The 1,153,433-nt window shown below is 47.8% G+C and overlaps 24 protein-coding genes, 3 long non-coding RNA genes, 1 other non-coding gene and 5 pseudogenes across 54 annotated transcripts in view; 21 read left to right on the forward strand and 12 right to left on the reverse strand.

Annotated features, from left to right (window-relative positions):
• Positions 1-51,923: 51,923 nt before the first annotated feature.
• LOC149363833 (nucleoside hydrolase-like) lies at positions 51,924-70,622 on the reverse strand (annotated as a pseudogene). Its single transcript, XR_016289124.1, has 4 exons — positions 70,066-70,622; positions 63,757-64,054; positions 56,184-56,320; positions 51,924-52,327 (listed from the first exon to the last, which is right to left on the reverse strand). The product of XR_016289124.1 is annotated as a nucleoside hydrolase-like (transcript).
• Positions 55,878-91,687, forward strand: LOC149363834 (uncharacterized). Of its 2 annotated transcripts, none has more exons than XR_016289127.1 (4): positions 55,878-56,902; positions 71,078-71,262; positions 88,419-88,535; positions 89,526-91,687. It is a non-coding gene; the product is annotated as an uncharacterized LOC149363834 (long non-coding RNA). The 2 variants fall into 2 exon arrangements; XR_016289126.1 differs by lacking the exon at positions 55,878-56,902 and adding an exon at positions 64,490-70,856.
• LOC149363835 (uncharacterized) lies at positions 79,946-88,366 on the reverse strand. The gene is made up of 3 exons (XR_016289125.1): positions 87,812-88,366; positions 80,256-83,532; positions 79,946-80,173 (listed from the first exon to the last, which is right to left on the reverse strand). It is a non-coding gene; the product is annotated as an uncharacterized LOC149363835 (long non-coding RNA).
• A 27,161-nt stretch (positions 91,688-118,848) lies between the features above and the next one.
• LOC149363836 (nucleoside hydrolase-like) lies at positions 118,849-128,584 on the reverse strand (annotated as a pseudogene).
• A 16,091-nt stretch (positions 128,585-144,675) lies between these two features.
• On the forward strand, positions 144,676-151,883 carry LOC149363837 (nucleoside hydrolase-like). Its single transcript, XM_089569990.1, has 4 exons — positions 144,676-145,203; positions 147,211-147,508; positions 149,207-149,343; positions 151,461-151,883. Exons 1-4 carry the CDS (start codon positions 144,856-144,858, stop codon positions 151,806-151,808), a joined length of 1,131 nt encoding a protein of 376 aa, XP_089426116.1. The 5' UTR covers positions 144,676-144,855; the 3' UTR covers positions 151,809-151,883.
• Positions 151,884-173,145: 21,262 nt separating this feature from the next.
• Positions 173,146-177,467, forward strand: LOC149363838 (nucleoside hydrolase-like). Its single transcript, XM_089568610.1, has 3 exons — positions 173,146-173,432; positions 175,715-175,851; positions 177,087-177,467. The coding sequence occupies exons 1-3, from the start codon at positions 173,288-173,290 to the stop codon at positions 177,465-177,467; spliced, it is 663 nt and encodes a 220-aa protein (XP_089424736.1). The 5' UTR covers positions 173,146-173,287.
• A 9,415-nt stretch (positions 177,468-186,882) lies between these two features.
• On the forward strand, positions 186,883-205,954 carry LOC149363839 (uncharacterized). The gene is made up of 6 exons (XM_089568611.1): positions 186,883-186,928; positions 192,802-192,934; positions 195,658-195,757; positions 200,737-201,037; positions 201,569-201,705; positions 205,565-205,954. Exons 1-6 carry the CDS (start codon positions 186,883-186,885, stop codon positions 205,895-205,897), a joined length of 1,050 nt encoding a protein of 349 aa, XP_089424737.1. The 3' UTR covers positions 205,898-205,954.
• Positions 205,955-215,790: 9,836 nt separating this feature from the next.
• Positions 215,791-237,660, forward strand: Polr2B (RNA polymerase II subunit RpII140). The gene is made up of 14 exons (XM_089573790.1): positions 215,791-215,895; positions 217,663-217,886; positions 218,938-219,050; positions 219,541-219,760; positions 220,401-220,559; positions 220,810-221,171; positions 221,607-222,929; positions 224,441-224,535; positions 224,628-224,749; positions 226,098-226,316; positions 227,089-227,310; positions 232,751-232,911; positions 236,786-236,981; positions 237,536-237,660. The coding sequence occupies exons 1-14, from the start codon at positions 215,877-215,879 to the stop codon at positions 237,623-237,625; spliced, it is 3,525 nt and encodes a 1,174-aa protein (XP_089429916.1). The 5' UTR covers positions 215,791-215,876; the 3' UTR covers positions 237,626-237,660.
• A 1,478-nt stretch (positions 237,661-239,138) lies between these two features.
• On the forward strand, positions 239,139-253,660 carry LOC149363841 (inosine-uridine preferring nucleoside hydrolase-like). The gene is made up of 7 exons (XM_089573791.1): positions 239,139-239,391; positions 239,666-239,872; positions 243,115-243,412; positions 245,359-245,495; positions 248,955-249,193; positions 251,327-251,449; positions 252,638-253,660. The coding sequence occupies exons 2-6, from the start codon at positions 239,687-239,689 to the stop codon at positions 251,427-251,429; spliced, it is 963 nt and encodes a 320-aa protein (XP_089429917.1). The 5' UTR covers positions 239,139-239,391; positions 239,666-239,686; the 3' UTR covers positions 251,430-251,449; positions 252,638-253,660.
• Positions 253,661-259,649: 5,989 nt separating this feature from the next.
• On the reverse strand, positions 259,650-272,715 carry LOC149363842 (guanylate binding protein 128up-like). 2 transcript variants are annotated; one of them, XM_089573793.1, is made up of 9 exons: positions 272,548-272,715; positions 271,339-271,504; positions 270,449-270,649; positions 268,687-268,856; positions 265,881-266,066; positions 264,228-264,340; positions 262,819-262,941; positions 261,232-261,327; positions 259,650-259,756 (listed from the first exon to the last, which is right to left on the reverse strand). In XM_089573793.1, the coding sequence occupies exons 1-9, from the start codon at positions 272,587-272,589 to the stop codon at positions 259,750-259,752; spliced, it is 1,104 nt and encodes a 367-aa protein (XP_089429919.1). In that variant the 5' UTR covers positions 272,590-272,715; the 3' UTR covers positions 259,650-259,749. The 2 variants fall into 2 exon arrangements, with proteins under 2 accessions (XP_089429919.1, XP_089429920.1); XM_089573794.1 differs by lacking the exon at positions 259,650-259,756 and having other exon boundaries at positions 261,228-261,327.
• Positions 272,716-272,966: 251 nt separating this feature from the next.
• On the forward strand, positions 272,967-282,751 carry LOC149363843 (uncharacterized). Its single transcript, XM_089573792.1, has 7 exons — positions 272,967-273,160; positions 273,437-273,508; positions 273,683-273,785; positions 274,396-274,533; positions 276,239-276,469; positions 279,619-279,843; positions 281,513-282,751. Exons 1-7 carry the CDS (start codon positions 273,141-273,143, stop codon positions 282,365-282,367), a joined length of 1,644 nt encoding a protein of 547 aa, XP_089429918.1. The 5' UTR covers positions 272,967-273,140; the 3' UTR covers positions 282,368-282,751.
• Positions 282,752-285,633: 2,882 nt separating this feature from the next.
• LOC149363844 (kinesin-like protein KIFC1) lies at positions 285,634-287,481 on the forward strand (annotated as a pseudogene).
• Positions 287,482-288,340: 859 nt separating this feature from the next.
• LOC149363845 (innexin shaking-B-like) lies at positions 288,341-289,473 on the reverse strand. The gene has a single exon (XM_089569991.1). It carries the CDS (start codon positions 289,427-289,429, stop codon positions 288,341-288,343), a length of 1,089 nt encoding a protein of 362 aa, XP_089426117.1. The 5' UTR covers positions 289,430-289,473.
• A 2,726-nt stretch (positions 289,474-292,199) lies between these two features.
• Positions 292,200-323,198, reverse strand: LOC149363846 (uncharacterized). The gene is made up of 18 exons (XM_089568612.1): positions 323,165-323,198; positions 322,887-323,050; positions 320,235-320,384; positions 318,776-319,255; positions 316,077-316,269; positions 314,569-315,051; positions 312,434-313,953; positions 312,210-312,358; positions 309,707-309,903; positions 307,438-307,489; positions 305,426-305,545; positions 301,572-301,691; positions 300,037-300,117; positions 299,076-299,159; positions 298,020-298,182; positions 296,755-296,922; positions 295,501-295,635; positions 292,200-292,878 (listed from the first exon to the last, which is right to left on the reverse strand). The coding sequence occupies exons 1-18, from the start codon at positions 323,196-323,198 to the stop codon at positions 292,771-292,773; spliced, it is 4,401 nt and encodes a 1,466-aa protein (XP_089424738.1). The 3' UTR covers positions 292,200-292,770.
• A 10,208-nt stretch (positions 323,199-333,406) lies between these two features.
• On the forward strand, positions 333,407-385,063 carry LOC149363847 (uncharacterized). 9 transcript variants are annotated; one of them, XM_089573799.1, is made up of 37 exons: positions 333,407-333,542; positions 333,775-333,817; positions 335,305-335,361; positions 337,128-337,225; positions 339,417-339,517; positions 341,546-341,679; positions 341,940-342,013; positions 346,370-346,428; positions 347,002-347,071; positions 349,621-349,694; positions 350,096-350,192; positions 350,708-350,802; positions 351,687-351,841; positions 352,906-352,952; positions 353,437-353,498; positions 353,691-353,854; positions 353,954-353,991; positions 355,256-355,392; positions 355,606-355,709; positions 356,077-356,191; positions 359,328-359,398; positions 360,547-360,628; positions 363,322-363,357; positions 365,425-365,466; positions 365,964-366,014; positions 366,568-366,657; positions 368,189-368,266; positions 368,790-368,828; positions 372,287-372,340; positions 372,417-372,461; positions 373,455-373,652; positions 375,122-375,328; positions 377,827-377,958; positions 378,342-378,500; positions 379,216-379,422; positions 380,775-380,822; positions 384,178-385,063. In XM_089573799.1, the coding sequence occupies exons 1-37, from the start codon at positions 333,494-333,496 to the stop codon at positions 384,328-384,330; spliced, it is 3,465 nt and encodes a 1,154-aa protein (XP_089429925.1). In that variant the 5' UTR covers positions 333,407-333,493; the 3' UTR covers positions 384,331-385,063. The 9 variants fall into 9 exon arrangements, with proteins under 9 accessions (XP_089429925.1, XP_089429926.1, XP_089429923.1 ...); XM_089573800.1 differs by having other exon boundaries at positions 337,131-337,225; XM_089573797.1 differs by having other exon boundaries at positions 333,408-333,541; positions 333,768-333,817.
• A 14,735-nt stretch (positions 385,064-399,798) lies between these two features.
• On the forward strand, positions 399,799-400,897 carry LOC149363848 (innexin inx2-like). The gene has a single exon (XM_089569992.1). It carries the CDS (start codon positions 399,809-399,811, stop codon positions 400,895-400,897), a length of 1,089 nt encoding a protein of 362 aa, XP_089426118.1. The 5' UTR covers positions 399,799-399,808.
• Positions 400,898-407,647: 6,750 nt separating this feature from the next.
• LOC149363849 (phospholipid-transporting ATPase ABCA3-like) lies at positions 407,648-460,827 on the forward strand. The gene is made up of 20 exons (XM_089568614.1): positions 407,648-407,888; positions 411,120-411,223; positions 416,145-416,273; positions 417,859-418,081; positions 419,405-419,769; positions 422,849-422,983; positions 437,986-438,429; positions 439,201-439,411; positions 441,205-441,454; positions 442,780-442,853; positions 442,924-443,142; positions 445,213-445,557; positions 446,805-446,930; positions 449,039-449,326; positions 450,276-450,541; positions 451,675-451,917; positions 453,234-453,421; positions 456,522-456,695; positions 457,770-457,992; positions 459,591-460,827. The coding sequence occupies exons 1-20, from the start codon at positions 407,648-407,650 to the stop codon at positions 459,867-459,869; spliced, it is 4,527 nt and encodes a 1,508-aa protein (XP_089424740.1). The 3' UTR covers positions 459,870-460,827.
• Positions 423,217-427,256, forward strand: LOC149363850 (uncharacterized). Of its 2 annotated transcripts, XM_089573804.1 has the most exons (11): positions 423,217-424,093; positions 424,594-424,708; positions 424,766-424,934; positions 424,995-425,367; positions 425,598-425,771; positions 425,891-425,966; positions 426,036-426,146; positions 426,234-426,482; positions 426,541-426,712; positions 426,846-426,994; positions 427,075-427,256. In XM_089573804.1, exons 1-11 carry the CDS (start codon positions 423,788-423,790, stop codon positions 427,254-427,256), a joined length of 2,076 nt encoding a protein of 691 aa, XP_089429930.1. In that variant the 5' UTR covers positions 423,217-423,787. The 2 variants fall into 2 exon arrangements, with proteins under 2 accessions (XP_089429930.1, XP_089429931.1); XM_089573805.1 differs by having other exon boundaries at positions 425,891-426,146; positions 427,062-427,222.
• On the forward strand, positions 427,362-428,291 carry LOC149363851 (uncharacterized). Its single transcript, XR_016288587.1, has 2 exons — positions 427,362-427,677; positions 427,816-428,291. It is a non-coding gene; the product is annotated as an uncharacterized LOC149363851 (long non-coding RNA).
• On the reverse strand, positions 429,771-436,830 carry LOC149363852 (uncharacterized). The gene is made up of 3 exons (XM_089573806.1): positions 436,410-436,830; positions 436,135-436,347; positions 429,771-434,984 (listed from the first exon to the last, which is right to left on the reverse strand). The coding sequence occupies exons 1-3, from the start codon at positions 436,610-436,612 to the stop codon at positions 434,828-434,830; spliced, it is 573 nt and encodes a 190-aa protein (XP_089429932.1). The 5' UTR covers positions 436,613-436,830; the 3' UTR covers positions 429,771-434,827.
• Positions 460,828-464,311: 3,484 nt separating the features above from the next.
• On the reverse strand, positions 464,312-901,766 carry LOC149363853 (cyclin N-terminal domain-containing protein 1-like). Of its 6 annotated transcripts, XM_089573815.1 has the most exons (7): positions 901,206-901,734; positions 894,156-894,259; positions 853,170-853,347; positions 496,669-496,831; positions 468,168-468,318; positions 465,837-465,930; positions 464,312-464,985 (listed from the first exon to the last, which is right to left on the reverse strand). In XM_089573815.1, the coding sequence occupies exons 1-7, from the start codon at positions 901,383-901,385 to the stop codon at positions 464,878-464,880; spliced, it is 978 nt and encodes a 325-aa protein (XP_089429941.1). In that variant the 5' UTR covers positions 901,386-901,734; the 3' UTR covers positions 464,312-464,877. The 6 variants fall into 6 exon arrangements, with proteins under 6 accessions (XP_089429941.1, XP_089429943.1, XP_089429937.1 ...); XM_089573817.1 differs by lacking the exon at positions 465,837-465,930 and having other exon boundaries at positions 901,206-901,735; XM_089573811.1 differs by lacking the exons at positions 464,312-464,985; positions 465,837-465,930; positions 468,168-468,318; positions 496,669-496,831 and adding an exon at positions 538,719-539,458 and having other exon boundaries at positions 901,206-901,766.
• Positions 477,709-480,045, forward strand: LOC149363854 (uncharacterized). The gene has a single exon (XM_089573807.1). The coding sequence runs from the start codon at positions 477,973-477,975 to the stop codon at positions 479,833-479,835; it is 1,863 nt and encodes a 620-aa protein (XP_089429933.1). The 5' UTR covers positions 477,709-477,972; the 3' UTR covers positions 479,836-480,045.
• Positions 488,735-490,129, forward strand: LOC149363855 (ubiquitin-conjugating enzyme E2 Z pseudogene; annotated as a pseudogene).
• Positions 515,680-517,999, reverse strand: LOC149363856 (uncharacterized). The gene is made up of 3 exons (XM_089567506.1): positions 517,803-517,999; positions 516,749-516,951; positions 515,680-516,505 (listed from the first exon to the last, which is right to left on the reverse strand). The coding sequence occupies exons 1-3, from the start codon at positions 517,978-517,980 to the stop codon at positions 516,164-516,166; spliced, it is 723 nt and encodes a 240-aa protein (XP_089423632.1). The 5' UTR covers positions 517,981-517,999; the 3' UTR covers positions 515,680-516,163.
• LOC149363857 (uncharacterized) lies at positions 530,908-535,216 on the forward strand (annotated as a pseudogene).
• LOC149363858 (uncharacterized) lies at positions 576,485-579,487 on the forward strand. Its single transcript, XM_089573818.1, has 3 exons — positions 576,485-576,812; positions 578,069-578,199; positions 579,007-579,487. The coding sequence occupies exons 1-3, from the start codon at positions 576,513-576,515 to the stop codon at positions 579,395-579,397; spliced, it is 822 nt and encodes a 273-aa protein (XP_089429944.1). The 5' UTR covers positions 576,485-576,512; the 3' UTR covers positions 579,398-579,487.
• On the forward strand, positions 866,410-884,863 carry LOC149363859 (uncharacterized). 3 transcript variants are annotated; one of them, XM_089573808.1, is made up of 6 exons: positions 866,410-866,825; positions 867,718-867,799; positions 868,374-868,448; positions 872,698-872,828; positions 880,814-880,922; positions 884,796-884,863. In XM_089573808.1, the coding sequence occupies exons 1-6, from the start codon at positions 866,810-866,812 to the stop codon at positions 884,839-884,841; spliced, it is 459 nt and encodes a 152-aa protein (XP_089429934.1). In that variant the 5' UTR covers positions 866,410-866,809; the 3' UTR covers positions 884,842-884,863. The 3 variants fall into 3 exon arrangements, with proteins under 3 accessions (XP_089429934.1, XP_089429936.1, XP_089429935.1); XM_089573810.1 differs by having other exon boundaries at positions 866,412-866,825; positions 884,791-884,863; XM_089573809.1 differs by having other exon boundaries at positions 866,412-866,825; positions 867,721-867,799.
• On the forward strand, positions 901,181-907,675 carry Scox (Synthesis of cytochrome c oxidase). The gene is made up of 7 exons (XM_089573819.1): positions 901,181-901,949; positions 902,025-902,105; positions 902,196-902,286; positions 902,822-903,019; positions 903,439-903,531; positions 904,763-904,878; positions 907,367-907,675. The coding sequence occupies exons 1-7, from the start codon at positions 901,872-901,874 to the stop codon at positions 907,514-907,516; spliced, it is 807 nt and encodes a 268-aa protein (XP_089429945.1). The 5' UTR covers positions 901,181-901,871; the 3' UTR covers positions 907,517-907,675.
• A 1,633-nt stretch (positions 907,676-909,308) lies between these two features.
• Positions 909,309-954,668, reverse strand: PolrMT (mitochondrial RNA polymerase). Its single transcript, XM_089573820.1, has 33 exons — positions 954,425-954,668; positions 954,154-954,267; positions 953,629-953,822; positions 952,276-952,680; positions 951,194-951,313; positions 950,342-950,500; positions 948,431-948,499; positions 947,008-947,109; positions 945,126-945,275; positions 943,206-943,299; positions 940,942-941,015; positions 938,990-939,121; positions 937,203-937,322; positions 936,064-936,105; positions 935,420-935,502; positions 935,207-935,273; positions 934,569-934,704; positions 931,611-931,744; positions 931,249-931,349; positions 929,852-929,972; positions 929,286-929,370; positions 926,801-926,912; positions 926,059-926,137; positions 924,567-924,812; positions 922,099-922,176; positions 920,490-920,678; positions 918,462-918,593; positions 917,296-917,342; positions 916,311-916,409; positions 913,709-913,781; positions 911,730-911,821; positions 911,545-911,624; positions 909,309-909,512 (listed from the first exon to the last, which is right to left on the reverse strand). The coding sequence occupies exons 1-33, from the start codon at positions 954,579-954,581 to the stop codon at positions 909,463-909,465; spliced, it is 3,936 nt and encodes a 1,311-aa protein (XP_089429946.1). The 5' UTR covers positions 954,582-954,668; the 3' UTR covers positions 909,309-909,462.
• Positions 954,669-961,422: 6,754 nt separating this feature from the next.
• LOC149363862 (uncharacterized) lies at positions 961,423-982,969 on the forward strand. 2 transcript variants are annotated; one of them, XM_089573821.1, is made up of 5 exons: positions 961,423-961,758; positions 962,907-963,039; positions 968,152-971,011; positions 971,947-972,133; positions 981,692-982,969. In XM_089573821.1, exons 3-5 carry the CDS (start codon positions 968,349-968,351, stop codon positions 981,896-981,898), a joined length of 3,057 nt encoding a protein of 1,018 aa, XP_089429947.1. In that variant the 5' UTR covers positions 961,423-961,758; positions 962,907-963,039; positions 968,152-968,348; the 3' UTR covers positions 981,899-982,969. The 2 variants fall into 2 exon arrangements, with proteins under 2 accessions (XP_089429947.1, XP_089429948.1); XM_089573822.1 differs by lacking the exon at positions 962,907-963,039.
• Positions 982,970-991,257: 8,288 nt separating this feature from the next.
• Positions 991,258-1,026,132, reverse strand: nSyb (neuronal Synaptobrevin). Of its 7 annotated transcripts, none has more exons than XM_089573825.1 (6): positions 1,026,008-1,026,132; positions 1,015,292-1,015,415; positions 1,012,021-1,012,099; positions 1,009,165-1,009,244; positions 1,004,153-1,004,204; positions 991,258-993,517 (listed from the first exon to the last, which is right to left on the reverse strand). In XM_089573825.1, coding segments are annotated over exons 1-6 (378 nt in total). In that variant the 5' UTR covers positions 1,026,010-1,026,132; the 3' UTR covers positions 991,258-993,476. The 7 variants fall into 7 exon arrangements, with proteins under 7 accessions (XP_089429951.1, XP_089429952.1, XP_089429953.1 ...); XM_089573826.1 differs by lacking the exon at positions 1,012,021-1,012,099 and adding an exon at positions 1,012,886-1,012,964; XM_089573827.1 differs by lacking the exon at positions 991,258-993,517 and adding an exon at positions 994,318-994,771.
• On the forward strand, positions 1,015,801-1,015,874 carry TRNAT-GGU (transfer RNA threonine (anticodon GGU)). The gene has a single exon. It is a non-coding gene; the product is annotated as a tRNA-Thr (tRNA).
• Positions 1,026,133-1,032,816: 6,684 nt separating the features above from the next.
• Tmtc2 (Transmembrane O-mannosyltransferase targeting cadherins 2) overlaps positions 1,032,817-1,153,433 on the reverse strand; it is a 326,821-nt gene continuing 206,204 nt past the window's right edge. The window contains exons 3-14 of the mRNA XM_089573830.1: positions 1,056,270-1,056,852; positions 1,054,431-1,055,382; positions 1,045,106-1,045,220; positions 1,043,476-1,043,561; positions 1,043,261-1,043,322; positions 1,042,305-1,042,427; positions 1,041,900-1,041,978; positions 1,040,122-1,040,243; positions 1,039,378-1,039,459; positions 1,038,925-1,039,039; positions 1,037,803-1,037,866; positions 1,032,817-1,036,294 (exon numbers count right to left, since the gene is read on the reverse strand). Coding sequence (XP_089429956.1) covers positions 1,036,100-1,036,294; positions 1,037,803-1,037,866; positions 1,038,925-1,039,039; positions 1,039,378-1,039,459; positions 1,040,122-1,040,243; positions 1,041,900-1,041,978; positions 1,042,305-1,042,427; positions 1,043,261-1,043,322; positions 1,043,476-1,043,561; positions 1,045,106-1,045,220; positions 1,054,431-1,055,382; positions 1,056,270-1,056,852 — 2,578 coding nt within the window. The 3' untranslated portion in view covers positions 1,032,817-1,036,099. The remainder of the gene's footprint in view (positions 1,036,295-1,037,802; positions 1,037,867-1,038,924; positions 1,039,040-1,039,377; positions 1,039,460-1,040,121; positions 1,040,244-1,041,899; positions 1,041,979-1,042,304; positions 1,042,428-1,043,260; positions 1,043,323-1,043,475; positions 1,043,562-1,045,105; positions 1,045,221-1,054,430; positions 1,055,383-1,056,269; positions 1,056,853-1,153,433) is intronic.

The following is a 1,153,433-nucleotide window of genomic DNA, read 5'->3' on the forward strand; positions in this document are numbered from 1 at the left end:
ATTGTTTCGGCATTTTTATAATGTGGATTTGTAGATAATAATAAGCATCGTGGTTTCACACCCTGTGATTCTCACGAATAGCTTCGGATTCCAATATAATGCGTTCGTTTTAACTGCTGGCGATGCGAGTCCTGGCTTTGACAGAGATGGTGCTCTGGCTGAGCACTGAGTCATTAGAAAATGCGGAGGTCTGGAGAAGTGTTCTCTAGCGACCCTTGACATTTTGTTAATTTTATCCGCTTGTTTAAAGGGACAAAGAGGACAACGCTATTAAATTTTTTGGGTAAGTCAAATCGATAGTTCGGCATTTTGCGGCTTTGTTGCCCCTTGTCCGGCAGCGAAAGGTCCATTTATTGCTACGAGATTTGCATTCAAAGTTGAAAAACTTTTTCCCGCCGCTACGATTCAAACTCGGATGATGATGACATCAACTTTATTTTCCGCCAGATAAGGAGGCCCCCTGCTCCCCGTCCCCGGCACGCAGGCCTTGGTGACGGGGTCCGGGACCTCCGCGATTAGAAGCAGGCGAAGAGGTCTTGATTCCTCGCGGCTTCTTCCGCCAGGCGGATGGCTTGTTGCTGTGAAGCATGGGGCCTCGCTCCGCAGCAGGGCTTCCCAGGTTTCTCTACAATTTATGTTTTCGTTAGCCACTGGGGAGCTAGCGCATTCCCAAATTATGTGGTCGAGGGTCCCTCTCGCTCCACAGTGCTTGCACTTATCGTTTTCTTTATCTCTATGAACATGATAGGCCCAGACCGGGTTTATGAAGTTCCCAGCTTGGAGGCGTCGCCATGCGATTGCCTCCCTATTGTTTAGACTTTTATCCGGTGGTGGCACCAGTCTGCTCTGTAACAACAATTTTCAACAATTTCCGTATAATTTTGCAGACGCTCGTCCATGTTCCGGCAGTCGGGCGGCTATACAGCTACCCGGAAGTAGAGAGCTCGGGCTAACTCGTAGGCCGCGTCGTTGCCAGGAATGGACGCGTGTGCGGGAGTCCAAATTAAGCTAACTTTTCTGTTTAGCTGTCTACTGGCCAGAATCCTTGCCGCTTCCGGCGAGATCCTACCCTTTCCAAAATTATAGATGGCCGTTTTGCTATCGCTAATTATAAAATTCGCTTCCGTTCCAACGCAAGCGAGCGCTATCGCATCTTCTTCAGCTGTTTCGGCTTTGCGGCTTCTAATGGTGGCTGCCGATATGGGGGCACCTCGGCCGTCGACCACTGAGGCGACCGCCGCACCCGACTTGCCACTTGCTGCGTCCACGTACGCAACGGACTTGCTGTCCATCGGATCGGATCGTCTGATTAGTGTTTCTGCTCTCTTCTCCCTCCTTTCAGTGTTGAATATGGGATGCATGTTACGAGGGAGTGGGGGAATGATTAGATTTTCTCAAACTCGGGACTCTCTGATGACGAAAGAGGAGAACAGTGACATAAAGCGGCGGAAACGTAAACGCGGACTCCGTGATTGCTGGCAGCGAGCGCTGCGCTCCCGCCTAGCAGTAGACGAAATGAAAGCTACTGCCGGCCGGGCGCTGAAGGCCTCTCTCAGCCATCGTCGCTTCGTTTTACGTTTGCACCAACGTTACAATGAATCCCGTTCTGATCCGACAAAGTTCAGGCAAAGAACTGCGGCCTGCATTCAGTGACCTCTATCCCACACAGCGTGGGATGCTTTTGAGGGCTGCTTCGGCTGGTCTGGCAAGAAAGTCCTAGTGCCGAAGAGACGGCAGCGTCGCTGTCACCCGCGAGCCACCATCACGACTGATATGTAGCGACTGATACGTGCGGACATATTTAAATTCTGCAATAATAGTCCTCGTAGGGCTGGTTATGCAGCCGAGCGTCTTGGTACGTTGACGAATCGAACACGCCGGGTGGTGCATTTGCTAACGTGGAGGCGCGTTGAACATTGGCTATACACGGCTCTTTTTCCTTGTCGAATTTGCGTGCCGTTGCACGAACTTCGTCCGAGGAGCACTTAGAGAGGCACTTGCAGGTCCTTTGCTGCTCCGCCCTTCTAAATCGAGGCGCATAATGAAACCATGCGGGCACGCAGAAGGCATAGCTGTGGAGCACCCCAGAAAATACCGAAACTCAGCTGGCCGCCTGTTGTGCCACCAATTGCAGGTTTTCTTTGACTTCCAACATTTTAGGTTGTCTTTTTTCCGCCTGCATCGTTTGATAAAAGTGCACTGGTGGTTCCAAAACAAAACTTATCAGCTTGTAACCTTCAAGCTCGTTTGTAAGCCTCAGAGATCTATGCTGTGTTTTCTCCTATTTCATCATGACGCTTGTACTTTTATGACTGGCCTGTGAGAGCAATACCTGTATTTTAGTTCTTGCTCTTTTCTACCTTACAAGAACTCAAAAAGAGCGGTGTTTTTGTGGTTGGAAGTTGGTATTCTACCGATACAAGCCAACTGCGATTTCTCCTCAGTGTCCCTTTAAAGTAGGCGCACAGACAAATGATTTATTTTGTACTTAATGCGACTGTAATGCATCGCGTCGTGTTACACAACGCGATTTCAACATGTCGGTGCCGTTTAATACATTTTGAATGTGATTGCATATATTAGTAGCAGTAGAACACCTTTATTCGGCCATATTACGTTGCTTTTACCTTTGTGTTTTCATTTCTTGTTTTTTTTTCATTTTGTTTATTTTGCGTCTTGTTGTTCCGCCACATTTCGATTCTTGGTGACTACCAGTTATTGCTCTCTTCTTGCTTCTTTTTTTTTGCCCTGTTACTCATGTTAATGTTCCTTCTATGTATTCAAGTTGAAATTTTTATCACCTCCTATGTAGTACCCTCGTGAAGAGGGCCTTTAGGGGTATCTTGAAATAAATAAATAAAAATAAGGCTGTGGCTAGAGTTCCGTCCAGACGGAACTACAATTTGCGCTAAAGTTCCGTCCAGACGGAACTACAATTTGCGCTAGAGTTCCGTCTAGACGGAACTACAATTTGCGCTAAAGTTCCGTCCAGACGGAACTGCATATAGCGATGCAGTTCTGTCGAGCATTATCTGCCACAAGAGTTATGTCAAGACGGAATTAAAGCTTGCGTTAGGGATTGGGAAACCAGCTTGCCTGCAGACTTTTGCATGTCCATTTAAAAAAGTGGCAATCCTATTCCGCCTAATGTGTGACAGGATATTCTGCTGCATCATTTTATTTTCCAAGCAGTCAGTGAGAAATGGCAACAGAACGAGCTTTGGCTTGGGTTTGTTGGTGCGTATGCTTGTTGACCGTTTGTGTACGTCTTAGTCTTTTTCGCGCTACGTCATCGTGCAGCGCAAATAGCGACAGGGCTTCACATCACTTTGCGAAGAGTTTCTGCACTCTCCTTCTAACAGTGTCATTTTCCCTATCCTGCATGCATGCACGGAAGTTATACCTTCGAGGATGTAACTAAACGCAGTACGCGTACAGATATTTTGGTGCCGTATAAATGCATCGAGAGAACATCTGGATGCAGCTTTGTCAACTGGTTATTCCAGAGGCAAAGAAATGCTTTATGGGGGCAGAAATCACCAATTTTGTATAGTATGGACAATACGGACATTAGACAGTTCTAGTTTTACGTACGTAGAACCTTCACGCACGTAAACGTGAGCGTACGCTCGTGTCGCTTCGTACAGTTTTAGCTACACGTACGGGACGCAAACTGTGTATATCTGCCATAGAACCTAAAAAATGCACTAGCATGTTGTGCCGCGCCATCTAGTACAGACAAAGAAAACTAATTTTGTTTAGTCGAGCTGCTTGGAGCGGAGCCAGGCCATGACACAGTGCTGGCGGTAAATACTTTCCCCCTTTCTTCTGACAAACGTTGAGTAATTTCAGTCCACCGAACTGTATGTTGCATGTTATCTTCAAAGGGGTTGCATTCCTTCACGTCCCGCAGCATAATTAAATCATCGCTTTTCGAGAAGCGAAGGCGCGCTGGTGTCCCACTCATGTTGACGACGTGCGCGCATGGAGCCAAAACGTGCACCTTTTTGCTTTTCCCTCTGACCGTGCCGAGGGTCTCGCGATATCCCGCGAGGTTTTGAGCTTCGCGTGGTCTCGCGAGACCGTCGGCGCACTCATTGCTATGACGACCACAAACGCTTCTCCGTCAGGCTTAGGAGCTGCTGAAACGGACTTCTATCTGGAAAACAAAAGCTAGTTCTCACCTAAAACTTAATGCGAGAGCAAGAATAGACCAACTGAATACAAATACAGCACTTTACAGCACGATACCACGTCGAGGGAATAGCGACGAAGCTGTTATCGTTGTGAAGCAGGCGGGCAGGGCGCCGCCATCTTGCCAACGACACGCACGCAATCAAGCAACCTGAAGGCCGCAGCGCAAAGATCCGAATCTCACGTACGTCCGTGCGACCCACGCAGACACTTCACTTTCTGTGCATGCGCACTGGTGACTCGTAAGTGCTCTACTTACATGAAGCTTCTACGTACGTGAAGCTAAAACTGTCTGTTGTATGGACGGAACTCTAGCTGCAGTAAATAGAAAACATAATTAGGCATTGCTATTCTTTAAAGGATCCATTCATTAACAGCACAAGAAAGACGACGGTGTTTACACACACTACAGCACGAGCGCTGACTTTCAACTGAAAATTTATTATCGCAAACGACATTTATACATAATCCCGCTGAGGAACATAACCTTGCTGAGGAACGAATTGCTTAACATCGGTGTCACACGAGAACCGATACAAATCCCAGAGCACTGTATAACCACACCACCATTCCAAGCAACAATGATTGATCTAAGGTACAGAGGGCAAAACGCATGCCTAGAACACGCTCTGAGCGTGTTTCGGGCGTATCACGCGTTAACTAGCGATAAGATATGGTTAAAAATGGTCTGGATGTAAACATGTGCTGTTAAACTCACAGAATTTCATTGTCATTTTTTGCCCTCTTGGTTGCAGCGGCTTTGGGAGCTGCGGAACACAGAGTTTGGTTGTTCTAGGCATGTGTTTTGCCCTCTGTACATGCACAGTACTTCAAGAAAGGCATCCACCGACACACCACAAACGTTGCGGAACCGCACCTCGTCATTTTCTTCTGTAAAGCAGTCCCTCACAAAGCGCAGCAAACAATCGTGAGGAATCGTGTAGTATAAGTCTTCTACGTCCACAGTGAAGAGATGAAAGTCACCAAAATTATTGTCCTGAAGGTATTCCCGGACGACTTCAGTGTAACTTGTGCGAGAAGGGTCTTCAAATGCAAGGGATGCAAGAGATGTGAAAGATGTGAAAGAATGGTGTCAAAAATGAAATATAACCACATGCCTGAAGCAGCCAAGCGCCAGAAGGTCGCGGTTATTCTTTACACCCACTGGGTCTCTCACCATCTGAAGAAAGTGGGCCGTAAATATGAGGCTGACGTTTTGTTTTGAAAATTGAGTAATATTTGCCCGGCTGTACAAAGAAGGCGTGAGTCCCTACTTGGTAGGAGGGCCGAAAGTGAATGTACCACTAACCATGCTGAAAGGAGGGTCGATTGCGTAAGAGGGATTGTATGCAGAATCCCTCTGTCTTGCGGCGCATGGTATGTAGGACAGACAGGACATTGCTAAACGGCCGCCCAAGGGAACATTTTAATTCGTTGGACAAAGCAGGCGGACCAAATTTAGCTCTTCATTGCAGACAACGTGAACACGCCTGCACTCTTTTGCTTAAAGAGACGTCTGTAATTTTTAAACACAAACATCAGATGGTAAGAGAATTTGTAGAGGCGTATCACATTGATAAGGGGGGTTCCGCGTGTGTGGCAAAACCGCCGTTGTTATTGATTAAAGGTGAATTGGCCTTTCTTGGGAAGTCGTTGCCGGAAGATTAAGATAGGATAAGTAGGTTTTTGTGTGTCTTTTGGCAGGCTTATGTATAAATGTCGTTTGTGATAATAAATTTTCAGTTGAAAGTTAGCGCTCGTTTTATTGTGTGTACAAATATCGTCGTCTTTATTGCGTTGTTAAAAAATGGATAACAACCAACTCGCCCAACTTTCCGTTCTTCTTTAAAGGACCCCTATATACTGCTGTGTCTCCACCATCCTGCGAAGCGACGCACTCGTGTTCTAAGGCCACCGAAACTTTCTTTCTCCTGGTGAAAATGTCACTGTTAATAAGGCGGTATGAAGAGAAAGGCTTGTAATGAATGTGTTCCTTATCGAAAGTGAAATGTCGTTCGTGCCTATCTGTGTGTGTCTTTTGTATTTTTAGAAACTACAGTGTTTGACGTATTTTTTAACCCGTTCAACATTCGAGCGACACGTCAGCCACTTGCGAACGAAATCACTCGAACCTTTCGCTTTATAGTTGCAAACTTCCTAAAGGTTAAAGTGACACGTAATTCAAAAACACAATCGGCTTTTTAAGATCGTTAGCTCTAATTCATCACGTTTCTCGATTTCTTGGAATCTGCCCACTTCCCTTCGGCGTGAAATTTTCTAAGTGCAAGGAATTCAAGATGGCGGCCCCCATAGCAAATCGGTATAGCAACCCAATTGGTGACTGATTGGCGACGTCATTAGTATATCGAATTGGTGATTGGTGACGTCACTGATTTTGTGACGTCATAATTAACTAGCCACATGACTATGTTTGACCGCTTTTAACTCAGTAACTATGAGGCATCATAAAATGAATTAGATATTTGGAATCCTCTATATGAGTAGAAAAGGTTAGACACCAAAATTAACTAATGAAATTAATATTTAGTTATGGTTACGCTGATATTTAATTGCTTCTAATCACCTAACCGATAACGTCATGATCTAACTAATGGATATTCGTAACGGGTTCGATGAGTAGGACATGTTAGACACCAGTACTGTCTAATTAGGTTAATATTTACTTATGGTTAGGCTTAACATGGCGGCCATGTCGCCAGCACTCGGCAGCTCACAATTTCATACCTCATGGCGACCGGGCACCTACCGCCTTAAAGGGGCCCAGAAACACAAACTTAGTTAACTGTTTTGCCTGTTGATTGCGTACAGTGAGTTATAATGGTGCTATTAGCGTCGGTAATACCGCGTATATTCCGTTTTTTAATATTTTAATGTCCTCCCAAAAACAACTTCATGGCTCTGATGGTGTCGCCACACAGTGGCGGGTTTTTAGCAGCGGATATGACATCACCTGGCGCAAGCTTGATGATCGGACAAACAGTAAATATACTGCAAATTGTGTGAATAAATAGAGACACATTTTGCCACCTGTCTGCGTTTTATATTAGATCAACAAAAACAACTTGTTTGTCTTAGATAAAAGCCCTGCAAAGCAAGTAAAATAAAAATACACCACCAGGGGCGCTCGGTCTCAGCAAGAACGAGTTACAGAGAGCAGGCAGTCATGGAGTACAAACTTCCGCGACGTGCTCTGGCTGGCTATTTTGATTGGTTGCGCCAGGTGCCGTCATTGGGAGAGCGAAATAGGAGTGGGAAGCCCTGCCAAAATCGAGTTGAGGGCAGCGTTTTGTTTGCTTGTATTTTCAAATTTCTTCACTGAATAACTCCCGTTCCTGTGCATCGATTCCTGTAATTCTTTTTAAGTCAGCATCTGTGTGACATAAAGAACCAACCTGAAGTATAGCCAGTATTCCCCCAGGCAGGAAAGATCCCATTAAGAAACACCAAAGTAAGAGGGCGTCTAACTCTACAGACAGAATAGAACTAGCAGAGCTATCGAAGTGAATAAATAAGAGCAAGGTAGCCGACATAAGCAAGTTTAATATGAAGAGAATCGAGCGTGCTCTAAAGAACGGATGTAGCCTGAAAGCAACAAAGAGGAAACCAGGCGTAGGCAAAAACCGGGTGTATTCGTTAAGAGGCAGAGAGGGTAATGACATTAGCAATATGGATAAGATAGTTAAAGTAGCCGGAGACTTCTGCACAAATCTATAGAGTAATCAATGTAGTCAGAACGTTAATGAGGGAGACAGTAGCGCAGAGCGATTCGGCACCCCGCCAGTAACGATAGAGGAAGTATAAGGAAAGACTTAGCAGCAATGCAAGGGGGGAAAGCAGCTAGTGAGGATCAGATAACAGCAGATTTGTGATGGGGGAGAGATAGTGCTCGAAAAACTAGACACCTTGTATACGCAACGCCTTATGACCTCGAGCTTACCAGAAGCTTGGAAGAACGCTAACATTACCTTGATTCATGAGAAAAAAGACGTCAAGGAATTGAAAAATTACAGACCGATCAGCTTACTGTCCGTTGCCTACAAGGTATTTACAAAGGTAATCGCTAATAGAGTCAGGGCAACCTTAGACTTAGATTAACTGAATAATCAGGCAGGCATTCGTAAAGGGTACTCCACAATAGACCATATTCACACTGTCAAGCAGGTGATATAGAAATGCGCAGAATATAACCAACCCCTATATATAGCCTACATTTTCGAGAAAGCATTTGACTCAGTGCAGACCTCAGCAGTCATGCGGACATTGCGGAATCAGGGTGTAGAAGAGTCTTATCTGATAATACTGGAAGATATCTAAAACGACTGCACAGCTACCCTAGTCCTTCATAAAGACAGCAATAACATTCCAACATGGAAGGGCGTCAGGCAGGGAGACACGATTTCGCCAATGCTATGCACCGCCTATTTACAAGAGGCATTCCGAAGCCCGAATTGGGATAAGAATTAATGGAGAGTACCTAAGTAATCTACCGTTCGCTAATAACATTGCCGTGCTAAATCATTCAGGAGATGAACTCCAAAGCATGATCAATAAGACAGACAGAGCAGAACGGTGGGTCTAAAAATTAACATGCAGAAAATCAAAGTAATGTTCAACAGTCTAGAAAGGGAACAGCAGTTCACAATTGGTAGCGATATGCAGGAAGTGGAAAGAGAACACGTCTACTTAGGGCAAGTATAGTGACTGCTGATCCCGATCATGAGAGGGAAATAACTAGAAGAAAAAGAATGGGGTGGAGCGCATATGGCAGGATCTCTCAGATCCCGAATGGCAGTTTACCAATTTCCCTCAAGAGAAAAGTATGCAACTGCTATATCTTACCGATGCCCACCTATTAGGCATCGCACAGTACACGGACCTCTAGAATTTCGCCCGCATAGAAATTCGACCGTCGCGGGTGGAATCGAAACCGCCTCTTTCGAGCCGAGCGGCATAACCAGAGAGCCATCGCGGCGGCACTTAACTCTTAGGAAACTGGTAAACTGCCATTCATTATCTGAGAGAACCTGCCAAATGCGTTACACTCCAATGATACTCTTCACTCCATGACATTCTTCACCACGACATTCTTCACATGTTAAATGTTTTCACATTTTGATGTTCTCAATTCAATGTTTGGATTCGTTTTGAAGTACTGGTCCTGAAAAAAGAAATATGATTTTAGAACTATGCAACACGCATCCAAAAGTTCTTCAGCACTACTAAGTTTCCTTTTTTATTGTATTTTTTTTAATTATGCTGGCGCGTATGGGAGAGAGGTGGGTCGTAATTAATTTTTATATGAGTGTTTATGTCGCGTTTGCATCGATGAACACTGCAGAGAATAGGTTTTGAGGTACGAAGACTGCTACGTACAAGTTTAGCTTGTGTACAGCATCTTTAGGACATCCGAGGCATTTCTCAGAGGGAGTCTCGACATTCACGAAACCCTGACCAAGGGTACTCTAACCATGATGACGAACACAAAAATTTTGTTCGTATGGAATGTATGGCCTTTTGGACTCTAAAGGCGCCATTACTAGTTTATGTGAAGATCTAAGATCGCGACACATCTACTTTGAATAGAAGGAATGCAAATAATCATACGGATCCCGAGGGACGCACTTTCGGAGCGACGTACCCACAAAATACTGCATGCAGATTGGCCAAGCGCTAATGCGAACAATGACGTCCGAACAGGACGCACTAGGCATGCGGGGAAAAATAGCGCACTTATTATAATTGTGACGGAACAGCGCAAAACACCGGGACAAGAGACAAGCGCTGACTTACAACTGGTTTTTATTTCGAAGAAACACTGCTTCTTATACCTTCTTCCCCCTCAAAAAAACACAACAAATGCGTCACAACCATATCGTTCAAGCGTCCAAAAAAACATAAGATAAATAATCACAGATATTTATAATCACATTTTTAACATTTCAAATTCTTTCTAGGCGTAGCAGGGATGCACGATAAAGCATCGAACCCCCTTTGTGGAGTGCACCGAAGGCCTTGTTTATTCGTTGCCAGTGGCATGTGGTAAACAATACATAGGGCAGACTGGTAGGTGCATGAACGAAAGGCTACTAGAACACAAAACTAATTTCGAGCAAGCTTGCCGGAACCTGGGAATTCATTGCAGAGATTGCCCTTCAACAAGTTGTGCACCTGTTTTCCAGAAATGCAAAGCTTTGGCTAATCACAAAGACCAGTTAGTCAGGGAAATAATCGAGGCAGCTTCGATAGCGAGTCTGCGCGACGATTGTGTCAGCACGCCGTCTGTTGCTTTGACTAAGAAAGAATTTGAAATGTTAAAAATGTGATTATAAATCTCTGTGATTATTTATCTTATGTTTTTTTGGACGCTTGAACGATATGGTTGTGACGCATTTGTTGTGTTTTTTTGAGGGGGAAGAAGGTATAAGAAGCAGTGTTTCTTCGAAATAAAAACCAGTTGTAAGTCAGCGCTTGTCTCTTGTCCCGGTGTTTTGCGCTGTTCCGTCACAAATGAATAACCAACATGCCCAAGCTGCTGTCCTGGTTATTATAATTGATGCGCTTTGTCCAAAAGAGGTGTACAGTGGAAGATGGACGTCGTTCATTGGCCTGACCGCTCGAAAAGGCGTTCTACACGCTGTGCTAGATCGCAAAAGAAGAGAAAGGAAAAAAAAAAGAGCAAAACGTTCATGCAGCATATGTGTATCGAGCGTTAGCAATATCAAACGAATATTGCGTCATTAACCACCTTCGCTATATCCGGTATAAATTTTTTGTTATATCCGGATATCCTTTTTTTCGATGCTAAAGTATACAGCTCAAGAAGACCAATCGTTTGACACCGCTTCGAATGTCCTACGTGAATTAGTTTAGTTTGGCCGTTATGGACGTTTGAAATTTCGACAAATCACATTGAGTAAAGCTGAAATTTGGGCGAGTTGGTAAATATTAATCTTGTGGGGAAAAGGGCAACAAAGGCGGGACACACAGAAGACAAGCGCTGACTAGCGACTGATTTTATTGAAAGACAGAACGTGGAATATATGCAGGAAAAAATAACAAAAAAACCTAGTCAAATGAAACTATGTCATGTAGGAGGCAAGAAAGTCTATTTCTTTGTCAATCATTGTCACGGAAGTGTGGCTGACGCACTTTGATGCCTGATTGTAGATCAAAAAACGCATCCATTACTTCGCGCGTCACCTTGTCCTTGTGGCGAAGAAGCGCTGCTGTCTTTTTGTAGATAGGGGCTCACTTGCATTTTTTGCAACGGAATTTTGTGTCAGGAATCAGCACTTCTTCAAACCTTCTTTCGTGTTCCCTTTCATGGTTGCACTCGCATTTGGCACAGTGGACGCCAACATGGCAGCGGGGGTCGTTTTTTCTTGCGTCCTCTGTGTGTCCCGCCCTTGTTGCGCTGTTCCCCATAAGATGAAGCTTCAAGAAGTCACGGTTTGGGGAACCAAAAATAATCGGTGCGAATCCCTCTGATTTGCTACGCTTTGATTCGACCTGTAATCTTATGCTCTTAAGCCCAGGCCTGGTTACGTTCCATCGACGCGCAGTTTTTTTTTTTTTCTGTAATCCGGTTGATAATTGCGCGGCACAGGGATTGCAGCTTGATCCTTCTGCACACGAGGCGGATTCTCTACCTCTACGCCGTCGCTGCAGCCTTCCCTTAATATACTTTTCTCTTTAAGGGCTTTGGTGGTTTATGCGGGTTTAACGTCCAAAAGCGACTCCGGCTGTGAGGGACGCCTTAGTAGAGGGCTCCAGAAATTTCTACCACCTGGAGTTCTTTAACGTGCACTTGCATCGCCCAGTATACGGGCCTCTAGAATTTCGCCGCCATCGAAATTCGACCATCGCTGCCGGGAACGAACCCGCGTGTTTCGGATCAGCAGCCGAGCGCCATAACCACTGAGCCACCGCGGCGGCACATTTCTCTTGAGGAATATTGGTAAGCTGCCTTTCCTGATCTTAGAGATCATTCCAAATGCGTTCCACCCCAATCTTATTCTAGTTATTTCGCTCTTGTGATTCCCATCTGCGGCCACTACCTGCCCTAAATAGACGTATTCCCTTACCACTTCCAGCCGCTCGCTAACAATCGTAAACTGCGGTTCACTTTAGAGACTCCCGAGCATTATTTTAGTTTTCTGCATATTAACTTTTAGATCCAGCGTTCTGTTTTGCCTGTCTAAATCAATGATCATGCGTTGCAATTCACCCCCCCGGCTGACTTACCAGCGTAATATCATTTGCGAGTCCCATATTACTAAAGTGTTCTCTACTAACTCTTATAATGAGCTGCTCCTAATACAGGTATCTGAATAGCCCCTGTAAACATGCGGTGCACTGCACTGGAGAAATCATGCCTCCCGGCCTGACACCCTTCCTTACTGGAATTTTATTGCTGTCTTTACGGAGGGCTATGGTTGATGTGCAGCCGTTTATAACGGCTCTTCGAATACTTTTACATAAGGTCCCTCTATATCCTGATCCCGTGATGCATGCATAACGCCTGACGTTTCGACTGAGTCAAATGTCTTCTCATCGTAAGGAAACATTAGAGGACGAAAAAAAAATGTAGCATCTATCGTGAAAAAATCCTCCAGCCGTACACTCTGAACGAATGTATGAATTAGAAAGTATCTATTGATACTTTTTTCTCACTAATCCTAAATACCTGGCTTAAAATTTGGTGAGGTACAAATTTAAACCTAAAATTTCCTCAATGTTTAAATTTTTTCACATTTTGGTGCTCTCAATTCAACATTTCGATTCGTTTGGAAGTGCTGGTCTTGCAAAAAGAGGTATGATTTTATAACTGTGGAACACGCAACAAAACCGCAACAAACAGTTCTTCAGCACTGGTAAGTTCCCTTTTTTCAGTGTTTTTTTTTTTTAAAGTATACTGGTCCGTATGAAAGAGAGGTGGGTCGTAATTAATTTTTATATGAGTGTTTATGTGGCGTCTGCATCGATGAAAAAAGCAAGTATTAGGTTTTGAGGTGCGAAGGTTGTTACGTACCAGATTAGCATGTGTACAGCATCTTTAGAATATCCGAGGCGCAGGGCATTTTTCAGAGGGAGTCTCGACAGCCGTGAAACTCTAACCAAGGCTACTCTAATCGGGATCACAAATACAACAATTTTGTTCATATGGTATGTGTGGTTTTCTTGGGCTCTAAACGCGCTTTTCTTTGATTAAGTGAGGATATAAGACCGCGACCCATGTCTTTTGATAAGAAAAAAACCAAATAATTATGCGCATCCCGATGAATACACTTTCCGAGAAATGTAAGCACAAAATGCTGCTTACTGATCTCTCGGGCGTTAAATGTCAGCAAAACAATTAATAATACGAACGATGACATCTGAGCAGGACACATTAGGCACGTGGGGAGAAACAGCGCACTTCTTTATAAATGACGCCCATTGATGCACTTTGTCCAAAAGAGGCCTACAGTAGAAGATGTACATCGTTCATTGACCTGACCGCTCGGAAAGGTCTTATACACGCTGTACTCGATCGCTAAACAAGAGAAAGCTAAAGAGCTAAACAAGAGAAAGGAAAAAAAGAACAAAACGCTTATCGCCGGGAAGCGGGCTCGTGCACGATGTAGGGACGGGAAGCGGTCGGTTGAAAGCCCCAGCACTATTCCCGACCTTCGCAAGCTTCTCGTTAGGACCGTTCTTAGCCTCGCGTCCCTTCTCAATCTCTTCGGGTTTCTCCCCCCCCCCCCCCCCCATTTTCAACATCTGCAAATCGTTGGCGCACAGGGCCTTCAGGATTGTTGTTGTTGTTTGTCGCGAGAACGCGGTGGCGGGAAAACCGCGAGCCGGGCAGTTGGCTTGGAGATTTCGGTGCGTGGGACGTGCGTGAGGTTAGCCAGGGAAGTGGTCTGCAAGCGAGCTAAGGCGGGTGTCTGACGCGTAGAGCGCGGCGACGGCGGCCCGAAGACGCGTGGCCCAAGTTCGCCCGTATCCGCAACCCCCCATCAGCCCCGCGCGCTTCCGCAGCCCGACGCTCCCTGCGACCGGACCTTGCCACTACGGAGCTAAGCCACCGTTTCTCACCACTCGCTTTACTCTTGTCTTTGTCCTGTCGCCCTTTCTTGTCCAAAACTTTTGTACAGTATTGCTTTGTTGTCGTAACGTGCTGCATAGTGATCGCCTTGATGTTTCCTTTTCCCTGTTAATAGTTGTTTGTGTTCTTAATCTGTGCTTGTAATTTGCGTGGCGCCTTTGTACGCACGCTACTTCGTTGGGCTTTGTTTTGTAACTTTCGTGTTGTTCTTTGCCCAAGTAAAGGTGCTTGCTTGTTAAGAAACTTGCCTACGCCTCGTGCCTCCGGTCAACGGCTAATCAGGAGTGGCCCCTATCGCCGGTCAGCAGTCGAACCTCATCTTTTGCACGCGGGGTGGAGAAGTTTGTCGCTCCTCCTCCTCCAAACTTAAGGAGAGTGCAGTGGTGGGCAGGTTGGCCCGATTAATTATAATTTCGGCGCCAAGCAAACATCAAGCCGCCCACAATATCTTGACAATGGCATGGCCTTTGATAGTTGGACCGAAGGAGAGGAGGACGGAAAGAGTAAACGGTAGCTCTAATCGAGCGAGGGTAATTTGTAAATACTTAATTCTCTCCCGCATCAACCGCCCGCAATGACACACATAGATTCGACGGCGTGAACCCAGAACAACATAAAGGTTGAGACGAGGAATCCTGCAGCACAGTAGCATCATTGCCGTAACTTCACATTGCCTTGAAGCGCATGAACGAATGTTCCATGGGAATTTTAAGTGTGTACAGTTCGCTCTCGCAAGGATGGCCTAGTGGCTGAGATTCTGGTGAAGTTGGAAAAGTTCATAACGGGACACAGTCGCAAGTCGCTTGCGCTGGCATATCTTCACCATCTTCGTTTCCCGAAAGGTCGGTCCCATTGAGGAAGATTTCTTTCTTTTATTGCGAAAGCATTATAGACCCATCCCGAGAAAAGCCGGTGGTGTGTGTGTGCGTGCGTGCGTGTGTGTGTGCGTGCGTGTGTGTGTATGTGCGTGTGCGTGCGTGCGTGCGTCCTACCCGGTGTACTCGGGCGGACCTAACTCCGATCTGGACCACTCCTTCACTCTCCGAGAGCTCGAATCGGCTCTGGCTGCTAATGCTACACGCTCGGCTCCCGGTGAGGATGCCATTACATACACCACACTTCGCAACCTTCCTGACTGCGCCAAAGAATTCCTCCTTCAAACCTACAATGAGGCCTGGGACAGCGGCTGCCTGCCGGGCAAACATCCCTCTCTCTCTAACCTCCGCCCAGTCTCCCTGACATCGTGTGTTGGCAAGACCCTTGAGCGAATAGCCCTGAATCGGCTCTCTAATTTTCTCGAGGCGAGGGAGTTCTCCCGCATTCTCTCATCGCCTTGCGACGCCGCGTCTGTGCACAGGACATGTTTCTGATTCTCCAGCACACCTTTCTGTCACCTACCCCCACTCAAATTCGAGCACTTGTGACCGTCGATGTTTGCAAGGCCTTCGACGGTGTTTGCCACGACGACATCATTTCCCTACTCGCCTCCCTAGACGGTGGCTCCCGCATGTACTCTTATATCCGCTAAATCCTCTCTAAACCTGTGGCTCGCTTTCGAGTGGACGCCCATCTGTCCACCCCCAACACCTCACCCGTGACACTCCTCAAGGTGCTGTTCTCTCTCCTACCCTTTTCAATCTTGCTATGGCCCGTCTCGCCTCCCAGCTAGCTGAAATTCCCGGCCTGCATAATACATTTTACTCCGATGACATCACTCTGGTGTTCGTCTGGCTCTCCCGGTCACGTACAGGGCACCCTGCAACGTGGCCTAGATCTCATCGACTCTTTTCTCACCACCGCTGGCCTCTCTCTTGCTCCTAAAAAATCCGAGCTTCTCCTTCTCAACCATTCCTCATGCCAGCGCTCACACAACCACTTCGTCACTCTCCACCTTTCTGGCTCTCCCATTCCTGTCGTCATGCAATGCAATGTTCTTGGCTTTCCTCTGCATGCGGCCAAGAACGTGCAAACCCTCCACCACGCTGTCACCACCTGCCACTCGGTAACTCACCTCCTGCGGCGCGTGGTCACTCGACGCTCAGGTCTCCACGAGGCTCACGCGTGCCGAGTTGTCCACGCGCTGGCGCTCAACAAGGTCTTGTACTTTGCACCCTACGCTTCCTTCACTCAGACTCAACTTAACGCTCTCGAGACTGCCCTTGTGGGCCTCTACAAGGCAGCTCTCAACCTCCCTATCACTACCTCTACCGCTAAGATCTTTGCCGCAGGCCTCGTTCTTCCTCTCTTTTCTCTCCTCTCTCTCCATCGTGACTCGCAGCTTGTCCGCCTTTCCTTTACCCGTCAGGGCCAGTAGTTACTGACTCAAGCGGGTATCTCGCTCATTCCCGTCGCCCCGTTTACCTCTCTTATTCCCATCCCGACTCCCAATCTTCGTATCCTTCCCCTCCCGACCAACATGTCCCCCATCCTGCACGCCGGCCGCCGCCATGCGGCCGCGCAGCACCATTCCCCTCTCTTTGATACCTAGGGTGTAGCCTACACGGATGCCTCCTTCGTGGCTCCTCGAGGTTCCTGCGGCTACGCCCTGTACCATCCCCACCTTCGCGCTCCTGAAACCCACACCAGTGGGCTGTATGCCCTCCGGATGCATTGTCCCTCGAGGTCCTCGCCATTGCGCATGCCGTCCAGTCATTTGCTCTCCTTCCCTCTCTCCACGAGTACACAGTCTATTCAAACTCACAAGTCGCTATACACCACATACAGAAACGCACCCAACCCCTTCTCTCCAACAGGAGGTCGAACGAGCGGTCTCCGCATTTCAGCCTTCCATCGTTTTCCGCCGCTGGGTCTCTGGACATTCAGGGATTGACGGCGATGAGCTGACCCATAAGCTCGCCCGCGACACACTTTTCCGGGCACCGTTGATCCCCTGGGCGAAGCCCTCGGAGGACAGTGGAAGACTCACCCTTCTCCGCACCATAAAAGAGGTCTACCTCGAGCTCCGCCTCGACAAACGCATTTCCCTCCCCCTCATCCATCACTCACGGTGCCGGAGGCTCGCCTTCTTCGGCACATCCAAATGAATGCAGTCATCACCCCGTCTCGCCTCTTTCTCTCTCGCTATCGATCGGACCCTTCCTGTCCCAACTGCCCCTGTATCTATGCCGACCTGGCCCACTGCCTCTTCTATTGCTCGGCTGTTACGCAGTCGACTGTACCGGCTGCATTTGGCGAACACGCCCCCGGGACGCGTCCTACGTCAGCTGTGGCCATTCCGCCCGCACAGCCCTATTGTATGGTTCGCGCAAACGGAGGTATGAGTCAACGGCATGTCGTCCCAGATTTGGCGATTCCTCCTCGTCAAGTGGAAGCTGCCCGCCAACATCTTTGACCGACTCGACCTTCCACCGCTGGACGACCACCTGTTCGATGCACTGAAAGAAGGATGTTTTCGTTTTTACGGCACTACACTCCACCACACCGCTGCCGGCACTCCGCCGCATAATGTGGCAGCGGACGCAATTACGGCTGCAAGCACCTGTCCGCCAGCATCTCCTGTTCAGCCTTCCCTGGACACTCCCACGAGTATACTCTCGCGCTACTGCCGGTTGAGGCACCACTCGCCGAGGGCCCCATCTTTTCGACTGCCTCTTCGACCTGTGGACACCCGTCGCCTTCCCCGCACAGTTTGTGAGCACATCCGTCCTTGCCTACGGCGCGGCCCACTCAGCCTCCTGCAGCGAGCCATACGCACTCTCAACGCTACCTAGTTGCGCCGGACTGCCTGCGTCAATTTCGCCAGTCTGCTAGCTGTACATCAGACGCCGCTAGCCATGCCTGTGCCACCGCTACTGCCGAGACAACCACGACAGCCCGTGTTCTCCATGAGGCATCGAGACACCACCGGGCGTCGCATTCACCGCAGCCGCTGGCGTCTGCACCACTAGTCAGAGCCGATTGTTATCCTGCCGTCCCATGCTCCTTTGCGTCTGCCGACTATGCTACCGTTAACTCAGCATTCGCTCTCTTCACTACGGATGGCAATCGTAAGTCGCCTCCCTCGGCTCCGTCTCCACGCTTTGCAACAGTTTACTGCATCACAGCCCGTGAGAGTAGCGGCACACAGCAAGTTCAGCGACCTGCGACGTTTTTGCGTCGCCGCCACAGCAGCCGGATAATACCTACGTTCAGATCCCGCTGCCGGCCACGTTGCAGTCGTACTCGCAGCCTTGTACAAAGCACTTCATTGCATGGATGCCGCATTTCCCATCGCTGGCTTAGAGCCTCCTCCACCTACATGATTTCATCGCGACCATGGGCGGGTGATGGTGCTGCAAGTTCTGGAGGGCGGGCCTGGCTGCTTCTCGGCGGGCCATTGCTGACAGGGCTTATTCACGAACTTTTTGTTTCATTCCTGAAAGTGATTATATTTTTCGAGAGCTCGTGGATTCTGCGCATTATCCCTCTATGTATTCGTCTCTGCACATCATCTCCGGCTGTGTGTGAGGCGTGGAGGGGCACTTCTCTGCATAGTACAGACGACCATCATTCACATTGTGTTCGTCTTCTTCGTGCAAAGGCCACCATGTTCAACCATTGATTCGATCTTGTCTCTTTTGAACTTTCTTGCGCGCGATTTAACTTTTCTTTATCTTTATTTTACATAACACTGTCTTTTTTTACATCTCATAATTATTTTCCTTCCTTCCAACTCACAATTCATTTCAACTTCAGCCGTCCCCGTTAGCTCGACAGTTTATTCATTTTTGCATTGTCCTCTCCAAGAACGGAAGGCTGAACATTAATCAATCAAGCTGTTTGAAGCACACAGCTGCACTTTGTTTACTGCGAAGAGTTGGGGAGCAGATGCAGAAAGAGGGAGTAACGATCACGTGGGTGACAGAAATGGGAATGTCTGTACTGGAGCAGACGGCGAAAATTTTTTCGAGACGAATGAGACTTGGGTATCTAGAATTCCGGGAAATCTAAATATGCAGCCATGTATCACGTGGACGAAAGAGGCATTTCGGCGATTAAATTATTCTTATTTTGTTTATTATGTGGATTCTGAACAGTATCTTTATACACGTGTAGCATGCCGCAAAAGCGTTGTCACCTCAATTAGGGACTTCTCAGAACTACTTCTCTTTGTTCCCTCTTTTCCGCGTAGTTGGTTAATCGGACGTTTTCTCATACGTCTGCGCGTTTTCCAGGATTCTCCTCAGTTTTCGGACTTCTAGGGACAAATTTCGCAGCCGGGGTGAGTTTCGTTTATGCAGAAATTAATTTCAGAATTTTGCGTTCCGTGGCGTCCGTCGTTGGCGATTTATACGGACAACCTTGTATTTCTGACGACATGAAGTCCCTCGCTCAACGTTTCGTGAATGAAAAAATTTCGAACTTATTTTTGCCCATTTGACACACGTTATTGCAGTTGTCGCCAACAGTCGCCGCTTTGGACATTGAGCGCGCACAACAAAGCGTTCTTGGTACTTACTGTCTTCGAAGTCAATACTGGACAGTCTTACGTGATACATGCGTTCATCGGAACTCAGTTTCAGTTTCATTTTCCTGCTTTTTTTCTCTTACTGTTTTGTAATTGTTAGAACAGCTTGTGGCAACTAAGAAAGAGAAGCACGAGAAATGTGATGATAACGTTGGATCAAAACGACCAAAAATCCCCAAGAACTGCGCTCTGAAAAGAGGAACAAAGAACAAAAGAGCGGCAGATTAAAGATATGTAAAATAAGTGCCGCCACCGTCTGGAAGACGTTGAAGTAACGAGCGTTAGCTGTTCGGTAGCGCCATCTATTGTCCATGTGATGTATTGCCACGTGATTTGGCTATTTTTCGATACCTTACGCCGACCGAACGCCTACCGCCTTCAGGTCGGATATTTTTCGCCAATATGGGCCGGAAAGTTTTTCCACTCTTCGGAGGGCCATTTTTCCTTACCTCAAGGCGGTAAGTGCCCGGTCGCCATGAGGTATGAAATTGTGAGCTACCGAAGTGCTGACGACATGGCCGCCATTTAAGCCTAACCATAAGTAAATATTAACCTAATTAGACAATAATGGAGCCTAACATGTCCTACTCATCGAGCCCGTTACGTATATCCATTAGTTTATTTATTTATTATTTATTTATTTATAGATACTGCGATCTTGTACAGATCATAGCAGGGTGGGACAAAACAAAATACAAGCATATAAACACACACAAATTGACAACATTTACATTTACATAGTTAGATAATGACGTTATCGGTTAGTTAATTATAAGCAATTAAATATGAGCATAACCATACCTAATTATTAACTTCATTATTTAATTTTGGTGACTAACCTGTTATACTCATATAGACGATACCAAATATCTAATTCATTTTATGATGCCTCATAATTGCTGAGTTAAAAGCGGTCAACATAGTCATGTGGCTAGTTAATTATGACGTCACAAAATCAGTGACGTCACCAATAACAATTTGATATACTAATGACGTCAACGATCGATCGCCAATTAGGTTGCTATATTATTTGCTAAGGGCGCCGCCATCTTGAATCCCTCGGACCTGGAAAATATCGCGCCGAAGGGAAGTTGTAGCAGGCCTCAGGAATTGGAGAAACGTGATGAATTAGATCTAACGCTCTTAAAAAGCCGTCTGTGTTTTTGAATAACGTGTCACTTTAACCTGTAAGAAGCTTGCAACTATGAAGCAAAAGGTTCAAGTGGTTTTTTTCGCAAGTCGCTGACGTCTCCCTCGAATGTTTAAGGGGTAACAAAATGCGTCAAACACTGCGGTTTTTAAATATATAAAATACACACACGGGTAGGCCAGAAAAACATTTGACTTTCCATGAGGAACATAATCATTGCAACCCTTTTTCTTTATACCACCTCATTAACAGCGACATTTTAACCAGCAAGAAAAAGTTCTAGGCGGCCTTAGAACACGACGCGGTCGCTTCGCAGGATGGTGGAGACACAGCAGTATATAGGGGTCCTTTAAAAAATAAGGATACCTAACTCAGTTACCTATAATAAGGGAGTAATTACTCAGTTACATCCACCAGAGCGCAACCTTACGGCTACAAAGGAAAGCTGTATTTCCTTTGTAGCCGTATGGCTGCGCTCATGTGGATGTCAACGACTAATTACTCACTTATTACAAATGTACTCCACGTTGGGGGATTCCCCTAAACATATTCAGTTATCTGTTGCCAATGCGATATCATCCGAAGCTGTTTGTGGTTTTGCCGGAAGTGAGAGGTGGGGCTTTTGAGACCCAGGTTGCTCATTCCGTGCTCTTCCCGCCCGCCACCTGACCGGTTATTGTATGGAGGCTTCACAGAGACGAACCCGGTCTGATGACGTCATATGTCTCCAGCCAACCGGATCTATGCGCTCTGATGATGTCACGGATCTGGTCACTGGATGCCGCCAGCCAGTCAAGATATGGGAGAGTCAATGAACGACGTCCATATTCAACTTTACGCCTCTTCTGGACAAAGCGCATCAAATGTAAAAAGTGCGCTACTTTTCCCCACGTGCCTAGTGCGTCCTGTTCAGACGTCATTGTTCGCATTATTTATTGTTTTGCTGACGTCTAGCGCTTGGCCAATCTGCATACAGTTTTTTTGGGTACATAGTTCCTAAAGTGTGTTCCTCGCGATGAGCATGATTATTTAAATTCTTTCTCTTCAAAGGACATGGGTCGTGATCTTAGACCTTCCCTTAAACAAGTAATAGCACCTTTAGAGTCGAAAAGGACACACATTCCATATGAACAATTTTTTTTTCTCCATCACGGTTAGCGTACCCTTGGTCAGGGTTTCGTAGCAGTCGAGACTCCCTCTGACAAATGCCCTGTGCCTCAGATATTCTAAACAAGCTGCACACACGGTGACCTAGTACGCCTCAAAATCTCTTATCTGCGGTGTTAATCGATGCGTGATTATCTGCAGTGTTCATCTACAACATAAATACTCCTATGAAAATTAATTACGACCCACCTGTCTTGCATATACACCACCATATTTTTCAAATAAACATTGTGAAAAAAGGAAAAATACCAGTGCTGCAAGACATTTTGTGGCGTGTCTCACGGTTCTAAAATCATACTCTCTTTTTTTTAAGGGTAGTACTGCGTGTCGATGGAATTGCATAACCAGGCCTGGGCATAAGAGCTTAAAATTACTAGTCGAACCAAAGCGCAGCATATCGTAGGGATTCGCACCGACGATTGTGGGCTCCCTAAACCGTGACTCTTTTAAACTTAAGACGTCCACAACGGCCAAATTAATTTACGCTGCACATTCGAAGTGGTGTCAAACAAACAATTTGTCTTCTTGCGCTGTGTACGGTGGGATAAAAAAAATAGCTATTCGTATATAACGAAAAATTTGTACCAGATATAGCGAAGATGGTTAAGACGCAATATTCGTTTGATATTGCTAACGCTCGATACTCATACGCTGCCTCTGCGTTTTGCTCTTTTTTTTCCTTTCTCTTGTTTAGCTGCTTAGCTGTTTAGCTTTCTCTTGTTTAGCGGCCGAGTACAGCTTGTAGAACGCCCTTCCGAGCGGTCAGGCCAGTGAACGACGTCCATCTTCTACCCCCACGCCTCTTTTGGACGAAGCGCAACAAATATAAAAAGTGCGCTACTTTTTCCCCATGTGCCTAGTGCGTCCAGCTCAGACGTCATTGTTCGCATTATTTATTGTTTTGCTGACGTCTAGCGCTTGGCCAATCTGTCTAAAGCATTTTGTGGGTACATTGCTCCTAAAGTGTATTCCTCGGTATGCGCATAGATATTTGGACTTCTTCTATTCAAAGGACATGGGTCGCGATCTTATTTCTTCCCTTAAACGAGTAATAGCACCTTTAGAGTCCAAAAGGAACACACATTCCATATGAACAAAATTTTTGTGTTGGTCATCCCGATCAGAGTATCCTCGGCCAAGGTTTCGTATACGACGAGGGTCCCTCTGACAAATGCCCCACGCCTCGGATAATCTAAAGAAGCTGTGCACATGCCGACTTTGTACATAACCGCCTTCGTACCTAAAAACCTCTTCTGCCGTGTTTATCGATGCAAACACCACATAAATCCCCCTATAAAACCTAATTCGACGTAAAATACATTGTTCTTTGTGACAAAGAATGGGTTGCGGCAACCGAAAAGGAAATAAGCACCACATACGTACAACAGGCTTAGTTCTTTTTGACACAGAGCACATACTGGCTGTGCGACTGTTTATTACTTTCGCTAAGCACTTTTTTTCCAACGCCTTCCCAAAGGCGCTCTTATCGCGCCGCCTTTCAGATTTAAGATATTTGCTTAATTCAAGAACTCTTTATTTCATTCATGAAAGTGATTATGTTTTTCAAGAGCTCGAGGATTCTGCGCACTACCCCTCTATGTATTCGTCTCTGCACAGCATCTTCAGCTGTGTGCGAGGCGTGGAGGGGCACATCTCTGATTGTACAGACGATCATCATTCACATTGTGTTCGTCTTCTTCGTGCAAAGGGCACCCGGTTTAACCAGTGATTCGATCTTGTCTCTTTTCAAGTTTCTTGCCCACGATTTACCTTTTTTTTAACTTTATTTCACATAGCACGGTGTCTTTTTATACGTCGCATAATTGTTTTGCTTGCTTTTAACTCACAAATTTCACTTGATCTTCGGCCTTCACGGTTAGCTCGACAGTTTATTTATTTTTGCATTGTCCTGTGCAAAAACGGAAGGCTGAACTTTAATCAATCAAGCTGTTTGAAGAAGAATGGCCTGAGGGGCGAGTTGGTGCATGATGAAATGAACGGCGGCGCAACAAGAAGAACACAACAAGAGAGGGGACACCACATGCGCACACTACCAACTGTTTTATTGCATGGAAAGGAGGCATATTTAAACATACAGCTCACGCATGACACTAATCGCATTATCGCTCAGAACCCAACACGTGGAAAAGAAACAGCAACATCAGGATAAAAGAAAAAAAAACCCTTAACCTCTGCAGAAAAAAAAAAAGATTTTGATAACAGAACTTTGAGCAGGCCATCTCGTAGCAAAAGCAGAGTCAAACAATCGTAGCAAACGCAGAGTTAAACAAGAGAAGCAAAGGCAGTAAAAAATAAAAATAAAAAAATACAATCGTAGCAAAGGCAGAGTCAAACGTATTAAGCAAAAGCAGTCAGAACCCGAGAAACAACAAAACGGAAAGCAAAAAAAACAGTAACAAAGTTAACAACCCGCCTAAAACAAACAACAGACGGCCGCTAGAAATGCAGGGCTGAAAAGATGCACAGCACATGGCGTTACAAAAAACTGTCAAGAAAGGACACTTCATTTCTACGGAGGGATACTGAGGAGTCGCTAACACAAGTGATTCCCTTCTTATTGATCATAAAGGCCTCAAGAATTTCGCGTGCCACCTGATCGCGACTCCTGCCGAGAATCCTTATTCCGTTAAGCACTGGCTCACACTTGCAATCTTTACAATGTAGGGGCAAATTCGACCCGCCTCCGTTTTCTAACGACTTTTCGTGTTCCCGTGTTCTGTCGTTAAAGGGATACTGAGGCGGTTTTCGAATCAGCTAACCTTCTAGGGTTTTGAAGTAGTGTCATTGCTGATCACGTCTGTGAAATTATTTTTTCGATTTTGGCTAAAACAGTGGCGCAATTGATTGTAAAACATTTTATTCGCCGGGAAGAGCTTGGCAAGAGGTCGCGTTAAGTGGTCGAGAGTACATAGCCCTCGACGACTTTGTCAGCCCACTCCACCGCCAAAACTTGCGTTCTGGGGTCAGAGCTAGCCAGCACGGTCTCCCACCGCTCGAGAGAAGGAGCTGTAACTAGATCACCCGGAGGTGGCTCTATTTTGCAGTCCCACAGGATGTGATCGTAGGTAGCACGTTGGCCACAGTGTTTGCAGTTTTGGCTGTAAAGATCTGGATAAATGTGCGCGAGGAGTGATGGGGTGCGTATCGATCTCGTCTGTAGTGGCGCAATCACCAATTAAAAACGCGATGTTCAAATTTCCCGCGCCCCGCGCGAGCGCAGGAGAGGGGAACAGCGGAGAGGGAAACCTCGTCCATGTCGGCCAGCGTGACGTCATGTTGAGGAGCCGGGGATGCTTCGGCGCACCCGAGCGCGCTTTCAGCGCGCGTTGTTTCTCGTGCTGCATGCGTTGTTCCTCGTACTGCGCGCGTTGCGACGTACAAAACGTGTCAGCCGATCTTAAGAATCAGATTCAACAGGTACTACTCTGCGTTCGTGTCGACCTCTCACTGTAAATAGAAATAAAAGTTTTCCTCCTCCTCCTCTCCACGAACAACTACGGCCGCGACTGTGTCGTCTTCCACTGTTTTCCGCAATACCACAAGCTCGCAGCACAACCGCTCGCTGCTGTAACGAATTCAAGCCGACTAAAGCAAGCTTACTCTGCTCGAAACACTTTCGTAAGAGCGGCTACAGGCAGAGCTTGTCCTAGTGTGATCTCTGGAGATCTCTGTCGAAAAGGCGCGGCTGAACCATGACACAGTTCCATCGATTTCCTCGCGCATAAGAGGCGTGTCACCATTCCGAAGAAGCGCCTCTTTTAAAAGTAGAAACCTGCTCACTTAGCCCCTGAAGAAACCTTATAGAGGCTTAAGCATGTGTCGCTCTCCTCAGCTTAGGTGCGGCCAGACCACCTGAGACGTGCTCAGCAAGGCTCGGTTAGTGATTTTATACTCGGTTCGACGTGTCCAAGCAAGCAAGCAAGCAAGCAAGCAAGCAAGCAAGCAAGCAAGCAAGCAAGCAAGCAAGCAAGCAAGCAAGCAGAACAAAGCACAATAAAGCAAAGCAAGCAAGCATCGAAGCTCTTCATATGCAGCATCTCGTTTAATCCTAACTAAGCATTAATATGAAAGCGTTCGACGTTGATTTCGGATGCAAATTTATGAGAGAAATGAATGCCAACCGAGTCTATGCAAAAAAACACCGCAACCTTACTCGGTTTCTTCATCAAGTTGTGGCAGCGGGCGAGTTGCAGCTAGCTTGGCTTTGAAACACACATATAGTTGGCAACTACTTCACTGAACCTAAACTGCAAATCTAGGAAGGGCGAACGTTTCCGAGGCAGCGATTAATATTTTCTGGCATCTGCTGAACGCGCCAGGAGTGAAGCGTATTTGTGCGCGTATTTGGCTTGGTTTCCAGCGCACCATGATTGCGTCACTATCTTGTGGTCACATGCCTCGCAGTGCTTGGCCACTGCGCTTCGCTAATTTTGACACCACCTTTGTGCTCCTTCATCGTTCACTTGAAATACTTTCTTGCCCCAACCTGCAACGCCGGGTACTGAGAACAGGATTTACACAGTGCTTTGGGCCTTTTCTTTAGGATGACGCTCTTCTGGGCGAGCCAGGAGGCGTCCGGTGGTGGTAATTGACTTGAGTATTGTTCGCACCCCTTCCTTTCCGAGAATACGAGCCGATGTTGTGCTGGCACCTTTTACGCATGGTCTGTATCGCGTCTTTGACGCTGGCGTATGCTTGTGCTAGGCATAGAATTTTTTGCTTGTGTCTTTTTTGGTTTCAGGCGATACGTGGAATGAGCAAACTGTAGTATCCTTTACTTCGGTGGTCAGTAAAAAAAAATAGTCGCCGTATTCGCTTTTACAACGACACGGAAAGCTGCGATCTGCCCTCAACGCAGCGCCGGATCCGCATCGGCAGCTTCTCCAGTCCTCAAAGTGACGTCACGACCTCTCTTGACCAATCACGGGCGGCGGCGCGCCGCGCGGCGTGCCCCGCGGCACAGGCCGCATATTTCGGCTAAAAAAGGCAATTCGCGGTTGTTTTTGCCTTATTTGGATGCAATATTCCAGTATACAGCATGAAAAACTATAGGATGCCGCTGCCAGCCCGATTTTCAGAAAAAGTGCTTCAGTCTCCCTTTAATGCAGCGACCTGTCTGGCCTATATAGACCCCCCCGCACGTCAGTGGGATTTCGTACACCACTCCGACGGCACAAGAAACGAAATGCTTGCCGTGCCTCTTTCCGCACATGGCTTTCTTCTCTTCGCTGATCCGCGAGCATAACCCGCTCAGCTTTCTTGGCGCAGAGAAAACGACAGGAACGTCGTACCGGCCAGCAACTTTCTTCAAGTTGTGCGCCACACGGTGTATATAAGGGACCACTTGTGGTCGCTTTGATCCCGGCTTAGCATGGAATTTCTTCTTCTTTCCTTTCATTTTTTGAAGGAGGGTCTCCGCTACGCTACAAACAACAGAACACGGGAAGCCAGCCATTTGAAGCCTTTCGATCTGATTGTTAAAGCTAGCCTCAGCCATGTGAGCACAGGACTTAAGCAATGCGGACTCGAGGCAAAGTGAAGCGATCGCCCTTTTTACTGTCTTAGAGTGCGCTGATCCGTACGGAAGAAGTTCCTTTTTTGCTCGTGGGGAATACATCCAACAAACACGTCCTTCTAAAAGCTTGATATTAATATCTAAAAACTGCAAGCTGTTGTTGTCAGGAAGTTCGTGAGTAAAAGCCAGCCCTTTTCCCTGTTTTCTGAAAACGGATAAGATTCTTTCCACTGTGCTGGGGAGCGTCAATGCAGAGTTAGTACTTTTTAGTATTACCAAGAAGTCGTCCACGTATCTAAAAATTCGCAGGACTGGGCCACTGTCAAGGGAAGGAGCTAAAGCACGGTCAATAGTTGATAAAAATATATTACACAATGCAGGGGCGACACAGGAACCGATGCAGATGCCTCTTCTCTTCAAGTACATTTCAGTTTCAAAGGAAACAAACGTAGACCTTAGGTAAAATTCTAGAAGTGATAAAAAATTGTCAACACTTAGTCCAGCTGAGTTCTGAAATGCGATGGCCCCATTAGATTCAATGCACTCCCGTACGGATTTGAAAAGGTCACCATGAGGAACTGAGTAAAATAAATCTTCCACATCAACAGAGAACAAGTATCCAATAGAAGACTGGTCTTTTAAAAAAGCTGTCACATCTGCAGAATTCTTGGTAGCGAAGGGATCGTCTACTTCCAGTCCTTTCAAATGCTTAAGGAGAAATTTGCTCACCGTTTGCTGCCAAGAATCCCACTCACTAACAATAGATCTGAAAGGCATGTCTGGTTTATGGGTTTTCACCGTAAAAAAGACATCAAGAGACCCTTTCTTGCAGTCGCTGATTCCCTTGGCCAGCCCGGAAAGCTGCAACTGCTTGCACAACGAGATGGCTTTCGTTTTCACTCTACAGGCACTCTTCTTCACCTGAACAAAGTTCTTCAAAATGGCCTGCGTCGCCTTTTCTTTGAATACGCCAGAAGACGGTGAAGCCTAGGAGCCTGGTCGTCCTTGGGAATGCCTCCGTTCCAGAAGAAGTAGCCGCTACCCCAACGGAAGGGCCGAAGTACAGTTGTCCTCCAAGAATACCAGCCTTCGAGCTACTGTCCCTGAACAGGAAGGTTGCAGATAAAGCCGGTGAGGACCGGGAAAGGTGCCTTTTGGATGGTGTTGACGGGATACTGAGGACAGCCCGGAAAAAGGACCTCTACCCAAAGGAGCGGACGCGACACGTCGTGTCGTTCTTCAAGGACAACGACCTAAGACTTCTTCAAGCAGACAAAGAAGGCGGTTTCGCGGTGGTTCCGGCTGGCGTATTCAAAGAAAAGGCGACGCAGGCCATTTTGAAGAACTTTGTTCAGGTGAAGAAGAGTGCCTGTAGAGTGAAAACGAAAGCCATCTCGTTGTGCAAGCAGTTGCAGCTTTCCGGGCTGGCCAAGGGAATCAGCGACTGCAAGAAAGGGTCTCTTGATGTCTTTTTTACGGTGAAAACCCATAAGCCAGACATGCCTTTCAGATCTATTGTTAGTGAGCGGGATTCTTGGCAGCAAAAGGTGAGCAAATTTCTCCTTAAGCATTTGAAAGGACTGGAAGTAGACGATCCCTTCGCTACCAAGAATTCTGCAGATATGACAGCTTTTTTAAAAGACCAGTCTTCTATTGGATACTTGTTCTCTGTTGATGTGGAAGATTTATTTTACTCAGTTCCTCATGGTTACCTTTTCAAATCCGTACGGGAGTGCATTGAATCTAATGGGGCCATCGCATTTCAGAACTCAGCTGGACTAAGTGTTGACAATTTTTTATCACTTCTAGAATTTTACCTAAGGTCTACGTTTGTTTCCTTTGAAACTGAAATGTACTTGCAGAGAAGAGGCATCTGCATCGGTTCCTGTGTCGCCCCTGCATTGTGTAATATATTTTTATCAACTATTGACCGTGCTTTAGCTTCTTCCCTTGACAGTGGCCCAGTCCTGCGAATTTTTAGATACGTGGACGACTTCTTGGTAATACTAAAAAGTACTAACTCTGCATTGACGCTCCCCAGCACAGTGGAAAGAATCTTATCCGTTTTCACACAACAGGGAAAAGGGCTGGCTTTTACTCACGAACTTCCTGACAACAACAGCTTGCAGTTTTTAGATATTAATATCAAGCTTTTAGAAGGACGTGTTTGTTGGATGTATTCCCCACGAGCAAAAAAGGAACTTCTTCCGTACGGATCAGCGCACTCTAAGACAGTAAAAAGGGCGATCGCTTCACTTTGCCTCGAGTCCGCATTGCTTAAGTCCTGTGCTCACATGGCTGAGGCTAGCTTTAACAATCAGATCGAAAGGCTTCAAATGGCTGGCTTCCCGTGTTCTGTTGTTTGTAGCGTAGCGGAGACCCTCCTTCAAAAAATGAAAGGAAAGAAGAAGAAATTCCATGCTAAGCCGGGATCAAAGCGACCACAAGTGGTCCCTTATATACACCGTGTGGCGCACAACTTGAAGAAAGTTGCTGGCCGGTACGACGTTCCTGTCGTTTTCTCTGCGCCAAGAAAGCTGAGCGGGTTATGCTCGCGGATCAGCGAAGAGAAGAAAGCCATGTGCGGAAAGAGGCACGGCAAGCATTTCGTTTCTTGTGCCGTCGGAGTGGTGTACGAAATCCCACTGACGTGCGGGGGGGTCTATATAGGCCAGACAGGTCGCTGCATTAACGACAGAACACGGGAACACGAAAAGTCGTTAGAAAACGGAGGCGGGTCGAATTTGCCCCTACATTGTAAAGATTGCAAGTGTGAGCCAGTGCTTAACTGAATAAGGATTCTCGGCAGGAGTCGCGATCAGGTGGCACGCGAAATTCTTGAGGCCTTTATGATCAATAAGAAGGGAAGCACTTGTGTTAGCGACTCCTCAGTATCCCTCCGTAGAAATGAAGTGTCCTTTCTTGACAGTTTTTTGTAACGCCATGTGCTGTGCATCTTTTCAGCCCTGCATTTCTAGCGGCCGTCTGTTGTTTGTTTTAGGCGGGTTGTTAACTTTGTTACTGTTTTTTTTGCTTTCCGTTTTGTTGTTTCTCGGGTTCTGACTGCTTTTGCTTAATACGTTTGACTCTGCCTTTGCTACGATTGTATTTTTTATTTTTATTTTTTACTGCTTTTGCTTTTCTTGTTTAACTCTGCGTTTGCTACGATTGTTTGACTCTGCTTTTGCTACGAGATGGCCTGCTCAAAGTTCTGTTATCAAAATCTTTTTTTTTTTCTGCAGAGGTTAAGGGTTTTTTTTTCTTTTATCCTGATGTTGCTGTTTCTTTTCCACGTGTTGGGTTCTGAGCGATAATGCGATTAGTGTCATGCCTGAGCTGTATGTTTAAATATGCCTCCTTTCCATGCAATAAAACAGTTGGTAGTGTGCGCATGTGGTGTCCCCTCTCTTGTTGTGTTCTTCTTGTTGCGCCGCCATTCATTTCAAGCTGTTTGAAGCACACAGCTGCACTTTGTTTACTGCGAAGAGTTGGGGAGCAGATGCAGAAAGAGTGATTAATAACGATCACGTGGGTGACAGAAATGGGAATGTCCGTACTGGAGCAGAAGGCGAAAATTTTTTCGAGACGGATCAGACATCGGTATCTAGAATTCCGGGAAATCTAAATATGCAGCCATGTATCACGTGGACGAAAGAGGCATTTCGGCGATTAAATTATTCTTATTTTGTTTACTATGTGGATTCTGAACAGTATCTTTATACACGTGTAGCATGCCGCAAAAGCGTTGTCACCTCAATTAGGGACTTCTCAGAACTACTTCTCTTTGTTCCCTCTTTTCCGCGTAGTTGGTTAATCGGACGTTTTCTCATACGTCTGCGCGTTTTCCAGGATTCTCCTCAGTTTTCGGACTTCTAGGGACAAATTTCGCAGCCGGGTTACGTTTCGTTTCTGCACAAATTAATTTCGGAATTTTCCGTTCCGTGGCGTCAGTCCTTGGCGCTTTATACGGGCAACCCTGCATTTGTGACGACATGAAGCCATCGCTGTACGTTTCGTGATTTAAAAAATTTCGAACTTATTTTTGCCCATTTTACAGGCGTGATGATTGCAGTTGTCGCCAACAGTCGCCGCTTTGAACATTGAGCGCGCACACCAAAGCATTCTTGGTACTGTCTTCGAAGCCAATAGTGGACAGTCTTACGTGATACATGCGTTTGTCGGAACTCAGTCTCGGTTTCATTTTCCTTCTTTTTTTCTCTTGCTGTTCTGTAATTGTTAGAATAGCGTGCGGCACCTAAGAAAGAGAAGCACGAGAAATGTGATGAGAACGTTGGATCAAAACGACCAAAAATCCCCAAGAACTGCGCTCTGAAAAGAGGAACAAAGGACAAAAGAGTGGCAGATTGAGAGGAGCCATTTTCTCGTGACATCGATTTTCGCTTGCACGCCAGTTACTGCCTTGGCGTTTGATACCATCTTATTTTTAAAGCCAGAATTAAAGATATGTAAAATAAGTGCCGCCACCGTCTGGAAGACGTTGAAGTAACGAGCGTTAGCGGTTCGGTAGCGCCATATATTGTCCTTGTAATGTATTGCCACGTGATTTGGCTATTTTTCGATACCTTACGGCGACCGAAAGCCTACCGCCTTCAGGTCGGATATTTTTTGCCAATTAGGGCCGGAAAGTTTTTCCACTCTTCGGAGGGCCATTTTCCCTTACCTCAAGGCGGTAAGTGCCCGGTCGCCATGAGGTATGAAATTGTGAGCTGCCGAGTGCTGACGACATGGCCGCCATGTTAAGCCTAACCATAAGTAAATATAACCAAATTAGACAATAATGGAGCCTAACATGTCCTACTCATCGAGCCCGTTACGTATATCCATTAGTGAGATAATGACGTTATCGGTTAGTTAATTATCAGCAATTAAATATAAGCATAACCATAACTAATTATTAACTTCATTACTTAATTTTGGTGTCTAACCTGTTATACTCATATAGAGGATACCAAATATCTAATTCGTTTTATGATACCAATAAATTACTGAGCTAAACGCAATTACACATAGTCATGTGACTAGTTATTTATGCCGTCATAGCCTCAGTGACGTCACCAATCAACAATTTGATATACTAATGACGTCAACGATCAATCGCCAATTAGGTTGCTATATTGATTTGCTAAGGGGGCCGCCATCTTGAATCCCTCGGACCTGGAAAATATCGCGCCGAAGGGAAGTTGTAGCAGACCTCAGGAATTCGAGAAACGTGATGAATTAGATCTAACGCTCTTAAAAAGCCGTCTGTGTTTTTGAATAACGTGTCACTTTAGAAACTTGCAACTATAAAGCAAAAGGTTCAAGTGGCTTTGTTCGCAAGTCGCTGACGTCTTGCTCGAATGTTTAAGGGGTAACAAAATGCGTCAAAAACTGCCGTTTTTAAATATACAAAATACACACACGGGTAGGCCAGAAAAACATTTGACTTTCGGTGAGGAACACAATCACTGCAACCCTTTTTCTTTATACCGCCTTATTAACAGCGACATTTTAACCAGCAAGAAGAAGCTCTGGGCGGCCTTAGAACACGACGCGGTCGCTTCGCAGGATGGTGGAGACACAGCAGTATATAGGGGTCCTTTAAAAAATAAGGATACCTAATTCGGTTACCTATAGTAAGGGAGTAATTACTCATTTACATCCACCCGAGCGCAACCTTACGGCTACAAAGGAAAGCTGTATTTCCTTTGTAGCCGTATGGCGGCGCTCATGTGGATGTCAACGACTAATTACTCACTTATTACAAATGTACTCCACGTTGGGGGATTCCCCTAAACATATTCAGTTATCTGTTGGCAATGTGATATCATACGAAGCTGTTTGTGGTTTTGCCGGAAGTGACAGGTGGGGCTTTTGAGACCCAGGTTGCTCATCCCATGCTCTTCCCGCCCGCCACCTGCCCCGGTTATTGTATGGAGGCTTCACAGAGACAAACCCGGTCTGATGACGTCATATGTCTCCAGCCAACCGGATCTTTGCGCTCTGATGACGTCACGGATCTCGTCACTGCATGCCGGCAGCCAGTCAAGATATGGGAGAGTCAATGAACGACGTCCATATTCAACTTTACGCCTCTTCTGGACAAAGCGCATCAAATGTAAAAAGTGCGCTACTTTTCCCCACGTGCCTAGTGCGTCCTCTTCAGACGTCATTGTTCGCATTGTTTATTGTTTTGCTGACGTCTAGCGCTTGGCCAATCTGCATACAGTTTTTTGTGGGTACATTGCTCCTAAAGTGTGTTCCTCGGGATGCACATGATTATTTAAATTCTTTCTATTCAAAGGACATGGGTCGTGATCTTAGACCTTCCCTTAAACAAGTAATAGCACCTTTAGAGTCCAAAAGGACACACATTCCATATGAACAATTTTTTTTCTCCATCACGGTTAGCGTAATCTTGGTCAGGGTTTCGTAGCAGTCGAGACTCCCTCTGACAAATGCCCTGCGCCTCAGATATTCTAAACAAGCTCCACGCACGGTGACCTTGTACGCCTCAAAATCTCTTATCTGCGGTCTTAATCGATGCGCGATTATCTGCAGTGTTCATCTACAACATAAATACTCCTATGAAAATTAATTACGACCCACCTGTCTTGCATATACACCACCATATTTTTCAAATAAACATTGTGAAAAAAGGAAAAATACCAGTGCTGCAAGACATTTAGTTGCGTGTCTCAAAGTTCTAAAATCATACTTTCTTTTTTTAAGGGTTGTACTTCCAAACGATTCAAAACGTTGAACCTAGAGCGTCAAAATGCGAAAACATTTAAACTTGCTTAGACGAATTTTTAGGTTCCAATGTGTACCTAACCAAATTTCTGGCCAGTTATTTAGGATTAGTGAGAAAATAGAATAAATAGATACTTTCTCCTTCATACATTCCTTCAGAGTGTACGGCTGGAAGATTTCTTCATAATAGGTGCCGCACGTTCTTTTTTCGTCCTCTAATACTTTCCTATCGTGAGAAACCATTTGACTCAGCCGGAACCTCCGTAGTTATGCAGGCATCACGGAATCAGGATGCAAAGGAACCTTATGTAAAAGTATTCGAAGAGCCGTTATAAACGGCTGCACATCCACCATAGCCCTCCGTAAAGACACCAATAAAATTCCAGTACCGAAGGGTGTCAGGCCGGGAGGCATGATTTCTCCAATGCAGTTCACCGCATGTTTACAGGAGCTATTGAGATATCTGGATTGGGAGCAGCTCATTGAGAGAGTAGTAGAAAGTACCTTAGTAATATGGGATTCTCTAATGATATTACGCTGGTAAGTCAGTCGGAGTCTGAATTGCAAAGCATGATCAATGACTTAGGCCGGCAAAACACAACGGTCGATCTAAGAATAATATGCAGAAAACTTAAATAATGCTCGACAGTCTCGGAAGTGAACAGCAGTTTACAATTGTTAACGAGTGGCTGGAGGTGGTACGGGAATGCGTCTACTTAGGGCAGGTAGTGACCACAGATGAGAATCACAAGAGAGAAGTAACTAGAAGAATAAGATTGGGGTGGAACGCATTTGGCAGGATCTCTCAGATTATGAAAGGCAGTTTACCAACATCCCTCAAGAGAGAAGTGCCGCTGCGGTGGCTCAGTGGTTAAGGCGCTTGACAGCTACCCCTAAAGACGCGGGTTCGATCCCGGCAGCGATGGTCGAATTTCGATGGCGGCGAAATTCTAGAAGCAATAGTACTGCGCGATGTCAGTTGACGTTAAAGAAGTCGAGATGGTAGAAGTTTCCGGAGCCCTTCACTACGGCGTCCCTCTCAGCCTGAGTCTCGTTGGCACGTTAAACCCCGATAGACCACAAAAAACCTCAAACCAAAAAATCATATTAAGGGAGGCAAGCGACGTCATAGAGGTACATAATCCGCCTCGTGTGCAAAAGGATCGGGCTGCAATCCCGGTGCCGCGCAATTATCCACCGGATTAAAGAAAAAAAACGGCGTGAGGATAGAATTGCATAACCAGGCCTGGGCATAAGAGCTTAAGATTACAAGTCGAATCAAAGCGTAGCATATCAGAGGCATTGGCACCGACGATTGCTGGTTCCCTAAACCATGACTTTCTTAAACTTGAGACGTCCACAACGGCCAAATTAATTTACGCAGGACATTCGAAGTGGCGTCAAGCAACTTGTCTTCTTGCGCTGTATATGTTGACATAAAAAATCGATATTCGGATATAATGAGAAATTTGTAGCGGATATATTGAATATGGCTAATGGCGTAATATTCGTTTGATATTGCTAACGCTCGATGCTCGTACGCTGCCTACGCGTTTTGCACTTTTTTGTCCTCTCTCTTGTTTAGCTGCTTAGCTGTTTAGCTTTCTCTTGTGTAGCTATTGAGTACAGCGTGTAGAACGCCTTCCCGAGGGGTCAGGCCAATGAACGACGTCCATATTCCACTGTACGCCTCTTCTGGACAAACCGTAGCAAATAGAAAAAGTGCGCTACTTTTCCCCACGTGCCTAGTGCGTCCTCTTCAGACGTCATTGTTCGCATTATTTATTACTTTGCTCACATCTAGCGCTTGGGCAATCTGCATGCAGTATTTTGTGGGTACATTGCTCCTAAAGTGTATTCCTCTAGATGCGCATGATTATTTGGATTCGTTCTATTCAAAGGACATGGGTCGCAATCTTAGGTTTTAACTTAAACAAGTAATCGCCTTTAGAGTCCAAAAGGTCTCAAACTCCATATGAACAAAATTTTTGCGTTCGTCAACCCCATCAGAGTATCCTTGGTCAGGGTTTCGTATACGACGAGGCTCCCTCTGGCAAATGCCCTACGCCTCGGATAATCTAAAGAAGCTGTGCACATGCTGACCTTCTACATAACCGCCTTCGTACCATAAAACCTCTTCTGCGGTGTTAATCGATGCAGACACCACATAAATACTCCTATAAACCTTGATTCGACGTAAAATACGTTGTTCTTTTTCACAGAGAGCACATACTGGCTGTGCGACTGTTTATCACTTTCGCTAAGCACTTTTTTATGCGAAGCATACTACTTTAGCTACCACTTCAGCCCTTCACCGTGGTTATGCGCCTCCAAATCACGTGATACATGACGTCACACCACGGCACACGATGACGTCACGACAGTGGAGAAACGGGGGCCCACCTCGCGCCGTCGCTGTGGGTGTGCACCTCCAAATCACGTGATACATGACGTCACACCACGTGACACGATGACGTCACGACAGTGGAGAAACGGGGGCCCACCTCGCGCCGTCGCTGTGGTTGTGCGCCTCCAAATCACGCTACACGATGATGCTTCGCATTCTCCAGGCTTAACCAAGTTAAGCCTCAGCCATTTTTTTTCCAACGCCTTCCCAAAGGCGCTCTTATCGCGCCGCCTTTCAGATTTAAGATATTTGCTTAATTCAAGAACTTTTTGTTTCATTCATGAAAGTGATTATGTTTTTCGAGAGCTCGAGGATTCTGCGCACTACCCTTCTATGTATTCGTCTCTGCACAACGTCTTCAGCTGTGTGCGAGGCGTGGAGGGGCACATCTCTGCCTTGTACAGACGATCATCATTCACATTTTATTCGTCTTATATTGAAATGAATTTAAGCGCACAGGAACACGCACACAAGAGGAGTAAACACACAGGAGAGGCGCTTTCTTCACATGTGAAGAAAGTGGGAAGCCGACACGGCGTTCCTGTGGTGTTCTCCGCACCAAAGAAACTCGCCCAACTTTGCTCACGCATTTCGTGCGCGGAAAAGAAGAGTGGCTGCAGGAAGAAGCACTCAAAGAAGTACGTCGACTGCTGTTCCGGTGTCGTTTACGAGATACCTTTGACCTGCGATAGGGCTTACATAGGCCAGACTGGGCGGTGTGTCAATGACCGGGCGGGGGAACATTTGCGGGCATTGAGGGGTGGAGGGACACATTTGGCAGACCATTGTGCGAACTGCAGAGCGTGCGCGCCGCGGCTGAAGGAGATAAATATACTTGGCAGAGGCGGTGATAAGACGGCACGTGAATTATTAGAAGCCTTTCGCATCAGGAAGAGAGGGCATGACTGTGTGAGTGACACGTCAGTTAACCTTTTGCAGGCAGAATACAGATACCCTGAGCACGCATTGTGATATGACGATCTGTTTCTTTACTGCGCATATGTCTCGTTTTATGTATATATTTTCGCTCTCTTACCTGCGAATAAATCAGATAAAGTTAGCGCCTGTCCTGTGTGTTCCTCCTCTTGGGTGCGTATTCTTGTGCGCTTAAATTCATTTCAATATAAGCTATGTACCATCTAGCCGAAACAGAAGTATTGTTAATATGTTCGTCTTCTTCATGGAAAGAGCACCCGGTTTAACCAGTGATTCGATCTTACCTCTTTTCGAGTTTCTTGCCCGTGATTTACCTCTTTTTTATCTTTATGTCACATTACACGGTGTCTTTTTTTACGTCGCATAATTGTTTTCCTTGCTTTTAACTCACAAATTTCACTTGATCTTCGGCCTTCACAGTTAGCTCGACAGTTTATTTATTTTTGCATTGCCCTGTCCAAGAACGGAAGGCTGAACTTTAATCAATCAAGCTGTTTGAAGCACACAGCTGCACTTTGTTTACTGCGAAGAGTTGGGGAGCAGATGCAGAAAGATTGAGCAACGATCACGTGGGTGACAGAAATGGGAATGTCTGTACTGGAGCAGGCGGCGAAAATTTTTTCGAGAGAAATGAGACATCGGTATCTAGAATTCCGGGAAATCTAAATATGCAGCCATGTATCACGTGGACGAAAGAGGCATTTCGGCGATTAAATTATTCTTATTTTGTTTATTATGTTAATTCTGAACAGTATCTTTATACACGGCTAGCATGCCGAAAAAGCGTTGTCACCTCACTTAAGAACTTCTCAGAACTACTTCTCTTTGTTCCCTCTTTTCCGCGTAGTTGGTTAATCGGATGTTTTCTCATACGTCTGCGCGTTTTCCAGGATTCTCCTCAGTTTTCTGACTTCTAGGGACAAATTTCGCAGCCGGGTTGCGTTTTGTTTCTGCACAAATTAATTTCAGAATTTTCCATTCCGTGGCGTCAGTCGTCTGCGATTTCTACGAGCAACCTTGCATTTGTGACGACATGAAGCCACTCACTCTACTTTTCGTGATTTAAAACATTTCGAACTTATTTTTGCCCATTTGACGCACGTGATGATTGCAGTTGTCGCCAACAGTCGCCGCTTTGGACATAGAGCGCGTACAACAAAGCGTTCTTGGTCCTGTCTTCGATGTGAATACTGGAAAGTCTAACGTGATACATGCGTTTGTCGGAACTCAGTTTCGGTTTCATTTTCCTGCTTTTTTTCTCTTGCTGTTTTGTAATTGTTAGAATAGCTTGTGGCAACTAAGAAAGAGAAGCACGAGAAATGTGATGATAACGTTGGATCAAAACGACCAAAAATCCCCAAGAACTGCGCTCTGAAAAGAGGAACAAAGAACAAAAGAGCGGCAGATTGAGAGGAACCATTTTCTCGCGACATCGATTTTCGCTTGTACGCCAGTTACTGTCTCGGCGTTTGATACCATCATATATTTAAAGCCAGAAATAAAAATATGTAAAATAAGTGCCGCCACCGTCTGGAAGACGTTGAAGTAACGAGCGTTAGCGGTTCGGTTGCGCCATCTATTGTCCATGTGATGTATTGCCACGTGATTTGGCTATTTTTCGATACCTTACGGCGACCGAAAGCCTACCGCCTTCAGGTCGGATATTTTTCGCCAATTTGGGCCGGAAAGTTTTGCCACTCTTCGGAGGGCCATTTTTCCTTACCTCAAGGCGGTAAGTGCCCGGTCGCCATGAGGTATGAAATTGTGAGCTACCGAAGTGCTGACGACATGGCCGCCATTTAAGCCTAACCATAAGTAAATATTAACCTAATTAGACAATAATGGATCCTAACATGTCCTACTCATCGAGCCCGTTACGTATATCCATTAGTTAGATAATGACGTTATCGGTTAGTTAATTATAAGCAATTAAATATAAGCATAACCATACCTAATTATTAACTTCGTTATTTAATTTTGGTGACTAACCTGCTATACTCATATAGACGATACCAAATATCTAATTCATTTTATGATGCCTCATAATTACTGAGTTAAAAGCGGTCAACATAGTCATGTGGCTAGTTAATTATGACGTCACAAAATCAGTGACGTCACCAATCAACAATTTGTTATACTAATGACGTCAACGATCGATCGCCAATTAGGTTGCTATATTGATTTGCTAAGGGGGCCGCCATCTTGAATCCCTCGGACCTGGAAAATATCGCGCAGAAGGGAAGTTGTAGCAGGCCTCAGGAATTCGACAAACGTGATGAATTAGATCTAACGCTCTTAAAAAGCCGTCTGTGTTTTTGAATAACGTGTCACTTTAACCTGTAAGAAGCTTGCAACTATGAAGCAAAAGGTTCAAGTGGTTTTTTTCGCAAGTCGCTGACGTCTCGCTCGAATGTTTAAGGGGTAACAAAATGCGTCAAACACTGCGGTTTTCAAAAATATATAAAATACACACACGGGTAGGCCAGAAAAACATTTGACTTTCGATGAGGAACACAATCACTGCAACCCTTTTTCTTCATACCGCCTTATTAACAGCGACATTTTAACCAGCAAGAAGAAGCTCTGGGCGGCCTTAGAACACGACGCGGTCGCTTCGCAGGATGGTGGAGACACAGCAGTATATAGGGGTCCTTTAAAAAATAAGGATACCTAATTCAGTTACCTATAATAAGGGAGTAATTACTCATTTACATCCACCCGAGCGCAACCTTACGGCTACAAAGGAAAGCTGTATTTCCTTTGTCGCCGTATGGCTGCGCTCATGTGGATGTCAACAACTAAATACTCACTTATTACAAATGTACTCCACGTTGGGGGATTCCCCTAAACATATTCAGTTATCTGTTGGCAATGTGATATCATACGAAGCTGTTTGTGGTTTTGCCGGAAGTGACAGGTGGGGCTTTTGAGACCCAGGTTGCTCATCCCATGCTCTTCCCGCCCGCCACCTGCCCCGGTTATTGTATGGAGGTTTCACAGAGACGAACCCGGTCTGATGACGTCATATGTCTCCAGCCAACCGGATCTATGCGCTCTGATGACGTCACGGATCTCGTCACTGCATGCCGGCAGCCAGTCAAGATATGGGAGAGTCAATGAACGACGTCCATATTCAACTTTACGCCTCTTCTGGACAAAGCGCATAAAATGTAAAAAGTGCCACTACTTTTCCCCACGTGCCTAGTGCGTCCTCTTCAGACGTCATTGTTCGCATTATTTATTGTTTTGCTGACGTCTAGCGCTTGGCCAATCTGCATGATTATTTAAATTCTTTCTATTCAAAGGACATGGGTCGTGATCTTAGACCTTCCCTTAAACAAGTAATAGCACCTTTAGAGTCCAAAAGGAACACACATTCCATATGAACAATTTTTTTTCTCCATCACGGTTAGCGTACCCTTGGTCAGGGTTTCGTGGCTGTCGAGACTCCCTCTGACAAATGCCCTGCGCCTCAGATATTCTAAAAAAGCTGCACACACGGTGATTTTGTACGCCTCAAAATCTCTTATCTGCGGTGTTAATCGATGCTCGATTATCTGCAGTGTTCATCGACAACATAAATTCTCCTATGAAAATTAATTACAACCGACCTCTCTCCCATATCCTCCAGCATACCTTTTAAAAAGACACAGTGAAAAAAGGAACAGTACCAGTGCTGCAAGACATTTTGTGGCGTGTCTCACGGTTCTAAAATCATACTCTATTTTTTTAAGGGTAGTACTTCCAAACGATTCAAAACGTTGAACCTAGAGCGTCAAAATGCGAAAACATTTAAACTTACATAGACGAATTTTTAGGTTCCAATATTTACCTAACCAAATTTCAGGCCAGTTATTTAGGATTAGTGAGAAAGCAGAACAAATAGATACTTTCTCATTCATACATTCCTTCAGAGTGTACGGCTGGAAGATTTCTTCATAATAGGTGCCGCACGTTCTTTTTTCGTCCTCTAATACTTTCCTATCGTGAGAAACCATTTGACTCAGCCGGAACCTCCGTAGTTATGCAGGCATCACGGAATCAGGATGCAAAGGAACCTTATGTAAAAGTATTCGAAGAGCCGTTATAAACGGCTGCACATCCACCATAGCCCTCCGTAAAGACACCAATAAAATTCCAGTAACGAAGGGTGTCAGGCCGGGAGGCATGATTTCTCCAATGCAGTTCACCGCATGTTTACAGGAGCTATTGAGATATCTGGATTGGGAGCAGCTTATTAAGAGAGTAGTAGAAAGTACCTTAGTAATATGGGATTCTCTAATGATATTACGCTGGTAAGTCAGTCGGAGTCTGAATTGCAAAGCATGATCAATGACTTTGGCCGGCAAAACACAACGGTCGATCTAAAAATAATGTGCAGAAAACTTAAATAAGCTCAACAGTCTCGGAAGTGAACAGCAGTTTACGATTGTTAACGAGTGGCTGGAGGTGGTACGGGAATGCGTCTACTTAGGGCAGGAGGTGACCACAGATGAGAATCACAAGAGAGAAATAACTAGAAGAATAAGATTGGGGTGGAACGCGTTTGGCAGGATCTTTCAGATCATGAAAGACAGTTTACCAACATCCCTCAAGAGATTAGTGCCGCTGCGGTGGCTCAGTGGTTAAGGCGCTTGACTGCTACCCCTAAAGACGCGGGTTTGATCCCGGCAGCGATGGCCGAATTTCGATGGCGGCGAAATTCTAGAGGCAATAGTACTGTGCGATGTCAGTTGACGTTAAAGAAGTCGAGATGGTAGAAGTTTCCGGAGCCCTTCACTACGGCGTCCCTCTCAGCCTGAGTCTCGTTGGCACGTTAAACCCCGATAAACCACAGAAACCCTTAAACCAAAAAATCAATCATATTAAGGGAGGGAAGCGACGGCATAGAGGTAGAAAATCCGCCTCGTGTGCAAAAGGATCGGGCTGCAATCCCGGTGCCGCGCAATTATCCACCGGGTTAAAGAAAAAAAACTGCGTGAGGATAGAATTGCATAACCAGGCCTGGGCATAAGAGCTTAAGATTAGAAGTCGAATCAAAGCGTGGCATATCAGAGGGATTGGCACCGACGATTGCTGATTCCCTAAACCATGACTTTCTTAAACTTGAGACGTCCACAACGGCCAAATTAATTTACGCAGGACATTCGAAGTGGTGTCAAACAATTTGTCTTCTTGCGCTGTATACGTTGACATAAAAAAATCGATATTCGGATATAATGAGAAATTTGTAGCGGATATATTGAATATGGCTAATGGCGTAATATTCGTTTGATATTGCTAACGCTCGATGCTCGTACGCTGCCTACGCGTTTTGCACTTTTTTTTCCCTTTCTCTTGTTTAACTGCTTAGCTGTTTAGCTTTCTCCTGTGCAGCTATTGAGTACAGCGTGTAGAACGCCTTTCCGAAGGGTCAGGCCAATGAACGACGTCCATATTCCACTGTACGCCTCTTCTGGACAAACCGTAGCAAATAGAAAAAGTGCGCTACTTTTCCCCACGTGCCTAGTGCGTCCTCTTCAGACGTCATTGTTCGCATTATTTATTACTTTGCTCACATCTAGCGCTTGGGCAATCTGCATGCAGTATTTTGTGGGTACATTGCTCCTAAAGTGTATTCCTCTAGATGCACATGATTATTTGGATTCGTTCTATTCAAAGGACATGGGTCGCAATCTTAGGTCTTAACTTAAACAAGTAATAACGCCTTTAGAGTCCAAAAGGTCTCAAACTCCATATGAACAAAATTTTTGTGTCCGTCATCCCGATCAGAGTATCCTTGGTTAGGGTTTCGTATACGACGAGGCTCCCTCTGACAAATGCCCTACGCCTCGGATAATCTAAAGAAGCTGTGCACATGCTGACCGTGTACATAACCGCCTTCGTACCATAAAACCTCTTCTGCGGTATTAATCGATGCAGACACCACATAAATACTCCTATAAAACTTGATTCGATGTAAAATACGTTGTTCTTTTTCACAGAGAGCACATCCTGGCTTTGCGACTGTTTATTACTTTCGCTAAGCACTTTTTTTTCAACGCCTTCCGAAAGGCGCTCTTATCGCGCCGCCTTTCAGATTTAAGATATTTGCTTAATTCAAGAACTCTTTATTTCATTCATGAAAGTGATTATGTTTTTCGAGAGCTCGTGGATTCTGCGCAGCACCCCTCTATGTATTCGTCTCTGCACATCATCTTCAGCTGGGTGCGAGGCGTGGAGGGGCACCTCTCTGATTGTACAGACGATCATTGTTCACATTGTGTCGGTCTTTTTTGTGCAAAGGGCACCCGGTTTAACCAGTGATTCGATCTTGTCTCTTTTCGAGTTTCTTTCTGGCGATTTACCTTTTTTTATCTTTATTTCACATAACACGGTGTCTTTTTTTACATCGCATAATTTTTTTCCTTCCTTTTAACTAACAAAATTCACTTGAACTTCAGCCTTGACAGTTATCTGGAGAGTTTATTTATTTTTGCATTGTCCTGTCCAAAAACGGAAGGCTGAACTTTTATCAGTCAAGCTGTTTGAAGCACACAGCTCCACTTTGTTTACTGCGATGAGTTGGGGGGCAGATGCAGAAGGAGTGAGTAACGATGACGTGGGTGACAAAAATGGGAATGTTTGTGCTGGAACGCAGGCCGAAAATTATTTCGAGACGAATGGGACTTCGGTATCTAGAATTCCGGGAAATCTAAATATGCAGCCATGTATCACGTGGACGAAAGACGCATTTCGGCGATTAAATTATTCTTATTTTGTTTATTATGTTGATTCTGAACAGTATCTTTATACATGGGTAGTACGCCGCAAAAGCGTTGAAGAACTTCTCAGTACTACTTGTCTTTTTTCCCTCTTTACCGCGTAGTTGATTAATCGGACGTTTTCTCGACGTCTGCGTGTTTTGCTGGATTCTCCTCCGTTTTCTGACTTCTAGGGACCAAGTTTCATTCTGCACAACTTATTTTCAGAATTTTCCGTTCCGTGGCGTCCGTCGTTGGCGATTTATACGGGCAACCTTGCATTTCTGACGACATGAAGTCCCTCGCTCAACGTTTCGTAAATGAAAAAATTTCGAACTTATTTTTGCCCATTTGACACACGTGATGATTGCAGTTGTCACCAACAGTCGCCACTCTGGACATTCAGCGCGCACACCAAAGCATTCTTGATACTGTCTTTGAAGTCAAGAGTGGGCCGTCGTTACTTGGTATATGCGTCGATCGCAACTCCGATTTGGTTTCATTTTCATGCTTTTTTTTCTCTTGATTTTTATAAATGTTTTGTTGATTTGCTGATTATATAGAATAGCTGATGACAACTAAAAAAAGGAGACCCAAGAAATGTGACGAGAACATTGAATCAAAACGACCAAAAATCCCCAAGAACTGCGCTCTGAAAAGAAGAACAAAGGACAAAATAGCGGCAGATTGAGAGGAAGCATTATCTCGTGGCATCGATTTTCGCTTGTACGCCACTTACTGCCTCGGCGTTTGATGCCATGACATTAGAAAGCCAGAAATAAACACATATATTAAAAAAGTCGATGGTGTTTCCTGGAAAACATCATTTTAACCTATACGACGTTTACAGCTATAAAGCAAAAGGGTTCAAGTGAATTCGTTCGCAAGACGCTGACGTCTCGCTCGAATGTTGAAGGGGTTACAAAATACGCCAAACGCTGCAGTTTTTAAATATATAAAAGACACACACAGCTAGGGGTGAACATTTTACTTTTGATAAGCAACACAATCATTGTAAGCCAGTTTTTCCTACCGCCTCATTAAGAATGACCTTTTCATCTGCAAAAAAACAAAAACAAGGCGACCTTACAACACAACGCGGTCGCTTTGCAGGATGGTGTTGACACAGCAGTATATTTATTTATTTATTTATTTATACATACTGCAGCGCAATTATATGCGCTATGGCAGGAGTGAAAAAAAAAACAAAAAGCAAAATACTAAAGGTAACAAAATACAACAATATGTACAAAGTGAGCACAATGAGCACAAGTGAGCACAAGGGTTCTTTAAAGAAGATTGGTTTATGTTTGGTTTATTGGGGTTTAACGCACCAAAGCGACTGAGGCTATGAGAGACGCCGTAGTGAAGGGCTCCGGAAGTTTCGACCACCTGGGGTTCTTTAACGTGCACTGACATCGCACAGCACACGGGCCTCTAGAATTTCGCCTTCAAGAAATTCAGCCGCCGCGGCCGGGATCGAACCCGCGTCTTTCGGGCCAGCAGCCGAGCGCCGTAACCACTGAGCCACCGCGGCGGGGGAGGGGGACCGAAATGAGTTATCTGTTGGCTATGCGATATCATCCGAAGCTGTTGATGATTTGGCGTGAAGTGGCTGCTGGGGCTTTTGAGACCCAGGTTGCTCTTCCCGGGCTTTTCCCGCGCGCCACCTGCCGACTGCCCCGCTTGCTATATGGAGGCTTCACACAGACGAATCTGGTCTGGTGACGTCACTTCACTCCAGGCAATGGGAGATCTCCGGTCTGGTGACGTCACGTCTCTCCAGCCAATCAGATTGATGCGCTCTGGTTGATGTCACTGATTTCGTCACTGTCTGGCAGCCAATCAAGATATGGGAGAGTGCTTTTCCCTGCGGTGGGCGTTGTCAGGCTGATGATGATGACCTTTTTCCACCTGTCAACCATCCCCCTCTCCACTTGTACCGAAGAGCAGGGAGACGCCGGACGCAGAATGACTCAGGAAAAACGAAAATGACCAAAAAACTGACTCAAACAACACCGGGCCAATGTGCAAACTATGGAGCTATGGGCTATTGAAAGAAAAATTATATGTGTAACGTCAAGGGAGAGGAAGAGGACAGAGTGGGTCAGTGACCAGATAAGGGTTAATTACCTCCTAGTCGAAATCCAGAAGAATAAATGGGCTTGGATAGGCATGTAATGCGAAGACAAGGTAACCAATGGTCCTTGAAGGTAACGGAGTGAATTCCGAGAGAAGGAAAGCGTTGCAGTGGGCAGCAGAAAGTTAAGTGGGCAGATGAGATAAACAAGTTTGCTGGGATAAGGCGGCCGCTGCTGGCAAACGACAGGGTTAATTGGATAGATATGGAAGAGCCCTTTGCCCTGCCGTTGATGATGATGTAGTCGGAATTGGAAAAGAATGACAATACTACTAGACTGGAGTGTGGAAAGCAATGCACTCAGAATAGGAATATAATCACTATTGAAATAGAATCAGAACTGGAATGGATTGGCGAGTGACAAAATACTGTTATCGCATTTCCACCGCATTAATCCAGTTTATCGCCCCTGAATGGTTTTGGACCACGGTAGACGATTGCCGCCTGCTTTCTGCTACAGTATAATGCTTCTATGATATCGCATTATAATGCAGCAAACACGGGGTCTCGCAGGCTCCCTGATATGACGCTCATAACGGAACTATCAAAAGTTTCGCATTTTTCGCCGTCTGCCCAGAGTTACATCAGTACGTTCCTCCAAGAAAGGTAGACCAATCTAGGGTCTTGTGCATTATCGTTCTGCAAGGCATAAGACAGGTTTTTCCGCTCGAAGGCTAACGGAATTCCGCCATTGTTCGATGAGGACAGGCGCCAATCGTACTGTGCGGCACACAGTCTTGATCGCACCAGAGATCCCGGCCGAGGCGGTTGAATTTCTTTGGAGGAGAAATTCTAGAGGCCCCTGTATTGTGCGATGTCAGTGCACGCTAAAGAACCCAGGTGGTCGAAATTTCCGGAGTCCTCCACTACGGCGTCTCTCATAGCCTTAGTCGCTTTGGGACGTTAAACCCCATAAAACCAAACCAAACCAGCACCAGAGGGCGACTCTGTCGTCACTCACTAGCAGAGTCACCGTTTAGTACGCTGGATGTGTGAATTATGAAACTCCGTGCACAGTGCTAGAAAATAAGGCTTATTCAAGGCGAAGCACTATGACCTGTTTGCAGAATTGGAAGAACTGAAAAGCTCACTGCGACGTTTTATTTTCAAAGCTGCGACACACACAAATCAGGGTAGTAACTTGCGTAAAGACTAAATGACAAACATAGCAGTATGGTACAATCAAGGGCGAACGCAAAAAATAAATAAAGATAAAGATAGAAAAATTCCAATACTTCAGGGTGCATACCTGCTAACAGAATGAACACAAAGCTATAAAATTTATCACAATGAGTCTCGGAAGCGCAGTAACAGCTGAAGTGTAGTTTCTCTGAAGATGAGCTGTTCAAAAATGGCCTTCTTTGGTTCCGGTCCCCTCTTAACAGGGCAAATAAACTGGCAGAAAATAAAAACCTTTAGCATGTACAGTTGCCTACAGTGTGAACGGGAACACATTAGAAGGATTAAACCAATGGTCGTTCTATAAACGTAAGAAATATGCTTTTGATTAGTTCTAAATAGTTTTCCTCTCGTTGGATAATTTCCAACTTATAAGAAGAAGTATATAAAAACGGAAGTTGTTCTCTCGTTCAGATTGGCTGTTAACCTTTCATAACGAAGTTACCTATACATGTTTATGGCTTATGGGGGTTTAACGTCCCAATGCCACTCAGGCTATGAGGGACGCCGTAGTGAAGGGCTCCAGAAATATTGACCACATGGGGTTCTTTAACGCACACTGACATCGCACTGTACACGGGCCTCTGCAATTTCACCTCCATCGAAATCCGGCCGCTGTGGCCGGGATCGAGCCCGCATCTTTCGGGACAGCAGCCGAACCATATAACCACTTAGCCCCTGCAGCGACTCCGTGGTATATGGTGGTATAAAAAGTCGCTTGCAGTGAAGGTGTTTCTGATCAACTACCAATTGTAAGTTGTGCCTGGCAGATGAATTTGATCGCATAGTAATCAGCGAGTAGCAGTGTTCGATGTACTCCGCATCGGCCTGTGAAGTTTTCGCGAGAGATCGGCGACTTGTGAGCATATCCAGCAATTCTGGACAAAAGCATTTCTGAACAGGAAACCGTTTTTAAATGCATGTTTTTAAATATGTGTTGTAAAATTTCACTATAACAATCAATGTATCCGAAGCTCACCCGCTGGCATTCTTGCATTTTTTCTTTCTATTAACGTTTTTTCTATCGTCATAAGTGTTCCCAAACGGCCTGTGGGCGTCTATGGAAAAAGTTACGCCCGTCTATGGTCTTTCATGGTCATCTATACACGCCCAAAGCAGTGCCAGCTATTGAAAAATCTATGCCACTAGAGCTAAAACATTGCAGCCATACAAATCTCGTAGTGAAAACAGCCCGGGAAAACGAGACGAACGAAGAAAACCACAACAAAAGCGCTGTTGTTTACTCAAAACTGATCTTTATTCGAAGAAAACGTTATTTAAATGCTTCCCTAACCAGGTCAACACCAAAAGCAAAGGAAGAGAACCAAAACTACTGATCATACATGACGGTGACAAGACACGCACAACATCGCCGTGGCTCATGCGCGTGAGTAAGTTCGATGTCTTTTCCGGATAGATTACAAAACTTTTTATCATTGAGAGCGATAGAAGGATCGCTGATTCACCCGCCACTGTTATCGTGAATACGAAATGCCTCTATAATTTCACGTGTTAAACTATCTTTGTGCTTGGCGAGGATGACGGTGTTTTCACTATGAATCAATGTCAACTTGCCCAAATCGCAGCCTTAATCAAAATACAAATGTGTTTAGCTGTCTATAGAAGAGTATATCTCCTGAATTTACAGATATACATGGACATAGGAAAGGTTTATAGATATCTGAGTCAATTGCCTACAGCCAGCCATAGGACATTATCTGTATATTGGCTATGGCAGTCTTAACAATCAATCTGATCGATAGAAACAATTAAAAGAAAGATTTTTCTACATGTCAGAAGAACGGACCATTGCCTACAATATTTCCGTAACAGTGTCTTACAATTTTCCAATTTTAAAATTTTTGTCCGAGAATGTTGGACGTGCGAAGAGATGTGGCTCATCTCGATTTACGTTGTTACTCCTGATATGCGGTAGCGACATTTTTTTTTTCATAAAGATCACCGGCTTTGCACGTGGATCTGTTTTTACTCCTCCCCGTGAAAATGTCACGGATGAAAGGCTGCGACAGTTGGCAATTCACATTTGAAGCGATAATATCTCAGGAAATTTTTATTCGCTCTTTTCAAATTGCAGAGAAGGCAAGCGTAGCAGGGTGCGGCAGAAAATTAAGTGGGCGGACGAGATTAAGAAGTTTGCGGCGCTGACGTGGCGGCGGCTGGCAAAGGACAGGGTTAAGTGGAGATACATGAGAGATGCCTTTGACCTGCAGTGGGAGTAGTCGGGCTGATGACGACGAGACGTAAGCATCCGTACACTCAATCGATCTTGAGAAGCGAGCTTGATCATCACACTTGAACTGCACTAATTTCAACCGAAAATACGCAGTTCAAAAGTGCAAAAGAGCAAAGAACATTTGCTTCGCAAGTACGGTACAGAGAAGAGCTAGCATTTCTGGTGATTTAGCATTGATAAGCACGAAATCTTGTGCGAAAGCAGGTTTATGCAGGCGAACACCGCCGCCACGTACCTGAAAGCGCATTTGAGGCTTACACTGACCTAGAGAGGCATTAGAGGGGAACTGCGTAGGTTTTAGAAATCGGCAACCTTAAATTGGCCGAATGCATGAAACTTGCAAATAAAGCAGGCGAAGTCGTTTTGGGCTAGCGTTTGAAACGATGACGCACTCGCCGATTAAAATCGCGATGGCCTTCAAGCTTCTCCGCAGCGCACAACGCCAAGTGAGGGGCGCCTGATGACGTCATCGAAGGTATCAATACATTTCCAACGCATAAACGCCTGCTTTGAAGAAAAAAACCAACGCCACAGAAGGCAAAGCCCGCCGAGCGTTATATGGCATAGAAGAACGTCAATTTGGGCTAGATGGTGCATTATTTGAGACAGAAAAGGAAAATAGCGCTGCAAAAAGACGTACACGAGACTGACACAGGACTTGCACTTAGTGCAAGTCCTGTGTCAGTCTCTCTTGTGTACGTCTTTTTGCAGCGCTATTTTCCTTTGTCTCAAAGTTATATGGCAGCATCCAACGAGGCATGCAGGGTGTGGCTGACGCCCGCGGTAATCTGAAATCATACCTTCCATGACGTCACACTGAACTTCCCCGCGCTCCTCCGGTGCTTTGAGGTGAAGCACAAAATTTAGTCTTCGATTACGTCACTATTTTAAATGTTAATGCGAAAACACTTTGCTTACGTCCCCTACAGCCTACAGAGATTTGAATCCTTGAATATTGCGAAATTCTGAAAAAGTGATGCAGAGGCCCGTCCGTGTACTGTGCGATGTCAGTGCACGTTAACAAACCCCAGGTGGTCGAAATTTCCGGAGCCCTCCACTACGGCGTCCCTCATAGCCTGAGTCGCTTTGGAACTTTAATCCCCCATAAACCATAACGATTGAGCCTCAGACAGACGTACGCACACACATACACGAGTGCGCGCACACTACGGCTTTGTCGCCAAAAGAGGAGTGTGCTGCTAATGCAGTAAATATTAATATGCAGATAAGCAAAGCATGTTCTTTCTTTGATATTTAGATGGAGCAACAGCATGAACAAGAAATACCCAACGGATTGAACGCTGTAGCTCTTTCTGTAATCGCGTGACAGCGCAGGTGACTGCAGAGGCCAGGATGAACAAAGCACAAAGCGATAAAGTTGTTCATTTTATATTGTAGTTACCCAATTGCACTTATTGGAGTTAGCGTTGCCAATGCGTCAGACACGGTTGGTATATATGCAGTTCATCTTTCGCACATTATAAAGCCATTTTATGTTGACTGTAGAACTTGTTGCCTTAACCTGTACAGAAATATTGCACTTATTGAGAGCTACAGAAATCATAAAGTTTGCTAAAAAGTACAGTTCATGCTAGTGCCTGTCTGCGTTTTTTTTTGTGCTTAGAGTGTCCTTTACTCGGAATTTTTCTCGGAAATGCTGGAGCTGAATCGTGGAATGACAGTGATGGATTAAGCTTTATGTATCATTTGTGTCATTTGATTTCAGCGCAGAAAGTAAGTGCAAATGTCAGGATAATCAGAGGACGACAGGGCAGGTACAGAGTCTTAAAGGAAAGATGCAAAGTCTACTTTTTCAATGTCAGCGTTGTCAAATTTAACAGACATAATCGGTACAATTCATTGTTGGGCGCTGGTAACATCCACACTTTGACTTTGAATGTTTCATGCTTTATTAGCGCAACACTTCTCAGAAGATTTAAAATCCCCGCGAACCGCGGTCGAAAGTACGCTTAAAATATTCCTCATTTGCGGTGGCGTTGAACCCAATAATAATGGTGACGTTTCGCTGCACCTCGGGCATCATGTAAGCGAGCCACCCGTGCACGAGCTGACCACGGGTGTGGGTGCCAGTGAGTTCAACTGTAACACGGTGTTCCACAGACTTTGTAATGCTGTCGGGTTCCATTGCCGCCAACACAGCGAGCCCGTCTCCCAAGTTGAATCCGGTGCTCTTGTCCACGCAGCACTCCACTGTATGCGTGGTGATGTCACGTAGAAGTTTTTGGAGAGGACCTGGGTTTGTCCTGTTCGTTACGTTGTAGTAGGCACCCTGATAGGAAGAGAATATGTGTATGTGCATTGACATCTTTAATTACTCTAAAGTAACAACTGTTCTGGTGTGGCTTGAATAATGGCTAACTGGTATGACGCATCCGCGAAATCATTGCGCCAGAATTTCGCAGATGTGGCGGTAGTGGCTCTTCTAATATTAATGTGGTCGCAATGATAGTGGTAATAGGAGGAAAAAATTGGCAGCGGCTTAGATCGGCTATGCCAGGATATACTTAGCGAAAGCAGGCATGCAACACAGCTGGCGAAACGAGCGGAGGCGAGCGCAACGACGAGGCGCGCGGTGTGAAGTCATACGAAACGGCGGCGGCTCCACGGCGAGGCGCGCGGTGTGACGTCATGCCAGATGGCGCGGCGAGCGCGGGGCGTCCGCCAGCTTTGGCGGTTGCTAGGCAATGGCTCAAGGTCGGTCTCCAAGGTCACGTGACCTGGGTGGCCCAGCTGCCTCCTACGTTGCTCTCGGGGCACCATCTTCCAGAGTGATGCTCGTGATTTTTCGCTCACAGCGTTGACGTCGCCAACGCCGGCACCGGATTTCTTGGCAACGTGGCCTATAACGCTATCGCGTAAATATACTTTACATAAATTTAACCTTGAGTTGTGGAGAAGTAGGGAATTTTATATCAACCGGAAAACTTAATTACCCTGCAGCAGAAAGCAAACTGGTGGCCAGTGAAACTTAAAATACACGGAGTTACCTCATACTGGCTATTTAAAAAAAACTGCTAATAAAGTTCGAAACTGCCATAACAAGCTTGGAGGTGTCACTTGCCTCCCTTCAGTCCGGCTTTATTGTGTCTGAATAATTTAGCACCGTAGAGCTCATAGTTCGCACTGTTCCTCGTGCGCTATACCGCTGGGTGATAATTTATGCATTTTATCCGCTTCGTTCATGAACTAGTTGCGACATTTTAGAGAAAATGAATTGCTTTCACATACTCACGTACCAAATGGCACATAATTCTGAGGACAGATATCAACCTTTGGAAAGGGCATAGTAAATGTTCTTTCGTATCGTATTATGCTAGTACAGGGTGATTCTATAATTGTCTTGAGTATTTATTTATGCTATATTCTGCCATTCTTCGAAAGCAGCATGAATTCTTTATTAATACGGGGGACATTAGTGTTTCACAAGTTAACGTCAGGCACTGTGATACCCGGGTCGCAGCGGAAGTTAGAATAACGTTTTGAAATTTTGAAATTGCTGTGCAGGTAGGAGCTGCATTACATTTTACACTGGAAAGTGATGATAATGTTAAAAATTTAGAATCAGCGTTTTATGTTACATTGTAATTATTAGTTGAACGTTCAAGATAAGCGTTGTACTAATGCTGCGTTCTAAATGTTATTTTAATTTTGGAGTCATAAATTTCAAAAGACATGCGAATTAGACAATTTGTTATAGAGTTCTGATTATAATTATGGTATAATTGTAATATTTTTAAATAGTGCTTCTCAAAATTACTACACGTACGGTGCCTCTCTTTACTCATTTATGTATACTACAATTGCGATATCTCTTCCGGCATAAGCTAACATTCTTTATTTTTCAGATCTCATAACAACGAAATCACTGCAAGCTTCAGAAGAGCTCCTTTTTTAGCTAATCACAATAATGCAAGGTGTGCTGCTAAAGAAACATCCTACTACCCAAGGTCAAAACAGATTACTTGAAATTTACAATCAAATTCATGCGTATAACATTCTGAAACCAATTACCTCAATGAAATTAAATCTCGTGAGACATCTGTGGCATTCCACGAAGTTAAAAGAATACGTGCTGATTGTGCTAACACAAACTGATGTAATATAGTAAGTATTTTTCCCTTTGTTATTCCCGTTCATTCGTATGGAGCTTATGATCTCACGTATTGTTTTGTTGTTATGTTCTAAAACGTACCTTTTTTACATGTTCTTTTTTAATGTTTTTTCATAACACATTGTTTCCATGCAGTTATTAACTTCCAAACACTAATTCTTTTATTTGATTCTAAGTATTCCTACTGTAATTCGAGCGTGTTTTATAATTGCGTTGTTACTGCCTTCTAATATATTTTTATGCAATTTTTTTTATACGAGGGCCTTCTGACGGCTTTTAAATTTGGGACCTCCTCCTATACTATTATGTTATCAAAAACTAAAATTAAGTAAAATATTTCGCACTGTTCTTAAAAAATGATAATTTTTAACTAGCAGGATTTTTCAGTTAAATATCTCAATATCTCCTTCACTCCATTCTAACGCGGGTCCTCCTCTTTGCCGTCTGCAAAGTGTTGATTACAGTTGTGTACATCACAACTGGCGTGCCTGGCCTTGCAGGGTTACATCAACATTTTAGCGAAAGTTCTATATATGTGTTTTAAATAGTCGCCTCAGGTTAGGGAAAGCTTATTCCAACGCTTACTCGTAATTTTTCATGAACTTTAGAAATGATGAGACATCAGAACACTGTATTAAAGTTTTGACGTAACACTGCTATGACGTTTCCGAGCCACCAAGGTAGACAAAAAATAGTGTATATAGGGCGACATACGCAAGAAAACTCCGTATTTCCTCCAGGGCATTGTGGTCGCTGAGCGATATATACTGTTTTCCACCGATTGCACCTTTCAAAGTGAATGCCCCGTCCTAATAGTCCTGATAGCATCTGGAGACGATCTTGCTCTGAATACGCAGCAATCGAGCACTTGAACTTATTAATATCCACCTTCATCTTTGCTGGACAAGTTATTTGTGAAGTGGGAATCACGAAATCATTGTTTGAAACATCAAAAATGTTGTTCGAAGTCTTCTTATAAAAAAAATTTATAATCCTGCGAGAGAGCTGCGTCTTATGGCAACTTTGACGGGACCACACATCACGGCTCACTTTAATCAGAGCTCACTTGCGACTTAGTGGCTACATCGAAACCCGGCAATCGCCGGTTGCCACTTCAAGCAGTTTTACAGACGGTGGCGCCGCTCGTGAGTTCGACTGTCAGCTATTGGTGATTCAATGCAACTTTTCTTTGAGTAGTATTATTTAGTAGTAGTATTATTAGGAGTAGTAGTGTTGAGTAGTAGTATGTATTCAGTAGTATTAAACAGTTCATCTGAAGGCCGCAAGTGGCATGATAGTACGCTAACCGTTAACGTCCCATGACCGCCCAAATTTCGTCTAATCAGACTGCTGGATTTCATTAAAGAGTAGCCCGAGAGTCGGGTAACCTCTTAAGTGCCTTTACTTTCGTGCTTTCGTCTAATCAGATTACTGGATCTCATTACACAACGAAAAACCTCTGAATAATCGTAGCGTCTGATAGCACAGCCTCCCCCCCCCCCCAACCTGCCAACGCCACAAACATACATATGCACACAACGCGTCATTATTATGCTGTCTTAGAAAATAGTGGTGCAAAAAAATTGGAGGCTAATCAAGGTTAAGCCCAGTGGATGCGAAGCATGTTAATCAGCTGCCGCAGTGTGGATGGGGCTAAGTAACGGAGACGTGGTCACGTGACGTCACATCATGTGATCTCACTTCAAGGTCAATGGTGGCCACCGCCGGGAGGCTACCGACGGCGCGATATGAGGCCCCATCTGCAGCCGGTGTGACGTCATCACGTGACATCGTCACGTGACCTACTTGAAGGTCACTTGAAGGTCAATGGTGGCCACCGCCGGGAGGCGACCGACGGCGCGATATGAGGCCCCATCTGCAGCCGGTGTGACGTTATCACGTGACGTCACGTCACGTGACCCCACTTCAGGGTCAATGGTGGCCACCGCCGGGCGTCGCGCGAAGGCCCGAAACCTACGTTAATATGCTTCGCATAACAATGCAATTAACGTACCCATGGCACTGTGGATCCGAGCACCGTCTCCCACGGAATGATCTACACTGGACACAGGGCCCTCTGGAGGACCACCAGCGCCGCCTCGGGGTCGGTGAGGAAGTTGAACTCGGAGCCCGGTAGGATGTTGCCCCTACCTGCGGAGGAGGTAATAACACTGACGCCGAGGAGAAGATATACACGTGCATTACCACTGACGCGCGATGAGAAGAAGTTTGCGGAGATACGGCAAAAGGAAGTCCGTTGTCCTTGCCCGATTCGCTCTGCCTTTGCATTACCGGGAACGCCCAGCCCGCTGGGGAACGATCGGTTGAGTTTCGGGTGGTTGGTTGAGGTTTTGTTTTTCTCCCTGAGCCTTTGTCCTTGTCGTTTTGTGGGCATCAAGCACACGGCGAGACCGTAAGCCCGGGGTATGTCTACCCAGTCTCCCGGCCAGGGGAGCTCCTCCTGGTCGGCATCCCTTTCCCCTGATGTCTTGCCCTTGGAGGCTTTTTTGCGCAGTGGCGTCGGCAGCATCCCGGTTGCGTTGGTGCCTAAGGATGGTGGCGCCATCAAGATGACCAATCCTGGAATTGTTCGGGCTGCTCCAGTCAGCCACTTCTCATTATGAAGCCATCAGTGAGGTCCGCCAGTTTGGACGCGGCGGTATTCTCTGCAGGTCCTCAGACCTCGCCTGCGTCAGAGATCTCCTAGCTACCTCGTCTTTCGCATCTCTCCGGGTAAGCTCTTTTATTCCGCCTCATCTGGCTTGCACGAAGGGCATTGTCCGAGGCGTCGACTCTTCGCTGTCTCCAGTTGAGACCCTTGATCTGCTGTCCGCCGCAGGTGTTGTTGCTGTGCACCGCTGTAACCGTGATGTTGGCAACATGCGGGTGCCCACTGAGTCGGTAATTGCCACCTTTGCCGGCACGTCTTGCCCCAGTGAAATAAAGGCCTGGCCTCTAATTTTTCGGGTTGACCAGTTGTCGTCTAGGCCTCTGCAGTGCTCCAACTGCTGGCGCTATGGCCATAGCGCCGGCGGTTGTAAATCCACCTTGCGCTGCTGTCACTGTGGAGAAGATCATGCTACGAGCACTTGCTCTGAGCACAACGAGAAGTGCTGCCTTTGCGGTGGCGCCCACGCTGCTAATTCTTCCAACTGCCCCTCTCGTGCGCAGAAAATTCAGATCCTGGAGGTTATAGACCGGAAACGATGTTCGCGCCGAGAAGCTTTACAGGAAATTAAGGAACGGGCCCTACGGGTATGCAGGGGTGACCGCTCGTCAGGGCATGACTTTAGATTCAACGCTGACTCAGGCAATTGCGTCTGCTGTGGAAGCGTCCATGACAAAAATGGTAGAGAAAATTGCAGCAAGTGTTTCGGAATGCCTCACCAACGTCCTCGCTTTTCAGCTCACTAATGCTTTGCAGACCAGTTTGGCTTCTCTATCGAATGTAATTACCCCTGCTCTTGTCCGTTCTTCTCTATCTGGAACATCTCAGCCCCAGGAACAAACTTCTGCACCCAACACTGTTCTTACCTCGGGTACTTCCAGTGACGCTGGAGTTATCTCTGATTCCGAGATGATGGAGCCTGACGTGCGGATCCTAAAGCGTAGCGGGTCCCCGATATCTCCTTCATCTACTTCTCGTTCACAATCCAAATCACAGAAGAAGCAGCTTGGCAATATGCCGAAGGACACCATTTTAGAGCAGGCAGTTGCTACTGCTCTGCTTTCGAAACCATAGCGTCGTTGCGAGTTTTGCAGTGGAACTGTCGCTCTATTCTTACAGCTTCAACAGATTTACACTGTATTTCTTCCCAGCTTAATCCGGATATCATTATTCTTCAAGAAACGTGGCTTTCAGCCGACAAACATTTTCACTTTAAAAATTATCGTTCATTTCGTCTAGATCGCCAGTCACGAAGAGGGGGTTTGCTAACGTTAGTTTCTTCAAAACTTTGCCACAAGGCTAAGGTATCTTTTCAGCTAATGTCCCCTGACTGTGAGATTTTGGCATTAGACTTTCTTCTTCCTGGGTGCTCCCCATTTTCCTTAGTAAATGTTTATTTCCCCTATGGAGTCCAGGATACTAGACCGCTAGATTCGCTTCTCGCTACCTGTGGAAACCCACTTCTCATGGCTGGCGATTTCAATTCACACCATGTGTCTTGGGGCTACCGCACAAATCTATGTGGGAAGCGCCTTTGGGACTGGGTTTCTGATAACAGCCTTACGTGTTCAAATTCTGGATCAGCCATTTACCTTTGCACTCAGTCTAAATCTGTTTTAGATCTTACATTCACCAGTCCTGGAATTGGCATAATGAATTGGTCGACTGTTGATTGCGGCTCCTCAAGTGACCATATACCTGTTCGTTTTGATATCTTATGTCGTGTAACTCCTGCGGCTCGTCCGTTGCGGACGCATGTAAATTATGACAAATTTGAGACGATGTTGCGCTCTGCCCTCGCGTCAGTTTCTAACATCGCCGAAGATCACCAGTCAACAAGCATATGCCTGGCTTTAGAGGATTGCCGGAAAAAGTCGGAGTTCCTGGTGCGGCCCTCAAATGGGAATTCCTCTAATCATTGGTGGAACGCGGACTGTAGGAGGGATTACAGGCGGAGGAAGGCAGCATGGAAAAAGCTTCTTTATAACCAATGCCCAAATAACTGGAAAGATTATAAATTCATAGCAGCCACCTTTAAACGCACAGTTTCTCGTGCGAAAGAGAAATATGACTCTGAACATTTTGATTTTCTTTCAGAGTCAGGCAACCGACGGGCATTATTTGGCTTTTTACGGTCCAGGAAACAGGTCCTGCCTTCTCGTGATTTACAGTCATTAGTTATGTCTCCAAAGGAAGCTATCGAGGTGGTTGAATCAATTGCCGCGGGCTTGCATAAGCGGTTCTCGTCTCTATTTCCTTTGCGTCCCATGTTGTTTGCGCTCAGGTCGCCAGATAATTATTTCACTAAAGTCACTCTTTCGGAGCTTTCTCAAGTTGTTCAAAGTTTACCAGCTTCTGCTCCCGGTCCTATGGTGTTACTTCAAAGATGCTCAAGATTCTATTTGAGGCGTCTCCGAACTCTTTGTTACACCTGGTCAACTATTCTATCAAACACGCTTGGATCCCTTCTGAGTGGAAGCTGGTCAAGGTGATCCCTTTACTTAAAAACCAGGGTGGAGGCTTTGAATTGGAAAATATTAGGCCTATTTCTCTAGCATCAAACGTGGTAAAATTAATAGAAAGGGTGTTACTTATGCGGGTTTCTGCCTTTGTGGACCGCAGAACTATTCTCAGCCCGTGTCAACTCGGCTTCCGGCCGTGATGTTCGATATGGCATGCACATGTAGATCTTGAGAGTCGTATTCTTCTAGCTCGTCGTCAACGCCTGTATGCTGCTTTGGTTACGCTCGACGTCTCTAAAGCTTATGACAGTGTAGAGCATTCCATCCTAATACACAGGTTACAGTCCCTCCAGTTTCCGGAATATTTAGTTGCTTGGATATCTGCGTTTCTCTATATCAGGGAATTATTCTGCGTCCATAATGGGGTAAAATCCGAGAGGTACAAACAGACGAGAGGTGTTCCGCAGGGAGCTGTCCTTTCGCCTGTGCTGTTCAATATTCTTCTGAGCTCCATTCCTCTCCACCACCATGTTCGCACTTACGTCTATGCGGACGACATAACATTTTTTGCGGCTGTGCCTGATATGCATTCCTTCTATGATCAGTTGCAATCATATCTGAGTTCTCTTGAGCTCTGGTTGAGCAGTTTACACCTCACATTAAATGTTAACAAGTGTGCCGTCCTTGTTTTTCCTCTACAGGATCCTGTCGTGCTCTCTCTTTCATGCAAATTTCAACCAATTCCTCAAGTTCAATTCCTAAAATACCTGGGCGTCATTTATGACGACAAACTCACCTGGCGGCCTCACATTGACCATGTTGCTGTAAAAGGGACTCGTGCCGCAGGCATGTTACGGAGGTTATGTAGTCACAGGTATGGCATGCGCAGGGATACGCTCCTAATGATTTACGTATTGTATGTTAGGCTAATTTTAGAATTTGGCTCTGTGTTGTTTTCAGGCTCGGCTTCATACAAACTTCGTCCTCTCATCCTTTTGGAGAGGGAGGTGCTTCGGATGTGCCTTGGCGTCCCCAAATTCGTGGCTACCAATGTGCTGAACCTTGAGGCCCGCATTCCTCCTCTGTTAACCCGATTTCACTTTCTAACTGTGACTTTCCTCAAAATCTTTGAATCCCATTTTCACCGTTCACAAAGCATTTTCTGTTGCCAGCCGACCTCCTTTTTTGGTGTCCACTGGCCTCGTTTTCATACCCCACAGGTTGTGTTCGTGCAAAGGCTGCTTGAGCCTTTAAACGTGCAGATTTACAACATCCTTCCAGCCTTAAGCAGCGGGTCCTCTGTCCACATTGTTTTCGACAACATTTTTCCTCAAAACGCGAAACTTTTACCACCCCGTATTTTAAATGGTCTATTAGAGGATCATTTAAGGTCCCTACCTACAAAAATTGCAATAGCAACCGATGCCTCTCAGTGCAACGAAAAGGAAGGGGTGGGAATTTACTGTCTGAGTTTAGACTGGTCCTTTTCGCTGCGCCTTCCGGATTTCACCCCTATTTTTCAAGCTGAGTTTCTGGCAGTAGTTCTTGCTCTGAGCAAGCTTGATCCTTCTATTTCTGCAGTGGCAGTCATTACCGATTCTTTATCTTTGTGTTCGTCCCTCGCATCGCATGTTGACTGTCCCACTTTAAGCACTTTTTTATCGCTTCTTCCTTCGCATTTGAGCCTTGTTCACTTGATATGGGTACCCGGCCACAGCAGCGTGACTGTCAATGAGATCGCGGATAACCTTGCAAAGGCTTCCCTATAGGCGGCCCTGTGTTGCCCATCTGCCCGGCTACAGCGTATATCACAGCATCTAGGTTCCGGCGACGAGCGTTATTAAGCGTGCAAGACACAACACTTTTAACATCGGTGGAATACCAGCATCTGAAATATTTATGGAGCAGGAAAATTTGTCCATCTCGGCAGCTAGAAGTATCTCTGACGAGGTTGCGCTGCCGCATCCCCCCTCTAAATTTCTATCTGCACAGATCTGGTTTGGCGTTATCTCCCCTCTGTGCATTTTGCCGTGAGCCTGAATCTATCGATCATTTTTGGCTCCATTGTCGTCGTTTCACCTCTTTGAGAAGATTGGATTGGATTGGAAAACGTTTATTGTCAGCACTGAGCCCTAGTGGGCATTATACTAGGTGGCTTCGAGCCCATGGCTCTTGGCGACCTTGTGAGCCCACTCAGTGGCCCGGACTTGCGTCAACGGGTCTGAGCTGGCCAGTATAGCCTCCCACCGCTCTAGAGAAGGGACTGGTAGTAGGTCCGCCGGTGGCGGCGCCTTTTTACAGCTCCATAAAATGTGGTCATATCCGGCTATCTCGCCGCATTGTTTGCAAGTAGCGTTGTATTGTGTTGGATACATGTGTGCTAGTCTCGACGGGCTAAGGAAGGCTCGCGTCTGGAGCCGACGCCACGTTACCTCCTGGCTTTTGTCGAGCTGTTTGTCTGGTGGCGGATAGATCCTCCTTTCCAGTTTAAACTGATTGGTGCATTCGTGAAATTATATGAATGCATCTCTCGTGAAATTTGGGGACTCAACCCGGCTCACTGCTCGGCTGACATAACCTCGAGCTATACTGTGAGCCAACTCGTTTCCCCTGTTCCCCGAGTGTGCCGGCACCCATATTAGTTCCACCTCTCTTTGGTCCCAGTCTTTATGTCTTAATATTCGTTCTGCCTCCTGGGAGATCATACCCCGCGCAAAATTGTTGATAGCCACCTTGGAGTCGCTAATTATGGTGACTGCTTTGGTGCTGGCCATTCCCATGGCGATAGCCACCTCCTCCGCTGTCCCTGAGTTTTTTTGTTTTGACCGAACCGGTCGTTAATGTTTCACCCGAGTCGTTCACGGCCACGACCACAAAGGAGTCGCCTCCTTCGTATTCCGCCGCGTCTACATAGGTTGTGTGTTCCGAGCCTTCGAGCTTGGCTTCAAGGGCCTTTGCTCTGGCTCTCCTCCTGCCTTCGTGAAAAGCAGGGTGCATGTTTTTTGGAAGTGGTTTAATAGTGAGTAATTTTCTAACTTTGGTCTGTAATTTTGCCTGCGCGTTTCTTTCCGGAATTGTATAGAAGACTGCTGGAGTTGCCCTTACAGTAACTTGGCCTCAGTTTGAGCAGCCCACACTTGCTATCATTTGGTGCCACCACACTTGGGTTCAGCCGCAGGTCTGTTTGTGACGCTGTTCAAAATTTCTTGCTGGAATCTCATCGACTACCTTGCTAAAGCTTTCAGTATTTTCTTTTTATGCTTCATTATTTTTCGATTTATTCTCTTTTCTCTCTTTCTCTCTTTCTCCAATCCAAACTCCTTTATATATATAAATATATATATATATATATATATATATATATATATATATATATATATATATATATATATTTATGATTATTATTATTATTAATTATTACTATATTATTATTATTATTATTATTATTATTATTATTTGTTTTTTAGTTTTGTTGATTTTTTTATCATCCTCTCCGTGCCCTTCTTGTGGTAGACTCCCCCGGTGTTCCTCTCCCGTGTGCTTTCCTTTTGCCTTTACTACGTACAGGTGAATACCAACCTTTACCACCCGATTCTTGGCCGATCCCCCCGAGTGGGTATGTGCCATTCTGTCGTAGGCTACAACAACAACAACAACAAGTGGAGACCTCAATCGCGCTTTCATTAAATTCTTTTTCCCTCTCTCTCAATCGCTCATTGAGGTATACCTGGCGGTGGGGTCCACCTGCAGAAAACTGTGCTTGTGCAGAATATTTCGTGCTTAGCAATGCTAAACCGTCAGCCATTTTTGTTTCTGATATCGGCAAAATCCTGCTATATTGTGGTTTAAGAATAATGCCACAGCGACAAACTAACGGACATTCAGACAGATGGAACGACTGAAAGGTCTCTGCACCTCAGACGGAAGCAAATATCTCCTACACACTTATCTTTTCTCATTGGTTTCTGCTCGAGCGCTGTAGCCAACCTATCGTTACTAGAGGCTTCAAGGGGGACGAAGCCGCATTTGGAAATTATTGAAAGTTTTCGTTGATAGGGGCTCCGCGCATCCTTGAACGTAACCTCGCACCCAACTACCTCCTCCCACTCAAATCTAACCCTCGGTAAGGTTATGAACAATGCACCCTGTTTTCGGATTTTCATTGATGCAGCCTGCACTCATGAAAGTGACGCGTGAAATCTGACTGGTGCAGTGGGACCCACTTTTTGTCTGAAACGAGGGAACGCTGTGGATGCAAAAATACTGAAGGTGCAAAAAAGGACTGAAAGCCAAACAGCTAAGCTCTTGGGAAAACAAATGGTCTGCACAAACAACCAGTGCTCAGATGAAACAGCTTACCGTTTGCCTGAGGGCAGTTATTGCACACCTACTTGCCGAAGCATATGACAAGCGAGCCTATCATCGCAATGCCTCAAAATGTCTCAGCACTAACGTACCATAAATGTTTCCTCCAAGAATGTAGATGGCGCTGACGTTCTGAGTCAGGTGTGGTTCCACGAGTAGTGCTATCGCCAGGTTAGTCAGCGGCCCCAGAAGCACTAACGTCAGTTCTTTCGGGCTCTTCTTGATGAGCTCTATCATCTTCAGGTAACCGTACGTGCCAGGATCCGGAGCAGTGTTCGGGCCCTTCGGGTAAAGGCTGCTCGCGTTGCCGAAATTGTCGGGACCAAAATATACCTCTTCGTAGTCCTATCGGCCGTCGATGGGACGATCGGCCCCTTTGTATACAGGGATCTGGAAAGAAAACCGAAGAGAAAAACAAACGGATCGTTAGCAAATGAGCAAAACATCTCTTTGGATGCTTGACGCAGCCTCGCGCTTAAAGGGGTCCTAAGAAGCAATAGAAGTTGGCCTTCATCGATGAGGTATACCGCGTTCAAACCACAATGAGACCCATCTCAGCGAAAACAGAGCTTTTAAGCATGAAATGCTTTTAGCCCCCGTTGTCGGCAGTGTGGTGACGTCACGCCGAGGCCGAGAGCCATCATCCGGGCACTGAAATCCACTCATCCGGGCTCTGAAACGAGAACATCCGGGCACCGTACGAGACTCAACGAGATTTAACGAGACTCTCTAAGCCCTCCTACGCGACCGGCATGCAAGCGCCGGTTGGGCTCCAAAGGAGTCACAAAAAATAACTGCTGCCAGTGCCTTTTCAATGTTTATCAAGATATCAGTCGCTGTGCGTTTGATAATGCACGGAATTATAATTTCCGATTTCTAATAACGCGTGCAAAAAGCACATAAATGCCACGATACACTTCGTTGTCATACGTGATCTCTTAGGGGCTTCGCGCATCGAAGCAAAGCCGCGCAGGCGCACAGGGGCCCGGGGGAGAAGCGCTGCGTTCAAAGGGCAAGGCATCGCGCCGAACGGGTGGTGGCGTTCCTCCCTTCCATTACGGTGTGGTTCGGGTGTCCACCGAGATGGCAGAGAATTACTGCGCCATTTCCTTTCCTCAAAAAACCTTGCGTTCAAATGGCAAGGCATCGCGCTGAACGGGTGGTGGCGTTCCTCCCTTCCTGTACGGTGCGGTTCGGGTGTCCACCGAGATGACATTAGGCCCGTAAACATTTCATGCTTACTCTACTCTCGGTTACGGGAGAGGCAGATAATTTTTATAAGCCAGAAAAGACCAAACGACAGAATAAAGTTGTCGTCACCGGCCGACATCGCAAGTAAAATGTTTAGAGGGACACTGAGGACCTTTGCGTCAAATATTTTTTGTTAGCAAAGTCCGATATTTCAGCTTTGTTGCCGCTTGTCCTGTCCTGCAGCAAAAGGTACATTTATTGCTAGTTGAAAAATTTTCCCGCCGCTGTCATCCAAACTCGGCACTGTCTGATGACGAAATACCCGAAATGTACCGTAAACTGACTGCAACGTGGGCTTCGTGATTGCTGGCAGCGAGCGATGCAGTCTCCCAGCGACCGGATTGAAAAGGACCGCCGGCCGGACGTTGAAGGCTTCGCTATCAGACGTCGCTGCCGTCGCTTCGTTTACGTTTGCACCAGCGTTACGATGGACCCCGTTCCAGATCCCTACAGCGAAGTTCTCGCAAAGAGCTACGGTCTGCGCTTCAGTGATCTAAACCCCACAAAGCTTGCGATGCTTCTGAGGGTTCATCCGGCGGTTCTGCAGGATAGTCCGAGCGCCGAGGAATCGGCAGCGTCGGCAGCAAGCCAAGCTACTGGTGTGCCATCTGTAATCGCAGAGCCTCCGTCATGACTGATGAGTAGAGACTGGTACGTACAGACATGTTTAGGTTCCGTTATAATAGTCCTCGTACGCTGGCTATGAAGTCCAGCGTCTTGGTACGTTAACGAAGCAAACGCGCCCAGCGGTGCGCTTGCTAAGGAGAGCTTCTGGTTTATGAGGGTTTAACGTCCCAAAGCGACTCAGGCTATGAGGGACGCCGTAGTGAAGGGTTCCGGAATTTTCGACCACCTGGGGTTCTTTAACGTGCACTGACAACTGGCATGATACAGTAACCAACCGTGTGGTGTGCATCCTGTTTTGGTTTATGGGAGGGTTTAACGTACCAAAACGACTCAGGCTTTGAGGGACGCCGTAGTGAAGGGCTCCGCAAATTTCGACCACCTGGAATTCCTTAACGTGCACTGACATCGTACAATCACGAACAATGTGGTGTGCTTCTTGTTTTGGTTTATGGGGGTTTAACGTCCCAAAGCGACTGAGGCTATCAGGGACGCCGTAGTGGAGGGCTCAGGAATAATTTCGACCACCTGGGGTTCTTAATCTTGCACTGACATCGCACCCTACGCGGACTTCTAAAGCATTCCTTCTCCATCGAAATGCGACCGCCACGGCCGGGGTCGAACCCGCGTTTTTCGGGACAGCAGCCCTGCGCCTTAACCGCTGGGCCACCGAAGCGGCTCGCAACACATTGGCTAGCCACAGCTGTATTCCTCGTCGCAGGCGCGTGCCGCAGCATGAGCTTCGTCCGAGGAGCACTTAGAGGGGCACTTTAAGTTCCTGTACTTCTCCGCACTGGTAAATCGAGGTACGTCAAAAACAAAATCATGCGGGCACGCAAAGCGCATAGCCGCGACGCACCAGTGCACACAGAAACTGTTGAGACGCCAAGTATAGGTTTTGTTTCGCTTCTAACATTCAGGTATCTGTCCTCGCTTGCGCGAGCGCGGCTTCGGCCGCTTATCTGTTTTTTGAGCAGCGTCCGCTCCGGCGGACGCAGTTGTTGCTGCGACGCGCGTCTTTTCTTTCCTTTTTCTCTTTCGTCTGATCTTTTAACTCTCCTCTATCTGCACGTGGTAGCGGTGGTGGCTTGGCTCGAGCCAGTAGCAGGCCCGCGCAATTTCCTTTTCTTACTTCTCTCAGTCACAACAACAACAACATTCAGGTTGCCTTTCTTTCAGTCTCCCCCGCTTGCTTCGCGCCCTTATCTCGCACCGCGCTCAGGCAACACTGACCTGCCCCATCCAGTCCAAGAATCCAATCCAATCCAATCCTGCTTTTCAAGCCATTCGCGTGCCCGTTCGTCGCTCGCCATTTGTCGTCTTGTTGTGGCGTTGTCAAGTCGGCAGTGCATTCGTACACAGTGGCGAAGAAAACTGAGGTCATACAATGGCATCGGCAAAACGGAAGGAACGTGTGCCAAACGTCTCGTCACTTCAAGCTCGGCCGCGAACGGATACGGGAATGGGAAAAGAATTGCAAGAAGTTGCTACAGCAAAACTACGGGAAAGCAGAACTTCGAAGAAAGTTGAGTAACGGCGCGCCCTGTGTTTAGCGAATGCGTGGATGATGCGCTCTTCGAGTTCTTCGAGCGGGAAAGAACGCCAGGGCATTCCGTTAGCAAGCGGCTTCTTTTTGCGAAATTTCGTTCGGCGTGTCAATGCGCCGTTCTACGGACGAGAGCCAGAAGACGCCCGAATAATTTTCGGAGGCATGCAAGTACCTTTCAGTCTGCCGCAAACCCCCTGCGAAGAACGGCAGGGCATTCCGTTAGCAAGCGGCTTCTTTTTGCGAAATTTCGTTCGGCGTGTCAATGCGCCGTTCTACGGACGAGAGCCAGAAGACGCCCGAATAATTTTCGGAGGCATGCAAGTACCTTTCAGTCTGCCGCAAACCCCCTGCGAAGAACGGCAGGGCATTCCGTTAGCAAGCGGCTTCTTTTTGCGAAATTTCGTTCGGCGTGTCAATGCGCCGTTCTACGGACGAGAGCCAGAAGACGCCCGAATAATTTTCGGAGGCATGCAAGTACCTTTCAGTCTGCCGCAAACCCCCTGCGAAGAACGGCAGGGCATTCCGTTAGCAAGCGGCTTCTTTTTGCGAAATTTCGTTCGGCGTGTCAATGCGCCGTTCTACGGACGAGAGCCAGAAGACGCCCGAATAATTTTCGGAGGCATGCAAGTACATTTCAGTCTGCCGCAAACCCCCTGCGACGGCGCAACGGCTACACCTTGTACAACATCGCCAATATGGATCAGACGATAGTCCGAAAAGACAACACGGCTAACAGTACAAACAGCGTGGTCGGCGAAAGCACCATACTTATCTCAAAACACTGGATGTGCCCAGACAAAGTTTCATGGTTCGCCTAGCCGCACTCGCCGCCGGCCACAGGCTCCCGGCCTTCGTTATCTTCAAGGAACAAACCCGAAAAATTCCATCCAGGGTCTTCGCGAGCCTTCGCATAACCAGAAGAGAATGATTCTTTTTTTTTTTTTTGTTCCAATCGGGCGAGGAATCACGATGCCTCTGAGTTCGTTCTATCAAAGCACTAACTTTTTATCGTAGCAAATGTTCGCCTCACCGCCACAAAAAAATGTCTGGATGACATCAGCAAGGATTCGGGAGTGGCTGCCTCGGGCCCAAATGTCGATGACGCGCGGTGTTTACTGGTACTCGACCAGGCGTCCTTCCATTAAACATAAGCTGCCTCTAAGAATGCTTTCGAGGAGCGCGATACCATCTTGAATTTCGTCGCCGATCAGGGATAGACCACAGCCATAAAAACCGACACGAGGTGCGCTGAAAAGCTCTCAAGCAAGAGTTGGGGCTTGTATACTTTCTTCGCTATGTCTTGTTCGAACGCAACAAGCCACTCGGCGACGAAATCTCATACGCGATACTCATCGCGCCATTGGCTGAACACTCGTCACGTAAAAGCAAAAAGTCAAGCGTTATCGAGGGCTTTGCGTTCGGCCTATAGCGAACGAAAACGCAGCTGCCGAAGCAATGCAGTGCGTGAGATTCGCCAATTTCAAAAGGGCCGCCGCCGGTAGTTTGATCATCCTCGTGCAAAGTAGGATGTTAACGCAAAAGCTTGCAATGTATTTGACCTGTGCACGTGTTGTGTCTCAAGGCGCGCTTTTTCGACGGCAGTACTTGTTAGAACTGCGCCGTGCTATTGGCAATATCTCGCCTTTTTTTTATTGCGTTTTTCGGTTCCCACTTCTACCGGTGGAGGGTGCCACGGTCACCCGGATACCTTCTCCATGTCCGCGCTTATACCCTAAGCGCGAGTTTTTAGATTGCGGAGCCGGGTTTAGGGCGCCTTCTCGTTTCTACTAATCGAGTTACACCGCCATGGTTAGTTGTTGTATATGAGATGCAGTCCAATTGCTATAATGCATATTTTGACGGCACTACCACCTTCGTTCGTAATAAGCGAGCGTTCGTTATAACTGTGGCCGTTAAAAGTGGGCTCGACTGTATATTGCAAAGGCCGGACTGCTGTTTATCATGTCTAACATTCTGGGACAAAAATTTTGAAAATTGGAGAACTATAAGATAGTGTTATGGAAATATAGAAGGCAATGGTCCATTCTTCTGATATGCAGCAAAATCTTTCTTTTAGAGTGTTCCCATCGATCGCATTGAACAGTTAAGACTGCCGTAGAAAACCAAAGGGGAAAGCTTCTGGTGATCTGAGGACACATTGATTGTTGTAGTGAAATCTTACATTATATGAAAAAATTGAGTTCATAAATGATTTCCCGCTCCACAATGATTTTATCCAGAATTTTGGGTATGCGACTGCGTTAACTGTTTCTCTACCCCTCCCATTGACCATTATTAACGCACCTTGGTGGCTCGGTGGTTAGAGCGCTCCGCTTCTGAACTGGAGCACTCAGGTTCGAACCCGACCGCGTCGGCCGCGTTTCTATGGAGTCGAAACGCAAAAGGCAATCGTGTGCTGTGCGAAAGGAGTCGAAATTATTCCGGAGCGTTCCACTACGGAACCTGTTTCATCTTTCACTCCCACCTTTCTCCCTGCTCTCACAACGAGGTTGTGCTGTCCACCACGAAGTGACAGTTACTACACATTTGCTTTCCTCAAAAACCACTGAGCCCGCTAACGTTGGATGTGAACGCCAACTTCAAATGGTTTCGCGCCGTTCATGAACGTGCTGTTCGATCTGCCTTGAAGCTAGAGCACTAGTTTATTACGCGATATCGTAAGGAGCTCCTTCTGCTGAAAACCCGGCGATGTCGTTCGTCGTCCTGCGCCTGTACGAAAAATTCCCAGAAATTTTCAAACGAAGTTAACTGATTAGGAGAGGAAACTCGAAGGAGGAATTTTTGGCTGGCGAATAGGATTCTCTAATGATGGATTTTAAGAATATATTCACACATTCGAATCCTTCAATCTTCTCGAATTCTCAAAAATAATTCCAGCTTTTCTTTAAGACTACACCCCGAGCGTTGAAGTGAGGATTCGGTTCAAACGAGAATCCCATCCTTCCGGGCAACTTACGTCCGTTCGGTTGATCACTCGGAGCACCCTGAGTGTGTTGTCGTACGCGGTCGACAAATTCGTGTTTCCCGCCACAACGGTGATGGCCTCCAAGCAGACGTCAGCCGAAGTGGCGGCCATGGTGATGGCCAATGCATCGTCCACGCCCGTGTCGACGTCCAGCAGTAACTTCAGTGGCCGCACTGTCGGGAACCTGGGGCTCCGGGTGGACAGAACAGTGCCGAATAAACACGCGAAAACTAGGCACCGCATGGCTAAGGAGGAGTCCTTCAGTTCATCTGCTGCTCCCTGGGGAATCCGCAGTTCGCCGAGAACTCGGAATATGTGGTCTCGAATCGAAGCTGTTTCGTGCCTGTCTACTCTAGGATGACTCAATTAACTGAGGACTTCTTTTAGATGGGGATTATTGAAAGTTTATTACAGTCTGGGCTACATAGGTCTGATTAGGAGGAATACATGGCTGGGTCCGCTGCGTAGCTGTTCAAGTGGGGACGCCGTGGAATCCGAGTCGTCTGCCACTTGTATATAAGAGGGTGAGGAGGGCGGTGGCCGTCGGGCCCGTGCGCTCGGCGGCTCGGCGCATCGCCTGCGGAGGTGGCTGGCTGCTTCTCCGACAGTGGAGGAAGCGGAGGGTGCGTTGCCGGTACAGCTGGCGCCATCTACAAGAGCGTCTTGTAACAGAAGCTGTTCCTGGAATCTAATTAAATGAACTCCGGGAACCGAAAACCAAGATTTTCATTAGTCCCAGGCACCAGAGACGTCGGAACCGTGTGACATGTGGCTGTCCAAAGGTGAAGCTACTTAAGCGGCACCACAATTTTCTTCTCGCTTCTGTTTACTTCACCTCTTCACAGACGTTGTTAGCCCGACATTATTGGGATAACGAGAGTTTATCCGAGAATTTATTCATCGCTCATGTGCGTTATTTGATAGCTCACGACAGAAGACGCGGATTGTTGAAGTGAACGTAATTCTACCTTTTTGTGTTTTCATTTCGCTAAATAATTTTTAGAGCGCAGCTCTTAGGCGCCCGTTCCTGCATTCCGCATCGTCGCCCAGAGGATCCTCTCCAGCGGGGCCTGGAGTCCCTGGGGGCTGGAGACCCTGATACGCCCTGAGGACCCTGTAGGGCAGAAGTCGGCCACGGACCAGGCTGCAGACATCATGGACCGTAGGAACGTGAAGGTTTGAGTGTAGGCGTAAGGCTAAATGGAGGAAGACGATCCTCATGTCACGTGACTTTTAATGACGTCATTCCAAAATGGCGTTTGTTTAGGTACATTTCTGGGTACTTTTTGTTGCAAAATTAGGTAAAAATGGCGTCGCAAAATTTTGAAACGTCCCTAGCCATAGTTTCTAGGTCGCTGGCGTCTCCACGGTGACCATCGCCAACGCCACGGTGGTTTGTTGACATGGCTGCGATGGCTATTTACCGCGCGGTGCATTGACGCGTGGAGTAAGTGCTGCCGTGAAAGTCATCAAAGGTTGGTGCAATGGCGAGTAATATTGACCGCGCTAACGTCCGGACTTGTACCCCAGTGCCCCAGTGTTGTCTTTATTATGCAAGTTTGCAGTGCGACCTGTTCCAGCCGTGGTATGATATCGGAAGCCCCTAGAGACGTTTTGCAAGGCGGTGCTTGACTGAATTTGAGGTCACTTCAATTCTCTTCGGCACCTTTCGGTATTGTATCTCGTGTTTGAACATTCCCTCCTCTAGAAGGAGGCAATGGTTTGAAGCATTGGATGAGTGTCGAAAATTATGTTTCCTTGTGTTGCGCGTAACTGATTCTGACCTGTACGTACTGATAGGATGAGCTCGTATGCATAAAAATGGTGGATACTGCGAGCCATTTGGCAGTTGCGGTACATATAAACTATGTTCCTGGAGTCCTGCATGTATGCCCACCGGCGACAAGCTATGCTAAAAAAAAATTAAAATGCGGAAGGAAGGCGGACTGGACGTACTACACGCTAGCCTTTGAAAGGACAACACATCTTCCGTCTTAATGTTTAATGGATTACTTCTGTAATGGATTACTTCGCGTTTACACCCATGTTGCGCAAAGCACACGGTAGGCCACAGCTGCTTTGTAGGACGCCGTAACGTTGCCCACGGAGAGACTTAACGCGACGCATCGTGCCACATGAACTATGATCCGTACGCCTCTTTCTTCGCTGATAGGCGTTTAGCGAATGTCGTAGTATGGTCACACCACCGAACCTTTGAATATGTAGAAAGCTGCTTTTCTTTTATCTATTTGGTGAAGTGTTTCTATACTCATTAAGTAGAACGTGTGGTTCTTGGTGTATTTCTTGTAACGTTCAGCATTGGAATAAAGCCAGACAAGGCCGAAACTTGTTTTGCTTGCTCTGTCATTTCTGTAATGGTTTGTGATGAAGTGGGAGGCTTGACTTAGGCTTTCAGCATCCGTGTAGCCAGTGTGGCCCTTGGGTTTGTTTGGGAACGATGTTGGGTTATTGCGGGGTAAGTAAAACACAACACAGAGAGAAACGTAAACACTCGGGATGATCAGTTTCTTGCACTTTCTGTGTGTTACATTTTCTGAGCTTCAATTTCTAGACGCCATGAATGCATTCCAAATTTCACAGCTAGCTGTTTTTTCTGCTGCACCAGTTAGTGAAAACACAGACTGATGGGCAAGTTGGTATGACATAATAAGGCAAAAAAAGCACACCTGCATAAGGAAGATGCTGCGTTTTGTCTCATCTTCCTTTATCCTTGTGCAGGTGCACTGTTTTAGCCTTATTAGTAAAAGTATGTTGTACAGGGACGTTGGGTACCATGCATGCCATAATGCGCTGCGTTAACTTTGTGCTAGCATTTGTAGCTAGAAGGGTTTCTTTTTGACATTAGCATTGTATAAGTGAATATAATTTGTGCACATACATGAATAGCATGCTGGCTTGGCCTTGTAGGCCACTGCATCATTATGAAGTGTATGAGGTGTCACATTAATTGCACGCCTGCTTTTACTGCACGTTGCCAGTTTTGAGGGGAAAATCTGTTTTGTGTGGAGTCAGCAGTGACTAGGCAAGCGACCTTTGAATGCAAATAAGCTTGCTCCATAGATGGTAGCTCTGTGGGGCAATGGACACACACACAAAAAAAGAGTAGCCATGACCTTTCAATATAAAGTGAAGAAGCAGCATAAACCAAACATCAACACGCCATGCATGTGACATGCTTCTCTGCATACAGTGAAGAGCTTAAAAATGCATGAAATGTAAACATGGCTTGTCTGCTTATATTTGGTTGTTCCTTTTAGAGGGAAGCATGTTGACAAATTTTTCTCTGCTTTATGGCAAACGTCTAAAGGAGTGTGAGATTTCATTAAGGAAACATTTACAGTTGGCCACATAAGTTTGAGGTATTCAAATTAGAAGGTTTGAAAAAGCTGTGTGCCTTTTCTTTCTAGCTGCATTCTAATTTTCATTCTTCGCTTGCCATGCTGCTGAATGGGTGGGTCTGCTGGTTCCTGAATTACTGTTTTTGTAATGTGCACAGTCAGAACATGTGTATATCACGAGTATGAGGCAACATATTTAAAAGCACAATGTGAAAAGAGCTTGTGGATACATTTTTGAAGGTTGGCAGCTCAGTTCGCTGATATGTATAGGTACTTTTTATATTGTCAAGGCCCAGTAGGTATTAAAGGAGTAGAGACAACAAAATTTTAGTTGTTTCTTTCGGTTAGAATGATGCGCAGTACTTTAGAAAGACTAGACAGCTGCATGGATTGCGACAACAAGAGGCAATATATTTATAATTGCATTTTTTCTCTCGCACTGCTTTAGCTTAAACAACCGAACAACGACTGTGATGTCAGGGATGTGTTCAGGTCATGTGAGGCATACAAAGACAGCAGTATTGTTGCAGCTTTGTTCATTGTTATTTGCATCAACTCGTACACAAACCTGTCTAAGAGTTGGAATCACATAAAGTGAACAGGCAGCGATTATATCTCTTTTTTCATGCCTCATGTGACCTGAACATGTATCTGACTTCAGAGCAGTCATTCGGCTGTTAAAAACCGAAACCAGATGACACGAGAAAAAAAAATTAAATTGTAAATTATTTAGCTGACAAAGTTAAAATCCACATGGTGGCTTGTGTACAGCATTGCCTAGTGCATCAGTGTAAAGAGAAATGCGCATCCAAAAATTTGGTTTCTCTACTCCATTAAAGATGTAGCCCATGACATGCTTGTGGCAGACCTTTGAGTTCATCATTCTTTTATGAGAGTTGTGAAACTGGCTCACTAGAGTGTAGCATGTCAGGAGTCAGAGTGTTACTGGAGTACTCTGACCTCATGGTGATTAAAATAGAAGAAAACTAGTTGAGTCCACAAAGAATGAGGTGCTCCTTTCAGAAGCAGAGCTGCTGTGAAGAATGTTCTATGAAAAGACAACCATCAGCTCTTTGCTACATTTCAGTTTATTATTTTCTTGAAGACCTAGTAACGGGTATTACAGAAATGATAAGAGGTACGTTACAGAAATAATTGGTACCTGCATATTAGCATGACTAATAAAATTTTTGTAGGGGTCTATAGAATTTTGCCTCCATCGAAATGCGACCGCCACAGCCGGGATCGAACCCACGTCTTTCGGGTCAACAGCCAAGCACCATAACCTCTGAGGCACCGCGGCGGCCAGTGATTTTCTATTACTGGCCCTCGGTACGGTGGGTTCACGGTTTTGCGGTAGAAATGTTATTGGTGTATGCCTGTTGTGCATATATTGGCTGAATATTTTTGTTCAAAGTAGTGCAAAATTTGTGAGTTCTTTTTTCTCTTAGAATCCACAATTCATACTGTGGCAGCTGTTACACTTGTATGACACCTTGATAAAACTAGCCGAAAATTATAGGCTTAAGTGTGTAGCAAACCAAGAAGGGCATGGGACAATTATAGTAATTTAGATGGAGTGGGGAAGTTGTCTATTGTTAATTTTTAGATTGCAGATTTAGTAAAAGTAGACGATACCTAGGCAACATGTAAGACATAAAGCAGAGACCTGGACTTTGGGTTGCTTATAATGTGGTCAGCCATTGCCCCGCTGCAATGGCTGAGTGGTTAGGGTGCCCGCTGCTGTTCCCAAGGACGGGTTCGATCCCAGATGCGGCAGCTGCCTATCAGTGGAGGCGAAATGCTAGGCGCCTGTGTACTGAGTGACATCAGTGCTCGATAAAGAGCCCCATGTGGTCAAAATTAATCCGTAGCGCTGCACTATGGCGTTCCTCATAACCCATGTTGCCTTCGGACGTAAAACCCCATATTCTATACCATACCATAACTTTGACGTGTTCTGTGTGCTTGACCATTTAAGCTGCAGTAATTGCTGAGCACTTGTTGAGTTTTCATGAGTATTTTTATGTGTAAATGCACAATGTGTGACGGGGTGCATATCGACAATTACGTATGCATGGCACTCATGCTAAGACTGGCGTGCATGTGAATATTCGTGTCCATCGTGCAAATAAACGGAAGTTGCATAAATAGTGAACTAAATGTAGTGTCAAAATGTCTGTGAAAAAAAAGTTCTCATGTTTGCATGTGCTGTTGAGTCATTTTGATTGTAATGGAAAGCGTGGTTACGTTCAAGATTGCAGCAATATCTCGGCACATTATGATTTTGAATGGTAAAATTTTGTCTGTCTTGCATCCGTTGCAGTTTCAAGTAAGGTGGACGCACACAGTTTCAACATTGCTGCCAACATGATTTGTGTGAATGGCTTTATTGTACACTGTTGGGAGTAAGGCTTCTAGTCCATCCGAAGTGCTCTGATGAAAAATACCATTTATAATGGTACTTGTGGTTCTTTCATGTCATTAAAACTAAACTCAAATAATAAATAATGTGAGTTTGAGCTGCATAAGTGAAAGTTATGTGACCGCTTTGTTCATGACAGTACATTTGGTTCGGTTCAATCCGCTACAATGATAGAAGACCGTTCTGCTTTGAAACAGCAAATTGACATGCATTCAAGCTTGGGATGAGCAGCAAGAGAGAAAGCGTGCATATTGTTGACGATGCAATGTTGACCCTTAAGTGCCCCTGTTACGTTTTCAGTTTTCTTGCCTTAATTTTCTTATGGTCGCACTGGGCGACCCGATTTAGAAAACTGCCAAAAAATAGTCGCACGTCCTAGCTTTAGTCAAAACCAAGGAAAAGAAAACATGCACATTTGTATTTTTGTTATTTTTATGAATCAATTTTATTGGCGTTTCCTTTGAATGAGTGTGTTGATTTTCGTCAACTGCATAAATGACTTTCTTATTTATGTTGCAATTTTTAACGTTTAATGCTTTTTTTTCTAGTTTATTGCTGGTTTCGGCTATTTGTATTTAATTTTTTTTTGAGGGAGCGCGCAATGATGATGATGCTAGCGCTCTTACAGCGCCCCCTACAGTCAGTTAGCAAAGGAGAAAAAAACAACATGGCGGTTGTTTACGTACAGCCTCCCTGATTTTTAATAATATAGCGCGAGCGTCGACCAAACTGCTGGTCAGCGCCTTATAACGGCGATAAGTGTGCAACAAGGCGAGAGTTCGCGCACGCGCACGAAGGCAGAGCGTCGTCTGCTACGCTGTTCCGAGCACGGGGACACACGCCCTGCCACAATATCAGTTCGCTAAATCCCGCCACGTCGTAGAGCGCATGCGCATGATTAATATGTGATACTTTCTTTCCTTTTATTTTTTCTTATCGTAACTTTGCATCGCCAGGCTGGCCTCCCGTAGTAGGCAAACAAAAAAAGAGGGAAAGAAATCATGTCTCATGCAGTCTCACATATTAATCATGCGCATGCGCTCTACGGCTTGGCGGGATCTAGCGAACTGAGATTGTGGCAGGGCGTGTGCCCTCGTGCTCGGAACAGCGTAGCAGACGACACTCTGCCTTCGTGCGCGTGCGCGAACTCTCGCCTTGTTGCACGCTTATCGCCGTTATAAGGCGCTGACCAGCAGTTCGGTCGACGCTCGCGCTATATTATTAAAAATCAGGGAGGCTGTACGTTCGAATCGCGGTCGGCGGCTGTTGCGAGTGAAGTATTCGTCGGTGTCTCGTCTTTGTGGCGTGTGTAGTTCTTTAAATTTGCCCCTTTTTTTGTTTGTGACCAGTAGACCGCCTATGGAATGCGTGTTTACCTCCCATGCGTCCCTAAAGGTGAGTGAGCAGGACGCAAGCCCGCGCCGTCCAGTACTGGCGTCCCTGATCTGGGTGTTTCCAGCTCATTCTGGAAAATATCTGTGCATATAACTCTTGTTATAATCATCACGATGCAGTGCGTGTGCTGTGATATGTCATCGCATTGACTTTCTCGTGATGCAAGGGTTGGAGAACATTGCAGCATGTCGTTTCCAGCCAGCCTTCGATCCTTCAAGACACTGATCTGGACACCGAATGGCGACAGTACCAGTTGACGACTGTTGTGGGTGCAAGGTGGCGTAGATCTGCTAGATTACAGAAAGAAGCAATTGCCGGCAGAATAATCGCAAGACTAACCCACCTGTGGCTCGCAACCACCTCAGTGGACTGAAAAATGCTCGGGACAGAGCGAAGCAATAAAGCTGCACGGTGCGAACGCTATACATACGTTGCTTACGTCTCATGTAGTACCTATCTGAATTAAATGTTCTGGAATGCACTGGCAGTGTGTACTTCTGCTCTTGAGACCGAGTCGTCCTTCATGGCGCAGAAAGAGTGCACTGAACGCATGTGCATACGCTGGGCGGCGCACCTTAAAAATAAAATTGTTTCCATGTTCACTGCATGTTTTCAAAGGCACATGAGTTCTAAGGTAATCCTCCGAGTTCTCGTTCTGCTGGTATAGTCATATTTGGTCTGTGCAATCAATGACTCTGTGCCCACATACTGTCAAAAAGCAAGATTTGTCAGATCTTTGTCAGCCAGAGATGATGTGCTGGCATGCATAAATTGATATATAGCATCGTAATAGTGTGACACTGAACACTTTATTAAGATGTAATAGCAAGTAATTTCAATGTTTGTGTAAGCCAGTGTATTTGCCTTCATTGAAAAAGATATTCAAGAAAGTGTTTTGGTGTTCGTATGAGGCGGGACAGAACTTGTGTACAAAGTATGTGATAGCCAGGTGCTCAGGGCGAAATGTCACCTATCACTGCCTCTCGCCGGGGCAGGTGGCTCTCTGGAAATCTTTACTTCAGCATACTGCAAAACTAAAATATGTGAAGAGCTGCGCTCAAATTTCGCTTTACCGACTGTAGTTATTGGCTGTCGTTTTTTTTTTTTTTTGCACGTGGTTTACTGCTGATACAATAACACACATGGCTCAGTCTGTGCATTGTACTGTGTGCTACTTACTGCATGCAATGTGAAATGCTTCAAAAGCAAGGGTTCGGGCAAGTTGTTTGTTCTAGTTAAGGTTGGTCGCCGAACAGAAAGGGACGACACGGGAACCAGACACACAGCACCGACTATCGAGATTTCTGTCAGTGCTGCGTGTCCGGTTCTCATGTTCATGCTGTCTTTATTTCTTTGTAATGTGACCAACCTTAGCTTCAAAAGCAGTCTTCGCACTATGTATAGGGAGGGTGCACAGAGAGGGCCTGGTAATAAGCGTGTTCATTTTGTGCTCGTGTCTGTGTACAGCACCTGGTGCTAACTGCTCGCTATACTGCACATTTAAATTTAGGTGCCAAATGTACTTCTCTTGTGATGCAGTGTGTGCACACCAGGGAATGATCTCGCATTTTGCATGGTGCAGCGAGTACCCTTCTCCTTAACATGTAACAAACTATAGCTGCCTTTCAAAAATATCATTTTAGTGCATCAGCATCAGAACCCCCCATGTTGGAATAATCCGTCGGTCTGAAGCCTCAGGTGACAGAGTGGAGGGAGTGAAATCCACCTTCACGAAATTGCAGGGAACAGGGAAGAAGAGAGGGCGGGAGGAGGCGGTTGGCAAGCGGTTGCAAATCTGAGTCGAAGGGTGGAGAGAGTGGATGTGTCACTGATGGATGGGATTTCATCGGGTGAGTGGAGTGGGGGTGTCACGTAGTGATTGATGGTGCCTATTCGTTCCGGCAGGAACATAATGCTAACTTTGGCTTATGGGGTTTAACGTCCCAAAGCGACTCAGGCTATGAGGGGCGCCACAGTGGAGGGATCCAGTAATTTCGACCAACAGTGGCCCTTAACGTGCTCCGACATCACACAGCATCTGGGCCTGTAGTGTGTCACCATCGGAATACAACTGCCACAGCCGGGATCATACCAGCGTCTAATGGAATTTGTTTAATTTGTCGTTACACTCACAGTAAGATTAGTGTTTCCCAAGTACAAGTTGTATTTAATGTCAGAGTCCAAGGAAGGGCAGCTTTCCAAAGCCACAGCTGGGCTTGTACGGCGTAATTAAGCAGCATTAACATCCTTTAGAATAAATTAACGTGTTTGTACTATGATTACACAATGGACACGGTATTTATCAAGGCAAACAATGGCAGCGTATATATGCCTGCAAATGTTTAAATCAGGAATAGTATCTGCTAGCTTATTAAAAATATATCATTTATAAAATGACCGTCCAACTTCTCGAGAAGTACCAAATCTGTGGAGAAATACAAATTGCAGATTGCCAATATGCCTAGGAAAATACATTTTGGCTGTCAAAGAAGGATTAGGAGCACTTTATTATTAATTACGCGAGGATTGTGGAAAGATGGGTCGGGTCACACCCAATAGTGCAAAACATGAACCCTTGGAAAAGATGCGAAGTTGTGGCGCCTATGCACTCATATGCTGTGCATAATGGGCTGCCTTGCATTACCATAACCTGTCCAGGTAGACTGCCACAAGTCAATAAAAATCTCCGATATATACAACCGCAGTTTTCAGTTAGGTAGACATTTTATTTGTGACATTCTTAATCTAGCTGGCAGGCTATCACCAGCCCGAGGTGAATGTGACGTGCAGGATGAAACGGGTGCCATATCTGGATACTGGAGTAAATGTGATGTGATGAGCCTTGGGAGCATTCCTCTTCACATGGCGCCAGGCAGTCTTGCGGCCACATAATACGGCTGACAGTGCTTCATTCTGTAACCTGTAATACCGCAGTTACTTGCATCATGGATGCAGTTTCTTGTGGGAAAAAATTAGAATGGTAAGTTTGGTGCATTTATTACATGGTGTGGTCAGTTGAACTTTCCCCAGATTTTGATGATTGATGTAGGGAAAGCATTTATTATACAAATGCATCCATTATTTAAGTAAATATGGTGTACAAAAACCTGGAATGGAAACAGAAATCAGCATCTGCAGGATTGAAACAAATTCCTAACAACTTTGCCACAGCACCATACCCATGACTGCCAAGCCACATTTTAGCCCCTAGCCTTTCACTCTACACTGTCCTTAATCTGTTCATTCCCAATGGGCCAGACATGAGGCCGTATGGCACTCAGGTATCCGTATCTGTCTATATGGACATGCCACGTTGTCTACTACACAGCTTTTTAAACACTTGTAGCAACAGTGTCAGTTTTCTCAGAAGCATGAAACTTTGTTACGATTAGTTTTATGACACACCCAGCACATTAACAGGCATTCTAGCCAAATTATAATTTCGTTGCAGTTGGGCTTTGAAGCATTTTTCATTAATGAGTAAAAAGGAAATGACATTAACTGGGCACTATATGTTTCATAAACTAAGCTGCCTTCTCGACAAATAGGGGCATTTTAGAATTTCTAGGCAACAAAGTTGGCACAGTGTTCCCATCACACAACAGAAGGCTCATTGCTTGGAAGGCTGGTGGAGAGACACTGTGTAAGAGCCAAGCAAGTTCATTTATGAAGTGCTTTATCATGCGAGGGAAGGCTATTCACGGCTGTTTCTACCATGGCAATATAACTTCATGTCACAAATTGCACCAGCAATGTTCTGAAAAATGAGTAATACTGTTTTTCTGTTGCAGCAGTATTCTGTTTGCAAAATAAGATGAATAGTAGTTTTGCGCTGCAGCTTTCAGTGTGCAAGATGACAGCTACGGCTTAGCCTTTTGTCAAGAATACTTTTTCTCATATGCATTGCAGAACTGTGGAACCACATATTGTCAACTGTCCTAAAAGGCAAGGTGTGTTGCTGGGCGAGTTGGCTGGGGTACATCTTGAGAAAAACGGCGCTTGCAGACAAAGGAAACGAGAAGGACACACAACTGCGCTGTTTTTTTTTTTTGTGTGTCCTTGTTCTGGTCCTTTGTCTGCAAGCGCTGTTTTTCTCAAGATGTCCTAAAAGGGCGGTGCACTGTGACAGCACGACGCAACAAAGAGGAATGCAGCATGGAGCGACACTTCATACTAATTTTATTGAAGAGCGCATGCCTCTCTGAGTGCATCATATGCAGGCAAAATGAAATCAAGCAGGGATGACGAAGAAATAAAATTATAGTGAATGCAAGGCAGGTATGAACAAGAAAATGAGTGCACTAATTTCCCAAAGATGAAAAATGTTTGCCAATTGTCAGAAGTTCTCTGTTGAGCAGTGTCAGAGAGGGCGTACTCACACAAGCAGATTCTGAGTAGGGAATGAGGGGCCTGAAATATCTCAATTTCTTAATTGTCGGGTTTAACATTCGGGAGCGACACATGGGCTATGAGGGACACCATAATGGAGGTCTCTGGATTAATTTACACCACCTGGGGCCCTTTAATGCACGCTGACTTTGCACAGCACATGGCCATCTTTGTATTTTGCCTCCACTGAAATGTGGCCGCCATGGCCGGATCAAACCCACAGCCTTCGGGTAAGCAGTCTAAGAACGCCAGAGCCACTGAGGCGCCGTGGCGGGATGAGTTCTCCATTCCTAGGAGGAAAGTTTCGGGAAAAAAGGAATGACTAGAAAAGAAATACCAGAGGCCTGTAGTGCACCCTCAATGGTGCTGCTTGATATGGGATATGATGGCGCACCTTTCTCATGACCATGTGGGCTTCAAGAAAATTAGCAAATGGCACTCCTCTTCCCTGCTGTGTCTTGAGCTTGCTATGCTAAAGCACTCTGTCAGAATAGCCCGCCAACTAGCTCATAACATAATCCTAATCCCTCACCTGAAATCTGCCATCTTCAGCTGGCAGGGCCTACAAACGCCAGCACAGTCAGATGCTACTTTCTGGCTGCTCTGCATCTGGCACGAGTGTAGCTCCATTATAGCAACAGCATGCATGTGCTTGCACATGTGCACATGCGTTGCATGGTCAACACGTACATGTGTACATGTTGTGGCAAGCCTCGCACTGCTCACTATGAAGCTCGCAGCCACTGCACGATTTGCTAGTTCTTTCCACTGTGTGCTTGAAGTTCACCAAACTTTGTGACTTTACATGCCACTGGCCATCTCCCACTCTCTCAGTACTGGACTTAGAAAGCTCAATCCTCACTTTATGCTTCCTAAATAGGGCAGATTTGCGGTGGTCTGCTCCTCCTTTGACACCTGTTGTAAAGTTTTTCGGATGTGAAATTGAAGAGTACTTTGATTAATGTATCCAATCACCCATTTACCTAGCCACCAAAGCGAGAGTACTTCAGTGCCTTGTGCATTGACTCCAAGTGATTATTTTTTGTTAATCCAATGTACTGCCTATAGCAGTAAGCCCACTGACATGCCCTCTTTGCGTATGTTTTCTCAAAATTTCTGTGAAGCCAAAGGCAATTAAGCTGATGCTCTTTGGAGTGGATACCAAGAAGTGCAGGGAGCAACTGTTGAGAGTCAGTTTCATCTGTCCACTTCATCAGAGTGCGCAGCATGTCCCTTGTTGTACTCCTGCAGTCCTTGTTTGTGACTGTATTCAGGTGCGTGCTCCAGTTGTGTAGCACCTGCCAGCTGCAAAGCAGTCGACTCCTCAAGGGACCCATCACCTGCTCCCGTGCACTGCCATAAACAGGGGCATCATCAGACATAAATGCCTGACATGGTATTGTGTTTTTTCTTTGATGGCCTCGAAAAACCTCACCACAGTGCCCGTGTTCACCCTTTTTGAAATCAAGTAGGCACACGGGATACCAAAGGCATCTTGAGAAATTGTAAGCAGGGTTGTCAGTTGGAATTAGTACTTATTTATGCCATGGGTGGAGTCAATGCACAGTTTCGCTGCCCCCAATTCATAAAGGAGCTCTCGTTGTGGGAACGTCATTAATGCTCGCTCAAAGTCACCACCATGACTGTTGGGGTCACCCTTCTTCCTGTAATACAACAGTGGCGACTCATTTTCTGCCCTCCTTTCTTCGACCCATATTTCAACACTCTTAAAATTGTCTGCATCTCTCTGCTCTGTTTTGCCAATCCTAAACTTATCTGCAATGTTACGGAGGTCCTTAGTGGTCACAAGTTGCATCCGTGGGCTTGATCCACTTGTACCTGCTCGGATGTTGTGCACAATGGTTTTTTCTGGCACTCCTGCTAACCGGCCTGAAAATGGTACAGAAAAAAACTGTTAACATCTCTGGTGGTTCATCTGCCTACAGCCATGTAATAAAGTGACAAATACTTCTGGTCGGATTCCTTCGTCTTGCACTTTGTTCCTTTTCACAGGTGACACACAGTTCATCTTACTTTCATTTCACTTTTGTGGCACTGCAAAGCACACGACAAAATGGTTGTTTCAAAGCCAGATGGACTTTATTTTTATGAGCTTGAGTGTTTAAACTTGCATACAGCAATGCAAAACAGGGAAGTTATATACAGCGTGTTATAAATGCAGAATATAACAGCACTGAAAATGTGGACAAGAAAAGAATAAGGACGTGTGCTTCTCATCCTGTCCCATTTCATTCTGCATATTCAAAAAATGCACCAATTCGCCTGGCAGCAACCTCTAAGGAGTAGAGACACCAAATTTTTGAACGCGATCTTTGTTTCTTTGGACTTTTGCACAAGACAATAGTGTACACGAGTCACAATGTAGAATTCACTTATGCCAGGTGAATAATTTCTAAGTGAATATTTTTCTCATGCTGTTTCAGTTTCAACACCTAAATGACTGCTGCTAAGTCAGAGACAATTGGAGGGCATGCCAGTCATACATAAACTGAAATATAAATGCTGCTTGTTCGTTTTTTTTTTTGCGATTTCAACTCTTGTGCAGGCTTGTGTTTTATATTAGTGGTTTTTCAGGAAAGGAAATGGTGCAGTAACTGCCTCAACCATGCCATGAAGGAAAGAAGGAGTGAAAGAAGCAAGAGAGAAAGAGGTGCTGTAGTGGAGGGCTCCGTAACAATTTCGACCACCTGGGGATCTTTGGGCACTGACACTGCGCAGCACGTGGGCACCTCTTGCCTCCATCGAAACTCAGCTGCCGCAGCCGGGTTCTAACCCGGGTACTCCAGCTTAGTAGCTGAACACTCAAACCACAGCCGTTCCTGTGAGCATTACTGACGAAGTGCCAAAACAGCCAAATAATTCTAATTAATGAAAGTTCACTGCAGACGATCTGTCTTACGAGAGAAAACATGGCCCTTATACAACCATTAGACTGGTGGCGTTGCATTGATCAGCAACAAAATGCCTACGCTTTTGACAGGCAGCCAAAAAAAGAGGCTAGCATCGAGTGCAACTGTCAGTCATTCAAGACACGTTTCATGGAGCTCAAGCCGACTTCTTACGGTTGAAGTTCAACGTCAGCCGATTGAGCGACAGACCTAGGATAGTCAATGAAACCAGCAGAAAAACAAAAGAACAGACATTGGAGTAGTCCGGTGCTAGATGACATTCCTAATTATGTTCAGTTCGAAAGACTGGACCCCTTCCACAAAGCATCTCTAAACTAAACGGCATGAAGTTCGTACTGACTGTGCTGTGCATGCAATGTGCCGTGGATCAATTGTTTTCCACCCTTCGATGCGACCAAGTAGGCTGAAGTGAATTGCACTGCAGTCAGATACAACTCGAGAACGAAGTGGCAGATGGCCCTTAAAGAAGACCCCCCAGTCAATGGTGTCAGCTGATTTTCATCAGTTAATCCAATTAAAGCCATAACTAAACCCCTTTCATCTGCCACCCTCCTGCAATGCTACCCCCTAGGATTAACCATGACATCATGAGAATCGGTCGACCCCATTGGATGGCAGGCTTCTTTTGAGGGGCATTGGCCGCTGGGTTCTTAAGCTGTGCCCTACTATAACTTCTTCCGCCCCCTCGTTTTGTGGGACATGCCTTCTCCCACTTTACAATAGGCATTTTCGTGTTGTCCCACCTCTTTTGTGCCATAGATGCATCGCAGAAGAATAAAAATCACTGAAATGATCACTCGAGTTAATGAACAATATCTTCCCCCTAAAATACATTTCTATTGCACTTTCGTCTCCCATTTATGAAAGGTTGGTGGACTGTAGCTTCTAAACGTTTTAACATTCCGGTACAGTCAACACAGCATGCACAAATGCTTTGTACAAGAGAAGTGGCTAACCTGCAAGCACTCCGGCATCATTCTGGGACAGCCTTTGGTGGCAAGCCTCATTGAAGTGTCCGTAGTGTTTCTTTTGAAACACTACATATACCTTGCCCTTTTTCTCCATGACCTCTAGAGTAGCAAAGCAGTGTTTGCCGATTTTGCAGCTTCCTTGCCCCTTTTCCTGCCTTTGGCGCTGTTCTATAGGAAGCTCTTCATACGAGCCGGAACGGTGGCAGTGCAGGTAACGTTTAAAAACCCTTGGTGCACATTCCTTCTTTCCTGTAGAAGCTACAAAATGGCAGCAAGTTTTGCTTTCTTCTCCATCTTTCCAGGCGCAAAATTTTGAAACGGAAAGACTGTAAACATAACTAAGCACTCCACATAGTATTAGTTAATTATTAGTGTGAAAGCACAATTCCGAACGGTAAACCCCGAGCAAGATCCTGCGATGTATGTGGGTTTGTGCCAAGAGCATAGCAACGGCGACACAGCAACCACAGCCTCACAGCAGAATTGTAATATAGTTATGACACGATGCCAACATATGATGTTAAGTCCATGACCACTCATGACTAAAGCTTATGCGCCAATAAATCCAACACAACAACAACTCATGACTAATATGAAATTTTTAAAAATTGAGGCGTGAACAAAGGTGGGCTCCATTTTGATAAAAACGTGTACACAATGATAGCAGATGAATAACGGCATAAGGCATCCTTAGAAAGCCAACAGTAAAGTAACAAGACAAGGCAATGTTCATGAAATTCTGCTTTTGCACGTTTATAAAATTTCGGCAAAACTTCTCTGTCAATTTTTTGTGTATCACAGTACTTTCATTTTTTGAAAAGCAAGGCCAAATTAAAGTTTGTACTTTTTACATACACTAATGAAAAATGCATGTGCTATGGAGTGGGCACATATGCAGTACTCTCGCACTACTACTGGCGCTCTGCCAAGTGCGCATGACAATCACAGATTTAGCTTCACATTTTTAGCCTTTTGCCTGCAGTGCAGAACTGCATTTCCCAGCTTTTTTATTGTTAAAAATTTATCAGTCATTCGCTTACTGTTTTTTCCTGCTATAGCGCATGGGGAACAATTTTTGGAGAAAATTATCAAGTTCAGGTTAAGTTATTACACGGACTGTTACATGGAAGTATTTCAATTTTACTACACCCTGCAAAAACTCATTCCTGCACAGCAACCTTTTACATGGCCCTGTCCTTTGACCACAAATTCAGGTCAGCGCTGTTGACTTCTAAAGGCAGAACAATGCTGGGCATTCTTCCTACACACTTCTGCGTGTTGCGATTGCCATGGCTTCAGCGCTGCTAAGCTGGTGCATGCCGCGACAATGTTGTGTGTCCTGTCGAGACATTGCAGGTGCCTGCAACAAAGCATAAGCAAGGCCTGTAGCAGCGAGTCTGCTCCAAGGACCAGTTTTTTTCCTGCAGTTTTTTTCCACTATAAATATGAAAGAGAGTGCACTGCTTGTCACTTTGCTTATGGAGGAGCTAGGACACCAAAAAAAAAAATTCTGCAGGCACACATAAGACTGCTTACCAGCGAGAATGCCAAAGCACTAAAGTGCACAGTCATGCTATGTTGCAGAATGATGAGTCATGAGTGCAAGGCATGACTACGCAACTTTGTACAAACTCTGCACACCTTATGTTACTAGTAAAGTGCTGAGTCATGCTACACTTCAGAATGATTAGGAGTCAGAACTATGACTACCTAAACTTTGTACAAACTATACCTTACATTACAAATAAGTGCAAAATGACTATGACAAGTCATGGCTTTCAAAGGTTATAGTACCTTACGTTTCACATTTCACTCGAATGCCCGCAAAGGCTACCTCTGCAGATCTGTCGCACTAGACTAAGCCCATTGAAATCTTCATGGTTACTTTAAAAACGTGCATGTCATCGCTAATTTTGCGTGCACAAAACCACGTGCAAGTTTCCCCAGGTGAGTGTAAGCCCGTCAATAAAAAAAAAGAACGCGCTTTGTGTTTACAAACTTAAAATGCGCGCACTCGAAAAGTCAATAAACTGCAACTTTTCAATCGGTAATCTAAGCGCGCGACTGCATCCCGCTTTGGCCCTTTATTGCTTTCAGTGCACGTTAAAGAACCCCAGGTGGTCGAAATTTCCGCAGCCCTCCACTACGGCGTCTCTCATAGCCTTAGTCGCTTTGGGACGTTAAACTCCATAAACCAAACCAAACCAACCCCTTTATTGCTTTGATCACTGCGTGCGTGCATGCAACAGTATAGACTTCGTTTCTTACCTTTATTATTAGAGTCGAAGACTAGATTCTCCACCTCTTCCTCGAAGTTGTGGTGCCGTCGCAGGTCACGAAGAGCGACAAAATGCTTCGGACGTAAGTCGCACAAGAACGGCCGTGCCTTACTACATGTTGTTGTTGTGACTGGGAGAAGGATGAAAAGGAAATTGCATGGGCCTGCCTACTGGCTGGATCCGAGCCACCACCGCTGCCGCGTGCAGATAGAGGAGAGATCAGAGGAAAGAGAAAAAGAAAAGACGCGTCGCAGCAACAACCGCGTCCTTCCCCAAGAATATCCTTGATGGGTGTTTTTAAATTACTAGTATTGAAGAACGCCTTGTCGCAAACCGCTGAAGCAACGCCATCGCACGTGTCCGTCTCCATGCTCAAGGCAAAAAAATAAACAAGCGAGCAAGAAATGCACCTTGGGATACCTCGGGATATTGAGCAAGGATTTTCACGAAGAGTTGAGATTTTCCCTGTCGGTTGAAGCGCAGTGTTCCCCAAAAGTCCCCACAGAGTGACCTAGAGTAGAGCTGTGACGTCTTTTCTCGGTTGGCCAATCGCAACGAGGATCACCTTCCTCTGATTACGCCCTCCGTGAGTGTAGCGGGGTCGTGCGGGGACCCGCGGGCCTGTGTGCTCCCAACATCTCTGTCAAAAGTTTTTCCCACCACCCGTCGGCGTGACCATTCACCAATGAGCCGAGCGAAGCGCCACCTGCAAGGTAGTGATGGGTCGCTCAGGAGCGAGCCGGATCTTTTGAGCGGCTCTTTTTTGGAGAGCGAGTGAGCGGTGGCTCAGTAAAGTGAGCGGCGGTTCTTTTGGAGAACCGGTTCTCTCTCGTTCAGTGAGCCGTGCTGACCGTGCCTAACCGTTCCGTCAGAGCCGGGTCTGCTCCAGGGTGCGATTTGCGCGCCATCTATTGAGCAGTGCGAGAAATCAACTGCATTCCCTTCCTTCGCAACCAACCCCTCGCCTTCAGTTGTTTCCGCGTGTGCACTGCCGCTGGCACCCGCGTTTTTAAGGCGAAAACCTCTTTTGGCTACGGCTCACTGAACGAGGGAGAGCCGGCTCTCCAGAAGAACCGCCGCTCACTAACTGAACTGAACGAGAGAGAGCCGGCTCTACAGAAGAACCGCCGCTCACTAACTGAACCACGTACGGCGCCACGGCTCACTCGTTCTCTAAAAAGAGCGGTTCAAAAGACAGCCGAAGGTGAGGGGTTGGATGCCACTCTTGCCAGGAAGGGCAGGAGAGCAGTTGCCTTCTCGCACCATGGCGCGGAATCGCAAATAGTGTACAAAGCTCTCCCCTGTCGTTAAATATTAACGACTCTATGCCCCTGTCCTTTCTTGCTGTCGCTCCCCTCTCCTCACTATCCTCTCCTTTTCTCTTCCATTTCCGCCGGCTCCAGCCACTCCAGCTCGGGTGCTTGCGGCCGGCAACTCTTTTTTGCTTCACTTTTTTATTTTTTTATTTTTTAAAATAAACCACTACCACCTGCAGACCCGGCTCCCGGCACGGCTCAGTGTGAACGAGAGAGAGAGCCGGATTCCTCTCCCCAAAAGAAGCACGGCTCACTCAAAACATCCGGCTCACTGTTGCAGATTTAAGTGAGCCGGTGAGCCGCTCAAATGAGCCGGCTCACTTCAGTGAGCGGAGCCGTTCTGAGCCGCTCACTGAAGTGAGCCGTTTTGCCCATCTCTACTGCAAGGTGACTGCCACGGGAAGATCCCGGAGAATGGCTAGCTACGTAACACGTCACCTGTCAGTGGTGAAAGGTTGTTTGTGAAGAACTTCGCTCAAATCTCGTATTACCGACTATCGTAATCGTCTGTTAGTTCTTTTTCACGGCTTTGTTCGGATCGTTCAGCGCTGAGCAGTTGTCATCACAATGCGCGCCAAACTCGAAGCAGGTGATTGAATGACACTATTTGTTATTATGTGTCTTGAGTCAAATTAACGCTATTTGTGAGAGCTGACGCGCTTTGAGCATTTCTCCTCTTATGTAGAAACCGTGCAATTCGTTCATAGCCAGCTGGATTAGCTATCGTGTGCGGCCCACCCTGTATTGTTGAGACGATCATGATTAACGCTGTATTCGCCTTCCATCCTGTCAAGAGTGTTCTTACTAATGTTGCTCCGCGAATTAATTATGTCTTCGACTCCCTTTGCACTATTAATTGTCTTAAAAAAAAAACAAGGAGGCAGGTCACAAGGAAGACACTGACGCCAGAGGCGTTCTTTATTAAGCTGTGGGGCCGACATTTCCAACTGCAGACTGATGGGCCGTTACTTCATCTCCAGATTCAACTTTAAGGAGCAGCAGTTCTCTTATTGCTTCGTATCACTCTTGTTGCTGCTGCGCTAGCGAAATTGACGTCAACTTTATTTATAGGCTCTCCCATTAGTGTGCTGTTTATTTCTTAGGTTATGGGTTAGAAGAAAGTCTCACTATTAAAGAAAAAGACATATTGTTGTGCATGACGTTGCCTGGAACTGAGTTGATTTCAAATTTATTTATTTATTTACAATACTGCCAGTCCCATCTGGGACCATAGCAGGTGGGCGAACAAAAATGACAAACATGATAAAAATTTGAGCAGTGCACTCTGGAATTCATAAAAAAAAGTGAATACAAATCAAACACAGGTGAATAGAAAGGAACAAGCAAAATAAAAGAAAGGTAAACATTAGCTAGGAAAAAGAAAAATACATGTCTAGGAGTCAGGTGGGGCATTTACATAACGAATTCAATTAGAGCACATGGGAACACAGGAGCGGAAAGAAAAAAAAACACTTTTTTCACGATTAATTAGCAATCTAATGAAGTGTTGAGAGGCGGTTGAGTATGTCAGTGAAACTGAATTATTGGTTAATTGATAAGGATTCTATCCGTGACCTGAACTGAGATAATGTGGCTGCAGTTATGATTGAGGGATCAAGGCGATTCCTTTCTCTGATCCCGAGGGGAAAGTAGGAATACATGAACGTGTCGTTATGGCATGAGTATTCTGTTATCGCGCGTGGGTGTTTATGCCTCGTCGGACGTGATTGTGAGAAAGATATGTATTTTGATACCTCTATCTTGTAGTAGTTGTGCATCAGGTGAAATAAAAATTTCAGTCATGCTTGTTGTGCTCTTGATGATAGCGTCGCTAAATTGTTTACAGATGGAGTCATCAGCCCGAGGCCCTATTTCTACACTGTCCAATTGAGGTGCATTCTCTTTGATGGGCACAGTTAAATGAAATTCGCGAGAAAATTTTGGACAGCGTATGCGAAAGCGGTTAATTGCATCCGGGTGGCGACGCCTAAAAGTCCATGCGAGCGGTAGAGACAGCAGAGAAAACGATTTTAAAGGGGCACAGGAACAAAGTATTTACTCGTGTTTTCTTAACATAAAATCAGCAGCATATAAGGGTGACCACCGATTTAACAATACCCACGGCGATCCTCACTTGCTTCTCAAAATCAGAATTTTTTTTTAAATCGGAAAGTGCAGTAACCGACAAAGCATGTAAGAAACGCATTTTTATAATGACAAGAGTTTGTCTCTTCGCATCTGCATGTGGTCTTCAGCAGCGGCCCCATTGTTGTCCTGCAGTTATTCGATGGAAACGACCTCCACTGGGTCTTTTTGCCGGAGAATTTTTCTCCGGCGTCAGAAAGGCGATCACGGTAAACCATTACCGAAAAGCATGCACCCCGTCCGCCACGAAGGAAGACACAAGGCCAGAGCACAAGCCCTAGCCAAGAAACTCGAGTGCCGACCGGACGTAATCTACGTAGACGCGACCGCTTATAGGAGGTATTCACTCAGCCCGTACTGGTCGTCGCTATTGTCGCGTCCATGAAGCACGGCGAAAGGCTACGATGCGTGTCTAATCGGGCTTACCCCCCCCCCCCCCCCCCTTTCTCAGCTTCAGCGAGAAACATCGCTGAAGCTGGGAGCTGAACACCAAAATGGCGCCTGTGACGTCATGTGAATACCTCCTATACCAACACCCGACAAAGCGTACGCGATAGTCGCGGTGACCGAGGAAGGCCAACTCGTAGCAACCGCGACTGCACGAACAAACTCTTCAGGAGTAGCCGAAGAAGCTGCCACTGCCTTGGCGCTGACAAACCGGCGAGCGGAAGTGATTGCCAGCGATTCAGAATTACCCCGCTGTCCTAAGCCATGTGTACCCAGATAGATTTAAACCGCAGTGCAGCAAATGCGGCGGCAAAGCCACTGTAGGCCACATCTTCTGGGACTGTCCCATAGATACCCCTCCAATATCGCTTCAGAGGCTCGCTCAACCGGGCCCGTGGGAGACCTTGCTGCTCAGCTCCCACCTGGAAACACAAGTGCAGGTCGCGACAGGAGTCCAAGAGGTCGCCGACAGTCTTCACTGACGATCACCTAGCAAGATCAACTAATCCACTTGTTACTGAAGCCGATAAAAACGTTACAGGGCACTCCGGAAACCGCATTTTTGGTTTGGCTTGGTTTGAGGTTTAACGTCCCGAAGCGACTCAGGCTATGAGAGAGGCCTTAGTGAAGGGCTCCGGAAATTTCGACCACCTGGGGTTCTTTAACATACAGATGACATCGCACAGTACACGGGCAATTTCGCCTCCATCAAAATTCGACCGCCGCGGCCGGGATAAAACCTGCGTCTTTCAGGTGAGCAGCCGAGCACCATAACCACTGAGATACCGCGGCGGATGAAACCGCATTGGAGTAATGCAAAAAAAAGAAAAGAAACTGCATTGGAGCAATGCGAAAGCATTGATGCCTCCTCGCCGCCTCTAGTTGCTCCTCTTTGCCTCTATGTCGATTGTGACGTCACGTCTGACGATCGAATCACATAATTCACCTTAAACCACAGTTAATGCACCTTACTGTATAATTCTCATTTAAATCACAAATACTTTCATTGAAACTTAAGGCGCTTCATTCACACTTTTGACACAATTAATCCATAACTAGCTAATTTAATTCACTTAATAAAATTATTGCAGAATTGATTTACTCTAATTAACCTTCAATTCATTCCAATGTATCATTAAGTCACATTATACCCACATTAATCTACCTTAATTTATAATTAATTGACCTTAATGCACTCTAAGGCACCTTAATGCATCTTAATTTACTATTGGCGTTTCTATAATTTGTTAATTATTGATTACATTTCGATTAACTCCAAAGCCCCCATAGTCTGACCTTTTCGGACATTCGAATTTCGCGCCGCGCGTTGCCTTCGCCCACTTTTCCGGTCACGTGGGCCAATAACGTGGTGTCACGGGGAACCCGCCGCGGTGGCTCAGTGGTTAAGGCGCTCATCTACCGTGCCGGAGTACCTTGGTTCGAACCTGACAGCGGCGGCCGTGTTTCGATGGTAGGTAGGTAAAAACTTTATTGATGAACCAAGTAAGGTAAGGCGTTAGGGTAGATTTGGTTGGCTTGATTCTTGATCCCGGCTGGCAGCCATCAGCCTATGACTTCTGGCGACCTTCTCCGCCCATTCCACCAGCCTCTTCTGTGAGGCCGGCTCTGAGCTAGAGACCGCGATCTCCCAACCTTCTAGGTCTGAGAGGTTCCAGCAAGATGGTGGTTGGAGTTCTCGGCATATGAAGAGTATGTGTTCGAAGTTTGCTCTCGGAGCCCCACAAAGAGAGTCTTCGGGCTTGTATTGACCCGGGTGTATAAGTGCCAGATAGGCCGGTGAAGGAAACGTTCTTGACTGGAGTTGCCGACACTCTAGGTAGTGATCACTGTATAATCAACACAACCATTTACATGCGTCCCCTGAAACGCCCACTAAAACAAGCTCGTATCCCTGACTGGACGACTTTCCGCACCTCTCTACCTATTGTAGACCCCCTCCAATCGGGATACGACGCCTGGTCCAGATCGCTCACTTCTACACTCACACAACACGAACAGCAGATACAGATTACAGAAACACGAACAGACGTGGACAACCACCTTCTCCACCTTTGGGAGGCCCGTCGCAGCCTCACGAAGCGATGGAAGAAACAGAAACATAACAGACGCCTAAAGAACCGCATCCTCGAACTCACACAACAGGCAGCGGAATATGCTACTCAGCTAGCCGACACTAACTGGGTGGACCGGTGCAACGCGGCTGCTCGCCAGATGTCTGGCCGCAACACGTGGCGCCTGTTCCGCGCTCTCATCGATCCAATACAAACACGCACGGAAACCCAACGCCAATTACATAGGGCCTTGCACAACTTTACAGGAACGACAAAACAACTAGCGCACACGCTCAGGGATCGCTACCTGTGCACCACTAAGGACCCCCGGCAGGCGGCGTACTCGTATGCAGGCGAAGAGAACACGGAGCTGGACAAGCCGTTCCAGCTCCACGACCTCCGGGCGGCCTTGAGCAAAATGAAGCGGGGCACTGCACCCGGGCGCGACAAGGTTACGGTCAAGCTCTTGGCCAACCTTCCCGACGCAGCCTACGCCACGCTCCTCAAATACGTCAATAGCATTTGGGACGGAGAGGCTCCTCTCCCTCTCGATTGGAAATCGGCTCTCGTGACCTTTATTCCGAAAGCCGGCAAACCTATTGATGTGGAGAACCTTCGCCCCATCTCCCTCACGTCTTGTGTCGGCAAGCTGATGGAGACGATGGTGCGCGACAGACTCTCCGATTTTCTAGAAACACAGCACACTTACGCGGACACCATGTTCGGTTTTCGCCCTCACAAGTCTGCACAGGATATACTTCTGCAGCTTCACCACGACATCTTAGATCCTGTCGAATGTCCCCACAACGACAAGGTGGTCCTGGCCTTGGATCTTAAAGGCGCATTCGACAACGTCAAACACGAAGTAATCCTGGACCACCTCAGTAACACCAAGTGTGGCCACAAAACATTCAACTACATAAAACAATTTCTTACAGACCGTCAAGCCTACATACGCATACAAGATGCGGAACACGGGCCATACACCATCGGCTCGAGGGGAACACCTCAAGGCGCGGTCCTGTCTCCCCTCCTCTTCAATTTGGCAATGCTTCATCTTCCCTCCAAATTGTCCTCTTTGCCCGGGATACATCACGCTCTTTATGCGGATGACATTACAATCTGGGCCACGCAAGGTAACCTGGGCCACATGGAATCCTGCCTGCAAGCAGCGGCGACCCTAGTCGACGACTACGCGGCCTACTGCGGACTCCAGTGCGCCCCGTCTAAATCAGAATTTGTGCACATACGTCCCTCCCCTCGGGACACAACTCCGCTTTGCATCAGTCTCCCCTCGGGACCGATCCGGGAGTCCAAGGAGATCCGCGTCCTTGGTCTCTTCATACACCACCAACGCAGAGTCGACACCACCCTAGCCAAACTTCGCACGGTGGGAGACCAGGTGGGCCGCATGGTCCGCCGGGTCTCCAGCAAGCGGGGCGGATTACGAAGCAAGGATGCACTGCGGCTTGCCCATGCTTTCGTAACGAGTAGAATCCTCTACTCAACCCCCTACTTGCACCTGCGCAAACATGATGATGACCAACTGGAGGTCATCCACCGGAAAGTCATCAAGCGGGCTCTCGACCTCCCGGTCACCACGTCCAACCAGCGACTTCTGGCCTTGGGCGTGGTGAACACATTTCGGGAGCTTCGAGAGGCCCACTTAGTCAACCAATACACGCGTCTTGCACAGACCATGTCCGGTCGCCGCCTCTTGGACCGGCTACACATCAAACATGACTACCATATTGAGGAAAGGGAGAGAGTGCCAGCACCCTGGAGACGCGCCCTCCGGGTCCGACCCCTTCCCCGCAACATGTCCAGAGAAGACCATAGCGGTCGTCGCCAGGCGCGCGCGGAAGCGTTGGCGCGATACTATGGTAACCAACATGTGTATTACGTGGACGATGCCGGCCCACACCACGGGGTGTGGTACACGGCCGCAGTCGTACACAACACAAACACAGTCAACGGGCTCACTTTCAAAGCCTACAGCGCAACACACGCGGAGGAGATTGCCATTGCTCTTGCTCTCACTACTCCCAAGTCGAAACACATCATCACCGACTCGCGAGGGGCCTGTCAGAACTACGAGTTGGGCTGGGCTCCCCCGCTTGCCTGGCGCATACTGGAATACAGCTGTCGATCTGAAGATCCAACTCCACGCAACCTGATTTGGGCCCCCGGTCACCAGGGACTCCAGGGAAACGAACAGGCCGATCAGGCCGATCAGGCCGCCCGCGCACTCTCTCCCCGGGCTATCTCCCTGTCCTTGGAAGGGTACTCCCAATCAGACAATCTGGCCATTACATTCAAACAAATCACCGATAACTACAAGGAGGAGCACCGGCGCTACCCGGCCCCTTGTAAGGGTCTGGATCGCGCTGACGAGCGCCTCCTCATCAAAATTCTTACTAACACTGTACTGTGCCCGGCGGTGCTTAAACATTTCAATACATCCTTTGATGGCGCGTGCCAGTTCTGTGGGGAGGTGGCTGACACCTTCCACATGGTTTGGGCGTGTCAGTCAAATCCATCTATCCCCCCCTACCCCAACCCCACCAGAGAGGACTGGGAGGCGGCCCTGCTCGGCTGTCAGGACCTAAAGACCCAAAAGGCCTTGGTTCACCGGACGCGGGCGGCGTTGCTTGCCAATGGGGCCCCGGAATAGGGGCTCCACCTAGTATTGTTAGGGGAAAGGGCCAATAGGGCCTACCCCAATCACCTCTCTGTAAATATTTATTGCATTATAAATGTTTTTCACCACCACCACCATATCGTCTGTTGTTCCTTCGTGAGGGTGTGGTGTGGTGACGGATATGTGAGCCTTTCCTCTCAGTAGTGTTGCGCGATTTCATTGTAGGTGATTAGTCTCTCTCCCACTCCCATTAGTCTCTATCCCTCTCGACTGTTTGGCCTGCTCGGTTGACGTGCGCTCGAGCAATAGAGTTCGCCTCCTCGTTTCCGGGGTTGCCTGCGTGGGCTGGCACCCAGACTAATTGAATTAGTCTGGGGTCGTGGGGGTCTTGATTGGAGAATTTTGTAGGTGTCAGGATGAATCTGTCCCTTTGCAAAATTCCTGATTGCGGTTTTGGAGTCGCTTATTATGAGTGTGGCAGTGGAAGATGCCATGGCCAGTACTATGGCCGCCTCTTCCGCTTCGAGGGAGGTGGTTGCCCTTATTAAGCCCGAAGCCTTTTAAACAGAGGTCGTGACACCACGTTTAGGGCGTACTCTGGGTTGCATGGATATTCTGCCGCGTCTACGTAGACTGCGTTTTCTTTGTCTGCGTGTTTTTTATACAGGGATTTTTTGCGTGCTTCGCGTCTTTCCCGGTTGTGGGTTGGGTTTACGTTCTTGGGTAGAGGGTGGGACCTTTTCCTTGATTTGTTTAGGAATGCTGTGGGTGTTGTCCGGAGGGGGACCCGTTCGTTGAATGTTTAATAAGGCTAAAATGTGCCTGCCCGTGTTTGTGGAGAATGGTCTATTCAACTGTGCTGTGCGGTGTGCTTCAGTCAGTTCTTGTAGAGTGTTTGGACCCCCATGGACCCCTATGTTGTTTGAGGTCCCTTATGGGAGATTTAGGGACGATTTGTAGGCCTGTCTTATTAGCGAGTTTACTCTGTCCGCTTCTATCTTTTTGTGGTGAAGATAGGGGAGTGAGTATACCATTCTGCTAATCACTAATGCTTGCACTAACCGCCTGAGGTCATGTTCTCGCATGCCTCGGCGCTTGTTTGCTATTCTTTTGATTAGCCTGATGGTTTGACCTGTCATGTCCGTAAGTTTGGTGATGGTCTCTGTATTGAGGTCGTTGCTTTGAATGAGCATTCCCAGATTGCAGAGTTTCTGTACCTCCGGTACTGGGAGGCCATCGAGCTTCACTTGTAAAGAGGGGTCCCCCTTTTTGTGACCGTTCGAGGTCGGGTGGAGCAGCAGGATTTCGGATTTGGTCGGCGAGCATACAAGGCCTACAGAGGCCGCGCACTCGGCAACCGTGTCCGCTCCCGCTCCTCCATTTCGCCGACATTTCCCGTGGTCGTCCACAGGGTGATGTCATCTGCGTAGAAGGAATGGGATAAATGTGGGATGCGCTCTAATTTTCTAGCCATCGGCATGAGGGTAATGTTGAAAAGTAGTGGAGATAAACTGAGCCTTGGGGTGTACCCCTGCTTCCTAGGAGGAAGGAGGAGGATTCCGCGGAACCAAATATCTCCGCCGTCCTGTTATGCAGAAAGGTGGTTATATAAGCGTGTGCTCTAATTCCTACGCTTAAGTCAGATAGGGCGTTTAGTATGGATTCGTGCTGGACGATGTCAAACGTTTCGTGAGGTCTGGGGCTACTAGTGCTCTTGTGCGCTTGCAGTGTCTGGTGTGTAGAACTTCTTCCGAGATTTGAAGAATCACATCACGCTCCATCCACCTCGATGGAGGCGAAACGCGCGTGTGCTGTGCGATGTCAGCGCACGTTAAAGATCCCCAAGTGGTCGAAATTATTCCAGCGGCGTTGGCCGTGAGCGAAAAATCCCAGCTGCATTAATTAATAAATAACACCGAGTAGAAAATTGGTCGAGTTGGGGAATCGAACCAGGGCCTCCGGAGTGCGAGACGAGCACGCTAACCACTCCGCAACGCCAGCTCGATGGTTCGGAATGAACGAAGGCGCCTCTAGTGAATACGGTGTTGTCTTAGAAGGGTGCTTTAGAGACATGTACTGTGGTGTCCAATCCTTTCGGGTGTACGCCGAGATATGAGAGACAGGCGTCGTTTCCTTTCCTTGGGACAAGGCGTCGCGCCGAACGGGCGTTGACGTTCCGTAGACTCCTTGGCAACGCTGCAACACGCCATCGCGTGCCACTCTTAAAGGCTAAGCTTAAGCGTCCTCCAAATTTTTTTCTTTCTCTCCCACCTTCCTCCCTTACCTTATGACGCGGTTCGGGTGTCCACCGAGATCAGTGAGACAAATACTGCGCATTTCCTTTCCTCAAAAACCAATTTACCAATTTACAGAGACCGGGATGGATAGATGGATGGATGGAAAACTTTATTGAGCAAGTGAGTTTGGACCGTACAAGGTCTCAGGGCCACCGCACAGCCCTCACATTACGCGCATGTGTCCAGGCCACGTAGGGCCATGGCACTGGCACCCCGGTTCACACAGCGAAGTTGCGCGTCCGGGTCCTGCGACGCAAGGAGGGCCTCCCATTCCTCCCATGTACCGATGGCGGGCTGTCCCTGCGGGGGAGGATCGGCAGGGCAGCCGAAGAGGATGTGGTCTAGGGTGGCGTGCGGTTCTCCGCAGAGAGTGCACTCGGGGGAAACATGGCGGAAGTGGGATAGAAGCTGAGGGGTAGGAAGAGTTCGGGTCTGGAGTCGCCTCCAGAGGATTTGTTGGGAGTGGGATAGGCGGGGGTGGGGAGGGGGATAGAGTCGACGGGCAAGGCGTGCTTGTTGAGTTAGTTCTGAGAACGTGTGTGCCCGCTCCCTCGAGAAATCCCGGCTGGGGTCGCCATTTGCCCGGCAAATAAGTCCTCGGGCTATGTTATCGGCGGCCTCATTTCCGGGATTGCCAGAGTGAGCCGGCACCCACACGAGCTCAATACGCCTATCGGGATTTAGGGTGCACATTCTCAATATCTGCCACGCAGGGGGATGGACGCGTCCGCGGGCGAAGTTAAGAATGGCTGTTTTGGAATCGCTTAGTATATAAGCCGCACTGGTTTGGGCAATGGCTATTGCTATAGCTGCTTCCTCTGCTTCTTCCGGGGTACAAGGTGGGTCTATGAAATGGGTAAATGGGGGGGCTGCTGGATGATAAGCCACAGCTACTGAACGGTCTGTACCACACGCGGCGTCCACCCAGCGCACATCCTCTAAAGTGCCATATTCTGTATGGAGAGCTTTGGCTCGCGCGACTCGGCGGGATTGATGGTATTCAGGGTGGACATTCTTAGGAAGGGGTTTCAGGATAAGCGCGGAGTGTATGGCGCGAGGGAGAGAGATGAAGTCTGTCGTGTGTGCCGGTATGCGAATTCCCAGAGAATCCAGTATATATCGTCCAGTTTCCGTGCCAGCCAGACGAAGGTACTGTGTGTAGCGTGTGCATCTATAAGTTCTTGTATAGTGTTGTGCATTCCTAATTTTAAGAGTCTGTCCGTGCTAGTGCACTTTGGTAGGTTTAGCGCTGCTTTGGTAGCCATGCGGATAAGAGCATTGATCTTGTCTTTATCCGAAGAGCGTCGCGCAACGCGTGCAATTGGATCATCAGATTTCGGTATATTCACTTTGCTTCATTAAAAGGTGTTCAATTGGCGAGAATTTCCATGCTAGGCTGGTGCGTTTGCACATGTCTTAGAAGGTTACATTATGACACGAGCATAAGAGCGTGACCAGCTGCAGTAGTTTAGCGCCTTGGAGTACAACTCAGTTACGAGCACGCCATGTTTGCGTGTAATGTTTTGGCGACTTCAGTTGCGTATGTTTTTTGTCTCTCTCGACGCCCGCACCAGGCCGCGCGATACGCTTGTGCTGCTATTACTGTGTGTATGCGCCTTTGTTTTGTGGCGCCAGAGAGGCGCCGCTTCCTTACAGGGCCGACTCCAGCGGGCCATGTTCCCGATGTTCCAGCAGGCGTGCTTAGACAGGGTGATGCTGCCGCAAGAAGAGTTCCTGCGGCGGTGGAGCACCCGCTTCATTGTCGCAAGCAGGGGCCGTGTTACGGTGCGGCTCCTGCCATATTAAGGCGGAAACCTTTAATGCCTCATCGTTGTAAGCAGTAGTTGTCGACAGAAATGTCACGCTTTTAAGGCGAAAGCCTTTAATGTCTCATCGTTGTAAGCAGCAGTTGTCGACAGAGAATGTCACGCTTTTCAGTTGGTCGAAACGGTCGTGACGTCTTAGTGCGCCAATTTCAAACGGGGCCAATTGTACTTTGGCTAGTAACCATGCAACCAATTAAAGGGACCATATAGTGATGCTCCATGTAAGTGGGACTGAGCTTAGTTAATTGCTTAATTACCCAATTTGCCTAATTAACTTCTCTAGTCAGGCCATATAAATAAATAAAACCTAGTAAGAAATTGGCCGAGCTCGGGAATCGAACCCCGGTCTTCGGAGTGCGTGACGAGCATGCTATCCACTCCGCCGTGCCAGCTCGATGGTTTGGAATGAACAAAGGCGCGTCTAGTGAATGCGGTGTCTTCGCTCACTGCCATCCTCCTCCCTTCCCTTCCGGCGAGGTTTAGGTGTCCACCAAGATATGAGAGAGAAATACATTTCCTTTCCTCAAAAACCAATTTACCGACGAGCGAGGCGTAGAACCGAATGGGCGATGGCGTTCTATGGACTCCCTGGCAGCGTTGCAAGACTCTCTCGCATTCCACTCTTAGAGGCGAAGCTTAACATCTTAACCACACATCAGTGACCGCACTTTAGGTCAGAAAAGTGCACCCCCCGCCCCTGAATTTTGACGGGTGTCCACCGAGATATGTGAGACAGTTACTGCGTAATTTTCTTTCCTCAAATACAATTTTTCATTTCCTTCATTACGGGCCATCTCCGTCTTTCTTCTTTCACTCCCACTGCCTCCGTTCCTCTACGGTGCGGTTCAGGTGTCCACCGAGATGACAGAGATTTACTGCGCCATTTCCTTTCCTCAAAAACCGTTGCGTTCAAACGGCAAGGCATCGCGCCGAACGGGTGGTGGCGTTCCGGGGACTCCCTGGCAGCGCTACAACACGCTGTCGCGTTCCACTCCTAAAGGCGAAGCTTAAGCGTCATTAATTAGCAGAGCTAATTAGTATTCAGGCATTAATTAGTAATTAACTATTAATTAGTGTTTTGTCATCACTTCGTAATTAGTACTCAATTACATGTGACGCCACCAGTGCCACAGAAGCACTGAAATTGGTGCGGAAAACGCTTTCGCCTCTACGCACTTTAGACAGTCAAAGTGCCCCCTGAATTTTTCAATTAGTCGAAACGGTCATGACGTCACAGTGCGCGAATTTCAAACGGGGCCAATTGTAATTTGGCTAGTAATCACGCAACCAATTAAAGGGATCGTATAGTGATGCTCCAAGTAATGGGAATGAGATTAGTTAATTGCTTGGTTTGGTTTATGGGGTTTAACGTCCCAAAGCGACTAAGGCTATGAGAGACGCAGTTAATTGCTTAATTAACCAATTAGTCTAATTAACCTTTCTAGTCAGGCCAGATAAATAAAAGCGAGTAAGAAATTGGGCGAGTTCGGGAATCGAACCCCGGTCTCCGGAGTGCGAGACGAGCATGCTAACCCTCTCCGCCATGCCAGCTCGATGGTTTGGAATGAACAAAGGCGCGTCTAGTGAATACGGTGTCTTCGTTCACTCCCATCTTCCTCCCTTCCCGTTACGGCGAGGTTCAGGTGTCCACCGAGGTATGAGAGATAATTTCCTTTCCTCAAAAAACAATTTACCGACGAGCAAGGCGTAGAGCCCAACGGGCGATGGCGTTCTGTGGACTGCCTGGCAGCGTTGCAAGACGCTGTCGCGTTTCACTCTTAGAGGCGAAGCTTAACATCTTAACAGCACATCACTGACACAAGCAGCAACACTGCAGTTAAGGCTTTCGCCTCACCGCACTTTAGGTTAACAAAGTGCAACCTGAATTTTTTTAGTGTCACACGTCAGTGTAGTGCACGATGTTTGTGCGCGGAATTGGTGCCCGATCTTCCTCCCGCTTGTTTCCCCCGCGCGTATGGACCCTCTTGAACTCTTGTACTTTGGACACTTTGTGTTTTGGATACTTACGTTGCTTGGGATTGTATGTGTGCGCATCGGGTGACATCTGTCGCCGTAATGTGTTTTTCTGTTCTGTAGAGGGACGGCTGTCCCTTTTATGCTCTTGGGTCCAAATAAACCTCTCTTCAGTGAGTGACTAATGTTGTAACTGCGGTGGAGTGCTCAGTGCCTTCGCTTTCCTGACCGCTTTTCAGTTTTACAGCGAAAGCACATTGTGTTAAGGCCGCGCAAAGATGGAGGCGGAATGCAAAAAAATCTCTGCCTCTCCCGTAACCGAGAGTAGAGTAAGCATGAAATGTTTACGGGCCTAAAGTCATCTCGGTGGACACCCGAACCGCACCGTACAGGAAGGGAGGAACGCCACCACCCGTTCGGCGCGATGCCTTGCCATTTGAACGCAGCGCTTCTCCCCCGGGCCCCTGTGCGCCTGCGCGGCTTTGCTTCGATGCGCGAAGACCCTAAGAGATTACGTAAGACAACGAAGTGTAACGTGGCATTTATGTGCTTTTTGCACGCGTTATTAGAAATCGGAAATTATAATTCCGTGCATTATCCAACCCACAGCTCCACTGATATCTTGATAAACATTGGGAAGGCACTGGCAGCAGTTATTTTTTGTCTCGTTTGGAGACCAACCAGCGCTTGCATGCCGGTCGCGTAGGAGGGCTTAGAGAGTCTCGTTAAATCTCGTTGTCTCGTACGGTGCCCGGATGTTCTCGTTTCAGAGCCCGGATGACTGGAATTCAGTACCCGGATGAGTGGATTTCAGTGCCCGGATGATGGCTCTCGGTCTCGGCGTGACGTCACCACACTGCCGACAACGGGGGCTAAAAGCATTTCATGCTTAATACGCCTGTGTCATGCCTGTCTTTGTACTGTGCAATGTCACCGCACATTAAAGGACAACTCCGGGCGCTTTGAGAACATTGTGAGTGACTATCGCGCTATATTCTACTGAACTGCGTTGTCTTAGTTCCTGTGATTAGGCATTTTAAATTTTAAAAAATTGGAGGACGCTTCGCTTTTAAGAGTGGAACACGACAGCGTTTTGCAGCGCTGCCGGGGAGTCCACGGAACGCTATCGCCTGTTCGGCGCGACGCCTTGCCCGTTTGACAAAGCGAAATGACGGAGTAAGAGTCTTACTTATGTTGCTTGGACATCCGAACCGCGCATGATACGCAGCCCCCGATAACCGCAGTGGTGGCCTAGTGGTTTGAGCACCGCCTCGCATGCGGGATGTGTCAGGTTCGATCCCCTGTGTCGCCGGGTACCCACCGGCGATACAATGGGTACAAGCTTTCCTTTGGTCATGTGCTTGGCTTAGTAAAGGTGAAATGCTTGGGAAATGGATCTTTGACCCCGCCTTGAGTAGAAGAAAAATACCTTGTGCCATGGCGCTCTTTGGCCACAGATGCCCTTGGGCCATAAAAATTCATCATGATCATCATCAGCAGCCCCCGATTATAGGTCGCTGGTTCGAATCACTGCCGTGAGCTAGGCTCTAACTTAACCAGTAAGTTTAAGCTCCACGAAACGCTGAACCGTATGACACCATCCGGAACATCCTGCAGCAAACGGGTGGCATGATACAATTTTATTGCGAAAGCAATACTACTCCCAAAAACGGCCTTCCGCGTAGCGGCGGCCATTTGCCACGTTTGACCTTCAGAATAACCCCTGACGTCATACCATCCCTAGTGACGTCACAGCGTGACGTCATACCAGGAGCGAGAGACGGGCTACGAACTCGGCTCGTCGGGTAACGGCTGCCGCTTGGCACGGCGCGCTCCGATCGAGCGCGGAGCGCCATGCCAAGCGGCCGCCGTTACCCGACGAGCCGAGTTGGTAGCCCGTCCCTCGCTCCTGGTATGACGTCCCGCGCTGCATATGCAGTATAAAACAACTGCTTTCGCAACCTACCAGGCTTAGCCAAAGCTAAGCCCCCGGCAATTTTTTCCCACGTGTGTCGCTCACAGCTACTACGACGCCGTCGCCTTTTCGACCGAACGAGCTCTATGTTAGACTGTCGCGTAAAACGGCTGCTGGTTTAGCATTGATAAACCCGGAATATTGTGCGAAAGCAGCTGTTTTGAAGCGAAAAGCTTCACTACCCGCACCACAGCCGCGCTTCGCGTAAGCCGTCGGACCCAAGATTTGCCACATCTGCGCATGCGCGAAACCGAGTGACGTTACCCGCGGCACAAATAAAAATATAAATAAAAGACAACAGTGCGCCAGGAAACTCATATCTCGGTAGACACCGGAACCGCGCCGTAAGGGAAGGAAAATGAAAAGAAAATTGTTTTTGAGGAAAGGAAACGACGCCTGTCTTATATCTCTGTGGATACCCGAACCGCGCCGTAAGGGCCTTAAGGAAAATGAAATGAAAATTGGTTTTAAGGAAAGGAAATGCCTGTCTCTCATATCTTGGTGTACACCCGAAAGGAATGGACACCACAGTACATGTCTTTAAAGCAACCATCTAAGCACCGTATTCACTACACGCGCGTCTCCTCCTCCGCCTTCATACAGGCAGTGTGTGGACGGCCGAATGCCTCCACCGTTATCGTGGTGCTCTCCGTGCATTGTGTGCCAACTGCGACAGCCATGACGTCGAACCAAGCACAACTGCAGCTTTTCCCTTGTATATCAAGGCTTAACCAGAGCTAAGCTACTGCCTAAATTTTTTTTTTACAGGACACTGCCACCACGTACCTGAAAGCGCGGTGGAGGTGTCCACTGATCCAGGGAGCCAGTTATGGCTGTTCTTTTTCCTTTCGGGACTCTTGGGCATATAAATGGAAGTAAACGAAAACGATGACATGCAATGCACTGCGGGTCCACTACTGCACCTCTTTCTCTCTTTCTACTTTCACTCTCACCTTCCTCCCTTCCCTTAAGGCGCGGTTCAGGTGTCCACCGAGATATGTGAAACAGATACTGCGCCATTTCGTTTCCTCAAAAAACCATTTTAACCAATTTAATTTATGCACAGCTCAAGAGTGTGTTGCAGCTGAACACGACGCATCCCACACCGTTGGTGTGTGCCAATTCTTCAGAGGCAACAACATCACGAGGCGTGATCAGCTGCGGCGATAGCCTATTGCTCTCGTGCAGTCGCAGTCGCCAGCGAAGCTGATCTGTTAGCGCCGCCGCCGCAAGCTGGCAACCCAATCTTGGCAATATCAGGTGGTCGAAATTTCCGGAGGCCTTCACTACGGCGTCCCTCATAGCCAGAGTCGCTTCGGGACATTAAACTTCCGTAAATCAAATCAAATCATATGTATTTTATTGAAGCGAAAGCTTCCCTTCGCTAGGTAAAGCCAAGGTCACAGTGTCTCGAGATTTCACCTTCATTTGACCGTCAGATAAAGCAAAGGAAAGGAAATGTGCATAACTGGCCCTCTGGGACAGTGGACACGCTTCTAACTACGAAACCGATGTAGAGCGCGAGCTTCGAAAGCAAACGACAGGCGCACAACTGGCCCGTTCTGGGAACGATCGGTTGAGTTTTGGGTAGTTGATTGTGGCCTTTTCTCCCTGCGCCTTTGGCTTGTCGCTTTGTGGGCATCAAGCACACGGTGATGCCGTAAGCCCGGGGTATGTCTACCCAGTTTCGCGGCCAGGGAAGCTCCTCCTGGTCGGCTTCCCTATTATCTGATGTCCTGCCCTTGGGGGTTGTTTTGCGCAGTTGCGTCGGCAGCATCCCTGTTGCGCTGGTGCCTAAGGATGGTGGCGCTATCAAGATGACTAATCCTGGAGTTGTTCGGGCTGCACTCCAGTCAGCCACTTCTCATTAGGAGACCATTTCTGAGGTTCGTCAGTTTGGGCGCGGCGGGATTCTGTGCAGATCGTCAGACCTCGCCTGTGTCAGAGACCTAACTTCCTCACCCCTTGCGTCACTTCTGGTAAGCTCCTTTATCCCTCCAGATCTGGCTTGTACGAAAGGCATTGTTCGAACCGTCGAGTCTTCCCCGATTCCAGCCGAGACTTTCGATCTGTCCGCCGCAGGTGTCGTTGCTGTGCACCGCTGAAGCCGGGATGTTGGCCACATGCGGGTGCCCAGAGAATCTGTGATTGCCACCTTGGCCGGCACTTCCTGCCCCACTGAAATCAAGGCACGGCCTCTTATATTTCTGGGGTCGACCAACTATCGTCTAGGCATCTGCAGTGCAGCAACTGCTGGCGCTATGGCCATAGCGCCGGTGGTTGCAAATCCACCTTGCGCTGTTGTAACTGTGGAGATGGTCATGCAACGAACACCTGCTCTGAGCAGGACTAGAAGTGCTGCCTTTGCGGTGGTGCCCAAGCTGCAAACTCCTCCACTGTCCCTCTCAAGCGTAGGAGATTCAAATTCTTGAAATTATCGACAGGGAATGTTGTTCGCGTCGAGACGCTATATTAGAGGTGAAAGAACGGGCCTATGGTTATGCAGGTGTAACCGCTCGTAGGGGAGTCATGTTGGACTCGACGCTGTCTCAGCCAATTGCGTCTGCTGTGGAGTCTTCCATGACTAAAATGGTTTAGAGGATTGTTTCAAGTGTTTCGGAATGCCTTACTAACGTTCTAGCGACTCAGCTTACCAATGCCGTGCAGGACGGTTTGGTCTCTCTCTCGACAGAAATTTCCTCTTCTCTTGCCCGTTCTACACTATCGGAAGCATCTCAGCCCCGGGAACGAACTACTGCCCCCAGCACTGTACTTGCCTGGGGTACTTCAAGTGACGTTGGAATTATCTATGATTCTGAGATGATGGAGCCTGATGCGCGGGTTCTCAAGCGCAGCGGGTCCTCGATGTCTCATTCGTTTACTTCTGCACGTCCGCAGGCCAAATCACAGAAGCAGCAGCTTGGCACTAAGCCCAAGACACCATTTTAGAGCAGGTAGGTGCTACTGCTAGTATTTCGCAACCATAGCGTCGTTGTGAGTTCTATAGTAGAACTGTCGCTCTATTCTTACAGGTTTTACAAATTTACATTACATGCCTTCCCAGCCTAACCCAGATGTCATAATTCAAGAAACGTGGCTTTCAACCGACAAACGTTTTCATTTTAAAAATTATCGTTCATTTCGTCTAGATCGCAAGTCAGGAGGAGGGGGTTTACTATCTTTAGTCTCTTCAAAATTTTGCCACAAGGCTAAGGTATCTTTTCAGCAAATGTCCCCTGACTGTGAGATATTGGCATTAGACTTTGTTCTTCCTGGGTGCTCCCCATTCTCCTTAGTAAATGTTTATTTCCCCTATGGAGTCCAGGATACTAGACCGCTAGATTCGCTTCTCGCTACCTGTGGAAACCCACTTCTCATGGCTGGCGATTTCAATTGATACCGTGTTTCGTGGGGCTGTCGGACAAATCTATGTGGGAAACGCCTTTGGGACTGGGTTTCTGATAACAGTCTTATGTGTATAAATTCAGGATCGGCCACTTACCTTCGCGCTCAGTGAAAATCTGTTTTAGATATAACTTTCTCCAGTCCTGGAAATGGCGTAACGATCGAATTGGTCGACTGTTGATTGCGGCACCTCGAGTGACCATATACCTATTCGTTTTGATATCATATGTCGTGTAACTCCTGCGTCTTGTCCGTTGCGGTCGCATGTAAATTATGACAAATCTCAGAAGGCGTTGCGGCCTGCCCTTGCGTCAGTTTCTAACATCGCTGAAGACCACCAGTCATCAAGCATATGCCTGGCTGTAGAGGAATGCCGTAAAAAGTCAGAGTTCCTGGTGCGGCCATCAAAAGAAAATTCCTCTATCGTTGGTGGAATGCGGACTGTACGCGAGATTACAGGCGGATGAAGGCAGCATGGAAAAAGCTTCTTTATAACCAATGCCCGAATAACTGTAAGGATTATAAATTCATAGCGGCCACCCTTAAACGCACAGTTTCTAGCACGGCAGACAAATGTGACTCAGAATATTTCGATTATCTTTCAAAGTCGGGCAACCGACGTGCACTATTCTTTTTTTTTTTTTTTTATTCGAGAAGTCTGCCATGAGGCATAAGTTGAGAAAAGGGGGAGTGGAATGTAGGTTACAAAAAGTTAAAAGAAGGAGTGTAGACCAGTTTCAGCGAGGTACTCGCATAGGCTGCTTGTGAAGTGATTGTCCATAGTCCACTTCACATAGCCCCCGTCGCGATTCCACCACAGGCCGACCTCCCTGAGGAGCCGTTTTCTAATAGGGGCCGTCGCTGGGCAAGTCCACAACAGGTGCCGCACATCACAAATGTCCGGTGCAGCGCCGCAGTGAGGGCACCTGTCAGTTGCTGGCAGATATTTATCACCCCACCGATAACGGACAGAAGGGGTCAGGGCCGCCCCTGCCCGAATCCGGCGCACTGATACCTCCTCCTGCCGAGTAAGACTACGGGGGAGAGGGTGCGAACACGGAGGAATTAGAGCGCGTGTTCGCTGGCGCAGAGCTTGTGAATCGGAGACATGGGACAGGAACGGATCTGGGGGAAGAGGGGAAGGTGGCGGATCGTCTGATGAGTCAATGTGAGTCATAGCATCTGCTTGAATGTTATGTGGATCGTGAGCATGACCGCGAATCCAGTGTATGCGTACAGGACATGGGTATTAAGGCGGAAGCCTTTAATGTCTCATCGTTGTAAGCAGCAGTTGTCGACAGAAAATGTCACGCTTTTCAATTGGTGGAAACGGTCGTGACGTCACAGTGCGCAAATTTCAAACGGGGCCAATTGTACTTTGGCTAGTAACCATGCAACCACTTGAAGGGATCGTATAGTGATGCTCCAATTAAGTGGGACTGAGCTTAGTTAATTGCTTAATTACCCAATAAGCCTAATTAGCTTTACTAGTCAGGCCATATAAATAAATAAAACCGATTAATAAATTGGTCGAGCTTAGGAATCGAACCCCGGTCTTCGGCGTGAGAGACGAGCATGCTATCCACTCCGCCATGCCAGCTCGATGGTTTGGAATGAACAAAGGCGCGTCTAGTGAATACGGTGTCTTCACTCACTCTCATCCTCCTCCATTCCCTTCCCGCGAGGTTTAGGTGTCCACCGACAAATGAGAGACAGATACATTTCCTTTCCTCAAAAACCAATTTACTGACGAGCGAGGCGTAGAACCGAATGGGCGATGGCGTTCTATGGACTCCTTGACAGCGTTGCAAGACGCTGTCGTGTTCCACTCTTAGGGGCATCAGTGACCACACTTTAGGTACAGTACACTGTACTTTAGGTCAAAAAAGTGCCCCCCCCCCCCTGAATTTTGTGAGACAGTTACTGTGTAATTTCCTTTCCTCAAATACAATTTTCATTTTCTTCATTACGGCTCCTCTTTATCTATCTTCTTTCACTCCCACTTCCTCCCTTCCTCTACGGTGCGGTTCAGGTGTACACCGAGATGACAGAGAATTACTGCGCCATTTCCTTTCCTCAAAAAGCGTTGCGTTCAAAGGGCAAGGCATCGCGCTGAACGGGTGGTGTTCCGTGGACTCCCTGGCAATACTACAACGCGCTTTCGCGTTCCACTCCTAAAGGCGAAGCTTAAGCGTAATTAATTAGCAGTTAATTAGTAGTCAGGCATTAATCAGTAATTAACCATTAATTAGTGCTTTAGGCCGCCGCGGTGGCTCAGCGGTTATGGTGCTCGGCTGCTGACCCAAAAGACGCGGGTTCGATCCCGGCCGCGGCGGCTAGAATTTCTTTGGAGGAGAAATTCGAGGCCCGTGTACTGTGCGATGTCAGTGCACGTTAAAGAACCCCAGGTGGTCGAAATTTCCGGATCCCTCCACTACGGCGTCTCTCATAGCCTTAGTCGCTTTGGGACGTTAAACCCCATAAACCAAACCAAACCGATTTGTCATCACTTAGTAATTAGTAGTCAATTATATGTGACGCCACCGGTGCCACAGAAACAGCGAAGGTGGTGCGGAAAACGCTTCCGCCTCTACCCACTTTAGACAATCAAAGTGCCTCCTGAATTTTTTTTTGCGCAGAGTAGGTGAATTGATTGTGTAATCTTGAATGTGCGTCGAACAGCCTTAAACTGTTTAAGGGCGGCGAGGGAGTCTGTATAAATATGAACTGCATTGAATGTAGGAACGAGCGGAAGGGAAGCAATGGCATTGTAAATGGCTTGAAGTTACAATGCCAGGGGGGTACATGTATCTGCGGTGTACGTCGCACGAGAGTTGAGATGCGGATGGGAGGGACTATATACAGCAGTAACTCCCCGCTCTGCAGTATGTGATGCATCGGTGTACAATATGCACCCTTCAGGCAGATGCGCGGCTGATACCGACGGGGAAACAGAGGGAGCGTCTTTAAACGATGAAGTTGTAGAGACTGTTTGCGAGCTCTGTTTGCCACCCGCTGGTCGATGAGTTCACTGAGAGTATTAATTTGGGCGAACTCCTGAAGCACGGGTATGGGTGTCAAACGAGGCAAAAATGTTATGGCGCGCATAGCCTCACGATTGATAGCCTCAAGGGAGTCCCACTGTCTGCGGGTGAGAGGTTGAAATTGCGCCTGATATATTATCCGTGGCTGAAGGATAGAGCGCACAAGCTGGCGGGCTGTATGAGCACGTGCGCCACCAGATCGCATAGCTATGCGACGAATCAGACCTATTGTAGCGTTAGCTGATTTGCGTGTGGCTGTCAGCCAAGGGGTGCCAGTCCCAGAGGTATGAAGGAGGAGGCCAAGAATACGAACAGTTTCTACCTGAGGAATCGGAGAACTATCTACTGCAAAATTTAAAGGGGCAGCTTTCCGTAAGCCGGCTTTGTTACCAATGCGAATGAAACATGACTTAGTAGGCGAGAGGGTTAGACCCAGAGGTGGGAGGCGAGATGTCAAGACATCTAGCGCATGTTGGAGGGCCGACTGATGGATAGACGCATCTGGGTGACAGCACCACAAGGTTATGTCATCGGCGTACGCAAGCACACGGATAGAAGGGATGGTCTCTAGGGCTCTAACAAGAGGAATAAAAGCCACATTGAATAATGTGGGGGCGAGAACGGAGCCCTGGGGCACTCCTCTATTAGAAGTGAAGTTACCAAAGGGCTTTCCATGGACCCGTACACTGAAGGTACGATTTGTTAAAAAGGCGTGAATGGATAGGAGAAACCGGTGAGGGAGACCAAGAGTTTGATGGGAGGCAAGAATGGCAGAGTGAAGGATGTTATCATATGCCTTTGTTATGTCTGTCGCGATCACCGTTCGAACGAGGTGACTATGCGGAGAGTGGTGAAGCACGTCAGTAGCCAAAGTAGCAAGACCATCCTCCGTTCCAATTTGGGGACGGAAACCTATTTGGGAATCTGGGTAACAATCGTGTGATTCTAGCCACCACGACAAGCGTGCGGCGAGAATGCTTTCGTAAAGCTTGCAGATGGTAGGCGTGAGAGAAATTGGACGAAGGGCCGAAAGAGATACTGGAGGCTGACCTGACTTGGGTATTGGGACCACAATAGAATGCTTCCACTCTCCAGGGATGACACCAGAACGCCACATTTGGTTGAAAGTATCCAGTAGGGTTTGCAAAGCAGACCCATCCAAGTTACGGAATAAAGAGTTTGGTATGCCGTCGTGCCCGGGAGAAGTGGTAGTTTTGAGGCGTTCAATGGAGGCTAGCAATTCTGCCATGGTTAAATCAGAAGTAACCAATTCAATTCAATTCAATTCAATTCAATTCATTTATTTTCAACTCGAGGTTGAAGGCCCCCAGGCGTAAAAGCTGTTCTACGACAGCTTGAAAGGTGCCTGGGGGCCCATACAAAGCAGCAGTGGTTACAAACTAAATTACAGTGTAAGTACACATCTTCCTACAATCATTAGAACAACTATACAGTACAATTATTAACAAAACAATCGTTGTTAATGAGAATTTCAGGTGATCGGCGTACGGCCTCAATTCTTGCTGAACATCACAAAACATAGCGGAATTGACATACAATACAAAGTTAGCATGGTTATTTTACACAGGTTGTTTAGTGGGTTACAAAATACTGTCGCATTTGTTTTTTACTGTAGGTCTCGAAATATACATCCTTCTTTTCATAATCGTTCAGAAGAAATGGAAGCAGGTACTGTAGGGACTGACAGAGATAATCGGTGCGGCGGTGTGGTACAAACCATCTGTCACAACTGCGAGTACGACCATCGCTTTTTTGTTTACGTAAACTTGCGGTGTTCATTAAAAACGTTTGAAGGGCATTATTTGCATAAAAGAAAGTGTGCAGTAAGCGAAATTCTAGATAATGTTTTGCTTTTATTATTTTATACCTCACAAACAATTCTTCTGTCGGATGGTAGTACGATACATTACCAATATTACGAAGAGCTTTTTTCTGTAGAAGGAAAATTGCGTTAATGTTACTAATCGTTGTTGTTCCCCAAACAAGCGAGCAATAGTTTAAATGTGACGTGAATAATGCGTGGTAAATGTGAACCTTTACTTTTTCCGGGAGATAATGTCGGCATCTGGCAAGTGCTCCCGCAGCCGATGATAGTGATTTGCGCAAGAAATCGATGTGGTGTGTCCATTTCATATCAGACGAGAATGTCACTCCTAAAATCCTATGTTGGTTGACAACTTCAATAGTAGCAGTACCGAGTGTTAAAAGATGGTGCATTATAGCCTGTTTGCCACTCGGTTTAAAAATGATGGCTTTCGATTTTTTTGCGTTAATCTTAAGACCATTGGCATTGGACCAGTTGATTATCTTTGTCATCTCAGTTTCTGCTTTAGCAATCACCTCTTGTATGTCATGACCAGAAACAAACACGCTGGTATCGTCAGCGTAAAGAACATAACAAGCATCGGAATTGGGTTGAACAATGTCATTGACATATACATTGAAAAGAAATGGTCCCAAAAGACTGCCTTGTGGCACACCAGATGAAATGCTCTTAAACGATGAGGTATGGCCCCCAATACTAACACACTGCCTTCGATCACTCAGGTAAGAGTTAAACAACACCAAAGATACACCGCGGACACCGTAAGCACTAAGTTTTTTCAAAAGAATTTTGTGGTTTAGAAAGTCAAAGGCCTTGCTATAATCTATAAAAATACCAAGCGTAAGCGTCTTGCATTCAATATTTTTGATGATGAGCTCTTTCATTGTTAGCAGCGCTGTTTCGGTTGATTTGCCTCGACGGAAACCATGTTGGTACTCTTGTAATATGTTATGTCTGAAGAAAAAGTGTTCTATGCGCACCAATATTATTTTTTCTAGGCCCTTTGAAAACACGGGTAATATAGATACCGGCCTGTAGTTAGCCGCGTCGTTTTCTTTGCCGCCTTTAAAGATGACCGATACCTTTGCTTTTTTCATGCGACTTGGGAAAAAGCCAGTTGTGAGGACGAGGTTAAAAATATATGTCAAGTGAGGCGCAATAACGTCAATTACGAACTTGACAGGCTTTATCTGAAGATCGTCGACATCGACTGAGTTGGTGTTTCTCTGGTTCAGGAATGCGCTACAAATTTCGATTTCATCCGTTGGTTCCAAGAATATAGTGGCATTTTGTTCGTCAGTGGGCGTTGACCCTGTTTCGTCACAGGTTGGCTTTATCATGTCTACAAAGTGCGCATTGAAATGCTCAGCTAAAGCTACACCCGAAATACATTTTCCATCTATTGACATTTCAGGGGGGCTGCACTGCCGACGTTTCCTTTGGAGAATTTCATTGACCACCTTCCACACTTCCCGAGGACCGGTTCTTGAAGCATCAGATATGAGGTTATTATAGTAAGCGATCTTTGCTCTTCTTAACTCTGCGGTTAACTTATTTCGGTATTTCTTGAAGTCTGTTAGTGCTGTCATTTCTCTCGTACGCAAGAAATCTTGGAATAGTTTTTGTTTCTCCTTAATCGCCTTCAAATGATCGGGTGTTATCCATGGCTTCCTTATTTTGTTCTTTTTTCTTGCTTTCTTGTATGGAAAGCATTCGTTATAGAGACAGCAGAACATAAGCAGGAATTTGTTGTAAGCTTCAGAGGCATTACTCTCGTTATAAATTGGAGACCAGTCGTTGTTTGATAGGCGGGCCCGAAATGATTCCATATTACCATTCGATATATTCCTGTACAGAGGTACGTCCTTGCTTGTCTTTTCTCGTGGTCTATAGCTGGAGTACGCAATAAATATTGGACAGTGGTCGCTTAAGTCATAGCATATGGTTCCAAAAGTATGTACGGAAATATCTGAGTTGACAATGAAAAGATCAAGGACAGACTCGCCTGTTTCGGTTACCCGCGTTGGTGTATTGATAACGGAATAAAAGCCAGAAGCCAGAAGTGTGTTATTGAACTGAACGGAATGTGTGTCATTTCCAGCTAAGTTAATATTGAAATCGCCTCCCATCGGAAGGCTCTGTAACCGATAAGACTGGGGGAGATGTAGGGGTGCAGTCATGGTGTGGAAAAAACTGACGGGCCGCTTGTTGTGCAAATGTATCTTCGTCCACATTCAGCGCGAGGCGAATGCTTTCAGTGTAATCTGCAACCTGAGAAGGGCGCTCCATGGCGTGAAACACTCTCCAAAGATGTCGATTGCCCTGCGTAGAGGACAGGCGGGCACACCATGCAGCCCAGCGTTTCCTGCCTAGTTGCTTTGCATAACGCCGCGCTCGGGCGGTAGCTCGGTGAAGAGAGGGAAGAGCCAAGGGGTCCTCAGGGTTGCGAGAAGCATAATGATCGGCCTGGCGACGAAGAGCCCACAGATTCAGGAGGTGTATGTCCGGGTTTGGGTCGCCTTCATTTACAGTACTGGTAATAGTATGAGTTGCGATAACATCAGAGAGGGTAGACACTGCTGAAGACGGGTTGAATGTAGTTAAACGATTGTCAGCGCGTACAGAGTCCCATGATGTTATGCGTACGCTGCGGCGTACTTTCCGTAGACGCGAAGGAGTGAGGGAGATAAAAATAGGGCAGTGATCACTACCCCAAGAGTCTGATTCAACATCCCAACGAGGGTTACCGGGCCCTAACCACCAAGTCAAGTCAGGTGAATACGGGCCACCTCTTGGGCGGGTAGAGGTATTCGGGTGGTTTAAAAGTTGAAAGGAATTATCTGAAAAGCTGCCTTGGATGTGCGCACCCCTTGAGGAATCTGCTGGGTAACCCCACGAAGTGTGTGCGCCGTTGAAGTCTCCACCAACTAGAATAGGGATACCCGGGTTGGTACAACGAAGGAAACGTACCCAGCCAAGATTGGGAGATGCGGAGCTAGGACGGCCATAAAAAGAAACTAGAATAAGAGGGGTGCGTGCTGGTTTAACAAGAATGGCGACGACCTCTTGACGTGTGTTGCACCACCGTGAAAGGTCTAGCGGAGTATGGGGAATGGATCTGTGAATATAAATTGCAGATTTACCTGGGGTGAGGGAGGAGGCGATGCAACGGCGATCAGGGATCGAGGGTGAATTGTATGCGCAGAATCCTGAAAGGCGTGGTAGTGAATTATGCTCTTGCAGCAGGAACGCCCATGCCTTCAACTTTCCGTCACGAAGGCGGATATTCACCTCAGTGGCCTTATTAGCAAAGCCTCGACAGTTCCACTGCACCACCATAGATGATGCACTATCCATGGCTAGGCCGAAGAGCTTCTATGATGAGGGAGGTCAACTGCTTCATGAGCGCCAATATTTTATCCACTGTCGGGGTAGTCACTGTTAACGGGTGGTCGGCACATGATTGTGGTCCAGTGGTTATTGGGGGTGATTCCTGTGAAGAGTGCTCCCGAGTGGTTAATGTTCTTCTAGAGGAGTGAGAACGTCGCTGTTCCCGGCGCTGGGTGAGTTCGTCTAGTCGACGGCGAGCCTCCACGATAGCATTTTCTAAAGCTGCGTCTTCATCTGTGGAATCCACTTGTGAGGGATGCACTGGTCGTCTTGGTGTATCATTTGATCTACAAAGGCGAGCCGCTTGTGCGTATGAACGCTGCCGAGAAGACGGGTGCTGAGAAGACGGGTGCTGCGCAGCGGGGTCAGTTGAAGGAAGCTCAGGGAAGTCGTTGTCATCACATGCGAGGGCAGCAAAACGATTACTTGTAGGAATATCCTGTTTAACAGATGGCTTGTGCAGGTTCTTCGCTCGCTTCTTCTTTGGACAAGCGGGAGAGCGTATATCATGGTCCGGCGATTTGCACAAGGCGCAAAGAACTGATGGTTCATTCATGTCGACCACAGCAGCAGGATTAGGGCAGGTGGTTTGCATATGGCCTTCTTTGTGGCAATGATAGCAAAAAATACGACGTGGTCGGAAGGGCTGCGGTTTGATAATCGCACCGTAGTAAGTAAGGTACTCCGGCAGAGTCAAAGGGCCTTGCAGAACGAGCAGGTATGAGCCCCGGCGTCCCATAGGCCGTGCTTGCAGTACTACGTGAGACTTGCAGCGTATGTTAGCCCGCACCTCCTCCGGAGGTCTTGTGCTGTCAACATGATAAAACATGCAGCGGAGGGTGTCAGGACTAGATGCAAAATATATTTGCACCGGGACATGCTTGCTATTGTCCAGGGGGATCTGAGTAACGGCGCACATTTTCTGGGCGTCCTCCAAGGATGGCAAGTTTACCGTGATGGTGTTAGATGGGCGATGAACGACGAATCCGCAGTAATTCGAAGAGCCAAGAGCGTGGTCAATTGTGGCTTGAACATACCGTGCAGGGATTGCAGTCATATCAAAGCGCAGTGTGGGCTTGATGGTGACGCGGAAAGAGTGAGCAGCAGGTGGAAGCGAGGCTCGACTCACGGGAGGCATCAGTGGAGGCTGCAGGGGCTCAGACGCTGGTGTCGACCCTTGATGGGAGTGCTGAACAGGTGTGACGGGCACTGTTTCTTGAGGGAGTGCCACAGGCACGGAGGCGGTGGAGCAGTCCATGGCACAGACCAGTGTCGTGGCATCGGGAGACTGAGCAGGTTGGAGACCCGCAGGCGCTGAAGGTAGCGTAGACGTGGAGGCCGCGTCAGGTGGTAACACAGCGGGCGCCCGCGTAGCTGTCGTCGACAACGCAGAATCCATGCAGGCGCGTAGCGCGGCCTCGCTCGGTAGCGCCGAGCTAAGCCTAGCTTGCGCCTTCTGGTTCCGGCTGAGTTTTTTCACTTGAGAGTCTGCCCACCTGGCCGGGAATCTCTCCGCAGGGGCGTCTTCGGCATTCGTTCTCACGGAGGGCACTGTCCCACTCACTTAAGACTCGAGACTACAGGCAAAACAACTCGAAAACAAAGAGCTAGAAGCGGACACGTATCCACCCACCAGATCTTCGTCGTCTTTCCCCACGTGCACTATTCGGCTTTCCACGGTCTAGTCAGCAGGTCCTGTCCTCTCGTAGCTTAGTCATTAGTTATTATCATTAGCTTCAGTCATTAGCTTTTTCTGTAATCGCATAGAAGCGCAGATCACTGCAGAGGTCGGCAAGATCAAAACACAAAGCGCTCAAGTTGTTTTTTTTTACATTGTAGTTGCCCAGTTCCGATCTATTTGAGTTTGCGTTGCAAACGCGTCAGACATGGTTGGTATATACAGTTAACCTGTTGTACATTAGTAAAGTCATTTCATTTTGACTGTAGAAGAACTTGTTGCCTTAACTAGTTATAAGCATAGAAACATTCTTTGACTTGTTTAGTGCTGCAGGAGTCATAAAATTCCCTTATAAAATAGAATTCATGTCATTGTCTGTGTTGGTTTTTCTGCTGTCAGAAATATCCTTCAAGTTTTTCTCGGAGATGCTGGAGTTGAATCCTAGAATTAAAGTGATTTTTAGGATTAAGCTTTATGGATATTTTGTGCCATTTGATGGCAGCGAAGAAAGTGCAAAGGTGAGGATCATCAGAGGACGACAGGACAGGTAACGTGTCTTCAAGGGCAGACACAAAGCCCACTTCTTCAGAGTCATGGTAAAATTTATGAGACGTACTCGGTAAAGTTCCTTGTTGTGCGCTGGTAACACTCCTACTTTTAGACAGTGGAAGAATTCGTTGTTCCTCTATATGGTATTGAAATATTTCCTGCTTTGTTAACGCAACCATTACAAAATTGTCTTTAGACTTTCCGTAGACTGTCCATATACTTTCGTCTATAAAGTCTATAGATTTTCTATAGTTAAATTCTATAGAACAGTCTAAAGGCAATACAAACGCGGCGGACAGTCTATAGACAATCTATAGAATTTTGGCCATACACATTTAGTAGACTTTCTTTTATAGACAGTCTATAGACAATGAAATGACAAAAGGAAATATGTTAGGAAGGCAATAGAGTATACAGGAAGTCAATAGACCACTTTTATAAGGGAACACTTTCTAGTAGCTTAAAATGTAAGCGAATCCCGGTCGAAAGTACGCTTAAAATATTCCTCGGTGAGGCTGGCGTTGAACCGAGTAATGATGGTGACGTTTCGCTTCACCTCGGGTATCATTTCATCGAGCCACCCGTGCACAAGCTGACCACGGGTGTGGGTGCCCGTGAGTTCGACGGTAACACGGTGCTTCACAGTCTTTGTAATGCTTGCGGGCTCCATTGCGGCCAGCACTGCGAGCCCGTCTCCCAGGTCGAAGCCGGTGTCCTTGTCCACGCAGCACTCCACTGTATGCGTGGTGATGTCACGAAGAAATTTTTGGAGTAGACCTGGTTTCGTCCTGTTCGTTATGTTGTAGTAGGCACCCTGATGGGAAGAGAACATGTGCATATGCGTTGACATCTTTAAATACGCAAAGGTAACAATTGTACTAGTACGCCAAGCAGCACAAACAACCGGCCCCAATGTTAGAAATGGATGGTTTCACTGAGGTCCTTTGTATGACTGGCTTTGCCAATACATTGCCAGTATTGGGCCGATTACTTTTGCTGCTTGGGACGGATTGGATAATGGCTAGCTGTTCTGTTGTACAAAGACATCCTTGCGCCAGAATTTCGCAGAAAGCTTGTGCAGCCCCTGTTCTACAGTACCAGCACAGGATCTACTAATAGTAAATGGGGCAACTGTGATAACAGTAATAATAGTAACGTATGTTTGATACAATTTTAAACCTTGAATCGTGTTTAAGTAGAGTTCTGTATGATACGAACCATACAAATTGCCCTGCAGCAAAAAATAAACTGGTTGCCAACCCGGATATACCACATACTACGCATTTTAAACAATGAACTCACTGTTACAGTTCAAAACAGCTGCAACGAGCTTCATTGTACTCTTGTCAGTTCATTCCTTTTTAGTGCAACAATTATAGTTTACCACTGTACACATGAGGATTCTTATTGTTCGTCGTACGCTAACTTTTTGATGATAATTCATGCTTGTTACAAACTTCAGTCAGAAATTAGGGCCAAACGCCTTAGAAAAATGAATGACTTTCATAATGAGGGAGTAATTACTTATTAGCATCTAATCAAGATCGAGCAATCATAAAGTACTCCACAGTAATAATGGAATTACTTTCAGGTTCTCACATATAGAACGGCACATACTTCGAAGGACAAAAATTAACTCTTTAGAATGAGCTTTATAAATATCATCTCGTACCGTATTATATGTTTGTACACATGGTGATTCTATGCCTGTCTGGAGTATTTAGCGATATATTCTACCATTCTACGAAACCAGGCGGAATTATTCATTCATATCAGAGGACATTGGTGTTTCACAAGCTGCCGGCTGGCTCTGTGATGTCCAGGTCACAGAGAAGACTAAGATAATGTGATGAGATTATTGTGCATTTTGCAGGTTCGCTACAGGTTGCACTGGAAGGTTACGGTAATGTCGAGAATTTAGAAGAAACGTTATATGCTGGATTATAATAGACAGCTGGACATTCAAAATAAGCATCATGCTAATTCAGTGTTTTTAATGTTATTTTAATGTCGAAATCATAACTATAAAACTACATGCCAATGATGAACTTTGGTATAATATTCTGGCAGCAGTTATGAAACTGCATTATGAATATATTTTAAGCAGTGAGTGATCCTTTTTTCCTCTGCCCATTCTTTAATGTTTTTTAACCAGCAACTACAGGTTTTTGCAATTAAAAATCTAAGATAGTTCCTGCTGTTGATTGCATTGATAGCCTCCAAATTTAATCACAGCACTTTGCTTATTACGCTTTCAACACTATCACTTATAGACAACCCTCACAACTGGCTGTATAAGATTGAGGCCATGGGATCAGTTATAACTTATAAGATGAATTTTTTAGCTGCGTGCCTAAGTTGTGCTGTGTTATTGTGCCTGTCGCACTCATCCCTTGCGAAGCGTTGATCAAAGCTGTATGCTCTTGCAACTGGCGGGCTTAGCCTTGCGGGGTTACTGTAGCTACCATTTCAGTGAAAGTGGTATGTATGTTGTTTAACTATTAACTTATGGTTAGGGAAAGACTATACGGAACGCTTCATCGACGTTAGAACAAAAGGACATAACACTCAGTTAACGTTTGACCAAGGCAAAAAGTAAGTGTTACGATATTTCGGTGGACGGGAGTAGTGGGGGAGTGCGGACGGAAGAATAGTTTCTAAGGTGCGTAATGCGGGTACATGACGTATTTGCTAGAGCGCGTTGTGGTTTGCTGATAAGAAATTTTTTTTTTTTTTACACTCACTACATCTCCCAAAATCAGTTCTCTTTCTCAATGATCCCGACAGCTTCTAGAGACGGTCATGCTGCTGTGGATACGCGGCAATCGAGCACTTGCACTTATTATTACACATCTTCATCTTTACTGGACTAGTTATTTGCGAAGGCAAGTCACGGGATTTATTGTTTGGCGTGCCAAAAAATGCTCTTCTCTTGAAGTCATCTAATCGGAAATCTGATTATGCTACGAGACAGCTGTGTTTTGTGGCGACTGTGCCGAAAAAAACAAATTATGAGTCTTCAATTAGAGCTCACGGACCATACAATTCGTGTCTTCGGAACCCCGCAATCCCCAGTGACCACTTCGAGCAGCTTTACATACGGTGGTTCCGCCTCATAGCTGGACAGTTAGCTATCAGAGGCCCTTTACAAATTTTATTTCCATACTAAGTTCATCTTTTGAGCAGCGTTAAAGAGTTCATCAGAACGCCGCAAGTCGTGCGACAGTCGACTAACCTCTAAAAGTCACTTGACCTCCGATTCATTATCTTATCAGACTGCTGTATTTCATTGCACAAGGAGGGCGACATTCAGCTAACCTCTGAAGTACCCCGACCTCGGAGTTTCCGTCTAATAGGACCGCTGGATTTTATTACGTTACGAAAGAGCTACGTTGCGTTACGTTACGTGCACACTCAACTCGTTACAATTAAGCGGACTTATAGAAGAGTGCAAACGATGCAATTAACGCACCCATGGCACTGTTGATTCGAGCACCGTCTCCCAAGGAACGATGTGCACGGGGCATTCAGCCCTTTGGAGCACCACCAGAGCCGCCTCACCACCACCTCGGGGTCGGTGAGGAAGTTGAACTCGGAGCCGGGTAGGACGTTGCCCCTACCTGCGGAAGAGATAATAGCATTGAGGCCGAGGAAAAGATAAACACGTGTATGCACTCTTCACCAGCACTGAACAGTGCATCTGTGAAGCATTGTCCACTATTGGCTCTTAAACACAATTCACAGAGCGCAGACAAAGTATACAAAGGCAAAGACAAACCATAGATGGCTTGCGCGATACTTCGCTGGAGCATGAGGCCTAACTTCTTCAGTTTAGGTCAGAACAAGTAACGATAAGCGGATGAGACGCACGCATATACCTTTTAGCCACACTCCTTATTTTCAACACGCGGTCATTACAACGTGGATGCTAGCCATCTGTACAAACCAGACTATTGGAGGTTGCCCTTGAAGGTCTTTTTTTTTTATTTCGTCAGGACAGTAAATACCGAAGCCGACATCGTGGAAAGGTACGCCGTTACAGGTAACTTGCTCCTTTCACAAGTGCATGCATGCCGCATCCAAAATATAACGCGCTTTATATTGCTATCTCCCAAAGTACGCAGTATCAAGAAGTTTTCGCAAGGCATGATGAATACATAGATGCACTGCCACGTACTTCATGCTGCAGCACTGTATAGAAAGTCTGGCACAAACGGAACACTGAAACAAAGCATCTTTGAGCGCAAAGCCGCAGCCATGTTGGGACGCCGTTACTGTTTGGAATTGCGCAGTGTGATTTGATAACTTGCAAGAGATAGAAGATAGCCGTGCTTCAAGAAATAAATTACACAAAGCTGTTCTGCTGGTGCTTCTCCACAAGTTCATCGAGGTTAGTGCTTTACGCACTGCAAGACGTTTTGTTTCTGAGTTTCGCAAAGGTAGGCTACAATACGGTGTGAGAATAACGTCACAGCAATAAATCAACGGCAACTTTATACAGATGTATTGAGTGTATGGTTTCTGCAGGTAGCTGTGACGACAGCAAACCTCCCATACACACAACTTCTCCTTTTCTCTTTGCGGCAGTTCAAGTGCTATAGTTAACGTACCGTTACCAGAGGCTGCGATGAGGCCGAAGGCGCCTTTGAAATGTATTGTGTTTCCGGCCATAGATGATCTGTATATCCGCTTTATACACTCACCCTCCTTCCTTCAACCACGCACAGCTTACCGTCGGTAATATCACAGACAGTAAGCCTTATTTTTTCTAATTTAATAGATGCCATTATATTAACAAGAAAGTTTGGTTTGGTTTGGTTTATTGGGGTTTAACGTCCCAAACCGACTCAGGCTATGAGGGACGCCGTAGTGGAGGGCTCCGGAAATTTCGACCACCTGGGGATTCTTTAACGTGCACTGACATCGCACAGTACACGGGCCTGACATGCAAAATACGACTTGTGCCGTCCACTATAACGCGAGTACGCCTATATAGGAGTAAAAAGTTAGTAAGCTGTCCTGTACCGCCCTCCCATTTAGGTGCAAGGTACGCTGCCCACGTTCCGGAGCAGATTTGGCTCACTAAATGTGCGGAATTCTTACTGTTGGCAACGGAGGTATATTCCCACATGCAAAGCACAGTAAATTGGTGCAGTCAGCAATTCGAGGATGCTTTTAAACGCAGCACAGAATGTCTTGAGGTTAACAAATATAAGAGCTGAAACCTCGGTTCAAATCTCCGCAACCGCTATAACCTCGCATTTTTTGAAGAGGGAATTTCTTTCCGCTGCCAACCGTAAGTGTTCCGTGTTTTAGTGATGAAAATTTACCCCACGGTTGGAGTAGAATACCCTGCCCCGTAAAGGGAGTGCGATAGAGGACAGGTTACTCCCATATTACTTTTTTCGTGCTTAGAGCCTGGAACCCACTTTTGAACAGAAACAAGGGGACGCTGTGAAAGGAAAATTACTGAAGGTGCAAGAAAGGTAAAAAAACAAGCTAAGCAACTAAGCCCCGGGAGAACAAAGCGTCTGCGTAAACAACCAGATTTCAGGCTAAAGAGCTTATCGTTTATCTGAGGGCCATTATATCACTACACCTCCTCGCTGAAGCCTATGACAAGCGAGCCTATCATCGCAATGCCTTAGAGTGTCTCAGCAGTAACGTACCGTAAATGTTTCCACCGAGAATGTAGATGGCGCTGACGTTCTGAGTCAGGTGGGGTTCCACGAGTAGTGCTATCGCCAGGTTAGTCAGCGGCCCCAGAAGCACTAACGTCAGTTCTTTTGGGCTCTTCTTGATGAGCTCTATCATCTTCAGGTAACCGTACGTGCCAGGATCCGGAGCAGTGTTCGGGCCCTTCGGGTAAAGGCTGCTCGCGTTGCCGAAGTTGTCGAGGCCAAAATACACCTCATCGTAATCCCATCGGCCGTCGATGGGGCGATCGGCCCCTTTGTATACAGGGATCTGGAAATCGTAAAGCGAAGAAAAAATTGGAATGGATCTTTAGCCAATGAGTAAAACACCTCTTTGGATGCTTGACGCAGCCTCGCGCTTAAAGGGGTCCTAAGAAGCAATAGAAGTTGGCCTTCATCGATGAGGTATACCGCGTTCAAACCACAATGAGAGCCATCTCAGCGAAAACAGAGCTTTTAAGCATGAAATGCTTTTAGCCCCCGTTGTCGGCAGTGTGGTGACGTCACGCCGAGGCCGAGAGCCATCATCCGGGCACTGAATTCCAGTCATCCGGGCTCTGAATAAAAGGGAAGTTTATTCAACAGTGCAAACAAACAAAACATTGGAAACACACTCATGACTGAGGGCAAAACAAATGTATACAAAGTGGGTGGCCACCCAGAAACACCATGACCTTATTTTAACACACCGTACATATCACAAATTACAGCCTATAGTTTCTGTAAGCTGAAATGGACGCCCCACTCCAGCTGTACTGTGCACTGTGTCGTGCGCGTGTGTTTGTACTCTGCTTAACTAGATCCTCACGCGCATGCGACCTGTACTGATGTTAACATGTTAATATGTTAATATGTTAATATGTTAATATGTTAATATGTTAATATGTTAATATGTTAATGTGTTAATATGTTAATATGTTAATATGTTAATATGTTAATATGTTAATAGATCTATTGTACAGTGTACCTCTCCCCCTGTCCTTTCTAACTGTACCCTCACCCCTTTCATTAGATTTCTACACACATCCTGCTATGCTTTATTTCCGCTGCCCCAGCTCAGGTGCTTCCCGCAGCGGTAGGAGATGCCGGGGCTAGCAAAAATATTTTCCTTCCATTTATTATATGTTATTAAACCAGTTACTACTACTGGAAACTAAACTGAAAAAGACCAAGAAACGAATAAGCTTGTCGCCGTCACCGGCTGACATCGCAAGTAAAATGCTTGGCGATCGCTGATCCCGGAGTCTATGCAACACCCCCATTCCCTACAAAACGAGGGCAGCTTGCCCTTTTCGATAAGGTCATCACGAGTTTAAATCGACTGGCGTGAAGATTCTGTAATCGAATATCCGTGTGGATAAATGCATCTTTTACTGCCGGACAATCCTCAACATTGCCAGAAGAATCCATAAAACCATTTTTTACTAACGTCATTATCATTATAACCATCATAGTCATCCTTACTGAGCAAACTGCATTGCAAAGGCCTCTCCCACGTCTCTCCAATTAACCCTGGCATTTGACACCTGCGGCCACCGTATCTTCGCAGACTTCTTGATCTCATCCACCCACCTAACTTTCTGCCGCCCCCTGCCATGCTTGCCTTCTCTTGGAATCCACTCCGTTACCCTTAAGGACCAGCGATTATCTTGCCTTCGCATTACATTCCCTGCACAAGCCCACTTCTTCCTCTTGATTTCAACTAGAATGTCATTAATCCGCGTTTGTTCTCTCACCCACTCCACCCGCTTCCGATCTCTTAACGTTACACCTATCATTTTTCTTTCCCTAGTTCGCTGCGTTGTCCTTAACTTAAGCTGAACCCTCTTTGTTAACCTCCACGTTTCTTCCCCATAGGTGTGCACCGGTAAGATACAGCTACCGGTACTCACCGGTATATTATTTTTACTAACAGTAATAATTAAATCGAGCTGTCCTCAAGGTCCCTTCAAGTTACTTGTTATCCACTCGTTCATTGCGTGAATATAACCGAAACAAAAAGAAAAAAAAACGAGAAGGATAACCAAAAAGAAAGCAAAGAAATTTAAAAATAAATAGCATGTAATTGCTGGCGATAAGCTGCACATGGGAATAGTATGAAAATAAGGCGCAAAAGCAAGCACCGAACATACTGTGCGATCTGCCTTGAAGCTATAGAGAATTTTTGAAACGAAACCTAAAAAATCAGGCCAATTTTTTTTTTTTTTTTTACAACGCTACAGAAGGATTTCTCGCGAATTTTCCGCTCTTGGTCAATGACGGCGACGCCGGATTTTCTGTGACACAAGCTCCTTAACGTTATCGTGTTATACAACAAAACGAAATGATTGCAAGCAGAGAATTCTCAGTAAACTATTTTTTCTAAAGGGCAACAAAAAAGGTCTTGGAATTCGACCGGCTTAGAAAGATAGAATGCATGAATCTTGCAGCTAAAGAATGCCAAGGCTTTTGTGTCTAACGTTTCAAATGGTGGCGTAACCGCAGAATAAAGCCGCCTAGGCGTTCAGGCTTCTCCGCAGTGCGGAGCTGCGGGCAGGGGACGCAATGGTGACGTAATGTACGGCGGCGCTACATTTCCAACAAAGAAACGATTGCTTGAAGGAAGGAAACCAACGCCACCGAAGGTATACCCCATGAAGCGTTGTTCGGCGGCGTCGGACGACGCACGGCGTCATGTGGACGAAGGCAGCGGGAACCTGAGATTTTCTGGCAATATTCACGTCATCACGAATTTCAACCACCCGAGTGTGATGCAGTGGGAGCAATAGCTGGCCAGCGAGGACGAGGAAGCGCAACGATTTCTCCTGCGGCTTGACCAAGGATCGACCACGGCGCCCAGTGACCCGTAAGGGTCAAGAACACTTGAAATTTATCAGCAATAAAGTTTTTTCCATCCGTCCATCCATCCGTCCATCCGTCCATCCATCCGCACTTCCACGACGCAGTGAGCAGAAGGTTGAACATCTTCACCCTTTTAATCGGCGATAAGGTCACCGTTTTAAATACTAGCGCAATACTACTTGGCGTACTTCCCCTAGAACCCTTCATACATCCAAGTCCTTGAATCATCTCGAATCCTCAACAAATGATTTTATTTATTTATTTTATTTTTACATACTGCAGCCCCTATTAGGGCTATTGCAGGAGTGAGGTTAACAATTTAGAAAAGAAAAAAAATGTCAATTTACAATACACACACAAAAAGATTACATCTAACATGGTTGAATACATAGCGCGAACAATGTGTAGGCAGTAACTAATAAATTGAAGCAATGTACAATGAACACAACACAAAGAAAACATCATGGGGCACCGATAGCTGTTAAAAATGAGTTTAATGGAAGAGACCGCGTTATGCCAGGAATTAAGTTCCAATGTTCAATAGTATGAAAAAAAAACTGTGTTTGAAATTATTAGTATGAGCTTTTCATTTTCAGCTTTTCTTCAGCTTTTCTTTAAGACTACACCACGAGCGTTGAGGATACGGCCCAAACGCGAAATACATCACTGCGGGCAACTTACGTCCGTTCGGTTGATCACTCGAAGCACCCTGAGTGTGTTGTCGTACGCGGTCGACAAATTCGTGTTTCCCGCCACAACGGTGATGGCCTCCAAGCAAACGTCAGCCGAAGTGGCGGCCATGGTGATGGCCAGTGCATCGTCCACGCCCGTGTCGACGTCCAGCAGCAGCTTCAGTGGCGGCGCTGTCGGTAACCTGGGGCTCCGGGTGGACAGAACACTGCCGAATAAACACGCGAAAACTAGGCATCGCATGACAAAGGAGGAGTCATTCAGTCCATCTGCTGATCCCTGGGGAATCCGCAGTTCTCTGAGAACTCGGAATGTGTGGTCTCGAATCGAAGTTGTTCGAAGAATCAAATTAAATAAACTCCCGGAACCTAAAGCCAAGATGCTCATTAGTCCCAGGTGCCAGAGACATCAGGACTGTGTGATATGTGGCTGTCAGAAGGTGAAGCTACTTAAGCGGCACCCCATTTTTCTTCTCGCTTCTGTTTACTCCGCCTCTGCACAGACGTTGTTTCCCCGATGTTATTAGTATAATGAGAGCTTATCCGAGAATTTGTCATCGCTCATATGCGTTGTCTGATAGCTCGGTATAGAAGAGGCTGTTTGTTGAAACGAACATAATTCTACCTTCTCTTGTGCTGTCATTTTGCTAAATCATTTGTTTTTCCACCGCTTTGTTCGGATCGTTCACCGCTGAGCAGTCGTCATCACAATGCGTTTCTAGCTCTAGGCATAGTGATTGAATTGCACTATTTGTTCTTGTGCTTCTTGAGTCACATCAACGCTGTTTGTCGAGAACTGACGCACTTAGAGCACTTCTCCTGTTGTGCATAAACTGCGAGATTCGTTCTGTTGTTAGCTGGATTAGCTAGCGCGTATGGCCCACCCTGTAATGTTGAGACGATCGGGATTAACGCTTTGATCACCTCCCATCCTCTCAAGGGTGTTCTTACCACTGTTGTTCCGGGAATTATATCTGTCTTCACCTCTCCTGTGCGCTATTGATTATCTTGTGAAAACTGACGCCGGAGCCTTCTTTTATTAGGTGTCAACAAACTCGGCTTCAAAATGATGGGCCATTACTTTATTTACGCATCTAACTTTACAGAGCACCGCCTCTCCTATTGCTTTTCATGGCTGTTGTTGCCCTTGCGCGAGCGAAATTAACGTCAACTTTATTTGAAAGCTTTTCCATTAGCCTGCAGTTTTTTTTTTATTGTATGACTTAAAAGAAGGCCTCATTACTAAAGAAAAGGGCACATTATTATGCATGACGGTGGCTGGAACTAAATTGACTTCAAATCTTTATACACGTTGAGTCATCAACCCGAGGGCCTATCATAGAATTGCGTTCTCTTCGAAGAACGCAGTTCAATAAAATTTGCTACAAACATTTGGATTGCATATGGGAGAACGTTAAACTTCAGTCGGGTGGCGATGCCTAAGAAGCGATGCGAGCGAGACATACAGCAGAGAAAACTACTTTAAAGGGGCACTAGTGCAAAGTATTTAGGCGGGTTTTCTTGATATAATATCAGGCAACATATAAGGGTGAAAATCGATTTTACAATAGCCACGGTGGTCAGCAGGTTCTTCTCAAAATCGGAAATTTTGTGAAATCGGAATGCGCAGTAATCTACAAAGCTACGCAAAAAAATTCGTCCGCAGTAGCGTCAAGCAAATTCTCGCTAAGCTCGTAGGTCATGTCTTGTCTCCCTTGCGAAGCTATCCAACACATGGATAGGACGCATCTGTCTCTTCGTTTTCTTTCTTCGTTTAATTTTCTTTTTGGGTTGTTATTTTTGTTTCTTTGTATTTTCGCCTCTCCCTACTTTGCCGCTCTGATGATTCAACGCGCTTAACTTTTCACAGAACGAGATGAAGACGCAACAACACAGACACAGAGTCCCTTCATCTCGTTCTGTGAAAATTTAAACACGTTGAAACACCATGAACAACCTACTAGGCCTAATTTCCCTATTTTTCTGTTTTGTTTTTTTCTTCTCCTGTCTATTCCATGTAATATACTTGTAGCATCTCCTCCCCTTCCTGTGCCGTTTCCAATCGTGTTTTGTTTACGGGTTGTCTGCCATATTTATCTTCTTTGCGCTTTTCACCTCTTCGTCTCTTGTATCTTTGACGGCTTCTTAATTGTTCTCTTGAACTCTTTTAGTTGCCTCACAGTTTCTGCGCACAAACGCTCTTTATGAATTTTTTTTCCTACTCGTTCTGTTTTGTTATATTGCCGCTGTTCTCTAGTTTTTCAGATACTGTTCTCTTCTTTTTTCCACGTTCAGCTGCTACCTCAGGGATCTTTTCTTTCCCCTCCTAACCTTGCCTACAACTGTATGCCTTTGCGGCATGGACTTGGTTTTTCTCTTGTTTTTTTTTTTAATTTTTTACTTGCCTGCGTTTCTCTTCAAACTATGTTTGTGCGCTTGTGTGTATGCGTTTAGCTCCTTTTCATTTGTCTTGAATTGGCTTTAAGCCGGGAAAAGTGTTTTTGGTACGGGCCCCCTCTCTCTTTCTATTATGGCATTTTTTATATTTTCTGAGAGTAAAAATACGTGTCCAACATTCTCGAAGAAAAATTTTTAATATTCAGAAATTATAAGATATTGTTACGAAAAAAAGGAAGTGGAAGACGAAGAGGCCACCCGCGTGAAAGGGACGAACGAAGTAGAACTGGTTGATGGGTCTCCCTGTTCGCGTTGGGGCTCCCTGCTAGGAAGTATTCATTCTAAACCCCTAACGCTTCGTAAATAAACGTCAATAGTATTTCCCCGTACCAATATTGTTATGGAAGTATTGAAGGTAGTGTTCAATTCTTCTGCTGTGTAACAAAATATTTCTTTTAACGTGTTTCTATCGATCGCCATAGAGAACTGATGGGGAACGCTTTTGACGATGGTAAAAACGCTAATAGCACAAAAAATCCTAGACTACTATCTGGTGGTCGGCGGATGCAATGACTGTTATACTGAAACCTTACATTATATAAGAAAAAAGTGCGTTCATAAACTGTTTGTCGCTCAAAAATGCTTGTGTCCAGAATTGTCGGGTATGAAAAGGGCAAAAGGGGATCCTCATCAGCGGCCCCATTGTTGTCTTGCACTTATTCGGTGAAAGTGACCTTTACTAGGTCTTTTTTCTCTGGAATTTTTGTTCAGCCAACTGGAGAGTTTCCACTGTCGCCCACGTAGTCACGAAGTCGGCAGCTGTCAGTACTTACTATGACATTTTGAAGGCAAAAACACAGAAGTACACACAACGCAGGCGCCTGTGTTGTGTACTACTATTTCTTCGTCCTGCGTCCTTGTTGGCGCTGCGTTTTAAGGCGAAAGCCTTTAATGCCTCATTGTTGTCGACAGGAGGTTGTCAGCAGAAGATTGTCAGCGGTGGTGTCACGCTTTTCGTTTAGTCGAAATGGTTATGACGTAAGAGTGCGTGGATTCGCAGTAAAGGTCACCCACTAGGTGCCTGACGCCCCTTTTGGAGCAGACGACAGCTAATAAAATAGTTGTAGTCCACTCCGACAGGGGGCGTAAGGCGTCCGTGGGTGACCACACTACATACCTCATTACTGCGAACACAGCCATGGATACAACCGAACTCATCGAAGCAGAGAGAGAGTCATGCTAAAGAAGCAGCCAAAGTCGGCGGTCAAAGTGTGCAGTTGTAATGTGTAGTCAAAGTGTGTAGTCAAATAAAGCACTAGTACAGCACAAACAGTCTCGCAGTCAATGCCAGACAGTGCGCTAGGAAAGGCTTTCGCCTTGCAGCACTTTAGAGAGCCAAAGTGCTCCTTGAATTTTTTCTTTTTACTTCCGAAATTAACACCATCCACCTAGCCCAACTTGCAATCCTATTTAGTATATATAATAAGTGAGGATTTTTGAGGCATTAAGAGCGAGCTCTCCGTGGTAATACTGAAGACACTCCGAGTTTGTATGTACACGAGCACAAGGAATGCATGTGTGGTGTCCTGTGACAGGACATCAACCGTATGTGGCTTGTGTTTTTTGTAAATCTTCGTGAGACCCCGCGCGCATTGCAGCGGGTATCTGTGTTTATCCGTGTTTCTATATAAGGCGTGAGGCGTGCAGATGGACAGCCATGGGGAGCCAGAGAGTCCTCTGCTCCCACGTAGTTAACTTGTCAAAAAATGTCTAACAATATGGGGGCTCTGAGCAGCCCTCTAAGTTGGCTGCTTTGTCTTAAATCAGCTCTCAGCAACCGAATAACTCCCAAGTTTCACATGCTTGGCGATGAGAGTGAGGGAGAACAAGGGATAAAGAGGAAACCTTATTTTTTCAATTATGATCCAAATATGGTTTCTGCCTGTGGGGACGCCTTCGTCCCCTGCGTTCGCTTTCCCTCAACGCACCCCACTGTTGTTAGCTGCCCCCGAAAAGCACTCCCTTTAGTTTGGTTACTCTAGCTAACAGGGGAGGGCGCTCGCGTCGCAGCGACAGCAGCGCCACGGATGGCGTGTTTGGCCGCTCGCGCGCGGGGGAAGGCTAGCTAGGTCTCTTCTCTCTGGGATCGGGAAGCGAGCAGACGTTTCGCTCGCAGCTTCGCTCTTCGTCGACGGGCGCCTCTCGGTCGGAACTTACTCCCGCCGAGCCCGTCCCGCTCGACCTCGGAGTTCCCTTTGCCCTACCGTGGGCGGACGTTCGCTCGTAGCCGTGCTGGTGAGTCGGACATCCTAGATTCCTCAGTGTATTTTGTTGCTAGCTGGCGTTATTGTTGTTATAGCAATAAATGCCTTGTTTGTGTCAGCCAGTGTGTCGTTCCTTTGTTCCCGCAGAGCAATGCCCGCCGTGGTCGGCGTGCGCTCAGTAGCGTACGCGACCACGGGGTGGGGTCCGCGCGGTTTTGAACTGTGTCAGCCGCGCTTCAACGGGGAATACGTGTTTATCTCCCCCAGTTTTAAACCCCACATTTGGCAGCCCAACGTGGGGCCTGCTCTTGGAACATTGGACGACAGTCTGTTCGGTTCGAGGAACGCTCTTTGTCCGGACTTGACAAGTGCTAGGCCTAGAGTGAATGTTGATCGCTAGGACCTGCGGCATGCTTTCTTGAGTGCGAGGTGTATTGCGCTGCAGCATGTTTGAACTTTTCGACATGCTCAGCATGTTTTTTTTGTGAAGTTTTCTTCCTGGAGTTTCTTCAAGAACCACTTGGTCCGCATCGAGGGAGCGCGAGGCCTAGCGCCCGCGGAGTTGCCGAGCCCGAAGCGAGTGAGTACGGAAGCCGCGTGGGTGGTCCGAGTTTTTCTGTATATATTTCCTCGCTGTCTCTTTTTCGACTCTGGGAGCCGGGTGGCCTGGGGCCACGGGTGCCGTAACGAGCTCGCTGGTATTGCAGCTCGGCACCGGGCGTTCCGACACCGTCCGATACGGTGGGCGCCGATCACTCAGCAGCTGCTTCGTGCAGTGAGCGGGGAGGACCACCCCACAACGCTGATGTCTCCTCGCGGCTGCGCGCACGAAACCCGTTTCGGGTCTTTCTTTTGTTGGGGGTCGTCGACCTTCACAGTGGTAGTGAGGCCTAAGGCTATTCATAGCTGCCTGCACCTTGTCAAAAGTGACACGACCACCGGACCGTGGTATTGAGAGGGGGCGCACTTTGCCGGCCACCCGTTTTTTTTAAAGGGTCAGTCTACTCACCGATTTGAGTGTATAAATAATGGCATATTCTGGTAGTTGGCACCGTATAACATCAATAACGAGGGGTCTGTGCCCGGTTTAGGCAGGAATTTATATTTTATTTCGGCGTTAAAAGTCGCGTAAAAAAGCATGGTGGCGACCCCAAACGTTCATTTTGTTCAAGAAAGTGGTAGTCTTTTTTTGTATAAGCATAAGTGAATATACTACATACCATTTGTATGCCCCAATGTCAGAGAAACGCACGTTTTGTTCTAGTAAACTGTAAAAGGCGTACCGCTCGCTTTTTTGTAAATCACATGAATATTTATAGTTACACGTACGCAAAACGCAGGCACATTCCCACTTTTAGTTCAGCGCATGCTAGCAGAGACGCAAAAATAAACTCAGCCTATAGTGGCGCCATCTGGTCGTCAGGACGGGAACCATTGCTGTAAACAAACCGACTCTCCACTTAAGCCTAGGAGCGGCAGAATCGTCCCTCTAATTATTAAAGTAAAGCAAATTTATCTCTTATATGTTTTCTTATAGGCGAGATGAGACGAAGCGAAAGACAGGCGCCCCAATTATGGCCAGTGAACGCACTGAAAAAGGCAGCAACAACGAGAATTCAGTCCGAAGCGAGAGGTCCGGCTTCGACGGGCGCCGCCATGTTTGTCGCCGCGCGGCGGAAATCCAGATGGTTGCCAGATGAGACTACCATCTCATACAGATGTGTTCCCACATTAATAAATTCTATTTTAAAATGTTCTACCGCACTCCTTGGCACCACAGTTGGCTAAACGGTAATTTGAGTAAAGAGCTATCGGTTGCCGCAAAGAAAATATGGTCGATAAAATTCAGTAGACTGACCCTTTAACCTCGCATGAACCGAGCATTCTCGTTCAACTCAAGAAAGGGCTTTGTTCACTCGAACTTTGCGTTGCACAGCCGCCCGACACGTTTTGCTAGCGAGTTGAGCATTGAGCCACCAGGCCTTTGTGTACGCCGTTTCCCCTCCCGTGACCTACGTTAAAGGCATGCGGAGTGTGTTTTGGCAATCTTTACAGATCTGGAGCCACTGCGGCTTGCTGTCCTGTGCACATCGTCTCGCTGCCGCCTGCTGCGACGGAGCGGCCTGTATCCTGTTCGCCGCATCCATCCGGGGCAGCCGTGGCGAGACCAGACAGCAGCCACGTCTGGCTGCTGTTGCCCTGGCGACTACTGCGGAATCTTGGCCTGCAGTTGTCAACCGGCCCTCCTCTTCGCGGGCCTGCGGGCACTTAGCCCGCGGGCCATGCGAGTCGTCCCAGCGGAGACTTTCACGCCGCCTTCGGAATACCGCGGAAGACTGCGTGCACCCTGTCGGCGTGACCTCCGCTGCACGACCTGCCTCAAGTGCATGAAGACCAGGAGACTCCTCCATAGCATGTAACTTGCAGGCGCGTGGGTCTATTTAAGGTTGGGGGGATGTGGGGACGCCTTCGTCCCCTGCGTTCGCTTTCCCGCATTGCACACCCCACTGTTGTTAGCTCCTCCGAAACGCGCTCTTCTGTTTTGGTTACTTTAACTAACAGGGGAGGGCGCTCGCGTCGTAGCGACACCAGCGCCACGGATGGCGTTTTGCTGCGCGCGCGCGGGGGATAGCGGGCTCTCTTCTCTCCGGCATCGGGAAGCGAGCAGACGTTTCGCTCGCAGCTTCGCTCTTCGTCGACGGGCGCCTCTCGGTCGGAACTTACTCCCGCCGAGCCCGTCCCGCTCGACCTCGGAGTTCCCTTTGCCCTACCGTGGGCGGACGTTCGCTCGTAGCCGTGCTGGTGAGTCGGACATCCTAGATTCCTCAGTGTATTTTGTTGCTAGCTGGCGTTATTGTTGCTATAGCAATAAATGCCTTGTTTGTGTCAGCCAGTGTGTCGTTCCTTTGTTCCCGCAGAGCACGGCCCGCCGTGGTCGGCGTGCGCTCAGTAGCGTACGCGACCACGGGGTGGGGTCCGCGCGGCTTTGAACTGGCTCAGCCGCGCTTAAACGGGGAATACGTGTTTATCCCAACCCGATTTTTAACCACACATGCCACACCTGTATTTAACTAAATATATGTCATAAGGCGTTCTTGCGTGTTTCTTGGGAGCCGAAAAGTTTTTTCTTTTTTTTTCTTGAGAATTCGGCGAGTACAATGGTTCGAATGCGTGATGCTTGCAGGTAAAACATTCCAAGCTTTTCTGCAACAGCCTTTAATATGATGGCGTAATCGCCGATTAAATTCGCGACCATCTTCACGTTTCTCCTCACCCTACCGTATAAGTGGAGAAGATCAAAGTGATGACGGATTGTCTCTGAGATTTCTTATTTCCGCTGCCCATGCCCTGCAGCATGCGTCGTACGATGGCGTCAAACAACACATCGCGGTCTTCCGTTGAGTGGGGTTGTTTTTCATCGTGACAGCAAAATCGTCTGCTGTATAAATGTACCGCCACCGTAGATGACGTCATCAACAGGTGGGCATCTGGCGCTTTGCGCTGCGGAGAAACCTGAATGTCGTCACGGCTTTATTCCGCAACTGCGTCACTCTTTTAGGTGATAGCACAAACCAAAAAAAAAATGCATCGGATGTTTTACGTGCAGGTTTCGCACATTCAGTCCCTTCAAACTTGCCGAATTGTCAAACGAAAAATTAAGGGGCTCCACCTTAAGGGTATGACGAGACAGCATTAATAGTTCTTTGCTACATTGTGTCTTTAGTACCTTTTTAAATGACACGCACTAATTAGGAACTTAGGATACTTTGGAATTTAGTTTACTCTACATTCTTATATGTCATAGTGACATTCCAGCCATGCTAGGACCTCATAATCATAATTTAACTCGTGTTTTAACCACATACAGCTCAACATGTGACGTCACAAAACTTTCGACCAATCCTGAATTAGTGTGACAAAGCGCATGGCTTTTCCTCTGAGCGTCCTCTCTAAATATGTCGCGTTTAAAACATTTCAGCTTCGCTGTAGTATGTGGAATCCCATGAAAAGAGCGCGGTGAAAGGCCATAGGGAAAGAACTACGGCTGCGAAATAATTTTATCTTCGCTCATTGTAACACTCAGACGAAAAATATCGGTATTTCAATGAACGGTGACAAAGTGACATTTTGTACAGGTCTGAATAGTATATACAGGTGCCATCAACGTTAAACGGAGCATGCGAGCTATCGACAAATGGCCTCCCAGTGCGCTCTATCGGCGAGCGTCCGGCGGACCCGTCATGCAGTTTTAATACTGTCCTTGTCGCCGGCACTGGCGAAGCCTCGCTTCTTCCATCGGTTCTCGAGAGGGGCACTGTCAGTTCCTCTTTCAGGAATTTATCGTTAGTACGCGTTCAGATTCGTCACGAATGCGAGCAGTTTAAGAGTGGTGCTTGCACGGCTGCCGTGGTTTGTGCTTCGCTTCGCGGTTATAATTCAACCACCGAATCATGGCGTGCGAGCGATAAATCCTTCCATGAAGCATTAACAGCGCTCCTGACGAACACTAATGGAAGCCGCGCGGCCAGCTGGGGTAGGGAACTTCGTATACGTACTATTGTCCGGCCGATTCAGACGTCACCGCCAATTTTTCCCTGAGCCATAAAGTTTTTTATGCGTAGCATATTGCAATCACTCAGTTCAGCCCTTAGGCGCGGCCGGGCAGCCACCAAACCACGTGACGTCACGTCACGACAGCATGACGTGACGTCATGAAAAAAATAAAAAAGAAACAAATTAAAAAAAAAGAAAACAAAAAAAGCTGAGCATGGTGGCGGTTGCCACCGCCCCGTTTCAAAGGGGGCGCTCCTATCCATCCATCCATCCATCCATACGTCACGGAGGAAATGCTGCTGAGAAAATCGAGTGCCGCCAAGCAATACCTCGCGCAAAAAGACCGCGCAATATGCAACGCATTCTTGGCTTAACCAAGCTAAGCCTGGGCATCTTTTTTTGCTGTTAACTATAGTACGACATAACTTGAAAAACAGCAGATGTTGACAATGGGGCGTGGTCCGAGGCGTCCTGTATTACACCGCTAGCCAGTCACAACAGTAAACGAAATCAGCTTTTTAATGTTTGAAGTTATATTTTTTCTTCTTATGAGCTCATTGTTGAGGTAACCAGAAAAGTTTTAGCGATGTACTACTTTTTTATCGTGTAAGAATTCTGTGCAGCGGTCCTATATGTGGGCGGAGCTTTTTGCAGACTTAAAGGTGCACTGAAGAGAAATCTGAACTCGTATTTTTGCCGCGGGAACTCGATCTACACGTTACGAGTGTTCTTAGAAATTTTTAATTATTGCCCTGTGTGGCCGATTTCCTAAATTAAATCCGATGAAATGTCCCGGCTCCCGCCTTTTTTTTTAATTCCCCGCAGACGATGGGAGGAGTGAACCAACCTTTCAACCAGTCCTGTGGCGGCTTGCCGCTCTGTCATCGGCGGAGTGATACGTAGTGGTAACGAATATGGTTACCGCAAAGAGTGTGAATGTACAGCAACTGTGCTTCTCTGTGCTAAAATTCGTGGATGCCATCTGCTTTGGCTGCGAAGAGCGCCGATCATTTCATGCGAAGTCGTGCATGAGCTTACTCGCCTATAATTGCGTTTCTGGCTGTGCGAACGAGAAACCGAAGTAATATCTTTTGTTTACCTTTGGTGTGCGCTTCCATGAGAGGGCAGTGACAGTGAAGAAACTTTACATTGTTTGCGTGGTAAGTAACGACGGTTGATGGAAAAATTTCTAGTCTCATTTTCAACAACGCTGCACAATGAAAACGGTCCTCACTTACTTGTGGTAGGGCAGGTTTCCGCTCCCTAACTCATGTTTTCCTTCGCACAATCCGCAACCGCACCACGTACAAATTCTTAGCACGTGCAAACGAGTTAGTCATATAAGGGTGGGGGTTCGGACAATTTTCTCATGACAGGAACCATAGCCTCTGCGCGAACATGGGCTGCAAACCCGCAATAGCAGAAGGCACCAATGAAAGGTATCTATTTTTCACGATGCGAAAACGGAAGCTTGTAAGGTGTGCTATTTAGAGCGCTAAAAATTTTTGTGATATAATATTTGGTTTGAAAATTGTGTCTCTTAAGCGCTAAAACCTCTTTCCGATGGTTAACGATATTTGGCGACATGAAGAGATAATCCGCTCTCACCACGGGCAAATTCGGTAAACTGGATCAGTGTTTGACGAAAGTGAACTAAGTTATAGTCATGCACACATTTACGCTCTGTCAACTCGTCTGTCCCTAGCTTCTTTTCTGTTCATTTATAGCAATGTAAAGTAAGCTCATTTTATTTCAGAACACACTGATTGTAAAACAACGTTTCTTTGCAATATTTTTGTGAAAGTTTGTATTTTTCCTGTCGTAGTTATGTTTTAGGGCTGACACTAGACAAGCCAAATAAGGTACGTCGTCTTCCCGGCATCCCCAAGTGGATGAAGTGCCCTTTTAAGAAAATCGCATAGACAGTAGCGCCAGCTTTTCCTCTAGGCAGTATTTAGAAACTCTATCGACGCTTTACAGTGCAAGAGCATGGGCGCTGCCATATTTGGTCACATGACCTTTCCTCCATCACCGGCCCTCGGGCCTTCTGGTTTTAACGACGCCACGAGGCCGATCAGGAAGTTGAACTCGGAATACAGTCGGATGTTCCCAGTCCCTGAGCAGGACAAAGATAAACTGCAATGGGACTACAAGCGTCTGTCTTAGAAAACGCGCACTTCTTCTCGCCCCTATCATATGGGCCTTACGATCCAAGCCCACGTGACTATCATTTTAATAACAGGTGATGCTGCCGCAGTTTTCATTTACTACATGTTACAGCGCCAAAGCCATTAATATCAGAGACCCCCCCCCCCCCTAACACCGAGTAGCTATCGCCGCAGAAAGTCAGCCGCTAAGTACCGTAAATATTTTCGCCAACGACGTATACAGGATACTGAGGTTCTGAGTAAGATTAGGCTCCACATGAAGTGTTATGGCGAGGTTCGTCAGAGGTCCGTGCAGCATCAACGTGAGATAGTTGGAGTTGTTTTGAGTATGTCGACCATCTTGAGGTAGTCGCGCTCGTCAATACCGGGAGCACTATTTGATCCCATTCGGTACAGGCTGCTAGCGGAGCCACCAAGGTTGTCTTCAGCGAAGCTCGTCTCTTTGTATTCAGCAAAACCATCAAAAACGCGGTCGTCTTCTTTGTAGACCAGGATCTAAAAGTAAATAACGTCTGGTACGCTCACATGAACACTCCTCTACGAACGAACATTACGCGTGTGTTAAAAGAGTGTGAACATCAAATGTTTGGTTGCGTGCTTTCTTCTTGATAATGATGACTATGGCATCAGTACACATGGATCACCGCGTGGTAATCGTCTACGACTGCTCAATAACTTATAACTTAATTTCTCCTGTCGGTTGTTTCGGTTTCGGCCGCAACAGTCAAAGGATGGCGTCATAGGTCAGTATATATAGGTCACGTGATGCATGAAAATAAGTGCGTCTGAATCGCGGCTTCGTCGTTTCAATTCATTAGAACGCTAACACCACCCTACCTCAAGAGCCGGAATCACTACAGGTGATGAATCAGCGATTAAATCGCAATTTTTTTCATGCCTCGCGTAACCCAAACTGATTTTTGACGTCATCGCCATCGCTCGGGCGTTGAAACCGAAACTGAAACAGGTGAGGGAAGAAATTAAATCATAAAATTGTTTGTGGTCGTAGGTGAATAGCACGTGGAAATTCATGACAAAAATTACTTGAGCATAAATTACAGAGAAGAAACATGCTCAGATCTCAACTTTATCGCGATGTCGGGACGGTGTTCGACGGAAGTGGCCTAGAATGAAAGCTGCAAGCATTTCCCGTTCAGCAAAATTTAGTGTAATTTCTTCCTTTGCATACATATGGAGCCGAACTGAAAAAACTTTCGTGTACTGATAATTAGGCGCACCTTAAACGGGCCTAGGTTGCCGTAATACTACGGAGGCCTCAACATCGGTGTGCTTTATTGCCATCAGTGTTGATAAACAGTAATTGCCACATACGCTGAAAACAAAAAGAAACAAAAAACCACTTCAGTATACAACAGAACGAAAATTCTTGTAGCGTTAAAAGTGTACATAAACTGTAGAAACCGAATAAGCGATGTCTTCAAGACATTTGATATCTATTGCGGTAACCTTAGGCTCAGCCCAAAGCGCTAAACCAGCAAGAATCACGAGGGGTGTGCATAGCATTCAAGGACATTTCAAGTTAAGCACAAGTTCACACAAATAAATAGAGTAGCACAGAACTAGTACAAAATTCTGGCTTACGAAGTGCTCTATACAAAAGCGGCGCAAAACACGAATTGCACTGATGCGACACAAGCAGGTGTTCTTCTCCGTTGAAGTGTTCACAGGAGAAAACAGAAATAAAAAAAAATATAACAAAATAACAATCAGAGCACAAGCGGGGTATCCAGCCCGTTTGCCTATCTCTATAGGCTGCGCGCGGGCGTCGTAAATGCATTCTGAATTCGACCCGTGCCAAGGATGACACACATGTCGGCCGGAAGCCGCGTTGGCTTTAAAAAAAATCTAATAACAATGAAGTTATTTTTTTTTTCAAATATAGAATTTATAACAGTCCACCGTGTATAATACTCCCTACCGAAAGCTTGCAGCTTCGTGGCAAGCTGTAGAGGCGCACCTTAAGCCAGTCATGAGCCGGGGCCATCGCGCTCTCCGCAATGCGCGATTTAGTCGGCGCGTTGACTTTCTTGTAGCTTTTTTTTTTTCTCTCTCTCGTTTCCTCTGTTGCCCTACCCTCCCCTTCCCTCTAATTTTCCGCATGTGGCAGTGGTTGTAGCAGCGATACCTTCCAGACATAGCCGTGTGAATATTTCCATTTTCCTTCGTACAGCACACGGGCCTCTAGAATTTCGCCTCCATCGGCTGAATTTCGATGCAGGCGAAATTCTAGAGGCCCGTGTGCTGTACGATATCAGTGCACGTTAAAGAACCCCAGGTGGTCGAAATTTCCGGAGCCCTCCACTACGGCGTCTCTCATAGCCTCAGTCACTTTGGGACGTTAAACCCCATAAACCAAGCCAAACCTTCTTATGCTTCCTTCTTCTTACTACTATTACATGATTTGCTTGTTAGCTTGGCTATTGTAGTAAGCGCCCAATGATGCGTAAAAGGCACCTGCGCACTTTTTGAGAATTCCGCGCTATTCAAGGATTCAAATCTATATAGGCTGCAGGTAAAGTATGCAAATTGTTTTGGCGCTACCATTTTAAATAGCCGCGTAACTGACGATTAGATGTTAAGCTTGTCCTCACATCACCAGAGGAGGGCGGAGAAGTTTAGTGTGACGTCATAGAAGGTAATATTTCAAATCTCCGCTGCCGCCAACCACACCCTGCCGTGCCCAGTTGGATGCCGCCAAACAACACTCGGAGGCCAATGCCTTCGGTGGCTTTGGTTTTTTTTTTTCTTGAAAGCAACGATTATGCGTTTGAAATGTACTCGTACCTTCGATGACGTCATGATTTGCCCCCCCCCCCCCCCCCCCCGCCCCCCACCTACCACTTGGAGGTGCGCGCTGTGGAGAAGCTTGATGGCCGTCTCGATTTAAATCGGCGATTAAGTCGCCATTTCAAATACTAACCCGAAACGACTTTGCATGCTTTACCTGCAAGTTTCACACATTCGACCCCTTCAAGCTCCTCAGTTTCTAAAATCTAGTTCTAAAGCCCTTTAAGTGAGCGCCGTCATTTGGCGGCCGTCATTGTCACTATAATCATCATCATCATCAGTTTAAGGGAGCGTATACAGCAGGAAAAAGGCACCTTCCAGCGTCCTCCAATTATTTCTCTTTTGCGCCAGCCTTAATCTCTTAGTTCAAGGAAAAAGTGGAGCTCGAAAGCGAAACAAGCATTAAACAATAGCGACCCCTCCAAGTACGGGCTTCATCACCCAAAATTAAAGAACGTTCATGCTTATAGCGGGTGTCCCGAGAATGACATAATGTAATATTTAATAAGGGTCTTTCCGAAGAAGAAATAGATACGAATTTAATTACAGCAAGAGTGGACACCATTCTCAGGAGGGGTATTGAGAAGTAAACTGACCGAGTTGCGAAAACAGTAAAAATATTGAACCACTAGGCTGGTCGTTTGTGAAGTGCGAGCGCGTTGGTCATGATGCAACGCAACTCTCTTGCATGAAATACTTTGCAAAGTAGGCATCAACCCCTGCAGTTCTGGAACGCGACGACGCCTAACTTCATCGGCACGGCAGCGGCACACCGACCCGCCCCCGGCTCGGCGGGAGAGCGACGTTTCAAAAGGCCATCAGAGAAGCCCACCACAGAGCCCACACACCCACCCCCTCCCTCGCCACCTACCTGCACCCACTTCAACCCTCCAGAAGATGCACCCATCAGAACAAAGACTTTATTCGACTCACCTCCATCTTCTCGAAACCTGCACCTGCAAGAAACCCATGACAGGAGCCGACAACCAACCAGCACACCCACCTCGTACTTCCGATTGGGAGATGGATGCATACACCGCAAAAATCTGGATCAGAAAATGCGTCGCATTAAAACGGTTTCTGTGGCTTAGTTGTGCCTCTGATGGCGGACATCAGAAAGAAGGCGAACCGTAGTAACTGGTAAGCCCGGTTAACGGTATTTCAAAGAGTAATTCTTTATTATAATCAGGCGCGCCTGGTTGCAATTAGGGATTTGTAGCTGGTGGGCAATAATGGCCGTATTAGCGTTGAGAGTTTCGAAAAGCGGTTCTGAGCCGCAGCGGTGGCTCAGTGGTTATTGTTCTCGGCTGCTGACCCGAAAGACGCGGGTTCGATCCCGGCCGCAGCTGTCGAATTTCGATGGAGGCGAAATTCTAGAGGCCCGTGTACTGTGCGCTGTCAGTGCACGTTGAAGAACCTCAGGTGGTCGAAATTTCCAGAGCCTTCCACTACGGCGTCCCTCATAGCTTGAGTCGCTTTGAGACGTGAAACCCCACAAACCCAACCATAAACCAAACCGAAAAGCGGTTCTGCCCAGCACTGTAGTGCAATGAATTTTGGCCCTTCATATTCACCAATTCTAAACCTCGGAGCTGAAGAGCTGGCGTAGCCGCACGTGCGTGACACATGCTCTGTCCAATCATGTGTCCCCGAGGTTCTGGCTGTTCGTGCTCTGGCCGCACTGTTTGGGTTAGGCGTGCATGGAAGGCGTGCATGGAAGGTGCATGGAAGGTGCATGAATTGCGTTTTTGCAAATCTCAACGTATTTTGTGGTTATTGGTGACGGCCTGCCACAAATCTCTAATTATAACTTGGTTCCTTCCTCTAGTATTAAACTTTATATCTTAATCCTATTTCATTTGGCAATTTGTGTCACAAAAAGGCTATTTCAGAGTATTTCAGGGGAGAATATCCCGAAGCAATACACTCAACCCCACTCGCCATCTTTATTGGAATACCGGCTATAGAATGCTCCCGTTTTGATGGAGGCGAAACGCAAAAGGTGCCCGTGTGCTGTGCGATCCCCAGGTGGTCGAAATTATTCCTGAGACCTCCACTGCGGCACCTCTTTCTCTCTTTCTTCTTTCACTCCCATCTTCCTCCCTTCCCTTACGGCGCCGTTCAGGTGTCCACCGAGATACGTGAGACAGATACTGCGCCAATTCCTCCCCCCCCCCCCCCAAAAAAAAAAAAAAATCCAAAGCCAAAAAGCCAAACTAGGCCTTCCGCGAACCACCCACTGAGCGAGCTTGGTTAGCTCAACAGCAAGCATTTAGGGAGCTGCAGGAGTTTTGGTACCCCTGTGTGTGTGCCTAATTCAGGAGACTGTTGAACAGTCTCTTTTCCATGTGCTGAAAGAGTAGTCGTTTTAGTTCGTTGCCGCTTTCATTTCACCGCGTCCCGCATTATACTCAGTACAACCACTTTTAGGAGGTTTAGCCGTCAACTGCGACACAAACAGCAGCGAGTCTACACCTGCCGCAGTGGCTCAGTGCCCTTGGCATTCGGCTGCTGTTCGCCGTCGAGTCAGCATACTAGGGAGATATGTTATGAAAGCATTCGAGCGGCACATTTAGAGGGCAATAACTTATTTTCCATGCGCTCGCTCCGCAGCGGCGCCGGATGTGACCCTGAAAGCCGCAGTGAAGGCCATTTACGCCGTAAGGGGGACAACGAGGGAAGGCAGCACGCTTACAGATGGAACGGTACTTGCGCACGACATTAATGTTGAAAAAAGAAATACGACGAGAAAACTAAGTTAAAATAAACGCTCAGCGCTTTGCTCTGAGATTTCCTCCTTCTCCTGCCCATAAGCGCGAAACCGACCGAACTCGGGTGCAGAAGTCTGTTTTGCGATGAAACTCCTCACTCTGTGTGCAGATCTGCAATGAAAGAAAACGGCCGTTTCAGAAAAATTTTGTCACACAGCGAGACAATTCATCACGAGGGCTCCTTCCTTCGTCAGCCTGCACTTATCGCTCTTACGTTGACTGTCACCCTCGAAACTGCTCATGAATGGCAGCTACAATTACGAAAGCGAGCGTAAAGAGGACATGATCGGAAAAATTCGCTCTCGCTTCGTCATCATGCTGACTGTTCGGCGCAGCGTCGCGCTGGCACTTTTGCTTCTTAGTCAAGAGGTGGTGTCTGCTTCCTCAGCTGGGTGTGACGCACAGAAACGGTGCTTGAGACTCGTGATGGACGTAGACACCGGTGTGGACGACGCCTTGGCTCTGGCGCTAGCGGCGAGCCTGCCGAAGGTGACCCTGGACGCCATCACAGTGGTCGCGGGAAACACCAACTTGTCCAGCGCCTACGACAACACCTTAAGGACTCTGAAAGTCCTAAACCTAACGGACGTGAGTACGCGGCTTTGTAAAGCAGTATTCAAAAGCTTTCATATCGTTTAGCCTGCCAGGCCTGCCAGGGCAGTCACCGATCCTCGCGATGTTGGAGCGAGTCTCTGGTTGTCCGGTCGGCCAGCCTAGCTTATGTAGTGAGAGGAACAGTTCATCGTTATGTTCAAGGCGAAAAGTTGGATTACCGACCTTCTGAGAACGTCAAAGTGTACAACTTTCACAAGTATTCATAGTTATTTAAAAAAAAAAGTGGCAGGGTTCTAACGCAACTAAATCGAGTAGACTTGCGAAAGTGTGTGTTTAGCCTGGTTAGCTTTGCTGAGTCGTCGGCACGTCTGGCGACGATAATAGGCGCAGGTTAAGCACTGATCGATGTTAAGCTGATCTGATCTGTTCGCGACGGAGATGGAAGTTGGTGGAGACAACGATGTGCAATGCACAGTGCGAGAGTGTGCTGGGTCCCTGGGCACTCTGGCATTGTCTTTAATGAGAGGGCTGATTTTTTAGCAAGGTCCGCCCCTTGATGGACCTATTGTTCCGCTCGTTCGAAATACTGTCTACTTGACTCTAGCTCGCTTTCAGCGATTTCAGCGTCTCCACTCCTTGAGCCATGAGTCTCTCCTTGCTACAGCGGATTTTCAACACCTGGCATTTCCTTGGAGTGTGCGGATATGCAGTTCGAGGCAATGTGATGTGTCCATGGCCTTTTTGCGCTGCAGGATACCGCGGCTAAATCTTTATTAATGCCGATCTGGGTTGTCTGTACCCAACTTTTGTGAGTCTTGTGGCAAAATTGAGTCTATAGAACATTTTTTCCTCTCCTGCCGGCGGCTCGCTGCTCTCCGTAGAATGTACAGCCTTTGTCAAAAGTTTGGAGCCCAGGGGGCTTGCTTCTGAAGCACACTGTCTGGTTCGCAATGCATCTCCAGCGCTCCAAATTTGCTGAAGGTAACAAGATTTCTGGTCCTGCCTCCTCCAATGGGTAGGACTACCACGAATGTTACAGGAGTCCCACTGCGAGGCTTAGAAGCAACCCCCCTGGGCTCTAAACTTTTGACAAAGACTGTACTTGGAGATCCCCCCCCGCTCGGCTCGGGCTTCCTCTACGTATTCCGATTCTCTAATCCTTCGGGGCAAGCGCCAAGGGATATGCCCTGAAACCAGTGTGCGATTATATTCACGATTATATAATTTCATCTAGTAGATTCCTCTGCTATAATGTGAATTCACTACTTTTACTTTCCCGTATTTTTTTTTTGTACAAATTCTACTCCCAAAATTATCCAAATACTCCACTTTTTGTACATGAGTGCGTTTGTATCCGCTATGCACCCTAGTCAATCACCCGCCGTGGGTCTGTGACATTAAGCCTGAGGACATCATCATCATCAGTGGGCTGCAGTTTAACACGAAGCGTAATCGGTTTGGCGATAAAGTAGTGCTGTCGTGAAGTGGTCATCGAAGCTCATGTGTACCCGCAGCCGCAGGTTCGAAATTCAGTCGCGGAAATATTTATTTTATTTCTCCATGGGCTGTTGCTATGCTAGGTTTTGCCAAGATCACCTTCAAGATCAAGCTTCAGACAAACTCGGTGAGCCAGTTAGACCTTGCGAAATAGTGCTTCCACTCTGAAAAATGCTCTCTTGTCCGGGGCTCATGGCCGAACTAATTAAGACAGTTGTCTTTACAGGTTAGGCAATCAGAACGATTTCCGAAAGGCTTGAAGAGGCCAAATCAGTGAGAGCACGGTAATTTCATTGCACTTAGAAGAGTTCCCCAAGGTGTAGTAAGTTTTATTGCTCTGTCTGATAGATACATTCGGTTCTCCAGAGCGCACATTGAACTCTGTAACAAAGCTGCTGATGTAACAGTATTCCGTTGCCACGGCAATATTGCAGGATGCCTTCTGTGCGGCTACAATTAGTCAGACGTCAGGCCAAGTGCCGCGCGAACGGAGGCCATGCGTAAGAACGGCTAGCTGTGAAAGCCTGCAAAATCTCTTCGTAGGTGCCAGTCTACATGGGCGCAGACAGGCCCATCGATGGAAGCTTGGAGTACGAGGAGACATACTTCGGGCCCGATAACTACGGAGGCGCTAGTTCGTTGTACGCGACGGGTGAAAACTCGGCTGCCGATCCCGGCACCCCCGCTTACCTCAAGATGATCGAGCTGGCCAAGAAGAAGCCAGGCCGGCGGACGATGGTGCTCACTGCCCCCCTGACAAACATGGCGATCGCGCTGCTTGTGAATCCCGACTTCTTGGAGGACTTGCAACACATCTACATCTTGGGTGGAACGCTTTACGGTGAGAAGCTGCGCTCACGTTCCCTCGCTGTCCGGCGCAAAGCACATCATCATCATCATCAGCCTGACTATGCCTACTGCAGGACAAAGGCCTTCCACATGTCTCTCCAATTAACCCTGTCCTTTGCCAGTTGCGGCCACCCTAACCCAGCAAACTTCTTAATCTCACCCGCCCTCCTAACTTTCTGACGCCCCCTGCTACACTTGCCTTCTCTTGAATCCACTCCGTTACCCTTAAGGACCAGCGGTTATCTTGCCTCCATATTACATTCCGCCCAAGTCCACTTCTTCCTCTTGATTTTGACTAGGATGCATTTAACCTGCGTTTCTTCCCTGACCCACTTTGCCCTCTTCCGATCTCTTAACGTTACACCTATAATTTTCCTTTCCATAGCTCGCTGTGTTGTCCTTTACTTAAGTTCAACCCTTTTTGTTAAGCTCCACGTTCCTGCCCCATAAGTGAGTATCGGTAAGATACAGCTGTTGTATGCTTTTCTCTTGAGGGATATTGGTAAACTGTCATTCGTGATCTGAGAGAACGTGCCAAATGGGCTCCACCCCATTCTTATTCTTCTAGTTATTTCCCTCTCGTGATCCGGATCAGCGGTCACTACCTGCCCTAAGTGGACGTATTCCCTTACCACTTCCAGCACCTCGCTACCAATTGCGAACTGCTGTTCCCTTCCGAGACTGTTGAACATTACTTTGGTTTTCTACGTAATAATATTTTGACCCACTGTTCTGTTTTGTAAAAAAGAGCGTTTCCTGTGCGTGCGGTTGCAAGTACAATAAAAACCGTAACTTCTGGAACTCATGGCGGACTTCATCAACAGCAAGCCGGATTTGCTGGTGAAGGAAGTCCACATCACTCTTTTTTTTTTCATGACACGCTCTGCGGCTTATAGTTGTAGTTGAAGTTGAAAGTTCATTGAGGAATTCAATCAAAGTTACAATTGTATACAGCGAGAGGTCCCACGGTACAAGACCGCGGGCGGGACCTCCCATGAAAATAAATTTCAAAATGCAACAAAATACAAAACACACAACACATTAATTAGCAACGCAAAGAATAAATATAGGTACATAGTGTAATATGAGTTACTGAAATATTTCAATACAAACAATGTAATGCAGGAGAATGTATAATAAAACACTCACAGATGCCGCGGTATATAGGATCAATAAAAAAAAATCACACGTTAAGAGGGAAAAGCTTTAGTTTAACCTTGAACAAAGAAAGCGTATTAGTTTGTTTGATGTCTAAGTTCAAAGAGTTCCAAAATGATATGGATGAAAAATGAAGGCATCGTTTCCCGTAGTTAGTTCTGACCTTAGGTAGTAAAAAGTTATTACGCAGCGCAAAACGTGTGACGATGTTGCTCATGATCGTGCCGGGAGAAAATATGCTCAGCGGGAGATGATGATGAAGAATGATACCATTGTTGTAAAAATAAAGGACCGAGATAGGTAGAACGTTTAAATCTATGAACAAAATGCGGAGAGGGTGACATTCGAGGGGTATAGGTTATGATGCGCATGACTTGCTTTTGCAGTTTTATTAGAGGCCAGAGATGAATATGATAGGCGTTACCCCAAGATGAGATACCGTAGTTTAAGTGGCTGTGGATGAATGCGTAGTAAATGGTGATTAGATAAATTTCTTCATCCGTGCCTTTCCTTTATTTCCTTTTTCCAACAGGCAAGGGAAACGCTCTTCCTGCGGTCGAGTTCAACTTTTTCTCGGACCCCGAGGCCGCTCTGGTTGTTCTTCAAAGGGCAGCTTGCCCGGTTACCATCATTCCTTGGGAAGCTGTTCTTCATGCCACAGTGCCATGGGTTAGTATTGACCTTGTCACGACCCTAGAATGAGTCTACGTTTTGGACTGCGGTAGCCCGGGGAGGGGGGGGGGGGGGGGGGGGGGTGAGGGGGCTCACTCCTCAGATCACGAGCAGAGTCCAGTGTCCAATATGCCGGCATCCTTCGACCTGTTTATTAAAAGTTCTATAGGGAAGAGTAAATTTACAGAGGCCACTTGTCAAAACACGTCGACGATCATGAGAGTAGATAGCGCGTCCTCGTATTTGACAATCTCAAGTATATGCTAATATCCAACATTTTGAAAGAATGGATCCCCCGAGTACCGACAAGTTTCTCCCCCATTCGCCACTTTCTTCCTACCTTTCTCGGTCAGACGGCCGTGCTAACATTCATACACGCTAATTACCGCGGAACGCTTGCTTGTTCCTGCCTCGGAATACATAAAAAGGGGTTCGAACCCGGATTTACTAAGCCGGAGTACCCGGGTTTGAACCCGACCATGTCGGCCGCGTTTCGATGGAGGCGAAACGCAAGAGGCGCCCGTGTGCTGTGCGACGCCAGTGCGCGTTAAAAATCCCCAGACGATAGCTAGATCTACACTATAACGCCTCTACTGTCACATTGCCGCCAAGTCATCAGTCTATACGGAAGTAAAAAGGGAGTAAGATGTCCTCTAGAGCACTTCTCTTTATAAAAGGAATGCGCCGCAGGAGAGCTTAATCCTTTTTTCACTCCTTTCTCTTTAGAGCGTAGCCGCCGCCGTAGCTCAGTGGTTATGGCGCTCGGCTGCTGACCCGAAAGACGAGGGTTCGATCCCGGCCGCCGCGGCACCAGAATTTCTTTGGAGGAGAAAATCTAGAGGCCCGTGTACTGTGCGATGTCAGTGCACGTTAAAGAACCCCAGGTGGTCGAAATTTCCGGAGCCCTCCACTACGGCGTCGCTCATAGCCTCAGTCGCTTTGGGACGTTAAACCCCATAAACCAAACCAAACCAGAACCGCAGGTGGTCGAAATTTCCGGAGCCCTCCACTACGGCGTCGCTCATAGCCTGAATCGCTTTGGGACGTTAAACCCCATAAACTAAACCAAACCAGAACCGCAGGTGGTCGAAATTTCCGGAGCCCTCCACTACGGCGTCTCTCATAGCCTTAGTCGCTTTTGGACGTTAAACCCCATAAACCAAACCATCTTTAGAGCGTAGGAAACCCCGTGCTTTTTCTAAAGTAGAATCTGTGCTCTCTATACAAATCGCTTTTCCCCTTTCATACTTGTTTTGGTAATTTTACCCGAGGACGACATCTGCTTTGACGGTGTCGCGGATACAGAAGCCTGGACTAGGGATGAGCGGGCTGGGAAACAAGAGGAGAACTTTAGGATGAAAAAAAAAAGAATTATTTTTCGCGTTTTTCTTTTTTTTTTTTCACGAGGCATAGAAAGCCGATAGAAAAAAAAAACGGGCGACTTTCTGAATGTGATGTACAAGTATACAAAAAAAAAAGTGCGCTTCGTTCAGTATTATGGTTCAATTTTCAAATATTCCTAGTGTAGGCATGACATCGTGCTTTCTCGTCCGTTCATTAGAGAGCCTTGAACGAATGAGGCACCAAGTACTGTCCTGCGGTATTCTATTTCCGTTCTAACCGAGCTGGAACGAAGACAAATGTCAGAAATATTGGGCGGTCCGTTCTGCGTGAGAAGGAGGCTACACAAGAGGAAAACCTTAAAACTTGATTTTTAAATTACCGTTTGGCCGTAGAAGCCACAACACATGGGTAACGACCTGTAACTAGTTTCGCAATGAAAGCGGTTGTGTAATAAAGTTAAGCACAAAGCGAATTGTAATAAGATAATTCTATTGTACATTTATTTTTCTCGTAAACAAGGCGCAATTTAGAGAAATTTACTTCTTTATTGCAGTGTTTTTGCACACCTTGAACAGGGTAAACAAGTGTATGTGACCTCTGAGGCCAAGTATGTAATGTTGAATGGTGCTGGACAGCCTCCAGGCAGAATGCTGTGCCCTCCGATCGAAGAGGGTACGGCAGCGCGGCATTCCTATAAGCGGCCGGCCAAACTCTCTCATTAGCGTTACGCGGAAGTTGTGACGCGGATTCCATTCGTTCTCTGTTTGCAGAGCACCTACTACGGCATCACGAACAAGACGGGCCCGCTTCAGACGTTCCTGCGAGACACCACCACTTACACCGTTCGGTGCTGCCTGAGTGGGGGCCAGAGCCCGGGTTTCAACGTGGGCGACTTCCTCGCCGTTCTGGCCGCCGCGGTTCCGGAGAGTGTCGAAAGCGCGTTGGTGCAACGCGTGGACGTCGAGCTGGCCGGCGCCTACACCAGGGGGCAGCTCGTGCACGCCTGGCAACCTGATATGCTGCCCCACGTAAAACGCAACGTGACCATAGTCCGGAGATTCGACGTCGACTTGGTCGAAGAGTACTTCAAGCGCACATTCGACCCCCCGCCGGGCTAAAGATGTGAAGGCACAGACACAGAAAAAGACACGAAAAAAAAAGACACGGAAAAAAAGACATGGAGAAAGACACGGAAAAATACACAGAAATTTAGAAAGAAGTCCTTTTTGGTTTTTTTTTTTTTTCAGCGTTGAAAAAACATGAAAAAAAAGTCGAGAATTTCTGAATGAGATTTCGAAGTTTTAGCCTTTCCGGAGTTCGTGCTTGCAGTTTTGCTTCATTTTGTTTTCTTGTTTGTTTTAATAACAACTACAGCGTCCATCGATAAACGACTACGGGAAGGCTACGGGAACGCGTAGTGTCGGATCCAGCGAGACACTCCCGAGTCCAACACGGAGTTATTATATGCCAGTTTTCATTTCCATCTTCTCGGTGCAATACAACGAGTTCGTTTCGCAAATATGATATTCATATCTCCTATGGCCAGGCAGCGCAACTAGAGTGCATGCAGCGCTCAGTGCCACTAACGCTGGCACTGACTATAGTTTGGGTATGCCCCAAGTAGCACCGAAACATTACGATAACGTTACAATTTTGTTTAGGTCAAATGTTATTGCAGTGTGATTAATGTCCTTTTTCCTAACGTTTTTTAATGGTACATATAAATTTTAGAATAACGTTCCCCGAACATAAATTAAACATGTAAACAACATAAATGCAAGACAGCCAAGTAACACACAATGGGGAGCCCTTGTGGGTCCCACAAGAGTAATTGGTCCTGGGGCGACCCTTAGAGTACCTACAGTGGGCCCCCTGTGGGGAATAAGTGGGCCAGCTCAAATGGGGTTTGCCCCTGTCGATTCTGCATGGGTGTCATATCAGCTTTGCTATAGTGCTACCTCATGCGGCATTCCTATATCTAGCCCACGTCAGTCCCTTGTCGGGTACATGAGGGCAGATGCAACTTCCATGTGGGCTCTGCTCGGAAACCCTCTGCTATAGACCAGAATTTTGAGCCTTTCCGGGGCGCGGCCATTTTGCACCGACTGGCGCGCCGCGGTGCGGGCGTTTCTTTGGGGACTGCGGGGCTGCGGCAGTTCCGCGGCCGCGCCTGCATATAGCCGCGCTTCGGGCGCTAAAAAAACATTGTCCAGCATACTTTCGCTGCGTGGCTGTGTTGCAGGAAGTATTTACGTTATCACAGCGATAACATTGACGCGTTTTAATGACATTTAGTTTGACATTCAGGCTAATTGTGCCGGCGCTTAGAACGCGCTCTTGCTTATATCGAATTCCGTCTTGGTGCTCCACCGCAAAGAAACTTTTTGTTCAATATCAAGCTTTAGGTGTGCGGCTAGCATGCAGTTCCAATTCCCATGCACTCTTATTCCTTCCTGCCGGCCGGCCATAAAGCCCCACCCCCCCTCCCCCTTCCACAAACAGGGCTTTCTTGTCGCCGCGCCAGTTTATCAACAAATTATCGCTGTGAGCTCAACTGAGTCGCAGCGCCAACAGAAAACAAATTTTGTCATGGTTTATGCAACCTGGTGCATAAAAATCCAGCTTTCAGTAATTCTGAGGTCCGAAGTCGCGTTATTTTATTCAGCAGCTCTCGCCGCGTGTGAGAGCGTTGTGTAGCCGTTTGGCTAAGTGTGGAAATGTAATGAAATCGCGCATATTTTTCTATGAATAAGGTAGATAACGCACCGCTGCGGTGGCTCAGTGGTTACGGCTCTCGGCTCCGGCCCAAAAGACGCGGGTTCGATCCCGGCCGCGGCGGCCGAATTTCGATGGAGGCGAAATTCTAGAGGCCCGTGTACTGTGCGATGTCAGTGCACGTTAAAGAACCCCAGGTGGTCGAAATTTCCGGAGTCCTTCACTACAGCGTCCCTCATAGCCTGAGTCGCTTTGGGACGTAAAACCTTAATAAACCAAACCAAACTAAGTTAGATACCAACAGCAGAAAGATACTATAGATAAACCTTTACCCCCCAGATACTTCTGACATGCGTGCGGAAAAAGCAGCTGAAATCGGTAGCGGTCGTTCTTACAATCCTGTGCATGAAATGTGTTTAATGGGAACAAGAGCAAGCTCAGCGCAAGGATGCCGAACACGTATTGATCGAAAACACGCGCTCCGTCCGGACAACCTTCAGTCTGCAGCTCGCCTATCCAGTTACTACTCCACTGAGTCAAATCAATAGATCTACATTCTGATGCATAAAATTATCGTAGATGATATCGCACGTAAAAGGCGACAACAAACGACACGACAGCGCAGAAATCTGCTTAGAAGTGCCGGTTTCCAGTCCGTACACTACCTGGTCGACTACCCTCGGATGTCACGTTAACGGGTAACTGCGCACAAGATAACCGCAGTACTGTCTGGAAGAGGGAAAATGTGAGTAGTGACGCACAGCACACACTCTCATAGGTTAGCTGATGGAGCACAGCAACGGCAGAAGCGAACACGTAAACATGCGTTCTACGCGCGGCGCCGGCGCGACCCGCAGTCCCTCGGGCCGCGCGCGCCGACAGATGGCGACTGGTGTCGAGAGTAGGAGCGCGCCCGCAGCCTGCGTGCGAGGGTAAAAAAATCTGGTCTATAGCCCCAATGGGGCTGCCCGTGCGAAACCGCTGTAGGGTCCTACATAGGGCGTGGTGGGGCTGCAAAGCAGGCGTGCCCAAATGCTCCCCACATCGGTCACTTTTAGGGCACTTGAGGGCAGGTGGAACGTAAATGTGGGCCCTGTGCGTGAAAAGCCTCGTTAAGCCTAACTGGGGCTGCACACACCAAACACACCAACATGAACCAACTCGCCCAAACTAGAGTTTTACTTTACACCAAACTGCTTAGTTCTCACATCGGCCGTGCCCACAAGCTGCCCACACCGGTCCCTTGCCGGGGTCTGCTGGCCGATGAAGTACAAATGCGAGCGCTATACGCGAAAATGATGCAAGCCCAAATGAAGCAGCCGATGCAATCCCGCAGGCGGTACTATATCGGCCACAGCAGGCTAAACCACCGGCATGGCTCAATCTTATTATGCACGCATTTTTTTCAATTCACAAATTAGTATTATACGCACCCATAACTTACAACGAAAACTTAACGTGCGTCCTCCTGCAGGCTTTACTCACAACTCACCTAAATGTGATCCATGGGTGTGCTGGGTGAGATAACATCAGGCAACGCGGTCCGAATACGGGCAGCCCCATATGGGCTATCGCATCGATCCCAAAGGGACCTATCGGGGCGTTTATTGGCATCCCATTGGGGTTACTTTACTTACGTTATCATTTGTTGCGCCCGTGAGTCGAGTGGCAGCCAGAAGTGAAAGATGGGAACTCGATCACAATACGAACCGTTATGCAAGCGAATTATTAAAGCGTTATACCAGGTGTCCCAGCTAAATGTAACCAAGCTTTTAAAAAACACGGGGTGTCCTAGCCGTCTGAAACCAAATGAGTGTTGTTTAGAGTCGCGTGACCTAGTCTGCAGTATTTTTTCGTTCTTCAAGGTGGACTAATTAGTTAAGCTTAATTAACTAACTTTTTAATTATTGACTTTAGGAACAAAGTGTCAATGAAAAAGTTGTAGATCGCTTTGAGAAATAGCTTACTGAGAAATTTTCAGCAAAGTAATGTTTACGTAAACTAGTTTTTACCGGCCTTTAACTATAACCCGCACATTAAGAAAAAGCTTCCACATGACAACTGTGCCACTTCAACGTCCCAAGACGCGCCTTAAAGAATAAAATCCGTTTTTTCTGAAGTCCTCTCCTCGATGAGGCTTCGGGTGCACATTGGGGCAGAGAAGTGAGCGAGCAGCTGGTCACGTGACAACTTTCTTTTAAGGCCAATAAATGAAGCTACGTAAATCGTAACTTGACGGAAACAGCATTACTAGCGGTTTTTCCAGGTTATCTAAAACTTTTGCATTGACACGTTCTTCCTGAAGTCAATAGTTAAAAAGTTAGCTAATTACACTTATCTAATTAATTAACTTTGAAGAGCGAAAAAAATACTCAAGATTAGACCCCGCGACTATGAACAACCCTGAGTTGGTTTCACTGGACTAGGACACTTCGCCTTTTTTAAAAGTTTGGTTACATTTAGCTGGGACACCCGGTATACGAAACTATAACAAGGCACAGACCAGGGGGGAACTCATAGAACATTCGTTAGATGGGAGATTGGAAGGGCATACACCGAAAGATGAGCACGGTGACAATGAATGCCCACTAATGATGGTTACTGATTGTCAATACGTTGATGATGATGATGATGATGATGATGATGATGTCCTCAGGCTGAATGGCACATACCCACGGCGGGGGATTGGCCAGGGTGCATAGCGCATACTATAGTGCCTAGAATATACTGGCCAGTATATTCTAGGCACTATAGCGGATACAAAGCCACCATAGAGTTTCTTACTATTACCTAGAGGGAAAGCTGGCGGCCCGTCTATGGGAGTTTGCATGGCGACCCCTCGAGACCACTTCAGCCACCATGGGCGCTCAAAGCATCATGGGGCGGTGAGCTACTTGTTGCGGAACTGCAACTTTTGGCCAAAAAATAATAGAAAAATAAAGCTGTTCGATAACTACGAATGTCCTAACATTCAATATCTTGTCTAATGATTGCAACAAATGAGCAGAAAAGCATTTAAGTGCAAAGTTTGCCCAAAATAAGAGATGACTAGCTTTCCTATTGGCTAAGTGATGAACACTACAAAAACAAATATTTCGTAATTAACAGGCGCACTTTTAAAAGTAAATATTGTAGCGTGCAACGCCAAAAAGAACACCCGCGCAGAGACGAAAAACCTGCGGCGGTCCCCTAGTGGTTCGAGCGCGCGCGAGAGAGCCAACTTCTTCCTCTTCTAGCGCATGCGCTACTTCTGTCTCTTCTTCGAATGCATGTATCACTGCCCCGCTCTTCTGCAGCATCGACACGATGCGGCTGGGAGTGAAAAGCCAGCGAAAGGGTAGAACACAGCTGCAGTGGACCGCAGTTCAGTCAGGTAGCCGGTCGTGGTAAGGCTTCATGCGAACAACGTGTACGACTTCAGTTCGGTGCGACCGGCGCGATGAACAAGCTGTCGGGGCGGGAGCAACTGCATAAGTCACATCACTGATGCGGCGCACTACTTCGTAAGGGCCGAAGTATCGGCGCAGCAGCTTTTCAGAGAGCCCGCGGCGACGAACAGGTATCCAAATCCACACAAGGTCGCCGGGAGCATAACTGACGAAACGGCGTCCACAGTTGTACTTAGTGGCGTCAGCCTCCTGTTGACGGTGGATGCGCAGGCGGGCCAGTTGACGCGCTTCCTCAGCACGCTGAACGAAGGTATCTACGTCGATGTCAGCGTCAGAGTCGCAGTAAGGGTCGACGGGCAACATAGCATCCAACGGAGTGGTCACCTGGCGACCGAAGACAAGCTGAAAGGGGGTCAGTCGGGTTGTTTCCTGCAGGGCGGTGTTGTACGCAAACGTTACGTACGGCAGAATGGCGTCCCAAGTTCGATGCTCGACGTCAACGTACATTGATAGCATGTCGGCTAGTGTGCGGTTGAGTCGCTCTACCAACCCGTTTGTCTGCGGGTGATACGCCGTAGCACGTCGGTGGCTCGTGTGCGTCAGTGTCATCACAGACTGGGTTAAGCGGGCCGTGAAAGCAGTTCCCCGGTCAGTAACAACAACGGCGGGTGCTCCATGACGCAAGACAATGTTGTGGACGAAGAACTGCGCCACTTCAGCAGCAGTGCCTTTGGCAAGAGACGTGGTCTCAGCGTACCGTGTGAGGTAGTCAGTCGCAACGACTATCCAACGCTTTCCAGACGAAGACTTCGGAAATGGGCCAAGGAGGCCCATGCCCACTTGATGGAAAGGGGTCTTCGGTGGATCGACGGGGTGAAAAAATCCGGCCGGTTTCAATGGAGGAGTCTTCCGACGTTGGCATTCACGGCATGTTTTGACGTAGGCCCGCACCGATGGGAGTAACCTGGGCCAATAATACTTTTGTCTAATCCGCGCGAGTGTACGGCTGACTCCAAGGTGGCCGGCGGATGGTGCATCATGACAGGCACTCAAGATCTCAGACCGCAGCTGTGATGGTACGACAAGTAGGAACACTTCTTCGCTGTTGGCAAAGTTGCGCTTGTAGAGAACACCAGACCGTAAAGTGAAGGTGTGAAGCCCTCGAAGAAAAACACGCGGAATGGGAGCTTCACTGCCTTCGAGGTAATCGATGAGCGGCGCCAACTCCGTGTCCGCCCTCTGAAGCTGCGCCATTTGGGTGGTACTAACAGAGCCCAGGAAAGGAAAATCATCGGTGGTTTCTTCGGTATTGATTGGGATAGGCGCGCGCGACAGACAATCCGCATCCTGATGCTTGCGGCCAGACTTGTAAACTACTGTTAAGTCGTATTCTTGCAAGCGTAAGCTCCATCTAGCCAAGCGTCCTGAGGGGTCTTTGAGGCTCGCCAGCCAGCATAAGGAGTGGTGGTCGCTTACCACACGGAAGGGTCGTCCGTAGAGGTACGGTCGGAACTTGCAGATGGCCCATATCACTGCAAGACATTCTTTCTCCGTCGTAGAATAATTGGTCTCGGAGCGCGTAAGTGTCCGACTAGCATAACTGATGACCCGTTCTGCACCGTCTTGCCACTGGATCAGTACTGCACCAAGGCCAACATTGCTGGCGTCAGTGTGGATGTCCGTGGCAGCATGCTCGTCGAAATGGCCGAGTATCGGAGTGCTGTGCAGACGGCTGCGAAGCTCGACAAATGCAGCCTCTTCGTCGGTCCCCCACAGGAAGGGCGTGTCGTCACGAGTCAGTGCGTTCAGCGGTTCCGCGATTTTCGAGAAATCTTGAATAAAGCGCCTATAATAGGAGCACAGGCCTAAAAACCGGCGAACGGCCTTCTTGTCAGTTGGGCGTGGAAAACCTGAGACGGCAGCAGTCTTGTCAGGGTCCGGGCGAACACCTTGTGCGCTGACAACGTGACCAAGAAAGCGAAGTTCCTCAAAGCCAAAATGGCATTTCTCGGCTTTGATGGTGAGTTGCGCGGATTTGAGCGCTTGTAGCACAATGCGCAACCGCTCCAAGTGTTGGTCAAAGGTGGGCGAAAATATAACGACATCGTCCAGGTACACCAGGCAGGACTGCCATTTCAAGCCGGAGAGGACAGTGTCCATCATGCGTTGGAAAGTGGCCGGTGCTGAGCACAGACCAAATGGGAGCACTTTAAACTCATAGAGGCCGTCAGGCGTCACGAAAGCCGTCTTCTCCCGGTCTCTCTCGTCCACTTCGATTTGCCAGTACCCGCTTTTAAGATCCAATGACGAGAAGTATCTGGCGTTCCGCAATCGGTCGAGCGCGTCATCTATCCTGGGCAGCGGGTAAACGTCCTTTTTGGTCACGCTGTTAAGTTTCCTGTAGTCCACGCAGAAACGCAGAGTATTGTCCTTCTTTTTGACAAGAACCACAGGCGATGCCCACGGACTGGTGGACGGCTGAATGACATCGTCTGCAAGCATCTCGGCAACCTGATTCTGAATGGCTTCTCTCTCCACCGGGGAAACACGATATGGGCGCTGGCAGACGGGTCGCGTAGTCTCGTCAGTGATGATACGATGCTTGGCGAGTGGAGTTCGGCCGACCTTCGAGCACGTAGCGAAACAGTCCGCAAATTCTGCCAAGAGGGCCGACAGAAGATCCCTCTGAACCGACGGCAAGGCAGGATTTATTCTGACTGACTGAAGAACGTGATGTGGGCCAGCATACTCCGGAGAGGGTCCTCCCACGGTGCACAAACCTGGAACCTCAGCAACGTCGTGGAGGAAGGCAATAGCCATGCCTTTGGCCAGGTGCTGATATTCGTTGGCAAAGTTAGTCAGGAGGACGTGGGTGCGGCCGTCACGTAGTTGGACGAGACCTCTTGCAACGGCAAGTCCCCGCTTAAGCAGCAGTGGACTATGGCTGTCCGCTAGGCCCTCGTAGTCATGAAAGAGGTCGTTCCGCACGAGCACCAGAACACTGCACCGCGGCGGCACCGTGACGTCGTTCTCGACAATGCGCAGCGCGTTGCTGCAGGGATCGCGGGAGTCAAAGCGCGCCACGGCCTGTTTGGTCGAGAACGTGACACGTGCCTCCTGAAAGTCAATCACAGCGCCGTTCGACTGCAGGAAGTCGATCCCCAGAATCAAGTCTCTGGAACACTCGGGGAGTACGACAAATTCACCAACGTACGTAAAACCACTAATCCCAACTCTAGCCGTGCACTTGCCCACAGGGGAAATTAGGTGGCCACCAGCGGTGCGAATGGGGGTCCCCGTCCACGGTGTCAGAACCTTCTTAAGTTCTCCAGCGAAGGCACGGCTCCTAACAGAGTAATCAGCACCGGTATCGAGCAGCGCGGTAATGTCAGTGCCATCAATTGTCACACGCAAATCGGATGCAGCGTATCTGATACTGTCGCTGCCTCTCTCTGGCCGGGTATCGTCGGCTCGAGGGTTCCGCGATGGAGGATCTTGACACGTCCCGACGTCAGCGGCCTTGCCTCCAGAGGTCGCTGGTGTTAGTTTTCCCGACGCGGACTCGGCGAGCGACGGCCAGCAGAGCTACTCTGGCGGCCAGGGCTGGAAGAGCGATAACGGAGAGGCGAAGGGGAACGGGACTCGCGCCTTCCAGAGTAGGCAGGGTTCTGGCGTGCCCAGAGATGCTGTGCAATCTCATGCGGTCGTTCGCCGTTCTGAGGGCAGGGTGCGTCGGGATGGAAACCGCGAAGGCCCACTTGGCGGTACGGACAGGCGCGGTAGAGGTGACCAGGCTCCCCACAGTGGTAGCAGAGAGGCCTGCGGTCCGGTGTACGCCACAAATCCGACTTGCGAGGGCGTGGCCCAGCTGTAGCAGATGCGGTTGCAGAATACGTGGCGATGTTACTCACGGAGGTCGACGGGGTCACACCGTAGCCAGGCACGCTTGCGTGACATGTGCCGATGTTGCTCACGCCAGGCGTTGGGGTAATGGGACCGTAGCCTGTCGTGCGACGTACAACAGATGCGTACGTGGGTCGGTCATCGAACCGGGATGGCGCTTCGGGGACAGGAGGTGCCTGCGCAGCCTGTCGCACCTCGTTCCTGACAACTTCGGACAGCGCTGCCAGCGGCGCAGGTGCAAACTGAGGCAGATGGATCCGTTGCAGTTCCTCCCGGACAACGGAGCGAATTAGTTCACGCAAGGTGTCTGCACTGCCGCCGAGACACGACGAAAAGCCTTCGGGCACCATGCAGTTGATGTCCCGGTTGTACTGGCGGGCCCGTTGTTGCAGCGTCGTCTCCATCGTGGTCGCCTCGGTTAGAAATTCCGCCACCGTGCGGGGTGGGCTGCGCACGAGGCCCGCGAACAGCTCCTGCTTAACCCCACGCATGAGATGGCGCAGCTTCTTCTCCTCTGTCATGTTGGGGTCGGCGCGCTTGAAAAGACGGGCCATGTCTTCGGTGTACATGCGCACGCTTTCGTTCGTGCGCTGATTTCGGGAGTGCAGCGCAGCTTCGGCCTTCTCCCGGCGGTCAGCGTTGGGGAACGTAGCCAGGAGACTCCGGCAAAACGTCTCCCAGGTGGGAAGTGTAGCCTCGTGGTTTTCAAACCACGTCCGAGCAGACTCTTCCAGGGCAAAGTAGACGTTATTCAGCTTGCGCTCGTCGCACCAGCCGTTGTAGCGTGCGACCCGCTCGAACGTCTCCAGCCAGTCCTCAGCGTCTTCGAACACGTCACCGTGAAAAGATGGCGGTGTTCGCGGTGGGTGGCAAAGGATCGGCGCCAGGGGCCTGGTGTCAGCGGCCATGGCAGTTGGACTCGACGGTAGAGGCTGGATCGGCGGCTGGGTCCTGGTGTCAGTGGCCATGTCAGTTGGACTCGGCGGTCGAGGCTGCGTCGTCCTTGTTGGCGGGGGAAGGGGCCCAAATTCAGGCGACTTTCCGCGGAGACGGCGGCTGGGTCGCTGGTGAACCGGTGTGAGGTCCGTAGTGAGGCTGTACGGAGTTTGCAGGTCGGGAAGCGTACCCAGCACTGCTCCACCAAACTGTAGCGTGCAACGCCAAAAAGAACACCCGCGCAGAGACGAAAAACCTGCGGCGGTCCCCTATGATGATGATGATGTCCTCGGGCTGAATGGCACATACCCACGGCGGGGGATTGGCCAGGGTGCATAGCGGATACAAACGCACTCATGTACAGGGAATGGAGTATAATTAAATCTAAAATTTGGGACACAGAGCTAGAATTTGTACAATACAAAAATACTGAGAAAGAAAAGTTGTGAATTCACATTCTAGCAGAGGAATCTACCAGATGAAATTATGTAATTGTGAATAGAATCGAACACTGGTTTCAGGGCATATCCCTTGGCGCTTGCCCCGAAGGATAAGAGAATCGGAATAGATAGAGGAAGCCCAAGCCGAGCGAGGGGGATCTCCAAGCAAATTCTACGGAGAGCAGCGAGCCGCCGGCAGGAGAGGAAAAAATGTTCTATAGACTCAATTTCGCCACAGGACTCACAAAGGTTGGATATCGAAAGCCCCGATCGGCATAAATAAAGATTTAGCCGCGGTATCCTGCAGCGCAAAAGGGTCATGGACACCTCACATTGCCTCGAACTGCACATCCGCACACTCCAAGAAAATGCCAGGTGTTGAAAATCCGCTGCAGCGAGGAGAGGCTCATGGCGCAAGGTGTGGAAACGCTGGAATCGCTGAAAGCGTGCTAGAGTCAAGAAAATAGTATTTGGGACGAAAGGGACAATAGGACCATCAAGGGCAGACTTTGCTAAAAAATCAGCCCTCTCATTAGAAACAATGCCACAGTGCCCAGGGACCCAGTGAAAGCGAACTTCTGAAACATGTGGAGGAATAAAAAATTGAAGGGAACGGCTCATAGGAGTATCACTCGAGGTTTCGAGCGCTGCCAAAACAGAAAGGTTGTCTGAGAGTATAATAACCCGAGTGATACTGCAGGGAATCCTTATTAAGGCCAACTCAATGGCCAGAAACTCAGCTACAAAAATAGGGGTATAGTCAGGGGCCCGAAATGAGTAGCTCCAATCAAGAGCCCTTGAGTAAATACCAATAGCGGCCTTTTCATTTTGCTGGGAGGCATCTGTATAGACGGCAATATGGTTAGGAAAATTGTCTAGGTACTCCTCTATGAGCCCATTTAACATATTGGCGGGCAGGTTCTTAGCATTCCTTGGGAGGGTGTTGTCAAAGAAGACCGCCGTGTCAGCCCGCCTGTGGTTGACCAGTACTAAAGATTTCACTGATACAGAAATACTTGACAGCAGGGAGTTAGTGAACACCACCTGAGGGAGCTTATACCGAGGCCAGGGAGTACCAAAGAAGAGAGTTGGGTTCGTTGTAAATATAGGGTTAGCCAATCCAGGAACAGGCTCCAAAGACCTTAAAAATGTCCGCACAGTGATAAGCTCAAACCGGGAATTGAGATCAGGTATCCGCGCCTCCAAGTACAACACAGCATTAGCTACTGATTTAGGCAGACCTAAGCAAAGGCGCAGAGCGCGTCGCTCCATAACAAACAGGGGTTCACGCTTGTACTTTGGGCACCCAGAAAAGAGAACGGAGCCGAATTCAAGGATTGGCCGTACATAGGTCTTATAAAGAAGTAGGAGAGTGTCTCGTCGCATACCGAATTTTTTGTTGCTGATCCTCACCAACCGGCCGAGGGCACGCTCACCCTTAAGCGCAATGCTTCTAATGTGTGGCCGCCAGTCTAAATGCGGGTCATATATTATACCCAAGTATTTTGTTGAATCAACTTGCGGGATGAGGATAGAGTGATACGACAGAGAGATGTAAAGAGGGGTTGCTTGTGGGAAAACAAGGACGGCACACTTGTTCACATTTAAAGTTAACTTTATGCTGTCTAGCCAAACTTCCAGAGCATTTAAATACTCTTGCAATAATTGGTACAGGATATGAATGTCTTTGGCAGAAGCGAAAAAAGCAATATCATCCGCATATACATAAACTTTGACGGCAGGGTGAATAGGGATATCACGCATTAGTATGTTAAACAATAACGGTGAAAGAACGGAGCCTTGTGGGACACCTCTAGACTGGGCGTATGTTGTAGAAGTTAACGTACCCTTAGAACAAAAGAACGCTCTATTCTTTAAAGGGAGACTGAAGCACTTTTTCTGAAAATCGGGCTGGCAGCGGCATCCTATAGTTTTTCATGCTGTATACTGGAATATCGCATCCAAATTAGGCAAAAACAAGCGCGAATTGCCTTTTTTAGCCGAAATATGCGGCCTGTGCCGCGGAGCACGCCGCGCGGCGCGCCGCCGCCCGTGATTGGTCAAGAGAGGTCGTGACGTCACTTTGAGGACTGGAAAAGCTGCCGATGCGGATCCGGCGCTGCGTTGAGGGCAGATCGCAGCTTTCCGTGTCGTTGTAAAAGCGAATACGGCGACTAGTTTTTTTTTACTGACCACCGAAGAAAAGGATACTACAGTTTGCTCATTCCACGTATCGCCTGAAACCAAAAAAGACACAAGCAAAAAATTCTATGCCTAGCACAAGCATACGCCAGCGTCAAAGACGCGATGCAGACCATGCGTAAAAGGTGCCAGCACAACCTCGGCTCGGATTCTCGGAAAGGAAGGGGTGCGAACAATACTCAAGTCAATTACCACCACCGGACGCCTCCTGGCTCGCCCGGAAGAGCGTCATCCTAAAGAAAAGGCCCAAAGCACTGTGTACAAAAAATCCTGTTCTCAGTACCCGGCGTTGCAGGTTGGGGCAAGAAAGTATTTCAAGGAAACGATGAAGGAGCACAAAGTTGGTGTCAAAATTAGCGAAGCGCAGTGGCCAAGCACTGCGAGGCATGTGACTACAAGGTAGTGACGCAATCATGGTGCGCTGGAAACCAAGCCAAATACGCGCACAAATACGCTTCACTCCTGGCGCGTTCAGCAGATGCCAGAAAATATTAATCGAAGCCTCGGAAACGTTCGCCCTTCCTAGATTTGCAGTTTAGGTTCAGTGAAGTAGTTGCCAACTATATGTGTGTTTAAAAGCCCAGCTAGCTGCAACTCGCCCGCTGCCACTACTTGATGAAGAAACCGAGTAAGGTTGCAGTGTTTTTTTGCAAAAACTCGGTTGGCATTCATTTCTCTCATAAATTTGCATCCGAAATCAACGTCGAACGCTTTCATTTTAATTGCTTAGCTAGGATTAAACGAGATGCCGCATATGAAGAGCTTCGATGCTTGCTTGCTTTGCTTTATTGTGCTTTGCTCTGCTTGCTTGCTTGCTTGCTTGGATACGTCGAACCGAGTATAAAATCACTAACCGAGCCTTGCTGAGCACGTCTCAGGTGGTCTGGCCGCACCTAAGCTGAGGAGAGCGACACATGCTTAAGCCTCTATAAGGTTTCTTCAGGGGCTAAGTGAGCATGTTTCTACTTTTAAAAGAGGCGCTTCTTCGGAATGGTGACACGCCTCTTATGCGCGAGGAAATCGATGGAACTGTGTCATGGTTCAGCCGCGCCTTTTCGACAAAAATCTCCAGAGATCACACTAGGACAAGCTCTGCCTGTAGCCGCTCTTACGAAAGTGTTTCGAGCAGAGTAAGCTTGCTTTAGTCGGCTTGAATTCTTCGTCACAGCAGCGAGCGGTTGCGCTGCGAGCTTGTGATCTTGCGGAGAACAGTGGAAGACGACACAGTCGCGGCCGTAGTTGTTCGTGGACACGAACGCAGAGTAGTACCTGTTGAATCTGATTCTCAAGGTCGGCTGACACGCTTTGTACGTCACAACGCACGCAGTACGAGGAACAACGCATGCAGCACGAGAAACAACGCGCGCTGAAAGCGCGCTCGGGTGCTCCGAAGCATCCCCGGCTCCTCAACATGACGTCACGCTGGCCGACATGGACGAGGTTTCCCTCTCCGCTGTTCCCCTCTCCTGCGCTCGCGCGGGGCGCGGGAAATTTAAACATCGCGTTTTTAATTAGTGATTGCGCCACTATTTTAGCCAAAATCGAAAAAATAATTTCACAGACGTGATCAGCAATGACACTACTTCAAAACCCTAGAAGGTTAGCTGATTCGAAAACCGCCTCAGTATCCCTTTAAGAACTCTCCTATCCACGCAAATAGGTACAAAGGAGGTTGTACATTAGCCAGTTTATGAAGCAAAATGCTGTGTTCAACGCTGTCGTAAGCCTTTGCAATATCTAAAGTAACCAGAGCTGATACCTCATTTTGCCTCATAGCAACCTTAATACGACTCTCCAAGTCTATGTGCGCGGTCCAAATCGAACACCCCCGGCGAAAGCCAATCTGAGCCTCGCTAAAAGCTTGAAGACTCAGAATATGACTCGTGAGGCGGCTGAAGACTACCCGCTCTACAAGCTTAACCAAATTTGATGTGAGAGCAATCGGCCGAATATTGTCGAGATCAAAACCCTTCCCCTGCTCTTTCAGCAGTAGAATAATTTTCGCTGTTTTCCAATTTTGTGGAATCCAGGCTTTTTCCAAAGACCAGTTCACAATCTGCAAGAGGTACGGGGCAAAATCTTGCATTAGGATTTTAAGCATGCCAACAGTTACTCCGTCAATCCCAGGGGCAGCAGATTGCAGGCAATTAACTACGGACGCTAAATCCGATACAGTAACCTTAGTGAAGTCTCCACCCAAATGAAACGGAGTTGATGGAAAGGTAGTGCGAGCTCGAAAACGCACAGCAAGGCCTTGAGCTATGGACTCTAGTATATCTTTTTCGTCCCGAGGTGGCAATACTGTGGACTGAGAGATGTGAGAAGAAGGCAGCACATGAGTATGTTCCATGAACCTATAAAGAGACTTCCGGTTGACAGGATTAGACAGATAGGTGTTCAGGCTGGCATTGTACTCATCCTTAGCCTTAGATATTGTTCTTTTAAAAGAGGCTGCAAAGAATTTGTAATTTATCCAGTTCTTTGGGCACTGGTTGTGCATTAGACTCTTCCATGCAGCTTTCCTTCGTCGATAGGCTTTTTCGCAGTCGTCATTCCACCAACTGGAGGGAGTCTTATTTACAACGCCTGACCGGACTGTAAAGACTGCTCGCCGAGAGGCGTCTAACACTGAATTTAATACCAGAGGGCCCCCGTCAGATTTATCGGAGGGGGAAACAGACGAGAGGGCCTCACCTAGGAGGTTCTTGAACAGTGTAGTATTTATAAATTTTTGTGGCGAACCAGTCGCCCTGACTGGACTGCACGCAATAGTGAAAGTGATTGGGGCGTGGTCACTGGACGTACCGCAGTCAACTGTACACCACGAAGATACCGCTGTACCATTAACTGCTAGCGTTAAATCAATAGCTGATCGAGAATTAGCCCTCATGTAAGTTATGGCGCGACTATTGTAACAGCACACGCCGTTTGCTGACATCCAAGACCAAAGTAATTTCCCGCTAAAGTCTGATCTGAAACCCCAAATTACATGATGAGAATTGAAGTCCCCAGCTAGAACTACTCGTCTGCTGATGCGCAGTAACGCATCGAGCTCATCCGTCCTACGGACTCCTGCGGGGAAGTAGATATTTGCCACCGTAACAGGGGCGCACTGCGGAATAATGATTTCAACGGCAAGTATCTCACAATCAGGTCTCATAATTTTGTGAGACACTTTAGCTCGATGATACAGTTTCGTTGAAATCAATGTTAGTAAGCCCCCACCCCTGCCGTTTGGGCGATCATTTCTAAAAACGGAGAAATTTTTAATTGCAAATGGGCGATTAGGATTGAGCCACGACTCCTGTATTAAAATAATGTCTGGACTATGTTTTAGTATAAGCTGCTGTAAATCGGGGAAAGAAGATGATATAGAGCGACAATTCCACTGCAGAACAGATATTCCCGCCATGATTATTGCTTTAAAAACGTAGCCGCAACAGCCTCTTTCAACACATCTGTTTTCTTTGAAATTCCAGGCGAACTTTTCTTAGTCTTACCATGATGGTCAGATTTCGATGGAGAAGAGGAAGCACGACGCTTCTGAGATGGAGTAGACATTTCAACATCTGACTCACAAGCGTTAGAGAGGGGGACTTGGTCAAAGTCATTTACATCCACGGACGTGGAGGTAGAAGGGGTGGTGGGCTGAATAGCAGCAGTGGCAGAGGAGGAAGGACAGGTAGACGAGTTGAGGTTACTTAAAGCCGATGAAGCAGCCTGCGCAGAAATGACCTGGGACAAGGCGTCACTGAACGTACTGATCATGGTTCGAGCGCGCGCGAGAGAGCCAACTTCTTCCTCTTCTAGCGCATGCGCTACTTCTGTCTCTTCTTCGAATGCATGTATCAATATGTTTTAAAAAAAATGTTGTTGCTTAGATACTTTAAGAGGTTTTTTAATGGCATTTCGGAAGAGTAGAACCTTTTATTGGCGTCGTGTGTCATCGCGTTTTCACTACTATGACTTTTGCACACTGCGTTCGCGCGAAAGTCGTCTGCGAATACACGAACAGCGTTTTTGGAATGAAACATCTTAGTAATGACACTCCGTGTTCCTGAAAAACTACGACTGTCTCGCAACAAGTAGCTCACCGCCCCATGATGCTTTGAGCGTCCATGGTGGCTGAAGCGCAGCGCCGCCAGCTTTCCCTCTAGGTAATAGTAAGAAACTCTATGCAAAGCCACCTTCTCTTTCGCCTACTTCTTCTCCTTCTTCTTCTTCTCCATATGAAAATGGCACATACCCACGCGGGGGGATTGTGCATTGTGTTTTATCTTCTTGCAGTATGCTCGGACTCAAAGCCGCTAACTTGAAGGATTACCGCGCCTTTCTTCTCCTTGTTTCAGGAACTGCAACAGAAGCGCTTTTATTCATCAAGGATATCTTTTTCGTCGACTTCTAATCTTCCTCTTTACTCAAGCCCATTTGGAGAGAGAGAGAGAAAGGAATTTTAATGAGGGAAAGGTGGAGAGGTCGGCCGGTGGTAACATGGCCCTGGCCTGCTACTCCACACAGGGGAAAGGGAAGAGGAGGAAAAGGAAAGTGCGAATGAAGGCTGATGATGGCATAATACAATGAGTTTCTCGGGTGATGTCTACACACACACACACACCACACACACCACACTGGCTGGCACTCGCATCGCGGTGAGTAGACGCACATAAAACTCATAAAACTGGTGTCAGCAATACAAACACCGACACATGTCATTAACCATGTAGGTTGTGCACAGGCGGTCACAGACGAGTATCCAGGCCTGTTTCACACAAAAAGTTGAGCAGGGCCTTTGTCACACGGCGCCCATTTGGATAACATGAATAACCTGTACTCCTGCGCCCAGTCATGTACGAAGCGCTCTCTGTACAAGGAAATACATGTCGTCTGTGCTTATAAATGCACCCTTTACTCGATTTATTGTTTGATCTTTATTCGAGGTTGACTTTACCATACTGTCAACAGATGAAAATCTACAGAAGCGAGGGACGCCAAAAAGAGCTGTTGCAGCAGTTGCATCCCTCCGATAATAGAATTGTTGTATCTGTGGCAGGGCTTAACGTCCCGACGCTGCATGCCGACTATAACACACGCAGTACTAGAGGGCTCCGGAATAATTCCGGCCGCCTGCAGCTCTTTACCGTGCAACGACATCGCCTCCATTGAAATGCGGACGCTGCGGCACGGAATTCCAACCTGTGACCTCGTACCCACCAGTCTGACACCATAAGCACTGGGTTACCGTGACGGGTCAGTCGTCAATCCACGATCTGTATACATATTGATACGTAATGGCAAGCCAAGAAACCGAACGACATGATGACCGATGAAATATGATTTTAATGGCGGCGGGCCTAGCGCGAGCGCTCCGTCCCGCGCCACAGCCCGCTTCTTCGTGATCTGCTTCGCAAAAATATCAACCAATGCGCGAAAGAGCATGCATACGTCAGAAAACGCAGTCGTGCACGTTGCCCCGTGCCTTACGAGTCCCCTGGCCGCAAGGTCTGCTTTCAGCCTGTCATCATAATTACTAAGGAACTTGGTAGCTGCATAGGTGCCGTAAGTACCCGAAAGCGGACCCTGTTTCCTAGGGACTTTCGACTAGTCCTGTGCCTGCGCTCCATTCTTTTCAGCCCCATTACATGCACTCCTCTCCAACGCTTCTCTCATCCCCTCCGTCACGGCATGGCTCTCATCCAGAGTTCGACACTCAATGTGCCTCCCCCTTTCATGGTAACCTAATTTACCATGCTGTGACTAGTATGGACTTCTGTACCAAGACAATACCGAACATCTACCAGGAAAATGCTGAGGTTTGCCCACGTAAATTCTATGCATTCGGAAAATTGACAGACGATTACGATGGCCGGTAATACGAAAATTGAGCACAGCACAGCTCTGGAAGGTGGCGTTTTAAGGTGCTAGCCACTCTCCGGGATCTTCCCGTGACAGCCACCTTCCAGGTGGCGTTCCACTCAGCTACATGAACAACCGCTTACGCCGACTACGACGACGACTACGACACGGAAGCCATGTTCTCGTAGCCGACGGAAATAAGCCTATAGGGCCAACTGTGCAAAACAGACGATTCAAGAACTCCTAAATGATTATTGGCCGTTGGAACTGCTTGCTCGCTGTCAACACTTGTGCGTACATTTTGCTTTGCCTCTACTGTGGTGGTCGGGGCTTGAACGTTGTTTTGACCGCCGTTGACAGCTGTAAACGCTCCACTCGAACGGATGTGAAAACGACAGAGCAATAAAAGAAGGAACAGCCGCGTTTTATGCGTCAGCAAAGTGAGCACTAATCGCCGAAAGTATAGAAGATGTTTGATGTGCAACGTCCCTCTTATCGTGCGTTGAAATCAGCCAGCACCAAATTCTAGTTCTCTTCTCTATGGACGCTTCAGTCGTGCACTTCTACAAGTACAGCCAGGCTGGAATGAAAGCCGAACAACGCCTGTGAACAAAGAACAAAGTATGTTACGTGTGTACTTTCAGCTGCAGTGTACAAGTAGCCCGATACATGTTTCTGTAAAAAAAGTCCCCTGAAGTACATAGTTAAACTGGTTGTGAAGGGATATCTGGCTCCAAAGTTGCAAAGTACGACGTATGAGTGTTCGCGCTTTATTCCGGTCTGTCTGTATTCCGCAGCGGCTTGCCAATCTACATGTCGCCTAAAGTATGCCCGGATATTCTTATTTTGTGTTCGATTCAACATGCAGCTCTCCCGAGTTTCCGGCAGCACCGCCCATACACAAGCTGCGTCGTGAGTTGACGGAAACAATCGTACATTTTAACAGACCAAGATCCATTCGCCGGGGAGCGTTTTGCAGCGCCACGCAAACTAGCAATGCCGAAAGTGTTGTGCGTACTGCTGGCTTCACTTTTCGCATCAAGGTGGACCGGCGCCAGTCCAGCCTCTGATCGTAATGGGCAGGAAGACTGCTTGAGAGTGCTGATGGACGTAGACACGGGCGTGGACGACGCCATGGCGCTCGGACTGGCCGCGAGCTTGCCCAACGTATGCTTAGAAGCCATCACCGTGTGTGAGGGTAACACCGCTCTTCCTGATGCCTACGTCCACACCTTGAGGGTTCTTAACGTTTTCAACCGAACAGACGTGAGTTCTATCGGTATTATACACCGTTGCCTTACCGCACTGTATTATATTACCGAATTGTAAAGCAAGCTAGATCAATGAGCAAGCACGACGGTCGGTCTAAAAATTATTAGGCACAAAACTAACTTCATGGTCAACACTCTCGGAGGAGAACAGCAGTTTAAAATAGGTAGCGAGGTGCTGGAAATAGTAAAGGATAATTTGTGGTTTGGTTTGTGGAGGTTTAACGTCCAAAAGCGACTTAGGCTGAGGAACGCCGTAGTGAAGGGCTACGGAAATTTCGACCACATGCACTGACATCCCACATTACACGGGCGTTTAGAATTTTGTCTACATCGAAATTCTACCGCCGCGGCCGGGATCGAACCAGCGTTTTCAGGGCCAGCAGCCGAGCGCCATAACCACTGAGCCAACGCACCGGCGAAAGTAGTCAAAGAATACATCTACTTAGGGCAAGTAGTGACCGCAGACGCAGGCCATGAGACCGAAATAACTAGAAGAATAAGAATGAAGTGTAGGCTGTAGCGCCTTTGGTAGGTTTTCCCAGATGATGAATCCCAGTTTACCAATATCCCTCAAGAGAAAAGTATATAACAGCTGTACCTTACCGGTACTGACTTAAGGGGCAGAAACATGGAGGCTAACGAAAAAGGTTCAGCATAAGTTAAGGACAGAGCAGCGAGGTATGGGAAGGAAAATGATAGGCGAAGTCGAGAGTTGATGATAAGTGATAGGTGCAGTGATAGGTGTAACGATGGGAGATAGGAAGACGTGAGAGTGGGTCAGGGAACAAATGCGAGATAATGGCTACCTAGTCGAATAAGCAATGGACATGGACAGGGTATGTAATGCGAAGGCGATATACCGATGGCCGTTAAGAGTAACGAACTGGATGCCAAAAGATAGCAAGCACAGCACAGCGCCAGAAAGTTAGGTGGACGGACGAGGTTAGGAAGTTTTGCGAGGGTAACGTGGCTGCAGCTGGCACAGGACAGGGTTATTTGGAGAGATATGAGAGAGGCCATTGCCCTGCAGTGGGTGTAGTCAGGCTGATGATGATGATATTACCCCAGCAGCTTCATGTGGAAGTTTCTCCAAGGTTTCAAGTCTGATGGTATGGACGTCTGCGTGGTAGTCGGTGACCGCGAACTGCTGCTCTGCCGCCTTCGGCTGCTAGGCTGTGAGAATAGTGGGCCTGACCAACGTGGTCCGCGAATGTCGGGTACGGTGGGCGCTCCCGGAAATGTTTCTCCTGCGTATGGAATTCAGATAGGTCTGGAACATGTGGGCTTCTAAAGATGATTGGTACTGTAGCTGCCCTTTACGCACCTGGGAGGGGCGAACATTTTGGAAGGTTTGGGTGGGAAATAGATGTCGAAAGAAAAAGGTGTAAAACATGAAAGAGGGAACGATTGAAGGAGAGAGGAAGTGATGGAAGAAGGGAGGGAAGAGAGAGGGGAAAACTTAACCGTTATGAGAGAACTTTTCGGTGCATGCGGTACACAATGCCTACGTAAGTTGCTGCAAAAACTGGAAGTGTGGGGGGGGGAGCCTCGGGGTGCTTGCAGCCTGATACCCCCCTCCCTTCTTCACTTTGGGCTGTCAACAATCTCACCTACCTGCCCTCCATTCGCCATGCGCTTTAGGTAAGACACAACACATTTTATTCGTTCCTGACGCTTTAGCGCCTTGGCGGGAACCAGCAGCCTGCTTCAATTAACGAGTTGCACGTCGCTTCAGGTACCCGTCTATAGAGGAGCCAAACAACCCATCCTCGAGCGCTGGATCTACGACACTAGTCACTTTTCGCGCAAATTATTACCGAAATTACCTGTCGGGTACGCGGTGGGAGAAAATTCAGCCGCCGATCCGCACACCCCGGGGTTTCTCAAGATGATCGAGGTCGTCAGAAACGGCCCGTTTCGAAAAACAGTAGTCGCAACAGCACCTCTGACTAACCTGGCCACTGCGCTCCTCGTCGATGGTGACTTCTTACGGGGAGTGGAGCGCCTCTACGTCATGGGTGGAAACCTTTACGGTAAGAGGAAACAACTTAAATCGCTTGGTTAACCTGAGCAAGGACCTTTTAAAGGTGCTCTAAAGAGGATTCTGAGCTCGTCTTTTTACAACGGGAACTCGGTCTGCACGCTCAGAGAATTCTTAGAAACTTCGAATTATCGCCCTGTGCGGCCTATTTCCCTATTAAATCCAATTAAACGCCCCGGCTCCCGTCTTTTCTTTAACTCACCTCCGAAAAGAGAAGTCAGCCAACGCGTGGAGTTCTTTTCAGCGAGCCGCGTGGCGGCTTGCCGCTCTGCCTTCGGCGGAGTGATACGTAGCGATCGGCGAAAGCAAAGAGTCCACGCGTATTTTTATTTCCGCGGGCCTAATATGCGGCAAGGTAGTCAACGACTGAAACTATTTGTTCACGGAAACTTTCAGCCACGCGACTGGCTGAAAGGAACTGCACACGTTGGCTGACTCCTCCTCTTTTCGTAGGTGAGTTAAAAAAAAAAAGCGGGAGCCGGGACGTTTGATTCGATTTGATAGGGAAATCTGCAGCGCAGGAAAATAATTCGAAGTTTCTAAGAATGCTCTAAGAGTGTAGATAGAGTTCCCGCGCTTAAAGAACGATTTCAGATTCCTCTTTAGTGCGCCTTTAAGCCCGCAATCGAACGAGGCATTGTCTCTGGGACAATAGGTGGCGGCATTAACGTAGTATGCTGTAACTGGAAACAGAAGCTCTCCTGCCGGTGGAGTAGAATAGAGCGTTCGAGCATAACACTACCGTGGAACCATATCCCACTGGCACCAACCGCAAACAGCGCATGCGCAGGAGGCCGTGATGGGCCAAGTGCGGATCAGGTGCGGCCATGTGGTCCATCCGTATCATGCGCTGTGGGCGGCTGGCGGTATCAGTATGCGGTAGCGCTTTTCGAGTACTCTCTGATGTTATCCTGATGGGTCTGAAACAGCGAAACGGAGCTGCTGAGTACAGGGTCTGTTCTGAAAGTAGTAGGACTGGTTTTTTCCTGGGCGAACGGGCGGACGAGAGGTGGTCTGCGCGTGCACGATCGTTGAAGGGGGATATTGGGAATGCTGGGGAAAATCGGCAGTAGGCTCTCGGCCGTTGAAGACAGGAGGTCGCTTGTACTGTGAACCCCTGTCGAAACGTCTCGTCACGCAGAATCGTCGAGCGTTTACTGGATCAGCGATACGCGATCAAATTTTGAGTAAATCTTGGTAAAACGGGCAAAGAGACTCACAATATGATTAAGGAGGCCTACGGTGACGCTTCCATGGGTAGATCAGGTGTTTTTTGAGTGGCACAAGCTTTTCCGAGAAGGTAAGGAAAGAGTGGAGGAAGACGACCGCTCCGGACGCCCTTCGACCAGCAAGACCAACGAAAATGTGTAGCGAGTGAAACATTTACTTAACAGTGATCGTAGAATGAGTATCAGAATGATTTCTGATGACTTGAGCGTTCCTCAAACCCAAGTTTTTGAGATCGTGACAGAAAACTTATCCATGAGGAAAGCGTGCGCGAAGTTGGTGCCGGGAGTGTTGTCAGAGGAGGAAAAGGCCAACCGGTAGGATCTGCTTCATCATGTGAATGAGGACCCCGATTTTTTGCCCAGCACAAGGCGGCAACGCTGCCTCAGCACCCCTACAGCCTCGACTTGGCCCCGCCAGACTTTTTTCTGTTCCCGAAAATAAAATCGACGCTCGAGGGGAAACATCACGAATCGGTAGAGGTGGTTCAACAGGCCGCGACGAGGGATCTAAACAGCATTCCGGTCCAGGCGTTCCTGGAGGCGTACGAAAACTGTAAAACTCATTGGAAGCAGCGTGTAGGTGCGGAAGGGTGCTGCTACCTTGAAAAATTGTGATCGTTTGTACTATTCTCTTCAATAAATTTTGTTTAAAAAAAATGAGTCCTACTACTTTCAGAACAGACCATGTATTTCAACCGAGGCAACAACAACTGCGGGAGTTTTTTAACAAGCATAGATATTACTACACATAGCGGCCCTAAACCCACGATGTTGCCGAGTAAAAGTAGGCGAGGAGGTGGCAGGAAGTTAAACACAAAGTTCATATTCCGTCTTTCATTATATTTAAACTTTAACCATATATTTAATCCGCCTCTTTGCAGCCTCTGCAGAACGGGAGAATTAATTCCAGCGTTCACGGTGTATATAACTGAAAAACGAAAGTGGTTCCTGCCTGCAATTCTGTCTAGGGATCTGCCGGTATAAACAGGCTGTACAGAATAGTGAAGAGGGTAAATTCCATTTTCTTTCCTTTTTGTTCATGCAGGTAGGGGTAACACTGTGGCTGCTGCAGAATTCAACTTCTTCACAGACCCCGAAGCCGCGATGGTGGTTCTTCAAAGGGCCACCTGTCCCATCACAATCATCCCGTGGGAGGCAATCCTTCAGGGGACAGTGTCATGGGTCAGTAGCACGAAAAATTTGTTCCCGCGCTCAACGCTGAAGACAGCCCACTGGGAACAGTAAAGGGGCTTATAAATGTTTATTAATCAATGCATTTCATTGTGGTTTTTCTTATCAGTCTACTTGCTTTCTTGTATTTTTGTATCCATGCATCCATAATCCCATGTTTGGCTTTTCCGGGGCCTCACGACAGACAAGTAAATTAAAAAATCACATGTAAACGTACTTCCATTAAGTATTTCATTAGCAGCTGTTGATGCCTTTACCAGAAGTGGCGTCATTTTCTGTCTGGTGACGTCACTCTCCTCCTGCCAATGAAAATTCGGTGGACTGGTGACGTCACTTCCTCCAGCCACTGGGCGAATTTTATGACAGACGACGCATTTTGGTCTAATGGCGCTTCCATTAATAACTTACTAATTCCGCGGAGAAAGTCGCTTGGTAGTAATGAGTATAACAAATACATTAACTAACATTGCCCGGCAATTAGAGGTATTTGGTGTGAAGTTCGCGCCTGAGAGAAACGTAACGCTACTTGTGCGCGGCTACAGCTGTGCGTGGAGAGACGTGTCTCATGCATGGGGGAAGGAAAGAATACAGGAGCGGCCGTTACGTCGCATTTGTTGAAGCCGAACGTGAAAGCTCTCCACTGCTCCCCCCCCCCCCCCCCCCCCTTATGCGTTTGCGCATGCGCAGCAGAAAATGCAGCAGAGTATGCCGCTGCACCCTAGCGTTACTATGGGCTGTGCCGTCGGTTAAAGACTCCCAGTAGTCCTTGCGATAGGTGTTAGGTGTAACGTTAAGAGACCGGAAGCGTGCGGTGTGGGGGAGGGAACAAACGCGTCTTAATGACGTCCTAATCGTAATCAAGATGAAGAAATGGGTTTGGAAAGGCATGTAATGCGAAGGCAAGATAACCGCTGGTGCTTAAGGGTAACGGAGTGGATTCCAAGAGACTGCAAGCGTAGCAGAGGGCGGCAGAAAGTTAGGTGGGCGGATGAAATTCAGAAGTTTGCGGGGATACGGTGGCCGCAACTGGCAAAGGACAGGGTTAATTGGAGATACATGGGAGAGGTCTTTTCCCTGCAGTGAACGTAGTCAGGCTGATGATGATGATGAGTCCTTGCGAAAGCATGCGACTTTCGGAGCACTTTTTGGCATGCAGCTCGGATAGCGAGGGTATCTTCTGAGTTCGCCTTCCTCCGTGTATCTCATGTATATTCCTCTATTTCCAGGAGGCCTACTGTAGCGTCACTAGCAGAAGTGGTCCTATCCAGAACTTTCTGCGAGACATCACCCCCCATGAGGCACAGAGCTGCCTGAACGGAGGCGAAGGCCCTGGATTCGTCGTGGGAGACTTCGTTGCAGTCCTCGCCGCAGCGGTTCCCGAGAGCATCGTCGAGACGGTGGTGCACAGAGTGGACGTCGCGCTGACCGGCCAGTACACTCGGGGGCAACTCGTGCACGCATGGGAGCCCCAAATGCTTCCCCACGTGAAGCGAAACGTCACTATCGTGGTGAAGTTGGACGTCAGCATCGTCGACGAGTACTTCAGGATGACGTTTGGCTCTCCTGGGCGAGGAGATGACAATGCAGAGACTCGGGCACCACTTTAGCCGATACTCCAGAAATATCTATTCGATTGTGACCATACACTCTGCAGTGCTAAGAATCGTGGGAAGTACCGGCCCATTGAGCTGTACCGGCTGAGGGCAGCCTTCTCTGCTTTTAAAAAGAACTTAATTCGACTTACAGCTGTCATTTGCATCGTAGGCTATAAAGCAGTAATGCCTTTTTAATAAGGAATGTCCAAAAATATCGCATTAAGACGTCCTCAAGAACGGAATAGACACATAAGACAGCAAACGCCATGGAACATCGCGTGAAAATATGCAACAGGATGCCTGGAAGACATTCTTAATTACCTTCGCATTAACACTGCAGTGCGTAGAACACCACATAGTCACAAAGTTCAAAGTACGTGTAGCGCGTGTACTCTAAACTTATAATGAAATGCATACAGTCTAAACATGAAGGAAGACAAATGATCCCGCATTCATCTCTCTCAAACAAATAACGTATGCTTGTTCTCCTCACGGGTGCTGCTGAGGAAGAACTGCCGATAAGTAAAGTTATCTAATCAGTCTTGTAGCTATTTACACGTTCTGGGTGCTGCACAATAAAGCACGTCTGCACGCCAAATTCCGCTAGTTGACAACCTTGATTCCTGTCTGGATACCAAAAACAGAGTATAAAGCTGTTCTTTTTTGGATACAGAACGCGGCTTCTACATCGAAGGCCAAAGCTATATCCGTACAGCGTATTAACGCGTTAGTGTTAAGGGCACCGCGGCGCAGAATTGTCGTCGTCGTGAGCGAAAAATTTATGAAAAATCTCCAGAGAAGCAACCTACGTAGCAGGTGGGCCACCTAGGTCACATGACCTTGTGACGTCATCACAACCTGCCCACCGGATTGCGAGCAAACTGACCGAAGTGGCTGGTGGCAATGATTGGTCGCGAGAGGTTGCCCGGGAAGAGCAAATTGAATCGCACAAGCCCCACCGGTGGCAGCACCTGCCATCGCAGGGCAGTGGCGCATCGCTTGACCGCTGCACCATTGCTGAAGGAGTGTTATAAGGACTCCCAGGGATCTATGAATCTTAAGTAGAGAATAGCCAATTCTACATATATGGAAATTAACCCATTACACTATAGCGTCATACCCTTGAGGCGGAACTTAAGTGTCCCCTCCAGGTTTTTTTTGTTTGTCATTACAAGCCCGATGGGACCAAAATGCGCCGTCATAAACTGGCCCATTGGCTGGAAGGAAGGACGGCACCAGACGGGAAATGACGTCACTTCCGGTGAAAGCATAAACAACTGCCAATGCTATCGCTTTGACAACATATAATGGAATTAGGTATCCCTGTAAATTTTAAGCACAATATCAGCCTCACGTACTACATACATATTTGCGGTCCACCCCAGGGTGTTTGGCATCTTTTGTTCAGCTTCTGAGATACTTATGAGCTTCCGTCGTAAACAAGCTGTGAAGGCAGCTGGCTGTAGTACTGGATGCATTTGGCGAATACGTTCCTGAGGCATCGCTCATAAGCGAGAAGAGGCCTCACGCGTCTTTCTGGCACCTACACGCCCGGCCGGGCAATGATCCTTGATAGTCACACTCCCCATTTCAAGATCTCAGAGCACAGCTAAATAGCCGGCTTTTTTTTTATGCACGCCTCGCAGTTATGGAAACCATAGCGAGACTTCCACCATTCGATCGTCGGTCGCTACTGGATTGATCACTACCCCTCTCCCAGGTCGACTTAAAATAAAGCTCACACAACAGAAAGTAGACAGCCGCTTTAATGAGTCCGAGAGATACGTAAAGCCTTTGGTGACGTCCGTGACGAGGCATGCAATGAGCGGTTCACCCGTTTACTACTGCAGCATCGCGAAAGGGCGGGGTCAGAACGGCGACAAGCGTTGAGTATAGCTTCATGGCGACAGCCAGCCGTTCCCCCCGCGTGTGAGAATGAAGTTATTCTGTGATGGGGAAAGAGCGATTCCGATTGAACGTTAACTCAGAAAAGTTTTGCATGTTAATTATTGTCACAACGAAAAATGAAGCCGTTCTAAGTTACCATAAAGCCGCCGCGGTGGCTCAGTGGCTATGGTGCTCGGCTGCTGGCCCGAAAGACGCGGGTTCGATCCCGGCCGCGGCGGCTGAATTTCTTTGGAGGAGAAATTCGAGGCCCGTGTACTGTGCGATGTCAGTGCACGTTAAAGAACCCCAGGTGGTCGAAATTTCCGAAGCCCTCCACTACGGCGTCTCTCATAGCCTTAGTCGCTTTGGGACGTTAAACCCCATAAACAAACAAACAAGTTACCATAATAATAATAATCATCATGAGCCTGATTACTCCCACTCCAGGGCAGAGGCCTCTCTCATGTCTCTCTAATTAACCCTGTCCTTTGCCAGTTGCGTCTTCACGTGCAAGAGGACCGGGGTTCGAATACCGATGCCGCGTATTTCCCCACCGGGTTTTAAAAAAAAACTCCGCGTGTCGATGGAATTGCATAACTAGGCCTGGGGTGCGCCCTGATCTAGGTGACCAGAACCGACAAAGCACTCCCTCATCATAGGAGGATTTGGCCACCCTGGTGTAGTACTTGGCCACAGCTTTCTATGAAAAAACCAATTGGCAGTTCGGCAGCGGTACACCTGTGTTCAATGTCACTGAGTTTCATATCTGCTCATTGCAGTTTTTCATTGCAGAAGCCGTGGAAGATTGCTATCAGCCAGCACAGACCGCATTGCCGGGATCAACGCGAAGGCGAGACTGACGCTCCCCAGACATCGGCTGCAAACCGCAAGCCTTGGTTTTGCGACGACAGAGGGCTGCAAGCATCTTCTGCTGTGCTTAAAAGGGATCGCCGAATTCATCCTCCCAGCAGTTCGGCAGCTGTGCACCTGTGTTCAACGGCACTGAGTTTCATATCTGCTCTTTGAAGGTAATCACTGTTCTTTGCTATCCTAAAACAATACCAGTGCACCACTGCCGAACGCACCTGCCGAATGCACATGTGGCCTAGTCTGTTGCTGATTTATTTGTTGTAACTTTTTGTCTACTTTTTCATCGCTTCATTATGCCAGGGGAGACGGCTAACGCGATTGAGGACTTGCGGCGGGAGCTGAGAGCTGAGCTCAGGACAATCAAAGATAGCTTGCAAGATGTAAAGACACTGAAAGATGACATTCAGGACCTAAAGACACTAAAAGATGACATTCAGAATATGCTTCAAGAAAATCAAGATCTTAAAGCTGACAATGCGCGACTGTCACGCCGCATCGAGAAGCTGGAGCAATACCAGAGGGGAAATAACCTCGAAATTAAGGGAGTGCCACTTGATGGCGAGCCAGTGACCATAATTAAAAAGATTGGTGCGCTTGAGGATGAAAAAATTACCGATGCCGACATTGATGCGTGCCACAGAGTGCCGACTTCAAGAAGACATGATGAGACAAATATCATCGTTCGTTTTGTCCGACGCACAAAGCGCAATGCTGTCCTTCAGAAGGCCAGGAAAATCAGGATTGACACTTGTGGGGTTGGAATGGGGGGATAAACTTAAGCGCGGCTGACCCAGTTCAAAACCGCGCGGACCCCACCCCGTGGTCGCGTACGCTACCGAGCGCACGGCGACCACGGCGGGCCTTGCTCTACAGGAACAAAGGAACGACACACTGGCTGACACAAACAAGGCATTTATTACTATAACAACAATAACGCCAGCTAGCAACAAAATACACAGAGGAATCGAGGATGTCCGACTCACCAGCACGGTTACGAGCGAATGTTCGCCCACGCTAGGGCAGGGGAAAAACTCCGAGGCCGGACGGGACGAGCTGAGGGGAACATGTTTCCACACGAGGTCGCTGCCGGCGAAGAGCGGAGCGGAACGCGAAGCGTCCGCGTCCTTTCCCGGTACCAAGGAGAAGACTTGACTTGAATTGCTATGGGATATTCTTGGGGGGGGATACTGGTCCCGACGTATGTTGGCCAGTTGGTGGCATCACTCTTGGGAACCAGGGGAAGGGGTAGGGGGAGAAGAGAGTCAGTCTTCCCTAGAGTTACTGTATATGATACAGGAACTCTAGTCTTCCCCATGCGCGCGAGCGGCAAAACACGCCATCCGTGGCGCTGGTGTCGCTGCGACGCGAGCGCCCTCCCCTGTTAGTTAACCCAACTAAAGGGAGTGCGTTACGGGGAAGCTAACTACACGGAACTAGTGCGTTGAGGGAAAGCGAACGCAGGGGACGTAGGCGTCCCCACACACTACAAAACTGGGTTTTGAAGAATCTGAGCCAGTCTTCGTGAATGAGCATCTTACCCGTCATGGTTAGCAGCTTCTCGGCGGCGACAAAGAAAAAGCGTGAAGTAGGCTGGAAGTTTGTGTGGACAAACGGTGCCAAAATCTTTGCTCGGAGGGACGAACAGTCTGCAACTTTGCGGATAAACGCTGCGACTGATCTGGAAAAAATGTCCCGCGAAACTGAGTGAAAGGGATTAACCACATACCAGAAATAGCAACAAGCTATATTATGGCAGCTTTAAACTCTTCTCAATACTGGACCTTAAACACCTTCAATTCTTTGGCAGAGACTACTCAGAACCAGTTGCGTGTGTTCCACTTGAATGTGCGCAGTATAAAAAACAAACAAGAAGAATTACGCGACTTTTTCAATTCATTGTCCGTTAAATTTGATTTGATGTTATTCACAGAAACGTGGTTAATAGTTGATGAACAACCTCCATTCTTTCAAAACTGTGCTTATCAAGGTGCTGTTAGGTCGCATGGAAGGGGCGGTGGCGTAGCCGCGTACATCAAACGACCCATGTCACATGAAGTTTTGCCTGATTTTTCTGTCGTTCACAATGATGTTTAGTGCCTTACCATACGTGTGGAAAATAATGTAGCTGCCGTTATCTATAGGCCACCCGCAGGCAACAAAACACATTTCTTATGGTGTCTTCGACTGGTCGCTCCCACGATCCGGTTCGGATTTGGCAACGTGAGAGCCGCTCTAGCTCCGAGCGCACAGCGAGACCGGTCAAGCCGAATGGTCAGCAAGTTTTCAGAGCGAAAGCGCAAGAAGGAGGGAAAGGACCTAACTTCCGGAATCGCCACACCGCAGTGGCGCTGCCGCTGCGGCTGGTGTCAACGACAGCAATCACACAGTCTGCACGCCCACGCCGCCGTCGCCGCTGAACCTGTATCGCTGCCCCAGCAGTTCTTCGTCTCCGGCTCGCGTCGCAAAAAAAAAAAAAAATTAGTGTCCCGTTGTACCACTCTGGATATGCCGCGGCAGCCCCCAGATGTGACAGCAACAGAGACGGCGTACCCAGCTTAATGATTCGTCTGCTTTTCGACATTTCCCCTCACAGAGCCACACAGCAGGGACGTTTTAACTGCGTCTAATACCTAAAACGCCAAAACTTGCTTCTACGGATGCGTAAGAATGCCTCGCCAGACCGGTCGTGATGTGCCCTGGCTACCCTGGCTTCGCATCCGTCTCCGCGAAACGGCGGAAGTGGCTCTGTCACGTGAACACATCTCGGGGCCGCTCCGACTTTTTTCTCGGAGCGCCTCAGAGCGCTCTGAGCTGGAGGCGGGCGCTCTGAAAGAACCAGCCGAATGTAGTCAGAGCGCTTGATTTCGACCAGCCGAACGTGCGGCTGCATCTCAGAGCGCTCTAGAGCGATCTGAAACGACCAGTCGAAGACACCATTAGAGTTCCTAGACGGTCTACTGCGACACCTTGCTTGTACTGGTCTGTCTTTCGTGATAATGGTTGACGTCAACATAGACATGCTATCGCAGGATGCCCCTTAAAGACAACTCACAGAATTAGTCACATCTTACGCATGCGTAAACACTATGGTCGAAGCAACAAGAGTGACACCCAATACTGCATCTTTGATTGATGTATGTATTAAGAACATACACCCACCAAATGGTGCATCTTGATTGCTGAGGCTAGGAATTAGTGATCACCTTCCAGCTTTTTGTCTTATCCCCTCTTTGTGTGGTAAACGTAGTCATGAACTAAAGAAGATCATCCGTAGAATAAATGATCAGTCATTGAAACTCTTTCACGTTCTGGTTGCTGCCGTTGAATGGGCATGCGTATTAAAAGAAGACGACCCTAGCAAGGCATACAATATTTTTCTTGATAAACTTATCACATGCTACAATCAAGTGTTTCCAACGGAACTGAGTATGCCAAGATGTAAAAGAATACGGAAACCCTGGATTAACAACTCCTTATTAAAGAAAATAACAAGAAAGAACCGTTTGTTTCGTATGTTTTTAAAAACGCGAGAAGAAGAGGCTCTCATGACTTTCAAACAGTATAGAAATAAACTGGGCTAGGAAATTAAAAATGCTAAAGTAGAATATTATGAACAGGTTTTTGCCAAAATAGGGAAAAGATCCCGGGAAAATATGGAATGAAATAAAAAATCTCACTGGGAAGAAAGAACAATGTGCCGTACTAAAAATAGCCACACCCACAGGCACACTAACCGGTCTTGAAGCAGCCACCGCCCTCAACGCCTATTTTGCCACAAGCGCAGTGTACGAGCAGGAAAATGATGAAGAAGAGCAAAACATGGTTGATAGCAGCGTGACGATAGTGAACTCCATGGTACTCGCACCAGTGACTCTTCACGAAATCAACAAACTTATCAATGCGATTAGAAATGACGTCGCTTCTGGTTTTGATGAAATTAAAGCAACGGCAATTAAACATGTGTCTGAAATCTTATCCCCATCCTAGCAGACATAATAAATAAAATGTTTGAGACTGGAATCTTCCCTGACTCGCTCAAGGTAGCTCGCATCTGTCCTATTCACAAGGTTGAGGCCGAAGGAGACATAAGCAACTATAGGCCAATCTCGGTCTTGCCTGTTCCATCGAAAGTATTTGAAGGGGTCATAAATATAAGACTAGAAAAACTCCTTGCTAAATATGGGGTAATAAGTGATATGCAGTTCGGATTTCAAAAAGGGAAATCTACCGAGGACGCGCTTCTCAGTATCAAGCATGATATTATACATAACTTTGAGCACAGGCTTTACACGCTAGGATTGTTTGTATATCTACGGAAAGCTTTTGACTCAGTGTGTCACGATGTGCTATTAATTAAACTAAAAAGATACGGTGTTCGCGGCGTTGTCCTTAAACTGATAGAGAGTTAGTTAAGCAATAGATTTCAATATGTAAGCGTCCACCAAGAAACGACTACAAAAATAGTAATTAAGCAAGGTGTTCCCCAAGGCTTTATTCTTGGACCGCTATTATTCTTAGTCTATATTGATGATCTTTGTAGCACCTATAATTCTCCTAAACTAATAATGTACGCAGATGACACGAATATTTTCTTCACTGCACGTACCCTTACGGAGCTTCAGGAGATTGTTAATAAACGTATGGAGTCACTTTCCGTCTGGTTACATGCCAACAGGTTACAGTTGAATACTAATAAAACCAAATATGTTATATTCGCTCCAATTAACAAGCCAACGAAGAATGATATTCATATTACCTTTCAGGGCACTCACTTAAAACAAGAGGGGAAGCAAAAAATTCTCGGAGTATGGTTCCAAGAAACCGTGTCTTGGAACACCCACGTTGATAATCTTGCTCTGGAACTCAGTAGATCGCTCGGCTGCTTATATAGAATAAGTTCACTTATACCTTTGGGGCTTAAAATTTCTCTTTATTATACTCTCTTTTATTCCAGACTTTCCTACTGCATTTTGGTTTGGGGTACAACCTCTAGTAAAAACTACCTCCGAATATTAAAGTTACAGAAGCGTGTACTTTGGTTACTTGAATGATATGCAGGACACCCACAAGATTTACCAACAGGCCCACTGTTTGTAAAGTATTCTCTGCTAAGAGCCGATGAAGTTTATTGTTTCAAGTTATTGTACAAAAACATAAACAGCACGCATATAGCAGTCCCGCTGAAACACACACGCTCGCCCTTCGGAGGCAAGAGCGCAGAAAGCCTCGAACACGCAAGAATTATGACAAACAGCATTTAAATTACCAAATTCCGGTGCTTCTAAACAAACTGCCAGATGATGTCGACCTAAACAAATCGATTAAGAAAAAAAATGGTCAAAACAATGGTTATCTAGAAAGAAATTCGCTACCAGTGACTTCCCTCTTAAAGCCGTATGTAGCGTTTGTAAAACAGTGCTCTTTTACTCTGTGTTTTGGATGTCGCCTTTTCTTTTTTTTTTTCCTCCTTTTCATATGTACATATGTTCGCCACGACGACTGAGCTTTGCATCTGTGTTCATATTTTTTTCTTTTCTTCCTGTCTCATCTACGGCAAAAAATCTGTTGTATATATTTGTGTACAGTGATATGTACTGGACCCTGCATGACATAGAACTGTGTAGAGTGTAACCACAAATGTGTGCTGTTTTCTTAAATTTTTCCTGTAATGCTGTCGAAACTGTATGCGGAGGGAGGGCCTCGTCAGGCTAGTAGCCTTTAGCTTTCCTTTCGCTTTTTCCTTGTATCGGAAAGAAACCAACAAACAAACAAACATAATCTATCCACGCTTAATGCACGCCTAACTGTACTATAAGCGCCGCCTCGTTGAGGTGTAACAGTTTTGACGAGCGAGAAATTTACTGGTAAGCTTCAATCTCCCCAATACCAAAAATAAGCGATAATAATAAGCTCGGTGCGCCCACCGCTGTCACTTCTTCGCGCGGAGAAAGCCGAAGAAGTACTTCAGCTTTTTGTTTTTTACTGGTCTTTGATCATCATAATCATCATCATACCGTTTTTTTTTTTTCAACTCCTACTGCGCGTGCCCGTTCTTGGCCGTTTTTTTATTTTTGATAGGGGGGGGGATATTTCGCGAGAGGTGCCTGCGAGAGAGCGCTTGCGAAACTCTGTTAATCCACCCATACAAGTTCGGTGCAAGGCAAGAAAGTCACTGTCATCGACATCAATGGTGCAGCGATTTTCACACCGCGAGCAGCCTTGCCCCTGTTCTGGTGTCAGCTCATGGCTGGCCCGGTCAAGGAGACGGGGTCAACGTGCTCCGGGTCGACCACCGCGGACACGTCTTGAAGACGGCCGAGGAACAATGGCGCCAACGACGAAACGGCCGTGGGTCAGATGACACGCCCCCTGACCTGGATAGAAGTGAGCCACCACCCTGCAGATGTCAACGACAGCTACTACATTGTTTCCCAGTATCTCGTCTCGCTGTTGCGTTGCTGTTCGCATCTGCTTCACGCCCGACTCGTATCGCAGTAGCGAGACACCATGAAGCATTGGCTAATAGCGCCTCTTATGTAATCACCCTGTATACACCGTGATTACGCTGCATGTGCGTCACCGGCGCATCCTATATAGGCAGTGCCCGATAGCGCGGCCAGTTTGTCGTCGGTGCACGTCGTGTACAACCCCTCAGCTTTGTGTGCGCCAGATGGGATACTTGCAACAGAGCCAAGACAAGAGCGATGCAGAGCACCGTGAGTTTCTTCAGCGCAAACTTACGGGGTGACTAACTCCCGTAGTGGGTTTGAGATCTTCCGCAGTGCCTTTGGTGTCCATTTGATGCACTCGCCAATGTAAGGCGCCTCAAAAGTTTCCAGGCCATAAGAGGACTTTTCGGCCGAATATTCTGACGTACTTTTTATTATTTATTTGAGGTAACTGAAGGGCCCTTTAGCTGGAGGTCTTTACATTAGTGGTTGGTTTATTACGTGGTGTTAACTGAAACGCGACTCGATGGCTGACTTGAAATGAACCAAGTTTGTTAAGACGATGACCCTTGTGGGAATACTGTTGCAGTCGTGGGGTGTTTTGGCAAAAGAGGCGTGAAACTAGGTTGTGGTGTAAGCTCGAGGTGGATAGATGGTCTTATAGAGATTTGTATGAGTTGTAAGATGATGAGCTGGTTGAATAGGAGAACGATGAGATAAAACATGATATATCTTACGATAGAGACACCGTTAAAACGCCAGGGAAAACACTTTATACAGGTAAGACACTTAACACAGTTAAGGCAAAGTTTAGACTCTTAGGACACCTAAGCAGCTACCAATTTTTAAAGTTGTGAAAATAATGTTGCAGGCAAATGATGCAGCGCCTCCAGGCATGTTTCGCATTAACTGCCAAGTCATTATTAAAAGCAATTGTCTATAGCTGCGGTTCTCTTACAGTCCCGTAGTAAGGTATAGGTGCCGCGTGCAGCCGAGCACTCTTCTATTTAGCCTATTCAACTTAAGCCTAGTAAGCCTAATGAAACCTTGCGAGCTCATTAGACTTACAAATTTATCTAGTGTCTCGCAATTCTATTAACCAGACGCAGACAGTTTTCGGCTGCGCGTGGTTACTACATTTATTGGATCTTCTGTGAGATTTGCTGTAGGCTACTTGTGTTTAATAACTTCGCAGCCTCATGAGTCATGACTGCGAAGCATAACAGCATGACTGAATGCGCTTCTGCAGCAGTTGCGCGTGTCCTTGCACCGGCAGAGGAGCCGATATCTTGGTTGGGCGCTTCTTCGATCTGAAAGGCAATTTTTCACTTTACAGCCAGTGCTTGAGCTCTTTCTCAATAAGACACAGAATACCGTATTTACACGTACATATTACGCCCACGAATATAACGCAATGGAGGGGGCGGGGGGAGGGGGGTGTTGAGGCCTCACCGAAATGGAAAAGGAAATATAACAGGTCCAGCATTCTTGGGCAAAAATTTTGAATATTGGAATTTTGTAAGGTACTGTTATGGAAATATTGAACGTAATGCTCAATTCTTCCGATACGTACTAAAATCTTTCTTATAAAGTTTTTCCATCGCTCGCATCGAGCAGCCAAGACTGCCGTAGAAAACCAATGAGGACGGTAGGAAGAACGTTATTAGCAAAAAAAAAAATTGGCTGTGGCTTAGCTAAGGTTAAGCTTGGATAAGCGAAAAGCTCTCGCTGCTTTTCAGCCACCTACCAAGCTACCACTTCTGGATCGGTGTTTCTGCGCCGTCCGACTGTTGCTTCTTCTTCTCCTTCCATGGCGATTGTCTGCGCCTGTTCTATGGGCAAACGAGCCTTATATACCCCTCCTTTCAAATGTGCACTACGCACGGCTGCGGCAAAAGGTCAAACGGTGGCGAGGATGGCCGCCTCTTCTATGGCCGCCGCCGCCGCTCACGCGTTCTCGCAACGCCTTGCGAAAGAACCTTCTCCTCTTGGGACCAGTGCTGCCAACCCTAGGGATTTTTCCCTAGATCTAGAGAATTTGGACGTCGTTTAGGGGAAAAGAGATTTTTTGTAAAATCTAGCGAAATTTCATTTGCTCGGAGAATTATTTTTTTTTCTCCCTCAAATTGTGAAGACAGTACAAACTTTTCGTTGCTTTTTCTCTACAACTGGCGGAGGCCGGCACAACACCGCTGCGCGCTCGAGTAAAGCCTGCTTCACATGGAGGTGAAAACACTTTATTGCTGCAACACAACAGCTGTTTAGAGCCATCGCGGCGGCTCCAGCAGTCAGAGCGGCGATGTTCAAACAAGTTACAAATTTTTCGCAGCGCTGCGCTGCTCAATTTTCAGTCACTTGCATGCATGTGAACCAGCCTTTACACGAACATATTCGAACGTGTATGGTCCCTGACGTGGCCAGCGGCACCCGCTGATGTGATCTGGCGCGCCACCGTCTCCCCTCAACAGGCGTGCCACTTCCTCACGCTGTATTTGGAGCTCGCTGCACGACGTGAAATTCCTATTTAGTAAGCATATCTGCATGTTTATTTTGATAACTAGAACAGAAGAAGGGCGCCATTTTTTTTTAAATAGAGCGCCGTGTTGAAAACCTTAGCTAGTCTAACTAGGAGAACAATTCCCAGTTCACCCGCCGCGGTGGCTGAGTGGTTATGGCGCTCGGCTGCTGACCCGAAAGACAAGGCTTCGATCCAGGCCTCGGCAGTCGAATTTCGATGGAGGCGATATTCTAGAGGCACGTGTACTGTGCGATGTGAGTGGAAATTATAGAACCCCAGGTGGTCGAAATTTCCGGAGCCCTTCACTATTTCATCCCTCATAGCCTGGGTCGCTTTGGGACGTTAGACCCTCCAAAATCATAAACCATAATTCCCAGTTCCATCACGACGAACAAAGCGAGTTGAGGTCACAAGAGGCATACAAAAGCCAATCACTGCTTCATTGTTTTAATTGACTCAAACTGTAACGTCAGCCACCCTCTAAAGCAATCGCAGCAAATGAACAAGCAGCTTTTATATCGCAGTTTCCGTACACTCCTCAAGCGACCTCCAGGCATTTTGTACATGGTATCCTTCGGCTGAAGTCTAAACCGACATAACATGAAGGAAAAAAATTCAGTTAATTCCACATGCCGATGCATGTTTACTAATATCTTGCGTACAGTGAAAAAAAAAACGACATACAATATAGAGCCTTTAATTTGTAATTTCTAAAGAGCGCTACAGCTTATCTTGTAGCTTCATTTAGAAGTTCTTCGTTTTACATCCTTCATTTCAAATTTACAGCTAATTTGCTTACCAACCTATGGTAATAGGGTTGCTGCATGATAAAACTTGCTACTGAGCTACGCATAAATATATATTTTTTCACAATAGAACAATATTTTCGTATCTAGGGAAATTTAGGGAATTTTTGGTTGCAAATTGTGGGAGAAGCGGCTCTGGAGGTTAGCAGCACTTCTTGGGACGGCGGCGGCGACCGCGCGGTAGCGGCGAAGGGTAAAACGATGGCGAGGAGGAGCGGTGAGACGACGGAGTCAGCGAGCGGCGAGCGGCCACCTGCGCTCCGCGTGACGTCACTGTAGTGTGGCTCACGCGAAGCGCGGTGTTGACGAGCCTAATGAAGCTTTTCGCTTCAATAGTGCAAGCCTGCCAGGGGGAGGAGTGGGGGGGGGGGGGGAGTGACCTATATAGTGAAATCTTACAATATATGAAGAAATTGCGTTCATAAACGCTTTCCAGTTAAAAATTGCTTTTGTCCAGAATTGCTGAGTATGTCAAACCAAGTACAGCCGAAGGGCGGAGGGCTCGAAAAATAACATAATAAACGGCTACAGCTGGCAAATACACGGTGTTTGACCTAAGGCTTTACACAATTTTCAAAAATCGGCATTTTGAGTTAGGAGGGCGCTTTTTTCGGCATAACATTGTCAGCGGAGCAGTACATCAGAATACAGCTAAGAAGTGCCAACTATCAGGCTGGCCAACTAATATTCAATAGTTAGCTTTTTAACTATTACTGTTCAGCTCCTTAATTACTGAGAGACGTATAGCCCACCGTAATTAGTATCCATATCATTTCTTAGAATTTCGAAAACGCGATCACCGTCAGCGCTGTGGCCCAACAAATTCTGGCTACAGTGCGCCAAGATACACGCGCTTACGATATGCTTGCAGGCAAAGCAACCTCTCCAGTGCACGTAACTCGTCGAAATAGCCAAAATTTGTCGGGCCACAACGCCGAGCGCAACCACGTTTTAGAAATTCTAAAAATAGTATAGATATTACTTAGGATGGGCTACACGCTTCTCAATAATTAGCACGCCTAACAGTAATAGTTAAAATGTTAACTATTCAATATTAGTTAACCAACCTGCTAGCTAACACGTCTTTATTCTGATGTACTGCACCGCTGACAATGCTATGCCGAAAAAAGCGCTCTTCTAACTCGAAAAATCTATTTTTTTTTTAATTTCTTAAAACCTTAGGTGAAATACCCTGTGTATTGACACAACGGATACGTCGGTATTATCTGAGTGTCAACACTGCACAAATGCGCCCGGCATCATCGACTGCAGAAAGATTGCGACGTCATGACGCATGCAGTCTTCTCCGAGTTTCTCTCTGCCTAGTCCTGTGCCCGTTCGCCCTTCTTTCCGTTCCCTATTACACTCAACCATTTCAGCGACAACCCTTTCCTGACTGCCCCTGCCGGGTTCTTTTCACATTCATAGCCGCACTATTTTCCCCGCGCGCGCCGCTCGGCCCCAGGATCATTCAAAAGTTGGCTTCTCCTAAAAACAAACAAGTCTAGTGGTGAAGGCCATTGTAGCTTATCTTGAGGAGCAGTGGAAAAAAAAAGTTCGTGTTGTGTTGTGTTCGTACCTTCTTTCAGAATATAAAGCGAGATGCTACAAACGTGGGAAATGGAGGCGCGAATTTTCTACCATATTGTTCCCTGCTACCCAGAGGACATGAAAAGGCGCTGCCATTACCTTTTGCTCCGCCATATGGAGAAGCCTACGAATGTCTCTGTTGAGATGCGTTCTGAAACCAACGTAGTCAGGAAAAAAAAAAACTCTTGTTATATTCGTGCAAATACGGCCTACAGCTGCTCATTTATCATCGGTATTTCAGCGCATACGTATCAGTGTCACGTTTCTAATATTCGGTTCGCGTGTCCCTACACGCGTACGGATGGGACGATTTATGCATGGAGTAAGTTACAAACGCTCGTGTTAAATTGTGCAGCACAACTTTAGCACAAAGCGTGCCGTGCATGCACAGCCTGTTTGCTCGAAATAAATCAAATGAACTAACTGAAATCTTGGCGAAAGCTACTTGCATGGCGTCAGTCCTGTCTTTTGTGTGCCTTCTGTGTCCCCGTTTCTTGCGCCATTACCAGTTTTTTCTTTCAACATGAACCAACTCGCCCAAACTAGAGTTTTACTTGCATGACATGCGACGCGCTTTTCGTAAAGACCCACGGTTTCCAAATTTAGTGACGCATCACTGTTTGAGGCGTCGCACGCTAAAATGTTCCGATTTTATTTCCCGGCCGTCACACTTTACAAATGTTGTTCTCGCTTGCACCTCAAGCGTGGTTTCTCACATAACTTCTTTCAGAGAGAAGCACTGCACTGCCCGCGCATTCAAACGTTTCTTCAAGACTCAGGACTTGACCTACATCGGTAACAATAACAAGTATTAATAATAATAATGCATTTATTCTGAAACAAAATGAAGTTACACTTACTGGATGTTTCCTAACTACAGGAGCGGACGGGAACCATCGTTACGTCTCGTCACCCGTCTGACGCAAATGGCTGTCCCCGTATCTGAACACACGTCACTCATTAGCGTTGAGCGGGCCGTCAGGCATTCCCCTGTGAAGTAATGGTAGTAGAGTCTTTGTCAAAAGTTTAGAGCCCAGGGGGTTCACTTCCAAGCTTTATACTGGGACTCCAGGAGCATTCATGGAAGTCCTACGGCGGTACCAGAAATCTTATTATGTCCAGGAAATTTGGAGCACTAGAGATCCATTAAGAACGACACAGTGTGGCTCAAAAGAAAACCCTCTGGGCTCCAAACTATTGACAAAGGCTGTACGTTCATGTTGCAGGCTTCGGGCGCAGCTGCAGCCCCGGCGATGCAGATGCGGACATGCCCGGCAGCGGGGGACAGCCAGTCTTGCTCATTGACACAGACGCCGGCGTGGACGACGCGCTCGCCCTCATGCTGGCCCTCTCAACCCCGTGCGTATCCTGATTATCCCGAGGGCGGCCCGCAGTTTCCGCCCTCGCCGTTCAATCACGTGGTACTTGCGGTATTACAGGACGTTCTCACGTCTGGCGCTATGGCCGAGGGTGGAAATGATAAACACACTCAACGTTCGGTTACACGCAACACGAATGCACACATAAGTATAAGGTTGTACAGCCGCCGTAGCTGAGTGGTTACGGCGCTCGGCTACTGACCCGAAAGACGCGGGTTCGATCCCGGCCGCGGCGGCCGAATTTCGATGGAGGCGAAATTCTAGAGGGCCGTGTGCTGTGCGATGTCAGTGCACGTTAAAGAAACCCAGGTGGTCGAAATTTCCGGAGCCCTTCACTACGGCGTCCCTCATAGCCTGAGTTGCTTCGGGACGTTAAGCTCCAATGAACCAATGAACCAACATAAGAACCAACAGCCGCCGTAGCTCAGTTGGTAAAGCACCGTACGCGACATGTGGAGGTTGTGGGTTCGGACTCCACCGACGGCATGCGATTGTCTTTCCTTCTTCTTCTTAATCAGTTACATTAGGATTTTCTAATAGTTTAAAAAAAAAAAAGAAGACCTACACAGATGCTGTGAGCACAGTTTTTGCCAACTTTCAAAAAGAGGGTTTGGGGTTGGCGTTCACTCATCAACTTCCTTTGCGCGGGTGTTTGCAGTTTTTAGATCTAAATATTACCCTGGGCGAGCATCATGTGTGTTGGCTATACTCACCTCGAGCACAGAAGTAGCTCCTGCCTTATACCTCGACTCATTCAAAAACTGTAAAAAGCGCCATTGGTAGCCTCTGCCTCAGCTGTCGTGAAGTCGTTTCACCGTGCTCTGCAGGCGAGTTTTGATAAGCAAGTTGGGGGTTCCCATGCTCGGTTATCACTGCAGTTGCTGAAGCCCTCCCGAGAAAAATCAAATGTGCCATGCTTCAAAAGTCGCGCGGGCCACGTCTCCCTTTAGCGCTATTATTTTTTCTGTCTCAAACAGTTAAATTCCAGGGGAAAAAAAAATTATTACATCACTAAAATTTTCCCTCATCAATACCCCAAATTACACAAACATTTCCAATCCTTTCCTTGCCCTCATTGACTATTGGCTTCCTGTAGAGAGAGAGGGTTATTGCTTCAATTATGCGTAAAGTATCTGAGAGCAGTGGAAACAACGAACTAAATTTCTCCGAAATCACGGTGATTTTATCGCGAGAGACGAGGCTTATTATTTCTCCTAAAAGTATATTTTAGAACGCCGTTGTGTAAATCGTTCAAAATTTTGACCATTTGTTCCTGACATCTGCGATACTTTTATTTCCTTTTCTCTGGCCAAAAGATCGTTGTTTCACTTGTAAAAACTTGATACCTCTATCCTGAGGAGCCTGCGATTACCCATTAAGTGATGTGCTCTTAAAGGGCCACTGACCAGGGTCCGGACATTTTTGAAAAACAAGCCCACTGCATAGATGAGGCATCGAAGATAACCTCTGCAAAATACTAGAGCCATGCGCGCCCCGAAAAGCTGCGAAAATTCAAATCAAAGCCCGTTCGTTCTTTCCTTCCTTCAAAAACGGGCCCGGCCCACTACTCTGCACCCCGCTGACGTCAAGGGGGGATACTTTCGCTAAAGGCACTCCATTGGTGCACCGTTCTGACTGACGGGAGAAGGTTGGGCGTAGCCTTGGCGTCGCGTCGTCTGCACAAGGCTTTCCGCAGCGCCTTCTGTTCTGGCTCATGCCTACAAACCCGCATGAAGGAACAAAAAAAAACTGCGGAGGGAGCGTGCGGCGACAGCCTTGAACCCTAGCCATAAAAAGTAAAAAAATAGTAAAACTGAGGGAGTTGGTTCGCCCCCCCCCTCCCCCCCCCCCCCCCCCCCCCCCCCGCCGTGATCACGTCACGAGACGCTCTGCGTGCGCGCTCCCTTCTCAGTTTCTTTTCTTCTATGCGAGCCCCCCAAAACAAGGTTTTAATTAGTAGTGCAGCAGAGCCTTTCCCTCGCTCGCCCACTTCACCGCTCCGCACACACACCGCTTATCTTTCGTGCATCTTGCGTACGCCTTGACTCCAATGAATAACATATGCTTTGGAGCGGAGAAAAGACACAAACACACAGAACACAAACACGCATGGAGAAAAGCAAACGGGCTGTTGCCGGGTCCGCGCTTCGCCGTGTGTTTCGAACACAACCGACTTCCGCCCCTCCGCTCGTGAAACGGTGGGGAGGCCTAAAAGAAAATGAAAAGGTGGCTCGTTAACTGGGAATGACAAACAGATGTATGAAAGGATGCGCTCGCTAACAAGTCTAGGTGGTCGAGCCGATCGCGCCTCTCGATCGCTCAGTGTGCGGAGAAAATGCAAAAACCAAGAAAAGAATTCTATTGAAGGCGGGGCCATGACGTCGCCCTGTGACGCACTCCACAGACATCACGCCTCCGGCTTACACCGGAGAACGAAGGGGTGATTTTGCCTTGCCGAGCCTACTCGACGAGGAGCGGGAGAGAAGAATTTCGAGGAGGGAATGGAAGGAGAGGAGGCTCGCTCAAAGAGAGGTAGAGAGTGTCTGCTGAGCTGGGGTGGGCACAGGCCCTTTAAGGCGTTGGGAAGCTTTCAGAGGCATGCAGCACCCAGTCTGCCTACTTGAAAACCAGCTGATGGCATCGCCTTAGCTGCCACAGAAGCTCCCTTTCTTCTCATAGCCATTTATTCGCTCTCTCTTGAAGGTGCAAGATACTGGCCATCACTTGCGTATCTGGAAACGTGGAACTTCCGTACGTCTACTCCAATGTTCTCCGGTTACTGAACGTCTGCGGTAGACTCGAGGTGAGCAAAGTACACTCTAGAGGAATGCACGAGCCAGCAGGGACTAATTTAAAGATTTTTCTTTCTTTTCTTTTTTGTTTTGTGTTTACTTCTTTCAAACAAAAGAGGGTGCCAAGGCATAAGACATGAGCTTGAGTAGACCTCGGCCCCTTGAAATAGACAGTCCAGAGTATATAAACCGCAAATAAGCGTAAATGAAATACATCGTGCGACATTTATACAAGTCTACACAGAACATTAAAATAAAACGCAGCAACGCAGGCATACCTGTTTGCTCATATAAATGAAACAATATGCAGCAATGATTTAAGCCTCATGCTACAAACATTGGAGTTTAGAAACAAGATCCCAAATTCAGGTAAACTGAACTTACAGCGAGCGTGTTCAACAAACTTGCACTCTTCATTGTGGCAGTTCGACAGCAGCTGATTGCGTTCCCTCTATCTGCGGCCCTACTTTGTTCCTTCTGACCGAATTCAAATAGGGAAGTTTTGCGACATTTTTTCTCAGGCAATGGTGATCAACCTACCTGTACTACCGTGTTCCAAGTCCATTACTTTTCTTAATATACGTTAATGGTTTGCCTAACTATTTTACCAAACCTAACTGTATTTTATACCCTGATGACGCCACTTTAGCTTCAGAAAAATAAATTACCTAATTACAACCTTGAATGCTAACCTCAAAATTCTAGTTGCTTAGGGACAAAATATACAGCTTGAAATCATTCCTGAAAATAAAAACACATTTGTGGTTTTTCATTCACATCATAGGCAACCTATAAATATTACACCGCTTTTTATGAATTACCACATCATGCCGCTTTCTGGAAGTGCTAGATCTCTTGGCACCATACTAGACGAACATCTGACATTTACCACACACTCTATACACGTTATTACTTTCAGCAACATATTCATCATGCATTATTTTGCATTTTAGACACCTAACTAGCTGCATATCTTCCTGGAGAAATACGTATGCTGCTCATACAACAAGCACCCGCCATCTACGAGATCAGATCGAATACTTATAATTCTTCCCCACTGAGTACTTCAGCTGCTCCCTTACACCGAACTCTTAATATCCTTCCTTTTGTGATTTTACTTCAGTTGAAGTCTGCTTCATTAATCTTCAGGGCTCGTAATGAAGACGTAATTACTGCACTTTCCTCATCTTGCCTCAGAAACAGTAACCTCACTATATTTTCGCAAAATAACTATTTGCTGCTTTCAGAAGTTAACACTAATTATGGCAAACGAACCCTCCTGCATTCAGCTATAACATTTTGGAACTTGCTACTTGCATGCATAAAACAGTTCCCTCATTCGGGCTTTTTAATGATAACATCAAAACATTTTTATTAACAGAGTTGTAACATTGCTACGCTGTTTTTTTATTAATTTGAATGAGTTATCATTGCTGTCACAAATGCTTGCTGTTTTTCACAGATTGCAACATAATTATTACGTTGTAGTTACGCCTATTTTTCATATTTGTATTAGGCATTTTGTAATAGGGGGTCCACCTGACAGCTTCGCTTCGGGACCTCCTTCTGTACCAACTTACCCAACCACTCATTTCTGTAACGAATTTCTGTCACCAAAAAAAAAACCTGAAACCTGATATAAATATTGTTTTACATAGGTTTAACTTTCCACGGGAGAACACACAGATCCCTCTTCTCCCTACTGCTCGGCGTTTGCTATAGACCTCCACAGACTAATCATGACTTCCCACGTCATCTCAATAATACCATTCATAAACTTCGTTCCACATATTCAAATGCTTACATCCTTCTTTTTGGTGATTTTAACTACCCTGACATCGACTGGCAGAACTTATCTAGCTCTGAAATAACATGCCATGCAGAGGCAAAGAACTTTATCGAAATGTGTCTAAATTTTAACCTTACCCAATTAGTATCACAGCCAACCCGTGTGACACAAGAATCAGCAAACACACTCGACCTGATATTAACCAATAGCCCCGAAAAACTAACATCTATCAGTTTTCTTCCGGAAATCAGTGACCACAAAGTCATACATGCTCTATTTTCATTTCACTCTACTAAAAAACAGACATCTGAAAAAACAATACGTCTATACGGTAAAGGAAACTACAACGCAATAACTGAAGATCTTAGCACTTTTTTTCCCGAATATGAATCCGCATTTCACACTCGCTCAATTCATGAAAACTGGTCAATCTTCAAGAACAAATTAAACAGTCTAACTGATACGTTTGTCCCGACGATTACTTTTCACACTAACCGCAATAAACCCTGGTTTACTGGGCCTTTAAAACGACTAGAAAACAAAAAGAAACGATTTTTTCGCTCCGCCAAACGCATAGACACACCTGCCGCATGGGAAAAATATTACCAAATCGAAAAATTATACTTACATTCCGTTCGTGATGCCAAGCACTCATTTTATCACCACGACTTAAGCAACCCAAAGCAATTTTGGCAGGTCCTAAATCCTACGCACCGTTCCCATATTACGTTAACGAATGACTTGAATGAACCTGTTGCTGATAACAACTGTGCAGATGTTTTTAACAATGCATTCGCAACTGTCTTCACCACCGAGTTTGACGCGCCTCCACACTTATCATCCTTTAACTTGGAATCCTTCATGCCGGCTATCGCCTTTAGCGGACAAGGCATCTCATCCATAATTCATAATATGAAACTGTCGTCTGCAGCTGGTACAGACCTAATTAATTCAAAACTTTTGAAGAACGTGAACACTATTTGCGCAGCCTATTTATGTCTTCTTTTTTCACAGTCACTGTCTTCAGGAATCATTCCAGCTGACTGGAAACAGGGCAAGGTTGGTTTGGTTTGGTTTGGTTTATGAGGTTTAACGTCCCAAAGCGACTGAGGCTATGAGAGACGCCGTAGTGAAGGGCTCCGGAAATTTCGACCACCTGGGGTTCTTTAACGTGCACTGACATCGCACAGTACACGGGCCTCTAGAATTTCTCCTGCAAAGAAATTCCAGCCGCCGCGGCCGGGATCGAACCCGCGTCTTTCGGGTCAGCAGCCGAGCACCATATAACCACTGAGCCACCGCGGCGGCATAGGGCAAGGTCGTTCCAGTCTACAAATCGGGTAACAGAGACTCACCTTTGAATTACCGCCCCATTTCCTTAACTAGCGTACCAGCGTACCGTGTAAAATAATGGAGCACGTCATATACTCACAAATCATGAACTTCCTTGACGCAAACGAATTTTTCCATCCTTCACAACACGGATTTCGCAAGGGCCTCTCATGCGAAACCCAACTAGCACTCTTCCTTCATGACTTACATGCTAATCTCGACCGTAACATGCAGACCGATGCTATTTTTCTAGATTTTGCGAAAGCCTTTGACAAGGTCCCTCACCACCGACTATTACTAAAACTTTCGCAGCTCAACCTACACGCTAATATTTTAAAATGGATTGAAGAATTTCTAACTAATCGTTCGCAGTCTGTCTATGTTAACGGCCACCTGTCTAAGTCCGTCCCAGTAACATCCGGTGTCCCACAAGGATCTGTCCTTGGTCCCCTTTTATTCTTAATATATATTAACGACTTGCCCATGCATGTTCCCAGCAGCATTAGAATGTTCGCCGATGATTGTGTCATTTACCGTACCATTAACAATCGCGATGATCAACACACCCTTCAGGCAGATCTTAACAGTGTATTAAATTGGTGCAATAATTGGTTGATGTCCCTTAATCCTACTAAATGCAAACTCATGTCTTTTTCTCGTCGTCGTAACCCTTATCGTTTTTATTACTCTGTTTCTGGTACACCGATTGAGCTAACAGAATCGTATAAATATCTGGGAATCACCGTCTCTCCTGATCTCTCATGGCGCGCTCATATCAGTAACATCATTTCAGCATCAAATAAAACACTAGGTTTCCTGAAGCGTCACCTCCGTCTTGCCCCACCTGAGGTAAAGCTGCTCGCGTACAAATCATTGGTAAGACCAAAATTAGAATATGCATCTGCCATCTGGAACCCACATCAAGTATATCTAATCACTGCATTGGAATCTGTTCAAAATCGTGCCGTCCGGTTCATTCATTACTCATACTCGTACGACACCAGTGTTTCAACTTTGAAAGTGAAATCCGGATTGCCACTCCTTTCATTTCGTCGCCGCATCGCTAGCCTCGCTCTTTTTCACAAGTTTTTTTATTCTTCCCTGAATCAAGCACCGTACATCACAGCCGCAGCACGCATATCTCACCGCACCAGTCATCCACTGCAAGTTGCACGCCCATCGTCGCACACTACTACTTTTTCTGCATCGCTCTTTTCGCGAACAGCTTCAGACTGGAACGGCCTTCCCTATGACATCGTCGTCATCGCTTCGCCATCTGTTTTTCAAGCGCGTGTAACAAATCATCTTCAATGTTAATCATTGCTGTTTTTTTTTTCACATTTTCAAGTGTATTCCCACCCCTTATGTAACACCCCCTGAAAAGGGGGCCTTTAAGGAATAAAACTGAAACTGAAACTGAAACGATTGAAGTTTTAAAAAAATCACAGGACGGTTGCCACTGTGTAATGCTGTATTCAGCGACACCTATATCTGCGGTGGTGAATGTAATATCGCTTATTCATTATCAGTTGTCTTCTAAGTGCGCTTGACGTCACTGTGCTGTCAGTTGTGAGCTCTCACTCAGCATGATGCCTTGCCATGGCGCACTGACGTCACGCGTGGCGTCACTACATTCTGACCAATCACAGTGACTCAGTTACGCCAGCGCCAACAGCGCTTTCAGCGTGGTGCCTTGCCATGACACATTCACGCATGACGTCACTGCATGCTGACCAATCACTGCGACTCAGTTGCGCCAACGGCACGGAGTCAGAAGCTTTCGCTTTCGAATGCATGGCCTGATATACGGCATATACCGTTAGGATGGCTATAATGTCACCGTATGCATGGTGCCACCGTGCACTGCAGGTTCCGGTGTACCAAGGCTGCCGGCGGCCTCTGGTGGCGGCACCGATGAACGCGGCCATCATCCACGGCCAGGACGGACTGGGCGGCGTGGCCGACCGCTTCCCACTGCCCGACGACAAGGCATTCGAGCGACGCGACGAGCACGCTTCGCAGGCGCTCGTCACGCTAGCGCGCAAGCACGCCGGCGCCGTCACGCTCGTGGCGTTGGGCCCGCTCACCAACCTGGCCGTGGCCGAGCGCCTGGACCCGGACTTCTTCAAAAACCTCAAGCAAATCGTCATCATGGGCGGCACGTACGACGGCAAGCGAGCGCTTCACTTATCTCCCTCTCCCGGTCGTCTCACAGCTCGATGTTCAGCTTCGATGTCTAAGATAATGACAATTGACTACGTCCATGCGAGCTGCAGTGGCGTTGCAGTATTATTCTGAAAGGCCGTATTTCCAGACGTCCAACGTAAGGAATTGTACTAAATCTGGAAAACGTTACGCACTTATCGGCAGAGGCCGCTTCCATGACTAGGGCTTTCAGTGCGAAAGCACTACTTCACTAGCAATCCTGAAAAAGCCGAGGTATGTGTGAAGCCTCGACCTTTGACACTTGAACTTTGAGTTGAAATGGCTTCGGTACGGTTCGGCTAGGGAAAGGTGACTTGATACGAAAATTTAAAAGAAATTGTCTTGGAGGACAGTGTAAGGCAATGTCTAGGCAAGAGTCAAGTGAATTCGAAGGACAAGTTTAGGTAATAGTCAAGCTAGTGCTTTCGCACGTAATAGTCGGTTTAACGCCGTTAAAACTCTGCCTTTTTGTTTTGTTTTTTGGCATCCCCCGCAGGCATCGGCAACGTGACCGCAACCGGCGAATTCAACTTTGTGTGTGACCCCGAGGCCACTAGAGTGGTGCTGACCGAAGCCAGTGACAAGATCCAGCTCGTGCCATACGAGACCTGCATCAGGCACTGTCTCGACTGGGTAACGCATCCGTTCTTTTGGCACTTCAGGTCGTCGCTGTTTTGTTCTTCTTAATAATCATTTTTTTGTTTGCCCAAAAGCGTGGACTGCATTGAAGCGAAAACAGATAACAAAGACGGGATGTCTTATAGTCATTGTCGTCACCATGGGGAATAATTAAGTCGAGCGCAGGGCAAAGGCATTTTCTATTACAGCGATGAGAAACGTACACTCAGCAACGTCGACAAAAAAAATCGACGTACGAATCTTGAAACGCCGATACTTTCGTTTCTTTTTCTCGCTCTGGCGAGCGAAAGTTTTTCGTCGCTGTCATGGTTCCCCCTCGCCAGACAGACATCCGTCAAACAATCAAATGCGATCTTCCACCGGTTCCCGATTCGTCCTGCACCTCCTTTGTTGCCTGTTCGCCAAATGCAACCGGTGCTTCTGTACTACATTATCGCCAACGTGTAACGGAACGATGAAAAAATGCCATGTTTTAATGCCTGCGTATTGCAATGGAAACCGTTCACGTCCACATCTTGAATTGTGGACACCGCTTTCTTTTACGTATAGGACTCTTCGCTTCAGGGCAGGCGTAGCGTTTTATTCTGTACAACTTTCCACTCGTATTCTACTCATTACCCGGACTCCAAAGCACCGTAATGCGTGTCGCTTTTTTTAGCCCTCGCATCTCAATCCTTTGCGGCTGCTCTATTTCCTCTGTCGAGGCAATATACGAAAAAAAAAACTAGAATTTCGACGGTCTCTTCACTCCATAATGCGTCAGATCGTTGCCTCAAACGAATCCCCCTTTACTCGGCATAAGTTCAAATTCATTTCATCATTTTCTTATGCTGTAAAATTTAGGAAGCGCTGGGAAAGATGCAAGCTTAGAGCGCCCGTCTTTGCCAGACATGCAATAACATTGTCACTTCAAAAAACAAAACTGGTTTTGAGGAGAAAAACAATTGGAAGAGACACTTAAGCTTCAGCCTTAAGGGTATGACGCCGCAGCGTTAATGTCCATATATGGGAATTGGTCATTCTCTACTTCACATTCATTCATCACTAGAAGTAATTAAGCGATGCGCCCTCCGATGGCAGGTGCTGCCACCGGTGGGGCTTGTGCGACACAGGTTGCTCCTCCCGAGCAACCTCTCGCGATCACTCATTAATTTAACTGCCACCTGCCACTACGCAGTTTACTCACAGTCCGGCGGGCAGGTTGTGATGACGCCACAAGGGGATGTGACGTAGAAGATTTGACAAGGTCACGTGACCTACCAATTTTTCGACAATGGCAGGTTGCGCGAAGTCGAGCACAATCTTGTGGCCGAGGTTGTCCATAGGGTGACCATCCTGGGTGGATAGGGTGGCCACCTGGCTCACCTTATCCTTGCCGATTTTTGCGCTCGCAACGCCGCCGACGACGAAGTCGGATTTTATACAGGGCGGTAGTCTTAACGCGTTAAAAGTAAGGGCTCAGCAACTGTCGCACCCTGGCTAGTCACCTCAACCGCGCCGTGAGGGAAGAGGTACAGGATGGAGTGAAAGATGAAAGAGGCGCCGTAGTGGCGGGCTCCGAGCCTCCACTACGGGAGCGCCCCCATTGGTGGTGAGTGGGATGGTTACGAGCAAATTAAAGCATCGCATAGCATCGGGTACCCTTTCACCTACATCAAAGTGCCTCGGCCCCGGTGTTCCGCAACGCTCCGTGGTGGTGGTGGTGGTGGTGGTGGTGAAAAACTTTAATATGCAAAGAGAGTTTGAGGGTAAAAAAAAAACCTGCTACATGGTCGGTATCCTTAGTCCGGGACACCGCACGACGAGGCCCCGTCTGGCGCCCGCTTTACTAGAGCCCTTTGAGACTCCAGTGTGGAGCAGTTGAGGAGGGCAGTCTCCCATGCCCCTCGGGTGGGGGTGGTGGAAGGGGGAAGGTGAGAATTCTGAGTACATGCCCACACCATGTGAAAGATATCGCAGATCTCTCCACAGTGCGGGCAGCGCCCATCTGTGTTCGGATCGAAGTGTTTTGCTATGGCAGGACAGAGAAGAGTTCCTGTCTGCAGGCGCCGCAGAATTCGCTCCTCCGCCTTACTCAGCCCCTTGGCAGGTACTGGGTAGAGACGGTGGCTGTCGCAATAATGAATTAGGATTTCGCGGAACCGCAGAAGCGGTTTATGAGCTTCTGAGCCAGGAGAGCAAGGATGAGGAGCCCGGTGTGTGAGCGCTCGGGCGGCCGCATCAGCGGCCTCATTGCCTCGTAGACCCTGGTGGCCAGGAGCCCAGATCACTTTTGTGCGAGTTGGATCGGCGGGAGCGCGTCTTAGAATTTAGGAGGCAAGATGGCACAGTGGTTATGGCGCTCTGCTGATGAGCCGCGGTACCTGAGCTGGAACCTGGCCGCACCAGCCGCACTTCGATGTCAGTGCCATTTTCTTTCTTCAAAAACAAATTCTATGCTCTAGCATTATAAACACCATCTGCGATAAAAGCCGGCGTCCGTCCGTCCGTGTCACCAAAAAGCACTTGACCCACCTTCCACCATGACCGGTGGCAATGAAATTGATACAAATAAATTCAATGCGATTGCTACCTGCTCACTGTGGCATGCGCGTCATCTCATTGGTCTAGATATAGACAGCCTCCCGAAGAGCCATTTGTGCAAAAAAAAAAAAAAAGCAGAGAGTGTTTTTCACATTCGAATCAGTGCGAAAGCACGGATTTGTGCTACATAGAACACGACGATGAGCGGGCAGAGCTGCGGGACGGAACTCTCGCACTGTGCCATCTTCTCGGACGTTCTTTAGACGATTTTGCTAGGCTCTGAACTTCCGGATTTCAGTCCGTTCGCACTAAAATGAATCTTACGGAAGCTCGGGAAGGGTGCCCTTGGTCTCACAAGCACCGCCGGGAGCTGTGTCTGAAACAGCCACCTGCCGAGGCAGTGGCGCACCGCTGCAGCACTGCTCCAGTAGCAGTATGAAGACACCCCACGATCTTTGGATATGAAATACATTGAGTACTTGCGCAGTAGGGCCCCATAATGCTATCGCATTGTACTCTTAACAATGGGAGAGGACACTTAAGGTCCGTCTTAAGGGTATGACGCGATAGCAGTGGGTCAGGCTTTTCTCTCCAACTTAACTAGTTGGAGAGAAACGTTTATGCTGCACGAAACGCGGAATCGTATGACGCCATCCGGTACATTCTGTGGAAAACGGATGGCATGATGCGATTTTTTTTTTTTTTTACACAGCCCTCGATTATTTCCTACACGCGGTGCCGGCTAAGCCGACGGCTTTTCGACCGAACGAGCTGCATACGCTGTCGCTTAAAAGCGTCGCCGAAATTTTAAGGTGAAACCCTTTAATGGCTCATACTGTCATCCGTTAACAAACCGTGTCACAAGCGTTTAAGTTGGGAACTAAAAGAGATAGAAGAAAATCAACGGTTGTTTTAGATAGAGGAGGAAAAACGAACCTAGTGAGGACTGTAGAGTAATTAGTTAATTAATTATAGTCAAATATGTCAAAATTGCGTCGAAATAACGCAGACGTCGATATAGCCACGGGAACGGTGTGACGTTACATCCACCGGAAGTCGTTACGACATAGTGAAAATTGTCACAGAATGGTCGGAAAAACTTCAGATTTGTGTCAAATTAGATGGATAAATGTGTAATTAAGCACAATTAACACTCAAGATTCCCGAAAGATGTACAATTTGGTTATCGATATAGCCACGGGAATGGTGTGACGTCACATCCACCGGAAGTCGTCACGGCATAGTGTCCTCGGCTTTCGCCTGTCAACACTTTAGTTGCCAAAGTGTCCACGCCATTTTTTTTTTTTTTTCAATTTTCGGTGTTCCTTAGACGTGGTACACAAGCTGGCTTGCCATGGACACTCCCAAGAGCCGGATGGTCCGCGACATCTGTGTGGACGTAAGTCGGCGCATGCGCGATGTACTCAAGCTTCCCGGCTTCTACTCCTGCGACCTGCTGGCCATGGCCACCGTCCTGAACCCGGCCGTGGTGCTGAAGACCGAGATGTACCCGGCCTGGCTCGAGCTGCACGGCACGAGCACGCGAGGCACTCTCATCGTCGACAAGAGGCCCGGCCTGAAGGCGAACAAGCCCAACATTCTATTCATACTGCAACTGGACACCGACGTGCTCAAGGAGATGTACACGAAGATGCTGCGCTGACGGCTCCTGCGCCGGGGGCTAGTTCCGTACGAGACTGCGGCGCAAGCGGGAATAATCTGATCCCGCTGCCAGTTTTTCCTGTTTCGAGTTAGTCGCATTTTCGAATAAAACAGAGCATTTTGTTATGAAAATCCCATTTGTGATAGCCCGACCTTTGATACCGGAATTAGTGAACGGTTCGATTTGGTTTATGGGAGCTTAACGTCCCAAAGCGACCCAGGCTATGAGGGACGCCGTAGTGAAGGTCTCCGGAAATTTCGACAACCTGGGGTTCTTCAACATGTACTGACATCGCACAGTACACAGGCCTCAAACTGCTCCATATGAGTTCTGACGTTTCAGGTGGTAGATGACAACTGCAGAGGGACAAAGTAAGAAATCAGTAAAATAGTATAGACGGAATTTTAAAAGAAAGCTCCTTGGAAAAAATCCTTTGCGCAGTTCTACGTCCGACGCCTTATTCGACATGGACTGTGGCAGGCACATGCTCTGAGAGAAGCCGGAGCACCAGACTGCATGCCGCACGCTCTTGCCGCATTACAGAATAGCCGTGAAAAGCTGTGCACGCTTGGAATTCACATGAATGTATTTCAAACGCAGTGAGACTGCAGCGTAGCTCTGCCCGTGTGCCATTCTTTATATACCAGGTGTCCCAGCTAAATGTAACCAAGCTTTTAGAAAACACGGGGTGTCCTAGCCGTCTGAAACCAAATGAGGGTTGTTTAGAGTCGCGTGACCTAGTCTGCAGTATTTTTTTCATTCTTCAAGGTGGACTAATTAGTTAGGCTTAATTAACTAACTTTTTAATTATTGACCTGAGGAACAAAGTGTCAACGAAAAAATTGTAGATCGCTTTGAGAAACAGCTTACTGAGACATTTGCAGCAAAGTAATATTTACGTAAAGTAGTTTTTTTTACCGGCCTTTAACCATAACCCACACAATAAGAAAAAGCTTCCACATGATAACTGGGCCACTTCGACGTCCCAAGATGCGCCTTAAAGAATAAAATCAGTTTTTTCTGAAGTCCTCTCCTCGATGAGACTTTGGGTGCACATTGGGGCAGAGAAGTGAGCGAGCAGCTGGTCATGTGACAACTTTCTTTTAAGGCCAATAAATGAAGCTACGTAAATCGTAACTTGGCGGAAACAGCACTACTAGCGGTTTTTCGATGTGATCTAAAACTTTTGCATTGACACTTTCTTCCTGAAGTCAATAATTAAAAAGTTAGCTAATTAAACTTAACCACTTAATTAACTTTGAAGAGCGAAAAAAATACTCAAGACTAGGCCACGCGACTATGAACAACCCTGAGTTGGTTTCACTGGACTAGGACATTTCGCCTTTTTTAAAACTGTGGTTACATTTAGCTGGGACACCCGGTATATTTTTGTCGTCTACAGCAAACTGATGCTCGTTGGTTCATCTCAAGTCACAAACAAGCAGCGCCCCTCTATGTACTCGGCTGCATCGAAGATTGTGTGTAATGTGCAACGAAGCTTGAAGCTATATGCCTGCTTAAGTATACCAGGGTAACAATGAAGCTGCACAAAACAATCAAGCTGCGTCATCTAAGTAAAAGCGCGACAGGTCGGCTCTCTTGAGTGAAGCCTCTTCCGGGAATCTGTACGCTGGTGCCACATTTGCCCTCCGTATATAAGAACGCGGCGAGCAACTAGAATGCGAAAGAAATAGAGAGAGAGAAACTTTATTGCTGCGAAAGAATTGGGGGGCACGCAGGCCCCTGGGTCTCCGCACGATCCCACTGCACTGGTGTTTATGTTCTAAGGTCCATAACACAGGCGAAACAAGCAAAAAATTCTCGCAGCGAGAGACACCGAAGGAACCTAAAGCGGTCTGTGTGGGCCCTGCATGAATTGAAAAAGTCTGCTTGATAAAGAAGACGAGGGTCCTATGGCCCAGTAGAAGAAGAAGGCGAAGTTGAAGCGGTCGGCTTTTCCAGGCAGCCGTAGGGGGAACTTCCGCGGCAGAACAATCCTCACGTCACTTTCCCCGTGCACGGCTATGGTTGATTCATCTGGAGCCGAGGCAACTCACAGCTTCAGCAAGCCCGGATCGCCCACTCCATGGGGCTTCGCGTGCGGCGCGGCCGCGGTTCTGGGGACCACGATGGCCATCATCGTGCTGCTCTCCATATACGAGAAATCTCCGCAGCATCGCGTCGAGACAGCGCACTTTTGCTGCCCGGACGTACTGAACCACATCCTCAGCGGAGCCAATCTGAGTATCGACCCGTGCCGCAGCATCTTCGGCCACACCTGCTACGCGTACGTCTCGACGCGAGAGGCCTACATCGAGACGTTCAGCCCCAGCTCGGACCCCGTCGACGGCGTACCGATCACCGAGGCCGGTAGGGCTATCGCTGCCTACTACCGCGCATGCGTCATGTCTCCCAAGAAAGCCGATGTGTCCTTCGGAAAAATGTCGGCGAAAGCCCTTGTCAACGTCATTTACCCTCCCGGAAATTCTACCCTCACTGCCCGCAGCCTTGTCGCCGTGCTCGTCGATCTCTCGCTCGAATTCGGACTGCCCTCCGTGATAGAGTTCGGTGTCGGCGGTGGCATGAGCTCGGCACCGTACATTAGCGTATCGGTTCCGTCTCTGCTTGACGATCCGACCGCAAGCCGCATGCAGAGTTCCTTCGAGACGTTGAAAGCCTCAGCTCTTGAAGCGGTGAATGATGCCTTGTCGTCGAAGATTAGTATGCAGGAAGTGGACGCTTTGACAGGAGACATAGGGAAAGCGAAGACAGACTTGGCAGAGAAGCACCCCTTCGAATTCCTGGGCGATATTACTCCCGAAATCACAGCTGCGCAGTGGAAAGAACTTATGCGGAAATATAATCCAAACGATAGTGTCGACTTTTTCGAGGTTTCATTTCAAGTGAGGAAAGAGAAATTCGCAGACCTCTTGAAGCCTCAGAATCGTCAGCAGACCTTAGTGTCGGCTCTGGTGGTCGCGTCCGTGAAACTAGCTTTGGGGCTGGACATAGAAGCCAACAGCAGTGAAGCGAGGGCGCAGACGTGCCGCAGCCGGGCTAAGGAACTGCGTCCGCTCATAATCCTTGACCGCATCGGGAACTTGCATTCTCGCTATCACGACGACGCCATCCGAACGGCTTACGACATCATTGCCGACGCCGTGCTCCGCAGGGCGCTAAGCGGAATGGAAAAAGAAGACTTCAGCAAGCTCAAGGAGGCGCTTAAAGGAATGAGAGTGCTCCTGCCTTCCGAGGTCGTTCCCGAGCGCCTGGCTATCCCCACTATGACGTCAGAGTTCGCGCACGCCGAGTTGGTGGCTCGTGCCTACGTGAACAAAGCCCAGAGACACCAGGAGTTTGTTCTAGGCATTTCGAACGATTCTCTAGACGACTTTCAGAAGAACCACGTGACCGTAGACGGAGGCAGGGTGACCGTGCCCACTCAGGTCTACACCATCGTCATGTTTGGCAGCGTGACGGAGCCTCTGCTGATGATGCCGACGGTAGGCGTCTACTTGGCGGACGCCCTGTGGCAGTTCATCTTCACAAGCAACTGGAGCACAGCCAGTAACGCTGCCTTGGGAGCATACCGAGACTGCATGGAGAAGAACAGCCGCTCGCTGATCGAGTGGCCTTCTCAGCTGCTCTGGCTCAGCGTCCAGTCAAGCCTGGAAGCGACGAAGGACGCCCAGTGGGACGTTGCGGTAGACACGGCTGGCACGTGGAACACGACCCGCGGACAGCTCTTCTACATCACTTTCGTGCACTACCTGCTGTGTCACGCGCCTCATAGCAAGTACCCGACGTTTGGGATAGACGTGGATGTATTCATGTCTGCCTTTGAAGACTTCTACCGTTCTTTTAAGTGCAACGCTACGGTGTCCAAGATTACGGGGGCTGTGTGCTCGCTACACCTGTGAGCAGACTGTGGGCTCACGCTCCAGAAAAACACGCTCTATTTGATTTCTTTTTCGAAGTCAAGCAAACAAGATCTATGATAATGCAATAAATGTTGAAGCATCATCATCGTCTCGCAAATATCCAGTGCGCCCTAGTTGGCATCATCGCATATATCTCCATTTGCAACACACATCGCCCATCAAACACATAAAGGGTCAATGTGGCTTTTATGGACAAATATATACGTCCAAATACTGAACTGAAAAAAAAAACGTGCCGCTTGCGTTCTTGTGTCGGTGATGTAATCCTGCAATAACTTTTAACTTTAAACGTTTTCTTTAGCGAGAATTTTCATTTTTTGTAGTTTTGTGCGCAGTAGTAAAAAATCGTAGGCTCCACCTTGGGTAACGAATTGATCAATGCGTTGCTTGTTCTGAGCCAGCCACGTTCTTTATTATATTGTATCAGCAGCAGCAGCGGAAACAGCTGTGGGCTCCATACCCCTTTAAAACACCCTCCTGCACCCTTATAAAATTAAATATATAAGGGAACTGAGCAGCAGCAGCAGCAGCAGCCAAATTCAGCCCACTGCGCAACAAAGGCAGTGTGCCCAATGATCTCCAGATATCCGCGTTCTATTCGACGCACGGCCACGTTATTACAGCCAATGCTACAGCGCTGTTCAGCCGTTTCCGTCAACGTGCAGGAACCAGCCTGACTGCTTGAATAATAGGAATGGGTGACTCACAGCTCGAAACGGGCGGCAATGGAGATAAAATAGGAACTTTTTGAATGGCGTGGCTCTGCGGTTGTGGCAACCGGCTGCTGACCCGAAACTCGCGGTTTCGATCCCGACCGCTGCGGTAAAATTTCGATGGAAGCGAAATCCTAGAGGCCCGTGTATAGGCTACTATGCGATGTCAGTGCACGATAAAGAACCCCAGGTGGTCGAAATTTCCGGACCCCTTCACGACGGCGCCCCTCTGAGCCTGAGTCTCTTTGGGACGTTAAACTCCCAAAAACCCATAAACCCAAACGCTGTGCCGTCGTGGATACACGCAAACGAGTAATAAGAAAATACTTGCCAGCGATATACGAGGTCTGTTAGAAAAGTATCCGACCTTTGGCCGTTGAAAAAAAACTTGCATAACTGGAGCGTTGCAAACCTAGTCATCTTTAAAGTAGTCTACTTGGGACTCCACACACTTCTCCCAGCGGTGCTGCCATTGTGGGAAGTATTCCGAAAAGGCCCTTTTCGGAATGAAGTTTAGCTCAGCTGTCGTTGCAGCCATAATGTTCTTCCTTGTCTGAAATCGCGCTCCTTTCAATGGCCTTTTGATTTTGGGAACCAGCCAGAAATCGCAGGGGCCATATCAGGACAGTAAGGAGTCTGTTGAACTACAGGAGTCTGGTTTTTCACCAAAAAATCTGATTCGAGTGCGAGGAATGTGCAGGAGCATTGGCGCGATGGGTGCGCCAATTTCCTGTTGACCTCAGCTCCGGGTTCTTGCGCCGCACAGCATCACGTAGGCAACGGAGGACATCCCTGTAGTACTCTTTGGTCATTGTTTGACCCTGTAGAGTGTGTACCCGTGGTCTGCCACACAGAGGGTGTCAAAGAAAGCAGTCAGCATCACTTTCACATTGCTGCGCAATTGGCGGGCCTTCTTAAGTCTTGGTGACGTGGAATGCTTCTACTCTGACGACTGGGATCTGGTTTCCGGGTCGTACCTGTACACCCAAAACTCGTCCCTAGTGATTATGATGTTGATGAAGTCGGGGTCACTGTTTGCGGAATCCAGCATGTCCTGTGAGACTTCAACACGAAGCTGCTTTTGCTCCACCGTGAGCAGCTTCGGCACGAATTTCGCCGCAACTCTCTCCATGGCCAAATCTTCGGTGATTATGGAATGTGCGGAGAAATTGGTCATGTCCACCTCTTCCTCAATTTCTCGGATAGTCACGCGACAGTCCCGCATCACCATAGCGTTCAGTTCGGCAATGATCTGGTCATTTTGGCATGTTGATGGCCGATTGGAGCGTGGCTCGTTCTCCACCGATGTGCGGCCATCTTTAAAACAATTGTAACACTGCTTAAACTGTGTGCTGCTCATAGCATCTTCACCGAAAGCCGTCTGAATATTTCGAATGGTTTCCACTCGGCTGTCGCCAAGTTTATGGCAAAATTTGTTGCAGTAGCGCTGCTCCTTTCACTCCGCCATTTTCCTTGCAATAAAAAACCGACGAGAGCACTGCACACTGCCTCACTCAAACGCTACTTCCCAGCGACTGACGCTATCGGGAGGCGGGAAAAAATTCATGCATGCGCATGAAGGTTCAAGGTCGCCTGATGCAAGCGCGCTTGTCTCGTATCCATCAGGTGTTCGCAAAAAAAAATAAAGTCGGATACTTTTCTAACAGACCTCGTATGGATACGTCAAGGCTCAGACTGCCAGATCGCGCATGCATGTGGGCACACACGCTCACAAAAGTGGAATCGCGACGACCTATGAAGTAACCTCAAGACATTCGTTCTAGGGACGTGCACATTAAGGAGTGCAGACGTTTCTGCATATTTACGCGAAGCTTTGCAATCTTTGTTTATGATCAAAGGCCCGCCGGCACGCGGTCTTATTAACAATTTATTTATTGCGACGCCAGAGTTGACGAAATGCTTCTGGCAAGATTTTCGACACGTGCAACCATTACGGTGTTCGAGATTGTCGTTGGTGCTTTGAGCGCCTTATCTCGAAAGCTCTTCGCCGTTAAATTGAGCGCGGCCGTGAGTGGTGGTGATTATCTTGGACTCCGCAAAGTGCAGGTGCTGCTAACGTCTCCACCGAATTGCTCAAATCTTTGTGGGCGCATAGCAGCCGAGCGAAGTTTCTTTTGGGAGGATTTCGTTGCCTTACAACTGAATTTTTATTACAGAAAGGAAGCTTTACAGGCGCACAAAACCCGATACCAAAGAAAAGAAAGAAAGGGAAACACTACTCTCACTTCTACACCAGAGATAGGAAGCCACAGTCAACATGGCCTAAAAACAGACAACCACTGAAGAAAATAAAAGGTAGTGCATCAAACCAACCCCCCGCACAGTGCACTCGTACAGAAGAAGCTACGTAAAAACGCTATCTCCTTATCAAGCACGTTAACCGCAGGTGATGCGACAAACGCGTCCGCTTCTTTTCTGATCAGCCGCCGCAGTGGCTCAGTGGTTATGGTGCTCGGCTGCTGACCCGAAAGACGCGGGTTCGATCCCGGCCGCGGAGGTTGAATTTCTTTGGAAAAGAAATTCAACCAACTCCCTCAGTTTTACTATTTTTTTACTTTTTATGGCTAGGGTTCAAGGCTGTCGCCGCACGCTCCCTCCGCAGTTTTTTTTTTTTTTTGTTCCTTCATGCGGGTTTGTAGGCATGAGCCAGAACAGAAGGCGCTGCGGAAAGCCTTGTGCAGACGACGCGACGCCAAGGCTACGCACAACCTTCTCCCGTCAGTCAGAACGATGCACCAATGGAGTGCCTTTAGCGAAAGTAGCCCCCCTTGACGTCAGCGGGGTGCAGAGTAGTGGGCCGGGCCCGTTTTTGAAGGAAGGAAAGAACGAACGGGCTTTGATTTGAATTTTCGCAGCTTTTCGGGGCGCGCATGGCTCTAGTATTTTGCAGAGGTTATCTTCGATGCCTCATCTAGGCAGTGGGCTTGTTTTTCAAAAATGTCCGGACCTTGGGTGGTATTCATGGGCGTCCGGAGGGGGGGGCAAGGGAAGGCGGCTGCACCCCCCTGGAAAATCACTCACTCGAACCGTGAGTGATGGCCGCACGCCAGGGGCGGTGGTGCGCTCAGCCAAAAGGGTAAAAGCAGCCCCGCTTCGACGCTTGGTCACATCTGCGAAATGCCGCGTCCGGGTGCGCGTCGTTCCGCCGTTTTCAAACCACGCCACCGCCAGCTCTGCTGAAGGACGACCTGTTGCAGACATGCAGCGGCACCGGCGAGCATGTGTTTCGAGCCGTCTTGAGATGGGTGTCTGTTTCTTTGATCTCTAGAGAGATAGCGACACGGAGGCAGACAGTGCACAGGGCACAGGTGGTGGTGGTGGTAGTGGTTTATTTAAAAAAAAATAAAAATAAAAAGTGAAGCAAAAGAGTGTTGCCGGCCGCGGCAATTGCTATCTAATATCTTAAGCACCCGAGCTGCAGCCGGCGGAAACGAAAGGGAAAGGGAGAGAATAGTGAGGAGAAGTATAGAGGGGAGCGACAGCGAGAAAGGACAGGGGAGAGCTTTGTACACTATTTACAAAATACAAAAGTAATCAAGTTCGCGCCGCTCGCGCGCTAAGAGGGCACAGGTCGCTCGCTAGAATCAGGATACGTTCGTACGCCGGCCACCGATGAATTCTTGAGGGGGGAAGGACAAATCAGCCGTGTCCACCCCCGCTTTGTCGGGCTGCTCAGGGGCAAGCGGGCGACGAGTTGGCGCCGCCGCCGCTCGCTGTCTCCTCCGACCCACGGGAGAGCTCAGTGCGGTAGAAGCGCCGCTTTCAGAACCTTCGGCAAAGGGGATTAGCTGCTTTTGTTCACGGCGACGCAGTCTCCAGAGGCGCCCCCACACCAGCGTTCCTTGCGTCTTCTCCGAAAACCAGCGCCTTTGGTCAACGCAGCCCGATGGCGCCTGCCTGGCTCGCCTGCCACCTCTGGCTGGGCCTCAAATCACAACAGCGCCCATGTACTGTGCGTGTCAGTGCATGGTAAAGAGACCCAGGTGGCCGACATTATCCGAAACTCTGTACTACTCCGTCCCTTATAGCCTGAGTCGTTTTGGGGCTCTGAACCCCATAAAAGCACAAAAACAAATTTTCCGACCGAATTAGTTGCGGGTGTCCCTTCCCCTCGGAAGTCGCGCGGCGTTCCTTACACCCCAAAAGTGCGCATTCGTGGATATTGTGGCAAGTAAGCCCTTGCACATGTGCGCGCCTCTGTGTTTGTGTTTCGGTGTTTTTAGTGGCGGGTTGTCAACGAAGGTGAGAACAACAAAGACAGCGGACGAGAAAACGACGAGCGGCGAGCAGTGTGTGTGCGGTTGCTCGACTGTGCGGATGCGCGAGCAAGATGGAGCGAGGTGTATGAAGCTGCGAGCGTGCATTTATCTTGTAAATAAGTTTTCGTTGTATATAGTCATCTTTTGTTTTCAACGTACTCGTTCAACCATTTTTCCAATCAATATATATGATGACTGTGCACTGAGAGCGTGTAATGAAGCACAGAAATGAATTTATCACCCGTGTAACTACGCAATTCGCCCAGAAAAATCCGAGGCGCCTACAGTTGCTGTTCAAGGAAGACTGACTGAGTGACTGTAGTTGCGTGTTTGTGAACATATTGCGCTGTGTGTTGGTCATCAATTCGGGTGAGTCGAGAACCCGTATGCAGTAAGACTGAGCACTTCAAGTATTGATAGTATCTTTTTGCATTTTTATTAATTTTAATTGTTTCTTTGTTGATAAACTCCAATGTATCTCTACAATCCGCGCTTTAATTTGCTGCTTGTAATTTTCTTTCATGTGTGTATTTTACTTATTTTTTATTTATATATAAATAAATAAATTTACTCCGCAAATAGTGCCTTTTCGCTACGAATATACCCCCCCCCCCCCCCCCCTCCGGCGCCAACAACCAATGGGCCCCCCCCTGAAAAAAATTCTGCGGACGCCCTTGGTGGTATTCCCAGCACGTTCTACTCCCGTGACTGCTGATCCTCAGGTCAAGGAACTGGATGAAGCTGGACTGTGGTAATTCAAGGGTAAACCTCAAACCCTCGTCTTTTTCTCTGAAACAATTGAGGAGACACTTGATTGAATATATACGGTAAAACAAATTTCGCGCCTAAAACTTGGTGCTCTAGGGAGCGCCACTGAATGCTCGCTGATAAAAAGATCGACAGCTCTTGACAAAAGGTGGCGGCCTCTATTTAGAACGAGCAATATATGCCAAAGTAGTGAACAAGCCTGCTTATTCCGCGGAAATAGCGGAATGGCGGAATTGCGCTGTTGAGCTGCTCACGTTAAAAGTGTTGCGGCGTCATAATGTATGAGGCAGAAGAAGGTGAGCTTTTTCTGAATTAAATTATTGAGGTCTTTGCGACTCAGACAGGCTCGGGTGCCTATGGACTGTGAGGTTGTAGGGCGAACACCTGTTGTTTGTTCCTTCGGACGAAGTTTGTGTGGAGTCTAAAAGTTGTAATCGGATTCTTCTCGGTGTCAGTTTTGAAAAGTAATATATTTGTATGACTGCTCAAAACAGCTGTGACATAACTTTGATGACCTTTAAACATCACATGAGTGTTGTATTACGTTTACACACTGAGTAAACGCTACGAGTTGTGTGGACGCCAATGTCCGAAAACACCGCTTACATGAAAATATTCGTGTACCTCAAGCGCACATTTAGCTTCTGGCAGTGAATGTTTTTCCTACATCTAGGGAGCGTACTGTAGAGAGACTCAAAATTGTCTTGACAGCTGTTTGATTCCCGCTTCTGAACGGCTCGCTTCTTGCTCCTTCAGTGGCGACTGATGACCGAGTCGAGCCGGCCCGACTGGTAACCAGCGCAACAAAAAAGAAGTAAAAATAGTGCTATGTGCGCTTAGCAAAGTGTTTTCAACTTGACACAGGTCAGGTTCTCGGCAGCGGGCTCGCTTTTGTGATGAATAACCAATCGCAGGAAGATGCAGCGCGCGGAAAGTTGAAAAGAACGCGACCTTTAGTATTACTTCTTTTGCGAACCAACCTCGTAGCCTAATTCTTCTCAGTTGTGGATTCGCTGCCAGTGAACGCTGTAATGTTTTTGTTTTTTTTATAGGGGTTACGGCTGCCATTCTATGCGCGTTTGTTGTTGAAGACACTAGAGAGTTTCCGAAAATTGCGAGGAAGATCAAAGAAAGAAAACGTATCCGCTCGGAACTGCGAATCTTCTTTCTTAGGGAAGTCTTTGTGGATTAGCCTCATGGTCATGTCACCGTACATATCCGTAGAGGTCAATAAAATAATCACTTTGCAGCAACTTTCCTTCATCTTCCATCACTTCTTCACTATCTATTTGATGAAATAAAATGTCATTTCATGATGAGAGCTCCTACTGAAGAATGTGGAGGTCCTGATCGGTGTTAGCTGCAAAGTAGATGTTAATACGGAATAGTGCTATCGCACGTCTACATCTTCGATGTAGCCGAGATTTTATGTTTATTGAAAACTGATTTTTATGTGCACATGAAGAATTCTTTAACCATTTGCATATGTGCCCTCCTCATAATGCCCTTCTGTGTCGGGTATCTGTGCATATGTTTTCCGGCATTATTACATGAAATAGCCTGATTAAGAGTTTCTGCTAAGTCAACCAGACATTTCATATTACAAGCCTTAGCTGCCTATGTGCCATAAAACCCAACACAATTGCGTATTACAAACTGTATGTCATGCCAGCTTGCATAACCTATCTGTCTCTCGTTATTGAGCTTGTGTGTTGTGGTATCCTTGTATGTCATAGTTTAGGGCAGTTTCACATTTGCAGTCACAGCTGCTGGCACATATTTACTAGAGGAAACTAGAGAATTTAGCTCTTCATTTGTATTGTGGTTTGCATTGACAAGACACTGAATTACATTGACACCTGCGAAGTTATCTGCCACAGCATCCCTTATAGCTCTTAAATAGCTTTGGCTAGAGGACTGTCCTCTTCTCATTCCTGTCTTGCTTTTGCCGTGAACTTTTCAGTTTGGAAGCAAGCTTCGTTCGAGCAAATCTGCGTACTCCCGTCATGGTATGTGAATGCTGAAATGGTGCTTTATGCTGTTCTCCCTTTCCTTTTCATCAGATGGATTTGGTGAGGATGAGTCGGAGGAGATCACTCCAGACCTGTGGCAAGAGGCCTGCTGGATTGTCATCAGTGCCTACTTTGATGAGAAGGGCCTGGTGCGGCAGCAGCTGGACTCGTTTGACGAGTTCATCCAGATGTCGGTGCAGCGCATTGTGGAGGACACTCCCCAGATCGACCTGCAGGCTGAGGCCCAGCACACTTCGGGCGAGGTCGAGAATCCGGTACGCCACCTCTTCTGTCTTACTCGGTTGTAACCGTAATAGCTACTTTCTGGAGAAGCAGCACTTCTTTCTTGCCCTGTCTCACTGGTTCGAGTGTCTCACTAAGGCATTAGTAAGTAAATTTACTAGGTGTCATATTCTGTGCATGTGTGGGAACATTCACAAATCTTTTTTCAGAAGTTATAGCGTGGAGGAGCTGTACCTTTACCTGCATGCATACGTATCAGGAGCCAACACTTTTCAGAGGACCAGTATGGGAGTACTGTATTATTATGTATGGGAAAATGGCCCAGTATATTGCTTGAGGAATGTTTCTGTATTAAATAAAAAGAAAATTTAATTGTTTGGTTGGTTTGGTTTATGGGGTTTAACATCCCAAAGCGACTAAGGCTATGAGAGACGCCGTAGTGGAGGGCTCCGGAAATTCGACCACCGGGGGTTCTGCACGTGCACTGACATCGCACAGTACACGGGCCTCTAGAATTTCTCCTCCAAAGAAATTCGACCACCGCGGCCGGGATCGAACCCGTGTCTTTCGGGTCAGCAGCCGAGCACTATAACCACTGAGCCACCGCGGCAGCGAAAATTTAATTGTGAAAGCTTTTCCTATGTCATATGGCATGGAGGACCAAGCACCTAGTCTTTTTGTGCGCTTCTATTGTTGTGATTTGCTCTTTGTGGACTGTTCTTTATTTAACAGTCAGTGCTCTTGAAGAATGTAAATTACATTTAATGATTCCACAAAGTGAATTCATGGGAACGTAGGCTTTAACAATCTAACACTTTAGCAGATTCACTTACCGTCACCGTCACACTGATTGAGAAAGAAGGCTATGAGACAAGCATTTCTTTATTTATTGCTTTCATCTGTAGATGACATAGAAAGTTGCATTAATGATATATGGTTATGGTTCAGTGCATAAGCGTTTTTTCAGTATGAACATCAGATAGGTCATGTTTCATTTCCGCAAACTCAAGCTTCTGAATAAGTTGTTTTGAGAACCCCACTGAACTGACCAGGCTGGCTTTTATTGTCTTTTGCTGATGGCAGCCTCGCTACCTCCTGAAGTTTGAGCAGATCTACTTGTCCAAGCCAACTCATTGGGAAAAGGATGGAGCACCCAGTCCTATGATGCCAAATGAGGCCCGGCTGAGAAACCTGACGTGAGCAGTGCTCTTCTGGCTTTAGCGTCTTGATTTTCAAGCACATACTTAGCCAGCGGTGGTAAACCAAACTGTTTACATTGGTAGCATAGCTCATAGATGTGGTTTGAACTGTAGAGATTGGTCTCACTTTGAGCATTGTCTACATTTTACCACCTTCCTTATGGTTACAACTTAACAAGCTGAAGTTTTGATTGTCACCATTTTATGCATGCCATTGCTTTGAGAGTTCTTGACCAGTTTAGTGTACCAACACCACTTATTGTACTAGCTGAAATTGTAATTACTTTTTGCAAGTGGAACATATTTTCTTCTCAAGTATAAAAGATTTCCACTTCAAATGGCCTTGCTTATCAGTGCTTGATTACTTTCATGTGAATGTCTAACTATTTACCTGCAGAACCTAGTTCTACACAATTTCAAATCACTTTATTATATACCTTTGGCCTCTCTTTTATTTTTCTAACCTCAAGGGATGTTTTCCTTGAAGGTACTCTGCCCCACTTTACGTCGACATCACCAAGACGGTGCTAAAAGAAAATGAGGAAGCCGTGGAGACACAGCACCAAAAGACATTCATTGGCAAGATTCCCATCATGCTTCGCTCCACCTACTGCCTTCTCAACAACCTCACTGACCGTGACTTGAGTGAATTGAACGAGTGCCCCTTGGATCCCGGTGGATACTTCATCATCAACGGTTCAGAGAAAGTGAGCCAAAGAAGAGGGCCTCCACCAAGTTGCACTCTGGTGGCAGATGAACATTGTGATCCTTCTTTTTGTTTAATATTTTTTTACAAAGAAAAAGAAATCTTAAGTCGCCTTCAGTTCATATGAATTTATGCTTGTAAAGTTGATGAAGAAACTGGATTTAAAAATATGAATGTTTAATCGTGGTATATCAATCATGTACAGTCTTTGTCAAAAGTAACCAGGCTGCATCGTTTGCTTCTAGCTTCTGTAGTGGAGCCCTTGTGACTTTCCTAAACATCAAAAGTTGTTGGAAGGTAAGAAGACCCCCAGTCCTTACCTTTAATGACCATTTCAGCTTCAGGGAAGCTGTAAGGGCTCCACTGTACGGGCTAGAAGCAAACCATGCAACCTGGTTACTTTTGACAAAGACTGTGCCTTTTTTCTAGCAGCTTACGTTATTTTATCTTGGTGAAGTTTTTCTCATTTTTAAGCCGGAAGTCAATGAATTCACTGTGTTTAGCTGTTCAATGTCTTGGCCGTTCGTTTTTTCAATACTTTGTTGTCGACATGAATGGGTTTCTGGACCTCTTTTCCGGCGGGTCCAAGGTTTCTTATGGCTGATGCTTAACAGTGGTATTCATATGCTTGTGGCTTGCAGGTTCTCATTGCTCAGGAGAAGATGGCAACTAACACAGTGTATGTGTTCCAAATGAAGGACTCCAAATACGCCTATAAGGCTGAGTGCCGATCATGCCTTGAACACTCATCACGACCTACCAGTACGCTTTGGGTCAACATGTTGGCTAGGGGAGGCCAGGTGAGAATGACCTTCAGCTTGGAAGGCTCGTAATTTATTCTTCTGATACACATTGCCATTTATAAGTGACTGCGTACAGCTGTTTCTGCCAGAAGATTTTGCAAAAATGAGAGCGCAGGCTTGAAGTTTACTTGGTAAAGAGAAGGTGACAGGGCAGCAGCTTGTAGGAATTGTCGTACAATCAATAAAGGGCTTGCCATTAAACTGCGTTGGTTAAATTGCTCGAACATGTGTTCTTGTCTTTATGCAGGGCGTTCGCAAGAGTGCCATTGGCCAGAGAATCATCGCCATCTTGCCCTACATCAAGCAAGAGATCCCCATCATGATTGTATTTCGAGCACTCGGATTTGTGGCCGATCGCGATATTTTAGAGCACATTATTTATGACTTCGAAGACCCCGAGATGATGGAGATGGTCAAGCCTTCCTTGGATGAAGCCTTTGTAATTCAGGAGCAAAACGTAGCGCTGAACTTCATTGGCTCCCGTGGAGCACGACCAGGTGTCACGAAGGAGAAGCGTATCAAGTACTCCAAGGAAATCCTGCAGAAAGAAATGCTTCCACACGTTGGTGTGAGCGACTTTTGCGAGACGAAGAAAGCTTACTACCTTGGGTGAGTCAAGTGTGGCCCTTTGTGGAATTTTAAGTGTTCTCTGCCTTGTGTTCTCGTAGAGCTGACTGGGTTTGGAGTATACTGCAGCTTTTAAAAGGACTCTGTTTTTTAAAAGTACGAGTGGTGTGAAAATTTTAACGCAAGCAGTAGCTTGAATGCCAAAAAGCAATATTGCTGACCAGAGGAGTGCTTTTGGAGAAAGCAAAGCATCTGCCTGCAATACATTTATCATAACCATCCCACACAATATGAAGACTGTCTTTCAAAGAAATGGCCCTTGGTTTGAAATTCTCTTTATTCAAACAACTTCTCACTTCCTAGAGTACAAATATTAAATAATTTTGTTTACTGTAGTTTATCTTATGTCAGTGAGAGAGTAAAATGAATGCTAACAGTGAAGCATTAACATTATATATTCTATGAATGACTGTGCAGGTACATGGTCCATCGACTGCTGCTTGCTGCTCTGGGGCGGAGAGAGCTCGACGATCGTGATCACTACGGCAACAAGCGTCTGGACTTGGCTGGTCCGTTGATGGCGTTCCTGTTCCGTGGGCTTTTCCGCAACCTCACCAAGGAGGTGCGCATGTATGCTCAGAAGTTCATTGACCGTGGCAAAGACTTCAACTTGGAACTGGCCATCAAGACCCGCATCATCACTGATGGCCTTCGCTACTCCCTGGCAACAGGAAACTGGGGCGACCAGAAGAAGGCCCACCAGGCACGTGCCGGAGTGTCTCAGGTGCTCAACCGGCTCACCTACGCCTCAACACTCTCCCACCTTCGACGCGTCAACTCGCCCATTGGTAGAGACGGCAAACTGGCAAAGCCCCGTCAGCTCCACAACACGCTGTGGGGCATGATCTGCCCAGCCGAGACACCAGAGGGCCATGCCGTCGGCCTGGTGAAGAACCTGGCGCTCATGTCTTACATTTCAGTCGGTTCACAACCTTCACCCATTCTGGAGTTCTTGGAGGAATGGAGCATGGAGAACCTGGAAGAGATTGCTCCATCGGCCATCGCGGAGGCAACAAAGATCTTCGTCAACGGATGCTGGGTGGGCATCCACAGGGACCCGGACCAATTGATGAACACTCTCCGCAAACTTCGCCGACAGATGGACATCATTGTGTCAGAAGTGTCCATGGTGCGAGACATCAGGGACCGTGAGATCCGAATCTACACAGATGCCGGCCGCATTTGTCGGCCGTTGCTCATTGTGGAAGATCAGAAACTTCTGCTGAAACGGCGCCATATCGACAACCTCAAGGACCGCGAGTACAATAACTTTAGCTGGCAGGACTTGGTGGCCAGTGGCGTGGTCGAATACATTGACACACTCGAGGAAGAGACTGTCATGCTGTCCATGACCCCCGATGATCTTCAGGACAAGGGACTTGCCTACTGTTCCACCTACACCCACTGTGAGATCCACCCATCCATGATCCTGGGTGTATGTGCCTCGATCATCCCCTTCCCTGACCACAACCAGTCGCCCCGTAACACCTACCAGTCTGCTATGGGTAAGCAGGCTATGGGCATCTACATCACCAACTTTCACGTACGCATGGACACCCTCGCCCATGTGCTGTACTACCCCCACAAACCACTGACCACAACACGTTCGATGGAGTACCTTCGTTTCCGTGAGCTGCCGGCTGGCATCAATTCCATTGTGGCCATCATGTCATACACGGGCTACAACCAGGAGGACTCTATCATTGTGAATGCTTCAGCAGTGGACCGAGGATTCTTCAGGTACAGTTGCTGCTTACAGCATTACTGGCTGGATGATGGTAGAAATGTCTTATATTTGTAGCAAATACAAGCTCATTAAAAAGCATCAAAATCTTGACACCCAAGGTGTAAAAACTTTGATGTTTTTTAATGAGCCTGTGGGGTTCTTCCCTTGATCATAGAGGGCCTTGCTCATGGTCTCTGGATATTTTTGTACATGGGGACCCACTTAGTCCTGTTCTGCTTCCTAGGTGAGGTGCACCTGTGTTTTTTTGTGTGGCAGTGCTCACCATCGTTAGTTATTTTTTGTCTGTCGTTGATCTTTCTGTAGTGCCCGAGCTGGTAGACCTCAAGTTAGAAGGTTTCACCTTTCCTAAAGCAGAGAAACTGGCTTTGATCTTGTCTGCCGAGTTTGATGAACAGGCTTAGGGAACGGATTGCTAGCTACACCATGCATTTTTGTTGCTTGACAACTGAAGTGTTTAGCTGGTTCCATGCACTGCACAGACTGACAGCCACGAAAGCTGAGCCCAGTCTGTAGTGCTTTGAATTAGTACCCTCTGTTATGACTGCCTTTTAGTAATATAACTTCAGTCTGTGCGGAATTGAATTATGTCACTTGGAGCACATCTACGAATTCTTTAAAAGGTAGGAAAGATTAGGGCAAGTGAAGGATTACGTGCTTCTGCTTTTTAATTAGTGACAAAACAATCGAAAGGTGCAGTCTGCAGATCCAGCCTGCAGAGCACTGCATGAAATAAGTAGAACAGGATATGTATTGATGATCTTTGTTAGCAAGCTTAGTACTGGATTTCATCTTTGTACCCACACATCCACAATAAGTGTGGCAAGTTTTAAGGAGTAGCTTGAAAATGTCATATTACAAAGTATTGAGATATGGGAATCTCATTGAGAGTTGATGGGGTCCTGTTACATGGGCTATCAAAGTTGTTAAATTTGTTGATTGGGAAGGGGCATCTCTTGTGGAATTGTCATTTACCGGAAGTTTTTAGAGACAATCAGTATTGCCAGATTATGATTGATCATAAATTGATTGCCCCTCATCACCTCGGAGGCAGGGACTGAAAAAGTCATAGTAAATGAAGACAAGATTTTCAAAACAAGGGTGTAGGTCTCCTGCTGTGTGTAGGACAGCTATAGTATTTGACTGAAACATTCAGTAGCCTATGATAACAGTTGGGCCTGTTTCTTGTATTCAAAACACGCTTTGGGCCTCTTTAAGGATGTGAAATAACTTTTTCAGCCACTTCGAAAATCATATAGCTATGACAGGACCGTTCATGGAGCTTACAGAGTTTAGCTTAAGTGGGAAGTTTGGCCTTGTAAGCAAATGTTTATATGTTATCTGTGGATAAGGAGATATCAGCATTTGTCACAATGTCTGTGCGGTAAGCAGAAGCTAGGATAAGTGGTAATGAAATGTAACTTGTATACTGAGGTGCATTACTACATCACTCATACAGGCTTGGTACAGCAAAAATTTTGCAGCAGTACATGCTTTCTTTTCACAGGTCGGTGTTTTACCGGTCATACAAGGATTCTGAATGTAAGAGGGTTGGTGACCAGGAAGAACAATTTGAGAAGCCAACACGAGAGACCTGCCAAGGTAGGGCAATCTAGAGCTGGGCTGAAGTGCAGTGATGCTTTAGTGACTGGCACCAGTGTATGGGATAACATATATGGTGTAACTGTTTTCAGGAATGCGAAATGCAATCTATGACAAGCTGGATGACGATGGCATCATAGCACCAGGTACCAGGGTGTCTGGAGATGATGTCATCATTGGGAAGACCATCACATTGCCCGAAAATGATGATGACGTAAGCGGGTTTATCTTTTTGGTGCAGTAAGGAATCTTCAAACCTCTAAAAAAAAAACAAATTGAGGTTATGTCAGCCTTTCTCGCAAATTTACGCATTGAGAATGTGTGTGGTGTTATAAGACTGTCATAATGTTGGTTTCACATTTACAGAAAATCTGGGAATTTGGGTGGCTCTTTCAGTGTTAGTGCTGCACTTAAAAGTGCATAGAAAGTGAAAAACCTTTGCCAGGAAGATATTTTTTTTTTTGAGCTGTGAATGTTTGAGAAAGCTATTGTCTTTTTTTTTTTTTTCTAACTGGGTGGCTGTACACAAGTTGATGGTAATGAATGCTTGCTCCCTTCATTCAAAGTCTTCCAGTTTGGCAAATTCCCCCCAAGACCAACCGGACTAGCAAGTAATATGTGGCCACCTGTAAATACACCTGCAAATATTTTTCTTCCCTCTGGAGAGGATCGCGAGAAGACTGATGTGATCACTTTGACTAGCTCTTAGTTCTGTGGATTGCTGGAGAAAAAACAGAAGTAACAGCGCTTGCAGTTATTTAAAGGGGCTGCGAAACACTGCCTGGGGGAATACCGGCTATACTTCAGGTGGGTTCTTTATGTCACACAGATGCTGACTTAAAAAGAATTACAGGAATCGATGCACAGGAACGGGAGTTATTCAGTGAAGAAATTTCAAAATACAAGCAAACAAAACGCTGCCCTCAACTCGATTTTGGCGGGGCTTCCCACTCCTATTTCGCTCTCCCAATGACGGCACCTGGCGCAACCAATCAAAACAGCCAGCCAGAGCACGTCGCGGAAGTTAGTACTCCATGGTTGCCTGCTCTCTGTAACGCGTTCTTGCTGAGACTGGCAGCGTTGTTTCCATGCCAGAGCGCCCCTGGTGGTGTATATTTATTTCACTTGCTTTGCAGGGCTTTTATCTAAGACAAGCAAGTTGTTTTTGTTGATCTAATATAAAACGCAGACAGGTGACAAAATGTGTCTCTATTTATTCACACAATTTGCAGTATATTTACTGTTTGTCCGGTCACCAAGCTCGCGCCAGGTGATGTCATATCCGCTGCTAAAAACCCGCCACTGTGTGGCGACACCATCAGAGCCATGAAGTTGTTTTTGGGAGGACATTAAAATATTAAAAAACGGAATGTATGCGGTATTACCGACGCTAATAGCACCATTATAACTCACTGTATGCAATCAACAGGCAAAACAGTTAACTAAGATTGTGTTTCTGGGCCCCTTTAATGTAGGCAGTGTTGTGTAGCACAGTACTATACAGTAGCTGGCATCTGATGTGGCAACTTACCTGGCCAAACTCCCATTTTTCGCATTTCCAGCTGGAGAGCACCAACAGGCGGTTCACCAAGCGTGACGCCAGCACATTCTTGCGCAACAGTGAGACGGGCATCGTGGACCAGGTGATGCTGACCGTCAACGCAGAGGGCTACAAGTTCTGCAAGATTCGAGTGCGCTCAGTGCGAATCCCCCAGATCGGTGACAAGTTTGCCAGTCGACACGGCCAGAAAGGCACCTGCGGGATCACCTATCGGCAAGAGGTGGGCCCCTGTTGCAACCCTGTAGAACCTTTGACCCTGATAATAGCAGTAGAGGGGAGTGTAGGAAAGTGAAGATCTGTGTCCACTCTTTCTCATTCTTTGCATTACCGTTAGCTTAACTTACAGGAAACCATCAGAACTAGCCAGACTTCGACAGTGAGGTAGAGCTTACAGACGTGGTTTGCGACTTTGCTTAATGACTAGGGGATGCCTGTGGTCAGAAAAGTTTGTTGCCATGGTTGTATTTATATGCCAGCCTTGCTTTGGTTTGTTTATGAAGAAATTTGTTTTAGATTTTAGCTGCCTTACTATTTACGCAAGACATATAATGAAAGATCAGGTGTGTATGTATTTCTTTATTGTCTGGCTTTAAAAGATGTGCTGGCAGCAGTCAATGTGATAAGTTTTCATTTGAAGTTTGTATGGCGGGCTTACGTGCATGGATGTGCTGCATTGTTTGTTTTTTATCAGAAGTATTGTGATTGTGAAATTGATGCTCACAGGTCAAGGTTATTGTCATCATTATCATCACCAACAGTTCGGTTCCACTGCTGGCCAAAAGCCACTTCCAGTGTCTTCTATTTGTTCCTTTTTGCATCAGTCATGGCCTTTATGTCATTAAATATAAAATTCGTGATACTGCAAGATACATTTGCTTCTGTCCAAGTTTGCACGCTGTCATGAGGCATGGTTTATCTTGTTTGCAGTCGCCCCATTCACTTTACATGGACCTGTATTTCAGGCATGTTTATGGCCGGCTCTCTTGTTTCAGGACATGCCCTTTACAGCTGAGGGACTGACACCAGACATCATCATCAACCCCCATGCCATCCCATCCCGTATGACCATTGGCCATCTTATCGAGTGCCTGCAGGGCAAGGTGTCGGCCAACAAGGGTGAAATTGGTGACGCCACACCTTTCAACGATTCGGTCAACGTGCAGAAGATCTCCAACCTGCTCCAAGAGTACGGCTACCACCTCCGAGGAAATGAGGTGAGAGGGCATATGTGCTTGATACAACATTTTTCATTGCACGCACTTGTTTTGACGCCTTGACCTGAGAACCCCAGGTGGTCGAAATTTCCGGAGCCCTCCACTACGGCGTCTCTCATAGCCTTAGTTGCTTTGGGACGTTAAAACCCCATAAACCAACCAACCTAACCTTTCAAAATCTGTGTGACTTAGTGAGCCAGCACAGCTGAGCTATATGCAAAATATCATCTAGCTGACACTGAGTATGCTAAAGAAGCAAGTTTATCCTCTCGAGAACAAATGCTACAGTGTTGTGGGCACAACTAAATCGTCACGCACTTACACTATAGAACGTATGGTGATCTCATGACCTGCATTTACTTTATTGAAGTTATATTGAAAGAGCGTCTATACATTTGTTTTATTACCCTGCTTCCAAAAGGGATTGATTGGCAGGCTGCATCCATGTACGAGTGCGGTGCATGTCTTTGACCTCACAATATCACAGACAAATAAATGTTTTGCTTTGAATCTCGCTTTCTTTGCCAACTAGTTCAGGCAGGCTCTGTTGCATGTTTATTGGAGGCAGCTGTAAATTCTGTAGGCAAGTTACTGGTTCATTTGTGTTTAGTTTTTGTACGGCGGTGCCATTTGATGTGCGAAATTGTATAATGCTCTGTTTAGCATCATTACATGTCAGAATGCTGAGAAAGAACTAAGTGCAGCATTTTTAAACTAAAACAGCAACAGCAACCTGCTGTCTTTTCAGACATCGGACTTTGCCCCTAAAAGATATTCAAGCCGGTTGAGGTCCGCAGATCAAATTGTGTCATGAAGTGATGATGTAAAATTGAAGAGATCTTGTTTTGCGTAGTCACAACCAGGCATCGTATCACTGGTTAACAAAGGAAATCAAATTTTATTTTGCCACTCAGAATTACTGAGCAAGATGAAGCAACATTTTGCAGCAGAAGTTTGGTGCCAAGGGCGTCCGCAGAATTTTTTGCAGGGGGGGGCCCCATTGGTTGTTGGCGCCGGAGGGGGGGGGGGTATGTTCGTAGCAAAAAGGCACTATTTGCGGAGTAAATTTATTTATTTATATACAAATAAAATAAATAAGTAAAATACACACATGAAAGAAAAATTACAAACAGCAAATTAAAGCGAGGCTAGGAGAGATACATTGGAGTTTATCAACGAAGAAACAATTAAAATTAATAAAAATGCAAAAAGATACTATCACTTCGTGGAGAAGAGTGCTCAGTCTTGCTGCATACGGGTTCTCGACACACCCGGATTGATGACCAGCACACAGCACAATATGTTCACAAACACGCAACGACAGTCACTCAGTCAGTCTTCCTTGAACAGAAACTGTAGACGCCTCGGATTTTTCTGGGCGAATTGCGTGATGACACTGGTGATAAATTCATTTCTGTGCTTCATTACACGCTCTCGGTGCACACTCATCATACAAAGGCCGTCCAGTCTGTCGTTTGTCATCGTTGAGCGTAGCCACGTTTTCACTCTCCTCATTGTACTGAAGGAGCGTTCGACCGTACAGGTAGTAACTGGCAAAGCCAGAGCCACCTCAATGGCTTTTGCAACACCAGGGAAGAATGTCTTGGCCTGATGTAGAAGCTCGCAGTAAGTTATTTCTGATGGGTCCCCAGTTTTGTTGCACCACATCTCGTACCAAGAGATGGCCTCTTCCTTGAAGTTGTCGATGCCGTAAAAGCACTGGAGTTCTTCGGCGAGAACAGCGAACTCAACACGGCTCAAGTGCTTCATTTTTGATGGATGCAGCTGGAGAAGTTTGAAGCTCCTCTCATTGCTTTCAGAAAAGCGCCGAGCTAAAGAAGCAGTGAGGGAGTCCAAGTACGGCACATATATTGCCACACGGTAGTATTCCTCTGGCGACTGAATCCCGTAGTTGTCTCGGTGGGCCTGACGAGAGACTTGTCTTGGTACAGATATCACCACATTTAAGTGATTGGCTGCCTCCCTTGCTGCATTCATGATGTTAGAGAACTCCTCTACAGCGTTTGTCCGGTGGCCGCGAAAAATACGTTGTAGCTCAGTGATGTGGCCATGCACAGAATGGAAGTCCATGGATACACCTTGCAGAATGTTCGTAGCTGGTTCGAGCCGAGCGCTGTACTTCGCTACAATATGCAAGCAGACGATGAAAGATGAGCTTGTTGTTGCGCAGTAGAGGATGTGAGCTCGTTGTCTAGTTGCAGCGTTCGAGCATGATTCCGTGGACGCGAGCTGCTCGAGTGCTTCGACTATGGCCACGTAATGCTGAGAGAAGATCCTAATAGACTTGTACTTTGCAGACCATCTTGTCTCACACAGCATCGGAATGTTGGGCACCAATTTTCTCCGGAGCACGCTCTCGCGGAAGAAGTTTATGGTTTGTTTGATTATCCCAATTGTGTTTCGAATTTCAGAGACGTCGTTCAAATCGTTGATGACGAGATTTAGTTTGTGACTTGCACAGTGGAAAAATAGTGCCTTCGGGAACTGTTTTTGTATAATTTTGTTCACTCCAGCTTCTTTTCCAGCCATTGTAGAGCATCCATCGTACCCCTGTCCAACGAGGTTCGAAAGAATCAGTCCGACATTCGTCAAAAGCTTCAAGATTGCCGCGGCGATGCAAGCGGAGTTTAATTGCTCCAGCTCTACAAATCCCAAAAACTGCTCTCGAACGCACACTTCGACTTCCGCCTTGTCAATAAAGCGAACGCCTATAGACATCTGCTCTTTTCCTGAAATATCTGCAGTTTCGTCAGCAAGAACGGAAAAAGCAAACGCTTTGTTAGTTTCGGTAACTATCTGCTCTCTCAGGATGTCGCCACAGATTGTGATGATCTCGTTCTGGACGCGGACAGAAGTGTACTTGGCATTGCCAGCAGAAGAAGCGAAGTGCTCCTGAAGTAGAGTATCTCCAGCTTCTACACGAAAGTCAAGCAGATCATTGAAGACTCCACTATCGGACTGCTTGCCGCGAATCGGCAAGTCATGCGTCGCGCAAAAGACAATGGTGGAAACTATTGGAAATAGTTTCCCACGGTTCCTTTCAACTTGCGCGTGCAGTGCTCTGTTCAGCTGCTGTACAACGGGTAGCTGCTTGCCTTTCATCACATCCATAAAGTTCTGTGAGGCCGTCATTGCCTCCTGGTGCCATTGGGATTTTACGTGATCCCTGCACGCCTCGTGCATTTTTCTGTAGTTACTGAAAGCGCGCACGATAAAACTACCTTGAGTACCCCGGTGAACACGCGGAGGAAAAATGACGCAAAAACGACAAAAGGCGCCTTTCGCTGTCGCTGAGTACGCAAGCCAGGGGGCGTAATCTCCCAGCCACTGATGTCGAAAAGGCCTCTTTCCAGGTGTTACATCCTTCTTAAAATCATATGTGACATTTGGCGACCATGGCTTAGTAAGAAGACGTAACTTCGAAAAGTCCGGTATGCCAGTGAGTTTAGCTTTGCCTAGAAACTCTCCTAAGTCATATTCTTGAGGCAAGTTATTTGTTTTCTTGATGTTGTCTCCGGACTTCGATCCCAAGCAAGGAGAAAGGGAATCGTTTCGGCTTACTGCGTGACCGGAGCTCGCTGGTGGAGTTCCTTCCATGGAGACGACGACGCCGGCTACTGTCCGGTGATGAAAGGTTGCATCGCTCTGGTCAAATCCGGACTTGAATCCCAAGAAAGGAGAAATGGAATCATCTCGGCCTGCTGCATCACCTGAACTCACTGTTGACAGAGTTCCTTCCATGGAGTCGACGACATCAGCTACTGTCCGGTGATAAAAGCTTGCATCACTCTGTTCAAATGCTACACCGTTGTCACATGTCACACCAGAATCTGCAGGGGCGCATTTGGATAATGCTTCGTCAGACAACCGCTGACGCTTGAAGAAGCGTCGAATATCCATCATTCGGAACCGCGCGAGACAAAGCTGGCTATGGAGTTCCTCGGGGTTGGTAGTGTTAAAAATATATACACATTGATTGGAAAAACGGTTGAATGCGTACGTTGAAAACAAAAAATGACTATGTATGCAGCGAAAACTTATTTACAAGATAAATGCACGCTCGCAGCTTCATACACCTCGCTCCATCTTGCTCGCGCAACAGCACAGTCGAGTATTTGCACACACACTACTCGCCGCTCGTCGTTTTCTCGTCCGCTGTCTTGGTTGTTCTCAGCTTCGTTGACAACCGGCCACTAAAAACACCGAAGCACAAACAAAGAGGCGCGCACACGCAAGGAACGCCGCGCGACTTCCGAGGGGAAGGGACACTCGCCACTCCGGTCGGATAATTTGTTTTGTGTGTTTTTATGAGGTTCAGAGCCCCAAAACGACTCAGGCTATGAGGGACGGACGGTCTCTTTGCCATGCACTGACATCGCACAGTACATGGGCGCTGTTGGGATTTGAGGCCCAGCCAGAGGTGACAGGCGAGCCAGGCAGGCGCCATCGGGCTGCCTTGACCAAAGGCGCTGGTTTCCGGAGAAGACGCAAGGAACGCTGGTGTGGGGGCGCCTCTGGAGACTGCGTCGCCGTGAACAAAAGCAGCTAATCCCCTTTGCCGAAAATTCTGAAAGCGGCGCTTGTACCGAACTGCGCTCTCCCGTGGATCGGAGGAGACAGCGAGCGGCGGCGGCGCCAACTCATCGCCCGCTTGCCCCTGAGCAGTCCGACAAAGCGGGGATGGACACGGCTGATTTGTCCCTCCCTCCTGAAGAATTCATCGGTGGCCGGGGTGTGCACTGTCTGCCTCCGTGTCGCTATCTCTCTAGAGATCAAAGAAACAGGCACACATCTCAAGACGGCTCGAAACACATGCTCGCCGGTGCCGCTGTATGTCTGCAACGACGCGTCCCCGGACGCGGCACTTTGCAGATGTGACCCAAAGCGTGGAAGCAGGGCCGCTTTTACTCTTTTGGCTGAGCGCACCGCCGCCCCTGACGTGCGGCCATCACTCACGATTCGAGTGAGTGATTTTCCAGGGGGGTGCAGCCGCCCCCCCTTGCCCCTCCCTCCGGACGCCCATGTTTGGTGCTATTATAGCGTCTGATAGTGATTTGCTTTTACTGCCTGAATTTTGTCAATGTCTGATTTATATTGCACCTCCTTACTATTGTTTCCATGCAGCTGAGTCTTTCGACTGATTCGGTAAAATCCGTGAAATGCTCTGTAGAGTTTGTAACATAATCATTGTGGTGTGGAGTACTTTGTACATAATGTTTTCATTGTGTCAATACCACTCCCTTTGACTCTCATGTTAGCTTGAGAGCATTATTCTTACTTGTTCATATTGTTTTTATTTGCTGTGCATGCACTACAATGAGTAGACACGGATGCTAGCATGCACGGTGTAAGCACAGTCTACTAGTTGTTGCAGTGTACTAATTGCAGGACTGAACCAGTTTGCCGGATATTTGCACAGGTGATGTTCAACGGGCACACTGGTCGAAAAGTCAATGCCCAGATCTTCTTGGGGCCCACCTACTACCAGCGGTTGAAGCACATGGTGGATGACAAGATCCACTCCCGAGCTCGAGGTCCCGTCCAGATTCTTGTCCGGCAGCCTATGGAAGGCAGGGCCAGGTAAACTGTGGTAACATTTACTTGCAAAGTTTTTAAAAAATAGTAATTACTTCACATCAGCAGCCAAATGCTAAGATAAGAGGTGCCATTCTGAACGTTTTGAAGACTGAATACAGTTCAACCTCGATATACCTATTGAGCGCGGACACCATTATTGGCTCTATCAAACTGTTCCTAGATATTTTTAACAAACACATTCAGTTCTTACTTTATTAGTTACTCTTATTACCTATTCTTAAAATATATTAATTATTTATCAGAAATGTATATCATATATATAAATATCAAATACAAATGTGATTGGCCATAAAACGTTTGCATATATACTACCAAACTCTCCAGTGCCAGTCTGTGTCCGCTCGGGGGACGGGGCAAGCCTTGCTTCGCTACACAAGTGATCTGATGGTGCTGCATGCCTTTGCATCAGGATTCCCACTTTATCTAACATTTGCCGATAGCGCCACAAAAGCTATAGCAGTGTGAGCAGTTGGTAGCCAGGCGGTCGGCACCTGTTTGCTCCCCCACTTGGTAGTGCCCCGGGCTCGCGTCGACTGTTATGGAGGTGGCGCAAACAGAGGTAGCTTTCATTCTGGTGTCCCATTTTTCATGTGACACTACTGTAATGCGGGGAAACCACCCTACTTGTGGTTTGACCTGCCGTTGATGGCGCTTTGCGGAGAGGCCAACACAACTGGAGTCTGGTGCTCGGTTTTTGACGGCCTCCAAAATTGCCGCGACTAGCGTGGAAGCAGCTCTGATGCTTTGGATAAAGTCTCTCCTGGTTGCTGCCCTTTTACTGACTAAATTATGCTCTTCCTGTGTTGTGTTTGCGCTGCTGATACATATAAATTATGCTTCTTGCGCATAGGTTTCTGGTGAAATTTGCTATTAATAATTTGGGCTATATCGAACTATCTTACAATTATTTGTATGTTCGCTATAACGAGTTTTGACTGTATAATGTAATTAAAATTAGTGAGGTGACACTCTTGAACAGAAAAAAAATACCAAGTTGTGGCTTCAAAATCAGCAAACTGCAGAGTAGATGCTGTCAGTATGTTAGGTTATTGAGTCATGGGGAAATGCAGCTATTGGAGCTGTGGTAGAACTGCAGCAGGGATGCCAGGCATAATGCTTTGTAATCTTTTTGTGTAGCATGGAGTACTGACCTTGCTAGCCTCTGCAAGCGCTTGCGCTCAGCCTTGGCAGTGAGATTGACTCCTTCTCCTCGTCCCCTGCTGTATCTAGAACAATGGTGTGGACCGTGAGTGACGAGCAAAACAGAAGCGGGCACTGGTGATTGCAGGCAGAACATGTTTGCACTGTAATACCTCAATAATTCGAACTTGGTTAATTTTAAATCTCAGATTATTCGAAGAATTTCTTCAGTACTGTAATTTCTAATGTAAATTTTGCCGGATAATTTTAACCGGCAGCCTGCACCCGACTGGTCAATTAGAAGATCTGTGGTGTTTTGCAAGAATGCCCAATCCCGACTTTAAAGGGAGACTGAAGCACTTTTTTTGAAAATCAGGCTGTCAGCGGCGTCCTATAGTTTTTCATGCTGTATACTGGAATATCGCATCGAAATAAGGCAAAGACAAGAGCGAATTGCCTTTTTTAGCCGAAATATGCGGCCTGTGCCGCGGGGCACGCCGCGCGGCGCGCCGCCGCCCGTGATTGGTCAAGAGAGGTCGCGACGTCACTTTGAGGACTGGAGAAGCTGCCGATGCGGATCCGGCGCTGCGTTGAGGGCAGATCGCAGCTTTCCGTGCCATTGTAAAAGCAATAGCGGCGACTATTTTTTTTTTATTGACCTCCGAAGAAAAGGATACTACAGTTTGCTCATTCCATGTATCGCCTGAAACCAAAAAAGACGCAAGCAAAAAATTCTACGCATAGCACAAGCATACGCCAGCGTCAAAGATGCGATGCAGACCATGCGTAAAAGGTGCCAGCACAACCTCGGTTCGTATTCTCGGAAAGGAAGGGGTGCGAACAATACTCAAGTCAATTACCACCACCGGACGCCTCCTGGCTCGCCCGGAAGAGCGTCATCCTAAAGAAAAGGCCCAAAGCACTGTGTACAAAACATCCTGTTCTCAGTAGCCGGCGTAGGTTGGGGCAAGAAAGTATTTCAAGGAAACGATGAAGGAGCACAAAGTTGATGTCAAAATTAGCGAAGCGCAGTGGCCAAGCACTGCGAGGCATGTGACCACAGTATAGTGACGCAATCATTGTGCGCTGGAAACCAAGCCAAATACGCGCACAAGGTTGCTGCTTCCCTCGTGGCGCGTTCAGCAGATGCCAGAAAATATTAATCGCTGCCTCAGAAACGTTCGCCCTTCCTAGATTTGAAGTTTAGGTTCAGTGAAGTAGTTGCCAACTATACATGTATGTGTGTTTAAAAGCCAAACTAGCTGCAACTCGCCCGCTGCCACAACTTGATGAAGAAACCGAGTAAGGTTGCGGTGTTTTTTTGCAAAAACTCGGTTGGCATTCATTTCTCTCATAAATTTGCATCCGAAATCAACGTCGAACGCTTTCATTTTAATCGCTTAGCTACGATTAAACGAGATGCCGCATATGAAGAGCTTCGATGCTTGCTTGCTTTGCTTTATTGTGCTTTGCTCTGCTTGCCTGGTTGCTTACTTGCTTGGACACGTCGAACCGAGTATAAAATCACTAACCGAGCCTTGCTGAGTGCGCCTCAGGTGGTCTAGCCATCACCTAAGCTTAGGAGAGTGACACATGCTTAAGCCTCTATAAGGTTTCTTTAGGGGCTAAGTGAGCATGTTTCTACTTTTAAAAGAGGCGCTTCTTCGGAATGGTGACACGCCTCTCATGCGCGAGAAAATCGAAGGAACTGTGTCATGGTTCAGCCGTGCCTTTTTGACACAAATCTCCAGAGGTCACATTAGGGACAAGCTCTGCATGTAGCCGCTCTTACGAAAGTGCTTCGAGAAGAGTAGGCTTGCTTTGGTCAGCTTGAATTCTTCGTCACAGCAGTGAGCACTTGCGCTGCGAGCTTATGATCTTGCAAAAAACAGTGGAAGACGACACAGTCTCGGCCGTATTTGTTCATGGACACGAACGCAGAGTAGTACCTCGTGTTGAATCTGATTCTCAAGGTCGGCTGACACGCTTTGTACGTCACAACGCACGCAGCACGAGAAACAACGCGCGCTGAAAGCTGGCTCGGGTGCGCCGATGTATCCCCGGCTCCTCAACGTGACGTCACGTTGGCCGACATGGACGAGGTTTCCCTCTTCGCTGTTTTCCTCTCCTGCGCTCGCGCGGGGCGCGGGAGATTTGAACATCGCGTTTTTAATTGGTGATTGCGCCACTGTTTTAGCCAAAATCGAAAAAATAATTTCACAGACGTGATCAGCAATGACACTACTTCAAAACCCTAAAAAATTAGCTGATTGGAAAACCGCCTCAGTATCCCTTTAAGTAATGACAAAGTTCGTCCAACAAAGGAAGCAACTTCCTGCAATGACACTTTTTGCTTGGACCGCATTTTTTTGCTATGCTCGATTAATTTGAAGCCCCACTTAATTTGAATACCTCTTGTGGTCTAAGTGACTTTGAATTAACAAGGTTTTACTGTACTTTACTAGTATTCTGGTTTGCTGGGTTGCTGTGGTTCGTACAGATGCCTTTGAGCATTGTGTGGAGTGTTTTGGTTGGCCCGCACTGAAGTTCATGTAATGCTGTAAATGTTGAGTAGATTATCAAGCTTCGGATGGCTGTCCTGTATCCTACCCTCCTTTGTCGATGGCATTACCTTGCTGCAGTGGCAGTCACGTCTTTATTTCCAGTAGAGTTTGCCTTTGGCTTAGCATTGCAACCTGCGTAACTTGGTGTGCAGGGACGGCGGCCTGCGTTTTGGCGAGATGGAGCGCGACTGCCAGATCTCGCACGGAGCAGCCCAGTTCCTGCGGGAGCGGCTGTTTGAGGTGTCTGACCCATACCGGGCGCACATCTGCAACCTGTGCGGCCTGTTGGCCATCGCCAACCTGCGCAACAACACCTTCGAGTGCAAGGGCTGCCGCAACAAGACACAAGTATGAATGATGACAGTTTGCATTTTTTTTTCAGTTTGGAGGTGAAGTGATCCGACAGGGTTTACTGTGGAAGATGGAGTCTTGCATTTCAGTGCTGAATCCACAGTTGTAAACTGAAGACTTTCGTGCTTTAGCCTACAAATGCTTATTGTTTACCTTCGTGTATGTGTGCTAGGATATCTTTTTGTTCAAACAACATGGTTTTGGAATAGTCATTCAACACATAGGTTTTGATGTTGCATTTGCTCTGTTTTAATCATAAGATAAGGTGGTCGCGACCACACTTAAGGAATGAAAGGAAACGATCAGAGATTTTTCTTGCAAATAAACAGTTTTCCCAAATGCTCTCTGCCATCTTGCCACCAAATGTGCTCCATTTTATTCACTCTTTTGTTCATCTGAATTTCATCAAATTTGGACTAAGCGTCCTTGTGGCGTTTGAATTAATTAGGTTTTTTTCTATACGTTGTTGTGTGATCAAGCAGATCATCTGTGCTTCCTGCTTATTTTACTCTTCCTTCGATTAACATAATTTTTCATTGCTTGCCTTTCAGATATCTCAGATCCGGCTGCCGTATGCCTGTAAACTGCTGTTCCAGGAGCTCATGTCCATGTCCATAGCACCTCGTATGATGGTTCTGTAAATTCTGACTGATTAAAAGGGCTTTTAAATGTGTAAGGCTTGTCTCAAATTTTACTGCTTCAGTGTTCTTATTCTTAGTATTATGTATGTTCAGTGAGTTGAGGTGCACCTAGTTTATATGAGCTGTTGCACTTAATACCACAGTCCAACACATGCAAGACAGCACACAACAGCACTACTAATTCATACACCATGTACAATGGTTCATATGCACATAGAGAATGCGCAGCTCCAGATTCAAGTCACTCTTAAATGCATCAACAAATCAGTTACAGAACTCATCCTGGGATCACCTCCAGTCAGAAAACACATCAGTTACACTTTGCGGGAAGCATACATGTTCATAACATGCAACATGTACGACTCAACACTGCACTCTTGGCAAACCATACATTGTAACCGTGACAGTAAAGCTGCTGCTGCCTTGTCCACAACAAACAACTCTTAATGGATGACTGCATGCATGTTGGACCGCAGAAAACCGAAAACTGAGCGAGTTGGGGCATCATTGAAAAACTAAAAACAGCGCAGTGAAGAAGGACAAGTGCTGTCCTTCTTTCTTGTCCGTCGCCGCGCCACTGTTTTTAGTTCTTCACGCATTTGGACCAAGCTAGCAGCTGCAAACGGCAAGAGGCACTGGTAAGGTATGGCTAGAATCAACATTACATAAATGCACACTGCGGTCCCCTCAGCTCCCAGTGTCGCACCAAGCCCAAACAGCTGATGTGCATTTAGGAGGGGTGCGCACACCCGCGCACGTACTTTGTATTTGTTCATTTTGTAGCTATTGCCAACAGTTGAAGTGCATTTGATGGAAGGTGTGAGCCAGGCTTTCCTGGGCTAGTATGGTCTTAGACCAGTTAATTGCTGGCCCTTTCGAGAATCGAGGCACATGCGCAGTGAATGAAGAGCTCTGAATTATGTTGCTGACTGCTGGCTAGTTGTTTCATTATCCTCCAACAGTCCTTGCTGGATTGGCTGCGACCAAAACGTGCCCTTGATCAACTCCGATCCCCAACCGACGAAGCATGGTCGGCATGGTCTCGTGGGTTTTCCCATGCGCTAGTTTCAAACCTTCGCGCAATGAGTGCTGGCCATGCTACCCATTTGATCTCGCGCCTTAGACGAAGCAAATGCGCTAAGCAATAAACCGCGCAAATTTCATTCTTTAGCCGGTAAGGAAACCGGCGCGTCGTTCTTTAGCGCTGTACGATGGCGGTTACTAGAGTAAATACGTGACCTCATTTGAAATGGCACTGAGGCTGGTGGCAGAAGTAAATTTTCCTTCCTCCAAGAGTAGAAGCGTTAGAGCTTTGAACTTCCCGAAACGTACCGAGTCCAAGCATCATTTTATACACATCTTCATACTGCCAGTGAATTACTGGATTGTCAGTTCGCCACTGAAGAGCCGAGATCCTTTTCAACTCTCGTGTCAGATAAGATTTTGATCATCCTAACATTTTATGTTTCCTTATGACCCAATTTTCCTCAGCGTGCCCATCGGCATCGTCACAACCATTTCATGAACAAATATGGCGTTCGAGGAAGCGAGCCGGAATTTGTGTTGGTAAGCTACTGGGATCAAGAGAATAATATCGTGCAGTTGCAGAGCGCAGTGCCACCTAACGTCGTAGAGTCTTTATCAGCGGCTGCGAGCACGTGTCTGAATTGTAATTGCGCGCTAAACCGCTTGTTGACCACCCTTTATTCAGCTTCGACACTTTGCGGTCCAAGTGTTACGAAGTCGAAGACCCCGGAATTGTTGCTGTAAGTATATATATAACCTACTTCTGTGCATTGCGGCAGGAGGATTGTCAGCTCCTTTCTTTTGAGCAGCTTTTACAATTAAGTTGATGCCGCTGGTTAATCGTATCCAAAGAGCGATTTCTTAGCTTGTGTACTGAGAAGTGCGCAGTTCGTCGCTCGGTTGGGAGCAAACCAACTACTTCAACTGATCTAAGAGTTTTTGTTGGGGCATTTCTGTTTTGAGTGATCCCATGGATGTAATTTGATATTCACGTGACATGCTCTTCTCTTGCAGGCAGCAGAGGAAAAGGTCGAGATGGTGGAACAGACGTTAATAATCGATACGGACGTGGGCGTCGACGATGCGCTAGCCATTATGTTGGCCCTTGCCAACCCGGCCAAATGCAGGGTGCTTGCTATCACATGTGTAGCGGGTAACGTGGAACTGTCCAAGGTGTACACGAACGTCCTTCGGATTCTCAATCATTGCAACCAGCTGCAGGTTGGTGAATAACCGAATATCGCAATTTGCGAGTAAGGAAAGTGCTCGAAACAGTCGTGGCACGCATGCTGAACTGCTGAGAACTGTGCAGGTATAGCTGCTGTGCACCAGCGCAACAGTGTGTGAAATGCTTGTTGGTTGACTGTTATACTTGCACTGTGCCTGTGCTCTCACTGACCCTGGTGCTCTACAATGGTCTACATTATTCTGTGTAGCAATCTCACACTGTTTATGCATGATTATCCAGCCACCAAGCAAACGAATATGCATGCGAAGTGCTACAAATGGACCCTTGGTTAGTACGAGAGTAAATAAAAGTTAAACGGGGTCATGTGTGCACAGTTGACCTCCTTTTGCTCATTAGCTTGTTTGGAGGTACAAAGACTCGAATGTGAATGAAGCGCTGGAGAAGCTGCAACCTGTAGCCTGTGATACTTTTCGGTGTATTGATTTCACATATTTTCAGCTGAGTATATGGCAGTAAATAATAAAAAATTATCCTTGACTGGGAGGGATTCCGAAGAGTGTGGTGTCAACCACTTGCACAAATTAACACAAAGTACGATACGCATAGGGTAATCTTGTGCGGTCCATAATACACAGGGCATTTACACAAACTCTTGAGTGTGGGGATAGCAAAGCTGGTTTTTAGAAGAAAAATTGAAACTCCCTTCTGCTCTCTTCCTCAAGGTTTCCACCCTCCCCCTCAAAATAGGCGACTTGGCCTGCATACAGTTCAGTTCATGTAAATATACTGGACATTTGACATCGTTTCATGTCCCTCAAGAGCTTTATTTTATTCGGAAGCCTGTCCTTTGTCATAAAGTGCAGTTAACACTGTTCTTTATGAGGAAAGCTTAAGTTGCTGTTAGCAGCTTGCCGTATATTAAAAAACTAAATACAAAAATACCAATGTGGAAAAAAGGCTCATGCAGATGTGATGGCGTGGTGAGTGTACTTGAAAAGGCTGCTCAGGCATTCAAGCACCTGTTGTGGCCTGTATTGTTTAATGCTTGATACATGTGTGCTCTGCTCCACTTGGCAGCATTGACTTGGAGTTCTTGCTGCCAGCTGCCACAGATGGCTTCCATATGGAGATACGCATCAGCTACAGAAAAAAGCCCTTAATGGCAACTCTTGGCAGTTGTAGTGCTGGTGCTGCTGACGCACACACGATCCTGCATTATAAATTTTTTTTTTTAAGTATGGTCTTATTAAATGAGCCTTTTATTGCTACATCCAGACTTCGTAGTCTTCGCAGCTTTGTCTGTTGAAACAGTGGTCGGGCCCATGTTGTATTGGTATGGTTTAGACTGATATTATTGGTTATGATCGACTGCCAACGGTATCTGTATGGCTCCTTTGCGATGTGCATTTGTGGTAGCACAAATTCTGGATGCATTTTTTTCCAGTGCATTTCCTCACCCAAAATTGATCTTTGTCATTGCAATCAATTAAGCATTGTTTTGTTGTTGTTTTTATGAGTCGTGATATCTGTGGGTTTAGTTTTTATTTTTAATGCAGGAATGCATTTAACCGCTACATTTTTATCTCTCTCTGTCCGCAAATTTTGCCCATCCGCTTCCCGTCCATCTATCCAGGCCAATCCTGTAGGGCCTGCATGAGTGCACAAGTTGCTGCTTGAAGTGTTGGTTAACAGTAGTTGTCAGTTTGAGCTGTCCCAACTACGTTGTGTTTTAAATTATCTCCTACATTAACGACATTGCAAAGGCAGATATGCACGGCAATACAGAGGGGATTGTTGTACTGAAAAGACTAGGGCATGGCAGGGCATGGCTTCAGAGTCCGCCGTGGGGGTGCCAAATGGCTCCACGTACCCACGAGCTGGGCGCCTCCTGCATTGAGACCGATCAGAATAGCCGTGAGGGTGCTAAATGGCGGCGTACGATACTGTAGCGATACGGGCTATTCTAAAAGTCTCTATTATACTTGTGCCAAAGCTAGCATCCTTGTTTCTTTCACTGCCTATTTGTTCTTTGCTTCGGGGCACTGCTTCATGGCCATCTTCTTCCTTATGCGCATTCAGTGACACTCTCTCAGCGCAAGCCGCCGCGGTGGCTCAGTGGTTGTGGCGCTCGGCTGCTAACCCGAAAGACGCAGGTTGGATCCCAGCTGCGACAATCGAATTTCGATGGAGCCGAAATTCTAGAGGCCCATGTACTGTGCGATGTCAGTGCACGTTAAAGAACCCCAGGTGGGCTAAATTTCTGGAGCCCTTCACTACGGCGTCCCTCATAGCCTGAGTTGCTTTGGGACGTTAAACCACGATAAACCAAACCAAACTCAACTCTCCTGGCACGTGCTCTGCGCCTGTCCAACAGGCCGTGCACATAGGACGCGCTCTTTGCAAACGGGCTTGTTGCCTACACTTCCATTTGCCATAGTTGCGCCAGATTTCACCCATTGCTCGATGTGGATGGACCATTATGAATCGCCTGTGAAAATTATGTCTGCAAACTGTGTTATGTCATGACCCAAGGGGCTGTTTGTGAAGGCCTTGTGTGAGCCAGTTTTCTTGATTTGAGGAATTTTCTCTCTAAGAATTAAAATTTAACAAAAAGGAAATATTTACAGTTTGGGGGTTTTAATAAGGGCTGAAATCATCACTTTTTTTTCAAATTGAAGTTTTCAAGCTGCTGTTGCGAAAGGGGACCTGAAATGGGAATTTTTGGCCTCATCGAGGAAATTTTTGGTTGTGGCAGGGAACATCACTGGTGCAAGCATCTTTTTGGGCAATTGTTACTATTTGAAGAAAAGATGGAGAATGGGTTGGAAGTTTCACTGGGGCATAGGCAGGGTCTTTTAATTTCTGACGGGCAGTTATCGCACATTCTTGCGCAGTTTTATGCAGAAGTACCGTGACCAGTCAGAAGAGTATCAAAGGATCCGTGTGCAGATTCACTTCATGTAGCTGTATAGCTAAGTTAGAATATTCTTCACTTTGCATGACAGGCATTCAAGGTGTATCCGTCATTTGGCAAGATCTATGTGCTTGAGAGATATGCAGAGACAGCATCATAGGTTCTTGTGAACAGTGCGCAGAGTAGTAGACGGTCTAAATCGGGTCTTGCAGTATTGCGTATGGGTAGAAGACACTGTAACATATCTGTTCCCATCACAGCAGTGTTTAGAGTCATTGGCTGACATGTAGGCAATGACATGGCGTAACATATTGAAAAAGAAATGTTGAACGGAGAAGCAACTTATCGCCTTCCTTCTAGATACCGGTTTACCAGGGCTGCAATCGGCCACTGGTACAGAAGGGAATCCACTGCACCGTGTTCCACGGACACGACGGACTCGGCGGTGCATCGGACAAGCTGCCGCTCCCCACTGATGACCTGGAGCCTCCCAAGGAGCACGCCTCCGTCGCCATGGTCGACTTGGTGCAGAAGCACCCTGGCACCCTCACACTTGTGGCCCTGGGACCCCTGACCAATGTGGCACTTGCCCAGCGGCTTGACCCGACCTTCCTGAGCAACCTTAAGGAGCTGGTCATTATGGGCGGAACATTCGAAGGTGGGCATTAAAAGACTACTGACAGCCACAGTAAACTAGGTTTGCTCTATTTATATTGTAGCGCTATCTAGTTTGCTCACTCATTTGAGTCCATGGAGAAAGAGAGAGAAGATAAACTATATGTTTAATCATGATCCTAACTGCGCATTGTAAAAATGTCTTGGAAATTGGGAGGAAACTCTCAGCTTTTGCCGTGCAGTAGGTGACAGGGCATGAGTTGAGTTTCCCCTTCACGTGGCGATGTGAGGAAACATTTGATGATGATGAAATTGGATTTCTTGATTGATGGTTCGGACTCGCAAACAATCACATTACTCGACGGCGGGACAAGAAGGTTAACTATTTATTAACACATGAATAAACAAGAAGAAGCAAGCAAGGAGAAAAGTATTTACTAGATGACTGAACTGTTGATTACAGGAAATCAGCCCCACTTAACCGGGAGCGTTCCGTTTTAAGCCTTCTGTCTCCGCCCTTGGCGGGGACAGTAACCAATAATAAACAGGCGACACTTCTCCCCAATCGACGCCCAGGGAAAGGACAACAAAGCCTGCGTCAGCCAATCAGACTGGGGAAAGGATGCCAGCCAATCAAATACCTAGGAAAGGAGAGGTTCCAAGCACGCACACAAAAAGCACTGATCTCGCCGTGTTCCAAACCTCCGCCTTCCTCTTCGTTTCCCCTCCCGCACATGTGCATACGAGACGTATGCCACAGGAACAATCACCGAAGGCTCCTTATACAACAAAAAAGGAAAGCTGTCGCTGAGGGGTACAGCGTCCAGTGGCAACAAACACGACGACTGCAGGCGTTCAAACACTGCACTGTAGAATGCTGCGTGCTAGAAAGTATTTGTGGTGGGGAGGCAAGACGGAGACGGAACGAGCGTTCTGGCGACGGCGCCGCCAGCAACAACAGAGCAGCCACCGACGCGCGTCACGCCGTGCGTCTGCGCGCGTCCGTCGCGCATCCGCGGCTTCATGAATTCGGCCACCCCTCAACTGGGTACATGTGCACTGTGCTGGGGGCTGGATGGCACCGCAGAAAGTTCAGCGAACTTAACAGCATGCTTGTTTTATCTTGTGGTGCTTAATGGTGGAAGAGCTGATGGGGAGGGAGGCAGGCACTCGGCATCTTCTTGTAGACTCCACTGTGTCCTGTGCATGCACTCGAGCTGAGGGATAGAATCGGATTTATTTCAGGATTTCTTTGAACCACTTTTCTTGCTGTGCAGGGCATAAATTTCCTCGCTTTATTCGTCTCCTTACGCATTGCTTGCTGATTTTGAATGGCACCCAGGCCTCGTCAAGCTGTTTTTACAGCTTTTCTTTTGGGTTGGCTGCCAATGTTGTGTGTTGAAAAATTAACTTTTAATTGAACTGAACAAGCAGGGATACTTGGTGCCCTTTATTTTTGGGCTTGATAATCCTGCGAATGTTAGGGCTGAGAATTAGGTGGCTATTTCTTCATTGAGAAATGAAATGCTAATCACGTTTTTTGAACAATTCATGTTTATCGATAGTTTCTGTCAGTTAAAAGCACTTCTTGCCATGTGTAACATGCTTTATTTCTTAAACCCTCTGGATGTAGAGCCGACGAGCAAGAGGTGGTTGAGCAGCAACCAAGGAACCTTCTTCTCGGTCCTTAACCCCTTCCTTTCCGCCAAATTGTCACAATCCATCTTTTTTTTTACTCATTCATTCATTTATTCATTTACTCAAACAAGGGCTACATAATAGCGTAGACAGCGGTCCTGTCACTTGGTACTGTAATAGTAGGGGCCGTTGTGCAGTTTTGTGGGGGCTCATATTTGATGATGAATTTCACTGGAGCTGTCTCGGGTTTACTTCAGTTTAGAAACTTGTAATGTTTGTTGGAGTTGCACCTGTATTGTGCTGTCCATGCAGTGTGTATAAGTCTTATACCATTGTTTGTTGTGTTTGCAGGGAGGGGCAATGAAACGCCCACAGGAGAGTTCAACTTCACCTGTGACCCTGAGGCTGCAAGCGTAGTCCTTACTGAAGCAGAATGCAAGACGAGGATTGTGACCTACGAACCTTGCCAGGACCATGTTCTGGACTGGGTGAGCAGAGCACAAATACTTTAGACTCACGATAATTCAAACTCTCATAATTAACTCATTCAATTAGTTCAAACAAATTTCAATATTTTGATTGTCCGGCTATAATTTCTTTGCATTTTAAAGGCTGTTAAATTCAAACCACAGTGTCGCTTAATTCAAACTTTTTGTCTTCTTTTAATGCTGCCGGTGCGCGAAAGAGCGGCGGCTGAGGTCTGATACGTGAGATTTTCGGTGCTGCATGAGCTGAAAATTCGGCTCCTCCAATTGGTTGACTCAAACGCAGTCCAAGGGGAGGCAGCGTTGAAGCCCGATTGGCACGCTGAGTGATTGAGTGTGCCTCGTCGCCGTGTAGTTTCATTTTGTGAGCTTCACTAGCAGCCCACATCGATGGCAGCTGTCAGCCACACATTAACGAGCAGAGTGCAACTACAGAGTTTCGAACACTAATTGGAGCTTCGTTGGCCATTGTTCTTTCTACAAGGTATCTCTCCATTACAGCCAAATGTGCATTCCGCTCTCTTCCATACGCGTGGTCTTGTGTGCCAAAAACGGGCACTCATAGTGTGCTGCTTGTTTGTGTAAGGGGGACCATTTTGTAAGGAGACTCCACCGCTACTACTAGTCCGTTATAGAGCATTATACCGCTACCTCATTGCACCTGTGAAGGAGGTCGCGAAACGCTTTACTATTGTAGAGCAGTTGTGTTTTGATAGTCCAGGCAGTGGACTTGCAGTACAGCTAGACAGTATAGCAAAAATTCGTCCCTGCTGCATAGCATAGTTTTCACTGAAAATCAGATGATGATTGCCTGTTAGTTTGTCAATCAAATTTGCTGTGGTGCGAAACGATTTTTGAAATTTTTTTATGGCCATTCGATGAATTGACCTTTGGATAATTATGACATTTTTTCCAGTCCCTTGAGGTCCCAACCTTTTTCCCTACCGTACGACCAGTTGCAGACTGCTAATTGAGGAAATGTACCAGTACCTTTCACTCATGTTTATGTTCTACTAGCGTACTTAGCTATGTTTACTGGAAAAAAAGCTGCAAAATACTGTTTGTAGCATAGATATCTATAAAGCATATCACATATAGCCCTGGTTCATATTAGGGTGCACTCCTTATACATAATTCAAACAAAAATCTATGGTCCGTTGGAAGTTTGAGTCAATGAGAGTCTGCTGTATGCGCTTCGCAAGTCCTATCTTCGTAATAAGCCTTTGACTAGATATCTTATGTTCCTTTCTTTTTTGTGGAAGTGGGGACATTCATTCATTGTTTTGTTTTCTTTTCTTTAGAATAATGTGCTAAGCAGGGAGAACAGGATTAAACTAATTAGGTAGGCATTGGCAAGAAGTACAAAGGCTGTTCATTAAACTGTGAAGCATTGGTTTAGCTATTCGATTCTGCTTTGTTATTTTTCAGTAAAAAAAAAAACCTGCAGTAATGTGTGTATTCATTCTGACATTGTTTATCGATTTCTATCTCTTTACCACTGGTTTTTTTTTATTTAGATTTCACTCTGCGATCACATTCATGCACTAGAAATAGACAACTACTGTTGTCTGTGAGCCCAACCCCTGAAAGAACAAGCTCTGGAAACCACACTGGCCACTGTTGCCATCTACAGGAAGATATCAGGGTGATAGCTTCAGGGACAGCGCCCAGCAGACATAAAAACTGTTTCGTTTGATCATTACAGCAAGAGCCACATGAGATACTTGTTGGTTGGTTCGTTCTTTGAAGAGACGCTTGGCAATGCTTATTTTGATGCAGGATGGCACATTTCTGCCTCATGGTCGGCTAATGAGCTGTTTCAGTGCCTGGTTTGACTTACAGCCCCATCTTGATGCCAATCAGTGGCACGTCACCACCACTGAGCAGATGAGCCATGGGCCCTCTTAGAAGTTGCAGATATGTTTACTGCTTTCAGAGAAGCCTGCCTCATTTCGAAAGTTGAATGTGCAGCTGGCAATACCATTAGAGTATATTGCACATTTTCACCAAGACGAAAGCATGATCACAAAATCTAATTGCATTGAAGCGCAAAGCTGCCACTGCTAAGTGGTCCCCGCAGTTGTGTTGCTCTGATGTTGACGATGTGGTTTTGGTTTTTAATGGAGAAAAGGAAAAATTGGCCGAAGAATGCCTTGTGTAACAAATTTGGTCAGCGCTAGATGGGAGATAAACACCCATTTTCTCAAGCATTTTTGCCCCAGAAAAGGCCAAGCTCCAGGACAGGGGAAAGCTAGTACCCATTTGAAAACCGATGGGCACCTGAAGGCACTGGTGGTCAATCCCTGCATGTCGCACATGGGTATGCCGCATAGATATGTGGATTCTCAAACCACTATGCCACCGCTGTGGTTAGTTGGGGTGCTCGCTACAATCACTGTCAACGGCATTCGTTCTAGTTGGAGGCCGGTTCGAAACCAGATAATGCTATATATTCTCCTCCACATATGAGATTAGGGGAGGGGTGCATGAAGTGTCAGTGGCTCCATATTTTTCTTGCACTGGGGCTCTGACCATGGCCGCATTTGTTTTTCAGTCCCGGACTGTCCGGACTATTTGCGGACTCGAGTCAGTATCTGTTTTTCTTGGGCAGCCCGAAAGCTCCACCCACCTGCCTGCATCGCCATTAGCAATGCGTTCGTTTTTCGCCTATGGCAACCCGCGGGCTGCTTGGGGCTGCGAGGAAGGCAGTAGATGACAGCTGCGCGCCACGCTAGCAGCCATATTGAGTTAGACTCCGTGTGCATTTTGCGTACTTTTCGTGTACCTGGAGGACGATATCATGAGTTAGACCTTTACATGAGCTCCGTAGCTGCTCTCTGAGCCATCGTAAGACTTTTTGTTCTTGCATCTTCGTTTAATTTCTTGAAATCCACCGCACACAGACGCGCGTTCGGAGCTGCGAGTGTGTATTGTTTGCTCGTGTCGTCAAGAGGTTCTTGTTCGCTTGTTTTGCGACATGCTGTCTGTGCGCTTACCTGAAAGCATCGCAGGTGAACCACTCGTATACTGGAGCAGCTATAGAGCTTGTTGTCAACATTTTTGCGGAGGCTTTCGTCTATCTGCCTATCCGCAATGAGGTGGGCTACTTTGTGCGAACTTCGCCGCAAGCAGTAGCGGCGAGCATACCTCCGAAGCTGAGTTCTGTAATGCACCTTCGCTAAGGTGACAGTGCGGTCTTCAAATTGACTCAGTATCATGATCGTGCGCACAGCGTTGCTTCGGCGTCGTGGTGGCCGTGGCTTGCGTCGTCTGCTAGCAGATGGCAGCTTTCTGGTACGGTAACCGAGGGGAGCCCAACTCTGGCAGCGAGTTCGCAAGCAGCCTATGGCTAGTAGGTCATGTGACCATGACGCTGTTTCCTGTTAGAGCGGTAGCCGAGACCAGTCAGCAAGTAGCCCAGGACTGGAAAAACAAATGCACCCCATGTTTCACGTCCTGCAGGACTGGTTTGAAAACTGGGTGGGCAACCCGTCACCGACGGCGCAGCTGGTGCGGGCCATGACCGAGGACCCTGCCCAGCGACAGCGAGAGGTGCTACAGCGGCAGGGATTCATGTCGTGCGACCTGATCACCATGGCATCGGTGCTCGAACCCGCACTGGTCACCCGCTGCGAGCGCCACCCAGCATGGGTGGAGCTTCACGGTGCCACCACTCGAGGGATGCTCGTTGTCGACCGGAGGTGAGAATCCTGCAGACACTTTGTGCTCATGGTATGCGTGCAGTTGCAGCATGGGAAAGAGGCTGTGGAGTCTCTTTCATATGGCTGCATCAAATCCACAGAGCAGGAATATACAGGAAGTGCACATCAAACTAGTGAGCCCAAACAGCTGCCCAGATAGTGTTGCATAGGATATGCATTGGGCTGATGATTAAAGGGTCACTCTAGGGGATTTTGGAACATTTTCAGTTAACTATCGCATTGGATTTCTTGGATCTCCACATCTTAGTTTCAGGGAATAGTTTCTCAAAATAATCTAGAATAATATTAAAGCCAGGAAACTGAAACTGTGTTGTAGTACTGAGTATGACGTCACAGGCACTGTCACAAACCCTCTCGTGTGTGCATGATTTGCTAAACTGGCGACTGTAAGAGACAGAATTGTTGTCTTAGATGACCAAAAGAAAAGCTTGAAGTTTTGTTTCTCAAGAAAATGCGGAGAGAACACGGATGGGCATGAAACTTATGTCGTCACACATGTAAGGTTGCCTGTAGAATTCGCCCTGGTTGAGGCTACGAAATGGGAACATTTGAAATTCAGTTTCACTAAAACAAGACTCTACCTCACTGCAAAATATGGCAGAAAGGGTCAGAGGATTCCAGAGAGCCTGCCTTGAAAGTTTCATTAAAGTGCTTTCAAGTCAAGCAAACACCGGTATACCCATTTCTATAATGAAAAGGGTTAAAGTGTAGGCACGAGCGTTCCACCAGCTATACTGCACATGTTCAGTGTGCAAAACTGCTGCGCATGCTCGGTGATCAACCAGCAGCGGTGACTTGAGAAGTTCAAATGAGAGTGCCTTGCTGGCCCAACCATCCAGCTCCCCACATTTTGTGCTGCTGCCAGGTGCAGGCAGTGTGCAAACAGCGGACAGTGTATTCTGCACACATGTGTTCTGTGCCATAATTGGTGACAGCTTTTCTAGGTAATGAAGAGAAGGCTGCGAGGGCAGGAGCATCTACAACTGATTTGCTGCATCAGCAGTTCTGCCTAAGGACAGTGACCTGGAAAGTTGCTTCACTCCATTGCTCGATTAGCTGGGTGCTAATTGTAACTGGACATGTCTAAACAATTTGTTGCAGTCAAAGAAACTGTTTTTTTTCTGCGACTCTTTAACGTAGAAAGTGTGCAGTTATCCTACAAATGCACCTCAAATAACGAGTATTGCTGATCTACTATGTTTCTAGATGGAACTGTTATAACTGGAACTGGGGACTACTGGTGCTATTCTACTGCTGCAAAGAGCGAAGGTTCGCCTTCTCTGTATTCTTGCTCTGGGAAGTGCCACTGCACATTTGCTAGCCTTCACTGTTTCTAATCGTCCCAGTAATTGGGTAAAATAAATGTTCTCCTGCCCCACCCTGCTTTTTTAACACAGTCGTGAGTGCGAGTGCCAGACAAACTGCTGTGCTCACCGCATCCTTTGGCACACCGGCTGTACACTGTCCGCGTTTGTCTAACTCTCCAAAATTAAGTACTCCATGCTTTGTGGAGTGCTGCTGTCCAGGTCTCGCGAGCTTTATGCTTTGGACTGCCATTGTGACCAGCTTCAAATGGTGGAAGCTACAGTGCAGAGAAACATAGTGACTTCAGTGGAGTCTGATGAAAACCATGAATGTGCCCCGCCGCGGTGGCTCAGTGGTTATGGCGCTCGGCTGCTGACCCGAAGGACGCGGGTTCGATTCCGGCCGCGGCGGCCGAATTTCGATGGAGGTGAAATTCTAGAAGCCCGTGTACTGTGCGATGTCAGTGCACGTCAAAGAACCCCAGGTGGTCGAAATTTCCGGAGCCCTCCACTACGGCGTCCCTCATAGCCTGAGTCGCTTTGGGACGTTAAACCCCAATAAACCAAACCAAACCAAAACCATGAATTCCAGGGCTGATTTATTACGTTGACATTGGATTTTAGGTCTTTCCGCCATTCACAGTGCAAAGCGGATGTTTAGTGAGGTGATGTGGATGCTTCAGCCAGTAGTGGACGGCAAAAAATAACAGAATCCTTGCATCATTATTGCTACCCCTGGATATCATATCATGTTATCACGGTGTGAAAAAAATTGGCCTATCGTGAGCTGTATGGTTGTCGTTTGCAGGCCAAGCATTAAGTGGCACCACGGCAAGCCCCCTCATGTGGAGTTTCTGCTTCGTTTTGACATGGAAGGCCTCAAGAACCTGTACGCGCAGATGCTGAACTGAAGAAAAAGAAGACACTGCCTGTGAGTTGAACACATTTTCTCTTGCAGAAGTCTCTTACTGAAGAAGGACTAGAGGCAATATCGACACACTGCATTTGGCATTTGACAACGCATTTTGTAACAGCCATTCTCGCTACGACGCACAAAAGGTTTAGCACAATTTTAAACAAGGTGTGCAAGGTGTCGCACAAGTCAGAAACTAAAGTTGTTCTTTTGTTTTTGCTTGTGGACACATTGTCTGGACAAAAGCCCCAAAAGAATTCAGTAAGTATTCAAACTGTGTCCAGTCCCTAATTAGTTGCCTGTCTAACATATTTACTTGCATAATTTGCGCATTTTTTTTTTCATTAAATTAAGGCTTAAAAAGGGGGTGCGCAAATTACGCGAAAGATTTTTCAAACACGTCCTAAAAAGCTCTACAAGGGTCGTATCGCACCATACATCAACCACCAGCGTGAGCGAGCCAGGCGAGCAGCACGCAATTCTTCCCCTCGCCTCTTGCACTTTTCATAGCCAGACACAGAAGCTGCAGCCATGCCAATCTGCCCAAGCCTGCCTTGCATGCACCCGCGTGCACGCTGGTGATATGGCTCAACAGGGAGTGCAAAATGTATGAGCAACAAATTAAGGATGCACAAATTACGCGAGTAACTAAGGTACTGTACTACAGTAGAACCTCTTAGAACTTCGGTAATAGGTACATGGTTGATGAAAATTTCGGGATGATACGAATCAGTGAAGTTCCCCAGTTGGGATACATTGTGTGCATTGTGCAGAATTTCATGTCTTCCAAAGCACTCTTCCGTTTCGCTGTGGAGAATAGCAGCACATGAGCCTCGACCGCACCCTTGAGTACTAAGCACAGCCCGCAATAGCCAAGCATGCCATGCGGTTGGCACCGTCGGCAATGAGCGGTGGTGCGCTGCCCGCACATCGCTGACACTGTGAGTGAGCAATGGTGTGTTGCCTGTACATGTCCGAAGTCGTGATCACCAGTTCTGCAGTAGGCACCACGATTAGTGGACAGTGACACGCGGCTGTAAATAAATCCCGTTAGCCGTAAGATCTGCATGAATGCATTTTTTGTGCTCTACTTGCAGATTTTGTTCGTTTTTTTTTTATAATACATTTTTTTTTCTTCCGACCCTGTTGGATTCGTATCGTTGAGATCTTACTCCAGTTGATTTTCCTTCCCTCTTACCTTTCCAGCATCACCACTGCACGGCCATGTCTTCTGCGGCAAGCTGGGCTTTACAAAGTTGCTCACGCTTAAGTGGCACTCTACAAATGTTTCAGTCATAACCACCACCTGCCACACGCTGCCATTTATGTTCTTAAGACTTTGCTGGACTTTGCTGACACAAGACCGCTTTGGCAGCCAGAAATGATGATGGTCTTTTTTTGTACCTATCCGAATGTCACACCCAGTTATATTTTGTTGTTGTTTGCCATCATGTTAAGATGTCATTTATACTTTCCTTACGCCTGTCTGTCAAGGTCGCAACGGTGCGAGAGGGTATGTTAAGATGTCATTTATACTTTCCTTACTTCTGTCTATCAAGGTCGCAACGGTGCGAGAGGGTATGTTAAGATGTCATTTATACTTTCCTTACTTCTGTCTATCAAGGTCGCAACGGTGCGAGAGGGTATGTTAAGATGTCATTTATACTTTCCTTACTCCTGTCTATCAAGGTCGCAACGGTGCGAGAGGGTATGTGTGGTATATTGGAAGTGGTGTATATTGCTAGCAGGGTCTCTTGTTGCAGTTTCTGAAACAGCAGTGGAAGGTTTAAACCAGCTGGGGTGACGCGAAATGACTTCGTCGGTCTTTCTCTTTGCTGCAGAGCTTGGCTTTAGTTCTGTGTTCATTTTGTCTGAGTGCCATATTGATGTAATAATGACAAAAACCTGCCAGTTTTCTGCCACTGTAATGCAATATCACTTTGGCGAAACCTCGAGCTTTCAGTTGCTCATGACTTATGTAAAAATAAACTCTAGTATAGTATTCTCTTCAGTCAGCCTCTAAAAGTATAGTTGGCGTTTTTACAGTTTTTGACAAAGGTACGACCTATTTTGCTGCTGCTGTAATGAATTGCCAGGACAGCTTGTTTTTTTTTTGTGTATTTTTTAAACAAAGAATTAACAACTGTTTACAATGTGGTGAAACTTTTTATACTGTATTCATGTACCTGATTAAAATTGTTTGTCAATTAAAATCACGTGTAAAGTGTATCTGCTTGCCGGTCAAGGCCAATTGCCATGTAGTCATTGTTTCCGATTCATTTTTTTATGTACTTCAGAGCTATCGTTCATGATGTTTTGTGCCGCCACGGTGGCTCAGTGGCTATGGTGCTCGGCTGCTGACCCAAAAGACGTGGGTTCGATCCCGGCCGCGGCGGCTAGAATTTATTTGGAGGAGAAATTCTAGAGGCCCGTGTACTGTGCGATGTCAGTGCACGTTAAAGAACCCCAGGTGGTCGAAATTTCCGGAGCCCTTCACTACGGCGTCTCTCATAGCCTTAGTCGCTTTTGGACGTTAAACCCCACGAAACCGAAACCATCATGATGTTTTGTACATAGAAAGGAGTTCTGTTGATTATATCCTCAAATTTTGATGTAGCTAAGGTTTTTGAGAACATATATTCATGAAGTAAAGGTTGGCAGGAAGAGATCCAAGAAATGCTTGCGTGTTAACATCCAGCATTGCAAAAACTTTTATGGGTATGTGTACATACCTGCTGTGGTGGCTATGACACTTTGCTGCCGAGCACGAGGTCGCAGGATTGAATCCCAGCTGCATTTAAATGGTGGCCAAATGCAAAAGACGACCGTCTACTGTGCGATGGCAGTGCACGTTGAAGAACCCACTGGTGTGGTTGGAATTTAGACATTTAGCGTCCCATAACTATGGCGGCTCTTTCCCTCTTCCTCATTTTCCGCGGTGGTCAGTGGTTACGGCGCTCGGCTGCTGACCCGAAAGACGCGGGTTTGATCCCGGCTGCGGCGGCTGAATTTCGATGGAGGCGAAATTCTAGAGGCCCGTGTACTGTGAGATGTCAGTGCATGTTAAAGAACCCCAGGTGGTTGAAATTTCCGGAGCCCTTCACTACGGCGTCTCTCATAGCCTGAGTCGCTTTGGGACGTTAAACCCCGGTAAACCAAACCAATCTTCCTCATTCATCCCTAGCAGTGCAGTTCCGGTCCAACATATGCATGACAGCTGCAGTGCCTTTCCTTTTCTCATGCCTTGCCCATTGTGAGAATAGCGTATTTGTAAAAGCTGCTGTCTGTACTTGTAACTAGCTTTGTGGTGCGGCACAAATTGAGGTGGAAAGTATTCACTTTTGCTTCTTCCCATGTAAGCTGGCACAGTATGTGTACAAGGCTTGAAGACCATGTTAGAGGCAGAAATAAATTGCAGAAAAGCCTCGTTAATTCAGAAATCCGGATATGGACTGCCAGCGTAGTCCTGGCCAGTGTCAATGTAGGTCTATGGCATCGGGCACTCGCTCGTTCAGATGGGCTCCTGAAGATAGGGCATGTAGAGGTATGTCTGGCATGTCAAACAATCGTTCAAACCACACGCCTCGAAGCTCAGTTGCATATGGTGCTGCATAGCCTGCTCACCTTCAACATGCGCACAAGGGCAGGTGTTAAGGCAGTCGGAGGGCCCAGCCTCCAAAAGTATTATAGTCTATGACTTTGCCGCTGATCGGTCCAGGCCATGCGGGCAGGTGGCATAATCCAGTCCAGTAATCGCAGTGCAACATGCTGTACACCATCACACTCTACCGCCGTCTTCAACTTCCCTCTTCTGTGAAAGTGGAGAAGGAATTTCTCTCCACTTTGCTCCCTGTCGCCTCCCATTCCCTCTTCACTCTTTCTGAAAGTGGAGAGGGTTTCCTTCTCCCCACATTGCCACCTACCAACCGAGGCTTCAGACAGACAACAGATTTTTCCAGTGTGGACGTTCTGATCACAGTGCATTAAAAAAAGATCGACGATCAGTGCAACTGATGTGCCTCAGGCCCTCGGGTTGCGACTCAGACATGCTACTGCTCACCACTTAGACACCTTTGTACAGCTTTTAAGTGGGGCTTTATATGTATGTCGTGGTCTTTCACATAATGATTGTGAAATGGGAAACAGTGTCCGTGTCTGCATGGGCAAGAATAGACAGTTTTAGTATAGCGTTTGCGTTTTTTGCGTACGCAACACGCAAGATGTTTGCGTACGCTAAATTCAAAGCGCGAACAACACTTTTAGGTGAGCGTTTGCGGACCGTTCCGCAATAGGCGCTAAGTAGACATACAACATCCAGGTTCAGCCCCGTTTAGGTAAGTACCTAGCGCCACCACACATCGAAAAAAACTTCTGAGAAGTGATAAAAATGGCCGTTGCCATGACGACAGTGTACACAACCTGTCGTTAGGCTTACGGGCTTGAAAACAGACTGCTATCTCAAAAGTACCGGCAAGTTATCGCACATAGCATTGCGTCCCAGTGAAACGACAGAAAGCGGAAGCGAATACCACCATTTATTGCCTGTTGAGCGCCGAATAACTCAATGACGAGGTATTTTAGAACCGAAGCGGGCAAACAGGGCGCCGCCATGTTGTCTCCGCAAGCCCCGCGAAGACGCTACGCTATTTCCAGAAAATTGCGTGCGTACGCTAAACGCTAAGCTTCTTTTAGCGTTCTGCGCATGCGCATTCTACATGCGCTATTTTATTGCGTACGCAAAGGTTTTGCGTACGCTATACTAAAACTGTCTAATAACCACTGTCTCGTTGTACCCTTAAAAGTGGAGCTAAAGTATCTCCCCAAATTTTTTTTCCCCCAACGATTCGGTGCTAATGCTCTTCCCTGGCCACATGGTTCAACAAGCCCTGCTGCTTGCACACGGGCTCGACAGTTATCACTTAGCACAGTGAACGATGCCACAAGTGCAGCTCCCATTTTGGAGCTGTTTTGTTAAGACACGCCCAACAGTATGTACACAAAAAGTATGACGGAACTGTTAAAAATAGTCACTGTGCAGTCCTCATCTCAAAAGCAGTCGACCATTGCCCAGTATTCAAGGGGGGGACACTGGTCTTGAAAAGAAAATTTTATTAATTTAGTCATAGTTATGAAATTTTCAGGGCACATGTATTTTTGTGCGCTGATTCTAGATATGTCATTTAATTTCATGTAAAACAATTCCTTGAGCACTTATGCACTTTTTATGCAAGTATTTTGCGTAGAGTTTTGAAGAAAATTTGCTGCAGGATACTCACTGAAATGTATGCCATTGGGTTCTCTTGACACCAAGGAATACAACAAAGGTGAAATTATCATCCTGGCTCTCATAGAACTTGAGTAATAGGGTACTGAAGCTGCCACTTCAGAAATAGGAATACACATTTTCCTTCTCATTTCTGAAGCGACAACTTCAAAACTCTATAACTTAAGCTCTATGATAGGCAGGAAGACAATTTCACCCTTGTTGTATTCCTTGGTGTCAAGAGAACCCAATGGCATACATTTCAGTGAGTTGCCCGCAGCAAATTTTCTTCAAAACTCTCCACAAAATACTAGCATAAAAAGTGCATAAGTGCTCAAGGAATTGTTTTACATGAAATTAAATGACATATTTAGAATCAGCACACAAAAATACATATTCCCTGAAGGTTCCGTAACTGTGACTTCATTAACAAAAATTTTTTTTTCAAGACCAGTGTCCCCCCTTAAGGGCAGACACTGATCTTAGACCTATTTTCCTTATTTTTAGTCCAGTCCTAATAAAACTGTACCACCTTGCTCAGTTTTTTATACTGGTTTCAACAATGAAATTAACTTTCTCATAAATTAGTTGGTTTCCAAGATAGTTAATTTTAATTAGTCATTCATTAGTACCTTGGTGCAAAAAAAACTGCTCAATAAGAAATCATTTTTAATACATGGCTACATAGTATGGTGAGTAAAGAATGCAATAATCAAAACCATTTTTCCATTTTATCCTCATTAGCAATTTTACAGCACTTGGAATATCAATATTCAAGGCGTGAATGTAATGCATTGATAAACTTTGTGAAATTATAAATTTTTGAATTGCGATTGAACAAATCTGCATTGATTATTGCACACACTGTGCCTTCAGCTTCTCTTAGCAAACAATATGACATCTCTGTCTGTCCTAGATGTTGAGATATCGACATACTAAGACAGCCAGATGTCCAAAATTTTCATGCCGTTAAATTGTCTGCTCCTGCATAAATTCTGCCCACATGATGATCTAAGTTTAATATTATGGTCAAAATGGTGTACTGTGCGATGTCAGTGCACGTTAAAGAACCCCAGGTGGTCGAAATTTCCGGAGCCCTTCACTACGGCGTCTCTCATAGCCTTAGTCGCTTTGGGACGTTAAACCCCATAAACCAACCAACCTATGGTCAAAATGTTGGTATCTTGAAGGAAAAAATTGGTACAGTTGGAAAATAATAGCTGTGGATTCCACAAATGTCACTTTTTGAAAATCGATTTTTTGGTCATTTTTTGGTCTCAAAGACCAGTGTCCCCCCTTAACCAAATAAATTTACTGTGATTAAAAGTTTTTGCAGTTTTTAGTTTGCTCATTTATTAGATCGTTTCTCAGTTTCACACCATCCACAGCGCCACCTGCCTCAGTTGGTAGGTGAGGCAACGGGTGGAAAGATTGAAAGGGAAGTCTCCCACTCTATGTTAACAGGAAGTGGGAGAGAGAAGAGAGGGTTTAAGTCTATGGGTGGCCTAGTGGCTTGCTCATTGTAAGACAAGCATGGGTATAAATGTACCAGGTTCAGTGCCAAGCTTTCATAGGGGTGTGCACTAAGAACGTTATCAGCAAACACCGCTGCACCCTTTCGGGGGCAAACCCAGTTTCAAAAACGCTAGCCCACAAAGGTGGTTTGTTTCACACGGGTTCAAGTTTGTGCACGCTAACCAACCTGTCTAAACAGACTTGCATGTTAACTGTCACTGCTGTAAGTGACCTTTCGAAAGAAGTTCAGAGTATCACTGCAATCCTAAGCAAGTTCGGATTCGCCTCTGCCTGTCCAATTTTGCGAGACAAAAAAAAAATTCTGAAAAATTCTTTGCTGTCACACCACAACTAACGCCCAAACATTCGTGTTACACACACGTAACAGTCCTGTGATTTTGCGGGGGAGGGGGTCATTCGATACTTTAAATTTTTTTTTTCTGGTCCCTTGAGTCCAAATTTATGAACATAAATTGGACCGAAAAGTTTTCACCACAAGTTTGCAAGCTAAAACAAAACTACAATGCTTCAAGTTTTCGCAAACAGAAATAATCTGTGTAAGACCATTATTGCTATAAAATGTATGAAAGCTGTGGCACTGAGTGTGACCAAAACAACTTTTTTGAAACAGAAATGAGCAGAAAGTATTTATTTTAACGAATATTTCTCAAACCGCTGCACTTATTGACCGCCTGAGAAAGCTCCCACAATACGGGATGTGACATCAACTTGACGTGTCGCAAGCCATCGCTAGCATGAACCGCATGAATGCTTCGTTGCACAGTCCATTTTGTTTGGCTCCCCATGTCCATCCTTCCAAGATTGCCTGCCTGCATCTCGTGATTGTATACTCTTGGTGACCACTTGCCAGATTCGGTCAGAATTAATCTGAAATCCCCATCGTATGCAGCAACGGCGAGCCAAAAAAGCAACATTTCGCACAGACAGTACCGGTGGCAAAATCTCGCACGAGGAACGAGCGGGTGGAGACCTCTGAAATGCTCACTGCCATGCCAGTTTGCCCACAGCAGTGCTGAAGGTAAGCTCCACATCATGCCGACCAGCTCCTAGGCAAGCGCAGTGAATGCAGCTCGGCAGCCACTAACAAAACATTAAAAACACAACCATCCGCTCAGAAATAAGCGGATGGATGACTTTGTACTTGGGCAGTCGTATCCTACTAATGGAAGTGCGGTGTTTTCTCAATATTGCCAGGTTTTTATTCAGTATCCCTTTAAGGCAGCACAAGAAAGAAAAACAACAGTGCCCGTGTCTCATCATTTTTTAATGTGCACATCAAATTGGAAGCTCAATCACTCAAGCAATCACCATCTGTCCAGAAAGCCATGTGAATCACAGCCAATGAGAAGACTGCACACAACCATTCCATTCGTGCAGGCACTTTGTGGCCAGGTCATATTTACATCATCGGTGGTTGTGTTCACAACATCAGATAGCTGCAGATCTCCCCACAAGCTTCCACATCTTGTGAGTGAGCAGTCTTTCAGTTGAGAGGCCATCTTTGGCACCAGTATCTTCATTAGACTCTGCAAAGATAAAAATGCAATTGAACACATTCATTAATGCTTGGAAAACGCTTCATGTATATTATCTTCTACAAGCACAGAATGGGGTGAACCTACGCTCTTCTAACAATAAGCTGAACAACAGAATGTCTGCACACTGTGAATGTAAATCCATTTAAGTGTTTTTTTTTCATGACTGCCCCAAAAACTGGTTCACATCACACTGAAATGGGTGCCGCCTTCTTCTAAAACCTAGCAAAATAAAACTGCCAGAGCAATGAAAAAATTTGGCACTGCAAATATCTGCAACAGACTTAATGGCAACTAGACTACTACACAGACCGCTGCTAGAATGGCTCAGTAATTTTTTCACATTTTAACAGATGCAAAGGGTAGAAGCACACCCAGGTGAGGAAGCATCAAAGCTTAAGAAACTGCGACTTGAACCTTTCTTTGCATTTCTTTACATACCTATGTTTATCTACATCATAACTTGCAATGTACTCTGTACAGCCACAAGGGCGTTTACACTAGTGGTCTAAAATTAATCCCAGGGAGATGCAACGAGCCATTTTCAGGCACTCTTGAAGAGCACAACATTTAACAGGAAATGTACACATACACACAGTGGTACCTCGATGCAATGAGCATGGATGTTAAGAATTGTTGGCCATATCGAACTTTTCTTAAATATTATAAACAAACACATGCGATTTTTCCTTTATATATCGAACGTGACCGGCCATAAAACGGATACATATCTAACTCCCCCAATGCCAAGCGCTGCCAGCTCAAATAAAAGGTGGTAAGCTTCGTGCGCCAAGTATTCGCACCAAGGTTAGTGCGTCTATTTTGCATTAGTGTTTTTATCTGGCGCTCTTTAACAGTGCCACGGAAAACAGCAGCTTGGAGGGTTGGTAGCCAGGTTAGCATGTGTTCACGCCTCTCGCACCCGTCAGTAGTAGCGTGGACTGTTGTTGCCTTGCAGTAGCCATTCTGCACTCATCACGGCTGCCGCCGAAGTAGGCAGGTGCGAAAGAAACAAAAATAAACTGCCTTTCCCTGCAACACTGAGTACAGTAGTAGTCTTGTCATGGATGTGGTGGAAACGGCAGTAGTTTCAGCTCTGACACCGTTTTCCACGCGACACAGCGGCAATGTGGGCAAGCCACCATAGCTAACGCGTGGCCTGTCGCTAAAGCCTGCTGGTGGTGCTGTGCAGGAAAGCCGACCTAACTGGCACTCAGTTTTTTGAAGCTGCAGGAATCGTCGCGAGCGTCATAGAAATGGTGCTAAAACTCCGGAAAAGGTCTCCCCATTTCTCTAGTAAGGATCGCTTGAGTTATCGTCCCTTCACTGATTAAATTCTAATTACAAATTTCAGTAAGATTGAACTATTTTAAGATTTTTTTTTTGCCTTTTTGTTACAACGAGGTTCGACTGTTATACAGTCATCATAAAGAGAGATTAAGAAAAAATTTGCAAGGCTGTCTTACTTTTTAACCACTTGAACGACGTCCTCGTCATTCAGGATATGTTCCCTGCCCACCTTCTGTGGATTGTGCTTCACGGAGGAACCCCACACCAAGGCACTGTAAAAGATCAATGGTCAGAATTAGAAAGAGCTAAAACTTGCTAATTGGGCATTGTCGCAAGGCAAGGTAAGGTAAGGTGAACATCAACACAGATTTTCATACGTGGGTCTCTGGGGCTAGACTACACCACTATTCACTTTCAGACAGTGATCACGGAGTCCTTTTCAATCTTTGATGTCGCGAATTTGGACCAAGTGGTGGGGGGGGGGGGAGAAAAAAAAGTTCATTTTTAAACCGAATTTTCTCAGGAATAAATGCATAATTTTCAGCCAAAAAAATGATGGATTTTGAAAATTGTTTGATTTATTACATGCTGAAGCAGCACTGCAGCTGCAAGCGGTATTAATAGAAGTGGGGGGGGGGGGGGGGGGGGGGGGGGGGGGCATTATGGTGGTTTAAAACGTCCCAAAGCAACTCAGGCTGTTAGGGACGCCGTAGTGAAGGGCTCCAGAAATTTCGACCACCTGGGGTTCTTTAACGTGCACTGACATCGCACAGTACACGGGCCTCTAGGATTTCGCCTCAATCAAAATTTGACCACCCTGGCCGAGATCGAATCCGCGTCTTTAGGGTCAGCAGCTGAGCATCATAACCACTGAGCCACCGCTGCGGCTTGGGGGGGCAATACATAAAATACCTATACTATATAAAGAAACAGTAACAACAAAGGAAGCCAACAAGACTACCAAAAGTGTTAGGTCACAAGTGAATTTAATAATGCAAGAGCAACAAAACATTGTGCTACAAACGATGTACAGTAATAAGGGAGTAATTACTCATTGACATCCACCCGAATGCAGACCAGGACGAATTTTTCTTTAACTACGAAGTTTCTGAGAAAGCTGTATAGCTTTCCTTTGTCGCCGTGTGGCTGCGCTCGGGTGGACGTCAATGAGTAATTACTCCCTTATTACAAATCTACTCCACCTTGGGGGATCCCCCTAAACATTTGACCAAAACGATGTACAGTGCAATCTCAGTAAACGGTGTTTTTCCATTTCGACTGTACCGAAATGCAGCCATTGTGGCTGGCATTGAACCCATGGTTTTGGGCTCAAGGTACTGTCTTCAGCTGAGACTTCTTAAAGAAACTTCCGAGACTCCATTTCCTTCGTAATGCTGAATAATTTGGCCCCGAGCATTTATTACTTCCCCATTTGTTCAGCACAGAGGACTTTTCTTCTTCGACTGAGATTGCAATTGTATGGACAAATTCATACTTTGTATACTCGCGTTGCAATATCGCTCATCGTGGTTATGCAGGTCATATGTCATGAACACAGAAATGTCCTTACAAGGTACGACCAACACGCTAAGTACTCCAGCTATATGCCATTAACAAACAAGTCAGTGTGTGCATGCGCAAATTTGTATTCAACCTGGAGAACTTCTCACATACTCCAGTCAAGGCAGCAGCAACGTACAGCACTGTTATGCTGATACGCAGTGCAAAAAAACGGTAGCACGAGAAATAAATAGTAAAGTTACCATTTGAACTCCTTCAAAATGGTGCGATGCAGCTTGTTGCAAAAATCTTCCACCGTCTTCTTATCTTGGCTGAGAATAACCGGTGCTTCGTAGTCTGGAAGCTGTCCCTTTGGCTTTGTGTATCTGCAAGCCAACCGGGTCAAAGCAATCATTAAGTCCCAAATGCAAAGGGCACCACAACAAATCCTCAAAACATATTATGTGCAACTAAGGCCTTCAAACCTAATCTCCAGGAATGCCTCCAGTAGTCCTACCGTACATACAATGGCTCATTGAAACTGCATTAGACTGCAGTGGCATTTGCTAATCCGCGGCTGAATTCGTTAAGCCATTTACGAATGTTTCATGACTGGCTGGTGCACCAAATCCATTTTTCCACAGGACACATTTTTCTTGTTTCTTCTTTTTTTTTAGTCCCAATATAATCTATGTCTATATACTCTTTTCAAAAGAATAGTAATTCCACATACTTGTAATTAAGCCACGCCATTCGGCTTGGTCAAGGGCTCTCAAAATTGGTTCCATGGAATTCTCGGGTTCCTTGGGAGTGCTTTTTGTATTCCTGGGGGCCTAAATTCATACGTGCAACTGCCACCCTTCCTTTTACTTGCTTTAAATTGGGACTAATGATATTCTAATCGCTTATAGTTGATTGCTTCACTACAACTACACTACAACAAGGGGCTGTGTGTCTGCATGCTCTTTTTAGCATACATTTTACACAGGAAGGAATGGAAGCCAGGAGGTTCCTTGGCACTCTGAAAGCTGATTGGGTTCCCCAAGGCTAAAAATACTGAGAACTCCTGGGCTGTCTCAACACTTGATTACACAGGATGAATGAATTAAAAAAAGAAAAAAGCTCTACAAGAGGGCAGAACCAATTTAAAAGAATACAGGGTCGAATTCAAGCATGGCCGCACATACTATTGGCAAGAATGTTTGAAGCACTAAGGTGCCTTCAAACTTCATTTTTCTCGTTCGTCAGAAAATTAAATCCTGGGCTGTTTGGTGTTTATGAGAAAAATACATAGCAATCACCCTAGTACTACTATATTCACTTTGGTGCTACAAGATAAAATATACCACAAGTGATAAGTCTAGCCACTACAGCTCGAAATCCTAGAAACTTATGAATGTTTAATGTGTGCCTTGCATGTGTTGTCCCAACATGATGAACAAGACAGGCGTCGTACACTAGCATGTGGTTCTGCATGAGTATGCTGTCCAGAAGGGCCCTCTAGCCTGTCTAGCCTGTTCATATGTTCCCCACTCCTACACATCTTAAGCATTTCTTTTTAAAACCTGTTAGCAGTCTACGACAGCCTTGTGGGTGCAACAAGAAAGAAATTTTTAAACAGCATCTCTGTAATGTCTATATTTTTTTAGCTGTTTAACACCATTTGACTCACATGCGTATAAGCTTGAGATAAGACCACGCTTTTTCCAAAAGGTCGTCGAAATTCCACTTATGATGTGCCGAGATGGGGACACAGTGTGGGATCCTGTATATTATGTCCAGCTCCTGAAATGAAGTTTGATAAAGTATGAAAGAAAAGCCCAGGAAAAACACTGTTGTAGTAGGTGGACAGACCATTTTGAGAAATGTGGGCACACTATCCAAGCTTCTCCAGAGAATATAAAAGCATAGCATGCAAACTGTTTACACTTCTTAAATGTTCTCTATATGTTTGAGGTGCCTCAATCATCTCACCACCTCTGCGCTTAGCTTTGTGGCAACCTTCAGAGGAGTCACATGTATGACCACTTTGCATTTTATCACGTAGGTTTTTTCTGGGCAATATTGTTCAAGCAAAGCATACTATAATAAGAGGTTTTCAGCACAGTCTTATCATTTACTGCTGCCATTACTACTACTCCAACGGGACACAAGAAAGTGGACAAGAAAGGACGCAAGGAACACATACGACGGGACACAAGAAAGTCGCACACAAACTGATCTGTTTAGCACAGTGCTCATGGTGTTCTTACATCCCTGCTATTTCACCACAACCCTTTCTTAGTTGACTGACGGTAGTTCATTGATTAAATATAATGCCATGTCTAAGCATCAATCGAAAAAACGAACAAAGAGCTGAAGGGAGCTTGCTGGAAGACACACAGTCAAAGAAGAAACACAGAAGGCACCGAATGCTCAAGTATGTTACTGCATTTCGTTGAAGATTTCAGACGGAAAACTTTGGAGATGCACATGCTATGTTTGCGCTTCTCTTGAGCACTATTTTCTTTACTGCTGTTTGCAATGCTGTGCTTGACAGAACTTATTACAGATGAGCGATTGTTTAAAACTCCACCACCTAGCCAGCACGATTTCTTCAAGTGCACCCATCTAAAGCTCAGCAGCGTATATGGAGGGCTACAATTACACTGGTGTGTTATTCACATGCAAAGAGAAACTGTTTCGTGTTTCGTGTCCCCAACTGCTGAAAATGTGCGTCTCTAAGGCTCATGTATACAAGCTGATTGCACACGACTTTAGACATGCATTTCACTGAATTTATGATTTTCAAGGCATTCAAAAAGATCCAAACACAACAGTTTGGCATGGAGGACCAAGTGGCAGACTCGTGAGCATTGATAAGCCATGTGCCAGGCTGGGGGGTCCTTGTAGCCATTGGCTCCCAGTACCACCAGCAACTAAACTCACCACCTCCCAGATATGAGGCAAGAGCTCTGCCACTAGTTATCGCTGTGAATAGTGAAACTGGGCATATATTGTATTTAATCCTGAAATGAACACATTTGCATAATGATTGCACTAGTTACTTTTATTGTCAAAACGCAAGTTTTGCTTATATATTAGCCCCTTTTATAAAGTACCGCTGATATTTTTGTAATTTTTTGAAGAAAAAAAGATGTAGGCATTACGCAAGTAAATTAAATATCCACAAGGTATTTAAAAGTGTGGCCTCTCCCCAGGAACAGTGTTTATGACCTGTTTTTGGTCTCAGACAATGTCAGCCATCAACACAGTCACCTCAAAAAGCTTCCTTTTTAGCTTTTTGTTTGCATGAAAGAGAGAATAAAAAAGCAGCCCAACTTACCTCAATAGAGATCTGGTCAATCTTGTTGAGCACGTAGATGCAAGGGATGTAGATGCGGTTCCCTTCAATTACGTCAATCAGGTCGTCCGATGTGGCGTCACACCGTAGCGTGATGTCGGCATTGTGGATCTTGTATTCGGAGAGAATGGTCTTGACGGTGTCCAGGTCCAGCTCAGACTGTGGCACCTGTTTTTTTTTTTTGACACAACAGGAGCAAAGAATTAAGTGAAGTCCTTTTACACTGAATATGAAACTAACAGCACACATGCTCTATGGATAAACTTAAGCAACAAGCATGCATTCCCAGCTCTTTGGAGGCACAAAATACAGCAATGACTATTTATGAACTCGGAAGAGAAATACACATGGGTTCGCAAAGAGTTAAGCAACATTACAGATGCCATTACTCATTTATATCCACTTGAATGCAGCCATATACAGCAAAAAAAGGGAACCAACACAGGTTTTGCAAATGTGCAGAAAGATTTGTCCTGTGTGAGGATAGATTTTTCCTCAACTGCGAAGACCAGAGAAAGCCGTGTAACATTTTTCTGAAATATTCTTTAATATTAAAGAGTATACAATTACTCCCTCAGTTGAAATATACTCCATCTAGGGGATTTCCTCAAGCACAGAGGAGTTAAGCAGCAGATGCTGTTGCATGCTCCTCCATTACACAGCTCTTGACCTTCTTGTACTTGACACATCATGTTGAATGCAATAGGAAGAACATGCCAAACAGCACCAGGCAATTGAAAGCATGTTATACATTAGACATTACTAAGGCTAGCTTCAGGGGCACAGCATTCAGAAACTACTCCACATATCTAAACATGCAAGGTTCTGCATCTACGTAAAAGTTATTCACATCTTCTGGTAACATTGAGTTATACAACAACAACAAAAAAAGAATGTTTAAAAAAAATGTAACCTGACTGCTCCTTGGTGAAGTATTGAATAAAAGCTACGGAAACCTTTCGCTGACTCAACGGAGAGGGCCCATGACAGAAAAGACAACCGAAGGTTACTACACTCAGGGCCTCCAACCCCACAGCGATCTTTATTCTTTACTGCTCTCCCTCTTGAGAAGGAGAGGGCCTGCTCAAATCTGGTAACAATGCAATGCTACAAACAAGTGAGACATAGCTTCTGAACTTCTAGTTGGAAACAAAATGCACACAATGCATGAAATGTTCATCCACAGAAGGGAACAGCATCATTCATGTATCAGTGCAAAGGGTCATTACGAATGTGCATTATGTTAAAAGCAGTGCATCAATGCTTCACGATGCACATAAGCAATGACATGCAACACTCATTCCCATAGTATGTAAGGTCATTGTGCCCACTCCCATTTCATTTCAGCCTGACAGCACATATACAGCCTCGCAGATGAGGTGGGGTGTCCCTCACATGCCTGGGACACACAACCTGACTTAATACAAGTAAATTTAGTATTAAAACTACTACAGTCGAACCCGGATATATCGAACCCGCATATTTCGAATTATTGGCTATATCGAACACAGAGATTACCCCCTTGAAAATACTATGTAAAAGTATAGGACAGTTGCGTTGTATATCGAATTCCATTTTCGCCGGACATTGGATATATCGAACGCCGCGCCGCGCCCCTGGAAGGTGCGCTTTCCCCAAAGACATTCCTGTCCGGTCCTCAGCCGCCTCAGCGGAGAACATTTCCGCAGTCAGCAGGCGCAGGGCCCTTTTTTTTTTTTTGTTCCCCGTTTTTGCGCCCCACCGGCGCGAGCTTTCCCGCTCCTCCTCTCCTCCTGTACCGCCGGCGTGTGCTCCGTCAAGGTCATTGGAGATCAGCGAAGAGAGAGCGCCGCATGGAGACGCGCGGCGACCACGCTTCTTGGGGAAAGAGAGAGAGAGAAAACGGGCGCTCGTTGGCACATCGTGGGTCTGGGGAAAAGAGAGAGCTCAGAAAAAAAAAAAAAAAAAACGAAGCCCAGAGCGCCGATCTTTCTCCCTGCTCTTTCTTTTCCCTCTGTCGTTCCTTCGCAGCCACGTTGACTGCCGCTCGCATAGGCTTCGCTCTTATCGCTCCATCTGCGCCTCGCGTGTTTTTTTTTTTGTGTGTGCTGTGTTTCAACGCGCGACGTGAAGCAGGCCCCAGTAGCCAACTGTTTTGGCAAGGCAGGCCTTGAAGTGGCCGGAGATGAATGTCCGGAAGATTTAGATGACGATGAGTGCTTGGACGACGCGTTTCGCGACTTGTCCAATTTTCTCGGCGCCGTTCCGTCCGAAGTGACTGTTGAGGACTTTAACGCTGACAGCGAAGTTCAAGCGGTAGCTGGCGTTCAAGACGCCGACTCCAGCGACGACGAGGGCAACTGTGTTGTCGAAGAAACGCGTCCGTGCGCAGCCACTGAACTGGCGTCAGCGTTAGCCTGATTCGGCGCTGTTGCGGCGAAATGGAAGGCACTGTGCTCTCGCACCTGGACAGTCTCGAGAAGATCGAGGCCAGTGTTTTGAACTTCGTTTCCCAGGGGAAAAAGCAGCCCAAAATTAGTTATTTTTTTCCCCGCGAAATAAAGCGCTTTCACATTGCGCGCCCATACTATGTGATTCGCGGCTGTTCCAAACGGTAAGCCACAATTTGTTATGATCGGGAGTGCAGTTTTAGCCTATATCTGTACATCGAATTTTCGCTATATCGAACTATTTTCCGATCCCCTTCGAATTCGATATATCCGGGTTCGACTGTATTATTATCAAAGCATTCCTGTGTAAACTATGCCCAGTTTTCACTGCATCAAACACAACACAAACTCTGACTGACCATCATCTGCAGGTTGATGCCACCTTTGTCCTTCTTCCGGAGTGTGATGGCCGGGGGCTCCTTGTTTAGCCGGATGCCAAACCCTTCCACTTCTCGCTCCAAGATTCGCTTGTGGTGAAGGGGCTTCAGCACATCCAGCACGATGAAGATAAGACTGCAGGTACGGGCCACTGCGATGCGACCAGACACAACAAATGATGGCTCGGCGTTTTCGTACCACAAAGCGCCACACAACAAACATTTATACCCCTTGCACTTCAAACGGAAACCCACGGTAAAGCCTGGTCCACTTTTAAAAGTAAAAAGCAAAAAAAAAAAAACGCATTCACCGGGTAGCGGCAATCTGTTGCAGCAATACTTTGGTTAGGGCGAAATGGTACATGTTTTGAAACAACTAACAAGATTTAGCGCCAAAAACAAGGCAGAGAACATGAAAACACCTCAACAACTTTTGCAGTGCAGTGTTTGTCTGTTCTCCATCCCTATGTTTTGCTACAGCCACATAGAGTAAAGAAAAGTGCAAATGCAGCATATGTAAAGCACAAAAACACTTCCTGCGGCAATTTTAAGGTGACAGCTTGCAACAAATGGAAAAAAAAGGATCAAATAGAAAAGCATCAAATGGGCTGCAGCCTGTTAAATTTTTTTCTTTTGTTGTATGTCAACCATATGTCTGCTGTTCGCAAAGCACATAGCGCACACAGCACACATGGGCATCTACACAGCTGGCAGAACCACATTTTCCTTCATTTTTATAACCTTGATATGCGTCACTCCTTGCTTAATTCTGCCCAGATGCTTCCCAATTGAAGCCGGCTCGCAAGCTTGGGAGCAAAACTTCTTTGCGAAATCATGGTGGTGCACCACACTGATGGCAACTTATGTAGACGATGACAGTGACATCGGGAAATACCTATCAGTGAAAACGCTGTGCATGCAGTTCAAGGCTTTGTGAATTAGAACCTACTGCAGAATTTGAGCAAAACCGGGAGCTAATCTCTCAGCAAATGTGAGTACATCAACTGTGAATACCTACAACATGCTGCTGACACCACTGGTCCCCAGCAGAACTCTGTTCTGTATGAGCACTTACCCATCCTAAACTGTCTATAAAGTTATCAGCTCAGCACTGAAGAAATAAATTTGCACTTTCTGACTCTATTTATTTATTATTAATACTTCTCGCTCTCATGTTACTCTCGGGAGGACACCTTCCTGCGAACACTCAGACATACAGGATGCACTGCAATAAGAGAGATGATGAAGTTCGTGCGTAAATGGGCCTGACTGCACATCACAATAATATAGCAGCTACCTGTGCCCAGTTTAGGCAGCGAGGAAGTGCTGCATTCTATAACGCTTCTGTAACTACAAAGATGCCACAACATATGAATGCAGCAAGAGCTCCTGGTTCTCAATGCTACTAGATGTTGCCAACAGTCTTAATCCTGTAGAGCTCAGGACAGTACACTCTTCATAATAATAAAGAAAGGCAATTAAAGCACAGAGTTAACAGCGATGATGTTGGTGCACCAAAAAAGAACACACGGCAAGCAGGAACGTAGACTACAGTGGATGAACACAGGACCAGTGTTTGGCCTGTGTAGTTCTGTGTTCCAGTTCCATCTGTCTCACATTATTCTGAGTGCTTTTAAAGCACTTTTATCAGAAGAAGATATCACTCATTGAACGTGCAAGAGCACAAAACTTCACAGAGATTTCATGCTGTAAGTTTAATGGTGAAGAATGGAGAAACACCAACCAGCAATGACCTGTCGTCCTCGACCTTTTCCGTCCTTGGCTCCTTCAATGATTCCCGGCAGGTCAAGAAGCTGGATCTTGGCCCCCTTGTACTTGATGACGCCCGGCACAGTGGTCAGTGTGGTGAACTCGTAGGCAGCCACCTCGGAGAAAACACCCGCCAGCGTGTTCATGAGTGTAGACTTGCCCACCGACGGAAACCCTGGATGCGGCAGCAAGGACAGCTAGTTCTGTAGTCAACAGCAATCTTTAGATATTAGGAAGTTTAGAATGTTTCATGGAGTTTTCTTAAAACTGAGAAGTAAGGTTACGCATTAGCAAGAACTCTCTGGCATAGCATGATGTTTAAAATTCCTTGAGCCCCGTGAAACCAGCTAAATGCTGGCACCATCTGGCAGCCCGAAAGACAACCATCCACACATACTGTCATGTATTTACTGATCCAATTCTTACAACACAGCATCGAAAAAACATTCGTGGGCATCTTCAGAGGAAGCTTAAAGTGCCCACAGGTAAGTTTGCTATCCTTTTATCACAAAATGCAGTATAAGCAGCCTATGTTTGATGCCATCACATACTCCTAGAGCATTACAGTATATTTTCAAAACTGGAATGAAACAATTGAAACTTAAAACAAATGTTTCAAAATGATACCAGTAACACTATCAAGTAGAGTGTTTCTAGCCTTCTCGTGCAAACAACTGACAAGAGCCAGAATGGTGTGTGGATTGACAGAACTTTTCTGCCATAAGCATTTCACTAACTTTTATACAATACGTCGCGGTGAGCAGAACTTGCCCATGTCAACATAAGACATTTTTACAATGAATGACAGAAGGCAGCTTCTGAAACTCCAAAAGGGAAGTTTCAGGAGCTCAACCTATACTTTACCTACAAACCCTATCCTGGCATCACCAGTCTTGGCAACATCGAAACCTTCGCCAGGACCACCACCCCCACCCTTTGGTGTGATTAGCTCTCGCCGAAGCTTTGCCAGCCGTGCTTTAAGTAGACCCAGGTGACCCATAGTTGCCTTGTTTCGTTGGGTCCGGGCCATCTGTAAACGGGAGAAGCAGAATGTATGCATTTGTACACATTCTTCAGCACTCCAATTATAAATACATTCCATGCATTTTTCAGCACTCCAATTATAAATTTGTCTTGATATGTGAACCAAAGAAGTGCCAAAAGCTATGCATCACCTTTTGAATTTGACAAATATGCAAGACGCCACATTCTAACTGCACCAACTAGCTGAAGCTTATGCACAATGAGCTTCTGATTTTTGATTCTCATTGGTAAGAAATGATGTCAACAGCAAATGACATGTTGAAAATGCAAGTTGAATTTGATTTCATATGAGACAGTTTAGTAATTATAGTAGTGGCAGTCATGCCCACACACCTTGCAAGCATCAGTCGTAAATGTTACATTACTTAATGTGCCAAGCAAACTGCCAGGCCAAAAGTGACGTTTCAGGTGTCATGTTTAATAAAACTGACGTTCAAACCCCGGTCTCATCAACAAGAGAGTATTATCCACTAATGTACCAGAGCCTTTAACACATGACAGTGAACGAGCGACAAATGTAGTCTCTATTTGCACGTATTTGCACGACAGACAGCATTCAAAAAGACGATTTTTGGCAATCACGCCGCCTAGCACCATGGTCAGCTGAAAACACTTAGCAACCGGTTTCGCTTTGAGTGACGAAGGGAACGTTTGTGTGACATATTTCAACGAGGAAATCGCCGATTATAACATCACTTCCCCCGGCCAAATCTTTTTTTTTTTTTTTTTGTTAACGTTCCGTCCTAACGGCCAAAGCGTTGGCACGCCAATTTTAGTGACAGCAGGCGTGCCAGCAAATCTATGGTACCACGCACGTCGGGCTACGCTAATCTGCGTAGTGTTGGATCCAGTGTGAAAAGTATTCATGCAGAGTGTACCGCGTACAATGGGAACTGGTGAGAGAAATTCACAGGGACGTCTTTCATTGCAGGAATCGTACTATTTCATGAGTTTAGACAGCCGGCAGAATAGACACGACGGTTGTCCCGACACCCGTCCGCACTTGATAGCGACAAGAAAGCAGCTTACCTCGGCCTCAATGGCCGCTATTTTTTCGAGTACCGTGCTCATCTTGAGAAGCTAACTCGCGGGTTTTGTACACGATCACACCGCTCACACCAACTACACACGACTACACGTGGAGCCCACCGGCCAAGCATGGACCTCAACACGGGCCGAGGATGGCTGAGGAGGAGCTGGTAGGAGAGAGTATGGAGAGGAGAAAACCCAGTAGCGAAAACCCGAGTCGGCAAAGTGCGAGCAGTGCAGAAAACGATGAGGCTTCGCCATTATTTTTAAATTAAACTGGTTAATACTGCAGTTTTATTTTTATTTTCTGACATACTGTGCTATTGTAATTTCTTGTTGCAAATGAGTATTTCTGCCGACAGGCAAAAGCAGCGGCGTTTTCTGCGACGCGGAAACGGCGAAAACAGCGAGCTGGAACCCAGCAACTATGGCTGCGACGAAGGAGAGTGAGGGATCAGTATTCCTCCATGGGTCAGTAGCTGAAACTGTCGAAACACGGTGGTGTGGTAAAAATTGTATTTTAAAATCTTGCAACGACTTCGGGCGTTTAAACCTTTTCTGGTTTGCTCAGCTCCAGCTATCACCCGTCAAACATGAGCAGCGAAGAGGACAGGTAACTCCTTTGCTTTTTATTTCGCGGATGTGTTCAAGACGGCGAGAAGTTGAGTGCGGCTATGTCACAACGAGGGCTGGTACCCGAAAGTGCTGGTACCGCATATTAAGTGTGGACGTTTGTCGCCATTTCGTTTATTTCATGCGGGTAACTCGGGTGGGAAGCGCACAAACCAATTCCGTGCCTTTCCAGTGCGCCGTTGTCTGCATGAGGAAAGCGCAACTACCCCGGTCAGCTGCTACCAGGGTTTTGATGGCTTCCCGTTGTTATTTTCAGCTCGCTAGATATCGAGATTGAGGCCCTGAAGGCCATTTACATCCACGAACTGGAAGTAAGCTGTGACGAAAGGTAAGCATCAGGCTTCGCACGCTCTGTGTCCGCCCCAGTATCGCTACTGACTGCGTGTCGGCAGCTACGTTGGCACTTACGCCGTGGGAGCGTAGGTGACGACGGCAGAGGTTCTTAATAGCCGTCGCATTTTCCTTCTTTCTTCTATTTTTTCTTCTTTCCTTGTGTTTGCAGCAAGCGGCCGACGTGCGTGAAGGTATCTCTGCATCCGGCCACTGCCGACAATGCAGAAGAGCAGTACGTTCGTCTGGACCTCGTTCTGGATATTCCGACTGAGGTAAAAAAATAAAAAATGCCGATTTCGGCAGCTTCGTTGCTGTTTTACTTGGCGAATTGGCTGGTAGTTCTGAACTATTGTTTTTTCGGTCGTATTGAAACCTTCGTTTTCCCGGCAGAGGTTCAGCCCTTCAAGTCTTCAAGGCAGTTGCCTTCACGTCTTTTCAGCGAAGAATTGCATTAGTTATCTTAAATCCCCCTCCGCGCTTAATGAGCTCACACACCTCCATTGGAGCTAAATGCAGAATCTCATAGATTGATATTTTGATAATAGTTTAGTGCACCAGCAATCCAAACTAATCTAATATTTACACATACAGCTATTCCTTTGCAGCAGCCCATAGCTAAATGATTGCTTTGCATATCGCTAGGTGTTGGTATAGTACAAATATGTAAGATCATTACTTGCTTCTGTTTACGAAATCAATTGGAACGCTCAGTCCCATTCTCTCATTTTATCTGAAAATACGCAGTCTTGCCTAAGAGCATGGATATGGCTTGTGTGTCGCATTTCACAGCCCTCTTTGCTAGTAGCATGATCTCCTGCTTTAATAAATGTGTTTTGAATCTTTATGCACCGGTGTTTTGTTTTTTATTGCCCCCATGCACAGTACCCAGATGTTTTGCCCGAAATCACGATTCGCAATCCTCGTGGCCTGTCTGATGAGAAAATCACCAAGATTCAGCAAGAATTGGAGGACACAGCACAAGACAACGTTGGTGGCCCAATGTTGTATCAGCTCATAGAGGTAAGAAGGAGGAACCAGCCAAGTTTTTTTCATACTAGTTTGGCAGCTTCTGTAAAGCAGTGGAAAGATTGAGACATTGTAGGCAACCTCTCTTTTTCACGAGCTCTCTGTATGGACCCCTTTCATTATTCGTCAATTTGGCTACCTTGCGTTGTCCTAACAATGCCGTCGGTGACCTTGGATAAGATGCGGGTCGAGTGCTGAATATTCATGCTTAGTGCTTGACAGGCAGACATGTTACGAGAACCACCCCTACATATTCCAGTTAATAAAACAAGAAAACTACATCTATACATTGTTTTTAAATTTTGTTGTTTTGCCATTAGACGGCCATCAGCACTGAGTTGAAGCTACTTCAACGTTAATGAAAGGGGTGCATTAAGAATTCAGCCCATGCAAGAACTTTGTAACCGTTCACAGACCTTAAATTTCGCGAGATGATGGGAACAAATTTTGTGAAATAGCATCAGCTTGTACAGAAACTGGTCAAGAACAGCATAGCCTGCTTTTCTATTCTAGCCATCTGCATAGGAGCCTTGCAGCCTCATAGCTTGCACAATGACATAGTGTTGGTAGCCTTGATGCATCGCTTTTAAAAGCAAAAGCATGCACGCAATGCATTTACGCGTTCACAGGGTGTGTGCTCACAATTCTCACTTACTGAAAGAGCCAACTTGTAATAATAATTGCATGGGTATGGAGTAATTGGAAGGCAACATGTAGTAGCAAGTTCTAGAGATCCTGTAGATGCTTCCTTGTAATTGTGCGACATAGGTCTGTTTGCCTGCAGACCATTTTTGCAACTCTGCTATTCTCTTGCTTACAGGTAAAAGTTCTGTGCACTGAATTAGTGTGAATCATGTAGGCATGAGGAGGGTAGTCCGGCGGTCAGCACTAAGAGTAGAAAATTATTGGACAATCTCTTTGCTTTACCTTCTTCACTGCAGAAAAACACTTATATCAGATTGTTTTCAGCAGTCTTTGAGATGAACAGCCTTTGTCAAAAATACACAACCTGCGGGGTTTGCTTTTAAGTTGTATTGTGAGGTTCTTGTAGCACCCATAGAAATCCTAAGCTTCGTAGAGATGAGAACAAGGGTTTCTTTCACTTTCAAGATTTGGAACACTGGGGATGTGAAAATGAGTCGCTCTGCATGGCCGAGAAGCAAAATCACTGCGATTTTTTTTATTAGGTCTATACATCACTGAGCAGATAAGAGTATGAATACCTTGTTCTGTCTGAACTGGTATTCAGATATTTAAGTCTGAAGAAAAGATGCGAGGAAAAAAGATAATTTGCTCAGTGACTCAGGGCACCCAAACAAAGCTTTGAGAGTTTGTTGCAAGAGGGGAAGAAAAGCTTTTCTTGTTCATAGTTCCATTGACCATTTCTGGCTACATGTTCCCCTTCGATGTTTGTGATGTATGGAACAATTGTTGTGCTAGAAGCAGTGCGTTCACTGTAGTTTTTCTGTGTGCTCGTGATTTCAGTGTGTCATGCTTTCGTTATTTCCACCTGGTTGTTGCAGTTTGTGCTTTCTCCGATCACCTTTTAAGCAAGGTCCCAAAAAATCAGTGCCATTGTCGCGCAAATTGATGTTTGTATTGCAGCAGTGCGGCGAGTGCCAAGCAACAAGTGCAAACCAGCGAGCAAATCTTTGCTTGCTCTGCAGTACGAAGTTCACTCACAGTGACGCACACGCAGGTGGCAAAGGAACACCTGACGCAGGAGAACATCCCGTGCTGCCAGTGCACCATCTGCCTGTATGGCTTTGCCGAGGGCGACGTGTTCACCAAGACGCAGTGCTACCACTACTTCCATTCGCACTGCCTGGCCCGGTACTTGCGCCACGCGCTCGACCAAATCGCCCAAGAAGAGGCCGACAAGCCGAGCCCGACCGCTGCTGCTGCTGGGGGCAACGAGGATGCAACCAAGGCAGGGAAAATATTGCAGCTTGCTTGTTGGGCTGCCCGTGTTCCCTTCCTAATGAGACACGCAGTCCAAGCATAACGTAAGAACCACTGGAAGCTGGGCGAACAGAAAGGCATTCGTGTTATAGTACAGGCTCGCTGCATTTTTAGCTTTAGGGAAACCCTGCCGGCTTTCAAAACCTCCTGTGTGCTGGGTTCCATCCCTTGCTGCTTAACGTGCATGCAGAAAAGTGCATGGAGATGTGTAGCAGGGGCAGAGGGGCCAAGAAAAGTTTAAGAAATACATGGCTTGAATGGGTCCGCCTCCTCCAAGAGTGACTCATAAATCCGCCTCTGTGCTGTAGGAAGGTCAAAATTAAAAGCGGTAGTTGGCAAGAACAGCCCAAGGCCTGCAATGAGCACTATTATTCTGCTAGCCAATTATAGCTGTAAACAAGATCAGCATTTTAATGTTTTTCTGTGTTAAATGGGTCAGAAGCATCAAATTCTTGCACCTTATTTTAATCTTGTGGTTAGCTTTTTGTTTTGGTGACAAGAAAAAGCTTTAATGACAACCTGTTTGTATATCACAGAGGAACAGTGGGTGGTGGTAGGCGGAAGTTGCGCTGCTGACTTGAATGGCATTTGACTTTGGATGCATGGCAAATGCTTAAACATAGTTTCGAAAGTGATGGAGTGCTTCTCACGATACTGGCTTATTTTGGTGCAGAAGACAGCTTCAGTGCTTAGCGCACTCGTATCAGTGCATGTCAGTGGTGCTTTAGTTGTTGCACATGGAGGTGTTGGTTGTGAGGAAAGTAGAGGTGCAGTAGCTGACTCATTACGGTGGACGCATGAATTAGAAAGGGGTGCAGGAGAGGGTGAAAAAGGAAAGCTGAGGTGAATATTGACTACCTGGGGTAATTCTAGGCATTTAAGCTGTCTTCTGTGTTGTGGGATTTGCCTGATACAAATCAGTAAAGTATTGCTGGTTTAAAAGTCTGGCAGAGCACAGTTGTTATCGCATTGTGTGCAGTGCATAGTTATTGCTCTAGTACTGAGAACTTTCCACTAACACAGGATAATTATTTACCGCATACAGATTTTTATTTTGAAAAAAAGAAGCTGAGAGAGAGGAGGATGTGGCCTTTATTGGTGGATTATACAGCAGGGTGGACATTATGCACATGATAGAGCTCAATAATTAGTCAACTAATTAACAAAAGTTAACTGATGCACTTTTTTATTTATTTCAGGATGAAAAAAAAGCCGTCGATATTGAACCCTAGCCCAGTTCTTAAAATTTCTGAATCGGCATTGGGGTTCCAGATACAATGTCAAAAATACGCGTTTCAAAGCTTGTTGAGTTGGCTTTCATGCGTTGCATTTTTATAAGAGGTCATCACTTGCAATTCTAAAGCACCAAAGCCATTTTGTAAATGTGCAATGGGAGAAAGCCAACCCAACAAGCTTTCAAATGCACATTTTCGACGTTCAGTATCTCGAACCGATTTAGAAAATTTGAAAAAGTAGGCTCACCTTCGATTTCGACGGCCTTCGATTTAACAGGGTAATCTTGCCTTCCAGAATGAAAAATAAAAGGTTGATCAGTTCATTTTAGTTAAGCTATTGTCTAATTATTGATCTTTGTCACATGCATAATGTCTGCCTTGCTGTGCAGTCTACCCGCACAGACTGCACCGACTTATCTCTCAGTTTTATAAGAAAAATCTGTAGACTTAAAAAAAAAATCACATGGCATAGATGTTTAATTGCATTAGCTATTCATAAAGAAAATAAATAAAGTCATGCCTTTATAACATATCATTGATACACTGTCTGCACATTGCTTTGTGAATTTTGTTAGTGAAATGATACAAGGCTGGATTAATAGAATGCTCACCTGTTTACTTGCAGTCACTGTTGACACCTGTATGGTTTAGTTACACCTATTGATACCTCACTAGTGATGGCTTTTGTCATTTGGCTTAGGGAAGTTTTGACCTGAGGACATCTCAGAATGTGCATTTCATTGCTGGTTACACCTCATGTTTCAGACAGGCTGAGAACAAAAAAAACACAACTTATTGCTGACATGGGGATGAAAAAGTCATGACTGTTAAAGCATTGTCATGGCTGTGGAGTCTTTCTTTGCTTTTGAAGGTCATTACCATAATTCTATGCTTATGTTCTCAGCACAGCGAAATGCTCCTTATGGGCTTCAGTATGCTGTCTTCTTTTCAGTTTCAGTTCAGTATAGTTGTCAGTCAACGGTCATAGGAGACCATATGCAGATTATACATGCATGTGTGTGGCAAATATTTCAAGAACCCAAACTTTACACAAGCTTGCATGGCAGTAGATGCGTGGCAACAATACGCGTGCTGGTGTGCAGTGCACTGGCCTGGTGCTGTCAAGCTTTGGGGAACTTTACTTCCATTGCATGCAAGAAACCCTTGAAATATTGGTTTAAGTCTATAGTCTTTTGTGGTCCACATAAAGGTCCAAAAGGTATGTTTTTGCCACTACTTATTGCAAAATTTTTTAATGAAAAAGCTTGCTCAGAAGCAGCTGGCTCCTTGAAATGTGTGCATCAAATTGATTTAGCCTGCCACTGTGTACTGTTGTGAAAGTGCATGACCTCGAAAGCCAGTAATTAAAGTGCTGATTGAGCTATCTTGCACTTTCGAGGCTTTTTTCAGTTTTGCTGAACAGTCTTGGTTAGTTAAATTACATTACAGACTGTGACGTATTCTAGTTACCCTGTTGTCCCTTAAGATAACAAGATGTATGCCAAAGGGATCCCTTTGCCAGTTGCACTCTTTCCTAAAAAATTTGTTTGCATCAAAGTAAGCCCACTTATAACAAATATAAAAAAGCCTTGCTCCACAAAGTCAGTGTCTCTTGGAACAGAAACTGAAGGGACTTAACCAGTTGCTTCGTTCATCAGAGAAAATGTGCGATGGGTTATGTAATGGCACGTCATGACAACCGGTACTGGTGTTTCCAGCTGAGGAGTCTGATTAAATATTAGAGAATAGGTGCAGAAATTTCAGTGCGATAAAAAAATGACGTGAAAAAAGTTTCAAAAGGGCCGCTTTCATGTATTTGGCATATTTGTTGTGAAAAGGCACGCACTAGTAGTGCTCTTATACAGCAATGTTGGGTGGCCAGGTGGTGTGCCCTGTGTGCCGGCTGCCCCTGTCGCCACTGCTGGGTCTGGCGGAGCAGGAGCACCCGCCGCCCGTTGAGCAGCAGCGGCAGCCAGACTTCCACATGACGCCCGAGCTGGAGCAGCTGCAGCGCAGCATGGCCCAGCTGTACGTGCGCCAGCAGCGCCAGGGCGGCATCATCAACGTGGATGCTGAGAAGAACAAGTTCCTCCTGGAGATCTCTGTTGTGCGCACCTTTGGTCCCTTTCTGCTCCTCCTTTTTGCTTGGATGTGTAGAGCGGATTTTGGCATCCTGCTCTGCAGCTGGTTACTCCCTTCTTGGTGGACACCTCAACCGCGCCATGCCTGAAGGGATGATATTTACTATGTTCAAGAAGTGTTTCGGAGTGGCTTTAAGAACCATGCCTGAAGGGGTGATGTTTACTATGTTCAAAAAGTGTTTTGGAGTGGCTTTAATAAAATTAAAGCCGTTCCGAAACACTTTTTGAACATGCTGAATATCACCCGTCCAGACATGGCATGCATGGTTGAGGTGTCCACCAAGAGTGAGATGGTTACTGCACACTTCGTTTCCTCGAAGCCAATTTATAAGTGTTCAACTCACCTCATGTTTGAGATTATGTGGAGGTGAACAGTGGAGGAGTGGTTGTGAGCAAAGAAACAGAACAGTAACTGTCTCAATCACAGTGGACACATGATCCGTGTGGTAAGGGAATGGAATGAGGGGGAGTGAAAGAAGTGAAAAGAAAAACATTTGGCCACGGTGGATTAATTTGGACTGTGTAAGGTTCTTCGAAGGGAGTGTCCCTTCTCCCATCTAACTTTTGATCTAAGTACAAGTGCATTTGTCTTTGATGACTGTGTTGACATTCATCTAGCAGAAGATGTAACTGTTGCAGAGAAATTTGGGATTGAAAATGTAATATTTTTACCCGCCACCCTATTCAATCTCTGATGTTGTTGATGACATTAAAAGTGTTGTGGACTCCACAATTGCTCCACATGCAAGAAAAGTACTTGACAACACCACAGTTTGCTTGAGAAAATCGCTTGCTGTGGCAATAGCTGTACTCCATCTGGGCTGTTTCTAGTTTGCTAGAGCAGCATTTCTGGCAAAAGTAGCCTCTTTGTTGCTAGAATGCTGTAATGATTGACATAGGCCAACTCCAATTTGTCCTCACGGTCCCTTTAATGCTTAATGTGTTATGCACCTTCGCAAAGTGTTTCAGGCCTTTTTTGTAGGCAGTCCAGGCTCCAAATTGAAGCTCCCCTTTTTTTTTTGACAAAATATTGCCTGTGGGACTTCATTTTATTCAATGTACAACAAATAATTTTTTTGTAATTTGCAATTTTAAAATTTGCAAGGCTTGCAAATCTCTGGCAACCAACTGGTGTCATGAACATGCAGTCAGTTTCAGGTCAGTTGCCAATAGCTGCATATCACTCCAAGCAATGAAGAAGCTTCTTGACGACATGCTGCTGATTGAGTAAAATAATTGAAGTTCAAGTCAACTGGATATGCAGTGTGCCGAATTAAATTTAAATATATCCTAAAGAATCTTTGTTAATGCTTTGTGTGGCATGTTGATGTGCACACAGAAGTTTTAAACTGTACAGAAATTGTTACCTCAACATTTTATGTGATTGCTCTTCTAATAGACTACTCATTTAATAGTGCTGAAGTTGGTGCCTTAATTCCTTTGCCCTGGGAGAGGGCAGAAGGTAATTTTTTTTAATTTTTTGCATCATATCCAAGGTTTTAGCTGTATTCAGAATACACTTATTTTTATGTGTCCTCTGTGCTTTAGTCACATTTCAGTCACTGTTTTTATGTCATCCATATTAGCAGCGTAGACTATACTGTTGGTCTGTTTTTCATTCTTCTACTTGTTCAGGCTCCTGAAAGCAACAGTGTGCCAGAGACGCCCAAACGTTTCGGAGCCTTCAAGTTGAGGGGCTGGGGCCCGCCTCTGCGGCATACGAGCAGCATAGCCCCTGCACAAACCAGCGACACGCCTCTCCACGGCTTGTCTGACAGGCAGCTGGAGCCTCAGTTTCCGAGGCCATCAAAGAACCGGCACTCAAGGCCCTCCCACAGGCAGCAGAGGGATGTCAATGAGAGCTACGAAAAGCAGCGCGTCAGCAATGGCTACTTCGAACATTCTGGCGGCAGTTCGTCGTCATCTGGTGCAGAGAGGCTTCAAAGGTCGGACGCAGACCAAAAACCGCGGAGACCACGGCCGCACCACCATGGGAGGGGGAGGGGCGGACCCCAGCAGCAGCAGAACTGGCACAGGCCACCACGGGATCGCCGAGAACCCGAATGCAATGCACTCGCCTCTGATGACTACCAGCAGGACTACACTGGCTCCTACCAGTCAAATACTTACGACGAGAAAAACTCGAGCAGGGAGGCTAGCAGCACAGGGGCAAGCACATTAGTCAACTCGAGCCCTTCCTGGGAGGGGCATCGTGATCAAGACTATCAAGGGGACAGGTATCGGGATGCACCATCTCCAAGTTCACCCACTGACGGAGGAGGTGGCAGGTATTGTGACCCGCTTGAAGCTCAAAGCAAGCATCGTGGTGGAGGGCAGGGTTATCGTCGGGGCAGGAGAGGCACAGGTGGCGACAAAAGCCACCGCACTAGCGCTGCGGAGGCGTTCAGGAAGAAACAGCTCAAGTCACAAGGTGTGGCCACCAGGAACCACGAGCCCCCGGGAATTTGCACTGCAGTAGAGAACAGATGACGATGGAAGAAACCCTGTCCCTGTAGTCCCCAGCCACTTCTAACCAGTCACCACTACCCCCAAGTCACTGTTGTTGCTACCACTAGATTACTAGCTGCTGCACTACTTTTAAGGGTAGTATTTATTTTAGATAGGATCCGGACTGCAAGCTTGGAGTCAGAGCTGCGGCCCTCCTTCCCGTTTTCGTTGCCCCGGGTATTGTCTCACGTGCTGGTTGGTTCGTCGGGGAGCTTGTGCGGACCTCTTTTCCAGTTTACAAGCTCGGAGAAGGAAGAAAGTGTTGGCCGGACTTGTAACACTGACTGTGTTGTTTTGCTGGTGCAAGTGGCACTCTAGTGTTTCCTGTTCATAATGGACATTAAAAGTAGAGTTCTGAATTGCCAAGACTCAGTTGCATCACTGCGTTGTCTTATCCCAGGTATGCACGAATTAGTCCGAGATTTGGCTTCGTTTGGCAGAATTGAAATAAGGACATGCCCCTGTCTCATGGTTTTCAGTGTGTGACCTGAACACCCCCCTTTCAGACTGGTTGACCAACTGCATGTTTAAAACTCTGCTGCAGTAAAAAGCATTCTTTGGGCATGCAGAAAACCATATCTGGCTGCGTGGCTATTTGTCACATCATGTCTCTCTCCAAGTGTATTTCTCCTGTACTTCTCAACCTTTGCCGTGGTACAAGTGAACGTGTTGAAAAGTATTCTTGTGCATTTTGGCTTTTGTTAATGGCATCAGTTCTCTAATTTTTTATACTACAACAGGAATAGCTTATCATAGCTATTTTCTCAGTGTTAATTTCTTGAAAGTAGAGGTTGATTGAGTTTTCTGCTAGGACATGTCTAACATTTGTGGACAAAAATTTTGAAAATTGAAAAAACTACAGTACTGGTGTAGAAATATTGAAGGTAATGGTTCTTTCTTCTGATATGTAGAAAGAGTTTTTTTTGTTTCCATCGCTCGTATGGAGCAGTTAAGACTTCCATAAAAACCAATGGGGAACGCTTCTGACGATAAAATGAACGTCAATAGCAAAAAATGCAAGCCTGTCAACGGGAGATTTGTGGATATTTTGATCGTTATACGGAAAACTTATATGAAATATATGATATGTGTGCAATATGTTCATACAATATATGAAAGAACTGCGCTCTAACTTTACTCCATTCAAAAACGCTTTTGTCCAGAATTGTTCGGTATGTCAGCAATACAATCAAACCTCGCTATTAAGAAATTTTGCAATGAAATATTGGATACAACGAAGGAATTCTCCTCGGAAGCACCCATAGAAGGCTACGTGTCTATCTTGTTCTTATGTATTGAAATTTCCCTACGAACTGATATTGCCAACCCCACTGGCAGCGCTTCTGCGCCCACTCGACGAGCGTGCGGAAAATCTTTTCCACCTCTAGTGGGGCCGCATCGTGCCCTTCTCTAGATGATTCGTCGGCTTCGGTGCGATGAAATTTTTACGCCAGCACAACCACCTTTGTAGTGGCGGAACTGCTGCACCAATTGCTCCAAATTGCAATTCGTGCTACCTGCAGCTAAACATAGTTGAAAAATTTTGGCAAGAATGAAACCGAAACTGAAGCCGGTGCCTTATTTCGCAGAAAGTAGGGGCATGGAAATGGGAGACTACTTCGTCACTCAGTCTCACCTCCGCTGCTCTTTGGGCATAGGTGTGTTGTATGCTTCCCACGGTGCAGCAGCCTCAATGCCTTTCGCGGCTCTAGTGTGCTTGTAGGCGCTGTTAAAGAGGTGCAAACACCTGTGCTACACACGTTAGTCCTTAGCGGCAGTATTGCGATGGAGGCGAAACGCAAAATGCACTCGTGGGCTGGATGATGATTCGTGTTGAATTTATATACTCTTTGGTTGTCACTCAAGCTTATTGGGAAAGTGGCGCTAGGAACTTGCAGATTAGCGCTTCGAGGCTGCGCCGCAAGCCATGCGCTCCTTGTTGGCATTTCTTTTTGTCGCGTTAGCTCTATGCTAACGCCATAGAACATACGTATGTTTCTCTATGGTGTTAGTATTCTTGTTTCACAGCCACTTCATACCTTCAATTCCTCGGAGCCATTCCTCGCAGGTGCATATCGTAAAGCGCTAAAGTGACTTTAGTCGAGCGCTGCCTGCGCTCTCTCCCAGTCTATAGTTTCGTTTTCGCGCCTTCTGTTGTGGTGCGCGCTTGCCGCAGCTCGCTGCTACAGACGAGGCGGGGCAATGATTTTCAAATCGCACTTGAAGTTGCCAAAACCTGTTGAACCAAGGCACCGATGGTAACCGCTTCGAAATTCTAAAAACTGATATGCCTATTTCTAACGGCCATGAAGCTACAAATCCACAGTTGCAACCAGAGGTCTAGTTGTAACAGTTAAAAAGCTAATTATAGAAGTTAGTAAATCAGGTTACTGTTAGCACGAGTCGCCTTATTTTTGACGCCTGCCAACACTGGCATTGCTAGGTAGCAAAATATATCTTTTTACCTCAAAAAGTCTATTTTTAAAAAGTTACACGCTTCCCTGAAACGCCTGGTATATATGGCCTTCATAATAACGGGGAAGCATTTGACTCGGTCGAAACCTCAACAGTTAAGCAGGCAATGCGGAATCTAAGTGTAGAAAAGGCATATGTAATCGTTCTGTAACATCAGGTGTACCTGCTATTTAAATAATTGGCAGCCTCAGAGCTTATGCTTCCTCTCCCGACTACCAGCATTTTCTGTTCGCCTGGTGCAATAAAGAATGGCGGTCGCGCAAGCTTGAGGTTTTTTACACTCGTCTACGTAGTTGCATACCTCCATAGATCTGGTCTGACGGTCTCCCCATTGTGCCCGCTCTGCGCTGAACCCGAAACGGTAGATAATTTCTTGCTGTCCTGCCGCTGCTTCTCTTCACGGAGACGCCTGCTAGAACACCCGTTACGACAGCTCGGTCCGAGTTTGTCTTCTGGGGTTGTTCTTTCCCGGCGCTTCTACCCTTGGGCACAAGTACAGGAATGTGCTCTCCGCCACTCAAAGTTTCCTTCCTCACAGCAACCGCTTTGTTCTGAATTTTAATAACCCAGTCTGCATTCCTTTATGCTTCTTTCTTGTTTCTTGTTTAAAAATGTTTTTTGACTATCTATAAGTCGCATCCCGCGCAGTCGGTACGCGCCATTATCTCCTTGAAGACAACAAGAAGAACCTCGTGGTGGCCGTCATATGCTGTGGTGTGTAGTACGTTCTAGGCACTGTCTTTTATATGCGACTCACTCCCAGCAGCAGCAACATGAGCCAGTTCCCGTCCCTGCCCAGTGGCTCAGGCCAGAAGGCAGTCGGGGTTCCCGTGCCGAAACAGCGTTCCCCAAGCAAGCGCCCGACCGCACAGGGATCTGGGACGTTGCGCAGAAGTGTCAGCACGACAGCCGCCGAAGAGAACAGGATAGCGAACATCGCGGAACACCACAAGCGGCCGCAACCAGGCACCGTCATGCCTGCGATACTCAGCAACAAGAAGCGGAATGTGGCAGGTTCTGCTGTCAGCCTTGCCACCGGGACCACAAGTAGTGCACGGCCCAAAGCACCTGTCACGACGGCGGCTCTGGCAACATTGGCAGCCGACAAGCAGAGGCCCTGGGACCTCCAGGGACGGATCCATGACCTCAAGGAGAGAATTAAGGGCCTGTCAGACGAAAAGGAGCAGCTCCACCTCCAGAACACCATCAGGGTGAAAGAGCTCGAGAGGCTGGCTGCTGGGCTAAGTGAGAAGTGCACTAAGAATGCTAAGCTCTCTACGACAGTCTCGAAGCTTCAGTCGGCTCTCAGCACGACGGAGGCCAAGCTGACTGCTGTGTCAGAGCGTGGCTCGCTAACCCTTCAACTGACATCCGCGGTGGAGCTTGTACCGACGCTGCATCCGTCGCTAGCCGAAGCCGCGGGAACAATGGCAAGGCTTTGCCGCGAACGCTTGGCCCTCATGGCAGCACAGGAATCCCTGGAGGCCCAACGGACAACGCTGGCCCTCGATGAAGAGCGGCTTGAGTCGACAACCGTCGCCTTCCTCGCCAAGGCGGCGAAGCAAGAGGCACAGCTTAGTGCCTCGGAGCAGGAGCGAGGGGGTACTGCACAACAGCCTTCATAAACTCAAGGAAAACATCCGCGTGTTCTGTCGCCTGCGCCCACTCCTCACCGCCGAGAATGCTCCGCAGTGGTGTTCCAGGGCGCGACCAGCCAGGCGACGGTGTACGCCGAGGTCTCGCAGCTGGTGCATGCATTGGACGGCTACCACGCGTACATCTTTGCGTACGGCCATACGGGCGCCGGCAAGACTCATACCATGGAGGGGGACGAGTACGACGAGCGCAGGGGCACCATCTTGCGCGCCCTCCGGCAGGTCTTCGAGACGATCCAGAAGCAGCAACATTTGACTTATACCATGGTGGCCAGCTTTATGGAGGTCTACAGTGAGACTCTTCGCGACCTCCTAGTGCCTTCGTCCCAGGCAGTCAAGGCCTTGCCGCTGCAGCTCAAGATGGCCAGCAAGGACGGGCCCGACACAGTGACCAATTTGATTGAGGTGCCAGTCAAGTCAGCCCAACAGATTGACCAGCTGCTGCAGTGGCCGCCATCAAGAGCAACGAGCGGTCATCCTGGTCCCACTCGGTCTTCCGCCTGGAAGTCACGAGTCACAACACACATGAAGCTCGGTTGTCGAGGGTGGCCGAACCTCGTGGATCTTGCAGGCAGTGAGCGACTGTCGGAGTCGCAGTCGGCGGGGGTGCGGCTGCGGGAAGCCTAGAACATTTACCGCTATTTGGCCAACCTGGGCAACGTCATCCTGGTATCCTCAAAACGGTATGGCCAAGTGCTGTACCGCAACTCCAAGCTGACGCATCTCCTCAAGGACAGTTTGGTCGGAAATAGCAAAACACTAATGCTGCTCAACATCTCGCCGCAGCAGGAGAACATAGGGGAGACTCTCCTGCGGTTGCTGGAGGGCTATGTAATACATCCAGCAGGCGTGCAGTTGGCCGACTCTGCTAACGGCTTGAGGGCCCAGGTGTGGCTTGCGCGGCAACCACCAGCACGTCACATTGTACGTCACAGTACGTCACATAAAGGACTGCGACACAAGTAATGATCTGCTTCATTATTGTGCTGCACCTTCTGCATGCCGTTCGAACCGAGCCGGAGAAGAGAAGCCTTCAGAACAGAGCTGCAGTACTGTTCTCTTCTAATCTTGAGGATGTCGCTACACTCAGTGAAAGTTTTCAAATAGGATTTTTAAAACAGATGAGACTCCTCCCTCGCTGGCATTTATCTACGCATACAAAATGTCTTTCCATGAAGGAGAGCTTGTATATCTTTCTGGCCCTTTAAAGCACTTATTTTTCACTTCTGGAATAATTCATAGCGTTTATCATGCGCAGCATTTCGCTGATAAAAGAGTAAAGTGCTATTCCATCGCATTACTTCCTCGCAACGCAAAGCTATAGCAGCTACTACGGGAGAGTTCTTTATAATGACACATTAACTCTCGCAGTAAGTAAGCTATGTCCAAGGCTACAGAAACTGTGCGAATGCAGGTTTATGATAGCCAAACTGCAACTTTAAAGTTGGTCCTGTTTTCTGTAAGTATAAGGCAAAGGCTTTTCTCCGGTGCCAAGCTCTCCAATAAATTTTATAAGAACTTGCATAAGGAGAGGGCAGTGATCATGGCTCGTCTAAAAGACTTCATTGTGCCTGTGTGTTGCTTATAGCAGTAAAGTCGGTCCGCTCAGTGAAATGACAGCAGTAATCACCTTAACATTGTGCAATGCGTTCACTATAAAACATGTCAGTGGCTAAGGGCTGGTACGACCGCGGCATTGAAAACAAATAAGAGAAAGGAAAAGGTGTCATTTGTCTTGAGACAGGACAAATGCGGAGAGAAGTTTATTTGCGCAGTAGCGCGCAAAGCAATGGAAACCAATGCCTGTCTTGCACTATTTTTTTTTTCAGAAGGGCGGTGGAGCTGAAGGTACAGTAGGCGGCGTCTTCACCAGCCTTCGCGAAAGTTCGTTCACTAGCTGGCTGAAGACGATAGAGTCCACGTTCTGGCCTACGAGGCTGAGGAGAAAGACGTCGCCAGCCGACATGGAGGACACGACGGCCGAGATACGCCTGTTGTCTGGATAACGCCAGCCCAGCAGCCGACGCCTGAGGGGTGCGCTCAGCAGTAGCAGAACGCGGTAGACCACCACCAGGGCGCCGGCGACCAGAAGCAGCGCGTACCAGAACCACAGGAATGCGAACAGTTTCTCGTTGAGGATGTTCAGCGGCAGGACGCAGATGGCTTCGCGGTTCTCGAGCGCCCCAGAATCGCCGTATTTGAGGAAAGAGCACATGGCGATCCGTGGGAAGGCCATCACCGCGGGGCTGACGAACTCTCGGCCCTCGCCGCGATGCCAGCGGACAAGGTCCCAACCGTAGGTGAGGAACCCTCCTCCCAGCACGTAGTCCGTGAAGCCCACCTGAGCTACCACGTTGAGGACGCTAAGCGCCTCGCAGATGAGGTACTTCACCAAGTAGCAACGGTTGTGATTCATGTTGACCACGAGGAAGTCGACCATCTGCGAACGAAGGTCTGCCGGGTCTTGCGTGATCGCCGAGCGGACGTCGAGGGCAGCCACAATGGCGGGGACCTTGCCGCCTTCCCAGGCCTTCCAAAGCCAGCGCGGAGCGTAGAAGCAGAGGGCCTGGGCGAACATCAGGAAGCAGACCCACTGGTAGTAAGTGTGGTACTTGCGGTCTCCCCTGCCGGGGCCTGCTCCGGGGTAGACGACGCTGCCGTTGTAGGAGGCGTTGAACAGAGCTCGCAGGCTGAACGTAGACTCGACCCAGCAGAAGGAGTTCACTACACTGTCGGGCAGCGTCGGGCAGTAGCACTCAATGGGCGTGCCAACGTACTCCTTGGCGGTGAGCAGCATGCAGAATGCCATCAGGAAGGCCACCGTGACACCGGTGTGCAGGCGGAAGACATTGCCATCGATGTGTACCGTGCGTAGCTTGAAGAGCTTGCTCAAGTGGCCAAGAAGGTTGAACATGGCTGGTTCAATTTAGTTTTTGGTGGACGGCCTTCAAAATTCGACGAGGCGACTAGACTGCGGCCAAACGGAAAGGCGCGTGACTGAGACGCCGGCGGAAGCCTAAGCCGCGCGATTAGGAGACGTTCTTTTTCTTCCTTTACAAAGAGTGTTGACAGACCCCCGGAGCACCGGGGAATGTCTTGTGCAAGAAATTCGTGAAAAACTATAACTTGAAGCACGCAACGGATCGAGCAATGCTTTCAAACCTTTTGCAGAAGTTATGAAATGTATTAAAATCGGTACTCCGTGCCCTGCTGCGAAAGGCACCTTCTGCTAGCTGTTTCCATGGTACCATGCCCTGCCATGTGCTTATATCTGGTCCTGCAGAGCCTGACTGTCATTATTTACGTTATTTATTAATATGTTTTAGAACAGTGCTTTATAGTGCTACATTAATAATAAAAATTATACACTGCTTAGAACTTATTCTCGCAGTGTAGCATATGGTGTAGCTGGCGTCAAATCACTATTTGTGCGCACAGTCCACAAATATTCGCCAGCATGGAAGCTGCTGGCTGTTCTGTAGATTAAGTGAATGGATATTTAACGATGAAATAGAGCATCAGTCTCGGGAACAAATCTGTTATTATTTTCAGTATCCGAGCTCGTTTTCTGAGCACGACGGAATTTAAATGCTGTTAGTTTCGTTGGGTAGCCGCCTCACTTGGCCGGCATGACTTGCACTTGGCTGCATTAATGACTGACTGAGAAATGACTGATTAAAAATGTAGAGGTAAGGCAAAGCTTTTTATGCGTGCGCAACCCTTTACCAGCCACCTTTTTACTTGTGTAGCGGGAGGCTACTTGCACTCAGATAGCAATTTGCATCTTGAACTGCTGCGGGAACGGGCCCACCTCAGTAGAGTGGTTATGTCTCAGAATGCGGCCCGAGCAGCACTCTAACACGGAGCTCTAACGTGTAAGTACATGAGAACTGGTCTTCCTGTAAAATAAGCGAGTTCCATGCTTGTGCATGTGCATAGAACCACACCCTTCATTGTCAGCGCCTTCCATGCGCTGTTAAAATCTGGGTCGTGCTGACCCGTCCAATCATCTGCGCTCACGAACTATTAAAGCCACTTGCTGCAAGGGTCAAGTTAATTATCAGTTCATAACATGTCTCCTTGTTCTAATACAATGCAGTGACATGACACATCACTGATAGAATTAACACCGCCCTGGAGCATTAATTAATCAGAAAATAAACCACTGATCAACAAGGCCACTTACATTGAAGGCTATGCAACTAACTAGATACATGACAAGTAGTGTACCCGCCGCGGTGGCTCAGTGGTTACGGCGCTCGGCTGCTGTCCCGGAAGACGCGGGTTCGATGCCGGCCGCGGCGGTCGAATTTCGATGAAGGCGAAATTCTAGAGGCCCGTGTACTGTGCGATGTCCGTGCACGTTAAATAACCTCAGATGGTCGAAATTTCCGGAGCCCTTCACTACGGCGTCTCTCATAGCCTCAGTTGCTTTGGGACGTTAAACCCCAATAAACCAAACCATACAAGTAGTGTCATTAAAAGGTAGGTAGGAGCATTTCTCAGGACCAACGTAGAAAGTTTCAGCCCTGTTTCGCACGAAGCATTTCATCATCATCATCATCATTAGCCTGACTATGCCCACTGCAGGGCAAAGGCCTCTCCCATGTCTCTCCAATTAGCCCTGTCCTTTGCCAGCTGCGGCCACGGTATCTGCGCAAACTTCTTGATCTCATCCGCCCACCTAACTTTCTGACGCCCCCTTCTAAGCTTGCCTTCTCTTGGAAACCACTCCGTTACCCGTAAGGACCAGCGGCTATCTTGACTTCGCATGTACCATGCTTCAGATATACTTTGAGCACGCACTGCGAGACTCAAAGTGGTTGCGACGGAGTTTCCGAACCTGTACCGGAGCAGGTTCTGCGTTAAGCTCCATCTTGATTTTCAGAGAGAGCTTCGGAAAAATCGTCCAACCCGTTTTTCTGTAACTCCGTCCTGTATCGTAAAGGTTTGCGCTTGTTAGCTTACTGAGTCCCTTAAAGGATTCGTGGAATGTGGTGTACACAAAATGGCACTAAGACAAGGAACTTGCAGCGGAGCAAAAGAAAATACACTGATGGAAGACTGCTAGCACAGGAATAGTAGTGCAGACGTTCCCCACGTTATCTGCAACCCTCAACGATAGCACAAAATAACACAGGTTGTGGTGAACTTCTATATAAACAAAACAAGAATGTTTATAGTCGCTGTCAGTGGCTGCACAAAACATCAGAGGAGTCAAGATTGCTTGAACACTGTCACGCATTTGCAAAAATTAACCAGGTAGCATTGTTTGCTTCTAAGTCGTATAGTGAAGGAATTATGCTGCACTTTATGCTATAAATCTTTAAGGCGAGGAGAGCCCTTGTCCTTACCTTGAAAGACCTTTTGGTATTTAGCAAAACCGGAAGGTCTCCCCTGTACAAGCGATAAAGAAATCATGCAACCTGGCTACTTTGGTAAAGACGGTACGTCATGTTAGCACCACTCCGCATTGTGCTTGTCAGCATCCGCGTGTTCTTACTCACGTTTTTCGTAATGATTTCATGTTCTGTTTGCAGAAAATTATGTACTCTAACAGCTCTTTTGTGTGGTTGTGAATAAAAAATTCAGGCAGTAGTGAACACAATAAAACAGTTGTATTTATTCAGTGTACAGGATCAGTGAGGACGTTCAAGTCATTCTGCGCTCCCCAAAGCGATAGATCATGGATAGTTACGAAGTTACGGGAGAGCTGATTTTTTGCTGCGAAATTGCGGCAGTATAGAAAAACGTGAAACAACTACTCTAACATTGGCAGCCATTATACATATGTAGTAGAAGAAACCGCACAGTGCATTGGAATATGGTTACATCATATAACTAGTGCCGAAAACTAACCGCAGCATTTTTGATCCAGAAATACATATGCGGTACAATGCAAGGCGCACATTTGTAATCAGGTTGCATTGTCACGTTAATTGTTGTTGAAGTGCGCCAGAGCTCCCGGCGACCAAATCACGCAAGCCAGAGAGTTTCGCTTCTGCATTGTCACACTTATTGCATTGGTGCTGCGTAAAGATGAACGTGGAGTGGAGATATACTGTTTTAGTCCCACTTGGTACGCCGCATAACTGCGGCAAGGGAATAGAGATTCTTGAAAGAAGCCGTCTCGTTGAAAAATAGGAAGGGGAAAAAAGAAATAACATATCCGACAAAAAGCAGATGCAACTATGGCAAATAAAAAAAAATGAACACGGTATTGTCTCTTCACGGTAGGTCGGCAGCTAGGTGGGTTCAATCGTGGGGGGCATCGCTGTCCAGTAGGCCCACTCTGTCCATCAAGTTGACGGTCACGATCACCATGCTCATGACGATGATCTTGGAGAATAGTCCCAGCAGGAGCTAGGAGGAGGAGGAAGAAGAGAGAGGAGGCGAAGTTGATGGCGATCACGGTGTAAAAATATGGCGATCATACAGTGAAAAGTATGGACGAGTTTGCGTGCCCGTAAAACAGCCCGAAAACGGGATAAGGAAACCGTAGAGTACTGAAGCTGACTGGGCGGAACGATTGCTCCGAAATCCACAGGAAGGAAGAACATCGTTGTCAGTAGCCGTACATGAAGTGTAGAAGCATTCGCTGTCAGCAACCGTGTTCTAAGCACAAATCAGCGAATGTGTTTTATTCTCAAAGGTTTGTTAGATATTCTGCCCAATTCCCATTTCAACAGGATGTTCTCCAGAGCGGCTTGTTAGATATTCTGCCCAATTCCCATTTCAACAGGATGTTCTCCAGAGCGGCTTAAAAGGACCCTGAAATGTTACCCGCCGCGGTGGTTCAGTGGTTAAGGCGCCCGTCTACAGAGCCGGAGTACCCGGGTTCGAACCCGACCGCGGCGGCCACGTTTCGATGGAGGCGAAACGCAAAAGACGCCCTTGTCCTGAGCGACGTCAATGCACTTTAAAGATCCCCAGGTGGTCGAAATTATTCCGGAGACCTCCACTACGGCTCCTCTTTATTCTTTCACTCCCTCCTTTACCCCTTTCCTTACGGCGCGGATCGGGTGTCCACCGAGATATGTGCGACAGTTATTGCGTCATTTCCTTTCTTCAAAACGAATTTTCATTTTGCCCTGAAATGATTTTGATGGTCATATTTTAGTGAAGTAGATCAAATCTGCAGAGGTGTTCTTTGTGAGAGTTAAAATCAAATTTAAAACCTGCGCGTGGACCCTATGATTTGCGAATAATTTTTAAATACTGCTGCTTACAGTAGCTCGTAAATTATTAGGGCGACATTTTACCGCGCGTTCTAGCCGCCCCTACTCCGATGACGTCAGTGGACAATGTGGGCGAACCTTTCCATTGGCCGTGGACAGATGACGTGGGTGGGATGGGGCTAGATAAGGCGCAGAGGGGTGCAGTCCCGACCTTTTTTTTTTTTCTGACGCGTCGACGTGTACGTGCTGAGGGAAGGGTGTAGCATCATTTTTAATCTCTGATATTCAAAGTGCTGCACCACTGAAGATTTCTTAACTGTGACTACATTTTTTTTAAAGTCCATTCTCCACCGAACTTAACAGTAGGATTTATAAATTCGCCATTTTCTTTTAAATAAAATTTTTAATCTACGTTACCGCCCTATTTTTAAGCCACGAATCGCTTTTTGCTAACTTCTACCCCAGATTCGTTCATATGACCTTTGTGATCTCTAAACCCTAGGGGTTCAGGGATAGTGAATGTGCCTGCATCGACATTCGGATGGAATCTGCCGCATTAAAGTACAAGATGTTGAATTGTTTTTGCGATTTGGCCACACACTGCACATGAGTCATCTTAGATAAATTTCTTTAGCACCGTACTCTTTGAAGCTAGATCAGAAGACACACTGATCTAGCTTCAAAGATTAGGGCGCTGCCTCTTGAGTTATCATTAGAACGATTCCTTCCTGATTTGTCTTTCCAGTTTCTGTATAGTTCTTCAGTCTGCTTCTTTTCTCTTGAATTAATCCAGTTCCTACCTTCTGCATTTTACCCTTTGTTTAAAGGTCTATATTTTTCCGTCCTTGTTACATGCATACTTATTGGTTACTTACGGTGACCCAACGCTCTTTCTGTTTAAGTATTTAAATACCTTAACTGTCCGCCTGTTCTCGTATTTTTTCAGGCGTTCATTACATAATACCTATTCTACTCAGAGCTTCCCGTGCTTCGAACGATGCCCAGCCCATGTCCCCCTGTACTGCCATGTACCATGTGGGTTTGCCATGGGCACGTATTACTCATCTTCCAACAGCTCTCTGATTTATATCTTGTCTCGACCGAAGCGCTGCCCTTAGGCACAGATTCGCATTCCCAAAAGTGCTGGTCAAGGACAGCGCCCTCTACAGGCACCGATTAGATTGGCGCCTGAAAGCTAAAAGCGGCAGTCGTTGTGATTCACTGTGTGCGTCCCGTGACAGAACGCCTTCGCCTGTTTCTCCAGCAATTTAATTTATTAGAGAATGCCCCCGCATTCTCTCCTGGCGGCATGCATGCTTTTACAGACAGACTAGATGCGAGGTCGTTCACAATATTCTGTACCACAACATATCGTAAAGTATAAATACTTTAACAGCTAGCTAGCTGTCGTTGAATCTGGGGTTAACCAGCGGTGACAGTGGAGTCAATTTTTGTTTTATTTTTAAGAATTTGGATTCCCGCTGGTTCGCCATTCTCAAGGACTCCCGAAAGGTATAAGGAAAGGAAGTTGTATACCCTTACAAAAAAGTTTTACGCAGTCTATGAGTGTCTATAGACTTCTGTCTGTAAAGTCTATAGACTCTCTATAGACAAATCCTAGAGAACAGTCTATAGACAATCTATAGATTTATGGCCATACACATTTAGTAGACTTGTCTATAGACAGTCTATAGTAGACTATGAATAGACAAAAATATATATCTATAGGAAGTCAATAGAGGCAATAAGAAGTCTACAGACTGTCTATAGACCATTTTTATGGTCTATAGCTGGTGGGTATACCCACCAGCTTCCAGAAGGGCACCCGTGACAGATCGTGGAGGAGAGCCGTGGGCACCGATGAAGGCATAATGACGTTACTCGAGGCCCCCACGAGCACCGGGATGGCGTAGTAGGCCGGGTACACTTGCTTCATCTCGGACTGCACGGGGGGAGACGGCGTTGAAGGCAGGCGCCGACAATGACGTCATGTAACAACATCCAAACGTGAAAACACGCTAGTGTACAAATAGCACACAACACAGTACGAAACATGTGCAACGGAAGAGACTGACGCAATAGTTCCCCTACTTTTGAGAAACGAAAGTAACATAAGCGCAAGTAACAAGTAACATACGTAACATAAGTAACATAAGTAGCATAAGGAACATAAGTAACATAAGTAACATAAGTAACATAAGTAACATAAGTAACATAAGTAACATAAGTAACATAAGTAACATAAGTAACATTGGTAACATAAGTAACAAAACGAGAGGCTTGGTTGCTCTGGCTCGTCTCCCGGTACGCGCATTTGGAATAGCGCGTACTAAGAAATTAATTGACAAACCAAGTTTGTTAAAAGTGAGTTTTATTCGCAGGGAGGATCGATACTGTGAAAACTAGTGGCAGTTATCGACGCTGCAGACCGTCGCCAGGATCGCGCTCTTTCAGAATAGATCTACCGTTTTTGGACCTAATAGCAGGAGGAAGACAGGTCTGTTGATGCGAGTGAAAGGGCGTTGACATGATTACTCGTAAAGCAGACTGTTAAGAATCATCGAATCCAGACTGGCCAGAGATAACATTGCAGGGTTACGAAAAGGCACAATTTTTTGTATTCACTGCGGTGTTTAGAAACAGCGGAGGACGTTAGAGGACTTAGCAGTGCGTAAGAGCGTCCATATCAATTTTCTAAAGCCAGTGCAAATGCATGTCAATCGCTGCATAACAAATCGTAGCTATGGCGCTGGTTTAAGAAGGAATACCCTGATCCATTTTTTTTATAGATCTGGAATCATTGCCTGTATGCCTGGCATGATAGGTAAACGCACCGGCGATAGGACTGCTTCCCTAGAAAAGCGCAGGGGCATAATAACGGGAATATTCTTCCACTTGGGTGCAAGTTTTTTTAGAACACTTTGTATATTGATGGTGCACTACGAATGAAGGCTTGAAAGGACCGAGATGTATACAGGGACTAGCACAGTTTCAACACCAGTCGCGGGCGTATTTACTTCCACGACTTTCACCACAAGGAGACGTGACGATGTAAACTCACAATGTGCACGACGAGGGGCATCATAATATCGAGGAGCACTTGCTTGTCCGCTGCCTCGGCCATGATTGACGCGGCGAAGGCTAGCAAGGTCTGCACCTCGAGGAGGGTCCGTTCCTCCCAAAACGACGCGGGCACCATACTGAACGCCTCAATAAGAAGGGCGTGCATCTGCGTAGACCCGAAGGGAAAGAAAATAACTTTTTGCACATATACGCGTGCATTGTAGCCGGAATCGGTGCTTTTTTATAGCTACAAGAGTTTATCTGTCTGACCGGCAGTCTGTGCGCATATCTTGGCGTACATGGTTGTGCAAATGACGGAGGAGGCAAACTACATTACGTTTTGTCTACCTCACCACGGAGAGCAGCTCTAAAGCATAGCATTTTTTCAGACTCTCTTGAAAACTAAAAATCAGTGCTCGAAGACTGAGCAATAGCCACTACAAGCGTCGCCACGTATCCTTAAAAAGACAACAGCTTTTAGAGCAAGGATCAGACTGCAGTCATTCATAAATATTTCTATTTAAGAGGTGCACACCTATAAAGCGCAGTAAAATGTCTGAAGTGCGCCAGGCTAAAACGGAACGCAATCAAAAGGCACAATAGACGGGCAAGAAAGGCGTGACTTTTCCCTTTGTTCTGTAATCTTCGCTCATTCTTCTGGCTCATCTCTCATGAGATATGCCGACTTGTTTGCGACGACAGTACATTAGATGAAACCAGACATTCTCGAGGTAGAAAAGTCAGTCCATTCACAGAAGGAACAGTTATTCAAACGTGAGTTGGTTTGAGCTCGAAATTTCGTTCCTGCAAGTCGTCTTTGGTCTCTGCTCGTCTTTGACCAACACTGTTCCCACTTCGAGTTATTGATCAATTCGCTCTCACCCTACCGTCACATTGCCGTCCCGGTTAACTCAGTTGGTAGAGTGACTGCTCCGGTGAAGTGGTGGTCCCGGGTTCGAACCCCCGACCAGGACGAATTTTTCGTTAACTGCGAAGTTTCAGAGGAAGCTGTATAGCTTTCCTTTGCAGCCGTATGGATGCGCTTGGGTGGATGTCAGTGAAAAATTGCTCACTCATTACAAGTCGACTTTGCTTTCAGATTAGAGCTGCCACAACTACCAGTTTCTAAACAAGAAGTCGAGCTGCCTGAAGTTTCAATTACTTGAACCTGAAGTTTCAATTACTTGAACGCACTTTACGGATAATGTTGTGCGCTGAGTTCTGACGCGAAGGAATGCCCTGAAATGGCAGCGCACAGCGTACCTGCACCACCTCCGACGCGACGTGTGTCGCCCCGAGCAGGAAGAGGAAACCCCAGGGAATCATCTGCCAGATATTCCGGATGAACTCAAAGGCAGCTCGCAGGCACGACGTCAACGAGCTCGTCACAAGAATCATCGAAGCCAGCGCGACCACCAGTGTCATCCTGCACGTTCGGAAGAGTGCCTGGCTCGAATTCTTGCCGGCCAGATGCTGTGTCCTGTGATGGATAGCCGATACCCCATCGACAATTCTCCCTACTTGGCTTACCACAATATGCAGTAACAGAGATTTAAGAACCGCGATCATCCCTACATCTGTCCTGCTAAAAATGCGCAAAACTAATCAGCGGAATACTTCACACCTCCCACGCGTGTGACTATAGTGTTATGAGGTACAGTTGAACTTCGTTATAACGAAGTTGAATCGGCCCGACGATTACTTCGTTATAGCTGTAGCTTCGTTATGGCCCGTGTCGACAGAGCATCCAAGGGAAATCATCATTCCTTCGTTATATCCATTATTTCGTTATAACGAGGTTCGACGGTAGTTGACCAAAGCTGATAGTGGACCGGAAGCCGGTACTTACGTATGCTGTCCGCGAAGCAACAAAATATATAGAAGTTGGGGCGGTAAGAGGGTCTCACTATCCGTGCTATCGCCACGCGTGGGGCGATTCCTTCCTTCAATATATACATTTGGCGTAGTATGGTCGTTTTCCACTGCATATATTCTAGCTAGCAGAATGTACTTAAGTAGACCGATGTGGTGATTTAACATGCGCAGTGTCTTTTTTAGCCGAGCGTTGAGTCCGCAGCGTGCCATATCCACGTCATTGACAGCCGTTGCCTTCTGTCGAAAAACACTACCCACACGCCTTCTCGTTTTTTTTTCCCACGCGACTGCAGGCAAATATAAAATAAAGCCGGTAGAAGCGACAGCCATATGTGTGCCACTTTGACGAATTTTGGAAGATCAAGTGCATCCTTGGACGTGCTGTGATTCTGATGCCGTAAGCCCTCCCGTGTAATTTCCAAACACTCAATATAGACACCTTACCGTTGTTCCAGGCCGAGCACTAGCGAAGGAACGTACGAAAGGCTGAAGATGGCCATGTACGCGGCGTAGGCACACTCTATGCCTCTGCGAAGAGGAAAAAGGGCAGTGAGAATGCCAGTGTAAAAGAGGAGATATAGTTAGCACAAACTGCAACTGTAATAATCTGTTCAGCTGAGTGAAAAAGCGCCATGACACTGTTGAACTGAGAAACACGAAGATCACAGTAACACAGAAGATCACAGAAGATCACAGACATTTCTACGACTAGGGCGGATCAAGCTAAACCACCTCACTGCTTATACGTGAAGAAAATGCGACTGGTTCTGATATACATGGTTGTAGTCAGCATCGAGAATACGTACGTTCTTTACAAAGTGCATGTGTCACTCATCTGCGTATATGACATAGTAAACACGGTACCCTGGAGAAATTACGATTTTAAGTCGCGAGGCAGCGCTGCATATGTCGCCTTCTGGCTCTCCGACTGCACCCCGTTTTCTTGGAAACACGAGCAAAAGTGAAAAGCTTAAGGATAACGTACAGACTGTTGACTGTGTTCTAAATGCATATGGAACGTTTCGGTTCCAAGTAGTATAATGAACGCATAGTGCTAAGGCATGCGCCATGAGCTCCTGTTAACTTTGCGTTTTATGCGGTCAATATTGGTCTTTGGTGGCCCTAATATAGAGTCAGAGCTCAACCCAAGCATCAAGGCACTGCCGAAGCCACTTGCCGTCAAATAATTCCTATTTAGCCAGAACATCATAGTGCTCTTTCAGCGGGATTAAAACGATACCACCATTATGAATTATGTTCTATACTCAGACGGTTTAGTTCTGCGACGCTAGTTAGCAGCTGGCTGCACTTATAGAATTCAAAATGTACGTGTAACACGTGATCTACTCCAGGTTTGAGGAGACACAACGAATGCTGGGCGAAAAAAAAAAAAAACAATCCCCACCTTCGTTTAACCGGGCTCGCGGCCCTCAGTTGAGCGCTTGTCATGACGGCAAGATTCTCGGACGATAGTGGCTCCGGTTCACTGCGCAAGAAAAAAAAACACAAAACTTAGGAGACTTTTTAACAGACTCAGTCTGAGTGAAGTAATTCAGTGACGTCATCAGACGTGACATGTCCAGCCAGTCTTTTGCTCAACTGTGTGTTACAACTGGCACCCTGTTCTGTTCAGCTGAACACTTGTCATCACCAGCCTGTCTAACTCCCACTGCGGGACAAAGGCATCTGCCATCTCTCTCCAATTAACCCTGTCCTGTGCCAGATGCGGCCACCGTATCCTCGCAAACTTCCTAATCTCACCCGCCCACCTAACTTTCTGCCGCCTCCTGCTACGCTTGCCTTTCCATAGCCCGCTGCGTTCTCCTCAATTTAAGTTGAATCCTTTTCGTTAACTTCCATATTTATGCCCCATAGATGAGGACCGGTAAGATACAGCTGTTATTAAAGAGGGAGTAAAGAAATGAACGATGCAATTAATCAAGGCTTTGTTATCATAACGAGCCCCTCTTCTCCCTCCCAGTTTGATCACGTTTTACATGACAGTCGCGGTAATACAGGACGTACTAAGTCCACCGCTATGGACGAGGTGGTAACGCTCTCATGGTTAGGGTTAAATGCAAAATAAATACCCACTAAAGCAGAAGATTGGACAGCCGCTGCCGTAGCACAGTTGGTAGCGCACCGTACAGGAAAACCGGAGGTAGTGGGTTCGGATACCACTGGCGCCGTGTTGTTGTTTTTCATCTTCTTTCTCTTCAATTACATTTCAGTCATAAATAGATTACCCTCTTGGTTTCCCATTGATCAACACCACAAATTAAAAAAAAAAACAAAAACATTACCCATGCTTTCCTTGGTTTCGGTGCCTGTTGGCTTCTTTCATGTGTTCGTCAGAATGATCCTCTCATTTCCGTGTTATTTGAACAGCAACTCATCAGATTCAAGTCGAATGCAAACTATGATCGTATTCCTTCCTCTGCCGCCTCCCTGTTATTAATGCGAAAGCATTAAATGGCTATGCACGCGTCAACAAAAAGTGTCCGCGAAACTGTCCGCAATTTTGTACGCACTTTCCTGTCGTCCTATAAAGAGATATGGAAAAAAGTTTGATTGTATCAGATAGAAGACGAAAAATCTCGCTACGGGGCAAATTTGGTTGATCGGGAGTAATTAGTAAATTAATTAAAGCCGAAAAACCCTCTCGGACGTCGAAATAGCCGTGGACGTCGAAATAGTGAGAAGACGTCAAAACAGCCACAGACGTCAAAATGACACCAGAAACGAACAAGAGCAAGGAACAAAGAGTGTCGAGGAGGTGTCAATGCTTTCGCTTTTTTTTTTTGCGGATCAGGATGGAAGCCAACTTTCAGGCATACTCTGCTTCTAGCCCGATTTTCGCTCACAGCTCCCCACGCAGTCCACCGAATGGCAAGGATGTTCTTGATCGCGCTCGCGAAGTGCACCGAGTAGGTCGCTTACTGGGGCCTGATGTAGATGAGCCAGATGACCACGGTGCACATGAAGAGCGCCATGAGAGCTCCGGGCAGCGTCACGATCGCCCAGGTGAAGCTGCTCATGGACTGATTCGCAGTTTCAGCCCTGCAAGCAAAAATGCGTGCGGTTTTCAGTTGCCATCATACTTAGCGCCAAGTGCAGAACCCGATTTTTTTGCAGTAAGATTATTCGCCAAGCCGCTAAACAAAAAAAGGAAATGTGACGGCGCAGTCCGGGCAAGTCATAAATATTTACCTTTTGGTTTTTTTTGTAACAAAATTCACTTGCCACTTGTCAATTCAAGTTTATTTGCATCTATACATGTACAGATGACGGGAGTGCAGACAAAAAGCCAAATGGATTTGGCTTGACGGGGTCTGTACCCCCTACAGAAATGGCACTATGCACAATAAAGAGAACGCAAAGATACAATAATGGATAAACAAAAAAAAAGCATTAGTGAACATTCTATAACATTCTATGCTATAACAGAAATACATACGGCCAAAAAAAAATCAATGATAGAATGCTGAAAGGATTTAAATAGCAGAAAGCATAAAGCATAAAATTATACAAATAAAATAGCTTTGAAATTCACAAACATAAATAATAAGTTACTAACAAGCAAAGAAAATTGGTTAGGCATTCATGGCGCCAGTGTACACTACAGCAAAGCAAACAAAAGAAGAAAATGAATCCACAATGAGCCCATAAAAGGAGAGATACGTTGTTATGAAATTTCTAATGAGTTTAACAAAGATGGCAGTGTGTGGCATAACATTTGTTGACCGTAGTTAGTGCGCGTTTTAGGAACGTACCATGTTTCTCTGTGCCGTGTGTTGTAAATGTTAGAACTCGATCATTGTCAATAGAGATAAATGCTCGAAGAATTTGGTGTTCTGTTTTTTCGCAGCAGTGAAACGCTTGAGTAAAATAATACGATATACGGAGGTGACCGGCTGTAAGTTAAGGGCACTGAAAAGAGGCTGCGTATGAGCGTCATATGAGGAATTAGCGATAGCGCGCACTGCTTTCTTCTGTAAAAGATAAAGCTTTGTGATGTTAGACACCGTGGTGTTTCCCCACACTGAATGGCAGTAATTCAGATGGGACAGGAAGAGACAGTTGTAAAGCAGCTGTTTCACGCTCAAGGGAAGAAAAAATCGAAGTTTCGTTAGTATTCCCACAAGACGAGCGATTTTGTTAGCAACTGAGTCTGTACAAAGATTCCAAAGTAAGTTCTCTTGAAATACGACCCCGAGGCACTTAATGGATGGCACAATGTTGATAACCGAGGAACCCATTTGCAAATGGCCGTCAATGTGGACATTTTTGTTTTTAGGTTGAAAAAGTACAGCCTTTGTCTTGCTTTTATTTATAGACAGTGAATTCAATGAACTCCATCGATTGAGTTCGCTTAAAGCAGCGTTCGCAAGAGCCAACAGGTCCCTTGCACAACCAGATGTAAAAAACAGACTAGTGTCGTCAGCGTATATGATGAATTGGGCAGTGGTGTCAATATTTATTATGTCGTTAATGTAAATATTAGATAACAAAGGTCCAAGAATGCTTCCTTGAGGTACACCAGAATGAATGGGTCAGTTATCTGAAAGACAGTTATTTATTGAAACCCTCTGACACCTGAACTGCAGATAGCTTTTGATTAAGCTAAGGAATGGGCCCCTGAAACCATAAATTTCAAGTTTTGTTAGCAGTGTGGTGTGATTAATTGTGTCAAAGGAAATTGAAAAATCGATGAAAACGCCTAGTGTCACAAAATTTTGCTCAAATGCTTGTAATATTAGTTCCTTTTGTGTTAGTAGAGCTAACTCTGTCGAACGACCCTTTCGGAAACCGAACTGGCAGTCAGTAAGGATATTGTGTTTTTCGCAGAAAGCGGTCATTCTGAGTGTTATTAATTTTTCTAGGCATTTTGAAAATACAGGTAAAATGGATATTGGTCTGTATTTAGACATGTTTCTATCACCGGCTTTGAAGAGCACTGTAACCATTGCGAGTTGCATGCGCTTAGGAAATATACTGTTTACAAAGCACAAATTATACACATGCTCAAGAACTGGACATATCAGATCTAAAACGTGTTTTACGGGGCGTATTTGCAGGTCATCAATATCGCAGCTTTTACTGTTTCGCAGAGCGGAGAACGTGAGACAAATTTCTTCGGCGCTAGTTGGATGCAGAAAAGCACTATCGCAAGTTTTGGAATTGACGTACTATGAGGAGCGAGGATCGTGCAAACTATTCACTAGGGACACAAAATAATTATTAAAAGCGTTTGCTAAATGCGCGCCTGATGAAAGTTCCCCATTAATGATCAATTCTCGTACGCCCTCTGGATGCTGACGTCCAATGTTAAGCACTGCGCTAAGGTTTCTCCACGTGATGTCCGTCCGCTTTATAGCTTCAGGATCAAACAACCTACGAAGGTAATCTTTCTTAGCTTGTCTGAGGGTTGCAGTTAACTTATTCCGAAATTTCTTAAATTCGGATAGATGGCACGTGTCTCTTGTGTCCAAAAAAACGTTTGAATAGAGCATCTTTTTGCTTGATTAGTTTCAGAAGTGCACTGGTTATCCAAGGTTTTCTAGCTTTTCTAGGCTTCAGTGTTTTAGGGTGAAAAGATTCCGAGTAAGCCTTTTTGAAAAGACACAGAAATGACTCGTACGCGGCGTCTACGTCAGACTGATTGTACACGTCGAGCCAATTTATTTTTGATATTCTTGTATGGAAATCCTCGAGTGTAGCTGGATTAATATCTTGGATAGTGATCGGGGGACACTGCTTTGGCTCTTTACTCGAGACATACGATTCCAAGAGAAGAAATACTGGCAAATGATCGCTAATATGAGCGCTGATTACTCCGGAGTTAATAGTTCGAGATTCAGTGTTTATAATGAAAACATCAAGCAATTAAACTTTCACAGTCCTTGCTAATTCTGGTACAAATTACCAGAATGCTTAGTTATTGCGCAAAAACTTCTCTTAAAAGAGGAGAACCAACTTGGCAGTGAAAGCTCGCAAAGTGACTTATGAATAGAAGAATAAATGCGGCGTTTTGGAGCAATTCAGAATCAACGAGGACGTGTGTCAACAACCGGATGTACGCAGTTTCTTTCATGATGGTAAATGCTAATCTTTACACTTCTCATGTACACAATGGCAGGTATGTGAACTTTGTCTAATATCGGAGCAGAAGATTGCACGAGCGCAGCGCAAAATGTTAAAAAAATGTTTGCTAAATGTTTACCAATTTTTTACAGATGTTCGCAAGATGTTTAGAAAGCGTTTACTAAGTGTTCACAGATGTTTACAAAATGTTGGCAAAATGTTTACAAAATGTTTACTAAGTGTTTACCGATGTATTCAAATTTGGCAAAATGTTTACTAAATGTTTACTGAATGTTATCAAAATGTTTATTGAATATTTACTAAGTGTTTATATATGTTTACAAAATGTTGGCAAAATGTTTACTAGGTGTTTAGAGATGTTTACAAATGTTTACTAAGTGTTTACATTTTTTTACAAAATGTTCACAGATGTTTACAGAATGTTAGCAAAATGTTTATTGAATGTTTACTAAGTGTTTAATATGTTTCCAAAATGTTGGCAAAATGTTTACAAAATGTTGGTATGCACGTATAAACCTGTCGACCGTCTGAACTGCGGCCATGGTGGCGCTGCTTAACACTCCATTACAACGTCTTGACATCTATGCTGTATTTTCTTTTCCCTTTAATTTGGTGTACAGTGCACGGTTCTCGAGGCACCGAGAGAATATTTAGTGTCGAACATGAACTCACGATGTCCCCAGACTTACCCGTGGGAAACTGCTCTCAGAGCCGCCTTGTTGCCACCGGAATGAAAGCTGCAGATGTTGCCAAGTACCGTCATCACGGATGAACCGAGGAGGAATGCGTTGTGGATGTCGGTGCGAGCACTGCGTCCACGGCAGAGCTGTGTTAAGCGCGTTGAGCGTGGCCAGCATTGTGAGTCGAATAGCACGGAGTGTACCGAAGGTCGGAAAGCACAAGAGACAAGTTTGATGCCAATGTTACAGCATACCCAGTAATTGTGGACAAAAGCTTTTTTGAGCTGGAAACTGTTTATGAACGAAATTTTTTGATATAAAGTAAGATTTCACTATAACAGTCAATATGTCCTCAGATCACCCGACAGCAGTATTGTATTTTTTTTCTACTAACGTTTTTGCTATCGTTAAAAGTGTAGTGTTTTCCATTGGATTTCTATGGTGGTCTTAACTGTTCGTAGCAATTGATGGAAGCACTTTAAAAGAAATATTTTGCTGCATATCAGATGAATGGACGATTACGTTCAATATTTCCATAACAGTATCTTACAGTTTTCCAATTTTCTAAAATTTTTGTCCGAGAATGTTGGACATCGTCAAGATCATCACACAAAGGATGAGGTTCAGATTAAAAATAAGCAAGTTAGCGGCGCTGTTTCCGAAGAATCGCAAAAACCGGCTGGAGTAGTAATTGTGCGAGTGTGCAGTCAGGTAGCTGATACCATTCTTGGAAGGAATATAGCGATGGGAAGTTTTGGTGATCTGCATTCTTACAAATATAGGGCGAACTCCGCACATGCGGCCAGTCCCAGAAGAAATATAGGAAGCCAGTGAATTATAAGGGGCAAATTAAGAACTTCCATGATCCGGTAAGTGAAAAAAAGGACATAGGCGGAATAAGTCAGCTGCTGAGAAACATCGCAGCTTTCACACCATAACTATGGGATCGTAAGCGCAAAACGCTGCCTCTGGAACAACTTCATTTCGGCTGAGGAGCAGAAGCTATGAACAAGAGGCAAGCGTTTCTCCTGAGCGTTGTTTTCACGCGTCTGCGCGCCAACTACGCAGACTAAGAATATGTCGCCTCGCGCTGGTAGGTTCCGCTGCCTAGCCACACAATGTCCACCGCGAGCTTAGCGGTGCGTTCGAAATCCACGCGTTAGTTGCGCAATCACAGTTCCCGGCCTCATTGTCTTCGGGTCTTGAGATGAATGGTGAAATGTGGCGCCATTGAACTCGCACAGTTCGTTCGAAGCATTCGTCAGTCTTTCATCGCTACCACCTTATAATTTCTTCCCGTTGTGCAACACCATCTCATTCACTAAGTTGCACCCCCCCCCCCCACACACACACACACACAAGTATACACAATGTACATGGACTCCATGGATGCCATTCTCTTCTATTCGATCAAAACCACAGAGCCCCTGCAGACCTCCATGATGACCTCACTGAGGCCCTTCACTCCTTCTGCACTTCACCCCCGCTTCCCCCCCACGGTCACAGTTAGGTAAATCTTTGACCGTGCTGGGATAAGAGGCAATGAGCTGATTCACAAGCTCACCCGCGAAACTCTTATCCGGACGCCTGCAATCACCTGGTCAAGCCCTCCCACTTGCGACGAGGCTCTGCACTACAAACGCATCATCAAGGCACACACACACATCCCCGTGACTCCTTTCACACTCCTCAAACCTCACTCTCGACTCAACGTCGCCCAGACGCACTCTCAGCAAGCTTCACATGAACACCTTTCTGATCGCAGGTCACCGGCACCTCTTTCGCATACTGTCTGACTCCTCCTGCCCCAACTGCCCCTCACCTTACGTCAATCTGCAGAACGGTATGCTTCAGTGCTCAGTAACCCTCCCTACACCCTTATCCTCTCCCCCTTCTAACTCGAGTACTTGGCTATCGTCGGATCAACTGAACGACCAGCGTGTTCTGGTGCTCCACGGCCGGGATCTTCTAAGCGTTTGATTATGATGATGATGTCCTCAAGCTTAATGGCATTCTCTCACCTGTTGGCCTTCTTCTTTTTCAGGAATGAAGGTTGGCTTCCAAACTGGCTGCCTGAAAGCGGAGAAAGATTTCGATTCTGTGCGTGCGTTGAGCTTTCTTTGTCAATGATGTGTACCATAATAAATATATTAAATGTGTATTTAATAGTCATTTAATGAATCCAAATGCCGTTGGTCACTTAGTGTCCGCATGGATAGAGGAGGAAGATGAAAAACCGGTAGCTCTTAGCGTGGCCAACTGCCATATAATACAGTTAGGCCGCATGACGGCGCCACTAGAGTAGGTAGTAGTGTGACAGTATTGCTGTGGGAGAAAGATGACAACGAGAAGTTGCTCGGGACGAAGTGCTTGCGCATGCTTGCGCCAGCCCACCCACCATTACATCATGTTACCACCGTTTGTTATGCAAAATTCGACACGTATCAATGTGATTGTAATCTCTGATGAATTGGCACAAAGCTTGAAATAGCGATATATTCCGCACCCTCTCCACTCCCCCAAATAAACGCCGCCGCTAAGTTGCTTGCATGGGCGGCATAGTTTTCGCTGTCGGGGTTCCTAGATGAGCACTTTTCGCCGTCAGCATGGTGAGAGCTACGCCATCCTGAGTCACAAAATCAATTTTCTGCCCTAGAATGTTGTTCCGAAACACCACAAGAACTTTGAGTATAGCTACCAGACCTAGCAATCTTAGTTAAGGTCGAAGTTTATAAGCTGCATGTCGATATCAGGTAGTACGCAGTCATTGTAGAAGATATTCGTGTCTCTCGTCCGAACAGCGTACGTTCTCGCCATGTCCCGCTTGCCATTCACTGCATATTCTGGATGACATTATGCCATCCATAACATGCGTTTCAGGCAGTCGTTAAACCAAGAAAAATTAGACGTAATACATCTTTCGTGGAATTTTGTTTGTTATAAAATTTCTTGCTCTTGAGGAAAGGCATTCCTGTTTGAAAGCGAGAGATTTTAAAAGTAAACATTTATCATTCTTTGCTAATAGAAGTATAGAAGTGAAGTTCATTTTCTTTCTTTCTTTTAAGGGGGAAGGGGAGGGGGCGTCAATAACGAGTTATGGATGCTCCCGAGTTGCAGTAAATTCTTTGAGCCTACTGGCCGCGCGAAAGAACTGAATGAGATCCAGCATGTTAGAAGTGTCAGCCGTGCATAAGACAAGTTGCTTGAGGGAAGGTGGCATAGATAGCAGTCTGCGTAGAAATGGCGCCGGAATGGTGTATTCTAACTGAGCTCCGACATTCAGTGACTCGCCGGCGGATGAAGTACAATTGCAATTGCAATGCCACAGTAACTGAAGGATCACACTCGTCTCGTGAAAAAAAAATGTACCATCTTTTATGTTTTCGCGCTGGGTTTTACATCAGTTAAGGCAACTTGTTCTGTTTAAAAGCAGCGTGGTCTGGTGGCCTGTATATAGCAGCTCCGGTCCTGCTATCAAAGCCCTGCAACGCAAAGCCATCGTGCGGAGATTTTCGCGCGGGAACTTTCCCCTGCTTCTCTCTTATCACGGCATTAAGCAAATGAAGGCTGGGGCGCCGATTGCCGCAGCAAATTAGGCCAGTCGCTAGCCACCCCACACTGACACTGCATCCAGTCCTGCCGAGTCACAAGCACCATGCTCCTCCAACTCCTCACACAACTACCGCATAGTTCATTTAGCGATACGGTATTAGCGCCAAAAACTGACATCATTGCGGCGATCTGCCTTGGAGCAATGCGAAAGCAAAACGTCCACATACTATATCGACGTCCGTGGCTGTTATTACGTCCATATCAACGTCCACAGCTATTTTGACATCTAAGTGTATTTTTCGCGTTTAATAACTAACTGCACCTCATCAACCAAATTTTTCCCACGGCAACACTTTATCACACACTATCTGTCACAATCCAACTTTCGCACATTTATCTTTAGAGAACGACGTAATCGTGCGGACACTTTTTGCTTACTCGACAGAGCCATATAATGTTCTTGCATTAAAAAGCACGTCGGGCATGTCAAACGCGTCGTCATGCTCTGTCATTCGTCGACCTCGACGCCGCTCCACCAGTGTATCATGGGCCTGCAGGGCGCGTTCACGTAAGCAGTTGGCGTCTTGAATGTGGTTCTGCTACGGCCAGCGTGATGGCAACACCCCACGGCAGCATCAACCAATGGCAGATGGCCAAACGAGGCGAAACGTTACAAAGTATACACTCTCCAAGGGGAGACAGCACGGCGGCCCAAAAGCTGCAGGAGGAGCTCCTCACCGACGAGCGAAGGACGCGAGGTGGTGTCCTCGAAGCCGTAGCTCCGGCTGCGCGTCATGCGTCGCAGCGTGATGGGAGCACGGATGGAGCCTCGCCCTTCGCTGCCACCACCCAGGGACGACAGGCTGCCCGTGGAGGCACGGCTGGACATGGAGTGACGACGGGGCGGAGGAGCGCCGGCCTGCATCTGCAGAGGGCTGCAGAATGACAGCGGTGCCCGTTGGCTGACATAAATATTTGATGCGGTTCGGAAGTGCAGCACTGATTTCTCACGCTTTTAGAGCGCAGCTCTTAGGCGCCTGTTCCTGTGTTCCGCGTCGTAGTCGTTGTCGGCGTAACACGCCACCTGACAGATGGCGTGTGTAGGTGTGACAGCTAGGTGGCGTGTTGGCGGGTAGTAGCAGAGCGATATTCCACCTGCCAAGGCGAGAACTGAGGAAGATGGCTGCCACGAGAAGATCCTGGAGGGTGCCTAACAGCGGTGCCACCTGCTAGCGGTGGCAGCTGCGCTCAAATTTCGCATTACCGACTATCGTAGTCTGTTTAATTTTTTTACCTCTAACCGCAGTCTTTTAGAAGCAATGGATTAAGCAGAATCTTGCTGAACCGCATCCATAAACGTAAAGTGTTGCCATGAACCTTCGAAGTCCTGCCCACTGTACGAGTAGAGTTGGGCGCGACAGTGTTTTGAGGAGAGTTTTTTACAAAAATCTGTGTCGCCTGAACTCTTTTACAATGGCTTTATTCTGACATCATGCATGTTCTGGCGGCTTACGTGCTGTCGGGGACAGGAGTGACTGATCCCCTCCAAGTTCCGGACCATTCCCGAGATCGTAGTTTGGTGGCGCCCTCGTGCAGTGCGGCCTAGAGTTACTGTATACCTAAGTACCTAGAGTTGCGCGTAGGTCTGCCGATTTCCCGCAGAAAACATCCAAGTTATGCGGCAAAGCAGCACTTCGCGTCTGCAGGAGACGCTATATGGCGCAACTCGGACAAGGAAATCATCGAGCGATTACCTTTTGCAATCCAATTCCCCATATATTACCGAAGGTACTGCTTATTTATATAATTATACTGAGTAAGAGACTCGGAAAACTTATTTCGCAGCAGATAGATTCCTGCTTGTACGACACGTCGCGCCTACATATGCGCTGGTCCTCGCCGCTGTACCTCATTTTTAGCGCATGCGGATTGCGCGTTCAGGGAGTTACACGTGGTGTTTGTGAAGTTAGTACTTAAGGAAACCGGCAGCCAAATGTCGTCGTTCGCAATGTCACCTGTGCTGGACAGGTTCTAGCTCAAAATCGGCCGAGTTTTCCGCTGCGACATGGTCGGATGACAATGCCGACTATATTTTGCGCTGTCGTTGCAATTTCATAAGCAGGCCTGGGGTGCAACCTGATCTCGGTGACCAAAACCGACAACGCATTCCCTCAGCAGGACCGGATTTGTCCACCCTTGTGTTGCATTTGGCCAAAACCTCCTATACGAATAATCAAGAGAAGGCAAGCGTAGCAGATTGCGACAGAAAGTAAGGTGGATGGATCAAATTAGGAAGTTTGGGGGTTAAGGTGGCCGTAGCTGGCATAGGAGAAGGCTAACTGGAGAGATATGGGAGAGTCCTTTGTCCTCCAGTGGGAATAGTCAGCGTGATGATGATGTGTTCACACCTGATCTCTGCATTTCGGCTTCGAGGCCGTCGAATATTATTGTAACCACGTTCGTTCACACATTTTCCTCGTGTGGGCACCAAGCTTGGCCTCCCGTCATGCTTCTACAAAACGGCACCTTGGACAGCACCAGTTCTAACATTCTCATGAAAATGCCGTCTATACACGGGAAGTACAAAAAGTTAGGCAGAGTTTGCTCAAAGCTCGAATGATAGCATTTTGGAAATGACCCGGCCCAAATTTGGAGGTCGTCATTGTGTCGGGCACGGTCAGCTACGGTTGAGCATCGATTTTGGTCCAAAACGGCCAAGGTCAAACCATCAGTCTGTCAAAGTCAACTGTTATGCTGTGCTCGTCAAGGTTAAACGAAGGTCAAATCAGGCACGGTATGGTGAGCGACTTTTGCGTTGAGTAGAGGTACGGTTCTAAAAGAAAATAACCTGCAGATGCCTGGAGTTTGAAGAATGCAACACTCGGCAAGCTGAAAAGCGGCAGATCTTCGTCTCGCTTCCTTAACGCGAGACGCGGCTGCGCGGGGCGCTGCAAAACTTCATCCGCTGACGCAGCTGCCCGCAGCAGATTTACTCAATCGCTTCCCTCATGTGCCGGTTCAGGTTTCCAGCCACACTGAGCCAGTTGTCGGGCCACTACTTTTCTAATAATCTAAGCTAAGCTAAGCTTCCCATGCACGACACCGTCCGGGTCCATTGTGATCTCTTTTACGCTTTTTATTTTTTCACAACACATAGTAACGCGTCTCACTTATTCCTGCTTCATCGACGCTTTGTTCAACGCCATATGCGTACAAGTACGTGCAAACCACGTGCACATACCTGATGATAGTGAACTTTGCAGAACCAAAGTCAACCGAGGATCCCCTTCTTCGAGCCGCCGTCGTCGGTAAGCTGGAAGTCTTCAGGATTGTGGACACGCGCCGCACCTGTGAGGGTCGGTCTTCCTCCGGGTGTACCGTAACCCTAGGCTGCGACAGGAACAAGATATGCTCAGTCGATTCAGCTCTTTTGCCAGAGAGAATAAAGCGGGCATATTCACTTACCATCAAAGGCACTGGTTCAGGCTTCATTGCTGCCAAGAGGTCCGCCCCAAAAGACACGACGGAGTGTTTGCGCTTGTTGAGCTCCATCGGGCTGGTTGTATCAGCCTCCTTTTGGGCACCAGCCTTCGGCGCTGTAATGCTGCTGGCAGCCTGCTGTGGCTCTAGTTTCGGCTGTACAGCACCTGGGCCCAGCTTGGATTTCTGGCTGTTGCGAGTTTCTTCAGATGAAGCCGGTCTGGTTGATTGAAGCGGCTTTTCTGTTTCAAGCCCCGTCGCGCCTCCGCGGGCTCTTGCGCTTTCTGGAACGTGTTTGGTTTCGGAAGCAAGGTCCTTGATTTCGCAGGCGTCGTATTTGCCACTGCTTTTCATGGAGGTCTTCGACCTGCGGCTATCAATGCTTTGGCCGTCGGTATAGCTGCCGTGCTGTCTCTCACGCATAGACCCGCGCCTCGACTCAGCCCCCGCGGCCGCAGTGGCTTTGGGTTTGCTTGCCTCCAACTGCGCCGACGGATGCTTGTCACCTATGTGTTTGTCCGGCAAGCTCCTATGACTTTTGACGATCAGCTCTGTTTTGTGGCTACCGCTGTCGGCGCTGCCGCGGACTTTGTCTTTGTGGTGGTGCATGCGCTTTGAGTCTGATGCCACAGGCGCTGCTGTTCCTGTCTTGCTTGCTTGCGGATGTGCGGGTTGAAGCTCGCGCTCGAAGTGCTCGTGTCGCAGATTGTGACCTTCTCTTGCGCTCACTTCTTTAGCCGCTCCGGCAACACCGGCTATGAGACTGTCCTTAGAACACTTTCGAGGAGGATGGCGCTCTTCTTTTGCGGTAGGAACAGCTTGGAGCCTTTCGACCGGGTCACCAATGGATGCTTTGCTCTTTCGACGCCGGGAGCGAGAATGCGGCTGATTATTCAATGAATCCTTGCTTTTCCTGCTAGATCGTTTGTCCTTTCCTTTTTCTGGATCGTCGTCAGGTTGGTTACGGTGAGGTTCTTCACTTCCCTTCACTCCTGACTTCTGCTCTGTTTTGTCTGGAACGACTTTGTCACTGGCTTTACGCACCTGGTGTTTCTTCTCTTTCGGCACACTCCCTGAACCTTTCGTTGCCTGCGATCGCTCCTTGTTCGCAGGAACGTCTGCAGCTGAACTTTTGAGCGAACAGTTCTCTTGCTTTTCCCTGGGGACTTCTTTGAATCCGTCATTATGCTCACTTACAGATGCTGTGCTCTTCCTACGTGAAGAGGGGTGGTGAGATGGCTTGCCCTGGGAATCCTTGCTTCTTTTTCGTGGGCTTTGTTCCATTATGGGCCCAGGATCTTTATAAAGGCCAGGCTGTTCAGTTCCTATTACACTAGGCTGGGGCTTTGATTCAGTAAGGGCAGCTCCATAACTTTTGGCTTCTTGCGACAGACCTTTCTCCTCGCGCGGAAAGCCGATGGAAGCTTTCATACCTTCTTGTTGGTCAGTGTTCCTTGACGGGTTGGCAGCGGAACCTAGCTTGCTCCGGAGTTGCTCATCCTCTCCTGCGAGGAGGACAGGTTCGAGCCCTTGAAGATGCCCGTTTGTGGTCCCTTTGCTTTCAAAATTCGGAGGGTCTTCACATGCAGAAGTAGGCGCAACAGTGTCGGTGGCTTGGCGGAGGCGATCCCCAGTTTCCCCATCGGCTGGTTTTGCACATTCTTGCCTTAATACATTGTCCGCTGGTTCTTCGGTGGGGTTTTCAAAATCAGACTTCACAAAACCGAATTTTTCGCCTGGCGGATTAGTTACGCTCTCCGGTCCACTACGTTCCGCCTTAGTTTCATCGCCAGTCGGTCTCGAGGGCCCCGGTCCAGACACCCGGGATACGAGCGGAACGGAAACAGAAGGTCCTGTGTGCGTAACAACGGAAGGAAGCGTCTTTTGGAGATCAAGATGAGTTCCAGATTCGACGGGAGCAGAGGCAGGATGAATTACGTTCTCAGTAGGCATACAGGCGGCCTGATTATAGGGTACCAGAGGCGACTCAGGTAGAGTCAAATGGGCAGAATCATCTTGGGCGGAGCGAGTAGGCTGTCTTGGAACAAGAGCTGTTCCTGCTTTCGAATAACTCCGAAACCAGCCGCCAGAGGCGGTACCAACGGGCGCCGCTTTCTCACTGGCGAGGTTAGGTTGTGGTCCTCCTCCGTCGCGCTGTGACTGGGGGGATGGCGCCATACCGGCGTTGTCTCTACGTGCGCTCTCCACGCCGGCCTGCTGGAACTGCCCGTCACGGATCTTCTTGCGAGTAATTCGGCTGGCGAAGACGCTTAAGCTGCGAAACAACCTAGAACGCGGCTTGCTCGAAGATGCTGGGCTGCTGTCTTCGACATCCCTGGTCGACCTGCCCTTGCGGCCCGGAACGTTGCGGCAGAACATAGCATTCAAGGTGCGCTTGCGGTTAGTCTTGCGTTGTCTGCTGGGACTGCTGTCTACAGCAGAGTGCGGGGCGATCTGCTTGCCCTCAAGTGGAACTGTAGAGGTGGAGGGGAGCTGCAAGAGTGGTTCAGGGTCCCGCTGGTTTTGAGGCTGTTTGCTTTCCCCGTCCTTCAGGAGTTCATTCTCCGGTACAGAACTGGATGGCTGAGCTGGGTTGAGAGTTTCTATGGCAGAAAAAAAAAAGAGGAGGAATGCAGAGGGTGTTCTGTAGAAAACATGTGCATAAGTGACAGAATTGATTCGCTTTTTCCTCCAGATGTACACACTTAAAGAAATCGTTTACGCCATTAAATATAGGGTGTGCCAGCCGAAGCCCGTCAGTAATTTAAAAAATTTCTCTTTTATGTGTAAAGGTGGTTTTATAGTTTGGTTTGCTGGGGTTTAACGTCCCAAAGCGACTGAAGCTAGGAGGGACGCCGTAGTGAAGGGCTCCGGTAATTTCGACCTCCTGGGGTTCTTCAACGTGCCGTGACATCGCACAGTACACGGGCCTCTAGAATTTCGCCTCCATCGAAGTTCGACCGCCGCGGCCGGGATCGAACCCGCGTCTTTCGGGTCAGCAGCCGAGCGCCAAAACCACTGAGCCACCACGGCGGCATGTGTAAAGGTGGCTTTTGTGTCATAGTAATAGCAGTGGTGGGGGAAATAAGATCACAGGTGAATTGTGATGAATAGTGAGCTGGTTAAGGAAACAATAATAGGTAACTTTGTAACTATATAAGAGAAGCAAGGGTGCAATTGAAGGTTTGCATTAGAATCACGAAGGATAAAGGACAAGCTAGGATGCATGACTACTTCAGTAATTAACATTGGCAAAAAGCGCGACTACTCTTGAAAACCAAGCTGCCAGAGTGGTAAGTGATGAACAGGAGCTTTGTGTTTCATAGAGCTTTCTGATAAATAAACAGATCATGGATTCATTCACTGAACAAGCTGGTACGTGACCCAACGGGAACAAATAGTGTCGCAGAATAAAGCCTCGTGCTTTGCTGTGCCAGATGTTTGCCACGATATCATCCCACTGAATCACTTCGCCTTCGATCGGTGGGTGAGAACAGCTGTTTCGACGGTCATGTATGTATATTTACTCTGTACGGCAGGCCACGTACAGACCTCAATCCTTAGCAAGCCACGCAGTCTATCGGCTGAAAGCGGAGCACGAACATGAAAAAGAATCTTCGGCCAGTACCTTTTTGGTCCGTGATGTCCGTGACTCGACCAAGCCCTGTGTCAGGGGGGAGGGGAGGAGCTCCGCTCGCGTATGCCTCGGTAGAGAGCGCTTCAAAAGGGGGTTCCGCTATTGCGCCCGTGGCCCAGACCAAGTCGGCGGATTGGCCAACAACGGCGCTTGGAGGAGAGGACGGCAATCCGTGAGTTTGCTCCTGCGTTCACGACACAGAACGCACTTCAAGACCGTAAAACAAGGAGTCAAATAGTAGCGTCCTCCCAGATTTAATCATATCCAGCAATTCTGTACAAAGGCAATTTTGAAGGGAGAGTTTATGAATGCACTTTTTTCATACTTTGCAAGATTTCACTATAGCGATCAATATGTCCACCGATCTCTCGTCGGCAGGCAGTTTTGCTATCTTCAGAAACGTTCCCCATTGGTTTCCTATGCCAGTCTTAACTGCTCGCTGCGTTTAAAGAAAGATTTTGCTACCCACCGGAAATGGATCATTACCTTCAATATTTCAGTAGCAGTACCTTACAATATTCCAGTGTTCAAAATTTTTGTCCAAGAATGCTTCCTTTATGGCTTTCCTTTATGTCTATCAACGCGAGAATTAAGATAGGCTTTTAGGCAGCAGTACGGATATTCGATGGTTCATTGCCCCTGATGAGCCTTTCAGCTGTGATTAACATTTTCTTTTCAGCTTTTTTTGCTTTACTGAAGGCTCTCCCATGCGTCGTCTGTCTACTAAAAGAAATTTGAGTGAAGGACCTCTAGGCCATGTGAACAGCAGTGAATGCGCATTCGCTGCTTAACTAAAACTTAACTAAAAACATAACTAAAACTTAAAAAAGCTTAAACTACAAAGGCCTTTTAGGTTTGACCGTTTCTACTTCCGTACTCGCCACACAACCTGATGTCTGTGGCATAACAGTAAACGAAACGTGTGTCACTTCTGAGTGATAGTGTATCTGATTAGTCAATCAATACAATTTAATTGTATTGATGATGATGATGATGATGATGATGATGCATTTTTGTGGCGCAAGGTCATTTGTGGCCAAAGAGTGCCATGACACAAGATTTTTCGTCTACTGAAGGTTGGGCCGAAGGTCCATTTCCCAAACATTTCATCTTAAATAAGCCGAGTACTAGGCCAAGGGAAAGCTTGTACCCATTGCATCACCGGGGGTACCTGGCGGCACTGGGGATCGAACCCTGCGCCTCACGCATGCGAAGCGGATTCTCCAAGCACTAGGCCACCACAGCGATCAGTCAATTTATATTAGCTAATGGCATGCTTTAGCTAAGATAGTTAAGGAAACGTCAGAGTAGTAACGTCTCGAAAACGGTTCAAACCAGAGTCAGTGGTGTTGCCCTTCGTTGTCTTTATTTCTGCGTTTTATCAACTGATAAAAAGTGTGAGGAGAATGCCGAATTTTCTTAGGCACCGTTTTCTATAGCGGACATCTATATTCAAACTTCACTACAGTCTTCCTTGCCATAAGGCATTTATGTCATTTTCTCGGTACGTAGCAGCCTACATCAAGCTAGTATATATAAAACGGAGAGTTGAGCTAGTTGGTACATGTTTCTTGGAAAAAACAGCGCTAAACGAAGGACAACGAAAAAGAGTACAAGAGTACAGCGCCGGTCCTGTTGTACTCTTTTTCGTTGTCCTTCGTTTAGCGCTGTTTCTTCCAAGAAGCTAGTATATATAAACGAAATGATGGAAACGTATATTAGCCGGGCCAGTTGACAGATGGCATCTGGCTCTTACAAACGAACAACGCTAAAAAACGGGAGACAGATTCGAGAATGGCACACATAAACTGTAATATCTTGAAAAATATCCAAGTAACTTGGAAGATACTAAGCTTGTATATTGCACAGCTAGGCTCTGTGGTTCTGCAGGTAGCGTTACTGCGGCTGTTTTTGTCTTACTTACAGGTGGTATATTACAGGGTTTTGTTTGTTTATTTTGTTTTGTTTTCTACTTGTGCTTTCTGTATTTATGTATTGCACCTTGGCGCTTGCTCATTCTTGTTTTGCGTTCTTGTGTGTCAATGCTCCTCCCCCTCGATTGAGGGCCTTTGGGGGTTCATTGAATAAGTAAATAAATAAAATAAATATTGAATTTGAAACGCACATTTCTTTTTCAAAAAAGAATTTTATTCTTAAAAGAGCGAAAGTATTATGATGGCCTTTAAAAAAATACAAAATTGTTAACGTTTCCCGTAAATTTTTCTAGCTCAGTTACAAGACAAAATGCGGAATAAAATCAAATAAATGCGAATAAGCTACATGCTGTAGCTGCAGCGAAAGCGGGTCTTCGAGGGCCTTCAAAATAAAGGGGAAATATAGGGCTCCATCCGCCACAAAACAACACACGATACCGACGATAGACACCATTAAGACCAGAGGCAGTTCGTCCTGCACCTATACACTAGGCGCAGCATCCAGGTCATGCACATATTAGGCAACAAGCATTACTTAGATGTTTGTTGCCTATATGATTGCCGTGCAAATCACTAAAGTAGAAATGGGCGGAGTATGCCCTGCGAGCAGTACATACGCTGTAAATGAGGGCAATAGCAATTTTATCAGCGCTGTTTCGTGCCATGATTTGGTGACACAGTGTTGTCTACCCAGCCACAGAAAGTCATCAACGAGTACAGCTGCATCGCAAGGTGCCATCCCTTGAGCACACGAACCTGCGATACAACGTCCGTGCCAGATGCCGTTGGGGCAGCAGCCACGTCGGGTTCGTTTTTCTCTTCGGCGTGTCTGTGGCGCCACTTCCTGCGCTCGGGCTTCTTCAGCGACAGCGCCACCTGGGCGAGCCGGTCGAAGAGCACCTGGTCGGCCGCCGACAGAGAGCGCATCGAGCTGGACTCCTGGGCTGAGCCGCGGCGCGGGGAGCGCGACAGGCCGTTGTCCGGAGTGCGGTCCATGTTCTCCTTGTAGATGGTGGACAGCACGCGGTCCAGGAAGTAGAGCAGCGTCACGGACACCAGGGGCCCGGAGAAGAGCCAGGCGGAGGCGAACGAGCAGAGGCAGGTGCCGAGGAATAGCCGCTTACGCTGCAGACCGAAGCGCGCACAGACGCCGCACGCGAGGTGGAGCACCAGCTCGCTCCAGCGGTCGACGACCACCACCAGGAACAGCACCATGGCCACGCTCAGGATATCGGCCTGCGCGGCAAGACGAGTCCGCGTTTGTTCACCCCGTAGAGGCCCGCAGTCACGACGTCGGCAGGGCTTGAGTAGCGGTAGCATTCGGCTTTTCTTTCATAGCCGAATTATTGTTTCACGTCATGCATAACGTGAGTCACCATATATGCAAGCTTACGCCGTCTTCAGCGTCTCTTTTATATTCGAATTCGTTTTTGTTACCGTACAAAAATTAATATATTAGAGTGTGTGACACTGCCAGGATTAAAGGTATGAAATAACAGGTTGTTTTTTTCTGTGCAGAACCCTTTCGCTACTATGCAAAAAAATAGAAATGAAAAATTCACTGAAACACTCTCATGGCCAGCCAGTTTTGAAAATATGTTTCCTCCAAAGCAGACATGCTAGTCACAACACTGAACAAGTATGCGCCATCTCATTTCTTTCGATGAGTGCGGCCATGCTTGCTTTCTTTGGGCGTTTTTCGACTCGTACGTTAAATAAGCAAGGAATAGAGTGTGAAATACTCAAGGTAAATTAAAATTAATAGAAACGCGTAATTACATTATGTGTTGGCAATGCGATATCATTAGAAGCTGTTGATGCCTTTACCGGAAGTGACTTCACTTCCGGTCTGGTGACGCCACGTCAGATGTGGGGACTTCACCTCCCTCCAGCTAATGAGAATTATCTGGTCTAGTGACGTCACTCCCCTCTAGCCAATGGAAATTATCCGTTCTGGTGACGTCCCTTTCCTCGAGCCAATGGGCGAATTTTATGATCGACGACGTATTTTGGCCCCATGAGATTTCTAAGAAGAACGGTAGATTGGGCGAGTTGGTGTTCCATGAATGATTTCTAATGCTATCGCATTAAAATATAATCGTGTTGCAGTCTCTTGTCCTAACATGCCTCCAACTTGAGCGATGTTAGTTATAAAACAGAGCGAAGACTGCAGCAGAGGCAGTCGTATAGGGATGGAAAAAAAAACAGAACTCACGCAGAGGTACTGGCGGGCAATCTCCTCCGGCGCCATGAGCCCCAGTAGCGGCACGGTTATCAGGTGCACCAGGGCAGCACTGGGCTTGGGCAGCGAGTTGAAGGCCAACAGAAGAAGCGGCAGCAGCAGGCAGTAGAGGCAGCCGCCGTACTGGGATACGAGCAGCAGCAGAGGCAGTTCGTGATAGGAGAGTTGCATGGTATGGCATGGCATGGTATGGTATGGTATGGTATGGTATGGTATGGTATGGTATGGTATGGTATGGTATTGTATGGTATGGTATGGTATGGTATGGTATATGGTATGGCTATGGTATGGTGCATTGTATGGTATAATATGGTGTGATATGGTACGTCATGGCACGGTACGGTACAGTATGGTACTCTATGCTATGGCACGGTACATGGTATGGTATGGTATGGTATGGTATGGTATGGTATGGTATGGTATGGTATGGTATGGTATGGTATGGTATGGTATGGTATGGTATGGTATGCACGCTTTAAGCTTCTAGAGCTGCCCATGGACTATGAGATACACCGTATGTAAGAAGAAGAGGATGACTCCGCAGTGCCACACTTCGTCGTCATCGCTGGTGGTTCGGGGGCGAGTCTCGTGCTGGAGCTGTTTCTGCCGTCCTGCTACGACCTGACCTCTGCCTGTGTTGGTCGCCGTGACCCGTTAGTAAACCCATTGTTCACGTAGTGCATTGCTCCGAATTAATTTTCGGCTGCCTGAAATTCTTCAACGTGCACTGGCGTCGCGCAGCACATGAGGGTGCTTGCATTTCGCCTCTGTCGAAACGCGGGCACTATGGCTCGGGTTACGTAGATACCGCGTCTGTGATTTCAGTAGATAAATGAACGCCTTTAAAGAGAGAGAAAGGAGTTCCATGCGGACCGTGAATGCAGGCAGCGCTCCAAACTGCAACGTTTCACGTTTCACCTTAAGCAACCGTAGAAGTTTCGGATCGCAGAAGCTATCGGACCAAGGGCCATACAAACCACTACCTCCTCCGTATGTGGCCTGTGTTCATTTCCGAGCCACATGTGTTTTCTAAATGCAGGCGTATGCCGCTTTTGTGGTGAGAAGATAACTTAGACCATACGATCTGGGCGTGTCAAGTCCGTAAGCCTCCCGCAGAACTCTTGCTTGATCCCTCCAAAGAAGCATGGGATTAGTTAAGGTCCAGCGATGACCCCGACATTAAGGCCGTCCAATAGGCCGGCGTCGAATGGGGGCCGTCTCCACGGCCCAGTATTGGAAACGTATTGACAATGGCCGGTCCTACAGAGGACCAATGTGAAACCATCCATTTGCAATATTGGGACGATTACCTGTGTTGCTTGGGAAAGTTGTGTCAGCCTCAGCTGTAATGTGCGCTGTTTCTAGTGATTTTCCCGGAGGAGCAAGCCGCTATGGGGCCTCCCCCTTCATTGAGAGGAGTGGGTAGGGAGGGGAGCCTCATCGCTGCCTCGGTAAGACGCGTGACTCAGTGGTGATATACAGTCGTGAGCAATATTAAAGGGAACGAGCTTTCTGCACAAAATTGAAAACGTTCATCTTATTTCTCCACTAAATTTCAGAATAGCTTTTGGATATTATGCGCCAAGAGGAAGACTAATTACCAAACAGAAAAAACTGTGCTCGTCACAAATAACCATGGGGTAATTAATAAATGAATGCTCTGCGACACCGGATACGGTGCGAAAACACAAGACGGGAATATGCCATGTGACTGCTTTTAAGTTGCTTAAAAAATAAATGCTCAGATCAGCAGACTTCTGTTATCACGTCAACAGCGGCCTTACAGAAGGAGCCCTAAGAATATTCTAACACCAAGAAATCAACACGCTTGTAAATATTCAATACCTGGCGTGATATAATCACGTAAGACAATAAAGTGCTAAAACGCAAAGCAGTCATTGCGCGTCGTCATATACAGTCAATAATTAATGCGAACGCTACTAACCAACGACTGCGAGCTGAGCTCGCTCGACAACTGCCCTGCCATTTGTTTAAAGAGCCGGGTTACTTTCAACCTTCCTTCAGATGCATATCTGCAGCGTGTACGCTAATATGAGTTATCTACCTTAGGCTTATTGGAGCTGGGAGAGGATTATAACTACGGCCATCGTACGTCAAACGTAGGGCTGAATATTTTGCTACTGCATTAAACTCTTGGACAAATTAAATATTTGGACAGAGTTATAATTCATAAAGAAGTAGCGCGATGCACGCCCCCGCAACCAAGCGCAAAGAGGAGGAAATATAGAATACCTTGCTTAAAGGACGCTATGCATGCTATGTGTCATGTTTAACACGACACAACAGACACTATGCGCACTACGTTAGAAAAGGGCCCCTGGAAGTAGCAAGTAAGGTATAGCCGCGGTGCGTACAAATTCTAGCTCGGACAAAACGCCAGGGAGGCACGGTGCACAGACTCTCTCCTGCCAGTCTTTTTCTGCCCTAAGTTCAGGGCCTATCCTCTTGAACATGATGGGTCATTGGAACTGTAACCAACAGACTCTCTGGCAGACCATTGGCCTATAAACTAGGAAGCCAGCAGCAAAACTTGTGAATTTCACCGCAACAAGCAGCACCACAGCACCGTTCATGAAAGAGAGAGGCCGACTGTGCGCAGCTCACCTTGGTGCCCAGAAAGAAAAGTGGCATCAGGTAGAGCGGCATGAGGATACCCAGGTGCGACAAGCTGCGGCAGTCCTGGCGATCTTCTATTGACAGGCTGTTCGAGCGCAGCGAGTAGACGGAAGAATGCCGGCGGGGCGACTCCGCAGCTGCTGTTCGCTCACCTGAAGACACAACAAAGCGGTGGAGTCTTGTTTAATTGTGTCCTTGCTTTCTTCGGAATGTCGGAGACACGTCAGTAGAGGCCGCCGTCTTCACGTTATTACGGGAACTCTTACCTTCTACCTTTCCCAGTGACCTCCTGGCTTCCATAGTAGATCGCCGTGACCCGGGAAGCAATGGAAGCAATGAAAGGTTGGCGTCGTGGCGTAGCACTGAGTCAGTGCGAAGGCAATCTAGGAACGCTCGTTGACAAGACGGGGTTCGAACGTGCGTGACCGCAAGCCACCCTCTTCTTCACTGAACGTGACACAATCACGCACGTGTCAGAGGAGAAGCCATCCCTAGTCAAGGCTAGAAGGAAGTTATGATAATCTCAGCTGCCAAAGGAGACCGTCGCATTGACACATTGCCGGGGGCATTACATGTCTTTTTAACAGAATGGCAGTCGCTACAGAGTGACAACTACGATACACAGTTGCATTGGAACAGCCGTGACCGGCGAAAACACGGAACAGCAACGGTGTCAAACTGGTCAGACTGAACCTCTACACGAAGAGAATTAATGAGTGACGGATCTTCATTACAGCAAAGCAGAGGGAATGTAAAAATGAAGTCTGGTACTTCTGTGTCGACCGTTGGATTGAGTGTCCGAGATAACGATGAAGTTGAAAATTGACAGTATGGCTACCACTGGTTAACGCGAGATTCAGTGACAGCTGTTAAGGTATTAATACTTTACGATATGTTGTGATAGAGAATATGAAAGCGACCTCGCATCTAAATAGTTCTAGGCAGCTCTTTTTAGTTTTCCACACATCGTCGTTTTTCGTCTATAGTAGGATACAACTTAAAAAAACAGCAGTTGCTAACACTGGGCTGCGGTCCGCGGCGTCCTGTATTACTGCGCTGGCCAATCGCAACAGTAAACGAAATCACCTTTTTAGTGTTTGACTATATCAAACAATCCACGTATCAAAATTCTAGAACTGATATTTTTTTTTCTTGTGATAAGCTTCTTGTTTAGGTAACAAGAAACGTTTAAGCAGCGGACTACTTTTTCGTCGTGGAGGAATTCTGCGCGCGGAGGCTGAATGTGGGCGGAGCTTCACTGCAGACTTAAGTTGTATCCGACTATAGGTCTCCTATCCACTCCGCAGCTCTAGAAGCGCAGCGCCGCCAGTGATCCTCTTCTCGTGTGGCGCGTTTCGCCGCAGCTGCTGCAGATGGACCACCCTTCCTTCTCCTTCTATGGTAGCCACATTCCGGTTGGTTACCATGGTACACCTTCCTACACTCTCGCCATACCCGCCTCCTCTCGCCGTGCCCTGCTTCCATGGCAACCCTCCTCCTCACTCTAGGGTACCTACCCTCCTGTTGGTCCCCATGGCAACCAGGTACCGGTTGTGCATTCTTAAGCTCTTGCCATACCCTCCTCCTTCCTCGGTAACCACCTACCGGACGGTTACCGCTGTAACCATCCTCTGGTTACGCCTTCCTACGCTCTTGCCATAAAGCCTCTTTCCATGGTAACCCTCCTATTCCTTCCAGGGTAACTAACCTCTGGGTGGTTTCCATGGCAACCGCCGACCGGTTGCACCTTCTTAGACTCTCACCATGCCATCCACCTTCCCGGGTAACCATCCTCCGAACGGTTCCTGTGGTAACCACCCACCGGTTACGCATTTCTCCGCTCACGTCACACCTTACTACTTGCACGGTGAGCACCCTCCGAGTGGTTCCTGTGGCAACGCACCCACCGGTTACGCTACATACTACTACGACGTGAAACCAGGAACGGGCGCTTAACAGCTGACGCTGCAAAAACACTAGTGAAATGAATCTCTTAGAGATTATGGGATGGCGACCTCTAGTATGGGGAAGCGAGCTGCCAGCGGCAAGATAGTGCGTGCGCTGTAGCTTCTCGGTTTCGGAACTTCAGGACATGTTCTTCTTATCAGTACTCACTTGGAATCAGCCCTAAGGTGCTGCAGGAGTGAAATGCTTCTTGTGCCCCTTAATGGTCATCGTAATAGTTTTCCTTACAAGTACAAATCCTGGAGGGCCTAGAAAAGCTACGCATATATAAAACCGCTTTAGGAGACAACGAAAGGACGAGCAGTTTTTGGATCACCATTATTTTTGTTAAGTGTAGCTAGCGTTCAAAAGTGCGAATCTTTGCTTTGTGTAGAAACAGTGTGGACGTTGAGCCCAAGTTAAATAGCAGGGACACTGGATGAATGACATCAGGGATTATTTAGGCGTACCTGGCTGTACATTAAATCGATGTTCCACTTACCCAGGCCAAACTTATTGTGAAACCTAGAGTTTAAAGCGAACTACCTTTTCATGAAGCAAGTACACCAGGAATCGCAGAGCCTTGAATGCATTAGGTTACGCAGCAAAAAAAAAAAAAACAATGAGAGACGGGACAGTGATGCCACGTAAATCATCACATTGGTGTGAACAGTCGTATGGTTAATATGCATTCGCCACGAGATGCTTGTTGTATGAACTGTCGTATGCCAGGCGGTTGTAAATGAATCCTTCTTGTGTAAGCACCTCTGATAGTTGTAATCCCAACGTACGGCGAGATACGATGTCTGTTTGACATCTGTCGGCGTTTCTGGTGGCATCCGTTCGTGGTGTCAGGGAACAATGTGGTACAAAATCTGCGCCCCTTTCTCCGTGTCTATTAGAAGGGTCATTGCCCCCCTTGACCCTTCCCCCCTCTGCGCACACCTACGGCTTGGATCATGTGGACAGAAAAGAGCTGATATACAAGTACGCACACACAGACACGCATGAAGAAAAGCAATTTAAACACAAACCGAAAATCAAGATACAGCACAACCGTCTCCGTTGCATGGGCGTCCGGAGGGGGGGGGGGGCAAGGGGTGGCGGCTGCACCCCCCTGGAAAATCACTCACTCGAACCGTGAGTGATGGCCGCACGTCAGGGGCGGCGGTGCGCTCAGCCAAAAGAGTAAAAGCGGCCCTGCTTCCACGCTTTGGTTCACATCTGCAAAGTGCCGCGTCCGGGGACGCGTCGTTGCTGACATACAGCGGCACCGGCGAGCATGTGTTTCGAGCCGTCTTGAGATGTGTGCCTGTTTCTTTGATCTCTAGAGAGATAGCGACACGGAGGCAGACAGTGCACACCCCGGCCACCGATGAATTCTTCAGGAGGGAGGGACAAATCAGCCGTGTCCATCCCCGCTTTGTCGGACTGCTCAGGGGCAAGCGGGCGATGAGTTGGCGCCGCCGCCGCTCGCTGTCTCCTCCGATCCACGGGAGAGCGCAGTTCGGTACAAGCGCCGCTTTCAGAATTTTCGTCAAAGGGGATTAGCTGCTTTTGTTCACGGCGACGCAGTCTCCAGAGGCGCCCCCACACCAGTGTTCCTTGCGTCTTCTCCGGAAACCAGCGCCTTTGGTCAAGGCAGCCCGATGGCGCCTGCCTGGCTCGCCTGTCACCTCTGGCTGGGCCTCAAATCCCAACAGCGCCCATGTACTGTGCGATGTCAGTGCATGGTAAAGAGACCGTCCGTCCCTCATAGCCTGAGTCGTTTTGGGGCTCTGAACCTCATAAAAACACACAAAACAAATTTTCCGACCGGAGTGGCGAGTGTCCCTTCCCCTCGGAAGTCGCGCGGCGTTCCTTGCGTGTGCGCGCCTCTTTGTTTGTGCTTCGGTGTTTTTAGTGGCCGGTTGTCAACGAAGCTGAGAACAACCAAGACAGCGGACGAGAAAACGACGAGCGGCGAGTAGTGTGTGTGCAAATACTCGACTGTGCGGTTGCGCGAGCAAGATGGAGCGAGGTGTATGAAGCTGCGAGCGTGCATTTATCTTGTAAATAAGTTTTCGCTGCATACATAGTCATTTTTTGTTTTCAACGTACGCATTCAACCGTTTTTCCAATCAACGTGTATATATTTTTAACACTACCAACCCCGAGGAACTCCATAGCCAGCTTTGTCTCGCGCGGTCCCGAATGATGGATATTCGACGCTTCTTCAAGCGTCAGCGGTTGTCTGACGAAGCATTATCCAAATGCGCCCCTGCAGATTCTGGTGTGACATGTGACAACGGTGTAGCATTTGAACAGAGTGATGCAAGCTTTTATCACCGGACAGTAGCTGATGTCGTCGACTCCATGGAAGGGACTCTGTCAACAGTGAGTTCAGGTGATGCAGCAGGCCGAGATGATTCCATTTCTCCTTTCTTGGGATTCAAGTCCGGATTTGACCAGAGCGATGCAACCTTTCATCACCGGACAGTAGCCGGCGTCGTCGTCTCCATGGAAGGAACTCCACCAGCGAGCTCCGGTCACGCAGTAAGCCGAAACGATTCCCTTTCTCCTTGCTTGGGATCGAAGTCCGGAGACAACATCAAGAAAACAAATAACTTGCCTCAAGAATATGACTTAGGAGAGTTTCTAGGCAAAGCTAAACTCACTGGCATACCGGACTTTTTGAAGTTACGTCTTCTTACTAAGCCATGGTCGCCAAATGTCACATATGATTTTAAGAAGGATGTAACACCTGGAAAGAGGCCTTTTCGACATCAGTGGCTGGGAGATTACGCCCCCTGGCTTGCGTACTCAGCGACAGCGAAAGGCGCCTTTTGTCGTTTTTGCGTCATTTTTCCTCCGCGTGTTCACCGGGGTACTCAAGGTAGTTTTATCGTGCGCGCTTTCAGTAACTACAGAAAAATGCACGAGGCGTGCAGGGATCACGTAAAATCCCAATGGCACCAGGAGGCAATGACGGCCTCACAGAACTTTATGGATGTGATGAAAGGCAAGCAGCTACCCGCTGTACAGCAGCTGAACAGAGCACTGCACGCGCAAGTTGAAAGGAACCGTGGGAAACTATTTCCAATAGTTTCCACCATTGTCTTTTGCGCGACGCATGACTTGCCGATTCGCGGCAAGCAGTCCGATAGTGGAGTCTTCAATGATCTGCTTGACTTTCGTGTAGAAGCTGGAGATACTCTACTTCAGGAGCACTTCGCTTCTTCTGCTGGCAATGCCAAGTACACTTCTGTCCGCGTCCAGAACGAGATCATCACAATCTTTGGCGACATCCTGAGAGAGCAGATAGTTACCGAAACTAACAAAGCGTTTGCTTTTTCCGTTCTTGCTGACGAAACTGCAGATATTTCAGGAAAAGAGCAGATGTCTATAGGCGTTCGCTTTATTGACAAGGCGGAAGTCGAAGTGTGCGTTCGAGAGCAGTTTTTGGGATTTGTAGAGCTGGAGCAATTAAACTCCGCTTGCATCGCCGCGGCAATCTTGAAGCTTTTGACGAATGTCGGACTGATTCTTTCGAACCTCGTTGGACAGGGGTACGATGGATGCTCTACAATGGCTGGAAAAGAAGCTGGAGTGAACAAAATTATACAAAAACAGTTCCCGAAGGCACTATTTTTCCACTGTGCAAGTCACAAACTAAATCTCGTCATCAACGATTTGAACGACGTCTCTGAAATTCGAAACACAATTGCGATAATCAAACAAACCATAAACTTCTTCCGCGAGAGCGTGCTCCGGAGAAAATTGGTGCCCAACATTCCGATGCTGTGTGAGACAAGATGGTCTGCAAAGTACAAGTCTATTAGGATCTTCTCTCAGCATTACGTGGCCATAGTCGAAGCACTCGAGCAGCTCGCGTCCACGGAATCATGCTCGAACGCTGCAACTAGACAACGAGCTCACATCCTCTACTGCGCAACAACAAGCTCATCTTTCATCGTCTGCTTGCATATTGTAGCGAAGTACAGCGCTCGTCTCGAACCAGCTACGAACATTCTGCAAGGTGTATCCATGGACTTCCATTCTGTGCATGGCCACATCACTGAGCTACAACGTATTTTTCGCGGCCACCGGACAAACGCTGTAGAGGAGTTCTCTAACATCATGAATGCAGCAAGGGAGGCAGCCAATCACTTAAATGTGGTGATATCTGTACCAAGACAAGTCTCTCGTCAGGCCCACCGAGACAACTACGGGATTCAGTCGCCAGAGGAATACTACCGTGTGGCAATATATGTGCCGTACTTGGACTCCCTCACTGCTTCTTTAGCTCGGCGCTTTTCTGAAAGCAATGAGAGGAGCTTCAAACTTCTCCAGCTGCATCCATCAAAAATGAAGCACTTGAGCCGTGTTGAGTTCGCTGTTTTCGCCGAAGAACTCCAGTGCTTTTACGGCATCGACAACTTCAAGGAAGAGGCCATCTCTTGGTACGAGATGTGGTGCAACAAAACTGGGGACCCATCAGAAATAACTTACTGCGAGCTTCTACATCAGGCCAAGACATTCTTCCCTGGTGTTGCAAAAGCCATTGAGGTGGCTCTGGCTTTGCCAGTTACTACCTGTACGGTCGAACGCTCCTTCAGTACAATGAGGAGAGTGAAAACGTGGCTACGCTCAACGATGACAAACGACAGACTGGACGGCCTTTGTATGATGAGTGTGCACCGAGAGCGTGTAATGAAGCACAGAAATGAATTTATCACCAGTGTCATCACGCAATTCGCCCAGAAAAATCCGAGGCGTCTACAGTTTCTGTTCAAGGAAGACTGACTGAGTGACTGTCGTTGCGTGTTTGTGAACATATTGTGCTGTGTGCTGGTCATCAATCCGGGTGAGTCGAGAACCCGTATGCAGCAAGACTGAGCACTCTTCTCCACGAAGTGATAGTATCTTTTTGCATTTTTATTAATTTTAATTGTTTCTTCGTTGATAAACTCCAATGTATCTCTCCTAGCCTTGCTTTAATTTGCTGTTTGTAATTTTTCTTTCATGTGTGTATTTTACTTATTTATTTTATTTGTATATAAATAAATAAATTTACTCCGCAAATAGTGCCTTTTTGCTACGAACATACCCCCCCCCCCCCTCCGGCGCCAACAACCAATGGGGCCCCCCCCTGCAAAAAATTCTGCGGACGCCCTTGCTCCGTTGTCTCGTATCTCGGAGGCGCTGAGGAATGCCGGTGCGTACTAGGAGTCGCCCATCGCCGCGAGCTCCGCCGCCGCGAAAACCTCCTGTAACAGCGCGGCATCATGGAGTATATAGGGGCAGGGCAGTGAAGCTTCGGGAGACAGGCCATGGCTGCGGGAAGGACCTGCGTTGCGCCGCCGCTGCAGTTCCGATGGGAATGGCATGGGCTCGCCGAGGTGCGCGGGAAAGCTGTTGTGAATTCTACGAAATCCACGACAGCCCCGTAATTAGAGTAAAAGCCGCCACGCTCTTGGACTTGCGCGCGAAAGGCATGCGGCTGCTTATCAGGGTGCGCAAGATGGAGTGGTAAACTCCTAACAGGATTTTCGGGAGGCCCACCTCGTGAGCCATATACGCGGCTATAGCAGACGGTTCCTGGGCGCCGCCTGCTAATACAACACACATGCGTACCAGAGGGGACGGAGAACATCCCGGTGCTGTGGCGCCACATGCTGTATCGCTCCGCTCCCGAGTAACATGGACAAGGCAGTCGACAAGCGCGGGTTCGCACGCTTGAGAGGCAATATGGATCTAAAAAGGGCGTCTACCACGTGGACATGACAGGGCCGTCGCCCTTGGGATATTCTAAATGGCTGCCGTAGTTCAGAGCAGCCATTTGTTCAGGGCCAGCGCTTGAGCAAGGCGGAGAATAGATTAAAAAAAATTCAGGGGGTGCTTTGGCTCTCTAAAGTGCTGCAAGGCGAAAGCGTTTCCTGGCCACTGTCTGTTTTTATTGACTTTTTATTTTTCATACTTCGTTTATTTTTTTGCTCCTTTTCTTAATTTTATTGTTTTTTTATTTTCACATATTAATTTTATTTTTTCTTTATTTCTATTTATTTTCTTATTTTTATTTTCCTTTTCCTGACTTTACTCCTTTTATTTTATTTATGAAGCCCATGCATTCACTAGATGCGCCTTTATTCATGCTGGAACCTTGACGCCGAAAGGCGGACTTATCTGCCGACGCGTCTGTCGACACGGCTGCCGACGCGTCTGCTAATGACAGCATGAGGCATTAAAGGCTTTCGCCTTAAAATTCAGGGGGCACTTTGGCTCTCTAAAGTGCTGCAATGCGAAAGCGTTTCCTGGCCAGTTTGTTTTTATTTACTTTCTTATTTTTTCATATTTTGTTCTTTATTTATTTTTTGCTCCTGTTCTTAATTTTATTTTGCTTTTATTTTTGTGTATTTTCTTATTTTTATTTTCCTTTTCTTGATTTTACTCCTTTTATTTTATTTATGAAGGCCATGCATTCACTAGATTCGCCTTTATTCATGCTGGAACCTTGAGCCTTCTAAGCAGTGACGCCGAAAGGCGGACCAATCTGTCGACGCGTCTGTCGACACTCCTGCCGACGCGTCTGTCGACACGGCTGCCGACGCGTCTGCTAACGACAGTATGAGGCATTAAAGGCTTTCGCCTTAATATATGCTCGACTTGCTGCACCAATGCTTGGTTCTTAAAGACGAGGTGTATGCAAGTATTTCGTGAGGTTGTCACAGCCGTGGGAGGCGTTACGAGCGAGAGGAACGTGATGTTCTCCCGCATAAGTGGTAAGAAATTCCTGTCGCCCTGGCAGGCAATTAATGGTTGATTGCGAAAGTTTGCTCACCGTCGTCAGCGCTAACGCATGCTGCCCACATCTCTCTCATCACCCCGCATACCTATAAGTATGATTCTGGCGTCCACTGACCCAGGGAGCCAGTTATGCGCACTTCCTTTCCTTAAACTGATCGGAGTGTAAAACGTAGTCAACGCCAACGCCAATGAACACAATGAACGCCGACAGCCTATGGCTTCAGCGCCGCGTTTCTGGCACAACGTTGTCAATGCCTGCAGGCCACATCTCTCTATCACCCCACACAGGCGCGATTCGGGCGTCCACTGACCCAGGGAGCCAGTATGCCTTAAAATGGCACAACAACATTGTCAATGCCAACGCATGCAGCACACATCTGTCACCAGCGCCACGTAGCTTAAAGCACGATTAAGGTGTCCACTGCCTTTTTTTGCTTTCCAAGCTCCCGCTCAATTGCTTTCGCAGCTGGTGATTGAAGTGCCTTTTTTTAAAGCGCTACTAGGTGCCCACTGCTGGTTACAACGGCCAACGGCGACAGCGACGCCGCGAAACGCAGAAACGGGCGTCAAAGAGCTGCGCTCTAAAAAAAATTTCATTGTCATTCGTGCCACAGTTTCTTTCGGGCATGTAGCCTTTTATTTGTTTTCACTTTATACCCCGAACTCAGACACAGAAATGGGCTTAACAGCTCGCTGGTTTGCGCACAACAGATGCCCCTTGAGTTTGCGTCGTGGAAAACGTTGCATGAGCGTAAACATATCGTCGCTGTCCATTCGACGATTGGTGGCTCAGCGGTTGTGGCGCTCAGCCGCTGACCCGAAAGACGCGAGTTCGATCCCGGCCGCGGCGGTCGCATTTCGACGGAGGCGAAATGCTAGAGGCCCGTGTGCTGTGCGACATCAGTGCACACAGGTTGTTAACATTATCCGGCGCCCTCGATCTTCTACGACGTTCTACGACGTCCCTAGCTCGTAGCCTGAGTCGCTTTGGGACGTTAAACTCAATAAACCATAAACCAACCATTTAATTCACACGGGACGGCGTCCAAACGAGCGCGACTGCACGCGCGAATCGCGCGTCCTCCCACTGCAGACACACACGTCGCCCGCGCCAGTATCTATGGCCATCTACGCTCATCTCGAAAATGCGGATTCGCTCAAGGGCGATGTTTCTCTTCCCCCTCCGCCATCGCTGGCATCCAAGAGCTGTTGTGATAGTGTTGTGTATCGTGGTGCTGCCGCTCCAACTGTGTATCGCACTACTGCCGCTCCAAGCGCCGCTTCCCATATAGTACTTTCTGTTTGGCCTGAGCATCGTATTTTGCTCAACACCTCATCCCCGCGTCTCCGCGGCTCTTCGGTCCTGCCACGTACCATATGCATGTACGAAGCTACACGCGGACACTAAACTCTCTGCTCTCTCTATCCCGACTGTCTGCCCCGCTTGTACGCTTTCTCTGAATAAACAGTTTTTGCCTCAGACTCCGACTGGAGAACACATCAGATAGCGAGCCACCGTCGCTCCATGCTCTCTCATAGAACCCCACTTCTCAAGCAAGGCGGCCGTCATGGAGGAAAAAAAAGTGAAACGGCCTGAAACGGCAGTTTCGGGTTTTAAAATTTTGCCAGTAACAAAAGTACGAAACAAGTATCTTTTGTGACTTACGAAAAAAGAATACAGAGCATAACATTTTTTATGTTGTCACTTCATCTAACTATATCCTAACTGAATTCTAACTGAATTTTCAAATTATAACGGTGATCGTCTGCATGTCATCCGGTGCGCAGTTGGTTCGTTGCGTGTTCATTGGCTGTTTTTGTGGCGTCTCGGAAAGGCGCGAGCAAGCGTTTTGGCAGCGCGTTGAATGAGAGTGAAATCATCGCAGACTGTTGTAAGTCGCGAAGTCCACAACGGTAGGTCCTAGTTATCGCGTTATTATTCAGCTAATAATTCTGTAAACGTTGTGTAGTACCGTGCCTCTGCTAGCGTTATGGCTGCAGTTTCGCTCCGTTAGAAGTTCGTAAACTTCCTGACCTTTCTCATTCCGGTCTCTGTGTAAACGACAAAAGTGCCGCATGTATGTGTGATGGACGTATGGTTAGTTACAGCTGGTGATTGAAATGCTTTTTTTTTCTTTGGGTCGAGTGCGTGAGTTGGAGGGCCAGCGTCCATTACCCGTACGAGACAGGTGAGTTCATCTCGTTGTTAAAGTTTCGATTTCATACGCTAGTGTCGTATTTATTATTGGTCCAGCTTTTTTGTCCAGCAATATGGTAAGATATTTCTTTTTTTTATGTTGTAACAGCAAGTTGGATGCGCGCGCACGATAAAATGCTTCTCTCGGGTAAACCGCTCTCTTTTTCGCGCAAGTTTGATGCGTTTGTTGCAGAGATGGCAGTCTTACTTTTTCAAGCCAAGTTTCTTTCTTGATATGATCAGAATTATAATCGTTTAGCACTAGTGACCCATAACAAGCAGCTTTCTCACAGTGCGCGTTTGGCGTTGCAGCTGTCAGTACTTTGGCCATCGATCCCGATATCGATAAAAAGGTTCGGTTTGGTTTGGTTTATGGGGTTTAACGTCCCAAAGCGACTATGAGAGACGCCGCAGTGGAGGGCTCCGGAAATTTCGACCACCTGGGGTTCTTTAAAAGGGTGCAGGCGGTGAAAGCACGGGAAATGTTTACTTTTAATTCTCTATTATCTTGAGTAACAGCCGGTATCTCAAAATATTTATTCTGGTCTAGCGTGTGATGTGTTTTATATTGCAACTTCTGCAGAGGGCCCGGCCCCGCTAGGCCTACTCGCCATGTAGCGACCCGGTGTCGCGGTGTCGCCATTTTTGTTCAGTGGTACCCTCGACTGACCGGTGGCTGGAGGACTTCGCCGCCATCTTGAGTCTTTTAGAAGCCCAGCTGAAAAACTGCTACTCGCCATGTATATTATTACGTAGGTCTGTAATCGAATGACCGTAATTGTGATTCCCTCGTGACTAGCAAATGTGCGTATGTTGTGCACCCGGACAGAGGGGGCGCGTACTGACACCACTATAAGCACAGCCTTGTCACTCTTTTGCCGCTGTGGGGTTATCTTCAGCTTTGGCCATTTTTCGATTAGCTCAGACTTAAGCTTTGGCTATTTCTCGATTAGCTCAGACTGAGGCATGTTTCGCAATTTAGCGATTGTGCCTAACAAATAATTGGTTTTTGTGCTTATTGCAACTGTTCCAAAAGCTGTATAATAGTCGAATTCCTAGCTTAGTTCCAGAATACTGTTCCAGAATTCGTTCTCCGCTGTTTTTGCCAGAGGAAATCTAACATCGCCACATAACTTGTTTGCATATGTTCATGGTCATTAAACAAGTTTTGTTTCTGTTCTGTAAGCATTTGTAATGCGCTTGTATAACGATACATATATTGCAACATTTATGTTCATTCAGATTTTTGCAGAGAAGGAGATAGCATGCGGTCTTTGTAGCTGGATTAGCTGCGGAATTAAATTTACTTATAAAGGGCACCGAATCAGTTGTGGTGCTGCTGAATAGTTTAGCTTTTGTATGAGAGGACTGGTCATGTGCTTCTGCTGTTATATACTCTCTCAGAAGTTTCAAAAATGTGTGCAGCTTCTCAGCTTCATTGCATCACGTGCTGCAGTTAATCCATTATGTTCTTTCCAGTTTGGCACCTGGAAATAGACCTCAGGAAAGAGCTGGCTTCGACTACTGTTGGATTCGGTAGGTGTAATGTGTGGCATTTAGTCTTGAACTACCTTACCTGCAGTGATCAAGTAAAACTTTGGGATTGCACTGTGCAGCCACGAAAACGTGCACTGAGGACAAGATAAATAACATGGTTAAGAGTGCTTCCATGCGAGTGGAATTGGCACTTGTGAAGTCAATGTGTACGACTAAGCAGGGAATGCAAAACATGACAAAAATTTGATAGTATGAAACATATAGATGATACAACAGCAGAGGCTCATCCTTCAGCTCACCCAGCACTGAATGTAAGATAAGATAAGATAAGATAAGATAAACTTTATTTTCCATCAAAAAAAGATGGAGGGAGACGGGGCTAAAAGCTGCAACCGCAGCTTGACTGGTCCCCGCCCCCCTATATGAAAATGACAGGTGGCACTTGACAGAAACATTTAGCAACAAAAAGCATATCAGAAGAACAGTCGTTTTGACACGACTAAATGGAGAAATGCCTATTGTAACAATACATGGCAACAAAACATGATACTGAAAAAAAAAATCTCAGGAAGGTACATTGAACATTGTTAATTGAACATGGAATTTGAACATGGTTACCGAAAAAGTGATACATCAGATTTCAGGACTAACAACAGAACATCTCTATGAATTATACAATATTAATAGCGGTTACATACAGTTTGCGTTTTATTGAAGAAAAATATTCTTAAGCTGCGTAGAATTCAGCGCTAAAATGTCTACATCTTCAGACAAATAGGAGTTTAAGACCGAAGGAATGCGGTGTTTTAGGGTTTGTGCAGCGTAATTTGTTCTGCAGGAGCCAACTTTCCAGTATTCTGGTTTTCTTGTGAAGTGACCTGACGAACTTTTAACGGCTAGTTGTGCTAATTTTGTTAGGATTTTGCTATTTTGCCTCCTTTCTCGAATTAATGCGAGACATAGGTTGTACTTGTATATCTCTTTAATGTGTAATAGGCCCAGCTTGTGAAATAATGGCTGTACATTAGAATCATGTGCAGAGTGTGTAATGATTCTAACTGCCTTACTCTGTAGTCTGCTAAGTTTCTGGATACCGGTCATTGTGGTCGTTCCCCACACGAGTATGCAGTAATTTAAGTAAGACAGAAAAAGAGAGTTGTATAGAAGCATCATGACATTTTTCGGTAGAAAATATTTGTTTCTGTGGAGAATCCCAACTACACTCGCGATTTTTGAGGCTATATATTCTGTGTGCCTGTTCCAGGACATCGTTTCTGTAAAAATAACCCCTAGTGTTTTAAATTCGTCGACAACATCTATCTCCGAACCATTTAACTTAAGTCTTAACTCAGACGGAACTAGTCTTGATTTCGCGCGGGAAAACGATCGCTTTTGATTTCGAGCTATTAATTATTAGTCCATTGTGTTTTGCCCAATCACTTACTTACTCATGCAGGTGCACTTGTTTGCACTGTAGAGTTTACCTTGCTATGATTCATGTTCTTATGCATGCATGGATCCACCATCCGGCTATGCTCACTTATTTGAAGTTATAAATTAGCTTGTGCATGACTGTACATCAGATATGTGGGCAGTCTTCCTTTTTAGTTCTTTTAAAGTGATGCTTTATGATATGCGTGACATGCTTTCATTGTTTTGCTTCCTGCATCTGATGTTTCCTTGCTTTTTTTTGCCATCCTTAGCAAAAGCAAATTCTTCTCAGCATCTTGGTGGTATGCCATGCTTTGTGGAACTTTTTCCCCCTTTTGAGTTTTTGAATGCTTGTATTTTTTCTTTTTTTGCATAAGACAACTAGCCCACTGCACAGGAAAGGCAATGAGTGCAGGCCTAGGACAGCATCGACGAATGCCACCAACACGAGTGGCAACTGTCATTCCTACAAGTATGTAGTATAAAACTTTATTCCGCAAAATGGGACGGGGTTTAGGGGTTGGGGTCTTGAGCAGCAGGTGGTGTCCCTAGGTACAGGATCCCATTGATTCTTGCTGCCTCCTCGGCCCGTTCAACTAGCGCAAGCTGATCTTGCGGGTCGGAGCTGGACAGAAGCTCCTCCCACTGCTCGACTGACGGGTTTGTTATTTTGGGCTCTATTGGGCTCGCCCGACAGCCCCATGGGGAGTGGTAGAGGGTGGCTATCTCTCCGCACCACACGCATTCTGGAGTGTATTGCGTAGGCCAGATCTTACTGTATATGTTGCGGTTTGGGTATGAGTTTGTTTGTAGCCGTCTCCATGTAGTTGCCTGATGTCTTGTGTCTTGTGGGGAAGCGGGTATTTACGGCGTCCTAACTTCCAAAACATGGTGAGCTCTCCGTCGCTGTTCGGAGTAGTGTTGGTTTCCCCCTTGTCGTCGCTCGCTCGGTTTGTGTAACCTTGAACTATCGCGTTGACTTTAAGGTTTCCCTCCACTCCTCCGTGCCGAGGTGCACATATCACATTCTGCTTGTTTTTGAGATTTGTCGCCTCCCTGAGGAGGGTGCCGGCCTGCTTGCTTATTCTTCCCCTTAGGAAGCGTCCGCATGCAGCCTGTGAGTCTGTTGCTATTGTGTAGCTCTTGTTGTTTCTGTTTGCTTCCGTGATGGCTAAAGCTATTGCTACCTCCTCTGCCGTGTCTATATCCCCATTCCTAATTGACATGCTGGATATTTCTTTTCCCTGGTTGTTAATGACGGCTACGACCGCCACTTCTCTGTCTCTGTACGTGGAAGCATCTATGTAGAGGACGTTTGATTTCTTTGCCAGGCTTCAGCCTAGAGCTCTTACCCTAGCCTCTCTCCTCCCTGTGTTGTGCAGGGGGCTCATGTTTTTTGGTATAGGGCTAACCACGAATGTTTCCCTAATCTTTTGTGGTATGTCAGTCGAATTCTTAATCTCTCTTATTGCGTCTCGGCGGCCAAGTCTCGTAAGTAGGTGCCTTCCTACCTTGGAATGTGCTAGTCTGACTTTCTGAAAGAATGTGGCCGCTTCGCTGTGTTCGTTGTAGGTGTTGAATAATCCTAGTTCCATGAGCTTTTGCGTGGACACCCTGGGGTGAAGTCCTAGCGCGATCTTATATACAAGGATGGTGATTGTGGATCCTGCAATGCTGCTATGGGGCAGCCTGGTAAGAGAGCAGGATTAGGCATTACTAGTGAACCGAACTCATTTAAGATTTGAAGCTGTAGCTTCCGGACTAAGTTTAAACTATCTCGCAAGCATTTTCGGCTCACTTGAGTCTTCTAATTTACATATACTGTTGGGTTGCTTGTGTGGAAAAGTGTCATACTTAGCCAGAACTTTTAAAGTTCTGGCTAAGTATGACACTTCAATTGTGACGTGTTAGAAACTATCAAAACTGAAGAATCGGGCATATGTTTTTACACCGGTTTGAGGGATACTATCTATGTAGGGGATAAGCACAGTTGTAGTGCACGATTATTTTCACCTTTGAGCCTCCCGTGCAGTTCCTGTGACTCCCCCCTTCCAGCACCACAACAGCAGTCTAATACTGCTAGCTCTGCCGTGGCTTGTCTTACAATCTTGAATTTGTTAATTTCCTTGTGCTTTGCCTTTGTTTATGGTCATTTTTGTGCGTAAATATTGTGATCATACAGTTGCTCTTTTTCTGTGCAAGACAAGATGGGTAGCCCGAAGCAAGTTTCAGCTAGTACTGAAGCTTGTACCACCTTTAATTCTCATGTATCAATTTTTTTCATGATATAATAACTACAATGCTCTAACTGGTAATCTTAGTTCCAATATCTTCTGAATGTATGAATGACTGTCTTGAATATGAGACTCAAAATTGACGGGTGAATAAATTTCATACTATACAGGCCTACTGTGCAGAAGCTGTACTACTGTTGTTGAATATTGATACTTTTTTTTTGTTTTTTACTGATTGTGTCGCTATGATGATGTCGATTTGTGTTCTTTTTCCTGCCCTCCTTTTGCATTTATTGCAGTTAGCTGACCACTATTGTCGACAGTTATGGCTGTTAGCTGACCATTGATTGTTCAGCTGCAGTCATAGTTTATGTAGGAAACCATTGCTTGTGGACTTTTTGTACGGACACGGAATTTTTTCTTATGCAGGTGCAGGCATGATCTGCGGTCAACAAAGACCGTGTTACTCAGAAGAATTAAGAGAGACACATAACATGTTGATCGCTTTGAAACAGGAGATCCAATATAAGGTAAATACCATGCTGTTTTGTGCATCAGTTTTCGCATCACTAAAAAAGGCAGATATGAATTAATGATGCCTCGGTTGTTCAGCTACTGGCTGTATTTGCACTCAAACTGTGCACAAATTATTGGCATTATTCTTGCAAAATATGGTTGCACTGAGACGTCAAATCATATTAGCCAGTCTGCTGCCAGCACATTCATTCAGTAGCAGGGTGAAGAATACTCAGTTTAAGGCGAAAGCCTTATATATGACCCATTAGCAACATAACGGGACGTTGTCAGCGTCCAGGAAAAGTGATCCAGAAGGCCCCTAATGACGTCATCAGCAAAGAAAAAATTTTCGTCCAAAGGTGCGGGGAATTGAACCAGGGGACTTCAGATTGCGAGGCAAGCACGCAGCCCACAGGCCATGAAACCGCTTCTTGGTGAATAATGGTGAACCTAGTGAATGCATTGCCTTATGAATGTATGCTAATGAGTAGGTGTGTCATTGTAGAGGAAGGAAAAAAATATATATTAAAAAATTAATGCTTTTGCCTTCAAGGCATGTAGATAGTCTTAAGTGCTCTCCTTAATTTTTTGTTGAAGGGACACACGAGTGAATATTCTTCTGTGGCTACGTTTAATAAAACGGGGTCTGTGATTCTGGCTAGGGTTTAGCGAATAACGTAATGCCTAACCTTTCCCGATCTCCACTTATCACCTCCATCTGTGCCAAAGCATCATGTTCACTTGGTTCCCTGCACTGTACATATCTAAAATGTGCTCTGGTTCGTGTCTAGAAATAGGCCGGAATAACCTTGGTACACCCCTGAACTGGAATTCCCCTCACCATATTTGCCTGGATACCTTCTGCAAAAGTGCCCAAAAGTGATAGTAAAAAGAATTGACTAGCCGAATTTAATTTCATTGACTGTGTATGCACTAATGCAATGTATTCAAACTCGGCAAAAGTTACTGTTACCCCCCTTTGTACAGTAGCTTCTCGGTTTGGATCTTCTGCTTGCCGCATAAGTATGGTTGTCAATAGCAGGTCTTCACCCCTGCCACTAATTAGCCTCTGTGCATGTCTGGGTGTGCAAAATCGCGTCATTTTTTTGCACATATGTTCAGACATAAACAGGCAATAATTCATTGAGGCTTATTCCTTATGCCATATATCACTTTGGAATTATCTTTGTGATGTTATTTCATCTCTATCTAACCCATTTTTATTCTGAGTCCAGATGTTTAGCTTGCATAGTGAGCACTATTTGTCTGTATTCTTTTATAACCACTGGGGCGTCGTTTGTTCATTCATTCATTCATTCATTCATTCATTCATTCATTCATTCATTCATTCATTCATTCATTCATTCATTCATTCAACAATGGAACAGTTGAAGACTTCATTCGACCCTTTCGCTGTGCTATTGAGCATTCACAATTTTTGTATAGAGAAGAAATGTTGGAATCTGGTGGTGACATTTTGGCACTTACATGGACTGGTATTCACATGACATAGTTGAAGATTGTGAGTAAGTTTTATTTTGCCAATTCAGTATGTTGGCTTCACCAGTAGCGACCCATGCTGTTCGCAGAATCGCTCTTTCTTCGCACTGAAGACATTCTAATTCTAAACTTGCCAGTCATCAGTTTTAGAGCGACATTACGCACGACATCATAAACATTAATAGTGTGAGAAATGCCCCAGCTGACAAATTCCATTGGTTCCAAGTGGAATCTAACGAAACTGGTTAAATTTTCGGACTTCCAGCTGGTTCCATTTGTTCCATCTAATACCATTTGGCATTATGGTATAATGTAACCGGAATTTTCAGCTGAATCCAATTGGAATTGGAACCGATTAGGTTCTTGTACTGTTCCAATTGGTTCCAGTTAATGCAATTTGGGATTCCATTTGGAACCAGTGGGCTTTTTTTTTTGTTGTTGTGCAGCAAATTTCTGAACTTGTTCTCAGACATTGCACTTTTTTTTTCATGGTATGGATGTTACACCTACTTTCTATTTTTTTGCCTTTTGATTTCTGCTAGGAGCGCGAAAAAGCTGAGTGCCAGTCATTGCTTGAGGAGAGGGCATCTCGCGTGTCAAGTCTCTCAGCCGAACTGTGTCATGTCAAGAGTACCATGGAACAACAGGTGCAACTTTGTCGTGCAGCTGAAGTGAGGTGAGACACTGTGCACGTTCATTGTCTTTGTATTTTTTGTTTTTTACTGGAAAACGTTTTAGTATACCCTTCATTTCTTGTGACATGGCTGCAGATGTGAATAAGAACGATATGTAGACAAAATTCAAACTGAGGGTTATATCTGCTAACATTATTCATTAAAAAACCCATTCTTAACTTGTTCATTCTTATTGGCTTATAAACTGTACCAAGCATACTTAGTCTTTGCTCTTTGTGAACAGGAAGACTTTTGCTTACAGAATCGTGGACATCACTCGTAGGGAGTACAGTAGCTATGAGGCGTTCCAGGGCTTGCTGAAGAAATTACGCACATGTGAGTATTTGGTGCATGCACCGTTAAGCCCTTGTACATTTACCTCCTGCAGCTTGTGTTCAGTGTACCTTGCAAAAAATTCAAATAGCAGCTGAATCTTATTAATGCTTAAGCCGCCGCGGTGGCTCAGCGGCTATGGTGCTCGGCTGCTGACCCAAAAGACGCGGGTTCGATCCCGGCCGCGGCGGCTGGAATTTCTTTGGAGGAGAAATTCTAGAGGCCCGTGTACTGTGCGATGTCAGTGCACGTTAAAGATCCCCAGGTGGTCGAAATTTCCGGAGCCCTCCACTACGGCGTCTCTCATAGCCTTAGTCGCTTTGGGACGTTAAACCCCATAAACTAAACTAAACTAAACTTATTAATGCTTAAGGCAAATGGCCATGTTTTCGTTAGTTTTTTGTTGCATAAGCAGATTTGTAGCCATCCCGAAGTGACAATAGCCTACTACTGGGTGAAATATTATTGCTGGCGATTTTGATTGCCCATGCTTGGCAGCTTCACTGAGCATTCCAGTTAGCATGGAAAGAGATGAACCAGTGAGATTTCTTGTTGCAAAGTTTGGTTTTCCACATTGTCTCACTTGGGGCCACACTTTTGCTCTGACAAAAAAAAATTGTAGGGGACACTTGAGCTCCAACTTAAGGGTGTGATGCAATAGCGTGATGGGTTAATTAATGCCCATGTGTGTGGCATTGGTCATCCCCGACCTTACACTCATAGATCCTTGGGAGTCCTCGTACCACTCCTGGCGCAGTGGTGCAGCAGGCAAGCGATGCATCACTCCCCTGCAATGGCAGGCGCTGTCACCCAGGTTGCTCTTCCGGAGTGACTAATCATTAATTTAAATGCCACTGTGGTCAGTTTGCTTACAATCCAGTGAGCAGATTGTGATGACGCCACAATGTCACGTGATCTAGGTAGCCCACCTGGTTGCTTTCCTTTTGGGGTTTTTTGCTCACAATGACGACGACGCTGGATTTTCTGCACAACAGGAGCTTTAAAGGGCAACTCCGGCGATTTTTCGATGTGCATTGATTGAAATGAAATTTTAAGTCTGTAGTCTTTATGATAGTCTGATGCCTCATGTAAAATTTCGCACCTGAAACCGGCGTAGTTTTCCCGCAAGCGAATTTTGCAGACAAGCGCTCCTCGACGCGAGCGGCACCCACTGATCGAGCAACTTCTACAGGCCACCCTGTTCTGTGACGTCACTGGCGGGGCGGCGTGTCAAGCTGGTAGGGCGCGCGCTGGCGCTGGCAGTGCAGGGGAAAACTGAAAATTGGTTTTGAGGAAAGTAAATGACGCAGTAATGGACACTCGAACCGGGACGTAAGGGAGGAGTGAAAGAAGAAAGAGGTCCGTAGTGGAGCTCTCCGGAATCATTTCGACCACCTGTGCAATTTCGCGCCATCTCAACGTGCCTGATGTGATGTGTACGCCAGAGTGATGGGTGCACGGCAACTTCTGTTGTGCTGTGGGGTACACAAAATCTTGATCTGTGACAACGGGCGTGATCTAGCGTAGGTTTCCTAGCGATAAGAACCTTCGCGACAAGTTGGTGAGAGCTGTCCGCCGCTGGTCTCCGAGGAAGCATTCCCGCTTGTGCTCGGAACATTTCGCGCCAGATTGCTATGAAGACAGCGTGTACTTCAAAGAGAGCTTTGGACTCGCTAAGGCTTCGTTCAACTGGCGCTTGAAGGCATATTCTGTGCCAACGTTATCCTAGTACAACCGTCTATCGCAGCGGCCAGCTGAACGAAGCGCGGCCGTCAAGAAGAAGCGGTATGTTGGATTGTAGAACTGTAGCTGGCGTGAACTCACTTCCAAAAGCTCGCCGTCGAGATAAAGCTTCGCAGAGAGGACTGTTGGTGATGCATGCCCCTGTAAGGACGTTGTGCACCGCGGCAACGTTCCGGCAGCAGATTCTTTCATAAGGCTGGGTCGGCCGGCACTGGCCACACGAACAGCTGTCGGCGGGAGCATCTCATTCACTTTTGTTCTGACGACTCTGTCACAAATCCATGCACGAGAAATGACTCAAGTAATCACTTCTCCGAGTTCAGACCGTCTCCGTGCTGCAGGTGACGCGACCTGTGATGTGACTCGGCTGGCTCGCGCGGCAGTGGATCATACCTGAAAGGCGACTCGTCCAGTCCAAAATCGTCGAATGAGTCGTCTTCTAAAGACTCGCTGGTCTCGGAAAAGCTGTCCTCCGCGCTTTCAGTCATGTCGACAGCGCGGCTCAGGGTATTGTTGCGGTATCTTCGGGGACTTCACAGCGCGGCGAACCCGCTCGTGACGTCACAGTCCATACCGCACGAAGGCACCTCCCCGGTTTCGGTTTTGCGGTTTCGGTTTCGAGTTTTGCGTTTTTGCTGTTTAAAAATTACTTTACGGTTGCTTTTGAAAACCTTGTATCGTACACATTACAGGAGGTTCTTAGGAACACAAAACAGCCATTAACTTAAAATGGCTGAAAAATCGCCGGAGTTGCCCTTTAACACTATCGCGTTAATAAACTGTAGTGGTTCACTCGGAAGAGCACTTACAGCACCTCTATTTTTAAAAATCTCGCTAGCGAATTCATTTCTTTGTTATTACCTTGACCAGAACGGCACAGTATGTCGAAGAAAAGGCACAAAACTTGGCACTAAATAAAATTGAAACCTTCTTCCCTGGCAAAGAAGATATATGCAGAGGAAAACAACGGGTTTAGAAAGGGAAAAGAAGCAAAGCGACACATACAACATGGGCGTTACATGTTGAGTGCAGTATGTTTGGTAAAGGGGTATGGACACCAAATTTTGGTTCTGCCTATGCTTGCTCTCAATAATCATGTGCAACGCAATAGTAAACGTGAACCTTCATGTTGAATTCTTCACCTATGCCTAATAAATAGGTATAGGTTAATTTCTTTTTGATGCTGCTTTGTTTAAAGTTAATCCAATGTGCATTGAAACTCCCTTGGATGTCCTGCGGATGTTCAGGAAGTCTGCAGGGTGTCCAGGGGAGGTTCATTGCCTATCAGGTGAACTAAGGCTGTGTCATGCAAGCAGACATCAGGTTATGGGAGACATGAAAGAAGTGTGGTGTAATCACTGCTTTATTGTTTTCATTCTGACTTTTGTATTAGCCCCAAGCCCCAAAAATTGCTGGAGGATATTTGTGAACTGCCATGCTTTAACATCAAAGGCATACTGCAACTTCATTAGAGCCCCTTTCAGAGCACCTTTAATGATAAAACCTGTACAGGGTTAGCAAAAATAAAGAAAAGGAGGAAATTATTATGTCTTTACTTTCAGAAATACAATTCATTGAGCAGCATTTTTGTATGTATATGGGTGCACATGTTGCCTTGTCTAAAGACACAGGAGGCGTCGAAAATTTTGCGAGGATGAGCACTGAGCATTGGGCAGTTAAAGTTTGCCAGCACTACATCCTGTGCCTTTCTTCCGCATCTCGTCTTTGGCATTATTTCAACCATGCCATTTTTTTTTCTTAGTTGCCGGCTGTCTGGGGGTGCCATTCACCTTTGGTAATTGCACCTGCAAGATTTGTTTTACCTTAATTAGAATCCCAGTAAAAAAAAAGAAAGTCACAAATTAAAATTGGAAGAAATTGTTTTTTGGACACTATTGAAATCAGTTATGTTTAAAACCTATTCGAGTCCATTGGTTTTGCATCTAATTAGTTCTAGTTGGAACAATTTGAGTTTTCTCCGAAGACTGCGGGAGAACACTCTGCCTTGTGCCAACATTTTTACAGGGAAATTAAAATCATGAAAAATCCATGCTTATCGGGAAGTGAGGCAATGTCCAGTTAGAATCTTTAAAGCCTCTTCTATTCTTCCAACTGGTTTTGTAAATTTCAAATGGTTCCTAACATTCCAATTGGTGTCATATCTCCCGATTGGATTGTCCGACTGGTAGAGAATACCGATTGGAATAGCCAACTGGGACCTGCGAAACCAGTTGTATAATCCAGTGGGGCCAACAAATTGGATCGCTGTCTCCTGTTGAATCTAGTTGGACCCACTTGGCTATCCAATTAGTTCCACCCAGCTGGAACCAGTTGGATCCATGTGGGATTCCCAGTCTGTCCCAGTGGTACTTTCTCTGGGAAGCATGAAGTTGGTACATCAGGGGTTTGCCGAGCCAAATAAAACAGAGCAAGTCCAATTCAACATATAGTGTGGGCAATTTGCGGGTTCTGCGGTGCAAGCAAGTCATCAGCACTGCCTTGCAAGGTTGTTTTTGTTTAATAATACTATCGTTTTGCTTGAGGAGACAGCTAGAACCTGCTAAGTGGCGACATTCACTTACATGGAACCCGTCTTCCTTTCACCCCTTTGGCAAGGCTACGAAGTAGATGCAGCACTCAAGGAAGAAATCGAGGCACTGAAGGAAATCAGCCCTGTACGTAGCCCTTGCACATTGTTAGTCGTTTCCTCTTTGCTGAACGAATACTTTGCTTGTATTTTTAATCTCGGTCTTCATTGGTGCTATCTGAATAATAACCAGGTAGACTACATGAATATAAACCACTTTTACTAATAGATGAGATAGAGCAAAACCTGATTGACATTTTGTTCAAGTGCTCCTTGGAGGCCTTTACTCACTCCTTACAAATGCAGTCCAGACACTAGCTGGAATGGCAACATCTTATTTATATGTCACTCTCTATTGGATGAACTGACCTGAGAAAAGCAGCTGATCAGAAGGAATTGCTGCCTTTTAAAATTTGGCCCTTTTTTTTCTAGCTTCTCATATCTTTTGCTTCATTGCTTGGTAGCCCTCTTCAAATAAAAATGATCTATTTTAAATTTTTTACTCGTAGAGGATGTATTCTGTGATATGGTGTTATATGATTGTGTAGGTGTTGCTTACAGCCTTGCTCATAGTGTGCTGGTGTTGTAAAGGATGTGGTGGCATTTTTAGTGCATGGATTGTAACTCAGGTGCTAACATAATGTTCACCGTCTCATTGCAGCTGCTTCCAACATTGCTGGACTCCACCAAGAAGAAACTGAAAGATACACTTGTTAAATTGGCGTCGATTAGTGAGTTGCCTTTTGGACAAGCTTCTTTATCTTTACTATTCACTATTTATTTATTTATTTATTTATTTATTACCTCAAAGACCATAGTTGTGGGGCATTACATGAGGGATGGGCGAATTACATGCAGATTATATAAAGATTGCAGAGTACATAAAGATTACAGGATACATAAAGATTACTGATTACATAAGGATGGCCGCAATCTTTTTCTTGAAGTCGATGCAGTTGACGATGAGTACGGCTTCCGGCGGCAGATCGTTCCAGTCCCGAGATGATATGACAAAAAAAGAACGGAAATGAGATGTAGTTCTTGCAGCGGGTGGGTATACGGTTTTGATGTGTTTGTTACGGCTAGAAGGACGATGGGCTGTTGATATGATAGATGATCCTAAAGGTGAATGATAGAACTTGTGGAACAGGCATAGTCGAGATATTTTTCTTCTAGTTTCAAGGTTAGGCAAGGATGCTCTGGATTTTAAAGAGGACACGCTAGTATAGTAAGAGTAGTCACAATAAATAAAACGGATAGCGCGGTTTTGAACTCTTTCAAGGATTATAGAAAGGTTAGATTGATGAGGATCCCATACTGCCGATGCGAATTCTAGTTTAGGTCGGACGAATGTTTTACAAGCTAATAATTTGATAGAAGGGGTAGCAAAACGAAGATTTTAACGTAGGAAGCCAAGGGTGCGGTTAGCGTCGTTAGCGATGTTCGTGATATGCGAAGACCATGTTAGGGTATGAGTTAAGGTGATGCCAAGATACTTACAGGAAAGAACAGATGATACTTCAGAACCGGAAAGAACATATTTTGAGGGAATATGGGATTGCCTGCGATGAAAAGAAATCATACATGTTTTAGTAATATTAAGGGACTTTAGCCAATGCTTGCACCTAGTTTCGATTTGGGTTAGATCAGTTTGGAGGGTGTCAGAGTCAGTTCTGCTGGTAATAGGGCGGTACATTACACAATCGTCGGCAAATAATCGGATGTTCGAGTTGACGTTAGAGGGAAGATCGTTAATATAGATTAGAAAAAGCAAGAGTCCAAGCACTGTGCCTTGTGGTACACCTGAAGTAACGGGGGAAAGAGGTGACGATGATTTGTTAGCGTAGACAAATTGCTCTCTGTTGGTCAAAAAAATTTGTAGCCATTTTAACACCAAGTGGCTAATGTTAAGACGTGAAAGTTTTAGTTGTAATCTTTTGTGGGGTACCTTATCAAAAGCTTTTTCAAAGTCAAGGAAGAGCGTGTCAACGGGAATGTTTAAGTCAAGATGAGAACTAAGATCATTAATAAAAAGGGCTAGTTGGGTGTCACAGGAAAGTCCTTTTAGGAAGCCGTGTTGGTTAGGATGAAAAAAACTTGACCGAAACTAAAAATTTAACGATGTGAGAATAAATAACATGTTCCATTAGTTTTGAACAGATGCTCGTAAGAGAAATAGGGCGGTAGTTTTTACATGAAAACGATGAACCTTTCTTGGGGACTGGAACGATCTTAATGATTTTCCAGTCTTGCGGAAGCACGCCTGATGATAATGACTGTTGAAAAAGATGGCACAAAATGACACTAACCATGTGCGAAATATTTTTTAGCACTTTTAAAGTTCAAGCCATCAATGCCAGATGACGATGACACTTTCAATGATTCAATTAGTTTCCTAATACCATTGCTATCGAACAAAATGTCTGGCATAGCTGGATGATCGAAGACAGGGAAGTGCGGTAATTCGCCGTCCGGTTCGTTAGTAAAAACTGAACAGAAAAAAAAATTTAGAATGCGACAGACATCATGTTCCGGAATGAGATTATGGTCCTCATCATGTAAAGTAATGGGTGTGTTGCGTGAAGGATTAATGGATTTCCAAAACTTGTTAGGATTAGTGCGAAGCATAGAAGGTAATACTGATGAAAAAAAGGAACGTTTAGTTCGGTTTACCAGAGATTGGAATGTTTTTTCAGCACATAGGTACTTTTTCCATGAGCAGTCAGTGTTCACACGTCTGGCTGTACGGAAAAGCCTTTTCTTCTTGTTTTTAAGGCACTTCAGATCGTTGTTAAACCACGGTGACAATGATTTTTCTGTGATCATGATAGTAGGGATGTGCTTGCCTATTAGTTGATGCATTTTGTGTATGAAAAGAGACCAGTTAGTTTCTACTGACCGGCTTGAAAAGTCATGGACGAACCATGCCCCAAAATTGGCTAGTTCTGTGTTCATGGCAGCGTAGTTACCTTTGTCGTATAACGTAAGTGTTTTTTTGGTTTTCTTCAGGCTTGGGACTTGGAATGAAAATGTGCTTAGCATAATGGAGTGGTCACTAAGTCCGGGTACTTAGTGGTCACTAGTTCTGTGATTGACTGAGAGGGCGAGGCAAAAAACACAGTGAAAGAAAAGCAGTGTGGTTGAGATATGTCGCTTGATTGACAGCTTTGTAGTGAAAGGAGGAATGGGTGCACCTTGGTAGGCCTGTGTTGCCTTCCAGTGGCAGACTGTGTGTGGCAACGTTACTTGGTTTTGTTGTCATCTCCCACCATGTTTCCAGAGGTGAGGTGGGCCAAGCAAAACCGTCACTTGACTGAAGAGCTCGAGAACTGCAAAAAGGAACTGGACTACAAGGTATCATATTTGGTCATGCCATTGACTTGCCAAATCTGTCTACATGTAGCATAAAAAAAAAAGAAAATCTGGACAGGTTAGATTATGTCTGAAAGTTGCATGCCATGAGCATAGAAGAGGATGAGTACGATCCTGAGAGAGGTTTCACACTCAGTCGTTTGAGGTTTGTGCAGTGCTAACCGAATTCAAAATGACGCACTATAAATTTACTTCCACAAATTCATTTTTATATGGCTACTTGCCATGCTAAGAAAACTAGGAGGATATTCTGTGAACTACAAAAGTTATTTTGTAGGAGTGATATTTTTGTGGCATCATGATTACAAGGTGTATTTTTGTGCACTCTATATTCAATATACAAAGATTGTGAGCTGAATGAAATGACCACTTTCTACATGCAGTTGCACCTTTGCAAGGATGCAGAGTCTTCGAACCAGATACTGATGGGCCATCTCAATAATCTTCAGCTGCAGGTTGATTCACTAATGGCTGACAATGGTGATGCTTGACTTCACTCACACAATTTTCTGGTCCCTACTATGAGGGCTTTAAGAGTCCTCAAGTTGGTTTTTTGGTTGAGTGCCAATGACAGAAGTAGACATTAACTTGCCTGCGTAAATTTGCACGATCAGACATTGCCGTATCTGTCTGTTGGTGTTAATGTGCAATAGCTCTTCACTGATACATGTAATAGCATGACCACTTATAATTACCTGGTGGTGTTACACTTCCATGCGTTACCCAAAGACCAGACCCTAAACACATTTTCTTGAGGAACCAAAGGGAGACGGGAGCTTCAGCACATTGTCCCATGGCTACTTTTGATTTTCTTATCTTGCTGACTTCTATATGTGCTGATAAGGCTGAGTACTGTGTGGTACAGTTTTGTGGGTGTGTGGCAGCTTGACGTGCCAGCATTCCTGACCATCTGGACACTGCACATACAGCAGCGTCAGTCGTGGTGTTGCTCTGTGGAGTGACTAACTGCTGTTCGTGCTCTCTCACTCACACAGCCCAGTGCCACCAGAATATGCAGCGCCTCGTTGAGGAACACTCGAATGTGCTCGAGGACAACAGAAGTCTGATGTTCCAGCGCGACACTGAAAAGGTTTGTTCCTCATGATTTCGGCTGAGCAATTAAACCTGTAGAGACAATATTCATTCTCAGGTTTGGCAGGTGGCTGTAAGTTGGCATGTGGCAACACTGTGTACTTGCAGGCACATCATTAGTGAGTTTTGGAACAAAAAAATTGTCAAGGTTTTAACTTGGTTAAACCTATTGTAGTGCGAAAGGATTCCCAAATTGCCAAGGTTCAAAGTTTGGCAATGGCCCAGCCCAAATTTGGAGGTCTTCGTCATGTCAGGCTTGCTCAGTTATGGCTAGGCATTAGTTATTAGTTATGGTCCAAATCTGCCAAGGTAAAATTTCAAAAGGGGGGGGGGGGGGGGGGGGGTAGGCCAAATTTTGCGGGTGGCCCGAGGTCAAGATCGAAGGCCATGCCACCATGCTGGACCTTAAGGGTCATGATGAGCCTTCTAGAGATGGTACACCTTATGCAGCTTACAGTAACGCTTTGCTATGGTAGGAATCGCAAGGGTATTTCAAGGTCATCCAGAGACACTCTATTGGAAATCAAATTTTGCATGGAGTAGAGCTTCCCCTCTTAAAGCTCCAACATAGAAGCAGGTATCTGAGCAGGAGGAGCTGGTTTTCGGCTTTTGCTCAGCAGTGCCGTGATGTGCTTGCAGCCTACAGGGAGCTGGGCCTCCTGATCAGATTATTCCAAACACTGTGACACTCTTGAGGCTGCAAAGCGATAATGTGAGCCGCAACTGGCTATGTGTTCGAATGCCATGTTTTACAGCCATAGTTGCCTGCTTATAGGTTTTCTGTGCTACTGACATCGTATGCATAAGTAATCTCTATACCGTTGTTTGCTCAGATGTGTTTGCATTTGAAATGCCTTTTGTTTTTGTCATGCCTGACCCCAGGAGGAGAAGGACCAGCTCATTGCACAACTGCGAGTGCTGGCCAGCAAGCTGTGCGACCCATCTGACTTGGACGATGGGTCGGTCGTGAAAGTTCTTGAGGCCTTAGACAGTGCCATGCAGCAGCTCAGTGATGAATGCAGCTCCTTGCATGAGAGGTAAAAGTTGGACAGGGTTCAGTGCAGCCACAGGCTTGCCGTCCCGTCCCTCATATATTGCTGTTTTCATCTTCCTGTGAGGACTCCACTGCAGGACGAAGATTTCAGCCAATAACCTTAAACATTTATATTTTTTTTGTGTATGGCTGCCATTAGGGAAAACAAAGTGATGTGCTGCCACTATGTTGTAGTGAAATAGACCATTCTTACTTTATGTTGATTCAGTCTGAGATGGGTGCTTCTATTTTGCTTGCTGGTGGTATGTTTGAGCTCATTAATTTGTGAGGACAGGCATTATATGCGAGGCGCTTGAAAGTTTTTCAGCATGGGAGTTCAGTATGTAGTGTGGCCAAGATGTATACCCAAAGTATCTGTTCATCTCTTTTAGCAGTATACCTTTCTTCAGCCGTGATGTGGATGTATGCCGAGTCTACTGATGTGACAAAAGTTAATCCTTGCTTATAAGGTTGTGATAGAAACGTACATTGTGTTTACTTTTAATGTCCATAATATATAAATGAGAGAGGGTTTTACCAAATTAGGATAAAGGGACTAGCTCAAGCACCTCTGACAGAGTAGAATGGACAGAAAACAGAAATAACGATAGTGTTACCCAGCCTGCACCACCTTAGAACAATGGGCTAGCACCACTGTGAGAAGGAAGCATGTGAGTGAGTGAGTGAGGTTCACTTTCTTTCACAAATGTGCATACAGTCTTTAGAATGTTGGGTGCATTGCTCTGCTGTTTGAAGGGGTAACATCTTTTCAGCCTTTTGTGTCAGTACACTAATGACAAATGCGTCCGCAAAGAATTTCAGATGATGTTTGTTCTCATGCATACAAATTTCTGAATGCCAGTGTATATTGGTAGGTAATTTTGTTCTGCTTTTTATTTTCTTGCTGCTTCATCATGGGACCTTATTTCCTTGATTGCCTTTTCATATGCAGCATAGGATATATTCAGGTGGCTGTAACTATGTTGAAGATCTGTGCTCTCAAATTACAACTTCTATCTTTTCCCTGCAATGTATTGGGCATCTGACAGCCTTTCTTCTTTTTTGCAGGGAAAGAGATTCGAAGACCACTATTGAATCTCTGAGTGAAGAGAGAGGTATGCTTAAAAATTTTTCCTTATTTTTTTATCGTATAGTTTCGAAGGTTTGGTTTCTCTCTCTCTGTCAGTATGTTTTGATTTGTCTGTTATCTGCATTCACATAGATATATTGAACTGCACACTAAATAGAGACTTTTCGTAAAATATTCATGTGGTTTAAAGCACCATGAAGGTAATTTTGACGCGCATAGCATTGGAAGGAGGTTGCTGTGTGTGATGGCTCGAAGGCTTAATAGTGGTGGGGCCCTGCATTTCTTCGCGTTAAAACTGGCGAGCTGTGGATATGCAGGGGCAGTCAGACTGGAATTGCTGTTGGAGGGAATGGTCTTGAATACCTTTGCAATGGAGCTGCAATATATGTGCTGCATTGCCATTTCCTTTTGCAGTGTTGCTGCACGACCTTTACCACTGTGGAATATAGTTAAGCAGTTGCATCATAATACGTTGACAAGTAATGGTGACCATTTTGCACTGTTTCTAGATGCCCTAAGGGCTGAAAACAGAGTCCTTGCAGAAAAACAGGAGGACTACAATGAGCTTCAGGTCAGTTAGTTAATGCCATTTGCCAACAGCATATATGTTACATGGGTTTCTTTTCTTTTCTGCCTGCTCATAAAAGTAGCACTCCAATTAACTGCGTGCTGTTTCCGTTCATGCATTCTCACACTAGTTAGCATAGTTTCTCATGGAGATATAATAGCTTATTTAGCGTGGCATCCACTTCTATTTCTATAGCAAGCAAAAGAACATCTTTACGAAGACCTCATGATTCAGAAATCTGTTGCCGACAAAGCGCAAGAAGAAACACAGCGTTGCCTTACCCGTGTCAAGGACAAGTTGAGCGAAGTGATACGGGAAAGTGCAGAAGCTCACTATGCTTTTGAGTCCACTTTGCAGAGGTGAGTTCTCATTACAGTGTGATTTCTCTTTCACTTGTGTGAATGGAAATTGCATGTGCATTCGACTGCATTGCTTGCTGATCTTGCTCTTGGTTCCAGTGTTGTGAGGGAAGCGTTGCAGCAGCGCACACGGATCCGTGAGTTCCACATTTCTGTTTTCTTTTTGGGCATAGTTGCTGGCAAAGACAGTGTTGCAACATTCTTGGATAACTGGCACATCTCAGTGTTAGTGTCTAATCGCCCTCAGGATGATGTGCATGCGGTATTTGCATGTGGTGTGCATTTTGTGCTGGAGATCTGTCAGAGTCTTGGGGCTGCACTTTTATAAGTAGGAAAACTGAAGTTTGTTCCGTGCATCACCTTATTTTGTTTTATATTTTGTTTGTGTAAATTTTTTCACTGTGGCAGAGTGGTATTGTGTGGTTTCATTGAGTTCAGAAAGTATGCATCAGTCATTGCACTAAATCTGTTTTCTATCTAAGCAGGGGCTTAGTGTTCTTTTCAGGCAAGGACTTTCTTGGGTGCAAAAGATAGCTGTACTGTTATTGAAAACACATGCTACTCTTTACTTTTAGTGCTATTGGGACTGCTGTTGGAGTTACAGGAAATGCATATTAATAACCTGTTATTTTGTAGATGGAGCTAAGCTGTGGCTCTTGTGATGATGTCTGGCAGCTGAGAGTAGCCCACTGCGACATTTTTTTGCAGTTTGGCTCTCAGCACTGCCAGCTTTTGGAAACATCACTTTTTGCTGGATGGCATTTTAAATGCACCTGTCAACAGGTTCTCATGTTCCTTAATAGAAAATATAAGTGAGCCGCATCAGATTAGCTTAACTGATGTCAGAAGTCGAGGCTGTGTTACTATTGGTAGTTGTAACTTTCCAAAACTTACTTCTTCATATTAGCCCCCCCAAGGATGACTCACAGTATTACTTATTTGTTTAGACTAATGTATTCAGCCTTTTCTTGTGTTAAGTAGAGTGAAAGATAATGGATGTCCGCAGTCTACGAATGTGCTTGGTGGGCCTCATTGTACTAATATCTTTGCCTTTGATGTTTGGCAAATCAAAATGCATGTTGTGAATACTAGTGCCATGTGGTCTGACAACACATACATATGTATACGTAGAGAAGATTTTGTCAGGAAACAAAGCAGCCACATAGGGAAAGAAGTGAAAAATACCCCACTCTTCTATCGGGAAGATGATGTCAAGGGGATGTAGACTTGAGCTTTGCACAGAATGTCTATTATTTCTCTTATTCATATAGAACACCTCTGGAAGGAGAGAGATGCTGTCACTGTTCTTGTGCATGGGACTTGTTTATTTAATTCTGGAGCATTTTCATGCAGAAATATCCATTCTCAATGCAAGGAAGGGCATTTTCCATTTGCAAACAGGCTCGTTCTTTGATCACTGGAGCCACTTCCAGCGACTGACCTCTAACATGAGTGACGAATTGGCCAAGAAGGAAGAAGAACTTCAGAGACTGTCCGCGGATTGTGCAAAAATGGGCTCTGTCATCATGGAGCAGAGGGTATGCTTTTTCCCGTGCTTCTATTTGCATTAAGAGCTGTGAGGGACGCCGTAGTGCATGGAGAATGGGGATTATTTCTAATCACATGGGGTTCTTTTATGTGCACTGATATCGCACAGCAAACAGGAGCCATTGTCACCACACCACATCTCGGAGGCGGGACATTCATATGATGTGTGAACTCCACATAATATCTCTGGTTTCTACCTGCAGGCTGAAATTGAGGGCCTCTGCAGTGGTATCACCAACTTTGAGCAGCTTGCTGCTGATCATGCTGATGACCTAGCACGAGTGCGGGCTGAGGCTGAGTCCCTCAAGTGAGTTTTTATTTGTGACTGTCATCTGTATCTTTTTTTTTTCTGCAATAACCAGAATGTTGCTTTGCAACTTGCACTTAGCTGCACATAACTGAGTGTGGCACTAGTGAAGCTCATTGTTGTGCTTGCACCTCACATAGCCTGTCTAGGACCTTTTGCAAGTATATCTCAGTCTGCCTAACTTTGATGATCCTTGGCCATAACCATACACACTCTCAGTGGTGTGCTCACATGCTAACTAACAGAAGGCATAACTTTCACTGGGGGGCCTAAAGCATTTACTTCAACTCGTGGCTGTGTGACTGAATGTGTTGTGCTAGCAGTGTGCATGATTTTCGGGTGCACTGCACTGTGCTCATGCCACCAGGGAGTCCCTGGCTGCGGCCCAGATGGAGGTTGTCTCGCCTGAAGAACGAGAGAAGACCGCCCTGCTGCTTCTCGATAAGGACACACAGATTGCCCAGCTGGAAGGAGAGCTGCAGGTAGGCGACGGGCTGGCTGATTTGCTTGCGTGAAAAGCTTGCACGCATTTGGTGGCATGCAGTTGTGTAATAATGAGGTGCAGAACCTGCAGACTTGGCTTGCTTGCTATTTGTGCCTATCAAGTAAGACTGGGCACAGTTTTAAACCTCAATAATTTAACCTTTAATACTTAATAACCTAGCGTCTTGTTGTATATGCACAGATTGCACACACTGCTGCAGCAAGTTTTTTTTTGGCTTGCTTGCTGGCATCTCAAGTGTTCTAAATCATTCTGTGGAACTACATGCTTATAACGGCTACCGTCTTGGTATCTTTACTAAAAGTGCAGGCTTATAGTCTTTGTTGCATTTTCTATACATGGTGAACTTGTTGCCAGGAAAGAGATTGTAACTGTGCTTGTCATATCCTTCTGCAGTGAAAAGTGGGCTACTTGAATGCGTACATTCACCTAAAGCAAGGACTTGTATAACTTTGAGATGGCACACTTTGTACATTTTGTTCGTCCAGTGCTTGGCAAGATATTACCTTCAAACATCAATCAATATTTTTGCTTGGCCAGCAAGCAATGCATTTTCTATTTGACACTTTGGCTAGCATGATTCCTGTGGAACAGTTGGTTAATAATTTTAATGATGGGGAAGCCTTACTCATTCGTGCACTTACGTGGTCAGTATCGATCAGCCCTGATCTTTAAATGATCAGCTCAATCTGCAGCCGCACCGGAGGGGTGAGTGGGTGTGTAAGTGTGAGCATCATTGGGCAGGCTTAAGCTTCATTTTGATTAAAAATTCAGCAAGTTGATGGTGGATAGCATCTTCAGCCTCTAGCTTAGTAAAAAAGTAAACCGTGTGTTTTGACCATTTCTTCTGGAGGCTGTGTTCAAAGCAGTTTGCTGCAAGTTCAGTGGTTGTTCCTGTTTACGGTAATTACGGTAAATCCCCACAAACTCCAGCTCTCATATCTTTAATTTGGGGGTGTGCGAATATTCGATAATTTCGAATATTCGATCGAATAGCACGGTATTCGATATTCGCTTCGAACCGAATTCTCGGTATTCGAAATTTCGAAGTATTCGCCTCGCGCGAATAGTGTTTCTGGGGCGCTTGCCCGCTTGCTTTATGTGGTTTCAGTTCCGAGTATTGCCGCATAGATGGCTTTTTTTTATCGCGCTTTCAACGCTCGGGGGTCAGTCAATACACGAATCACAACCAGGTCGGGGTGCGAACCCAGCTACAAACGAAATAAAGGTGAGGGCGACGCGCTCTTGCGGAAGATCCTGCGTTCTGGCCGTCTCCGAGCCTCCGCACTAAGGCTGCCATAAGCCGCGTCGCTGCCACCGTGTCGAGGCAGACGCAAAGAAGGAAGAGCACAGCCATCAGTCGTCTAAGCTTCAAAACAAGAAACCTCAGTTTACTGTTGTTGTTGTTGTTGCGACTGAGCGAAGGATGAAAAGGAAAGTGTACGGGCCTGCCGGCTGGCTCTAGCCGAGCCACCACCGCTGCCACGTGCAGATAGAGGAGAGTTCAAAGATAAGAGGAAAGAAAGAAAAACGAAAAAAGACGCGCGTCACCTAGGTGGTGTTGGCGTCACACAACGCAACAACCGCGTCCGCCGCGGACGCTGGCTGGAAGATCAGATAAGCACCGAAGCCGCGCCCGCTCCACCGCCTCTCGATTTTTTTTCCCGTTAGAGTTGCGGAAAAGATTACCAGATAGGACAGATGCGAAGATAAACGCGCAGCCCTACCGCGCTATCGCTTCACCCAGTCAGGTGACGAATCATGCGTACGGAACATGAGCGACCGTTCTCGGCAGCTTTCAAGCAAGCCATCATATTACCGGCGGAGGCGCGAAAAATTCAGCGGCAGCGCGGCGACTCGATGTCGCCGAAGTGTATACTTACGTCAATGGGAAGGGCGTCAATGGGAAGGGCGCCTTTAGCGTGTGATAACGCTAAGCTTATTGTGCACCCGTGGAGGATTACTGCCGTTAACGCTCGGCATCTACGACTGGCGTCTTTTCTTGCTATTGTGACTGCTTGAGCGTTGATGGGAACGGAACGCCGCCGTAATCAGGGCATTGAGCCATCTTCGGTGGTGTGCCGAACTCCGTTGCCGCAACTCGGGCACTCCGATACGTTGGAGGCTGAGAGCATTCTTGATGGAAGCGCGATGCTGAGTGCTGCTCGGAAGTACTACCGGGGACAATTTTGCCAGGACGCGCGAGCGGTGCGAATGACGTTTCGCTTGCGGCGCGAGTTTTGTACAGCCGTTTCCATTCTTGCTCGAGGGAATGCAAGTCTGGGAATGTAAAAGTTGTTCTTCCAGTATAAATTGCCAGTAAAAATTGTTATTCACTCTAGGTGTTAAAATTTTGAAGTGTGGTTTTAAATAAAGCCTCAGTGCAGTGTGTAATGGCATCGTGTGTTGGGAAAATAAATGGTTTTGGAAATGCCTACTGTCACTCAGCCTCCTTTTAGTGCCAGAAGTACTGTTCGAACTATTTGCTTCGAAATTATTCGAAGAAAATCGCTATTCGCTTCGAATTCGCTTCAAATCAAAAAACCACTATTCGCACACCCCTAGATAACCATTACTTTTCTTTAATGGTGCCTTGAAATCACCAAAAGTGGCGCTAATGCTTTAAGTTGACTTGAAAAGTAATCTCACAAGGCATGCTTTTCAGTGTTTACCATTTACATTTGTGTACAGTGTCTGAGCATTGTTTTCATATCTCAACTGGGTGTTTGCACCTTAGCATGGTTGTGGCTAGCAAACGGTTGCTCATTTTCCATTAACCCTTGAAACCCTTGAAGTTTGAAAGTTTAGGAAACCTTCAAGCTTTGTTTAGGAAACCAGATATCATGTTTGTGCTTGCTTTACTTGCCATGTTTTCCACAGACCTGTCTTGAAGTTGGTCTTATGAGTGTTGATTGCTGTTGCTATACTTAGGAGTTGGTTCGCTCTAAACTTCACTTTTCAAATATTCATGCTGCGGATGCTGAAACTGTTAATTTATTATGTATTATAGTTAATGTTGGTACTGTTGTTGTTCATTTTGACTGTTGCTCAGAATTGTTGATTGTGATTGTGCACATCACTAAATGCTTCCTTGTCTTTTCTGGAAAAACTATCAGGAAAAGAAAGAGGAGCTTGCCAGTCTTGCCCAGGAAAAGGCTACAGCAGTGGATGACGCAGAGAGATTCAGGTGTGTGGCTGCAGTTTTTTTTTTGTGCAGTTTGTTTACTCTGCCCTCTGTTTGTGGGTCACTTGGCTTCTTTACGAATCTGTTTATTCTGTGAAGTTCACAGACGCTGAAACTGAACAGAACTTATACATTCAGTTTTGTTGCTGTGATGTTACGTGACATTCTTTACAGCTGAAAATATTTTGCTGTGCAAGTTTTGTAAGAGCAGCCCCTGGCCTTTAGCAGAAAGGGAGGCACTCTCTTAAGGTAACCCAGGGTGCTTGCTGATTAATATAATTTGCTGGCTACTCCAAAGAGAGCAGTGAAGCACGAAGTGATGCACACCATCATACGCTTGCTGTTCACAGGAAGCATGTGATACAGTATAGGAGATCTGAACTTAGCTGGAAAAAGTTGTGCAAATATTGTCTACTTATGCGCAGTTCACAAATCACAGTGATATGATGATGATGGATAATGCTGTGCACTCTGCTTGAAAAGAATTCATGGTAGGTTTTTTAACGTGATAGTGTTAAAGAGCTCATGTTGCAGAAAATCTGGCCAGCGGCAGCGTTGTTGACCGTGAGCAAAAAATCCAGAAGCAAAGTAGGAGGCAGATGGGCCACCTAGGTCACGTGACATTGCAGCGTCATCATAACCTACCCACCGGATTGTGAGCAAACTGCCCACCATAGCAGGTGGGAATTGAATTAATTAATGATTTGCTGCTCGGGAAGAGCAATCTGGGTTGCACAAGGCTCACCGTTGGCAGCACCTGCCATTGCAGACCAGTGCCACATCGCTTAACCGCTACACCAATGCGCCTGGAGCGATGTGAGGACTCCCAGGGATCTGTGAATGTAAAGTAGAAAAAATGACTGCATATACCCTTGAGGTGGAGCTTAATTGTCTCCTCCAGGTTTAGTGCATGAGCACCAAGGATTCCACTCGCCGATTTTGCCACCCTTGAGTGAAATCGACTTTGTAATCATTTGATTGTCGATTGTGATATGAACTGCAACACATGTCGAACGTGCTGAAGGCTGGTCTTTTTAGCGGGTCATTTGTTAAAAATAAAGAGAAGTCTGATTGATGCTGTGCAACTGTTTGTAAACCCACAAGAAAAGAATATATAGCATTAAAATTAAATGTCTTCATTGCATTTGCAGGGAGGCCAATCAAAACATGCAAGAAACCATATCCAGCCTTTCCATAATGCTTGAGCAAGAATGCACGCGGAGGGAGAGCATGGTAAGTTGTATTCTTATCTGTGCATGCCTTCTGCATTGGTGGCTCTTAGAAGTGAGATAGATCCTTGTGGTTCTGTGCAGAATGCATACTTGTGTGATGTCACAAGTCGACGTCATGCCAAGACACGCAAGGGCGTCCGCAGAATTTTTTGCAGGGGGGGGCCCCATTGGTTGTTGGCGCCGGAGGGGGGGGGGGGGAGGTATGTTCGTTGCAAAAAGGCCCTATTTGCGGAGTAAATTTATTTATTTATATATAAATAAAAATAAATAAGTAAAATACAGACACGAAAGAAAAATTACAAACAGCAAATTAAAGCGTGGCTAGGAGAGATGCATTGGAGTTTATCGACGAAGAAGCAATTACAATTAATAAAAAGTGCAAAAAGATACTATCACTTCGTGGAGAAGAGTGCTCAGTCTTGCTGCATACGAGTTCTCGACTCACCCGGATTGATGACCAGCACACAGCACAATATGTTCACAAACACGCAACTACAGTCACTTAGTCAGTCTTCCTTGAACAGCAACTGTAGGCGCCTCGGATTTTTTTGGGCGAATTGCGCAATTACACGGGTGATAATTCATTTCTGTGCTTCATTACACGCTCTCGGTGCACACTCATCATACACATTGATTGGAAAAACGGTTTAACGCGTACTTTGAAAACAAAAGATGACTATATATACAACAAAAACTTCTTTACAAGATAAATGCACGCTCGCAGCTTCATACACCTCGCTCCATCTTGCTCGCGCATCCGCACAGTCGAACAACCGCACACACACTGCTCGCCGCACGTCGTTTTCTCGTCCACTGTCTTGGTTGTTCTCACCTTCGTTGACAACTGGCCACTAAAAACACCGAAGCACAAACACAGAGGCGCGCGCACACGTGCAAGGGCTTACTTGCTGCAATATCCCCGAATGCGCACTTTGGGGGTGAAAGGAACGCCGCGCGACTTCCGAGGGGAAGGGACACTCGCCACTCCGGTCGGAAAATTTGTTCTTGTGTTTTTATGGGGTTCAGAGCCCCAAAACGACTCGGGCTATGAGGGACGGAGTAGTACAGAGTTCCGGATGATGTCGACCACCTGGGTCTCTTTACCATGCACTGACATCGCACAGTACATGGGCGCTGTTGTGATTTGAGGCCCAGCCAGAGGTGACAGGCGAGCCAGGCAGGCGCCATCGGGCTGCGTTGGCCAAAGGCGCTGGTTTTCGGAGAAGACGCAAGGAACGCTGGTGTGGGGGCGCCTCTGGAGACTGCGTCGCCGTGAACAAAAGCAGCTAATCCCCTTTGCCGAAGATTCTGAAAGCGGCGCTTCTACCGAACTGCGCTCTCCCGTGGATCGGAGGAGACAGCGAGCGGCGGCGGCGGCGCCAACTCATCGCCCGCTTGACCCTGAGCAGCCCGACAAAGCGGGGGTGGACACGGCTTATTTGTCCTTCCCTCCTGAAGAATTCATCGGTGGCCGGCGTACGAACGTATCCTGATTATAGCGAGCGACGAAGGCCAAAACAAGGTGCCCTGTGCACTGTCTGCCTCCGTCTCGCTATCTCTCTAGAGATCAAAGAAACAGACACCCATCTCAAGACGGCTCGAAACACATGCTCGCCGGTGCCGCTGTATGTCTGCAACAGGTCGCCCTTCAGCAGAGCTGACGGTGGCGTGGTTTGAAAACGGCGGAACGACGCGCGCCCGGACGCGGCATTTCGCAGATGTGACCCAAAGCGTGGAAGCGGGGCTGCTTTTACCCTTTTGGCTGAGCGCACCACCGCCCCTGGCGTGCGGCCATCACTCCCAGTTCGAGTGAGGGATTTTCCAGGGGGGTGCAGCCGCCCCCCCTTGCCCCCCCCCTCCGGACGCCCATGAAGACACGTGATCGGTGTTATATGTCGTGAGGGGAAACTTGTGTGTTGAGGAGAAGCCAGCTTCTTGAGTCGCCCGCTATTGCCTTAAGTTCGATCGATCGATCGGATATGGCGGCAAATTTTTGTACGATGTCGCCGTAGATTTTCCTGTACATTTACGCTGCAGCTTTATGGTGCTCACAAATTGTTTGATATAAAGGATAATTCGATCTAACCAAGTTGATATAATCGGGTTTGACTGCGGGGAGTTGAAGCTAGTGAATGCCAGACTTCGCTTTCTTATGCTGCGGACCCTGTTGTATGAAATAAACAAAACGTTTTCTGGGAGTTGATTGGGATATGTGCAGACTTTCTGTGGAGCTTTATGCTATTGTTCTTATTTTACTTTTAAAGTTTGGAGAAGGTGTACAGATTTGCTTTGTAGGTGTGTGTTTGCACACAGGTTGATGCAATAGGTACTCTTGACATGCAGGCTTACAAGTGATTTTTTCTTTATTTTCTCTTTTATTTTACTTATTCGTGCTTTTCTGTATTGAAATCTTTAAGTTGTGCCGGCATTCTTGATCACATTTTGCGGTTTGCTTTTCTGGTTATTTATGGTAAAATATGTGAGTTCAGTTTGTATTGTAAAGCTTACTTCACCTGTAAAGTTGACGTGACAGCAGGCTTCTCTCACAGTTTTGTTGCAATGCGAAGAGAGATGCAGCTAAGACAGAATGAATGTACCTTGTTCCTGGTTTTGAGCTGACACCCGCAGAGTCTGTTCTAAGGAGTCTCTATGGTGGGCTCCTTTGCTCATTTGGGATGAATTTTTCTTTTGCAGGATGATTTTGCTATGCAGACCGAAGAGTTTGTGAAGGTGCCATTTACTTTGTTGCATTTCTTGAGCAGATCTTATCATTTGCTCTCTTATGTAATTTCCTAATTTCAGTGCCCTCTTACACTCTTCCTAGTTAATTTTTTTGAGTAATCAGTGAATGAGAACTGTGTAGAAATATTTTGTACAGTTTTTGCACAAGCAGCATGTTGTGAACAAAGTTATTGCGCTGTTGTTGATGCACGTAGCAAGCTGGCACTAAAATGCAAATTGAGAATGCTGTAAAAACTAGGGCTGTGCGAAGATCCGATAATATTGAATGTTTGGTAGAAAAGTAAATTAATTCGATATTTGATTTGATAGTTTGGTATTCGAAATCTTTTTATTTGTCTCGAGTGAATGATGCTTCTGGAACGCTTGCTTAGTGTGGTTTCTGTTCAGCGTACTCAATCCTGCGCGCAGCCAAAGCCTCGACCCAGTGAACACCTGCCAGCTAGGTGTGCGTGCTGTATGCCTAAGCGCCCGCGCGTATGCTAGAGTCGGTCTGTGTATGCGTGTGGCAGCCGACGTGAGCGGGGGCAAGTGCGGCGACCAGATTTGCTTCTTCAAGGTGTCTGCGTGGCTCCCATGACTTTCATGGGATGAGTCTGAGCTGACAGCAGCTGTTGCAGCCGCTCTTCTCCACGTGAAATTTTATAATCGAGCGCGACCGTGCAAGGATCAAGGGAAGCTAACATGAAACACATGGAGATGAGTGCCCCTTTCTTACGCCTCATGCCAGTGGGGTGCGTGATGTGTACGGGCCTAACAGCGACGTAGTCGCAGTTGAGAGCTGCTGTCAGAGGTCCCACCCCCCACAATACGTCAGCACTGCGTGTAGGTCGATTCCCCTAATTTTCAGTGGCCATTTTGGCAGAAAGCCGACACAGCTGTAGTGAGTTTGGCAAAGCATCAGTGCACTGTTTTCTTTTTTTATGTAATGGCCTTGTGTGTTGGGAAAATACATGATTTTGAAAATGCGTATTATTGTGCCGTTTAACCTTTTTTGTGTGCCAGCAGTACTAGAAATATTTGCTTTTGAAATAGTTCGAAAAAAATTACTGTTCATTTCGAGTGCGCTTGAGACCAAAAAAAATCGCTGTGCACAGCTAGTAAAAACTCATGCAGGCTTTAAAATTAATTTCAGTTGGTCTCTTTAATCTTTATCCAATAATATCCTACTCGGCCCTAAAGTAGTGTCGCAAAGTGAAGGTTTCGTGGGCAATAGTGAAAATTGTCCATGCAGTCCTATCACCTCTCAGTTTCAAAACAAATAAGCTAAAGAGTCTTTATGTACAACTCAAGAGTGAAGTGACAAATGTCCCTCAAAGGAGACCCTTCAGCCAGTAGCATCGACCTGCTTTCATGACAATGTGGTTAATCCCTTGGGACCTGCTATTTTATGAATTGTCAAAACAATGAAACTCTGTTCTTGTACAAATGCTGTTATCCACTTTTTGTGACTTGAAAGCTTTTTCAGACAAACTGTTTGGTCTTGTGGAAAACTAAAGATGACTTGTTTGTGTTGTGGGGCTCCTTTCACTTCATTGAAAGCAACCATATTCATTGGACCACATTTCCTTCATTAATTTTACACAACCTTGGTTTTGGCTATGCCTGGTTTAATTGTCTTGAAATGGGCATTTTAAGACTGCCTCTTGTATAAATATTGTACTGTTTTTTTTAAAGCAGATTTTTACTTTCTGGTGTGGAGATGTTATTCATGCAGCTGTAGACTCGTGGGCAAGTTGGTTGCTCATATCTCAGCTAAGGAAGCGTAACAAACAAGTCATGAGGGAAGAGGTTGCAAAATGTGCAGGTGTTTCTATTGCCCCTGAAGTTGATTTTGAAACACATGCCACCGGTGAACAGTGCATACTCTGCTGTCACAAGAGCGCAGAAAAGTAATCACAGGAAAAAAAAAATGGCATGCTCAACAAAGAAAATTAAATTACGTTTATTATTGCATATTTCATTGCATTTCCTTAGCTCGAATTCGTAAAGCTTTCGCTATGGACTCATTTTGCCAGTGTGCTAAATTGCATGCTCACACATTGGTTATGTTGTCAGGTCACTGATGCAGTGCAGACCGATGGCTGCCTGGTGCCCAAGGTAAGCCTCTCTCTTGCATCTTGCTAGTGTTGCGTAGCAATAGAGGTCAAGACCGCAGATTTTCTGTGCCACTTGTGTAGGTTGGCAGAGTTGGACATGTACTGCCCTGAGAGTGCATGCGCTGTACTCCATCTCACCAACTCTGTGCATTGCTCTGGAAGCTGTGTGGAGTGTCGGAGCACTGGAACATGTGCAATAAGACGTAGCGGTCTGTAGCAACAGTGCTTGCCTTTCAGCTGATATACGGTTTAAGCACATTCAAGCGGTCTAGTTAGATGCTGTGCTGCATTCCGAGTACGTAGGGGCTTGTGATCAAAGCCGTGCATATATTCATGTAATCTACACACTGTGTTTCTCAGATACAGTAGATAGAGACACTGCATTTGCATGTTAACATCTCTGGTTCACTGATGCGCCTGTTAGCTTTGCACAAGCGTTTTGGTATAGCTGCCAGTTTTAGAGAGCATTCAAAGCATTGAAAACATGTTCACTTGCAGGCTGATTGTGAGGTGCAGACGTCTGGCAGTGATGATGAAATTCTTTCGAAGGTGAGTCACTTTTGGATGCCAAGCTTTTATGAGAGTGCATTTGATTTGCTGGATGCTTGTGCCTTGGAATTGCTTTTAGTATTGCCTCAGAAGCAAAACCATGAAGTACATTTGGTGTTAATGACAAACAAGGGCTGGAAAATCTAATTGGCTGCAAAACTACTCTGTTGACTTATTCATCTACTATGATTTGCCAATTTTGCGATGATTGTGTCCCCACAGGATACAGTCATCATCAGGGGCAAGGGATCAGGGGTAGTGGAAACTTTTAGCAGTAAGCAGAAGTGGGTGCAAAGCTTGCCTGAATTAACTTTGCCCTTATCAGCTTACAAGCAGTGTAGGGAGCAATCATTTTGGGACTGAGATTGCTTCAAAAGTAAGGTAGGCACAGAAGAACACGTGTATAGTGGCAAAGCTTTTTTTTTTTTTTTTTCACTGTTTCAGCCTCTTCTCTGTAGTGCATTCCCCAAAGCCTTGCACATAGATGTAAATGCGTTTGTTGCATCTGGCTACAGAGGCTTTTCTTCAGCAGTGTTTCTTATTTAATTTTCAGTTGGAAAGCGCCGAGCACGAGGTTGATATACTGAAATCCTCGATGCATCGCCTCTATCTTGAGAATGAGGCCCTCGGCAATAGGTACAAAGTAAGTGAATAGTTTTGGGCCTTCCTGAGAACCCAAATATGTCCTCGGGACGTCCTGATAATTTTGATGACATTTTGTTGTCCTGAGGTCGTCCTCTGCTGGTCCTCAACAAGTCCTCACATAGTGCTCTTGTCTGGCCTCAGTATGTCCTCAGGACATCCTCAGATTTCCTCTGAAGGACCTTCTTAGTATGTTTTCAGGACGTCAGATGACGATTTAGCCCAGAGAATGTGGTTCATTATTTGCTTAATTATTGTAGGCAGTGTGCACAGGGCTTGTGAAACAGCTTTCTTTCTGATTCATTTGTCTTGGATTCTAGCAAGCAAATTTCGCAAAACTTTTGCCATGCTCAACACTGGTTCATTTATCACATTTGTTGGTACATACTACATACAGATTGTTCTTAGTGCAATATTTTCATGCAGTGACGACTACAACTCTTTTGGGGTTTACCCCAGGTGGTCGAAATTTCCGGAGCCCTTCACTACGGCGTCTCTCATAGCCTTAGTCGCTTTGGGACGTTAAACCCCATAAAACCAAACCAAACCAAACTTTTGGGGTTTGAACTCTGCCACCTCGTCGATGTTAAAGCCACTCGGATGAATGGTCCCAAAATCTAAACAGTCCAACCCGATCAGAAGCATGCAGTACATAACCGGTTTAGAAGCCAAAATATCTTAAGATACTCAAGACACATATTTTCTTCAGTCACAATGGTTTTTTGCATTATATCGATATTGAGCACAACTGTCTTTTAATAAACCTGCAGTTTTTGATTAATGATAGCCAATTTCGAGGAATATAGCTTGTTTTATCTCAGTTCTGTGCCATAGGATTGTCCCGCGATAGGATGTTTGTAGGACATTTCAGGAATTTTTATCCTCGAGTAGTCCAGAAAAGTGCGAACTGAGGACATTCTCATGGGGACGTTTGTTCGTGATGCACTCAGGAAGTACTCAGAACGTCCTGTCTAACCATTTGGGGACGTCCTCAGGATGTTTGGTGTTGTCTGAGAGCGCATGTTTACGGACAGCAGGATTGAGAAAAAAAGGGGATCTTTCTTATGACTCGCTGCTTTGAATGAATTGTGGGCATGTAAAGCGAGATTCACTCGGGGAGCTGGGTGGGCAGTTAGATGACATTACTGGTCAGTGGAAGTCCCCGCCACACTGCCGTGGTGGAGAGGTGAGGGGAGACCAATCTAAACCCTGCCACTCCAGCTGGGTTCAATTAGCTTATCTGCCTTGTAGCTTTGTTTGCCTTTGCCTCAGGTGACTGCTGGCACATTCCCAGTCAATGAAGGGAACAGTTTATACCATCCGAGCAAACCGCCCCTGGAAGGTTGGCATCACCAGAATGGCACCAAAAGGCCTAATATTTTTGTGATGTGTTTGTGCTCGTTACTGGAGAGGGGTCATATTTCTCTCCATGTGGATACCCCTGAAAGGGAGTGGCTGAGAGCCACAGTGACACCATAAACATCTGCTCTGCCTTCAATGACGGTCTTGCTCTCTGCCTTGCCATTCTGCAGGAACGTGGGGACCAGTTGATTGAAGTCACTGCACATTGCCGTGCCTTGGAAGACCAGATGGAAAGGCTGTCTGATGAGGTGCATCATTTTTGAGAACTGATTGCCTGCAGACACTCTTGCATGAGATGTTCAATATTTTGTGTGATGCAATATGATTGCTTTAATGTGTTGGTTATTTTTATTGCGCAACTTGGTTGGAAAAAAGTTCAATCACCTGCTTAAATGTGGTTTGCTTCTTTATTGCGATGTCAGCAATTAGACTGTAAATCTCAAAAACAACTAGTGACATCAATTCAGCCTTGTTGGTTTCAATAGTTCTTTTGCTGGCAAGAACTCAGTATCTTAATTAGTGTAAATGTCATGGAAGACACCTTTGAAGGCTGTTCTCATCAGTTGGAGGCACATGCAGCCACTCTGCAGCCTAAAGGAGCTCAATCACAGTGTAAACTTGGTACCAGCAAAAATAATGAGACATAGAAGAAGCACACAGGACAAACTACTTGATATGGCTTCATCCTGTACTCTGGTGCCAAGGTTATAGGATGAATCGCCAACTCGCGCAGCTTTCTGCATTTCTTGAAGCTCTCTCATTTTCATGCAGCTGAAAGCAAGCAAGATTAACAGGGAAGCACTGCAGGCGGTAAGTCATTTCCTTCTCTCTGTTCATCCTGTCAGCTGGTTGTTTTCACCACAGAGCAATGCAACATTCTAGAAAGAGGGCAACAGTTACCTTACTAAAGAAAGCATAGCAACATAATGGAATATTTAATTGTGGGGACAGCTTGCAATGCATGCACCAGTGATAGTTTCACTGTGTTATGCTATTATGGGAAAAGTTGATTGTTTGCCTAGAGTCTCAAGTTCAAGATGTACATCGCCGCCGCGGTGGCTGAGTGGTTATGGTACTCGGCTGCTAGCCCGAAAGACGCGGGTTCGATCCCAGCCGCGGCGGCTAGAATTTCTTTGGAGGAGAAATTCTAGAGGCCCGTGTACTGTGCGATGTCAGTGCACGTTAAAGAACCCCAGGTGGTCGAAATTTCCGGAGCCCTTCACTACGGCGTCTCTCATAGCCTTAGTCGCTTTGGGACGTTAAACCCCATAAACCTAAACCTCAAGATGTACATCACATCAGGATATCAGTCTATATTAAACTGCATTTGATAGCAGTGCACTTTTCCCAAACTGGCATATGTGAACATTTCTTTTTTTTACTCTGCGCAGTAGCTGAATGAAATTGTTTATTGAACATCCTAGGTATCTCTCTTTTATTGCTGTTGTTTCATTGTGTCATCATTCTGGTCTGTCATCCATCCTTCTCAGACATTCACTGGGTTTGCTTAAGCAGTGAAAGAAATTCATTTTTTTTTAATAGCTGCATGTTTTTTTCTGTGGAGGCTGCTGATGTTGAAATTACGTTTTCAGGCACTCTTACTGTAGTTGCTTGCTTAATTTTTTAAACACCATCTAGAATGAAATTTTGCTTGCTGTGCAGATTTATCAAGGCACTTAAACATAGGGAAGATGCTCAATGTAGAACACCACATCCAAAATACCAGGGAATACAGTGGTCCCGAAAAATCATTTGTGTGTTAGAGGAACTGAAAATATTTGCAGTCGGTCTTGCTATTGGGAGTAGGTGCCGGCATGAAATGCTTTGCAGGGCGAGCATAGCACATTTTAGTATGGCTCATTGCTGCAGCTAGCTATGGTCCTTAAATTGGTTTCACCTAGGTCGTGTTTAGTTGCAGCCATATACCGTATTTACTTACATATTTTTGCACACTTTTTTTCTTTAAATTAAGGCTTCAGAAAGGGCCGAGATGCGCAAGTTATGCAAAACTTTTCTGAACACATTCCAAAAACTCTGCAAAGGTCATAACGAGCAATATATATACTGCATATTTCCACATATACCTAGATCTATGTATACAGATCTGTGTGTTATTCAGGTCCAGCTTGGATGTCAATTTTGGCGCCAGGTTTGTAACTCGACTCTGACCAAACGTCGACAGTGATTGTTAAAAACCCTATTTGGCCATCTCTGTAGCTAGAAAAAAATCTCAGTATCAGTCTTTGCAGTCCATCTCTTGTTCTATATCAGTCAGTTGCACGTGCTGTGCTGTGACGATTTTGAACCTGGGTAACGGAGTGTGATAATGTTTTTGCGTGAAGAGGGAAGTTCCACCTAAGGAATTCACAGTAAAATGTGTGGCATTCATTCTTTTGCTCAGAAAGCCGGTATTGAGAAGTATACTGCATTTTCCACCAGCTTTAAGTCTCACCTTAAAGACATATGTTTTTGATAGCCGCTTATTGTAAAAAGTTTTTTGGCATTCCTTATGCCCCGTATTTATTATTTGTTACTTATTTTTATTGTTTTTGTTTGTTTGGGCGGTCACATTGTTTTCATAGGAAGGGGGAGGGAGTAACGCAGAGTAGGCACTCTCCACTCTTGCAAGAAGTGGTGGTTTTTGACTGCGGGGCTGAGTTTCCAGCCCCTCCTCATTCGTTCTAACCGAGTTGTGGAGCCACGGGTAGTACCATTGCCCCAATTAGTAACTTGACTGTAGTACCACTCTTGTTAGTAATAAGCAAGAGTTCACAGTAGCTGCAGCCATTATAAGTAGGCTCGATTGTACTGGGCTTCCAATTGCATGTGGGCCAGTTTCATCTGCTCGTTATTTTAGATTATAAATTCCCATGTGCTGTGGGACGTCTGAGCATGTTAAGAACTCCAGGTGAGTGATATTCCAGTGATCCCTGAAGGTATGTGACGAATAGTTGTTTCATGTTCATGTAAATGCATTAATGAAGAGTGTGAAAGTTTTAATAAGTCATACAAAAGGGAAGACAAGCATGATACTGTGTGCTTTGTGCTGTGTGGAGGTGTAATATTTAAGGAAGACATTCACGACAGCACAAGTCTAAGAACTAGACAGGCTAATCTGCAGTGTTCAAATAGCGTTGCAGTACCCACTTTGACCATGTCTCACAAAGAGCACTGTACAAGTTTTTTTCTCAAGTTTATGTGACTTCATAGCCTTACAAATCTCATTGCTTGCTTCCCAGTGCCAGTAGTGGAAACAGGCATGCCATGCTGCAAAGTATAGTGCTGCACATTTGGATCCTGAGCATGTACTTTAACGTTAAGATTATTTCACAGAGATGAAATCCAAGGACTCGACCTAGCATAGCTGTTTCTGTGTCTTGGTGAAGCATCAGTTCTGAGCTTGGGCTTTCTGGTAATTTGGCTGCATGAGAATATCACTAGTTTGGTGGTGAGTGTAGTGAGTACATCATGTGAGCTGTGCAGAGTGCAGTGCAGTGTGAAACTGGCCAATAAGCACTGGATGCTAATACACTCGAGACAAAAGCCAGCTCCGAAAGAAAAAAAAACGTGGGCTTTGGTGCACTGAAATGATATGACAGGTGCAATAACTACATGAAAAATTGTAATAATGAAGAGGAAACAAAAAGAAGGGAAAAAACAGGCAGCAACTGAGGCAAGCAGCATAAGAACAGGAATAAAATTTATAGAGTTAAGCTTACCGTCTTGGTGCATTACTCAGTGAAAGCTGTTATAGCTTTGGTTTAGCCATTTAGCTCTGCATTTGACTGTGGAATCTGCATCGTCAGCCATTAGAGGAAGCCTAGCCTAGTCACCTGCCATTCTGTCTCTTTCTGCCCTTTCTTCTTAAAAGAATGACTTCCAAACAAGGGGCATACACTGAAATTGAGTGGGAGGGCTAGCAATGAGCGAAACAGACGAGTCCACATCATGCCCGTTTTGTTAGATAACTCTGCGACCCACCATGAAGGGTGAGGGTCGTCTGCTAGAGTGAATTTAACACCTGAAAATGAGAACTACATGCCTGGCAACTAAGTGATTTCCTGTTCTGGAAAACTACAGCCAGATTATGTTGATTAAAATTAAAATATAATTCAAGTAGGCCTCTAACGTGAAAGCGCATTGTATTGTGTTGGACAGGGCTTTTCCATACAATTTGTGCAGATTTTACTCCATGCAGTTCTTTCAGTGCACTTGAAGGTTTTGCTAGCTCAGGCATGCTGCTGAGTGTATCGATCCTCTCTGTGCAGAAAATCCACTCTCTCGAAGCCACCTTTGCCTCAAAGGGAGAAAAAGCCCAGAAGGTGGGTGTCAATTATTATGTCGCATTTGTCAGCTTAACAGTAGAACTGCATAATCATTGTCTGACTTGACGCACAGCTTTCCCAGGACAGTAGGCAGGCAGTGGCAGGACTTAAGACTGAGGTAAGCAAGCATGTTCATGCTGTGTGCTGTGCACTTAGCCTGACAGTGCCTAAACTAAGGTGCTGTCACTAGCGCTTGGTCCACGCTCTGAAAAAATAGAATATTATTTTTTATGTTTTGCCTCCTCTTTAATAGGATGTTACTAATTTGTCAGTCGAGCTGCTAGTGATTTCAGCGTATTTTTGTTTCCGTGAGAGATTTTACAGCTTTGCCTCAAGTTTTGGCTGTGTAAGTCGTGTCGCCTTATTCTTTTTTGGCATTGGTGTTGAAATATGTTAACAAAAACTCTCATGATCATCTAACACCCAAAGAGAATGTTACCCAGGCAGGGCCAAGCTTAGAGGGGTCTGTGAGTTAGGAAGGGGTGCATGCACAGAGGTGAGGGGTGTGCTGTACAGCCATTGATGTCGCTTTTCTATGGGAGGAGGGAAAGGTATGGAGGTGGGGGGAAGAAGGGGGGGGGGGGATTCAGGTAGTCTCAGATTGTTAGTGAACTTTTAGAGTTGGAGCGCAGCTCTTTGTAGCATTCCGCGTCGTCATCAGTGTGGGCGTTGTCGGCGTAACCGGTTGTCAGAGCGAAAGCCACCAAGTGGCAGAGCGAAATGCCACCTGGAGTGTAAACATGCCACTGCTGGCAGGTGCGCTCAAATCTTGCGTTGTCAATTACTGCAATCATCTCTCAATTTTTTTTGCCTCTTCTCCTCTCTTCTATCTCGGTCACAACCCTTACCTGCCCCATTTGTGCCCATGAGTGGCTCCAGCAGCTTTGTTTGGTTGACATTAAACTCGCAAACTATTCATAAAATTAACTCTAGGCCTGTACAGGGGGGGGAGACTTGCATTGCCTGAGCCTGTCTCTGACACTGAGAGCCTTTTTTTGCATGTGACAGCCCTCGCCTGCTTTGAAGCAGGAAGGAGCCCACAGTGTGTTAACTGTGCCCGTTCACAAAGCCTCTGGTGTGGCAATTTCTCCTCTCTCTTCCTGAAATGTAGAATGAGCATCTCAAGGCAGAAGTGTCGAAGCTGCGGGAGAAGGTCCACGACCTCACCAGTGAGATATGTGAAACAAGGGACGCAGAAGCACTGAAGCGTGAGCGCATTGAGCGTCTGTACCGAGAAGCCAAAGAAGAGGTCCAGTTCCTGAAGAGAGCTGGCACTGCTGCCAGTCCAGTGGTGTCCCCAGGCCGCCAGGTAGGTTCTGCAGCAGCGAATGTAAGAAGGAAAATATTGGTACCTGGTTGAATCGGATCAGGGCTCATTAAATTGCATGCAGTCATTTTCCCAGCTGTAGTGTAAGAGGAGGGTTCAAATGTTGACTGATTGTTTTGCAAGGTTGTATGGCCTGAAATTTACATAGGCAGCTAGCAGCTGCATACACCATTTAAATGGTGGTTGAGAATGGTTGATTACACATGCCTGGCAAAATTGCTAGCACTGCAGTTTCTACATTTTGACACGATAGCGCGTTAAAGGCCTTGTTTTGCAGAAAATCTGGTATCGCTGTTGTGAGCAAACAAAATTGGCAGTGCCTTAGCTCAGCTAGGCCAGGATATACGTAGTGAAAGCAGTTTAGTCTACTGACATTTTGGTAGTGACACGCCGTCACTGCCATTCAGCAGCTTGGCAGCCTCTCTTCACGAGACATTCCTCTCGTTCTTCGGGCGTCTCGGCCGCCTGCTTAGCCTTTCTCTCCTCATTTTCATGCGGCACGGAAGCTATGCGTGGTCCACCACCTGCACCACCTGCTGAGCCAGCGCTGTGCATTGCAAGAGCGGTTTTCAGTGGGTGCTGTGAAATAGCACTTCTGCTGCACGCCTAGCACGGAGGAAATTTGGCGCTCGCTTGATTGTGACACCTGTAATTATCATGCTCATAATTACTCATGTAGGCCTTAGTACATATCTCGAAGATGTGTTTTTCAGAATTGTGCATTCACTAGACGTGCCTTTATTCAGCTTTAAACGTCGAAGTGTTTTGGCAGAGCGGTAGCGTCCCCGTCTCGCATGCCGGTGGTCCAGGTTTGATTCCCACCTAGACCCCAATTTTCTTTCCTTTTCTCTTCTTATGACTGACATACCGAGCGGTGCCTTGGTTGCCATGGTACTGGTGCATGTGCCCCTGTGCCAGGCACCGCGAAATGCACTTCTGCATGCTTAGTTTGGCAGGTGGTTTTGACAGGTGGTCCCCAGAGAGCAACCTTGGAGGCAGGTGGGCCACCTAGCTCACGTGACCTTGCAGCGTCATCACAACCTGCCCACCTTGGCAAGGTGGCAGTTAAATTGATGATTGGTAGGTTGGGAAAAGCAACCTGGGCCACACAAGGCACACCACTGGGAGCACCTGCCGTCGCTGGGCAGTGGTGCATTGCTTTAACACTGCACCGGGGGGGGGGGGTATGAGGACGTCCAGGTATCTATGAATGTAAAGTAGAGAGTAGAGAATCACCTTCTGCATGTACGAGAATTAACCCATTACTCTATTGCATCATACCCTTTAAGGCGGAGCATAGGCATCTCCTCCAATTTTTTATCCGATTCTTTTGCTGCAGAACTCTGTTTGCAAGTTCCTTTGCATGAGAGCTTGTTGAATTAAAGAAGAGCTGCACTCAGTTTGTGCTGGTGGTCTGTTGCTGCTAAATAAAATCATTTTGTTTTGACCAGGCTTCAACACCTGCTAAACAGGGAAGCAGACCTGTGCCTGCAGCACTACAAGATGTACCCAAGCGCAGGCTGGCACAAGAAGGGCCTTTCACAGCTTCGCTTCTGCGCATTCCACGAATGCCTAGCACTCCCCTGGCCCGAGCTCCATCACTGATTGCACCTGCGCCTGCAGAAGCGCCTGCAGAGAGCACCTTGAGAGAAAAATTGGTGAGGGCTACAGCATAGGGTTAGCCGTCCAGCCTAACTGCTTTTATTAAGCTTCCTGAGGTTGTGGCTTTGGTCAAAGTGAAGCCCCACGAGACCACAGGTAGGGCATCTTTGGTGTTGCACCCAGGTTGCTATAACAACTGCTGAAAGAGGGCAACTACCGATACAGGCCCTTTCAGGATTGTTTTCTTTATTTGCTAAATGTAGGTAAGCTGGATTTGAATGAATAAACAATGTATCTGTTGTTGCTGCTTGGCACTAGCCTTGTGTGCTTGCAAAATGTCACTTTTGAGTCAACAGAGGGCAGTATTGCTTGAGAGATTGAAACCTTTATTGCATGGCAGAACTGGCACTTGCGTGATAAGATCGAGATTTTTAGAGGTAGCTTAACAGTAATTAAGGAACTTTACAGAATATTCATAGCCGGAAAGACAATGTGATAGCTGCATTGTTCAGGCCAGCCTTACAAGGACAAAGCTTTTTGTGCTTGGGTGAGCCAAAAATATAAACCCGACTCAAATTACACTTGACTGTGAGCAGTGTAGAAGGTTTCAGTAATGCATGCCCATCTTAGATTCAACCTTCAGCTGTGAACCACGAAAGTTATGCTTTCTGGTCTTAGCGTGACATTTCTGTATTGCCACTGAGGTGAACCTGAATGCAGGGTGCCTTGATCAGAAGTATGGCAGTGATCAAGAACCATTGCATTATTTTTGCTGTATATTGCATCACAATTGCTATAAAACCAAATAATCAGCAGCTTTTATCACTTTCTGGTGGGTGGCAAATACTGAATGCATATGGGGTTCAATCGCATATTGGGTGTCTCCGTCCTACCAGAGGAAGCTGTATCGAGGTGCCAACCGAAGTCAGCCAGGGGTATCCTCTGTGCTGTTGTCTACTACCGTGTGATGCTCGCTTATTACGATGTTTGAGAGATGCCTTTGATGTAGAGCTGTGTAAACTATCTAGTTTGAAAGACTTTATATTTCAGAGCAAATTTATCACACAGAGAAAGCGCGTCTGACAACACAAGAAGCTTATGCGATCCGTAGAACTCATGGAGCGGTGAACGAATGGCCGCCTTCATAGGTGCATTGTGAAAATAGAAAATAATTTTCAAAAGTTACGCTGCATCCCCAAGTGGGGGTAACTCCTGCTTGCACATACTATGGTGTTTTAAAAATACATCAGCTTTGAAATGATGTCCCGTTCTTGCACATTCTGTTCTCTTGCTATTGAAGAGGCAAACTCATAGGTGCACTATGAAATCAAAGATCTACTTTGAAAATTTTTGTTTACATACATTCCTGTAGGCCATATCTCGGCGGTTTCTGTTGGTTTATATGTAATTTTCTTGAAAATTTGAGCCATTGGAAAGGTTTCATGTATCTGCTCGTGCACAGCACTGGTGCCTTCACTAAATTGGCTGCCACTTTTTCCCTCACAGAAATTATTGGGTAACTTTGATCAAGAAGTTCTGCATATGGGGCCTACTGTATGACATTGTAAGACTTAGGGCATTGATCACCAGCCACTTAATACCTCTAGTGGGCAGCGAGACATTATTTTTTGAGCAAATAGGGTGCTGGCCACTGGTGTGGCAGTGCTGGCAAGTACAGGCAGGTGCATATGAGAGTCCTAGGTCTGGTAAGGTGAACTCCAGGGCATGTGTTTTGCATTTGAAAGTTTGAGTGAAGAATTGCGAAAAAGCATAGAATTTTTTTATGTTTAGGGTAGGAAACCAGGCAAGACTGCATACATGCATGCGTGCATGGTTCTGTCCTCCTGGCTGTTTTGCTTATCTTGGTTTTCCTGCCTGGGTCATTTAATCATAATTAAATGCATGCTAGCACTTTTTCAAGTGGAAACATGTCAAACATGCTGTTGAAGTTTGCACTGTGTGGGTGATTACATTAGTTTAGGCAGGGTTTGCAATACGCAGTAAACATTTAGAAGTGGAAGTTATTGAATGGTGTTGCAGACAAGCCAAGAAATTTGTGGCCCTACTAAAGCTCTGGACATGCTACGAATGTAAAGGAGGTCATACATATGGCTGTTACTGTTTGTTGTTTTCCAGCACACAGGCAATGTACATTTCATAGGCTGAAAGAAAAAAAAAATTATAGCTTGCACACTGTAGTGTTTCCAGAACTCTCGGCAAAGTAGGGAATCGCATTTATATTTTAACATAGGGCAGTACTCAGTTTGTTCGGAAGGCTTTTCAGGGATGTGCCTTGCCTGAAATACTTTGTACATTTGTGAGGTTCACTGCAAAGCGTCCTGAGGGGTACCTTCAATATTAAATTTATGTCGTGTGCCATCCAACATGTTAGCCAATTGGTTTGCATGAAAACTCATACATAGCACTGGATACATAACACTCTTGACTAGCCTTCCGAGCTGCCTCTGAATTCAGTTTTTTCCAGGTTTTAGCATTGTCACAAGCTGAACAGAGTTGTGTGCTTGATCCACTGCCCATGACTCCGGCACTGCAGGTTGTGCGTGAGCCGGTGTTGATTCAGGAGGAAACGCTCTTCACTCCTGGGTCACCTCTCAGTTCGCCCGGACTTAAGGTTGCTCTGATGCCTGCTGAACCACTAGAGGATGCCATGTCAAGTGACGATTCGGTGAGGGCTTGAAGGTTGCACACGAGGTTTATTGCAAGGAGCATTTTGAATTGTTTGTGAGAATATATGCATAACAATAATTGTAATGACACTGTGGTAGCTGTGGACCTTATCCCAGTGTGACGTTCTACTTCAGAGTATGAACCTTGAACTGTAGTGCAGATTTAGTCTCTTTTATCCAACCCATGCGCAGCATGAGTTGTTCCAGCTTGTGAGCCTTTTTCTTTAGTAAAAGAGAATTGTTTTCTGAAAGATGTTTGGTTGTTTTATGTGAGCATTATGTGTGTTGCTAGAAAAAGCATCTTGATGGTGAGGTGATGTGATTAAACACATTTGATCATGAATTTGTTTCCACTTACCCTTTCTATTTATTTTTTTCCCAGCTCTCTGCTTTGGTTCGCATCTGTGAATCAATTCCTATCAAGGAAAGGCCCCGGACTGCGGACACCTCGCAAGTCATCGATGTTGCTGGTGGGAAAGCCTGCTCAACCAAATCCCATGCAGTCGCTGCAACAAAGGCATCAAAGCATCAGCAGGAGGCAGTGAGTGCCCCATTTCTCTGTTGAGCTGATTCCTTTTTACGGAGTGCTCATTCACGCATGAGCAAACAGAAATTCTGCAGCCTAATAAGTGCTGTCGTCAGGCTTTTTTGCTGCGGTGTTTCTTATCAACAGCTGCACTGGTGTCTATAATTGTGTCTGTAAATGCTTATGCTTATTATTTTCATCGCGGGAGCTGTAACTGCCGCAGTGGCTGAGTGGTTATAGTGCTCGGCTACTGATGCAAGAGATGCAGGCTGGGATCCGTAAACCAGTTATGGGAGCTGTGGCTTGCATGCATCAGTGTGCACAGAGGCAAATGATTGTGTGCCAACCACAGTGACCTAGCTTTTGTGCACTTGGCACTAGGTCATACGGGCTCAGCCTTGTTGTGCTCAGTCACTTAAGACTCTAGGTTGAGGAGTTCAAGGGGTGCAAGTTCCTCAAAGACTCCTCATTGCCCTTTTTAACTTTGAAACCAACAGCTGCAAAGCAGCAGTGTTGTTAAGTGGATCACTGTGAGGGTTCATGCCTCCTTGGTCGAACAGAAGTTTCGGTGGAGACAACGGAGTTCAGTGAGAAAGATTACACGCTTTACGCATGAGCATTATGTAGTGTGTTTGGCACTTCATAAAAAAGTGTTGAATGAAAGAAGAGCTACACTCACTCTATGCTGGTGGTCTGTTGCTGCTAAATAAGATCATTTTGTTTTGACCAGGCTTCAACACCTGCTCAACGGGGAAGCAGACCTGTGCCTGCAGCTCCACAAGATGTGCCCAAGTGCATGCCGACACAGGAAGGGCCTTTCACAGCTTCGTCTCTGCACATTCCACGAAAGCCTAGCACTTCCTTGGCCCAAGCCCCATCATTGATTGCACCTGTGCTTGCTGAAGCGCCTGCAGACAGCACCTTAAGAGAGAAATTGGTGAGGGCTGCAGCATAGGGTTAGCCACCCAGCCTAACTGCTTTTATTGAGCTTCCCGAGGGTGAGGCTTTGGTCAGCATGAAACCCCGATTGATTGATTGAAACCATGTTTTTCCACATTAGAATGCGCGGAAAGCCTCGCGAGATCGCTGGTAGGGCATCTTTGGTGTTGCACCTAGGTTTCTAGAACAACTGCTGAAACAGGGAAACTCCCCCACAGTGAAGAAAGTGAAGAATGCAAACTCTGTTGTGTACGTGGAAGTGACTGACCTGGGGACAGGGACTTGGGAGCATATATATTAATCCCAGCTCTTATTTTTTCTCTCTTGTGATGAAATTTACAGTATGTCCAGTGTAAAAAAAAATGTAGTGGAAGGCTGCAGCTTTATCTCAAGTAGCAGAATACAAAGAATTTGGTCATGACATTTTTTACGCAAAACCTGTACCACCAGTGCTTAAGTTAGTTCTTTGTGCCAAATAAAATGATTGGTGGCTGCTCCAAGTCCACACTTTTAGTAGGGATGTGTGAATACTGAAATTTTTAAATACAAATCAAACACGAATGTGAAAAAAAGGATTGCTTCGAATGCCAAATCGAATAATTTCAGGAAAAGGTAAACAGGCAAAAGTTGTCGCCCTGATTTTTTTCAAAATACTGTACGGTCTTCGCAACTGAAATACATAGAACTAGACCAACTCAGCATCATATCAAAAATACATGATGTGCATAGTAACGTATGATTAGACAGCATAACAGTACGCAGTCATTCGAAATGAGTAATGAAAAAAAATCCATGAATGACACTTGTTTGGATGCTAAAAATAGCATGATGGCTGTGGTAAAACCTCATTAATTTGGATTTCAAGGGATCAGAAATGCCCAAGTTATCCGAAGGTCCATTTATAAAATTCCCCCCCCCCCCCCCCCCCCCCCCCCCCCCTTATTGTGCCATCCAGTTTTCCTGAGTGCTTTCAGTTTACCCCAGAAGCTTTTGCCTGTATCCATACTTTAATACAGTCTCCTGCAGCATTTGGACTGTTCTCACTTTCTTGAAGGCTTATACATTGTTTACATGTCAGTTGCTAATACAAAATTTATTTACATGTCATGCCAGGAAAGGCTGGCAAGGTGCTAAACTCAAAGCAAACTGTGAGTAGGATTTCTGGGTCCTCATCGTGCTGCCACATTGCTGCCTATTTGTATTGTTTCTCTTGCATCCTCACTTTTAGAGTGTCACTGGGAAAGTGTGCTTCCAGTTGGAACTGTTTTCTTTTTCTGACGTAAAGGCACATTTTGTGCATATATCGCTAAACACACCCTATCACTGATCTAACAGTAAGCTTCCTTGCAGGAACCACCAGTGAAGGCTTCAACTCGCAAGGGAAAGCGTCCTGACTGTGTAAGTGGCTCCCTTAAGCAGGGGAAAACTTTTGTATTTTCTCATTCCTTAGTCTGTGAAGTGATGTGACACTTCTCCGCTCTCTTGAAATGCCACAGGTTCTTTTTTTTTCCTTAATCTAAAGTAAAATAGGTTTGCCATCGATTATTACTTTATCTGGCAACTTGGAAAATAATGTAAGAGGTCATTTTTTATAATGTTCTTGGCTTTGCGAAAAATTGCAGATGAATTTCAGGATATTACTTTGTTCACAAAGTTTTCAACAGAGTGTAGCCAAAATGTTGTGGCACAGCTGTTCAGCTTTTTTCAGGCTCTTCTAACTGGTCAAGTTTTTCCAGCGAAAGGGAGGCAAGAGCATGCATGAGCCATGATTAGATTGACTGACTGACAGAGGCTTTTGAATTGGGTACTGTTCAGTAGCAGAATCGCGTATTGACTTGATCAGCACACTCTTAATCGTGCTGCTTCCAGCTTGGACATCGATCCTTGAAAGCTGTTCGTTTTAATCATAAAGCCTTCAAGAAATATGCCATTAGTGAATCACAGATAAAATTCCTTTAATGCCTGTCCAGGGGAGGCCGCAGCGGTGCTGCTACAAATTCTCTGATCAAGTCACTTGAAGGTAGTCGCCAATACTGCACAGCATTTCCTTCAGGGGTGTCTCACTGTTTGCTGGCCAAAAGGATGAAAACAAGAGGGGTGACTAGCTCATGCATAGGAGGTCTCTCTCACAGGCATCCAAGGGAGGTAGAAGCAGGTTCCGGGGATCTGGTTGAATACTTTACTTTCTGAACACGCCTTGCATGTTGCAATGTTGAGGGACTGACAGCCTACCGAAACGTGTTACGAGATTATGATGGAAATGGAGATATGTTGCCTTCAACTGCAGCATCCTAGCACTGCGCTATTGAAGGAACAAGGATTTATAGTTTTATTTTGGCATTGGAAATTGCATAGAACAACTGAACAGTCATCTTGCTGTGAAACATTTCCATTATTAGTGTATCCCACCACATGACCACATTTCATGACATTTTGCTGATTTGTTGTCAAGTGCAGTCTCTTTCCTTCAGTAGTGTTCGTCATATTTTACTGCTGTTCCCACTCTCTCTAGTGCAGCCTTTAATGAAAAGCAATGCCCTTCTCGCATTGCTGATGAGGTGCTTTTAGCTTTTATCGCTTGCTGGCGCCACAATGTTTTGCACTTCTTGGGTAAAGCAGTAACTACGGTCCACTAAAGCATTTGTTGACTGGACGTACATCACTGTGCTGTAACAGCTTGGGGAGTAGAAACTGAAATGGATGCTGCTCTATGCTAATATGGTGTAATTATTTTCTCATGAGTGAGGTTTGTACCCTTTTTTCTCTTTTGTACATCAGTTTTACCGGCATTCAATCATTGCACTTGTTGATCATGGTTTCCAGCATCGGGATACACAAAAACGGGCACACATGCACAGATTCTAACAAAACTGCTGTGGAGTCGAGTATGTTAGACAGTAAGTTTTCTGTTGGGCTGAAAAAAATTTGGGGCTTAAAATTCAGTTGCAAGTCCCCTGAGCAATAAAAATATATTTAAGGTGCATGCCACAGTGAGAAAAAATAGAGGGTCTTGAGTCATCAGAAGTTGCAGATATATCTCTGCCCTCTATTTAGCATTAGGAGACTTATAAAGGTTAGTCTGAAATCAGCCAGGCCCAGGAGTTAGTGAAACGGTCCATACTTTTTTTTGTGTGCGTGATGAGTGACTTGCATACCTTTTACAGGTTTTGTAAATCTAAGCATGAAGCTGAGTATGCAGCCACGCTTGAAAAAGGTGGTAAAAGATGATCCAGTGTTTTCACATTAGCATTTCCATTGAGTTTGTGGTTATTGAGCCGTGCTACTATTTTAGTCAAGTGTTGAGTGAGTTGTGCTCATGGAGTGGCATGCTTGCCACTTGTGTTAAACTTACTACAGCATTGTTGGTAGTCAGTTTCGAAAGTACTACTGCATACACTTCTGAGGGCTTGAAAGCTAAGCCTGCCAGAAGGCCACCCTCCTGATTTCAAGCAAATTGCTACCTTGTATGTAGAAGTAAATGCCATTGCGCATTCATACCGTGTAGAGATCCTCAAAATCCTGCATTGCGACATCAGTTATGAGAAGACTGTCACTGGCTTGCCAAAAACCACTAGGACGTTCTTAAATGAAGCAGGCAGAGGGCGTGGCTAGCTAAGAAGATCCTATCTATTGTTGCGCTGTGCAGGGGAATGAGTGGCCAAAAAACAAAAGTAAAAGCTAAGCCAAGGAGGCGATGTGTAGTTCCAGCCTGGTTTTTTTCTCTCACTCACTCCGGTGTATGATTTGAAAAGAAAAGGAAGAGAGTCATTTTTAATTGCCAGTGTATCTGGTGTTATATAAGCTAGATCTAAACTGTTTGCGAGAGGTTGATGGGTAAGTCAGTATCGATTAGTATCTTTTTTTTTTTAAGATAAGATCAGAATTTATTGTGTACAAATCGGTTACATAAATTCAGTATACAGGCGAGGGTCTCAAAGTCAAGCAACTGTCACGGGACCCCCGGTAGGTTAGTACTAACTTGATTAAAAAAACAAGCAGCATCACAGACAGGTACAATTAGCAGTAATAACAATGGTATTTTAAATAAGTAACATTTATATAATGAGAATGAAATAGATTAGCAGGGCAAAAACAAACAGACAAGCAAAACAAGAATAACAACCCACTATAAATACTAATATTGTACAAAATACAGCGTTGTGAAAAGACATATAAAGAAACAATTGAGAATACAAGGATACAGTTGTCAAGAAAAAAAAACAAAGTAGAAATTTTTAGTAAATAATTAAGGACAAGAATTTTCTAAAAGGAATAGAAGCAGTTCACTCCACATTTTGCTGCAAAAGAAAACTTTTTAAATTCGATTTAAACATAGACAAAGACATAGGCAATTTTAAACTCAGGGGTAAATTATTCCACAGGGAAATGCATGCAAGATGAGAATGACGTTTTCCATAATTAGTAAAAACTTGGGGACCAGTTAGTATTGATAGATGTTGAATTACCCATTCTCCTACAAGAATATCCTAACTGTCCAAACTGGTTTAGGAACAAGGTGTGTGTTCATGCTAACCGGTTCTGAACCTGTTCCAGTTGGAATAAACTGTGAATTTGTTCCTTAAACCGGTTTGACCAGTTAGGGTTTTTCACCTGGCTTTCGCTTTTCTTGGCCTCTGTGCAAATTATTCCAGGTGTCCTTTAAGTGTTGTACATATATGTAAGCATTCCACTTTCATATTGTTGGGTTAACCTCAGTGCTGCAGTTTTGCATGGGCTTAACGATTTCTCGCAGGCATCTGCAGTTCCATCATCATCCAAAAAATCAACACAGCTGGAGAAGAAAGGGGACTCAAGCTCAACTGGGGCGTCGGCAGCTGCACCGGCCAAAAAGAAGCGCAGATTCTTCACGAAAATGGACAGCCCAAGCTGGGATGAGTTTGACTAGCAGTAGCCCACATTTATCTTTTCATGGTTTCCAGGTTGTGCCTCAAAATATTCCGAGTGCACCAAATGCCCATGTGAGCAAGCATCACATGAGTGAACCCTTTTTCATTTTGTTTGCACTGGGGTGTGCATCATTCTTTTCCTTGAAAAACAGTTTTGATGAATACGTTAGCGAAGTATGCTGCCATGAGATGTGGGCTGCTTCGGTTTGACTCATTTAACGTTCAAGAGCATGTACCAGTTGAATGTTGAGGTTAAAGTGATATTGAGCCATTTTTACTTTTTCCAATTGGCTTTAGTTATGGTGTCTTGAGAATTAGGCAAGTGGGTAGTCTGACTCAGTTCTGTTTATGTTTTAAGCAGTTATTGTTTTTACGCTTTGTTGTTATGCTTTGTGTCATTTAAGTGAGTTTTATGTTTACATGGCTCAGTTCTGTTTACGTTTTAAGCAGTAATCGTTTTTACGCTTTATCGTTATGCTTTGTGTCATTTATGTGAGTTTTATGTTTACATCTGCTTCCATTATAAGATTCGTGTTTGCATAATGCAGTTATTGTCACATTTGTTTTTCGAAGTGCAAAGTGAGAATAGCAATGAGGATGTTGCTTTGTCCCCCCCCCCTTTCTGAAAGAGACCTAAGCTGGCCTGCTCTTGCCGCTTCCTGGGCTTACAGTTTGTGATTAGCGTGTACTCATCAAGGCTTTTTGTTGAAGAATAAAAGAACTGAGAATGGGTCTTGTTCATTTTGCCGGAAACTTTTTCTCTTGGCGTTACTCTTTTAAGTGCCAGAATTCCTTGCTTAGGTTTGAGCCCATAATGTAGAATAAAACCCTGCTTTTCCACAGGACTGTGAAAAAAAAATAAAAAGTATGTGCCGGCTAGAAACGTGTAGTATAGCCGCAAATAGCTGGTAAAAAAATTAAACATATCGTTGACATCATTTTTTTACATTCCTGTAAGCGCAACATGCTTCGTAGGGATTTGCAAGGTTTTGTGGCTCTTGCGGTCGCTCTGAATGCGCTGGACCTCCTGAACAGCCGAGATCGCATCTCTGCGTTTGCTGGCAGAAGGGACATAGCAATGAGGAGGGAGTGCACGCAGAGGGGGCAAGTTGCATCACGCGTGTGCTTCTGCACTGTTTCACGGCGACCTCCTTAATCTTTCGCAATCCTCTTGTATTGAAGTCTACAAATTGTGCCTTTTAAGCTGCACTGAAGAGGGAAAAAAGCGTATATCAGAAGAAAAAAACATTGGAGACTACTCATGCAACTGCATCTCGCACACCACTGCCCGCATGCTGTCATGGCATTGTTTCGTTACGGGGTGGGGGCTCGTGGAAATGAGCCCCCTTCCCCGAAACAAGAACTGGCTTTATAAGTCAGTACGCAGCATATGTATCCAAGTGGGGGGGGTGGGAGGGGGGGGGGGGGGGCAGAGCCCCTTTCCTACCTTTTCGATACAAGAAAGTACCTTTGGGTCCCCCCCCCCCCCCCCTCAAAAAAAAAAAAACCCGGGACCATGCAAAAGCCAAATCGAGGCGAAACCGCGCCAATGAGGCCGATGCTTTGGCAAGGAATTGCGGAGACAAAGCAGAGGTATAGCAGTGTAGTTCCTAGGCACACCTGCATTATCGACAAATGCAGAAGCGCTATAGTTAGAGTATACGCTATTGCCGCAGCCGGTCACGCCTCCTGTTGTTGCTTAATCCACAACGCAGTCTCACCTAGTTAACATGGCACATACCAACACAGTGAGATTGGCCAAGGTACGGTGGCGAATGTCAAGGAAATATTTGTGCCGGAAAAAAGGTGTGAGGCGGTGAAGTAGAATAGTGAAATGACTGAAATTAGAAAAATAAATTTTATTTGTTGAAAAATTTAAGTAAATTAAACAAATTTGAAGTGCCAGGAATAGAATAAAATGCACTCTTTGGACATGCAGCAGAATTTTATGTATATTTAACAAGGTAACCGGCCAGTTGCAATAATGTAATGATGAAGGTAGCCACAAACGCTACTTAACGAGAATTTTTGTTGTCACACCAAACGAGAGAATAACTGGTAAAGGCACGAAGTCCTAACCTCGAAAGAGGGACCTTCAAATATTGCTTTCTCTGAAATCTGAACCGCCGGCAAGAGAGAGGAAAATGTTCTGTTGTTTCAACTTCTCCACATGAGTCACAAATGTTTGTCGTAGCGAACCTGCATCTGCATAAGTACAAATTGAGGTGGGGGATTCTGCATAGCAGAAGCATCATTGACACCTCACACAGTCTTGATTTACACGACCGGATATTCCATTGGTACTTAAGTGCTGAAGATTCACGGTATTCAGCAACACGTCACTCAAGCTGGCTGAGATATGTTGGAACTGCCGGAAACGGGAAGTCTCCAACAGAATGAGGTGAGATACGGGATTATTTACAGGAGCACTGAGAGCTGACCGTGCCAATAAATCGGCCACCTCGTTCAAATGAATGACCAAGTACCCAGACAAAAGGGACCTCTCTCACTGTGTGCGGAACAAAAACCTAAGGGAACGATTCATTAGAGATTTCAGAAGTTTGGAGAGACTAAAACTGAAAGGCAGTCTGCAAGGATAAGAGCCCGTGCTACATGCTTAAAAATTTTGAGAAGAGTCAAACCAATAATTCTGCAATGAATACAGCCCGTATTACGGAACTGTCAAATCAAAAACTTGTCAAAAACTCGTCAAAAAGCCCCGCCGTAGCCGCGCTCCTATTGGTCGTGGCCGTGGCCGGCGGCCATGTTGCTTTCTTGCGTCATGGGTGGCTGGCGTTTACGTCACGGACAGGACAGAAGTGGTGACGTTGCACGCTTAATTATGCAGGCGCATTTTGACGTTTTTTTTTGACGGCTTCGAGGCGATCAAAATTAGACCGTCGCGTTTTTGACAGAAAATGGCGGCGGCGGCAGCGGTGTAGTATGTGGCGATGGCGGCTAGGCCGGCGCGAGCAAACGGCGGAGGGCATACGAAGACGCGTTTAACTTGACTGACGAGCTGTTTCGACGCCTTTTTCGACTGGAGAGGCAGACTACGGAGTGGCTGTGCGACGAACTCTGCGATGAACTGGGAGGTGTGCGTGCGAGTGCGCTGTCGGTGCAGCGGCGGGTGCTGTGTGCACAGCGGTTATTTGCGACCGGCGACTTTCATGCAAGCTTCGGCAGCCGACGACACCTCTGTGCCACAGCTACATACGAATAAAACATGCTTATTGTTATAGCGGGACGATCTTTAGGGCCAAGCAACCCTGAGCTACCATGTGTCACGTGTTGGCGGCTTCCCCGCCAGTCTGTACCCTGCCACCAGCAATAAAGGACGTAACATATAATTGGCGACGAGGTAAAAATGGCAACTGCGCTGGGCACGATTGGGGAATTCGTTCCAACAGAGGCGACGTCTTGGCCCTTGTATTTGGAGCGCCTCGAATTTTTCTTTCAAGCAAACGACATCGACGGTAACGAGAAGAAGCGAGCAACGCTCTGCAGCGTTTGCGGCCCAGCAACGTATGCCATCGTTCGCTCCCTTTGTTCTCCGGATGCGCCGTCGGCCGTGGCCTACGATGAGATCGTCAGGCGTCTCTCAAACCACTTCTCGCCGCGACCGTCGGTGACAGTACAGCGTTTCAAGTTTGGCACACGTCAACAGCAGCCCGGTGAGTCAATTGCCGACTACATCGCAGAATTGCGACGTCTCTCGGAACACTGCGATTTCGGTGCGTCGCTCGATGACATGTTGCGCGACCGGCTAGTGTGCGGGGTGCGAAGCGAGACCCTTCAGCGTCGGTTGCTGGCGGAGCCGGAGCTTACGTTTGCTACAGCTCGGGAGAAAGCCATTGCAATGGAATCTGCGCAGCGACAGACCGAGCAAATTCGCGGCAGTGCCGCATCGTGTGAAGTTGGCAGCGTGAGCGGGCAGCGTTTCGACCCGTGTGTTGCGAAGGTCTCTGCGCCAGTGACAGCCAAGGAGGGTACCCATAAGCAGGCTGGTTCGCCTGGAAGCACAAGCGTATGTTTCCGCTGCAAGGGTGCGCATTCGCCAAGCAGTTGCCCATTCATGAATATGCAGTGCCACTTCTGCAAGCAACGAGGGCACATAGTGAGAGCATGCAGGAGGAAGGCGGCAGCTCGCGCTTCGGCTGAACCCAACTCTCAGAACAAAAAACGGGCCAGTGGAGGCCGTCACAAGAATGCTGCGTCGGACGTTTACGACGTGTTCGTGCTGTCTGGTGAAGAGCCAGCCGTGAGAGTGGAAGTGCGCGTCAACGGAAGTCCCCTAGAGATGGAGGTGGACTCTGGTGCAGTGTGTTCAGTCATCAACGACCGGACTATGCAGAAGCTGCGAATATCGAAAAGGGCGTTGCGCCCAAGTACTCTTCATCTCCGAGCTTACAATAACAAGGAACTACGAGTGTTGGGTGAACTGACCGTGAAGGTGGAATTCAAGGGGCAGGAACATCGCCTGCGATTGGTGGTGGTTAAGGGTGCTAGTATCGGACTTCTCGGTCGGGACTGGTTCAAGTCTTTGGGAATAAGTCTGAGTGGTGTTCACAGTGTGTACGAGCCGAGTCGAACTGGCAGTAGGGGAACAACAGCCTTGCTCAAGAAGTATTCTTCAGTCTTTGAGCCTGGACTTGGGACAAGTAAAGGGCCTCCTGTACGCATAGAGGTGAACCCGGCAGCTCCGCCGCGATTTCTGAAGCCACGACAAGTACCGTTTGCATTGAGACCGAAGGTGGACGAAGCACTGGACAAGTTGGTGAGCCAAGGCATTTTCCAGCCTGTGCGGCACTCGAAGTGGGCAACACCTGTCGTTCCAGTTGTCAAAAAAGATGGATCGATAAGGATCTGTGGGGACTACAAGAGCACAGTCAATCGTGTAGTGCAGTGGGAGACGTATCCCCTGCCGACACCGGAGCAGCTGTTTGCCAGGCTGGCAGGTTGCTCGAAGTTTTCAAGGCTAGACCTCGGACAGGCGTATCAACAGAAGACTGTTGATGAAGAAACAGCTGACTTGTTAACGGTTACAACACATCGGGGACTGTTCCGCGTAACCCGTCTTCAATTTGGCGTGGCAGTGGCAGTGGCTATCTTTCAGAGGTACATGGAAGAACTGTTGCATGGAATTGATGGTGTTCTTGTGTTCTTGGATGACATCTTGATCGGTGGAAAGGATGAGGTGCAGCACAATGCTCGTTTACAAGAAGTGCTCAAAAGAATTCATGAAGACGGTCTGCGACTAAAGTTTGACAAATGTCAATTTGGTGTTGAGGAAGTGTGTTACTTGGGATTCCGTGTGAACTCTGCAGGTGTGCAGCCGACAGAAGACAAGGTGCGTGCTATTCACAAGGCCCCAGAGCCGACATGCAAAAAGGAACTTCAAGCCTTTTTAGGAGCTCTGAACTTTTACAACAAGTTTCTTAAAGGAGCAGCTCATGCCTTGGAGCCACTGTACCGGCTGTTGGACAAGGGTCGCGAGTGGCGTTGGATGGAAGCTGAGGCGGAAGCATTTCGCCAGGCGAAAGATCTGCTGCAGTCATCACATGTTCTGGTGCACTATGATGTCAACAAACCCCTAGTGCTGGCCTGTGACGCATCCCCGTACGGACTGGGTGCTGTGCTGAGTCATGTGTGCGAAGATGGCAGCGAGAGACCGGTTGCATATGCGTCGAGAACTATGAGTGCGGCAGAACGGAATTATGCCCAGACAGACCGAGAAGCGCTCGCCATCGGCTTTGGCATAAAGAAGTATCATCAGTTTCTATATGGGAGACATTTCAAAATTGTGACAGACCACAAACCCCTCTTAGGACTGTTGCACCATGCCAAGCCCATTCCCCAGGTGCTATCACCACGGATGCTGCGTTGGACCCTCATGTTATCGGCTTATGACTATGAAATTGAGTATCGACCAGCGGAGAAGCTTTCCAATGCTGATGCATTCAGTCGTTTACCACTGAGAGCCAGTAGGGCAGAGGAAGAGGAGCAGCGTCTTGGGGAAGTAGGGATGCTGGAAATGGCGCCGGAAGTAGCATGGAACTCTAGGAAGGTGGCAAGATTCACGTCAAGGGATAAGCTGTTGGCTAGAGTCTGCAATTGGGTGCAGCATGGGTGGCCAGAGGGTAAGCCGCCAGAAGAGTTTGCAGCGTTTGTGAGCCGCAAGCATGAACTGTCGGTGTACCAAGGTTGTTTGCTGTGGGGCAGTCGTGTGGTCATTCCAGAGCCAGCTCGACCGTATGTCATGGACATTCTTCACACAGCTCATCCAGGAATTGTCAAGATGAAGGGGCTTGCCAGAGGAGCCGTGTGGTGGCCAGGAATCGACAGAGATGTTGAGCAGAAGGTGAGAGACTGTGCACGTTGTCAGGAATCCAGGTCTGCGCCAGCAGCTGCAAAAATTCACCCTTGGGAATTCACCAAGCGTCCTTGGACAAGACTACACATCGATTTTGCTGGGCCCTTCCAAGGCAAAGTTTTCCTCATTGTGGTGGACTCTCACTCAAAGTGGTTGGAAGTGTGCCGGATGAATTCCATGTCGACAGCTACAGTTTGTGCGAAGCTTCGTTTCCTTTTTGCTACCCATGGCATTCCAGAAACTGTTGTTTCTGATAATGGCACTGCCTTTTGTTCGGAGGAGTTCAGAGACTTCATGTGCCGGAATCAAATCCGACATGTGACCGTTGCCCCATATCACCCTTCTTCGAATGGTCAAGCAGAACGCATGGTGCGCGAAACCAAGGGAGTACTCAAGCGAATGGTTGGAGGCGATATCGACACACGTCTGGCTAGGTTTTTAATGACCCAGCATATCCTGCCTCATGCTACAACAGGCAAGAGCCCGGCCGAATTGCTAATGGGCAGGAAACTTTCAACTGTGTTAGAGCGTCTGCATCCTGACCTGCAGTCCAGTGTGCAGCAGAAACAAGAGCAGGTGATGCAGCGCCGTAGCCAGGCAGTGCGACTGTTTGATGTGGGGGATCGAGTGTTTGTGCGCAACTATCTCTATGGGCCCAAGTGGTTGCCGGGCATTGTGGATGCTGTCACAGGACCAGTGTCGTACTTGGTCGTCACCAAGGACGGTCGTCGATGGAGACGTCATGTTGACCAACTCAGAAGTCGTTCTGCCAGCTACGCATTGGACAGTTTCGCTTCTGGGATGTGTGAAGAGGAGGAACCGCTGGTTGCTTCCCCGGCAGGGTGTTCCGGGCTTGGCATTCCTTCAAGCCTAGAGGACCCTGGAAGACGGGACCAAGGAGAAAGACTGGAGGAGGCTGCAGCGCCCAGTACCGAATCTGCTTCCTGTGGTGAGGACCGTGAAGCGAGTGCTTCCCTTCAAGTCCAGCGACCACAGCGCCAACGCAGCCGCCCTGCGTATCTGAAGGACTTCGTGACGTAGGGGGGAGGAGTGTTATAGCGGGACGATCTTTAGGGCCAAGCAACCCTGAGCTACCATGTGTCACGTGTTGGCGGCTTCCCCGCCAGTCTGTACCCTGCCACCAGCAATAAAGGACGTAACACTTATGCTGGCAAATAACTTTATTTTCCCCTGCAAATCGCACTTCGTGGTCGTCCGGTCGAGGAAAAATAAACAGACGACCACACATCACATACAACGCTTCACGCTTTGACACTTTTTTCATCGATCGTAAGAGCCGAACAACACAGACCTTAACAAGTTGGCTTCGTCGATTTTTCCGCACTTAGAACAACCGCACAGTACCTTGATTTTCGTCGCCACGTAAGAAAACAGTATCAAGGCGTGGAACAGCTGTTTCCGTGCAAAGCGGCTTGTTGACGTTTTACCGCCGTCTGCGCATACCCGCGGCAGCAAAAGTTACCCACCAGGAAATTTAATAGCCTAACTTCTTGCGCTTCTTGTTTTTATTACTATTTTTTAGCTTTAAACATCATTTTTTGGCAAAATAAAATAATAATTATTTTTATCACTGTGCATTTCTTTACTCTTTTAGCAAAAATTTAGCAGACGGTCCCTCGTCGTGCAGGCAAATGCTTCGGGGCGCCGCTCTGCTGTAATTGGCTGATTCCTCGTTGCGTCAATTTTGCGTCAGGCGTCGACGTCACATCGTTTCGTCATTCTGACGTCACTGTCAATAACTTTTGACAGATTTTTGACAAAGTTCCGTAATACGGGCCCTGGAGTATAATCAGGGATACGAATGGAATAGCTGCAAGCCAGATCCTGTGTATATATCAATCACCGCCTTCTCACAGCTTCTGGAGGCATCAGTCGAGAGAACAGTATGATGAAAATTCTGTAGATGTTCAGCAAGAAGACCACTTAGGATATTTGTGGCCATATGTTTAGCATGAGACGTAAAATTATGGTCGTAACTAAAAGACTGGGTCAGCCTGCATATCAGCAACTGGTTACAAGGAGATCGGATCAACCTGAAGCAGGGCTAACAGGTTCTGCATGCCAACCAACCACTGCACGTCTGGCGGACGTACGACGGACGGCCCTTTTCGGATATCCGTAGGAGATCCGCCGATTTCCGACGGATCTCCCACAGACGTCTGACAGAGGTACATATGTAACTGCAACGATCTCCCACGGACGTCCGATCCGGATATCCGAGGATATCCCCCGCGTATCTAATGAGGCCATTCGCTTATCACGCTTTCTGAACTTTCATGGAGCAGGCCTTGGTGACTGCAGCCAGCAATATATCTGGCAGTTCCTATGAGCTTGTATGAGACCCCACAAAATGCCCAAAATCGGACATATGTGGTCAGAAAGCACAACGTATCAGATGAAAGACAATTTTTTTAATGACATTAAAGCTGCTTTCAGTCTTCAAGAGGAATTCTTCAAGCTGCCCAGTCAAAAAAAAAAACATTGGGTTCCAACTGGAAATTCCCAACTGGAACCAATTGGATATTTCCTAATGTGGTTTCGACACCATTGGGGAATACCAATTGGAAAATACCATTTGGACCCCTCCAATTGGCCGACACCAAATGGTCAGTTCCAATTGGGCAGGCGTGGTTTACCCCCATTGAAAGACTACATTTGGTCTGATCCAGTAGACATTTCTCGACGTACGTCATCAGCGCACGTGTTTTTAAAACCAACCAGTCAATTCATTTCACATATTCAGATGCAATTTGATTCGAACGGTGTAGAAACATGGATTTTTCGCAGGAGTTTATGAGATGCTGTGCGTTTAGTGCTAATATTGTTACATGGGAATAGCAGTTGTGATAATTCGAAGCATTTAGGGAAGTGAAGACAAACAAGCCTGCAATATCACACAGAAGGAACACAGACACAGTCAATATACAGGGTGTGCCAGCTAAAAGTAACCAAGCTTGTAAAAAAGAGAATGTTCCCTAGCCCCAGTGAGACCAACTGAGGGCTGTTGACAGTCGCGTGTCCTAGTCTGCAGTATTTTTTTTATTATGCAAACGTGATTAATTAGCAGACTAATTAGCTATCTTTTTAATTATTGTCTTCAGGAAGGAAGTGTGAATGGAGGAGTTGTAGATCCCATAAAAAAATAACCGTTTGCCGTGTTTGCAGCCAAGTACCACTGATACAGCTTCTTCTATTTGACTCAAAAGAAAGCCCGCGAAATACAAAAAGAACCACGTGATAGGGAAGCAGTTTCAGCGCTCCCAAACGACCGATCAAGCAACGACATCCGCTTATGTTTGCAACGCTGTCCCGAACAGGGTTCGGCGTTTTGAGGTGGTGGCGAGATATGCGCCAGGAACTGCTTATGCGTCATGGAAAGTGAGTGGGCACTGCTTTTCAAGGAAGTGAAGCGCGGCTCGCATGGAGCGCTTTTTCACGCGAAACCTCGCCTCGAGGGATAGGAATGTGGCCGTGCCGCTAACTTGCACCGTCACGCGCCGAAGAAACGGTCGCCCTAGCGCCGATGCGAGAGTTGCTGGCGTATATCTCGCAACCATAGCAAAACGCCGAACCCCGTGCGGGACAACGTTGCAAAGATAAGCGAGTCGTTGCTTGGCCGGTCGTCTGGGAGCGCTGAAACTGCTTCCCAATCACGTGGTTCTTTTTGTATTTCGCGGGCTTTCTTTTAGGTCAAAAGAATCTGTATCAGTGGTACTTGGCTGCAAACACGGCAAACGGTTATTTTTTTATGGGATCTACAACTCCTGCATTGACACTTTCTTCCTACAGGCAACAATTAAAAAGTTAGCTAATTAGTTTCCGCTAATTAATCACGTTTGCATGATAAAAAATACTACAGACTAGGACACGCGACTGGCAACAACCCTCAGTTGGTCTCACTACAGTGAACTAGAATATTGAAAATATTCTACTCGTCTGGAACTGAGATCCAACTAGTTCACTGTAGTCTCACTGGGCTAGGACACTTCGTCTTTCTTTAAAACTTGGTTACATTTAGCTGGGACACCCTGTATATACACAGAGCATACTTTTGCTCCAACTTATATACCCCGTTCATGAGACACTGCAGCTGGAGCCAGTGGCTCTTGTCCGTTGAGCAAAGTTATTTCATTGATTCATGCTGGTAGCGATAGTTCAAATGATTAAATTAATGCAGTAGATAAAGCAGCTCATACCTTTTTACTAAAACCTCCTTACTTCCCAGTTTTGTGTGTATAGAGAGCAATATTCTGGTCCAAATCAAGGCAACCATTGGCTTCCAATTAGTTTTTTCCAATCGGAAATTTTCCAGTCGTGCATCTTCTGGAGCATCGAGTTGGACCTTCCTACTGGCTCACTTGCAATATGATATATGGACTGCTCATTTGGAGCAAGGCTATAGCGGTCCTGGCTAGCGGACTAGCCACTTGGTAATAGAGGAACCAACTCTTCATTTACACAATTTGACCATTAGTTTGGAACATAGCTAGGGGAACAACTGAGCAGTCAACCGAAAATGATGAAGCCAATGGGGTCCCGGGAACTAGTTGGATAATTCAGTTGAAATGGCAGAGCGAACGGGACCCCAATTGGAAGCTGAGAGACCAAATTGGACTAGTCAATTCGAATGAGGGAAACCAATTGGACTCCCCAATGGGATTCCCGAGACCGGTTGGACTCCCCAATTAGATTCCCGAGTCCAAATGGAAGTTGACGAGAAACCAATTGGACTTTCCAATTGGATTCCCGGAGTCCAAATGGAAGTTCAGAAACCAATTGGACTGTCCAATTGGAACTAGAGATACCAATTGGATTCTTCAATTGATTTTCCTGCATCCAATTGGGTCCATTTGGTTTCCAATTGGATCCATTTGGATCCAGTTGAGTCCAATTGGAAATCTCATTTGGACCCAATGGTTTTTTTTTACTGGGTGGTCATACCGGCAGAAGTTTCATGCAATAGGAAAGGTTACTGTGTGCAGGCAGTACTCTCATGGTTGAACTCATGGGTATGTGAACAAGGGATCCGTAGGGGTCCCGAAACGTCATTTGTTTTTACCCTGTTCTTCAATTCCTTGGCGAGTGTTAGGTTTTTCACAATGATGTCATTTCCTCGCCAGACGAGTTTTCGTCGAACTCTGGACTACAGTTTAACAGCTTTGCACGCATTAAGCAAGAACATTTCATTAGGGAGCTTGTGAAGAAGTAGTGGAACATAACAGAGGCTGGTATGTTCCCTTCATCTAATATGAACTTTTATGCAATTCACGAATGCAGCAGTGAATGCCCCTCAACAAAAGCCCTGCAGCCAATGCCGTCGATTGGTTTTCATGATGTGGCGGTTAATCACATTTCACGGTGGTACATGCCAGCCACCTGGGATTTCACGTTAAGGAAATAACTACGACGTCTGAGAACTGGTCAATGCCACTGGATGGAAGGCATTCGCCACTGCATTCTTGAGTTCTATCAAATTATAATAGCCGTTCATTGGGCAGGTGTGTAAGGAGTGCAGTGTTCCCAGCAAACAAAAAACCTCTCAGAGACGTCTAGCTTTGGTTTGCTGGGTTCTTCAGTCTGCACATATATTTCATTATGACTGTTTCTGCAACAAATAGTTCAAGGTTAGGCTTCTGTATAGCTACGAGAACAAGTTTAAATCTTGCACAACTCTTATGTAGTAACCAACAGAGGTGAAAATATTTCTTGAAAGGCAATATATTTTGCTTAAAAGCACTGCAAACATAAAATAAATACACCCCACTGAAAACAGCTTTGTGCCAGTGCATGAACAATGTGTTTTCAGTGCAAGACACTGAAATACTCCTACAGGCAATCACATCCACACTGTTGTGTTGTGTTGGGTTTAATGGCACATAGGCAATCACATCCATACTGAATGTCTAAAAAATTCAAGTGTGGGAATAGGAATCCTTAACACACACCTGCAAGCTACCTGATGACTTAGTGGTTAACACAAGGCTCAGTCATAGAGAAAAGTTTATGGGATGTGGATTTCGAGAAAAATATTTATCTTTACATTGCCTCACTAGGCAGTCAGCTGAAACTTGTTGATTAAGTTCGAACATCTATCTCCCCTCATTAAACTGCTCTGGCCAACAGCACAGTACAGGAAGAGCATTCAGGTATGCCTACAAGGACTGGTAAAGAGCATGAATGTCCTTTACTGAGGCGAAAAAAAAACTATATTGTATGTTTATACAAAAACTGTAATGTTAGGATGAATGGGGATGTCCCCAACCAGTGTTAAAAAGCAGCGGTGACAGAACAGTTCTTGCGGCACACCTCTGGTAGGTATTAGAACAGAAAGATCCGTCTGCGCAGAAGAAAATTCTTTCTTTTAAAAATTCACCAATGCAGGCATAAATGTAGTGCGGTGGATGTAGCTGAGCAAGTTTGTTTAGAACGACCGCCCACATTCAAGACCGGCGCACAGAATTCTTCCACGACAAAAAAGTAGTCCGTTGCTAAAACTTCTCTTGTCACCTAAACAAGAAGCTAATCATCAGAAAAAAAAGTTATAAGCTCTAGTATTTTGAAACTTGACTTGCTTAAAAAGCTGATTCCGCTTCCTTTTGTGACTGGCTAGCGGAGTAATACAATAAGCCGCGGGTCGCGGCCCAGTGTTAACAACTGCTGTTTTTTTAAGTTGTATAGTGTCACCAAGGCCAAAACTCTCCTCGCGCTTTGAGAGTCGGATTCGGCTTTCTAGATCCACATGCGCGAACCATATGGAACAACCGTGATAAAAGCCATTCTGTGCGGAGCTGAGGCCGCTAACGTCATGAACATGCTTTATGAGGCGACTGTGTATACTACTCTATCAGCTTTACTAAATTTGAGGTTAAAGCGATTGGCTGTATATTGTCTAATTGAAATCCATTGTCTGCATTTTTCAAAAGTAAAATTATTTTCGCAATCTTCCAACTGTGAAAAATACATGTTTTTTTCCAGTGATGCATTTACGATATCCAGAAGGTGAGTTGTGAAGTGTAGTGCTAAAATCTTCAGCATGCCTACAGTAACCCCATCAAATCCCGGTGTAGCAGACGTGCATTGAGAAAACAATTGGCAGCAGCTCCGACTCGCGTCCACCGCAGAGCAGGCCGAGCTGAGGGTGAGGTATGTAAAGGAGTTTTCTGCATCTGGAAACGTAACAGCCAGCCCCTGGGTGATACGTTCAAATTTTGCTTAGCCTATAGGAGACAACACTATTGACTTTGTGTGGTTGAAGGCCGAAGAGTTCTTATTCTGCGCCATTATTTTATATAGAGCTTTTCTATTCTGGGGACTGGCTTGTAAGAAAAATTCAGGGATATACAGAATAAATAGCTAAGGAGGGAGGGCTGGGAGGGGACCCTGTCCAACTGCTGCGACCTGGAGTCCCAGAGAGTTCTCGTCCAAAGAGCGCGGGCGGCGGCTACGACCAATGGTGTCCCGAAATAAGGACTACCATCCAAGCAAAAGAGGGGTGAAACCCTCCACTCTGCCGTAAACCACATCCCAGTGTACGGAATAAAGTTTTTACCACCCGTTAGTCTGATGCTCTATGTCGCCGTTAAATAAATATCCATCCACTTTTTCTACAGGACAGCCTGTAGCTTACATGCTATGAATAGCGATTTGACGCCACCTGCACTACTATGCTATGCTATATATATTTTCCAAGCAGAGCATACAGGGTCTGTTCTGAAAGTAGTAGGACTCATTTTTTAAAATAAAATTTATTCATGAGAATAGCACAAACGATCAGAATTTTTCAAAGTAGCACCCTTCCGCACCTACACGGTGCTGCCAAAGAGTTTTCCAGTTTTGGTACGTCTCCAGGAACGCCTGGACCGGAATGCGGTTTAGCTCCCTCGTCACGGCCTGTTGAACCGCCTCTACCGATCCGTGATGTTTCTCCTTGAGCGTCAATTTTATTCTCGGCAATAGAAAAAAGTCTCGCAGGGCCAAGTCGGGGAGGTAAGGGGGCTGAGGCAGCGTTGCCGCCTTGTGCTGGGCAAAAAAAATCGGGATACTCATTCACATGATGAAGAACCTCGCAGATCGCTTTCCGGTTGGCCTTTTGCTCCTCTGGCAAAACTCCCGGCACCAACTTCGCGCACACTTTCCTCATGGCTAAGTTTTCTGTCACGATCTTAAAATCTTGCGTTTGAGGAATGCTCAAGTCATCAGCAATCACTCTGATACTCATCCTACGATCTCTGTTCAGTAAATGTTTCAGTCGCTACACATTTTCGTTGGTCTTGCTGTTCGAAGGGCGTCCGGAGCGGTCGTCGCCTTCCACTCTTTCCTTACTTTCTCGGAAAAGCTTGTGCCACTCAAAAACACCTTATCTACCCATTGCAGCGTCACCGTAGGCCTCCTTAATCATGTCGTGAGTCTCTTTGCCCGTTTGACGAAGGTTTACACAAAATTAATCGCGCATCGATGATCCAGTAAACGCTCCATGATTCTGCGTGACAAGACGTTTCGACAGGGGTTCCCAATCCAAGCGACCTGCTCTCTTCAACGGCCGGGAGCCGACTGCCGATTTTCCCCAGCATTCCGAATATCCCCCTTAAACGATCCAGCACGCGCAAACCGCCTCTCTTTAGCCCGTTCGCCCAGGAAAAAACCAATCCTACTACTTTCAGAACAGGCCCTGTATTTTTTACCGCTGCAGCAAATGAGGCACCGTTCCAAAATATATAAATAATGACAGCCAGGCCCTGCAGGTACCATATGGTAAAAGTTTGCAGAAGGTGCCTTTCGCAGCAGGACACGGAGTACCGATTTTAATTCCAGTAGATTTCGTAACTTCTGTAAAAGGTTTGAAAGCATTGCTCGATCCGTTGCGTGCTTCATGTTATAGTTTTTCACGAATTTCTTGCACAAGACATTCCCCGGGGCTTCGGGTGTCTTTGAACACCCTTTGTAAAGAAGGAAAAAGAACGTCCCCTCATCGCGCGGCTTAGGCTTCCGCCGGCGTCTCAGTCACGCGCCTTTCCGTTTGGCCGCAGTCTAGTCGCTACGTCACATTTTGGAGGCCGTCCACCGAAGTCTAAATTCAACCAGTCATGTTCAACCTTCTTGGCCACTTGAGCAAGCTTTTCAAGCTGCGTACGGTACACATCGATGGTAACGTATTCCGCCTGCACACCGGTGCCACGGTGGCCTTCCTGATGGCATTCTGCATGCTGCTCACTGCCAAGGAGTACGTTGGCACGCCCATTGAGTGCTACTGCCCGACGCTGCCAGAGAGCGTAGTGAACTCCTTCTGCTGGGTCGAGTCTACGTTCAGCCTGCGAGCTCTGTTCAACGCCTCCTACAACGGCAGCGTCGTCTACCCTGGAGCAGGCCCCGGCAGGGGAGACCGCAAGTACCACACCTACTACCAGTGGGTCTGCTTCCTGATGTTCGCCCAGGCCCTCTGCTTCTATGCTCCGCGCTGGCTTTGGAAGGCCTGGGAAGGCGGCAAGGTCCCCGCCATTGTGGCCGCCCTCGACATCCGCTCAGCGATCACGCAAGACCGAGGAGACATTCGGTCGCAGATGGTCGACTTCCTCGTGGTCAACATGAATCACAACCGTTGCTACCTGGTGAAGTACCTCATCTGCGAGGCGCTTAGCGTCATCAACGTGGCAGCTCAGGTGGGCTTCACGGACTACGTGCTGGGAGGATCATTCCTCACCTACGGCTGGGACCTTGTCCGCTGGCATCGCGGCGAGGGACGCGAGTTCGTTAGTCCCGCGGTGATGGCCTTCCCGCGGATTGCCATGTGCTCTTTCCTCAAATACGGAGACTCTGGCGCGCTCGAGAACCGCGAGGCCGTCTGCGTCCTCCCTCTGAACATCCTCAATGAGAAGCTGTTCGCATTCCTGTGGTTCTGGTACGCGCTCCTTCTGGTCGCCGGCGCCCTGGTGGTGATCTACCGCGTGCTGCTACTGCTGAGCGCACCCCTCAGGCGTCGGCTGCTGGGCTGGCGTTACCCGGACAATGCGCGCATCTCGGCCGTCGTGTCAGCCATGTCGGCCGGCGATGTCTTTCTCCTCAGCCTCGTGGGCCAGAACGTGGACTCTATCGTGTTCAGCCAGCTAGTGAACGAACTTTCGCGAAGACTGGTCAAGGCGCCGCCGGCTGTGCCTTCAGCTCCGCCGGCGATCTGAAAAAAAAAAAAAAATTCTGCTCGACAGACTGGTTTTCTTTTTACTACACGCTGATACTCAAATACATTTCTTTCCGCATTTGCTTTGTCTCATGAGCTTCCCTTCCCCTCGAAGGCTGCAGACGAACGAGCAATTAACCACCAACATTCCTTAGTTGACATACTACATATTTTTCAGGTGCCGCAGCGGTGGCCTAGTGGTTTAAACATCCGCCTCACATGCGTAAGGTGCAGGATTCGATCCCTATAGCGCCGGCGGGTACCTACCGGAGCACAGTGGGTAAAAGCTTTCCGTGGCCTGGATGTGGGGAGAAATGCATGGGAAATGGGTCTTTGATCTCGCCCTTTGTAGTCGAAAATATCTAGTGCAATGGCGCGTTTTAGGCCAAAGCTTCCATTGCTCCATAAAAATTCGTCACGATCATCATCATCGTTGTGATTATTGCTGTCATTTCACTGAGTGGGCCGATTTTACTGCTTTGAGCGACAGACTGGCATGACGAAGACTGGTGAAATCATGTTTGTTTTCCTCCTTTTTGTTCTTACTGAAGTTCTTGTAAGTGTTCTTGCAATTTCTTGGTTTTGTTCTCCATTGTTAACCAATCCAGTGGGCAGGCCAGTGGACTGCCGGACTGGGCGGACCACCCAAGACTCCGAGAATTTTCATGGATCCAATAAAGTTCGCAATAAATCGATCAATGGCAAGATGGACTACTGATGTGCGGATTCTGCATGCTGTGCTAAATATAAGGGATTCTGAACAGAATGATCATGTAGAGAAACGCTGAAAGATGTGAGAAGTGACCAACGAACATGAGGTCATCTGCTCAGCCTGTACAAAAAGGCGTTTCATGGATTACACCTATTAGTCGCTGCTGGAGTCTATATCTTCGAGTTTTAAGATCCCAAGGTATGCCGTCAAAAACTGCCATTCCCATGGATCAGAAGGAAGGTGACACGCAGACAAGTGTCCCCATTGTGGTGCTGCGCCCGACCAGTGTGATGAAAAACACTTGCTGTGGACTTGCCCGGCTACAGCTTCCGTGAGACGACGTTTACTAAGAAAGGTTGGCCTGCGATGAGACGTTGCAGACGACTATACCAATTGGACTCTAGATAATCGCTATATCACGAACTTGTGCCGCTTTTTAAGCGAGACTTGTTTGCACTCCTTTTTATAACTTTCTTTCCTTTTTCATTATGCCTGATGGCAAACAGCTCGAATAAAAAAAAAAGCCACTTGGTACGCATCTGTAGAAAAGCCTGTAGAGCGAATTCCACCAGATTGCCAGAACAAGCTTCGTGAGGTGCTGCCACAAATGGCAAACCCCACTGATGCCTCTTTGTTGCGAATACTTAATGATGCTGGAAGCCTTCAAGTTTTCTGTTTTTCTCTTCGGCCCTTCAAATCTCTACGCATAACCTGCAGCGTTATGTAGAACTGCTAGATCCAAGTATCCGGCTATAAATGCGGCGATGCTTTCCCCAAGTTAACTGCGGTCTGCTACAACAGTTGTGGTGTTTACAAGATAAACTTTCCCCATTTATAAACCTTACAATTGTAATATATCAAATACCTATTGGCACGTCAAACTTGATTCATTTTGATTCCTAAGCATTGAGTTGAGTTGAGTTGTTGCAAGCATTCTGTAGTTGTGTTTCAAATTTTATATGCAACATGCTTCATCACATCGCCGCACACCATTGTCGGAAGTGTTCTTACGAGTGTCAGTCGTGCCTCGCGGCATAAGGCTGCGAAGAACCTCTTCCAGGTGAGGATGCGTGGGGCGGGTACCCTCATATTGTCCTATGTCCTGTAAGCACACCATAGGCCGGGTGTGCTTGCAGTTTTTGCCCTTTTCAGGTAGACGTTCTGTAGCGTTGAGAATCGCGAATCTTTTCGTCATCATTGAGATGGAACACAAGTTTTTCAGATGTGCTCGACTACAATCGGACGTTCTGCAGTTCGCCATAAAGTAGCTTCGACATGCTTCCAAAAGTGCAGTGTGAACATGAGTTACACTGCAAGAGAATAAAAAGGGAGTAAACAATCCTCTCTAAGAGCGCACCCTTTTAAGGGCGGGATTTCTGCCCAAGTTTCAGGGTAGACTAACCTACCCCGGATTCTGTATATTTAATGATCTCTATTCTGTATATTCTGTACATTTTATTTGTGTATTTAATAAGCATTCTTATATGTAATGATCGAAATGTTGATCGATCAATATACAGGATGCGTAGCTGGCAACGGAGGCATAATCCCACCGCAGGGCATAGTGACTTAAAGCAGTTAGCAGTGGACAGAGACCTTTAAACGCGGCAGCGGAGGTCTTGAGGTTGTCAACTAGAGGAGACTGATATTACGATATTCTGGAAGAATTTCGCATGTTTTGAATAGAGAATCTTTTCTCTTTTCCAAACTTAAGTGCTCCCCATTTTTAGCGATGGAAGCCTGCCCCAGGCCACACATAGGCATCACATCATCATCATCATCAGCCTGACTACGCCCAATGCAGGGCAAAGGCCTTTCCCATATCTCTTCAATTAACCCTGGCCCGTGCCAGCCGCGGCCACCCTATCCCCGCAAACTTCTTTATCTCACCCGCCCACCTAACTTCCCCCTGACACGCTTGTTTTCTCTTGCCCGTTACCTCTAACGACCATCGGTTATATTGCCTTTGCATTACATGCCCTTCCCAAGCCCATTTTTTCCCCTTGATTTCGAACAGGCTGTCATTAACCCGCGTTTGTTCCCTCACGCACTTCGCCCTCTTCCTGTGTCTTAACGTTAAACCTATCATTTTCCTTTTCATAGCTCGCTGCGTTGTCCTCGACTTAAGCTCAACCCTTTTCGTCATCCTGCACGTTTTTGCCTCATAAGTGTGTACCGGTAAAATGAAGCTGTTTTATACTTTTCTCTTGAGTAATATTGGTAAACTGCCATTTATGATCTTAGAGAAACTGCCAAATGCGGTCCACTCCATTCTTACTCTTGTAGTTATTTCCCTCTCGTGATCCGGATTTGCGGTCATTGCCTACCTTTACCACTTCCAGCACCTTGCTACCAGTTGCTATCGCTGTTCTAGTCCGATACTGTTGAACAATATGGTTTTCTGTACATTAATTTGTAGACCCACTGTTCTCCTCTGCATGTCTAAGTCATTGATCATGCTTTGCAATTCATCTTCGGAGTGCCTTAGCAAGGCAATGCCATCAGCGAATCGCAGATTACTTAGGTATTCTCTATTAATTGTTATCCCCAACAGTTCCCGTTTCAGGCCTCTGAATACCTCCTGTAAACAGGCGGTGAATAGCACTGGCGAATTCGTGTCTCCCTGCCTGGCGTCCTTCTTTATTGGAATTTTTTCAGTCAGAGGAGGACTATGGTGGCTGTGCAGCCGTTTACAGATATCTTGCAGTATTTTTACACAAAGCTCCTCCACATCCTGGTTCTGCACTGCTTGCATGACTGCTGAGGTTTCGACTGAATAAAATGCTTTCTCGTAATCAATGAAAGAAATATATAGGGGTTGGTTATATTCTGTGCTTTTCTCAATTACATTATTTATAGTGTTAACATGGTCTATTGTCGATTAACCTTTAATAAAGCCTGCCTGGTCATCTGGTTGCTTGAAGTCTAAGATTGTCTCGACTGGATTAGCGATTACCCTCAGTACCAGAACGGCAGCCGAAGCCAATGGATTCGTAAACTGAGGAACCGACCAATCACCCTTCCAATTCCTGAATAAACGTTTCCAATCAATCAATCAATCAATCAATCAATCAATCAATCAATCAATCAATCAATCAATCAATCAATCAATCAATCAATCAATCAATTGATCGATCGGTGGAAGCAAAATAACAAAATGTCCACGTACTGTGCGATGTCAAGAACTCCAGGTGGTCGAAATTAATCCGGAGCCTTCCGCTATGGTACCCGCCGCGGTGGCTCAGTGGTAAGGCGCTCGTCTACCGAGCCGGAGTACCCGGGTTCGAACCCGACCGTGGCGGCCGCGTTTCGATGGAGGCGAAACGCAAGAGGCGCCCGTGTGCTGTGCGATGTCAGTGCACGTTAAAGATCTCCAGGTGGTCGAAATTATTCCGGAGACGTACAACAAGGCCAGAAAGTCGCCATTCCAAACGCGATCAGACAAACGCTAAGAGTCGACCCGATTCCACGAAACGTCCACCCGGAACACAACCGGGGAAGAAGAGTGGCCAGGGCCAGAGCTCTCCTGCACAGCCATGGAGACGATACGGGGACAAGGTTCGTTGACGCCGCGGAATACGCAGAACGCTCGCGATTCGCGGTTGCGGTCGTCGATTCGTGCGGCAAAACGCGCATAACGTCAAGTGTAGCGTGCGAACGCGCAGAAGAGGCGGAGGAAGCGGCGGTGGCACTCGCCCTCACGGATCCGACGTGCACCGTGGTTCTCTGCGACTCGCGTCAGACGGTTAGAAACTTCGCCAAAGGATGGATCTCACAGAGAGCGGCCCAAGTCCTGAGGAACCGGCAAGTCCAGCAGGAGGTAGAATTCCAAACCAGAATTCAATGGTTCCCGGCGCACATGGGAGAAGTATCGAGGACGTATCGCAACCGCAACGAGACGGCACACGCCAAGGCGCGCGAGCTCGCGAACCGCGCCGGCGACCGTCGTCCGTGGAATAGCACCAAAGACTGCTTGACCAGCTACAACGAAATTACCAAGGCCCTCTGCCTGGCCCGCCGAACCTTCCCTCCGCCCAGCGACAAGCTGGACAGGGCGCACGCGGTGATCCTCAGACAACTGCAGACGCTCACGTACCCCAACCCGGAACTATACCACAGGCTTTACCCCGGTACATACCCGACAAATATATGCAAGGTCTGCAACGCCAATGTAGCCACTTTAACTCACATGCTCTGGGACTGTAATAAAAACCTTCACGGTGCTAATTCCGGAACCCTCCCGCCGCGGTTGGCCGCTGCCTTGCGCAGCCCCAGCCTCGGGGACCAACTCTGGGCCGTCCAGCAGGCCCGCGAGGCGACGGCGAGGCAGCGCCTCGACGTCCCCACGTGGGAGACCTAAGGCCCCGTCGGCGAAAGCTCTGCAGGACTATGAATAAAGTTGTTACCAACCAACCTCCACTACGGCACCTCTTTCTCTCTTTCTTCTTTCACTCCTACCTTTCTCCCTTCCCTTACGGTGCGGTTCAGGTGTCCGCCGAGATATGTGAGAAAAATACTGCGCCATTTCCTTTCCTCAAAAACGAATTTACCAATTTACCGCTCTGGCGTCCGTCGTAGTAGTAGTAGTAAGTGGCTATTTATTGTGCATTTGATACGGAAGGTAAAAGAATATTTGCTGCAACGGCATCTGCTATCGAGACAGGAAGCACCTGAGCTGGGGCAGCGAAATAAAGGATAGCAGGCAGATAGTAGAAGTGAAAGAAAAGTGGTGAGGGGACAGTAGAAAGGACAGGGGGAGAGGTACACTTTCAATGAATCTATTTACATATTTACAAGGTAAAAAATGGCCTGGCTTAGCTTGTGGTTAAGCCTAGGATGCGAAGCATACCGCCGGCGGAGGCTGCGCGTCCGCAAGCGAGCGCACGAGTTGAGCCCCAGCTCTCACAGCTGATGTGACGTCAGCGCCCCTAGCGGAAGGAGCGGGAGTTAGGCCGCCGGTGGAGATCATACGCCGCGGTGGCTCAGTGGTTATATGGTGCTCGGCTGCTGACCCGAAAGTCGCGGGTTCGATCCCGGCCGCGGCGGTTGAATTTCTTTGGAGGAGAAATTCTAGAGGCCCGTGTACTGTGCGATGTCGGTGCACGTTAAAGAACCCCAGGTGGTCGAAATTTCCGGAGCCCTCCACTACGGCGTCTCTCATAGCCTTAGTCGCTTTGGGACGTTAAACCCCATAAAACCAACCATATGATTTAGATCGGCTTTGCTATCACAATTTTTCCATTTGTCAGTTAGCTTTCAGAATGCGCGTGCAGCCACCAGAATATGCAAAACTATTATCCCACAGCTCGTGCCGGCAAGTGAAGAAGAAAAGATCGAAGAAGAAGGCGCGCGCGTGCGAACGTGCTGGTGTTCTCGCCTTGTCCTCCGTTAGCAGGGTATCTTAGCGCTGCCCATCGCTTCTTCGCGGCTACCTTGGCGAGGGATCGCCTGCCTTGCTGTCCCCGTAGTGTCTGCGAGCATCACTCTGTCCTGGCCAGCTGACCAAAGGCAGATCGCGGTGAGACCTGGCTGCGGCGTTTCTTCGCTGCCGGAGCAACCCAGTGAAGCTGCCAGAACCCCCCAAGTAAGAACCTCAAGGCTCTCTTGTAGCGCTAGCCAGGGGACAGCTAAGCACAGTTCAAAGACAGATGTTCTCTGGGAGCTGTAAGAAGCGGAGGTAGCAGTTATGAGGCTTTGCACTCCCGCCCCCTCCTTTTTTGGAGACTCTATTCCGGGGTTCCATTGGAGGCGTCGGTGGCCGCCACGTTGGTTCAGTTGATGAACACACTGCTTTGTTGGCTTTGTGCCGTCCCTTGTTTTACTCTGTACAATGTCACTCGTGGCTCACTAACGGGCCTCCGGGCCGTTTTCTTATACGCTTGTCGGTACAGTCAACAACGGACCCCTGGCAGTGTTATCGGCCAGTCGCTCCTTCCACGAGAGCAGGATGGTCCACGAGAGCAGGATGGGATTGGTGCGATCGATCGTCAAGTTAAAGATGTAATGCGCCGCCGTCGTGCTGCGCAGGCAATGGCGACGATGCAGCCGCCTCCGAGCCAGGGCGCCGGCACAGTGCGCGTGTTGCAGCAGCTAAACCTGCTCCTGTGGAAGAACCTGCTAGTGACGCAGTTCCACCACCACTACGTCATCACCCTGCTCGAGCTGCTGCTGCCGGCCACGCTGTCGTACGCGTACTCCGTGCTCGAGCTGGACTTCTCGCGAGCGCTGCCCGTCAAGGAGGACGGCAAGCGCCAGCGCACGCTCCGCGAAGCATTCCTCGGTACGCTAACAGATCTTGCTGCTGGGCGAGTTGGTATGGAATGGCATAGTGTACGGTGGGGTAGGGTATGGTAAGTGCGGTGTATGGAACGGTACAGTACGATATGGTGGTCAAATGTTTTAGGGGAATCCCCCAAGGGGGAGTGCATTTGTAATAAGGGCGCAAATTACTAGCCGTCCCGGTTAGCTCAGTTGGTAGAGAGACTGCTAGGCGCAGCAGTGGTCCCGGGTTAGAACCCAGGACCAGAATAATTTTTTCTTTAACTACGAAGTTTCTGTGGAAGCTGTATAGCTTTCCTTTGTAGCCATATGGTTGCGCTTGGGAGGATGCCAATGAGTAATTTGCTCCCTTATTATAGTACATGGCATGGTACGATGCACGGCACGGTATGGCATAGTATGGGATTTTGTTTTACGGTAAGCGCTATTTAGTGGCCCAGCGCCACACTTTCATACAACCACTTTTTTCGAAAAACCACACCTTTCCTGACGCAGAAGGCCATTCTTGAGGTGCGTGTTTTGCCTCCCTTTCATTATCCTGTTTATTCGCGCCATTTCTTTGTCGTGATACGTTGCTCGGCAGGCAAACGTGAGGTGACGCACTAATACGTTAATACGAAGACGGGAGGTCAGGGACCCAAACTGGAGGGTTCGCTGCGAAAGAAATAACTAGTTCTGTCTTCTTCTGACGTATCTTCTTTCCACTGCGGGACCGTATTGAGGAGAGTAGATCAGGTGGTGAAGACCGTGGCCGAGTCGGCGTGCCTGCGCGCTCGTTTGTTTAGTAGCGCTGCTGCCTATCACTCCTGCTGTATACTTATTTAGATATATGAATGATAGTTTGTACCAAATTGTCACAAAGGAGGCTTACCGCGGTAAGAACAGCGGAAAAGCCAACGACAGAGCTCTGCACACTTGAAGTGCACCCTTTGTCAAAAGTAGAGCCAAGTCCATGCTGTGTGCATCGTTATGCATCTGCAGCGTTTCAAATATCTTGAAAGTCACGTTAAAGAACCCCACGTGGTCGAAATTTCCGGAGCCCTCCACTACGGCGTCTCTCATAGCCTTAGTCGCTTTGGGACGTTAAACCCCATAAACTAAACTAAACTGAACTAAATATCCTGAAAGTGAGAGGAACTGTCATCCTCCCTTTCCAAGTATTAGGGCCCCCATGGACGCTACAAGAGCCCCACTACACGTCTTAGAAGCAAGCCTCTTTGCCTCTACACTTTGACAACATACATAGAGAAACAAAAAGATGGTGAAACTTTTTCTTTTAACGAACTTAACTCTGTAGTACACATGCTACGGACTTTCGACATTCGTGAATACATTCAGGGAATGGGCCTTACTCGTTTTGTTGTTTTTCGCTCCATTTTCTTGCCTCACGCTGCACGATAACTGAGACGTCAAACTTGTCCCAACGATAACCCGCCGCTGTGGCTCCATGACGACAATTCTGCTGATGCTTAGAGGCCGCGGAATGGAGACCAGCCCTCTGGGACCGCACGGGAGCGATTTTTCAGTGTCCGTTAAATACATAGATGCACCAAACTTTATGGCTGTAAAAAGCTTATCGAAGGCTTTCTGCGCATACAAGAAAGCGTATAGGCAAATATCAAAGGCAAACAATGCACGAGACACTTAATATTGGTCTTGATGTACACACCGCCGCCAGTGTTCAACGTTTAGATCATACCGCGAGTGGCATCAGCATGACGCATGAAAGGGGTGACCGAACAGAGACGGGTTATATCATTGCTTAGCGCAGGACCTTATATATGTGTTAGGTGGTTTATTATCGCTTAGGCAAAATGGAGTCATAGACGAAGTTTAGTTTGTGCAGGGAGGTCTAACATAAACGATAGCAGTCATTCTGCAAGCAAGCAGGAATTTTGCGTTTGCTTTTACACTCTAGTTGACCGTAGTACCTACCACAGCTTTATCTGTCCACACGAAAATTATAGGAAACAAAGGAAAAACCATGCTTTTTCGCTCATACCTACTGACCATTGGCCGAATGCGCATATGTTCCCTGTTATGTTAGAGCTACCAGTACAATGTATGCAATACCGTGGGGGGGGGGGGGGGGGGGGGGTAGAAAGGAAATTCACATTCATTCACATTCACATTCATTTATTCCACATTTATCCTGGTACAGAAAAAATGTGAGGGCAAGGACTAAAAGCTGCTAGTTAAGCAGCTTGACTAAGGCCCTTGCCCCCTTTGATGGCAGCGTACAGGGGTTTAAAATCACACAAAAAATTACACACAATGATTAGATTAGTTTCTGCAGAAATTCTTGCACTACAGCACAAAATACGATCAAATAATATTTTACGCGCGTGCACCAGAAAGCATTATACCGAGTCAACACATACACACACACACACACACACACATATATATATATATATATATATATATATATATATATATATATATATATATATATATATATATATAGCACAATAAGGTAAACGTACTTGGTTGCTAGTTTAAAATAAGATGCGAAATTGAGAAACGCTTCGTTTATTGGGAGTCGACGTTTCGGACAGAGCCTGTCCTTTTTCAAGACTCTTGAAAAAGGACAGGCTCTGTCCGAAACGTCGACTCCCAATAAACGAAGCGTTTCTCAATTTCGCATCCTATATATATATATATATATATATATATATACTATGCCGAAGGCGCTAGTCCTATAAGATAAAAACTTCATTATGTTCCAGACATACGCGGCGCAGCTTTTATACAGCACAGTCAGTGATGACCTCAGCTTACTATTAGCGCGTGGTTTGCTAACACTGGCTGAACTCTATCCGTAGGCAAGGGTCCTGCCAGGATCCAGATGGGACTGTGACTGTGGCCGGCTGTGCCGATAGAGTGGCGCCTCTCATGAATTGGCCCATAAGAAACTTGGTGACAAATTTCGTGACCAGTCGGAAGCTATTGAAGTAGTGCATGGTACGGTTCCAGCATCGGCCGAATGCAGCGAGAAGTAAAGGAAAAGTGAAGCTCGCCACGCTCTCGCGATTCGGTGGACTTCACGAGTACTGAGCGTGTACTTTGAGGAGCACTGAGTGGTGATTCTGTGACGCCTCTACATGATTCGGAAAGCTCCCTGAAAGGCTTGGCATTTCATGAGTGATAACCTAGCTGCTCTAGTGCGGTTACTTAGGTATGCTCCGTGTTCGGTAAAGTGTTCATTGCTTCTTTTCCTCCTCTTTTCTAGTGTACTGGTCATCGGCGCCTGACCCCTACTTCCCTGTCGATGTAATCAGGAAGATAGAGGCTTCGGTTCTGCAAGCGACGAATGCAACCGCAATGAAACGGAATGTACGTGCTTTTCTTGTTTTGGTACTCCTGACAATACTTAGAACAGCAGCCATCACTATTCTACCCTTGGTCGACATTACATTTCCTCATTTATTTCATCGTTTAAATGCCTCGTAATCACCGTTTAGAAAGAAAAAGGTTGTTGCCTTAGAAAATAATGCAAATCGAAGGGGTATATGCATAAAGTCTTGAACAGGGAGTATAAAAACCTAAGACTACAGGCTCTCGTGAAACTATAGTGGCAGAAACTAGTGCCTTTCCTTCACCGACTTGTAATCGTGTTGGATGCTCCCTGGACCTCCATACCAAAGACCGACTATGAACGTGCTGTGTGAACCCTTAAAGTGTTCTTACTTTGGCTGTAAAAGCCAAACTTGTCAGTACATCCTCGTAGCAACACACGTGCACATTTTTTCTTCATTCTGTGGCACGGTTCCCCTTTAAGCACACATCGTTGAGCGTCTGGTTGTGGCCAAGTGCAGTGTCCCTTGCTATGTATACGTAAGCCTGCCTGCCTTGTTGACAAGGATGGCAAACCATTTTTTTTCTTTGATCCACTTTTGAATTTTTACCCCCTAGTAGAGACGCGGCAAACAGCGCTAAATACAGCTGTAGTGCAGAAGAATATTTAGGAATGATAATGGCGCACCGGATCTATATGGCCATCCCGCAGCAAATGGGTATTCTTGGCCATTGTAATGCATTTATTCCTTCTCGATTCCATTCCGTGCTGATTCCATTTATGATTCCATTTATGCATTTATGATTTTTTTTTTAGACAATTGCACGAAAAAAAAATGGAACAGTTTTTCCCTCCACTTATTTTAAACTCGTGATGTCAACACTCAGAAAGACTCAGAGATCACTGTTTCCAAGGGTAGTCGAGGTGCAGCCTATAGACCTCTTGCATTGCCCAGGGGGCGCTGCGAAAATGGTGCTAAAGAGCGCCCTCTGCCCTCGGCTGGGTAGTACCGGGCTCTGGCGTCTGCTTCGGAAAGCACGTTGGCAGTATGGACCCGCGACTTTCGCTTGTGCTGTGCCATGGCCTACAACGAATATCGGGCGCCGAAGATTTTTTCAGGGCTGGCACGCTGTGTAAAGGGAAGAAATTATGCAACGCCAAGCACGTGCACTCTGTTCAAGAAATAAGCGGCGAAGTTTCAACGCGGTGTCATTCGCAAGTGGAGAGAGTCGCGTACGAAGTTGAACTTCAGATAAGGTCTGCACGCTTCGAGATTCAAGCGGACCAACGCGATGAAATACTTGCAATATATGAATTCGCAGCAGTTCTAAACAGACATGTATACGGGACTGCTCGAGCGCACGACGGTACACGCCGCGCCAGCAGCGGTCTTTCAGCATGCCACGAAACGGTGGGCCTCCTGCAGTCTTTCTTGACTGCATCTCGCTAAACAAGTAGTCATGCTTGCCTTGTAGTAGCCGCCATCTGTTCCTTCAGCAAATGCTAACATGATGCAATGTATATATGAGCTCGCAGCCGAATAACGCTGCAGCGCGAGCTCGTGCGCTGCGCGCTTGATGTCGTTTTCTTGATGTAGCTTTTCATCCTTAAAACGACATCGCTCGAACACGTTCGCTGTTATCAGTGATGCCGCGCTGCCACATACGTGCTGGTTTGAGGTCGACAATGTGCACATTTCACTCTTGACGCTGGGCTGCTCGTAGTGCGTAGCGAATTCGGACCTAATCAACCCGCCCATTTGTGTTCATTTGCACGCACCTGGCCACCTCACCGCGTTGCACCAGTAGAATTGTCTCAATTGTCGCAGTGGCCGGGTCTTTAGTCGTGAATCACCAGCCATGCCTGCTGATTTGTCGATTTGCCTTAATAGTGATTATCTGAAGTGAGATGTTGACATGACATATGAATTATACAATGTATTTTTTTTTTGCGCTCTTTGCTGTGTTGTGCATTCCCTTGATATGATCTTTGAATTATGCTGTTCGTTTCTCACTTTTTGCTGCTTGCTCTGTTGTGCATTCCCTACTGTTTGGTGATTGTCATCGTACACTTTTTGCTGCTTTGCTGCTTGCTTGGTCCAACTGCCTATGTAGGGATCTACTAGACAAGTTCTGTTGTAGAATGCATAAATTCTCATTCTACGCCTGCATATGCGGCTGCTCGCTGTATACATATACATTTTTTGAGAGAGGTAAGCGCCAAAAGAACACGAACACAAGGAGGATGTGGCCGGCTGTAGACTGCGAGGAAGATTGTAGGTACATATGCGGGATGACTGGCCGAATTGTTTTTCTCGTTACCCACAAAGTGGCGACTGCATACCCTGATGGTCGGCACTGCATCCCACGGTTTGCCGTCCGGACTGCATGTGCAGAAAGAACGAATTTCAGCAACGCGGATAACCAAAGAAACATCAAGGCAGGCGAAGCAGCCAGCACAACGCGAAGGTTCGCTTACTGAGTGCGTCGAACTGCAGCTATCCAGCGCGTCCGGCGCTCCGCTTCCTGAGACCTTGAAGAAAAACGGTGGAATTTGATACTGGGATTCAGACCTTCTTGCTCGTTGCAGCCCACGACGCAGCAGTAACGACGGTGACGCTTTTTCGAGACTGAACGAGGTCTCTCGGGCGGATCGGCGTCGCCGATTCCTTCTGCTGCCTGCGTTTCGTGCTGATGCACACGGAGCGTCGGTTTTCTAAATACTAAGCCACGGCCAGGCCGCGGGGTGGTTGGTCACAAGTGACGATCCTTATTGCACTCACAACAGTGCAGAAAAACGTGCGAATCGACGCAAAACGCAGGCTAGAAAGGTGCGCCGCCACAGCCAGGGCTCACTACTGACCCAACCTGGTACTACCCAGCCAACTTCTCCTTGCCGCCACCAGGCGCCGCCACGTTACCTGAAACTCCAGCGCAAGAGGCCTATAGCCTCAGGGATCCGCAAGTGTATAAAACTGTTTTGACGCCACCATACAACTTGCGAAAACACACGGTGGTGGCGACACTTGTATTTAATTTCTGGCTACTTCCTAACTTATAACAGAGAGTATAGCGTCTTTTTCGACACAGGCCACCTTTTCAGTACGGGTTCGCGAATATTATCCTCTTATTCGATTCGCCGAACGAATCAAATGGTACCTGTTCAAAATTATTTGCATCGAATCGAATCCGTTCTCAAGTTTTCGAATGGCTTTCGAATAATTTGAACGAAGTTAGGGCACGTCGTACAACAACTATTTCGCCGACTATTTCGAAAACAGGGCCCACTTCGACGCCGCACATGCAGCATGATACCGCGATCCGTCCCTGCGGGAACGAGGTTCCCGCGTCGCGACGCGGTCCATTTGGATGGCGGTGGTCATAATACTCATACATGTAGCGCCTCAGGGCTCATCCAGATATAGCAAGCCCTGCCCTAATACCCTATATTGGAGGCAATGGCTCAAACTCACGTTCGAGGCACGTTCGAGTTTATTCGTTCTCGTCATCAGAGTGGCAAAAATGAATTTTTTATGCGTATAACATGACGGTCATATAATTAATATAATGATTTTTAATATTGAGTGGTAATCAGTGCTGCATCTTTGAACCGATACAGCTTGAATTTCACGATTCTTATCTCCGCCTTTATATAGCGCTCAGCTGCTCAGCTTGAATATTCCTTTGTACCAATATTCACGCAGATAGTGAATAATCACTCAAATATTTGATCCGTTATCGATTCGTTTCTTTCGCTGTTCGGTTCATATTCGATTCGGTTCGAAATGAAATTGGCAGTGGTTTAGCTCTGGTTAACCCTGGAGGATTGCGAAAGCAACGAGGAGAGAGAGAGGCGATGGAGAGCGCGCGGCACCGGCGGCGGCCCCGGCACGCTAGCTATGCGCCGCTACCACGAGGTAGCGAGGTAGCGCCGCGAGGGCGGCGGCGGCACCTCTGATATGCCTCTGAGTCACCCGCGCAGCGACGGCGGCGGCGCGGCAGCTGTGCGCCATGTGACGTCACTGCTCCTCGCGCATGCTCAGTATGGCCTTTCGTCAGCTCCGCGAAATGGCTCGGCGACTCGCGTAGTGTTGCTTGCGCAACAAAAGTTTGACTTGCGCACTCCTAATACTCATCGTACCTTGAGACGCACCTCTGCTTTTACTCTTGACGAGCTGGGATCACCCGGGAAGTCCCACTGTCGCTTTTTTAAGGCGAAAGCCTTAAATGCCTCATACTGTCGTTAGCAGCCGTGTCGGCAGCCGTGTCGGCAGATGTGTCCGCGTTTTGACGGGTGTCCACCGAGATATGCGAGACAGTTAACGCGTAATTTCCTTTCCTCAAATACAATTTTCAGTTTCTTCATTACGGCCCCTCTTTCTCTTTCTTCTTTCACTCCCACTTCCTCCCTTCCTGTACGATGCGGTTCGGGTGTCCACCGAGATGACAGAGCATTACTACGTCATTTCCTTTCCTCAAAAAGCGTTGCGTTCAAAGGGCAATGGCATCGCGCCGAACGGGTGGTGGCGTTCCGCGGACTGTATGGCAGCGCCACAACACGCTGTCGCGTTCCACTCCTAAAGGCGAAGCTTAAGCGTCATTAATTATCAGTTAATTAGTATTTAGTCATTAATCAGTAATTAGCCACGAATTAGTGATTTGTCATTACTTCGTCATCAATTATGTGTAACGTCATCCGGTGGTGACGTCACCAGTGTCACATAGGCAAGGTTAGGTTAGGTGCGGAAAACGCTTTCGCCTCTACGCACTTTAGACAGTCAAAGTGCCCCCTGATTTTTTTATGATAGAGATGTCAGGTGTCGGTTGACTTGCATACCGCCTTTATTGAACCCAGGGAAGGTCCCTGTGAGCAAAGATAGAGGGTAAAGAGCTCGGAAAGGGGGGGGGGGGGGGGGGGAGAGATGGCGGTGGTGCAAAACAGGTAGGATGTACTTTTCAGGTGAACCTGGTTCGCAAGGAAGGTCTGTCCGGCTATGTGCTTACCTCCCTGCCGTTCGTGTTGGTGCTGAGCATGCCGCTGCCTGGATTCGCCTACCGAGTCTCCATGGAGGTCAACAGCGGAGCGAAGGTATGCGCATAGGCACTACTACTCTTACAGCAATCATGAGGGCATTCGCTGGATTCTTCAGTAAAGATTTCCCTTATATATACATGCGTACCACTACTGCTCAATCGCGCATCAGTTTATCGTGAGCTTTGTTTCAAACCCGACAGCACTGGTAAGCTCGGATGGCTCGAGCACGTTGTCAAAAAACAGTTTTAAAACTTGAGCTACTTGTGGAATAGGAGATTGCTTTTAAAATGGAAAAGTTCCACGACGCATCAAGAATGTAAACAAAAATAATATATGAGAACAGTAGTGCGGCCTATAGTTGGTTCTTTATGGTAACGAAAAAGCACGAACTATCATGTAAGAATACAGGCTGGGCGGAAAGAGAACCGTCCCGGCCTTCGTCAGAAAAAAGCGCGAATGCTTAACAGCGTCATATATATACATAGGTTGGCGAGATCAACATGACATGAAAATAACGAAAACAAATATGTAATCCGAAAAAGGCACGTGGCGAAGCAGGCACGTGGCGAAAATGGAACAAGAGAGCAGAGTTCGTAAGGGTAAGAGAACAAGGCTAATCGTTTCTTGCAGAACCTGCCAAATATTTCCAAATTCTGGCGTGAAACAACTTTCATCATTTTCATTATTTCTTATTCCTTGCGCCCTGTAACTTTTTTTTTCACTCACGTAATCAGCACCATCTACCAGCGCTACTTTTAACCTCCTGAGCGCTGAACAGCCTCTGTTGTCCTCGTGTCAAGTTTTTGTTCCGTGCTTAAGAGGATATTTGGTAACGCGTCGCATCATTATCAACGTGCCTCACCAACCCACTGCTCTCTTGGTTTACAGGGAGTCTCACCTATGGTTTTAAAGAGTCTTTAAAAATAGGGTTTTTGAGTTAGAAGAGCGCTTTTTTCGGCATAGCATTGTCAGCGGAGGAATACACCAGAATACAGCCATGACGTGCTAACTATCAGTCTAGTTAACAAATTTCGAATAGTTAACTTTCTAACTATTACTGTTAAGCTCCTTAATTACTGAAAGGTGTATAGTCCACCGTAAGTAATATCAGTATCGGTTTTCATAATCCCGAAAACGCGATTGCCCTCGGCGCTGTGGTCCACCAAAATTTGGCTATTTCGACGAGTTATGTGGACTGGAGAGGTTGCTTTGCCTGCAAGCGTCTGGAAAGAGCATGTATTTTGGCGCGATGTAGGCAAAAGTTGTTATGCCACAGCGCCGAGGGTAACCCCGTTTTCGAAATTCTAAAAACTGATATGGACATTACTTACGGCGGGCTTCGCGCCTCTCAGTAATTAAGGAGCCTAATAGTAATAGCTACAAAGTTAACTATTCAGTATTAGTTAACCAGCCTGCTAGTTGGCACGCCTTAGCAGCATTCTGATGTACTACACCGCTGACGATGCTTCCGAAAAAGCGCTTTTTTAACTCAAAAAACCTTGTTTCTAAAAATTGTGTAGTCTTAGATGAAACGTCCTGTACATCGTTCTGTCGACCCCTGTGCGCCCACGATGTTGGAGATGTTACCGTGAAGAGCAGCTGTTCCGATGGTTGACCTCTGCGCGCTTCTTTCGGGCAGGGGCTCATGGAGGCGTACGGCGTCAGCAGCTGGGTCTACTGGATAGGCAACCTTGTCGTGGAGCTGACCAAGCTGTTCTTCATCACCGTGCCCACCGCGCTGGTGTGGACGTACACCGCGGTGTTCCAGTCCACCAGCATCGATGTGCAGCTGCTGCTGGTCACGCTGTTCTTCGCCTCCTCGCTGGCGCTCTGCCTGCTGATCGCCAGCTTCGCCACCAGACGTGAGCATGTCACGGGACTCTTCGTTGTCACTAACTTTCTCGACTTTGAAGATTTACTTTATCGCAAGAGCAGCCTTATATTGCGGTTTCTTTGCAACGACCGCACTCGGAGTGCATACGTGTCAGTGCACTAGTGTACGGTTAACTCAAGCACCTTGCAACTGCTGATCCTAAACTAATCTAAACTAATCTCAAGCGAGCAAGTAGAATAACAAAAAAAGCAAAAACGTGTACAAATGCACACGCGAAGCGCTGTGTGCAACCGCTGTAGTATTGCATTGTTGCAGATTGCACACAGAAGACCGTATTATATCTACGCTACCTCATTTTTTCATTTACTAGGTCTTCATCTAAGAGAGAGAGAGAACTAAATTTTCAGCTCAAGTCCGAGCCTTCTTCATCTAAGCTAACCTTGATAACCTACGCTCCCTTGTGTGTAGTGTATGTTTTACGAGGTCGTGTATACTGGGTGCTTTTAGATATGACCGGCCTCTATTGTCACCAAGGTTAGTTAACCAGTGCGAACGCAAGTAAGTCTGCGAAATCTTACGTCCAAGAAGCTGAATACGTTTCTGTTAGGAGCCGCCGCGTTGGCTCAGTGCATGGCTATGGCGCTCGGCTGGTGACCCGAAAGACGTGGGTTCGATCCCGGCCGCGGCCGTCGAATTCCGATGGAGGCGAAATGCGAGGGGCCCGTGTACTGTGCGATGTCAGTGCACGTTAAAGACTCCCAGGTGGTCGAAATTTCAAGAGCCCTTCACTATATACGGCGTCCCTCATAGCGTGAGCCGCTTTGGGACCTTAAACTGCATAAATTAAACTTTTGTTTCTGTAAAGAGCAATCGTAAACTTCGGGAACTATGACAGCGCGCGCATCAAGCATTACCTTCCCAAGCAGCCCAGGTAATCAGTTCAATATTGGAAATGGATGGTTACACTCTGGTTCTTTGTAGCACCGCCCCTCCGTGGTGGCTCAGTGGTTACGGCGCTGGGCTGCTGGCCCCAAGAACGCGGGTTCGATCCTGGCCGCGGTGGTCGAATTTCGATGGAGGCGAAATTCTAGAGGCCCGTGTACTCTGCGATGTCAGTACACGTTAAAGAACCCCAGGTGGTCGAAATTTCCGGATCCCTTCACTACGGTGTCCATCATAGCCTGAGTAGCTTTGGGTCGTTAGAACCCAATAAACCAAACCTTTGTAGCACCGGGCTTTGCCAATACATTTCCAACATTGGGCAGATTAGGTGTGCTGCTATGGTTGTGACTGCTGTAAGCCGTGTTGCCATCGCAGGTGACTATATATGGCTGCGCATTGTTGCCTGCAGCCGGCGTGGCCGCGCTCTCGGTGGTAGTGATGACGCTGACCTCCACGCTGCTGCCGGTGGTGGCGCTGGTGGGCTACTCCATCGAGTTCATCGACATGACGCGCCTGCTCCAGCTGCTGAGCTGCCTCATCCCGGACGTGGCGCTCACGTACGCCTTCACCATGATGTTCATCAACGAGGAGCTGGGCGGCGACCTCCTCACGTCCGCCGACCTGAACCGGTTCGTGCTGCTGGACGTGACGCTGTACAAGATGGTGCACGCCATGATGGCCACCTTCGGCGTCTGCCTGCTCCTCACCATGTACATCGACCGAGTGTGGCCCGGAGGCGACGGGGTGCCCGAGAGAGCGCTGTTCTTCACCGATGTGAGTGCTCCGGCCAAAGCGAGGCGACGGCGCGCGGGTTGGAAGGCGCAGAAAGCTCGAACTGTTCTCGACTTTCATGCTGAAGTTTTTGCCGACAACTTCTAAGAAGATGTGCACGAAGGACCTTGTTATTCGAAAAGTGCACAATCGGCCGTCTTGGTGGCAACCAACGCTCTCGTCATAATAATGAGGAAAAGAAAACGTGTGAATGCTAGCAATTTGTAAGTTGTATCTTAAAGATGCGAATGATTAAATGTATCATATGATCGAAATACACCTTGAAAGTCCAGAACAAGTGTCATGAGGCATCTCTGGCAAATGAATATTACCATTAGTAGTAGTACAAGTAATATTAGGTATTTATTAAAAAAACTAACAAAGGGAAGAAAAGATGTTGCTAGCCGCGGCATCTGCCATCGAAACCTGAAGCACCTGAGCTGCAAAATGAATAAATACGCTTCGCTCGTTGCCACTTGTTCTATGATAGCATAGGAATAATTATTCGTATTTCGTTAATATTTTTCCTGTAATAATAAGGAACCTGACTTTGCATGTCTACGCGCATATTAATCTACTTTTATTTGTTTTTGAGCTGGTGCTTCCTAGGACGTATGTCCTTACGGTATACGACATTACTGCTTGCCATCGTTCGTTTTGATTTGGTTGCTATACTCTGTTTATGCATGGCACTGTATCCTGCTAAGTTTTTATATGCTCTTGTGCCATTTTAGCTTTCCTGTTGTGCTTATTCGCGTCGAAATACACTTCAGCTACTCGAAGATCGCTACTGATTCATTGTTTCCCTCAGATTGAGAGGACATAGTTAGCGCTAAAAAACAGGGACGACATGGTAGAAGATGACAACACAGGCACAGGTTTCAAAATAATGTAGGAATCTCTCTGGAAAATTTTTTATCGCTTTAGAATTTTATCTTTCTAGTACCTTTGTTAATTTTGAGGGCAGGAAATTTGTTCAGCGCGAGGGCGTCTGCATAGGCTCGTGCATCGCCCCTTTGCTTAGTGAACTGTTTTTAGCGAGTTTGCACAAACGCATTGAAGCGCGCCTCAATGACAACAAGATTTTACGGATTTTTAAATATGTAGACGATTTTCTTGTAGTAGCAAAACGTGAAGACCACAGAAATGAGGATCTAATCCACCATACTTTAGTTCTTTTTAAGTCCTGTGCCCGGGTTCTGAATTTCACCCATGAACTTGAAAATAATGGTATTCCCTACAGTTTATTGATGTTCTTTTTTTTCTTTGGTGAATCACACGTTTGCCACATGTACCGGCCAGGGTCCAAAAAAAATGAATTGTGAATTTTGATCCGGCCCACTCCAAATTGGTTAAAAGAGGCATTGCTAAGACATGCCTTCTTGCAGCTCTAGAGAAGTCTTGCTCGCACAAGGTGCTTGAGCGTGTACAATAGCAGGCGGGTCGCTTGACAAAGGCAGGTTTTTCCTTGGAATTTGTGGCATCGGTCGCCGAGAGCCTGATATACAAGATAAAAGCTGGAGACCAAAAGCCGACGACTGAGCAACATGCTCACGAACGGGCTAGATGCGTGGCACTGCCCCATGTTCACCAGCACCGCCTTAAAAAGGTGGCCATGAAAGGCAATATCAGGGTACTGCTTACTGCACCCAACAAACTCGGAAAACTTTGGAGAGTTGTTAATGATGACTGCAACGGAAAACTGCCATGTCCCATCAAGCATGGGAAGCCGTTTTCGGCCTGCAGGGCCAATGTGGTCTATCGAATTCCGCTGTCTTGCGGAAAATGCTACATCGGCCAAACTGGCCGTTGTATCAACGTTCGCCTCATGGAGCACAAGAATCTGGCAGGAGCTATATCATTCCCTGGACACTTCGCGGTACGCTGCAAACGATGTAAACTTTACTGAAAAACTTGTACCCCTTGGTTGAGCAGACACGTGTGATATATGTAAATGCAGACCAGAAGGAGCGGTAGGTATTGGAAGCCTTTATTATTCACATGGAAAAGCAATCGTGTGTGAGCAAACCAAATGTTTACCTTTCTACTGAAGAATCGAAGTTCCTGTATAGGGAAGTGCCGTCACGCATGCGATTTGATTGTTGATTTTTGTTTGCACCCGATTGTCACCTATAAATTCGTGGTATTTTTCGGGAATAAAGTCAGTTGATGTACTAGTGCCTGTGTTGTCTTCTTCTACCCTGTCGTCCCTGTTTTTTAGCGCTACTACTATGTCCTCTCAATCTAGACACCAACTGGCCCAGCTTTCTGCCTTAAAAGTTTCCCTCGGAGTTCAGTGTTGTGCGCGGTTTTGACGCACAGGGCAGAAAAGTAAACACATCCTATTATTGAGGCTTTGAGAGCCTAAAGAACACACCTCTCTCTCCCACAACACAAACCATAGTAATGGCTATGTTAAGGAAGCCGACTGGCTCGATAATGTATTCCGAAATAAATACTGTTGAAGATTCAAACTGTAGCAAATGAAGGTATATTGTATACCTTATGCTTTGCCCACTCCTGAAAAACATCCCCAAAATCATTGACAGCATTGCAAAATAAAATGTATCATTAGAAAAAACACGGACCTTGCTAAGTAAAAGTCACAGTACAGGCTTCAGCCTAGCGTTCTAAGCCTTTATAAGTCGTTTTATATGAAGTCGGAAGCCCGATAAAGATAGATCTGCATTGAGGCAAACGAAAGTATATACAACGCTTTTCTTGAACTAATGGTAGCGGATGGTTGTTGCAAAGGAGAAAAAAAAAGAGCCCACACTTAGAGTGGCAGTTTTACTTACACCGGATTACTATATCATTGTGTTGATTGATCGTTTGCAAAATACATTTGGAATTCGGCCAATAACATCGCATACTCTAAAAACCGCTATGGCGGTTCGTATAGCGCCTCTCATGGCTACAGACCACTTCGCACTTTGACACTTTGCACATGCAGCAAGAAAGATAATCCCATCAGATAGGAAATGTTTGTAAGGCTTGCATGGGCATTTTGCAGGATGTTATCAATATTGACCGGAGTTCTGAGTAATTTCCATAGGCTTACAGTGTTACTCCTTTTCAACAGCCCAGCTTTTGGGGCGTGAGTCATACGCTGTTCGGCGAACAGAAGACCAAGATGCCCATGGACGCCGAGAGGCACGTCATGGAACCAGTGGTAACCGCCAAGCTGCCATTCTTGGTTGTCCACAAGCTCACCAAGGTGATACTATAGTGTGATGTTTAGCGTACGGTGGTGTTAAAGGTGCACTGAAGAGGATTCTGAACATGTCTTTTTGCCGCGGGAACTTGATGTACACGTTCCCAGCATTCTTAGGAGCTGCGACTTATTGCCCTGTGTGGCCGATTTCCTCAATTAAATCTAATTAACGTCCGGCTCCCGCCTTTTTTTTTTGAATTTGGCCTCATACGATGGGCGGAGTCTACTAACGCGTCGAGTGCCTTTCAGTCAGCTCTGTGGAGGCTTTGCTTTGGCTTTATTTTGTTTTTTAAGTTTCCGTGAATAAGTAGTTGCATTCGTAGATAATATAGCCGCAAAATAAGCCAACAGAAATAAAATTACGCGCGGACTATTTGCTTTCGCCAATGACTTGACTGAAGTGAAATGAAAACCGCGAAAATAATCGAACTAATTTCTATTACTCTTTCTGGACACGCAGGATACAATAATTTGATAAATCCGCGACATAGTTGTGGTTCATAGAGCGTATCACTAAAAAAAAACAAGCCCGAAGCAGCCGGACTATGTTTTCTCCTCGTCTGCTGCCATAGGAGTGATGCGCCCTACCGCGGTGGCTTCGGCCTGCTCCGAGGAAGCGCTCGCCTCGCTTCTTTTACTTGTCGGTTGTTGGTGCACGCGGTCCTTACTCCCAGAAGGTCCTGTGTGCCCCACTTCCTACTTTTGCTATCCTGCGACATCCTTGGATCTACACTTTTTCGTGTGATCTGTGGGACGCCATCGCGTTTTGTTGCGAGTGTTGTTCGGTTCGCGAGTGATATTTTCGCGATGCCGGACGTTTGTGCGGTGAGGTTGTGCCCTCATCGGACTAAGAAAAATTGGCACAAGGGCCTACGTTTGTTCGCCTTGCCGAAGGACGAACCGCGACGTAGTGCATGGCTACGTTGCGCGGGGCTCGATAACACCGAGACGCTACCAAAGTGTGTCCGCTTCTGCTCTGAACACTTCGAGATAAGCGCTTTCCATCGGCCCGACGTGAGTCACTCTCGCCTGCGTTGGAACGCTATGCCCACGCTTCGACTTCCCGTCGTCGATGGAACCGAGCAACAAGCCCCGAAGCGCCAAAGAGTACTGGTAAGTATTTCTATGAATTAATTTTCTTAGCATGGCTCGACAGTGTCGTTCTGTAGGATCGCTGACTCGAACATGCGTCAGGCTGAAGATATAGTTTGTTCTAAAAGTTACGTGGCTGTATCATGACGCGAATGGTCATCATTTGCAGAAGCGAAAGAAGTAACAGTGTTCCGTGCTTCGCGTTCGTAAGTGTGGGGTCGGCTAAATAAGCTTAGAAACTTTGATATACAGCTTGTTCGGCAATTTTACGCGCGCCGTACAATGCTTCCGCCGGCTAAAACGGTGCATTGTTCGCGCTCAAATTTCGCGCAGACATGGCGTTTGGTTGTAAATGCTGTGATTCACGATGCCGTGCACCCGATAGAAACTAATCAAGTTCCCAAATCGGTGTATTTATAGTGAAGGCATGGAATGTAGAGCAATCCTGAAATGCTATGTTGCACCACCTCCAGCTTTGTAAACCGAAGTGACTGATCGGCCTTTGTACAACCATCTTTCAGAGCAAGGATCTTCAACCAGATCCCTCTGAGGCAAGGCTTTCAACAGCTGCAGCCAGCAGTGGTCCGTACCAGGACAATGGTTCTGTCGAACACAGCACTAGATCTGAAGCTGTCTGTAAGTCCTTATTGCATTTCGTCCATTCTGTGTGGATGAATATTTGTTTCCCTACAGTGACGCCAGCTGCGACTTCTCCTGGCCGTGTCACAGAGGAGCCCTTGCTGCTTCCACCCTTCGTCCCGGCCACATGCAGCAGTGATCCACTTGACTGCACATCTCCACAGGGTGACAGGCTAGACTCTGACTCCAGCTACTCTCCAACCTACCATGACGATACCGAAAGGTGGGCTCTTCACAGCTGCATGGGTTTTGGGCCTAACAGTTGGCACTATTCTGATTCCAGTGAGTCATCCGCAGAGAGTACACCGGCCCCCCCAGAAGAAGAACGGCAGTTCTTGGTCTTTGAGAGCTGTCTGAGGGAGCTGTTCCAGACATGCCCAGAGTGCTCGAGGCCTTGTGAAACCACCATTACCACCAAAGGCAGCCTCATCAATGTCATCAGCATCTGTCCTCTGGAGCATGTCCGGACGTGGAACAGCCAGCCTGTCATCAATGGAAGGGCAGCAGGAAACCTTCTGCTGTCCAGCCACCTCCTCTTTTCAGGAGCAAATGTAGCTTCCACACTGAGGATGCTGCGCCACATGAATGTGCAGGTCCCAAGTGACCGGACCTTCTACAACTATCAGGATGCCCTCCTTTTTCCTGCGATAGAAAAGGTGACCAACAAACCATACTGATATATTTACCCCAGCTTGACCAGATGTTTTCAAAAAAGTTCAATTCTCGTTAGCCAGAAGGCAGAAATGAAGTTCAGATTAAACGAACACACTTCTCCTGACATCACTTTTTTGTTGTTTTGTAGTAACTACCGCTGCAGTAGTGCACAATCAAACTAAGTTGTAATTTTACACTGGGCTAGTCAAGAAATGGAATAACATTTGAACAGATCTGGCTACAAGAACAAGCTGAACTCATGGACCAGTTGAACAACCAAGAGGTTGATGTCACCGGTGATGGACGATTTGACTCCCCTGGGTTTTCTGCCAAGTTCCTGACATACACCACGCATGTTGAGCAGATCAACAGAATTCTTCACTCGGTCCAGGTCCAGCTGGGGGAGGTCAGTAGACACGTCTGTGGAAAGTTGTTGCAGTAATTCAGTGATAAATATTTATGTAAGCCGTTGGTAAGTAGAGTGGAAATACAGGAATGTAATGTTTGAAACCCGTCTTCATGCAGTCGGAGCAGGCAATGGCCAGCGTGAACATGGAGAAGGAAGGCCTAATCAAGCAGCTGGAATTCTTCAAGGAGAAATGTATGGCATGCCACAAAGGTTTATATGGTAGACAATTTATCGTTATCCCACCGACAATGCATAACACAGGTATCAAGATCCGGTCTCTCACAACTGACCGTCACCCTGCCATACGAAAGCACATGCAGACCCGTGAACCCAAGATCAAGCACTACTTTGACATTTGGCACATCTCAAAAGGTAAGAAAGTTGAGAGCATGATTGAAAAGATGCTTGCTTGCACAGAATGTGCTGCAGGCTTCCCTGATATGCCTTTTTAAAATTAAGGTGTCAAGAAAAAGCTAGCTGCGGCAAGCAAGCGGGCTGGATGCAAGGAGCTGGACCTCTGGATTCAGTCAACTACCAACCACATGTACTGGGCAGCCCGCGCTGGAGGGGGCAATGCAGAGCTGGTCGTCGACGTCTGGCGGAGTATGAAAAATCACGTCATCAACCAGCACTCTGGACATGGTGGACTGTACCCAAGGTGTCTCCACAGCGACATGCCAGAGGAGACAAGAGTTTGGATGGACCCCAGTGAGTTGTTTTTGCCCTTGTCTAAAGAACTTGTTTTAAAGCATACCTTTTCCTCAAGAGTCCCAGGCATACGAGCAATTCAAGCACATCACTGAGGACAAGCGTCTCCTCAAGGATATCACACAGATGTCCCCCCATGGCCAAACGTTTGCTCTGGAGGCATTCCACAGCATCTTGATTGACTTCGCGCCAAAGTCTATGGCATTTTCTCCAGCAGGGATGCTCGCAAGGTAATATTATATTGTAGTTCTGTCCTCTGTCTAGAGGCAGTTGGTTTATTCCAAGAGTCAGCACGTAACCACATCCACGTACTCCAGATCATTAGGCAGCATTGCCATCCGATGCGATATCCTCAACTTACAGGACGCAGCTTGCCATCCTCCACTTCAATGAAAATGCAGACCGGTCCCAGGCGAAGACAAAGGAAGGCAATTCACGCTGGATGATGAAGACTACCAAGGCGCGAAAAGGCCATCACACAGTGTGCCCCATCAAAACAGCTACCACTTACAGTAAGTATTATGCTTCATCCCAAATGAGTGACTTGAGGGGAGCCTTTTGGAATGAAGTAATGTGAAGATTTCATTTCCAGAGTATGTCGGAAAGCTTGTAAAAGAAGTTATCAGCAGCAGCGAGCTCTGGCAATCTCTCTCTGATGCATCAGAGGCCAACACAAGTACTTTCCCAGCACCAATGACCTCGGCCTTCACAAGGCCTTCTCTTCAGGACCTTGTGGAAGCAAGGAGGTCCCGCCTCAGCCTGGGTCCCCAGTGAGGCTAGACCAAACAAGGTGAGGGCGACAACATCCAGCGTGTTTGAAAGTCTGAACTGTCAGACGAGCTGCAAGATGTGTGTTCCCCCTTCTGCTGCACCAGAGGCCGACATAGCATCTTCGTGGCAGGGCTCGGAATCCTACTTTGCAAGTGTAATGAGGACCAATGGCTGCCAATGACATCACTCACACTGTGTCCCATGCAAACACTTCCAACTTTCAGTGAGTAACATGTGTAACTTCTGCATGAATGACATTCGGGGCGTATTTTCGAACAATATCATGCGCCAATTTCCTTTCCAGAGCGCACCTGAAAGTTTGAGAAGGAAGTTATGAGCAGCGCCAAGAGTCAGCGATCCTTCTCTGATGCATCAGAAGCCAGCATAAGTGCTTTCCCAGCACCAACGATCGGCTTTCGCCAAGGTGAGGGGGACAACATCCAGCGTGTTTGAAAGTCTGAACTGTCTGATGAGCAGCAAGATGTGCGTTTCCCCTTTACTGTAACGGAGGTCGACATGAACGTCTTGTCAGCACATACTTTTACAAGTTTCTTGCATGCAGGTCCAACCAGCTACAGATTCCCAGGTTCCTGTCTACCCGGCCCCAGATTGTATGGACATGCCAAGACACGTATCCTTTGTTGAATGGTCACCTTGGCAACCAACATCTTTTGCAGAAAAATGACTGGTTCAGCCAGATCACACAGATTTTTCTCTCGGCAGAACCTGCCTGCTAGAGAGCGCGTATCCCAGTTGGCGGATAGGGATGCTCTTATCACAGTCTGGCCGTTCTCCTCTGCAATTTGTGCAGTCACTTGCAAGACACTGTTAGCAGGAATAAACTTTGATTCAGTGCACCTGCAGTTACATTCCCCTTGACTGGCAGAGGAGCAATTGAGGCAAGTGTGATAAGAGTGGTGCTTGCACCCGCGGACCAACAGGCATTCAGATTTGAGCAGGATCCCGGCCACCTACCAAGTGCCGGAAGGATTCTGCAGATACATCTAAGCAAGTCAATAAACTATTTTACAACTGCTATTCTGAGTGGCTTTGTGCATCTTTTCGTACTTTACCGCATGGCTGAAATACAGAGCTATACATTATGCTGCAAAAGAGCAATGGAGCCACCTAACTTACTGATTTTGAAACGCTGCTAGGCAAATACATTTCCTGCGATTCAGTTGTGTATGGCAGTTTGACGAGCTGCAGAACAAAATTTTGTGAAGATGTGGAAGGTTCACACCTTGTTGGTTCATGTATCAGCAGGTTAGTTGAAGTCTGAAAGTTTTGGTCCACCACCACAGTTCTGTAAGCCTTTTAAACCAACTCTTATAGAGCAGTTGAATTACAAATAAGTCTTTGCTACACGGAGACTGAATAAGCTTAGTACATTCCAAAAAAAAGTGGTCTGGATGAATTACAATGTGCAAAAGCTCTGATGCACTGCAAGCAAAAATGTGGTATGAGGTGATCCAGTTCTTTATCCTGCCAGTGGAAAGCTGAAATCCCATGTTCGGGTGCGTAGGATGCCTACCTTTGGACGATTTACAAGGACTGTGGGTCGGCACACTCACTCGTGAGTGCACTCTTATCACCTCACTCGCGTCTGTGAGCATGAGTGGTCATGATTGGAGGCAAATGCCGCGTGACAGTGAAGTTTGTTGCATGTGCTTATTTTTTTTCTGTTGATAGCTGAGGGAATTACATATTCACTGCCGAAGGCGCTCGAGGTAGCATAAGGCACCATACCGGTGTCTATTTACGAATGACGCAGAGGATTACGCTGGCGCGAGAATGGAAATATTTCGTTGTTGTTCACCTTACTAGTTCACCGTTGGCATGGGCGCAGGTTCGCGGGTGCAGTGAACCGATACGAGTTGTGTCCGATCCTTTTATCAAATTTCGCATTACCACAGCTAGAAAGGCAGATGTCTGTTGACATGCCTCCTACACGGCTCGAGGTCTGTACACAGAGTTCCAATGCTTGCTGCTGAAACCACGACTGTCAACTTCTCAGCAATAACTAGCGTAAGGTGGGATCTCGAGTACTGCAGTGGACGCTTCGTTTTTTTTTCCTATGGCCGGCCGTGTGCACTGTAGAGCTCTGCTCGGGCCATAATTTTTTTATTGGGCCAGACCCATGCAATGAGCCTGATCTACTTGGCCTAGCTCTTCAACCGCACAAGCGAAGCTTGTGCGGTTGAGTGAGTGGTCATGAGTTTGGGTGACGGGTTGTGAATGTGAGTGAACATTAGTGCGAGTGTGTGAGAGGACGTGAATGAGTGCTTGTGAATGCGAGTGGACATGAGTGTAAGTGGCCGTGAGTGTGAGTGTAGTTGAGCAACCTCTCATGGTGCTGAGGTATGACAAGGACGAGCTTGTCCTTGCCTGTCAGGCAGAGACTTTGTCTATACTACTACACAGACACTGAATAAACTAAGCACATTCCCAAAAATGGTCTGCATGCAATCTGTAAATGCTGTGACGCATTGGAAGCAAAAATGAGGTGCGAAATGGTTCACTATTTTTCAATATATTTCAATGGTTCAATATATTTACAAATAGGGAAGAACAGCTGCGAGCGGCACCGAGAACACAGTCCGAACTTCGTTGTCGTCTTCTACTCTTCCCACGCTCTTGGTCGTCGTCTACCCACTTCAGGACCCCCGGCTGCTGAAACGCCGTCTCGGCGTTAGGGCGGCGACGTGTGAGCGTCGTGATAAGGTTTAAGGCGACAGACGTGGACGATGTCGGTGGTGGCGCCAGAGGACGATGGCGAGGTTTCAAGGGGAGCAATTTCATAGTTCACGTCGGTAACACGGCACACGACACGGTAAGGGCCACGGTAGTGCGAAAGGAGCTTCTCGGAGAGACCGACGCTGCGAGAGGGCGTCCAGAGAAGGACGAGTGATCCTGGGGTAAATTCGACGGCCTGGTGACGGCGGTCGTAGGCTGACTTCTGGGAAACTTGAGAGGCTTGGAGCCTACTACGTGCTATTTGGCGCGCCAGCGTGGCCTGGGAGATGGCGTCCCGAGCGTAAGCAGTGGTGGGGGCTGAAGAAGGCGGCATGAGTGTGTCCAAAGGCAAGGTGGGATGCCTACCAAACAAAAGGTAGAAAGGAGAATAGCCTGTTCTGTCATGAAGGGAAGAGTTATATGCAAATGTCACATAAGGCAAGGCTGCGTCCCAATCTCGGTGGTCTGGCGATATGTACATGGCTAACATGTCGGTGAGCGTGCGGTTGAACCTTTCCGTAAGCCCATTGGTAAGCTGTCGCGAGCTGGTGCTGCGTGTCACACGAACGAAGAATGTCGTGAACTACTCTGGATAGAAAATGACCGCGGTCGGTGAGCAGTTGACGAGGGGCGCCGTGGTGAAGGGTGACGTCTTGCAGAAGAAAATCGGTGACATCGGTAGCGCAGCTGGACGGCAAAGCACGCGTGATGGCGTACCGAGTCGTATAATCAGTTGCGACAGCGATCCACTTGTTGCCGGAGAGGGACGTGTTGGAAAAGGGCCAAGAAGGTCGAGGCCAACACGGTGAAAAGGTTCCGGAGGTATGTCGATGGGTTGCAGAAGACCGGCAGGCAAAGTGGAGGGCCTTTTCCGACGTTGACACAGGTCGCAAGTGGCCACGTAACGCTTGAGGGAACGATAGAGAGCAGGCCAAAAGAAGCGATGCCGCACCCGAGCGTACGTGTGGGACACGCCAAGGTGACCGGCTGTCGGCAGATCGTGCAGTTCTTCCAGGACAGAAGAGCGTAGACGTTGGGGTATCACGAGCAGGAGCGGAGGGCCATCGGAGCGTAGGTTTCGGCGATACAAAATGCCGTTCTGGAGCACATAAAGGTTCAGAGACGGAGATCGGTTTGCAGAACGGATGCCATCAAAGATAGGTCGTAAAGATGAGTCGTGGCGCTGTTCGTTGGCAATATCGGCAAGATCAGAGATAGCTAAGAGGCAGGGCAGGGTCTCTGCGTCCTCTAGGTCAGGTGGTTCCACAGGGTATCGGGATAAACATTCAGCGTCCTGGTGATGGCGCCCTGACTTGTACACGACGGAGTATGAGTATTCTTGGAGGCGCAATGCCCAGCGACCAAGGCGACCGGTGGGATCTTTTAGTGAAGACAGCCAACAGAGAGCATGGCGATCAGTGACAACACAGCGAATGAAGGGCCGAACAGGTAGGGTCTGAATTTAGCTACTGCCCAGACAAGGGCAAGACACTCACGCTCAGTAATGGTGTAATTTTGCTCTGCGGCTGAAAGTAGGCGGCTGGCATAAGCGATGACTCGATCTTGACCCTGTTGACGTTGGGCTAGGACGGCGCCGATGCCATATCCGGAGACGTCGGTGCGAACCTCTGTGGGAGACGACGGGTCAAAATGTGCTAAGATGGGCGGAGTGGTCAGCAAATGGACGAGGGATGAAAATGAGTTCTCTTGAGCAGGGCCCCAGGTAAAGGGGGTGTCGTTCTTCAGAAGATCGGTGAGGGGACGAGCGATGCCGGCGAAATCTTTGATAAAATGGTGAAAATACGAGCACAAGCCGACAAAGCTGCGCACATCTTTCGACGACCTTGGAAGAGGAAAGTCCTTCACAGCTTGAATTTTGATGGGATCTGGGCGTACACCAGAAGCGTCAACGAGGTGTCCGAGAATAGTGAGTTGGCGACAACCGAACTTGCATTTCGATGAGTTCAGCTGAAGTCTGGCGTTACGAAACACTGTCAGAATATTGGAGAGGCGCTCGAGGTGCGTGGAAAAAGTAGGCGAGAAAACCACAACATCGTCTAGGTAACAGAGGCAGGTGGACCATTTAAAGCCATGAAGAAGGGAGTCCATCATTCGTTCGAAGGTAGCCGGGGCGTTACAGAGGCCGAGCGGCATGACTTTAAACTGGTATAAGCCATCAGGCATCACGAAGGCGGTCTTCTCGCGGTCCTTTTCATCAACGGCAATTTGCCAGTACCCCGATCGAAGGTCAATTGAAGAGAAATATTTGGCGCCGTGGAGGCAATCTAAGGCATCATCGATCCTTGGGAGTGGATATACGTCTTCTTTTGTGATGCGGTTGAGGTGCCGATAATCAACGCAGAAGCGCCAGCTGCCGTCCTTTTTCACCAGGACGACTGGTGAAGCCCAAGGACTTGACGAGGGCTCGATGATGTCTTTTGCGAGCATCTTGTCCACCTCTTGATTTATGACGGTGCGTTCGGCGCTGGACACTCGGTACGTACGTCTGCGGAGAGGAGCGGAATCACCGGTGTTTATGTGATGCGTCACCACAGAGGTCCGAGCCAAAACACGGCTATCAAAGTCGAAGATGTCGCGGAAAGATGATAAGAGGCACCTAATATCGCGAGCTTGCATCGGCGGTAGGTCAGAAGCGATCATGTCAGGGTAGTCGTCCGTTGGGTTCACTGTTGATGGGGCCGCAGGCAACCGGCATTGCTGAGTGGAAGGTAAGCAGCTGTCCACCACTGATATCACACATTCGGCAGCAGGGCACAGCGTGGCGAGTGAGATGCCTTGCGGGAGCGGTTGGATGGATGAACCAAAGTTCAGGACAGGAAGGTACGCGCGGTTGGCCGACAATGTAAATACAATGTGTGGAAGCGCAATGCTGCGCGTCAGGGCGACGTCAAGTTCCGCAGTGACTACGTAGTGACCATCAGGTACAGGGGAACAGATGAGAAAGAAATGTAAGTTGCGGCTTGAGGCGGTAGACGAACAAAGTCGACAGCACAAAGACTGTATAACTGGGGACGGCGACTCAGCAGAAAGAGGAAGGTCAAGCTGAACAACATTAGTGGCGCAGTCAATGAGGGCTGAATGCTCAGACAGGAAGTCGAGGCCAAGAATGACTTCATGAGGGCACTGGTCTAGAACAGAGAACAGAATGGATGTATGGCGGCCGGATATGGTCACACGGGCTGTGCATAGTCCAACAACATGAGGCGTTCCGCCGTCGGCAACGCGGAGAACGGCTTTGGGTGCAGGGGTCAGTACTTTTCGGAGGCGGCGTCGTAGGGCTGAACTCATGACGGATACGTGCGCGCCTGTATCGATCAGGGCTCTCACAGGCACTCCATCGACATGAATGGCGAGCAAATTATGGTGTGCACGAAGGGCTAATCGAGGATTTTGGGACTGGGGCTGTACTGCAGCATAACCTCCAGACACTGCAGCGTCTAGTTTTCCGCTTGCGAGCGTCCGTAGGGGCCAGGAGAGGAGCGACGGCATTGGGGCGAACGAGACTGTCGACGCAGGGGGGACGGGGAGCGGCTGGAGCGGGGAATCTGGCCGTCGACTGTAGCACCGTGCTGGGCTTGAGGGGGCGTGTAGTGGCTGGGCTGTTCGTCGTCGCGATGGGAGCTGAGAGGACGGTATGTGCTGCGACGGGACCAATAATTTCGACAGTGGCGGGAGATGTGGCCAATGCGGTGGCAATGGAAACAAATGGGCCTGTCGTCGGTTGTCCGCCAGTCGTTAGGGTTTCGGCGACGTGGAGTGAAGTACGAAGGTCGTCCAGGAGCAATCGCAGTGATTTCGGGTGGTGGTGAAGACCGTACAGGGCTGACGGGCTGGAAACCAAGGTTTGCAAACTCTTGGCGGACGACAGCTTGTACCAGAGAGATGGTAGGCAAGCGGTTGTCGCCATCATGTAGATGCAGGGGGGCAGGGGACATAGCTTCGAGCTCGCGTCGGATGATGCGGGTCACATTTTCTGGGGGCGCTGAAGTTTCCCTGTGTCGCAGGTCTTCACATGAAGAAGTCGCAGCCGTGTTGGGGAGGCGTGTGTACGGCTGGCTAATACGCCTGCTTTTGGCTTCCTCGAAGCGTCGACATTCCTTAATAATTCCGTCGACTGTAGTGCAGTTCTTGTATACGAGCAAGTTGAAGGCATCGTCGGCGATTCCCTTCAACACGTGGCCGACTTTGTCAGACTCGGGCATGTTGGCGTCAACTTTGTGACAGAGGGCCAGCACATCTTGAATGTACGACACATAGGACTCCGTAGATGTTTGAGCTCGGGAGGCGAGGTCCTTCTTAGCAGCAAGTGTTCGGCCGAGCGGCGGTCCAAACAATTCGCGGAGTTTCTCTTTGCACACGTCCCAGCTGGTTAGATGGTCTTCGTGGGTCTCATACCAGACCCGGGCAGTGTCTTTTAGGTAGAATATTACATTTGCGAGCATAAGGGTCGGATCCCAGCGGTTGTAGGTACTCACTCGCTCGTACATGTTGATCCAGTCGTCGACGTCAGTGTTGTCGGTACCAGAAAATGTCCCAGGGTCACAAGGGGGAGAAAGAACGAGTGATGTCATGGCCGGGGCTGAGGTTTGCTGGGAGGCGTCTTGGGTCATGATGAGGGAAGGCAACTGGCGGCCGCTGCGGAGCTCCGCCGTTGGTAGACGTAGGGGAAAGCCGCACCTCCACCAAATATGTTGCGGGAAAGAATATATTTACAAATAGGAAAGAACAGCTGCTAGCGGCACCGAGAACACAGTCCGAACTTCGTTGTCGTCTTCTACTCTTCCCACGCTCTTGGTCGTCGTCGTCGTCTACCCGCTTTAAGGAGTTGCAAGCTGAAAACCTACATGGTTTTCACCAGGATATTTTGCCCTTATTGCCTTCACCATGCAGGCGGGCAGGGGCCTTCTGTTGTGGCGCCCAAGCCGCCCCCACAGCCAGAGCACACACTGCCTGTAGGCAGCAAACCGGTAGTGCCTGAAACAATGCCAATGATTAGATGTAGCAAGCAGTACACAGGATGAAGTTGATCAGATGCGCATCCAAGTCGGGAGGGGACAGAATGTTCTGACCCCTAGCCGCCTCCTAATTTTTTTAATTCAGCCAGAAGAGTGCCTGTTCTGCATATTTACTCATTTGAACCAAAAACAATCATTCCTGTAACTACACTAAACAATGGTGACTTGAGTAAGCATGCACACCAAGGTTGAGGCCCAATGTTCACTCTTTTCTAGATGTCTCAAGCTGACCTCCCTTGTTGTTGCTAGTGGCTCTTTATTGATAATAAAAAAAATAACAATGGAAGCTAACGATGTTGCTAGCCGCGGCATCTGCCATCCAAACCTGAGCTGCGGCTAGCGAGAATAAAAGGACAGGGAGAGGGAAAGAAAGGGGGGAGCGATAGTAAGAAAGGATAGGTGTTGGGCGGCAATATACACTATGTACAATTCCATATATGGGAACCAAGTTCTACAACTCTGCTAAATGCTCCAAAAGCACACTTTTCATCACACTTACTAGTATTTATGTTATCACTGCAACTAAGGAAATTTATATATATAGGTGCCAGAAGCCCACTTCTGATAGGACAATCTCCTTTGAAATTTCGAATTGGCTCAGCAGTTGCTGCCAACTGCAATAAAGATAAATTTAAACCAGCCAAAATCCCGACGTACCTGAACCCGGACATGTATTAGACTAGCAGTCAATAAGGTCTGCCTTATTTTCAGCCGTTCCTGAAACTGTAAATAAGGTTCCTTTTTCTGAAAATGACAGCATGTAAGGTAAAAAAAGGTTCCATGCTTCTTATGCTATATAGCTCGTAATCTAATTCCTGAAAGGAGAATGAGTCTGTCTCCTGCACAGTAATGGGCTTTGTCAGTGCAAACTATCCTGATCCCATTTGTTTGCGCAGTGGACAGCTGCAGTCTTTTGCAGTGGTTATGGCCATAGCACACCGTGATTCCGCACTGTATACGAAGTTTTAGGCATTCTCTGTCGTTTTTTTAAATAGAACAGCACCGCATGCGTATGCGCTTTAGATCGCACTGTGGTCAATAAACGTAGTTGCAAGAGCTAGCACCGGTAGCGTTATTACGCAATCCGTGAAGCTTGCAGTTGTACTTACTCGTTCGCGGTGTCGCCCATGCCTGGCTGCCGGTAATGCCGCATGTTTAAATATGCAAGCTGCAGCACACCCTCGTCCAGGCAAAGATACCCGAACTCGGGGTGCGCTGTGATGCAGTTGTGTCCCGGCTGCTTTTTAACGGCGGCCGGGCATTCCCGGCAGCAGACGTTCTCGATGGCTGTCGGCATGGCAGCGCAGCCGTCGCACTGGCACCTTCGCAGAAAACGGATGTCAGCGATGCGTGCCACGAGCATAATAGAGTTCATATCACTCACCAGTCCACGTTTCCCACTCGTTGCCAGCCGTCCTCGGAGCCATCGGCGTCCGAGTCTTCGTCCGTGGTACGGCCGGACGGATGGCCACTGCTGCTATCTTCGGCCGTATCGCGCAAAGGCGTACTATCGTAAGAGATGGCGCCTAAATCTGCCGTCCGCCGAAGAATCTCTCTTTCAAGCTCTGTGAGATCGTCGATGTCCATCTCATCGGCTTACAAAAACACAAATGGCTGAACGTAGTTCGGCCAACAACGTGCGCATTTTCAAAAAGTCACTCCGCGTATTACTACGTATTACTCCGCCGATGACGGAGCGGCAAGCCTCCACGGAACTGGCTGAAAGGCACTCGACGCGTTAGTAGACTCCGCCCATCGTATGAGGCCGAATTCAAAAAAAAAAGGCGGGAGCCGGACGTTAATTAGATTTAATTGAGGAAATCGGCCACACAGGGCAATAAGTCGCAGCTCCTAAGAATGCTGGGAACGTTTACATCAAGTTCCCGCGGCAAAAAGACATGTTCAGAATCCTCTTCAGTGCACCTTTAAGTACACTCGTATACACAAGGAAAGAAACACCGTGATGTTACGTGCACTCTAAACAGAAAGGAGTAAAGCGGGAGTAAGCTGTCTTCCAGCCCACACTCCCTTTTATAAAAGAGAGGGCGCTAGAGCACAACTTACTCTTTTTACTCCCATGTAGGTGTATTAATGTTTAGTTTGTGGTTCCGCCTCTTGCACTCAGATGGAGACAATCGTAGTAGCTCTCAGGGAATTCCTAGATTTTTTCCAGCTGTTTTAAGTTTCATGTTTCTGCCAGAATAGGGAGGGGGAGGAAAGGAACTTACGTACCCCTTCGAAAATTTGCAGTGTCTTGTGTCGGAATCGGTTCCGACGTAAGACACAAGGCGTTCGCATTGCTCTTTACAACCGACTCTTTCCACGCGATTTCCTCACGTGTTTCCACTCAAGAAACGCTGGAGGCAGAAACCAATCCGGAGAATACCTTTGTGTTACCTTAAAATGTTCTTACCTGCCCTTGCGCCGCCAAGTGTCTTTAAGAGTGAATGTTCGCTCGAATCTAAGACCGAGGTGCAGCTATAAAAATTGCCCTTTGCCTTAATACCTATCGCGAGATCCCGCAGCTAGAAAGGCTAATCTTCTCATTCCGCACAGAAACTAAGAACAGGAAGTACTATGGAAACCATTCCAAACTAAAACTCTCCCTAACCCCGCTGTCCTAAGACATGTGTACCCAGATGGATTTAAACCGGAGTGCAGCAAATGCGGTGGCCACCGTAGACCAAATCTTCTGGGACTGTCCGATAGATCCCTCATCACTATCGCCTTGCTGCTCAGCTCCGAGTGCACAAGTCGTGACAAGGGCCCAAGAGGTCGCCGCCAGTCTCCAATGGGGGCCATCTATAGAAAAGATCAACTAATCCACTTGTTACTCAAGCCGATGATAAAAGTTATCCAGTCCAATTTTGCCTTCTCTCCCGCTGACAATTTTCGCTCGCTGTACGTTCCGGCCATAGCATCACGCGGACGCCTGGCCGTTTTTTTGCACGTTCACGCAGGAGATCAAGACGTTGTTCAGGACCCTAACGGTCCTGCGTTCTGTGAGCCTGAAGACGTACACTGAGCACGTGACTGTGCTTCTCGGCAGCAACGGCAGCGGCAAGTCGCTCATCCTGAAGATCGTGGCCGGTCTGACGCGGCCCAACGGCGGCACCGTGTACGTGGGCAGCGGCTGGGACGTCCGCCACGACCTAGGGCCCGTGCGGCAACTGTTGGGCTACTGCCCGCAGACCAGCGCTCTCCTGGACGAGCTCAGCGTCGAGGAGAACCTGCGCTTCTTCGCCGGCCTGCGTTCCTTGGACTGGCGGAAGGCACGGTCCGATGCTCAGATCTCGCTCTACGATTCCCAGCTCTACAATCGGCGACGCGAGATTGTCCGCGACCTCAACTACAACGACCGACGGAGACTGCAGCTCGCCATAGCCTTGGTCGGCTCACCCGCTGTACGCTCTTACAGTTCATTCAACGTGCGCAGACCGTCGAAGCATATTCTATCCCGCCCAGAATAGCTTAGCGATGAAAGCTTCACATTTTTAACGCGATATCGTTGAAGGCCCCTTCACCAGAAAATCCAGCATCGGCGTTCTGAGCGGGATATCGCGGGCATTGCTCTGGCAGGTGATCCTCATAGAGCAACCTAGGTGGCAGGTGGGCCACCTAGGTCACGTGACCTTGTGGCGTCATCACAACCTGCCCACCGGATAGTGGGCAAACTGCCCACCGTGGCAGGTGGCAGTTTTTCGTAGTGGCGGTTGCCCTTCGGTGGGCTCGAAACGGATGGCTTCATCGACGGTGTTCAGCTGTTTTCCTTAATCGCGACTGCATCGAGGTAGTTTTGGCTACCAGCATGCTGCTTCAAAACGTTCATGCTATACGCGCTGTTTTACCACTCGGTCATCCTTGGCTGGTCAGACATACTTACCTTTGTGTCTGATATAATTGGGTCTGTTCACTCTGCATATATACTAGAGGGGTCCCACTATACAGTGCAACATTCGGTGAAGCTTTTTGTGAACTTCTCTTTGGATTCTTACTCAGCAAACAAACTGTTAGATCAGTTTCAAGCGCTGCTTAAGCCCAGGCGTACCCTGTTTTATGTCTTCTAAGGTGAGGACCCTGGTCATGCCGTCGCCATGCCTTCTCACAGCAGGGTGACAGAATCACCTTCTCTGAGTGCAAGGAGTACTTGCGGATGAGGTCTCCTGTATCCGCAGTACCTTCTCTTGGACGAGCCAACGTTGGGCGTGGACCTGGAGACCAAGCACAGCATGTGGGAGATGATGTTGAAGGCGCGCCAGCAGAGCGGCATCCTACTTGTCACCAACTCCATTGACGAGGCCGAGCTGCTCGGGGATCGCATAGCCATCATCGCGCAAGGCGACGTCGCCTGCTGCGGCTCCTCTCTCTACCTGCGCAAGAGGCACGGTGCGCACTCCTCGAGCGGCATCTTTCTTGAAAATATTACACCTGTCATGATCCTTGTTCACTTTTACGATGTTTCATAAAAGCTATGGTATATCACACCTTTTACGAAATTATACGACCTGAATCGTGCAGTTAAATCCACATATATATAGCTAAAGTGAGATCAATAAACAAATTAGGCACTTTTGCATTGTTGAAATTCTATGGCACGTGTGGTCTCCAAGACTACCATGCACTACAGTCGCTTCATCGCTGCGTCCTTACAACCTTGTCGAGGTAACTAACGGCTAGAACTTCAGACATCGCACATGTGGAGGAGGCAATACGTGAGATACGCCAACACGTTCGCTTAGCGAGACAGACGATCCCGGGACCCGTTAAGGTACTGGATAAGTCAGAGTGTCTTATCAGGCGCTTAAAAACCCTGTCTTAAAACAGCCCCAGCTAGACCACACGCTATTAACTCAGAATCCTTCTCAGCTGAATGCACGTTTCGCGGCGAAAAGTCGACCTTTTATCACATGGTATGGGCTTGCCATAACATCCAAGCAATATCACGTATAGCGAGGCAAACGTGGGCGCATTGGGAGGCAGTCCTGTCCAAGTCCAGCCAGCCAACGGAGTCCCTCACTGTGGACCCGACCAACCCCGCCCCTTGCCCCCCTCCCCTAATCCCTTTTCCATGAATAAGCATTTTCTACTAGTACTTTTGAAAACAAGGTTGCCGACCTACCACCGGCTGCTATGAACGCCTCAGTCGCATTCCTTGAACAGCTCGTCCACAGCAAGGGTCTTGGCCAGGAACACATGTCCGTGCTGGAAAGCTTAGAAGGCGGCTTGGTAGGGCTTGCTTTGAAGAAACAAATGTGAACAACAGACTTTTTACATAAACACCATTCTTTTCTGTTGGGAAGAAACATTCGTAGTAAGTGGGCAAGTTCGCTTACTACGAACTTCGGATACAACGAACGCAATCTGCGCGATCGTCAGGTTCGTTATAAGTGGGCTCGACTGCATATGTACGCAGCATTTCTGGCATCCGGTACTTTATCAGCATAGGCAAACATTACTCCCAAATGAGTCGGGTTTACATCTAATCTATGTCTATATGATGTCTGGCTTTGTTGTTCTTCTTGTTTCTGATTCTTTCTGCATATTTACCGAGATGTCAGAGGAATAAACTTCAGTTGTTAGTCAGTGCCTTTGTCTCGTCTTACCTTTCTGTGTCCTCTGTGTGGTTTTGCACAGTTTCCCTCTAACATGAAATCGACAGAATGCGATTGTAGCACATCGTATTACCTAGCGCATCATGATCAATGCGATGTGCCAGCGTTTACATTTAGCGCACTACCTCTGGCGCGATGGTGGCGGTACACGGTGTCGCATATCGAAGGTACAGTGCTTCCGATAGGTACAGTGCTTCTTTCTGTACTTCCTGTCTGGCTGATTGATTGCTGTGATGTTGCAATCCGGAATATATGCAACATGTTTTTAAGGGCAGCATTGCGTTTGCGCGTCCTTCTGTTGTCCTGCAACTCCGTGAGCGGACCAGACCCACAGAAAATTTCCATAATTCCTAATGCGATCCGATCGTGTTTACATGCACTATGCGCTGTGAAAGTCGACTGACTCCACTGTATCCACCTCCTTCTGGCGCATTAGTGCAACGCGCTTTCCTAGCGCATTGCCCCTTCTTACATGAATGCGATGCGCTAGTGTCGCATTCATGTAAACGCGGCTATGGGGCCTTTGCATGTCAGGAGCTCTCTTTCCAAAAGTAGTGCGGACTGCAGGTTCCGGCTACCGGTTCTCCATCCTGATGGACGAGAACAGCGACGCGGCCGAGCTGACAGCCTTCATCCAGAAGGTCCAGCCGTCGGCCGAGCTGTACATGGAGAGGCGGCGGTCGGTGGTCTACACGGTGGGCTTCCCCGGAATCAAGTCGCTCATCGACCTGCTTCAAAAGCTGGAGGAGAACCAGGAGAAGCTGGGCATCAAGCGCATCGGCGTCAACACCGCTTCCCTGGAAGACGTCATGCTCAGGTGAGCCTCAATCCAGCAGGCAGCAGCGAGTTCCACACTGTATATGTGTAACATCAAAAGTGATCAAAAATAAATCGGCGCAGAAACACATCAACGGCCTCGCTGGAGAGCAGTGCTGTGCATGCGATATCAAATCATGGTTATCAGGCAGGTTAGAAATTAGGCATGGTGTCTCGTCGTCCGGCAAGGTGACTATTTTATACCCTTTGCTACCGGTGAAGCAATACCTATACGGAGAGAGCTTCATGGCGAAATATAATTCCCCCGATGTTCCCTATGCCAATCCCATCTGCGCTGCTGCCTCGCAGATATCCACATGTCTGATGCTGGCACACCGGTCGCCTTTTAACTACAGGGACCATTCCGCTGCAGCAGCCATTGTATCACTCAGACTCCTGGCGAACTGCCGACTTCCGTGCTGGACGTTTAGATTAATGTTCAAGTGCGTAGAAACTACGGGGTGGCACACAGGTATCCGCACAAGTTATTCATCCTTAGCCTAAGAGCAGTGGCATAAAAAAAAAATACTGGTAGTAAAGACTTGTCCGAACTCACGTGTCAGAACTTCCATAAAAGAAACGGGGCGAGCCCTTCGATGAGTCGAACTCACCTGATGGAAACTGAAATGAGGAAACGAATGAATATTAATTCTGAGATTATGGCTCCCTGGCCTTTTTGGTGAGCAGGGGATGGGTCGGGGAAGGGTTACTTTCATGCGGCAGTCGACGTCAGTGAAGTCAGCCAAAGCTCACAGTGCAAGAACCCTATTTCTTGGCGCGTGAGGCGCGTTCTTCAGTATACCACACAGTCTTGCAACCACAATCCGCACTACTATAGCCTGTGGCTGGACCTGAATCTGCCCATGTGAGGTTGGGGATGGTGTTTCGCCGTACATTAAACCTACTGCGCGTAATGTACTTTATATGTTGTTCTGCAAGGCGATTATATGGCACTAGCTTCGCCGGCTCTTGGAATTGTATGCCACTGGCTTATGATGCGAGGTGCCATCATTCTGCATCGCGCGAGCCGATATTGCCCGCCACGCTTAGGCGATCCATCTCCGGGCCAGTGTCCTTGAAAGTCTATAACCCATGGGTAACTGAGGTGGGAATAAACTCAGTCACTTCAATTCATTACAATAATGGAGATTATTTGAAAGGAAACATATTAGCTTTTAGATTATATCATTCAGTGATAAGTGAATGAAACTTCGAAGCCTGCTTTCCAGAGGGTCTAGTCGAATAGCACTTCGAAGTAGTACACATCGTGAAAGTTGTAGCTAGAGTCGTTCCGCGCTCAATGGCAGCGTTGCTTCGTTCTTCCAGGGTCCGCACCGAAGCCTCGGGGTTTGCTGTGGACGAACAGGAGGCGTCAGCAGTGTCTCATGTCGAAGCGCCCCGTGAGTGTCCCCGTGTGATGTCGTCCAGATATGAACACGCTGGTCTCTAACTGACGCGTTGTCCGCGCAGCGCGCTCGGCGGCCGACCCGCAGCAGCTGTTCCTGTGCCAGGTGGACGCCCTGGTGCGCAAGAAGCTGGCCAGCTGGCGGCGTACGTGGGGCATCCAGGCGGCGATGCTGGCGGCGCAGCTATGCATCGTGGGGGTCACGACCGCCTACCTGTCCTCCGAGTTCCCGTTCGCCCAGTTGGGCCGCCAGCGCAGAATCGGCAGCGCCCTCGATAAAGAGCGTACGATACGAATTGCGCTTTTGTCTAGGCCTGTTTACATGAACTCGATAGAGTCGAGTCGAGTTTGCTTGTCGGGTAAAAAACCAGTTGTCGGGTTCATGTAAACGCTGCCGGGTCGAGTAAAACAAGCGGGAGAGCGAGTCGAGTTAACTCGCCTGCAGAGGGTAGGTTAACTCGCTTGAGTCGGGTTAGCGGGAGGGGAGGGAGTAAATGCGAACCTATTTTCCGCCGGCGCCGTCGCTCCTCTGAGTATAGTGAACTAGAATATATTCTAGTTCACTATACTCTGAGACAGCGGTGCCGTGCCGCCATCTTGGAGGCTGCCACTGCCCACTCCCGCTTGCGCTGTTTGACGCTCGGTGTCGCTGGAGTTGAAGCGGTCTCGACTCGCTAAAATCGAGTTCATGTAAACACGCAGTCGTCGAGTTGGGCTGACCTTGCTCAACTCGATTCCCTGACTCGACCCGCCGCTGTCGGGTTCATGTAAACGCCGCTCTTATCTATAGTATAACTGTTATTGAAAAGAGCAGGCACTGGGAATGTTTTATGAGAAAAGGCACAGTAGTTTTTGCACCCTCAGTGGACACCTGAACCACAGCGGAGGAGGTGGAAAGAAGGAATAAGTGAAAGGAACCAGAGAGAAAGAGGTGTCGGATTAATTTTCAATCACCTTGGGTTTCCTGGCAGCTCTGGTGTGACATGGCGAAAACTTTCTTTACGCCGAATTTTACACCAAATTGGGAATGTGATCTCTCCCTTTGTATATATATACAATTCAAGAAAGCAGCGGCGAATGCCCCTCAAAGATGGACCTCTCGAAAATGGGGTCGACCACTTAACGTGACGTTGCAGTTAAAAAACGCGCGAAAGCTCAGCGACCGGGGCGGCGACAAGCGACGAGCGGCGCCCTTCCGCGCGAAGCGTTTTGCCCAACGTTGGTGTCGCTTGCCTCGTCGCTCTATTCTGCATCCGCAGAAAATTTCGCCCGCCGCCCGTAAGTCCTCCCGCGATTAGCCAATCAGACCCACCCTGGCCGTTTCCGGTTTGTCACATAGCACCTCCCCCGAGATCTGTCTTCACCTCAACAAGCGCGTCGTCTTGGTATTCGCCGCTGCTGCTGCACCGCCGCCTCAGAGAAAATATTTTATTGTAGCTGTGAGGTAGATCCGCCAAATTTAACGAAAGATAACAACGTGCTTGTCAGTAACGGAACCCTAACAGTATTGGAGCGGGTAACGAGCGGGTGAACTGTAGTCTGAGATTGGTATCAAGGAGGGTACGGTTACTCGAGCCCCGTTGCCGCTGCTCTCCAGCTGTAGGTCCAGAATCAACGCATATGCAACGCATATTCTTACCTGCATATGCAGGTAAGAATATGCGTTGCATAGTTTGCATAGTTTGCAACCTGCATAGTTTGCTCACTTACAGGGAAATAGAGGTGACAGTTTACGGGAACGTTTACTAAGCTACAGTGCGCAGGCACCGAACAAAAGCACATCCCTCTGGTGCATGTCACGCATGTCGCCGCGAGGTCTTCCCAAACGAGGCCACTTAGTCGCGTCGCTCACTTTTCGCGCGCACTCTTAATCCACTGGCGTGAAATCGCAGGAGGCTTACAGGTGCCTCCGTGAAACCAGATTCAGAGCGACACAATAGGGGATAATCAAAATTCCGCAAGTGCGCTTTCCCGCATAACAATGGTGCCCCAAGACAAGATGACTGACCATGCACTTCCCGCTGAAAAAAAGCAAGAAGGACTAGTTTTTTTTTGTTTGATTCTTCCAAAATACGTTTCTTACATTCTATCCACACCCTTAGCGCCTGTCATGTAGCCCTTGCAGTATTTTTTTTTTTTGTAGAAAGTCGGCCATCTTGTCTTTCGCAAAATAGTTATGTGGGAAAGCGAGTTTGCGGATTTTGAATATCCCCTGTTGGTCGACGCTCTGAAGGGCCCCCTTTGAGGGCATTTGCCGCCGCCTTTTTGAATAGTACCTCATTATAGTCACTGCTCATTCAGCCGAGAGTGGCAGTGGTAGAGACCTGCTTCCACGCGCTTGTGTGGCCCCGCAGGTGCGACATCGGCGCCCAAGGGCCGCGCACTGTTCCTGTCCCTGGACTTCGACCGGCTGAGCCAGGAGATGCACGCGGTGGTGCTCAAGGTTCGCCTGGTGGTCGGCGCCCTGGTGCCCGTGGCCATGTCCCTGTCGGCGGCGCTGCGCCTGCTGCTTCCGCTCCAGGAGCGCACGTCGGCCGCCAAGGAGCTGCAGCTCATGACAGGTCTCAGCGCGGCGCGCTACTGGAGCATCACCTTCATCACGGACATGCTGTACCACCTCTTCACCACGCTGGTGCTCCTCGTGCCCTTTTTCCTGCCCGCGCTCAGCGATAACATATGCAAGAGCTTCGCCTACATGGGTACGGCTGCAGGCGACGCGCAGATACGCATCGCTGTGCAGGATTGTGGCATCTTTTCTCCAGCCAAAGCCGCGTTTACATGAATGCGACTGTAGCGCATCGAATTAACTTGCTGGAGTATCGAACTCTTATATACAGAATGCGCCAGGAGAGCGCGTCGAGCGCTAATCCATCAGACGAGAATAGATCAATTAAGATAGGCAAGTCGACCACTGCGTTGCACGTAAACACATGGCACGAAACAAATTTTACTATGGGAAGGGGTGATGCCTGCCACCTGCTGACTGCACCAGACTGTGCACAAGATGGCACAGGCTGACTGATCCCTGCGCATGGCGCCACCGTCTAGATATAGATTTGATCCGGTCCATGTTTACGGTGACGCATTGGCTCAAAAAGATACGCTCTAAAATGCGGCTTGCTACTGATGTTTTCATTTCAACGTGACTCAAGACATCTTTCGCGCGATACAAAGTGCGCCGGGAAGCCAATATACTAAACGAGCGCAAATTTCTGTGCCCTCAGACACAAAAATCGTATACACTGCGCAATGCCACAGCGTCCCGTTTATCTGGGAATTGAGCAGCCCGGTTTTTTGTTTGCGAGGCCGAAGAAATGTCAAGACCGCTTCTGAAGTCACAAGAGCACGAAAGCAGGGGACTTTAACTCTTACGTCCCTGCGAAAAGGGCTATCATTAAACTGAAAGGGTAAGCCTTGATGCACGTTCTGCAAGAACAGAATGGCATTCTGAAAGACAGTAGCAGCCAAGCGTGGTTTTATAACGTGACCAGAACAGGCAATACATTACGCCTAACCTGAACTTTAGGAACACAACTCTGACCAATTGTTGCTATTAATAAAAATAGATTCCGTGGCTCTTTCTGGCTGTGCTGATTTTTTTTTTGAGTAAAAGAGACATTTATTGCGGAGAAAATTGAATTACAAAATTTTCCCGCCACTTCATTCGAGCTCGTGACGTCGACACTGAAAGGGACTCCGTGATCATGGACTGAGGTGGATGGTGGTGTACCCTGGCCTAAAGGATCAGCGAAAAAATTGAACTGCCTCGAAGTCACTGCATTCTGCTTGTGGAAATGGCCGGGGACGGCGATATACTACGTGTATTTCATTTCTTGGACTTTTCTAGTTTTATAAAAGATCCGTTTTCTGTGGCAGTAGACTCTTCGTGATTAGAACGTAATACTATTTTAGGCTAACTTTAGTTAGGCTTGATTTTCCTTTGCAGGTCCGTTCTTCTCGCTCTTCTTCATGTTCGGCTGGTCTTTCGTGCCGCTGACGTACTTGGCCAGCTTTATGACGGATCAGATGATCGCCGGCTACGTCATGCTGGTTCTCAGCACCTTCTTCTTCGGTCAGTAGCCGTAAATGTTTTTTTTTTTTAATTGGTAGCTTGACTACTAGAGGTCTCGGGCTGAGACCGCCGTGAATTGCCGATGACTTTCGAGGCTCAGCCAAGGTCAAACCTTCAGTTTGTTTAGAGAACCGGTGGATGGTCAATGGTCAGACCAATGGTCAAGCAATTTGACAGATCAATGGTCAAGGTCAAGTCAATGTCAAGCCGGGGATGCAAAGGTCACGTCAAGGTCAACCAGAATTTGGTCACGTGATCTACTTTGGATTCGCCTAAGAGCCTAAACGCGGTGTTTACGTGATAGGGCTTGACCTCACGCCATCGTTAACCGAGTATATGACGGAAGGAGCGCCGGCGCGCCCAGGAAAAATTAACGGTGCTTTAGCTTTGGTTAAACCTAGTGAGAATGGGTAGCTTCACGATGGTTTAGCCTGGAAAATACCAAAGAAACGCTCAAAGAATAGCATAACAAGACTTTGCCAGGCTAAACCATCGTGAAACTACCGCTTCTCACTCGTTTTAGCCAAAGCTAAAGCACCGTTAATTTTTTTTCTGATAAATCTGTCGTCTTACAAATTGAATAACACAATCTGGCGGGCTAGTTGGTGGGAATCCATACGATTTCAGCAGCGCGAACACGGTTAGGAAAAGACAGCGCTCTGTCCTGTCCGCCTTCTGTCTTTTCCTAACCGTGTTCGCGCTGCTGAAATCGTATGTCTTACAAATGTTACTTCTCTTACGAATCTTCTTAATATGCGTATCGTCTCTTGTATTAATTTCTAACCATATATACCCGCTTTGTTTGAATTTTGCTGAATTACAATTCCTTCTTGCCCCGCTAATGTTAGTATGCATCAGTTATTCAACATGCTCGGTCATTTTCGTTCTATTTTGTCTTGTACAAAGGGGCCCGAACTCCTCCAAGTGAAATGTGTTTCAGTTTTTTGCCCGGGCCTACCTACATCGTCCTAATGTTAATAAAGACGACTCATGACTTAAGTTCTAAGATATACAGACGGGAATGTCATGAATCTTGCAGTGTGTATGGGAGCTATGAAATCTGAGAACGTCGACTATCTTAAGCGCAGGCTTTTAAAACTGCTGCGCCAAACTATTTTATCTTCAGCGCAGGCTTTTAAAGCTGCTGGGACAAAGTATTTATCAATGTCTGCGAGGAGCAGCGTTGATTATGCACAGCCTTGTTCAAAACTCTGCAGGTCACGTGGCATCCTTACCGATAGGTCATGAAAAGTCAAGACGAAGGTTCTTAAAGGGCAACTCCGGCTTTTTTTTCTACCTGCACAGATTTTACCGTAGCTATCAGGGTACGTTCTCTTCATTCCTACTGCCTACTGCCATTTCGCAGCCAGATGGCGTTTCGCCGGAGCGAAAATGAATTTCGATGTTCCCATTTGGTGTCCTAAAATTCGGAAGATTTCTATGGAAATCTTGCGTGTTAGACGTCCTAGTTAGCACGTTCGTCGATATTGGCTCTCCTATTCTAGCTGTTGCTCATTAAAGACAAATAATGATTCAGGCTGTCCCTTGCAGTCGCCAGTTTAGCCAATCAACGCATTCATGATGTTTGGACAGTGTCCATGACCGAGCAGCCATTGGTTTCTCGTGACGTGATAGTTCGGTCGAAACACAGTTTGGGCTTCAGTTTACTAGTTTTTGTTGTTAGAAAATATTTCGAGTCGCCATTTTGAAAACTGCTTTCTTTTTCTGCCAGAGAAAGGTGGCTTAAGGAATGATTCGATTATCAACTCAAAATGTTAAAAAACGCCACAGTTGCCCTTTACCCTTTTAGCATGCCCCAGGGCTGCCATAAGTAAGTGATTACACGGCTCATAAGCAACTCATCTGGCTTAAAAGCTCTATAAACCGAATATACACAAGTATAATTTCAAATAGACCGTTATATTCCCAGACTCCCATATGTGAGTACAAGCAGCGCATCGTATACAATCTGCAATTTTCCTCATCTAATGGAGCCAGCGACTTGCCAAAAGCCAGTTCCAAACTGTCTGCCCGTGTTGAGCCTCTCCGGCGTATTTCCGACCGCAGTCATTCCGGCAACCCGGGCGTGCTGCTGCTTTCTTTCCCAGGAGCCGTGGCGAACAGTTACATGGACATGGTGGGTCCGAGCACGGTGTCCAACTTCCGGCCCTCGGGCTGGACCTCGGAGGTGGCCGAGATGCTCATGGTGCTCATGCGGCTCCTGCCCCAGTACGCGGTGGGCCACGGCGCCGGCGAGCTGCAGGCGTCCTTCACCGAGCACGCCACCTGCTGCCGGCTGCACAGCACGCTGCTCTGGTACCTCTGCACCGTGCCGCTCGACGACTACCCCAAGGAACAGCAGCCGTTCGCCAGCCGCATCAGGCACTGCTGCAACGGTGAGCGGCCGGCCCCATGGTCCTTCTCTGCGTGGCGCTGAGGCGCCTTAGCCCAGGTCTTTCCCGGTTGAGCACACTATGTACTGGGTTATATTAACGGGCGCGGTATAAGCATGCTGACTGCTCTCATGGTGCGTAAAGGGCAACTGCTTTACTTTGAGGATAACGATATATTCAAGGATTAAAATCTATGTAGGAGGTAAAGCACGCCAAGTGTTTTTGCACTAGCGTTTAAAATAGACGATTTAACTTTAGGTTTATCCTCAAATCATGGAGGGGTGCGGGGAAGCTTGACGTGACGTCACAGAAGGTAAGATTTCAAACCTCCGCTGCAATCAACCTCACCCTTCCGTGCCTCAATGAGTGATTCCAAACAACGCTCTGCGGGCTTTGCTTTCAATGACGCAGCTTTTTTTTCCTTCAAAGCAAGCGCTTATGCGTTGAAAATTCGATGACGTCATCATGCGCTCCCCCCCCTCCCCCTACATTCAGCGCCGTGCGCTGCAGAGAAGCTTGAAGGCCATCACGACTTTAATCTCGCCATTTGAAGTGCTAGCCCAAAATACTCTGCATACTCTCCCTTGAAAATGCTTTACCTGCAAGTTGCACACATTCAACACGTTTAAGCTCATCGATTTCCAAAACATATTCAGTTGTCCTTTAAGTGGACAGCTCTAGTGTTGCTTTCAGACCTCAAATTATAACCTCTTGAAAACGGCCGTATATATAGAACGGTGTTGTCTTTCTACGGTCGTATATATAAAATTCCTGTCCTAGTGATGTACGCGCTTATCTTGCGGCAAAAGTGAATCAAATAAGCGCGTGGTTTTAATGCCTGGTGAAGCTGAAGCGGTAGCCATCGTTAAGCGCAGTACTTATGTCGCCGGTGTAAAGAAACTCCGCCGTTCGCATGTAGAAGCGCGCTCAAAAGTAACCTCGGCCGGCGTAGCCGACTGTGGCCAGGACGAGTGCGAGCCTCTGGTGTCGCCGCGGTCTCCCTTGAACGTGCTCTCCTCCGGCTGGGACCTGCTCATGATGTTCTTCACGGGCCTGCTCTACATGGCCAGCGTGGTGAGCTGGGAGCAGAGGCTGGGCTTGAAGCTGCCGCCTATGCCCCTGATAAAGCGATCCACCGCCAAGCTGGCTGGCGTCGACCAGCAACGCCACCCGTCCGTCACCGAGGAGGCGGATCTCGTCAGGAAGCTCCTCGAAGGGGTACGACGCATTCTCGGTGAAATTTCATCCCCTGGACAAGGACAGGGAATTGTGCAGGCTCGATGCAGGCCGGCTTCATGGGGACGTAAAGCAATGGTGTTACCCAGCACGCGGCTGGTATAGGCCACCAAGGGCGGCCACAATGTTTGAAGTAGTGCATCTGGCACATCGGCTGCAGCCCTTATATGCAAGAAATTGGTGGAGACACTTATGCTCCGCCTTAGGGGTATGACGCGATAACTAATTCCCATATATGCGGAATTTGTCATTCTCTACTTAACATTCACAGATCTCTGGTAGTCCTCATACACTGCTGGCGCAGTGGTGAAGCGGTTATGCGATGCGTCACTGCCCTGCGATTGCAGGTGCTGCCATTGGTGGAGTTTGTGGGACCCAGGTTGATATTCCCGAGCGACATCTCGCGACCAGTTATTAATTGGCCATAAGAGCTCATTATTCCCATTAACCCATTAATCATTATTACCATAGGGTGACCAGCCTGGGGTCATAGGGTGGCCACCTGGACCACCCTTCCCTGGCCGGTTTTTCCCTCACAACGCCACCGCCGCCGACAACGACGACACCGAATCTTCAGCGGAATGGGAGCCTAACGCTATCGAGTCATAACCTTGAGGCGACGTTTCAGTGTCCCCTGAAGTTGTCTTTCTATGAACTTTAAGTATGTGACACTGGAATGGAAGTTTGAATTTGTTTCCCCAGCTGTACATTACTTTCCAATAGTCTTCACCAATGGCGGTGGACTGTACCGCTACCGGTACGCTGGTCTTTGCAAGCCGTCTTCAGAGAGTGAGGGCGAGTGTTTGCTCGTGCATTGCTATGTAAGCGAAGTGTCAAAACACCTGTGTGCTTTGCGTTGTCTGCACACATTCAAGAACCTAGGTGGTCGAAACGAATCAAGCCTTACACTGCGACGTCTTTCTCTATATCCTTTCATCTGCTCGCTTATCCCTTTCCCCACGACGCGGTTCAGACCATGAGAGCAAAAACAAAATGGCCTCTCAACCCAAAGCCTTCTCTGCATCCCCAAAGATTTTAAGTATAGATTCCCAAGATTATAAGGGCACTAAGCAAAAGAAACCGACGGATGGAGTATGCGGGATCGGGTGACGCAGGAGGCTCCGGCCGACAGCCCGCGACAAGTCCGGGGCCTTCTGGCCAGCGAGCTGCGCCTCAACACCGGGCGCCGCGCCATGGGTCCGCTCTCGTTCCACGTGGACCAGGGCGAGGTGTTCGGCATCATTGGCATGGCGCAGTCTGGCCGCTCCTCCCTGCTGGCGGCGCTCGCCGGGGAAAAGCTCCTCACCGGAGGCCAACTGCTCCTCAACGGGGCCTCGTCAGACTCCAACAGACTGGAGGTTGGCCCACACCAAAATATTGCATCCAGGATAAGCTGCTTCTGAGCAGTGCTATGAGCAATGCTAAGCCAAAAAGCGATAAGGAAGTACAAACTGCGACACTTAGCGCTTGCGACAAACGATTAGTCCAAGCGGAGACTAGATGCGCTTGTGATCCTTTAGCGGTTAGTCTTTGAGGGAGAGATGGTTGGTATTTACGAAATAATGGTTGTGCCAAGGCACTTACTTTCGTTGAATTAACAACTGTGCTGTTAGTCCTTTCTGGAATTATACCACTATGTATTTAAATCTCATTAATGATGTCCATACAGTACTTGATGTCCATGATGTCCATACAGTACCTCTTTACTGATGACAATAGCAGCAATAAAAAATCTGTCCAATGTGTTTTAGCGAGGCCTACACGGGGGAGTTGATTTCAGTTAGGAAGAAGTTATTAATTAGCGTCTGCCGTCATTAGCGGCGAACACCATATCGCTTCGAGTTGCCGATTTATTCAGCCTGGCAATACCATCTGCTAACCGTCCTGGTTAGCTTAGTATAGAGCGACTTGCCTGGATAAGCGGTGGTACTGTGTTCGATCTCCGCAGCTTTCTAATTCTTCCAACACCAGAGGGATTACAATGAAACTTTGGAGAGCTATCTTTGGTCTGCTAGTCGCCCTTGCGCTGTCTGCGACTGTACGTAGAACTACGACGCCGTCGAAATCCGCGGCTGTGGGCTGCCCTGGCAATGCAGTTGCATGCAAGCTACCCCTGCGTGTCTCAATGGTGCTCGGCAATCTCGGCACCGGGCAAGTGAAATGCAATTAAATCTGATCTTTTCGTTTTTGCAATTTCAAGGGGGAATAACATTCGTTTGCATACTCCAACATCATTCATTTTGCACTGGTATCATTAACGCGCGAGGAATCTCTTTAACCACAATAATCAGCAGTAAAAAAATTAAGAAAACAACGTCGCAGGACCGCTTTAACACCGGAAGGAAGTCACTGTTGTCGAGTCCTGGGTAGTCCGCAAAGGTAAACGATCGGCATTCTGGTTAGAGCAGAGCAAATTACAGGATGATGATAAAAGAAGTAGGCAGAAAAGCGCTGTAGTCATGTTCGCTACTTTGCAGTCGTCCTCTATTATTCGCGCTGCTGTAATCAGTATGATCAACTTTCTGTACGGTTAAAATATCAGCAGTAGGTACCAAGTTTTATTCATGGTGATACGTGCAACGCAGCAGTCACTCCGTGTGTGTCAGACGTTCGCTTCCGGCAAAGGTCCTCGGAACGCCCTGCGTCACGCTCTTCCTCCGCTTTGGCGTTGCAGTACCAGCGGCAGATCGGCTACTGCCCCAGGGAGAACCCGGTGATCACGCGGCTCAACAGCCACGAGATGCTGCAGCTGATCGCGCGGCTCCGTGGCCTCCCCAACAACGAGATCGAGCAGGAGGTGTCCTTTATCGAGAGCAAAGTGGGCCTACGGGACGTCCTTCACGAGACCATCGACAACCTGAAGTACGTAGTGAATTAATACATGCGTACGCTGTGGGGTTTGAAATAGGGGGTAAAAATTGCGAGGACACATTGGCAACTAAAGTGTTGAGAAGGGAAAGCCGGGGACACTATGCCGTGACGACTTCCGGTGGATGTGACGTCACACCGTTCCCGTGGCTATATCGATACCCAAATTATACATCGCTTGGGGATCTTAAGTGTTAATTATGCTTAATTACACATTTTATCATCTAATTTGACACAAATCCGACGTTTTTCCGACCATTCTGTGACAATTTTCGCTATGCCGTGACGACTTCGGTTGGATTTGACATCACACCGTCCCCGTGGCTATATCGATGTCCGCTCTATTTCGGCGCAAATTCGACATTTTTATCTATGATTAATTAACTAATTAATCTACAGTCATCAAACGTGGCTTCTAGGTTCATTTTTTCTTCCTCTCTCTCAAGCAGTCATTAGTTTTCTTCGATCTTTTTTAGTTCCCGAGTTAAACGCGTGTGACACGCTTTGTTAACGGACGACAGTATGAGCCATTGAAGGCTTCCGCCTTAATATTGCTCAACCGTGGCTGACAGTTCAAAATTACCGATCCCACCCCGTGATCGCGAGCACCACCGAGCGCACGGCAACTACGGCGGGCCTTTCACCCTGTGGGCCACGCAGGGTTCCCTTGCAGACATTGAGGCTAACCTGCAGGAGGCGGCGACCATAGTGGACCGTTATGCTCGCCGCTGCGGCCTCCAATGCTCCACCCAAAAGTCTGAATTTGTGCACATACGCCCCTCACCAAAGTGCACATCCAAAATTTCATTGTCTCTCGAGACAGGTCCAATCCCTGAAAATATCGAAGTCCGGGTACTGGGGCTTTTTATACATCAAGACAGACGGTCAGAAACAACATTGGCCAAACTCCGTCAGGTGGGGGACCAGGTGGGCCGCTTGGTCCGCCGGGTTTCTAACAAGCGCGGGGGGTTACGATGTAAGGACGCCTTGCGGCTGGCGCATGCATTTGTAACCAGTCGAATCCTATATTCGACTCCATACCTCCACCTGCGGAAGCAAGACGAGGATTCACTCGAAGTCATCCTCCGCAAAATTATTAAGCGGGCTCTAGGCCTCCCCGTGACCACCTCGAACAAGCGCCTCCTGGGGCTAGGCATGGTGAACACATTTCGGGAGCTCCGGGAAGCCCACTTGACTAACCAATACACACGTCTCTCGAATACATCGTCGGGTCTCCGCCTCCTTGCCCGACTACACATCCAACACACCACTCTCATGAGGTGCGCGTACGTATTCCATCCCAGTGGAGATGCGCCCTCCACGTGCGCCCTCTTCCCGCGAACATGAATCGTGAGGACCATAATGGCCGGCGCCTGGCGCGGGCGGAAGCCCTGGCCCGCCACTATGGATCGAAACCCGGCGTATTCTACGTGGATGCCTCAGGCCCCCACCATGGGGGATGGTACATAGCCGCAGTCGTCCACCAATCCAAAACAGTGAACGGCCTTACTTTCCGAGCCCGTGACATAACACACGCGGAGGAGGTCGCCATTGCGTTGGCTGCATCTGATTCCAATTCAAAAACAATTATTTCCGACTCGCGAGGGGCATGTCGGAACGTCGAGCAGGGCTGGGTACCGTATCTAGCCTACCGCATTCTTCAAAACAGCGTCTACACCGGTGACCCCGCGCACCGGCGTATCGTTTGGGCTCCCGCTCACATGGGCCTTGAGGGAAATGAGGCAGCTGACGCCGCCGCCCGCGCGCTCTCTCACCGGACATTCCCCTCCGACCCTGACGATCAGGAACTCGAATTTATTCCAGCTTACACCTTCAAAGACATCGTTTTACTCTATCAATCTGGCCATGGTCTTTATCCCCGCCCGTGTAAAGGTCTGTCAAAGGCGGAGGAGCGGCTTCTGCTCCGCCTGTATACTAATACTTTGCTGTGCCCGGCACCTCTGAAACACTTCGACCCTTTTTCCTCGGGCAGCTGTCCGCACTGTGCGGAGAAGTCTTCGGACATCTACCACATGGTGTGGGCCTGCCCCTCCAACCCTGCTATCCCCTCTCACCCCAACCCCACCCGGGAGGACTGGGAGGCGACCCTGCTCGGCTGCTCTGACCTGCAGGCCCAACGGGCCTTGGTCGCGCGAGCCTGGGCGGCGGCCGATGCCACTGGGGTCCCGAACTAGGGACCTCCACCTAGTATTTGTAAGGGCTGGCCCCCTCTGGGTCAGCTCATGCATAACCTCCTGTATTACACCTGTACATAAATGTTTTCCACCACCACCACCACCTTTCTGTGGTAACAAAGGAACGACGACAGTGAGTGGAACCGAAAGGGATTTATTACTACAACGACAATAAAGCCGGCTAGCAACAAAATACGCAAAGGAATCGAGGTCGAGCGACTCACCAGCAAGGTTACGAGCGCATGTATGCGGACTCTAGGGCCTCGGAGAAACTCGGAGCCTGGACGGGACGAGCTCCCGGGAAAATGTTCCCACGAGGCCTCGTCTCGCAGGGCGCATAGCGGAGCGCCGCGCTGAAACGTCTGCGTGCGACGAGTTCCCGAGATGAAGTGTGTGTCTCGAGCGCGCGAAATCACGCTGTCCGTAGCACTCGTGTCGCTGTGACGCAGGCGCCCTCCCTTGCTAGTTAAGGTAACTAGAAAGGAAGAAAGGACGACACGGCGGAGAAACGAACCCACAGGGACGGAGAGGAGCGAGCCCCCATCACTGTGCTTATGGTGACACTCCATCAACTTCCATTTCCCATTGCATGTCTTTTCCATATCAGCACCAGGTGTTGCAGCCAAAGTCTGCATTGTCATCTATCTGACCTCCCATTTAAGTGGATCATGACGCCCTTAACAGCTGACGCTTAAACTCCTTTCCCGTTACGTGAATGCTCCTAAACCCCTTATATATAAACGATATAACGGACTCCATTTGGAAGAATGCGCTTGTGACACCATACAAACTGTACTTGCCATGTACGGTACACCTGCATCTAAATTTCACTCATCCTTGAGGATCCGTCCGTGCTTGTTGACAATAGGCTGCGCCACAATAGACGTCGTTACTTGCAGGCCGTGCGACAAGCGCAAGTTGTCCGTTGGGCTGGCCCTGGTCGGAAACCCCAAGCTGGTCATCCTCAACGAGTCCACACGCGAAGTGGATCCGGCGTCTCGTCGCCGCCTTTTCCGCTGCATCGAAAAAATCCACACCGCCAACCAGTCAAGCATGGTCTTCACATCTCATTGGTATTTATTTGAATATGGCAGTTGCGAATGTTTGGGGGAATAGCCCTTTACAGGCATGTACCATGCCTTTGCTTGGTGGCAGTTGGAGGAGAAATATAGAAATGAGTTCAGGAGACAGGCGAGGCGCTGTTATTGTCATAACCGCACTGTCATGACAGGCACGATGGGTGTGGGCGGGGTAAGGGGCTGAAAAGGGTCTGAAGAAAAAAGCATCTGTATAAAGATTAGACCCTATCTACCCTGCGCGTGGGTATAGCCATATCAAATTTTGTTGAGTGAATGGTGGCGCAACATACCGAGCGCCTGTGCATTGCACGCCTATACCTCTTTCTTCACGACACCTACAAAGCTCACCACAAGGCCCATGTATCAAAATTCGGCATACTGATTAGTCCAAAAAGCAGTGGCGATGGTAGCGGTAGCACCACTTGTGACATTCAGATGAACCGTTCAGGGCTGCCGAAAATGTGGTTAGGTAGAGACAAAAATTCGGCGGCACCACTAACAGATGCCAACCTCAGAGTCGGCGTGCCGTCGTCTTTTACCCTCCAGAAATTGAGCCCACCCCTAGCGGAAAAAAATGTATGATGCAATAACCTCGTGCGGTTTTCCATACAAATGTCATTCATTTTTGCAAAATCACACATTTGTCATGCAAATGCAATTAATTCTTGCAAAATCATATATTTGTCATACAAATATTGTACAATATTAGACAAATTGTACGACATTGTATGGCGAAGCTTGTATGAGGTTTGCATCGTACAACTTTTTTGAGTAGGGATGTCATGACAACAATCTTCTCCTCCCTTGCCTTAGTAAGGGTACAACTTAGAAAGATCAACAACCCGGCGCCCTCTTAAAACTACGTGACGTTTTCATCTAGTGAAGTACACACTGAAACAGGAAGAGCCGGATTTATTTCTTCCGTACACGTCGCCTTTGAACAAGTCCTTCTCCGACTTGAGCATTTCGGTCACAACTTCATTCCTCGCATTTTAAATCCCGGTTTTTAAGGAGAAAAAAAGTGCGATGCTTCCGTGATGAAACAACACTCATTACTCTGTTGTGCAGCCTGCGAGAGTGCGACTCCTTCTGCGACCGGGTTGGCGTGCTGTCCGGCGGCGAGTTCCAGGTGATCGGCGAGACGAGTCTGATGAAGGAAGGCTGCCAGCAGCGCTTCACCGCCACCGTACGCCTCACCCTGGACCAGGTGAAGGAGGGAGACTTCTTCAAGACCGTCAACCGCGCCATGAAGGACAAGTTTCCTTCCTCACTCATCTCGGACATCCGCATGGTAAGTTCCGCGCTTTGCACACCTAACTTAACCTGACCTAACCTAACCTAACAAATCATAACCTAACCTAACCTAACCTAACCTATCCTAACATAATCTAAGATAACATAGCCTAACCTAACCTAACCTAGCCTAACATAACATAGCCTAACCTAACCTAACATAACATAACCTAGTCTAACCTAACCTAACCTAACCTAACCTAACCTAACCTAACCTAACCTAACCTAACCTAGACTGCGGGGCAACGCAACACCTTGAGGCTGCATGTCGTTCTGTAGTCGACAAAACGCTTGTACTCTGTGCCTGCCTGAAATGCATGAGTGGTGTTGGGAAAATCTTTTCCCCCTTTTGTTCTCGATGCAGCCATCGAATGTCGAAAATAGATGCTAAAAACAAGCGCCATACACAGTGGTCTTGTTCCGCCAGCATGGTGCACTGACATCGCACAGTACACGGGCCTCTAGAATTTCGTCTCCATCGAAATTCGACCGCCGCGGCCAAGATCGAACCCGCGTCTTTGGGGTCAGCAGCCGAGCGCCATAACCACTGAGCCACCGTGGCGGCTACAATTTGTTGTAGTTAGCCTTGCTTATTACAACCAATCGAAGCCGCCGCGGTGGCTCAGTGGTTATGGTTAGCTTTGCTTAATAAGAGTGATTTATAGTAACATGACTCAGGTGGCTCACAGTGTAATACAGAATTCAAACGAAAGCGAGATCAAGAAATCATTCTGATAAAAAGCAGGGGAGGGGGGGGGGGGGGGGGAGGAACGCCAGTACAGAAAAAAATGGGCTGGAGACAAGAAAGTAGCGGCGAACAGATAAAAGATACGGAGTCCTGTACGGGTTTGGTCCATTTTGAATTTGCAATTCCTGTGCGTATAATCTACAGCTTCGTCCTCCACGGAGGCTTGCTTGCCCAACACTTCGTTGTGCTTTCGCACATCAGCCTGGCTTTATGGGCGCCTTATGGGCTCTCAGCTGGCCGTAAATTTCAGCTGCAAAGAGAAATTCTAGATGCATTTCTTTGGGTCTGTGCTGAAAAGTGACCAATGTCCACGTTCCAGTAAATTCTTGACAGGGTTCGAGACAAAATAAGGCAGACAGAACCAGCAGGCAGCGATTTGTAAACTGAGAGTGACTCGATTTTTAGAGTGGGCCCTTGATTGGGCGCTGGCTGCAGCCTTGCTGGGATCAGGTGCTCGAAGAACCTGCTGAAACAGCTCAGGACAATTAATTACATCGCTGGTTATTCTGACATCAAAAAGTACAGCGCGCATCCCTCAATGGACAAGGTAGCAGATAAGAAGCCAGAAAGGAAAAGCCTACAAGTGCCAGTCCCTGTGGGACTAACTGCAGTCTCAAACAATTCGTCCCTAAAAGAGCAACCATTACTCCCTTTGAAGAGGTGAAGGGACATCAGGAAGTTGGTCTGCTGACGGATTAAGTGTTAGTTACGAAAACCGAGTCCTGCAATTAATACCTTTTAACAAGTTTTGCCTTCTCTAGGATAGAGCATAGAAAACCCTTGCCCATAGTGAATACACGCCTTATCGTTATAAGCGGTCCTTACTTTGGTCTTGAACTTTCACGCAGGACATGCTGCAGTACACCGTGAAGGACGCGGACATCCCATGGAGCGACGTGTTTGAGCGCATGGAAGACATAAAGGAGCAGCTCGACCTCGAAGACTACGTGGTGTGCGAGGCCTCTCTGGCCGACGTCTTCCTCGGCTTCTCGCATGAGCGCAAGGTGGTCGACTTCAGCGGCGCCGAGGTGCGCGTCTACTCCATGGCCGAGCCGTGCGAAATTATCCGCACGGTTCCTGGCACGCCCACGATGATGGGCGAAGGAAGTGGTATGGTGAATAATTGACGATATTCTGCAAACGCCGACATCCCTCCCTATCTTCAGAACCTAAAGCTTGCCGCTTCGCCATACTCTCTTCACACTTATCGGTCCTTTAACTGAAAACAGCTTAATTTATCCAACTTATTTTGCCCGTTCTTCCAGTTATAACGAACTAACCTAAATCTAATCAGAACAATCGCTTCTACTCTATATTATTTCCAGCACTAAATTCCTCATACTCCTTCTACTAGCACTAGTACTACGTGACTGTGTATTGAGCTTCCTTTGCAAAAGCTTCACGATTGCAAGTTGCGAATACTCAATGCCGCAGCCAAAGATGTTTATTCTTAGACGCCAGTTTTTGGCAGGTTTTTCTCGTTTTTCTAAGCATGTGTAAATGATCTTTTTCTTTATTTTCATACCTTTCTCGGTACGTCCGTTTTTCGGATTCAGCTTACGTATTCGTTAATGTGATTAGGCTGTTTATATTGCGCCAATGCGGCGTCATGTAATTTCACCACTTACACATTCTGGGTCGCTTTTGCAAGTCAAGACATGAGGCGCTGTTCCCGGTCTCGACTATGAACTAACCTAAAAGCTGTTTTTATGTTTTCACGTTGTTTTTCTGGCCAGTAACCGAGCAGACTCCACAGGCGCAGAGGTGCGCCAGATGTAGTGGTGCCAAGTCGATTTTCAATTCTACTATAGTTCTGAAATGAACGTATTTCACGTCTGCTGTGAGCTGCGCTCAGTGATGCCTTCTAGCATTTGTGTGGACGCGAATGACTCCTCTGTCCCGTTGTCTACGAAAACTTTTTGCGCATCGACGACGGCATCACAACGGACCAATCGGACTATTTTTGATATGTGTGTCTCTTTACCTGAGTACTTTTGGTTTGCTTTATGTTGTCGCGAGCTCGACTCGGAAACAGCGATGTAGTCCGTGACCTGACTCTGCATTAAATGTTTTTTTCTGCTTGAATATGACTTCTTTGTTTTTGTTTCTAATGCATAAACGGTCGTGCGCTGTGCGATGTCAGCGCACGTTAAAGAATCCCAGGTGGTCTAAATCAAATCCGAGCCCTCCACTACGGCGTCCCTCAAACCCTGGGTCGCTTGGAGACATCAAACCCCGCATACCAATCCAATCTTCAATGCGCGGAAGCGCCCGTACAAGGTCTGTCCGCTGTTTCCCTCGGCATGATTCATACGGCCAGGGGCTTTATGGCGACTCAGGCTACAGTGTAGCTGTACGGCGTACAGACGATATTTCGCGTCATATCTGCCCTTCCGCCTTTGAACGCAAAACCACACTGCCCCCAGCGATGATTGGGGCTGGGCACGGTACTTACCTTCGATGCCGATACCTTGTACCCTACATCCCTTTACCAATACTCTCGAAATTTTTTTTCCGACACCGATACAAGGTACAGAATTGTATTTCTGAGAATCGAAAATGAATCGGAAATGATTTCCAATACATATACTCGGCACTGTATCGTCGATACTTCAATACATTGAAATCGCCATTACTATAATAAAGCTTGTAATATGATTAGCTTATTGGTGTATTTGATATAGACCACTGTTTTTGAAAGTGTTTAAACGAATCCGGTCGCACGGATAACTTCAAGCTCCGCTTTGGCGGAGCTGGATTCATTAGAACTTCAGCATTGGACTGAAGCCATAGGGACGTCGAAATGATCACTCCCATTAGAAGTCTGTAGCAAAATTGTTTTTTTAAGCTAACGTGCTCAATGTGTCTGTGAGCACTTAACTACATACGAATAAACTTGAAACTTTTTCTGTTGTTTTTTGTTTGTTACTGCAGTATTTACCGGGTTGCCTGTGCATTTGCCCAGGGATAAAAGATGCAAGATCCTTGCGCTTGGTAAAACCGAACAATTATTTCTCTGTCACTATAATTAACTGACGTTTTATGTTGAACATTCTGTGTTAAAGCAATAAAGAAAACAATAACATGGGTGAGTTATTATTGGGGCAGAACATAGCTTGGTAATCTCTTATTTAGATATTGTATGTATTACGTAACAGGATTTGCTCAAACCACCGGTTTGAAAGAGCGCCTCGATGTAGCCGTGCTATAACGGAAACCAATTAAAGTTTCTGCATATAGCAGCAGCCAAGCACGTTGCCGTGTTGAATTTTATGAAGGTGCCTTTTACCAACGGATAAGCCCCGTTGACTCGAGGACTCCAGAGGTAAGTTAAAATCACTAGCACCTCTTGAGAACTATGGCTTGTTACATCGCTTGCTTCTCAAAGGAAACGATTGCGTCGGCTGATACATCTGACGGTGGCAGCGCTGGTGACCCCACTGACCCGAGCGTGGATGAGTGCGTAAAATTTATCATGGTGACAAATTAAACAACAAATGCATTGCAAGCTCCTGAGCATGACTACGAAAGTCGTTCATTGCTGTCCGAAAGATATAGTATTGAAGACGCGTGTATCTTTCTTGTAGTGCCCTCAAGTGAACCCGCAACGACCGCAACAGTGGGGATGAAGGGATGTTTTTTCTCTACAACGGTATGCCTGTCTCCTCGTCCCTTTTGTCACCGGGTGTGCAGAAGCGTAAGGTGTACGTCGTCCATCTTCCAAACAACGAACGTTCGTTAGGAAGGATTACTGACCGGGCCACAGGCATTGACATTGTCTCTTAGTGATTGTGCTCCATCCATTCTTTTTTTCAGTGCACTACCACCTAGCGAGCGCCGCTGACCCAAAGTCTGACTCACAGCACCCTCAAAATTTTTCGCTTTTTTTTGTATCAGTATTGTTGGTCAAATGTTTTAGGGAAATCCCCCAAGGTGGAGTAGATTTGTAGTAAGAGTGATTACTCCCGTACTACAAATCTCTAGTATCGTTAAAATACATGACACACTAATAATGTGTTTTTGATTCTGATTTTCTGATACTTTCATTTTTTATTGGCAACCGATACCTAATACCGATACACAAAATGTATAGAAAGATATAGTATTGAAGACGCGTGTATCCTTCTTGTAGTGCCCTCAAGTGAACTTAATATACAAATAAGAACTGGCCTGTTTGGTCAGATGTAAAAGTCAGATGTAAGAGTCAGATGTAAAAGTCAGATGTAAGAGTCAGATGTAAATAAGTACAAAAAAAAGACAGCGTGCAATAAAGGCGGATCTAAAGAAATGTGTGTGATGCGTCGTGTCATGCAAAGCGGAATGAATGTTTAGTACTATGCACTTCCTTCGGATCAGCCTACTGATCGCCTGTCAGTTTTTTGTGATGGTGCAGGGGAACACCAACGTGTAGCACTTTTGTCTCGGCCACCTTGTGCAGGCAAGAGAATTACACAACTCGGGAAGTACGGTGACTGAATACTTGCGTCCTTTTGTAAAAGACACTCCACAGAGACAAGCACCTCTTTCTCTCAAATAGCAAAAGCTCTCAACTGGAGTTCATGAAAATGCGGTGCACTTGGCACTGACTTCACTCTGTTTCACTCATTTTATGGCTTTCTGTGTCTAGCAAGCTGCTTGCATTTTTCTTTCAAGGACCTCCGGGGTGGCAGGCTCCTTGAGTTTACGACCGGCACAATTGCCACTCAGTAACATCATATGCATCTGTGTCTTTTTTTGAGCAGTCTTTTTTGTCTGCACAGAATAGAGAACAAGTAGAGGAGAAGAGATTGTGGGAACATGTATTTGGTTGTGCTACTTGCCATCTACTTCAGAGCAACTTGCTTACCAAATCGCCCAAATGCGTACCATTTTAATGACAACCAACTAGTTCACATCCCTAATGGCAGCCAACATTCATTTCCTTTTTGTTGTTGTTGTTGTGATGTGTGCGTATGTGCATTGGGCACAATCGTTTTCACACGTAGCATGTGCATTTACGGCTCTTGGCCCTTTGTAATGTGTGCTGGTGTTTAAATAAACAGTTTTTGAGCTTTTGAAAGTTTAAAGACTGCATTGAAGCTAATCTTTAAATGCTTAAAATAAAGTAATCTAAGCCCTCATTACTAAATAAATAAGAATGTTTTAAGTTCTTGAAAAGTTCTAGCCGAGAAGGTTTCTAGCTGCCTTTTGACTGATCATTAGCACGAATTCAGGAGGGCTTGCAGGTGTTTATGTGTACAGAACGTCTGAAGCGAAGCAACTTTTATACATTTGCATTTCATTGTGTAGAAGTTTATTAGAAGCCATGCAGTCATCCTTTCTTTGTGTTTTGTGGGTTTTATAAAGAAGGTTGGATGAGCGGTACAATATACGGTGCACCGTCAGTAAAGCATTCGTCCAGTTTGTTTTGGTCGTTTCCTTTGCTCCACTTTGTGCGCCGTCAGTCTGAAATAATGATAAATATTTTCCTCGCTTTTATTTAAGGTGTACCGACTCACTCTGTCAAGCGCTCACTTTTCGCATCCGTTTAATGCAATAAAACAGAAGTTCACTAATTTCCAGTTTTTTTTTTATTTTGTTGCACAAGCGAAGCCTCGTCCAGCTTCTCCGGAGAAATGAAAAGACTGGGAAAAAGAAAATGAAAAATACACACAGAGTTTCTCAAAACTACCTCTAGAGATAAAAGAGGCGCCACCGTCTATGCGAGTTTCTTGTATTAGAGCGTTTGATCCATTGTAGCGGGAATGCCGGCGAATGGGCACCTCGTATTTGGCTAGGCTAGTGCTTGGACGGAAACCTGAAATTCTGCTGCGGAGTCACAGCAGTGCTGGAATACTCCCATCTATGCGTAAATTAAATTATTTTCAACACCCTGTATATCACATGCTTAATAAATTCACTGCAAATGAATGTTTGGCATTTATCGTGTGGAAATTAGCAAAGCCTTCTTGTAAAGCCTCCCCTGAGGAAAGAACTGTTTCCACTCAGTCCGCTTAGTCTGCCACACACGAGCCGAGCTAAGTGCGAAGAGTAAGTTTCCTGGCATTACTTCGGGGAATGAAAGACCGCGGAGCCTCATTTATCTTTATAGGAAATCTTGCGACATTCCATGCGTGCAGCGTCTTCCCGTCTTCTTTAGGCATCCGTAGTGTCCTCGTTGAAAAGAACATTCAGGATGACGCCGCCGTAGCTGTCCACCTCCTTGGCCGACAGGCGAGTGATGGACTGAAGGAAGCCGATGAACTGGAGGGCGACGTTCCAAAGGCAATGGAAGAAAAAAGACGTTAAATGTTAGGGGGGGGGGGGGGGGGGGCAGCAAGAGGACGTTCAAAAATGTCGGCAGTTAAATTAAATCAATTTTGCGAGTTAATCGCACTGAAGGGTGCAGAAAGGCGATACACCGTAAATAATGCATCAACAAATTCTCGAAGTGAACGACACACACATACATATGGCGTCCCGGACGCCATTTTGTTGCGGAAGAATCACGTGCTCTCTTTGCGCTACAGCACCAGCCAATTACATACGCTTTACGCTGTGACGTCACGGTGCGCGTGAGCCGAAGCTTTTCCTCTGCGACTGCCGCGCGTGCCGCTAGGGGCGCTGGGAAGGTGAAATTTATACAGTCGCTGGAAGCTTTGTATAAATTTACAGACAACGCACTGCAGTGACTTTGACGAAAGCGGGCTGTAATGCTGTCTCATTATTAGCGCAACGACAGAAACACTACACGGACACAAAAACGACACGACACGAGCCAACAACGCGCTGCACGACAACACTTCGTGCTTGCACATTTTTCATACCATATATGGAGCACTCGTTGTAACCCTTCCAAAACAGATACAAAATCATCACACGCTCATGCGTGGCAGCAGCAGTCAAAGTAAATGCAGCAATAGTGCAATATGGACCAGCTAGCGCTGATCCGCATTACCACAGGTGCAATCGCCATTTAAATTTTCGGAGGCTTTAGCCCAACAAGCAATACACGGAGACGCGCAGTGAGCTGTTTCTGCAAAAAAAATAAAGAGCATTGTGAGCCGCATGCATGACGCAGCGTGCAGTACTCTGGCTCTGGTGCACCTTCTCACCTGCTTGTACTTTGGCGGATAGCGGAGCCTGACAGCGGACGCGACCACCGCGCTGGCCAGGAGAAGCTGGTCGGCCCAGAAAGCCCGAATCAGCCTGCGTATAAGTGTAGAAGACGACTGATTACACCGCCGCGACTCGCGCGCGCGTGCCGCCAAGCCTGCATCGACGAAAGTCAACTGCGCGAGAGGCCTAGCGGTGAAAGAAGGGTCTTTATACTCCTGCATGTTGCTTCTTCAAGGGCTCTCTGCCAAGACCGGGCCCATATGCGCTACAAGTCACGAAGTGCGCGTATAGGGCGCCACGTTGTGGTGTTGGCAGTGGACCACACGAAAAAAAAAACCTAAGTGTTACTCGCGTGATGATACCCGAGCTTCAGTCAGCTGTGAATCGGTTTATGTGATGTGAGAGAGTCATGGAGGTAATATATGTATACGTGAAGGTCATGGTCACGTGTTTGGCGTTATCCGATCAATGATAATGGGACATGTGACCTTGATATGTGATGACGTCATTTGATGCGAACTATGACCAGATGAAGGTCGTGGTGGGGGGGGGGGGGGGAAGAGGAGTGCCGGCCGCGGGTAGCGTCTACGTATACAAGCTGGAGACCCGAAGCAGCAGAGAAAAGACATGACGTAGAAATAGAGTGAAGAGCGGAGAACAGGAGAGGCTATGCGCATACGCCCGTGAAAATTTATGCCCGCAAAACTAAAAAGCAAAGTACTACACGCTTACAAGTGTCTTATGAGAGGCGGTGCTTCCTTGGCTTTGGAACTTATTAGCTGCAAACGTAAGCGAATTTTTTGATCATATATTTGCTTCAAAGAGGCTCCGGAATTGGCTAGTTGCTACAAATTACACATTCTGAGGTTAACTATCTAATAAACCCCCAAGAGTCATGAAGCACAGCAAGGCTAGGCAAAGGCTGCGTAGGATAATACAAAATAAAGCGGAAGGTGATATGAGAACAGCCTGAGCAGAAAGCATTCATACATTACAAGCAAAGTGGGGCTGGAGATACGAGGTAATTTAAAAAAGTGGCTGTGGCTCAACTCAGATGAGGCAGGATATACAGAACGGAAGCTTTGTTAACAATGGTTAGAAGCGGTTTTGCTTTGGTTCTTTATTTTTTTAAGACTTCAGCGAGAGAAAATTGTTTCAGCCAGAACAAATCACGCGATGTATCACGTGCCACAAGTGCAAGAGCGGCGGTCGGCGCAGCGGCGGACGTGGCTGCCAAGCGCGCAACTGTTGTTGTTGCCTCAAAAACGATGGCACACACCCACGGTGGGGGTTTGGCCAGGGTTTGGTGCAGATCCAAACAGGAAAAAAACTAATCCAGGTTATGGCTACGATGAAGATGAATATAAAGGGAACCAGCGAAAATAGACGCAAGACAAGAACAAAGAAGGCACACACCACAACACCAGCGTTGTGGTGTGTGCCTTCTTTGTTCTTGTCTTGCGTCTATTTTCGCTGGTTCCCTTTATATACAATATGAACCAACTAGCCCAGCAGTTTGCACTCATGAAGATGAAGATCGAGGCACCTGCACACGCGCGATTTTGCACATGTGGCGCGCCTCTCGTTAGAGGTCACATCTAAGAGCCAGATGACCTTCGGGCTCAGCATGGGAGGAGCAGAGCTTTCCGCTCTAAAAAATACACTGTGTCCGACTAAAATAGCCCCCTTCCTGAAACCACACACGTCAAAAAAAAAAAAAAAAAAAGTGGCTGCTTTAAGACAAAGCACTCTCATCCTCTCTCAATCCGCCTCCGACGTCATAATATGGGCTTCAAGAATTTACCTCTGTTTTTGTTGTTTGCTGGAGAGCTAAATGTCGTCTTCTAGGCGTCGAGGTTAATCCCATTGGATCTGCTACCTAGCGTGACATCGCAGCGGGTGGCAGATGAACGGGGATTAACCGCGGCGTCATAAAAAACGGTCGACGCCATTGGCTGAACGGCCTCCTTTGAGGGGCATATCCGCCTCTTTGTTCTTGAGTAATATCCGACTACAGTTGGTGCTGATTCAAGAACAAGAGAACATGATGAGAAGACAGTGCGTTGACACGAAGAAGAGACGTCGCAACATAGCGCCTTACGTTGTTGACAACAAAGCGCGCTGAAAACGACGAAGACGAGCAAAGACACAGACAAGCAAGACACACACAAGCTTTGTTGTCAAGAATGGATTACCAGCTACCCCAAACCCGCACCTTGTTACATGTTATGTATGTCGCCTTTTCACGTCAACGCACTGTTTTCTCATGTTCACGTTCTTTACTAAACAATGCATGTAGCCGTGGTACCAGCACCACCACCACTGACCTGTGCTGGGCGTCTTCCGAGGCCGCGCGGTCGACCACGAGGAAGCTCACGGCGCGCTCCTGCACTTCCTGCCGGACCAGGTAGTACCCTTGAAGAATGCGCAGGACGACCGGGTAAAGGTCCTTCGGGTCAAAGCCAGGCTCGTTGTGTCCTGCGGGGTATTGGATAAATAACATGAACAAAACCATGCAGTCATGTCCGCCCTAACGACTGACTAATGAATAGGGCATACTGCGGGAATGCGTTCAATGTTGCGACATGCTGACTACGTCCACAATCACTGGTCGCAGAAGCCTATACGTTAATACGCACTTCACACAAGTTGTTGTTGGGCACTTTAGAAACGTCCATCCCACACGACGAACAATTGGCCAGTATTTGGTGCAGTCCCGACAAAGAAGTGCAGTTTCTGCAATCACTTCCGTCGAACGACCAAAGAAGAGATGGGTCAGAGAGCTGGGAAGGTTTTGTAGTAATATTGAACAATGATGTGTAAGATAGCGACGCATTTTTCATACACAAGCGACCGTCGATACTCTTCGTGTACTTCCTCTTCCTGTTCGTCTTCTTGTTTGTGGCCCGATATTCGATGTGGAAATGGTAGTAGTGTTATATTTATCAAATTAATATCAATAAAAAGAAAGAAAAAAGACGGGTGCCGACCACTCAAGTTGCCACGTGCTCATCGGAAACCTTATCTGCGGCTGACGAAAAAGCGATTGAACAGCAAAGAGACGTAAAAAATGAAACAAAAAGGCAGAAAATGACTGACGACCATTGCGAGTAGAAGAAACTAGTTACAACCAATGTGCACAGTCGCACGACAGCACTCAGGCATGCAAAAAGAACAGAGCTACACAACTAAGTTCACTGCAAAATGCGTGTCTACATATACAGCCAAAGACCTAAGTTTATGGAAGGGAATATTAGCGAAAAAATTAAATTTAATCGCAGTCTTATCATGCATCCTGGAATAGGCAGCATGATTTTGACAGCGTAAATTATTCAGAGCACCGCTAAATCTCCAGCGGTGCATCTCAGCGTCTATATGTGTCCCAGCTAAATGTAATCAAGCTTTTAAAAAACACGGGGTGTCCTAGCCGTCTGAAACCAAATGAGGGTTGTTTAGAGTCGCGTGACCTAGTCTGCAGTATTTTTTTCGTTCTTCAATGTTGACTAATTAGTCAAGCTTAATTAACTAGCTTTTTAATTATTGACTTGAGGAACAAAGTGCCAATGGAAAAGTTGTAGATCGCTTTGAGAAACAGCTTACTGAGACATTTGCAGCAAAGTAATATTTACGTAAAGTAGTTTTTTTACCGGCCTTTAACCATAACCCGCACAATAAGAAAAAGCTTCCACATGACAACTGCGCCACTTCAACGTCCCAAGAAGCGCCTTAAAGAATAAAATCCATTTTTTTCTGAAGTCCTCTCCTCGATGAGACTTTGGGTGCACACTGGGGCAGAGAAGTGAGCGAGCAGCTGGTCACGTGACAACTTTCCTTTAAGGCCAACAAATGAAGCTACGTAAATCGTAACTTGACGGAAACAGCACTACTAGCGGTTTTTCGAGGTGATCTAAAACTTTTGCATTCACACTTTCTTCCTGAAGTCAATAATTAAAAAGTTAGCTAATTAAACTTAACTAATGAATTAACTTTGAAGAGCGAAAAAAATACTCAAGACTAGGCCACGCGACTATGAATAACCCTGAGTTGGTTTCACTGGACTAGGACACTTCGCCTTTTTTAAAAGTTTGGTTACATTTAGCTGGGACGCCCGGTATATCGCACACATCACGGGCGTTTGTCTACATTTTGCCTTCATCGAAATGCGGCCACCGCTGCAGGGATTCGAACGGGCGACCTTGCCCTCAACTGTCGAACACACCATAACCGCTGAGCTATCGCGGTGGTTACGTGCAGGGAATGTGAAATGCAACCAGGCATGCTGACAAACAGACGAAGAACACAAACTTCGTCCTCAAACAACGCGAGCGGAACCTGGAGGAACACCGCTCGCATTCTTCAACGTTCCCTTCCGACGCCTGCACGACGAAGCACGCGGACTGTTGACCGCCAGCCCAGCCGGCGCACAGGTTCTTCGTTTTCGGGTTGTATATGTTTCGAAAGCGAGGCGCAAAAATCGGGCCTCGTTAAATTCAAAACACGGGTTTTTTTTCTTGCATTCAAGCCTTGGCCACCGAGTGCGCCGCTCTGGTCGCCGCCAGCCATGGTTTGGTGGCCATCTAGCGCGGACCGTCTGCATCTGCATTTTTGACGGAATAAATGTTTTCCAATCCAATCTTGAATCCGCCCTGAAAAACTGGATTTCTTAAATTATTTCTGTAAATTAAATAATTATCAGTGAGTCGTTGAACTGTTGTGAGATAAAGTTCATTCCAAAATGAAGTTAGAAAAGCCATGATTCAGCAGAGTAATGCTTTCAAACACACACATTTATTTATACATATGTTACAGATTTTTCTTATATTTTTTTCCTGGGAAACTTTTTTAGCTTATATTATCTACATTCCCATGCCCACCCTAGCTATATTCCGGACCTCTGCATGTATACTCCTAACTACGAAAACAGTTTTTGGTGGCCGCAGATACCGACTGGCACAAGCACACCAGTCTTATCCCAGCGCAGACAAGATAACGATAAGATAGAGTTTGGTACAGTGAAGCCAAACTGAGAGGCACTTGTAGCTGGGCGTGTAGGTGCATATTCGGGAAAGACACAGCAGCGCTAAAGGCGAACACGGACGTGGTGACGGAACAGGACGAGCGCTCGTGCTGCAGCCAATCTGCATGTGCAGTGTGATAACAGCTTTTACCGGATACTCTTCGATCTCACAACGAAGTCAGGTCTTGCCCAACAAGTGACGAGGCCCCGTAGGTTGCGCAAGAGGGTTCTTGAACAGCTTCCACCCTCGCCATTCGATCACGTGACAGTCGCGGTAATTTATACAGGACGTAATATACGTCCACCGCTATGGACGAAGGTGGCGCTGGTGAACACTCCCAAGGTCAGATTACACGTAACACAAATACCCCACAAAGTAGAAGATTTGACGGCGGCCGCCGTGTAGCTCAGTTTTTAGAGCCCCGGACGCGAAATTCGGAGGTCGTGGGCTTACGCATAAGTTTACCTGTCCTGCAACTGCTTTAGTATTTCCTCGTTGGTGCCCGGGACGGAGTGAACGATCTTGATCATCCGGTCATAAGTTTCGGATTTGCGCTTCCTATAGGGTCGATGAGGGATCTTAATAAGTGACGCGTTTTAGACACTCCGAGAGTGCCTTGGATACTGTCGCATAGCGAATTTCTGTTCTGTCGGGCAGGGGTACGTGCGTACCTGTCAGCTTGAGTGTTGATGTGTTCATTGCAGAGCCGTAACTTGCGATTATGTCGCTATTTTCTCCATCTCTTGGTGAGAAAGCGCCGCACCTCCCACAGATGCAGGAGATGTGGGCCGACCGCGGGACAATCTTCGGTCGTCCGGACCTCTTTTGGGAATCGAGTAAGGCTGTTCCTGATGTCCCGAGTCCAGTCGTCTATGTCCGCGATGGGACTGCTCGAAAGAGGGTGAGATTACCTTAATTTGCCCCAGTCCGTGAGTCGCGCAGATCCGATTTTTTCTTTGTATCCGCCGGTAGTCAGTTTGGTTGCGAGGATATAGTGGTCGCTACCCAAGTGCTGGTCCGTATTACTCCAATTCGGATTAGCTGCGTAAAGCGCTCCGAACGAATGCTCCGAAGGTTTGTAAAGCGCGTTCTCGACCGCCGTCAGAAAGCATAAAAGTGCGACGATTTCGGATGCGACGTTGCCGGTGTTTTGGTTTGCCGGTATACAGTGAGACCAAATAAATTATAGGCTTTCGGGATCTTTTAAAAATTGAAGCGATGTGCACCATGCGAAAGCTCTTTTCTCAGTTAGGTCATACCACGTGGGCGACACAAAAATAAGAGGATATTTGCAGCTGTTAATCTCTTAACTAAATTCAATTAAATTTGAAACCACACTTAACGCGCATGTTTTCATAAAAAAAAACTTGGAGGCAATTATATTTCTATAGGAATAGGCCATTCCATGCATTAGGTGTGTAGTGACTAACTAAACTTTTTACTAATTTATTAGAGCGAATGAGAGGATTGATCAAAATTATCGCCTAGCCGCACAGCATAAAAGCGAAGACAGTTTTCGGTTACTTGAACCGTTTGTTAAAAAAAGAATATGACGGTCGATTTTGCATATTAGGCCAAATGCGAATTAGGTGAGCTAGCTGTTCGATTTTCCCTTCGGTTCCGGTGTTCAGATCCAGTGTTCACGGACGGCAGGTGTTCGCATAGCGATAATGGGTTAATGTCCATGTATGCGGAATCGGTCATTCTCTACACTCATAGATCCCAGGGAGTCTTCCTGCCACTCCTGGAGCAGTGATGCGGTGGTCAAGCGATGCCCCACCGCCCTTCTATGGCCGGTGCTGCCATCGGTGGTACTTGGGTTGCGATACAGGTTGCTCTTCTCGAGCCGCCTCTTACGATTAACTCAGCTGCCGGCTGACACGGTGGGCAGGCTGCTGTATAAGATAGAGTCACCAGAAACTGAAAAACATAACTGGATTTAATTCACGACGTTTCGGCTGGAGGACACTCCAAAACGCTAATCCGCCAGCCGAAACGTGGTGAATAAAATCCTGTTATGTTTATCAATTTCTGGTGACTTCATCTTTTTTATTCATTTATTTCGGACAACAATACATGGCGTCCGCGGGGAGAGGCTAAAGGAGACTAAGATGTCTCCAGACGAGCCCTAACACCCGCATTACACGTCGGTGCAGATGGTACAGAGTGACACATCAGTGAGAACAGTGGTACGTCAAACACAGCGGGACAGGAATTCAACATAAGCAAGTACACAAGCACTGATCAGGCAGAAAATAATACTGAAGAAGTCATCAGCAATGAGCGATAGTAACTGGAGTATAAAAAGAAAACACGTTCGCACAGAACAAAGTAGAAACAGTACACAACAATAGGAGTAGAAATGAATGAAGCAGGTATGCATAACAAAATTCCACAGGGGGCTGTTCAAAAGATGGCTCATTTTAAGGCGAAATCCTTTAATGTCTCATCGTTGTAAGCAGCAGTTGTCGACAGAGAATGTCACGCTTTCCACTTGGTCGAAACGGTCGTGACGTCACAGTGCGCCAATTTCAAACGGGACCAATTGTACTTTGCCTAGTAACAATGCAACCAATTGAAGGGACCATATAGTGATGCTCCAAGTAAGTGGGACTGAGTTTAGTTAATTGCTTAATTACCAAATTAGCCCAATTAACTTCTCTAGTCAGGCCATATAAATAAATAAAACCTAGTAAGAAATTGGTCGAGCTCGGGAATCGAACCCCGGTCTTCAGAGTGCGAGACGAGCATGCTATCCACTCCGCCATGCCAGCTCGATGGTTTGGAATGAACAAAGGCACGTCTAGTGAATACGGTCTCTTCGCTCACTGCCATCCTCCTCCCTTCCCTTCCGGCGAGGTTTAGGTGTCCACCGAGATATGAGAGAGAAATACATTTCCTTTCCTCAAAAACCAATTTACCGACGAGCGAGGCGTAGAACCGAATGGGCGATGGCGTTCTATGGACTCCCTGGCAGCGTTGCAAGACGCTCTCGCGTTCCACTCTTAGAGGCGAAGCTTAACATCTTAACCACACATCAGTGACCACACTTTAGGTCAAAAAAGTGCACCCCCCCCCCCCCCCCCCCTGAATTTTGACGGGTGTCCACCGAGATATGTGAGACAGTTACTGCGTAATTTACTTTCCTCAAATACAATTTTCATTTTCTTCATTACGGGCCATCTTCGTCTTTCTTCTTTCACTCCCACTTCCTCCGTTCCTCTACGGTGCGGTTCAGGTGTCCACCGAGATGACAGAGATTTACTGCGCCATTTCCTTTCCTCAAAAACCGTTGCGTTGAAACGGCAAGGCATCGCGCCGAACGGGTGGTGGCGTTCCGTGGACTCCCTGGCAGCGCTACAACACGCTGTCGCGTTCCACTCCTAAAGGCGAAGCTTAAGCTCAAGCTTAATTAGCAGTTAATTAGTATTCAGGTATTAATCAGTAATTAACCATTAATTAGTGATTTGTCATCACTTAGTAATTAGTACTCAATTACATGTGACGCCACCAGTGCCACAGAAGCACTGAAAGTGGTGCGGAAAACGCTTTCGCCTCTACGCACTTTAGACAGTCAAAGTGCGCAAGCAATTAATCAATCAATATATTATTACATTAATCAATCAGCTGCCAAGTATATATATATATATATATATATATATATATATATATATATATATATATATATATATATATATAAGGGAAGGGGCATGATGGGCTCGTTATCATATGAGAGCAGCCAACAGCCGTAGAAAACCAAGGAGCACAGGGGATTTTTTTATATTTATTTATTTTGTGGCGTTGATCAATAGAGAATATCATTGAGTATGTTATCGCTTAAAGATAATTGATTAGAAATTTAGAGATTGATTAGGTCGTGGGTTTGGTTATCAACCGGCGGCATGTGGTTGTATTTTGTTTTCATTTTCTAATCAATTATCTTGAAGCGATAACATATTCAGTAACAATCTCCATTGATCAACACCACAAAATAAAAAAAAATATTTTAAAAAACCCCGTGTTCCTTGGTTTCTGTGGCTGTTGACTTCTCTAATATGTATAACGAGCCCCTCATTCCCCTACCCTTGTCTGCTTAATTGCTTAACGAGGGCCTCGGTTCCGGTAGCCTTGAAAACAATCACATGCCGCCGATGGGAGACACACACACACACACACACACACACACACACACACACACACACACACACACACACACACACACACACACACACACACACACACACACACACACACACACACACACACACACACACACACACACCTGGGCACGAAGCCCACCATCCAGTGGGCAGGTGAGCATGCAACTATAATTGAAAACAAAAATTCCAGAAGCCTAATTTTGAACGCTGTGCATAATATACACATAGAAAGGGCGGTTTGCGCCTCCCAGAGCCAAGTTGTGGCTATCCGACGTAAAACTCCATAAACCAAAGACAGGTTGCGCTGTAAACTTCGCGTCTTTTCCGAGGCTGTGTACAACAGCAGGCCGCAAGACAAGCGCATTAGATAGGCGGCGGTGCTTGATAAGGAGCTTTCCTCCTCATCTGCCCGCGATGCAGGGGGAGAGGGGTGCAGAGGAAGTCCCGCGTTAGCGTCACTGCCGGGGCGTGACTGCCCTGCCATCGCGGCAGGGCAATCAGCGCGAGTCGGACGCCGCGACGTTCCTGTGGCAGTGGTTCGAAGGAGAGCCGTCTTTCCCTGCTCCAAAGCGACGCCTCACCGGTGCCAAAAAGCCTAGGCGACCTTAATACCAAGAACTGCACGGTGTGTATGTGGGTGCACCTCGTTGAACTAGCGCTTGCGTAGTGATCTTTCAATGTACCGTCTTTATCAAAAGTAACCGGGAAACGGTGGTTTGTTTCGTAGCCGCGTAGCGAAGCGCATATGACAGCCCTTGAGCTCTAAGCCTGTATAAAGAAAGGTGAACGCTTGCCCTCACGTTTTCATACCTTTTGGTCTTGAGGAGTGCCGTGAAGGCACCGTCATACGGTTGAAATCCAAAAACCTGCTGCCCGGTTACTTTTGGCAAAGGGTGTACAGTCTTCGCCAAAAGTAACCAGGCTGCATGGTTTGCTTCTCATTGGTATAGTAGAGCCCTCACGGCTTCCCTAAAGATCAAAAAGTTATTTGAAGGTGACGGCAGGGGTTCTTTTTACCACACAAAGATTTAGAGCTTGAGGGCTGGCATAATAGCTTTAATATACGACTGAGAAGCAAAACATGCAGCCTGGCTACTTTTGGCAAAGACTGTACGTTTGAGTTGTATAGGCCACGAAGGGCAGTGACATGTTAGGCGTTTAATACTGAGTAGCATCCGCCTCAGCGCCGCTAACGGCTATACAAAAAAAAATGGTGTGGTTTAGCCCTGGTTAAACCTGGTTGGTTGCGAAAGCAATGCAATGTTATGCTTGGTCACACACAGTCGTGCTGATTGTTTGCATATTTAGCGTGGACATCCTTGGCTTTCATCCGCTTTTCAAGACGTTCGGCCCGTTGTTCTTCTGTTTCCTCGGCACGTCTTCGTCTCCTAGCTTCATTACCTATAGCACGGCTGGACTCACATTCTGAGCTTGAAGTGGCACGTTGTTCCCGCTTGGCTTCATTTCGTTTAGCTTGCCTAATCCCAGCTTCTGAACTCGATACAGCTCGTTTAGCTGCTTCGGCTTCTCGTCGTTTCCGCAGTCGTTCTTCTCGTTGTTCTTCCGTTTCTTGGGCATGTTGCAACCTCATTCTTGCATTCTTCCTAGCTTGCTTGGCTGTCGCCTTAGAGAGAAACTGTTGAGAAGCAGTAGAGCAACTAGATTCAGGTATATACTCTTCGTCGGTGAGTTCCATGGCGAGACTCCTCGATTAGCGCCTGCAGACTGTGAACATTATCTTGCAGGCGAAATATCACCTCTTGCCTCGCAAATGCTAAGACGCGCTCTCGCCGATCCAACTCGCACAAAAGTGATCTCGGCTCCTGGCCACCAGGGTCTACGAGGCAATGAGGTCGCTGATGCGGCCGCCCGAGTGCTCACACACCGGGCTCCTCATCCTAGCTATCCTGGCTCAGAAGCTCATAAACCGCTTCTGCGGTTCCGCGAAATCCTAATTCATTATTTCGACAGACACCGTCTCTACCCGGCACCTGCCAAGGGGCTGAGTAAGGCGGAGGAGCGAACTCTGCGGCGCCTGCAGACAGGAACCCTTCTCTGTCCTGCCATAGCAAACACTTCGATCCGAACACAGATGGGCGCTGCCCGCACTGTGGAGAGATCTGCGATATCTTTCACATGGTGTGAGCATGTACTCAGAATCCTCACCTTCCCCCTTCCCCCACCCCCACCCGAGAGGCATGGGAGACTGCCCTCCTCAACTGCTCCACGCTGGAGTACCAAAGGGCTCTGGTCAAGCGGGCGCGAGACGGGGCCTCGTCGTGCGGTGTCCCGGACTAAGGATACCGACCATGCAGCAGGGTTTTTTAACCCTCAAGCTCTCTTTGAATATTAAAATTTTTCACCACCACCACCACCACCTGCAGACAGGAACTCTTCTATGTCCTGCCATAGCAAAACACTTCGATCCGAACACAGATGGGCGCTGCCCGCACTGTGGAGAGATCTGCGATATCTTTCACATGGTGTGGGCGTGTACTCAGAATCCTCACCTTCCCCCTTCCCCCACCCCCACCCGAGAGGCATGGGAGACTGCCCTCAACTGCCCCACACTGGAGTCAAAAAGGGCTTTAGTAAAGCGGACGCGAGACGGGGCCTCGTCGTGCGGTGTCCCGGACTAAGGATACCGACCATGCAGCAGGGTTTTTTGACCCTCAAGGCGGGAACGCTGCGTTCGCCGAAGAGTGCGGACGTGCCTCACATGCGCTCCGTGATTTTGGGGTCCTTTGACCCGGTTAATCCCATCGGACTACCGAAATTTTGGTCGGAATCGACGTCGGAAGTGAAGAGGACCACGAGGATACCAATTTCAAGCCGGTGGGTCTATTTTTTCGGATTTTATCGGCATTTGAAGTTCCCACGTGGTCGGCAAGGCGTTAAGTACGGGGCTCCGCGGCCTTCCCGGCTTCGGCCCGCGGTGAAGACGCATCGGAGCGATGTCCCGAACGAGAAATCCGAGCTACGACCAACCCGTGACCTTAGGACCGACAAGATTTTCGGCTGAATCCCAGGAAAACATGGAAGAAGACTTCCACGACACCATCGAAGTGGCCCACATGCAGCAAGACCGAGACGGCCTCGCTGCAGCAGGGATCCAAGCCCCGGGAAGCAGCACCTCACCGATCCAACGCTCACAAGTAAGCGGAATCGACAGAGAAAAAGAAGACGACTGGATAGTCGCCATGTCGAAGAAACAAAGGAAACGCCAAGATGGCGGCGGCAAGCAGCAAGTTTTGGCGGGAAACGGCCTAGATTGCGCGCCTTCTTCAGGGGCGACGAAGAACGCAGCTGGCGCGCCAGCTGCGGCGGAGAAGAAGGAGAGGGAGGGAGCGCCGAGGCGACGCCTGCCTCCGCTCCCCACAGACGACTTTAAAATCGTCCTCCGGCCGAGAGGACTCGCAGTCAGAGACTTGCACCAACACCACGTGGCGCGGGCGGTAGTCGCGGCTACCGAGCGGGGATGTAAGGAAGAAGACCTGATCATCCGGCTGCGCAATGGATCAAACATCATAATTGTGAGCACCAGCAACGAAGAAGCGGCCAAGAAGATTATGCGCATCAAGCAGCTGAGCTTCGGAGGCAAGAACTACGCCGTAAACGCACACGTGGCGGCGCCGGAAGGCACGCTACGTGGGGTGATCCACGGAGTGGATCCGGAGACTTCGCCCGAGGAACTCAAGGCAAGCCTCAGAGTTCGCACGCAAGGCGTGAAGATCCTAACAGCCAGAATGCTCGGGAGATCCAGCACGGCCATCATCACCTTCGACGGCCCCACCCTCCCGAAGCAAGTTCTCTACCACAGCGGAGAATTTTGGTGCTACCCGTACCGGCCCACGATGCAGGTATGCTACACCTGCGGCCAACAGGGGCACCGAATGGACGTCTGCCCGAATCCGGAGACTAGGGCCTGCAGACAGTGCGGACTCCAGAACCCGGCGGCAGACCACCAATGCACACCCAAATGCCTGCTGTGTGGCGGCGACCACGTGGCGGGCACGAGAGACTGCAAACAGCGACTCAAGTCGGCGAGCGAGCTGCGGTGGGGCCCCCTGCAGCAGCAACGCCGTAGCCGGGGCCGCAGCCGGGGAAGAAAACCAAGATGGTTCCGTGACGAGAGTCAGGAGTCGGGCCGGAGCAGCCGCGGGGGCAGCCAGAACCGGAGCCAGAGCCGGGGATCCGAAAGGGACGAGTCCTTCCCACCCTTGGGCGGCAACGGCAAGCAACAGCAGAAGCAGACGCAAGGGCAGCAACAGCAAAAGAAGAAGAGCGGCGGCGTTAAGGTGAGCTGGGGAGACGGCCCTCCCAAATCACTCTTTGCTCCGCACTCGAACATAAACAACACACAAACCGCACGCGAGAAACAGCTAGCGGAGGAAAATAAGACACTTAAACGTGAACTTGAGCAGCTTAGGAAGCAGCTAAGCGAGGTAATCAGAGAACTACGTGAATCGAGGACAGGCTATGCACCGCCTAGGACTCAGACCCCACCGCCTAGGGCGATGGAGACGGGGCAACAACACCACGAGGGAGGGACCTCCAACGATGAGCTTAAAACCTTCATGATGAACATGCAGAGGCAGATGCAAGAGCAGATGCAGCAGTTAAAAAGCGAAATGCAGCAGGGACAACAAAAGTTTGCCCTGTTAGAACAGAATGTCAGGACGCACATCAAGAGCCAAAACACACAGAGAATAACCAATGATGCTAGAGACAGACTACTTAACGAACGCAGGTTCGGCACAGAAACCCCCAACGCAAATAATGGTAACCCATCATGGCAGAACGCCTCCAACAATTAGAGCTGTGGCAGTGGAACTGCAGGGGGTACAGGCAAAAACAAGGCCTCCTGCAGCAATTCATCTATGCCAGAGGAACCCCACCAGACGTAATTATGCTACAGGAAACAAACTGCACCCCTACGCTTAGGGGCTACACGTGTCAGGAAAATGGCCGTACGGCAACTCTCATTAGCAAACAAGTAGTAGCCATAGCACATAACGAAATAGAGGACACCCTGATCGAACACGTGATCACGGAGATAATCCCCAAAAAGAAAGCACGATCTAAAAGCACTTATATTATAAACCTATACAGCCCGCCCAGACAGAAAGATGGGGACTTTATTAGGCTCTTTACGGAGGCGAAAAAGTTAGCGGGGAACAACACCCTAGTAATAGCAGGTGATTTCAACGCCATGGCAAGAGCCCGAGGTGGGGCTACAATAAAGACGACAAGAAGGGACGTGGCATTTGCGCTGCAGCAGAACAGGCAGAGTGCGAATTGCTAACCGACGAACATCACCCAACTAGACAGGGGAACAGCGTCAGTCCAGACACGTGCCCTGACTTAACCTTCGTAAGGGGCGCCAGACAAGCAGAATGGGAGAACCTGCTCGAGAACCTTGGAAGCGACCACCACATAATAAGGATCAGCACAACCGCAAACAATATCAAGCGGAAAATAGGCAAGGTCTGCCTAACGGACTGGGACGCCTTCAGAGCACACTGCAAGCAGATCAAGGGCGACATTGTATCTGCGGAGGAGTGGAGCCAGCAACTCAGACAGATCCAAGAACTCTATACTAAAGAGGTGGATAGAACCGAACAAACTCCGGAGGTGGACAAGCGGCTCCTCAAGCTATGGGAGGCGAGACGCGGGCTCACCAAGCATTGGAAAAGACAGAAGTTCAATAGGAAGCTAAAGATTAAAATAGCCGAAATAACTAAACAAGCGGAGGAGTATGCAACGCAGCTGGCTAGGCAAGGATGGCAGCAATTCAGCAACGCGCTGAACGGCACCCTCAGCACGGCCAGGACGTGGCAGATCCTCAGGTCCCTCATGGACCCGAGCAAGAACAAATCAGAAAGCGGCAAATCGATTCAGAGGCTGGTGCACCAGTACACGGGCACGGACGAACAGCTACTCGAGGAAGTCCGGGTCAAATGCTACGGCAGAGACCAGGTCGAAAGCTACCAAGAAGAGTACCAGGGCGAAGAGAATCCAACCATGGATCGGCCCATAACGAGAGAGGAAGTCGTCGAGGCGATCAGGTCGGCAACAAAAAACACAGCAGCGGGGGCGGACAGAATCAAGAACTCGCTCATAAGAAACCTCAGCGATGGAGCCATAGATCAGCTCACAGCCTACTTCAACAAGCTCTGGCAAGAAGGAACAGTGCCGGCCGAGTGGAAACACGCGGTAGTGGTAATGATCCCGAAGCCAGGCAAGAAACTCCAGGTCGAGAACCTCAGGCCGATCTCCCTCACGTCGTGCCTGGGCAAGATGTACGAGAAAGTAATCACAAAAAGGATCCAGTCGCACCTAGAGAAGAACCAACTGTACCCAGACAGCATGTACGGGTTCAGAGCCCACCTGTCTACGCAGGACGTACTACTCCAACTCAAGGAGGAAGTACTCGAGAAAATGCCGAGAAGTGGCGAAAACGTTGTCATGGCCCTCGACATAAAGGGAGCCTTCGACAACGTGAGCCACGCCGCCATCATGGAGGGCATCAACAACACCAACTGCGGGGGAAGAACCCACGACTACATCAGAGCCTTCCTGAGCGACAGAACAGCGACCGTGGGACTAGGCGAGCTGAGAAGCGACGTCTTCACCACGCCTTGCAAAGGAACACCCCAAGGCTCCGTGATATCGCCTATCCTGTTCAATATGGCGATGATCGGGCTAGCAAGACGACTCAAGGAAATCCCGGGCATCCAACACGCGATATATGCCGACGACATCACGGTGTGGGTCACCCAAGGATCGTTAGGGGAGAAGCAAGACAGACTACAAGAAGCTGCGACCTGCGTAGAGACCTACGTCTGGGAGAGAGGCCTCAGATGTTCGACGGAGAAGTCGGAAATCATCAGGATCGGAAGAAATCCTACCAAAGCCTCGCTGGAAGTAGTTCTAGAGGGGCAACTGATCCAAGAACAGAACATGGTACGAATCCTAGGCATGTGGCTGCAGAGCAGCCGAAAATGCAGCCATACCATCAGCCTGTTGAGAAGAGCCGCGGAGCAGGTTGGCAGAATGATCAGTAGAGTCTCTCAGAGAAGGTACGGGATGAAAGAAGAAGATACCCTCAAACTCGTCAACAGCCTAATCGTTAGCAGAGTTATGTACTCCTTGCCCTACCACGCAACAACAAAGGCGGAGCGAGAGCAAGCCGACTGTATTCTCAGGAAGGCATACAATATTGCTCTACACCTGCCCAGAAACGCATCAAACGAGAAGCTACTCCAACTCGGAATCAGCAATACCTTCGATGAGCTTGCCGAGGCTCAATTGGGGGCACAACTCATCAGACTCAGAGGCTCCTCTACGGGAAGGGCGCTCCTGAGAAGGTTGGGTCGGAACACGTGCGGACTCATAGACAGATACGCGGACGTACCGGACGACCTTAGAAAGACCTTTAATGTAGGACCCCTGCCTAAAAACATGGATCCTAACCTACACGAGGACAGACGAAAAGCAAGGGCCGAGCAGATAGAAAGGAGGCTAGGCCGATCAGAGAACACAGTCTATACGGACGCCTCCATGTACGTACATGCAGGGAAGCGCTTAGCCGCTACGGTGGTAGTTAATAGCACAGGAGACATGGCCACATGCGCCTCAGTGGAGGTCGTGGGCATAACGGAGGCCGAGGAAATTGCCGTCGCGCTGGCGGTAGCAGAAGGCTATAGGAAAGGCCGATCCCTAAACATCTTAACAGACTCGAAAGACACGTGTAAAAACTATACGAAGGGCAGAATTAGCGGCATGGCCCTCAGGATAATCAGTGGGGCAGCAGCCTCTGCTGAGAAGACACCCATATACAACACATAATCTGGGTCCCAGGCCACGCAGGCGTAGCGGGGAACGAAACAGCAGACAGCCTAGCTCGAGGGCTTACATACCGAGCAGGCATGTCAGATGTTCTGGAGCTTCAGCTACTAGCATGCGAGGGGGGATACACAGAGACATTACAACTATACAGAGGGACTAGATTCAAGTACCCACCACCACACAAAGCCCTCACGAGGGAGGAAGCAGTCGGCTGGCGTAGGCTACAAACAAACTCCTTCCCCAACTTGTACATCTATAACAAGATGTCACCAACACAATACAGAGCAAACTGCCCCTGGTGCGGCGACACACCCACACTATACCACATCACATGGGAGTGCGAACGAAATAAAGCATTCCACCAACACGAATTCCCGAGTGCGGAGCAATGGGAGAGCCGGCTCACCAGCAGCGAGCTCGCGGCCCAAAGGGCCTTAGTGCGGCACGCTACTGATGCAGCGCGACTCAGTGGAGCCCTGGACTAGGGGCCCAACCTTGCTGAAGAGAAGCCTCAAGTCGCCGGCGCCACGAAAGACGACGGAGGCTTCGAATCCGCGAATCTCTTAAAAGATCTAAATAAATGTTTTCTACTACTACTTGACCCTCAAACTCTCTTTGAATATTAAAGTTTTTCACCACCACCACCTCGAGGAGCGCGCGCACGACCGGCTCCTCCTGGCTGCGGTGGAGAGAGCAAGCTGACGTCACGCGTCGCCATAGCAACGGAAAGGCTGACGTTACACCATCTGTTAGGCCAAGGCCTGTTAGGCGCGGCGGTGGTGGTGGTGAAAATTTTAAGCATGAAATGCTTTTAGCCCCCGTTGTCGGCAGTGTGGTGACGTCACGCCGAGACCTAGAGCCATCATCCGGGCACTGAAATCCACTCATCCGGGCACTGAAATCCACTCATCCGGGCACTGAATTCCCGTCATCCGGGCACTGAATTCCCGTCATCCGGGCACTGAAATCCACTCATCCGGGCACTGAAATCCACTCATCCGGGCACTGAAATCCACTCATCCGGGCACTGAAATCCACTCATCCGGGCACTGAATTCCAGTCATCCGGGTTCTGAAACGAGAACATCCGGGCACCGTACGAGACTTAACGAGATTTAACGAGACTCTCTAAGCCCTCCTACGCGACCGGCATGCAAGCACCGGTTGGTCTCCAAACGAGACAAAAAATAACTGCTGCCAGTGCCTTCTCAATGTTTATCAAGATATCAGTGGAGCTGTGGGTTTGATAATGCACGGAATTATAATTTCCGATTAATAAGGCGTGCAAAAAGCACATAAATGCCACGTTACACTTCGTTGTCATACGTGATCCGGGGGAGAAGCGCTGCGTTCAAAGGGCAAGGCATCGCGCCGAACGGGTGGTGGCGTTCCTCCCTTCCTTTACGGTGCGGTTCGGGTGTCCACCGAGATGACATTAGGCCCGTAAACATTTCATGCTTACTCTACTCTCGTTTACGGGAGAGGCAGAGATTTTTATTTGGAGAAATAGAGTTTGGGAGCCACAGAGTGGCCCCGCTACATGGTCGGCGTCCCTAGTCCGGGACACCGCATCACGAGGCCCCGTCTCTCGCCCGTTTCACCAGAGCCCTTTAGGACTCAAGCGAGCAGCAGTTGAGGAAGGCAGTCTCCCACGCCTCTCGGGAAGGGGAAGGGCGGCGGCGGCTCCTCGAGGAGCAGGTGGGTCCACGGACCGCGCGACGAGCGGTTAGACTTGCCGTAGTATTGCTTTCGCAATAAAAAAAATGGCTGAGGCTTAGGTTAGGTTAAGCCTAGTCAGATGCGAAGCATATTGTCGCCGAGTTGCATATCGAGCACGCCGCTTGGCTAGACGTTCTTCACGCTCTTCATCAGTCTCTGTAGCACGCCGCAACTTTTGCTTCTCATTCCAACGAGCAGCCCTGTCTCCAGGAGGCATCTGTATCCCGTGTACGCCTAGCAGAGGCAGGCGCACCCCCTTGTATACCGCCGCTCCAGCATCACGTGTTCACTACAGCGCACCTAGCGGCAGAAGCAGGAAACACATTGGTCGCGACGCCTCGCGCGACGGCGCGAGCTGGGGCCCCGTTTCTCCTATGTCGTTACGTCACGCATCACGTGGTCCTCCTTGGTCGCGACGCCTCGCGCGACGGCGCGAGTTGGGCCCCCGTTTTTCATCTGCTGTGACGTCATGCATCACGTGGTATGACATGGAGGTCACGAAAGGTCAATGGTAACGACACCGCCGCGCTCGAGGAGCTGGGTTGGGCTATTTTAGTATGCTTCGCATAAAATTCAGGGGGCACTTTGTTGACCTAAAGTCCGGTGAGGCGAAAGCCTTAAGCGCGGTATTGCTGTTTGTTTCACCGTTGTGTGGTTACGATGTTAAGCTTCGCCACGTCTTGCAACGCTGCCAGGGAGTCCACAGAACGCCATCGCGCGTTCGGCTCTACTCCTTGCGCGTCGTTAAATTTGTTTTTCAGGAAAGGAAATGTGTCTGTCCCGCATAACTCGGTGTACACCTGAACCTCGCCGTAACGGGAAGGGAAAAAGATGGGAATGAACGAAGACATCGTATTCACTAGACGCGCCTTTGTTCATTCCGAACCATCGAGCTGACATGGCGGAGTGGTTAGCGTACTCGTCTCGCACTCCGGAGGCCCTGGTTCGATTCCCGAACTCGACCAATTTCCCACTCCGTTTTATTTACCAATGCTCCTGGGATTTTTCGCTCACGGCCAACGGCGCCGACACCGGCTTTTCTGCGACACGGTTTGGTTTGGTTTGGTTTATTGGGGTGTTTAACGTCCCAAAGCGACTGAGGCTATGAGAGACGCCGTAGTGGAGGGCTCCGGAAATTTCGACCACCTGAGGTTCCTTAACGTGCACTGACATCGCACAGCACACGGGCCTCTAGAATTTCGCCTTCAAGAAATTCAGCCGCCGCGGCCGGGATCGAACCCGCGTCTTTCGGGTCAGCAACCGAGCGCCATAACCACTGAGCCACCGCGGCTCTGCGTGTGTCTCAAACACACGCTGTGACGCCGGCATATAACAGAAAGACAGCCCTAAACACAACTTTTACTTCATTCCCAAACACTGCATCTGATTTTAATGCGAGAGCATTATTATGGCTTTGTTGCTTAAGCAAAAAGTGCCCGCAATTTTGTCCGCACGATTACGTCGTCCTCTGAAGATAAATGCATCAAAATGTGATTCTGACAGATAGTGTGTGACATAATGTTGCAGTGGAAAAAAATTGCCGACGATTACGCCACTTCCTAATGCGAAATTTGAACGCAGCTCATCGGCTGTTTCAGCTTTTCGATAGATTGAGGAAGGAAGGAAAAGGAAGGAAAAACTTTAGTTTACTCTAGTCCTTTTTCCTGCGGTTTGGGAGCATTTTCAGAGACGTTTTCTCCTTGATTTTACCCCCAGGAGTCTTCTCTGTCGAAGTCGTCCGCCTCTAATCAGTGGTCGGTTGCCCTCAGTCCAGGGCTCCGCTGGCCACTGCCGCCCGTTGAGCTCGCTGTACCAGACCTGCTTGGTCTTCACAGCGGTCGCTGGACAGCAGAGTCTCCCACTGCTCCGCACTCGGGTTTTGTATTTTGGGGACCACGTCTATCTTTTGGCAGGCCCATGTGATGTGATAGAGAGTAGGTTTTCCGTCGCACCAGGGACATTTGTCCGCGTATATGGTAGGGTGGATTTTGTTTAGTATATGTAGGTTTGGGAAAGAGCCTGTTTGTAATTGTCTCCAAGTGACAGCTTCCTCTCGGCTGAGAGATTTGTGCGGTGGGGGATACCGCAATCTTCTGCCTCTGTAGTTTTGTAGTATGGCCGAGTAATCCCTGGGTGCTGGCGCGAGTTCCGCGGGCTCATCGGATGCTCGGAAAGTAATGTATCCTCGAGCTATCCTGTCGGCCTCTTGGTTCCCTGCCACCCCCGTGTGCCCCGGTACCCACACAATTTTGTGTGGGATCTTGTCGCTTTGTTCTTCCTGGTTTTTAATTCTGTCGCTCGCTGCGAGGAGTATACGGAGCGCGTGACGACCTATCCTGCCATTCATGTAATTTCGGCAGGCTGTTTGAGAGTCGGTGAGTATTGTTAGCGACCGCCCGGTTCTATAGCCCTCCGCCACCGCTAGAGCAACGGCTACTTCCTCGGACTCTGCAGCTGTGCAGCCTCGGAGAGACGCGCTGGTCATTTCGCGTAAAGACGAATCGACCACCGCCGCCACAGCGATTTTGGTGTCTCCTCCTCTCCAAGACGCGTCTGCATACACGGTCGTGGCTTGAGGAGCGTATGTTCTTTCGATGAAGTCGGCCCTCGCTTCTCTTCTGCCTCGATGGAGGTTGGGATCCATGTTTTTTGGTATTGGCGCTACCTTGAGGGTCTTGCGAAGCTCGTCGGGGATCGTTGCCGTCCTCGTCATTTCTCGCATCTGCTCGCGGTATCCGAGCCTCTGCAGGAGCGCTCTTCCAGTCGTTGTCTGCAACAGCCTGAGTTTTTGCGACTCAAGCTGCGCCTCTCGTAGCTCCTCAAAGGTGTTATGTAATCCCAGGGCCATGAGTTTTTCGGTTGACGTGTTGCGCGGAAGTCGGAGCGCTGTCTTATACGCTTTGCGTAGCAGGCAAAGAATTCGAGCAAGGCATGTATGTACAATTACACACAACTTGTTATTTCTCACAGATATTCCTTCTTCAAGAAACACTTTACTAACAGTTCTTGACTGTCATGAAGGAAGCTTTGCGGTCGGAGAAATGGACATAAGCTCGACTTGCTGCACCAATGCCTGTTTCTCAAAGGCTAGGCGTATGAAAGAATTTCGTGTGGTTGTCACAGCCATAGGAAGCGTTACGAGCGATAGGAACGTGATGTCCTCCCGCATAAGTGGTAAGAAATTCCTGTTTGTCTTTATACGTACATTAAAGTCCCCACACACCCCGTCGCCCTGGCAGGTGGCAATTAATGGTTGATCGCGCAAGTTCGCTTACCGTTGTCAGCGCTAACGCATGCAGCCCACATCTCTCTCTCATCACCCCACATACCTAAAAGCGCGATTCAGTGTCCACTGACCCAGGAAACCAGTTATGACACTTCGTTTCCTTAAAATGATCGGAGTGCAAAACGTTGTGAACGCCAAAGCCAATGTACACAATGAACGCCTATGGCTTCAGCGCCACGTTTCTGGCACAACGTTGTCAATGCCTGCAGCCCACATCTCTCTTTCATCACTCCACGTACATATAAGCGCGATTCAGGTGTTCCACTGACCCAGGGAGCCAGTTATGCGCACTTCCTTTCCTTAAAATGATCGGCGTGTAAAACGTTGTCAACGCCAACGCCAATGAACACAATGAACGCCGACGGCCTATGGCTTCAGCGCCGCGTTTCTGGCACAACGTTGTCAATGCCAACGCATGCAGCGCACATCTGTCACTACCGCCACGTCATTACCGCCAGCTTCAAGCACGATTGAGATGTCCACTGTTCCAAGAGAGCAGTTACGCGCTTTCCCTCTGCTTTCTGAGCGCACGCTCGCTCCATTTGGTTTCGCAGCTTAGAGCGAGACTAAAGTGTCCACTGCTGGTTAAAACGGACAACGGCGACGGCGACGCCGCGACACGCAGAAACAGGCGCCAAAGAGTTGCGCTCTAAAATTTAGTGATGACGTGGAATTAATTAAACGCAAAAAAAAACACGAAAAATGCACTTAGACGTCAAAATGAGCATTGACGTCGATATAGTACATGGACATCAAACAGCCACGGACGTCGGTATAGTATGTGGACGTTTTGCTTTCGCATTGCACCAGTGGGGGTTGGTAAAGTGATCTCAAAGTTTTTATTCTTTTCTTTTTCTATGATTTCAGGCCCTCCAAGCGGAAAAAAACGCACTAAGAAACAAACGTGAAAGATAAATGTTAGCGTCATGCGTCTCAAGTATTTGTTCGCGTTGCTCACTATTTATAGTCAGGCACAGCGACATTTTGTGCCCAACTTGTTCCGCGCCGCGACTATCGCATCCCTGGAATGAGCACGCGCAGTGAGGCAACCGAGAAAGAGGACAGCGAAGACGCGCTCGAGCTCGTCGCGTTCCAAACCCGCCCGTTCGTTCCACGGCCTGTCGGAGGAGGTCCGGCTAGAGGATGGCGCAGAAGACTGAGGACGTCACCGGGCACCACCATCACCACCACCACCAACCGCCGCCGCCGCAACAACCCACGGTGGTGTCCTTGGATGAGAAGCCCGGTCTGCGGCTGAACTTCTGGGACCCGATCTCGTTCGAGCACGAAGAGTCTTCCCCGCAGTGCCGACTGCGCACCAAGCGAGACATCATGGACCTCTACGCCGAGCCTCCTCCGGGAGTCTACATCGCGCCCGAGGAGGACAACATCACCAAGATCCACGCCCTGGTGCTGGGACCAGATGGGACGCCGTACGAGGGCGGCTTCTTCCACTTCCTGTTGCAATGCCCTCCCGACTACCCGATCCAGCCGCCGCGGGTACGATTCATGACCACGGACTCGGGCCGCGTTCGCTTCAACCCGAACCTCTACGAGAACGGCAAGGTCTGCCTCAGCATCCTGGGAACCTGGGAGGGACCGGCCTGGAGCCCCGCCCAGTGCATCGGGAGCGTGCTGATCTCGATCCAGTCCCTAATGACCGAGAACCCGTACTACAACGAGCCGGGATTCGAGACCGAGCGGCGGCCGGGCGACGCCAGGCGCTACAACAACATCATACAGCACGAGACTATTCGGGTGGCCGTCTGCGACACGGTGGAGAACTGCCTCACGGACTACTCGCTCTGCCCGCCGGCGCTGAAAGAGGTCATCCTCAACTCTTTCCCGGTTAACTACGAGAAGTACGAGGAGGTGGTGAAGTCCCAGCTCGACATCTCCGGGATCCGCATGAGCGATCCGTTCGGCACCAGGAGGGGAGTGTTCCAGTACGATACGCTGCTGACGAGGCTCGAGAAGCTCAGGGAAGAGGTCAAGCAGTGGCTCGAGAACCCACAGGGGAACAAAAAGAAAGAATGACCCGCCTGGCATCGAAGGGTGTGGCACGAGCAAACCCTCAAGACTGTGTTTGCTTGGTTTGTTTTTGTTTTGTTTTGTTCCGTTTTATTTTTCTGAAGCAGCGTCGTGGGACATCGAACTCCAGCCAGACACCCAAGCAGCAGCCTGCTTAGCGAACAGGTGCGTAGACTGGGACGGAGGTGTGCGTCTGCAGTGACGTGAAATAAAGTGTCACCGCTGTTCACTTGTTTTCTTGAGCGCGTACCTGTGCGCTGCTTTATCCCTCAAGCCATTACTCCCTCCAGTTAATTCCCTAAGATTTGTTGTCATTGCGGAATGGCACTGTATATTGCTGGTACGGAGGGATTGCGAAAATGAGTTACTGGAAATCCGTTTTGAGGAAAGAAAACTGCGCAGTAGTTGACATTTGATCATCGGGAAATGAAAGGAGCGGTAACTGTATGGTTTCTCGGAGGACACCTCAACCGGGTCGTGAGGGAAGGGAGGAAGGTGTGAGTGAAAGAGGGGAAGAGATGCCGCAGTGGAAGGCTCCGGACTAACTTTCACCACCTGAGGATCTTGGTGCACTGACATCCCACAGCACACGGGCGCCTCTTGCGTTCCGCCTCCATCGAAACGCGGCCGACATGGTCGGGTTAGAACCCGGGTATGTCACTTCTCAGTTTATCTCTCAACAGGCGCCAGGAAAAAAATTAGCTGCGGTTCAACTACTGCTGAAACTGGCTAGAGAGCGAAAGCTATGGCGTATCGGCAACTATACGCGGTTTGGCGTCTGTAACGTTGAGTGCGTTCTGGACACTGGGCCACCCTGGCAGATGGCAGTTAATGGTGGATCGCGAGAGTTTGCTCGCCCAATGAACGCTGCGGCCCACTGGAGCAGTGCCGCGTGTCTGCCTCAACGTTGTGAGCGCCAACGCATGCAGCCCACAGCTAGATCTCTCTTATTACCCCACATACCCATAAACGCGATTCAGGCGTCCACGGACTCAAGGAGCCAGTTATGCCCACTTCCTTTCCTTGTGTTGTTGTTGTGACTGGGAGAAGGATGAAAAGGAAATTGCACGGGCCTGCCTACTGGCTCCAGCCGAGCCACCACCCAACACCCTCTAAAGAATCGCTGCCACGTGCATATAGAGGAGAGTTAAAAGAAAAGAGGAAAGAGCGAAAGAAAGAAAAGTTGTTGTTGTTGTTGTGACTGAGAGAAGGATGAAAAGGAAATTGCACGGGCCTGCTACTGGCTCGAGCCAAGCCACCACCGCTGCCACGTGCAGATAGAGGAGAGTTAAGAGATCAGAGGAAAGAGAAAAAGGAAAGAAAAGACGCGCGTCGCAGCAACAACTGCGTCCGCGGAGCGGACGCTGAAGCGGCCGAAGCCGCGCTCGCCGAAGCGAGGACAGATAGCAAGACGCGCGTCGCCCCTTCTATATATACGATGCAACGCCGGCTCCTGCGTTTTTGCAACGCGGTTTCACCAGCTCCTCCTCTGACGTCGTGCCAGATGGCGCGGCGAGCGGCGCTGCCAGCTGCAGCGGTTGCTAGGCAACGGCTCAGCTCGCGGTGTGGCCACCTGCCACAGCGAAACGCGAGAATACGGCCAATGTAGCTCTCGCTACGAAACATTAAAATTAGAGATGCCTGGGAGGCCTTCCTGCGAAGCGAGTCCCCCGCCGAACAGCAACAAGTCATCCGTCTGGCGACGGAGGCCGCGAAAAAACACTAACTTCGTCTGTCTTTAGTCGCGGAGTCCCCGGCCCCCGTCCCTTGAGCCTACGTGCCATGAGCCGGGAGTAGGGGGCGTCTTACATCGGTGGAAAAAAAGCCTTCTTCCTCGCAACCGGGCCGTGATGGGAGGCAGTAATGGGGGACTGAAGGGAGGAAAAGGGAACGAGGCACCGTTATGGAAGGATGCGTAATAATTTTGACCACCTGGCGTTCTTTAGTAACGTGCAGTGACAGAGCACAGCACACGAGCGCTTTTCGTTTCTGGTCACTTTCGCCTCCCTCGAAACGCTGCCTCCGCGGAGGCCGCGTTTCGATGGAAGACCCGCGTCTTCGAGATCAGCAGCCAAAGCAGAAGGTAGTAGTACATAACTAGACTTTTAACTAGGGGTGTGCGAATATCATATTTTATGCGAAGCATATTGCTAGAGCTACCACTCACGCCGTCGCCGTGGGACCCCCACGTGACACCGTGACGTCACACCACGTGACATCGGATGAGAGAGCCGGCCTCCACCTCGCGCCGTCGCCGTGGGACCCCTAGCCGTCACGCCACGTGACACCGTGACGTCACACCACATGACATCGGATGAGAGAGCCGGCCTCCACCTCGCGCCGTCGCCGTGGGACCCCTAGCCGTCACGCCACGTGACACCGTGACGTCACACCACATGACATCGGATGAGAGAGCCGGCCTCCACCTCGCGCCGTCGCCGTGGGACCCCTAGCCGTCACACCCGCGCATTTCGAACGCGCGTTCACACTCGGTGTAGGTGAAACGCTCGCTCCACCGGGCAGGCAGACGCGGCTTCCGTGGCAATCCAGGCGCTCACCCAACGCGCGTCTCGGGGTTAGTCAGCGTTCCGCTGTAGCCATGCCGTTGTCTTCCCCCACGACGAAGGCTTCTAGTGGTTGTATTAAAATTACTAAGTATTCAACCAAGGAAAGCCATGTATTACCAAGCCTAGCCACTAATATGCTTCGCATTCCCCAGGCTTAGCCAAGCTGAGCCTCAGCTTGGCTAAGCCTGGGGAATGCGAAGCATATTAGTGGCTAGGCTTGGTAATGCATGGCTTTCCTTGGTTGAATACTTGGTCATTTTTCAATACATGGAAAAGCTGAAACAGCTGATGAGCTGCGCTCAAATTTCGCAATAGGAAGTAACGTAATCGTCGGCAATTTTTTCGAATACGAATCGAATACGAATACTTGGTTCCGAATATCGAATCGAATATCGTATAATCAAGGACAGACGCATTTAACCACTACAAAACATTATTCCAGCACCCAAGAATATAACATTTCAACTATCAGTGATGAAATGAACACAAAAGGTGTGTGTGGCTGCACAAAAAGTATCGAAGTCTCGAACATTATTCTCAGAAGAGTGGTAATATCAGAGAATATGAAAAGTACACAGCATGGATTAAGGCTAGATTGCCATAAGCATAAAAGCGCGTTGCTGGGATGAACATAAAAGGTTGTCGTGAAGGAAAACCGGCTGCTCCACATGGTCAGGCAGAAGTAGTTCCCTTCTTGCTGAAACGACTTCTCCAGCCACCGAAAATGCCCTCTCACTTGGCACCGAACTGGAAGGTATTGCGAGGTATTTCGTGCACAGCTCTGACTATACCAGCTTCGCAGGTATAGCCACAAAGAAGCTCACCAGCGCAGTAAGCTACTGCATGGCCTAACGTTACGCATTGCTATGGGCGCCGCCATGTTGTTATGTCTCTGTGGATAGGACTTGCGGACCGAAATAAACGCCGGTGCTCGCAATAGAATATTCGGCTAGATACGAATATTCGCGTTGGGTCGATTATTCGAAACAACACGAATACTTGAATTTCGAATCGAATACGAATACTAAAAATATAATATTCAAATTATATTCTAAAATTTCGAATATTCGCACACCCCTACTTTTAACGCATGGTCAGGGCAGCCGCGTTTCGATCAAGGCGAAACGCAAAAGGCGCTCGTGTGCTCTGCGATGTCAGTGCACGTTCGAGATCCCCACGTGGTCGTAAATGTTACGGAGCACTCCGCTATACGGCACTGCTTTCTGTCTTTGTCCTGTTTTGATGGAGGCGAAATTCTAGAGGCCCGTGTGCTGTGCGATGTCAGTGCACGTCAAAGAACCAGACCACTGGTGGTCGAGATCTCCGTAGCCTTTCACTACGGCGTCCCTCATAGCGTGAGTCTCTTTGGGACGTTAAACCCGGATAAACCAAACCAAACCTCTTAATGCGAGACTATTATAACCTCATCAGCAACAAAATCCGGCGTCGGTGTTGCCCAGCAGCAGTGGTCCCAGGCATACCAGATGTCGTCGCCGTGGTGTCAAAGAAACAGAGGCGGTGTTTTGAATCAAGGATTTTCATACTGTGAGGCGAGCACGTAACCATACGCCGTAAAACTGCGTTGCTTCTTGGCGACCAAATGTTGTCATAGTATATGCGTTGCCTTAAGACCGTATGCTAATGAATAGGTGTGTCATTAGAAAAAAAAAGAGAATAAAATTAATAAAACAAAAATAAAAATAAGGCGGACTTCAGTGCGCCCTCGATGTTTTTACTTGATTTAGAGGTTGAGTATCTCCAAATTGCAGTATCTTCGAGATATGGTTTGAATCGCGGTGTTTCTTCACGTGCTGTTTTCCTGGCTGAATGCTGCAATCATGAATTGGACTGCACAATCCATGTGCTTTCCTGCTGTTTTGCGGTGTTCTCTGTTTTTTATATATTGCGTGTGCGAATAAATTATTTTCAGTTGATAGTGCGCACCTGTTCTGTCTTTCCACGCCTCCGTCCTCGTCCTTGTGGTGCCTCGTTAACATGTATCCGTACCCACTCCCCCAGTTTTCCACCCTATTGAGAGAGAAATAGGCGCAGTATAGTGGAGGGCTCCGGATTAAATTAGACCCCACGGGGGATCTTTAACCTGCACTGACATCGCACAGCACACGGGCGCCTTCTGCGTTTCGCCCCCATCGAAACGTGGCCGCCGCCACGGCTGGGTTCGAACCCGAGTACTCCGGCTCAGTAACCGAGCGCTCTAGAGTTACTGAGCCGGAGTACACGGCTTCGAACCCAGCCGCGGCGGCTGCGTTTCGATGGAGGCGAAACACAAAAAGAGTCTGTGAGTGAGCGTGTGCACGTTCGAGCGAGTGTGTTTGATTGTGATTTGGTTTGGTTTACTGGGGTTTAACGTCCCAAAGCAACTCGGGCTATGAGGGACGCCGTAAGGGCTCCAGAAATTTCGACCACCTGGGGTTCTTTAACGTGCACTGACATCGCACAGCACACGGGCCTCTAGAATTGCGCCTTCATCGAAATTCGGCCGCCGCGGCCGGGATTGAACCCGCGTCTTTCGGGCAAGTAGCCGAGCGCCGTAACCACTGAGCCACCGCGGCGGAGGTCTGATTGTGAAAGAGAGAGAAAGAGAGAAAGACGGTGCTCGCACCCGTGGGTATGTACTTTCTGTTCCTGAGTATTTTTTGCGTCATAGTCGTGCAATTTCCTGGACAAAAACGATAGCTTTGGTCATGAGGAGCCCGTGCAGTTTGGAGCCTTTGACAGAATTACTTAGAGAACTGAGAGTTGTGTTTGACAGCGTTCTACAACGTTAATTCCAACTTTAAAAATGAGGTGCAAAAAGCGGATACTCGTAAAACGCCTTTTCACATCGCCCGTACACTTCTCCAAATAAAGCAGGCTCTATAGAAGAAAGCAGCGCCAGGATGGGGGCAATAGAAGAACCACAATGCCGGGGCACTGACTTGCAGTTGGCATTAATGAGATTGTCATCTACAGCATACAGGCAATCACAAAAGCTGAAAGTTCATGCGCGTGTGACAGGAATGACGTATGCCCAGCGGAACGGTTTTTATCTGCACTCAAGAGCCGGAGTTCCTTTTTTGGGACGGCTAAGGCCGCAGCACTTACACATTCATTATTTCGGAGAAAGAGACAAAAGAATTTTAATGAGAGGAAAAGGAGGAGAGGTCGGCCGGTGGTAACATGGCCCTGGCCTGCTACTCCACACTGGGGAGAGGAGGAAATGGAAAGTGTAATGTCCACACACACACACACACACACACACACACGCACTCACGCACGCGCACACACACACATACACGCACGCACACACAATACGCTCACCAACACACACACACGCGCGCGCGCGCGAGCGCACGCACGCTGGCTGGCACTCGCATCGCGATGAGTATACGCACGTGAAGTTCGTCTTGAACACACACACCGACACATGTCATTAACATATACCGGAGTAGGGGCCCTATGAACGCACAAATGTAAACCGTGTAGACTGTGCAAACCATGTAGGTATAGTGCATAGGCGGTCACAGTCACTGTTTCAGATTCCTTGAGACTGAGTACAGACTGCAATAATGTCTCAATAAAGTGAGGCGCAAGTCAGCACTGTTTATGTAGTCCTTCTATAGTAGTCCCTGTCCATGTCTTTTTACATGTTTTCTTCTAAAAAGAAGAAAAGAGTGTCAAACCAACATGCCCAAGCGTCCCGTTACATACAGGAAGTTACACCTCAAGAACGAAGCAGCAAATGCCCTAGCTCCAAAAGTGGCTCCCCTACCAATGGCTTTGACCTAATGCCACGACGTCGTGATCAACCACCTTGCAGTTGCCTGCAGCAGGTGTAGGGCGGTTGATCGCGACACCACATGACAAATGGTCGATGTCATTGGTTGGAGGGCCGGCTTTGAGGGCCATTCGTCACTTCGCCCTTGAGTTGTATTTCATTTCAGTGTAGGCGCTTGGGCCAGTCGGTTTGACATTTCCTTTTTTGCACAAAGCATATGAAAGGCAGTTGACTGCGACGTAACGTCACTAGACTGACGTCATTGATTGGAGCGCCTCGTTTAAGGGACATGCGCCGCTTCGTTGTTGACTCGCACCGAACTACAGCGGGCAGGTGTTGTACGCAGAGTTCGCAACAAGCAGCGCTCAAAAGCATGTTCAAGCGCATGTGGGCAATCGACAGTGGTGGATGCAACTCACCTACGACGTCCAGGAGCACCTCCGCGAGCACGAGCGGCGAGGGCAGCTTGAGGCGGAAATTCAGCGTGTTCAGCACTCGTAGCTCAGACTGGACGATGCTGTGGCAGGTGTACGTGTCGCCTATCTCGCGCAGTACGTCCCGAATCTCCTCGCTGCCCACGCCCTGCGAGAATGGACAGGCAGGGAAGTGGAGGGTCAAGCACAATTCAGCACAGAACTAAGCTTCGTCAGCATATATACCAGCTATTCATGCAGACACTACTGTACTTATCTGTCCAGATTAAAAAAAAATTCCTACGCGTCAACCAGTGGCTTAATCGAGAGCAAACGTCGCTCACAAGGCAGCATATTGTTAATGCGAGGGCACTATATGACTCTATCGCGTCAGCAAAAAAGCGTCCGCAAATTTGTCCGCACGATTATGTCATTATCTGAGCATAAATGTGTGAAAATGTGATTACGACAGATAGTGTGTGATAAAATGTTGCCGTGGGAAAAAAATTTGCTGGGGTTTAGCTTTGGTTAAACCTGGTAGGTTGCGTAAGCATCCGTAGCGTTCCATTCAAAATCATCACCGGTTGTAGACGATTCGGTTTCGACAGAGGCAGCGGCCCTCCTGGCCCAGCGCCAACGCCTCTCCCTAACTTCCGCAGGCCGCTCTATCCTCGAACAACTTCGCATCGCTCCCCTCCGTCCGCCATCATCGGTGGTCAGTCTCCCACCTGCCATCAGGGCCAACATCAAGACTCTCCCTCTCTCGCGCAACATGCATCCAACTCATCATCAAGATCGCAGAGAAGTTCGGGCCGCGTCACTCCAGCAGCGATATGCTGGCCGACTTGACGTGCTTTACACAAACGCGGCAGACCATCCTACTCGGACTGCTGCAACAGCGGTTGCCACAGATGAGAACATGACTCTCTATGCCTCCTGCTCCGTACGCACTTCACATATCACTACAGCGGAGGAAGTAGCTATTGCTCTCGCGCTGTCCACTTCTAAAGCTAGAGTAGTCATAAGTGACTCACAGCGCGCCATTCTTAATTTTACTTATTGCCGTATTTCAGTCGAAGCGTTTCGCGTACTCATATCAAATCCTCCTAAACACCTGACCCTACTGATTTGGGCTCCAGCCCACATGGGTCTGAAGGGTAATAAGGGAGCACATGAGCTAGCTCGAGGGCTAACTTTCCGAGCAGCTTACCACCCCGCCCCCAACATCCCCGCCTTGGTCAGGAAGGACACCATAATCACTTCACGCGATCTGCTCCAGCACTATCGTCTTTCTCGCCAACTCTATCCAGGTCACACGAAGAACTTACAAAGACAGAGGCCGTCATATGGCGCCAACTCCAGACGGACACTTTCCCAAATCTTAAAAGATTCCATAATATATTTCCTGAACGGTATATGCCGATGTGTAAACACTGCAATATCCCAGCAGACCTCCTTCATATGGTCTGGACTTGTCCACGACAACACATTCCAACACCCACACAAAATACCTGGGAGGCTCGTCTACGCAGCTCTACCCTGGACGACCAACGAGCGCTCATCGGTCTCGCTCTAGAGGCTGCCAGATTCCAAGGAGTCTTGGCCGACCCCTAGATATGGGCCTTCGGCCCCTTGACTGTTTTTTAATAAATGTTTAGCAACCAACGACAGAGGCGCGGTGCGCCCGTCTAGCAGCGTCTAGAGCGCGCCGCTTAGCAAGGCGCTATTCGCGTTCTTCGTCTGTCTGCGAAGCCCGTTGTAGTTTCCTGGCTTCGTCAAGCCGACGTAGCTCCCTTTCTGTTTATCAGGCGGCATAACGACGGAGCCGGCAAGTGAGCGAAAGCATCCCCCCCCCCCTTCTCCAGCCTCCTCTCCACACTCCACAGCTGGCGAGAGCGCGGCGACGGCAGCGCCTCCACTCGGCAGCGGCGCGGCTGCAGCTGTAGTGCGCCGTGCCTCGCACTAGAGCACTGCACGGGCCTCAATCTGAGGCCCAAGCCCGGCCCGGGCCCGCGACCTGAAGCCCGAGCCCGGCCCAGGCCCGCGGCTTCAAGCCCGGGCCCGGCCCAGGCCCGCTAAATTATCGCTGTAGCGAGCCCGGCCCGGCCCGTGAATCCCAGAGTGAGGCCCAGCCCGGGCCCGGCCCAGCCCGCTTCACAGCAACGCTTGAGGTATACCGCTCACTCTGAGCAAGTAGACTGCTACTAGGGCGATAAGAAACTGGCCGACAAAGGTTCTGAAACCACAGTTTGGCTTGCAGAAAGTTGGTTCTTTTTAACCCAGAAGGAAGTGATTAAGAGTTGTGCTCGGCAGGCCGGTCTTTTGGACAGTGATCTCGTGTAGGTGCGCAATGATAAATTCGGGCAGTTCCGAGAGCCAAACAAAAAGGGCTGCATACGCGCGCAGTAGACTACTTTGCATTCCCCCATATATATATTTTGCCGCCCGCATGTACAAACATTAAAGCTGCCTAGCAAGCAGTGGGGTGACATTTTTTTAGTGGACGCGATCTCAGAGGCTGAACTCATAGCCGAACTGGTCGCCTTTCAGCAGAAACCAAAAGCTGAAAGGCTTGAGTATTTCACGGTGTGTGTTTTGAAGACTATAAGCGTCCTACACTAATATGTTCTTCCCGAATGCATTTTATTAGTGTATAAGCATGTTTTGGGATGACGAACGATCAATTGCCAGTTAAGACCGGTTGAATTTTACTCTTATTGGTGGAGCAGAAGATAACGCGCGAACTGCGTGATAACACTTGTCATGACAATCAGGATGAAGAAGCGAGGAGGGATGGACTTATGAGATGAGATTTACAAACTCTCACGAGATTTTGGGGCTATTTCATTTACGAGACGTTCCGGTCAGCTGATCAAAAAGAAAACCAAACGCGCTTTGGTTTTTGAATTTTACCACATTAGAAACATATAGCTATAAAATAAAGCTATGTTTTTGGTGCTTAAGGGCCCAAGGGGAGTCAGGCTGTGAGAGACACCGAAGCAGAGGTCTGATCATTTCGACCACCTGAATTTCTTCAACGAGCAATGATACTACAAAATACATGGCTCATACTTGCCGCCTAAATAGAAATGCGGCCGCCGAGGTTAGGAGCAAACCGTGGTTCCCCGGCTCAGTAATCAAGCGCCTTGACCACTAAGCCACCGCGGCGTGGAAATAAGGAAATAGATAAGCCAATGAATAAAGCTTAGTCTTTTTCTCAGCGCGTACCATCGCCCATAGCTCATCCGTGTCGCTGTTCCAATGCCGCAGTTGTGTACTTCACTGTGCAACAGTGAGTGAATAGTCGGAAACCAGCCGTTTCTGTACGGACCCAAGCCTGACTCGGGTCCGCAGCTTTAAGCCCGAGCCCGGCCCGGGCCCGCAACTTCAGGCCCGGGCCCGGCCCAGGCCCGGCAAAACAAACCATGTCCCGGCCCGGCCCGGCCCGCGGGCCGGGCCGGGCCCGGGCTTTCGGGCCGGCCCGAGCCCGTGCAGTGCACTACCTCGCACCGCCCTTCAAGGTCGAACGTGCCTCGCGCCGCCCCGACGCGAAGGGCTGAAACCTGTTGTAATATTGCTTACGCAATAAAATTGATGAGGTGTCGTTAGTTATCTAATTAAACTGGAAAAACGCGAAAAAATACACTTAGACGTCAAAATAGCCGTGGACGTCGATATAGAACATCGACCAGTGCGGGTCGCCGCAGTAAATATACTGCAAACCGTGGACTAAACGAAGATGCTTTTTGTCACGGTTTCGTGTTTTGTATTAGATTAACAAAACCAACACTTTAACCTTACGTAAAAGCACTGCAAAGCAAGCAAAACAAAAAAAAAGCACCACCAGAGGCTCCGGCTATTGTTTTTCATCGAAGGACTTTGCACCTCTCTCTCTCTACACATGCATCTATGACCTATGTATCTCAGAACAGCTTGGCGGAATCGTTGTGATCGAGCCATTTCATTCTACAAGCGTTCGTTTCGGGCCCAAGGAAGGACACAAAGGGGACAAACAGCCATTCTTTTCACATCGTCAACTTGTAGAGAATCACCGGGTGGCGGCTCCAGATGGCGCCACGTTCCCGTTAGCAGCACGCAGTGGCAAGGCGCGGTAAGCGGTGGCGGTACTCGCTATGCTCGAAAGCATCTCGCGCAGGTCGTCACTCCGTCGCGGTATCTTGCGCTCGAGTTCGGATAAGTCCGTGAAGGCCATTGATCAATGTTTTCTGTGCTGTCGACGTGACGGTGAAGCATCACGGGACCAACTGGGCGTTCACATGGTTGTTGTAACGATGGAAACGACGCTGCCTGTCTTGGCAAGATCGAGTTAGAACAGGCAACTATGGTGTGCAAACTTCAGCAACGTGCTCAATAGGCTATTTTGATTGGTCCCACTCAATGTCGTCATTGAGAAAGTGAAATGCGAAAGGGAAACACCGCGAAATTCGAGTTCAGAGCAGCATTTTGTTTGCTTGTATTTTGAAATTTGTTCATTGAATAGCTCCCGTTCCTATGCACCGATTACTGTAATTATTTTAAGTCAGCATTTATGTGACATAAATAATCACCCGAAGTATAAGCGGCATCCCTTCAAGCAGTGTTTCAGAGCCCCTTTGAGTTGTGCCCGACTAATCATGTTTACACGCTGTGACTATAAAGGCAGCAAGTTTCATCTGCAGAGAACTATAGCTTATTTCAGGGAAAAGAACTTATCCTTGCTAGCTGTCGACAAGCAAGGAGGATCCTATTGTTTCGTCCAGACATATGTTCCAGTCCAAGGAATCCGAGGACATATGTTTCGATTTCCAAAGCAAAAAATGAAGCATTGAACTTTTGTAAAAACCGAATTTGAAAAAGCTCTACTGTGCTATGCAGGATAGCAAGAAAATAAGTCTTGAAATGTTCTTTACGCAGACACGCACAAGCCGGGCTGTCCACTGCGTGTCATATATAGATTCAGAAACAGATATCTGAAAGCTGAGGTAAGAAAAGAGCAAAACGCTGAGTCAGCGTATGATCATCGAGCGTTAGCAATATCGAACGAATATTGCGTCATTAGCCATCTTCCCTATATCCGGTACAAATATTTGGTTGTATTCGGATATCTATTTTTTTGATGCCAACGTATGCAGCGCCAGAAGACAAATCGTTTGACAACATTTCGAATGCCCTACTTTAATTAGTTCGGCCGTAATAGACGTTTGAAGTTCCAAGAAGTCACGGTTTGGGGAACCAAAGGTCGTCGGTGCGAATCCATATGATGCGCTACGCTTTGATTCGACAAGTAATAATATGTTCCGTAGCGCGTTGAATTGTCTGATACCACTCCGAACCTTCTACCCCAATTAGGTGGTCTACAATCTGTGTACCAATGGTACCACCCACTGGTCCCACTTGTATGGCCTTGTGTATGTTTGTTTGTTTAGTGGGGTTTAACGTCTAAAAGCAACTCAGGCTATGAAGGACGCCGTAGTGAAGGGCTCCGGAAATTTCGACCACATGGGGTTCTTTAACGTGCACTGACATCGCACAGCACACGGGCCTGTAGAATTTCACCTTCATCGAAATTCGGCCGCCGCGGCCGGGATCGAACCCGCGTCTTTCGGGTCAGCAGCCGAGCGCCGTAACCACTGAGCCACCGCGCCAGGGCCTTGTGTTTCATACTAACGCGACCTTGAGTAATGCGAGCATTCGAGCTAGCGCTCCGCAATTTCCTGCAGCGCCCGTGAGGAAAGTTAGCTCTGGGAGACATTCATTTAATTGAAACCGAAGGGAAGAAAACGCTCCTAGAGTTTTCAAACGATACCGCACCTTCTTGGTCGCATCCATTGTGTTCTCTGCGCTGATTCCTCAAAGCATAAAAAGGTGACTTTATATAGCTCGCAACCTTACGCCCACTCTTCACATGTAAGTCTTCCTAACGTGGTCAAAACAGGTTTCTGCATTTGGTGTCAAAAAGCAGCACTTAAAAACAGGGAGAGCACAGGCACACTTAGAGAAGGACAAGTACTTCTAAACAAGCAGTTATAAAGGGACAAGCATTTACTGTCCAGCCCCGCTAGTAAGCGTGCTTTTGTACCGGCTTGCCAGGCAGCGCCGAAGAGCGCATGCTGTTTTGCTATTTTGTGCAAGCATAGCACACTGCCAAGATTGCGCGCTGTTACTTCAGACTCCCAGCCTAAAATAACAATGCGCAAAAGAGGGAAAAAAAACGGAGGTGATAATTAAGCTCCGCCTCAAGGGTATGACACCTATAGCGCTACTGGCTGAATGACCATATATGTAGAATTGGTCATTCTCTACTTAAAGGGCTCTTGAACACCTTTCCGAGGAGAAGGCCGCGGCGGCTGAATTTCTTTGGAGGAGAAATTCGAGGCCCGTGTACTGTGCGATGTCAGTGCACGTTAAAGAACCCCAGGTGGTCGAAATTTCCGGAGCCCTCCACTACGGCGTCTCTCATAGCCTCAGTCGCTTTGGGACGTTAAACCCCATAAAACCAAACCTTTCCGAGGAGAACAGATCAACTCGGTCAATCACTGCATTGTGTTGTGACGAAGACCTGAGCCAAATAATACACTTCTACACGAAACAGAGGGCCCACAATCACGCGCGAAAGTTGGCGAGCCCTTCCCGGCGACATTTTCATGCTGGCGCCCTCTTCCGTCGCTCGCACCTGCGTATACAAGGTGAGAGGTGGCTATTGGTTAGATTCTTTCAGACGTCAGGCAGCTACCATGGCCGCGGTCAAAACAAAAATTGCGAGGACACTTTGGCAACTAGAGTGTTGAGATGCGAAAGCCGAGGACACTATGCCGTGACGACTTCCGGTGGATGTGACGTCACACCGTTCCCGTGGCTACACCGACACCCAAGTTATACATCTTTCGGGGATCTTACGTGTTAATTACGCTTAATTACACATTTTTCCATCTAATTCGACACAAATCCGACGTTTTTCCGACCATTCTGTGACAATTTTCACTATGCCGTGACGACTTGCGGTGGATGTGACGTCACACCGTTCCCGTGGCTATATCTACGTCCGCGCTATTTCGACGCAATTTCGACATTTCTGCATATAATCAATTAACTACTTAATCTGCAGCCATCAAACGCGGCTTCTAGTTCATTTTTTTCTCATCTATCTGAAGCAACCATTCGTTTTCTCCTATCTTGTTTAGTTCGCGAGTTAACACGAGTTAAACGCTGCCAAAGGTGTGACACCCTATGCTAACGGACGACTGTATGAGCCACTGAAAGGCTTGCGCCTTAATAAGCCGCGTAGCTCCGGCGGGTGAGGAAGCTTCGCTCCCGGAGGTGGCGCCGGCGGAGGAACGCCGACATTCGAGCGTGCAAAAAGTGACGAGAGGGGACGGAAAGGCGCGAAGACGCTGAAATTCCAATTTTTGACTACAGATAACTCAGCTTCTACAAAGGAATTCTTGCTGGACAATATTCGTGAAGCGGCGTGCTTTTTAACATCCCAGGCCTACCGCAACTTTATCAGAGCCCCTTTCAGAGCCCCTTTGACATTCATAAGATAGCTGGATTTCCTCAACCATCCCTGGTGCAGCGGTTAAGCGATGCGCCACTGCCCTGCGATGGCAGGTGCTGCCACCGGCGGGGCTTGTGCGATCCAGGTTGCTCTTACCGAGCTACAAATCATTAGTTTAACTGCCACCTGCCACTGCGGTCAGTTTGCTCACAATCCGGTGGGTAGGTCGGGATGACGTCACAAGATACACCTGCCTCCTAGTTTTCACCGACGTCACAGCGGCCGCCATCTCTTGGTCCCGAAAGCGCAGCGAAAGCGTCGGCGTTTTGTTAGCCCGCCCATCACCAACCGGTTCCCGCGTACACTGTGGAAGCTAGCCGCAGTACCCAAAGATGGCGCCCGTGACGTCACGTGAAAACTATCTATAGGTCGCTTCTCTGGGGATTTTTCGTCGGTTTTTCGCTCACGGTCAACGACGCCAACGCCGACGCCGGATTTTCTGCCACACGAGCTCCTTAACGCTATCGCGTTGAAAAAATTATGAAAAAACCACGGCGCTCTTCTATGCCGTGCTAACTACACGGCAAAATATCAATTATGATTAGTTAACCGAAAAAGAAAACAAATAGAAGAACAGAAAACTAACATATGCGAATATAAGAGCACTCTTGAACGTATACAAAAAATAGCAAACAGAGCGTCAAACAAAAAAAAAACGCAGAGTATAGACGAATAAAACACAAGCATGGCAGTGAAAAGTGTGTTTTTGATGTGACACACCTACTGAGCTGCTCATTTGGATACAGGGCTGACAGGGAGCCCCGTGTCCAGTAAGGGAAAACGCACTGCAAAGATATACGTGCTTTTATTTACCACGACCAGCATACAGTGCCTACGTGCACGAAGTGACCGGTGCTTCGTTGAAGCTTCGGCATCGACGGTCATGACTTCGATTAAACAGACGTGGTCACAGCTGGCGCGGTCGCCGCAGGGCGCCAGTGGATGACGGCGCCGAAGATTCTGCAGACCGCGAACACAGCCACCACGAAGGACGTGACCAACAGGAACAGCACGAGCGGCTCGGTGCCCGCGTCAGCATTTTCGTCGATGAACACACCGTTGATGTTGCCTTTGCCGAGGGCAGCGAAGCGGCGGAAATCCAGGCACAGGATGAACACCACGACGGAGATCACCACGGCCACTATTAGGTCGAGTATGAGCCCCACGCTCGACTGGTGAAGCCCCTGACCTGCTGGACCGTCGGCGGCGCATGGTCCGATATCACGGACCCGGGCCTGAAGTGACCGCTGCGGTGTGGCCCGCTGAGAAGCCTGTATGCTGAGGCTGTGAAGTTCGTAGGTCCCCGCCTGGTCGCACAGCGGGATCATGGCGACCGCATCAGGGTGCTCGCACCTGGGGGAGACCATCTTCGTATTGCCGAGTACACTTCGAAAGCAAAGTCGCTCGTCCGGCTGTACAACGACGGTGCCTTTCGAAGCCTCCGCGGATATGTCCTACTGGGCTGAGTCGAGGGCGTCGAGTGTGCAGGCTTCACCGAAGAACAACGGGGCCTGCTCACTCTTGGCGAGGGGAGGTGGTGTGCAGCCTGCCGTCTTTTTGCCGTCGGCGACGCCGCGAAACATGATCGCTTCGCCGACAGCGCAGCGAGCGCCGCGCTGGCGGATCCAGAGCAGTGCGTCGCGCAGTTCGATTCCCTCCGACAAGTTATTTATATGAAATAAACGTGGTCGCAGTTTGGAAAGTTTCTCACGCTGCTGAACGTGACAGCATGAACGCGTGGACACGACCGGTGGCCAGATGGCGGGAAATAGTGGTATAGTGTTAGAGCGCTACCGTAACCGCTTTCTATCGCCCTGAAGGTTCAGTGCGGGCCTTTATGGGGCCAAGTGTCAGCGCACCTAGCCCCAGGGGTCCATCTATGAACGCGCGACTGGCGGCAGCAGTACGAAGCTATGTGCTAAAACTCCCCACAGAGGATTTAGCACAACGTGGGCATTACCAGCGCTACCGTTACCGTGCGTATTCTTTGAGAGACAATTATTTATCGTAAGCAAACTGAATACATATCAGTGACCACACAAGTCATCAAAGGCGGTTCTGAACTACCTATTTTCATCAGAACAACAAGAAATCAAAATCAGAGAGGAATTAATGCTCATGCTTACTCAAAAACTGAGAAAACAGACTCAACTGAGGCCATCAAGACCGGCTGAGAACAGTTTTGTAACTTTGGAAGTGATAATTCCGAACACCCCGTAGCAGCTGAGAATCACGAACGTGTACCGAGGACAAAACGCGTGTGAAGAACGCACGAACTGCGTGCACTGCGTGCTCCTGGCCGCTCTGGGCTACGCGCGCGACATCTAGCGATAACGCCTGGCCCGAGACGAGCTGTGTGTGAGCAGGCGCGGCCCAACTTATAGCATTGGCCGTCATCTCACGGCTTGCTGGCCGCCGTGGCTTGACCACCTCCTTCGCCGTCACAGGCGCTGTCTGCGGTGCTGGCTGCGAAACGAAAACTAAGCGGCTATGCGCGTGATGCTTGGCTGCTTTTCAGCGCTAAAGTCACTAGCAAAGCTTAAAAACCGGAGGTATAAGCGAAGCCTCAACCTTTGACCTTTGACGGAGCGCCAGCAGTGGAGGCCTTGGGCAGCAGCTGCTCTGTGAAAGCCAGGCATTATCGCTAGATGTCGCGCGCGTAGCGCCGAGCGGCTCGGAACACGTTAGAGTTCATATACAGTAACTCTAGGAACACGTAAGCGTTTTGCGCACTCTACTGTCGTTCCCGCGCGATTGCTAGGGAGAGTAAAGTTGTACACCCATGACCTAGGTTTCCTTCAGCCGGCGCTGATTTTAAAGGCACAACCACTTTTTGCCAGGAGAGAGGAAGAGAGACTAAAATTTATTGTCAGCTCGTATCCAAGTCGTGGTCCAATGCTCATTAGAGGAGCTGTAGGAGGCTGCGTCTTCATGCATCGAGTCCTCCTGGATTTGGTCGTTCAGCTGACTGCCTTTTATTCTCGATATAGGCAGTCAGAAGGGGCTACTATATAGATCTGCTGTAGGCCTCGCAGTGAAGTGATCCAGCCCTTCTCGTGTTTGAAGGGCACCATCGTATAGTGGAAGGAAGCCGACGGAGACAGGTCTTTCTGTCCCAGGCACGTATGCAAGCGGAATCCGATCGAGCGGCGGGCCTGTCCGCGGCAGCAGGATGTGACTCGGATGTCGCGGATGGGCGAGTCCACGTGTACAGGTAATGTGCGGCGAAGAGGGGGAGACCGGGTGCGGCGGCTCGTAGGCTCTTCGAGACATGCCCGTCTTTCGCCGTTGGTTTACGCTGGCAACGATGAGCAACCCATATGTTACCGCTTTCTAATCCGTGATTTCAGCTCTTCGACTGGGACTCATTCCTGCAAATTCCTTTCTTTTATATTCCCACAGAAGCGATCGAGAGCTTGGAACGTTTTTTTTTTCTCAGACAGCGACAAAGCTTGACTTGCGATTGAAACTGAATCGAAGCTCATCCGAAAAGTTGGCAAGCATTGGTGCCTACTCAAAAATTAAGCGGCCTAATGAAACGACTTGCGCAGATAGCCAGTTATTATTCAAGACTTCTTAAATTGATTTCCTTATTTAGTGCTTGCAGGACAAAAACGAATCACACAAACAAGAAGGACGACAGGACGAAGCGCTGAACTAACAGCTTTTATTTTGAAAACGAGGCGGTCTAGTATTTAAGAGGTGCCCTACCAAGCCACGTGACCACGAAAACTGTGCTCCGTTCTTGTGCGCCGAGTCCTGCAAGCACGGAATCATATAAACTAGCCCAACAACATGTACTACTTTTTAGTGCGAAAGAACTATTTCGATGTGTAAACCCCAAGCATGATCTTGGGATGTTTTTGGGTTTGTGCCAAGTGACACAAATAAAAATAAATCACACACAGGTATATATATATATATATATATATATATATATATATATATATAGTGTGACGAAGACGAAGCTGGCAGTGGCGCGGGACGGAGCGCCCGCGCTAGGCCAGCGGCCATTAAAATCATCTCATAGCCATCGTTCACCACGCCTCATTCTTCGGCTGGCCGCCGCGTTACATTTGGTGTGAGGTGCGGGGTCCCTTCATCGCCATCCTGGTCACGGAGCTCCGGTGTCCTGGGCCTGCCGTGGACGTCGGCCCGTGAGTACCTGGTCAGCGCCGCACGGCCGTGCCCCAGCCCGCTCGACCTGAACCGACCTCGCCGCTCACCCCAGCCCCGTCCCCCGCCCGGACCACACGACACGACGACACGACGACCCAAGACCCGACGGACCCAGGACCCCACCGACCCAAGACCCCACCGACCCAAGACCCCACCGACCCAAGACCCCACTGACTCAAGACCCAAACGTGAAGACACCGCCCCCCTGCCCCCGCCGTTCGGTGCGTCCAGAGACCTCGGCCGTCAGCTCCTGGCACCCTACGGCTCGGATGCTTCGTGGACCGGGACTCATTCTCTCATCTTTCTCATCGTGGCGGCCAGTACTGCACCATCTTCTACATATTGTTCGATCCTTCACTCAAGACCATCGGCATTTCGCCGTCTGTTCGTCACCGATCGGGACGATCACTCGGAGGCCCCGGGTAGTGTGACGAAAAAGCTGGCAGTGGCGCGGGACGGAGCGCCCGCGCTAGGCCAGCGGCCATTAAAATCATCTCATAGCCATCGTTCACCACGCCTCATTCTTCGGCTGGCCGCCGCGTTACAATATATATATATATATATATATATATATATATATATATATATATATATATAAGTTAAAGTCACCAGAACTTGAAAAACATAAGATTTAATTCACGACGTTTCGGCTGGAGGACCAGCCTTTTTCGAGTGTATTACAGTATTTGAAACAAGCAGCTTTTATAGCATCCGCGAGGCACAAAAAAAAGTGTAAAAAAAAACACAAACAGGGGTGAGGAGAGAGGTTTAGAAAAAAATAATAAAAATAAAAATAAAAAAATGTTGGTTACAACTTGAAACGGCGGCAGGTGTTCTGAGGGAGGTAAGGACAGAAAAGTCGATGACAAGCGCGAACCTCAACAGCGTACAGCTGCCACAGGGTTGTGAAAAAAAAAAACCTTTACTGCACAAGACTTCCCAAAATGGCACTCAAGACGCATTGTGGCGACACGCGCGAAGCGCCTGGCAGCCGCACAGCGAGAAGGCAACATTCCAGGAGAAAGTTCTAGGCATGGGGGTCCGCAGGAATGTCAAAAAAAAAAGAAAAAAAGAAAAAACGCTACTGCACAAGAATATGAAAAATCCCACTCAGAGAAGGGTTGTGGCAGCACAACGATATACAAGATAGGTCATTCGGAAAAAACACAAGTTTCTAATGACTAATGAATCCTTACACAACCACTCAATACACAACGAAAGAAAAAGACGCAAGGTTAACAACAAACACACACACACAACACCAGAAACGAACTGCAGTCAGTGGCAAGTACAATGTACTGTGTTGAGACAAATGTAATTCTTCACTGCGCGTGAGCGCGCGCAGAAGAGAAATGCGTGACAATGCATTACAAGGCATGACAATACAATACAAAAATACTTAAAAAAACACTAAATACGTGGGAATGCATGTGACATGAAAAAAAGAAGAAGAAAGAAATGTTTGCTATGCTTTCTGACGCCCGTTCTGTCAGTCTCTGCCATCAACATGTCTTGGATAATTATTTGGTACTCTAGGGGTGTAAGCATGATAGCCGGCCTACTGTTTCGTTGATGCCGCTTGAGAATGTGTTAAATTTGTGAATCAGGTATGATCCACAGCTCTCGCGCTCATAATGCGTTTTGAACCCCGATTGAAGTACAATAGCTTTAAAGTTATCGAATGGATGCCCAAGGTTGTTTATGTGTTTTGAAAGTGGGAGATTTGGCTGCGTCCGCACATGTGATCTGTGATTGTTGATGCGAATTCTGAACGGTGTAACTGTTTGTCCCACGTACTGAGCTTTACAGGTGCCACATTCCAGGAGGTAGACAACATTAGCGCTGTCGCATAAGAAGTTGCCTTTTATCTGGAATGAGAAGGATGACGCTGTGCTTTTGGCGCTAGTAGTTGTTTCCATCATCGGACAGAGTTTACTCCTAGGTTTATTGCATGGCGCAGATCCTCTGAAGCTACGGTTCCCGATTGTAGATGATGTTATGATATCACGGATGTTCCTTGCACGCCTATACACAACGCGTGGCGGAGCAGGGATGACTTCTTTCCCTCGGACCGACATCACTACTTGCACTTCCAGAGCAGTCACACCCGGCATTGTAAAACCTCCATCGCGTACAGTCAGTCCCTACGTTTCCGGAGGATTTGCTCTAAAGATGACGACTTTGAATCAAACTGCGAGCAACTCCGGGCAGACCTAGCACGACAGAAACACCCATTGTCAGTTATCGACGATTCAATCAAGAAAGCTTCAAGGCATGACCGGCGCGAACTCATAAATGGCAAGAAGCAGTCACGCCCGAACTCTCAAATCAATATTGTCCTTACACATTCGGCGTCAATCCCCAATGTTAATGCAGTTCTTAAGAAACACCACAACATCCTTCAACAGAGTGAAAGGATGAAAGAAGTCATCCCTGCTCCGCCAAGGAACATCCGTGATATCATAACATCATCTACAATCGGGAACCGTAGCTTCAGAGGATCTGCGCCATGCAATAAACCTAGGTGTAAACTCTGTCCGATGATGGAAACAACTACTAGCGCCAAAAGCACAGCGTCATCCTTCTCATTCCAGATAAAATTCAGGGGGCACTTTGTCTAAAGTGGGTAGAGGCGGAAGCGTTTTCCGCACCACCTTCGCTGTTTCTGTGCCACTGGTGGAGTAACATATAATTGAGTACTAATTACTAAGTTATGGCAAATCACTAATTAATGCTTAATTACTGATCAATGCCTGAATACTAATTAACTGCTAATTAATGACGCTTAAGCTTCGCTTTTAGGAGTAGAACGCGACAGCGAGTTGTAGCGCTGCCAGGGAGTCCACGGAACGCCACCACCCGTTCGGCGCGATGCCTTGCCCTTTGAACGCAACGCTTTTTGAGGAAAGGAAATGGCGCAGTAATTCTCTGTCATCTCGGTGGACACCTGAACCGCACCGTAGAGGAAGGGAGGTGGGAGTGAAAGAAGATAGATAAAGAGGATCCGTAATGAAGAAAATGAAAATTGTATTTGAGGAAAGGAAATTACGCAGTAACTGTCTCACATATCTCGGTGGACACCCGTCAAAATTCAGGGGGGCACTGTTTTGACCTAAAGTGTGGTCACTGATGTGTGGTTAAGATGTTAAGCTTCGCCCCTAAGAGTGGAACGCGACAGCGTCTTGCAACGCTGCCAAGGAGTCCATAGAACGCCATCGGCTATTCGGTTCTACGCCTCCCTCGTCGGTAAATTGGTTTTTGAGGAAAGGAAATGTATCTGTCTCTCATTTGTCGGCGGACACCTGAACCTCGCCAGACGGGAATGGAGCAGGATGAGAGTGAATGAAGACACCGTATTCACTAGATACGCCTTTGTTCGTTCCTAACCATCGAGCTGGCATGGCGGAGTGGATAGCATGCTCGTCTCTCAAGCCGAAGACCGGGGTTCGATTCCTGAGCTCGACCAATTTCTTAATCGGTTTTATTTATTTATATGGCCTGACTAGTAAAGCTAATTAGGCTAATTCGGTTATTAAGCAATTAACTAAGCTCAGTGCCACTTACTTGGAGCATCACTATACGATGCCTTCAATTGGTTGCATGGTTACTAGCCAAAGTGCAATTGGCCCCGTTTGAAATTCGCGCACTGTGACGTCACGACCGTTTCCACCAATTGAAAAGCGTGACATTTTCTGTCGACAACTGCTGCTTACAACGATGAGACATTAAAGGCCTCCGCCTTAAAAGGCAACTTCTCATGCGAAAGCGCTAATGTTGTCTACCTCCTGGAATGTGGCACCTGTAAAGCTCAGTACGTGGGACAAACAGTTGCACCGTTCAGAATTCGCATCAACAATCACAGATCACATGTGCGGACGCATCCAAATCTCCCACTTTCAAAACACATAAACAACCTTGGGCATCCATTCGATAACTTTAAAGCTATTGTACTTCAATCGGGGTTCAAAACGCATTATGAGCGCGAGAGCTGTGAATCATACCTGATTCACAAATTTAACACATTCTCAAGCGGCATCAACGAAACAGTAGGCCGGCTATCATGCTTACACCCCTAGAGTACCAAATAATTATCCAAAACATGTTGATGGCAGAGACTGACAGATCGGGCGTCAGAAAGCATAGCAAGCATTTCTTTCTTCTTCTTTTTTTCATGTCACATGCATTCCCACGTATTTAGGTTTTTTTAAATATTTTTGTATTGTATTGTCATGCCTTGTAATGCATTGTCACGCATTTCTCTTCTGCGCGCGCTCACGCACAGTGAAGAATTACATTTGTCTCAACACAGTACATTGTACTCGCCACTGACTGCAGTTCGTTTCTGGTGTTGTGTGTGTGTGTTTGTTGTTAACCTTGCGTCTTTTTCTTTTGTTGTGTATTGAGTGGTTGTGTAAGGATTCATTAGTCATTAGAAACTTGTGTTTTTTCCGAATGACCTATCTTGTATAGTGTTGTGCTGCCACAACCCTTCTCTGAGTGGGATTTTTCATATTCTTGTGCAGTAGCGTTTTTTTTCTTTTCTTTGACATTCCTGCGGACCCCCATGCCTAGGACTTTCTCCTGGAATGTTGCCTTCTCGCTGTGCGGCTGCCAGGCGCTTCGCGCGTGTCGCCACAATGCGTCTTGAGTGCCATTTTGTGGTCTTCTGCAGTAAAGGTTTTTTTTTTTTTTTTTCAGAACCCTGGGGCAGCTGTACGCTGTAGAGGTTCGCGCTTGTCATCGACTTTTCTGTCGTTACCTCCCTCCGAACACCTGCCGCCGTTTCAAGTTGTAACCAACATTTATTTTTTATTTTTATTATTTTTTCTAAACACCTCTCCTCACCACTGTTTGTGTTTTTGTTTTGACACTTTTTTCTGTGCCTCGCGGATGCTATAGAAGCTGCTTGTTTCAAATACTGTAATACACTCGAAAAAGGCTGGTCCTCCAGCCGAAACGTCGTGAATTAAATCTTATGTTTTTCAAGTTCTGGTTTGGTTTGGTTTATGGGATTTAACGTCCCAAAGCGACTAAGGCTATGAGAGACGCCGTAGTGGACGGCTCCGGAAATTTCGACCACCTGGGGTTCTTTAAAGGTATATCCAGACGACGGATCACGGACCAGTCCGCGGACCGGTCACGTGGGGTCGACCGGGCGCGGCCCGGCTTGGCCCGGCCCGCGGGAGTATCCACACAGTGGTCCAGAAGAGCAGACGACAGAGCGGACCGGGCAGGATACACTCTCGACCTCGTGGCGCGGCGATCTCTTCGCAGCGTCCTGGTTTGAGACTACGTTCCAAAATGGAGGCCGTGAGGAAACGACGCATGAAACGACGGTTGGCTGCGCTTGCTTTGGCACTCTGCATTGATGAGGAAGAAGATTTGTGTCCCCAGAAAAGGCGATGCTGGCAGAAGGAATGGATGTACAAAAAATGTTTAGGAGTCCAGAACCTGCTGTACCAGGAACTGGTGTTCTCTGACCCGGGCGAGTACCGGCGACTTCTTCGCGTCACCCCGGAGCAGTTTTCGCAGCTGCTGTCATGCGTCGCACGAAGAATTTCGCGACAGCAGACTGTAATGCGCGCGCCCGTCTCCCCGATGACAAGGCTTCAAGTCACTTTGCGCTACCTTGCATCCGGTTAGTAACTTTGTCATTCTCATTATCCTTGTGCATTTTGCAGAATGAACATTACGATTCTGTACTCGCGTATGCTCCGGATTTCCACACAAACTGCTTATAAAAAATTGCATGCCGTATATTTTAAAGGGAAAAAAATGAACCTACAACCGTTTATGTGCTCACATTAGCTGCAGTGGCACCAAAATGTGAAAGCCAGCCTGTCACTTTCGCGCGCTTGTAGTAGCTCACGCACAATCTGCGTGCAGATGCAGTCGTAACGCAAATACGAACCTGTTACCTTCATGTGCTTACATCAGGGGCAAGGACAGCAAATTAATGCTCTTAATTATGAATTAGGCGCGATATAAAGAAACGTAGGGATACTTGTTTAAACCAGAGCATTATGCATATTGGCATACATAGTTCTAGATATAGTTCCTGCATTTTTTAATATGTGGGTTTTCATTTTCCAGGAGAGAGCCACTACTCGCTCAGTCAGCAATTCCGGCTGGGCCATTCTACTGTCAATGATATAATACCGGAGACGTGCACAGCACTGTATGAGGAGCTCAGAGGGGACTATCTCAAGAGTCCGAAAACAGATCAAGATTGGAGAAGTGTCATGAAGGGGTTTAAAGAGCAGTGGCAGTTCCCCAATTGTTTGGGTGCCATGGACGGTAAGCATGTCGTGATCCAAAAGCCTGCGAGATCTGGATCCATTTACTACAACTACAAAAAGTCGTTCAGCATCGTCCTGTTTGCTGTGGTCGATGCAGCCTACAGGTTTATCTACCTCGATGTGGGAGCACCAGGGTCAGATGGGGATGCCGGAGTATGGCAAACGACACCACTGCAAAGGGCCGTGAGGGACAACAAGGCCAATTTGCCCAAAGTGGTAAAGGTGGCATCTTCACCAGACATTTGTTTGCCACCTGTGTTCGTAGGAGACGATGCCTTCCCAATAGGGAAGAACGTCATGAAGCCATATGGAGGCACTGCGCTCTCATCTGACCAGAGGATCTTCAATTACAGGTAACCTCTCAGAATTTGCGAGTGTCTGTGTTGTCCTATCCACGGTGTTTGCTATATAACAGCTCACAAGCCCTTGGACCAACTGGCGGTACAGGCAGGACAATTTTATTTTTCTTTCTTTTTAACAGCCCACTCTAAAATATAACTGCTCACAAATCTCCTTCTCAATGCAATGTTTGAGTATACTGCAACTTTTATTAAGCGTTCACATCATCTGAAAGACCACAAGTCACATTCTCACCAAAGCAGGCATTGATACTTGCAACGAAAATTATGAAACAAAGCAGTATACATTGTTCATTCAGTACACATGTGACAAGTAAACATACTACTGTGTGTGTGATCATCTACATGCTCTCAGGCCAGTGGTGGAATAGTGAAAGTATTTCTTGTGCTAACCTAGCTGCACCTTAAATGCGTACTAAAAACAATTCACACATTTATTTTCTTTTACCAAGTTGATGACTTCTGTGAAGAGTGTGGCCATGGCCAGATAATTATGAAGCACACTTTGGCATTCTATCTGCTTGCATGTCTGGTACAGGAGAGAGGAGTGTTCTTAGCCTTTTGCGAGCGTGCATCAGCAAAAAGTGCCACTTAATCTGCAAGTTAGGAAGTGAGAGGAGGTTGAGCGCCAAAGCGTACTCCAAATTATTGCAGTTTTGACCACATTACTCTAAGTTAGAAACTTTCAATCCCTTCATTTTGTATTACCATGCCATTCATCTTCGCAGGTTGTCCAGAGCTCGGAGGGTTGCCGAGAATGCCTTCGGGATCCTGGCAAACCGTTTCCGGTGTCTACACACAGTGATTCAAGCACGCCCAGACAGAGTTGTGCCTGTCGTCTTTGCTGCATGTGCTGTGCACAATTTTCTCAGCAATGACACACAAGTTTCTCTAGAACAACCTGTAGAGGACACTGGTGGCCACACATTTTTCAGCTTGCAACAGGCATCCCGTGGGCGCCCCAATGCATTTGGTGCTGCTGTGCGTGAGGAGATGTGTGCCTATTTCAAGGACAGGGGTGCTGTGCCATGGCAGCAAGATTCCGCCTATCTGAACAGCCACATAACAGGCAGAGTGGTATGAAACATTTGCACAGATGTCGTTTCCTTTTATTCAGACATTTCTAAGTACCTTTCAAGGACCTCAATAATTTCTTTTTGGCATCTGACCTGATGTGCCGGGCTTATTTTGCGCATCAGGCTGGCAGAATAATTTGCGAAATGGAATGGTGCGTCATCGGGCACATCTGGCGTCTGCACAGCCTGAGCTAACACCTCCAAGGCAGTTTGCCTGGCAACAGTTGTTCGCCCTTGCCGACGTCGTTTTGCCGGTGGCGGACGAGACAGCTCGCCACTGTACTCTGGTTCAGGCTCCATGTCGCCTGTGCTGCTGTGCTCGCCAAGCACATGGGCTTCAGCAGCCTCCGGAGTAGTTGACCTAGAGTCTCCAGGCTGTAATATAAGCAAACAGTATTAGTTACGTGCTTGATAGAAAAGCAAAATATTTAACAGCTTGTTGACTATAAAAACAAGGTGTGCTGCTAGGTGTTTTGGTTTTGTTATGCATTAGTTATGATTAGTTATGGATTATTGCGTGTATATTGAGTACTCGTGCTGTACTTTTTATGTATGCGTTTGTGTTGCATCCTCTCCCTATTCCATACCCTCGCAAATAAATGGATAAATTAAACTTGCCGTGTATTCGTCTCCCACATATGCATGGGTGGCGTACCGGTGCGCCGGACGCTGGACGCCGTCCAAAAATTTCATGCAGCGGAAGAATTTCCATTTAGGACTGTAGCAGTCTTGCTGCGATTGTCCGCTTTTGCGGTCTTCCGTCTTCTTTTTTTCCTTGCGGTATGTTCTCCGCTTGTTAGAAAACGCTGTCTTCAGCATTTCTGCAATCAAAATAAAACTATAGGCCACGCCACATGCATTTTCTCAGACCCCATGCAAAACTCCGTAAGGCAACTTTCCTGCGTAGCAAACGCCATAACGGCGCGGCCCGTCGTACGGGCAGAAATTCGGTGCCGCGCACAATACTTCCATTTCGAGCCTCATGTCGCCCACACATACGGCCATTAGCATTCCTTTAAAATTTCAACGCGGGAAGGGTGAATGGTGCCTGCGAAGCAGTTGCTTGGAAGGGCCGCTCTTAATCCCATAATCGCAAGAGCAATACAAGCGGCGGCGTGCAGGAAAAAGTGGCGCGGCGTTATTCTGACAATAGACGCCTCCAGCGCTGTACGCGATTTCTACCCCCGAACAGGTTAGGCCGCCGCGGTGAAGGTTTTTCGTTGTGCAGAGAACCTGACTTCGAGTTTTGCAAACAGTCCAAGCATGCTCAACTTTTAGTTTTTCACAACTGAGGGTGGTGAACAGCGCGAAAAGACAAGACAAAGGGAGACAAAACACGTTTTTGAGAAGATTTACCAGCGCTAATTCAACAGACGGAACACAAACACAGATGACAAAACGGGCGGCGTGTTTTTGTTTCGTCCGTTAAATTATCACCGGTAACATTTTCGAGAACTATGCAGCAACAACCAGCCCCGAAACGCGTTTTATTTAGGCGAAGATCCTTCGCGTGAACGATATGCAACGTCGGTGGTGATTCTAACTTTTCAAAAGCGCAAATCACAAACCACAAGACGAAGTGTATAACTTTTCATTCCTGGAATAAAGCAGGCACTAAGCATTTCAAACCCGCCTAAATACGTGCAAGAAGCTTTAAACATTGTTTACGTACCCACGTTGTATGGCCCATGCTCTGGATGCCGCTGCAACATCTCCTTGGCAATATTTTCCCAGAGCAGTTCTTTCTTGGAGCATTGGTTATAGTCATCAAGGCTGCTGTCCCACAACGTCGGAAATTGCTCAATTAATCCTAAAAAGTAAAACGTCGCGTCGTCCGACCACGTGGCCATGTTGACAAACAAGCGGACTGTTTCCAAACGCCTCGCCATGCGCCGCGCAGAATGATAGCAGTGGTGATTCGACTGCCGGAAAAGATCAGCGCGATGTAGTTGCCAGACCTGGTTTGTGCGAATGGGCTAGAAAGTCCGAGGTCCGCCGCCAGGAGAAAATGTGCTGGCATTTCTCGCGCGGCCTGGTCCGCGGCCTACGCGCGGACCTCGCAGACCGGAAGCTAGACCCCACGTGAAGGCGGGGACACATGTCAGGCGGGCGCTCCGAATCCGGTCCGGTTCGCCGCGTCCGGCGGCGCCGCTCCGGCCAGCCGGCGACCGCCGGACGCGTCAAACCGCGTAGATATGTCCGGTGCACCGCGTCCGGCGAATGTCCGGCACGCCGCTCCGGCGGGCAGCGGCAGCCAATGCGAGCGCGCAGAGCGCCAACGTCACGATGACGTCGAGTTCGCGACGTCACAGGTGAGCACGACAGAGGTACCGTGGTGAGCGGTGTGTCGGCTGCTCAATTGTACGGTTAGTTTGAAAGCGCTGTTTTCACCGAACACCATGTCTTCGTTCAAACAGTCCCGGATTTGGGAGAACGAACAAGGGGTGCCGAGTGTAGCACCTTTTTTGAGCGCTGGCCAGTCCCGAAGAGCCCGCAGCTGCGGCGTCGATACGAAACCACTAGGCCTAGCGACGACTAGGGCAGTCGGGGACTAGCGCGCAGTTCGTCGCCCGGCGTTGCCGCAGGCGATGTCGTTGCCGAAAGCTCCACTCTAGCACAGGCATGCTGTCGTTGCTCGAATCTAGGAAGCATCCTTTCTGGTAGCATGGCTGTTCTGTATTTTCTTGTGCGAACGTGAAGTAAGCCGAGCCTGCCGGTCGACCAGCCTATCGCGTCTGCTGGCGTCATAAAAACGAGCTAATGAGTGTTCTTGACGTAAATAATAAACCCTGGGATAGGGAAATGAGAAAATTATATCATTTTTCTGGTTCACTGGCCAATACCGAGTTGCTGGTAAAAGTAACAACTGTGGTACGAGCGAATTAGTTGCGAGAACCGCCTCGCAGCTGCCGCTATAGCTGGCCCGACGCTGGGGTCCGGCTCGACTGGCGCCCGCTAGCCGCTGCTGAAGGCGCCACGGAAACTGACCATACTATTATTTTATTGTGTCATGATGCTGTTGACAGCAAAGCGGAGTGAAGAATAGGCCTTGAATTATAGCGCAGGCGACTTCCGAAGCGCCGGCCCCTGCCGCTTCGATGCGGAGCAGGCTATAGGCCTAGCGACGACCACGGCAGACAGGCAGCAGCAGAGCTCGTCGCCCGGAGCGCCCGCGAGCGGTGCCGTTGCCGAAAGCTCGCAACATAAGCAGGCATGCTTTGTCGCCGCTCGAGTATAGCATGCAGTCTTTCTGATAACAAGGCGATGCCGTCTTTTCTTCCAATATTTGTACACCAAGCCAAGCAGCGCTCAGGCACCGCTGCGCGGCGGCGAAGTGCGACGCCGGTTGTGGGCGGAGCTTGGGTTGAGCGGCGCAGCGATGCTCACCGCTCCCTGTGTGTCCCTGCTTGCTGTCGTGCGGCAGTTCGGAAGCGGCGACCGGAGCGGCGCGCCGGACGCGTTGCCGGACATGTGTTCCCTGCTTGACGCCTGGGCCGCGGACCAAAACAGGTCCGTTGCCCGCCGTTGCCCACCTTTAAAGGCGGGGACACATGTCAGGCGGGCGCTCCGAATCCGGTCCGGCTCGCCGCGTCCGGCGGCGCCGCTCCGGCCAGCCGGCGACCGCCGGACGCGTCAAACCGCGTAGATATGTCCGGTGCACCGCGTCCGGCGAATGTCCGGCACGCCGCTCCGGTGGGCAGCGGCAGCCAATGCGAGCGCGCAGAGCGCCAACGTCACGATGACGTCGAGTTCGCGACGTCACAGGGGAGCACGACAGAGGTACCGTGGTGAGCGGTGTGTCGGCTGCTCAATTGTACGGTTAGTTTGACAGCGCTGTTTTCACCGAACACCATGTCTTCGTTCAAACAGTCCCGGATTCGGGAGAACGAACAAGGGGTGCCGAGTGTAGCACCTTTTTTGAGCGCTGGCCAGTCCCGAAGAGCCCGCGGCTGCGGCGTCGATACGAAACCACTAGGCCTAGCGACGACTAGGGCAGTCGGGGACTAGCGCGCAGTTCGTCGCCCGGCGTTGCCGCAGGCGATGTCGTTGCCGAAAGCTCCACTCTAGCACAGGCATGCTGTCGTTGCTCGAATCTAGGAAGCATCCTTTCTGGTAGCATGGCTGTTCTGTATTTTCTTGTGCGAACGTGAAGTAAACCGAGCCTGCCGGTCGACCAGCCTGGATCGCGTCTGCTGGCGTCATAAAAACGAGCTAATGAGTGTTCTTGACGTAAATAATAAACCCTGGGATAGGGAAATGAGAAAATTATATCATTTTTCTGGTTCATTGGCCAATACCGAGTTGCTGGTAAAAGTAACAACTGTGGTACGAGCGAATTAGTTGCGAGAACCGCCTCGCAGCTGCCGCTAGCTGGCCCGACGCTGGAGTCCGGCTCGACTGGCGCCCGCTAGCCGCTGCTGAAGGCGCCACGGAAACTGACCATACTATTATTTTATTGTGTGATGATGCTGTTGACAGCAAAGCGGAGTGAAGAATAGGCCTTGAATTATAGCGCAGGCGACTTCCGAAGCGCCGGCCCCTGCCGCTTCGATGCGGAGCAGGCTATAGGCCTAGCGACGACCACGGCAGACAGGCAGCAGCAGAGCTCGTCGCCCGGAGCGCCCGCGAGCGGTGCCGTTGCCGAAAGCTCGCAACATAAGCAGGCATGCTTTGTCGCCGCTCGAGTATAGCATGCAGTCTTTCTGATAACAAGGCGATGCCGTCTTTTCTTGCAATATTTGTACACCAAGCCAAGCAGCGCTCAGGTACCGCTGCGCGGCGGCGAAGTGCGACGCCGGTTGTGGGCGGAGCTTGGGTTGAGCGGCGCAGCGATGCTCACCGCTCCCTGTGTGTCCCTGCTTGCTGTGGCGCGGCAGTTCGGAAGCGGCGACCGGAGCGGCGCGCCGGACGCGTTGCCGGCTTGGTGTAGAAATATTGCAAGAAAAGACGGCATCGCCTTGTTACCAGAAGGACTGCCAGCTATACTCGAGCGGCGACAAAGCATGCCTGCTTATGTTGCGAGCTTTCGGCAACGGCACCGCTCGCGGGCGCTCCGGGCGACGAGCTCTGCTGCTGCCTGTCTGCCGTGGTCGTCGCTAGGCCTGCATCGCATCGAAGCGGCAGGGGCCGGCGCTTCGGAAGTCGCCTGCGCTATAATTGAAGGCCTATTGTTCACTCCGCCTTGCTGTCAACAGCATCATCTCCCAATAAAATAATAGTGTGGTCAGTTTCCGTGGCGCCTTCAGCAGCGGCTAGCGGGCGCCAGTCGAGCCGGACCCCAGCGTCGGGCCAGCTAGCGGCAGCAGCTGCGAGGCGGTTATCGCAACTAATTCGCTCGTACCACATTTGTTACTTTTACCAGCAACTCGGTATTCGCCAATGAACCAGAAAAATGATATAATTTTCTCATTTCCCTATCCCAGGGTTTATTATTTACGTCAAGAACACTCATTAGCTCGTTTTTATGACGCCGGCAGACGGGATCCAGGCTGGCCGGCCGGCATGCTCGGCTTACTTCACGTTCGCACAAGAAAATACAGAACAGCCATGCTACCAGAAAGGGTGCTTCCTAGATTCGAGCAACGACAGCATGCCTGCGCTAGAGTGGAGCTTTCGGCAACGACATCGCCTGCGGCAACGCCGGGCGACGAACTGCGCGCTAGTCCCCGACTGCCCTAGTCGTCGCTAGGCCTAGTGGTTTCGTATCGACGCCGCAGCCGAGGGCTCTTCGGGAGTGGCCAGCGCTCAAAAAAGGTGCTACACTCGGCACCCCTTGTTCGTTCTCCAAAATCCGGGACTGTTTGAACGAAGACATGGTGTTCGGTGAAAACAGCGCAGTCAAACTAACCCTACAATTCAGCAGCCGACACACCGCTCACCACTGTACCTCTGTCGTGCTCACCTGTGACGTCGCGAACTCGACGTCATCGCGACGTTGGCGCTCTGCGCGCTCGCATTGGCTGCCACTGCCCGCCGGAGCGGCGTGCCGGACATTCGCCGGACGCGGTGCACCGGACATATCTACGCGGTTTGACGCGTCCGGCGGTGGCCGGCTGGCCGGAGCCGCGCCGCCGGACGGGGCGAGCCGGACCGGATTCGGAGCGCCCGCCTGACATGTGTCCCCGCCTTAAGGTGGGTTCAGACGAGCGGACCGGATCGCGGATGGTCCGGGCGCGTCAGCGCTCTCCGCGTGCCACGTGACGGGAACGTCACGGCTCTGAGTGACCTTGAGCGGGCGGCGCAGACTTTTCCGGGCCCGGATCGCGGACCGAGTGAAAAAGGCGAGCGCCTATTTCAGTCCGCGCGGACCGAGCCTCTGCCGCGGACCGGGATTGTTTTTGCTCTTTTTTGCTTCTAGGCGCGCTCGTCTGGCTAGCTATCCTGAATGAAGTCGGCTTTGCTCCGTGCTGGCGGCTTTCGTTTTGGCGCGCTTTTCGCCGAATTTGCAGCTCGAGTGCGGCATTGTGTATCCTGCTTTTCTTGTTTCGCTCACTGCGCTGTTCACTCCGCGTATGCTGCACTGAGACGTACTGTGTATTTGAGCGTGCGCGTAAATGCCCGCTTTGCTTTGTTGTTTCTTCTAATTTGAGTGAATTTGGAAAGAAGGCGCTCAGTGAGCCAGTATCTGGAAAAACTGCTCTGGACTCAGCCGCAGCAAGCGTTTGTACTCTCCGGGTCGCATTCAAGTAGGCCCTCATACAGCAGGTCCTGCATGCCCAAGCACTTTTTTTCCAACCATGACTTTGCCCAACATAACAGTTTTTAGCCACGAAAGCTTCCTCCTCGTCCTCAGACGCTTCAATGGCTACAGCCAGTGCGGCGAGACGACGTTTTCGCTCGGCGTTCATGTTGAAACTCTCGGCAGCTGAGTTTTCGAAGCCACGCAGACAGCGCAAGCACGCCGTCGGCGAGAGGACGCGCGGATTGTCCGCTGCGTTCGTGTGAATGCTCGACGTCCGGACCGTCTCCCGGAGCTTGGTCACGCGTCACGATACCGCGCTGACGCGCGCGGACCATCCGCGATCCGGTCCGCTCGTCTGAACCCACCTCGAATGCACTGACATCGCACAGTACACGGGCCTCTAGAATTTCTCCTCCAAAGAAATTCAACCACCGCGGCCGGGATCGAACCCGCGTCTGGTGACTTTATCTTATATTAATCAATCAGCTGCCAAGAAATATTTTTTTGATATATATATATATATATATATTGTGGGGACGCCTTCGTCCCCTGCGTTCGCTTTCCCTCAACGCACCCCACTGTTGTTAGCTGCCCCCCCCGAAAAGCACTCCTCTCGGTTCGGTTACTGTAACTAACAAGGGAGGGCGCTCGCGTCGCAGCGACACCAGCGCCACGGATGGCGTTTTGCTGCGCGCTCGCGGGGAGCGACGGGGTCTCTTCTCCCTCGGCACCGGGAAGCAAGCGGACGTTTCGCTCGCGGCTTCGCTCTTCGTCGACGGGCGCCTCTTGGCCGGAACTTACTCCCGCCAAGCCCGTCCCGCTCGACCTCGAAGTTTATCCCTTTGCCCTACCGTGGGCGGACGTTCGCTCGTAGCCGTGCTGGTGAGTCGGACATCCTAGATTCCTCAGTGTATTTTGTTGCTAGCTGGCGTTATTGTTGTTATAGCAATAAATGCCTTGTTTGTGTCAGCCACTGTGTCGTTCCTTTGTTCCCGCAGAGCAAGGCCCGCCGTGGTCGGCGTGCGCTCAGTAGCGTACGCGACCACGGGGTGGGGTCCGCGCGGTTTTGAACTGTGTCAGCCGCGCTTAAACGGGGAATACGCATTTATCCCCCCAGTTTTAACCCCACATCATATATATATATATATATATATATATATATATATATATATATATATATATATATATATATATATATATATATATATATATATCACTATAGCGCTGTGCGTCGCACGTCGTCTTCATCAACTTCCACCCGCGACGCAAAAACACAGACAGAATTCTGCTTTCGCACGCTTATAAAATTTAGACAAACATTCTGTCAATTTTTTGTTACAGCCCCAGGGCGCGAAGCGCCTTACAGAGGAGGTGCATGTAAAACAAATCAAAACTTGCAGGGGAAAAAACAAGGGGTCCTGCATTTTCAGGAACAGAAACTACAGGCAATGGAATTATCTAATAGCATCACGTTCGAGGATGCATTGACGCCTTTATTGGTAGATGACGCGCCTTTAATGCGGCCAACCGAGGCCGCAAGATGGTTTCGCAAAATGGCATGAAAACTTTATGAGGATGCTCCACGCGTCATAAATCATGCGATTGGTGTGAAAAAGAAATCACGTGTAAGTAGCTGCTATGACAGAAAATGCTGCGAGAAAGGCAAATGCTGAAACTTCCCACCAAACTGCGAGATTGTTCAGTGCGCGGAAGTTTGTTTTTACGCCTTCACTTACACCCGTTCAGTGTTTTTACAATATTCTTCGTTTCGTAACACATAGGGACCTATTCTGTACTGAACAAAGATGGGTTTTTGTTGCCTTAGAAGAGTTGCAATGGGGTGTGTGGTTCTCCATCGGTCTCCAAACAAACTGCTGGGCAATCAAATTTAGTAACTGAATTGTCCACAAGTTGTCAGCACGTTTGTAGTTTTTGCCTCACCAACATCGCGATGCTTGATAACCGAGGGCTTGATAACAAGACTTGTTATCTCCTGGTGGCGCGTGAAGGCGGCGGACCACGATAGGATGACGCACGTTCAGTCTGTGGGAAATCTAGAGAAACAAATGGACGTATTTTGCTAGAATGTGGCACTATCCATCCAGATGCCCACGCAGGAACAATCAGTATCCGCATTGCCCCGGGGTCCAGAAATAATGAAGGTAACGTGAATACATATGCGGCGTTAGTAAAATGTGGTTGGGGGATTGGCGGGTCCTAAAAATGCAAATTTTAATAAACTGAACGATGGCTGTGAAGTGCAAGAAGTGTTTATGTCGCGCGAGGCATGAAAAAAAATCTGCATTATAACCGCTGATACGTCGTCTTTTGTCATTCAAGCTGTTGAAGCAGGCCGGCTTAAGCGCTGTAGTGAATTAAAGCTACGTATAAGCGAGTACATAGTTTACTTTATGCCTCACGTGACCTAGGCACTTCTTACACATCATAGCCATCATCCGGTTGATGAAACCGACACCGAAACAGCATCAAGAAGACATTAGAAAAACAAATCACTATGCGCTTGTAGGGGTAATGCATGCGTACATAATTCTTAACGTATCACTTGAAAGAAGATTGGGGACACTTGAGTTCCACCTTTATGGTATGACGATACAGCGTTACTGGGTCCTGTCAGTGACTCCACTTTTTCATATTTGCATATTTCCCTACCACGTGCTCTGCTAATGTTACCAGATTACCTTATCGCAAGACAAACCAATGCCACGTGACACAAGTAAAGACTGATTCGCGTACACTCACCCTTCACACACTTGCACTCCGCTACTCGCTCAATCCCTACTCCCTTAATTATAGTGTCTTATAATTGTAGTATACAATCGCACACATATTCATTAGCATACAGTCGTATGACCACATTATGTGATAGACCACAAAACAAGCATACTGACTATAGTTGCAACGCTAAAACGGACCGTAAATGCTTCTCTCGCTTAAACCATTTATTTATCGATTCAATGTAACTACAGCGCCCGAACGCGTTATTGTAGCTAGGCTAATTGCAGCGAAAGTGCATAAATAATTCATAAAGGCAACAAAACAGCGCACAGTAAACGAAAAGCAAAAAGCATTAACAGCACCAGTGTAACATGTAAATAAACCTGAGACATAAATGTCATCGTCCAAACGTTAGCAAACTCTCAATAGGCTACACCTTTCTGTGTGTAACTAGACCGCGCAACCGACTACGAAAACAGTACATATCAAATGGGCACGGCATTTTCTAAAGCAGCCTGCAAGTTTAGACTTGTAAAAATTTTATTACGTTTCTATGTTAAAAACTTCAAGAAGTTAGTCCGGCAGTTATGACCTCTGATTTTCGTGGTATTGTCCCTCCTCCATAGTGAAGCTCCCTTAAGTAGACGGTTTTACCGATTCTGGTTTCATTGTTGTAGATATCGAGCAAAAACTTTAATCTCAATACTTTTCTTCGCTGGGATAACAGTTTCCACACCAGCGATTCCCGAAGTTCCGAGCTCCTAACATGGAAATTATAGCTCGCAGCTACAAATCTCGGGGCACGCTTCTGAACTCGCTCGAACTTGTCTTTTTAAAATATTCGTAGACGGATCCCATGCCACGCATCCATATGCAAGAACGGGCCTAACATTCCCGACGCACAATATTTCTTTTAGGGATGAGGTAGTGTGCTTGAAATTTATTTGAAAAAGGCCGAGAAGGCGGGGGGGGGGGGGGGGGGGGGGTTGGCTGTTATAGTGCCGACGCGCGGCAGTCCAACCCAATGTCGAGTAAACATGACACAGGGATACTTGGCGCTGTCTTTTGCATCGACAAAAGTCTGATTTCAAATATAGTTGCTGTATACTGTTTTTTTTTTAGTTTACAAACTGCATGCAAAAGCATTGTGTTGGCAGTCATTTTCAGTTTTTCTCACCATGTCTATAGCAGTACAAGGGTATATCATTCGCACTCGTGACAAAATGGTAAACCACACTATCATCAGCCTTAATCGCAAACTGGAGCGACGACACGAGGACGAACACACAGAGACAGGACTAACGCTAGCTACCAACTAAGTTTACTTTTCAGACAACGCCACTAATAAACCACACGGAATGCACGAAGGCAGTAGAAAAAAGGGCGTCTTCGTGTCTTCGCGCCAGTTTGCATTTGTGCAGTTATGTCTCGTTACAACCAACTAGCTCAAGCTAAAGTATTGCTGCTATCATCAGCGTACGGTCTCATACGGGAACACATGATCACAATGGCCCAGGGCCGAGCCTTGCGGCATGCCCGATAATACATCAACAGATTGCGAACTGACACCCTTTATAAGTACTTGCTGTTTTCGTGCGTATAAGTAATCTCGAATCCAACCAAGAAGCCTTGAAGGGATACCTAGATATGATAAATTAGTTAAAAGCAGAAAGTCACTCCAAAAGCCTTGCGAAAGTCAAGAAAAAACGCGTCTATTTGAACGCCGCTATCTAGTAGTAGACCTTTGTTGGGCCATAATTTACAGGCCGAGCATGTCGACCGCCTGGGCGACCAGAAGACGCTGTTCTTCCTCCCCTTCAGCGTCAAAGCCAGTCGAGCCAGGTGGTAATGGATAGAGAGAGTGGGGGGTAGGAACCCGACTGCTGAGCAGCCGGGCAATAGAAGAGGCAATGGGCCAGGTCCGCAAAGATACAGGGGCAGTTGGGACAGGAAGGGTCCGATCGATAGCGATAGAGAAAGAGGCGGGACGGGATGATGACTATACTTACTGCAATATCATGAATGAATTCCGTAAGGAGAGTCGTGCAAGACAGGTCTGAATGAAAGCCATGTTGCTAGGGAGTGAAGAAGTTATGGTCTGGTTTATGGTTTATGGGGTTTAACGTCCCAAAGCGACTAAGGCTATGAGAGACGCCGTAGTGGAGGGCTCCGCAAATTTTGACCACCTGGGGTTCTTTAACGTGCACTGACACCGCACAGCACACGGGCCTCTAGAATTTCTCCTCCAAAGAAATCCAACCGCCGCGACCGGGATCGAACCCGCGTCTTTCGGGTCAGCAGCCGAGCACCATAACCACTGAGCCACCGCCGCGGCGAAGAAGTTATCGTTAACGTGCTTCATAATACAAATATATATGCTATGTTCTAACGTTCACTTATTCGCGCTGAAACTTGACGCAGGGATGGCATACGACTATCTTGCTTTTTCAATACAAAGTTTGAATGATGCACTTCCCTGATTAGATCAGAACTAATTAGAAACAGCGTCGCCTGCAGCATCGGCGACACAAAACAAGCAGCTTTTACTTGACTGATACCAGTGGTGCTGTGTGGGGCCTATCTGCGGAACAGTCGTCTTACCTTTGAAGCTGCGATATGAAAGGGGGGAGGGGGGGGGGGGGGGGATTAACCGCGGCGTCATGAAGATCTGTCGACACTATTGGCTGGAAGGCCTCCTTTCAGAAACATCTGTCGCTTCGTTCTTGAGTTGTATTCTTGAGTTGTATCCGACTACAGTATAGCCTATTGCCAGGCACACTCATCTATTTTGTGCTTTAAGGCCGCAATACGTGCGCAGCGCATGGCGCCCGCCGGAAATTGCCCATCCCTGGCCCAGAACGCGTTTACATGCATGCACCCTGCGCAGTGGGTCGGGATGAGTCAACCCACTACGAGTAGGCGGCTGGACTCGACCCGATAAGCAAATTTCAGCAGACCCTCTTCAGACCCTTTCAGCAGACCCTCTTTTGTCGGGCTTATGTAAACGCCCGGAATCTCGGATTGCGTCTACAGCGCCGATAGGGCGGTACATTAGGACAACGCAAAACTACTTGGCGCCGATATATCTCAGGCCCAACTCAGCCGCTGACCGCACAAGGTTCAAAAGTATCTTGACGACTGAAGTAATAAGAGTGAATTCGACAATAATATTGCAATGAGATCGAATGAAATGGCTCGCATTGCATATCGCTGAGGTCATACGAATAAGCTTTCTTTTAGAGCACACTTCTTAGGTGCCCGTTGCTGGCTTGCGCGTAGTCATCGTAACCGTTAAAATGAATCAACGACTACCCCTACTTAGCGGAATCAACAACAACCACTGCTTAGAGGACTCCTGGTGGCCGATACATCGTGCGAAGACTGCCATGGTTACCTATAAAACATAAATGGTTATTTTAAAGCGCGTGCAGTTCAAGTCACACAACTAATACCAACCCAATCTGCATAATTATCGTCCATATTCAAAAGTACACCCTTTTATTATAGAAATCCCTCGTAGGTGCACAGATGAGAGAGCCGCTCGAACCCTATTTCAGCATTTTTTTTTTGTATGAGCGATTACTACAAAGTCCAAGGAATAACTGGGCAAGCATGCGGGCAAGAAGGCGACATGTTCGTCGTTGTCTGGGTTATGCTTCGAAATTCAGCGAGATACGAGATAATACGAGATAGTAAAAAAGAAAATGAAACAGAAATTGAAGGCGTCCTATCTTCGGCAACGTAAACGCAACGCCCAAGGTAAAACCTTATTCGCGGAAAAATCTAGAACGCTTCTCTGAAAGCTAATGCATTCGAAAACGACAAATGAGGAATTGTACTCCAAAATCACAGCTTTATTAAGATTGTTATACAGCTTAGGCGAGTTGCAGTGCTAAGTGCAACTCCACCGCGTCTCCAAGAGATAAAATCTCGCGCATTTGTCTCATTCTTCTTCCCCAAGCAAAGCCAGCGTGGCACGCGTCAAGGCGTCTAGCTGCGCTCGCACACGCAGTGGTACAACACACAAAACACGTACAGGAAGGACAGCAGAAGTATGACGAGTCCGACGGCTGCCAAGGCAACGCAGTGGTCCCCAGCGTGCGAATGCACCGGCGTCAGCGCAACGGTCAGGAAGAAGAAAATCATGACACACGCTCCCGCCGTCCAGAGGAGCGCCAGTTCTATGGTGGACCACGCGACGGTCCGGACGTGGCGTTGGCCGGACGACGATTCGGACGATAACAGCAGCGGCGTGCTCTCGTCCGCGCGTTCGTACAGCACCGGAGAGTACCCACAGATGTGGCTGTCGTAGCTCTCAGTGCTGCCGATCTTGCCCCTGCCGTGCAACAGCGATGAAACGGCGCTTCGAGCGGCGTAACTTGTGCCCTGGAGAGGTCGGCCTCCCTTGGTCTTGAGCTCTACTTTTGCGACCGGTGGCGGAACAATGAAGGACGTCGCAGGGTAGGGATCCTTGAGAATGGCAGCCATTCTGTCGAAGCGCTGAAGAAGTCTGAACACTTGACGAGAAAAGGATCGAGGCTTGGTTGAAACTTGGAACGATGCGTCGAGCAGTGGTGCCAATGCGGTGATGCGTGAGCCTCGGTGGCGTTCCTTGCAAGTACTGCAGCCACGGGGGCAAGCAGAAGCGAAATCTTTCGAAGATAAGACAAAAGCTTCTGTGTCACGTGCCCTGACAAGCAGGCCCACGATTAGGAAAGCGAGGGCGTGTGGCATGGATAGGACCGGACTCCTCGCCTGTGAAAAGCGGGCTCCGCCACGTGCGAGGTTCGACGTGTGCGCACTAGCACCTTCCTCTAGAAGGCCTTTAGGAGACGGGGGTCCGAAAGACCCTTTTCACTATCATATTTTGGCAGGCGGCTCCTGCATTGCAACCCTGTAACCCCCAACCACCATACTATTGTGAGGTTCGAAAGTAAAAGCTCCAAATGAAGGATGATCGCGGCCCCAAAGACACTACATAAAGGGAGGTGGGGAGGGGGAACGCACCCCCGCTTTTCTAATAGGTGTGTCGAGGGGCACTGACAAAAGTCCCCAACCCCACGTCATGGGGGGGGGGGGGCGGTGGGGGGGGGAATTTGACACATTTAGCATACCGTGTACCATGTTACCGTTACCGGAGTACCGGGAGCCCGCCCACCGCCGGTGAGCACGCGCTGATTGGTCCTGATGCTGCAAGCGCGCACAGCTGCCGGATACCTAGACACCTTTAGCATACCATGTTCCCGTTACCGGTGTCTATTATACACCTTTACCATACCGTGTTCCCGTTACCGGTACCGGAGTACCGGCAACCGGCGCGCAGCCAATGCGCATGCGCAAATCTCCTTGACGGCACCAGATGGCGTTGTACCGGGAAAACGCAGTCACAGCCTTATTTGGCAATGTGCAATCAGAACGGGTCTGTGTACGCAAAGGGCTTCGGCAGGGATGTCCATTGTCTCCCCTCCTTTACCTGCTGTATGTGTGCGGACTGGTAAAGGCACTTCTGCGGGCAAACCTGGGATTCGGCCTTAAGTACAGCACCAGAAGAATTGACAACTCCAGCCGACTCCCGGGTCTTGCCTTTGCTGATGGCATAGTAATTATGAGAGAAACACCATAGGATGTACAGAAAATGCTAGACCTTTGTGCCGCGGAGCTGCGAAGCCTTGGTCTCAAGTTCAACTAACGAAAATCCGTGGTTGTTCAGCTGGCGGGCGAGGCAATTGATCAGCTGTCGCTTACGTTGAATGAAGAGCCCCTGACAGTCGACACATCGTACAAATACCCGGGAGTAAATTTGTGCGCTGAGACTGACATGTTCACGCTGCACGAGGCCAAGGTCCGTCAGTCTGCACTCCGAGCACAATGCATCCTCAGACGTCGGTGCCTGTGGGGCTGCCACCAGTACACTATGGTCCGCAACCTCTGGAAGCTCGCGCACGTACCAGGACTCACGTTCTCCAATGCGGTGGTCTGCCTCCCATCAGCCACAAGGAATTGGCTAGAGCGCAGACATACAGAGGTCGGCCGCACTGCAGTCGATTGTCATGGACGGGTGGCCAATGCCGCCATCCAAGGCGACCTTCGATGGTCTAGTTTTGAGGCAAGGGAGGCATGCAGCAAGCTGGAGTACCGCGGTCGACTCCAGTTCATGAGCCGCGACCGATGGGCAAGGCGTGTCTTAGAATACATCGCTGCGACATGCCTACGCACTACATGGGTTAAGCGCCTCCACTGGATAGAAGGCAAGTATGACCTTTTCCAGACAGCCATAAATGCCGAATCAGCAACGGCGTGGAAACAGGAGACAAGGAGACGGGTCCAAGAACTGGTGAATAAGCAGTGGCTGCAAGCGCTCGCCGAAAAACCGACGCTGGCTGTGTACCGCGAGTGCAAGAACAGCATCGGACCCAAAAAGATATTTGACAACGGCCTAGGGAGCACATTGCTGTTTGAGGCCCGGGCCGGAGCGCTGCGAACACTGGTGTACCGCCGTCGCTTCGATACAACACCAGAAGCACAGGCAGCACTCAAGGGCGTCCGCAGAATTTTTTGCAGGGGGGGGCCCCATTGGTTGTTGGCGCCGGAGGGGGGGGGGGGCATGTTCGTAGCAAAAAGGCACTATTTGCGGTATGAATTTATTTATTTATATATAAATAAAAAATAAGTGAAATACACACATGAAATAAAAATTACAAACAGCAAATTAAAGTGTGGCTAGGAGAGATACATTGCAGTTTATCAACGAAGAAACAATTAAAATTAATAAAAAATCCAAAAATATACTGTCACTTCGTGGAGAAGAGTGCTCAGTATTGCTGCATACGGGTTCTCGACTCACCCGGATTGATGACCAGCACACAGCACAATATGGTCACAAACACGCAACTACAGTCACTCAGTCAGTCTTCCTTGAACAGCAACTGTAGACTCCACGGATTTTTCTGGGCGAATTGCGTGATTACACGGGTGATAAATTCATTTCTGTGCTTCATTACACGCTCTCGGTGTACACTCGTCACACACATTGATTGGAAAAACGGTTGAACGCGTACGTTGAAAACAAAAGATGTCTATACATACAACGAAAACTTATTTACAAGATAAATGCACGCTCGCAGCTTCATACACCTCGCTCCATCTTGCTCGCGCATCCGCACAGTCGAGCAACCGCACGCACACTGCTCGCCGCTCGTAGTTTTCTCGTCCACTGTCTTGGTTGTTCTCAGCTTCGTTGACAAACGGCCACTAAAAACACCGAAGCACAAATACAGAGGTGCGCACACGTGCAAGGGCTTACTTCCGTGCGACTTCCAAGGGGAAGGGACACTCGCCACTCCGGTAGGAAAATTTGTTTTGTGTGTTTTTATGGGGTTCAGAGCCCCAAAACGACTCAGGTTATGAGGAACGGAGTAGTACAGAGCTCCGGATAATGTCGACCACCTGGGTCTCTTTACCGGGCACTGACCTCGCACAGTACACGGGCGCTGTTGTCATTTGAGGCCCAGCCAGAGGTGACAGGCGAGCCAGGCAGGCGCCATCGGGCTGCGTTGACCAAAGGCGCTGGTTTTCGGAGAAGACGCAAGGGACGCTGGTATGGGGGCGCCTCTGGAGACTGCGTCGCCGTGAACAAAAGATGCTAATCTCCTTTGCCGAAGATTCTGATAGCGGCGCTTCTACCGCACTGCGCTCTCCCGTGGATCGGAGGCACAGCGAGCGGCGGCGGCGCCAACTGATCGCCCGCTTGCCCATGAGCAGCCCGACAAAGCGGGGGTGGCCACGGCTGATTTGTCTTTCCCTCCTGAAGAATTCATCGGTGGCCGGCATAACGAAGGCGAAAACAATATGCACTGTGCACTGTCTGCCTCCGTGTCGCTATCTGTCTAGAGATCAAAGAAACAGGCACCCATTTCAAGACGGCTTGAAACACATGCTCGCCGGTGCCGCTGTATGTCTGCAACAGGTCGGCCTTCAACAGAGCTAACGATGGCGTGGTTTGAAAACGGCATAAAGAGGCGTGCCCGGACGCGGCATTTCGCAGATGTGACCCAAAGCGTGGAAGCGGGGCTGCTTTTACCCTTTTGGCTGAGCCCACCACGGCCCCTGGCGTGCGGCCATCACTCACGGTTCGAGGGAGTGATTTTCCAGGGGGGTGCAGCCGCCCCCCCTTGCCCCCCCCTCCGGACGCCCATGGCAGCACTATGCCGAGCGTGTGGCGACGCGGAAGAGATCATCGAGCACCTGGTCACGGCGACCTGGTGATGTCGTGCCAGAGACTCCATCCGACGCCGACAGAGGGCACCACATTCCCTCAGGCACATTCCCTCAGGCCGAATACAAATACCTCGGGATATGGCTAAACGAAGGGCAGATATACACGGAAAAGCATGAACAGGCTCTTAGGGCAAAAGGACGAAGAGACGCCGGGATAATGAAACATAGGGCATTATGGGGGTACAACAAATATGAAGTACTAAGAGGTATTTGGAAAGGAATAATGGTGCCGGGACTTACTTTCGGCAATGCGGTTCTGTGCTTAAGGGCAGAAGTTCAGTCGAGATTAGACGTAAATCAGAGAGCTGTTGGAAGATTAGCACTAGGTGCCCACGGCAAAACCACAAACGAGGCAGTACAAGGGGACAAGGGGATATGGGCTGGGCATCGTTCGAAGCACGGGAAGCTAAAAGTAAAATACTATATGAAGAACGCCTGAGGAAATTGGACGATAACAGATGGGCAGCTAAGGTATTTAAATATCTATACAGAAAGAACGTTGACTCACAGTGGCGGAAAAGAACTAGAAAACTAACCAGTAAGTATGCCGGTCATGAGGACGGAGAAAGAAAGAGCATTAAACGACAGGTTAAAAACGCGGAAATTAAAAATTGGATGAATTCAATGGAAAAGAAACATAGTGTAGAACTATATCGATTCTGGAAAAGGCAGATCAGGAAAGAATTTTTCTATGATAACTCAAGAGGCAGTGCCCTACTTTTTGAAGCTAGATCAGGGTGTCTTAGAACGCGCAGCTACATAACGAAATTTAACGAAGAAGATGAGACATGTGCAGTGTGTGGTAGATCTGTGGAAACAATTTAACACCTCATAATCAAATGTGATGGTATCCATCCGGATGTCGATGCAGGCACAGTCACTCTTCCCGAGGCCCTAGGGTTTAGAGATAACAATGGTCATGTAAATAAATCTGCAGTGGAAGTCAGCAAAAAGCGATTGGAGGATTGGTGGCTGAAAAGCAGAGATGTGACATAAGGTTAGAAGTGTAGGAAACCGTAGGTAAAGAAGATGGCGGATATTAATGAAAATTGACAACACAGTTAAGAAAAATAAAGAAATAAAAGCTGAGCATGGTGGCAATTGCCACCACCCCGTTTCAAAGGGGGCGCTCCTATCCATCCATCCATCCATCGCTCGGCTTTCACGGTCCTGCAGTGGACGACGAAGGAGACAACTCCAAGCACAAGAGCGAGGGTGTGCTGCGAACCAAGCGTCGACTGACTCTTTGATGGCGCACTGTGTCTAACCGCGCGAAACCGCTGAGTCGGATGTGAACGCGGTCGATGAGCGAACTCCTTGCTTTACACTTTGCGTTTTTTGAAGCGAAAAGCTTCACTAGGCTCGTCAACAACGCGCTTCGCGTGGGCCACCCCTGGGCGCCGCCGCGGCGCGCCCTTCCTCTTCCTCGCCACCCCTCCTTTCTACTCCTCGCCACCGGTTTACCCCTTGCCGCTGCTGCGCGGTCTCCGCCGCAGTCCCAAAAGAAGGTTCTTTCGCAAGGCGTTGCGAGGACGCACGCGTGAGCGGCTGCGGCGGCCGCAGAAGAGGCGCGGACATTCGCCACGGAAGGAAGAAAAGAAGACCCAGACGTGGTAGCGAGCGAGTTGGCTCAAAAGCAGCGAGCATATGAAAAGTGCAAGGCTAGACAAGCGGCTGAAACACCAGAAGCACGAGAGGCACGCCTTGCTAAACGCCGGCAAAAGGACGCTGAATTGCGGCGCTTGGCTGCGTCAACTGCGTCACGTCTCCCACTGAGCCCACTACACAAAGGGGGGCAACTATAGACCTTGTCTATCAGAGACAGGGTGTGCGTTAAGCGCAGCTGCTTGCTACTACTCTGATCACCGGGCCATCTTTATGGTTATACAGAAAGTGCAAGACATTGTGTCCATTGAAGAAGAACAAATAAAGAGATTTTATTTATTTTTTTTTGCTTTGGGGCTAGTTGGTTCATGATTGAAGTTCAGAATGGCGCAAAAGACACAACACAGGAAAAATAGGGGATGACACATAGTAGGATGACACGTAGTAGGCGCTCTTTGTGTCATCCCCTATTTTTCCTGTGTTGTGTCTTTTGCGCCATTCTGAACTTCAAAGAGATTTTAATAGCCTTGTATAACGATTGTACAAGCTTTGTATACCTAAGACAACACGTTTTGGAAAAGCTAGAAAGCTACACCCAAATTGTAACCCTATGTATGAAACCTTAAGCTAAACAACGAGCATCGCCACGAAGCTTTTCGCTTCGAGATATCCAGGCTTAACACTTTAGCTAAGCGTCAGCCCAACTTTTTTTTCTTTCCTTGTGCGCTTTCATCTCGTTTTTTTGTTTTTTTTTTGGTCTGGGTGCTCAATTTAGTGGTGCTCGCCCGTTACAAAGGTAAGGCCTCAGTATCTATCTATCTATCGGCGCGCGTGCCTGCAGCATCGGGACCAATCAGCGCGTGCTCATCGGTGGTAGGCAGGCTTCCGGTACTCCGGTAACGGTAACACGGCATAAGGTACGCTAAAGGTGTCTATTATCTGATTTGCGAGATAATAGGATTGTCCAGCTGGTGTGGCCACTACACGATGCGACCGCTCTCCGCGCAATTGACGTTACATAAATAAGAAGTAGGTTGACGACCATTTCCTTCAACCGTTACCAAAAACAAAAAAAAAAACACGCTCGCCGCCAGAGGCTAGCCTTTTTAGGAAAACCAAAGACAAGTGAAATGCTTGCATGCGTTCGCGCAGAAAAATGTTTCGAAGGCTGGTAATACCGTTTGTTGCTTCTCAACAGGGCAACAAAACTACCAGTGCGATCTCGTCGGTCAACGACCTTGGCCGGGCCTGCTGCTCTCAGTTATCTATACTGTTATGCGCCTAATCAAAAATGCAAAACCAAAAGATAGAAGGACGGATGTATCTCAACGTCGAAAGCACTTTTTCATCAGTGGCATGCTAAGCGCACCAATAAGTGTATGCATAGCCTCATCAGCAAAATATCAGTGTGAATTTATTCATTATGTTAACATGCCATAGCTCGTGACAAGGCTAAGCATTCGTGGCCATTGATAAGGTTTACTTCCAATAAACTATAAATAAACCTAGGAACCAACGCTAGCAAACGGGAAATGATGGCGCCCTGCGTTTCGAATATCATCCTTTTCGTGGCAACGCTGGTGACTTAAAGCAATAGAGACAGCGAATTTTAGTGGTGTGTTCTTTCTTTGAAATAATGAGCAGCAGGTTAGGAAACATTATGTATAATTGAACTTTTTCTCTCGTGTTGTTTCGACTTGAACAGGTGCCTGTGACGTAAAAGGCGAGTTGAGGGCACTTGAGGCATTGTGACGTTCCGAGCGGGCGCTACGAGGGCCCATATCTTCGGCGGAATCTTCCCTGTGCTGAACCCCGGAGGCACCCCGGCAAAGGACGCAGCTCGTTCCGTCCTACTCCCTTGTCTCCCCTTAAACGGTCCGCGTTCGACGGCGCCGCGTTGACGGAGCCCCCAGCGGCGGCAAAGCCACTGAAGGGGTACAATGGTACAAAGACGCCGGCGGGAGGGAAAGCCAGCCCAATTAGGCTGCCTGACCGTACAAGGACACAGGAGAGGCTGACAACCCGACAAGAGAAGAAAGCTGCCGGCGGGAGACAAACGACATCCCAACGAGGGAGGTCGGGGGTGCCGCAGGCGCCGCCGTGGAAAGGAGGAAGAAGGAAACAATCCAGCCTGGAAGACAGGAGATCGGGCGTGGCCGGCGGAGCACATGCGGACGAGAAGGACGCTGAGGACGACATCGTTCACGAAAAGGGTCCTTCAGCGCCGTAGCCCGACGGCGCGCAGCTTCTGCCAGCCACCGACGGAGCGCAACTCCGGAGCCCCTCCATCGCCCCCATGAAGGCGTCGCCACGTAAGCTCGGACGCCCCAGCCTCTGATGTACAATGTATAATTATTGATTACATCATTTTGTTTAAACTGAGCTATACGGTGTCTTCTTGCCTCTCCGTCCCGTGTGGACCTGCGCATTATGTGGGGTCGTCACAGCATACAAGAACAGCAGTATGGTAACTGTTTTCTTGATGTTGACATCAACGCTTACGCATGCTCGCCACAGAGATGGAAAAAAAAAGAAATGAAGAAGCGATTACACATCTTATATTGAAGTTTTTCCATGCTTCACGTGGTCCCAGCTCGTCTTCTACGTCACAGCCACCATTCAACAGCTGAAACAAGCAACATGAGAAAAAAAAATCAGGCGCAGGCGAATTCCACGTTGTGAGTCATGTGTAATGACACCATTGCGAAGGAAAAAAAAACACCCAAAGATTTGGTGTCTTCGCTCCTTTTAAGGTAAATAGCCACGCCGAAAGATGCCCATGTGGTCAATTTAGAATAATAAATACACCGTTTCCTGCTGCTTGATACCGGTTATTACATCGCGTTTCCGCAGATATATCAATCGCATAGCGCAACTACAGTCTCAGCTCAACTGAGCACTTGCGGCATTAGGTTGTTCCGCTTTCGAAAGGAGACAGCCCTCGACCAAAACTCGCCGTAGAAAAAGATAAAAGCGACAAAACCAAGGCAAGGAAAATCGGCAGGCTGAATAAAAAGTGGCAACACGCGTGCTTGGCGATAGCGTGAAATGTCTTCCAACAATCAAGAAGCGTGTTCCGTACACTATTACTACAGTGTACTATTACGAACATTGTACAGCCTTGTAAATCAAGCGCAGCACCATTTACTCGCAAACGAAAACGATATGACTAAAAGATGGCTTTATTACTCGCAAGGTTACAATCGCACTTCATTGCCCGTGGTACTCGATTCACTGGTGCGAATCTTTCGAGAACAAATGCGATTGCCACTCGAGCCCTCCCAGTTATAAACACAGCTCTCTTTTGTTTCTTTCATTCACACCTTTCCGGGTGCCGTCAAAGAGTGCTGTCACATGCTCACGTCCCGCCAACACTTTTCACGACGCACGTGCACGATGACCACCACCTACGCCGTCAACGTCGCCCCGTTCCTGACAATCTTGTACGTGCCGATGACCGCGGCGAATATGATCGTAAGGGCAGAGGCCAGGATCAACAGCATGCCGTGACGCCTGGCTTGGTACTCGGCTCCCCTTGAGTACGCCAGGCCCGCGATGGCGAGGCCCGCGATGAACATCATGGTGGCCACGAACAGCGTTAGGCAGATACCCCGGATCATGCGCAGAGCCGGGCTCGCCGAACTCGTCGACGACCGGCGCCGCCGCACACGGCCGCGGGAGTGTCGCTGCGGGTTGCCGGAGGCAATGCACAGTCTGTCGTCCACGACCCTGAAGAATCCGTAGGGCACCGTCGGAGGCCCCGGGTACGGAGGCGGCGGGCTATCGTCGGACGTTGTCGTAGGAGCCGACGCGTCGTCGACGGGAGGACGGCCGCCATGCTTGATGTTTTCCTCGGACGAATCTTCGTGCAGACCGTCGATGAACAACGTGTCAGGGTACATGTTTCTCCTCCAAAAGGGGCGAAGGAATCCCACGAGGACGTCTTCGGTGGCTTCGATTATGGGAGCGGCACGGTTGTCAAGGCCTCGTCGTCGGGGGAATGACACGTGTTCCGCCAGCACCGTCCCCTTCGTGAAAAGCGGGTGTGGGGTGCGTCGTTCGAAGGGAGAAAGAAAAAAGTTGCGGGGGGGAAAAAGCAAAGAAAAAAGAAAGGGTAAACACAGCTTCGCGATCAGCCAATGAAGGGGTCTAGGCGGCGGTGAGGGCGGGAGGGCTAACAACACGGATGGAGGCAGCTGCAAAGTAATTTCCCGATCTGTCTCCGGAGCCAGCAGCAATCTGTTATGACCTTCACTTCGTTCTGTTCTACTGTCTCTGACGTGCTCTCTCAAACACGACCATACCAAATGCGTACAAAAAAAAGGGGGGGGGGGGAGGGGGGGGAGGGGGGGGGAGGATTGTAAAGGCTGCAAACGAGCCCAGTGGCTCTCCTGACACCATTTCTAGAAAGTTTTTTTTTTGTTGTTTCCGGCAACGTCTTATCGCAATCTTTGGACTGCAAAATAAATAAAAATGAACAACGTTGTTTACGATAGTTGTGAGCGAATTGTCTGATATTTCTGACGCTGTTAGTCATTCCAAATCAGCTACACCATGTGGTGGCGTTCTACGAGTGCTCTATCCACCCCGATACAAAGGGGATACAATATTTATCTGTTTTATCTATCTATGCAGCGTTATCGGCCATCACCACGATCTGTGGCGGGCAGCCGTTGAATGATACGCAAAAGGACTTGCAGATGCAAGTGGCAATCTGATGCAAGTGGCAATCTGATGCAAGTGGCAATCTGAACTGTGCCTCATCTGCTGTAGATATTTGTTACGCCAGGGGCAAGCGCTTGTCGTGTGTGGCCTTTCTTACGTGCGCTCGTCTTTTTCAGCTTTGGTGTGCGTTATGAATCTATACCAACATGCCCCATATTTTGCCTTCCTTAAGTGGGGAAAAAAAAGCACCCAAGGGTTATTATTTTTTTTTTTTTAGAAACCAAGCCGTGAAAGCTAATGTCACAGCACCCTCCCCCTCACCCATTCTCTCTAGTGGGCCTTTTGCCAATATCGTGGCTCTTTAGCGGTCCCCAGTCACAACTGCAGATTTCCGCGCGAAAAAGAAATCGAGAGAGAGTCCACCCGTTACAATTCTGTACAATAACCGCTTGGGATTATTTTAGGGCAAAGGAGCACTACTGGCTTCGTCTAGGCCGATCAGGTGAGCGTGAATCCGCGGACACGCCTCAGTCCCCCACCCCCTGACTCAAGGACGCTTGGAAGCCACAGTGTGTGTGTGCTTGCTTGATGGTGGTGTGTGGAAGAATAGGAGCGCATCGAACTCGTCAGCCATGTGCCTGGCGGCGGTCGACCACTAAAAACACCTTGTTCTCTCGGGCATTAGCGGGACGTAGTCTACGTTATCGTTTTCTGCTCACATGCCCCCAGGATGGAGGGTCTGAGGCTGTGAATCTCGCAGCTCCAAGTATGTTCGGGCGGAGAAATTAGCATGATTTCATTGGGGCCCTCAGTGCCGAAACGATCCATCTTTTGTTTCGCGGTTTCTCGATGCAGGTTAAAGCTGATTCAAGGAGACAGTGGTGTTCTTTGGTGAAAGGGGTAAACGTTGTCCTGCTGTACGGGTCGGTATGGGTAGCACTGCTCAGAATTTAGTAAAGAACGCAGGATGTTCTTCACGGTAGGGGAGAGACCCAAACAAGTTGGCAGCAACATGTTTTGGTGCAGTCGTTCGCAGATACATTTCTTGCGACGCGGTATCATGTAGCAGATCTACACCGATACGTGACGTTTAAATCCGGATTCTTGCTTCGCCGGAGAAATTCAAGCCATGCCGCGCGTTCCACTCAGACAGCTGAGACAACTCTGAGGTGTCGAAAGGCTGAGCCCCGACCGCCTCCAAGAGTCTCGAATTTATCTCAGACATGGGATCATGCCGAAGCTTAGGAGAGACGGAGGCAAGGTGAAGAAGTTAACAAAAGCAGTTTATTAAGGCGAAAGCCTTTAATGCCTCATTCTGTCGTTAGCAGACGCGTCGGCAGATTCGTCCGCCTTTCGGCGTCACTGCTTAAAAGGCTCAAGGTTCTATCATGAATAAAGGCGCATCTAGTGAATGCATGGGCTTCATAAATAAAATAAAAGGAGTAAAGTCAGGAAAAGGAAAATGAAAAATAAGAAATAAGGAAAAATAAAAACAAAATGAAAATAAGATGTGAAAATAAAAAAGTAAATAAAAACAGAGAGTGGCCAGGAAACGCTTTCGCCTTGCAGCACTTTAGAGAGCCAAAGTGCCCCCTGACTTTTTTCCTGCTTTTCAGCTCGTGCCGGATTCATCACAGGGGCCTTCCTCACGTGGGTGCCGACGGCTTAGCGGCAACTTGCTCGAGAGAGAACGATCGTCGTCAGCCGGGGATTTCTTCTCTCCTCCCGTCACAGCGTCCTCCAAGACTCCCATTCTTTCCCTGCGGAGGCGGCCGCATACCTGGGTCGTCGCTCTCCCGTGCCCTTGAAACGGCTACAGCTCATCAAAGGGTAGCCGCAGCTTGTTTCGTCGGAAGTGACCCCCCACTGGGGACGCCGATTACTTTCGTTAATCTGGCGGGGTGCTTTGATGGCTCTTCGCCGGCGACGGCCTGTGGACAAGTGCCCCTGGAAACGGACAGCGGCCGAGGCTGCCACAGCGAGCCATGTGATCCGCGGGTCACTGAACTCGGACGCTGTACGGGAGCCCGAAGGCCAAGGCTGAACAGAACCGCGCGGCCTGTCTCCCATCAACTACCATATGGGTCGTCACACAGTTCTGTTCAAGCATTCATACTTCTGGGACGCACACGCGTCTTGTGCTGGATACGCAGTTAATCTGTTTTGTTTATTTAAGGAGAAGCATCCTGTCTCCTTCATGGAAATTTCCGCACAGCCACTGAACAAGGTTGTAAAATATTTTCCATTCTTAAATATAAAGGGACCGACCACTGACCGAAAAATGTCAGGAGGTTAAGGCTGAAATTAAAAGATCGAGTCATATTTTAAGAGGTGAACACTGCAATATCAAAGAAACGAGAATTTATCATTTTAATTTAACACTGAAAATCCATAAAAAGTCATCTCGCGGTGAAACCCACCATTGTCAGTGTAGCCCACCACGTGACGTTATATCGGTAAAATATTCTGTTTAATTTAACTGCACAGTGTCTTTTTTTCTTTTAAGAGTGTTCGTATAATAGTTTACATTCTCAGGACGGCCACAAAAGTTTGCTTAAAATTTGAATGAAAAGATGACACCTCGTGCGGTCTTGGATCTTGAAATGAATTCTTGAGGCATGCGCTTTGTTTCTTGGTGGAGTCGTGGCCGCCCAGGAGGCATCTTTATATCGTGGACGATGCGAAATCTGCGCTTATGTCAGGGTGATAGAGTAAGCTCGCAAGCTGGCGCGGCAACCTCGATCCCAACCAAAGTAGCACACTCATTTCTGTACCGTGCGCTGCGTTGTCAAAAGCCGGCACGAAAAAAAAAAGAGACACGACAATGACGAAACGCGGACTTTCAAGTGTTAGCTACCAGGTACTCTCGTGTCGAATTTTTTCAACACGGCGCAAAAGTGAACTACCTTTGTGACAAGCGACCGTTGTGACAATCTACGACCACCTTTGTGTACAAAAACGACAGCTAGGATATGGTAACAAGGCTTCCAAAGTCCGGTCATATGTATGCGTTGTGTTTAGAGGATTAACACACAAGACAGAATCGGCGTCTATTCTCCGAGGGTTACCCGGTGTGCTTATGCACCGCACACGCTGTAGCGAGTGGCCAGATCACCGATCTCTTCCGCGTGAGTGCGCCTGAACTACCTGCGGCTCTCCGATTTCACGGAAGCGCTGCTGTCATTGACCACGATCAGAGCTTCCATCCCAGAATCGAGGGGATCCAAACCCGCGACCATTTTTTGTCGCTGCATCCGTTTTTCTCGACCGGCTTGAGCAGCGCCAACATGCGCAGCTGCTCAATCGAAGTGGCGCTTGTTTACGTAGTTACGTGCGGCTATCGCGCACAGCAACTACCGGGCGAATCTACGATGCACGCGCATTCCAAGCGGCAGTGCGACACCCGAGGAAAACATGCTTGCGGAGAAGGAGTCTGCTACGTGCACCTAAAACATGGCTGGAACCGCAGCCCCCACTCTCTTTTCCCCAAAGCACTGTACTTTCAAACCTACCTGAAACACAGACAAACGTGGAATACATGACCATAGATGGTAATGCTGTCCATCTGATCCCGCAATTCTCCATCATGGGGCTCGTGATGTCATTCATTGGCAGCTGCGTGGCAGCCAGCCAGTAAGTAAAGCAAAGCCACTTCGCGAAGAAAAACGCTCGTTTATTTCCCAATCACAACACAACGCGCCTTAGCACAACACAAGAAGACGTAACTGCCTCGACGAAACTTCGACATTGGCGGAAACCTGCTTCAGATCCAAGAGATGGCCGCGGGCTGTCGTCGGTAGGAGAGAGCGGCCCAAATCTCCCAGAACACGGCCACAACCACGGCGCAGGCAGGCATCAACAACACGAGCCCGACCAGCTCGTACCGCGAGGCGCCTCCTTCTTTGTCGACCCGCGCTTCGTTGCGGGCTAACTCCGCGGCGAACTGCAGGAAGTCCAGGCGCAGTAAAAACACCGTCAAGACCAACGCCATGGCCACCACTGCATAGAGGAGGTGTCGTAAGGTCCACCAGTCAAGCTCTCCGCTTTTTCTGGTAACGCAGGGATGTCGTCGCGTCTCTCTGAACACGTGGACTCGGACTGCAGGCTGCAGGGATGCGGCTCGCTGACCACTCGAGCTCAGGCTGTGAAGGTCGCAGCCCCGAGGTTGTTCGGACGGTGGAGCCAGATTTTTGTGATAAGGGATGCATTTGCGGATGTAGTCAGCCATTTTCGTTTCGCTGTGCCTCGGAGGAGTCCAGAACGTGAAGACGGGCTTAGGTGCCGCACGGTTTCTGCCACGCGCTCCCGCACAGCACGGCAGTCAACGAGGAACGAAAAAATGAAAGAAACAGGACCACAGAAACCGCCCACGTGACAAGCGCTCCACTCCCCTTGAAAACGGTGGTGGTGAGGGTTACTCTGGGGTATTCTGGGGAGAGGATACTCGACGCGGGTTAGTTCTGGCCTGGTTAGTTGTGGGACCACCCTTGCCATCCAGGGGAAGGAGATGTGGTGGTGGTGGGGGGGGGGGGGGGGGGGTCGCCTTCAGTCAGAAGCACGGTGTTATAAGTGCTCAGAAGGCATCTCTGTCCCGTCTCCCCCGCACCCTTGACATTCGTCACGAAAAGACAGGCTGTGGTTGGTCGGCGAAAAAGAGACCATCGCAGATTTCGCGCTGGTGAAATGTCAGACATAAAAGGCCGGAAAAGATATGTTGTCCCCCCCTTCCCTGGAAACCAACACTTTAGTGAACCTAAAGCAATGGAGCAAACAAGGGAAGGGGATGAGGGGCTCGTTACAAATATGACAGAAGCCAACAGCCACAGAAACCAAGGGGCACAGGGGATTTTTTAAATTAATTTATTTATTTTGTGGTGTTGATCAATTTAGAATATTACTGAATATGTTATCGCTTAAAGAAAATTGATTAGAAAAGCAGAAGAAAAAACAACCACATGCCGCCGGTGGGATCCGAACCCACGACCTCCGAATATAAATAAATAAATTAAAAAAATCCCCTGTGCCCCTTGGTTTCTGTGGCTGTTGGCTAAAGCAATGGAGATTAGCCCGAACAGAAGATTCATCTTCGAGCTGACTACGGTGGTTATTTATTCCATTGCCACGATTGTCACCAACTGCTTCTAGTTCCGTTCCACTCGACCGTGAATAAATGTAGCCATAATATATCCCCACAGCCCCAGAAAACTTCTGACACCAACCAGAACAAGCAGTAGTAGTAGTGGTTTATTTAAAAATAAAAAAAGTGAAGCAAAAGAGTGTTGCCGGCCGCGGCAATTGCTATCTAATATCTTAAGCACCCGAGCTGCAGCCGGCGGAAACGAAAGGGAAAGGTGTGAGGACTCTGTGAGATTGCAGGTCTTATTTTCAACAAACACCAAAGTACAAACAATAAACGAGGCGGCTTTTAACGGAAAGGAAACCAATTACAATATGAACGAGAAGAAAGGAAAGGAACAAGAGAACAACGCAACAATACACGGGAAAAACACACGGGGGAACAGAACAAAGTGCTTATGATAAATGCAGGAAAAAGAGTCAAAGAGGAAAGTCACACTACTTGTCTTATTCGAGCAACGAGCGGAGAGGACTGGCTGGGTGTCGGGTAGTCAAGGAGTCTCTTGGCGTTCCAACGTCGATGCAAGGCTACCGCAGCGTCAGCGTTCGTGGGCTCCCGGCACGGTTTCCAGGTCTGGTATCCCGGAAAAGTCACGTAGGCGCCAGAAGCGGCCTATGTAGAGCAGCTGACGGATGGACGGAGAAGAGTAGCGCCTGAGCCTGGTGGTTGAGGCTCTCGACGATGGATGTCCAGGTCTGGTGGCCCGGACGTCTGCGGCTAAGGCCCAAGCCCGGAACTCGGGGAGCCAGCAGAACTCGTCCACGTCCGTCGCCCACCGCGCTCTTCTCTTCTCTGCCACGTAATCCTCTTCGACCTGCCCCGCGTTCCCCTCCGCACGCGCTCCTCGTGCTTTGTCTTCTCCTCACGAACGCCGCTGGGTGGCGCTATCTCCTTACAGAAGGCCCCCTCTTCGGAAGTTTTTTCCAAGGGAAAGAACTCGACTTCAGGAGAGCGACACCAGACGCGTTCGACGATCGCAACACAGAACACCGCACCACAGCGCGCACACTACACACCACACACAATACGACGGTCGTCAATGTTCGAAGCGTTCACAGACCTTCGCACACACAGCACAGAGAGCACATGGAAAGTCAACGTAAAGCGTCCATAGAGGGCGAAGAAACACGGAAAGCATAAAAAGTAAATAGCCGACACTCAAAAACAAACATGAACAAACAAAAACAATTCCAACAACAGATGTGGGCTACATTCTTCCGTATTCCATTGTTCACATCGAACCACTTCACCGTCGCGAGAACTTTTCCGGCTAGTACTTCCGTTTTCCTTTGTGAAACCGTTTTCTCCAAACCGACCTCGGTTTCCACCATGATTTTACATATTCCCGTCCTATGATGTTATTCACTCTGTTCTCCCTTGCCTTCGACACAGTCTGCTGACACATGTCACACGATCTGACATAACTCTTAATGTCAGCCTGTACACCGGGCCAGTAAAACTCACTGAGCACCCTAGCTATTGTTTGCCGTATTCCATGATGGCCGGATAATGCACTCTTATGCGCCAACTTAAGAACTTGCGTGCGTAAGCCCTTCGGTACCACCGCTTGCTCAACGACCTGGCCGGGACACACTTGGTACGACCGGAAAAGAACACCGTCATCTGTATCAAAGGAGTGGGCGGTCTGTCCCTTACCACGAAATATTTGCCCCAACTTCCTGCGACACACCTCTAAGGTCGGGTCTTCTTCCTGTTTCAGGCGAAACTCCGGCCGTGACAAGTGGAGTGTGTTCAGAGTGGGGCTTTTACTATTCACTGAAACCTTTGCTGTCATCGTGAGGGAAGGAACATCGACCGAACTCGTCAGGGCAAGGGAAACTGCCTGATCAGTTAGAACTGGCGGGTCAACCGGGAATGGAGGTTTAGCCCCGGGGACATTGCCTATTATAATGTCGTATAAGGGTGTAGACAAGCAGCGCGCGATGGCCTTACCCGAGAAGCATGGAGAAGAAATCACCACCTCCGCTTCCGGAACTTCTACACGGGTCCCATTGGCCAAGAATAATGTAGCCTTTTTCCCTGTTAGTGCTGCTGGCGGTACAAGAGACTCACGCACAACAATACCGGTGCTGCCCGTATCCCGTAATACCGAACCATGCTGGCCGAACACCTCACCGTGCGCCACGGGCATAGCAGTTTCCACCGGGTTGGAAGGACAGACCATCTCCCCCAACTGGCCCTCTACGCGCGTTACCTCTGCAGGGTTATCGGGATGTGAGTATCGAGGTGTCATGCAACAGGAGGACTCCTCACGGTCTCCTGGCCTCTTAGCTTTGCACGACTGGTCATCATGTCCTACCTCGCGGCACCAGGTGCAATACAATTGCTTCGGCTTTGTCCGACAATCCGACGCCTTGTGCCCAGTCTTCTCGCAAAGAAAACACCGAAGGCGAGACTGTGGACCTGAAATCTCGTCTTTGGCTTTAACTATCGTGTGCTCACCCTCCTCTTTAAAGAACAACAAGTTATTTTGCCGCTGTGCCTCGAGAAAATGATCGGCAGCCTCCGCCAGCTTGGCAACTGTCTTGCCCTCCCGCTCACGTAAGAAAAGGGCTAAACGAGAATGACAGTTGTTCAGAAATTGTTCGCTCACGACCATTTCGCGAACCACCTCAAAAGTGCGGCCTGCTCCCCGCATCTCGACCCAACGGTCAAAGAAGCTAAACAACCTGGCAGCATATTGCGAGGCCGTTTCTCCATCCTGGGGCTTGCTCTGGCGAAACTTCTCTCGGTATCCTTCCGCGGTGAACCTAAACCTCTGAAGCAAGGCAAGCTTCGCTTTGTCATAATCCACGGAATCCTCAGGCGAGAGCCGACCGAAGACCCTAAGTGCTTCGCCACCAAAACACAAGCTCAACGCCGTTGCCCACTTTTCTTTTGGCCAACCCTGCCCCGTGGCCACATGCTCAAACCTCTTTAAGTAGGCATCGAGGTCATCCCGCGCTTCATTGAACTGTGGTATGAGGCTGTGCGGGTTAATGGAGCTGGTCGATGAGACGCTACGCTCTCCACGGTCACTCGGAGGATTTGCGCCACCCTCCTTGAGCCTTATTTGTAGCTGCAAGTTCTGCGCCTCTAACTCCAAACGTTCCTTCGCAGCTTCACGCCCCGTCTCCAAATTCCGTGCCTCTAACTCCAAATTCCGTGCCTCTAACTCCAGCTTCTGCTTCGCAGCTTCACGCTCAGCGGCTCTCTCTTCCCGTGCTTTACGAAGCTCGTCCTCCACCCACGCTCGTAACTCCGCGCCGCACAAGCCCATGCGCTCGCCCAAAGCAACCAAATCTGAAGCGCTCATATTGTTCCTAAATTAACACAACAGGCGAATAGATAAAAACCGACCTCGTCCTGTCCTGTCGTATTGGACGCCAAATTTGTGAGGACTCTGTGAGATTGCAGGTCTTATTTTCAACAAACACCAAAGTACAAACAATAAACGAGGCGGCTTTTAACGGAAAGGAAACCAATTACAATATGAACGAGAAGAAAGGAAAGGAACAAGAGAACAACGCAACAATACACGGGAAAAACACACGGGGGAACAGAACAAAGTGCTTATGATAAATGCAGGAAAAAGAGTCAAAGAGGAAAGTCACACTACTTGTCTTATTCGAGCAACGAGCGGAGGGGACTGGCTGGGTGTCGGGTAGTCAAGGAGTCTCTTGGCGTTCCAACGTCGATGCAAGGCTACCGCAGCGTCAGCGTTCGTGGGCTCCCGGCACGGTTTCCAGGTCTGGTATCCCGGAAAAGTCACGTAGGCGCCAGAAGCGGCCTATGTAGAGCAGCTGACGGATGGACGGAGAAGAGTAGCGCCTGAGCCTGGTGGTTGAGGCTCTCGACGATGGATGTCCAGGTCTGGTGGCCCGGACGTCTGCGGCTAAGGCCCAAGCCCGGAACTCGGGGAGCCAGCAGAACTCGTCCACGTCCGTCGCCCACCGCGCTCTTCTCTTCTCTGCCACGTAATCCTCTTCGACCTGCCCCGCGTTCCCCTCCGCACGCGCTCCTCGTGCTTTGTCTTCTCCTCACGAACGCCGCTGGGTGGCGCTATCTCCTTACAAAAGGGAGAGGATAGTGAGGAGAAGTGTAGAGGGGAGCGACAGCAAGAAAGGACAGGGGAGAGCTTTGTACACTATTTACAAAATACAAAAGTAATCAAGTTCGCGCCGCTCGCGCGCAAATGACCAAGCATTGTCCGAAAATAAGTGCGCGCGAGCGGCCACTGCGCACAATCACAAAAGAAGTAAAGCAGTTGCCCCCGTTCGGTATTTGCCGCGCAATCTGATAACCCCTGTGATCTCGCACACTGTCTTCTCTACTGTCCTCTCAACAAGACCACTGAAGGACTAACACGTTTTGGCATCTTGAATAAACAGCGCGAACGAAGACGAGCACACAAGAAAAGAAGACGGACGACACAGCGCTGACTAACAACTGAGGGTTTATTGCTGATCACACAAGTATAAATACATAGATGTCCGCAGAGAGGGAAAGGTTTGCAAAGTGCAAACAAAAACAAAAAACAAAACATAAATGTGACAACAGCAACAAAAGCGCGCTAGAAATCAGCGGAGATTATCAGCCCCCAGGAGTGACAGCTCTTTTTGCAGTAGTGTTAGCGAAGGAGTGCCTATACATGCATTTCCCTGCTTGAATATGTTGTAGGCCTCGATAATTTCCCTCGCAGTTTTTTCCCGATTTTTGGCAATGATCTTGGTTTCATGATATAGCGGTACGCACTGTTTTTTCTCTGTCTTTGCCCATTCACAATCCCGGCAATGAATGCCGAGGTGACCGGAAACTACTTTTGACACTTTATAGCTGTGTTCGCTCAGACTTTTATTGATACGTCGTCCCGTCTGTCCAACGTACTGCCCTCCACAGGGCAGAGGGATGTTATAAACAACCCCCTTATCACAAGGGACGAAGCGTGACTGGTGCCTGTACTTCACTCCTAGCCACGTTTGCTGGGCTTTCGAACCACGAGGTAACAAGCCCCTTCTTCCCTATGGTTCTTGCCATTCCAAGCTCATTAAGAGGGGTATCATAGGGTTCTGTTTGAACAGCTCATTAACAAAATCCTGCCACCACAGGTAAAAAGGTTGCTCTCGGCAGGGTATCCCCTAGAACTTATCACGTCAGTAGCTGAGTCGGCCCTCAAGAAGAGCAAGTCAGAACCAGCTACACGAGACGGCCAGGAATCGGACAACAACCGCAAACGTGTCGCTGTGATTCCATATCTACATGGAATTTCACACTCCCTGAAAAAAATGGGGAAAAAAGCAGGTGTCGATGTTGTGTTTTCCGCGCCTGATCGTCTGGCTGGTTTGTGCCGATCTGTTAATGAGATCAAAGGAAAAGTGGCGAAGTGCACAACTAAGCACCAGTCACTCTTCGTCCCTTGTGATAAGGGGGTTGTTTATAACATCCCTCTGCCCTGTGGAGGGCAGTACGTTGGACAGACGGGACGATGTATCAATAAAAGGCTGAGCGAACACAGCTATAAAGTGTCAAAAGTAGTTTCCGGTCACCTCGGCATTCATTGCCGAGATTGTGAATGGGCAAAGACACAGAAAAAACAGTGCGTACCGCTATATCATGAAACCAAGGTCATTGCAAAAAATCGGGAAGAAACTGCGAGGGAAATTATCGAGGCCTACAACATATTCAAGCAGGGAAATGCATGTATAAGCACTCCTTCGCTAACACTACTGCAAAAAGAGCTGTCAATCCTGGGGGCTGATTTCTAGCGCGCTTTTGTTGCTGTTGTCACATTTATGTTTTGTTCCTTGTTTTTTTTTTGCACTTTGTAAACCTTTCTCTCTCTGCCGACATCTATGTATTTATACTTGTGTGATCAGCAATAAACCCTCAGTTGTTAGTCAGCGCTGTGTCGTCCGTCTTCTTTTCTTGTGTGCTCGTCTTCGTTCGCGCTGTTTGTTCAAGATGAAGGACTAAGCCAAGGCTCAGATAGGGGAGTAGTTCAGTGCACGTGCTCTTCCAGGAAAGGCGTCTCCGCGATCAACTGTGCGAACAACTGTAGAACAATAGGGACTTATAGAAAAGGGTGACCCTATCGGTCGCCGGTGCCCACACGGAGGTCAGTAACCGGAGGGGCGTCAGGCAAAGCACAATTTCCGGGTGAGAAGAGGTCTCCAAGCTCCCTCCCATCATTTCTGGGAAAATCCCTTTAGAGTGATGAGGTGGGCTTATTTTGCGAACACTAGCAGCGCTGGCTTCGCCTAGCCAGAGCTGACAGAGGTGAGTCACCTGTGCACACACCTTTCCGCTGCACTTGATCTTCCACGCGTGCTTTTGCTAGGAACAAGGTTCCTAGAAGATGCTTATTCATGAGACGTCATTTGCTCGGCGCGCCTGGGCAGGCAACCATTGCGCACACCAGGGTGGCGGTCACATCAGGTCGTGGCAGGCAACCATTGCGCACACCAGGGTGGCGGTCACATCACGTCGTGGACACGCGAGCGAGACAATGCTGTTGCCGGCAGAATTAGAGGTGCGCTCCCTCCTGTTCTCTTTTTGTGCAGCGTCTTCTGGGACCACGAGCACCACCGATTTGGAGCTTTTAGTATAGAACCTCGAAAATGTGTGGCGGGGGGGGGGGGGGGGGGGGGGGTACAGGGTGCCACGCGGGAGCCTCTTGTTCAGTGCATGGTAACTGTACTTGCTCTTAGCAATTCGAGCATATAATACCGAAACACACCCAGCCTTGCCTGCGCAAATATGATTGGCCCTGCCCCACTTTCATTCGTCGTCTCAGTAGTCCTCAGCGTGCAAATTATAGTGTTTAGTATAGTGGCGCCGCCGCGGTGGCTCAGTGGTTCTGGTGCTCGGCTGCTGAGACGAAAGACGCGGGTTCGATCCCGGCCGCGGCTGTTGAATTTCTTTGGAGGAGAAATTCTAGAGGCCCGCGTACTGTGCGATGTCAGTGCACGTTAAAGAACCCCAGGTGGTCGAAATTTCCGGAGCCCTCCACTACGGCGTCTCTCATAGCCTTAGTCGCTTTGGGACGTTAAACCCCATAAGCCAAACCAACCAGTATAGTGGCCGCAATAGGAAATATCACCGCAAAACAAAAAGTAGTATGGTTTTAACGTGGTTAAACCGAGTAGACGTGCGAAAGCATGTGTTCATTCTTCGCCTCTTTCTGGCGTGTGCACGCAACCGCCTTTTCTCGCTCCTCTCAACTCGGTGGCACCTAACGCGACGTTCCTACGAACTAACCCAAGCTTACAAGAGTTCCAGTGACTCTAGTATGGCGGCCATAGTGGCGCCATACTGCGGCTTCCCTCTGCCAGCCCTCTGCCGCTGCTAGCTTGGCGAGATACGCCCGCATTGTTTGCTGCCCGTGGGCGTCCATTTTGCAGCGAAAATATGCTCAAGGGAGGGAGCTGTAGCTGATGGGACATCTCACAGGGACGATGGTTTTTGCTGTATAAAGTTCGTGAATCTAAGCACATGGCGCGTAAAGCACTTTAATTATTTATTTATTTATTTTATTTAGTAAATACTGCCGGCCTGTGTTACAGGCCTTAGGCAGGAGTGGGGAACAAACATTGATAAAGATGACAAGTATATTGCAAAAGAAGCAGGCAGGGAACAGAGCGAAAACAGAACATACAACATAAAATCGATTACAAAGGCAGAGAACATGTAATGATATCGAACCTGGCAGCAAACGAAGGCATCGGACTTGGCCCAAAACAAGAATACTTAAGAGCCCTACACTTCATTCAGAGCTTGTAAAAATAAATTTACCGATTCGCAACTGACAACGCCAGCAGGTAAACCATTCCACTTAGTGGTAGTATGGGGAAAAAACGAGTACTTAAAAACATTTGTTTTACATGAAAACACGGCAACTTTTCTAGTATGGTAAGAGCGTGTAGGGTGTCGAGATGTGTGCTCAACTAAAATTCCTTCCTCTATTGTTAGTTCATTGTGATAATACAGGTAGCATAACTAATTTTTCACGATTACGACGCATGGCCAGCTGTTCAAGTCCTGCGGCTTACAGAAGGGCTGTTGGGGAAATAGTCCAACAGTAATAATTAAAGATAAACCTAGCTGCCTTTCGTTGGACATTTCCTATTTTAAGTTGGTTACTTTCCAGGAACTTACTTACTTTCGGTCACTTGCGGAGCAGCGTGACAATCTACGGCAGCTGTAGGCACCATATTTCCGAAGTTCAGGCTTTTTGGACCACCATGAAGTCGTACTACAAAGCGCTCACAAATGCGAGTGCGATCACACAGCGCGTGCGCCTTGGCAGATTATCAGCATGTGCATAGTGGAGAGTGTCCATCCATAATTTTAAGAAGCTAGTCCACTTACTTCACTGAAAACACGAAAAAGAAACAAAATCGCATCTCACGAGCTCATTTCAAAGATTAGGCGCGACAAATCAGTACCACGCCTTGCACACATACAGCGGAAGCTTGTACGCAGTTGTTGACATGCCAGGGCAGCCCCCAGCCGCTAAAATTGCCGGCGACGGAGTTCCGCTTATATGACGCTGATGGGAGTCTTTTCATTACCACACCAACCTTTATTTTTTTTTTTTTGGGGGGGGGGGGGGGGGTTGGCTCCGGGACATCGTGGGGGAGCTTAATTTTCAACTCTTTGTCGTTCTACGGGTACTCTCCAGTGCCGAACATGCCGGCACCCTTCGACCTGTTTATGAAAAGCCCCTAGCCCTCCTTTCCACCAGCCACTCTCGGTTTTCTGTTCTCTTCTGGTCACATTTTTGGCTGTGGCGCCCTTCGGACGGTTTATTCTTAGATACCTTATCGGTATTGGCAGTTTGAACAGCAGCAACTGTCGCCCTAGCTTGATTCTTATTAGCTTTCATTCGCTTGTACTGCATTTCTTTTGTAATTTTTTTTCCAAACAAAACGGTGACAATAGTCAGAGACATTTTATATTAAATCCCTTTCCCGAGTTCATAAAAATTAAGTTCGAACTGTACGTCTAACCAGTCAAAAAGGGTGCGGCCAATTTGGTTGCCACCTCACATCCACTGCCAGAAATCGCCGCAATGTTTCATCACAGTTCAGTTTCCCTCTCAATCTTGTGGAGAGAAATTCCGTTGACGATGATTATTGAAGGGGGCTTGACGTCTTGCAGATTCCATATTGCTCAATAACGTTGCTACATGACACTTCTGTATAGGTGAAAACAAAGAAAGATACAAGCAAGGAGAAAGCTTATTTAGATTTGACTGACTCGTAGTTTTACGTGCCGAAAACAGCCCTCGGTCCCGTCGAAACAGCTAGTTTTAAACCCTATGTCCCCGCCTTCGGTGGGGACAGTAACGAATCAGGTAACCCCACAAACATCCACCCAATAAATCATTGGGAAAGGAGAGCATCACAAATCAACAATTGGGAAAAGACAACACAGCCAATGAATAATTTTGGGAAGAAGATGACTCATCTCGACAAACTCTGCAAATATGCACACTTTCCACTATCAAATTTTCAGACGATCCTCCCTCCCTCCTGCGAGCTTCGCGAACATTCTCGCTTTTCCACGGTGCAGGTTGTTCCAACCTCTGGCAAACCCAGGTTCGAGGAAGGTCACCTCAATGCCCATCTGTTCAGTACCCTCACTTACAAACTGTCTTCATGCCTGCAGCTAGCGTGGCAATGTCCTGTTGACCACGCCTCGAGCTGTCAACGCGCGCCGCCATAGACATGAGACAAAAGCCACGCGAAGCGACGCGGATCCGCCTTGTCGCAAGAACGTGCATAGTAGGATGCGACCAGACGTAAACGTGCCCGGAGAGGGTATTGAGCTTTCCCGTATTCTCGGAATCTCCCGCTGTGCGGTTCCCCTTATCCCGCTGGGTAGCGAGTGTGACTCACCCCCTTCTGTGCAGGTGTGCGAAGGGCAGAAAAAAAAATTACCGACGATTACGTTACTTCCTAATGCGAAATTTGAGCGCAGCAAATAAGCTGTTTCACCTTTTCGATAGATTGAGGCAAAGAAATCGAGCAACACATGTATGCGCTATCACAGATTTTTTTTTATTTTTCACACGTATTCCTTTAACAAAGACTCCACTAACAGTTCTTGACAGTCATGAAGGAAGCTTTGTGGTCGGAGAAATAGACTGATATATGTTCGACTTGGTACACCAATGCTTGATTCTCAAAGACGAGATCTATACAAGTGCCTCGCGAGGTTGTCACAGCCGTGGGACGCGTTACGAGCGAGAGGAACGGGATGTTCTCCCGCATAAGTGTTAGGAAATTGCTGTTTGTCTTTATGTCAACATTAAAGTCCCCCACTACTAACATCGGTGTGGATCGATGGACGGTTAATGCGAGTTGCAGGAAGTGCACGACGTCTTTCGTGAGTGCGGTAGGGGCGAAGTAGGCAGCTACTACCAGCAAGCCGTTGGGCAACTTTGCGGCGCACAGTTCGGCAACTTCATGTGACGTGCCAAACATTTCGACTGGTATTGCAGAGAGACCTGTGCGCAAGTAGATAGCGACTCCCGCCGCTCTGTTGTGGTCTCTGCGAGCACCACAGCAGTATAGGAAATCTATGATTTCGTGAGGCTCTTCGGGATCCATCCAGGTTTCAGCAAAGCAAAGTACAGAGGAATGGCGCAGAATGTGATCGTGGTGTACGTCCTTGGCATGTGCGGCAAGGGAGCGTACGTTAAGAATGTGGTTGTGAATGATGAATCAAGTGCTGCCAGCGAATGACGCGTCCATTGGCTGTCTGCGTGTGTTACTGATGTGTGGTTAACATGTTAAGCTTCGCCTGTAAGAGTGGAACGCGACAGCGTCTTGCAACGCTGCCAGGGAGTCCACAGAACGCCATCGCCAATTCGGCTGTACGCCTTGCTGGACCGTAAATTTATTTTTTGAGGAGAGGAAATGTATCTCTCTCGCATATCTGGGTGGACACCTGCACCTCGCCGTAAGGGAAAGGGGGAAGATGGGAGTGAACGAAGACGCCGTATTAGCTAGACGCGCCTTTGTTCATTCCAAACCATTCAGCTGGCATTACGGAGTGGCTAGCGTGCTCGTATCGCACTCCGGAGACCCTGGTTCGATTCCCCAACTCGACCAATTTCGTTCTCGGTTTTATTGATTTATGCGGTCTAACTAGAAAGGTTAATTAGGCTATTTCATATTTATATTATTGTATTTTTATCCATCGTGTTCTGTCATTAACCTGTCAATTGTTGGAACTGTCTAGGATGTTCGACACAACGTATATGAAACGAGCAACGTCTTACTGAGTGGGGAAGTGCGTGGTGGTGGAGGGAACGCGGCTTCGTACTTATGTTTTTTTCAGCAGCGTCTCCTTCCGCGGACGCTGTTGTCGCTGCGGCGCGCGTCTTTCTTTTCTTTTCTTTTCTTCTGACCTCTTCATTCTCCTCTATATTAATTAGGCTAATTGATTAATTAAGCAATTAACTAAACTCAGTCCAACTTAGTTGCAGCATCACTATACGATCCCTTTGATTGGTTGCATGGTTACTAGCCAAAGTACAATTGGCCCCATTTGAAATTCGCGCACTGTGACGTCACGAGCATTTCGACCAATTGAAAAGCGTTACATTGGGGGCGGAGCTGGTTACGAGGCCGACGCCGACGCGAAACCCAGGAACGGACGCCAAAGAGCTGCGCTCTAAAAAAAAACTCAGTGGACATTCCTTTATCGCGAACCCGGACTCGCCCTCCCCTTGTCCTTTCTACAATCCCCTCACCCCTTTTCTTTCACTTCTACACTCTGCCTGCTATCCTTTATTTCGCTGCCCCAGCTCAGGTGCTTCCAGAAGGCACCCTGCGCATCTAACTCCAGCGCGACGCGCGCGTCCCTGTCAGGAAGGCGGGAGCAGTCCGACAGCTCCCGCTGTGTTGCGCGCGCCGTCCCGAAGCCGTTTTGGGGGTCCTTACCGAGAAAAAAATGGCACATAACAACAGCAGGACACACTGCTGTGTTACAGGATGCAATAATGCGTATATAAATGCGCCTGGGACAAGGTTTTGTGGATTTCCCGACGCGACATTGGGAGACTGCCCGCCCTTCGCGACGGGCAACACGCACGCGCGGTTTCTGGTCTAGAGTGGTCAATCCCGTGCAGAAGCTTACTTGACTCATGCATGGCTGTAAACAATATGTGGTCTTAAAAAGCCACGCATAACTCTCCCGCAGTCACGCCTGAGGAAGAAGCCCGAATTTTGCGCAGTAAAGAATCGTTTACCTTAGTTCCAGTTATGCGCGGAATCCTTGCTCGCTTCCACTGCGCGTTGTCGTCCAGCGTCTTTTTCGACAGTAAAGGCACGTTTTCAGGGGCAACGGCAACATGTTCCTGATAAATCTTTGCCTCCACATCTGAACGACTGGGTGATAATTTAGTACAATGCTAATGTCGAAAACTTAGGGTACTTGTACTGAATGTGTAGAAATTAAACAAAGCTTGCAATGAAATCCCGCTTTTTGAGCACACGCTTTCTGCAAGAATCCTACATGAAATAGCTGGGATGCTCCTTTTGCACAATCCCAGTGAAAAAGTTTTATGTTTCCCGCAGGAGTTTCAGTGCGCAAAGGCGCTTCGCCGCAGCTTGCATCCTTTTCTGCTTGCAAAAGCTCGTTCATTGGACATCTCATATCATCAAAACACTGACGCACGTGTTGCAACGATAAGGACCTGGCAGTTGCTGGAAAAATGAGAAAATATGAGCGGCAGATTACGCCATGGGTACATCATTTCAAGGCGTAGTTTGAACAGGGCATTTCACATCGAACACCGAAGGTGCGGCAGACGAGAATGTTATGAAATCAAGTTTGCGCCGCTCGCTCAAAAACTAGACTTTTATAATTACCTTCAATGTTATGCCGCCTGGCCGTCTTTGAAAGTTTAGGGCAAGTTTTTTTAAATGCACGAACGCTGCAGGCTTGCGGTTGGCTCGTTTTGGAGAGCGGTTTACACCGCTCCAAAAACACGGCAACGGCAGCAGCGCATTTACATTTGCCTGCGATCCCTGCCTTGCAACTACAGCTTGCGGTAACAAGCTGTCTACTGGAATATAGCTGCATAAAAAAAAAAATGAGTGAGAGTTCAGCGGTAACAGGCACCAGATAAAAATATTTCTTAGCGTTAATTTGGTGGTTTTCGGTGGCGCAGGGATGCTTGTCTGCGCAGTGCACCGGGCTGCTACTTCGCTCCCGTCGCAAGATACCGCCTCTTTCACGTTGTGTACATGGCCTGCTTCAAAAATCTTCGTTCCTTTCCTGACGTTCGCTCCTCGAAAGAATTTTTCAGCCTCATGAATGAATAGGTCGAAATCACGCCTCTACGAACAGCGGCAGCCGCTAGCAGACGCCATCCCTTCGAAGTCGCGGGGCGAGCCTTCCTGACAGGGACGAGGAACTGGCCGCGCGGGGGAGCTGAACGCAGCCTCGACGGTGGCGGTGCCTGGCGGGTGCAGGGTGCCTTTTTAGCAAACATTCTTTTACCTTCCATATTAAATGTACCAATAAATAACCATTACTACTAGAATGCACAAGTAATACTCTTGTTTGGGCGATTTGATTCATCTTTGAACGGATGCAGAAGACAGGACGCAATAAAGGTGTGTGTTCCTTTGTTTTTGTCCCGTCTTCACGCTAGTACGCTCCCGTTCAAACAATGCTCAGCACCGTGAACTTCACTCACCATCGGCATGAAACAATCATTTCTAGCGCAAATTGAAACATAAAATATTACCACTTTGGATATCTCCTTGGGCGACAAAGGCATCACCATCTCTGATGCTATGCGTAAAAAAAAAAAACCACATGCTTGATTTGCGATGCTTGGTGCCTTCAGGTACATGACAGAAACAAGAACCCTCTGGCGTTACCGAAAAACGCACTTGGTTGTCGTGTCGTTTTCAGGCCTGTGCCGAGCTTGTGCAGTTCAATAGCTGGGCCAAGTAGGTCAGGTTTTCGCGTGGGTCTGCCCCAATCAGCAAATTGGGATACCATCTTACGGTAGTTGTTGCCAAGAAGCGGACAGTCGTTGTTTCAGCAGCAAGCATTGTAACTCCTGTGTATGTGAGATCGAGCCGAGAGGGGAGCGTGGCACGATACACCTGTCCATATTTTCAGGACTGGCAATGCGAACTCGTAGCGGCTCTGCGCCCGGGCCAACGGTGAACTGCAAATGTAACTAAAGATTGCCGTTGCCGTGCCAGCGGAATCCTCTACTTCGGTTGTCCAGACACCGGCATGATTTCTTATGCTGTCTCGAGCACAATCAGTAGTGAACATTTACTTTACTCAGGTGTCAACAACATGAAAATAGCTGAGGGGGTATCGTCAACGCGAAACATACGGGACCGACTTCGCTGTCGCGTACACCCACCACTCACAACCACTCATTGCCACTCACAACCACTCATTGCCACTCATGTCCACTCACATCTACTCATCAATCATGTCCACTCACCTCTACTCACAGTGAGGCGATATGAGTGCACTCATGAGTGAGTGTGCCGACCTATGCCAGCGCTTCCCGAGAGGGCGCTGAAACGGATGGATGGATAGGAGCGCCCCCTTTGAAACGGGGTGGTGGCAATTGCCACCATGCTTAGCTTTTCTTTCCTTATTTTTCTTAACTGTGTTGTCAATTTTCATTAATATCCGCCATCTTCTTTACCTACGGTTTCCTGCACTTCTAACCTTATGTCACATCTCTGCTTTTCAGCCACCAATCCTCCAATCGCTTTCTGCTAGCTTCCACTGCAGATTTATTTACATGACCATTGTTATCTTTAAGCCCTAGGGCCTCCGGAAAAGTGACTGTGCCTGCATCGACATCCGGATGTATACCATCACATTTGAGTACGAGGTGTTCAATTGTTTCCACAGATCTACCACACACTGCACATGTGTCATATTCTTCGTTAAATTTCTTTTTGTAGCTGCGCGTTCTAAGCCAACCTACTTCAAAAAGTAGGGCACTGCCTCTTGAGTTATCATAGAAAAATTCTTTCCTGATCTGCCTTTTCAGGTATCGATATAGTTCTACACTATGTTTCTTATCCATTAAATTAATGCAATTTTTAACTTCCGCGCTTTTAACCTGTCGTTAATGCTCTTTCCTTCTCCGTCCTCATGACCGGCATACTTGCTGGTTAGTTTTCTAGTTCTTTTCCGCCACTGTGAGTCAACGCTCTTTCTGTATAATTATTTAAATACCTTAGCTGCCCACCTGTTATCGTCCAGTTTCCTCAGGCGTTCTTCATATAGTATTTTACTTTTAGCTTCCCGTGCTTCGAACGATGTCCAGCCCATATCCCCTTGTACTGCCTCGTTTGTGGTTTTGCTGTGGGCACCTAGTGCTAATCTTCCAACAGCCATGAGCGTCGGCGCTCATGGCGTACGCCAGAACCGGTCTGCGCATGCGCACTGCAGGAGACGCCAGCGAACCACGGCGAACCGCTCTTTTCTTCATAGCTTCGTGTGGTCTCCTCCGCCTTCCCTTCGGAAGAGAAAGAGAAAGGGAGAGGTTGACTCGGGAAGAGCACTGCTTCGCGCTTCTTTGTCCTCTCCTCCTCGCCGCTGCCGTCGCCCTCTCTCTCGAAGCGTCGGCGTTTTCGGAGTTTTCAGAGTATCCACGACCTCCTCTGTTGACGCCACGGTGTTCGGGTACGTGACAGCAGGAAGCGCCGCTGACGGGTGCAACTGGTCCACGTGGTTGCCGGTGGCTGCTTGTCGTGAACTTCGGAAGGACGCCACAGGGGTCGTTCCGCCTCGAATCGAACACACTGCGCCAGCGATGTCTGTGCAGCACCCTGAAATGGAAATGGCTTCCAGCAGCAACGTGTGCCTCAGTGAAGCCGTGCCGGATCCACCACAGCCTCCCCAGACACCGAACGACGAACTTCGCCGCCTTGAACGGTCAGCCTACGGGCTCATCTTCCACCTGGTTGTGATCTTGGTAATGATGCTGACAATAGTCGCCCTGTGTGCCGGGATCAGCAGAGGCGAGCCTGCAACAAGCGACCACTCGCTCGTGATGTTGGTGCTCCTCTCGTCCTTTATAGTGACCATGTACTTGTTGTGGAGGATTTTTGATGCCAGTGCCGAACAGGAGCCCCAGGGAACAGCGTCTGTCTGAACGAAGCTTGCGCGGATGCGAAGGACGTGCGTATACATGTAGCAGTTTATTCTTTGCTTGATAAAGGAACGCGACCTTCTTTTGGCAGTATGTTGTCTGATGCTTCCTTCGCGCTGACATTCACTGCAGTGATAGGCCTGTATGGTATTCATCTGTCCTCTCGACACCACCTCCCCCCTTCCACTGCCACTTCAAGCTTGGCCGAGATACGCGCACGTATTTTGCTGCCCGTGGGCGTTCCGCGTAGTTAATTTTGCAGCGAAAACGTGCCCAAGGGAATCCCACTGCCTGATAACGGAGCTGTAGCTTGTGTGACATCTCACAGGGACGATATATATAGTTCTTGCCGCAGGCGAGCCTCGCTAGACGAGGAGCTGTTGCTGCCTCTGCCGACAGGCATTTACACATTGAGAAATCTTTATCATTTGTTTATCGTGATACCTATTTTACCCATTTACACTTAAAGCTTAGATATCTCGCTGGCATCGGTCTTGTCATCAGTGGTGCAGTGTTGTGTAAAGGTAACAATAATAAAGCTGAGAAAAACAAACTGTCCTCGTTATTCGCAAGCGAAATGAACAGTATTTTCTTGGGTTGGTAACTAGGCATTTGTTGCTGAACTAAAATGAAATAAGGCTCGTTCACGTGCACCGCTATGTTCATCGCTTGAAGGAATGTTACATTTTGTAGCTATGTAGCTAAAATTAACGTTAAAGAAATAAATATCCATGTTATTTGCAGCAAAGTAAAGTAATTCAAATGTCGCTGGTAAATTGTACGATGAGCCCGATAAAGGCGCAGCAATGGACCCTCTGACGAAAGAATTCTCTTCCATTGGTATGCCGTGGGCATATTTGAAGTGCTCGCTCATTACAAGCGCGGAGTGAATGCGTGCTTTTCTTGGGGAAAGCAACTGAGAGTATTGTCGGAGACGAAAAGGGGGACAAAATGCGGCGCCATTCGACACGCGATTTCCTCGGTCAAGGACCCTTGTACACGTGTGTGCGCGCGAGCCGACCAGGCGGCAGGCGCCCGAAAGGGGCTCCCGTGGCCGTCCCCCCGCGACCGTCCCTGAACCGGGCGGCAGGCTTTCCGAGAATTCTACTATCCAAGGTCGGAGAGGCGGGAGCGGCGGCAGAAGAGGGAGAAAAGAAGACTCGGCCCGGCATCGAAAGAACAGTGCTTTGTGAGACGCTGGACGGAAAGGCTGTGCTTCCAGTCTCTCTGTAAAGTTTTCTTGTTTTACCATTCGGCCAATGAAACCAGTTAAGTTTTACCGGAGTTCCTTTATTGTGAACGAAACTAACGAACGCGTGCAAGTACTCTCTCACGTACAATACAAGTATACTGGAAAGGCTTATCGCTGAAACGGTGCCCAACTGGCCAGGGCAAAACATTTATTTTTTTTTTAATGCAACTTCTAGGCGCAACTATTAATGTATAGCCTGGAAAGGCTGGTCCAGTCCGGTCCGACGTGTTCTATCTCGCGAACAAACATAATGAATGGAGTCCAGCAGCGTTACCAAGCAGTAACAAAGCAAACGAAGCTGTGAAAGTTCGCAAAACTAATACCCCTGTCACACTAGCAAATTTAATGTCATTCGAACCTAATGGCATTCGATACATCGAATGTCATTCGGTCTCCGTCGGTGCTACACGCAAAAAAATAATGTCATTCGAAAATGATGGCATCGGCGATCAGTGAAAAAAAAAAAATAGTCCAACTGAACGACATCAGCGCGCATAAAATATGTTTGAAATTGTTGTGCAGTATTTCAAAAGCGGCTGAGAACATTTGTGTGGCGTATTATAAGCTTAAAATATTATTTGCGGCCATTCTGCACCACTTTAGCCATCAAAACTCAAGCCAAGTACAAAGTCAACCACAAATCCGATAAATGTAAACAAACAAAATGGCTGACATGGCGGTGCACGGACACGCGCGGAGCTTGGAAACGACTTCCAAAAAGTGAACTGCTCAGTTACGTCTTTAAGTACCTTCGAGCTTAACGAACATGGCACGCCAACCAACAAGAATCGCGCATCCCAAAATGACCGACGGTCGCGGGAAAGGCGCTGCTTCACGCTCGGCCGCTGCGGTAGACAGCTGAGACCGAGAGTAACAGCTATCCACGACAGCCTCTAGTGTGAACAGATTCACACAAACAATGACTTTTTTTAGCAGAACTAAATAAATGCACTTTCTAGGTTTGGCAGTGTGCACATTATTTTTTTCGCGTCGCTTGTTCCTGCTGCGTATCTGGTGTCCAGAGTACGCATTCGGTTCGAGATCGAATGCGAATGAGTTCCCCTAACTCATTCGATGGCGAATGTCATTCGATTCGAATGACATTAAATTTGCTAGTGTGACAGGGGTATAAGAATGGCGGGTGAAACACTCCCGAAATTTAGGCTTTTTTTACCACCGTGAAGTCATACTACAAAGCGCTCACAAACTTTAGAACATAGGCGCACACGTGAACGCATCATTATCCTGCACAGGATCGTTCACACGTCATCTGGCATTCAGGCACCCTTCACATTTGTATCCTCAAGCGCACGTGCAACCAGACGGAACCACCCATTAAACATTGTTCCCTTCAAACCACATATAGATTGTTTTAAATTTTCTTTTTTTTCCTGTAACTGTTTAAATTTGGAATAGATTGGACGGCTCAATTCGTTTATTGCCAATTGAAGAGTTTGTTGTTCTGTTGCCTGACAATTTGACCTGTTGATCTGTTTTTAATACTTCTGTATTATCTATGTCTATGCTACCCATGTTATTTGTTTTTACTAATGTATTTACCCACTCCTGCTATGTCTCTCCTCAGAGACAGCAGTATTTGTAAATAAAAAAATTTTAAAAAATGCGAGTGTGATCACATAGCCGCTCGATCTGGAGCGGCCGTGGCAATGAACAGCGGTGCCGGCTTGCCAGATTATCAACATGCGCATAGTGGAGAGCGTCCATCGATAATTTTAAAGTGAGCGGCTGCACATTGTGCGCGGGTACACGGTCTTGTGTGGTGCATTATTTTGAGCCGGCACCTGCTTCTCGGTATAGGCAACTCATTGTTGGAAGCATGCAGTATGGCTAACTAATTTTGAACAGTTAATTTTGTAACTGTTACTTATAGGGTCCTTAATTATTGAGAGATGTGTAGCCTACCGTATTTATTACCGATGCCAGTTTTTAGAACTTCAAAAACGCGGTTACCCTCGGTGCTGTGGCCCAACAAATTTTGGCTATTTCGACGAGTTCCGTGCACGGGAGAGGTTGGTTTTCCTGGAGGATTCGCGAAAGCGCACGTATTTTGGCGCGATGTAGCCAAAATTTGTTGGGCCACAGCGGCGACAATAACCGCTTATAAAAACTGATATGGATATTACTTACCTCTGTCTACACGCCTCTCAGTAATTAAGGACCCTAACGTTAATAGTTAAAAAGTTAGCTATTCCATATTAGTTAACCAGACTGCTAGTTAGAACGTCTCAGCTATATTCTGATGTACTAAAACTAAGGCAGCGATTCTGACTGACGTATACATTGAACAATACTTTATCTAAATGCTTGAAAGGAACCCTGCGACGTAGATAAAGCCTGAGGTCTTTATTCTTTTTAGGCAGAGTAAGGGACGTCGTGGCACCTGAACGCCGAAAGAGATCGCCGAAGTCGCGAGATATAATATTTTAATCTTTCGTTTCGAGCCGATGGTATCGTAACGGCATCCAGATTGGGTGGTGCCTTTCTGATTGGTTCGGCGTCCACTTTGAATCTTGTTCTTTTATACTCGCGAAGTGGATCCAAAAATGTCATGTCTCTGAGTGCTTCATGCTTCTATCATGCCACAGAAACTGAAAAGAAGCAGGGAAAGTGAACGAAATATAATAAGAAAAATGCTAGCGGCGACACTACCTATTCCGCTTTAAACTTTCATGTGGGCGAGAACTGTTGTTCAAACCACACCAAGAAAGCAGCGAAAAAAAAAAGCCGGTCGGCACGCCTTGTCCAAAAATCTTAAGGGAAAGGCGGGACAGGGGATGGGGACGGCCTTCTAGTAGGATACAACTTAAAAAAACAGCAGTTGCTGACACTGGGCCGTTGTCCGCGGCGTTTTGTATTACTCCGCTGGCCAAACGGAGCAGTAAACTAAATCAGCTTTTTAATGTTTGACCATATCAAACAATCCACATATTAAAATTATAGAGCTCGTAATTTTTTTTTTTGTGAGATAAGCTTTTTGTTTAGGTAACAAGAAATGTTTAAGCAGCGGACTACTTTTTTTTGTCGTGGAGGAATTCTGTGCACGGAGGCTGAATGTGGGCGGAGCTTCACTGCAGACTTAAGTTGTATCCGACTATAACAAAGAAACATCACAGAGCTTCCTTTGTTGAGTTAGTCACCCCTGCTCTGTCTACAGCGCCTACACGTGCATGTAAGCTTCCGCTGCATGTGTGCTAAGCTTGACGAGGCGCGCTTTTGATTGGCAGCGCCCAATCTCAGTACTGGGAGAGTGAAATGAGTGAATGAAACAGGTTGTCATCTCACCTTTCTATTTCGAAGTGGAATAACTTTCGTTTGCGTGCTCAGATTTCTATAATTCTTTTTAAGAATCATTTAAAAAAAAGAATAACGCTTTTTAAGAAGAAGAAGCCCCGGAGCAACTCTTGTTAGAGTCACTGGAAAAAATTTGAGTACCGCAAAGGTCGGAATTTGACTGGCAACACTGAGCGGCCACTGCCATTTACCTTCCAAGCCGACTGCGTCGCAGGAAGGTCGCCGTGTTGGAAGAGCTTGATATTCGGTGACATATCGGGTTGAGTGTTCACTGAAGCGCAAATACTTCGTGCTCGGAGACAATGGTTACTCAGAAGAGAAAAAATAATGTTATTTTGTGCGAACTAATGCAGCCGGCGGTTTGTTTTGCTCCGCGGTTGCGTTTACTGCAGGAACTGTGCTATGATTGTGAGCAGCATCTTAGCGCTGCTATCGGGAGCTTGTGCACGCCTTTTTTCCCCTTCCGCGGAGCAAGCTACGAAGGAAACATTTCGCCACTCCGAGCAGCAAAGAGACAAGCGCGTGCTTTTGGGCAGTGAGCATCGTGGACCGCCACGGGACTACCGTCTCGTTCAAGCAGGACGAAACTACTTGACATTAGCTTCTTCTTCCCATCCACTCTAGGCTTCTCGAAGTCTTCAGCACAAAAGTGGTCCTGCAAATGTTTGTTGTACGGTTAGAAGAGTGATGCTGGTCACCCAAGTGCTGGGCTGCCCAAGGAGGCTCCCAGGGCTTTTTCGAGTGAAGCCCTGTTTCAAATATGTGGAACAAGAAAAACATGGAAGACAGCTGTAATAATAAGCTGAAACACCGAAATAAAAAGGCGAAGAAAAACAATACGTTATAAAGGTTTCTAAGTTTACGCAGTGACACTTAAAATAGCTCATTTGGGATGTAAACACGCATGTCGCCGCAAACACGCAGCTTCAAGGATTGCTAACATTTCACCCATTTCTATTTTTCTACCAGTCCCAACACAACTGAACAGAAAGCGGCCGTTATGTGAACGTAAGACACGCCCGTCCATGCTTTTATTGACTGCGATCGTCACGGTCCGCGAAAAACAAGTGCCATGGGTCGAATGACTCGAGGCGAGGAAAGATCGTGCGAGTGCTTGGTGCACGTTAGGACGCGGAATTCTCGCGCGACAAGTTAGTGCCTTCGCGTGCCACAAGCACGGAATAGTCCGAAGAGCCGCGTGTGTTGAGTAACAAGCGCGTACACCTGTACCCGCGTCAAGCGGGCAAGCCGCGAACGATCCCTGCGCGACATGCGCGACGGTCTTGCTGTGAACTCCTATTCTCTTAGCATCCTATCGCTAACACCGCGTGCACTGCGCGTACATACCTTCTAAAACAGCACCAAAAAGCACAAGCAAGGTTCACTTAGCAGCGTGTGTTTTTTGAAGGCTTGAAGTTCTCCCGGTCGATTCTGTGCAACCACGCAGAACGGCGCTCTCGGTCATTTTTCCCGGTCGGAATAGAGAAAAAAGTCTTTCCGGGCTCGGTGCGGTTGCTAAATCCGAAGGCGCAGCAGCCAGGCATGATTTCTTCGGTATCAAACACGAGAGCGACAGTTGCAACGCGAGAAACGTCGGAAACCTGCGCTCTTCTCAGCTGGCCCGACCGGCGCTTGGAAGGTATATGGCACCCCAAGATCACGTGGTACGGTTGGGCCAATGACCGCGTCGGCGGCGCGGGGAAAAGAAATGCGGTACTCTGAAATTTTTCCAGTGACTCTACGCCATACGAGGGGTCGCCATGCAAACTTGAGGCGGCGCTGCGGCAAGGTAGGCGGCGGTGTGCGTGTGGCGTGTTGCTCCTTGGATACGGCGCGAAGTTCGAAAGCAATGGGGGAAGCTCGCGAGCAATGTGTGAGGGTCGTCAAGGCCAGGCGCCGTGCTGGCATCTGCGACAAGCTCACCATCATCTGCTGATCAACCCCGAAGCCTGGATTTTCGTCGCAAAGTGTACGTAGGCCTAAGCGCCTCCATCGTCATTTCACGGAGGGAAGGCAACGTGCAAGGAAGTAACCCCCTCCACACCCCCCCCCTCACCGAGCGGCTCTCCCGTCCGACCAGTCTCTCCCTCGCCCGGTTCTCCCCTGCAGAAATTCCTGGAACGTCATGGCGACGGGAGTGAAGAGGCGACAACAAACGGACGAAGACCAGGTGCAGTATGACAAGTGTGGGAGGTGGGCTTATCTGGAGGAGACTGGGTTTCAAGACCTGAAAACGGCTACGGCGAGCCCCTTCGTTTGCAAACAATGCATCATGATGGAGGGGTTGCACAAAGAGGTACTGGATGCGAACGCAGAGATGGAGGCGCTGAAGTGTGTCATCTTGCAGATGAAGGAGCAACTCCAACAGCAGGACCAACTCCTAGTACCTCCAGGCAAACCTCCACACAGGGACGATGCCTCCGGCTCGCTGCACATCGATAACTCCTCAGAATCACCCACGACAGATAGGGAGGTTCAAGAGGAGCCAGAGGTGCGAAGGAAACCGCAAGGCGAGCTCAACACACTTACACCGACCACAGAAAGGCCTGGGGTTGTGGATGCTGGCGTCCAAACGAATGGCATAGTGGCGGGTAATAAGCACGACCAGGCCTCGCCCAGCGGGGGCACCTCATATCGACCAGAGAGAGCCGGCAAACCGGCGAAGAAGGATAAAAGAGCCCAGAAATCCGGCCAGCGGGGCGACAGCGAGAGACATCTCCGCAGAGAGGACGCCGACTCGGTTCGGGAACCCAACGAGAGGCATGTTCTACCCGACTCCCCACGAGAAGTGTGGGTCGTTGGTGATGGAAATGCACCACGAATAGCCAGGGCACTACGACGGCAACTGGGAAAGGGTATGAGGGTGGAATGCGTCTATGGCCGCCATGCGACTGTAGCCGATGTGCACCGGAGGCTCACTCAGCTCCACAGTGAGCCCGGACACAACCTGCAGCTGCTAATCTTGCACGCAGGTGTGGCGGATGTGATCCAAGGTGCCCAGCCGGAAGCGGTCGTCAAATCAGTCAGGCAGCTTTTCGCCCCCTATGCCCAGAAGATGGCAATATGTTCCGTCCCCGAAGTGAGAACACGGGGAAAAGAGCCATGGGCGAAGGCAATGCTCCTCAACACACAGCTGAGGAAGCTGTGCGCTTCGGGGAATGCAGTGTTCGTTGACTTCTCCAAGCTCTTGGAGGGCGACGAACAGATGGCGCAGGATGGCGTACACTACCTGGCTGCCACAGCTCGCCAAGCAGCGAAAGAAGTGGCACTCGCGGCTCGACCTTTTTTAGGGTGGAGGCGGGAGCCTCGGAGCGGACGACCCAACCGACTGCATCCGAAAACACCGGCCCCAGGAAAAGAGACCCCCCGTGGACAAGCCGAACTGGCCAGAAGGAAACCAGCCGACGCGGTCGGGACAGCGGAACCAGCCCCAGCAGAGCCAGAAGCGTGGGCGAGCTCCGGAATAAGGACAGACCTGACACAGGCGCCTTCACCATGGGCCCAACCGATGTACTGGGAGCAGCTGCACCCCGGGCCGCAGCTGCCGCCGGCGGCGGCCCCATGGCACCTGGGCACGATGCGGAGCAACGGGATGACATCGCACGGTGGCCCAGCCCCTCTCCAGGCGACGCTGCACGTCCCGCGATTGGCTCACCCGGGGGGAGCGCCCGGAGACCTTTTCCGGATGGTTGGCGACCTCGTCCGACACCACATCTTGCAACAGTTGCCGCGGCAAGCGCAGTAAGGTGCGAGCAGCAGCGTCGCCGCCCAGCACCTCGGTGCAAGAAGCAAAGAAGCTTCAGAGTCGGTTTTCTGAACCTTCACGGCGCTCGACGAGAACAAAAGTGGGCGGAACTGTACAGCGCGCTTCGCACAGAGGAAATATCCGTATACGCGGTGGCCGAAACCCACCTCCGCGACCTCGAGGAGCCTCCCATCGACCCGAGCTGGTGTTGGGCGGGCAAGAACAGATTGGGTGAAAGCCGGAAAGGTGGAGGTGTGGGAGTGATGTGGCGCCGTGAGTTGGAGTGGCAGGCGCAAGAGTGCAGTGATCGTGTGGGGCATGACGATGGGTGCAGTGACCACTTATGGGTGGTAGGTGATCTTCTCGGGGTCCCCACAGCGCTATGCGTGGTATATTTTTCCGTCCGCAGCAGTCGTCCCGACAATAACCATGGTTTAGTGGAGTGCGTGTGCAGAGACGCCCGCCTGGTTGCAATTGACAGGGAGGTGATCATTCTTGGGGACTTCAACGGCCACCTCTCCGAGCTTGACGGTTACACTGACGCTAACGGTGACCTCCTCATCCGGCTGGCGGAACAGCTCCAGCTCAACATCGCCAATTTGGACCCGAGATGCGACGGCCAGTATACGTGGTGCGCCAGAAACAGTGCAACATGTATTGACTATGCGCTGCTATCCCCTCGTTTACTGAGCCTTCTGCAGCACCTCGACATTGATGAAGAGGGCCTGGTTAGCATGGGCAGCGACCATAATCGCCTGCGTCTGGACTTCAGCCGTAAACAACGTCGGAAGACTCCACCGCGACGGTCGAAAGCTCTCTACCTTCCGGTAAGACAGATGGAGGTCGTCGCCAAGGAATTTGAAGACAGCCAGAGGCGGATCGGAGCCGCTACATACGACGAATACATGGAAGCCCTGCGTTCGATAATGCGCTCACGCATGGTCCACAAGGGACATGGGCAAGCCTACAAGAAGCCATGGTGGGACAGGCAGGTGGCAGAGGCATGGCAAGCGCGCAGGGACGCGAACCGCGCCCACCGCAGGGCGGTGAAAGATAAGGACCCTGAGGCAGCAGCAGCGACATGGGACAGGTACCTGCAGCGCAAACACGAAATGCAGTCATTGGTGCAGGCAAAGCTTGCGGCCGCAAATATCAAGCAAATGCAAGAACTGCGGGCAGAGGGCAAGTCGGCAGCTCAGAGGTTCTGGCGGTATGTCAACTCACTGGACAGGAAAAGGGAGGGGCCAATAGAAATGGTGGATAGTGCTACAGGACTGCCCATCACCGACCTGCAACAGCACGTCACTGACTACTTGTCAGCCCTGTATGGGCCACCAGCCCACACGCCTGAGCACAAGCTTGAGAAGACATTGTCCTCAGCTCCACCCCAGGACCAACCGGACATCACATGGGAGGTCGCACTGCCAGGCATGAATCGGGCACTGGGCCGCATCAGCGCTTGCACGGCCACGGGACCCGATGGAATACCAGCTCGCCTACTAAAACTACTCGGTCCAAACTCGAGGGAACAGCTTGCCGATTTGTTTACCACCATTATCAACGGCGGAGACATACCCGAGGACTGGCACAATGGCAGGGTGGTGCTCCTGCTGAAGCACGGCGGCAATGCTGCTCATATCGGCGACTACCGGGCACTCACGGTCACCAGCGTGGTGTACCGAGTTTTTATGCAAGTGTTGAAAGCCTGGATCAGTGGATGGGCTGAATCAGCCCACGTCTTAACGGAGCTGCAGAATGGGTTTCGTCCGGGCAGGAGGCTAGAAGACAACCTCTTCGTACTCACCAGCTGCATAGACATCGCCAGGAAGGAGGGCAGGAGTCTCATCTGCTGCTTTCTAGATGTCGAAAAGGCATATGACAACGTTCCGCACGAAGCTCTCTCCCACCGCCTTGGTACTCTGGGGGTGGCACCTCCACTCCTCGATACGATAAAGAGGTTGTACCGGGAAAATGTAGTCACAGCCTTATTTGGCAATGTACAATCGGAGCGGGTCTGCGTGCGCAAAGGGCTTCGGCAGGGATGCCCACTGTCTCCCCTCCTCTACCTGCTGTATGTGTGCGGACTGGAAAGGGCACTTCTACAGGCAAACCTGGGATTCGGCCTTAAGTACAGCACCAGAGGAATTGACAGCTCCAGCCGACTGCCGGGTCTTGCCTTTGCTGATGACATAGTAATTATGGGAGAAACACCACAGGATGTACAGAAAATGCTAGACGTTTGTGCCGTGGAGCTGCGAAGCCTTGGACTCAAGTTCAACCAACGAAAATGCATGGTTGTTCAGCTGGCGGGCGAGGCGACTGATCAGCTGTTGCTGATGCTGAACGAAGAGCCCCTGACAGTCGACACATCGTACAAATACCTGGGTATAAATTTGTGCGCTGAGACTGACATGTTCAGGCTGCACGAGGCCAAGGTCTGTGCTGCTGATAGCAGAAGCGATAAGCCACCAACTGAACCCGTGCCGACACCGATCTTTCATTCGTTTCTCTCTCTCCCTCGCCCCTCTTTCCCTCGCCCCTCTGGCTATATAATATCCCTTGATCCGAGAATAAAGCTGTTGTAACTATGCGTAGCTGCCGCTATTCGTTGTCGTAATCACAAATGATCAGACTTGATCCAGTCGTTGAAACTTAACTCGTTGAATTTATTTATAAGTTAAATACAAGAATCAAATGCAACGCAACTGCACATCTCCCGGAACGCTCGAGCAGTCAGCGAAGCTAGCTGCTCGTCGTTCGGCGTCCGGAGTACAACTGGCCCTCGCTCTCCCCACGCTGTCCAAAAGCCCCTTCCAACCGCGGCACCTTTGAGGGGGCATCGGCGCCCGCGCTCACACAAAGAGCTTCCGCTTTGGGTGAGCCGGCACGGCTCATAACTGATTACTTGGGAAGACCAGAGCGCGAGCTTCCAAACGCCCCCCCCCCCCCCCCCCCCCCCCCCAGGCGCTCCCCGGGCCAGAAGGACATGTGGCTGAAAACGACAAGGGGGAGATGGCACACAAAAAAAGAACACTAATGGGCGGTAGGGTTAGCCCGTCCCTGACCGTCGCGCCGGAAGGTCGCCCTTGACTGTCGCGCCGGAAGGTCGCAACACTCCCCCGCCGAATGGGTCAACGACTCATTCTACGCTTCTGACAGCTCAGTCGGGTACAAAGCTGTACCGACCGTCTAACCACTTTGCCTTTCGGCAGCCGGACTTCGCAAGACCTTATCTTTCCGTCGCGTCCGTGGAACACACGTTACAACGACTCCGCTTTTCCACAGGAGGCGAGGAAAGCTTTCGCGGACCAAAACAATGTCCCCAGGCTTCGTGTTCATGTCCTTCACCAGTTCTAAATGCACAGCACGCGTCACAGCACAAGTGAACAGAACAATGTAGGATTTAACTACACTTGAACCCTCTTTCACGAGGAGTGGGCCCGCAAAATCCACTCCGATGACTTCGAAAGGCTTTGCTTGAGAAATTCTGTCGGGGGGGAGTTGGTCCGTGTCCAATTCGACGCGGGTGGCACTCAGCCGCCGGCACACAACACAGGAGCGCACTACACTTTTCACCAAATGCCGGCCACGCACTATCCAAAACCCTTCGCGCAGTTGGACGTGCGTGTCCCGCACTCCTGCATGCAACAACTTCTTGTGAGCCTGATGCACTAACAAGACAGTGTATCGGTGCTGCTTCGGTAGGACGACAGGGTGCCGCTCGTCGTAGTCATTGTGCGCTGAACAGGTGTGATTGCGTATCCGTAGCAACCCGTTGTCATCTCTCCGTAAAACGAAGTCGTTGAGGGTTGAATCACGCGGCGTCCTGTCTCCTTTGGCTACGCGCTGCAGCTCGGTACCGAATGTCGATTTATGTGCCTGCTTCAGCCAATAAAGTTGTGCATGTTCCAATTCAAGAGCCGATAGGGGGCCCGTATGCCTTTGTTTTGTTTGCAGGTTATTTACCAACCGCAGAATCCAACCTGTCACCCGGTTTACCTTAGTTGCGGAGCTGAATCGATGAAAGTCTAGGAGTTCGTTTTCTTCTCCGCAGACGGGCTTCGTGGCTTTTACTCCCCTTTGTTGTCCAAGCTCAACAGGTGTGAAACAGTTCAAAACAGGCTCTACCTGCTCATCTGCAACCGTCGCTCTTAATACGACTGCATGAGCACAAGTCGTTTCCTGGCAGGAAGATGAAGTTTTGCCTTGCACTGCCCATCCAAACACTGTTTCGAGTGCCGTTAGCCGAGCGTCCAATTTCTCCATCCTGCCAGTTAGAAATTCCCAGAAGTGATCTGAACCGACCAGGACATCGATCAGGGCAGTGTGGGGATGCTGAAATTCGTCACCCGGTGGCATTGAGCGCTCGCGCAGAGTCTTCCTGATCTGCTCGTCGGGACAAGGGACGGCTTGGTCGCATATAGTAGGTACCTCTAAGGCCTCAATTTTACATTCTGTTTTGGGGTCACCTTTTCCGAATAGACGCACTTCGACGCGTCGGTATGTGCGCTGCTTCTGTACTCCTCCGAAAACTCCAATAGTGAGTATTTCGGTTCCTAGCAGTCGGCAACCGAGCTGTCGCGAGCAATCTTCGGAAATGAAACTTCTTTGGCTTCCGCTGTCAAATAATATTCGACACATTCGCTTTGCCTTAGTCCCTTTGTTCCAAGCGGTCACCGTCGGCATTAGCACACTTTGTTTGGGGCGATTCTCCTCGGCTTCGGAAGCATGCAGGATGACTCCTCCAGCTCTTTCGGTAGCTCCCTCTCCTTTCGATGAGTTATTAATGAAGGCGGGATCGCACATGGAGGTCGCATGCCTTCGTGTGCATTTGTTACAGATCAGTCTCATCCTGCAATTCTTGGATCTGTGACCTTGTTTCGTGCAGCGAAAGCATCTGCCTTTGGACGTTAAAATTGCTTTCTTCTGCGTTACATCCAAATGTGAATTGCAATCTTCCCCTCCGTGATTGCTTGATCCGCAGATTGGGCAGGAGATGTTCGATGCTGAGCCAAGCAAGGCTGCGGCCGAGGAAGGTCGAATGCTCCCTCTTGATTCGCCTTTTGGCCCGTGAAAATGAGACGCTGGCTTACCGGGCGCAGTGTCAGGTCGATGCTCGAAGGCTTTCTCGCGGCTCTCCAACTCCAGTCTGAAGAACCGAAGTAGAGACTTGAGTGGTGTCCGGCTGACCGTCGCTGTTGCTGAGGATGTCGTGGACCGGGCACAATCTTCTGCCGTTGTAGATGACGTTGTACTCGGAGCATGTTGGTCCTCTGCGTGCGCGCGGTGATAGGCGAGGACGAGCTCCCTTGGAAGTGCACGAAGCAGGACGGGATACAGCATCGCGTTGTAACTGTCGTCGCCAACACCCAACGCTCTCAAGCCTCGCATACGCACTTGCACGTCGTCGTAGAGCCGCCTTAAGTCACGCACTTTTCCCGCAGACATCACACCCCGGATATCGATGAGCCCCTGCATGTGTTCCTGTATCAAGGCCGCTTGGTCGCCGAATCGCTGCTTTAGGATTTCGATGGCATCAGTATAGCACTCAGCTGTAGCTTGAAGCCCGGCGATGGAGGCTTCAGCTTGTCCAGAAAGCAGCGACTTTAGGTAGTTAAAGCGGTCAACAGGGGAGAGGTCCGGATTCGTATGAATAGCTGGCTCAAACTGCTGCCAGAACGGCTGCCAATTTTTTCTTCTTCCGTCGAATTTCGATAGTTCCAATTTCGGAAGTTTTATCTTGTGATGTGCGGAAGTCGTAGAGGTGGTCGCTGATTCCTTCCGGCTTTCAGGATTTGTCTTGAGTTTTAATCTGCAGATGCTAATGGCAATCTTGTCGGTATACTCAAGGACCTGTTCAAACTCAGCGTCTGCGTCGTCATCTTTGATATGTGGCTCGATCGCGGAGTCCACATCGTTGAGCTGCCGTTGCACCAATTGTAAGCGCTCGAGAAGAACGCTCACCTTTTCGATGTCGGGTGCTGTCTCGGCGGCCAAGATGTCGTCGGCTTCTTTAGTAAGACGCGTCGCTGATGATCTGACAGCCTTCCTCTTCTTCTTCAGCACCTCCATCTTGTCGTTGTCGTTGGGGTCCGGTCGATGTAAGAAATCCGTTCCCGGGTTTCGGCACCAGAACTTTTGTTGTAACTATGCGTAGCTGCCGCTATTCGTTGTCGTAATCACAAATGATCAGACTTGATCCAGTCGTTGAAACGAAAAGTTTGCAAAAGCAACTTCTGGCGAAAAAGGACCTGTCGCTAAAGGAAGCAGAGGCTCTCGCGCTAGCTGCAGAAAGCGCGGAACTTGATTCACGGGGCATAACCGGACAAGCTCTGGGTGCTAACGTGCTCAATGTAACTCGTCGGCGCAAACCAGAGAGAGAAAAGCCGAAGTTCAGGCCACAAAAGCAATGCCAGTGCTGCGGGAACCATGGCCACAAGACGGAAGCGTGTCGCTTTAACACACGGCAATGTTTCAAATGCAGACAGTACGGTCATCTAGCGAGGATGTGCTCTTCATCGGACATTGTTAACAGAACCGGTACCATGGAAGCGCAAACGCAGCAGGAATCTGAGGACAGTGATAGTAGTACATCGCAGATTTGGTCTCTCCGCACGAAGCAGACACTGCTACCGCCCATTCAGAAAACATTCACGTGGAACGGCGTTGACCTAAAAATGGACATTGATACCGGATCCCCAGTCTGCGTCATTTCAAAAGCTATCTATGACAAGCATCGTAAGGAATGGCCTCCGCTTGCGAAATCGCCGATAAAGTTGTGCTATCTCGGGAAGCTACCCGTACTTGGGGTAATGAGCATGGACGTGTCTTATCAAGCAGCGACCGTTGAATGCAACCTGGTGGTGTTAAACTGCAAAGGCCCCAGTCTTTGTGGCCGGGATCTATTGCAGAAACTGGATGACACGGGAACGGCTGTCCTTCACGTCAAGGCGCAACCCAACAAGACCAGCACAATTCCGCCAGCTGCCCCGCTACCGGCTTTGGCACTACTGACCAGTTACGCCGATCTTTTCACCGAGACCACGGGACTCCTGAAAGGCCCGCCAGCCCGGATTCATCTCAAGAGCGGATCGACTCCGAAGTTTTTCAAGGCAAGGAAGGTTCCTTTTGCGTACAAAGAGAAAGTGTCGCAGGAGTTGGATAGGCTCGCGGAAGCGGGGATAATATCTCCAGTGCCATATTCGGAATGGGCCACGCCCATTGTTCCCGTCTTGAAAAAGGACGGCTCGGTGCGCATTTGCGGAGACTTTAAAGCTACACTAAATCCAGTGTGTGAGGTTGAGCAATACCCGCTGCCAGTCATTGACGATATGTTTGCCAATTTAGCGGGAGGAGAACGGTTCAGTGTGCTAGATCTGCGGGATGCCTATAACCAGGTCGCGCTAGACGAGGATTCGCGGAAACTGACCGTCATTAACACTCACAAAGGGCTCTACTGCTACAATCGGCTGCCATTCGGTATCTCATCGGCGCCAGCAATCTTCCAGCGGAAAATTAAATCGGTACTCCAAGGGTTAACCGGCGTGCAGGCCTACCTTGACGATGTGCTGATAGCTGATAAGAGCCAAGATGACGCCAACTTGAAAGCAGTGCTGCAGCGCTTCAGGGAACATGGTATTAAGCTGCGCTCTGATAAATGTCGCTTCGCCGAGCAAGCAGTCACATATCTTGGTCATCGCATTGACAAAAACGGGTTGCATCCAATTGAGAAGAACATCGATGCTATCCGACTAGCCCCTTCTCCGCGTAATGTTACAGAGTTGCGTGCTTTTCTTGGATTCATCACGTTCTACAATAAGTTTCTCCCTAATCTGTCCACATTGCTTGCTCCTTTGTACAAGCTGCTGACGAAGGGAGCCAGGTGGATGTGGAGCGAAAAAGAGCAAGCTGCATTCGAGCTGGCGAAAAAGGCTCTTTGCGCAGCTCCTGTGTTAACGTATTTCAATCCGAAGCTCGAGCTACTTTTGGAATGCGACGCCTCTCCTCATGGGGTAGGAGCGGCACTGTTCCATCGCATAAATGGAGAAAACAGCCCATTGGATTTCGGTCCCGGACCTTGACTTCGGCTGAAACGAAGTATTCACAGATTGAACGGGAAGCGTTAGCTCTTGTCTACGGTGTTTCACGTTTCCGTGACTACCTACTTGGCAGGGAGTTCACCCTGGTCACGGATCACCGTCCTCTGCTTGGCCTTCTGCGAATGGATCGCCAGACCCCAGTCATGGCCGCCGCCAGAATACAAAGATGGGCGCTCTTACTAGGAGCGTACAAATACAAGCTGCTTTGAAAGTCCGGTAAAATGATGGTCAACGCGGACGTCCTAAGCCGTTTACCTCAAACCTTGCAGGAAACCGAGACTGCACCGGAAGGCGACGCAGAGTTTGTTCTCGCCATCGACCAGTGGGACCAGTCGGCCATCACCATAAATGAATTGCGGTCACTTACAGCAACGGACGAGGTGCTACCCCTTGTATGCAGGTACGTCCGTGAGGGTTGGCCCAACGCGTGTTCAACCGGTAACTCTGAGATGATGGCTTTCTACAAAAAGCGGGAGGAGTTATCTGTTCAGGATGGCCTCCTACTGTGGGGACATCGTGTAGTAATCCCCAAACAGGCACGCGCTAGATTGCTGATGATGCTGCACGAAGCCCATCAGGGCGTCTGCACCATGAAGAAGGTAGCGCGGTCTAAATTTTGGTGGCCGGAGATTGACCTGGATATTTGCCGAATTGCCGCGCAATGCAGAAACTGTGTCCAGGCTTTACCAATGCCACCAGCTCGTGAGCCAGTGAACTGGCCAGCAACCGAAGAAAAGTGGTCCCGTCTGCACCTGGATTTTGCCGGACCTATCAGAGATAAAATGTTGCTAATCGTGGTAGATTCCCACAGTAAGTGGATCGAGGCAATTCCACTAGCGCGTGCAACGTCAAGTAGCACGGTAAACGCGCTGCGTACGCTGTTCAGCCAGTTCGGACTACCGCGCACTGTAGTAACTGATAATGGCACGCCCTTTACGGGGTCGGATTTCGCCACATTCATGGAAAGAAACGGCATTGCCCACATTCGGACACCGCCCTACCATCCTCAGAGCAATGGACTCGCAGAACGTGCAGTCAGGACGGTGAAGGATGGACTAAAGAAGATGCCGGGCGTGGATCTCTCAACCGCACTCGCGCGAGTTTTGTGTCGTTACAGGAATGCCCCGCGGCAGTCCTGCCTTTCACCTTCAGAAACACTGTTAGGTTATCGACTACGCACTCGACTTGACATGTGTTTTCCTCCCAGGAACAAAGCTGCGCAGCTGTGCAGGGAAGCTAAGAGAACTTCGGACGACGCCAGCTGGAGTTTCGCTCCGGGGGACCCAGTACTAGTCCGTAACTATGGAGTGGGTGACAAGTGGACACCCGGAAAGGTGAAGTCAACAACAGGCGCTCGACTAGTTACTGTCAAGACGGAAGATGAGGTGGTGGTTCGTCGTCATGCTGATCAAGTCCGCAAACGCTACGACGAGGGCTCCACACACACAGGGACAAACAGTCAAGCAGCAGCACCATCGGGACATCCGCTGGCTGAACACAACGCACCCACGTCAGCACCCGTTGACCCTGCACCCCAGGAGACGACGCTGCGCCGGTCAGCCCGGGTGAAGAAACCAGTGGATCGCTATGGCTATTAGGAGGAACGGATGCTGCTGATAGCAGAAGCGATAAGCCACCAACTGAACCCGTGCCGACACCGATCTTTCATTCGTTTCTCTCTCTCCCTCGCCCCTCTGGCTATATAATATCCCTTGATCCGAGAATAAAGCGTCATTCTCCGGCCTGGCTACGCTGTCTGATGCATCGACCGGGAGCGGCTTGTCCACCGACAACGCCGTCTCAACAGTCTGTCAGTCTGCACTCCGAGCGCAATGCATCCTCAGACGTCGGTGCCTGTGGGGGTGCCATCAGTACACTATGGTCCGCGACCTCTGGAAGCTCGCGCACGTACCAGGACTCACGTTCGCCAACGCGGTGGTCTGCCTCCCATCAGCCACCAGGAATTGGCTAGAGCGCAGACAGACAGAGGTCGGCCGCACTGCAGTCGGTTGTCATGGACGGGTGGCCAATGCAGCCATCCAAGGCGACCTTGGATGGTCTAGTTTTGAGGCAAGGGAGGCATGCAGCAAGCTAGAGTACCGCGGTCGACTCCAGTTCATGAGCCGCGACCGATGGGCTAGGCGGGTCTTTGAATATCTCGCTGCGACATGCCTACGCACTACATGGGTGAAGCGCCTTCACCGGATAGAAGGCAAGTATGGCCTTTTCCACACACCCATAAATGCCGAATCAGCAACGGCGTGGAAACAGGAGGCAAGGAGACGGATCCAAGAACTGGAGAATAAACAGTGGCTGCAGGCGCTCGCTGAAAAACCGACACTGGCTGTGTACCGCGAGTGCAAGAACAGCATCGGACCCGAAAAGATATTTGACAACGGCCTTGGTAGCACACTGCTGTTTGAGGCCCGGGCCGGAGCGCTGCGGACACTGGTGTACCGCCGTCGCTTCGATGCAACATCAGAAGCACAGGCAGCACTATGCCGAGCGTGTGGCGATGTGGAGGAGACCATCGAGCACCTGGTGATGTCATGCCAGAGACTCCATCCGATGCCGACAGAGGGCACCACATTCCCTCAGGCGCTCGGCTTTCACGATCCTGCGGTGGACGACGAGGGAGACAACTCCAAGCACAAGAGCGAGGGTGTGCTGCGAACCAAGCGTCGACTGACTCTTTGGTGGCGCACTGTGTCTAACCGCGCAAAACCGCAGAGTCGGATGTGAACGCGGTCGATGAGCGAACTACTTGCTTTGAACTTTGCGTTTATTTTTGTTTTTTTTCTCTCCTTTCTTGTGCGCTTTCATCTCGTTTTTTTGTGTTTTTTTGTTTTTTTTGGTCTGGGTGCTCACTTTAGTGGTGCCCGCCCGTTACAAAGGGTACGGCCTCAAGTATCTATCTATCTATCTATCTATCGAGCGGCCCGTCTACGGTTCCTGCCGCTGCCGCTAGGAGGCTTATCTTGTGTATGGAAGGCGGCCGTGGTAAACAAAGGGGGGAGGTGGAGCCGTGAGGACAGAAGATACCACACAGGCCTATCGTTGCAGTGAATATCGGCGCCAAGGAATCATCAGACAACATACGGCCAAAAGAAGGTCGCGTTCATTTATCAAGCACAGAATAAACTGCTACATGTACACGCACATCCTTCACATCCGCGCAAGCTTCGTTCAGGCAGACGCTGTTCCCTCGGGTTCCCGTTGGGCCATGGCATCATTCCTTCCACACGACGCGCAGAGGACCACCGCAATGGTCACGATGAGCAGCAACAGCAGAAACACCAGGAGGCGCGTTGCAGGCTTGTCCGCATGGATCCGGGCGGAGGAGATCAGCAATTCCATACCCAGGGTGGCCAGTGCCATCCCGATTTCCAAGACCATGATCAGACGGAGGACCAGCCAGCAGGTTGACCATTTAAGGCGGCGAAGTTCGTCGCTCGGTGTCTGGGGAGGCTGCAGAGGATCCGGCACGGCTTCAATGGGACCCGCGCTGCTGCTGGAAGCCATTTCCACTGCAGAGATCGCTGGTGCTGTGCGTTCGATACGAGGCGGACCGACTCCTGGCGCGTCCTTACGTAGTTCACGACAAGCAGCCGCCGGCAACCACGTGGACCAGTTGCGAAAACCAGGGGCGCTTCCTGCTGTCACGGAGACCGTGGCGTCAACTAGGGTGCCTCGATGGTGTCAACAGAGGAGGTCGTGGACACTCTGAAAACTCCGAAACCGCCGACGCTCCGAGAGGGAGGATGACGGCAGCGGCGAGGAGGAGAGGACAAAGAAGCGCGAAGCAGTGCTCTTCCCCAGTCAGCCTCTCCCTTTCTCCTTCTCTTACTTCCGAGGGGAGGGTCACCACCAGCTTTTGAGAGAGAGTGTGAAGGGAACTTGTTCAATGATGGATTCCCTTTCCGAGAACTAGCCTCGACCCTCTCCTCGCGTTTACGCCACTGCTCTATTGAGTCCTTTCAACAACTTCTCTCTCACACAGACCAAGTGACATCTTCTCCCTCCCTTTTCGAAGAAGAATGCGAGACTGCCACCAGCGAACCAGGGTTTTCGGTTGGAAAATTGTAGACGGCGCTCGATATTGTGCAAGCTGTCAGTTCTCATGAAGACATCGATTTTCGCCCCCACACTTCACCATACTTCTCGCGATTCAAGTCATGAAAGCATCGCCAGCTGCCACTCAAAGCAGGCCCTCCAGCATAGGCGCCACGCAAATGACGTCACGTGAAAAAAAGTCGACTTCTCTCTGCACTCTCGAAAACCGGTTCGCCTTTGTCAACTCGAAGCCATCCCTTCCAAAAACCCCGACGGTTTTGTGAAGACATCATTTTCCTTACCAGTATGTGAGGAGCTTTTCACCACACCGCCTCCCACCGTTTTCGTTCCTCGCAGCGTTCCAGGAAAGGAAATGAATTCTGGCTGCCTCGATCTTAAACGAGGACTTCGAAGAACTTAAAGAAGACGCAGCGACACGGCGAGAGCCCGCGGTAAAGAATAGTTATGACAGCACATGTCGACACACTGCAAAAAAAAAAAAAAAAAAACGCGCCGCGGTGCCTGGCTCAAGCTGCGTTCATCTCCTGGCTCAAGCTGCATCGCATCAACTTTTCAGCGCATCGCATTCATGTAAACGGTGATAATGCGTTAGGAATGTGCGTCGCATCAATGCGCCAGAAGGGGCTAGCTTAGACATGCTAACAGTATGGTATGGTTAACTAATGTTGAAGAGTTAAAAAGAAAGAGCTCAAGAGCGTATTTTCGAAAATTGTGGAAAGTCTTAGGTGAAACACCCTGTATATTTGGATAATATCCAAGAACAAAACGGCTTTTCTTCGTCACAGGACCCCCTTCAATTGAAGCCAATGGCGTCGGCGAAGCGCATGAGATTTGATATTTTGCATCGTGTAGAGTATTAATTAGTCGCGAATCTATTTTCGTGAAGCCGTCAGCGACGTAAAAGAACGTACAGTGGTGAGCAGCCTTGTCTAGAGCGCTCGGGCGGTGCACTTCCTTGCAAACAAATCCAGATTTTGTGGCAGCCTCTAGGGTCCAGCTGCAACGCTTGCACGGAAGTAGCACCAGATAGCCTCGTAAACAAAGCAGGAACGAAAACTTTGCCCTGTAATGAGGGGCTGCTCTCTAATTTCGGTTTTTGTTACCAAGTGCGCACTGCTCAAGCGCTCTAGACAAGGCTGCTCACCACTGTACTTCTGTGCAGCTGGATACTCGAAAACTTTTAAAACTATTCGAGAACATGCTCTCGCGTCCTCTCCGCGCCTTCGCTCGACAGCGGTAGATCGTGCCTGTCAGACGTGGAAAATAAAAGTTTGTGTCGCATTCAATTTGCACGCTAGAGTGTTTATTGCCTTTCTGTCTCCCCACACATTCAGTGATCGTTTTCACGCGTAGTCGCCTCGTTACTGCACTACTACTTTTAGGTTGCATAACAGACGCACTGTTTGCGGACGCAACAGGTCGCCCACCTTTCAATGTAAGTGCGCTTTTAAAGAAAAAAAAAACATCGATGCGAGAAGCAGAGCCGGGGGACGCGGAACAACGTTGTGAGTGGCTCATTTACAGCCGCGTTTACATGAATGTGATGGTAGCGCATCGTATTTCCTAGCGCTGGCGGAGCCGGTGCGCTACTGTTTACACGTACCGCATCAAGTCTGGCGGGACAGTGCAACTTCGCCCATTGCCCGCGGCAGAGGGGTCCAGACACCCCCATATTGAGCGAAGTCTACTTTGTTATCCGGCTTGGCCGCAGCTTCGCAGGGGGGCGCTGCGGACGCCAGTGAAAAGCGCCCTCTCCGGCCGACTCCGCACTTTAGACCGGGCAAACCGGTCACCCCTCCCATTGAGTAACTGCGCGAGCAGCACGCTTTCTCCTGAAAAAAAGCCAGTTCTGCACGTACTTTGCACGTGTTGGCCAGCCTGCAAATCTCTTTGTGCAGTCGCGAGCTTTTTCCCTCGTGCTTGAACGCTGACGAGCTTCAGAGGATCAACAAAATGTACAGGGGCGCTAGAAAAAAATGCGAACAGCACGGCGCCCACGCGCTGCGCAGTCGGAATTTATCTTCAATGCGTTTTTATCTCGGTAGTAACAAAAAGTCGCTAGAGTGGTACATTATTGTATCACGGATGTCTCTAGCGTATTTGTGTTGCGAACCAAGTATAAGCGTGACGAAAATAAATTCAAACAGCGGATCACCTAGGCACTGCGCTGTTCGCATTTCTTTCTGTCGCGGCAGTACGCTCTGAGATGTAGGTTAAAAGAAATAGCGGACAGTGAATTTTTTTTCTCGCTGCGCAAACTTGAAAAAAGAACTGATACTGGATCAGGCCCACTACGTGAAGCAGATTGTTGACGAAAAAGCCGGTACCGTAACGGCGAAATGTACATCGCAAGTAAATGACGAGATCATTTAAGACGTGGAATTCGAGGTAAATACCTTTTTTTCCTTTGGCGTGGACATCTTCGCAAGACACTTAATTTCGGTGGGTGGCTGAGCAGTTCGGTGCATGCAGGTTTGTTGGCCAAATAATAAGGATTTTGTTACGTGTTTCACTGAATAATAATGGAAATAATTTTTATTTTAACTTAAAAGAAAGTGGCCTTAAGGCGACACACGAGGCTGAAGAGAAAAACGAAAACACGCACGAGAAAAAATTGCTCTAGTTTGGTCAATCGCTACAAAGGAGATCAGCGGTTGGTATATTTATTTTAATGGCGATTACTGCGCACGCGCATTCCCAAGACAATTTATTTGCAGAGCCATCGCTCATATGCAAACGCTCATTCATGTGCAAGCAAACATTTTGATTATTTTTATTTTTAGAAATTTTTTACATGTAAAGCAACTTCGAAAATTGAGGTAGGCGTCACAAGTCGGAAGATTACGGCGATCCCTGACCTTTAATCACACGCGTCTGCATAACGCCGCTAGCTGTTGTTGTCAGTCTCCAAAATAAAAAATGGCAAAAGAAATGAGTTTCGTTAGCGCGAGCTTTACTAAACACTGCATGCTCAGTGAATTACAGCAAAAACTGCTCAGAAATATTATTACGCGTGCAACATACCAAACGTGTTTTGCAACAGGAAATCGCTTACTTCGCCCTGCCCATAGCAGTTATCGAGGCCCGCCGTTTCTCGTTCTCATCCATTTCATACCCAACAATTCCGGAAAAACACTTTTGAATAGAAAAGAGCATGAACGCTTTTTTTTTTCATATACTGGAAGATTTCACTATAACAATTTCCCATCGATAGGCTTGCATTTTTTTTTTCGTATTAACGTTTTTCCTATCGTTAACTGCTCGATGCGAGCATTGAAAATTTTTAAAGATTTTGCTGCATATAGAAATGGTGGGCCATTTTCTTCAATATTTTCATTACTGTACGTTACAATTTTCCAATATTAATTTTTTTCCCAAGAATGTAGGACATGTCCAGGAAATCTGTAGAATTCCATGGGCAGTCCTTGGCAGTTGATGTTCAGAGAACTATTGTGACAGCCCCCAACACAACAAGTTTTTCCACTCTTAGAACGTCGCGGAATTTCAGCCATGACTAACAGCGAGCGGCGACACCACTTTTGTGCGCCCGCGAGCAGGTCGGCGCGTGCTCACATTGAAAGAGAGAGTGCCAGCGGCGCGAGCAGCACGCGCACACCAGTCGACAGGCTGCTGGCTCAATGCGCTCCGCCAGCGACGTGCCCGGACAGAAACGCCAAAATGACCGGAAGGGGAGAAGTGGCGCTGGTGCAGTGGGAGCAAACTTCAGGTGCGCTTCGCTAAGTGCCAGCTCAAAATAATGCACCACACAAAACGGCGTACCCGCGCACATCGTGCAGCCACTCACTTTAAAATTATCGATGGACGCTCTCCACTATGCATGTGTTAATAATATGCGAAGTCGGCATCGCTGTTTCTTGCCACGGCCGCTCCAGATCGAGCGGCTGTGTGATCGCACTCGCATTTGTGAGCGCTTTGTAGTACGACCTCACGGTGATACAAAAAGCCTAAATTTCGGAGCTAAGGTGCCTACAGCCGTCGTGCATTGTCATGCTGCTCATCAAGTGCTTTACGCGCCATGCTTAACTTTACGAACTTACGTAGCTTCGTTTGCTTTGTTACTGCTTGGTAACGCTGCTGGACTCTATTTATTATCTTTGTTCGCAAGATAGAATACGTCGGACCGGACTGAACCAGCCTTTCCAGGCTATACATTAATAGTTGCGCCTAGAAATGCACGCTAAGCGAATGCGCCCAGACTTTCAGCGCGAACATTAAAAATAAAAATAAATGTTTTGCCCTGGTCAGTTGGGCACCGTTTCAGCGATATGCCTTTCTAGTAGCTTTCCCCAAGGAGAGCACGCATTCACTCCGCGCTTGTAACGAGCGAGCACTTCAAATATGCGCATGGCACGCCAATGGAGGGGAATTATTTCGTCAGAGGGTCCATTGCTGCGCCTTTATCGGGCTGATCGTACAACTTACAAGCTATAATTGAATTACTTCACTTTGTTGCAAATAACATGCATATTTACTTCTTTCACGTTAATTCTAGCTACAAAATGTAACATTCCTTCAAGCGATGAACATAGCGGTGCACGTGGACGAGCCTTATTTCATTTTAGTTCAGCAACAAATGCCTAGTTACCAACCCAAGAAAATAGACTGTTCATTTCTCTTGCGAATAACGAGGAGAATTTGTTTTTCCCAGCTTTATTATCGTTACTTTTACACAACACTGCACCAGTGTTCACAAGACCGATGCCAGCGAGATATCTACGCTTTCAGTGTAAAGGGGTAAAATAGGTATCACGATAAACAAATCATAAAGATTTCTCAATGTGTAAATGCCTGTCGGCAGAGGCGGCCACAGCTCCTCGTCTAGCGAGGCTCGCCTGCGGCAAGAACTATCGTCCCTGTGAGATGTCACACAAGCTACAGCTCCGTTCCCAGGCAGTGGGATTCCCTTGCGCACGTTTTCGCTGCAAAATTAACTACGCGGAACGCCCACGAGCAGCACAATACGTGCGCGTATCTCGGCCAAGCTTGAAGTGGCAGTGGAAGGGGGGAGGTGGTGTCGAGAGGACAGGAGAGTACCATACAGGCCTATCACTGCAGTGAATATCAGCGCGAAAGAAGCATCAGACAACATACGGCGAAAAGAAGGTCGCGTTCCTTTATCGAGCACAGAACAAAGTGCTACGTGTACACGCACATCCTTCACATCCGGGAAAGCTTCGTTCAGGCAGACGCTGTTCCCTCGGGTTCCCGTTGACGCTTGACATCAACAAATCTCCACAACACGAACATGGCCGCTGTACGGGACGCGAGGAGCATCAATATCACGAACGAGTGGTCGCGCGTTGCAGGCTCGCCTCCGTGGATCCGGGCGCACAGGGCGACTATTGTCAGCGCCATTACCAAGTTCACAACTAGGTGGAAGAGGAGCCCGTAGGGTGACCGTCCAAGGCGGCGAAGTTCGTCGTTGGGTGCCTGGGCAGGCTGTGGTGGATCCGGCACGGCTTCACTGGGACCCGCGCTGCTGTTGCAAGCCATTTCCACTTCAGAGTGCTGCACAGAGATCGCTGATGCAGTGTGTTCGATTCGAGGCGGACCGACCCCTGTAGCGTCCTTCCGAAGTTCACGACAAGCAGCTGCCGGCAACCACGTGGACCAGTTGCGAAAACCAGGGCCGCTTCTTGCTGTCACGGACCCGGACACCGTGGCGTCAACAGAGGAGGTCGTGGACACTCTGAAAAGTCCGAAACCGCCGACGCCCCGAGAGGGAGGACGACGGCAGCGGCGAGGAGGAGAGGACAAAGAAGCGCGAAGCAGTGCTCTTCCCCAGTCAACCTCTCCCTTTCTCTTTCTCTTCCGAAGGGAAGGCGGAGGAGACCACACGAAGCTATGAAGAAAAGAGCGGTTCGCCGTGGTTCGCTGGCGTCTCCTGCAGTGCGCATGCGCAGTCCGGTTCTGGCGTACGCCATGAGCGCCGACGCTGAGCGCGGACGCCCAGGAAGGGCCCTTGGAGTTGGGGCTTAAGGGCATAAGTTCAGTCGAGATTAGACGTAAATCAGAGAGCTGTTGGAAGATTAGCACTAGGTGCCCACAGCGAAACCACAAACGAGGCAGTACAAGGGGATATGGGCTGGGCATCGTTCGAAGCATGGGAAGCTAAAAGTAAAATACTATATGAAGAACGCCTGAGGAAACTGGACGATAACAGGTGGGCAGCTAAGGTATTTAAATAATTATACAGAAAGAGTGTTGACTCACAGTGGCGGAAAAGAACTAGAAAACTAACCAGTAAGTATGCCGGTCATGAGGACGGAGAAAGAAAGAGCATTAAATGACAGGTTAAAAACGCGGAAGTTAAAAATTGGATGAATTCAATGGATATGAAACATAGTGTAGAACTATATCGATACCTGAAAAGGCAGAGCAGGAAAGAATTTTTCTATGATAACTCAAGAGGCAGTGCCCCACTTTTTGAAGTAGGTTGTCTTAGAACGCGCAGCTGCAAAAAAAAAAAAAAATTAACGAAGAATATGACACATGTGCAGTGTGTGGTAGACCTGTGGAAACAATTGAACACCTCGTACTCAAATGTGATGGTATACATCCGGATGTCGATGCAGGCACAGCCACTCTTCCGGAGGCTCTAGGGCTTAAAGATAACAATGGTCATGTAAATAAATCTGCGGTGGAAGTTAGCAGAAAGCGATTGGAGGATTGGTGGCTGAAAAGCAGAGATGTGGCATAAGGTTACAAGTGCAGGAAACCGTAGGTAAAGAAGATGGCGGATATTAATGAAAATTGACAACACAGTTAAGAAAAATAAGGAAAGAAAAGCTAAGCATGGTGGCAATTGCCACCACCCCGTTTCAAAGGGGGCGCTCCTATCCATCCATCCGTTTCAGCGCCCTCTCGGGAAGCACTGGCATAGGTCGGCACACTCACTCATGAGTGCACTCATATCGCCTCACTGTGAGTAGAGGTGAGGTGAGGTGAGTGGACATGATTGATGACTAGATGTGAGTGGACATGAGTGGCAATGAGTGGTTGTGAGTGGCAATGAGTGGATGTGAGTGGTGGGTGTACGCGACAGCGAAGTCAGTCCCGTATGTTTCGCGTTGACGATACCCGCTCAGCTATTTTCATGTTGTTGACACCTGAGTAAAGTAAATGTTCACTACTGATTGTGCTCGAGACAGCATAAGAAATCATGCCGGTGTCTGGAAAACCGAAGTAGAGGATTCCGCTGGCACGGGAACGGCAATCTTTAGTTACATTTGCAGTTCACCGTTGGCCCGGGCGCAGAGCCGCTACGAGTTCGCATTGCCAGTCCTGAAAATATGGACGTGCCACGCTCCCCGCTCGGCTCGATCTCACATACACAGGAGTTACAATGCTTGCTGCTGAAACAACGACTGTCCGCTTCTTGGCAAGAACTACCGTAAGCTGGTATCCCAATTTGCTGATTGGGGCAGACCCACGCGAAAACCTGACCTACTTGGCCGAGCTATTGAACTTCACAAGCTCGGCACAGGCCTGAAAACGACACGAAAACCAAGTGCGTATTTCGGTAACGCCAGAGGGTTCTTGTTTCTGTCATGTACCTGAAGGCACCAAGCATCGCAAATCAAGCATGTGGTTTTTTTTTTATGCATAGCATCAGAGATGGTGATGCCTTTGTCGCCCAAGGAGATATTCAAAGTGGTAATATTTTATGTTTCAATTTGCGCTAGAAATGATTGTTTCATGCCGATGGTAAGTGAAGTTCACGGTGCTGAGCATTGTTTGAACGGGAGCGTGCTAGCGTGAAGAAGACGGGACAAAAACAAAGGAACACACCTTTATTGTGTCCTGTCTTCTTCGCGCAAGAATGCATCCGTTCAAAGATGAATCAAATCGCCCAAACAAGAGTATTACTTGTGCATAATAGTAGTAATGGTTATTTATTGGTACATTTAATATGGAAGGTAAAAGAATGTTTGCTATCCCGGCATCTGCTATATCGCAGCTGGAAGCACCTGAGCTGGGGCAGCGAAATAAAGGATAGCAGGCAGAGTGTAGAAGTGAAAGAAAAGGGGTGAGGGGATTGTAGAAAGGACAAGGGGAGGGCGAGTCCGGGTTCGAGATAAAGGAATGTCCACTGAGTTTTTTTTTTTTCTGCCCTTCGCACACCTGCACAGAAGGGGGTGAGTCACACTCGCTACCCAGCGGGATAAGGGGACCGCACAGCGGAAGATTCCGAGAATACGGGAAAGGTCAATACCCTCTCCGGGCACGTTTACGTCTGGTCGCATCCTACTATGCACGTTCTTGCGACAAGGCGGATCCGCGTCGCGTCGCGTGTCTTTTGTCTCATGTCTATGGCGGCGCGCGTTGACAGCTCGAGGCGTGGTCAACAGGACATTGCCACGCTAGCTGCAGGCATGAAGACAGTTTGTAAGTGAGGGTACTGGACAGATGGGCATTGAGGTGACCTTCCTCGAACCTGGGTTTGCCAGAGGTTGAAACAACCTGCACCGTGGAAAAGCGAGAATGTTCGCGAAGCTCGCAGGAGGGAGGGAGGATCGTCTGAGAATTTGATAGTGGAAAGTGTGCATATTTGCAGAGTTTGTCGAGATGAGTCATCTTCTTCCCAAAATTATTCATTGGCTGTGTTGTCTTTTCCCAATTGTTGATTGGTGATGCTCTCCTTTCCCAATGATTTATTGGGTGGATGTTTGTGGGGTTACCTGATTCGTTACTGTCCCCACCGAAGGCGGGGACATAGGGTTTAAAACTAGCTGTTTCGACGGGACCGAGGGCTGTTTTCGGCACGTAAAACTACGAGTCAGTCAAATCTAAATAAGCTTTCTCCTTGCTTGTATCTTTCTTTGTTTTCACCTATACAGAAGTGTCATGTAGCAACGTTATTGAGCAATATGGAATCTGCAAGACGTCAAGCCCCCTTCAATAATCATCGTCAACGGAATTTCTCTCCACAAGATTGAGATGCAAACTGAACTGTGATGAAACATTGCGGCGATTTCTGGCAGTGGATGTGAGATGGCAACCAAATTGGCCGCACCGTTTTTGACTGGTTAGACGTACAGTTCGAACTTAATTTTTATGAACTCGGGAAAGGGATTTAATATAAAATGTCTCTGACTATTGTCACCGTTTTGTTTGGGAAAAAAATTACGAAAGAAAAGCAGTACAAGCGAATGAAAGCTAATAAGAATCAAGCTAGGGCGACAGTTGCTGCTGTTCAAACTGCCAATACCGATAAGGTAGCGAAGAATAAACCGTCCGAAGGGCGCCACAGCCAAAAATGTGACCAGAAGAGAACAGAAAACCGAGAGTGGCGGGTGAGAGGAGGGCTAGGGGCTTTTCATAAACAGGTCGAAGGGTGCCGGCGTGTTCGGCACTGGAGAGTACCCGTAGAACGGCAAAGAGTTGAAAATTAAGCTCCCCCACGATCTCCCGGAGTCCAAAAAAAAAAAAAAAAGGTTGGTGTGGTAATGAAAAGACTCCCATCAGCGTCATGTAAGCGGAACTCCGTCGCCGGCAATTTTAGCGGCTGGGGGCTGCCCTGGCATGTCAACAACTGCGTACAAGGTTCCGCTGTATGTGTGCAAGGCGTGGTACTGATTTGTCGCGCCTAATCTTTGAAATGAGCTCGTGAAATGCGATTTTGTTTCTTTTTCGTGTTTTCAGTGAAGTAAGTGGACTAGCTTCTTAAAATTATGGATGGACACTCTCCACTATGCACATGCTGATAATCTGCCAAGGCGCACGCGCTGTGTGATCGCACTCGCATTTGTGAGCGCTTTGTAGTACGACTTCATGGTGGTCCAAAAAGCCTGAACTTCGGAAATATGATGCCTATAGCTGTCGTAGATTGTGACGCTGCTCCGCAAGTGACCGAAAGTAAGTAAGTTCCTGGAAAGTAACAAACTTAAAATAGGAAATGTCCAACGAAAGGCAGCTAGGTTTATCTTTAATTATTACTGTTGGACTATTTCCCCAACAGCCCTTCTGTAAAACGCAGGACTTGAACAGCTGGCCATGCGTCGTAATCGTGAAAAATTAGTTATTCTACTTGTATTATCATAATGAACTAACAATAGAGGAAGGAATTTTAGTCGAGCACACATCTCAACACTCTACACGCTCTTACCATACTAAAAAAGTTGCCGTGTTTACATGTAAAACAAATGTTTTCAAGTACTCGTTTTTTCCCCATACTATCACTAAGTGGAATGGTTTACCTGCTGGCGTTGTCAATTGCGAATCGGTAAATTTATTTTTACAAGCTCTGAATGAAGTGTAGGGCTCTTAAGTATCCTTGTTTTGGGCCAAGTCCGATGCCTTCGTTTGCTCCCAGGTTCGACGTCATTACATGTTCCCTGCCTTTGTAATAGATTTTATGTTGTATGTTCTGTTTTTGCTCTGTTCGCTACCTGCTTCTTTTGCAATGTACTTGCCATTTTTATCAATATGTTTGTACCCCACTCCTGCCTAAGGCCTGTAACACAGGCCGGCAGTATTTACTAAATAAAATGAATAAATAAAGTTTTTTACGCGCCATGTGCTTACTTTCACGAACTTTATACGGTAAAAACCATCGTCCCTGTCAGATGTCACATCAGCTACAGCTCCCTGCCTTGAGCATATTTTCGCTGCAAAATTAACTATTCGGGACGCCCACGTGCAGCAAACGACGCGGCCGTATCTCGGCCAAGCTAGCAGCGGCAGCGAGAAGCCGCAGTGTGGTGCCACTACGGCCGCAGCGAGCGGCCCGTCCACGGTTCCTGCCGCTGCCGCTAGGAGGCTTATCTTGTGTATGGAAGGCGGCCGTGGTAAACAAAGGGGGGAGGTGGAGCCGTGAGGACAGAAGATACCACACAGGCCTATCGTTGCAGTGAATATCAGTGCCAAGGAATCATCAGACAACATACGGCAAAAAAGGTCGCGTTCCTTTATCAAACACAGAATAAACTGCTACATGTACACGCACATCCTTCACATCCGCGCAAGCAGCGTTCAGGCAGACGCTGTTCCCTCGGGTTCCCGTTGGGGCATGGCATCATTCCTTCTCCACGACGCGTACAGGACCACCGCGATGGTCACGATGAGCAGCAACAGCAGAAACACGCGGACGCGCGTTGGAGGCTTCTCCTCATGGATCCGGGCGGAGGAGATCAGCAATTCCATACCAAGGGTGGCCAGTGCCATCCCGATTTCCAAGAACATGATCAGACGGAAGACCCGGCAGCAGGTTGACCGTTGAAGGCGGCGAAGTTCGTCGCTCGGTGTCCGGGGACAAGCGTTTGCGGGACGGCAGGCTGGAAACGCTGATTGGTCAAAAAAATATGACGTCATACGCGTGACGTCATAGGTCACGTGATATTTAATGACGTCATGTCCGGTTGGGGACAGGCATGTTTTCCCTAGATTTTTCCCCGCCACCGCTCGTCAGCGGACGGGGCTGCTCGCGAGGAGCCGAGAGGCGAGGAGGCAGCGTGCACTGCAGCGTTGCCTCCTCGGCGTGTCCCCGTCATGTCTTTCGACCCGCCGCGTTGGCTCAGTGGCTATGGCGCTCGGCCGCTGATCCGAAAGACGCGGGTTCGATCCCGGTCGGGGTGGTCGAATTTCGATGGAGGCTAAATTCTAGAGGCCCGTGTACTGTGCGATGTCAGTGCACGTTAAAGAACCCCAGGTGGTCGAAATTTCCGAACCCCTTTCACTACGGCGTCCCTCATAGCCTGACTCGTTTTGCGACGTTAAAACCCCAATAAACCATAAACACATGTTCTTCAGTGCGCGCGCGAGATTAAAAAGCGCACCTGTCGCGCTGCGCTGTCACACTGCATGCCTGCTTCCGTGCATTTCTTGCGGACTCCTTTCAGTCATACTTAGCTATACTTTGACCAAAAGGCTTCTTAAACAGTTATTTCAAGTTTTATTGCTATGTATAAAGAATATGTTTGTAGCAGGTGCGTGAGCCCGAACAAAAGAAAACTGTTTTTATTCCCCTTCAGTATTCCTGCTTATCGAGACTTAAGTATTTATATGTTGCAGTACATCTTTTTTCAGGCATCACAACTGATGTTTCGATGTGTTTGGTAATTGACTTCATTGTAGCTTCATACTTGCACCATTTAAACTCTGCACATAGCTATTTTTCACAAAAGGAAATGTGATTAGGTTTCTGAATAGAGCTGTGCACGGGCCGCAATTTCGAACCCGCGCCCGGCCCGGGACTTAACCTACCGACAGGAAGCCCGGCCCGACACTGAAGGACCCTGAGCACGCTCGTGCTCGGCCCGACCTGCAAAGCGGCGACGACACAAAAAGAGAATTTCAGGAAAATGAGTTTATTTCAATGACATTCAAATTTTGACCTCGCATTCCAGATCACAGTTTGGGATTATACACAAGACACAACGCATAAAGGTATAGATTTATCACTCTAAATATGCAAGTTGTTCATTGATGATGGCTTGATCGAAACAAGAGCGGCGCTCTTTCATTACGAATCCTGCGGCGCTGAAATTTTTCTCGCTGCTTGAATTGGTGGCCGCAACGGCTAATACTTCCATAGCAAGAGAAACGCTTGAAGTATGAAGGGGAATGACAGACGTGGTGTCGTAAGCCATGGATGGCGTGCCACAACAGGAAGACTTTTTGACTTGTTAGAGGATAAGCGAGCAAATAAGTGACAGGGCGGCGCTATACTGCGAATGCCGATGTGGCCGCGACGTCCCTGCTTGTACTATTCACGGGAAGGCACGGTGCTGTGTTCACTTTGCTGACAAGCGATTACGGCGAAACGCAGCACTGCGCCAGAATAGTACAAGCTGAGCCGTAGTGGAGGCGCCAGTGACATTCTTCTAATGCCTTTCATGTGGTGGCCCCCCCCCCCCCCCCCTCCTTCGCTCTCGCCCGCGACTATTGTCCGTCTCCCCGGCCGGAACCTGCCGGGTAGGCGGACAAGAGAGAAGGCTGCCGGCTCTGCGGTGCGCTGCGAGTGGCGAGTGGAAGAATTTAACCTTTTCCCGATGTGCTGCTGCAGCGCTACTCCGTGACCCCGCGACCTCGAGTGCGCCGTACGCAGCCCTGCCTCCGCTTCCCAGAACCATCCTTTCTTCTTACAAGGCGCCCAAAACTGGTTGCTTTGCCCCAACGTTGGTACTTGCTAGAACGAAAAATGCGTTTCTAGCCCCAGCTAGCTTTTTTTTTTTTTTAGCGTTTGTACTATCCTCCCGTCCTTGTACATGCCCTCCTGGATGGTCTAGACACAAATCACTTCCTGCTGTGCATGCAAGACGCCCAGCGCACCACAGCCATATTCGCACTTCCACATATATGATACATGCTTTGCCCAACTTAGAGCCTTGGGCGTTTGGTTGTGAGTAACACCGTATGGCGCGTAATGCATTCCCATCAGGCAGAATTAAAATATGAGAAAATTCATCGCAAGATATATTTCCTTGTATTCTCCAAGTAAATTACTTCTATACTAACTCCTCCCTTCTGAAGTGACCAAAAGATAAAACAACTCAGCGTGTAAAAAAGGTGAATGCAAAAATACACTACTTTTGTGCAAAATTCACAGGAAGTGCACTTAAATTGCCACAAGTGCATGGCCAATTAAGGAAAAAAAAAAACAAGGGCAAAGGACGGAGACGCACAACAGGAACACAGGACGACGCTGTGTTCTGTGTTCCTGTATTCTGTGTTCCGAGTTCTGTGTCCCCGTCTTTTGCGCTGGTTTTCTTTCTACAATCGTGAACCAATTAACTCGCCCAGCTCTCCACTCTACTGGACCAATAAGGCATCAAGCTTCACAGTGCATTAGTGTTATATCTTACGCTACATATTTTCGAATTGTTTTTGCTCGGCATACACGTCTTTCATTTGCTTAGGAAGAAAGCAGCGCAGTCAAGAAAGTTACTCCCTCCTGCCAGCGAAAATTAAAAAAATGCGGGTTTTTCAGCGCCAGTATAAAATCTTTGCATGCTGACGGCATGTTGAAATTTTCGTTAATGCACCGTAATAATTATCTCATGAAGCCCCAGCTCTTGTGGCCCAGGACGAAGAGTACGATGATTTATGGCAATATTTGAGGTGCATTTATGAGCCAAGTTCTTATTGCTCTAACGTTCTCCTAAGCAAATAAAACTGAAAATTGTGATAATTTTGATAATGCTTTATGGAGCTAACACTACCAGGACGTGGTAAATAAACAAAAAATAAATTCTTTGATAAAGGCCTGTACGCTGCACTTGTGCTGCTCATTTATTTCATGCTGTCCATTTTCTCAGTGCAGTGTCTTCTTTGATATGCATATTTCTGGCTCATTACATACTTTGCTTCGGTTCACAATTCTTATTTTAGCTATATTTCATCCACTTTCCTGCCATAATCTCTATTCAAACGTAATTTGTGTAATTTTGCTTTGTCCGGGCTCCTGCAATGTTCTAGCATATATGAATGATGTGAAGACCTGTTTCAAGCTGTTGCACTATAATTCAGTCTAACCTCCTCGATCACGATCACCTAAGCCTTTCCTTATCTGTTGCCATACTTTTTTATGGAAACACTTAAAAACAAAGCACCATGATCTATTTCAGTATTGTTTTATTTGCCGATCTAATTTTTTCGAAGATAACATGGGATACCAACTCCCCTTTAATGTCCCCGTTCTCGTCTCGAAGTCGCGAATTTTTAGATGTGCGTTCAGTATTCTTGTTAGTGCATTTGTGCTCACAAGGGACTATAACAGCCAACGCGGCTAATACGCTAGATTTAATCCTGACAAATCGATCTGACATAGTCTCACCTATTACATACCTGCCAGGCATCAGCGACCACTTGCTAATGCACTATGACATTAATCTAGCCACTCCGAACACTAACAAAAAGAAAAAAAATAATAATACGAGACTACAATGGAGCAAATTTTCAGGCGATAAATAATGAACTATTTTTTTTTATCGATGCTTTCCCATAGCTTTGGTGTCCGCAGCATTCAAACCAACTGGAGCATGTTCACAGCTATAATCACCCAACTCACAGAACAATACACTCCTGAACGCACTGCTACCACCCACTCAATAGCTCCCTAGTGTAATAATCACATTAAACGTTTATCTAACAAAAAGAAAGCCTCTACCGCATCGCAAAGTTCTCGCCAACTAGTGAGCGATCGGACTTCGTATTCAGCGGCTTCCAACATGTATGTTCAGGCGCTCAAAAGCGCTAAAAGCACTTCCACTCACATGTAACCACCAATGTCAAAAATTCTGGCGGGTCATTAATCCTTCTACCGACGATAGTTTTGCGTTATCTGACCCGTTAGGCGACCTCATCCCTTCCGACGTTCGCGTCACGATTCTTAACCGCGTAATCACTGACAACTTTACACCCATATCTGATGTATACATATGCCTACAACTCACCACTTCAACTATGTTTTCATGCCACCTATAACTGTTGCTCCTACTGGTGTGAATAAGCTTATTGATGGACTCAGTGTTCATTCCGCTCCGGGTTATGACTGCGTTACTTAAAAAGCACTGCAGCTTATTCGCCCATTATACTAACCAAACTTTTCCAGCATTGACCAGTCAACGCTGCTACTGAGTGGAAGATCGGAAAGGTGGTTACAGTCTACAAATCCGGCAGCAAAGCATCCCCTATTAATTATCGTCCCATATCCCTTACCAATACTTGACCCAAAATGTTCAAACATATAATATTCACCAACCTTGTTAACTTCCTTTCATTGAACAACTTTTTATGTCAGCGCAACATTGTTTTCGAAAACTTTACTCTTGCGAAACACAGTTAATATAGTTTACACATGCATTGCACTGTATTCTAGACCTATCATCACTAACTGGCTGTATATTTCTGAATTTTTCAAAGGCTTTCGACGATGCATGTCACAACCTTTTGGCTCACAAACTAAAACATCTTAATATTGACTGTAACTTATTGAAATGGATTGAATGTCTACTTAATCGCTCACAATTAGTTATTGCTTACGGTTATAACACCTGTTTTACAGAGGTGTCTTCCGGAGTTCCACAAGGTTCAGTTCTTGGACCCTAGCTACTGTTCCTGATCTAACATTAATGATCCCCGCTCTCTTATGGATTCTCATATTCACCTATTCGCTGATGTTTGCGTCATTTTTAGAGAAATAACCAACACTAACAACCTTACATTACTTCAGTCAGTGGCGGTCACAGAGAGTGGTTTTAGGGGGAGCGGACAGACTGCTGTATATAAAAAAAGAAAAAAATAGAAACAACGATTTTTCATTTTATTTGCACAAAATTTTTTTTGCGCTTTGTTATTGAAAAATAAATGGCGAAAGGTATAGACGTTATACCATTACTCAATCTTTGAATGTTAACGTTTACGCGAGCAATATTCATTTCGATACCAGGGGAAACGAGTCGACGTCTGAGATAATTGCCACGACATGTCCACTAAGGTCAAAGCACCTGCCCGGACATTTCACCAGTGGGGTTAGCGGCCTTCATTTATCAGTTCTGGGAAGTGGCTTAATTTGTTCTGCCCTCAGTCCCCAAGGCGGCTGGTCGGCGCTCCTTGTCAAGCCAGAAAGGGATGGTCCCCTCGCTTGCGTCGCTGTGTCCCTGGTGGGATAAAGACATGAATGGGTGGCTCCCCCCCCCCCCCCTCCCGCCGACGAGGTTGTTGGCCACCGCAACCGCAGGTAAATGGCACCGCCGTCGCCGCCGCGCCGGCGGCATGGCAAGACAACGGTGGCGGGAACTTGATTACTTTTGTATTTTGTAAATAGTGTACAAAGCTCTCCCCTGTCCTTTCTTGCTGTCGCTCCCCTCTATACTTCTCCTTACTATCCTCTCCCTTTCCCTGTCGTTTCCGCCGGCTGCAGCTCGGGTGCTTAAGATATTAGATAGCAATTGCCGCAGCCGGCAACACTCTTTTGCTTCCTTTTTTTTTTTAAATAAACCACTACCACCAAGGCAGGAACACGATACCTATCAACGTGTAGAACATGGAATTGTGTGAAATAAGACAGCCGCTAACAAGGTGAACGTACAAAGCAGGGGACTACTTGACGAGACCGCCACTGACTTCAGTGCGAAGAATGGTGAATGCAGCTATATATGAACAAATGCAAAGTCATGCGTGTATCTAGAAAAACTTCCGTCCCACCTCACTACTACATCGATAACATTTCGTTGGAATCAGCCTCATCATATAAGTGCATCGGCGTCCACATTACTTATTATCTTAACTGGTCTCTTCATACCGAGAACATAATTGAAAATGCTAATCGCATGCTTTGCTACTTACGTCGCAACTTCTTTAACGTTCCTTCCAATTTGAAACTACTGCTTTATCAAACACTAATACGATAAAAACTCGAGCATGCAACACGTGTATGGCACCCTGCTCATGACTTCATTAATGATCTTGAGCTGGTGCAAAATAACTCTGTGCGTTTAATCCTTGTTAACTACAACCGCACAGCTATGAAGTCTAATATCTGCCTCCCATAACTGACATCGCGTAGAAAAGTGTTTCGTATCACCCTGTTCCACAAGCTGTACCATCATCCCGCTCTTCGTGATCACCTCATCCCCCGTACAATTTCTGTATCCCGCCGCATTGATCATGATCACAAAGTTGGAAGTATGTCATGCAACAGAAAATGCTGCTCGCAGTCATTCCTGCCGCGAACCTCATGCGACTGGAACCACCTTACCGCAGAAGTTGCCGGCACTGAAAATTACGAGCAGTTCCGCGTAGCACTAGCTAACATTCAGGCGCTGTTTAATGTTCATGTAATCAACTGTATTTTTCTCTCAGTTTTAGTATATTTACCATTCCCCCTGTGTAATGCCACTAGCCCGTTGTGCTCTAAGCGGTGCGGGCCGGGCTCTATTATTTTACTTTCCTTTAGACTAGCCCACCCTAACATCTGTGTAATGCCACTGGCCTTGAGGGGTAAATAAATAAATAAACAAACAGAGTAATATGCAAGCCTCTCACACAACATTCACTAATATTTCTTTCTTTCTGTAATAACAATTTGTAGACAGCCTAAAGGCTCATATTTCACTGACGTGAAGGTTCATTTTTCAGTCACAGTTCCATACTGTAGAGCGCAGGATAGCGCTTGTGCTGCATAGTTATTCTTCTGTGTGTGTCATTGTAGGCGCTATTGTTTGTTTTCTCAAGTACTATGCACCGTGTATCCCAAACTGAAGTTCTTCTAAATCTTCTTTGATATTAGCAGTTGCAAATTCAAGCCTTCTGCAGGATTTGAAGGAGGCCCAAGGAGACGAGGACTAATTTTATGCATATGCAAATGTAAACAGCTAATCTATCTGTACTATTGTAACTTGCATTCTCTTTTTTGCTTTATGTGCTGTTCTTATATTTCGTGCCATTATGCTGAATGTCGTGATTTTTGTATGTATTATAGTGTAAATTGATACTGTATGTCTGCTGTCAAAGTGTTTTCTTTTTCTTTACTGTAATGCGCGATTGTAATGTTTATCTCTTATATTGTTTGGTGTACTTTCCATGTTCTTTTAAAGTACCAACTTGTTTTTCCTACGTTCAAAACTGTCATCTAATGGTCCCCTGGGCCTTGTCAAGCTGTGTGCACAGCTTTTAGCCCAGGGTGACCAGCCAGATTTTTCTGGTAAATAAAGTGCATTGACTGATTTATTAATTCATTGATATGCAACTTACAAATGATTGGAAATGAGGGGAACATGTGCACAGGGCGGAAAGCGCGTGGTCTGCCAGGAAACACTGAGGTGGCCCCGAGAAGGGCCTTTAGTAAGGACGACATCCGTTTTGTGCCTCTTCACTAAGCAGCGACGACACGGCGTGCGCAGTCCTCGTTTTGCACGAGCTGTCGAAGCAATCCTTGGTAAAAAAAAACACGAGGGAACAAAGTCGTGCTGTGTATGCACATGCGATCGCCTCGTGGTTCCATTCACGGCGAACAACCATCCGGCAAGCCTGACTCTTTCGACGGATTCAGGAAACGACTGAAAAGAACAAAAGTAAGGAGCGAAGAAAGGTGCACTGCTTACAGGTTAGAACACAAAAACAAAGCTAGGCGCTGCACTCGGTTAACCCATTCAACGAGGCGTGGCGTGAGCTTTAAATCCGATTTCGACAAGGCGTGAGAAGTCGCTAAAGAAGCAAAGGCACACTGCACTGAATGAATGATATAGATAGACTAAGCGCAAGTCATAACTTCTCTAAAGCCACACTGCACTCGTTTAACCCTGCAACGAGGCCTAGCGCGGGTTCTGATGTCTGGCGCCGATTTCGACAGAGAGGGAACACGGCCGCGAGATTGATGCCCGCAATCTTCCAGGAAGTAATGAAGCGGCCCTGAAAAGGGCCGTTTGGAGCAGCTCTTCAACGTCAACCTACAGCGGCGTGGCGGCGAGCAGTAGGCCCAGCGTCCGCGGCGAACAATGACATCGGCTTCCGAGAAGCATATCCAGGGAACGACGCTGCAAAAAAAAAAAAAAGTTTCGTTACAAGCACCGCAATTTGGTGAGTCCTCAATGCACGAGAAAACTTGCGACAATGTAGTTCAGTCCTTACCTCAGGGTTGAGAATGCGCACCCCCGACAAGCGCGTCAGCGTAGCTGTCAAACGGCGGTCCTCAAAGCGCGCCTGATGCGGATCCTTGTAGTGCCGCGGCAAAAACTTTAAATACGAGCACGACACTAGCCACGTGCTCCTGGGGAAACGGCGAAAGCCGCAAGCAAAAACTGCACAGAAATTTCAGCTGGCTGTCGCCGCCGAGCGCACCACGCACGAACGCCATAGCTGCACACGCCTCGAAACGAGCGCGCCGAGGATCACGAAACGAATGCGGCATGCCCGCTCACCACGCACGCGCGGCGCGGCGGGTGCACCTAGCGATTCCCCAGGCGCTCTAGGGAGAGGTCGAGAAAGGCGCGCTGACGCCACGTCCGGTTGAGAACGAGGGCGAAGTCAAAAAACGTCACGGAGAAGCGCATCCCATCGACCAATCAGCGTTTCCAGCCTGCCGTCCCGCAAACGCTTCTGTCCGGGGAGGCTGCGGAGGATCCGGCACGGCTTCAATGGGACCCGCGCTGCTGCTGGAAGCCATTTCCACTGCAGAGATCGCTGGTGCTGTGCGTTCGATACGAGGCGGACCGACTCCTGGCGCGTCCTTACGTAGTTCACGACAAGCAGCCGCCGGCAACCACGTGGACCAGTTGCGAAAACCAGGGGCGCTTCCTGCTGTCAAGGAGACCGTGGCGTCAACTAGGGTGCCTCGATGGCGTCAACCGCTGAGGTCGTGGACACTCTGAAAACTCCGAAACCGCCGACGCTCAGAGAGGGAGGACGACGGCAGCGGCGAGGAGGAGAGGACAAAGAAGCGCGAAGCAGTGCTCTTTCACCAGTCAACCTCTCCCTTTCTCCTTCTCTTACTTCCGAGGGGAGGGTCACCACCAGCTTTTGAGAGAGAGTGTGAAGGGAAGTTGTTCAATGATGGATTCCCTTTCCGAGAACTAGCCAAGACCCTCTCCTCGCGTTTACGCCACTGCTCTATTGCGTCCTTTCAACAACTTCTCTCTCACACAGATCGAGTGACATCTTCTCCATTTCCTTTTCGAAGAACAATGCGAGACTGCCACCAGCGAACCAGGGTTTTCGGTTGGAAAATTGCAGACGGCGCTCGATATTGTATAAGCTGTCAGTTCTCATGATGACATCGATTTTCGCCCCCACACTTCACCATACTTCTCGCGATTCAAGTCATGAAAGCATCGCCGGCTGCCACTCAAAGCAGGCCCTCCAGCATAGGCGCCACGCAAATGACGTCACGTGAAAAAAAGTCGACTTCTCTCTGCACTCTCGAAAACCGGTTCGCCTTTGTCAACTCGAAGCCATCCCTTCCAAAACCCCGACGGTTTTGTGAAGACATCCTTTTCCTTACCAGTATGTGAGGAGCTTTTCACCACACCGCCTCCCACTGCTTTCGTTCCTCGCAGCGTTCCAGGAAAGGAAATGAATTCTGGCTGCCTCGATCTTAAACGAGGACTTCGAGCAACTTAAAGAAGACGCAGCGACACGGCGATAACCAGCGGTAAAGAATAGTTATGACAGCACATGTCGACACACTGCCAAAATAATCCGCCGCGGTGCCTGGCTCAAGCCGCGTTCACATTAATGCGACAGCAGCGCATCGCATCAACTTTTCAGCGCATCGCATTCATGTAAACGGTGATAATGCGTTAGGAATATGCGTCGCATCAATGCGCCAGACAGGGGCTAGCTTAGACATGCTAACTAAGAGTATGGTTAACTAATGTTGAACAGTTAAAAAAAAAGAGCTCAAGAAGCGTATTTTCGAAAATTGTGGAGTCTTAGGTGAAACACCCTGTATATTTGGATAATATCCAAGAACAAAACGGCTTTTCTTCGTCAAAGGACCTCCTTCAATTGAAGCCAATGGCGTCGGCGAAGCGCATGAGTTTTGATATTTTGCATCGTGTATAGTATTGATTAGTCGCGAATCTATTTTCGTGAAGCCATCAGCGACGTAAAAGAACGTACTTCTGTGCAGCTGGATACTCGGAAACTTTTAAATCTATCCGAGAACATGCTCTTGCGTCCTCTCCGCGCCTTCGCTCGACAGCGGAGATCGTGGCTGTCAGACGGAGGAAAGTAAAAGTTTGTGTCGCATTCAGTTGCACGCTATAGTGTTTATTGCCTTTCTGTCTCCCCACACATTCAGTGATCGTTTTCATGCGTAGTCGCCTCGTTACTGCAGTACTACTTTTCAGTTGCATAACAGACGCACTGTTTGCGTATGCAACAGGTCGCCCACCTTTCAATGTAAGTGCGCTTTTAAAGAAAAAAAAAACATCGATGCGAGAAGCAGAGCCGGGGGACGCGGAGCAACGTTGTGAGTGGCTTATTTACAGCCGCGTTTACATGAATGTGACGGTAGCGCATCGTATTTCCTAGCGCTGGCGGAGCCGGTGCGCTACTGTTTACACGTACCGCATCAAGTCTGGCGGGACAGTGACCCTTCGCCCATTGCCCGCGGCAGAGGGGTCCAGACACCCCCATCTTGAGCGAAGTATAAGGGAACCGCAGCTTCGCAGGGGGGCGCTGCGGACGGCAGTGAAAAGCGCCCTCTCCGGCCGACTCCGCACTTTAGACCGGGCAAACCGGTCACCCCTCCCATTGAGTAGCTGGGCGAGCAGCGCGCTTTCTCCTGAAAAAAAAAAGCCAGTTCTGCACGTACTTTGCACGTGTGGCCAGCCTGCAAATCTCTTTGTGCAGTCGCGAGCTTTTTCCCTCGTGCTTGAACACTGACGAGCTTCAGAGGATCAACAAAATGTACAGGGGCGCTAGAAAAAAATGCGAACAGCACGGCGCCCACGCGCTGCGCAGTCGGAATTTATCTTCAATGCGTTTTTATCTCGGTAGTAACAAAAAGACACTAGAGTGGTACATTATTGTATCACGGATGTCGCTAGCGTATTCGTGTTGCGAGCTAAGTATAAGCGTGACGAAAATAAATTCCAACAGCGGAGCACCGAGGCACTGCGCTGTTCACATTTCTTTCTGTCGCGGCAGTACGCTCTGAGATGTAGGTTAAAAGAAATAGCGGAGAGTGAATTTTTTTTTTCGCTGCGCAAACTTGAAAAAAGAACTCCTAGTGGATCAGGCCCACTACGTGAAGCAGATTGTTGACGAAAAAGCCGGTACCGTAACGGCGAAATGTACATCGCAAGTAAATGACGAGATCATTTAAGACGTGGAATTCGAGGTAAATACCTTCTTTTTGGCGCGGCCATCTTCGCAATATACTTAATTTCGTTGGGTGGCTGAGCAGTTCGGAGCATGCAGGTTTGTTGGCCAAATAATAAGGATTTTGTTACGTGTTTCACTGAATAATAATGGCAATAATTTTTATTTTAACTTAAAAGAAAGTGGCCTTAAGGCGACACACGAGGCTGAAGAGAAAAACGAAAACACGCACGAAATGCGCCTACCAGCTGCTTGCTATATATGGCTACAAGAAAAAATGCTCTAGTTTGGTCAATCGCTACAACGGAGATAAGCGGTTGGTATATTTATTTTAATGCCGATTACAACGCACGCGCACTCCCAAGACAATTTATTTGCAGAGCCATCGCTCATATGCAAAAGCTCATTCATGTGCAAGCAAACTTCGAAAGCAACTTCGAAAATTGAGCCAGGCGTCACAAGTCGGAACATTACGGCGATCACTGACCTTGCCTCACACGCGTCTGCATAACGACGCTAGTTGTTGTTGTCAGTCTCCGAAATAAAAAATGACAAAAGAAATGAGTTTCGTTACCGCGATCTTTACTAAACACTGCATGCTTAGTGAATTACAGCAAAAACTGCTCAGAAATATTATTACGCGTGCAACATACCAAACGTGTTTAGCAACAGGAAAACGCTTAATTCGCCGTGAACATAGCAGTTATCGAGGCCCGCCGTTTCTCGTTCTCATCCATTTCATACCCAACAATTCCGGACAAACACTTTTGAATAGAAAAGAGTATGAACGCATTTTTTTTTTTTCATATACTGGAAGATTTCACTATAGCAATCTCCCATTTATAGGCTTGCTTTTTTTTTCGTATTAACGTTTTTCCTGTCGTCAACTGCTCGATACGAGCAATGAAAAATTTTTAAGATTTTGCTGCATATAGAAAGGGTGGACCATTATCTTCAATATTTCCATTACTGTACGTTACAATTTTCCAATATTAATTTTTTCCCCAAGAATGTAGGACATGTCCAGGAAATCTGTAGAATTCCACGGGCAGTCCATGGCCGTTGATGTTCAGAGAACTACTGTGAGCAGCCCCCAACACAACAAGTTTTTCCACTCTTAGAACGTCGCGGAATTTCAGCCATGACTAACAGCGAGCGGCGACACCACTTTTGTGCGCCCGCGAGCAGGTCGGCGCGTGCTCACATTGAAAGAGAGAGTGCCAGCGGCGCGAGCAGCACGCGCACACCAGTCGACAGGCTGCTGGCTAAATGAGCTCCGCCAGCGACGTGCCCGGACAGAAACGCCAAAATGACCGGAAGGGGAAAGTGGCGCTGGTGCAGTGGGAGCAAACTTCAGGTGCGCTTCCAGGTGACTGCTCAAAATAATGCACCACAAAAAACAGCGTACCCGCGCACATCGTGCAGCCGCTCACTTTAAAATTATCGATGGACGCTCTCCACTATGCACATGTTAATAATCTGCCAAGTCGGCATCGCTGTTTCTTGCCACGGCCGCTCCAGATCGAGCGGCTGTGTGATCGCACTCGCATTTGTGAGCGCTGTGCTCTTGCGACATTACATCGCTTGTGAGCGCTTTGTAGTACGACCTCACGGTGATACAAAAAGCCTAAATTTCGGAGCTAAGGTGCCTACAGCCGTCGTGCATTGTCATGCTGCTCATCAAGTGCTTTACGCGCCATGCTTAACTTTACGAACTTACGTAGCTTCGTTTGCTTTGTTACTGCTTGGTAACGCTGCTGGACTCTATTATCTTTGTTCGCAAGATAGAATACGTCGGACCGGACTGAACCAGCCTTTCCAGGCTATACATTAATAGTTGCGCCTAGAAATGCACGCGAAGCGAATGCGCCCAGACTTTCAGCGCGAACATTAAAAATAAAAATAAATGTTTTGCCCTGGTCAGTTGGGCACCGTTTCAGCGATATGCCTTTCTAGTAGCTTTCCCCAAGGAGAGCACGCATTCACTCCGCGCTTGTAACGAGCGAGCACTTCAAATATGCCCACGGCACACCAATGAAGGAGAATTATTTCGTCACAGGGTCCATTGCTGCGCCTTTATCGGGCTCATCGTACCATTTACAAGCTATAATTGAATTACTTTACTTTGTTGAAAATAACATGGATATTTATTTCTTTCACGTTAATTTTAGCTACAAAATGTAACATTCCTTCAAGCGATGAACATAGCGGTGCACGTGAACGAGCCTTATTTCATTTTAGTTCAGCAACAAATGCCTAGTTACCAACCCAAGAAAATAGACTGTTCATTTCGCTTGCGAATAACGAGGAGAATTTGTTTTTCCCAGCTTTATTATCGTTACCTTTACACAACACTGCACCAGTGTTAATCACAAGACCGATGCCAGCGAGATATCTACGCTTTCAGTGTAAATGGGTAAAATAGGTATCACGATAAACAAATCATAAAGATTTCTCAATTTTCTCAATGTGTAAATGCCTGTTGGCAGAGGCGGCCACAGCTCCTCGTCTAGCGAGGCTCGCCTGCGGCAAGAACTATCGTCCCTGTGGGATGTCACATAAGCTACAGCTCCGTTCCCAGGCAGTGGGATTCCCTTGCGCACGTTTTCGCTGCAAAATTAACTACGCGGAACGCCCACGGGCAGCAAAATACGTGCGCGTATCTCGGTCAAGCTTGAAGTGGCAGTGGAAGGGCAGTGGAAGGGGGGAGGTGGTGTCGAGAGGACAGGAGAGTACCATACAGGCCTATCACTGCAGTGAATATCAGCGCGAAAGAAGCATCAGACAACATACGTCAAAAGAAGGTCGCGTTCCTTTATAGAGCACATAACAAACTGCTACGTGTACACGCACATCCTTCACATCCGCGAAAGCTTCGTTCAGGCAGACGCTGTTCCCTCGGGTTCCCGTTGGCGCTTGACATCAACAAATCTCCACAACACGAACATGGCCGCTGTAAGGGACGCGAGGAGCATCAATATCACGAACGAGTAGTCGCGCGTTGCAGGCTCGCCTCCGTGGATCCGGGCGCACAGGGCGACTATTGCCAGCGCCATTACCAAGTTCACATTTAGGTGGAAGAGGAGCCCGTAGGGTGACCGTCCAAGGCGGCGAAGTTCGTCGATAGGTGCCTGGGCAGGCTGTGGTGGATCCGGCACGGCTTCACTGGGACCCGCGCTGCTGTTGCAAGCCATTTCCACTTCAGAGTGCTGCACAGAGATCGCTGGCGCAGTGTGTTCGATTCGAGGCGGACCGACCCCTGTAGCGTCCTTCCAAAGTTCACGACAAGCAGCCACCGGCAACCACGTGGACCAGTTGCACCCGTCAGCTGCGCTTCCTGCTGTCACCTACCCGGACACCGTGGCGTCAACAGAGGAGGTCGTGGATACTCTGAAAACTCCGAAAACGCCGACGCTTCGAGAGAGAGGGCGACGGCAGCGGCGAGGAGGAGAGGACAAAGAAGCGCGAAGCAGTGCTCTTCCCCAGTCAGCCTCTCCCTTTCTCCTGCTCTTACTTCCGAGGGGAAGGAGGAGAGGATACCACACGAAGATATATGAAGAAAAGAGTCCCCGAGAGCCCCGCGGTCCTCCGATTGTTGTCAACCGGACCCCGCTTCCGACGCGTGCGCCAGCGCCCGTGCGCTGGCGCCGATATCTAGCACGGACAGAGATTGGTGCCTCGCCGTGGTTCGCTGGCGTCTCCTGCAGTGCGCATGCGCAGACCGGTTCTGGCGTACGCCCAGGAAGTGTCGTTGGAGTTGGGGGCTTAAGGGCACAAGTTCAGTCGAGATTAGACGTAAATCAGAGAGCTGTTGGAAGATTAGCACTAGGTGCCCACGGCAAAACCACAAACGAGGCAGTACAAGGGGATATGGGCTGGGCATCGTTCGAAGCACGGGAAGCTAAAAGTAAAATACTATATGAAGAACGCCTGAGGAAACTGGACTATAACGGGTGGGCAGCTAAGGTATTTAAATAATTATACAGAAAGAGCGTTGACTCACAGTGGCGGAAAAGAACTAGAAAACTAACCAGCAAGTATGCCGGTTATGAGGGCGGAGAAGGAAAGAGCATTAACGACAGGTTAAAAGCGCGGAAGTTAAAAATTGCATTAATTTAATGGATAAGAAACATAGTGTAGAACTATATCGATACCTGAAAAGGGAGATCAGGAAAGAATTTTTCTATGATAACTCAAGAGGCAGTGCCCTACTTTTTGAAGTAGGTTGTCTTGAAACGCGCAGCTACAAAAAGAAATTTAACGAAGAATATGACACATGTGCAGTGTGTGGTAGACCTGTGGAAACAATTGAACACCTCATACTCAAATGTGATGGTATACACCCGGATGTCGATGCAGGCAGAGTCACTCTTCTGGAGGCCCTAGGGTTTAAAGATAACAGTGGTCATGTAAATAAATCTGCAGTGGAAGTTAGCAGAAAGCGATTGGAGGATTGGTGGCTGAAAAGCAGAGATGTGACATAAGGTTAGAAGCGTAGGAAACCGTAGGTAAAGAAGGTGGCGGATATTATTGAAAATTGACAACACAGTTAAGAAAAATAAAGAAAAAAGCTGAGCATGGTGGCAATTGCCACCACCCCGTTTCAAAGGGGGCGCTCCTATCTATCCATCCGTTTCAGCGCCCTCTCGCGAAGCGCTGGCATAGGTCGGCACACTCACTCATGAGTGCACTCATATCGCCTCACTGTGAGTAGAGTAGAGGTGAGGTGAGGTGAGGTGAGTGGACATGAGTGGATGTGAGTGGTGGGTGTACGCGACAGCGAAGTCGGTCCCGTATGTTTGGCGTTGACGATACCCGCTCAGCTATTTTCAGGTTGTTGACACCTGAGTAAAGTAAATGTTCACTACTGATTGTGCTCGTGGAAGCATAAGGAATCATGGCGGTGTCTTTGGACAACCGAAGTAGAGGATTCCGCTGGCACGGGAACGGCAATCTTTAGTTACATTTGCAGTTCACCGTTGGCCCGGGCGCAGACCCTTCACGGATGCAATGAGCAGCTACGAGTTCGCATTGCCAGTCTTGAAAATATGGACAGGTGTATCGTGCCACGCTTCCCGCTCGGCTCGATCTCACATACACAGGAGTTACAATGCTTACTGCTGAAACGACTGTCCGCTTCTTGGCAATAACTACCGTAAGATGGGATCCCAGTTTGCTGATTGGGGCAGACCCACGCGAAAACCTGACCTACTTGGCCCAGCTATTGAACTGCACAAGCTCGGCACAGGCCTGAAAACGACACGAAAACCAAGTGCGCTTTTCGGTAACGCCAGAGGGTTCTTGTTTCCATCATGTACCTGAAGGCACCAAGCATCGCAAATCAAGCATGTGGTTTTTTTTTTTATGCATAGCATCAGAGATGGTGATGCCTTTGACGCCCAAGGAGATATCCATAATGGTAATATTTTATGTTTTAATATGCGCTAGAAATGATTGTTTCATGCCAATGGTGATAGTGAAGTTCACGGTGCTGAGCATTGTTTGAACGGGAGCGTACTAGCGTGAAGAAGACGGGAAGGAACACACACCTTTATTGTGTCCTGTCTTCTTCGCGCAAGAATGCATCCGTTTAAAGATGAATCAAATCGCCCAAACAAGAGTATTACTTGTGCATAATAGTAGTAATGGTTATTTATTGGTACATTTAATATGGAAGGTAAAAGAATGTTTGCTATCCCGGCATCTGCTATATCGCAGCTGGAAGCACCTGAGCTGGGGCAGCGAAATAAAGGATAGCAGGCAGAGTGTAGAAGTGAAAGAAAAGGGGTGAGGGGATTGTAGAAAGGACAAGGGGAGGGCGAGTCCTCGTTCGAGATAAAGGAATGTCCACTGAGATTTCTTTTTTTTTCTGCCCTTCGCACACCTGCAGAGAAGGGGGTGAGTCACACTCGCTACCCAGCGGGATAAGGGGAACCGGACAGCGGAGGATTCCGAGAATACGGGAAAGGTCAATACCCTCTCCAGGTACGTTTACGTCAGGTCGCATCCTACTATGCACGTTCTTGCGACAAGGCGGATCCGCGTCGCGTCGCGTGGCTTTTGTCCCATGTCTATGGCGGCGCGCGTTGACAGCTCGAGGCGTGGTCAACAGGACATTGCCACGCTAGCTGCAGGCATGAAGACAGTTTGTAAGTGAGGGTACTGAACAGATGGGCATTGAGGTGACCTTCCTCGAACCTGGGTTTCCCAGATGTTGAAACAACCTGCACCGTGGAAAAGCGAGAATGTTAGCGAAGCTCGCAGGAGGGAGGGAGGATCGTCTGAAAATTTGATAGTGGAAAGTGTGCATATGTGCAGAGTTTGTCGAGATGAGTCATCTTCTTCCCAAAATTATTAATTGGCTGTGTTGTCTTTTCCCAATTGTTGATTGGTGATGCTCTCCTTTCCCAATGATTTATTGGGTGGATGTTTGTGGGGTTACCTGATTCGTTACTGTCCCCACCGAAGGCGGGGACATAGGGTTTAAAACTAGCTGTTTCGACGGGACCGAGGGCTATTTTCGTCACGTAAAACTACGAGTCAGTCAAATTTAAATAAGCTTTGTCCTTGCTTGTATCTTTCTTTGTTTTAACCTATACAGAAGTGTCATGTAGCAACGTTATTGAGCAATATGGAGTCTGCAAGACGTCAAGCCCCCTTCAACAATCATCGTCAACGCAATTTCTCTCCACAAGATTGAGAGGGAAACTGAACTGTGATGAAACATTGCGGCGATTTCTGGCAGTGGATGTGAGGTGGCAACCAAATTGGCCGCACCCTTTTTGACTGGTTGGACGTACAGTTCGAACTTAATTTTTATGAACTCGGGAAAGGGATTTAAAATATAATGTGTCTGACTATTGTCACCGTTTTGTTCCAAAAAAAATTACGAAAGAAAAGCAGTACAAGCGAATGAAAGCTAATAAGAATCAAGCTAGGGCGACAGTTGCTGCTGTTCAAACTGCCAATACCGATAAGGTAGCGAAGAATAAACCGTCCGAAGGGCGCCACAGCCAAAAATGTGACCAGAAGAGAACAGAAAACCGAGAGTGGCGGGTGGAAGGAGGGCTAGGGGCTTTTCATAAACAGGTCGAAGGGTGCCGGCGTGTTCGGCACTGGAGAGTACCCGTAGAACGGCAAAGAGTTGAAAATTAAGCTCCCCCACGATCTCCCGGAGTCCAAAAAAAAAAAAAAAAAGGGTGGTGTGGTAATGAAAAGACTCCCATCAGCATCATGTAAGCGGAACTCCGTCGCCGGCAATTTTAGCGGCTGGGGGCTGCCCTGGCATGTCAACAACTGCGTACAAGGTTCCGCTGTATGTGTGCAAGGCGTGGTACTGATTTGTCGCGCCTAATCTTGGAAATGAGCTAGTGAAATGCGATTTTGTTTCCTTTTCGTGTTTTCAGTGAAGTAAGTGGACTAGCTTCTTAAAATTATGGATGGACACTCTCCACTATGCACATGCTGATAATCTGCCAAGGCGCACGCGCTGTGTGATCGCACTCGCATTTGTGAGCGCTTTGTAGTACGACTTCATGGTGGTCCAAAAAGCCTGAACTTCGGAAATATGGTGATTGTCACGCTGCTCCGCAAGTGACCGAAAGTAAGTAAGTTCCTGGAAAGTGACAAACGTAAAATAGGAAATGTCCAACGAAAGGCAGCTAGGTTTATCTTTAATTATTACTGTTGGACTATTTCCCCAACAGCCCTTCTGTAAACCGCAGGACTTGAACAGCTGGCCATGCGTCGTAATCGTGAAAAATTAGTTATTCTACTTGTATTATCACAATGAACTAACAATAGAGGAAGGAATTTTAGTTGAGCACACATCTCGACACCCTACACGCTCTTACCATACTAGAAAAGTTGCCGTGTTTTCATGTAAAACAAATGTTTTTAAGTACTCGTTTTTTCCCCACACTACCACTAAGTGGAATGGTTTACGTGCTGGCGTTGTCAATTGCGAATCGGTAAATTTATTTTTACAAGCTCTGAATGAAGTGTAGGGCTCTTAAGTATCCTTGATTTGGGCCAAGTCCGATGCCTTCGTTTGCTGCCAGGTTCGATGTCATTACATGTTCTCTGCCTTTGTAATCGATTTTATGTTGTATGTTCTGTTTTCGCTCTGTTCGCTGCCTGCTTCTTTTGCAATATACTTGTCATTTTTATCAATGTTTGTTCCCCACTCCTGCCTAAGGCCTGTAACACAGGCCGGCAGTATTTAGTAAATAAAATAAATAAATAAATAATTAAAGTGCTTTACGCGCCATGTGCTTAGATTCACGAACTTTATACAGCAAAAACCATCGTCCCTGTGAGATGTCCCATCAGCTACAGCTCCCTCCCTTGAGCATATTTTCGCTGCAAAATGGACGCCCACGGGCAGCAAACAATGCGGGCGTATCTCGCCAAGCTAGCAGCGGCAGAGGGCTGGCAGAGGGAAGCCGCAGTATGGCGCCACTATGGCCGCAGCGAGCGGCCCGTCTACGGTTCCTGCCGCTGCCGCTAGGAGGCTTATCTTGTGTATGGAAGGCGGCCGTGGTAAACAAAGGGGGGAGGTGGAGCCGTGAGGACAGAAGATACCACACAGGCCTATCGTTGCAGTGAATATCGGCGCCAAGGAATCATCAGACAACATACGGCCAAAAGAAGGTCGCGTTTATTTATCAAGCACAGAATAAACTGCTACATGTACACGCACATCCTTCACATCCGCGCAAACTTCGTTCAGGCAGACGCTGTTCCCTCGGGTTCCCGTTGGGGCCTGGCATCATTCCTTGCACACGACGCGCAGAGGACCACCGCAATGGTCACGATGAGCAGCAACAGCAGAAACACCAGGAGGCGCGTTGCAGGCTTGTCCCCATGGATCCGGGTGGAGGAGCTCAGCCATTCCATACCCAGGGTGGCCAGTGCCATCCCGATTGCCAAGACCATGATCAGACGGAAGACCAGCCAGCAGGTTGACCATTTAAGGCGGCGAAGTTCGTCGCTCGGTGTCTGGGGAGGCTGCGGAGGATCCGGCACGGCTTCAATGGGACCCGCGCTGCTGCTGGAAGCCATTTCCACTGCAGAGATCGCTGGTGCAGTGCGTTCGATACGAGGCGGACCGACTCCTGGCGCGTCCTTACGTAGTTCACGACAAGCAGCCGCCGGCAACCACGTGGACCAGTTGCGAAAACCAGGGACGCTTCCTGCTGTCACGGACCCGGAGACCGTGGTGTCAACAGAGGAGGTCGTGGACACTCTGAAAACTCCGAAACCGCCGACGCTCCGAGAGGGAGGACGAAGGCAGCGGCGAGGAGGAGAGGACAAAGAAGCGCGAAGCAGTGCTCTTCCCCAGTCAGCCTCTCCCTTTCTCCTTCTCTTACTTCCGAGGGGAGGGTCACCACCAGCTTTTGAGAGAGAGTGTGAAGGGAACTTGTTCAATGATGGATTCCCTTTCCGAGAACTAGCCTCGACCCTCTCCTCGCGTTTACGCCACTGCTCTATTGAGTCCTTTCAACAACTTCTCTCTCACACAGATCAAGTGACATCTTCTCCATTTCCTTTTCGAAGAAGAATGCGAGACTGCCACCAGCGAACCAGGGTTTTCGGTTGGAAAATTGTAGACGGCGCTCGATATTGTATAAGCTGTCAGTTCTCATGAAGACATCGATTTTCGCCCCCACACTTCACCATACTTCTCGCGATTCAAGTCATGAAAGCATCGCCGGCTGCCACTCAAAGCAGGCCCTCCAGCATAGGCGCCACGCAAATGGCGTCACGTGAAAAAAAGTCGACTTCTCTCTGCACTCTCGAAAACCGGTTCGCCTTTGTCAACTCGAAGCCATCCCTTCCAAAAACCCCGACGGTTTTGTGAAGACATCATTTTCCTTACCAGTATGTGAGGAGCTTTTCACCACACCGCCTCCCACCGTTTTCGTTCCTCGCAGCGTTCCAGGAAAGGAATTCTGGCTGCCTCGATCTTAAACGAGGACTTCGAAGAACTTAAAGAAGACGCAGCGACACGGCGAGAACCCACGGTAAAGAATAGTTATGACAGCACATGTCGACAAACTACAAAAAAAAAAAAAACGCGCCGCGGTGCCTGGCTCAAGCTGCGTTCACATTAATGCGGCAGCAGAGCATCGCATCAACTTTTCAGCGCATCGCATTCATGTAAACGGTGATAATGCGTTAGGAATGTGCGTCGCATCAATGCGCCAGATGGGGCTAGCTTAGACATGCTAACAGTATCGTATGGTTAACTAATGTTGAAGAGTTAAAAAAAAGAGCTCAAGAAGCGTATTTTCGAAAATTGTGGAAAGTCTTATGTGAAACACCCTGTATATTTGGATAATATCCAAGAACAAAACGGCTTTTCTTCGTCAAAGGACCCCCTTCAATTGAAGCCAATGGCGTCGGCGAAGCGCATGAGTTTTGATATTTTGCATCGTGTAGAGTATTAATTAGTCGCGAATCTATTTTCGTGAAGCCGTCAGCGACGTAAAAGAACGTACTTCTGTGCAGCTGAATACTCGAAAACTTTTAAAACTATTCGAGAACATGCTCTTGCGTCCTCTCCGCGCCGTCGCTCGACAGCGGTAGATCGTGGCTGTCAGACGGGGAAAATAAAAGTTTGTGTCGCATTCAGTTTGCACGCTAGAGTGTTTATTGCCTTTCTGTCTCCCCACACATTCAGTGATCGTTTTCACGCGTAGTCGCCTCGTTACTGCACTATTACTTTTCAGTTGCATAACAGACGCACTGTTTGCGGACGCAACAGGTCGCCCATCTTTCAATGTAAGTGCGCTTTTAAAGAAAAAAAAAACATCGATGCGAGAAGCAGAGCCGGAGGACGCGGAGCAACGTTGTGAGTGGCTCATTTACAGCCGCGTTTACATGAATGTGATGGTAGCGCATTGTATTTCCTAGCGCTGGCGGAGCCGGTGCGCTACTGTTTACACGTACAGTCGCGGGTAAAAAAGATTAGCACAGATCACTGGCGATCAGAATTCGTATATCTCACCACGCGGCGCTGCGGTACGCAGACCTGCCTAACGGGCCGTTTCCATATTTGCAGCCTAGGGGGAGACGGCAGGAAGTAAGCTTTATCAAGCGTGCACTGCCCGAGCGTTGAAGTGCCGGCCCTACGTGACTGTGCTTGCGGCATTTATTTTGGCTCGGTTATGATGAGAAAAGATGGCTTCTTTTTATTACTATTTTTTTATGTCCGCGATGGTTTGTCAAAGGGAACTAGCGGGAACAATAGACGATAACCCTGCTTTTAGCCAGTAATTTTGCTGTCCGTGGCAGTCCGCTGAACCCCCCTAATACTGTAGAATGGGAGCGGCCCGGCACTCTCGTTATCAGCCGCTTCGCCACCCGCAGCACCATGCGTTGTCATTCCGGCGCTCTGGTGTTCCGTCATGTGTGCTAATCTTTTTTACCCGCGACTGTACCGCATCAAGTCTGGCGGGACAGTGACCCTTCGCCCATTGCCCGCGGCAGAGGGGTCCAGACACCCCCATCTTGAGACCGCAGCTTCGCAGGGGGGCGCTGCGGACGCCAGTGAAAAGCGCCCTCTCCGGCCGACTCCGCATTTTAGACCGGGCAAACCGGTCACTCGACAGCGGTCACTCGACAACCGTCGCTCGACAGCGGTAGATCGTGGCTGTCAGACGGGGAAAATAAAAGTTTGTTTCGCATTCAGTTTGCACGCTAGAGTGTTTATTGCCTTTCTGTCTCCCCACACATTCAGTGATCGTTTTCACGCGTAGTCGCCTCGTTACTGCACTATTACTTTTAAGTTGCATAACAGACGCACTGTTTGCGGACGCAACAGGTCGCCCATCTTTCAATGTAAGTGCGCTTTTAAAGAAAAAAAAAATTCCGGGGGGCACTTTGTTGACCTAAAGTGCGGTGAGGCGAAAGCCATAAGGGCGGTGTTGCTGCTTGTGTCACTGATGTGTGGTTAAGATGTTAAGCTTCGCCTCTAAGAGCGGAACACAACAGCGTCTTGCAACGCTCCCAGAGTCCATAAAACGCCATCGCCCGTTCGGTTCTACGCCTTGCTCGTCGGTAAATTGGTTTTTGAGGAAAGGAAATGTATCTGTCTCGCATACCTCGGTGAACACCTCAACCTCGCCGTAACGGGAAGGGAGGAAGGTGGGAGTGAACGAAGACACCTTGTTCACTAGACGTGCCTTTGTTCATTCCAAACCATCGAGCAGGCATGGCGGAGTGGTAGCGTGCTCGTCTCGCACTCCGGAGACCGGGGTTCGATTCCCAAGCTCGGCCAATTTCCTACTCGGTTTTATTTATTTATCTGGTCTGACTAGAAAGGTTAATTAGGCTAATTGGTTAATTAAGCAATTGACTAAACTCAGTCCCACTTACTTGGAGTGATCCCACTTACGATCCCTTCAATTGGTTGCATGGTTAGTAGGCAAAGTACAAATGGCTCCATTTGAAATTCGCGCACTGTGACGTCACGACCGTTTCAACCTATTGAAAAGCGTGACATTTCTGTCGACAACCCCTGCTTACAACGATGAGGCATTAAAGGCTTCCGCCTTAAAACATCGATGCGAGAAGCAGAGCCGGAGGACGCGGAGCAACGTTGTGAGTGGCTCATTTACAGCCGCGTTTACATGAATGTGATGGTAGCGCATCGTATTTTCTAGCGCTGGCAAAGCCGGTGTGCTACTGTTTACACGTACCGCATCAAGTCTGCCGGGACAGTGCAACTTCGCCCATTGCCCGCGGCAGAGTGGTCCAGACACCCCCATATTGAGCGAAGTCTACTTTGTTATCCGGCTTGGCCGCAGCTTCGCAGGGTGGCGCTGCGGACGCCAGTGAAAAGCGCCCTCTCCGGCCGACTCCGCACTTTAGACCGGGCAAACCGGTCACCCCTCCCATAGGCTCCCAAAGCATCGCCGGGTGGCGCTGCTGCGCCTGATGTGCAGCGCCATCTATGGGAGAAAAGTAAAAACTGGGGCGCTGCTCGCTGCTCGCGCTGCTTTCACCACGTTTCTTTGCACGCGCGCTTCCTTGCACGTGCGCGCGCCCGCGCTGTCGCGATGTGTCGCCTGCATGAGCCACAATAAGATCGTTCAGACTGACGCGCAGTACTGCAATGCAAACTTAATTAAAGGGGGGAAACTGATTAGTCGCGTCTACTGTGTGGAGCAGACGGTCGACGATGAGGAGGCCCATTTGACTGTAAAATGCGTTTCTCGAGTGAGTATTAACGTCGTACTGTATGACATGTAACTAGAGGTAAGTCCACGGTATAATTATATGCTCGAAATATGCGAAGTACTATCAGCTGTGAGAAATAAAGCGAGACACTTGTTGATCGTAGTTGTCAGTTGTTGCATGCGATGCGCAGGGCGATCCACTTACGTGCGAGTCGAAAGGACATGCGACCAGGCAACAGTTCGTCAACATTCTACTCCACCTTGGGGGAACCCCCTAAACATTTGACCACCATTGTTCACACTTGCAAGTGCGACCTGCGGGTCGCCTTCTTGCTTGAAACGAAAACTCTCCAGAATAACATTGCTTGCGCGCTTTCGAGAATTTCGTCTGCTTTGACCGCATCTCCTGCACTCGCGCTCGGTGCGATTCTCAATGCACTACGGTGACCAGGAGGATGTCGTGACGGTATTGATGTGCACCGCAGTCGTATAAGCGTCATGATGACAGCGACAGCGGCGCGCTTTTTAGGGCCGGCCTGCCGACCTGTTTGCCTGCCGCCGCCGTCAGAAAAATACGCTAATATTGTTTGTTCGCGTTCATACCAAACCCTGGAGTAGAGCAACGTCAAAAATGAATCATTTTTGAGGATCGTTGGCCAATACCGAGCTGCTGGTGGAAGCGATAACTGCGATACAAGCATATTTCTTTTCCAAAGCCGCTTTGCTGATGCCCAGTGCTGCTCGCCTGTTGTTGCCTGGCTCCGCAGTTAAAGGCATCACGGAAATCGGTCACGTCTTTGTTTTATTATGTGACGGTGAACATAGTAAAATGGTGACGCGAGTAGCACCTTTATTAAAGCGCTGGCCAGTTCCGAAGTGCCCTCAGCTACAGCATCGGTGCGAAATGATTAGGCTTAGCGACGACTACGGCAGCGAGGGAGCAGCGCAGCTCGTCGCCCGGCGTGGCCGCGTTCGACGTCGTTGCCGAAAGCTCTACTGTCCGCGGACGGCGTCATTGCCAAAAGCTCCACTGTCTCGCCGATTAGTTCAGCGGCTTGCGACTCCCAGTCGCAAGGCTGGAAAATCGAGCAGCGAGCGACTTGCGTGCGCATCGTCTGTCACTTTTTTCGTGCATGGTAGGGACAGACTCACTGGCTCTCCGAAGAGCGCGGCCGCATACTCGCGTGTTCGCGGTAAGAGTGGATCACCGTGTACATACGCTTTGGTTTTTACATTACGGCCTTCGTACTACCTCCTTTTTGCTTCGCCGAGACCGCGTCTGTCAGCGCGAAGATTGCGCCTCGCGCGACTCTCCCGTCGCACGTGCACACAAAGCTAGCAGGGCGTCTGCTACGGCGCCGCCCCGAGTTTCCGCTGCTCGCCGCTGCGGCGCTGGCGTCGCGCTCCCAAACTTGAGCTTGGGTTCCCTATTGAGTAGCTGCGCGAGCAGCACGCTTTCTCCTGAAAAAAAGCCAGTTCTGCACGTACTTTGCACGTGTTGGCCAGCCTGCAAATCTCTTTGTGCAGTCGCGAGCTTTTTCCCTCGTGCTTGAACGCTGACGAGCTTCAGAGGATCAACAAAATGTACACGGGCGCTAGAAAAAAATGCGAACAGCACGGCGCCCACGCGCTGCGCAGTCGGAATTTATCTTCAATGCGTTTTTATCTCGGTAGTAACAAAAAGTCGCTAGAGTGGTACATTATTGTATCACGGATGTCTCTAGCGTATTTGTGTTGCGAACCAAGTATAAGCGTGACGAAAATAAATTCCAACAGCGGAGCACCGAGGCACTGCGCTGTTCACATTTCTTTCTGTCGCGGCAGTACACTCTGAGATGTAGGTTAAAAGAAATAGCGGACAGTGATTTTTTTTTCTCGCTGCGCAAACTTGAAAAAAGAACTGCTAGTGGATCAGGCCCACTACGTGAAGCAGATTGTTGACGAAGAAGCCGGTACCGTAACGGCGAAATGTACATCGCAAGTAAATGACGAGATCATTTAAGACGTGGAATTCGAGGTAAATACCTTTTTTTTTTTTTTTGGCGCGGCCATCTTCGCAAGATACTTAATTTCGTTGGGTGGCTGAGCAGTTCGGTGCATGCAGGTTTGTTGGCCAAATAATGATTTTGTTACGTGTTTCACTGAATAATAATGGCAATATTTTTTATTTTAACTTAAAAGAAAGTGGCCTTAAGGCGACACACGAGGCTGAAGAGAAAAACGAAAACACGCACGACATGCGCCTACCAGCTGCTTCCTATATACGGCTACGAGAAAAAATTGCTCTAGTTTGGTCAATCGCTACAAAGGAGATCAGCGTTTGGTATATTTATTTTAATGCCGATTACAGCGCACGCGCATTCGCAAGACAATTTATTTGCAGAGCCATCGCTCATATGCAAACGCTCATTCATGTGCAAGCAAACATTTTGATTATTTTTATTTTTAGAAATTTTTTACATGTAAAGCAACTTCGAAAATTGAGCCAGGCGTCACAAGTCGGAAGATTACGGCGATCACTGACCTTGCCTCACACGCGTCTGCATAACGCCGCTAGCTGTTGTTCTCAGTCTCCAAAATAAAAAATTGCAAAAGAAATGAGTTTCGTTAGCGCGAGCTTTACTGAACACTGCATGCTTAGTGAATTACAGCAAAAACTGCTCAGAAATATTACGCGTGCAACATACCAAACGTGTTTAGCAACAGGAAAACGCTTACTTCGCCCTGCCCATAGCAGTTATCGAGGCCCGCCGTTTCTCGTTCTCATCCATTTCATACCCAACAATTCCGGACAAACACTTTTGAATAGAAAAGAGTATGAACGCATTTTTTTTTTTTCATATACTGGAAGATTTCACTCTAGCAATCTCCCATCTAGAGGCTTGCATTTTTTTTTCGTATTAATGTTTTTCATATCGTGAACTGCTCGATACGATTTTGCTGCATATATAAAGGGTGGACCATTATCTTCAATGTTTCCATTACTGTACGTTACAATTTTCCAATATTATTTTTTTTTTTCCCAAGAATGTAGGACATGTCCAGGAAATCTGTAGAATTCCACGGGCAGTCCATGGCCGTTGATGTTCAGAGAACTACTGTGACAGCACCCAACACAACAAGTTTCTCCACTGAGTCCACTCTTAGAACGTCGTGGAATTCCAGCCATGACTAACAGCGAGCGGCAACATCACTTTTGTGCGCCCGCGAGCAGGTCGGCGCGTGCTCACAATGAAAGAGAGAGTGCCAGCGGCGCGAGCAGCACGCGCATACCAGTCGACAGGCAGCTGGCTCAATGCGCTCCGCCAGCGACGTGCCCGGACAGAAAGGCCAAAATGACCGGCAGGGGAGAAGTGGCGCTGGTGCAGTGGAAGCTGCCAGCTCAAAATAATGCACCACACAAAACGGCGTACCCACGCACATCGTGCAGCCGCTCACTTTAAAATTATCCATGGACGCTCTCCACTATGCACATGTTAATGATCCGCCAAGTCGGCATCGCTGTTTCTTGCCACGGCCGCTCCAGATCGACCGGCTGTGTGATCGCACTCGCATTTGTGAGCGCTGTGCTCTTGCGACATTACTTCGCTTGTGAGCGCTTTGTAGTACGACCTCACGGTGATACAAAAAGCCTAAATTTCGGAGCTAAGGTGCCTATAGCCGTCGTACATTGTCATGCGGCTCATCAAGTGCTTTACGCGCCATGCTTAACTTTACGAACTTACGTAGCTCCGTTTGCTTTGTTACTGCTTGATAACGCTGCTGGACTCTATTTATTATCTTTGTTCGCGAGATAGAATACGTCGGACCGGACTGGACTAGCCTTTCCAGGCTATACATTAATAGTTTCGCCTAGAAATGCACGCGAAGCGAATGCGCCGAGACTTTCAGCGCGAACATTAAAAATAAAAATAAATGTTTTGCCCTGGTCAGTTGGGCACCGTTTCAGCGATATGCCTTTCTAGTCTTTCCCCAAGGAGAGCCCGCATTCACTCCGCGCTTGTAACGAGCGAGCACTTCAAATATGCGCACGGCTCGCCAATGGAAGAAAATTATTTCGTCACAGGGTCCATTGCTGCGCCTTTATCGGGCTGATCGTACAATTTACAAGCTATAATTGAATTAATTTACTTTGTTGCAAATAACATGGATATTTATTTCTTTCACGTTAATTTTAGCTACAAAATGTAACATTCCTTCAAGCGATGAACATAGCGGTGCACGTGAACGAGCCTTATTTCATTTTAGTTCAGCAACAAATGCCTAGTTACCAACCCAAGAAAATAGACAGTTCATTTCGCTTGCGAATAACGAGGAGAAATTGTTTTTCCCAGCTTTATTATCGTTACCTTTACACAACACTGCACCAGTGTTAATCACAAGACCGATGCCAGCGAGATATCTGCGCATTCAGTGTAAATGGGTAAAATAGGTATCACGATAAACAAATCATAAAGATTTCTCAATGTGTCAATGCCTGTCGGCAGAGGCGGTAACAGCTCCTCGTCTAGCGAGGCTCGCCTGCGGCAAGAACTATCGTCCCTGTGAGATGTCACACAAGCTACAGCTCCGTTATCAGGCAGTGGGATTCCCTTGGGCACGTTTTCGCTGCATAATTAACTACGCGGAACGCCCACGGGCAGCAAAATACGTGCGCGTATCTCGGCCAAGCTTGAAGTGGCAGTGGAAGGGGGGAGGTGGTGTCGAGAGGACAGGAGAGTACCATACAGGCCTATCACTGCAGTGAATATCAGCGCGAAAGAAGCATCAGACAACATATGGCCAAAAGAAGGTCGCGTTCCTTTATCGAGCACAGAACAAACTGCTACGTGTACACGGACATCCTTCACATCCGCGAAAGCTTCGTTCAGGCAGACGCTGTTCCCTCGGGTTCCCGTTGGCGCTTGACATCAACAAATCTCCACAACACGAACATGGCCGCTGTACGGGACGCGAGGAGCATCAATATCACGAACGAGTGGTCGCGCGTTGCAGGCTCGCCTCCGTGGATCCGGGCGCACAGGGCGACTATTGCCAGCGCCATTACCAAGTTCACAACTAGGTGGAAGAGGAGCCCGTAGGGTGACCGTCCAAGGCGGCGAAGTTCGTCGTTGGGTGCCTGGGCAGGCTGTGGTGGATCCGGCACGGCTTCACTGGGACCCGCGCTGCTGTTGCAAGCCATTTCCATTTCAGGGTGCTGCACAGACATCGCTGGCGCAGTGTGTTCGATTCGAGGCGGAACGACGCCTGTAGCGTCCTTCTGAAGTTCACGACAAGCAGCCGCCGGCAACCACGTGGACCAGTTGCGAAAACCAGGGGCGCTTCTTGCTGTCACGGACCCGGAGTCCGTGGCGTCAACAGAGGAGGTCGTGGACACTCTGAAAAGTCCGAAAACGCCGACGCTCCGAGAGGGAGGACGACGGCAGCGGCGAGGAGGAGAGGACAAATAAGCGCGAAGCAGTGCTCTTCCCCAGTCAGCCTCTCCCTTTCTCCTTCTCTTACTTCCGAGGGGAAGGCGGATAGGATACCACACGAAGATATATGAAGAAAAGAGTCCCCGAGAGCCCCGAGGTCCTCTGATTGTTGTCAACCGGACCCCGCTTCCGACGCGTGCGCCAGCGCCCGTGCGCTGGCGCCGATATCTAGCACGGGCAGAGATTGGTGCCTCGCCGTGGTTCGCTGGCGTCTCCTGCAGTGCGCATGCGCAGACCGGTTTTGGCGTACGCCATGAGCACCGACACTGAGCGCGTACGCCCAGGAAGTGTCGTTGCACTTGGGGCTTAAGGGCACAAGTTCAGTCGAGATTAGACGTAAATTTTAGACGTAATTTTAGCGACGCCAATGGGGTAATCTCCCCAAATGAGGCGGCAACACAGGACAGCACAAAAGAGAACAGCTTAGAACTGACTAGTCTTAACTGGGAAAAGGCGGAAGCGAATATTCCTAAAACCACATCCGCAGGGATAGACGAAATTCCAATTAAGCTGATTAATGAACTTGGCCCAAGAAGCAAGGACGCGCTGATAAAAGCATTGGAGGCAGTCATAACAAATAAGCAAATTCCGCACAGACAGAGTAAAATGAATTTGATTTATAAAGGGAAAGGAGATAAGATGAACATATAATCCTTCCGTCCGATTACGATAACATCTGTTATGTACAGGCTGGCAATGCAGGCGGTGAAATTAAAAATGCAGTCATGGGTAGAAGGGAATAGGATACTCGGAGAACTTCAGAATGGGTTCAGAAGGGGTAGGCGGTTAGATGATAGCCTGTTCGTGCTTACCCAATGCATAGAAATAGCTAAGGCGGAAAATAGACCTCTGTTTATAGCCTTTCTAGACATAAGCGGTGCATACGATAACGTGAACAGGGAACTCCTGTGGAGCATATTGAAAGATTTAGGTATTGGTGATGAAGTAATTGATTTTCTACAGGAAATCTACCGAGATAATGAAGTTGAAATTACATGGGAAGGGAAAAAAAGTACCACAACTGTAGGGGTGCACAAAGGATTAAGGCAAGGTTGCCCTCTATCACCGCTGCTGTTCATGCTTTACGTGATAAATATGGAAAGAAGGCTAGAAGAAAGTAATCTGGGTTATAATCTATCGTACAGATTAGGCGGAAATGTAGTTGAGCAGCGACTCCCGGGTTTAATGTATGCGGACGATATTGTACTGTTAGCAGATAGCCAGGAAGATTTACAAACTTTGGTTAATTGCTGTGGAGACGAAGGAGACGCTCTAGGATTCAGTTTTAGCGCAACTAAATCAGGTGTGATGATTTTTAACGATACAACTGATCAGGTGCTTACAATACAAGGCCACGAAATACCCAAAGTGGCCGAATACAAATACCTCGGGATATGGCTAAACGAAGGGCAGATATACACGGAAAAGCATGAACAGGCTCTTAGGGCAAAAGGACGAAGAGACGCCGGGATAATGAAACATAGGGCATTATGGGGGTACAACAAATATGAAGTACTAAGAGGTATTTGGAAAGGAATAATGGTGCCGGGACTTACTTTCGGCAATGCGGTTCTGTGCTTAAGGGCAGAAGTTCAGTCGAGATTAGACGTAAATCAGAGAGCTGTTGGAAAATTAGCACTAGGTGCCCACGGCAAAACCACTAACGAGGCAGTACAAGGGGATATGGGCTGGGCATCGTTCGAGGCACGGGAAGCTAAGAGTAAAATACTATATGAAGAACGCCTGAGGAAATTGGACGATAACAGATGGGCAGCTAAGGTATTTAAATATTTATACAGAAAGAACGTTGACTCACAGTGGCGGAAAAGAACTAGAAAACTAACCAGTAAGTATGCCGGTCATGAGGACGGAGAAAGAAAGAGCATTAAACGACAGGTCAAAAACGCGGAAGTTAAAAATTGGATGAATTCAATGGAAAAGAAACATAGTGTAGAACTATATCGATTCTGGAAAAGGCAGATCAGGAAAGAATTTTTCTATGATAACTCAAGAGGCAGTGCCCTACTTTTTGAAGCTAGATCAGGGTGTCTTAGAACGCGCAGCTACAAAAAGAAATTTAACGAAGAAGATGACACATGTGCAGTGTGTGGTAGATCTGTGGAAACAATTGAACACCTCATAATCAAATGTGATGGTATCCATACGGATGTCGATGCAGGCACAGTCACTCTTTCTGAGGCCCTAGGGTTTAAAGATAACAATGGTCATGTGAATAAATCTGCAGTGGAAGTCAGCAAAAAGCGATTGGAGGATTGGTGGCTGAAAAGCAGAGATGTGGAATAAGGTTAGAATAGTAGGAAACCGTAGGCAAAGTTGATGGAGAATCTTAATGAGAATTGCCAACACAGTAAACAAAAAAAATAATAAATAAAGAAAAGCTGAGCATGGTGGCAATTGCCACCACCCCGTTTCAAAGGGGGCGCTCCTATTCATCCATCCATCCATCCATCGATGAGTAGATGTGAGTGGACATGAGTGGCAATGAGTGGTTGTGAGTGGCAATGAGTGGATGTGAGTGGTGGGTGTACGCGACAGCGAAGTCGGTCCCGTATGTTTCGCGCTGACGATACCCGCTCAGCTATTTTCATGTTGTTGACACCTGAGTAAAGTAAATGTTCACTACTGATTGTGCTCGAGGCAGCACAAGGAATCATGCCGGTGTCTTTGGACAACCGAAGTAGAGGATTCCGCTGGCATGGGAACGGCAATCTTTAGTTTTTTTTTTTTTTTATTCGAGAAGTCTGCCATGAGGCATAAGTACATTTGCAGTTCACCGTTGGCCCGGGCGCAGACCCTTCACGAATGCAATGAGCCGCTACGAGTTCGCATTGCCAGTCCTGAAAATATGGACAGGTGTATCGTGCCACGCTCCCCGCTCGGCTCGATCTCACATACACAGGAGTTACAATGCTTACTGCTGAAACAACAACTGTCCGCTTCTTGGCAATAACTACCGTAAGATGGTATCCCAATTTGCTGATTGGGGCAGACCCACGCGAAAACCTGGGGCCGAATCCACGAAAGAGTTCGCTTTGGAACGCGTTCGCTTTGCCGTGACGTCAGTTTGACGTTGACATCGGCGGGAGAAGGGTGGGAGGAACACTGCGGGAGGACAAGGGGGCAGGCAACAGCCAATCGTCTCTGTTGGGCGGTCCCATCTCGGTTGCTTGTATTTTTAAGGGGCCATATGCTAACTTATTTGCTTTTTTAACCTTTAAATGAATGCGTTTGGCCACAACACTGCAAATTTATTACTCAGAGCCTATAAAATAAGCATAGAATTTATTTTGAGACGGTTTCAATGCTTCTTGATTGGTTTGTTTTATTTTGTGTTCGCGAGAGGGCGATAGGCATTTTGAACTTGCGCGGGAGACTTTTCACGTGTCAGCACTTGTCAGCTTGACATTTTCACTAGTCGTCATGTCAACGCACAAAGGTTGTCACCTGGGCCCGCACGTCTCGATGCGCCAGCGTGAAGTGCTCGTTGAGCTCATGGAGGAACATACCTACATGGTGAAGCCTTCGTGTGAGTTCGACGCACCCGACGACGCCGGGGATGAGACCACGCTCCAAAAACTCTGCCTTGGCGCGGGACTTCTCCTCGGGAGTCGAAAGAAACGACACTCAGTTTTTCTCCGTGCCGACACGCACGATTGCCTGAGCGACGGCCAAAATCGTCCGGGTCACAGACGACTGCGGGAGCCGTATAGTTGCCCCGCTGCCGATTGCCGCCTGGAAGCCCCCGGTAGCGAAGAACCGTAGGGCACAGAGTACTTCGCGCTCTGTTGTGAGCGCACTTTCCCTCTTTGGTCCAAGGTGGGGTTTGAGCTCTTCGCATAGCTGGCGTACAAGTAGCTTCGACAGCCTGAAGTGCCTTCGGAAAGCATCGTCAGGCATGTCGAAAGGATTATCATGTACGCGCGACTGCCGAGGCCGCCGATCACATTCGCTGAGCACCGCGAACAACAGCGGGGCGGCGGGAGGTACCGGCATGTCTCTTCTCGCGCTGAAGCGAACGCCACTTTCAGAGTTCCGCACACAGCGACCGAACGCGTTCTCTTTCACTTGATTGACATGTCTCGTGACGTAAACGAAATCCGTGTTCCCGCCTCCCTGAAGTGACGTCACCGCCAGCGGTGACGACACACGACCAATGGAGCGAGGTGGCAAGAGAGAAAGCGAACGCGTTCCGAAGCGAACTCTTTCGTGGATTCGGCCCCTGGCCTACTTGGCCCAGCTATTGAACTGCACAAGCTCGGCACAGGCCTGAAAACGACACGAAAACCAAGTGCGTTTCTCGGTAACGCCAGAGGGTTCTTGTTTCTGTCATGTACCTGAAGGCACCAAGCATCGCAAATCAAGCATGTGGTTTTTTTTTTATGCATAGCATCAGAGATGGTGATGCCTTTGACGCCCAAGGAGATATCCAAAATGGTAATATTTTATGTTTTAATCTGCGCTAGAAATGATTGTTTCATGCCGATGGTGATAGTGAAGTTCACGGTGCTGAGCATTGTTTGAACGGGAGCGTACTAGCGTGAAGACGGGACAAAAACAAAAAAACACACACCTTTATTGCGTCCTGTCTTCTGCATCCGTTCAAAGATGAATCAAATCGCCCAAACAAGAGTATTACTTGTGCATAATAGTAGTAATGGTTATTTATTGGTACATTTAATATGGAAGGGAAAAGAATGTTTGCTATCCCGGCATCTGCTATATCGCAGCTGGAAGCACCTGAGCTGGGGCAGCGAAATAAAGGATAGCAGGCAGAGTGTAGAAGTGAAAGAAAAGGGGTGAGGGGATTGTAGAAAGGACAAGGGGAGGGCGAGTCGGGGTTCGCGATAAAGGAATGTCCACTGAGTTTGTGTTTTTTTCTGCCCTTCGCACACCTGCACAGAAGGGGGTGAGTCACACTCGCTACCCAGCGGGATAAGGGGAACCGCACAGCGGAAGATTCCGAGAATACGGGAAAGGTCAATACCCTCTCCGGGCACGTTTACGTCTGGTCGCATCCTACTATGCACGTTCTTGCGACAAGGCGGATCCGCGTCGCGTCGCGTGGCTTTTGTCTCATGTCTATGGCTGCGCGCGTTGACAGCTCGAGGCGTGGTCAACAGGACATTGCCACGCTAGCTGCAGGCATGAAGACAGTTTGTAAGTGAGGGTACTGAACAGATGGGCATTGAGGTGACCTTCCTCGAACCTGGGTTTTCCAGAGGTTGAAACAACCTGCACCGTGGAAAAGCGAGAATGTTCGCGAAGCTCGCAGGAGGGAGGGAGGATCGTCTGAAAATTTGATAGTGGAAAGTGTGCATATTTGCAGAGTTTGTCGAGATGAGTCATCTTCTTCCCAAAATTATTCATTGGCTGTGTTGACTTTTCCCAATTGTTGATTGGTGATGCTCTCCTTTCCCAATGATTTATTGGGTGGATGTTTGTGGGGTTACCTGATTCGTTACTGTCCCCACCGAAGGCGGGGACATAGGGTTTAAAACTAGCTGTTTCGACGGGACCGAGGGCTGTTTTCGGCACGTAAAACTACGAGTCAGTCAAATCTAAATAAGCTTTCTCCTTGCTTGTATCTTTCTTTGTTTTCACCTATACAGAAGTGTCATGTAGCAACGTTATTGAGCAATATGGAATCTGCAAGACGTCAAGCCCCCTTCAATAATCATCGTCAACGGAATTTCTCTCCACAAGATTGAGAGGGAAACTGAACTGTGATGAAACATTGCGGCGATTTCTGGCAGTGGATGTGAGGTGGCAACCAAATTGGCCGCACCCTTTTTGACTGGTTGGACGTACAGTTCGAACTTAATTTTTATGAACTCGGGAAAGGGATTTAATATAAAATGTCTCTGACTATTGTCACCGTTTTGTTTGAAAAAAAATTACAAAAGAAAAGCAGTACAAGCGAATGAAAGCTAATAAGAATCAAGCTAGGGCGACAGTTGCTGCTGTTCAAACTGCCAATACCGATAAGGTAGCGAAGAATAAACCGTCCGAAGGGCGCCACAGCCAAAAATGTGACCAGAAGAGAACAGAAAACCGAGAGTGGCGGGTGAGAGGAGGGCTAGGGGCTTTTCATAAACAGGTCGAAGGGTGCCGGCATGTTCGGCACTGGAGAGTACCCGTAGAACGGCAAAGAGTTGAAAATTAAGCTCCCCCACGATCTCCCGGAGTCCAAAAAAAAAAAAAAAAGGTTGGTGTGGTAATGAAAAGACTCCCATCAGCGTCATGTAAGCGGAACTCCGTCGCCGGCAATTTTAGCGGCTGGGGGCTGCCCTGGCATGTCAACAACTGCGTACAAGGTTCCGCTGTATGTGTGCAAGGCGTGGTACTGATTTGTCGCGCCTAATCTTTGAAATGAGCTCGTGAGATGCGATTTTGTTTCTTTTTCGTGTTTTCAGTGAAGTAAGTGGACTAGCTTCTTAAAATTATAGATGGACACTCTCCACTATGCACATGCTGATAATCTGCCAAGGCGCACGCGCTGTGTGATCCCACTCGCATTTGTGAGCGCTTTGTAGTACGACTTCATGGTGGTCCAAAAAGCCTGAACTTCGGAAATATGGTGCCCATAGCTGCCGTAGATTGTCACGCTGCTCCGCAAGTGACCGAAAGTTAGTAAGTTCCTGGAAAGTAACAAACTTAAAATAGAAAATGTCCAACGAAAGGCAGCTAGGTTTATCTTTAATTATTACTGTTGGACTATTTCCCCAACAGCCCTTCTGTAAACCGCAGGACTTGAACAGCTGGCCATGCGTCGTAATCGTGAAAAATTAGTTATTCTACTTGTATTATCACAATGAACAATAGAGGAAGGAATTTTAGTCGAGCACACATCTCGACACCCTACACGCTCTTACCATACTGAAAAAGTTGCCGTGTTTACATGTAAAACAAATGTTTTTAAGTACTCGTTTTTTCCCCATACTATCACTAAGTGGAATGGTTTACGTGCTGGCGTTGTCAATTGCGAATCGGTAAATTTATTTTTACAAGCTCTGAATGAAGTGTAGGGCTCTTAAGTATCCTTGTTTTGGGCCAAGTCCGATGCCTTCGTTTGCTCCCAGGTTCGACGTCATTACATGTTCTCTGCCTTTGTAATAGATTTTATGTTGCATGTGCTGTTTTTGCTCTCTTCGCTACCTGCTTCTTTTGCAATGTACTTGCCATTTTTATCAATATGTTTGTACCCCACTCCTGCCTAAGGCCTGTAACACAGGCCGGCAGTATTTACTAAATAAAATGAATAAATAAAGTTTTTTACGCGCCATGTGCTTACTTTCACGAACTTTATACGGTAAAAACCATCGTCCCTGTCAGATGTCACATCAGCTACAGCTCCCTGCCTTGAGCATATTTTCGCTGCAAAATTAACTATTCGGGACGCCCACGTGCAGCAAACGACGCGGCCGTATCTCGGCCAAGCTAGCAGCGGCAGCGAGAAGCCGCAGTGTGGTGCCACTACGGCCGCAGCGAGCGGCCCGTCTACGGTTCCTGCGGCTGCCGCTAGGAGGCTTATTTTGTGTATGGAAGGCGACGGTGGTAAACAAAGGGGGGAGGTGGAGCCGTGGGGACAGAAGATACCATACAGGCCTATCGTTGCAGTGAATATCGGAGGCCAAGAAAGCATCAGATAACATACGGCCAAAAGAAGGTCGCGTTCCTTTACCAAGCACAGAATAAGCTGCTACATGTACACGCACATCCCTCACATCCGCGCAAGCTTCGTTCAGGCAGACGCTGTTCCCTCGGGCTCTCGTTGGGGCATGGCATCATTCCTTCTCCACCACGCGTACAGGACCACCGCGATGGTCACGATGAGCAGCAACAGCAGCAACACGAAGACGCGCGTTGCAGGCTTGTCCTTATGGATCCGGGCGGAGGACATCAGCAATTCCACACACAGGGTGACCAGTGCCATCGCGATTGCCAAGACCATGATCAGACGGAAGACCAGCCAGCAGGTTGACCATTTAAGGCGGCGAAGTTCGTCGCTCGGTGTCTGGGGAGGCTGCGGAGGATCCGGCACGGCTTCAATGGGACCCGCGCTGCTGCTGGAAGCCATTTCCACTGCAGAGATCGCTGGTGCTGTGCATTCGATACGAGGCGGACCGACTCCTGTCGCGTCCTTACGTAGTTCACGACAAGCAGCCGCCGGCAACCACGTGGACCAGTTGCGAAAACCAGGGGCGCTTCCTGCTGTCACGGAGACCGTGGCGTCAACTAGGGTGCCTCGATGGTGTCAACAGAGGAGGTCGTGGACACTCTGAAAACTCCGAAACCGCCGACGCTCCGAGAGGGAGGACGAAGGCAGCGGCGAGGAGGAGAGGACAAAGAAGCGCGAAGCAGTGCTCTTCCCCACTCAACCTCTCCCTTTCTCCTTCTCTTACTTCCGAGGGGAGGGTCACCACCAGCTTTTGAGAGAGAGTGTGAAGGGAACTTGTTCAATGATGGATTCCCTTTCCGAGAACTAGCCTCGACCCTCTCCTCGCGTTTACGCCACTGCTCTATTGCGTCCTTTCAACAACTTCTCTCTCACACAGACCAAGTGACATCTTCTCCCTCCCTTTTCGAAGAAGAATGCGAGACTGCCACCAGCGAACCAGGGTTTTCGGTTGGAAAATTGTAGACGGCGCTCGATATTGTGCAAGCTGTCAGTTCTCATGAAGACATCGATTTTCGCCCCCACACTTCACCATACTTCTCGCGATTCAAGTCATGAAAGCATCGCCAGCTGCCACTCAAAGCAGGCCCTCCAGCATAGGCGCCACGCAAATGACGTCACGTGAAAAAAAGTCGACTTCTCTCTGCACTCTCGAAAACCGGTTCGCCTTTGTCAACTCGAAGCCATCCCTTCCAAAAACCCCGACGGTTTTGTGAAGACATCATTTTCCTTACCAGTATGTGAGGAGCTTTTCACCATACCGCCTCCCACCATTTTCGTTCCTCGCAGCGTTCCAGGAAAGGAAATGAATTCTGGCTGCCTCGATCTTAAACGAGGACTTCGAAGAACTTAAAGAAGACGCAGCGACACGGCGAGAACCCGCGGTAAAGAATAGTTATGACAACACATGTCGACACACTTGAAAAAAAAAAAAAAAAACGCGCCGCGGTGCCTGGCTCAAGCTGCGTTCATCTCCTGGCTCAAGCTGCATTGCATCAACTTTTCAGCGCATCGCATTCATGTAAACGGCGATAATGCGTTAGGAATGTGCGTCGCATCAGTGCGCCAGATGGGGCTAGCTTAGACATGCTAACAGTATGGTATGGTTAACTAATGTTGAAGAGTTAAAAAAAAAGAGCTCAAGAGCGTATTTTCGAAAATTGTGGAAAGTCTTAGGTGAAACACCCTGTATATTTGGATAATATCCAAGAACAAAACGGCTTTTCTTCGTCAAAGGACCCCCTTCAATTGAAGCCAATGGCGTCGGCGAAGCGCATGAGTTTTGATATTTTGCATCGTGTAGAGTATTAATTAGTCGCGAATCTATTTTCGTGAAGCCGTCAGCGACGTAAAAGAACGTACAGTGGTGAGCAGCCTTGTCTAGAGCGCTCGGGCGGTGCACTTCCTTGCAAACAAATCCAGATTTTGTGGCAGCCTCTAGGGTCCAGCTGCAACGCTTGCACGGAAGTAGCGCCAGATAGCCTCGTAAACAAAGCAGGCACGAAAACTTTGCCCTGTAATGAGGGGCTGCTCTCTAATTTCGCTTTTTGTTACCAAGTGCGGACTGCTCAAGCGCTCTAGACAAGGCTGCTCACCACTGTACTTCTGCGCAGCTGGATACTCGAAAACTTTTAAAACTATTCGAGAACATGCTCTTGCGTCCTCTCCGCGCCTTCGCTCGACAGCGGTAGATCGTGGCTGTCAGACGGGGAAAATAAAAGTTTGTGTCGCATTCAATTTGCACGCTAGAGTGTTTATTGCCTTTCTGTCTCCCCACACATTCAGTGATCGTTTTCACGCGTAGTCGCCTCGTTACTGCACTACTACTTTTAAGTTGCATAACAGACGCACTGTTTGCGGACGCAACAGGTCGCCCACCTTTCAATGTAAGTGCGCTTTTAAAGAAAAAAAAAAACATCGATGCGAGAAGCAGAGCCGGGGGACGCGGAACAACGTTGTGAGTGGCTCATTTACAGCCGCGTTTACATGAATGTGATGGTAGCGCATCGTATTTCCTAGCGCTGGCGGAGCCGGTGCGCTACTGTTTACACGTACCGCATCAAGTCTGGCGGCACAGTGCAACTTCGCCCATTGCCCGCGGCAGAGGGGTCCAGACACCCCCATCTTGAGCGAAGTCTGACCGCAGCTTCGCAGGGGGGCGCTGCGGACGCCAGTGAAAAGCGCCCTCTCCGGCCGACTCCGCACTTTAGACCGGGCAAACCGGTCACCCCTCCCATTGAGTAGCTGCGCGAGCAGCACGCTTTCTCCTGAAAAAAAAGCCAGTTCTGCACGTACTTTGCACGTGTTGGCCGGCCTGCAAATGTCTTTGTGCAGTCGCGAGCTTTTTCCCTCGTGCTTGAACGCTGACGAGCTTCAGAGGATCAACAAAATGTACAGGGGCGCTAGAAAAAAATGCGAACAGCACGGCGCCCACGCGCTGCGCAGTCGGAATTTATCTTCAATGCGTTTTTATCTCGGTAGTAACAAAAAGACGCTAGAGTGGTTCATTATTGTATCACGGATGTCTCTAGCGTATTTGTGTTGCGAACCAAGTATAAGCGTGACGAAAATAAATTCCAACAGCGGATCACCTAGGCACTGCGCTGTTCGCATTTCTTTCTGTCGCGGCAGTACGCTCTGAGATGTAGGTTAAAAGAAATAGCGGACAGTGAATTTTTTTTCTCGCTGCGCAAACTTGAAAAAAGAACTGCTAGTGGATCAGGCCCACTACGTGAAGCAGATTGTTGACGAAAAAGCCGGTACCGTAACGGAGAAATGTACATCGCAAGTAAATGACGAGATCATTTAAGACGTGGAATTCGAGGTAAATACCTTTTTTTTTTTTGGCGCTGCCATCTTCGCAAGATACTTAATTTCGTTGGGTGGCTGAGCAGTTCGGTGCATGCAGGTTTGTTGGCCAAATAATGATTTTGTTACGTGTTTCACTGAATAATAATGGAAATAATTTTTATTTTAACTTAAAAGAAAGTGGCCTTAAGGCGACACACGAGGCTGAAGAGAAAAACGAAAACACGCACGAAATGCGCCTACCAGCTGCTTGCTATATATGGCTACCATAAAAAATGCTCTAGTTTGGTCAATCGCTACAAAGGAGATCAGCGTTTGGTATATTTATTTTAATGCCGATTACAGCGCACGCGCATTCGCAAGACAATTTATTTGCACAGTCATCGCTCATATGCAAACGCTCATTCATGTGCAAGCAAACATTTTGATTATTTTTATTTTTAGACATTTTTTACATGTAAAGCAACTTCGAAAATTGAGCCAGGCGTCACAAGTCGGAAGATTACGGCGATCACTGACCTTGCCTCACACGCGTCTGCATAACGCCGCTAGCTGTTGTTGTCAGTCTCCAAAATAAAAAATGGCAAAAGAAATGAGTTTCGTTAGCGCGAGCTTTACTAAACACTGCATGCTTACTGAATTACAGCAAAAACTGCTCAGAAATATTATTACGCGTGCAACATACCAAACGTGTTTAGCAACAGGAAAACGCTTACTTCGCCCTGCCCATAGCAGTTATCGAGGCCCGCCGTTTCTCGTTCTCATCCATTTCATACCCAGCAATTCCGGACAAACACTTTTGAATAGAAAAGAGCATGAACGCTTTTTTTTTTTTCATATACTGGAAGATTTCACTCCAGCAATCTCCCATCGATAGGCTTGCATTTTTTTTTCGTATTAACGTTTTTCCTATCGTCAACTGCTCGATACGAGCAATGAAAAATTTTTAAGATTTTGCTGCATATATAAAGGGTGGACCATTATCTTCAATATTTCCATTACTGTACGTTACAATTTTGGAATATTAATTTTTTTCCCCCCAAGAGTGTAGGACATGTCCAGGAAATCTGTAGAATTCCACGGGAAGTCCATGGCCGTTGATGTTCAGAGAACTACTGTGACAGCCCTCAACACAACAAGTTTATCCACTCTTAGAACGTCGCGGAATCCAGCCATGACTAACAGCGAGCGGCAACACCACTTTTGTGCGCCCGCGAGCAGGTCGGCACGTACTCACAATGAAACAGAGAGAGTGCCAGCGGCGCGAGCAGCACGCGCATACCAGTCGCCAGCGACGTGCCCGGACAGAAACGCCAAAATGACCGGCAGGGGAGAAGTGGCGCTGGTGCAGTGCGAGCAAACTTCAGCTGCGCTTCCCGAGAAGCAGGTGCCGGCTCAAAATAATGCACCACACAAGACGGCGTACCCGCGCACATCGTGCAGCCGCTCACTTTAAAATTATCGATGGACGCTCTCCACTATGCGCATGTTGATAATCTGCCAAGTCGGCATCGCTGTTTCTTGCCACGGCCGCTCCAGATCGAGCGGCTGTGTGATCGCGCTCGCATTTGTGAGCGCTGTGCTCTTGCGACATTCCATCGCTTGTGAGTGCTTTGTAGTACGACCTCACGCTGATACAAAAAGCCTAAATTTCGGAGCTAAGGTGCCTACAGCCGTCGTACATTGTCATGCTGCTCATCAAGTGCTATACGCGCCATGCTTAACTTTACGAACTTACGTAGCTCCGTTTGCTTTCTCACTGCTTGGTAACGCTGCTGGACTCTATTATCTTTGTTCGCGAGATAGAATACGTCGGACCGGACTGGACTAGCCTTTCCAGGCTACACATTAATAGTTTCGCCTAGAAATGCACGCGAAGCGAATGCGCCCAGACTTTAAGCGCTAACATTAAAAATAAAAAGAAATGTTTTGCCCTGGTCAGTTGGGCACCGTTTCAGCGATATGCCTTTCTAGTAGCTTTCCCGAAGGAGAGCACGCATTCACTCCGCGCTTGTAACGAGCGAGCACTTCAAATATGCGCACGGCACACCAATGCAGGGGAATTATTTCGTCAGAGGGTCCATTGCTGCGCCTTTATCGGGCTGATCGTACAATTTACAAGCTATAATTGAATTACTTTACTGTGTTTCAAATAACATGGATAAGTATTTCTTTCACGTTAATTTTAGCTACAAAATGTAATATTCCTTCAAGCGATGAACATAGTGGTACACGTGAACGAGGCTTACTTCATTATCACAGCAACAAATGCCTAGTTACCAACCCAAGAAAATAGACTGTTCATTTCGCTTGCGAATAACGAAGAGAATTTGTTTTTCCCAGCTTTATTATCGCTACCTTTACACAACACTGCACCAGTGTTAATCACAAGACCGATGCCACAGCCTCAACGCGCGAGATATCTACGCTTTCAGTGTAAATGGGTAAAATAGGTAGCACGATAAACAAATCAGAAAGATTTCTCAATGTGTAAATGCCTGTCTGCAGAGGCAGCAACAGCTCCTCGTCTAGCGAGGCTCGCCTGCGGTAAGAACTACCGTCCCTGTGAGATGTCACATAAGCTACAGCTCCGTTCCCAGACAGTGGGATTCCCTTGCGCACGTTTTCTCAGCAAAATTAACAACGCGGAACGCCTACGGGCAGCAAAAGACGAGCGCGTATCTCGGCCAAGCCTGCACTGGCAGCGAGCGCCTCACCCTCGGTGCCAACGGCTGCCGCTAGGGGGCTTTCAGAGGCACTGCGCACGGCGTATAGCGACATATCTTGTGGACGGAAGGGGGCGGTGGTAAACAAAAGGGGGAGGTGGTGTCGAGAGGACAGATGAATACCATACAGGCCTATCACTGCAGTGAATATCGGCGCGAAAGAAGCATCAAACAACATACGGCCAAAAGAAGGTCGCGTTCCTTTATCGAGCACAGAACAAACTGCTACATGTACACGCACGTCCTTCACATCCGCGCAAGCTTCGTTCAGGCAGACGCTGTTCCCTGGGGCTAATGTTGGGCCCTGCCATAACAAATCCTCCACAACAAGAACATGGCCACTGTAAAAAACGCGAGGAACATCAACATCACGAACGAGTGGTCGCGCGTTGCAGGCTCGCCTCCGTGGATCCGGGCGCACAGGGCGACTATTGCCAGCGCCATTACCAAGTTCACATTTAGGTGGAAGAGGAGCCCGTAGGGTGACCGTCCAAGGCGGCGAAGTTCGTCGTTGGGTGCCTGGGCAGGCTGTGGTGGATCCGGCACGGCTTCACTGGGACCCGCGTTGCTGTTGCAAGCCATTTCCACTTTAGAGTGCTGCACAGAGATCGCTGGCGCAGTGTGTTCGATTCGAGGCGGACAAACGCCTGTAGCGTCCTTTCGAAGTTCACGACAAGCAGCCGCCGGCAACCACGTCCACCAGCTGCGAAAACCAGGGCCACTTCCTCCTGTCCCGGACCCGGAGACTGTGGCGTCAACATAGGAGGTCGTGGACACTGAAAAGTTAAGGCGGCGGTACCACGCTGCGTGATCACAAGAATGACGCCAAAAACCGGCGCGCAGATCAAAATGCGCTTGCCGAGCACTCAGTATCCGCCAAACACAACACAGACTGGGCAGAGGCACGTGTGATCGAAAAAGAAAAGGACAAGATATCACGCCTCTATCTGGAATCGCTGATTATCCAGACGACAGCGCATACGCTTAATCGGAATGACGGAAACTTGCCCCCAATCTACGCCAGGTGCCTGGGTTCGCTCTTGCGCCGTGTATAAAATGGACAACGCAGCTACGTTCTGCCTCATTGTGAACAAGGCTCCCGTGGGGCAGCCGAAACGTCACATCATCCTTTCCTTTGGTCGGCGCCTTCTAATTTCGTCAGAGGACAAAGAAGCGCGAAGCAGTGCTCTCCCCCCGTCACCCTCTCCCTTTCTCCTTCTCTTACTTCCGAGGGGAGGGCGGCAGAGAGACCAAATGCAGCATTCCTTCATCTTTGCGGCAACATTTATTCACCGGACCTGCGTTAAAAAACCTGTTTATAGTCTCCTTTACTAAATACGAAACCCTGCAAAAAGTTATGAGCCGGAGCTATAAAAAGGACAGTATAAAAATCCAAAATACAGTTTACTCGAAACTGGATGAACGTTACCATCTGAAGTAAACAATCAGATGCCTAAACATGTTTCCCTCGATTAAAAATTGTTTGCTATTCAGGTTTTATGCCAACAGGGATAAATACGTAACGCAGAGATCTATTTTAGCGTTTCAACAGTGTACACGAAAAAGCGCAGAGCCGCAAGTCCAGCCTGTTTTCGGTAAAGAAACCACAATGAAACATTTAGCAAAAAAAAAAAAGGCGTGAGCTACGAACGCTACACACCCCACAGCAGCGGAAGTAAACAGCCGTTGGATAGTGGATCCGCTTCGAACTTGGCCGGCTGTCAATCCAGTTCGCTGCTGGCCTACGTCATCAGCGCACGTGTTTCTGGTCCGATGGGCAAAATATGCACCGTACCGAGGAGGCTCTCACAGGGAAAAGAAAGGCTGCAGGGCGTCTCGAATCGCGGAACAGAGGCGGCGGGGGAGCACTCGACACCGGTAAAACCGATTCAAAACCGAAAGTGGACGATTTTGCCATCGAGCGTCGTCTTCTCCACAGTACACGGTTGCTTGGACATTACGTGATGGCGCTCTACCAATGGAGTCGCGAACGGCGTTTTGAAAACAGACGCGCAACTCTGCTACCTTTGGTAGCAGTAACTCTAATGGCGGCGACATTCGAAGCCGCCTGTTGGCAAGTAGAGCACTGCACGGGCCTCAATCTGAGGCCCGAGCCCGGCCCGGGCCCGAGACCTGAAGCCCGAGCTCGGCCCAGGCCCGCGGCTGCAAGCCCGGGCCCGGCCCGGGCCCGCTAAATTATCGCTCTAGCGAGCCCGGCCCGGCCCGTGAATCCCGGAGTGAAGCCCAGCCCGGGCCCGGCCCGGCCCCTTTCACAGTAACGCATGAGGTATATACTGCTCACTCTGAGCAAGTAGACTGCTACTAGACCGATAAGGGAAAGGCCGACAAAGGTTCTGAAACCAGTTTGGCTTGCAGGAAGTTGGTTCTTTTTAACCCAGAAGGAAGTGATTAAGAGTAGTGCTCGCCAGGCCCGTCTTTTGGACAGTGATCTCATGTAGGTGCGCAAAGATAAACTCGGAAGTTCCGAGAGCCAAATAAAAAGGGCTGCATACACGCGGAATAGACTACTTTGAATGACTATTTTGCAATGATTTTCTGACGCTGCTTCTGCAAAGATACTTTTGTACAACAAGCAGGAAACCGGAAGCTGGAGATCGACGGTCAGATTGAAGATGCTGAAGTCGTTGCAAACTGTGATTCCACGAAGGAGGGTTGATGTGATAGCAGTTGTGCGCGGATCGTGTGACTGAGTGCCCTGTATATATTTGAGCCCCAGACTTGCGAATAAACAATTGGTAGTCCAGCCACTTTATTATCTGTTTCTCTTTTCCGGTTTTTGTATTTTTGGTTGGTTATTTATTTCTCATAATAAAGAGTTTTAGTTGCAGTTTTTGTGTTACGCAGGAGTGCTGAAGCGGGCACAGCTCCCATCATGAGAAATTAGTTGGTACGCTGAGCTTCGTTTCGAGTAGACCTGTAGTATGCAGTCTTCCTCGACTAGCCTGGCTTCCAGGACTATTGAGGATTTGAGGGCTGTATAGGAGACTCGTTTGTGGCAACCCTGTATCCCGGTAGCCGATCATCGTGCACATCGTACAAAAAATGAGAGTCCCAACAGGGGTGCCGTAACAGTGCTCATTTCTTCAGAAGGCATCAACTGGAGGGTACTGACAAACTATGCCCCTCGTGTGCCCCTGGAGTGGATGCCATTAACAAATTTTCTGGGCAAGTGGCTTATCACGCTTTTGTCACGCGAATAACCTTTAAACAACTATACAGTCAGGTGTGGCTGAAGAAGTAGGTTCGACATCCGTGCGCGTGGTAGTGCAGTGTGTGGTAGATCTGTGGAAACAATTGAACACCTCATAATCAAATGTGATGGTATACATCCGGATGTCGATGCAGGCACAGTCACTCTTCCTGAGATTAACATCCTCCTCCTCCATGGTCATGTAAATAAATCTGCAGTGGAAGTTAGCACAAAGCAATTGGAGGACTGGTGGCTGAAAAGCAGAGATGTGACATAAGGTTAGAAGTGTAGGAAACCGTGGGTAAAGAACATGGCGGATCTTAATGAAAATTGAAAACGCAGTTAAAAAAAATAAAGAAGAGCTGAGCATGGTGGCAATTGCCACCACTCCGTTTCAAAGGGGGCGCTCCTATCCTTTCATCCATCCGTCCGTTTCAGCGCCCTCTCGCGAAGCGCTGCAGCATAGGTCGGCACACTCGCTCATGAGTGCACTCATATCGCCTCACTCACACTCACGTCTGTGAGTGCGAGTGAGTGGGTGTGAGTAGAGGTGAGTGGTGAGTGGACATGATTGATTAGTAGTGGTGAGTGGACATGAGTGGCTATGAGTGGCAATGAGTGGACGTGAGTAGTGGGTGGACGCGACAGCGAAGTCGGTCCCGTATGTTTCGCGTTGACGATACCCACTCAGCTATTTTCATGTTGTTGACACCTGAGTGAAGCAAAATATTCACTACTGAGGGTGCTCGAGGCAGCATAAGGCATCATGCCGGTGTCCTTGGACAACCGAAGTAGAGGATTCCGCTGGCACGGGAACGGCAATCTTTCGTTGCATTTGCAGTTCACCACTGGCACGGGCGCAGACCCTTCGCGGATGCAATGAGCCGCTACGAGTTTTGTGAGATCCTTTCTAGAATTTCGCATTGCCAGTCCTGAAATTATGGACAGGTGTATCTTGCTACGCTCCCCGCTCGGCTCGATCTCATATACACAAGAGTTACAATGCTTACTGCTGAAACAACGACTGTCCGGTTCTTGGCAATAACTACCGCAAGATGGGATCCCAATTTGTTGATTGGGCCGGACCCAAGCGAAAACCTGACCTACTTGGCCAAGCCATTGAACTGTACAAGCTCGGCTCAGGCCTGAAAACGACGCGAAAACCAAGTGCGCTTTTCGGTAACGCCAGAGGGTTCTTGTTTCCATCATGGACCTGAAGGCACCCAGCACCGCAAATCAAGCATGTGGTTTTTATTTTTTTATGCACAGCATCAGAGATGATGACTTTGACGCCCAAGGAGATATCCAAAATGGTAATATTTAGTTTTAATTTGCGCTAGAAATTATTGTTTCATGCCGATAGTGATAGTGAAGTTCACGGTGCAGAGCACTGTTTCAACGGGAGCGTACTAGCGTGAAGAGGACGGGACAAAAACAAAGGAACACACACCTTTATTGTCTCCTGTCTTCTTCGCGCAAGTATGCATCCGTTCAAAGATGAATCAAATCGCCCAAACAAAAGTATTACTTGTGCATTGTTTGCCGAGTCCAGGTTCGCGATAAAGGAATGTCCACTGAGTTTTTTTTTTTTTTCTGCCCTTCGCACAACTGCACACTCGCTACCCACACTCGCTACCCAGCGGGATAAGGGGAGCCGGACAGCGGAGGACTCCGAGAATACGGGAAAGGTCAATACCCTCTCCGGGTACGTTTACGTCAGGTCGCATCCCACAATGCACGTTCTTCCGGCAAGGCGGATTCGCGTCACGTCGCGTGGCTTTTGTCCCATGTCTATGTCGGCGCGCGTTGACAGCTTGAGGCGCGGTCAACAGGACATTGTCAGGCTAGCTGCAGGCATGAATACAGTTTGTAAGTGAGGGTACTGAACAGATGGGCATTGAGGTGACCTTCCTCAAACCTGGGTTTGCCAGAGGTTGAAACAACCTGCACCGTGGAAAAGCGAGAATGTTCGCGAAGCTCGCAGGAGGGAGGGAGGATCGTTTGAAAATTTGATAGTGTAAAGTGTGCATATTTGCAGTGTTTGTCGAGAAGAGTCATCTTATTCCCAAAATTATTCATTGGCTGTGTTGTCTTTTCCCAAATGTTGATTGGTGATGCTTTCCTTTCCCAATGATTTATTGGGTGGCTGTTTGTGGGGTTACCTGATTGGTTACTGGCCCCACCCAGGGCGGGGACATAGGGTTTAAAACTAGCTGTTTCGACGGGACCGAGGGCTGTTGTCGTCACGTAAAACTACGAGTCAGTCAAATCTAAATAAGCTTCCTCCTTGTTTGTATCTTTCTTTGTTTTATTAATTGTTAATAAAAAGTTCACCTATACAGAAGTGTCATCTAGCAACGTGATTGAGCAATATGGAATCTGCAAGACGTCAAGCCCCCTCCAACAATCATCATCAACGCAATTTCCCTCCACAAGATTGAGAGGGGAAACTGAACTGTGATGAAACATTGCGGCGATTTTCGGCAGTGGATGTGAGGTGGTAACCAAATTGGCCGCATCCTTTTTGACTGGTTGGACGTACAGTTCAAACTTAATTTTTATGAACTCGGGAAAGGGATATAAAATAGAATGTCTCTGACTACTGTCACCGTTCTGTTCGAAAAAAAAAACTACAAAAGAAAATAAGTACAAGCGAATGAAAGCTAATAAGAATCAAGCTAGGGCGACAGTTTTCGTTTCACCTAAAATTATCGTGCAAGCGAGTGCTGCTGTTCAAACTGCCAATACCGATAAGGTAGCGAAGAATAATCCGTCCGACGGGCACCGGAGCCAAAAATGTGACCAGAGAGAACAGAAAACCGAGGGTGGCGGGTGGAAGGAGGGTCAGGAGCTTTTCATAAACAGGTCGAAGGGTGCCGGCATGTTCGGCACAGGACAGTGCCGGTAGAACAGGAAAGAGTTGAGAATCAACCTCCCCCACGCTCTCGCGGAGTCAAAAAAAAAAAAGAAATGTGAGCGGAACTCCGTCGCCGGCAATTTTATCGGCTGGGGGCTGCCCTAGCATCTCAACAACTGCATACAAGCTTCCACTGTATGTGTGCAAGGCGTGGTTCTGATTTGTGGCGCCTAATCTTTGCCACTGGGGGAGTGAAATCGAAATGAGCTCGTGAAATGCGATTTTGTTTCTTTTTCGTGTTTTCAGTGAAGTAAGTCGATTAGCTTCTGTTTGCACGCATCGATTTCAGCAATCCTACCCACACTGATATCTGGACAGCATGAGGTATCCTTTGAACCGGATACTACGATTTCCTCTAAGAAGTTCTGGATAGTGCTTTTTCCCAATAAAGCCCTACCGTTCCAGACAGGCGTGCGCTACAAAATAGCTGACAAGTGACCTGTATGCGTATTCTTCCGCGAACGACGTTGAAGAATAATCAGGTGCAATGTAAGCGCCCCCTATCACCACGTGAATACGCCCGTGGTCTCCGCACGCACTGGCCTCAAGAGCGGGTGTAGGAAGAAACGTCCCCGGAAAAAACATCCCTGGAACACACATCCCCGGAAAAAAGGTCCCTGGAAAAAACGTCCCCTGAGGAAGCAGAGTCTAGGAAAAAAATGTCCCCAAGTAAAGAAAAAAATTTCTTCCGGAACCCACTTGACAGCAAATTGCCCTCTTTAATAGACTCGTCTTTGGAGGCTCTGCTCGCTGCTTATGCGACATTTTTCTTCTGCACTAAGGTATCCGACTGCATCTGCGAGAATGGCAGCAGGCTTTTCTTTCGAGTCAAGAGCGCTTTATTCCATTTCCTCCTTTGTTTTTGCGATATTTACAGCAGCATCATCTACGGGGTGATTGTGGAGAACAACATCATCATCATCAGCCTGACTGTTCCCACTGCAGGGCCTCTCCCATGTCCCATGTGGGGAACACTTAGGCTGTACTCTGAGGCACAATTAGAGCGCCTTCGCAGCTCTTGCGTTTAAAACAGCACCAGCGGGTACCAGAGGCAATATCGTTTTGTCTTGTATACACAAAGCCGTGAAGGCATAGCTCTTCCCCTCCTTTGCTTGACTTGATGACTTGATGGTCTCCATACTGAAATTAAGTGCAGCATTAAATCAATACTGGGACCAAAGTATCCAACTTTTAGCGCTCTGCATATCGTCACATCACGTTTGCTAAGTGGTACAGTTACCTTGCAAGAGCTGGTGTAGCGCATAGGCGCTGAACTACCACAGCCTAAATATTGCGTCGGCGTCATGTGATAGCTCGATGATAGTGTAGAGGGCACGCGCAGTCCTCGACCCTACAAACACGATGTCCCGCAAGAAACGTTCGGTCATGATGTCAAGTGCCTTCGTTATGATCTGATGATAGATATATATTTTTTACACTTGATTTCTGCAGTCCACGATATTTGTTTGCATTTAGCTTGTATTTAGTTTGTGTATCGAGATGTCCGTCTTATCATGTGTTTTGTTGCAAACCTTCCAAGCGTTGAGAGCTAAACCACTGCCAGACTTGCTTTGCTTTGACCATGCCGTTGCGTTTACGGTTCAGTGACTCGTTCCACCGGCAAACAACTTGTATACGCCTTATGCGAGCTGTACATGCATGCCAGTCGCATGCTTGCGAGTTACATGCGTGTACACATGCAAGGCGGCCGGATGCTCAAATTACGGCGGCTTACGATGCGTTTGATGTCAACCGTTTGGGGACATTTTTTCCTGCTTCGCAAAGCGGGAAGTTTTTCCGGGGATATATGTTCCGGGGACGTTTTTTCCGGCTCCCCTCAAGAACACCGCACTGGTTTGTAAAACCTCCTTCGGGCAGGGATTATGTGGAATGAAGAAAACGTTCTGCACTGCAGACATGTCCACAGATCGGTCACACAAAGTAGCTTAGGAGGTTTTGTAAATCAATCAATCAATCAATCAATGAATTTTATTTTCACCAAAATGAAATATACATGGTGAAAAAGGGGGGTAGGAGAAAAAGCTGCACAATAGCAGCTTGACAATGCTCCAACCACCCTGGCAACAATGACAGCACTGTAAAAGTTTAATTTTTGTTCATTTTACAAGGAAAAGAAAAGATCACAGTGAAAAAGAAAGTACAAAAGAATACTTTCTGTTACACTAATGGTCGCTAACAAACAACTGAATTGTGTAGTTTTCTTTAAGAGCCGTAATGACTATATCTTGCTTCGCTAAGTTCAGAGAAAAGAACTCCAAGTGTTTTCATAGATATCTCTCGATTAATTTTATGTGCACCAATGGTAATGCTTTCAGGCATTTTCACACATATACAGGGTGCCGGGAACGAAGTACATTTTGTTTTTGATTCATTTAATAAGAGGTTGTTATTCTCAGACCACTCCTGCAACCGAAAACAATCTGAACTTGCGAGTGGTAGAATATCAGTCAGGCTTTTTCCACTAAAAAATATGTTACAATCATCATCGTAGATTCCAAATTTGGATAAATTATCAATTAGCACTAGATAATTTATATCAAATAGAAAAAGGAAGGGACCAAGGATGCTGCCTTGTGGCACACTATTTTGTATGGATCGGATTTGTGACTTATGGTCATTAATTTCAACGAACTGTGAGCGTAAGGATAAGTACGAACGGATTAGTCGAGTGCCCGTACCCCGGAAACCATACTTTTCTAGCTTCTCTACTGATAGATTGTGATTAACACGATCAATGGCTTTGCTGAAATCTATATAGATTCCCAAAGTCATTAGTTTCTTTTCTATACTTTCTAAGAAAATGACTTTTTGTTTCAGCAAAGCACTTTCTGTGGAACGCCCTTTTTTGAATCCAAACTGACATTCAGTTAACAGACTATGTTTTTGAGAAACAATATCCATTTGAATATAAATTGTTTTTTCTAGCCCTTAAAGGGCCACTGCCCAGGGTCCGGACATTTTTGAAAAACAAGCCCACTGCATAGATGAGGCATCGAAGATAACCTCTGCAATATACTAGAGCCATGCGCGCCCCGAAAAGCTGCGAAAATTCAAATCAAAGCCCGTTCGTTCTTTCCTTCCTTCAAAAACGGGCCCGGCCCACTACTCTGTACCCCGCTGACGTCAAGGGGGGCTACTTTCGCTAAAGGCACTCCATTGGTGCATCGTTCTGACTGACGGGAAAAGGTTGGGCGTAGCCTTGGCGTCGCGTCGTCTGCACAAGGCTTTCCGCAGCGCCTTCTGTTCTGGCTCATGCCTACAAACCCGCATGAAGGAACAAAAAAAAAAAAAAAACTGCGGAGGGAGCGTGCGGCGACACCCTTGAACCCTAGCCATAAAAAGTAAAAAAATAGTAAAACTGAGGGAGTTGGTTCGCCCCCCCCCTCCCCCCCCCCGCCGTGATCACGTCACGAGACGCTCTGCGTGCGCGCTCCCTTCTCAGTTTCTTTTCTTCTATGCGAGCCCCCCAAAACAAGGTTTTAATTTGTAGTGCAGTTGAGCCTTTCCCTCGCTCGCCCACTTCACCGCTCCGCACACACACCGCTTATCTTTCGTGCATCTTGCGTACGCCTTGACTCCAATGAATGACATATGCTTTGGAGCGGAGAAAAGACACAAACACACAGAACACAAACACGCATGGAGAAAAGCAAACGGCCGGTTGCCGGGTCCGCGCTTCGCCGTGTGTTTCGAACACAACCGACTTCCGCCCCTCCGCTCGTGAAACGGTGGGGAGGCCTAAAAGAAAATGAAAAGGTGGCTCGTTAACTGGGAATGACAAACAGATGTATGAAAGGATGCGCTCGCTAACAAGTCTAGGTGGTCGAGCCGATCGCGCCTCTCGATCGTTCAGTGTGCGGAGAAAATGCAAAAACCAAGAAAAGAATTCTATTGAAGGCGGGGCCATGACGTCGCCCTGTGACGCACTCCACAGACACCACGCCTCCGGCTTACACCGGAGAAGGAAGAGGTGATTTTGCCTTGCCGAGCCTACTCGACGAGGAGCGGGAGAGAAGAATTTCGAGGAGGGAATGGAAGGAGAGGAGGCTCGCTCAAAGAGAGGTAGAGAGTGTCTGCTGCGCTGGGGTGGGCACGGGCCCTTTAAGAAAATATTGGTAAACTGGAAATTGGACGGTAGTCATTTATATTGTTTCTGTCACCTCCCTTATGAATTACGATAACACGCGCTAATTGCATGTTCTTTAGGAACACACCGACTGAGAGTGCTGAATTAAATATATGTGCTAGCAAAGGTGCAATATGATTAATTACATATTTAATAGGCCTTATCTATAAACCGTCAGCATCCGTGAAACGACTATTGTTAAGGCTTTGAAATACAGTACTGACTTCGCTTGCACACGTTGGCTGAAGAAATGTGCTTTTAAAATTCATTGGTATTTGAGTGGTTGATGTGCTACGCCCGCTGTTTCCACCTATTTCGGCAAAAAAAAAAGTCGTTAAAAGAGTCGGAAAATTCTGTTCCATGTGTCTCTGTCATTTATCATAAGGCTGTCAATGCGCTGGGTGCACGTTGGGATTAATAATTTGTTTAATTTCTTCCATACTTGGTCGCTGTTCCGCAGACAGTCTACGCCAAAAATACAGTGGTAGTAGTCCTTTCTTGATTTCTCTTTTTGACTGTTTAGTTTATTACGAAAAGCTTTATATCCCAGCCAGTTTACCGGATCGCGTGTTTCTATGAAAACGCTGATAAAGATATGCTGTGTTCGTATCTAAAATGTCAGAGATATCAGTCCAATCAGTCTGTCTAATCATTTCCTTGAAATATTCGAATGCTTCAGGTGATATGGAACTGTCTGCTTACACGTGGGCTCTTTGCGCCGTAAGAACAAAAGTATGGGGAGGTCGTAGGTTAGAGATCCTGACTTTGCAATCTTATCAGATGAGTTTGTAATGAACAAGTCAAGTAATGATGAAGATGACGTTGGTACTGAAATGACATTGTAAAAACCATTGCACTCGTGTAGGGATTGAAATTCTATGCCATTGGGTAGACGTTTTGGACAGATCTATATTAAGATCCCCTCCAATTAGCCGCCGCGGTGGCTCAGTGGCTATGGTGCTCGGCTGCTGACCCAAAAGACGCGGGTTCGATCCCGGCCGCGGCGGCTGCAATTTCTTTGGAGGAGAAATTCTAGAGGCCCGTGTACTGTGCGATGTCAGTGCACGCTAAAGAACCCCAGGTGGTCGAAATTTCCGGAGCCCTCCACTACGGCGTCTCTCATAGCCTTAGTCGCTTTGGGACGTTAAACCCCATAAACCAACCAACCAATCCCCTCCAATTGTTAATGTATATGCCGAGTCATTTGTGTAAGAAAGGAAGCGTTCAGAGAACTCGTTGAATAAACAAACATTACCGGCGGGAGGGCGGTACACCACTGCAAACAAATTTTTATCCTTCTTCACGCTAAGTATTTCGTAGTCGTTTGTGATAAGCAGGGTTGTAGGCGTTACCGAAAAAGAATAACTAAATACTGTAACGTACTTGCTGACGAAGGGGGGCTTTATTAGCAGGCACGAAAGGGAAGGCCAGGCAAGCTGGGGCAACAACAGCGACAGACTCTACACGGCGCGAGCCCTACTTCGTCGTCGTCGCCCTACTTCGTATGCGCCACCTGGCAATACTAGGTGGCATTATTCCCCCCTTATGAAGGAAAAAAAAAAGAGCGCTGTCGCTGTCGACGTAAGGGTGAAACAAAAAATAAACAAAAAAACAAGCAAAGTGCCGCAACTGAAGCGCGCGAAAACATCAGCACGGTTGCGTCACCGTGTATAGTACGGCTTAAGCCGCACAACGTGCACAATGTCAGAGTCGGGCTGTCGGCGTCGCGGTTGCGCAGCACCGTCCGGAACCACTTCATAGTTAACCTCACTCACACGCCGTACCACTCTGTAAGGGCCAAAATAGCGTTGAACATCTACGTACATGGACAACATGTCCGCAAGGGTCCTGTTTAATCGTTCGGTCAAGCCATTGCTCTGCGGATGGTAGGCCGTGGTCTTGCGGTGTGTTGTGCAGCTCAGCCGAAAGATGTGGTCGATTAGTTGCGCTGTAAACGCCGTCCCTCTGTCTGTAATCACGTGCGAAGGAGCGCCATGTCGCAGGACGATGTTGTGCATGAAAAACTCTGCGACTTCTGAAGCTGTGCCACGAGGGATCGCCTTGGTCTCGGCGTAGCGAGTCAAATAGTCGGTAGCAACTATGATCCACTTATTGCCGCCCTGCGACAAGGGGAAAGGGCCGAGGAGGTCCATGCCGATCTGGTCGAACGGAGCACGAGGGGCAGTAACGGGCTTGAGAAAACCCGCCGGCTTAAGTGGGGGCGTTTTCCGGCGCTGGCATTCTCGGCAGCTTTTAACGTATCGTTTGACATCAGCAGAAAGTCCAGGCCAGTAATACATGTTCCGCACTCTGGCGAGCGTACGTGAAAAGCACAAGTGGCCAGACGTGGGCTCATCGTGGCAGGCGAAAAGAACGTCAGATCGGAGGTCGGCTGGAATGACGAGAAGGTAAGGTCTATCGCTGCCTCTCGAGTTCTTCTTGTACAAGAGACCTTGCCGCAAACAGAAGGAGCCAAGACGTCGAGAGAAGTGGCGAGGTATAACCGTATCACTACCTTCAAGGGCGTCAATGAGAGGGCGAAGGTCCGAGTCCGCCCTCTGCCGAGTCAGTAGGTCGGAGGCGGTGAGAGTACCAAGGAAGCCGCTGTCGTCATCGGGCGCTGCGTCGGCAGGATCAACTGGTGCACGCGACAGTGTGTCGGCGTCTTCGTGTCTGCGGCCGGACTTGTAAACAATAGTAATGTCAAATTCCTGGAGCCGTAAGCTCCAGCGTGCCAGGCGTCCAGATGGGTCTCGCAAATTTGCCAGCCAGCATAGGCAGTGGTGATCGGTGACCACTTTGAATGGGCGGCCGTAAAGATAAGGGCGAAACTTCATGGTGGCCCACACGACCGCAAGACATTCTTTTTCAGACGTGGAGTAATTGCTCTCGGCGCGGGAGAGAGTACGGCTAGCATAGGCGATAACCCTCTCAAGGCCGTCTTGGTGTTGAACAAGGACCGCGCCAAGACCGATGTTACTGGCGTCGGTGTGGACCTCGGTATCGGCATCTTCGTCGAAGTGCGCAAGAACGGGAGGTGTCTGAAGGCGCTGGCGGAGCGTAGAGAAAGCGGTCTGTTGCTCAGTGGTCCAGACAAAGGAGGTGGTATTCCTTGTGAGGCGCGTCAACGGCTCAGAAATCGTGGAAAAGTCCGCAATAAAGCGCCGATAATACGCACAGAGACCCAGGAAGCGGTGGACAGCTTTCTTGTCGGTCGGAACGGGAAAACGTGCGACGGCGGCAGTCTTTTCGGGGTCCGGCCGCACTCCCTCAGCGCTCACAACGTGACCCAGAAATTTGAGCTCTTCGTAACCGAAATGACACTTCTGGGGCTTCAGGGTAAGGTCTGCCGAGCGGAGGGCTTCAAGGACAGCCCGCAGGCGCTGGAGATGTTGGTCAAACGTTTCCGAAAAAACTACGACGTCGTCCAAGTAAACAAGACAGCTTTGCCACTTGAGGCCTGTGAGGACGGTGTCCATCATCCGTTGGAACGTAGCGGAGCACAAACCGAAAGGAAGCACTTTAAATTCATAGAGGCCATCTGGAGTCACAAAGGCGGTTTTTTCGCGGTCCCGTTCGTCTACTTCAATTTGCCAATAGCCGCTCTTTAAGTCAATGGATGAGAAGTACTTAGCGCGCCGTAATCTATCCAGCGAGTCGTCAATGCGCGGCAACGGGTAGACGTCCTTTTTGGTCACACTGTTCAGTTTGCGATAGTCGACACAAAACCGGAGAGTGCCGTCCTTCTTCTTAACAAGGACTACAGGTGAAGACCACGGGCTTTGGGAAGGTTGAACAACGCCGTCGTCAAGCATTTCCTGAACCTGAGTTTGGATAACCGCCCGTTCTTTAGCAGAAACACGATAAGGCTGCTGTCGTATAGGGCGAGCGTCGTCATAGGTGATGATGCGGTGCTGCGTGATGGGTGTTTGACGAACCTTCGAGGAGGAAGCGAAGCACGACTTGTATTCCTTCAGCAGCTGTTCCAAAGCCAGGCGTTGCTCCCGAGACAGGTGGCAGTTTATGTCGACGTTTTCAAGGGAAGGTTCGTCAGTGCCGGCTGCCGCGGACGCAAAACAAACGGGAATATCGGTAACAGGTTCGGCAGAAGCGATAGCCGTTCCTGCAAAAAGGTGCCGGTACTCATTAGAAAAATTAGTGACCAGGACCGCAGACCGGCCACCACGAAGCGTCAGTAGACTGCGAGCGGCGCAGATGCCTTGAGTAAGCAGGAGTGAACGGTTAGCCTCGGCGACTGCTTCTGCGTCATGCAAGTCGTTGCAAGTGACTTCAACCAAAACACTGCTCCGTGGCGGCAACGTGACACTGTCTGCAGAAACACGAAGGGCGGCACTGCGGTGGCAAGATTCGGCGAGGTGGGTCGCTTTACTGGTCGAAAAGGTGATGATTCGTCGGCGGAGGTCGATGGCAGCACCATACTCCCGCAGAAAGTCAATGCCGATAATGAGATCGCGGGAGCAATTGCACAGAACTACACAACTGACGACGAACGTAGATCCCTGAATCTGAACGCGAGCCGTGCAAATACCCTTCGGAGTAACGAGATGACCACCGGCAGTACGGAGATGCACTACAGAACAAGGCGTAAGGACTTTTTTTAGAAGAGTTGCCAATTTATCACTCATAATTGAATAGTCGGCCCCGGTGTCCACTAATGCACTGACTCTGTGACCGTCGAGAAGAACAGGTATGTCCAAGGAAACGCAGCTGTCTTGGTCAGATGACGGTACTATCTGTTCACGGTCGGAGCGTAGCGGCGGCGGCGGGAGGTCTTCAGCGCAGCGACTCCCAGCGACCTCGCCCCCGGAGGTCGCTGGTCTCAGTTTTCCCGGCGAGGGCTCGGCGAGCGACCCTGTACTGCTCGCGGGGAGCTGTGCGTGTTCGGGGAAGAGCGCCGCGGAGAAGATGCGGCGCACGGGCTGAAAGTCGCTGTTCCGCGAGGAAGTCTTCAATGGCTGGAGGCCGGTGGCCAAACCGGGGTCTGGGCGAATCGGCTCGAAAGCCCTGCAGACCGAGGCGTCGATAAGAGCAATTGCGGTAGAGATGGCCTGGTTCTCCGCAGTGAAAGCAGAGTGGCCGGTTGTCAGGTGTGCGCCAGACATCGGCCTTCCGCAAGTGCACTCGGCGATCGTCGAAATACGGGACTGGTGGAACTGGGGGCAGCGGTGCAGGAGGCGTTACTGGAATCGGCGGTGGCGAAGCTGCAGCCGGGCGTCTCGCAACTTCGGCATAGGTGGGGCGGCTGTAGTCTCCCGGCAGAGGTGGTGTTTCGACGGTAGGACCCCTGAACGCCTGTTGCACCTCCTCGCGAACAAGAGCGGAAATCGAACCAAGTGCAGACTGCGAAGGGCTGCAAAACTTGAGGACCTCTTCACGCACGATGGTGCGAATCAGTTCGCGCAAATCGTCAGGGTGGCTCCTGGCGGTGGCAAACGATTCGGTGACTGCAGCAGCATGCACGGGCCGGTTGTAAGTCGCAGAACGTTGTTGAAGAACCTTTTCCATCGTCGCGGCCTCGGCAAGGAATGCAGCGACGGTCGATGGTGGGCTGCGCACGAGGCCTGCAAAGAGCTGTTCTTTGACGCCGCGCATGAGTTGGCGCACCTTTTTCTCTTCGGGCATGGCCGGGTCAGCTCGCCGGAAGAGCCGAGTCATATCCTCCACGTACATGGCTACAGACCACCTACAGACTCATTCGGCATTTGAATGCGAGACTGCAAAGCCCATTCAGCCCGTTCTCGGCGATCCGTGCTGGTGTAGGTCTCCAGCAGGCGTCGGCGGAACTCATGCAATGATGTTAGCGCATCTTCTCGGTTCTCGTACCATGTACGTGCCCCATCCTCCAGGCAAAAGAAGACGTTTCGAAGCTTGGCTGCGTCGTCCCACTGGTTGAACGAGGCCACGCGTTACTCGTTACGCTATAAAAAAAAAAAAAAGAACGCGCTATTGCCCGACGTTACCTACAAGAAAAGTTAACGCGTTACCGTTACCGAAAAAAAATACCGCACGTTAATTTGCCGTTACTCCATGCCCATAAATTTTAATCAGTGCGTCTTCGCTGTAATGGTAGCTGGTAACTCGTCTTTTCTGCAAGGCTTGTTTTCCAACCAAAAGATCTCAAACCCAGACGACACGCTCATATCCTTCAAGCGAATGAAACCTCCGGGTGGTCGCACTCTGCTTGCAACAGAGTCTAGGCAGAAAAAGGAGAGAGTCCGTCCTTTGTCACAGGGCTGTGGGGAGTGGGTTGTTCCTTTTTCTGGCTAGGGGAGAAAGGGGGGGGGGGGGGGGTGGTATGACGACGGACGGACGGACGGACGGACGGACGGACGTCCGTCTCCCCTCTCATCATTATATACCATTATCCCCGACTTCTCTCTACTGAACTGGAGTCCTAGCTTATTGCCCTCCTCACCACAGATTTTAGTTACGCGAACCACGTAGTCCTCCCTGCCTGCTGCACCCTGGGCTGATACCAGCTGCATGGCTTCGACGCGGAAAATCGTTGCTGCAGCCTATCTCGCTTGTCTGCTAGTAGAACAATGTCATCCGCGTACATTAGTCCAGCCAGCACTTGGTTTACCTTCTGAGCTTCCTACATATTATGCAAAAAACAGCGCAAACAAACGTATAACCAACTCGCTCGCTTAGCTATCCTGTTGAACTTCCTGCATACAACTCACGTCAACTCCTACCCTACTCTTTTCCATTTGAGTCACGTACACCATGAAAAGTAGGGGTGATTGTGGGCAGCCCTGCCTTAGCCCTCTCTTAATTTTAGCTGGATTTGTAGTTTCTCCCTCCCAGGTTGCCACCACCTCATTGTCTGAATATACACGTTGTAGATATTCAACCAGATTTCTATCGGCACCATATCTCTTCAATTGGTCCCAAAGTTTTTCCTGATTCACATTGTCATATGCCCCCTTAATGTCTAAAAATGCCATCCATGGAGGCCTCCGACTTGCCTCAGCTATCTGTATACACTGCGTTATGACAAATACATTGTCCTCCAACCTTCTGTCCTTTCGGAAACCGTTCTGCAACTCTCCCAACATCGCCTCACGCTCTGCCCATTCTGCCATTCTCATTTTCACCATCTGCATTGCTAGCCTGTAAATAACTGATGTGACCGTAATTGGTCGTTAGGATTTAATGTTGTCCCTGTTTCCCTTGCCTTTGTATATTAGTCTCATCCTGCTCACTTTCCAGTCTTTTGGAACGTCTCCTCCCTCTACTACTTTTTCAATGATCTGTCATAATTTCAATTTGCCTTTTTTTGCCTAGTACGGTAATTAATCTCATAGGTATACCATGTGTTCCTGTTGCTGTCCCGATGGGAACCTTGCCTTCTATTCTGGGAAAGTTGGAGCGACAATGTTGTTGAGAAGAAAATTTTTTAGAAAGTTTAGCATGAGGTAGCTCACTACTGCCGGCACGGGAACAAAGGCCCATTTCCTTCTTTTTTCCTCTACTTCGGTGCTACAGCCGGTTGACTGCAATCCCCTTTTCTTTTCTTTTTTTACCATAGTACTCTTTCGACGGCTTTCTTGCGGCCATCTGGCGACATTCCAGGCGACATTCCTGAGTTCACTCAGAAGAAGCAACTGCTTCCCCAAAGAATGTGAGAGTGTCGCCTGGGAACGACACCTTTTGGGTGGAAAACAAGCTTACGGAGAAACTGACTTACAGATTTCTGCAAATGGTCCATTGGTGGCTCGGCATGCGTCCAGTCTTTAGAGAGTTGTGTGTGTGTGAGTGGTTTGGGGGTCAAGACAACAGTGTGAATGCGTGTTCGTGCTTTTTTTTTTAGTTCAGTGCGTCGTCGAGACCAGGTGTGAGTTGTGCGTGTGTGAGTGGTTTGGGGGTCAAGACAAGAGTGTGAATGCGTGTTCGTGCTTTTTTTTTTAGTTCCGTGCGTCGTCGAGACCAGGTGTGAGTTGTGCGTGTGTGAGTGGTTTGGGGGTTAAGACAAGAGTGTGAATGCGTGTTGGTGCTTTTTTTTTAGTTCAGTGCGTAGTCAAGGCCAGGTGTTTTGTGGCATGCATGCGAACCGCAACAAGGGTCGTCGACAGCACCTGCAGATTTTGTTTATTTGCAACATCATTTTCGGCGGGTTTTTTTTTTCTGAAAGAGAGGCGGGGAGGGGGGGGGGACAATGGACAACTTGCAAAATTGCGGGAAAGCTGACTTACAGGCAGATGTTTTCCAACCAAAAATCCTCGTTCACAGACACGCTTTCGCTTCCTGCAATGCTGCACGAAGGGGAGATGAGTCAGCAGCCCTGCACTGGGTCCTTCGAAAAAGTGTGCGGGGCTGCCCCCAAACCTGCGTGAACTTGAAGCCCTGCGGGACATTGCCAGCTTTCGAGGTAGAGTGCAAAGGAAAGTTGTGCAAAGGTTACAATGATGCAATCCCTTGACGAGTGCCTGTCTCGACCCGCTCCTGGCGTTCGCGCCACGGCTCTGTTGTGTCCTCTCAACAATTTCCCTCCCATACAGATAAAGGGACGTCTCTTCTATCCCTTTTCGAAGAAGAATGCGAGATTGCCGTCTGCGTACGAGGGTTTTCGGTTGGAAAATCGTAGAGGGCGCTCGTTATTCTGCAAGTTGTAAGTGCCGGGACTTACTTTCGGCAATGCGATGGAGAAATTACCGTCGTATTTTCCTGCACACTGCTCCGCATTGAGTGTCTGTCCTGACAATGTGAACTACTATAAACGAGTCGCAGGCGCAGCAATCCACAAAACAGAGACGTTCGCCTTGGCTGGGGATCTTTAGTTAACCGTAGGAAACATTTGAGATTACAAATCATGCATCGCATCTATTTTGGAAAGCTTAGCATTGACAAAGACCGGTATCTGCTTAAACCTCACTTTTTTTCTAGACGAGTTGATCATCAGAGGAAGATCCGAGAGATTAAATGTCGCACAGATGTTTACAAAACCTCGTTCTTTCCACGGACGATCAATGAGTGGAACCGGCTAGCAGCCGGCGTCACTGAGTGCTGCACGGAAAGTCAATTCCTCGCATTCTTATCTGATGTGTGACGAGGCGCGCAGTTGTCTTGCGCGTGTCTTTTTATTTCATTAGTGTCATTTTATTTGTGGAGCGTGGTTGTCTGCCTTCAGTGCATGCTTTTCGTCATCTATTAGTTTTGTGATTGTATTTATGTTATCATGTGTACTTTCGGCCAAATAAGCAGAAGTTATTGTGTCCCCCCCCCCCCCCCTTCCCTGCAATAATGCCCTCGGGCGCTGCAGGTATCTGTAATAAATATATAAATAAATAAAAGATACCTCCGAAGTCGCGCCCCCTGCCCCAGCCGGTAAGTCGGAAAGCTCTTACGTAGCTTTCCACTTACGAGGAATGCGTCGTTGACGTTCTGTAGCTAGCTGGCCCGCTCTGTGTATTCATTGCAAGTGTAATAATAACGTATGAGTGTTCACGCTTTGTCGTCCCTCCCTTTATTCCCTCAAGCACGAACTCCTCCAAGGTTGGCGAGCGGGAACGCTGCATCCGCGGTGTGGAAGTGCGGGGCGGAACGCTGTCCCCCCATACTTCCACACGCTGCTGCCACGTGGGTGCTTACAAGTGACCTAACGAAACGGCTGCATAAAGGTTTATTTATTGAAAATCTTCTCTGAGCTGTTCCTTGTGTATGCATGTATAGACATTAATGCATAGACATTAATTTTACTTGCATGTGTTCTGCGTTTAAATGATGTGTTAGCCATTAAAATACATGTCTCACCACGTGGTGTTCGCCTAAGGCCACTAAATGATGTATGACTGACTTTATTCTGGTGCTGATTTCGGTTTCATCAACCGAAGGATGGCTGCGACTTGTAGTTGATGTTTACGTCGCGTGAGCAAAGAATAAACTAAATCATAAACACTGATGAGTAATTTTAATTCGCCACAGCACTTAAGCCATCCTGTTTCAAAAGCTGGAACGACAATAAACAGCGTATCAGCACCTATATTGCCAGTTGTTTATGCCTTACGTGATCTAACACCAACTACAAGTTACAGTCATCGTTGGGCTGTTGAAAACGAAACCGAAAAAGCATCAAGAAGAAATTCAATAAAAAAATGTATCAGCGGTCCTAGGCTAACACCACGTGGTGATGCATGAACGTATACCAATATCTAATGCATCATTTGAATAAAGAAAAGAGGCAAGCAAAAATTTAGTGTCTAAACTCCTTTAACAGCCCGCATTCATTCCTGAACTGAGGTAAACTATACTCCGTTTCATACTCCGTTGCAAATGTGCAGTTCAGTTTTGTTTCAGCAATAAAGAACAGTGATCGCTTTAGGCAACCCGTTTCATCACCAAACGCATAGTGCCTACAGGTTGGAATGCGTTATACGTCCTGAGGATACCTCACAATGATCTTCCACGATTTGCTGCCGAATATTATTGCTTCCACGGCCGACAAAAAAAAAAATTACAGGATTTCACTTGTCTGCTTAAGAGCGGAAATGCGAAAGCCTTACTCCCCCTTTTCATTCTTGTTTTCTTTTATTTATTTTTTTTATTTTTGTTCCTCTTCATTTATTTTCCTCTCTTGTCAGTTTTATTTTTCTATCGCAATCACCTTCATTACTATCATTCCCAACCATCACCATCGTTATCACCCACTATCGCTGCCATCACTATCTCTAGCCCCAACTATCACTGTCAAGAGCTATCATTATCACCACCATCATTATTACTTACACCACCACTATCTCTCCCTAGCACTAACTGCCACCATCAGTAGCTATAATTATCACTATTTTTATTCTCCGTTTACTAATTATCACTACCATAGTTACATATATGTTGCTTATCAACTGTTGCTCAATCAGCTTTTGCATTTTGTTATTACCATAAAACTTATGACTGACAGTTCGTGCGCACACTTTTCAGTCAGCCTGTCTACAACATCCGTCCACGCCACTCATGAGCCAAGAAAGGTGTCGTGTCCGGTCGCTGTGTGTGCGACGAGGGGCAACGGTCGTTAGGAGGGGATGCGAGTGGTCGTTAGGAGGAGGATTGAGTGGTCGTTAGGAGGAGGATGCGAACTGTCGTTAGGAGGAGGATTGGGGGGCGCACATACACAAAAGCAATAAGGGGACACAACAAAAGGCTTTCGCCTTAAAAAAAGAAAAAAAATTCTCCGAAGAGTTTGTTCCGTGCCCGGGCGCGAAATGTAAAAGCTAGTGTTATATCGCACCGTCCCCATTCGCCCCAGTTCTCTTCCGAAGAGGTCACCGCTTCGTCACAGCCGGCCTCGTGGGCAAGAAGGAGAACAGTTCCCAAATAAACATGCACGTTTATTTGCCACGCACACAAGATCGCGCTTACTCACACACAGACGCTCACATTCACAAGAAGGCAACTGTCTCGAAGAAACAGGAGACGTGGTGCCTTTCGACGGATGGCAGCATCCAAAGCCGCCTACAGAGCGAATGCGGCCAAGGCGGCGAACACAGCCGGCAACACCGCAAGCAGCACGGTCACCTCGATGACACGCGTCGGTTGCCAACCAGTCAATGGCGCTAGGTTGGGTGACGTAGTTCACGTAGGCGAGGAATAGGAAGATCACTGCGGCAAAGGGCCCCGTTCGTTCGATGATCTCTCGGGCATTGGCGGGAAACGCGGGGACCGGAGGATGAGAGGCTGTCGTCGGCTGCTGAAGACTCGGCCTCGACGGTGTCGGAGTCTCGTCCGACGGCGGAATCCTCATGGCATCCATTTTCACTTTGCTGCGCCTGAGAGAACTCGCGGTGCGAACGTGTAGGCTGGCTGATGTGCAGCACGGCTTCTTCTGCGCGGTTCTGCATCGCACAACATACGACGGGGAAATAAATATCGGCCTCGAGAAGGATTCAGGTAAAAGGTATTAATTACCCTTCCCCTTCTAAATGCCCAGTCCCTTGAGCGAGGAGATATACCGTGAGGGGTAGCACTCCCTCTGTACACACTCTGCGCACAACTTCCGGTGACGGATTTTCCATCGCATGACGCGTATAGTGTTTTGGCAATAGACATGTAATGAACTATAGCTAAACACGAGCGCTCCACACGGCTTGCGACTGCATACGTTATTTAAACGAAATTTCCGATGTGCAGCGGATCATCGATACGAAACCCCGGCGCCGCCCAAATAGTGACGGCGTTATTTAAAACTGTAACTACAAAATAGCAAAATAGAATTGAAATAACATTAGTATAGCATTTGAATAGAATTGCGATGTCTTCGCACTACTCGCACGTAAGTTTCTTAAATGCCACAGGTAATTTTTTTTTCTCTCGCTTGCTTTGCTTTTTCAGTAACTTAACTTTTGCTAGAGAGAGATAGAGCGAGGAAATAAACTTTGAGTCTTTGAAGGAGAAGACAGCTTTCAGACGCAGGTAGGCTGTCACTGGGTGGCATCGACCGCTTGGATCTAAGCTGCGGTGACCCGTTACAAGACGTTTAGCCACCGTCATCATTATCAACGCAATCAGGGACTATTGTATTTAGACTGTTTCCCGAACAAGATGTAGTACCGAACACCGGATGGAATACCGGATACCGGAACACCGGATGGAACATCACAGATGAAATAGACCACCGAACAAGATGTACAGCACCCTTGACGTGACAGCCTAAGAAGTGAATTTGTGTACCGATAAGCACATTGCAACTAGAGAGACCTTGTTTTTTCAAAAATTTTGAGTACTAGATCAGCACTGATTCCTGTCCGAATGCGTGCAGGCGAACCAAGTTGTAGCACATTTCAAAATCGCAAGTATAATTTGGCCACCACTCCCGTTTTCCCCTCTCTAAATCTATGTTTCAACGAAGTTTTCTGCACAGAATCATCTGGAATTATTACGGCCCTTTTCTGAACTAAATAATAAATGTAGAGAAGCAGGCAATGTTTATGCTCGTTGCCGATTCACTCAATAAAGCCTGTCTTGGTAAATTACTTTTAAAAATTGGGAGTTTCGTTCGACAACGAAGGCAGTACGAAATAAATTTTTCTTTTCGTAGGCATGTTCAGTTCAAGGAAAACAAGCGTAGGGCCTTTTACGAGCAGCTTCCAAAATTCTACAAGACAGCGTTTGTGGGCTCGCTTTCAGTTCCATCTCTGCAAGCAGAAATGGAGACCGTCGTCACGCGCCTAGCAGTGCCAACCTTGTGACGTCATCACGCCCTGCCCACCGGATTGTCACCAAACTCCCCACCGTGGCAGGCGGAAGTTAAATTAATGACTGTTTGTTGAAGTTTGAAACGGCCACCTACCGGGGCAGTAACACAATGATACACAGCGTGATAAAGCAAACCATTCAGTGAGGAGAAAAAAAATGGTGAGTCAAAAAATGCCCTACATAGTTATCACTGACAGCAACTTCGTGTCAAGGGACCGGCAGCTCAAACTAAACGAGGTAGGTCATGCGATTCTCATTCCTCTTCACGAACAGTACGAGGAAAACGATAATCTGAGTAGCACCAAACGATGGCAAACACATTGCTGGTTTCACGAATTTTTTTTTTAATACTAAACACGGCAACAGCTTGTATTTGGGAGGCCAGACGAATGCGATGATGACGGAGGGAGAGTACAACAGCAACAACTCTCGTCCCAAAGGGATAAGCAACGCAGTTTGATGGAGTCCTCGAAAAGTGGTGCGAACCCGCACGGAGGCAATTCACGCGAAATCAGTTGCAAGGAGTACTTATATAAGCACATATCTGTAGCTGTGGATAATCGTACAACTGGTTGCCTCTCACCACCTCGCTTCGCGGTCGCAAGAGCGTGTCACTGTGTTTGGGATAGTCAGATAAGGAGGCACAGCGCCCTGTATAGGCAGCGAGCTTATCTTGTATAGACAGAAAAAATTCTGGAGCTCCTCAACAACGTGGTGCTAGCCGAGATACAGTGTTACCGCACGGGAACCCCCAAAAGCTGAGATTAAATCATCTCTTTCAGGTAAGAAAGCTTTTTCGAGTAGTGCTCTTCTAGCGTCCGCCATATTCAAATGGGTATTTTCTTTGCGGCAAAAGATGCAAGGACGCAGAGAACGTTAGTAATGGTTTTGCAACCTGAGCTGAGCTGGCTGCGTCTATATGCGCCCGCGCAAAGCAGTTACGGGGGAAAAAAGTAAGACAGACAACGTAAACACAACGCAAGAGACTAAATACATATTTATTGATGTACAATACGCACAAGCACTGCTTACGCAGTGGCCGGTAACGTCAGAGTTGAGGAACGTCAGACAGCTTATACAAGACGGGTACTACGACCGGCGTCGGGCAAGGCGTGCTCCTCACACGAACGTCGTTGCAGAGCGAATGCGTCCATGCAGCAAAGAGAACACTGCGATCCCCACCACGATGATGGTGATGCCCGCGCCCGCGAGGATGAACGGTTCGCCGCTGTGGTCCTTGCCGTCACCGAAACCGAACACAGCGAGGAAGGCCGAGATAAGAAAGGCAGAGCCGATAACGAACAAGACTACCGATATATAGGCGATCGATGACACACACGTGCATTGCTGCTGCCGGCCATGACCAGTTGAACGTTCGATCCGGACAGACGCGCGGTTCCCCCTGGACCCGAGGGTAGATGTCCAAACGAGGGAGCCATAGGAGGACCTCCTTGGAAGCATCACGACCGGTTCCCTCAAGGCCGAGCCGCCGGCTGAAGGTCCCACAGGATCTTCGGAGACGGGAGAACGCATCGGGGTTGAGTTGGACCCTGTGTTCGGGTCGTGGTGAATCTGGGACCTAGGTGGGATCATTCCCGGAGCCCTGGGCAGAGAGGTCTCGGCAGACGTCGTGCCGTCTTGAGGAGGCGGGCTTGGTGGGTGAGCTCGTTCCGTGGGCTTCGACATGGTGGCTCTCGGTGCGAGTAGTACAAGTGGGTATACAAGCAGACGGTCTGTGTCGGCGACGCTCCGTGACTGGCCGATGACTGCTTTCTGCGGTTCGAAACTGGCCGCGCGAGCTTTTCTCCTCTGCTGGGCGGCGTTTGGCCGATCGGGAGAGAATGAGGTGTCCAATGGGGACGCGAGTCATTGTCTGCAGTCCCCCACCCCCAGCCCACCCCCAGCCCACCCCCAGCCAGCAACTCATCGCGCCGTGACTCAGTGCTGATACGGCGGGAATGAAAGGCCCAAATGTGCCCATCGGCTGCAGGCTTGGAAGACGGTTGGGGTTGCGCCGGGATAAGAAAAAAAAAAAGGAGAATGGAAAGTCGGAAGTTTAAAGATAAACAGACGATGGCCACTTCGGGGGAAGACACGGAGTCAACAGCATTTCGACATTCCGGATATGGCTGGGGAACAAAGATTTCCAAGCACAAAAAAATCTCGACCGCGAAGATATGGACTCCCGCACTTATGTACACTATACAGTTTTTCGCCAACTTTGGCTACGAATAACTGAGAATACACTATCAGGAAATGCCCGAAAACTGATGCAAGATATATGTGACTGCTCTAGAGCGGGCCCAGTTAGTTGAGTCGATTTTTGATGCTTGCTATTTTTCTGAAATTTCGCGGAACGAGCGCACTGCATGTTTTTTTATATAAATTTGTATGCCGTTATGTAAAAGACGAAATAAGGTGTAACTGCAACTGTTTAAAGCTGGATTCTGCAAAGACTTACTAAATAATATAAAATACATTAACGCATCCCTTACGGATAGTGAAAACAGAAAACCTGAGGGGGCATGTAAGCTCCACATTGAGGGTATGGCACTACAGCATTAATGGAGCCCCATCAGCGGGCTGGATGGTGTGCCCTTTATGTATCACTTCATAGAAACGCACACCGCTCTTACTATGACTATCACAGAAGGCTTATCTGGCTCTTAAGAGATCGCATAAGATCGCATAAGAGATCGCTCCCGCGCAACTCTGACGATTAGGTTTTGCCTTTTCGCCAATGTTATGTTAGTTCAGAATAACTTGAAATACCTCGCTAAAAATCCTTGCAAGCTTAAAGAGAACCGCTATTTCGCCGTAGATTTCATCAAGATATTCTTGTCGTTTGCTAAGTTGGATTATTTCGTCAATAATTTCGCAATCTTGACACGCACGAAGCTTTTCTGCTAACTTTGAAGATGAAGGTAATTCTGTCTAAACTACAACAACTTGTTTACGCGAATCAACAGGTTCAACGTTCTGGTCTCGCATGCGCGTTTTCAAAAGGCTATGAAGAATCATATCACAGGGGTTCCGCCACACCCCCTCGATGGTTTGGAATGAACAAAGGCGCGTCTAGTGAATACAATGTCTTCGTTCACTCCCACCTTCCGCCCTTCCCTTACGTCGAGGTTCAGGTGTCCACCGAGACATGAGAGACGGATACATTTTCTTTCCTCAAAAACCAATTTACCGACGAGCAAAACGTACTGCAGAACGGGCGATGGCGTTCTGTGGACTACCTGGCAGCGTTGCAAGACGCTGTCGCGTTCCACTCGTAGAGGCGAAGCTTAACATCTCAACCACACATCAGTGAGACAAGCAGAAACACAGTGCTTAAGGCTTTCGCCTCACCACACTTTAGGTCAACAAAGTGCCCCCACGAATTTTAAGGCGAAAGCCTTTAATGCCTCATACTGTCGTTAGCAGACGCGTCGGCAGCCGTGTCGATAGACGCGTCGGCAGACGTACCGCATAGCCAGCGCCCCTATCCGGCACCTGCCAAGGGGCTGAGCAAGGCGGAGGAGCGAACTCTGCGGCGCCTGCAGACAGGAACTCTTCTCTGTCCTGCCATAGCAAAACACTTTGATCCGAACATAGATGGGCGCTGCCCGCACTGTGGAGAGATCTGCGACATCTTTCACATGGTGTGGGCATGTACTCAGAATCGTCACCTTCCCCCACCCCCACCCGAGAGGCATAGGAGACTGCCCTCCTCAACTGCTCTACACTGGAGTCCCAAAGGGCTCTAGTAAAGCGGGCGCGAGACGGGGCCTCGTCGTGCGGTGCCCCAGACTAAGGATACCGACCGTGCATGCCATGCAGCGGGGTTTTGTGACCCCCAAACTTCCTTTCAGCTTTGCTTATCCCCGTTTACATGAATGCGACACCAGCGCATCGCATTCATGTAAACGCGGTTACTGCTTCCGCATGTTGCCTATAAGTTGCCTATATCGAGAAGCACGTGCCGGCTCAAACGAATGCACAAGACCACGTACCCGCGCACATCGTACAGCCGCTCACTTTACAATTATCGATGGACGCTCTCCACTATGCATGTGTTGATAATCTACCAAGCCGAAACCGCTGTTTATTGCCACGGCCGCCCGAGATCGAGGGGCTGTGTGATCGTATTCACATTTGTTAGCGCTGTACCCTTGCGACATTACATTGCTTGTGAGCGCTTTGTAGTACGACTCCACGGTGATACAAAAAGCCTAAATTTCGGAGCTAAGGTGCCTATAGCCGTCGTACATTGTGACGCTGCTTCGCGAGTGTTTCACCCGCCATGCTTAGTTTCACGAACTTACAGTTTCGTTTGCTTTGTTACTGCTTGGTAACGTTGCTGGGCTCTAATCATTTGTTTGTTCATGAGATGGAATACATCGGACCGGACTGGAATAGCCTTTATAGGCTATAAATTAATATTGGCGCCTAGAAATCCGCCCTAATCCACGAGAAGCGAATGCAATGAGCCAGTAAATCCAAAGATGGTTCTTTCCTTTTTTCGGAGAGGTGCACAGGCCTCTCCAAACGTGGTTATTCGGCGGTGATGAAGGAGGAGACGGTCAATGATGCAGATGATGAAGACGAGAAGAGAAAACATATTTACACGTATGTACAAGGGCAAACTGAGTTACAGAAACAAATGCACAGCAACAAAATGGCACATTCTCACAGAGAGAAAATTCTCTACCTGACCTTACTTATCGACCGGAGGGTTCCGGTTAGAGCCTAGGTGCTTGTAGAAGCACGTGCCAAGCACGGAGTCCTTCTCGAGACTGGCACTGCTGTCGAATGGTTTTGCATGCATTTTTGTATGCTTTACAAATAAAGAAGTTTGGGCAGTCATGTTTCAAGGCCCGCCCTACACTTCGCTAACCAATGAAATTCCAATTTACAATAGCCACAGTCCCTGTATGTTGGGCACAACCTTGAACCCAGGGCTTGGCAAAGCAAAAAAAAAAAACAAAGAAAACATTTAGGACACACTCTCTACGCGGGACTCCTCGCCCTCTCCGCTTTCCACTCTTGTCGCCGCACCCGCGTGTCCCTTCTCCAAGGATGACGAGTTCCAGGTTAACAACAGGGCGAGTCACTTGCTGAATCATCTTGGGAGTGTCTCGTAGCAGACGAAGGAAACGAGCCCCGGGATGCTCGGTGCCAGCATACAAAAGGGCACTTCCCGAAACTCTTAACATGTTCGCAGGTTTCCGCGGAAGTAGTACAGGAATCCGCTGGCACGCTTTCTAGGTTCCCAGGTGTACACCCGCGGCCGACAATGCTAGCAGTCGGCGGTCGGGGCGACGCTGCTAAGCGGACAGTCACTTCCGGGCTTTTGTGTGTGTTTGCGGGGGGGTGGGGGGGGGGGGTGGGGGGACACATGAGTGCGGAGCCCGTGGCTTCACCGAGAAATTTCCGCGTAGACCGCAGGCGCGCAGTGGCCTCAAGCTAAAGTTAAGAAAGATGGTGAAAAAAAAGAAATGTTTTGCCCTGGCCAGTTGGGCACCGTTTCAGCGATATGCCTTTCTACCCTCTATAATTTTCCGACCAAAAACCCTGGTACGCAGACGTCAATCTCGCATTCTTCTTCCAAAAGGGAGAGGAGAGACATCCCTTTATCTGTATGGGAGGGAAATTGTTGAGAGGACACAATAGAGCCGAGCCGCGAACGAGGAACGATAGGAGCGGGTCGAGACAGGCGCTCGTCAAGGGAATGCATCATTGTAACCTTTGAACAACTTTCCTTTACACTCTACCTCGGAAGCTGGCAATGTCCGGCGGGGCTTCAGGTTCACGCAGATGTGAGGGCAGCCCCGCACACCTTTTAGAAGATGGACACAGTGCAGGGCTGCTTGGAAAACATCTTCCTGTAATTCAGCTTTCCCGCAATTTTGCAAGTTGTCCACTGCTTTGCTCAAGAAGAGCACGCATTCACTCCGCGCTTGTAGCGAGCGAGCACTTCAACTATGCGCACGGCATACCAATGGAAGAGAATCCTTTCGTCAGGGGGTCCATTCCTGTGCCTTATCAGGCTGACCGTACTAATCACCAGCGACAAATGAATTACTCTGCTGTAAACGATATGAATATATAGCTTTTTTCAAGTTGATTGTATCTACATAGCTACAAAACGTAATCTGTCAACATTCATTCAAGCGATGAATACACTAGTGCACGCGAAAGCGAGGCTTATTTCATTTCAGTTCAGCAATATACACATAGTTACCCTCTAAGCAAATCGGCTGTTGATTTGGATTGCGCATAACTAAGAGCATTTTCTTTTTCCCGCCGTTATTATTGCAACCTTTCCACAACACAGCACAAGCGTCAATCACAAGACCGATGTCACAGCCTCAACGGACGAGAAACCTACGCTTTCAGTGCAAAATAGTTCGCATGATAAAGAAATCAGAAAGATTTCTCAATGTGCAAATAAATGCCTGTCGGCAGAGGCGGCATCGGCTCCTCGTCTAGCGAGGCTCGCCTGCGGGAAGCCGAATCGAGCGGCCCGCCCAAGGTTCCAACTAGTGCACTGCACGGGCTCGGGCCAGCCCGAAAGCCCGGGCCCGGCCCGCGGGCCGGGCTGGGACATGATTTATTTTGCCGGGCCCGGGCCTGAAGTTGCGGGCCCGGGCCGGGCTCGGGCTTAAAGCTGCGGGCCCGAGCCAGGCTTCGGTCCGTACAGAAACGGCTGGTGTCCGACTTTTCATTCAATATTGCAGAGTGAAGTGCAGAACTGCGGCATTGAAGCAGCGACACGTTTGAGCTATGAGTTATAGTACGCGTTGAGAAAAAAAAAACTAAGCTTTATTCATTGATTTATTTATTTCCTTCTTTCCCCGCCGCGGTGCAGTAAGAGTAAAATTCAACCGGCCTTAATTGGCCATTGATCATTCGCGTTCCCAAAACATACCTATACACTATTAGAAATGCATTAGGGAAGAACATATTAGTTTAGGACGCTTATGGTCTTCAAGCACATACCATGAAATACTCAAGCCTTTTAGCTTTTCGTTTCTGCTGAAAGGTGACCAGTTCGGCTATGAGCTCAACCTGTGAGATCGCGTTCAGTAAAAAAAAATGTCATCCTACTGCTTGCTAGGTAGCTTTAATACTTATACTTCGCAGGTGGCAGAATATAACTGATTACAATCATGGGGGAACGCATAGTAGGCTAATATGCGTGTCTGCAGCCCTTTTTTATTTGGCTGTCGGAACTTCCGAGTTTATCTTTGCTCACCTACACGAGATCTGTCTCCAAAAGACGGGCCTGGCGAAAACTACTCTTCATCACTTCCTTCTGGGTTAAAAAGAACCAACTTTCTTTAAGCCAAACTGCGGTTTCAGAACCTTTGTCGGCCAGTTCCTTATCGGTGTAGTAGCAGTCTACTTGTTCAGTTACTGTAAAACGGGCCGGGTCGGGCCCGGGCTGGGCTTCGCTCCGGGATTCACGGGCCGGGCCGGGCTCACTAGAGCGATAATTTAGCGGGCCCGGGCTTCAAGCCGCGGGCCTGGGCCGGGCTCGGGCTTCAGGTCGCGGGCCCGGGCCGGGCTCGGGCCTCAAATTCAGGCCCGTGCAGTGCTCTAGTTCCAACGGCTGCCGCTAAGAGGCTTGCAGTGGCACTGCGCACATCTTGCGTACGGAAGGCGGCGGTGGTAAACAAAGGGGGGACGTGGTGCCGCGAGGACAGGAGAGTATCATTGCAGTGAATATCGGCGAGAAGAAAGCATCAGACAACATGCGCACAAAAGAAGGTCGCGTTACTTTATCAAGCACAGAATAAACTGCTACATGTACACGCACATCCTTCACATCCGCGAAAGCTTCGTTCAGGCAGACGCTGTTCCCTCGGGTTCCCGTTGGGGCTTGACATCAAAAATTCTCCACAGCATCAACAAGGCCACTGCAATGGACCCGAGGACCAGCCACAGCAGCCATGGGTGGGCGCGCATTGGAGGTCCGTTTATGTGGATCCGGGCGGGGGAGACCAGCCATTCCATGCACAGGGTGAATACTGCTAATGCGATTAACAATAACATCACCAGACGGAAGACCAGCCAGCAGGTTGACCATTTAAGGCGGCGAAGTTCGTCGCTCGATGTCTGGGGAGGCTGTGGTGGATCCGGCACGGGTTCAATGGGATCCGCGCTGCTGTTGGAAGCCATTTCCATTTCAGGGTGCTGCACAGAGATGGCTGGTGCAGTTTTTTCGATTCGAGGCGGACCGACTCCTGTAGCGTCCTTCCGAAGTTCACGACAAGCAGCCGCCGACAACAACCTGGACCAGTAGCGAAAACCAGGGTCGCTTCCTGCTGTAACGGACCCGGAGACCGTGGTGTCAACAGAGGAGGTCGTGGACACTCTGAAAACTCCGAAACCGCTGACGCTCCAAGAGGGAGGACGACGGCAGCGGCGAGGAGGAGAGGACAAAGAAGCGCGAAAAGTGCTCTTCCCCACTCAACCTCTCCCTTTCTCCTTCTCTCACGTCCGAGGGGAGGGCGGCAGAGAGACCACAATGGAACCTGCTTCGGATGAAGCCACCTGGACTAGACAAGCCTACTCGCTCCTCCTCTCCAGAGGGTCCTACGTCACACTAGTTGCCCGACGGCGAACGATGGTGAGAGTCCTGAGAAACGCAACACAACCGCTTAGTACCTGGGCGGCAACGCAGGCGGATGTTGCCACTTTCCCTCCCTGTTGTTAGGCTAGGCAGCGAACGTGCTGACATTTAACTTCTCGGGCTTCTCGGATTTCGAGCTGCAGGTGGTCAAACTACGCGCGTTGAAACCAGTGTTGCAGGTGTTACCGAAAAAAGTAACTAAATAAACTAAAAAGTAACTAAAAGTAACGAAAAACAGTAACTAGCCACCAGGACGAGCCTGAGCCCAGAAGAACTTTGCCAGCTTTTGGAGTTTCGCCTAAGCAGCACAGCTTTTTCCTTCAAAGGAGAATTTTATAAGCAGACCAGCGGCACTGCCATGGGCGCCGCGATCTCGGTGACTGCTGCCAACCTGACGATGGAAGTCATCGAAGAGCGGGCACTGAAGTCTTTGCAAAAGACCAGAAGTTTTCATTCCTTACATTGACGACTGCTTCTGCCTTCTGAAGACATCGCAGGTCGAAAATTTCCTCTCACACCTCAACTCAGCGAACCTTCAATTCAGTTTAGAACGGAACGAGAAGTGAACAACACATTGCCATTCCTGGGCGTCTTCATAAGAAGAGAAGGGGCAGATCTAAAGTTCGGTGTCTACAGGAAGCCGACCCATACCGGCCGCTACCTTTCGTTCATGCTCTTCCCTCCTCTGCGTGCCTTCGCTTCTCAGCGGTAGGTAGTGAATGCTCGGCGAGAAAAAAAATTGCGTCGTATTCATTTAGCACCCTAGAGTGTTTATTGCCTTTCTTGTATTTCTTTCTCCCCACATATTCAGTGATCGTTTTCCCGTGTAGTCGCCTCGTCAAGGCTCTCAAGTTTCAAAACAGGCGCGCTGTTAGCAGATGCGACAGGTCGCCCGCCTTTCAATGAAAGTGCTCTTTTAAAGCAAAAAAAAAAAAAAAGCCGATGCGAGAAGCAGAGCTGGGGGACGCGAAGATAAGTTGTGAGTGAGTGGCTCACTGCTTCTGTATGCTTCTAACAATCAGCTGGCTATATCGAGAAGCATGTGGCGGCTCAGAGGAATGCACCACACAAGACCGCGTACCCACGCATACCGCGCATCCGTCACAAAAAAATTCATGGGCACCTTGACGTTCTAAACAACGCGAGGCGAAAGCCTTGCCTTCAACGAGAGACGACGGCCGTAGGCACACACGAGACGACTTGGATTTGCTAGTCATGACTAGTTAGGCATGGCTAATTAGTCTGTGACTAACCAGTCATGATTGGTTAATGCCTAACAACTCATGGTTGGTTAATGACTAACTAGTTATGAAATCAGACATGGCAAACCAGTTATGACTGGTTAGTCATCACTAATTAATTATTAGCCATTATTAGTTACTAACTAGTCATGACTGCCTAATGACCAAAAGTATTGACTGGTTAATTACTAGTTAGTCATGGCTTGCAATTAGTAATGACTATTTATGATTTCACTTCAGATGTAACGGACGGACGGAGTCATGGCCGCGAGTATGAGCGCTTAAAGGCTTTCGGCTTAAAATTATGTATGGACACTGATAATCTGCCGATAATAAGCCACTAATACTGATAATAAGCCGCAGTATGGTGCCACTATGGCCGCAGCGAGAGGCCCGTCCGCCTGCCGCTAAGAGGCTTATCTTGTGTATGGAAGGCGAGGGTGGTAAACAAAGGGGGATGGTGGAGCCGTGAGGACAGAAGAATACCAGACAGGCCTATCGTTGCAGTGAACATCAGCGCCAAGGAAGCATCAGACAACATACGGCCAAAAGAAGGTCGCGTTCCTTTATCAAGCACAGAGTAAACTGCTACATGTACACGCACATCCTTCAAATCCGCGCAAGCTTCGTTCAGGCAGACGCTGTTCCCTCGGGTTCCCGTTGGGTCATGGCATCATTCCTTCTCCACGACGCGTACAGGGCCACCGCGATGGTCACGATGAGCAGCAACAGCAGCAACACGTGGACGCGCGTTGCAGGCTGGTCCTCATGGATCCGGGCGGAGGAGATCAGCAATTCCACAAACAGGGTGGCTGCTGCCATCGCGATTTCCAAGAACATGATCAGACGGAAGACCAGCCAGCAGGCTGACCATTTAAGGCGGCGAAAATCGTCGCTCGGTGTCTGGGGAGGCTGCGGAGGATCCGGCACGGCTTCAATGGGGCATGCGCTGCTGTTGGAAGCCATTTCCACTTCAGAGTGCTGCAGAGAGATCGCTGGTGCAGTGTGTTCGATTCGAGGCGGACCGACTCCTGTAGCTTTCTTCCGAAGTTCACGACTCTCGACAGAAAACTAACGAAGGAAAGGATGGAAAGGAGAATGGACAACTGGCCGGACTGCAGGAAAGCTGACTTACAGGAAGTGTCTTCCAAACAAAACACTTCTTTCACTAAGGGGTTAGCCCACGAGGGCAAAGGAGTCAGTCTCCTCCACTGTATCCTTCGAAAATGCCTGCGTGAACCTACAGCCCCGACGGTCACCACAAGCTTTTGAGAGAGAGTGTAAAGGGAAGTTGTCACAATGATGGATTCCCTTCATAAGAACATGCCTCGACACCTTTCCTCGCGTTCGCACCTGCTCTATTGTATCATTTCAACAACTTCTCTCTCAGACAAATCAAGTGACATCTCTCCCTTTCATTTTCGAAAAAGAATGCAAGATTGCCACCTGCGAACCAGGGTTTTCGGTTGAAAAATTGTAGACAGCGCTCGATACTGTGCAAGCTGTCAATTCTCTCCGCACATTTCACCCAACTTCTCGCGATTCAAGTCAAATGACGTCACGAGAATAAACTCGTGTTCTCTCTGCACTCTCGAGAACCGATACCTCTTCTACGATTCCTTTGTCAACTGGAAGCCATCCCTTCCAAAAACCCCGCAGGTGTTGTCAACGGAGCCTTTCCCTTACCATTATTTGAGGAGCTTCTCACCGCACCCCCTCATTTTCCTCGTAACTCCCACCGTCTACATTCCTCGCAGTATTCCTGGAACCTTCAACCTCGACCTTCAACGAGGTCTTCGAAGAAGGTAGCGACACGGCGAGGCAGAATAAAAGGCCGGTGACGAATAGTTACGGCAGCCACAGGGCGACACATTGCAAAAGTAACCCGCCACGGTGCCTGGCTCAAGCCGTGTTTACTTCAACGCGAGAGCAGCGCATCGCATTCATGTAAACGGCGACAATGCGCTAGGAATGCGTGTCGCATCAGGGTACCAGACGGGGGAAGGCCAGAGGACAAGAAGGGACGACACACCTGTTCTGACCTTTTGTCGTTGCGCTGTTGCACAAGAAATCATGTGCCCATCAGTTATTGTTGTACAGAGAATGACAAGTCGACTTCAGCGGTGAATGGAACCATCTTCGAAGGTTTCCCCGCGCGAGCCAGTCTGCAAGCGTGACGGTGCAACCACCGTCGACATTTCTGCCTGCCGGAGCAATGTGGTCGTCACGCCATACCAACAGTTGATCTCGTTCACTCAAGCCAGGATTGAGAGCAGCACAATCGTGGCGCGCGATGCGCTAGTCATGTGATTTTTTTTTTGTATTTCGCGGGCTTTCTTTGGAGCTCGAAAAAAGGATACACGTTAAGCCTGTTTCACATGCAAGCGAATATGGTAGCGAATCCTGCCGCCGCGACGGAAAAACCTGTTTTGAGTCGTCGCTGCGACGAGCGGCGAGGTTTCAACAAGTTGGAAATTTTCGCAGCGACGCGCCGCTCGATCGCTCAGTCGCTTGCATGTGAACCGGCCTTTAGGCTTTCTTTATCGCAAATAAATGGAATTGGGGTTTCTGAAGGTGCTCTCCAACTTTGCTATTCACATTTGCTGCCAAAGGTCAATATTTACGCATTTAGGGAGATTATCTTAATTGCTAATTAATCAATTGCAAAACAAAAAAAAATTGCTTATGATGCGCAAGCCGGTTGGGAGGAGTATGCAAGTGGTTTCCTTGACCTGCCTCAACTATTTTATTTTTTAACCCTTGGCGAAAGTTAGCCTGGACACCCTGTATATACAGGCACCCAGCCGGATAAGAAAGACGACTGCGCTACTCTCACAATCATGTAAACGCGCCTTCAGTGGCTTTTGCGTTCCGGTGCTCATCCTTAAATCACGCATTCCATATCACCCACGTCGGCCGTATTTAGATGAATGCGAAATACAGAAAACCCGCCCGTGGCTGTGCGATATTATCCGAGGTGGTCTAAATTAATCCGAAGCCTTCGACTTAAACGTACTCCGTAGCCCATGTGTCGCCTCGGGACTTAAACCTCGCAATTTAAAATTATGATTTTAAACGCAGTCCCGTTAGGTTTTTTATTCTCGTCCGTGGAGGCTCTCTATGGCCATACTTGCAAATACTTAACTTTTCATAGCCACCTTGTGAAGCATACATTTAACGTATAAATATTTAATAGGTTCCTAAAAACACCAGGATAATGCAGCCGATCATTTATATACACCGCCTATATTGCTCTGGCAACGTTTTAAACAGGGATAATACACCTTTTTACCTAGTTATCTGATGTTCACTAGGGAGGTGCATTTTACTGCATTAGCAGCGGTAGTCAATCCAAACGGCATATAAATTACGTGCATTCTTAGCAAAGGAAACTTGTATGGTGCCTGGCACAAGCAGCTAGCTTGCCTCGTTACTGGGAGTCCATTCCGAATATATTTATGCCACCCAGAAATTCGTTCGCGCGCGTCATTAAAGGGGACTGAGAAATTACCGTCGCATTTTCCTGCACACTGCTCCGCATTGAGTGTCTGTCCTGACAATGTGAACTACTATAAACGAGTCGCAGGCGCAGCAATCGACAAAACAGAGACGTTCGCCTTGGCTGGGGATCTTTAGCTAACCGTAGTAACCATTTGAGATAACAAATCATGCATCGCATCTATTTTGGAAAGCTTAGCATTGACAAAGAGCGGTATCTCCTTCAACCTCACTTTTTTTCTAGACGAGTTGATAATCAGAGGAAGATCCGAGAGATTAAATGTCGCACTGATGTTTACAAAACCTCGTTCTTTCCATGGACGATCAATGACTGGAACAGGCTACCAGTCGGCGTCACTGAGTGCTGCACGGAAGGTCAATTCCGTGCATTCTTATCTGATGTCGTCCTTCAGAGCATGCTTTTCCTCATCTATTAGTTGTGTGATTGTATTTCTGTTATCATGTGTACTTTCGGCCAAATAAGCAGAAGTCATTGTGTTTCCCCCCTGCAATAATGCCCTCGGGCGCTGCAGGTATCTGTAATAAATACATAAATAAATAAAAGATACATCCGAAGTCGCGCCCCCTGCCCCAGCCGGTAAGTCGGAAAGCTCTTACGTAGCCTTCTACTTCCGAGGAATGCCTCGTCGACGTTCTGTAGCTAGCTGGCCCGCTCTGTGTATTCATCGCAAGTGTAATAAATTACGTATGAGTGTTCACGCTTTGTCGTCCCTCCCTTTATTCCCTCAAGCACGAACTCCTCCAAGGTTAGCGAGCGGGAACGCTGCATCCGCGGTGTGGAAGTGCGGGGCGGAACGCTGTCCCCCCATACTTCCACACGCTGCTGCCACGTGGGTGCTTACAAGTGACCTAACGAAACGGCTGCATAAAGGTTTCTTCATTGAAAATCTTCTTTGAGCTGTTCCTTGTGTATGCATGTATAGACATTAATGCATAGACATTAATTTTACTTGCATGTTTTCTGCGTTTAAATGATGTGTTAGCCATTAAAATACATGGCTCACCACGTGGTGTTCGCCTAAGGTCACTAAATGATGTATGACTGATTTTATTCTGGTGCTGATTTCGGTTTCATCAACCGAAGGATGGCTGCGACTTGTAGTTGATGTTTACGTCGCGTGAGCAAAGAATAAACTAAATCATAAACACTGATGAGTAATTTTAATTCGCTACAGCACTTAAGTCATCCTGTTTCAAAAGCTGGAACGACAATAAACTGCGTATCAGCACCCATATTGCCAGTTGTTTATGCCTTACGTGATCTAACACCAACTACAAGTTACAGTCATCGTTGGGTTACAGACACCACGTGGTGATGCATGAACCTGTACCAATATCTAATGCATCATTTGAATAAAGAAAGGCAAGCAAAAATTTAGTGTCTAAACTCCTTTAACAGCCCGCATTCATTCCTGAACTGAGGTAAACTATACTCCGTTCCATACTCCGTTGCAAATGTGCAGTTCAGTTTTGTTCCAGCAATAAAGAACAGTGGTCGCTTTAGGCAAACCGTTTCATCGTCAAACGCATAGTGCCTATATAGGTTGGAATGCTTTATACGTCCTGAGGGTACCTCACAATGATCTTCCACGATTTGCTGCCGAATATTATTCCTTCCACGGCCGACAAAAAAAAAAATACAGGATTTCACTTGTCTGCTTAAGAGCGGAAATGCGAAAGCCTTACTCCCCCTTTTCACTTTTGTTTTCTTTTATTTATTTTTTTTATTTTTGTTCCTCTTCATTTATTTTCCTCTCTTGTCATTTTTATTTTTCTATCGCAATAACCTTCATTACTATCATCCCCAACCATCACCATCGTTATCACCCACTATCGCTGCCATCACTATCTCTAGCACCAACTATCACTGTCAAGAACTATCATTATCACCAACATCATTGTTACTTGCACCACCGCTATCTCTCCCTAGCACTAACTGCCACCATCAGTAACTATAATTATCACTATTTTTATTCTCTGTTTACTTATTATCACTACCATAGCTACATGTATGTTGCTTATCAACTGTTGCTCAATCAGATTTTGCATTTTGTTATTACCACAAAACTTGACTGACAGTTCGTGCGGACACTTTTCAGTCAGCCTGTCTACAAATTCCGTCCACGCCACTCATGAGCCAAAAAAGGCTTTCGCCTTAAAAAAAAAAAAAAATCTCCGAAGAGTTTGTTCCGTGCCCGGGCGTGAAATGTAAAAGCTAGTGTTATATCGCACTGTCCCCATTCGCCCCAGTTCTCTTCCGAAGAGGTCACCGCTTCGTCACAGCCGGCCTCGTGGGCAAGAAGGAAAAAAGTTCGCAAATAAACATGCATGTTTATTTGCCGCACACACAAAATCGCGCTTACTCAAACATAGGCGCTCACATTCACTAGAAGGCAACTGTCTCGAGGAAACAGGAGACGTGGTGCCTTCCGACGGATGGCAGCATCCAAAGCCGCCTACAGACCGAATGCGGCCAAGGCGGCGAACACAGCCGGCAACACCGCAAGCAGCACGATCACCTCGATGACACCTGCGTCGTTTGCCAAACAGTCAATGGCGCTAGAATGGGTGACGTAGTGCACGTAGGCCAGGAATAAGAAGCAACACTTGTTGTTGGGCTAGTTGGTAATACATACTTCTGAAGGAACCAGCGCACAAAACACAACGGACAAGAAAAAGGTGGAACACGACGGACAGGAGCGCTGAACTTACAACTTTATTTCGGAAGTAAAGATGCAACGTATATATACAGCCATGTCAGGGAGGCGTGTAACACAGGGAAAGCAGGAACAAGTGAAATCTACAAGGTCATGATGAGACAAGCGGCACAAGCAAACCAAAAACCTTAACTAATATAACATGTGAAGGTGACCAGTTTCAATGGAGGCAAGAAAAACAACAGGGAAAAAAAAAACAAGGGAAAAACGCCAGACCTCGTGAAGATGAAAATTGATACTGATAACAAAAACCGATAAAAACAAAAAGGCAAAAGCCAATAAAAGCGATAAAAGCAATAAAGTTAACAGGGCAATGGAAATGAAAAATATAAAATGCCAACAAGTAACACGGCAAAAAATACTAACAGCTAAAATTAAGAAAACATCGCGGAAAAAACTAACAGCTAAAAGGTAAAACCCACAGAAACATAAGGTTAAGTCTTGTGTAAACAAATAGCGGAATAAAAAAGGGGGCGGGAAAAAGACGGTTGCATAAGGTGGGAAGTTAAAATGCTAGTGCCTCGAATTTTGTGCCAGATAGGCGAGTTCTTTCTCAGATAGCGACACCGAAGGCTGGCTAATGCACTTTTCTTTTAACGACGTTATCGTGCTTGCCTCAACTATTTCACGGGGCCTCGTGTTTCTGATTGTGGCTATTACCCGAGTCTTTTCGAAGTGTGGCAAACATCCTGTTTCTACATCTTTGCAATCCCGACAATGAATACCAATGTGACGGCACTTTTGAACATTTGCGTTGTAATCATGTTCTTTTAGTCTTTCATTTAAACAACGCCCTGTCTGTCCAATATACTGCTTGCCACAGGACAGGGGGATGGAATAGACAACTGAATCGGTACACTGCACAAAATTCTTCTGGTGCCTGATACTGCATGTACTCTCTTTTTTTTTACGAGTTTCATTGACCTTTCTGCAAAGCTGGGAAAGTCGCTTTGGGGCACTAAAGACGACTTCAACTCCAACACGTTTCCCAATTTTCTTAATGTTGTGCGAAATGCGATGCAAGTAGGGCATAACAGAGACTTTCTTTCTATTGGTGTTGTCAGTCGGGGCAGTCGAATCGGGTCGTTTTGATTTTTTAAGCATTGCTTCAGCGACTGAGGCTAAAAGCTTAGTGGGGTAGCCAGCATTTTCTAATCTAATTGTTTGCGCTAAAAAACTACTCTCAATTTGGTGTTCACACGATTTTACCAGCGCATTTCTAAAGATTCCTTGAACTACATTCCTTTTAACCAACTTAGAGTGGGCTGAGTCAAAAGGAAGTACCGGCTTCTGGCCCCTTGGCTCATAAGACCAGCATAGGTGATCACACTTGAAATGAAGGCCCAATTCTAAAAATCTCAAGGACCCATTATTTGGAAGTTCATGTGTAAGGGTTAAAGGAGATAAGCATTCTAAGAAAATGGCCAATGTTTTCGAGACATCAACTTGGAAGGTTTCCTGATTGCAATCGAGAAAAACGAGAAAGTCGTCTACAAAACGAAAAATCTTTGTTACTTTTGTACCCTCCAACCGACTGCTGACGTTTTTATCAAGTTTTGCTATCTGAGAAAGAACTCGCCTATCTGGCACAAAATTCGAGGCACTAGCATTTTAACTTCCCACCTTATGCAACCGTCTTTTTCCCGCCCCCTTTTTTATTCCGCTATTTGTTTACACAAGACTTAACCTTATGTTTCTGTGGGTTTTACCTTTTAGCTGTTAGTTTTTTCCGCGATGTTTTCTTAATTTTAGCTGTTAGTATTTTTTGCCGTGTTACTTGTTGGCATTTTATATTTTTCATTTCCATTGCCCTGTTAACTTTATTGCTTTTATCGCTTTTATTGGCTTTTGCCTTTTTGTTTTTATCGGTTTTTGTTATCAGTATCAATTTTCATCTTCACGAGGTCTGGCGTTTTTCCCTTGTTTTTTTTTTTCCCTGTTGTTTTTCTTGCCTCCATTGAAACTGGTCACCTTCACATGTTATATTAGTTAAGGTTTTTGGTTTGCTTGTGCCGCTTGTCTCATCATGACCTTGTAGATTTCACTTGTTCCTGCTTTCCCTGTGTTACACGCCTCCCTGACATGGCTGTATATATACGTTGCATCTTTACTTCCGAAATAAAGTTGTAAGTTCAGCGCTCCTGTCCGTCGTGTTCCACCTTTTTCTTGTCCGTTGTGTTTTGTGCGCTGGTTCCTTCAGAAGGAATAAGAAGATCACTGCGGCAAAGGGCCCCGTTCGTTCCATGATCTCTCGGGCATTGGCGAGAAACGCGGGGACCGGAAGATGAGAGGCTGTCGTCGGCCTCGACGGTGTCGGAGTCTCGTCGGACGGCGGAATTCTCATGGCATCCATTTTCACTTTGCTGCGCCTGAGAGAACTCGCGGTGCGAACGTGTAGGCTGGCTGATGTGTAGCACGGCTTCTCGAGAAGGATTCAGGTGAACGGTATTACCCCTCCCCTTCGAAATGGCCAGGCCCTTCAGTAAGGAGATATTGTCAACGTAAAACATCGTATCAATGTAATAAATACCATGCTGAAAAAAAAAACAAAAAAAAAACGCTTGAGCCAACGACCCTTCGTGGCATATGCGTTGCGTTGCCGCCTGGCACGCACAATGCCCGGGTTAAAACCCCAGTACCGAATTTCTTTTTTTCGAATGAGATTCCTTGAAGGGTATCCCTTCCTTTGTACACACTCTGCGCACAACTTCCGGCCCCAGGTAATTTTTTTTCTCGCTAGCTTTGCTTTTCTGTAACTTAGTTTTTGCTAGAGAGAGAGAAAGATAAAATAAACTTTGAGTCTTAGAAGAAGGCAGCTTTCTGACGCAGGTAGGCTGTCACTGGGTGACATCGACCGCTTGGATCTAAGCTGCGGTGACCCGTTACAAGACGTTTAGCCACCATCATCATTATCAATGCAATCACAAACCATTGGATTTAGTCTGTTTACCGAACAAGATGTACTACCGAACACCTGATGGAACACCGGATACCGGAACGCCGGATACCGGAACGCCGGATACCGGAACGCCGGATACCGGAACGCCGGACACCGGAACGCCGGATACCGGAACACCGGATAGAACATCACGGATAGAATAGACCACCGAACAAGATGTGCAGCCCCCTTGACGTGACAGCCTAATAAGTGAAATTGTGTACTGATAAGCACATTGCAACTAGAAAGACCTTGTTTTTTCAAAAATTTTGAGTACTAGATCAGCACTGATTCCTTTCCGAATGCGTGCAGGCGTACCAAGTTGTAGCACGTTTAAAAATGGCAGTGGAGTGCAGTTAATTATACTAATCAATGAGGCTGGCTGATGTGGCTGTTGTAAAGGTTCGAGCATGTAATACCGAAGCACATCCAGTCGTTCCTGCGCACGTATAATTTGGCCACCACTCCCGTTTTCCCCTCTCTAAATCTAGGTCTCAACTAATTTTTCTGCACAGGATCATCTGGAATTATTACGGGAGTTTTCTGAACTAGATAATAAACGTATTGAAGCAGGCAATTTCTATGCCCGTTCATCTTTGGTTCTAGGCGCGAAAAAAGACAGAACACAAGGCAGAAAGACGGGACGAAGCGCCTAGCATATGTAGCATGCTTTGTGTCTCTGCCTTGTGTTCTTTTTTCGCGCCTATAACCAAACAAGACGTTCTTTTAATCTATGCTCGTTGCCGATTCATTCAATAAAGCCTGTCTTGGTAAATTACTTTTTAAAATTTTGGAACTTGGTTCGACAACGAAGCCAGTACGAAATAATTTTTTCTTTTCGTAGTCGTAATGCCAGTACGTTCAGTTGAAGGAAATCAAGCAGAGGGCATGAGCAGTTTTCCAATTTCTACAAGACAGCGTTTGTGGGCTCTCTTTCAGTTCTTCTTAGCATGTGTGCAAGCAGAAATGGAGACCGTCGCCTCGCGCTTAGCAACCTTGTGACGTCATCACGCCCTGCCCACCGGATTGTCAGCAAGCTCCTCAACGTGGCAGGCGGCAGTTAAATTAATGGCTGTTCGCGGGGAACAGCAACCTGGGCCTCACAAGCCTCACCGACGACTGTGCTTGAAGCGGCCACCTGCCGGGGCAGTGACGCAATGATACACAGCGTGATAGAGCAAACCATCCCGGCAAACCATTCAGTGAGGAGAAAAAAAGTGGTCAGTCAAAAAATGTTCTACATAGTTGTCACTCTCAGTTACTTCCTGTCAAGGGACCGGCAGCTCAAACTAAACGAGGTAAGTCGTGAGCAGACGGTGTCTGCAGCTTCTATTTTTTTCTTCTGATATCTTTGTACGGCTTGGTACGCCTTTTAAAACTTCGCTTGCCCTGGCTTTTTATTACGGCCAACCGTGCCACCTTTGATTTGTTCCTGTGGTTTCTCTCGTGCACTGCCCCCCCCCCCCCTTTTTTTTTCTTTGTTTCCAAATTGCGATTCTCATTCCACTTTACGAGCACTGCGAGGGAAAGGATAATTTGAGTAGCACCACACGAGGGCAAACACATTGCTGGTTTCACGAAAAAATTTTTTGTTACACTACACACGGCAACAGCTTGTATTTGGGAGGTCACACGAATGCGATGACGGAGGGAGAGTACAACAGCAACAACTCTCGTCTAAAGGGGGGGGGGGTGCAACAGGAAGACTTACTGCCCGCACAAAGAAAGAGCGCTACCAAGCAAATAAATATGCAACGCAGTTTTATGGAGTCCTCGAAAAGTGGTGCGAACCAGCACGGAGGCAATTCACGCGAAATCAATTGCAAGGAGTACTTATAAGCACACATCTCTAGCTGTGCATAACGTGACAGCCGAACGTACAACTGGTTGCCTCTCACCCCCTCGCTTCGCGGTCTTTAGAGCGTGTCACTGTGTTTGGGATAGTAAGATAAGGAGGCCCAGCGCCCTGCATAGGCCGGGAGCTTATCTTGTATAGACAGAAATTTTTGGAGCTTTTCGTTACAACCTCCTCAACAACGTGGTGTTTGCCGAGATACAGTGTTACCGCACGGGAACCTGCTAAAGCTGAGATTAAATCATCTCTTTAACGTAGGAAAGCTTTTTCGAGTAGTGCCCTTCTAGCGTCCGCCAGTTTCAAAAGCGTATTTTCTTTGCGGCAAAAGATGCAAGGACGCAGCGAACGTTGGAAATGGTTTTCCAACCTGAGCTGGCTGAGTCTATATGCGCGCGCGCAACGTTGTTACGGGGGAAAAAAGTAAAAGACAGACAACGTAAACACAATGCAAGAGAGTAAATACATATTTATTGATGGACAATACGCACAAGCACTGCTTACGCAGTGGCCGGTAACGTCAGAGTTGAGGAACGTCAGACAGCTTATACAAGACGGGTACTACGACCGGCGTCGGGCAAGGCGTTCTCCTCACAAGAACGTCGTTGCAGAGCGACTGCGTCCATGCAGCAAAGAGAAGAAGAGTGCGATCGACACCATGATGATGGTGATGCCTGCGCCCGCGAAGATCACAGGTTTGACGCTGTGGTCCTTGCCGTGGTCACCGTCACCGAACACAGGGAGGAAGGCCACGAGAAGAAAGACGGAGCCGGTAAGGAACAAGAGTACTACCGAGATTAAGACGATCGATGACACACACGTCCATAGCTGCTGCCGGCCATGACCAGTTGAACGTTCGATCCGGACAGACGAGCAGTTCCCCCTGGACCCGAGGGTAGATGTCCAAGCGACGGAGCCATAGGAGGACCTCCTTGGAAGCATCAGGAGCGGTTGCCTCAACGCCGAGCCGCCGGCTGAAGGTCCCACAGGATCTCCGGAGACGGGCGAACGCATCGGGGTTGAGTTGGACCCTGCGCTCGGGTCGTGGTGAATCTGGGACCTAGGTGGCATCATTCCCGGAGCCCTGGGCAGAGAGGTCTCGGCAGACGTCCCGCCGTCTTGAGGAGGCGGGCTTGGTGGGTGAGCTCGTTCCGTGGGCTTCGACATGGTGGCTCTCGGTGCGAGTAGTACACGTGGGTATACAAGCAGACGGTCTGTGTCGGCGACGCTCCGTGAGTGGCCGATGACTGCTTTCTGCGGTTCGAAACTGGCCGCGCGAGCTTTTCTCTTCTGCTGGGCGGCGTTTGGCCGATCTGGAGAGAATGAGGTGTCCAATGGGGACGCGAGTCATTGTCTGCAGTCCCCCACCCCCAGCCCACCCCCAGCCAGCAACACATCGCGCCGTGACTCAGCGCTGATAAGGCGGGAATGAAAGGCCCAAATGTGGCCATCGGCTTCAGGCTTGGAAGACGGTTGGGGTGGTGCCGGGATAAGAAGAAAAAAAAAGGAGAATGGAAAGTCGGAAGTTTAAAGATAAACAGACGATGGCCACTTCGGGGGAAGACACTGAGTCAACAGCATTTCGACATTCCGGATATGGCTGGGGAACAAAGATTTCCAAGCACAAAAAAATCTCGACCGCAAAGATATGGACTCCCGCACTTAAGTACACTATACAGTTTTTCGCCAACTTTGGCTACGAATAACTGAGAATACACTATCAGGAAATGCCCGAAAACTGATGCAAGATATATGTGACTGCTCTAGAGCGGGCCCAGTTAGTTGAGTCGATTTTTGATGCTTGCTATTTTTCTGAAATTTCGCGGAACGAGCGCACTGCATGTTTTTTTTTTATATATAAATTTGTATGCCTTTATGTAAAAGACGAAATAAGGTGTAACTGCAACTGTTTAACGCTGGATTCTGCACAGACTTACTCAATAATATAAAATACATTAACGCATCCCTTACGGATAGTGAAAACAGAAAACTTGACGGGGCATTTAAGCTCCACATTGAGGCCATGGCACTACAGCATTAATGGAGCCCCATCAGCGGGCTGGATGGTGTGCCCTTTAAGTATCACTTAATAGAAACGCACACCGCTCTTACTATGACTATCACAGAAGGCTTATCTGGCTCTTAAGAGATCGCATAAGATCGCATCAGAGATCGCTCCCGCGCAACTCTGACGATTAGGTTCTGCCTTTTCGCCAATGTTTTGTTAGTTCAGAATAACTTGAAATACCTCGCAAAAAATGCTCGCAAGTTTAAAGAGAACCGCTATTTCGCCGTAGATTTTATCAAGATATTCTTGTCGTTTACTAAGTTTGATTATTTCGTCAATAATTTCGCAATCTTGACACGCACGAAGCTTTTCTGCTAACTTTGAAGATGAAGGTTGGTTGGTTGGTTTATGGGGTTTAACGTCCCAAAGCGACTGAGGCTATGAGAGACGCCGTAGTGGAGGGCTCCGGAAATTTCGACCACCTGGGGTTCTTTAACGTGCACTGACATCGCACAGTACACGGGCCTCGAATTTCTCCTCCAAAGAAATTCAACCGCCGCGGCCGGGATCGAACCCGCGTCTTTCGGGACAGCAGCCGAGCACCATAGCCACTGAGCCACCGCGGCGGCCCAAGATGAAGGTAATTCTATCTAAACTACAACAACTTGCTTACTCGAATCAACAGGTTCAACGTTCTGGTCTCGCATGCGCGTTTTCAAAAGGCTATGAAGAATCATATCACAGGGGTTCCGCCACACCCCCTCGATGGTTTGGAATGAACAAAGGCGCGTCTAGTGAATACAATGTCTTCGTTCACTCCCACCTTCCGCCCTTCCCTTACGTCGAGGTTCAGGTGTCCACCGAGACATGCGAGACGGATACATTTTCTTTCCTCAAAAACCAATTTACCGACGAGCAAAACGTACTGCAGAACGGGCGATGGCGTTCTGTGGACTCCCTGGCAGCGTTGCAAGACGCTGTCGCGTTCCACTCGCAGAGGCGAAGCTTAACATCTCGTGGGTCGTGGGTTCGGATCCCACCGGCGGCATGTGGTTGTTTTTTCTTCTGCTTTTCTAATCAATTAGCTTTAAGCGATAACATATTTAGCAATATTCTAAACTGATCAACACCACAAAATAAATAAATTAATTAAAAAAAAATCCCCTGTGCCCCTTGGTTTCTGTGGCTGTTGGCTTCTGTCATATTTACAACGAACCCCTCATTCCCCTTCCTTGTTTGCTTAACCACACATCAGTGAGACAAGCAGAAACACAGTGCTTAAGGCTTTCGCCTCACCACACTTTAGGTTAACAAAGTGCCCCCACGAATTTTCCTAGCGCTGGCGGAGCCGGTGCCCTGTTGTTTACACGTACCGCATAGCCACCGCCCCTATCCGGCACCTGCCAAGGGGCTGAGCAAGGCGGAGGAGCGAACTCTGCGGCGCCTGCAGACAGGAACTCGTCTCTGTCCTGCCATAGCAAAACACTTTGATCCGAACATAGATGGGCGCTGCCCGCACTGTGGAGAGATCTGCGACATCTTTCACATGGTGTGGGCATGTACTCAGAATCCTCACCTTCCCCCACCCCCACCCGAGAGGCATAGGAGACTGCCCTCCTCAACTGCTCTACACTGGAGTCCCAAAGGGCTCTAGTAAAGCGGGCGCGAGACGGGGCCTCGTCGTGCGGTGCCCCAGACTAAGGATACCGACCGTGCATGCCATGCAGCGGGGTTTTGTGACCCCCAAACTTCCTTTCAGCTTTGCTTATCCCCGTTTACATGAATGCGACACCAGCGCATCGCATTCATGTAAACGCGGTTACTGCTTCCGCATGTTGCCTATAAGTTGCCTATATCGAGAAGCACGTGCCGGCTCAAACGAATGCACAAGACCACGTACCCGCGCACATCGTACAGCCGCTCACTTTACAATTATCGATGGACGCTCTCCACTATGCATGTGTTGATAATCTACCAAGCCGAAACCGCTGTTTATTGCCACGGCCGCCCGAGATCGAGGGGCTGTGTGATCGTACTCACATTTGTTAGCGCTGTACCCTTGCGACATTACATTGCTTGTGAGCGCTTTGTAGTACGACTTCACGGTGATACAAAAAGCTTAAATTTCGGAGCTAAGGTGCCTACAGCCGTCGTACATTGTGACACTGCTTCGCGAGTGTTTCACCCGCCATGCTTAGTTTCACGAACTTACAGTTTCGTTTGCTTTGTTACTGCTTGGTAACGTTGCTGGGATCTAATCATTATGTTTGCTCATGAGATAGAATACATCGGACCGGACCAGTCTTTCCAGTCTATATATTAATATTTGCGTCTAGAAATCCGCCCTAATTCACGCGAAGCGAATGCAATCAACCAGTAATTTCAAGATGGCTCTTTCCTTTCTTCGGAGAGGTGCTCTGGCCTCTCCAAATGCGGCTAATCGGCGGTGATGAAGGAGGAGACGGTCAATGATGCAGATGATGAAGGTGAGAAGAGGAAAAATATTTACATGTATGTACAAGGACAACCTGAGTTACAGAAACAAAGTCACAAATGCACTGCAAGTTAATGGGACATTCTCACACAGAGAAAGTTCTCTACCTGACCTTACTTGTCGACCGGAGGGTTCCGGTTAGAGCCTAGGTGCTTGTAGAAGCACGTGCCAAGCACGCAGTCCTTCCCGAGACTAGGACTACTGTCCAATGGTTTTGCATGCATTTTTATATGCTTTACAAATAAATAAGTTTGGGCAGTCATGTTTCAAAGCCCGCCCTAGACTTCACTAACCAGTGAAATTCCAATTTACAATAACCACAGTCCCTGTAGGTTGGGCCCAACCTTGAACCCAGGGCTTGGCAAAGCGAAAAAAACAAAACAAAGAAAACATTTAGGACGCACTCTCCACGCGGGACTCCTCGCCCTTTCCGCGTGATTCTCTCCCCTTTCCACTCTTGTCGCCGCACCCGCGTGTGCCTTCTCCAAGGATGACGAGTTCCAGGCGAACAACAGGGCGAGTCACTTACTGAGTCATCTTGGAAGTGTCTCGTAGCAGAGGCAGGAAACAAGCCCCCGGATGCTTCGGTGCTGCCAATAATGCCAGCAAACAAAAGGGCCCTCTCCCGCAGGTTTCCGCGGAACTAGTACAGGAATCCGCTGGTACGCTTTCTTGGTTCCCAGGTGTACACCCGCGGTCGACAATGCTAGCAGTCGGCAGTCGTGGGGACGCTGCTAAGGGGGCAGTCACTTCCGGGCTTTTGTGCATATTTTCCGGAGGGACACATGGTTGCGGCCCCCTGGCTTTACCGAGAAATCTCCGCGTAGACCGGACGCGCCCAATGGCCTCAAGCTAAAGTAAAGAAAGATGGTGAAAAAAAAAAGAAATGTTTTGCCCTGGCCAGTTGGGCACCGTTTCAGCGATACGCCTTTCTACCCTCTAGAATTTTCCGACCAAACACCCTCGTACGAAGACGTCAATCTCGCATTCTTCTTCGAAAAGGGAGAGAAGAGAAGTCCCTTTATCGGAATGGGAGGGAAATTGTTGAGAGGACACAATAGAGCCGAGGCGCGAACGAGGAACCAGAGGAGAGGGTGGAGAGAGGCACTCGTCAAGGGAATGCATCATTGTAACATTTGCACACCTTTCCTTTGCACTCTACCTCGGAAGCTGGTAATGTCCGGCGGGGCTTCAGGTTCACGCAGATGTGAGGGCAGCCCCGCACACCTTTTCGAAGAAGGACACAGTGTAGGGCTGCTTGGAAAACATCTTCCTGTAATTCAGCTTTCCCGCAATTTTGCAAGTTGTCCACTGCTTTCCCCAAGAAGAGCACGCATTCACTCCGCGCTTGTAGCGAGCGAGCACTTCAAATATGCGCACGGCATACCAATGGAAGAGAATCCTTTCGTCAGAGGGTCCATTCCTGTGCCTTATCAGGCTGACCGTACTGATCACCAGCGACAAATGAATTACTCTGCTGTAAAGGATATGAATATTTAGCTTTTTTCAAGTTAATTGTATCTACATAGCTACAAAACGTTATCTGTCAACATTCATTCAAGCGATGAATATAGTGGTGCACGCGAACGCGAGGCTTATTTCAGTTCAGGAATATGCACATAGTTACCCTCTAAGCAAATCGGCTGTTCATTTCGATTGCGAATAACTAAGAGCATTCTGTTTTTCCCGCCTTTATTATCGCTACCTTTTCACAACACCGCACAAGCGTCCATCACAACACCGATGTCACAGCCTCAACGCACGAGAAACCTACGCTTTCAGTGCAAAATAGTTCGGATGATAAAGAAATCAGAAATATTTCCCAATGAGCAAACAAATGCCTGTCGGCAGAGGCGGCATCGGCTCCTCGTCTAGCGAGGCTCGCCTGCGGGAAGCCGCAGCGAGCGGCCCGCCCACGGTTCCAACGGCTGCCGTTAGGAGGCTTTCAGTGGCACTGCGCACATCTTGCGTACGGAAGGCGGCGGTGGCAAACAAAGGGGGGAGGTGGTGCCGCGAGGAGAGCAGAGTACCAGACAGGCCTATCGTTGCAGTGAATATCGGCGCCAAGAAAGCATCAGACAACATATGGCCAAAAGAAGGTCGCGTTCCTTTATCAAGCACAGAATAAGCTGATACATGTACACGCACATCCTTCACATCCGCGAAAGCTTCGTTCAGGCAGACGCTGTTCCCTCGGGTTCCCGTTGTGGCTTGACATCAAAAATTCTCCACAACACCAAAAAGGCCACTGTAATGGACCCGATGACCAGCCACAGCAGCCATGGGTGGGCGCGCATTGGAGGTCCGTTTATGTGGATCCGGGCGGGGGAGACCAGCCATTTCATGCACAGGGTGATTACTGCTAACGCGATTACCGATAACACCACCAGACGGAAGACCAGCCAGCAGGTTGACCATTTAAGGCGGCGATGTTCGTCGTTCGGTGTCTGGGGAGGCTGTGGTGGATCCAGCACGGCTTCAATGGGACCCACGCTGCTGCTGGAAGCCATTTCCACTTCAGAGTGCTGCACAGAGATCGCTGGCGCAGTGCGTTCGATTCGAGGCGGACCGACTCCTGGCGCGTCCTTACGTAGTTCACGACAAGCAGCCGCCGGCAACAACGTGGACCAGTAGCGATAACCAGGGGCGCTTCCTGCTGTCACGTACCCGCAGACCGTGGCGTCAACCGAGGAGGTCGTGGATCCTCTGAAAACTCCGAAACCGCCGACGCTTCGAGAGGCAGGACAAAGGCAGCGGCGAGGAGTAGAGGACAAAGAAGCGCGAAGCAGTGCTCTTCCCCAGTCAACCTCTCCCTTGCTCCTTCTCTTGCTTCCGAGGGGAGGGTGGTGGAGAGACCACAATAGAACCAACAATAGAGCCTGCTTGGGATGAAGCCACCTACTAGACAAGCCTGCTCGCTCCTTCTCTCCACAGGGTCTTATGTCACACTAGTTGCCCGACCGCGAACGATGGTGAAAGTCCTGAGAAACGCAACACAAGCGCATAGTACCTGGGAGGCAACACAGGTGGATGTTGCCACTTTCCCTCCCTGTTGTTAGGTTAGGCAGGGAACGCGCTGACATTTCTCTTTCCGGTTTCTCGGATTTCGAGCTGCAGGTGGTCAAACTGCGCGCGTTGAAACCAGTGTTGCAGGTGTTACCGAAAAAAAGTAACTAAATAAACTAAAAAGTAACAAAAAAAGTAACCAGCCACCAGGAAGAGCCTGAGCCCAGAAGAACTTTGCCAGCTTTTTGAGTTTTGCCTAAGCAGCACAGCTTTTTCCTTCAAAGGAGAATTTTATAAGCAGACCAGCGGCACTGCCATGGGCGCCGCGATCTCGGTGACTGCTGCCAACCTGACGATGGAGGCCATTGAAGAGGGGGCACTCATGTCTTTTCAAGACAAACCAAGAGTTTTCATTCGTTACATTGACGACTGCTTCAGCCTTCTGAAGACACCGCAGGTCGAAAATTTCCTGGCACACCTCAACTCAGTTGAACCTTCAATTCAGTTTACAATGGAACGAGAAGCGAACAAGATATTGTTATTCCTGGACGTCTTCATAAGAAGAAAAGGGGCAGGTCTAAACCCACACCGGCCGCTACCTAAATTTTAATTCCAACCATCCACAAGGAATACGTCGTCTCCTCTCTTCTGAGAAGATCAAAGTCAATCTGCTCCTCCGAAGCAGAGAAAAGAGCAGAGGCCACCGTTCTCGCCAAAATACAAAAGAATGGCTACACACGTGGCTTCATTCAACGCATTGGTCGCCAGCAGGCTCAGAGGACAGGGGGAACAGCCAACAATGAAACAACGAAACGCGCGCGTGTGATGCTTCCATACGTGAGGTGAACCAGCGAGGCACTTGAACGGATTCTGGGAAAATATGGAATCTATGTTGCTCACAAACCTGTTTCGACAATAAGCCGCTTCTTAGCACGACCGAAAGACCGTGTCCCCAGAGAAAAGCAACCGGGTGTAATTTACAAAATCCCATGCTCTAAGTGGCCGGCTTCATATGTCGGCGAAACAAAAAACCTCCACCAAATATTAAGGCAACACAAGAATGACGTCCAGCTAATGAATTCGGAAGCCAACCTGTTCAAGAGGCGACATGTGGAGTCATGGCACATCCGGCTCACAAAGGCGGCGATGAATAGAACTCCAGGAACGCTCCCCTCTGCGTAGGGTAGTGGACTGCGCCGCGTGCTAACAAAGGAAGGGCGAAGGCAACACCCCGCTGCTGCTGGCACACTTTAGTCACCCCTGAAGAAGGGACCGAGTTGGTCCCCAAACGTTGGGCAAAATTAAAATATTGGTTGGCGTCAGTTTTTTCTCTCAGCTATCTCAAAAACCCAACCAGACGGACCTCCGTCGAAGATGTTTTCGTTCATCCTCTTCCGTCCTCTGCGTGCCTTCGCTCGTCAGCGGTAGGTAGTGACTGTTCGGCGAGAAAAAAAAAAATTGCGTCGTTTTCATTTTGCACCCTAGAGTGTTTATTGCCTTTCTCGTATTTCTGTCTCTCCACATATTCAGTGATCGTTTTCCCCCGTACTCGCCTCGTCATGGCCCTTAAGTTGCAAAACAGGCGCGCTGTTAGCAGATGCGACAGGTCGCCCGCCTTTCAATGAAAGTGCTCTTTTAAAGCAAAAAAAAAAAAAGCCGATGCGAGAAGCAGAGCTGGGGGACGCGAAGATAAGTTGTGAGTGAGTAGCTCACTGCTTCTGTATGCTTCTAACAATGAGCTGGCTATATCGAGAAGCATGTGGCGGCTCAGAGGAATGCACCACACAAGACCGCGTACCCACGCATACCGCGCACCCGTCACTTAAAAAAATTCAGGGGCACCTTGACGTTCTAAACAACGCGAGGCGAAAGCCTTGCCATCAACGAGAGACGACGGCCGTAGGCACACACGAGACGACTTGGATTGGCTGGTCATGACTAGTTAGGCATGGCTAATTAGTCTGTGACTAACTAGTCATGATTGGTTAATGTCTAACTACTCATGGTTGGTTAATGACTAACTAGTTATGAAATCAGACATGGCAAACCAGTTATGACTGGTTAGTCATCACTAATTATTATTTACTAACTAGTCATGACTGCCTAATGACCAAAAGTATTGACTGGTTATTTACTAGTTAGTCATGGCTTGCAATTAGTAATGACTATTTATGATTTCACTTCAGATGTAACGGACGGACGGAGTCATGGCCGCGAGTATGAGCGCTTAAAGGCTTTCGCCTTAAAATTATGTATGGACACTGATAATCTGCCGATAATAAGCCACTAATACTGATAATAAGCAGCAGTATGGTGCCAATATGGCCGCAGCGAGAGGCCCGTCCGCCTGCCGCTAAGAGGCTTATCTTGTGTATAAGCAAACAAGTGAAGGGGTATGAGGGGCTCGTTATAAATATGAAAGAAGCCAACAGCCGCAGTAACCAAGTGGCACAGGGGATTTTTAATTAATTTATTTATTTTGTGGTGTTGATCAATTTAGAATATTACTGAATATGTTATCACTTAAAGTGTATGGAAGGCGAGGGTGGTAAACAAAGGGGGGAGGTGGAGCCGGGAGGACAGAAGAATACCATACAGGCCTATCGTTGCAGTGAACATCAGCGCCAAGGAAGCATCAGACAACATACTGCCAAAAGAAGTCGCGTTCCTTTATCAAGCACAGAATAAACTGCTACATGTACACGCACAACCTTCACATCCGCGCAAGCTTCGCTCAGGCAGACGCTGTTCCCTCGGGTTCCCGTTGGGGCTGGACATCATTCCTTCTCCACGACGCGTACAGGGCCACCGCGATGGTCACGATGAGCAGCAACAGCAGCAACACGTGGACGCGCGTTGCAGGCTGGTCCTCATGGATCCGGGCGGAGGAGATCAGCAATTCCATACCCAGGGTGGCTAGTGCCATCGCGATTTCCAAGAACATGATCAGACGGAAGACCAGCCAGCAGGTTGACCATTTAAGGCGGCGAAGTTCGTCGCTCGGTGTCTGGGGAGGCTGTGGTGGCTCCGGCACGGCTTCAATGGGGCACGCGTTGCTGTTGGAAGCCATTTGCACTTCAGAGTGCAGCACAGAGATCGCTGGTGCAGTGTGTTCGATTCGAGGCGGACCGACTCCTGCCGCGTCTTTCCGACGTACACGACTCTCGACAGAAAACTAACGAAGGTAGTCCGAGAATGGAAAGGAGAATGGACAACTGGCCGGACTGCAGGAAAGCTGACTTACAGGAAGTGTCTTCCAAACAAAACACTTCTTTCACTAAGGGGTTAGCGCACGAGGGCAAAGGAGTCAGTCTCCTCCACTGTGTCCTTCGAAAATGCCTGCGTGAACCTACAGCCCCGACGGTCACCACCAGCTTTTGAGAGAGAGTGTAAAGGGAAGTTGTCACAATGACGGATTCCCTTCCCAAGAACTTGCCTCGACCCCTTTCCTCGCGTTCGCACCTGCGCTATTGTGTCATTTCAACAACTTCTCTCTCACACAGATCAATTGACATCTCTCCCTTTCTCTTTCGAAGAAGAATGCAAGATTGCCACCAGCGAACTAGGGTTTTCGGTTGGAAAATTGTAGACAGCGCTCGATACTGTGCAAGCTGTCAATTCTCTCCGCACAGTTCACCCAACTTCTCGCGATTCAAGTCAAATGACGTCACGAGAATAAATTCGTGTTCTCTCTGCCCTCTCGAGAACCGATACCTCTTCTACGATTCCTTTGTCAACTGGAAGCCATCCCTTCCAAAAACCCCGCAGGTGTTGTCAAGGGAGCCTTTCCCTGACCAGCATTTGAGGAGCTTCTCACCGCACCCCCTCATTTTCCTCGTAACTCCCACCGTCTACATTCCTCGCAGTATTCCAGGAACCTTCAACCTCGACCTTCAACGAGGACTTCGAAGAAGGCAGCAACACGGCGAGGCAGAATAGAAGGCCGGTGACGAATAGTTATGGCAGCCACAGGGCGACACACTGCAAAAGTAACCCGCCACGGTGCCTGGCTCAAGCCGTGTTTACTTGAAAGCTAGAGCAGCGCATCGCATTAATGTAAACGGCGACAATGCGCTAGGAATGCGCGTCGCATCAGTGTACCAGACGGGGGAAGGCCAGAGGACAAGAAGGGACGACACACCTGTTCTCACCTTGTGCCGTTGCGCTGTTGCACAAGAAATCATGTGTCCATTGTTATGGTTGTACAAAGAATGACAAGTCGACTTCAGCGGTGAATGGAAACATCTTCGAAGGTGTCCCCGCGCGAGCCAGTCTGCAAGCGTGACGGTGCAACCACCGTCGACATTTCTGCCTGCGGGAGCAATGTGGTCATCGCGCCATACCAACAGCTGATCTCGTTCACTCAAGCCAGGATTGAGAGCAGCACAATCGTGGCGCGCGATGCACTAGTCCTGTGATTTTTTTTTTGTATTTCGCGGGCTTTCTTTGGAGCTCGAAGAAAAGATACACGTTAGGCTTTCTTTATCGCAAATAAATGGAATTGGGGTTTCTGAAGGTGCTCTCCAACTTTGCTATTCACATTTGCTGCCTAAAGTCAATATTTACGCATTTAGCGAGATTATCTTTATTGATATTTAATCAATTGCAAAACAAAAAAAAATGCTTATGATGCGCAAGCCGGTTGGGAGGTGTATGCAAGTGGTTTCCTTGGCCTGCCTCAACTATTTCATTTTTTCATCCTTGGCGAAAGTTAGCCTGGACACCCTGCTTATAATAGCCCCCCAGCCGGATAAGAAAGCCACATTCATGTAAACGCGCCTTCAGTGGCTTTTGCGTTCCGATGCTCATCTTTAAATCACGCATTCGATACCACCCACGTCGGCCGTATTTAGATGAATGCGAAATACAGAAAACCCGGCCGTGGTTGTGCGATATGTTATCCGAGGTGCTCTAAATTAATCCGAAGCCTTCGACTTAAACGTTCTCCGTAGCCCATGTGTCGCCTCGGAACTGAAACCTCGCAATTTAAAATTATGATTTTAAATGTAGTCCCGTTTGGTTTTTTATTCTCGTCCGTGGAGGCTCTCTATGGCCATATTAATGGCATAAAAATCTTGCAAATACTTAACTTTTCATAGCCACCTTGTGAAGCATACATTTAACGTATAAATATTTAATAGGTTCCTAAAAACACCAGGCTAATGCAGCCGATCATTTATATACACCGCCTATATTGCTCTGGCAACGTTTTAAACAGGGATAATACACCTTTTTACCTAGTTATCTGATGTTCACTAGGGGGATGCATTTTACTGCATTAGCAGCGTTAGTCAATCCAAACGGCATAAATCACGAGCATCCTTAGCAAAGGAAACTTGTATGATGCCTGGCACAAGCAGCTAGCTTGCCTCGTTACTGGGAGCCCATTCCGAATATATTTATGCCACCCAGAGATTCGTTCGCGCGCTTCATTAAAGGGGATTGAGAAATTACCGTCGCATTATCCGGCACACTGCTCCGCATTGAGTGTCTGTCCTGACAATGTGAACTACTATAAACGGGTCGCAGGCGCAGCAATCCACAAAACAGAGACGTTCGCCTTGGCTGGGGATCTTTAGTTAACCGTAGGAAACATTTGAGATAACAAATCATGCATCGCATCTATTTTGGAAAGCTTAGCATTGACAAAGACCGGCATCTGCTTCAACCTCACTTTTTTTCTAGACGAGTTGATCATCAGAGGAAGATCCGAGAGATTAAATGTCGCACTGATGTTTACAAAACCTCGTTCTTTCCATGGACGATCAATGACTGGAACAGGCTACCAGCCGGCGTCACTGAGTCCTGCACGGAAGGTCAATTCCGCGCATTCTTATCTGAAGTGTGACGAGGCGCGCAGTTGTCTTGCGCGTGTATTTTTCATTTCATTAGTGTCATTTTATTTGTGGAGCGTGGTTGTCTTCCTTCAGTGCATGCTTTTCCTCATCTATTAGTTGTGTGATTGTATTTCTGTTATCATGTGTACTTTCGGCCAAATAAGCAGAAGTTATTGTGTTTCCCCCCCTGCAATAATGCCCTCGGGCGCTGCAGGTATCTGTAATAAATACATAAATATATAAAAGATACCTCCCAAGTCGCTCGCCCTGCCACAGCCGGTAAGTCGGAAAGCTCTTACGTAGCTTTACACTTCCGAGGAATCCCTCGTTGGCGTTCTGTAGCTAGCTGGCCCGCTCTGTGTATTCATTGCATGTGTAATCAATAACGTATGAGTGTTCACGCTTTGTCGTCCCTCCCTTTATTCCCTCAAGCACGAACTCCTCCAAGGTTGGCGAGCGGGAACGCTGCATCCGCGGTGTGGAAGTGCGGGGCGGAACGCTGTCCCCCCATACTTCCGCACGCTGCTGCCACGTGGGTGCTTACAAGTGACCTAACGAAACGGCTGCATAAAGGTTTATTTATTGAAAATCTTCTTTGAGCTGTTCCTTGTGTATGCATGCATAGACATTAATGCATAGACATTAATTTTACTTGCATGTTTTCTGCGTTTAAATGATGTGTTAGCCATTAAAATACATGGCTCACCACGTGGTGTCCGCCTAAGGTCACTAAATGATGTATGACTGATTTTATTCTGGTGCTGATTTCGGTTTCATCAACCGAAGGATGGCTGCGACTTGTAGTTGAAGTTTACGTCGCATGAGCAAATAATTAACTAAATCATAAATACTGCTGAGTAATTTTAATTCGCTACAGCACTTAAGCCATCCTGTTTCAAAAGCTGCAACGACAATAAACTGCGTATCAGCACCCATATTGCCAGCTGTTTATGCCTTACGTGATCTAACACCAACTACAAGTTACAGTCATCGTTGGGTTACAGACACCACGTGGTGATGCATGAACGTGTACCAATATCTAATGCATCATTTGAATAAAGAAAAGAGGCAAGCAAAAATTTAGTGTCTGAACTCCTTTAACAGCCCGCATTCATTCCTGAACTGAGGTAAACTATACTCCGTTTCATACTCCGTTGCAAATGTGCAGTTCAGTTTTGTTTCAGCAATAAAGAACAGTGATCGCTTTAGGCAACCCCTTTCATCACCAAACGCATAGTGCCTATAGGTTGGAATGCGTTATAGGTCCTGAGGATACCTCACAATGATCTTCCACGCTTTGCTGCTGAATATTATTCCTTCCACGGCCGACAAAAAAAAAATTACAGGATTTCACTTGTCTGCTTAAGAGCGGAAATGGGAAAGCCTTACTCCCCCTTTTCATTTTTGTTTTCTTTTATTTATTTTTTATTTTTGTTCGTCTTCATTTATTTTCCTCTCTTGTCATTTTTATTTTTCTATCGCAATCACCTTCATTACTATCATCCCCAACCATCACCATCGTTATCACCCACTATCGCTTCCATCACTATCTCTAGCACCAACTATCACTGTCAAGACCTATCATTATCACCACCATCATTATTGCTTACACCACCACTATCTCTCCCTAGCACTAACTGCCACCATCAGTAACTATAATTATCACTATTTTTATTATCCGTTTACTAATTATCACTACCATAGTTACATATATGTTGCTTATCAACTGTTGCTCAATCAGCTTTTGCATTTTTTTATTACCATAAAACTTATGACTGACAGTTCGTGCGGACACGTTTCAGTCAGCCTGTCTACAACTTCCGTCCACGCCACTCATGAGCCAAGAAAGGCTTTCGCCTTAAAAAAAAAAAAAATTCTCCGAAGAGTTTGTTCCGTGCCCGGGCGCGAAATGTAAAAGCCAGCTGTTATATAGCACCGCTTCGTCACAGCCGGCCTCGTGGGCAAGAAGGAAAACAGTTCGCCAATAAACATGCAAGTTTATTTGCCACGCACACAAAATCGCGCTTACTCACACAGAGGCGCTCACATTCACTACAAGGCAACTGTCTCGAAGAAACAGGAGACGTGGTGCCTTCCGACGGATGGCAGCATCCAAAGCCGCCTACAGAGCGAATGCGGCCAAGGCGGCGAACACAGCCGGCAACACCGCAAGCAGCACGGTCACCTCGATGGCACGCGTCGGTTGCCAACCAGTCAATGGCGCTAGGTTGGGTGACGTAGTGCACGTAGGCCAGGAATAGGAAGAACGCTGCGGCAAAGGGCCCCGTTCGTTCGATGATCTCTCGGGGATTGGCGGGAAGCGCGGGAACCGGAGGATGAGAGGCTGTCGTCGTCTGCTGGAGACTCGGCCTCGACGGTGTCGGAGTCTCGTCCGACGGCGGAATTCTCATGGCATCCATTTTCACTTTGCTGCGCCTGAGAGAACTCGCGGTGCGAACGTGTATAGGCTGGCTGATGCGTAGCACGGCTTCTTCTGCGCGGTTCTGCATCGCACAACATTCGACGGGGAAATAAATATCGGCCTCGAGAAGGATTCAGGTAAAAGGTATTAATTACCATTCTTCTTCTAAATGCCCAGTCCCTTGAGCGAGGAGATATACCGTGAGGGGTAGCACTTCCTTTGTATACACTCTGCCCACAACTTCCGGCGACGGATTTTCCATCGCATGACGCGTATAGTGTTTTCGCAATAGATATGTAATGAACTATAGCTAAACACGAGCGCTCCACACGGCTTGCGACTGCATACGTTATTTAAACGAAATTTCCGATGTGCAGCGGATCATCGATACGAAACCCCGGCGCCGCCCAAATAGTGACGGCGTTATTTAAAACTGTAACTACAAAATAGCAAAATAGAATTGAAATAACATTAGTATAGCATTTGAATAGAATTGCGATGTCTTCGCACTACTCGCACGTAAGTTTCTTAAATGCCCCAGGGTTTTTTTTTTTTTTCTCGCTTGCTTTGCTTTTTCTGTAACTTAATTTTTGCCAGAGAGAGAGAGAGAAAATAAACTTTGAGTCTTTGAAGGAGAAGACAGCTTTCTGACGCAGGTAGGCTGTCATTGGGTGGCATCGACCGCTTGGGTCTAAGCTGCGGTGACCCGTTACAAGACGTTTAGCCACCGTCATCATTATCAACGCAATCAGGGACTATTGTATTTAGACTGTTTGCCGAACAAGATGTAGTACCGAACACCGGATGGAATACCGGATACCGTAACACCGGATGGAACATCACGGATGGATTAGACCACCGAACAAGATGTACAGCCCCCTTGACGTGACAGCCTAAGAAGTGCATTTGTGTACTGATAAGCACATTGCTAGTAGAACGACCTTGTTTTTTTTTTTTTTTTTCAAAAATTTTGAGTACTAGTTCAGCACTGATTCCTTTCCGAATGCGTGCAGGCGTACCAGGTCGTAGCGCATTTCAAACTCGCAAGTAAAATTTGGCCACCACTCCCGTTTTCCCCTCTCTAAATCTAGGTCTCAACGAAGTTTTCTGCACAGGATCATCTGGAATTATTACGGGCCTTTTCTGAACTACATAATAGACGTAGAGAAGCAGGCAATGTTTATGCGCGTTGCTGATTCACTCAATAAAGCCTGTCTTGGTAAATTACTTTTAAAATTTTGGAGTTTCGTTCGACAACGAAGCCAATACGAATTAAATTTTTCTTTTCGTCGTCATGTTCAGTTCAAGGAAAACAACCATAGGGCCTTTCATGAGCAGCTTCCAAAATTCTCCAAGACAGTGTTTGTGGGCTCTCTTTCCGTTCCATCTCTGCAAGCAGAAATGGAGACCGTCCTCACGCGCCTAGCAGTGCCAACCTTGTGACGTCATCACGCCCTGCCCACCGGATTGTCACCAAACTCCCCACCGTGGCAGGCGGAAGTTAAATTAATGACTGTTTGTTGAAGTTTGAAGCGGCCACCTGCCGGGGCAGTGACGGAATGATACACAGCGTGATAGAGCAAACCATTCAGTGAGGAGAAAAAAAATGGTCAGTCAAAAAGTGCCCTAAATAGTTATCACTGTCAGCTACTTCGTGTCAAGGGACCGGCAGCTCAAACTAAACGAGGTAGCTCATGCGATTCTCATTCCTCTTCACGAACAGTACGAAGAAAAGGATAATCTAAGTAGCACCGAACGATGGCAAACACATTCCTGGCTTCACGATTTTTTTTTTTTTATACTACACATGGCAACAGCTTGTATTTGGGAGGCCATACGAATGCGAAGATGACGGAGGGAGAGTACAACAGCCGCAACTCTCGTCCCAAAGGGATAAGCGAGGCGGGGGTGAAACAGGAAGACGCAGTTTTATGGAGTCCTCGAAAAGTGGTGCGAACCCCCACGGAGGCAATTCACGCGAAATCAGTTGCAAGGAGTACTTATAAGCACACATCTGTAGCTGTGCATAACGTGACAGCCGAACGTACAACTGGTTGCCCCTCACCACCTCGCTTCGCGGTCGCAAATGCGTGTCACTGTGTTTGGGATAGTCAGATAAGGAGGCCCAGCACCTTGTATAGGCCGCGAGCTTATCTTGTATAGACAGAAATTTTTGGAGCTTTTCGTTACAACCTCCTCAACAACGTGGTGCTAGCCGAGATACAGTGTTACCACATGGGAACCCCCGAAAGCTGAGATTAAATCATCTCTTTCAGGTAAGAAAGCTTTTTCGAGTAGTGACCTTCTAGCGGCCGCCATTTTCAAATGCGTATTTTAATTGCGGCAAAAGATGCAAGGACGCAGAGAACGTTAGAAATGGTTTTCCAACCTGAGCTGGCTGCGGCTATATGCACCCGCGCAAAGCAGTTACGGGGGAAAAAAGTAAAAGACAGACAACGTAAACACAACGCAAGAGACTAAATACATATTTATTGACGGACAATACGCACAAGCACTGCTTACGCAGTGGCCGGTAACGTCAGAGTTGAGGAACGTCAGACAGCTTATACAAGACGGGTACTCCGACCGGCGTCGGGCAAGGCATGCTCCTCACACGAACGTCGTTGCAGAGCGACTGCGTCCATGCAGCAAAGTGGACAGTCCGATCGACACCGTGATCAAGGTGATGCCCGTGCCCGCGAAGATCAACGGTTCGCCGCTGTCGTGCGTGCCGAAGTCACCGTCACCGAGCACAGCGGTGATGGCCAAGAGAATAAAGGCGAAGCCGGTAAGGAACAAGAATGCCGAGATTAAGGCGATCGATAACCCACACGTCCATAGCTGCTGCCGGCCATGACCAGTTGAACGTTCGATCCGGACAGACGCGCGGTTCCCCCTGGACCCGGGGGTAGATGTCGTCCAAACGACGGAGCCACAGGAGGACCTCCTTGGGAGCATCACGACCGGTTGCCTCAAGGCCGAGGCCCCTGCTGAAGGTCCCACAGGATCTCGGGACACGGGCGAACGCATCGGGGTTGAGTTGGACCCTGTGCTCGGGTCGTGGCGAATCTGGGACCTAGGTGGGATCATCCCCGGAGCCCTGGGCAGAGAGGTCTCGACAGACGTCCCGCCGTCTTCAGGAGGTGGGCTTGGTGGGTGAGCTCGTTCCGTGGGCTTCGACATGGTGGCTCTCGGTGCGAGTAGTACACGTGGGTATACAAGCAGACGGTCTGTGTCGGCGACGCTCCGCGACTGGCCGATGACTGCGTTCTGCGGTTCGAAACTGACCGTGCGAGCTTTTCTCTTCTGCCGGGCGGCGTTTGGCCGATCGGGAGAGAATTACGTGTCCAATGGGGACGCGAGTCATTGTCTGCAGTCCCTCAACCCCAACCCACCCCCTCAGTCCCTCACCCCCAACCCTCCCCCACCCACTGCCAGCAACTCATCGCGCCGGGCTCAGCGCTGATAAGGCGGGGAATGAAAGGCCCAAAGTGCCCATCAGCTGAGGGCTTGGAAGACGTTTGGGGTTGTGCCGGGATAAGAAGAAAAAGAAGGAGAATGGAAAGTCGGAAGCTTAATGATAAACCAAGGATGACCACTTCGGGGAAAGACATTGAGTCAACAGCATGTCAACATTGCGGATATGGATAGGGAAAAAAAGATTTCTAAGCACAAAAAATCTCGACCGCGAAGATATGGGCTGTCGCACTTATGCACACTACAGTTTTTTTCCAATAACTGGGAATATAATATCAGGAAAAATACTCGAAAACTGATGCAAGATATATGTGACTGCTCTAGAGCGGGCCCAGTTAAGTCGATTTTTTATGCTTGTTATTTTCTCTGAAATTTCGCGAAATTAGCGCACTGCATGCTTTCTTTTATATAAATTTATATGTCTTTATGTAAAAGACGAAATAAGGTGTAACCGCAATTGGTTAACGCTGGATTCTGCACAGATTTACTAACTAAATAATATAAACTACATTAACGCATCTCTTACGGATAGTGAAAACAGAAAACTTGAGGGGGCATTTAAGCTCCACCTTAAGGTTACGGCACTACAGCGTTAATGGAGTCCCATCAGCGGGCTGGATGGTGTGCCCTTTACGTATCACTTCATAGATACGCACACCGCTCTTACTATGACTATCACAGAACGCTTATCTGGCTCTTAAGAGTACATTAAGATCGCATCAGAGATCGCTCCCGGGCAACTCTGACGATTAGGAATTGCCTTTTCGCCATTGTTATGTTAGTTAAGAATAACTTGAAATACCTCGCAAAAAATGCTTGCAAGTTTAAAGAGAACCGCTATTTTGCCGTAGATTTCATCAAGATATTCTTGTCGTTTTCAAAGTTGGATTATTTCGTCAACAATTTCGCAATCTTGACACGCACGAATCTTATCACTTTTGAAGACGAAGGTAATTCTATCTAAACTACAACAACTTGTTTACGTCATGTTATATGCGTAGTCGTCTACTAGACGATATGAAATTCATTTGCACCGTATTTACTCGCATAACGGACGCATTTTCTTGGAAGCGGTGAAATCAGGGCAGAAAGTAGGCTGGAGTAGAAAAAGTCATGGGGTTCGACTCACCATCTAAATATAACAAAAAGCATTCAGCAGAAAGACCAATCTGTAACATGCATCCGCCTGCCCGTGCCTGCCGCAGCTACCGGCGGCTGCATCATGCCTCCACACTGCAGAAGCAGCATGTACTGACCAGCTGCGTCACTGTTGGATCCGCGTAGTATCATAAAACGGAAAATTAGATTAGCCTTAACAGGCTTCTCGCAAATAAATACCGCATTAGGAAATGGGCCGCGGTAGTAAAAGCGCGAAGTCTGGGAGTCGACCGGCGCTGCCAGTCAACGTACTTCACAGCAAGGAAATTGCTGCGCTCATTCGCCTGAACAGCAGCATGGTACACTTAAAATTTCCCAAGGGCCGCCGCGGTGGCTCAATAGTTATGGTGCTCGGCTGCTGACCTGAAAGAGGCGGGTTCGATCCCGGCCACGGCGGTTGAATTACTTGCAGAAGAAATTCTAGAGGCCCGTGTACTGTGCGATGTCAGTGCACGTTAAAGAACCCCAGGTGGTCGAAATTTCCGGAGCCCTCCACTACGGCGTCTCTCATAGCCTTAGTCGCTTTGGGACGTTAAATCCCATAAACCAAACCAAAATTTCCTAAGTAAAAAAAAAAGAATGTATGTAGCTGTGCACGCGTATTTATCACCCTGAGCTGGTGTGCACAGGCACTGGCAGGGTCACCCACCACCAAGGAGTGCGCCATTTCGTTGATATACGAACGTATAATGGCGCGTTTTAGGGCATTTAATATATACTTGAAACTATTTCTTAAGATGACCGACATAATTATTTGGAACCGCTATTTTGCCGTAGATTTCATCAAGATATTCTTGTCGCTTTCAAAGCTGGATTATTTCGACAACAATTTCGCAATTTTGACACGCACGAAGTTTTTCTGCTAACTTTGAAGACGAAGGTAATTCTATCTAAACTACAACAACTTGTTTACGTTGTGTTATATGCGTAGTGGTGCTGCTTCTGCAGTGTGCAGGCATGACGCAGCCGCCGGTAGCTGCGGCAGGCACGGGCAGGCGGAACCATGTGAAAGATTGGTCTTTCTGCTGAATGCTTTTTGTTATATTTAGGTGGTGAGTCGAACACCATGACGTATTTTTCTACGCCAGCCTACTTTCTGCTCTTAAGAGCCAGATAAGCGTTCTTTGATAGTCATAGTAAGAGCAGTGTGCGTTTCTACGAAGTGATACGTAAAGGGCACACCATCCAGCCCGCTGATGGATGGTGTGCCCATTAACGCAAACTAAATAATAAATGTAGAGAAGCATGCAATCTGAGGCTAAAAACAGCGTTAACGGGGACGAGGCAGAGAGAGGGACACGACGCAGACTATCAACCAAGTTTTATTGCACGTTCACCGGTTAAATACCTCTCGTTCGTGCAAAAAAAAAAGAAGAAAAAGAGAAAGCGGGATAGACAAGAAACCAGGTGGCATGAGATTATGCATTCATACACAGATAATTAATTTCGCTGTCGGAAGGTCACGCCAAGATAGTTTGCCGGATTCTTCGTTCAGAAGCGCGGAGACAAGCTCGGTTTTACTCTGACTGCTTGCTAGCGGTGAACCTGAATTGTTCTGCAGATGGATGCGGCCGCAGCCGCTATCGCCAAGATCGTCGTGTAGCAAACCAAACGGCGGATATCCTATGGCACCAAATTTTAAAGCAGCTCCCGAAGAAGAAACAGCGGCCTTCCAAGCCTCAAGGTCAAGAGTTGGTGGTCCTAGGCGATGCGTCAGCACCCGACACGACGACGAGGTTGTTGAACATGGGACCCACGTTTTGCGTTCCCCCACGTCCTAACAGGACCGAGCTCTTGGGACTTGTGAGGAGCGTGGCATCCTCACGAGGCACAGTGGAGTGCCTTCCCAGAAGACAGCCTCAAGCGGGCCTTGACCTTCTGAGGTCAACGGTGACGACCCTGCGTGAAGCTGACCTGTGTGGCTACTGAAGTCGGACAAGGAAGGAGGGTTCGTGCTAGCCTCACCACATGTGTACAACGATAAAGTGGACAAGGCAGTGTCAGACAACTTCAAGGAGCTGGTAGGTGTGAAACCGGCGAGATTGAAGAAAAAAGTGATGACGATGTGCGAGGATATGGGCCTGACGAAGATGGCCTCTGCCATAAGCAAGTGCGAAGAGACAAGTCTGACAGTCTTCTTCACAGCCAAAACTCACAAAGAAGAGTGTCCTTTCAGAGCCATTGTGTCGGAAAAAGGAACCTGGCAGAGCATTGTGGGCGGTTTTTTACAACGGGGCCTCACCGAACTCACGGCGGACGACCCGTTCCTGATACGCAAGCCTCAAAGCGTGGACGACTTTCTTCAGGGTGCCTGTCAGCCCAACGCGAGTGGCTTATCGATAGATGTAAAAGACTTGTACTATTCGCTCCCGCAGAATATGGTGTGCAGAGAAGTCGAAGAATGCATTGACCGACACGGTGTGGTGAAATTTCAGAACTCTTGCCGCCTGTCGAAAGGAAATTTTATGGAATTATTAACGAGCTACTTACAATCCACCATCATCAGTCATAAGGGTAGTTTCTACATTCAGCGGGAGGGGATATGCATCGGGTCTTCGCTCGCGCCCATTCTGAGTGATTTGTTCCTGGCGCGTATTGACAGAAGTCTTTTGACTGATATTCAAGTGACAAGCATCATTAAGGTGTTCCGTTATGTAGATGACAATCTAATTCTTTATAAAGAGGACGAGACAGCACGACAGCAGAAGCACGTTCGCCAAATCATTGAGAAATAACGAGCGAACACCCAGAAAACAACGTTCTGCGATTCCTTGACTTGACGCTAACCTTTTCAGACAGTCATGTTTGTTGGCGGTACGGACCACGAAGCAAAAAGGGACTGCTTCCTTTCACCTCAGCCCACTCCAAGATCATCAAACGGGGAATAGTGAAAGCCGCATTGACAAGATCTTGCCACCATGATGTACAAGCTAGTTTCGACGCCCAAATTTGTCGGCTGGAAGCAGCAGGTTACCCGACGCAGCTACTGTCTAGTGTCGCAGAAGGAGTACTGCAAGAACTTAGATGCAGGAAAAAGATCAAGGCCACATCACAAGAAAGGAAGCCGCATGCAGTAATTCCGTACATTCATGGCTTTTCACACAACCTCAAGAAGATAGGCGAAAACGTTGGCGTAAAAGTGCTGATGTCAGCACCTAACAAGTTAATGACCATGTGTGCCAAGGTAAACAGTGAGCGAACGGGAAGGAAGCAGTGCCAAAAGAAGCACAAGAACATGCACGTGAAATGTACTAAAAACGTCGTCCATCAAATACCACTGTCATGCGGGCACGGCCAAACAGGACGCTGTTTAAATGAACGGCTGCAAGAGCATAAAAGATCTTTGAAAGGCGCCATCAGCAGTGAACTGGCAAGACATTGCCGAGAGCATGAATGTGCTCCCCAACTTGGCAACACCACAATCATATCTACCTACCCAGACCAACGGACGAGAGAAATTGAAGAAGCCATCAACATTCGGCAAAATGGTGAAGAGTGCGTCACCATCCCTTCCATTTTACTTCGCCACAGCGAAATTAATTATCTGTGTACTAAATGCATAATCTCATGCCACGTGGTTTCTTGTCTATCCCGCCTTCCCTCTTTCTTTTTCTTCTTTTTTTTGCACGAACGAGAGGTATTTAACCGGTGAACGTGCAATACAACTTGGTTGATAGTCAGCGTCGTGTCCCTCTCTCTGCTTCGTCCCCGTTAACGCTGTTTTTAGCCTCAGATTGCATGCAACAACCAGCCCAAATTTCCACCCTTTTGAAGCATGCAATGTTTATGCTCGTTGCCGATTCACTCGATAAAGCCTGTCTTGGTAAATTACTTTTAAAATTTTGGAGTTTCCTTTGACAACGAAGCCAGTACGAAATAAATTTTTCTCTTCATAGTCACGTTCAGTTCAAGGGAAACAAGCATGGGGCCTGTGACAAGCAGTTTCCAAAATTCTGCAAGACAGCGTTTGTGGGCTCTCTTTCAGTTCTTCCTAGCATCTCTGCAAGCAGAAATGGAGACCGTCGTCACGCGTCTAGCACTGCCAACGTTGTGTTGTCATCACGCCCTGTCCAACGGATTGTCAGCAAACTCCTCACCGTGGCAGGCGGAAGTTAAATTAATGACTGTTCGCGGGGTAGAGCGTGATAGAGCAAACCATTCAGTGAGGAGAAAAAAAAATGGTCAGTCAAAAAATTCCCTACACAGTTATCACTGTCAGCTACTTTCAAATTCAAATTCAAATTTATTTAGCATCAACAATGATGTTACAGAACTCGTGATGCAACGGGGTGCTAGCAAAAAGCCTGTAACGGCTTGACAAAGGCTAGCACCCCGTTCACAAAGCAATACAGCAGGGGACAAAAAGTGATAGCGATATAAAAAAAAGCAATATATATATGGCGACGGCTTTACATAATCATAAAAACATGTTAAGTGATAGGGCTAACATTGCGGGTTCATAATTGTAAGTGTTAATGTCTTGGAGGTGACTTGGAGGTGTTATCAGAAGAGTTAAGAGCATGTGGTAGTGTGTACATCAGCATTTGGCGGCCATAGTTAGTACGGGTGTGAGGAATCTTCCATGTCTGACTGCTTCGTGTGCTATATGCTTTCGCAAACGGAGACAGGGTCGCAAGGTTTTCAAGGAAAGGGTCATTATTTAGATGTAAGGCATGATGACGTTTTAACAGAAGTGCATTGAACAGGTTTGGTAATGGTTGTTATCTAAGGTCATCAAAAAGAGGTTTTGTGTGGGCGTCATTGGGTTCATTTGAAATAATTCTTACAGCTTTTTTCTGCAGTCGATAGATTTTGGACAAGTTTGTGTACGTTGTGGTGCCCCATATCAAGTAGCAATACGATAATGTGGATGTGAAAAGGGAGTTATACAAAAGTAATTTAATGTGCTTAGGAAGAAAGTTGCGAAAACGTGCAAGAATACCAACTATTCGAGATAGTTTGGAGTGAACGAGGTCAGTATGTGCGTTCCACTGCATATTCTCATGAAAAAGGACACCTAAGGTTTTTATTACTGGTACCACCTCTATGACTGAAAGACCAAGTTTCAGGACAATATTTGAATTAACTGGTTTATTTTTAGGGCGAAAAAGGACTGATTTTGTCTTCGAGACGTTTATAGTTAAGGAATTATTAAGACACCAAGTGTTCAACACATCAAGTACTGCATTCGCTTTCTTTACAAGCAGGGGTAAACTGTGATGGGAGAAAAATAAGCTTGTGTCATCGGCATAAATAACAAATGATGTATTTAAATCTATGTTAACAAGGTCATTAATATATAGGTTGAAAAGTAGTGGCCCGAGAATACTTCCCTGCGGAACGCCATGTAGCAATGGTTTGAAGCTGGAGCAAGAGTTACTTATGTGCACCCTTTGTTGGCGGTATTGTAGGTAGGATTTAATAAGAGAAAGGAAACAGCCTCTGAAACCATAATATTCCAATTTTGTTAATAGTGTAACGTGATTTATTTTGTCAAATGCCTTTGAATAGTCTATGAAAATTCCAAGTGAAAACAATTGGTGTTCAAAGGCGTTAAGAATGATTTCTTTTTGCATTAGCAAGGCGCTTTCTGTAGAGCGTGTCAAGGGACCGGCAGCTCAAACTAAACGAGGTAGGTCATGCGATTCTCATTCCTCTTCACGAACAGTACGAGGAAAAGGATAATCTGAGTAGCACGAAACGATGGCAAACACATTGCTGGTTTTACGAATTTTTTTTTATACTACACATGGCAACAGCTTGTATTTGGGAGGCCACACGAATGCGTGACAGCCACACGTGACAGCCTAGCGTTAGAACCACGCCGAAAACCCAACCGCTCAGTCCGCAAGCACGACACAATCCCCACTAAGCAATGCCAGGCTCTTTCCCTCTTACAAAGTCAATTAATCACTGGGAGTAGTTCAGCAGCACTCACAAAACTCCCACAGATCGGCACATTACACCACAAAGCGCATCTCAATTTAAAACAATAAACAAAACCAATAGGCTCAAAATCCTAAATCAGGAAAAAAAAAACCACCAGCAATCTGCAACTATGATGCTGATTCTTGCGCTAGGGACCTCAACTTAAGCTATCGGCATTACCTTTGAGACTCCCCTTTTTGTGATGTATTCCGATTCGTAATGACCCCGACAATTACGAACGCGCTTGTTACCCCTTCATTTTCTGCTAAACTTTTTTTTTCAGCAGGAATCGCTCAAAAAAGAAAAATCAAACAGCAGAGGCATCCTCGGAATCCGCTGCTAACGAGCCGCGCGGCGGCTCAAAGGGGTCGCCTATTCTTCAACCGCGCCCTGCGCGGTCGCACACCAACAGTGGCTTTAGCAGCCGACAATTCACAAAATTCGAAGAGCTTAACTGCGCTTCGGCACCTGCGAGCCTCAGGCGCCACGCGACATTGATTTGTTTCGCACCCCAGCCGCGTGTCTCCAACACCTGAGCCGCGTCTGAACAGTTGAAAGCGAGGGGTTGACGGTCGCGCATGAAAGAAACGCCTGCGAGAACTCCTTTCTCGAGTCGGCAATGTCCTGCGACTGGAACGCGTTCTGCGGCGTTCTTTCATGCGGTAGCTGGGCGTCCTTCTCTGCGACCCGCTGCGAGATTCACATGTCCTGCAAGAAATACCGCAAGGTCGCCACAACGGGTCAGGTGGCTTTTGTTTTTTCTGAACGCGCCCAGTCAGTCTGGCCCGTATTCGGTGCCTGTCGCGTTTAGAGTACCGTGATGACAGCCTCGGACGATTACGCTGCTGGCCGGCCTTTAACTTTACAATGTCCTCGGCCCGTACTTCGTCCGTTCTCTCGAGAGCACCCCTCGTCTTGGCTCTCCTTGCGCGTGGTCGCCTTCCTAAAACTGCCTTCGCAGAACGGCCCTGCGCGCCTCCATTTCTCGCGGTGTCCTCACCCTCCGCATCTTCTCGCTGACGCAGCACCGAGCCGTATTTCCCCCTTAAGTTCGAATTATCGGCTCGTGCTTTCGGTGAGTCACCGCAGGTCGCAGTAGCCAGCTGTCCCGACAGCACTTTACCTCCTGCTGAGCATAACTTGCTCTCCTGAGGCTTGCTAATCGACCCTACCCTAACGCTCTTGCCCGGAACTTCAACTATGAGACGCTGTTCGGCTAACGTAGCGTTATTGTCTTGGGTACTACCTTCTCGATCGCAGCAATCAGCCTCCTTCCCGGAAAGTGCATGCTTCTCTGGGCTCAAAACCAACGCATTGCCCCTTTCCTTATTTTTAGCAGTGCCTACATTATCCTCCGAGCCCTCATTGCTGGCGGATCTGCACTCTTCCTCATTGCTAGCCTTAGTGTCTATATTATCCCCCGAGCCCTCACGGCTTGTGGATCTGCACTCTTCGCTAGCTTCTTGACCGAACTCCTCGGTCCTCGCTGCCGAAGTGGCCTTTCTTTCCTGGACCAAACCTGTCCTATGCCGCCACTTCTGCACAGCACTCGTGTCATCCGGCGACTGAGCGGAGCTTCTAACTCGGTCCCTGACACTATCGCGGTGTAGCTTACCACCGTCAATTTGGCCTTCCAAATCTGCCTCCGCGGGAATACGAAAGTATCGGAGGAGCGCACTTTTAGTTATTGCATAGTTGTGGGCATCCTCGTCAGACAACCTCGCCCAGACATTACAAGGTTCACATGGGAGAAATCCCATCAACACAGTTGGCCAATAACTCTGGTCAAGCTGCTCCTCCATGCAAATTCTCTCAAAATTTTCCAGAAAAGTTCCGAAATTTTCGCCTTTTCTCAAAAACCTTAAGCGAGATCGCGTTCTCATACTTCTGATGGCATTAAGTTCACGCGTGAGTTCCCGCATCTCGCTTTCGTATTCCTGTTCTCGCAACTCTCTTTCGCGTTCCTGTCTCCGCAGCTCTCTTTCGCGTTCCTGGTTTTCTCTACGTTCTAGTTCCTCTTGTTCTCTTTTTGCCAATTCTCTCTCCTCAATGGTCTCAAGGCATTCCGCAAGCTCGTCATCTTCAGCCTCTAACGCAAGAATAGCCTTCAGCAGTTCTGGTTTTCTGAGTTTGTCTGATACCTCCAGACCCAACTCTTCCGCAAGCTCCAGTAACTTTGGTTTGCGCAGCGTCTTCAAATCCATGGCTGCTCCGAGTGCTGCTTCTCTACTGCCCGCTATTGTCTTGCTGCAACTAACCCAGCAGCAACGACAACCCAATTGCCAGCTCTGTTCCCGACACTAACAAAAACCTGGCAAAACTCAGCAGAAGAAAGTCCCGCACTCACCAAACCTCGCAGCCAAGAATCCAGCGCAGTCGGTCCGCTGCAGTCAACCAGTCAACACACAGGGCTCGTTGCACTGCCCCCGACTCGCCGTTCTGCTGCTCAGCGTCCCGTTGTCCGCAACTCTCCGCTGGCGTCCGATGTTTCGCCTTCCCCATAATATTGCTGCCATAACATGTTCATCATAATTTTCAAGCACTGTTGATTCCTGCATTTTGTAAACCCCACCCCTTATGTAACACCCTGGAAAAGGGTCTTTAAGGAAAATAAAGTGAAGTGAAGTGAAGTGACAGCCTAAGAAGTGAATTTGTGTACCGATAAGCATACTGCAACTAGAAAGACCTTGTTTTTTTTCAAAAAATTTTGAGTACTAGATCAGCACTGATTCCTTTCCGAATGCGTGAAGGCGTACCAAGTTGTAGCACGTTTAAAAATGGCAGTGGAGTGCAGTTAATTATACTAATCAATGAGGTTGGCCTATGTGGCTGTTGTAAAGGTTCGAGCATGTAAAACCGAAACACATCCAGTCGTTTCTGCGCACGTATAATTTGGCCACTCCCGTTTTCTCCTCTCTAAATTTATAAGTCTCAACGAAGGTGTCTGCACAGCATCATCTGGACTTATTACGGGCCTTTTCTGACCTAAATAATAAACGTAGTGAAGCAGGCAATTTATATACCCGTTCATCTTTGGTTATAGGCGCGAAAAAAGACAGAACACAAGGCAGAAAGACGGGACGAAGCGCCTAGCATTTAGCATGCTTTGTGTGTCTCTGCCTTGCGTTCTTTTTTCGCGCCTATAACCAAAGATGAACACTTACTAACTTGCCCATATAGCAAGACGTTCTTTTAATCTATGCTCGTTGCCGTTTCATTCAATAAAGCCTGTCTCGGTAAATTATTTTTTAAAATTTTGGAACTTCGTTCGACAACGAAGCCAGTACGAAATAAATTTTTCTTTTCGTAGTCGTAATGCCAGCACGTTCAGTTGAAGGAAATCAAGCAGAGGGCCTTTCACGAGCAGTTTCCAAAATTCTGCAAGACAGCGTTTGTGGGCTCTCTTTCAGTTCTTAGCATGTCTGCAAGCAGAAATGGAGACAGTCGTCACGCGACTACCAGTGCCAACCTTGTGACGTCATCACGCCCTGCCCACGGGAATTCAGCAAGCTCCTCACCGTGGCAGGCGGCAGTTAAATTAATGGCTGTTCACGGGGAACAGCAACCTGGGCCTCACAAGCCTCACCGACGACTGTGTTTGGAGCGGCCGCCTGCCGGGGCAGTGACGCAATGATGTACAGCGTGATAGAGCAAACCATTCAGTGAGGAGAAAAAAAATGGTCAGTCAAAAAATGCCCTACATAGTTATCACTGTCAGCTACTTCGTGTCAAGGGACCGGGAGCTCAAACTAAACGAGGTAGGTCATGCGATTTTCATTCCTCTTCCCGAACAGTACGAGGAAAAGGATCATCTGAGTAGCACCCAACGATGGCAAACACATTCCTGGTTTCACGAATTTTTTTTAATACTACACATGGCAACAGCTTGTATTTGGGAGGCCACACGAATGCGAAGATGACGGAGGGAGAGTACAACAGCAGCAAGTCTAGTCCCAAAGGGATAAGCGAGGCGGGGGTGAAACAGGAAGACGCAGTTTTATGGAGTCCTCGAAAAGTGGTGCGAACCCCCACGGAGGCAATTCACGCGAAATCAGTTGCAAGGAGTTCTTATAAGCACACATCTGTAGCTGTGCATAACATGACAGCCGAACGTACAACTGGTTGCCTCTCACCACATCGCTTCGCGGTCGCAAGAGCGTGTGACTGTGTTTGGGATAGTCAGATAAGGAGGCCCAGCACCCTGTATAGGCCGCGAGCTTATCTTGTATAGACAGAAATTTTTGGAGCTTTTCGTTACAACCTCCTCAACAACGTGGTGTTTGCCGAGATACAGTGTTACCGCACGGGAACCTGCTAAAGCTGAGATTAAATCATCTCTTTAACGTAGGAAAGCTTTTTCGAGTAGTGCCCTTCTAGCGGCCGCCAGTTTCAAATTCGTATTTTCTTTGCGGCAAAAGATGCAAGGACGCAGAGAACGTTAGAAATGGTTTTCCAACCTGAGCTGGCTGCGTCTATATGCGCCCGCGCAAAGCAGTTAGGGGGGAAAAAGTAAAAGACAGACAACGTAAACACAACGCAAGAGACTAAATACATATTTATTGATGTACAATACGCACAAGCACTGCTAACGCAGTGGCCGGTAACGTCAGACAGCATATACAAGACGAGTACTACGACCGGCGTCGGGCAAGGCGTGCTCCTCACTCGAACGTCGTTGCACAGCGACTGCATCCATGCCGCAAAGCGAACAGTGCGATTGAAACCGTGATGATGGTGATGCCTCCGCCCACGAAGATCAATGGTTCGCCGCTGTGGTCCTTGCCGTCGTCATCGTCACCGAAATAAGCGATCAAGGCCACGAAAAGAACGACGGAGCCGGTAAGGAACAAGAGTACCGAGATTAAGGCGATCGCTGACACACACGTCCATCGCTGCTGCCGGCCATGACCAGTTGAACGTTCGATCCGGACAGACGAGCAGTTCCCCCTGGACCCGAGGGTAGATGTCCAAGCGACGGAGCCATAGGAGGACCTCCTTGGAATCATCAAGACCGGTTGCCTCAAGGCCGAGCCGCCGGCTGAAGGTCCCACAGGATCTCCGGAGACGGGCGAACGCATCGGGGTTGAGTTGGACCCTGTGCTCGGGTCGTGGCGAATCTGGGACCTCGGTGGGATCATTCCCGGAGCCCTGGGCAGAGAGGTCTCGGCAGACGTCCCGCGGTCTTGAGGAGGCGGGCTTGGTGGGTCAGCTCGTTCCGTGGGCTTCGACATGGTGGCTCTCGGTGCGAGTAGTACACGTGAGTATACAAGCAGACGGTCTGTCTCGGCGACGCTCCGCGACTGGCCGATGCCTGCGTTCTACGGTTCGAAACTGACCGCGCGAGCTTTTCTCTTCTGCCGGGCGGCGTTTGGCCGATCGGGAGAGAATTAGGTGTCCAATGGGGACGCGAGTCATTGTCTGCAGTCCCTCACCCCCAACCCACCCCCACAGTCCCTCACACCCACCCCCAGCCCACCCCCAGCCCACCCCCAGCCAGCAACTCATCGCACCGTGACTCAGCGCTGATAAAGCGGGGAATGAAAGGCCCAAAGTGCCCATCAGCTGCAGGCTTGGAAGACGTTTGGGGTTGTGCCGGTATAAGAAGAAAAAGAAGGAGAATGGAAAGTCGGAAGCTTAAAGATAAACCAAGGATGACCACTTCGGGGAAAGACATTGAGTCAACAGCATGTCAACATTGCGGATATGGTTGGGGAAAAAAAGATTTGCAAGCACAAAAAAATGTCGACCGCGAAGATATGGACTGTCGCACTTATGCACACTACAGTTTTTTGCCAATAACTAGGAATATAATATCAGGAAATACCCGAAAACTGATGCAAGATATATGTGACTGCTCTAGAGCGGGCCCAGTTAGCTAAGTCGATTTTTGATGCCTGCTATTTTTTCTGAAATTTCGCGACACTAGCGCAATGCATGCTTTTTTATATAAATTTATATGTCGTTATGTAAAAGACGAAATAAGGTGTAACCGCAATTGGTTAACGCTATATTCTGCACAGATTTACTTACTAAATAATATAAAATACATTCACGCATCTCTTACGGATAATGAAAACAGAAAACTTGAGGGGGCATTTAAGCTCCACCTTAAGGTTACGGCACTACAGCGTTAATGGAGTCCCTTCAGCGGGCTTGCTGGTGTGCCCTTTACGTATCACTTCATAGAAACGCACACTGCTCTTACTATGACAATCACAGAACGCTTCTCTGGCTCTTAAGACTACAATAAGATCGCATCAGAGATCGCTCCCGCGCAACTCTGACGATTAGGAATTGCCTTTTCGCCATTGTTATGTTAGTTTAGAATAACTTGAAATACCTCGCAAAAAATGCTTGCAAGTTTAAAGAGAACCGCTACTTTGCCGTAGATTTCATCAAGATATTCTTGTCGTTTTAAAAGTTGGATTATTTCGTCAACAATTTCGCATTCTTGACACGCACGAAGCTTTTCTGCTAACTTTGAAGACGAAGGTAATTCTATCTAAACTACAACAACTTGTTTACGTCATGTTATATGCGTAGTCGTCTACTATACGATATGAAATTCATTTGCGCCGTATTTACACGCATAACGGACGCATTTTCTTGGAAGCGGTAAAATCAGGGCAGAAAGTAGGCTGGCGTAGAAAAATACGTCATGGGGTTCGACTCGCCATCTCACGGACCCAACGGCTGCCGCTAGGAGGCTTATCTTGTGTATGGAAGACGACGGTGGTAAACAAAGGGGGGAGGTGGAGCCGTGAGGACAGAAGAACACCATACAGCCCTATTGTTGCAGTGAACATCGGCGCCAAGGAAGCATCAGACAACATACGGCCAAAAGAAGGTCGCGTTCCTTTATAAAGCACAGAATAAACTGCTACATGTACAGGCACATCCTTCACATCCGCGAAAGCTTCGCTCAGGCAGACGCTGTTCCCTCGGGTTCCCGTTGGGGCTGGACTTCAGAAATTCTCCACGACGCGTACAGGACCACCGCAATAGTCACGGTGAGCAGGGACAGGAGCAACACGTGGACGCGCGTTGCAGGCTTGTCCCCATAGATCCGGGCGGAGGAGATCAGCAATTCCATACCCAGGGTGGCCAGTAACATTGCGATTTCCAAGAACATGATCAGGCGGAAGACCAGCCAGCAGGTTGACCATTTAAGGCGGCGAAGTTCCTCGCTCGGTGTCTGGGGAGGCTGCGGAGGATCCAGCACGGCTCCAATGGGGCACGCGTTGCTGTTGGAAGCCATTTCCACTTCAGAGTGCTGCAGAGAGATCGCTGGTGCAGTGTGTTCGACTCGAGGCGGACCGACTCCTGCCGCGCCCTTCCGACGTGCACGATTCTCGACGGAAAACTAACGAAGGTAGTCCGAGAATGGGAAGGAGAATGGGCAACTGGCCGAACTGCAGGAAAGCTGACCTGCAGGAAGTGTCTTCCAAACAAAACACTTCTTTCACTAAGGGGTTAGCGCACGAGGGCAAAGGAGTCATTCTCCTCCACTGTGTCCTTCGAAAATGCCTGCGTGAACCTACAGCCCCGACGGTCACCACCAGCTTTTGAGAGAGAGTGTAAAGGGAAGTTGTCACAATGATGGATTCTTTTCACAAGAACTTGCCTCGACCCCTTTCCTCGCGTTCGCACCTGTGCTATTGTGTCATTTCAACAACTTCTCTCTCACACAGATCAAGTGACATCTCTCCCTTTCTCTTTCGAAGAAGAATGCAAGATTGCCACCAGCGAACCAGGGTTTTCGGTTGGAAAATTGTAGACAGCGCTCGATACTGCGCAAGCTGTGAATTCTCTCCGCACACTTCACGGAACTTCTCGCGATTGAAGTCAAATGACGTCACGAGTATAAACTGGTGTTCTCTCTGCACTCTCGAGAACCGATACCCCTTCTACGATTACTTTGTCAACTAGAAGCCATCCCTTCCAAAAACCCCGCAGGTGTTGTCAACGGAGCCTTTCCCTTACCAGCATTTGAGGAGCTTCTCACCGCACCCCCTCATTTTCCTCGTAACTCCCACCGTCTACATTCCTCGCAGTATTCCAGGAACCTTCAACCTCGACCTTCAACGAGGACTTCGAAGAACTTCGAAGAAGACAGCGACACGGCGAGGCAGAATAAAAGGCCGGTGACGAAGAGTTATGGCAGCCACGTGGCGACACACTGCAAAAGTAACCCGCCACGGTGCCTGGCTCAAGCCGTGTTTACTTGAACGCGACAGCAGCGCATCGCATTCATGTAAACGGCGACAATGCGCTAGGAATGCGTGTCGCGTCAGTGTACCACACGGGGGTAGGCCAGAGGACAAGAAAGTACGACACACCTGTTCTGACCTTGTGCCGTCGCGCTGTTGCACAAGAAATCATGTGTGACCAACGTGCCTATTGTTATTGTTGTACATGTGATTTTTTTTTGTATTTCGCGGGCTTTCTTTGGAGCTCGAAAAAAGATACATGTGAGGCTTTCTTTATCGTAAATTAATGGAATGGGGGTTCCCGAAAATGCTCTTCAACTTTGCTATTCACATTTGCTGCCTAAAGTCAATATTTACGCATTTAGGGAGATTATCTTAACTGCTAATTAATCAATTGCTAAACAAAACAATTGCTTATGATGCACAAGACGCTTGGTAGGAGTATGTAAGTGGTTTCATTGGCCTGCCTCAACTATTTTATTTTTTAACCCTTTTTTTAGTCCTCGCTATATAAAATTATGATTTTAAGTGTAGTCCCGTTAGATTTTTAATTTTCGTCCGTGGAGGCTCTTCATGGCCATATTAATGGCATAAAAATCTTTCAACTACTTAGCTTTTAATAGCCACCTTGTGAAGCATACATTTAACGTATAAATATTTAATAAGTTCGTAAAAACACCAGGCTAATGCTGCCGATTATTTATATACACCGCCTGTATTGCTCTGTCAACGTTTTAAACAGGGATAATACACCTTTTTACCTACTTATCTGATGTTCACTAGGGAGGTGCATTTTACTGCATTAGCAGCGTTAGTCAATCCAAACGGCATAAATCACGAGCATTCTTAGCAAAGGAAACTTGTATGATGCCTGGCACAAGCAGCTAGCTTGCCTCGTTACTGGAAGTCCATTCCGAATATATTTATGCCACCCAGAAATTCGTTCAGGCGCTTCATTAAGGGGATTGAGAAATTACCGTCGCATTTTCCTGCACACTGCTCCGCATTGAGTGTCTGTCCTGACAATGTGAACTACTATAAACGAGTCGCAGGCGCAGAAATCAACAAAACAGAGACGTTCGCCATCGATACCTCCGAAGTCGCGCCCCCTGCCGCAGCCAGTAAGTTGGAAGCCCATCTTACGTAGCCTTCTACTTCAGAGGAATGCCTCGTTGATGTTCTGTAGCTAGCTGGCCCGCTCTGTGTATTCACTGCAAGTGTAATATATAGCGTATGAGTGTTCACGCTTTGTCGTGAACACTCATACTCCTCCGTGGTTGGCGAGCGGGAACGCTGCATCCGCGGTAGGGGAGTGCGTGGGCCGAAGGCTGTCCCCCCATACTTCCACACGCTGCTGTCCCGTGGGTGCTTACAAGTGACCTAACGAAACGGCTGCATAAAGTTTATTTATTGAAAATCTTCCTGGAGTTGTTCCTTGTGTATGCATGAGATTGAAATATTTAAACGACTATAGACATTAATTTTACTTGTATGTTTTCTTCGTTTAAATGATGCGTTAGCCATTAAAATACATGGCTCACCACGTGGTGTTCGCCTACGGCCACTAAATGATGTATGACTGATTTTATTCTGGTGCTGTTTTCGGTTTCATCAACCGAAGGATGGCTGCGACTTTTAGTTGATGTTTACGTCGCGTGAGCAAAGAATAAACTAAATCATAAACACTGATAAGTAATTTTAATTCGCTACAGCACTTAAGTCATCCTGTTTCAAAAGCTGGAACGACAATAAACTGCGTATCAGCACCCATATTGCCAGTTGTTTATGCCTTACGTGATCTAACACCAACTACAAGTCACAGTCATCGTTGAGCTGTTGAAAACGAAATCGAAACAGCATCAAGAAGAAATTCAATAAAAAATATTTCAGTGGTCCTAGGCGAACACCAAGTGGTGATCCATGAACTTATACAAATATCTAATGCATCATTTGAATAAAGAAGAGAGGCAAGCAAAAATTTGGTGTCTGAACTCCTTTAAGAGCACGCATTCATTCTTGAACTGAGATAAACTGTACTCCGTTGCAAATGTGTAGTTTGGGTTTGTTTCAGCAATAAAGAACATTGATCACTTCTTTTTTTCATTGGGCAACCCGTTTTATCGCCAAACGCAGTGCCTGTGGGTTGGAATGCGTTATACGTCCTAAAGATACCTCACGATGATGGTTTGGTTTATGGGGTTTAACGTCCCAAAGCGACTAAGGCTATGAGAGATGCCGTAGTGGAGGGCTCCGGAAATTTCGGCCACCTGGGGTTCTTTAACGTGCACTGACATCGCACAGCACATGGGCCTCTAGAATTTCTCCTCCATCGAAATGCAGCCGCCGCGGCCGGGATCGAACCCGCGTCTTTCGGGTCAGCAGCCCAGCACCATAACCACTGAGCCACCGCGGCGGCTTATACCTCACGATGATCATCCACGATTGGCTGCCTAACATTATTCCTTCCACGGCCAGGATTTCACTTGGCTGCTTAAGAGCGAAAATGCGAAAGCCTTTCCTCTCTGACTCCCCCTTTTCATTTGTTTTCTTTTATTTATTTCTCTTTCATTCTTACTTTTCTATCGCAATCACCTTCAGTACTATCATCCCCAACCATCATCATCGTTATCACCGACTATCGCTGTCATTCTGTCATCATCGCTATCTCTAGCACCAACTATAACTGTCAAGAGCTATCATATTTCACCACCATCATTATTATTTCCACCACCACTATGTGTCACTAGCACTAACTGCCACCATCAGTAACTATAATTATCACTATTTTTATTCTCTGTTTACTAATTATCACTACCATAGTTACATATATGTTGCTTATCAACTGTTGCTCAATCAGATTTTGCATTTTTTTATTACCATAAAACTTATGACTGACAGTTCGTGCGGACACTTTTCAGTCAGCCTGTCTACAACTGCCGTCCACGCCACTCATGAGCCAAGAAAGGCTTTCGCCTTAAAAAAAAAATGGCTGAGGCTTAACTTGGTTAACCCTGGTCAGATGCGAAGCATATTGATGGCTAGGCTTGGTAACACATGGCTTTCCTTGGTTTAATACTTGGTCATTTTAATACACCACTAGAAGCCTTCGTCGTGGGGGAAGACAACGGCATGGCTACAGCGGAATGCCGAATAACCCCGAGACGCGCGTTGGGTGGACGCCTGGATTGCCACGGAAGCCGCGTCCGCCTGCCCGGTGGAGCGAGCGTTTCACCTACACCGAGTGTGAACGTGCGTTCGAAATGCGCGGGAATGCCGCTCGAGGACATTCCGGTGTCTGTGCGACGGCATCGTTCTCCCTCTCCCAGCGCGTGACGGCGATCTTTTGTCATGTGTCACGTGGTATGTCACGTGGTGTGACGTCACTGTACCACGTGGTCTGCACGGCGTGCAACCACAGCGACGGCGCGAGGTGGACCCCCATCTTCCTCTGTCGTGACGTCATGTGTCACGTGGTATGACGTCACTGTACCACGTGGTGTGCACGGCGTGTAACCACGGCGCAGGGCTGTAGTGTACCTCTGTCTTCCTCTGTCGTGACGTCATGTGTCACGTGGTATGTCACGTGTTGTGACGTCACTGTACCACGTGGTGTGCACGGCGCGTAACCACGGCGAAGGGCTGTAGTGTACCTCTGTCTTCCTCTGTCGTGACGTCATGTGTCCCGTGGTATGTCACGTGGTGTGACGTCACTGTACCACGTGGTGCGCACGGCGCGTAACCACGGCGAAGGGCTGTAGTGTACCTCTAGTAATATGCTTCGCATAAAAAAAAAAATTCTCCGAAGAGTTTGTTCCGTGCCCGGGCGCGAAATGTAAAAGCCAGCTGTTATATCGCACCGTTCGACACAGCCGGCCTCGTGGGCAAGAAGGAAAACAGTTCGCAAATAAACATGCAAGTTTATTTGCCACTGTTGTAGGTACGAATTGCGCACAAAAGACACACACAGGAAAACACACGAGAGAGACTGAAAGAGCGCAAAACACACGAGAGAGACTGAAAGAGCGCACACAAAATCGCGCTTACTCACACAGAGGCGCTCACATTCACTACAAGGCAACTGTCTCGGAAGAAACGGGAGACGTGGTGCCTTCCGACGGATGGCAGCATCCAAAGCCGCCTACAGACCGGATGCGGCCAAGGCGGCGAACACAGCCGGCAACACCGCAAGCAGCACGATCACCTCGATGACACCTGCGTCGTTTCCCAACCAGTCAATGGCGCTAGGTTGGGTGACGTAGTGCACGTAGGCCAGGAATAGGAAGATCGCTGCGGCAACGGGCCCCGTTCGTTCGATGATCTCTCGGGCATTGGCGGGAAACGCGGGGACCGGAGGATGAGAGGAGACTCGGCCTCGACGGTGTCGGAGTCTCGTCGGACGGCGGAATCCTCACGGCATCCATTTTCACTTTGCTGCGCCTGAGAGAACTCGCGGTGCGAACGTGCAGGCTGGCTGATGCGTAGCACGGCTTCTTCTGCGCGGTTCTGCATCACGCAACATTCGACGGGGAAATAAATATCGGCCTCGAGAAGGATTCAGGTGAAAGGTATTACCCCTCCCCTTCTAAATGGCGCTGCCTTCTAGCAACGCAAAGCGACCATCCGCGATCCTATTGTATAGACAAAAAAAGTGAACCCGTTCCCATAATGCTAAGCGCATGCGGACAGGGTAACTCTGTTCGCCCCGACCCTATTCTAAATCTCTCTAATGCGCTCACTTTGTGCCCCTACACGCTTTGACCAACGTAAAATATCGTATCAATGTAATAAATACCATGTTGAAAAAAAAAAAGAAAACGCTCGAGCCAACGACCCTTCGTGGCATATGCGTTGCGTGCCGGCCTGGCACGCAGAGGGCCCAGTTTAAAACCCCAGTGCCGGAATTCCTTTTTCGAATGAGATTCCGTGAAGGTTACCACTTCCTTTGTACACACTCTGCGCACAACTTCCGGCGACGGATTTTCCTTCGTATGATGCGTATAGTGCTTTCGCAATAAGTATGTAATGAACTACAGATAAACACGAGCGCTCCACACGGCTTACGACTGCATACGTTATTTAAACGAAATTTCCAATGTGCAGCGGATCATCGATACGAAACCCCGACGCCGCCCAAAAAGTGACGGCGTTATTTATAACTGTAACTACAAAGGAGTAAAATAGAATTGAAATAACATTAGTATAGCATTTGAATAGAATTGCGATGCCTTTGCGCTACTCGCACGTAAGTTTCTTAAATGCCCCAGGTAAATTTCTTTCCGGCTTGCTTTGCTTTTTCTGTAACTTAATTTTTGCCAGAGAGAGAGAGAGAGAGAAAATAACCTTTGAGTCTTTGAAGGAGAAGGCAGCTTTCTGACGCAGGTAGGCTGTCACTGGGTGGCATCGACCGCTTGGATCTAAGCAGCGGTGACCCGTTACAAGACGTTTAGCCACAATCATCATTATCAACGCAATCGGGAACTATTGGATTTAGTCTGTTTCCCGAACAAGATGTAGTACCGAACACCGGATGGAATACCGGATACCGCAATACCGGAACGCCGGATACTGGTACGCCGGATACCGGAAAACCGGACGGAACATCACGGATGGAATAGACCACCGAACAAGATGTACTATCAGCGTCAAATGAAACGCGAACAGCACAACTCGCAGATATTATACTAGGGAGGCAAAATACATGAGCAGTTTATTTTCCCATCGAAGCCGAAAAGACCGCTCTTCTGAAATGTTAATAGCCCACGCCTGTATTTCATCTCCAGCCTGTAATATGCTTGATTTTTTGTGCTCGCGTTTCAGGTGTTTTGTTCGCATTTCATTTGACGCCGATAGTACAGCCCCCTTGACGTGACAGCCTAAGAAGTGAATTTGTGTACCGATAAGCACATAACAGAAGAGTAGCGCAAAACCAGGACGACGGACACAAGGGGAGAGAACACACACCAACAACACAGGCGCTAACTTCCGACTGACGAAGAAAACCAAACCCAACCAAGTGAACGGAACCTGAGCAAAAGTAGCGCATGCGCTGACCTAAGATAAAAAATCGAAAAAAGGTGCGAAAAATGCGATAAAAAATGTGAGATCACGGATGTTTTGAACCCAAGAAGGCCAGCTCTCGTTTAGACAAGGAAATGGACGGAGTACTAACGCAGTTATCTTGTAAGGCAGCAATCTGTGCAGCTTCCACAATTTCGCGAGTTAGCTTATCTCTACTCTTAGCAACGACAAAGCATTTGTCCAAAAAGGCACGCACTTGCAATCTTTGCAGTGCAAAGCTAGATTGCTGCCGGTATAAGTCTTCATGCTATTATTGTGCTCTCGAAGCCTATCGTTCACGCACCTACCGGATTGCCCAATATACTGCTTGCCACAGGAGAGCGGAATGTTGTACACAATGCCCTCTTATGTTATGGATCAGTACCGACTTGCCCAAATTTCCACCCCGATAAGTACATTGCAACTAGAAAGACCTTGTTTTTTCAAAAATTTTGAGTACTAGATCAGCACTGATTCCTTTCCGAATGCGTGCAGGCGTACCAAGTTGTAGCACATTTCAAAATCGCAAGTATAATTTGGCCACCACTCCTGTTTTCCCCTCTCTAAATCTATGTCTCAACGAAGTTTTCTGCACAGGATCATCTGGAATTATTACGGCCCTTTTCTGAACTAAATAATAAATGTAGAGAAGCAGGCAATGTTTATGCTCGTTGCCGATTCACTCAATAAAGTCTGTCTTGGTAAATTACTTTTAAAACTTTGGAGTTTGGTTCGACAACGAAGCCAGTACGAAATAAATTTTTCTTTTCGTAGTCATGTTCAGTTCAAGGGAAACAAGCATAGGGCCTTTCATGAGCAGCTTCCAAAATTCTGCAAGACAGCGTTTGTGGGCTCTCTTTCAGTTCCATCTCTGCAAGCAGAAATGGATACCGTCGTCACGCGCCTAGCAGTGCCAACCTTGTGACGTCATCAAGCCCTGCCCACCGGATTGTCACCAAACTCCCCACCGTGGCAGGCGGAAGTTAAATTAATGACTGTTTGTTGAAGTTTGAAACGGCCACCTACCGGGGCAGTAACGCAATCATACACAGCGTGATAAAGCAAACCATTCAGTGAGGAGAAAAAAAAAGCTGAGTCAAAAAATGCCCTACATAGTTATCACTGTCAGCTACTTCGTGTCAAGGGACCGGCAGCTCAAACTAAACGAGGTAGGTCATGCGATTCTCATTCCTCTTTACGACGAGTACGAGGAAAAGGATATACTGAGTAGCACCGAGCGATGGCAAACACATTGCTGGTTTCACGAACTTTTTTTGTACTACACACGACAACACCTTGTATTTGGGAGGCCACACGAATGCGATGATGACGGAGGGAGAGTACAACAGAAACAACTCTCGTCCCAAAGGGATAAAGGAGGGGGGGGGGGGGGGGGGGTGATACAGGAAGACTTACTGCCCGCACAAAGAAAGAGCGCGACCAAGCAAATAAATATGCAACGCAGTTTTATGGAGTCCTCGAAAAGTGGTGCGAACCCGCACGGAGGCAAATCACGTGAAATCAGTTGCAAGGAGTACTTATAAGCACAGATCTCTAGCTGTGCATAACCTGACAGTCGAACGTACAACTGGTTGCCTCTCACCACCTCGCTTCGCGGTCGCAAGAGCGTGTCACTGTGTTTGGGATAGTCAGATAAGGAGGCCCAGCGCCCTGTGTAGGCCGCGAGCTTATCTTGTATACACATAAAAATTTTTGGAGCTCCTCAACAACTTGGTGCTAGCCGAGATACAGTGTTACCGCACGGGAACCCCCGAAAGCTGAGATTAAATCATCTCTTTAAGGTAAGAAAGCTTTTTCGAGTAGTGCCCTTCTAGCGGCCGCCATTTTGAAAGGCGTATTTTAATTGCGGCAAAAGATGCAAGGACGCAGAGAACGTTAGTAAGGGTTTTGCAACCTGAGCTGAGCTGGCTGCGTCTATATGCGCCCGCGCAACGCAGTTACGGGAGAAAAAAGTAAAAGACAGACAACGTAAACACAACGCAAGAGACTGAATACATATTTATTGATGGACAATACGCACAAGCACTGCTTACGCAGTGGCCGGTAACGTCAGAGTTGAGGAACGTCAGACAGCTTATACAAGACGGGTACTACGACCGGCGTCGGGCAAGGCGTGCTCCTCACACGAACGTCGTTGCAGAGCCAATGCGTCCATGCCGCAAACAGAACACTGCGATCCCCACCACGATGATGGTGATGCCTGCGCCCGCGGAGATCAACAGTTCGCCGCTGTCGTCCTTGCCGTCGTTAGCGAAATAAGCGATGATGGCCGAAAGAAGAAAGACGGAGCCGATAACGAAGAAGAGTACCGTGATTAAGGGGCTCGGTGACACACACGTGCATTGCTGCTGCCGGCCAGGACCAGTTGAACGTTCGATCCGGACAGACGCGCGGTTCCCCCTGGACCCGAGGGTAGATGCCAAAACGACGGAGTCATAGCAGGATCTCCTTGGGAGCATCACGACCGGTTGCCTCAAGGCCGAGCCGCCGGCTGAAGGTCCCACAGGATCTCCGGAGACGGGCGAACGCATCGGGGTTGAGTTGGACCCTGTGCTCGGGTCGTGGCGAATCTGGGACCTAGGTGGGATCATTCCCGCAGCCCTGGGCAGAGAGGTCTCGGCAGACGTCCCGCCGTCTTGAGAAGGCAGGCTTGGTGAGTGAGCTCGTTCAGTGGGCTTCGACATGGTGGCTCTCGGTGCGAGTAGTACACGTGGGTATACAAGCAGACGGTCTGTGTCGGCGACGCTCCGCGACGGGCCGATGACTGCTTTCTGCGGTTCGAAACTGACCGTGCGAGCTTTTATCTTCAGCCGGGCGGCGTTTGGCCGATCGGGAGAGAATGAGGTGCCCAATGGGGACGCGAGTCATTGTCTGCAGTTCCCCACCCCCAACCCACCCCCACCTCCACCCCCAGCCAGCAACTCATCGTGCCGTGACTCAGCGCTGAGAAGACGGGGAATGAAAGGCCCCAATGTGCCCATCGGCTGCAGGCCAGGAAGACGTTTGTGGTTGTGTCGGGATAAGAAGAAAAAAAAAAGAAGAATGGAAAGTCGGAAGTTTAAAGATAAACAGACGATGGACATTTCGGGGGAAGACGCTGAGTCAACAGCATGTCGACATTGCGGATATGGTTGGGGAAAAAAAGATTTCCAAGCGCAAAAAAACCTCGACCGCGAAGATATGGACTCCCGCACTTATGTACAGTCAGGGACAAAAGTCTCCGGACCGCTCTGCTATTAGTCGGCGGCTGGAGACCACACTTCTGGAGGTAAAATTTAAATTTTTGTTCTTTCATCTCCACAAGTGCGGTCTCCAGCCGCTGTCTGATAGTAGAGCTATAAGCTTCGTTCGAGGAACACGTGGTCCGGAGACTTTTGTCCCCGACTGTACACTCTACAGTTTTTCGCGAACATTGGCTACGAATAACTGGGAATATACTATCAGGAAATGCCTGAAAACTGGTGCAAGATATCTGTGACTGCTCTAGAGGGGGCCCCGTTAGTTGAGTCGCTTTTTGATGCTTGATACTCTTCTGAAATTTTGCAGGACTAGCACACTGTTTATTGTAAAACCCACAGCGCCACAAGTGGCATTACAGTGGGGGGGAATAACACATCATACAAACGAAAAAAAAAGGTAACAAAGTGCAGCACATACAATGCAACCATGATGCAACATTAATACAGCCTAAAAACAGCATTCACAGAGATGAAGAGAATGAATCACCTGACGTAATTAATACCACCTCTTCAGAGAGCCGGTTCCAATCTCTTATAGACCTAGGAAAAAAAGCATATTTGTACATCTCTGATTTACAGTTAATTTCTTTAACTTTTAATCGATGGTCACGGCGTAGCGAAATATAGTTTGGTGAATGGATGTACAGGTTACGGTTTATGCCAGTATTGGAATAGTAAATACTATGAAAAAATTTTAACCTCAAACAATATCTACGTTTTTCAAGCGCCTTCCATCTCAGCGAGTTTTTTGCACGTGAAACGCTAAAGCTCCTGGTATAGTTGTTAAAGACACACTGCACGCTTTTTTTTATAAATTTGTATGTCTTTATGTAAAAGACGAAATAAGGTGTAACAGCAATTGTTTAACGCTGGATTCTGCACAAACTTACTTAGTAAATAATATAAAATACATTAACGCATCTCTTACTGATAGGGAAAACAGAAAACTTGAGGGGGCATTTAAGCTCCACCTAGAGGGCATGACACTGCAGCGTTAATGGAGATCCATCAGCGGGCTGCATGGTGTGCCCTTTACGTATCACTTTACAGAAACGCGCACTGCTTTTTCTTTGACCATCACAGAACGCTAATCCGGCTCTTTAAGAGTACAATAAGATAGCATTAGAGATGGCTCCCGCGTAAGTATACCGCTTCTCTGTCGATTAGGTTCTGCCTTTTCGGCAATGTTATATTAGTTAAGAATAACTTGAAATATCTCGCAAAAAGATGCGTGCATGTTTAAAGAGAATCGCTATTTCCCCGTAAATTTCATCAAGATATTCGTGTCGTTTTCTAAGTTGGACTATTTTTCCAACAATTTCGCAATCTTGACACACACGAAGTTTTTCTGCTAACTTTGAAGATGAAGGTAATTCTATCGAATAAATAAACTACAACAACTTGTTTACGTTGTGTTATATGTGTAGTTGTCTACTAGATGATATAAAATTCACTTTTACCGTATTTACTTGCATAACAGACGCACTTTCTTGGAAACGGTAAAAAACAGGACAGAAGGTAGGCTGGCGTAGAAAAATACGTCATGGGGTACGACTCACCATCTAAATACAACAAAAAGCATTCAGCAGAAAGACCAATCTTTAACATGGTGAATCGTATCGGAAACCGTTTGCGACCAGGCGTAGCTTCGATTCGTTCTCATATTCATCGCAGAGCATTCTTGTTCGCATCTTGGGCCGTCAGGTTAGCTGCAGTAGCCTTGTTATTCGACAGATACGAACGTCTGCTAGTATTCATCATCATATAGAATACTGCACGCGAAAAGAACACGGGTACGCCATTTAATTGCGAAAAAAAAAAAAGCAGTTTTTTACAGTCAAAGTGGTGGGAGCGTTCATTATGCTCGCGCGTTGATTAAGCGAGTAAATACGGTATGTCTTTTAAGGATAATGAAATATTCTTCCTCAAACTTCATGAAGCCATACAACAGCACAAACTCTGGATGAAAAATAAAAGAGTGGTAGCGTTTTAACGCATAGTTAAACAGACTAGACGTGCGAAAGCATGTGTTTAGCCTGGTTAGCACATGGTTATGCTTTGCTGGGCCATCGGCAAGCTGGCGGACGATATTAGACGCGAGCTAAGCTCTGATCGAGGTTAAGCTGATCTGATCTGTTGGCGCCGCAGATGGAGATTGATGAAGAGAACGATGTGCAATGCGGGAGCCGGAAAAAATGTCCCCAGAAAAAACGTCCCCGGAACATACGTCCCCGGAAAAAACGTCCCGATTTGCGAAGTAGGAAAAAATGTCCCCAAACGGGTGATATGAGACATAGCGTAAGCCGCCGTAATTTGAGCATCCGGCCGCCTCGCATGTGTACATGCATGTAAATCGCATGCATGCGACTCGCATGCAAGTACAGAGGGCAAAAGACATCTCTAGAACGACCGAACTGTGCATTCCGCAGCTCCTAAAGCCGTTGCGACCAGGAAAGCAAAATATGACGATGAAATTCTACAAGTTTAACTGGACATGCTTACATCCAGACCGTTTTTATTGCGAAAGCAGTACTGCTCGAGGTTTCCGCTCTTGGCCGTCGTCCCGGAGAATCCACCATTGACCTTTAGCGTGACCTATGTGTGACGTCATACCAGCTGTGGAAAAGCGGCGCCCCAACTCGGCTCGTCGCGATCGTCGTTGCATTAACGAGTCACTGACTCGTTAATGCAACGGCATGGTCAGAGCAACGCAAGTGTGGCGGTGGTTTATCGCTCAACGCTGGTTTGCAACGAAACACATGATGAGAAGGACATCTCGTTACACAAACTATGATACAAGCTAAATACAAGCAAATCTCGCGGACTGCAGAAAGCAAAGGTAAAAAATATATATCTATCATCAGATCATAACGAAGGCACTTGACATCATGATCGAACGTTTCTTGCGGGGCATTATGTTTGTATATAGACACAAGGACTGCGCGTGTCCTCTACACTGTCATCGAGCTATCACATGACGCCGATGCAATATTTAGGGGTGTAGTTCAGCGCATATGCATTGCACCTGGAGACAGCAGCTTCGCGCTTGCACCAGCTCTTGCAAAGTAAGTGTACGACTTAGCAGACATGATGTAACGGTATGCAGAGCGCTAAAAGTTGGATACTTGTGCTAGTATTGCTTTAATGTTGTATTTGATTTTAGGATGGAGACCATCAAGTCGATCAAAGGAGGCGTAAATCTATGCCTTGTACTACAAAAATACTTCAAGTGCTACAAAATACTTCATGCTGACATCTATTCTCAAATCCAAAGAAGTGTCTAATAAACAGGGCAATTTTCTGTAAGTGGGTTCGGGAAGAAATTTTTTTCTTCACGTGGGGACATTTTTTCCTAGACGGTGCTTCCTCAGGGGACCTTTTTTCCAGGGACCTTTTTTCCGGGGATGTATGTTCCGGGGACGTTTTTTTTCGGGGACGTTTCTTCCTACACCCGTGCAATGCACAGCGGGAGAGAATGTTGCAGTTTAACGCAAAGCGTGATCGGCTGAGGCGATAGTCTATAAGATATTCTCGAAGGTTCTTTCTTCTCGTCTGCAGCTTGTGGCCTTACATTTTTTAGGGCCGCACCAAGCGTGCGGAATCAAAGGCCGTGGTATCCAAAAACATATCCATATCGCACATTCCGTGTTAGAGACAGTGTCAGATGAGGTCAGTCAAGTGGCCCTTTTCAGATTGATCTGGCAAAAGCTTTTGATAAGGTGAGTGGTGATTTTTTGTTTGTTTGCTGTATTAGAGAGTGCAAACATCGGTGACGTCTTGCTTAGAAGCATAGAACTATGTTATAAAGCGGCCACTACGATGCTGATTGTTAATCAAACGCTTAACAAGGTTGTTTAAAATATCTGTTCGACAGGGCTACCCGCAATCGCCTTTGTTATTCGCTTTACACCTTGAGCCCCTATGTCGTACTATCATCAAAAACACAGAAATTCGTGGCTTCTCACTACCGCAGTGTGAAATAAAGCATTTGGCTTAATGCTGATGACGTTGCCCGTTTATGTTCTGATAAAAAAGAGTGCTCGAGATTTTGCGTGTTACTGAGCAGTTTTGTGACAGTTCGGGTGCGTCACCTAACCTTGACAATAATTCAAAGGGGTTTGGAGTAAGTCACTGGGGTACAAAACCAAGCTTTATTGGCGGTAGCCGTCGGTAGATATGGATAGTGAGTCGGAGAGACTGGAAGAAGCCAGGCTTCAACTACAAGAACAACTGGAAATAAAATAAATGCGTCACACTTTGCTGCATAACAAATGTCCCGTATTTAATATAGCCGCCATTAGACGCAACGGGGCATGACAACCAAAGCTAAACATTGGACGTAGCCGGAGAGAAACCAAGCTAAACGACAAGGTGCAATCAGGTTTACCCGCACTTTCGTTACGTATATCCTGGCCTAGCCGAGCTAAACCACTGCCATTTTTTTCTTTCTGAAAACAGCAAACAATCCCTTACTCCTGGCTGCGTTTAACAGACGATTAAGTGCTCATTTGCTATTCTACCTTTCATGCATTTGTGGAGTCTTCTTAAAGAAGTCGCCGACACGTTCAATTCGCTCACAGTACGGTTTTCCTTGCAATTCCTACACAGTCTAATCCGAAGACAGATAGCAAAAGTTCTGATTAAGAGGGTTCACCAGCGGCAGTGTCCATAGGAAATACATGGGAACTTTCAGAAGCTATACCCTGTCTAAACATGGCTCGATTTTCATGAGGTTTGTGGCAGCGTTTTCGTCTTTAGTGAATAGAGGAAATGTTGCGGACAGATTTTATTGTTTAAGTTTCATTTTTTTACCAATTAGACGCAAAGTTCCAGAAAAATGGTGCTTTTAGACATGTCGAACTTTCATGTCATCTCAGGAAAAAACTAAGCCAAATATCAAAATTTCGTCCGCAACATTTCCTCCCTTTTTCTTTTTTGATTGTTAAGCCGCAATTTTTATCCATATCGAAACTAGTGTTTGTATTTTAAAGGCTCTGAAAGTTGTGTATGTATTTTCTGCGGGGATTTGAATTTCGCGCTAAAATGTTGGATGGATGGATGGATGGATAGGAGCGCCCCCTTTGAAACGGGGTGGTGGCTATTGCCACCATGCTCAGCTTTTCTTTATTTATTATTTTTGTTGGTTTACTGTGTTGGCAATTCTCATTAAGATTCTCCATCAACTTTGCCTACGGTTTCCTACTATTCTAACCTTATGCCAGATCTCTGCTTTTCAGCCACCAATCCTCCAATCGCTTTTTGCTGACTTCCACTGCAGATTTATTTACATGACCATTGTTATCTTTAAACCCTAGGGCCTCAGAAAGAGTGACTGTGCCTGCATCGACATCCGGATGGATACCATCACATTTGATTATGAGGTGTTCAATTGTTTCCACAGATCTACCACACACTGCACATGTGTCATCTTCTTCGTTAAATTTCTTTTTGTAGCTGCGCGTTCTAAGACACCCTGATCTAGCTTCAAAAAGTAGGGCACTGCCTCTTGAGTTATCATAGAAAAATTCTTTCCTGATCTGCCTTTTCCAGAATCGATATAGTTCTACACTATGTTTCTTTTCCATTGAATTCATCCAATTTTTAACTTCCGCGTTTTTAACCTGTCGTTTAATGCTCTTTCTTTCTCCGTCCTCATGGCCGGCATACTTACTGGTTAGTTTTCTAGTTCTTTTCCGCCACTTTGAGTCGACGTTCTTTCTGTATAAATATTTAAATACCTTAGCTGCCCATCTGTTATCGTCCAATTTCCTCAGGCGTTCTTCATATAGTATTTTACTCTTAGCTTCCCGTGCCTCGAACGATGCCCAGCCCATATCCCCTTGTACTGCCTCGTTTGTGGTTTTGCCGTGGGCACCTAGTGCTAGTCTTCCAACAGCTCTCTGATTTACGTCTAATCTCGACTGAACTTCTGCCCTTAAGCACAGAACCGCATTGCCGAAAGTAAGTCCCGGCACCATTATTCCTTTCCAAATACCTCTTAGTACTTCATATTTGTTGTACCCCCATAATGCCCTATATGTTTCATTATCCCGGCGTCTCTTCGTCCTTTTGCCCTAAGAGCCTGTTCATGCTTTTCCGTGTATATCTGCCCTTCGTTTAGCCATATCCCGAGGTATTTGTATTCGGCCACTTTGGGTATTTCGTGGCCTTGTATTGTAAGCACCTGATCAGTTGTATCGTTAAAAATCATCACACCTGATTTAGTTGCGCTAAAACTGAATCCTAGAGCGTCTCCTTCGTCTCCACAGCAATTAACCAAAGTTTGTAAATCTTCCTGGCTATCTGCTAACAGTACAATATCGTCCGCATACATTAAACCCGGGAGTCGCTGCTCAACTACATTTCCGCCTAATCTGTACGATAGATTATAACCCAGATTACTTTCTTCTAGCCTTCTTTCCATATTTATCACGTAAAGCATGAACAGCAGCGGTGATAGAGGGCAACCTTGCCTTAATCCTTTGTGCACCCCTACAGTTGTGGTACTTTTTTTCCCTTCCCATGTAATTTCAACTTCATTATCTCGGTAGATTTCCTGTAGAAAATCAATTACCTCATCACCAATACCTAAATCTTTCAATATGCTCCACAGGAGTTCCCTGTTCACGTTATCGTATGCACCGCTTATGTCTAGAAAGGCTATAAACAGAGGTCTATTTTCCGCCTTAGCTATTTCTATGCATTGGGTAAGCACGAACAGGCTATCATCTAACCGCCTACCCCTTCTGAACCCATTCTGAAGTTCTCCGAGTATCCTATTCCCTTCTACCCATGACTGCATTTTTAATTTCACCGCCTGCATTGCCAGCCTGTACATAACAGATGTTATCGTAATCGGACGGAAGGATTTTATGTTCATCTTATCTCCTTTCCCTTTAAAAATCAAATTCATTTTACTCTGTCTCCAGCTGTGCGGAATTTGCTGATTTGTGATGACTGCCTCCAATGCTTTTATCAGCGCGTCCTTGCTTCTTGGGCCAAGTTCATTAATCAGCTTAATTGGAATTTCGTCTATCCCTGCGGATGTGGTTTTAGGAATATTCGCTTCCGCCTTTTCCCAGTTAAGACTAGTCAGTTCTAAGCTGTTCTCTTTTGTGCTGTCCTGTGTTGCCGCCTCACTTGGGGAGATTACCCCATTGGCGTCGCTAAAAGACGCAGCTATAGATGACGTAATGTAGTCCACAGCATCGTCTCCCTCCAAACATTTTCCCTCAGCATCTATAATCTGTTCCTGCTTTCTTTGATTTGTTTTTCCCAACCAGCTTATATGGTTCCAGAATTTTCTTGGCCCCCCTTTATTTGCCTCGCGAACTTCAGCCAGCCATTTATCAGAGGACTGCTTTATTTTAGCCTGGACTAGGACCTGAACTTGCTGTTTCTTTTGTCGATAAGATTCCCATTTTTTTTCTATTTCCTCTACAGATAACTGCGCCCTCTTTGCTTCTCTGTGTTCCCTTGAAGCCACCCGTCGTTGTTCGATGGCCTCCTTAATTTCCATATTCCACCAGCTTCGTGGCTTCCTCTTTCCTCTCCAGCGGTTAACTCCTTTCACTTGTTTCATTTTTGTAGCGATGAGCAGTTCCAACTGATTATAATCCCAATTTTCCATGTGGCGTTTCTCAATTACTTCTTCTATATCGGCTGATATTAGCGCTATTTGTTCATCATTTAATTTTGCGTTGTCTTTTGGACTTCGTTGCATTTCTCTTTTGACTAGGGCTCCCAACTGTAGACTAATACGTTTATGATCACTTCCTAGGCTGTCCTTCCCCTCTTCGTCTATTTCCATTATTGCGAGCTTGCTATAGATGCCCTGCGACATTAGACAGTAGTCAATGGTTGTTTGCCTGTTACGGGATTCCCACGTGATTTGTCCCTCACATTTAGTTTCTCTATTGACAATAACTAAGTTGTGCCGCTCACACAAGTCTAGCATTAACTTCCCGTTACAATCTGTGTATCCATCCAGATCCTCGATGTGGCCGTTCATGTCTCCAAGCAAAATAATATCGACACCGTCTCCAATCTGCTTTATATCGTCATTGAGGCACTTAACTAGATCCTTGTTTTCTTGCCTGCATTTGTCCCCGGTCCCTAAATATACTACCCCTAGCCATGTCCTTTTGCCAGCAATTGTACCTGATACCCAGACATGTTCTTTGCAAGTTGATTTTATTCTTTGCCAATTTGTTCCTTGATGTATCAGCATACCTACTCCTCCTCCCTTCTTCTCCGTTGTTGTTCTGTTGCACCCTTCCCAGACATAGCCATCGATGAAAGGTGGATCTTCTAGATCCCTCAGATGTGTCTCGCATAGAGCGTACACACCTACTGCTTCGTCCTTTAACTGCTGTTCTATTTCTAGCCATTTCGCTCTCTTTCTACCCCCTTGCATGTTTATGTAACTGATCCTGACGTTAAATTTCTTTTTCGTAGTTTTCTTTCTGGGCCTCCTAGTGGCCATTTTGTTGGGATCAGCCGCCATTGTTACATTTACATCGCTTCTACCTACACCTACGCCCTGAGCCACCGTGGACCCCCTAAAAAAGCTACCGCTCGGCCTCCCAGGCGCCTGCCTATCTCTTCTCCTACCCTTCCACTGAAATGGATGCCATCTCGTCCAAAGTCTCTGCCCGAACCTGCCCTGTGCACTTCCTTGTTTATTTCTACCACCTCAAAGCCTTTCTCGAGGCCTAACTGCCTTATCTCGCGATTAAGATTCACAACGTCACAAGATTCACAACGGATGTTACTAGTGCGACGTGGCTCCACCTGGCGACAAATTATTTTGTCGCTACTACACTCTACCACCAACTTCTTGCTTGTCTGTGTTCGTGCGCACACTTTTTTTTTGGACGAACTTGATTTCTTTCTTTCCTTTTTTTCTTGTTTGGGCTGTATTTCCAAAGGATTCTGCTTTTCTTTTTTTTCTCGAGCTTGTGGTGCGAAAAGGAAGCGGAATGCAAGGCCACACCCAAAAGCACCTCACCCCCCACCCACCCTCCCGCAGCACACACAGTCAGGAATTGTTCGCACCAAAGCACACGTGAGTCGAGTGATCGGGTCAAAAACCGGTTACTGGGTTCACGTAAACGCGCCGAGTCTAGTCAAGAGTCAAGGGATCGGTGGTTGACTCAACTCCACCCTGCCCCGATGGGTTTGTAAACGCTACCGGGCCGAAAAAACGGAGGGGAGAGGATAAATGCAAACTTATTTTTCACTTGCGCTGTCGCACCTCCGAAGCATCGGTGGTGTGCCTCAATCTTGGCAGTGTTGTAGGCGTTACCGAAAAAAAGTAACTAAATACGTTATTCGTTACACTAAAAAAAAAAGAACGCGTTACCGCCCTACGTTACCCACAAAAAAAAGGTAACGCGTTACCGTTACCGAAAAAAAGTATCGCGCGTACTTTGCCGTTACTCCATGACAATAAATTTTATTGAGTGCGCCTTCGCTGTAAGAACTCCAGATAACAATTTTATAAAGCTCACACTTCATTTAATTCCAACTTCACAAAGAAAACATAGCTGAACTCAACAAATTTACAGTAAATTTGGTGTGCTTCTGCTTACTAAATTACCCGAAAAGTGTATAGCAATAAAGAAATGCTTACATGTCATAGTTCCACAAAAAAAAATATTAGCGCACATAAACATTTTTTTTTTACTTGAACCTGCATAATCATCGCAAAAATGCGAGTGTTTACGTCAACGTGTTCAAGGTCAGCTTCGCTCGCTTAGGAACTCAATAACCTGAAACGTAGCCGCAGTTGCAGATAGAAACAGCAGGTTGACTGCAATCCCCTTTTCTGTGCTGTATCATTGTACTCTTTCGACGGCTCTCTTGGGGCCATCTTGAAGTAAACTGGCGACATTCCTGAGTTTGCTCGGAAGAGGGAACTGCTTCCACCAAGAATGCCAGTGTGTCGCGTGGGAACGAGACCTTTTGGCTGGAAAACAAGCTTACGCAGAAACTGACTTACAGATTTCTACAAATGGTCCATTGGTGGCTCGGTATGCGTCCACTCTTTAGAGCGTTGTGTATGTGAGTGGTTTGGGGGTGAAGACAAGTGTGTGACTGCGTGTTCGTGCTTTTTTTTTAGTTTAGTGCGTCGTCAAGGGCAGGTGTTTTTTGCCATGCATGCGAGCCGCAACAATGGCCGTCGAGAACACCGGTACATTTTTTTTATTTTGTTAACATCATTTTCGGCGTTTTTTTTTTTTTGAAAAAGGGGCGGAGGGGGACAGTTGAAATAAAAAAGTAACTAGTAACGTGACACCTCACGTTACCGAAAAATGTTAACGTAAGTACGTTACCCGTTACAGTTCCGAAATGGTAACTAGTACGTTACTAAGTTACCGAAAAAGTAACGCGTTACCGGTAACGCCGTTATACCCCTGCAACACGGCAAATTTAATGTCATTCCCATCGAATGACATTCGTTCAAAACGACATTAGTTTGCTGCCACACGAGAAAATCTAATGTCATTCGATGAAAACGACATTAGGTATCGAATGAGTTCCCTGAACACATTCGCTTGCGACGTCCGAGCTAATGTGTTCCCTCGACACCAGAGACTTGGTGAGAATATACACCAAAAAACATATTACAAAAACGTCACAAGCACTGTAATATTTCCGTGTCCCTACGATTGTGCTGTCGTTCATTTATGTATATAAAAATGCCAAATAGAATTGGAAAAAAAATAAAACTCACTCTCGCTACCAGCCTTGCGTTGTTAACATTCACAACATGGCGACGCCCAGCTCGCCCGCTTCGGACCGAATACTGCGTCGCCGCTGCATTTTTCGACGCGATAGCTTGCTCTAAACGGTTGTATTCGCTTTTATTTTGTGCATTCTCATCCCTCCGTAACAATATAGGTTTGAAATATCAGTCGCTTTTGAGATAAATTTCAGAATTTCTTGATGCTAGGCTTAACTATGTACGGATTACACTGTCGTCATAGCAACGACCCCGAGCGAAGTATTTCTCCAACTTTGCACTAGAATCTACATTTTCATTTCATCAAATTGATTTACATTAAAAAAACAAAGTCTTCGAATGCATTCATTACTGCCGTTAATAAAAGAGAAAAACGTTTTTTCGGCACTCAGTTCAGGAGGTTTGACTTGCTATCGTCTAGATGGCGCCACAGTATGTTATGCTTCTCGCGCGCTACGCTAGACACACCCAACCACCGTGCTCCCTACTAAAACTGTTGTGAGGACGGGCGGCAGTGCGCGCAAGGTGCGCCCGTAGCATGCGCAAAGCTTTTGCGGCCGCATAGCTAATACTGTCTAATTTCACCATAGAGAGCATTTCACAATATGACGTCCGTCATTTGCCTGCCGCCGCTGGCTGAGGTTTGGCTTGGCTTGGACTTGTGGTGGATAGCAGTGATCAACACGTTATTGAAATCAACGTTTTTAGATTCCTCGCACAGCGCGCCTATCTAAATACGTTGATTAAAATGATGAAGATTTTAGAATCGGTTTCCATTAGCAAAGCAATACTTTTTGCAACGTATTGAAGCATACATCGAAATTTTTGTATGCTGTACTCACTGTACTCTCTTTCCATCGCAATCGCCATCATTTGCAAATGACATTAGTTTTTGCCGTGTAGCAGCGCGCAGAAAAAATGACATTAAGTCGAACAAATGTCATTCGATGAGAATGACATTAAATTTGCCGTGTGGCAGGGGTATTACTTGTAACGCGTTACCGACAACACTGAATCTTGGATGCTACCACTGCTCGCTCGCAATGCGGTGCTCGACGCTTGGTGTCACTGCTTATGAACCGGTCTCGACTAGCTAAAATCGAGTTCACGTAAATACGCGTCGGCCGAGTTGGGTTGACTTCCCTCAGCCCGACCCCCGACTCAACCTGGCGTTATTGGTTCATGTAAACAGACCTAAGCAAGCACTCGCTTATGCAATGCCAAAGTTTGCGTTCAGTCACCATGCATAGCTACAGGACGCTCTCAGTGCTTTTGCAAACCACACTTATCGTCCTTTTAAGTTTCATCCAACTTTGATTTGCTTCGTGCCTTGTTGGTGCTGAGAGGCGGTAGATGGGTGTTCGGCGCTGGGAAGGCTCGTACGAGACTAGGCAAAGTAAGCCACAGGCTGTCACTACAACCGAGGACATGCTTCTGTAGCTATGTAAGGAAGGCTACGCGGGAATGGGAAGAAAACCAGTCATAAGGCCTTGTGCTAGGAGCTCCTTTCTTTCCTATTATTTGGAGACTGACTACACAGGTGTTCAACACAATGGAACCTTTTCCGGGTAATGTCCTGCGGATGCTGCAAGCCTCTCTTCCGCCATTTTAACTGACCACACCTGTCTGCTCAGGCGAAACCAGTAACCCCACCCTACCATTCTAAAAGAATTTTCGCAGAAAAAACTCAAGGAAGCTTAGGCAACCCAAACCGGAAACGCTAAATTGGTGGGTTACTGAGAAATGGTCCATTGTATGACCCCCACCTCCTTCTGTGCTCAATGGCTTGAGGTGGGTTAACTTTTTTGTGCTTCGGTCCCCGGAACCTTGGCGGCATACCTACAGAAAGTTCTGGGTCTACTTTTTGTACGCGGAAGAACGAACACTTTCGTGTCGCGGTCAAGGGTCGCGGTGTGTTTTGCTTTGTGTTTTGTCGTGATGCCGTGTTTTTTGGGACTTTCTTCAACGGACTCTTAAGCCCTATGCTATAAGATTTTTTGCCGTCAATGGGAGGTTATAAGGTTCCATGCGATCTTTTCGTGCTCATGGGACTAAACTGCTTAGCCTGTGGAAGAGCCGCGTGACAAATCGTCACAAAAACCCGCCACGTTCACCGAAGTCTGTTTAGAGAGTAGCGCCCTATGGTTGGGGGTGAGGGGGAGGGGGGGCTGCCTGGCTGTATTTACTCGATCCATGTGTGTGTCCTGGAATTTTGAAGTATGGCCAAAGTGAGACCAGGATGCTGGTGTGATTGTGTATTCGCAACTTTCACGACCTATAGGGGGCGCCACCGCAATTCCAATATGGCTGCGAAACGGCGATCGGGTAAGCAGGGTAGCTGTGGCCCGAGAGAAAACGCGGTGGCTGTGAAGGCAGCAGAGACAGGCAGTCGTCGTATTTGGTGTGAAGTGCGTCATTTAAAGATGGCTTTCCCATTTTCGTACTCGTTATCTCTGGGGCTTGCTTAACACCTCCATTCTGAAGGTCATGACTGCGGACGGGCAGGCGCTTAGAAGGAACGGCCGTCTTCTTGAGGCGCCTTTGTGGATGGAGTCAATGTGCCTGTCAACAGAAGGTGTATCAATAGCATACTCTTTGTCCGAGAAATGAAAATACGCGAATTCATTAATTAGGCCGGAAGACCACACATTTCTGCTCGCGTAACATTCTAGGATCGCGCTCCATGTGACAGCGCCAAATGTCTTTGCCGCCGCTCGTCAGTTTTTTTTTCGGATATGCATAAAAATTATAGAATTAACCGTGACGTCTAAGACAGCACAAAGGCCGCCAACAAAAAAAAAAAAAACGCTGCTCCGTTTTCGATACTAGAGTTCAGTACATGAACCTGTGTTATGCGCAGTGTTCGCTGAGTGCGGTTCGTCATTGCTGAGGCGCTTTCAGAACGCGCCAAAAATAAACACAAGAGTAGGCTAAAGCAGATCTTAAAACGTATTCTTCAAACGATACGTTGCAGCTAGCACGCTAGGCACGTTCGTCGTACAGAGTCGATCACACTTCTATAGAGCACTCGAGATGTGTTTTGCGGAGGAAATAAAGTTAAATTCCGAAGCAAACGCTGAGTTACTGTGATATTTGAACCCACGGACAAGAGAATGCACTTCATAACTATATTCGCCATGCTTTACAGTTCTTAGCGAAGTATCTTCAATAAAATTTGAGTTTATTTGCCCCATAGCAACACGCTCGAGCGCTCTGCACAAGTACGATCGACTCTGTACGTCGTTTCTGAAGTACGGTTTCCGTTAGAAAGGCCCCCAAAAAGCACAGTTACCTATTGTGCCTTCGAAGATGTCCTACGGCGCGAAATGTAAACTGCATACTGTCATTGCTTCAGTGACGCGTTTCCCGATTCGAAGCATCGTCGCCTACGCCGGTCCGAAGGAAACGCGTGAAAGCTTATCTTGTTCCTCACAGCACGATTCGTGCACAAGGCACCGATCAAATACGGTTGCTGTTGTATGTCGTTTTGCTCATTTATACACATTATTACAGGTGCTAGACCAAAGAAACAAGAACCACAAAACGCTGCAAACAGCACGAAAGCCGCGAGCTCTCATTTCCCGCAGTCAACACACAGCGTTGATCACCGGCTCGACGCGTGGCGGCGACACCGTCTGTGAAAGTTGCGAATAACCGGTCGCGGGTTGCGACCTGGTTAAATCCGGCTTGAAGCCTGTCAGGGTGGATGTATTCTTCCATGCTATGAAGAAAAACACAAACTGCGGCGATAGCTTAGTGCTTTGTGCAGTGGCCAACGAAGCTGATATGTTCGCACCGCCAAGGTTCGAAACCCGGTCGAGGCAATATTTATTTAATTTCTGCATGGGCTGCTGCTATTCTATGTTAGGCCAAAGACACCCTCAGGGTCGCCGTTCCATTGGGTACAGCTGGCACGACGCTCTTCCGAACTTACCCGAGCTTCCTTCATTGGCTGCAGCTTTCGCGACGCTGCACCGAATTAACCCGAATTACTCCGAGGCTTCGCACAAGATCCATGGTTGGGACCGCGCTTAGTAGTGCTGTCAGAGTGAAAAACCATCTCCAATAACATTTTTGTCTACTGCCTATCCCTGCCTTCCCTCTTCCTCCTTATCTCTCTCTCTTATGCCTGCATTACGTTAATACTCACAAGGGTTATAAGAATGTGCTAGGATATCGCTGGCAGGTACAGCACTCCTAATAAAGTCCTTCTGTATCACTCGACATACGCGAAGAAACCCATCTTCAGTAACGTTTATGAAATAGATTGGTTTATTGGGGTTAAACGACCCAAAGCGACTCAGGCTATGAGGGAGGCAGGAAGGTTCTTTATTTTTTTTTGTCAGATGCACAGTTAAGTGTTAAATAAACGAACAACGTAGTATGTGAAATCCTCGTAGCAGGCGAGACAATTTAAAGCACTCTGTGACATAAAGTAGCTGCTCCTATATGTGTAAACAAAAGGACAATGTAAATTCCAAGAAGAGCTGAAAGATTTTAACGACATGTATGAGAGTAATACGACTGGCATCTCATAATGTGATGCTCGATGGCAGTGGCGCGTCCCTCGCAACCCCTTTCCTGATGAAATAAAAACTGGTATGGCGCAAGAAACGGGGACACAGAAGGCACACAAAACACAGGACTGACGCCAACTTTCAACTGGGGTTTATTGCACCAAGCCTGCCTTTTATACCACAACCAAGCCATATCAACGAAAGCGTAAACGTTGTACATATAAAACGGCAATTCATGCGACCACTGGCAATAAAGTAACGCTGATCATAACAATCTAATCTAAATAGAGCTTGGGAGGCCAACTTATTTTCTGGCCAGCAGAAACACATCAACCAAGGCAAAAAAAGAAAAAAGAAACAAGGCACTGGGGCATGACAAATCCACACTAACGAATTATTCTAATTCTAATTCTAATTCTAATTGCCGTCCCGAATTCGAGAAAGCTAGATTTTTAAAGAGTGGGAAAGATAAAACTGAGAGAGAAATTGTTGAGGCATATTTCATCGAAAAAGCTGGCAACAAATGCGTTAGCAGGCCTTCCATTATGCTTAGCAGCGCCGAGACGTCTTTTATAGAAGGTTTTTTGTAGTTCGCAGATTTCCCTTGGTTTTGTGCTCTTATTTCGTCCTTTCTTTCGGTGTTTTACAATTTCTAGATTCTTAGACGCTAAGACGACTGTTCTTCAGTAATGATCTTCAGTTTTTATCACTTGACGCTAGGTGCTGTATCTTCAGACTTCATCCCTCCTTATTGTCATTGTTGGTCATGTTTTTCCGCGTTATTGTTGGTCATGTTTTTTTGCCGGGTTATTGTTGGTTATCTTTTTTTTTTTTCACGTGGTTTTATCTCATAGTCGTTCGATTTTTTGCTCTGTTTCGCCTTCATCACGCGTTTCATAATTCGTTAGTGTGGATTTGTCATGCCCCAGTGCCTTGTTTCTTTTTTCTTTTTTTGCCTTGGTTGATGTGTTTCTGCTGGCCAGAAAATAAGTTGGCCTCCCAAGCTCTATTTAGATTAGATTGTTATGATCAGCGTTACTTTATTGCCAGTGGTCGCATGAATTGCCGTTTTATATGTACAACGTTTACGCTTTCGTTGATATGGCTTGGTTGTGGTATAAAAGGCAGGCTTGGTGCAATAAACCCCAGTTGAAAGTTGGCGTCAGTCCTGTGTTTTGTGTGCCTTCTGTGTCCCCGTTTCTTGCGCCATACCAGTTTTTATTTCATCATGAACCAACTCGCCCAAACTAGAGTTTTACTTGACCCTTTCCTGACTGCGCATAATTTTGCACAGGCACCCCGTACAAAAAAAAAAGCAAACAATAAACAACACAGAGGGCAGCAAACAAAGGCTACGCAATGCGGTGTGTGCACAACAAACAGGCATGTACGATTGCCGTTGGGTGTAACGATTCGTGGATGACCGCTAACTCAAACGGCGATTCTCAATATCCTGTAATGTTAGCATATAATTGATCATTTTGAATGAGAAGCTAGACTCATTGGAAGCTTATGTACTGCAATGGTTACGTTGAAGTAACCACCACGCAATCCCAATTGACAGCTGTGCTCTGAATTCCCGACCGTTCAGGCTCTGATCAATAGGGTGTTTCACCTAAGATTTGCTGCAATTTAAAAAAAAATATATATATTTTCCGAGTTAGAAGGTCGCTTTTTTTTTTCGGCATAGCATTGCAAGCGCCCTAGTATAACAGAATACAGCTAAGATGTGCTATAACTAGCAGGTTGCTCAACTAATATTGAATAGTTATCTTTTTAGCTATTACAGTTAGGCTCCTTAATTATTTTGAGGCGTGTAGCCCACCGTAAGTAATACCTATATCAGTTTTTAGAATTTCGAAAACGCGATTACCCTCGGCGCAGTGGCCCAACAAATTCTGGTTATTTCAACAAGTTACGTGCACTGGAGAGATTGATTTGCCTGGAAGCTTCTCAAAAGTCCATATATTTTGGCGCGGTGTAGCCAAAATTTATTGGGCCACAGCGCCGATGGTAAGCACGTTTATGAAATTCTAAAAACTGGTACGAATATGAATTACGGTGGGCTACATGCCTCTTAATAAATCAGATGTCTAACGGTAATAGTTAAAAAGTTAACTATCGGTTGGTTGGTTTATGGGGTTTAACGTCCCAAAGCGACTAAGGCTATGAGAGACGCCGTAGTGGAGGGCTCCGGAAATTTCGACCACCTGGGGTTCTTTAACGTGCACTGACATCGCACAGTACACGGGCCTCTAGAATTTCTCCTCCAAAGAAATTCAACCGCCGCGGCCGGGATCGAACCCGCGTCTTTCGGGCCAGCAGCCGAGCACCATAGCCACTGAGCCACCGCGGCGGCCGTTAACTATTCAATATTAGTTAACCAGCCTACTAGTTAGCGCATCTTAACTGTATTCCGGTGCGCTGCACTGCTCACAATACTATGCCGAAAAAAGCCTAGTTTTAATCACAACGAAAACAGCGCAAACTTACGCAGAAATGGGAGACGAGACACGAGCGCCTGTGTCTCGTCTCTCCTTTCTGCGTCCTTCCTGAAGTTTGCGCTGTTTTCGTTGTGATGGAAAAGCAACTAGCTCGTGATGTGTTCACCCAGTTTTAAAAATTGCAGAACACCTTAGGTGAAGCACCAGGTACATTACTCGACAAAGTCTTGCAACGTAGTTCTACATTGCTCATTTAATCACCGTCCAGTGGAGCACACAATTAACGAGTAAAACTTCTAATAGTTTCAAAAAAAAAAATCTAATGCAGTCCGTCAGATATATTCCGCCTTTATTGTTCCGCGAAGGTTTCACACACAGACATTAAGCATTTTACCTAACTAACGAAGATGTTGGATTTGACTGCGTTAGTCACGCCATACGGTGTATGCTGTAAACATTATTAGAGCAAGTCAACTGTTTGAGGCCTGACAAACAGGCAGCAACTTATCAGCTGCCTGCAAGCCCGTTCCGGCCAGGTTTATGCCTTGAAGAATTTCCCTGGTGTGAGTCAATGGAGGGATTTTATCACTTTCGTACATTATCAAACAAAGGCGTCCAAATAGCAACCAAACTCACTGCGTGCACCCATAACGTTTATTGTTTCCGACTTATCCGCCGGAGGACGATACAACACGGATCGAGACGGGAGAAATGGAATAAATTTCTATTGCAATGCCAGAAGTTCGAATAAAGAAAGGCCGTCTTGGTTAACAGGAATCAGACTATATTTTGAAAAGTAGGCTTTTTGAGTTTTAAGACCGCTTCTTTCAGCATAGAAGAGTCTAACACAATCTGGCGGGCTAGTTGGTGGGAATCCATACGATTTCAGCAGCGCGAACATGGTTAGGAAAAGACAGAATGCGGACAGGTCAGAGCGCTCTGTCCTGTCTGAGGATCAGCGCTCTGTCCTGTCCGCCTTCTGTCTTTCCTAACCGTGTTCGCGCTGCTGAAATCGTATAGAACAGTCTGCCGTGTAGTACATCAGAATACAGCTAAGATGTGCTAACTAGCGAGCTTGTGAACTAATATTGAAAACTTAACTTTTTAACCATTACTGTTAGGTTCCTTAATCATCGAGAGGCGTGTAGCCCACAGTAATTAATATCCATGACAGTTTTCAGAATTTCAAAAACGCGGTTACCCTCTGCGTTGTTGCCCAACAAATTTTGGCTACATTGCATCAAAATATATGCGCTTTGGAGAAGCTTGCAGGCAAAGCAACCTCTCCATTGGAGGATACTCGTCGAAATAGCCTAAATTTATCGGGCTACATCGCCCAGGATAACAGCGTTTTCTAAATTCTAAGAAATTATACGGATATTACTCACGTCCCTCAAGAATTAAGGAACCTAACAGTAATAGTTAAAAAGTTAAATACTGAGTATTAGTTAGCAAGCCTCCCAGATAGCTCGTCTTAGCTTTATTTTGATGTATTTCACCGCTGCCAATGCTATACCCCGAAAAGCGCTCTTCTAACTCAAAAAGCCTATTTTTAAAAGTTGTCTAAAGTCTTAAGTGAAACACCAAACCGACTCATTCGCACCTATGACGTCAGTTGCTTTTACGGTATGGCTCTTTCTTGTTTCGTGCTTTACACTGAGTAAGTTCCTGTTTGTAGAAAAGACCTTCCACTAAGAAAAGCCATATACTCTGCTCTAAATTCTCTAATGAACGCTTTCAATAAATTCAACACAAAAATGTGGACGAAGCGGCCACGTCGTGTGGTACATGCAGTGATCGTGACTATCACCGCCCGGTTTAGCTATTTGCATGAGTTAATGAGTTCTGCACCACGATTTATTAAAACGGCACAAAATTCGGTTGTCAATTGCACGCACATCACTATAAGTAGCGCGACGAAATAGTGTCAAGCAGTAAGATACATACGCGCTGCATGCATTAGTGCGGTGCACCGACGAAAGGCTATGAAGTGCTGAACACAGCTGGTTTGAAAGTCGAATAAAAGCATCACGTTCTTAGAGAGAGTGCTACTCAGGCTGTTGGGAAGAACAATGACTGCCTTATTCGGCACAATTTCGTCGTCAAATGCATAGAGCATAGGCCGCAGTGCGTTATATGCACTGAAGACCTCTCACGAGCGTCTTCTAGGATTATACAGAATACACTTCGTCGTCAAATAGATGCCACACATTCGTGGAAAACGCCACTGAGCGTCAGTCACGCTACGAAATGCCCATGATTTTTTTTTCCTCAATGCATAACATTCCGTAGGGACTTCGAACGCATGCGTGTATACACCCCCCCCCCCCCCCCCCCCCCAGTTCACACAGTTCGTCGAAAATCCTCGTCACAGAGATATGCCGAAGAGTCCTCTGAGCGCCTTCCACAGCACAAACAGCACCGCCAACACAACCACTACGACGCCCACAAACGCCGTCACCATGTTGCGGTGCCTCATGCCGCCGCCATCCTGCTCCACGAATGCCATCCAAATCATGAAGACGCCTCCGAGCAGCACGATCACGCCCAGCGAAAATACGAGCCAGGAGAGCGTCAGGAGCTTGGCCATCCGCTCGAGCCACGAAGACAGCAGCTGGCCGCCGCCGTCGTCCTGCTCCTCAACGGCGATGACCACTCGGTTCAGGCGCGGGGTGATCGTCCCGTACGACAGAGTCCGCGAGGAAGGCCTGAGCAGCGGCTGCGAGCCCGACGAACCCTGCAGCGACTCTTCGAAGATGGGCGACAGTGTGGGCGCGTACGGGACGAGGTACACCTTGCTAGGCCTTCGGCGAGACCACGGCTTCGGGGGCCTGCTCCTGGCGACCCCTGTTGGCGGCCCTGATTTCTGTTCTCGGACGGTGGATGCATCGAAGCCGCTGTCGTAGAAACGCATGGCGGAGAATTTGCGTGGCAGGTACCCGCGGATGCTACCGCCGCAGGCTGGCTGCAAGACACAAACACAGTGCCCTTTATACGTTGGGTGGAGTACGTATTTGTGCGAGAACTTTGCTAACGGAGTCAAGTTCACGGCACGTACACTCCAACGGAAGCAAGCCGCGACCTGCCTTGTCGTTCCCCTACAGGCAGTACACTCTCAAATGAGGACCAATAGATTTCTCACTGAAGGGCAGCCCTAAATTATGAGTTTGCGCCTGTACTGTCTGTTTAGCTCGACAGCGATATGCCATTTCTTTTTGCATTCACTTATCAGGTCATGCGATACACAACATGATACAGCAAACGGCCCAGGCTGATATAACGTCCACTAATCGGGAGGAAAAATGACAAAACTGGCGGCCCAAAAATGTGATACAGACTTATATCACTGTCGGCGACCCCGAGTGCAGCTCAAACTAATCGATGTAGGCCATGAACGGGCGATGTTTTTGCTTATATTTTTACTTTCTAGTTTGTTTACTCGGCCTGATCTGCTGTATGAAAATGAGGTCAAGCTGCCGTTCTCCCTCTGCTCCTCCTCCGGGCTTTTGCTTATTTGTATCAGTGCCACCTCCACTTTATTGTGGTGGTTCATCTCGTGCTGTGGCCCTTTTTCTTTGCTTCCAAATAAGGACCGAGGAGCAGTATCAGAAAAACCGGTCCGACGCTCAAACCTCTTGCAGGCCGCAAGCATACAAAAACGTCTCCTCAATAATTTTGTATGTAGGCCACTATTTAGGACAGGAATAATGAAGACGGTACAACTACAGTGAAGGGCGCACTCGTGATTGAGACGGCCCAGTTGCACGGTTGTCAAGTAGCGCACCCCTTTTAGGGGATGCCATGTGAGATAAGTTTGCCGGTTCCCATCTTTCCTGAAAAAATTCCTTTACAACAGGGGGGAATTTTCGGTAAGTAGTTAACTTAGGAGCAGAGCTGGCTTCGTCTAGCCAGACAAGATACACGTGAGCCATATGAGTTTGGTTTGTGGTTTGGTTTATGAGGTTTAGCGTCCCAAAGTGACTAAGGCTATGCGAGACGCCGTAGTAGAGGGCTCCGGAAATTTCGACCACCATGGGGTTCTTTAACGTTCACTGACATCGCACAGTACACGGGCTTCTAGAATTTCTCCTCCAAAGAAATTCAACCGCCGCGGCCGGGATCGAACCCATGTCTTTCGGGTCAGCAGCCGAGCACCATAACCACTGAGCCACTGCGGCGGCTTATGAGCCATATGAGGGCGCACTTTCCGCACTGCACTTGATCTGTGCTATCCGTGATCCAAGGACGGTGGCGAACCAAACACGGTTCTGTGGAACGGTGCATACGGGGACAACGAAGCCGCAGATACATCCCAAAAGGGGACCCTCTAGCCAACGCCGTCGACCAATCCTCAAGGCGCCGGGTAGTATTCTAGTTCACTATAGCGCAGGGCTTAACCCTATTAAGCCGTGGTTTACAGCCTATCCTCCTCCACCCCATGGGACATCAGGATACAGTCAAATACCACTCAAGAACACAGCAGCTTTTCTCCGTCAAACCACCCACTTCCAGCCAATGGCGTCGGCCGATTCTCACGAGCCTGTTAGCGTGATAACGCAGGGAGCGGCGGCACAATGGAGAGAGGAGTCTATTACCGAACATAGAGGGAAGGGAGGAGCCCCTTCCGTGCATCTACCGCTCCCTGCTTTATCACACTAGCAGGGTCATGAGAATCTGCCGACACATTTGGCTGGAAGGGGTTCCTTTGACCGGGAATAGCCCCAACGTTCATGACTTATCCCACCATAGATGTTCTAGGGGATTAACCACCATGTCACGAGAATTTGTCCGAACCATTTACACTAGTGTGATAAGCGCTATCTCCCTTCTGACTTCCGGTTTCTACTTCCTGTTATCAGTGACTGTGACCCCATTCCTTGGGTTTACCTTGTTCCCCTTCTCTCCATTGCCTCCAGACTTCATAGCCGCCACCTGTGAAAAGCTATTCATGTCCGAACCTGCCTGGCCTACCTTCTAAATAACTTCTAACTCGCCCTGTACAACGGAAAATTTTGTTTTAGAGCGAAAGTTCTACTACTCGACGTACAACTCAGAGTTTCGCCTGGCTTTGCGTGCTTGACCTTGAAGCCCAAAAAAAGTTAAACCAAGCACACACCCCCAAGATATCTACGTGTCTTGCTGCGCATAGCCATTATATGCCTGCATGGTATGGTCATAGGTATATATACGACCAGCAACCACATGACCGATGACCAGTGGTCATCTGACCTTTGACCTATAGCTTTTGCTCGTATACTATGTTCAGCCGGGTTGAAACTTAGCCAAGTTTTTTCGCCCGCTTCTTCGAGGCTCCCGCAGCCCTCTTCGCTGCGAGACGCGCCTTCACGTTTACGTAGGGTTCTAAAAGGCGCCGGAGAGCCAATACCCAGCGAAGTGAGCCGTATACATAGAGTCGACGCGAGAAAAACCGGTTCTCGCTGTCGCAGAAATGTAAACGCCGGTAATGACAGCTTGTACTCACTTTTGAGCAATCGATATTTTGGAAATCTTTCTTTGCACCGCTCAGTGACTCTGGCGATTGGCTGCTGATCCCAATCTCGCGGCCTCGATCCCTGCCCCGGCGACCGTATTTCGACGAAAGCGAAGTACAAAACGACGCCGGTGCGCTGTGGTATATCCACGCAGAAACCCAAAGTGGTATACGTCTGTCCGAAGCTTTCCAACAAATAGTTTTTACGTAATGTCACGGGAGTCATCTTAGGGTGTAAAAGCGCGCCTGCACAGTGTACGCGGGAACCGATTTGCGAGATAAATACCCAATCTTTCGCCATGCTTCATGGGCCCCGAGATAGCGGCCACTATGACGTCTGTGCAAACTATATAATACGAATGTTTACAGATATGCAGTATATGTATAAACGATGAGGCGTCCTTCGAACCCATGTGTCACTTCGTACAGTTAAGACCCCATAATACACCAGCTTCTGTACACTACAAAATCCCCTTCACCATGCCGACTCGACCGCTTTAGAGCCGGGAATTGCTGCCGCGGTAAAGACATTCGAAATTCTAGAATAGGGTGACGCTATGGGTAAAGGGTACAGGGGAATGGCGGGGGACCAGTGCTCAGGACAATAACACCCCACCCTGCGGTTATTGTCCTGTGCCTGTGCACGGGCCCCCGTTACTTCCCTCACCTATAGTGTCACAATATCCTAAAAGCATCTAATAGGCGAAGCTCTGCCAAACCACAATTGCCACGGTAGGGTGAAACGCAGTTGAGCCAGTTGCCTTTCGCAACGTGCCTTCGGCCCTTTAAGACGTGGCATACAAGTCTTCAGCGCTGCACCCAACTTCTCGCCCTATAATAGGAAGGGGGCACGCCACTATGGAAATCCCAACCAAATGTACACGAACAATCTGTGAACACACCAGCCATGGAGCACATTGCCAGGCGTGCTTTTAATGCGTTCAATCGCCAACTAAAAGTACCCGGAACCGAACCGCGCTTCGAAATCAAGGCCAGTGCGTGCGGGTACCACGTCGTCGAACAAAAGCTGTCCTGCACGAACAGATGTCATTTTTCCGCAAGACATGCTTTGTGAAAATAAGGCACGAGGAGACCGGATGCATGCGTGGGGCGGTACTGAGAAAAGGTCCAGACATGCAGATTGTGAAGCCAACTATTGCAGCGTGCGCAGCTAAAACGCCACTACGAAGAAAAGCATCACGTAACAAGACATGAAATGAGTGAAGGGATGTTTATTGATGCAAAATGTATATACAGTCGCTGCTCACGAGAATGGCAATGAATGGCGAGGCAGGCGACAAAATGGCGTTACGACCGGAGAGTCAAGCAGGGAGCGCCCCCTGCGCGAACCTCGTCGCAGCAGGGCGAGGAGGCCCACGTGACACACAACACAGCGCAATGGCCGCCGCGATGAAGCTGGCGCCCGCTAATAGCAGCAGTCCGCCGCGGCCCCGGGCGGCGTTGTCAACGTTGCCGACGGTAACCAGGGTGGCCCAGACAACCAGGGCGGCGCCGACGACGAAAAGGAGTCCCTTGATAAACGGGAGCCACGACGACTGTGGCTGCTGCGGGTCTTGCGCAGGTGAATGCTCGATCTCAATGCACACGGTGTCCTCCCTGGACTGGAGAGTCGGTGCGGTCCACAGGCAAGCTCCGTACGAGGGCGGCTTGGGAATGGACAGCAGCGGTACCCGCATAGTCGAGTCGAAAGCGATAAGTGGCACCGCATCTTCGGGGATGGGCGAAAGCAAGGGGACGAATCTTGGCAGGCGACTCCGTCTGCGCACGTAGCGGAGAATCATGGGCCTATTCAGACGCGTCCTGCGTCGGGAAAGAGGCAGTCTTGCCGGGTCAGCTCGCTTCGAAAGAGTCGGCATGGCGGTTCTCGGTACGCGTGTCAGCTGCGCGGAACACGTGGGTGCAGGTAGACAGCGTCTGACCAGTATACTCTGCGGGTGCAAGAATGATCTGTGCGGGAAAAAAAGACTTCCCCTTATATAAGTCTGTCAAGTGAGAGGAGAAATCAGTTGTCCAATGGGACCAAACGGCTTAGCCTGCCCTTTCCCCTTGGCCTCATTTCAGTGACCTCCATACCGTGACTCAGCGCTGATAAGAAAACCGGGAATGAAAGGAGACCGCCCAAAGCATGCAGGTCCATATTTAGGAGGGGTGTGAAAATGTGTTAGGGACAAGGGCAGAGAAAAAAAAGGGTTCCTGGAAGCCGGAACATAAAGATACAATGCAGCTTCCGGTAAAGCTACTGAACAGAAGGCATGTTCTGACAGGTTTGACCTGCGGCCTAGCTACGTCGACATTCCAGACATGCGCTTCATTATTATCCGCGTGCAAAGAGACCACCCTACGATTCGTTCCATTGTTCAAGTCGAGGCTTCCGTGGAAGTCGGATACAACTCAAAAACGAAGACGCAGGTGTCCCTCAAAGGAGATTCTCCAGAAAAGGGCGTGGACCAATTTTCAAGACACCCTGGTTAACCCAACTAAGCCCTGGCCAATCCCCATTCATCTGCCACACTTCTGCGATTTCAGGCTAGCAGATTCAAAAGAATCGGTGAGGAGGAAGAAAGGGCCTCCTTTTTTGAGTTCTATTGGACTAGAGGTAGTTTCAGCACAGTCATAAACTGAATGTTTTAAGTTGGCTGTACACGGTGTGCCAGTGCTTTTTTTTATATGTGCGTGTGTCAACAAAAATAATTCCTTAAATTTCAGTACAGTTTCATAATCTTTTTGACCAGTTTGTTTTTTACAGTGCTTTGTAATGAGGGAAAAAAATACTTAGTAAGATTCGGAAATAGTTTTTTTAGATGTCTGGAGTTGCAGTTATGACACAAAGAACAGAAATTGGACCAAAATATATATGTCAGTCGATTAGGGTAATCGGACCAAATGCGGCAGGCTGGCGGATATTAAGTTGCCGCAATGAAATCACAGTAATTAATTATATTTCTCGGTAATTTTCAATGTAATTCACTATTTTCTGGACTGGTAACTTATTAATGTTAACTAACGATCGAAATTACTTTTGATGAGTACCGTGTCTGTGCTGCGCCTTCTGAGATGCTTTGACCTCGCGTTTGCGGGGTTGAGCGCCTACAGAGCAAGAATAAATTACGCGGGACACTTAAAGTCACTCACTCGCTTCGAAGGCGAAAACATTCATTTTTTAATTTATATTTTTCCTTCCTCTCTAATGACGCACCTACTCACTAGTACAGGAAACGCGTATGCTAAATTCACCTTTATTCAAGTCCGGAGTAGCCCACTACGCTAATAACCAGGCAGAGCTCTCCTTTATTCATTCAAGTCTCTCACTCTCTCTCTATTCCAGAAGAATCAACGCGGTCTTGTTGCCCGAGGGTTACGCGCTAATTCAATTCTCCTCAACTTTGGCAGAAACTTTTGTTTTCGTGCGCTGAGGACGTCGTTTGGGGGTTTTGTGGATCACTTTTCCTGGATGGCGCCAATGCCGTTGATGTTTCGCTGCTAACCATGGCGTGCGGTATTTCGCCTATACGCGCACTGCGTATAGGCACACTGCGAGTGCTTGAGCGAGTATGTCCCTCTAGACTGCTTCATGTACACCGTCACGTCGCCGCACTGACAAGTATCAACTGACGTCTAAGAAAGTTGGTTCTGAGTTTTCGGAAAAACTAGCTTCAGTGGCCCGATTTAGAGCATATATTTGTAACGGGAGCCGGAAAAAATGTCCCCGGAAGATACGTCCCGAGAAAAAATGTCCCCGGAAAAATGTCCCCAAACGGGTGACATCAAACGTATCGTACCCGCCGCGGTGGCTCAGTGGTAAGGCGCTCGTCTACAGAGCCGGACTACCCGGGTTCGAACCCAACCGCGGCGGCCGCGTTTCGATGGAGGCGAAACGCAAGAGGCGCCCATGTGCTGTGCGATGTCAGTGCACGTTAAAGATCCCCAGGTGGTCGAAATTATTCCCGAGACCTCCACTACGGCACCTCTTTTTTCTTTCACTCCTACCTTCCCTTACGGCGCGGTTCAGGTGCCCGCCGAGATATGTGAGACAGATACTGACTTATTTCCTTTCCTCAAAAACCAATTTATCAAACGTATCGTAAGCTGCCGTAATTTGAGCATCCGGCCGCCTCGCATGTGTATAGCCGGCCAATACTTCGGCTGGCGTGCGCGACGGCCGCCTTTTCTGCGCTCCTGCGCTTCACAACGAAGAAAACTTGCGGAAAGCTTTATAATAAGCACGGGCTCACTGAGCCCCTTCTTAGATTTCATTTATTTTAGCAAGTTTGCTTCGTCATAGGCTGCAGGAGCACGGAAAACGCGGCCGTCATGCACGCCAGCTAAAGAATTGGCCGGCTGTACATGCATGCAACTCGCATGCTTTCGACTCGCATGCATGTACGGCTCGCATGAGGCGGATACAAGTTGTTTGCCGGTGGAACGCGTCACTGACCTGTAAACGCAACGGCATGGTGAGAGCAACGCAAGTGTAGCAGTGGTTTATCGTTCCACGCTTGGAAGGTGTGCAACAAAACACAGGATGAGAAGGACATCTCGGCGCACAAACTAAATACAAGCTAAGTTGTATTGGTTTTCACCCAGCAACTTATTTCATTCTTTTTTCGTCGCATTTCTGTTGTGTCCCCTTATTGCTTTTGTGTGTGTGCGCCCCCGCATCCTCCTCCTAACGACCACTTGCCCTTCGTCGCACGCTGTCGCCAGATGCCCCCCCATGGTGCGCCCCCGCATTCCTCCTCCTGTTTTGGGAAGCCACTCCCTCCCGTGGACGCTTCTCCGCTCCCTCCTTTCTTCGGGCGGCCAGTTCGGCTCCTGCCTCGGTCGACGCTGGTCGCACCCTCATCGGCTTTAAATAAACGAAGTCTTAAAGTACCGTGTGCGTCTTTCGCTGCATTCAACACAGCGACCGGACACGACAGTGGCGACGAGAAAGTGGATTCGACCCGCGCTACGCAACGCTATTGACAAGCCATGGCTACGCGAGGGTTTCCCAATCAGATACCAGAGTTCAACGGCTCATCGTGGTCATCGTGGGTTGGACGCTTTCAGTTCTACTTTGAAGCTAACAACATCACAGACCCAGCCTTGAAGAGGGCCAACCTGCTGACGCTGTGCGGGGAGCAGACCTACGATACTGTCTGCGCCCTTATTCAGCCAAGCACACCAGCGGCAGTGTCTTACGACGACATCGTAAAAGCGCTGCAAAAGCACTACGACCCAAGGCCATCCGAGGTCTACAGCCGGGCTCGCTTCCAACGACGAGATCAACTGGGAGGAGAAACTGTGAGCGCCTACGTAGCCGCGCTCAAGAAGCTCGCTGCCGACTGCAATTTTGGAACGCTGTCGACAACAGCTACCGGGCAGGAGGGAGACGCAGCTTCTTCTGCTAACACCACCATGCTTCCCTTGGACGTGATGTTACGCGACAGATTTGTGTGCGGACTGAGTGACGAGTCACTGCAGCAGCGCCTGTTCGCTGAGAAGGACCTCACATTCAGCAAAGCTTACGACATCGCCGTTCGAGCGGAGAGCGCCGGTCACCAGCAGAGAGGGATTCGCCGGAACACCGAGCCGGTACACCAGACAAGCAACCAGGTGCGCAAGCCTTCTGTTGTTGTAAAATCGGTCAAAAAGGCACAACGCTGCTGGCGGTGTGACGACCAACACAACCCCCAGGGATGTCGATTCCAGTCAGCCACGTGTAATTTTTGCCACAAGCGAGGGCATATCGAAAGAGCATGCATTACGAAACGGAGACTTGCCAAGATAAAGTCACTTTCCCAGCCTAATCACAGCGTCAACGCCTCAGAGAATACGCCGCTATCTGATCTCCATGGAACAACATCAGCAACACCATCTGTGTAGTACGACCTGAACACCATGAATCTCGGCACGCGACCGAAGATTTTTACAGAAGTAAGCGTACATCACCAGCTGATTAAGTTCGAGGTGGACTCCGGCGCAGCCTGTACTCTGATCAGTGAGGACACGTTCCGAACTTCATGGCCATCTGACGCACCCGCCCTGCAACAAGACGACACGCACCTGCGAACGTGGTCAGGACAGAATCTGCCACTATTGGGCTCTGCCAACGTGCAGGTTAACTACAACGGCCAGACCCATACGCTACCTCTGCTTGTTGTGAAGGGCACAGGATCAAGCCTTCTAGGGAGAAACTGGTTTTCTCCACTAGGCGTGATGATATGCGGCATACACCAGACGCCGAGCCAGAACATGGTTGAGCAACTGCAAGAGAAATACGAAAGAGTATTCTCGGAAGAGATTCCAGGAAACGAAGGGCCCCCGGTCACACTGGAGTTGTTGGACAACGCGCAACCCAAATTTCTGAAGGCCAGGCCGGTGCCGTTTGCTCTCCGAGATTCAGTTGAAAAAGAGTTGGACAAACTGGAGCAGCAAGGTGTCATCGAGCCGACGCAGCATTCAGAATGGGCCACACCACTTGTCGTAGTTCGCAAGAAGAACGGAACCATACGCCTCTGCGGAGACTACCGGAGCACCGTCAATCTTGCGACTAAAGCGTCCTCTTACCCGCTACCGACACCTGAAGAAGTATTCAGTGTACTAGGTGGCGCAAGAGTCTTCAGCACATTGGACCTCACCCAGGCGTATCAGCAGCTGAAGGTGAGCGAGTCAACTGCTGAATTATTGGCAATTAACACACTGAAAGGCTTGTACAAAGTCAAGCGACTGCCTTTTGGCGTAGCTGCAGCCCCGGCCATATTTCAAAAATTCATGGAGACAGTGCTTCAGGGCATCCCAGGAGTTTGTGTCTACCTTGACGATGTCATCATCAGTGGCACTTCCACTGAAGAGCATGCAGTGCGCCTAGAGCTCGTTCTCGAAAGGCTAGCAAACGCTAATTTGTGCATAAGCAAATCGAAGTGCTGTTTTGCGGTGCCAGAGGTGCAATTTCTGGGACACCGAATCGATGCGGAAGGCATTCACCCTACCGAGGACAAAGTGCGAGCGATCACAGAAGCACGAGCTCCAACAAACAAGCAGGAGCTACAGGCTTTTCTCGGACTCTTGACGTTCTACGACCGGTTCTTGGAACAAAGAGCTACCGTGGCCAACGACTTATACCAACTCCTTCGGAAAGATGTGACATGGACATGGTCGCCACGCCATCAGCAGTCATTCGATGCCCTGAAAGACCTGATTCGAAGATGTACAGTCCTCCGCCACTACGACGAAAGGAAGCCTCTGCTTTTGGCTGGCGACGCATCACCGTACGGAGTCGGCGCGGTTCTATCGCAAACTGACGAGCAAGGAAGGGAAGCTCCCATCGCCTTCGCCTCACGTACGTTGTCGCAAGCAGAACGCAACTACGCGCAACTTGACAAAGAAGGGCTAGCCATCGTCTACGCGGCGACACATTTTCACCAGTACATTGCCGGCCGGAAGGTGACCTTTATAACCGATCACCGACCGCTATTGGGCATTCTGGGACCACAAAGGCCTATGCCACCAACTTTGTCTCCGCGAATGACACGTTGGTGCATCAAACTCTCAGCGTACGACTACGCTCTGGTCTACCGCAATGGGAGTAAACATCAAAACGCCGATGCGCTAAGCCGTCTGCCACTAGACGCAACTGTTGACGAACCATTTCCACCAGGAGACGTTCTGATGTTCGAAGCACTGCCAGAACCTCCGCTTACAGCAGGCACAGTTGCAGCATCTACGCAGAAGTGCGCAGCTCTCCGGCTAGTTTACACTGCTGTTCAACAAGGCAACGTGCATAAACTCAAAGGGGACAACTTCGACGCTTACCGCAGGCGAGCTACAGAGTTGAGCACCCATCGCGGCTGCATCATATTTGGGTCCCGAGTTGTGATGCCGAGAGAACTACGCGCACAAGCTATGTCTCTCATCCACGCCGGACATCGGGGCATCGTTGCAATGAAAAAGTGTGCCAGAAGCTACATGTGGTGGCCTGGCATTGACAACGACATCGAAACAGTGGTGCGAGAATGCAAGCCTTGCCAGAGCAGCCGGAGCACCCCGCCGAAAGCTCCTGTCCCAGAATGGGAAAAGCCAGACACACCATGGCACACACTGCACATTGATTTTGCAGGACCAATTGAGGGCTGCACTTTCCTTGTGGTCGTAGATGCCTACACAAAGTGGCTTGAGATAAGGCAAATGGGACAGACGACTTCGGCAGCAGTCATTGACAACCTCCGATCACTATTTGCAACGTTGGGCCTGCCGCGCAAGGTAGTGTCGGACAACGGAACACCGTTTGTGTCTGCGGAGATCCTCAAGTTTTATCGCGACAACGGGATCTCATCAGTTACATCGGCCCCCTACCACCCAGCGACAAACGGACAAGCCGAGCGCTACGTAGCCGAGCTAAAACGCGCCCTTGAAAGAGATCAGACAGGCTCGCTGCAGCGCCGCCTTGCGCGCTTTCTCTTCAAGCAGCACACGACGGTTCAGAGCACAACAGGCGAGACCCCCTCGAAAATGATGTTCGAGCGTGAAATGCGAACCCAGCTCACAGCCATCCTCCCCGAGCCAAAGGCAGAGACGTTCCGGGAAGAAAAAGCAATTCCGCGCTGCGGCACGCTTAATGAGGGGCAGCGCGTCCTCGCCCGACAGTTTCTGAAAAAGCCACGCTGGGAGGAAGCTACAATTGTCAGACGCATAGGCCTGCGCTCTTGGCTCGTCAACATACATGGCACAGTAGCACGCCGACATCTCAACCAGCTGCGTAGATTTACGACGCCGTCTGAGAGCTGTCCGCCAGCGGAGAGAACACGTGCACCAGCTTCCCACATAGCCTGGCACCTCTTCCCGGAAGAAGAGACTTCGCCCAGGACAGACCTAGGAGACACAGCGAACAACAGCCAGCCTACAAGTGTTTCTCCCCCGAGCGCACAAAGCCAGCGCGCCTCCACGCGTGAGCGCCGACCCCCTGCACGATACCAGGCAACTTTCTAAGGGGGAAGGAAGTGTTGTGTCCCCTTATTGCTTTTGTGTGTGTGCGCCCCTGCATCCTCCGCCTAACGACCACTTGCCCTTCGTCGCACGCTGTCGCCAGATGCCCCCCCATGGTGCGCCCCCGCATTCCTCCTCCTGTTTTGGGAAGCCACTCCCTCCCGTGGACGCTTCTCCGCTCCCTCCTTTCTTCGGGCGGCCAGTTCGGCTCCTGCCTCGGTCGACGCTGGTCGCACCCTCATCGGCTTTAAATAAACGAAGTCTTAAAGTACCGTGTGCGTCTTTCGCTGCATTCAACACAGCGACCGGACACGACAATTTCACTGATTTTATGTTATATCATCATTTGTAGATTTAGCTTACATGTATTTTTGTCTTGGGTGTTTTATTTGCTTCCAGCTCCATTTCTTCACCGTGATATCATGGTTTGGACTGCGTTTCTTCTTGGCAAGCTGTAACATATCAAGCTACAACGATTACAGATGTCGGCACGGAAGCGACTAAACAACGAACAGATACGGGACGTCCATGAAGAACAATGATTTCGGCGAAAGGAAGGTAGTCCAGAGCAAGTGCGTCCTTCTCTGGATAGTTTGGCGCTTTTGTGAAGTCACCTGCAGGAGTGCTTTTCCTTTGCATGATCTGAACTGCATGACCATGGCGAGGTCTGATACTACAAAATACTTCACAGGGTTAATGATTATCATTGTATTGTGGTGACACATCATTGTATGCACTCCTTGCAGAATGTCTAAGGGGGTAATAAATTACTGAGCAGAGAGTATACCTTGTGATAAATGCGAGGAACATTACTGATTTACTTCACACTTGGCATGTTCCGTTGTCGTTAGTGGTTGCAAATGCCTTGCCTGCTGCTTTCCAGTGTAGGGGCGAGAGGCATGTCAAGCTCTACTTTGCAGCTTTTTTCTGTCCACTCTTTACTGGTCAACATGGTAAAATAAACTGAACATAATGCATGCTTGCTGAGACTTAGCTTAGACTACAATTCATTTATTTACTCTCAGGGCCTATCAGCGCCAGATAGAGGAGTGGGTGGCTAACAAAAATACATGTGTAATAGGCAGATTAGTTAAGGTGATTATACACAGCATACTATACTTGAAGGCGTCGGATGCAGTGATGGACATGACGAAGGCAGAGAAGATGTGACAGTTGGAAACGTAGAAAAGTAGAGATCTGCGTGAGCTTACACATGACTTAAGGTGAACACTAGCAAAAAATTAAGAAGGTGCAGAAGACTGAGGTCAGAGTTAAAGCTAGTTTAACAAAGAAAAGAACCTCTCAGCAAGCCAAAATGAGCACATGCAAGCAGTTACGTAAACATGGAACATAAAACTTTTTGGATGGAAGAAAAGCCAAGGCACATTGCTCATTGTGACGTTGCTTAAAAAGTGGGTGTCTAGTTGTTCACCTTCATATCCGGTCCTTCCGCACCTAGCAACTGAAATGCCATCAATGAGGAGCATCTCCAATCACTCTAATTGCATGGGAGGTACACATCTCCAGATGTCAGAGGCTTGGTGTCTCATTTTAGTCTAGATAGTTTGGTAGATATAAACATTACCACATCTAAGAGGCATGTGGTAGCCTTGCAGGGGGTGTATTTTGTAAGTCTTAGAGCATGTTGTGCAATGCTGGCATGTTTCATTATTTACATTGCAGTAATATGTTAGCACAGGCGAGAAAGTTTGTAACTGAGCAGAAAAAAACAATATTCATGCCATGTCTTAGCCGCATTCTTAGTACCATATAAAACAGTGGGTGTAAGGAACTCCTCATTTTTTTATAATTTTTCTTTCTGAGCACTGGTTTTTTTGCAAGTTAGCAGGGTTCTACAGTCTTCTGTGGCTGTCGACTGGCCCGCATGTTTGTCAAAGCTGCAGAGTTCATGATGGGTCGTGTCAGTGCAAGCTAAATAAAGGTGGATAGGAAATTCATGCTTCCAGAGTACATTCCAGAAAAAACAGCTATTATTTCCTACTCAGGATGAGGGAGCAGCACCGACGGTGCACATCCTCCTTGTCACTACAACAATTATGGCTGCTCACTGCTTTTTTGCAGCGTTTCATTTATCCGCAGGAAGACCAGGCATGAATGGCCGGCTATAGGTACCTAATAAGTTGAACATTGCAATTAGCAATATTTTGTTGTGCCTGTGCTTTTGTTATCCGTGAAGGAGTTAGCGTTTTTGATTGATGGTTGTGTAGCAAAGATGTGACTGCTACATTGCACTTCATTCACAAATTTGTTTGCCCATGCTTTTGGCTTTCTCAGTGGTTCGTTTCCTTGTCAAACGGCAGACGGAAATTCGGCTTTCACCTTGTTTGTAATGTATTTTCAGCTGGTGTTCAGTTTCAATTTAGAGAAGTTGTCTAACCATTGTCTGTGTCTAAATTTTTTTTATCTCTTGACCTCATTAAGCTGCATTTCTAAATTATTTATTAAATGCATTTATTAATTGTTACCCTGTCATGTGGTTAGCAACATCGTGAAAATATTTTTTTATGAAGTCAACGTTCTTCTTTTAAAGTTATAGCAAAGTAAGTCCTTTGATATTTAATGTTGCTCACAATTTGTAGCAATCCCTCAACGTTGAAGCAACATTATGCGTCACTTGGGTCTAATTTGATTATCACCCCCCCTCGGATCTTCACCTTTGCACATAGGGTTAATCTCATTTTCGCCATGCTAGTTTGTGGACATTGTTAAACAAGAGTAAACCACACAGATCGGAAATGGGACGTCATGTGGTGCCTAGTCCGGGGGCCAACAGTTACGGCGAGTAATACGTTTCAGAAAATGCATAATACGGCCAGCCACCTTCACGAATGTGTTACGGATGGACCCTCCATTTCAGATGCAACAGAGCAAGCGTTTGTTCTGTTATGGAGAGTTTGTACGTAACATTCACGGAATTTTTTTGCAGTGTACATAAATCCAAATAAGACTCTAATAAAAAGGGCAATTTTCTGTCAAGTGGGTTCCGGAAGAAATTTTTTTCTTCGCTTGGGGACATTTTTTCCTAGACTGTGCTTCCTCAGGGGACCTTTTATCCAGGGACCTTTTTTCCTGGGATGTAAGTTCCGGGGACATTTCTTCCTACACCCATTTTTAACTCCGGGACACGTAGGCGACAGCGTCACCGCGTCATGCAGTTTATTTCCGCCAACGTGCCTCCATGGCGACTAAAATGAACAGCCTAAATGGCAGCTTGTCTGCTTCCCTGTGCAATTCCGGGACGGTGAGGGTGAACAAGCGGTCGGTGCACTCCCGCGAAGCGCGTTTCCTTCAAATTCGCCGACGCCTCGCACTCCTTATATACGACCTTCATTTGCTTGACCATCTTAGTACCGCTGCTTTATTGCTACCATAAAATGCTGAAAATACCCACAGGCTCAACCAAAAAAAAAAAAACGCTTGCAAGCACGCGCTCAAATAAAAGCGAACTGTCTTGTGCATATAAAAGGGGGGACCCAAAAAAAACGGATGCTTTGTATAAAAACTTTATTTATTAACTCTTGCACAAAATTCCTTCAGTCACCTTCAAAGTACTCTCCATGAAATGCGATCCACTTGTCAAGTCTTTTTTACCACTGTTTGAAGCATCTCTGGAACTCTTCAACTTTGATATCGTCCACTGCCCTTTGCGAAGCTGTTTGAACGGCCTCCACATCACCAAAACGCTTCCTTTTTAGACTTTTCTTCATTCTCGGAAAGAGAAAAAGGTCGCACGGGCTAGGTCTGGTGAATATGGAGGGTGGGGAACGACAGTCCATCCCCGAAAGGGCAAATAGTGGGTCACTCGTAAGGCCCTGTGTGCGGGGGCGTTGTCGCGATGAAGCAACCAGTCGCCTGATCGCCAAAGTGGCGGGCGTTTGCTCCGCACATCCTCTCGCAGATGTCTTAAGACTTCGGAATAAAAGTGCTGGTTACCTGTCTGGCCAGGGAGAACAAATTCTTGGTGCACAATTCCGCGAACCTCAAAAAAGACAATGATCATTGTCTTCACATTCGACTTCAACTGTCTTGCTTTTTTTGGTCTCGGAGAGTTGGGAGACTTCCACTGGCTTGACGCTTGCTTAGTTTCTGGGTCATACCAGTAACACCAACTCTCATCACCTGTAATGACTTTGGTCAAGAAGTTTGAATCACTTTCAATCTCATTTTTTAAATTCCGGCTCAAATTCAATCGAATGTTCTTTTGATCCTGTGTGAGAATGCGAGGAACAAATTTAGCTGAAACACGTCTCATTTGCAACTGCTCAGTCGAAATTCGCTGACACGAGCTCCAACTCACACCTGTCTCTTCTGAAATGTGGTCGATTGTGAAACGACGATCTACGTTCATTTTTTGACGGATTTTTTCAACGTTTTCATCGTTTCGAGACGTTGAAGGACGCCCAGAACGAGCATGGTCTTCGACACTCACCTCACCATGTTTGAAGCGCCCAAACCACTCGAAAACTTGTGTGCGGCTCATAGCATCCTCTTTAAAAGCCAGTTACAACATTTGGTAAGCTCCCGTTGCCGATTTTTTAAGCAGGAAACAAAATTTCAAACACAGTCTTTGTTGTTTTAAATTTGCCATAAAGATTTCGCAGGCGGAACAAAATAACTGCAAGCGAAACACAACACTACGCTCAAATGTTTACCTACAAACTTATGTCGTCTGCACAGCTGTTTCGTGAAGGTCTCTACTAACCCCATCTAGCGGTAGAACTATCTACTACGTCTACGAACGGCAGCGCGCTCTCAGTTCGGTTTCTTTCGGGTCCCCCCTCGTATAACCCCTGGAGGCGAAGCTGACTCGTGAAGCTGGCACGAGATTTCGAAATAAAAGATGAAACACGGGGGGGTGTCGGGCCTCAGGTCACAGCTCTACAGGGCGAAGAGGACGCGTGTTTCAGAATCCGGCTAAATGGGCTCAAAGCCAGCAGGCGCAGCGGCCACTGCGACAAACCACCGTCTACACGGGAGCGCATCGAAGCTTTCGCAACGGTGCAGCCGCACTGTGTCGCATCTGAAGGCAAGGGCGATGAGGCCTGGCGTCATCCGCACACAGCGATTTCCGGTTTCTTGCCTGCCTCGCCAGCTCATGCTAAACGAAAACACCACCACCCACTCGCCCTGTCCACTGGAAAATTTTGTTTTAGAGCGAAAGCTCTACTACTCGAGGTAAAACTCATTCGCGTGGCTTTGCGTGTTTGACCTTGAAGCCCAACCAAGGTCAAACCAAGCACACACCCTGAAGGTTTGGTTTATTGGGGTTTAACGTCCCAAAGCAACTCAGGCTCGAGGTACGCCGTAGTGAAGGGCTCCGGAAATTTCGACCACCTGGGGTTCTTTAACGTGCACTGACATCGCACAAAACACGGGCCTCTAGAACTTCGCCTTCATCGAAATTCGGCCGCCGCGGCCGGGATCGAACCCACGTCTTTAAGGTCAGCAGCCGAGCACCGTAACCACTTAGCCACCGCGGCGGGGCACACACCCTCAATGCTAAGAATGTATGTCATGCGTCTTGCTGCGCATAGCTACGATATGCCTGTACGGTATGGACATAGCTAATGACCAGCAACCAATGACCAGTGTTCACTTCACCTTTGACCTACAGATTTTGCTCATCGACTGGATTCAGCCCGGTTTAACCTCAGTCAATTTTTTCGTCCGCTTCTTCGAGGCTCCCGCAGCTCTCTTCGCTGCGAGAGGCGCCCTCACGTTTACACACATTTCTGAAAGGCACGGCACAGCCACTACGCAGCGAAGTGAGCCGTTTACGTGGAGTCGGCGCGAGAAGAACCGGTTCTCCATGTAGCAGAGTTGTAAACGTCGCTAATGACAGCTTGTGCTCACTTGTGTGTAATGGATATTTTGGAAATCTTTCTTTCGACCGCTGATTGACCCTGGCGCTCGGCTGTTGATCCCAGTGTTGTGGCCTCGATCCCTGCCCCGGCGACTGCATTTCGACGGAGGCGAAGTTCAAAATGACCCCGGTGTGCTGTGGTATAGCCACACACGTTAAGGAGTCTAAGGTGGTATTCGTCTGTCCGAAGCTTTCAAGCAGATAGTTTTTTACGTAATAAGGCCCCGTCGGCGAAAGCTCTGCAGGACTATGAATAAAGTTGTTACCAACCAATGTCACGGGAGTACAAGATCGCCTCCACAGGCTACGAGAGAATCGGTTTGCGAGGGAAACGCCCAAGCTATCGCCACACTTCCTGGACTCTGAGATAGCGGCCACTAAGGCGTCTGTGCGAACTATATATAACAACGTTTACAGAAATGAAGTATATCTGTAAACGTTGCGGCGTCCCTCCGAACCCATGTGTCGCTTCGGGCCGTTAAACCCCACAAAAAGCCAGCTTCTCTAAACTTAAAAAGCCCTTTCAGATGGCTCGACCGGTTTAGGACCAGAAGTTGGTGCAGCGTCTACCGCTGTCGCGGTAAAGACATTAGAGAATTATACCATATCGTTACCGTGTTTACGTTACCGTTTACCGTGTTACCGGACGCCGGAGTTTTCGGTTAGCGCTGCGCACGCTAGAAGACGTTTTAGCATATCGTCTCTCCGGTCTCTCCCGTAACAAGTTACCGTAAGGCGAAAACGAATGACGATGATGGTAGATGCCCCAGTATTAATTACAAACAGAAATACGCATGCATTGAAAGCATTTCTTTGCAGTGAGGTGCTACATGCTCTTTAATCATCTTTTTCTCTGTATATAAAGACGTGCTCACTACTTTTCTGCTAACGGCCGGCTCAGTGGCTTCAAAAGTACCCTGACCAGTAGACAAGTTTACTACACAGAACGCACTAAGATTGTGTACGCTGCGCTTACTGTTGTAGCGCCACCGCTTCGGCACCCGGAAGACGACGAAGCGGTGGGCACACGCAGGAGAACGCTCTGGACTTCGGCCTCGCCGGACGCTGCCGCTGCTGCTCTGTCGCTACCTCTTCTAAGGCAGCCTCAAATAAACGTGGCCGTGGTCGCCTCCTGGGCGACCTCAACACTGGCCTCCACATCGTGGTGACCCGGACCCGGCGAATGCTGTAAAAACGCAGCTACAACACCTTCTGTTTGCCGCGCGCAGCGTCGCTTCTTTGGATGTTTGGATGCACGGCTTGGATGTAAACATAGTGGCGCCATCTGGTGACAGTAAGTCAAAGCGCTTGAACTCTGGACTGGAGAAACATTTTTTTTTTCTGAATTAGTAGTGAATATGACAAGCATTACCAGAATGTTTTTGTTTTTCCAGGAAGAAAACTATGAAAATACAGAGAAAAATGTTAAAGCTGGCACAAAAGCTATAGTGTTGTTGCTTCCTTGGCTACGCGCTTGAAGGAAAATTTGCGACGCGGATAGTTAGGCTTAAGTGCTCGAAAATCACAGAATTATCTCAACAACATAGGCTAGTTGTCACTTAAACCTCGACGTATGGGTGAGAGTATGCGAAATAAAAGCGAACCGCTACCATTTGAGTGAGCTGTCGCATCAAAGAATCCAGCGGTGACATGCATTTATTCCGAAGCGGGCGATCTGGGCGCCGCCATGTTTGTTTACAAGCGACGCTAACTCTCTCCGCAACGCTGAAGAGTTTCCGTAAAGTGTTACCGGCCCGGTAATGGGCGCGCATGGGCAGATGTCGCCAGCCGAGCCCGGTAACCGAGCCCGGTAAACGGTAACGTAAACACGGTAACGATATGCTATATATCTCTATTATAGATCTTAGAAAAGGGTGACGCTATGAGTAAAGGGCATAAGGGAATAGTGGGGAACCACCAGTGCGCCGGACAATAACGCCCCTTCCTCTGGTTACTGGGTTCCGCACTGCCCCCCCCCCCCCCCCCCATTTCCCTCACTAAAGAACCCGGAACCAGACCGCCTTTCGAAATAAAGGCAGGTGCGTGCGGGGACCACGACGTTGAACAAAAGCTGTCCTGGACGAACAGATGCCAGTTATACAAGAGACATGCTTTACGAAAACGGGGCACAAAGAGAACGGATGCATGCACGGGGCGGTCCTGAGAGAAGGTCCATCCATGCAGCCTGTAAAGCCAACTACTGTAGCGTGTGCAGCGTAAAACGAACGCGCTAAACGCTACTACGAAAAAAAGCATCAAGTAATAAAGCATGAAAAAGTGAAGGGATGTTTATTGATGCAAAATGTATACACAGTCGCTGCTCACGAGAATGACAATGAATGGCAAGGCAGGCGACAAAATGGCGTTACGACCGGAGAGTCAAGCAGGGAGCGCCGCGAACCTTGTCGCAGCAGGGCGAGGCGGCCCATGTGACACACAGCACAACGTAATGGCCGCCATGATGAAGCTGGCGCCCACTAATAGCAGCAGACCGCCACGGCCCTGGGTGGCGTTGTCAACGTTGCCGACGGTAACCAGGGTGGACCAGACAACCAGGGCGGCGCCGACGACGAAAAGGAGTCCCTTGACGACAAACGGGAACCATGACGACTGTTGTTGCTGCGGCTCTTGCGCAGGTGAATGCTCGATCTCAATGCACACGGTGTCCTCCCTGGACTGGAGAGTCGGTGCGGTCCACAGGCAAGCTCCGTACGAGGGCGGCTTGGTAAATGACAGCAGCGGTACCCGCATCGTCGAGTCGAAAGCGATAAGTGGCACCGAATCTTCGGGGATGGGCGCAAGCATGGGGACGAATCTTGGCAGGCATCTCGGTGTGCGCACGTAGCGGACAGTCATGGGCCTATTCAGACGCGTCCTGCGTCGGGAAAGCGGCAGTCTTGTCGGGTCAGCTCGCTTCGAAAGAGTCGGCATGGCGGTTCTCGGTACGCGTGTCAGCTGCGCGGAACACGTGGGTGCAAGTAGACAGCGTCTGACCAGTATATTCTGCGGGTGCGAGAATGATCTGTGCGGGAAAAAAAGTTTTCCCCTTCTATAAGTGTGTCAAGTGAGAGGAGATATCAGTTGTCCAATGGGAGCAAACGCCTTATCCTGCCCTTTCCCCTTGGCCTCATTTCAGTGACCTCCATACCGCGACTGAGCGCTAATAAGAAAACCGGGAATAAAAGGGGATCGCCAACAGCATGCATCTTCAGGCTTGGGTGGGGTGTGAAACATTTTTAGGGACAATGGCAAAAAGGAAGGGATTCCTGGAAACCCAAAGATAAAGATAGAATGCCTGCTCCTGGAAAAGGTATTGAACAGAAGGCATGTTCTGACAGGTTTGACCTGTGGCCTAGCTATATGCCGACATTCGAGACGAGCGCTTTATTCTTATCCGGGTGCAAAGAGACCATCTCTGCGGTTAGTTCCATTCTTCAAATCGATGCTTCCCTGCTAGTCAGATACCACTCAATAACGAAGCGGCGGGTGCCCCCCAAATGAAATTCTCCAGACAAAGGCGTGGACTGATTTTCAAGACACCGTGCTTGATCCGATTAAGCCCTGGTCATTCCCCATTCATCTGCAATACCCATGTAATTGCAGGCTAGCAGGTCCAAAATGATCGGTCAAGAGGAAAAAACGGCCTCCTTCAAAGGGGCATTTGCCGCCTCGTTCTTGAGATCCGACTAGAGGCAGTTTCAGCAGCGGCATTAACTGAACGTTTTAAGTTCGCTGTACACGGTATGCCAGTGTTTTTTTTTCTGTGTGTGTGCGTGCCAACAAAAGAAATTCCTTAAATTTACTGTACTGTTTCATAATCTTTTTGACCAGTTTGTTTTTTTACAGCGCTTTTTAATGAAACAAAAAAAAACCACTCAGTAAGATTCGGAACTAGTTTTTCTTTCGTTGTGTGGAGTCACAGTTGTGACACAAGGAACAGAAATTAGAAAAAAAAATATATCAGTCCATTTGGGTAATTGGGCCAAATGCGGCAGCCACGGCATCAATTAAAGTACTATAATGAAATTGCAGTAATTCAATTACGTTTATCGGTAATTTGCAATGTAATTCATTACTTTTCGGCGGTGGTAATTTAACAATGCAATGAATAACACTGCATCAGAAATTCCACGCCAAAACAATTGAAGTAACCATCATTGCTGCACAGGCGATTCGAGGCTGCAGGCAACGCTACCCGTGCAGCAGCTAAGCAAGCCCCTTGTTTTCTGCAGATCGCTACCTGGCACATGCGCACCTACATCTACATGGTCATCCTGAACGAAGCACGGATCCTGGCACCACAGCAGCGCCCTTCTACGGCAGGCCTGATGATATAAGCCGTCGCGGGAATCACCGAGCCATCATTGCTGCACAGGCGATTCGAGGCTGCAGGCAACGCTACCCGTGCAGCAGCTAAGCAAGCCCCTTGTTTTCTGCAGATCGCTACCTGGCACATGCGCATCTACATCTACATGGTCATCCTGAACGAAGCACGGATCCTGGCACCACAGCAGCGCCCTTCTACGGCAGGCCTGATGATATAAGCCGTCGCGGGAATCACCGAGCCATCATTGCTGCACAGGCGATTCGAGGCTGCAGGCAACGCTACCCGTGCAGCAGCTAAGCAAGCCCCTTGTTTTCTGCAGGTACAGTGTGACTGTCATATCTTTTTCGCGAAAAACAGCCCTCGAATCGTTTGTGCACAATGACTGTTGCGTCTCTTGCAAAAGAACTTGAGGAATTCAAGCAAATGTTTGAAAAAAGAATGACAGAAATGCTTCAAGCCATCAACGATTCAAAAACAGAACTAGCTCAGCGTTCGAAAAGCGAATTTGACGCATTAAAAGCTGAGATTGAAAGTTTCAGGTCAAGCATGACTTTTATGAATCAAACATTTGAAGAACTAAAAACCGCGCGAGCTGACATCGACGCCCAGTGCAAAACGCTTGCTGATAGCAACAAGCAGCTTGCTGATAGCAACAAGCAGCTCGCTCACCGTGTGGCTGAGCTAGAGCAGTATTCCCGTCTTGACAATCTTGAGATAAAAGGCATCCCACTGACACAAGGTGAGGACTGCATCCAGATAATGCAGAAAGTGGGCGACGAGATCAGCTGTGCTGTTGGGACTGAGGATTTTGAAGTAGTGCATCGGGTTCCTACACGTTCTGACGAGAAGAATCTGATAGCACGTTTTCGTTCCCGCGAAAAGCGAAATGAGTTCTTCGCTAAGGCTCGGAAGACGCGGCTGACAACGAAAAGTCTTGGTTACTCGGCCCTGCATGAAAATGTTGTGTATGTAAATGAACACCTCACACCATCTAACAAAAGGCTGTTTGGAGCGGCGCTGAAACTAAAAAAAGAAAAAAAAATGGATGTTCCTTTGGACAAACAATTGTGTCATCAGAGCCCGTCAGTCAACAGAGAGCACTGTGTTCAGGATAACATCCGAGAAGGATTTGCAGGTTTTTTCTGAAACTTCAACCGCATCAGCCGTCTAGTGAATGCATTATTTTTCAACTTCAGATTTGACAAATAAACTAGGCGGAAACAATCTTACTTCGGCTGTACATTTTAATGTCCGGAGCCTAAGGAAACATTTCGATGAGGTTGCTACCTTCCTACAGTTAACAAACCATCACTTTTCAATCATCTGTTTTTCGGAAACTTGGCTTCACCCAGAAGACGAAAAACTGTTCTGCTTACAAGGTTACAATGCTGAATTTCTCCATCGCAGTAGCAGTCCCCACGGGGGCGTTGCCATGTACGTTTCATCCTCCCTCTCATACAATAGGCGGGATGATTTAAGCATTAACGTGAATAAGTGTGAGTCCTTGTGGCTGGAAATTGAAAATTTTTTGCCTCAGTACAACAAAAAGAAAATAATTGTGGGCACTGTCTATCGCTCCCCTTCCTGTTCAACTGTTGACTTTTGCGACTCTTTCTCTGCTACGCTTGAAAAAATATCTATCGAAAACAAGAACGCGCTAATATTGGGTGACTTCAATATTAATTTACTTGATGGTACATGCCCAGGTTATGAAGAGTTCATTAACTGCTTTAGTGGATTTGGCTTTGAGTCTCTTGTAAACATACCGACCCGATGCGTGCCGCATAATCCATATACTTTGTTGGACACTATTCTATCTAATGTTGAGCTTTCGCCGAATGTTGGAGTCGCAGAGGTCAACATCACTGACCACTATCCGGTGTTTTTTTACTTTAGCTCCCTTCATGACTACAAAACTAATTATGTTCAGACGAAACTAGATATGCAGGCTTACAGTGATGAATTAACACGGGCAGATTTCTCAGCAATTTTTTCAAGCTCAGACGCTGAACAGGCCATTGATATGTTCTCAAGTCTCATAACAGCTGCAGTTACATCCTGTACAAGACATATAACGACCAAAAGGTATCGCGCACCTCGCTGTCCCTGGGTTTCCCCACATATACTGGAATCATTGAGGAAAAAAGAGAACTTATATAGAAAAACAAAACGACAACCATTTAATACGCGTCTTTTACATCGCTACAAGATTCTATCTGAACAAATAAACCAGTCTCTTAAAAATGCAAAAAAAAAGTTTTTTGAAGCCAAGCTTATCGAAAGCAGTAGTAATGCGAAAAGAAAGTGGGAACTGATTAATCAATTCATAAACACGAGACCTAGTCAACAATCTATTAAGACTATCGAGAAAGATGATTCAGCTCTGCGCGACCCCTTACCAATAGCCAATGCGTTTTGTGAATATTTTTCATCCTCTGAAACAGTTCAAAGCGTTGAAGTTCCTGTTCTATCACGTCAGCCACAGTCCTTCTTTCTAAGAGCATGCACGCCTCAGGAAGTTTTAGGTGTAATAAGCAACCTAAATAACACAGGTGCTGGATTAGACAATATACATTCTTCCCATATTAAAAGTGTCAAGCACCTAATTTGCGAGCCTCTTTGTCACGTTATCAATGTCATCTTTGAAACAGGAGTTTTCCCTACTCAATTAAAACGGGCTAAGATAGTTCCAATATTTAAGAAAGGCGACCGATCACAAATGCAGAATTACCGCCCTATTTCTATACTTCCCTTCTTAAGCAAGGTTGTAGAAAAGCTACTAGAAATACAAATACATTCCTATTACGCCAAATTTAATATCTTGTCTCCTTTTCAATTCGGTTTTAGACGTGGTTATTCAACGGAAAGTGCCCTATTATATTTTTCTGACTGGATCAAAACACAACTTGACAGCGGTATGATAGCCGGCGCTGTCTTCATAGACTATACCAAAGCCTTCGATAATATTAATCACTGCATTCTTTTTTCTAAACTCGAAAGCTATGGTATTACAGGCCCGGCGTTGACCCTGATCAAAAGTTATTTATCCGACAGGTACCAGAGCGTGTGCATTGAAGGTATATTGTCATCTCCTAGACTAATTAATAAAGGAGTGCCCCAAGGTTCAATTCTAGGTCCCCTCCTTTTTCTAACCTATATTAATGACCTTCAGACTTACTTAAATACAACCCAATGTCTCTTGTACGCTGACGACACAACCATCATGGCAACTGGTAACACGTCTTCTGAATTAACTACAAATCTTGACTCGTTGCTGCTATCTTTAGAGAACTGGAGTCACGCTAACTGTATTAAAATTAATCCGTCTAAAACCAGTTTTGTGGTATTTCACGCCCCTCAAAGAAAAATTACTTCACAATTATCAATAACTATCAACAATGTTTCAATACCGCAAACACATTCTGCTACATTTCTAGGTGTGATAGTTGACTCGAACCTGAAGTTTAATCATCATGTTGCCTCCGTTGTTAATAAAATTCGTTTCGGAATAAGGGCTCTCATCAGAACAAGGCCGTTCTTTAGCTTAGATACGTTGCTTTCAATCTATTACGCATTCATACACTCCCATATTAATTACTGTATCACTTCATGGGGTAGCACATACAGAATTCATCTTTCTATACTCATTTCTATGCAAAAACAAGCACTTAGAATCATCACTTCCTCTTCTTTTACCCAGCCGTCTGCACCTTTGTTCCATTCACTACATGTCCTGCCCCTTGAACATCTTCACAAATTTCAGGTCCTGGTTTTTCTTTTCAAAGTCATCAATAAGTACATATGTGTTAATTTTGTCCCTGAAAATATAATTACAAACAATAACATCACGCGTTTTGCTTTGTCGAACAATTTATTGTTGCCAAAAGTACGGACTAATTATGGAAAGCAAACTACATCGTTCTTTGCCATCTCCACTTGGAATAATTTGCTCCCTTCACTGAAAACCCCAATGTCATTGTACAAATTCAAAAAAATGTTAAAACACCACTTGTTTGAATCCTTAGATGTTTAATAACGTTTTTGTGTTTGCAATCACTATGTAACATTCATTTGCTGTACACTTCTTTCTTTTTTGTCGCTTTATTTGCCTTCCTTTTTTTTTTACCTCGAATTGTTGTGCATGCGTCGGTTTATGTATTCTGTTCATGTATCCATAGGAAGCCCTATTTGCAGTCTCGACTTTTGGGCCTCCTGATGTATATACCCCATAAACCATGTACTGTAAATATGAAATAAACTTGATTTGAAAAAAAAAAATTACTTTTGATGAGTAACGAGTCCGTGCTTCGCTTTCCATCTGCCCTGCTTTGACCTCGCGTTTGTGGGACTGAGCGTCTACGAAGCAAGAACAAATTACGGGGTACACTCACGGGCCTTGAAGGCGAAAATACTCATTGTTTAATTTATATTATTACGGGGGCTTAGCCCAGCGGCAGACGGGACAGGCCACAGTCAGAAGGCACACCGAGCTAAATCACTCCAGCACAAACTGCCACGTCCTCGTCCACTGCCGACCGTCCCAAAACAACGTTGTCTTCACCTAGCAACTATGCACCGTAACACTAACCCCCCCCCCCCCCTCCTCCACCGGGCGGAAGGAAGCACAGTCCCTGGGCGTCCTAAGGTGGTGGGTTTGGATGGTAGGGCTTAAGACGGGCGACGTGTACGAGCTGTGTGGAGGGGGCCGCACGAGGAGTGTGGGGTTGCAGGGGCGCGATCTCGTAGGTCACATTGCTCAGTTGCCGCAAGACGCGGTAAGGACCCACGTAACGAGGCAGCAACTTCTCACACAGGCCCACACGACGCGCAGGGAGCCAGAGGAGTACCAGGGAGTCGGGAGGGTAGTGGGCGTCACGGTGATGAAGGTCATACCGTCGTTTTTGAGCGAGTTGTGAAGCGTCGAGGCGATCGCGAGCGATTTGGCGGGCGGCGTCAGCTCGGGCAATGGCGTCACAAGCGTAACTGCTGGTACAAGGGTCGTGAGGCAGGAGGCTGTCGAAGGGTAGCAACGGGTCGCGGCCAAAGAGCAGGTAGAAGGGGGAGTAGCCGGTGGTATCATGGCGTGTGGAATTGTAGGCGAACGTCACGAAAGGTAAACTGGCGTCCCAGTCACGATGGTGGTCTGAGACATACATAGACAGCATGTCCGTCAGGGTGCGGTTAAGACGCTCAGTAAGGCCGTTGGCCTGAGGATGGTAGGAAGTCGTGAACTTGTGGCGGGTAGAGCAGGAGCGCAGAAGGTCGTGGACCACTTTAGAAAGAAAGCAGGGGCCGCGATCCGTAAGCAGTTGACGAGGAGCGCCATGAAGTAGGACGACGTCATGGAGAAGAAAGTCAGCGACATCGGAGGCACAGCTGGTAGGGATAGCGCGCGTGATAGCGTACCGGGTAGTGTAGTCGGTCGCAACGGCAATCCACTTGTTCCCGGAAGTTGATGGGGGGAATGGACCAAGCAGGTCGAGACCAACACGGAAAAATGGGTCAGTCGGGATGTCGATGGGCTGAAGCTGGCCACTGGGTGGAAGTGGGGGCGTTTTCGGGCGCTGGCATTGATCACAAGCAGCAACATAACCGCGGACAGAGCGGTAAAGGTCAGGCCAGAAGAACCGCCTGCGCACGCTGTCGTACGTGCGTGACACGCCTAGGTGCCCTGCCGTAGGAGCGTCATGAAGTTCAGCAAGTACTGTGGAGCGGAGATGGGTCGGGACGACGAGCAAGAGGTCGGCGCCATCTGGGTGCATATTGCGCCGGTACAAAATATCGTGATGCAGCACGAACATTCGTAGAGCAGGATCGGAAGGGTCGCTGCGGAGGCGGTCGACTATGAGGCGCAGAGATGGATCACGGCGCTGCTCATCACCAATGTTTAGAAAGTCTGATACGGACAGTACACAGTCGTCGGTATCACGGGTGTGGGAATCAGGGGGATCGACAGGATGGCGGGACAGACAGTCAGCGTCTTGGTGCAGCTGGCCGGACATGTAGACAACACTAAATGTGTATTCTTGCAAACGCAACGCCCAGCGACCCAGACGGCCTGTAGGGTCTTTAAGGGAGGACAGCCAACACAAAGCATGGTGATCCGTAAGTGCGCAGAAGGGCCTTCCAAACAAATAAGGGCAGAATTTTGTTAACGCCCAAACAAGAGCAAGGCACTCCAGCTCCGTAATGGAGTAGTTACGTTCGGAAGGAGAGAGCAGGCGGCTGGCGTAAGCAATCACACGAAAGTGCACGTGTTGGCGCTGCGCAAGAATGGCGCCAATACCATGGCCACTGGCGTCTGTGCGAAGTTCCGTAGGCGCAGATGGGTCGAAATGGGTCAGCACAGGTGGAGCTGTAAGGGCCGCAACAAGTGCCGTGAAGGAGCGAGCTTGGTCAAGGCCCCAGGAGAAAGGGACATCCTTCTTCAGGAGGGTGGTACGGGGACGGGCCGTGTCGGCGAAGTTCGGGATAAACCGGCGAAAATACGAGCAGAGCCCGAGGAAACTGCGCACATCGCTCGAGGAACGGGGAACCCACGAACGGCACGAACTTTCTCAGGGTCGGGCTTCACACCAGACGCATCAACCAAGTGGCCGAGGACCTTAATTTGGCGCTGGCCAAAAGTGCAAAAAGAATCCGATTAACCCCTGGTCATTCCCCATTCATCTGCAACAGCCCGGCAATTTCAGGCTAGCAGGTCCAAAAGGATCTGTCAAGCGGAAAAAACGGCCTCCTTCAAAGGGGCATTTGCCGCCTTGTTCTTGAGATCCGACTAGAGGCAGTTTCAGCAGCGGCATTAACTAAACGTTTTAAGTTCGCTGTACACGGTATGCCAGTGTTTTTTTTTTCTGTGTGTGTGCGTGCCAACAAAAGAAATTCCTTAAATTTACTGTACTGTTTCATAATCTTTTTGACCAGTTTGTTTCTTTACAGCGCTTTTTAATGAAACAAAAAAAAACACTCAGTAATATTCGGAACTAGTTTTTTCTTTCGTTGTGTGGAGTCACAGTTGTGACACAAGGAACAGAAATTAGAAAAAAAAATATATCAGTCCATTTGGGTAATTAGGCCAAATGCGGCACGCATGGCAGCAATTAAAGTACTCTAATAAAATTGCAGTAATTGAATTACATTTCTCGGTAATTTGCAATGTAATTCATTACTTTCCGGCAGTGGTAATTTAATAATGCAATGAATAACCCTGCATCAGTAATTCCAGGCCAAAACTGTTGAAGTAATTCTCGAAATTACTTTTGATGAGTAACGAGTAAGTGCTCCGCCTTGTATCTGCCATGCTTTGACCCCGCGTTTGTGTGGCAGAGCGTCTGCGAAGCAAGAATAAATTACGGGGGACACTCACGGGCTTGGAAGGGGAAAATATTCACTTTTTAATTTATATTTTTCCTTCCTTTCCAATGACGCACCTACTCACTAGCATAGGGAACGCATATACTGGAGCAGCATGCTACACCAATAACCAGGCGGACCACTCCTTTATTCATCAAAGTCTCTCTTTCTCTCTCTCTCTTTATTCGAGAATAACAAACGCGGTTTTGTGGCCCCTGGATCGCGCGCTCGGCTCGCAGTCTGCACGTCCTCGGCTCGATTTTCCTCATCTTTGGTATAAACTTTTTTATTGCGAAAGCAATACTAGTTGCACTTTCAGCCCGTCGCGTAGCAAGGCCGGTAGCTACCAAATTAGCATATTGGATTGTATAACCGATGCATCACCACAAGTCTAACCACAGCACCGCCACCAGCTGAACCATAGCGTAGCTACGGATATTGCTTTCACAATTACCGGGCTTAACCAAGCTAAGCCACAGCCATTTTTTTTTTTTTTCATGCGCTGATGACGTGTTCGGGGGTTCTGTGGACCGCTTATCCTGGATACCGACAATGACGTTGGGTCTCGTTGGTAATTGGCCATACAAGGCTTCTCGCATTACGAGTCCTCGACCAGTAACAATAGCCAGCACTGCAGCGGAACGCCGCATGCGGACGAGAGGCCATGTGCGCGCGGGCATCAGCACCGCCTTGGTGCGGAGTCTACGGCGGCTGCCCATCTTCCAGCACTGCGTACGGTCTAACACACAAACGCGCCGCGGGGCTACCGGGAGACCTCCATGACCATGGCATGCGGCATTTTGCCTGTACGCGCAGACTGCGAGTGCTTGAGCGAGAATGTCCCTCTAGACTGCTTCATATACAGGGTGTCCCACTTAAGATTGCACGCAAGTTGTAAAGCTAGGCTTTTTGAGTCAGAAGAGCGCTTTTTCCGGCATAGCATTGTCAGCGGTGTAGCACATCACAATGCAGCTAACAGGTGCTAACTACCAGACTGGCTAACTAATATTGAATAGCTAACCTATTAACTATTACCGTTAGGCTCAGTAATTATTGAGAGGCGTGTATCCCACGGTAAGTAATACCCATATGACATGTTAGAATTTCGAAAACGCGATTAGCCTCGGCGCTCTGGCCCAGCGGATTCTGCCTACATCGCGCCAAGATACATGCGCTTTCGGGAAGCTTGCAGGCAAAGCAACCTCTCCAGTGCACGCAACTCGTCGAAATAGCCAAACGTCCAAGGTTTCGCCACGCTACCTGGACCCTGAGACCGCGGCCACTATGACGTATGTGAAAACGACATATATGAACATCTACAGACATGAATTATATCTGTAAACGTTGCGGCGTTCCTCCGAACCCATGAGTCGATTCGGGCCGTTAAACCCTACAATAAGCAATCTTCTCTATACTACACAAACCCCTCCAACATGGTGTCCCGACCGGTCTAGGGCTAGAATTTGGTGCAGCGCTTACCGCTCAAGCGGTGAAGACATTAGAGACTTTAGAATAGGGTGACGCTGTGGGTAAAGTCATAGGGAAATAGTGGGAGACCACGAGCGCCGGACAATGACGCCCCTCCTTGCGTTTATTGTCCTGTGCCTGCGCACTGGCCCCGCACTATTCCCCTCACTGATAGTGTCACCCAACCTTAAAGGTCTCTATTTCGCGAAGCTCTGCCAAACCACAATTGCCAAGGAAGAGTGAAACGCAATTGCGCAAAGTCGCTCCTCGCAAAATGCCTGCGCCCCTTTAAGGAGTAGAATACAAGTCCTCAGCGCTACACCCAACTTCTCGCCCTATAATAGGAAGGGATAGAAAGCCCAACCAAATGCACCTGTTCACTCTGTGAACACACCAGCCATGGAGCGCGTTGCCAGGCGTGCATTTATTGCATTCTATCGCCAACTAAAGTACCCACGACCGGACCGCATTTCGAAACTAAGGCAGGCGCGTGCGGGTACCACGTCGTCGAACAAAACCTGCCGTGAACGAACAGATGCCATTTTTCCACAAGACATGCTTTGTGAAAAATGGGGCACGAGGAGACCGGACGCATGCGCGGTACGGTACTGAGAGAAGGTCCATCAATGTAGCTTGTGAAGCTAACCATTGTAGCGTGCGCAGCTAAAACGCGCGCGCCAAACGCTACTACAAAAAAAAAAGAGCATCGCGTAACAAAACATGACATGAGTGAAGGGATGTTTATTGATGCACGATATATATACAGTCGCTGCTGACGAGAATGACAATGAATGGTGAAGCAGGCGACAAAATGGCGTTACGACAGAAGTCAAGCAGGGAGCGCATCCGCCGCGAACCTCGTTGCAGTAGAGCGAGGAGGGCCACATAGCACACAACACACCGCAATCGCCATCATCATGAAGCTGGCGCTCAGAAATATTACCAGTCCGGCGCGGCCCTGGGCGGCGTTGTCAACGCTCCCGACGGCAGCCAGGGCGGCCCAGACAACCATGGCGGTGCCGAAGACGGACAGGAGTCCCCTGACGATTAACGGGAGCGACGACCACTGTTGCTGCTGCAGGTCTTGCGACGAAGAATGCTCGATCTGAGTGCACACGGCGTCCTCCCGGGACTGGAGAGTCGGTGCGGTCCGCAGACAAGCGCCGTACGAGGCCGGCCTGGGAAAAGCGATAAGCGGCAGCGAATCTTCGGCGATGGGCGAAAGCACGGGGACGAATCTTCGCAGGCGACTACATCTGCGCAAGTAGCGGAGAATCATCGGACTATTCAGACGCGTCCTGCGTCGGGAAAGTGGCAGTCTTGTCGGGTCAGCTCGCTTCGAGAGAGTCGGCATGGCGGTTCTCGGTGCGCGTATCAGCTGCGCGGAACACGTGGGTGCAGGTAGACGGCGTCTGGCGAGTATGCTCAGCGAGTGCGAGAATGATCTGTGCGGGAAAAAGTCTTCCCCTTATATAAGTGTGTCAAGTGAGAGGAGAAATCAGTTTTCCAATGGGAGCAAACGCCTTATCCTGCCCTTTCCCCTTGGCCTCATTTCACTGACCTCCATACCGTGACTCAGCGCTGATAAGACAACCGGGAATAAAAGGGGATCGCCGACAGCATGCAGCTTCAGGCTTGGGTGGGGTGTGAAAATTTTTTAGGGACAATGGCAAAAAAAAAGGGGGGGGGGGGATTCCTGGAAACCGAAAGATAAAGTTGCACTGCCAGCTTCTGGAAAAAGCTTTGAACAGAAGGCACGGCCTGAGAGGTTTGACCTGTGGCCTAGCTATATGTGCACATTCCAGACGTGGGCTTTATTCTTATCCGGGTGCAAAGAGACCATCCCTGCGGTTCGTTCCATTCTTCAAATAGATGCTCCCATCATAAACACTTACTAATATTCGGAAATAGTTTTTTCTTCACTTGTGTGGAGACAGTTGTGACACAGAGCAGAAATTAGAAAAAAAAAATGTATGTCAGTCGATTCGGGTAATTAGGCCAAATACAGTATGCATGACAGCAATTAAGTTACTGCAACAAAATTTCAGTAATTTATATTGCAATTAATCTTTTCTGCGTTGGTAATTTAATAATTCAATGAATTAGCCTAGATCAGGAATTTCACGGCAGAATTAATTATTTTACGAAATTACTTTTGATCAGTAACGAGTCCGTGCTCCGCCTTGCATCTGCCATGCATTGACCTCGCGTTCGCGGTTTTGAGCGTCTACAAAGCAAGAAAAAATTACGCGGGAAACTTATAGTCACTGAGGTGCTTCGAAGGCGAAAACATTCATTCTTTAACTTACATTTTTGCTTCCTTTCCAATGACGCACCTACTCACTAGCACAGGAAACGCAGACACTAAATTGACCTTTATTGAATTCTGGAGAAGCACACTAGCTAATACCCACGCAGACCTCTCCTTCATTTATTAAAGTCTCTCTTTCCCTCTCTATTCGAGAAGAATCAACGCGGTTTTGTGGCCCGTGAATTGCGCGCTGGTTCAATTCTCCTCATCTTTAAAACCTTTTGTTTTTCTGTGCCGAGGACGTCGTTTGGGGGTTTTGGGGACCGCTTTTCCTGGATGCCGACAATGACGTTGGGTTTCGCTGCTAATGGGCCATATAAGGATCCTCGCATTACGAGTGCGCGACCAGCAACAATAGCCAGCACTGCAGCGAAGCGCCACACGCGGACGAGAGGCAATGAGCGCGCGGGCATCAGCACTGCCCACGGTGTAAGAATATTCTTTACACCGTGGACGCGCCCTTACGTTTACACACATTTCTGAAAGGCGCGGCGCAGCCACTACGCAGCGAACTGAGCCGTTTACTTGGAGTCGACGCGAGAATAACCGGTTCTCCATGTCGCAGAGTTGTAAACGCCGCTAATGACAGCTGCTCACTTTTGTGTAATTGATAGTTCGGAAATCTTTGCGCCCCTCAGTCACTCTGCTGTTGATCGCAGTGTCGTGGGATTGATCCCTGCCCCGGCGGCCGTAGTTCAATGTAGGAGAAGTACAAAATGACGCCGGTGTGCTGCGGTATATCCACGCAAGTTAAGAAGCCCCAGGCGGTAGCCGTCTGTTTATGCGCAATATGTCACGGGAGTCATGTTAAGGTGCACAAGCGCGCCTCTCCACAGTGTACGCGGGGACCGATTTGCGAGCGGAGCCCCCGAGCTTTCGCCACGCTTTCTGGACCCTGAGATAGCGGCCACTAAGGCGTCAGTGCGAACTATATATACCAGCGCTTACAGATATAAAGTACATCTACGAACGTTGCGGCATGCCTCCGAACATATGTGTCGCTTCAGGCCGTTAAAGCCCACAATAAGTCAGCTTCTCTACACTACAAAATCTCCGTCATCATGGCGGCTCAGCCGGTTTAGGGCCACAATTTGGTGCAGCGCTTAGTGCTGTCGCGGTATAACATTACAGACTTGAGAATAGGGTGACGCTACGGGTAAAAGGCACAGGGGAATAGTTGGGGACTAGTGGGCGCCCGACAAAAACGCTCCTCCCTCTGGTTATTGTCTTGTGTCTGCGCACTCGCCCCCGTGCTATTAAGCTTCGCCAAACCACAACTGCCGCCGCGGTGGCTCAGTGGCTATGGTGCTCGGCTGCCGTCCCGAAAGACGCGGGTGCGATCCCGGCCGCGGCGGTGGAATTTCGATGGAGGCGACATTCTAGAGGCCCGTGTACTGTGCGATGTCAGTGCACGTTAAAGAACCCCAGGTGGTCGAAATTTCCGGAGCCCTCCACTACGGCGTCTCTCATAGCCTTAGTCGCTTTGGGACGTTAAACCCCATAAACCAATCAACCAAGCCACAACTGCCAAAAAAGGGTGAAAGGCAGTTGAACCAAGGTGCTTCTCGCAACGGGCGTGGAATACAAGTCTTCAGCGGTAAGCGCGCTGTTTTCAATATAACTCCGAACAGTGCAGAAAGGGACGCAACAAGAAAAAAACCCGTGACAAGCATGCGATGTACCAGTGTACAAGATAAAAAAGAAGACAGCGCAGTATCTCGATCTTCAGTCACCTCTCATGTGTGTTTACATTATTCAAACGTTTGGATGGATTAGAAAGATGTGTGTCGCTACCATGCTCGCAGGTTTTGAAGCTACCTAGCGCATTATTCCAGTGATTTATGCCCCGGAGTGCAGTTTTGCACAACGCTGTGGTCTGTACCAAGGATTAGGAGCGCTAAGACAGTAAAACGGACAGGTGTCGTACTGAGACTTATAGTTTCCCAAGCGGTGTGATACGGCCAATGCGCTGTATGTCAAGGCTCGGAATACGTTGGCACCCCCAAGAGGCCCGAAAGGTCCCTCTGAACAGCGTTGTTTTCCCGTGCGTGCATGTAAGATGCTGCTTCTTCATTTACACGCAATGGAAAGAACAGCAAACAACTGTAGCTACACATATCAGGCCACATAAGATGACTAGTTGACGTCCGGTGGCGTGCTGTACTGGTTAGCGTGGTAAGATAGAGTGTCTAAGGTGAGAGGTTCGAACCCCTGCACGCCGGCAGTTTTTTTAATTTTTTTTTCTCTTTTCTGTTTTTGCTCTACTTTTTTTTGTTTTGTCTGTTGTTTTGCATTACTGATCACAATAATTGGTTCGGGTTTTGCAATAGCAGGTAACACATGAGAGTCAAGACAAAATCATCAGAAAAGCATACATTAAGAACACACTAGAACCACGGTGGCCAATTCGTTTTATAAAGCCATTAGGAATTCATTACGAAAATCACCAGAAAGTCATGAGAAAAGCATAAGATCCTAATGTCAAAACTCACTAGACTTTCTAAATAAAGTCATTAGATTTTTCCTTAAGGGACAGTTTGGCTTGCCAAAAGTTGGTTCTTTTTAACCCAGAAGGAAACGATTAAGAGAAGTGCTCGCCAGGCCCGTCTTTTGGACAGTGACCTCGTGTAGGTGCGCAAAGAAGTTCCGAGAGCCAAATAAAAAGTGCTGCATACGCGCGTAATAGACAACTTTGCATTCCCCCATGATTTTAATCAGTTATATTTTGCCGCCCGGAAGTATAAACATTAAAGCTGCCTAGCAAGCAGTGGGATGACATTTTTTTAGCGAACGCGATTTCACAGGTTGAACTCATAGCCGAACTGGTCGCCTTTCAGCAGAAACGAAAAGCTAAAAGGCTTGAGTATTTCACGGTGTGTGTTTTAAGGACTATAAGCGTCCTAATCTAATATGTTCTTCCGGAATGCATTTCTAATAGTGTATAGGTATGTTTTAGGATGACGAACGATCAATGGCCAATTGAAGACCGGTTTTACTCTTACTGGCGGAGCAGAAGACAACGCGCGAACCACGTGATCACTTACAGGGCAAAGCACCTGTCATGACAACCACGCTGAAGAAGCGAGGAGGGATAGATGTGGTTATGAGATGAGATTTACAAGCTCTCGAGAGCTTTTGTGCTATTTCATTAACGAGGCGTTCCGGTCAGCTGATCAAAGAGAACAAAACGCGTTTTAGTTTGTGAATTTTTTCAGATGAGAAAAATATAGCTATAAAATAAAAGCTATGTTTTTGGGACTTAAGGGCCCCAGGGGGGTTAGGCTGTGAGCGACACTGAAGCAGAGGGCGCCGGATCATTTCGACCACCTGGGTTTCTTCAGCGAGCAATGATACTGCAAAGTACATGGCTGCCATGCTTGCCGCCGAAAGAGAAATGCGGCCGCCGAGGCTAGGAGCAAACCCTGGTTCCCCGGCTCAGTAATCAAGCGCCTTGACCACTAAGCCACCGCGGCGTGGAAATAACGAAATAAATAAGTCAATGAATAAAGCTTAGTTTTTCTCTCAGCGCATACTATAACCCATAGCTAATCCGTGTCGCTGCTCCAATGCCGCAGTTGTGGACTTCACTCTGCAATAGTTCGTTTCGTTTACTGAGATTTAACGTCCCAAAGCGGCTCAGGCTATGAGGGACGCCGTAGTGAAGGGCTCCGGAAATTTCTACCACCTGGGGTTCTCTAACGTGCACTGACATCGCACAGTACACGGGCCTCTAGAATTTCGCCTCCATCGAAATTCCACCGCCGCGGTCGGGATCGAACCTGCGTCTTTCGGGTCAGCAGCCGAGCACCATAACCACTGAGCAACCGCGGCGGCCTCACTGTGCAGTATTGAATGAATAGTCGGACGCCAGCCGTTTCTATACGGACCCAAGCCCGAGCCTGTCCGGGCCCGCAACTTCAGGCCCGGGCCCAGCCCCGGCAAAACAAATCATCTCCCGGCACGGCCCCGCGGGCCGGGCCCGGGCTTTCGGGCCGGCCGCAGCCCATGCAGTGCACTACTCTAGACTGCTTCATATACAGGGTGTCTCACCTAAGAGTGTACGCAAGTTTTAAAATTAGGCTTTTAGTTAAAAGCGCGCTTTTTTCGGCATAGCATTGTCAGCGATGTAGTACATCAGAATACAGCTAACAGGTGCTAACTACCTCTTAGCTCACCTCTTAACTATTACCGTTAGGCTCAGTAATTATTGAGACGCGTGTAGCCCACTAAGTAATTTCCATATCATATTTAGAATTTCGAAAACGCGATTACCCTCGGCGCTGTGGCCCAAAAGATTTTGCCTACTTCGCGCCAAAATACATCCGCTTTCGAGAAGCTTGCAGGCAAAGCATCCTCTCCAGAGTCCGCATGTAGGCGTGTTTGAGACTCCGGCTCTATGGGCTCGAAGCCGGCTGGTGCAGCGGCCACTGCGACAAACCACCGTTTACACGGGAGCGCATCGAAGCTTTCGCAATCGTGCAGTCACAGTGTGTCGCATCTGAAAGCAAGCGCGACGAGACTTCGCGACATCCACTCAGCGATTTCCGGTTTCTTGCCAGCCTCGCCAGCGCATGCTAAACAAAAACACCCTCACCCACTCGCCCTGTCCAAAGGAAAATTTTGTTTTAGAGTGAAAGCTCTATTACTCGAGGCACAACTCGTTTCGCCTGGCTTTGCGTGTTTGATCTTGAAGCCCAACCAAGGTTAAACCAAGCAAACACCCCCAAGACTAACAATGCATGACTATGTGTCTTGCTGCGCATAGCCACGATATGCCTGTACGGTATGGTCAAAGCTAATGACCAGCAACCACTTGACCGATGACCTATAGCTTTCGCTCGTCTGCTAGGTTCAGCTCGGTTGCACCTGAGCTCGTTTTTGTTTTGTTTTTTTGTCCGCTTGTTCGAGGCTACCGCAGCTTTCTTCGCTGCGAGACGCGCCCTCACGTTTACATACATTTCCGAAAGGCGCCGGCACAGCCCGTACCCAGCGAAGCGAGCCGTTTACGCAGAGTCGACGCGAGAAGAAACGCTTCTCGCTGTCACAGAATTGTAAACGCCGCTAATGACAGCTTGTGCTCACTTTTGTGTAATTGATAGCTCGGCAATCTTTGCGCCGCTCAGTCACTCTGCTGTTGACCCCAATGTCGTGGGATTGATCCCTGCCCCTTCGGCCGTAGTTCGATAAAGGAGAAGTACAAAATGACGCCGGTGTGCTGTGGTATATCCACGCATGTTAAGAAGCCCCAGGTGGTATCCGTTTGTCCGAAGCTTTCTTAAAAACGGTGTACAAGCACGCCTCAACAGTGTACACGGGAACCAGTTTGCAAGGGAAACAACCAAGCTTTCGCCACGCTTCCTGGTTCCTGAAACAGCGGCCACTACGACGTCTGTGAAAACTATATATATCAACGTTTACAGACATGAAGTATATCTGTAAACGTTTCGGTGTCCCTCCGAACCCATGTGTCGCTTCGGGCCGTTAAACCCTACAATAAGCAATCTTCTCTAAACAACAAAAACCTCTTCACCACGGTGGCTCGACCGGTTTAGGACCACAATTTGGCGCAACGCTAACCGCTGTCGCGAAACGGTATTGGAGATTTTAGAATAGGGTGACGCTATGGGTAAAGTGCATAGGGGAATAGTGGGGGACCACGTGCGCCGGACAATAACGCCCCATTATTAGGGTTATTGTCTAGTGCCTGCACTCTGGACCGCCGCTATTCCATTTACTGATAGTGGCACCCTGTTATAAATGTCTCTATTAGGCGAAGCTCTGCCAAATTACAATTGCCAAGGAAAGGTGACACGCAGCTGAGCCACGTTGCTCCTGAGGCGTAGAATACAAGTCTTTAACGTTGCACCCAACTTCTGGCCCTATAATAGGAAGGGGCACGCAACCAAATGCACATGACGAATTTGTGAACACACCAGCCATGCAGCACGCTGCCCCAGGCGTGCATTTAATGCGTTAAATCGCCAACTAAAGTACCCGGAACCGGATCGTATTTCGAAATTAACGCAGGTGCGTGCGGGGACCACGTCGTCGAACAAAACCTGTCTAGGACGAACAGCTGCCATCTTTCCACAAGACATGTTTTGTGGAAATGGCGAACGAGGAAACCAGACGCATGCGCTGGGCGGTACTGAGGAAAGGTCCAGACATGCAGATTTTGAAGCCGACTATAATACCGTAGCTTGCGCAGCGTATAAAACGCTCGCGCCAAACGCTACTACCAAGAAAAGCATCCAGTAATAAAAGGTGAAAGAGTGGAGGGATGTTTATTGATGCACAATGTATATACAGTCGCTGCTCACGAGGATGGCAATGAATGGCGAGGCAGGCGACAAAATGGCGTTACGACCGGAGAGTCAAGCAGGGAGCGCCGCGAACCTTGTGGCAGCAGGACGAGGCGGCCCATGTGACACACAACACATCGCAACCGCCGCCATGATGAAACTGGCGCCCACTAATAGCAGCAGTCCGCCACGGCCCTGGGTGGCGTTGTCAACGTTGCCGACGGTAACCAGGGTGGCCCAGACAACCAGGCCAGCGCCGACGACGAAAAGGAGTCCCTTGACGATAAACGGGAGCCATGACGACTGTTGCTGCTGCGGGTCTTGCGCAGGTGAATGCTCGATCTCAATGCACACGGTGTCTTCCCTGGACTGGAGAGTCGGTGCGGTCCACAGGCAAGCTCCGTACGAGGGCGACTTGGGAAAGGCCAGCAGTGGTACCCGCATTGTCGAGTCGAAAGCGATAAGTGGCACCGAATGTTCGGGGATGGGCGAAAGCACTGCTGCGCGGCAACACGTGGGTGCAGGTAGACGACGTCTGACCAGTATGCTCGGCGAGTGCGAGAATGATCTGTACGGGAAAAAAGTCTTCCCCTTATATAAGTCTGTCAAGTGAGAGGACAAATCAGTTGTCCAATGGGAGCAAACGCCTTATCCTGCCCTTTCCCCCTGACCTCATTTCAGTGACCTCAATACCGCGACTCAGCGCTGATAAGAAAACGGCGAGTGAAAGGACATCGCACACAGCATGCAGGTCGAGGATTGGGAGGGGTGTGAAAATTTGTTAGGGACAAGGGCAGAGAAAAAAAAAGGGGGTTCCTGGTAGCCGAAAGATAAAGATACAGTGTCTGCTTCCGGAAAAAGCTTTGAACAGAAGGCATGTTCCGACAGGTTTGACCTGTGGCCTAGCTATATGCCGACATTCCAGACGTGCGCTTTATCCTTATCCGTGTGCAAAAACACCATCCCTGCGATTCGTTCCATTCTCCAAATCGACGCTTCCCTGCTAGTCACATAGAAATCAAGAAGGAAGCGGCAGGTGCCCCTCAAAGGAGATTCTCCAGAAAAGGGCGCCGACCAATTTTCAAGACACAGTGGTTAACCGGATTAAGCCAAAGCCGTTCCCCATTCATCTGCCGAGGAAGGAAGAGCCTTATCTGAGCGGCATTTGCTGCTTCATTTGGAGTTGTATCCGACTAGAGGCAGCTGGCTGTACAGGGTGTGCCAGTGTGTGTGTGTAATTCTTTAAATTTATAGTATTGTTTCATAATCTTTATAATCAGTTTGTTCTTTACAGTACTTTGCAATGAAAAAATAAAACGCTTAGTAAGATTCGTAAAGAGTAGTTTCTTTTCGCGTTTTCGAAATTCTAAAAGCTGATACGGATATTACTTACGGTCGGATACACGCTCCTCAATAATTAAGGAACCCAACAGTAACCGTTAAGGAGTTAACTGTTCTATATTAATTAACCAACCTGCTAGTTATTACGTCTTATCTGCATTCTGATGTACGAAACAGTTGACAATGGTATGGCGAAAAAAGCGCTCTTCTAACTCATAATTCTAACTCTAATTGTGTAAATTCTTAGGTGAAACGCCCTGTATATATCGTCACGTCGCCGCACTGACAAGAAGTGTCCACTGACGTCTAAGAAAGTTGGTTGAGAGTTTCTCGGAAAACTAGCTTCAGTGGCCGAATTTCAAGCCTATTTTTAACTCGGGGTGGGGGGGGGGGGCGGGGGGGGGGACACAGAGGGTAAATTTCCGCGAACGTGCATGGAAGCTTCTCTGCTACCCGGTGCATTTCCAGGACGACGAGCGTGAACAAGCAGTCGATGCAGTCCCGCTGTTTTTACGCGGGCGACAAATCCTTCGAAATCAGGAGGCTGGGATTTTGACACGCACTAAAAGAGCCACTGCTGATTGAAGAGTGATGCGAGCAATTATATAAACTGTGCGAGTAAGTTGACCTCATCTACGTCACCAAAGCGGCTGTTCAATGGACTAGGGCTACCTCTCTTGAAAGAGGGGCAAAATTTCCGATTCCAACTTTCAATCTCAGTGGCGAGCAAACAAAGAAATATGAAAATTTTGTAGGAACCACTGACAATGCGAAACTTTTTTTGCTTTGAAACTAAAAAGTAATTTAGAAGTAATTTTCCATACTTTCAGCAAGTAACTGTAATGTCCTTACTTTTTGAGAGCAGTAATTTGTAATGTAATTAACTACCTTTGCGAGATTGCTAAGAAAGTAATTAGTAGTGTAATTTAACTACTTTTTGAAAGTAATTCTGCCATGTATGAAATGCGGATACGCGCGCTAGCATGAAATCAGTTGTCGGTTGGATCTGCGACCTTGTGGGTGGTAGCTGGCTACCACCCAATTACGACCCCAACTTCTTCCGTTCAGCTATACTGTACCAGCATCATTCGAATCACGTTCCCCTCCTAACCGCTGCTCCCCACTCCGCTAAGGAACAGTTCCGCGTGGTTACCACAGGCTACACCTTGGCAAGTAATACCCGTGCCACACGGACAGATTTAATGCCATTAAGTGCTTACTGCCTTAAGATTTAATGGCATTAGCCTTACTGCCATTCGCGACCTACTGAGTTCACCACAACTCATTCGCCCGTGCAATGCGTACTCTCGTTCCCATTCCACACGCAGACAAGCATGCAGCTTTGTTAGTAACAACTTCCTAACTAGTAGGAAATAGTTAATCCTTAACTTTCAGTCAGATGAGGCAACTATAACGCATTTTCGATGCGAAGAGCGCCATTTTAACCAGCCTAATTAACAGGTACTCTCGACTTGGGTGCTGACATGCGAGTTTATGGCTACTTTTTCGACTTGTAAAGCAGGAACAGCCGTAATTTCTGGAAAATCGTTTTTATATTACATTTGAACAACATTTCCCATATACTGTGCTCATTAGCCATGTTTATATTCAGATCAAACCTTTGACTACCTTGCAAGCGTTATTTCGATAATGGCATTAAATGTGGACGTGTGGCACCAACTCCGGAAATAATGGCATTAACAAACTTAGGGCCTTCAGCATTTACTGCCATTTCTTGTGAGCGTGTGGCACGGGTATCAGCCACCCGGTGGGTATGTGACCAGAGGCACAAGGCGGGTGCAATATGGCAGGTGTTTCCACGTGACTTGGGCAGCCTCTCACGATTAAAGGGGCTCCTCGCTCCCGACACGGTGGGCAGGTGAGCAGTCTACCACAAAACCGGCTTCAGAAAGACAGACAAAACAAGCACTAAAAAACAATTACGACTGTTCATGTCCAGGTGCCATTTCCTCAAGACAACTAAGAAGACAAAGAAGCTTGGAGCCCTTCTTAGCCACATTCTTATAAAAGCAAACACGATAGTACGTAGGTTGTCTGCTATGGTGTCTACCATGAGTGCGTAATGTTCCTGCAATCATCCCGCCAAAACTCCGGTTGTAACCGGTTCCGTTGCCCTGATATAGTATTCGTGAATCATCACCCTTCAGAATGTTCGAGTATGCCATTCACTGGATTATCATATGGGATTATACTAATCGGACACATTAAATCCCCTTAACCCGTTTTCTGCCGCGGGCTACCTAAATTTTGGTCGTCCCTTGGAATTTCTGGGGCAGAGCCAACTTCGGGTCTTCAGAATTTCAAACTTAGCGGTGCCCCATGATTGTTACACTGGCGATCAAGTCGTATTGGTGACGTCATGAACATCTCAGTCGCATTGCTAGATGACGGATAGTCCTCATAAACACTCCTGGCGCACTAGTGCGGCGGTTAAACGATGCGCCACTGACCCGGCAGCTGGTGCATCCGGGCCACGGGCTGAGTGAGTGTTGTGGGGTACGCAGGTTTAGGTGCTCTTCGGATCACGCGTGAAGACCGGGCCGACTGCGAGAGTGTCTGTGTAAAATAGATTAGTACTTTCTTTTAATATTTCTAAATGTGTGTTTAGTTTTTTTAGGCTGTTAGGGGAAGTGCAGGTTAAAGACTAGAATTTAGGTCAGTGACCTATATTCGGCCGGGACTATTTGGCCGGCAGTTTTTTCAGCGATTATTTGTGCGTTAGCTTTTTAGAGAGATAGGTATTTTTTTTCTATGTGATCGATCGGCATTTGCGGTAGGCCGAATTTTATTTTATTTGTGCACGTGTTTTCAAGTGTTTTTTGTCTTGAGCCTGTAGATATCTTAGCATTTGGTGGAAGCAATAATCGACTATTGCTAAGATGGTTAAGCTACTAAAGGTTAGATGTATGGAGTGTGAGGCGTCGGTGAATTTAAAAGAAACGCGGTTCGATTCGGTGGAGGAGGCCGAAGGCGCAGATTTTATGTGCAAATTCTGCGTATTAGGTGCACGCCTGGACAGGGCTGAACAGGCGAACAGCAAACTAGTGCTAAGGATGGACGCTCTAGAAACAGAGTTACAGATAGAGAGGGCAGAGAAGCGCAAGCTTGAAGAATAGCTTTGTCAGTTGGAGTCAAAAACGGCTGACACCGCCATTGGAAGCCACAATGGCGGGCATTCCAGTGCCAGCCCCGTGGATGGGGCTTGCACTGGCATGGACAGCGATAAGCAGGTAAGACAGACTTGTTCAGACAGGAGCAGCTACGCACAGGTGGCAGCTGGGAAGTCGAGAGGCGATACTGAGAAGGGGACGAGCTAATCCCAGGAAATGAGGTCAGTCGCTGATAAGAACCAGCAAGCCTCCGGAAGTTAGCAGGGAGGGGCAGAGTACACTAGTGCTCATCGCTGATGACTCAAACATCAGGCTCTGCAAAAGAGCTCTAATTGACCGTGTAAAGGGTGATAGGCGGGTTGCAGTAGGGGTGTTTCCAGGAAGGACAACAGACGATGTTCTGAGAGAGACAAAAAGTGGTTTATGGTTGGTTTATGGTTTATGGGGTTTAACGTCCCAAAGCGACTGAGGCTATGAGAGACGCCGTAGTGAAGGGCTCCGGAAATTTCGACCACCTGGGGTTCTTTAACGTGCACTGACATCGCACAGTACACGGGCCTCTAGAATTTCTCCTCCAAAGAAATTCCAGCCGCCGCGGCCGGGATCGAACCCGCGTCTTTCGGGTCAGCAGCCGAGCACCATAGCCACTGAGCAACCGCGGCGGCCTCACTGTGCAGTATTGAATGAATAGTCGGACGCCAGCCGTTTCTATGCGGACCCAAGCCCGAGCCTGTCCGGGCCCGCAACTTCAGGCCCGGGCCCAGCCCCGGCAAAACAAATCATGTCCCGGCACGGCCCGGCCCCCCGCGGGCCGGGCCCGGGCTTTAGGGCCGGCCGCAGCCCATGCAGTGCGCTACTCTAGACTGCTTCATATACAGGGCGTCTCACCTAAGAGTGTACGCAAGTTTTAAAATTAGGCTTTTAGTTAGAAGAGCGCTTTTTTCGGCATAGCACTGTCAGCGATGTAGTACATCAGAATACAGCTAACAGGTACTAACTACCTCTTAGCTCACCTCTTAACTATTACCGTTAGGCTCAGTAATTATTGATTGAGAGGCGTGTAGCCCACTAAGTAATTTCCATATCATATTTAGAATTTCGAAAACGCGATTACCCTCGGCGCTGTGGCCCAAAAGATTTTGCCTACTTCGCGCCAAAATACATGCGCTTTCGAGAAGCTTGCAGGCAAAGCATCCTCTCCAGAGTCCGCATGTAGGCGTGTTTGAGACTCCGGCTCTATGGGCTCGAAGCCGGCTGGTGCAGCGGCCACTGCGACAAACCACCGTTTACACGGGAGCGCATCGAAGCTTTCGCAATCGTGCAGGCCCAGTGTGTCGCATCTGAAAGCAAGCGCGACGAGACTTCGCGACATCCACTCAGTGATTTCCGGTTTCTTGCCAGCCTCGCCAGCGCATGCTAAACAAAAACACCCTCACCCACTCGCCCTGTCCAAAGGAAAATTTTGTTTTAGAGTGAAAGCTCTATTACTCGAGGCACAACTCGTTTCGCCTGGCTTTGCGTGTTTGACCTTGAAGCCCAACCAAGGTTAAACCAAGCAAACACCCCCAAGACTAACAATGCATGAATATGTGTCTTGCTGCGCATAGCCACGATATGCCTGTACGGTATGGTCAAAGCTAATGACCAGCAACCACTTGACCGATGACCTCTAGGTTTCGCTCGTCTGCTAGGTTCAGCTTGGTTGCAGCTCAACTCGTTTTTGTTTTTTTTTGTCCGCTTGTTCGAGGCTACCGCAGCTTTCTTCGCTGCGAGACGCGCCCTCACGTTTACATACATTTCCGAAAGGCGCCGGCACAGCCCGTACCCAGCGAAGTGAGCCGTTTACGCAGAGTCGACGCGAGAAGAACCGCTTCTCGCTGTCACAGAATTGTAAACGCCGCTAATGACAGCTTGTGCTCACTTTTGTGTAATTGATAGCTCGGCAATCTTTGCGCCGCTCAGTCACTCTGCTGTTGACCCCAATGTCGTGGGATTGATCCCTGCCCCTTCGGCCGTAGTTCGATAAAGGAGAAGTACAAAATGACGCCGGTGTGCTGTGGTATATCCACGCATGTTAAGAAGCCCCAGGTGGTATCCGTTTGTCCGAAGCTTTCTTAAAAACGGTGTACAAGCACGCCTCAACAGCGTACACGGGAACCGGTTTGCAAGGGAAACATCCAAGCTTTCGCCACGCTTCCTGGTTCCTGAGACAGCGGCCACTACGACGTCTGTGAAAACTATATATATCAACGTTTACAGACATGAAGTATATCTGTAAACGTTTCGGTGTCCCTCCGAACCCATGTGTCGCTTCGGGCCGTTAAACCCTACAATAAGCAATCTTCTCTAAACTACAAAAACCTCTTCACCACGGTGGCTCGACCGGTTTAGGACCACAATTTTATGCAACGCTAACCTCTGTCGCGGAAACGGCATTGGAAATTTTAGAATAGGGTGACGCTATGGGTAAAGTGCATAGGGGAATAGTGGGGGACCACGTGCGCCGGACAATAACGCCCCATTATTAGGGTTATTGTCTAGTGCCTGCACTCTGGACCGCCGCTATTCCATTTACTGATAGTGGCACCCTGTTATAAATGTCTCTATTAGGCGAAGCTCTGCCAAATTACAATTGCCAAGGAAAGGTGACACGCAGCTGAGCCACGTTGCTCCTGAGGCGTAGAATACAAGTCTTTACCGCTGCACCCAACTTCTGGCCCTATAATAGGAAGGGGCACGCAACCAAATGCACATGACGAATTTGTGAACACACCAGCCATGCAGCACGCTGCCCCAGGCGTGCATTTAATGCGTTAAATCGCCAACTAAAGTACCCGGAACCGGATCGCATTTCGAAATTAACGCAGGTGCGTGCGGGGACCACGTCGTCGAACAAAACCTGCCTAGGACGAACAGCTGCCATCTTTCCACAAGACATGTTTTGTGAAAATGGCGAACGAGGAGACCAGACGCATGCGCTGGGCGGTACTGAGGAAAGGTCCAGACATGCAGATTGTGAAGCCAACTATAATACCGTAGCTTGCGCAGCGTATAAAACGCTCGCGCCAAACGCTACTACGAAGAAAAGCATCCAGTAATAAAATGTGAAAGAGTGGAGGGATATTTATTGATGCACAATGTATATACAGTCGCTGCTCACGAGGATGACAATGAATGGCGAGGCAGGCGACAAAATGGCGTTACGACCGGAGAGTCAAGCAGGGAGCGCCGCGAACCTCGTCGCCGCAGGGCGAGGCGGCCCACATGACACACAACACATCGCAGTGGCCGCCATGATGAAGCTGGCGCCCACTAATAGCAGCAGACCGCCGCGGCCATGGGCGGCGTTGTCAACGTTGCCGACGGTAACCAGGGTGGCCCAGACAACCAGGGCAGCACCGACGACGAAAAGGAGTCCGTTGACGATAAACGGGAGCCATGACGACTGTTGCTGCTGCGGGTCTTGCGCAGGTGAATGCTCGATCTCAATGCACACGGTGTCTTCCCTGGACTGGAGAGTCGGTGCGGTCCACAGGCAAGCTCCGTACGAGGGCGACTTGGGAAAGGCCAGCAGTGGTACCCGCATTGTCGAGTCGAAAGCGATAAGTGGCACCGAATGTTCGGGGATGGGCGAAAGCACTGCTGCGCGGCAACACGTGGGTGCAGGTAGACGACGTCTGACCAGTATGCTCGGCGAGTGCGAGAATGATCTGTACGGGAAAAAAGTCTTCCCCTTATATAAGTCTGTCAAGTGAGAGGACAAATCAGTTGTCCAATGGGAGCAAACGCCTTAGCCTGCCCTTTCCCCCTGACCTCATTTCAGTGACCTCAATACCGCGACTCAGCGCTGATAAGAAAACGGCGAGTGAAAGGACATCGCACACAGCATGCAGGTCCAGGATTAGGAGGGGAGTGATAATTTGTTAGGGACAAGGGCAGAGAAAAAAAAAAGGGATTCCTGGTAGCCGAAAGATAAAGATACAGTGTCTGCTTCCGGAAAAAGCTTTGAACAGAAGGCATGTTCCGACAGGTTTGACCTCCGGCCTACCTACATCGACATTCCAGACGTGCGCTTTATTCTTATCCGTGTGCAAAAACACCATCCCTGCGATTCGTTCCATTCTGGAAATCGACGCTTCCCTGCTAGTCACATAGAAATCAAGAAGGAAGCGGCAGGTGCCCCTCAAAGGAGATTCTCCAGAAAAGGGCGCAGAACAATTTTCAAGACACCGTGGGTAACCGGATTAAGCCAAAGCCGTTCCCCATTCATCTGCCGAGGAAGAAAGAGCGGCATTTGCTGCTTCATTTTGAGTTGTATCCGACTGGAGGCAGCTGGCTGTACAGGGTGTGCCAGTGCTTTTGTGTGTGCGTGTGTGTAATTCTTTAAATTTATAGTATTGTTTCATAATCTTCATAATCAGTTTGTTTTTTACAGTACTTTGCAATGAAAAATAAAACGCTTAGTAAGATTCCTAAAGAGTATTTTCTTTTCGCGTTTTCGAAATTCTAAAAGCTGATACGGATATTACTTACGGTCGGCTACACGCTCCTCAATAATTAAGGAACCCAACAGTAATCGTTAATGAGTTAACTGTGCTATATTAATAAACCAACCTGCTGGTTATTACGTCTTATCTGCATTCTGATGTACGACACAGTTGACAATGGTATGGCGAAAAAAGCGCTGTTCTAACTCATAAAGCCTATTTTTAAACATTGTGTAAATTCTTAGGTGAAACGCCCTGTATATCGTCATGTCGCCGCACTGACAATAAGTATCCACTGACGTCTAAGAAAGTTGGTTGTGAGTTTCTCGGAAAACAAGCTTCAGTGGCCGAATTTCAAGCCTATTTTTAACTCGGGGTGGGGGGGGGACACAGAGGGTAAATTTCCGCGAACGTGCATGGAAGCTTCTCTGCTACCCGGTGCATTTCCAGGACGACGAGCGTGAACAAGCAGTCGATGCAGTCCCGCTGTTTACGCGGTCGACAAACCCTTCGAAATCAGGAGGCTGGGACTTTGATACGCACTAAAAGAGACACTCCTGATTGAAGAGTGATGCGATCTATTATATAAACTGTGCGAGTAAGTTGACCTCATCTACGTCACCAAAGCGGCTGTTCAATGGACTAGGGCTACTTCTCTTCAAAGAGGGGCAAAATTTCCGATTCAAACTTTCAATCTCAGTGGCGAGCAAACAAAGAAATATGAAAATTTTGTAGCAACCACTAACAATGCGAAACTTTTTTGCGTTGAAACTGAAAATATTTACAAGTAATTTCCATTACTTTCAGCAAGAAATTCGCATGTATGAAATCGGCATGTATGAAATGCGGATATGTGCGCTAGCACGAAATCATTTGTCGGTTGGATCTACGACCTTGTGGGTGGTAGCGGGCTACCACCCAATTACCGCCCCAACTACTTCTTCCGTTCAGCTATACTGCACCAGCATCATTCGAATCACGTTACCCTCCTAACCGCTGCTCCCCACTCCGCTAAGGAGCAGTGCCGCGTGGTTAGCACAGGCTACACCTTGCCAAGTAATGCCCGTGCCACAAGGACAGATTTAATGCCATTAAGTGCTTACTGCCTTAAGATTTAATGGCATTCGTGCGGTGCCACACGCATAAATTTAATGGCATTAGCCTTACTGCCATTCGCGACCTACTGAGTTCACCACAACTCATTCGCCCGTGCAATGCGTACTCTCGTTCCCATTCCACACGCAGAAAAGCATGCAGCTTTGTTAGTAACAACTTACTAACTAGTAGGAAATAGTTAATCCTTAACTTTCAGTCAGATGAGGCAACTATAACGCATTTTCGATGCGAAGAGCGCCATTTTAACCAGCCTCATTAAGAGGTACCCTCGACTTGGGTGCCGACATGCGAGTTTGTGGCTACTTTTTCGACTTGTAAAGCAGGAACAGCCGTAATTTCTGGAAAATCGATTTTATATTACATTTGAACAACATTTCCCATATATTGTGCTCATTAGCCATGTTTATATTCAGATCAAACCTTTGACTACCTTGCAAGCGTTATCGTCATCCTCACTTTCGATAATGGCATTAAATGTGGACGTGTGGCACCAACTCCGGAAATAATGGCATTATCAAACTTAGGGCCTTAAGCATTTACTGCCATTTCTTGTGAGCGTGTGGCACGGGTATTAGCCATATCCGGTGGGTATGTGACCAGAGGCACAAGGCAGGTGCTATGGCAGGTGTTTCCACGTGACTTGGGCAGCCTCTCACGATTAAAGCGGCTCCTCGCTCCCGACCATAGGTCGGCACACTCACTCATGAGTGCACTCATATCGCCTCACTCACACTTACACTCACGCCTCTGAGTGTGAGTGAGTGGTCATGAGTGTGAGTGGACGTGAGTGTGAGTGAGTGGATCTGAGTGTGGGTGGTCACGAGTGTGAGTGCGAGTGAGTGGTTGTGAGTTTGAGTAGAGGTGAGTGTGAGTGCAAGTGAGTGGATGTCAGCATGGGTGGCCATGAGTGTGAGTGAGTGCATGTGAGTGTAAGTGGAGATGAGTGTGAGTGCGAGTGAGTGAATGTGAGCGGGAGTAGAGTTGAGTGGACATGTTTGAGGAGTAGATGTGAGTGGACGTGAGTGGCAATGAGTGGTTGTGAGTGAACGTGAGTGGCAATGAGTGGTTGTGAGTGGCAGTGAGCGGTTGTGAGTGGACGGGAGTGGCAATGAGTGGATGTGAGTGGTGGAAGGACGCGACAGCGAAGTCTGTCGCGTATGTTTCGCGAAGACGATACCCGCTTAGCTATCTTCATGTTGTTGACAGCTGAGGAAAGGAAATATTGACTACTGAGGGCGCTCGAGGCAGCATAAGGCATCATGCTCGTGTCTTTGGACAACCGACGCAGAGGTTTCCGCTGGCACGGGAACGGCAATCTTTCATTGCTTTTGTAGTTCACCATTGGCACGGGCGCAGAGCCTTCGCGGATGCAATGAGCCGCTACAAGTTTTGTGAGATCCTTTATCGAATTTCGCATTGCCAGTCCTGAAAATCATAGACAGGTGTATCTTGCCACGCTCCCCGCACGGCTCGATCTCATATACGTATGAGTTACGATGCTTACTGCTGAAACAACGACTGTCCGCTTCTTGGCAATGACTACCGTAAGATGGGATCTCGAGTGCTGCAGTGGACTCTTAGGTTTTTTTCTGTGCCCAGGTGTGTGCATTGCAGATTGTTGATTGGGCCGTAATTTGTTGATTGGGCCGTACCGACGTGAAAACCTGACTTAGTTGGCGCCTAAGCTGGGAGAGTGAAATCGAAATGTGCTTGTGAAATGCGATTTTGTTTATTTTTCGTGTTTTCAGTAAGTAAGTGGATTAGCTTCTGTTTGCACGCATCGATTTCAGAAATCCTACCCACACTGATATCTGAACAGCATGAGGTATCCTTTGAACCGGATATTACGGTTTCCTCTGAGAACTTCCGGATAGCGCTTTTTCCCAGTTTCGGAAGGGCGCGCGCTACAAAATGGCTCACAAGTTACCTGCATGCGCATTCTTCCGCGAACGACGTTGAAGAATAATCAGGTGAAATGTAAGCGCCCCCTATCACCACGCGGATGCGCACGTGGTCTCCGCACGCACTAGCCTCAAATACATCGCGCTGGTTTGTAAAGCCTCCTTCAGACAGGGATTATGTGCAATCCAGAAAACGTTCTGCATTGCAAACATGTCCACTGTCGGTCACACATAGTAGCTTAGGAGGTTTTGTAAATGGATTGCTAATGACAACTCCACCTATAGCATCGCTATTACGCAGGGAAATCCTCTACTTGCGGCCCATTCCAGCCATTTTCCTTTAAGTGAGGAAATCACTCGATCGTTTGAAAAACACGCTCCATTTTGCATGCCGCGAAAAGTATTCATAGTTGCCACTTGACTCCAATGTGTTCATGCAGAGCAACGGAACGTCATTGTGAAGCAAGACCAAATATTGGTAATTCGACACCATCCAAGACTATTGTCAAGACCAACTCATTATTTTACTTAGACACCGTCATAGGCGCGCGCACAAGGGAGGGAGGTGTGCCCCCTCAATCATCTAAGCCCCCTAATCGCCAAGTCTGCCTCATACATTTACTTTGTCGTTCCTGTTCCGTCATTGTTTACAGTGCAGTGCTATGGACAATCAGGTTTCTTAGTGGCTGAAGGCCCATAATGTTGCTTTCTAAGAACTGTTTACTGGCCGGGTCATTTTGAGGCAAGCTTTTCAGGTTCTTTTTTGCTGTGACAGTAACAAAAAAACAAATCTGTCACATTTACTGGGGTCTAGAGAGAATGCAAATTATTCTGGAAGCGCGATGTTACATTGATGCTTCAGCGACACAGTGAATGCCTTCCTCTGCCGGTACTCACGTGGTGAACAAGGGAGGGTAAGCCTCAGTGTGCTTGCGAACGTTTCAACAAGGGGGCTGTCTTAGTCAGGATGAAGACAAGACCTCTCGTGGAAACGCTGGCAAGCACCCTGAGGCTTTCCCCTCCATTCGTTCACATTTTGAGTGTGAAGGAACCAGCGGCTTATCCTCTCTGTACCATTTATTCTTCTGCAGATGTTACAGATTAAAATAAAAACTTCTGCTGAATAACATCTTGTATATTTTGAAATTACATCGCATGGAAATAAGTGTTCTATAATCATTCCTCACCTTAGCGCTCCGTTCAGGCCGTAAGGGCCTAGGAGAGAAGGTTGGGTGTGGGGGTGAGGGGGCACTGCGCTGGAAAATGGCTCATTTTCATGGAAAACCCTGCGCACGCCTATGGACACCGTTCAAAAACTTGTCTGAGCATCTTAGCTGACGCTGAACAGGCACTCATCGTCTCAGCAGCAAGCCCGCGGGAGCGCACGTGCGTACCATTCAGTGCATGGAAAATGCGTGATGAGTGACCACTTCCATCGAGCAGTGAAACTGTGGAAATTGGACAAATAGCCCGACAAAGCCTGGGCGGCTCAGCACCCCATCTTTGCGACTCAGGGCAGTCGGCTGCGGCAGTAAATCTCTCATCCCCTCCGTTGTTAGCAAACAAGGAAAGAGTGATTGAACATGAATGAGAGTGAGCGGACATGAGTGTGAGTGGTTGTGAGTGTGAGTGAGTGGTTGTGAGTGCGAGTGGTCATGAGTGTGAGTGAGTGGTTGTGAGTGTGAATGAACATGAGTGCGAGTGTGATTGAGTGGTTGTGAGTGTGAGTGGACATGAGTGCGAGTGTGAGTGAGTGGTTGTGGGTGCGAGTGGTCGTGAGTGTGAGTGAGTGGTTGTGAGTGCGAGTAGTCATGAGTGTAAATGCGAGTGAGTGGTTGTGAGTGCGAGTCGTCATGAGTGTGAATGCGAGTGAGTGGTTGTTAGTGCGAGTGGTCATGAGTGGGAATGTTAAAGAGTGGTTGCGAGTGAGAGTGGACATGAATGTGAGTGTGAATGAGTGGATGTGAGTGCGAGTGGCCGTGAGTGTGATTGAGCCACCTCTATTGGTGCCGAGGTATGCTCCCGACACGGTGGGCAGGTGAACAGTCAACCACAAAACCGGCTTCAGAAAGACAGAGAAACAGACAAAACAAGCACTAAAAAACAATTACGACTGTTCATGTCCAGGTGCCATTTCCTCAAGACAATTAAGAAGACAAAGAAGCTTGGAGCCCTTCTTAGCCACATTCTTATAAAAGCAAATACGACAGTACGTAGGTTGTCTGCTATGGTGTCTACCATGAGTGCCTAATGTTCTTGCAATCATCCCGCCAAAACTCCGGTTGTAACCGGTTCCGTTGCCCTGATATAGTATGCGTGAATCATCACCTTTTAGAATGTTCGAGTATACCATTCACTGGATTATCACATGGGATTATAATAATCCGACCCATTAAATCACCTTAATCCGTTTTCTGCCGCGGGGCTACCTAAATTTTGGCCGTCCTTTGGAATTTTTTGGGCACAGCCAACTTCGGGTCTTCAGAATTTCAAACTTGGCGGTGCCCCACGATTGGTCCACTGGCGGTCAAGTCGTATTGGTGACGTCACGAACATCTCAATCGCATTCATAGATCACGGACGCAGGTTTAGGTGCCGGGACAGGGCCGACTGCGAGAGTTCTAAAAGTGTGTTTAGTTTTTTTTTTTTTAGGCTGTTAGGGGAAGTGCAGGTTAAAGAATAGAATTTAGGTCAGTGACCTATATTCGGCCGGGTCTATTTGACCGGCAGTTTTTCAGCGCTTATTTGTGCGTCAACTTTTTAGAGAGATAGCTATTTTTTTTTCTAAGTGATCGATCGGCATTTGCGGTAGGCAGAACATTATTTTATTTGTGCACGTGCTTTCAAGTGTTTTTTTGTCTTGAGCCTGTGGATATCTTGGCATTTGGTGGAAGCAATAATCGAGTGTTGCTAAGATGGTTAAGCTACTGAAGGTTAGATGTATGGAGTGTGAGGCGTCGGTGAATTTAAAAGAAACGCGGTTCGATTCGGTGGAGGAGGCCGAAGGCGCAGATTTGATGTGCAAATTCTGCGTATTAGGTGCACGCCTGGACAGGGCTGAACAGGCGAACAGCAAACTAGTGCTAAGGATGGACGCTCTAGAAACAGAGTTACAGGCAAAGAGGGCAGAGAAGCGCAAGCTTCAAGAACAGCTTGGCCAGTTGGAGTCAAAAACGGCTGACACCGCCACTGGAAGCCACAATGGCGGGAATTCCAGCGCCAGCCACGTGGATGGGGCTTGCACTGGCATGGGCAGCGATAAGCAGGTAAGACAGACATTTTCAGACAGGAACAGCTACGCACAGGTGGCAGCTAGGAAGTCTAGAGGGGATACAGAGAAGGGGTAGGATCTAATCCCAGGAAATGAGGTCACAGTCGCTGATAAGAGGCAGCAAGTTCCAAAGTTAGGAGGGAGAGGCAGAGTGCTTATCGCTGGTGACTCAAACATGAGGCGCTGCAAAAGAGCTATAATTGACCGTGTAAAGGGTGATAGGCGGGTAGCGGTCGGGGTGTTTCCAGGAAGGACAATGGGCGATGTTCTGAAAGAGACAAAAAGTGAACTTTCCGAGAATGTTGCAAGGCGTAACTTGGTAGTGATAGCGGCGGGGCTAAATGATGTCCTGAACCGTGACGCCGCACAAGTAGGGAAAAGATTAGCTGAGGGAGTCGACGGTATAAGGGCGATAGCACAGCAAGCGCAGATCGTGGCGTGTACAGTACCGGAGGTACAAGGAACAGAGAGGTTGCTGCGACGTTGTGAATCTTAATCGAGAGATAAGGCAGTTAAGCCTCGAGAAAGGCTTTGAGGTGGAAGACATAAACAAGGAAGTGAACAGAGCAGGCTTGGGCAGAAGTTTTGGACGAGATGGCATCCATTTCAGTGGAAGGGTAGGAGAAGAGATAGGCCGGCGCCTGTGAGGCCAAGCTGTAGCTTTTTTAGGGGGTCCACGGTGGCTCAGGGCGTAGGGGTATGTAGAAGCGAAGTAGTAAATGTAACAATGGCTGCTAGGAGGCCCAGAAAGAAAACGAAATTTAACGCCAGGATCAGTCACATAAACATGCAAGGGGGTAGAAAGAGAGCGAAATGGCTAGAAATAGAACAGAAGTTAAAGGACGAAAAAGTAGGTGCGTACGCTCTATGCGAGACACATCTGAGGGATCTAGAAGATCCACCTTTAATCGCTGGCTATGTCTGGGAAGGGTGCAACAGATCAACAACGCAGAAAAAGGGAGGAGGAGTAGGTATGCCGACACATCAAGGAACAAATTGGGAAAGAATAAAATCAACTTGCAAAGAACATGTCTGCGTATCAGGTACAATTGCTGGTAAAAGGACATCGTTTTTTAGGGACCGGGGACAAATGCAGGCAAGAAAACAAGGATATAGTTAAGTGCCTCAATGACGATATAAAGCAGTTTGGAGACGGTGTCGATATTATTCTGCTTGGAGACATGAATGGCCACATCGAGGATCTGGATGGATGCACAGATTGTAACGGGAAGTTAATGCTAGACTTGTGTGAGCGGCACAACCTAGTTATTGTCAATAGAGAAACTAAATGTGAGGGACAAATCACGTGGGAATCCCGTAACAGGCAGACAACATTTCACTAAATGTCGCAGGGCATCTATAGCAAGCTCGCAATAATGGAAATAGACGAAGAGGGGAAGTACAGCCTAGAAAGTGATCATAAATGTATTAGTCAAAAAGGCAACGCAAGATTAAACGATGAACAAATAGCGCTAATAGCAGCCGATATAGAAGATCGAGAAACGCCCATGGAAAACTGGGATTGTAATCAGTTAGAACTGCTCATCGCTACAAAAATGAAACAAGTGAAAGGAGTAAATCGCTGGAGAGGAATGAGGAAGCCACGAAGCTGGTGGAATATGGAAATCAAGCAGGCCATCGAACAACGACGGGCGGCTTCAAGGGAACACAGAGAAGCAAAGAGAGCGCAGTTATCTCAAGAGTAAATAGGTGAAAAATGGGAATCTTATCGACAAAAGAAACAGCAAGTTCAGGTCCTAGTCCAGGCTAAAATAAAGCAGTCCTCTGATAAATGGCTGTCTGAAGTTCGCGAGGCAAATAAAGGGGGGCCAAGAAAATTCTGGAACCATATAAGCTGGTTGGGAAAAACAAATCAAAGAAAGCAGGAACAGATTATAGATACTGAGGTAAAATGTTTAGAGGGAGACGATGCTGTGAACTACATTACGTCATTTATAGCTGCGTCTATTAGCAAAGACAATGGGGTAATCTCCCCAAGTGAGGCGGCAACACGGACAGCACAATAGAGAACAGCTTAGAACTGACTAGTCTGAACTGAAAAAAGGCGGAAGCAAATATTCCTAAAACCACATCCGCAGGGATAGACGAAATTCCAATTAAGCTGATTAATGAACTTGGCCCAAGAAGCAAGGAAGCGCTGATAAAAGCACTAGAGATAGTCATAACAAATAAGCAAATTCCGCACAGCTGGAGACAGAGTAAAACGAATTTGATTTATAAAGGGAAAGGAGATAAAATGAACATAAAATCCTTCCGTCAGATTACGATAACATCTGTTATGTACAGGCTGGCAATGCAGGCGGTGAAATTAAAAATGCAGTCATGGGTAGAAGGTAATCGGATATTCGGAGAACTTCAGAATGGGTTCAGAAGGGGTAGGCGCTTTGATGATAGCCTGTTCGTGCTTACCCAATGCATCGAAATAGCTAAGGCGGAAAACAGACCTCTGTATTTAGCCTTTCTCGACATAAGCGGTGCATACGATGACGTGAACAAGTAACTCCTGTGGAGTATATTAAAAGATTTAGGTATCGGTCATGAGGTAATTGATTTTCTTTAGGAAATCTGCCGAGATAATGAAGTTGAAATCACATGGGAAGGGAAAAAAAGTACCACAACTAGGGGGTGCACAAAGGATTAAGGCAAGGTTGTCCTCTATCCCCGCTGCTGTTCATGCTTTATGTGATAAATATGGAAAGAAGGCAAGAAGAAAATAATCTAGGCTATAATCTGTCGTACAGATTAGGCGGAAATGTAGTTGAGCAGCGACTCCCGGGTTTAATTTAAGCGGACGATACTGTACTGTTAGCAGATAACCAGAAAGATTTACAAACTTTGGTTATTTGTTGTGGAGACGAAGGAGACGCTCTAAGATTCAGTTTTAGCGCAACTACATCAGGTTTGATGATTTTCAACGATACAACTGATCAGGTGCTTACAATACAAGGCCACGAAATACCCAAAGAGGCCGAATACAAATACCTCGGGATATGGCTAAATGAAGGGCAGATATACACGGAAAAGCATGAACAGTCTCTTAGGGCAAACGGACGAAGAGACGCCGGGATAATGAAACATAGGGCGTTATGTTATGCCAGCCTTGCGACTGCGAGTCGCAAGCTGCTGAACAAATCGGCGAGACAGTCGAGCTTTTGGCAATGACGCCGCCCGCGGACAGTCGAGCTTTCGGCAACGACGTCGCCCGCGGACACGCCGGGCGACGAACTGCGGTACTCCCTCGTTGCGGTAGTCGTCGCTAAGCCTAACCATTTCGCATCGATGCTGCAGCTGAGAGCACTTCGAAACTGGCCAGCGCTGTAATAAAGGTGCTACTCGCGTCACCGTTTTACTATGTTCCTCGTCACATAATAAAACAAAGACACGATCGATTTACGTGACGCCTTTAACAGCGGAGCCAGGTGACAAGAGGCGAGCCGCACTGGGCATCAGCAAAGCGGCTTTTGGAAAGAAATATGCTTGTATCGCAGTTATCACTTCTACCAGCAGCTCGGTATTGGCCAGCGATCCTCAAAAATGATTCATTTTTGAAGTTGCTCTACTCCAGGGCTTGGTATGAACGCGAACAAACAATATCAGCGTATTTTTCTGACTGCGGCGGCTGGCATACAGCCCGGCCCTGAGAAGCGCGCCACTGCCGCTGTCATCATGACGCTTGTACGACTGGGGTGCACATCAATACCCTCACGATATCCTCGTGGTCGCAGTAGTATATTCCGAATAGCACCGAGCGCGAGTGCAGGAGACGCGGTCAAAGCAGACGACTGCGCGTCAGCCTGAACGATCTTCTTGGAGCCGCAATGCAGGAGATACATCGCGACAGCGCCGGCGCGCGCAAAGAAGCGTGGTGAAAGCAGCGCGAGCAGCGTCCCAGTTTTTACTTTTTGCACATCAGGCGCAGCTAAAGTGACTTTAGGCGCAGCAGCGCCATCCGGCGATGCTTTGGCACTCGTCTACTATGTTCAGCCGGGTTGAACCTTAGCCAATTTTTTTCCCTTCGTTTCTTCGAGGTTCCCGCAGCTCTCCTCGCTGCGAGACTTGCCCTCACGTTTACATAGATTTCGAAAAGACGTCGGCACAGTCACTACTGAGCGAAGTGAGCCGTTTACATGGAGTCGACGCGGGAAGAACCGGTTCTTGCTGTCGCAGAATTGCAAACGCCGCTAATAACAGCTTGTGCGCACTTTTGTGCAATCGACATTTTGGAAATCTTTCTTTGCACCGCTGAGTGGCTCTGAAGCTCGGCTGTTGATCCCAATGTCGTGGCCTCGATCCCTGCCCCGGCGGCCGTATTTCGACGGGAGCGAAGTACAAAACGACGCCGGTGGTATCCGTCTGTCCGAAACTTTCCAACAAATAGTTTTTACGTAATGTCACGGGAGCCATCACGGGAGTGTACGCGGGAACCGATTTGCGAGCTAAACGCCCAAGCTTTCGCCCGCCACCCTTCCTGGGCCCTGAGATAGCGGCCACTATAGCGTCTGTGCACAACGTTTACAGATAAGAAGTATATGTATAAATGTTGCTGCGCCCCTCCGAACCCGAGTGTCGCTTCGGGCCGTTAAACCCCACAGTAAGCCATCTTCTGTGCGCTACAAAAACCCCTTCACCATGGTGGATCGACCGGTTTAGGGCCAGAATTTGGTACTTTACTGCTGTCGCATAGAGATTTTAGAATACGGTGACGCTATGGGTAAAGGGCACCGGGTATAGTGGGGCACTAGTGCGACGGACAATAACGGCCCTCTCTACAGGTACTGTCCTGTCCCTGCGCACTAGCCCACCCCCGCTATTTCCCCTCACCGACAGCGTCACCCTATTCTAAACAACTGTATTAGGCGAAGCGCTGCCAAAGCACAATTGCCAAGGAAGGGTGACACACAGTTGAGCAGAGTTGCTTCTCGCAACGTGTGCTCACCCAACTTCTCCCCGTATAATAGGAAGGAAGGGGCACGCAACAAGCCCAACCAAATGCACATGACGAATCTGAACACACCAGGCATGCAGCACGCTGCCAGGCGTGCATTTAATGCGGTCAATCGCCAACTAAAGCAACCGAAACCGGACCGCATTTCGAAATCAAGGCGTGCGGGGACCAGGTCGTCGAAGAAAACCGGCCCTGAACGAACGGATGCCATCTTTCCAAAAGACATGCTTTGTGAAAATGGGGCACGAGGAGACCGGACGCATGCGTGTGGCGGTACTGAGAGAAGGTCCCTCCATGTAGCTTGTGAAGCCAACTATTGTAGCGTGCGCAGCTAAAACGCTCGCGCCGAACGCTACTACAAAAACAAATGCATTGCGTAACAAAACATGAAATGCGTGAAGGGATGTTTATTGATGCACGAAATATATATATACAGACGCTGCTCACAAGAATGACAATGAATGGCGAAGCAGACGACAAAATGGCATTACGACAGGAGTCAAGCAGGGAGCGCCGCGAACCTCGTTGCAGTAGGGCGAGGAGGCCCACATAGCACAAAACACAGCGCAATCGCCATCATGATGAAGCTGGCGCTCACAAATATCACCAGACCGGCGCGGCCCTGCGCGGCGTTGTCAACGTTGCCGACGGTAGCCAGGGTGGCCCAGACAACCAGGGCGGAGCCGACGGTAGCCAGGGTGGCCCAGACAGCCAGGGCGGTGCCGAAGACGGACAGGAGTCCCCTGACGTTTAACGGGAGCGACGACCACTGTTGCTGCTGCAGGTCTTGCGACGACGAATGCTCGATCTGAGTGCACACGGTGTCCTCCTGGGACTGGAGAGTCGGTGCGGTCCACAGGCAAGCGCCGTACGAGGCCGGCCTGGGAAAGGCGATAAGCGGCAGCGAATCTTCGGGGATGGGCGAAAGCACAAGGCGAATCATGGCAGGCGACTCCATCTGCGCAAGCAGCGGAGAATCATCGGACTACTCATGCGCGTCCTGCGTCGGTAAAGCGGCAGTCTTGTCGGGTCAGCTGGCTTTGGGTCAGCTCGCTTCGAAAGAGTCGGCATGGCGGTTCTCGGTGCGCGTGTCAGCTGCGCGGAACACGTGGGTGCAAGTAGACGGCGTCTGACCAGTATGCTCAGTGGGTGCGAGAATGAGCTGTGCGGGAAAAGTCTTCCCCTTATATAAGTCTGCAAGTGAGAGGAGAAATCAGTTGTCCAATGGGAGCAAACGCCTTATCCTGCCCTTTCCCCTTGGCCTCATTTCAGTGACCTCCATACCGCGACTCAGCGCTGATAAGAAAACCGGGAATAAAAGGAGACCACCGACAGCATGCAGCTTCAGGCTTGGGAGGGGTGTGAAACATTTGTTCGGTACAAGGGCAAAGAAAGAAAAGGGATTCCTGGAAACCGAAAGATAAAGACACAATGCCTGCTTCGGGAAAAAGCTTTGAACCGCAGCCATGTTCTGAGAGGTTTGACCTGTGGCCTAGCTATATGCCGACATTCAAGACGTGCGCTTTATTCTTATCCGGGTGCAAAGAGACCATCCCTGCGGTTTGTTCCATTCTTCAAATAGATGCTCCCATCATAAACATTTAGTAATATTCGGAAATAGTTTTTTCTTCACTTGTGTGGAGACAGTTGTGACACAAAGAGCAGAAATTAGAAAAAAAAATGTATGTCAGTCGATGCGGGTAATTAGGCCAAATACAGTATGCATGACAGCAATTAAGTTACTGCAACAAAATTTCAGTAATTTATATTGCAATTAATCTTTTCTGCGTTGGTAAATTAATAATTCAATGAATTAGCCTGGATCAGCAATTTCATGGCAGAATTAATTAATTTCCGAAATTACTTTTGATGAGTAACGAGTCCGTGCTCCGCCTTGGATCTGCCATGCATTGACCTCGCGTTCGCGGGGTTGAGCGCCTACAAAGCAAGAATAAATTACGCGGGAAACTTATAGTCACTGAGGTGCTTCGAAGGCGAAAACATTCATTCTTTAACTAATATTTTTGCTTCCTTTCCAATGACGCACCTACTCACTAGCACAGGAAACGCAAACACTAAATTGACCTTTATTGAATTCTGGAGAAGCACACTAGCTAATATCCACGCAGACCTCTCCTTCATTTATTAAAGTCTCTCTTTCCCTCTCTATTCGAGAAGAATCAACGCGGCTTTGTGGCCCGTGAATTGCGCGCTGGTTCAATTCTCCTCATCTTTAAAACCTTTTGTTTTTCTGTGCCGAGGACGTCGTTTGGGGGTTTTGTGGACCGCTTTTCCTGGATGCCGACAATGACGTTGGGTCTCGCTGCTAATGGGCCATATAAGGATCCTCGCATTACGAGTGCGCGACCAGCAACAATAGCCAGCACTGCAGCGAAGCGCCACACGCGGACGAGAGGCAATGAGCGCGCGGGCATCAGCACCGCCCACGGCGTAAGAATATTCTTTACACCGTGGACGCGCCCTTACGTTTACACACATTTCTGAAAGGCGCGGCGCAGCCACTACGCAGCGAACTGAGCCGTTTACGTGGAGTCGACACGAGAAGAACCGGTTCTCCATGTCGCAGAGTTGTAAACGCCGCTAATGACAGCTGCTCACTTTTGTGTAATTGATAGTTCGGAAATCTTTGCGCCGCTCAGTCCTGTTGATCGCAGTGTCGTGGGATTGATCCCTGTCCCGGCGGCCGTAGTTCAATGAAGGAGAAGTACAAAATGACGCCGGTGTGCTGCGGTATATCCACGCAAGTTAAGAAGCCCCAGGTGGTAGCCGTCTGTTTTTGCGCAATATGTCACGGGAGTCATGTTAAGGTGCACAAGCGCGCCTCTCCACAGTGTACGCGGGGACCGATTTGCGAGCGGAGCCCCCGAGCTTTCGCCACGCTTTCTGGACCCTGAGATAGCGGCCACTAAGGCGTCAGTGCGAACTATATATACCAGCGCTTACAGATATAAAGTACATCTACGAACGTTGCGGCATGCCTCCGAACATATGTGTCGCTTCGGGCCGTTAAACCCCACAATAAGTCAGCTTCTCTACACTACAAAATCTCCGTCACCATGCCGGCTCAGCCGGTTTAGGGCCAGAATTTGGTGCAGCGCTTAGTGCTGTCGCGGTATAACATTACAGATTTGAGAATAGGGTGACGCTACGGGTAAAAGGCACAGGGGAATAGTTGGGGACTAGTGGGCGCCCGACAAAAACGCTCCTCCCTCTGGTTATTGTCTTGTGTCTGCGCACTCGCCCCCGTGCTATTCAGCTTCGCCAAACCACAACTGCCGCCGTGGTGGCTCAGTGGCTATGGTGCTCGGCTGCTGTCCCGAAAGACGCGGGTGCGATCCCGGCCGCGGCGGCTGAATTTCTTTGGAGGAGAAATTTGAGGCCCGTGTACTGTGCGATGTCAGTGCACGTTAAAGAACCCCAGGTGGTCGAAATTTCCGGAGCCCTCCACTACGGCGTCTCTCATAGCCTTAGTCGGTTTGGGACGTTAAACCCCATAAACCAACCAACCAAACCACAACTGCCAAAAAAGGGTGAAAGGCAGTTGAACCAAGGTGCTTCTCACAACGGGCGTGGAATACAAGTCTTCAGCGGTAAGCGCGCTGTTTCCAATATAACTCCGAACAGTGCAGAAAGGGACGCAACAAGAAAAAAACCTGTGACAAGCATGCGATGTACCAGTGTACAAGATAAAAAAGAAGACAGCGCAGTCTCTCGATCTTCAGTCACCTCATCATGTGTGTTTACATTATTCAAACGTTTGGATGGATTAGAAAGATGTGTGTCACTACCATGCTCGCAGGTTTTGAAGCTACCTAGCGCATTATTCCAGTGATTTATGCCCCGGAGTGCAGTTTTGCACAACGCTGTGGTCTGTACCAAGGATTAGGAGCGCTAAGACAGTAAAACGGACAGGTGTCGTACTGAGACTTATAGTTTCCCAAGCGGTTTGGTACGGCCAATGCGCTGTATGTCAAGGCTCGGAATACGTTGGCACCCCCAAGAGGCCCGAAAGGTCCCTCTGAACAGCGTTGTTTTCCCGTGCGTGCATGTAAGATGCTGCTGCTTCATTTACACGCAATGGAAAGAACAGGAAACTGTAGCTACACATATCAGGCCACATAAGTTGACTAGTTGACGTCTGGTGGCGTGCTGTAGTGGTTAGCGTGGTAAGATAGAGTGTCTAAGGTGAGAGGTTCGAACTCCTGCACGCCGGCAGTTTTTTTTTATTTTTTTTTTCTCTTTTTTTGTTTTTGCTCTACTTTTTTTGTTTTGTCTGTTGTTTTGCATTACTGATCACAATAATTGGTTCGGGTTTTGCAATAGCAGGTAACACATGAGAGTCAAGACAAAATCATCAGAAAAGCATACATTAAGAACACACTAGAACCACGGTGGCCAATTCGTTTTATAAAGCCATTAGGAATTCATTAGGAAAATCACCAGAAAGTCATGAGAAAAGCATAAGATCCTAATGTCAAAAGTCACTAGACTTTCTAAAGAAAGTCATTAGATTTTTTCTTAAGGGACAGTTTGGCTTGCAAAAAGTTGGTTCTTTTTAACCCAGAAGGAAACGATTAAGAGAAGTGCTCGCCAGGCCCGTCTTTTGGACAGTGACCTCGTGTAGGTGCGCAAAGAAGTTCCGAGAGCCAAATAAAAAGTGCTGCATACGCGCGTAATAGACAACTTTGCATTCCCCCATGATTTTAATCAGTTATATTTTGCCGCCCGGAAGTATAAACATTAAAGCTGCCTAGCAAGCAGTGGGATGACATTTTTTTAGCGAACGCGATTTCACAGGTTGAACTCATGGCCGAACTGGTCGCCTTTCAGCAGAAACGAAAAGCTAAAAGGCTTGAGTATTTCACGGTGTGTGTTTTAACGACTATAAGCGTCCTAAACTAATATGTTCTTCCGGAATGCATTTCTAATAGTGTATAGGTATGTTTTAGGATGACGAACGATCAATGGCCAATTGAAGACCGGTTTTACTCTTACTGGCGGAGCAGAAGACAACGCGCGAACCACGTGATCACTTACAGGGCAAAGCACCTGTCATGACAACCAGGCTGAAGAAGCGAGGAGGGATAGATGTGGTTATGAGATGAGATTTACAAGCTCTCGGGAGCTTTTGTGCTATTTCATTAACGAGGCGTTCCGGTCAGCTGATCAAAGAGAACAAAATGCGTTTTAGTTTGTGAATTTTCTCAGATAAGAAAAATATAGCTATAAAATAAAAGCTATGTTTTTGGGACTTAAGGGCCCCAGGGGGGTTAGGCTGTGAGAGACACTGAAGCAGAGGGCTCCGGATCATTTCGACCACCTGGGTTTCTTCAGCGAGCAATGATACTGCAAAGTACATGGCTGCCATGCTTGCCGCCGAAAGAGAAATGCGGCCGCCGAGGCTAGGAGCAAACCCTGGTTCCCCGGCTCAGTAATCAAGCGCCTTGACCACTAAGCCACCGCGGCGTGGAAATAATGAAATAAATAAGTCAATGAATAAAGCTTAGTTTTTCTCTCAGCGCATACTATAACCCATAGCTAATCCGTGTCGCTGCTCCAATGCCGCAGTTGTGGACTTCACTCTGCAATAGTTCGTTTCGTTTACTGAGATTTAACGTCCCAAAGCGGCTCAGGCTATGAGGGACGCCGTAGTGAAGGGCTCCGGAAATTTCTACCACCTGGGGTTCTCTAACGTGCACTGACATCGCACAGTACACGGGCCTCTAGAATTTCGCCTCCATCGAAATTCCACCGCCGCGGTCGGGATCGAACCTGCGTCTTTCGGGTCAGCAGCCGAGCACCATAACCACTGAGCAACCGCGGCGGCCTCACTGTGCAGTATTGAATGAATAGTCGGACGCCAGCCGTTTCTATACGGACCCAAGCCCGAGCCTGTCCTGGCCCGCAACTTCAGGCCCGGGCCCAGCCACGGCAAAACAAATCATGTCCCGGCACGGCCCGGCGGGCCGGGCCCGGGCTTTCGGGCCGGCCGCAGCCCATGCAGTGCACTACTCTAGACTGCTTCATATAAGGGTGTCTCACTTAAGAGTGTACGCAAGTTTTAAAATTAGGCTTTTAGTTAGAAGAGCGCTTTTTTCGGCATAGCATTGTCAGCGATGTAGTACATCAGAATACAGCTAAAAGGTGCTAACTACCTCTTAGCTCACCTCTTAACTATTACCGTTAGGATCAGTAATTATTGAGAGGCGTGTAGCCCACTAAGTAATTTCCATATCATATTTAGAATTTCGAAAACGCGATTACCCTCGGCGCTGTGGCCCAAAAGATTTTGCCTACTTCGCGCCAAAATACATGCGCTTTCGAGAAGCTTGCAGGCAAAGCATCCTCTCCACAGTCCGCATGTAGGCGTGTTTGAGACTCCGGCTCTATGGGCTCGAAGCCGGCTGGTGCAGCGGCCACTGCGACAAACCACCGTTTACACGGGAGCGCATCGAAGCTTTCACAATCGTGCAGTCCCAGTGTCTCGCATCTGAAAGCAAGCGCGACGAGACTTCGCGACATCCACTCAGCGATTTCCGGTTTCTTGCCAGCCTCGCCAGCGCATGCTAAACAAAAACACCCTCACCCACTCGCCCTGTCCAAAGGAAAATTTTGTTTTAGAGTGAAAGCTCCATTACTCGAGGCACAACTCGTTTCGCCTGGCTTTGCGTGTTTGACCTTGAAGCCCAACCAAGGTTAAACCAAGCAAACACCCCCAAGAAGACCGGACGCGTAATTCGGAGGTCGTGGGTTCGGATCCCACCGGCGGCATATGGTTGTTTTTTCTTCTGCTTTTCTAATCAATTAGCTTTAAGCGATAGCATATTCAGTAATATTCTAAATTTATCAAAAACCACAAATTAAATAAATAAATTTGAAAAAATCCCCTGTGCTTCTTGGTTTCTGTGGCTGTTGGCTTCTGTCAATGCATGACTATGTGTCTTGCTGCGCATAGCCACGATATGCCTGTACGGTATGGTCAAAGCTAATGACCAGCAACCACTTGACCGATGAACTATAGCTTTCGCTCGTCTGCTAGGTTCAGCTTGGTTGCACCTCAGCTCGTTTTTTTTTTTTGTCCGCTTGTTCGAGGCTACCGCAGCTTTCTTCGCTGCGAGACGCGCCCTCACGTTTACATACATTTCCGAAAGGCGCCGGCACAGCCCGTACCCAGCGAAGTGAGCCGTTTACGCAGAGTCGACGCGAGAAGAACCGCTTCTCGCTGTCACAGAATTGTAAACGCCGCTAATGACAGCTTGTGCTCACTTTTGTGTAATTGATAGCTCGGGAATCTTTGCGCCGCTCAGTCACTCTGCTGTTGACCCCAATGTCGTGGGATTGATCCCTGCCCCTTCGGCCGTAGTTCGATAAAGGAGAAGTACAAAATGACGCCGGTGTGCTGTGGTATATCCACGCATGTTAAAGGGGTGGAGACACCAAATTTGTGGTTCGCGCGTTCTAAGTTTCAAACGCTTCTTATGGCTCCAGGAAGCATGATACACACTCAAAGATTCATATATTCACAGTGAATAATTTATTATAGCATTTTTAGGTGAACGATTTTCGGTTTCGGTTTCGGAACGCCGAGTTGTACAGTGACGTCACAGAGGGGGAAGATCAACTGCTTCGCTTGGTCACGTGGGCCCACAAAAGTTGTGACGCACCTACTGCTGCATCGTCTGCTTTCCCACACACGTGCTGACCAGCGCATATGAAAACAAACAACTGCACGTCTAGTCCCAGCAGCTCGGATTCTGACAGATCTGATTCCAACGAGTGAGGACATCGACTTTTTTTTTGTTCGCACGCTAATATCGCCTTCGCGGGTTCGCGTGAGGATGCGAAACACTTTGCAAAATGCCAGTAAGCATCGCTGCGCCGCTCTACCCAAGCTGCGCCCACAACCGGTGTCACACTTCGCTGCCGTGCAACAGTACCTGAGCGCTGCTTGGGATGGTGTACAAATATCACAAGAAAAGACAAGATCGCCTTGTTATCAGAACTGCCAGCTATACTCGAGCAGCGACAAAGCATGTCTGCTTATGTTGGGAGCTTTCGGCAACGGCACCGCTCCGGGCGACGAGCTCTGCTGCTGCCTGGCTGCCGTGGTCGTCGCTAGGCCTATAGCCTGTTTAGCAAGCGGCCGGCGCTTCGGAAGTCGCCTGCGCTATAATAAAAGGCCTACTTTTCACAAATAGCTGTAGTGTTAACAGAATCATCTCACAATAAAATAATAGTATGGTCAATCTCCTCGACGCCTTCGGCAGCGGAGCTAGCGGGCGCCAGGCGAGCCGGACCCCGACGTCGCGCCAGCTGCTAGGCGCGGTTGTGAGAAATTTGCTCATATCACAGTTGTTACCTCTACTAGCAGCTCAGTATTGGTCAGCGATCCTCAAAAATGACACTTTTTTCACATTTCTTGTCCAATGGTTTATTATTTACGTCAAGAACACTCTTTAGCTCGCTTTTATGACGTCGGCAGACGGTATCCAGGCTGACCTACCGGCCGGCAGACTCGGCGTACTTCACGTCCGCACAAGAAAATACAAACAGCCATGCCACCAGAAAGGATGCTTTCTAGATTCGAGATACGACAGCATGCATCTGTGCTAAAAGTGGATCTTTCGGCAGCGACACTGCCTGCGGCAACGCCGGCCGACGACCTGCGCGCTGGTCCCAGACTGCCCTAGTCGTCGCTAGGCCTAGCTGCTTTCGATATCGACTCCGCAGCTGAGGGAGCTTCGGGACTGGCCAGCGCTCAGAAACGTGCTCCGCTCGGCACCCCTTTACTGTGAACTCGTCCCATAATAAAAGATATGCTCGATTTCCACGACGTCTTCAGCAACAGAGCTAGCAGACGGCATGCGAACCGCACCAGGTAGCAGCAGCACAAAACCGGCTATGGGATGAAATTTGCTTGCATCGCAGTCATCACTTCTACAAGGAACTCGGTATTTGCCAACGATCGTCACAAACGATGCATTTTTCATATTCATATATCCCAGGGTTTGCTATGAACGTGAACAAACAATACTATCGCGTTCTTCAGATGCCGGCGTTCGGCACGAAGACTGGCGCAGGCCGCCCGGCTCCAAGGAGTGCGCCCTATGTCATCATGACGCTGCCGCTTCCCGTCGTTGTTGCCGCGAGCGGCCCGCCGTTGACATCTAGCAGGCCGGACGCAGGCAACGAGCTGCAATCGGACGTTGCGACGCTGTTCGCAACGGCGCGCCGCAAACCGAGCGAGTGGCGGTTAGCAGCAAACGCGGCTCGCTGGTGCGTCGACTGCGCTCACGCGGCTGTGCCCCGCTCATCGTACGTCACTGTATTTTGGTATGACGTCACTAAAACTTTATTTTTCTACACCCCTTGTGACGTCATGGTTGATGGCGCTAGCGAATGGGTCTAGGTCGTGAGAGTGAGCATTTAGGTAATCTTTGGAACCGAATTAAAATATTTTTTAAACGTTTGTTGCGTCCAACACCTGGCAGTGACTGCCCTTGCATACATAGGAATCCCATAGCAGGCTTTTTATAGCTTCAAAATTTGGTGTCTCCACCCCTTTAAGAAGCCCCAGGTGGTATCCGTTTGTCCGAAGCTTTCTTAAAAACTGTGTACAAGCACGCCTCAACAGTGTACACGGGAACCGGTTTGCAAGGGAAACATCCAAGCTTTCGCCACGCTTCCTGGTTCCTGAGACAGCGGCCACTACGACGTCTGTGAAAACTATATATATCAACGTTTACAGACATGAAGTATATCTGTAAACGTTTCGGTGTCCCTCCGAACCCATGTGTCGCTTCGGGCCGTTAAACCCTACAATAAGTCTTCTCTAAACTACAAAAACCTCTTCACCACGGTGGCTCGACCGGTTTAGGACCAAAATTTGGTGCAACGCTAACCGCTGTCGCGGAAACGGTATTGGAGATTTTAGAATAGGGTGACGCTATGGGTAAAGTGCATAGGGGAATAGTGGGGGACCACGTGCGCCGGACAATAACGCCCCATTATTAGGGTTATTGTCTAGTGCCTGCACTCTGGACCGCCGCTATTCCATTTACTGATAGTGGCACCCTGTTATAAATGTCTCTATTAGGCGAAGCTCTGCCAAATTACAATTGCCAAGGAAAGGTGACACGCAGCTGAGCCACGTTGCTCCTGAGGCGTAGAATACAAGTCTTTAACGCTGCACCCAACTTCTGGCCCTATAATAGGAAGGGGCACGCAACCAAATGCACATGACGAATTTGTGACCACACCAGCCATGCAGCACGCTGCCCCAGGCGTGCATTTAATGCGTTAAATCGCCAACTAAAGTACCCGGAACCGGATCGCATTTCGAAATTAACGCAGGTGCGTGCGGGGACCACGTCGTCGAACAAAACCTGTCTAGGACGAACAGCTGCCATCTTTACACAAGACATGTTTTGTGAAAATGGCGAACGAGGAAACCAGACGCATGCGCTGGGCGGTACTGAGGAAAGGTCCAGACATGCAGATTGTGAAGCCGACTATAATATCGTAGCTTGCGCAGCGTATAAAACGCTCGCGCCAAACGCTACTACGAAGAAAAGCATCCAGTAATAAAATGTGAAAGAGTGGAGGGATATTTATTGATGCACAATGTATATACAGTCGCTGCTCACGAGGATGACAATGAATGGCGAGGCAGGCGACCAAATGGCGTCACGACCGGAGTCAAGAAGGGAGCGCCGCGAACCTCGTCGCCGCAGGGCGAGGCGGCCCACATGACACACAACACATCGCAGTGGCCGCCATGATGAAGCTGGCGCCCACTAATAGCAGCAGACCGCCGCGGCCATGGGCGGCGTTGTCAACGTTGCCGACGGTAACCAGGGTGGCCCAGACAACCAGGGCAGCACCGACGACGAAAAGGAGTCCATTGACGATAAACGGGAGCCATGACGACTGTTGCTGCTGCGGGTCTTGCGCAGGTGAATGCTCGATCTCAATGCACACGGTGTCTTCCCTGGACTGGAGAGTCGGTGCGGTGCTAAGGCAAGCTCCGTACGAGGGCGACTTGGGAAAGGCCAGCAGTGGTACCCGCATTGTCGAGTCGAAAGCGATAAGTGGCACCGAATGTTCGGGGATGGGCGAAAGCACTGCTGCGCGGCAACACGTGGGTGCAGGTAGACGACGTCTGACCAGTATGCTCAGCGAGTGCGAGAATGATCTGTACGGGAAAAAAGTCTTCCCCTTATATAAGTCTGTCAAGTGAGAGGACAAATCAGTTGTCCAATGGGAGCAAACGCCTTAGCCTGCCCTTTCCCCTTGACCTCATTTCAGTGACCTCAATACCGCGATTCAGCGCAGTGACCTCAATACCGCGACTCAGCGCAGTGACCTCAATACCGCGACTCAGCGCTGATAAGAAAACGGCGAGTGAAAGGACATCGCCCACAGCATGCAGGTCCAGGATTGGGAGGGGTGTGAAAATTTGTTAGGGACAAGGGCAGAGAAAAAAAAAGGGATTCCTGGTAGCCGAAAGATAAAGATACAGTGTCTGCTTCCGGAAAAAGCTTTGAACAGAAGGCATGTTCCGACAGGTTTGACCTGTGGCCTAGCTACATCGACATTCCAGACGTGCGCTTTATTCTTATCCGTGTGCAAAAACACCATCCCTGCGATTCGTTCCATTCTCCAAATCGACGCTTCCCTGCTAGTCACATAGAAATCAAGAAGGAAGCGGCTGGTGCCCCTCAAAGGAGATTCTCCAGAAAAGGGCGCCGACCAATTTTCAAGACAGTGGTTAACCGGATTAAGCCAAAGCCGTTCCCCATTCATCTGCCGAGGAAGGAAGAGCCTTATCTGAGCGGCATTTGCTGCTTCATTTGGAGTTGTATCCGACTAGAGGCAGCTGGCTGTACAGGGTGTGCCAGTGTTTTTGTGTGTGCGTGTGTAATTCTTTAAATTTATAGTATTGTTTCATAATCTTTATAATCAGTTTGTTCTTTACAGTACTTTGTAATGAAAAAAATAAAACGCTTAGTAAGATTCGTAAAGAGTAGTTTCTTTTCGCGTTTTTGAAATTCTAAAAATTGATACGGATATTACTTACGGTGGGCACGCTCCTCAATAATTAAGGAACCTAATAGTAATCGTTAAGAAGTTAACTGTTCTATATTAATTAACCAACCTGCTAGTTATTACGTCTTATCTGCATTCTGATGTACGACACAGTTGACAATGGTATGGCGAAAATAGCGCGCTTCTAACTCATAAAGCCTATTTTTAAACATTGTGTAAATTCTTAGGTGAAACGCCCTGTATATATCGTCATGTCGCCGCACTGACAAGAAGTATCCACTGACGTCTAAGAAAGTTGGTTGTGAGTTTCTCGGAAAACTAGCTTCAGTGGCCGAATTTCAAGCCTATTTTTAACTCGGGGTGGGGGGGGACACAGGGGGTAAATTTCCGCCAACGTGCATGGAAGCTTCTCTGCTACCCGGTGCATTTCCAGGACGACGAGCGTGAACAAGCGGTCGATGCAGTCCCGCTGTTTACGCGGGCGACAAATTCTTCGAAATCAGGAGGGTGGGACTTTGACACGCACTAAAAGAGACACTGCTGATTGAAGAGTGATGCGAGCAATTACATAAACTGTGCGAGTAAGCTGACCTCATCTACGTCACCAAAGCGGCTGTTCAATGGACTAGGGCTACCTCTCTTGAAAGAGGGGCAAAATTTCCGATTCCAACTTTCATTCTCAGTGGCGAGCAAACAAAGAAATATGAAAATATTGTAGGAACCACTGACAATGCAAAACTTTTTTTGCTTTGAAACTAAAAAGTAATTGAGAAGTAATTTTCCTTACTTTCAGCAAGTAGCTGTAACGTCATTACTTTTTGAGAGCAGTAATTTGTAATGTAATTAACTACCTTTGCGAGATTGCTAAGAAAGTAATTAGTACTGTAATTAACTACTTTTTGAAAGTAATTCTGCCATGTATAAAATGCGGATATGTGCGCTAGCATGTTACCCGCCGCGGTGGCTCAGTGGTAAGGCGCTCGTCTACCAAGCCGGAGTACCCGGGTTTGAACCCGACCGCGGCGGCCGCGTTTCGATGGAGGCGAAACGCAAGATGCTCCCGTGTGCTGCGCGATGTCAGTGCACGTTAAAGATCCCCAGGTGGTCGAAATTATTCCGAGGACCTCCAGTACGGCACCTCTTTCTTCTTTCACTCCTACCTTCCCTTACGGCGCGGTTCAGGTGCCCGCTGAGATATGTGAGGCAGATACTGCGCCATTTTCCTATCCTCAAAAACCAATTTTTTAGCATGAAATCAGTTGTCGGTTGGAGCTACGACCTTGTTTGTAGGTGGTAGCTGGCTACCATCCAATTACCGCCCCAACTTATTCCGTTTAGCTATACTGTACCACCATCATTCGGATCACGTTCCCCTCCTAACCGATGCTCCCCACTCCGCTAAGGAGCAGTGCCGCGTGGTTAACACAGGCTACACCTTGGCAAGTAAGCCACCCGGTGGGTATGCGACCAGAGGCACAAGGCAGGTGCTATGGCAGGTGTTTCCACGTGACTTGGGCAGCCTCTCACGATTAAAGGGGCTCCTCGCTCCCGACACGGTGGGCAGGTGAACAGCCTGCCACAAAACCGGCTTCAGACAGACAGAGAAACAGACAAAACAAGCACTAAAAAACAATTACGACTGTTCCCGTCCAGGTGCCATTTCCTCAAGACAATTAAGAAGACAAAGAAGCTTGGAGCCCTTCTTAGCCACATTCTTATAGAAGCAAATACGATAGTACGTGGGTTGTCTGCTATGGTGTCTACCATGAGTGCCTAATGCTCCTGCTATCATCCCTCCAAAACTCCGGTTGTAACCGGTTCCGTTGCCCTGATATATTATTCGTGAATTATCACCCTTCAGAATGTTCGAGTATGCCATTCACTGGATTATCATATGGGATTATACTAATCGGACCCATTAAATCACCTTAACCCGTTTTCTGCCGCGGGCTACCTAAATTTTGGTCGTCCCTTGGAATTTTTGGGCCAGAGCCAACTTCGGGTCTTCAGAATTTCAAACTTAGCGGTGCCCCATGATTGTTACACTGGCGATCACGTCGTATTGGTGACGTCACGAACATCTCAGTCGCATTGCTAGATCACAGATAGTCCTCATAAACACTCCTGGCGCACTAGTGCGGCGGTTAAACGATGCGCCACTGACCCGGCAGCTGGTGCATCCGGGCCACGGGCTGAGTGTTATGGGGACGCAGGTTTAGGTGCTCTTCGGATCACGCGTGAAGACCGGGCCGACTGCGGGAGTGACTGTGTAAAATAGATGAGTACTTTCTTTTAATATTTCTAAATGTGTGTTTAGTTTTTTTAGGCTGTTAGGGGAAGTGCAGGTTAAAGACTCGAATTTAGGTCAGTGACCTATATTCGGCCGGGACTATTTGGCCGGCAGTTTGTTCAGCGCTTATTTGTGCGTTAGCTTTTTAGAGAGATAGGTATTTTTTTTCTATGTGATCGATGGGCATTTGCGGTAGGCAGAATTTTATTTTATTTGTGCACGTGTTTTCAAGTGTTTTTTGTCTTGAGCCTGTAGATATCTTAGCATTTGGTGGAAGCAATAATCGACTATTGCTAAGATGGTTAAGCTACTAAAGGTTAGATGTATGGAGTGTGAGGCGTCGGTTAATTTAAAAGAAACGCGGTTCGATTCGGTGGAGGAGGCCGAAGGCGCAGATTTTATGTGCAAATTCTGCGTATTAGGTGCACGCCTGGACAGGGCTGAACAGGCGAACAGCAAACTAGTGCTAACGATGGACGCTCTAGAAACAGAGTTACAGATAGAGAGGGCAGAGAAGCGCAAGCTTCAAGAATAGCTTTGTCAGTTGGAGTCAAAAACGGCTGACACCGCCATTGAAAGCCACTATGGCGGGCATTCCAGCGCCAGCCCCGTGGATGGGGCTTGCACTGGCATGGACAGCGATAAGCAGGTAAGACAGACTTGTTCAGACAGGAGCAGCTACGCACAGGTGGCAGCTGGGAAGTCGAAAGGGGATACTGAGAAGGGGACGAGCTAATCCCAGGAAATGAGGTCAGTCGCTGATAAGAGCCAGCAAGCCTCCGGAAGTTAGCAGGGAGGGGCAGAGTACACTAGTGCTCATCGCTGATGACTCAAACATCAGGCGCTGCAAAAGAGCTCTAATTCACCGTGTAAAGGGTGATAGGCGGGTAGCAGTTCGGGTGTTTCCAGGAAGGACAATGAAGCGATGTTCTGAGAGAGACAAAAAGTGAACTTTCCGAGAATGTTGCAAGGCGTAACTTGGTAGTGGTAGCGGCGGGGCTAAATGATGTCCTGAATGGTGACGCCGCACAAGTAGGGAAAAGATTAGCTGAGGGAGTTGACGGTATAAGGGCGATAGCACAGCAAGCGCATATCGTGGTGTGTACAGTGGCGGAGGTACAAGGAAGGAATAGAGGGGTTGCTAACGACGTTGTGAATCTTAATCGAGAGATAAGGCAGTTAAGCCTCGAGAAAGGTTTTGAGGTGGTAGACAAACAAGGAAGTGCACAAAGCAGGCTTGGGCAGAGGCTTTGGACGAGATGGCATCCATTTCAGTGGAACGGTAGGAGAAGAGATAGGCTGGCGCCTGGGAGGCCGAGCGGTAGCTTTTTTAGGGGGTGCACGGTGGCTCATGGGCGTAGGGGTAGGTAGAAGCGAAGTGGTAAATGTAAGAATGGCGGCTGAGCCCAACAAAATCGCCACTAGGAGGCCCAGAAATAAAACTACGAAAAAGAAATTTAACGCCAGGATCAGTTACATAAACATGCAAGGGGGTAGAAAGAGAGCGAAATGGCTTGAAATAGAACAGCAGTTAAAGGACGAAGAAGTAGGTGTGTACGCTCTATGCGAGACACATCTGAGGGATCTAGAAGATTCATCTTTAATCGATGGCTATGTCTGGGAAGGGTGCAACAGAACAACAACGGAGAAGAAGGGAGGAGGAGTAGGTATGCTGATACATCAAGGAACAAATTGGCAAAAATAAAATCGACTTGCAAAGAACATGTCTGGGTTTCAGGTACAATTGCTGGCAAAAGGACATGGCTAGGGGTAGTTTATTTAGGGACCGTGGACAAATGCAGGTAGGAAAACAAGGATCTAGTTAAGTGCCTCAATGAAGATATAAAGCAGTTTGGAGACGGTGTCCATATTATTCTGCTTGGAGACATGAATCGCCACATCGAGGATCTGGATGGATACACAGATTGTAACGGGAAGTTAATGCTAGACTTTTGTGAGTGGCACAACCTAGTTATTGTCAACAGAGAAACTAAATGTGAGGGACAAATCACGTGGGAATCCCGTAACAGGCAGACAACATTTCAATAAGTGTCGCAGGGCATCTATAGCAAGCTCGCAATAATGGAAATAGACGAAGAGGGGAAGTACAGCCTAGAAAGTGATCATAAAGGTATTAGTCAAAAAGGCAACGCAAGATTAAACGATGAACAAATAGCGCTAATAGCAGCCGATATAGAAGACCGAGAAACGCCCGTGGAAAAGTGGGATTGTAATCAGTTAGAACTGCTCATCGCTACAAAAATGAAACAAGTGAAAGGAGTAAATCGCTGGAGAGGAAAGAGGAAGCCACGAAGCTGGTGGAATATGGAAATAGAGGAGGCCATCGAACAACGACGGGCGGCTTCGAGGGAACACAGAGAAGCAAAGAGGGCGCAGTTATCTGAAGAGTAAATAGGTGAAAAATGGGAATCTTATCGACAAAAGAAAGAGCAAGTTCAGGTCCTAGTCCAGGCTAAAATAAAGCAGTCCTCTGATAAATGGCTGGCTGAAGTTCGCGAGGCAAATAAAGGGGGGCCAAGAAAATTCTGGAACCATATAAGCTGGTTGGGAAAAACAAATCAAAGAAAGCAGGAACAGATTATAGATGCTGAAGGAAAATGTTTAGAGGGAGACGATGCTGTGAACTACATTACGTCATTTATAGCTGCGTCTATTAGCAAAGACAATGGGGTAATCTCCCCAAGTGAGGCGGCAACACGGGACAGCACAATAGAGAACAGCTTAGAACTGACTAGTCTGAACTGAAAAAAGGCGGAAGCAAATATTCCTAAAACCACATCCGCAGGGATAGACGAAATTCCAATTAAGCTGATTAATGAACTTGGCCCAAGAAGCAAGGAAGCGCTGATAAAAGCATTGGAGATAGTCATAACAAATAAGCAAATTCCGCACAGCTGGAGACAGAGTAAAACGAATTTGATTTATAAAGGGAAAGGAGATAAAATGAACATAAAATCCTTCCGTCAGATTACGATAACATCTGTTATGTACAGGCTGGCAATGCAGGCGGTGAAATTAAAAATGCAGTCACGGGTAGAAGGTAATCGGATACTCGGGGAACTTCAGGATGGGTTCAGAAGGGGTAGGCGCTTAGATGATAGCCTGTTCGTGCTTACCCAATGCATCGAAATAGCTAAGGCGGAAAACAGACCTCTGTATTTAGCCTTTCTGGACATAAGCGGTGCATACGATGACGTGAACAAGTAACTCCTGTGGAGTATATTAAAAGATTTAGGTATCGGTCATGAGGTAATTGATTTTCTTTAGGAAATCTGCCGAGATAATGAAGTTGAAATCACATGGGAAGGGAAAAAAAAGTACCACAACTAGGGGGTGCACAAAGGATCAAGGCAAGGTTGTCCTCTATCCCCGCTGCTGTTCATGCTTTATGTGATAAATATGGAAAGAAGGCTAGAAGAAAGTAATCTAGGCTATAATCTGTCGCACAGATTAGGCAAAACCACAAACCAGGCAGTAAAAGGGGATAGGGCTGAGCATCGTTCGAAGCACGGGAAGCTAAGATAAAATACTACGTGAAGAACGCCTGAGGAAATTGGACGATAACAGGTGGGCAGCTAAGGTATTTAAATATTTATAGAGAAAGAGCGTTGACTCACAGTGGCGGAAAAGAACTAGAAAACTAACCAGTAAGTATGTCAGTCATGAGGACGTAGAAAGAAAGAGCATAAAACGACAGGTTAAAAACGCGGAAGTTAAAAATTGGATTAACTCAATGGAAAAGAAACATAGTGTAGAACTATATCGATACTGGAAAAGGCAGATCAGGAAAGAATTTTTCTATGATAACTCAAGAGGCAGTGCCCTACTTTTTGAAGCTAGGTCAGGGTGTCTTAGAACGCGCAGCTACAAAAAGAAATTTAACGAAGATGACACATGCGCAGTGTGTGGTAGATCTGTGGAAGCAATTGAACACCTCATACTCAAATGTGATGGTATCCATCCGGATATCGATGCAGGCACAGTCACTCTTCCGGAGGCCCCAGGGTTTAAAGATAACAATGGTCATGTAAATAAATCTGCAGTAGAAGTTAGCAAAAAGCGACTGGAGGGCTGGTGGCTGAAAAGCAGAGATGTGGCATAAGGTTAGAAGTGTAGGAAACCGCAGTAGGTAAAGAAGATGGCAAATCTTAATGAGAACTGACAACACAGTAGAACAAAAATAAAGAAAGAAAAGCTGAGCATGGTGGCAATTGCCACCACCTCAATGGGGGCGCTCCTATCCATCCATCCCATCCATTGAGAGCCAAGTTGTGATGACGCCGCAAAGTCACGCGACCTCCCCCCTCCCCCCTCCTCCAATCAATAATTAAACTGCCGCGGTGGGCAGTTCGCTCACAATCCGGTGGGCTGCAGGTTGGAGACGGCGTCATAAGGTAATGTGACCACTCTCGACCAATCAGGGAATTAGTGACAGACAAGCCGGAAATGTTTTGAGAGACAACAACCTAAATCCTCTTGAATTAAAAGCGATGCAGGGTTAGCTGACTCAAAAGAACGTCTTGCTGGGAAAGTTGGTAACTGTTCTTCTTTGGTTACAGGTGCGAAAAAAGACAGAGCACAAGGCAGAAAGACGGGACGAAGCGCCTGACTGCACGAGCGACTATGCGGCGGTGAAGGAAGGGTACACGGGGGACAAAGTAGCTAAGCGAACGCCAAAAGAAACAAAGGGCCCGCATACAAAACAGCTTGTAGAGCGCCTTCACAGCCTGGTCAGCCGATATTTGGCGTCAACAGTGACTGGTCCTATGGCTCTTGTCCTACGATGTCCGAATGCGACGTGAAATTGGACATGTAGAAAAACGGCATGATGTATGCCGCCTTGCTTTCCGGCGTGTCCGAGCGAGGCCAAAGCAACACCGTAAGGGGTAATGGACCTTTTTTAATGCGAAAGCAATTAGGGTGTCGTCGCAGAACTAAGTTCCGGCTTCTCCGTAACGAAATTTCCCGATTGGTCAATTTCCTGACGACGTCATCGTGGTCATGTGATCCACACTGACCAATTATGGAGCACTGCCAAATTCAAAATTCCCCAATTGGTCGAGAGATGTCATGCGACCTTGTGACGTCATCACAACCTACCCACTGTGGAAGGTGGTAACCTGTCATGTGGATTGTGAGCAAACTGCGCACCGCTGCCAAATTCAATGCAGTATTTTTATATTATTGCGACAGCATGACCCCCGAAAAAAAGTACTATTTACACAAACGCTGGACTTTCGAATCAAGTCCAGTAACGTCCCGCGGCGCGGCCCAGAGATCCCCACCGGAGCAGGCGTTTCTGCCGGATTGCGCGCAAAGAGGGGCAGGTCCGAGCAAGTGTTTAGTGTCCGCCTCGCAGATAGGAGCGGGACAGAAGGGGCATGATACTGTGCCTGCCACCACCAGGTTACCGCTGGGGTGAGGGCGACACGGAGGCGTAGCCTTCGAAGCAAGACCTCTTCCCAGCGCGCAAGGCCGCCAGTGAGGTCGGTACCACACGGTGGGAGAAGTGCTCGCGTGGAGTGCCGTGGTATTTCTTTTTGGGTGTCGTCTCCGGAGGAGTTGGGATGGATTGAAGTGTAGGTGTTCGAGTAGTGACTTGCTCCATCCACCAAGGCTTGTGTGGGGTGCGCATTTCTGCAGATCCGTCGTACACGTACTGTGAGGGGGAATTTTATGCGAAGCATACTACTTTAGCTACCACTTCAGCCCTTCACCGTGGTTATGCGCCTCCAAATCACGTGATACATGACGTCACACCACGTGACACGATGACGTCACGACAGTAGAGAAACGGGGGCCCACCTCGCGCCGTCGCTGTGGTTGTGCGCCTCCAAATCACGTGATACATGACGTCACACCACGTGACACGATGATGCCACACCACGTGACACGAAGACGTCACGGCAGTGGAGAAACGGGGGCCCACCTCGCGCCGTCGCTGTGGTTGTGCGCCTCCAAATCACGTGATACATGACGTCACACCACGTGACACGATGACGTCACGACAGTGGAGAAACGGGGGCCCACCTTGCGCCGTCGCTGTGGTTGTGCGCCTCCAAATTACGCGACACGATGATGCTTCGCATTCTCCAGGCTTAAACAAGTTAAGCCTCAGCCATTTTTTTTTCACCCTGAACTTCCTGTGCCAATAAATCGGAGTTCAGAACGCGCCGCAGGCTACGCATGGCGCCTGAGAAGACTCTGAGGATGTCAAGGTGGCTTCTAGAGGACAGGAGCAGACAGAGGATGCTTATGCGTTCCGGATGGCTAACAGCTGAGCTGGTGTCGATGGCCAGGCAGGGGAGCAAGCGTATGAGCATGTTGCTTTTTGTGTTATTTCAGCAGAAGCGATAGCCGTGGTCACGTGATATTCGCTCACACTACGTCGACATAAGCCACGCGTCGCCGTGGCGTGTAAAAGGTACACTACATGTATCTGGTTCCTGGTCGAAAATGCGATATTCCGAAGGAACCGGCCGGCAGCGGTGGCTCAATGGTTAAGGCGCTCTTCTACCGAGCCGGAGTACCCGGGTTCGAACCCGACCGCGGCGGCCGCGTTTCGATGGAGGCGGAACGCAGAAGGTGTCCGTGTGCTGTGCGATGTCAGTGCACGTTAAAGATCTCCAGGTGGTCGAAATTATTCCAGAGACCTCCACACTACGGCACCACTTTCTTCCTTCACTCCCACCTTCCTCCCTTCCCTTCCGGCGCGGTTCAGGTGTGCGCCGAGATATGCGAGACAGATACCGTCCGTTTCCTTTCCTCAAAAACCAATTTACCAGAAGGAACCGGACCAAGGTCGTCCTGGTTTCAAAGGGACCTGGGGGAAGCAGTTCCTGCTCTGTTGACCTCACTGTTAGTCAGATTTCAAGGCTTATGGACAGCGCGTAGAAGACGCATTTAACAGGTGAGAAACGAGGTTAATATGTACAGGACCGTCCTCTCTCACAGCGAACGAGCGAGAGCGTGGCCGCGCTTTTCAGAGAGCCAGTGCGTGCGACACGGCCGCGCATCGAAGCGAAGTGGCGGGAGATGCGAGGTACCACCTCCAGGTGCCTCGGCGCCTATGACACTTTGTTTCGATGCGCAGCCATGTCGCACTACGCCAAACCTGTTCTGAATATTATGACCTTTCTACATTTATATTACAGTATGGCCTTTGCATTTCTTTCAACTGCGCGCGAGGTGCAAAAGAGCAAGTGAATGTTTGCGAGCGCCGAAGATGCGTTACCGAAAGGAGCGACAACGAAGCGCTTCAAAAAAACAAAAACAAAAGCTGCCATCGAATGTGCCCGCTATAAAATTTGCCAACCATATTTTAACTGCCACCAGTTATGCGCAATTTGAGAAGCAGTTAACAAATGCCTCGCACTAACTGCCCAGAGCCCGTTATGTCTGGAGGACCAAGGGTACGTCGAAAAGATGTCCACCTGGCGAAACGATTCATCGCCACATGCACCGCGGAGAAGCACGGTGGAAGCCACCATATACGCGGTGTTCCATCACGGTGGTCCTGACGTCGTGCGCGAGCTATAGATGGCTTCGCACATGTTCGACAAACAACAGTGCGCGAACACGTCTCAAGCGACGACGCGAACGTACGCGGCAAACTGATTCCAAAGAATTGGGGATATCGAACTTTATCTTTTCTTAAGACGGAGTCTCTCGACAAACTACAAGCCACAAATTTCTCTCAGCTGGGCCGCTTGGTCCTATAGCAACAACTGTGCCCACTTGTTCTCGAAGAAACAACAGAAAAAAAAACATCTGCAACAACAGTTTCCGTTATTTCCTTTCGGTTTTAGCAAAGAACACTTTCTTCAATCAACACGTGTATACGTTCACTCGGGAACTATGGATCAGGCCGGGGCTTCAAGTCCCAAAGCAGACAAGTGTCAGCGAAACCACAGACAATCCAACGCGTAAAAAGTAAAAGGCAAAATCGTCGACACGTCATGAATACGTGCAAGAAACCAGGCTGTACCTTCACGCAAGAGCCAGTTGAAGATCCGTGGAGTCAAAAGGCCGCGGATGCGTTGTGGCGCTCCATGGGATCGGACGCGCGTCGTCGCTTCCACGGCGTGAAGACGCAGCTGAACGAATGCGAGACATCGATCAGCAGCCTCGCCGGTTTTTGCCACTGCGGCGACGACAACGGCGGTTATCACGCTCGCACACAGCCGGGTAGTTCAGCTCAAAGTTCGGGGACCACCGAGCGCCGCGCCGAAATCTCGAACGCTTTCGCGAAGGCGGTGGGGTGCCCGCGGCGATCGTGGACCGTCTCTCCATTTCAGAACGTTTCGCATCGAGAAAAACGTAACAGCTTGCTCGCGAAGACGGTGACGAGTGATGATGAAGATGATGGGCCATGACGGATGAGTCATTGTCTCATCGGGCTCGAGCATTTTTACGTTTACCGCGTAATCTTGATTAGCCCGCCAAATTAATGCAAAGAGCAACTTACGATTAAATTACAAACTTATTAGTAATGATGGTAGGGAATTTTTATGGCGCAAGGGGCATCTGCGGCGAAAGAGCGCCATGGCACAAGGTATTTTTCGTTCGCTCAAGGTGAGGTCAAAGACCCATTTACCAAGCATTTCACCCTAAGTCGAGAACCAGGCAGGGGAAAGCTTGAACCCGTTGTATCACCGGTGGGTACCCGGCGGCACTGGGGATCGAACCCCCCACCTCCCGCACGCGAGACGGATGCTCAACCACTACGCCACCGCTGCGGTACTTATTCGTAATAAGAGATATCTCCCAATGGATATAACGACTACGACCCTTCGGGTACATCTCGCACGTTTGTGTTAAGGGCTCATATAGTGCAAACATAGCAAATTTTCTGCTCGAAAACTGTGGAATATAACCCCGTTTGAATGAGCCTGTCGATACCTCCTACATGCAATTAGCGCTTTACAAATTATACCTTGGCGTCACTGATAAGACTGAACTTTAACAGAGATACCGGGCTGGCGCATTTAATTATTGTTCGAGTCCCAAGTGCGGACATTTTTCTTTCTATGCGAAGCATATTACTAGAGGTACACTACAGCCCTTCGCCGTGGTTACGCGCCGTGCACACCACGTGACACATGACGTCACGACAGAGGAAGATGAGGGTCCACATCGCGCCGTCGCTGTGGTTGCACGCCGTGCAAACCACGTGGTACAGTGACGACACACCACGTGGCATACCACGTGACACATGACGTCACGACAGATCGCCGTCACGCGCTGGGAGAGGGAGAACGATGCCATCGCCCAGACACCGGAATGTCCTCGAGCGGCATTCCCGCGCATTTCGAACGCGCGTTCACACTCGGTGTAGGTGAAACGCTCGCTCCACCGGGCAGGCGGACGCGGCTTCCGTGGCAATCCAGGCGCCCACCCAACGCGCGTCTCGGGGTTAGTCGGCGTTCCGCTGTAGCCATGCCGTTGTCTTCCCCCACGACGAAGGCTTTTAGTGGTTGTATTAAAATGATCAAGTATTCAACCAAGGAAAGCCATGTATTAACAAGCCTAGCCATCAATATGCTTCGCATCTGACCAGGGTTAACCAAGTTAAGCCTCAGCCATTTTTTAAATTCGTTCGAAAACTGCAGCCATAAATATCCGAGGAGCGCAGCAACAGGGTGTGTTTCCGGCAGCATCTGGATAAGCTAGATTACGCATGCATGCAAATTTGTGGAGCAGTCGATTCGTGGTTTGAGTTGGCATAGAGTATATGTGGTGAAAAAAATGCAACAATACGCAACACGGTGAATGGAACCACGAAACTGAATTAAAGTGTACCTGGATGAGCCCATTTTTAGGCCCTGTGTAGCCTCCCCTCGAGTTGCGTGCGCCTGAGCCTCCCGATGATGCCGGTACCCTAAGTCGCGATGGCTCAAATCAGCGGTAACGACTTTCCGCTGCCATAGAAACGAGAGGTAGCGGGTTAGATTCCCGATAACGGCAGCCACATATACGCTGATAGAGCTGATACTGAAATTGCCTGTGCGCTTAGGCTTCCTCAAGCGTCACGAATTCCTCTATACCCCATCCCATTCCTGGAACGTCGAGATTAAAAAATAAAAAAAAAGAAATGTGGCACTGACATCGCGCACATTTGAAGGAGACTTTCACGGCCCAAACAAGATTCGCATGCAGCTATTCACTCCAAAGAAAAAGGTCGGATAATTCACTAAGTAACTATAGTAACCAGGTGCTTATCTCACACACCACTACCTTCCATAGTAACTGACCCCAAGAAGCAAGTGAAGAACACTACAGTCACAGATAAAAAACTAGTAGTATTTGCTAAGAAAATGGGTGAACACCGTTTTAAGGCGAAAGCCTTAAACTTGCGGTGTTTAAACTTAAACTTGCGGTGTCCGTCCGTGCGCTGGAATCGTGCCAGCTGTGGCCTCTCCTCCGCGCAGCGGCGCAACCCCCCCCCCCCCCCCCCCCCCCCCTTAGCAACTGGCGCGCCGGTGGGGGGCGCAGTAGCGGTAGAACGAGCGCGCGCGCGTCGGCGGTGGCAGCTGCACCGCAGCTCCTTCGCCAGACGTCTCGTGGCAGTCGAGTGAGAGAGACGCATGGCTCCGAAGCGGCCCAGTGATTCCGCGCCAAGCGGTTCGGGGAAGCAGCACTGGGTTGACTACACAAGGCTGTCGCCAAGCACACTTTAGAATTTCCAAAGTGTATTCGGTAATTTTAAGACATCAATTCGTTCAGCGCGGCTGCAGAGATTAATTTGCGCTCCCGTCACTGATTTAGCGTAAGCCTCCGCCACGCGCCACGCTTCCCCCGAAGTACGGGACCCCGCCACCAGGGAACACGCGATCTACTCAGTGACAAACGCAATCTTGGCAGCTTGAAGTGGTAATTGCCATTGCAGTAAAAGCACTCGGTGGGAAGCAGCAGTCAAAGAAAATGGAAAAAGAACAGGAAGTGACCGCGGGTCATGCTTGCGAAGCGCTCGTTCAAAGCAGATAAACTCATCCCCATGCTAACATCGAAAGCGTGATGACGTTATAAAAGGAATATCCAGGGGTGTTCACAGTGATAAATATTCCTGCGACGACCGAATACCGGGCCCGGCTTTGTCGTGATGAGCACTTTGCAGAAGCTGATAACAAAAAAGGTGCGTTGAGGCTCTAGCTGATTACTGTTAGCGTTAAGTGATTCGGCAAAACTACAGTTTAAAAAAAAAACAAAATTGCGAAAACATTTCACATTTACCGCATTTATCTGCTTTTCCCGTACCTTTGTCCGTCTGGTAGACTAAATTACAGAAAAGAAAGCTAACCTCCTGCTTTTCTGTACGGGTTCTACTTGGAATTTTGAAACAAAAACGTTGCTGTTGCTAACGTTGTGACCAATTAGTTTGATGTTTTGCAGAGCAGTGTTAAGTTGCCGCGTTAACGCTAGGTGACAGATGCGCAACGAGCTCTGTAGGTCGATGCTGCCTAAAGTCACGTCCAATGTAGAGATCTAAAATTTCAAGAAATTTTGAATGGCATGAAAAAAAACGTTTTTTTCGGGGTTTCTTTTTCATGAAAAATTGGAAATTTTGCAAAACGTGACCAAAACAGATTTATTTGGAACAGCACAACGATCAAAAATAATGCTCCGAAGTTCAGACGAATATGCGGTTATAGATGTCATATTGTGAAACGAACTTGTTCTATTGCACCGAGAAAGGGAACATGAAAACTGATCTATAAGTCACTCCATATCGGACTCAGAGTCATTGTCGCTGGATGCGGCACTACGCGCAGCAGCATGGATTGAAGCGGTGTCCACAGCTAGGTTCGACTGCACATGCACAAGCTTTCGAACGCGTTCTACTGAAAGCCTGTTGCGAATCATTTTATGGACGTTTCCGAAACGTGACCAGTATCTGCAGCAGTCGGCAAGCCAGACGAGTTAGCGGCTGCTTGGTGCAAAGGCCTTGCCGCCAGGTAGATGGGGCCACGTGCTTCGTGGAAGACCCCTGTCCTTGACCCAATTCCTGCGGATGTCCTGTACTCTGCTACGTATGAAATCAAGAAGCTAGGCTTGTATTTGGCTAAAACCGCTTACGTGCACAGCAGCCTATGTTGTTTATGCCATGTGTGTAGCGCTGTAGAATTTGCAGCCGTTTTGTTCTACTTGAGCCGTGAGTTCAAGTTTCAGTGCGTTTTTAAGTCAAGCCTGGATCTTATATGTGACTTGGCCTTCAACCCGCGTACTCGCAGCAAGAACATTTTAAGAGCACTACCTGGCACCGGCGGTGACGACTCCTCTCCAACAGTTCAACGATGCACGCTGTAATTGTTTTTAAAGCAAAAACAAAAACCTTAACTAAAAGCAAGCAATCATAGAACCTTCAAATTGCATTGTGAAATTTTCGATGTTTCTTTCCATTTTTCCTCTTCTGACAAAAAACGAAAAAACAACGGTTTTTTTTTCCAAAATTGCAGTGTTTTTTTCAGGCCTTCACATCTCTAGTCAGACCACATAAATAAATAAAACCGAGTAGGAAATTGGTCGAGTTGGGAAATCGAACCAGGGTCCCCGGGCCCGGAGTTTGAGCTGAGCACGCTATAGTGGTTTGGAATGAACAAAGGCGCGTCTAGCTAATACGGCGTCTTCGTTCACTCCCATCATGCTCCCTTTCCTTACGGCGAGGCTCAGGTGTCCACCGAGATATGCGAGACAGATACTTTCCTTTCCTCAAAAACCAATTTACCGTCGAGCAAGGCGTAGAGCCGAACGGGCGATGGCGTTCCGTGGACACCCTGGCAGCGTTGCAAGACGCTGTCGCGTTCCACGCTTAGAGGCGAAGCTTAGCATCTTAACCACACATCAGTGACAGAAGCAGCAACACTGCGCTTAAGGCTTTCGCCTCACCGCACTTTAGGTAAACAAAGTGCGCCCTGAATTTTTTTTTATACACACCACAACCACGCAGATAGCGATGCGCAATCGCTACTGCGCATCAGAAAGGGAGAGAGAGAGAGAGTCTGTATGCGAGGCGATAGAAAGCAAGCGGCGGCGGTGGCGGCACCGGCGCGCCAGCTGTGCGCCGTGTGACGTCACCCGCTCCTCGCGCATGCGCAGCTTGTCCATTCCAGAGCCCCGCGAAATGGCTCGGCGACTAGCGTAGTGTAGCTTTCTCAACAAAATGAACACTGGTTTTGACGAAAGGAAATGACGCAGTAACTGTCTCACATATATCGGTGGACACCCGAAGCGCGCCGTAAGGGAAGCGATAAAGGAGGTAGTGAAAGAAGAAAGGACGAAAGAGGTGCCAGCGTAAGTCTCCGGAATAATTACGGTCACAGGGGGATCTTTAACGTGCCCTGAAGTCAGCTCCAGGTCCCCCGCCATATTCACCGCGAACTACTTATGAAACCTCTTCCCAAAAACATGCACCCCGCCTACCACGAACCCCGACTCAGAGCTCGCGCTCGGGCGCTCCACGAATAGTATGGCAGGGAGCCGTTTGCCCTTTGGGTGAATGCTGCATGTACAGGCGAAGACGCGGTTGTAGCCATCACAAACCCCTCCCTCCAACCGATTGCCACCCTTCACATAACCCCCGCTGCCACTTCCGAGGAGGCCGAAGAGGCCGCCATTGCCCTGGCCATCACACGCACGGAGGCTCGATATATACTGTCAGATTCTAAAACTGCCATGCTAAATTTTGCTCGCGAGAGAGTTCACATCTCTGCATTTCGCATACTGGACTCCCTCGCCGCGCACCCGCCCCGCCGTGTGGAGCTGATATGTGTGCCTGCCCACTCCGGGAATCCCGGAAACGAGGCCGCCAACGCTTTAGCCCGAGCTTCTCTCAACCGGGCACCGGCGGCCTCCGACCTGGGGTTCTCGCGGGAGCGCATGCACTCATTCAGTGAAATAAGCCAAACGCACTTCGGCCCCCATATACGACCTGGACACATGGACAAACTCGCTGCTCGAAGACACCGCCAATGCCACCTCCACGACTACCCAGGACGAGGATGGCCCCTCTCCCGACGCCAAACTCATACACATGTAGGAGGCCCAGCGCAGTCTTAGCGCTCGCTGGCTCCGCCAAAAACACTATCGACCCCTCAAGCTCCGTCTCGTTCGCCTCGAGCGAGAGATCGAAGCTTACTCCATCAAACTGAGTCAGGAGCAATGGCATCAAACCTGCGACCGTCTTAACGGCCAGTTAGGATGCAAAAACTCGTGGTTCTTGGTCAGACGTCTACTGGACCCAACTCACACCAAATCCACACATCACAAGAACCTCACCCGTGTCATACACGCTTTTCAGGGAAAAAATGAGGTACTTCTGGCTACCCAGAAAGACAAATACATCAATACTTCCACTGAAATTCCCATCTCTTCAGGATACACGGGTGCTCAGAACACCAACATGGACGCCGACATCACGGCAGGAGAAGTCCGCGCCGCCCTCAACCAGATTAAAACCACCGCGGCCGCTGGCGACGACCACATAACCAACAAGATGCTTCGTAACCTCGAAGATCAGTCCGTCGAAGCACTCACGGACCTCTTCAACCAACACTGGCATGAGGGTCGCCTTCCAGACACTTGGAAGCATGCCAAAGTGATTTTCATACCTAAGCCAGGCAAACGACTCGACCTGGGCAACCTTTGGCCCATCTCGCTCACGTTCTGCCTGGGAAAGGTCATGGAACACGTCATACTCAATAGACTCCACACTCACGTAGACCAAGAGGACATTTTTCCCCCCACTATGATCGGCTTCAGGACCGGCCTCTCCCCTCAAGACATTATGTGGCAAATCCAACACGACATCCTCGATCCGAGACCCATCCGAGCTACACGAACCATCCTAAGCCTAGATGTCAGCAAGGCTTTCGACAACGTGTCACATGCTTCCATCCTGGCAAACCTCTCACAAATGAATGTAGGCACTCGCACTTACAACTACATCGCCGACTTTCTTCATAACCGTACAGCACAACTTCACATTGCAGACCTCCACAGCGAGAAGATCCCACTAGGCACCCGAGGAACACCACAAGGAGCAGTCCTATCTCCGTTCCTTTTCAGCACTACAGTGAGAGGCCTTCCTCCGCTCCTGGAAGAGATACCTCACATTAAACACTCAATATATGCCGATGACATTAACCTGTGGACCAACTCTGGCTCTGACGGGGAAATCCAAAACTCCCTTCAAACAGCAATCGATAAAGTACACTCCTTTGTACAGGCGAACGGGCTCACATGCTCCTCCACGAAGTCCAAATTACTAGTCATCAGGGACAGACGAGTTCGCCTGCTTGTCCCCGACCCGCAAGAACCTATCGTGCTTCATGTCGACATACATCCCATACCTCCGGTCCGCACCATCCGCGTTCTGGGTATGTTAATACAGAGCAACACGCAAAACTCGGAGGCCATTCAGCGCCTCCGCACCACAGCCGATCAGATCAACGGCCTTATCCGCCGCAGAGGTATGAAGGAGGATGACCTCTGTCGGCTCACGCAAGCTTTCCTCATTAGCAGGATAGTCTACTCCAACCCCTACTATCACCTCCGCCGGAAGGACGAGGAAGCTGTGAACAGCATTATACGTTCAGCGTACAAAGCGGCACTGGGGCTACCTCAGTACGCCAGCACACAGCACCTCCTCCAACTCGGCATCTACAACACGCTCACAGAACTCATAGAGGCACACAAGACCGCCCAAATCCACCGCCTCTCCCGCAGTAAACACGGGCGGCTCATACTTGACCGTCTCAACATCAACCCCATAGGCGATGTCCACCCCACGAAGCCCATTCCGATAGGGGTCTATAGGGGTCTATTTTAGGGTTTTGAAGTAGTGTCATTGCTGATCACGCCTGTGAAAATACGTTTCCGAATTTGGCTAAAACAGTGCCGCAATCACCAATTTAAAGCGCGATGTTTAAATCTCCCGCGCCCCGCGCGTGCGCAGGAGACGAGAACAGCGGAGAGGGAAACCTCGTCTATGTCGGCGAACGTGACGTCATGTTGAGGAGCCGGGGATACTTCGGCGCACCCGAGCGACCTTTCAGCGAGCGTTGTTTCTCGTACTGCGTGCATTGTGACGTACAAAGCGTGTCAGTCGACCTTTAAAATCATGTTCAACACGAGGTACTCTGCGTTCGTGTCCACGAGCAACCACCGCCGCGACTGTATTGTCTTCCACTGTTTTCCGCCATAAGCTCGCAACGCAAGCGCTCGCTGCTATGACGAAGAATTCAAGCCGACCAAAGCAAGCGCACTCTGCTCGAAGCACTTTCGTAAGTGCGGCTACATGCAGGGCTTGTCCCTAATGTGATCTCTGGAGATTTCTGTCGGAAAGGCGCGGCTGAACCATGACACAGTCCCTTCGATTTTCTCGCGCATGACAGGAGTGCCACCATTCCGAAGAAGCGCCTCTTCTATAAGTGGAAACACGTTCACTTAGCCCCGGCAGAAACCTTATAGAGGCTGAAGCATATGTCGCTCTCCTCAGCTTAGGCGATGGCCAGACCACATGAGGCGTGCTTCGCAAGGTTCGGTTAGTGATTTTATACTCGGTTCGACGTGTCCAAGCAAGCAAGCAAAGCAAAGCACAATAAAGCAAAGCAAGCAAGCATCGATGCTCTTCCTATATAGCCCTCTCGTTTGACGTTCTGATTTCGGATGCAAATTTCAAATAGAAATGAATGCCAGTTAAGTTTTTGCAAAAAAAGCACCATGTTTCGCAACCTTATTCGGTATCTTCATCAAGTTGTGGCAGCGGGCGAGTTGCCGCTATCTTGGCATTTAAACACACATATAGTTGGCTACCACTTCATTGGACCTGAACTGCAAATCTAGGAAGGGCGAACGTTTCTGAGGAACCGATTAATATTTTCTGGCATCTGCTGAACGCGCCACGAATGAAGCAGCAGCCTTGTGCGCGTCTTTGGCTTGGTTTCGAGTCACTATCCTGTGGTCACATGCTTCGCAGTGCTTGGCCACTGCGCTTCGCTCATTTTGACATCAGCTTTGCGCTGCTTCGTTTCCTTGAAATACTTTCTTACTCCAACCCACCATACATCGGCACCATGAGAGGCGGCTCACTCACACTCACACTCATGACCACTCGCACTCGCTACTACTCACACACACTCACACTCATGTCGATTCATACTCGCAACCACTCACTCACACTCGCACTCATGTCCACTCACACTCACAACCACTCACTCACACTCGCACTCATGTCCACTCACACTCACAACCACTCACTCGCACTCACACTCATCATCACTCGGACTCACAACCCCTTTCTCACACTCACACTCATGACCACTCGCACTCACACTCATGTCCGCTCACAGTCACAACCGCTCACTCAAACTCGCACTCATGTCCACTTGCACTCACAACCACTCACTCACACTCATGACCACTCGCACTCACAACCACTCACACTCATTTCCACACGCACTCACAACCACTCACACTCATTTCCACTCACACTCATGCTCATGTCCGCTCACTCTCATTCACGTTCAGTCACTGTTTCCTTGTTTGCTGACAACGGAGGGGATGGGAGATTTAGCTCCCCTAACATTAGCCTTAGTCGCAAAGATATGGTGGTGAGCCGCCCAGGCTTTGCCGGGCTATTTGGTCAATTTGCACAGTTTCGATGCTCGAAGAAAGTGGTCACTCATCACGCATATTCCATGCACCGAATGCTACGCACCTGTGCTCCTCCGCTTCCTGCTGAGACGATGAGTGCCTGTATACCGTCAGCAGCTAAGATGCTCAGAAAAGTTTTTGAACGGTGTCCGTAGGTGTGCGCAGAGTTCACCATGAGAATGAGCCAAGTTTCAGCGCAGTGCCCCCCCCCCCCCCCCCCAACCACCTCTCACCTAGGCCCCCGCCGCCAAAACGGAGAGCAAATATGAGGAATGATTATAAAACATTTATTTCCATGTGATGGAATTGCAGAATATAGAGGATATTATAGAGGTGTAGTTTATATTTTAATCTGCAACATCGGCAGAGGAATATAGGGTATAGAGAGGATAAGCGGCTGGTTTTTGTGACGCTCAAAATGTGAACAAGTGAGGGGAAAGATTCAGAGTATTGCCAGCGTTTCCACGAGAGGTCTTGTCTCCACCCAGACGAAGACAGTCCTCTTGTTGAAACGTTCGCAAACACCCTGAGGCTTTCCCTCCCTTGTTCACCACGTGAGTAGAAGGCAGTCACTGCGTCACTGAAGCATTCATGTAGCATCGCGCTTCCGGAGTAATTTCCGTTCTCTCTAAGACCACAGAAAATATGACAGATTTGTTTTTTGGTTACTGTCACAGCAAAAAAGAAACTGAAAAGATTGCCTCCAAAATGACACGGCAAGTAAACAGTTCCTGGAACGCAACATCACAGGTCTTTGGCCGTTAAAAAACATTGACGGAACAGGTCCGACAGATTAAATGTATGGGGCAGACTTGGTGATTAGGGAGGGGGGGGGGGGGGGGGGGGCACACCCTCCTCCCATGTGCGTGTGCCTATGACGGTGTGCAAGTAATAATAATGAGTTTGCCTTGACAATACTCTTGGATGGTGTCCAATTACCAAGATTTGGGCTTCCTTGACAATAACGTGTCTGTGACTCTGCATCAACTCATTGGAGTCAAGTGGCGACATGAGTACTTTTCGTGGCATGGAAAATGGAGCGTGTTTTTCAAACGATCGAATGATTTCCTCACGCAAAGGAAAATGGCTGGAATGGGTCGCAAGTAGAGGGTTTCCCAGCATAATAACGATGCTAGGGGAAGTTGCCATTATCAATTCATTTACAAAACCTACTAAGCTTACTATGTGTGACCAATCTGAGTGCATGTATGCAGGGCAGTACGTTTTCTGCACGGCACATAATCCCTGTCTGAAGGAAGTTTTACAAACCAACGCGGTGTTTTTGAGGCCAGTGCATGCGGAGACCACGTGCGCATCCGCGTGGTAATAGGGGGTGCTTACTTTGCACCCGATTATCTCCAACGTCGTTCTCGGAAGAATGCGTATGCAGCTAACATGTAAGCCAATTTGAGCCAATCTGAAACGATATGACTTTACTGGGAAAAAGCGCTATCCAGAAGTTCTTGGTGGAAATCATAGTATCTGGTTCAAAGGATACCTCGTGCTGTCCAGATATCAGTTAGGGTAAGAATGCTGAAATCGGTGCGTGCAAACAGAAGTTAATCCCCTTACTGTGCTGAAACACGAAAAATAAACAAAATCTCATTTCAACAGCTCATTTCGGTTTCACTCGCCAAATGCCAAAGATGAGGCGGCACAAGTGAGAACCAAGCCTCGCATACATACAGCGGAAGCTTGTATGCAGTTGTTGACTTGCCAGGGCAGCCGCCACCCGCTCATATTTCCAACGGCGTAGTTCTGCTTACATGACGCTGACGGGAGCCTTTTTATGACCAAAGAAAAAACGTTTCTTTTTTTTTTTTTTTGGACTCCGGGGAGAGCGTGGGGGAGCTTAATTTTCAACTCTTTCCTGTTCTACGAGCACAGTCCAGTGTCGAAAATGTCAGCACCCTTCCTGTTTATGAAAAGCTCCTGTTTATGAAAAGACCTGTTTGTGAAAAGCTCCTGGCCACCCTTCCGCCCGCCTCCCTGAGTTTTCTGTTCTCTTCTGGTCACATTTTTGGCTGTGGCGTCGTATGTTTTTTTCTTCAGTGCCTTAGCAGCACTCGCTTGCACAATACTTTTAAGCGAAATGAAAACTGTCGCCCTATAGCTTGATTCTTATTAACTTTCAGTCGCGTGTACTGCTTTTCTTTTGTAGTTTTTTTCCTGAGTGAAACGGTGACAATACTCAGAGACATTCTGTTTTATATCCCTTTCCCGAGTACATAAAAATTAAGTTCGAACTGTACGTCCAACCAATCAAAAAAGGTCCGGAAATTTGGTTGCCACCTCATATCCACTGCCAAAAATCGCCGCAACTTTTCATCACAGTTGAGTTTCCCTCTCAATATTGTAGAGGGAAATTGCAATGATGATGATTATTGCAGGATGCTTGAAATCTTTAACATTCGATATTACTCGATCACTTTGCCAGAGGACACTTCTGGGGAGGTTAACTTTTTATTACCAATTAATAAAACAAAGAAAGATACAAGCAAGGACAAAACTTGTTTACAATTGACTAGTAGCTTTACGTGACGAAACCAGCCCTCGGTTCCGCCCAAACAGCTGATTTTAAACCCAATGACCCCGCCCTCGGTGAAGACAGTAACCAATCAGGTAACTCCACAAACATCAACGCAATAAATCATCGGGGAAAGGAAAGCGTCACCAATCAACAGCTGGGAAAGGGCAACACAGCCAATCAATGGTTTTGGAAAGAAGATAACTCATTCCGACAGACACCGTACAAATGTGTATATTTGGGAGGTTTCGGAGGTTTCTCCCTTCCTTCCGCGAGCTTCGCAAACATTCTCGATTTCCCACGGTGCAGGTTGTTTCAACCTCTGGTAAACTCAGGTTCGGGGAAAGTCACCTCAAGGCCCATCTGTTCAATACCGTCACTTAAAAACTGTATTCATGCCTGTAGCTAGCCTGGCGATGTCCTGTTGACCGCACCTTCAGCTGTCAACGTGTCCTGCCATAGACATCAGACAAAGCCCACACGACGAGGATCTGCCTTTCCGCAAGAACGTGCACAGTGGGATGCGACCTGATGTATATGTTACCCGAGGGTGTTTGACCTTTCCTTTATTCTAGGAATCCGTCGCTGTCGGGCTCCCCTTATACAGCTGGGTAGCCAGTGTGACTCACCCCAGTTGTTCGGAGGGTAGAAAAAAAAAACTCAATGGACATTCCTTTATCGCGAACCCGGTCGCGGCAAAAAAAATGCACCGGACCGCGAACTTCTCAAATTAAAATGTAAAATGCCGTTTCGCATATCTCCTTGGGCGTCAAAGGCATTACCATGCCTGATGCTATGCGTACAAAAAAATTAATTATAAAAACCACATGCTTGATTTGCGATGCTCGGCTCTTTCAAGTACATGATAGAAACAAGAATCCTCTGGCGTTACCGATAAGCGCACTTGGTTTTCGCGTTGTTTCCGGGCTTGGGCCGGGTTTTTGCAGTTCAAGAGCTGGGCCAAGTAGGTCGGCTTACCGCGTAGGTCAGAGCCTATGAACAAATTACGGCCAGAGAAGAACTCTGCAATGCGCACACCTGGGCAGAGAAAAAAACCCAAGTCCGCTGCAGCACTCGACATCCCAACTTACAGTTGTGATTGCCGAGAAGCGGACAGTCGTTGTTTCAGCAGTAAGCATTGCAACTCATATGTATACGGGATCGAGCCATGCGAGGAGCGTGGCAAGAGACATATATCTATATTTTCAGGACTGGCAATGCGAAATTCGATAAAGGATCTCACAAAACTCGTAGAGCTCACTGCATCCGTGAAGGGCCTGCGTCCGTGCCAACGGTGAACTACAAAAGCAATGAAAAATTGGCGTTCCCGTGCCAGCGGAATCCTTCCCTTCGGTTGTCCAAAGACACCGGCATGATGCCTTATGCTGCCTCGAGCGCCTTCAGTAGTGAATATTTGCTTCCCGCAGCTGTCAACAACATGATAAATAGCTAAGCGGGTATCAGCGTCGCGAAACATAGGCGACCGACTTCACTGTCGCGTCCACCCACCACTCACATCCACTCATTGCCACTCACAACCACTCAGAACCACTCATTGCCACTTACGCCCGCTCACATCCACTGACACTCATGACCACCCACAGTCACATCCACTCACTCGTACTCACACTCACGTACGTCCACTAGCACTAACGACCACTCACTCGCACTCACACTCATGACCAACCACACTCACATCCACTCACTCGCACTCACCTCCACTCGCACTCACTCACACTCACAGACGTGAGTGTGAGAGTGAGTGAGGCGATATGAGTGCACTCATTAGTGAGTGTGCCGACCTATGCAACCCACAACGTCGGGTACTGAGAACAGGATTTTTTCTACACAGCGGTTTGGGCCTTTTCTTTTGGATGACGCTCTTTCGGGCGAGCCAGGAGGCGTCCAGTGGTGGTAATTGACTTGAGTATTGTTCGCGCCCCTTCCTTTCCGAGAATACGAGCCGAAGTTCTTTTACGCATGGTCTGCATAAGCGTCCTTCACGCTGGCGTATGCTTGTGCGAGGCGTAGAATTTTTTGCTTGTGTCTTTTTTGGTTTCAGGTGATACCTGGAATGAACAAACTCTAGTTTACTTTTCTTTGGAGGTCAGTAAAAAAATAGTCGCCATATTCCAGTATACAGCATGAAAAACTATAGGGCGCCACTGCCAGCCTGATTTTCAAAAAAAAAAGTGCTTCAGTCTCACTTACTGCAAAATTCTTGGACGAAGTGCATTATAAAGAAACGCAGGACGGCCACCGAAGTTTGCTTGAACATGTTGAATGAATGGATGTGACCTCGTGCTTTTTTTGGTCTTGAATTCCTGGGACATGCGCTTCGTTCTTAGATGGTGTCGTGCCCACCCTATCGCAGACGATGTGAAATTTGCGCATGCGTCAGGGTGATACTGCATGGCTTACGAGCTGCACGGCAAACCCGATCCTTACCAAAACAGCGCACAAATTTTTGCACCGTGCGCTGTGTTGTCAGATGCTGACACCAAAAAGAGATACGATACGAACAAAGCGCGGGCTATCAAGTGTAAGCTAGCAGGTACTCTCGTGTCGAATTTTGTCAGCACGGCGTGCACAGTGCAAAAGTGAAAAACTACCTAGCCCAGTCTGCTGCCTTATGAGCGGCTGCTGTGACAATCTATACGACCACCTTTGTGCAGAAGAACGACTGCTCCAGAGCGGTAAGAAGGCTTCCGACGTCCGGCCATGTGCGTGTGCGGTGTGTGCACAGGACTCCTACACATGACATACCTAATATCGGCCCCTTTTGTCATACATTTACTCGTGCCATGCACCGCAGCTGTCGAGTGGCGCCGAGTCACCAATCAGATCACATCCCCGCGAGTGTGCTACATGCGGATCTCCGGTTTCACGGAAGCGCTGCTGTCATTGACTACTGTCCACGCCTCTATCCCGGAATCGAGGGGAACTAAACACGCGACCAACTTTCGTCGCTGCGCCTGTTTTCTCGGCTGGCTCGAGTAGCGCTAACAAGCGCAGCTTCCCAATCAAATTGGCATTCGTTTACGACGTATAGTTTCGTGCGGCTCTAGCGCTCGGCGACTCACTGGCCGAATTTCCGATGCACGCGCATTCCAAACGGCAGTCTGAACGCCGCACGCGAAGGAAACATGCTTGCGAAGCAGGAGTTCGTCTGCCACGTGCACCTCAGTCATGGCGCCCGGCAGCGCCGCGGCTGCGTGCATACTAGAGCACTGCACGGGCCTGAATTTGAGGCCCGAGCCCGGCCCGGGCCCGCGACCTGAAGCCCGAGCCCGGCCCAGGCCCGCGGCTTCAAGCCCGGGCCCGGCCCGAGCCCGCTAAATTATCGCTCTAGTGAGCCCGGCCCGGCCCGGGAATCCCGGAGTGAAGCCCAGCCCGAGCCCGGCCCGTTTCACACTAAAGGCCGATTCACACGACGGTCCGTTCGGCCGCGGCCCGCGCAATACGTGGTCATGCGTCAGCACTTTGAGGGGCGCGCTGTCGGCCGCCATCCATCGATCCATCCATCCAGCGCGCCTCTCAATGTGCTGACGCATTGAACACGTAGTGCGCGGGCCGCGGGCAAACGGACCGTCGTGTGAATCGGCCTTAACTGAGCAAGTAGACTGCTACTACACCGATAAGGAACTGGCCGACAAAGGTTCTCAAACCGCAGTTTGGCTAAAAGAAAGTTGGTTCTTTTTAACCCAGAAGGAAGTGATGAAGAGTAGTTCTCGCCAGGCCCGTCTTTTGGAGACTGATATCGTGTAGGTGGGCAAAGATAAACTCGGAAGTTTCGAGAGTCAAATAAAAAGGGCTGCATACACGCGTATTAGTCTACTCTGCGTTCCCCCATGATTGTAATCAGTTTATTCTGCCGCCTGCGATGTATAAATATTAAATCTGCCTAGCAAGCAGTAGGATGACATTTTTTTTTTTACTGAATGCGATCTCACAGGTTGAGCTCATAGCCGAACTGGTCACCTTTCAGCAGAAACGAAAAGCTAAAAGGCTTGAGTATTTCATGGTATGTGCTTGAAGACCATAAGCGTCCTAAACTAATTGTTCTTCCCCAATGCACTTCTAATAGTGTATAGGTATGTTTTGGGAACGCGAATGATCAATGGCCAATTAAGGCCCGTTGAATTTTACTCTTACTGCACCGCGGCGTGGAAATAAGGAAATAAATAAGTCAATGAATAAAGCTTAGTCTTTTTCTCAGCGTGTACTATAACTGATAGCTCATCCGTGTCGCTGCTTCAATGCCACAGTTCTGCACTTCACTCTGCAATATTGAATGAAAAGTCCGACACCAGCCGTTTCTGTACGGACCGAAGCCTGGCTCGGGCCCGCAGCTTTAAGCCCGAGCCCGGCCCGGGCCCGCAACTTCAGGCCCGGGCCCGGCCCAGGCCCGGCAAAATAAATCATGTCCGGGCTCGGGCCAGCCCGGGCTTTCGGGCTGGCCCGAGCCCGTGCAGTGCACTAGTGCATACCACCTATACGCAGAATCCGGCTGTGCAAGTATGATAAAGGTAGCAAGGGAAACACGTTGTCGTATTCGTCTCACGACTGTTGCTATACCACGCTAAAAGTAAGAGTTAGCATAGCGAAGATATACTAGCGGAGATGTGTACAGGTTTTCCGGGTGCCACCTGCGCACGCAGAGTGGAAGAACGCGCCAGGTGCGGCCACCGCGCATGCGGAGCCAGCGTCCGGCAAACCGGTATACGTCTCAGCTAAGCTTATCTCTCTACTGCATAGCACCGGCCGCCGAGTCGGTGTTGTTTTGTTCCGTCTTCCTTCTTTAACTGAACAAGCTTAGCGGCTTCCTCCGTTCGCTAGTGCCGCCATTCTTTACACATGCACGAACGCAGAGGTAACATTAGCAGCTAACCTAAACGATAAGAAAACTTGGTTTCATATAGTATATCTATTTGAAAAAAAAAAGAAAAACATTATCAGAGTCAATGAAAAGTCTGCGGTTCCATCACAGCCTTGCATCACATGCATATATATCTTTCATGCCGCGCAACATCGTGAAAACCGAACTGCAGATCAGCGTTTATTTCGGCTTTAATGAGGTTTAAGCATGTTTATTCAGTTACTGAAATTGAAAGTTCTGCGATACCAACCTCTTAGCGGCGTGTAACACGCGCTTCTAACCCCGAATCCCATGTTGAGTGCGGGTGCCATGCTCTTATTTCGGGCTCATGCGTGTACTATTTGCATGGTCCCTTTGTTGCTCTTGCCTGCGCTAAAAATCACGCATACCGCAGGCTATAAAAAAGACAACAGAAGCAAGCATTGATGCAAGGCTGACGTCAGCAACTTTATTGGGTTCTTGCCCACGGGTAGACCCAGAGTTCTATACATTGACTAGAACAATGCAACAATTCACATCTTGGACATTCGTCGGTGTTCTGAGGCCCTGCTTTTAAATCTCAAGGAACAAACGAGTTGGGCGCATCCGACAGCATAAAGTGTGAACGGCCGTATCAAAACTTGTAGAGGTACCCTAAAGAAGACTTGTAGAAGTCCCCGAAAGAAGGAAGTCTCACACGCTGCGTGGTCTCGCCGTCCAGGGAACAGGCCGCTCTGTTGTTGACGGCGCCTTTCGAGGAATGATCGTCAACATCTTGTGGCAGTACCATGTTTGGGCTGTCGTTTTCTGAACCGGCACCACGATTAGGAAGAGGGACCTGGGCGGTACTGACGATCTCATCATTGTAGGCAATACTTTCTTGAACTCGGTCACAATCTCCGCGGTGACACATGGCTGGGTTTGGCGATCAACGGCGCCATTCGATGCGAGGTCGGAAGACACACCCAGTCCACTCAACTGCGGTTGCAGTGTTTCATTCACGCGGCTGAGGCATGCCTGGTTCGGCACCGTAGGGGCAAATTCTTGAGCAGAAGTGCTTATTTCTTGCAGGCTAGGCACGGTGCATCCCATATCTTCGTTGTTGGCGTTCTTCCGTTTCATCTCGGTGCCTTTCTTGGCAGACGTTGCGAAAGTCTGGTCAGCAGCGCTTACGGCTTCTAGACTGGAAGTTGCGCACACGTCTGTTACAATGTACAGAGAGCGAGACCAACCCACGATGATCGATCCCACAGTATAATTACCCGGAGAATCGACAAGCTGACTGTACCATTCTTGGTTGTTGCCGTTCTTGTTACCCTTCTTGGCGGGCGTTGCGAAGATCTGGTCGCCAGAGCTCACCGTTTGTAGACTGGAAGACGTTGATACGGCTGCTACACCGCGCTGAGAGTGAGGCCAGTCCGAATCGAAGTGGTTTGCGTGCTGGTTCAACGTGGTCGGCACGAAAGTCTGAGTCGCAAAGTTGACCGCCTGTCCATTTTGTCCCTCCTGTTGCTTACGCGGCGGCGGCGGCGGCGGCGGCGGCGGCACGCTGAACTGACCAGGAATGTTCAATGCTGCGGCGTCCCTTGGAATACAGGCTGCCGGATAGGAGACAGCTCCGGGAACACTGCTCTGAAGGCCGCTGTCTCGTTGCTGGCTTCCCAGACGCTCCGTCATCTGCTCTAAAGCCGCGAGGTGCGGCGAGACGCCGGTCTCTGAAGACGGTGAGGGACGCGCGAAGTCCATTTTCGCTGGACGCCGGACGAGACGCGCGCACACTTCAGGGCTCCAAGGGACAACTGGCATAGAGTTACTGCATATGCTACCAACTGGCAGAATAACGAGCGCCCTCTACAATTTTTCAACCAAACACCCTCGTACGCAGACGCGATCTCGCATTCTTCTTCGAAAAGGGAGAGGAGAGACGTCCCTTTATCTTTATGGGAGGGAAATTGTTGAAAGGACACAATAGAGACGAGGCGCGAAAGAGAGGAGGGGGTCGAGACAGGTTCTCGTCAAAGGAATGCACCACTGTAACGTTTGCACAACTTTCCTTTGCACTCTACCTCGAAAGCTGGCAACGTCGGCCGGGGCTTCAGGTTCACGCAGATTCGGGGGCAGCCCCGCACACCTTTTCGAAGAAGGACACAATGCAGGGCAGCTGACTCATCTTGCCTCGCGCTAAACCCTTCATGCAGCATTGCAGGCAGCGAAAACGTGCATGTGAACGAGGGTTTTTGGTTGGAAAAACATCTTCCTGTAAGTCATCTTTGGCGCAATTTTGCAAGTTGTCCCCACAAGCAGGAGGAGACTGTGGAAGCACAGAAGGACAAGGATTTTCGACAAAAGTTGGGTGGACACAATGTGAGTCTCCGAGAATGTTTCCTTGCCTTCTTGGAAGCATCTGCTCCCTCTAACCATAACACAAGAAGCTGAGGAAAGCGGCGAAAACAGGTGGGGAAAGGGACGTTATTTCCATCGTTGTGCATTATCCCTTTCTGTCGCGGAAAGAGGGGTTAGGAGGGGGAAAGCGGGCGCTTTTCCCCCATTCCCTAGCGAATCCGCGCAAAGCATTATGGGAGAAAGGAGCGATCGCCTCCCGCGCCGGTTGTTGTGCGTCTTCTCGTGCGCGTTGTTGGTGTCTCTTAGCAAAATGTTGCAGCGCACTGCTGCGGTGGTTATCTGTTAGTCTTTCGGCAATTCTGTGTGGACATTTTAAAACATTCGGCATGTCTGCAAAGGAGAATAGCGGTGGCGGTCAAACGTGCTGCGTAGCCGGCTGTGGTAACAACACGAGAAAGGACATCAACATTTCATTCCACGTATTTCCCAAAGGACAAGATGCTTAAGCTGGAATTTGTGCGCAGAATAAATCTTCAAGGTTCGCAAGGGCGATTTACCCTGTGGAAGCCTTCCAAACACCACAAAATATGTGGCGCGCATTTCAACACTACCGGGTGCAAGGGATACGTGGATAGTCTCCCCACGATCTTTCCACACCGAGTGTATACGGAACGGACACCTGCTGTGATTACGGGTAAGACTATCGTTTCGAGAGAAGACGGTTGTCTGCTGCTAATGCTTGCCCAACTTTCCCCTTTCATCGTGCATAACATGCTTATGAACGCGATCTTATGCAATATCACATCACAAGCCCAAGCCGTGGCTAAAGCGTTGGCGGCGAAACAACTTTTTATTTATTTATTTATTTTGAACATACTGCCGGCTGAGCGCCCAAGCAGGAGTGGCATATGTTTACATAAAATTTAAAAAATAAAATAAAAAAAGCATGACAGCACAAGTTACAAAACACATCAACACATTGCGTTGTCCAGTTGAAACGCTGCAAACATAAAATATAAGCACAAAAGAAAACTGACACAGTCAAAACCGACACCAAGGAACTGACAGGAGGCAACATTTCATAGCTATTAAATACTTAATTCCAGCATATCTAAAGATTGGAGGGAAGAAGCAGGCAAACTATTCCAATCCGCAATTGTATTAGGGAAAAAGGAGAATTTGTATAGGTTAGTCCTTGCAAAGTGAGGCGTTAAAGAGAGGGCATGAGAGTGGCGTGTCTGCCTAGTGGTAAGAGGGCAAACGTAAGGGCTAGGATCAAGTTGCGAGTTTGTGATTAAGTAAAAGAAATAAAAATTTAAGACGGAGGAATTTTCTTCTTGCTTGGAGAGTGACAATACCATTTTCTGCCATTAAATCAGATACCGAATCGGTGCGACCGAATTTGGAATAAATAAAACGCACTGCCCGTCTCTGAATTTTTTCAAGAGAATTAATATTTAACATCGTATGGGGGTCCCACACTGTGCAAGCATATTCAAGCATAGGCCTTATAAGAGTTGTGTATGCGAGAAGTTTAACATGAGCGGCAGCATCTTTAAGCTTGTGTCTGAGCAGGCATAGTTTGCGAAAGGCTGAAGAGAAGATGTTAAGAATATGTGTGTTCCAGCTGAGGCGGTTATTTAGTGTAATGCCGAGATATTTATATTCCTTCATTTCGGTTAAACTGCGGTCCTGGACAGAGTAAGTGTACAGAAGCGGGTATTTTTTTGCTGGTTATGCGAAGCAAGACAGATTTTTCTGAGTTTATGGAGCATGCCCCGCTCCTGGAACCATTCTAGAATGTTAATTAGTTCAGCATTAAGTGCGTGCTGGTCTTCGGGTACCAGAATTTCATTAAAGATAACGCAGTCGTCGGCGAAGAGACGAATTTTCACGGGATCGTGGATCCCGGAACTTCGCCCTCCTCTCGCGCGGACACTTATTCGCGTCGGAAAAGGCATGCGATTGCATTCCGACTAGATGCCAGCAACGTTGCACGCATATTCAGTTGCTGATTAAGAGGGTTCACCAGTGGCAGTGTCCATAGGAAATACATGGGAACTTTCAGAAGCTATACCGTGTCTAAATATGGCTCGATTTTCATGAGGTTTGTGGCAGCGTTTTCTTCTCTAGTGAATAGAGGAAATGTTGCGGACAGATTTTATTGCTTAAGTTTCATTTTTTTTACCAAATAGACGCAAAGTTCCAGAAAAATGGTGCTTTTAGATATGTCGAACTTTCATGTCATCTCGGGAAAAAACTAAGCCAAATATCAAAATTTCGTCTGCAACATTTCCTCCCTTTTTCTTTCATGATTGTTAAGCTGCAATTTTTATCCATATCGAACCTAGTGTTTGAGTTTTACAGGCTCTGAAAGTTGTGTACGTATTTTCTGCGGGGATTTGAATTTCGCGCTAAAATTTTACTAGTGCGACGTGGCTCCACCTGGCGACAAATTATTTTGTCGCTACTACACCCTACCACCAACTTCTTGCTTGTCTGTGTTCGTGCGCACTTTATTCTTAAACCTGGACGAACTTGATTTCTTTCTTTTCTTTTTTCTTCCTTGGGCTGTATTTCGAAAGGTTTTCTGCTTTTCTTTTTTTCTCGAGCTTGTGGTGCGAAAAGGAAGCGGGATGCAAGGCCACACCCAAAAGCACCCCCCATCTCCCCACAGCACACATAGTAAGGCATTGTTCGCACCAAAACACACGTGAGTCGGATCAAAAACCGGTTACTGGGTTTATGTAAACGCGCCGAGTCGAGAGTCAAGGGGGTCGGGACCAGTAAACTCCGCCGCAAGGGGTAGGTTGACTCAACTCTACCCTGGCCCCGATGTACCTGTAAACCGCTGCCGGGCCGAAAAAACGCCGAAAAAACGGAGGGGAGAGGATGAATGCAAACTTGTTTTTGACTTGCGCCGTCGCACCTCCGAAACAGCGGTGGTGTGCCTCAATCTTCAATCTTGGATGCTACCACTGCTTGCTCGCAATGCGGTGCTCGACGCTTGGTGTCGCTGCTGATGAACCTATCTCCACTAGCTAAAATCGAGTTCACGCGTTGGTCGGGTTGGGTTGACTTCGCTCAGCCCGACCCGCGACTTAAAAATGGCGTTATTAGTTCATGTAAACAGAGCTAATCAAGAACTCGCTTATGCAATGCCAAAGTTTGCGTTCAGTCACCATGCATGGCTACAGGACGTTCTCGGTGCTTTTGCAAACCACACTTCTCGTCCTTTTAAGTTTCATCCAACTTTGATTTTCTTGGTGCCTTGTTGGTGCTGAGAAGCGGAAGATGGGTGTTCGGCGCTGGGAAGGCTCGTACGATACCAGGCAAAGTAAGCTACAGGCTGTCACTACAATCGAGGACATGCTTCTGTAGCTATGTAAGGAAGGCTACGCGGGAAAGGGAAGAAAACCAGTCATAAGGCCTTGTGCTAGGAGCTCCTTTCTTTCCTATTATTTGGAGACTGACTACACAGGTGTTCAACACAATGGAACCTTTTCTGGGTAATGTCCTGGGGATGCACCAAGCCTGTCTTCCGCCATTTCAACCGACCACACCTGTCTGCCCAGCCGAAACCGGTAACCCCACTCTACCATTGTAAAAGAATTTTCGCAGAAAAGAAGGTAGAAAGCTTAGGCAAACCAAACCGGAAACGCTAACTTGGTGGGTTACTGGGGAATGGTCTATTGTCTGACCCCCACATCCTTCTTTGCTCAATGGCTTGAGAGGGGTTAACTTTTTTGTGCTTCGGTCCCAGGAAACTTGGCCACATACCTACACAAAGTTCTGGGTTCTACTTTTTGTACGCGGAAGAACGAATACTTTCGTGTCGCGGTGTGCAGTCGCGAAAGCTTGTGTATGTGCAGACGAACCTAGCTGTTCGACTGCAAATACACAAGCTTTCGAACGCGTTCTACTGAAAGCCTGTTGCGAACCCTTTTACGTGACACGTGACCAGTATCTGCAGCAGACGGCAAGCCAGACGAGTTAGCGGCTGCTTGGTGCAAAGGCCTTGCCGCCAGGTAGATGGGGCCACGTGCTTCGCGGAAGGCCCCTGTCCTTGACCCAATTCCTGCGGATGTCCTGTACTCTGCTACGTGTGAAATCAAGAAGCTAGGCTTGTATTTGGCTGAAACCGCTTACGTGCACAGCAGCCTATGTTGTTTATGCCGCTGTAGAATTTTTAGCCGTTTTGTTCTACTTGAGCCGTGAGTTCAAGTTTCAGTGTGTTTTTAAGTCAAGCCTGGATCTTATATGTGACCTGGCCTTCAACCCGCGTACTCGCAGCAAGAACATTTTAAGGCACCGGCGCCTTTTAAGAGGCACCTGGCACCGGCGGTGACGACTCCTCTCCAATAGTTCAACGATGCACGTTGTAATGGTTTTTAAAGCAAAAACAAAAACCTTAACTAAAAGCAAGCAATCATAGAACCTTCAAATTGCATTATGAAATTTTCGATGTTTCTTTCCATTTTTCCTCTTCTGAAAAAAACGAAAAAAAAACGGGTTTTTTTCCAAAATTGCAGTGTTTTTTTCAGGCCTTCACATCTCTAGTCCAATGCACGCGCGTCATGCTGCTTGCTACGTGCTCTTCTCCGCGAAGCGCATACGAGAGTTACACGCCACATTCGAAACTTTTCAGAAGCTGTAAAAAGTTCGGCCATTTTTGCATCTCCGGCAGTTACTCAAATGGTGTTAACGAAATGCATCTAGCTTGTCTTCTCGCCACGCGACGACCACTGAAATGTACGAAGAACGCGCGATTATAACCGCTTATGTCCAAACATAGCCAAACATTCCCCAGCACTCCCACAAATGGCATATATCGGCGTTTTCAGGCCCGACTGTGCGCGGCGAACACCGCCGTCACTCGCATCCTATCGCATGCGCATCATGTCGCATGCGCATTAAGTCGCAGCAGAGATGTTCGCTTGAAGGCTTCACACTCAGCTCAGTAAGCAGTTTCGTAATCAGTCACATCGTATGATTGTAATTTAAGGAAGCTATCGCCAGCACTTCTGCCGCCGGCTACTCTGCACCTGCCTCCCAAGAGCAGAGGTATTGCTGGAGATAAAGCGTCCGTACCCGGCACAAACGCAAATCTTAAAGTTATTGACGAGCTTTAACGCATCTCGCCCTGCAATCCACCTGTCCGTAATGGGTAAGAAATGTTACGCTAACTCTTCCTTACCAGCAAATACAATGTTCATCCTTCAAATTTTTAGATTCTGCTTTACAGCCACGGCAGAAACAACGTGTCGATTTTATCTGATGCGTACGGTGGCGTGCACAGCGGCGATGACCAGGCCGAAGCAGCTGCCGAGGTGAAGGCGAGCTCCACCAAACGAGGGAGGAGCAAACGGAAAGCCGGAAGCGTGTGCCAGCCACTTCCGGGCAAAAACCGCACGTTTTGGGGATGGGCAAGACGAGGAGAGTGCCCAGCTCGAAGTTCGGTCCTTCGCGCGAAAGTTCGCGCACGTGTAGTTTGAACCCACCGCCGGTTCGGGTGGAAGGGCCTCGCTTCTGGAGCAGCTATGCGGCTCGCACTCGACTTTTCGACTCGAGAACAGCGGCTCGCTTCCATGTTCACGAAACAGACTTCGCGGCACTCGGCAGAAAAGCACGTGCGCCATGCTGGCATGGAAGTGTCCGGGAAACAGTACGCACGCTACAACCAAATGACGTGCGGCAAACGCTGCAAGCTGAAGACATGCTGTCTGTCATGCGCTTAGCGGAACAATCAGTTCAGCGCTGGCGCACTCTTAACTACTAGCGTCGAACGCCAATCGCCGCATTACGGGAAGTGCAGGCATTCTTGAACAAAATGTGCAAGTATACCCTCGTAAACGGTAATCCAAACGAGCGCAACCAGGACACACTCGAGCAGACCGCGCCGGGCGAGAATCAAATGGCCGGACTTTGAAAAGCACTTGTCAGATCCGCCCGACGTACTCAGGGGAAAAAAATGTAGCAGGTTCATCAGACGCGCCTTTAAGCACAGCCTTTCTTTCTTTCCATGTTTCGCGAACATCGCGCTAAAAGGAATAAGCGGCGCCATGCAGCAGCCGAGGCGGAGACGTGTACCTTGACGCTGGAGAACATCTTGCTGGCGATCTGGATGCAGGAGAGCATGCGCAGAGGCACCTGGTCTCGCAGCCTGGCCATCACCGAATCCCATCCCACGCCGCCGGCGCTCGGTGGCCGCGAGGATGCCTGGTGGCTCACCTGCTGACGCAGGGTGCGCACGTGCTCCACCAGGAACCTGCGAGAGAAGAACCGGAGATTTGAAAAAAAAAAAAAGCGCGCTTGCCGAGTCATATCGCCGATTGATATCAACGTTGATACCCTTCGTCTTAATAATCTAGAAAGCAAAGAGAAGGACACAAAGTATACCGTTCATGAAGCTAGACAAGAAAGCGTTCTGTATCAATTATCGCACTGCAGTCTCGTGCATAAAGATCACATCAATGTTAGTGTTCGCAATCTTGTAACGCAATAGGATGCTGTGCAAAATACTTGTTGATCACCACTTTGGTTGTTGCTGCTTCACTCAGCCGTCTAGCCGGCCGTTCACAGTTGTGGGGCCGCGCTTTACTCGTCCCCTGTGGTTCGCTTCCCCGCAGTGCACCCTCAACTCGTCTCCTGTGGTTCGCTTCCCCGCAGTGCAAGATCCTTACTTTAACTAACAAGGGAGGGCGCCGGCGTCGCAGCGCCACGAGCGCCACGGCGCGGGGGAGACGGTCCTTTTCTGCTCGGGCCTGGGAAGCGCGCTGACGTTCACGCGCGACGCTCCGCTCTGCGTCGGCAGCCGCCTCGTGGTGGGAGCATGCTCCCGCCAGCTAGTCCCGTCCGGCCTCGGAGTTTCCCCTGGCCTGGCGTGGGCGAACGTTCGCTCGTAACCATACCTCGGCACCATGAGAGGTGGCTCACTCACACTCATGACCACTCGCGCTCACTACTACTCACACACACACTCACACTCATGTCCATTCACACTCACAACCACTCACTCAAACCCGCAATCAGGACCACTCGCACTCACAACCACTCATCATCACTCACACTCACAACCCCTCACTCACACTCATGACCACTCGCACTCACAACCACTCACACGCACTCACACTCATGCCCATTCACACTCACAGCCACTCACTCACACTCATGACAACTCACACTCACTCACACTCATGTCCACTCACAATCACAACCACTTACTCACACTCATGACCACTCGCACTCACAACCACTCACTCACACTCATTTCCACTCACACTCATGTCCGCTCACTCGCATTTACGTTCAGTGTACTGTTTCCTTGTTTGCTGACAACGGAGGGGATGAGAGATTTACTGTCGCGGCGACTGCCCTCGTAGCTCCCCTAACATCATCCTGAGTCGCAAAGATGTGGTAGTGAGCTGCCCAGGCTTTGTCGGGCTATTTGGCCAATTTGCACAGTTTCGATGCTCGAAGAAAGTAGTCACTCATCACGCATATTCCATGCACCGAATGCTACGCACCTGTGCTCCTGCGCTTGCTGCTGAGACGATGACTGCCTGTATAGCGTCAGCAGCTAAGATGCTTAGACAAGTTTTTGAACAGTGTCCGTAGGCGTGCGCAGGGTTCTTCATGAGAATGAGCCAAGTTTCAGCGCAGTGCCCCCTCCCCGCCCCCCACCTCAACCACCTCTCACCTAGGCCCCTGCCGCCAAAACGGAGAGCAAATATGAGGAATTATTATAAAACATTTATTTCCATGTGGTGGAATTGCTAAATATACAGGATATTATAGAGGTGTAGCTTTTTATTTTAATCTGTAACATCGGCAGAGGAATATAGGGAGAGGATAAGCGGCTGGTTTTTTTGACGCTCAAAATGTGAACAAGTGAGGGGAAAGATTCACAGTATTGCCAGCGTCTCCACAAGAGGTCTTGTCTTCACTCAGACGAAGACAGTCCTCTTGTTGAAACGTGCGCAAACACCCTGAGGCTTTCCCTCCCTTGCTCACCACGTGAGTACCGGCAGAGGAAGGCAGTCATTGCGTCGCTGAAGCATTGATGTAGTATCTCGCTTCCGGAGTAATTTCCGTTCTCTCTCGACCACAGAAACTATGACAGATTTGTTTTTTGGTTACTGTCACAGCAAAAAAGAAACTGAAAAGATTGCTTCCAAAATGACCTGGCAAGTAAACAGTTCTTGGAACGCAACATCAGAGGTCTTTGGCCGTTAAAAAACCTGCTTGGCGGTAGCACTGCACTGTAAACAATGACCGAATAGGTCCGACAGATTAGATGTATGGGGCAGACTTGGCGATTAGGGGGGAAGGGGAGGGGGGGCGCACCTCCTTCCCTTGTGCGTGTGCCTGACGGTGTGCAAGTAATAATAATGAGTTTGCCTTGACAATATTCTTGGATGGTGTCTAATTACCGAGATTTGGTCTTCCTTGACAATGACGTGTCCGTGACTCTGCATCAACTCATTGGAGTCAAGTGACGATTATGAATACTTTTCGCGGCATGGGAAAAGGAGCGTGTTTTCCAAAAGATCCGAGTGATTTCCTCACGCAAAGGAAAATGGCTGGAATGGGTCGCAAGTAGAGGATTTCCCCGCGTAATAACGATGCTAGGGGAGGTTGCCATTATCAATCCATTTACAAAACCTACTAAGCTTACTATGTGTGACCGATCTGTGTACTGTAACATGTCTGCAGGCAGTGCGTTTTCTGTATTGCCCATAATCCCTGTCTGAAGGAAGTTTTACAAACCAACGCGGTGTTTTTGAGGCCAGTGCATGCGGAGACCACGTGCGCATCCGCGTGGTAATAGGGGGGGGGGGGGGGCTTACTTTGAACCCGATTATTCTCCAACGTCGTTCTCGAAAGAATGCATATGCAGCTAACTTGTTAGCCAATTTGAGCCAATCTGAAATGATATGACTTTACTGGGATAAAGCGCTATCCAGAAGTTCTTGGTGGAAATCATAGTATCTGCTTCAAATGATGCCTCACGCTGTCCAGATATCAGTTAGGGTAAGATTGCTGAAATCGGTGCGTGCCAACAGAAGTTAATCCCCTTGCTGTACACGAAAAATGAACAAAATCGCATTTCACGAGCTCATTTCGGTTTCACTCACCAAATGCCGAAGATGAGGCGGCACAAATGAGAACCAAGCCTCGCATACATGCAGTGGAAGCTTGTATGCAGTTGTTCACTTGCCAGGGCAGCCCCCACCTGCTCATATTGCCAACGGCGTAGTTCTGCTTACATGACGCTGACGGGAGCCTATTCATGACAAAAAAAAAAAAAAACATTTTTTGGGGGGGACTCCGGGGAGAACGTGGGGGAGCTTAATTTTCAACTCTTTCCTGCTCTGCGAGCACAGTCCAGAGTCGAATATGTCGGCACCCTTCGAACTGTTTGTGAAAAGCTCCTGGCCCCCCTTCCGCCCGCCGCCCTCAGTTTTCTGTTCTCTTCTGGTCACATTTTTGGCTGTGGCGTCGTATGTTTTTTTCTTCAGTGCCTTAGCAGAACTCGCTTGCACGCGAAACGAGAACTGTCGCCCTAGCTTGATGCTTATTAACTTTCAGTCGCGTGTACTGCTTTGCTTTTGTAGTTTTTTTTTTCTCGAGTGAAACGGTGACAATACTCAGACACATTCTATTTTATATCCCTTTCCCGAGTACATAAAAATTAATTTCGAACTGTACGTCCAACCAATCAAAAAAGGTCCGGCAATTTGGTTGCCACCTCATATCCACTGCCGAAAATCGCCGCAACGTTTCATCACAGTTGAGTTTCCCTCTTAATCTTGTAGAGGTAAATTACGTTGATGATGATTATTGAAGGGTGCTTGACGTCTTGCAGATTCGATATTGCTCGATCACGTTGCCAGAGGACACTTCTGGAGAGGTTAACTTTTTATTACAAATTAATAAAACAAAGAAAGATACAAGCAAGGAGAAAACTTGCTTACATTTGACTGACCAGTAGCTTTAAAGTGACGAAACCAGCCCTCGGTCCCGCCCAAACACTTGATTTTAAACCCTATGACCCTGCCGTCGGTGGAGACAGTAACCAATCAGGTAACTCCACAAACATCAACCCAATAAATCATTGGGGAAAGGAAAACGTCGCCAATCAACAACTGTAAAAGGACAACACAGCCAATCAGTGATTTTGGAAAGATGATAACTCACCTCTACAAACACTGCACAAATATGTACATTTTCCACCATCAAGATTTCGGAGGTTTCTCCCTTCGTCCCGCGAGCTTCGCAAACATTCTCGATTACCCACGGAGCAGTTTGTTTCAACCTCTGGTAAACTCAGGTTCGGGGAAAGTCAACTCAAGGCCCATCTGTTCAGTACCGTCACTTACAAACTGTCTTCAAGCCTGTAGCTAGCGTGGCAATGTCCTGTTGACCGCGCCTCAAGCTGTCAACGCGTGCTGCCATAGACATGGGACAAAAGCTACACGACGAGGATCCGCCTTTCCGCAAGAACGTGCACAGTGGGATGCGACCTGACGTATATGTTCCCGGAGGGTCTTTGACCTTTCCCTTATTCTCGGAATCAGTCGCTATCCCGCTCCCCTTATACCACTGGGCAGCCAGTGTGTCTCATCCCCCTCCCTGCAGCTGTGCGGAGGGCAGAAAAAAAAACTCAATGGACATTCCTTTATCGCGAACCCGGACGCGACAAACAATGCACAGGACCGCGAACTTCACTACCACCATCAGCACGAAACAATAATTTCTGGCGCAAATTAAAACATAAAATATTGCCGTTTTGGATATCTCCTTGGGCGTCAAAGGCATTACCATGCCTGATGCTATGCATACAAAAAAAATTAATTATAAAAACCACATGCTTGATTTCCGACGCTGGGCTCTTTAAAGTGCATGATAGAAACAAGAATCCTCTGGCGTTACCGAAAAGCGCACTTGGTTTTCGCGTCGTTTCCGGGCTTGAGCCGGGTTTGTGCAGTTGAAGACCTGGGATAAAGGAGGTCGGATTACCGCATGGGTCAGAGCCTATGAACAAATTACAGCCAGAGGAGAGCTCTGCAATGCGCACACCTGGGCAAAGAAAAAAAACCTAAGTCCACTGCAGCACCCGAGGTCCCAACTTACGGTAGCTATTGCCGAGCAGCGGACAGTCGTTGTTTCAGCAGTAAGCATTGTAACTCATATGTATACGAGATCGAGCCATGCGGGGAGCGTGGCAAGAGACATATATCTATATTTTCAGGACTGGCAATGCGAAATTCGATAAAGGGTCTCAAAAAACTTGTAGCGGCTAACTGCATCCGCGAAGGGCCTGCGCCCGTGCCTTCCCGTGTCAGCGGAATCCTTTCCTTCGGTTGTCCAAAGACACCGGTATGATGCCTTATGCTGCCTCGAGCGCCTTCAGTAGTGAATATTTGCTTCCCGCAGCTGTCAACAACATGAAAATAGCTAAGCGGGTATCAGCGTCACGAAACATGGGCGACCGACTTCGCTGTCGCGTCCACCCACCACTCACATCCACTCATTGCCACTTACAACCACTCATTGCCACTCATATCCACTCACAACCGCTCACTCCCACTCACGCCCACTCACATCCACTCATAAATCATACCCATTCACCTCTACTAACGCTCACATCCACTCAATGGCATTCGCACTCATGTCCACTCACACTCACGTCCACTCACACTTATGACCACCCCCCCCCACATCCACTCACTCGCACTCACACTCACGTCCACTCGCACTCACGACCACTCACTCGCTCTCACACTCATGACAACCCACACTCATATCCACTCACTCGCACTCACACTCACGTCCACTCGCACTCACGACCACTCACTCGCACTCACACTCAGACCACCCACACTCACATCCACTCACACTCATATCCACTCACGTCCACTCGCACTCACGACCACTCACTCACACTCACAGACGTGAGTGTGAGTGTGAGTGAGGCGATATGAGTGCACTCATAAGTGAGTGTGCCGACCTATGCTCGTAACAGTGCTGGTGAGTCTGACGTCCTGGGTTCCTCAGCGTATTTTTTTGCTAATCTAGCGTTATTGTTGTTGTACCAATAAATGCGTTGTTTGTGTCGGCCAAAGTGTCATTCCTTTGTTCCCTCAGAGCAAGGACCGCCGTGGTCGGCGTGCGCTCGGCAGCGTACGCGACCACGGGGTGGGGTCCGGCGGTTTTGAACTGTGTCAGCCGTGGTTTAAACGGGGGAACGTATTTATCTCCCCCTATTAAAACCCCGCACAGTTGAGGCTTCAAGTTCTCGGCTCCATTCCGGGTCGCTGCCAGAAGCCTCGAAGCTAAGATTCGTTTTGCGAAACGCGAAAGAAGCGAGGTAGGCCATCAGACGTGTGAGTGCGCAAAGAGCCGGAAACAGGGTTTATTTACAAAACACAAATAGTGCATGCTTAAGTAATAGTGGTTGTATTTATACGTACACATTATGGAAATTTCTCCTCGACTACACGATAGATAATTCAAACCAGCAAGCGCTGGAAGCAATTCATAGGGACACATACTGTTAGTTGCTCATATGTGCTATAGTCGGATATAACTCAAGAACGCAGCGGCAAATGCTCTGCCCAGTAGCCGGACATCGCGGGGGGCAAGGGATAATTAGACGACGCCATTCCCTGGACCGACCTCCTTTGAGGAGCGTTTGCAGTTTCGTTCCTGAGTTGTGCCCGCCTATAGCCACTTCATGATACGAGCCTTCATACCCGGCGACCTGTCTGCATGTAGCATCCCCAAGCGATGCCAGAGCGGCTTGACAAGCATAACCTTTTTGATCACTTTTTTTTATGCGGTAGCATTAGAGTTGTGGTCACTCCAAAACCCCGCCGATGTCCGAGACAAAATTTAACGGTTGACCGAGACAGTGATGACGTCACAACTGTCATGTCACCACCAAGGACCAACCTTAGCGCTCCGCCAACTTTGAAAATCTGTCATCGTAGGAGGTGGAAGCTGCGGCAGTATCGACGTCGCTACCGGAGAGGGGCAAGCGTAGCACGGGGGTGTCAGGCTGGCGGATGACGTAACAAGTAAATTAATAAAGCACTTCAATGGCCACGAGCGCGATTCGAACCCGCGGCGGCACGAACAGATAAGCTTCACTGGACACTGCGTTAAACCACTACGCCATCACAGCAGTTTTTTCTTCGTTATTGCGCAGAAAAAGTGTCGTGCTTAAATCACCGGGCTGCGTAATGCGAACCCCCTTGCACCCCCATCACATGTACGAAGTTCGTCTGATACACAGCTTGAAACACAAGCGCCTGCAGCGGTCCAATATGTACGTTGTTACGACCCATCTTGAGACCCGCGATGAAACGGTGGTGGATTCAACAGCGGATATTTCGAGAGGTCGTTGACCCCCAAGATGACCCCACCAAAAAGAGTGACCAGCTGGGAAATGGTCGATGGATGCTCTTCCCACGCTCGGCTCGGTGCCAACGATCTTCGAGAAGCAACCGACGACAGGGGAAGAAAGGTTGCCCCTCGTCTTAAAAAAAACCCCGGAACGAATCAGAGGAAGCCGGCGCAGCTGCGGCTGCGACGTCATCAGGCCACACCTGTGTTCGATGGACGCGAGCTGACAACAGTATGGTTGCCTCGCAGTGCGACAGAGATGCGGACTTACGCTCCTCCTCGCCAGTTCCCACGTGTGGGCTCTCAACAGGTGTCTTCGTTGGCTGTGTCGTGTGGTGCCGATCTTTTGTGTCACGATTAATTGCCGCCTGGTGAAAGGGCGGAGCCTTGGGCTATTTAACCTGCGCCCAAAGTGAGCACGAACGCTCTGGGCCCTGGGAAAAAGGCTCATCCAGTCGATCGACGTGGACGCTCTGTCAATGAGTGAGGCTGAGTTCTTGCGCAAATGGTCGACATACTTCATCGTCCTGCGCGGCGGTCGAGTGTCGGCTTTCTTACTGCCTTACTGACGTGCTCAGTGCTGCGTCACTGCGCATGTGCTTGACTCATCAGAGCATTAAGTTCATCCGATTTGTTTTGTATTTGCTATGTCAACACAGAACAAAATAAACTTCTCTTTCTACGACGTCATGAACTCTTAAATTCTGATTCCTTGCTCTTCTTTTGTAAATTTTTCGTATTTCCCCAACCTTCGAAGCTTCAGACTTTCCTCAGCCCGACGACTCAACACGCTACCAAATGAAGCCCGGGTTCGAGCTTTCCTGTGCGCCACAACAACGTACAGGCGCGGCCATAAGTAAACGGAGCATGCTATTGCGTTCGAAGTGCGACCACGGTTTCTCCATTGATAATGAAGAAGCGTTGTTTGTCTACAAGAAGGCCCACCAACCTCCGCTACCAGCATGCGCGTACCATTGATGGAAATTTCAATTAGGTGACGCGTGAAAAATATTCGAAGACAGTTGCGTGCTCCGTTTACTTTTGTCCGCGCCTGTACGTCAGAAGCGTCGTCCAACTATGTAAATGTTTCTTTATTCACTCCCCGTTGCACCCAACCTTTAGTTGGAAAACAATTTGCGCAGCAAGAAGTATTTATGCTTTGACTCTCTCTCATTATGGCCGCAAGCAGTACATACCCCGATCAAAACGCACGACAGAATTTTTTGTCGCGTATCTGTCGCGCGACAAAATTTTGTGTCGCGCGACAAGCTCTCTTGTAGTGCATTGTGTCGTGCGACAGGGGCTCGTGTCGTGGGTTCTTTCTCGCGACAAAAGTGTTTGTAGTGGGTTCTGTCGCACGACAGTCATCATTCCTGTATTTTGTAGTGTGCAGAAAGTGCCTGTCGCAGGATTTGTCGCGCGACAGGTTTCTGTCGTAGGTGCTGTCGTGCTTCAGGGAGGGTCGTGCCGCGCGACAGGGCCTGCGTGCCTCGACAGAGTTGCCTGTCGCGGGTTCAGTCGCGCGACACTACAGCCTGTCGAGGTATCTGTCTTGCGACAGATACCTGTCGTGGGTCTGTCTTGCGACAGATACCTGTCGTGGGTTCTGTCTTGGGACAAATATCTGTCGTGGGTTCTGTCTTGGGACAAATATCTGTGGAGGCAAGTGTCGTGTTAGAGGTTGCAGTCGATGGTAATTGTGGTTTTCTACAGAAATCTCGAATTTCTGTAGCGCCATCGTGGGATAGTGATAGGCGGACATTCACCAATTTCGTGTTAAATCGCTTGCACTTTGGCGAGCCACGAAGACGATGCGACTTGCTTTGATCGATTGGCGACGATCATCGAGGGAATTAAATGAAGTGTTAATTCACAAACGCGACTCGAGTTTGCAACTCGCTTCCCTACCTAGCTACCGGCCGCACGAAAATTGGCGGGGATGAGAGGCGCCGCTCGCAATCAATCTTCCCTTCAGTTCGCACATGACAGTGTGAGCGAAAGAAGACCATGCTCAAGAGAAAGCATATGCACCAGCGAGAATGCTAGCGGTGCCTGTGAATGAGGCAGTGCTTGCGGTAGTGGCATGCTGCGAGCCACGCGAGCGTCTTCATTCCATCCGGCGCGAGCATGACGAATAGCGCTACTGAAGGTCAGTGTACTCGTGGCTGCTGTGACCTGTGCGTCTCGCAACATACTGTACCCACTACCACATGCGGAGAAAAGGCTAAGGTCACATATACGCGTCGCTTAACGTCACGTAATGAGAGTAACCTGATGGCGAAAAAGCTGGAAGATTACTCGCAGTAATCGTCCTGCTATCACAAAGGCAGCATGTATGTTACGCACGCATGACCTGTTGCCTGTATAAATGATCAAGGCGACTCCCATATCAAGTTTCCACGTTTCAGTTTTTAGCCGCGCATGCTGCAAGATCATCATAAAATATGAAAAAATATATATATATTCTTACGTACGACTTCGTTCATTGCTTCCATTGAAAATTTCATGACAGTGACACAACCATCTCGCTAAATATAGAGAACAGCGTACGAATCCTAAGGCCTAGTACAGCCTTGAGCGTGTTTGAACACGGACGCCTAGAAAGGGCGCGCGCGTGGACCGTTGCGTCGCGCCTGCGCTGTAATTTCCCGGAGGAGCAAGAACCCGAATATTTGCCAGTCGACGTGGCGTTACCCCGCGACGCCAAGGATTGGGTGGCGAGTTCTGCGACATGAAGTCGCGCCGCAAGAATTCGGTCAGTGAGTGACTTCCCCATGAGGATGTATTAGTTCGGGGCTCCCCCTCCGTGACCAAGGGGCTTAATTAACTCGCGCGAACTCTGTGACTCCCTACTGTAAACGTGCGTTTAATGTCCATTCACACTCGCAATAGCAAAGGCCATGCGGCCAGCAGTCGCTTGCGATCGGGCAGCAGCTCCACGACACTTCCTCACACCTACAAGAGTGACCTGCAGCTCGCCTGCTCGTTTGATTCTCACGTGAAATGAGAAGTCTTGGGACTGACGTCAGTCGATCGCGCGCTTTGGTTCAGTCTCCTGCGCCCTCGCGCCTCGTCCTCTAGAGTGTTCTGGTCCCTCACGCTCGGTCCACTAAAGTGTTCTGGTCCCTCGCTATTAACAGTGTGCTACGACAACCTGAGCGAAGAGTAGAATGTCGGGGCGGTTTTGACGTGCGCCACTGCCATGCAAGCGTAAGGGCGCTCTTCTCGGGACCGGCCTGCCAGCCTGGAAGCCGGCGTCAGAAAAATTCACTGGTATTGTTTGTTCACGTCCATTTACTAAGCTCTGGGATAGAGTATCGTTAGCCAATATCGAGTTGTTGGTAGAAGCGGTAACAGCAAAACAAATTTTCTCCCACAGCCGCTTCTGCTGCCCATTGCAGCTCGCCTGGCTTCTGCTAGCTCTGCTCCTGAAGGGGTCGCGGAAACCGAGCTTATTTCACTATGACGCGGGGCTCACAGTAAAATGGTGGCGAGGGTAGCACCTCAGTGCTAGCCAGTTCCGAATCGCACTCAGCTTAGGCGTCGATGTGCAATCGGCTAAGCTTAGCGACGACAAGGGTAGCTAGAGAGCAGCGCGCAGTTCGTCGGCCGGCGCGCCCGCGGGCGGCGTCGTTGCCGAAAGCTCGGCTCGCTCAATGATTGGCTCAGTAGCTCGCGAACTGAGCAGACAAGGCTGGAAAATCGAGCAGCGAGCGTCTGTCCTGCGACTGAGCGAGACTTTATTCTCACGTTTGCATGCAGCATAGGTGAACAAATTTAGCACACATATATGCATCGAATATCTGCTGCCTTACAATCGTTTATTAAGCTCGTCCTCGACGTCACCGTTAGCGCGGAAACCGCGCATATCTTTATTTCACTACGAGACATGGTTCACAGTACAACGTACAGTGAAGAGAGTAGCACCTCAGCGCTAGCCAGTTCGAAAGCACTCTCAGCTCTGGCATCGATATGAAACCTGCCAGGCTTAGCGACGAATACGACATCCAGGGAGCAGTGCAAACTTGTCGCCCGGCGCGCTCGCGGGCAGTGTCATTTCTGAAAGCTCAGCTCCCGCAATGCTCAGCAGCCAGCGACTTGGGCTCGCAAGGCTGGAAAACTGAGCAGCTAGCGGCTGGACTGCGACTGAGCCCACGTTTGCAGCACAGGTAAACAACTTTTAGCTCACATACAGTAAAAGCTCGTTAATTCGACACTGATGGGACCGCGAAAAATTGTCGAATTATCCGAATGTCGAATTATCGAATGAACAACAAAAAACAATGTTTGCCGCAACAGGACGTATACCTTTATTTGGCAAGGAAATCTGTAATCACCGTCTGCTTTTTCGAGCGAATTTGAGCGACTACGATAGCTCTAACAGCTGCCAGGTGCTCCGCGGCACACGCGCCGTCAGGGATTTGTTCACAGAAGTCCTCCCGCACAGACAAGGCTTCTGCGGCTTCTTTCACCGTGCACTTCGGCATTTGGGACAACTGCTCACAATCGTAAATCGTCGTCGTTGTCAGCGCCTGTCACTTTAATTATTTCATCCTCGGTCAGTTGACAGGACACAAAGGCGAGGCGCGCAGGCCCTGCGCGCTACCCACCCGAAAGCAGCGCGGGGAGGAGGTGGGGAGGAGGTGAAGGGAGCGCGGCTCCCCGCTTATCTGTTTTTTCAGCCAGCGTTCGCGGGGACGGCGTTGTTGCTGGGACGCGCGTCTTATCTTTTCTCTTTATCTTTCCTCTGATCTTTTAACTCTCCTCTATCTGCACATGGCAGCGGTGGTGGCTCGGCTGAGCCAGTAGGCAATCCCTTGCAATTTCCTTTCACCCTTCTCTCAGTCGCAACAAAACAGCAACAACAAGCAGCGCAGTAAACACGCTGACAAAGCGCGCATTTACCAAAAAAGGCGCCGTAAATAACCGCGATCGTAGCGACTGCTGCGACACAACAAAGCACAAAAAAAAAAGACGCCTGCCGCTTCGGCCGCCGCTAACTCGCTTCCTCGGATGGATGGATGGATGATAATATGACCATACGGATGGCCTATCAGCCGTACAGTAACGCCGCTCATGGCAGTTTTTTTTTTTCTTTTTGCTCTCGGCAAACCGGCTTGGCGGGCTGCGGAGTGAAGTCGAATTAACCGACGCACGGCAAAATTTGTTCGAATTAACGAGAGTTTCGCCCCATAGACTCCTATGTATAATTGTAGGGACCTCGCGCGCGCGTCGAATTATCCGATTTTCCGAATTAACGGGGGTCGAATTAACGAGCTTTCACTGTATACGCTTGGGATACCGGCTTCGTTGCGGCCACCTTAAGGTGATTCTTACGCTCGTCATCGAGGCCATCGTCACCGCTCGTGACGCACTGGCTGAGAACTACAATTCGAGTGCGTGCTAAAACAAGCTGCTCGTATTTCGCGGAACAATCTGAACTCGAAAACACAGTTGCTTCTATCGGCTTCCATGTGGGCTCTTGCTCAATTGTGAAAGTACACGCGAGCAAGATGCGGCGAGTGCGAGCCGCTGTTGCATATCAGCTAAAGTGTGACGCAACTATCGGCGTAGTTTCGCAAAGCAGTTGATATCAAAGTTATCCGCTTGTACGGGTCACAGTTAAGCCCTCAGTTTCGTGTAAATCTCCGTCGAGCATGCCCGCGTCAGTCAAAGTAATGCATCGCAGCTGCTCTCAGTCCTACCGCTCACGTCCAACATATCCTTGATATGCACCAGCTTGAGGTACGGTGCATTTCTTTGCCCGTTTTGTCGCAATTAAGAGATTTTAGCTGGCAGCAAACGAAATTTCATTCCGTCAACAGCGTCGTCTGCGCCGTCGTCTGCTCCATCGTCTGCTAGAACATCCGGGGCACCCTGGGTGATGGGATCACAGGATCGCAGCTTCTACAAAAGTATATAAAAGCGCTTTAGTGTTCGCACTTAATAAAAAAATAAATTTAAAACAATTGAAATATTTTTCTTCTGAACATAATTCAAATATTAGTAGTAAAAAAGCGCATTTGAGTTGCAGTTTTTCAACGACGCAAAAACAAGGGCAAAGCCGCTGGCGCCGGCGCCATGTCAGTGCGTGCGTTGCCTCACGTTTTGTGTTATTTGGATTTTCATGGCATTGTTTGAGTGCTTGTGCGGCGGACATGTGTGAAGAACAGAAGTGTGTTTTGGAAGCCAACGACGAGTATTACGCCCAGTCAACATCGGTGAGTTTGGACGGGCAAAGCCGTGAAGAAAGGCAGCGCTACGACGTCTTGTCATCTGGAAAGGCAATGAAGACGACGGCGCGGTTTTACTAAGCCTGGATGAGCTGCATGATTGGTGAGTACCGTCACCGCTTCTCTATTACTGATCTGTATTCACACGCGTTATTAGTGTGCGGCTATATAGGGATGGCAGTGGAGGCAGTCTGCGTGCGGTTGCCTCAGCTATAATGCGTTGCCTGAAAAGAACGGACGTATAGCCTGCGTGACAAGTCTTGCTTCATAGTCTGCGTTTAGTACTCAGGTGCCGTGGTAAATAAAAATGCCACCAGAGATCACAGCAGAGTTATGCGGTCGCTTGCTAGCGCTGCGAAAAACTACAATGTTTACTACATTCAACTGGCATGGATTTGTACTGCGTAGAAGACGACGATCAGTGCCGCGGGTGAGAGCGCTTTTGCGTGGACAGCTGAGAACAGGCGAGGGAACTGACAACGGGTGATTTTGCTCGCGGCTGGTACCCATCGGATGGATTTGTGCTATTTAGAAGATTATTATGAGCGGCAGTGCTGCGCGATGAAGCACTCGCGCTAGGCGAACTGCGAACAGACGACGGATGGTTTTGCTCGGTGTTGGTGCTCATCGGATCAGTGCTTACTTCTTAATATTCGTCATGCAAATTATTTTGAAGACAGTGATCGCATGTGGAAGGCTGGCGCATATGTACTAGTCATTTGTAAACTTTTTATCTGTGCTTCCCCATTGGAACAGAATTTGGCAATATTATGTCAGTTAGGTCGTTCTTGTGTCTTCCCTGAACTGTAGGCGTCCATGCTTCCTCTCCTTCAGGGCACTGAACTGTTGCGGATGCAACTGCACACTTATTTGGGATTTCAAGCTTTTTGCTGTATGCCTCGCTTATGCGGCCCGCTTTCAGGTCGTTCGCAATTGGTGACGGTTTGTTATTCATTTTCACTTTCTCTTATTTATTCTTGGTTGACTGCCGGCAGCAGTTCTCCGCGCTCGGAACTGTTCCCAGGCACGGAACCCTACCCACAGACCTCCCTGCACCTCACTCACCAGTGTTCTTCGGTATTTTTTTTTTTTTGCTCTTGCCCCTACTTGCATTACCACTCGACAAATGTTTTGCTGTTTTTATTTGTGTGGAATTTGTTAAATGCACTACTAATTTTCGTATCATGCTCAGTTGTGACGTGAGATATCGGGCTCCTTGGTATTGAATGCATGTCTTTTGCATTTTCTCTTCTCATTTATGCAAGGTAAACTGGTCGACTGGGTGCTATGTTCAATTTAAGAATACATTAGACGCTGGTGCAAGGCACCCTAATAGTAATTAACTAAAGCCTGCGCATGCTATATTCGAATAGTTGGGCTCTTTTCATCATGCATAAGAATAAAGCGGTATTCCAGCCAGCTCATCTTTCAATGTGGTTATGACAGTCATGTAAATGTACCCAAAGAATGTGTATGGGTGTTTCACATACAATCTCCTTATTTATTTTGTCATGGGCCACCTCATTGCTTTTTGTGTTCCTATATTAATACCTCATTTTAGTTTCTGAAGCAGTCGACAGTTTGTTTTGTCGTCATTCATGACATTGTCACTGGCACTGACAGCTGTTGGTTGGGACGTATTTATCTGCAGTTGCCAGCTGCCAGCATCTGCTGGGCCATGCGTGCTTCCTGCCTTCAGCTGTGCCATCCCTCCAAGCCATTCATGGTAATTATCTTTTTCAGTTACGCATACCTTACCTGCCTGTTTTGAAAAATATTTTCAACATAGGCTCACTGCTGTGTTTAAAAATGCATGCAGAACTCTACATGCACTTTACAGCAGTACCTCAGCTTATTACATGAACTGCAAATTTGTACGAAATATAGCCGCACATGTAGCTCTTGACACTGCGCTGTTATTATAAAGTTGAGCCTGCTTCAGGTGCAGTGACTATTCCACACCTGTTGCCTTTTATGCATATGTGTCCTCTAAAAGGGCCAAAATGTTCGTTTATCTTTTAAAAACGTTGTGCTGTACAATAATACTTTAATGGTATTTAGTGCTTGTACATTGAAATGTCAGTCAGTAAAGTAACATTGTATGATGACACCAAATCTTGCGTGGCATAGCATCCTTGCAGCGTACTTGGCAAGCTCCTGTCAGCGCAGATGTATTGCTGGTTTATTGCTGTGGCATGTGGTTATACTGTACAGTTTGTACCTCTACGTTCTTGACAGTATCCTTGAAAAATTTTAAATTGGTTTTTGAGCCAAGGAAGTGACAGAGTAACTGTCTCACATCTTGATAGGCACCTGAACAATGATGCAAGGGAAGGGATAAAGGAGGGAGTTAAAGAAGAAAAGAGGTGCCGTAGCAGAGGGCTGCAGAATAATTTTGGCCACCTGGGGATCTTTATCCTGCACTGACATCAAACAGCATGCAGTTTAGCCTGTGTTCACTTGGGCCTGCATAAAAAAAAACGAGCAGACCTTCTTAGAACTAACATTTCATTGCACCAGCTACTTTGTAGCTTTGACTGCAGTGACCTGAAATCAACTGTTGTTTACTTTGCACAACCCACATACCCTGAACAAGATGTGATGATGCTAGACGAGGTGACCCTCTCTGCATAGCAGCAGGTTGGTTCAGGAAATGCGAAGACTCATGGAGAACCGCTCAGTTATATTTGATTTCATGTTATTGTAGTATTAATGGTGAGTTGTAGTATAAGTGATGAATTCTTGCAAATGATTGAGGACATCAATACTCAGTGTGAAAATGAGAGCTAAATCAATACTTAATAATCAGGAAAGAGGCCTTTTTATGAAATGCAGTAAGGTACTGGAAGTCGAAACAGAATACACCTCGGCCAGGTCATGCACAGATATAGAGCATTTGAAAGAAATGGTTGGGAGAATAAGAAAGGGGTTTATTGCCTTAGGCATGCACTCAGAAGTTACGAGCAGCACCTTGCAGTATGCTCAAAAAGAAATTTTAAACTGCTTTGCCTTTGCTACGCTGTCGGGAAAAGTGGGGTACTTTACAAAGGGCTTAAAATTGAGAACAGTGCGGTGAACCACTCAGGAAAATCATAGGGTTAATGATAAGAGATTGGGAGAGAACTGAGTTGGTTGGAAATAAATGCGAATTAAAATCTGAGCGGGAATCATAAATGGACATAGGCAGGACATACATTTTTTAAAGAAGCTGGCTATCCTTTTGGATAGTGGAGCGGTTACTCACAGCAGGAAATTGTGCTGTTCTTGCTTTCATTTTATGGACATATGCTTTGTGTCTTACATCTCTTGGCCTGCCATAGGCAGCATATGCTCATAATAAATTTTTACCTGTCTAATTATGTGGCACAGGGAGAATTGAACTATATAACCTCATCAATGCACACCCTCTCTGAAGTGAACTTTGTCAGCCCCGCCAGTCAGCACATTGATGCATGTCACCCCAAATGGGAGCCGTCATGGTGGCTGAGTGGTTATTGTGCTTGGCTGCTGACCCGGAAGAGGCAGGTTCTATTCCAGCCAGTTTTGATTCCAGCTGTACTAGTCTCATTTCAATGGAGACGAAATGCTAGAGGCCCAGGTACCGTGTGATGTCAGCACACCTAAAGAATTTTCCAGTCCTCTACAATAGCGCCCTGTATAGCCTGCGCCGCTTTGTGGCATTAAACCCTTTAAAACCAAGTAAAGTAATGAATACATCATTTCCAAAAATTGTTTAAATTTATTATTTTCTAAACGTTAACAATTTTCTGCACCTGTTTTCCTTCGTCTTTCCCTCTTATTTCCTCCCTCATGCTGAGTAACAGGTCAGCGATTTTAAGTAAATATTTTGTTCATTTCATTAGCAAAGTTTCTCTGTCTCTCTCTATTGCTTTGCTTTTTGTATCTGCAGTATAGTATTATGCAGAAATATGTCAAGATTAGATCCAAGAGATATGGCCTAGATTTTAAGTTCTATAGTCAACCACACATTACTTATTACGCTATCAAGGCTTTTTTTTGGCATGTGCTACCTGGTACAGAACTGATGTGGCCTACAGCGGTAAATATTGTTTGAATGTGCATAAATTGAATAGGAAGGCAAATTTCCCATTTGACTATGTAAATAGATTGGGCAATCATGTGCTCACAAAGCTCATAAACTTTTCTGTTTCCAAAACTTTCTGTAAAAGGCACTGACTCACTGAAATACACTACAGTTACTTTTGCCTAATCCTGATATTATTTACTGAAGATTGGTTTGAGGGAAAGTCCACTGAGCTCGAATGAGTGCACGGCAGCTTGTCTTTGTCCAAAGTATTTGGAGAATAATGAATTTTGTTACCTGGCAGAGATAAAGCAAGGATGGCAGTGTTTTGTAATGTCCACAGGGCATTCTTCCAAAGCCCAGTATGCATGTAATTCCTTCATTTTGTGCAACATAAAATGTCTTCCCTTTACACTCATGGTTGAAACAAAATGCTATTTGAATACTTCACCACTCAAAAAATGAAGGCCATTGTGCTGCTCTACAAAATATCAGGCTGCAGCGGTTGTTGCGAGGCAAATTCACCAGGTTGTCATCATCATCAGTCTAACACCCAATGCAGGGCAGAGGCCTCTCCCATGTCTCTCCAATTAACCCTGTCCTTCGCCAGTTGTGGCCACCGTATCCCCACAAACTTCTTAATCTCATCCGCCCGCCTAACTTTCTGCTGCCCCCTGCTACGTTTGCCTTCTCTTGGAATCCACTCTATCACTCTTAAGGACCACTGGTTATCTTGCCTTTGCATTACATCTCCTGCCCAAGCCCATTTCTTCCAAATAACCCACGTTTTTTTCACACCTATTTGTCAGGCTCCGCGTTTTTTTCTCACCTATTCGTCAAGCTGCAAGCCACTTGCACGCTCTACAAACCTATTGAAAGTACATTATCCAGCATTGTTGGCATGGAGTGTGTAGTGCTAAAACAAAAAATAATACAATAGCTGATGATCTGCTAGAGCAACAGAATTCCAAGAGTTTGAGAAGGGCAGTGGGAGAACTAGCAAGGCGGGATAGCGAAATTCGACAAGCAGTGGACAGGGATCCTGCAACTTGTAGAGGACAGGCAAATTGGAGACTTGTGGAAGGGGCTGTAGTCTTGAGTGCGCCTAGCCGGCCTTGTGATGCATTGTATAGGGCCCTTTGTTTTTGAGTAAAACTGGTTTCTCCTGATTGTTGCATTTCAGAAAGATTCATCAAGATTGGGTTAAACCCAAGTTTCACGTGCAAATGTGCCTGTAAGAAAGTGTAGATTGATAATGCATGAAGCTAAAGAACCACTGGAGAGTAGTGGATACGTCTCGTATTTCTTCGTAGCTATATTGTTTAAACAGTGCTGGCTATTTTAATTCCTTTTTAATGCTTATTGCTTGTCGAGTTGCATAAAATTTTAGGATAAATTGAAAACTGCAGGTAGGTTTAATTACAATAATTATACCCGTATTTCTGAAGCTCTGTTCGAAGAGAGGTCCACATTTTGTGTGCATGCTTTGAATTTGATTATTTTCACACTGCAAAATGGAGGACAGGTCTGCTGTGAGAGTTTTTTTGCAATGAAGCGAGAGCAAGTGGTGCGGAATGCTTGTTACTGTGTCGCCCTGCCAATATTTCTAGAACCCCTGGGACCACTGAGCTTGTGAGTATCTATGACTCAAAAGGTCGGAGCTGATTGCCCATTCCGTGGTTGTCTGTATTAACCGGTGCAAGGCCAAGGGCTCATAGCTAACAAGCATATGACACCATAGAACTAGATGCAGTCAGGCTGGGACTGTGCAGTATGTCAGTGTTAACGAGGTCGTGATAAACGAGGTTTACTCTGCGAAGCTAGTGTGAAATAATAATTGTTCTTATGGAAAATATCGTTTTTTCTTAGTCATTGCAGCAATACAAGCATATCAAATCTGATATCTCTCACTCATCCCTCTATGTTTCAGTTTCAAGGGACCAAGAGTTGCGTGGAAGTCGTGCAAGCCACAAAGTTGCGTGCGGCTTGAGCCAGCAATCAGGAGCAGGCTGGGAATTTGCGAATTGCCAGTGGTATTCGCTCAGTCAAGCAGGCTTTACTGTAAGTACAGTGTTTTCGCCATAGCATTTCTTTGAAAAGTACGCATTGAGCTTGAATAGGACAAGCTGTCGGTCTAGTTGGTCTGATCCTTTGTGGTTGACAGAGCTTAGAAACACAGACTGGGGTCAGAAAGAAAAAATATGAGGGCACAGGTGCTGACTACAGATTTATTCCAGAATCACCGAAACACTGCATATATAACCAAAACACAGGCGCCAACAGGTGGCAATTTTATGCACTCGTGGCAACAATAAGTGATATGGCCAATAGTGGGAAAACAACACAAACTAGAAACAGAAACCAAGACTATAGAGCAGGGAAGGATGAAACCATAACAAGGTTAAAGGAATAGTTTTAAGCAAGTCATTTTTAAGACCACCAGCACGTGAAACAGTGGAACGGTTTGACCAAAATTTTCAAGTACTGGTCTGATAACACGGAACTAAAACACTACACGCAAACACAGATCAAGGGTAGTGAAATAAAAGTAAAATGGCAAGAAAAAACATGCCGTGAAAAGAAAATGGTGATTGGGCAAGCAAACAAGAATTGGTCTACAAAGGTGAAGTGAGCTAAAAAACTGAAAGAATAAAAGGGGAATACATGCACATGAGCAACAAAGGTGAAGCCAAGAATTAACATGGCTACAGGAGGAAGATGAGCTACTGTAAAAACGAGAGAGATAAAATATCAATAAATGAAATGAAATTTAAGCGCACACGAAAAACGCACACAAGAGGAGATACACACAGGACAGGCGCTAACTTCATCTGATTTATTCGCAGGTAAGAGAGCGAAAATATATACATAAAACGAGGCATGCGCAGTAAAGAAACAGATCGTCATATCACAATGCCTGCTCAAGGTATCTGTATTCTGCCTGCAAAAGATTAACTGATGTATCACTCACACAGTCATGCCCCCTCTTCCTGATGTGAAATGCTTCTAATAATTCACGTGCCGTCTTATCACAGCTCCTGCCAAGAATCTTTATCTCCTTCAGCCGCGGCTCGCACGCTCTGCAGTTCGCACAATGGTCAGCCAAATGTGTCCCTCCACCCCTTAATGCCCGCAAATGTTCCCCCGCCCGGTCATTGACACACCGCCCAGTCTGGCCTATGTAAGCCCTACCGCAGGTCAAAGGTATCTCGTAAACGACACCGGAACAGCAGTCGACATACTTCTTTGAGTGCTTCTTCCTGCAGCCACTCTTCTTTTCCGTGCATGAAATGCGTGAGCAAAGGTGGGCAAGTTTCTTCGGTGCGGAGAACACCACAGGAACGCCGTGTCGGTTTGCCACCTTCTTCACATGATGGGCAACCTTGTGGATATACGGAACCACTACTGGTTTAAACGAGTTCCTTTCTAGTACGTTCGCTTTGGCGAACATGACCTGCTTGGTTTTTCGAAGAAGGGCCTCGGCCACAGAAACAATGACCGCGCAGGGGAACCCAGCCATAAGTAGCCGGCGTACTTGCTTATTAAAGCTACACTGCATAGCATGCGGGCACGACTTCGAGAGAGCAGACCCCAGGCATAGGCCGGCAATAGACCTCTTAACTGTTTTGGAATGAGCGGAATCAAAAGGTAAAAGCTCTTTCTGTGCCCTCGGAGCGTACTCCCAACAAACATGATCAACTCCTATAGTAAAATTGACATCTAAAAACTGCAACGAACCTTGTAAAGGGAGTTCGTGCGTAAATCTCAATCCCCTCCCGTTCTGCTGAAAGCTCTCCAGGATGCTGCCAACTGCTTCGGTGTAAGAAATGTTGTTTAGTTTTTTCAAAACAATAAGAAAATCGTCTACGTACCTAAAAACTTTCAGCACTCCCTTCCCATTAAAGCTTTGCTCAAGGGCGCGGTCAATAAAAGCTAAAAACAGGTTACAAAGCACAGGGGCTACGCAGGACCCAATGCAGATCCCTTGTCTCTGACGATAAAATTTATTCTCAAAAGAGATAAAAGTGACACCTAAATAAAACTCAAGAACGCGCATAAAATTGTCCACTGTAAGACTGCATGAGTTCTGGAACTCCACCTCTCCGCTTTCTTCTATCGCGCTCCTAACATCACCGAACAAAACATCGTGGGGCACAGAATAAAACAGATCTTCCACATCTACCGAGAACATATACCCAACTGCAGAATTACCCTCGAGAAACTGTACAACCTGCAGCGAGTTTTTTACAGTAAAGGGGTCATGGACCTGTAGAGAGCCTAGGTGTTTCTGCAGGTACCTACTGAGGACGTGCCTATGTACCTATGTCGGCGCGGTCATTGTTTCTGTGGCCGAGGCCCTTCTTCGAAAAACCAAGCAGGTCATGTTCGCCAAAGCGAACGTACTAGAAAGGAACTCGTTTAAACCAGTAGTGGTTCCGTATATCCACAAGGTTGCCCATCATGTGAAGAAGGTGGCAAGCCGACACGGCGTTCCTGTGGTGTTCTCCGCACCGAAGAAACTTGCCCACCTTTGCTCACGCATTTCGTGCATGGAAAAGAAGAGTGGCTGCAGGAAGAAGCACTCAAAGAAGTATGTCGACTGCTGTTCCGGTGTCGTTTACGAGATACCTTTGACCTGCGGTAGGGCTTACATAGGCCAGACTGGGCGGTGTGTCAATGACCGGGCGGGGGAACATTTGCGGGCATTAAGGGGTGGAGGGACACATTTGGCTGACCATTGTGCGAACTGCAGAGCGTGCGAGCCGCGGCTGAAGGAGATAAAGATTCTTGGCAGGAGCGGTGATAAGACGGCACGTGAATTATTAGAAGCATTTCACATCAGGAAGAGGGGGCATGACTGTGTGAGTTAATCTTAATCAGTTAATCAGTTAATCTTTTGCAGGCAGAATACAGATACCTTGAGCACGCATTGTGATATGACGATCTGTTTCTTTACTGCGCATGCCTCGTTTTATGTATATATTTTCGCTCTCTTACCTGCGAATAAATCAGATGAAGTTAGCGCCTGTCCTGTGTGTATCTCCTCTTGTGTGCGTTTTTCGTGTGCGCTTAAATTTCATTTCATTTATAGCTATGCACCATCTAGCCCAAACAGAAGTTTTGTTAAATTATAAAATATCAAAATGTGAAATTCAATTAGTATTAAAGATAAAAGCAAACAAAAACGCGAAAATAGAGGAGTTGGCAGAAAAGTCAAGGCATGCAAGATGTTTTTAAAACCAGGGCTAGGTCAAACATCCTGAAGAAAGGCAATCTTTTTTTCTGAGGGTGTTCTTGCCCATTAATCCTCGAGCCTCAAAATCCCGGCGGCTCCCACCAGTTCATGTCGGCTTATTCTGGTGCTTTTTTAACACAATGGCACTTTTTCGAACATGGGTGGCATGGCTTTTTTCGGTCACAGTTTTGGCAATGGACTTGCAGATTTAGGACGTGCTTGTAGGCCAGTTGGTTGGAAATCGTTAGAAAAACCGCAAAACAGAATGGGACAAAGGCAGGCAAAACACAAGGCGGTACGACAACTGAACATTTATTGAAGAAATGAGTGCTCATATGGATCAGTTGCGCATGTAATCTGCAAACAATCATTGCAAAAACAACCTAGGGAGGGAAACAAATTCCAATTCTTTCTGAAAAATGGACACAGAAGGCGTGCTATCCCACCTATCTGGCTTCGACCTCAGGATGGCAACAGCCTTGAGAATTTCTTTCCAACTGGCCCTTTATTCATCCAATAATAGTGTGCAGTTCAGTTTAGGTTAAGTCTTTACAACTGGGACAGTGGACAGGCAGGCAAGGTCGTCCGGGCCTACCCAAGGAATGCTAATACTCTTGCAAGGGAGTGTTTCACCATCTACCAATTTGGCCGGTATAAAATCGACCACAGCTGAGAGGAATCGTGTACACCACCCCCGTTGCACATGGCATGAGGCATTCAAAAAGTACCGCCAACGGGCATGTTGTACGAGATTCCCCTCAGCTGTGGCCAGTTTTATATCGTCCAAAGTGGTAGATGTTTACACATTTGTTTGCAAGAGTATGCGTGTTCCTTGAGTAGACCCGGAGGCATTTGCCGTCCCACTCACTGTCTCATTGTAGACTGCTATCCCAAACTGAACTGCACACAGATTATTGGATGAAGAAAGAAGCAGTTGGAAAGAGAAATTGTCGAGGCTGTTGCCATCTTGAGGTCAGAGCCAGATAAGTGTGTCAGCACGCCTACTGTGTTCATTTTTCAGGAAAATTAGCGTTTCTGTCTGTGTTTCCCCCGGTTGTTTTTGTTTCGTTTTTGAGCAGGTGATTGTCATATTTGCTCAGCTCTATGGTTGCCATTGAATTTTATTGCCTCTTTACGATTGTTTGCAGATTACACACGTGACTTGTCTATATAAGCACTGCTGTTCAATAAATTTTCAGTTGTCAGTACGGCCTTGTGTTGTCACCTGCCTCTGTGTGATAGTTTTGTGGTTTTGCTCTTTCCGACTGGCAGATTCCCGAGAAATGTACCCGATAAATCAATCTTATGCTCCCTTATCCTTTCATTGATGCCAATGTATACCTTGCCGCAAGACAAAAGGATTGATTAAATGCCCTCCGCGCATGGCGCTAAGGGTTTTCTGTGCTGCGTGGTGCAGCGTCTTTTTTTTCATTTAGGATTCCGCAACTGCAATAGGTGCCAGGGGGTCAGAAAAGGCAATGTCTACTCCTGCTTTCTCTCCGATTTTCTTAAGGTTCTGTGAAATTTACCTTTAGAAAATTCGAGAGATAGAGTAGATGCTTTTTTTGCTGCCGCCCCCCCCCCCCCCCCCCCCATCACCTATCACACCTCTCTAGGATCGTCAATGAAAAAGAAAAAAGAAACAGGCTGCACTGCATTGCACAGAAACCCTTAGTGGCATGCACAAGAAGTGCTTTCTCAATCCCTTTTTCTTGCTGCAAGGTATACATTGGCATCAATGGAAGGCTAAGAGAGCATTACACTGATTTATCGGGTACATCTCTTAGGTACCTGCAAGTCCACTGCTGATAATGGGACGCAAAAAAGCCATGCTGCCCAAAGTTCGAGAAAGCCACTGTGTTAATAGAGCCCCGTAATAAGCTGACGCAATGCAATGGTGGAAGCCACAGAGATTTTCAGGCTCCGGGGTGAATGTAAAGAACACGCTTGGTTTCACTCGGAGGATTGCCTTTCTTTGTGGACGTACTTGATCTAGCCCTGGTTCTACATGTGTGTTACATGCCTTGCCTCCTGCCAACTTCCCTCTTTTGGTGTTTTTCCTTGATTTTTGCCTTCATGCTGGTTATTGAATTTCACTTTTTTATATTTTATCTCTCGGCTTCACTGTACGTCATCTTCCACTTTTAACCATCTTAATTGTTGGCTTCACCTTTGTGGCTCATGCGCGTTTTTATTCCCCTTTTATCCTTTTAATTTTTAGCACACTTCACCTTCGCTTGTTGCTTAATTCTCGTTTGCTTACCCAATCGCCATTTTGCTTCTATTGCGTGTTTTTTCTTGCCATTTCTCCTTCATTTTTTTTTTCACTGGGCTTGGTCTGTGTTTGTGTATAAGGTTTTTTAGTTCCATTTTATCAGACCAGTTCTTAAATATTCTTTCGGTCAAACCTATCCACTGTTGGCAGTCTTTTAAAAATGACTTGCTTATAAATTTTTCTCTCACCTTGTTCTGGTTTTATCCTGTGCTGTGTCCTCTGGTTTTTGCTTCTAGCTTTTGTTGTTTTTCCACTACTTCTCATACCACTTCTTGTTACCACGAGTGCATAAATCGCTGCGTGTTGGTGCCTGTGGTGTGGGTATTTATGCAGTATGTCGGCAGTTCTGGGAAAAGTTTTAAGTTCAGTGCCTGTGCCATCATCTTTTTTGTTTCTGTCCCTTGTCTGTATGTCTGAGTGCTGTCAACCACAATCGGTGCATTGAGCTGACTGCTCTGTAGCTACCCATGTGTATGCAATGAAGTGGCTTCAAGAATAATGTACACAAAAAAATTGATTCCTTAAAATTTCTGGCATGTTTTTTAGGAAAACATTTGGCATTTAAAGGGCTAAGAGTGCTCTGAAAATCTAAAAATTATGTGCTTCTTGGGGCCTTTCCTCAAATTTCACATCACCTTGTAGCGTGATGCAAGACGTTCAAGTTGTTACCCACAGTTTACTTTTTTGTTGCCCACTTATTGGCTGCCACCTTCTTTGGGAGGCAGTGTCATGGGGTTTGGGAGACAATCTGATTCCTGTGTGTTGGCTGAAGCTGTCTAAGCTTTTGGATGTGGGGAGCAGGTTCACGGTGCCAACTTTTGGCTGTAACTACAGTTTGGCCATGACTGTTAGTCCTTTTCTGTGATGCAGTGTCATTTATGTAATGCATAATTTGATGATGAAGCAGTCTCAGGGGTTGCGGTGCTCAGCTGTTGACTTCAAAGACACAGGATCGATCCTGGCCGCGGCAGTCGCATTCTGATAGAGACAAAATGCTGGAAGCTTGTGTACTGTGCGATGTCAGTGCACGTGAAAGAACCCCATGTGGATGAAATTATCAGAGCCCTTCACTATGGCATCCCTCATAGCCTGAGTCACTTGGGACATTAAACCCCATAAATCCAAACCCATTTTGGTACTTCTCAGCTTCGCCGCTGGCCTCTGCAGGCCAGCGAAACCTCCCACAAGTTGACGAACGGCAGTTTTTACACCATTCGTAAATGCCTACATAGACGCTACATCATTGGTGGCAAAGGTTGCCAGATGTGCAAGCGTTTCCGGTAGTTTTTCTCTGTTGCTTTCGTCAGGCAGCTTGCAAAAGATGTTTTACTAGGCTAATAAACGGTGAGGTTCTTTGTGTTCTTAAGGTGGTGCAGCGTGATAAAAGAGACACATAATAGCCATGCCATGCTTTTTTGTAGCCAAAGGCAATTTTTCGCCTTATTCTCATCATCATTTGCCTTTCATGCTTCCTCGAGGGACGGCAGTTGGAAGAAGGTCTCTAGAGCAGCTCCTTGTCTGAAGAAATGCCGAGTGGCATTCTTCAATCCTAACTGCCCATCAAATGGAAGAGCAGTTGTTTTCTCCACTCCACAGAGTGGAGACGGAGTATCGAGTTGAGGCGCACTTCTGAATTCGGCGGTTAGCCTTTCATAGGCAGCAGATATGCGCAATAAACTTTATTTGCTGTTAATCTTCCAGTTAAACACCAAATCCTCCTCATTCCTCATCAGTGCACACACTGTGTTAGGAACTTTGTCACTCCATTTGTCACCACTTTGATGTATGCCATCCCTAATTCAGGGGCTGTATAATTTTTGAAATTTTGTTGAAATTGCTTGAAAACCTTTGCAATTTCCTGCACCTCTCTTTTTCCCCCAAGTCCCAAACCTACGCAGAGTGCAAGTGGGTTTTTAAACTCCAGCTAAATTTTGTTATTCATCAAAGGGCTTTTCTCTCTACTGCTTTGCTGGGTGTATCTGAAGTATAATATTATGCACCAGTGTGTGAAGCTTTGCTCCCAGAGCTATTAGCCCGAGGTAGTAATTTTAGAGCATTGCGTTGCGTTCTCAGCCTGGTTGCGTTTTGAGCCTGAGTTGTGCTGATTCCACGGATAGAACCCAAGTTGGCAGCCTCCAATGCAGCAGTGTATCCCAGTAGTTGCCATGGGAGCCGAGGTGGTTAGATAATGGAATAAAATAATAGCAGGTGGCAGTGTGATGCTCGAGCACCACAGCTCGAAACTAAACTATATCGATCAGTATATGTATATCTGTCTGGCAGGCATTAAAGTCTGGCTGCTTAGTCACGACATTCCTGTAAAATTAGTGGGTGAACCGTTTGGCATGAATGTACCAGATGGTGTCATACGATTCAGCCTGTCGTGCAGCATAAACTTACTAGTTAAGTTAGAGCCTTTCTTGCAGCACGGATTCGAACTGACAACCTATGTTAGGTGTATTAATGCTCATTATTCGATCTGCTCATTTTTTATATTCAACCACACTAACATTACTTATTACCCCATCTGTGCAGATTCCTTCTGGCACTATTTGAAGCTGAAGGGTTGCTCGGCTGAGGATCTCCAAAAGTACCACAAGAAGGTGACGCGCTACCTGGCACAGAAGTGCTGTGGCCTGAGGCGGTAAATATCTGTTCAAGCCAATAGTCTCTTGTTATATGCATGAATAGATTGGGTAAGCTCATGTGCTTACAAAACTCGTAACTTGACTGTATTTCCTAACTGTCTGTATGGTACACTTAGGCACTGGAATAACCTGCAAATCGCACTGGAATTTGCCTACTATAGTGAGATACTGCTTTACCCAAGTTCTGCTTAAGGATAGTCTGCTACTGAGATGACGCACAGAAGATTATATTTATGAACCAGACTGTTAACAGCACTTATGGACCACATTAGCAGACTGTTCTGAGACCGCACACAGCCAGGCTTTTCAGCGTGGAAGAGGCGGCTTTAGACAAGGCAGGCGAGCGCTCTGTTCCTGCACATTAAGTAGCTGTCGGATGAATCTCGAAAAAATATGAACGACGCGCCAGGAATATGACTACTACAACCCTTCGGAGATGTGCACTGCACAGTATACGGCCATGCCAGCGACATGTCTTTCTGTTCAAACTTTCTCTAAAACCGCTGTCACTACGCAGAAGCAGGTTGCAGTATCTGTATTAAGAATCTCTTAGTGAAGCAGCGCAACGGCACAAGGCCAAGGGAAGAAGGGGACAAAAACAGCGCTGAACTGACAACAAATGTTTATTCCGGATGCTAACAGCATATATGTACTCTTTTGCACCTTAGAAAAAACAAAGAAACAGAGAGCAGCAGAAAGTATCAATCCCAGTCATTATGCGCATGCAGCTGTATCGCGTGTACATCGATCATTTGAAATCGGGAAGTTGTGCTCTTTCACCGAGATGGCAACGGAAGGAGTGCTGATACAATTCGCACCCAGCTTCATGATCTCAGATGCCTCAATAATCTCTCGTGTAAGCTTATCCTTGTGTTTGGTAACAACTTGGCTGTTTTTGAATTCTGGGTAACATGAACAGTCACGACAGTGAGTACCTATGTGGCGGGCCGTGTTCTTGACATTGTTTGCGTGCTCTTTAAGTCTTTCATTAAGACACCGGCCAGTTTGGCCGATGTATGACCCACCACACTTCAACGGGACTGAGTACACCACGTTGTCTTGGCATGGCACATACTTCATCCTGTGGTTTTTCTTGCAATTATGACCAGATTCCGATCTTTTATCCGGGCGATTAACTCTCGCACACAAGCCACTCAGTCTGACAGGAGCCGAAAAAACATCTACTCCTGCCTTTTTGCCTATTCTCTTCAAATTGTGGGACACAACATGAACATAAGGTATTACTGCCAGATTTTTTTGCTTGGAATGGGGGACAGCTTTGCCCTCCTTCAGCTTTTTCAATATCCCTTCTGCTACTGATGCCAGAATATGAAGGGGGTATTTTGCGTCTGTTAGCCTATCAACCTGATTGGAGAAACTAAATTCAAACTTGTGTGGGCAGGATTTTTGCATGGCATTTTGAAAGCATGACGCCACAATGCCTCTTTTAACAAGCTTCGAATGGGCTGAGCTGTATGGAAGTAAGGGCTTTTTACCCCTAGGATCAAATGCCCAGCATACATGGAAATCAGTAAAATATAAGGTCAGATCAAGGAACTTAATGCGATCATTCACAGCCACTTCATGCGTAATTTCCAGCGGCGAAAGCACTTCACAGAATATCGCGCACAGGTCATTCACTTCCGCAGCGAAGCTAGCCGGGTCACAATCTAGTAAAATTAGGTAATCATCTACATATCGGAACACGCAACTGTTGAGCTCATGAGTGATTGTTCGAGTGCCCTGTCAAGCTTAGCAAGGAACATGTCACTTAGCAATGGAGCGATGCAAGATCCTATGCAGATCCCATTCTTTTGAACTGTTTTTATTCAAAAGAATGGGATCTGCATAGGATCTTGCATCGCTCCATTGCTAAGTGACATGTTCCTTGCTAAGCTTGACAGGGCACTCGAACAATCACTCATGAGCTCAACAGTTGCAAGAGCGTTCCGATATGTAGATGATTACCTAATTTTACTAGATTGTGACCCGGCTAGCTTCGCTGGGGAAGTGAATGACCTGTGCGCGATATTCTGTGAAGTGCTTTCGCCGCTGGAAATTACGCATGAAGTGGCTGTGAATGATCGCTTTAAGTTCCTTGATCTGACCTTATATTTTACTGATTTCCATGTATGCTGGGCATTTGATCCTAGGGGTAAAAAGCCCTTACTTCCATACAGCTCAGCCCATTCGAAGCTTGTTAAAAGAGGCATTGTGGCGTCATGCTTTCAAAATGCCATGCAAAAATCCTGCCCACACAAGTTTGAATTTAGTTTCTCCAATCAGGTTGATAGGCTAATAGACGCAAAATACCCCCTTCATATTCTGGCATCAGTAGCAGAAGGGATATTGAAAAAGCTGAAGGAGGGCAAAGCTGTCCCCCATTCCAAGCAAAAAAATCGGGCAGTAATACCTTATGTTCATGTTGTGTCCCACAATTTGAAGAGAATAGGCAAAAAGGCAGGAGTAGATGTTTTTTCGGCTCCTGTCAGACTGAGTGGCTTGTGTGCGAGAGTTAATCGCCCGGATAAAAGATCGGAATCTGGTCATAATTGCAAGAAAAACCACAGGATGAAGTATGTGCCATGCCAAGACAACGTGGTGTACTCAGTCCCGTTGAAGTGTGGTGGGTCATACATCGGCCAAACTGGCCGGTGTCTTAATGAAAGACTTGAAGAGCACGCAAACAATGTCAAGAACGCGGCCCGCCACATAGGTACTCACTGTCGTGACTGTTCATGTTACCCAGAATTCAAAAACAGCCAAGTTGTTACCAAACAAAAGGATAAGCTTACACGAGAGATTATTGAGGCATCTGAGATCATGAAGCTGGGTGTGAATTGTATCAGCACTCTTTCCGTTGCCATCTCGGTGAAAGAGCACAACTTCCTGATTTCAAATGATCGATGTACACGCGATACAGCTGCATGCGCACAATGACTGGGATTGATACTTTCTGCTGCTCTCTGTTTCTTTGTTTTTTCTAAGGTGCAAAAGAGTATATATATGCTGTTAGCATCCGGAATAAACATTTGTTGTCAGTTCAGCGCTGTTTGTCCCCTTCTTCCCTTGGCCTTGTGCCGTTGCGCTGCTTCACTAAGATATGTCAGACCAACTCGCCCACCAGTTCATGCTGTACTAAGAATTCGTATCTTAAAGGAAAAAAGAAAGCGCAATGTCCACCTTTGGCACGATTTCTGCAGTGATGTGCGTTCTGCCGGCTGACAGTACACCGCTTGCTTGGTGTTGTAGGCCTAACATGTGCTTTACTCAAGGTGTAGCGAGAAGCGCTTTTGAACTAGCCACCAGCGATCACAGAAATGTCTACTCTTTTTACCGCCTCTACAATAACTTTATGGTGGTATGAACGTGCAGTTTTTATTCCCGCAACGTCTTCGTAAGTGAAGCGCGCGGAAAAACGGGCCAGGCGGACCGCCTCGCACTGATGCGGGTTGCATGCACGGACTCATTCTGAGCCGTTGGCAGAACAGTCATTACAGGCCATGATGCACTTGGTCACACGTTGCATGCACGTCTGCATCTTGATTTCTATCTGGAAACAGCTTGGTTGACGTCACTTCTGTCAGTAAAGTGCTCTGCATGCCAATGTCTCTCCCATTCCGGACGGTTCCCGCCAGCCATCGTATGAAGCGGCGTGTGCATATTCTTCAGTTGTATAATTGAGGCTTTAATGCATTATTGCTATGGGTTTACGTCGGGCCCGTGCCAATTTGATGTTAAATGTGGATCGTTGCATGAAAGGGGAATGCATAATCAAGATTCCACTGTATGACTTTTGTAACATTTGCATGCATTTGTTGTGTATGCATACTATATATATCACTGTTCTTTTTCTTCACCTAGGACAGTCTGAACAAGAGAGACCTGCTGAAGAAAAATTCTGTATATATGTAAATAAATAGTCGATTTGCTCCAAGTGAGGCGTTTTTATACCTGGCTGTACTGCAGGAATGCATCGAATGTTCAGAGTCAGACTGCTGCTCTGTAGCTGCATATTAATTGACAAATAAAGCGTACTTGGTAATGACTACAGGAATACAACACACTACACAAATGCACTACAGAAGGCAGACTACAGAGATACGACACTACAGAATTACGTCACTACAGAAGACAGACTACAGAAATACTACACTACAGAAAGACTACAGAAATACTACACTACAGAAGACAGACTACAGAAATACTACACTACAGAAGACAGACTACAGAAGTACGACACTACAGACTACAGAGGACAGACTACAGAAATACTACATGCCCAAAATACGACAGACTACAGAAGTTTTCTGTCGTAAATTCCTGTAGTGCGTTTTGACTGGGACTGCGTCGTTGTCTGCTCCCTGTCCACTCTGGCACGACCAAAAATGCGAGGACAGCCGAGTGACAGTCTCCGGAACCCCAAAACATATCCGTTGGTGAAAAAAACAAACAAACAAAAAACGTGAAAATTCAGGGGGCACTTTGACTGTCTAAAGTGGGTAGAGGCGGAAGCGTTTTCCGCACCACCTTCGCTGTTGCTGTGGCACTGGTGGCGTCACATATAATTGAGTACTAATTACTAAGTGATGACAAATCACTAATTAATGGTTAATTACTGATTAATGCCTGAATACTAATCAACTGCTAATTAATGACGCTTAAGCTTCGCCTTTAGGAGTGGAACGCGACAGCGCGTTGTAGTGCTGCCAGGGAGTCCCCGGAACGCCACCACCCGTTCGGCGCGATGCCTTGCCCTTTGAACGCAACGCTTTTTGAGGAAAGGAAATGGCGCAGTAATTCTCTGTCATCTCGGTGGACACCTGAACCGCACCGTAGAGGAAGGGAGGAAGTGGGAGTGAAAGAAGATAAAGAGGAGCCGTAATGAAGAAAATGAAAATTGTATTTGAGGAAAAGAAATTACGCAGTAACTGTCTCACAAAATTCAGGGGGGGGCACTTTTTTGACCTAAAGTGTGGTCACTGATGTGTGGTTAAGATGTTAAGCTTCGCCCCTAAGAGTGGAACGCAACAGCGTCTTGCAACGCTGCCAGGGAGTCCACAGAACGCCATCGCCCATTCGGTTCTACGCCTCGCTCGTCGGTAAATTGGTTTTTGAGGAAAGGAAATGTATCTGTCTCTCATTTGTCGGTGGACACCTAAACCTCGCCGGAAGGGAATGGAGGAGGATTAGAGTGAGTGAAGACACCGTATTCACTAGACGCGCCTTTGTTCATACCAAACCGTCGAGCTGGCATGGCGGAGTGGATAGCACGCTCGTCTCTCACGCCGAAGACCGGGGTTCGATTCCCGAGCTCGACCAATTTCTTAATCGGTTTTATTTATTTATATGGCCTGACTAGTAAAGCTAATTAGGCTGATTAAGTAATTCAGCAATTAACTAAGCTCAGTCCCACTTACTTGGAGCATCACTATACGATCCCTGCAATTGGTTGCATGGGTTACTTGCCAAAGTACAATTGGTCCCGTTTGAAATTCGCGCACTGTGACGTCACGACCGTTTCCACCAATTGAAAAGCGTGACATTTTCTGTCGACAACTGCTGCTTACAACGATGAGACATTAAAGGCTTCCGCCTTAAAAAAAAAATGTGAGAAACGTGAAAAACGTTTCAGCAAAGTCAGGCCGATAGGCGAGGCTGTCGTGACAAATCAAATAGCATACAGGGGTCCCGGGCAGTCTCGGACGAAAAATGTAAAAGAACAAAGGAGTGATTTTTTATGTACACACGTCGCGAGTTGGAATCGAGTGGCGGAAAAATTCTTGGCTCAGTGGCTATGGTGCTCGGCTGCTGTCCCGAAAGACGCGGGTTCGATCCCGGCCGCGGCGGTTGAATTTCTTTGGAGGAGAAATTCTAGAAGCCCGTGTACTGTGCGATGTCAGTGCACGTTAAAGAACCCCAGGTGGTCGAAATTTCCGGAGCCCTCCACTACGGCGTCTCTCATAGCCTTAGTCGTTTTGGGACGTTAAACCCCATAAACCAAATCTTAATGAAATGCAATTTTCTCAGCAAAAGACGCGTTTATTGCTCGGTACTGCTTGGTCTGCTCGGTATGCAGCTATTGGTGGGTACGCTGAAGTGTCAGTACAATCGATTTTCGCCAAGAATAAAAGCTGGATGGCGATTACCTCAGTTTCCCTTTAAACTTGCTTTCAACCAATAAGTTTGTTTCCCTCTTTTAAGCCGAAAGCCTTTAATGGCTCATACTGTCGTGACCAAGGCGTGTTAGCAAATTTGTCTGCGTTTCAGATTGGTCAAAATGGTCGCGACGTCACTGCACGCATTTTGATGGGTGTCCACCGAAATATGTGAGACAGTTACTGCGCAATTTCCTTTCCTCAAATACAATTTTCAACTGGTGTCCACCGAGATATGTGAGACAGTTACTGCGTAATTTCCTTTCCTCAAATACAATATTCAGTTTCTTCATTACGGCCCCTCTTTCTTCTCTCATTCCCCCTTCCTCCCTTCCTGTACGGTGCGGTTCAGGTGTCCACCGAGATGACAGAGAATTGCAGCGCCATTTCCTTTCCTCAAAAAAAATGGCTGAGGCTTAGCTTAGGTTAAGCCTAGTCAGATGCGAAGCATATTGTCGCCGAGTTGCATATCGAGCACGCCGCTTGGCTAGACGTTCTTCACGCTCTTCATCAGTCTCTGTAGCACGCCGCAACTTTTGCTTCTCATTCCAACGAGCAGCCCTGTCTCCAGGAGGCATCTCTATCCCGTGTACGCCTAGCAGAGGCAGGCGCACCCCCTTGTATACCGCCGCTCCAGCATCACGTGTTCACTACAGCGCACCTAGCGGCAGAAGCAGGAAACACATTGGTCGCGACGCCTCGCGCGACGGCGCGAGCTGGGGCCCCGTTTCTCCTATGTCGTTACGTCACGCATCACGTGGTCCTCCTTGGTAGCGACGCCTCGCGCGACGGCGCGAGTTGGGCCCCCGTTTTTCATCTGCTGTGACGTCACGCATCACGTGGTATGACATGGAGGTCACGAAAGGTCAATGGTAACGACACCGCCGCGCTCGAGGGCGGTTGGGCTATTTTATTAAGGCGGAAGCCTTTAATGCCTCATCGTTGTAAGCAGGAGTTGTCGACAGAAAATGTCACGCTTTTCAATTGGTCGAAATGCTCGTGACGTCACAGTGCGCGAATTTCAAATGGGGCCAATTGTACTTTGGCTAGTAACCATGCAACCAATCAAAGGGATCGTATAGCGATGCTCCAAGTAAGTGAGACTGAGTTTAGTTAATTGCTTAATTAATCAATTAGCCTAATTAAGAGAGAGGAAAATGAAGAGGTCAGAAGAAAGAGGAAAAGAAAAGAAGGACGCGCGTCGCAGCGACAACAGCGTCCGCGGAAGGAATGCTGCCGAAAAAATAGATAAGTACGAAGCCGCGTTCGCTCCACCACCACGCACTTCGACGTTGCTCGTTTCGTATACATTGTGTCGAACATCCTAGACAGTTCCAACATTTGACAGGTGAATGACAGAACACGATGGATAGAAATACTATAATATAAATATGAAATAGCCTAATTAACCGTTCTAGTTAGACCGCATAAATCAATAAAACCGAGAACGAAATTGGTCGAGTTAGGGAATCGAACCAGTGTCTCCGGAGTGCGATACGAGCACGCTAGCCACTCCGTAATGCCAGCTGAATGGTTTTTGGAATGAACAAAGGCGCGTCTAGCTAATACGGCGTCTTCGTTCACTCCCATCTTCCCCCTTTCCCTTACGGCGAGGTGCAGGTGTCCACCCAGATATGCGAGAGGGATACATTTCCTTTCCTCAAAAAATAAATTTACCGTCCAGCAAGGCGTACAGCCGAATTGGCGATCGCGTTCTGTGGACTCCCTGGCAGCGTTGCAAGACGCTGTCGCGTTCCACTCTTACAGGCGAAGCTTAACATGTTAACCACACATCAGTAACACACGCAGACAGCTAATGGACGCGTCATTCGCTGGCAGCACTTGAATCATCATTCACAACCACATTCGTGGCAGAATGCTGTACTCAGGCTTTCGCCTTGCACCACTTTAGTTGCCAAAGTGACTCCTAATTTTTTTAGTATGCTTCGCATAAAAGCTTTGCCTTCAAAGCGCAACACATCGCGCAGAACGGGTGGTGGCGTTCCGTAGACCCCCTGACAGCGCTGCAACATGCAGTCGCGTTCCACTCTTCAAGGCAAAGATTAAGCGTCATTAATTGGCAGTTAATCAATGCACCAACAGAATGCGAAGTTGGTTGGTTGGTTTATGGGGTTTAACGTCCCAAAGCGACTAAGGCTATGAGAGACGCCGTAGTGAAGGGCTCCGGAAATTTCGACCACCTGGGGTTCTTTAACGTGCACTGACATCGCACAGTTCACGGGCCTCTAGAATTTCTCCTCCGAAGAAATTCCGCCACCGCGGCCGGGATCGAACCCGTGTCTTTTGGGTCAGCAGCCGAGCACCATAACCACTGAGCCACCGCGGCGGCAGAATGCGAAGTGAACAATATTAGACACTTTTAGTTGGACCATAGTCCGTCAATGCTTTTTTCGAAAAAAGCTTTGAAGGACTATGTTGGACGTACGCAGTGAGCTTGCGCACGCAACGACACCGCGGGTAACGAATGCGCATGCGCAGAACGCAACGTATCTAGCCGCGCGTTGCGGACGCCCGCCCGCTGTAAAGCATAGCGTAGCGTACGCAACGCGGGACGCTACGTGCTGCGTAGAGAACATGGCGGCGACCATCTCACCCGCTTCGGACCGATTTCACTTCGCCGCTCCTTTCTTCAACGCGATGGCTCGCTCTAAACTGCGCTGTCAGCTTTTATTTGGTCTACTCTCACCCACACAAAATATTAGGGACAAATGCCCCTTGTTTTTCAGATAATTAGGCGATTTTTGACCTTTTAAGCTTAACTAACGTTGTGTACGTTTATCGTCATAGCAACCGCACCTGTCGAATAATTTTTTACTCATGTGCCTACTTCATTAAACATTATACATTTTTCCTCCATTAAAAACAGTAATATACTATTCATATTGTCAGAAACTGAACAATGTTCAGCTGAGCGCTACAGCGCTTTCAGTGTTTGTCACTAGATGGCGACACAACACAACGCGCTACGCGACTGCTCTGCGGCGGTACGGCCTAGAGCACTGCACGGGCCTCAATCTGAGGCCCAAGCCCGGCCCGGGCCCGAGACCTGAAGCCCGAGCCCGGCCCAGGCCCGTGGCTTCAAGCCCGGCCCAGGCCCGCTAAGTTATCACTCTGGCGAGCCCGGCCCGTGAATCCCGGAGTGAAGCCCAGCCCGGGCCCGGCCCGGCCCGTTCAAAGTAACGCTGGAGGTGTACTGCTCACTCTGAGCAAGTAGACTGCTACTAGATCGATAAGGAACTGGCCGGGAAAGGTTCTGAAACCACAGTTTGGCTTGCAGAAAGTTGCTTCTTTTTAACCCAGAAGGAAGTGATTAAGAGCAGTGCTCGCCAGGCCCGTCTTTTGGACAGTGATCTCGTGTAGGTGCGCAAAGATAAACTCGGAAGTTCCGAGAGCCAAATAAAAAGGGCTGCATACGCACGTAATAGACTACTTCGCACTCCCCCCATGACTTTAATCAGTTATATTTTGCCGCCCGCGAAGTATAAACATTAAAGCTGACAAGCAAACAGTGGGATGACATTTTTTTAGTGAACGCAATCTCACAGGTGGAACTCATAGCCGAACTGGTCGCCTTTCAGCAGAAAGTGAAAGCTAAAAGGCTTGAGTATTTGACGGTGTGTGCTTGAAGACTATAAGCGTCCTAAACTAATATGTTCTTCCCGAATGCATTTCTAATAGTGTATAGGTATGTTTTGGGATGACGAACGATCAATGGCCAATTAGGACCGGTTAAATTTTACTCTTGCTGGTGGAGGAGAAGATAACGCGCGAACCACGTGATACCTTACAGGACAAAACACTTGTCATATCAACCAGGCTGAAGAAGCGAGGAGGGATAGATGTGGTTATGAGATGAGATTTACAAACTCTCGCGAGCTTTTGTGGCTATTTCATTTATGAGACGTTCCGGTCAGCTGGTCAGAAACAGAACCAAGCGCGCTTTAGTTAGTGAATTTTCTTACATGAGAAAAATATAGCTATAAAATAAAAGCTATGTTTTTGGGGCTTAAGGGCCCAAGGGGAGTCAGGCTGTGAGAGACACCGAAGCAGAGGGCTCCGGATCATTTCGACCACCTGGGTTTCTTCAACGAGCAATGATACCACAAAGTATATGGCTGTCATGCTTGCCGCCTAAATAGAAATGCGGCCGCCGAGGCCAGGAGCAAACCCTGTTTCCCCGGCTCAGTAATCAAGAGATTTGACCACTAAGCAACCGCGGCGTGGAAATACGGAAATAAATAAGTCAATGAAAGCTTAGTTTTTTTTCTCAGCGCGTACTATAACTCATAGCTCATCCGTGTCGCTGCTCCAATGCCGCGGTTGTGTACTTCACTCTACAATAGTCGATGAATAGTCGGACACCAGCCGTTTCTGTACGGACCCATGCCCGGCTCGGGTCCGCAGCTTTAAGCCCGAGCCCGGCCCGGGCCCGCAACTTCAGGCCCTGGCCCGGCCCAGGCCCGGCAAAACAGATCCTGTCCAGGCCCGGCCCGGCCCGCGGGCCGGGCCGAGCCCGGGCTTTCGGGCCGGCCCGAGCCCGTGCAGTGCACTAGTACGTCACGGCCAACTATAAGTGTGACGGGGGTGTCCCTTACAGCGTACGGAACGTAGTGAGCGTTGCGTACGCAATGGTCGCTACGTACGCAGCAACTAAAAGTGAACGATCGCGTAGCAGAATGCAGCACTCAGGCTTTCGCCTTTCACCACTTTAGCCGCTAATGTTCCTGGTAATTTGTTTTATTATTATTTGTCGGTTTGAGCGTCAGCGGTGTCGGCGGTGTTAAAGCAAGATCACGAGACTATAGGCCGAGCCCACCTTCCGCGCCCGTCGCGAGGGGCGTGCACCTCATTCGACCATCGGATTAGCCGCAGTCAGCAGCCGAGCCGAGCGTTTTCCGCACCACTTTGACTACCTCTGTGGCACTGGTGATGTCAACACTGGATGACGTCGCACATAATCAAGTACTAATTACTAATTAACTGCTAATTAATGGTGCTTAAACTTCGTCTTTAGGAGTGGAACGCGACAGCGTGTTGTAGCGCAGCCAGGGAGTCCACGGAACGCCCCCACCCATTTGGCGCGATGCCTTGCCCTTTGAACGCAACGCTTTTTGAGGAAAGGAAATGGCGCAGTAATTCTCTGTCATCTCGGTGGAGAACCCCACCGTACAGGACGGGAGGAAGTGGAGTGACAGAGAAAGAGGGGCCGTAATGAAGAAAATGAGAATTGTATTTGAGGAAAGGAATTTACGCAGTAACTGTCTCGCATATCTCGGTGGATACCCGTCAAAAGCGTTACACCTCTGCTGACAGCCTTCTGTCGACAACGATGAGGTATTAAAAAATTCAGGGGGCACTTTGGCTCTCTAAAGTGCTGCAAGGCAAAAGCGTTTCCTGGCCACTGTTTGTTTTTATTTCCTTTTTTATTTTTCATATTTTGTTTTTTTTTTTTTTTCTTGCTCCTTTTCTTAATTTTATTGTTTTTTATTTTTATTTCACATCTTATTTTTATTTTTGTTTATTTTCTAATTTTTATTTATTTTCCTTTTCTTGACTTTACTCCTTTTATTTTATTTATGAAGCCCATGCATTCACTAGATGCGCCTTTATTCATGCTGGAACCTTGAGCCTTTTAAGCAGTGACGCCGAAAGGCGGACGAATCTGCCGACGCGTCTGTCAACACTCCTGCCGACACTCCTGCCGACGCGTCTGTCGACACGGCTGCCGACGCGTCTGTCGACACTCCTCCCGACGCGTCTGTCGACACTCCTGCCGACGCATCTGTCGACACGGCTGCCGACGCGTCTGTCGACACGGCTGCCGACGCGTCTATCGACACTCCTGCCGACGCGTCTGTCGACACGGCTGCCGACGCTTCTGTCGACACTCCTGCCGATGCGTCTGTCGACACGGCTGCCGACGCGTCTGCCGACACTCCTGCCGACGCGTCTGTCGACACGGCTGCCGACGTGTACTCCTGCCGACGCGTCTGTCGACACGGCTGCCGACGCGTCTGCTAACGACAGTATGAGGCATTAAAGGCTTTCGCCTTAAAATTCAGGGGGGCACTTTGTTGAAGTAAAGTGCGGTGAGGCGAAAGCCTTAAGCGCGGTGTTGCTGCTTGCGTCACTGATGTGTGGTTAAGATGTTAAGCGTCGCCTCTAAAAGTGAAACGCGACAGCGTCTTGCAACGCTGCCAGGGAGTCTACAGAACGCCATCGCCCGTTCGGTGCTATGCCTTGCTCGTCGGTAAACTGGTTTTTGAGGAAAGGAAATGTATCCGTCTCGCATATCTCGGTGGACACCTGAACCTCGCCGTAACGGGAAGGGCGAAAGATGGGAGTGAACGAATTCACTAGACGCGCCTTGTTCATTCCAAACCATCGAGCTGACACGGCGGAGTGGTTAGCATGCTCGTCTTCCTCTCCGGAGACCAGGGTTCGATTCCCGGACTCGACCAACTTCCTAGTCGGTTTTATTTATTTATCTGGACTGATTAGAAAGGTTAATTAGGCTAATTGGGCAATTAACTAAACTCATTCCCACTTGGAGCATCACTATACGATCCCTTTAATTGGTTGCATGGTTACTAGCCAACGTACAATTGGCCCCGTTTGAAATTCGCGCACTGTGACGTCAGGAGCGTTTCGACCAATTGAAAAGCGTGACATTTCTGTCGACAACTGCTGCTTACAACGATGAGGCATTAAAGGCTTTCGCCTCAATATATTCGCCAGATGAACGCAGCAAACGTTCGGGAGTAACCCAAGTGTAAGAGGAAAGTCGACGCAGCCGCCGCCTGCTATAAACGCGTGCTAACGGATGGACAATGTGCTCTCAAAGTCGAACAGCAGCGGGGACATCTTTTCTCTGTATAGTTATTTTTGTCTGGGAAAGTGCCTTGCACTCTAAAATCGAAAGGAATAGAAAGGGAGTGTGCTATAGAGTGGCTATAGAGGATAGGTAACTCCCTTTTTACTCCCATACGGGCATATTTCTGTTTAGAGTGAGCGTGACTCGACAGAGAAGAACCTTCAGCCACCACGCACCTGTCCAGGTACTCGACGGCCGTGAACTGGACGCACAGGGGCAGCTGGAGCTTGGCGCAGATCTCGAACAGCATCTCCACGGTGCTGCTGGGGGAGAGGTAGTCCTGCGGCGGAGAGGAGGAAGGGCCCCGCTTTCGATCCAACACCTTCGATCACACCGTTATCCCTCCCATGTCCCAAGCAGAGTCCCACTTCCTCTCTCCCATGACAGCGCGCACTCCCAAGGCCACAACTGCACCATGCGACCGCGTGTGAAACCATCTAGAGAATGCTCGAACCGACCTACGGCCGTATTCTGTAACGATTCTTTACGCGATTATTTTTTCTTTCAACCCCGGTGGTGGCCTTGGCATCCGCCTCGCATGCATGCAGGAGGTGCGGGGTTCGACACCCTACAGTGCCGCCGGGTGCCCATCGCTTTCAAAGAGGTACGAGCTTCCTCCCGGTCTGGTGCGAGGAATCTCTGGCGGTGAAATTCTTGGATAAAATGCTCGCAGGCCTTCACCTGCGTTAGATATACTATGGCGTCCTTTGGCCAGGCGCTGCCCAACCGCAGCGCTGACGGCCATATCATCTTAATCATCATTTTGTTCCCTTGCCACTGGTCAGGCCTGCCCTCGATGCCGGTTGTTGTTGTTCAAATCAAATCAAGTCAGTTTATTTAAACATCCTACGATGCTTAGGGGCACGGACAAAAAGCCCTAAATGGGCTTGACGAGGTGCATGCCCCCTACAAGGCATACTGTGGAACGCATCTGATACATAAATAACAAATACACCAGCAGAAACGCAGCTGCTCATTAACAGAAAACTATATAAAAGGACAAAAGCGTGATGAGAATAACAATGACAAACTTTAGGTTATGAAACATGACAGATATGATGAACGAAAAGTGCAGAGCACTGGGAAACACAGCTGAATGAGTACATATAACATAGACAAAGAAACTAACAATAGTGATATATGTAGTAGTGCAAAAACATATTACGCAAATCCCTGAAAGATTTGTCAGTGACGTCTGTGCCATCTTCTCCGGAAAATTTGTTAAGTAGAGATGGCAAGCAAAACTTCAGCATTTGTTTTCCGTAATTGGTGCGGCAAACGTCAACTTTCCATCTCTCCGGTTTTCGCATACAATACACAGGATCATTCACTGAGAGCCTGACTAGTTCAGCTAATGAATTATTGTGTTTGATTTTTTTCTGATTTGTAGTAGCGGAACAGTCTATAGGGGTATAGACACTGTATGCGGATGATGTTAAACGTATTGAACAATTCGGCTGCGTGTGAGTAAGGAGGCACTTTTCCAATTATGCGACTGGGAGAAGGATGAAAAGGAAAGTGCACGGGCCTGCCGACTGGCTCCAGCCCAGCCACCACCGCTGCCACGTGCAGACAGAGAAGAGTTAAAAGAGAACAGGAAAGAGTGAGACAAAAGAGACGCGCGTCGCAACAACCGCATCCGCCGAAGCGAAGACTCTGGCTGAAACTAAAGCCCCTAAATAAACTAAAAGTAGCGACATCTCCTCCCTCCTCCTCCTATGCCGGCGCTCCTTCTCTCGGCTTCTCCCGGGCGCCGACGGTGGCGGCACCTAGGCCGGGAGCAGCTAGCAGACGCTCCCAACCGTCGCCTTTTGGCGCCCGGCAGACCACGCGCCCAAATGAACTTTGTGTTGCGTTTTCTGCCTTGGCTTCGGTCAAAATGACATCATGAAATGAGAGATTGAAAAATCAGTTACTGTAATAACTGCCCAGACCAACGTTGCACTGCTTTACAGAAACTCTTTGTTCTTCGATCGCGTTGACTGCGGAGCACACGTTGGAAGTGGCGCGCGCGAGAGGGTTCGCGGCACTAGAGTGACTACCATCGCTCGACGAGTGGCTTTCTCATCGCTCGCGCTTTGGCGCGCAGCGGACCGCGCGCCCGCATTATTTTTGTTGCATTTTCAGCCTCAGATTCGGCCGCACTGAGATTGTGGCGTGGGAGATACAAGGCACGAAAAAAAATATAGAGCGTGACCTTTCATAACTGAAAAAAGAATACACAAGTGTTAACACGTCACCACTCCGCATTAAAGGCCACGAGGAGCTTTTCCAATGTCGAACTCTGGAAATGGTCTGGATCATTGCGCGCGCCCCTGCGTTAGTGATTCATTTGAGACCACCTATCCACGTTACATAGCTCCACGCAGCGTGATTTACGCAGGAATTCGCGGCAGCGACGACGGCCTAAACCCAAAATGTCTGAAACTATGTTTTACAGAGGTCCTTTCTTGCATTCTCAAGTATTATCCATGCAGATATCAAGTATTCAAGCGACAGGTGCGTTAATGTGCCTAGGCACAGTAACGCCCGATTTCGGTTTAGAACCCTGCTTGAAAAATACGTTCAGCACTGCGTGCAACATGAAAGCTAGACCTTAATCGCAAGCAGCATGAGCAGCAGGAGCTTCAACAGCAAGCATCACACCTTTGGTGTCGAGTTCGTGAGCGAAGGAGTGCAACTGTAACAAAACAAATACGTCTAGCGATGCGTTCAACATGAAAGCTAAACCTGCACCGCGAGCAGCATGAGTAGCGTAGGCTTAAACAGCGAGTACCGCCACTTTAGTATCGAGTTCGTGAGCCCAGGAGTACAGCTGCAGCAACACAAATACGGCAAGCAATGCGCGCAACATCAAGCCTAGACCTGCATAGCGAGCAACGTAAACGGCGGGGCTCAAACAACATGCGAACAAGCCTGCGAACGAGCCCGACTGTAATCAAGCCAACACGTCGCGCAATGCGAGCAACATTAAACCTGCACTTCAGCACGGCTTTCGTACCCGCTAGCGAACGAGCCTGTTTAAAATCATGCCAAACGGCATTTAGTGCGAAGAAAGACTGCAGCCGCTGGCGCTTTACACCAAATAATCTGAAAAAAAAAACACGACTGACAACTGAAAAAATTACCGACGATTACGTTACTTCCTAATGCGAAATTTGAGCGCAGCAAAAAGCTGTTTCACGTTTTCGATAGATTGAGGCAAAGAAATCGAGCAACACATGTATGCGCTATCACAGAGTTTTTTTTATTTTTCACACGTATTCCTTTAACAAAGATTCCACTAACAGTTCTTGACAGTCATGAAGGAAGCTTTGTGGTCGGAGAAATAGACTGATATATGTTCGACTTGGTACACCAATGCTTGATTCTCAAAGACGAGATCTATACAAGTGCCTCGCGAGGTTGTCACAGCCGTGGGACGCGTTACGAGCGAGAGGAACGGGATGTTCTCCCGCATAAGTGTTAGGAAATTGCTGTTTGTCTTTATGTCAACATTAAAGTCCCCCACTACTAACATCGGTGTGGATCGATGGACGGTTAATGCGAGTTGCAGGAAGTGCACGACGTCTTTCGTGAGTGCGGTAGGGGCGAAGTAGGCAGCTACTACCAGCAAGCCGTTGGGCAACTTTGCGGCGCACAGTTCGCCAAGTTCATGTGACGTGCCAAAGATTTCGACTGGTATTGCAGAGAGACCTGTGCGCAAGTAGATAGCGACTCCCGCCGCTGTGTTGTGGTCTCTGCGAGCACCACAGCAGTATAGGAAATCTATGATTTCGAGAGGCTCTTCGGGATCCATCCAGGTTTCAGCAAAGCAAAGTACAGAGGAATGGCGCAGAATGTGATCGTGGTGTATGTCCTTGGCATGTGCGGCAAGGGAGCGTACGTTAAGAATGTGGTTGTGAATGATGAATCAAGTGCTGCCAGCGAATGACGCGTCCATTGGCTGTCTGCGTGTGTTACTGATGTGTGGTTAACATGTTAAGCTTCGCCTGTAAGAGTGGAACGCGACAGCGTCTTGCAACGCTGCCAGGGAGTCCACAGAACGCCATCGCCAATTCGGCTGTACGCCTTGCTGGACGGTAAATTTATTATTTGAGGAAAGGAAATGTATCTCTCTCGCATATCTGGGTGGACACCTGCACCTCGCCGTAAGGGGAAGGGGGAAGATGGGAGTGAACGAAGACGCCGTATTAGCTAGACGCGCCTTTGTTCATTCCAAACCATTCAGCTGGCATTACGGAGTGGCTAGCGTGCTCGTATCGCACTCCGGAGACCCTGGTTCGATTCCCCAACTCGACCAATTTCGTTCTCGGTTTTATAGATTTATGCGGTCTAACTAGAAAGGTTAATTAGGCTACTTCATATTTACATTATTGCATTTCTATCCATCGTGTTCTGTCATTAACCTGTCAATTATTGGAACTGTCTAGGTTGTTCGACACAACGTATATGAAACGAGCAACGTCTTACTGAGTGGGGAAGTGCGTGGTGGTGGAGGGAACGCGGCTTCGTACTTATCTGTTTTTTTTTTTCAGCAGCGTCTCCTTCCGCGGACGCTGTTGTCGCTGCGGCGCGCGTCTTTCTTTTCTTTTCTTCTGACCTCTTCATTCTCCTCTATATTAATTAGGCTAATTGATTAATTAAGCAATTAACTAAACTCAGTCCAACTTAGTTGCAGCATCACTATACGACCCCTTTGATTGGTTGCATGGTTACTAGCCAAAGTACAATTGGCCCCATTTGAAATTCGCGCACTGTGACGTCACGAGCATTTCGACCAATTGAAAAGCATGACATTGGGGGCGGAGCTGGTTACGAGGCCGACGCCGACGCCGACGCGAAACCCAGGAACGGATGCCAAAGAGCTGCGCTCTAAAACGAACCCAGAGAACGAAGCGCGACTCCCAGCCCCGGCAATGGCGCCGGCGTCTGCTGCGGAGCCAAAAAGCGCGCGCTAACACGTGACTACGGCGCCTCGGCCAATGGGAGGCTCGATTCTCCTGCGGCGCGCCAGGAGAGGAGGAGTATCGGAAAGTTCAAAGCTTTTCGCTACTTTTGTTTCATTGAGGGGCTTTAGCTGAAACAACAGATACCCCGCCTCGATGCCGGATCCGGCGACCGATATTAGTCCCCCTTAGCATGCCGTGTATACCGTGTTACCGGTACCGGAGTACCGGGAGCCGCCATATTTCCTTGGGGCCCTTTATTCCAAAACTCTCTATTCCGTCGCGCTCCACTCAGAACTAAGGATCTGAATCTAAATCGCCCATTGAAACACACTCTTCAGTTTTGTGGAGCAATAAAACTTGCTCCGAATTGTCAGTCGGAATATACGCCATTCGCAACACTGCTCAAGTCAACAGACGCGCGAGAAGCGTCTGGCGCCAGCAGTAGGTATTTTTGCTGTCGAGGCAGAAAAAAAAAATGTGCCAAAGAGAAATAACTGATAAGAGTAGTAGCAATCGCTCCGCCAGCCGCAGAAGAAGAGAGTTCGTGACGTAGAATTTCTGGCGACGCTAGAACTGTTTCTTTGCGGCCGTCGTTCAGAGGCGAGAACGCTGTCAGTGGCGGCCCACAGACGCCGCCTGGCAGCAGTGACGTTGCGTTAATGGCGCCTTCGGTTACCACGCTACAATGGAACGCCGGCAGCGTTGGCGGACAAACAGCGCTGCACGGTACTTGTCGCGCGCATGAGCAGCAGGCCGCGCTGAATCATCGCGAACGGCTGGCCCATGACGGGGCGCGTGGAACGTCGAAATTTCTGTATCTCACAGAAACTCGCGACAGATTGCACATGCAGCTAACGCAGCAGCTGTATAAATAACAGTTAAGTGCTGGACGTTAAGGTGAATTGCGTGCACGCACACAACGGTGCTTTGAGAATATGTGTGGTCCAGCAAACACCGCCACGTTCAGCGGAGAGACTGGAACCAACTACGGCATGAGGCCGGCCTCCGCAAGCCTAGAAAACGTCATGGAGGAGCTTTACGCAAGCCAAGTACCCTTGAAGCCGTTCCCTTTTTTTCTCTCTCTCATTTCCGCGATGGCTCAGTGGTTGAGACCACTTGGCTACTAAGACGGAGTACCCGCGGATTCGAACCCGACCGCGGCGGCCGCGTTTCGATGGAGGCGAACGCAAAAGGCGCCCGTGTGCTGTGCGATGCCGGCCCGTGTGGGAGCTGAAATCCGCAGCTTTGGCCAATAAAACGCTCCACAGACAGTCACGTGGGGGTCCGACTTTCTACCTTATTCTGTTATGACTAGGTCGATACAAAATTTTCACGTGACGCTACCTCTTAGGCTTTTTATTATTATTTCATGGCTGGAGTTTGGCAAGGCCACAGTAGGTCGTGGGTATGGCAGACGAGTAATTTCGAAAGAACCGTTTTGAAAGAACGAATGCCGTGGTTCTTCCTCCGTGACTCAGAAAGAGTATATGAGTTAATTTTCTTGCTACGCCTTCTACGCCCCACGCCGCCGCAAGGATCATAGAGTGCGGTACATAGTGCGGTAGCCCGCCGTATCAACATCCATTTCCCCTCATGTCGTACTACATACCATATTCCCTATCGTCACGCATGATTCAACGGGGAGCACCGCCGCCGCGGTCACCCAATTTCAGGTCGCTCCCCCCCCCCCCCCCCCCCCCAATCCCCCCCCACTCCGCACACACATACACCAACTATGGCAGACGAGTAATTTCGAAAGAACCGTTTTGAAAGAACGAATGCCGTGGTTCTTCCTCCGTGACTCAGAAAGAGTATATGAGTTAATTTTCTTGCTACGCCTTCTACGCCCCACGCCGCCGCAAGGATCATAGAGTGCGGTACATAGTGCGGTAGCCCGCCGTATCAACATCCATTTCCCCTCATGTCGTACTACATACCATATTCCCTATCGTCACGCATGATTCAACGGGGAGCACCGCCGCCGCGGTCACCCAATTTCAGGTCGCTCCCCCCCCCCCCCCCAATCCCCCCCCACTCCGCACACACATACACCAACAGTGGTACACACACTCCAGAGACGCTTGTGCATCGTGCATTGCCCGCCGTTATACGTGTACACACACACGACAGCAAGAACATATTCTGCCCACAAGTCAGAAACGCCGACACGCTTGCGCGTTTTCGAGGCACGCTACAACTAGGTGGTATGTGCACGTGCGCATAAGGAACAGCATTTCGCCGCTGGACGCCACTGCACAGTTTCCAAAAACTCACCAGATACTCTCCTGGATTTTGAACGGCCTCTTCGTTTTGCTGCGCAAGAATACACAGCACATCCTCCAGCAGGTCAGGGCCAACTAGTCGCGTGTGTTTCGTGAAAAGAACTTCATCATCGTAGTCCGACTCGTTCTGTTCCTCTGCCATTGTGCTTGCGGAGACGCTCAGTTGAACCATTGATTACGCACGCCTGCGCGCTAGGAAAGTCCAGCACACTTTGGAGAGCTAACAGATAGTTTGGTAGCACTTCAGTTCCGGAAGAAAATGACTTTAAAATTAATAAACAGCAGGAATGAACTCGCAGCACGGATACCCAGTTGTACGCAGTAGTATGAACACACGTGCGAAAGCAAACCAGTTCGTCTGCTAAGCATGGTATGTTGGTCTTCGTATGTTCAGTCACTTTCAAGTACCACTTATAAAGGAAACGTCATTTTTGCACATCGTTGAAAAATATTTTTAAATCAATTATATTTCAACCTTTTCAAACACAAACGCATACAAGCGATTTTTTTGTTGCGTTTATACGAAAACTGCGCTTCGTTTGGCAACTATGATGATGGCGCCGTTTAGATCTGTTGCAGACGCACGCCACTGAGTTTCGGGGCTAGGAGTTTTTTTGAAAGTTTTCGTTCTTATTGGAACAGACCACTCTGAAACGCCATGTTAATAACGTTAGGCCGAATTAACCGTCTATTGCTCTCAAGAACAGTGAGCCTTGCTTCCAGATCTCCTCCAAAGGTTGGCTACAAACTTCAGCCCACCGCGACGAACCGTCGTAATGCAGGGCGTTAACCAGTAAAACTTTAATTTCAGCTCCAAACTATCGAATCCTGCTGCGTTCGAAGTCGCAGGGAGCTCGCAACCATCAAGCCCAAGCCGAAAGAGAAAAAAGTGGTACGTGTAATGCGCTGTTAACTTCGATACGTGTGTGTAACGGTTTCTTCACGTGCGCTGTTCTAACTTTGCCGGCTATATTGCACGCAGCCAATCACATGGAAGAGCCTAACCATCACTTTCGCCGTCGGTGGCGTCCTGCTGGGTTTTATGCTTTACACCAAGCGAAAAAAGCAGGAAGGTAAGACACAAGCTTTTGTCTTTTCTGCCCTTGTCGTGTCTCATTTCGACGAGAACGGTTACTAACTGTGCACATGTCATATCATGAATGGTAGTAAAATACTTCTGCTGAGACAAGGAATGAGAGCACACTTTCTAATGTAGATTGTCTTCATTGTTGTGGAGAGAGCTGTAACACCATTAATTGGTCTTTGCGTGGAATTGGTAACACTGTTGTCACTCAGTGCCGAGCTAGAGGTGGCTGTATATGTGCCATAAAGTTACCTAGCAAAGTTATGACTGACAGCTGCACAAAAAAAGAAAATCATCGTTTCTAATCAAGCATTTCAGTTCAGACTTCATTGCGGGACTTGTTTGAACAGCCTTCGAAACCAAGGAGAGCAGAGGAAAATCCTGCTTTCGTTGTTTTATTTGTTTTTAATGAGAGGAAGCAATTTAGCGCTAATTTTCTTTGAATATATCATGTTTTCTTTCGCATATTTCATAATGAGCCCCCCCCCCCCCCCCCCATTATTGCCTTCTCATTATTTAAACAGCATTAGACAAGGAGCGCAAGAGGTCCTTGGGCAAAGCAGCCATCGGCGGCACCTTTGAACTTGTAGACCACAACAACGAGCCCAAAGCGAGCAAGGACTTTTTTGGGAAGTGGTTGCTCATCTACTTTGGGTTCACCCACTGCCCCGATATCTGCCCAGATGAGCTTGAAAAGCTCTCAAAGATCATAGATATCGTAGGTAAGTGTGATGTTGGCTCTCTACTTGCTAGATGCGGCATATGAGAGTAAAACGTTGAAAGCTTGCTGCATTAGAACAAGCTAGAGTTTGCCAAACAATCTGATGTATACACATTCACTCAAAACGTCTGGCTATTCACGCCTGCCGTCAGTAACTAAACTGCCGTCATGGCAGTAGGCACTTGAGGCATTGATGGCACACAAAAAAGGCGTGAGACAGATGGAAACTGACTCACACCGCACTTGTGTGTGCCATTTCCACCCATGTATTTTAGTATGCTATGAATTACTCAGTGTAAAGCTACCTCCAAAACTGCATCTTAATTTTATTACTAGTTTAAAAATAAAACTAATTTCTCATGAAATCGCACTGGCAGTGATTTGCCGGGCATGAACCCTTCCGTTTTTTTCTTTTTTCAGACAAAGAAATGCCGGATGTCCCATTCCAGCCATTGTTTATATCCGTTGACCCCGAGAGAGACGATACGAAAGCTGTGAAAGCCTATTTGGCAGGTGAAAATTTTCATCAGTGCTTATTTTGCATGGATTTTTCATTAGCATTTCCCAGCATGTTATACATGCGAGGAAGAGTGCACGAGTAAAAGGAAAAGAAGTTGTTTTGTACACTTATTGTTGGGCAGAAAAGAAAAAAGGAAAACAATGTTCCATTAAAAAAAAATATTGGCTTTTAATATTTAAAGTTATGGCAGTAGCTGTGTTGCCATAACAGTAAGGCAGCAGTGAGTTTTTTTTTTTTTTTCTTGGAGTTGTCTTCTCACAAATTACATCAAGAACATAGACTGCATTTCTAGATATGACTACAGAATTCATTTTGCCCATGTTCAAAGATGAACTGGCCCGACAGGTTTTTTTTTTTTTCTTCCAGCCCTGTTCTGACAAATTACATCAAACACATAGACTGTATTTCTATATATGACTACAGATTTCGTTTTGCCCATGTTCAAAGATTAAAGGTGCACTGAAGAGGAATCTGAACTTGTCTTTTTGCCGCGGGAACTCGATCTACAGGTTCCGAGCTTTCTTAGAAACTGCAATTTACTGCCCTGTGTGGCCGATTTCCCCAATTAAATCGAATTAACGTCCGGCTCCCGCCTTTTTTTTTTAATTCTGCCTCGTACGGTGGGCGGAGTCGACCAACGCGTGGAGCGCCTTTCACCCAGTCCCGTGGCGGCTTGCCACTCTGCCATCGGCGGAGTAATACGTAGTAGTCCGTAGTAGCAAATAGTCCGCGCGTATTTTTATTTCTTCGGGCTTATTTTGGGGCTATATTATCTGCGAATGAAACTATTTATTCATGGAAACCTAAAAAACAAAATAAAGCGAAAGCAAAGCCTCCACGGGACTGGGTGAAAGGCGCTCCACGCGTTGGTCGACTCCGCCCACCGTACGAGGCAGAATTAAAAAAAAAAGGCGGGAGCCGGACGTTAATTCGTTTTAATTGAAGAAATCGGCCACACAGGGCAATAAGTCACTGTTTCTAAGAATGCTAGGAACATGTGGATCGAGTTCCCGCGGCAAAAAGACATGTTCAGAATCCTCTTCAGTGCACCTTTAACTTGCCCTATTATGTCAGGATACAGAAACTTTCTGTGCCATGAAACTTTTTCACCTTTGCTGGCATGATATTTGTTTGTTTTTTGCATCTACATCAGTCTTATAGCAGCACATGTAACCATTTGCAAACTTGCCACTGCATCTTTGTCAATCTGCGTGCACTGTCTAGAGTTTCATCCGAAGATCTTGGGCCTTACCGGCAACAAGGAGCAAGTTGAGAAGGCATCGAGGGCCTTCAGAGTGTACTTCAGCGCTGGCCCACGGGACGAAGCTGAAGACTACATTGTAAGTCAGATGTCTAGTGCCTCGAGGACACATGCACAGTTTGTATGACTGGAGGCTCTGCACGACTGCAGAAAAATTATATCCACAGTGCAGTTTTATTTAGAGACAGTGCAGTTTTATTTAGAGTGTCGTTCTTTTCAAAAGAGCTGACATATGTAATTCATAGTTCCTGGAATGGCAGGCATTTGGTTTCCTCACTGAAGACACTGGGGAGATGTGTATTCCTCAGTTCATGTCAGCGCATTTGTCCAATTTGTCACATCAAAATCATGCCGATAATTATCCAGTGCCTTTCTGCAGGTGTCTTTTGCCACATTCATTTTTGCTGCTGTGTGGCCAGTCAGTGCACAGTGAAAATAGAGAGTTTTAGTATTGCGGGCTTTGCGTAATTGCGTGCATAGAGGAATAGCGGGTCCAGAGTGCGCATGCGCAGAATGCTAACGAGGAAATAGCGTTAGCGTACGCACGCAATTTTCAGAATTTAGCGTTGCGGCAGTTGCGGCTTTTGCACCCTTAGCATGGAAACATGGCGGCGTCTTTTCAAGCGACAGCCGCCCGCTTCAGCCAATTCAGCAGCTCTTGCGATTCCGGTCGCCGTGTTTACCGGCAACTACTGGTGTTTTTGCTTTTCGCTATGACTTACCTTGCTTTGACAGTAAAGTTTAAGCTGCAATTCAGCCCAGTTTTTGAGATACACTCTCGATTCTGGAGCGCACAAGCCTAATAGGACCTCAAGCTGCACTGCTACCGTCTGCAACGGACCGAAACGCAGCAGAAACCTAGCAAAAACGTCTGGAACGAGGCGAAAATAAATTTGGAGGTTTTTGCGGTGTTTTATGGACTTGAATTATGAAAAGAGTGTTTATATTAAATTTTCCGCAAGTTTTTGAACATTAGACGTCATGTGATGGCAAATATTCTTGCTCCAACGGCTTATAGTTAACATTGCCTTTACTAGATGGCGCCACTGTTTTACGTTTTTATTTCATTTTATTTCAATTTCGGGGTCATTTTGCAGACGAAAATGAACGCTGCACTAATAATTCGTTTAAAAAACTCGGAAATATTATACTTTGGCAAGTTAGCGGCAATGTCGACCATTTTAGAAGGACCATTCGCATCCATGTCAAGCAGATGGCATTTAGCGTTTTCAAAACGCTACACTAAAACTGTCTGTGGGGATAAGTTGCTTGCGGCACGCTAATATAATTTCCCTTAGGTCCGCTATCACGCTAACGCTATACTAAAAATCTCTACTGACAAGACTGTTATGGTGTTGTTCCAGAGCAGAACTTCGACTTATGCATTTCTGCATGTTTTTGTCTAGCGGATATGATTTTCATACGTACGCTTCAGCTACCTTCGTTTAACTTTTGCAGACTAATGGTAGCATGTGATATATGGGGTTGAATACCCCAAAGTGACATACGTTATGAGAGACAGCTTAGTGGAGGGCTTCTAATTATTTCAGACTACCTGGGGTTCAACTAGCACTAGTGTACATTTGTGTACTAGTGTGTGGAATGAAAATAGCTTTTTATAACGACCACTTAATTAATTAACAGTGCTTAATTAAGCACTGTTAATTTTTGCACCCTTTAGGTCGTTATAAACCACTAAGGTTCATCATTAAAGGGACACTGAGGAGAGCACTATTAATATTTTTTTTATAGTAAAATCCGATAGTTCGGCATGTCATGGCTTTGTTGCCACTTGGCCGGCAGCAAAAGATGCATTTATTTCTAAGAAATTTGGATTCGAAGTTGAAAAAGTTTTTGCCGCCGCTCTGATTCAAACTTGGGATTCTCCTATGACAACACAGGACTAAGTGATGTGATACATGACGTGTGCATGACGTACCGCAGACTCCGTGATTTCTGGCGGCCAGCAGTGCGGCCTAGCAGCAGCCGAAAATAAAGCTACCGCCGGCCACTCATTGAGGGCATCTATCGGCTATTGCGGCCGTCGCTACAGTCGCTTCGATTACGTTTGCACTGGCGTTTTGCCAGCGTTACGATGGATCTCGTTCTCAAAGTCGTCAATGAAGTTCTCGCAAATAGACACCTTTAGCATACCGTGTACCTTGTTACCGCTAGCGGAATACCGGGAGCCCGCCGCCGGAAAACAGGCGCTGATTGGTCCCAATGCTTCAGGAGCGCACGTAGCTGCCGGGCACATGGCGCCATCTGGCGACGTCAAGGACATTTGCGCATGCATTGGCTGCGCCTCAGGGATTTGTGGTTTCTCGGGTCCTAGAGTTGCTAGAACCATTGGTTCTAGCAACACTGCTTTGTCCAATGACGTCATCACGCTTGTACTTGCGAGTTTGGCCTGTGGCGGCGATACCTGTATTTTGGTTCTTGCTCTTTTCTACGTTACAAGAGCTTTGTTGTCAGTATGAGTGGCGTTTTTGTAATCAGGAGCTGGTATTCTGTCGATACAAGCCAACTTCAATTTCTCCTCAGTGTCCCTTTAACTGGTCTTTCAGGTCGACCACACCGTCATCATGTACTTGGTGGATCCAGACGGGGAGTTCGTCGACTATTACGGCCAGAATAGGACAGCTTCTCAAATAGCAAACGCCATTCAGCTTCAAGACCTCAAGTACAAACGTGCCAAGGGAGGCTCATGGTTCTGATGGACTTCTTCCTCCTCATGTTTGTGTTCTCATTGCCATAACATGCGTGAATTAAGGTTCAGGCAATGAAAATATAGCGGTGTAAATACACTATTAGCGTGTTTGTGTAGGAATAATGTGCATATGCGATTAAACGAGCATGGATTCTACTGTCTCAAATTGTTGTGTACTCCACTATTGAATTTATTTCCCTTTTATTGCGTATGTTTTATAACAAAAATAAATGCATGCCTCAAAATTCTTTTACTGCAACCCACATAACCTACCAGGGTTGTTTTTATGCGTTCCATATCCCTTTCAGGCGCCATTTTTTGTTCTCACTGAAATCAATTATTTTTTCACCTAAGTAGTATATTCAGGCCTCAAGAAAGGGAATTTGTTAGTTTTAGAACGTGAAAGACCAGCAGGTCAGTTCTTACAACGATGTGGAGAATTTCGTACAAAGTGTCAGATTTGTTAGAAATAATAACATCAAAATGTTCACGTGTGTCAGGTAAACACCCTAGGGATCGTGGAATCGCTTTGTGTTTGGAAGATTCACATTACGCTCAAAATTGAGCAAAAACAATCGATATTTTCACTCGCGGCAAAATCTGTCTGCACAAAAACGGCGGACAAAGTGCTACCTAGCTCACTCTTATGTGAAATATTATTTACTGCATTCGCTACATGGTACAAAAAAGCAACTTATTTGCAACAAGAAAGGTACTCAATTTGACTGAAATAATGAAATCACTGTTAAGTGCTTCAGTTTCTCAGAAAAAGCTGTAAGTTTGCCGCTTACACAATTGTGTACAAAGCGCCTGAAAGGGATATTGCAATCACTAAGTTCAGCCCTTGGGCGCGGCCGGGCAGCCACCAAACCACGTGACGTGACGTCACGACAGCCGGAGGAAAAGCTGGGCCCCAACTCGCGCGGTCGCGCGCGGGCCGCAGCCACCACCTGACTCCCGCTCCTCCCGCTAGGGGCGCTGCGCCGGCGCGTGACGTCACGGAGGAAAAGCTGCTGAGAAAATCGAGTGCCGCCAAGCAATACCTCGCGCAAAAAGACCGCGCAATATGCAACACATTCTTGGCTTAACCAAGCTAAGCCTGGGCATCTTGTTTTCTTTTATAAACAGTCAAGCTGCAGATATACTCTGGTCCCAGTCATGTCGAATCAATCTTTTTATTTTTAGCAAAGTTGATTGAACAGAAAAAAACATTTGTACACGATGCGAGTCTATTATTTGACCGACAGGCAATGCCAACATTGTTAGCCTTGAAGATGTAATGAAAAGGTAGAGTTCACTCATGTTCATTTTCCTTTTTCATTTTATGAAGATGCAAGTCAAAAACCAAGCAAGTCTGAACCCTGCCCATTCACCTTTGAATTTGACAGCTTTCTGGCGTACAAACTTCACAGCTCTTTCTTGCTCTTTCAAGGGTTTTTCTCTTTTAATGTTTTTCAGTCATTTTAGTATTTAACAAGTTTTTTATGTGGAACTGCTTACAAAACGAGGCTCTTGAATCCATAACAACGCAGCACTTCAGTTTTTGACTGCAGTCATCATTAGACTAGATTATAACCTCAACCTACTCTTATGGAAGAAGTTGATTTATCGTCTGTCTTCTCAGTATCAAGTTTGTAGAGAAGATAGCCAAGGCCTCTTCAAGCATGAAAAAAAAGTGGTAATGAACAACAGGATGGAGTGTTTTCAGGTCATAGAATTCAAATCACCAATCAAGCCTTACCCATTAATTTTTCCATTTCCAGTTCTTGAGGAGCAGAGGAAACGAAGCAACAAATTCAGAGAAGGCCTAAAAGCATATGCTTTATTTATCAATATTTTATTTTTATATTACAGTCTAATTACAGAGTTTCTGTACATGTATACAACAATGAGGCCTACTTTGCAGTCTGCCCAGTTTTTACTTTTCTTTGACCTAGATAAGTTGAATGGAGCCTAACTGAAGAAGTACACAGAGTCGAGCACTTTTTCCAGCTTGAATGAACCTGAAAAAGTTAGAACGACATTAGTGAAAGCAGCTACGTACACTTCCGATTGGACATTGGTCCAATAGTGGCCACGAAAGAAACACTGGTATCATTTCTCATAGCTGTCAGCCAGAGAAAATATAAGTCAAAATCAAAAGTAATACCCCTGTCACACGGCCAGTTTCAATGGCCATCGAGATTTTCGATCGCCATCGAACTCGAGGGAGTTGTGGAGCTGCTACACGGCAAATCTCAATGGCCATTGAAATCGTTCTCGCGTCTTACGCCAAGCTCGTGTGGCGCCACAATCGCTACGTTCGGTTTCGCGCAAATAACAAAAATACATTAACGAACACTTTTTTTCAGTTATAAGGCGCATTCACACTTGTTAAAAAATCCGGCAAGCGAAGCGGATTCGCTCGCCGCAAAAACTAGGACCTGTTCTCATCTCTTGACGCCCGGGCGAGTCGGAACGGCCGCGCCGCTGCTGCTTCTCGCTGTGCGCATCACGTCGCCGCTCACGGCATACACAGATACAGTGAGAAAAGAGCATAAATTTATGCTGTCTACGTACCACGAGCGTATGCACGCTTACGTACGCTAAACGCAGGCGCATTCCCACATTTAGTTCAGTGTATGCTAGCAGAGACGCAAAAATAAACTCAGCCTCTAGTGGCGCCATCTGGTTGTCAAAACAGGAACCATTACTCCCAACAAACCAACTCTCTTAGGCCTAGTAGGGGCAGAATCGTCACTTCACTTCAAATAAAAAATAAAGCAAATTTATCACTTATATGTTTTCTTGCAGGCAAGATGAGACGAAGCGAAAGACCGGTGCCCCATTTATGACCAGTGAACGGACAGAAAAAGGCAGCAACAACGAGAATTCAGTCCGAAGCGAGGGGTCCAGCTTTGAAGGGCGCCGCCATGTTTGTTGTCGTTCGAAGCAATGCTAGCAACCTTGGGCAACGCTCGAAGGCCCTCGAAATCTCGATAGAGTTCCGGGCTGCTCCGTCGACTCGATAGACTATTGACTCGATGGCCATTCAAACTGGCCGTGTAGCAGCGCTCGATCACTTTCGAGTCGATAGACTATCGGTTCGAGGGCCTTCGAAATGCCCATGTGACAGGGGTATAACACCGAAGTGAACAGCAACGACACCATGGTGACCACAGAATGCTTTTGGTGACCACAGAATGCTTTAAATGTGCAGGTAACCTGCACTGGCAACTACTGACACACTGAGCATAAGCACCTCTATTCAAGCAAGAAATACAACCAATAATTCACACACCTTGCAGGGCTCATCTACATCTCAAGCAGTGTGTTGTGAGCCACAGAAAGCACTTCTGTATGACGGCTTCTGAAATCTTTGGGCACTACTCTGTAAGTGCTAATTCAGCCATGTAAAATTGAAAGCTACATAGACGCAAGCACTGTGCCTCGAACCCTGCTGTTACAGTGAGATTACGCTTTCTTTGCTTCTAAGTGCGGCTTTTGACTGCGTTAAGGCCAATATATAGTATACCTCTAATTAAAGCAAAGAAAATGTCTTCTAAAGCATTTGACGCCTGTAGCTTTGCTCCGCTAAAGGTGAAGTACGAGGTCAGACCGGTGCTCAGAACGTTTTATTTTGATTTTTTCGACAACAATTCGCAAGCAGTGCATTGCCATTTTTCAGTGACTCTTGGTACAAGAGTGCCAATTTTGCATTAAATGGGGACATTTTTTTTTCCCCTGCTACTCGACTGAAACTCAAAAAAGCAAAACCAAAGAGGCCTCTGTGATCACCATTTAGAAATGAATGGCCTCAGAGATCCGCATTTAAAAATCGGCACTGACATCACTGCAGTTTGTTTGCAAAAATCACAGGGGGTGGCAACACCTGTATTACATTCTTTGACCTTTTCTAGCTCATAAAAGCTGTTTTCAGTAAAAGTAACTTCACAAGTCGTTACAACGCTGTAACCTACCGATACAGGACAAATTCAATTTGTCGTCACCATCCCTCAATGCAATCCCTGCTTTGAGGCGCGGGCCCCAACTCACCTTTTTTAGGTATTTGTGTGATGACCTTGTTAAGCTTCAGCATGGCTAGCTCCCCCATTGTTGAGGCTCCCTTGATCTCGCTGAAGCGGAACAGGAAAAAAAAAAAAGAAGAGACAATGGCCAGAGTGAAGAAGTGGCTCAGGTAAGAGTTTCTACCAATGCAGACACAACAGTACGGCCCTCACCTCTCCTTGTACCCAAACGTCTTAACAAAGTGCTTCGAGAGATCCTCCAGGATGGGCTCGCTGTGAAGGGCCACAAACTGCTCTCGACATATCTGCACAAATATTTTTGCAGTACCATCAAGATCGTATCAGGAAAAAGAGAAACAAAGTACGCGGACATTTACCCGAAGTGTGCTCATGAACAACAGCAGCCGCGCCTTGGCACATGGCTTCAAGACGGGCTTTTGAAAGATTCTTTCACGATTTGCAGTTTGCACTTCGTGCAGCACTTTTAACACACCTCTCCTGCTTGTTACCTTTTCCTCCTCACAAGGCCAAGTACAGTCGAGCTCCTCTCATTTTCGTCCCATAAATGACCCAGACTTGGCTTTTTTTTTTTTCTGAGATGTTGCTCTAATAGCTACCACTGTTAAATGGCACCACTGAGGAGGTAATCCCTTCAGGGTCCAAATACCCAATCCATCCGAATAACGTTGTTGCAAAAAATGAACAGCCAATGGAAGCATACATGTTAGTGGTACATTTGGTAGCATGGAATACAAGCCTCCTGCACTGTACCTCACTGTGGGAGTGACAGCAAAGTGAACGTCAAATACCTGTCCACTTGCTCAAAAAAAAAAAAAATGCCAAGTGTCTTCATTGCAATTCATGTAATGAAAGAGTGGACGAATGCATGGAGACAGTTGTTTTTCGGGGCTATAGATGCTGCTGCAAACTTGTTCTGGGCCTTTTGAAGCATTACAACACGCTGCCCGCACCTAAACAATTTTGCTGTGTGGTTTAACGCGAGACCTGTAGTCACTGTAAGATTTAAGACAGCCCCCTTCATTAGTGCTACCTCACTGGTTCACTACTGCTCTCTACACTAACCACTGTCTTAAGTTCAGACAACACACATGCAAGTAAGCAAATACAAAAGCACTTTGGTCAAAAATTCTGAAAAAGTAAAAGCAAATGGGAAAACTCTGAACAGAAAAGGGAAACAGGAAAACAGCAGTACAAAGTACCAGGCTATAAATAAAGTTCAGCAGTAAAACAAGCTTAGCACTACCCAGTTCAAATGACTAACTTATGGTGCTGCACAAGAGAGATGGCTCTGGTCACATTTTAAGCAAGAATATCCAACAGTTTTCCTATATTCTTGAAAATTTACGCATTTAATGAACACATTTAATTTTCCCCAAAACCTGCAATGGTTTCTCAGTTTAATGACAAACTCTCTGTATAATAAGTAACAGCTTCCTTAAACACTGTGAACAGACTTTTACTGTCTTTACCAAAAGTAACCAGGCTGCATGCTTCATTTCTCAGTCTTACAGTGGAGCACTTATGCGAGCACTCAAGCTCTAAATCTCTGCGAGGTAACAATGGAATGTCATGTTTACTGAGTTTGGGCTTTGTCCCCTCAGAGCGCGAATAACCGTGAGAAGTGGTGCTTTGAGTATCTTCGAGGTGGTGCACAAAGTTTTCATGCCTTAAAGCGAAGCACTCTGCTCAGGAAATGGGGGGAAAAATGCCGAAGAAACCGTTGAAAAACAACTGAAGGTGAAATTACCAACATATGTACTGCAACAGACTATATTATTAAGCAAGCCGCAACAGCTTATTCTCGTCCATGCATATTTGTGCTATGCTAATAAAAGACTAATGAAAAATAACATAACAGTAATCCTGTTCAGTTATTTTTCATGGGCTGTAATTGACCACTGAAATCAATTTCAGATGCAGTAATGGTAATCAGTCACTTGTGTTCGGTAGCATCTAGTTAGCTACGCTCACGACTTGCACGCCTCGAAATACAGTCTGTCCACATTAGTTCCATACATTTAAACAAGTTACCGGGCTTTTTTAATGGGAACCAAACATGAACTGCAGAAGATTGTAAAATGTGCGTGATGGCAACAAAAATAAAAAGCAAACTTTCGCATGAACCTGCACTCTTCCGCTGGAAAGAGACCGTAGTAGGTTTACGTCCTTACCTTGTTCATGATGTCCACTGTGTTTGGATGAGTCCAGAAGCAGTCATGAACAGACACAAATTGAATTCCTGCCCTGAAATTGGGAAAATATTACAACAGTACATTAAGAACAGTATAATCTACATCAAATTCACTAGGCATACTGGAAGCACTACACTCCAGAACTGGACTGTAACCATTAAAGATAAAAATCATGCATAATACAACAACTACAACACAGAGATAAACAACAACAACATGCCGATTTAACCGGGAGTGGAAGAGCTGATGCGTGCGCTTTGCAGGCTTACTAAAGTAAACTAGAGATGACCAATGGTCTGCACAAAGATTGCCTGAAGCCAGTCAAGTGTAAACTAACAAATAAAGTGCCGTCCACTAACTTTGGATAATGAAATCAACAACAAGCTGTACCTAGTAAAGCCGACTCTCAATAAACACAGATCATGTCAACATTAAGAACGCTGTATTGAAGTTGAAGTTAACTTCATGCACCTCTGCATTGGACATACACATTACATCATACTCCCGTATTTTATTTTTACACAAAAAACTCTAGTAGAAACTAAGAAAAAAGCAGTTCACAGTAATTTATGACAAAGATATGTGGTTCCATCCCAACTTACTCTTAGGAGAGAATGCAATAGCAGGCTTACTGCAAGTTGGTAGGTTCTTAAAAGAAGGAAATGCTACAAACAAACTGCAACAAAAATTCACTGCATCCATCGCCTATGCTGCTTTTTATCTTTAGGCAAGTGCTTCATATAGCAACCGATGGCACCATGAATCTTCCTTGTGCAGTGTACCTGGATGCTAACACAACCGTGAACTGACCTATTTTCGCACTATAGTATAAGAGTATATTTTCACACTACCAGCTATATACCTATTCATGCATGACACGTGCCAGTTTATTTGGTATGGACATGACAAGTACCATCAGCAAATTCTACATTGCTTAAAAATCAACACAAAACATTAGCTTAAGGGGGGACACTGGTCTTGAAAAGAAAATTTTATTAATTTAGTCATAGTTATGAAACTTTCAGCGCACATGTATTTTTGTGCGCTGATTCTAGATGTGTCATTTAATTTCATGTAAAACAATTCCTTGAGCACTTATGCACTTTTTATGCAAGTATTTTGCGGAGAGTTTCGAAGAAGATTTGCTGCAGGAAACTCGCTGAAATGTATGCCATTGGGTTCTCTTGACACCAAGGAATACAATAAGGGTAAAATTATCATCTTGGCTCTCATAGAACTTAAGTTACGGGGTTTTGAAGCTGCCACTTCAGAAACAGGAATACACACTTTCCTTCTCATTTCTGAAGCGACAACTTCAAAACCCTATAAATTATGTTCTATGATAGGCAGGAAGACAATTTCACTCTTATTGCATTCCTTGGTGTCAAGAGAACATAATGGCATACATTTAAGCGAGTTTCCCGCAGCCAATTTTCTTCAAAACTATCTGCAAAATACTAGCATAAAAAGTGCATAAGTTCTTAAGGAATTGTTTTACATGAAATTAAATGACATATTTAGAATCAGCACAGAAATATACATATTCCCCGGAGATTTCGTAACTGTGACTTCATTAATAAAATTTTTTTTTTCAAGACCAGTGTCCCCCCTTAATGTAAAGACTGACCACAGACTTGCCCATGGTTCAGGCAGGAGAAGCCTAAGCACCACCTAGGCATGCTCACACAACACACTGGCACGTATGCCCATTCCAACCTTATGTCAATAGCTATCTCCACTCCATTCCAAATAAGTATAGTTGCTATGATAACTTATCACTATAAGATGAGTTCGATCTGATAAATGTACTTGATTAAAGGGCAACTGCAGCACTTTTTTTAGAATTTCGCGATATTGAAGGATTCAAATCTATATAGGCTGTAGGTAAAGCATGCCAAGTGTTTTTTCACTAGCATTTAAAATAGTGACGTAATCGAGACGATTGAATTTTGCGCTTTTCCTCAATGCACCGGAGCAGTGCAGAGAAACTCAGCGTAACATCATGGAAGGTATGATTTCAAATTACCGCTGTCGTCAGCCACACCCTGCCGACTCGTTAGACGCTGCCAAACAACTCTCGGCAGGGTTCGCCTTCGGTGGCGCTGGTTTTTTTTTCCTTCAAAGCACGCGTTTGTGCGTTGGAAATGTACCGATACCTTCGATGACGTCATCATGCGCCCCCCCCCCCCCCCCCCCCCACTTGGCGTTGTGCACTGCGGAGAAGCTTGAAGGGTGTCAGGATTTCAATCGGCGATTACTTCACTATTTCAAGTGCTAGCCCAAAAAGACTTTGCATGCTTTACCTGAAGGTTTCACACATTCGACCTTCTTAAGCTCGTTGATTTCTAAAACCTATGCAGTCTCCCTTTAAGCTTTTGCATGGGATGCCATTTATGGCACCTTGAAATTGCAACAAAAGTAATATGCTGTTTGTGATAAAGACCTGGCATACCTATGACTTCCAGAAAAGCCAAACTTCACGAGAGAATCAGTACCACGAAAGAAAAGGCACAAGACAGAGCAAGAAACATAAAATTTTCCATTTGTAAAACATCAACAACGAAGAGCAAGAAAAACTCACTTCTGGCAGAAAATGGCAGTCAGCATCATGTGGCTTGAGTCAAGGGAGTGGATGAAGTTTGGAGGAAAGCCGTTCTTCTGTTTCATCACGTTGGGACGCCTGAAAGTGAGCAGTACAGGCATGCATCGCAATGGTACCATCACAAATTTGCTAACCTATAAGAGGACATCCCCGTATCACCATTACAGAAAATATCATCTTCACACACGTCAGTCTGCTTCCTCACTAATAGTAGTAACATAGCAGCTCTCAGTGCAAACTGTAGTAGTAATAAACTTGATTGCTTAAGCGTGAAATATGCTTATTAGTTGGCTGCTCAGGGCAATCAGGTGCAGAGCAAACTAAAAATGGGGTATGATTTACCATGGTGAGGCCAAATGTTAATCAGGTGCAGTAGCATTTCGGTTTTCACTTCAATTTTGGTTCGAGGCTCAGTTTTCAAGCAGGCTTCAGACAAAGATCAGTGAAGTTGGACTTAAGGTGGCAGGTGCTGCCATCGGTTGGACTGGTGCAACCCAGGTTGCTCTTCCCAAGCAATCTCTCGCAACCAGTCATTAATTTAAGTGCTACCTGCCACAGTGGACAGTAGGATGGACTGGAAAAGACAACAACGGCGGAATAGGCAAGTAGGGGCTCTAGTGCTCGTGCATAAAAAGTGCACAGACAATATCCTCTGCGCCATGTACATGATTCAACATGGGAACTGTAGCTGCACTCCTGTGAGCTCTCGTACCTATGCCTCTCTCCAACTTGGCTATTTAATACAAGTTTTTCTTTCTGGAATCTTCAGGATGACTCTGATGGACCTGAGGTGGGCAGGTTTTTAAAATTTTACAGAAAAGGATAAACTTTACGAATTTCACTCTTTAATGCCCACAAAACACTATCTGTAACCATTTCATGCCTAAAACGAGCACCCGTTACTGAGCGGACATTCTTCACTGTACATATTTACAAATGTGGTCACACCATTTGACCGACTTACTGGTGCATTTCGAAGACTGATCGAAACTCCGGACTTATCCTGTCACCCTGAAAAAGAAGAAAGGGAAACAGGGCACCACACTTTAGAAAATGAAGCTCCACACAGAAAAGGAAAGCACAAAACAAGGCTATCAAACATTTTACAACAAACTTGCCGTTCAGCTTTTCAGTAAATCATGAAATGCTTGGAATACAGCTTGTTTGACAAAGACTAGCAATTTGACCCATCAGAACTGGCAGTGTGCAGTGTCGACTGTCTTAAGATGTGACCATTCGCTGCGTTTCTATCGTTCTCCAAAATCCACGGCACTTAGGCAAACTTTCTTAACGGGATGATGAGAACAAAATGTCAGCCTATATCAACTGATTATTGCATTCTAATGACAAAGAGGTCGGTTTCACTGAAAACAGGGCTTTTATGGGCTATAAAAGGCCAAAAAATAAAACATGGTTGTGTGTTCTTTCTTTGTAATGGTGTGCAAGGCATCTCTAAACACAATTCACCACATGAAATCTGCCTACTGCTGGAAAATAATTCGTGTTTATATTCCTTATGCTGTTTCGGTTTTATTTGCAACAGCTGAATGGTAACTTTGACGCCGAAATAGATTTCACGCCACATCAGGCATAAAAAAGCTAGGATATCATAGTTGCTCGTTCCTTCATTATCACTTCAGTTCTTGTGGCAGACTGGTGTAAGAGTTGGAGCGAATTAAAATGGCAAAGCAGCAATTATAATGCACTTCTTTTCATGTCTAGCGTGACCTCATTCCAATTCAACATCACAGCCATCATTCAGCTGTTTGAAACTGAGACGGCACAAGCGAAGGAACTGAATAATAAATTATTTCCTCGGCAGACACGAATTCCATATGGCGATCCATGCATACTGTCTTGTGCATGGTCCCAAAGAAGAAAACACATACCCAAAAATTTGACCTTTGTACTTCTTTAATTGTTTAGTCACTTGCAGAGCTGCAAAACACCGCTGCTATGCACACCTTGTCTGGCCCAACAGCAATATGCAAGAAGTTCGGGGCAGTTGAGGAGGAAATCCGTTAAACACTACAAGCACAACGCAAATGGTACTGCAAATGGCTGCATCGAATGCAAGACATCTACAAGGCAGGACCGAAAAGAGGGGGAGATCAGAGCCAAGCCACTCACATACGACACTGGGCTCTTGACTGAAGTTGGCTTGTGGTATGGCTGGATGACGGGCAGCCCCAGCGGAGTCACCCACGAGACCGGTTGGCAGCACACGTGTGCAATCATCTTGGCACAAATGGTGAACCAGTCCTGAAGGGGACGCATTGTGAGAGGAAAACAGATGGTCAGAACTACTTCTCTCTTTTTAAGCTAATGACAAACTTCAGAAAGAAGGTATAGTAAAATGGCAATAAGCAGGAGAGAGAGTATGATAAAAAAGCCAGAAAAGTTAGCCGGAGAAACATTTGTGTGTGTACTGTAACAACCCGCATATAATACGGTTTTTTTCCCATAATTAGCGTCCTAAATTTCTGCCTCGTACTATTTGCGGATCCGAACAAAAATTTTCGAAGTTGCTCGAAGTTTTGGTTTCGTTTTTGTGGCGTGGCTACGGCTTGGCCTTGCTATTGGCGCGTGGCTACGGCTTGGCTTCGTTACTCTCGACAAACGACGTCGCGACGTCGTTTCTTTGTTGATCCGTTGGGTGCGCCGGGGGGTCGAGGTGTGCCGTGCGCCTGTTGACAACGCACGTGCTCGCATGTAAGGCACGCTTCGTGAAGTGGATATTGTTTTAGAGAGCACGATGTCACGGTCTCAAAAACAGTACTCTGCTACTTTCAAGCGATTTTGGCTGCGGAGAACATCGGCAACGGTGCGGCCGGGAGGCAGTTTGGTGTCGTCGAAGGAAGCATTCGTGGATGGCCACAACAGAAAGAAGCCCTTTTCGCGTGCAGCGGAACACGACAAAGCTTTCGTGGCCGTTTGATGGTTGTGTAAACAAACCGTTCAAGGACGCAGGCAGGCGGTGCTACACAGAGTGGATGCGCTCAGGTGAGCCTGCAGTGACGCCAACTGGGCGGCTGAAGCGGGCTTAAGAAGTGCGGCATCTCGAACACCCTCGATGGCACGGAAGATGAGTACATTTGGGATGATTTGTCGGACAAAGAAATGTCCGAAGAAAGCGCTACTGAAGAACAAAGTAATTGAAGTGAAGTGCGGGATGCGATTTGAATAAATGTCTTCTATGAGCTTGTGTTACTCGTATTATACGCGGGTGAAACTTTTTTTCCCATTTCGCGTCTCTAAAACTTAGCCCCGTATTATATTCGGGTTCGTATTATACGCGGGTTTTTACGGTAATACACACACAAATAAAGTATCTCTTGACATCCACGATCACATCAATATTCGATCACGATGACATCCAAGATCAGACCTTGAAGCCTTGCAGTATCACATACAACTGCCTTACTGTTGAGGGAAGAATACGTTTACATATGTGTACAATGAACAAGGATGATGGTAGCCAATATAGCTACAAGCAGCACCAAGAAGAAAGAGAGCTTTGCCATTGTCAACACTCGACCTCTGCTCGTGGCATAAGGAGTCTTTGTCATTGTCAGCCCATTGCAATGCGATTAGGCACTTTAAATGCCAATCAAGAGGGACAGGATAATGCAAAACAATGCTGAAGAGTAAACACTGTTGAACTCCAGTTCAACAAAACCGAATTTAACAAATTTCTGCATCTACCCAGTACAATACATTTCCTAGCAGACTCTCATTCAGTCAAGTTCTTTCCCAATATCAATCAAGTTCTTTTCAGATGTTACCTAATTGGCAGTTTGAGAAATAACCTGTGGCTTCTTTTATCTGAATGAAATTTTCATAATATTTCAACTTGGCTAGCAATTCATTTTATTGCAGTTAGTTATAGCAGACTGCTTCATTGTAAAGCCGGCCACTGCTATTTGAATTTGCGCATTCTTTGAGGGGCCACACGTCCACGTGCTTCTTTTTGCATACCAATCAGGCAAGAAAGGATGGAAGCCAAGGCACGTGGGATTTGTCAGCATCTTTCTAAAGATGTTGGGCGTTCCGCAAGGCTAAAAATGCTTCAGAACGCCTGCTCTAGACAGACGGGTTTAACCAACTTTGCGGAATCCCCATAAATGCCACAGCCAGTGCAGCTACAGCCGGTCGTACCTGTATTTCACGCGTGGCGGTGAACATCTCCTGCAGTGACAGGAAGGTCTTCTGGACCAGGTAGTGAGCGGCCGCCCAGCAGTGCTCCGGGGGAAAGTCATCCAGATCCTTCAGCTGCTTCAGTATCTGGAGGTGGGCACCGAAGCGTGTCACCCCGTACACCACTGTCATCACAGTCTGCTTCACCACCTGCAAAAGTGAACGCATGTGAGCTGTTCACTCACAATGCACAAACTTCCAAAGCCAGAAGAGGGAGGAAGAGGCAAGAACACCACTCCAGCTCGTGATTGAGAGCAGGGATAGGTGTGAAACACATCCACTGCAAGCTTTGCCCCAGCCAGCTCCATACACACAAAAAAAGATGCTCAGTTATGTTGCAGCCTATCAATTACACACATTACTGTTACTACTCTTCACAGCTGCCTTTTTCTGTTGCTCCACAGTCCTTTATACTCACCACAGAGCATCAAGTGGACTATTGCGTGTGGCTATGACCTCAGAAATGCTCAGCCCAATATCACAATATTGAATACTGACTGCAGCGGCCCAATTACGATGAAGATTAAATGCAAACATGCCCATGTGCTGTGCGATGTCGGTGGGTATTAAAGAACCCCAGCTGGTATAAATTAATTTAGTGCCATCCACTATGGCATCTCTTATTAACTACATGCAGCTATAGACACTGAGCCCCACACAGCATACCGTGGCACATGCCATAATCAAATAATATCGGCAAAAATGATGACGCGTCAACTACCGAAAGCCATGCTGCAAGAATCTGCGCATGTCACTCACTGATCTATAACAGTATTTACGGGTTCCTGGGAATAACCTGATAACTTGTGGTTACCAAATTCCACATAATATCCAGCTGTCATGCTTGGCGTTACAGTAGGGATAAGTGAATATTGAAATTTTCAAATATGAATCAAATACAAATATGGATGCCTTCAAATACCGACTATCCGTTCAGTATGAAAAAAATTTCCTGGAAAAGATAATTCGGCATTTCTTCTTCCACGCCAACCTGAGGAACATGGATAATTTCATAATCATCACCACCAGCCTGACTGCGGCCACTAGCTGCAGCCACCCTTTCCCTGCAAACTTCTTAATCTCATCCACCCACCTAACTTTCCTTAGAATACAGTCTGTTACCCTTAAAGACCAGTGGTTATCTTGCCTTCACATTACATGCCCTATGCAAGCTCATTTCTTCCTTTGGCTTTGACTAGGATGTCATTAACCCGTGTTTGATCTGCCCTCTTCCTGCCTCTTAACGTTACATGCATCATTTTTCTTCCCATAGCTGGTTGCGCTGTCCGTAACTTAATCTGCACCCTTTTTTGTTAGCCTCCACATTTCTGCCCCATAGGTATGTACTGGTAAGATACAGCTGTTATATACTTTCCTCTTGAGCCACGTGTAGACCGTACGCATATATAAGTAAAAACATGGGTGCTCTATACAGGAAATAAACCTGCACTACAGGCGTTGCTGTAGTCGAATAAAAAACTGCAAACCCAAGCACCGCTAATGTAGACATCAAACGCATTCGTGTACTACAGATTGCACAAAGACATAGATAAACACAACAGCCTCTCACCTTCCTCTTGATATGTCCTTCAAGCACCTTGGCAATCGGTAGGCCATCAGCCGCGTCTTTCTTCCTTTCCCGTTCCACCTGGAAAGAGAGCAGAGGGTTAACAGCTTAACAGGCTGTCTCACCTAATAATATGCTACAAAACTCACAAGCGGACGTCTATTACAAATTCTTCAGTCACTTTACCTCACCCACACTTGCCTGTTTTTGAGGATTTGATTTTTAATGGTACAAGGGCAGCTTAGTCGAGGAGTGCCATGGCTAATGTGAACACACGTGAACGGTGAATCATAAGGAATTAAAAAGAATGGGGGCAGAGTTGTACAAGCAAACTCATTTTTGAATAAACTTTTTGCTGTTTTGGATGTCTTTTAAGGAGTACAGACACCAATTTTTTGCTTGCATGTTTTTTTCTTTCAAATGGTGCATTAGGCATTAGTATACACAAATAACTCCGTCGTATACCTCTATTAGTGCTAAATAATTTATAATTGAATTTCCTCTTGATGCTGTTTCGGTTTTGGTTTCAGCGATCGAACGATGGCTACGGTGTGTGTTAAGGTCACATGAGGCACGTAAAAAAATGAAATATAGACGTTGATACATAGTTTTCATTCACTACAACGCTTGAACCCAGCCAGCCTGCCTCAAGAGCCGGAATGACAACAAATGATGCATCAGCTAGAGTCTACTACAGCCCGAATTTGTTGCGGTTCATTTAATTATGTCTCCCACAGGACCCACTGACTCAAAAAGCTGCCACCATCAATGAGTGCACTGCGACATCACTCAGTGCATGAAGCACACACCACAATGCAGCATGAACACCTGTGGCAAATGCCACAATGTGCACTATTTCAGCCCGCTATGTTTCAAGTTCAAAATGCTCAAACACAATCTCATGTGATCCCATCAATATAACACTGACTGAAATCAAATTTCATGTCCTGCTCTTTCCAACAGCGCAACTTAGGTCTTGATTTGGTCATGTCCATTAGGTGCAAAATATGCAGGCAGATTTTGTAAGTCATGTAGAAAAAACGTAGATGCAGCCATTAAAAAAGGCAGACATGCCTCAAAATAATAATCTCATTGTTAGGTCTCATTAAAGTTGCCTGCACAAATACTGCTGCTTGCTTGAACTAAGTGCGTACAAGGCAGACAAGGTTAAGCAGAAATTTTTGCACAGAATGAGTCACACAACCTAACATGACAAAGTCCTTCAACACTGCAGTTTAGTCCAGGCAGAAGTAGTATGCAGCTTTATCAGTCATACGTAATATTTTCATTTTTATATCAAAATAACACTTGCGCACCATTGAAAGACCAAAAGGTTTTATTTCCTTTACCCCCATCTTTATTATGTGATGGCCCCTAGTATTACCTCCCTGTAAAGCAGTAGGCTCGTTTAACTATAGCAGAAAGCATGTTCAAAGCTGCAGAGCATGGCATACATGATCAAAAAGAAAACAGGAGCCCAATAGGTCCTTACGTCTTACCTGCATGATTTATAAGCAACACTGCATAGTTCGACACTCAATGAAACAAGAACAGCATGAAACAAGAAACAAGAACGCCTACTTCTACCGATTGCGCTCTCTTTCTTCTTCTACTTCTAATCTACGTCTCAATACGAACTATGCACATTCGTGATGACAGCAAACCACACTTTATTCTCATGCATGAAACTCGAGAAGCTGAAGGAAATGTATCTGGCAAGATTTTATAAATAATTCCTTTCTAACCCAGTCCCCTTCTTTTTCAAAGATAGTGAATGCAGCTTTAGTTCCCTGAAGGAAGCAAATGTTTCAAACAAACTGTAACATGTTCTACTACTATTCAGTTCTTCTATTCCAACAAACAGGCTAATTTAACCTGTGTTTGGCACATGATAGCCTAAGCCATTTAAGCATCGCAAAAAACCAACACAACAACTTAATCTGAAAGTACATGCACCCGCTACTGCTTACTGGCTACGGCGTTTGGCTGCTGAATTCAAGGACACGGGATTAAACACAGGCCACGATGGTCGCACTTTGATGGAGGCGAAAGGGCCCATGTGCCGTGCAACCCAAGTGGTCCAAATTAATCCGGAGCCCTTCATACAGCACCTCTCACAGCTCACACACGAGCAGCTTTGGGACGCCAACCCCAGATGCCATACCATCCTAACCACTTGCTGCTAGGCTAGTTGGGGACCATTCGTGAAGAGTGTACAACACCAGGAAGAGCCATGTGCCCTCCTTCGTGGCACCATAACTTGCCACATACAACTTAATAATGAAACACTTAGTACACTCCTCTGAATGTTTAAATAGATGTGCATTTATTCCGAAGACCACGAACCAACTAGCCCATGAAAAAGCCTTGGCTCTCTGAACGCTCTTACCAGTTATAATAGTGGACAATTATGATTTGCTAGGCCACCATCTTTTGCAGAACAATCAGCACTACAACAATGATGCACTCACCAGTGCAGCCACACCGCTGTACACATCCTGTGGTTTGTCGTCGGGCTGGAGGTTGACCTGAGCAGCGCCATGGGCGTCCCTGCCCAGAGCTGCGTAGTGCTGCAGGCCGTTGCAGGAGCCGTCCTGATGCACGGGCAAGTAGCAGATGTGGCGCACTGGATCAGGGGACCTAATGGCCGCCGCCACTTCCTTGCAGCACGCCAGCGTCTGCCACGGCTCATCCGACTTGGTCCACCACCGCCGACCCTGAAGTTTTACACTGTCACGTTACCGCGCACATCACTCATAACTAGGGCGTGTGAATATCCTAAATTTCCAATACGAATCAAATACAACTGCTATTCGGTTCATATTCAATTTGAGAAATGGATAGTAGAAAATTTCTGAATATTTGGTAGCCACCTTTCACATATCAGGGCACGGCAAAACCACAACGTCTGGCCAAATTACCCAAATATCGAGTTTAAAGTGTCAGGAAAAAAATACAAAGGCATCCTATTCGCTTTCTCCTCCGTCGCTTATCGCATACACCGGTCACATTCTGACACTGCTAGGCTTGAACCTCGTGCGAAATTCCGCAAGTGGGCTTTCCCACATACCACAACTGATGAAAACAAGATGGCCAAACACCCGCGTCTAACAATCACAACGCGACAGTGCTCATTTTTTCTTGTAGTCCCTTCTGCTCGTTACAACGAACTGTCTCAAAATACCAAGCAAAATAGCTTAAAAAATCAAAAACAGAAAACCGAAGCTCAGCTGTGAGCCAGAGGCGGCACTTTGCAGGACGAGCACTTCCCAAACAGTGCAAAACTGCCCAATGTTCAAAAGACATCTTCCAGAGAAGTTCAATACAAAATAGCTCTTCCACTAGCCCATAATGAAACATGTTATCATGAGATACAGGATATGTGCAGTTTATTACCAGAGATCATGCTCCTTCTAGGACAGCTGAAATAAGCTTAGTACTAATACTATCATTATAAGTGCACTACTGCAATCAACCTTACAGTGCATATGGCTTCCTTGGTCTTTTCAGTGCCAGCATACTGCCTTAGCTGGCTCACGCGTGCTCTAATACATACACCACAACTGTTTGGTTTGGTTTATGGGGTTTAACGTCCCAAAGCGACTCAGGCTATGAGAGACGCCGTAGTGGAGGGCTCCGGAGATTTCGACCACCTGGGGTTCTTTAACGTGCACTGACATCGCACAGTACACGGGCCTCTAGAATTTCTCCTCCAAAGAAATTCAACCGCCGCGGCCGGGATCGAACCCGCGTCTTTCGGGTCAGCAGCCGAGCACCATAACCACTGAGCCACTGCGGCGGCGTTATACACCACAACTGTAACCAACCAACAAATGCATACACAAACCATCAAACTAAGTGGCAAACAGTAAACAAAAGGCAATGTCTATGCACAAGCGGGGTTCACACAGCATCTTAAAGAAGAAAGGTGACTTAGGCACAGATATCTGCAGAAGCTCTCACCGTCATTGGGTTGTCGGCAGAGTCAAGAATCTCGGGCATCATTTCATTGGCGAACCTCAGTCTCTCAGAGACAGGATCCCTGCACAAAGCAAAGATAAAAGATTTGATGCTCACATTTAGAGTGGAGGCTGCAGAGGTTTTTCCCCCAAAACACTAACATCCATGTAAACTTGCTTCAAGACGTCAATGGTTAAGTACTGTCCAAAAGCTAGCTGCAACAAATAAAATGGTACAAGCTGTAACCTTCTCGAATTGAGTTTTCGGAGAGCTGGCTGACATGTCAGACTTGTGCGAAGCGGAGAAAACACACGGACAAAGAGAAAAAGCCAAGACAAGAGGTATTTTAAAATGAATCAATCCTACACTATACACTGCAAAAATTAAGATAGTAAAATGGGTTGAAACTGAGAAGATAAAGTAATGATGTCTGCCTATTAATTAACTGAATTCTGCACAAACAACTGCTCTGGCTTTTTCATTTGCTTACATGTTACCAGCATCTTCTGTACTGCCAGTTTCTACTGATCATCATCATCATCATATCCATAGTACATTCGTTACAGCCCAAAGCTTGCTAACTCTGGCAACCAGCATGTCAAAGTTGAGCTACACCATACTAGCAAGTAAGTCACCATTAAGGGTGCCTTCAAGCCTTCTGAGGTGCATCCAAGTTTCCCTTAGATTCAGATATCTACTGTTTGTTTCATTCAAAGTGCCAAGCTGAAACAACAATTATACGTGCCTTTTTTTAAGCCCTGTCAAATTGATGAGGTGAACTTTCAGCCAGTCAAGGCCTTTCTCTCCGAGGGGTTCCCCCCTTGCAAACAGCAGAATGCCACGCACAACATCACTGCCTGAAAAAGAAAAAAAAAAAGCAAAATTCACAATGCGCTTACATACTACAGACAATGAAAAAATTAAGTCAAAACAAGTTGTCAGAGCTGTGAGATGTTTTTTATCTCATTTTCCAATCGTTTTTTGGCATAGAGATTTCGTTAAAGTTTGAACATATCACTCACACAGAATTTAACACAGTGACGCAATCTTATATAGCCTGAATTGCATTCCTTAATTAAAAATGTCTTCTTTCGCTTTTTTTCTTGCCTTGAGCAAAATTACGATGCAAGGGTAGACTTAAACACACAAGAATAATTGCAATCTCATTTGTTGAAACATGGAGAGCAAAAATTTTCCATGAATAAAGTCAAGCTCAATGTGAAGTGAAAAAAAAAAATCTGGTATTCAAACAGAAGTGCACAGCTTTATCAAGCAGTGTGACCTCATCTACCCTGGCACAAAACGGTCTAGGAAACATTATGTCTTTTTGCTAGGGGTGTGCGAACACCAAATTTTTCGAATATGAATCAAATACGAATACTTGGTTCCAAATATCGAATCGAATATCGAATAATCAATGACATACGCATTGAACCACTAGAAAACATTATTTGAGCACCCAAGAACATAACAGTTCACCTATCAGTAATGAAATGAACACAAAAGGTGTGTGTGGCTGCACAAAAAGTATCAAAGTCTCTAACATTATTCTTATAAGAGTGGAAATATCAGAGAAGATGGCTAGTACACAGCATTGATTAAGGCTAGCTTGCCATCAGCACAAAAGCGTGTTGCTGGGATGAACATAAAAGGTTGTCGTGAAGGAAAACCGGCTGCTCGGCATGGTCAGGCAGAAGTAGTTCCCTTCTCGCTGAAACGACTTCTCCAGCCACAGAAAATGCCCTCCCACTTGGCACTGAACTGGCACGTATTGCGGGGTATTTGATGAACAGCTCTGACTATACCAGCTTCGCGCTGGTATAGCCACAAAGAAGCTCACCAGCGCAGTTAGCTACTGTATGGCCCAACGTTACGCATTGATCTGGGCGCCGCGATGTTGTTATGTCTCTGTCGATAGAACTTGCGCACCGAAATGAACAAATATTAGATACGAATATTTGCGTCGGGTCGAATATTCGGATCAACACGAATACCTGAATTTCGAATCGAATACGAATACTAACAATACCATATTCGAATTATATTCGAAAACTTCGAATATTCGCACACCCCTACTTTTTGCCCTTTTTGACTTTTTTGGCCAGATTCATGCAAAGTGCAATTTACCGTGCATGTTCAACAAGCACATACTGGAACTGATAGGCATACTACATGAGCCATACTTAGAAGCGTGATCTCTGACCATTTAACAGCTGCACTGCATCTAGGCAGTGAAGCACACCTAGCACGTCCCCACAATGCGAAGGCACATAAGTCCAGAGATCCAGAATGGGAACCAACTAGAGACAATCCGCCTTTTTCGTGGCCTCTGAGGAATGCACGAAATTTCATTCGCTGCATGGAAGAGTGATTGAACACTAACACATGGGCGCGATCTGCTTCCCTGAAAGTGGCAGGTGCATGCTTCACAGCTGCCACCATTTGTCTTATGGAGAGTTCAAAAGCCTTTAACAAAACTCAAGTCATCAGCTTGAATAAAACGGTGGTTCAAATGTAGCGAGTACAAATTAATGAGAGTCCACGGTACTCCTATAGTTTGTTTTTAAACAACAAAAGAGTTACTCAAGATTTCTAGCTCTGAAGTGCTTATATGCTGCTTTCTTTGAGCCTCAATACTTCCCTTCTTAATTGCCTGAGTTTTTTAGTCCTAATAATAATGCTCTTAATAACAATCCAATTTTCGTCACATCTATGGAAGCAACTTATGCCAATTCCAATCTGCATTCAACCTACTGTTGCACACTTTACTCGGTGTGAACTCTTACAGCCAATTTTCCATTCAAACACAAACTGCCTGCATGAGGTCTGATTCTTAGATTAAATCCTGCATAAAATTAAGAAGTTATATAGACAGGATAGAGAACAGAGATAAGGAGAAAGAAGTTAATAAAAAAAAAGAGAGAAAAGAAGGAACACAAAACGAAAAGAGAGGCACTGATTAAGAAAGTGGGTGAAATATGTTAAAAAGAAATGAAATTGAGAAGTTAAAAGAAAAGTAAAGAAAATTCAATAATTCAAACGAAATTATAACAGTTGTTTGGTGAAGAAGGCTCAAGTTAGTAAGACTGCAACAAAGCCATCAAAATAGACACAAACACCTGCCTGTCAAGGCTCACTGTAATGACGTGGCAATACAGTCTTTTTTAATTTATCTTGAACCAGCGCCTATCTCCATCATGAAATATATGCACTAAGATTTGCCAACTTACCGAGGTGATTGAAGTGAGGTGGGCAAGGGTACACCCTTCCCCTGAAGTCCATGTTGTGTGGGAACCAGAACACTCTGTCTCTAAACTGCAGGGCACACAAGAGATGTGCAGAATGCGTAAGACAATGGTCACCATTCACACAAGATAACTGTGCAAGACAGACATGCAGCAAAGAAATTATGCAAAACATATACTGCTCCACAACTCCCAGTGCTGTCATTGAAAGGTGATGGCATTCTCAACAAGCCTAGTATAGCGGCCGGGAATGAACCGAGTCTTTCAATTCAGCAGCCAAGCACTATAACCACTGAGCCACCGTGGTGGCTCAACTCGGGTGTAATGACCATGCTACATATGAACGCTTGGTGACAAATGAATCATTGAAAGCACTGAAGAAAGACCTAATTTTCATCTCAAACACAAATTTAAAAACAAGAAATAAGTGTGATCACATCTGAAACTTTGAATGTTCACTCACACCTTGCAGCAAACATCTAACTTGCGAAAAAGTCCCACAGGGGAATACGCAAAATATAAAATGGACTTGGGTGGCACAGAGAACTCACATGATTGGCGATGGAGAGCTTGTACAAGGCATCACACCAAAGACTGTACATCTCGGCACGTCTCCGCTTGTTCAACATGCGCTCCCGAGTGACCTTGACCTTTTCCGACTTGCTCATGCCACTGAAATCAAGGGAACGGGGCTACAGAGGCTGCAAACACTGTGTTGATTGATATGCAAATAAGCCTACTGCCACACCTTTATTTTTATATGCCCCCGCCCTTCGGGACGAAAAACGAAAAGGAACAACGCCCCTCTTGGAATAGTCGGCAGTAAAAGTTCTAGTAAATTAAAATGACAAAGCAGCAATTATATGTTTTTTTTTTTTGTGCTTTGTGTGAACTGAATTGAACTCTGATATCGAAAGTCACCATTTTGCTGCTGAAACTCAAAACGAAATAAAATGAGAGAAGGAATTCAATCATTAATTTACAGAGCATAGGCAAATACTATGTGGTGAGCCACATGCACTAATGTCCAAGGTCCCTAACTTTCTGCAGCACAAAATTTTACATTCCACGAATTAAAAAAAAAAAGAATTTGAAATACTCCGCGTGAGACAGCAAATAACGCTTTACAGTGCAACTTGCATTATGTTCAGAACAAAGGCATGAATGTAGCGTGAATTTTTCTTTTTCCAAGCGCAAGGAAGCTAAAGCAACCTTCACCGCCACGCTTGAAAGCCACTAGGAGAAGCCAGCTTTTCAATGACCTTGGGACGAGTGCAGCATGCAAGAAGAAAGGTGGCTATGGATGTGGGCAGAAAAATGTGCGGGTTGTTGAGATGGAGAAGGCCCTGAAAGAGTTTAGTGGAGTAGAGAAAGCAAAGAAAGAAAACGGACACAGGACTAGGCAGTTCAAAACACTGAGTAAAGGCACAAGGCGGTAGCGGAAGCAACTACTGCGTAGTGGGCTGCGTGTATTAATATATAGGAGGCTCTGCTTCGCTTAATTTGCGGAGCGTGTATCTGAAGCACTGACTGCTAAATAAAAGTCGCCACATCCATTGCTTCCGTATTTTGGCGTGCCATCTGAATTTCCTTCTCGGGGGGCCCTCGGCTGTGGTTGGCCTGAACAGTTCGAGCTCAAGTTATGATCCCAATTATATTTCTTTTAAAATCCTCCCAAGGCCTGAAACTTGCCCCCTCGCGTTATATTTGTGCAAATAAGGTTGTTAATTGGCCATATTCTCATCATTCTGTCATTCCTACTGACATCAGCAACTGCAATAACATCAATAACAGAATGTGGCTGCTGACACACAATTCCACGAACTATGTTTAGTGATTTTCACAAAATTATGGAGTCACGGCAAACTAGGGGCCTTACTAATGCCTAATAAAGCACACAGCCAAAAGTTTAGCGTTCAGCCTCCTAAATCCACACTGTCCAACTTACGGTTCAAACTTGGGCGGGGCTGCACACTCTGAAGGAGGCATGGGAATGTCCAACTCTGTACTCCCTTTGTTGAGAAACACTTCAATAACCAGATCGAGTACCTGCAGAAAAAAAAAAAGATAGCTCATTGTTAGAGCAATTGCCCATCAAAAGTAATCCGCAAAGCACTGCCACAGTCAAGCAAAACATGAGCGCGTCAATAACAGGCCACTGCCATCTTTGTAGTAGTTGGTTGACAAAGTGATGTTGTGTTGTTGAGAGCAATAAAATTGACATGACTATTTCAAGTGAAGGGTTAGCCCTCCAGCTTAGTTTAGTTAGCTTTTCAGTTAGTCCCTTGCCATGTTAGCCCTTCTGCTCACCGGTTTGTTTATCCTCCACGGGCAGAGGCCCAGGATGTTCAGAGAGTCAAAGGGTGGATACAACTGCTGTATCGGTGTCTCCTCAAGCACCATTCTCTGTTCCTGGGCTGTCTCAGGAAGCCTCACAAGGGGTGCTAAGAGAAACCAAAACGTCACAGTTATGAAAGCAGCAAGCCACAATAAAATGTAGCGAAAAATGTCTCAATAAAACACTGATCATCGACCAATGCCATCCACTCCTTCCCCCTCCACCTATTCTCACTTCCATCTATTTTGTGAAAACCATCATACATTTATGCTCACTACTACACACACAAGAGCTTTTACCCTCACCCCTGCATGTAATGAACAAATGCCTTTCCATGTTTCAACACATTCCTGCTACTGCAGTGAATTCGCATTTTAACGTTATTTAGCAATGGTGAGCAACGGCTAGCAACTGGAAATACAACTACACTTGAGGAATACATGCACTCACACTTCACTCAGTGTACATCATAAACACTTACATTACAGCATTCAGCAGATGTGCATATGTCAGCAGACGCATACTCACACACGATACAACAAAAAGTAAGATGTGCAAACTGCGTCAAAATGCAGAAAGCCACTCATTGAGCCTAGGGCTCCCTGGAACAGCTTAATGTTCAAGGCTCAAAACAAAGAATCTACATTAAAGAGACACCAAACGAAAATATTAATGGAACAAGCAGCTAGGCTAGGCTAACCATGCTACCATTTTTTTTTCTGAGCAAAAAGGTACCCACACTGCCGAGAAAAGCACAAAATCCTTAATTCCTCTCCAATTCACAACCCACCAGAACATGTCATGTTACATGGCATGGCATGTTACATCTAAGTTATGACGTGTGGTACCCACAAATAAGAGAAAGTGGCAAATCTCTCAGCGAGTATGAATAGATGAGCTAATACAAAACCATATTTCCCACATATCTAACAGTTGAGAGAAGCCAACAGCCACAGAAACCAAGGAGCACAGGGGATTTTTTTTTTTAATTGATTTATTTTTTGTGCTGTTGATCAAGTAAGAATATTACTGAATATGTTGTCGCTTAAAGCTAATTGATTAGAAAAGCAGAAGAAAAAACAACCACATGCCGCCGGTGGGATCCGAACCCACGACCTCCGAATTACGCGTCCGGTGCTCTACCTCTGAGCTACGGCGACGGCTGTCAAACCTTCTGCTTTCGGGGGTATTTATGTTTGCAAATAACCTAACCTTGAGGTTATTTGCAAACATAAATACCCCCGAAAGCAGAAGGTTTGACAGCCGTCGCCGTAGCTCAGAGGTAGAGCACCGGACGCGTAATTCGGAGGTCGTGGGTTCGGATCCCACCGGCGGCATGTGGTTGTTTTTTCTTCTGCTTTTCTAATCAATTAGTCTTAAGCGACAACATATTCAGTAATATTCTTACTTGATCAACAGCACAAAAAAATAAATCAATTAAAAAAAAATCCTCTGTGCTCCTTGGTTTCTGTGGCTGTTGGCTTCTCTCATATTTATAACAAGCCCCTCATTCCCCTTCCCTTGTTTGCTTAATATCTAACAGTTGTTTTTTATAATAATTACAAACAGATAGCGCCACCATACTGCCTGTCATTAAGCTCAGTTTACCCCTTTTCATGCTGGTGATGGCCTTAACACTTGGAAAGAGTGCAAACGACACTAAGAGCTTGAGCTTGGCTTGCAGTTCAGTATGATCACTTAATGCAGGCCTATTGGGCAGTATGCAAAGTGAGCAACACTTCGCATTCTTCCTACTTGACGGCACTCGTGTGGTGCTGCATGTATTCGCATTAAAACAGTGGTGCACATGACAGCACTTGTGAGCCAATCAAGGCCAACAAAAATTCATATGACCAGAAGCAGTTAACCAGAATTCTTGAAGTGTGTCACTGAGTGCATTTCATTTTTACAATATTGTGGCTTATCTGGGCTCTGCTTTCAGTAAGAATAATATATCTGCGATATCGGGACACTAATCTTACAATCCAGCAAAGCTTATACACCATCACATAACTTACTTGCAGCACAGCACTATGAAAGGCAGACACCTCCTCAGCCAATCAGGAGAGCACATTGAATGTGTTCCTCTATGCACTGTCGTCTGCACATCATCTGTGTGTCATCTGTTTGCCATCTGTTCACAGCATACGCAGATATGATTAGAAAAGAATACAATTCGATACTGTCTAGGTACCATAAGCGAACGCTGAATGAACATTAAGCGTATCCAAGCTTAGGTACACTACACCCATGCATTTTGTGGAATGTTACGCCATTTGTCACATTCACACTTCTGGATCAGCACACGCAAATGGAGATGCAATGATAAGCTCAGCATAGTGACGCAATCTGGTTGTTAGAACTGGAACCATTTCTGTAAAAAAAAAACGACGCTCTGTAGGCATAGGGATGGCAGAATGGTCACACTAAATAAAGAACTAAGCAAATTTATTGTTCATATGTCTTGTTACAGGCAAGACGAGACGAAGTGAAAGCCTGGTGCCTCAATAAAGGCCAATGAACGCACTGAAAAAGGCAGTGACAAAGACAAATTCAATTCATTCCAAAGCGAGGGGCCCATTTTGGAGCGTGCCGCCGTGTTGGAAACAATATTTCTGTGCACGCAAGAGGCACACACATCAAACTCAAGGAAAAGCACACGTAATGTCAGCATATGATAAGGCTCGGTTTGAAATACCATTTGGCACGTGCACACTACACAGCGTGCTATTTTTGAGTGTACAATATCCCATGTGCCTATTTCACACTACATTCTGCAGCATCAGAACATCGCCTCTGCACTCACCGCAGCTTTAGTAGTGCTGCAAGGAGCTACTACAACCTGATAACTTCTCACCCCGAATTCCTGTCTTAGGAACAAGGACTACAACGAAAACACACTGAAAGCTGAGCTGAAGAAAAGAACTCACTCTGGGTGAGCAGGAAGATGCCGCTGTTGACGTCAGACCAGGGCAGTGGAGGACACACCATGGGCACCAGGCCAACGTCAAAGGCAAGCTCCTCGGGAGAAGCCTCCCGGTACAACTTCGAGAGCAGCGGATGAGGCTGAGAGCGCACCAAAACTCAGAGTCAAGGGGCACTATGCTAAGTGCATGACACTGGGAAGTTTGCCACTTGAAGGTACACTGGGGACAGTTTCATGGCATTTTTGTTAATAAAATTAGACTGTTTAGCCCTTTGTGGCTCTGCTGATGTTCACTCAGCAGCAAAAGCGTATTCACCACCGAGAAATTTACAGTTCGAAATGGCACATTTCTCTCCACCGCTCAACACAAACTCGTGATGATGATGATGGCAAGGCTATTTTGAATTCTGTCACTCCCGACTAGAAGTGGATGGTGTTACAGCGTAGCCACAGAGATCTGCATCTAAAATGTATTGATGCCACTGCCATTTGCTAGTTGGAATGCTAGTTGGAATGGAATTTGCTAGTTGGAAATGCACAATCAAAAATAGTGCCTGAACCCCTTTAAGGACTGAGTGTGATATAGCAATAGCCATTAACTACAGGCACCCAAACGAAAAATAACAATGAAAGAATTCTAACCTTTATCTCCTCTTTGGTTCGCAAGCCAGCAGTCCTGTAGATATTGTAGAAAGCAGGCACCATTGTCCTGAGAGTGGGAACGAAACGAACATGAATCGAGACAGCCAAATAGTGGTCGAACACTAAAGGTTTTAGAAATGAAATTCCAAAATTAAGGTACTGTAACAGCTGCAGCAATGAAATTTAAAGAAAGAATTAAATGTAAATGCTTACTTTGTGGAAGAAGATGAGGGCCGCAGCACATTGATGTCAATCTTGACCTCGTGAAATATTATATCATACAAGAAGCGCCCAACCTGAAGAATGGACATAACAGTCATAAATATAATATATGTAACGCCAGAATACATGTGCAAAACAGCAAATTACGTCCCTGCTACGGAAGCAACTTGCAACGGCCCTTTAAACTGAAGACATAATGACGGTGTAGCAGTTATGATGCTTGGGAAATCTTCAATTTCAACTTATTCCAATTTTTTAATGTAACATGTAGTGTACATTTCGCCTGTATTCTGCCAAAGTCTTGAGCCTCTTACTGTGCAATCCCCTGGCAATCTGTTTGAAACAGGTTTTCACTCACAAAGTCAAGCAGATCAGCCATCCCTCCTTTCATTGTTCGAACAGCAGAAACTAAGTAAAGGTATTAGACAATGCCCAAAATATAAGTGAAGACCATGCATTCAAAGGCCTCTATATATGCACAATAAAAATACGGCCCACTCTGAACAAGACACAAGGGCAGCTAACAAGCAACTCTGCACTAACCAGAACAATTGTACTACAAACAACTGCCTCCACTTTGCAAACAATGTCAGCAAGCACAAAAAATTGACAGGATGACGACATTATTTACTCACCCCCAGTGAGGCATGGTACGGCCAGTGAGTTATTTCAGCATCCTTTGAAAAGAAGGAAAGAAGAGAGGGAAAAAGAATAACATAAAAAAAGAGCTCATTCATACGAATCACATGGTGCAAGGCAAGACAGAAAAAAGCAATGCTCGCGGATGCGACGTACAGAGGAATCTCATTAGTAATTAAAACTTGCTTAATTTCAGCTTCCAGTTTATTCAATTGCCACCTTTCAACCCATCAACATCATGTGCACTGAAACGGCCGTGCCTTGAACTTAAACCCCAACTATTCCAAAGAAATTTTCGATTCACTTCGATTTCAGATAATTAAGAGTCAACTGCGTACACCAGTCTGAAGGTCATGCTTTCTTTTTTTGCGCTTCTGATAAACTGTGACCAGTAAGCAATAGTAGCAGCATTTTCAAGTCCGAATTTCTCTACTGAATATTGTAAAAGCTACTTTACGTGTGCCGTACAATAATATGGTGTCAGGGCTCCAGTTGCAGACACCTATGTCTGATCGAACCCTGGTTAAGACTCTTCAGCAGTTTCACTATCACAGCTGCTTTGGCCCGCCTCCCTAACATGTCAGTGGATGCAATCATTCTCAGTGCCATCCGTCACTTTTGAAGTTCAATCCAATGCATATTATTGACTTCCTATAACCTTACTGAGGCTCCTGTAGCCTGACAGCTTTTGCCACTAATACCCAGCACCTCATGCCAACCAGTCAAAAACCGCCACTATAATAACTGGCTGAATGCTTTGAGAAATAACAGTGCGATTAGTCCCAAAATAAAGCAGGTAAAAGGAAAGATGGGGGTTGAGGCACACATAGATTTAAGTGCTTGGGGAACTTAAAAAGCGTTCCAAGGAACCCAGCAGTTCCAGGGAACACACTTTGAAGACCCACACTCTAGGTCATCGACATGCCTGATGCAACCACAAAAGTCCTCTACTCTAACTGGCAACACCGATTGTTAGAACTTCACATGAAATAAAACACCTTGGAGAATGCACTGATCATGAGGGAATGGGCCAGCAGAACATAACCCACATGAGTACTCTCCACGACCGTTTTGACCGTTTAGAGAAGCACAAGCTCGGATTACAGCAGCTCACTCACTTAACAGAGAGCCTTACCAAGGAAGGTCCCGAGCTGTTTTCAGCTTTGAGCCTCTGCCAACACTCCCGCGCCGAATACTGGCTCCACAGCTCAGGCTGGAGGCAGTATGAGAGGTACTTCTCATACAGTGAGGTCACCTGCAGCAGAAGCACATGCCTTCAACACTAAAAAAACAAAAAGCAAGTTCCACATACAACTATTTCTTCTGAAACTGAATGTCTCACTATTCGCAAGAGTGCTAGGCTTCACAGCTGCTGCAGTTTGCCCCCAAACCTATCACCCAAAATCAGCAAGGTTGTAAATTTAAGATCTGCCAAACAAATGTCTGACCACTATAGATGACGTGACTTCCAAAAGTACCAATGTAAAATGTAAAAGCAGCAACTGAGATCAGTACACGTGAAGGCATTGCAATATACAAGAGTGAAAGCTAGAATGGAACAAAAAGCTTTGGAGTTCCACCACCATATTTTGTTTTGACAGCGGCCGTGACAGCGTCCACTCTAAAGCCGGCCGCGATCACGTGACCCTTCACGGCTGCCACCGATTGCCTAAGTTAAAAGGACTCATCTTGAGAAAAAACAGCGCTTGCAGACAAAGGACCAGAACAAGAAGGACACACAACTGCGCTGACTAACAACTTTTATTTCGGAAGGGGGCCGATCCGCGCCTTTTATACAAACTAGAGGGAATGATGCGCACGCGCACAGATCAGCAAAGTGGGAGCATGGAAAGAGCCAATACATAGACCAACTATTCTTATCGTCACTGATAACCAACAACGCAGCCAAAACAAGCGAGAAAAGAAAAAAGAAAAAAGAGATAGAAACAACGGGGGAAAACAAAGGCAGGGAGCGTAAAGAAACAATTCCAAAAAGTTTCTTTTTTCTTTTCTCGCTTGTTTTGGCTGCGTTGTTGGTTATCAGTGACGATAAGAATAGTTGGTCTATGTATTGGCTCTTTCCATGCTCCCACTTTGCTGATCTGTGCGCGTGCGCATCATTCCCTCTAGTTTGTATAAAAGGCGCGGATCGGCCCCCTTCCGAAATAAAAGTTGTTAGTCAGCGCAGTTGTGTGTCCTTCTTGTTCTGGTCCTTTGTCTGCAAGCGCTGTTTTTTCTCAAGATGAATCCCAACCAACTCGCCCAGCAACACACCTTGCTTAAAAGGACTATGTGACAACTTGAAATCTGAGACATACTAACTAGCACAAAAAATGACATGGACAGAAGCCAACCAAGCAAACAGGATATACACTATACAAAAATTGAGCATATCAAAGTAGGCAGGACATGCACTGCATACCATTTTTTTTTTCATAGGTACCCTATGTAGTGCCTGCCTCTATTCCATCCATGTCTGTATTGAGTTAGCTAATAAGCCTCTAGTTTAATGCCACAACTGTAATAAAGCAACCACACAACAGACTCTTCTAGTGCTCAGGTCTCTGAAAGGTGCTAATTATCAATCCAATGTCAGCATTAGACACTCAGAAACATGTCTTGAAATGTGTTTGTACATAAGGTCGACTCCAATATGAAGCATCCAGCACAGCCAGCTGTTACAGCAAGAAATCTCTTACAACACAGAAGAGCCAATTTCCTTACCACTAAAGCAAGTTAAAGCTACAGCCCGCAAGTGATGAAACTGTCAAAAAAGTGTCGAAGCTCCACAGACACAGCCATTCTGCAGGACACAGTCACTCATGCATTTCACCAGTTTTGCGAAACACTTCTGTACACACTAAAACATTTTAAGCAATCAGTTTATGCATACTGCAAAATGGCAAAGCCCAACAAACTAACCTTAGCTGCGATCCCATTCCGTTCTTTCACAGCCGTCATGTAGCGGGTCATGACCTTGACCCCAACTCCATGATGAAGATGGCCCAGAGTCGGACTGAAGGTTTCTGAGGACATGGCCAGGGCTCGTATTTCCTGGTTAAAGACGGAAGGTGGAGGGGATACAAGGACAAAAAAACATGACAGCTTTATGAGTCAAAAATATGTTCAAAAGGACGCGTCCTGATCCAGTAACGTTCCATGTCATAATTGCATGAGCACCTGTGTCATCCCCTTTCTTCCTGTGTATGTCTCCCCTTCAAGCTGTTCACCCACTATACACTTGCAGGTGTATAAGCAAAAGTAAGAAGAGGTTATGGGTTCAAAATATAGCGAAACTAAACAACGCTCAATTGGTCTTCTGAAATATTTTGAAGGCAGTGATATATACAAAGGCCAAAATAAAACCAAAACAAAACAAAAAAATTCACTTTTGAGGACTCCTCACTGACATTTTTTTTTTTTCGAGCAGCAGCCGGTCACTAAGCCACGCATTATAAAATGATTTAACCTGAAGGCACAAAAGCTCAGAACACTCAGTGAACTCACCCTGTAGAATCGGGACTAAAAGAGCAAAATGGACAGAAGGTCAAAGATTGACTCGTAATGATAATGGCAGTAACATGACGCACATACACCCTGTTTTAACCACGAAGCAAATTTAACTCCCACCTAGACAGTCATTCATTGCAGGCGCTAAAATGGTAAAACCATGACATTCAACCAAAAGTAATTCATTCCATTTAGTCTCTTGGTAAATACAACAAATGAAAAGAGCACAGTAACAGTTCTTTCTAGCATAAGTTGATATCTACAAGATCCTATTTTTTGATGCAGTCCCTATCACAAGGTGTCAAATCCACACAGCATGGTGGGCATGATAGGCCAGTTCGCTAGCCAAGACTGCCGACAAGTGTTACAGTTTTCAAGCTGATAAAAGAAATGGTATCGTTGTGTTGAAAGAGAAATGTTCCCCTCTCTAAATTGACTCAGGGAATGCAAGCTCTTTATTTAGCCAGCGCCGTTACGCAGCATTCAAAGTTGACATCCTCTCAAGGTTCAAAGAAATCTACCTGTATTGCCCCTTTTTGTGTCCCAAAAGACAGTGCATGTCACTTTGTTTGCTGACGGCAATGTCCAGAACTTTTTCTGCAGTGAAGAATTCACATGCCAAAACAGCACCGACTGCCATTCTGAGTGCCCAGAAGTAGTGACAGCACATTTCAGCAATGGTAGCAATGCTATTCAGAAGAGTATCACCTATAGCCTTGTATTGGTTCAGTACAGGTATGGAAAGACCTGCATACAACACATTTTTTTTTTCTGTTGCTGTGTGCACGTTCACGGGACCCACCAAGCACAGACTGTGATAACACAATGCTGTTAACATTGTTCTTATTGCACTGGAGCTGATAGCCAGCAGCGCACAGAATTCTCTAGTTGTTATCTGCCAATTTGTGCAGATGAGCTGCTTGAGATAATCTTCCTTTTGCAGCATGACCACACTACTGCCCTTACACTGCCCCTGCACTGCCTCTGCACTGCCTCTGCACTGCCCCTGCACTGCCCATGCACTGCCCCTGCACTGCCCCTGCACTGTCTCTACACTGCCATCTGCCACATGGCAACAAAATTTACTAAACATTGGAGGACAGGTTTAAAGTTGACTATCATAACACCATCCGAGTGCGGCATCTAAGGTCAGCACAGTAAATCAGGATACACTACTTTGAAATAACCCTCAAAATAAGCATTGCAGGCAATGGAGAAATAGAAGGGCAAGCACTGCAATATATTAAACAAAGTAATAAAAAATAATATGACCTGGTCGTCTTTACAGGAAAGTACAAAAGTGAAGAAAAATAAGTGCACAAACACACATACTGTGGCATATTATGAGGCAGAACGAGATGTACCTGCAGCATAATATTGACGTAAGCATCTGGCTCCAGGGCAGATAAGTAGGGGTACAGGGACATCCCGCGATGTACTGGAAACACAAAGTCCCATTTTAACCCACAGGTGCACACTAATTCTCAAAATTCTCATTTTCGGCAGTTACAAAAAAAAAAGATTTCAACATCAACAATTAGAGAAGCAGTGTCGTAAATAACACACAACATTTCCAAATTTCCAAACAAAGTGAGCCCATGGCAACAAAGACAGCCACATCCTTCAATGAGAAGTGCAAAATGTGAGCCCGAAACCATGAGTCAGATGTTGCATCTCTAAGCATTCAAATTATGAAAACCTGCTGAGCTCAATTACTTACTGAAATCCCTGCACTACAAAGACATCAGCAAAAAATTGAATGATGATTATGCTTCTGGGCAATGAGATTTTTTGAGCACAGCAGCTGTGGTACTTGAACCGTAGGCAAACGTATACGGAACACGCAGTGGCAAACGAAGGCAGCTCTGGGTTTCGGCTTTGGGCAGCACGCACAGTGTGCCTCGTGTCGGGTGGAACAAGAGCACACACTTCTCTACTGTACACACTGCCACCATTCCCTCCTTCTCCGCTTTCCTCCTGGCACTCTCTTTGCTATCACCATCTTTCCTCCTCTGCTGTGCTCTGCATTTGTTCTCTTTTGTCCTCCAATGCACTCGTTTGCTCTGTTACACCAAGGCCGACTGCGACACTTAACACAGGAACGGGGACTAAGAGCTGCGCTCAAAAATTAAATGCAATATCACTCCAACCTCTTCTAGATCCTATCTTCATCCCATGGAGTATACTGGTTCAAGTGAGCAAATAAATCACAGCAAGCCTACAAGCAATATTTCCTTGTTTATACAATGGCTGGCTTGGCAATTGTAGCACAAAGAAGACCGAACCACTGGGCAAGAGGGCACCAGTGAAATGACCAAGCTTTTAAAATAATTATACATCCTAGGTGTTCAACTACTTATTTCATAAAATGCATTTGCCAGCCATACATAACATCTCAAGTGGAAGCATTGTAGCGTTTACACAGAGTCCCGACCATGGCCACCTATTTCATTTAAAGCACAGCTGAACACAAGAAAACTTACTAAAGAAATAAGGACAAGACTTTGAAGCAGCCAGACTGCTAGCACTAAGCAAACTACTATCACACTGCACTCAGGGCACCTTTTACCAATGCTACAATATGCAGAGTAAATTAAAAGACGCTAGAATTGTCCATGACACAACCACGGACAGCTCTAGCATCTTTTTTTTACCACCGAGGTAGGAGCGCACTGAAAATAAATCTGAAAAGCAGAGCCTGTTGGTGCCACACTGTCTGCATTTCTTTGTATCGCAACAGTACATCGCCAGCTTTCTGAATCTTATGAAGTACAGCCAAGCCCACTTATAACAATACTGGTTATAACAATATATTGGATATAACAATGGTCAGTCATGGCACCATCAGCTTTGCCATGTGTTCTATGGTAAAATAAACTGCTTATAGCAATGCTGTCAAGGCACATTATTGGTTATAACAATTAAATCTGGTAACTGAGTGTCAACCATTATAGAAAAAAAAGAAAGAAATGCTACAACCACACCAGCAAAACCATGCTTACAACACAAAAGCGCGCACATGTGGGGCCGACCAATGGACTAAGCTAGCACAGCAACGCCAAGAAAGCAAAAGAGGCAGGCGTCATCGCGTCAGGAGAGCTGCTGCATTGCTGCATTGGCTACGCGCGCCATGCGTACCCCCAATCAGTTGGTGCAGTGCACGTGCGTGCAGCCAGCACGGTTTTTCTCTTGTCAGCTGTCACTGCACCCTTGGTTCTGCATGCTTCTTGAATTTCCCATAAGAATCACTTCCGCAAAGACGGCTTGATTCGTGTGATGTGGAGGTGCGCGAAGCTCCCGGTGGCGCAGTGATGGCGGTGCTTTGGTCATTGGTGAACGGTGAACATTGTTTCGGTTCCCTGAAGTTCGAATTAACGAGCTTTTACAGGCATTAGAACAATACTGTCAATAAATGCTCTGAAGTTTGTCGTCTTTTCTTTTTTTCGGCACAACCCTGTTATAGCAATTATTGGTTATAACAATGGTATTTCCATGGCACTTGAATATTGTTATAAGTGGGCTTGACTGTACTCCTAATTTTGAACATTACAACATTCTCCAAAGCATTTCACACACGGTAACTTGGTACACATACAAAATGAAAGCACTAGGCTTAAAGACTACCCACAGTAGGAGTGGCTGAATAGAGATCTGACGTTCTTCACAAAGGCATCTTTCAACCGTGTCCTCCACATGGCTTCGCACTCTTGCACTTGTTTTCTCTGTGTGCCAAGACGAACAGCAGAAAGGCATGCAAAAAAAAATTGAGAGAGTAAGGCCCAGGGATGCTGAAATGCAATACATCTATGAAATCCGAGATGTTTGGTTAGGTTTCGTTTATGGGGGTTTAACGCCCCAATGCAACTAAGGCTATGAGGGACCTTGTAGTGAAAGGCTCCAGAAATTTCAACCACCTGGGGTTCTTTAACGTGCATTGATATCGCACAATACATGAGCCTCTATAGAATTTTGTCTCCATCGAAATTCAACCGCCACTGCCGGGATTGAACCCACGTCCTTCGGGTCAGCAGCCGAGCGCCACAACCACTGAGCCACCGCGGCGGCTTGAAATCTGAGATGTGACCATAACCTTGAAATTCAGGATAAACTACGCGTTGAATGCAGGCAAATGTAAAGAAGCAATGAAGGCATACAAGCAGTGTACAAGCAAAATTTGGATTTAAACTGCACTTATTGTGAAGCATAAGTGCATGAATTTTATGCTCCACACTGTTTATATAAAGCCTGCGGAAGCAAACGTCCCCAGGGTTTGGCTGGGCCACACATTTCAGTCATTACAAAATGACAGCGAGTGAAAAACAGCCAGCATTATGAATTAATATTTGTACCATAAGCTCGTAGTACTCACATCTGTGCTTCATAAACGATATTGTGTTACTTTTTTTTTCCAAAAGCTAGAAACTGCACTGAAACATTAGATGAATTTTTAAATTCATACGAGGAATCTGGCTGCGAGATGCATAAAGAAAACCTGAATCTGTCATGAAGCCAAAACATGCAACAGTGGAGCTGTTCAAAAGAAACCGGTCCCAAAAAGGGTTTCAAGCAACGAATTTATTCCAATGCATACGATGAGCCATAATTTAAAGTAGTAGTAAATTTTTAAACAAGGTTATAGCACACAATCTATTTTTGTCTAATACATTTGAATATCAAGGCACAGAAGGATGAGGACTAGGTCTAATAAAATTTTCCTTATTGCCATAAAACCACAAAGAAGAAATGCCACTGGCAACAACCTGAGGACGAGGCTACTAGGCTCAGGGCATTCTCAGACATTCCAGCATCAATTCAATGATAGCCTCTTGGGTTTCCCACATTATATTGGTGACACACAGAGACCTGATACTGTTGCCCGAGCAATGCGTGGGTTTCATTTCAATTCAGCCAGATGCAAGTGAGAGGCAAGCCAAATATGATGGCATTTGGACGTTTGGTTATCAATTCAAGGTCAACCTGTTCAGTTTGGCATGTTCGGTCAGCGACGAACTCTCAAAGATGCTGTGAATTTAAGCAGCAGCCGCACATTTAACTGCCTTTGTTATCAGTAATGCCTTAGTTAAACAGGGTGAGGTACCTAGCGAACGCTGTCTATTACAGCATCTTTGATGGCAACCTGGCATTTTTCTCATCCTCACACACGCAAAAGCACTGGGAAAGCAGAAAACTTGCATCTATGTTGCCCCTTTTCAGTTTTAAAATAAATGAATAAGCCCTACTACATGACCATATTGCACATTGCGCTAAGCATTATCAAAACTAGCGTTCCCTTCATGATGCTACTAACAAAGCTATCTCTCTCTATGTACTAGAATTTTTTCATGGCAGAACAGAAGTAGCCTCTCATAGAAGCTAGTTCTGTCCCTACGTGGATCTCTGGGAAAAATTACCAGTAAATCTACCGGGGGACCCTGATGACAATCCTAGCCTGCAAAGATAGCAAAGTCGCACCTTTCACAAAACTAAGAAGTGCTGCGCTCTCAGCAGTTGTCAAGGAAAACAAAAAGTAAGGAATGCATTCACCAACCATTAGGTTCACTTTCTCTGAAGGGTTTGTCAGCTTTGCGAGTGACTGCACTGTGACTTGGCCCTCTGTCTCCCAGCTCATCTGGAGGCGGGCACACTCCTGCAACTCCTCCGTCCCTGGCAGGTCACCCGGAGCTTGGTAAGGCCCGTGCTGGAGCAAAAAGTTTGCAAGTGAAATGTGCCAGCCCCTGCGTTCACTAAAAGACGTGCCCTCATTTTCTTGCAAATAGTGCAGAATGAGCTGCCTCCAATAAGACCGACAACACCAAAACAATGCTAATAAGAGGATGCACACTACTACCGTATTTTCCGGTGTATAAGACGCGGCTTTTTTTCGAAAATCTTGCTGGTGCGTCCTATACAAGGGTGCGTCTTATATGTGAATTTTTCATCTTTTTTTTGCGAGTTCATCGATTACTCCGGTTCATGCTCAAGCTTTTTTCACCTAAAAAATATCACTCCCAATAACGCGGTTGTAACACGGTTAATACTTCTATACCGGGACCGCCGTGCGCGACATTCTAGGTGATCTTTATCATGAAACGGCGGGGATGACGACTTCCGGGATCACAAACGCGCGGCTGTTTCGGAGGCCCCAAGCAAAAGTAATGAGAAGCCCCAAAAGATGGTGACAATCGCGCTTCTCGCCATTGTCAAGACAAGCCGGCGTTCTTTTTTAGTCACCCTTTGCAACTTTTTTTGCTCCGTGTACGTAGTGCATGTTTCAGCCGAGTTGCTTCCAGAAATGGGTGAACCTTTTGATAGCGCATCTGAAGATGAAGACTTCGAAGGTTTCAAGTAGAAATAAAATGTTATGGACATATGGGAAGCTGTATCGATTTTCTTTCTTTTTTGCTAAAACGTGGACGGGTATGGCGTGAGTTTTGCCTTTTTCGATCACTTAGCGTTGCTTAAGAATTGCTCACAGGTACGGTGCATTTCGCGATAGTCGCGCAAGCGTGTTTAATTAAGCCTCACTAGCCTAACTGGGTAAACTGGGGTGCGTCTTATACACGGGTGCGTCTTATATACAAACTTTTTCAGTGACAGCTTGCATATATGGCAGGTGCGTCTTATACACCAGAAAATACGGTAATTAATCCTAGCTTAAAGGGAGACAAAGAAGGATTTCTAAAAAGGAAAAGAAACCAGATATTAGCCAGCGTGTAGAGACCACTGACATGGGATCTGACGTCCAGAGACTGCCCATGGGCTACAATGCGTGCCTGTAGTGGAATTAATTTTCACCACTTGGAGTTCTTTGACATGCACTGACATCATTTATAGGCGGGTTTCAAATTTCGCTCACACCCAAATGCACCCATCCAGCCAGGATTCAACCCCACAATCTTGGGCTCAGCAGCCAAACATCAGTCACTGCACCATCACTGTAGCTGGCTTAAAGGGAAAGAAAGATGGAAGAAAAAAATGGTAAAAAATAGCTGAAAAAAAAAAAGACCAAAAAATAACTGGTGATGGAATTAGAGTACAGACATTTCAAGCAGGACAGCAATCAGTTTTAAGTTAGTTTAATGTCCAATGCCGTGCATAACGGCAGAGAGGAAGTTCAATGCATGGCACTGCTGCTGAGGGAAAGGCAAGGGACCTAATATACATTTCACTGTTGGCGGCATTTGTGAAAATGTCCAACAATGCCAACAAAACATGCTACACAAACTTTCGATGCTGGAAGAAAAAGTGTAAAAAGACGACGAACACAGAGCAAACTACTGAATGTTTATTACATTATCACTCTAGTTCAGTAATTCAACAGAAGGTATTAATTAAACTGTCTGGCTTGTTTGGCCTACAGTTTTAAATATTTCTTTCATTCCTGTACACCCTCAGTCATTTCTATACCATAGAAAATAAACTACGCTTACCTCCGTTTTCTGTGACTTGAGGCGCCGCAAGAGCTTGCAGTTGTAAGCTGCTGGGAATGAGACTGGTGCTGGTTCAAAGTCAGGGATCACCTTGTGAATGGCCTGTAAAAAAGAAAACAATGGTTTCTGTGTTGCAAAAAAATCCAGTCACAGGAACTCATTTTGGGCAATACAGTTTATTTCTACTACAGGGATGCTGGGACAAAATGAATTTGACCTAAACAGATTTATAACCGTGCCGTAATGACAAAAAACTTGGGAGACTTCTTATCGAGATTCTTAAAAAAGAAAATGCAACAACCTTTAGGCTGCTTGCTAAGGTGTTCACACTGATCGCCTAATGTTCTTCCCGAGATTTTCTCACCAAAACTACATTTGAAACCAGTTTCATTGCCATCATACGATATACATGAGTCATTACCTTCTAGAATGTTCTAGTACCTTCCATTACACTAATCCCACCAGCTAATCCACCATAATCCATCACTAATCCACCACTAATCCACTTCAATCCATTTTCTGGGGGTGGGTCTACTTCCAAAATTTCAGGGGTCCTTTGGAATTTTGGGGGGGTGGGCCAACTTCCAAATTTTGGAGGTCCATAACCCAGCAGCCAGGTTGCCACCTGTCATGGTGGGCAGATTGTGATGACATCACAAAGCCATGTGACCTCTGTCGACCAATCAGGGAATTTCATTACAAAAAAAAAAGAACGGAAACCACATGATGACAGCTAAAAGGCCACCTTCACAGAAAACAAATTTTTATAAGCTAGAACAGACAAGAAAAAATTAAGAGCAGGTATCACCACCACTGGGCTTTTTCACACGCAAACTGCGATAGCATGTTTTTACGCAGATCTCCGAAGCTAGGCTGCAGTGCCATTCATTTCTAAACAGTGATAACAGACCTTTTCATTATTGACGTCGCTAGTTCAAATCCACTGGTAGGAAAAAAAAATGCTCCACTTTTCATATCAAACTTTCCTGCCAATAAATGCCGAACAAACATCAGCACAGCCACAAACAACCGAACAGTCGATTTTTACCGAGAACAAAAATTGGGTGCAGTTGCCTTCATGCCCATTAGCCTGGTGGACTGTGTACAGCGACTGTGAACAAACGATTGCCCGCAAACGGTCAAGAGAAGATGGTAGAATTTTGTGCCTGTAACCGTTTGACAACCATAAAGACACGAAGAAAGCCTTCAGATTCACACCAAATTTAAAAAAATTTCAATACAAACGCACTAGAGGCTCACTCCAACCCACACAGTTGCCAGCACGAATCATCACAACAAAATGTGGCTAGCAAGTCCACCTCGACGGAAATGTTAACCAACCTCAAGAACTCTGTTAGGCACACTCATACACATCACATTGGCTAAGAAAAAGATTCTAGAACAGACAATGAAAATAAGTTACCTCAAGCACACGTTCCCGCTGTTTTCCAACAAATTTGCAATCTGTGAACAGCTGCTGAGGAGAAATGCCCTGGGGAAAGCAAGAACATACAAAGATTAAGTCACAAAGCAAAACAATGCTAAACGCTTACACACCAGAACAGAGCCTCGGACTCCTGCGCACTGACAATATACTTGAACACAACGCATCCATGCACTTCAGGAAATTTCAAATTGAAGCGCAAAAACAAACACAAATAGGAAAAAAAACCTGAACAGTCCTAAAAAAAAACAGTTCTTGAACCATTCCTTCAAAAAACCTCAAGAACTCCTTAAAAATGTGTTTACAACCCACCACTGTTGATGAAAGCACAGGCAGCATTGAGTGCCACATAACAGCTGTCACTAACCAGTTGTACCCTTCAGACACTATGCACACAACTGTGCAAATGACACCATTTGCTATGCACCCATTAGTTATGTACACAATTATACACCTAGCAAACTTACAGCTCCTTCTTAGGATTGTACTACATCCAACAATGACTTCTTTGTTTCCAGCAAAATTAGCACCCTTGATTCCCAAATAGGGTGCTTTTTATGCCAACCAGTGAATACAATAATTAATATTTCTCATAACAGTGAGACAGATATCTTCATCAGCAATAATATGTCTTTTTTTTCCAGGGTTTCTACCACAGTGTGAATCTTTGAAAAAAAAAAGTTGATAATCTACAATCTCTTCATTCCTCCATTTCACTCCCACGAAAAAGCAAAATACTACATTCTTGTGCTCAGTAACCAAACCCTATAGCTACTGAGCCAACAAAACATTTTTTTTTTTTCAGTGGACAAACAAAAGCCGCCTTCATATATCATGAGCAGATGTCAACAGTCTGAAATGCCAAAGAAAGGCGGTTCGCCGTGCTTAATTCTTTCTGAACCATTTACAAATACTTTAGAAAAAAAAAAGTAGTATTTAAAAACTGATAAACACATGTTCAGAACCAGTGGTGGCTAGTGAAACCAAAAATTATGCCAAATAGCTGACAGCTCTGCGCACGCACGCACGCGCACACACACACACAGTCATCAGCAGCCTAACTCTGTCCACTGTGGCACAAAGGCCTCTTTCAGTGACTTCCAATTGGGCATGTCCTGCGCCAGGTACAGCCTTATTTCTGTGAACTTCCTAATCTTACCCTTACCTGCCGTGGTGGCTCAGTGGTCAGGGAACTCAGTTACTGAGACAGAGTTCCCTGGTTCGAACCCAACCGTGGCGGCAGCGTTTCGATGGAGGTGAAACGTAAAAGGCGCCCATGTGCTGTGTGATGTCAGTGCATGTTAAAGAACCCCAGGTGGTAGAACTTATTCCGGAGCCCCCAAACTCTGGCACCTCTTTCTTCCTTTCTTCTTTCACTCCCTCATTTATCCCTTCCCTTAAGGTGCGTTTCAGGTGTCCACCGAGATGCGAGACAGATACTCCGCCATTTCCTTTCTCAGAAACTAATTTTCAATTTTTTTTCCTAATCTTATCCACCCACCCGGCTCTCTGCAGCCACCTGCTAGGTCTGCCTTCTTCTGAAACACGTTCCATCACCCTAAGGGACCATCGGTTATCTTCCCTTTGTATTACATGCATTGCCCATGCCCATTTCATCTCAATTTCAGCTAGAATATCATTAACTCAATTAACTCAATTTTTTTTCCCTAACCAATTCAGCTCTCTTCCCGTCTCTTAACAGTATACCTATCATTTTCCGTCCCATAGCTCACTGAGTTGTCCTCAGCTTAATTTCAAAGTTTCTAAATATTGGCAAGATACAACGACTATTACGTACTTTCCTCTTGAGGGATACTTTTAAGCTGCTATTCATGAACAGCAACACAAACACGTAGTTGGCTAGAACGAAAGTTGCGAATGTTATCTCACATGCTCTTCCATTTCCTGCAAGACCTTCTCGGCAATTTCACGTGAGAAGTTGGCCTGTAGTGTGTGGCACTCCAGCAAAGCTGCAAACGTGGCAGCGTTTGGCTTGATGTGGTCATGGTCCATGGTGCGAATTACTTCCTGTACACGTGACAGCTTTCCCTGCATGCCAGAAGTAGTACAGTATACGTCACAAAAAAGAAAAGACGCAGGACAAATGAGGAATAAATAAAACGTGTAAAATAGTTCCACAATTAAAAACTTAACAACCACTGCAAAGAACCTCCCTGGCGTACAAAGCAAAGTTAATTCGAAAGAAGCTACAACAAAAGAAAGACTAGTACCAAACATATGGGACTCAGTACTCAACTCCTTTACTACCTTTATGCCATATAGCGCACATCCGTGGTTTTTAAAGCTACAAAAATAGAGGCTGAGTACTAATGAGGCTGAATCATTAGTACTCTGTCTTTTCTATGCTATCTAGAAGAGTGTGGTGAGGGGCTAGTTGGTACGACATTATGAGAACAAATAATAACTGCCCAAAAAGGACGGGGCAAGAGAAAGAGAACCACAAATAGTTTAGTCTGCGTTAGTTGTTTGTCTGCGTTTGTCCCGTGTGGTTCGCTTTCTCTTGTCCCGTCCTTTTTGCGCAGTTACTATTCGTTCTCATAATTTTTTGTGCTATGCAGTAATTGCAGTGTAAAGTATTCTTACTGCTGACTAGTAAGAAGAAAAGAGGGGTCACATGTCACACAATACAAGTTGCAAAAAAAAGAAAAAAAGCTTTCATTGCTGCAACAGTCGGACAGCACACAAGACGCAAAGCAGTTCGTGATGTACGTGCATGCTCACCTTGGCTGCATAACCGCTGATGAGGCGATTGTAGATTCCAACATCAACTACAGTGATGCCTTTCTTCTGCTCCCTGGTCCTCTGCCGGTGAAAGTGCAGTGCGGAAAAGGCCTGATCCAGCTGAAAAGCAAATAGACAAACGTCGACGTGTAGCACACACAAAGCAAGATTATACGGAAGGTGCAGAGAAGAACAAAACTGAATCACTTCGGTGTGGTACACAGTGCTCCGCTTTTAAATAAAATAATTAAAAAAATAAGGCTTGCCCATATGTACAAAAAATAATTTCCGAAACATGCACACTGTGCCACAAAATGATCATTATATTTTGAGTGCCAAGAAAATTTGAGCCCAAACAACATAAGGCAATGGTAAGTAATAAACAACCCATGAAAACATTTACCACAACACATAAAACCATAAAAGCCTTAGAGGTGCCATAATGCACACTTTAAGCACCAAATTTAATGAAAGGCAAAGCAAACATCGCTGTGAAACTTAAAATCTATTCATTCCCAAGGCTTTAAAATCCATGCCTTACAAAAAAAAAAAAATATTTATGTACCTCCATACAACCAGCAGCTCGCAAACTGGAAAACTGATATATTAGACACTTGAGCAAAGCAGGAATCAAGCTGCAAGAGCTGCAAATATACTGTACAGCAATGCTAACTTTGTGTAGGTTAAGATAGCGCTATGCTACACATGCAGTATTACTGAAAAACTACTGAAAAACAATTGCCCATATAATGACTAATTTTTATAGCAATAACCTCCCCTCAGCAGCAGACCAGTATTTTTTGTCTGTTATCTTGTTTCCACATCACATATAAAACAACTGCAAAGGCTAGCAATTCTTTTTTTTTTAACATAACAGCGTCATTTTGACATCTGTTGCTATCATTAATTTATTCTTTTGTTGAAAAACTAATTTGCTAGGACTTTTGACAATTTTACAGAGTCCCTGCAATCGGACATTTCTGTGCTGCCTCAGAGCCTCATAAATAAATAAAAAGCAAGCACGGCAAACAAGTAATGAAGGTGGGAACTAATCATTAATTAATGACAGTAATGATGCTCACCAGGTTTGCATGCACGCACACTTCCACAAAAGCCCGCAGACTCATCCGCAGCTGCATTTCCTGTGCCAGCTTTTCCAAGTCTGCTTTCTTCACCTTCGCTACCTTGTCCTGCTGAGAAGCGTTGAGCCGTAGAGTATCAGGCGGTGCTTTCTTCTTAGAGGGCGCCGGTAAAATGACAGACTCTGTGGCAGCGCACTCATCCAGCGGTTCATGCCGGTCATCCTCCATCAGCTCACTGTCGAAGTGCACTGCCTCAGCCGCATCAGCAGAGAAGGGCAGCACGGATGATGGAAAACATATGTCAGCCGGGATTTCCAGCAGATCTTCTTCCTCTTTACATAAAGGCACTGACAACTGCTTCAGGTCTGATGCCATGGGTTCATCCACAGTTCCAGCGACTTGACTCTGCATGAACAGTTTCATTACATGAACACTGCAGTTGTCAGTCTAGTTGATAATGTGCTATGTAGAGTAACTCATAAGCTTGCAACCTCAAGGAAGTAATGGTGTGTGTAGTGTATGTCACTCATCCACTCTATGTACAGGGTCAGTCACATTTAGAGGGAACACGGCTCCGCGTGGCCACGCACCCACGAAATGCCATAGCATCTAACCCGTTCATGAATCAATACACAGTGGCGCATGAGAAGGGAAACCTCGGCGTGGTGCTTCGTGTCATCTGCCCCTTTGCAGGAGTTTGTTACTGGCTTGGTTCCAATGGTGCTCTGCGTGTGTACAGCCATGTGGAGCCATGTTCACGCTTAGTGTGACTGACCCTGTGCCATCTCAGGACGACAGGCACATCTGTGGAAGCATATGCCAACTGCTTATTTTTGGTGTCCTGTGAAGCAGCCTGAAGATACTGCAAACCATGGCTTATACTTTAAAAACACATCATCAAGGATGAATCCCTCGTAATGTAAGATTAGGACAAAATGGAGCAGGCACTAAAAGCACTCAAATTAAAATGAGCTAGGAAAATAAATGTTATATGCTTTACTAATGAAAGCAACTGGATCAATTTATGAAGCAGTTAGCACGAACTGCTTTCTCAGAAAACAGCACAGAAAATAGTCTCCATAGAAAGGAGTAAATGAAGAGAATACGAAATTTAAATGCATGATCATGTGGAGTTGTACGTAATATCTGCATTCTTAATAGGTAAAAAAAATATGACATGCAAGGGAGTTTTACTGGAAAGCACTACTTTGAAAACCATTTACAATGCGCATTATGCTTTACACTTCTTCACATTAAAAATTTAGAGAGTGCTTAATGGCGCTACAAATCTCGACACACTAATAAAATTCTCTATGCAACTTTATTGTAAGAAAACACAAGCAATGCACTTACACAACGGCCCTCACTGTGCACTTCGGCGTTGCATGCACATTTTTCACAAGTGACAGTGCAGCCAGCACAGCTGCTGGGTAGTGATATTACGTTACATGTCGACGGAATAGTCAGTATGATTTCCCTCCTATGATATGAATTTCCGTTTGGTGGCTGGCCAATTCCTTCCAGTTTCATTTTGTGGGCTTCAAGTACTGAAATAAATAAAAACGTTCAAATTTGGTGAGGTATATGAATGCTCTGCGACATTCCGGCCACATTTCAGCTGCTGACAAAAACACGCAATGCATTACATAGTTGCAGTGTACCACTAAGCTAACAATACGCCATCACAAGTGAAGAAAGAAAGGAAGTGACAAACGAAAACGTACTTATATTAACTTGTGCTCAAAAATCTCACGGCGCAACGCGCGACAATGAAGCATTTTTATTCGATTTTTTGCGCACAAGTGTTGAGGCCCATGCCGGCGAAAAGTGATGCAAAGCAACGCATACGCACGTAACACGACAATGGTATCAGCATACCTTTCATCAGCTCCTTGTACTGCGTTTTTCTCTGCTTCCCAACTTTCGTTTTCCTCGTTTTTGGCTTCAGTGACGGTTCTGCACTCGTTGCGTAACACATCGCTTGGCTCGTTTCTGCAGCAGCGGCAGCAAGGTGACATGAGTAAATAAGCACTTAATACAATAGATTCCTAGATTTAATCATCGCAGAGCATATCAAAACCATGTGATCAGACTCTGGAGACATCCAGAACTGTCTATTTTCAGCCTGAATGCTAATGAAACAACTTACCATTCGTGCCGCGATGTTCCACAAGAGTCCGCGCGGTTGCTTCACAGCGGGCGCTACCCTGCGCGTTATTGCCAGAACGAAGTGTCCAAAGAAGTCTCCGCACCGAACGCAGATGGTCACAAGCCTGCGAGCACTGTCTAAGAGCTGAGTTATACATTACAAATGGGGTTCACGAGCTGTTGCTAACAGCACATTTTAGTAACTACAAGGGCGCAGCCATGTTTAAACTAGTGGAGATGTCGATGGGGCTGTCCTATTAGCTTAGAGCATATACGCGACAAGTTCAGACATGATTCAGAACGCGAACTCCGGAAAGCGGACGTCCCAACTCTGTGCTCATGCACTAAGTCATGGATACAGTGTTCTAGAAGGGGGATGGATACAGTGTTCATGGATACAGTCATGGATACAGTGTTCTAGTACCCCCTTCTAGAACACTGTAGTCATGGAGGAAGGAAAAAGAGTATTTTCCTTCCTCCATGACTTCCTCCATGCACTAAGTAGACAGTGAGCGGGTTGAGCTAAAGCTCTTGCAGTCGTACCAACCGGGCATCATGTTCTTTATACAGCTAGATAGAAGCAGAAGAAGAAGACCACGGCACACTGGTGGGACAGAGGAGTATGTCAACATAGCAGGTATTCATAGATTTACAGCAATAAGGGGCCGCAATGACAGCTTCTAATTGATAATTCGCATATTTACAGGTTGACTCATGAGCCGTAACGGAACAACATGACCTCCGGTTACAAAATTCTGCGTTTCTCACGAAGTCTGCGAAGCAATGAACTGCTGCACTCTTCCCATCTTGAAAGTCAAAATACTCGCTTCAGTTCTCTTCGCTTGTATTGACGCAGGTAATAAAACACAGTTGCGTGCGTAGCACTGTGGCATAGGTGAAATTTTGTTTTTCAGTGACGGGTGGGGGCCGCCGTGATTCATGTTTTCTGTGACGGCGACCACATTCCTGGGGGGAGGGAAGTGAAAGCATACAGGGGCTTTTTCCGCTACTTGCGCACTAATTAGTACATGACCATTACTCTGAATTTCATTTTGTGTCAATACGGGCACCATGTACTTTTCTGCCTCACTCTAAAACACATAACCGATAACAAAAAGGCGATGGCCACTATTCATCCGCGCGTTTTTCTTTTCCAGCCGCGGCACATGAACCCCAGCTCCTGCCAACACGAAAGAATCCGTTAGAAGAATGGAACGCAGTGGTCACGTTGTCAGACGCGACTATTCAAGTCATCCCTCAAGTCTTCAGGGCCGGCATTTTATCAAAGCTGTCACCGGCTCTCGGAACTCGAAACGAAAGCGGCCTTGCGTTTGAAGCCAGCTTCAGGGATCTGCTACTCTCTCTTCAGGTTGGGATGCCTCTGGCTACCGATATCGCAAACATCTCACTCCGGATCGGTTCCTTGAAGTGGCGTCTCGAGATGCTTCTTGACGACGCTACCGGCAAAACAACTTTCAGAGACTTTCAAATTCTTCATCTCGGGCAGATCACCGTCCTGACAGGAGTTGATTCCGGTTTTATAGATACCGCAGTTAAAACTACACTGAACTTCCTTATTGTGTTAGCCCACGACGACATCCAGAGGATTGTTGAGAACGTGGGAAGAAGCATAATGCGAGAAACACTTTGAAGCTGTGTCTGTGGTCCGATGCAGATCTGGTTGATACCAGAGTTCTCTGAGATAAGTGAAGAAACTAAAGGCTCAAGTCACATGAAGACTTCAGCTATGCACTTGAGCTAATGGTCCGGACGATTTCCAAATTTCGGAGTTGAAATTTATGAAAGCGGCCAGATGGACCACACTGCTATAGAAAATGGCATTTTGTCCGCTCGTGTAAGGCCGTCGAAATAAATTAAAGTGTACAGAGAAGCGTGCTAAAGAATTAGAGGTCCCAGTACAGTCACTCATACGGACCGACCTTCTGTATAAATTTGTCCACTTCATATTTTAATTTTATTCCAGTAAACTGATTCTGGTTCTGAAAGTTTACTTTCATGGGACACTTTATTTCTGATTCGTTCATCTTTTTAAAAACTGCAAAGAAATCATCAATCACAACGAAGGCATCACGAATGCTCTTTTTTGAGGCTTCGTTTTCCTCGTTTTTTTTTCTTTGTTTTTTCTGGAGACCTCAATGATACAATAAAGCCCAAGCTGATTTTTCGCATAGTTTAATAAAGATTTTTTGTCCTGTGCGCATTACAGAATATGATCCATGTATTGTTTGTAAATGTTCAGAGATCGCTTTTTTCACAAGGCCGCTCTATTGTTCCTGAACACTAGGCCGCTCCGGGCATGCGCGCCTCTTCTCCAGCTCCAGTGGTTGAAAATGAAACCGCCAGCTCCTACTTACTGCTCATACGCAGTTCATGTTAGTGACAGGTGCATGCGACAGATGGTGGCAGCTGTCAAGTACACAAAGGCGGATTAAGTGAATTGTAACTGTATTGTAACGCACGGAAATGTTCCGAACAAACACATTCTTACTGCTTGAATGTTCCGTGTCTAAAAAACGTAGTACTGCACAGCACTGCGTGGTGACGTACAGGGGAAGTTCATGGTTTTGTTCGTTTCATGCGTATCTTCATGCACACATTACGTAACAGCGGTCACCTCTTCTCAGGAAGATGTTACGTACGTTCGCCAAAGAGGGTCAAGGAGGAGGTGGAGAGGGTCACTGAGGTATAGCCAACAAAAGTGTTACGCCGTTTCATATAGAAGAGCCGCTGAACGTATCTTTCTAAGTGCTAGCTGACACTTTTTTCAAATCTAATCATTTTCGTCCACGCGCCAAACGATTTTTCCTTTACATTCGCAGTATACGCCGCGGTGAAAGTATGACTGGTCAGCACACAAAGCAATACGTATATCATGCTGTCGTAGTGGGAGTTCGATGGAGGCCAGTAGAGTCCGCAAGCGGGCAAAAGCGAGGTGTTCGAGCATGGGTGCCCACAAGTTCTGCTATGGCCAGTCTGCAACCTCCAAACGCTTATTTCACCATTCCATCTTCAACTCACGAGGCGTGTCTGCGGTGGTGGCGGTGTTAATAAGAGACAGGGAGCTCAGAGCATCCCTCCTTCCCCGACCACACCCTCCATCATTTTCCCAGAAGTATGCCCCCGATAGTTGTCATGTTCGTACCAAGCCGACGAACGAATGACGCCGTCGAGCAGAAGGCGAACTTTAATGTCAGATCTGAGTTCCCATTCTCCGCCTCCAACCTTCTGCTCTGAAAAAGGACGCGAATTTACAAGCTCCGCGGGAAGAATGACATTTAAATGTTTTGGACATTCGGGACCAACGCCACCTAGACAACTAGCAATGGCCACTACAGATTACCGCTGGTGGCTTAATAGAACCCCAACACAACCAAGAGGCCACTAAATTTTCCTTTATTCTCTTTTTCCTTCTCGACAGGTCCCGCCTTCTTGCTTCGCCGATTAAATGTCCGTTACCCGGAATAAATTGAGAATACAAATTGAGGAAGTAAAGGAGTGCTACCGAAACACCCATAGATGGAGTAAACGCTTGTTTTATAGTTCACTCCTTTGTCGAGAATCGCCGTACTCCCTTAGCTAGGGAGCAGTATACCTCTAAGGGAATGGATAAACTCTTCTATACTAACTGCAGCCCAGCGGGAAAGCGGTAGCTCTTGACTACTGCTGGAACGAACGATGTTGCTTTAAAACACATGCACTGAGTGTTTCAATGAGCACATTTAAAAAAACGCTGAAGATATGGTTGTTGAAATCTGACTAAAATCTCAGCGCTGTCAGTCGCCGGGGTCATCAGTTATTGCAAAAACCATGGCAATTATAACTAACAAATTAATGAAAATCCACTAATTAAGCCTTAATTATTACTGTCTGGCGGTCAGTTCCAATGGCGAGTTCATAGCCGCACACAAGACGATGACATACGAACTTTTGAAACGAAGCAAAAGTCATTCTCTAAAGCCGTGCTCGTGCACCTGTTCGTTTTCTTTGCTGTGACGACCCAAGCAGAATGGAAAAGATAAATATACAGTGTATCCTGGCTGACCTGAGGCTAAGGATTAAAAAGAGAAAGCTGGCGCATGTTTGTGAGCATGAAACTGAAACAATATTGTTAGCGGCCTCGTATTGTTAGTAATATAGTTAGTAGCCTCGTATGGGCCGTGTCCTGTAAAGATTCTTTTCGCGGTCAACTATTTTACTCTCCCACCACTGCCACCACCAGTGACGTCACAGCGTATAGTGCTAGCGAGCACTTTCATTAGATGGCTTCAGCATCAAATGCAGTGGTAAAGAAGGAGAAGAATTTGTCGGGAAAAGAATCGTTACGAAATATGGCTCCCAGATATTTTAAATTTAAATTATTAGTAGAATTAATCGGTTAATACGCAAAGTTATATCTTAGATGCATGCACAGCACAGCCCAAGTTCGTGCGGTCTCTAGCAGCGATTGTGAGCTGCCAAAACATAATGTCCACTGAAGTTTCGCACGAGAAAAAAAAACACGATCAGAATGGAGTGATATTCTTTCAGAAACCACGCCATTTTAGATGCCTTTAGGCGGAGCACATTTATCCCATCATTACTCCACGTGTTGCCCCGCTGGTTTAAAATATAATTAATGTATTTCAGCTAGTTAGTAGTTAGAATGGTGGTTGTGATGATGATGAATGAAACTTCATACCAGCGAACTACGGTCTATTTGCTCAACATCTCTGCAAAACATCCTTATCACTCCCTGGTACCATTGGGAAACCATCGGTCGTTAACTGAGTCTTTCCTTCATTAAACTTCCTTGACCCGGCTGTGTTGAGGTGCCTGCTCTTTGCGACGTCCTCTCGCTTCACAGTGCGAGGTGGACGAAGACGAAGACACGCAAAGATGATGACCTCCGACAGCTGGTCCTTCGAGGACTCCGTCCTGGCCTCTTCGCGGCGCAAGTGGATGCGCTACTGGTACGGCGGCGTCGGCGTGATGCTCGTCGTCTTCGTTCTTATGCTCACCCTGTCCACCATGATCCGCGCCGGCACCGTGATTCACAACTGGTGAACGTCACCGTGTCACCGCCGCCTCGTCGCCTCGTCGACCTGGTGAGGTCAGATGGAGACCATGCACGAAGCCTCTTCGTATCCGACGCGGTTTGTACTGCACACGGACAACGAAAGATTGTGCAATGTGAAGGCGTGGCAGACGAGTGCAAACCAGCGCAAAAGGCCTTGCTGCGTTGGAAATGTTCCGAATTTTCTCTTCGCTCGTGACATTTCGATGACTCAGCCTTCTTGACTGCTCTGCAACGTTACCGAGTCTACTTGTGAGGCGCATGAGATGAGACTGCGCATCATGAAGCAGGAACTCTTCCTCCGCGATGGAATCGAGTCAGTTTGAATTCTACATGGCTTGGTCACTCGGCTCGAAGGGAGTTGCCGGGGCACGTACTGCTCCGGGAGTTTTTCTAAGAACCGTTCAAACATCGTCAAGCGCTCTAATGTCCGACAAAAGATTGGCGTTGCCGAAGTACAATTAGCTAGTGCGGCAGGCTTTTGCAGGCCAAAGTTTTCAAGGAAGAAAAAGAAAAAAGTCATTCGCAGTCTCGCATATCACTAAACTATAGAAGAACGTTTCTTTTTTCTTTCTTTCTTTCTCCAATTGCTTCAATAAAAAATTCGAGGCATAACACTGTATGTGGCTTTCTGCCTTTGTTTTGGGTCCAAAGCGAGCGTAATCCCCTGGCATATCTCACTGAAAATGCTATTTTAGCTGCATTATCTCATACGGAGGGGTTTTTCCTTGGTGATGATAGGCGCAGGGAAAAGAGATAAGACGAGAGGAACTAAGACGAGATGAAGGAGGCATGTGTTCGCTTTCTTTATCATCACCTGCCTCGAGATATCTCTGTCGGAAAATATTCAACAGTGTCAACGATAAGTATGTGCAAAGATCAGAAGGGGGTAAAGAACGAAAGGTGAGAGCAAGAAGAGATAGGGGTGTGTGTGCGCGTGCGTGCTCGCGTGTGTGCGGGGGGGGGGGGGGGGGGGGGGGGGGCTGATGCAGAAACCCTTTAGGGATCATGAGCCGTGAAGCAAGTGAGAGAACCCGTGGTCGAACTCTGCACCCGTGCGTATGGCTGTTACTTGCCGACCGCAGCAGATGCCGCTGACTCCGCATTGCGCGAACCGGCCAGCGGCAGTTCCAGGGTGCGAAGAAAGACACCTGCTTCCAGCTTGTCGCGGCGTCCCACGTGTGGAGACCTGCGGCTATACGCTCCGCACGAACCCTATATCGCGTGTCCGTGCCCGCGCCGCGCTGTCGAACTAACCTCGACAGTCTATGAGGTTCCTATCAGCACCGCGATGCGAACGTATCTAGGCCTTCACATTGAACCAGCACTCTGGCTTTTATCCATCTTTCTCTATCTCTGTCTCTCCCCCGCCCCGCCTCCCAAAGTGTGCCACAAATTACTGAGGGATAGCCCAAATTTCAAGGGCAGCCACCCTTGTTATTGACAATTTTGCCGATCCCGCGGGAAAAGCGATCAGCGCCCTTTGGACACGGATAGTGTTCTTTTCATAGAAACCAAACCCAACATACTGAATTTTAGCATCCCGACCAAAAGACAGGTCCTGCAAGCTGTTGCCTTCCTAGTGATATCCACAGATACTCCCGCAGGGAGCAGTATTGCCATAACCTCTGTATTGCCCGAGGGTCCGCCATTATGTTCCAAGCTCCGCGGGAAAGCCGCTTCTCGTATGGCTGGAGACATACGAGCAGGCAGTTAGGAGGCACCCCTCAGTCGCATAACAAAGCAGACTGCGGTCAAGATGGGAGCGGCTGGAGCCGTCCGATGAACCGAAACGAATTGGAACATTTGACATCAGCGTGATTATGTGACGCTTAGATTCGATCCGTGTGTGGTTTACAGAGTCAGTTCCTCGTCAGCGCTTTTCTCTATAGCGTGAAAGTGACCCCGTCCACGCAGTAACATGGTACTTCCGCTCCATTGGCGCAACGCGCACATATCGGCGATCAGCGCGGTCCCGGCAAAGCCGCGAAGTTACTCGCACAGCGGACGGTGCCGATGCCGCCTGGGAACGCTCACAGCTGACAGCCACGGCGCGCGATTGTCACCCTCCTCCCTCGTCCCCGGGGCAGAGGACAAGGAGAGCTGTCTCGATACATCACGCGTGTTTCGATACCACCCAGAAGGGGCCGCATCAACCGCTGAACCGTTCCAGCCGATCGGGATTTGCGCTGCTTTATTGTGTGCCTAATCTCATCCGATCCGAATCTCGAAAGGGCCCACAGGAAGGACTCCTTGATCAGGTACGTTGGAACGCCTTCCACGCACGTGCTCATGGCAACGGTTTTGATTTAGGTATACTCACAGCTGTCGTAATCGCTATATCGTCGAAACTTGCCCGTTCCCTTGTCTTTGTGTTTGTTTGTTCGCTTTTGTGGCCCGCTTTAGCCTGTAATGCGCTCAGCAGATTGCATAACGATGCGCTACTGACAACAGCCGAGCTTCTTTTGAGGGCCAAGCTTCTTATCGCCCGTAATGTTGCAAGAGAAGATGCGATACTTGAAGCAAGCAGGAGCGATTCTCTTCCTTGTTCACCATTAATTCACGCATTCACGCCGCTGGCTTATCAGGCTATGAGGCACGCCGTAGGGATAAGGCTCCGGATAATTTCGACCACCTGGGGTTCTTTAACGTGCACCGACATCGCACAATAAACGGGCGTCTAGCATTTCGTGTCCATCGAAATGCGACCGCCGCGGCCGGAATCGAACCCGCGTCCTTTGGGTCAGCAACCGAGCACCATAACCGAGCCACCGAGGCGGCGAGTCACCGCTCGCCGCTGGTGACTACATGCAAATTCTAACCTCTGGGCATACTATGCCCCGCGAGCTTCACTCACTGAGTTAATGTTCGACGAAGAGAGACACTTCACTAGAAATATAAACGTGATTATGCATGTATATCACCCATTATTTTCGCCGCGTATTAGCTAACTGAATGTTTAGTGCGGTCGCCCACACGCATCCCACGTATTCGTCGAGCTTTACGCTAAAATATCTCTGTGTATCGATACTCTAGTTTTGCATTTATGTTGGGCGCAGTAAAGCTAGCTCCAAAATGTTAAAATCATCATCCTCATCGGCCTGACTCCGCCCACTGCAGGACAAAGGCCTCCCCCATATCCCTCCAATTAACCTAGTCCTGTGCCAGCTACGGCCACCGTATCCCCTTAAACTTCTTAATCTCATCCGCCCACCTAACTTTCTCTTGGGATCTATTCAGTTACCCTTAAAGGAGTATCGGTTATCCTGCCTTTGCATTACATGTCTTGCCCAAGTAGATTTCTTCCTCTTGATTTCGACTAGAATGTCATTAACCCGTGTTTGATCTCTGACCCACTCTGCCCTCTTCCTGACTCTTAACGTAACACCTGTCATTTTTCTTTCCATAGCTCGCTGTCCTGTCCTGAAGCTGAACCTTCGAACAACCTCGAACAAGACCACATAGCCTGACGGATGCAATACAGCTTATTGAGGTTGCGGCACTGAAATATAGTCTTCTATCAGCCTGTCCAAAGCCCATGAGTAAGTGAACCCGACATTGTTGATCTTTATTTGCAGCCCTCGTGAAATCAGTAGCAATGAAAAGGTCGAACGGGTCGCTCAGAAATTGTGGGTAATCTTTGTTTAAACCTTTTGCCAATAACAAGGCCAGCTTACAGATACCTTCAGCTATATGCGGCCAGTCTGTGCATATATATATCCAGTCGCGAAAAAATTATGGTAAAAGAGAGAAAAGAAATCGCCATTAGTTTTCCTGGCCACACTAAACCAAATTCGTTTTTTTTTTTTTATTATGATGCTCTGCACGTTATGACTCTGTGCACCGCATGATCTTCGAGTAGAACACCGACAGTTGCCAACCTTCATTGCCAATATACGAAACAGCATACTGGGGTGTCCCAGGTCGCTCCTACTAAGCATCAAAAGAACCTGTCATTCCTTTGTTATGACGTAAAAGTTTGGATACTCCAGTAGACCATAGTGCAGTTTCTTAAAATTTTGCGTCTTGGCATCGAACACGGGTGAGGCTCCACATGAGTGAACCTAGACGTTAGATGCTTGTGCGAGGCTTTCACGGGCGCGACATTGATATGTTGAGTTGGCTCTGCTTAAGAAAGACTATATTTAATCATTTAGTTACCGTAAGGTTATCAACTATCACTTGATAATGAACCTGATAATGAACAGTTGGAGAGTTTAGAGAGCCTGACGCAAACGTCCAATTGGTAAGTTATTTTTGAGGAATGCCCTTCTATTCATCTTTTAAAGACCGTATTATAAGCACTAACTTCAAAAAAGCACGAAATTACGTCACCTGGCGTCATAGCATGTAGGGCGGACGGGCTGCGTTTGGTTCGGCTACTTTTGCTGTTGCCATGGTCTTAGAGAAGTTCAGGCAGATGCCACGGGCCCCGCATTGCAGCGGACTCTTTTTCTCTCTCTCTCTCTCTCAGGAACTCTGGAACGTTTCTGGAAGTGTGTGTGTGGGGGGGGGGGGGGGGAGGGGGGCAAGTATTGTCCTAGCTTTATCATCATCATCATCAGCCGGCCTAGACCCACTGCAGGGCAAAGGCCGCTCCCATATTCCTCCAATTAACCCAGTCCTGTGCTAGCTCTATCCACTTGACTCCTACAAACTTTTTATTCTTATTAATTATTAATGTTTTAATTCATTGTAGCCGTTTCAATTTTACATAATTGGATCCTCGCTTATTCTACATTGATAAATACACTTTAAAAATGGTTGGAAATTTCATAATTACTGAAAGCTGCGCAGACCGCGCAAGTGAGTAAACGGTTTCAAAAGCTGCGAAAAAAACATTTTTAATATTTCTGAATTCGCGCTCGCACTGAAACAAATGTGAACTGATAACAAAGTTATAATATCGCAGACTGACGAGCTTCAAGGCTAGCATGACAAGAGGACGTTGGACAGGAGAGGTTTTCAAAGGAGGCCGAAGGTTGCTGTTAGTTCTGCCGTTCTAGATACGAACACTTTCATAACGGCATCCAAATGCAGGTACGCAACTCTCTTGTTGTGCACGTATAGGAGGAGAAGGTGTGTCAGCCTCCTTTGCGTCATTCGACTGCGCAGAAATGTTTTTACTCTCCTCAGAGCACTGAAAGATCGCTCTCCTGAAGCAGCTGACGCAGGCACAGAAAACACGAGTTGCAGATACCGGACAACCTGGTCCATCATATTACGCATGTCTGCAGACTTCCCCTGCAGAATTTGAAAATGCGTTCACTTGCGACCGGACCCTCGTCCATGGAGGTAAAAAAACTAGGAGGGAGTGCGCTCAGCCTCTGCAAGCCATCCTCCTCTGACGCCGCTGCCGAGGGCCCTTTTGCGCACTGACTCATGGGAAATAGGCCCTCCTCCACAGTTACCAGACTGCCAGCCAGCGGTGCTTTTTAGTGAACGTCCGTGCTCCGAAGTAGCGCAGCGCAGCGCTTTGGCGGAATGCGTACCGAGCTCGAGGTTGTCGGAAGGCTCCGCGTCTCTGTTGATTACACTCTTGAGTTTTTGGGTGCACTGTAGAAAACTGCGGGTAAACTTTTCATCAAAGGGTGCGGCCGCGACCTCGTCACTGTTCAACTGTGGTTCATAAAGAGAATGGAGAGGAATTCCTTTCGTCGTTATACACACATACGGAGCGTTTATTTCAGCGCATGCTATGAGCGGAGAACTCGAGAGTAGGCGAAGAAACGAGCCTCTAAAAAAGGGCGCAGCGGCTTCCAGAACGCTCACGGCGGACGGACGTGTTGAACGAGCGCTCCGGCGCGCTGCGCAAGATTCTATTTCTCGGGCAGGCGGACTTCGGCCCGCCCATGGGCCCTCCGTTCTCCGCTATTCTCAAGGCACAAGTCGTGCCGAATACGCGCGCGCACATATAGGCGGTTCTGACGTGAAATTCAGCAGTGAAGTATTTCTCTCTCTCTCGCTGTCGAGGGAGAGTGCCGGCGGCTTTACGTCTGTCCCTGCGCGGGGTCTCCCGGCCACTGCGCACAATCACTTACAAAAAAAAGTAAACTGTATGTATACATAGCCGCGCGCTCGTAGCGTCCTGTCTCGGACTAATCGCGCGCGCGGCATACTGCACTAGCGGCCGGGGTGGGGCGCCCGGCCGCGTATACCGTCGGAAGTAGCACCCACGGAGCGTTGGTGCCACGCGTGCACTACCTGGCGAAGAGCGAGCGGGAAGTCAAGCGTTCGATGAACGCACAGAGGCTCACCACTGTTCTGTCACGGGTATAGAGGCTAGAATATCACGGGAGCGCGCAGTGCCGCGCGGCCACAGGAGCGCTTCGAGACTGTCCGGGATGATTCCCAGCGCCCTGCAGGTCGCGAGAATCTCGCGACGTGGCACTGCAGAAGCGGCACAGCGAAGGAGCATGTGCTCCAAGTGTCTCCACTGCGCCGCAGTCAGCGCACGCGTCGCTCGGGGATGGTGGCCGCTGCGGCGAGCGAGCAGTTTGCGCTCGCCACGGAGCCGTCAGTGAACGCAAGCAGATGGTCGCGTAGTTGCTCGTACAGCGAGAGAGCGAAACCGAAACCGAAATCCAGCTAAGAGCTACCACTGCCATGTCACGTGAGGGCCTATTTCCCATGATGCTTTCCATTATATTTTTTATGACTAGGCTTCACGATTGTGACGTCATGGTCCCTCCTAGTTTTTCTTCCTCCATGCCCTCGTCACGCAGGAGCGTTGGGAGAAGCACGAGTTGCGCTGAAAGCCATGCTGATGTCAAAACCTGCAGCGTGTGCGGCTAAAGCTCATTTAGGTCGTTTGACGCGAAGTTTCGACCTTCAGCAGCGCCAGTCAAAACGCTCTCGAGGCTAATCAGCTGCTCTATGCCAGGCTGTTCAAAGTGCCGTCAGATCTCAGTGCTAATACGATCGATAGCAGCAAAAAACTCTTTTCTCTGTAATGACTTGCCGTCAAGCGCTGCAAGCTCCTCATTTCGAACTTCTTTCTTTCTCATATCCTTTTAAGGCTGTCTTGCCGGTGCCACTGAGAGAGCTCGGCGATCGGGCGAACCGCATCAGCTATCGGGCGCCCGCCCTGCAAAAAAATTGGGAAAAAGGGCAGTTTTGTTTTACCACGAGGCCACGCTTGGCTCGGTGACAGTGCTACGCGGTTCCATGTTTATCATCGTATCGGCCTTATCTGAGTCTTTTGAGCGGCAGTCTTCAAAAAGGTACCAATAAAATATTTGCGCAGTAATGGTGGTAGCAACTGCCGACACTTTTGTCTCCTCCAATCGGCGATCCGGAGGAAGCTTTATTGGTCCGCGAAATCGAGCTTCCCAATGGACACTAAAACAGCCTTGGACATCCTGGAGATGTTTGGGACGTCCTGTGGACGTCGAATGAAGTTTCAGTGCACATTGGGGTGTGTAAATGGGCAATTTGAATTCAGACCCTCAGCTCTGATTAGACCGCGACGGATATCTTGCTCCTTCGCGGATTCGGAAAGCTGCTCCAGATCGCCGGTTGCAATACGCCGTTTGTGAAGGCTCGAAGGCGGCCCGAAGGCAAGGCTTTCCGCAGTAGCATCGTTGAGGTCGTTCTCTTCCTTCATTTTTCTGCGTCTGTAGCCGGGTTCGCGCATTCCCCTGCGCCTGTGAGTCACGTATTAAATGGTCGACACCTGTGCCTGGTGAGCGCGATGTTGAAGAGGTCGACATGTCGAAAACAGGTCGATCTATACGCGGGTAAATACGGTAACTATCAAAAATAAGAGTACGCCTACCCGCGTGAAGAAAAAAATCCCAACACTGCAACCGGGGCAGACATTAGGGGGCCAGGACGAGTGAACTCCACTTCCCCCCTTCCGCAGTAGAAAAATTTTTCAAGGGGAAACCGCATTGGCCCTCGTCTCTCTCCTTTTCTTTTTTTTTTTTGACGAGGATACATTCATGGTGCATTGTGCAAATAAAACCATCCACTCCAAGAATTATTCATAAGTCGGCCCCGAGCTGTACAAAGCTGTAAGTTCGTTTATGATCTATATACCGTTGAAGTTGATTGATATGATGTGCCATAAGTTTCATGTTCTATCCTCTCCCGGTACGACTGTTATTAGCTCTTAGCACTCTTTCAAGTTATGTAAGTGCATTACGCGCCGCCTGTAAATATACTTGTACAGTCTGCTCTCAAAGCCCAGTGAGGCCTACCACGTCTCTTCTGACTACTCGGGTGCTAAAAGCTTTCGGCGCGCAGCAGCCATTCGGAGTGGCAGCAGAGAAGTGGAGCACGTAACACGGTATATGTTATCAAAGGCGCATAAAGAGATCTCTCGCACCTCTCTCCTGCTTCAGTATGTCGAGTGGCAGCATTAAGACCTTCACGCATAGGTTGATACGGCCACCTGCCATGCTTGGAGATAAGCAGGAACAGCGCTGCGGTGATCTCTTGCCTACACTGCTAGTCTGGGGGTGCCATTTACAGAACGAAGAGGGCGAAGCGCGGAGCAGGCCACACGTGGGAAAGGTATATGTAGGGCGATTGTTCCAAGCAGTATTTATATCTGCAGTTTTTGTTGGGTCATGGCACGTAGTATTAGGTAGCTCTACGATGGCCTATCGGAAGTGTGCGTGCTAATTATGACAAATTCTTTTCCTGTCAAGGCAATGCACCGGAAAGCCAGCAACAAAGATCCGCCGTAAGGCACAGTCTTCAGCCTCGCGATCTGTTGCAGAAGAAAAGCGCAAGAGGTTTGGTTCTGTACTACTGCGGCAGATGTTTCACTTGGAACACTTCCGGAAGTTCTGGCCACCACCATTCAAGGAAGACACTTTGCCCTTAGCCGCAGCAAGGACAAGAGATGCGGAGAAAACCATCCTCATCGGCCGCCTTCAGTGAGAAGCTTGCGTCCGATGTTTCGTGGAGGACACAACTCATTGTGTTTGTTGTGCTGGTGACATGGCCAAGCTGGGGGGCTTCCACCGTCTGTTACGCCAAAGCAGTGAACGGAAACGCCGGGAAGCCCGTCTCCGGTGACTCATCCTCGCTGCCTAAGAAGCCCCCCAATGATACTGCTGTCGACAACGGAGACAGCAGCGCGCTTTTTCCGCCTAGGTGCCCTCAGACCGACTCGTGTAAGAATCGATGCGGAGTGACCTCGGACGACGAAGAATACACCTGCCACTGCGACCAACTGTGCGTTAAATACGGTGACTGCTGTGTCGATGTCCAGAAACACTGTCAGGTGGAAGCCCTCGCCGTACCCCTCGCACAGCGTCCTCCGTGCGTCTACGACACCGATTCTCCGCTAGACCAATCCTTCCTTTACGTGTCCCAGTGTCCCGATGGCGTGGACGTTGACAGCGAAGATGAAGATGACGACGTGAAAGTTTTGGGTGAAGATGGCATCGTGTACGCGAATGATGCTCGCGCCCGCTGCAACGGCGCCACGAACGCCGTGCCACTGGCGCTGCTGGACAATTCTGAAGCAGAAAGTAGCAACCATTCGACGCGATCGTTTGTCAGGACCTGCGTGCGGGCTGTCGTCGACACGTGCAAACTTCAGAATACAGTGTTTGGCGACTGGAAGCTGGAACACCTGTGCGCTGCTTTTCAGGGCCCTGTGAGGTCTTTCCAGACAGCTAGCCGCAAGCGAAAGCTCTACAAAAATGCCTACTGCGCACTCTGCAACGGAGACGTACCAGACCTTCGCTGTCCAGGGGGCGTGACGACCTACAGCCGGAAGGAAAGTGCGAGCTCGCTGTTTCAGGACACCCAGGAAAAAAGTTACGAAGCCACGGACGACATACCAGCGTCCTTTTCCATTGTCCTCAACTTCGGTCTCGACGGCGTGGAGAAGTACAAGTTTTATTCAGAAAGCAAAGAAACGATGATTCGCAACCAGCAGCTTTGTCCTCATGGTTTCATCTGGGATCCCTTTGCCAAACTTTGCCGGCAGCTATACTGTGGCACCCAATTCACGCTGGTGAACTCGAAGTGCATACAGAAACCAGTGGACAGCGCGGAACGCAACGTGACGAATGTAGGCCTTTTCAGGGCTAGGAGCGCCAACTATAGCCGTATTACGGTTGTGATGAACATCAGTCTGGATCGTTCCAGCCAAATACAAATGGATGATTTGAAAGAGTCTCTCTTGACCAGCTTTGTTGAGCACTGCAACATTTCTCAGGACCGTATTAAAAATTTGCACGTTTATATATTGTGGGACTCTGAACAAGTGCAAAAGTACCTAGAGAGCTCGGACAACGTGTTAATTGTTGAAGAGAGCGACTATGCATTGGAAGAAGTCGACATTCCAGATCCCGCTAACAGCACTGGCAGCCCGGCAACCTTGATCACGCACTTTGACCTTTACGAGCCCATAAAGGATGATGTCGAACCGTCAATAAGCGCCATCCTCGAGTCGCTAGCAGGCAGCTTCAGCTTGAACTCGATCCTCCTGAAGGAGTTGAACGCGACGGCCGCAGTGAGCAGCGTCCTGTCGAAGCCGCTTGTTCTTGAAGACTGGTGCGGTGAGCAGGACGGCGGCATATGGCGGGAGTACTGGAACGACGAATTCGTTTTCCTGCCCAGAAGCGAGAACGGCACCGGCATTGGCAAAGTCTACGTCAACAAGACGGGCCGGACATTCAGGACAGGCGACTTTGTAGCCAATGTCCTCATCCGGGTCACCGGCGACCAGAAGTCGCCAGTGACCACCAACAGAATCGTGATCGTCTGCGACCGCGGAACGGGCCTGCCCAAGTCGTGCCCCCGAGTCGACTTCAACCTGAGCCAAGTGGAGATATTTGAAAACAACACGCTTGTGCTCTACGCAGGACCGGGATCTCTATCCGTCCCATGTCGCCACTACCAGCTGATGCCTTACGGAAGGGTGCGCCTCTGTCTGGACGAGCTGAAGCAGGGGCTCAGAGTCCGCGGCCAACTATTCGATGGTCCGCTCATGGCACTCGTAAGCCTCGTTCTCAGCGCAATCTCCATAGCGTGCCTCGCTCTCGTGCTGACCACGTATTCGCTGTTCTCCGAACTGCGAAATCTTCCAGGATGGAACATTATCTTTCTAACGGGCTCTCTGTTCGTCATGCAGCTCAGTTTTCTGCTCAGCCAGCGGCAGTCTGTGCAGGGCATGACCTGCAGGGCAGCAGCCATTGTGTGCCACTACACGGTCGTCATATCGTTTTTCTGGATGAACGTCCTCGCCTACGACCTCTACAGGACGTTCCGGACAAGTGGCAGCGCGATGGGAGGAACCCGCAAGGTGTCCCGCCATCTGCCGCTATACATGCTGTACGCCTTCGGTACGCCGCTCGTCATCGTGGGAACATGCCTGGGGCTCGACTACTTCGACACGCCACTGTCGCCATCGTACGGACTGTTCGGTGTCTGCTGGATTGTGAACAAACTGTCGGCACTGACCTTTTTCGCTGTGCCCGTGGCGGTGCTCCTGCTGCTGAATTTTGTCTTCTACGTCATGACCGTCTACTCTGTCCACAGCGTGGCCAGGTAAGTGCGGGCGTTCGGAGAAAAAGCCTTGCTCGTTCTTAACACTAATCCAGGATTCGTCGAGAGGGTCGGGACGTCACTTGTTGATCTGTGGAATGAAAACGGTTAAAACTTGAGTTAAATGGCGATTATGAGGTCGTAGTATGTCTCAAATGTAGTTATTACGTGTAATAAGGTGAAGTAAATAATTACTCTGAAAAGAAAATTGGAACAGTAAGTTCGGAATCGAACCCATTACCCTTGGGTTGCGAGTCGGAGGTGCTACTATAGGCCGCTGAGGTATGCTCATTAAACGCGGTTAAAGGGAGACCTTGTGTGTCTTGTGGTGTATCACGTGGTCTAGTATGCATACTGATATATGGTAATGAGTGTGCAATTATAAAAATGCACTAATTAAGAAATCAAGCAAATTACTATTGACGCTGTTGCGTCATACCCTTAAGTGTCCCCCTAAATTTATTTATGCATACTGGGACTGATTTGGGCAAAGAGGAGAAAGCGCTGTCTCTGACCTATGTTCGCAATACTGAAACATTTGTAGCAGGTTTGATTTTTACCACAATGCTTGGTACTTTTTAAACGTTTAAAGCAAAGTTCATTTGCTGATGAAGGTGAGCGATAAAGAAAGGACCTTGTGAGAATCCGGTAAGGGATATAATGGTGGATAAGGAAGGAGATAAAAGTGTTCGTTTCCTTCTTTGTGCACTGTTTTCTGCGCTACTTTGTTATAATGTGCATCCGTAATAACAAGCCCAATATGCAGTCTTAATTAATTAAAAACTTGTATGGCTTAACTGGTATGCATTGTGGGCTTAGCTGCCTACCATGCATTCACTGACCGTTACGAATTAAATAACACTGTCCCAGTGCATTCTCTGGGTGCCGAATCGAGAACAATGCAGGACCCACCATTGCAATTCCGTGTTTCCACGCAGGCAGAAGCCGGGCACTGTGCTGCGCCGCCATAGCGACAAGTGCCCAGCGACGGCAACCACTTACGTGCGCATGGCGACGGGGATGGGTCTCACCTGGGTGTTCGGCTTCGTCGCAGCTTTCGTGCGCAGCTCCGAAAACGCCCGGACAGCCTTCACCTACCTTTTCATCGTGTGCAACACGCTGCAGGTACGGCGCGCAGCCGCTCAGCTTGGCCTCTGATGTATAGGTATACACAGGTTGCTCCAGTGTGAAGGGAAACACTTCATCTGCATTCAACCAATGATTACCTTTTAAAGTACGACTTAATGCCCTTGAGAAAGTTTCATCTTAAGGGAAGAGGTGCCAAAAGAACTGTTGTTGTTCATTGGAGCAAAATGACCGTTCCATTACATATTGGAGTTACCTGTACACACCATAGTGGCACTGCTATCTTTTACTGCTGGAATGAAGGGGGATACGGAGCTAATCAATGTTCTGATTTGGGGGAAAGGCGAAGAGATTCAGACTACTCCTAATAGTCAACCATCTACGCTCGTTTGAATGGGAGTAAAGCTAACTGCTTAAAAGGGGGTTTTACGTACCTAAGCTTCCCTGTAGGTCTCGTGGGACTCTGAATTGAAGGGCTACAGATTAACTTCGACTACAAGGGGTTCCTTAATAAAGCCGGGGTTCGCAACGCGGCCTGGTTTGAACCCGCGACCTCGGTCTTTGCAATCGAACCGTCATGTCACTGAGCCACCGAGGTGGGTCTTTTCAGTGAGGCACCGCCGGTCAACAGAATCCCTTTCTGAATTCGCAATACATAACGGCTTCCGCTTTTGAAAAAAAAAAAAGAAAAGGACAACTTTCGCAGCTTTGCCGCTCTCGCTTGTCTTTTTATTACGCATGAAATGCGATACCTTTCAGCACCGGGTGTTGTGGGTACCCTGCTCGCTTGTGGGCTAGAGAAAGCGTGATCGCGGTCGCAGTAAGAAACACTGTCGGGATTTTTGTTCACAAAACGGTCGAGCGTGAGTATGTGACCGTGATACATCATCAAGTGCACCACAATAATAAGTGCACCAGATTAGAAGTGCATGTGGTGCAAAAATAAGTGCACCACATACGGTTTATTTCTTTGCTCTCGACAACCTAATGAATCTCATCGCGTATATCCAGCAGTTTATACGTCAATAAATTGTAATGATGAATGTAAGCCTATATTTGTTCGGAAAGACACCTGAAACCCACGCCGGACCCGAGAACGGACGCAAGCGTTCCTTATCTCTGCTAGGTGGAGAGTGTCTCCCCTTTTTCCCGCTGCCCTGTCTCCGGCCGCCATCGCCGTGCAAGGAGGTTTACTTCGGATCCCCCCCCCCCAAGCGGTCGCTGCGCACTGCTCAGCTGCACATAAACAGCACCTTTTTTTGTCTTCAAACGCTTCGTTTCAAGTTTACTGCGTACATAACAAAACGTATACCTAATTGCGCACGTTTAGGAACTCCAGGTGGTCGAAATTAAAGTCCCTAGATCAGCTTTGCTAAGTAGCGACAAGTCCCTCCTCTCCTACCGCCCTTTCCCCTGCGGCTCGCGTTGTCCGCCATGTTCTTCCTAACGCGTTCCGGCGGCGCGGTTGTATGCACTGGAACGGCGGACCTTGCAGAGTCGCGGCTTTGCTGTAAGGGGCAGTGAAAAATGTAGTAAATGAGCTTGGTATTTGAACAAGGGAATCGTACCAGTAATGCGCTCCGAATGTGATTTGCGTTGAGTTTTGTCAGAGACGGCGAAACTGCAGTTGTGGTGCGGCGGCCAGTTCGCGAGAGAACACGGACACGCGTGCAACTTTATATATAGCATATTATTGCAAATACTACCAACAGCGGTTTGCGGGGCAGCTTTGCTGGCCGGTGAGAGAATATTGACGGGACAGCAGTGCATTTCAGTTTCTTTATGCCAAGCTTCCTCAGAATTATGGGCTCGAATTGATCTTCAGTAAAATGGAGCTTTAAAGAAGGGTAGTCGTATTAGGAATATATATGAAGATGAAAAATACAAAAACCTAGCTGCGCAGGTGAACACACTCAAGTCCCTTCATGAATTTCTAGGACAGACAGGGAAGCAGATGTCTGCGGGGGGCCGGTATGCGCGAAATAATTGCGGTGCTGCCTCGCGGATTACTTGTATGGCGGGAATAGAATGAAATAAATATTATGGGCACTGGACGCTGAGACTGACCCTTGGTTTCGCACAGCAATAAAATTCCTTTGCGCCCGCGTCACAAACTTTTGGCACGTAGAGCACTTGTGCAGCTAACACCCCAATAAATCAGACATGCTATGCGCGAGTGTGAACACATGTAAATTCATCTAATTGGAGCGCGAGTTATGTACACACCGCCAATTTTTTAATAGTACCGCGCGAGCGTCGACTTGTCAGCGCCTTATCATGACGCGGAGCGCGAATCAAGCGAGAATAAGAGCATTTGTTTCAGATGCACTCTTTCTCGCTCGTTTTGCCGCTCAGCGCTGTCATCAGGCGCTGACAAGCCGGCTGGTCGACGGTCGCGCGGTACTATTAAGAATTGGCGGGGCGTACTGCAGAACACTTCGCAAGAGGCTACGGTTTCAGGGCGCATTACTGAGCGAAAAGTTTTTGGCTACTTGATCTCAATGGGCCAGCTGCAGTAGGTGCCGGAATTGAGCCGTAAGCTGAAATACGCGCGCATACTTGCACTGACATGCATGTTTACGAAATGACAAAGGCGGACAGCAGCGCGTAATCAAACAATCGTCAAGCATAGTGCGAGCTGGGAGCTTTACCAATTCTGACTCGCCAGCCAAAGTTTGCTACTATAGCATCGAATCTCAACGATGGAAAACAGGAATTGAGCTTACATCGCATAACTTGCTAGAATTCGTCAGCTTGAAATTTTTTCTCCCAATCCTGTGGAGCCACGCTTTCTGTCGCACAATATCGTTCTTCGCCAGCAGCACTGAAAACAACGCCAGCCCTTTTCCTGACTGGGTTGAGCACCCGAAGGCGCAACAGCCCGGCATTTCGTGTGCTGCTGCGGACACAAAAAAAGCGTCCGATAAACTAAAGTGACTTCCAGCAAACAGAGACAAATATAAAAAAGTCACCTCCGCTGAATGTCCGTGGCCAGCCCAACTATACTGTCACGTTGTAGTGACGGCAGTCCAGCGGTCAGGAAGACAGCAACTAAACTTGCAAATGAAGCTCTTTATTTGGGCTGACTTGCGCCCACAAAACAACTGAATCACTCGGCGGCGCCGTAAGCAACAGACGTGCTCGTCAGTCGCCGAACTACGAAATGCCCGCCGCTCGCGGCATCGCTCAATTTAAAGCCGGCAAGGAAACTTCGAGACAACCAGGTCAGGATCATCTACAGTAATCTGGCAAAACGTAGATGCAGCTCTGCATGGCTTCGATCAGTCGAGGTTAGTCCGGGCGCTTCTCGCGTCACGAAGAAACGTAGCGTGCAAGCGCCGTCGAACTATGCAGCCGGACGACTTAGGAAGAACATGGCGGAACGGAACCAGTTCTCAACCGGAAGTGGGCGCTGTCCAATAGTGTGCGTCGGCGGCGCCGCAAACGTTTTCGCTACTTAGCTTTTTTTAGAAAAGCTCATAAAGGGACTTTAGTCGAAATTAACCAGGAGTCCTCTACTCCGGTGTCCCTCATACAAGGTAGCACCGAAACATTGCTTTTGTCTCGATCAAACGTTATTCAATGTTCTTCATGCCCTTTTAGTGCACCGGCATTACTGGCCACGGTGAGTGATTTCAGTGATCTGTGTGTGATCCGTCTGCGTCGCACAAACAAAAAAATAAACTCCGACGGGTTGGATTCTGTTGTGTCCCCTTGTTGCTTTTGTGTGTGTGCGCCCCCGCATCCTCCTCCTAACGACCACTCGCATCCTCCTCCTAACGACCACTTGCCCCTCGTCGCACGCTGTCGCCAGATGCCCCCCCACGGTGCGCCCCCGCACCCTCCTCCTGTTTTGGGAAGCCACTCCCTCCCGTGGACGCTTCTCCGCTCCCTCCTTTTCTTCGGGCGGCCAGTTCGGCTCCTGCCTCGGTCGACGCTGGTCGCACCCTCATCGGCTTTAAATAAACGAAGTCTTAAAGTACCGTGTGCGTCTTTCGCTGCATTCAACACAGCGACCGGACACGACAGTGGCGACGAGAAAGTGGATTCGACCCGCGCTACGCAACGCTATTGACAAGCCATGGCTACGCGAGGGTTTCCCAATCAGATACCAGAGTTCAACGGCTCATCGTGGTCATCGTGGGTTGGACGCCTTCAGTTCTACTTTGAAGCTAACAACATCACAGACCCAGCCTTGAAGAGGGCCAACCTGCTGACGCTGTGCGGGGAGCAGACCTACGATACTGTCTGCGCCCTTATTCAGCCAAGCACACCAGCGGCAGTGTCTTACGACGACATCGTAAAAGCGCTGCAAAAGCACTACGACCCAAGGCCATCCGAGGTCTACAGCCGGGCTCGCTTCCAACGACGAGATCAACTGGGAGGAGAAACTGTGAGCGCCTACGTAGCCGCGCTCAAGAAGCTCGCTGCCGACTGCAATTTTGGAACGCTGTCGACAACAGCTACCGGGCAGGAGGGAGACGCAGCTTCTTCTGCTAACACCACCATGCTTCCCTTGGACGTGATGTTACGCGACAGATTTGTGTGCGGACTGAGTGACGAGTCACTGCAGCAGCGCCTGTTCGCTGAGAAGGACCTCACATTCAGCAAAGCTTACGACATCGCCGTTCGAGCGGAGAGCGCCGGTCACCAGCAGAGAGGGATTCGCCGGAACACCGAGCCGGTACACCAGACAAGCAACCAGGTGCGCAAGCCTTCTGTTGTTGTAAAATCGGTCAAAAAGGCACAACGCTGCTGGCGGTGTGACGACCAACACAACCCCCAGGGATGTCGATTCCAGTCAGCCACGTGTAATTTTTGCCACAAGCGAGGGCATATCGAAAGAGCATGCATTACGAAACGGAGACTTGCCAAGATAAAGTCACCTTCCCAGCCTAATCACAGCGTCAACGCCTCAGAGAATACGCCGCTATCTGATCTCCATGGAACAACATCAGCAACACCATCTGTGTTGTACGACCTGAACACCATGAATCTCGGCACGCGACCGAAGATTTTTACAGAAGTAAGCGTACATCACCAGCTGATTAAGTTCGAGGTGGACTCCGGCGCAGCCTGTACTCTGATCAGTGAGGACACGTTCCGAACTTCATGGCCATCTGACGCACCCGCCCTGCAACAAGACGACACGCACCTGCGAACGTGGTCAGGACAGAATCTGCCACTATTGGGCTCTGCCAACGTGCAGGTTAACTACAACGGCCAGACCCATACGCTACCTCTGCTTGTTGTGAAGGGCACAGGATCAAGCCTTCTAGGGAGAAACTGGTTTTCTCCACTAGGCGTGATGATATGCGGCAAACATCAAAACGCCGATGCGCTAAGCCGTCTGCCACTAGACGCAACTGTTGACGAACCATTTCCACCAGGAGACGTTCTGATGTTCGAAGCACTGCCAGAACCTCCGCTTACAGCAGGCACAGTTGCAGCATCTACGCAGAAGTGCGCAGCTCTCCGGCTAGTTTACACAGCTGTTCAACAAGGCAACGTGCATAAACTCAAAGGGGACAACTTCGACGCTTACCGCAGGCGAGCTACAGAGTTGAGCACCCATCGCGGCTGCATCATATTTGGGTCCCGAGTTGTGATGCCGAGAGAACTACGCGCACAAGCTATGTCTCTCATCCACGCCGGACATCGGGGCATCGTTGCAATGAAAAAGTGTGCCAGAAGCTACATGTGGTGGCCTGGCATTGACAACGACATCGAAACAGTGGTGCGAGAATGCAAGCCTTGCCAGAGCAGCCGGAGCGCCCCGCCGAAAGCTCCTGTCCCAGAATGGGAAAAGCCAGACACACCATGGCACACACTGCACATTGATTTTGCAGGACCAATTGAGGGCTGCACTTTCCTTGTGGTCGTAGATGCCTACACAAAGTGGCTTGAGATAAGGCAAATGGGACAGACGACTTCGGCAGCAGTCATTGACAACCTCCGATCACTATTTGCAACGTTCGGCCTGCCGCGCAAGGTAGTGTCGGACAACGGAACACCGTTTGTGTCTGCGGAGATCCTCAAGTTTTATCGCGACAACGGGATCTCATCAGTTACATCGGCCCCCTACCACCCAGCGACAAACGGACAAGCCGAGCGCTACGTAGCCGAGCTAAAACGCGCCCTTGAAAGAGATCAGACAGGCTCGCTGCAGCACCGCCTTGCGCGCTTTCTCTTCAAGCAGCACACGACGGTTCAGAGCACAACAGGCGAGACCCCCTCGAAAATGATGTTCGAGCGTGAAATGCGAACCCAGCTCACAGCCATCCTCCCCGAGCCAAAGGCAGAGACGTTCCGGGAAGAAAAAGCAATTCCGCGCTGCGGCACGCTTAATGAGGGGCAGCGCGTCCTCGCCCGACAGTTTCTGAAAAAGCCACGCTGGGAGGAAGCTACAATTGTCAGACGCATAGGCCTGCGCTCTTGGCTCGTCAACATACATGGCACAGTAGCACGCCGACATCTCAACCAGCTGCGTAGATTTACGACGCCGTCTGAGAGCTGTCCGCCAGCGGAGAGAACACGTGCACCATCTTCCCACATAGCCTGGCACCTCTTCCCGGAAGAAGAGACTTCGCCCAGGACAGACCTAGGAGACACAGCGAACAACAGCCAGCCTACAAGTGTTTCTCCCCCGAACGCACAAAGCCAGCGCGCCTCCACGCGTGAGCGCCGACCCCCTGCACGATACCGGGCAACTTTCTAAGGGGGAAGGAAGTGTTGTGTCCCCTTGTTGCTTTTGTGTGTGTGCGCCCCCGCATCCTCCTCCTAACGACCGCTCGCATCCTCCTCCTAACGACCACTTGCCCCTCGTCGCACGCTGTCGCCAGATGCCCCCCCACGGTGCGCCCCCGCACCCTCCTCCTGTTTTGGGAAGCCACTCCCTCCCGTGGACGCTTCTCCGCTCCCTCCTTTCTTCGGGCGGCCAGTTCGGCTCCTGCCTCGGTCGACGCTGGTCGCACCCTCTTCAGGTTTAAATAAACGAAGTCTTAAAGTACCGTGTGCGTCTTCGCTGCATTCAACACAGCGACCGGACACGACAGATTCGAACCCAGGAGTTTCTCGTGGGAAGCGAGTAACGGGACCTTAGCCACGACGAGTGCCGTGTTACTTGATGAATAGAGGTAAATATAGTCTGTGCTAGTGAGTGAAAGACGATTGCACGTGATATGAAGGTGAGAGAAAATGATGGGGCGGGTGATCAGACGGTGATTGAAAGTGATAAAGAGGTGATGATATGGTGAAGAGGAGGTGATAGAGGAATTGGCAGCAGCATTGGCGGCGGAATTTCCCATGACATCATCCTAGGTGGCGTGAGCGAACAGAAGGTGGATGACGTAACAAAGTTTACGAGTTATTCTTGCAGAGCATGACCTGTCTTTTTTCTAATGTTTCTTTGATGTAACATATTAACGCTATAGTAACCTTTACTTAACGTTAATCAAACATTTAACTACATCGATATAACATTCTCAAAAATTCAGGGGGCGCTTTGGCTCTCTAAAGTGCTGCAAGGCGAAAGCGTTTCCTGGCGCACTGTTTGTTTTACTTGCTTTTTTATTTTCATATTTTGTTTTTTTTGCTCCTCTTTATTTTATTGTTTTTTTATTTTTATTTTCCCATCTTATTTTTATTTTGTTTTTATTTTTGTTTATTTTTCTTTTTTATTTTCCTTTTCTTTACTTTATTCCTTTTATTTTATTTATGAAACCCATGCATTCACTAGATGCGCCTTTATTCATGCTGGAACCTTGAGCCTTCGTGGCGGAGTGGTAGCGTCTCCGCTTCAAATGCCAAAGGCCCTGGTTCGGTTCCCACTCTCGGGGGCGGACAAATCTGCCGACGCGTCTGCTAACGACAGTATGCGGCATTAAAGGCTTTAGCCTTAAAAATGGTAAAGCAACCGTGCAGGCTCTGCAGTTGTGAAGGTACACAACCTAATCAACGGTTCGCAAGGAATACTTACAAGGGCGACACTTAAGTTTCACAATACAGCACAACTTGCAATTCATACACTTGCCTCCGAACGGGCACAATGGAATCAAGCTTACATACCTATTACTGAAGGGTGTCCCAGGAGCTACAATGGCGAACTGGTAATAAGCAAAGCTTTCTAACAAAATAATGAAGCTGTGTATACATTCATTCTATATGACAGGCACATTCTAAGGGATATAGTTGCAAAAGTGCTAGCTGAAAAATATTTTTATTATAAGAACCATGGGAAAAGTTCTGGGGCCCAGTGCTTGAAAAATATTTACAGTGCTGTTTTATAGTTGCAACTGAAATATTATAATAACCTTTATAAACTATATTAAAACAATGGTTATTTGAAACGTGAACTTATGCTTATGATCTAACATATAACATTATTTGTTCATTTTCAAAATTATAACATTTAACGATAGCATTAGTATCATGTTTACTTTGAATGTTGAACTAATGTTTCTCATACAGCATATAACGTTATTTGTTAATTTTTAACACTATTCTTATGTTCGAATGCAAGACATAACGCTGCTGCAACCTGCATAATATTTTTTATAACATTACTGAAATGTTCGGTGCTGCCTGGGATGTAGCCTATGCGCAGCTTGGAGACGTTAAACGCAGGTACCGCCCACATTCATTTTTTTTTTCTGGGAAAATCCCTCCTCCATTAATCAATATTTTCTGTGCATAAGTGACCGGCAACAGCACACCTTCCGTTCCGTTCCTTGAGAAAATACTTTTGAAACATTGCAGGCTCACGTCACACTGCACGCCCTGTAAAAGGCGTACCTCGCTCACGTGACGACTGCTTGAAAAGAGGCGGCTGGAACTGTACACAAACACTGCGGGATCCCATACCGCACCTGCACGTGAAGGACGAATAAAGGACACAAGAACTCAAGCGCCGACTCAGTCCCCCCCCCCCCCCCCCCCCCCCGCCCCCTCAATCTATGTCGGTGCCGGCAGAGCGCGATGTTATATTTATTTTTTTCGTTGCCTGCACTTGGCAACCCGCTACACATCAGTGGTGAGGGTACACGCCCTCTTCTTTCGGCCTCGCCATGCTATCCGTCAACTTGGCAGCTGGAACATTTTGTTTCTAATTATTTTCCGAGCGTCCCGCTTGGCAAGCCCGTTGTGTCGGTGAGAGCCATGCATTATTATTATCCTTTATTTCTGGGGCCCTCCTAACGAATGTCAACCTGGCAGGTGGCTTTTGTGTTCATCTTTACATCCTTCAGTCTTCTTTCCCTGAGGATCCCCCGATATATTTCAAGTATGTCACCAACTTCTCCGAACTGACACTTCGTTCTACTTGTATAGTTCGTCTTGCCCTTAAACTTCTGTCATGCTGACACATAATGAAGGAAAAAAAAGACAGTTATGCCTTTATAAAGGGAATGCATGGTGTCATATAGTGGCCGCCATGTTGGAGATCAGTAGCCTGGCGAAAAGCAGCTGCTCGCTTCTCTGATCCGCTTATCGCAACCTGCTCGTTGTATGCCTGGACCACCGTCATGGCACCCGTGATTTCAAGTGCTAAATGAGAGTTCGAGTCTCGACGGGAGCCCCCCTTGTTCTTCCCTCACGCAGGGTCTGTTCCTGTTCTATGCGTTTGTGTGCAACCGCAAGACGTACCACCTGTACCGGGCGCTGTTCTGCAACGTGCGCAGGGGCGCCCGCGCCAAGCTCAGCACCTCCAGCTCCGTCAGTTCCGTCTCCACGGTCACCAGCCAGGCCAGCCTGGCCTCCTCCGTGCGCTCCACGCTGTCCAATTCGGCTCGGGCAGCCAGCCAATGAGGTGCCGCAGTGTGAAGCAGGCGTCCGATCCACGCAGGCAGACAAGCAGTCCGATAACTTTCAAGGAAGGGATTATATCTTAGGGCACTCCAAAGATGCGATTTCTAAAGTGAGGTATACTTAGCGTGCCTCTCTCGGCCACCAAGATACGCAGTCCTACGCTCATGCCATCCTGCGAAAATACACGTAACTGTGATAGTACAGTCTTTTGATAACCGTTGCAAATTTCGGCATTAGACATCTTTAGCATAGCGTGTACCGTGTTACCGTTAGCGTTACCGCGGTACCGGGATCTCACCCACTGCCAGTGAGCACGCGCTGATTGGTCTCGATGCGGGAGGCGTGCGTGCAGCTGCCTGGTACCTGGCGCCACCTGAAGCCCGCGAGGGATCTGCGCATGCGCAGTGGTGGTGGGCGGACTTCCGGTACTCCGGTAACGCTAACGGTAACACGGTATGCTAAAGGTGTCTATTCTAAGGTTTTTGACCTCAGTACGCATTGATTCCACCTTGAGCCTTCTTCACAGAAAGAACCTGCGTTGAGAAGACGAAAAAAAACAACGTAAATCCTACCTTTAAAATCTGAACACTGTCGGCTGGGAAAGAACCTGGCATTGTGTAATGTACCCCAAGAAGGATTTTGATGGCTCCACGCTGAAAACAAAATTCGATACCCGTTGCGTGTTATACGAACTATGGATGCCGCATCTGCAGCAATGGACTTCGAATTACGTGTCCTACTAAATCTGAACCTATAGGAGGACCTCTTTTGCCTATGTATGCCCCCTTGTGAGCTTTCGTGTGTAAGAGCTGCCTCATACGCGCAGCTTAACGGTCACACTTGGGGAGAGGCGTTTATGGCCGGGTGAAAAACACACTCCGAAAGTCCCGCCGCGCTACTATATGCAGTGCTGCGCGTGGTCTGGTACAAAAGCTCACCTAACGCCATCGCAAGGACTTTTCTTCACAGGTGCAGTGTGGAATGTGCTTTATTGTGTGAAGTGTGTAATACCTCCGAATAAAACAGTAGTGTCTCGTTATATTTTGGCGCACTGCTGTAGCTTGCACCGTATCGAAGCTTTTGCTGTCCTGAACTGAACAGGGAACCGAACGCTCAGCAAGCTAGGTGATGTGAAAGTACTACTTTTCTTTAATCACCGTGGTTCTATGCGAACTCTGTTGCATTTCTGCCCTTTCTCTGTTTTGGAGGGGAAAGGGGGGGGGGGCAGAGATAGCTCGCTACAGATAAGGCAGATTATAGTAGTAAAAGGTGCAGTTTTTCTGTTAATATTCAAATAACGCTGTGAATTTTCAATAAACACGTGTCCATATTGTTACGAAATGCGGGCTGACTCGCAACATGTGTTGGTTTATTATTTTTCTTTGTAAGATGCTTAAACTGTACTATCGGGGAAAAAAGTGGTATACCACGCGGCGGGAGCCGGAGCAACGGAAAACTGCGTTGCAACGCCATCTAGAGGTGGCATCTAGGATGGACACAGCTAGCCAATGCGTGCCCTTTGTTATCAGCAGGCATGTCGATTGGCTCTTTCAGTGTTTCGTGCTTTAGCTCGCCAAAATGCCGCAGTTTTCCATTGCTCCGGCTCCCGCCGCGTGGAGTGTACCACTTTTGTCCCCGATAGTATAGCTATAGCTTTATATAAAAGGTACGACAGATTTCGCGACACTAGGGGAGCAGAACTCCAATGGCTGGGTCACTACAGACGTTTCTTTGGCTAAGGTGGAAATTAAGGGGGTTCAGAGCTCTAATTTCCGAGGCGGCAACTTTCGCCCGGCAAGCTGAGGATGGTCTCCCGTCTTCAGCGGCCGCGAGCTTTGTGCACAGTTCTACTGTTTGCGAGCCGCATAGCGAGCCGCAGGCAGGCTCATAACTACCCGCCTTCTAGCCCGTCCTTGCGGTTTCAATCCATATATCCGGACGGTCTATATAAATGTAGGCAGCCGCCTTTTTGGGCAGTAACTCTAGACGTTTATTGCGTAAAAGCTTGCGCCGCTAGCGTCGGTTCAAGAGGCCTAAACTTCTCTTGTGCAAGCGTTGCGCTGTGCGTGTTCGAAAAGAGCGGCCAGTTTTCCCTGGAAGCAGACAGCAGATTCGACCGCATCGACCGCATTGTGATTCCGCAAGAAAAAGAAATATGATTTTCGCATTGTGAGGAAACCACGGCGCGTGATGAGAAATGTGAATTTAAGGCCGATGTCAAATGCTTGAAGTTTTACCACACGGTAGCGCATTTGCCTCGTATCGTACATTGTTGGACGGCTAGAAAGTCGGTGTTGAGAAAAATATTTTCAATAATGAAAGAATGATTCTGAAGTGAAAAACATCTGACACAACAAAATATCTTTTATTTTTTTTAAATTCCCGATGTTTGGGCACACGTGGGCTAACTCTTCCCCGTCTGTTTTCTCTCCATACCTTTGCATTCCCATTTTACCTATTTCATATCTCGGAAAGGAACGGCAATATGCAGTTGGTAGTGAGGTGCTTGAAGTGGTAAGGGAATACGTCTACTTAGATCAGGTAGTGACCGCAGATCCGAATCACGGGAGTGAAATAACTAGAAGAATAAGAATGGGGTGGAGCGCATTTGGCAGGTTATTTCAGATCATGATTGGCAGTTTACCAATATCCCTCAAGAGAAAAGTATACAACAGCTGTTTCTTACCGGTACTCACCTATGGGGCAGAAACGTGGAGGCTAACGGAAAGGGTTCAACTTAAGGACAGCGCAACGAGCTATGGGAAGAAAAATAATAGGTGTAACGTTAAGAGATCGGAAGCGGACGGAGTGGGTGAGGGAACAAACGCGGGGTGTAAAGTTAAGAGACAGGAAGAGGGCAGAGTGGGTCAGGGATAAAACACGGGTGAATGACATCCTAGTCGAAATCAAGATGAAGAAATGGGCTTGGTCAGGACATTTCATGTGAAGGTAAGACAATCGATAGTCCTGATGGAACTGAATTTCATGAGAAGGGAAGCGTAACAAGGGACAGCAGAAAGTTAGGTGGGCGCATGAGATTAAGTTTGCGGAGATAAGGTTGCCGCAGCTGGCACAGGACATGGTTAGATGGAGAGAAATGGGAGACGCCTTTGTGCTGCAGTGGGCGTAGTGGGGCTGATGATGGTGATGAAGTGCCATGCCACACACTGTGTGAGAAAGAAAGAAAAAAGAAACTAGTGGAGCTGGATATCTTCAGCAGAAGTTGTCAGTGCAGACATCTCAGGACAGGAAGATGTATGGAGGACGGTCACAATAAACTGCAGCCCCGCGTAGATAAGTGGGATAAGCCGAATAAGGAAGCGGCGTCCACCAAAAAGGCGAACTGGGAAGTGTAGCTGCTGCCTGAAATGTTGTTGCATCAGTATGCTCAGAGCGGTGAGCGTCATTGATTGAGTAAGGTTTTTGGTGCGCCTGGGCGCAGAAACGAGCCATTTCCGCACAGAAATGTTTGCGGGTCCTAGTGCAAGAGATATACGAATACAAATACATTAGTGCCATGCCTCTCGCACATTAATTGGTGTGCCTCCCCAACGCAAGGACCGCTGCCTCCCGCGCCTATAGGTATGTGCAGGTGCAAGCAATATGAAAGGGAACACAAGGACGCGTGCTGATGTGGGCTATGGCTGCTTTAAAAAATTAGAGATGCCCCTTCACGCAAAAGTGCTCGCTTCCCAGACATCACGCGTACTGCATCCGTAGGACGCAAGGATGATCTACCTTTTAACATACTGCGTCACCCCGAGAAGTTCATCTACTGATCCTCACTATAGTTCCATCGCCCGCCCTTAAACACATCTTCATGACATCCTAAATTTTTTTTCTGGACATCTTCTTGGTACGCTACCGTGATGCAAGATGGTTAGGCGCAGAGAACGTGCGTTATTTTATTATTGTGGGCAACAGTCACGGGAAATGCGCAACAGCTTTCTTTTTGCTTGCTTTTGGCTGCATTGTCCTAAAAATATTTAGCAAAATGTTGACAACATTGTGATTTATCCACCCTTTTTGCCGGTAGCTGCGGGTTGTTCTTCGACAGGCTTTTTAGAGAGAGACGACAATACCTCTCTCTACACTTTAATTCTGCCGTTTCAATGTTAAAACCACCGAGTGTTTTCCTTCGGTCCCGAGTTGTCAGTTGCGCTTGTCTCGTGTCCCGCCTTTGGTGCGTACTCTTCGCGCAACTTTGCAATGTCCGAAGAATTACGCCAACCAGCCCGACAGCATGTTCTACTAACAAAACCGCTCATAACGAAATAATAACGCAGCAATGGCTAATTCCTTTGGAAGCTCCCATCGAATCGCATGCATTTGATATATCTCGTTTTTACGAAGCAAAATTTTTCTACAACCCTAAGCGAACCCCACTAGCCATTTGACACGTCGAATTGCAGCGACGCTCAGCACATCCGCACTTATTCGACACGCAAACTGAAATTGCCGCACATAACCACCGACACGGTTTCAGCGCCAGAGCGCCCAACTTCACCGAAATTTTGGTTCGCGGCCCACTAAATAGAGGCGCGGACCGGCGCAACACCACCAAGAAGACCCGCGCAACTCTCCCGGCACCGAGCTTTCCTCCTCGCGTGCGCCGCGTGCGCTCCGACCACGGGCCAGATATGCGACAGCCTAAATGGTCAGTTAGGCAACAATAGGGCTTGGCTCCTCTTAAGGCATCTCTTAGATCCCACACAAACAAAATCTACTACCAAATGTCACAGCGAAATCATACACAGATTCCCCAAAGCATACGCGGAACTCCTCTACGAACTTCGGAAGAGATATCAAAACACATTCAAAAGCGACGCCTTTAACCCCAATACAGGTGCTGCCAACGATTAGCTGGACAGAGACATAACCAACCCCGAGACATAGGCTCCAATCGATCACCTTCGCACAACATCAGCTGAGCAGACGGAGTCACGAATAAGATGCTGCGAAATCTAGATCATAAATCTATCTCGGCGATTACCGATTTAATGAACGGATATTGGCGTAAAGAAGAACTTCCTCAGTCGTGTAAACACGTGAGAGTCACGTTTATTCCTAAACCCAACAAGAGGCTCAGCACTGACGACCATATCCCTTACCTCGTGCTTAGCCAAACTCATGGAGCATGTGATCTTGATCAGACTGCAAGGCTATGCTGAAGTGACTTATTACCCAGTACTTTGGTAGGTTTCAAGAGCCATCTATCAACCCAAGACGTCATGCGCCAGTTGTACAACGACGTCATAGATCCCCGGATAAAACCAGCACCAAAGCCGTTCTTGGAGAGAGAGAGAGAGAGAGAGAGAGATAACTTTTATTTTTCAGCTCAAGTCCGGGCCTCCGTTCTTGGACTTGACTTAGAAAAGGCCTTCGACTACGTATCGCATGGCGCAATTCTAAGAGGCCCCTCCAGCATAAATATAGGTGCCAGAACCTACAAGTATGTCAGATCTTTCCTATCGGGGAGAACGGCAGAATTCTTAATCGGGGGAATCAGGTCGATAGGATAGAACTGGGAGATAAAGGCACGCCCCAAGGCTCTGTCCTGTCACCCTTTCTCTTCAACCTATCACTCATATCGCTGCGTAGCAAGCTTAATGCCTTAGAGGACTTACATCATACACTCTACGCGGACGACGTTACTCTATGGGTGGCGAATGGTTCCGACGTTCACATGGAAGAAACTCTTCAGAAAGCGGTACAAGTAGTCCAGGAGCACACGAGTAGGATAGGACTCAAATGTTCTCAACCTAAGTCTGAACTCCTTCTAATCAGACAGAAGAAACAGAGAGAGAGCACCATAGGGGTGAACCTTCAAGGTCTCCCGATACAGGAGGTCGAAACCATTTGAGTTCTAGGTCTGTTCGTTCAAAAAAATCGTAAGAGCAACATTACAGCCAGCCGTCTCGAAACAACGGTCAACCAGATAGTCAGGTTCATTCGAAGAGTCACCGCTAAATAGAGAGGTATGAAGGAGGCAGACATCTGTAGCCTTATACATGCATTCGTCATTAACAGATTCACCTAATCACTACCATACCTCAAACTATTTAAGGTGTACATCGACAGATTAAACAGGTTACTCAGACAAGCTTATAAAGCTGGTCTAGGGCTTCCTAGACACACGCCCACGGACAGATTTTTATCCTTGGGTACACACAACACTGTATAGAAGAACCCATCACTGCGCACAAGGCGATGCACATCCAAAGATTGGCCAACACTACAGCGGGAAGAGAGATTCTAGATCGAATAGGCGTAAACGCTGAACCCACGTCCAACCGACCGGGCCCTCTACTACGAGGAGTGCGCGACAAACTAGTTATCAAACCTCTCCCCAAAAATATATGCTACCGGGCTTCCACGATGGCAGAATACGAGCGAGAGCGCGGGCTCTGCACAGAAAGTACCTAAATCCCTAAATCATCCTGCAGCAATACACACCGATGCAGCCGATAATAATTGTAGTCAAGAGGCCTTCGCCATCTGCGCATCCAAATTCATAGCAGGAAGAAGCGAGTGCATCTCTGCGGCCTCGGTTAGAGTGTACCTCGGTCGCGGTCAAGTACGCGGATCAAGCAGAAGAAGCGGCCATAGCCTTGTACATAGATACCGACGCTGACGTCATTGTCAGTGACTCAAAAACCGCCATACGCAACTTCTCGCGCGATAGAATATCCCTAACTGCTAGAAACATTCTCACAAATATTACACTAGAACGAGAGATAGAACTGGTATGGACTCCCGCCCATTCAGGGAACCCAGGGAACGAAGCAGCCCGCCAACACGCTCGAAGTTTTGTCGGCCGAGCGGTGGTCTCTCGTCCAGGGGGACCCGAGACGAAGGCAGTGATTTCCTACCGTGACATTACCCAATTCTACAAACTCTCTAGAAGAATCTATCCTCCCCAGCACAAGTCAATCTCCAAACACCAAGAGGTGGCTTGGAGAAGACTTCAAACACATTCTTACTCGAACCCGTGCAGTTACGCCCACATCTACCCCGGCCTCATAGACCCCACATGCATCCACTGCGGTAGCACTGCCACCCTCGATCATATGCTATGGGACTGCCCGGAGGATCCTCCTCCGGAAGCTCTTACGTCAGAAGCTCCCTCACCAGAAGCCTGGGGAGAAGTGCTGCGCAGCTCGGACCCCGCCGTCCAGGCGGGAGCCATCGAGCAAGCCGAAGAGGTCGCCGCCAGTTATCAGCTAACGGCCACCTGGCCCTTCTGCTAAGAATCCAGGAACCCGTCTTTTCCGGCAATAAAGTTTTCTCTCTCCGACCACTGGCTCCGGCGAACTGCGCATTAACGGTGACTAAGCTTTTCTTTCCCCATGTTGTGCCCACTTTACTCTTCTGCTTGGCGTCGCCCTATATTAGACGCCGAAAGTAACGACGCTCTCCTCCCAACACACTTAAGAAACCCCCTCGAACACTGGGTGCGCGCGCTGCACATGACACGCTTTGAAGCGGTTTTCCAGGTGCGCTTGTTGGCCGTACAAATTGAACCAGCGAGCGCGCCGGCGTTTTCGCTCATTCTTCATACTGCACGCAAGCAATTGATGCTTTTGACCACACCATGACATACGATACTCTGATGAACTCCAAAACATGATCAATGAATTAGACAGGCAGAGCTTTACTGTGTGTCTAAAAATTAATATGCAGACAACTAAAGTAATGTTCAACAGTCTCAGAACCGAACAGCAGTTTGGTGGTGAGGTGCTAGGGGTGTGGTAAGGGAATACGTCTACTTGGAGCGGGCAGTGAACGCAGACCCAAATCACGAGAGCGAAGGCGTGGAGGGCATATGGTAGGTTCTCTCAGATCATGAATGACAGTTCAATATCTTTGCAGAGAAAAGCATAAAGCAGCAGTGCAAGAGCGAGTGTCCAGAGCGGCGGCGGACGTGACTGGCAAGCGCAAGAGCGAATCACGTGACACATCACATGCCACAACTGGCGAGGAGGAGCGGCCGAGCAGCCAACGTTACTAGATAGGTGTAAAGTTGTGACAGAAAGAGGGCAGAGCGGGCCAGGGATCAAACATAGGCTAATGGCATCCTAGTCGAAAACAGGAAGAAATGGGCTTGGGCAGGGCATGTAACACGAAGGCAAAATTTAAGGGTAACAGAATAGATTCCAAGGGAAGAGAAACATAGCTGGGGGCGGCAGAAAGGTAGGTGGGTGGAGGAGATTAAGAAGCTTGCGGGGATAAGGCGGCCGCAGCTGGAACAGAACAGAGTTAATCGGAGAGACATGGAAAATGTCTTTGTCCTGTGGTGGGCGTAGTCAGGCTGATAATGATAGCTGCTCTTACGCGGAGCTCTCAAACTTTCGGAGAATTAGTAGCAGTTGCATCACCGCCACCACACCGGGCCTTCGAGGTGCAAGTACTCAACAATACAGCTCAAAACTTTCCACCAAAACTATGCCTCATTAGAAAGGTATTCACTTCGTGCGTCAAACATACGCTACCAAGACGGTATAGGCACATGCTCTTTAGAACTATTGGCACTACTGCTGTATTATGCAGCAGAGGGCTATAACGAAGTGTGTACCTTATTCGCAAGTAACAACAGCGGCAGTATAAAACGAGTTACCAGCATTCGAACCCCGATTACTTCGAATAATGAGTACGAGTGAGCAGCACTGTTTCACTTAAGTTCACCCGTGAAGAAACAGTACTCAAATTTATAGTTCAGCAGAATGTAAAGTTGGGCGAGTTGGAAGCTGTTCATGATGAAAAAGGCAAACAAAGCGGAGACAAGGAAAGAAGACAGCAGGTGCTTGTCCTGTAGTCTTCTTCCCGTTTTGTTTGCGCCCCCCTTTGCCACCAAATTTTTTAACTTGCAAGAAATAGTCGTATTCATTTGCGAGCGCAAATTGATCCCTTATAACTTCTGTTGATTACAGGTGATCAGATTCAAGTTGTACTGACAGTATAGGTGCAGATTTATGGGAAATTCTTGGTGGCAACAGTGCTGTCTTCACAATGCATATCTTCAGTGTTTTTCATCAAACAGGAGTACCAGTTAAAACTTCTCCGTACAAAAATTTCACTTGGGAGAGAGAAAAGCACAGCAAGGTGCTGCTGTGTTCGTAGCACTGTTATTAAATAATTACAAAGGAAAGCATACACTGCCTCTGCAGCCAAAATGAAGACCTTGCAATTTTACTTTGTTTTCAGAGAAGTCTTGATGAAAGAGAGATCCTTGGCTTCATTTTGGATAGTGTGTTCAGCCTACTGAGGGTGGGTCAGGGATTTAATTATCAAAGTGAAATTACCGTACCCATGGCAGAACTGCTGGGTAGCCAGTGAAGAAGCCACGCTGACAACAGAGAAATGATTCAAAGGCTAGTGCTTTTATTATTCTCTCCCAAGACTATCCTCGCAATATCTTAAATAATCAACGTCATCGTAACACCACGCACCAACTCTCACATTCGTCAAATTAAAAAAATAAAGAAAAATCAGAGAACAGAGCAGTACAACAAGTGTGAAACGAGGAGCGTAGACACCAATCAACCACGTGTTGGTTACCCTCCAAAATCATCCGACCTCAGACAGAAAAAGATATGCGTACACACGCAGGCGCACGCTACCCATATATGCCTCTATATTTATACACATTTACATGAATAGTTTTGTCGTAATTGCAGTTAGTTATACGCAGCTATACAGCGGCTGTCAGCATTTTACCGTGCCGGAGAAGACTCCAAAAGTGACAAGCGGAGAGAAGAGCAAATACACACAGACACACACAAACACATGCACACGAAAGTGAGGAGGAGAGTCGGAGGACACTCCACCTCAATGGGGACCGGTGGGGAACTGGAATGGCTGTGGGCGCACGATTTCATCCCGAAGATACGTCGTGTAAGCTCCTCTCCAGGCAATAACGCAAAGGTCGGATGGGCTGCGGGGCAACTAAGAGCACAATGCACAAGCGGCTGACATCGGGGGCCACCCGAAATAGCGTTGGCCCATCAAAGAAAAAGCGTACAGTCTAGTACACTACATGAGTCTATTTCACGCTGTCCTCAGTTGGTCTTAACTTGCGGCAAGCACGAGAAATGGGCAATCAGCCAGATTCAACCTACCAGAGGTGTCAATTCCGGAATGAAAATGAGAGACTCTTGTGCCTGTGGTTTCATCTGACCAATGCGCAACACGCCAACCTGAGCCACACAATGAAGGTACCAACTACCTACCAAAATCAAGCGCTGGGTACCATGCCTAGAACGTAGAGTCAGACCAGTACTCGCAATAACGGGTGTTTTGCTATTTTTGCCAGCACACACTACGCATAAGCAGTGCAGGCTTTTGGACGTCTACATAGCTTAAGTGTATAACCCTTCCATGGCTCCCCCAACGAGAAACAAAAACGAACAAAGCTCTCTCAAATGTGACTCCAGAAAGAACAGTGGAATGCCGTTCGAAGCACGAGTGTGCATTTATGATGCCCCAGCAAACGGAACACAGCATGCTCAAACCAGGCTTGCACATGCGGCAGCCGCAAATGCTACCGATATTCTGCCTCCGACGATCAACAGCTTCTTTCATGATTCAGGTAAGTAAACGGCAAATCTACACCAGGCAGACGCAGCAAAAGCCAGCGCACCCGACGGGAGACCTCCGACGTTACATTCAACCTTGCTAGTCACTTGGATCAACACACTGGCTGCACTAGTGATGCACTCGCCCATGAAGCGACCTACTACGTGCAAGCATTATAGACTGCACCTTCTTTCTTCCTAGGCAGGGTAGCGAAAAGAACGCTGTTCACTGCAGCCATGTTCACTATACCGGAATGGCCCAACGAACTTGCACACAGTGCCCGTGTATACAGACATGTGCAAGCACAGCTAACGCCAGCAGACCTGACGAGCTTTGCCAGGCAACCGCAGGGGTGAACCCAACTCCCTTCTAGCGAACACTTGTAGCTACGTTATTTATGTACATGCAAACACACGCACGAAAGGAGAGGCCACAATATTACAATGCTGGCAGTCTTCGAATAAATACAACTCAGCCGTAAGAATAAATGTGCTCTAAATCAAGTGCCTCACGCACATACGTACTTGCATGCACACACACGCACCCACACAACACACATGAGCACAATCACACAAACCGACACACACACTCATCACAAGCAGAAAAAGAAAATCTGGATTCCCCGCATCAACATCGTACACCAGTCCAATTCATTGCAAGCCCTGGAAGTTGGACTATAGCACAGAAGCAGCAGCACGAGAGCTTGAATCTGAATACCGCACATATGCAACAATACCTAGACAGGATAACAAAGCCTGGCACCGCGGTCGAGGATTTCTTTTAATTTGTAAGACAAGCAGTGCAGAAAAAAAACCAAGGCAGGAAGCTAGAAGAGTCACAAAAGGAGTCTTCGATGATTTGTTAAAGTGCTGACTGCAGGTGACAACATAAAAAAAGAAAACAGCTGCACACCACTCTCACACCGGTGAAGATTAGAGGTGGGGAGAAAAAAAAAAGGGAAACTGCAGTCTCTTGATCCAAGGCGAGAGAGGGAGAAGGACGATTACTTGGTCTTTGTTGAAGAGGTCGAAGTGGATGCATACACTGCAACAGAAACAGAAATGCAAAAAAAAAGAAACAAAGGCAAAATAGGCAAAATAAACGCAAGCAACAACAAACCCCCATGAGTGCCCCAAGTTCAACAATAGATATAACATTTGCGTAAGGTGAAGCTAAGTAACAGTAACTGCTTGCACAGCTCCTCTTTGTGAAGTAATGAGGGTCTTGCTTTCAGGAGCTTTGAGAGTCGCATGCGGAGATATGTTCTTGTGATCGGCACAACAAAATAAGAGCCCGCATTCTCTGCATGTTGCACCAGGGTGTCAGTGAAATGCCTTCACCAAGAAAAGGCAGAGCGTTACAACTATGTTCCCAGTTTTCTTACGAAGCAACTAAACATGGCACGGCAGGCCCATGAAAGCGGTGCAATTTTACCACCTGCTCATTAAACACATACACCATTTTACACAGCGGTTACCGGATGATCATCCATCAGTTCATAATTAAAATGCCTACATTGTGCTGCCTCGTGGGCGACCACCACATAAGCAGTCACTTTACATATGCAGAGCAGCAATCTTCAAACCAAATGGCTCAGCACAGTTATATGACAGCCTATATTGTTACACTGGGAAACTTGAAAATGAGAACAGTACCACCTACTGTGAACCAGCAAATTTTGTGCAACGCTACAAACCTTGATTCAATTGTATGCCAAGCATGCAACCCCCACCCCTGCTTTGTTCACGACATGGGAGTTATTTGAGGGGGGCTCACAATGTCTACCCACGGTAGTACGCAGCAGAACGGCACAACTGCGTAAAAGAATGTCAATACCCCCCCCCCCCCCCCCCCCCCCCTTTCAGCAGTCACGGGCAGAGAGCATCATATCTTATTCCCCTCCACTTAGACCCCAAGAACACATCAGCAAGTAGCATAACGCAGCTGCAGCTTATAAAAAGACAAACTCAGCTGCACAGAGTTAACAAGACCATAATGAAAGCATGTGAAAACAAAAGAAGCAGGGCAAACAATACACTGCAGAGACAGACACGCTGCGCCACGGCATGTTGCACTCGAGGGAAGAAACCATTTCATCTTCAGGTGACCCGCTGATGATGCAGCGATGCTAAAAGAGTGGGGAACCTGCTTGATGGACTGACGCAGTCTTGTGTGGCAGAGCGCGGCACAAAATAATCAGGCGGAAACGGTTTTCTTGTCGGCTTTTGTGCGGTCCTCCTTCCTCGACTTCCTCCTCTCGGGCTGCGTTTGCCCCTTCTTAGCCTGTCGATGCCCACACTACGTTTTTTTTCAGCGGGGAAGGGACACGGGGAGATGACCGGGAGAAAGGGAAAGAAAACAGGGCGTTGTACCAGAAGCATTCAAACCAAAGTGGAAAGAACCCAACCATAGCAAACTAAGTTCAGTATATATCACCTTCAGACATGCTTCACTTAAAGATGTCTACCGCATTTTGTGAACCACGTGCTTCTTACCATACAGGCATGCACAAAAAGATAAGTTTGCCCTCATCACCACAAGCAATTAGGCCCACCACAGCTGGCAACTTAGAAGGTTACAACTGTTACATTTCAGCCAAGTGTGCCGTCAGCTTTACAAGACCCTTGGCCAGTCTCGAGGTATGCAATAACCGGAAAAACTAGGAAAAAAGGTACAAACGAAGCCTTAGAATAATTTTACGTAAATGCCAGTGAGAGTACTAAAGTGCCACTGCCATCAGCTGTAGTCTTTACATGCTTTGATTTCTCAGCTCAGTTTAGCGACATATGTCTGGAATTGTTTAGCAAGCTAAATGTTAGTAATGAAGCCAAAGACCATCCCACCAAAGCAGTAAATCTTGTTTAAGGCAGGAACAAAATTTGCCCTAAAAAAAAAACTTAAGGCCTAAACCTACAACTTCCTCAACATGCATTTGGGATAAGCAGCTAAGGACTAAACTAAAAAAGGAATAAGGGTTAAGGGTTTGAAGGAGGCAAGTACAATGCAGCATTGTTTAGATGACGGTCAAGGCCTAAAACTTGATGGCGCACTTTGCAACATCAGTCTTGACTTGGGATATCGAGCTTGGCAAAGCATTAGTCAGGTTCGTACACCCTGACAAACAAAAAAAAAAGACGATCACTTTGTGCACACCAGGTCCTGCGAATGAAGACATGATTGCGCATACAGGTATGCAAGGTTTTTGCCACGTAAAAACCATTAGTAACGTCAAGTGCGAAACACACACAGATGCACATTAATGTCATTTTCATGCAAGCCGACAAAAAAAAACACCAGCTGCCACAAGACAAAAAGCAACTGCACTCAACAGCTTGTCACCAGTTTTGACAAATGTTTCCGACAACACGGACAGAGGGGAGAAAAGATATCAAAGAGGTCAAAGCAACAACCAGCATTATGTTCAGCCAACATATGAAGCGCACACATACACCAAGCACACACACACACACACACACACATACACAAGTAAAGACTGCACAGTCAAGAAACCGCAAATACAGGTTCTTCTTCAATCATTTGCCGACGACATTGCCTAGAGGCCACCAAAAAGGTGCTTGTGTCGAAGTGTGACCCCATGTCAGAAAGACCTACGACTGTCTTGTGGTGCTCTTGAAATAATGCAAGAAGACAAGGCCTGTCTATTGTTACTCGAAGAGAGAAAATAAAAACAAAAAAGCCATGTACAGTGCTGCTCCTGATCACAAATATGCACTCTGTTCCTCTAACTCGAGCCCAACCTACACACGCCACACCACTCTGTTATCCCAATGAGAACTAGGTATGCAAGGAGTAGTTATTTCAAATCAACACTTTAAAAGCAAACATGAAAGTGTCCTCCTCGCTTTTACAGGAAGGGGAAAAAAAAATTTTCAAAAATGGGTCTGCTCTGCACACAAGAAATCAGATACAACATAATAATGCACAATCGTGGATGCTTCAATTTTCTTTTCAGCCCTGCCTGAATGGGAACACAAATGCCACCCGCGAGTCTTCCTAGCAGCACCATCATTTCAAGCAGAGAGCAGCAGTGCTGAACAGGGGCTGTAACAAGCTCAAAACTATTATCCACTGCACTCCAACTGCAAACAGAGCACTGCTGACGGCCCGCTGATTCGCCCTGCCACCTCTGCCTGAGCCAACTGTGAAGCTTGCAAACAGCCGACTGCAGTCACAGAGAAGGCGTATTATTGCTGCCATCAGACAACACAAGATATGTCAATAGGAGACTCCACATAATAAGAGTACGACACGAAAAAAAAAAGGCAAACACCTAATTAAATAGCTAGCTAATGTCAAAAAGCTTTTGCAGGGTTCGAGAAACGACGAAAGCACTCCTGCCTAACAATGAGTCCACAATCCTCGAAGAGAATAACAGGCCACTCTCCTCACTTAAATGTTGCCACTGGGAAGCAGTCATCACAGCGAGCAGAGATCATTGCCCGACCAACGGCTCACTTCGAAGGATAGCGGACAAGGCGGCAAGAGATCACCTAGTAATGGCAGACTTATACCCACAACGCTGTGACTGCAGTCGTGCTGTTTCGCACTCAAGTAGTCCTCATGATGAACACAGTGTAGCACTGTTGCAAAGGACAGGGGGAAGGTGCCAAACAATGCACAAAGCTCGCAAGAGATCTGAACGAGGAGAAGACCAGAGTGTGGGAAGGGGAGGCAGGAACAAAGAAAAGTAGTGAGAGCAAAACGAAACGTTCCTCAAACGTTGCAGACCACAGAGAAGAAGCAGCAGCAGCAGCAGCAGAAGAAGAAAGGGCCGAGAGAACACTCTTCGGAGTTCTTCAGGGTGCTCCGTGGCAGAGCCGCCGCTTCTTACGTCATGAACCATGCTGTGCACACATGGCCACAACATGACAGCGGACGGCATTGTGAGACATGTTGGAAGTGAAGGTGAGAGATGTGAGAAGGTCAAGGGGCGGAGAGAGAGAGAGAGAGAGAGAGAAAGGCACAAGGACAGTTATAGGCAGAGAGGAACCAGGGTCACAATGGGAATGACACGATGAAAAATGTGGGAAAGAATAAAGCAGAGATTGTGAGTGCCGCAGGTGAACAGGTGATAACACACTGATCCAAGAAGCCAGCTAAAGGAAGTTACGGTAAGCAATTTTTCTTTCCATGCAACTCTGCGATGTTAAAGTTGCACTGAAGAGGAATCTGAACTTGTCTTTTTGCCGCGGGAACTCGATCTACACGTTCCGAGCTTTCTTAGAAACCTCGATTTATTGCCCTGTGTGGCCGATTTTCCTAATTAAATCGAATTAACGTCCGGCTCCCGCCTTTTTTTTTTAATTCTGCCTCGTACGATGGGCGGAGTCGACCAACGCGTGGAGTGCCTTTCACCCAGTCCCGTGGCGGCTTGCCGCTCTGCCATCGGCGGAGTGATACGTAGTAGGAAATAGTCCACGCCGATTTTTATTTCTGCGGGCTTATTTTGCGGCTATATTATCTGCGAATGAAACTATTTATTAATGGAAACCTAAAAAACAAAATAAAGCGAAAGCAAAGCCTCCACGAAGCTGGCTGAAAGGCACTCCACGCGTTGGTCGACTCCGCCCATCGTACGAGGCAGAATTAAAAAAAAAAAGGCGGGAGCTGGACGTTAATTCGATTTAATTAGGGAAATCGGCCACACAGGGCAATAAGTCGCAGTTTCTAAGAATGCTAGCAACGTGTAGATCGAGTTCCCGCGGCAAAAAGATAAGTTCAGAATCCTCTTCAGTGCACCTTTAAGGGCTTCAATGAATTTCTAAAATAATGAGCCTCCGACAAACTCTGCCATCACGAATAGAGTTGCAAACACATTAAGCTTTTATGAAAAAAAAAGTTAGTTGACTTCTGGCTTTTCTTCAAGCATCATAGCCAACCAACTGATGTCACACACACAATGCTGCAAGAGACAGGGGCACAATATCGTCCGTGAAATTCCCAAGACGTCAACTGCATAGAGCTGGCTATAGCAGCAAGACTGGCCTGCCTATCCATGTGTGGCAAAAAACACTTAAGGGCACCAAGAAATAAACAGAACAAGTTGTGGAATTAGGCTGGTAATAAAAAGACTATGCCCAATATTGGTGGAATCGAGCGTTCCTATACCAATAAAATGAGGACTTACATCTTTAACATAGAAAATCTTATAAGCTGCTGTGATATTCTGCGATGTAACTGCCATTATCTGCGCATCTTCCCATGAGACCACGTGACAATGAAATGTGACAAATATGTTAAGTGCATGTTTTTTCAGTTCTAACGGGTTCTGCTCTCTTCTGTAGCAACTCAAGACATAAAAAATTATAGAAAAAAATGGCGCTTCTTTTGCACTGCTGAATTACAAGTACTCTGAGTTGCTGTTACTAGACTGCATCATAGCATTTTCTCTGTCAGTTGCAGCAATAATTTGGTTCATTAATTAAAACTGTCTTGACAAGACATGCGTCAGTGTGCCATAATGACTTTGGTTGGTTGGTTTATGGGGTTTAAAGTCCCAAAGCGACTAAGGCTATGAGAGACGCCGTAGTGGAAGGCTCCGGAAATTTCAACCACCTGGGGTTCTTTAACGTGCACTGACTTTGGGTACAGAAATAAAAGCCTAAGTTGAGCTACACTAAATGTAATTGCTCAGCCAGCTGATGCCATATTAGTCTGATTCCTCCTATTTTTAGGCATGCAATTGCCCTCACGCTTGCCAACCACTTGCCTAACACTAACTTTGACAAAAATGAAGGATGTGCAATATATAAAAAATGCTCAGCATTATATTCATAACTGAATAAAGTACCAACTAGCCATGATATCTTCGCTTTTGTCTTTTATGTTAAGAAACTGAGTATTTGTATTTTGCCACGTATTAGGCACCCCCCCCCCCCCCCCCCCCTTTTTTAGCAAAATAGCTATCTCAAAATGGTGGGGGCGGGGGGGTTCAATTTATACATGGAGCAGACATGTTTGCTGGATCTAAGGCAGTTCCGGCCGAGTCGCAGGTAGTACGCTCTCCATGTCAGCGCCCACTCCCGCCAGCTCCATGAGTAAAAAAAAAAAAAATTCACAAGCAACACTGTTTAGCTAACAAAAATTCAAACTACGTGCCATATCCCTGGCTCACGCGTGCTGGCGGTGGCTTTACTGGATGAACAAGGAGAGACCAAATATCCAATTGAAGTCCCTTGCTTTCTGTTCCTTCCCGAGTGAGTCACGCCAGAAACCAAAACTACAGAACGACTCGTGGAAAGTTCCGTTTGCCGCTTACCCGGCCAGTTAGCCAGGCCGCTAGTGAGCCACTGTGGAAGGCACGGACGGTGCGCTGCTATATCACCTTTGATCTCCATTCGCCCTGAAGCCCTAGCCTTGAGATTGTGCATTTGTTGCTTTGAGCTGCGTGCTCTTCGCGATGTGATCCTGAGAGGAGTATGCTGCCAAAGCAGCATGGAAAAGCTGAACTTTGAAGCTGAATTATTCTCGAAGTCTGTTTATACGTGGCAATACACAGTAAAAGCTCAGCAGCAATTGTGTCACTAAGTGTTGCTGTATCAGAGGCCAGCTAGTTTACATTCACCTGTTCATCGGCAGGCACACGTTAGAGACAAATGTCACACACACTGCTACCACACTCGAGTGTGAAGACTACCAAGTATGAGAGGGATGAAACGGAGGACATGCACAGTAGAAAAAGGGGGGAAAGGAAGAGTGCATTGCAGGTGCTCGGCTCTGTGCAACTAAGTGAGAGGAAAGGAAACCTAGCACCTAGTAACCATGCTCTAGGGAACCCTCACTATGATACGATGCAACGGTAAGGAAAAACTGCAGGAGCCAAAATCCGCACTACAATATGCAATGCAGTCTGAAATGAAAGAATGCATGGTGGTTGGAGAAGGGTCCTAGCGAAGATGCGATGTGCGTCCACTCTACTGAAAGTTCTGCGCCCTTCTGCAGTTCCAGAAAGCTCTTCTCACACGCTGCTAAATCACTTCGAGCAAGAAAAGTTTACTAACGTTACAACATTACCATCGGTAGCATGAGGATGAGGCCCAGGTGAAATACCTGGGCCTCATCCTGTGCATCTACTAGTACTAACTGCCACAAAGATGCAAAGGCCATGAGCCCACTTAAAGGTGCACTGAAGAGGATTCTGAACTTGTCTTTTTGCCGCGGGAACTCTATCTACACGTTCCTAGCATTCTTAGAAACTGCGACTTATTGCCCTGTATGGCCGATTTCCCTAATTAAATTGAATTAACGTCCGGCTCCCACCCTTTTTTTTAATTCTGCCTCGTACGATGGGCGGAGTCGACCAACGCGTGAAGTTCCTTTCAGCCAGCTCCGTGGAGGCTTTGCTTTCGCTTTATTTTGTTTTTTAGGTTTCCATGAATAAATAGTTTCATTCGCAGATAATATAGGCGCAAAATAAGCCCGCGGAAATAAAAATACTCGCGGACTATTTGCTACTACGGACTACTACGTATTACTCCGCCGATGGCAGAGCGGCAAGCCGCCACGGGACTGGGTGAAAGGCACTCCACGCGTTGGTCGACTCCGCCCACCGTACGAGGCAGAATTTAAAAAAAAGGGCGGGAGCCAGACGTTAATTCGATTTAATTAGGGAAATCGGTCACACAGGGCAATAAGTCGCAGTTTCTAAGAATGCTAGGAACGTGTAGATCGAGTTCCCACGGCAAAAAGGAGAGTTCAGATTCCTCTTCAGTGCACCTTTAAGCAAAGGCAAAAGTGGCCTTTTGTTTTTGCCACAGGAAACGTGCCATGTAACAATGCTTATGTAAAAATAAAATGAAGCGGAAGGCACCAAGGGTAAGGATATGTTTCCAATCTTTGTCCCTTCATCAGCTTCACTAGATAATGCGACTGCCCCACGAAGAGTGAGGTCCATGTCCAAGAACCGTGACTCGAAGCTACTACCTTCTTTCATTACCCCTAACAATCAAGCTTGCTTACCGACCCCATCTGTCCTTAATACACCAATCGCACCCTTCCAGAACACGTTAGAAGCTAAGCGTCTGCAAGTGCCAAGAGTGAGCAAGTCATGTGACTGCAGCAAATGGTGAAGTAGGCAGCAATCACAAAGTGTCCAAGTCCTTTGCACAGCTGAAAATGCGGCCAGATAATCGCATTACTCTTACAAGAATGCTCACCTCATTGCAGACAACAATGTACTACCAGAGCACTTTTCATTTATAGTGCAGGTTGCGACATGCCCGAGTGCTACTTGTCTTCGAAAGAAACACAGTATAAATTCAACAGCCAATGTAACGAGTGCGCCCAACGCACATCACACGCACAAGTCAGAGGCTCGACAAAACGTAGCTGGAATGAGGCAGGCCTTCAGCACAAAACAATCACATCAAAGGCAGCATGCAGCACGAAGACAGGCTTGGACACTGCAGTGCATGCCCAGCAAAAGCAGACTTCACAAAAAAAAAAAAAAGAAAGACTTGCCACCAGCCAAAAAGACACGAGTACTTCGGATTCAAGACAACCAATGGGTTACACCGCTGCTACACAGGCATTTTTGATCCTGATCAAGCTGGCCTGCCATGTGACAAGTGAGCCGCAGCAAATTAACGAGTTTCTGACGAGCTAAGCCTAGCCAAACTGAAAAAAATAAGCTGCTTGATATTTCAGCACCCTTTACATCTCTAAGTTTCATTTTCAGCTGGCATTTGTTTGCCGAGCGCAGAGCAGTGGGCAGCCCCTTGATATGGAACCGGCATGATGTTTAGCGAGATTGGGCTTGACTGCGATTGAAATCTGATGTGTAGAGACACAGGACTGGCACAGAGTTTTGTTTTAATCAACCCTAGCAAGACAAAAAGTGCCTGTGTGACAGTGGTCGTAATGCCTGTGAAGGGTGTTATGCTTCATTAAAAGCACCTAAACGTGATCCACGTTCCAAGCAGGTTATCCTAGGCTGAAGATATTTTCCAGGCTCTCTATGCATGCCAGTTAATCAGCACACACACAGGACTTTCTGCTGTTGAGTTCTTGAGCTTTAAAGTGAAGGATGGTCAGTTCTTTGCATGCTACGCGTTTTCTCGAACTTTCTTAGAGCAGCCATGCAATGTAAGAAGAAATAACTTAAATCCTTAGAAAGGTAATGTTCCTAATGATTATCATAGAAGGCAGAGCAGCGCTAGCTACAGTCCCTTACAAGACAATGGCACCCCAAACTTCCTTCTCAATGATGCTACTGAAACATCAGGTAAAGTCATGAGGACTTTTTCCTCTCCTCAGGCATGAAGGTCTTGCTGCACCAAATTAGGACTTCGTCAGTACTGGCCAAGGCAGCATTACAGCGCAAAGACTCGCGCTACTTTCCTTGAAAGACCGGTAAATTACCATTACAGTAATCTGAGTCAGAGTTGAACCCTGCTACAACGAAGCTGATGATGATCCAAATGGCACAATAGCAGCTTGGCTAAACAGTGCCACCGCTGTGGCTTAATGGCAATAAATTTGTGAAAAATTTCATTGAAATGAAAAGATTTGTGAAATCTGCTTAGAACAGCAACTGGCTAGACTTTGATAGTGCATTATCAATTATATTTCCAGAACTCGATCAGCTTTGGTAGCTTCCGCAATCTTGAATCAGCATCATGGCGTGACCTTAGCAGTGTTCTGTTGCACTGCAAAATGTTCGCCATGTGGACCGAGAAAATTTCCCTCCTTAAGCTCTCACATAAACTGTGACAGACTCCACAGACCTGAAAAGAGTTTTTTTAAGTACCTGCCTCCCTTTCGAAATTAAAGAAAAATACAGATTCAGCTCAAAAACATTTTGGTCAAACCTTCACTGCGAGGCAAGGTTTCATGAGATAGAAGCAATCAAGTCTGCAGGTACCCTACATACCTGAAAATAAACTGGCAGCCTAATGTTTTTCACACTGCAAAATTAGTTTGCAGCATCAAACTTACTTAGCAAAAAGCATTGTTAAAGCGGCACTCTGCTTTAAGAGCTGTTAGCCGTGGGGGGAATTTCATCACAGTTTATAGTTATCTAATGGAGAAATTGAAAATGCCCTTTGCAGTAGCAGAAATTCAGCTGTAGCTGCATTCGTTGCAGCTGGGACAACACTTTTTTCCACAGATTTTCGGCTTTCAGTCCTGGCCAAGGAACGCAAATTAAAGTAAATTCAACAGAAAAATTGGGGCCGCAGCTTCTTTTAATGGTTTTTGTGCAATGTGCTTTGAAGTTACAGAGCAATCCTACTGACCCGTAAGTTACAGAATACAACGTTACTTCCCTCAGTATATGAGAAGATTGAATATTTGCACAATCCTCCAAACTGCTACAACACATTATGGTAGCTGAGAGCTCCTTTGTAAGTGCTCGGCATGTCACAGCCAGAATAAAATTTTTTTTTTGTTGGGTCAATTTGCAAAATGGAATATTAGGGCAAAGTAAAACAGTAAAAGCTGTACAAAACAGATTGTAATGAAACAAACATTGAGGGAAGGCAGTAACCCCCCCACCTCACCCCCCATACAATATACTACATGTCTATCTGCACGAGATTTCTACAAAAACTAAAAACCCTGTATGCTGGAACCTCATAAAAACACCACACAAAACAAATTCTGGCAAAACTGACAACAAAACATAAAAGGAGCAACGAAACCAAAAAAACATAGGCTTACCAATAATGATAATTATTATGATTGCAATGACACCAATTAAGATGGCCCACATCTGGAAGTCACATGAAAAGAATGCAAAAAACATCAATCAATACCTAGCCCCCCAAAACACTGCACAGGTCAGCAATACAACTCAGGAAAACACCCAAAAATAAAATCCCGGTCAAAACCTGCACTTGGAAGAAAGGCACATTACACTGGGTGACTTAAAAGGAATATCCAAATCGGGCACTGTAGGTATTTGAATAAATAAATAAATAATAAACTTTCTGGCTGGCAGCACAATGAGGGAAATTCCAAAAGAGGCAGCGTGCACCGTGCAATGACACTAACTGCTGGCAGCAGCAGGCCATCGTGCCGACCAGCGCACGAGCAGGAAAGTGTCGTACTCACCGATTATAATCACTACAATGACTACACCAATCCCCACCATAATGGCAATCATCTGAAGATGTGTGCATTTCCCAAAACAGACGTTTGCAATGAGAGAGAAAAGAGAAGGAAAAGGCAGGACAGGGAGAGAAAGATGTCAAGCACTGACCTACTTCATTTCACACTGTTTCAAGTCTACCCCGCCTTGGGAGATCTCCTAAACACAAAAGACATATCACACTGTCTTCAGTGAAGAAAACCAAGGCCTTGACCGTAACCAACTGGAGCGGTGAAGCTAATCTGATGTGGAAAGAGATCAGCAGGTCAATCGGGTTAATCTAGTGAAGTACACGTTAACTGCACTAGAGTCACACAGCTATCACACGCATACAGGCATTAGTGAGCAAACTATGCCAACTAATCATGCCATTCTAGTTTTCTTTCTAGCACCATAATACTGAGTGCCATAACTTCCAAGAAACAGTAATTTTGAGTAGCCCTGTTAATGATCCCAACAAAAATACACGAAAAGTTTCATCTCGAGTAAGTTTCTCGCAGCAGTAGCATAACATCACAATAAACCACCTTTCTGTGAATTCTCAATGAGTTGAAACATTTACGCATGCTGCTTTGTTTGAGGCCAGAAACCAAGGAGTGATGGCGTCGCAGTCAATCAGAGCAACAGAGTTGTTAAATGCACTGCCATATCAAGTGCTACTTCCAAATGAGCTGCTGTCAACTTTATTAAGGGGGGACCCTAGTCTTTGAAAAAAAATTTTTATTAATGAAGTCACAGTTATGAAATTTCCAAGCCACATGTAGTTTTGTGCACTGATTCTGGATATGTCATTTAATTTCGTGTAAAACAATTCCTTGAGCACTAGTGCAATTTTTATGCAAGTATTTTGGGAAAAGTTTTGCAGAAAATTTGCTGCAGGAAACTCGCTGAAATGCATGCCATTGGGTTCTCTTGACACCAATGAATGCAATAAGGGTAAAATTATCATCCTGGCTATCATAGAACTTGAGTTATAAAGTTTTGAAGTTGTCGCTTCAGAAATGAGAAGAAAAGTGTATCCCTGTTTGTGAAGTGGCAGCTTCAGTACCCTATATCTCAAGTTCTATGAGAGGCAGGATGATAATTTTCCCCTATTGCATTCCAAGGTGTCAAGAGAACCCAATGGCATGCATTTCAGCGAGCTTCCTGCAGCAAATTTTCTTATATGCTCTCTCCAAAAGACTTGCATAAAAATTGCATAAGTGCTCAAGGAATTGTTTTACACAAAATTAAGTGACATATCTAAAATCAGCACACAAAAATACATGTGACCTGAAAATTTCATTACTATATCGAGATTAATAAAAATTTTTTTTCAAGACCAGGGTCCCCACTTAACACGGTGTCAGTTAACGCATCCTAACTTCTGACAGGTGCACGTATATAAGCACGGGTGTGTAATGCAACACTCCTGTCAGAACGTGTCAAGACAACTGCATTTTTCAAATGCAAGATCACTTTCTCTTAACTGCCCTTGCACTTCTAAAACGACGTGGGACGTCGAGTTAAGCACGAATACGTGCATTTCACGCAGATCGGAAGGTATTACGTTTTGAGTGTACATTCACGAACACTGGTGAAGCGAAATGCTCAAATCTAGCTTGTTTAGCTCTAAAACGACGTGGCACGTCGAGTTAAGCACGAATACGTGCGTTTCACACAGATCGGGAGATATTACGTTTTGAGTGTACATTTTCTAAGCTAAAAAGCTGGCACCAGAATGCTAACATATTCAATCACCATGGTTTCCACCATCAGAATACATAAAAGACAAATTTTCACATAGAGACGTGTTACTGCATTTCTAATGCAACTGTTGTGGGATCAGGCTCTTTGAACACCAAACTTTTGACATCATGAAAAAAAAAAAAATTGGGGTCCTTAACAATCGAGTTCTAATCAGTTGAAAGACAATACTCCAGGACCATTTGCACAGTTTCCATTTCCAAGTAAGGGCACTGGCATTACAGTATTTTACATAAATAGAGTCTCCTCTTGAAATTTCGAACTTGGGGAGGGGGGGGGGGGGGGGGAATATTGTCGAACTATATGAATTTCAAATTGAGGGGATTCTTTTTAGAGTATATTTTAAGGTACAAGGCCTCATTCAAATGCAGATCCTTTTACAAGGAACTGATTCTCTACTTCATTCATTTTTAACATTTCCGAACCTTAAAAAATAAGATGCAAAAATTACGTTCCTACCTTACTTAGGCTGGAAGCTACATGCACTTTCAGAACCCCCAAACCCTGTATATTTTTACACTCGTCCTCCTATCCTTATGTTTTTAAACTGAAACTAAGTTTTTGTGACTGAAATTTGCAAATATTACCTTAGTGTGGCAAATATTTTTTGATTACTTTATAAATCTTTCATGTTTGTGATGTTACCTGCTATCCTCATTTTTTGGTTACGTGCATATCTACCCAAGAATAAGCAGAAGAGAATTGTGAGACGTTAGAAGTGCGTAGATTTGGTGGAAAAGGAAAGTTGACATATGCCCCAGTCTGATTAGCTAAAAAGCTACGACAACATCGCCATACGAACCAAAGTGGGGACCTCTGAAGAAAGAAGCAAGCCATGCTAACCACTAACCGTCCGTTTAGCTCTAAGCTTGCAACAAGAAAAGGCGAGGCTTGCGGCCACTTAGGTGACAGCCGATGTGCTAGTTAAGGGAGCTGTGTGTATGAAAACTGCCCTCCAAATGACATTATCGGTGATGTCAAACCAGCGTACAGTGACCTGCCCTCCAATCAACTCTGCCTAATTGACTACACAGCAAAACATGACATGAAAATTTGTATTTCAATGGGTTTATCAACCAGCAGTCTCCCAACTCGCATGATGTAGATCACTTCAATATTGGAAGCGGATGCAACATAGACACCCTAAGGATGGCGCTACTGTAAAATGCGGTGCTCTTTCAGAATGTTAGAAGGTAAGCGACGCCAACCAAGTAAAATACAGGAAAAAACACGCCGTTTCGGGACCAGCTCGGCCCCTTCTTCACGGTGTGACTACGGGCGAGTGCAGCTTGGCTTTTTAAGCCCCTATGTGGAGGACCTGCGGGTCAATGGTCGCAGCCCATGGACGTAGGATGAGGGGAGAGTCCCCAGGGAACGATTAACATTCTCTCGTGTTTGCTGTATGTGCCACCACTTGAGTAGAAGCCTCCTGCGTGGGCTACCTTCCGTTTCCAATACAATGGTGCTGTCGAAGTCAATTGGGTGGTCACACCCTTCACAGTGTTCGGCCACGGCGCTGCGTTGACGAACCGAATCGTCACACAGGTGGCCCTGTGTGGCTTTTTAAGCCACACAGGGGCTTAAAAAGCCAAGCTGTGCTCGCCCGTAGTCACACCATGAAGAAGGGGCTGAGCCGGTCCCGAAACGTGTTTTTTCCTGTATTTTACTTGGTTGGCGTCACTTACCTTCTCCTAACATTAAATTTCCCAACCAGACAGACTTCTGTCGAATGTTTTCTTTTTTGACTCTTTCAGAATGGCTCGCATCGCAAACGATTACTATTGGATACACAGGATTTAACAAATGTCAGTTAATTACACAAAACGAATGAGAAAGAATAGATGACCAGCCACAGGAGCAAAACGATACCTCACCGACTCTCGACAGGGCCCCAGCTACAAGTGGTGCATTCATAGGTCTGTACATCTTTTCTCTGTTTGACATGGTTTAAAAACTCTTCTTTTTCCTCAAAACAGGAATTTACCCAACCTCGTGTTACGTGAACACAGATAACTTTTCCTTGAGTCAACATTTCAAAATGAAATTTTGTACATTCATTCCCAACATGTAGAAGCAGTGGACTAGGATAAATGAAATCGATGCGAAACTTTTGGCATTACATGGCTCAACACTGACAGTACTGCGATAGGAGCAGGACAAAATTTTTTCACTTGGTTCAGTTTTTCAAAGATTGCGCCCTCAGTATTTACGCTATCCTAGTTAATTGTGCAAGACACAAAGACACACATGCCGCTATATAAATGTAAACTCTTTTCTTGGTACAGCATTTCAGTGGTAACTTATCACTGCTGGTCAGTGACTAGCAATATAAATGCATTTCTTGGCAACAAACAACCGCTAAAAATTAATATATACCCCATGTACATTTTAAGTAGTGTGATAAGGTAAATAAAACATTTCCTACAAAATAAAATATTAATTATAATCCTAGCTGCTCATTTTAAATATTTGTTTGTGGCCTCATACCATAATGCACCTGACATCGACTGGGCCAAAGCATCAGTAAGAATCATCAGAAATTCGAAATATGCGTGTCTCAATAAATGGAGGAGTCCACTAACTCAGTCTGATGCTGGCTTTAAATGCATACTTTGACACAGACCAGTTTCACACCACTTGAGAAATATCAAAATATGGGATGCCAACTATCAACCTCACACAAAACCTGACACATTCAACAAGTTTCTTTCATCTTCACAATTCCTTCACAACAGTCACCAAGGATTGCTGCCAACATTCTGAACTAAAAAATACACACACAGCACTCCTGGCCTAGCAACAAAGAAAAAAGTGGTAAAAGGGGGGGGGGGCTCACCTTGCAGTTTTTCCACCAAAACTTCCTCTTCAGCTTTCCAGCTTGCTGTTCAAACTGTGAAGCGCCTTGCTGCAAGGCATCTGTTTGCATGCGTAGCGATGACAGGAACAAAGAAACGCAAAAGGTGTTCATAAATAGATGTTATCCAATATTGATTTCCAAAAGAAACATCAATGTGAAGGCCAGATGCACATTACTGCGTGGGTATAAGACACTACACTACTAAGAAACAAGCCTTGTGGGCCATATATTTCTGGCAAAAGGCTGTACCTAATCATGAATAATTTTGGGGGGGCAAAATTTCTCCACCTCCAATTTCACAGGCAACTAAATAACTTGCTTCTGGTTATCTAGAACGAAATGACCTGTAGTAAGAGAATTTTTAAAATTGTAAACAGCCCAACAGTGTTTAGCTTCATCAGGTGAATAAAAAGCAAAAACGACTACAGCCAGTGTTGTGTCGTCTCATCTGATTAACAATACTTTTAAACAGAGGAACATAACTGAAGAGGACACTAAAGGTTACTTCACGCGTGGGCCATTAGCTTCCAGAAACTGCAGTCCTGTCTCTCCAATGCCACACTGCTTTCTAGTCACACATTCAGGCATTTCTTTTACACACACAAAATATCTTTAATATCGATTCCTCCTACACATTTAGCTATGCTCCTATATTATGAGATTCATTACATTATGTAAAAACGGTAAGGAGGCCTTCATGTGGCATTTATTGTGACTGAAGCCATCCGCTTCTCGGCTTGGCATTGTTGGCACAGCAAATGACATGGGCCACTAGTGAAGCCATTACACTCAAGGCAGCACAAGCAAATAATGTGAAACACTTTTTGCCACACAAGCTTACACAAGTGCCGAGTTGCCAAAAATTTTTCTTGCCCCTGTGCTATATAAATAAAGGAAATCCTCTCAGCCCAGCTTAATGGTTTCGTGCTTTACATATAAGCTCACGACAGTCTTAAATTATATTTGCTTTAGTGTCCTTTTCAACCATTTGTTATGTCCGAGAGCAATTCCATAACAATACCTGAAATTTCCTTTGACAGGTTATAACCAACCTTAGAGGCGACAGCTGTTATCATTAGTCATTAGGCGCACATAAATCACTATATTAATACAGCTTGTACTGTGAAAATGATTTGCTACACAATTCGAAATACATTAAGACAAAATCCATGCAAAATAGGGAAGCTGAACAAATGAAAGAACCATAGAACAGCCCAAGAGATGAAGGAACATCGTGCCACAGAAAAAAGCATGGGACAAAGGCAAGCACTCGAGACATGTTAAGCAAGGCCAGCAGGAACAAAGCCCACCATGAACTAATCAATAACAAACAAATGCTTCCGAGAACGTAAGAGGCCCCGATGACTCTGCTAGATGCATAAGATTCGTCATGGTGCTCACCTGACCAGTAACAAATGGCAAGAATGAAAGCCTACCTCACTGCTAGAAATACCTATGTAAAACATTGGCTGTGGGCAATTTACAACTATGAGGTGCCACACAGTGAATCTTCAATACGTCAATAACCTTAGCACTACCTAATACCACTGAAAGGAACCGAGCTGTATTGCATCTGAAATGCTTGTGACAATGCTCCCAATTAAAGTTAATGCTGCTGTGCTTATCTGTGGCTCAACTATACATAATGCGTCAGGGTTGTATGTTGCAGGCTGCTGGCTTGATGCTGTCACCTGAAGCCTATCTATGATGCAGCAGTGATGGTCCAACGAAAAAGACAACCTTCAGCTTCACTGCAATGTTTGCTTCTTCAATTAAATTCTTTCCCAGGAACCTGTGCAAATGTCTATGCACCTGATGCCTTCGAAACCCAAAGCCAAGCTTGCTGCAGTTATGGAAAGAGGACAAACCAACTGCTGATATACAAATTTTGCTGGATACAGTTTTTATCCTCTGCCATCTCAAATACACCTCCACTTATACTTGACTTAACATAGATTATCCCCAGTATGCTTCACCCCCCCAACTGCCCCTCCTTATATTTGCTCTTTTGCCTCTGATCTTAACCAGTAGCAAGATATTCGTAGCATATCTATTTATGTTGAAATGTGGCTAAGTAAGAAAGTGAAGATTGCAAAATTTTAATTTCAAACCACAGATGGCCTTGTTGGTAAAGTAACAGCAGTGCTTTTTAATCTGTTTACGTTTTGCAGTGTTTTGTGTGCTATCAAGCAGTCTAGACGGCTGCACCTGTCACTGTCTGGAATCCTCTGACCTAAAAACAGTTGCTGAACCAATTCAAATCTGTTTATGCAGAATCAACCTGACCAGTCATGATATCAGTGCATTTATGCTTAATGTAAAGCAGCATCAAGGAAGCCAGTTGTTAATAGTGTGGAAGTGAGATCTGCGGAGCCCACGCGCAGAATAAGCTGGAAATAAAACTGGTAATAAGTTCGAGAGGGATTAAGCCTTGCAATTATTGCATCCTGCACTTCTTTCACAGCAGCTAATTAGTCATCAAAGGTGTGAAAAACGTGGTCCAAAGGGTGGCGCCACAACCTCCACAACCTCCAGAGCACCAGAACAACAGCAACATGACAAGGGCAGCTCGAAGCAACAAGGACAAAGCAACCACAACGAAAGTAAATGCGTGCAGTGACAAATCAAAGAAACAGAAGCCACAAGAAAACATGGAGACCACGGCAACCGAGAAGGAAGCGCAACTTCTCGAAAGGAAACAGCTGCACGAAACAAAAATCTGTCCTGTGCAATAAAGATGGGGGAGGAAGGGGTGAAAAGGAAAAGTTGAGGAGGTGTGGAAGAGAGAGAGAGAGAGAGGTGGGCGCGCACAACAGCCTGCACACTGGTGGTTACCTGCGCGATCATCCAGTTCCGATAGCTTCTGATCTCTCTCCAGCACTTTCTCCACGTTTGTGCGCATGATATCCACAACCTAAAGACACCGCAGGAACCGGCAGCCAACGTGGAAAAAAAGATGCACACAAGAGAGGGGGAGAGAAAAAAAAATGCACTAAGAAAAGCACGGAAACGTGGAAGACCCACAAACGCACACGCTGCTCCCATCAGACGCAGGAGCAAAAAAAGAGAACACAAGAGACAGGAAAGCGAGGAGACACCTCCGATTAGTGTGAATGCTTGCCTGCATGAATGGGACAGAAGGAGCAAGGGAAGGGACGAAAGGACCGCGAAGCAGTAAGGGCACACACTCTTGGAGCCAACATACATACAAGCAATACGCGCAAATACACACAAAGTGAAGATCAGTTTACAAGTGTAGCAAGGAGGTCATTCACAGACAACGCACATCACAGAAGGAACAACCCTATCCATCAAACAATAATACCTACAAACTAGGTCCGTGTGTCCTAAGTAGGCTGCATACTTCTAAAGTGTGCATGAGAGAACTTTACAGAATGCCAACAACTGCCTAAACAGATATGGGCAGAGAGAAAACGAGACTGCCGAGCAGTGCAGAAAGAGCAAAGGCACAACCAAAGCAGCAATTCAATCCTGCCATCTAACTTTGTCAGGTGTTCCAGGTTCCTCATTTTGCAGCCTGTTGGAGTTCCCACGGACACAGTACTCGTTCTGCCCACTAAAAAAAAAAAAACTTGCACACAAAACAACTGTGTTCCCTTGTGTTGTTCCCAGTGCTGTGAATGCCTCCTTGCACGACACTGCAACTGCACTGCGACCTGCGCTTTTATTTTTTTCTCACCTGCACGGTCATCCAGGTCAGATAGCTTCTGGTCTCGTTCCAAAACTTTCTCAACATTGACACGCATTATGCCCACCACCTGGGCCCAGCAGAAAAAGCGCAGCACCCCCCCCAGCAAAAACGCAAACCCTTTGATTTGGAGTTGTTGACAAGAAAAAAATCAAAGCAGGTATTGTTCTGGTTTTGCAAGGTGTGCATTGGCAAGGCATGCATTTGTGGTAGTAATTAACACAAGAAATGCAATGGCGAATTTCACTAGTTGATTTGGAGCAGCTTTTTCTGGCCCTGTGGGCGGGATTAAATATACGTTTTGTCAACTTGGTGTACAATCGTATTTCACCAACGGGCTCCGGGAAACTGAACTTTGAATCCAATAAAAGCAATGCCACTCGTTTACCGTCACGGAAAGAAATAAACTGAAAAGGCTACTCAAAATCAAATGTTGGAATTCACCGAGGCACCAAACTGCATCAAGTCTAAGCGTGGCAAAAGCACAGTCAGACAGCAGGAAATGCATGGTGACAAAAAATATTGCACCAAACTTGCTAGCAGCGTAACGGGGTCAAGGGGTAGGTCTGATAATTGTTTGATTTTGTAAGCGTAGTTTGTTTAGCTGCTAAACATATTTTTCACTCTTAGTAACAGCTTGGTAGGAAAGTATGACTTCAAGTAAACACACTGAACCTACAAAGACCAGTAGAAGAGAACTTCTCCCAACCAGCCACAGTGTTTATGCCTGCCCATTGCATTTATGTGTGCACAAGAGAACACGCAAAGAGCGAAAAACGTCACCACTAACTTCAGACTTCACAGCAGCTTTACTAATACAGTCCAGATGCAAAAGCTCTGGCTGCAATCCTGGGGGCGAGCTACGAACTTTTGATGGAAATTTTTTTATAGAGGCTGCACTCAAAACAGGAACAATGCATTCCCTGCTCCCAGAGCTGCACAAACATATGCAAGCTGTTTAAAGAAGGAGGCAAATTTCTTCACTTGGATAAGAACAGGTTAGGTAGAAGAATGGTAATTGGCTTTGTGGGTTTAATGTCCCAAAGCAACTACACAGTATTGGAGGGCTCTGGATAATTTTGACTGCCTGAGGTTCCTTGAAGTGCATTGACATTGCACAGTACATGGGCCTCTAGCGTTTCACCCGCAATGATATGCAACCACCACGGCCGGGATCGACGACGAATTGGGGTAAGCCACTTTCCAAACAGTTACCACATGCAAGTAGTATTAGCAGGAAACGGCTAATTAGGAATCGCTAAAAAATGCATGAAAATAGAAGTCCTACAATCTTTTCTTATTTAAAAAGAAAGATATTGATCAGAAGGCCGCAAGCACCATTGTTTTTCTCTCAACTGCAAATATACTAGCTATGCGTTATGGAATCAGAACAGTGACCTCGTGAAAGTGCTTTAAAAGCAAGTACATACCTCAGAAGGTGCATATTTCAGTTGGGCTCACTGAACATATTTAAGAGAGACCTCACTTAAAAGTGCAATTATAAGCCACGAGCGCTGATAAGGAGTACCACATCAAATTAGAGTGTGTGCTTTACTAGAATAAAGTCATGACAGAACTAAGCTAAGAATTCTTGTTGCTCCATCCGTCTGCCCAAATGCAAGCCTACACAAAGTAAATGAGTGCTCCAAAAAAGAGGCTGGCAGTAGCTTATAACAAGCTACACTGAGTCTCATACACTGAGGTGAATCTCGTACACTAAGAGGTGAAATTTAGGCCACAAAAAAGATTGTAGCTAAACAAGCAGCTCAAGTACAAAATCTGCACACCCCCTTACACTCTTGCCTGTTATCCCCCCCATTTCTCACCAATGATGCCTTAATGGCATCCATTTCTTCGGAAATTACTGCAGAAGCCTCCATGCTGACCTATTCCACACTGACCTTGAATTCTTGGCTCAGCTAATGGATAACGGCGCTCGAGAATTCTGGGGATCACAATAACAAAACAAATAACAAACCCCCTTGAGGCTTGAAAGCAAAGATGGCTTGTCCTATTGGCTGGTTGCTCTGTCATCCCGAATCACCTTTGCTATACAAAACAGTCTCGACTACATCCCCGAGTCACACCCCTGAATGAGAAAGTGACCTGTTGCTCAGGATTATCCAAACAGCACTGCACCCACCAACCTGAACTGCCTGCCCAGGGTGTGTTAAACATCAGGTAAACACCTAGTACTGTGCAGTGAGGCACCAACTGTTAGACACGCTTCCCAGTAGTCCTATCCCGATGTCTGAGAAACTTCCTTCTCTGCCTGTGCAGCTAGATTGTCTAGAAGACACACCACTGCCACTGAAAATACCACAACAGAACTGGAAATAGTGCATGGGCTGAGCGGCAAATCACACGTCCACCGCTCCGTGACCCTCAACGACGCACCTCATCAACCTGTGCCTGTGTCTGCTGTATCCGCTTGGAGGCCGCCTGGTGTTGGGGGTTGGGGGCCCTGGGCGCCCCCTCCTGGTCGGCCCCCGGCTGGCCTCCCGCTGCTCCTGGCTGAGACCTGCAACATCACAAGGGGACATGCTTTCAGGCACATTCCAAAGAAGAGTTTGGAGAGAAAGGAGGCTAAGCTGTCAGCCCCTCGCCGCCTTCTCTCAATGAAGTTTGACATTACAGCCCAAAACGAAGATGGTTGGTTGGTTTATGGGGTTTAACGTCCCAAAGCGACTAAGGCTATGAGAGACGCCGTAGTGGAGGGCTCCGGAAATTTCAACCACCTGGGGAAGTTCCTATTCGCTCCACATGCATCTCTGAAGTGGTGCCCCATGACAAGACTCAAGGCAAAATCTACTCCACCTTGGGGGATTCCCCTAAAACATTTGACCAACACAGTTCCCACTTCGAGTTATTGATCAATTCGCTCTCGCCCTACCATAAGCTTGCCGTCCTGGTTAGCTCAATTGGTAGAGCGACTGCTCTGGTGAAGCGGTGGTCCTGGGTTCGAACCCCGGACCAGGACGAATTTTTCTTTAACTACGAAGTTTCTGAGAAAGCTGTATAGCTTTCCTTTGTAGCCGTATGGCTGCGCTCGGGTGGATGCCAATGAGTAATTACTCCCTTATTGCAAAAGACACAAATGCAGATGACACAACCAATGGTTGAGACCACCCGGGCTAAACAAAAAAACACAGGCAGCTAAGTGTAACACTGAAGCTGATGCCAAGTTCAAACACCGACAGAGTTAATGGAGTGCATCCCAACAATCCAATAGATAAGGCACCATCACTGATTCAGCTGCAGTAAGTACATGAGCCTGGCGGTGGTTTTGCAATTCACAGTAGATGGCAGAGCAATGGATGTGTCACTGTTCTGCAAGTGCCTATGTCACGGTTCATGGAAATTGAAAAATCCAAAACTCTTTATGAGAAACAGTGCTGTTGTAAATTATCTACAGCACACTGCGGCACACTTCCTCTAGTACTGTCATTCTTAAGTCGTACACCATTGTCAGCAAAACAAAAGCAGCCTGAAAATTTGATGTCCCTACTTTAAAGGGAGACTGAGGCGGTTTTCGAATCAGCTAATTTTTTAGGGTTTTGAAGTAGTGTCATTGCTGATCACGTCTGTGTAATTATTTTTTCGATTTTGCCCAGAACAGTGGCGCAATCACCAATTAAAAACGCGATGTTTAAATATCCCGCGCCGCGCGCGACCGCAGGAGAGGAGAACAGCGGAGAGGGAAACCTCGTCCATGTCGGCCAACGTGACGTCACGTTGAGGAGCCGGGGATACTTCGGCGCACCGGAGAGAGCTTTCAGCGCGCGTTGTTTCTCGTGCTGCATGCGTTGTTCCTCTTACTGCGTGCGTTGTGACGTACAAAGCGTGTCAGCCGACCTTGAGAATCAGATTCAACACGAGGTACTACTCTGCTTTCGTGTCCACGAACAACTACGCCCGCGACTGTGTCGTCTTCCACTGTTTTCCGCAAGATCATACGCTCGCAGCGCAAGCGCTCGCTGCTTTGACGAAGAATTCAAGCCGACCAAAGCAAGCGTACTCTGCTCGAAGCACTTTCGTGAGACCGGCTACATGCAGAGCTTGTCCCTAATGTGATCTCTGGAGATTTCGGTCGCGGCTGAACCATGACGCAGTTCCTTTCATTTCCTCGCGCATGAGAGGCGTGTCACCATTTCGAAGAAGCGCCTCTTCTAAAAGCAGAAATATGCTCACTAGAAACACGCCCCTGCAGAAACATAATAGATGCTCAAGCATGTGTCGCTCTTCTCAGCTTATAGGTGCGGCCAGACCACCTGAGGCGTGCTCAGCAAGGCTCGGTTAGTGATTTTGTACTCTGTTTGACGTGTCCAAGCAAGCAAGCAAAGCAAAACACAATAAAGCAAAGCAAGCAAGCATTGAAGCTCTTCATATGCGGCATCTCGTTTAATCGTATCTAAGCGATTAAAATCTTTAAATCGTATTAAAATCGTATCTAAGCGATTAAGCGATCAGCGCCGTGTGTGTCTACTGTCCGTTCTCGTCCTGTGTCCTTGCGCTGTTTTTATTATAAAATGAAAGCGTTCGACGTTCTGATTTCGGATGCAAATTTAACAGAGAAATGAATGTCAATCAAGTTTTTGCAAAAAAACATCATGTCTCGCAACCTTAGTCGGTTTCTTCTTCAAGTTGTGGCAGCGAACGAGTTGCAGCTAGCTTGGCTTTTAAACACACATATAGTTGGCCACTACTTCACTGAACCTAAACTGCAAATCTAGGAAGGGCGAACGTTTCCGAGACAGCGATTAATATTTTCTGGCATCTGCTGAACGCGCCACGAGTGAAGCAGCAGCCTTGTGCGCGTATTTAGCTTGGTTTCCAGCGCACAATGATTCCTTCAATATCCTGTGGTCACATGCCTCGCAGTGCTTGGCCACTGCGCTTCGCTAATTTTGACATTAGCTTTGTGCTGCTTCATCGTTTCCTTGAAATACTTTCTTGCCCCAACCTACGCCGGGTAGTGAGAATAGGATTTTTTGTACACAGCGCTTTGGGCCTTTTCTTTAGGATGACGCTCTTTCGGGCGAGCCAGGAGGCGTCCGGTGGTGGTAATTGACTTGAGTATTGTTCGCACCCCTTCCTTTCCGAGAATACCAGCCGAGGTTGTGCTGGCACCTTTTACGCATGATCTGCGTACGTGTCTTTCACGCTAGCGTATGCTTGAGCTAGGCGTAGAATTTTTGGCTCGTGTCTTTTTTGCTCTCAGGTGATACGTGGAATGAACAAACTGTAGTATCCTTTTCTTTGGAGGTCAGTAAAAAAAAATAGTCGCCATATTCGCTATTACAACGCCACGGAAAGCTGCGATCTGCACTCAGTGCAGCGCCGGATCCGCATCGGCAGCTTCTCCAGTCCTCAAAATGACGTCACGACCTCGCTTGACCAATCACGGGGCGGCAGCGCGCCGCGCGGCGTGCCCCGCGGCACAGGCCGCATATTTCTGCTAAAAAAGGCAATTCGCGCTTGTTTTTGCCTTATTTGGATGCGATATTCGAGCATACAGCATGAAAAACTATAGGTCGCCGCTGCCAGCCGGATTTTCAAAAAAAGTGCTTCAGTCTCAGTAAAGTTTCACAGGTTCTCTATCTTCCTTCGCACCAGGGGTGCCCCGCCAGAGACGGTTTATCTAACTTGAAGATTGAAGCTTGATCTCTGCACCAGCGGTGCCCCGTCAGAGACGGTCTCAAGATGTGTTGACACGCAGTGATAAAGAAAGGCAATAACTGTGGTTTATGTACAGATATTTAGAGCGTACATAAGTTTAGACACTCGAGACAAATTAAACGGCAAAAGGAGAAACAACCAAAAGGTGGATCTGGCTAATACTAGGGGAGGCCCCTACTCGGCGTTGCCGAAGATGCGTAGCATCTCACCTTAGCGCAGAACCCTGCTTCCAGCTCCGGGGCCCGGTTTTAAAGCCCTAAAGGCCCGGCCCACATTTCGTAGCTTCCAATCATGTCACAATGTTCACATGATTGGTTTATCAAGAGCCTGGCCAGCCCTCCAGCTTCCGTAGGGCAAAACGCCCTTTCCACAAATACAAACGCACGGTCGTGCCAGTACGTGCAGAGAACATTCCCTCCACTACAAAATAAAAATAGAACAAACACAAATACACATCCGTGCCAGCACGTGTGCGAATCGGTACCGCGGGTGGGGTGGACACCCGTACTTCCCAGCGCGTTCGCGAGCGGCCGCGTTCCAAGAAAGGACACGCTCCGCTTTGAGTGCCCCCAGCCGCGTTCCGATTACCCCCGCGAACGCTACCGATACCTTACACGCCCTTCCCAAGATTCTACAAAGGGCTCAAATGGCACTTTTAGAATTATAACAAAGGGATCGGTACGGGTCACAAAACCACCCTGTGGGTTACATGCCGCGGATACACTAGCACTGGCACAAACAAAACCAAAAACAAAAAAATGCACACGGGCACCACACAACATTACGCAAAATGCACACTTAAATACACACAGTGGCATGCCTGCCGTGCGCCGTAACACAGCGTCCAAGTTGGTGCGTTGCACCCAGTTCACCAGCATGCACACCCGCGTCCTGCTCGACACACACACCGACACTCGCAACTACAGCGTTCCCTAGCACTCGCACGACGTCCGTAAGTGGCCACATGAGCCTCCTTAGTCGCACCGAGCGTCCTTGTGTGCGTTCGAGCCACTGCGCGTCTCAACACAACGCCTAACTGCCACTCGGCTCATTAGGCTGGTGCCACAGCAGGGCAAGAATTCAAAAATTGCTGCCCTCCAGGATCGAAAACAACGTCCTGATCCTCGATAAGTCCAAATCTTTGACCCCACGACGCACCTGAGGGCCCGCTCTCTCTGGCGCGCCGGTACGAGCCGCGCGCTGCATAAGGAGCATAGCCCCTGCCCTGTCTAACCGTACCACTGACGCCGGTTTTGCTACTCTTGATCTGGCATACTGCAGCACGGAACGTACTTCTCCACGCAGCGACTTTCAATTTGAAAGCTATGCGCCTGTCACCTGGCACTTCGCCTCGCTTAGAGCCGTTTGCTACGTTCCTGCTCGGGCAAACACTGACGTTGCCGTACCCTGCTTGACAGGCATTTGCCGGTTTCGTGGCATCGTCTAACTCCGAGGCTCCATGAGCTCCCCGACAGTCCCTTGACCCGAGCTTGCCTTGCGGCAAGTCACCACTCATTTCCGGGTCCTCAAATGACCTGGCCGGACACACACCGGGTGCGTTCGACAACTGCGCGGCGCTCTGCCCGGTCGGCCCAGCGGGCCCACCTCCGCTCTCTGCCTCGGATGTAGAGCTGTTGTCACCAGGAACGCTACGGGGCACTTCATGCCCTATGGCCGACACAGTCTGTGTTTGCAGCAACGCCAGATTTTCTCCGGTCCCTAGCTCCGTGTCAGAGATCACAATCTCATTCATAGAGCCTGCAGGAATTATATCACTCTCCTGCTTGGTCTCGGACAATTTCGTCTCGATTGGACCTAGACCATCAGAATTGGGCTGCTCTTTTTCTTTGTTAGCCGCCCGCAGTGGCGGAAAAGCTGTGATCCCTTCAGAAATCTCGTTTTCGCTCTCTGCGGCATTTCCTAACAAAGATGCGTTCCCGCAAACCAGCTGATTGCTTTCAGCGTCCTGACTGCTGTTTCCCTGATCTGTGCATGAGAAACATAAGCCTTTATCTTCCAGCACATGCGGCCTCTCCGCTCGGGACTCGGAGCAGTTCTCCCTGGCTGATTGACTGGCTCTTCTACTCTCCTTGATCTGAGAGATCTCGAGCTCCACCTGCTGGCGTCTTGCTTCTATAACCTTCAAGACATACTTTACATCCTGAGGTTCTTCCTCGCGAAGCAGCGCCTTTCCGCCATTTACTTTCGCAAGTTGAGCCTGAAGGTCCGCCAAGCGCGCCTTCGCTAACTCAACCTGGTACCTCACATCGAGTGAGGGCCGGCTTGGATAACTCTCCATACCGCCTTCCGTACCCCCCAGCTGTCCTACCGGCTCGAACACAGGGACGTGAACAATGCGACCAAGGAAACTCCAGGTTTCGATGCGTCGATCCGCATTGCCAGCTCCTTGGCGTCGGAGTACACCGCCACTTTCCCCGGACGCTGCGATGAGCTGTCGCACGCCGCTGCTCCGCCGCCAGTGACCGTCAAGTTATCGACGCGCTGCTTTTCTGGACCGTATGCAGTCCCGCGTCGCTGGACTACTGCCGTGGTCCTTGCATCCTTGCCGGCGTCTCTCCACAGGTCCTGCCTCGAACGCTGACCTGTTGCCTTGTCGTCGCCTTTCTCCCTGTCTTCAGTCTTCTTCCTGCGCCGTCTACCGATGGCCGCAGGATCCTCGTCGACTGCGCCAGTAAATTTTCACAGGTTCTTCTTCTTCTTCCTCTTTGCACCAGCGGTGCACCGCCAGAGACGGGTTGGTTTCAACTCGAACTGAAGCTCTTCGCACCAGGGGTGCCCGTCAGAGACGGTCTTGTGTTCAGTTGAGACGCAGGGGAAAGGCGAATACTTGAAAGATTTATATACAGCTATTTACAGCGTATAGAAGTTTAGACACTCGAGACAAATTAACGGCACAAGGACAAACAACCAAATGGTGGATCTGGCTAATACTAGGGGAGGCCCCTAACCGGCGTTGCCGAAGATGCGTAGCATCTCACCTTAGCGCAGAACCCTGCTTCCAGCTCCGGGGCCCGGTTTTAAAGCCCTAAAGGCCCGGCCCACATTTCGTAGCTTCCAATCATGTCACAATGTTCACATGATTGGTTTATCAAGAGCCTGGCCAGCCCTCCAGCTTCCGTAGGGCAAAACGCCCTTTCCACAAATACAAACGCACGGTCGTGCCAGTACGTGCAGAGAACATTCCCTCCACTACAAAATAAAAATAGAACAAACACAAATACACATCCGTGCCAGCACGTGTGCGAATCGGTACCGCGGGTGGGGTGGACACCCGTACTTCCCAGCGCGTTCGCGAGCGGCCGCGTTCCAAGAAAGGACACGCTCCGCTTTGAGTGCCCCCAGCCGCGTTCCGATTACCCCCGCGAACGCTACCGATACCTTACAGTCTCCCTTTAAGTATATCCAAAAACTGTGGCTAACTTACACCTCACTTGGCTGTCAGATAAAGAGGAACACTCCGCGCATGCTTAACTCACTAGCCTGTGTTAGCTTAATCATCAGTCAATGAGTTGTTCACTTTTGGATTCACGATGGCGGAACGACTGGACCAGTGCACTTGCATCAACCTAGCTTTTTGGCCTAGTCGTCAATTCTTGGAAGCGATTTAAATGGTTCATGAAGTGTGGTATGGGTATGGTACCTATATGCTGGATCTAGCAACCATAAGCTGCACCTGGACTAAGGAGAAATGCCATAAAGGAGGACTCTGGACTGATTTCAACCACCTAGATTCTTAACATAAGAACACAAACCACATGGGTGCTTTTTGTATTCGGCCTTCGTGAAAATATCGCCATCACATTTGGGATTCAGTCCCATGACTTTCGGTTTAGTAACTGAACACCATAGCTCTCAGCCATCTTGGCAGGTAAATCGCTTCTAAAGTTTTAAGAAACAATTTAAGGTGTGAAAAAATGACTTCATGCTTCGTGTCGCCATTTCAGGGATGGCTGCAGTGGTGCTGTAAACTAAGCACAATGCTGGTGCCCTTGGATGGCTTGAATGGCAGAAAATGTGGAATGGGCAACGATTGCAATCAGGCAAAATTGCCAAATTGGGTCTGAGTACTACTCAGTTTCAGACACAGCAGGTAACGCTGCAGAGGTTGCAGAAGTATTGCATTCGTGAAATCATATTACTCCGCCACCTATCATTCACTCTTCTCAAAGCCTTCGAGTACTAGGATGAAAACTAAGAGCAGTATAAAATGAAGTGCTAGCACTGAAAAAAACGCTGTCGAAGCTGTGAGGCGTTCAATTATGTCCTAGAGTGAACTACTTTTTAGGTGCAGATAAAGTGAGAGCGAGTCACCCTGCCAGCTGCATATCATACCGCCACACGTAATTCTTGCTTCTCGAAGCCAAGATGAGTCGCAGGATGAAAATATGGCTAGAGGTAAAACGAAGTCCAGGAATATGCCAGTCACGGCAGTAGTAAAGATGTGCCACAATGAAATATGCCTGCATTCACTTCGGCTGCATGGCGAATTTTTGGGCCTGGACATAGCCTGAGCGAACAGGCGTGCTAGTTTTGGCAGCGTTGATTGCTATGTGTGAAACGGAGTACAGAAGATTACTTTGGCATTTTGCATACTAGGAGTACCAAGAGCTGTGTTAGTCTGACCACTGGCAGGGCACTACAATGCCCTGATTCCTCAGCCCTCAGCTTACCGCACTACTGCGAATTAATGCTACGTGCGGTTAGCCCTTTAGTTCTTTAATGCCGTAACGCCACGGCCACATTATTCAAAAGTGTTGGAAAATTTCCCTTGCATTTTGCAGCATACACTAGATTACCTAGGAAGGCAGCTAAAATTAGACACAAAAATTTAGACTATAGAACAACGCGCTAGGAGAAACACCATTTTCAAGCATGCAATACACCCCCGTATCTTAAGGGGGGAAGGCTACTTACAAGTACATACTCAGTGCACGAGGTGCACTGCCCTACAATTGCTGAAATGAGAAGGTATCTTCGTTAAGAAAGAAGCTCACAATCATATGTAAAATAACAGTTAGGTTGCAAAGTATTATGCAATACCTGAGCAAAATAATTTCCTCGCTTTTGTTTCACAAGACAGCATTTTTTTACACACTAGAAAGCAAAACTACGAAACCAGGATTGTGCAGTATCACTAATAGCAAGTTTCGCTACCCACAGCAGTAACTAGTACTGATGCAGCCGTAAAGGAGCAATTTTCACAAATAATAGAGTTGTACAATTACAACAATATAGCTACTGCGTGTAAGAATACTGCGTGCAACCTCTTCGAAGTTGTCAAAGCTCAATGATCAATTATAATGCGCAAGCATTTGGCAGGGCACTGCAGGTTGACTTCTGTCGCTAACAGTCCATCCAGATGCCCAGAACATTACGAAATTTTAAAGGAAAGATTTCTAGAAGCACAAGCAGCTAGGCCGCATGTCTCAATCACTGCATCCATTCTGCGACTGAACACTGGACTTGGGAGAACACCAAATGCACACGACTTTGCTCTTTGAGTACCAAGTATTTTTGAGTATTGTGTGGAAAACCTGTCTACAACTGTCAGTCTCAGAAGCCTGCACTCCTGCACAAAATGGCCAATGAAGAGAAAGTACTGTTTATTCTTTGAAAACAGCAGCTAATAAAAAAATAAAGAAAACCAACTGCCACAATTCACGATAATATGGTACAAAAAAGCCCGTGCCTCCATCACTCAAGGCCAGGAAAGGTAAGGTGCAATCAAGACTGAGGCCACGAAAACAACAAACGAACATACTCTCTGACTGACTTAACAGCTCCAAAGCTATTCTGACATGTACTGAATTGGTTTAGCTTTTAGAATTCTGTTCACCAACAGCCGGGTGCAATGTGAACCAGATTTAACTTTGCAGAGTAGAAGTGCTGGCAGATGTCCGAGCTCATGATAGCAACCAACACATATGGACTGTCAAAGCAAAGTGTTTGCAATTCCAAGCACACAGAACTGCTGCAGCCCAAGTTTTATGTGCAGTGAAAGCATTTTATTTTAAAACAGAAGCAGAAACGTAAACGCACGCGCCGGCGATCCAGAGCACGCTTCCATTCGGGGACACTAACAGCTGCCAAAGCAACACTGCAGCTAGAGTAACAGATGTTCTGCAAAGGTCTTTTCCCAGCAGACTTCGCTCGCATTTTTCAATGTTGCGTTTATCTCTGCCAATGTCGGACAAGGCCCAACATATGGCCTGACATTGAGTTGCAGGCCAAAGCTGCAAGGCGGGACTCCGTGTCAGCGGAACGGCCGAATGCTGCTGCGACGCCTGCAACGCTCTTTTACACGGGTTGCGCACATGGCTGGCTCACGACGTGGAGGTCCCCGTGAGTCATCAGCGCGGTCGACAAGACAGCCTCCCTCCCTCCCCTTCCGTCTCTTCGTGACTGATGCGTTATGCTTTGTTCTCAGCCGGCAACTAGACACCCGTCGATGGACGAGGCAGAACGAGGCGGCTGGGCGGCACCGACTTATCTTTCGAGGCTGCTGCTATATACAGCCAAGATAGGGGACGAAAGAACACAAGTCGCGATTTATCAGTAGTTCAGGAAACAAACGGCCGAAAAAAGTTTCTTGTGCTAGACTGACTGAGTCAACGTCTAAAGATCGAAATTTACCGCCCAAGAACGCATCGGAATGCTGCGGTGGGAGGTTAATTAAGCCGCCTCGCACTGCGCACGGCGTGTCTATTAAAACAACGCCCACGCACAGGGCTTCGTACGCAGCGGCGATAGCGTTCACCAGCAAAAGGGAAGAGGAAGACGGGAATGAGTGCGCTAAACGAGAGTCCGAAGCACGAAACGACTGTCGAGTGACCTTCTCAGTGCCGTACGAGCGTCACGTCAGGTGCGTCAAACGCGCGGTGCTATGCCGAAACGAGAGCGCTGGCTGTCAAAACGAAAATACGACCCAGCTGAGGACTGCTACGAACAGCTTCGGCCGTGTTTCGACGCGAATGCGACCCCGCTGCTTGAAGAGAACTCGAATGGGATGCATAAAGAGCTGCGACGGCAGAAATGCGGGCACATTTGTCCCCGATAATGCACAGCTCTGAGTCAAAATGGAGAGCTTCGATTTGGGACGGGGCTCGGTGGCCTGCGAAGCAGAGCTCGTGAGCGGCCGCACCATTCGCGCTCGAATGGCTCGAGCGAAGAGACGTCTAGACGTCCTCTAAGGGGCCCTTCAATTTTTTTACCGAGCATGCTGAGCGTATGGCAAGCATCGAGTTATGGTTCATAACTGCGGAGGCAAAAACAAAAATTAAGTTCGGGATGGGCAGAACCGGCGGTGGCCTAACAAGCAAGGGCCGAAACTAGCCGGTTTGTGGCACAGCAGAGGCTTTGTCGCAGCCGCTACACCGCGAAAACGCTGAAGAACGCAAAGGAAATGCGACTTACATGTTCCCGAGCCCGAGGTTGATTAAAATTAAGGCTTTAAAGGGCACTCAGGATCAATGATGGCGACAGCTTTTTCAGTGACGTCATACATCCGGGGTAGAGATGCGTACGTTGTGAAAGAAACTGGCGTGCCGTGGCGCCCCAATCGGTCCTGGCGTCGTCTGCTGCGCCTTTTTGCACCCGTCCGATTGCGTGATAAAAAAGTCAAATTAAAGTACAAAGCAAAAAAATGCGTCATTCTTTCTTAATTTTATTAGTATAAAACTGCGAACTTCCATCAGCGTGATTGTGATAAAGTAATCGGAAAGTGACAACAGTCCGAACAAGCAAGTCGCTGCGTCTTATATTTGAACAACCAAAATTTGAGCGCGAAGTTATCGCCGCAGAAGTAATTTAAATGATATGCTTGAAATGTTACGTGTATGATTTGGTGCTCAAATGGCCCAATATACAATTATTAGGGTACGCAAGTTCCCTACGTACGTGCACAAATCGCTGCTTCGCTTCTCAGAATAGTACAGCCAAAATATTGATCACACCCACTCAGCGTGCCCGACTCTGAGCGTACCCAAGCTTCCAGAAAAGGCAACAGATGTGGACAAGGGACCCGATAATAGCGCATTTGAATGAACAAATGAACAAAACTGTGATCGATGGGAACGGCGTTTGTATAAACCTCCGCGAGATGCCGCTACGGCAGCGGCCTTGAAAAAAGGCAGGTTGTACTTCTCCTTCCTGTCAGAAGATGGCTGTACGGGTCTTAACTCTCATAGTCGTACAAAACTTGAAATAACACTTCGCGGAACTTCTGCTGTGCTCTGAATGGGGTCTTGTCTCTCTCTCCACTGTAACTGCTCTCACTCACTCCTTCATCCTGAACTCCCTCATGGCCCTGTGAGACAGTTACTGCACCCGTTAAAAATGCTTCCTGAAAAAAAAAATATATATGTATATTTGCTAAGCGGTAAGGTCAGCGTATAATTTCACACTTATACCTTTGAGATTAACGGTCGGGAAAGTGAAAAAAACTGAATAATCAGCATTACGATGGTCACTATTCTACAGTTATGTCAGTGTTAACCGGGCCAAAAACCACTGATCTCCGGGCGGGGCCAGCAACCAACAAATTTGGTTGAAAAAGTGTCGACTGCCGAAAGGCTCCGGAATATTTTTGGTAGGGGAGAGGGGCAAGACCAGGAGGCATTTTTATTTTCGTTTATGCTTTTATTTATTAGTTAATTTTGCCTTTTTTTCTTCGGTATTTTTATTTTTAATATTTTATTATTAACTGCTCCCAAATTAATGCATTTTGCATTTTTACTCCTACTTTCTGAATGGCTTATAATTTGTTCTGAAAAGATGATCCCATTAAGGGATCGAATGTTGTGGACTGAGGAAAGCCATAAACTTCACATAATCCTGCAGTGGAATATTACGTCTATAGTATGTATGCACAGTCGAACCCGACGATATTCAGCTCTGAGGGGATAACGAAATAGTTCAAGATATCGATAATTCTATGTACAAAAAATCGCTATAAAAGCTGCTTTTGAACCATCCACTGCTTGTCATAAGATGTCTAATCCAGTTACCATGCAGTGCAATATAAATATAATAATCCTCATCCAAATTAATGAACAGTTATGGTTTACGTAACACCTTCAACAGTGAAGTACGCCACCTAAGGGCCGCCGCTGGGCGTTAGTAATTAATTAGGTTGACTTCACCGCCGTGGCGTGTGAAATGAGCACAAGAGACCAAAGGCCACCCTGAAGCACTTCACGTTAACCTCGTCACGTGGTTCACAGTGCTAGCGCTGCCAGCAGGTGCCAAAGGCGCGCAATGACAGTTCGATATACAGCGCAAATTCCCTATTCTTTTACACAGGATTTTCAAGGGGATAATCGGTGTGTTCGATTTAGCCAATAATTCGAAATATCCGGGTTAGCTCTGTCCGAGCTCGACTGTAGTAGTATGCAGTATACATGCGCATAGGCGTGCGCAAGGTTCAACTTTCGGAAGAGCAGTTTCATCAGGGCCCCCCCTCCCCAACTTCAGCTCGATCACTGAGGCCCCAACGATGAAAACGCAATGGAAGGATAACGAATGTCTATAAGGCATTTTTCAATGTGTTAGAATTGCAACATATACAAAATATTATTGAGCAGTAGTTTTAGTATAGTATCGTCAGAAAACCTGCATTACCATAGCCCTGCACTTTAAACAACAACGGGACAGACCCGACAGAGTAAAGGTAAGGCACCCCTACCCCTGCCCCCCCCATCTCATCTTCAGGCGCGACGATAAAGGTTCTTGCGGTTGAAAAGCAGAGCCTATCTACGAAAAACAGGCTGCGTAGGAAAGGTTGTTAAGAGAGACCGAAAGTTGGTGATCGGCCGTTGTCAAACCACAGTTACGCCACTCTCTCTGGCAGCAACAGCAAAAATGGTTCCGTTCGAATGAGCTGTTACGTTTTAAGCTCCTGCAATTGTCGTCGAATCCGACTGTATACTGCAATCGGGAGCGGCTAAAAATCTGTAGCCTGGACATGGTGCGCGAAGAACCACGTGTTTCGTCTGCTCCCGTGTGACGTTCCCGCGTTTCCGGATTTCCCCTCAACACTGTACCAACTCGGTTGCTCAAAGGGGGGAGGCGTTTAAGGGAGGAGAAACGACCCAATGGGCATTGAAACTCGCTTGGATGTCCTGGGGCCATGTGAGACGTCCTGCGGACGTCCAGTGAACATCCAGTGGAGTTTCAGTGCCCTTTGGGGAGCTTGACCTTCGAGTGAAATATACCTGAGTATATATAGCAAAGCTGAAGACCCGCTCACCACTTACTGGAATGAAGGCGATATAATCGTCTGGAAGGGAGTGGCGTCACTCGGTCTTTGATCACGGTTGGGTCAAGCGCGCTTGTCCCAGTTGTAAAAGTCTACGTCAATTTCTGGACATTCTTCTGCACCTTATTGTGTACTCACACACCAGTGAGCCGCAGATGACTCATGTCGGTGATACCGCGCAAACGTAATGAATCGATTAAAACTCGTCAGGCGACGTCTACAACCCGGCCGAGGGTGCGAACGTGCATGCCTTTGCATGCGCTGCAGGTTTGCAGAAATAAGCTCTTTCGATGCTATCGACCATGTGGTGAGTTCAAGATTTCTGCCACCGACCACATTAAAAACTGCAACAGACTATAGTGCTCATGCGGGACAAATTCCTATGTCAAAAGAGTGAATCCTCGGGACATGCACTGGTTCGGTGACCGCGGACATCTAGAAGCTGACATCCGCCTTATATCCGCTAGTTCACCAACAGTGGACCTTTTTATTGCCGAGAAAAGACAGGCGACCAGTGAACACCCAGAGTGGCCTGCGGATGTTCGGATCTGAAGGGTATGACCGGCGGATATTTATGGTTCATTGAGGCTTCCTCCTCCGGTAGAGACGAAGCCTTTTTGTTTTCCACACAAAATTTTCAGCTTTTCCAATGAGAACCATTAAACTGAGGTTCTAAATTAGCATGTTCAACTCATAATCTCAAAGAATAATTCGTTTCACTGGCTGTAAAGTTTATTTAGCAGAGAGCATTGTTTTGCTGCCCAAGGCGAGTAGTGCACATATAACGCGGCGTAATACACGTGTCTATGGCAAAATTATGAGAATGCGGAAACTACACACCGTCTAGCGTAGCTAGAGTGCTTGCTGCTGACAGTCGTTGGCACAGTACCCTCATCGACTAAATTTCTGAATGGCGTCAGAAAGAACAATTGCTTTCAGTACTTTCAATATATGTTTATGATGGTCGACAGAAGCACAACGTATATTTAATGTAGATCATGTTATCGTAACAGTCCTTTAAATGAGCTGGGACTGCACTTAACAACAGAGTAAACGGCGATCGTAAAGTGCAAATAGCGAGCTTTGCCAATTAAGTTCTTGACTGAGCCCCAGCCATGATATGGAAGTCAGCGATCTTCGATTAGTTTTGTCGTCTGACGGGATTTGTGAGATATATTCTTGGATATCTGAGTGCGTGCAACTGAAATTGTTCACTTGAGAAACGGCAGGATGTTTATAGGAGCAACTTACCTTTCGAGATATGCGTCGTATTTCGCACGGAATCGAATTCACATTTGGGCACGATGCGACAGGACGTCTGTATAAGTCGAAAAGTTTCTTCGCTATGTTTCGTGAATCTTCGTGGGAAGATCACAAGCTTTTTCTCAGTTTTATGTGTTCGTATTACGCCATAATGCTCAGCGAACACTTGTAGAGAGAAAACAAGAATATTCAGTTTGCACACGAAAGCCCCTGTTTACTCCTTCCGAATGGGGGTCAACAGCCCTCTTTACTCCATCGGAGAAGGCGCGCAATACACCTCCTTGGAGAGCCTGCAGTGGGAGTGCGAAGGCAGTGAGTTAAAAGGGAGTGCCTGCGCACTTCAGTTGCAGAAAGGAGGGAGTCGGAAGATAGCCTTACTCTCTCAAGTCATTTTACCCTGTCTTGCACTTTGTTGGCACTAATGTTGAAGCTATCAATGCTTGGTTTGGTTTGGTTCATGGAGGTTTAACGACCCAAAACGACTCAGGCTCTGAGGGACTCCGTAGTGGAGGGCTCCGGAAATTTCAACCTCCTGGGGTTCTTTAACGTGCACTGACATCGCGCGTTACTCGGGCGTCAAGAATTTCGCCTCCGTCGAAATTCGACCGCCGCGGCAGGAGTGCGATTATACCCATATACTGCACCAGCGACGTATCCCTTGCGCCCAAGCGCAGTCACGCTCACTGGGCCGGCTAAAATGTATTCATGTGAGTCGCGGGCGCCATTTTGTACAACAGCGCTCAACATCCGCACTGCAAGCCGGAGCACTTGGCGAGCAGCCAATCAGACATCGCGCGTGCATGTTACTCACATTTATGGCAAAATAGTTTTTATGTGCTTGTCACTGAGTGGACGCAGAGCTTGTCATGCGAAGGTTTTACAGCAAAACAGTTCTTCGGCTTTTCAGCACTTTGTAGGCACTGATTCGGCGATGCTTGTAGAATAATATGGCACTCGTATAGCTATTAGCTACGAGTGTGCAGAGCTGGTGCAACTACCAAGTTGTAATAAAAACGTAATTTGCAGTTGCAAGACTGCCATGAAGATATAAACTGTGGAGTCCTGAGGATTCGGACGATTTTTCTTCGCATTACGTACTGATCGAGAGTACTTATACCCTTGTCACAAGGAGCATTTCAATACCCGCGGCGGAGTACTCTTGCTGTGCCCAACAAAAAGCACACACAACCTCGAGAAGACGATTCTCACGTAAGCACATGTACTCTGCTGAGGAGGTTTATGTACTCTCTCTATTGTCAGTGGAGTCAATTAGAAAATATACATGTATGTATATATATATATATATATATAACGCACTTGAGGCCTCAGACCGGCGTGTGATCCCAAAAGAAATTAAAATGCAATCTCGCTGCATTAACTAATGCCATGGACACTTTTCATCGGGCGTCGCCACGGTGGCTCAGTGGTTATGGCGCTGGGCTGCAGACCCGAAAGACGCGGGTTCGATCTCGGCCGCGGGGGTTGTAATTCGATAAAGGCAAAATTCTAGAGGCCCGTGTACTGTGCGATTTCAGTGCACGTTAAAGAACCCCAGGTGGTCAAAATTTCAAGAGCCCTTCACTATATATACGGCGTCTCTCATAGCCCAAGTCGCTTTGGGACGTTAAACCCCCAGGAACCATAAACCATTTGTTTCGCCACAAAATGCTGTGGAGTGGGCGGCATGTGGTATCTAAACAGATGTTTCGACGACACGAACGTGCATCTATGTTTTTATGTAATTAGATCTGTTTATAGGCAGGTTTAAGGAAGTACATAAACATATATAGATCCAAACTGCTGGTTGTCGTTGCCGTGCTTTGTTGCACCTTCCCAGGTAGAACCGAACACTGCAATACAGGTTGTTGTGCGAGTTAGAGTAACATTACACTCGGATGTTATGCTAATCTAAAAATTTACAGATGACATTACATGTTCCAAGGTAAACATTACCATTCAGTCAAAACGCCGTGCTAATGATGTGTTTGAAATTTGAATGTTCAAGTCACTACTATAAAAAAAAACATTAATAATTGTAATCTTATTACAAAGTTCAGTTCAAAACGATATGAAACAGTACTTTCAACCATTGTATCTCAGAACGTTTCCCACTGTTTGTGCAGTAATGATGTTGTTCAACTAACAGAACTTTGCAGTTAGATATCTGCAATGATGTCTGTCACAGACTGCGTGCACAACCAAAATACTTCACTAGTGAAATTTTGCATGTTGCCCACCCACCACTATCACGTAGAAGGCAAGGGTGTGAGATGCATATTGGTTCTGATGCACTGCATCGAGAGTAGCCCCCGTCTCACGCTCCTTGCTAAGTGTCGATTAAAGTTGTGAGAGATAGCAATTGGCAGGCCTGGTCTTGCAGTCACGGTTACTTCTGCATTTTATCAAAAGTCGCATGTGTGTTGTTTTAATGTTTAATTAACGTGAGGAAAATGTAATTCTAAAGTTTATTTGCAGCATTTAACAAACGTTTAAAAAAGTACATTAAGAGCAACTGAACACACGCCCTTTGCTTCACCTTCCTTCGTTAGAAAGAAAATAAAGTCTTTGATTTGATATGCTATAATAACGTTTGACCAAGACAAAAAATTTTATTATTGTATCGGTGCTACCTGGGTAGTTCGTCAGCCTTACCTCTATCAGTCCACCTGGAACAGAAGGAATAAAGCAGACAACGGAGACTCAATCCTTAGATTCAAAAATTTATTTGTAAATATTTTAATGTATTGTACAGAACTTTTTAGGAAAGCCTAAATCTTATTACGCACATGTGTCGCTCCCAGGATTCTTTTATAACATTCTTCTTTATTATCTTCAACATTTCGGCACACAGGCTTCGCATGCGCCAGGCTTGACAGCATACAGATGCGCGGAGACGCATTTGTGGACAGGCAGGTGAAATAAAACAAACCGGGAACTGTGAATGTCTACGGAAAAAACTGTGCATCAAACATAATAACCAAGGCTTTCGCGTTGTGTCCACCCGAGGTCACGAGTCAAAGATAAAAACCACAGGAGTGTGGTTGTTCTTCTGGCTTAGAACGTAATAAAGTGGGAAAAATTTCTAGAAGATTCACAAAATTGAGAAACTAGGAAATTTAGGCGTAGGTTGTTCATCTCTGAAAGCACTGCATTTTTTCGACATAAGAAGGAAGCTTTGTTCAAGCTGAACTGCAATGGCTGGTTATGTTATGTACGCTGGCATGAAGCTATCAACTTTACTTTTTGCCGCGAATCTTCCTGACCTGATTGCAGAGAAAGAAATGCTTTTTTCACGAATTCCGAGAAAATTCGTTCATAAAAACAAGCAAACAAAAGAAAACAAAACTTTTGCTACATCATGTCAAGCTTTGGTCTTCTCAATCTTGCGCTAGTATAACTTTTTTCTTCAGTATTGCCCAGAATGCAAAGGTAACTACCATCGAGTTTAGGTAGCTCAAAGGGGATTGCGAATATGTTCCAGTTGTGCAAAAATTCGAATCATGGGGCGCCCAATTGCGTGCGGTGTTGACGGGCCTCAAAAGTAACTTGGAATGAAGCGGGCGTTCGAATTAATCCAGTTGAAATCATCGAGGTTCTATAGTAAGAATAGCTATTGGTAGAAGAGCCTATTACTAGCCATACAAGGATGATTTAATCTTGTTCATGTATCAGTCGACTCGTGACTTTGGGTGCACACGGTACAGCAATTGTCTAAAGGCTCCGCAAATGGAATTAACCAATCTGGTCCTCGCTCGGCCCAACACCTGACACACGGAGCAGAAGACACTAATTTTCTAGTGCCATAAATTACGCAGCGATTCAACTGGCAGACACAGCTGTCTACGCAGCTGCATCGACACATGACCAATGCACGCCGACTTCTTGACACTGTTGGCATGTCTTGTTCTTGTCTGTGTTGCCAATGGTGAAAAATCACATTCCCTGGGTGCACCTTTATGGATCTTCATTGGGTGGTGATCAAGCGAATAAAGAAACTATAAATATAAATAAGTTAATGGCTGCCCGTTCTTCACAGAACAGAAGCGGGCAGTGAAGATTGCTTACGCTCCCAACCAGCCTATAGAAATCACGCGGCTATCTTCTCTCTCTTTCTCTCTTGTTCACATATTTTCATATAATTACAATGGGCAGACCAAACGACCTCTGCTTGGAGCGACTCGAACCTCTCGCAAGCCAAAACAGAAAGCCAAGCACAAAAGCTTGAAGTCATAGAGAATGTAGGCTTTAACGTGAATGAGAAATCATCCATCGGATGATAAAGCAAAATAACAGACTCGGGAGGTGGTCAGTACCTCAGTAGGATGCGGCAGAAGGCTTTGCTATTTACACAACATGAATGCAAAGTTTTCAAGCTAATAGGTGTGTTTCGCGAGCGGTGTTCCTCAACTTTAGACTCATTAAATGTACATTCAGCATCATGCTGCACGTGTTTGGCCATTATATCTCTGGCAAGTTAAAATGTACGGTTGTATCTACAAAAAAAATAGTAATAAAGCACAAATGTGTGTGCACAAAAATCCAAAAACAAAATATGCCACTAGTTTTGCTTTACTCTTCCAAAACAAAACAAAAAATCCCGAAGACAGGAACTCTCTTCATGCTCTGATAGAGCTTCAGTAACTCCGTCCTCCTGCGAGCATATTTTATTAAAAAACCAACAAACTCAGAATGAACCGGGGCACGAAACATGTCAAAGCTCTTACTTTATCCAAATTTAATTGGCCCTCAGCCCATTTTGCCGCGTGTTGTCTATCTACATGGCTTTCTGTACACAGACGACGGATGAGTCAAGAAAAGTATATGTATATATTTATACATATATATACTATATCTTTCCGCCGAACTACATGGAAGCAAAAAGTTTGGTCGAGTGCGCCAGGCGATTGCGTCGGAAATAGAGAAAAAAATCACGTGTATCACAACTCAATATATAGATTTATCTTTTTTTTCCTCCATCCTCTTTCCTCCGTTCTCCTTCAGTTGAAAAAAAAAAATTAAAAGGAGCCTCTTGTTCACTACATCATCACTGCTTAGTTATCTAAACGCGAAGCTTAGCGCAAAACGCACACGCGGGCTTTGGGTTCGCGCAAAAACAAGGGCACATATCAGAAAATAAAAAAACGAACAAGAAAAAACCAGGACAGGGAACGGGAACATCTGAACAGGGGATTAACTACAGCAGACAAGCCACGATGGCGCGTCAGCACTTTGACTAGATCTCTTGCTCTTCGTAGGAGGGAATAACATAATTGCCGAAGTGCAAGGGATTCCGGGTACAAGGGGGGGACATGATGATCAGACCGGAGAGATACAGATACAGACGTAGAGAAACAAAATATTCTTACTGCATCGAGTCCGGCCAGACGCAAGTGACTAAACAATGTATTCACTGCTTTCCTCTCACTCGCACGAGAATAAAGATGGAAAGCCAACGAGAGACTATTTCCAGTTCTGTTCACAGAGAGCTCATACCGCACAAAGAACTGACGTGGAGTCACTCGCTTCCAGAGCTGCTGCTGTTTCTGTACATGTCAGACAATAGAAGTACCATCATAAATAATAGGGCAGAAAGGAGGACTGACTAGGCTCTGTGCAGTCAACTCGACGGCGATAGTCAGTTTTGCGAGCAGTAGAGGACACAGTTGTTTCTCTTCCAACTTCTGGGGCAAACCCCACAAAGTGGTGACAACAGCGAAAGTAAGCTAGCAAAAAACACGTCAGGAGCGGCGCCGACGATGTTGTCAAGGTAGCAGAGGCGCCGTGTAGCTTAGGCGAACTTCGCTGACGAACTTCACTGAAGAAATCCGGCAGGCAACATCCGCAGACAGGCCTCACTCAGACGAGGATGGCCGCCATGGTTCTCAGCTGGCGTTGGCGCCTTCAAAGCGTACGTGCGCTGATGAGGTGTTTCCGGTTCCGGCGGTACCTCGCGCTTGTTGCCACAGTGATCTCGGCAGGCGACGCCGCTACCGTCGGTTGTTGACTATGCCGGTAGCCCGAAGCCCCTTCTGGGCAAGCAGATTTCGCAGCTTCTGGAGGTTGTTTTGCGTTATTGGGTCGTCTGGCTTAAGTCGGAGCGCTTCGAGGTAGCTGGACTCCGCTTCAAGCAGCTTCCCGTTGACATGCAGCATGGCGCCCAGATTCATGTGACTCGTGACCTCCTGCAGCAGGAAACAAGAAAAAAATGGAGGGTTCTGGTGAGCATTCAAAGTAAATATCTGTCAAGTCTTACACTGCCTACCACACCGAAAACGAAAAAGCAGTTACAGAGCGAATGAAGTACACCTCCATATGTGCATGTTTGGAGTCACACTGAGGGTGTTAAGAAGCGTACAACAAAAGTGGCCAACACTGAAAAAAGAGCATAAGATATCTTCAGGTTGCTATCCGTTTATTATACCCGATCCTCAGTTAATAGGAGCAGGATGCAAGAATCCTGTTCTTCCCTAAAGCGTACGCTGCATGTCAGCCAATAAAACAAAGCCTTGATTCAAATGTGTGCTCAAAAGCTAAATAAATAAATAAATGGCACTAGGCTGTCTTTCACCTGTTTTTGAATGAAAATAAATCCTGGAACCTGAACCTATGCTTACTGAGAAACAGGTCCCAAAATTCAGTGCTTTCCTGGGACAAGGCCTTTCTAGGACAAGCATAAATTCTAAAACCTAATCCTATGCTTACTGAGAAATTGGTCCCAAAACTCAGTGATTTTCTGCTGTCAAACAGTTCTATTCGAGATGTGTGGAACTATCATTGAGCATATAATCCACAAACAGAGTGTGGTAAATACTCATCAAATTATAACTTTACCGCCTTCTTCGAAGCATACATGCACAAGATAATTACGAAGAGGAGTATAAATTGAACCAATACAAAAATCTTCACAGCTCAAATTCATAAAAAACATGCGATGAACCTTTGCCGATGGCCAAAAAATATTAAGATTTTAAGCATTGACCCTCACACACTAGGCAGAGCCACTGATTACGACCCTCTTTGCATTTTTAGGGAATCAGGATGACATAAGTTTTTGTATTTAATGCTCTGACATTCGAACACCTGATCGGGTCAAAATGAAATCAAAGGAGTATGCAGCTGTCGTGTAGTTTCATAAAAAGGGAAGGGAATACAGTCAAACCTCAAGAGAGCACATACCATTAAAAACAAAACAGAGCGGGACAAAGTTAAAATACCTTTAAAATGGTCAATTTGTTACTGCTGTATTCAAGAGCACAAAAGAGTGGCAGCACTTACCAGAGCTACTTCAATTCAAGCCTTCGATAAATTGTGTACTGAAAGTGGGCTTTGCCTCATTAGCATGACAATTGCAAAAGAGCACCCTTTACAGGCAAAAGTGCAACGTGGAATCCCGGCTTTTTGTGAACGTAAGCGACCATATCAAAACTGACATACATGAAACCTATAATTTAGTTTTAATGATGTGTTCAGCAGTCAGCATGAATAGAAAACTGCACCTAAGGGCGTACACTAATGACTCACTGTCCGAGTGCCACACGCAACCGTTAAAATACAGATTTTCACACCATGCATGTGCGTGCTTATACTTAAGGCTATTCTGCATTGGGCCTCTGTCTTGGCAATTCTTGTCCTTTTCGTCTGTGATGCATTCACAGCTGCCACAGAGAGATAAACAGCAAAGCCCACTTACACCGGGTCGTAGTTTCACTGCAGTGTAGTAGAACGCTTCGGCTTCAGCATTTCTGCCCGCTTGCCTGTAGGAGAAATGAAAGAGTCAGAAAAACTTTGTAGCAATTTTTGTGGCAATCTCGACAGAACAGTACATCACCAATGACAGTTACTCTTGAAACAAATGAAAACAAGCAACGAAAAGGAAAGCGATGGAATGCACTTGGAGGTAAATGGCAGACTTGCCAAAAACATCTAACAAGGCATGCTTCCAGGCATTCACAATTGTTCGCACCTATAGGCGTAGGTCAGCAAGGACAAAACCAGCAGAGCAAGTAATGCACACCTGCATTGTGATCATGACTTCATTTTTGTTGCTTTGTATGTGAACAAACTTCCGCGCATTATTATATTCACACTGGCTATTCTAGAACCATACCTTTGTATGCTCTTGTCCCAGCTAAAAAGTGAAGAAAAAGTCTGATAAGGAAGCAGCCAATTTTATGTCAAGTGACTTCACAAAACTGGGCTGTTGAGGTCCCTATGACCTATATGCATCTTGCTAACATTAACAGGACCCTGAACTACCTATCAAGCATAGCGAAATGACGCTTTCAGTAAACAGTTCATGCCGAATAGACTGTCTATGTCAGTTTATGCAGTCTTACACAGCGAGTGGCTCTGAAAATCCCTAATTGACTTCCATACGGTCTCCAGGCTTTTATTTATAAAATGCCGAAACAACAGAGACATGCCGTGACGGTAGGAACTCAAGTAGGGCATGGCGTTAATAAGTGCCGTGATGTGCATTCTTTTGTTTGCCAATGGTTGAAACCCAGAGATTTTTTACTGATTGCGCTAGCCATCAATGCGACCATTTTATGCTGCATTTTTTCTCATAAATTTTTGTTTTATTCCAATTTTTGCAAACACCTTACTTCAAAACAGTATTTTTGCTGCAAAAACAAGTTGTGGTGTCACTTATCTCCGGCAGCTTTCATTTAGTGTTCCTGTAAAATATGTAGTACACTGTCGAAATGTGTATTCTGTTCTGCACATGGAGCCCTTATGAATGTGCGCTCAGTAAAGTTACTCAGTTCTCTATAGCTAAGCAGAAGAAAGAAGACAGAGGCTTGATGCTCACCTCAGCGTGTTGGCAGCATTGAAGATGATCTCGTACTCATCTGGAGCAAGTGCGGCAGCACGCAGGTAAAGCTCCGCCGCCTCCATGTGCCTGTCAGACTCAGACAGGAACTGACCTGCGTTGGAAAGACTTGGTTGACGACTGCCTCCGTAAAGATGGCACACCGTACAAATAAGCGGCCAAACACACAGCTGAGAATATGCTAAATACGGCTACTTTAGTTAAATTATTTTCATTAAAAATTCGAGATAAAATTGAAGACTATGTAGTGATTTGCATCCAACAAAACGCGGCACACAAAAATTCAAAAATTCGAGTCATACTCAAGGTGTTAGTTTACATCTGTTATGTTAAACAAAAGACATGTTGCATTTTCATCAGAAGGCTGTTGTCTATTCCTGTCAAATCTCCATAAAATATTTATGGTATATGAATAATCTCTCTGAAGCTTACCATAATGCTGGTACACGCTGGAGTCGTTCGGAGCCAGTCCTTTAGCTCGGAGGAACCACTGCTCCGCCTCAGTAGGCCTATTCTGTGAATGTAGGGCAACAATGCCGAATGTAAGCACGGCATGCCTATTCGGAAGAATACTTCATTAAGGCTAGTAACTTTTGGCGGCGGAGTGAAATGGAGAAGAACTTTATGCATGGCAACCGCAAAACAGTACTGAAATGGGATGTTGAAGAATGCGGATACATGCCTGGGTTAGTTGCCAGTTTTTCCACTTATTTTTTGTCGAGTTACATTCATAACAACATAAGCCTGTTTTTCTATGAGTTCACAATATTACTTTGACTATGCAATTGCTAGAAAGAACTCATTGTAAACATGAGCAAAAGAGGACATGAACAATACTATCCGACCACATTGTATTGGTAGAATGCAACTTAATTTATGTTCTTTAATCAAGTGAGTTATTACGACTAATGCTCGTTATTTTGCATTGTTTTTTTGGGCGCCTACCTGTAAAAAGATGAATAGCAGAACTTTTGCAAATTAAGGTACTGTACATAGTTTATATCCTAAAAGTCCCTAAAACTTTACAGCTCTTCACATTTTATTCCATAATGGTAAGGATGGACCACACTGATTAATTTGAGTGAAAGAGCAACGCCATTACCAGAATGTTAATGTGCAACTTTATTTTTATGCGGAAGACTGAAAAGTCTACTGCTAAACCATATGATGCCTTACCAGCTTTGATAGGAGCTTTGCGTAGGTCAGGTGTGCTGGGATGTGATCGTGCTTCGCCCTTAAAGCTTCTTTGTACCACCGCTCCGCTTCGACGTAGTCACCCAGCTTGAAATAGGCTTCACCTGTGAGATTGTGAATGGTAGGTGATTAGGAAAATTTTTCAATACTGCACACAAATTTTCATGGAGTCATAACGTTGTATAGACAAGGAAAAAACCAACTATTTTTATTTGAAGACATAGATGGATGTATTTTAGCAACCATTGCTACTATATAAAAAATTGCCAGTAATGGTTAAGGGAAAAAAGTTCTAAGGACGATTATCATACTGCCCAACGCGAAATTTGAGCGCAGCTTTGCAGGTGTTTTGGTTTTGTGATATACTGAGGTAAAGAATTTAGAAATTCGAGATTAGAGATGCGAGTATGTATGTACAGTTACAAAGCATTCTTTATTTTCCATGGACACTCTTTCTTTCTTCAAGTAACACTCCTCTCCAAGTCTTTGACTGTCATGAAGATGGCTTTGTGGTTGGAGAGATGGATGGAGATATGTTCAACCAGCTGCACCAATGCATGGTTAACAAGCAGACAGTTCAAACTAAAAAGACAATGTTGTGAGTGGCGTGGCCGATGTGGACAACCTATCGCGTGCAGCCCATTTCACATCCCCACCCGCCAACGGAACGCAGCGTGGCGCGACTACGATGTGGCCGCGCGTGCCGCCACAGACAAACGTCCCCTCCTCTGCCCGTCTACCTCCGCGCATGCAGTGGCAACGGACGAAGGTGCGCACGGCGCGCACCCCTCTGGCGCCATCTATGAGCGAGCAGCGGTACTTTCGTTCGCTCGGCACAACCGGTCTCGAGGGGAGCGCACTCGCTCTTCTCCCCTCCCCTCGCTCCGCTCGCGCTAGGTTACACCAACGGCGACGTGGCTTAACCCACGAACGGGCGCATAAGAGCTGCTCTCTAAAAATAATTTAGAGGTTCCTCTTTAAGCCGGAAATGAGGTAGACCATGATAGGTGGCATGACTTCCATTCTCGCGCATCACGTGCCCCGGCAGACGTTGAGGAAGCTGAATCCCTCCATCTTGTCAATCCTGCTTCCCTGGCAGGCTGCAGGGCTGGGTAAACTAGCAGTTTTCATGAGTTAACTATTCATGCAGCGCTCGTACCTTCATACGTCAAAAGCCTGGCAAGTCTGGCGCTCCTGTGATCTTAGCTAAACCTGCTACACCAAGCGCGAACTGTAGACACGCCGAAAACCGAAGTAGCACGGTGTTCATCGAGATAACAGAGTAAGAACGCGCAGGAACTGCCATTTTGTCTAGACGATGTTTAGCTTCGCGTCCCTCAGGTCTTTCCAGGCTTACAAATCTGGCCGCTGCACGTTGCACTCAGCAACTCATGGGAACCTTGCAGAAAAGACGCAATAAAAACATGACATCACTTCACTCTACTGGCAGGCTGCTGCGCGGTCCCACTCCTCACGAGCCACACTTTGCTCATCTGCCAAGATGTCGCATGCTCCTGCTACCTCTCTCTCAACCTTCGACGCTTTGCTTTGCACTAATACCAGATGGCTGCGCTGTTGCACGTCTTTTTTGCACCGCCAGGGAGTGAGAGGCGCGAAGAGGACTGCCAACAACACGATTTTTCGCCCACCGTACCGAACAGCGGTATATCGCTGCAAGTTAACGTAACACCAAGGCGTCAGGAAAGAAGTTATGCGCGATTATGGTATAAACTTCGTTAGATGATGGCCTAGAAACTCACCCATCATGTTGTAGAGAGACTGCGGTTGATAGTGATCCGGCATCTTGGCGACCGCTTCTTGGTAAACTCTGATCGCCTCCTGAAAGCAGAAACGGGAATAAAAAAAAATTCTCATTTCAGTTATGCCATAATTTTGAATCGTTACGAGAAACATAAAGCAAAGTGCGTAAAATGATATCTCAAAAGCGCCTCTGACGACCATTGATGAAATGTCGTGAACGGATGCGACTCGTTCAACTTTCACCAACCCCTTACGTTTTGTAGTTTCACAAAACAGAGGGCCAGCTAAACCTGTCAGCTGTGCAGGGCAAGAAAATGCGCCCACATATTTGCTAACCTGTTTAAACTCGTAGGGTAGTGGTCACGAGTGAAGAACCCTGCCATATCCCCCTTGGAATCACTCACCTTGTATTTGCCTTCGTCGGCGTAGAGCCTACCAAGGTTGAAGAGGGCCGAGATCTTGGTGCTCTCGTGCGTCTTGGGGTCCTTGAGACCCGCGCTGTCCAACTGGGCGCAGTGCCGGTACACCTAGTGGCAAGACCGGTCGAAAGAGCATGTGAGTTTAGGCCAGGAATGTGCTCCATGCGCTCATCTTTAGGATGCAGGCATTAGCTATGTCACGATACCACGTACCCGACTACATGTGTGTTGGACCCACTCATGTCAGAATACCACTGGTGGTTTCTGTTTCTACACCATTTATTTTTTTTCTCCCTCTCCCCCACAGCGATGGTTTACTGGCTAAGGCGTCCGACGGCTCAGCGCACGGTCGCGGGTACGACCCGACCGCGGAGGCCGCACTTCGATGGAGGCGAAATGCAAAAACGTCCACTCAGAGATTTTGGTGTATGTTAAAGACATACACGTGGTCGAAATTATTCCGCGGCCTTCCCGAAGGAGAGGGGGGGGGGGGGGCTTATGGCCCCCAGTGTTGCTTTGTAAAAATATATGCAATAAACAAATAAAAATCAGTGACCCACTACAACCCACTAACCTCGCACACCTCTTCCTCCATGGTGAATTTCAGATGTCCACTGACGTTCACAAATTTACTGCGCCTTTCCTTTCTCCAGAACCTTTGCTTTCTCCTTACAATAAGAACTTCTGAAAGAAGCCTCATGGAATCAAAATTCGGCCGCCGCGGCCGCGTTTCGATCGAGGAGAAATGCAAGGCATGCGATGTCACATCAGGCTGTCAGTGATGATCCAACTAACCAACAAAAATACTTTCGCTGCTCAAAGTCTTCGTGAAATAAATATTGCGGACATAAAACAAGTATGCGGGTCTGAAAGCCTCAAAAGGATTTGACTACATCGTTGAAAATTAGAGGAAAAAAAGGACACGATATAAATCAACTCACTTCAATGGCCTCCTCTTTCCTGCCCATGATGCCAAGGACAAGGCCCATGTTAAGGTGAGCCACTGGAAAAGTTGTGAAAAAAAAGAAAGAAAAAAGCGTCAGGAAACATCGGGCAAGGAGTGGCATTTGCAGCGGATTCCGACTCCAACAAGCCCCAGTAGCAGGGTAAAGTTCGATCCCAGGCGAAAAACTTACGAGAAAAGTGAGACACTTACTTGCTAGCCTAGGCCTGAACTGAATCGCAAGCTTGTAGCTCTGAAGCGCTTCCTCCAGGCGGTTCTGCTCTTGCAGGAGAATTCCTCTGGGAGAGAGAAAAGAGGAGGAAAGCGTGAATGAACGAGACGGTACGGTGACGACAAGCACACCGAGGAGCGGGTTAAGACGTCGACAGGAAGGCTCTTTATTAGGCATCGAACTTGCGCCTCTAAGGAAAAAGAACAAATTAGTGATGGCGATAGCAACACGAGGACTAGGCGTTTTAGTCTAAATCAATATCGCCGTGGCTGTGCCTGAATCGGGAACACTCCTTCCCTATCGAGAACACTCCTTGTCTCGCCTAGCGAGCCTAGGTCTCTCCCTCGCGGAACCCAATGGGCATTGGAACTCTTTTGGACATCCCATGGACGTCCTAAACGTCCACAGTACGTCCAAGGGAGTTTCAGTGCCAATTGGGAAGTAACCGAAAACGGCAAGGCTGCAGCGATAACCGAACATTGTTTAAGAAGTAAACATTACGAAATTCGCAGCAACATGAAAGCTCTGCGGTGTCAGGCATCAACAAAAGCTTTCAGACAAGCTGTACCATGATTCCATGATTTCGAGCTAGATCATGAATCCAGGGAGCACCTCACAACGAAATTCGAATTTCGTGCCTGGAACCATTGCGCTGACCTTCGTAGTTTCATCCTACTACGGAACGATGGGAGTAATATGCAAAGTTGCGAAAGGGGAGCGCAAATTCCATTAGGTCACCCCAAAGGGATCACTGAAACAAACACCTAGCTGTTGCAATGCATTTCTTCAGCGCGCTTTAACTATCCAGTTTTTCTAAAAAAAAAAGTGGGGCTGAGGCTAAGCTATAGTGTTAAGCCTGGATATCTCGAAGCGAAAAGCTTCGTGGCGATGCTCATGGTTTAGGTTAATGTTTCATACATAGGGTTACAATTTGGGTGTAGCTTCTAGCTTTTCCATAACGTGTTGTCTTAGGTATACAAAGCTTGTACAATCGTTATACAAGGCTATTAAAATCTCTATTTCTTCTTCAACGGACACAATGTCTTGCACTTTATGTATAGCCATAAAGATGGCCCGGTGATCAGAGTAGTAGCAAGCAGCTGGCGCGCGACCTAGCAGGCGGCCTCTTTTATGGCCGCTGCCGCTGCTCACGCGTTCTCGCAACGCCTTGCGAAAGAACCTTCTCCTCTTGGAACGGCGGCGGCGACCGCGCGGCAGCGGCGAGGGGTAAACTGGTGGCGAGGAGGAGAAGTGGCGACGTAGCGCGCGCCGCGGCGGCGCCGAGGGGTGGCTCACGCGAAGCGCGGTGCTGACGAGCCTAGTGAAGCTTTTCGCTTCAAAAAGTTAACTGTTTCACAAAACGCTTTTCAATTTCAACCGCGCAGCGGTCAATGGAACTCACTTTCCTGTTGTGCTTATGCCGACCTCAACGCAACCCCAGTATGTATCGGCGTACATCGTGCTAATCGAACAACTATTTATTATTATTTATTTAATCTGCACAGAGGTGTTTTTTTCCCAATTTCTTCGACAAAATTACGAGCATGCGGCAAAGCTCTGGGACCTTGAGCGAAGCGAGGCTGCGGTGAACAGTAGGGAAGGGCGACTCACAGGTTGTAGTGTACGTCGGCCATGTTGGAGCGGTAGGTGAGGGCCTTCTTGTACGCCCACTCCGCTTCGCCTTTCTTGCCATGCGCACTCAGAATGTTGGCTAAGTTGCCATACGCTGTAAGGAAGCAGAAAAAAAAGGAAATAGAAGTCAGCCATTCGTTATGGGTTAACAGAACCGCATTCCCACACTGTAAAGGGTTTTACGACCTATTCCCACAACATCTCAAAAAAAAAAAAAAACGCAATGAATAGGGGCTGTAAAGGATTTTACGACCTGTTGAAACCGCGAAAATTACAGAAAATTATAACGATTGCCCCTCGGGAGAACCTTTCTAGCACAAGCAGCTAAGCAAATGCTTGTTTCTTCGAAATGTGTGTTTCTTCCTTGATGGTGTAGTTCATTTTTCTAGTACAAAAACAGGTGCCTGCTATAGCCGGTTCAGAAGCAGACCACAGCGTTTATAGCAAACAGTCATAAAACCGTGCGTTCCTTGCAAACAACCATAAACAGCAAGAAAAAGTGCCGGGAAATGGAAGTGCAAGGAAATGGTAAAAACTGTAACAGGTCCTGATTTCTCTCTTTCCGCGCTCCACAGCGCACCCAATTTGCTTTCTTGTAACGTACATTTCATCAGAGCTATGAGCTGCTCCTTGCTGGCCATAGCGCGTACAGACAGGAACCAACCCCAGTGGGAGTTTGAGTGGTTGGCGTCGTCCTTTAAACTTCATGTGTTGAAATATTTACTCCATCAATATGGAGCAAAAATTAGGTAAATGCGCTATTTACTCCATTCACCGATTAATGGAGCATAAAGGATTTTACTCCTTTTAACTCCCGATTAGAAATGAAGTTCTTTGATCTGAACCCTAAAATAAATTGGTAAATTGGTTTTTGAGGAAAGTAAATGGCGCAGTATCTGTCTCACATATCTCGGCGGGCACTTGAACCGCGCTGTAAGGGAAGGGAGGAAGGTGGGAGTGAAAGAAGAAAGAGAGAAAGAGGTGCCGTAGTGGAGGTCTCCGGAATAATTTCGACCACCTGGGGATCTTTAACGTGCACTGACATCGCACAGCACACAGGCACCTCTTGCGTTTCGCCTCCATCGAAACGCGGCCGTCGCGGTCGGGTTCGAACCCAGGGTCTGAACACTGCACGAATTTCAAATGGATTAAAGAAGCATCCTTCCATGCCGTCCATATCGCCACCTAGCGTCTTCGTTTGTTTTTGATCAGTCACGTGATAATGGCGGTGAGTGAAGTCCATTTCGTTTCTATCTTCGCTGACATCGCCGCTCGCTTCTGCAGCTTCCTGGAGCACCGTTTTACGCTACGCTAAGCTACACTGAGCTGTTCCTCTGAAGCCTCTAGTGCACACCCACGATACCTGATTTTCCTTCCTACGCGAAGCCACCACGTTAGGGTTAGTTCTCCCGCTTAGGCCTCATTCTTTTTTTGTGCGGTTCACGCGTAGTTGCAGTCAATTGTATTAGTATGTGCATTAGTATGGAACTGCGATGGAACAGAGTTTCAACGCCGACTTCTTCGTAAAACTTAGAAGTCTTCATTGTTCCTCAATCATACTAAGAAACTAAGCTTTGAAGACACGAATATGAAAGCAAACACTGCCATACCAGATTACCTTTGGTAATACCTTCACTTTCAATTTATTGTGCGCTGATTTTTAGTCATCTATATAGCGTCATTCACGGACATGAAAACTGCTGTGAAATCACTTTTCAGCTCCGAACTTTTGATAGAGCTTGCAAGGTTACATCGCTTCTTCTACGATAATAGGCAACCAAACCCGCTTGCAAAACACAAGCAGACGACAAGCAGACGATCCCTCCCGCTTCCGCCTACGCCGCCGCCACGCTTTCCAAACGGCGAAAAGAACACGTGATAGCTCAGGCGTTAAGGAGCTCAGCTACCGAGCCGGAGTTCCCGGGTTCGAAACCAGCCGCGGCGGCCGCGTTTCGATTGAGGCGAAACTAATAAGGCGTTCGTGAGCTGCGCAATGTCAGTGCACGTTAAAGATACCCAGGTGGTCGAAATTATTCCGGAGCCCTCCACTACGGCACCCCTTTCTTCTTTTCTTCTTTCACTCCCTCCTTTATCCCTTCCCTCACGGCACGGTTCGGGTGTCCACCGAGATATGTGTGACAGTTACTGCGTCATTTCCATAAAACCAATTTTCAATTTTCTGTTCTACAAGGGATTGTTCCATTCGTGTGGGGAGTAAAAATTTGACTCTTCTGCCCCTAAATACCTTCCTTGAATAGAGGAGTGAATAACATGATCCATATAGATGGAGTAAATAAAACCCCCTGAAACAACAGATTCACTCCCATTCCGGCGCATTTTTGCCAAAAGTGTACAGTGGCCCCTGCATTCGTCTAGAGCGTGAACGCCGCAATGCGGAATGCATGTTGTCTTCCCTCACGACTAACGTGGGGATCGAGGCTACATGACATCGTGCACGCACTTTCATACGAATCATGGTTTACTTCTCGTGCCTCAAAAAGCCGTATCAAGTCCAAGAGGCAGCGGAGGCAGGAATTCACACCTCAAACTCCCCCCACCACCTTCGCTGGGAGAAAAATAAGAGCCGGTGAGGCCCGGTGAAAGCCACGGTGCAAACAAAATGATACCGCGATCATGGAAGCCCCCTATCTTCTTGCGTATACACCATTGAACCAGCAAGCGATATCGTACGGTGACCGACCAGAAACGATAAACGACCAAACACAGCTACCGACCAGAAGTTGTAAAGTGGCCTACCCAATACGGCAGCCGATCAGAAGTTATTCGGCAATAGACCGAACACAGCGACCGACGAGAAGTTATAAGCTGGCCTGCCCACATGGCGACCGACCAGAAGTTTTACGCTGACTGAGTGAATGCGGTGACCAATACAAGAAGAGGTTCAGGGATCATAGCTTAATTTCTCTAAAAGGATGAGTGGAGGTGTGAAGGGAATTAAAAGCGAACGCTAGGTACACCTAGTTGCCAGTAGATTTCTGTTTGGCCTGCACAGGTGAAGCGCGTTACTAGTGTAACAAAATACTGGTTATAGCGAAACAATCTGCAACTTTTCCCAGCCTTCTTTTTTTTTTCTTTTTACGATGGTGTTTCAGTGCACGGCCGTTTTTGGAATCGAAAAGTTCTCGCTGAAAAAGCTTCCTTTTCTTTACTAACGTTCAGCAAAGAAACATTTTATTAAAAAGCGAGATAATTATTTTTACGCTCTCTGGGCCAAACAATACAGAAGAAGACTGCAACAAAAGGTCTAACATTACAAAAAAAAAAGACTGGAGGCTAAGAAAAACACCGCTAACTACCTATCCACTATTTACAATTGCTGTCACCAGATATAGAAGAGAAAACAATGTACAAGAAATAAACGCTGACAAAGCAAAGCGGTCAAAGCGCTCGCGTTGCGCCGACGTCACGAACTGTAACTACGGTAATGGGATCGCTCTGACATTATCTTTAAAGTATATGATTGTATATGGAACTGTAAGAAATAAATAAAGAAAGAAAGACAGAAAGAAAGAAATAAAGAAAGAGAGAGAGAGAGAGAAAGGTGACATGAACGCATACAACGAATTAAATGTGTGCTGCTCCGTTCAGACTATGCGCACGACGGATCCAGCTGGAAATTCAACCGAGAGCGTTAGAAGAGACGAATTTAGAAGACCAAACTCTCCGCGAAGTGTGAGCATAGGAAAAAGAAATCGAAAGCAAGACGAATAGCACCTCCCATTCCCTATACGTGGGGCCCGGAAAAGGAAGGCTCGAGCAAGGAGGTGCTCAAGATTGATTATTGATATCTTCACCCCCGAGGAGTGTAGCTTGCTGTATTTTTACTCCATACGACGACGCACGACGACCTTTGACAGCCTCTAGAATTCTTTGCCTCTTTCCTCGAACGGTAACACGCCGCTGACAGCCAACTCCTCAGGTTAAACTTCCCGGTTTCTCCACATCCCTTTCCACGTCTTTCGTTTTTTAGCTCAAATTTCGCCGCTGCGGCTTTGAAGAAAGTCGCGTTTGATTTCTGCCCTGTCACGTCAGCGGCGACGGCGGAGAATGCCGCGGCACATTCATCGATTTCGGCGTGCTCGTAGAAACGCTGAAAAAATGCTTCTCACACAAATTCAAAAAAGTTCCCGAAAACCACAAGCAGATGTGTCCAGGAAAAACGGCGCAGCATTCACAGGCAAAATTTTTCAGTCGATGCTACCATTAGAACCGAAAATACGTCACTGAAGAGCGGACGCTTCCAGCGAATATATATGCAAAGCACAATATTATGGAAAGGAAGTTGCGGTACTAAGACGCGCTCTTTGCACTTTTGAAGCGAAAAGCTTCACTAGGCTCGTCAACACCGCGCTTCGCGTGGGCCACCCCTGGGCGCCGCCGCGGCGCGCCCTTCCTCCTCCTCGCCACCCACTCCGTTCTCCTCTTCGCCACCTGTTTACCCTTCGCCGCTGCTAGCGGTTCTTATCGCGTTATCGCAAGGCGTTGCGATAACGCCCGAGCGGTGGCGGCTGACATAAAAGAGGCCGTGCGCCGCGGCGCGCGCTCCATCGCCACTTGTCCTCCTCGCCACCGGTTTACCCCTTGCCGCTGCTGCGCGGTCTCCGCCGCCGTCCCAAGAGAAGGTTATTTCGCAAGGCGTTGCGAGAACGCACGTGTGAGCGGCGGCCGTAGAAGAGACGCAGACATTCACCACGGAAGGAAGAAAAGAAGACCCAGAAGTGGTAGCGAGGGAGTTGGCTCAATATCTACACCGCTATCGTGGTGCTCCCAGTGCATTGTGCGCGAACTGCGACAGCCATGACGTCAAACAAAGCATAAATGCAGCTTTTCGCTTGTATACCCAGGCTTAACCAGAGCAAAGCCACTGCCAATTTTTTTGTGCGTGTGTGTTTGGTTTGGTTTGGTTTATGGGGTTTAACGTCCCAAAGCGACTAAGGCTATGAGAGACGCCGCAGTGGAGGGCTCCGGAAATTTCGACCACCTGGGGTTCTTTAACGTGCACTGACATCGCACAGTACACGGGCCTCTAGAATTTCTCCTCCAAAGAAATTCTAGCCGCCGCGGCCGGGATCGAACCCGCGTCTTTTGGGTCAGCAGCCGAGCACCATAACCGCTGAGCCACCGCGGCGGCACTGTGCGTGTGTGTGTTTTCAAAGCGGCGCAGAATACAGGGCGCAGTTTGAGATCGTTTGAAATCTCCAAACAAAAATTTCACAGCGAGAACCAATTCCATCATGTGTTGGCAATGCGATCGCATTAGAAGCGCTGATTATTTTACCGGCATTGACGTCACTTTCGGCCTGATGACGTAACCTTCCTCCAGCCAATAGAACGCTCCAGACTGGTGACGTCACTTTCCTCCTGCCAACGGCAAAACTTTATGACCAACGACGCCCCCATGGGGCTTTAATGCCACTGCATTAAAAGAGCCGGGGGGGGGGGGATCGAACTAATAGGAGAAAACCGCTCCAATAAGACAAGTGGTAAAACTAAGCGTACAAGAGAAACAGCCAACCTTTGCTGCGTCCCGACGCGAGCGAACAGATGCAGGCAAACAACTCGACGACGGGACCCCAGGTGCGCCGGCACTTAACCCTGTTTTATTTCACGCATGTCCGCTCATCGCCGACAGAGGGCGGGCAACGGCAGTTCGGTGAACGAGAGATCCCTAGATATGGATTTTCGCGAAATCCGCATCGCTCGAGCGCTGTCAGGGGAACGGCAAGCACGAACAAAAAAAAAGGGGGGGGGGGGGGGGGGGGAAGGGGGAGTCGATCGAGTCGGCTGAGATCTGTGCTCTATATATAAAGGCTCCGGGCGCCACCACATATCAATGCAAAAGAAAAAAAATAATCGCAAAAAAAGAAACATGACTAAACGGACCAGCTGAAAAAGAAATAGATGCAATGAGAAGAGCCAGCGAAGCAAGGGAGGAATGAACGGCGACACTGATCGAATGAGAAGCAGTGTTCTAACTGCTCTTACTCTTGTCACATGTCTTTCTTTATATTTTTCCCCCTCTCTAAACTGTTTTTTTTTTTTTTTTGTCTGAACGGGAGCTCGCGGAAGAACCAAGACCGAGACCTTCGGAGAAGAAACGGTGGAGTACACCAACGCGGCGAACGACACTCCGTGAAAGTGAAGACGACAGTTCGCGAACGCCAGCTCCTGAACGCCGTGCGCGATCGCACGAGTGTCGTGCAAGGAAGCAGAACTCAGTTGCTCTCCGATATGTACAGGAATCCACACACTTGTCTACAGCGCTCGAAGGGCGCGCTAGCTGCTGTGGTTTGTGACATTCGTCGCTTCCTGTAGGGCTCGATGCAGATTTTAAGGCGAAAGCCTGTAATGGCTCATACTGTCGTCCGTTAGCAGAGGGTGTCGCACCTTTGGCAGCGTGTAACTCGTGTTAACTCGGGAACTATAAAAGATAGGAAAAAACGAACGGTTTGCTTCAGATAGAAAAGGAAAAAATGAACCTAGAAGCCACGTTTGATGACAGTAGAACTATTAGTTAATTAATTACAGTAAAAAAATGTCAAATTGCGTCGAAATAACGCAGACGGCGATATAGCCACGGGAACGGCGCGACGTCACATCCACCGGAAGTCGTCACGGCATAGTGAAAATTCTCACAGAATGGTCGGGAAAACATCGGATTTGTGTCAAATTAGATGGGAAAATGTGTAATTAAGCGCTATTAACACTTAAGATCCCCGAAAGATGTATAATTCGGGTATCGATATAGCCACGGGAACGGTGTGACGTCACATCCACCGGAAGTCGTCACGGCATAATGTCCTCGGCTTTCGCCTCTGAACACTTTAGTTGCCAAAGTGTCCTCGCAATTTTTTTGCGACAAGTGAACAAGCTATGCGAACGCGTACGCACGATTATGGTGCATATGCTATAGTGCCTAGCACGATAATGTGTTGGTCGAGCCATGCCCCTCGTAAACGAGGCCAGTGTACTCCCGAGTGCCCCGTTCGAGTGCTCTAGACAATTGCGCGGACTTCTGTACTATGTACAGACATCGAACACACATTTATGTTTTAGGTAATCTTTTTTACGCGACAGCCTGTTGTTGTTGTTGTTGCGACTGAGAGAAGAATGAAAAGGAAATTGCACGGGCCTGCCAACTGGCTCCAGCCGAGCCACCACCGCTGCCACGTGCAGATAGAGGAGAGTTAAAAGATAAGAGGAAAGAGCGAAAGAAAAGAAAAGACGCGCGTCGCAGCAACAACCGCGTCCGCCGGAGCGGACGCTGGCTGAAAAAAACAGATAAGCGGCTATAGCCGCGTTTCGTCACCACCTCCTCGCGACAGCCTACACAGCTTGTTCGGTCGAAAAGACGTCGGCGTCGTAATAGTTGTGAGCGCCGCGCGTCGGAAAAAAAAAAAATATCATGCCAGTCGTTTGCCGCAGAATGTTCTGGATGGTGTCACACGATTCAGCGTTTCGTGCAGCATAAACTTACTAGTTAAATTAGGGCCTAGCTCGCAACAGGGATTTTGAACCGGCGACCTATAATCGGGGGCTGCGTATCATGCGCGGTTCAGTTCGTGTACCAAGACAAGTGAGACTGTTACTGCGTCATTTCCTTTCCTCAAAAAAACAATTTTCGATTTGTCCAATGGGCAAGGAAGGCGTCGTGCCGAACGGGCGATGGCGTTCCGTGGACTCCCTGGCAGCGCTGCAACACGCTGTCCCGTTCCACTCTTAGAGGCGAAGCTTAAGCTCCTCTAGTCCTCTAAATTTTTTATTTGCGCAATTGAAATGTTCAGATTTATTTCTCTTTTTTTTCTTCCGCAAGGGTTTGTTGCTTTTTATCTGTGTCATATTCTCTGTGGTTTGGTCCCAGTTTGAAGCTGGGTATATACCATTTTCTGAACTGCTCATATGGGACAGTAATCAAAGAAGCCACGAGTAATGGGCGCCAACTTCACCGCGGCTTTTCCTGATTTCATCGGAGGAGGAGGAATACCTATGAGCTGAACAGAACAGCAGCATAACCAAACGTTTCGCGCGAGGATACCGAAAATATTTACTACCGCTGCCTAATAGATATACAGTGCCTTGAAATTTCAAATTATTACACACAAAAGCGACAAAAAAAAAAAAGCTCTGGAGCTCAAACGCCGTTCCTAGGTTTGAACAGGTCTCTTGTATTTACATAAGTCCCTGATTGTAGGGGCGGATTTCAGGGTTACTCTTGGAAGGGGCAATCCCATTTGAACCATGCATTTTTTAGACTTTTTTTTTTGCAAAAAATAAGGTTCGTCATGGTTTTTTAGGGTTAAATTTCTCGCCCTTTTGGGGGCGCCCCCTTCCCCCTCCCCTTCACCCCTTCCTGATTGTTCCCTATTTCCGTGCGCGGCTTCTAAAGGATTCCTGCGTGTGTGTATGCACATCACATCAAGAACATCAAGCGGTCAAAATTATGAATTAGTCTTCGTGACTCTAGAAATGACTTCGCTCACAGAGCACAACAGCTTTCAAAGTCACTTTTCATTCCGATAGATGGCGCAACCTTAATTAGCAACACGAGGAACCCGCACACTCTTGGCAGAGTTCTGCTCAGTTCCATAGCTGCTATGCCGCACGTAGAAAAAAAAGCAGTGAATTTATGCATAGCCTCAATTATACAAACTGTCAGTTACTTGCCCGGAGGCGAGTAAGCAGGAGTTTCCCGATTGTAAATAATGCCTCGTATGCACTCACAGCAATATTTACTAACTGCTTTACACTGCTCACTTTGATCTTAAAGTAAGGACTGCAAACTGCCCTTAATCTGTTCACTGGGAGGTACATATGGATGCTGGACAGGCTTGCGGTTGATAACCGTCGGCAACGTTAGAAAATAGCATTCATCCTTTAGCCGTTGCCTTGAAAAATAACATTCCCGAAACGCTTACCCTGACTACGCTATATACTTAAACGAACGTCTTGCTGGGCAAGTTGGTAACTGTTCATCTTTGGTTACAGGCGCGCAAAAAAAGGCTGTCTTGTGCTCTGTCTTTTTTCGCGCCTGTAACCAAAGATGAATACGCTACATACACCCAGCATGTTCACTTGGCCCTAACTAGAATGCAGAACGAAACGTCGTGCTCAAGTTCACACGGCGTGCACAGATAAGCTCACACTTTGGCGACTCCATTCAGTGCTAACTGTAACACAAAAGCAACACACACACACATACACGCCACACATCTCACTGCTTGGCGGCCTCATCCAATTCGAAGGGCCACAAATGAGCACACAGACGCACGCCATAGCCACTCACACTTTGGCGGATTGATGTGGATGCCCGACCGGTAGAGGTCCTCCTCGGTGAGCCAGTCCCTGTTCCTGCGCACCGTCCTCAGCGAGAGCACCAGCACGAGCGCCACGAGCGCCGCGAGCACCAACTTGCGGCGCAGGTCCCCGTTTCCGGCACCGTGTCGCGCCGCGCGCCGGGCGAAGCCGCACAACTGGTCGGCGCCCACGGCCACCAGCAGACAGTAGCCCATCGAGGGCACGTACAACACGCGCTCGGCCACAACGAAGCCCACGTAGAAGAACAGGTTCGTCGCCGGCACGAACGGCAACACCATCATGGCCAGCGCCAGCACAGTGGCGTCCAGCTGCTGGTTCGACAGGGCGCTGGCGACCGCCGAGCCGCCTCCGCCGCCGTTGGTCGACTCGGAGCACTCCGAGGACGAAGAGGAGGCCGACGAGCAGCTGCCGCAGCTCCACGAGGGAGGGGAGACCAGGGATCCGCCGTTGCTGTAGCTGCTGCAGTTGTTGTTGTTGTTGGAGAAGCGCTTGCCGTACGGCTTCCCGGACAGGGCGAGCAGCGAGGCCGGCTTGGGCGTGAAGGCACTGCAGTGGCACGGGGGCGCGGCGCGGCGCCAGTTGGCCAGGCGCACCAGGCAGGAGACGAGGTGGAAGAGGCCCCCGTAGAAGGCGGCGCTCAGGAGGTTGCGCGGATCGGCGGGGCTCTGCACCAGGGGGATGGCCTCCATGGACCAGTCGAAGCTGAGCCAGCGCGGGCACAGCAGGAGCCAGAAGTTGAACGCCGGCAGGTAGAGGAAGGTGAGCGTCCGCGTGAGGAAGCTGTCGCTGTCGGCGGCCGGGTTGTCGGCCGGAGCGAAGTCGGGGGCCCGGGCGCCCATCAGGTGCAGCCGCAGGCCGACCAGCGTCACGCCCGCGAAGCACAGGTGCAGAAGGCCCTCCCACAGGCCCGGATGCCGCTTCTGCGGGGGAGGGGGGGGGGGATGCGGAGTCAAGCACCGTCCACGCGTTCGCCGAACGAGAAGGTTGAGAAGGTCATGCTTTCTTCCCGGCTTACCTACGAGATTTGTTGCGCTGGTGATTCGACAGAACTCAACAGGCAGCGCGAAAGAGTAGCAGTTGCATGTAACGACAAGATACGTTATTTATGAAGTTAAAATAAATGAGGTGTGAAAGTCTTAAAGACACTATCATCTTAAGTTTTTAACCTCCTTAAGCCCTGCAAAACACTACCAACCTACACAGAAAGCACTTCAACGATCACAGCAGTGCTCGGATTATTCCAAAACTCTGTCCACTGGCTGATCTCATTAAGGTCTCTTGTCATGTGCGCCATGTGCAACATACCCTACTCCACCGCACCCACAGCCGACACGTGATCGCGGTGGCTGAATGCTGGTAAAAGCGACCTCGCGCATCCGAGCATTCGTAGAAGTAAGACCTACCACGTCGCCTCCCATTTGCGAGTAAACACCTTCGCTTACGGCAGACAATGACTGAAAAAGAAAGATCCTCAAGAAATCGCGTCCCATGTATCATACCCTCTAAACAGAAAAGGGTACAAAGGTAGTAAAGTTGTCCTCTCGCACACACCCTTTAAAAAATGGTAAGTGGAAAACCAGTGGAAAGGGCGCGTTCACAAGCAGGAGAAGTACATGTCCTGTCTACTTCTCCTGCTTGTGAACGCGTCCTTTCCGCTGGTTTTCCACTTACCATGCACCAACTGGCCCAACAAGCTACGCTTCTTTAAAAAAGGGCGTGCTCTGGAGAACAGATTACTCCCTTTTTTACTCCCATATAGGTGTATTCGTGTTTAGAGTGTAGCGGCACTGAGACGCCGTTCACTCACACTGACGAGCAGCGAGGGCAGGTCCCTGGGGGCCACCTTGTGGTTGACGAACACGTCGTAGACGGCGCACACCGCCAGCACCGTGATGCCGTGCTCCTTGGTGAGCATGGAGCATCCGGCCAGCGCCAGCGACGCGTACAGCGGCGCCCAGCGGCGCTCGGCGCGCAGCTCCTTGTCGCGGTACTTGCAGTACTGCACGTAGGAGAGCAGCGAGCCGAGGAAGAAGAGGCAGGCGCCCACGTCCGCCCTGCCCACGATGCCGGCCACGGCCTCGGTGTGCACGGGGTGCGAGGCGAACAGGAAGCCGGCCACCAGCGTGGGCAGCCACTGGTTGAGGAAGAGGCGCGCCGCGAGCGCCGTGAACAGGGCCGAGACGAGGCCGTGCAGCAGCACGTTGAGCAGGTGGTAGCCCCGGGGCTCGTAGCCGCCCAGCAGGTAGTTGAGCCGGAAGGAGAGCACGCACAGCGGCCGGTACGACTTGTGGCTCCCGCTGTGCGTCAGCGGCGTGCCCCAGAAGTCGTTGCGGAAGAGCGACGCCAGAGGGGAGCTGGGCAGCAGGTCCTGGTTGCTCCGGATAGCGCGGCTGCACGAGAGGAACGGAGAGACGCGGCTGTAGCTCATAGCGTGCACGGACAACTCTCGATATTATTGCGAAAGCAATACTACTTGCACTTTCACGCCTTTGCCGTGCCGCGGCGGTGACCACCATTGACCTTCATTTGACCTTGATTGCATTAGATTGGATTGGACTGGATTGGATAACATTAGATTAGATTACATTAGATTACATTGGATTGGGTTGGAGTGGATTGAATTGGATTGGAATTGAATGGATTGTATTGGATGGGATTGGATTGGTTTGGATTGTATAACCGATGCATCACCACAAGTCTAACCACAAGCACCACCACCAGCTACACTACCAGCTGTACCATGGCGTAGCTACGGATATTGCTTTCGCAATTACCGGGCTTAACCAAGCTAAGCCACAGCGAATTTTTTTCACCTGGACTAATATCTCATGCGGCCTAAAACGCTACAACTCACTGCAGTCGGAGGCGACTCAAGAAATGAAGCTGCAAGTACACTGCAAAAGAGGCCCTCCTATACCAATGGCATCGAGCAATTGACGCGACGTCATGGTTAATGCCCTTGCCCCTGCTAGAGTGACATCGCAGGAGGCAAACGTCGAAATAACTGTGACATTATGACAAACTGATAATCAGTCAATGCGACTGGCTGGAAGGCCTCCTCTGGGAGACATCTGTCGCATCGTTCTTGACTTGTATCCGACCACAGAACGGCACCAACTGGACACGGACCTATCTCCATGTGGTGACAGCAGGAGTGACTATTATTTGTGTTTGTGACTTCGATGCCGGATTATGCGATTTGGTTATTGTATGTTTGGTTTATTGGGGTTTAACGTCCCGAAGCAACTCAGGCTATGAGGGACGCCGTAGTGAAGAGCTTCAGAAATTTCGACCACCTGGAGTTCTTTAACGTGCACTGACATCGCACAGCACACGAGCTTGTCGCTACGGTGGAGCAGTTAGCGGCAGAAACCGCAAGGATAACGCCACCTGTAGCTTACAGCATCTCAACTGAACTCACAGAACGGCACTGCTAGATGTGAGAACACAATACACCAAAATAATACCGTGGCTTGAAGCACTGCAAAGTTTTGTTTTGAGTTTTGAAGTTGTTTGCCGACTAGCAATGCCGGCTAAGGATCCCAATGACTAAACACTTTTTGTACTCTTTACTGTTGCATGAATTTCTGAGAACGAGTAGGATGAGACCGTTCGCCGTCGAATGTCGCTGTAGACGCAAAAACCAGCGTACAGACACCCAGGGAAGCACGAGTACTGGAGGAAAGGCTGGTAAAGTTTCCGTCAAAAGTACGTCAGCCACTAAGCCCCTTGAGAGGCGCCGTCGTTAGACGCACTGACGCACGCCTGTTCCAAGTCCACTGGGGCACCGGTGCTCGGCCTCTAACCTAACAGAAGAACGTTTGCTCGCGGTATCGTAAGTTTATGGCGCACGAAATAAGAACATTTAGCAGAGCAAACTTCGCGAACTCTGGTTACCGCGTAGCGTCATGACTCTTCGCATTTGGCGCTCTCTGGCGGCCGGACGGGAAACTGTGGCACCGTTATCTGTTGCCGAGGGAATTTGGCGCGCTATTTCTACCCATTGCTCGCCAGCACATTCCGCATAAAAATAAACGAAAAGAAAGATACTGGAGGGTGTGCTGGGAGCAGATCGAAGCACTATAAATGAGCTGAGTGCACATCGAGCAGGAAATAGTTGCGGAGATACTGCGGTGTTTCTAGGCAGAGCTGAAAGTAGAGCAGATAAAGATGCAAGTGTTTTCTGCAAGAACCGTAACGCAGCTCAGGTTGTAAGCTTTCAGAGTTTCCGTATTCTGGCAGTGTTGGGTTTACAGTGAGATGAAGCCAGAAGTTCGAGCCACCGGAGCGACGATGAGTAGCCAGAGTGCGTGACAGGCCTCGTCTCTGCTCGCGAAGTAGCATCCAAAACCTTCGCTGTCTGGCGCCGCACCCGAACACAAAAGAGGCGCGGAGTAGCAGAAAAGGAAACCTCCCGCAATTACAGGACGATAAAAACTGAGCCCGAGTTATCGCTCTCCACCCCAGTGGATTCCTCATCGCCCCGCACCGACAGGCAGTGGCAACAAAGCGAAGCATTGTAAGGACAACACAAGAGCAATAACCCTCGTATTTATCGCCTCTTCAACGAGACATCCGACGAGATCCTTTCCTGAGAAGCAACGCATTGAAGCCGGCCTTCGCAAGAAGCAGTTGAGCACAGAAGCCTACACCAAAGGCGCAAAGATAACGGAAATAAAAAAAGCAAGAAGAAAGAAGGACGAAAAAAACAAACAATAGTAATGAGGAAATCGGGGAAGGGTTATACAAGAACGATGCTGGTTTGAGAGGGTAGGATGGTAGCAGGAAAGTGGAGGAGGACACGGGGGAATCGAGGAGCGGTAGAGGAGGTTCTGCTGCCCGCTTAACTCGCGAAAAGGAGCCGTGGCGGCGTCTTCGAAGGCGAACGATAAATCAGCCCGGCCTAAAGCAACACTCCCTCTCTTACGGCTAACTCGCTCGCGGCGTCGACACAGGAGCCGACCGTTAGACGCGATCGGCGCGGCAACAGCGGCCGGCTGCTGCCAGCGGTCTCGCACCGCCGCCACCGCAGCTTCATAAATTAGCCGCAAGAGGGCAGGATCGCCGGGCGCCTGACGGCGGCTCGACAAGCCGGAACCGCACGCGGCAAAGGTCCAAAACGCAGCCGCCGAATGCGCGCGAGTGAAACGGGAAAGGGCAGAGAGGGAAGTGGAAGGGAGGAAATAAACAAGCAGCAAATCTCATTAGGAGCAATCGCTTGGCTTAAGCTCGCCGTCCACTCTACGCGGCGGACGGCTCAATACCGGTAGCTCAGCGCCGAGGCTGGGATGATGCCGCACCCCGTTCGCGCTCGTTTGGCGGCGGCACAGTCGAGGAAAGGAAGGAGGCGACGGAGGAAGCGAGCGGATAAAGAATGAACGCGTCGACAGGCCCCCGAGCGCGCGAGCTCACCGAAAACACACACACGCACACACACCTATAGCCATCCGTGAGCACGTAACGCGTGGCGGTGCTATATATGGCTTCGTTCGACAAATAGGTTTATCTAACCATGCAGCTTGGGAAGCCGAAGAATAAGAACACGCCTGGGTGGAGAAGCGAGATCGCAGCTGGCAGGGCGAGAGAAAAAAAAAAGACAAAGAAATAAAAAGGAACGAGCGATGAGGGCACGTCGTTGCGCTCCTTTCTGTTCTTCCTTCCTTCCTTTCTTCTTCTTTCTCTCGGCTTTTAATTTTCTTGTTCTCTTACTCCATTCCCCGAATCACTACCGCTGTTATCCTTCAATGTCCCAGTTTGGTTCCGCTGGCCGCGTTGCTTCCCTTTTATTTGCGTTACCGACGTTCTTTCTCCGGCTGCTGTTCTGTTCTGTTCTCTTCCCCTTGCTCCTCTCTCTCTCTCTCCTGTTCTCTCCTTTGTTCGAGAGAGTGTGCGCCTCACGGCGTGGACGGAGCCCGCGAAGCCAGCCACCTTTGAAGTTCTCCGGTTTCGGTAGCCGCCTCGTCGGGTGGCCGTGGCTCTGTGGCCGGCCGGTCAGCCCGTGATGGATGCGTTTGGCCGAGCAGCGGCGGCGAATTAGGAGCAGGCCGAGTGGAGGGCGCCAGAAAAAAGAGTGCGTGTGTGTGTGTGAGGACGGTGTGTGATGGTGAGTGCGGGCGCGACGGGTAGATCTCCTTTGAGAAGAAGAGCGACTACACTGCTGCTTCTGCTCTGATCTCTTTCGGCGAAACACCCGCGGCGCCTCCTCAGCTTCGTTCTTTTTGTCTTGTTTCTTTTTTTGTGTTTTGTTTCGATGGGTTCACTGGTGCGGGGCCCTACTCGTTGTGGTTCATACGTCGTCCGGCGTGAGCGATGCGTGTGTACACGTTGCAAGATAGCCCGACCAACCACGGATGGAATTTGTGTGGTTTAACTAACGTCTCTTTTTTTTTCTTTGAGAAAAAAAAAACAGAGAAACAATCAAATAACTTCACGCCGCTGAGAGCAGGTCCAAGGTACCCGTCCGTTCTAACAATTTCGTAAAAATTCCATGACATCTCGATGATTAGTTTGTTAGATTTCCATACGCTGCCAAATCATTTCCCTTCTTATACCTACTCTTTCTTTTAAAGAAATAACCACGAACTAACAAGTAATTCATGTCTGCGCCACAGCAATAGCGCTTTGATGACAGCAAACGTTCGCGTAGTTGCCAAAGCCTATTGCAAGAGGATTGGATGTGGGGAAACCGTTCACCCTAATCACAAGTGAGTTTCGTTACAAAACCGTGCGCTTAACTCGAGAGTCAAACTTAGGAAACAAATGATAAACTCTTACGTGCTCTTAGGTGTTTGATGCGCCCAAGCATACATCCGTGCTACAAAAGTACACGTGAAGGCAAATGAAACACCCATGTGCTCCGTATTTACCCCAGAAACGCTTACTTTCGCCACGTTGATTTGCCACAGGTATCCCAGCCACCATTAGAACCAGTGTCACTTTTTTGCTGAGTCAGAATAATATAATTATAAAAATAGCACGGCCAAATGAGGAAAACACTTGGATATTTGTTTTTAAACCAAACACCCTGAACTCCAAATCTGAGTTCAAAAGGGCATTTTTAAGTTCGTAAGCACCTTTGAAAGGTTCAAACCCTTCGTTTTGCTGTGTATGCCAGCGTGGAAAATGCTCGCGCACGATCACCTAGCGCCGCTTACAATTCCTTGTAGAACAGAAAATTGAACATTTTTGGTTGGAAATGACGCAGTAATTGTCTCACATCTAAGCGGACACCTGAACCGCGCGCCGTAAGGGAAGGGATAAAGGAGGGAGTGAGAGAAGAAAGGAAGCGGTGCCGTAGTGGAGGTCTCCGCACTAAATAAGAATGCAAACCAAAACGCAGAGATCTCCCAGTGCGGCGCGCAAACATCCGACGCATGGACACCGGAAAGAGATGAAAGACACAGAGAGAGAGAAATTATGAAGAGATTAAAAAATGTGCGAAGTCCGAAATTTGGAAACTGGAGAATAGAAGAGCACACAAGCTAAAGAAAACAAAAGCCACTTTAAAAAGAAAAAGAAAGTACACGTCTCTCGGTGCTCTCCTTTAGAGCACACCGATGAGAGCCGAGCCGGGCGGCAGGCCGGGGGGAGGTCTCCGGAATAATTTCGACCACTTGACTATCTTTAACGTGCACTGACATCGCACAGCACACGGGCGCCTCTTGCGTTTCGCCTCCATCGAAACGCGGCCGCCACGGCTGGGTTCGAACCCGGGAACTCCAGCTCAGTAGCCGAGCGCGCTAACCACTGAGCCATTTTCAGGCGAACGCGACGTGCGGAGCGAAGCCGTTTGTCTCCCCGAAACAATGAACGCATGAGCTCAGTGGCAGCGTGCGGCTGAAAAAACGCCCCTTCACCTCAAAGGGCGTGCTTCACTGCGATACTCGAGACTGCCACGTCGGCGAGACGTTTACAAATGGCGCTTGGACGACGAAGCCGCACGACGGGCGAGGAGACGAATGGCTTTCATCCGTTCCTTATCGCCAGACCCGTTTTCTCCCTGGGCTCCCCCTCTGGAGAACCTCGGCCAAATGCGACAGAAAATGGGGAGAAACAGGCACCCGTGGCGCAACGTGAGTAAAATTTTTCGGAAGTGCCCCGTGTTGTCAACGTCAGATGTGTCTATGGCCATATCACCTTTCGCCGCTACCAATTCCGCCGCAACATGAAAATGCACTTGTCTCGTCTTGCGCTTGTTTCGCCAATACTAACATACGTCCAGCGCCATCTGCACGTTCAGTGATACTGAGAATATAAAGAGAATATAATGGACAGAATATAAACTAATATTGAGAATATAACTGAAGGGAAAGAAAGAAGTGTGGTAACGAATATTCTTTCCAAAAGTCCCCTATAGTCCTTCGAAGGCCTGAAAGTTGTTCTACAAATTTAAAGGAAGCGGAGATTCCAGGGACCGGAAGTGAGCACAGTGGCGCGGAAAAGTCTCGAAAATAAAGACACACGTCTATACCTCTCGACAAGGTCATGTTGATAGCCCATTCATCTGCCATCGGCACCAGAGTGAGAACAACCTCGTCTATATATAGGCTTGAACTCCAACGCTGGATGATGTTCGACCCCATAGGCCACCGAGCCTCACAGTTCGTCTAATCGCGGTGTTGATGGTAAGACAGTGTCTAGGTATTGTTCATTCAGCAGCACGGTGCTAGCCGGCGATGTTACTGAGACAGCCGTTCGCACAACGGGAGTTCATATAACGAAGCATCATGAGATTAAATGTATTGTGACACAAAGCGTTATGCTGCGAAAGGACTAAAACGAGCATCGCCAACAGCTGAGAGGACGTTCATGTCCTCAGTATAGGCATTCAAATTATCCCCGTTTATTTTCTTAGTTCTTTTTCTGCGTTTTGTTCATGTATCAGCTGACCAACTACGCCTTGCATAGATCAGGGAAAAAAAAAGCAGGCAAAAAAAAATTTGCTAAAGAGTACAGCTCTACCATTGCCTTACTGGGAGAGGTCCCCAGTTATCGGGGACCAAAGCCACGTACTGCGTGGTGCTCGAAAGAAGTGACGTAAAAATAGAGAGACAGGGAGAGAAAGACAAGGAGCGCCCCGAACGCGGGAGAGAAGGAGGTTAAAGAAATTAATTGTCCCCGATCCCGCCGGGGGCCGCAAGCAGCGCGGTCGATTGGGGATACAGAGTCGGCACGTGGTTGTTCTGCGCAAAACCGAAGCACGCGATTCCTCTTTCTTTCTATTCCGCACGCGGTTCCCACACGCTATGCGTGCATCCGACACGGCACGTGACCTGTCCATCACGCACGCTCTCTGCCTCCCCTTCGCAATGCTGCTTCAGCGAGCCATGCGCGGTAGGGCTCGCCCCGATTCCCTCTCGCGGCCCTTCATTTGCAACAGCACATCTCGGTCCGAGCACACGCGAAGCCAGCGTACGCACGCACTCTTGATGAGCTGCGCACATTCTGTCCGCCGGCGAGTTTTCTCACACGCTGTCGCCGCGACGAGACTTGATTTTGAGCCACACGCGTACACAAAGGCATGACGCACTAGAGAGGAGAATCGGAGGGGGGTGGGGGGGGGAGAGAGTGAGAGGAAGGGGTCGAGGGTGGACGCAGCTCTGTAGATACATACGTATCTTTATATGTATGACGCTGTAGAGCGTAGACACGCCGGATGACACGCTCCTGCCGTCGCGTGATTTGTTTCGTTCGGTCGACCGCCGCTAGGCCGATTGTCACACGCTCTGAGCGAGGCGTGTACACACTACGTGACTGGAGAGATGAACGCGTATGCCCTCGCGTTTCCCGAAGTTGGGTGGTCTCCGGCTTGAACGTCGTGTAAGCGTCGCAACGGCGATGAAAGCGACGATAGGTGCTTCGCGTGTCGAATCGCGAGCGCCAGCACGACGATGCAGTGGTTCGTTTCTTTCTCTCTCTCTTTATTTTCCTGCTTGTAACGTATTGAATGGTGAATAGTGCGGTACAGTGTTAAACCGCACCGTTGTGTTTCAGCCGTCTGTAAACCTCATGTTTGAGAGTCGGCAATAAATAAATAAATAAACAGACAAACAAGCAAAATAAGTAATACATTGTTTCATTCATTAGTCGATCGATCAGCAGATCGACAAACAGCGGTGGCTGAGCATCTGTGGAGATAGGCTGCTCAGCCCTAAGTGGAGGGTTCGATATGGCTAAGGTGAGTGCATTCCCATGGGGGCGAAACGCAAAAGACGCTCTTTTACCAAGTTTCAGTGCAAGGCAAAGAACCCCAGGCGGCCGAATCTACTCTGAGCCCTCCCTTACAGCGTCCCTGATAGCCCTACAGTAATCGTTCGGCAAGTAAATATCAGTGTACCAACTATTCGCTTTCTTACAACCAACTTTGACCACAGCCCGCTTTTCCATGCTTCAATTATCGCTTTTAGAGACCGTTTTCAAATTCCTTCCAGCGTTTCATTACATTTTCTTTTTGCTTTTTTTTTTGTTGTTGTTTCTTGTGCATTACGAGTGCACCAAGTCTTCAAAAGCCACGACGCTCGTTCGTAACGGCATAATACCTCGCTTATAATGCTTTTTTTTTTTTGCTCCTGTTTACATTCGCAGCTCACTGGTTCCACTTTGCCGTCTCAAAACCACCTTCTCGGAGCAACAAGAAAGAGCCCTCGTCTTCAGAGCCTAGCTTTCCGACCGCTCTAGACGAGTCTGGATCCTCCACACAAGCGAGAGTGCTCGACGACGCGCCTTCTCGGCTTGACCATTCTTTCATCCCCCCCCCCCCCCCCCCATCCCCCCGCTTCGGTCAGGACTGTTATTCCACGCAGACGCGTGTTTTCCGCACTACCAGAGGGTAAAAAGCATATAACAATTAAAAAAAAAGCGTAGACACGCACGCGCCCACAAGAAACGAGACAAGAGATTCCAGTGGGCGACAAAAGGTAAAGAAACACTAAATAAGAATGCAAACAAAAACGCAAAGATCTCCCAGTGCGGCGCGCAAACATCCGAAGCATGGACACCGGAAAGAGAATCTACAACGAAGCAAGAAAAAAAAAACGGAGGTGCGAGCAAACCATGCAGCACTGGCGGATTCGAGTTCCTGACGCGCGCGAACCTCCGGTGTAGCCACGACGGAATCACAACTGGTCTTCTCTTTATTGAAAGTTCTTTTCTTGCTTTTTTTTTTTCATTTCTTTGGGTGTTTCGTTCTTTCGCGGTTGTACAAAAACGAGAGCCAGAATGAAAGAGGGAGACAAAGAAAGCAAAGCAAGTAAACTCGCTGCCACCACCACTTTTTCGTGGACGCGCGAGGGAAGAAGAGCGGCCGCAGTCGGCCCCGGCTGGCGCTGATGCGGCGAGCCCGAGCGTGCATTCCATCGGCGCGGGGGTTATTACGGTTGGCGCTCGCACAATGAAAGCGTCGTCCGGCCGCCGCCGCCAGATCGCCCTCGCGCTCTTCTTTCTCGCCGGGACCCAGAATTGTGCCTCCCAGCTTCCTTCTCTTCCAGACACCTCGTCGGGGAAGGCACGCTGATGCTGCTCCTTTTGCCGCCAGGGGCGCTGCCTGCCGCCCGGCTCGGCTCTCATCGGAGTGCTCTATAGGAGAGCACCAAGAGACGTGTAGCTTTTTTTTTTTTCCTTTTTAAAGTGGCTTTTGTTTTCTTTAGCTTGTGCGCTCTTCTATTATCCAGTTTCCAAATTTCGAACATTGCATATTTTTTAATCTCCATAATTTCTCTCTCTCTCGCTGTCTTTCATCTCCTTGCAGGCAGGCATTGTAACGCTTCGGGTCATTTTCCTTTTTTGTTAGGTCCTTCTTGACGTAATCACATCTAACAATAACAACAATGATCTCTGATAATGTAGAGCTTAATAGAGATACACGGTCGGCTGGCGAAAGCAGGTTGCTCCCTGCGTTTACGGTATACATTGGAGCCTCGCGTTACGTACCACTCGTATTTTCGAGAACCACTCGTCATGGCACAACAGTGACTCGGCCAAGAACACTGCAGTGTCAGTGCCAGGCTTATGGAGGTGGGAGGCTAAAAGCCAGGATCCTAACCATGAGACTTCCAAAGATTTTAACCAGGCTAACGCTTCGTTTGAATCGCGGTTCTCTAACCAAATCTGTTGCGAAACTCTCCGCGGCCTCCGTATAAATGAAACATACTTTCTTAAAATTACCTAGATGGAAAAGTGGCGCCACTGTCTATGGGAGGGAGTTCCTTGAAGAGCAAGCACTACATCCGCCGCTGAAATGCCGGGAAGATGAGGTTCCATACTTGGCTTGGCTAGTGTCGGGCCGAAAACGTGGATTCTGCAGCGGAATCATGGTTGCGCCGCAATCGTATAGCCGCGTTGCTCTCCATTCTGTGCAGACTAAACTCTTTTAATATACCATTTTTTTGTACTTTTTTAACAAATTTGGCGCAAGTGAATACCTGGCTTTAGGCTAGTGTGAAAATTAGCACAGTATTTATTTGAGGTTTTCCTCGAGTAAAGTCGTATTATTAAAATTGAATCCATGTTTTCGGGCCAGCATTAAACAACATACGAAACGACGCCTTGCCTGACTTCCTGCAGTGAATGAAATCCCGCACGGCAGCTTTTTCCGCTAGGCTTCTATGAGAAACTCTATGGCTGAAAATGTAGGGCCCCGATAGTTGCGCACAAATGGAAAAGGTAAGCAGCCTGTCGCGCCATCCGTCGACAGGTAAATAATTTACGACACGCTCTATATACAGACAGGCATGCACATCTCATAAGTAGTTGACTCCACAGCCACCAGGCGAAGCCTCTGTCTGTTACAACTAAAGCCACTGGAAAAATTTAGTTACAAGCCTCCCGAAGTTGGCCACGAGATACGCCTAGATTTCGTATCGAAGTGTTACAACTGCTGTAAAATAAGTGTTTTCGTCGTAACATCACCTTAAGCTTTCCAACTGCCTGACGGTTTAATAACGCAGGCGTCGCGCCATGCACTGTTCCGTAAGACAGCAAATCAAGACTATCTATTACACACTTAACGCTCCGAAGCCGTCGCAGACTTGTACCAACACCGTCACATAATGAATGTATACTACTACTTGAGCGTAGACGCGCAAAGACTGACCAAGCCACCACATGTATCAACCGCTCAGCTTTTGCGTAATTTATGTGTACACACAGGAGGATCGCGACAGGGCAGTACCGAGTGAGACCTAACATTAGCCGCGCTAACTAAACCACTCGCGCCAATTATGTGTAATATCGGAGACGTGCGAAGCGGCGGCTGATGTGGACCTCCTCGCGACGAATTACGGAACGGAAGACAAGTTTTTGCTGGTGGGCGCATTAAGAATACATGGCAGTTGACTCTTTCTCGTGTCATAAATTCCTGCTTCGATTCTTTTTTTTCCCTTCCTTTTCACGATAAACTTCATGCTTCGGGTTCTCCTTCTACGAACACAGAGAAGATTACGTAGCTCTTCGACCTAGAAAATAAAAAGATAAAAAGATGCCTCCTTCGCTAGATCAACCTCGTTCGCGTGATAGAAGCAATCACAAAAGAGCGGCCGAAATAGATGTGCGCCATGTCAGGTTATTATTCAAAAGCGTCACGATGCGGCGAAGCGAAGAAATAAAATGAAAGAGAGCAAAAATAAAAAAGGGCCGCCGGAGGAGACATCGAGCCCCCTCGACCTTTTTTTCCCCCGAGTTCTGGGCGAAAATAATTGGGCCTAATTGCGAGCGATCATGTTTGATGAATATGCATACCTGCGGTGGCACCGGAGACGACCAGCTATATCAAGTGTGTAGTAAATGCGCAAAACGCAGCCGAACGGCGGCGAGACGCAGCGATTGTCTGTCATCGGATCGATCCCTTATATGCGCGAGACGTTTCTAATCGATGCTGCGTGTAGACGGTGACCGGGGCTCTCAGGTCGAGCCGCTTATAGGGGCAGTCGACAACGCGCAGCCGTCTGCGAACACGCGTGTTGTGGAGAAGGAGGTTGTCCATCGCGAACGTAGAAGTGCCGCAGATAACGATAATCACCGCAGGAAAATATAAGACAGCACGGGCGCTGACGTACTACCGTCTGGCAGATCAGAAATCTGATTAACCCTTTACTGCCTAATGTCGCGAATTCGCCACACCGTTTGCACGCCGTGTACTCATCACTAAATGGAGCTTGTGCACAAAGTTTGATGTAAACATGTACTCAGTATAAGTAGCCATGGCACTTTAATGTCTAACTGCGGGGTGTCACTGCACGCAACTTGTGTGAAAAGGCTTGAATGCACGACTCCCTGCCAGGATTCCAACATCTCGTCCCTGAGTTTCTGAAAAATGCTATACAAAGCATTGTTTACTGTCTCTCGGCCTTCGAGTTGGTTCTAGGCCTTCAATTTGGTCTCTCATGCCGCTCAGCCTAGCTGCACAAAATGGGCCAACTGCTATTTTGATACCAGCTTTTGAATGCAGGCAACAGCTAGCATAATACGGAAATTACGACTTTTCTCTTGCTTACTATTTTTAAGGCGCTTATTTTGCATTTACTGTTTGCCTTTCTGGCGTAACCATTGTGTTTTCTACGGTGTGTGCTGTGTCTTGAAGCTGCGTTTTGTTGTGCATTATGTCTAGCGTGATTCTAGCGTGATTTCACCTATATTAAATGCGTAGCCGCGGCGCCACTGTCAGGCACCAACCTCTTATTGCAAGTACATGGAAATATGCGGCGCTCGGGCATTTGAACGTCAGTTCTGCGTCAATCTCTCTGGCTATGTGTGTCAGGCCTGCGACAAAACCTCAAAGATGCTGGGTATTTCTGATGTAGCTGCACGCCTAACCACCTTGCTAATCAGTAGCATAGGGTTAAGCGATCAAGTAGCGCTGAATTTTGTGGCACATTTCAAGGGATACTGAAGACAAATAGAAGCTGTCCTGTGTCGATGCGGTATAGCGTTATATTCACCTAGAGACCACACGCATTGAAGACGAAGCTTTAGTAAGCTAGCAAAGAACAAACAAATTATAGGTGGCGCCACCACCGGCCGATTTCAAAAGTAAAATACATGACACCGAACAAACGTAGTAACAGCCACAAAAAGCCAGAGAATAAATTCTGTGTGTCGACCTCTATTTTCGTTTTTTTTTTCTTTTTTACAGGCGCAGAAAAAACAGTGCACGGGAACTTTTGCATTTCGTCTCTATCAGAGGTGGTCTCGATCCGCGGCGGGGGAACTCAGCGGCCCGCAGCGGTTTCGTTTAGCAAACACAAGATGGCGCCACGCACGCGGACAGAAACTAAAACGGCCCATATGAAAACGCAAGGGAAAACCAGTTCTGTGGCAAAATACACGCTTTGCGCTTGCAACAAGTGAATGAGAGAAAAAAAAAAGAGTAAAGCCAGTTGCAAGGGCAAATTGTTTAGCGAAGAAGAAACATTTAACATATTTATGACGCGAGCGCAAAAATTCGTCGCAGTGCGACAAAAAACTTTCCCTCGTTATTATTTTTCTCCGACAGTTTTCCGCCCCTTATGAATCATAGTAGATTCATTCGTCACCGGCGAGGCAGGCACTGTTAAGATGCGAACTCTCGTTCCCTTAAAACGGGAACAAAAGCGTACAAAGCAGAGATAAAGTGAAGAGAATAATTAGGAACAAACCGCATACAACGGCGACCATCTCCGGAAATGTCGGACGAAGCAGACTCTACCAACAGTACGCCGCATGGCGCGACGCGCCGATTCACTTTCTCGGAACGCCTGGACCCGCTCTACTAAATAAATTAATGGCCCCAACCCGCAGGCGGACGCTTTACCAGTGCCGCGCGGACAGAACTCGGGACCCCGTTCCCCGCCGTCGCCGCAGCCTGTTTCGTATAAATATATCAAACACACTCCCGCGCTGGGCCGAGGAATGAGGGCCGCCTTAAAGGATTTAAAATAAAGGCGGGCACAATTGTCCGCGGCATTGTCGCGATCGTTCATCACTCTTTCTGTCGGGCGAACTCCGTTTCGAACGTTTTAAGAACGGAAACGACATCAAAAGGGAGCGAGCGAAGCAAAAAACGAAGTCTTTGCTGTGTCCCGCGGCGGAATTCGCGCGAAGCCCGGTCTTTCTTTGAGCGTTTTTTATTAACGATTCCCTTTTTCCTTCTTTCTCTCTTTCAGCGTAGAGTTGCGCAGAAAAATAATAAAGAGGAGAGGTATCAAAAAGATTTGAGACGCCGTTAGGAAGGACGGAACGTCCTCCCGTTAAAAATTAAAGAGGCATCGATGGCAAATAAGTTTCTCTCTGTATTTGAACTTTTTTGTTTGCCTATGGGCTTTTTCGAACTCTTAAGTACCCCCGCACTTATACCAAAGACAGCCTGCTCTCGACGTCTTTCAACTTCTCATCTATCCTTTCTTAGTTTTTTTTTTTTTTTTTTTTTTTTTTTGCTGCGTGTTCTCGAATGCGCCGGTTCGAAATGGAAGAAACGAAATCTTTCAGATGAGTGAGCAGTTCCTTCAAGTCCTGGCAACAAAAGTTCAGGGTATCCAGCATCGTTCAGGACGAAAGGACGAGAACTTTAACGCAACAACAAGTGCGACCGCTACCGCTAAGCCTAGTGCCGATAAGGGTCTGCTGCAAATATAGGAGGGACACTCATGTATGTCGCTGTATACTAAACTAGCGAGAACATAACCCGGACACTGGTTTAATCATCCTTACGCCTAATTACATAGTCTAGATAAAATGGGAGATGAGGGAACCTTTAGCTGAACTTTGTAAATTGTTTCCGTCAACTGGGGCATATCTTCTATACCATGCGCGACGAAATCTCGGTGCGCCGTGTTATCGGAATTGTGCCCTCCGAGGGGAGAAATCTAATGGTGTCGACGCCTGTATACCAAAGCGCTAGTTTTTGTCACCGGCTCGTAATTACTGTTAAAGGTGCACTGAAGAGGAATCTGAACTTGTCTTTTTGCCGCGGGAACTCGATCTACACGTTCCGAGCTTTCTTAGAAACTGCGACTTATTGCCCTGTATGGCCGATTTCCCTAATTAAATCGAATTAACGGCCGGCTCCCGCCCTTTTTTTTTTTGAATTCTGCCTCGTACGGTGGACGGAGTCGACCAACGCGTGGAGTGCCTTTCACCCAGTCCCGTGGCGGCTTGCCGCTCTGCCATCGGCAGAGTAATACGTAGTAGTCCGTAGTAGCAAATAGTCCGCGCGTATTCTTATTTCTGCGGGCTTATTTTGCGGCTATATTATCTGCGAATGAAACTATTTATTCATGGAAACCTAAAAAACAAAATAAAGCGAAAGCAAAGCCTCCACGGAGCTGGCTGAAAGGAACTTCACGCGTTGGTCGACTCCGCCCATCGTACGAGGCAGAATTCAAAAAAAAGGGCGGAAGCCGGACGTTAATTCGATTTAATTAGGGAAATCCGTCATACAGGGCAATAAGTTGCAGTTTTTAAGAATGCTAGGAACGTGTAGATCGAGTTCCCGCGGCAAAAAGACAAGTTCAGAATCCTCTTCAGTGCACCTTTAACAGTGTGCGATAGCCAGCCTGTAAGGCAGCGAGCGGTCTGTCAGAGAGATAGGGAACAAAGATCTAAGCAGAGATTGTCACGTAGCCACTGCGAGACGGGAAATGTTACCGTGCTTACTTTTTGTTAATTACCTATTGTCAATTTAAAAAAAAAACGCAGACATCGTTACTTTCAGGCGTCGGCATGATAGCGTAATAAAAAGAAACTTCGAGATCACTGCGGCGATCCGCATTGGAGCAATGAGAAAGCAAAACATCCACATACTGTATCGACGTCCGTGGCTGTTCTGACGTCCATGTACTATATAGGAGTCCATGGCTATTTGTGACGTCTAAGTGTATTTCTTCGCGTTTTTTTCGCGTATAATTATTTAACTAATTACACCTCATCGACCAAATTTTTCCCACGGCAACATTTTGTCACACACTATCTATCAAAATCACATTTTCACGCATTTATCTCAAGAGAACGACGAGATCATGCGGATAAAATTTGCGGACACGTTTTGTTGACGGGACATAGGCATATAATGCTTTCTCATAGTTAAAAAAAAAAGATAACATAGCGGTTAAGAAATGTCAGTTTCTCCGAGTTCTCCGAGAAAAGTACATCAGTCGCCGTGAGTGAATCGCCGACAGAACGGGGTGACAATACGACGAGAAAAAGAAAAATACAGACTAAAGAAGTGATGGAGCACTGCTCGTAGTGAAATAAACCAAACGCTGACCTTTCACTATCAATGGCGGGAAGCACCAACTGATGATATTGGGGCCGGTGCTGAATTTTTCTCGAAAGAGAGCGAGATTGATTCATCACATGGTACTAAGAAGAAAGGTCAGTATTAAAGACAGGATATGAAGCAGAAAAAAATCAACGAAAACGAAAGCTACGTCTATATAAACATTCGTGCATTCGCGTGAGTTTCAATCAAGCGAGGAGGGCTCGTATAATGGCGGGCAGGGAACGGAACCCGCCGCGCCATCATCAGGAGGAATATACGGGAACGATGCTCCGTATAATCGCCTTGGGTCACGGAAACGAAAGGAAGAGCAAATAATCGGCAACGACACATAATAATCGGCAGATACACACAAAAGGAAAAAAAAAAACAGACTGACAGGGTCAACAACAGAATAAAGGGCACGGCTGCGGAGAGAAGACACCGCGGTAATCTCAAGAATCCTGAGGCATAAGCAGAAATGAAGACGTTGTACACAGCACCTCTCTCTCTCTCTCTTTATATATATATATATATATATATATATATATATATATATATATATATATATATATATAACACAACGCTATTAGAGGAGGTGTACATGGAGGGGAGTGGAATCGCAAAGGGAAGAGGGAAGGGCGCGTGCGTTAAAGCGGAAGCGCCACGAGAGCGGAAGGAATGGGCGACCGGAAAGAGACGAAGTGAAAGCAGTTGGTCAGCGGAAATGCCGCCGGTCATCGTATATAGAGTGAGCGGGAAGTAGCCACGCTCGCCTGCGCGCACGATGCAATACAAGAGGCAATTCTGGGCCAGCCAAGAGCCTCTCACCTTCTTCTCTCTCTGCTTCCTCCCCCCCCCCCCCCTCCCTCTACATACGCTGGCCACGACAACGGATAGGCGAATCCCCTGGGCTCCGACCGAATGGAGAAATAGGTAGTCGGAAACAAATGCTCCCCCATACAATAACCACGCCCCCTTTCCCTGGCGTCCCTAAACCCTCCCTGCGCATGTGCAGTCGGCGTCCGGTAAAATAGCACGCGTCTCTGCTATACGTCGCCGGTATGCTAAAAACATCTCCGGAAACGGCGTTGCTGCTGAATCTGCTGAGGCGCTGCACACGAGATGGAGAGGATGCGCCAAGGAAAGCACAAGGGAAGGGAAATCATGCACAGGGAGCCGGCTGGGCCATGAGCGACCAGCTGGACTCATATGTCCGAAACGCAGAATCGATGGCGTGGTTAAGCGCAGGCGCTTATACGTCCACCGTGCACGGTATATAATCACGTGGACACGCACTGTATGAAAAGCGCGTGCATAGACGCATACTATGAGAGGTCCTCTTGTGGAGCAGCTATTATGCCCTCCGCGTTGATGGCGGGGCCCTATATGCGATTCCGTGTATATATATATATATATATATATATATATATATATATATATATATATATATATATATATATATATATATATGTGTGTGTGCTCGGTGAGAACGTGCGTGCATTTGCGTGTTTCTATGTCAGCGTGGAAGAAAACAGCGCTATATATTATATAGTCTGGCCGCGTTAGAGAGGCTGGTTACCCGATCCGACCGGAAACTCGTCGTCATAAGTCGCGGACACAACGCGCGCCAATACATTTGATGGAAGCGATCTGTTTGCATTTGCTACCCGTACATGTATACACACATCTACTCGAGAAAAAATGTACAGTGCTCCCAGCACCCTGTTGTGAGCGTCCGCGAAAGCACGTTTGCGTGCCGTAAACGTCGGATTCCACGCTTTTAGCTCTTTATTTTCTTACTTGTTTATTTTTCTGAAGCTGTAGTGAAAAATATCGGGGCCAACATGAAGTGGAACCGGTTGGGGAAGCGGAGTTCCTCCTTTCCGGTCTCCCCATTTCTTCCATGTTTCCCTATTTTCCCCATCTCTTTTCGTTTCTCTGATTCACTCGCTTTCTCTCGCTCTTATGCGCGCGTCTGCTCTACAGAGGCGACTCCATGGAGCTGTCTGCATTTCTAGAACATTCTTCTCACGAAACGCTAGATGTTGCTTAACACTATATCAACCACTAAGCTGCGATCTAGAAACGCTTTGGTATTTATAGGTTTCTCCACAGAATCGCACTAACAATGCAGCAATAATAATAATAATAATAATAATAATAATAATAATAATAATAATAATAATAATAATAATAAACTGAGGAACGAACCCTTAAGAGGCCGCTTTGTATATCCTGATGTCTCCATCCGGAAACTTTAGCTCCAGTCTGATCCTTTCTAGTGGAGATTGCCATAGCGGTCATATTCACCTGAACCAACTCCAAATGGCCACTTCCCAAGGTGGAACTCGCCAAGGAAAGTAACGTTTTTTTTCTTTCTGCATAATAAAACAAGCCAGACACTGGAAACACCGAAAGGCACTGCTACTGAGCGCAAGTCGCTAAACGTCCTGAGCGGAAGCAACACGCTACAGCAGCGTATATATAGATGGAAAACATTCAGCTCACAACACTGAGAGAGCGTCTGCAAGCGCTGTTACGTAGCAGGGTTTTCCAACTCCCCCGCCCCTCCTTCGCTTCCCTTTCCCCACGTAGCGTCATCCGAGCAGCAATCTCCGGTCCGATGATACGTTAACTCGGGCGAAATTACGCACTACGTTCGCCTGCAAGGTCACGCACAAGGGCACACTTCGATGCAGAGGTTTGAAACGGATACGGCAAACAACTGGGTAAGGAAGCCACTGAAATTGCAAGAAAGGACGCGTTCAGCTGCGAAGAAGTGGATAAGACGTGGCGTGGGGTAAAGCAGTCCCGAAAGGTCCAGACCCGAAGCCCCATCGGAACCAGTTGGATCACGCGCGAGAGTACGAGAAAAGTGGCCGACACATTGGCCCCAGCGAGAAGATGAAGAAAAAAAAGACTATGAGAATGAAGCAAGGAAGAAACACACCGAGAGCAAGCGAGAGATAAACGCCAATTTATTAGTGCGGCAACGAGGACGCGAGGGGCCGTTCTATAATGACAATAATTGCTACCCCGGGGCCCCCCGACCCAACGTGCCGTTGCAACGCGTACCGTCGTCGCACTGCCCCTGCACGACGCGCGTTGCGGCCGCGTCGGAGCGCATACGCGCATTCCCACGTGCGCATCCCCACCAAACCGAGGACGCCCTCAATTCATTCCGAGTCGTGACCGCTCGGCGCTCCCATGCCGAATCTCCGACCGATCGGCGAAGTTCGCGACCCCTTCTTCCCTCCCACCCGGCCCGGCTTGGGTCAGGTTGGCGCTGCTCGACTGCGGCAGCCTGCCTTTGCACTGCCCTGCACCGCCTTGCCGATCCTTGGCTCTCCTCTGTCTTTGTCTTGCATTTGTCTTGCATTTGCCTTGCACTTGTCAGTGCCTTGTCTTGCCAGTGCCTTGCCTTTGACCTGCCCTGCATTGCCCTGCCTTACCTTGCTCTGCCATGCATTGCCCTGCATTGCATTGTCCTGCCCTGCATTGCCCTGCCCTTGATTGCCCTGCCTTGCCTTAGCCTTGCCTTGTCTTAGCCTTGCCTTGCCTTGCCTTTGCTTTCGCGTTGCCTAGCTTGCCTTTGTCTTTGCTTGCGCGGTGCGTGGCCGCGTATGGCACTGGCTCTCGTAGTTGTAGCATACATCGTGGAAAGATGATAGCGATGACATTGAAAGTGAGCGACGCGTCATCCTGTGTTCACAGAGGTGTACCTTTGGCAAGTTTGTTATGAAGGCAGCGGTACGCAGGTGCGCAGCAACGTTCGAAGTATCGACGGAGGACACTGTGTTTCTCGGACATTGTTAGAAGAGTGCGGAAAATGCGAAATGAAAGAAGAATAAGTAAAGCGATTCTGGTCCCGAAATTTTGGCACAGACATTTCAAGTGGCTGATGTCGTCGCTAAGCGCGCTGCTGTAACAAGCCAGGGAAATGCGAAAGTCGTAGCAAGAGTGTTATGAACGAGTGACGCGAGTGCGGGAACATAATGGCTGTACTCTTTCTTTCCCCCTGAATCATCACTCACTCTCGGTAGCACCCGCTATACCCATGACTACAAAGGGGCGACTACACCATTCGAAGCAAGCGATCAATCTTAGTGGGATCGCTGGCTAAACTTAGCTGCAAACCTTAACCGCAGACTCGCACTAGACGGTCTTGTTTTCAACCCCCGGGATTCTCAGAGTAGGCAGATTTTTCTGCCTCACTTAACCCCGCACCCCACTTTTAGGGTCCGGGCCACGTAGTTCTCTGACACCCTGTTTAGCTTCGAACCAGGAGACCGGCAGATAAAAGGCCGTCCAAAGAAACAAAAAAGCAGCCTATTTGCTTGAGCGGCGATCGCCGTCTATCCGGCGCGTGCACTGTTCGGGTTCTCGGCGAGCCTGCGGATGAGCATGCCGCCATAACTATTACCCCAGGCGGTCGTTATACCCGTTATTATTTATATTCCACGAGCATCGTGTGTACCGTCATTAACAGAACGCTGCGGCGCGCGGGCCCGAAAAAAGCATCCGAGCGAGAAATCATCATCATCATCATCATCGCCTGCCTCTCCTTCACCAGCGACGGCAGCGCCAGCAACGAATGCATCAACAAAATGGCGTCGGCGACGGCGGGGCGCGGACCTTGTCCAATTAAACGCGACCTCTCCGATCACGACTCGGCCATTATACGCCGCCGCCGCGACCGGGGCCGCTTATACCCCGAGCCGAGGGCCCTGTGTTTCGCCGCGCTGTTTGGGGGCAGGCAGATGTTTTTCTCACTCGCCACAAGAACGCAGCGAGCTCGGCGTATCAGAACAGCCGAGGAATGAGGCGCCATGAGTGGGGGGCGGGTCTGAGGATGTTCGCCCCGCTGTTCTCAGCATATCTACGAGCTTATCTAAGCGTGCGCTCACGACTATCGCTCTCCGATGCATATAAACACACATGCACACATACTTAGTGTGTGTGTGTGTGTGTGTGTGTGTGTGTGTGTGTGTGTGTGTGTGTGTGTGTGTGTGTGTGTGTGTGTGTGTGTGTGTGTGTGTGTGTGTGTGTGTGTGTGTGTGTGTGTGTGTGTGTGTGTGTGTGTGTGTGTGTGTGTGTGTGTGTGTGTGTGTGTGTGTGTGTGTGTGTGTGTGTTGCGAGATCATGAAGTACTTGGCTGCTTAAAGGAGTATGTAGCGAAGTACACGCTTCGTTAAAGGAAACATTTCTTTGACTCGACGTTTCGATCGGAAGACCGATCTTTTTCAAGAGAAGACCGATCGTTTTCACTCTTGAAAAAGATCGGTCTTCCGATCGAAACGTCCAGTCAAATAAATAAGTTTCCTTTAACGAAACGTACACTTCTCTGGAGTCGCGATATGTCCACTGACATAATCATGTCAAGATGGGAAGGATCACCCAGTTATTCTTTCTGTGATAGCGCATACACTACTGATTCGAAGACTCGATACCCAAAGGTAATCTAAGTTTTCATCATTCCATAGACGAATGATATGATTGGGTGTAGCGTTTGGGCACTTCCTCTGCACATAAAAAACAATATACACAAAAAAAGGAGGTCGACGAACGAGAGCAATAAACTGACTGCCCTGAACGGCGGAAGGCAGCGTGCTCAAAAGCTGAGTAGCTGAATTCGGAGCACGCACGTGAGAGCATTGTATTATATATTTTTTTTTATGGCATGCGATCGCCTACTCCTTTGTGTAGCTCCCCGAGAATTCAGGTTCGGTATTTCTCACAAAGAGCGCAACAGAATCTCGAAGGGGAGTATAGAAAATGTCCCCTACCCGTGGGTTTCCTCTCGTCTCCTTTTGTTTTCTGTTTGTTGTGTTTTTACACGCTATTTTGTCCGAGTGGTCGCCATTCCAAGATTTAATTTTTCCGTTTTCTTTTTTCTTTTTTTTTTTTGCGGCAACCAGGCTTTTGTAGATTGTTAACAGATGGCACTGTTGATGCGCAGGGAGGCTTTTGTAGATTGTTAACAGATGGCGCTGCTCATGCGCAGGAAGGATCAACCTTGTGTTTTGTTACGGCTCACGGCGTTCAAAAGGCTTCTTCTGGCAGTAAAAAAAAAAAAAAGGAAGCAAATCTTAACACCATAGTGAAGGCAGGAAGTGCTGAAGAAGGGCCGCTCATTTATACAGTCCTGTTGTTTTGCCAACGAGCGGAGCGGCGCTGCTTGAGACGAAACACCGGTGGTGCGTCCCGGGAGCTCGTCCTGGAAATGACGAGCTCAGCACCAAGTGGGGAGGAGAGCGGTAGGCCTCTACGAAACAGCGCCACCTGTGAACGGGCACGTCCTTCACATCAGGCGGTCCGTTTACGAGTTACGGCGGGGGATGCGCTTTTTACGAATGGACCGCGCGGCAACCGCGGGTTTGTGCACACCGCCCCTCAGAACGACGCCCCGCCAAACCAAACTTGGGAGGTCGTAAAATTACCGCGAGTTTGAACAAGAGTCCGGTTCCTGAACGGAGAAAAGTTACGGATGGGAGAAAATGAAGGGAGAGGGAGTAGGGGGGGGGGGGGGGGGAGAGAGAGAAGAGGGCACCGTGAAACATTGCAGGAAAGAATGGGAGGGGCGAGTGGCTTTGCAACGTTACACGGGCATAACACGCACGAGCGGACATCGCCTTTCGGAAAGCGCCTAGTCGCTGCTGAGTTTGCGTGCAAAGCTGATGTCATATAGGCGGCCCCACCTTGCCGGTTATATCCGGCCTTCCGCTGTTTAACCCTACCGCCCACACTGCACCGCATGGAATGCAGGCTCGCAGGAGAAGCAGGATCTCCGGCAGTCAAAAAGGCTTACTTTCTGGAGCGCCGTTCGACGAAAAAGAAATAGTATTTACTCTGGGGACTTGAACTTCTTTGCTTCCTAGCGCGTCGTGAGAGAGGAGTGAAAACAAAAATTGGGAAAGGAAAGAACAACAGGAGGAAGGAAATATCGACCTCAGGTTAGCATAGCGCCCGCCATACAGTATACATATACAATGCATAGGAAAAAAAAAAAAAAACACTGACGACAGACCAGGAGATCAAAACGTGCTCTGCTAATCCGGGACAGAAAACAGAGGAAACAAAGCGAGATATCTCAACGCTAATCTTATCCCCGCACTTTGCTTATGAGGTCAGTAAACTTGCTTATGAGGTCAGAAAGCGCGCGATTTCGGTCACGGAGGGAACCCAACCACTGTGGCGATGTCACAACAATGTCGGTTCCTCATGCCTGCCTAGTTTGTTCAGTGACATTTTTGTCAGATTAAAAATAAATGAAAAAGAAGGAAGGCACCAAGTGAAGCAACGACTAAGCGCACAGAGCTCGTGCTCACAATTTTACGACAACGCGCACACTAATAGTGCTCGTATCGTATGACGAAATCGCTTGCGAGCCGCGGATAGTGCTTTCCTGAAAACAGCAGCGCACGTGTGAACGAATGGGCACGAGAAAAAAGACTCAGTAAAGTATGTCGGACCATACTGGCAGGACCGTCGGCCTGCCAGTATACGTATTCAACTAGAGCCTCTTGGTCACTTGCTCCGCCTTGCCTCGTTGTGCAGTGGCGATCTTGGCGCCAACGTCAAAATCGGCTTAGTGTTGGTTTCTTGTTGCTTCGCGCAAACTCATGAACGTATAGTGCACTGGGGTCATGCGAGGTCCCAGGGACCTACGTGTCCCACTGTCCCTTGGCCATTAAAGTCATTTCTCTCTCTCTCTCTCCCCCAGGAATAGTCCAAACGCAGCACTTATAGATCCGAATCACAAGCTTCGCAATTGGATTGCCCGTTCAGACGCAATTTGATTTGGTCCAAGAAATGTCTATCTAGTTTAGGCTGGACCACAGACATTTTTCAGGAAAACTGCATCTAACCGTGAAAATGAGAAAGATTTAAAATCTCGAGCGCTAAATTTTGTACGACACCTTCGTGTTTTGCCGCCACAGATATCGCTTACTAGTGGAGTTCAAACCAAGCAAAATAGTTGAGGCTATCGCGAAAACGCTGTCACAAAGCACTATGCCGACGAATCTTCCGGATCGTCCTTCCACACGAACAGCCACTTTCACCGCATGTGGCGCACGCTTAACGCCACACTCGGACCTGTCCGCCGAAAAAGGGCCCCGCATAATAAAAGCGACCGCTTCAAAGCATCGCATATGGCAGGCAGGCAGGCCTTTCATCTCCATCGCCACCACTCCCCTGCCCCATCCACCACCACCACACGGTTAGTGGTTGTGTATAGGCGCGAAGGCCGAAAGCCGCAGCCTCGCCCACATCCGGAGCGACGGCCAGCACGCAAAATGAACACCGGGCAGCCCTCGTTTATGCTAATCCGCAACAACTTTCGCCGCCACCGCCGCTGCCGTGGAGGTCGGTGCAGACCTCCTCACCAGGCGAAGCACCATGTCTGGGCCTACCTATAATATATATATATATATATATATATATATATATATATATATATATGACAGAAGCCAACAGCCACAGAAACCTAGGGGCAGAGGGGATTTTTTTTTTAATTAATTTATCTACGTTGTGGTGTTGATCAATTTAGAATATTACTGAATATGTTATCGCTTAAAGCTAATTGATTAAAAAAGCAGAAGAAAAAATAACCACATGCCGCCAGTGGGATCCGAACCCACGACCTCCGACCAAAATAGATAAATTAATTTTTAAAAAATCCTCTGTGCCCCTTGGTTTCTGTGGCTGTTGGCTTCTGTCATATTTATAACGAGCCCCTCATTCCCCATCCCTTGTTTGCTTATATATATATATATATATATATATATATATATATTTAATTGCGAAGAAGGCACTGTAAGGCAGAAGTTATACACTGAATATATAGACTGTAACTAATTGATAAGAATGTAAGTTCTCGTTCGTAGTGCGTTCTTCACAACTTCATAATATATATATATATATATATATATATATATATATATATATATATATATATATATATATATATATTCGTCTCGCGGGATCGTGTGTAGCGCTCACATATAGAGAACAACCGCGGTAATGTTCCAAAGTGCGCGATTACAATTCAAAAAAAAAAAAACGACGAACGTGAGAAAGAGCGAAAGGACGAGGGAGGAGGAGGCGGGTCTGTCCACCCGAGGCAGCCGATGACGAAGGCTAAGAAGGGGGCGACTCTCGAACGTCGCCTTTAGAAGACGATGGGCCAGACGCTGCGGGGTGTCTCGCTTCGCTTGCTTCCATATTCAGCGGATCATCATCATCATCATCCCGAACCCGCGGGCGCATTAAGATAGAAGAGGGCGAGGCACGTGTGCGTTTTCGATTAACTTTATGCGCGCGGTTCGCTCGGCCAGCTGCCCCTGCTGCTTTTGGAACGGCGGAGGCGCTTTTTAAGCATGTGGGCCGTCCGTGTGAAGAAGGAACCAAATAGCGGGGTGTGTACAAACGAACGCGGCGCTGGAGAGGAGGAAGTGGGAGAAAGGGGCAGCCACACGCAGAGTTGAGACATTTGAGAGGGTGCACCAGTCTATTGGAGAGAGAGAGAGATCAGTGAGGAAGGGAACAAAAGAGAAACAGGCGAGGAGGAAAGGGAGAAAGAAAAAGGAAGATGCAAGCAGTTTAGACGGAGCGGTACGCGCGTGGAAGCGGCGGGAAGCGGGCTTTAACACTTTATTATGGAGCACGCCTTCGCCTCCCCCATCTCTCTCTTGATTTCTCTGGTGTATGCGCGTGCGTTAGTTGAAACAGCTCGTCGTCCCTCCCGGAGGCAGTGGCGTTGCAGCGCGCCTTAAGAAGCGTCGTCAGCAGCAGCACCAACGCCGGCGCGAGCGCGCGAACGGCCAGCGAGCCAGCACTTTTTGATGAGGTCAAAACTTCGTTGCTGCTGCCGCATTTTTCGAAGGGCCGAGCAGAAACGAAGCGCACAGCTCAAGTCAGCGTAGCGCAGCGCTCTTTGTGCTGTGGCCGGCGCAGCCAGGCCAACCGTGCTTTACGGCTTCAAATGGGACACGCCCTCTTTCTCCCCGTAAGGCGCATCCCGACAAAAGCCGCAAAGGAAAAGAAAGAGAGCGAGCGACCGGATTCGCCAAAAGCGGGCACGCGAGTGGACACCCGAAGCATTCACAGACGAACATATTAGAGAACAAAGCCGTGAGTGTGTGCGCGCAAGTATATATGGTAAATATACAGATATATGCACTTCTTATTCGTCTGCTCTGAAAAACACCAGGCAGCCTAGCCATTCATAAAAGTAGGACCGATTTTCAGCCTCCCACGCAGCTAAAGTCGGCTACAACTCAAGAACGAAAAAAAACCCCTTCAAAGGAGTCCCTCTAATCAATGGCTTCAGCCTATTATACATGAGATCACGGTCAACCGTCTTGCACCAGCTAGTGTGTAACTGCTAACGGCCGTACCAGGTGCAAGGATCGTGACCCCGACGTCATCCAAACGGAGCGACCCCATTGGTTGGTAGGCCTACTTTAAAAGCCATTTGCCGCTTGGCTCACGTGTTTTCGAAAAGGGGCGTCGCCTGTTTTCAGTTTTCGGTTTACGGCTGCCTACAAGCTGTTCTCTCCTTCCGTCGCTCAAAACGTGCCGGAAAAATAAAATTCGCGAGACGCGGACGTCTCGGCCGTCGGTATAAGACTTTCGTGAATTTAAGCTCCAGTTCATTGCCTGTGATTACCAACAGCTTTGGATAATTTGGATAACGTTACAACGAAAATGATTAGCATCGACGACATACAACTGGAAAGCTTGTTATTCATACGTATGCAAGAAGTATAGCCACTGCCATAAGTAGCCCCATGCTATGCGCCAAAGAAGCAAAGTATCGTTCGTGAAATGCTAAAGTGTGCGACCAATAAATAAAAACAGGCTCCGGCGTAAAGCCACGGATATGGAAGGCTAAACGCCGGCACCATAATTCTTGCGTAGGATTCGAGTGCCCCGCGAACATGTCATTTCTTATAAGTGCAGACTGAAAAGAAAACAGGAAATAGCGGTAAAAGAAAACAGCGCCTTTTTCTTTTGTTCGCCCCGGAAAAGATATATCGACCATTATCTTACGGCTCCTCCAGTTGTTTTTACTTCTCTATTCATCTATCTATTCGTACTTTTACTCCCTCCCGGAGCAGCCGTCATCTACATGCCAACAGCAATCAATTTAGTAGTTTCTCTTGTCCGGGAAACCGATCCTTTCCTCCTTCTCTCCTAGAGGAACGCGCGTAGTCACAGTCTCAGCTTTGCCCTCCCTGTAAAACACACGTCCAGAACGTCTCTCAGATTTGTCGCCTTGCATAGATACTCGCACGGCCGCATTTTTTTTTGCTGGACGTTTTCTCCCATTCAGGCGGCATTTCTCAAACATCCCCGGTTCTCTTCGTTCGCCAGCCCCCTTCCTCTCCCTTTCCTCCAGATTCGTGGTTCGCGTGTTATCCTCCAGAACTTTCATACACTCTTCTCTTTTTTCTCTTTTCAGTGCCCGCACACTTATCATTTCTCTATGTACACCGCGCGCCAAGAAAACGCGTCCGCTTTCTTGTAGTATTTATCAGTTTTTATAAGACTTCTTTGCGCCCGCTGTCCTCTTTCTTTCTCCCCTTTCTTTTCCCTAGAACTAAGGAAGGCGAGCACGTATAGGGAGCGAAAAGGAAGAGATAAGTAAAAGGGGAAAACCTAGGGAAAGATAATAACGGCGCCGAAGGAGAGGAGGCGTCTTCTTTTGATCCTTTGCGAGCGAGTGCGCAGCTTGGCCAGCATCGATCCGGAGCCATTATAAACGAAGGATCTCGCTTCCTCGTTTTGCAGATTAAGTTGACATTATGCCTGGCACAGCTTCCTTCTTTCCCTTTTTCTTTCTTCCCTACCGCTCTTCCTTTCTCTATTTTCGCCCAAAACGTGGCAGCAGGGACGTGGAGAGGGCAAAAGGGGAGGAGGTTGTTAAGGCTTTCCTTTCCTCATTCCTTCCTTTTTTTTCTTTCTTGCTCAGTCACTCTCTCTTTCTCTCTCTCATTTGTATGTGTGGGTGTCTGTGCCCGCGTGTCTTCCCTGATCCCCAGCTGCGTATCGCGTTGCCTAACATATGAGGCGCGGACGTCGTTATCCGTTTAAAGATTGAAGGCGGCGATGCAAAAAAAAAAAAAAAAATCTAGCTGCCTCATCTTCCTGTATTCGTATTCCCTCTCTTTCTTTTTTTCGCTCCTCGTCATTAGAAGGAAGTGGGGAGCAGTTTCGTTTTTCTTTAATTCCCTTCGGCCTTCTCCACATCCGCTTCTCCCCCGATGCCTTCGGACAGCGCTTCGCCGCGGAGCAGCGGGACAGCTTCGCGGCCGGAGAGCGTCAAAATGGCCGCTGTTTGCTCTATGCTGCCGGCGGCTGCAGACGAGATGCAGAGAAAAGTACGATCTTCTCGCGCAAGAAGCAAATAAGTAAACTCGTGCAAATTTTCCTTTGCGCGCATTAAGTTAAAAAAAGCGAAGAAAACTTGCGAATGCACACTTCAAACGGAAGCTGCAACTACTGGACAAATGCATTCCCTCCGATTCTCCATTATTGTACATCGTAATTTTCGTCTGCTATTTCTTCCTCGTCTTCATCGTTCTATCAGTCTAAGCTCAAAGAGGTAACATAGATAACCTATCCTCCTACATGTGTGCGATATGCGTTGCCAAGTATGTAGCATGCGCTTGTAAAGACTCGGATGATCTTTACTGTTTGATGATCTTTACTATCCTATCCTACTGCTTCTACAGGTCACCAAAGTCGAAAGGTAATCCAAGCGAAGCCAAGCCAAGTTTCTAAAAAAGAAACTACCAAGCGCCACCTGGGCCGTTAGTTGTTTACGTAACCTGAAATAAACGGATGCAATGTGTAAACTGAGAAATGAACCAACCCAGAGCCATTTGGCGAGCCAGTAGTCTCACGTAACCTGAAATAAATTAATGTAGTTTGTACATTTTAACAAAAACAAATTATTGTCATTTTAGCAACCGCGATATTGCAGATGAGCTTGGACTTAGAATGCAATTCCAGTGACCTTCACAGTGTGAACGCGAATGCGGGTCCGCAGAGTGCAAGTGCCCTGAAAAATCTGGCTTGAAAGCCCCTATAGAATCGCTTTCTGCATGTAAAGTATACAAAACTACACGCTCTATGAAAGAACGCTGAACAAAATAAAAGAAACGTCTTCAAGCATCACGCTGTATAATTTTGGACACAGACCACCGGAAAGCGTGAAAAACTGCGCAAGGCTGAAAGTGCGCTGGTTTTATCAGAACTGCCTGCTACAATGCTGCTCTGGGGCTGCTTGCGATGGACAAGCATCAATACAGACATGCTTGTCCTAGGGAAAAAGTGATAAAAGGATCAAGGATTAATTGAGGACACGAAGAGATGCTGTGTCAGGTCCCCGCAAGTTACCCGTATTTTGTGCAAGCCATCTGCTGAGGAACCCGGCGCATTTCACACGCGCGAAATGATGATGATGATGTCCTCAGGCTTAATGGCACATCGCACTTGCCAATGCACGCGCACTGAATACGGGCAAGGCGATCCAATAGGTGCGCGAGGTTATCGAGTTCTTAGCGAGCATTTACTCTAAACGACTCAAATTTATTCCCGACGAAGTAAGGTAGACACAAATCAAACACTAATTTTTATAGCTAGCCAGATAAAGAACTAAAAAACCCAAGATAAACATATTAGCGTCTTGGATGATAGGAGAACAAGCGGGACGAAGAAGAGGCTTTTTGTTGCAGGCACTTTTAGACTCTAAGCCAAAAGCGTTGGAATTGGTCTAACTGCTCCGCTCATTAGTGCTCGGGATATATGTTTGCCCTTGCAAAGATTGGCTATGACCGACGTCCGCTTTGCAGTTAGTCCCTGACGGAGTAATGGTTGCTCTCTGAGGGACTAACGGTTGTAGCAACGCAGCTAGTAACCAAGGGACTAACGCGTGAAACACTTTTAGTCCTTTGCGGCCTACACTTTAGACAAAAACGGGTAAAATAAGACTGTGTCACTTCGACCTCTTAACGAATGGTTATACTCCGTGCGGAGACTAAGTGCGACAGATGCCCCAGTCAACCTCAAAGGGAGTAATGGTTGCTCCTGGAGGGACTAATTGTTATGGCAACGCAGTTACTCCCAAAGGACTAACTCCTGCAGCGCTTTTAGTCCCTTCCTGGTTTACAGTATAAAGTGTAGTCGTGCGAAGGATCTTCGTCCAACCTGCGTGAAAACGGGGAAGAAGTGTGCATCTTAGTACAATTTGGAGACTCTTGTAGGTCATTCGTAAAGCGCAGGTGTTTTTCAAACAAAGAACGCTAATCGCGGCCCGAAATTGTGAAGACAGAGGGGAGCGGAGGATGAGAAGGAGGAGACCAAGCCCAGAGATGAACTGAAGCGACAACAGAAACGACGAAAGAACAGTCAGTGCCCTGGAAACAACAAGTGCAAACAGAAGGAGACAACGCGCGGGAGGACAAATAAGGTGACTCGTGGGTGTACTCTTCTTGGCGGCACGAGGCGCCCGGTAGAAGGAGTCCCACCGCCACACAGCTCAGCGACCCTGGAACTGGGATAATCCCCACGCCTAATCCCGCGGCCGCGTCTGTTGTCGTCTTCCCCTCTTCCGCACGAAGCCGTGTGCAGACGATGCTCGTTTTTTTTTCTTCGCTTTTCTGGGCGCTTCCTCGCTGCTGCTGCCGGCTTTCGGGGCCCGATAATACGGTGCAGTATTTGATAAAGTGGCATGCCCGTTCCCAACAACGCATTATACTCATAAGTCGGTCCCACACTCTAGAACTTAATGAGGATTGTAAAGCTGGTTTACGGCTCCTTAGGAGCTTGGAATTTGAAGTTACCATCCCGCCTTAGGCGCCTTGTAGAGAGAGAGAGAAGGATGGTTAGGCATGGCTCAAAATAAAGATCCCTCTGTGGCGGTGGACTGCCAGAGGAGGTGAACCTTTAGTTTTCCGTTCCTGAAAGGACGAGCGGTGGCTTCACTGCACTGCACGCATGTTTAAAGGTGGAGTACAAGCAGGAAGCTCGAATGTCTTCCGCACTCTCACGATGAGCACGACAACAAGACCAGCTGCGCTCGCGATGCGGACTCGAAGACATCCCTGTGCTAAGAGAGAGTTCCTCCGGCATTCTTTTCATTTGTGTCCTGTCGAAACTATATAGGCACTGACTCTGGTGTGTGTGCTATCAGGTCCCCGCGCTTCCTCTCGCCTAGTTAGCCGCCGAGTGCGGATTCCAGGAACCGCCTGAGCGCGCGTTGCCATGGCGACCAGCGCATGCAGAACTGCATCCACCGACTGTAGGACCGGAAGTAGCGTTTGCGTGTGTACTATGGGGGCGAATCATCGAATGCTGCATTTGAGCTGTTCCTTTTTTTATCTATATAGGTATATATGCATTCACACGCCTCGGAGGTGATTCGGGAAGCCTCGCGAGGCCTGATATAGGACTGCGGTTTCCGTTTCAAGACTTTGCGGTGGCGATCGCAGAGAATGGCTTTTCAAGGTAAACACGGCGGTTGCGTTTTGGCACGAGTCCCTTAAGTAGTCCCTGCAGCGCAAGCCTCATTTCCTACTTTTATTATTTAAAACAACAGTGTTTCTTACAGCTGCACTTTTTAAACAGGCTGGCGCATTGGTACTAGTACAATTAAACCAAAAAAGAAAGAAACCAAAGGTATGAGGACGTTTATAGGTGGAAATCTATTCAGGGCCCATACTTCCGTCTATGCTGAGGTTTATTTCGTCGCGGGCCTTGCTGACGCCTTTGCGCAGTGCGCACAAGCAACTTAGCTCACTGTCATAAAGTCAGCCCAGACAGTCATAACCGTAACACTCAAGCCTAAGGTGAGACCACGTCTTGAGGCTGACTTGTATTCGCTTCCTCTTTAGGCACCCTAAAGAAGGGAAAATTTTCACCAAATTTAATGACATTTGTAGTAAATATACCACGGCGCTCAAAAGGCAGAAGTTGGCTTCTTTTAAGAAGCCGCATTTCATACCAAACGGTGCAATCCCTTTATTCATTTATTTTTCGAAACTGCAGACGATTAAAAATGCCGGAAACAAGCCAAGCAACGATAAATAACTCGGCAAGTGCACGCGCGGGTTCTTGAATGTCACGTAGCTGGCTTCCTGCCAAATGCTGCGATACTTTCCCAACTTGGAGGGTATACTTGGGGGTCTCGGCCGTCCCTGCAAAATACACTGCATTTACCTCCTCAAAGACGACAGGCCTTGCACTGCACCGCATCCGGCGTGCTATAGAGATTGAGTGGGCGCTTATACCGCGGTCATGCATTGTCTGCCTAGCGTAGAGCGCTGATACCGCAAAAAAGAAAAAAGACGAAGGGAGAGTTAAATGAAATAACGTAACCTGTACCAGACGAAAAACCTTTGAAAGGGAGAGAGAGAGAGTGAGTGAGAAAAAAGGACGCGACGACGCGATTGAGGCCCGCGCTGGGACACAGCGGTTCCGCCAGACGCGACGGAGAGAGGCAGCCAGGTCGTTCGCTCAAGCGAGACGCCGCCGTCTCCTCAGCGGCCGCCGGGGCTAATTGGGCTTCTCCGATGGCCCGACGGCGCCATTTAAACGCGTGCTGCTGCCGGTCAGCCGCCAGGCGTTCGAGAGGCGCCTTCATCGCGACTAATTGCGGCAGTGGTCGCGCCGCCCTCCTGCAGAGCAAGACTCTCTTCCCCTCTCTCCATGAAGGTAACCCTTTCCCTCTTTCTCCTCCCTCTCCTCTCTTCCGTCCGTCCGTCCACGTCCGGCTTCTGTCCTGCACGCGCTCACAGACACACGAGCGCCTCGTCTTTGGTTTTGCGCACTGCCAGCCGCCAGCCACCGTGCCGTTGCGGTTTCGTCCAATCAAAAGGGACAGACACACAAGTGAGAAGCTGTGTCACTAGGGCCACCAACGACACGCTGGTGTTCTTCTCGGGATTTCGGTGTAAGAAGAAACAGGAAGGTCGTCGAAATCAATCCGGCGCGATCGCGTCATTTCGGCGTGCCTCACAGCTCATCCTGCTGTTGCTAGAAAACACGCATGCAAACCTGCTCAGCCAGCGGTATACAAAGCTGCGCTTCTCGTAGTCAAGAGTTTTTATTACTACAAGCGCTCCCCTAGTCGTTAATTAATAGTTAACGTGACCTGGAACGAGAGACGCTGTCCGAAGACTATGTTATGAATGAATGTGCGGTCTTTGTTGCGCGAGACGCTGTTTAAACACCCAGCAACTCTTCGTGCCTTCATGGAGTCGACTTACCAAGAGAAAGAGCTTGGCGACAAACAAAGGCAGGGGGGAGGAGCTGCCCGAATTGCCTCTTGTATTTCAGGAGTATAGCACGTATCATGGGCGAACCTGTAGCACATGCGCATGTCGTTTGCGCTCAGTTCCGTATGGCAGCGATAGATGGCGCCAATTGCAGTTCGCAGTTATGTGTGTGTTTATCCAGCCAGGGCACCTTTGGTAGGCGCCCACCCGTTACAAATGGAAGGCTACATCATCATCATCAGGCCGGCGTTACGCTTTTGACACCTTCTTTCGCCGTTTGTATATATATTCAGGGTTGCAGTACGGGAGTATATAGTCGGGGGTATATATAGATCTCTCCCTTTGCAAGCTGTCATCATGGTCCGCGAAGATTATGCTGAAGGAACTTGAAACTCGGTGCAAATACTCGCGCGATTGGCTCAAAGGCAGCTGTGGGCGCCATGTCGAGCCTCAAGTAACGTGCAGTTACTAATGGTTTTAAAATAGTGGTACACCAATCGGTTAGGGGGATAGGGGAGTAGTGGTGAGCCACTGCGCATGCGCTGAATGCTAACGGCATCTGGTTAGCGTTCTGTGCATGTATACACTGGCGCCCCGTATTTGCCTATGCCCCTGACAGATAGGGTCAACCTATTCTAAAACTCTCTAATGTCTTCTCGGTTCCTCAATACTCCCTATCACCGGGGAACGTATACATACGGACAAAATAAGCTGCAGAAAATACGTGTATCGAAAGCTTGTATTGAAGGATGCATTACGAAACGTTTATCACATACCTTGCACAGACAAAAGAAAGCTTACCAAAAAAAAAAAACAAAAAAAGCCCTTCTGGGTCATTTACCCCTGTAAAGAGGGAGAGACGAAATAAACTTTCTAACTGCCGCACTTTCGCCAGCTAGTTAACTGCCCGTAAGCACGCACAAACATAAAAACGAGTTCGTCAGCCTCATCTTCACACTTCACTATTAAATAGCTTGGAACATACCATGCCTCTTATCCCTCCCCACCTCCTTAACCCTTTTCCTAGAAAGTGCTCCTATAAGCTTCGTCGCTAAAAACAAGAAAAATTTTCTTCCGTTTTACGTTAACCCCTTTCTCTCGGCCTCCGCAATTTTATACGCTTTCCCACCAGAGAACAGTTCCTTTTTGTTTCTTTTAAATTTTTTTTTCTCAAACCGCTCACGCGCGCGGCATCGATCAAAATTATCTTTAACACCCAGCCACGGACGGCGAAACTGTGTTGCAATGATCAGCGCCTGGCAAAAAGAAGAAAAAAAAAATGTCGGATGTTGCCAGAAGACTCCTCGGCGGTGTGAAAAAGCGCGGTCAAGTTGAATAGCCGCGTGCCGAAGGTGTCATTTATTACTACGTTTTCTTCTCTCCCCACCCGCCAAGGTCAAAAGGTTTTTCCAACCGGGAGGCACGAAAGTCATCCCATAATAACAGCCGAGGTGAACGCCCCAAGAGGCTGCAAGTATACTCCGAAGCGCAGCGGCGTTTTTATGAACCGCTTACAGAATTCAGGCACCTTACTGCATTGCATACACTCTCTGCACACAGTTTCCGACGCTTCGATCTCACCAAAGCCGCGCCTTATCGAATGAAATGAAAAGGCGCTATCGCGAAGGTTATACGAGTTTTCTCGAGTTGAAATTGGTAGAGCCTGCAAGTTTTTCATGCGTTTCTGCTTTGCTGTATGCGCGTACTCTTTATGTGAAGTGACTGTAAAGCACGGGTGTGCTGTTGAAAAAGTCTAGTCAAAGGCCAGGCTTATTTGATTTGTGTCTAAATTTTGGTGTTCAGAAATTTCCGTGATTAGACACTCCCCGCGGCACCGGGGAAGTGGGTGGGCTGTAAATCTGAAGCCAGAACAAATGAGCGGTAACCTGAGGGAACTCTTCCTCCCCTCTCTCTCTTTACTTGTTTATTTTTTATTTATTTTTAACCGTAATTAATCGTGCGGGTAGGTGAACATCGGCGCAACTCTCTAAGAGAGTTCTGAAGAGCGTCATGAGTGGAAAAGGGTTGCTATGCGACCAACAGAGCATAAGTCTCCATCAATAGGCGATACTTTCTTTTTCTTTTTTTCGTGCCTTGACAGTCTCATAAGTTTTGTGTAATTTGGTGCTTTGAGTGCACTAGCACACAAACCGGTACTCAGCGATTTCGCCGCCGTCATATTTTCTCTATTTCTTCCTTTTTCCTTCTATCATGCATTCTTCGCATGCTTCGAAAGACGCACCGCTTCCACTTTTCGATCAACCTACCGTCCCTAACGCAAGGGCCGTTTCTTCAAATTGCGGCGCTTTTGTTGCGAAAGCAACACTATGCGAGTCGCCAAGCCATTTCGCGGAGCTGACGAAAGGCCATACTGCGCATGCGCGAGGAGCAGTGACGTCACACGGCGCACAGCTGGCGCGCCGCCGCCATCGCTGCGCGGGTGACTCAGCGGTGCCGCCGCCGCGCTCGCCAGTTGCGCATGAGCAGTAGCGGCGCATAGCTAGCGTGCCGGGGCCGCCGCCGCTGCCGCGCGCTCTCCATCGCCTCTCTCTCTCTCTCTCTCCTCGTTGCTTTCGCAATCCTCCAGGTTTAACCAGAGCTAAACCACTGCCAATTTTTTTCACGCATGCACCGGTCTCACGCGCAAACTTATCTCAATGCCGCGAACAATGCCGCGAACAGAACGCCTGCAACGCTGTGATAAACCGCGCTGCAAGAAACGCGGGAACGGAGAAAATGTTACGTGCGAGATGCCAGCTCTATCAAGTGCCTATAAGCGAGGTTCATATAGGACATTCTGGGCCGAACTGAGAGAGGAAATGCCAGCGGCAAAGCCCGACCCAGCAGTGATGTCGGTCGGGTCACAGCCGGGCGCATCCCCGGCTTTCTTTTTTCTTTTTTCAGAATCACCGAGCGCACGCAAGGCGTAGCTATGCACACGTCAAACCCATGCGGGCACACGCTAGTCAGATCACGAAAGATGGTCACACGCACCGCAGCAGGATATCAAAGAAAAACACGGGAGTCTACCAAATAGGGCGAAATGAATGACGAGTAGGAACAGGCAGCAGCAGAGCTTAATATGTAACAGTCTTCGATGCCAACCTTCGCGTGGAGCTAACGGAAACAGGTGTTCTGCGTTCTGCGTGTACGCGGTCCGTATAGACAACGCCGCGCTCAACGCCATGCCCCAGCTTTGTAATTCAGGTGTTTTCTGTGCTGACCGCAATGCACGCATACAAGATGGCGCCACATACCCAAGCCTGCAGAGCCCCGCCCCCATCCTGATTAACGCATGCGACAAAACACGCAAACACAATTAGAAGCGTTCACGCGAGCTCCCGAACACCGCATTTGCGTCCCGTTTCAGCAAGACAAAAAAAAAATATAGACAAATAAAGTAAGAAGATAAGGTTGGTTACCCGCCATACTGAGGAACTCTCCAAAGCTGACAGCTGAACCGGAAATCTTCGCTCATCTACTGTGCTTCTCGTATGCACTCCGTACATACACGCGTAAGGGCTATATATATACTATGGCTCCCGTAGATAACCCTCGATTCAAGTTATGGAGATGAGCCAAACCGCAAAATCACCCCCAGATTAGGGAAAGGAGGTTAAGAGCGGTGACGAGGTCACCTGGCGTACACGAACAGAAACACGCAGCGAAAAAGAAAAAAAAAATAAGATAGACCCTGTCGCAGAACGCTTTCAAGACATAAACATAAAGAGTAAGAACTACGGGGCCACGCACCGACATCGTCGCGCAAAACACGGGGACCACGCGGCAGCTCGCAGCAAGCAGGGGGAGAAAAATGAAACTAATAGAAAGAGAGAGAAGAAGAGGTGAAAGAGGGGGCCTGGAGGAGGAAAGCAGTCCGGCTGCTCGGCCTGCTGCGACACTTATGGCGGTTATTAGTATTATTATCAAGTTATTACTATTATCACCAGACGGCGCGCCGTCGCCGCTGGCAGTGCTTCGTCAACCGCAGAAGCCAGGCAAGAAAGGCCAGTCTCCCCTCCCTCACCGCGCGTCCCCCTCGCTGCCCGTGTCTCCTTCTGCCAGAATATGCGGCCTACCCTGATCCAGCTGTGCCCGAGGCGCGCAGACGCAAATTACGGCGTCGGCCGGGGAGCGGCGCTGCAGCCAGCTGACGCGGTTGGTGGTTGGACTGCGCAAATCGCACCGCCGTGTTCGGGAGTACAAGGTTCGTGAACGACTTGAAAAGTTTTGTCTCCGCTATGACGCCGTCCCTGCGGACTTCCAGCAAGCGGTTTGCACGCTGGGACTCAGGCTGATCGATCTCTGAGGAGTTGGAGCGAAGTCGAGTGGTCGTGCACTAACGCCTTTAAAAAGCAAAGTGAGTCTGCTGCAAATACATGCCTTGTTTTCGATAAGTTCCTGTGCGCTTTAAATGAGTATAGACACGTAATTTTGTTGCGTCTTTTCTTCTTTCAAATGATGCGTTCGATATTAGAATACATCGATCACCGCGTGGTATTCGCCTATGACCGCTAAATAACGTATAATTGAATTTCTTCTCCAATGCTCTTTAGGTTTCGGTTTCATCAACCGAACAATAACTGTGACGTGTAGTTGAACGTTAGGTCACGCGAGGCACGGAAAAAATGCAATATAAACGCTGTTAAACAAGCCTGCTTTAAGAGCTAGAATGGTGACAAACTTTATCGCTCCTATCTTTGCAAAACGTTTCAATAGACGGTCCATAGACTGCCTTTAAACTGTCTATGGACTGCCCATCAAAAATTCTTCGGAAACCGCTGGAGCTCCTTCGAAAACACACAATGGAATCTCGTGTTAAACTGTTCGCCTTTCCTCACCTTCATCTTTGCGAAAATCACGTCCCGAAACTTTTTCGCCACGAAATATTTTCGATCACAGATCTATAGGCGCAATGCTTCGGCACGAGAAAATAGTAACGGTTGTATTTAGCTGTTTTTGTATGGCGTGTGTTCCAGTCGATAAACAAAAATGTGGCCCTGAATCCTCGCGCAAGGAGAGGGAGCGTTGCCTTCATCTTTGAACGGCGTGGACTTCTATTTCTGCCTTGAACTTCCTGTTCACAGTCAGTGAGTCGAGCACACACCGAGTACTACGAGTACTCCAACAGGCTATAGCCTGTTGGAGTGTATACATTCTAAAGACGAACATACCTTTATGGGAATAAAAAGAGAGTAAGATGCCCTATATCGCACTCCGCTTTATGAAAGGTTGTGCGCTAGATGAGGGCTTAATCTCTTTTAACTCCGTTATGTCCAAAGTGTACACTCTCAAGAGAAAGGAGTGAAAAGGGAGTATAAACGGTCCTCTATCGCACTACCTTTATGGGGCAGGGTATGCTCACCGAGTCCTGGGGTTGACTTCCATCACCAGAAATACGAAATACTTAAGGATAGCAACGGAAAGAAATTCCTGCTTCAAAACATGCCAAGTTCTACAGCAGATACGAAGAGTTCTACCGAGGTTTCAATCTCCTATATCTGCTAACCCGAGGACCTCCGGAGCCACGCTTAAAAGCCTCCTGGCTTCACTAACTGCATCAAGTTACTGTGCTTTGCAGTGGGAGTATACCTCCGTTGCCGAGAGTAAGCATTGCGCATATTTAGTGTTAGAAATCTACTCCGAAACTTTGGCAGCACACCCTGCCCCTAAAAGGAAGTGCGCTAAGCTTATCCTTCCTCTCTACTCCCATATTTGCTCATTCATGTTTAGAGTGTCGGAACAACCTGCGATAGCCGACAGACTATAGATAAGAAAACGCACGAAGGCGACCATGCGCACGCAGTGATTCCGGGGGAAAGCATGGCATCGAGCCAAAGTCTAGACTTGCACGTAAAACAGCGAAAGAAACAAACCCGGCTCAAAACAATTACGAAAGGTACTCTTTTATCATTTTTTTCCCCCCTTTCGGGCGAGTTCTCGTGCCAGTCGGGGCCGATCGAGCCATGCGCGAATGCATCGGACGGGATTGGGGAGCGGAGAAAAAGAGCGGCGCGGTCGATCTTCCCCTTACACCGTCGAAGCTAAGTCAATCCCTGTTTTATCCACTTTAGCGATGGCGCCGTGGGGAACAAGGTTATAGCGCGCCAGCAGCAGATCACAAAAGGAGAGGGACGGACGCGCGGCATAGTATAAGCTCGGCGAATCACGCTTCCGGCCCGCCGAGCACTGCAGCAGTCCTGCCGGCACCTCTCGCTGCCCGCGCGCTTTCCCCAATGGGGAAGAACTAGGCAGCTGGAATGGGGAGAGCCATCGGCTCGTTTTCCTCGCCATTGACCCTCTGATTCGAGTGGGGCTTTCGAGTGCGTTGGGGGATGAAAAAAAGAGATGGACGAAGTGGAACGTACGGGTGCAAGGCATGGCCAGGAATGGCGATATAAGCAACATGGACGTCGTTTTAGGGAATCGCGCTGCTGGAACGATATTCCAGCAGGAAACACTCGGGATGGCTGGGGCATAAAGGTTGTCATTTAGGCGGGGAAGAAAGGCGGCGCGTATAGTCATGCAAATGTGTCGCGGTTGGTCGGGCGCGTGCAACGATATCATGGACCCAATGGCGTGGTCTGTTTCAATGCGTTCAGTCGATGCTCTATACAAATTTCTGAGATAGGGGTGCACGGTAGGGAGACGGACAGTTCGGCGTGTGGCGTTAGTGAAGACTTGACTCTGGAAACGTATACAGCTGCGTGAAATAAGGTTGTGTGACACACAGACACTTCCTTAAGTTCGGCACGGTTGCCTTTTTCAGCAACTGCAAGATCACACCTCGCTCGCAGAAATGAGCATCCTCAATATATCATTTCCCGCATTGTGCGATAGTAAACGAAGACACAATTTTCCATACAGCACATTACAGAACACGTGACACACTAGTCTTATAAGCGATGAGTCGGTTCTCTTGCGCAAGGTCTGTCCTGATAGCATATACACCTATACCTCTGAAAGTTGCACCTCATTCAGCGGTCCGCCGATGAGACCCCATAGATAAGCATGAGCACACTGACGTTGAGACGTATGAGAATGGCAGTAGTGAGATGCCGTTGAATGAATTGCTGCGTATAATGTTGATATGGCATTCAGAGTGCTGAACTTAACAATGCGCTCGCCAGTTCATATCACATCTTGTGCAAGAGTTTTTGCTGAAGCATGCATGACGTCAAACATTGTAATCAGCGGCTTAGCTCCGATTATTACGCGTTGGTAATGAGCAAGGTATAACGTTCAGCTCTAACGACACCAGAATAGCAAATGCGGGCACTTAATACACGAAGTTATTTGATAAGCATGTGATAACGAACAGTGCCTTCCGCGAGTAAGAGTTTTATGAAACGGTTTACTGTATATTTACAACAGAATCGTATATTACAGTGCGCGACATAAAATACACACAAAACCTGGCATCACAGCTTTTTAGGGAAATGCCACGCATTATTTTATCTACACTATATGACACTATACATTCTCGGTCGAGAGGAGAGCGCAGGTCGGCAATACAAGGGGGATATCGAAGGCGTTTCACTCAGCAAAGCAAGGGGAAATGGTGCGAATATTATTAACACGACCGCTCAGGCAGCGATTTTCGGGGCCCTAATCCCCGTGCGTGGTGGCCCATCTGTGGATCACCCTTAAAGGGCCACGGACCACCCCAGCTCAGCAGACACTCTCTACCTCTCTTTCAGCGAGCCTCCTCTCCTTCCACTCCCTCCTCGAAATTTTTCTCTCCCGCTCCTCGTCGAGTAGGCTCGGCAAGGCAAAATCACCCCTTCCTTCTCCGGTGTAAGCCGGAGGCGTGGTGTCTGTGGAGTGCGTCACAGGCGACGTCATGGCCCCGCCTTCAATAGAATTCTTTTCTTGGTTTTTGCATTTTCTCCGCACACTGAACGATCGAGAGGCGCGATCGGCTCGACCACCTAGACTTGTTAGCGAGCGCATCCTTTCATACATCTGTTTGTCATTCCCAGTTAACGAGCCACCTTTTCATTTTCTTTTTAGGCCTCCCCACCGTTTCACGAGCGGAGGGGCGGAAGTCGGTTGTGTTCGAAACACACGGCGAAGCGCGGACCCGGCAACCGCCCGTTTGCTTTTCTCCATGCGTGTTTGTGTTCTGTGTGTTTGTGTCTTTTCTCCGCTCCAAAGCATATGTCATTCATTGGAGTCAAGGCGTACGCAAGATGCACGAAAGATAAGCGGTATGTGTGCGGAGCGGTAAAGTGGGCGAGCGAGGGAAAGGCTCTGCTGCACTACTAATTAAAACCTTGTTTTGGGGGGCTCGCATAGAAGAAAAGAAACTGAGAAGGGAGCGCGCACGCAGAGCGTCTCGTGACGGGATCACGGCGGGGGGGGGGGGGGGGGGGGGGGGGGGGGGCGAGCCAACTCCCTCAGTTTTACTGTTTTTTTACTTTTTATGGCTAGGGTTCAAGGCTGTCGCCGCACGCTCCCTCCGCAGTTTTTTTTTTTTTTGTTCCTTCATGCGGGTTTGTAGGCATGAGCCAGAACAGAAGGCGCTGCGGAAAGCGTTGTGCAGACGACGCGACGCCAAGGCTACGCCCAACCTTCTCCCGTCAGTCAGAACGATGCACCAATGGAGTGCCTTTAGCGAAAGTAGCCCCCCCTGACGTCAGCGGGGTGCAGAGTAGTGGGCCGGGCCCGTTTTTGAAGGAAGGAAAGAACGAACGGGCTTTGATTTGAATTTTCGCAGCTTTTCGGGGCGCGCATGGCTCTAGTATTTTGCAGAGGTTATCTTCGATGCCTCATCTATGCAGTGGGCTTGTTTTTCAAAAATGTCCGGACCCTGGTCAGTGGCCCTTTAAATTTTATTGGGTGCGTTGTGCCCACCGGTGCGAGTCCGGCCGGCGAAGTCAACTTATTGGAACCAACAACAGATGGCAATGCTAACTTGGCACGTTTTTTTTTTTTCTCAAGATCTTTGAAAAGTTTGATTCCCGCCGCTCCCTAACGCCACTCAGTATTCGTGCCGCACAGCATGGAATGCATGGTGTGACCCACCGGTGACCCACGGCGCTGTGAACGCACGGATGACAGGATGACGTAAGCGCATTAGGTCACTTTAAACGACGTGCAAAGCTCACCCATTGAGAACAAATCCGAGGCTGTTTCGTGTACACATCTAGCTGGTCACACGACCCGCGTGTACACTTAAAAGAGCCGCGCGTTTGTATATACAGACACAGCTTGAGCGTCATATTAAGGCGAAAGTCTTTAATGGCTCATACTGTCGTCCATTAGCAGAGGGTGTCACACCTTTGGCAGCGTTTAACTCGGGAACTTCAAAGATAGGAGAAAACCAATGGTTGCTTCAGATAAAGGAGGAAAAAATGAACCTAGAAGCCAAGTTTGATGACTGTAGATTACTTAGTTAATTAACTATAGGCATAAATGTCGCAATTGCGTCGAAATAGCGCGGACGTCGATTAACCACGGGAACAGTGTGACGTCACATCCACCGGAAGTCGTCACGGCATAGTGAAAATTGTCACAGAAAGGTCGGAAACACGTCGGATTTGTGTCAAATTAATGGAAAATGTGCAGTTAAGCGTAATTAATACTTAAGATCCCCGAAAGATGTATAGTTTGGGTATCGATATAGCCACGGAAACGGTGTGACGTCACATCCACCGGAAGTCGTCACGGCATAGTTCCTCGGCTTTCGCCTCTCAACACTTTAATTGTCAAAGTGTCCTCGCAATTTTTTATCAGATTCTCCGCTGTTTACTCAGTTGAAAGGACGCACGTTCTCCTCGGTACGTTGAAACGTATGTGCGGGGTATACGATTACGCTGTGCCAGTCGTTCTGTGACTGGTTGCTAGCGAGCACTCATGGCCGTCCTGCGTCGTCGCTTAATGACGTTTATGTGCGTCGCCCGCTACAGAAATCAGGCGGACTGCATCCGCGAGAGTTATGTACACGGCTGTATTTTTGTTCAGTGCGACTCTGGTTACGTATTTATTTAGATGCACCAAAAGCGAGCGGAGATATTACTTAAAACTCGAATGATATGCATTCATAGAATACATGAGCACAGTGTTCCATTGTATTCAATGGAGAGTTCCTATAATGGTGCTATAAGCAACTAAGCACCGTTTTTTTTTTTTTTTCTGAGGCTGGGCTATAGGTCCAGGCGGGTATCTTGTTCAAGCCTGTTTGTAAATTGTAATTGTTTAATTATTTGGCAGATTGTAATTAGGCTTTAAATAGAATTGTATCGAACTTACTGCATTTAGTATAATGAAGCGCGGTGTAAAGGATCAAGCGCGCAACAAGAAAATAATATTCTAATAAGTAACAGGTCGCAGTGTATTACTATAGCGAAAAGAAACTGACACAGGGAAGCGAAACATAATTATAAAGCAATGTTACAATGTTACATGCAAAGGTGGGTCCGGTTATTCTCGGGATCGCGCTTTTGGAATGCGAGGCCAATTTCTGAATGTAGTCAATTACTTCTAAGCTTACATTATCTACGTAGTATGCACACATCTCACTTACTTACGCCTTTTCTTTCTTTAGCCTGGGCACACAGTTATAGCTTAAGCTTCGCAAACATTCTGAAAACTGATCACTGGCTGTCGCTTTTATTTCCACTTCGATTAAGCCATCGATGGACACTCACATGTTCTACATTGTGTATAGGCACTCATAGGAAAAATTAGTTCTGCAGCAAATCACTAACGTCGGAGATAATGCAGTACAAACGTTTTGAAAATCACTAGTTTCGCGCAGGAGCCGAACCACCACCGCAGCAGAAGCATATGGCAATGTTACCTACAAAAGATGGCAAGAAACAACTAATATTGACCAACGTCCGCGGTTTACCTGCTACAATTTCAGCGTTACTTTCCAGCGCACGCCGCTTTCCCCCATTATTTGCTTTTCATCGCGTTATCTTAACGGCGCATTCTCGGCGAATAAACGTTACGCGGGTGGTGATACCTGAAGCCTGAGCCCACATTCCGACCGACGAAGGGACACGTCCCAGACAAGTCACCTCGTCCAAAAGCCGTTTCCGGCGTACTGACTCACTGGTACCAATGCTCCTGTTCTCTCCACGTATTACTTTGCGTCCTCATTAGTTTAGTTTAGTTTATTTGGGTTTAACGTCCCAAAGCGACTAAGGCTATGAGGGACGCCGTAGTGAAGGGCTCCGGACATTTCGACCACCTGGGGTTCTTTAATGTGCACTGACACCGCACAGCACACGGGCCTCTAGAATTTCGCCTTCATCGAAATTCGGCCGCCGCGGCCGGAATCGAACCCGCGTCTTTCGGGTCAGCAGCCGAGCGCCGTAACCACTGAGCCACCGCGGCGGGGCGTCCTACAAGTTAGACCAAAGCGATCAAAAATTTAGTGATACATTAGTTGTTCCCCTTTCGACTAAATCCATCACGCTTTTCATTCCTTCTTTTCGCATTTTTTTTCTCTGTAGGTGAATCACTGAACCAATAAAGCAAACTTCATCGGTATAGAGGTGACAAATACAGTGTTCGTGTACACCAACGCAGCCAAAAATAACGTCGCTGTTGGCTTCCCCCAGAGAAGAGAGAGACAAAGACGCTCCGGCGGCGCACACGACAGCGCCTCTCCTCACACACCTGAGACTACTGCAAAGCGTGTGGCACATTTCCCCCCAGCGCCACCTGGCCAGGTAAGTAGGCGGGCTGATGACATGCGCCGCGAAGGGCAAGGCCGCTACCCACAAAGGGGGCCGGTTTCCGCCAAGATACACGCCCCCCTCGCCACAGGACCCCTCCGGTGTGGTTGTAGCCAGAATAAGCAAGCCGGGGGGCGCCGCCCGTACCCCCCCCCCCCCCCGCCCCCCATCTTGGCAGGCCCCCCCACCAACCACACCCCCTTCTCACGTTTCGAGGCGCCACACCGTCTCGAAGCCAACGAGGAGGAGAGGAGGATGAGGGGGAGAGGGAAGCAGTGAAGATGTCGGCCGCGAGAGGGCAGACCGGTCGCCGTCCGCTCGCTTTATTAATCGGAGGAGGTGGAGAAGAAGGGGAGATAGATGGGATGATGAGATATCTACGCTGGATCTTATTCTTCTCTCCCTTCGCTTATTTCTTTGCGACGACGAAGGTGAGGGACGAAGAGAGAGGGAAAGAAAGAGAAGAAACAAGGGAGGCGAGATGAAGCGCCGCCCCTCGTTATATTTGTGAGGCAGTGAGCTTCCCCTCGCGATGGGGCACGGTGGGAAACTGATTAATATTGTTGGCAGTACCCGGCGACGAAGGCGTTGAGATCGAAAGGATAAGAAGCGAAGGCGTCGCTCGTTTCTTCAGTCGCCTTGGCCTCGGAGCGTGGAGATGCCGAGTGAATGCCGTCTTGTCGATGATACGAGAAGACACCGAGTGTTCTAAGCGGCGAACGGAAGGTCAAGTCTGCGGAAACGTAACGCTCAATCGACTTGAAGCGATGCCTGCGGTTTGGAGCGATGTCGTAAATACACTGTACACAACTCGCTTATGTTTCTTCGAGGGGGTAGGGGCATAATTCAGCAGGACCTGAGCCGAACGTCATTGCTACGTCATTGCTTTTGAGTATCGGATGAGGCGTACACGATCTGAAGATGATCACGGTAGTCTATAACCAGTAAGCATTTTTCCAAGCTCAACGTGCCACGCACCAAACGGAGTACAGCATCAGCAAAAGCGGATTAAACAGGGCTCGCTTTTGCTACTACAAAGAGCATGCACTGCCTCTATAGAAAATCCGAAGTGGAATGGCCAGCGGACGTCGATCGGATGTCAAGTGTAGGACGGGCTCCTCGGGCCAGGACGCCGCCAACAACACGGGCGCCACCGTTCACTCTAAAAATTACCTTTCTCGTTCCAATTCAAAAACGATATCATCATCATCATCATCAGCCAGACTACGCCCACTGCAGGGCAAAGGCCTCCTTTATGCCTCTCCAGTTAACCCTCTCCTTTGCCAGTTACGGCCACCGTATCCCCGCAAACTTCTTAATCTCATCCGCCCACCAAACTTTCGGCCGTCCCCTGCTACGCTTGCCTTCTCTTGGAATCCACTCCGTTATCCCTGAGGACCAGAGGTTATCTTGCCTTCGCATTACATGCCCCGCCCAAGCCCATTTCTTCCTCTTGATTTCGAACAGGGTGTCATTAACCCGCGTTTGTTCCCTCAATCCACTCTGCCCACTTCCGATCTCTTAACGTTTACACCTATCATTTTTCTTTCCATAGCTCGCTGCGTTGTCCTTAACTTAAGCTGAACCCTTTTTGCTAGCCTCCAGGTTTCTGCCCCATAGGCGAGTACCAGCAAGATACAGCCATTGTATACTTTTCTCTAGAGGGTACTGGTAAACTGCCATTCATGATATTTGAGAACCTGCCACATGCGCTCCACCCCGTTCGTATTCTTCTAGTTAATCCCCTCTCATGATCCGGATCAGCGGTCACTGCCTGCCCTATAAGTAGACACGATATGACAGCGATATATGACAGCGTTTAAAAGCCCAGAAGCTGGAATTAATACCTGCGTGCGAAGCACAGGCGCGTGTCGCTAAGCTTCCACTCGTAGCGGTGCTTCAGTGAAGTAACCACAGACCTTTTCTGCGCAGCTTACACGCGGTGTCATAATCCAAAAGGCAACCACGGTGGCCCCTAAGCACCAGGGATGGACGCCACCGAGGGAGTTAAGTCCAAGCTTACCTGCGGAAAGGAAGAAAGGAAAAATTCAGCATCGTGTGTATGTGGCATCGCTTTGCATGCAGCAAAAATAATTTGTTAAAAGTTCACGCTTGAAAGAGTTTTACGGTTCGCCGACACGTGCAGGGGACATCAGGAGACGGTGGCAGACTGACGATTACGGAATGGGAAGAAAGCGGAAAAGAGGCTTCAATCACATCTAGCACATATCAACTATATCACATAACAGTACATCACATGTCAGTACATCACATGTCAGTACGTCACATATCAGGACATCGCATATGAATATATCACGTATCAATACGTATCCCCTCATTCTGTGTTCTCGAGCGTTAGACTTTTAATGGGCAACTTATGAAGGAATAAAAAAAACTGGCAGTGGCTTATCTCGGCTATGCCAGGATATACGTAGCGCAAGCGGAGGCGAGCGTAACGACGAGGCAAGCAGTATGACGTCATACCAAACGGCGGCGAGGCGCGCGGTGTTTTGTAAAAGGCTAGTCTGAGTTGTGTTTATAAAAGGCCAACTCGAAGCCTTCGAAGTGTGAAGGCCCAGGGACAGTAGAGATTTTTCTTTCATACAACAAATGTTTTTCTATTTCTCCACCAGCACTAAGTCGGATACAACTCAAGAACAAAGCGGTAGACGCCCCTCAAAGGAGGCCGTCCAGCCAATGGCGTCGACCGATTTTCGTGACGCCGCGGTTTATCTAATTAGGCCGTGGTTATTCCCCGTTCATCAACCAGCCCCTCGCTAGGTTTCACGCTAGGAGGCCCAATGGGATCGGTCAAGGAGTAGAGGGGAAGAATTGGTCAAGGGTTAGAATCGGCCGACGCCATTGGCTGGAGGGGGGGGGGGGAAGCCGCTTCGTTCTTGAGTTGTATCCGACTATAGTCAGAAAATCAAAGGCCTCGAACCAAAGGAGTTGAACAGGACAGGAAGTCGCACATTCGCGCCTCAATTTTTTTTTTTTTTTCGAACACCTTCCTGACAGTGAATTCCAAGCTTTTTGATCGGAAACCGCCGGCTACTAGGAACATGCTGACATCAAACGTTGTATGCAAGCTCCACGAGTAAACGGTGTCCAAATGGAATGCTGCGAATTCGCGGCATTGGGCGTTAACGGGCTAAGCAGTGCCACAGCACTTGTCTCCGCTTATGCTGAAGCCACAGATACTTCCTTTTGAGAGAACGCTTCTCACAGTGTCGGGTGTCAGGGAATAACTCTTCGTCTTTCCTCCTTATCACTCTAGTCAAGAGATTACTTCGTAGGGTAACATTTTTTCTTCTACGTAGAAAGAAATGTTTGGAGGACCGGTTAGCCCCCTAAAACCAACGAGAAGCGGCATAGTAAAGCAGTTTTGAATATTCATAAAACGTACCACCAGGCTACAATGAAACAACTACGTAAGAAACTAGGCGCAGATGTGCCCTGCGGTGCGCTTGATAGGGGAACTACAGCACGTGATTTGCCAGAAAAAGCACACCACTGTCAATGCCCACAGTGAGGCACAGTGAACGCCTAAACGTCCTCATCATCCACGAAAGATACGCGTCAGGAAGAAAAAAAAAAGAAACACAGAAGAGGCTGCGGGAACATAAGCTCACCGAAGAAAGCATTCAATGTTTACTTAAACGCCGGGCGTGGTCAGCTGGCCCGAGAAAAGCACAACAGCTCTAGGCCTCTTCGAACGGAATCGGCCTTGAAGTGTACAAGCGGAACCCAAAGAGCGCGCAACCCTTCCAAAGAAGGGTGCGGGCACGCCACAAAGAACAGAACCACTGTCCGCACACGAACACTTCTCTGAGCAACAACGCCCCACACTGTCGGAAGCCCCCGCACAACAATGTGGCCTCCGCAGCTAAAGAGGGCGCTCAAGAATGCGCTGAGAGATAAGCGAGGCGGCAGAAGCACCACCACCGAACGGTGCCCTGACAAAAAAATAACAAATAAGCCTGGACGTTGCCGCGTCTTGTGTACACTAAAAGGAGCGTGAGTGAGCACAGCTACATTGTACAGACACAGGCTTCCGTGCCCGTGGATACCTGTGGACCGCTCACAACGTGCTCACGGAGCCCCTTTTCGTCTCTCACAGACAGAGGTACACACACCGATGGAGTGGGATGAAAGAGCAACAACAGCTTGTAACCGCTGCTTGCCACAAAGGAAGAAAACCCGTAGCGACACCTCGCGGGAGCTCGTGAAAGCAGCGCACACAAGTGGCCTGCTCGGGAGGACACGTACACGCAAGTGACAGATCTTTTAGAAACAGTTATACATAATAGTGGCGGACATGCAGCAGCGGCGAAAGTAGTCCTCGAGCAAACAGAGCAACAACTACTGGAGGGAAGAATGTTTGCTTTCAGAGTCTGAAACGCACTGCACCCCCCCCCCCCCCCCCCCCCCCCTCTGTGGAAAGGTGGCGCTCAGTCCGGGGGTGGGGTAGAGGGTCGGGGTCAGCGAATGGTGCTCTCAAAAAGGGCTATGCAAAGTGCGAGCCACGCGACTTTACCCTGCACCTTCCCCAGCTCTTCGAAAAAAAAAAAATGAAACGACAAGATAAGGCGCAGACGACGAAGCTGTAGGATGGGTGAATGGGGCCGGTTCTTCCCGTAAGATGACACCGAAATGACCCAGGAAGAAAGATCCTGCCCGGACAAGGGATTTGTAGGAAGGGCTGAATGGGGTTTACACGTCTTTTGCAGCGAGTCCCCAGAAACCGTGAGGTATTCCCCGCAGTTCGGTCAGCTCGCAGCGTGTATAGGATGGCAACCGTGAAAGCAGGGAAGACAGGAGAAGAGAAGGGAAAGCACGAAAGGAAAAAAGGGGAATAATGTTCGTGGAAGAGGTAGCGGAGGAAAGGAGCCTCTCTGACACAAAAGCATACAACAAAACATGAAGAGAAAAAGAGTCCCAAAAGAGCAGAACATTGCAAGGAAGCGGCTTCGGCTTAGTTCAAGAATGAGGAGTGGTAAAGCGGAGCTGGGTTTGCTATACGAGATAAAAATAAGGAAAGTTAAGGAATGGAGTGCGCAGGGGACCGACATTAGTGGCGATAAGAACCGAGCGATAGCGGAAGGCTGTGCTGGCGGCAGAGGAGAACGGCGGCAAAGAAACGCCCGGAGCGGACCACAAAAAAAAAAAAACACAGCAACAAAGGTGCTGCGGGAAACGCGGTAGAGGGCACCACAGGACATATAGGAAGGGAGATAAGGGATGTCAATAAAGCAACAAGAGCGGGACAGAACGTCCAAGCGAAGAAAAGCTGACAAGCAAGCAAGAGGCCCGGGATGCTCGCCAGTGAACTGCAACGACAAGGAATGAAACTACGCACTGAACAAAGAAACAAAATTGAGGAACAAAACGGGTTCCACTGACGAGCAAGGCAAAAAAAGGAGGCGGTAGCAGGGCAAAGGCTGAAATGTTCAGCGGGAAAAAAAGGGGGAGATCGGGATTTGTGTCGGTTCGCACGCTCGACCGCGAAGGAAAGACGACGACGGTGTCGCCGCCGCCGCGTCGGGTAAAAACAAAAAAGACGCTTTCAAGGCGTCGCCGCGGAGAGACTGACGCCTGTGGCGCCACCGGGTAACTGGAGTGAGAACGAAAAGCGGGAGGAAGGGTGGACCGGGGAAGTGCGGGGTGAACGCGCCGCGACACGTTTTGTTCGGTGTTCGCCGTTTCAGCGGGGCACCATCGCGTTGTATTTATCTTGCCGCCACGGTGTGTATAGTAGCACGATCGCCACTGCAGCGCCTTTACTTTTCCTTTTCTTCCTCCGCGGCCTGCACTCTTACTGTATTTTGTTTCTCTGTTGTCTCTTTTATGCGAAGCATACTACTTTAGCTACCACTTCAGCCCTTCACCGCGGTTATGCGCCTCCAAATCACGTGATACATGACGTCACGACAGTAGAGAAACGGGGGCCCACTTCGCGTCGTCGCTGTGGTTGTGCGCCTCCAAATCACGTGACACGATGATGCCACACCACGTGACTTGTTGACGTCACGGCAGTGGAGAAACGGGGGCCCACCTCGCGCCGTCGCTGTGGTTGTGCGCCTCCAAATTACGCGACACGATGATGCTTCGCATTCTCCAGGCTTAACCAAATTAAGCCTCAGCCATTTTTTTTTTTTGCAATTTTGTTCCTTTGTTCCCCACTCGTGCCATCGGCCTTGCACTGGTCCTCCAGCGCTACTATGTTTTTATCGTCTCCTTCTCTCGACACCGAGCCCAGACCACCTTTCCCCAGCCCCGTCAACTCCTTGTCGCCACCGGCGACAGCGGCGACGCATTGTGTGATACAGCGCTAGTCGGATAGCAAGGAGGACTTCGAAAAACGACGACGCCGAAACTGTCCTCCCGTCCGACGGAAAGGACGACTGAGGACAACGTTCACAGCAACGACGTGGGAAAATGAGAAAAAAGAAAAATGAAATCAAACGTGCCCGCGTGAGCGAATAAAACAAAAACAACAAGAAAACGTTTCGGAACCGTGCAATGCAGGTCTACAGGGCACTCCACTCTTTCTGCGCGTCGCTTTTTTTAGGCACAACTTCTTGCTGCCGGCACCGCACCTCAGTCTGAGAAACGAGGCACTGGGCAGAGACAGAAAGAAGGAGAGGAGAGGAGGTTACGCCGTTTGTGAGTACCGCGTGTGCGAGAGAGAAGGGAGAGGCGTGAAAATGCTCGGCGCGAGAGAAGTAGCCGCCGCCGGAACGAAAAGCGCGGCGTCGGCTGCGGCCGGAGGGGGGCAAATGTGTGCTCAGTCCGTCGAGTACGCGTGTCAACACGTCGTCGTCAACGCCGCCGCCTTTGAGAAAAGCCGTGCCGCAACAAGCGCCCTTCTTCTTTGTGTATGCCCGCGTTGCGCCCCGTGTATAACTCCTTTCGCTTTTTTTTATTTGTTTCTTTTTTTGCATCCAGCGCCGCTCTTCGGTGCCGGCCAGAGGAGGAAACGCGAGCGGACCGACTTGCGCTTTCTTTGTTTTTCTGTTCCCACCGCGGCCTTAGCTCCGTGAGAGATTTCGCCTTCTCGCGTGTCCTCTTTGTTCATCTCGTCTCGAGGCAGACCGGAGAGAGAGAGTGGAGGAGGAGATGTTTGAGGAACTCGCTTTCCGCCTTTTCATCTTGACGAATGTGTGTCTACAGGCCTGGACTGGACAGGGGAGCGTCGCCGCGCTAATGCACTCGTATCTAAAGCGTGCACGTATGGGGGTGTGCGCCGCTCGCGGGTTTCGCTTCGCCGGTTCCTTTCGCGAGCGCGACGACAAGCCGCCTTCAACGTCGGACTTTGTTGCCACTAAGTAACACAACTCTCGAGCTGCTTGCGGGGCACAGCTCGTATGCGTTAAGCCTCCGCGGGGTTCCAAGTAGTAGTGAGCACTGAACCTAACGAAAACGATACGCGCGTAATTACTAACCGCGCGCCGGCGGTGGAAAACTTCCGCCACAGCACTTGGCCGATGTGCACTGGCGCGAAGCCGGAACACCCGACACTTAGCAGCATCCACTGAACGTGGTATGCAGAAGGGCTGGTTTGAAAACACTGTTCACTACTGACTGAAGCGAAACATATAGGGAGCACAAAGTGTATGAAGGCATAATGTTGAGCATGGTTGTTCCTGTTGTTTCTCTTTTGGTAACCGTGTCCCCGTAGCGCCGTAGCATAAAGGACTAACAGAAAGCACACAACAAAACACTAGCTTCTTCTCTAAGGAAATCAGGACGTAACACTAGCTTCTTCTCACACTCCGGAAGTGAAATACACTAGAAGAAAAAGTAAGAAAGTGAATCAAGTAACCACAAACAACGTCATCAAAAGCGCCCTCTAAAACGCTATGGTGTGCCTCTATAACCTCTAAAACGCTATGCTGCGCTTTGTCGTTTTAGTATAGAGGCTTTTAGCGTGTACAACGTACCTTCGCCGCTATCGCTTACCGGTGACGGTGCGCCTCAATTGCGCATGCGAACGTATTTCCGATGCGGAAGGTTAAAGGTGTGCGGCATGGCGCCATCTAGCGCCCTTGGAAGGATCTACGCATGCGCACCAACGGCGAGCCGTACGCGCCATACTGTGTCTCTAATGTATGTGCTACTCTTTTAGCGTTTCTATTAGCTGCGCTTTCTGTTCCGCGCGGCAAATTCCGACATAGCAAGGTAGCTCTGGCCTGTACACAGATCTTTAGACGAAGAGGAGAGTCGGACAACACGGTACTGTTTATTTATGCGCTCTGCGCGAGCAGCTACTACGGTGTGAAAATGCGGCCGAACTACAAGAGGCGCGTTTTTAATGTTCGAAGCAATGGTATACGCGGTTCCCACTGCTTTGGACACACAAAGAACCGTTTCCGGCAACGATTCGTCAACAGCGAGTGTACAGTATACACTGGCGTATACAAGTCTTCGCACGCCGTTTGGAATGATAAAATAACTCGCGCAGTAGCAGGGACATGATAATGCCTGTTAGCCCTTTATGTTCAGTCATTTAAGGCCTTCAGGACAGGAGGCGGAGAACGTGACCACGCACAGCAGCGACGAGACGACACCTGATTGAAATGCAAATTTCAACGACCCGCGCACAACGCTCCCACGCGCCCACACACAACAAGCGAGCAGGAAATACGCGTTTCGCAGGCGCACACGACAATACAAGTAACGCACCACAGGCAACGCAAAGATCGTATGGCCCAGCACGTAAACTGTGAGCGAAGAAGAGATCGCGTTCGTGATGTGCTTAAAAAAAAAAAGAAAGCTCGTCCCGTTTATATAGATGAAAGAAAAGATCGCTGCTGCTCTCGCATTCATTCACGTGGCCATCAAATGGCGCGGTCGCATGTTGACAACGCCTGGTGGCGTGCGTGTCGCGTGGCTAAAGCGCCTTCGAGAATGAAGATCGATATGCCGTGCGATGCATAAGCAATGCCATTGTTTACGCGTCTTCACGCTAGCGTGCACATCGTCTTGTATCGAAATTGAACAAAGGCTGTGTCAGCACCCCTCGTATGGGGGCCTTTGATGGGTCGCACGTCAAAATCACTTTGAATGTTCATCCAACACATTTTCTGTTTCGATCCGAACATCGACACCTCCGCGACACCTGCATAACAGCTTTAAAAAAACAAAAGACACCAATTGCATTCGTTCTTGCTCTGGTTACGGGGGTAATAATTCAGCCTACAGCCTCGTACGCAAAAACTATGACCGAGTGGCAAATCGTCAAAAAATGAACGCAACTATTTTCAGCGCTTCAAGTACCTAAGAGGCGCTTTTTTTTAAAGAAGAAACAGTAAAGCCATCCTTCGCTCCTGCCATCACAACACGCGGAGAAACCACAGACTTACATCTCAGCGTTGAAGTTTTTATTTTTTATGTATTTGTTATTTATTTTTATTTTTTTTTTTTTTTGTCGAGCACATTCATCACTCGACCGCTACGGTTCTACGGGCACCGCAAATACGCTGCACGTTACAGTTGGTGTCTCACTTTGCGCCTAAAATGGCTACTTTCTCGAGAGGCTGACGATCAGAATTTTGGGCTTGTATCCTGGCTACTTTTTGGCTACTTCCAGTTTTCACTTAGGCGCGTTTGTCAGCCATAGCATGTTTATTCACGACATGCTGGATTCCTTGGACAGTGTTCTGCACGATCGCCTGCTTCGGCGCAAACGCGACTCTGACGTATACAGGCGAATGCCAGACGTTTCCTCCATTACTGTTCACCGCACCGCCGCGCCTGACAAATGATGATTCGCATGCCGGCTGCAGAGCACCCGAACAATCACTGCACATCTACAGAGCCAGTCAAACCGCGTCCGTTCGGTTCCAGTCTCTCTCGAGAGTCTTTGTTATTCAGTGCACCGCTGGATCTCAGGTGTGTGGCCTGTGTATTATAAGTAATGCCTCAGTGGCTGTCCCCCTCACGACTCTATACGCGGCGACAACGCTCCCACAAAGCGAGACGGTGGGTCAGCGAAGCCCGCCAGCCGAGGATGCAACAAGGACTCCACATTCGCGCCAGGCGCCCACCAGCAAGCAGCACAGAGATAGGCTACAGCGCAGGCTTTCTTATCCGAGTCCGGCATCGGCTCTTCGCGCCGCCAGTGGGACGCTCGTAAAAATTGTCTCCTCGTTGGAACGCCGGATGGGCCAAGGCCGACCACAGCGCTCTGTTCTTCTTTCTTCCCTTTCTCCATCTCTCTTTCTTTTTCTTTTTGAACGACAGAGCGTTCAGCAGAAGCCGCGGTCAGCCTCCAATGGCGGCGCAATCGGGTGAACGCGGACACGCACGAACGCCGCGTCATTCCACAACCGATACGGTGCGCAGGTCTCGTTTCTATAGCGTCGCCCACTCGTCTGGCTTGGCGGCTACGCGGTATGCACACACAGTAGCGGTGTACGATTCTCCTTAACGTGAGCTACGCAGTTCGGACGCGGTATAGAACCGGCTGCCAGGCAGGCAGGCAGCCAAGGAAACCGTAGAAATACTCTTTATCTGCAGAAGAAGCGTGCGTGTCTTATCACAAACAAGTCCATAATAGCTCGGGAAAGCGTCGCGCGGCTTTAGTCAGGCAGGTGAGCTATGTTCGCCAAGAGACGGGACGAATGCGTCTAAGCTTGACCGGAAAGAAGTGGGAGTAGTAAGAAGAACAAGTGAAAGACAGTAATAGGCGCAATGCGATATATTCTGGAACTTTATGGAATACCCAGCGCTCGACAGCAAGGTTTCGAAAGTAATGAGGCAAAGAGAGAGAGAGAGAGAGAGAGAGAGAGAGAGAGAGGAGGGAGGGAGGGGAGGTCGCGCAAGCGAGAAGGAAAGACACCAAGTGAAAGAGCAGGACGAGCAGACAGCATTTATGGGCGATAGATAAGATGGAGCCACGCACACGACCGGCGAATCGCAGGAGGAGACACACAGACCACGCAAAACAGCGCAGTACCGCGCCGCCATCTTAAACGAAACCATCAACGGAGAAACGCAGAGACGGAAAGATGAGAGGGCCTCTGCTTGTGCGGCTCCGAAACGGCCAACAGAAACCTATTGGGCCAGGGCCGGCGCGACAGCCCATAGTAAGCGGGAAAGAGCGGGGGGGGGGGGGGGGGGGGGGGGGGGGGGGGGATGAACTGGAGGAGGAAGATGCAGGAGGAGAGGTTACAGAGAGAGACGATACGGTGGCGGCAAGAGACGGTTTGTCCGCGCCACATACACACGGAGCCGCGCGAAAAAGATGGAGGGGATCAATTTGGCGCCGCGCGGGAGCCGATAGCGAGATAAGGGGAGGAGACCCTCGAGACACGAGGAAGGGGGAGGGGGGCGAAGCTATGACAGGCAGAAAAGGAATGGTGTACACGTATAGCACGGCGCAGACAGCGGTCGGGGACACGGCCTCAACTGTGTGTCGCGTCCTCTGGCGGAAGGGAGCCGCGTGATGGATGCCCCACGCACGCAACTCGTTCGTTGCTTGTTTCGTCGCCCGGCTTTGTGTCGCCAGGCGGCGCCGAGAGAAGACGTCACTTAGCCCAAATGAGCGAGCGTGGCAACCTCGGAGCATTTTTCCTCCGTTGGTGTCATACTTGTCCATCCTGACACTTACGCTTCTCTTTTCGGAAAGAAAGGTATAGTAGCAGAAAACAAAAAATAAGTGCGACGCTGCCATCGCGCCAGTCTCTCAAAAGTGCTTGCTGTTCATTGGCTACGGATTTAACTGGCTTCAAACATAACGCGCGAAAGGACTTTAGTACTCCTGGACTTGTATGTGCAAGCCTATGAACCGTACACGGTACGCACGCTGCACATACAGCCTCGGTATAATGTCCTCAGTTCACACAGTTTTCTTCTGAGGCTGCGGCGGTCGAATTTCGATGGAGGCGAAATTCTTGAGGCCCGTGTACTGTGCGATGTCAGTGCACGTTAATCGAAATTTCCGGAGCCCTTCACTACGGCGTCCCTCATAGCCTGAGTCGCTTTGGGACGTTAAACCCCAATAGAACGAAGCCATAAAACAAATCTTTCTTTTGAGCTGTATTATGCAGCAGGTACGGGCACCCTCCAGACGACCAAAAAAGTCCTGAAAAGTGAAGACTACGGTTCTCATCATCACAGAGAGATTTAGAGCTTCAGGGGTGCCATATAAGTATACCCCACTACACTAGTGAAAAGCAAACCATATGTGGCCCGAATACTTTTGGGCAAGACTGTACATATCAATGAGTACAAGCACACACCGATAAATACACGTAGTTGTCTCTCTCTTGAATTAGTCCCCACTGCGTTCAGCAATCTCCATGGCTCACGATAATACAGCTCCAAGAGACGATGAAACTTCATAACGTGACATAGAGCGATGGAAAAATTGAAAAGTCGGACCACTGCTTCCAGCTCGCGAAACAACTTCGAAACGTCTATAAAAACAGCAGCGCGGTGAAAGCTACTGCATCGGCTGAAAATCTCTCACCACGCATACAACTGCACCGCATATCTCCACGACGTGGCATCGAATTTAAGTCGATGGATGTAAGCACTAAAAGGAGCAATTCGGCTTAACAATGCAGTATGTTGGGCTAGTTGCTATCATCATCATCATCAGCCTGACTACGGCCAGTGCAGGGCAAAGGCCTCTCCAATGCCTCTCCAATTAACCCTGTATTTTGCCAGTTGCGGCTACCATATCGCCGCAATCTTCTTAACCTCATCCACGCACCTAACTTTCTGCTGCCCCCTGCTACCATCTCTTGGAATCTTGCCGTCACTTGGAATCCACTCCGTTACCAACGGCTATCAGACAAGGGTCGACAGAACTGGACAGGACAGGCGACAGGACGAGCGCGACAGGACGAGCGTCCTGTCCTATCGTCAGTTGTATTCGCCTTCGCTTTCACAAATTCGAAAGGGAAATATGCCTACTCTGGCAATGCAAATGCATTTCAGGCGCTAAAAAACCTCCGTCACTCGTCTCCGCTCGACCCGTCCGCGCTAGACAGGAGGAAAAAAAAAAAAGGGGGGGGGGGGGAGAGAGAGAGAGAGAGAGAGAGGAAGTATAACCTCGACCTTCTGGAAGACGAGCTCTACGCGTCGCTGCCTCAAAGAAAAGTGTCCCATCAAGGAGAGGCCTAAACCGGCGAAGTCATAAAAGCCGAGTGAACCTGGCGAATGTTTACTGCCTACCGCTGAGAGGGGGAGAGAACCAAGCAGGACAACTGTACCTCCTCTCCCCGCTTCCACCACCACTCCTAAAAGCAAACACACTACCCTCCCTCAGCGCCAGTAGACGCGAACGGAAGGCGCGCCGCGAAGCACAGAAAGGCAGGAACGATAAGTCCCCGATAATGCACGTTGTCGGTGCTCTCTTATATATGTGTGTGTAAGTACGTGCGTGTGAACGACCTCCGAATACAAAATAATTTTATGCGACTTGGAGGACGTGATGAGGTGGCGAAATTCTGAGGGATGTGTATTAAAGTAACCGGTTGCGTATTCGCTGATATGATAACGCATAGTGTGCATGCACGCGATAGGAACTCGAATTGCCCTTCCAGTCCAAGCGCCCGCCCAGCATTTATTTGTAGCTTTTTTTTTTTCCGCTAGCGAGAGCATCAGAATAGCAGGCATATGAAGCAAAGCAGTGGACAGAAGACACCGCAATTCACGGTAACTATACCCAACAAATTTTGATCAGATGCATTTCTTTAACTGAGACCTTGGCGCTGCACGTCCACTGAAGTTCGGCTGCTGTAGAGAGTATTGGGTAATCGGCTACACACAATGCCAACGCTGCAGAATTCGAAGTCTGGCCGAATCCACACCACCGTCGAGGCAGTTGATTTATAGGACAGCGCACCGATGGAGAAACGCTCGACATCTTAATATCAACCCGAAGAAGCTTCGATTCAAGCTAGAATACGTAAGACAGGAGCCAAAAATAACCAGTTGACCATGTCGTACTGCGTTGCGTTGGTTACACCAGCCCTCTGATTCGCACGAAGTCCACCAGGGAGTGATTACTGAAGCAAGTACGCTTTTTTTTTTCTATTTAGTATTTCGCGTGCGCTGTTTTGTGTTTTCCTTGGCGCCTTGTCAAGAAATCCTTGCTTTTCGGAAACCCTGACGCGCTGAACGCGACAAAATGTAACCTTTCTGAGCAACTGAGCAGGGACGATTAAGGAGAAGGCTGCTAGCTGCACGTGATTGGTTCTATAGCCTTGAAAAGCAACGTCTGGAGAGCTCGTCTCGAGCAGAAGTGGAGAAACAACGTAGCGCATTTCACGAGTATAAGAAACTGGGCGCATTCTCGGTCCAGAATAGAAAAGAGCCGAGCAAACGCGCACAAAAGTTTAAGACACACACAAACACTTAATATTTCAAGTAATCTGTACATTGCTATCGCATTAAAACACGCTAGACGAATGATTGCTCAAGACAGAGAATAGAGGAAAAGAGGCTGACAAGGCTGGCTTTCCAAAACAGAGGGAGGGCGAAACGACAAAAAGGAACGGATAAAGAGAAAGAAGTTTACACTGTCGTGAACATGGAACGTGACCAAGGTCATTTAACCGTGGTGGCAAAAAAAAATGAAAAAATAAATAAAAATGAATTCGTCAACAGTCTGCTCTTCCGCTGAAAAGGTGTGAACCGCTGCGCTACATTAAACACGCACACAAGAAAAACTCACAAGATTCGCAAGCGAGACTTTCACAAATTTGGTATAATTCCCACGAGCACTGTTGTATAGTTGGCTATATATAGTAACCACGATACGCCGGAAGCTTCAAGGATTAAGACATTACGCTCACGAGGCGTCAACAACTTCTCACGCACACCTCAAAGAAGTTACAAAAGGAAACATCAGAGCGTGTGTGTCGATCATATAGCCGCGAAGAAGGCACACCTAGGGGAGCGAAACAATGAGGAGCGCTGAATTGGACCCCTCCTTATGGAAGAGCGCTATCAACTTCGGCCGAAAGGAGGCATGACCAACCTATTCTCGCGCGCGCGCGCGTATACTTAGTCCACGCATGCACCAGCGGTTGCCGGAGGAAGCCGCAGATGGTTGTGTCTCACGCAAATAAGACGACCGCGTGCGTGCTGGTGGCATCCGTGCCCCTTTGTGTGTGATAAGGGGGCGGCTTTCGACGCGGCTATCATTTGCGCGGAGTAACTGAGAAGGAAATGGAGACGCCCGCTCGTGTAGAGGCACGCACGACAGCGTCTTCAGCGAGCGTGTGTGAGAAAAGCTCGAAGCGCTATAAGACGTGGAGGTTAAGCGCCAGACGTGAGAGACACAGAACGAGAAGTAAAAAAAAAAAAACGAAAGAAACACGAGCATATGGACAGCGCTGCTCCAAGATATGCCTTGGAAAGAGAACGAAAGGAAAAAGAAAAAGAGGCCTTCTTGCAAAGGGGGCCAGAGGTCGACGGAAATGACGGAAGCACTTATAATGACGAAGAGCAACGATCCCGACTGCGTATATACGCAGCGCAACGGTTGCACGATTCGAGTTCGTCCTGAACACTCCAGGTGTCGAAGGAAAGAAGAATAGAAAGCGCTGGTCGCAAGCAGTGGCGTGGCCAGACATTTGCATCTTTTGCTGCCCAGACGGGGGAGGAGGATTACAATGTGTAGAAATCTCTCTGGGCGTTGGGAGAAGGGAGGTGTATATATTTGAGGATGAGAAGTTTAGATGAGGTCAACAACACTTTGGAGTAGGACGGTTAAAGCACATTCCGTGCTCTCTCTTTCCCTCCCTGAAGCCTCCCCACTCCTCTTTTCTCAACTGAAGATACGTGTGGTGCTACAGTTCAGCGTTGTCCGCGAGCCCCACCACCGAGGGCAACGGCGCTGCCGTCGCTGTGACGTTTATGTAGGGTCACGTGGCATTTCGAACCGATTGCATCACACCGTGTACGAGCACATGGAGTGAGCTTATACGCCTCTATGTTTGGTCTGGTTTTTTGGGGTTTAACGTCCCAAAGCGACTCGGGCTATGAGGAACGCCGTAGTGAAGGGCTCCGGAAATTTCGACCACCTGGAGTTCTTTAACGTGCACTACCATCATAGAGTACAAGGGCCTCTAGAATTTTGCCTCCATCGAAATGTGACTACCGCGGCCGGGATCGAACCCGCGTCTTTCGGGTCAGCAGCCGAGCGCCATAACAACTGAGCCACATACACCTCTATGTGTCATCGAATGCATAACCAGGGCCTAACTACAACTTCGCTTTCTAACAGGCTATCGTATTCGAATATCTTCGCGAAGTTATTTCGAGCTGTAAGACGCGACAGCATCGATACTGAATGTTGCTGTTGTGCAAGAACAGTGGCAGCAAATAGCGAAAAAAAAAAATAACGCTAGTAGAGAGATGCGAATAGTCACGCACTGCCAAATCAGAGGCTCGGCGGTGACGACACGTGATACTGCGAGGAAGCGCTGGCGAGAGATGGCGCCACGATACATACTTATGCAGGGTTAGAGGCTTCCTCGCGTTTAGTATCGCTCACTCCGTTGCCTCGTTTCGTTGATTGTTTGCAGACACCCTCCTCTGTTGGGTCATAATATGCACCTTCCAAAGAGTATATTAAGGCCAGGCACTGATCGCTTTGATCCCAACGCCCTGAGAATACTTTTTTTCCCACAGAAAGTCCGGTTTACCGGCGTCCTGATTACAGAGACGCCACCCACTCGCTCATTTTTTTTTTCGATTTTCACTAAATGTTTCATTTATTCATTTCTTGAGCCCGACTCCTTATTGACTTGAACCCGACTTTGTTACCCGACCCGGGGTGAAACGTAAAAAAAAAAAAGAGGCGTGCGATACTCAACACGTGCGTCTAATGATAACTCTTCACCTCAACCAAACGAGTATAGAGGATTCCCAGGGTCGATTTGTATGCGAGGTGATGATCGGGCGTCCGCTTTCACGACCTACGCCCAGCGCGAGAGATGCCCTCAACGACGCACGCAGAAAAGGCAGGCAGGTAGGCCAAAAAGTGTGCTGCACTGCCTAAAAAAAAAGCAAAACTGAAAAAGAAAAACAAAAGAGACCGAAAGAGATGGGAGCGACGAGGAGGTCGTCAGCAGCTGCAGGCAGAAGAAAAGTGGCACCCGTGGCCTGCCCGGCAGAAAAGAGGATGGATTCCGACCGGGTCGTAAAAAGACAAGTCGGGACGACCCGTCGCTCGTTGCGCGGCCACTGTCGTCGCCCCACGGCGCCGATGGGCCCGCGCGTCTAGGAATTTCCGAAGACCGGGAAGAGGGGTGGGGGGGGGGGGGGGGGGGCGTCAACAAGTCGTACACGGCACGGCCGCCGTGTCTTCCACGCCGTGGTCTAAGCGAGCGCGTAGACAAAAGCCGGCAGATGGCGCTGCATGCGCAGTCACCCAGCCTTTAATTTAGGCCGCTTTATCGCTCTTAAATGCGCTTCAGTGCCTCCGTACCGGCAGTTGCTGGCCATGAGACGTGTACTAAGGCAAAATCCTTTATGATGGCTCATACTGTCGTCTGTTAACAAAGCGCGCGTCACACGCGTTTTACTCGGGAGCTTAAAAAGATAAAAACCAATGGTTGCTTCAGATAGAGGAGGAAAGAATGAACTTAGAAGCCATGTTTGATGATTGTGGATTAATTAGTCAATTAATTATAGGCAGAAATTTCGAAATAACGTCAAAAGCGCGGACGTCGATATAGCCACGGGAACGGTGTGACGTCACATCCAACGGAAGTCGTCACGGCATAGTGAAAATTGTCACAGAACGGTCGGAAAAACGTCGGATTTCTGTGAAATTAGATGGAAAAATGGGTCATTAAGCGTAATTAATACTTAAGATCCTCGAAAGATGTATAATTTGGGTATCGATATAGCCACGGGAACAGTGTGAAGTCACATCCACCGGAAGTCGTCACGGCATAGTGTCCTCGGATTTCGCCTCTCAACACTTTAGTGGTCAAAGTGTCCTCGCAATTTTATTGGAACTTTGAAGATACAGTCTTTGACGATACTGTAGAACTGAAGGAGGGAATTTGGAGCTCGACTTGTTGGCGAAAATTACTGCGAGTGCGCATTTTTTTTTTTTTAAGCCGTGATTTTGTTTTATTGCACAAGCGTGCGTACGAAGGAAGTTCGGTTTGTTGGTGGGCGGCCGTTTTAGATAAGCATTATAAGGACTGGATAGCAGCAGGTATAAGGACAACGCAGGCCAGGCGTACTGCGCAAAACATACGCGCCGAAACTGAATGCGTGCATTTATGTGCTTTTTTTTTACGATTCTCGCAAGTTTCGAGCCTTGAGAAGGATTCAAGTTAGAGTCGTATAAAGAGCAAATGGAAGAAATCCAGTCTGCAGCTGTGTATATAACATGACCACAGATAGACATGTGAAAAAAGCCAACGCGGTGTGACGTCACATCCAACGGAAGTCGTCACGGCATAGTGAAAAATTTTCACGGCATAGTGAAAATCGATGCCTGTTGGCTTTTTTTTTACACGTGTATAATAAGAGGTCTCTGATTTTCCTACCCTTGCGTGCAACACAGATGACACATAGACTGTCTGCATACTGTTTGTGGAGTGTGAATTAATTCAAGTACATTTTTGAAAGCAACGAAAATTTCTTCACACCCGATCGGAAAACATTCTCTTATGAAAGCTGTGAAAGAAGCGCGCAGATTACGAGCGATCGGTCTTTTCGAAATAACTACCGGTTACCGCGGAAAACACCAGCCGAAATACGAAAACCTAAGCAAACCTCACGCAACTCAGGAGGCGCCCAGAAGTCTCGCCATCGCCTTTCCAGTCGAAACAGGTGGCACAGACGACACGCGCAATAAAGGGGGCCGAAAACAAAAGGAAACAAAGAAAGCATAAATTGATGGGCGAAAAGAAAGCTTCTATTCTTTTTAAGCCCGCTGCAGTGAAACGCAACCTCAGCACAACCAGTCAGCTCTGTTGTACGTCGTAGGCCGGTTCGGGGCTTTTTCGAAGGAATGGAGAACGTTTTTTTCCTTCCAAATGAGCCGAGACGAACGGCAAGGGCGGAAGCATGGATGCAAGTCGAGCGACGAGCAAAGCCTCCCTCGTCTTGGAAACAAAAAAAAAAAAGAAAAAGAAACTCGAGGCACGAGTGAGTGACGGTCAGCGAGCCGCAACAGCGATGTTGCATGGGAGGAGGAGACATCAGCGACTAACGACCACGTGAGGAAAACCAACAGAAACGAGTAAAAGAACGAAGAAAAAAAAGAAAGAAACGAAAGTAAACTCCTTTTCTGGAAAGTTGCGGGCGTGTACGTGCGTAGTACATGTGGCGCCGGAAGACGCCGCTAGGGGGAGCGCAGAACGAAGACGCGGCTACAAGCTTCAGCTGACCCGGAAAGGAGTCACGGGCAATTTAGGGAGAAAAGATGGAAATCAGCAGACTGATCGGACGAGGAAAAACAGCAACAAAGAGACAAAAAAGAAGCACTCTCGTAAACGTTCTAAAAAGACGAACACGGCACTGCATGTGGATGCATGGATACGTACACACGCCCGGATGCTGCTGCCGGGGACGTCCCCTCGAATTTCTCTTGTCCGCTTTTCTTTTAGTTTCATTACCGTCGTGCTTTTACCGCGTCTTTCGATATTCGTGCCTTTAAGCCTACAGTCACTTCTTGGTCACAGACAGTGGCAACGGCTTTTGGTACGATTAGATTTTGCATATAATTTACCCATTCCCCTTTATTAGCCCTGGCAGAATGCAGCTTGCTTCGAAACTATTTGGCTTCGAACACGCCATATTTGTAGGTACAAAACTGAGAAATAATCATGCAAGGAGACGGAACAATCATTTCTAACTTGAACATGGGCTAAGTCACAAAGATGTGCAGCCGACGTCGCATGAAAGGATAGAATACAAGACTTCATTTTATAATGTGTCATTATAGAATAGATGTAGAAGAATAGTAGAAGTGAAGAACGGAAAGAGAACAGAGCGAAAAGCGGATATGCCTATCCTTTGCATGAAAACGATGTTCCCACGTCACCCTCCTTTGATTTACGCTAACGACGGAACAAAATAAAGGCGCAGAAAAAGGTAAAGCACCCTAACTATAGCATAAGAAGCTTACGGAAAGTTCCGAGCGACAAACACTTGCAGATGCACTTGCATATATATCGCCGTCCTCACTTGAAACCCTACATCTAACGGATGGTACACACGCATTAGTGTACTGCGTATAACTGCGATAATTCGACCATGTCACCCATCAAAGTCGCTAGCAAGAACGATTACGCCGAGGACGTTCACCAACGGAGTGGAAATACAAAACAAACCAAGAAAAGCGTTCGTGAGGCCAGGCGGAAACAGAAGCTCTCAGCGCGCGCATACCCGAGAATAGCAATACCCACAATCATCGAACCACTGTTGTAGTGCTGGTGGTATAACGATTAGACACGCAATGACGACGAGTGCGCAGGGAAAGCGGATGCGTTGCGGCGTCGCATTACGGCGAATACAAAATCACTGTGTTTACTTACATGCGTCGCGACTATTCTTCCGTATGAAGAGAGTACTTCGGATTGGCCACATAACGGGGAGGTTCTTTTTTGTTTTCGTAGTTTTTTCTCTTTGAGAACTTGTCTCCCTATATATGTACACTCTTTCGCACTGTGTATGTATACACGGGAAGCCCAAGCAACCGCGCATTAGAAGAAGCCATTACGGCTCGCGCGATGACACACATTCAACGGACCCCGGACGACGCATGTAATTCGCCTATCCGACTCGCTCGCCAGCCGACCGTCGTCGCCACATATGAAGACGTCGTCTCCCCGACGCCACTACCAACACACACACGCACGCACGAACACTCTCGCGCACCTACGGAGCGGAGCGACCACTATGTGCACATACATACTATATACAGATAAGCACGGAGACATTCACTCCACACCGGACAGGTTTCGCGGCATGTAGGTACGACTACAAGAACGCGCATTAATACGTGGGCGCTGGCGAAGAATAAACAGAAACAACGGGAGCTAGGGGAGAGCGAAAACGACAGCATGCAATGAGAGACTGCGTCAGCTCGGAAATTGCAGTACGTCGAAGCGCCATTCCCTTTCCACCGCCTCCCCTTTCTTTCTATGGTCCCCCCCCCCCCCCCCCCCCCCCCAGCCCTTCCCCCCTTCCACAGCTCGACTGCTGTAGCGCTCTACGACAGTGGTCGTTATTGTTATGTCCGTCGCGAATGGGCATCACCGCTTTGCTTTGCGGCTGGGATGGCGCGCTTAACTCAGCGCAGTGTGGCTAGGCGGCATGTACGAACTCACATGCACATATACATAAAAAGACAGAGAGAGGGAGAGGGGACAGACACACAGCACGCTGACGACAAAACGGACCTCGAGGCGGCAATTGAGGGACCGGGGGACGAAAAAAAAGTCTTCTTTTTCTTTCTCTCTAGATTTCCATCGGCGGTTCGGCGACTTGCAAATTATAATCGTTACAGCCTGTACACACGCAGTAGAATTATTCGTCGCAGACCCCGCATGCGCCTCTCCCCTCGAAAACCATCCTAACGACGCCGGCCGGTGGATGAGAGCGGAGATGGCGCATGGTGTATATAGTTGCCGGCTATATAGCTGCCATTGTTAGACAATGATAGGCATTATAAACTGCGACCCTTATACGCGGAGACGAGAGGAACGATTTTGGAGGGACGAACCTGTTTCGCTTACTGTAGAGTTACGCGGGAATCTGGGAACGGAATCCGCAGGGTTGCTAAGAATGATTATGAGTTGGTCGACACCGAAGGCAACGAACCACGGAAGAAGAAATACAGTTCACAAGCCGGCCGCGTCTAAGGGCCCGGGAATTGTCTGGAAGCGTGAGAAAAAGTTCAGGAGCACTTTTCCAAGACTGCGGAAGACTGTGAACTGACTGAGAGTGCGAAACTACGCTCCGAAAAGCACACTCGCATTCAACATTTCCGCTTGGTCAGTGAGGACTAACTGGGGGCACACAGGTTAGTTCTTTGGGAACTAACTACGTTGACACAGCCATTAGTCCCTACAAAGACTAATCAACATTAGTATTAGTAGTAAGAGCAAACCAGGTATACCAGAAGAGGACTGGGAGTGAGGGAGGCAGGTGGAAAGGGGGCTCAAGAGCGACAGGACAGTACAAGAAACAGTGGGCAAGATCGGCGTATATATATATATATATCTATAGAATTCAAGGCAGTCGGGGCAGGGGGGTCACAGCGGGAGGGGTATGAGAAAATTCTTGTTCGTGTGATGAGTGCGTCTGAATTCTACGAAGGGTATCTGCCTGGGAAATGGTTAGTGCCTGGGAAATGGGAACTTCTGCCTGAACTGGAGGTAGGACTGCGAGATGTGGTCTTTGATCAGAAGAACACACTTGGTCTCCCCACGGGCTAACCGCTCGTCGCAACGATTTTCTGCTCTCCGAAAACATCACAGCGTTTCGCACGCTAAGAAACCATGACGCGTGGTACAGAAGTCTTGCCCTCAGGGTTCGTTTGCAAGATGCGGTGACAGTATGCGCGCAAAAGGACATGTCGAACACAGAGGTATAGAGTTGGTCTTGATGAAGGAACGTATATTGCTGTGTCGGCTCGGGTCTCTCGGTTTCGTAACCAGCCTGAGATCCAGTGTTTCCAGTCCGCGTGCAGTCATTCTGCCGGCCATGTGGAACGGCGCGCCGCGAGTTACGTAAGGATCAAGCGAGAGTTGCCTCGGTGGACAAGGGGAGTCCCGCGTTACGAAACCACAAGAGCTCGGCAGCCACAGACGGGCGCACAAATGTCGGCGTCCAAGCATGCGGCTTCGAAAGAATCGGCGCCGTCCGACACACCGTGGACGAGGGAACGACCGAAAAACAATGCATAGACTGAGAAACCAAACGGAAGAAAGGGCGCGATGCAGCGGTGAAATTCCAATAATAAAAAAAAAAGGATTAGGAGACAGAACGGTCCCACCGTACCCTGCCCCGGGAATAACACCGCGGAGTCTGTGGCGCCTGTGAGAGGAGGGAACAGCTCTATTTGGTGGAGGTCAGCAAAACACTAGCGCTTTCCCAAACACTTTCAGGCTTCACGGTTGAATAGCTAAGCCGGCGCGGGCTGGCTGGATAGAGAAGCCGCTAGACGACGAATTGGAAAAGCGGACAAGGAATCAATAGACCTAAACGTACGCAAGACGCCGATGTGTATCGAACTGGCGACGACGCGGCTTTGCAAACGTACCGAAAGCAACCCTCCGACTGCCCAGCCATGCACAGCTGCTAGTGCACCATGAGAGAGGCAACGCAACCGGCGCCACCCGCGGGAGATGAATTTACTCCGTGGATGACCAGTGCTCCGCAGTTATTATAGATAGATGCGGCCAGGTCGAGTGAAGGGGTATAGAGGCGGGGAGACGAGCGCAATTTGCGACCAACGACTATAGAAGAGGGCCCTTTTTCTTGCGTTTTCTTGATCTCTCTGTCCTTACACGAGGTCTCCTTCGCCGTTGCGATGGGGCCGCCCCTTCGGGGAGCAGCAGTTAACCGTTTCCCCTCTGCAATGCGACCGCGCCGCGAGAAGCATGAGCCGCAGGCGAATGGTTGCTTGGCTCTGGCGCTAACAAGTTATACACGCGGTTGGGATGCGCGGACCGAGATAGAATGAGCGGTGTGATGGCGAGGAATGAACGCTTATATTAGGCGACGTCGGCTGACGTGGCTGTACAACTTCATAAAAGTCAATCTCTGCGAGCCCTTTTTTCAAGGCGTACGCCTCTTTTGGTCATGAGTGGCGTAGACGGAAGTTGTAGGCGGAAGTTCGTGGACGGAAACTGACCGCACGAACTGGAAATCATAAGTTGTATGGTAAATAAAATTAAATGTAAAAGTCGATTAAGCGACAGTTGATAGGCAACATATATGTAATGAAATCAAGAAGAAAATTAAAAGAAAAAGAAATAAACAATAAATAAAGAATATAATAAAGGAACAGATACAATTTAAAAAATACAAAACATTAAAAATGGTGGGCGAAAGAGAGCAAAGGGAAAGGCTTTCGCATTTCCGCTCCTAGTAAGCACACAAGTGCAATCCTGTAATCTTTTTTTTTTCTTTTCTTTCCTCGGTTCTGTTCCCAGGCGAACTCTGGAACGTGTTCCACAAGCATGCAGGTCAACACGTCAGTATCAGTGCACTTCGATAGTGAGTGAGTGAAAACTTTATTAGCTCTAGATTCGGATTGTGTTCGGCGGTTTTGAGATGGCTTCGTCCATCTTGCTCAAAGGTCGGTTGCCCTTAGTCCAGGGCTCCGCTGGATGCTGCTGCCAGTTTTGCTCGCCGAATCAGACCTTCTTGGTCGGCCCGACGATCGCTGGAGAGCACTCCCTCCCATTGCTCCGCACTCGGGTTTGTTATCACTGGTACCACGCTTATCCTCTGGCATGCCCACGTTATGTGGTACAGCGTGGGGGGTTCTTGGCACCAAGGGCATTTGTCATTGTATTGTGTTGGATATATTTTGTTGAGTACGTGTAGGTTCGGGTAGGAGCCCGTCTGTAGCTGTCTCCACGCGACAGAGTCCTCTCTGCTAAGGGAGTTGTCCGGTGGTGGATACCGCTTTCTGCAGCCCTTGTAATAATTTAGAATCGCCGAATAATCTTGGGGTACAGGTTCGTTCCCCTCGAGGTCGCCTACGTTGGATGCTCGGTAATAAGTGTACCCTCGAGCTATCCTGTCCGCCTCTTGGTTCCCTGTTACTCCCGTATGTCCCGGCGTCCATACTATCGTATGCCTGATTGGTTCTTCGTTTGTTTGTCGTTGTGTTATGTGGCCCCCAGAGCGGAGTATGCGGAGCGCTCTGTGCCCTATTCTGCCGCGTAGGTAGTTGCAGCATGCTGTTTGTGAGTCTGTAAGGATTTTTAGAGACCGTTTAGACCGATAGCCCTCCGCTGCCGCTAGAGCGACGGCCGCTTCCTCAGCCTCGACTATCGTACAGTCTTGTAGTGATGCGCTGGTGATCTCGCGTAGGGTTGAGTCAATCACCGTTGTTACCGCATTGCTGTTGTGCTGCCCCGCTGTTCTGGTGTATGTGGCTGCGTCCACGTATACCGTCGTTTCTTGGGGTGCTAATGTCTTTTGTAGGTATTCAGCCCTTGCCTCTCTGCGTGCTTTGTGTAGGTTGGGATCCATGTTCCGGAATATTGGCGTTACTTTTAGTGTGTTGCGATATTCGTCCGGAATTGTTTCTGTCCTCTGTATTTCTTGAATTTGATCGGCGCGGCCCAGTTTCTTTAGGAGCTCCCTGCCAGATGGGGTCTGTTGTAGTCTGCGCAGTTGGGAGACTAGTTGTGCCTCTCTCAATTCATCGAAAGTGTTGTGTAGTCCTAGGGCTAGGAGCTTTTCAGTTGAAGTGCTGTGAGGAAGGTGGAGTGCGGTTTTGTAGGCTTTGCGTAGAATCACGTCCGCCTGTTGTACCTCACTCTTGATGGGATTATAGTAGGGGAGGCTAATGCTTCGTTGTGGAGCGCATACGCTCGAATATAATAACAAACGCAGAAGCGCATGTAACAAAGGCGGCGCTGGGTCGCCATGTGTGTGCCCCTCACAGCGAACAGCCCCAACCTGCGTCTCTTTCTACTTAAACCACTGAGACGCTGTCAGCACCGTCCACAGGCTAACTATATATATGACAAGACTGCGAGGGTACTTAACGAGTATTTGATCCACAGACAACATTTGCACGTTTACTCTTCCTATTAAGGCGAAAGCCTCTAATGGCTCTACCGTCGTTCGTTAACAAAGCGTGTCACACGCGTTTAACTCGGGAACTAAAAACGACAGAAGAAAGCCAATGGTTGCTTCAGATAGAGGAGGAAAAAATGAACCTAGAAGCCAAGCTTGATGACTAGATTAATTATTTAATAAGAATTACGCAAAAGTGTCGAAACTGCGTCGAAATAGCGCGGACGTCGATATAACCACGGGAACGGTGTGACGTCACATCCACCGGAAGTCGTCACGGCATAGTGAAAATTGTCACAGAATGATCGGAAAAACGTCGGATTTGTGTCAAATTAGATGGAAAATGTGTAATTAAGTGTAATTAACCCTTAACATCCCCGAAAGATGTACAATTTCGGTAACGATATAGCCACGGGAACAGTGTGACGTCACATCCACCGGAAGTCGTCACGGCATAGCGTCCTGGGCCTTCGCCTCTCAACACTTCAGTTGCCAAAGTGTCCTGGCATTCTTTTTTTTTCCCCCCTAAGGCTTCTGGTTTAAAGTGTGCCGTTCGAATTCGATTATACCGTGACGTGCAGAGCAAGAAAGAAAAAAATGAAAATAACAGACGATTACGGTAGTCGGTAATGCGAGGTTTGAGCGCCGCTCTTCACACGCCACCCGCAGCGGCTGCTGGCCTACTAGCACCCTTCCGGGATCTTCCCGTGGTAGCCACCTTTCCGTTGTCCATGCCTACGCTCTCGCCGTGGAAGGTGGCGTTTCGCTCTGCTGCTACCTGCCAACACGGCACCTAAATGGTGGCGTGGCACCTGGCACGCCACCTGTCATGTGGCGCCGACGACAACGACGCGGAACGCAGGAACGGGCACCTAAGAGCTGCGTTCTAAAAAAGACAAAACAGAAAACGCCTCACAACTACGCGTTCCTGCCAGAGGTCGACGGACGTCGCCCTAGCCATCGATCGTTTACTCGCAGTTTTAACTTCCACTTCCTGGCTATATCCGTTGTGTTCGCGAAAGTATGCCCTTATATATAGGAAATGCTATTTTCGGGGTATAGGTTGCCTGCCCGTGCAGTTCCACTCGTGTAGTTCCACCCGTGCAGCTCCCCCCCCCCCCCCCCCCCCCCCCCCCCCCGGCCTCTATTTCTACGCTGAAGGCGGGACCGTCGAAGACGAGACGAGAGCACGCCAGAGCAATAAACTGGGCGGAAACAATTTAACCTGGTCGTCTAGTCAGAGGGCATAGACAGGGTACAGCGATCGATGTTGGAAGGAAAACCTCGTAGTCAGCACGTGCATATACCCGGACGGCCAGGGCTACGTACCGACCGTTGCCAAGGGGTCCGGCACCTGCTGCGAGATGCCGATAGCCATCACCCACCCAGCCCCGAAGCCGACTAACGCGGTTAATTGAAGCGCCCCCTCACGTAGGCTTGGCAAGAACGAACAAAGCAGCTAGGTAATGAGCCCGAGACTATGCAGGCAGAGGCCGTACGAAGCGAAGCGCGGATCGAACAATGTGTCCAAGCGGGCGTCGAAAACCCTAATGGCAGGCAGAAAGGCACCCGGAAAGAAAAAGGGGGGAAACAAAAAAGGGGAGCGAAAGGGGAAAAGCGCGCGCGAGAAGACGAGTCGGTATTGAGTGAGGTAAGCCGAGCGATCTCGGAGGGATAACAAAACATGGGGGAGAGTTGGAGAGTGGGGAAAGAGGGAAGGTAAAGGGGGTTCGCGATATACAACGGCCCCGGCGAGAGCGGTCTCTTTGTTCGTCGTCGTCGGCGGGGGCAATTTTCAGTTAGCAGCCGACGCCGACAACAAGGCCTCGCCACGGCGGTGTGTGGCTCGTAAGAAGAACCAAGCGTTCTGCTATACTGCGCGCGTACGTGCGTGCGGGAGCACGCACTTGGCGATCGTTAAAACCTCGCGGGGAAGAATCTCGGAGAATCGCGATCGCTGCGGGAGCAGCCGAGACTTAAGGTTGGCGGGCGTTGGGGAGTAGGATGGGGAGAAAGAGGGAAAAGAGGAAGGAGAGAGGGGGGAGAGACTCGCGCGCTTTAATTACGACACGGATCGAAATCACCCTCGAGGGAGTGCTGCTGAGCGCGGGGAAAGGAGGAAGAGGGAAGTAAGGCGCGGCAGGCCCCCCTCTCCCTCCGTGCGGCCAACGCTGGCGGCGGTGCTTCTCGCTCGGCGCCGACCACGTGCGCAATGGCGCCGCGCTTGGCGCACGCTCGCGGCCTACTTCGCGGATATCGTGGCCGCGGCTGCCTTGGAACCGGAGGGGACAACTGCGCGTGCGTGGAGCAGTTTGGAACCCCGGGCACGGAGCCCTCGCAGGCAGGCACAGCCGCGTACTCTAGCAATCTGTCTCAACATGGGTGGGTGGACTGTAGGTACCAGGCAGCGACGCCCCACCTTCCGCCCTCTTCCGGTTAATAATATAGTCCGATGCAACTCAAGAAAGAAGAGGCTTTTCCCCATTAAAGGACCCCCGGCCTTCTAGCCAGTGGCATCGGCCGATCCTACTGAGCCTGCTATAGCGTGACAATACAGGGAAGAATGCATGAACAATGCATGAAGAATGACTTCATGAGCAATGCAGGAAGGGGACTACCCCGACCATGGAGAGAAGGGACTATCCCCTTCCATCGTTATTACGTGCGATGGGAGGAAGATTTAAGGGGAAAAAATGCGACACAGCGTTTATCTGGATCCAGCACTGTCGAAGCGTTACCGCTCATTCATCTTATATTTAATTTTTCTATATACGCAATAAACGTCAAGGAAAACGTAAGTATGAGACTGGGAGAATGCGCAGAGAGACCAAACGAGTTTCAAGCGAGAATTATCGGTATACATAGAGGTACTTCAGGTGACAACGCGAGCGTAGTCCACGTCCGAGCCACGTGGAGCATGAAATAGGAAAAGCGGAACAGGTCCGCGCTACAGCCGTCGCGACCTCTACGGTGATGACGACATTCCTACACTCCGCGGGCCACAAGCTGAACGAAAACGGGTGCGATTTTTTTCCCGATGGCGGAGGACCAGAAAAACAGAGCGACGGCGCTGAAATGCGTAAACAAAAAGGAAACAACATGAACTAGAAGGAGGGAAGAACGGATAAAGTGGTTGAAGATGCGCAGGACTGGCGTTATTATGTGCTCGACTCCCCACGTAGTGCAAAGGAGCGGCAAACAGTAGACGGACAACGACGATGGAGGCAGAAAGGGAGGGGGGGGGGGGGGGGGGGGGGGGCGGCGCTCAGATCAATACAGGCGATGGCCAGAGGCGCCCTATCATCCCGAAACCATGCCACCCTCGTTGAGCTCCTATGCACCGCCAGGAGAAACGCTCGCGGCCCGGGAAGGCGCTTTAAAAACAGCGGCCTCATCCGTTGCGGGCTGTCAGCTCACGCAGCCGACGCTGCCGCCGGCATGTATACCCCCTCTTTCTTTCTTTCTTTCTTTCTTTCTTTCTTTCTTTCTTTCTTTCTTTCTTTCTTTCTTTCTTTCTTTCTTTCTTCTTTCTTTCTTTCTTTCTTTCTTTTCCCATCCACTCTCTCTTGTCCTTTCACACTCCCCCTCCACGCGCACTGCATATACCTTGCATGCAGCCGTGTTTCGTCTGCATATGTGCCCTTTATACTTCCTCTACAGCGTTGCACGATGGCATCCCGCAGAAAAACAGCTTGTTTCGATTCGAAGCCCTTCCAAAGCCCTGGGCTATACCCAAGGCTCTCGTCCGTCCGTAACGCGATTGTTCACACACACACACACACACACACACACACACACACACACACACACACACACACACACACACACACACACAAAACGGAATGATCGAGGTATAGCGTGCATTAACGCGATTGGATACAGGGTCTGTCAGCGCCGCTATGGACACGGCGTGCCCTGGCGAGGACTATATATATATAGCGCCTGTCTGTCGTTTTTTGCGTCTCGCTGGCGCAAGCGACGCATGGCGTGTCTGTGTTTACGCCCCGAGCTCAAACACAACACGGATAGAGGTGGATCTCAGCCGCACGCTTTGAAAGCAAGGATCGCGAAAGAAGAAAAAAAGATGAAAGAAAGATGCTTGCTTCTGTGTGTGCATCCCCGATAGGCGGCCCGGCTGCGCTTGAGTCAGCAGCAAGAAGTTTTTTCCTGCCGCGACGAACGCGTCCAATCCCACCGAGAGTTTGTTTCGAGAACTGCCGCGGGAATTTGAGCCTCTGGAAGAGCATGTATACTGACGGACGGAGAAAAAGTAGTGCATGCCATGCACGAACTGTCGCGTGGCTCGTTGCTTTTGCGGTGCCTAGTTTTCGGCGTTTCCGCCGGGCAGGACAGCCACAGACCGAAGCGAAAAAAACTGACGTGTCTCCAGATAAAAACGGTCACCTCCTGTCGTCTGTCTCAACAGCGGGTGATGCCGGAAAGTGGCGCGGCTATGCAGATTATACTGAAGCTCGCGTGGTATACATAACTTTCGCTCCCGACTGTACACGTATGCGCGAATTGCAAGGTAGGCGAGGCGTGCACTGCCAACTGCGTGAGAGGACGACGATGATAGACAAGCGATTAACGACGTTGAACAAGTCAGGGACAGTGGATCGGGGATTATAATTCGACGCAACACCGAAAAGGGATGCCCGGGGTCCAATTAACGAGGCAAACTTTAGCCCGTAAACTTTCCAGCCCTTACGTACGTGGCTCGGAGGGGTAAAAAAAAAGAGAAAAGAAACAGTGGTAGGGTTTCAACGTAGTTAAACCGAGCAGACGTGCGAAAGCCAGACGTGCGTTTAGGCTTATTGGCTCATGGTGTTGTTTTGGTGGTTCGTTCGTACGTTTAGCGACGACATTAGTTCGATAATAGTATTAGTTGACGAAGACGACGAAGTACAGTGTACAGCGCGAGAGTGTGTTACAGTTCAACACGTGGCGTGGTCGACTGCGGCGATAGCATAGTGCTCTCGTGCATAGGCCAGCGAAGCTGATCTGTTCGGGCCGCCACAGATTCGAAACCATCTCGGGGCAATAGTTACTTTGTTTATTAAGGCGAAAGCCTTTAATGGCTCATACTGTCGTCTGTTAACAAAGCATGTCACACGCGTTTAACCCTGGAACTAAAAAAGAGAGAAGTAAAGGAATGATTGCTTCAGATAGAGGAGGAAAAAATGAACCTACAAGCCAAGTGTGATGACTGTAGATCAATTAGTCAATTAATTGTAGGCAAAAATGTGGAAATTGCGTCGAAATAGCGCGGACGTCGATATAGCCACAGGAACGGTGTGACGTCACATCCACCGGAAGTCGTCACGGCATAGTGAAAACTGTCACAGAATGGTCGGAAAACATCGGATTTGTGTCAAATTAGATGGAAAAATGTGTAATTAAGCGTAATTAACACTTAAGATCCGCGAAAGATGTATAATTTGGGTATCGATAAAGCCACGGGGACGGTGTAAAGTCACATCCGCCGGAAGTCGTCACCGCATAGTGGCCTCGGCTTTCGCCTCTCAACACTTTAGATGGCGAAGTGTCCTCGCAATTTTTTTTTACGAATTTACTTCGCTCAGGCTCACAACGTCAAATCAAGGCCAGGCTTCAGCGGAGAAAAGACTTTTTCAGCTCTGGTCGTGAAGTAGAGCTTTCGCTCTAAGAGAGAGGAAGGAGAGAGAGAAGCCATAGCAGGAAAGGCATCCGGGAAACGTTTGCGTCGGCGTTACGTACGACTGACACAAACAAACACGCGTAAACAGTAAACCAGCGTGTTCACCTGGTATTCGTCGTCGGGGAGACAAGTGGCACTACAGCTTATATAGCGCTTGCATCCGAAGCCACCGTTTATGCGGGACAGCGATCGAGCGCGGTCTCCTTCCTCGGGGGCCATTACGTAGGGAGTGGCGCGCTGCGAGCGATACAACACTAGCCTAATTGAATAGGAGTGGCTGAGCGGCGTGAGCCAGCCGGTGAGGGACATGCGGGCGCACGTACATTACATACTATACTAGACTGGAACACAGCGAGAGCCCACCGTGAAGATCTCGCTTCTCGCCCGGCAGAGAAGCCACTTTGCCCACTATAGTGTTCAGCGAGCGCTCGGCTGTGTATACGGTGCATTCGTTTTGCGTGGTTACTTCTCTTCCACTGCGTACGTGCATGCTATACAACTTGCCCCTATCTCTGATGAAGAGGCTCAGGTCTTTAGAAACAACCATTTCCACACACGTGCTGTTTGCACTGGCGTAACATGTCTGCGGTTCCACCGCATGCGGGTCCCAGACGTTTTCAGCGTATTTGTCCGCGGGCAATACATATATGACCGGGCCGTGACGCCGTGATAAGGGATAGGAATCCTTTTTCGGAGAGGATGGGGACGCGGCAGTGAGCTCAAACATGGCAACGCATGTACAGCTGAACCACCAGACCGGCGTGCTGCAGGTGTAATTACTATGCGCGCTTGCCCGCGCCCACCAGCCCGCACGATTTGGTGTTAACTGTTCAGGCCCGCGGAATTAATAGGCCCGCGTACACAGCGTTAGCGAGTTTGTCTTGCACGAACATCATCGCGAAATTAGAACGCAGCCGAATAGGGAACGGATATAACAGTGCTTTTATACGGGCATCGACTGCTATAACTCTGTAAGGTACAGCTTTTCCTCCGATTTTGTTTTTGCTTTTGATTTCACTTCTCAGAAATCAAATGTGAGGCTATAACCACGTTTCGACCGACATAACCGTGTTTGAACGAATATGACCGCGATTTAATGGATATATCCAAGCTACGCATGGCCAACGGAATCCCCGAGCTCCAGTGAGGTCTCCGCTCCCGAGGCGCGAAATGCAAGATAGTGTCCTTAAATATAGGAGAAAAGTGGTTACAACGCTATCTTTAGTATTTCTTTGTGGACAGCTTTAGGGATTCTCTCCCCTGGTGCCGCCGCTGTTAGCAACCCGCGGTACTGCCTTCCCGCCAAAACCTGATTACTTTAACAGATTTTCGAGTCACTTTCCTCGAATCAAGGCGCAGAACTGCCTGGTCGTAGCTAATTTCTTTATTACGTCAAAAATCATGCCTTGAACACAATAACGGAGCTATCAACAACAAAATCGATAATTAATTTCACAGCCACAGATCGAGCGCTGAGAGGAGGCTTATTCGGTTCCCTCGTATTCTTGCTCGAGGCTCGTATGAGAAGACACCATCTAGAACGGTGCCAGCAACAGCAGCGTTGACGCAAGAAGTTATAAGCGAAGCAGGACCTGTTTCATCACTGCACAGGCGCGTAATCCGGCGTCCCCGAACCACGTATGTATGTATACACGTGTGCGCTCACCAACATACACACATGCACAGAGAGAGAGAGAGAGAGAGAGAGAGAGAGAGAGAGAGAGAGAGAGAGAGAACGCACTGCCGCAGTCGTTCCTGGGCTCCTAATGACACTCAGCTCCGTGTCCGACACGGCAAACAATAATGATATCGACGACAGAAGGCCCGACGACGGGGCTTCGACGAGGAGGACCACGAAGTGCAGCTGTGGGGAAGTAAGTCGAACGGCTGCTGGGGCAAGGAGGATTGGGAAAGGGGGAGGGGAGGCTGTAGGAGCCAAAGCGTTTTCGCTTCTCATCAGAGGCGTCGCCGACAGTGATATATACCATTAATATCGAGAGAGGGGGTGGAGGGAGCAGTGTGCCGGTGGTCGCGGCACGGACCCGCGCCGGCTTTAGCCGCGTTTCTGCTAATGACCCACCTCTTTCCTCGGGTTGGTATCTGTGCTACGCACGTGTGTGTGTGTGTGTGTGTGTGTGTGTGTGTGTGTGTGTGTGTGTGTGTGTGTGTGTGTGTGTGTGTGTGTGTGTGTGTGTGTGTGTGTGTGTGTGTGTGTGTGTGTGTGTGTGTGTGTGTGTAGATGAGCGTGCCCTGGTCTCGCGTTGTGGGACCCATCGTCTTCTACCCGTCTCTTCTAGCAAACCTGCAACCGCTGCACCCCCTCCCCCCCGCCCACACACACACGAAAAGAATAATGAATTGAATACGGATATCCAATACAAAAGTGGTCTACGGGCCATACAGTACTTGGCATTGCTGAGGAGTCTAGAAATCAAAATTGCTGCTCACAGTGCCTGAAGTGTATACGAACTAGAGGAGGAGATGGGAAAAGAAACCCTCTTGCCTTGCCAGGTAATGCAGAAAAGTGCGAAGCGCAACCAGCTATGTCTAGAAAAAAAAAAAAAAAGGAGACGGATGCAAAGGGAGACGGAGGACTCCCTTCAAGCCAATGGCGTTGGCCGATTCTCATGAGTCTGATAGCGTAACATTGCAGGGAGTGGCAGACGAAAGGAGATAGCACCTTCCTCCATGGTTGGAGATAGTTACCTCCTCCATTGTCACACCGCTCCCTGCATTGTCCCGCTAGCAGGCTCACGAGTATCGGCCGACGCCATTGGCTGGAAGGGGATCCTCTGTCAGGGAAAGGCCGCTTCGTTCTTGAGTTGTGTCTGATTATAGTTATGCATACTCGGCTGCTGTCCCGAACGACACGGATTCGATCCCTGCCGTGGCAGTCGCATTTCGATGGAGGCGAAATGCCACAGAGGCCCGTGTACTGCGCGATGCCAGTGCAAGCCTGTTTTAACAACCAGAGGTGGTTAAAACTATCCGGAGCCCTCCACTCCCTCCTAGCCTGAGTCGCTTTGGGACGTTTAACCCCCATAAAGCAAACCTCAGTTCGCTGGTATGCCTACTTCTGCGAACAGCCGCAGGTTTTTGCGTAGTCGGTGTTCGTCATATTTTATCGTCGGCTCCTTCATCACCTCAACCTGATTTCAAACACTATAGAAGCCTCGCAGTAGGCATGGGATCCTATTTTTTGTTTGTTTTTTTCTCCTCTGTGCCTTCGTTTTAAGACACTATAGTGGCAGGTTCGCGAGTAAGGCTCTCAACTACGGTAGCTGTCACGGCCGCAGAAACTCGTCCTGAAGAACGGGCAAGCGCTAAGGGCGAGGAGGGTGGAGGGCGAAAGAAGGGGGGAGGGAAAAGATCGAGGGCGCCACCTATCATTACGCTGGCGGCCTGTTACCGTATAATTTGTGTCTATTACCTACGCGTAAAAGCGGCCAAAACAGAAGCCAGAGGGGGGAGAGAAAAAAAAAAGTATAAAGGACCGCGCGACAAGACAACGAAGGAACTGTCAAAACGAAAGAGGAGGTTGCCGAAACGAAGAAGGAAAACAAAAACAAAACAAAGCTAGCAAAGAAGAAGAGAAGTACGCGTCTATAAGCGAAAAAAAAAATATGAGACGTGCGAGCACAGCTTGCGCTGAACCGCGCATGGAATGAGAAAACTCGGACGGTATAAACATAGAACAAGTAAAAGGTGAAAGGATCGATGTTTATGTCAGGAACTGTATTAGACACGGGAGCCGGTCAAACGCATAAACAAGGCCACGCACGTGCTCTGGGGGTGACGTGAACTGCAGAGCACCCAGAAGTGCTTTAATACCGGCGATAAAAAGGCAAAGAAAACAACAGAGAAAACGGATATTAAAGCAGTCACGTCAGTAGGACGGGCCAGGATGGGGAGGGGAATAGTGAAAGAACGAGAGACGAAGGTTTTCCTCGCACAACAGTGATCACACCCTCTCCCCACCGTCGTCTTCCCTTTCTCTTTTTGTTCTTTGGAGCGAGCAGAGATGGCCGCAACGATGGATTGGCTTCTCGCCTCGAGCTGACCGATGCGTGTGTACTAAGGCCCTCCGGAGCTATTCTCCCCTCACCTCCCCGCACTTTCCCTCGTTTTCGGCAGCCGGAGAGATTGGAGACGGGGCGGTTAAGCACGGGACGACAAAAATTACCGTTTCGATACGCGCTCTGAAAAGCTGATTGTCGAGCTGTGTTCGCGGCTGCGAAATCGGAAACAGAATCTAACTGCGACGAAAAATTAAGCAACAGCCTTGGCCGCCTTTAATGACAGCTGTCACACATATAGTAAACGACGAAAGTTTGGCTAATCTGTGCTTGGATGATAGCTTAATGGCGGCTGCTACTGCTATCAGTACAACGGTTACTACTAGTATTAAAGTGCTGCTGCTGTTACTACTACTGCTGCTATTGCTGCTGCTGCTGCTACTACTACTACTACTACTACTACTCCTCCTCCTACTACTACTACTACTACTACTACTACTACTACAGCTGCTGCTGTTACCGCCATCTCCTTCTCAATTTTGCGAGCGCACGAGAACAGGATCAGGCAAAGGTAAGAAACTGGTTCAAGAGGGTCCTACCCACCACGGTGTCCCGACGGCCACAGCAGATGGTCGCAGGTTCGATTCCCGGCCGGAGCTACCGCCCTTCGATAAAGGGGAGACTCGAAAACGCACTTGGTCCCGATATACCGTGGGATATGCCAAAGAAGAAAACCAGGACGTTGAAATTAGCGCTGCTGCCTCGTAACTGACAGCGTTGCTTCGGTGCCCGTAAATACTGATAGTTATGAATAGTAAATAGCTTACAAGCAGAATAAAGGATCCAAGCGCAGCAGCGACTACGCTCGCCACATGTACAGTCGGGGACAAAAGTATCCGGACCACGTGTTCCTCCAACGAAGCCGATAGCTGTACTATTAGTTGGCAGCTGAAGACCACACTTGTGGAGGTGAAAGTTAAATTTTTGTTCTTTCATCTCTACAAGTGCGGTCTCCAGCTGCTGTCTCATAGCAGAGCTATATGCTTCGTTTGAGGAACACGTGGTCCGGAGACTTTTGTCCCCGACTGTACGCACGGGACGAATGCGGCGAAGCGCGTGCTAGTCCGCGAAGTAGTAGTACGCGCGGCCGTAAGGAAGCCTGCGGCACGATAGAGAGGCTCCCGAGGCTCGACGAGCGCTGGCAGCTCGAGGCAGGAAAGAGGATGAGGAGGAAACCGGGTGAGGGAGAAAAGAGAAAAGGAAGAGGGAGACGGGGAAGGAGGGAACCACTTTCGCCCTGGTTGCGGCTCGCCCCGTTATTAATAGCGACGGCGCTAATTACAATAATCAGCACTGCCGGCTGCCGGGAAACAGGAGTGGCGCGGCGGAGGACGACGACGAGACAGCAGTGCGACGGCGGTGGTGACCACGCCGACGAAGACGACGACGAAAAGCGGACGGCAGCGACGAAGATTTCGCCCGGGGCTGCAAAGACGTGCGCAAACGAGAGAACGAGGGGGGTGGACGTACGGGGAAGGAAAAAAAAAGAAATAAAAACAGAACACGACTGCTGCTGCAGCATCTGCGGACCTCGCCTGAAGCAGCGGCGCGTCGGTCGCGGCGTATCGAAGCAGCCGGCGGGTATACGGCGGGTTTCTAGAAGCGCGCCATTTGAGGCGACGAGCTGCGCGATGCCACGCTCGTACAACGTACAATGATGCTGGCCAGGGAGACGCTCATTGCCGGCTGCCTGGCCGCCGCAGAAAGAGAAAGAATGAGCGAGAGAGAGAGGGGGGAGAGAGATAACAGACTCCAAACGACCGCTACTCGCGCGCAGTGGAAGAGCGGAGTTCACAGAATGTTTTCGGAAACAGTGTAAAAATTTGTTTCTCCGCAGAGAAATGATAACCGCCGCCCCACATAACGAAATAATAACAACAATAATTACAATAATAATGAAATCGGCTTTCGATAGTTCGAGCCGTCAGAGAATAGAAAATTTCTTCGAATAACACGACGAAACCGGGGCGTGAGTTCGAATAAACCGGAAGTTCGAACTAAGCGGGTTCGAGGAAGCTGCAACTAATACCGCTGAAGAAGAAAGAAAAAAAAAACGTTACGATTACCCGCATGGCCGTAAGGTCTGTTGAAACGACGCATCCGTTTCTTTCGGACGCCTAATTAAACCCTTACACAACTATACCAGACACTAGACATCGCAGTAAAATGCAACAACACGCGGATGCACCTGGAAAGATGCATATTTCAGGCATCCGTAATATGTCTCCGGCCTTTTGCTGCTCCACGGTCTGAAAGCTTTAAGACAGGAGCTAAGTGAAGGAGCAGAAAGATGAAAAGAAGCTTGGAAGGAACGAAGTCAGGGGAACAAAACGCAGTAAAAAAATAATAAGCTGGGAATGAAGTTGCGTACTTTCTCAAGGAGCACTATGTTTAAGCCAGGAACGTCTTTCTTGTTCAGTTCTTCCTTAATAAGCTCATTCTGCATAGCGGTCATGTGCGAACGGCGTTTACTCAGCCACTACGCGCAAGCATGCCGGGCGATTACCATCAGCCAAATCCCTTCAAAATCGAGCGACTTCACACAGAGCCGCTCTTTGCATACAGTGCGCGGAAACCCTATTAAGCACTGTCCGTCCAAGGGCAGACAGCACGTCCGAAATCCGCGGTGGGTCTGTCGCGAGCGAGGACACGTGTACGCGATCAGATCAGCGGCCGCTCCTAATTAGCCGCACGCAACGCGTGCCACGGGCCCAGTCAACAGGAGGCGACCTGAAATCAACGCTCCTTCCCCTCCGCCCCCCATCTGCTCCGCGGCGGCGACCTGTTCGGCGACTCAGCGGGCGCGCCAAGTTGCGTGCAGTATAGCAAGCCTGCGCAGACCTGCCATAGCTCCGCAGCGATTGTTGTACCAATGTGCAGCCAAAAACTACCACAGGAAGCCAAAATCGAGACAACCTTCTAAACCACGAAAGATGTGTCCTATTCGTAGCTTAACTCGATCTGGAGCGCCCGACAAAGCCGGATGTGGGTGCCTATTTCTCTATACACGCTTGGACAGTGACGTCTCAATGTATGTCTTGTTGCTCTTGATCGCTTCTCCGGAGCTCAAATGCTCTTTATGGTGTGTCATATAGGAGCAATGACAACCGCAACAGGACAAAGGCTCGCGAAAATGCAGTAAACAGGGGCTACCCGCGACGTACTAAACTGTTGCATAACCTTAGTTCCAAACATTCGTTGATAGGCGGCACCTGTGTCAGGCAGACATGAACAACGTGTGTGCGTGTGTGTGTGCGCGTAACGAATCTAGTCGCTCCATACAATACAAGTTGGACGCTTCGCACATGAAGCCGCTTTGTGGTGGTTGACCAAACAGCTGACAGATCAAAACAGAGAAAGGTATAGAGCACGGAGTGTTGGCGACTGTCGACCCGCTACTCCTCCTGTGAGCCAGGTTTTCGTACACGTGTACTGCACCGAATGCACTTCGGATATGTGCTGCACGGAAATTTCCAAAACGCCGCACGCACGCATTTGCGTGCCAGCACGGTTAAGCACCAGGCGAACCGCAGAAGAAGGGGTCACGCGGAACTTTACGCTCTTGGCATGCGCCAGAGAGTTTGGCTTTGGAGGGGCGGAATAAAAACAAAAAATTAACCAAATGAAAGGGGGCTGCTGGAAACGCTCGCGTGTGTGCAGGACGTATAGAACACATGCAAATCGGGTTTATGTGAGACGCCCGCTGGCGACGACGACCGTATCAGGAGAAAACAAAAAGAATGAGAAGGAAGCAGGAAGGCAAGCAAGCGTATAAACGGCGGACACCGTAAAAGAGTCGCGACGCTTGCAGCGTACGTTCGGGCCAGACGGCTGCCGTTATGGCTGCAGAGGCTTTTATTTTCTTCGGTCCTCATAGCGGAGAGGAACGCTATGCTCCAACTCTGTGGCTTGACTGTTCCCTCGAATGCCGTTGTTGTTCGGTGTCATCACGTATTCCGATGCATCATACTGCGAATCCCTTTCTTCCTTCTCATTTTTTTTTTCGTCTCTTCGCTCTTCTTGCACAGAAAGCAGGGTGTTCCGGCTAAATAACAACGGGCGCGGGTGCTGGCAAGGTGTAAAGCTAATGCACGCATCCTGTGGAAGGCAAGTTGCTTTAGTGACACGATTCAGACCAGATTGATGTGCTTCTTGAGTTTTGACCATTCCTAGAAATAAGTTAGTGGCCGACTGGAAGTGGGTAGGTTAGTGAGAAATCCAGGGCGTATGTTGTGATCAAGTGCAAGTGAGTGAGTGAGTCAGCCAGTCATTGAGCGAGCGAGAATGAGTGAGAGAGTGAGTGAATGAATGAGCGAGAGTGAGCGAATGAGTGAGAGAGAAAGAGAGTGAGTTAGTGAATGAGTTAGAGAGAAAGAGAGTGAGTGAGTGCGTGAGTGAGAGAGAGGTGAGTGAGAGAAAAAGTGAGTGAATGAGTGAGAGAGAAAGAGAGAGAGAGAGTGAGTGAGTCAGTGAGTGAGTGAGTGAGTGAGTGAGTGAGTGAGTGAGTGAGTGAGCGAGCGAGCGAGTGAGTGAAGTGAGTGAGTGAGTGAGTGAGTGAGTGAGTGAGTGAGTGAGTGAAGTGAGTGAGTGAGTGAGTGAGTGAGTGAGTGAGTGAGTGAGTGAGTGAGTGAGTGAGTGAGCGAGCGAGCGAGCTAGCCAGTGTGCCAGCCATGGAGCCATACAGCAGGCAAGCTACATAAAGCAAACAGAAGAAAAACAGATTGTAAGAACAAAGCACTGAAAGGAAGCACCCAGGCCCACCCATCTGAAGAAAATGATCCAGCCTGAAGCAGCAGCACCTCTGCGTGCAAGGGAATAAAGCCAAATAATTGCCCCTTCGCGTTTCTCCCAATCCACCTTTTTCCTTTATTTTTCCGCGAAAAACGGGATTTATCTCTCACTGCGGCCAACTCGCAAGACGGCAAAAAAAAAAAAAGCAACCACGCGTCTGAGGGCATCGGAGACAAAACAAACAAGAGACGAGCACTTAGTGCTACCACTCACGCAGCACGACAGATAAATAGGGGCGGAAAAGGGGGAAGGGGAAGGGAGAGAGAGAAGCGAGCTCGTTGAACGCGAACCGCACGGTATATGCGCGCAGAGCTTGGCGCGCACTCGCGAAGGAATCTATTACGAGCTCCTCGCTTTAAAGCCTCGCAGCAGCATCTCCCTTTGCCCGGACATTGTGCACTGCAGGAGGAGGAGGAGGACGGAGAAGGAGGAGGGAGCCCAGAAAAAGCCTGAAGAACGCGGCGGAGTAGGAGGCGGGGGTCTCTAAAAACACAGTGGGAGACGAGAAACAATAAAACGCGAGCGAGAGAGGCAAAGAGGGACGATGAGCCGAGGCGAGCCCCATAGGTCGGTCGTGGCCAGCCATAAAGGAGGGAAGAAAAGGGTCAATAAAGCGGTAAGTTACGCGATCCGTGTTCGCTGGAAGTGGCTCGCAAAGTATTGCGCGTGCGAGCTCGCGAGATACGTGCGTGCCGCGCCACCGTCGATAATGCGCAGCGCCCCGCACTCTTTCTGTCTGGGCTGTGCGGAGGGGGAGCACGCAACGATGACTATTTGCGAAGGAAACGGCTCCTCGGGGAGCTGGGGTGGTGGTGGTGGGCACTCTCGAAATAGGGGCCGCGATGGGAACAACAGGCTCCTTCACTGCAATGCTATATATACATAAAGATATAGTATATAAGAACGGGAAAGCTTATATTATATAGTGAACCGAGCTGCGGGATTCTGGGTCTGGGAGACAGGGTGCCTTCGAGCAGGAGCCGTCGGTTAGTGACGTGACAACTATTGTTTGGTGGGGGAGACGCCATTTTGTTCCACAAAAGGCTTGCAGAGACTTTCAATGTAGCCAGGAAGCTTCCAAGTTTCATTAAAACTTCCTGTTGGGCGAGTTGGTAGTTCATCTTGAAATAGAAATGTTATAGCGCAAACAAAGACACGGACAAGACCTGTGTGTGTTTCGTCTCTCCTGTCCGTGTCTTTGTTTGCGCTATAACATTTCTACTTCCAAGTTTGTACCCGAAATAAGACTTATGTGCCATGCAGCTTCATTGGATAATTTAGCGCCTCAGACAGCCTTAAAGAGCAAAGTTTCGAAATCGGCCGATTGAATGATTTTATTTACAGAAATCTTTTCGCGGAATGTACAAGCCCTTTTCGGACCAGTAGCCACAGGCGGTGGAGGCGGTGGAGTGAAAAGTATCATGCGCTGCAGGCAGTACGCATTACAAATTCACGAATGACTGAAACAGTACGAAGAGAAATGACAAAGCTTATAACGAACATAGGTTGTGCATTGAGGTGATAGAGCTCATTGAATCGATCGATGCACCCTCCAAGTTACCGTTGAATCCGATTGTTATACACGTCAGCTGCTATATGAATCCCAAGCTGTTGTCTGAACAGGCAGTACAGGTAGAGCTTGTATACAGAACGGAGTAGAATACGAGCTACACGCACGAACTATATCTACGAACACGCTGGATGGTGCACCCCTGTCCAAAAACGGGCTAAAAGTGCTATGGGTGCTAGGTGTTCGGGGACTAACTGCGTTGGCACAAACATTAGTCAGAAAGTGGACAATAAGGGGACGCGTAGTTGTTACGACGAACCACGGCTTTTCGGACTGAAGTGAACCCCGGCCGTAACAGCAACCAGCGTGCACGCCTTCTGTAGTGCGGGAAGTGAAAATCAAGAATGAGAGAAGACAACAAGGCTAAAAAAGAAAGAGAAAAAAAGTGAACAAGGGGCAGAGAGAGGGATGCCTTGATTTATGCGGATCAATAGCAGGATATACACTATTCGCTTCCCGACCCTCCGTCAGGACACGCATAGCGGTCGATGGAGGGACGATATCTGACACGCGTGTCTCCTTCTTCTCCTGCCGGACTGCTGCTTCTGCCGTGATTTCTATCGGGCCGACGCCTCCTCCCCCGAGACCCGCCGACGGTATACGGCGCGGCCGGAAAAGAGAAGTAAAGGCAGGTTGCCCCTACCAACTTTCGACAGTGTATCCATTCTCCAGCTTCGCTGTATACGTTTGCCGCGTTCATTAGTCGCTCGCATCGCGTCCTGCTTGCGTCTCCTCTACGTTTCGGGCCGCACTGACAGTTGCAGAGTGGTGGCACACGAGATTTAGCTACTGCCGTTCAAGGGCATCTCCGGCACGCCGGCTCTAATGTCACTATTTTCTAATAGGGTCTTCCGTCACGGCGCCAACAACAATGACGCTTCGAAATGAAACACAAATTTGTCATATTAAGGGGATAGCTACAGTAGACGAAATACACTAAGGGGGCAAATGGTGATTATAAATGCCTCTTTACGTTTGTATGTTTCTAAGTACGAGTGTGTACGTGTGTGTGTGTGTGGGGGGGGGGTTCTCAGGTTTATTAATTCATTTATTTTCTTCAATTGAGGCGGAAAAATAAATCAAGAGGAGCACGAGGCAGGATGTTTCAAGAATTGAAAAGGACAAAAAAGAAATAGCGCGGGAGAGTTGCGCTGCCGGGTGCTTGCAAAAGCAATTGACACACTAAAAGGAAAGAAACATCTGCGAATATGGCGACCTCAGTAAAAGGGGTTTCAAGATTTACCCAGGTACTCTTAATTCCTGGCACTCACCAAGAAATTATCAAGCGAACAGAGCGAAAAAAAAAATGAAAAAGCGATGTAAGAAGGAAACGAGACATTGTGTGGATTTACATAAACCGCAGTTCTGAAAGGCATACTCCGCTTGCATGTTTTGAACGGTTCTCTCCTCCATAATCTCCCACCTATAGTAAAGTTACACGCAGATGGTCTTCCATAGTATATGAACCTCGTTATAACGAAGTTGAAGGGGCTCGGCGATTACTTCGTTATAGTCGTAGCTTCGTTATCGCCCGTGTTGACCGAGCTTCCAAGGGGAATCGTCATTCCTTCGTTATATCCGTTATTTCGTTATAAACTGCTTCATTATAACAACGTTCGATTTACATCCAATTCTGAAAAACACCAGTGTGCCACTTCTTTCGCTATTTCAAGCGACCGTTACCTAAAGTGACTGTCGTGTCCGGTCGCTGTGTTGAATGCAGCGAAGACGCACACGGTACTTTAAGACTTCGTTTATTTAAAGCTGAAGAGGGTGCGACCAGCGTCGACCGAGGCAGGAGCCGAACTGGCCGCCCGAAGAAGGGAGGGAGTGGAGAAGCGTCCACGGCAGGGAGTGGCTTCCCAGAACAGGAGGAGGGTGCGGGGGCGCACCGTGGGGGGGCATCGAGGTGACAGCGTGCGACGAAGGGCAAGCGGTCGTTAGGAGGAGGATTGAGTGGTCGTTAGGAGGAGGATTGAGTGGTCGTTAGGAGGAGGATGCGAACTGTCGTTAGGAGGGGAATGCGAGTGGTCGTTAGGAGGGGGCGCACACACACAAAAGCGATAAGGGGACACAACACTTCCTTCCCCCTTAGAAAGTTGCCTGGTATCGTGCAGGGGGTCGGCGCTCACGCGTGGAGGCGCGCTGGCTTTGTGCGCTCGGGGGAGAAACACTTGTAGGCTGGCTGTTGTTCGCTGTGTCTCCTAGGTCTGTCCTGGGCGAAGTCTCTTCTTCCGGGAAGAGGTGCCAGGCTATGTGGGAAGATGGTGCACGTGCTCTCTCCGCTGGCGGACAGCTCTCAGACGGCGTCGTAAATCTACGCAGCTGGTTGAGATGTCGGCGTGCTACTGTGCCATGTATGTTGACGAGCCAAGAGCGCAGGCCTATGCGTCTGACAATTGTAGCTTCCTCCCAGCGTGGCTTTTTCAGAAACTGTCGGGCGAGGACGCGCTGCCCCTCATTAAGCGTGCCGCAGCGCGGAATTGCTTTTTCTTCCCGGAACGTCTCTGCCTTTGGCTCGGGGAGGATGGCTGTGAGCTGGGTTCGCATTTCACGCTCGAACATCATTTTCGAGGGGGTCTCGCCTGTTGTGCTCTGAACCGTCGTGTGCTGCTTGAAGAGAAAGCGCGCAAGGCGGCGCTGCAGCGAGCCTGTCTGATCTCTTTCAAGGGCGCGTTTTAGCTCGGCTACGTAGCGCTCGGCTTGTCCGTTTGTCGCTGGGTGGTAGGGGGCCGATGTAACTGATGAGATCCCGTTGTCGCGATAAAACTTGAGGATCTCCGCAGACACAAACGGTGTTCCGTTGTCCGACACTACCTTGCGCGGCAGGCCGAACGTTGCAAATAGTGATCGGAGGTTGTCAATGACTGCTGCCGAAGTCGTCTGTCCCATTTGCCTTATCTCAAGCCACTTTGTGTAGGCATCTACGACCACAAGGAAAGTGCAGCCCTCAATTGGTCCTGCAAAATCAATGTGCAGTGTGTGCCATGGTGTGTCTGGCTTTTCCCATTCTGGGACAGGAGCTTTCGGCGGGGCGCTCCGGCTGCTCTGGCAAGGCTTGCATTCTCGCACCACTGTTTCGATGTCGTTGTCAATGCCAGGCCACCACATGTAGCTTCTGGCACACTTTTTCATTGCAACGATGCCCCGATGTCCGGCGTGGATGAGAGACATAGCTTGTGCGCGTAGTTCTCTCGGCATCACAACTCGGGACCCAAATATGATGCAGCCGCGATGGGTGCTCAACTCTGTAGCTCGCCTGCGGTAAGCGTCGAAGTTGTCCCCTTTGAGTTTATGCACGTTGCCTTGTTGAACAGCTGTGTAAACTAGCCGGAGAGCTGCGCACTTCTGCGTAGATGCTGCAACTGTGCCTGCTGTAAGCGGAGGTTCTGGCAGTGCTTCGAACATCAGAACGTCTCCTGGTGGAAATGGTTCGTCAACAGTTGCGTCTAGTGGCAGACGGCTTAGCGCGTCGGCGTTTTGATGTTTGCCGCATATCATCACGCCTAGTGGAGAAAACCAATTTCTCCCTAGAAGGCTTGATCCTGTGCCCTTCACAACAAGCAGAGGTAGCGTATGGGTCTGGCCGTTGTAGTTAACCTGCACGTTGGCAGAGCCCAATAGTGGCAGATTCTGTCCTGACCACGTTCGCAGGTGCGTGTCGTCTTGTTGCAGGGCGGGTGCGTCAGATGGCCATGAAGTTCGGAACGTGTCCTCACTGATCAGAGTACAGGCTGCGCCGGAGTCCACCTCGAACTTAATCAGCTGGTGATGTACGCTTACTTCTGTAAAAATCTTCGGTCGCGTGCCGAGATTCATGGTGTTCAGGTCGTACAACACAGATGGTGTTGCTGATGTTGTTCCATGGAGATCAGATAGCGGCGTATTCTCTGAGGCGTTGACGCTGTGATTAGGCTGGGAAGGTGACTTTATCTTGGCAAGTCTCCGTTTCGTAATGCATGCTCTTTCGATATGCCCTCGCTTGTGGCAAAAATTACACGTGGCTGACTGGAATCGACATCCCTGGGGGTTGTGTTGGTCGTCACACCGCCAGCAGCGTTGTGCCTTTTTGACCGATTTTACAACAACAGAAGGCTTGCGCACCTGGTTGCTTGTCTGGTGTACCGGCTCGGTGTTCCGGCGAATCCCTCTCTGCTGGTGACCGGCGCTCTCCGCTCGAACGGCGATGTCGTAAGCTTTGCTGAATGTGAGGTCCTTCTCAGCGAACAGGCGCTGCTGCAGTGACTCGTCACTCAGTCCGCACACAAATCTGTCGCGTAACATCACGTCCAAGGGAAGCATGGTGGTGTTAGCAGAAGAAGCTGCGTCTCCCTCCTGCCCGGTAGCTGTTGTCGACAGCGTTCCAAAATTGCAGTCGGCAGCGAGCTTCTTGAGCGCGGCTACGTAGGCGCTCACAGTTTCTCCTCCCAGTTGATCTCGTCGTTGGAAGCGAGCCCGGCTGTAGACCTCGGATGGCCTTGGATCGTAGTGCTTTTGCAGCGCTTTTACGATGTCGTCGTAAGACACTGCCGCTGGTGTGCTTGGCTGAATAAGGGCGCAGACAGTATCGTAGGTCTGCTCCCCGCACAGCGTCAGCAGGTTGGCCCTCTTCAAGGCTGGGTCTGTGATGTTGTTAGCTTCAAAGTAGAACTGAAGGCGTCCAACCCACGATGACCACGATGAGCCGTTGGACTCTGGTATCTGATTGGGAAACCCTCGCGTAGCCATGGCTTGTCAATAGCGTTGCGTAGCGCGGGTCGAATCCACTTTCTCGTCGCCACTGTCGTGTCCGGTCGCTGTGTTGAATGCAGCGAAGACGCACACGGTACTTTAAGACTTCGTTTATTTAAAGCTGAAGAGGGTGCGACCAGCGTCGACCGAGGCAGGAGCCGAACTGGCCGCCCGAAGAAGGGAGGGAGTGGAGAAGCGTCCACGGCAGGGAGTGGCTTCCCAGAACAGGAGGAGGGTGCGGGGGCGCACCGTGGGGGGGCATCGAGGTGACAGCGTGCGACGAAGGGCAAGCGGTCGTTAGGAGGAGGATTGAGTGGTCGTTAGGAGGAGGATGCGAACTGTCGTTAGGAGGGGAATGCGAGTGGTCGTTAGGAGGGGGCGCACACACACAAAAGCGATAAGGGGACACAACAGTGACATTGAGTCCGTTCAGAGCCATCTTACTCGCCTTTGAAAGACAGTCGAAAGTATGGAGAAAGCACGAGAAAAGGAAACGAAAAAGAAATTGATAAAGACTCGAGGTTAAGAGCATTGCGCCACACGTTCAACGGAGGCAAAAGCACGCATTCTCTCACTCCGGACTATTCTTGCCTATAGAGCAACGCATTAAGGGCGCGAGAAAGAAAGTTTTCCAACGACGCAGAAAGTTCGACAGTCGCGACAGCGAGACCGACGGAGGAAGGTTAAGCCGCAGTCGGATACAACAAATCCGGGGGGCCTCTCTCGCCGCGTCTCCATTCAACTGCGACGACGGGCGAAGCCGTCTGGTCGTTCAATATTAATACTTTCGGCGTATCCGCGCGAACGGGCAGAAGTGGAAAGTTACGAATCGAAAGTTAAGCCACCAGAAAAAAAGAAAGAAAAGCTCCATCGAAGAGGAGGAAGGGGGGAGGGGGGACGCGGTTCCGAACATTCCTTCCTTTCCTATTCTTATTTTTCCCTCCACATTTCCGCTCCGCGGAGCCAGCCATCGCGCTCTCTTTATAGCGTATCGCGCTGAGTGCATTCCTCGATATAAATCATGTCCTCCGAGGCATTGGGGTTGTTGTGACCTGTCTAGCCATTTCTGATTCTTTCGATTTTAAGACTGAGTTTGTACATTTCCGCCAAGACGAAAAGCAGTAATAACAGGCTCCGCTCTCGCCGCCGATAAAGCGAGGAAATCAGATTACGCGAACCGTTTTAGCGAACGCCATCTGTAGGCGTCTGCATCACCTACGCGTTTCTGGACAAAAGATGTAGAAAAAAAAAGTTGGGGGGGGGGGGGGGGGGGGGAGCGTCCCAGCATGGCAAGGGCAATCTGGTCCGGGCAATATACGCTGCGGATGTGGAAATAAGTCCGCACTTCGAAAGTAGCGAATAAGGAGAGACGTCTGCTATACGTGCAGAGATCGTCTGCTATACTTGCAGAGATCGTCTGCTATACTTGCAGAGATCGTCTGCTATACTTGCAGAGATCGTCTGCTATACTTGCAGAGATCGTCTGCTATACTTGGAGAGATCGTCTGCTATACTTGCAGAGATCGTCTGCAGCGAATTCGGCGCCTCGCGACATCAGGCAGCGAGAGCAAGCATCATAAATCCAGAGCGAACACAACTCGCAGAAGACTGGATAACAGCAGTGCAACCCTCCGCTAGTAGCACAAAAAAAAATAATAAGCAGGAAATTGGAAAGGAAGGTAGAACATCTCTCCACTTTCATCAGTGTCGGTGAGAGGTCTATTCAACCAGATGACGTATAGTATAGCGCTACGATTGCATCCTGCCATGTTGCGCGAGATTCCCCGAGTTGGGTGTGAGTGCGTCTCGTTATCGTTGCGCAACACTTGGGACGCTGGTTCGAGGACTTTTGCAACATAGCCGGGATTCCCTCGGCTACCGCGACCAGCAGCCGTGCATGATGGTGCAATAAGTCTGCGATATCAATGGTCCCAACGCCGGTCACTACACACGGGGAGTGTACAAGGCAGCACGGATTGCTACTGATTGCGACAGCCTGCTGGGCTTTCAATATGCGCGCGGATTTCGTCATTAACAGCGGCGAAGAGACAGCCGTACAAAAGTACAGTTACAAACTAATGAGACGCTTTCAGTGTATGACCGGAACTTCAGTTTAGGATCCAGATATGAAAGATATGAGTGGGGCCGAAAAAGTATAGCAACGACTGGGCACCGAGTATACGGCACTGTCGATGGCATGGCGTTCCTGGGGAGAAGGTTTGCAAGAAAACCAGAGGCACAAACGAGGATCATGTCCACGTTTCTGTGGAGCTTCGCAAGCGAAGAAAGAATGCGTCAAGATCTTTTAACGTACTCACCCGCAGTCAGAAATATAGGGAACTGGAAAACGACCACTTGAACGAACTGCATGGGACCTCAAGGCGACGTTCGCTTTACCGAAAGTTTGCTGAACTGAGATCAGCACGCAGACACTTGGTTTGATGAATTGAGATAAACATAAAGGTTTGAAATGGTACCTGAAGGGGGCATATTTACTCCACGACATTAAAAACCCCTTCGCTTGTTTTGTACACTTGGAACTTTTTTTTATATAAAATGCAGTATTTACATACTAAACTTTTGTACTTATCATTGCCAACGTTGTAAACCAGGTGAGTTCGCCAACGCTTTTATGCACCTTTCCAGGTACAAATGCCTGCTGAACGGGAAAGGCTTCAAACTTGCGAAGGAAAACTATCTTGCTGCTATTATCGTGTCATTAATTTCGAAAAAAAAAAACGGTCTTTCTTTGAATGAGACTGAAGCAAGCGCGCTAGCCATAATGTGCAGCTACTGCTCAACCCACCAAACAGCAGCGCAGGCATACAAACCTGAAGCAGATATGGCATCCCGCAGCTTCACAAAACTATACACGACGTCCGAATATTCGCTGCAAGTTTCGGAATCGTGGTGTCCGAAGATTCGCATACGAAATTTGTTTGCGGTGTCGACCGGTTTACCTGAGCTGGAAATAGTTCTTAGTGCTTACCAAATCGTTTGTTCAGCCGACTAGGCGAAGACTGGTTGCAAGTACAAATGCACAGCTACAGCCCGCGCAGTGCCCGGAGAGCATAAAAATTGAAGTTCGTCTTCAGGCGAAGCGAAGAACGCACTTCAGGCATGTTGGAATGAAGTTCACGGGCGTAGGCACACAAACCAACTCACAATCAATGGTTACAGGTCCACATCGAACAGGCTCGCCAGTCGTCAGTCACCGATCCTTCTCGCTCGAACTTTCTGCATGATACGCAGACAGGGGCAAAAGGAAAGAAAAGAACGAAAGATGAAGGGAGAACGAAGAAAGAATAGAACGAAAGAGGAACAAATAAAGAAGAAAAGGAGTGGTCGCTACGCGGGATTATCAATCCACGATGACGCGGAATCGCGGGCGGCCATAAATCGTGGCCACAAGTCGCCACCGCAGCCGCGCGTGCGCGTGTGCGTCTATACGCGTCTCCTCCTCCTGTATACACACACGTGCCCCCTCCCCCTCTTTCTTTAGTTTTCTTCAACATTTCCTTTCGCCTTCCGTCGGAACAGAACGAGGAATACGAGAAAGAAGAGGGGGGCAAAAGAAGAAACATGAATTCTTCCATCTCTCCGCATACATTTCTCTTCCATTTCCCGTCGTCCCCCTCCCGCTCCTCCTCGCGTTTATCTATTCATTCGCCCATTATTTATCGCCAGCTGTCAAAACCTATCTCCGAACGCCGGGCGCGGGACGCGCGCGACAACCGGGGGACGAGCCGAACTGCTCGTTTGGTCCGGGCCGCTGAATACATATCTCCGAAGAAACGTTCCTTCTCTCCGAAGCTTTCAAAAGAAGGGCGAGATGCCGCTGCGGGCTCAGGCGCGCCGAGGTCGAAGCAGCATACGAAACAAAAAAAAAGCTAATGTAAACATCCAAAAAGCAAACAAAAAGACCGCAACTATGAACTCAGTGAGCTCGGGGCAAGCGACGACTAAGTGCGCAAGAAAAAAAAATATGCTAGTATCAAGAAAGGAGGGCAGATAATAAAAGACGAACGCCGAATGTCGCACGAAACATTTCGCTCCGTGTCATCCTTCCTTCCCCCACCTCCATTTCCCCGCTTCGTTTTCTGTCCCAACGCGAAGTCTATCTATCTATACAGAGTGACTCGGTGGTGGTGGTGCCACGAATTGGGTGCCGCTATCGATTCCGACGCTGCTATATAGCTTCTTGACCGAATGAAGAAAAGATGGAGGGACAGGAAGAGAGAAAATAAAAGAGAAAGGTGAGTGAATTTTGTCGCGTTATTTAGGCGCGCCCGCTTTTCTTCGCCCCGCGTTCTATTCACTCGCTCCGCACACACATCGCCGAAAGAATAAGAAGGAGAAGCGTGTGGTCGTCGCCTCTGCGCCGAATATACGTCGGCTAGTCTTTCCACTTTTCGTCGCACGCATTGAAAGACACCACGAACGAAAGAAGGGGAAAGTAAGAGAGAAAGAAAGAAAACAGGCCCGCCGTTGTCGCACTATGCACTCCGAACATCAGGCAAGGAGGGATAGATAGGTTGAGAGAGAAAGAAAGATATATAAGTAGAAAGCTGATAGAAAAACATACAGACGCGCCGTGGCCACCACAGCCTGCTGCAGGTTCGGCCGGATATACACGTATAAATATACACACTCGCTGGCAAAACGCAGCAGCGAGGAGCGGGCGCGACGAAGATTAGGACCCCATATAACTGGTCGTCGAGTAACACGGCGCGCGCGGGCCTTATCCTGCAAGAGTCCCTCATTTCTTCTTTCAGTTTCCTGGCCGCCTTTCCAGTTTCGCCTTTCGTTATTTCTTTCTCTGCCCTTTTCTCTTCTCTTCCCTTTATATTCAGTTACTGCTCTTTTTCGCGGTCCACATTCCTGTTCGCAAAAGTGTGGGCGCTTTTCTCTGGATATATTTTTTTTTCCTTTTTATCTCTCTGTTCGTTTCTTACAACAGGACGGCTCCTCCGAACGCCTTTATCTCGCTCCCTAGACGAGCAGGAGAGGAGGATGGCGGGCGGGGGAGGGGGCAGGCGACGCCCGAAGACGCCGAAGAGGGAGACAAGAGCAAGATATGAATAAACATCGCTTCGATGAGCTTCCAAGGCGGCGAAAATGCGGGAAGGGGGGGGGGGGGGGGATAGAGCAGAGACGACGACGGAGG

The sequence above is a fragment of the Amblyomma mixtum genome, chromosome 2, assembly GCF_055824585.1.
Source record: "Amblyomma mixtum isolate Tamu chromosome 2, ASM5582458v1, whole genome shotgun sequence".
NCBI classification, from domain to species: Eukaryota; Metazoa; Arthropoda; class Arachnida; order Ixodida; family Ixodidae; genus Amblyomma; species Amblyomma mixtum.

Excerpts from the sequence above, each read along its gene's own strand:
- LOC149363837 (XM_089569990.1), top strand. The coding sequence starts at position 144,856 with ATGAATGGCAGCTACAATTACGAAAGCGAGCGTAAAGAGGACATGATC. Across the intron at positions 145,204-147,210 it reads AAGTCCTAAACCTAACGGAC|GTGCCAGTCTACATGGGCGC; the intron begins GTGAGTACGCGG and ends ATCTCTTCGTAG. Across the intron at positions 147,509-149,206 it reads CTTGGGTGGAACGCTTTACG|GCAAGGGAAACGCTCTTCCT; the intron begins GTGAGAAGCTGC and ends TTTTTCCAACAG.
- LOC149363838 (XM_089568610.1), top strand. The coding sequence starts at position 173,288 with ATGATCGAGGTCGTCAGAAACGGCCCGTTTCGAAAAACAGTAGTCGCA. Across the intron at positions 173,433-175,714 it reads CATGGGTGGAAACCTTTACG|GTAGGGGTAACACTGTGGCT; the intron begins GTAAGAGGAAAC and ends TTGTTCATGCAG. Across the intron at positions 175,852-177,086 it reads TTCAGGGGACAGTGTCATGG|GAGGCCTACTGTAGCGTCAC; the intron begins GTCAGTAGCACG and ends CTCTATTTCCAG.
- LOC149363839 (XM_089568611.1), top strand. The coding sequence starts at position 186,883 with ATGGGATACTTGCAACAGAGCCAAGACAAGAGCGATGCAGAGCACC. Across the intron at positions 186,929-192,801 it reads CAAGAGCGATGCAGAGCACC|GCTTCGGGCGCAGCTGCAGC; the intron begins GTGAGTTTCTTC and ends TTCATGTTGCAG. Across the intron at positions 192,935-195,657 it reads ATGCTGGCCCTCTCAACCCC|GTGCAAGATACTGGCCATCA; the intron begins GTGCGTATCCTG and ends TCTCTCTTGAAG.
- Polr2B (XM_089573790.1), top strand. Across the intron at positions 220,560-220,809 it reads TGTTGGCTAGGGGAGGCCAG|GGCGTTCGCAAGAGTGCCAT; the intron begins GTGAGAATGACC and ends GTCTTTATGCAG. Across the intron at positions 221,172-221,606 it reads AAGAAAGCTTACTACCTTGG|GTACATGGTCCATCGACTGC; the intron begins GTGAGTCAAGTG and ends ATGACTGTGCAG.
- LOC149363841 (XM_089573791.1), top strand. The coding sequence starts at position 239,687 with ATGGTGGAACAGACGTTAATAATCGATACGGACGTGGGCGTCGACGAT. Across the intron at positions 239,873-243,114 it reads ATCATTGCAACCAGCTGCAG|ATACCGGTTTACCAGGGCTG; the intron begins GTTGGTGAATAA and ends CCTTCCTTCTAG. Across the intron at positions 245,496-248,954 it reads AGGACCATGTTCTGGACTGG|GACTGGTTTGAAAACTGGGT; the intron begins GTGAGCAGAGCA and ends CACGTCCTGCAG.
- LOC149363842 (XM_089573793.1), bottom strand. The coding sequence starts at position 272,589 with ATGAGCACGGTACTCGAAAAAATAGCGGCCATTGAGGCCGAG. Across the intron at positions 270,650-271,338 it reads TGCCAGGATAGGGTTTGTAG|GGTTTCCGTCGGTGGGCAAG; the intron begins GTAAAGTATAGG and ends TGCCGCATCCAG. Across the intron at positions 261,328-262,818 it reads ATTTTGAAGGAGTTCAAATG|TGCCTTGGTGTGGGGTTCCT; the intron begins GTAACTTTACTA and ends GATCTTTTACAG.
- LOC149363843 (XM_089573792.1), top strand. The coding sequence starts at position 273,141 with ATGAGCAGCGAAGAGGACAG. Across the intron at positions 273,786-274,395 it reads TTCTGGATATTCCGACTGAG|TACCCAGATGTTTTGCCCGA; the intron begins GTAAAAAAATAA and ends CCCCATGCACAG. Across the intron at positions 276,470-279,618 it reads GCAACGAGGATGCAACCAAG|GTGGTGTGCCCTGTGTGCCG; the intron begins GCAGGGAAAATA and ends TTGGGTGGCCAG.
- LOC149363845 (XM_089569991.1), bottom strand. The coding sequence starts at position 289,429 with ATGTTCAACCTTCTTGGCCACTTGAGCAAGCTCTTCAAGCTACGCACG.
- LOC149363846 (XM_089568612.1), bottom strand. The coding sequence starts at position 323,198 with ATGGAAGCCAGGAGGTCACTGGGAAAGGTAGAAG. Across the intron at positions 313,954-314,568 it reads ACCACAACCTAACCTCGCCA|GAGAGGATGAGCAACTCCGG; the intron begins GTGAGAAAGCGG and ends TCCTCCTCGCAG. Across the intron at positions 305,546-307,437 it reads AAAAAGAAGAAGGCCAACAG|TGCTCGCACCGACATCCACA; the intron begins GTGAGAGAATGC and ends CCGTGGACGCAG.
- LOC149363847 (XM_089573797.1), top strand. The coding sequence starts at position 333,494 with ATGAGAGTGAAATCATCGCAGACTGTTGTAAGTCGCGAAGTCCACAAC. Across the intron at positions 347,072-349,620 it reads TGTTAAATTGGCGTCGATTA|AGGTGAGGTGGGCCAAGCAA; the intron begins GTGAGTTGCCTT and ends CCATGTTTCCAG. Across the intron at positions 359,399-360,546 it reads GATGACGCAGAGAGATTCAG|GGAGGCCAATCAAAACATGC; the intron begins GTGTGTGGCTGC and ends TTGCATTTGCAG.
- LOC149363848 (XM_089569992.1), top strand. The coding sequence starts at position 399,809 with ATGTTCAACCTTCTTGGCCACTTGAGCAAGCTTTTCAAGCTGCGTACG.
- LOC149363849 (XM_089568614.1), top strand. The coding sequence starts at position 407,648 with ATGCAGCCGCCTCCGAGCCAGGGCGCCGGCACAGTGCGCGTGTTGCAG. Across the intron at positions 450,542-451,674 it reads TCAGGAAGCTCCTCGAAGGG|GAGGCTCCGGCCGACAGCCC; the intron begins GTACGACGCATT and ends CGGGTGACGCAG. Across the intron at positions 453,422-456,521 it reads GAGACCATCGACAACCTGAA|GCCGTGCGACAAGCGCAAGT; the intron begins GTACGTAGTGAA and ends CGTTACTTGCAG.
- LOC149363850 (XM_089573804.1), top strand. The coding sequence starts at position 423,788 with ATGCCGGACGTTTGTGCGGTGAGGTTGTGCCCTCATCGGACTAAGAAA. Across the intron at positions 425,368-425,597 it reads TTTTTCCTGCGATAGAAAAG|ATCTGGCTACAAGAACAAGC; the intron begins GTGACCAACAAA and ends ACATTTGAACAG. Across the intron at positions 425,772-425,890 it reads TCCAGGTCCAGCTGGGGGAG|TCGGAGCAGGCAATGGCCAG; the intron begins GTCAGTAGACAC and ends GTCTTCATGCAG.
- LOC149363852 (XM_089573806.1), bottom strand. The coding sequence starts at position 436,612 with ATGGACATCGACGATCTCACAGAGCTTGAAAGAGAGATTCTTCGGCGG. Across the intron at positions 436,348-436,409 it reads CGAGTGGGAAACGTGGACTG|GTGCCAGTGCGACGGCTGCG; the intron begins GTGAGTGATATG and ends TTTTCTGCGAAG. Across the intron at positions 434,985-436,134 it reads ATGGGCGACACCGCGAACGA|GCACTACCGGTTTGCTGCCT; the intron begins GTAAGTACAACT and ends GCATTGTTTCAG.
- LOC149363854 (XM_089573807.1), top strand. The coding sequence starts at position 477,973 with ATGTCCCGAACGAGAAATCCGAGCTACGACCAACCCGTGACCTTAGGA.
- LOC149363856 (XM_089567506.1), bottom strand. The coding sequence starts at position 517,980 with ATGGCCACGTGGTCGGACGACGCGACGTTTTACTTTTTAGGATTAATT. Across the intron at positions 516,952-517,802 it reads GCATGGGCCATACAACGTGG|AAATGCTGAAGACAGCGTTT; the intron begins GTACGTAAACAA and ends TTTTGATTGCAG. Across the intron at positions 516,506-516,748 it reads ATGTGGGAGACGAATACACG|CCTGGAGACTCTAGGTCAAC; the intron begins GCAAGTTTAATT and ends CTTATATTACAG.
- LOC149363858 (XM_089573818.1), top strand. The coding sequence starts at position 576,513 with ATGAGCATGGACGTGTCTTATCAAGCAGCGACCGTTGAATGCAACCTG. Across the intron at positions 576,813-578,068 it reads CGACTCCGAAGTTTTTCAAG|GAAACCGAGACTGCACCGGA; the intron begins GCAAGGAAGGTT and ends CAAACCTTGCAG. Across the intron at positions 578,200-579,006 it reads GTGCTACCCCTTGTATGCAG|GAACAAAGCTGCGCAGCTGT; the intron begins GTACGTCCGTGA and ends TTTTCCTCCCAG.
- LOC149363859 (XM_089573808.1), top strand. Across the intron at positions 867,800-868,373 it reads TCACTCACCAGTGTTCTTCG|TTGCCAGCTGCCAGCATCTG; the intron begins GTATTTTTTTTT and ends ATTTATCTGCAG. Across the intron at positions 868,449-872,697 it reads ATCCCTCCAAGCCATTCATG|TTTCAAGGGACCAAGAGTTG; the intron begins GTAATTATCTTT and ends TCTATGTTTCAG.
- LOC149363853 (XM_089573811.1), bottom strand. The coding sequence starts at position 901,385 with ATGGTTCAACTGAGCGTCTCCGCAAGCACAATGGCAGAGGAACAGAAC. Across the intron at positions 894,260-901,205 it reads AAAATCCAGGAGAGTATCTG|GACTACCTCTCCCCCAGCAG; the intron begins GTGAGTTTTTGG and ends TCTCCGCCGCAG. Across the intron at positions 853,348-894,155 it reads GCCGTCGAGTACCTGGACAG|GTTCCTGGTGGAGCACGTGC; the intron begins GTGCGTGGTGGC and ends CTTCTCTCGCAG.
- Scox (XM_089573819.1), top strand. The coding sequence starts at position 901,872 with ATGTTAATAACGTTAGGCCGAATTAACCGTCTATTGCTCTCAAGAACA. Across the intron at positions 902,106-902,195 it reads AGCCGAAAGAGAAAAAAGTG|CCAATCACATGGAAGAGCCT; the intron begins GTACGTGTAATG and ends TATTGCACGCAG. Across the intron at positions 904,879-907,366 it reads ACGAAGCTGAAGACTACATT|GTCGACCACACCGTCATCAT; the intron begins GTAAGTCAGATG and ends CTGGTCTTTCAG.
- PolrMT (XM_089573820.1), bottom strand. The coding sequence starts at position 954,581 with ATGTATAACTCAGCTCTTAGACAGTGCTCGCAGGCTTGTGACCATCTG. Across the intron at positions 941,016-943,205 it reads TCTATTCAGCCACTCCTACT|TACATCGCGGGATGTCCCTG; the intron begins GTGGGTAGTCTT and ends TTGTGTTTCCAG. Across the intron at positions 916,410-917,295 it reads TCAGTCTTCGAAATGCACCA|GCGTCCCAACGTGATGAAAC; the intron begins GTAAGTCGGTCA and ends GCTCACTTTCAG.
- LOC149363862 (XM_089573821.1), top strand. The coding sequence starts at position 968,349 with ATGCGGAGAAAACCATCCTCATCGGCCGCCTTCAGTGAGAAGCTTGCG. Across the intron at positions 971,012-971,946 it reads TCTGTCCACAGCGTGGCCAG|GCAGAAGCCGGGCACTGTGC; the intron begins GTAAGTGCGGGC and ends GTTTCCACGCAG. Across the intron at positions 972,134-981,691 it reads TCGTGTGCAACACGCTGCAG|GGTCTGTTCCTGTTCTATGC; the intron begins GTACGGCGCGCA and ends TCCCTCACGCAG.
- nSyb (XM_089573823.1), bottom strand. Across the intron at positions 1,009,245-1,012,020 it reads GGAACTGGATGATCGCGCAG|ATGCCTTGCAGCAAGGCGCT; the intron begins GTAACCACCAGT and ends GCATGCAAACAG. Across the intron at positions 994,772-1,009,164 it reads TTTGGTGGAAAAACTGCAAG|TGTGGGCATCGACAGGCTAA; the intron begins GTGAGCCCCCCC and ends AAAAAAACGTAG.